Raw genomic sequence first — 1,153,433 nt, 5'->3', positions numbered from 1 at the left:
TTAAATATGATTTCTTTAACATGTGGTTCTTCATCAAATTAGCCTTCCTGTTCTCCAGGGACTCTGATGAGTCTATATTGTTCTTCTTGAACTCATCCCATAATTCTCTGGGCTGTTTATTTATTGATTGATTGCATTTTGGGGTCACACCCAGTGATGCTGAGGGGTTCCTCCTGGCTCTGCACTCAGAAATTACTCCTGGCAGTGCTTGGGGACCCTATGGGATGCTGGGGATTCAACTCAGGTCTGATGTGTGCAAGGCAAACGCCCTACCCGCTGTGCTATCGCTCCAGCCCCACTGTTTATTTTTTCTCAGACTTTTTTCCACCTGTTGTTTTCTAGAGGTATCCTGCACCGCATCTTGGAGTTCCTTCATCTTTTCTTCAGCTGCTGTTAGTCTGCTGCTCAGACCTATTAAGTTTTTGTTACATCTACCAAACTCTTAACTTCTGTCATTTCTGATTATAGTTTTCTCATTTTCACTCATATTTTCTTGGACTTTGCTGACTACCTGTGCCATTGTTTCTTTGAGCTCATTAATCATACTCACCATGGTGTCACAAAAGTCATTTCCTGGTTTGGGGTGGCGGGAGGGGATACTGAGAACATTGGTGGTAGAAAATGTGCACCGGTGGAGAGTTGGGTGCTTCATTATTGTATGACTGAAACATAATCATGAAAGTTTGTAACTATATCTCATGGTGATTTGATTAAAAATAATAGGTAAAGGTAAAGGTAAAGGCCCTCCCGTTGATCGTCGATTTGCTCGAGCGGGCCCAGTAACGTCTCCATTGGAGACCTTGTTGTTACTGTGTCTGGCATATTGAATACTCTCGGTAGCTTGCCGGGCTCTCCGAGAGGGGCGGAGGAATCGAACTCGGGTCGGCCATAGTTGGCCGCTTGTAAGGCGAACACCCTACCCGCTGTGCTAATAAATATAAATAAAAGTCTTATGAGGTTAAAAAAAATCATTTCCTGAGGGTTTACAAAGTAATTGGAACTGGTAGAGCTTTCTGGGTCATTATTTTCACTCATTGATCTTGGTGGGCTTCCTTTTAAGTCCCCCATTGTGTTTGCTGTGCTCCTGCTGCTTTGAGGGTGAATCTTTGTATCCACCCTTTGTCCCCCTTCCCCCATCGGAGGGTCTCTGAGTGGTTAGTGGGAGCTGCTCTTTCATTTCCCTGCCTGTCTTCCTTGTTAGAAAGTTTAAGTGTGGGCAGTGAGGCGTGATGATAGAGCTGTTGAGTGGCCATGCTTCAGGAGGCAAAGGCCTGGACCAGCTGAGATGGTGGAGGTCTGGTGGGAGGCCCTGGGACCCGCTGGAAGGGAGGGGAATCTGCTCTGGCCTTCAAATAGGCCTCAGAGATGTCAGCTAGGAGGTTGACTTCATCTGAAATTGTGAAAGAGCAAACAGGGGATCTGAAATGTGGGAGCTGGACAGTCAACATTTTTTTCGTTTTTCAATGTATTTTTTTCAGATTAAATTTTACTATTTGGACCTTTACCCGAGCTCTTGGGACCACTCCCACCACTAGTTCCCTAATTCTGTGGCACAGCCACGGGTGCTAGGGTCTGAAGACACAGTGCTGCTCAGGCCCAGTGATGCACTGGCTACCAGGGTTACCCCAGTAGTGCTCAGATGACCAAGCAGTACCTGGAATGGAACTTAGGACTTGGTTCATGCTAGCGTACATTCAGTCCCTTGACCTCGTCCCTGTATTTTATTTTAAATGCAGACAACAAATTATTTAACTTCAGTATTGCATTATAAACCATGAAATGTAACAAATTAAAAGTCACTCTAGGGGCAGGAGCGATAGCACAGCGGGTAGAGTGTTTGCCTTGTACGCGGTCAACCCGGGTTCGATTTCCAGCATCCCAGATGGTCCCCTGAACACCGCCAGTGGTAATATTTCTGAGTGAAGAGCCAGGAGTGACCTTTGTGCATTGCCAGGTGTGACCCAAAAAGCAAAAAAAAAACCAAAAAACCAAAAAAAAAAACCTTACTCTGTTGGCCTTAGTTATGAACATAATACAATCTCTCTAAATATAGGCATACTGTATCAGGATTCCAGACCATATACACAGCTTCCAGCACTCACCATAGTTTATATTCCTCCTGGAATTCAGATGTTAAATATTTAAATTCTTTTTCACTTTTGAAACTAAACTCTTAATCCTTTTATCAATCTATTATCCAGAGATCCAATGATATAGATTATAAACTGGGCTCCAATCCTTGCTCTACTGCTTAGCATGACATACTCTCAGGCCAAGGCCGTTTCCTCAACTGTAAAATAAGATTTTAAAAATTCTTATTTCATAGGGCTTCTGTGAAAATTACTGGAAGAGAGAATGGTTGTATTAAAGGTTAAATTTATAAATTATAAATCAAGCAGCTTTCTACTGTATGTATGTATATATATATATACACACATTATATACATACACACACACAAAAAGAGTTATAGAGGAAAGAGTCTCTTATAAACCAAAGTAAACAAGAACAAGAAAATTATATTGCACATTTGCTGAGAGACTTTTCTCTGTATGGAGAAAAGGAAAGTCTTGGAGCTGACTTAAGTCAATTGTACTGTGCAGGTAAATATTGAATGGTTGACCAAAAGCTCTCCTTGGGAAAGCCACACACAAAAACATAGTCCTAATGGGACTTTTCAGCAACCTCACAAGATATGGGACTTCTTGTGAATAACCTCATATTGGGCCTAACCTGGCCTTTTGTCATTAACGGGTATTAAAACTGTGGAAAGGTGAAATGGCCTGTAAGTAATAAAGGCATCAGGTAGTTCAGACACGTAGCTATTCTGTTTCTTAAGAGTAGCACTGTGACACTCTCCTCTCATTGTTCATTGATTTGCTCGAGTGGGCATTAGTAGTCTCACAACAAATTGTGAGATTTGTTGTTACTGTTTTGGCATATAGTGGGATTTTTTTTTCATTTCTGGGTCACACTCAGCAATGCTCAGAGGTTACTCCTGGCTTTGAATTCAGGAGCTAATCCTGGTAGTGCTCGGGGGACCATATGGGATGATGGGAATGGAATCCAGGTCAGCCACATGGCAAATGCCCTCCCTGCTATACTATCACTCTGGTCCCTAGTAGGGAATTTTTGTTTTGTTTTTGCTTTTGAAACATGCCCAGGCAATGTGCAAGGGTTTTCTCCTGGCTCAGATCAGTCCTGGTGGGCTAAGGGAACCATATAGGGTGCAGGGAATTGAACCCAGATTGACCGTGAGCAAGGAAAGTGCCTTAGCCACTATCCAGTCACCAAGAGTTGTCAGTTTTAACAGCTGATCATTGAGTCATTTGTGGAGCTTTAACAATATAGGAGCACCCAAACAATATATGGGTACTTATAATGTAAGCCAAGTATGAAGGAATGTCTGGGGGTGAGATCAAGGCCACCAGTTTGGCTTTTAATTTGTTCAGCATTTATTATTCTAAAAAAAAGGACATTTGCCACAAGTAATTAATGTGAAAGGGGAGCTATTCCTACTTAGACAAGTTTTTCATCACAAGTGGTATTTGAGATTGTAATTATTTTCATAGGCCGAACAAAGAACTTGTTGTTGAGCCCAACAGATTTTTTTTTTTTACTTCTTTGGGTATAGCAGAAAAAAATGGTTTTCCAAAGTCTCCTAATCTCGAACTTTTCTTTATATTACATGGCAGAGAGAAATTAAGGTATATTCCCAAAGGTGAGGTTGCTGAAAAAGAGGAAATTCTATTTTTTAATTTTTGAGAAACTTTAATACTGTTTTCTATAGTCCGTGCACCACTTTACATTCCCACTGTCAGTTCACAGACTCCATTTTCTCTGCGTGCTCAGCAATGGATGTTATGATGTTATTTCTTATTAGTGAAGACCACCCTAGTATGAGCTATTGTTTGGTTTGCATTTACATGACAATTAGTAATGTTGAACATATTTTCTTGTATCTGTTTGCTTCTTAGATGTCTCTTTTTGAAAAATACAATCCAAATAATTTTTGGATGTTTAAATGACATTCAGGGGAACTGAATTCCTCTTCCAATTTTTAAATTGTAGCGTTTTGGGTTTTGTTGTTGTTGAGTATATTGATTCTTTATATATTTTTTGTTGTTAACCCTTGTTTGATATCTGGCTTGCAAATATTTTTCTCCTATTATGTCAGTAGCCTTCAGGGTCAGGTGAATGAGACCAGTTGTAGTTACTTCTACAAAGAAGTAATCATTGATGTCAAGAGAGGGGTTCGGCAGGGTGATACCATTTCACCGAAACTCTTCAGTGCCACCCTCGAGAACATCATGCGACGACTGGAATGGGAAGGAATGGGAGTGAAGATAGATGGTCGGCAACTACACCACCTCCGCTTTGCTGATGACATTGTTCTAATAACACCAAACATCAGCCAAGCGGCACAAATGCTGGCCGACTTTGACCGTGAGTGTGGAAAGGTAGGACTACAGCTGAATCTTACGAAGACAATGTTTATGAGAAACAGCCTCGTTCCTGATGCCCCATTCGCTCTCAACGGAACGACCATCTCCAAATGCAACAGCTATGTGTACCTAGGTGAAGTCAACATGACAAATGATCTGGCACCCGAGCTGCGCAGGAGGAAGAGAGCGGCTTGGAACGCCTTCAAGAATGTCGAAGAAATAGCTAAGAGGACCAAGAACCTCCGGCTCCGGGCACATCTCTTTGGTTCCACTGTTCTTCCTGCATTAACATATGCCTCAGAGACCTGGGCCCTACGCAAACAAGATGAGAACGCTATTCGGGTCTCCCAAAGAAGAATAGAAAGAGCTATGCTTGGAATATCACGTTTCACTCAAATGAGAGAAAGAATCCGGAGTTCTGACATCCGTCGACGATCAAGAATCAGGGACGCTGTCTCATTTGCCAAGGTGTCGAAAATCAGATGGGCTGGTCACGTAATGAGATTTAAAGATGACCGCTGGACTAGAGCTGTTACCGACTGGATTCCACAGCATGTTAAAAGACCGTGTGGCCGCCCACCTACCAGATGGTCAGACTTCTTCGTCAAGATCATGAACGATTGGTTTGAGGCCCTTCATGTTCCCAGAGCGAACAGATGCCATTGGGCTACACTAGCACGCGACAGGGACAAATGGAGATGTTACTGGCACCCGCTCGAGCAAATCGACGACTAATGGGAAGTTAAGTGATTAAGTGATAAGTGATTAATACATGATATTGCAAAAGATACACATCGTATGATCACATTAAAAGATCCAGAGGAAGCTTTTGACAAGATTCAATATCCACTTATTATAGAAACCAAATGGGGTTAGAAAGAACACAACAAAACATAATATGGGCTCAATGACTCTCTATGAATGTTACACTTAAACACTTAATAGAGAAGAACTAAAAACTTTTGATCTCAGTTCATGAACAAGACAAGTTTTTGTTTAATTGGGTTGGTTTTTCAGGCCACATCTAACTGTGCTGGGGTATACTCCAAATGATGTGCTCAGGGATTAAACCTGGGGCTTCTGCATGCAAAACTGCAATTTCAGCCCTTTATGTCATCTCTTTGGACCCATAATGTTTACTTTTATCACTAATATAAAACATTGTATTAAAATTTCTAGCCAGAAAGTTCATGAAATAGAGTAAGGAGAGCCTATTCAGTAAATGGTGCTGAGAAAACAGGTTAGACACGTGGAAAGGAAGGGAAGAAAGAAAGAAAGAAAGGAAGAAAGAAAGAAAGAAAGAAAGAAAGAAAGAAAGAAAGAAAGAAAGAGGAAAGGAGGGAGGGAGGGAGGAAGGAAGGATGGAAGGGAGGAGGGAGGGAGGGAGGGAGGGAAGGAGGGAGGGAAGGAAAGAAGGAAGGAAGGAAGGAAGGAAGGAAGGAAGGAAGGAAAGAGGGGCTGGAGCCATAGCATAGCGGGTAGGGCATTTGCCTTGCAGGTGGCCAACCCGGGTTCGATTGCCAGCGTCTCATGTGGTCCCCTGAGCACCGACAGGAGTAATTCCTGAGAGCCAGGAGTAACCCCTGAGCATTGCCAGGTGTGACCCAAAAAGTAAAAAAAATAAAGGAAGGAAGGATAGAAGGAAAGAGAGAGAAAGAGAGAAAGAGAAGAAAGAGAAAAAGAAAGAGAGAAAGAATGAACATAGATCTCTATTTCATGGGATTAAAGACTTTTTATGTCAAACCTGTCTCTCAGGGCCAGAGAGATAGTACAGCAGGTACGGCACTTGCTTTACACGTGGCTGACCCAGATTCAATCCCCAGGATCACATAGGACCCCCTGAGTACCTCTAGAAGTGATCTCTGAGCACAGAGCCAGGAGTAAGTCCTAAGCATAGCAGAGCTATGCTTAAACAAAGAACGAACAACAATAATAACAAAAGATCAAACATGTCTCTGAAAAATGCATTTAGGAACACACTGGCAGGTTTCTCTGAGATCTGGACATCAAAAGAGCCTATAATAAAAAACATCATTAGCAAAGAAAAAAAGCAGAAATAAACAAATGAAATCACACACAAACTAAAAATTTTTACTGTGAAAGAAATTAGACCTAAACAAAAAAACACCGCACTGATTGGGAGAAAATATTTGCACATCAAAAAGCCAGTAAACTAGATACATAAAGCTCAGCAACAGATAACCAAGCAACCCCATGAAAAATAGGGAGAGAAGATAAAAAGACATTTTCCCCAAAGGAGACATAAAGATGACCAACAGATACATGAAAAATATGCTCCTTATCACTAGTTATCAGGGAAATTCAAGTCAAAACAACAATGATCTTCACCGCACACCAGCGAGAATGAACTCTGAGAAAGATCGGGGGGAAGTTGTCCTGGATAGATGCGGAGAAGGTAGATTGCTGCTCACTCCTGGGAAGCTGTCAAGGGGCTCAGTCAGTTTGAAAAACTTCTTAGAGATATCTCTAAGCATGATGAATAAAACTCCCATATGACCCTATGTAGTATAATATAGCCTCAGGCAGTTTAGGTTTATTGGGTTACTCCCATCACAGTGCTACCTTCCTCTGTGTTTATTTGTAACTTCTTCCTCTGAGCTATGTTGACTTGTAAATATTGCTTTTCTCTTCTCCTTAAATCCTTTGTATAGAGTATTCAGAGCAATGTCTGTTTTGTATGGGCACAGGAAGACAGTAGTAAATGCTATGCTTTTGTTATGTGGGAGTCATTTGACTCTAAATGATATTTTCCTTCTGGGCGTCTGTTCTCTCGACCTAAGCCTCGGCAGGCCTTACTTCATAACACCCCCAAAAGCAGGGTTCTGACGAGGGACTGGATGGACCCAGGGCAAGTGGTGAGCTATGTGCTACCCTGGCATCGAGATGGGCCTGGCCAAAGTGCCTAATGCTTAACTATAAGTTAAGAGCTTGGTCATGGACAGATGCTGTCATGATCCAAAAAGTAGCAACTAGATTTGGACCTTGCTAGGTTTAGAAATGATTAATCTGGCCTGAGCTCTGTAGTCTGAGTCTGTGGCAAGATGTTCCCATGAGAGCTGCCCTACAAGCTTCATTGTATCTCTTACTGGGTCCATAGAAAAATAACTAGAGGAGAAAAATACCTTGAGAGGCATTTTGTGCCAGGCCATCAGGAAGGGCTTCCTTAAGTTGTTTTTGCTTCCAGATTGGGTGGAGCATGGGCCTGGAGGGCCAGGTGGAGAGAGGTAAATAGGGGTGGAGAGAGAAGCAGTGGGGGTCAGAATCGAGAGAGGAGGGGGAGAGCCCAGGCTGGAGAGATGAGCCGGGGCAGAGATGAGCCGGGATCAGGGAATGAGGGGCAAGGAAGGAAGAATGCATGAGACTGGAGAAGCAAGAGATTGAATAAATGGTAACTAATCAGCAGCCAGCCTGGTTCTCGTTCTTCCTTCACCTGCCCATCACCTACAGACATCCTGATCTAGTCCATACACAGCAGCTTGAGAACACCGAATGCGGATGGTGAGAGAGAGCCATGATATGGAAGCAACCCGAGTGCCCACCAACAGATGAGTGAAGAAATCATAGTATATCACTTAAATCACTTAACTTCCCGTTAGTCGTCGATTTGCTCGAGCGGGCGCCAGTAACGTCTCCATTTGTCCCTGTCGCGTGCTAGTGTAGCGCAATGGCATCTCTTCGCTCCGGGAACATGGAGGGCCTCAAACCGATCGTTCATGACCTTGACAAAGAAGTCTGACCATCTGGTAGGTGGGTGGCCACGCGGTCTCTTGACATCCCGTGGAATCCAATCAGTAACAGCTCTAGTCCAACGGTCGTCTTTAAATCTCATTACGTGACCAGCCCATCTGATTTTCGACACCTTGGCAAATGAGACAGCATCCCTGATCCTTGATCGTCGACGGATGTCAGAACTCCGGATTCTTTCTCTCATTTGAGTGAAACGTGATATTCCAAGCATAGCTCTTTCTATTCTTCTTTGGGAGACCTGAATGGCGTTCTCATCTTGTTTGCGTAGGGCCCAGGTCTCTGAGGCATATGTTAATGCAGGAAGAACAGTGGAATCAAAGAGATGTGCCCAGAGCCGGAGGTTCTTCGTCCTCTTAGCTATTTCTTCGACGTTCTTGAAGGCGTTCCAAGCCGCTCTCTTCCTCCTGCGCAGCTTGGGTGCCAGGTCATTTGTCATGTTGACCTCTCGACCTAGGTACACATAGCTGTTGCATTCGGAGATGGTCGTTCCATTGAGAGCGAATGGGGCGTCAGGAACAAGGCTGTTTCTCATAAACATTGTCTTCGTAAGATTCAGCTGTAGTCCTACCTTTCCACACTCACGGTCAAAGTCGGCCAGCATTTGTGCCGCTTGGCTGATGTTTGGTGTTATTAAAACAATGTCATCAGCAAAGCGGAGGTGATGTAGTTGCCGACCATCTATCTTCACTCCCATTCCTTCCCATTCCAGTCGTCGCATGATGTTCTCGAGGGTGGCACTGAAGAGTTTTGGTGAAATGGTATCACCCTGCCGCACCCCTCTCTTGACATCAACGATCACTTCTTTGTAGAATGGTGAGATCCTGGTAGTGAATCCGCAATACAGCTCACGGAGGATCCTGATGTATTGGGCTTGAATGCCCTGATTGGCTAGGGCTTCAATGACCGCTTCCGTCTCAACAGAATCAAAGGCCTTCTTTAAATCAATGAACGTTAAGCAGAGCGGCATCTTGAACTCCCGAGAAACCTCAATGAGTTTGGTTATCGTGTGGATATGGTCGATGGTGCTGAATCCTTTGCGGAACCCTGCTTGCTCACATGGTTGTCCTTCATCTAGTGTTCTGCCAATCCTATTCAGGATGACTCGAGTGAACAACTTGTAGATGACAGACAATAGGCAGATCGGGCGATAGTTGCCAATGTCATGGATGTCTCCCTTCTTGAACAGTAGTACGGTCCTGCTGGTTTTCCATTGAGATGGAACCTTGCATTCAGACAGGTAGCGAGTGAAGAGCCGAGCCAGTGTATTGATGAGTACTGACGGCAGGTTCTTCAGGTGTTCAGGTCTGACCTTGTCTGGGCCGGGTGCTGTTTGCTTCTTTACTGACGAAATGGCGTGTCGGATTTCGGAAGGGAGAACGTTGGGAACGACATACCCATCCTGTGGAATTTGGTATGTCGGCAAGTGGACATGGCTATCGAAGAGATTTGAGTAGAAGTCATGGATAATCTTCTCCATTGCCGTTCTGGAGGATGTGATGGATCCATCAGGACGTCGGAGGGCAGTCATCTTGGTTTTATAGTTGGCGAAGGACAGGCGGGCGTTACGAATACTTTTCCCGGCTTCTGCCGCATCTACCAGTACTTCTGCTCTTCTCTCTTTGAGGTCTTCCTTGATCGCATCTCTGCACTGCTTTGCAAGCTCGGATGTTAGCTTGCGGTTGCCTGAGGCATGCGCCAAACCACGCTGGCGAATTAGCTCAAGAGTTTTCGAAGATAGGCGACTTTTTGTGGCTATCTCTCTCTTGGCGTTCCTCGCACATTCATGGAGGTGCTGAACCAGTCAATCGTATTCCTCGTCAATGTTGTCAACAATGGCATCTTCCCATGTTGCCGCAATAGTACCAAAGAGTTCCCAGTTGGTGGTCGTTCTGGGAGTTCTCTTTCTGAACTTTGCAGCCCTTTCTCCCCGCTCTGTGAAGTAGAATTTTGCACGAAGGAGACGGTGGTCCGATCCCGTTCGAAATTTTGGGACAACAGCGACATCAGTCAGGCAAAACCGTCGATTGAATATGATGTGGTCTATTTCATTGTGGAATCGTCCACCGGGAGACTCCCATGTCCATCGTTTAGATTCTGCCTTCTGGAACTGTGAGTTACCATGAATGGTCTTGGTCGACATGATGAACTCAGACAGTCTCTCACCCTGTTCGTTCCATTCTAGGCCATGGGTTCCGATGTGAAGTTCTTCAGCTGATCTTCTCGGTCCTATCTTGGCATTAAAATCACCCACAATGATCTTGTAGAAGGTGTGGTCTTCTTTATAGAATTTCTCTAGCTCCATGTAGAACTTCTCGATTTCTCTTTCATCATAATGAGATGTTGGTGCGTAGACAACGAAGATAGAAACTGCAGGCAGTGAGCCACATCTATTCAAATGTAAACGTCCGATTCGGGTTGTTAGGCATTCGAATGAATCAATGCTCTTGGCCAAGTTTGTGTTGATAAGGACACCGAAGCCTCCAACACCTCTTTTATCGCATGTTCCGAGGAACAATTCTTCTCCAGTGTCGAAAACGGCATGGTGAGATTCGTGTCTTCTTGTCTTGGTCAGACCAATGATGTCGTACTTGATCATTCGCGCTTGTACCATCAGGTCCTCGATGGATGCATCTGATGCTAGCGTACGTGCATTGAAAGTACAGACAATCATTTTTGTCTTCCTTCGTTGTGGCAGCCTAGGTCGGCCTTGAGATTTTGTCGGCCTCTCCTTTCTCATCCTTCTCAGTGCTGCCATGTCGGTGAAGCCTTCAGGGTCAGGTGAATGAGACCAGTTGTAGTTACTGGTTTTGGCATATCGAATACACAGCGGATAGCTTGCCAGGCTCTTCCGTGCGGGCGGAATACTCTCGGTAGCTTGCCAGTCTTTCCGAGAGGTATAGAATATATGCCATAGTATATATGATATATATATATATATATATTTTCATTTCATCATCCTGTTATTCGTCAATTGCCTCGAGCAGGCCCCAGTAACGTCTCTTTCATCCTAGCCCTGAGATTATATTCAAGGCTCTTTAGGAGAATGAGACCCATCATTGTTACTGGTATTTGGCATATTTGGTACGCCACGGGGAGTTTGCCAGACTCTGCCCTGTGGGCAGGCTACATTCGATAGCCTGCAAGTTTGTCCAAGTTTGTTATATATAATCAAATACTATTCTGCTACAAAAAAGCTATTATACAGTTTGCTGCAACTGTAATGAAACTGGTGGCTGTCACTAAGACAAGAGAATCTTTAAGTAAAAGATAAATACTAAGTTATAATACTCGTGTGAAATATAAAGAAACAAAGAAAGGAAGTAGATAATCTCCAGTACAAACAAACGCGGAGACATAATCAGTAGAACTGGAAACTGAGGAGGCTGGCTGGAGGGCAGGGTGAGGAGGAACCACAGGATAATGGTAGAAGATCTTCAAACACTGGTGGAGGGATTGGTATAGTAGCTCTGCATCTGTAAAATGACTTCAGTGGTACTGTAAACTGCAATACCAGGAAGGAAAAGAGGAAGGAGAGGAGGGAGGGAGGGAAGGGGAAGTGAGGAAGGAAGGGAGGGAGGAATTGAGGCTCAGCATTTGTTTGCACAGGGAACTATCTAATTCATTTCGTTGTTTCTTTACATTCCACACAGGAATGAGGTTTCAAGCCCCAGAACCACAAATAGTTCCCTGACTACGATCAGGAGTGAGCCCTGATAGTAGTTGAGGTGTGGTCCAAAAATAAAAAAGAAAAGAAAAGAAAAAACTATTAGAATAATAAGTCAATACGTTAAAGTGGCAGGCAACATAATCAATATACAAAAACTTATTGCATTTTCATATGAAAATAATGCGTTTGAAGAAAAAGAAATAAAGAATACTATTTATTGTACACTTGATCACTTGATCACTTGACTTCCCATTAATTGTCGATTTGCTCGAGCTGGCGCCAGTAAAGTCTTCATTTGTCCCTGTCACGTGCTAGTGTAGCCCAATGGCGTCTGTTCGCTCTAGGAACACAAAGAGCTTCAAACAGATCGTTCATGATCTTGATGAAGAAGTCTGACCATCTGGTAGGTGGGTGGCCACGCGGTCTTTTGACAACCCGTGGAATCCAGTCGGTAACAGCTCTAGTCCAGCGGTCATCTTTAAATCTCATTACGTGACCAGCCCATCTGATTTTCGACACCTTGGCAAATGAGACAGCGTCCCTGATTCTTGATCGTCGACGGATGTCAGAACTCCGGATTCTTTCTCTCATTTGAGTGAAACGTGATATTCCAAGCGTAGCTCTTTCTATTCTTCTTTGGGAGACCCGAATAGCGTTCTCATCTTGTTTGCGTAGGGCCCAGGTCTCTGAGGCATATGTTAATGCAGGAAGAACAGTGGAATCAAAGAGATGTTCCCGGCGCCGGAGGTTCTTGGTCCTCTTAGCTATTTCTTCGACGTTCTTGAAGGTGTTCCAAGCCGCTCTCTTCCTCCTGCGCAGCTCGGGTGCCAGGTCATTTGTCATGTTGACTTCTCGACCTAGGTACACATAGCTGTTGCATTTGGAGATGGTCATTCCATTGAGAGCGAATGGGGTGTCAGGAACGAGGCTGTTTCTCATAAACATTGTCTTCGAAAGATTCAGCTGTAGTCCAACCTTTCCACACTCACGGTCGAAGTCTGCCAGCATTTGTGCTGCTTGGCTAATGTTTGGTGTTATTAAAACAATGTCATCAGCAAAGCGGAGGTGGTGTAGTTGCTGACCATCTATCTTCACTCCCATTCCTTCCCATTCCAGTCGTCGCATGATTTTCTCAAGGGTGGCACTGAAGAGTTTCGGTGAAATGGTACCACCCTGCCGAACCCCTCTCTTGACACCAATGATTACTTCTTTGTAGAATGGTGAGATCCTGGTAGTAATACAGCTCACGGAGGATCTTGATGTATTGAGATTGTACGCCCTGATTGGCTAGGGCTTCAATGACTGCTTCCATCTCAACAGAATCAAAGGCCTTCTTTAAATCAATGAACGTTAGACAGAGCAGCATCTTGAACTCCCGAGAAACCTCAATGAGCTTGGTTATCATGTGGATATGGTCAATGGTGCTGAATCCTTTGCGGAACCCGGCTTGCTCGCATGGTTGTCCTTTATCTAGTGTTCTGCCAATCCTATTTAGGATGACTCGAGTGAACAACTTATAGATGACAGACAATAGGCAGATCGGGCGATAGTTGCCAATGTCATGGATGAGTCCCTTCTTGTACAGTAGTACAGTCCTGCTGGTTTTCCATTGAGATGGAACCTTGCATTCAGACAGGTAGCGTGTGAAGTGCCGAGCCAGCGTATTGATGAGTACTGACGGCAGGTTCTTCAGGTGTTCATGTCTGATCTTGTCTGGGCTGGATGCTGTTCGTTTCTTTACTGACGAAATGGTGTGTCGGATTTCATAAGGGAGAACATTGGGAACGACAAATCTATCCTGTGGAATTTGGTATGTTGGCAAGTGGACATGGCTATCAAAGAGATTTGAGTAGAAGTCATGGATAATCTTCTCCATTGCCATTCTGGAGGAGGATGTGATAGATCCATCAGGACGTCGGAGAGTAGTCATCTTGGTCTTGTAGTTGGCGAAGGACAGGCGGGCATTACGAATACTTTTCCCGGCTTCTGCTGCATCTACCAGCACTTCTGCTCTTCTCTCTTTGAGGTCTTTCTTGATCGCATCTCTGCACTGCTTTGTGAGCTCAGATGTTCACTTGCGGTTGCCTGAGGCATGCGCCAAACCACGTTGGCGAATAAGCTCGAGAGTTTTCAAAGACAGGCATTTTTTTTGTGGCTATCTCTCTATTGGTGTTCCTCGCACAATCATGGAGGTGCTGAACCAGTCGATCGTATTCCTCGTTGATGTTGTCAACAATGGCATCTTCCCATGTTGCTGCAATAGTGCCAAAGAGCTCCTAGTTGGTGGTCATTCTGGGATTTCTCTTTTTAAACTTTGTAGCCCTTTCTCCCTGTTCTGTGAAGTAGAATTTTGCACGAAGGAGACGGTGGTCTGATCCCATTTGGAATTTTGGGACAACAGCGACATCAGTCAGGCAAAACCATCGATTGAATATGATGTGGTCTATTTCGTTGTGGAATCGTCCACCGGGAGACTCCCATGTCCAACGTTTAGATTCGGCCTTCTGGAACTGTGAGTTACCATGGATGGTCTTGGTCGACATGATGAACTCAGACAGTCTCTCACCCTGTTCATTCCATTCTAGGCCATGGGTCCCGATGTGAAGTTCTTCAGCTGATCTTCTCGATCCTATCTTGGCATTAAAATCACCCACAATGATCTTGTAGAAGGTGTGGTCTTCTTTATAGAACTTCTCCAGCTCCAGGTAGAACTCTCAATTTCTCCTTCATCATAATTAGATGTTGATGTATAGACAACGAAGATAGAAACTGCTGGCAGTGAGCCACATCTATTCAAATGTAGACGTCTGATTCGGGTTGTTAGGTTCGAATGAATCAATGCTCATGGCCAAGTTTGTGTTGACAAGGACACCGACGCCTCTGACACCTCGACACCTCTTTTATCACATGTTCCGAGGAACAATTCTTCTCCAGTGTCGAAAATGGCATGATGAGATTGGTGCCTTCTTGTCTAGGTCAGACCAATGATGTCATACTTGATCTTTCACGCTTGTACCATCAGGTCCTCGATGCATGCATCTAATGCTAGCGTACGTGCATTGAAAGTACAGACAATCATTTTTGTATTCCTTTGTTGAGGCAGCCTAGTTCGACCTTGAGATTTTATCGGCCTCTCCTTTCTCATCCTTCTCAATGCTGCCATATTGGTGAAGGCTTCAGGGTCAGGGGAATGAGATCCATTGTAATTACTGGTTTTGGCATATTGAATACACAACGGATAGATTGCGAGGCTCTGCCGTGCGGGCGGAATACTCTCGGTAGCTTGCCAGACTTTCCGAGAGGGATAGAGGCTTTTGGGGCGACCTCTAATCGCCCTCATAGGTGTTACCATATTTGAATCCTATCAAATATGGTAAGGCAATTCCGGAAGATGGGTATTTAGTGTCTTATAATGTGTACAATTTATTGTACAATTACATCCAAAATTTATTACCTAGAAATCAGCCCAACAAAGGAAGTGAAATATTTGAACATAGAATTTATTGCAAATTTACATAATTTACTGTTAAAAGAAACAGAAAATACAAAAAGATGTAAAGATATTTCATGCTCATGGATAGAATTCACATTGTTAAAATGACCATCATTGAAGGGATTGGTATTGAAATAATACATGCCTGAAACTTAATCATAAATATCTTTGCAACTTTATAATTCATGGTAATTCAATTAAAAAAAGAAAATGACCATCCTACTCAAATCATTATACATAGTCACTGCAACCCTATCCAAATTCCAATAATATATTTCAAGGACATAGAAGAAATACTATTAAAATGTGTATGAAATCATAATCACCACCCCCCCAAGTCAGAATAACCAAAAGTTATTTTTTTTATGTAGGAATACTGCTATTTATTTAGCCACTGATTAGCTGATTGAATTGGGCATGAACTTCACCTTACTTTTTTTTTCATAATTTCATTTATTTATTTTTTTCTTCTTATATTTATCTATTGAACCACTGTGGGAAAAGTTACAAAGCTTTCAGGTTTAAGTCTCAGTCATACAATGATCAAACACCTTTCCCTTCACCAGTACTCATTTTTCACCACCAAGAACCCCAATATACCTCCCTCCCACCCCTCCCAATGCCTATGAGGCAGACGATTTCTACTTAACTCTTCTCTACATTGATTACATTCATTATTTCAACCAAAGATGCACCATTATTGGTTTGAATTCCCCCCCCCCCAATCAGAATTGCTGAAAAGGCATTGTAAAATACTTTGTTTTCTATAGCTGGTTATGAGAATCAATCTCGTGTGGCCACAATAGCGGCCTCGCGATTTTGGATTTCTGCAAAGAGCCAGTTAATTATGAGATTGGTTTCTGTGCATCTGGTGTTATGGCCGTGCCAGAGAGCTGCTCATGCGGGGCAACTCGTGATCTTAGTAGGGCGTGAAGGACGAGCCGGTACTGGCCCCCTTCCCATGAGAATGCAGTTGCCCCGTCACTACCAGCTCATACCTGGCTTCCTATAAGCTCTGAGGCGGTGGCCACCTTGCTGCCGGAGAGGGGGGATGGGGGGAGGTGACCAAAACAGTTCTTAAGAAAAAAGAAGGGAAGCATTGCTTTTCCTGACTTTGGACAGAACAATTTATTATTCTTTTTTGGCGGCCAGGGATAGAAACCAGTCTTACACATAAGACACACACTCTACCTCTGAGCCTCAGTTCCTGCTATTCCCAAACTTTATACTATAAAGCTATAGAATTTAAAACTGGAACTGAAATAAAAGCAGATGTTGAGCCCAATGGAACAGAAATGAGAGCCCCCAAATCAACCTTCAAATATATGGAGCACTAATTTTAACTAAGAAGCTTAGAGAACAAAACAGAGAAAGAAAATGTACTGAAGAGATTGTACTGCACTTAATTTCCTCCAGTAATAACTGCTTCCATAGTCTCTGACAACCTAAGAAGCTTTCTTCACATTTCTTCACATTTCTTCTAGATTCTCTAAAGTCAACCACATTCTTTATCTTTTCCTTGATTTTGTCTCACTTCGTTTCTAAAATTTTCTACTTTCTCCTCTTTCTGGCTCTGTCCTTGTTCATATTAATATTCTTTTCTTTTGTAACTCTAGTCTCTGTTTGGTCACACCAAAGCTTGTACTTTGCCTACCAGAATTTTCATTCAACCAGGCAGAGCTGACCAGAGTAAGAGGGAAAACAATCAAATAAACAGGTAATTTTTCCAGTCTCCAAAGTTGTATAAAAATACAAGGTCTGGGTCAACCTGCAGATCTTGTTTGTTCAGCAAGTAACACGAGGAAACAAATTTCCTGAGAGTCAGTTCCTGACCTCCCAGTGTATCAAGTAGACTTACCTGTGGATGGGGTATATTTTTTATGTTGGAGATTACTAGACAAAGTAGGGTGACATCATTATTAGAAAGGTACTGAAGGCCTTTGTTTGGATTAAGAAGAATCCCCATTTCAGTGTTTCTTGATAAGAAATTTTCTAAAGAAACAGTAATATTAGATGAGAGTGCATAGTCACTGTCCCCCACAACTGTGAAAATATTGTCAAACTTTCTGTGCATGTGACCCAGACGAATTTTAAAAAGATTTGGGTAAGGGCTCAGGTGGGAAAATTACTTGAGAATTTTCTCATTTGGTTGGGTCTCGAATCTCAGGTTATACTTTTTGTTCTGTTCAGCAACAGTATTTATTGGCCTGATTTTGAGGGCCATGCTCTGTATTCTTTCCTACGTCCCATAATACACATGGCCTCCTCTCAAATGAAAACTTACCCAGTCCAAATCGTCAGAGGTGCAATGAAGTTGAAAAAACCTTGACTTAATAGACTTTCCCTTTTCTAATTTATAGTGAGCGATAGCACAGCAGGTAGGATGTTTGCCTTGCATGTGGCTGATCCAGGTTCAATTCCTCCTTCCCTCTTGGAGAGCCCAACAAGCTATGGAGAGTATCCCGCCCACATGGTAGAGCTTGGCAAGCTCCCCGTGGTATATTTGATATGCCAAAAACAGTAACAACAAGTCTCACAATGGAGACATTACTGGTGCCTGCTCGAGCAAATCGATGAACAACGGAGGACAGTGCTACAGTTTATAGTGAAACTTTATCTAAAACTACAGTACTTCCTTGAATATCGTTTTCTTCAATGTTGTCTAATTTTAATTTTCTTCAATGTTGTTTGTTTTAATTTTCTGCAATGTTGTTAATGCTGATGAGAAAACAAATGATCCCACAACATTACATAAATTCAAGAACTTTGCTTCATTATAGGTCATTTCACTTGAGGTTTCCAAGAACCTATCCAGAACTTCACATGAGGACTTACTTTACTTTCAAAGACTTTAAAGTTGTAATGGTATCAAGTGTTCTCCATGACTCAAAACTGAATCTTAGCACTATGAAAGAAAAAAACAGCTTGTAAACCCTAACCCCAACACTAAGCAAACTGGGAATCAAAAACAGATTTGTTATTTTTTTCTCTTTTTGCTTTTGGGCCATAACTTGTTATGCTCAGGGCTTATTTTGCCTTAGTACTCAGGTATCACTTTGGCAGGACTTGGGGATCACACGCAGTGCCAAGGATCAAACTGGGTCACTGTATGCAAAGCAAGTGCCTTACCCACTGTATTATCTCTCTGGGCCCAGAAATGAACTTCTCACTGTGTCAGTGATTTAACTTCTTGGTGTTTTAGTTTCCTCATTTGCAAAATGGAGGTAATATATTTCCCCCTAATTACTTAGTATATGTTATCTTGGGGACACACTTGGTGTTAAGCAGGAGTTACTTCTGTCTTGGTTCTCAGAGGCCATTTCTGCTGGTACTTGGGGGATCATGTCATGCCAAGGACCAAGCCCAGGCCTCTTGCATGCAACACATGTACTCCAGCCTATGTGCCACCTCTCTGGAATTCTCTGTAATGTAACATATTTTCTACAATCCAAGTGGAAAAACATGAAAGTTTTTTGCAAAGTGCTTGATAAAACACAAAGATATCTACATACATGCAGGACTTATTACTGGCTATGGTCACACAGTTATATACAAAGCGACGATTAATATAACCATTATTATAGATTTTATGGGATTTATTGATAGTTTTGTTTTGCGTTTAACTCTAATTTGATAGTTTTGTTTTTAACTCTAATTCAGTACATAAGATTTGAATCTTTATTTACCCAGAATATTAAACTATGTAGTAAGGAGGAAGTTTAAAACAAGAGGAAAACCTTAGTTTCCACCTTGAAGGTGTTGACCATTAACACTATTTAATACGAGGGAACTAATTTATATTTTATTAAACATGCACTGAAATGGTCATCTCAGGCCTGGAGATTGCTCTATGGTCTAAGCACATGCTTTGCCTGAGGAAGACCCAATTTTGATTCCCAGAGATACAAGGGTTCCCAGTGGCATGAGGAGTGACCTTGAGCAACATGCTGGGAATAGCCCCGAACACTGTCAAACTGCCCACCCCCATGCAAATAAATATTATCTTCTCCCAAGCACTACTGGGCGTGACCCCGGAGTCCTCCTGACCTGAGCAGCACCATGCTGCTGCCCAGCTCTGAACCATTCTGCCCGGGGGCCCAAGCACCACTGGGAGTGATTCCCTGCCCCATTTCACCAGGTGAGAAGTTTCCACTCCCCACTCTCACTACTTCCATAAAACATAGTACTGGAAGTCCTGCCATAGCAAGGAAAAGACAAGGCAAAGATATCAAGGGCATCCAGGTAGTAATAAACCAATGTTATTTCAATACTTTGAAAAAGATTTAGTAGAACCCTTTAAATAATTTTTCAACTAAAGTCAAGTAGCACTGTAGCACTGTCCTCCCAGTGTTCATTGATTTGCTTCAGTGGGCATCAGTAATGTCTCCATTGTGAGACTTTTTACTGTTTTTGGCATATCAAATATGCCACGGGGAGCTTGCCAGGCTCTGCCATGCAGGCAGGATACTCTCAGTAGCTTGCCGGGCTCTCTGAGGGGGACGGAGGAATCGAACCCGGGTTGGTCGCGTGCTAGGCAAATGCCCTAATCTGAAATAATAGACTGTTGCTTGTCTGCACTCTTGACTAAGTATTTTTACTCCCTTTGTGCATATTTTTTCTTATTGTTTTCCAGGGGGATTATTAAAAAATATATATTTATATTAAAATTTATATCAGCTTAAAGAACACATCAAACTAGTTTCTAAACAGTTTTGTGTCACTTTGTGTTGGTGTGATATCTTTCTCACTTAGAGTTCTATAATTGCTGTTTTATGCACTTGTCTTTTAAATAAACAAAATGATATATTTGTAACTTTTCTGAGTTTGTAGCTTAATTATTTTTTAAATTTTTTTATTAGTGAAACACCATGAGGTGTACAGTTATAGACTTATAAATTGTTGTGCTTGGGTTTCAGTTATACAATGATCAAGTACCCATCCTTCCACCAGTGCCCATCCTCCACCACCATGGGTCCCAGCATACCCCCCACCCCCCATACCCCCCTGCTTCTGTGGCAGGGCATTCCCCCTTGTTCTCTCTCTCTTCTTTTGGGTACTGTGTTTTGCAAGAGAGGCATTGAGTGGCAATCATGTTTGGTCTATAGACTACTTTTAGCATGCTTCTCCCACCCTGGGAGGGTCCTCACAACACCCTTTATTTGGTGCTCTCTTCTCTATCTGAGCTGCCTTTTCACCTAGCACGTGTGGCTGGCCTTCAAGTCATGGAGCAAAATTCCTGGTACTAATCTCAGCCATTCCTGGGTGTTAGTCTCCCTTTTTGTTGCTTTATGTTCCCCAGATGAATGCAATCTTTCTGTGTCTATCCCACTCTTTCCGACTCATTTCGCTTAACCTGATACTCTCCATGTAGTACCACTTGTATGTAAATTTCATAACTTCATCTTTTCTAACAGCTACATAGTACTCCATTGTGTAAATGTACCAAAGTTTCTTTAACCAGTCATCTGTTCTCAGGCACTCAGGTTTTTCCAGATTCTGGCTATTGTAAAGAGTGCTGCAATGAACAAACAATTGCAGATGTCACTTCGACTATACCTTTTTGCCTCTCTGGGATATATTCCCAGGAGTGCTATAGCTGGGTCAAATGGGAGCTCAATTTCTAATTTTTTGAGAATCGTCCATACGGTTTTCCAGAAGGGCTGAACCAGTCGACATTCCCACCAGCAGTGAAGGAGGGTCCCTTTCTCGCCACATCTGCGCCAGCACCAGTTGCTTTTTGTTCTTGTGGATGTGGGCCAGTCTCTGTGGTGTGAAATGATACCTCATTGTTGTTTTGATCTGCATCTCTCTGATGATTAGTGATGTAGAGCATTTTCTCACGTGCCTTTTTGCCATTCGGATTTCTTCTTTGAGAAAGTTTCTGTTCGTTTCCTCGCCCCATTTTTTGATGGGGTTGGGTGATTTCTTCTTGTGGAGTTCAACCAGTACCTTGTATATCCTTGATATCAACCCCTTTCGGATGTGTATTTGGTGAATATCCTTTCCCATTCTGTAGGCTGTCTTTGTATTTTGTTTCTTTTGAGGTGCAGAAGCTTCTTAGTTTAAGATAGTCCCATTTGTCTATCTCTGTTTTCACTTGCTCGGCCAGTGGCGTGACATCTTTGAAGATACCATTAGCTTCAATATCATGGAGAGTTTTGCCAACTTTGTCTTCAATAAACATTATGGATTCCGGTCTGATGTTGAGGTCATAAATCCATTTCGATCTTACTTTTGTGCATGGTGTTAGGCAGAGATCTGAGCCCACTTTTTTATGTAGCCGTCCAGTTTTGCCAGCACAGTTTATTAAAGAGACTTTCCCTGCTCCATTTCACTTTTCTTGCCCCCTTATCAAAGATTAGATGATTATATGTTTGGGAGGAAATGTCAGTATATTCAACTCTGTTCCATTGGTCTGCAGCTCTGCCTTTGTTCCAGTATCATGCTGTTTTAATTTATTTTGTAAATAAGGTTATGAATTTTGTTACTATAAATAGAATGCTATCAATTTCATTTTCATGTCTCAGAATTATTATATAGAAACTGTGACTTGTAAATGTTGATTTCATATCTTGCAAAATTACAAAATTTGCTTAATTCTTAGTTTCTATACTTAATCCTTTAGATTAAGTACAGCTATAGCATTTTTATTTCTTCCTTTTGAATGTGAATTTTTTGGGGGGCGACTAATTGCTTTGGCTGTAATTACAAATATAATGTTAAATATAGGCAGAGATGCTTCTGGATCCTGGGCCAGGCTGAGTCATCTGGGGCACCCCAGAGTGGAGGTAGGTGAGCTCACTAACCTCCAAACAGCCCTGGCAGCCCCAAACCTCCACATTCTACAATCACTGTCGTGCTCACGGCCAGACTCTACTGCTCAGGACAAGCCTCATCCAGAAATTGTTCTATTGAAAAACTCAAGTATGTGGGTTTTGTGGCTGAAATCTTTAGGCTTTCACAGAGTCAGGGATGGGCTACCCCCCACCCCATCTTAACCTATAACATGTTATAATCTCTTCAACAAGGGTTCCGTGGTGAGATACAATATTCACACACTTTCATCTAAGGGAATATTTTTTGATCATTTTTAGCGAATTATAACAAGCAATATAGGGGCCAGAGCGATAGCACAGCAGGTAGGGCGTGCCTTGCCTTGCATGCAGCTGACCCGGGTTTTATCTCCAGCATCTCATATGGTCCTCCAAGTACCGAAAGGAGCAATTCCTGAGTACAGAGCCAGGAGTAACCCCTGTGCATTGCTGGGTGTGACCCAAAAAGCAAAAAAATAACCCCCAAGCAATATAAAAGAAATTACTCAGGGCCTGCTACAAGGGCAGGTTTGAGGGTGGTTGGGAAAACTGGAAATAATTGTGTGGGAAGGTTCAATGGTGGTGGAACTTATGTTGGAATAACGAATGCAATGAACCATTAATAACTTTATAAAAAATTTTAAAATGTTGAACATAGTGGTCAGAGTATATATCCTTATCTTATTCCTGATGCTGGGGAAGGCAGAACCGTGCATATTAGCTGACATTTTCTTAGATGGCTAGTAAAAGATACAGCCCCCACAAATGCAAGGCATGTGCTCCAGTCCCCAGACATCTCCCTGGTCCTGTATTGGATTTTTCAAGTGTGTATGAAGCTTGGTGTTCATTAATCTGTAAACATTCGCTAGAATAGACTGATATAGCCATGCAATTGTGGACTTTACTATTTTCCTTCTTTCAGTTCTGTTCAAAATGTTTTCTCACAGGGCAGGGTTCAACTATACCTGGTGGTGCCTAGGGCCTACTCCTGGCAGTGCTTGATGATCTAGTGGTGGTGGGACTAAACACAGGATCTTTCAGAAATCTATATGTGATCTACCATTACAGCCAGCTTTTTTAAAAGGTGTGTGTGTGTGTGTCTGTGGTGTGTGATGGTGGTACCACACCTCACTATGCTCAGGGCTTACTGGTGGCTCTGTAATCAGGAATCACTCCAGGAGTGCTTAGGGGGCCGTATGCACTATCTTCTCTCTTCTTTTAAGGGTTCTAATTGATCTGCCCTTGTTCTCACCTGTTACCCAATTTCCACTATTTGCTAGGTGACCTTTTATTTTTGAAACATACCCTGGGCCACAAAATACTTATTTAAGCTGGTTTAGGCCTTTATTGTCTGAGGCTTACCTGGGGCATCGAACCTGGGTCAGCTGCGTGCAAGGCAAACACCCTACCCACTGTGCTATGGCTCCAGCCCCATGTACCTCATTCTTGACATCAGTATGTTAAAGAAAATTGTTTGTATTTTTCAGTGAAAAAGAAAAAATAGGTTTTTTTTTTTTTACTTTTTGGGTCACACCCTAGCATCTAAAGCTAGAACTTCTTCCCTTTGCTCCAAATAAAATACCCAATTTCTTATTCTGGTTTAAGATTTTCTTGAGTGTTTGTTTGCTGTATGTGCCTATGAGAGTTTATACTTACACATAAACACACACACACACACACACACACACACAAATCCAATCCACCAGGAACGACTCTTCACTGATAGATATAATTTTATATTTCTTCATTATGCCATTCTACAAGTGCTTCCTGATTATCTTCTAACTGCTTGTCTTAAGCTACATGGACTCTTTAAAATAAGGTAGTATGTTTACAAACTGAGAAAGCTTTTTGCTTCTATCAATTGATTCAATATTAACATGCAGCATACGAAATAAATAAGCAGAGTTCTTTATTAGTTTTTTAAATGTACTCCAGAAGTGAAGAGTATTTATAATTCTTTTAACAAGTACAGTCTGTTATACTAAGTGTCACTCAACCTATTGTAACATTAAGAATTGGTCCTGAACAATTGGCTGAATTCCTATTTCCAATCTAGTAGTTAAAAAATGCAATTGTGAATGGTATAAAGAGGTAAGAACCATGTTGCGATAAAATAAATCTCAAAAATAGAGAATCTAGACAAGTTTTCCTGAACTTAAACATATCTTTCATTGTGATGCAATTGTATAAAACTCCATGAGCATTACATGACCAATGTACTGAAACAAAATTTAAAAAATTAAAGTGTGACTGTAAAGTAAAAAGATGAGTTACAAAGAATTTTAACTGATCTTTAATCATCATCAGAGTCTGAATCATATTTCTTCCCTCGGATAGTTTTCTTTTCCAGTTTTGTGAAGTTTGTTCCAAATTTCTTTTGGCTTTGAAATGGTGGCTCCATTAAATTTCCACTAAAAATAAGCATATTTGAGAAAGTTATTTTTCAAGGTTCAGCAGAGTCAGTGTTTCAATTCATAAAAACCTATTTTTTCTATTTCATTGAAAAATATGAACAATTTTCTTTAACATACTGATGTCAAGAATAAGGTACATGGGGCTGAAGCCGTAGCACAGCGGGTAGGGTGTTTGCCTTGCACGTGGCTGACCAGGGTTCGATTCCCAGCATCCCATATGGTCCCCTGAGCACCGTGAGAAGTGATTCTTGAGTGCATGAGCCAGAGGTAAACCCCTGTGCATCGCTGGGTGTTACAAAAAGCAAAAAAAAAAAAAAAAAAAAAAAAAAAAAAAAAAAAAAAAGGAATGCGGTATATAAAAGGGGGATGGAGATGGAGGGATGAGGGGGGGAAAGAGAGAGCGAGAGCAAGAGAGAGCGCGTGCAAGCGAACACAATGTCTGCCATACAGGCAGGCTGGGGTAGGGGGGCAGGAGGGAAAATGGGGACATTAGTGGTGGGAAATGTACACTGATAAAGGGTTGGATGTTGGAACAATGTACGACCAAAATGAACAACTTTGTAACTGTGTACCTCACGATTTCAATTAAAAAAAAAGGGGGGGGGGATGAGATACACCGCTAATACATGGCTAATAGTTTTAGGCCTTCCTTATGATTGTACTAGCTTTCACAGAATGTACCAACAGAATTTAACGAGAAGCACAGAAAGAAGTCAAGAGTGCTTTTCAAACATTATGGGTATATTCAGCTTACACTTTCTTTGTGAAGGTTTTCTACGTCTAACCCAAAAAGAACTTAGTTCCATAAAATTAACACAAAACAATTTTCTCGATTATTATCAACTTAGTATATAATTAACTTGACTGTTTAACTAAAAATTACCTGTAATTAAGAATATCAGAACAACCAAGTCTCCATTCTAAAGTTTCTGTGGTGAAGTCATCTGTATTTCCTAGGTCAGTAAACCCAACAACATAATCTTGCGCTTTTCCATCCTTTACCAGTGCTAGTGTAGGAATGACTTTGATACGGAGTCTCTCACAAAGGAAAGGTGCTTTCTCCACGTTCAGCTTCAAAAATTTGGTCTCAAGATGTTTCTTAGACAAGATCCCCAAATGTCTGTCTAATATTTTACACCTGTAGAAAATCAAAAGTTGAAACAAAGTTTCTTTTCTGTTAGACTGGAGATTATACCTGGCAGTGTTGAGAGTGGGAGCAGGCAGTACTGGCTTTTAAACCCAGGGCCTTATAAGTCATATTCCAGACCCTGCTGTGTTCTTTTTAATAATCATTATTATTAAGGTTTTAATAATCATTATTATTAAGGGCTGGAGCGACAGCACAGCGGGTAGGGTGTTCGCCTTACAAGCGGCCAACATGGCCGACCCGAGTTCGATTCCTCCGCCCCTCTCGGAGAGCCCGGCAAGCTACCGAGAGTATTCGATATGCCAGACACAGTAACAACAAAGTCTCCAATGGAGACGTTACTGGGCCCGCTCGAGCAAATCGACGATCAACGGGAGGGCCTTTACCTTTACCTTTTACCTTAAGGTTCATCCAATTTTCAACCAACTCAGGCTTGTGTGAGGTGGCTTCCCTTCTATTTTATAAGCTGGCTGGTTCATTTTGAGAGGTAGTAAAATAACCTACTGTTAGAAAGCCAGATATACCTGAACAGTATTAAAAGCAAGTATTAAGCATCTTAAATCATAAGCCATAAGGGCTTCACAAAGTTAGCAAGTCCACGGCAGAAACAAAACCAGTCATTTCTCTTATTTCCTGGTATTTCAAACAATGGCACTTGAGTGGTGATACATCCAATTGACAGGAACTGAAACTTTAAAAACTGGCAGCAGGGGGGACTGCTGGAAGAGCTAAATACGTGTGTGTGTGTGTGTGTGTGTGTGTGTGGCTGTCTCACAATTAATCCCTGGTTCTGCTTGACTCTCCTGAACACTGATGGAAGAGACTCCTGAGCACAGGGCCAGGACACAGTGCTGTATTTAGATGTCATTAAGATGGAACTTGAATGGGATCACTGAGAAGGAACTTTGTCAGTAATCTCTCAGTAAGAGGCATATCAAGATTAAGAACTATGAATATGGTTCATTATGATTCTAAAGAAATAAGGAAAAAAATCTAGAGAAATCTAATGAAGTGACTTTCTATTGAGGAACATGTAAGATATTTTCTTTAAGCTAACATTTCTTTTTAATGACTCACCTCTCTAATGTTTCTCAAACAAATTGTACTATTTTTAGCAATAGATTTTAGTTAATTTTTTTTTCAGTGACAAGTTTTGAATCCAGGGCCATACATCACTATTTAATCTTGTTTCAAAGTAAATACCCCTGACACTATATTCATCCACCAAGTATATTTATCACATGTTACAGCCAATCGTTATCTTGGGCAAGGAACACAAAATATAAGACACAGAATAGACACATCTTCTCTGCCTTTTCAAAGTGAATAGTGTAGTACAGGAGACATCCAATAAACAGTAAACAGTAGCACTCTGATATAATGATAAATCAGCATATTATCTTGCTAAGTATGTCAGAGCCTGGCAACTATGGAATGTGTGTCAACAGAGAGAAAATGATAAGAGGATAGCACTGTAGCACTGTCCTCCCGTTGTTCATCAAGTCTCCATTTTGAGACTTGTTGTTGATAAAAGGGTACATTTTCATTTAAGTTCCCTTATATTTTGGTACGTCACTGCTTTTTAGTTAAGCTTTAAAATAAAATAATAACTGCTTAACTTTAATGTATAGACTTTAAGAACAAAGAAATAACTTCGAAGTGAATCATTTTTCTTAATTTCTTTATTGAGTCAGAGTACCTCTATGCAAAGATCTCATTTTTTATAAAAATCACTAAAAGCAAAAGAAAGTTACCTGAATGTGGTGTCTCTGTAGAAATGGCAAACCACTTTTTTACTCTCCTTCACTTCTTGAAAAAATTCTCTCTCATTAGTAATTTCTCTGTATTCTCCATGTCCTTTAGAAAGCCACTCCTAATTCAGAGTAAAGGAAAGTATTATAATGATTTATCTTTCAGTACCACTTTACATTAAGTGTCTAAATTAGAACAGTATTCTGTAATGAAGTTGATTTCATTATGTGATGAATTTTTCTTTTTCTTTCCTTTTTTTTAACAATTTATGCTTCTAGAGTGCATAATAATTCATAAAGAGGACCTTCTGCAGTATGGTCAATTATTTAACACAGTAGCACTGTAGCACTGTCCTCCCGTTGTTCACTGATTTGCTCGAGTGGGCACCAGTAACGTCTCACAACAAATTGTGAGACTTGTTACTGTTTTTGGCATATCGAATAAGTCATGGTAGCTTGCCAGGCTTAGTTGTACGGGCAAGATACTCTCGGTAGCTTGCCAGACTCTCCAATAGGGACGGAGGAATCGAACTTGGGTGGGCCATGTGCAAGGCAAACGCCCTACTCGCTGTGCTATCGCTTCAGCTCATTTAAGGCAGTATTTTTAAAAATTTTAAACATGTTTTCTTAGAACTTGGAAATTTTATTTAGACTTTAGAAAATAAAACATAAATGATGTTCTCAAACTAGTAAAATTGAAAGCATCTAATCCAAGCCCCGATGCAACTTTAAAAAATATTGCTTATCATGATCATACCCAACTTGGATGGAGCTGAGACTGGACATTACAGTACGAAGAATCTTAGCATCTCAACTCTGAGCTTGTTTCCTTTGAGGCCGTTAGTTTTAATAAAAAGGAAGAGTTGGCTTACAGACAGGAGGTAAGGGGTTGAGTAATTATTTTGGAACTTATTAGGCTATGAATTCTAAAAACCATACACTCTCTCCTCAGTTATTAAAGTGAGAACATAAAGAACTATCCAAGTTGTAAAAATAAGGCAATTTATAGGAAAACTGTAGTTTATAGACTGGAAAATATCTGGTACATGTTATCCCTATACTCTTAAATTTAGAAAGTCCTCTCACACTGGGTTTCAACATAATTGAAACCCTACTGGGTCCTATGCATATATATATATATATATATAAAATTTTTTTTTTCTTTTTGGGGTCACACCTGGCGATGCACTCAGGAATTACTCCTGGCGGTGTTCAGAGGACCATATGGGATGCTGGGAATTGAACCCGGGTTGGCAGTGTGCAAGACTAATGCCCTACCTGCTGTACTATCACTCCAGCCCCAAAGGAAAGATCTTGATTTCATCTCCTCAAATATACCTTGTTTGTGTCCCTCCTTTTTCACACTGAATGTAACATCCAGCCTTCTTATTTTTCTAATTACTTTAAAATTTTTGTAATTAAAAAAACTTTTAAATCGACTCAGTGATACACAGTTACAAAGTTGCTCATGATTGGGTTTCACCAGTGTACATCCCACCACCAATATGTCCAGGCTGCCTGCCCCCTCCCCACTCCCCTGCCCCCAGAACCCCGCCTCTATGGCAGGCACTTTTCTCTTTTCTTCTAATTATTGACCGCCGAACACTAGAAACTCAAGTCCTTTAAAACTGTGGTAGAAGTTTAATGCAGATCTCTAGAAGTGTTCCAGAAAGATAGGGGAAAAATCGGCTTTCCTACTCTGGACTTCAGCTAACACAACCCAGATAATCCTTTTGGTATCCAATTTACACAGGCTCAGGTTAAGCTGACACGCACAGGGATGGGGTGCTTGATATTTTCTTCTTGAAACACATTTATTTTGCAAAACTTTTAAACTTTTATTCAAATATAAATCCTCAATGATGTGACATTTCATAACTCCTTTCTTTGTTGATTAAATTAAGTGCATCCTTTTAAAAAAGGTATCTATTGGGGCTAGTGAGACAGTAGAGTAGATCAGTCACTGACTGGGGTTCAATCCCTGACACCTCATATGATCTAGGAGTGATCCCTTGAGCACTCCACCCCTAACCCCAAACAATGGTTTGTTTTTGTGGTCTTTGGGCCTCATCTGGTAGTGGCTTACATCTGGATCTGTGCTTAGGGATCACTTTGGAAGTGCTTAGGGGATGCTATGTGGGATGAAGGCTGAACTGTTGCCTGCATGGCAAGTGCTTTCCTGAAGTACTACTGATCAGCAATCCCCAGAGTATGTTACTTAAAAAAGGTTAATATGTGTTATCCAATAAACTGAAACCCTTCTCCTTAAGAGATCCACGATAAACCACTTCTGATACACATCTGCATTTAAGACTGAAAGTCTTAAAAAAAAAAGAAAGATCTCTTATTAGTGTTCTCAAGAATATTATTGAGAATATTGGATATTAAAAATATTCTTTCAAAACACATTTCTGAACAATTCATGTATAACAGTATATAAAATCTATCATAAAACATTTAAAAAAGTTAAAAAGGGTGAGATAAATAGAAGAAATATAAAAACAGAATATGTTTTTACAATTTCTTTCTTTGGGGAACACTATCTTTGGAAACCAATAAAAGTTTCAGTTTTTTTCTAAAACTAAACACATACGAATGTAAAAGTAGGAATTCCTTCTGAAATCTTGGCAATTTTTTTCAGAGCCAAGTACTGATAACTTTCTGCAGTTGGCAGAGGACAAATGGTCTTTGGCAGTTAATGTGATCGGTTCTCTTTTGTCATAACTCCCAAATCTGGCTGCTTTGACAACCAGTCATAATACTCTTAGATTCAGACCTAGAGTCTAAGTATCAAGGGTAGAACTTTGTATATAATATATTGTATTGAACTACAATATAGCCCTCTTAGGTGATCCTGGTATAGCCAATAAGAACTTGGTGTTGGGGCTGGAGTGACAGAACAGCAGGTCGGGTGTTTGCCTTGCACACTACCAACCTGGGTTCAATTCCCAGCATCCCATATGGTCCCCCGAGCACTGCCAGGAGTAATTCCTGAGTGCAGAGCGAGGAATAACCCCTGAGAATTGCTGGGTGTAATCCCAAAAAGAAAAAAAAAAAAGAAAAGAACTTGGTATCACTTAATTGGAAGCCACAATGTGCTTTCTATTAATTCAATTAACATTCAATGCTATCATTACAGGTTCCAGATGCATAGCATTATAATTTGCAATCTCTACGTTATCATTATGATCCCCATAAAAAGTAATTTCCAACCTCTACCACATAGCTGCTCCTTCCACCCCCTACCCTTAGAAGAAAAGCAGATTTTGGTTTAAGCATGCTTTTCTTCTAAGAGATAGGTGCCAAAAGGAAGCAGCTATTGATGTAGCATGATGAACAAAAGAGTATGGCTTCACAAAAGTTATCAGATACTGAACTAAATCGTTTATCTGGTAAAAGCTGCTTTGATTTTATTTTGTAGATACTTCATAATTTATCCACTAGATACGTCATAATTTATCCAATTATCCTTGTTATATTGAATTTTCCCCCCTACATTACAAATACTACCTCAATAAACATTGAGATTCTATTAAATATTCATATGTTTAGTGGTTTTTCTATTTACATAGAATTCCTAGGAGTTTGAAAAAAAATGGATGAAAAATATGAGTATTCTGCATTCTACTACTTTTTCCAGTCTAACAGTGGACATTAATATCCCCCACACCCCAATCTTAAGTCTTTCTCTTGTGGGGAAGGAAGATAAGAGGGGGTACACCCCTCTAGTAAAGCTCAGGAGGCCCAGAGCCCTTTTCAGCACTATTCTGCTAACTACCTTGTGCACAGTTCAGTGTGAGGGTCTAAGGATATGGTGCTGCTTGAGTCCAATAGTACCAGAGATTACCCAGGTCATTCCAGTAGTGCTTGGGGGCTGTTAGGGTCATACCTGGCAGTGCTGGGGGCCCTTTGGGACTGCAACCAGAGATTTAGGATACTTGTGGTACGGGGATCAAACCAGGATTAACTGCATATGGCTATTAAACTTAACCTAACTCCTGTACCATCTTCTTGGGCCCCCTCAGATGTTTAATTAAAAATAATTGGTGTACTGTTTCTGTTTGCTTTTTGGGGGTGGAGGTGGGGAGGGCCACACCTAGCTATTCTCAGACTTACTCCTGGCTCCACACCCAGGGATCACTTCTGGCAGGGCTTGGGGGATCATTCAGGATGCTGGGGACAAAAATGCTTGCAAGGCAAACACCCTACCCACTGTACCATTTCTCTGGTCCCTCAGTGTATTGCTTTTAATTGCTGACAACTTCATGTAAGGCTTTACTTTAAAAGAAAAAAAAGAAAAACCCAAACTACAATTGAAAAAAAATTTAAAAGACAGTATTTTCCTGAGTGCAAACCAGAGATTCAGACTTTCTGTATCCATAAAATTATCCTAGTTTAATAACTTTCTCTATTTGAGCAGAAACAATCAGCAGTGAGCTTTACTGTGATTATGAATATAAATTTGTGGTAGAATTTCATTACATAATATCTTTTTTTTTGTTGTTGTTTTTAGACCACACCTTGTGGGGCTCAGGAGAGTTTGTGGGATGGTAGGGATGGAACCTGCATCCTTGCAGGCTGTGTGCAAGGCAAATGCCTTCCCTCCTGCACTACCTCTCAGGTCCCACACATTATCTTAAATACTTAAATACCAACACACTGTCTTCTATTTACTAACCATTAAGACTTTCCCCCCATTTCATAGCAATTCTTCTAAACTATAAGGGTGCAATCAGATCAAAGAAACTACAGCTACACAAAGAAAGCTTTTAGTTTTAAATTAAATCTCATGTTTAGGCACAATCAATTAAAACTGGCAATAACATGTTTCAAAATAAAGTAAATCAAAAGAAACGAACTGTAGGTGGGGGGTGGAGCGAGGGAGATTAGAGACAAACCTAGTGGTACTCAAAGGCTTTTCCTGGCTGTGTTAAGGAATGACCTCTGGTGTTCATATACGGTGCAGGGATTGAACCGGGGTCAGCAACATGCAAAGCAAGCATCTTAACCCCTGCACTATACCTCTAGCCCCAGGCACCTTTTAAAATCAGCTTAGAGAATCTGATAAACCATATGGTTTCTATCGGTCTACAACTCTGAGAAGAGGCCACACTTATATTCAAGGATAGAGCTATGTCCACTTTCATAACTAAGCAAACATTTTGAAAAAGCCACACCATTACACATTACACTGGAAATAACTGGATTTTCTTCACTATAAATTGCCTTTGAGCACACCCAAATTATGCCAAAATTTACTGACAGCAAGGGAGAAGCAGTACACTTAATGCTTCCAGTGCTCTTTCTAGTTTAGCTTCTCAACACACATATGAACTCATAAAGTAATGATGGGCACAGGTTTTTTCTCGAGTTGTGGCTTAGTATACGGATCAGACCAATTCTAATGTATTTCTACCATTATCTACTTCCCTGAAGAAATTTTTAACAGTAACTTTTCTGAAGGCAAAAACTCAATGATGGGAACTTGAAAGGTGACCACTGCAGCACACATACATATATAAGTTGTTAGGAGCATACTGTTATAGCAATTTCAGAAAGCAGGGCAGAGAGGTTACTTGTTTCTGCTGCTGAGCTTTTCTTAGTGCCTCAAGTCTCTTTTCTTTGAGGTGCTCCAATTCATCCTCATCCATCTGATCCAGTTTCTGAATTTCAGAATCCAAATGTTCTTCTACTAGTTTGGTAGTCTGAAGCAGCTGATTCTCTAGAACTTTTGCAAACATGTCAACAGAATCATGTGTCTCCATTATCCTAAGTGGTAAAATTTAGCTCGAAGCTGGGAGGAAAGAAAAAAGAAATTAATGGTAGGCAAAGTTTTCTATGTTATTTAAAAAAAATTCTAGCAAGTATATAATTGCAATCCACAATGTTTTGCTGATGGAAACCAAGAAGTTCTTATTAGATTTAGGAATTTTTATTTAAAAGTTTTTACATTTAATTTCCAGTACATAATAAAAAAAACCACCTTGAGCAATAATGACCTGCTTCTGATTTATTTTGTGTTTTATGATAGTAAAGCAAAGATAAATTTTTAAAGCCATCAGACCAGAGAGATATGGGAAATTATACCTACTGAAACACATGAACAATCTGTTTCCTACCAAAGGAAAAAGAGCAAAATTTCTTTTGAATTGACTGTTAATAATGAGGTATTTCTTTTGTTGGGGGGGGGGGGTGGGCACACCCAGTGATGCTCAGGATACCATATGGTGCTGGGAATTTAACCAGCATGCAACAAAATTTGTGTCCAGTCCCTTGAAATTCCTGTTTTATTTTGAGGCCACAACCAGTTGTGCACAGAGCTTACTTCTGGTGGGGCTCAAGGGACCATGTGTTGTGCCAGGGATCTAACCTGGGTTGGTGGGCAAGTCAAGTACCCTACCCACTCCACTATCTCTTCCATTAAACTCAAGTGCTCTCCATAATCGCATGTGGGTATCATTAACGGGATCTTGCACGATAATCAATGGCACAGCTCACAGAAGGGTTTAACTCCAGCGAGGTTTCACACATACTATGTATATACTGCTTCAACACAGAAAAGAGTGAAGAACAAAGTTTCCATGGTTTTTGCTTAAACGATTTTCATTTCTTTAGTGCCTAAGAAATCTCATTACAATTGGTGGAAAGAACAGTTCCCGATGTTCCAAAGTTTTAGTTTTTATTTCTGTTTTCTCAGTACCTAACAAACTTACGCACTGCAAAGATTAAGGATACTGACTTGCTGATATTAAGTTAACACTGATGGAAAGCAATAAACACTCTACATATTGGAGCAAGTGCACCAGCATTTTGAACTATCATTGGTCCTAAAATTACATCTTGGAAACAGAAATTCAACAGGGAGAAATTTATTTTTGAATCTTCTCTGTGGACCAACTCTCCAGTTCTGTTGCCTATGGCCACTTGCTGCCCTTACTGTGTCTTTAAATCCCACAAACACCAGAGACCCTAAGAGATAAATTGTATCTCTGTTCCCAGCTCATTTATTACCACAGAAATATGACTGACCACTTTCTATAAAAGCAAGCCAGTGCCAGAACTAACAGGTAGCAGGGACTTGCCTTACATGTGGTTGACCCAGATTCAATCCCCAGCGTCCCAAATGGTCCCCAGAGCACTGCCAGGAATAACCCCTGAGCACTGCTGGGTGTGGCCCCCAAACAAATACAAAAGCAAGCACAAAGCTATTGCACCTCAAATAACCAGGACTCATTTGCAAACACAATTTAAGTCACTGACAGGTTCTTAGAAACTGAAGCTTTATGCAAAACCGACAGGTACTTGGAAATAGCAACTTTATATGAAACACAAGTGCAGGCCCTAGGATGTAAATTTGCCCAACCTCAGTGGGGCATATATATTTTTTCTCATCACAGTTAAAAAGGAGAAGACTAAGCAAAACCACTTTATTCCAGATTTGTTATACTGAAGCAATTTAAAACATCTAAGGAAACCCCAAGCTCACGCCCACGGAAGCTGAGAGAAATGTCGCTTTTTTTTTTTCCCTTCGGAGACAGGCAAAGGAAAAGGATACTGGTTACATCTCTGTATATCCATTCAGGGCAGCAGTGCATGAAACACAGCAGGACGCACAATGAATACTCTTTAGTGTTGAACGAACGTGTGTCTTGCTCAAGTTACTCTTTAGTCCCCAGAGTACCTGCGTTTAGTTAGCCAATTCCAGCTTCTCACAGTGCTCTCAGAGTTTTAATGGAGATGCAGTAGAGACATGATAAAAGAATTTGACACTGGCCCCCCCACGAAAATTGTGACCCTGACTCAAGGCTGGGGCTTGGTGAAGCAGAGAAGTGGCCAGAAGACACCGATTTTACTAGCGACACGCTAATAATCTGAGTTTTATAGGGTGAGTTCAGAACGTAATTTTAGCATAAACGGGAGCAGAAGTGTCCTGGAGCTGTTTTGGGGTCCCGGGGTGATGGGCACTATTATTCCGTAAGAGGAAGCGTGGCGAAGGTGCAGAGGTGCCCAGGGTGTGGCGAATCGTCCGTCAGGCACTCGAATTGGCGCCCTGACAGGATCTTCCGAAGAGCTAAGCGGGGCGTCAGGAGAGCTGAGCGGAGTGTCAGGAGGGCTAGCCCGGGCGCTCTGACGGGCGCGTCAGGAGAGCCTGTCAGGGCGCGCCGGGCCGTCTCCGGCCGCTGCCTTGGGCGCCGCTCGCAGAGCCGCCGGGCGGCTGAGGGCAGAGCCGGGTGCCCCCGACCGACTTCAGCGCCTCCGAGCCGCATGCGCCAGGCTCCGTGGCCGCGGCCCTCCCCCGGCGCTGTCCGGCGACTGATCGGCGCCGGGCCGCGGTGGCCGTTTCCTCCCACCAACCTCGGCCTCACCTGAGCTACCGGCGACACGGAAACGCTGAGGGGACGAGCGCTCCCCAGACACCGATCTCCCACGCCCTGACGCGCAGCGGCGGCGGCCGCGGGCGGAAGATCGCCGGGACTCGGGTCCTCATTGGCTGCGAGCCTCACGCGATACCGCCCGCGATGCCCGCGGAAGTCAGGGGGCGGGGCGCGCACGCGCGCACCGAGCTCTTCCGGCCGCCCGCCCTCCACTCGCGGCAGCGCTTCCTGTCAGCCGGTGAGCGGAGCGTGCTGGGAGCTGGAGTTTGTCCGCGCGCGGCCAGGGCTTGTCACACTTCGCAGGGAGCCGCGGTACCACGCCTCAGGGAGAGGACTCTGGTCCTGTTCGGGACCTCATCTTCGCTCCCAGCCACTGCGGCTTGAGTGTTCCCCTTGGAAGGAAGGTCGAGGCACGCTCGTCTCCGCTCCGTCCGGGTGTGCCCGCCACGCTCCTCGGTTTCCGGCGATTCCTTTCACAGGTGTTGATAACTCGCCCTCTCTCAAGCGAGTCCATACGTATTTGTGCTTTTTATTTGAGTTTTTTGATTTCTTATCGAATCACCACAAGATAGTTCCAAAGCTTTTATGTTTCAGTCACAGTGATGGAACATCCATCCCTCCACCAGTGCACATTCCCCACCACCAATGTCTCCAGTGTCCCCCCATCTCACCCTCCCCCTGCCTCTGTGGCAGACAATTTCCCCCATACTCTACTTTGGGGCGTTATGGTTTGCAATACAGATACTGAGAGGCCATCGTGTTGATCTACTATCAGGTATTTGTGCTTGTAAAATAAATACCGCACGACGCACCGAGATAAAGCAGTTTTCTATTTCTTGGGGTTTTGTTTTGGGGCGGGGGACCCGCCGAGAGGTTGGGGGCTCGAACCCGGGTTGGCCAATCGCCGGGCCTGCCAGCTGTAACTAGCTCTAATTGCGCCCCGGACTAATTTCTCCGGGATGCTTCCCTTGAGAGGCCCCCAGGAACTCAGGCACTGCGGTTCTTTACTGAACGCCACGCAGTCGGGAGTCGATCGGCCGAAGGGAACTGCAGGGTCTGCTTCGGCATCGAGATCCAGCGCCCGTCGGCGGCGGCTTTCCCTCGCGCGCAGCAGCCGACCCCGCTGGCTCTTCAGCCTCATTGTTCGCCTCGGCGTTCTAGAACCCGGAAGGGGCTCGGGCGCCTGCGCCCGGAGAGCGCCTTCCGACAGGGGGCGCCCGGGCTCCCGGCGGCTCGCGGCGACGCTCTATCCGCCGCGCCGCTCTCGATGCGCCGCGCCTGCGTCCCCACGCCGAGGCGGCGGGGCGCTGCGCGTGCGCACTGCGCGCTCACACCATATGTGCCCTGTCCGGGTGCGCGGGTCTGTGGAGAGCCGGCTGCGGGCGGCGGCGGCGCCGTGGGACGGAGTGTCTGCGAGGGCCCGAGCCGACGGCGGGGGCCACGGGCGCCGTTGACACACGATGGGGAAGAAGCAGAAAAACAAGAGCGAGGACAGGTAGCCAGTGGTGGCAGCCGCGCTCGAGAGCGGGTCGCGCGGGCTCGGCCGGCGCGGGTGGAACGGGGCGAGGCGCGAGCCCCCGCGCCCCGGTCACCGGGGCCCGACCCGGAGGGGCGCGCGGGCCCGAGAGTCAGCTGGGGCGGCTGGTTCCCCGGGCTGGGGGCGCGGGCCCGCGGGTCAGCTCCGGGCGGCTGGTCCCACCCGGTCTTCAGGAGCTTCCCTGTCCCGGGGAGATTCCGGCTGAGGAGCGGGGTTCCCGCGGTCCCGAGGATCAGGTCCGGGCGGCTGGTCCCCCCGGTCCTGAGGAGCGGGGTGCGCGGGCCCGAGAGGCCGGCTCCGTCTGAGGAAATTACCGGGCCCGAGGAGCGATTTCGCGGGCCACCTCCGGACGGCTGGTCGCGCCGTCTGAGGAGATCCCGGGCCTGAGGAGCCGGGCTCCGGCGTGGCCAAGCCGGGCCCCGAGGTCAGGCAGAGTTCGGCCGCGGGGTCGCGGGAGGCGTCGCCCCGCTCCCGGAAATTCGGGCCGAGCCCGACCCGGTTCTCCCTTGTGGGGCCGGTGGCCCGGACAGCCTCGGCGTCTGGCGCTTTCCGCCTTCCGGCTCCCGGGCTCTCGAGCACCTCCCCTGAGGGGAGGAGGCGACGCCGACCCCCGGGACTGCTGCTGACGAGACGCCGACGGGAGCGCGACTGGCCGGCCCGAGAGTCCGGGGGTTTCGGAACGGTGCCGTGCGCCCGGCTGGAGTGTCTGCGCTTTTGTTCCCTTCTGCTGGGCGCTTGCTTCTGGGAGCGAACATCTGTTACTTTGCACCTTGGTGGACCCAGTTGGCTGGGTTCGGAAACTCGGGGGAGGAGTCAGTTACTTGCAAAGCGGCGAACCAGAAGCCCCACGCGAGGCAGTCCCAGAGCTGGAGCGAGATTACCAGCAGTTAGTCCCGAAGCAGGAGTGAGATCACTAGTTCTGAGTCAGTCCTGAAGCTGGAGCAAGAGCACGAGTTACGAGTTAGTCCTGAAGCTGGAGTTGAGAGTAGGAGTTACGAGATAGTCCTGAAACTGCAATGAGATCACTAGTTATGCGTTGGTCCCGAAGCCGGAATGGGAACTCTAGTTATGAATCAGTCCTGAAGCTGGAGTGAGATCACGAGTTAGGAGTTAGTCCCGAAGCTGAAATGGGACCACTAGTTATGAGTTAGTTCCGAAGCTGGAATGAGATCATTCGTTATGAGTTGATCTCGAAGTTGAAAGAGGTCATTAGTTATAACTTAGGCAGTCCTGAGGTTGGAATAGGATAACTAGTTATGGGCTGGGATCTGGGGTGTTTTCTTAAGCTGGCACTCACTGGTGAGTGGAGTTACCCAGGCGAGGCATGGATTTAATAACAGGTCTACTGGAGGAAGTTAAATCAATTGAAGAGTAGACTTTGTTGTCAAACCTGATAAATATGAAAACGTAAGCAGAATTCTAGGTGATTAAATGGAGTAATATTTCTCACTTTTTGACAGCATTTTTGGGATACATCCCCCTTTCCTCTCCACCCCCACCCCCACCCCCACCCCATCTCCGTGGGTATTTCAAAGCAAATCTCAGCATTCGCTCATGTGTAAATCCCTCAGGTATATCTGAAAGACCAACATCGGAAAGGTTTAAACAGCCACAGAAACATGACATGAAACACGGCCAAAGACGTCATCATTAAACTTTAGGAGTATTAACAAGTGATTTCAGACCCATTGTCAATAACCAGTCAAGTTTTTACATTTTTCTGAATCATATTAGAATTATGTTAGTACTTACAGTATTTGATTCAGGATTGTAAAAGTCTGTTCTTTAGTTTAAAAAAAAAACACTTTTTTTCCTTTCACTTGCAGTTTTTCTTTCCCAGACTTTCACAATTGGAAAAAAGCTATTCTGAGGAAAGGTGTTCTGAGGAAAGGTCTGTGGTTTTTAAGAGAGAAGTGAATATCTCGTTGATTTTATGTGGATAACAAAGTTTACGAACAGTGGCAAGGGGTTTTTGTTTTTAAATAGAATTTTGCTTGAGTACTTTTCAAATTGTAGCTGAGAAATAATAGCATTGTTGTTGAAGTCCTGTTTGACTACAAGGGCTTAGCTTTTAAAAATTTGTCGTTCCACATTATTTTGGAGTGGGAGAGGGGTAGAGAAGTACCAGTGTTGTGTGAGCTAGTTTGCTTTGATCTCTGCACATTTAAATAGTGCTTTAAGGTTATTTTCAACTTTAATAAAAGGAACAATTTTAAACAATACAAGAACTGAGAAGAACATCTAGAAGATAAAGCTTGTTTTAGGATTGATACTCTGTAAAATTAAATGATTGATTTTATTCCTTTTTTAAGACCCATCATAAAGATTTTATATTCATCCCACTTCTTTATTCTCAAACTATTATAAGCCAAACGTTTCTAGCCAGGAAGAATTAAATGAGAAATGATCAGCTTTCTACTGGATAAGGAGTTGGTAAGACTGAGCCTCTTATTAGGTTTTGGAAACATGAAATATATAACAAAATTTTTATATTTAAATATTAAATATAGTAAGATTAAATATTGCCATTATAAAAGGCAATATTATTTTTCTATGACCGTCCCAGTCATCATTTACACAATGGGACCTCCTTTTGGGGATTATTTTGAGCTCTAGCGCTGTCCTGTGCATTTACACAGTATGAAATGTTCTTTTAATTGTAGGAACAAAAGAATATGGGTTATCTTTTTGTAAGTTATACAAAGAGTGGCACCTGTAATGACTTAAAATCTGCTTTTAAGGACAGAAAACGCTTTTGTCATTAAGGACAAACTTCCTCTTCTCTTGGAAGTTCTATCTCTGAAGCAGCTGCCTAGTCTTTAGATAGTTGCCTTCTATTAGACATTGGTCCGGCTTGTAAGGTATGAATCAGTGTGACTTTCTTTTCCTGGAATAGAAGATGTGACCTGCTTAAGGAACATGTTCAGAGTAGGTGAATTTGAGTAGGTGAATTTATGTATGAGTTGAAGCGTGCTCAGAAGCTTCCCAGACAGGAAGCAGTATAATTGGCAGGTTGTCCAAATAGTCTAGTGTAACAAAGGAATTTTTTTCTCACTTGTAGAAATTTGAATTAATGAAATCTTGCTTTAGATACGAAAAGAATAAGATAGTTTGAGGATTTGGGGGGGGGGGGTTTGTTTCTACACTGATCATTTAGGAAGCTGTCGTGTTAGAGAAACCATGCTGGTTTGCCATAAATGATTAAAAAAAGATAATACACTTTATAGTAACCTCTGTGACCTTCTAAGTTAGTGATCTTGTTGGAAAGTTAGTACAGCTACTTTTGATATTATTTGCTTACTGATTTTACTTTGCTTACAAGTTTGTTCCAGTCTTGGAGTTCTCTAAGGTGAACAGCCTTTTTTTTTTTTTCTTTTTCTTTTGGATTTTTTGGCTCACACCCCGCAGTGCTCAGGGGTTAGTCTTGTCTCTGCACTCAGGAATTACTTCTGGCAGTGCTCGAGGATCATATGGCATGCTGGGTATCTAACCCTGGGTCAGCCACGTGCAAGGGAAATGCTCTACCATTATACTATTTTACCGGCCCTGTGTACGAAGTCTTAACTGAGAAATTGAATCAGCAATTGAACAGCAATTCTCAAATTTTTGTTCTAGAACCCCTTTATTTTTTAAAAAAAGTGGAGCAAGGTAGTTTTTATTGAACAAAACTTGGGAAGATGATGAGGGGAGAGAATGGGAGGAAGGACTTTTTTTAATTAAAGAACTGTAATGTACAAAGTTACTGATAGTTGAATTTTAGGTATCTAATATTTCAACAATCCCAATCACCAAGTATCAACTTCCTTCTATCAGTGTTTCCATATTCCCTCCACACCCCAGTCCCAATCCCGTCCTCACTTGTCACTTGACATTCATATTATAAAGTTTCAACTTAAATTTCATGTTTTCAGTTTTGTTGAGTCTGTTTTGCATATATGGTTATACCACTCATTCATCACAGGTATAACTGAAGATCTTATGCCTGTTCACCTATTACTTCCAGTTCTTTTCTTCGCTCTTACTCCTCTGTTCTCTCTAAACACTGGGGTCAAGGGAGATTTAGGCATCCCCCTTTACTATATTTCCTCATCCAGTATTCTGCATACCACAGGTAAGTAAGGTCATCCTATATTTCTTTCTTCTGGCTTACTTCACCTTAACGTAGTATCTTCAAGTTCCAACCAGGTTACAGCAAATAACATGATTTCTTATTCCTTGCAGCTGTGTCTGTATACCACATATTCTTAAGTCTTAATCTTTCGTTACGCACTAGATTGATTTCATATGTTACGTGTTGTACTGAATGCAATAATGAGTAATGATGTGCATATATCCTTTTGGGAGTGTTTTTATGTCCTGGGGACAGAAGCCCCAAAGTGGAGTTGGTGGGTAATATGAAAGTTAAGTTCTAAGTTTATTGAGAACTCTTTATACTGTTTTCCACAGGGGCTGTAGCAGATAAAATTCCTACCAGCAGTGGATGAGAGTTTCTTTTTCACCACATCCCCACGAACGCATATTGTTCCTACTATTTTTTGACAATGTGTCATTCTCCCTACTGTGAGATGGTATCTCATTGTCATTTTGATTTCTCTGATGATGATCACGACCCCTCTGTTATTCGTCGATTGCTTCGAGCAGGCCCCAGTAACGTCTCCTTCGTCCTAGCCCTGAGATTTTTAAGAAAGTGCCATATTCAAGGTTCTTTAGGAGAATGAGACCCATCATTGTTACTGGTATTTGGCATATTGGGTACGCCACGGGGAGTTTGCCAGACTCTGCCGATTAATCTGATGATTAATTATGCTAAGCATAATTATGTAAGTTTTTTTTATATGCCTATTGGTCATCAACCTGTCTTCCTATAAGAAGTGTCTGATCATTTCCTCACACCATTTTTTGATAAGGTAAGGTAAAGGTAAAGGCCCTCCCGTTGATCGTCGATTTGCTCGAGCGGGCCCAGTAACGTCTCCATTGGAGACTTTGTTGTTACTGTGTCTGGCATATCAAATACTCTCGGTAGCTTGCTGGGCTCTCCGAGAGGGGCGGAGGAATCGAACTCGGGTCGGCCATGTTGGCCGCTTGTAAGGCGAACGCCCTACCCGCTGTTTTTTTTTTTATCTTTATGAATACTTTATATATCCTGTATACCAAACTTTTATTTGCTATGTTGAATGCAAATATTTTTCCATTCAGTTAGCTGTCTTTTAGTTTTAGCCCATGTTTCTTTTGCCATGCAAAAAGCTCTTTAATTTCATGTAGTCCAGTTTGTTTATTTTTTATTGTGTTGCCTTTGCCAGTAGTATCAGATCATTGAAGACACCATTGAGGTCCAAGTCTAGAAGTGTTTTGCCTCTGTTTTTCTCAGTGTACTTTATAGTTTCTGGTGGAATCACATGGTCTTAGATCCATTTTGAATTGACTTGTGTGAGGTGTAAGATAGATCTAGCTTTAATTTCTTACATTTAGTTATCCAGTTTTCCCAGTACTGTTGTTAAGAGGCCATCTTTACGGTTTCATGTTCTCAATCCCTTATCGAAAATTAACTGTCCATATATATGGATGTATGTCATAGGTATTTGATTCTGACCTGTTGAGCAGAGGATCTTTCTTCCAGTACTATGCAGTTTTGATTACTTTAGCTTTATAATACAGTTCCAAATTAGATAACAAAATATTTCCTAATGTTTTATTTTTCAATATGGCTTGCCTATTTCTTCGTGGACTTTTCTTATCCCATATAAACTTTATTATTGACTTTTCTAGATCCTAGAAGAATGTCATCTGAATTTGGATGGGGATTGCATTAAATCTGTATAATGGCTTAGGTAAATTAGTCTTTTAAAGGTAGTGATTTTTCTAATCCACGAACATGGGATATTTTTTCCACTTCCTAAGGTTTTATATCTTTTTCTTAAGTGATTTAAAGTTGTCATGGTATAGATCTCACAATTTTTGTTAAGCAGACTCCTAGATATGTGATGTTTTGGAATACTATTTTAAATGGGATGTAGGCGTTGGTCACTTTCTGCTCAGATTCATTCTCTGTCTATAAGAGTGCAACTTATTTTTGAGTATTGACTTCATAAAGCCCGCCACTTTGTTTTATTAGTTTATTGTTTTTAGAAGCTTTTTTTTTGTAGAGTCTTTAGAGTTTTCTATGTGCATCATCTTGTTATCTGCAAGTAGTTATACTTTGTGTTCTTTTCCAATTTGGATTGCTTTGATTTCTTTTTCTTGCTTAATTGCTATAGCCAGGACTTTTAATACTATGTTAAATAGAAGTGAAGGGAGTTGACATCCTTATCTCCAAGGATGATCTCAGAGGGAATTCTCTTTTTAAAATCACTTTAAAATTACATGTACTAGAATCACAGATTCTATTTTATGGATATACCACATTTAGTAAATCATTAGTTGGACGTTGGCAGTCTATTTTTTTTTTGCTGTTATGAATGATATGCTTTAAAAATTGATGTATAATTTTGTATAGGTATGCTTTCAGTTACTGTGATTGTATACCTAAGTTAAACTACTGGGTCATATTGTAACTTGTATGTGTAACTGCTCAGGAACTTTCAAGCAGTGTAACTTTTCTATCATGAAATGCTAAAGTGGGGCTGGAGTGATAGCTCAGTGGGTAGGGCATTTGCCTTGCACGCAGCCAACCCGGGTTCGATTCCCAGCATCCCATATGGTCCCCCCATTATTGCCAGGAGTAATTCCTGAGTTCATGAGCCAGGAGTAACCCCTGTGCATCGCCAGGTGTGACCACCTCCCTCCAAAAAAATGAAATGCTAAAGCTGCCACACTGTTATTAAAGTAAAAGTAAAGTAAAGGCCCTCCTGTTGATCGTCGATTTGCTCGAGCGGGCCCAGTAACGTCTCCATTGGAGACTTTTGTTGTTACTGTGTCTGGCATATCGAATACTCTCGGTAGCTTGCCGGGCTCTCCGAGAGGGGCGGAGGAATCGAACTCGGGTCGGCCATGTTGGCTACGTGCAAGGCAGATGCCCTACCCGCTGTGCTATCGCTCCAGCCCTGTTATTAATATATTGTTATTAATATATTCAAAATGCTAGTACTTGATTAGATTGGCAGATACTCTTATTTTGTTCCCCTTTTTTGTTTGATTTTGTTTTGGGGCTACATCTGGCAGTGCTCAGGAATTACTCCTGGCAGGGCTAGAGGGACCATATAGAATGTGGGGGGCATTGAACCAGGGTTGGCTGAGTGGTGCTCAGAGCTTATTCCTGACTCTGCATTCAGGGGTCACTCCTGAAGGACATGGGGACTCTATGGATGCTGAGGGTTGAACCAAGGTTGACTGTGTAAGACAAGTGCCCTACCTGCTGTACCATAGCTCTGGCCCTCCTTTTCTTACTTAGTTCTTTGATTCTGTAAGGTATACCATACAGCACATGTTTCAGTTATTGGCAAAACTGAGTTCTTTTCTTCTGTCTCCCTTTATGATAAATAAGAATTACTGACAAATAATAGTACAGAATACATAAATATTTAAAATCCTTATCTTTATTAAATAGTACAGGATACAGAAATATTTTAAATCCTTATTGAAATGATCACAGTATATTAACTCTAGCAGTAACCATAATATTTATACTAAATTTGAGAGAAATTTTTTCCCTTTTTGGTTTGTGGGACATTCTTAGGGTTTCTTCTGTCCCAGCGTGGTACTCTAGTTGTTCCAGGGTTTTGACCTATTTATGCACTTTAGATCTGTCTTTTGGCAAACGTTAAATGAATTTTTATCAGTATAATTTGGCAAAGTACATTTTAGAAGAATGTATACTGCATATCTTCACTGACAATGCTACAACTTGCTTCTACCTCATTATTGCTGGGTTACCATAGACAAAGGGTGAATGGGATCCTGGGGAGTTCTGTTCCAGACAAAAACTACTTCCATGAGGGGAAGGGGAAAAGATCTCTAGAATTGTACAATCAAAAAAGGAATCAAGTGATTCCTTCTAAATCAGCTATCAAAGTTTAGATGCCAATTGTTTTGGCATTGTTAAATGGTTTGGTTTCAAAACCCACATTTCTGGATTATCTTGATTAGGAAAAAAAAATTACACTAAAAGTCCACTCACTTTAGTCACAACTGGCACTACCATCATGCAGAAGGGCAAAGTGTCTCAACCCACTCAGGCCATGATGGCACGGGCCAGAATTTTCCAGCCATTTTTATTGGCCACTCCTCTGGCATACCAAAAACTTGTTTTTATTCCTGAAATAATAAAGTTTGCAACCTAATCATTTCAGTGCTTTAGTGCTTTTTCCAAATCCTCTGGGCAAGGAAAATAGGCCCAAAGAGGAATATTGAGTAGAAAACAAAGCAAGATCATCTATGTTGATGCTACTCCTTTATGTACAAAGAAATTTGGTTTTATCTAAAATGTCATTTTAGAATTGATGGATTTTTTTGAAAATGATGGATTTGTTTCATTTCTTTCCCACAGTGACTCCCTTGAACCCCTTTCAAGCAGTGTCATTAATAAATAAGTAAATCTGAGTGGTTAGGCCAACCTGCCATGGCTATTCACCTTAATATTGGCAGCAGGGATTCCGGCTTTACCTGACCAATAGGCTGATACTCAGACTTCAAAGCTTCATGGAACTTAGTGTCAGTGAAAAGGGAAATGTTGATGTATTTTATTTGATACACCCTTTATGCTCATCCTTATATGAAAGAACTCAGTAAAATAATTTACAAAGGGCGAAGGGACTTAAATGTTACCACCACCACAAGTAGCCCTGAGCCTGGACCTCTTACCCAGGTATTGCTTACTTATGCACTCAGATAATGGTTGAAGGCCTGGCAAGGAGGGCTTGGGATTTGTGTTGACTTGTCACAACTCATGGGTGTCGGGCTCCTGTCTGTGTCAAAAGAGAAATACCCAGTGGAGGATCAAGACAGCAGGGAAGATCTCACGAAGATGAAAAGCTGGGATCTGGTCGCAAAAGGGCCTGGGCTGGCTGACAGGGCCAGTGGGCCCTGAGGGCTGCCTTGCAGGCAGCGGTCTTTTAAAATGTACTGATTCTTAGTTGTGCCAGATTCTAACACATAAGGTTATCGGAGTCGACACATGACTGTGGGAACACAGTGGCAAATCTTTTTGTTGCAAATGCCTTAAGACCCTGTCATTTAATACTTGAGCATCAATCCCACCACCATTACACCTGGTTGGTGTTTACACCTGCCACTGGTCACTCACAGTTGAATGTGGTTTGATTCACACAGATGACACATCCATGTTAAACTTCAGTGAGGTACGCTCTGCAGATCTATCCTCACAGTACAGAGTTAGAATCTCAGTTGATCATTGCTTAGAAATGACAAAGACACCATTAACTTCCCTTTTTGACTCCTGACAAATGCTAAGAGATAATTTCTTCAGGGGAAGAAGCTGGACTAATTGTTTTAGTTACTGCTCTTGATGCTGCTGTAAAACTTTAGAAGATCTTGATGCTTGTGTATGTTTTCTACCCAAGAAAACACTTCCAAAGTTAATCAGTTATAGCATTACTAAATGAGTTAATAGGGATTCATAGTGTTTATTTTTTAAAACCTACTATTTTAAACAGGGCTGGAGCGATAGCATGGTTGTAGGGCATTTGCCTTGCACGTGGCTGATCGAGGCCGGCATGGGTTCTATTCCTCTGCCCCTCTCAGAGAGCCCGGCAAGCTACCAAGAGTATCTCGCCTGCACGGCAAAGCCTGGCAAGCTACCCATGACGTATATTCAATATGCCAAACACAGTAACAACAAGTCTCACAGTGGAGACTTTACTGGGCCCGCTTGAGCATAAATTGATGAACAACGGGAGGACAGTGTTACTGACAGTGCTGATGTGGTAAAGTATCTTGAGTTTAAATTCAGGTGTGTGTGTGTGTGTGTGTATGTGTGTGAGTGTGTGTGTGAGATTAATGGTATAGTTAACCTTTCAGACATCCTTTTTTTTTAAATTTTTGTGAATTTTTGCCATGTTTTGTTTTTATTTTCTTTAGTTTTGTCTTTTTCTCATATATTTAGTTAGAATTTATGTATACTATTTCTTTTTTGCATTTTGACTTTAAACTGACCTTGCATGCATACACAGAGTCAACAGTTAATGGCTTTGTTAATTGATAAAAGTATAGTAGTGATGTTGCCTCATATTTTATTTGTTTCAGGGTCAGACCTCATGGTATTTGGGGACAACTCGTAGTTCTGTACTTGGAAGTTGCACCCAGTGATGTTCAGGGTACCGTAAGTGTCAGGGAATGTATCTGGTGTTCCAACATTCAAAACTGTTCTCCAGCCCTTAGAATCATCTCCCTGACCTGTCCAGTAATTTTAGTTAGGTTTTACAATTCCCATTACAAGTCTTGTGGCAACCTTGAATTGATCCCTAGCACCACATGTTCTCCCAAACATCACTGGGTGCGACCCTAGTGATACCTGAGCTCTGCAGGGTGTGACCCCAGGACATAACGAAAGAAAAAGTTGTATTATTTAATACTGCATTATAGGAGCTCTTTATTATAGACAAATCCTTCATCAGATAAAGTCCCCCCCTCCAGTCTGTTTACCTTTTTATTTAGAATTAAATTTTTTTTTAAAAAAACAGTTGCAGATTTATATGCAGTTAAAAGAATAATACAAGAGCCCTCTAGGTACCTACTCCTTTCTTTCCAGTAATAGCATATTGCAGAACATAGACAGTTGCACAGTTTTTTGTTTGTTTGTTTTTGTTTTTGGTTCACACCTAGTGATGCTCAGGGGTTATTCCTGGCTCTGCACTTAGGAATTACTCCTGGCAGTGCTTGGGGGACCAGATGGGATGCTGGGGATTGAATCCAGGTCGGCCGCATGCAAGGCAAATGTCCTACCCCCATACTGTTGCTCCGGCTCCAGTTTCAGTTTTTAAAAAATAATTTTTATTTTATAAATTTATAAAATTTTTTAAAAATTATAAAATTTATTTTATTGGGATTTACAATATTGTTACTCCTATAGATTTTTAAGTTAATGCTTTATTTTTAAGTTTTTTAATTTTATTTTTATAAAGTTGTTCACGATGTTTCATTACATTTAATACTTGAGCATCAATCCCACCACCATTACACCTTCCCACCACCATATTTTGGATGTTTCCATTCCGAACCCCAAACCCTGCCTCCAAAGCAGAATTAAAATAATTTATTTTGAAGTGAATGTTTTATTAAGGCACCATGATTTACGAAGCATAGTTGAGTTACAGGTGTATGATGTTTCAACATAAATTCTACCACTTACCAACTTTTCTCTACTTCTGTCCTTAGTTTCCTTGTCATACCCCAGTTTGCCTCCTTGACAGGCACTTTTTTTTTGTTCATAGTTCATCTTATTTTTCAGGAATGTTTATTGAGACACCATGATTTACAAAGTTGTTCATAATAGAGTTGTTTTAGGCATAGAACACTTTAATGCCACTCCTACCACCAGTGTTCCTTCCTTTCCCTCCACCAATATCCTCAGGTTTTTTTTTTTTTTCACACCCCAGCATACCCTTGGAAAGCATATAGCAAATTTATTTCCTGTTACTTGGTTCAATAAAACTTAAGGAATGGCAAGTAAAATTATCAGAAAATTAATCAATAAAATCCAGTTTGTAATGATGAATTGCTTTATCTTTTTAACTTAATCTAATAGAGGACAACCATGTGCACCAAAATTAGTGAGTGTCACATGAAGGGAAGTTTCTTCTGTCCTTTAAAGGAGCTCTTTAAGTGCTTCTTGAAAAACTAGTCTCAAGTCTATGGATTCCCTAGCTGTTGCCTGTCCATGAAGCTCTGTATAGTTCCTGTAGTTCCTTCAGATCTGAATGATAGCATAGCTGGTTAAAGAATGCTTGGTGAGGTGTTCATGTTTTTGAGTTTATACTATATCCTTCCATATTCTGGCTTTGTAGAATCTCATTTAATACATCTTGCAGGCTTTCCTTTGTATGTAAATTTGTTTAGAGATTTTGTTGCATTCGGTATTCTGTCTCTATCTTTGGATTTTGTCATTTTGAGTGTCATGTGTCTTGGAGTTTTCCTAATTGAATCTATTTTCTTCAGCCCTCTTGGATCTCAATGCTTATAATACTCGATTCTGGGAAGTTCTTGTTGATGATTTCTTTCTTTTTCTTTTCTTTTTCTTTTTTTTTTAGCTTTTTAGGTCACACCTGGCAATGCGCAGGGGTAACTCCTGGCTCTGCACTCAGGAATTACTCCTGGCGGTGCTCGGGGTGCCATATGGGATGCTGGATGCTGGAATTGAACCTGGGTTGGCCACATGTAAGGCAAACGCCCTACCTGCTGTGCTATCGCTCCAGCCCCCCCTTGTTGATGATTTCTTTAACTTTTTTTTTTTTTGCATCATATTTGCCTTCCTGTTTTTCAGGGACTCTGATGATTTTTATATTACTCCTCTGGAGCTCATCCCATAATTCTCTGGTGTGCTATTTGTTTCCTTTCAGACTGTTTTCTACCTTTTGTATACTAGCAGTTTTCTCCTGCTCATCTTGGAGCTACTTGATGGTTTACTCAGCTTCTGTTACTCCCTTAAGAACTTCTACTCACTTCTTAAATATCAGCTACCATGTTCTTCGTTTCTATAATTTCTGACTGTAATAGTCTTTTCATTTTGACTCATATGTGCTTGTGCTTTGCTAACAATCTGTCCTCTTGTTTCTTTGAACTCATTGAACGGCCTCATCATAGTGCCACTAAGGACCCTTTCTGAGGGTTTATTGGTGTTGGTTATGTCTTCAGTGATACTGTTTTCACTCCTTGAGCTTGGTGGGTTTTTCTAGTGTTCCTGCTGTGTTGGAGATGAGTCTTTGAAGTTGTGTCCTCTCTGTGTGTCCATCCCTCAACCTCCACCCCTGGAAGTTACTAAGGAATTAAATTGGGGATTCCTCTCTGTCTCTGCCCATCCTCAAAGAATGATAGGAAGAGTAACTGAGCCGCAAGTAATTTGTTGAATGTCGCACAGCGGCTTGGAGCTGCACACTTCAGGAGCTGCTGTGGAGGCTGCTGGGCCCACCTGGTAGGGAGGGGTTCTACCTCCCAATCCACAATAGGCCCAGTGATCTCAGCCAGAGGGCAAGCCTCATCTGCCAAGGTGAAGCAGCGAGCCGGTCAGGGTTGGTTCTTTTGAAACTTGAGCACATTACTCTCACTTTCTCTCCCTTCCCCTTCCTTAAAAAAAACCTCTAAATAAAATGTTTTTACTTCACTGCTTGTCTACTTCTAAAATTCATTTCTGCAGCAAGCACGTCAGAGTTGGTTCTTTTGAAACCCTGACTTAGAATATGTATAATGGTCTGGTTCTGTGCATTAAACTTTCCAGCACCACACTCTCCACCAGGGTGTCTTCCTCACCCAGCATCCCAGCGTGCACCCCTCATCTTACTTGCCAAAAGTTCCTTATCCCACATGTGAGGGAGATCGTTCTGTTTCTGTTGGTCTCCTGATTGACGCTCTGCATGGTACTTTACAGATCCATCCACAGAGTAAATTGCATTATTTCATCTATGTATATTACCATAGTTTCTTTATCCAGTCATCTAGTACACTCAGGTTATTTACACTGAGTAAACAACTATTGTTCATAGGCTATTGACTGTTGTGTGTAGTGCTGCAGTGACTCATAGGAGTGTAAATGTCTTTTCTGAATAGAGCTTTTGGGCCCTTGAAGTAGATGTTAAGTAGTAGAATTGATGGATCATATGGAATCTCAATTTCTAGTATTTTTATTGTTTTCTTCGATGCTCAGTGATTACTCCTGGCTCTGCACTCAAGAGTTACTCCTGGGGGTGCTCGGGGGATCATATGGCATGCCAGAGATCGAACCCTGGTCGACGGTGTGCAAGTCAAACAACCTACCTGCTTTCTATTCTGTTGTTTTGAGAAGTGTGAATATTGTTTTCCAAAGACCAGACCAGTCCACATGCTAATACTGGTTGTTTTTGTTCTGTGTGATGTGTACCAGTCTCATTGGTGTGAGATGTTATCTCATTATTGTTTTGATTTTCATTTCCCTAATGATAAGTGATATAGAGCATATTTTGGCTATCTGTATGTCTTTGAGGAGTTTCCTGTTCATCTCTTCACCCCATTTTTTGATGGGTTTGGTTTTGTTCTTGTTAGGTTCTACCAATGCTTTGAATATTAACCTATTATCAGATGAATGGTGGGCAAATATTCTCTCCCCCATCCCCCCTCTGTGAGGTATCTTTATTCTGCTCATTGTTTCTTTTGCAATGCAAAAGCTTCTTAGGTTTATTCATTTCCATTTATCTTTGCTTCTGTTTGCTGAACTAAAGGCATTGAATCATTGAAGATAAGGTATCTCTAGCTAGAGATATATATCAGGTATCCTACCTATGTTTTCCTCTTTAAGTCTGATCGTAAGGTCTTTAATCTATTTTTTGGTTTGTTTTTGGGCCACACCTGGAAAACGGGGTTTTCTCCTGTTTCTGGACTCAGATTATTTCTGGTAGTGTTTGGGGGGACCAAGTATGGTGCCAGGGATTGAACATAGATCAGCTGCTTACCAGGCAAGCACTGTACCTGCTATACTATTGTGTTGGTGCCTTCGTAAGTCAGTTTGATTTGACTTTTTTATGCATATTGTTAGAAAGGGGTTTGAATTTTTTTCTTTGCATTAGGCTGGCCAATTTTCCCTGTACTATTTGTTGAAGAGACTTTACTTGCTTCACTTTATACTTTTTTCTCCGTTGTCAAACATGTATTCATATACATGAGGATTTGTTTCTGGACTCTCAGTTCTGTTTCATTGAGCTGAAAGTCTGTCATGTTCCAGTCCTTTACTATTATTATTATTTGATTACTACAACTTTATAATATATTTTGAAGTTGGGGAAAGAGACCCTCCCATCTTTATTTTTTTCTTCAAGGCTTTGGGGGAGGTTTTATTTTCCCATATAAATTTCAAACTGTTCAGTCTGTGTCCTAAAAATATCATGGGCATTTTTAAAGGAACTGTGTTGAATCTGTCTAGTGCTCTGGGCAAGATTGTCATTTTGGCTATACTGGTTTTTCCCATCCATGAACAGGGGGTATATTACCATTTTGTCATGCCCTCTTATTTTACTAGGGATTTATAGTTTTCTTTGTATAAGTCTTTAACATCCTTTGTTAAGCTGATCCCTTATAATTGATTTTTTGTGAGGCACAATTGTGAATGGATTAAAATTTTTTCTTTTTCTTTTTTCTATAGCACTGTAGCACTATTCACCTGTTGTTCATCAATTTGCTCGAGCAGACCCAGTAATGTCTCCATTGTGAGACTTGTTGTTATTGTGTTTGGCATATCGAATATGCCAGGCTTTGCCGTGCAGGTGAGATACTCTCAGTAGGTTGCCAAGCTCTCCAAGAGGGGCAGAGGAATTTAACCCTGGTGGGCTGGGCCGGCCGCATGCAAGGCAAACACCCTACTGCTGTGCTATCTCTCTAGCCTTTTTTTTTCTATTTTATTATTTGCAAATAGGAAACCTGTGGCTTTCTGCACATTTGATTTTTATAGTCTGCTTTGTTACTGTGCAAGTATAAGGTAAAGGTAAAGGCCCTCCCGTTGATCATCGATTTGCTTGAGCGGGCCCAGTAACGTCTCCATTGGAGACTTTGTTGTTACTGTGTCTGGCATATCGAATACTCTCGGTAGCTTGCCGGGCTCTCCGAGAGGGGCGGAGGAATCGAACTCGGGTCGGCCATGTTGGCCGCGTGTAAGGCGAACGCCCTACCGCTGTGCTATCGTGCAAGTATATTGTTTATTATCTTTTAGAGTCTAGAGGGTTTCCTAAGTACAGTGTGTTGTCCATGAATAGTGAGAGCTTGACTTCTTTTCAGCCTATACTTTCTCTTTCTTGCCTAATTGCTATGGCTAGAACTTCTAATACTATGTTGAATAGTAGTGGTGAAGGCTGGCAGCCTTGTGTGCCAGTCAGAGAGAGAAGGCTTTCAGTTTTTCACCGCTGAGAATGGTGTTTGCTGTGGGTTTATGGTAAATTTACATTGAGGCTTTACATTCAACCTCCATTTTAGTGAGAGGGGTTTCTTTGGCTTGTTTTCTTGTTTTAATCAGGATGGAGTAAGGATTTGCTCTTTGCGGGAAAGGAGAGTCAGTCCTAGGCCTTACACAGGGTTTATAGGTTCTTGCCTTCCTCGGCAGAAAGGAATTTCAGAAGTAGATGAGCAGTGAAGTAAAAACTGATTTTATTTGGAGGTTTTTTAAGGAAGGGGAACGAGGGAGAGAAAGTGAGAGTAATGCGCTTAAGGGAGAACGTGGGCTTCTCCAAAAGTGGAGAGAGCCTCAGTACACATCTCTAGAGGGGAGATGTGGATGACATAGGTGCTTGGCCATGTGGGCAAGCAGCACGTGGGGTCAGGCAGCATATGTGCACCCTTTCTTTGTTCTAGATGGCTTTTATAGGGTTTCTCCAGTCTGCCCCCACATGGGGCTTTCTAGCTAGATAAGAGTTCGTTGTAAGGGTTGGCTGTCTTCGTCTGGGTTTTCGCCCAAAGAGCTGGGGGTCATTCAAGTGTCATAAATCTTTGGTTCCTTAATTGCAGTCTGTTTCTGCTGAAGTTTGTGTTTCGGTGGCATCCAGCTCCACAAAGTCTGTCACTGGTGCCAGCAAGATCTTATCGGGCATTGGCCTTAATTCTTGCTGCTTCTGTGTTACTTGATTATTAGTTCTCAAAAATTCCATCGCTATGGACCTTCCCTTCTCTCTGCTTGCCTCAGTAGTACAGTGAGTTCAGCACTTGAAAACAACCTGGGTTTTGATCCTCAGCATCACATATGGTCCCCCAAGAACTGCCAAAAGAACAACATCCCCCACTATACTGTTGTAGAGGTGGAGGCATTCTCTTGGTCTCTGATGATCCATTTTGTTTTTAGTGTGCATTTCCTAAAAAGCTAATTTTCACTAAGTGCATTTTCCCCATGTCTTTTACCTGGTTTGTTAGGTCTTGTTGCAGAGGGCCATATTTGTTGGTGTTCTGGCCCATCAGGGTCACACTCATTGGTGTTCAAGGAGCTTAAGGGGAGTACACCCGAGGTCTTCAGACATGATAAGGTATTTTCTTTGTTGCCTGAGCTTCATCTCTAGTCCTGGAATATTTGTTTTAAAGTTTTCCTGTATTCTAGAGTTAGTCCTTTTTCAGATACATCATTTGCAGATACTTCTCTTCCATTCTGTACATTCATTTTTCCCCATTACCTTCATATAGTTTATTTAAAATTTTTTTTTTTGCTTTAGTTTTTGATTTTTGTTTTTTGCATAGTCAAGTTTTGTAATGTTGATGAAGTCCACTTTTGGGGGGAGTACTGTACTCTAAATTTCAAGTCTTCAAACTCTGCCTAGTTTAAGCCTAAGGATTTTGATTTTTTTTCTAAAAATTTTCAATTTCAATGCTTTTTTTTGGTTCTTGACAATTTTGTCTGTTTTTTTTCCATACCTGACTGAATTTCCTTCCTTCCTTCCTTCCTTCATTCCTTCCTTCCTTCCTTCCTTCCCTCCCTCCCTCCCTCCCTCCCTCCCTCCCTCCTTTCTTTCTTTCTTTCTTTCTTTCTTTCTTTCTTTCTTTCTTTCTTTCTTTCTTTCTTTGTCATTCTGTCTTTCTCCATGAGATACAGTTTACAAAGCTTTCATGTTTGAGTTTCAGTCGTACAATGATCGAACACCCATCCCTCCACCAGTGCACATTCTCTACCACCAATGTCCCTAATATACCTCCCCTCCTTTCCAACCCACCCCCGCCTCCATGGCAGAAAATTTCCCCTGTTCTCGCTCTGTACTTTTGAACATTATGGCTTGCAATACAAATACAAAGAAGTTATCCCGTTTGGATTATTTGTTTTTCGCACACATCTTCCATCCTGAATGATTCTTCCAACCATCATTGTCTTAGTGATCCCTTATCTATTTCAGCTGCCTTCTTCAGCTCATGGGACAGGTTTCCAACTATGGCCCTTGTATCTACTGTCCTTGGGTATCAGTCTCATGTTACTTTATATACACCCCTCTGGGAGAGCCCAGCAACCTACCGAGAGTACTCTGCCCACATGGCAAAGCCTGGCAAGCTACCCATGGCATATTCAATATGCCAAAAGCAGTAACAAATCTCATATTGGAGGCGTTACTGGTGCCCACTTGAGCAAATCAATGAACAATGGAGGACAGTGTTCCAGTGCTACCTGGCTGAACTTAAGGCTTCCTGCTCTGTGCTCAGAGGTCTCATCTTGGAGGGTGGGGACCATATGGTACTGGGGATCAAACTTGGGTCAGCCACATGTAAGGAAAGTGCCTTACCTGCTATACTATCTCCCCTTGACTTGATTTTTGTGTAAATAGTATTTTAATTTAATTTGTATGTATATTTATTTAACTTCATCATTTGTTGAATAAAGCTATCTTTCTGACATTGAGTTGGTTTGTACCTTGTCAAAGATACTTACATGGGATCTGTTTTGGGGTTCTGTTCGATTGATCTCTGTACTCTCCTACCAGTACCGCATACTTTGGTTATTATACGGTATATTTAGTTTTGAAATCTGGTTTTGTTTTAGTCTGTCAAGTTCTTTTGGATTTCCATATGAAGATCAGAGTGATCTTGTCTATATTGGCTGTATTCCTCAAAATCCTCCTGGGGTTTTGATTGAAAGTGCCTTAATCTTTATATTTCATTTCTGAGAGAATTGTTTACTATGAATCTTAAAGCTTTTGAACTTACCATATCTCTTCATTTTATTTTTGTTATCTTGGGTTTGTTTTAACAGTATTTAAAATTTTTCAGTAAGTTATCCTTTTTATATATTAGATTCATACCAAATTATTTTATTTTTGTAATGATTACATATGTTATGGTATCCTTCAGGTTAAAAAAATACGAAATTATCAGAATTGGAGAAATAGTACTGGGTGTTTCCTTGCATGTGGCTGACTGCAGTTTGATCTCTGGCACTTTGTGTAGTCCCCTGAGTTCTGCCAGGTGTGGCCTTAAAACCAATAAATAAATAAGCAGGTATACAGAAAACACTTTAGAGTTCCTGTATATCATACCCAGTTTTCCTTATTTTTAACATCTTACACTGTGTTGTACATTTGCTGCAATGAAGGAAGATGTATATCTTGCTCTGATATTAACTTGCTTCTTTTTTCACAAATCAAAAATCACAAATCATCCTGTTATTCGTCGATTGCCTCGAGCAGGCCCCAGTAACGTCTCCTTCATCCTGGCCCTGAGGTTATATTCAAGGCTCTTTAGGAGAATGAGACCCATCATCGTTACTGGTATTTGGCATATTGGGTACGCCACGGGGAGTTTGCCAGACTCTGCCGTGTGGGCAGGCTACATTCCGTAGCCTGCCAGTTTGTCAAAGTAGGAATGAGGTGTTATAATAAGATGTTGTGCGGCTGCATTTGCGGCCGCACGGTTCCGGGAGCTGGTTTTTATAGTCTCTGAGTCTTGGCCGCTGATGGGATTACACGGCGCCAGGGGGCCAGTTGGTGGGTGTGACCCCCGCCCACTGGAATTTGGAGGATCTGGGTGGAGGATGCTCGACTCCAATCCGAGTAGACTTGGAGATCTCGGCCCCGAGATCTCAAATCTCCGACTGGCTTGTGCAGGACCGACCTCCGCTTCTTTTTTACTTTCTCATATTTATCCATACACAATAGCACATTATATTTTGTCATTTTTTTTTTCTGGCCTCCTGGTCTATACTAGTTCCTCAGATTATAGCATTTTCTGATGTTGTCATTGATACACCTGGTTGAGATGTGGTACTTGTTTTTAGGTTTTATTCTGTAAAGTTAACTTGTTTATTCTCTTTTCAGAGTGCTCTTTGGAAGCCACTGTGTGCTCTCCACACTTGGAAAGTTAAACATGAGGCATTTTTATCATTGGGACACTGCTATGTTTTCATTTGATTCAAGTGGACTCTTTTGATCTTTTACCTGTTTTACCAGTATTTAAATGTAACTTTTATTGAGTCTAAGCAGCTCTTTATTTTGGACGCAGTTCTTAATTTTCTCACTGTATGATTTATGTTTTCTTTTTCTTACCAGTATCCTTTTTAGGTCAGATTGTTAATTTTTTTTCTTTTGGGGGCCACATCTGGCAGTGCTTGGGGCTATTCCTGGTTCTGTGCAGAGGGTGGCCTGGGTGTGAGGGAGGCTAGGGGCTTGGAGGGTTGGGGGAGAGATGAACATGGTCTTTGTGATTCGAGGCTTGGACTAGAGCCTCTAGCCTGCAAAGAATGCTCAACCTATTGAAACCTATGTGAACCCTCTCTGTAGCTTGAGATGCTTTTTAATTTTACGTTAATATTTTTTCCTTTAATGGGGTCTTTTTTTTAAGTCTTTCATTTGGCAATATTTAAATTGCTGAACCGAGGATCAACAGATTTTGCATTTTAGGCTTTTTTCATATGAACTTACAGTTCTTTCAACACTAAATGTTGAAATAACTCCTCTTTAAAGAGATTTGCCTTGCTTTTTTGTTATAGAAAGAAGATAATGTTATTTGTGGGTTTGTTTCTAGCCTATTTTTGTTGTGCTGATCTAAGCTGCCTTTTTTTAACTAGTACTCCAGTCTTGAAATAGGGTGTAATGATTCTACCAGCATTTTCCACTTTTGTTATAGTGTTTACTATTCTGAGTTGTTAATCAGTTTATTAGTATCTATAAAATGGTTTGTGATAGTGTTTGATTTAAAATGCTTGAATTTACAAGGAATTGACTTAACACTATGAAGGCTTCAGTTCATGATATTGTTTAGATCTTGACCTCTATTTGCTCAGTTATTTGAATAGATGTTTGATTTTGTGAAATACATATTTTGTACTACTTGGTATGATCATATTTTATTTTTAACCTGTTGATGTTATTGCCTTGTCATATATATATATATATATTTAATGAATCTTGCATTCTGGAAGTGAATTGAACTTTTTTCCTGAAGGATTGAACTTTTGAAAATATTTTATAGAACTCACCACAGAGCTTCTGGAGGGAAATTTTAAGAAATAGTAATCTAGGGACCCAGGGAGCTTGGCCAGTATTAGAGCACATAGCATTTCTGAGGCCCTGAGTTAAATCTGAAATACTACTAGTTGTGATCTTGTTAGCCTCCAAATACTTTATAACTCGTGTGAGTACCAAATAGGCCTGCATTTACTGGGCTGAGCATCATTGGGTGCAATTATTTTTAAAATATTTTATTGCTTTATTAGTCTGTTCACATAATTTATTTCTTGATTCTTTGAGGGACCACCAGAGTCACACTTGGCAGTACTCAGGAAATCTGTAGTTTCTGTGGACTGAACCTGGTGCCCTGTGGTGTCAGACTTGTGCTCCAGCTCTTAGAGCTACTTCCCTAGCCTTGAACCTGTTTAGTAGTTTGTCTTGCTAGGAAGTGTGCCCGTTTTATCTAAGTTAGCCATTTCATTTGCATTGGGAATTTTGGCTCAACAGCACAGCCTATGCTCTGCATGTGTGGAACTCTGGGTTCAATTCCCTACACTGTATTATTATTATTATTAATAACAACAAATTACATTTTCAGGAGGAAAAGATAAGCTAGCAACAGGAAATAAAGCAAGGCTTCTAAAATCATTTAGTTAACATTTGGATAAAAAAAATTATCCTGGCCTAGGTTTAAATGAAATTATTAATGGAACTGGTTCTGTTATACATTGTTTACATTAATTTTGCAATTTCTAAGAACCTATACAATTTTGTGAGGGATTCTGATATATGTAAACCACATATTGACCAACAGTCTCATGTTTAGAACTGAAAAAATTGTTAAAGTTAAATATGACTTCACAGTTAAATATGACTAGTTAAAGATACTTAAGAAAACTTGTCTGTTTTGTTAAATGCTTACACATATCTTTTATTACCTCCATATTTTAGGGAGTAGGAAGGGTGTGTTCTAAAAACCATAAAGCAAAACTGGAGATGAATATAATTTTAAAGTAAAGAATAAATCTAGAAAACATTTTAGAATAAAGAATAAATTTAGAAAACAAAGGACTAAGGGTTATAGCAAGAATAATACTGCTTTGAGGAAGGAAAAAGTCTAGTGCAGTATTTCTCAACCTTTTCTGATGGTGGTCCACTTTCTCCATCTTTCCTTCCTGTGGCTGCCCTTTCCTACTGCTATCTTGTCTACACCCCAATTTGGAATAGCCCTGGCTCCCACAAGAGGCCATATGATGGCTCCCCGTTGAGAAAGAGAAATAAGAAAATATTTTCACAGATTCTTCAAAGTTTTGAAAACTGTAAATCAGCATGGCTGGGTTTTAAGAGTTGAGTCTGTTTGTTGAGATCTTAAAGCTGCTGTTTGTTGTTGGTAGGTATAGCATATAGACTGAAAATGGTGGACTTGAAGTTGAAAACCACTGTTGTAGATTACTGACATTTTGTAACTATGAGTAAATTTTTCAAATATCATTATTTCCCTTTTTTTAGGAAGACAGTACAGTATGGTGTCAGTTTGGGGCTTATTCCTGGTATGTTACGTTAGCTGGGTGGCCTTTTAGAAATTACTTTTGACTTCATACATTTGTATGAGGATTAATGGCATATTGTATTTAGCATTTGGTCAGCACATTGCCAGATAGATATACACACTTGTTTCTATTTATTTATTTATTTATTTATTTTATTAGTGAAACACCACGAGGTACAGTTGTAGATTTACAAATTTTTGTGCTTGGGTTTCAGTTATACAATGATCAAACACCCATCCCTCTACCAGTGCCCATTTTCCACCACCACTGTCCCAGTATCCCTCCCACCCCCCCATCCCCCCACTCCACCCTGCCTCTGTGGCAGGGCATTACACACTTGTTTTTAAATGGTCTTTCATTATTTCCCAGAAATCAGTAATAGACTTTATGGCATACAAATGTCCTGTATTGTCGAAATGTTTGGTGGTGAATATCTGAAAGTGTAGCCCATCACAAGAAGCTTTTTAAAAACCTTTTTAAGACAAGAACGTTTACTTTCATTCTTTTTCATAGAACAGAGATAGCTGGAAGCCAGCAGGTCAGGTCCCCACAAGGATGGGCAGTGTCAGAACTTTGCTCTAATGTACACCTGGGAGGATGCTCGTACTCCGCTTCTCCAAATTCGGGCACAGCTACTACATTTGTTTGATGCCCCTTTGAAGGTACATCCCAGATGCACTCAGTACAGTTCTGAGGGCAGCAGGAATAGCACCTTTTCTTGAAGGAGGCACATTTGCGGTCTTTGCATTTGAATCAGGGCAGGATCAGACACTGCCACTGCTGCAGAAACAGTGTGGTCCATTTGGCAGTGTGGTGGGGTGCAAGGCTGGTCGGTGGAGGTGGTGAGGATGCACTTGGCAGGGAAGAAGGTCTGATCTAAAAACTATTTTGAATGGATGAATATAGTTTAGATTGAAGTTTGGCAAGTTTTAGAGATGAGGTGCCAGGCTTCAATCATTAACCACCTCCTCGTCTTTCCTTCCTTCAGAAGCTGCTGTAGAGTGAAATGCTGGCAGAGGCACTTGGAGATACTGGTTGCTGATGCTGGGCCAGACTTAGATTCCTGTTACTTGATGAAACCAGGGAATTATGTTTGCTTCTTCTCATGTTTTCTGTAGACTCCTAATTACTTAAGTGTTACTGTTTGATTTCTTTAATATTATTTTGACTCATGTCATCTTGTCTGCTGCTGTTGCAAATCAGTTGTTCATTGTTTTTAAGTTGAACTGTCTTTACAGTTAACAAAATCAGGCCTTTGTTAATTTGTCTTCCTAATTAATTGGGATTCTGCTACCAGAAAGAGCTTTCTGAATAGTGACTTTGATGTGAGTAGGATTAAGACTTCTTTTGCACTGTGGAATGAGAACTTGAGGGTTCAAATTTCATTTTTCCCTTGTGTGATTTTGGTCAAATTCTCTGTACCTCAGTTTCTTTATGTGTAAAATGATGAAGATAATAGTGTTCAAATCTGACTCAGTCACAAAGAAAAATTGCTAAAAATACGGTACTCTTAGGGCTGGAGCAATAGCACAATGGGTAGGGAGTTTACTGTGCACACAACCGACCTGGCCGACCTGAGTTCGATTCCTCTACCCCTCTCGGAGAGCCTGGCAAGCTACCCCGCACGGCAAAGCCGACAAGCTACCCTTGACGTATTCGATATGCCAAACACAGTAACAATCGCCACAGTGGAGACATTACTGGACCCGCTCGAGTGAATCAATGAACAGCGGGAGGACAGTGCAGTGCTACAGTGCTATGGTACTCGGGTGGGGGGGGTTTGCTTTTTGGATCATACCCAGTGATTTCCAGGTACTTCTGGCTCTGCACTCAGGAATTACCCCTGACAGTCTTCTGGGGACTGTATGGGATGCTGAGGATGGAACCCAGATCAGCTGTGTGCAAGGCAAATGCTCTACCTGCTATGCTATTGCTCTGGCCTCAAAATACAGTGTTTGGTGCCTCCTAGTTCTTAGTTTCTCACATCCCCAGATCTCAAGAAATTTATAACACGTAAAAATCTCAGTTTATTCAGCCATCCTTCTATGCATTCTCCTGAGGTACCCTGCACTTCATTTTTTGTAAGTTTTTAGAAATTTTTTTTTTAACTTGTGTATTTGATACTCAACTTCCTTTTCCTGACTAAGTCTTCCAGTTCCTCCTTAAGATTTTTATAGGCTTTTCTGCCGGTGTCTGATTTTCTTAGGAACTCACTTCCACTGTAGTTTATTTTTCTGTAATTCTCCTAAGAACAGTAAAACGTATAACAACAGGAACATTTCAGTTTTCACAAATTATTTATAAAAGCACTAAATTACTTTGTACTTCTTAACATTTGCAATTTCTGGGTGATTGGCTTGCCATCTTATTTAACTAATTTCATTGAAGATACCTACTCAACTCTTTAACGTTAAATACATTTATCATATAGTTATTTCTCTTTAGAATTTCTTGTGAAATTGTCTTTAAAACAAGGTGATACAACAAGGTTTCTCTTAGTGAGGGCCATCGTGTGCTATGGCTTTCTTTTCTTACTGTATCATTCATTTGAATCTACTACTTTTTAAGGTTAACCGCCTTACTATTCTGTGTTTTACCCAAAACTTAATTTTGTTCACATCAAGAAATATTGGCAGGTGAGGACAGTTTAATCCAGGATGGAGCCAGACATTAAACCAAATAGAAAAGATTGAGTAGGTTTGTTTCTGGATTTTGCAGTATTTAGTGAACCATTATTTATTAATTCATTTATAATTTGGATATGTATCAGTCATCTTTTGCCCAGACTTTGTAAATTGTAAATAAAATAATAGAGTAGATTACAAATGTTTCTGCAAACTTTAAAATTTCCTGTATTTCAAGTACAAATACCTAAGTGTTGGGGCTGGAGTGGATAGGGCATTTGCCTTGCATGCGGCCAACCCAGGTTCAATTCCCAGCATCCCATACGGTCCCCCGAGCACTGCCAGAAGTAATTCCTGACTGCAGAGCCAGGAGTAACTCCTGTGCATCACCAGGTGTGACCCAAAAAGAAAAAAAAAAACAAAACCTAAATGTTTAAATATATAAGTGGTAACTAAATATTTGTTAGTTGTAGTTAGGTAATATGGCTTTTATTTTAAGTTATTTCCCTTTTATAAATTCTGTTGGACACACATCCCAAAACTTAGGTATCATCAATAATAATTTCCTTAATTTGATCATGTTTCATTCTTGGAGTTCTTCATTAATGCTCCTTTGAGTTTTACTGAAACATATTGGGGATTGAAAGGTAGATACGAAGAATTGTAATGAAGAATCTTGCCAAATAATTTTTCTTGGTGGACTTCAATTCATGAAAAAGACAAATTATTGAAAAAAATACTCTAAGGTAGAATGAGATTATTTTGCTCCTGAGTAACCCTTAGTTTTTCTTTTTTATTTAAGTGCTAAGGATGACATTGATCTCGATGCTTTGGCTGCAGAAATAGAAGGAGCTGGTGCTACTAAAGAACAGGAACCTCAAAAGTCAAAGGGGAAAAAGAAAAAGGAGAAAAAAAGACAAGACTTTGAGTAAGTATATTTTAAATACAGTTGATTTTTTAATTACCTTTGGTACTGGATTCACGTGCTAAATTAATTCATGCCTCAAAAAATATTTTTAATTCTTTCTTAGTGAAGATGATATACTGAAAGAACTGGAAGAATTGTCTTGGGAAGCTCAAGGCATAAAAGTTGACAAAGAAACTGCTGCAGTAAAGGTGAAAGACTTCTTTCTTTATTCCACATACATGACTTACCAGTGCCAATTTTAGGGATCTCTTTTGGGAACCTTTTGAGCAATGTTAACAGTTAATTAAAAGTTTATAAATTTTCATGTCAAGAGTGGAAAGTTACTTACAAATATAGAATATTTATAAAAACTTCTTGAAAGTTTTGTTTTCAGTGGTTTATTTGGGAATCTTAAGTGTAGCTGGTGGTAGGTTGCTAAGTATAAAATTGATTCATTTGGAGATACATTTTCCATTTCCACTTAGAATTTCTATATGATTTATTTTGCATCTTTAAAGTAATGTATCTGGATAAGCCTTAAAGTAATGGGAAAAGGGTAGGTGTTTTTCTTTTCATTTAACCTTTATGCATTTTTGCCATTTGAAGAAGGTAGGTAAATGTGTACTGATATTTAAAAACTTTACATTATTTGGATTCTGAAATGTACCATAACTCTTAAATGTATCTGAGACTTGGGCTAGCTTCTGGCCCTTGGTTGAGTTTTAAGTTGTTATAAAAATTTAAAAATCATATTGAATAAATTTTCTTATGTGTAGTTAATGAAGTATGTGAATCTGATGAGTCTAGATTGTTTTAAAAAATGAAATAGATTCTCTTAGTATCTAATGATGGCCATTTTTCCAGACAACCGAGAATAATGAAGAGGAACCCACCTCAAAACAAGATAAGAAAAAGAAAGGACAGAAAAGCAAAAAGCAAAGTTTTGATGATGATAGTGAAGAATTGGAAGATAAAGATTCAAAATCAAAGAAGACTGCAAAGCTAAAAGTGGAAGTGTATTCTGGAAGTGATGATGAGGATGATTTTAATAAACTTTCTAAAAAAGCTAAAGGGAAAGCTCAGAAATCTAATAAAAAATGCGATGGATCGGAAGAAGATGAAGATAACAGTAAAAGAACTAAAGAACGTTCCAGAGTAGATTCTTCAGGTGAAAGTGGTGATGAATCAGATGAAGTTTTGCAGTCTAGAAAAGGACAGAAAAAAAATCAAAAAAACAAGGCAGGTCCTAATGTAGAGAGTGGGAATGAAGATGATGACTCTTCCTTCAAAATTAAAACAGTGGCCCAAAAGAAGGCAGAAAAGAAAGAGCGTGAGAGGAAAAAGCGAGACGAAGAGAAGGCAAAACTGCGGAAGCTTAAAGAAAAAGAAGAGTTAGAAACTGGCAAAAAGGATCAAAATAAACAAAAAGATTCTCAAAAAAGATCAGAAGAGGAACCTGTTAAACCCAAAGTGTCTCTTGATACTGGAGCAACCCTGGTCTCTGAAGAGAAAGGAGAGACTCCCACAGCTGCTGAAGGTTGGTAATAATATAAGGAAAGGGGTGAAAACCATCGATTCATATTTAGTTTGTTTAAACATTACAGTGTCATCATGATGATGATGATAGCCCCAAGGTAATTTCGATATTGGTTAAAAAGGTGCCAATTTGTAAGAGGTCCTTTGAAAGCTATAGCTGAATAGTGTTGGCACTTTTGCTCATTGAATAGTCTTTGAATTGATGGACATTGTTCATATCAAAGAGGTATCATCTTGTGAATCTTAAATGGTTTGTGCAAAGTCAAAAGATTTTTAGTCACTTTAGGCTATGAAAGAGTCTTTTTGCTCTTGATAGAAGAAATTGTCTAATGAAAGTTTTGTTTTTTCTTTTGACAACTCTGTTAAATTAAAATTCTATTTTAAAACTCCATTTCAAACTGAAAAACATGCTAAAATTAGTGTTTTTTCTCAAAATATAGTGAGTCATATTTCTGAGCCAGAACCAATTGCCTAAACGCTTTTAAATTAAATTCCTTACTCATAATTTTTAAAAAGGCCACATGATTTACCTTTTTTGGGGGGGTCTGGGGGTGCGCCACACCTGGTGGTGCTCAGGGCTTACTTATGGCTCTCTGCTCTAGGATCCTGGTGAGCTTGGGGGATCATATGGGTTACCAGGGATTAAACCTGGTTCTGCTGCCACCTGATTTACATTAGACTGGAAGACATTTAATTGAAAAATTGATATAACTTTGGGTATTTTTATTTTCAGATATCTTTTTTATTTTTTTATTTGGGGGCACTGGTTGTACTCAGGGCTTATTTCTGGCTCTGCAGTCAGTTGTCACACCTGGTAGGGTCTGGCTAGGCGTATGGCCTACCCACTGTACTATCGCTCTGACTGTATTATCAGGTATCTTTGAGAGAAGCATGAAAGTTTAATTCTTTAGTGGGATGCTGTAAAGTTTTTGAGTGTAATTTTATTTTTGTAAAAAAGATATCATTTTTGGGCTGGAGCAGTAGCACAGCGGGTAGGGCGTTTGCCTTGCACGGGGCCAACCTGGGTTCGATTCCCATCATCCCATATAGTCCCCTGAGCACGGCCAGGGGTGATTCCTGAGTGCAGAGCCAGGAGTAACCCCTGTGCATCGCCAGGCGTGATCCAAAAAGCAAGGAAAAAAAAAAGATATCATTTTTATTACTTTGTGAAATCATAAAAATTTAGGGCTGAATGTCAGATGTCATAATTAAGTGATAGATAACAGTATTTTTCCTACTGACAGTATCCTCTTGCATTCTTAAGGACAACTCGGGGCAGTCCCAGTTTTGTAGATTTCTCAGAATCCCAAACTGGTTATTTTAAGCTCTTTTTGGTTCTCAAGTGCATAGTGCACAAGTATTCAGAATACCTTGATGCCTGGAGTTGCTAGCTTGTTGACATAAGCTGTGTCCCATTATGGTTCTTGAATTCTGGAGTTAATTGTTGCCATAGGAAGCATGAAAGGGAAGCGCCTTACCTCCCGTACTCTCTTTCCAATCATAGTAGGAAGTAACTTTTTACAAATTCTTGTTATATTACTCTTTTTGGTAGATGAAAATGAAGGGGACAAAAAAAAAAAAGACAAGAAGAAAAAAAAAGGAGAGAAGGAAGAAAAAGAAAAGGAGAAGAAGAAAGGACCTAGCAAAGCCACAGTTAAAGCTATGCAAGAAGCTCTGGCTAAGCTTAAAGAAGAAGAAGAAAGGCAGAAAAGAGAGGAGGAAGAAAGGATAAAAAGGCTTGAAGAATTAGAAGCCAAGCGCAAAGAAGAGGTATGTCTTAGTTATTTTGACATTGTGTCTAACCTAAAATTTCTGTAAAATAGTTACAAACCAAAACATTGTTCTAACAAAATATGATGGGGATGAAGTGCTGGATTTAAAGTGCTTAACTTGGATCCCCTGATCCTCCATTTGAATCCCTAGAGCACTGTTAGGGGTCATTCCTGAGTCCAATACCCAGTAATAGCCCCCTTGGATCACGGATATTACCCACTACCCATTACTTACTGTTATTAAGTAAAATAAGATGAAGAGGTACAGAAAATTCTCTTTTTTATTGAGTTTAAGAAAGTAGTTGTCTGTGTGTCTGACATTGCCAACATATAGTTTAATATACGAATTAATCTTACACGGAACATTTACAATATTTTTATTTGATATCTCTTAAAACTTTGCTTTTATTTGAAATTCTGGGTTGATACTTAAATTTTCTAATTCAGTTAGCTAATACAATTTTCATCTGACATGTTGATTTGTAGGAAAGATTGGAACAAGAAAAAAGGGAAAGGAAAAAACAAAAGGAAAAAGAAAGAAAAGAACGCTTGAAAAAAGAAGGGAAACTTTTAACTAAATCACAGAGAGAAGCCAGAGCCAGAGCTGAAGCTACCCTAAAACTTCTGCAAGCTCAAGGTAATTTTGCCCTGCCGCCCCCAGGGGTCTCTCTCTGTCTCTCTCTGTCTCTCTCTGTCTCTCTCTCTCTCTCTCTCTCTCTCTCTCTCTCATTGTTATTTTAGCTGTAACCTGACTTGATTTACTCACAGCAATTCTTCGGGAGATCCTGTGGTGCCAGGATTAAGTCTGGGCTTCTTGGGTGCAAAGCTTGTGCTTCAGTTCTTTCAGTCATCCCCTAGCCCTAGCAGCGCAGTCAGACACTTTCAAGCTAAAGTGTTTCTTAAGAAGTTATAGCTCTGTTGTGGTCAGAAGGATAATCAGGATTCTTATAAGCATGGTATGAAAAAGCACATAACAGTTGGGATAATTTAAGAAATGATTGCTGTGATACAAAATATATATAAATGATAATAAGTCTGTTTATTTTCCCCAATCAAAAGTAGAGATTGTAATAAAATTGGTACCAACTAGTTTCAGCAGTTAAAAGCATTTACCACATTTGTCCCCCTCCACTTAGTTTTCTTTCTTGGAGTATTTTAAGGTTAATTAAGACACCATTTTATTTTGATTATATTTATTTTACTTTATCACTTAAAGAAGCAGAGTGTTAGTACATATTACATTCAGTTTTCATAGGATTGTCTGATTTTATGTTCATGTTTTATTTTTTACTTGGCTCCAAAATCTTTTCATAATTGAGTTTTTTTAAATCACCATCAAAATAGAGTTACACATTGCATTTAGTTGATATATCTGTATCTTTATACCGGTATTTGTTTATTGAAGATAAAATTTCTTATGTTCTGGATTTAATTACATTCTGCTGATAGGCTAATGTACTTTTTTATCTTAATCCTTCGTGATTTCTTAGATCTTGCATGGTATCAGGTACTTCATATTACTTCATGCCAGGATGCATATGATCTAATTTTCTTCTTGTGATGCCAAGGTTGATATATTGATATATTAAGTAGGTCTAAATATATATTATGTATATATATTTAATAGGAGACCCAAGTTTGAACCCTGGTGTGTAAACTCAAAAAAGACAGCACAGCGGTGGCGGCTCTGTCTCTTCCGCCGCCCACGTTTGGTAGTCTCACGCTGCTTCCCCCACCCCCGGAACATCGATGGTGATGGGCAGGCGAAGGAAGGAAATGAGGGCCCAATTGGTTGGTCTTCGTTGCAGTTTATTCCAATCCCCTCTCAATCCACTCCTGTCTCTGTTCTCTGCCTCCTCTGCTTCTTCCTCCCCCATGCTACTTCATTCTCCTTCTCGATCTCCCTTCATCCTCCTTTTCTGGAGTCTGGATTCTGATCCTGATCCTCTCAGCCCACTCTTATAGTCTAGTTAAATCCCCAAGCATGAGGGGTTGGGGTAACAATTACACATAGGTGCAATCACAATCAATAGGGGTAGAATTCTTTCCCTCGGGGACATCCGCTCCTAGGACACATCCTCATTATCAGATCAATCCACCCTAGAGCAGAATCCCCTGGGTGTGTTTCTCCTCTCCTTGTCCAACGAACATATAAGCATATATAATATAAATCATTTTGTATGGACAGAGTAAGAAATGTCTTAAACTTACAGAATTGCCCTCCTAGGGCCATCTCGATCTCAGACTACAGTGCTCAGGCCAGATAGTCTTTCCTACCCCTAGCAGGATCCTAGTCTCGTTGTTACTTTGGATCATGACAGCATTTGTCTATGATCAAACTCTTAACTTATAGTTAAGAATCGTGGCACTTTGGCCTGGCCTATTTCGATGCCAGGGTAGCTCGCCGCTTGCCCTGGGTCCATTCAGTTCCTCGTCGGGACCCTGCTTTTGGGGTGTTAGGAACTAAGGGCAACTGAGGCTTAAGTCGAGAAAGCAGATGCCTGGGAGTGAATAATATTCAAAGCCAATTAAATTCTAAGTTACAAAGCATAATATTAATGGTCTTCCTGTATCTATACAAAAAGGGCATTGCTTTAAAGCAAACTATTCATAAGACATAAGGAGAGGAGAAAGGCAATATTTCACTCATACATATAAAATCATAGATTTCTGAGGAATCTAACCTTACAGGTTAACAGAGTCTGATTAGGGGGAAAGCTGATTAACTGGTTGGGGAGGAGTGCATAGGGAAGAATTTACAGATAAATACAATGGAATGGAAGTGCCTCAGGAGCACTGTGATGGGTATAACCAGATAAACCTAAGCTCCTTGTGGAGAAAGGGAGAAATGACAAAGCAGTGTCATCCTACACCCTGGCATAGGGTGATCCCTGAACACCTCCAGGAACTATACCTGAATACAGAGCTGGAAGTACCCTCTAAGCATGGCTGGGTGTGACTCAAAAAATAAAAACGAAACAAAACCCAAAAAGCACTTAGCATCCATCTTATGACAGTCTTGGAAAAAATGGTGTCTCACATGGATGTGTCTTCCCCTAGTGTTTTCCCTTATTTTTTTTTTTTTTTTTTTTTTGCCCAAGAAATATATTCTTCTTGGTTCTCTATTACCTAAAAATAAAAGTAAACTTTTTCTCATGAAATACCAGTTATCTTTCCAGGTTACCTTGTTGGCTAAGAATAACTATCACATATATCATTTGGAGCAATATAGAGCTTATTCGTTGAGCTAAAAATGCATAAGTATCTATAGATATTTTCAGATACTTATTTAGAAATATGTAGCACATTGCTTCTCAGATGTTCTGTAGAATAAAGTTATGACTGCTTGCCCTTTTAAATAATTAGGATTGAACTCAGTTTAGATAAAGAACATCTTCAAGAGTTTGATTATAATTTCTTACTTTGAAGGGTAAATAGAATATTGAACACACAAATCTTGGTGCTGATTACATAAAAAGCATTTTACTAAATAATCCTTAACTAGAGGACTTTTCAGTTGATGGTTCTGTTGCATTTTTGGGTCCATTCAGATCAGTTTTTCCCGAGACCCCTGCTTTCATGAAGTAGTATTGGACGTGGAGAATTCTGGTACTCTGATAATGTCTGCATCATCGCCCAGCATTGTTGTACTTCATTGTGTTTGTTTATTATAGTTATCTTATCGGGCATAGCTATGATTTTACAGTTGTAACCAGTAGCATTTAAATATATATGTTCATAGCTTAAGTGATGATTCTTAAATTTTTAAGAACTATTAAAATCCCATATTAAAGTTTTACTCTTGCCTTTATTGTAAAATTTCTGCTCTTAGTGAGCACTGTAGCACTGTCATCCTGTTGTTCATCAATTTGCTCTGACCGGGCCCAGTAACTTTGCTGTGAAGGTGAGATACTCTCGGTAGCTTGCCGGGCTCTCCGAGAGGGACAGAGAAGTTGAACCTGGCTTGGCCAAGCTTGTCACACGCAAGGCAAACGCCCTACTGGTGTGCTATCACTCCAGCCCTTGGTGAGATAACTCACTAAACCAATAGGTTTAGTTTTATGAATGGAGAGGAAGGATTGTGAGAAAACAATTACATTAATAACTTTGTTTCTGTTGACATTGGCCATTAACTGTTTACTGAGGAAGATACATTCTCTTCAGACTCAGCAATATTATTTGCAAATTATGTGCCATTGGTTTGTTCTGTTTTAAATTGACATGATACTTTTTCATTTTAGGTAAGTCACTTTTTAATTGAGTCTTACTTATTTTTAATAGGGTTTTTTTTTTGAGTGGGGTGAGGGGAAGGTTTGGGCCACACCTGTCGGTGCTCAGGGCTTCCTCCTGTCTCTGTACTCAGGAATCACTTCTTGTGGTTCTCAGGTAGTTTTATTGGGTGCTGGGGTGCAAACCTGGCTTGACCTCTTGCAGGGCAAGCTCCCTATCCACTGTACTACTTTTTCCAGCTTATGAATATTTTTAATTTTTAATTTTGGGTTTTATGTGTTCATTGTTTTTGGACCACATGTGGCAGTGTTCAGGGGTTACCCCTGGCTCTGCACTCAGGAATTACTGCTGGTGGTAATCAGGTGACCATATTGTATGCTGTGGAGAGAACCTGTGTTGGTGCCTTACCCACTGTATTATTTCTCTGGTCCCTTAAATCTTATTTTCAACTACATAGAAAGCTCATTATAATTGGGAAAAAGTAGGCTTAAGTCTGTTTTTTCTTTTTATTTCCTGTCTGGATACTAGAGGCACTTCCTTCCCTTTTTTCCTCCCCCCCCCGCATTTCTTTGATTTCGGGCATACTTGGTGGTGCTCAGGGATCACTCTTAGAAGGGCTGGGAACCATATGATGTGTTAGGAATTGAACCCAGGTACAAGGCAAGTGCCCTGCCCACTGTACTATCTGGTCCCCAGAGGGACTTTTTTTTTTAGAGGAAAGGGTATGTTGAAGATACACTTTATCTTCTTTTAACTTGCCCCCATTTTGGCTTTTCTATATATTTTTTCTTATTTAGTAATACACAAATCAAAGTATAAGGAAGAGTGGTAGTGAAGAATTTTATAAGAATTTTTAGGAATGTAGGGGGAAAAGTTCATTTTTTTTTTTTTAAGAGACAGGCCCTAGAAAAATTCTACATATTTTTTTAGGGAGAGACCTTAAAAAAATTTGACCGGAATGGTGTTTGGCTACTCGAGGCTTTGTGTGGGGATGGTGATCACTCTCCATGGTATGTGGGGAACTGAGTACTGCTCAGGTGCTGGGGATTGTACCTGGATCTCCTGCATGCAAAGCATGTGTCTCCCGAGCCCACGTCAGAATATTTGTATCCTTCACCTGTTTTATTTTGGAGGGGCTACTATACCTTGTGATGCTCAGGGACTCCTCACATTTAATTACGGGGACCTTTGATATATTTAAGCCCAGAGATTGTGCATGTGAAGAAAATATGTATCCCTTAATTATATAAAATCTAACTCAGTTAAAAATTTGAGAGAATCTAGACAGTATCTTCAAGTCTCTTATTTCAGAAAGGATTACAAAATAATGTGACTCAACACTCAAAAATAAGTCAACCAACAACCTTTTAAAATTGCGTATTTTTAATTGAATTACTATTAGACAGGCAGTTACAAAGATGTTCATGATTGGGTTTCATCATGTTGCAACACCTATCACATCACTTGTGTACATTTCCTACCACCAGTGTCCCCAGTTTCCCTCCCATGCACCCCCCAGACCTTCACCTACCTCTATAGCAGACACCTTTCTTCTCTCTCTTCCTCCCCATTCCCTCCACACACACACACCTACTTCTGCCAACCTTAGTTTTTGAAACTGGCAATTTTGAACAGAAACTTCGCCAAGAATTGTAAGCACAAAAGAAATGCTTAACATTTTTAGGCATGTGGTAATTTTAAGATCACAAGTGTTCAGAGCATGGTGTATTTATAAGAATACACAATTAATTTGAAACAAAAATCAGCAGTTAGGATTGTCATGTCATTTATTACTCGAGAGAATGTAAAGTCGTGAAAAATTCTGGAAAAGTTACTTTCTTATCAAAGTAATGTGTTCTATGATTGAGATGTTCCATGATTGACACTTTAAAAAACTTGTCCTCCAGGAATGGTTTTACAAAAAACTGCATAAAAATGTACATAGCAGTCTGTAATTTCTAAAATCTACTAGCAATTCTGTTTACATTGTTATTCAGTAAAAAATCCTACATATGAAATGCTACTAAGCAAAAATAAGAAATGAAATATTAGTACATACAACAAAGAGAATGATTCTGAATTCCATTGTAATGCAAATCCAAGCTATGTATAGTGTTATTTTTGTGGCATTCTGGGATACACATCTTTTGGGATGGATAACATTCGTTGATTGACAGAGTCTCATAGAATGATAGATCTGTTCTGCATCTTTATGATCATGGTTTCATAATTGTCTTTATCAAACATGGACATGTGCAGAAAAAGAATTTCAGTGCATAAACACCTTAAAACATTTTTTATGAATTTTTTTTCCATGAATTTTCTTTTACACTATAAGGTATATATCTCTCTGAAGTGAGTGAAATGTTATCTTCTAAAATTATTATTTCTTAGCTGCTAATACTAGTAGTAAACCTAGCATTTTAAATTTTTATTCCTCAGGTGTTGAAGTGCCATCAAAAGACTCATTGCCAAAGAAAAGGCCAATTTATGAGGATAAAAAGAAGAAAAAAATGCCACAACAGATAGAAAATAAAGAAGGTCTGCATTTAAAATTGCTTGTGATTTAGAAACAATTTTGTGTCTTTCCCGCATATTTCTCAAAAAATTTTTTTAAAAGAAATTAATGAGTCAGAAATGCATATAGAAGCCTATTTTCTTAATGTCATTCTGGTGGGTTTTTTTTTTTTGCTTTTGGGCCACATCTGGCAGTTGTCAGGGGTTACTTTTGGCTCTCCACTCAGGAATCACTCCTGGTGGTGCTTTAGGCGACCATATGGGATGCCAGAGTTCGAACTTGGATAGGCCACTCATAAGGCAAACACCCCACCCACTGTACTTTCACACCAGCCCTTCTTAATGTTATTCTGAACAAGTTCATATTACAGGTAGATGAAAAGTACTTTATTTGAAAAGCTTGGATTTGACTCAACTCTAAAAAATTACCTGTAAATTTACTTTTTTTTTTCTTGTAGTCACAATTTTTTTCTTTTGTTGAGAACATCTAGGATTTAATTCTTAGCAGTTTTCAAATACACGATACAGCATGCTGTGCATTATATTCCCAGGATATAATTTTACATCTTACCACTGAACAAAAAGAAAAACTGCTGTTTTTACTAAAACTTATCACTGGTGTATTTTTAATTTTTATTTTGGAGGGGCATAGGGGTGAACTCCAAAGCTGCTCCCAAGCAGACTCCTGATGATGTTACTACAACCCACTGAACTATCTATTCGGCCAGTGTTTGAAAGTTTTCTAAACTTTCTGAAGAATTTAGATTTTCAAGACTGGTTTTTAGTACAATATTTAACTGAGTAGCCTCACGGTAGTTATGTGTTGAAGTAGCATTGTTAACTTGGTTTCTTTTCTTTTTTAGTATCTGAACCAGTAGAAATAAGTTCTACCTTAGATATTATGGAACAAGGAGTACCTGAAAAAGAAGAAACTACACCACCTGTAGAACCAGGCCAGTAGCATTGACCTCTTGTATTGATATGTTCTGAATAATTGTCTAATTATCTGTCATTAGCTCGGGGACTTCGAGTCTCTGGCAGTAGTACTGATTTCTCGTTGTTTACTTTTCTAAAACATACAAGTAAAAGTTGAATAGTTTTGGTTTTTTTTAAGTGTCAAATATTTGGTTGAGAGGATTTTTTTTTTAAGCTAATCCTTAATTCCTTAGTTACTTCCATTAGGAACTTTAATTGTTGGGGCCGGAGCAATAGTACAGTGGGTAGGGTGCTTGCCTTGCATGTAGTGATACATGTTCAATCCCTGACGTTCCATATGGCCCCCTGAGCACCGCCAGGAGTAATACCTGAGTGTAGAGCCAGGAGTTACGTAGGAGCATCACCAGGTGTGGCCTAAAAACAAATAAGCAACCTGCAAAATATTCTGTAATTGCTTTTGTATCCCACCTAGTGACAATCAGGGGCTAAGCCTAATAATGGTGCTTGGGGGACCACATCTGGTATGTGTAGTCAAATCAGGGTCATGTTAACCACTGCAAGCCTTAGGTTTTGTAACGTCTCTCTGGGCTTACTTAGAACTTAGTAAGAGCCGTGACATTTTAAAATCAGCTTCAGTTTACTAAGCCAATAAGAGGATTCAACCTATTTTGGAGAGTACTTCTCATTCTTTTTCTTTAAGATAAATGCTGTAATTTTTGTTGTTGTTCTTAAATGGGTTATAAACCAAGTAGATTTGGGAACCACTTCTATAGGAACAGTTCAGTGTCTGAATTTCTAATATTTCAATTATCTCAGATATAAAATCTGGGTGGTTTTATGTGTTATATTCAGAATACTAAAAAATTCATAAGTACTTAATAAATTTTAACATAGTATCTGTGATTTCAATGTAATTAAATTGCATGTGTATTCATTGCAAAATCTTTAATTCTACTTTTTTTTCTAAAACAATCTCATTCTAGATAATTTCTGTGTGTCTGACTAACACCTTTTTTACAGAAGAGGAAGAAGAAACAGAGGATGCTGGTTTAGATGATTGGGAAGCTATGGCCAGTGATGAGGAGAGAGAACAAGGTGAGTAACTTAAAAGCACGTGTTCATAAATCTGGTAGTTATTACTAACATACCTATTAGCCTGAGTAGTTTTCCCAAGTAGTTTTTTTTTTTTTTTAAGTTTTTGGTCCATACCTGGTTGTCTTAGGGCTAACTCCTATCCTTTTCCTTTTTTTCTTTAAATTTTTATTATAAACTCAATGATTTACAAAGTTGTTCATTATACATTTGTATCAAGCATGTAGTGTTTCAACACCATGCAGTTGTAACCATCTCTCCACCAATATTACTAGTTTCTCTCCTGATCCCAACTTACACCGTTAGGCACATAAATTTACTTAATTTTACTTATTCCAATGAAACTTTAAGAACTGGCAAATAGAATGATCAGAAAATAAATCATTAAGAGCCAGTTAGTGATTACCATATGATTTTGATCTATGTGAATAAGAAAATAAAAGCCATTTATAATAAAAGTGCCTGTTCAATTTACATTTACATTGAAGATACATTTATCTTCAACTCTGGGATCCAAAACATATTACATTAAATCCTATTTTATACTTGGGTTTCATTATGGCAAGAATCATGTCTCACCTGTCATTAATAAAACTTTTAAAGCAAATCTGTGTTAGTATATTTTGAAATTTACTTGTGTGAATTTTACACATGCCTGCATGTGTAAAATTTTCCCTTACATTTTGTATAAACACTGTGGTTTACAAAGTTATTTTGGATGATTTGTTATAGGCATTCAATATTTCAATGCCAATCCCACCACCATTACATCTTCCCTCCACTGTTGTCTCCAATTTTTCCAACCACCTGTTAAGCCTGCCCCAATAACAGGCCATCAACCATTTATTTTATATTGCTTATTATCAATAATTTGCTAACAGAATGATCAAAAAAGGTTTCCTTGGAAGAAAGTTAGTGAAAATTGTTGTGTCTCATCATGAAGCCTTTAAGTACTTGCATAAGAGATTGCTAAGATGTTGTTATAGGGTAGGCCTTCTGTGACTTCAGTGGCTTCTGGAAGTACAGGAAGAAGGGGGATGAGGTAGCCTACTCTACTCTACTGAAAGCCTGGAGATCTCAGTGACTAACCCGCATACCTGTTTTTCACCAGACATGAGGCCCGGTCCTGAGGCAGTGGAGTCTGGCTGGGGGGCATGGCAGCCATTTTGGAGTGTGGGAGCAATTGGCTGCAGGGGCTCCATTTGGGCGGACACTGGAGTGACCTGCTCCACTCCAGGGTGCCCAGGAAGACTCAGCCATGTGCGGGTCTTGGGGAAAATCTTCTGAGACTTTTTGATCTCTTGAGATCTATTTCCGAGTCTTTGGATCATGGCCAGTAGAGAAGCTTCCATGAGCCAGAGGTGTTTATGGGCGTGACTACCAGGGCTTCTGGAAGTACTGGGTGGTGGGGAAGGTAGCCCATCCTGACTTCAATGAACACCTGGAGATTTTAGTCACAAAAAACACCTTTTACATTCTTAAAGAGCTTCCCTATATTGAAGCTATAAAACCGAAATTTGAGATATGACTTACCAGGTCAGAGAGATAGTACAGGGATTAAGGCTGTCCTCTCACTTTAAACTTTATTTTAAAATTTGTTTTTCTGAATGAAGGAAACACAGTACATATAGAAGTAAAAGAAAACCCTGAAGAGGAGGAAGAGGAGGAGGAGGAGGAAGAGGAGGAAGAAGAAGAGAGTGAAGAGGAAGAGGAAGAGGAAGGAGAAAGTGAAGGCAGTGAAGGTGATGAAGAGGACGAAAAAGTTTCAGATGAAAAGGATTTGGGGAAAACATTAGACAAAAAGCCAAGTAAAGAAATTAGCTCAGAATCTGAGTATGACTCTGACGATGATCGAACCAAAGAAGAAAGGGCTTATGACAAAGCGAAGCGAAGGATTGAGGTAGTTATAATTTCTTTCTCTTCATTCACTCCTCTGTCATTATTCTCATACTTACAGCTAAAGTGTGTGCATAGTATCTTGTTCAGTTTTTGTAGTGCTGAGACACTACAGAAATAATAGGTCTATGAGTCTGGTCTCATCTAGCAAACTTGCTCCTTATCAAATCAGAATGGTCACTGTTTTCATCAATTTTTATTTTTATTTTACTTTGTTCTTTGTTAATTTAAAGATGTGCATGAATACTCCGAGCATATGCACTCTAATTATAAAACTATTTATAATGTAATACTTTAAATACTTGTATATTTAATACGTGATACTTAATACTCAGTATTAAGGCATCTTATAACTTAAGTATTTAATTTGATTAGTCAGTGAGGTTTCGTAAAGTTTAGATATCTACCCAGCTACTGTATTTTTCTGTTTAATTGGTAGAGCACAATATTTCAAAGTTACAACTATGTAATTTTGTCAGCTTAGCATAAACACGTGAATAACTACTTGAGTTTATGTTAGCATGCAAACTGTTTTAAAGCTAAAATGTTTTTAACTTTATCTTTTAAATCATTTAAATTTTTCAAAAAAAATTTTTACTATCTATCTGTCTTGCTTATCTTTCCCTTTCATAAAGTCTGGTGAGTAAAAATTTCTCAAGTATTTAAAGAACTAAGAAGATCTACTATAAGTTGAGATTTTTTTTCCAGCCCTGGAAATGTTGACCTTTTTTGCCATCTACTTTGTTGTGAAGAGACTGTTTTTAACAGCGACTTTTTTTTCAGAGTGTTGAAGATTTTGTCTCCTATAAATACTCACTTTGCTTGAAAAGTTGTTTCAGAGAACTTCTGGCACATTTCCCCTCCTTTCCATACACTTGTTGTGCTGACAGAGGCGTCATCATAAACACATTTGGTTGTATTCGTTGTGAGAGGACACAAAGTCTGGTTTTGGTGCTTAACTGTCCACTGCCAGGCTTGCGTGTTTTTCAAGTTGTTGTGCTCCCCAGGCCACACCTCCATTGCGTTATTTGCACACAACTGTTTGTAGTACCAGTGCCAGGGTTCCCAGACAGGAGATGTGCTGGGGCCTCACGTGGCACAGGCGTACAACATGGGGCGTTTAATAAAACAGGCACTCACTGCCACTGAGCTATCCCTGAGTTCCTGATTGGGTGTCAGAAAGCTAAAAGTATTTATGAAAATGGTAATTATTCAGGCAAGGAAAAGTTCTCTCATGCTTGGTGGTATATTGGAAATAGCTTCCAAAGGGTAGAGAATTGTGGTCTGACTCTTCATTGAACCGTTTTTTAATTGAAATTTCTTAAAAAATTCTGTAACTGAGTAGTTTTGAAATAAAATTTTCTACAGTTCCAATGAATGTTTAAAATTACAGTTTAATATCATATGGCATAGAGGCTATTTTGTATAATATGACAAAATAAGTCCTTTGGTATTCATTATATTCCATTAAATTCGTCATCCTTGTATGTGTTCAGAAACTTTAGTCATTGCCCTGCACCGTTCTTTTTTGCTTTTTGAAGTGCCACAGTGTGTGGTTCTAGGGATTGAATCCAGGATTCCAGCATGCAAAGCACAAGCTTCAGTCTTGAGCTATTTCCCTGCCCTTTTATACCCTTTCTAATCATCTTTAACAGTGCTATGTTGAAATCCACTCTAAACAGCTCTCCTAATTTGGTACATTTCTGACATCCTAAAATGAAATTATGTCATTAAATCAATAAATATGTGCAATACAGGTTATCGCATTCCCTTACCAAGGCAAAAATAATTTAAAGAAAAATAATGACGATAAAATTTGAAATAGTATTTCATTTTTGTGATTAAAAAAATTCCTTATCCCTAGAAACGGCGACTTGAACATAGTAAAAATGTAAATACAGAAAAGCTGAGAGCTCCTGTCATTTGTGTACTTGGACATGTGGACACAGGAAAGACAAAAATTCTAGATAAAGTAAGTAACTGTTGTAGGCATTGATACATTTTAAGTAGTATATTTAAAATTCATTATTGTGTGATACCTTTTAGATTGATATTAGATAGCTATGTTATATATAAAAAGTACTTTCATAGCAAATGTTGCTACTTACTGCTTTTGCATTTTGCATTTCAAAATTGTGTTCTCTTGTCTCAGCTTCGTCACACACATGTACAAGATGGTGAAGCAGGTGGTATCACACAGCAGATTGGGGCTACCAATGTTCCTCTTGAAGCTATCAATGAACAGACTAAGATGATTAAAAATGTAAGTACACTGTGTTTTAGCTCCTAATGTCTATCAAAAGCTAAGATACAAATGATACTGATCAAGGAAACGAGTACTGTGTCTCAGGTCTAATTGGCTTCGTTCACAAGAACATTCACAATTTGTCTGATTAGATTGAGTGTGTCTCAGACCTTATTATTTGAGAGATACAACATCTTAGTTGTAAGAGCTTTCACATGCTATTTTCTTCCTTCTTACTCCAAGAGACAGTCACCATTCTGAAATTAGACTGTCAGTTCTTTTTGTATTCAATACTTTTTTCCATAGATCTCTGTGTAAAAGAAAACTTGTTCCCTTGAGCCAAAGAATACAGCAGATAGGGCATTTGCCTGGGTTGGATTCCAGTTAATGCCAGGAGGGATCCCTGAAAGAGCCAGGAGTGGCCACAGAACAAAACAAGTAGATCAAAATACTTTGATCCCTCCCCATTTTTTAATTGATTGCATTTTCCTTATCTCCCTTTTCTTTTTCTACTTTGGTATAAATTATTTATGCTTAACATAACCCCCTTGACATATTCCATATGCCAGACACAGTAACAACAAAGTCTCCAATGGAGACATTACTGGGCCCCCTCCAGCAACATAACAAAAAAGGATTAATATGGAAATTTAGGAAGCTTAACACATTGGTCTGAAGCAAACACCTTTTGTGTCAACTATGTTAGGTGACAAAACCTTGCTGGTTTCCTAAAAAAAACAGCAATGCTTCTTTCCAGTCAGAGCCTCCTTCTTCACTCAAGCACATTTTTGAATGGGTCTTATTTTTTGGCTACTATCCTGTTGTATTCAGAAATTACTCCAGCTCTGTGCTGGGAGGGTTTTCTGGCAGTTCTTGGAAGAAAATGTGCAGGGAGTGAACTTTGATCTCTGCTTGCAAAGCGCGTTTCATACATGCTCAGCCCATTAAGCCATCTCTCCATTACAGAAGTAACTTCCAAAGTAATATCTTTCTTTTAAAAGTGTTAGTACTAATACTCCTAATTCTATTATCCATATTTATTTATTGGATTTTTTGTTTTGTTTTGGGGTCACACCCAGTGGTGCTCAGGTCTTAGTCCTGTTTCTGTGCTGTGGAGGGTGGAGTGGGGAAGGGATACAGGATGCTGGCGATTGTTCCTGGGTCTACTGCATGCAAGGCAAGCACGCTGCCCACTGTGCTATCCTTCCTGCCCTATTGCATAACTTTAATAAAGTCTTTGTTATCTGTTTGGTTATTTTTTATGTTATAGGCATGAATGTATGTTCTTTTGTATGTATTTAGTCTGTATAGGAAAGCCAGAATAGATGAACAATAGGACAGTGCTACAGTGCTACCACACTGCAGGTGCAAGTAGGAAATTTGGAAATGAGAAACAATAAATTTTCACTGATAGAGCATATATTAATACATTCTTAAATCTTTTATCATCTTTTTTTTTGTATGTAGAATGGTCTCTGGGTTTGTCTCTTGAATTTTTCTGTTGCTGTTGAATTCGTGTTTTTGTGATGTGTGTTTGTTTTCTCCTGACCTTACTTTGTTTGTTCTTTTTTTCTTGTTTGTGTTTTTTAAAATTTTTGTTCGTATTTTGTAAGGTTTATTTTCTGGTAGATCTCTAAGGAAGGAATATAGGGAATGATATTTATAGAATTCTTTGAATACTGAAGGATTATTTATGATCTTTGTTTTGGAAATTTATGTCTATGTATAAATCCTTAGTTCACATTCCAAGTATATAAAATGATACTCTTCTTTTTCCTTTTTTCTCACATAAACAGTTGTCTTTCTGGTTTGATCAGAAGCTAATTTCAGCCTCTTGAAAAGTAACATAGGGCACAGAGAAGTAGCTCAGAGGGCTGAGTGCATCTAAAGCATGCTTTTGCATGCGGGTGGCCTGGTTTGGTCCTCTCCACTGCATGGTTCTCTGAGCTCCATTAGGAGCATCCCCAAGCACAGATGCCAAAGACCGCTGGATGTGGCCTTTCTCGGGGGGGGGGGGGGGGGGGGGTAAGATGGATTCCCCCCCCCCCCCCCCTTAATGCTGGCTGTTCCAGGTCAGTTTTCCAGTTATGTGGTATCCCATTTCGGTGTTTGGTTGGTTTAATCTTTACTTTTTAAAGTTTTCTTGAAGTGCAATTCTTCAAATATATTGTTAAAGCTTTTTAAAAATTGGGTGTTTCTTTGTGTTGGAGGAGTTTTATGCCAGATGCCAAATTTAAAATCCGATTATTTATAATTTTAGAAGATAACTTAAAAGCTTGATTTTTATTAGCCCTGTATTAAAGCTATTAAATATATGATAATTATATTGCTTTTATTCTAGACACTAAAGTAGAAGTCATAATTGTGCTTAGTCACTGTCATGGTCCTCCCATTGTTCATCGATTTGCTCGAGCGGGCCCAGTAACATCTCCATTGGAGACTTTGTTGTTACTGTGTTTGGCATATCGAATACATCACGGGTAGATTGCCAGGCTCTGCTGTGTGGGCGAGATACTCTCGGTAGCTTGCTGGGCTCTCCAAGAGCGGCAGAGGAATCGAACTCAGGTCGGCCATGTTGGCTGCGTGCAAGGCAAACGCCCTACCGCTGTTGATTTAATATAGTAAAAATTTGAAATGTTTTGTTTTGCATGAGTCATTTTGACATAGGGGTCAGGTGATAACTTTGAAAAATTATTTGAGGATTAAAGGGTGTTTGGAGGATTCTCCCAGGATGGGAGATGCATGTTGAAAGTAGACAGTGGACCGAACATGATTGCCACTCAATGCCTCTTGCAGACCACAACACACAAAAGGAGAGAGAGAACAAAAGGGAATGCCCTGCCACAGAGGCAGGGTGGGATGGGGGGTGGGGGTGGGAGGATTACTGGGATCCATGGTGGTGGAAAATGGGCACTGGTGGAGGGATGGGTATTTGATCATTGTATAATCGAAACCCAAGCACAAAAATTTGTCAATCTACAACTGTACCTCATGGTGTTTCACTAATAAAAATTAATTAAAAAAATTATTTGAGGATTTGTCAAAAATATAGGTAAGGAAAGTAGTTTTATGTGTCTGAGAGAATTAATTATTGCTATTTAGGTTTAAAAAAGAACCTCTGTCATGTTTTAATGTTTGTATACTTTTGCCTGATCAATTAAGTGTTTGCGGTTTGATACTTAATTTTTTCATTTTGTAATTAAATTTTTTTAATTAAATCACCATGAGACAGACAGTTACAGTTACTCATGATTGGGTTTCAGTCATAGAATGATCCAGTACTCATTCCTTCACCAGTGTACATTTCCCACCACCAATCTTTCCTACCATGCTCCCCACCTACCCCTGCCCCAGTCTGCCTCTCTGTCTCTGTCTCTGTCTTTGTTTCTACTGTCATTGGGTATTAGTCTCAGATTATGCTTTTTCAATTCCCACTTTTTGACTCATTTGACTAGCATGGTGATCTCCATGTCCATCCATTTACAAGCAAATGTCGTTTCTTCATTTTTCCTAACATCTGTGTAGTATTTCTTTGTGTAGATATACCATAGTTCTTTATCTAGTCATCTGTTCTCTGGCACTCAGGATGTTTCCAGATTTTTCCTATTGTGAATAATGATGCAGTGAACATAGAAATGCAGAGGGCATTTCTGCTGTTTGTTTTGGGGCTCCCAGGATATATTCCCTGAAGTGGTGTTGCTGGGTCAAATGGGACCTCAATTTCTAGTATTTTGAGAAATGACCATATTATTTTCCCAAAAGACTGGACCAGTGGGCATTCCCACCAACAATGAATGAGAATCTCTTTCTCACAACATCCATTCCAGCACTATTTGTTCTTGGTTTTTTTGATGTATGCCATACTCTGTGGTGTGAGATGATATTTAAATGTGGTGTGATATTTAAATAAACCGGATTATTTTATTGTTCAATATTTTAAGTAGATGTAGTAAATGTTTTTAAAACATCTCTTTTTTCCCTCCAGAAAGGTTTCTTTAAAATTGGACTGGATAAATTTTTCAAATATCGTTTCAACTTTTTCTAGAGAATCACTTTCAGAGGACTGGTCTGCCATTTATTAGTAAATATTCTGCTCAAATTTAGACTATGCGATGGTTTTTAAAATGGTAAAGGTAAAGGCCCTCCCGTTGATCGTCGATTTGCTCGAGCGGGCCCAGTAACATCTCCATTGGAGACTTTGTTGTTACTGTGTCTGGCATATCGAATACTCTCGGTAGCTTGCCAGGCTCTCCGAGAGGGGCAGAGGAATCGAACTCGGGTCGGCCATGTTGGCCGCTTGTAAGGCGAACGCCCTACCCGCTGTGCTGCCATGGTTTTTATGACCTTCTTAAAGGGACTTTTTAAAAATAGTAGTTTCTGTATTTTTTGGTAGCACTTTGGATGATACTGAAAATACTATTTGCTGTGCTATTCTAGTTGACTTACCGTTATGTTTTAAAACTTCATTTGGAAAAGGGTGAAATCTTTGAATTTTGATGTGACAGTGTTTTATAAAGATTTTTTTTTAAAAGCTCTTTATTATCTTTTCTAGTTTGATAGAGAAAATGTACGGATTCCAGGAATGTTGATAATTGATACTCCAGGCCATGAATCTTTCAGGTAGGAGCAGTTCGATTTTTTTTTTTGTCATCAAGCAAAATACTTGAAATCTGTCTAAAATTCAGTGAATTAAATAGGTCTGATTAGTTTTGGGGTATTGAAATGTTTTGGTTTCTTATAATTACTGATCCTCATCTATAACGTGATACTTTAATGTTAGTATTTATTTGGATATTTCTGGTTTTTAAAGACAAGTGATTTCTACTTTGAAAAAGTAAATTCTTTTTTATAATTGGTCTAATTGCCTATGAAAGCCATTATGGGGAGAGTTTCATCTTTTGCCCCTTTTGCCATATTTGTCAGTGCAAAAAATGTTGCCAGTTACATAATATGAGGCTGACACCTTGGGATAGTAGATACACAGGACAGGAAGATTGCTCCATAGCTGGAAGCCTGTCTCATGAGCAAAGGGGAGGATGCAACTAGAATGGAGAAGGGATCACAAAGAAAATGATGGCTTGAGGAACCGGTCGGGATGGGACATGTGTGCAGAAAGTAGATAAAGGACCAAACATGATACCCTCTCACTGTATTGCAAACCATAATGCCCAAAAGTAGAGAGAATGGGGAGTATTGTCTGCCATGGAGGCCAGGGGAGGGTGGGAAAGAGGGGGCATACTGGGGATATTGGTGGTGGGGGATGTGCACTGGTGGAGGGATGAGTGTTTGATCATTGTGTGATTGTAACCCAAACATGAAAGCCTGTAACTATCTCAGGGTGATTAAATAAAATTTTTAAAGAAAAAAAATGTTGCCAGTTAAATTGCAGAAACGTTGGAGTGACTTCTGAAACTAACTTGCCCCAAATGATGTCAACTCACTGTAAGAAAAATACTTGTCAAGTTAAGGACTTATTGTGCTTTTCAAGTATTTAAGTCTTATTTAAACTATAATGTTTTTATTCATCCTTTTTCTCTTTTCAACAGTAATCTGAGAAATAGAGGAAGCTCTCTTTGTGATATTGCTATTCTAGTTGTTGATATTATGCATGGTTTGGAACCTCAGACAATTGAATCTATTAACCTTCTGAAATCTAAAAAGTGTCCCTTCATTGTTGCACTCAATAAGGTATGTGTGCCTTAAAAACTTGACTCTGAAATTCATTTAGCTTCTTTATGGTTTGTGATTGAAAAATTAATTGACTTCGTTTTTTAAAGGCACTCATCTCAAATATACAATTCAGTGTATTTCTTTTGTTTGGAGTAGCCCTGATGATGTTCAAGGGCTACCCTGGCTTGCTGCTTGGGAGTCCCTCCCTGCAGTGTCCTGGGGAAGCATGAGGTGTGACTGCCAAGGCATCAAACCCAGGCCTTCAAATGTGAAGCATTCTAGCCTTGGAACTGTCTCCTGGAAATATCTCTTGGGCTCAGATTATTCTGACATATTTATACATTTAGCATAGAAATCATTGCTGTATTCCTAGAATGTCCCTCCGCCCCCCTTTTTTGTTTCGTTTTGGGTCACACCTGGTGATGCTCAGTCCTTCTGGCTCAGCAGTTAGGAATTCATCCTAGTGGGCTGGACCGTAGGGGATGCTGGGGGTGGAACTTGAGGTTGGCCACATGCAGGACAAGTACCTTACCACTGTACAATGCTCTGGTCTGACCACAGACTGGTCTTGCTGTCACAGTGTTTTATAGTATTAGATTAATGGAATTAAATAACATGTGGTGCTAAAAAAAAAAAAAACCTTGGCGATTTTCACTGCTTATAAAGTTTATCCATGTTACCGCATGTAATACCAGGTCTGTTTTATTACTAAGTATTATTTGGATAAATTATACTTCATCTCCTTTTATCTTTTGAGGACATTTGTACTGATTCTATTTTTTGAGGCAGAGTGGGGAAACAACCTCCGGTGGTGCTTAGGGTTTACTCCTGGCACTGCTCAGGGATCACTCCTGGTGGTGCTCATGAGGTCATCTGGGGTCCCAGGGATCGAGCCCAGGTCTGGCGCGACCTTATATATTACCTTTCTGACCCTGATTATAGTTTTAGATTACTAATGAAGCAACCATGAACATTTCCAGACAAGCATTTGTGTTGGCACTTTTTAAAACCATTTTTATGAAGGTACCAGGATTTATAATACTACTAGTTATACTCTTCTTGCATCCATCCTTCCAATATCTCGCCATAAGCAGAGAGCCCGCTTCCATCCACCTGTTCCAAGGGTCCTTCCTAGGCTGCTCCTCTCAGGACCTCCCTCACGTAAACTCAGTTCTATAGACAGTACCTCCAGCATCAATTTTGATCATATGTCATTTCCTTACTATGTTTTTTAAATTTATTGTAGAGATTATGACAGCCCCACATACACACATGCGCCCGCGCACACACACGCAATGCCCAGAGCTAAACTAATAAAACCATAAAACTACATACCTTGTTTTCAAAGAGGAATAATTTTGTGCCAATATATTTTAAAATTTATGTTGAAATAGGTAAGACTTACAAGTTAAAATTTAGTAAGAGCAGAAGTACAGACATTTTGAGGAGAAAATCTGAGTAGACCTATAAAAGTGTAAAGTGTCTTTTTAGCCTAAGTGTATATTGACTATGTTAGAAAATAATGTTTACTGCTTAAGTGTCTGCATTAATAAACCAAGATTATAGTAAGATTTCTGGGTGTCTTTAAAAAAAACTGATCCGATATAGGACAGTTTGTATAAGTCAGTGTTAATTTATATTTAAAAAATGTAAATTTCCTTAGCAAGGTAGGAGTAACTAAACCTTAATGAATCCATTTCAGATTTCTGACACTTAGAATACTTACTAAGTGAATGTGGTACTCTGTCCCAAGTGCTGAGAAGTTTGCCTTGTTTTTTAAAGAAACTCCTGTAAACTTTCTTGCAGAACTGGTTTCAGGACTATAAATGTCCCCAGATTCCCTCCCAAGGGCTTGTCTCTATACCAGATGCTCTCTCTATCTCCTCTTTCCTCTCCCCCCTTCTCTTTCCTCTCCCTCTCTCCCTCCCCTACATCCTCTCTCCTCTCCTCTCCTCTCCTCTCCTCTCCTCTCTCCCTCTCTCCCTCTTCCGCCCTCCCCATCTCTCTCCCTCCCGCCTTTGTTCCTTTACCTATTTTCAGCATGCAGTTTTTACCCAGAGTGATCATTTCCAACTATCAAAGTGGTTCTTTCTGTATCCCAACTGCCTTCTCCAGCACTTGAGGCAATAACCCAAGAGCCTGAGAACAGATGACTGGTTAAAGAACCTATGGTACATCTACACAATGGATTACTATGCAGCTGTTAGGAAAAATGAAGTTGTGAAATTTACTTAAAAGTGGATGGACATGGAGAGTATCATGCTGAGTGAAAATGAGTCAGAAGGAGAGGGACAGACACAATGATTGGACTCATTTATGGATATAAAAAACATAATATGAGACTAAATTTTTTAAAAAATAATTTTGTATTTCTGCTATAAACCCTGCTTCCTTTATGGCTGGATTTGATTTGCTTATATTTTAAGATTTTTTGATCTGTATTATAGTGATTTTAGTGTATAGTTTTTGCTAATTTTTTTGTCGATTTTAATAGAGCATTGTTGGTCTAATAAGTTGAAAAGTATTACCTACTTCATTTTCTGAAGGAGTTTATGTAGAAATGGACTAACTAGTAAAATCACTCAACGGTGCAGGTAAGATGGTACAGCAGGTCGGGTACCTGCCTTGCACATATGGTGTCAGGGGCACCACCAAGAGTAATTCCTGAGTGCAGAGCCAGAAATAACCCCTGAGCATCGATCTCAAATAAAATACAACAGCTAAAGTCACCATAAAATGTATTTAGCTTAATTAGGCATTTTGTTAGTGTAGCATTGTGTGTCCTTCATTTATCTAGATTTTGACTCTATTTGGGCAATATACCAGAACTCTGGGAAGGATGTTGGAGTGGACACCTCATCCTGAGTGGAACACTCAGTCGTTCTTCAGTCAGTGGGGTGTGACAGCGATTTCAGCCAAATTGCCCTCATACCCATACACTTTTGAAATTGGGGGGAGTTGTTTAATTTGCTAGGTGAATTTAATGTTGATTGTAGTAATGATTTAAAATCAAAGCAGTGATATTCTTTGAGATACGGGGTTTGGGGGGTTGTGGATATAGAGCTTCTCTGATGGTGGAATTTACGGTAATCACTCTTCTTGTTTTCTGCTTGACCAAAACTATCTCAGATTTCTGACACCTGGGTTAGTGGTCTTGTGGTATTTCTATGGTCCTTGTGAACTGTCGGAGACTTAACTACCCACGTGTGCAGCAGCTGCTGATTGACGATGTGCATGTTTGCAGGGCATTAGAATACCTTTTGGTACAGTAAAATAAACTGCATACTCTTTTGGATAGATACGGTAGGAATTTTCCAAAGCTTAAATCCATAAATGTCCTTAATGGTTTTAAGATGTTTATTATGAAAACACTTTTCCCCCAGATTGATAGATTGTATGATTGGAAAAAGAGTCCTGACTCTGATGTGGCTGCTACTTTAAAAAAGCAGAAAAAGAATACAAAAGATGAATTTGAGGAAAGAGCAAAGGCTATTATTGTGGAATTTGCACAGCAGGTAAGGAAGCTTTCCCTTGCGTTATTAAGACCCTGTATTTTCTTTTATTTCGTTGTCTGTATAATGACAACATTTTTATTAATGTTGTTCTGGTCTTCAAATTACTGCTTTCCATTCTTTTCCCCTACTCACTTTCATTTCTAATAGCACTGACATTACAAAGATTAATCTCTATGTTGAAATTTAGAAAGAGTTGACTTGAAACTGCTTTTTCTGTAATAAAAAGTAATACGAATTTTGCTATGAATTCAGATTGTGCGTGATATTTGTAATGATGTTTCTGAGCTATTTCAGCATGATCAGCCATTTATAAAATCTAGGTCTAGCTCGTCCTTTCTTCACTCACAGGCTGGCTTTTGAGTTTTGCTTTTTGTCTTTCTAGGGCTTGAATGCAGCTCTGTTTTATGAGAATAAAGATCCCCGCACTTTTGTGTCCTTGGTACCTACCTCTGCTCACACTGGGGATGGAATGGGAAGTCTCATCTACCTTCTCGTTGAGTTGACTCAGACAATGTTGAGCAAGAGGCTTGCACACTGTGAAGAGCTCAGGGCACAGGTCATGGAGGTAATGGCAGCTTCTCAGTCTTTTCATTTTTCAAAAACCAGATTTTAGAAATATTTATTATTTTTGAATTTGATCACTTCAGAGCATTGTGTGTGTTTGACTGTTATAATCCTGTTTCCTAGGTGAAAGCTCTCCCGGGAATGGGCACCACTATAGACGTGATACTGATCAATGGGCGTTTGAAGGAAGGAGATACAATCATTGTGCCTGGGGTTGAAGGGCCCATTGTAACTCAGATCCGAGGCCTCCTCTTACCTCCCCCTATGAAGGAATTGCGAGTGAAGGTAAGTCATGGTGCTCGGTAGGTTGGTCAACATTGGGACTTGGACAGGGTTTCGAAGTTCCACTTCCTTCCCAGAGTTGCTGAAGCCCCGTACAAAGTCCTTCACACCCCTGGTTTTATTTTAGATGTTCTCATAGAGGAAGAGTTTTTATTAGCGTGGAGATGTATGAAAGATCCTATTTGCCAACTAAACTTGTGTATTTTTTAATTGAAATAATTTTGTTTCTTCATTGGTAACTAGTATTTCATTAATACTTTTTATTGTTTTGTGTTTTTCCTTTTGTTGTTTTGGGGTCACAAGTGGTATTACTCGGAGCATATTCCTAGCGTTGAGCTCAAAGATCTCTCCCTAACAGTGTTGGGGGACCAAATGCGGTGCTGGGGATAGAACCAGGACAGGCTGAATGCAAGGCAGTTGCGTTAACCACGGTACTGTCACTCCAGCCCTTTTTTTATTGTGAAGTAAAACATTTGTGCAGTGAGGTATGCAAAATATAGAATACTTTGGGGTCAAAGTAATAGCATAGCAGACAGGACACTTGACTTGCATGCAGCCGACCCGAGTTAGATCCCCGGAACAGAACACTAGATGGTTCCTAACCTGCCAGGAGTAAGTACAGAGTCAGGAGTAAGCCCTGAGCACCACTAGGTGTGACAGCAAAACAAAATATGTAGAATATTTTAACACAACCAGATCAAACACTGGAACATGGGGACAGGGAGATATTTCAAGTAGTAGAGCACGTTGCTAACATGTAGACCTATCGTTCAATCCCCAATACTACATGGCCCCTGGCTCCCCAAGCACCACTGGGCCTGACTACCAAAGCATCATGTTTGCTGTACCAGGTAAGTATCACGGGGCCTGGTCCTGGAGTCCCTCTCTTCCCCTCCCTAGAAGTTAATAATGCTTTTTACAGTTTTATGATAGTAGTTGATACCACTGTTTCAAAAAAAATTAATACTTTGGAGTGCACTTTTGAAAATAAATATGTACATAGAGTCATTCCCAGAGTGTCCCTCCCTTTCATCTGGTTTTGCTCAAAAAACATTTAAGAGTTATAATTTTGCTGGTGGTTGTTTATAGCTATTTTTGTGCATGATTGTCCTGGTTATCTGTTCTGTTCATAGGAAGTGTAACCTCTGCCTAGTGTTCAAAAAACATTTGCTGTTATTGACAATCTTATTGCTTTGTTTGTTGTATTAATCTCCTGGCATAGTTATACTATTTTTTTAGTATAAAAATCCTCTACTGTAAATACACTGGATCATTACTTAAGCTTAGCTCCACTTTTATGAAACAAGGTCACATGATTGTTTATACCGAATGTACCAAGTTACACTTGTAACTGCAATTTTTCAGTTTACATTATTTCACATTATTTGTTTGATGCCTTCAGAATAAAAATTGTTTACCCGCTTTACCTTGCACTTGCACGATTAAAATACGGTTAATCATTACTTTATGTACCATTTAAATGGTCTCCTTTGTGAAACGTTCATATCCTCTGGCATTGTGTATCATTTTTAAAGATTTAGGGGAGTTGTTCATACAATCAGGATGGGCTGTTGGGTTTGTTGTGTACTGCAACATCTTCTACGACATACTTGTCTGTTGAGAAACAACTGTTTCAGGGGCTGGAGCGATAGTACAGTGGGCAGGGCATTTGCCTTGCATTCGGCCAGCCCAGGTTTGATGCCCAGCACCCCATATGGTCCCCCGAGCACCACCAGGAGTAATTCTTGAGTGCAGAGCCAGGAGTAACCCCTGTGTAACGCCGGGTATGACCCAAAAAGCAAAAAAGAAAAAAGAGAACTGTTTCGTATTAATGTTGAAATGAATACTCTTTCATAATTTTTGTGTATGTGTCTAGAAATTCTTTCTTATCCCAAGTTCGTGAAAATATTTTTATATTATTTCTTATGTTAATACTTTACAATTAAAGGTGGTAACACATTTTTTGATCTCTGTAGAATCAGTATGAAAAGCACAAAGAAGTAGAAGCAGCTCAGGGAGTAAAGATTCTTGGAAAAGATCTGGAGAAAACATTGGCTGGTTTACCACTCCTTGTGGCATATAAAGAAGATGAAATTCCAGTTCTTAAAGTAAGTTATCTTCATGTTTGCTTTTTTCTTACCAAAGCAGTTTGAATTCTGCTCTATCTATAAGTCCCTCTATAAGCTACAGGAAATAAATAGGGCATCATTTATTTGGGCACTTCATCTTTATGAAGTCTCCCCTCTTAGTAAAGAAATAAGGCTCAGAAATAACTTCATTTTGTGCAACATAAACTAGTATATACAGTAGAATTTTTGGATATATTTAGTCAAAAGCTTGAAGCTATTCACACTACTCTTACTCTAATACATATACATACACAGAACGAAAGAAAATTTTATTTGCTACTAGGATTCATGAAAAGCCTGTTTGCTGTGGTAGATACCAACCAAGACCACAGGTTTCACACAAGCCAACTTTGAGCCAGTTTATTTGTTCAAAGATACTAATGATACTAGCAAAGATCCTAATGAATTTATCAAGAGTGCTGAAACACCATTATTTTTTTTTGAATAGTACCACATTATTGTCCTTAGGAAATTGGCCTCTTTAGAGTCAGTAACAAAAGGTCAACCTGAAGTAGAATTTGGACTTTTGCATTTTAATTAACATTGATATGGTGGTTTTATCTAAGTCAGAATCTTATCTACAGAGAAATAATGATGGAGAATAGGCCTCCATCATGAGATAGGATGTTTCATACAGCCAGTTTCTTTGAGCAAGCAAAATGTACTACATTTATGCAGTATTTTGTACTTTTCTACTCAGCTGCCTATTGTGTTTGCCAAATGGGACAGAAATTAAATATTTTATAACTAGTAAACTAAGACAAACATAAAGTGGAATATGGTTCAGATAGGGTTCCTGCATTTTCTTCTTCATTCCAGTGCGCATTGTTAGCCTGGTCTTTCCTAGCTTTGGTTTCATGTTTTCAGAGGAATTCAGAGGAAGGAAATACTCTAATTCTAGGCTGCTGCTTGTGACTGTCATAAATATTTCTTTTCAAGGATGAATTGATACATGAGTTAAAGCAGACTCTTAATGCCATCAAATTAGAAGAAAAGGGGGTCTACGTCCAGGCATCTACACTAGGATCGTTGGAAGCTCTGCTTGAATTTTTGAAAACATCAGAAGTGCCCGTAAGTAATCCTACCCAACTCCACAAATCATTTGTGGCAGTGTCACTTGATACAAGCAATTAAAGATAAAAATCCTTTTTTACAGTATGCAGGAATTAACATCGGCCCAGTCCATAAAAAAGATGTCATGAAGGCCTCAGTGATGTTGGAACATGACCCTCAGTAAGTAATTTCTTTTACAAGGTAATTTCTTTCACAAATATGTTTTTCTTGAAATGATCTTTGATATGTTCAAACTTTCAGATACGCAGTAATTTTGGCATTTGATGTGAGAATCGAACGGGATGCACAAGAAATGGCTGACAGTTTAGGAGTTAGAATTTTTAGTGCTGAAATAATTTATCATTTATTTGATGCCTTTACGAAATACAGACAAGATTACAAGAAACAAAAACAAGAAGAATTTAAGTAAGTTGGTGATTTTTATTTACTCCAGGTCTTTAGCAGTGAAGTCGATTCTTAGAGAAATACAAATAGCAGTGAGGTGTGTAAACAGTGGGTACATGGCATTGGCCTGTCTACCAAAGGATGTACCTATATGGCTGGAGATGCAGAAAATTAGGTGAGCCTCAAGATACGTGGGGAGTAAGTCGGCAGGACAGCACGGGCAACAGAGCTAGGGTTAGAGGTTGGGGAACCAGAGTCAGCTTGGTTGCAATAACAGAAAATGGGGGCTGAAGTGATAATACGACGGCTAAGGAGTTTGCCTCGGCTTCCAGGGTTCAATTCCCAGACCCCTCAATTCCTGGTTTCTCCAGCCCACTAGGAGTAGGCCCTGAGTACTGCTGGGTGTGGTGCACCCCTCCTTAAAATAAAATGAAACCAAAGAAAGTAGGTTCCATAGCTAGGGCAGTGGGTTGGTAATAAAAGCCCGACAAGAGGCACTACTCATGACTCTTATCTGGAGTCATTGTTCTATTTGGGATGTCTTAAAAGTAGAATTGACTGGGAAATACCAGGGATTATATTAAGAGATTGTAAAACCTGAAGTCAAACACGTAAAGATTATTGACTTTATTTGGGCGACACCCAGCAATGCTCAGGGTTTTTTTATATGGGGACCAAACCCAGGTGGGTTGAGTACAAGGCTAGCATCCTATCCACTGTACTATCTCTTCAGCCTCTATTTAGGTTTAAAATTTTTAAGCCTAAAAATTCTTGGGTCTTCTCTTTTTTTAGGCACATAGCGGTATTTCCTTGCAAGATGAAAATCCTCCCTCAGTTTATTTTCAATTCTCGAGATCCAATAGTGATGGGAGTGACTGTGGAAGCAGGTCAGGTGAAACAGGGGACACCCATGTGCGTCCCTAGCAAAAATGTAAGTTCTGGGTGTATTTTACAGAGCTGTTATCACTCCCAAAGAACCTGTCATCTTAACAGAATTTATCCTTAACAGTTCTAGGTAACAGTGCTCCTTATTTTAGGTAGCTTAAGATACAGGTGCTTCAGTAGGGATGCTCTGGATTAGTGGCATCTACTATTTTAAAAGTCTCAGAGAAACGAACACCATATCCCTTACTTTGCCATATACTAAGAAAGTTAGCATGCAATGATAATGCAAAGTGTATCTTCTCCATTCATCAGTTCACCGGCTGTAGTTATTTATCATTGCCTACAAGGTCCCACTCCTGAACTAACTGCTTTATCCCTGCCATTCTCTTCTATGACATAGCCTCTGTCATGTGAAAGAGTAGAGCAGAACAGAAAAGCTACAGTGGTTCAACAGCACTTTATAAGTTTTCCAAAGCTTAGTGACACTGTGGAGAGTTAAGTGATAAAGTACCAGGGCAAGTTGTTACAAACTGGGCTGTCCTGCAGTTTTTATTTCTGCTTTCTAATTAAGGTAGCCATGATTAATTTTTTTTTTTACATGTTGTTATTTCTGTTCTTATTTTTACAGTTTGTTGATATTGGAATAGTAACAAGTATTGAAATAAACCACAAACAAGTAGATGTTGCAAAAAAGGGACAAGAAGTCTGTGTCAAAATAGAACCTATTCCTGGTGAATCTCCCAAAATGTATGGAAGACATTTTGAAGCCACAGACATCCTTGTTAGTAAGGTAAGCATCTCAGCAATAAACTTTGTATTGAGGGAACACAAGCCCAGTGCTGGGACTGTGCTCCGAGAGGAAGGCTACAAGCTGCTTTTCTCTCCAGTAGTGAGAACATCTGGTGCCAGACTGGGGCCACATGCATTTCTTTGATTTGCTATATTATTTACTTTTTTATGCCTTGGGGTTTGCAGATCAGCCGGCAGTCCATTGACGCCCTCAAAGACTGGTTCAGAGATGAAATGCAGAAGAGTGACTGGCAGCTTATCGTGGAGCTCAAGAAAGTATTTGAAATCATCTAATTTTTCCACTTGGGGCAGGAATTGGAATAAGCGCAAGATTATGTTGTGATTTCACCAACAAAAACAATGCAAAATGGAAAAGGATGTACCTGGACACTGATGAACTTAAGAACGAAAGGAAAAAAAATAGGTGTATAAAATGTTTTCCATGAGAAACCAAGAAAATTACACTGGTTTGACAGTGGTCAATTACATGTCCCCACAGTTCCAAGGTGCCTGTTCATTACCTACTTCTCTCCCTACCTTTCTCTACTGGCTGCTGTTTTAAAGTTTGCCCATCCCCCCTAAATTGGATTTTTATTACAGATCTAAAGCTCTTTCGATTTTATACTGATTAAATCAGTACTGCAGTATTTGATTAACTAAGCTTCTGCAGACTTTGTGATTCTTGGGACTATTTTGATGTAAGAAATAACTTCTTTATTTATGTATATCCTTCCCACAGTGACTTCCCCAGTCCCCAGCATTCTTATGCCATATGCCCTTAGAATTTTTTTAAATAGAAAATTAGGCACTCTGATATTTATCTGCTTTCTGTGAAACCATGGTGTAAAGCATAGCTGGTTATTTACTGCTTGTATAGTCGTGAGAGTCCACTGTAATCAGCACAATTCTGAACTACCAATAAAGGAAACAGACATTGGCCAGTCAGTTCTGGTCGGCTTCCATGTTAGAGTAGCTTCTCCACCATGACTTAACACCCTCGGTACTGTGCACTCTTCTAAGGACAAAATTTTCTAAATTCTCATACATTATATTCTAGTACACGTAAACACTAGTTTTACCTACAAAATTCTACCACACATGCATTTTCTGATGAGACAATCAGTAATTAGCTATGACTTTAGTACATTTTAAGTTGTTGCAGAATATACATAGTGATTTATTTTTAGTAGCAATTTGATTTTTCATGAGGAATGTGGGTCCACTCAGTGTGTGTGTGTATATATATATATACACACACACATATATATATCCCTTCCCCCAATGTAGAGAAATCTACTAGTGATATTAATTCTTCTAACATCTCTAGCATATGAGAAGATCTACCTGTTTTTATAGCGCGGTGTTCAAGTCAGTGTGGGGGGTTACAAGTACTCACTGGCTTACTCTTATAAACTATATTTTTAAAGTGTTACGACATAACATAGAAAAATACCTTCGAAGCATTTGAAAATATGTAGCATTGAAGTTTCTCAAGGGCCAGTAGAGGCAAAAAGTACACCTCTAAATCTGTGGGACATAATTTTTCAGGAAAAACAATTTTGTGTGTTTGTTCTAATTTCAAGTATATAAATTCCACTTGGGAAAAGTAAAGATTTTCATAATAAGCTTCTGTGTTCATGCTTGGGGACGAGATTATTCTTGCTCAGAATAAATGATCCCATTATAGGACCTCAGGAATGTCAAAGATTAACATGAAGCCTATATAGTAGTCCAGCTTGGAGGTTTTATAACCTACAATAAGCTTTCAATTGCTGCTTTTTTGAGGGTGCCATCTCCCTGAGATTCCTCACCAGCTGAGCAGGGAACACCATATAGTGCTGAGACTCAAACCAGGGTTGGCTGCATGCAAGGCATGCATTTTAGTCTCTGACCCTCAGTTTAAAGATTCACAAAAAGGAGCCTGTACAAAATATACATACAGTTCTTTATTAAACAACTGTAAACACTTCACTGTAAAAATCCATAAAACTTTATAAACAAACATTTTTGTAAATAGAATCTATACTACAGTAAAAGAATTAACACAATTATTTACATGCAATACTGACAAATTTGGCACTTATTTAAAAGAAATGTACAAAACGCTTAAAAAGAAATTAAATATAAAAAACTCAGCATTACTATCATGCACTTTGCAAATACCTCACAAGCACTTATGGCACAGCTAGCAGAAAGAACCAGGCTCCCTGACTATGTAACTTTTAATGTGCTTCCATAAGTTTGTTGTAAAACCACCTGAACATTGTCAAGAATAAAGTCAAATGCCATATTCCAAACCGATTCCACCGACTGCTGCATCAACCTGAAGGTAGGAAAAGAAGAAACAGCATGAGGGAAGAGGGATTCCTTGAATAGTTTTACAGGCTTTACATGGTTTTATGATTTATGAGATGGACTCTCATAAATACTCAACACTCAAAAGTATTTCCTATGGTTAAAGCTCTGGAGTGAGGAACAGTGCACTGACTACCAGTTTCAAAGGGCATCTTTTTCAAGATTAACAAGAACAATAGAAAACTAGCTTGCTCACTGTCTCCTGCCCCTTCATTGGTATATTGTATAAAAAAATTACCTTTTCATGTACTTTATAACTAGATCCAGTTTCTCCAGATCTTTTTCTTCTATTAGATCAGTACAGTATTTCACAACTTGAAGGATGTCTTCTTCCATTGGATCTAAGAAAGGGGGTGGGGGGAAAATGCTCAAATGAGACCCAATCTATAAAAAGGAAAAAGGCAGATCTCCAGGGAAAAAGGAAAAACCAGACTTTTAACACTCATTTTATTGCAAACAGGCTTCGGTTTATATACTTTCAGAGAAAAGGGAGAACAATGGATGGATGGACACCAAGTATCAGGTTGTTCTGGTTCCTCACTTTTCCTGGCTGGCTGGCAATTAGGTTGCCCAGTGATCCCTGACTTTTTTTTTAGACATAGTGACTGGATATTGCATCCAGTTGTTTGAGGAAGGAGGGAGAAATCACTGCCGGGAAGTCGGGGGCTCTGCCAGGGGAGGGGCTGCCTACCGTTTGTCTGCATGGGTCAAGTCTCAGGAGCTCACCTTTGACCCTAGCTGTTCCCCCAATTGTCCCCTGCAGCACCCCACACATTTGTTACAGCACAGTTCATTGAGAAGACTATAGATGCTTGCCTTTCTTACTTCAGTCCTGTTTTGGACACACAGTGACACTCGGAGCTTACTCCTGGCTGTGTGCTCAGGGAACCAAATCATGGTAAGCCATGTACTCTCTCCAGTCCCATGTGCACATTTTAAATGATTATTTGGTTATGGAAAAACCAGACTTCTAAACTAGATCTCTGACTGACAGCTATCAAATGAATGGGCTGTGTAAGGAACTTTGAAAACCAGTCCCAGGGTGAGGTCTGAAAACCCTACTGCCAGACCTTGAAAGTTGGATTTAGGAAAACTAGTTCCACCTAGTTGTGTCTGTTCTGAAACCATGTGCCCATTTTCATCTCATTCTTCAGCTTTGTGATGCCAACCTGAAATAGTAGTTATCCACTCTTTGAGCAAGGTCTTCACATCACTGAATTCCACAGCTCCAGCTAGGTTGGGTGGCAAGGGTCTCACACAGCTAGAAGGGTCAGGCTGCATGTCACAAAGACTTAGCACACCCGATGTACAGGCAGAAGCCTCTTCCTGTAAAACAAAAAATGCACTATTAATATAAGGTCTAATGTATTGAAATCTAATCAGAAGAAGCAAGTTTTCAGTATAAAAAGTATTACCAGAGGTTTCTCAGATACTGGAACCTCGTGCTTTAGAAATCCATCAATTAACTTCTGGGGACTCTCATAGGCCCCAGGTAGAAGTTTTCCAGGACTATTAAGCATCTTGTTTTTCAGAGGGCTCTGAACCCTTTTCGAAGGACTGATGGGATTCTTTTTCTTGTTTCTTTTCTTCTCTTTCATTGTTGCTGGTTTTAGCTGAAGTAATGGATTTTTGGGCACTATAAAAAGATGGAGATAGATGCTCAACAAATCCATCACCCTTGTAATGGATTTCTATCCTACTGAATCCAACTCCTGTGCACATACCACACCTACAGACACCTTGCCAAGGCTTTTTAAAATTGAGTAACCATAGTTACAAAGCTTTTTATGATCAGGTTTCAGTCATACATTAATCTAACACCCACCCATCCCTCTACCAGTGTCCATTTCCCACCACCAATGACCCCGCTTTCCCCAGGCATTTATGGCTCTATGGCAGACGTTTATCTCTTTGTCTCTCCACCCCTCCCCCTTCTCTTGGGCAGTTTTGCAACCAATACTGAGAGGTTACCACGTTTGTTCCTTTATCGACTTTAAGCACACAGTTCTTATCCAGAGTGATCGTTTCCAACGATCTTTGTCATAATGGTCCCTTCTTATCCCAAAGGACTCTTTTTTGATGCTTAACTAGGGGTTAACTCCTGGCTGTGCACTCAGGAATTATTGCTGTTGGTGCTTCGAGGGACCATACTGGAGGCCGGCAATTGAACCTGGGTCACACCATGCAAGGCAAATGCCCTACCGACTATACTAGCACTCTGGCCCCTCACCTTGCCAAGATAATGCAAAATGTTGATACTATCACCCCTGCTCTGCAAATTATAATCTGACCTTTGGAACACTGTGTACGTAACAGGATGCTCATAAGGATTAAATGAGAGTACAGTAGTTCAGGTATTAACATAAATGGTCACTAATGTTACATTCGGTGATGCATGTTCAGAAAATTTCATTTTTCAAATCTACAGCCTTAACGTATCAATCTCAAAAGACAATCTTCTTGAAAAAGATTTCTGTAATACCTGGGTTTAAGAAACTAAAAACAAAATGCTACTTTACCCAGTTAGTGCCTGTTTTACTTTCCTAGTATGATGAAAATAGGACAAAAGCTTAGGCCCTGACCACTTTACACTTAAAAACCAGGATTTCATTTTCCTCCGGCTTCTCAGGCTTACCAGACGTGCCTGCTGCAGGCTGGTGTGCAGTGTTCTCTCCTTGCCTCTGTCTCTGATCATATGCTGCTTTCAGCTCCCTCTGAAGCTCAGGTGGAAGAGCAGCAAACACCTCTGGGTCCACCTTACGCAAAATTGAAGGCTCAAAGTCAAACCTGTGTTCTGTGCACCAGCTTGTTTAGATTTTTTACCATAACTTTCCGATCTGTTTTCTTAGTAGGCCCTCAATATCAAAGCTTATTATACCCTCAAGAAATTTTAGGGTGAGAATGAGCTTTTTAGAAATTTATACATTGACTTTTTCCAGTAAAGAAGTACCAGGGTGGGAAGCATTAGTTGCCACATGAGGTTCATTTGTAATGTTCTCTCACACAACGGTCGACGCTTTCTGAGGAGGCTGTGCCTGTGCCAGCTGGGGACAAAACACATATACTAGGCATGTGTTCTACATACCACCTAAGCTTTGCTTTTCAGGGTTGGGCGTACAGAAGCTTTAAGCACCATACACCCTCCCTTTGCTTTACCCTGGAGGCTGCCATGTGTCCCTGTCCTGCGGATGGTACGGATGAGACAATCCCTCCTGCAATGGCTGATTTATGCTTTTGAGAATGTAGGAGATATGGGGGGAAAGGACATAACATGTTCTGAGTTGGAGTGAGAATGGGTGGGAATACTTACACTATGGTAGATCGTAGTCTCTAAACCTGACTTACCTGTGAAAATGCTGGAAGGGCTATCACATTGATTCCTGTGTCACTGTTCGTGTCTGGAGGCTCTGGTATTTGTAACAAAACTGTCCCAACTGTTTGTGGTGAAACTCCTGTACTACAGCCATTTACTGGTTCTTTCTTTTTGTCACCATTCAGTTCTCCTTGCTGAATAGCACAAGCTTGTTCTATTTGTTCCCGGAGGTCAGGTGGAAGAGCTTCTAGAACAGACTGGTCAAGCTATAAAACACCGTAATACAGGAGTTTGGAGTTAAAGCATTCTCAGGATGTACTAGAGAGTTAAGGTTATCACTTAATTTTAGAAGGAAGTTAGTTTTTTTCTTTTTGCTCTGCCAGGGATAAAACTGGGTTTTTATGCATATAAGGCAAGTGCTTTTCCATTGAGTCAATTTCTTTAAAACATTCTGGACCGTGAACTTAAGGTACAGACAGCCAGACAGCAAAGTCACCCCAACTCCTCAAAAGAGCTTTTTTAGACTTGACCTTTTCCACTGTAAACTGCACAGTAATACATGAAATCTGGAAATGGTAACTATACTAAATACTAATACCCTTAAGTTTAAGTCCAAATAAGACTCACTGAATCTCTTGAGGTAAGCTCAAGCTCAAATCCTAGAGCTAACAAATGGGAAAGGGACCAGTGCAAGTCAAATTTCTGTGATGGGGTAACATGGGGTAACAATCTGGGGTCATCAGTTTATCTTTCAGCTCAGAGATTATCTTCCCCCGAACACATGTTAAGTCTTATTTATGAACATAGAGATTTTCCAAAAAGGGAATACTAGAAGCTAACTTTTCTCTACCTTCGATGCCAGAATCCTCTACTCCCTGGCTGCCTCCTTCTGCCTCGGGACATCTTTTTGGAAACACACATCCCACAACCTGGGTTGCCCATCTAACCTCCTCAGGAACGATTCTGGATAACTAAGCAGCAACTGGGATCCAACACAAGAATGTCAAACTTCTACCTGTCCTTATCTAATAGACTATCCCTATTTCAGTCTCCTCATCACAGAGGGAGCTGTGCTGGCCGCACGCCAACTTTCTTCTAACTAAAGCACGACTGTAAAGTTTCTAAGGGGCAAAAACTCCAATAACGTGTATGTATAATCCATAGCAACTGATCATGAAACTTAAATCAGGAGAATCACTGACTGCAAGATGCTCCAAGAAAAACCTTTGACACTGGTCTCTGAATGATCACCATGCCTGAACACCATCACCTGTATTACCATTATTACAAAGAGGTCAAGTGGCTGCTGAGAGGTTACTCTTTCCCAGGTTACGTATTCAGCAGCATCAAGAGTTACCATGACAAGTAGCCCTTTTGGTTACATCTAGAAAAAGGCATTATTCCTGGAAAATCACTTTCACACATCACATTTAGAACATTAACAACATACCTGAGAAGGTGACGGAACCTCTATACTGAGGTTAAGTCTTGATTTTAAACTGATGGGAGAATGTAGACCATTCCATTTCCCTGAAGACTCAGCTTTGCTACTGAAAGGACTGGTATTTGATGTCAGATGTGTAGAAAAGGATGGCAGGAAAGTGCAAGTTCTAGAAGCAGATGATATTTCCAAATCCATAGCAGCTAGAAATACTGAAAATAAGGAAAAAGTATAAACGGCCTTAGATTTGGGAGGGTGTGTGTGTATACACTTATACTCCAAAGCGAAATGCTTATTATTTCGGGAACATGCTGACAGTTACTATGCACTCAACTGAGCTACATGCTGCACTAGGCAGACAACATTACTACCTCCCTGAAGACAACGGCAGCATGGAGACACACTGATGACCACTGACCTTCCTTGTGCTCCTCCTCTGCAGATTTCTTAGCTTTCTGAACGTGGAACAAGTCAAAGACAGAATGTGATCCCCCAGGAAAGTGGTTTGAGGCAATGGATGGGCGACCCAAAGAAGGGTTTATGTTATTTGGAACCAGTTGATTCACTTGAATCCCAACCTGGAACAAGAACACAGCACGTATTTCAAGGAAAATGTATAGTGAAAACGGAGTCAAATAAATTCCCAGCTGGTCTATTTTTATTATTTTCCAGATCTTGTTTCTGGAATTAAAGGCGAACTAAATTAGTTCTAGTACACAAACCACTAGTAATTATACTAATTACTACGTTCTACCCAAATATGCTGCAATCTCTTCAAAATCAGAAATTCTAAAAAGTAGAAGACAATCCCACTGAGGTGTTTACAACTAAGGTTTTAAAGTAAGACTTCAAAAAAAATTAAGTTATGTTGGAAACTTTTGGAAAGATCAAATACACTTTTAAAAAAGGGGCTGGGGCTGGAGCGATAGCACAGTAGGTAGGGCGTTTGCCTTGCATGTGGCTGACCCAGGTTCGATTCCTAGCATCCTATATGGTCCACCAAGGACCGACGAGTAATTCCTGAGTGCAAAACCAGGAGTAACCCTGTTTATTGCTGGGTATGACCCAAAAAGAAAAAAGGGGGGGGGGGGGGCTGAAGGTGGGCTGAGCTGGTCACTGCCACCTCCACTGCAATAGGATTTTAGGAAGTTTTCATTGAGGCTAACTTAACTTAGTAAAACCTCTTGGTCCCTCCCATGAAGCCACACCATGTCGGTAAGTTCCATCTGTTTATATGTGCGTGAACACATACCAACAAAACTTACAAAAGTCGGTCTTTAGAAGAGGAAATAGGATGTTACAAGCTATTGCTACCTTCCTGCTTATTTATGCTGTCAGAAATTCTCCCTTTTGGTTCATCATTTATCAGATCTTGAAATAAATTTCTGATTAAAAAAGTACAAGAAGCATTTACATGTTCCTCACGATCCCATGTAATTCCGGGGGGAGGGGGGGCAGAGGGGGAGAGAAAAATGCATATAAAAGTCATCAGAAAATGACTTTAAATTGATTTATTGTAGGCACTGAAAATAAAACAGTTCTCTGATAAACAAGGTCAGATGAGAAAGTCACCTATGTTTTTATTAAAGTCATGAAAAACATGCATATAAAATTAGCTCCCAATAAAACTCTTTCCTCAGATCAACCCCAAGAAAATGTTACAGAAAGAATTGTAAAATGTTGCACACTTACCCCTCTCATATCTGATATATTTAATTTCATTGTATGAAACATGTTTAGTGTGGCTTTTCCAATGATTTTTGCATTATCTGTTGCCTGGTCAAGAGTTACAGTCCTATAAATGACAAAATTAACTTTTTGAAAGGAATGAAAGCTATATATTATTCATTCACTAGCATCTCGGTAATATGGAACTGTTTGAGAATAGTATAAAGCAGAAAGTTACAAACAAGTTTAAAGATTAAGTGATAAACATCCTTAAAAAAGAATGAAACAGTCCTTTCTTCAATTAAACTAGTTAGACTAAACCAAAATACTGACAAAAGGAAGAAAAATTTAACACAGGGACTAAACTAATGAAAACCATCAGTCGGGAATTTTATTTTGAAAAACCAATTTTAGCTAATACAAATAAAATGTTATTTACACAGCAATTAAAGTATAAATGGTAAATGCAATGTTTTAGGTCCCAAGTCTATGCTAGGGAATGGTTAGTATTTGGAAAAGATTAATCACTAATTGCTTAGATTTTTTTACTTTTTTTCATTACTTTTGAATAATTTTTTGGCATGTGAATAAGCTCATTCTAACTACATTCAGAGGCCGTATATATGGATAAAGAAATGTGTAAGCAGCTTTGACAAAGAAACTATGGTAGAACCCTGAAACTAGAGTATACAATAGATCTTTACAGTTTATAAACAGGATCAGAGCATTTATGACATTATCAGGTGTTTCAAACGTCACTTAGTATTATTTTCTCAGGACCATGAGGACTTTGATCTGTTACCTAACAGTTCCCAAACTCTACCAGGATACAGAATAACTTACAAAGAAAACATCTTTGTGGACTTCAGTTTAAGTAAGTATTTATAGTTTCATTTCTTTTCAGTACATACTAGGCAAACAAACTGTTTTTCAAAAGAATAAACGATTTTAAATGGGAGAAGTATGAGTACAGGATAAATGTGAAATAGAACACTGTAAGCAGATCAGCGAATCTGTTCCCAGATGCCTGCAGCCTGTCAGACCTTCTGGAGGCTCTGAACTAGCCGTGTCGGGTTCCTGGGGAAGGTGGGAGAGAATAAAGCGGTGAATATGAGACTCAGACCTCAGAGACTCCACTCCCGTGTACGTGATTCCATAGGGGAACATGGACAGGGAAGGGAACCACGTTCAGCTGCGGAAAGAAGAGACGTGGCAACACGGGATCCAGACCCTCTCTCACTGAGTGACAGAAAAAGACCAGCCTAAATTTCCTGCACTTGAGTCCCAGATCCAAGGGTCCCTGAGCACTGCGGGCTGGACCTGAAATCCACAGCACCTCATGTCTAAGCAGCAATGGTTTGCTCTGGCCCAGTCCCAGCCAGCTGGGAACTGCCAGTGGAGTCCCCAGGGCTCCTGAGCACACCTAGGAGTCCCATGGACCCCCCAAAAGTAGTAATCAAAAATGGGAAACAAGAAAAACAGTTGACAGTGGGTCTGTAAGAATATGTGAAAACACTGCATCTATGAAATAAGATCATAAATATATAATGTCCAGTGAATTTTTTAATCACAAATGTCAGAAACAAAAAAATGTCAAATTACAAATGTCAGAAACAAAAAATTTAACACTGACAAAATGCCTGGCCCAAAGGCCAAACAATATTCCAGAACTCTTCAAGGTAAAGAGCACTGTAGCACTGTCCTCCCGCTGTTCATCAATTTGCTTGAGTGGGCCCAGGAACGTCTCCATTGTGAGACTCATTACTCTGTTTGGCATATCGACTACATCACAGGTAATCTCCCAGGCTTTGCTGTGCGGGCAAGATACTCTCCGTAGCTTGCTGGGCTCTCTGAGAGGGGCAGAGGAATCGAACCCAGCTCGGCCGGCCGGGCAGGTGGCTTGCAAGGCAAACGCCCTACCGCTGTGCTATCGCTCTAGCAAATCGCTTACTATCAGCTTCAGCCAAAGGAGAAGATCCTTAAAGCTGCAGAGTGCAAGGCCAGGTGGGGCAGGAGGCTGGGATGGGGCCCGGGAGGGGGAGCCTCCTGTGGGTGGGCCGGGCAGGGTGCTGGTAACACAAATGAAGAATTTCCATCAGAAAAGCATGGACTTCAGCAGTAATCCTACAAGAAGGCGATTATGCCTGCAAGGTCAAAAAAGGTTAAGAAAAAATTCTGTCTACATCTTAAAAATTACATTTATAAATTTCAAGTCTGAACATCAAGTGTTAAAAACACAGATTTAAAAAATTTACATCTGTACATTCTTTCTCAGTAAGGTATCAAAAGTTGTGCCTGAATAACTACCAAATGAACTTAAGATGGCAGAGATCCAAAATTCTGGAAAACCAGGATCTGAGACTGGACAACCCAGGATGCCTCACCCAAATCTGTGATAGGAAACTTGCCTCTTTGGGGGAGAGGGAGGAGGGCAGTTAGGATGGAGAAGGGATCACTCTGAAATCATTCTGGACAAAAGCTGAGTGCTGAAAGGAGGTAAAGGGATACACATGAGAACCTTTCAATAATCGTATTGCAAATCACAGACAGGAGGGGAGAGAGAAGAATGTGTGTGGGGGGGGAGAGGGAGGGGGGAGAGGGGGAGAGGGGGAGAGAGAGAGAGAGAGAGAGAGAGAGAGAGAGAGAGGAGAAAGAAATAGAGATGGGGACAGAGAGAGAGAGGAAGAGTGGGAGGAAGAGGGAGGGAGAGAAAAAGGAGGAGAAGAGAGAGAAGGAGAGAAAGGGGAAAGAGAGGGAAAGAAAGGGGAATGGAAGAGAGAGAGGAAAGAGGAGAGAGAGGTGTCTGCCACAAAGGTAGACTGAGGTGGGGTGGCCAGGGAGGGAAACTGGGACTGGTGAAGGGATGGCTGTTGGAACACTGTATGACTGAAACCCAATCGTAACTGTAATTATATCTCATGGTGATTTAGTAAAAAGATTTAAAAGTATAAATAAAGTATTTAAGGTACTGGAAACATAGGACCAGTGTTAAAGCCAACATTTCAGGTGAGCTCTTTCCCATCTGAAAGAACTTTCAATGTAAGGGCCACAGTAGTGAAGCCAGGGACTGAGACCAGGTTGGCTATGTGCGAAGCAAGTGCACTGCATCCTATACTATCACTCTTGGCCTCTATCATTCTACTTTTCTATATCTTTAAAATTTTGCAATAACACTTTTTTCAAAGTTTTATTTATTTAAACAGGTAAATAGAAAGAGCTCAAATACTACCAGCTGATTATGGGCTGAAGCAATAGCACAGCGGTGGGCATTTACCTTGCACACCGCCATCCCAGGTTTGATTCCTTCATTCCTCTAGGAAAGCCCGGCAACCGGCAACCTACAGAGAGTGTTCTGCCCGCAAGGCAAAGTCTGGCAAGCTCCCCGTGGTGTATTTGATATGCCAAAAACAGTAACAGCAAGTCTCAATGGATACGCTACTGGTCCCTGCTCGAGCAAATTGATGAACAACGGGAGGACAGTGCTACAGTGCTACCTAATTTTCATGGTGAACCAATGTATTGATGAAACTGGAAGTTTCTGTGCTCAAAAGTAGACACATCATTATTCTTGTCAGTCTATAACATGAACATGTGTGAATATGTGTACGCATATATACATATATGGTTGGCATGAACTAATCCTGAAAGCAGTATTTCCTAATGTAATTTTCAGAGTGGAAAATTTTAAAACCCTGTTAACTGACAGATAAAAAATCTTGTGCTGTATAAAACAGAATAACAAGCGAATTTTTTATATGGCATGAATCTTACATTTTGTATTAGTGGATCTCTAGCAGTTTTCAGATATTACAATGATTAATCTTTTATAAACAGAAACCATACCTGAGTTACTGTTTCATATCATTCCTAGAATGACTGTGATTGTCCTCCAAGTCCATGGCCAAGAGGTGTGGGTCACAGCTCTCTGCCTTTCCTTTTCCTTCTGCCACGCTCTACACTTGCCAGCCAACAACCTTCAGCTCAAGCATAAACCAAATTCAAATGGGCCAACAAGTGGCTCCACTGAGTAGCAAATAAATCAGTTAACGTATCTTTAGCCAAACTTTTTCTCGCTTCTCTTCACTTTTACTGTAAAAGTTTTTCTTGGACCTGCCCTGGATCAAATTTAGGGTCTGGCCCTGGCAAGGCAAGTTGTCTACTCTCCAATATGCGTTTCAAGATGAGTTTACCTGGTTATGTTATCACAAATTCCATGGCCTCCAAATTTTGCAGTTTCTATAGGAGCCCCCGGCTTCCGGACCATGATTTTGAGGGTCAGACGTTTGCCCTTCATGCTAGCAGTTTCAAGTCGTCGTTGGATTTCTTCTGAAAGATTCAGAAGAAAAGCTTCTGCTTCTTTTGGCTATGGGAAAACAAAGTGTCGAAGTTATTTTCCTATGAACCTAACAATTCTCCAGTAATTTAACCCTCAACAGAAAGCATGTATATGGTTTTCTATCTACCCTGTATCTACTAAGGACAAAACCTGCACAAATTTTAGGAATATCAAGAATTTTGAGAACTTATTTCAAGCATCAGTCTAGCTTAACGATTCCTAAACTTATTAGGCTTTCTTTTCAGAAAGAACATTATAACAATATAACAGAAAGTGTCCTTCAATGGCATCCAACACCACCACCAGCCAAGGGACTGTGCTAGCACCCAAAAGGGGTAGGTGCTGCCCACTTGGGGAAAGACCAGATTCCAGCTGGAGAGGACCAGGAGAAAATACGAAGAATTTAAAAGTGAACCCACTGAGAGGCCTGTACCTGTGTGAATCTTATTCCATAGTTGATTTCAGCTGAAATAGATTTTCTTTCTTTTTCAGTTCGAACTGGTCTATCATCCAAACCACGGCAGAACCTATACAGCATCTGACCTGTTTTAGGACCAAATTCTTTTTGAAGTTTTGCCATGGTCATATACTGCAAATCTCCACAAGTTTTAATTCCCATGGATGCCAACTTGGATTCCATCGAACGTCCGACTCCTAGGAAAGGGGATATACTCTTAAATTCCACAAATAAACTATTATAAACATTATCAACTTCAAATAGCTATGACTCATCTATGCAAAGAAACAGCTACTTTATTTCTAGAATATAAAAAAATATTCCTTAACATTTTTATGTGGTACTAGCGAACTGTCTCAAAAGTCATTTTTTGGTGCAAATTAATCTAGTAACTTCTCAGAATCTACTTTTAAACTCCACAAACAAATGAATCAAAGCTTCTCAAACACTGGATTTCTAAAAAGGTCATTTTTATTACTAATACTAAAATTTCTATCTTATTTACAAAATAAGGTAACAGATCTGTTCACACGAATGGCTTATAAACATAGAAGCCACCTATAGAATATTAGGGATATTGTTATTTCAGTGAATGAGGATCAAATCTCACAACTGTTCCAGTATCAGGCTGTACCTCAAAAATGTCATTTGTGGACAAAGCAGTACCAGTGAACAAAAAATAAAAATTCCTAAACAAACAGACAGTGGGGGTAAATGGTGGGAAGGAGAAGATTTTTTTTTTTAATTAAGAAAGATTATCTCCCTGAATAGGTATTAGCCTTCTCCAACTGCGCCAGCGCACAGTGATCCCTACCATAACTTCTCTAAGATGAAGGGCTCAGCCTCACCCAGGCACAATGCTGAGTATTAGTCCTCTAGTCTTAACAGAAGAATGCATATATAGGAAAAATATTTAATGAAAAACTTAGGCTAAGTAAAATTTTTAATAAAATAGCCTTCACCCCAGCAAATAATTTCCATCTTTAAGGAAAAGAATGTGCCTTCCTTGTCTTCTGCAGGATCTTTTCTGAGTGCTAAGGGTGAAGTCTGAAATCTTCTGGCCATCTGTGTTATTATTTCTAGTTCAGAGCAAGGATACATAGCACAAGCTTAGGAGGTTCTCAACTGTTCATATCATTGACCCTGAAGATAAACAAAACTGGTTTAGACCAAGGCAATCTACGCCTTAGTGGAGGTTAAGAGATGAAAGGTGTTAAGGGTGCTGCCTCCCATTTGTGCCGTTTTAATATTCAAGTAACAACATATTAATTGTAAGTGAAATCTGAGTATTTTCCAAAATGGGGAGGAGACACCCAAAGATCATCAGTCAGGAAGACTTTTTTGTGTATTTTGGCCTCCCAACAATCCCCTATCCTTGAGAAGTAATCCTAATCTTTGCCTTAAAGATCTGTAGCTAATGAATCTCTCTTTACTGCCTTGCAAAATTGGCAAGAGGCACGAATCACTGTGGACCCAATCACTGTAGAAGAACTGTATGTGCCTAGAGTGGACCAGGATGTAACTTTAAGTGTCCCAAGTACAGTGAAAGTCACTATTTACTGAAAGGTATGAAAGAAAACATCACCAATCAAACTAATTGAACTGAACTGTCCCTCCAGCGGAAAAAGAAAAGAATTCCCTCCACTAATGAACTGGATTGGCCTGAAACCAAGGTGGGAAAGGAAGGCACCTACTTCCAAGCCCTCTTGTACCAAGAGGGGTGGGAAATGGAGCTCGGAAACAGCAGCTCAAATGAGATCTGCCATTCTAAATGAGGGCATCAAACAAGTGTTCATCAGGACAGGAGAAACCTTTGGGGAGAAAGTCTTGACACTCAAACTAAGAGCAGTAACCTGGGAAGGAAAACACTGAGGTAAAATGCACAAACGTAAGACTCCAGTCTCAAAGAAGACAGAAATGTGGAAGTCCCTCATCACGCAACTGGGGAGAGTCAGCTTTTGTCTGATGGGAAACTATTACTCTAAGTTTAAAAGTGCCAGTAATGACCCTCCTTGGCACCCAGAATCAGACACTGTAATAGAGAAATAAGACTTGTGCAACTGAGAACTGAATTTTCATTTTTTCTAACTTCAGCTGATGAGTTTAGCCTGTTCCTTTGTGACTCAGGAAAGATGGGAGGCTGACCAGGTGCAGAAAGTCCTTGGATGATTTTATACATGACCATAAGTATAAAATCCGTCTTTGTAAAGATCCAAAGAACACAAAGCAACAATACTGCATTGCCTATTACCCAGAGTTGAGGGGAACAACCCTTTCTATCTTTAGATAAGCTATCTTAAGTAACCTCCCATCAAAGAAGGAGTCCTCAGCTGGGAGACAGCGTTGGGTCAGAGAAAATCGCAAGTGCTGTGGGTGTGACACCCAAACCAAATAGCTAAAGACTGTTGTTCTATATGACATGACTAGGTTCTCTGGACTCATCATACATTCTGGGAAGCAACTACTTTCATTTTATGGTTTTGGACCCAGCGATGCAAGGGGGGACCATATAGGACACCAAGGATCAAACCTGGGTTTGCTGTATATAAGGCAAACTCTCTACCCACTGTACCAAAACAGCTCCATTCTGAAACAACCAATTTTTAAAAAAGAAAAGCAGGACTTTTCATTGCCAAGAATTCAGCACAAAGGACACATACAACCACGTGAAATAATTTCTTAAAGGGACAGCCTGTACTCTGCACAACACACTTTCGGAACTAGGAAAAGAAGGCTTTAACACCATTCTCAAGACAGGGAAAACGAGAGAAAGCTGTCATTCTGTGTGTCTGAAATGTTCTACATTTGATTGAGAACTTGGGGGATTTTATGAAAGCCAATCATATGAACACAGGAACAGTTTGAGGTTAGTATAACCCAGGATATATGGCTTTCAAGGTAACTCATCGCAGGAAGTCACTTCGGCTGACCTGTTCTCAAACATGACACTGAAAAGGCAAGGCTATGCCTAAGAGCTGAGCCAGATATCTTAACCTCTACCCCACCAAAAAAGTTTCTTCCAGCCAAGAAGCAAATGAAAGTAGAAGGCAAGACTAATCGATTGGTCAAGAATGAAAAATTCTCTGCTTCTGAATTTAAAAAGAAAAACAAAACAAAATCAACATTACAAAATTGATTCAGTTTCACATGTTATGGAACGAATGTATCTCCTCAAAATCACAGGCTGAAATCCTAATCTGACATTTGGGGATAGAACCTTAAAAGAGGTAATTCACGTGAAATGAGTGAAATAAGTGTGTGGGGCTGGGGGGGGGGGGGGGAGCGCGCACACGTTATGATTTAAGAAGAGACAAAGCACATGTGAAATGAGGAGGAGAAGACAATCCCTACCAGGAGAAATGCCTGCTGGCTTTTACACTCCACCTCCCAGCCCTGACAACACGATCCTGAGTGAGAATTCCAGCCTGTAACATGTCGCTATGGCATCTCCAGCAAACTGAGAGAGATTGCTAGCATAATAACCAAAACTCTATTTCCACATGCATCTATAAATATATTAGATACTTCTTATATGGGCTGGAGCGATAGCACAGCGGTAGGGCGTTTGCCTTGCACATAGCCAACATGGCCGACCCAAGTTCGATTCCTCCACCCCTCTCGGAGAGCCCGGCAAGCTACTGAGAGTATCTCGCCCGCACAGCAGAGCCTGGCAAGCTACCCGTAATGTATTCGATATGCCAAACACAGTAACAACAAAAGTCTCCAATGGAGACGTTACTGGGCCTTCTCGAGCAAATCGATGAACAACAGGAGGACAGTGACAGTAACTTCTTATATGAAACTGCAAAAAGAAGTATTATTGAGATTGTTTTAAATTGCCTTGTCCAGTCAATAATTTACTAGCTCAATTTTATTACGTCAATTATTCTTCAAGTTTAAACTTGACAAAACCACTTTCTTTAAAGATATTTAGGGTGGGAGGGATAATGGGACCTATGGTGCTGGATAATAGGCACTGGTGGAGGGATGGGTGTTTGATCATTGTACAATTGAAACCCAAGCACAAAAATTTGTAAGTCTACAACTGTACCTCATGGTGTTTCACTAACAAAAATTAAAAAATGTAAATGATGGAGAATGGGCACTGGTGGAGGGATGGGTACTCGATCATTGTATAACTGAAACCCAAGCACAAAAATTTGTAAGTCTACAACTGTACCTCATGGTGTTTCACTAATAAAAATTTGAAAAATAAAAAGAAAAAAGATATTTACTAGGGGATTAGGAAGCTAGAGTAACTTAATTACAGAAATTTCTAATTAACCTTAGTTCCATTTTTACAAGACCTCCAACTATGTACCTATGTATAAATACACTTACAACAAATAAATTGACCAAAACTTCCATTAAAAAACCTTTTTTTGGGCTGGAGAGATAGTACGGGGGGAGGGGTGGTAAGATACTTGCCTTGCATGTGGCTCACCCGGTTCAATTCTTGGTACCCTGTATAATCCCTTAAAACCCACCAGGAGTGATTCCTACACAGAGCAGCAAGGAGGAAGCCCTGAGCACCTCTAGGTATGACCCCCTCTGTGTACCGTTTTCAACTTTTCTTACTGCCAACACAAGGGAGCTTTGTAATGCTAACATATACTATTTTATAAATAAACAGGAGGGAGTATCTGAAAGGTACATGGATAGTTGTAAGACTTAAGAGAATTTTTTTGTTTTATTTTGGGGCCACACCTGGTGTGGTCAGGGGCTTACTCCTGGCTCTACATGTAGGTATCATTCCGGCAGGTTTGGGGGACATATAGGGTGCTACAGATGGAACCTGGCTCAGCTGCACGCAAGGCAAGGGCCCTACCTGCTGCTGTACTACTGCTCTCGCCCAGACTTAGAGAAACTTTTAAAAGGAGACAGTGACCATAAACAGCCCATACATAAAATTTGGGAATTAACTGTCCAACATATAAAACTTCATACCATATTCAAGGTTCCCAAAGGGCAACCATTTATTTCTAGTTATATGTCACTTTTTCATAAAGAGTTTTACATGCAAGGCGAATCACCCAGTCAGTTATGAAAGTATGAAATAACTAAACACTTTGCACCAAAAGGCAAGAAAAGGTATAGGAGAAGTTTAGCTTCAACTTCCAAGTTTCCAAAACATAATACTTTCCTTTTTTGCTTTCTAAAACAATTGTAGGCACCATAATTTACAATATTTACAATGGCAGCTTTTCATGCAGACTATGTTCCAGCTCCACACTGCCCCCAGCGTCTGAGTCCCTCCACCGTGTTGGGGCCCTCTCCCTCCCATCCTGCTCATCTTTAGACTCACCTATATGGTTCACATGGTTCCTACATTTAGGACTATTAACTTACTAAACTCATCAAATCATAATTAGTCCTACAGGATAAATTTGTAAATAAGACAACTGATGCTCAAATCTTCATGTTTGGGTTTTAAGTATTACTATTTCAATTTATTTGAAGGACAAAAATGCAAGTACACCACATTCTCTTCAAAATGACTTATTAGGACCAGAGCGATGTGGTACAGTGGGCAGGGCACTTACCTTGCATGCTGCCAACCCAGGTTTGATCCCTGGCACCATATATGATCCCCCAATGCCAGGAGCGATCCCTGAGAGCAAAGCCAGGAGTAAGCCCTGAGCACTGCTGGGTGTGAACCAAACATTAAAAAAAAATTTAAATACAATTTCTTAGAATTAAATTTGATTGTGCTATCTGAGAAATACAGTAAAACAGGAGAAACAAAATAAAATGTAAAACTATGGTCCTGATAAATCAACTGGAGAATTAGTCATCCACCATAAAATTACAAAAGTTTGTTTCTCGCACGGTAATAGATTTTAAAATATTGTTTCTTGAGGTTTTAAGCTTCTCTGTTCTTTTATCTAGGGAGGTGGTGGCACACACCCAACAGGGCTCAGGGACCACATGTGCTGGGGACCTGAACTGGAGTTGGCCGCATGCAAGGCAAGCACCTTACCTCCTGTATTGTCTTCCTGGCCTAATTCCTGTTTTTAAAGAAAGAAATACATTACAGAACCAGGAAAAGAAACTTAATAAATGTTTACAAAAAATACAAGTTAAAAAGAGAAGGTTCATATTTACCTGGTAGATTAGTAACTAACTGGCCTCTAATAAAATCATCTACTTCTTCCGGTTTTAAATGATACTGGCCATCGGGTTTTGCTTTTCTAGTTGCCATTCTAGCCAGGAGGATATTAGAACCTAAAAAAGGTTTTTTCAAAAGTCAAAAAAATACTTTACACAATCATTAAATTTCACATTGAAGGCTTCTACAAAGATTACTTATAATAGCTTGTATTATCAAACTATCAATTTTGATCATTTCAAATACAGCATAGACAGGCAAAATTTTATTAAGTATTACAAATTAAAACTAGCATTTTTATTGGTCAGTTAAATTTCTTTGTTCAAAAAAAAAGTGCCACTCTAACATCTACTCAGCTGAAAGAAAAAGTGGTCTAAGCCTCAAGACTGGGGAGCTACAGGGATTGAAGGCAATGATCAGGAATCAGCTCATTTCCAACAGACTGGTAGGAAACTAGTCAAAGAAATACTGCTTGAGGAACAAACGCAGGGCATTAGAACCAAACTGCACTCCATGCAATTACTGCAGATGTTCTGGAGCTAAGATTGGAAAGGGTTGGGGTTGAACTCCCTCCCCATCTCCCAAGACCGCCGAAAGCATTCATGAGGGGAGTAGCTGAGGGGAAAGGTATAAAGCTTAAAGAATCAGAAGAAAGGGTGGGAGAAAGACTTGACAGTAAAGAGATCGAACTTTAAATATGGCCTTCATCTGGAAGGAATCTGCCTTGCGCACAACCAACCCAGGCTCAATCTCCAGCATCCCACTGTGCCGCCAGGAGTTAACTCCTGAGCATCACCAGATGTGGCCCCCTGAACAAACAAGTAAAGTAAAGTAAAGTAAAGTAAAGGCCCTCCCGTTGATCGTAGATTTGCTCGAGCGGGCCCAGTCACGTCTCCATTGGAGACTTTGTTGTTACTGTGTCTGGCATATCAAATACTCTCGGTAGCTTGCCGGGCTCTCCGAGAGGGGCGGAGGAATCGAACTCGGGTCGGCCGTGTTGGCCGCGTGTAAGGCCAACGCCCTACCGCTGTGCTATGGCACCAGCATGGGTGGTTCAGTGGTAGAATTCTCGCCTGAACAAACAAACAAAACAAAAAAAACAAACAAAACAAAACTCAAAATATAGCCTTTGTTTCATTTTTGGGGAAAAAAAAACCCTATTATTTGCAAACACTGAATTCACGTACCATAAAGAAAAAAATAACGAATCTTTTGACTTGTTTGTTTAAATGATGTCAATGACCTTTTATTTGCATTTCCAATACTTTAGGCTCATTATGCTCATTACACCCTTGTGGGCAATGCTGACTCACTTTCAAAGTAGAGACCTATACAGTCAAGTAGTAACATTTTTGAATCACTACTAAAAATGAACATATTCAAGGATCTGGATACTGACCTATCCCAACAGAGGCAGAGCATTTAGTCTGGTCTTTAATCTCCATTCGCACAGCATTTGCAAACTCATCAGGAGTAAGCCTGGTCTCTGCAAGGATTTCTGTGATATCTACTAACGCTTCATCACAACTGACAGCTTCGATGTTATGTGTATAGCTATGGGGAAAAGGCAGAAGCAAAGAGTCACACTCACACTGCAAAATACATGGTCTTATGGCAGCAGTCTTCAACATTTCTTTAGAAACTCAAGATGCTAAAAGATAGCTGTATGGGCTTTGTCCCTAAGGAGGGCATTGTTTTTTTGAGTTTTGGTTTTGAATCACACCAGCTAGTGCCTCAGGGGTCATGTGGTATCAGGGCTTGAACCTGGGCTTCCTGCATGCAAAGCAGATACCCAGCCCATTGAACTATGTCCCCAGCCCATTAAATTAAAAGTATCAATATTTTAATTAAACTGGCATGAGACAATTAGTCATCTATTTTAACTGGTAATGTTTAAAAGGTACTGTTTTCTTTTTCTCTATTAACACAATTACAGAAATAATTATTCCAGTTTAGCTATAGAATTTTTTGAAAATCTGAGCAGATGAGAAATAGTGTACTAGACCCATAATATTCAAACTAAAAATATCCTTTAAACACTCTACCTCAAAACTAGTATGAAACAGTTATATAAAAAATGAATGCTCTTTTAAATACTTAAATATAGTTGCTGCTGACACTGTAGAAAATAATGGCCAGTCACCTCAAATGCCAGTCTAGGAGGACATCATCTGCCTCCCTGCATATGGAGCTATCTCAGCTCTGGGGTTTGGTCACCTTATGCGATCTAGCTACAACCAAGGACTTGTTCTAATTACCTAGGGAAAAAGAGGAAGGAAGAGTGCTCTATGGCTCCAAAGCTAATTAAACACATGAACCACAAATGGAAGAAGCCATAAAAAATGTCAGGATCCACAAATGTAAGTCCATTTGGTAAACTTACAAACCAAATGGTTAACTTACAAAGAGGTGATGTCTCACCTCTTACTGATACTGTTCTAGATGGTTCTAGATGTTACTGATGAGATTAACCCTATGCTTACTGAAGAAAGGAGAGTTCTATTTAGGTTTAAACATCGGCCCAAATCTGTAATGGCCCAAGGGTTCTGAGAAATTCAGCTGATTTCAGGCACTGGAGAAAATAAACTGACGGAATTTCCACAGAATGAAAGGAAACAAAACTGAAGCCCGGCTGTGGCCACAGCTGCCCCTGACAAAGGTTCCAGACTAAGCACCCGCCAGGACTCTGACACACCTTGGCTCTAATCACCCTCATAAATGAACAAGGACCTCAACATTCAGCACACAGCAGTGTCACTTCTCAGCCTGGTGGTCTCCACGCCAGACTTCATTGGGCATCACTGGATTTTAAAGACCTTTCCTCTCGTTACCATCAATAGCGTATTTGGGGTCTGCTGACAGATACTGCTGTAACTGGCCGTGGCTCAGAACTAACTCCTCCACACTTTAACTCCTACAGAATATCATTTGTCCCTTTGTGTTTTCTCTTTCCTGCCAACACTGAATTTTATTCTCTCTGTAAAACTAGGAGTACCCACAGGCATCTGCTTCTAACTTGAGTGCTTAGAATAAAGCTCAGAAAAACAAGAAGATAGCTTAAGGGGCTGGGTCACATGCTCTGTGGACACTAGGCCCCAAATTGATTACCGAACACTGCCAGAAGCGAGCCAGAAGCACACAGTCTCAAGTAAGTAGCCCCTGAGCTCGTCTCCCCACCAAGGAGGAGCGGGGGGAAGAGGGCAAGAGCACTCCAACTCGGGGGCAACGAGTGAGTCGTAGAACCTAGCATCTTAAGAGACCTGTAGTCATGACCCCATGTGGGATCGCTTAACTTCCTTAAAATTTGATTTAGTATCGGTAAATATTTTCTTTGTTTACCTATTTTACAGACCTATATACTTGGGGTCATAAAAATTTCTTGGGTGACTAAAGGTCACAACTCTCCTTTAAACATGTTTAAAGGAGAAAAAAACATTTATTTGCTACAGCAAACTGAAAGAGAGCAAAATCTCAAATCCAGTCCTCACAAAGCCTCCCCCCGTCCCCCAGCAGGTTCTCTGAAGCTCTATCACACACCTCATTGGTCAGCTCAAGGGTGAAAGAGGTGGGTCATTTCATGGTCACAGAATTTGCTTTCATCAGACTCTGTGGTGTCTCTCATTCCCCTGTCCAGGGTTCAAAACCTACAGTCATTTTCTAAGAAAGGTCTCAGAAGGGGGAAGTGACCACTCTGTTTTGATTTTATTTGGTCTATATTTTAACAGGGTCATTTTACAGTGTTCTGGGAAAGAAAGAACAATTGTTTCCATTGACAAAAATCAAGAAAACACTGTAGCAGAACTCCAGGGGCTTAAGGAATCAGCACAGAGGTCTTGGGAAGCAAAAGAAAAATCACTGCTTATGTTTAAAACAAAAAAGAGCAAAATATTTTACCCTTGATTTATTTTTCTTAAAATACTAGGGCTGGAAAACCTGTCGGAGCTGGATGTGACTGAGTTAGGAAGGCCTATTAATCCAACAGAACAGAATTTCTGTATGGATGAAAATAGAACTTTACTTTTTCAGTTTAAAATCAATTACCACTCTGCCTCAATCACTCTGCTTGCCTTGCACAAGGCTGACTGGGGTTCCATCCCTGGTACAGCATCCATGGTCCCCCGAAACCCGCCAGAAGTGATCCCTGAGTGTAGAGCCGAGAGTACCTCCATGTATGACCCAACAATGAAACCATAAAACCAACAACAAAAAAGTTCAAATACGTCCAGAGTAATAAACAAGTTCTGCTTATCAACTTTCTCAATACAGGTTTCAGTTTTAAACCATTTTGGGAAATGGGCCATTCTCAAAAGAAGAAAAACATACATGTGAATCAACAGTAATAAAACATTTATTTGTTTTCTCATGGAATCAGAAATTACTAACATATTGGCTGAAAAGAAAATCAATGCATCTAGACTTTTGAGAACTGAGTCAGTTCTCATTGATGTACAAATTCAGCCAAATAAATCTGAATTTGGTCCCTGGCAAGGTAAACCCTGCCCCAAAACGACCTCTGCTGGGCACTGAACCTATTACAGAATTCTAATACTTCCTCTGCCTGGTCCCATGGAAAGAAAACTAGAACCACTAAATTTAAGAAATGCCTGTCTCTGCTTCCATAGCTTCCTCAACATCAGGAAGCACCTGAAGGATCCAATTACAACAAATATCATCCAGCGACTAACTCCCAACTACCGGAGCTGCTCATGGAACAAGAGAGAAGGCAGCTGACTGACTACAGTGCTGAGGACAGAATTCCCCAAAGGATCAAAGAGTGATCCTAAAACCCCACACAGACTGGACGGCCTTTGAATAAGAAACACTCTGAGAAACACATACATGAAAGTGGTATTATATACCAACCTTGCCAATGTTTCATACATCCTTCGCGCAACTTCCTTATATGCATGAAAATCATATGGAACAGCTTGAAGATTAGGACAAAGCTGCTTAGCTTGCCCAAAGAACATTCCATTCTTAATGCCAACTTGTCTAGAGGAGAAAAAAATATATAATAGATGTTATACTAAAATTATTATTTTGCAAAATCAATTACCAAATACGTTATTTCCCCATGCCACTAATACATAATTTTCATTAACTCCATTTTTTAAATTAGGGGTCAAGAGGAGACAATAAAAAAAAAAGATTTGTTCCCCCCAAGAGAAAATTATACAATGATCTGATTAGTGCAAATGATATGTTTAGGTATGCCAAAATACGTTAATAAAGATCAGATTTGGCTCATGAATGTATCTGAAGTTTCCCTGAGACTTAGACCTGGCCCCCTCACAGAGATGCCAGCATGCCATATGCTGGTGATATCACAACCACCACAGAGCAGGAACGTGCTGTCCAAAGACGGTGTCTTCCCTTAAAGTGGCACAGTCTGGCCAGGGCTCATCCCCCAAAGACAAAGAGTATAAACGGAAGAACTACACAGAACAGTGCTATGTGACAAACAGACAAAATGTACTCATCCTATTACCACCCAATTCCCAATTGACCAATTCCATGCTCCCGAAGTGGCTCCAGGGGCTGCGATGCCAACAGCATTGGACATGGAAGGCCATCACTCTGGGCAGGGGCCAGGGTTCCACAACTTTGAGGGACCTAATTGAAAATGGTAAATTTTAAATCTGCTGTGTGTCTCAATGCCCCACATTACTTTTGATACTTGGAGCAGTCAGCACATAAAAATAATCATGGAATTATATATAATTAATAAAATTCCATTTTACCACTCGCTAATGAATCAAAAACTATTCAAGTAAAAACACAGCAAAATGATAAGCATTGTTCCACCAAATCATTTACTCTCACTGAATACACCAGAGACTATAACATAAAAGTATTTCCTAAGGTTTTTTATGTTGTTTCTGGGTCACACCTGGCTGTGCTCAGGGCTTACTGGCTCTAATTCAGGAATCAATCCTGGTGGTACTTGGCGGGGGTTGTGGGGGCATAAGGGATATAGGGATGGAACCTGGGTCAGCTGTGTGCAAGGCATCTACGTACATCATTCGAAAATCACATGGAACAGTTCTCCAGCCTCTCTTAGCATTTAATAGTATGGAGCTGTGCCCGTTTATCAGACACACATAAACAGTCTTCGAATATTCAGATGTCTCTGACAATGTTCACAGTCAGACTCCTAGAGTCAAGAAGGTGGGGGGGGGGGGGGGGCAATCTAGCTACAGGTCAGCTGTGCATGAAAGAGCCTGAGTCTGATCTCTGCACACAGCTCAAGCATGCTCACAAGGGTGGCCCCTGGGCACTGAAAAGTGTTGCCTCAAAACTAAAACAAGAAAAAAGAATCATCCAAATTCTCCAAACAAAATATGAACACAAATGGTAGGGAGTTACTTAATTCCAAGGCCCCTTGTAAATGAAAAGCACAAAGCAGAATACTAAGGAAGGACTGACCACTGGAAACAGCCTGGTAAGGAAAACAAATCCTGCCAGACCTGACCACTGAGCCCTCAGACTGGGTACTGCCAAGAGGCCACATTGCTAAGGAAGAGAAAAACACTGTGGGGCAGGGCACAGACACCGATGAGTCAAGCCAAGCAACACTAGCACACAAGTTACCCTAAGTCTGATTCCCAACACACACCCCACGACCCCAAGCACAGCCTGGCCTGAAGCAGAGAGAATTTTGCCCCCACCTCTGTCCCCTAGCACTGCCAGGTAGGAGCCCCCCATGAAAAAGAAAAAAAAAAGGAGACATTAATTCAACAAAAAAATTATACCAAGTATTTTTGCAAAGTGGATGATGAAAGATGGTGAGCAAAACAGACATCACAGTGTTCAGGAAAGGGATCCTGTCAACCAGCAAAAGCTAGATAGGAGTGGTTTGGGACTCACAGGCACCAATCAACTGAAACCACAGTTTACTACCAGGACTGCCTCTGAAAGGTAGTTAACTGTCCTTGGACCAGACACATATCAACTCTCATGTGTAAAAGGTTGAAAACTACTGGATCAGAGTCAATAAACTTTATTCAGTAAGGTAAAGAAATTTATCTGTGTGTGTGTGTGTGTGTATTCAAGTTAGAAATCTAGCAATATATAATTTAAGACAAAATAGATTTGTAGGGGCTGGAGAGATAGCACAGCAGGTAGTGCTTTTGTCTTGCATGCAGCTGACCCAGGTTCAATTCCCAGCATCCCATATGGTCCCCTGAGCACCGCCAGGAGTAACTCCTGAGTGCAGAGGCAAGAGTAACCCTAGGCATCGCCAGGTGTGACCCAAAAAGCAAAAATAATAATAAAATAAAATAAAAAATAGATTTGTAGAATTGGTATGAAAAAGGTAAAAGTTAAATTTACAGATGAAAAACTAAAAATTTCCTTTACCCAATTATAACAATGAAAATCCCTTTATTGCATTTTTAAAATTTGTAATAATTTAGTTTTTAAATTGTTCACTTAAGCTAAATAATGGGGGAACGGGGTGCTATGCTATTATTTTGAAAAACAAACCAAAAAAAAAAATACATCTACTGGTGCTACATACACATCCCAGAGAGAAAGAAAAGTTCAGGAGACAATTCAAGGAAACTACAAGTAAGAAAAAACCTAAGGGTGTCCTATAATAAAGGAAAACTAAATACCTGAAATTGGTGGCTGGAAAGTTAGAAATGATTCAGATAAAATGACCAAAAAGAAAAAGGACACAAAACAGTAATTAATCCTCCTAACTAAAATTTCTTACTGGATGAAGTGCTGTTAATTCACTTTAAGAACTAGAACCGGGGATTTAATCCCTGGCTCTGCTTGTCCCCTAAATACAGGCAGGTATGACTGAACACTGCTTCAAAGAGTTTACTGTTGTTAGTATGGACGATTCTCAAAAAGTTAGAAATTGAGCTCCTATTTGACCCAGCAATACCACTCCTGGGAATATAACCCAGAGAGGCAAAATAGTCGAAGTGACATCTGCACTTGTTTGTTCATTGCAGCACTCTTTACAATAGCCAGAAACTGGAAGAAACCTGAACGCCCAAGAACAGATGACTCGTTAAAGAAACTTTGGTACATCTACACAATGGAGTACTATGTAGCTGTTAGAAAAGATGAAGTCATGAAATTTACATACAAGTGGCACTACATGGTATCATGCTAAGTATCATGCTAAGCAAAATGAGTCAGAAAGAGAGGGATAGACATAAAAAGATTGCATTCATCTGGGGGACATAAAGTAACAAAATAGGAGATTAATACCCAAGAATAGCCGAGATCAGTATCAGGAGGATTACTCCATGGCTTAGAGGCCAGCCGGGCATTCTAGGGGAAAGGGCAGCTCAGACAGAGAAGCGAGCACCAAATAAAGGGTGTTTGGAGGATCCTCCCAGGAGGGGAGATGCATGTTGAAAGTAGACTATGGACTGAACATGATTGCCACTCAATGCCTCTTTTGCAGACCACAACACACAAAAGGAGAGAGAGAACAAAAGGGAATGCACTGCCACAGAGGCAGGGTGGAATGGAGGGGATGGGTGTGGGAGGGATACTGGGATCCATGGTGGTGGAAAATGGGCACTGGTAGAGGGATGGGTATTTGATCATTGTATAATCGAAACCCAAGCACAAAAATTTGTAAATCTACAACTGTACCTCATGGTGTTTCACTAATAAAAATTTTTTTTAAAAAAGTTTACTGTTGTTGCTATTCCATAAAACAAGAGAGTCATGACCATCCACATGACTAAGAACCCTAACATGTAATGGTAAGCACAGGCTAACAACTGGACCAAATATTCTCACCCACGTAAACACACCCTACCTACATATTCTACCATCTCGCAATCACATTTCATCCTTTGTTCACTCCATTATTAGTTCATGCCTATTGAAAATTTAACAATGCAAACAGGTGTGACTATATCTACAATTCATTCCAAGAAGTAATTCCTAGATGCAACTGTGGACAAACTCGTTAAAAATAAACCCCTCACATAAGGAAAATATGACTAATGAACAGTCCTCAAAAGTGGTATCCAAGAATCATTTCTGAAGAGACCTTCATTAGAAACAATTTTTTTAGAAAATTGAAAATTACAATGAAAAGACAAACACTCCACACTGTTGTCTCAGAGGGTCTCTTCCCCCAACTAATTCTCAAATTTACTTTTTTGTCATTTATGCATCACCTTAAACATCACCATCCATGCCCTAATTATTATAATACCCTCCACACAGTACATTACAAATATGCTATCCCAGCAAGCCTGAAGCTAAACAGCGAATACTATCTAAATCAAAAACCACATGCTAATATTTCTATGTGCACTTCCTTTCCAGCATTCAGATAAGCTGTACTGAGTTTTGGAAAAGCAGCAGGAGAGAAAAGGAGTTTTTATTCAGCCAATAAGCAAAATCCAAAGATTGAAAGTTATTTCTGGACATCCTGAGCCCTTGGACACAGAACACACTAGTGAACAGTAAAAAAGAGACTTAAAGCAACAAAAAATTATCTCCAAATTGCCTATGCCCTTTCCAGGAAAAAAAAAATTACTCAGCTCTCCTTGAAACCTATCTTCTTTAAAAAGAACAAGCACCCCAACTGTACCTGACACTAGACTGCTGCCACCTTGGTTCACTCCAAAGGCACCATCCATGGGCAGGATCACCCAATTTGGGACAAAATATCCGGTGCTAATAAAAATAATAATAATCCCAAATGCATTTGTATTTATTTTATTTTTTATTAAAGTTAAGTTGCAGCTCCTTGGCTACAAGAACTATTAAAAGGTAAAAGGTACCCTCCCGTTGATCGTCGATTTGCTCGAGCGTGCCCAGTAACGTCTCCATTGGAGACTTTGTTGTTACTGTGTCTGGCATATGGAATACTCTCGGTAGCTTGCCGGGCTCTCCGAGAGGGGCGGAGGAATCGAACTCGGGTCGGCCATGTTGGCCGCTTGTAAGGCGAACGCCCTACCTCTGTGAAAAAAAAGATTAAGATATTAATTCTTTAATGAGGAAAAAAAAAACTTTTTGGGACTTCAAGTTTGGCATGTCAAAATGGAAAATAACTAAAAATATTATGTAACAGCATGTTTGGACATTTTTTTTTAAGTATCCTTATGAAATTGGCAAGATTTGATTTATTTATTTACTTACTTTTTGGGTAATACCCAGCGATGCACAGGGGTTACTCCTGGATCATGGACTCAGGAATTACTCCCAATGGTACTCAGGGGACCATGTGGGATGATGGGAATCGAACCCGGGTCAGCCACGTGCAAGGCAAACGCCCTACCCACTGCTACTGCTCAAGTCCCAATATTTATTTATTTTTATTTTTGAATTTTTTAGTTTTTTTTTTTTTTTTTGCTTTTTGGGTCACTCCCAGCGATGCACAGGGGTTACTCCTGGCTTTGCACTCAGAAATTACTCCTGGCAGTGCTCAGGGGACCATATGGGATGCTGGGAATCGAACCCAGGTTGGCTGAGTGCAAGGCAAACGTTCTACCCACTGTACTATCGCTCCAGCCCCAAAACTTGGCAAGATTTTAAACCTATTATTCTGGTTAGAGAGTAAAGTTTAAATAATTTCTATTCAAATTAGATTTGCTTAAATAACAGCAATACTTAAGACAGGAAAATATTAATTCATCAAACCATTATGTTGTACAATTAAAGAAACATGAGTGACAGAGACACTAACATTACTAACATAACTACATAACTAACCTCTTTAAAAAGGAGAAAAACAAAGGTGACATGGTTGCTCTTAAAAATATTAATTTCCAACAATATATAATGGTTCTAAGTCATAAGAGTAAAATATGTGTTGTCATAAAAAAGGAAAAATTATACATATATAATAAAGACTGCTTTTTAATATACCAATTCATTATTACTCCCTCTACCTTTTGGGGGGAGTGAGGGGTTCATCTGATTTTGTGCCACATGCAGCTGTGCTCAGGAATCACTTCTGGTGGTGCTCAAGAGTTTTATGTGGTACTAGAGATGGAACTCAGATCAGCTGAGTGCAAGGCCAGAGCCCTACCCACTGTACTCTCTCTCCAAACCTTCCTTCTTACTTTTTAGGTATTATAATCAATTATTTCTAAATGACTATTTTACAGCATGAGGAATATATTTATGTTTACTCTTATATTAAAACAGTGAATTGTAACGAGAGTGTGAGGTTACTATCAGATAAAAACCAGGACTGAGTGATAGTATAATAGGTAGAGCGCTTGCCTGCATGTGGCCGATCTGGGTTCGATCCCCAGCACCACATATAGTCCCCTGAGCCTGCCAGGAGTGATCATTGAGAGCAGAGCCAGGAGTAAAGTCTAAGCACTGCCAGGTGTGTCCACAAAACCAAAGACGAAAAAAGATAAAAACCTACAGTGTGCAATTACACGCTGATAAACCTGAAAATTTAGCTGAGATTATTAGGTATGCCAGTATGGACCTATTAGTTAATCCAGGCCATCATGTCTGTCCGGAGGGGAAAGGGTGTTGCCCCAGTCGCCTTCTCCTCTCTGGAAAGAAAGATGGCGGCCGCATGGGAGCCTTGTGGACAGCAGGTATGAGCCGGGGGAGTGGGGGCGACTAAAACCTCATGGGAAGGGGGGCGTTTCGGTCCGCCCTTCACGCACTACCGAGGCCACCAGTTGCCCCCCACTAGCGGCTCTCCAGCACGGCCACGACTCCAGAGCACAGAAACCAATTTCTTAACTATCTGACTTTCAGTAGAAATACTTCCAGGGTCAATAAGTAAAATAGCAGAAATCCAAAACCAACATTTAATTCTTGAACCCAGCTGTAGAAAGCAAATCACGTCACAATGCTTTTTCAGCATGTCTGATTTTGGGGGGGGGGGTAAACTCTAAATAATAGTGGTGAATCTTTTATTGAAACAATGAATCTAATCAAAGCAGACAGAGTGTTAACTAGAATTCATCTGCCCCACAGGGACTGGGAGGGGTGGGGGGTGGGGTTTTATTGGGGTTCTTCATGGTAAAAAAAAAGTATTGGTAAAGGGAAATGTGTTTGATATTTGCATGACTGAGACCTAAACCTGAAAGCTTTGTAACCTTTCCCATGGTGATTCAATAAATAAATTAATTAATTAATTAAAAAAAAAAAGCTTCAACAATTTAAAAAACATTAATATTAATATTAGGAGGTTTAAGTTATAAACTGGATTTTATAAAAATCCAGCTCCCGGACGAGACCAGTGCAGTCTCCTGCCCCTGCGCCTGGCTGTTCCTTGCCGGGGTCCCTTGGAGGGGAGCAGGTTGAGCTTTCCTCCCCGCCCCGACCAGGGCTCCGGCAGCGGAAGACCTCCAGGACCAGCCACCACCATGCCGAGACCACTCTCTGCACACATGAAGGTACTGGCAGAGGGACAAAGCCATGTGGGTTCCGGGGCGGAGATATCTTATCAGGACATCTTTTTATGACATCTTATTATCTCATTCCTACTTTGGACAAACTTGCAGGCTATCGAATGTAGCCTGCCCACAGGGCAGAGTCTGGCAAACTCCCCCTGGCGTAAGAATATGCCAAATACCTGTAACAATGATGGGTCTCATTCTCCTAAAGAGCCTTGAATATAACCTCAGGGCTAGGATGAAAGAGACATTACTGGGGCCTGCTCGAGGCAATGGACGAATAACAGGATGATGAATGAATGAATGAATGAATGAAGTTATAAAAACCTTTTTTCTACTGTAAGAGGAATGATCAAAGGAAGAAACGCTACGGTACTCTCCTACCAAAGAATACTCAGTTCTTTAATTTCATTCTTTGAGACAAATGTTCCAAATGACAATATCCAATTTTTTGCAATTTCCACTGTACAACCTATTGATTTAGAGAGAAACCAAGGTAATTAAGGAGTTATTTAATATTTATGAAATAAATAAAAAGGAACCAAAGGAATTAGGATTAGAAACCATTTCTTTCCATAACACAGTTAATCATAAAGCACATTTGAATCCACTTAAAAACTATATAAAGATGACTAAATAATTTATGTATAAATATTGCAACATTTAATGTCTACATACCTGGCTTCGTAACTGCAAGATGCAATTTCAGCCTTTGACAAAACAGAATCTATTCCATTTATTTGTGCAGAATCTTGATTTTCCCACATTGATGAGTCTGGTATCTCTGCTTTAAAAATAATAAAATTAAAATAACTGTATGTTAAAGACGGATTTTCCTTAACTTTTACTCAAGAAATTTTTATTCTGTTCATATAAAATTTTTGCTAAATTCCAAACAGTTATATCAATCATTTGTTTACCTATTCAATGAACTGTATAGCTCTAAGTAGTTTGATCTCATTATTTTCTTCACCAGCAATCAGAAAGTTATTAAAATAAACTGAAAATGTTTTAGTAACTTTTGTTTAAGCATACCAAAGCAGAAATATAAATCTATAGCAAAATATCCCTTTAAGGGCCAAATTGCTAGAATGGTGGGTAAGGTGCTTGCCGTACATGCAGCCAACTCGGCTTGATCACTGGAACCTCGTATGGTTCCCCAAGCACCACAAGGAGTGATCCCTGATCACAGACCCAGGAGGAAGCCCTCCTCAGCACCAAGAAACAATGTGATACTTAAGTCTCTTGAGAGGACAAAGATGAAAAGCAATAGGAAGAACAATCCTCTCCTATACCTTTAAAAGGATTGTAAATGCAAATAATTAAAGGAAAAAATAAATTTCACTCAGTAGTCTTTGCTATTCCCTAAAAGAACTAGTTGCTAAACTTGAAAAAGTTAACATGTCCAACAAACAGCAAATTTCTACAAGCCACTGGAATAAGCAATTATCTAGTAGACCAAATGCTTGGTTTCACCCTAAATTTAAGAGTTTTTCTCTAAACAAACATGAAATATAAAAAGTTCAGATTCCCTTTCAAGAAATTGTGCTTTTGGTTCATTAGTGCATGTTTCATTAAGAATATTCACGTATAATCAGAATACCAAATGCTTTACAGAATTGTTAGAGTAACAATTCTAATGTAAATAGTTCAGCAACATATCATAATAACCAAAGAAATCCACAGTTTTACATAAGAATATAGAACACATAGTCTAGAGAGCCTACCAATAGAATGTCACTTGACTCCTTTAACCACCATTAGCTCCACTTGTAATTGAGAGATAAATTAAAACACAATTTCATATGGATCTCTTGGGATACTATCAATTCCAAGAGACTCTTTAAGAACGTATATTCTAAATGCACAATTTTATCTATGGCTCTATTATAACCAAAAATAGTGTTAGTAAAATCAGAGTCTGCATCAGTTCATTCTGGACAACCTACTTTGAATGATCTAACAATAAGGAACGGACAAACCAGCACATATCTTCTGATTATTTCAGAGAAGTAATATTCCCAGTAAAATCACACAAGCTAAAGACCACCAGAACAACATGGCAGAGGTGTATGGTTTCTGTTGGCGGAAACAACTCTTTCTGATTTGACTCTAGGAATCATCATGCCTTTTACCCAATTGTGCAACCAAACAAGCATTTCTGGATTCCAGGCCCTATACATGGCATAACTGAAGATCAGATTTGGATTATTGGCATCTTAAGAGTCAGATCCCACTTGCATCACACCAAAAAAACAAAAACAAAAACAAAAAACAGTAGCAGAATGGATCGCGTGAGCTATTTCTGATCTCTTATGACTTCACACTATACTAATGACAAGTTAAGGAGAAAGGCAGTTACTGCATTCCTGGAAGATCTCAGAAGTTTAAATACCACCTTACTAGGCCTAAACCCAAAATCTGTAAGAATTTTAGAATTATCAGGAAAGGTTGCGACTAAAACAAAAATAAAGATAGGATTAAAAATAGAAGAGGTGAAGCCTGATAGGGGCAATTAGCTGTCTTTCAAAGGCCTGAGTTACGCCTTCACAGTTAAGAGCTATGTGACACATCTGAAGGGCTGGTTAACAACACCTGTCTTGGAAATAACAGAAAAATCATGCTTGAGGTGACAACAGTGTCTTGGTCCCTGCACTTGATGCCCTGGCTGAGGGGCAGCCCCTCAGGTCTCTCTTCACAGGGCTGCTGACCTTTTCCACAGTGCCGCAGATGGGCGATCCCTCCAGAGCGTAGTAGGTGCTCCATGGGAGATTCGGGGAAATGCAGGGACACACTGTCCTCATGGAGGGCAAAGTGGAGAACTGCTCATCAAAACTTGACAAACTAGACGGGCACATGGAGAATGTGGAGGAACGGTGAGAAATCTGAGGCCAGGACCCAAGTCTGTGAAAAAGAAATCACTGAGAATAAATCTATGACTGATACGAATTTTAAAACTGCTCTTCTTTAGAATGAAAACTGAAGCTGTTGAAGGGATAGGAAACATTTGAAGCCTAGACTCCAGGAAGGGATAAAAAGGTCCACCCAGGAGTCTTGTGTGAAATAACAAGATCGTCAATGAGAAGTGTAACTGCTACGCACTGCTCAGGCAGCTGCTATCAAGGAGGCCATGGAAGGAGACAGATGCCCCGGCAGTGCAGGGCTCATCATTCAGGAGGTTTTGAATATGATGCAAGAAACTGAAGATCCTATAAAGGATTTAAAGATGCTATTTGTTCTAACACAATATTTTGATTTTGTCAAGTCAAAATATTAGAGCTGAATCACTCTCACTGTCACTGTTCTCCTGTTGTTCATCAATTTGGCCGAGCGGGCCCAGTAACATCTCCATCACGAGACTTCTTGTTACTGTGTTTGGCATACCGAATACGTCATGGGTAGTTTGCCAGGCTTTGCCATGCGGGCGAGATACTCTCAGTAGCTTGCCAGGCTCTCCGAGAGGGGCGGAGGAATCAAACCCAGGTCGCCCAGGTCGACCACGGGCCAGGCAAACGCCCTACCCACTGTGTTATCGCTCCAGCCGTAGAGCTGAATATTTTTTAAAATTAGTATATAGAAGCCTAAAACTTTAAGTCCTAAACTGTCAGTATTTTAAAGATTGGTGTCATATTTAGAACGAATCCAGAAAAAGAAAGATCAGAGAGTAACAAGGAAAGGGGACAATGGTATTGAAAACAAGTTCTAAGTATAGGCTTAGCTGCAACCAAACTATATGATCAAGTACAATCTATTTACCTGATAGCAGAAAATGCTTTATTAAGCATTTTAGTAAGGCTTAGGACATGAGGGTAAATGACATCAAGCCAAAGAAAATGTAAAACTACAAGTTCTATCTTTTTTAGTCACAGAAAATGTTTTGACTTTTCAAATTTATCCGAGTATTTATTTGCTTCTAGTTTACCATCCACATCTATAAAAGACCTTAAAGGTAAAGGTAAAGGCCCTCCCGTTGATCGTCGATTTGCTCGAGCGGGCCCAGTAACGTCTCCATTGGAGACTTTGTTGTTACTGTGTCTGGCATATCGAATACTCTCGGTAGCTTGCCGGGCTCTCCGAGAGGGGCGGAGGAATCGAACTCGGGTCGGCCATGTTGGCCACTTGTAAGGCGAACGCCTTACCCGCTTAGAACATAAAAATCCAGTGGCTCAGCTGACTGAAGACAATTAAGTACCTAACAATAGCCATCTGCTAACAGACTGCTCTGTAGGATCTCTGTGAAGGAGGGAAAGACAGAAGATTAGCTCTTTGGTACTCCAAGGCAATGCACGCTTGCCAAGGTTAAACTCTGATAGAAACACTGCAGAAACAAATAAATATAGAGCAAACAAGAGTCCCCTGGGTCCACTTTGAGCACTGAGTGAGTGAGCAACACGGCACTGTCCCTATTCCAATTTTCATCAGTTTTTACTGAGTGCCCAATATGCAACATGTATTGTATACCTCTTTAAGCTCCTTTTCTCTAGAATCTAAAATTTCATTTTCAGTCACATTACACAGAAAAACAAAACCCAAAACCATACTACTAACACTTATACATTGTCAAACTCCACAAAAGAACCAAATCTCAATAATCTCAATATCAGCTACTTCAAAAGCTAATCATAAGACACAAAAATGTTAGAATTTCTGAAAAAAAAATGGAAAAACTTTAAAAAATATTATTAATAGTATACCCTAATCTGGAAGAAACTTATGTAGATGAAGTCTAATGAAAGAAAATGACAACTATCTTCATTTGTATACCACCAAAAAGACTAATCTCCAATTAAAGTCCACAGAGATAGTCACTGGATCTCCTTCTGCCTTAGTACACTTCACAGAAATATTTCTAAACGAAGCCCAGGCTTTATAACTGAAAACTTGGGCCCTAAAATAAATGGGATAAAGTTAAACTGCAGGTGTTCTATTCTAGGATGTTATCTCATTTGAACTAATTCTGATTAATATTTATCTGTACTACAAATCTTAAAGTTTTGGCTTTGCAGACCTCCATAAGTAAGTTGAACAATGTCTAAAATTAAGAATCTAAGCAAATAGTTCTCAGGTAATTTAGCCGGCAAGGAAAAAGTAAAAATTGATTGTAATTAGTATTACAATCAACATATTCTCTATTTGTATTAATATTTAAAATTTAGAAGCTGAGAAGACAGGAAAATGTTTAAAATGTAAAAGAGGTGAACATTTAAGAAAAAGCTGAACATTTTTAAAAAAGGGTGTGATTACTTTTTTTCCTATTTATCTTTTATTTGAAATAAATTATTACTATTTTAATTCACTGCCTCATACACATCTTCAACAATAAGAATTTTAGTATCCTTACCATGATCAGTGATCCAACTAGTAAATGAATTCTCATATCTAAACGTTTTCACAAAATGCCCATGATTTTCACCCACTCTATGAAAATAATCACACCTTTAAAAATGTTCACTCCATCACAAGAAATAGCACCACCAAACTCAGTGAAGAATAACTATAGGCAAATAACTACATGTCATTTGTATTACATTTACATTTTGCTTTAAGATGTCACAGGCACCTTTAACATTAAAAGCCTTGAACAAAGAAGTTTCAACTCTTCTTTCATTTCTTTAGCCATGATACCAACACCATACTCCAGAAGCATTCAGAGATTTTTTTTTGTACCTGCTTTGCCTTTCAGGAGTTTATTCTGGTAATACTGCCACTCCAACTGGGGGTTGGCACCAGGACGCAAAGGTGCCCTCCCTGTTCCTCTGTTGCTTGTAACAGCCACTGGTTTTCCTGTGAAAAAGGAGTCAAATTACCTTAGAATATAAGTACAGGAATGTTAATGCCACTGAAAATGTCATGAAAAATTTCTGAAAATACTTAATTTTCTAAATGAAATTTTTAAATTTTAAATTGGATTTAGGGGGGCTGGAGCGATAGCACAGCGGTAGGACGTTCGCCTTACAAGCGGCCAACATGGCCGACCCGAGTTCGATTCCTCCGCCCCTCTCGGAGAGCCCGGCAAGCTACCGAGAGTATCTGATATGCCAGACACAGTAACAACAAAGTCTCCAATGGAGACGTTACTGGGCCCGCTCGAGCAAATCGACGATCAACGGGAAGGGCCTTTACCTTTATGCCAGACACAGTAACAACAAAGTCTCCAATGGAGATGTTACTGGGCCCGCTCGAGCAAATCGACGATCAACGGGAGGGCCTTTACCTTTTTACCTTTACTTAATTTTCTAAATGAAATTTTTAAATTTTAAATTGGATTTAGGGGGGCAGGAGCGATAGCACAGCAGGTAGGGCGTTTGCCTTGCACACAGCCAACATGGCCAACACAGGTTCGATTCCCAGCATCCCATATGGTCCCCCAAGCACCGCCAGGAGCAATTCCTGAGTGCATGAGCCAGGAGTAGCCCCTGAACATCGCCGGGTGTGACCCAAAAAGCAAAAAATAAATAAATAAATAAATAAATAAATTGGATTTAGGGGTTAAACTTATTTATCTTTAAGGATAATCAATCACTACACAATTCATCTTAGTTTCTAAGTACTACCCAAAAGGTGAATTATTTATGACAGTAGTAATACATGTTTTATGTTTTTTTCTCTTGAAACACAAAAAGGCCATATGAATTCTAGATTCAGATCTAAGGGAATAGGAGAAAGCATAGCTATATCTAGGTTTTATATTTTTGTTATCAGAAAAGCAGGGCAACATAAAACTAATCTCTTAATTTTACAGTAATAGAAACTAACATATATGTTGAATCACAAACTGACCAATACAAATAAATGGCACCTTCATTTTTTTAACTATATTATAAAATCTTCCTTGTACTTTAAGTTACAATTACAATTTTGCAAGTACTTACTTACTTACTTACAATTTTGCAAAACATGGGTAATTCACATGTATTTTACCAAGTGAGTATGTAATGAGGATTAAATAAATACATCAAAAAGTAACTGATAGCGTGGGGAAAAAGATATTCATGGGCCAGTCAACTAATGTTTCAAACACTCCTTTCCAGTGAAGCAGCAACTATTTATGACAAAAACAAAGCAATCTAATCTATAAACCTTTATGCTTCCTTTTAAGGAAAGAGCTCTCAAAATTTAATATATGAACAAATAGTTAACTTGTTCATATATAAAACTATTTAAAAAAAATCTACAAAAACAGATTTTTTTAAAACACTGGCTTTCTAACAAATATCAAGTATTTCATTAATATAAAGACAACCTTTAACATAAAGACCAGAAAAACAGATATTATGGCAATATTCAATAACAGAAAATTATTCTACCACCAGAAAGCTGAAAATGTTCACTAGCATTGGGATAACTGAGACCTTCTGCCCCCTCCCCCGGCTTCAGCGGCACACCCAGCAGTACTCTGAGTTGGGCCACTGCTGACAGTGCTCAGGGGACCATATGCAGTGCCACAGCTTGGCTGCACATAAGGCAAGGGTGTTAATGACTCTACTGCCTCCATCCCAGTAAATGTTTTTTATTCAAGAGAAAGCAGATTTGTCCAAATCACAAAGACATTTGCTCACTGCCAAATTTCCATGCTAGTAAAGCAGTAAAATAGTAAAAACAGAGAAATAACCAATGCAGGCTCCCGTCTACATGAGTCTTGGATGAAATATCCTTCAACTAAAGAGGAGCATCATTCCCCAAAGTCTTGGTTTCTTAAGGGAGAAAAATGTTTTTCTCATTTCATGAATTTTTTCTGACAATGAAATCCAGAAAATGTAGAGTCAGGAATTGATTTTGCCAAGAAAACTTAGCACTGTAGTACTGTCCTCCCCTTGTTCATCAATTTACTCGAGAGGGCACCAGTAACGTCTCCATTTTGAGACTTGTTACTGTTTTTGGCATATCGACTACGTCATGGGTAGCTTGCCAGGCTTTGCCGTGCGGACGGAATACTCTCGGTAGCTTGCAGGGCTCTCCGAGAGGGGTGGAGGAATCAAACCCGGGTGGGCTGCGTGCAAGGCAAACGCCCCACTCACTATGCTATCGCTCTAGCCCCCCCAAAATTAAGAGCATTATTTAAAACTTTTGTGATTCCTTAGAATATACATAACAATGCATGGAGTTTCTTAAGAATACAGACCTTTGAGATCTGGTCTATTTCGTATACCCACTGATACAAAGAAGCAATCCATATCAACATGCATTATACAGCTCTGATGTCGGGGTGAACTCAACACTGACATATTTCCTAAAAGGAAAAAAAAAATGTTTCAAATTCCAAAGTAATTTTTATATTGAAAAGTCTATTTAAACATACTAATTATACTTTTGAATGCTTACACAGAGGAAAATTCTTTAAAATACAGAATCCATTAGTTATTTCTTTCTATAACTCAAGCCAATTTCATCTCCATTCTGAACATTCAGAGATAAATATTGTCACCAAACATTAATTACAATTAAAAGGATACCATGCTTTCCTAAGCTCTAACATAATGAAGTCTCTAACATTTTGTTTAAATGTTTCTATTAAAGGCATTTATGCTTATATTAAAGCATCTATGCTGAATATATTACAAAAATAAATGTTTTTACAAGGATAGGCAAAGCGATTTTAGAATTGTAGCACTGTAGCACATCCTCCCACTGTTCATTGATTTGCTCGAGCGGGCATCAGTAACATCTCCATTGTGAGACTTGTTACTGTTTTTGGCATATCCAATACGACACAGGGAGCTTGCCAGGCTCCGCCTTGCCGGTGGGATACTCTCGGTAGCTTGCGGGCTCTCCAAGAGGGACAGAGAAATCGAACCCGGGTCGGCACAGCGTGCAAGGCAAATGCCTTACCTGCTTTACTATGGATCCAGCCCTATTTTAGAACTAGCAATTTTAGAATTAGTAATGTAAATTACTAGATTTTAGAATAATGTAAACTAGTTATGTAAGTTAGGATCTGTCCCTGTCACTGCCTTCCCGTTGTTCATCGATTTGCTTGAGCGGGCCCAGTAATGTCTCCATTGGAGACTTTGTTGTTACTGGGTTTGGCGTATCGAATACATGACGGGTAGCTTGCCAGGCTCCGCCATGCAGGTGAGATACTCTCGGTAGCTTGCCGGGCTCTCTGAGAGGGGCGGAGGAATCGAACTCGGGTCGGCCATGTTGGCTGTATGCAAGGCAAACGCCCTACCACTGTGCTATCGCTCCAGCTAAATTAGGATCTACTGATTTAAAATTATACATTGTCTACAACCTTTAGCAACTATCAATAAAAACTACCCCCACTTGGGGACTGTGTGTGGGAAGGTTTGGCACACACCCCGCAATGCTCAGAGTTCACTCCCAGTGGTGCTCCAAGGGTCATGTGGTGCTGGGGGCTGAGTCCAGTGCCACCCATGCAAAGCATGATTTCAGCTGGCCCCACACGTGACCATCATTGAGCCTACTCAGTGTCAGACACTCTTTGAAAAGGGTTACAGGTAAGAATTTAAATTCTCACAACATTATGAAGTAGAAAATCTTACGTTCATTTTGGAGATTAATAATTTGTATGTCACACAATCACTGTCACTATCCTCCCATTGTTCATCGATTTGGTCGGGCGGGCCCAGTAAAATCTCCATCATAAGACTTGTTGTTACTATGTTTGGCATATCGAATGCGTCATGGGTAGCTTGCCAGGCTTTGCCGTGCAGGCGAGATACTCTCAGTAGCTTGCCGGGCTCTCCGAGAGGGGTGGAGGAATGAACTCAGGTAGGCCATGCTGGCTGCATGAAAATCAAATGCCCTACCAACTGTGCTATGGCTCCAGCCCATCATACAATTGGTAAACTGATATTCAATGTCAGGCAGACTTATTTCAGAGTCATCAAGCCACCACAATCGCAAACATACATATTTTAAAAGTGTGTAAGTAACATTCTTCTTCTATGCCATGAAGTATATCCTCTCTGAAGCACGTGTATCACTTTTAAGAAGCTAAGGGAATCCCTAACTTTCAATCATTCTGAGCTTCATAGAAGTTCATAGTCCCCTTAACCTTCGTCCAGCCAACTTTCCTGGATACCTGATAATTCAACCTTGGCCCATTCCCAGATTCCTAGATCTTGGAGAAAAAGAACTCTAAACTCTCTAGCTAAATAGTCCGATCTAAAGGAATTTTCCTTCAACAAACTCAAGATTAGTACTGACAGCTACTTTCCATAAAAGGCTTCCCAAAATTTACATATTCCCCAAAAGATTTAGACCACTCTACTTACCAAATTGCAACTGGCTCTTTACCTGATTTCTCAAAATGGGCAAGGCACCACGCCTTTGTTCATTTTATTTATTTTGTTGGTGGTGGGGACAGGGGTGCACACTTAATGACTTACTTTTGGCTCTGCACTCAGGATCTCTCCCGGCAGCTCAGGGAACCACAGGGCTGCCAGGTCAGCCACATGCAAGGCAACCATCCTGCCCTCGGTACTATCAGCCCAGCTCCTCATTTTATTTTTTTAAAATCTCACAATCCCCCAAGTGACTAACACTATTCTGTCAAGAGAAAACTATTTTAGCCATGTAGCAAAAGAGCAGCAGAGTCAAGATCAGGATTCAGCCCATGTCATGTCATTCCAAAGCCATGTACTTCCTTGCTAACAACCTCTTCTACCTCAATAAATGATTTAAAATGTAAGTTTTAAAAATCATTCTGCAGTATAAAAATATATGCATAATGTAAGCAATCCAAAAATAATGGCTTTGAAATATTCCAGTCATAATGACTTAGCAAAATCTATTACATACTTTCATATCATATAAAAATCACTCAGACTGTTCTCATTCATGGAACTAATAATTCCTAAGAATTCTCTGAAGTCTTAAAATTCGAATAAATTTTAGGATCAAGGCATAATGTAAAGACAACCTTAATAACTATAAAATTATACTATAATATTTAATAACAAAAGGCGTTTAGAAATATATGAAACACAACAAAACGTAACAGAGAAAGAACCCTACGTGCAGAGACTCTAATCACCCAAGTGCAGGTGGCAGAAACAGGAGCTTCACTCTGTCCCTGTTTCCAGGCTATAAATTAAAAGATCCTCCCTAAGACAGATTCTACAAAAGCAGTAAAAAGCAACTAAAACCTCAGATCAAATACTAACTTACAACTGGGCATAGTAATAAAGTCTGTTATTGTTGGATTTGTTTGTTTTGGATAACAAAGAAAATATTTAAAAAACAAAAGCAACTAATCAATCTGCTTATTTAAAAATCAAAATGCAATGTTCTAGAAATTAACACTCTTACCAAATCAATTTATCTTTACAGGACCTTAAGCACTGAATGTAATATAAATGATATTTTACACAGTTCAAAGTTTCAACCAGATTAAGGTTCTACAAGAAAAACAAAAGGTTCACAATCCCAAATTTGTTATTATGTAAATTATCGAAAAAATTTCAAATCGCTAGAAAAATCAAATTTTGTAAAAATGAGTTTTAGTAAAAGGATATTACTCTTATTAATTACTGTAAATTACAGAAGTTGACAGTCCTAAAGACATATTCTTAAAAGGGTAGCATTGATTAGACTACCAGTAAGTTCAATAATGAAACGATCAAGCATGACTTGTGTCTTAAGAAAACAATTTTAGTTAAGTATCTACCTGTGTCAGTTACAAGTGCAGACCTGCCTGTTTTCATTTTTTTTAACTTTTCCCTTCCTGGAAAGATACCACTACTTTGTCTTTGTAGGGCATTGACAAACTCTGTCAGTTCACACTTCCAAGTTGATATGTGATGCAGTCTTGAACGGGAATAGAAGTCCGAAATAAAATTGCAGTCTGAAGGTTTGGATGGCACTGAAGGGACTGCCTTGCTGGCAGCAGGTGCTACAGAAGTGCTTTTTGTGCTTGAAGGCCCCTGAACCGTGGAGTGGTGAGCACCGTTTAGCTTAGAGTTACTGTGCAAAGATACTAACGGGAAGGAGTGAGTTCTGTACAGATTCCGCGGAACATCTGGGGGACTGGCACTGTGCTGGGAGGGGGGCGTGCTGCAGTCTCTGAGGTCGGCGCTGCTTCTCTCGGCCTTCTCCTCTTCCGGGGCGAGGTCTGGAGAAAGCCTGCTGGCAAGGCCAGCACCCGCGAGCACCACACAATCCTGTGTCTTTAAGGCACCATTCGAACTGTGAGCATGTCCATTAAAAATAGCAGTGCTATCTCTGGGATGCGGAATTCCATTCTGTTTCTTTCCTGGAGAAATCTGCTCCAGCTCCACAAAACCAAAATCATCACCTGCATCTTCTTCATTCCAACTGTTCATTCCATTGACTTTGACTTCACTTTCTGTCTCAATCTTCTTAATTATGTGATTTCTAAAGCAGGAAAAAGTGATGTAAGTCAATACTGTCTTTCAGCCTAAACAATTTTTTATTTAAACTTCTTCATGATACAAACATCAATCTCCCCCCTCAAAAACAGCAAAAAATAACCCGAGTCATAAATTTTATATTCTTTTGGTCCAGCAAAAGATAATCATTTGTTCAAAAGGAGAAAAGTAACTAGGAAAATTATAGAACATTAATATCATATTAAGTCTGTTTCTCAACGTCAAACACTCCCTCAAAGAGACATACAACAATCATGTTTAAGTCAAAGTAAAAAAATGTTAATTACTTTTAATCACTTCTCTCACTGAAATTATAAACTTTAGTGTTTGGCTTTTATTTGGTAGTAAAAAATTGGGTTTATATCATATGAATCATTACCATAAAAAGAGGTTAAGAATTTTTAACTAAATTTGTAGTTAGTTTTATTTTATGCAAAGCACTATTCAACTACGTGAAATCTGATACTGCTACTACCATCCTAGCAAGTTACTTTACCTCAGGAAAAGAATAACAAGACTATATTCATTAGTCCATTAATAGGACCTGCATGCCAAAAAGAGTAACAAGTCTCACAATGGAGACGTTACTGGTGCCTGCTCGAGCAAATCAATGAACAACAGGAGGACAGTGCTACAGTGGTGCACAAGTACATAAAAACCTCAAGTCAAAGTTCATGAGTAATCTGGTAAAAATTTATACCTAAAATAATGAAGAAATTTGCCTGACTAGACAGAAGACTGCATTTCATTTCTGAGAAAAGTTTATTTAGGGTGGTTCATGACAAACAATCTGAACCACTTTTCCTGATAACAAATATTTATAACTGCAGGACCTATGACAAATTCATGCTAAACGTTATCTTGCTCCTTAGACATTTGTTTGGTAACGATGCTCTGTAACAAAGTCAAATTTCTTTCATGTTCACAAAAATTATGTAAATAACAAAAACAAAAAACTTAATTGTTAAATAATTTACTCTAGTTGGAAACACTGCTCTAGTTATGGGGCATACACTGCAGCAAGACCTAGGTAAGATTACCGTGGATTACCAGATCTCTCATTCTATTAGCTATTTGGCATATTATTAATGATAATATGACTACAAAGAAAAGTCAGACATGAGTCACAAATCGGGTGCAAAATATTACCACCCATTTCTGGGCTGGTTCTGATTCTGGCTGACCAACTGAGTAGGTCAAATCCTTACAGATGAACACACCAGTGAAAAGGGAAAAAGAAGACTAACTGGAAACAATTGAAAGAGGAAGGAAAGAAATCAATTTGTTACATGTCAGATAAAGCTTATAATATAAAGAAAGGGAGCTGAGTGACTTCAACAAATATGTAATATGTGTCACACAAGCCAAAAAAATAATAATTGTGGAAAGTTACTAGTCAGAAAAGTGTGAAATCCAGCTTACAATACAAAATGTTAAAGATATTTACATAGATATTAGCAACATATACATAAATGGAAATTTGTTGTCCAGAAAATACAAAGCTAATACAAGTATTCTTTCTGCACTGCAGTTCCTTTAGCCTAGACAATGAAATTTTAAAAACAGCTATACTGGAAATCTGTGACTGGTAATATAGTAAGCAATAAAGTGAATTAGTATTGAGAAGTAAAATCTTGCTGCCAGAGAGAATAGTCCAGAGCACATGGCTGACCCAGGTTCAACCCCCACCACCCCAGATGGTCCCAAGCCCCACCTGGAGTGATCCATGAGCACAGAGCTAGAAGCAAGCCCTGAGCACAGCTGGGTGTGGCCCAACAACCAAAAAGAAAACAATAAAAATAAAGTAAAATCTTAAGAGGCAAATTCTTCCTAAAAGTCACATAAAGAATTTAAAGAAAACACAACCATTTACAACTTTAACTCGTGTAGGCAGAATAAAATATGAATGTTTATTTCTGAAGGTTTTCTAGTTATTGATATTTATTTTGAAAGAACTAAGAAAAATCAAAGTTTTAAATAACAAGAAAAACAGTTAAGAGAATACAAGTAAAAGAATAAATGACAACAAAAATTACAGCAGGTAATGACATTGGCTCCTCTCTGGTTAATTAGATTCCTGATCTTCTGAAAAAAATATATTCAACTCCCAAAGCAAGCAATTTAATAAGGAGAAGCCTAATGACAACGAATCACCTGATATCTAAGACAACATACCAATTAATTGTGAAACCAATTTACCCAGGATTACTACAATTAAGCTTAAACCAACATATTCTTCAAAACTTAGCAACATGGAATAAAGTCTAGATTCATCTATATACTATACACTAGATTCATCTATATACTATATACTACAATCTTAGGGTCATCAAGTAAAGTTATCTTCAGATAAAATATTTACATACTCAGAAGCAGTATGAATTTGAAATATCTAAAATATAACCTACAAAGGTCAGCAGTAATAGCATTCTATGCACAGTACCCATAAAAATGTAACTGCTATAGTTAGTTTAGTTTCTGAGAAAGCAACACTCTATAGCAAAATGCTTAAATGCAAATAATTACTTTCAAGAAAATGCAAGACAATTTATCTCTAATGACTTAAAAAGTAAGATTCATTAGTAGTTTAACATGGGAATCCAATCTTCTGGGAGAAACTTCCTTATTTACATTTTTAGATATGAAACTTTTCAGATTAAGAAGAAATCTGGGAAGTATGCCGACACACATATACCAACACCCTAACTTTACACAAATGGCTAGCCAGCTGTTCTATTTATTTCTTTAGCAGAATAAAAGCCATAACCATCACTTAAAACCAACTCTGGGATTCCCACTCTAGACAAACTTACACCCTGTTGGTGAACTGTTTGGTTATATTGCTTGGACCGGGTACAGGATCCTCCGGTTTGCACACAGGATTGAAGCTGAGACCCTTCTGTGCATTCGATTGCTTGCTGTACAGCTGATAGGGAATGCAGGACAAAAGCCGTCCAGCCTTGATGCTGAAAACAAAGAATAACACCAATGTAAGAGGAGTTCAAATGTGGAGAAGAGGGGCCTTCATAAACAAAACAAAGCTCTTAGGGAAGACAGAATTTCTTTCTCTTTTTTGCGGGGGAGTCATACCCAGCAATGCACAGGGGTTACTCCTGGCTCTGCACTCAGGAATCACTCCTGGCAGTGCTCAGGGGACCATATGGGAAGCTGGGAATCGAACCCGGGTTGGCCGCATGCAAGGCAAACACCCTACCTGCTGTGCTATTGCTCCAGCCCCCCAGGATTTCTTTTTAAAATTAAAAATCACTCTAGTGTTAGGTCAGGTCACATATTTATAGCAACATTGATATTTCTGGGCTTGATGCCCACAATTCACTTCACAACACCAGTACCTAAGACCCTCTATCATGTCCCCATGTTAGAGTTATCTGCCTTGTCCAAGTGAAAGCCAATACACTACAATGACATGAGACAACAAATTCTTTTCGTTGGTAGCCCTACTGTCGATTAACTGCACATTCCTAATTATCCTATACCCATCTATCTGTACATAATGACACGGAAAGAACTATCTGAAAGTACACGTTAGAAAATCTGTTTTGTTTCTGTTTTGGAGCCACATCTAGAGTTGCTCAAGGGTCCCCATGGAATACTGGGGATCAAAACCATGTCAGTCACTTACAAGGAAAACACTCAAGCAGCTATACTGTCTCTCTGGCCCCTACAAGATCTTCTTCTTAAAAATCTCAAGGATTCACTTTTAAAATTTCTAGTTCCACTGTTTATATTAAGAACAAACTAATTATTTCTACCTTTAATTTTGTCTGTCTATAATTCTTACACAAACACATCAGAATTTCTAAACAAAAACAAAACCTGGATTATACATTAAGAAGTTTTCCAGGTAGACAAAAAATATATTCTGGTATACCTAAGAGAGGTGCAACAGCAGAGCGGGTAGGGCGTTTGCCTTGCACGCAGCTGACCCGTGTTCAATTCCTCCATCCCTCTCAGAGAGCCCGGCAAGCTACCGAGAGTATCCCCGCCCACACGGCAGAGACTGGCAAGCTCCCTATGGTGTATTCTATATGCCAAAAACAGTAATAACAAGTCTCACAATAGAGATGCTACTGGTGCCCACTCAAGCAAACTGATGAACAACCGGAGGACAGTGCTACAGTGCTATAGTAGAGTTGACACTCCATCCAAGTAAAAGGTTTATTTACTTGACTCTAAATACTGCTTTACGTTAAAAGTAGGCTATGGACCAAACATGATGGCTGCTTGTTACCTGTATTGCAAACCATAACACCTGAAAGAACAGAGAGAGTAAGAGGGAAAGAGGGATTGTGCCTGCCACAGAGGCAGGAGGTGGAAAGAGGCAGGAGGGAAACTGGGAACATTGGTGGTGGAGAATGGGCACTGGAGGGATGGGTACTTGAACTGTTTGACTGAAACGCAATCATGAAAGTTTGTAAGTCTATAAATGTATCTCATGATGATTCATTAAAATAATAAAGAAAATTTAATTACAAAAAACAAATTCTGCTTTGTCCTATTGCCCCAGAAAAGTTATCTCTAAAATTAAAAACCATGATTCAAATAGTTCACTAAACATTTGCTATTCCTACCATCTGACAAAGGATTTACATTTACGAGTATAACCAGATCCTGAAAATTTTACAAAGACTAAGATACAATAAAATCCATATGATAATTTCTATTTCAACTTTTAAAATTATAGCTTATCATATTTTCTTTCGAATACGACACGGGGAGCTTGCCAGGCTCTGCCTTGCTGGCAGGATACTCTCGGTAGCTTGCCGGGCTCTCCAAGAGGGATGGAGAAATCGAACCCGGGTCGGCACAGCGTGTAAGGCAAATGCCTTACCTGCTTTGCTATGGCTCCAGCCCTATTTTAGAACTAGCAATTTTAGAATTAGTAATGTAAATTACTAGATTTTAGGATCTGTCACTATGATAGCACAGCGGTAGGGCTTTTGCCTTGCACGCAGCCAACATGGCCGACCCGAGTTCGATTCCTCCGCCCCTCTCGGAGAGCCTGGCAAGCTACCGAGAGTATCTCGCCCGCACGGCAGAGCCTGGCAAGCTACCCGTGACGTATTCAATATGTCAAACACAGTAACAAGAAGTCTCATGATGGAGACGTTACTGGGCCTGCTTGAGCAAATCGATGAACAACGGGAGGGCCGTGATCCGTGATCTTTTCTTTACACAAAAACTATTCTGTACATAAAATGTTCTTATAGTCCAATCAATGTCCAAGACCAGCTTAGAAAATCAGTTTCCAAAGTCTGAAGATAAAAAATATATTTTTCAAAAAAAAATTTATATAGTGCTATGTGAGAAAAGAGTATCAAGAATTTTTTTTCTTAACTCACATCTTTACCTGGGCACATTTTCCATGAAGATTGAGTTAAGGCACAAAAATCACAAAAACAAAAATATGCCACATGAAACTGCAGAAAACTCTTGAGTGATTTCAAAAATGTAAAATTTGGGGGCTGGAGCAATAGCACAGCGGGTAGGGTGTTTGCCTTGCATACAGCCAACCTAGGTTTGATTTCCAGCATCCCATCTGGTCCCCCGAGCACCGCCAGGAGTAATTCCTGAGTGCATGAACCAGGAGTAACTCCAATGCATTGCAGGGTGTAACCCAAAAAGCAAAAAGAAAAAAAAGTAAAATTTTAGCCTACATGAAATATGAGATCTCCAAAATATTTGGTAAAGGTAAAGGTAAAGGTAAAGGCCCTCCCGTTGATCGTCGATTTTCTCGAGCGGGCCCAGTAACGTCTCCACTGGAGACTTTGTTGTTACTGTGTCTGGCATATCGAATACTCTCGGTAGCTTGCCGGGCTCTCCGAGAGGGGTGGAGGAATCGAACTCGGGTCGGCCATGTTGGCCGCTTGTAAGGCGAACGCCCTACCCGCTGTGCTGCAACCATTAAACAGTAAATTAAAAGGTAAACTCTGACCCCAAATCAGTCAATTCCCACCATAAAACTCCAGTGAGTTGGTATAAACCAGTCACAGAGCATCTATGTGAGAACCTAACCATAAGAGGCTGATTTTTGTGCTGCGAAACACTCAGCACCAAATAACACACAAAATCAGCAAATATTAAGAAATGTGAAAGACACATTTCTAATTTCAAGGCTGAAAAGAGAACAGTGAATCAGCAGTTTCTCTACACTTCACATCTTAGTATAAAATTCTCAAGACAAAGATGATAACCAAAAATCCCTGAAAATCGCTTTTACTATATACAAATACAAGGTTTACAAGGCAAAGGCTTCAGTAAAATAATCTCAAACCTGAAACTAATGTACACAGACTTCTCATTAAAGGCATCCCCTGCCTCTAAGAAGCTGTGGCCCCTGTAATCATGTCTCCATTAACTCAAGTTTACAGCACAAACACAGACACCAGGGAATTGTAATAAAGAAAAGCAATCACCCACACAATTAGAAGTGGCAGTTGCTTTTTAAAACTGCTTAAACTAAAGAAACAGGGAAACTAATTATAAAAGAGAGTATTACGTATTCATCACATAGCTAATGTGTTTTACATAACAATGATTGCCATGAAGAAGAGATTAGCAAGACCAAGATCAGAGTGTCATCAATCAACTCTGATGATTTTAAAGGGTTCCATGCTATGACTACAGGCACTGACCATTTCTTTATATAGAAAGAAGTATACTGAAAGAAAGCAAGGGGGCCGGGGGGCGGGGGAGAGAGAGAGAGAGAGAGAGAGAGAGAGAGAGAGAGAGAGAGAGAGAGAGAGAGGTAAGCACTGAGAAAGAGAAGAGGGAAAGAGAAGAGTAGAGAGAGGAGAAAGGAGAGGAAGGATCGAGAAAGATTTACTCAAACTGATCCATTTCTATATGGGTGAACTCATCTTATGATAAGCTTAAGATGTCAAAAAGCACTCCCAAACAATTTTTTAATGCTCTATTTCACAGTGATTCAATTAAAAAATATAAAATTTAAAATTAAAAAAAAAATTAAAAAAAGCACTCCTAGGGGCTGGAGTGATAGCACAGCAGCCTTGCACGTGGCCGACCCGGGTTCGATTCCCAGCATCCCATATGGTCTCCTGAGCACCGCCAGGAGTAATTCCTGAGGGCAGAACCCCCCCCCAAAAAAGCACTCCTAAATAAGGCAGAAAATCTCAATTCTGAAAAACATCAAAAAATAAGAGAATAAAGAACACTTCTCTGAGGAAGACCAATAGTCACATGAAAAAATGTTCATCATCACTTAGTATCGGGGAAATTCAAATCAAGATGACAACGAGCATCTTACACCAGCAAAATGGCACATATCAAAATTAGTGGAACAATCTGTATTGGCTGGAATGTGGTGAAAAAGGAACTTTCATCAATTGCTGGTGGGAATATTGTCTGATTCAGGCCCTGTGGAAAACGGTATGGAAGGTTTTCAGTACCTTAGAATTGAAATGCTGGATAACCCAGCAGTTCCATTTTAGGGAATCTAACGAGCCAGGTTCGATTCCTCCACCCATCTTGGAGAGCCCGGCAAGCTACCGAGAATATCCTGCCCGCACAGCAAAGCCTGGCAAATTACCTGTGATGTATTCAATATGCCAAACACAGTAACAACAAGCCTCACGATGAAGACGTTACTGGGCCTGCTCAAGCAAACTGATGAACAATGGGAGGACAGTGCAGTGCTACAGTGCTACCCCCAGCCAGGGCAAAAATTTCATTCCAAAGGCCTTATGCACACCATCACTTACTGCAGCACTTAAAACAATAGCTAAAATCTGAAATCAACCGAGATGTCCACCAACAGATGAGTGGATCATGAAAATGTGGTATAGGTACACAATGGATTACAATGAGGCTTAAAGAATGACAAAATCACACAATAAGCTCCTGGAACAGAACAATGCAGAGTCTCCTGCCCCCACGCCTGGGCCTGGCTGTCCTCACCGGAGCCCTTTGGAGGGGGGCAGGTTGAGTTTCCCTTCCCACCCTGAGCAGAGTCCTGGCAGCTGAGACCTCCGAAATCAGCCACAGCCATGCTTAAGACCACTTTCCACATGCTGGGATGAGCCTCATGCATGAACAGAGGAACCCAGGGGTGTGGGACCCGGAGCTGAGATCTCCAAGGCTGTTCGAATCGGTACTGGGCCTCCTCCACCCAGATCCCCCATCTTCCAGTAGCTAGACGTTACACCCACCGACTTCCCCTGGCACCATATAATCCCATCAACGGCCAAGATCCAGAGACTAAAACCGAGCTCCCGGAAGATCTTTTATTTGTCTAGTTCTTGCTCTCGGAGAACCCAGCAGGCTTCAGAGTATCCTGCCCGCATGGCAGAGTCTAGCAAGCTCTCTGTGGAGTATTCGGTATGCCAAAACCCAGTAATGATGATGGGTCTCATTCCTCTGATCCTAAAAAAGCCTCCAATGTGGCACTTGCTAAAATCTCAGGGCTAGGACGAATGGAGATGTTACTGGTGCCTGCTCGAGGAAATTGATGAACAATGGGATGACAGTGATACAGTGAAGCTGCAACATGGAGAGAGCTGGAAGATATGTCAAATGAAGTAAGCCAGAGGGACAGGATGATTTCATTTCTATGTGATATTTAGATGAACTGGATAGGGAGTACAAAGGGTTAAAGGGGAATGCTTAGACCCCCCTTGGCTACAGAGTACAGGAAAGAGAAAGAAAAGAATGGGGGGGGGGGGGGTAAAGAACCTAAGAGACATTTGGGAAACAAGGGGAGGCAGAGGTTAAAGAATCTTGGGTATGTCAGTGGTGTAGGGGAATAGTACAGCCAAGGATTCCAAACACAGATCAACAATTAGAAGCCCAAACGTCTAACAACCAAACTGAAAATGTGCCTGTCAACATGCAGACTGGGGGTGGGGAGGGAACCTGGTGGGATCAATGTTGGAATACCGTACACCCAAAACTCAACTAAAAGAACTCTGTGACTTATAGTGCTTCAATACAATTTTTTAAAAACCTGGATTTTGACTCCTGCTATATTTGGGCAATTCTCTTTTTATTAGATGAGTCCTGCATTCTCATATACAAAATGAAGCAAATAACCACATAATCAAGCTGTCCAAAGTCACTTCAGTTATCTAGCAAGCTCTCTGTGGAGAGCTTGATTTCAAACTAAAAATCCTGAAGATAAAATTTAAACTTCATAAATATCCCACCTCTTTTCTACCATAGTCTCTCTCCAGCTGCCTGCTTTCAGAGCAAGAAGAATAGGTGTAAAGCAAACAGCCATGGGGCCTTAGAACAAAGCTCAGAGTGACATGGCTTTGGGCTGGGTATCTCCTTAAACCCTGGAACAGCCCCAAGTAGCTCCACTAAATTTGATGGCAACGGCATGACAGTTTAGGAGCTTAGCAGGGGAGTTTCAGTGCATCCCAAATGATATGTGACACACTGCTCCCCCAGTGATAACATGGGGGGAAATAGCTGTGATGAGAACTCCACTTCAAAGAAAACTGAGTCTGACCCAAGGAGAGCTCCTACCCCTACTTTCCTATTATTTATACATTTCTCCACATATCCCCAAAGCCACACTAATATTCCTGTAAGATTGACTGGAAGGGACAACACACCTGAACTCTGAACAAACACCTAGCTTCCCTTTTCAGGTCATTTGGCAGAGCTTGGGGCTTACATTTGGTTCTGCGCTCGGGATCAGTCCTGGCAGGCTTGGCAGACCATAAAGGGTGACAGGGATTGAACCAGGGTCAGCCACGTGCAAGGAAAGTGACCTACCTGCTGTACTATTGCTCTGGCTCCATTACCTTAACTTCTTATACTGAATATTTTATATCGCCTTCTCAAGGAGATACCTGGCCAAAAGCTCTGTCCTTTGATTCTATAAAGTGAATGGTTGGTGGCTATCTCGTGAGAATAAGTCAGTGAGATGCTGAAGGGATAAAATTTCAATTTAATCTTCCACAGTTCATAAAGTTTATAATCTGTAACGTTCATGTGGCTTTCTAGAAGCAGACTTTATTTTTTAAAAATTGCACTTTGGGGGGATGAAGAGGTAGTGCAGGAGTTGTCACGAGGTTTGAACACAGCAACTCCAATTGATTCAGCATGACATTTGGTGAGTGCCCTGAGTAACACCTAGTGTGGCCCCAAAACTGGAAGAAGAAAAAAAAATCACGTTCACAAGAAAAGAGGGCTGGCGCAGTAGTACAGCAGGTTGGGCGCTTGCTTTGCATGTCGCTGACCTGGCTTCAAGCCCTGGTACCACATGTAGTCCCCTGAGCCCGCCAGAAGTGACCCTGAGCACAAAGCCAGGAGTAAACACTGAGCACTGCTGGCGACGATCCTCCGCCAAAAAACAAAAACCTACAGAAAACTAAACCACGATTGCAGCATGGTATGTTTGGTTACTGCTGGAAGATGGGAAACGTGCCTTTCAGATGGCTCCAGGCTAGCTCAGCAGTAGAACATCTGCAGCGCAAGTCTGAACTGCCTTCTTTAACAAAGATTAAAAGAGTCAACGGTTAACAAGGTTCAGAGTAATGCATAACGATGCCAAAGCTAGAAAAGATAATAAGGATACTGAATTGCTAAGTGTGAAACAAAGCATATTCCCTCTCCACAGCACCTCAAAGGAGAGAGAGAACAAAAGGGAATGCCCTGCCACAGAGGCAGGGTAGGATTGGGGGGGTGGGGGGTGGGAGGGATGCTGGGATTAGTGGTGGTGGAGAATGGGCACTGGTGGAGGGATGGGTACTCGATCACTGTATAACTGAAACCCAAGCACAAAAATTTGTAAGTCTACAACTGTACCTCATGGTGTTTCACTAATAAAAATTTTAAAAAAAATCATTCTGTGCTGCTTACCACTTAAAGAACTCAGTAATACAGAATCTGTAGAACTAGGAAAACTAAGATTAAGGGGGAAAACCCTGACATTTGATTTAAAAAAAAATTTTAAAGCTGTATGTCATCGCTTTTATGTGGAGTTGAATAAATAAAAAGCCCTCTCACCACGGCTGGACAGTTTCACCACGGCTTTAAGACCCTCGACCCAAATGTGTGCTATCTGCCACCAGACTCTGCCCAGTCCATCTCTCTCATCCAGGCCTGCTCTGGGGTCAGCCTGAGAACCAATAGCCTGAGGTCCTCCTCATTGACCTGAGTCTCATTATTTGGAGACTGGACCACACACTACTAAATAACAGATGGATCAAAGAGGAAGTCAAGGAAGAGATAAAAAAAATTTCCTTGAGACTAATTAAGAAAACAAGTTACCAAAATCTAGATGACAAAGCAAAAGCTGTATTTAGAGGGAGACTCACAGCAAACACAGGCCTGCTTAGAAATGAAGAAATAGATAAAATCAACAACCTAAATGCACATCTCAAAAATCTGAAGAATCAAAAATAAATGAATCTAATGAAAAGCAGAAGGAATGAAAGTCAGAGCAGAAAATAATGATATCCAAGAGGAATACAAAATATCAGTGACACCAGAAGCTGATTCTCTGAAGGAATAAATAAGGTAGACAAACCTCTGGCTAGATTCACAAGGAAAAAAACCAACAAACTAAACAATGAACTAACCAACACACCAAGTTATGAGATATCAAAATCTAGGGAATCTGAAAAATTAATGAGGATGAAGAACACAGCACTGATTCTTAACACTGATTCTTAACCTTGAGAGCCAATGTAAACTAGACAATATTTTAGCACTGCACTGTAGCACCGTCCTCTCATTGTTCAGCGATTTGCTCAAGCGGGCCCAGTAACGTCTCCATTTTGAGACTTGTTACTGTTTGGCATATTGAATACATCACGGGTATCTTGCCAGACTTTGCCGCGCGGGCGAGATACTCTCGGTAGTTTGCCAGGCTCTCCAAGAGGAGCGGAGGAACCGAACCCGGCTTGGCTGGGCTGGCTGTGTGCAAGGCAAACACCCTACTGCTGTGCTATCACTCAAGCCCAGACAAGATTTTAAGACTTTAATATATTTTAAGAATTCTAATATATTAAACTAGTTAAAGAGTAAGCTTACCTCTCCACAATCCATTCTGGTCGAATTACTTTTTCTCCTTTTAATTCTTTAATTTTGGCATTGGGAAGATTTGTGGCAATAATGTGTGTTGTTTTGGATCTAGAATAATAAACATGATACTGTCCTCCATGCAACATCATTAATTTTCTCAATTCGTCAGCAGAAGGATCTGTAAAGTTAACATCAAAATATATTAAGGTTTTAATATGTAAGAAAGTAGAACACTCAAGTTAATGATTCTAAATCATGCAATTTAAATAACTTTTCACATGTTCACTTTCCCATTAATAGGTGTCAATAAACTGAGTTGGGATATAAATCAAGAGTGATCATGTGTTAGCACATACCAATCTCTGGCTGCTAGAAAGAGTGAATAACAACACAAAAATATCTGCTAAGAGATGCCTCGCAGAGTAAACAAGGATTTTAAAGATGTGAATCACGTGGGGCCTCATGTGGGGGGTCGAACCTGACCTTTCCTCCCCATCCCAACGAGACCCCGAGTCGCCACCTACAAACGGCCTCTCCGGCTCCTGATCAAGCTGCTTAACGGCCATAATCCCAGAGACTCAGAAACAAATCTTGAAACCCAGCAGCTTTTGGCGGAAATGCATCCAGACCGCATACAAGGTGGCTGCCACCTCAGAGCTTATTGGAAGCCAGGTATGGTCGGCAGTGACGGTGCAACTGCAGTCTCATGGGAAGAGGGGAAGTACCAGCTCGTCCTTCACGCCCTACCGAGGTCATGAGTTTCCCCCCCACGAGCGGCTCTCTGGCACGGCCATGGCTCCAGAGGCAAAAGGACTTAGTCCAGAGCCCGGCAACTTGCGGCAGAAAAGTGAATGGTCATGCGTTAAACTACGGTGCCATGCCTCCCTGGGAGAGAAAGGGTGTTGCTCCCTTCCTCCTTTTTCCCCCCAGCAGCAAGGTGGCCACCGCCTCAGAGCTTATAGGAAAGCCAGGTATGAGCTGGCGGTGACGGGACAACAACAGTCTCATGGGAAGGGGGCAGTACCAGCTCGTCCTTCACGCCCTACCGAGGTCACGAGTTGCCCCCCACAAGTGGCTCTCCAGCATAGCCATAACACCAGATGCACAGAAACCAATCTTGTAATTATCTGGCTCTTTGCAGAAATACAAAATTGTGCGGCCTCGATGATTCTCATAACCAGCTATAGAAAACAAAGTATTTCACAATGCCTTTTCAGCAATTCTGATTGCTGGGGGGGAAATTCTGAATAATAATGGTGCATCTTTTGTCGAAATAATGAATGTAATCAATATAGAGAAGAGTTAAGTAGAAATCATCTGCCTCACAGGCATTGGGAGGGGTGGGAGGGGGTATATTGGGATTCTTGGTGGTGAAAAATGAGTACTGGTGAAGGGAAAGGTGTTTGATCATTGTATGACAGAGACTTAAACCTGAAAGCTTTGAAACTTTTCCCACAGCTATTCAATAGATGAATATAAGAAGAAAAAATAAATAACGAAAAATAAATAAATAAAGATGTGAATCAAAAACTAATGACAAAGCAAATACTTCTTAATTGTCAGCCACATTCAGTCATATGGCCTTGATACTGGAATCCTATGTTTTAAAAAACTAATAATTCTAACCTCATTTTTGGATCAGTTTATAAATTCTAATTAATCCTATAAGCTCCTTCATATTAATACAACAGCAGTCAGATAAGTTGCTTGCAGACTTACTGTAAAGCTTATTAATAGACTTTATTGCCTTGCACCTTTATCTTTAATTAATTACTTTGGTTTGCGGGACACATGCAACAAAGCTCAGGGAACACTGAAGGTGGTCCTGGAGGGCCAGGTGGTGCCTGAGAATGAAGCCAAGGCTCCAACACACACACGCCTTCCAGGCTCATGATGGTTGCTGTTAACGTTCACTAAAACTATAGAAAACATTTTGAAATACTGTGGCTTATGCTTTCCCATAAAAAGAAAATTCTAGCTCATAAAGTTAAATCACAACCTACACCGCAGTATCAGTTAAACTATATTCAATTGCTTTCAACTTACTATAAGTAGTAAGTTTTTATCACTTACCACTCCCGTGAAATACCTATATCACACCTCTCAGAGCAACAGATGTAGACTGGCAGGCTGGAGAGAAAATAGGGACATTGGAGGTGGGAAATACACACTGGTGGAGGGAGGGGTATTGTAACACTGTCTAACTGAAAACCCAACCATGAACAGCTTTGCAACTCTGTGTCTCACGATGATTCAATAAAAATAAATTTTAAAAAAATTACATAAAAGGAGTCAAAATTAAACAGCTTTCCAGTCATGAACCTAGTTTATTTTCCATCCTTAATATTATAAAACATGGCGTAGTTTATAATGAAAACTTGACATGATGCTACAATATAAAGACACCCAAATTAATAAAAAGCACAGGAGTTGGAGCGATAGTAGTGTGGGTAGGGCTCTTGCCTTGCACGTGGCCAACCCGGGTTTGATCCCCAGCATCCCATATGGTCCCCTGAGCATCACCAAGAGTAATCAAGAGTAATTACTAAGTACAGAGCCAGATGTAACCCCTGAGCATTGCTGGTGTGGCCCCCCCCAAAAGATTTTTTTAATAAAAAACAAAAAGCATACATTTGAAAACTTATTTTGCAAGTTAAATTATTCTTGCCCTAAACCAATTCTAATGCATTAAATAATATTCTATGTATAATAGCGCAGACCCTCAGACAACAATCTTTGACTACACCAAGCTGAAAACTGCTTGAAATCTAGAATTCAGACCTATAAAAATCGGTGAGTTCACTATCCTCCTATTGGGTGAAGCTGGGGGAGAAGAAACAACAGCAGGGAATGTTCTCTGAAGTATAACTCTGAAACCTCTAGCATATTCTTAGGTATGAGGTGGACCAAAAAAAAATTCTAGCTAAAAGAATTTTGATTTGGGTTGAATCGTCACTTTAATACTCTTTTGCCAAACTTTCAACAAGGACTTGACTCCTTGAGACTTTCTCCTTTCTTTTCAAACAACAAATAACGCTGTACAGATGACTGAGTCTGACACATGAGCAGTTCTCATAAAAACGCTACTGTATGTTGTGATCACATGAGAACTCTCTTCTGGAAGTTGGGTCTCCCAGGCAGAGTCCAGGCAGCCCAGACCAGAGATTCTTGTCCCGACTGTTCAGGAGCCAGTCAGTTAGGTCCTGTGACTCAGGTTAGGATTCACCAGGGCCACAGCCACTGGTGCTGGAATGGAGCTGGAGGGCACACGCAGCCAGGGGCCTTTTACTGTGTCAGCATGGGCAGGTTGCTTCCACCTCTAGTCACAATACTTCGCCTTGGAGGTATCTTCACAGGACCCACACACAAATCAAAAATGTAAGGACACATTTAAAAATGACCCAAACAGTCAGTTACACGACTCACAGTTTAAGAAGCTAGGGCACATATGGCTTGATGCTCCTGCTATAGACCCTTCCAGAAAATGGTGGACAATAAATCAGCTCTCATGGTGGTCTTAACTCCCAAACAAAAACATGTCACGATTACACAATACACAGCAGCCAGGAACCATGCAACAGTTTAAGTAGCCCGGCATGAACAGTGGTTGCCCTCGGTTTGCTTTTAATTGGTTTTTTTTTTTTCCAAAGTTTTTTCATTTGAGAGGTACGGTGGAGTTGAGCCATACCCGGCAGTACTCTGGGCCTACTCTTGACTCTGCTCAGGGGCCATATGCAGTGCCAGGGATTGAACCAGATAATTGGAATGCAAGGTAAGAATCTAAACTGCTGTACTATCTCTCAGGCCTATTATTTTCTTTCTCTATTTCTTGAGCAGCATAACCAACTAATACCCACATTACCAAATTCAAAATAAGAGTAGTACTGAAAATTTTCTGAATGAATTCATCTTTATATTTAATACTCGTCAATTAAAAAGATGATGAACAATAGAGAGATGTAAAACACATTTTAGAAAACAAAGGCAGAATTCTCAATACCAACCTCAGAGGTGGCTTCAATGGTTAGACTCCATTGGCAAAGAAAACAAAAGCAAAAATAAGCAAACTGGACTACATCAAATTAGAAAGGTTTTGCACTAGAAAGAAAACACGGCTGAAATTAAATGGCACTCTACTGAATGTGTGAAAGTATCTGCATACTGCATGTCAGGCAAAGGCTAACACTTAAGTTATATAAACTCTTACAAAATTCAACAAGCAAAAAACCCATAACCACATTAAAAAATGGGTAAAGGAGAACACTTTCTTAAAGATACAGAGATGTCAAAAAAAGCATACAGAAACATTACTTGTAGTAATTTATTATCAGGAAAATGCAAATTAAAACAACAAAGAGGTATCAACTCACACCAGTGAGAATGGCACACAAACAACCAGTGTTGGTGGGGACGTGGTGGAAATGGGACCTTCTTTCGGTGTCGGTGGGAACAGCAATCTCTATGGAAAACTGGAGATTTTTCAACATCCCACATGATCAGCAGCTCCCATTCTTGGTATTTCTCCCAACCCGTTTGTGATTAATGTTTTAAGATAGATGTGCACCCATGTTCACGCAGCACTCAAAAGCCCAACAAGGTAAGTGCATAAAGGGACCCTGACACACCAACAGAACACGGAATCCCGCCTTTCACTACAAAATAGATGGAATTGGGGGCAGTTATCTTCACTTAATCACTTGACTTCCTGTTACTCATTGATTTGCTTGAGCAGGCGCCAGTAACGTCTCCATTCATCCCCATCGTGTGCTAGCGTAGCCCAATGGCGTCTTTTTATTCTAGGAACATGAAGAGCCTCAAACCGATCGTTTGGGGTCTTGACGAAGAAGTCTGACCATCTCATAGGTGGGCGGCCACGCAATCTTTTGACGTCCCGTGGGATCCAGTCGGTAACACCTCTAGTCCAACGGTCATCTCCAAATTGCATTACGTGTCCAGCGCATCTGATTTTCGACACCTTGGCAAACGAGACAGCATCCCTGATTCTTGATCATTGGAGGTCGGAAGTCCAGATTCCTTCTCTCATTTGAGTGACATGATACTCCAAGCATAGCTCTTTCAATTCCTCTTTGAGAGACCCGAATAGTGTTCTCAACCTGTTTTCATAGGGCCCAGGTCTCTGAAGCGTATGTTAATGCAGGAAGAACAGTGGAATCAAAGAGATGTGCCTGTAGCCGGAGGTTCTTCCTCCTCTTAGCTATTTCTTCGATGCTCTTCAAGGCGTTCTAAGCCACTCTCTTCCTCCTACGCAACTCAGATGCCAGGTCATTCGTCATGTTGACTTCTTGGCCAACATGACTTGACTGTTGCATTCGGAGATGGTCGTTCCGTTGAGAGCAAATGGAACGTCAGGAACGAGACTGTTTTTCATAAACATTGTCTTTGTGAGATTCAGCTGAAATCCAACCTTTCCACACTCACGGTCGAAATCAGCCAGCATTTGTGCTGCTTGGCTAATGTTTGGTGTTATTAGAACGATGTCATCAGCAAAGCGGAGATGGTGTAGTTGCCGACCGTCTATCTTCACTCCCATTCCTTCCCATTCCAGTCATCACATGACGTTCTCGAGGGTGGCACTGAAGAGTTTCAGTGAAATGGTATCACTCTGCCGAACCCCTCTCAGACATCAATGATCACTTCTTTGTAGAATGGTGAGATCCTGGTAGTGAATCCATAATACAGCTCATGGAGGATCCTGATGTATTGAGTTTGAATGCCCTAATTGGCTAGGACTTCAATGACCACTTCCGTCTCAACAGAAACAAAGGCCTTCTTTAAATCAATGAACATTAGACAGAGCGGCATCTTGAACTCCAGAGAAACCTCAATGAGCTTGGTCACCATGTGGATATGGTTGATCATGCAGAATCCTTTGCAGAACCCGGCTTGCTCGCATGGGTGTCCTTCATCTAGTGTTCTGCCAATCCTTTTCAGGATGGCTCGAGTGAACAGCTTGTAGATGACAGACAATAGGCAGATCGGGCGATAGTTGCCAATGTCGTGGATGTCTTCCTTCTTGTACAGGAGTACAGTCCTGCTGGTTTTCCATTGGGACGGAACTTTGCATTCAGACAGGTGGCATGTGAAGAGCTGAGCCAGTGTATTGATGAGTACTGACAGCAGGTTCTTCAGGTGTTCAGGTCTGACCTTGTCTGAGCCAGGTGCTGTTCATTTCTTTACCGATGAAATGGCGTGTTGGATTTCGGAAGGGAGTACATTGGGAACAACATATCCATTTTGCAGAATTTGGTATGTGGGCAGATGGACATGGCTATCAAAGAGACCTGAGTAGAAGTCATGGATAATCTTCTCCATTGCCCTTCTGCAAGATGAGATAGATCCATCAGGATGTCATGTCAGAGGGCAGTCATCTTGGTCTTGTAGTTGGCGAAGGACAGGCAGGCGTTACAAATGCTTTTCCCGGCATCTGCCAGCACTGCTGCTCTTCTTTTTTTTTTTTTTTAATTTTTGGGTCACACCCGGCAATGCACAGGAGTTACTCCTGGTTCATACACTCAGGAATCACTCCTGGCGGTGCTCGGGGGACCATATGGGATGCTGGGATTCGAACCTGGGTCGGCCGTGTGCAAGGCAAACACCCCACCTGCTATGCTGTTGCTCCAGTCCCTGCTCTTCTCTCTTTGAGGTCTTCCTTTATCCCATCTCAGCACTGCTTTGCAAGCTTGGATGTTCCCTTGCAGTTGCCTGAGGCATCTGCCAAGCCAAGTTGACGAATAAGCTCAAGAGTTTTCAGCAGTTAGAGAAGACAGTTATCTTAACAAAATAAATCAGAGAGGGCTGATAGCACAAAGGGTTAATACTTTACATGTCTGAGGCCCAGATGTTATGCAGCACGCCATGAAACTCTGGCCTGATCCTCAAGCACTAAGCTGGAATAACCCGAGCAGTTTTAGTTGAGTTCTAAAACCAATCCAGAAAAGTCAGAGAAAGACAAATACCAGATGATCTCTCTTCTAGGTGGCATATAAAGAAGCAAAGCAAAAGAATGAATGGTATCCAAGTCTTTAAAGAAATGCAGTTTGATTAGTTTAAAAGATGGGGGGAAGAGGGGAGAGCAGACAGGATGGGGGAAAGCAGGGATTCAAGTGGCAACTAAAGTGCATTTTGTCAGTGGTGTAGAAGCAGTAATTTATAAACACATTACTTCAAATACCAAAAATGTAAGAAAAATGGTTGAGAGAAAGTAACAGCACAAATTCTATATGACACTAGATTAGTATCTACATCCTACAATATAAGGAAATTTTCTCCTTATTCTGATTATAATCTGAAGTTACCTTGTTTTGCTCTCTTCCATGTCTGGAGTATAAATAGTATTGAAACTACAATTTTAATAATATTCACTATTACAATTTTAATAATATTTATTCAGTCACTCACGAACTACAAAAGTCACATTGCAAACTGCAAAAGTGAGACTGACTGGGTTCAAATTCAGGCTGTATCACTTGTTAGCTGAGTAAATCTCAAGACAGTTACTGAATTTTCCACCTGAGTTTCTCTTATCTAAACAAGGTACTGTGCTTCAGAAAGTACCAAGGTGCTTCAGAAAGCTATTGTGGACATGATTTCATTTCATTTTCATTTCATCATCCTGTTATTCGTCGATTGCCTCGAGCAGGCCCCAGTAACGTGTCCTTCATCCTAGCCCTGAGATTATATTCAAGGCTCTTTAGGAGAATGAGACCCATCATTGTTACTGGTATTTGGCATATTTGGTACGCCAAGGGGAGTTTGCCAGACTCTGGCCTGTGGGCAGGCTACATTTGATAGCCTGCAAGTTTGTCCAAAGTAGGAATGAGATAATAAGATGTCACAAAAAAGATGTCCTCATAAGATGTGGACTTGAGAAAGCTGAAAACTGAGAAAACTAAAACTGCTAAGAAAAGTAACTTGCACATTGTAAGAACTACGTATCAGCTAACAGTATTAATAATAATATTACCATTTCTTATACCAAAGCAAGAAAGAAAGAACTCCAAGGTTGAGGCTACTTTCTATTTAGTATCACTGTATTTTTCCAATTCATAGTCCCTCATATAAATACTTCCCCTTCCCCATCTTCTCTTTTTTTGAGAGGGGTGTGGTTTGAGCCTTGCCTAACTATGCTTAGGGACCATAAGGGATGCCTGGGATCAAATGGTCAGTCACCTGTAAGAAAAATGCCCTACCTGCTATACTATCTCTCGACCCCTAAACATTTCCTTGTTGCCTAACCTTCAGTACCTTTTCTTTCAAAAAAATGTTTTTGATCCCCCACCCCAGTGTGCACATGTGCCCGGGCACACACACAGAGTAAAATAAATTTGTTTTGACAGTTTATTACATATTGTACCAGTTCTATTTAGGATTATTAAGAAATAATGTCTGATCACCAATTTAAGTTTTTTAGTTCAGCAAAAGTGTTCTATTTAAAAGTCTGTGTTCAACATAGTATTAATCTTTGTCAGCTGAAAATTAATATTTGCTTAAGGAAAGATATAGGTGAATATGTAACAAATTCTTTTAATTCTTAGGCTATAAATATAAATTTAAATAAATTGTATTAAAATTATGGTTAAATATATGCATATTATATCCCAGGTTTTTCTAATTTCTGCCTAGTTTCTATTAATTAACAGATGAGCACTTCAGTATGAGACAAAAGACTTTAAGGAAAGGGCACACTTCGAATTACCCTGGGATGCCTGAAAGACTGTAAACGCTGATGCTGTCTATGTGAATTGTGAAGTGTTGGAAATTAATCCTCAAGAAATATGTGTTAATAAACAACATATATTAAATATACTGATTAAAATTCTTTGATTAGTCTGAAAAAAATGTTTTTGATGTACATAAGGAATAAAAAAAGAAGAAAAAAAACAAGACAAAAACACATTTAGGAGATTATTAGAACTTGGAGAGGTTTTAGAAATCTAATAACCATTTCATTTCCCACATTGGTATAAACAAACCTAATCAAGTTAAATCAACTGGACCAATTCAAATATTTAATTAGGAAATGAACTAAACATCCCTCAACCCCCATTATACATCATCATTATACACTGTTATTTTAAAATACATTGAAGTGCAAGAAAGGCAACTTAATCACCAACAAAGCTCATCACCACAGATTACCACTGACACTTTGGTGAAGATTCTTTAAATACAATAGGATCAAATGCTCCCCAAAGCAAAATAACCAAAAGGGTGTGTGTGTCTGTGTGTGTGTGTGTGTGTGTGCGCGCGCGTGCGTGCACATGCACGCACGTGCACGCCTGTGTTGCGGGAAGCTTTAGTTTCAACTTAAAGCCTTTATTAATATGCAAATTATTCTGTTAATACACTTTTAAGAAGTATCATGTTTAGGGAAGATTAATTTATAGAGAAACAAATCAATAATTAAAAAAATTAGTATCAAAGTCCAACAGAACAAGCACATAAGATAGCCGAGGTTAGACTCAGACTTCTATCTCCAAAAGACACATAATTTTGACTAACCTTACCATGCAGCAGCCCTTCATTTTAAGGACACAGTTCCAACTGCATTTATACTAGAAAGCCAATGCCTTGATCAACTGACTCATTTACTTAGCCTAAAGTTTCTCAGTGTCTAACTAGCAAGACACTGTCTAACTAGCAAGACACTGAAAAACTCTATTGGACACCAGTGGACAGAATTTTGAATTCAATAATTCACCTATTTATTAACTAATAGACTATAATACCTTATATACAAAATGAGTACAAAATTAAGTAACCTTTTTTTAGCTTTTGGCCGAATCTCTACCATGTTTCTACCATGGCCCAGATAAAACATACTATATAACTAAAAGCAATAAAACATAACTAGAAGTACAGTGAACATAGGTCAATGGGCCTGAGTTCTAGTAATGCTGTGTCAAATTCGCAGCCTGACATTAACAACTGTTCTATCATCCCTTTACATGACAGACAACAAATTAAATCAAATACTACCAAAATGTTAAATGTTGATGAGTAGAAGCTACAGATTTAGATGTCTTCACTTTTCCATTCTTTCAACAAGCATCATCATTTTTGTCTTCCTGACACATCACACCCACTGCTTACCTACATCAACTCCCATGTACATTAAAACAGAAAATCAGAAAAGTATAATGATTTTTTTTAATTGCTATACCAATGGTTTTCCGGGGTGCAGAATTTCAGAGGTAGCACTATCTCTTACACAAACACTAGACCCACCATCAAAATTCTATCCCCAATATCAAAGGTTCCCTATACCTGACCCACACCTCCCATCCCTTACCAGTCTCCCCACATAATACCAAGATGTATTGGAATTTCTCACCAGTTAATTTGCTTCATTTTGATTACACATAAAATAATTCTGGTATCTTTTTTTGGGTGGTGGAAGACACACACCCAGCAGTGCTCAGGGATTACTTAATCCTGTCTGCTCTTACAGATCATTCCCAAAGGGCCTTGAAGGACCAGATGGGGTGCTGGGAATCAAACCCTGGACAGTCACGTGCAAGTGCCCTACCCAATGTACTGTCTGGCCACAAAATACCTGGTATCTCTGTTTTGGGAATCCGTCAGACAGATGAGATCCAACTATCTTCCCCCAATTCCTATGGTTGCCTTTTGTGTACTTTTTTCACTATGTAAAAACTTCTTAATATAGTCCCATCTGTTTATCCTTCCTTTTGTTTCCCTTGCCAAAGGAGCTGAGACTGCAAATATAACAATGATATCAGGTGTATCACCTACATTTTCCACTATTTTACAGTTTGGGGTCAATTATCTAAGATTTTAATCTATTTTGAGTTCACATTTGTGTATGATGTTAGTGATCTAGTATTTCTTGTCTCCAGTGGCTGTCTGGGCTCCCTGGTATTATCTGTTGAATAGGTTTTTCTTTCTCCACTGGAGGGATTGACTCCCCTGTCACAGACTGGGACCAGCACTCTATTCCACTGGCTTCTCTGGGTTTCAAACCTACCGTTTTAATTACTACGGATTTTATTTTTAAGACATGAAGTATGCTATCTTTATTTTTCTGCTTTATTCTCAGAATTGCTTGGACAATTAGAAGTCTTGTGTGATTCCATACAAATTCTACATTTGTTTGTGCAATTTCCTTAGAAAGGCCACTGGTGTTTGGACAAGTTGATTGTTGTCTTTAAATTCCTCTATCTCCAGCATATTAAATTGTGAGCTACGACCCAAGACAGAATCACATAAGAAAATTTGGAGTTGCAAAAGACTAGAAACAGTAAAAGGTTTCAGAACTCAGAGCCAAAAATTCAAAATCAAAGTTATAATGAATCTGTGGCACTTCTGGCATCACCAACCATTCCACCAGTAAAACTGTGTGGATATATATGAGCACCAAAGCTATGTACACTGTTTTGTATCCCTACTTGACTAAACTTGCTATTTCTCAAACAATCTTTAATGATGTCTTTAGTCTACATATGCCATCTACAAACAGTGGCTTTGCTTTTTCCCCAGCGTGAATTCTGTCTACAAATTTTTCTTGCCTAACTTATCTAAATAGAACTTCCAAAACTATTGCACTTTGCTTCAAATTTTTTGAAAGAGGAGTGAGAGCAGTTATTTTTGTCTTATTTCAGACACTGAAGCTTTCAGTTTGCACCAGTTTTTAAATTACTTTTGATTTGTCATATATATCCTTATGTTTTATGTTCCTTCTATTCTTAATTTAATGTGCTATCATAAATGGAGGTTGATTACTGTCAAATGTTATCTCAGCATTTAATATGATGGCATTATTTTTATCTTTCTGATGTGGTTTGTCACATTAATTGATTTGTGTCCATTAAGGCATCCTTGATCCTTGGGATAATTACCACTCAGTCATGATAAATCTCTAGATATGTTGTTTTTGGATTTAATTTGACAAATCTTGTTGAGGATTTTCATGTTTAAGTTCATCAGAGGTATCAAGTCTGTAGTTTTCTCTTTTTTGGGATGTCCTTTATTGGCATAAGAATTAGAGTGTTATGACGTGTTTGGGAATGTTCCCCCTCTTCAATATTATGAAAGAATATTAGCAGAACAGGCATGAGTTTGTCTTTGAAAGTTTTGAGTTCACTAGTGAAGCCATTATGACCCTGGACTTTTGTTCTTAGGGTTTAATCACAGCTTTGACAATCACATTGACACTTGTGATTTGACTGTTTTTTTCTCCCTTGGTCAGTTTTACAAGGTTGTATAATTCTTAAAAATTGTTCATTTCTGAGATTTTCTATTGATCTCTAGTCTCATGCCATTGTGATTGGAAAAGATGCTTGATATAACTTCTATCTTCATATATTAAGACTTTCAAGTCCTGGGCCACAGCATGGGTAGGGCTCTTGCCGTGGACACAGCTGACCCAAGTTCATTCAATCTCTGGCATCCCATGTGATCCCCTGAGCACCACCAGGCGATATTTCTACGTGCACGCAGAGCCAAGAATAACCCCTGAGCATCCACATCCCCAGTTGTGGCCCAAAACCAAAAGCCAAAAAAAAAAAGGGGACCCTCAGTTCCTACCATATGACCTATCCTTGAAAATGAATCCTTTGCACTTGTCAAGAATAATATTCATTTGCTTTAGTATGAAAATTTCTGTCATTCTATAAACTAGTATGTAACTAGTAATTTAATCTCATTTAATCTTCATTAAAAGCCATCACACTCTGCTCCATTTTTAGGTCTGGATGATCTGTCCATTGTTCTGAGTTCTATGTTGATTTCCCCCATGATATGCTATAAGAAACATCATAATGTACAGGGCACTTGCTTTGCATGACCCAGCTGGGCCCCCAGTACCCATATTCCCTGACCTCAGCTGGAAGAGTGCAAATGCAGGAATCAGCCCTAGAGCAGGATATAGCCCTCAAACAAAATAGCAGTGCTGTTAAAAATGTATTCTTTTTTTTTTTTTTTTTTGCTTTTTGCGTCACACCCGGCAATGCACAGGGGTTACTCCTGGTTCTACACTCAGGAATCTGCCTGGCAGTGCTCAGAGGACCATATGAGATGTTGGAAAACAAACCCAGGTCGGCCGCGTGCAAGGAAAATGCCCTACCGGCTGTGCTACTGTTCTAGCTCCTAAAAATGTATTCCTTGATCTCTGGCATCCCACACAGTCGCCCAAGCACCACCAGGAGTAACCCCTGCATGCAGATTCAGGAGTAAACCCTAACCATAACTGAGTATTGTGCCCCAAACAAAAACAGTAACAACAACAGAAAGATTGTGCCATGCCTTCGGTGACAGAGAAAATAGTACAGTAGGTAGGGCAACTGCCTCGAAAATAGCCAACATGGCTTCAATTCCCAGCAACTCAAATTGTCACCCAACACCACCAGGATTAATTTCTGAGTGCAGAGCCAGGAGTTATCCTTGAGCATCACTAGGTATGATCCCAAAACAGAAAATCACCAATAATAATAATAATAATAATTATATATACCTTGAGGACTTTAAAAAATATATATACATTGTATATTTAGGTCATATCTTTTTGATGGACTGACCCCTGGATAAACGAATAATAACCATCTTTATAATATTAGCTTTCTTAATTTAAAGTTACATTATCAGATATGAGAATAGCAGTTCCAGCCCTTTTCATTGTTGACATGGAAGACCTTGCTTAGTCTTTAACTCAGATTAAATCTGATGCATATCTCTTTATATGCGTAGCACTTGATGAAGCTTTTTAATTCATCCAACCACTGTGTTTTGCATTGATTTCAGAACATTAAAATTGATTGGCTTAATCATTTCTCTCTCTTTTTTTTAGTTTTGTTTTCTGATTGTAGATTAGATTGCTATTTCTTTTCCATTTGTTTTTATCGTTTTTAATTGGGTGTTTTCCCCCTGGTGATTCTCTTCAGATCTTCATCTTTTCTAAATTTCTCTTCTCCAGATTTTTGTTTTACAGTTACCATTGGAGTTGTTTCAAGTATGGGAGGTGGTGTGGGCATGAGGATGGGACACAGACTGAGACCAATTTTGTAGTTTTTGCTACTTTTATTTCCTTTTATTATCTCACTGATATTAATATTTCTGCTTTTACTTTATCACCTTGGTTCAAGATTTTCTATTCTTTTGTTTCTATGTAATGAACTCTATTCAATATTTTCTATAGTGCAAGTCAGTTGGTGTTAAGCTCCAACAGTTTTTGCTTAAAAATAATCTAATTCTCCACCATACTTAAGTAATAATTTTTATAGAATAAAGCATTCTTGGCTGCCCATTTTCTTTTATTGATAAATGCCAAGAAAAAGAAATATGTCACTCTAGTCTCTCCTAGAATTTAGGATTTCTGCTAAGAAGACTGATAAAAGTCAGCAAGAGGTGATTTTATTTCTTGTTACCTTATAGTTAAGTTCTGGTTGTGTTTTAGAGGAAGCACTGCTTTTAGCATCTAGTATATTTCTCCGCAATTTCACTTGAAACATGCTATGAACAATATGCTCAGCAAATCATCTCTTGACAAAGCAAACTGTTTAATCCATGAAATTTTATGATTACTAACAATAATTCTAAATATTTTATGAGAAATTAAGAAACAAAAGTTTTTAAAAGAGAAAAAAATCAGAGCTGAAGATAGCACAGAGGTCAGGAATCACTGGATTATCAAGTCAGTAAAAGACAGCACGCGCGCACACACACACACACACACACACACACACACACACACACACAAAACCAGAAAACTACAGACTGATACCTCTGATGAACTTACACATAAAACAAGATCTACAACAAGATCTTGGCATACTGAATCCAACAACATATGAAGAGAATCATTAATCATGACGAAGTGAGACCACAAAGATGTGCAAGGTTCAAGTTTGAAGCCTGTAGCAGAGGATCCCCTGAGCACTGCTTGGGGGAGTTCTGGTGGTCCTCAGCAATGCAGGACCTAAGCAACTCTGCATTGTGGGGTCCTAAAACCGAAGCACCTGGACTAACTAGCAAGTATTGCTGGGAACAAGTGGCCGAAACATTACTTTGGAGCACCATTCCCCAACAATAAACAAAACAATATTATACAAAAATAAAACATGAACTGTTTGAACCATATGAGCTCTGCCAGGAGTAATCCATAAGTGCAGAGTTGGGAGGAAGCCCTGAGCAGTGCCACATATGGTACAAAAAATAAAAGGAAAAAACCAATCTCTTATAGAACATTTAAATCATTAACTGCTTTGTAAGAATAACCAGGTAAACTAAGCAATTCACTATTTCACTAAATCCACATACCATCAGGGATTCTAATATTGGAATTCAACAAAAAAGTCTGCCATTACAACTTCTATGTATTAATTTCATCTATTATTTATTTGTATATATATGTGTATATATATATATATATATATCGACCATATCCACACAATAACCAAGCTCATTGAGGTATCTCAGGAGTTCAAGATGCCGCTCTGTCTAACGTTCATTGATTTAAAGAAGGCCTTTGGTTCTGTTGAGACAGAAGCGGTCATGGAAACCCTAGCCAACGAGGGCATACAAACTCAATACATCAAGATCCTTCGTGAGCTCTATTGCGGATTCACTACCAAAATCTCACCATTCTACAAAGAAGTAATCATCCATATCAAGAGAGGGGTTCGGCAGGGTGATATCATTTCACCAAAACTCTTCAGTGCCACCCTCGAGAACATCATGCGACGGCTGGAATGGGAAAACATGGGAGTGAAGATAGATGGTCGGCAACTACACCACCTCCGCTTTGCTGATGACATCGTTCTAATAACACCAAACATCAGCCAAGCGGCACAAATGCTGAACGACTTTGACCGTGAATGTGGAAAGGTCGGACTACAGCTGAATCTTGCGAAGACAATGTTTATGAGAAACAGCCTTGTTCCTGACGCTCCATTCGCTCTCAACGGAACCACCATCTCCGAATGCAACAGTTATATATACCTAGGTCGAGAAATCAACATGATGAATGACCTGGCACCTGAGTTGCGCAGGAGGAAGAGAGCGGCTTGGAATGCCTTCAAGAGCATTGAAGAAATAACTAAAGGGACAAAGAACCTCCAGCTACGAGCACATCTCTTTGATTCCACTATTCTTCCTGCATTAACATATGCCTCAGAGACCTGGACCCTACGAAAACAGGATGAGAACGCTATTCGGGTCTCTCAAAGAGGAATCGAAAGAACTATGCTTGGAATATCACGATTCACTCAAATGAGAGATAGAATCCGGAGTTCTGATCTTCGTCAACGCTCAAGAATCAGGGACGCTGTCTCATTTGCCAAGACATCAAAAATCAGATGGGCTGGACACGTAATGAGGTTTACAGACAACCGCTGGACAAGAGCCATTACTGATTGGATTCCACGGGACATCAAAAGATCGCGTGGACGCCCACCTATAAGATGGTCAGACTTCTTCCTCAAGACCCTAAATGATCGGTTTGAGGCTCTGCATGTTCCTAGAACGAACAGATACCATTGGGCTACGCTAGCACGCAACCGGGATGAATGGAGACGTTACTGACACCCACTCGAATAAATCGATGAATAACGGGGATTAAGTGATTAAGTGATTATTTATATCACACCTCCACCCCAACCAAAAAATAAATATATAAACTAAGTCAAACATTTTCAGTAAATGAGATGTCATGATAGAATGTTCAAATACTGATTTTGTAAATTATAAAACAGAGAAAACAAGAGGTGGGAAATGCCCACTAAAAATTAACGAGGGTATGGTGCCGCCAGCAGGTCAACCTATAACTGTGAGGCGAGTGCATCAGCACCCTGATGGCACCGTCAGACTTTCAGATACCCCAAAGTTGCTGCTATGCCTTTGGCCAGACCCCAAAACTTGGGGCAAAGTTTACCAAGAAAGTAAATGGCCAAAAGTTAGGTATGTGGGAGACACACCCACAAACCACCTCCAGCTCAGCTATAAAACTGGAAGCATGGTCTCTCTGGTTCCTGATCGAACTGCTTAACGGCCATGATCCCAGAGACTCAAAAATGAATCTCGGAACCCAAACAAAGGCTTTTGGCAGAAAGGCGATCTGTTCCTGCAGTAGGTTACTGGCGCTGGGCCACTCCAGGTGGGAATAGGTTTCGTGCTTTGGCCTGTTCCCCCTGGCAGCCCAGTGACCGCCATCCTCCAGAGGCCACTGGACAGTCAGGTTTGGGCCTGCAGTGATGAGGCACGCGGGGCCTCACCAGATGGGGGTCGAACCGGCCCTTTCCTCCCCATCCCTACGAGACCCTGAGTCGCCGCCTACAAATGGCCTCTCTGGCTCCTGATCAAGCTGCTTAATGGCCATGATCCCAGAGATTCAGAAACAAATCTTGAAACCCAGTGGCTTTTGGCAGAAATGCATCCAGACTGCAAACAAGGTAGCCGCTGTCTCAGAGCTTATAGGAAAGCCAGGTATGAGCCAGCAGTGACGGGGCAACTCAGTCTCATGGGAAGGGGGGAAGTACCGGCTCATCCTTCACGCCCTACCAAGGTCACGAGTTGCTTCCCATGAGCAGCTCTCTGGCACGGCCATGGCTCCAGAGGCAAAAGGACTTAATCCAGAGCCCGGCAACTTGCGGCAGAAAAGTGAATGGTCCATGCATTTAACTACGGCACCAAGCCTCACTGGGAGGGAAACAGTGTTGCTCCCTTCCGCCCTCCCCGCCCCCCAGCAGCAAGGTGGCCACCACCTCAGAGCTTATAGGAAAGCCAGGTATGAGCCGGCGGTGACGGGACAACTGCAGTCTCATGGGAAGGGGGGGAGGGGGGCAATACCAGCTCGTCCTTCAAGTCCTACCAAGGTCACGAGTGTCCCCCCACAAGTGGCTCTCTGGCACAGACATAACACCAGACACACAGAAGCCAATCTTGTAATTATCTGGTTCTTTGCAGAAATACAAAATCATGGCCGCGTGACATTATGATTCTCATAACCAGCTATAGAAAACAAAATATTTCACAATGCCTTTTCAGCAATTCTGATTGTTAGGGGGAAAATTCTAAACAATAATGGTGCATCTTTTGTCGAAATAATGAATGTAATAAATGTAGAGAAGAGTTAAGTAGAAATCATCTGCCTCACAGGCATTGGGAGGGGTGGGAGGCATGTATATTGGGGTTCTTGGTGGTGAAAAATGAGTACTGGTGAAGGGAAAGGTGTTTGATCATATGACGAAGACTTAAACCTGAAAGCTTTGTAACTTTTCCCACCGTGATTCAATAAATAAATATAAGAAGGAAAAAAAAAACAATAAAAACACATTAGCGGGGCTTAGAAAATAATACAGGAGTATATCTCACATCAGTGAGAATGGCACATACCAAATACTCTGGCAACAATCTGTGTTGGCAGGAATGCAGTGAAAAAAAGGAAACTGTCATCTACTGCTGGTGGAAATGTTTTCTGGTTCAACCCCTATAAAAAACATAATGAAGGGTTCTCAGCAAACTTAAAAACGAGTTGCTATATGATCCAACAATTCCACCTTCTGGTATCTACCCTCAGGACAGAAAAACATTCATTCAAAAGAATGCATGCGGGGCTGGAGTGATAGCACAACAGGTAGGGCGTTTGTCTTGCATGCAGCTGACCCAGGTTCGATTCCCAGCATCCCATATGGTCCCCTGAGCACCGCCAGGAGTCATTCCTGTGTGAAGAGCCAAGAGTAAACCCTGTGCACTGCCGGGTGTGACCCAAAAAAAAAAAAAAAGAATGCATGCACACCATTATTCATTGCAGCATGGAGAAGTGGTATACATGCTATAGCTATTTTCTTACAGCTGTAAGGTATAAAGAACTCACACACTTTGCGGCATCATGGATGGAAATAGAAGATACCATGTTAAATGAAGCCAGAAGGAGTAAGACAAACACCGTTTCTGAGTTGTAGATCTAAAATAAGGATCCTTGGGTCAAATCTGTGGGGTTTTTGTTTTGTTTTGCTTTTTGAGTCACACCCCAATGATGCACAGGGGTTACTCCTGATTCTGCACTCAGGAATTACTCCTGGCAGTGCTGAGGGACCATATGGGATGCTGGGAATCCAACCTGGTTTAGCCACGTACAATGAATGCCCTACCCGCTGTGCTATCGCTCCAGCCCTTTTTTTTTTTTTAATAAAGTTATATTCGAAGTTAGCCTCTCACTCTTTTTTTATTTTCTATGGCTATTAGAGGGCTATAACCTCAAAACTCGGAAGCTGAAGAGAAAGTTAGCTAACTGCTAATCTCTTAAAACTAAAACTAATGATAACGTTTATTTAAAATACTTATTCTATCCACCAGTTCAGGTATTTCCTGAAGAGGATAAGGTAGTTTGTGCTACAGTAATGTAAAAACCACAAAATTACTGAGAAATACAACAAAGATTTACTCTTCACCAACACATGAATCCTATGCTTCAACATGTCCTTAGAATTTTGGCTCCATATCATCAACTTTGGGGTCCAACTAATGGAGCAACCATTTGTGATCACGGCCAAATCTATCCTGTAGACAGAGGAGCTAATCCTCTCCCAGTGAACAAAAGCAGACTTTGGTAAACAAAACTATAAACATAAAACAATTTAATTTTTCTTAATTTCTGCAACCTCTCCCTTCAGTGTAGCAAATTTTACATAAAAAATTTAAGCACAAAATTAAAAGACCAATGTAATTTCATGTTTCCCAAAAAGACTAATATTCAAGTTTTATTATTATAAAGGGAGTTATTTAAGTTTATTCTTTATTTTCTTAAAAAAATAATAAAAGTTTTGGGGAAAAATAAATACTAAACCATCTACTAAATGTATGCAAGCATTGTACCTAAAGAAGGGAACCCTCAGTGAGGAAAACAATGAAGTGTCGAGTACTGCTACCCATGGGTTTGAGCACTACAGCTAAGTAAAAACCACACAACTGAAAGTATGATCCTTGGTCATTGCAACACCATCATCAAAAATAATACAGACAGGAAGGGTGAAGAGCTAAAGGGGACCCTTAGGCTTCCCAGCACCGACATACATGTGCCATGCACACCTAACAGTTCTACTGTCTGTGATCCTCAGAGGATTCACAAAGTGTATCACCACTGCAGTAATCCCTAGTAAGTACTACGAACAGTATGTGTATTACAACCAGTTGCACTGCAACCATGTGCAACTTTCAACCATCATAGCACCAACACTGAAGAGAAAGTAAAAAGATAACTGGACACATACCAAACTACAAAAAATACATCACCAACCTCCATGTCATATGTTCATCGATTGCCTCGAGCAGGACCCAGTAACGTCTCCTTCGTCCTAGCCCTGAGATTCAAGGCTCTTTCAGGGTTAGGAGAATGAGATCCATCATTGTTACTGGTATTTGGCATATTGGGTACGCCACGGGGAGTTTGCCAGACTCTGCCGTGTGGGCAGGTTACATTCGGTAGCCTGCCAGTTTGTCCAAAGTAAGCATGAGATAATAAGATGTCACATGGCCGCAAATGTGGCCGCGCGCTTCCGGGATCTGGGTTTTATAGTCTCTAGGTCTTGGCCGTTGATGGGATTACACGACGCCAGGAGGCCAGTTGGTGGGTTGTGACCCCTCCCTACTGAAATATGGAGGATCTGGGTGGAGGATGCTCAGCCCCGATCTGAGCAGGCTTGGAGATCTCAGCCCCTGAATCCACATGCCTTTGTTCCTCTGCCGGTACCTTCATTCGCGTGGAGAGTGGTCTCAGCACAGTGGTGGCTGGTTCTGGAGGTCTTCAGCTGCCGGAGCCCTGGTCGGGGCAGGGAGGGAAACTCAACCCGCTCCCCTCCAAGGGGCCCCAGCGAGGACAGCCAGGTGCGGGGGCAGGAGACTCTGCGCTGTTCTCTTCCGGGATCTGGGTTTTATAGTCTCTGGGTCTTGGCTGTTGATGGGATTACACGGCGCCAGGGGGCCAGTTGGTGGGTGTGACCCCTGCCTACTGGAATATGGAGGATCTGGGTGGAGCATGCCATATGAAACTCAACAAAAACTTGAATTAAAAAAAATGAATTAATCTTAATTCAGTCTAGATAACATATTTAGACTGCCAGTGTAATAAAACTTATCCAGGTTTTAATTGACAAATATTTCTCTAGTCACGAAATATTCAATGCAGACACTGATGATGTAATGAAAATATAGTTCTTGCTCTCTAGGAGTTAACAGACAATTTTAACGAAAAATAGTACTAAGATACAGATAAATAGCAAGGGCCTTTGTCAGGTTCCAGAAGTCATCTATACCCAAAAGGGAGGTTATTTATCAGAGACATTAAAGAGTAGCAGTTAACATGAGAAGTGGAAAGAGAAAAATATAATAGGTTGACCCAAATATTTACTTTAAAAATGCTATATGGAGGAATCCTTAAAAGAAAGAAGAGAATGGGCCAGAATGATAGTACAGCAGGTTGGGAACTTGTCTTGTACACGGTCGACCTGGGTTAGATACCCAGCATCCCAGAAGGTCTCTGGCGCCCTGACAGGAGTGATGCCTGAGAAGAGAGCCAGGAGCGGAACACCACTGGGTGTAACCCAAAACCAAAACAAAAGAAAAAGAATGAAGAAAAAAGTAGTAATAAACTATCACTATAGACAAGTGGAAACTAACTTTTCAAATCCAAGAAAGAACATCAAAGCTAACTATATGGAAGCCCACAAGAGATGGCTTGGTGCAGCACCAATATAAACCAAGACAGATGTGTGGGAGAGACTAGATTGTTGGGATCTCTAACACTGGGACTGAGGAGTTTATAGAACAGAAGTTTATAGTTTCTGTGTATAAGGAAAAAGAATTTTATTATCTCCTCTCATTCTTACACAGAAGATTGGTTATCCTACTCCAACCAGGACCAACAGACTTAGCTGGAGGGAAGAGGACCTAGAGGATGAATAGTTTTTAAAAGGGCAATTAAATGAAATTATACCACATAAACCATTAGAATTCTGCATGTCGCTGTCTCTCTCTTTCACATTTCCCCCATCCTCCACCAAATCCCTCCTCCATCAACATAAAAGGATTTGAGATTATTACCACGGTTGGAAATTTATCAGCGAAGTGGATATACCAGATCCACCTGTATCACAAAGCTCAGATTACAAGCCCCACAGTTATGCTGAGCTTCCAATCAGCTGCTTAAAAGCAGAAAGACTATATTCATTTCATTCTAAATCTCATTTTAGTTTCTAAACTGCATTCTGATTTTAAAAAATTAAAATGAAAGACAATGAAGTGAAACAGAAATCTAAGCAAAGAATTTTATTTTTATCATTTTTATACATGTTGGAGCGAGAGCACAGCGATTGCACGAGGCCGACCCAGGTTTGATTCCTCCGTCCTTCTCGGAGAGCCCGGCAAGCTACCAAGAGTATCCTGCCCACATGGAAGAGCCTGGCAAGCTCCCCGTGGCATATTCGATATGCAAAAAAACGCCCAAAACAGTAACAACATGTCTCACAATGGAGACATTACTGGTGCCCACTCGAAACAATGAATGAACAATGGGAGGAGAGTGTTACGTGCATTTTTATACAAGATAAATAATTAAAAGCAATTTAAAACAAATCTCAATCCTGATTTTAAAAGTACATATCAAAATAGAGTACCTAAAAAGTGTAAAGTACTCAACCTGTATATCCATTAACATAGATGGCAACTCCACTAAAAATTGTAGATGAACTTCCATCCTTCTGCAGAGCAGCATCTGAACGAAACTGTTGCTCCAATTTCTGGACCTTGGCAGCCATATACCCACCCTAAAAATAAAGAAAAAAAGTGAAATAATCACAAGTTGTATTTTTATCTATTTATTTTTCAATTTCCCTTTTAAAAAAACAAAAGAACTTTATTCTGTACCAATGTCTAAGGTATAATGACAATATAATGTATAATAATGATAAATATAAACCACAGGCAAAATTTTCAACTCAGTTTTTAATAACTGTCACATTCTTACACACTACTTTATTTTTCTCAATGTTTACTAAAGTCATTATTAGTAAAAAAAAAAAAGTATTAAAATATCCCAGAATTGGGCTGACAGAGAGACAGCTCTAAGCATATAAAACTTAGATGTGTAAGCAACTGCCTCATTAATCTTTTCTTTAACTTAGGCAAAGGTGATAGAAAAACATGACATTTTTCAAGAGCGTTTCATAAAATGGGAGCTTTTGCATTTTAACTTCACTTTTTAAATTTTAAAAAGGCATGTTTCATAGTATATTTCAATATCCAAGTTGTACTCCACAAGAAACCACCATATGATAACTGAAAAAGCAAATGGGGAGGAGGCACATACACAGAAGAGCTCAGGGGACCAATGCTTTGCCAAAATCTGAACCACTGTCACTGTTGCAGTCACATGTTTGTGTTACCTCTCCAGCCCCTGATGGTTCTAGACCCATGACAGTTATTTTAAACAGGCAAGTGAAGAAGAATTTAATTACATAAAATAATAATCTACAAAATTAAACAAAAGTTACATCAACATTTTAAACAATTAGAATTCTGACAACTGGTCAACAGGGTCTATTTGAGACTGGATTCAATTACCTTCTGTACTGAGTTTAAAATTAGTAACTTCAAGTAAAACTAGGCAGATGAACAAATCAGCACTTTGTAAAGGGGATACAATAAATGATTCCATGGCGAAATTCTGGATCTAATCAATTTGACAGCAGCACTAATTTCCATTAGGTAAATTAAACTCAAGGATGAATTGGCTCATACTGTGCATGACGCTGATCCACATTCAATCCACATACTCCAAGTACCTGGAGCTCCCAAGTACTAATGGAATGGCTCAGGTAATCTCCAGCACTGCATGCATCTTCGGGCCCTAACGCTGAACCAACCACAAGATCCCGCAGGTAGAGAATCACCAAGGACTGTCCTCTCAGTAATATAGTGCTTGAGAGTTTCCCATCTTAAAAAACAATAATAATAAGGAAAAAAATCTAAGTAGTAAAATTCTGCAATAGCTAAAGATCTGTAAAAATCTATTAATTCAGGGGCTGGAGCAACAGCACAGTGGATAGGGCATTTGCCTTCCATGCAGCCAACATGGCCGACCCTGGTTCAATTCCCAGCATCCCATATGGTCCCCTGAGCACCGCCAGGGGTGATTCCTGAGTGCATGAGCCAGGAGTAACCCCTGAGCATTGCTGGGTGTGACCCAAAAAGAAAAAAAAATCTATTAATTCAGCTAAACTTCTGCCAAATTTGAAATAGTAATTGAATTATTTTGGTTCTGCGCTACATTTCACAGATCTCAGCTGCTGGGATCACTCCAGACAGTGCTGGAGAACGATGGGGTGCCAGGAGTGGTACCCAGACTTTCTGCGTGCAAAAAGAATATGCTCCAGCACTTTGATTCAGCTCCCTGATCTCATCTGAATTAATTCTAGAAAGACATAGAAGTGTGTAAGTGAAAATGTTTGTTCAAAATGCAAAACTTTTTCATTATTCAAATATATGCTCATTATTAAATCCATTTTCTGCAGAAAATAGAAAAAGAAAAAAAGAAAGAGAGAGAGAGAGAGAGAGAGAGAGAGAGAGAGAAAGAAAGAAAGAAACCCAATCTCCATGTTAACATTTTTGGGATCTCATTTTCCGACTAGCTTTTCTTTTTTTTTTTTTTTCGGTTTGGGGCCACAGCCAGTGGTGCTCAGGGATTTCTCCTGGCTCTGCACTCAGGAATTACTCCTGGCAGTGCTCAGGGGACCGTATGTGATGCCAAGGAGTGAACCCAGGTTGGCTATGTGCAAGGCAAGCACCCTACACATTGTACTATCACTCTGGCCTCCTAACTAGCTTTTCTATCCCTCAAAGCACCAAGATTTCACAAAAATAGGATCCTATTTAACTTATTTGACCGATCGCCTATTATCAGCTTATCTATACTCTTTTCTGATTTTAAGTATTTTTGGCAATGCTGCAAAAGAATAATCACACAAAATATTAGTATACAATAATTTTCTACATTAGACTATTCATTTCTCAGTATATAATGCCTGAGAGCAAAGTTTAGGGATGTTAAAGTCTTACTACAACTCAACAAATAGATGTCTAAAGTGATTTACAATTTAAAAAATGTCTTGAACATGGTATAAACTAAAAGAAAAATGAAAAATACCTAGAAAATGCAATATAATTATTTTTATTCTTTTAAAACACACCCATTTCTCCCAGCCATCATTTTCAGCTCGCTTCCTCCATCCACCTCGTCTCATAGTGGAACTTCTGTATGAGGAGAAAAAAAATATGTCAATTTTCTAACATAATGAACTATCATTGATGCTTTATCTTAATATCAAGAAATTTTTTAAAATTTAATTTTCAGTTTATGGATTTAAATGTTTAATACCAATTTAATTTTTTAGGCTTCACAAGTGAAATCTGGTACTAAAAAAAACCTCTGTGCAGAATATCATCAGATCTAAATTATAGCTACTTTAAATTCAAACGTTAGCAGGAAAAACTTTTATGCATTTCTGAGCACCAATCCTAATACCCATTTAGATAAAAATATCACCAAATCTTACTAACATAGCTGTTGTAACATTTATTTAGTACTAAAGAGAATCTGAGAAAACATTTTGCGCTACGTATTCTCCTATACTGTGACTCTTAAAACTCTCTTACTTGGGGTATGGTGCCACTAGCAGGTCAATCTGTACCTGTGAGGCAAGTCCATCAGCAGCCTGATGGCGCCTTCAGACTTCCAGATATCCCAAAATTGCTGCTGTGCCTTTGGTCAGACCCCAACAACTTGGGGCCAAGTTTACCAAGAAAGCAAATGGCCAAAAGTTAGGTATGTGGGACACACACCCACAAACCACTTCCAGCTCTGCTATATAATTGGAGGCAAGACCTCTCTGGCTTCTGATCAAACTGCTTAACAGCCATGATCCCAGAGACTCAGAAACAAAACTCAGAACCCAGCGGCTTTTGTCAGAAATGTGTCTGGTTACCGAAGTAGGTTAATGGTACCAGGCCACCCCAGGGGGTAAAGGGTGCTGTCCCTCCGCTTCCTCCCCCTTGGCGGCTCGGTGGCCGCCATCCTCCAGAGGACATAGGACAGTCAGGTTTGGGCCTGCAGTGACGAGACAAGTGGGGCCTCACAGGATGGGGGTGGAGTCATCCTTTTCCTCCCTGCCCTAACAAGACCGTGAGTTGCCACCCACAAACGGCTGCTCTGACTCCTAATCAAGCTGCTTAAGGGCCATGATCCAAGAGGCTCAGAAACAAATCTCAGAACCCAGCGGCTTTTAGCAGAAATGCGTCGGGTCCCTGCAGTAAGTTACCGGTGCCAGGCCACCCCAGGTAGGAACAGGTTTGTGCCTTGGCCTGGTCCCCCTGGCAGCTCAATGGCCGCCATCCTCCAGAGGCCTTAGGACAGTCAGGTTTGGGCTCACTGTGATGAGACCCTGGGGGGAGGGGCTCACAGGATGGGGGTGGAGCCGGCCCTTTTCTTCCCGCCCCAATGAGGTCCCAAGTCACCGCCCACAAACGGCCTCTCTGGCTTCTGATCAAGCTGCTTAATGGCCATGATCCCAGAGACTCAAGAACAAATCTCGAAACCCAGCAGGTTTTGGCAGATTTAACTGTTGAAGTTTCAAAATTCCAAAATCAAGCAGCCACTATGGTGGTGGCTTGACATCATATGTTATTCATAATCAGCAATAGAAAGCAAATTCTCTATGGTTGCCTTTTCGGGAGATCTGAATGTTGGGGTAAAATCCCAAATAATAATGGTGGACCTGGTGTCAAAATATTGAATGTGATCAAAGTAGAGAGAGAATAATGTGGAAATCATCTGCCCTACAGGTAGGGGGAGGGTGTGGGATGAGGGGTATATTGGGGTTTTGGTGGTGGAGGATGGGCACTGGTGAAGGGACGGGTGTTTCACATTGTATGAAGAAGACTTAAACCCGAAAGCTTTGTAACTGCTGTCACGGTGATTCAATAAGACTCTGTAGCACTGTCCTCCTGTTGTTCATCAATTTGCTAGAGCAGGTCCAGTAACATCTCCATTGTGAGACTTGTTGTTACTGTATTTGGCATATCGAATACATCGCGGGTAGCTTGCCAAGTCTGCCATGCTCTCGGTAGCTTGCCAGGCTCTCCGAGAGGGGTGGAGGAATCGAATTTGGGTGGCCATGTTGGCCACTTACAAGGCAAACACCCTACCCACTGTGCTATCACTCCAGCCTCCATACAAGATTCAATAAATAAATTTATAAAAAGGAAAAAAAAAGTAAGGTGGAGTTCATGCCCATTCAATCAGCCTAATCAATCACTGAATAAATAGCAATACTCCTACATTAAAAAAAAACTGCCTTACTATAACATACTGGACGCTTAAGAATGTTCTGAAATCGGTCCAGTGTAATTCCTAAAGTAAGTCAATCAAAACATCAGGGGACACAAGGCAGATATAGTATCACGGATAATAAACTAGTAAATCTCAAATTCTCCTTAAGGTAACACTTGACCAACTATAGTATAAAAGCACCACAACAAAGAATCACCAACATGACAGCTGGTTTAGTAAGTAGCAAGGTAAACGATACATACATCAAAGTAGGAGCTAAATCAGACTCAAAATTCTGTGGTCTTGCTTCAGTAGAAGAAGGGACAGATACAAGTCTCTTGCGGGCTGCCCATGGCCATTCTACCTGCACTGTATGACTTGGAATGATATTAAAACAAAACAAATAGCCTTGGGCAAAAAGAAGGTTCCCCACTCCATTACTAAATGAAGTCAGATTCTTCTAATTCAAATGGCTCCAGATATTTTAACTTGACCACACAATTCTTTTAAAAAATTAACATGCATTTGAATTTTTAATTCTATGTTAATATTAAACATTTATAATGTATTACTACATTAGTCTTACACATCACTCAAGTCAAATCAGCTTTGACATGGCCTGTAAGAATCTGTACTAAATAAAATTTTCACTGTTAGGGATCAGGGATGTCTGTAGCTCAGCAAAAGTGATCAAGTATTACATGTATGAAGCCCCGGGTTTGATATCAAGAACAGAAAAAATAACCCTACAAATTTACAATTAGCACGTATCAGATATGCAATATTTCCTATTGGAAATGATTGGAAATAATGGAAAATATATATAATATATAATATAAAAATACGTAATACATAATATAAAAATATTATGTATTGGAAAATATTTATTTTTGCTGTTAACTCTAAAGTGTCCAAAAGACACGCAGAGACTGTTTAAGAGTTAAATCCAACAGAGATACAGGGGACCGAGAAAATGAAACAGCATAGAGCAAAGTGATTAGGTGCAGAGGCACAGATGAGAGGCAGGGAAGGAAGCCTCTCTTTACTCAACATGATCATTGCAAGTCCCAGGACTGTCATAGTCTGCTGTGTTAAATTTATTTCTCCTGTTTTCAAGAATCTCATTTTGTTTAGGACCTTGGGATTTCTTCCCTCGTCTCAAAGGAAGGAGTCTGGGAAATGTATTAGTACATAGTTTTGGCTTCATATAAATTCTATATTCATCTCTTACAAATAGTTTGCGAGTCCTGGCCACTATACACCATGGACGCACACAAAAATGAAATACAATGAATAATCTGCTAAATGAAGGTACATGAAAGAAATAAAATAACTTCAGATACTGGGTACCTACTGTATAATATCAGTATAAAAATCTTTATCAAGCTTCAGTAGGGTAGACAAGTATGAAGCTATATAAATCCACAGAGCCATGCAGAACATTCAAAGAGCTGGAGGGCATGCCTTGTACAGGGAGGCCCTGAGCTCAGTTACCAGGTGTGGCCCCAGTGGCACCCAGCACAGCTGGGCCTGAGCAGCTCTGCATAACCAGGCCCAGTACTTAACTGTCAAAACAGCATCACTGGGCAGTTTAGGTAGGACTAAATCCTGGGCCCCCTGAGCAATCCTGTGAGATCCCACTTCCTCTCCCTGAACCCTCAAGCCTCAAGAAAAAAACAACATAGGCATTAAAAATTCTTCCTCATTCCAAAGTGATAACGCTTGAAAATTAGTAGAAATAAGGAATGGAAAGGGCTAATTTACCTATTTCGATCCATATTATGCATATAGCAATTATTTGAGGATAAACAAAAAAAGAGAAAGGAAAATGAGAAACATGGTATATATATATACACACACATATATACACACACACAAATACTACTTTTGGAAACCATGTAACAAATAAAAAAGTAGATCATGATCACGATCCTCCCGTTGTTCATCGATTTGCTTGAGCAGGCCCAGTAACGTCTCCATTGGAGACTTTGTTGTTACTGTGTCTGGCATATCGAATATGTCACGGGGAGCTTGCCAGGCTCTGCCGTGCGGGCGAGATACTCTCGGTAGTCTGCCGGGCTCTCCGAGAGGGGAGGAAGAATCGAACTCGGGTCGGCCACGTTGGCTGCGTGCAAGGCAAACGCCCTACCTGGTGTGCTATCACTCCAGCCCTAAGTCAGGAACACTGAATCCAAATTGAGATGCAGATACAGAAGTCCAACCCAGGCGCACAGTGGCTTTCTGGGAGGCTGGGGGGGGGGGGGGGGGGTCAGGTGGACGACAGACAGACAAGACCGGGGAGGGGGGGGCAGCCCCACCCAAGTCTCCCCTGGTGGGGAAACAGATGCAGCTACACAGCACCTAGGGGGCTTCGAGCATGTCCACACAGGCTGACGCTGGTCCCTCAGAGCCCCACGGCCAAGCAGTGGTCAACAAGTGTACTCCTGCATGGCCGCTGTGCCCGGACCCTGGTCCCGGCCTCCCTGGGGCGCTGGGGAGGCGGGGAGGGGCAGGGCTGTCTCCCCGCAAAGGCGCCTCAGATAATTTAGATAAATCCTACTGAGGAAGAGAAAAACTAAACATTGTTTTTTTTTTCATTGTTGTTTTGATCTGCATCTCCCTGATGATTAGTGATGAAGAACATTTTTTCATGTGCCACTGAGTCATTCAGATTTTTTTTTTTAATTTTTATTAGCGAGACATCATGAGGTACAGTTGTTGACTTACAAATTTTTGTGCTTGGGTTTCAATTATACAATATTGGTTTTTTTAAAAAAAAAAAACTTTTTCGGGAGCTGGAGCAATAGCATAGCAGGTAGGGTGTTTGCCTTGCACGCGGCCTACTTGGCTTCGATTCCCAGCATCCCATATGTTCCCCCGAGCACCGCCAGGAGTAATTCCTGAGTGCATGAGCCAGGAGTAACCCTGTGTATTGCCAGGTGTGAACCAAAAAGCAAAAAAAAAAAAAAAAAAAAAAAAAAAAAACACTTCTCCAGGCATAGAAAGCCTAACAAACAATGAAAAATTACTGGGTCAAAATTCAGCACACTGGACAAGAACTGAGAGTGAAAGAAGGTAAAGTGATATATATGATACCCTAAAGTACTCTAAACCACAGTGCCCAAAAGGAAAAGAGAGAAAAGTGTCTGCTACCAAAGCAAGCAGAGCGGGAGGGGGGACTGAGAAAAATGGGGACTCTGGGGACAAGAAATGTACACTGGTGAAGGGATGGGTGTAAAAACACTGTATGACTGAAACTCAATCATGAACAATTTTGTAATTGTGTACCTCATAGTGATTCAATAAATTTAAAAAAAATGATAAACCCTGAAAAAATATCAATAGAAATGAGAAAACAAAAAAAAACTGAAAATAAATGTGAAGAAACTAGCACAAAAAGATGAAGAATATAAAAGGAAGGGAAAAGACACAGAGGATACCAAGAGATTGGAAATCTAGCTTAAATAAATTTGGGGGAGGGGAGAAGAAACTTAATAGTCTTGAAACAACTGAAACATTTCTAAAATCAGTAAAAGATATCAGGTGCCAAATTCAAGTTTAAAGAGGAAGGCTTAGAGGTAGACTTGACCAACCTCCAAAAGGCCTGGACATTAAAGATCAAGCATGTGTGAAGTCAACCATATATGGGAAAACTGGAAGAGAAAAAAAAAAACTTCTGCATCCCTTTTACAGTTTCCACAATTTTCCTGACTGGAAACATCACTCATACTGGTATCCTTTTACTGTAACAGTAAACTTTAGCCATGATCAGAACAGCTTTCAAAAGTTCAGACTCAGGAATGGCATATTCATCTCCAGTGTTTCCTTTAAGTAACACAACATCTGTCCCATCTCCTCCAGTAGAGACCAGGGTTGCCATAGAATCTATTTCCTAGATGCCTTTAAAGCCTTCTGGTTGAGATTAATCTCCAGCCTCCACACCTCCTAAGGCCATGTAACTGTGTGACTGCTCATTAAATTTCACACTGCTCAGAGTTATACTTCCTATTACTTGGTTAAGGCAGGCAGGAAAGGAAAAGAGCAACTCCAGCCTAATTCCTCAGAGTCCCAAGGGGACTAAATACAAAGATTCACCCTCAGCACAGCAAAACCACTGGGGAAGATGCATAAGAGACAACCAAGGTCAATCATTATCAACAAGCCAGTAAATCCTCAGACAATGACTTTGGTGATACCATGGTGAGGATGTTTTATAAACTCAAGACAACACAGAGACAGCACAGGTAGTCAGCAAAGCACAAGAAATTATAAGAGAAGAAACAAGAAAACTACAAGCAGAAATTAAGCGTATGGCAGGAAATTTAAAAAAAAAAACCCTCAATATAAGTTCTGAGCAACAGATTAACAGCAGCTGAGGAAAAGATCAAGGGGCTCCAAGATGAGCTGAAGGAAATCTCTAGGAAACAACACAAGGAGGGAAAACATCTGAAAAGAAATGAACAGCGTATCAGAGAACTACAGGATGAATTCAAAAGAAACAATGTAAGAATCACCAGACTCCCCAAAGAACAGGAAGGCAAATACAATAAAGAACCAACAGTTTAAAAAATAGGCAGACAAGAATTCCTCCACAGTTGATAAATGCAGGCAAACACAAGAGGCCCAAAGAGTCCAGTGAAAATAAACTCAAATAGAAAAACTGTAAGAGACAGCAAACTCAGAATGACAAAAACTAAAGATAAACAGAATATCAGTAAAATAAAAAATGAAACTTACATACAAAGGAACTATGTGATTCACAGCAGATCTATCAAATGACACTCTCCAAGCCAGAAGAAAATGATGGGATACAGTACCAAAATCAAAACAGAAACAGAAAAATAAAATAAACATGTCACCAAGAATACACAAACCAACTTCAGAGTTAGGCCACAGCTTAAGGAAGTAATAAACCTTGAAAGCAGTCTTTCGTGAAGCATTAGACTGTTCTTTAAAAGGTAAGCATTGGGGCTGGAGTGATAGTACAACGGTAGGGTGTTTGCCTTGCACGTGGCCTACCCAGGTTCAATTCCCAGCATCCCATTTGGTCAATAATTAAATTTTTACGTCCATAAAGGTTTTTATTACAACCTTTTTCATATTGTAGACACTTCAGCAGCTACTATATTTTCTAACATAAAAAGCCAAGATTCCCTTTCTGTGGATAAAACACACTTTTATATTCAAAGGTCTATTTAGACTTTCCCCTATTAATTCTCTTCACTCTAACTTTACATTTGTAAGGCTTCTCTACTTCATGTAAATTTTTTACATTTACACAGAATTGTATTATTTTTTCAAATTTATGTAACTGGCTGGAGCAATAGCACAGCGGTGGGGCATGCAGCCAATATGGCCGACCCGAGTTCGATTCCTCCGCCCCTCTCGGAGAGCCCAGCAAGCTACCGGCAAGCTACAGAGAGTATCTTGCCACACGGCAGAGCCTGGCAAGCTACCCGTGATGTATTCAATATGCCAAAACACAGTAACAACAAGTCTCACGATGGAGATGTTACTGGGCCCGCTCGAGCAAATCGATGAACAACGGGAAGACCGTGATCACTCAGATGTAACTGTAATAAAATGTTCATTTACGATTTTGTGGAACTTCAGATCAGCTCTATTTATCTTCTATTTATCTGTAAGTGTCACCACTTTCACAACTTAAAAAAAAAAAACAACGGATCTTCACTTTGGACAAGAATTGAGTGTTGAAAATAGGTAAAGGAATATAAATGATAAACTTACAGTATCTGTATTGCAAACCATAATGCTCAAAAGGTGGGGGAGGAGGAGGAAGAGTGCCTGCCAGAGGCATAGAGGCAGATAGGAGGACATGGGAAGGAGGGAGGCAGGAGGGAAATTGGGGACACTGGTAGTGGGAAATGCACATTAAAGTGAAGGGACAGGTGCTGGAACATTATGACTGAAACCCAATCATGGACAACTTTGCAACTTTGTATCTTGCTAAGATTCTTTAAAAGAAATAAAATAAAAAGAGAGACCTCTTCCATATGAGAGAAAAAGAAATATAGCAAGGGAACAACAAACGGTCAGAGCTGAATATTCTATCTAACAGTTTATATAGGGGCAGTAGTTGGTGTGGAAAGTGGGCTCTCTGGAATGATGTATTTTTGAAAAGTATGATTAACAGCATTTTAAATACCATTGCCAATATAAAATATGGTTTAAAACAATAAAATAAAATCATTAACTAATGGGATATAAGCAGTATGTATTAAAATCTACACCATAGGGGCCAGGATAGTACAGTGGGTGGGGTGCTCGCCTTTCATGAAGCCCCATTTTTGGATTGTTGGATTTTGTTTTGTGACCACACCCAGTGGTGCTTAAGAGACCATATGGGTTGCCAGGAATCGAAGCTGGGTTGACTGTGTGGAAGCAAATGCCCTACCCTGCTGTATTTTCGTTCCAGCCCAATGGCTGGATTTTTTGTTGTTGCTTAATTGTGTGAGTGCTCTATAGATACTGGATTATCAACCCTTTAATCTGATGAATTGTGTGCAAATATTTTCTCACAGTAAATAGAATGTCTTATTACTATAGCTAGAGTTTCTTTTGCTATGCAGTCTTTTAATTTGATGTGGTCCTATTTGCTTATTTTTTTGGTGTTGTCTTTGTCTCTGTGGTTGTCTCACTGACAACTCCAAGGTCTTCAGTTTCCTGGAATGTTTTACCATGGTTTTCTTTTAATGAATTTTATGGGTTCTGATCTAATCTTAAGATCTTTAATTCAATTTGAGTTTACTTTTGTGAATGGTGTGAGGTGTGGTTCTAATTTAATTTTTTTGCATTTGTTTTCCCCTACACCATTTTCTGAAGAAATTTTCTTTTCTCCACTTCATATACTAGCTTCTTTGTCATAGGATAGCTGCTGCCCATACATCTGGAAATTAAATTCAGAACTCTCAATTATGTTCCATGAGCCTGAAGGTCTATATTTACACTAATGCCATACAGTTTTGATTATAGCTTTGCAGTATAGTTCAAAGTTGGGAAATGCAATTCCTTCATCTTTTTCTTCTTAGGCTTGCTTTGGCTATTTGAGGAGCTTTCTGGTTCCATAGAAACTTTAGTAGAGTTCGTTCCATATCTTTAAAAAAAAGTCGTTGAAGTTTAATAGATATTGCACTATATCTGTATAATAATATGCCGAGTAGAATGGTAATTTTATTTTTTCTTTTCAGGCTACACCTAACAGTATTCAGGGTTTATTCATAGCTTTCCCTCAGTGATCACTCCTGGCTGGGCTGGGGGAATCAAATGAGGTGCCAGGAATTGAACCTAGGTAGGCCACTTGGGTAGGCCACACGTAAGGCAAGTGCCTCAACCACTGTGTTATCACTCTGGCCCCAGGATTATCATTTTAACAAAGTTGATTCTTCCAATACATGAAAAGAGCATGTTCTTTTCTGGGTGTCCTTTTCAGCAGTGATTTACAGTTTTCATAGTGATGAACAAGTCTTTCACCTTGTTGATTCTTAGGTATTTGACATTTTGGGGCACTATTTTGAAGATAGTCTTTTTCATTTCTTTTCTTCTAATTCATTATTTGTATTCAGGAATAGCATACACTTTTGTGTATTAATTTTGTAATCTGCTATCTTACTGTACTAGTTTTTTTTATTTCTTGGGGATTTTTGATGGAGTCTTTAGAATTTTCTTTTTTTTTAATTTTTTTAAAATTTATTTATTTATGTGCTTTCCGGGTCACACCTGGCAATGCACAGGGGTTACTCCTGGCTCTGCACTCAGAAGTTACTCCTGGCGGTGCTCTGGGGACCATATGGGATACTGGGAATCGAACCTGGGTCAGCTGCGTGCAAGGCAACCGCCCTACCCGCTGTGCTACTTCTCCAACCCCAGAGTCTTTAGAATTTTCAATATACAGTATCATGTCATTGCAAATAGTAACTTATGTAGTGTTTGCGATAGCTTGGTGGACCTGTAGCACTGGGCATGTATTTTTTTTTAATGTTATTTATCTGCAACAGTGTTTGTCTTGATGGATGATATGATCCATGAGGAACAGATTCTCCAATTTGGGATTGTGTCACTTATAATAGCTCTTTTTCAGTGCAATGGGGTTGCACTAATCCCCACTGGCTTTAAAAAGGGCTAGTCATGGAATTGTGCTGCTTTGGCCCTCAGCCTGATCATTCTGGAAAGACTCTTTTGCTTTAGAGCCACATCTGGTAGAGGTCAGGGAAGCTATTCCTGGTTCTCAAAAGTGTCCCCTGGCAGTGCCTAAAGCTTGTATGTGGTGCTGAGATTCAAACTAGGGTTGGTGGGATGCAAGAAAAGTGCCTTACCCCACTCAGTATCTCTCCAACACTGGAAACAGTCTCTTATCTTTTGGCAAGAATCTAAGAAAACAAAAGAAAAGCTTCATCTAACTACTCTCAAGGCTCTACTAAGGTCTACTGATTGGAGAAAAATACAGTCTTATACACAAAAGCATGATACGCCTGTTCTTGATTACTATAGTTGGTTTTAATTTTTTTTAAATTCAGGTTTATCCTTTGGTAATATATTAACAAAAGTAGTACTCAATTCTATGTTTGGTAATGAACAAGGCCTTTTCAATTAAAAGAAATCAGGCAGAACAGGAAACCCTGCTTACTTTAGATTTAGTAATACTTGTAACAAATAGACTCTTTCACATTTTAGACAAGCAACCTAAAAGATAAGACTGCAAAGATTCTTCTTCAACTAAAGATCCCTAAACGACACAAAACCCTACTTTTGCCATCACTGTAGAAATTCTGGTCATCAGAAAAGAGATTCGAGAAACAAGAGTTTTAAACATAGGCAGTATTCAAGTCAGATTTTTTTTTTCACTCCTTTTATATGCCAGTTACAGGGTTACCAGGAACAAGGGTTTCCAATCTCTTAAATGAGTTTGTAGAAACAACTTTACACATTGGGCATTAATCTTAGTAGTTATTATCACTAGGGTCGTATTTTGTTACACAATTCAAATAAGCCTGAACCCAGGGCATCACACATGTAAGGCAGGCATGCTGCCACTGAGTCACATTCAGACCCAAGTTGACTCTGCAACCAAAGGAAACCATGGGGAAAAGTTGCTCTTAAAGGAATTAATAACTAAAGCTCTGTCACGCTCAAAGAACTCATCATAGGCCCAACAACTGGCCCTGAAACAAAAACAAAAATTATTGTCTATTCAGTAACTGTAGTCAGTAGTATGACAAGAGGCAAGCACTGGATTTAATAACAAAGTCTACAAATAACTGTACATACTCATGGAAATGTATTAAAAAGGCCATATGAAGAGCCTACCCTATTTGTCCCACCTGTTCCAAGTCTGTCAAGGGAAGCCTGTTCACAGTTCCCAAACACTTTAAATTGCTTAATATCATTCAAGTCTGGCAACAGGATTTCAGTTATTTTCATCTCCTGGAGATGTAACAAATTGTTTCATTTTGCCTTTCTAAGTCTATTGTTAACTGCATTTGTTGTCTATAATACTTTACTCAAAGGAGTGCCAAATGAAGTGAGACCTGAGAGATCATCCCTGAGACTTAAAACCTTGAAAAGATACAAGATTTTAGAAATATTTTAAAAATCTCTCTGGTTCTCAAAAGTGTCCTTTTTTACTACCTCAATAAGCTCCCCTCTGTACATCTTTCCACTGACAGATAAGAGAGAAAAGGGGTAAGTTACTTCCTGGTATTAGACAAGTGGACTTCAAATCTAGCATAGAATTGACCAGAATTTTTAAAGAAAGAGTTAAAAGAGAAATGTCCTTGGGCAGACCTGACAGTTTGATACCCACCAGGTCGATAGATACCCACCAGCAGTATGGAGGCCAATGTGGGAAGGAATATACAGTACCAAGAATTGAACTCTGGACTTTACATGTACTCTACCACTTGAGTTATCACCCCAACATAATTGAAATAACTGACTGCTTTTGTTGGGAGTGAGGCAATTAGTCAACAAGGATTAAGAATGGTAACGGGCCATAGTGACAGTACAGGGGTTAAGGTATTTGCCTTGCATGCAGCCAAGCCTGGTTCACTCCCCAGCATCAGAAAGGACTTCCTGAGCAAAGAGCCAGAAGTCACAGGCCAACCTAACACTCCACCTGCCCCCACGAGTGGTAAAATAGCACAACATTTATTAACAATAAAATTTAGATTATGTGAACTTATTTTCTTTCTTATATATTGTACATAGATCTACAGCCCATTAACTATGGGCAACTGAAAACACAAAATATACAATGTATAAAGGGGACTATTGTACAAGAGAAGCTCCCAGGTATACAAGAGAAGCTCCCAGCTATACAATAAAGTAGGATCTGGAGGGCAGGGGGGGAAAGAGTTCTGAGAGAGTTTACTAATTAGAATGTCATCACAATGTGCACTATGTAGAAAGGCCTACATGGCAAGAATAAATGTCATCTCTTCAATCAAAGGCTTTGATTACAGATGAAAAAACCCTCTCTAGGGTGGGAAGGGGTAGGGATGGGGGGAGGGATACTAGGAACACTGGGGGATGGATGGGTACTTGAATATTGACTGAAATGCAATCATGATAGTCTGTAAGTCTGTAAATGTATCTCATGATGATTCACTAAAATAAAAAATTAAAATTAAAAGAAAAAACCCTCTCTTGGGGCCAGATAGAAAGAGAGAGAGAGAGAAAGAGAGAGAGAGAGAGAGAATACAGTGGGCAGGGCAATTGCCTTGTACACGGCTGACCAAGGTTCAATCCCTGAGCAACACCAGGAGTAGTTCCTGAGCAGAGTCAAGAGTAATCCCTAAATACTGCCAGGTATAGCCCCAAAACACAACAAAAGAAAACAACCCTCTTATCTTATCTCTCCCTCCTTTCCAACTAATTCCAGGTATGATCTAGTAGTTTACTTCACATCCACTTAAGCCACTAAAATTTGCAGTTTTCAAAATAAGTACAAATAACAAACCAAAGTTATTCTCTTGAGAAAAAAGACTTGCCAAGACCAGAGTGATAGTACAGTGGTTAGGGTGTTGCCTTGCATTCAGCTGAAGTTCAATCCCTGGCATCCCACATGGTCCCCTGAGCACCATCAGGAGCAATCTCTGAGCACAGAGTCAGGAATAAGCCCGAGCAGCAACCAAATCCTGACCCTCAAAAAAAACAACTGCCTAAAACTACAATCTTAAAGTCTGAGTTTGAAACTAAAGTCTGGGTTTGATAAATATAATAAATGCACACAGAATAGCAATAAGTCTCATGCAGAGGAAAAAAAGATGAGAAATCGTGAACAGGGGACTCTAAGTTTAGAAAACAGAAGGATAGGCAGGGGGAGCTTAGAAAAAAAGTAAAGTCTTTTAAAACAGAATGTTTAGGGCAATATTCTGAGACTGTACCTTGAGTATATCTTAGAAATGTTGATTCAACTGTCCCAACTTGGGGAAATTAATGAATAATAAAGAACTTGATTGGAGTTGGTATTTGTCCCTGATTCCTCCGAGTGAGGTTTTTAAGGCACTTGAAATTTTACAACTCCTAGAAATGTTTTTGTCTTTTGTATTAACGAGAGACTCCCCTGCAGTACCCCTACTTCCAGAATGGTAGAGAAGCCATACACATGTAGAGGGTAGGGGTTTTGACCCACACTTTTTTTTTTTTTTTTTTTTTTTGCTTTTTGGGTCACACCCGGCCATGCACAGGGGTCACTCCTGGCTCTGCGCTCAGGCGGTGCTCAGGGGACCATATGGGATGCTGGGAATTGAACCCGGGTCGGCCGCGTGCAAGGCAAATGCCCTACCCGCTGTGCTATCGCTCCAGCCCCTTGACCCACACTAAGCTGCCATCCTGAAAGAAGATGGCTGCAGACTGAGTTCAACATCATGTCCAATGATTCCCTCAGCCACTCTCATATAAACAGGGGTATCACTCATTAGCAAAGCAGGTATCTTACATGTAAAGTCTTAGATTTGATCCCAAGAGGGATGGAGAGAGTTACAATAAAAACTCTGGACAATGAGGCTTGGGATGAGTTTCCACGATTGGTAAGCTTACAAAGATATGGCAGAAAGATGGCTTGAGGACATAGAAGCTTGATGATCCTTCATCATTGGGATGGTCCTGCTTTGTGCAAGTACAGCACTTTACTGAGTTCTGTGAGTTACTCTAACAAATTATTAATTTGAGTGGATCAACTCCTTAATTTGTAGCCATCTGGTCAGACATATAGGTTGCCAGAAGCCTGGAGATATTATCCAAAGTTAGGGAAGCTTTGCAAACTGTGCTCTTAATCTGCAATATCTGCTTAGTATGGGTAGTCAGCATCAGTACTACACTGCAGCTAAAGAACATACTGCAACACTTGACCTCTTCACCCTATCTCTTCCACCCCTGAATGAATTTTTAAAGCATTACAAAAATTAGGACCTTTCTGGTTATGGTCTCAAAAATAACAAATGTTAACATGTGTTCAACTCCGATTTGATCCTCAGCACAGTACAGTTCCCCATCAAACCCTCTCTTGCAAAAACCACTGGATGTAGCCCTAGAGACGCAAAACCCCGTCAGGGTGGCCCAGGTAATCCCCTGAACCGGAGCTGCAGGGCCTGAGCAACAGTGCATCTAACTAGTTGAGAATCAATGGGAAAGGGCCCCAAGTTTCTTGAGCACTGTCTAGAAACCCTCCTCCAGATATATATTCATCGATTTGCTCGAGCGGGCCCAGTAACGTTTCCATTTTGAGACTTGCTGTTACTGTGTTTGACATACTGAATACTCTCAGTAGCTTGCTGGGCTCACCGAGAGGGGTGGAGGAATCGAACCCGGCTCGGCCGGGCTGGCTGCGTGCAAGGCAAACGCCCTACTGCTGTGCTAAAGAAACAAATTATTTTTTAAGCTCAGATTTTTTTTAGTTTAATTTTAAAAGTCTTGAGCTTGTTTGGAGGTTCTAGCAGGGGAGCGCAGCTACTCGTATACCCTCGACCGAAGACCGGTCCGTCTCTATCCGGGAAGGCCGTCCTCTTCGACCGAGCGCACAGCTTCGGGAGGGACGCACATGGAGCGGTGAGGGAGGAAGGGGACACCCGCCTAGCCAGCCAGATCAGCCAAATCAACCCTGGTGATCAATGGGGTGACAGATGTCGCAGCCAGATCGCCCTCACATCCATAGCACAGCGGGTAGGGCGTTTGCCTTGCACGCAGCCAACATGGCCGACCCGAGTTCGATTCTTCTGCCCCTCTCGGAGAGCCCGGCAAGCTACCGAGAGTATTCGATATGCCAGACACAGTAACAACAAAGTCTCCAATGGAGACGTTACTGGGCCCGCTCGAGCAAATCGACTATCAACGGGAGGGTCTTTACCTTAAAAGTCTTTAAAAAGGCAGTAAGTCAGTAAGAAATAATTTTAAGATAAAATCAAGCGCTTTAATGAAAAACATTAGAAAGGAGTCTGTCATAATTTCTTACATAATTAAGACTAGCTTAATGATAAAATAATCTTTAAGTTCATTCTTAGCTATCCTAAACATAGATGTCAGAAAATATAAGATCCAGATGTTATTTTCTAACTGCTTCTCCAAAAAGCTCATTTTAGACTGTTATAGATAATTTAGATCAGTGAAAATGTGAGATTCAGTCATTATATTCTAACTAAACCTACAAATCAGAGAGCCCGGCAAGCTACCGAGAGTATTCGATATGCCAAACACAGTAACAACAAAGTCTCCAATGGAGACGTTACTGGGCCCGCTCGAGCAAACCGACGATCAACGGGAGGAAAAAAAAAAAACCTACAAAAACCTTATTTTAGTCTTGCCTTTGATCAGAAACATTATCAGAACTACATAAAAAAAGCATCATTTATTACTACACTAGAAGATACAATTACTTTTCCTATTATTTTGACTTTAAAGAAGACCTCAAGACTTTAAATCGGAAATTGACAGGATTATATGGCTCAGTTTTCTACCCTTCATAACATCTAACCATATGCCAGTCTTTCCCGGGGTGAAAAGGGCTATGTGTAGTAGAGCAGAAAAAACAGCCTTCGAATAAAATAACAAAAACCTTTAGTAATGACTGAGTCTCATTTTCCTCTAGTAAAATTAAAGAACATACCCTTAGGAACCTTTAAGTTTTCTAGAGAGATTGTAGAAGAGGTTTTAAAGCACTTGCCTAGCATGCAGCTCCAACAACCACAACCACGGTTCAAATCCCAGGTACCACATATGGCTGATCTCCTGAGCACAACCAGGGATTATTCCTGAGCATGGAGCCAGAATGAGCCCCTAGGTACCATTAGGTGTGTCTCACCAAAGACTCTTACAGTTTCATCCTGGTAATACATTCTGAATCTACTGGCCCAGAGTCCTGCAGTTGGCCCCTGAACATGAGATAGACACACATCAGCTTGAGGTCATTCTTCCTGTTCTGTATGACCCACAAGTATCATAAATATCCAAATGCTCTTGAAAGAAAAGTAAGTTCTCCACACCTGCCAAAAACAATAATGAAAGTGGCAATATTTAAGAAAAATGAAATATATATAAACAACACTAAGAGTTATAAAATATCGCAGTGGCTTTCCAAATACAAACCTTGATTTTAAGTGCTTCACTGCAAAGTGATTACAACCTTGGATTATAAAATTGGGTGAAAGAGACTGAAATCCTGTTTAATCTGGTCAAGTAAGATCTCTAAATTTGCTTCTTTATAACCTTGCTACCTTATATGGTGATTGTGAATAGTACATAGAACTATAGCAAAAAAACTGTCATACAGTAAACACACAATAATCCTGCAATTATTATTAACTTTGGGGGGGGAATGATACACAGGACTATTTTTTTAATCTTTTTTTAACTTTAAAACCAAAGTTTAGGATCCTATTACTAATAAACGCTCAGATTGGCCTGAATTTTATTCCTAAACGTTCCTACAAATTTTACTAAAATGAATTAAATAAAAATAACTGGTATTAAGTAGCTCAGCAATAAAGTACAAGCCTTGTCCCTGGGTTCTATTCCCAGCACTAAACCCCCCAAAAAGGATGCGTTAATTTTTTATTAATAGGAAATAGATTCTAGTATTAGAGTTAAATTCTTTGCCCCTTCTTTTTTTCCTATTTCTGTAAGAACTAAAGAAAAAAGAAAAATATAGGGCAGAAAATGAGACATAAAGTTGAATTATTTTAAGCTTTAATTAAAAGTCAAATACAATTTTGGAGGGAAAACCTAAAATGAAAAGGCAAATAGAACACAATACAGATTATTAAAAAAAACTCTCCCTTCCAAATACCAACTCATACTTCTGTTGGATCTTAAAGATTTTCCTGTCTATAGTCCCCAACATGTTCTTTCAATACCACAATCTTATCTCCAGCATAACTTAAAAGCCACTCTGGTGGGCATTTGTTGAGATAATCACACTTAACATCTTCCACAAACACAAACTGTCCTCCCATTGTTCATGGATTTGCTCGAGCGGCGCCAGTAACGTCTCCATTTTGAGACTTGTTACTGTGTTTGGCATTGAAAGCTTTGCTGTGCCAGTGAGATACTCAGTAGTTTGCCGGGCTCTCCGAGACGGGGGCTGGCTGCGCAAGGCAAACGCCCTACCGCTGTGCTATAGCTCCAGCCTACATCTTCCACAGATCTATACATTAACTTACACAGATCTACACATTGACTTACACATTAAGACCAAATACTGGACACCATTTTCAACGACTTATTTTTTAATCTGTCTAGACACATAAAATGTATTTAAATACTTTTTTCTTTTTAACCCTGATTTATGGCAGTTCTAGCTACGGTCTACCCACAGACCCTTGGATCATTCTGGGCCAGGTATTACAGGACTTATGGTTCAGTGTTCAGGGGCCACCAAGTTCAATAGGGCAAAATCAATAAGTATCTTCACAATGCCACCAGAAAAATACCGTAAACATAATAGGACAGAAAAAGAGGCTTCAACTAAGGACCCGGTAGGCCTCTCTGACGTAGCAACAGCAGCAAACAAGATATAAAACAAGAGAACACTTAGAGAAATGGGGGGGAGGAGGGGCGTGGGAGGGTGGCAAACAACAAATAACATGTATAAGACCTCTAAGGAAAACAGTTTGATTTGTTCAAGAAACATCATCACCTTGCAGCTGACTAGGCAGGAGTGACTTGCTAGAACTAAGGTAGAACTGGCAGCTGACAAATTATGCATGCCCCTGAGGAGGCTGAGAAACTCTGATTCAATTTTAAGGGTAAGGGAAGCTTGTGGCAGATTTCAAGGAAGAGAATGGCAATTTGACTTTTACTATATCAAGATCACTGACTGTTATGTAGGAATCTCTCCCAAAGGGAGCAGGGGAAAGGATACCAGCAGGGCACTGTTCTCAAAGTCTAAGCAAACACTACAACTTCAACTAGAACTCATGTAATGTTTAGAAATAGGTACTCAGAAGACCACAGCCTAATAATCTGTCCACGAAAGACATTTTTAAAATTCTCCTTCCACAGTCACATGTCCCTGAATTTTTAAATACCATGTTAACACTTTCATTAGTCAATGTTTCTAAATGCTGTGGTTTGACACATTCGAATCTCATTAATACAGCAATTTTCAACCTTTTTTGTCTTCTAACCAGTCAAACAGGAAAAATACTTTATGGACTGCTAAGGAAGCAATAAAAAACGTCACTTATCCTACTTTGTGTCTTTGTTTTTAAATCTCATAGGATTAAATAACTATAGTTACTTGAATTTAAAATAGCAAAACTCTGAAGTTTTGAGGAAATCTCTGAAGACTACTAGCGCAATATGGCCAATTTTTTAATAAGCTTCTAAGACATCTGCTAGAGCAAAGTTCTAAGGCTATTACTTTAAGAATTGCTCCTTTTCTGAGAGACAAGAAGGACCTTATCACCGTTCCCAGTTCGCTTTCTTCACAGGCTTTGTCCGAAGCCCACCTGAATTACTTCAGAAAGGAATGCTGAGGTGAGGGGTACTGTCTGAGAAGTACTGAGTACTTACTCAGTACCAAGAACTCACTGCACGCCTTCCACCGCAACGTTTCAAACTTCACCTAACCCTCAGCTCTAATCCTCAGCCACCAAACACGGAGGAAACCCTGTAGGGTGTTCACTCCACAGGAGGAAAACAAACCTAGAGAGACTAAATTATTCAAGATCACACAGCAAGTGAGGAGCAGGATCAGAATTCCAATCTCCCCTCTTTCCGAAGAGGCTGCCTCCGGGATGGCGCCAGCCACCACAAAGACGGCTGCACGACCTCCCGCCCGCGGCCAGCCAGGGCCGGCGACGACAGGGCCAGGGGCACCGAGACGCCGGGGTCAGTCAGTCAGGGCCGGCGACAGGGGTGCCCTAGATGCGGGGCCAGTCAGTCAGGGCCGGCGGCGACGGGGCGCCTCAGACGCCGGGGTCAGTCAGTCAGTCAGGGCCGGCGACGACAGGGCCAGGGGCACCGAGACGCCAGGGTCAGTCAGGGCCGGCAACGACGGGGCGCCCCAGACGCAGGGGTCAGTCAGGGCCGGCGACGACAGGGCCAGGGGCACCGAGACGCCAGGGTCAGTCAGGGCCGGCAACGACGGGGCGCCCCAGACGCAGGGGTCAGTCAGGGCCGGCGACGACAGGGCCAGGGGCACCGAGACGCCGGGGTCAGTCAGTCAGGGCCGGCGCCCGGACGGGGCGCCCGAGAGAGACGCAGGGCGGGCGACAGGGCGGCGTTCTCCCCGGCCCCGAGTCCTGGGGTCGGTCGGCCGGGAGGCGGCGGGAGCGCAGAGACCCGACGCCCCGCGTCGCAACTGCCGTCCCGGCGGCGGCTCGGAGCTGGTCGGACACGGCTGCCTCGGCTCCGCCACCGGGAGCACTGCGATGGGAGTTCTGGGACTCTCGCCCGGAGCCGCGGGGAGAAGGACACAAAGGGGGCGGCCGGCCCGGGCCGCCCCGGCGCGTGCAACAGGCGGAGCCGCGGGCGCGGGGTCGGGGCCGCCCGGGCTCGGGGCGGGCGGCGGGTGGGGCGGCCCCACCGGCGCGCGGACGGCGGCGGCCCGGCCGAGGGACGCCGCGCGGGCGCCGGGGAATGGCGGTCGGAGCCCCGCGCCGCAGCGGCCGGGAGGTCACGCGTCACGCGCCGCGCCGGGGCCGCGGGCCGCCGCCTCGGGCCTCGGGGAGCCGCGTCCGGCCGCGCCCCGCCCCCACCCGCCGCCCGCGGCCGCTCACCTTCCGCGCCGCCGCGGCCCAGCATGCCCGGCACGGCCGCCTCCGGGGCCTCGCGCTGCCGCCGCCGCGCAGGGCCTCGCCGCGCTCGCCCGGGGCCCGCACTGGGCGCTGCGCCGCGCCGGGCCGCCTCACCTCGCGCTCCCGGACCGGCTCCGCGCCGCCGCCGCCGCAGCCCCCGCCCCGCCCCCACGCGGGCGCGCGCGCCGCCGCCCCGCCCCGCCCCGCCCCGCCCGCGGGCGCGCGCGCCGCCGCACCGCGCCTCCTCCTGCGGCAGCCGGAGCGCCCAGGCTCCGCCCCGCCCCCCCAGCGGCGGCCCGCGCGCTCTCAGACTCCGCCCTCTTGGGCCGCGCCGCGCGCCCGGGCCCCGCCCCCGCCAAGGCCGTCGCGCCCCGCCCCCTCCGGCCGCCGCCGCGCCTCAGACCCCGCCCCCTCCGGGGACCAGCGAGCCCAGCCAGACCCGCCCCCTCCGGGCACCAAGGCTCTCTGGCTCCGCCCCCTGTGAAGAGCAGCGCGCCCAGGCCCCACCCTCTCGGAGACCAGCGCGCCCAGGCTCCGCCCACTACAGGGACCAGCTTGCCCAGGCCCCGACGCCTTTGGAGACGAAGCGCCCAGGCCACGGTCCCTCTGGGGACCAGCGCACCCAGGCCCGCCCCTGCGAAGACCAGAGCGCCCTGGCCCCGCCCTCTATGAAGACCAGAGCGCCCTGGCCCCGCCCCCTATGGAGACCAGAGCGCCCTGGCCCCGCCCCCTATGGAGACCAGAGCGCCCTGGCCCCGCCCCCTACGGGGACCAGCGCGCCAGGTCCCGCCTCCGTTGGAGAGTCGAGCACCCAGGCCCCGCCCCCCACGAGACCAGCGAGCCCAGGCCCCGCCCCCGCTCTGCCCGGCTCTGCGGCGGCCGCCGCCCGGCCCGCCCTCGCCTTTTTTTTTTTTTTTTTTTTTTTTTTTTTGCGCGGCGCCGGGCACGTGACAGCCTGGCCGGGCTGAGCTCCCGGCGGAGCAGTGCCCGGGCGGCTGCGGCCGCCAGCGCTGCGGTCCTGCCCCTGCGGGAGCTCTTCGTAACCCCCCGGGGCCGTGCGGGAGGACTCGCGGGCCTCCCGCGGGCTGCCGGGCCACAGTGACCTCTAGTGGCCCGGGGCCCCGTGAGCGGCTCCGAGCACTGTGGCGCGGGCCTCCTGCGGCCAGCCCCCTGCACCCAAACCTCTCCTGTCCCGGTGCTGGAGCAAGGCCTGTGCGCGGGCCTGCGTGGGTCCTGACGTTCTGACGTGCCCGAGTGTGCAGGTCTGCAGGACCTTAGTTCAGAGAACGGTCAAGGAACTTCCACGGCCCTTTTTTCCATGTTACGGACTTTTGTTAATGCACTTCAACTTCAATATTCGTGTCGTGAACTCAGCAAAATCAGGCCACGTGCTCTACAGGAGACGTCATAATGCAAATGGCGTGATTTCAACAATAATTTCGACCAGTTGCCAATTGCAAGACCAACTGAGCTGTCACCAAAAGCAGCAGCCCTTATTATTTTTAAAACTTACTTCTCTAAATAAAACTTATTTCCCTAACCACAAACGGCAAAGATCAAGATTCAAAATAATACTTTTTAAAAAATAGCCTCTAAACTTAAAGGAGCTTTTGTTTTTCCATTTTGAGTTTTATCCCCACTCTCCTATTTCAGTCAAAGATCTTTTTTTTTAAGTTTCTTAAGCAAAAAAGACATTGAGCTACTGACCTTAGCAACAACATAGAAATATTAAGCTGTACGTTGGTGCAAGACATTCAGCATCTTCCTTAAGAAGGAAAAATCACGTGTTGCTCTCTAGGTAGAATAAAATAAGGAGATGAAGTACATAAATAAGTATACAAATTCAAGAATCGAACAAATTTGCAGAAGTATGATTTCTGCACATTGTGGAATTTTCTGTATTAAATTGTCCCACAAAGCCAGAAGAGCCTTTCACTTTATAATAAAATTGAAACGAAACATTAATGAAATGGAAATGAAAGGATCTTTTATAGCAAAATATAAATTTTGAAATATTCTATTCACTGTGTTTGTTTTTGTTTTGGTGTCACACCCAACTGTACCCAAAGCATACTCCAAACAGCATGTTCAGGGATCAACCTGTGGGACCCAGGGTCCGATCAGTGCTAGTTACCTGCAAGGAAAGTGCCTCAATCTTTATACTATCTTTCTGGCCCAATTTCCATTTACTTTTAGTTTTCTTTTTTTTTTTTGGGGGGGTGGCAGTGTGGAGGAGGGAGCATGCCTGGCAAGACAATACTCAAGGTTCACTCTTGGCAGGGTTTGAGGAAACCTATGCGGTGCTGGGAATCAAACGGGGGTCTGTTGCATGCAAGGCAAGGATACCGGCTGTCCCGTTTCTCCCGTCTGAACAACACATCACAATTAGTTATATTGTTTTGTCTTGGGGTCACACCCAGAGGTACTCAGAGCTTTCCCCTGGCTCTGCACTCAGGAGCACTCATGGCAGGGCTTGGGGGACCATATGAGATGCTGGGAATCAAACCCAGGTAAGACAAATGACAAGGCAAGTGGCCTACTCATTGTACTATCTCTTTCTTTGTTTTTGGACCACACTCAACAGAGCCCAGGGTTTACTCCTGGTAGGGCTCAGGGGAACCACTGTGGTGCTTGGATCAGACCCAGAGAGGCAGCAAGTAAGTCAAGTGCCCTACCTGCTGTTCCATCTTTCTATCCCCTCTATTTATTTTTACGAGCACTATCTTTCCCTGTCTAAGAGAAGCTGCGCCGAAATTTGGGGAAGAAATCTGAGAAAGCTGCTCAGACTCCACACTTGGGGGTGTTTGGAAGCACTGCACTTCATTTCTCTTCTGAACTTCATTAAAATTCACTTTTGAGATTTCTATCATTACTGGCATCTCAAGAGACCTATAAAGACACAGACACATGATCCTAGCTGGGAAATGCCTGGGTAAAGGCACAATTCTGCTCTCCATTGACTTCTATGTCCTTACTGTAAATTTTTATTGGAAACATCCACATTTGGAACAGAGGTGGGGGTAGGGGGACAGAAACGTAGAAGAGAAAGAAAAGGAACTCCCTAAGTGGGGAGGATCTTAGCCTAGGACTAAGTTCAAAATCTGTATCATCTCTATCAAACACCCAAACAACAGACACTGAAACATGAAAACTTCTTTAAAAACAGAGATTTGTTCTCTAGTGCCCAGGTTGACACAGAGTAACTCATGATCTTCTCTAGGAAAGAGCCATCTTGGTGATGTATGTGATAAGGCCCTCACTACATTATGCTGAAAAAGAAAAAAAAGGATGAGCACGAACCCACAGAAACTAAAATGGAAGTTGGAACTAGAATTCATCCAAGATTCAGTTCTTCTACACGGTATTATCAGTTCTTACTGTAATGACAAATAAGAAGTTGTTTGTAACGAGAATTATGAAACTATAATGAAAATTAAGAAAATGTGATGGGGTCTGGGAAACTGAAACTGACCTCCTAAATTAAACAAAAGAAGGGTGGGAGAAGCTTCATTTTATGACCCAATTAATAGACCCCACTAGTCCACCAAATTGATGGGAGCACACTGATTGATTGTATTTTTTTTTTACTTATTACCTCTATACCTCCTGTTTCGCTGCTAGGTATGTGTGTAGATTGTAGCCCACCTTTAGAAGCTGAAAGAGAGACCCTCTCAGCAGCCGGCGCTCCAAGACTCTTTCTCTCCTGACCTGGGGTCCTCAGCGGTGAGCCTCTAATAAACTCACTATCCTCCCCTGAGCTGTCTCTTTTTGTTCATTCGCGGCTCGCACAACACTTACAATTAAAAGAGGAAAATTAGGGCAGAGGAGAAGCTCAGAGAGTAGGTAGCATGTTTCTGCATGTAGGAGACCCGCTTTGATCCCTAGGACTACACGTTGTCCCAGCACTGCCACAACCAACACTCAAATATTAAGCCTGGAGTCACCTCGAGCACCTCCGGTTGTGACCTTAAAATATAACTATGGACAAGTGAACCATTTTTACACAACACAAAAATTATTCAACAGTTAGATATGATGGGTATTCTGAATGCCAGGGCCTCTTGGACCAGCAGTAAATAAAATGCATTTCCTTCCCTCAAAAGTTTTCTATGCAGGCATGGAACAATGATACAGTGAGTAAGGCATTCCCCTTGCACACAGTAGACCTAGGTTCGATCCTGGCACCATTTATGGTCCCCACAAGCATAGCCAGGAATGATCTCTGAGCACAGAGCCAGGAGTAAGCCCTGAGCACTACTGGATGTGGCTCAAAATACAAACAAACAAAAGCAAAAAGGAAAAAGGAAAAAAGGTGCAGTAAAGGAGATAAATCAAGCGGCTTCAAGGCAGGCTCCAGGCTATTCCCAGGGAGTTTTATGGATAACTTAGAAAGGGTATCAGAGAAGGCTTGAGGAGGTGATCAGTGGTAAAGTGCATGCCTTATATGTTCAAGTCTTGGGTTTGACCCTCAGTGCCCTCAAACAAAAGGAAAGAACATCAGGGAGACTTCGAGAGCAATGATTTTCAACCTTTTTTTTTTACCTGCAGACCAATAAAAATGAAAGAAATAATGTGTGGGATGCTAAGGCAGAAAAGTAGCATTATTTAACAATAAGGACATTTGCCTTGCAGGCGGCGGACCAACCAACCTGAGTTCAATTCCTCTGCCAGCAAGCTACCAAGATCTCGCCTGCAGGGCAAAGCCTGGCAAGCTACCTGTGAAGTATCTGATATGCCAACAAGTAAGTAACAACAAGTCTCACAATGAAGACGGTATTGGGCCTGCTCGAGCAAATCGATGAATAATAGGAGGACAGTGCTACAGTGCTACTAATTTTGTGGGGTTTCCTTGCGGTTGTTTAGGTTTCTTATTAATTTGGGGCTCTTTCGCAGTAGTGTTCCTAAGCAGTAGAAAATTGAACCTGGGGTTGCTCCAGGCAAAGCTTGCTCTCCAGGTCTCTTTTGACATTGAAATTCTATAATCGCTTACATTTAAATAATAAGAAGTGAGGGACTAGCTTAAAGGGCTAATGTTCATGCTTTGAATGTGGAAGGCCTGTATTGAATCCTTAGCACAATCCTCCCCCCACCCCCCATGAGGGGTTCAGAAGTAGCCCCTGAGCATGGCCAGGTGTAACCTTTCCCCTCCAAAAAAAAAAATTCACTAGAAATTGAACGGTAAACAAAAGTGCTAATGAGAGAATACCTTGACCATTCAAGAAAGCAATTATTTAATTTGAATAACTGTAGTGCTGGAGAGACAGCACAGCTGTGTAAGCCTTGCCTACCTGGGTTCAATTCCTCTGCCCCTCTCCGAGAGCCCGGCAAGCTACCCATGACGTATTCAATATGCCAAAAACAGTAACAAGTCTCACAATTTGTTGAGACGTTATTGGTGCCTGCTCGAGCAAATTGATGAACAACGGGAGGACAGTGCCACAGTGCAATTGTAGAGCAAAGTTTGCGAACTGCAGAATTGTTTCAGAGACACAAAGAGCTGTATTGACATTAGTTTTTTTTAATTTTTTTTTAATCACTGACAAGACTTAACAGTTCAGTGGTAATAACTTTCTCAGACTGGCAGGAAATTTCTGGGGACTGGCACTGATCTGAGGACTAGAGCTGAAAATCACTGTTGTGTAGAAACTGTCAGCTTAGTAAGGACCAAGAGACTAGTTAGAACTATGCCAATTTCCGGTAAAGGGAGCAGAGAAAGAAGGGAGAACAGAGAACATCCCAAAAATTGCAGTGTGTACAATACAGCAATTAATGACAAGGCAGCAAGTAGGGGTCAGAACACTAAAGTTCTTGGAAAGTCTTTCACTATTGGAAAGTCTTTCACTATAGCCTAAGGGCAAGTAACTATTGAAGGGTGCCTTTTCACAGTTTTTTGTTTATTTGGAGGGAAATGGGAGGCACAACTTGCTACACTTGGGGTACTCCCAGCTTGGGTATTCCAAGGTCACTTCCAGCGACTTTGGGGATCAAACCCTGGGGATCAAACCCAGGGTTCCTGCGTGCAAGTAGTGCTCTAGACCTCTGAGGCACTGCCATGACCAATTGAAGGCTATTCAGCAATAATATTAATAATTATTAACTATCATTATTAATTATTGCTTAATAAGGCTATTAAGCAAAAATGTTGGTTTGCAAAGTTACTCTGGCTGCTGCATAGAAAATGAACTTGAAAGACATGCAGGAGGTCTTGTAGTAGTTTAGGTGCCCAAATTTAGGCCCAGAGGAAATAGGAAGTTAGATTTGACCAGAATAGGAGATGTAATAAAAAAGCAGATGTAATAAAAGAAAACAAGAGCAAGTGAATTGAAAGATGTAAAATAAAAAATTATATTGATTGATTATGGAAATAGAACAGAGAAGGAGGGAAACAAAAGGATATGCCAGTTGTGGATAATTTTCCCTCCAGTGATTTGAAGGTTTTGTTCAACTCTATTATAACCTTTACCAGTGAAAATCATAGTGCTGTGATTCCAGGCTTGGGGTATCATTTGTTTCTCATCTGTAGAACTTTTATTTGCTTCCAGTGTTCTGAAATTTTCCAAATTAGCATAAGGAAGGAAATAACATAATTATAGCATAAGTAAATGGGACAGTGTAGAGTAATGATAAAATAACATAAAAAAATCAACAAAACTAAAGGTTGACCTTTTGAAAATATAAAATTTTAGGTAGACTGATGGGGAAAAAAAGAAGTAAAAAAAACAGAAACCAAAAGGGAAAAGTAGACCTTATAACTAATACGATACAAATACAAGGATCAGAAGAGATTATAGTTAAAAATTATACAAAAGCAAATGGGATAACCTAAAACAGATACATTTCTTGCCACACACAACTGCCAAGACTGAATCATGTAGAGATAGAAAATCTGAACAGATCAATAAAAAAACAATGAGATTGATCAGCATGAAAATTCTCCAGGAACTAATGGTTTTACTGATGGAGAATTTGAAAAACAGTTAATAACAATACTTTCCTAACTCTTTAAAAAATGGGAGAAAAAGGGAAATGCAAACTCTTCCATAATGCCAATATTACTGATATTCCAATGTCAGATGAGAATATTCTAAGAAAATGACAGACCAATATCCATGAAGAATAATATTCTAAGTATAGATGTTCATTGTTAGTTCTCAAAATTCTCACTAAGGAGTTAATTCTCAACAAACACACAGAAAATAGGAACTATGTGAGGTGATGTACAGCTGATTGTGATAATTATTTCACAAAATAAACATGTCAAATGGCTACATTGTATGCTTTAAATCTATGCAATATAATTAAATCTCAGGAAAGCTGGAAACAGATTTTGTTTTGTTTTGTTTTCTCTCTTATGTTGGCTATTTTACCATCTATGAAATTTCCGCAACTTTATTGTCTAAATCCTTAAAACTTTCTACTATCATATTTTATAGTTCCAAGCTTTCCTTTGTGAACATTTGTTTAAGAATACCATTATATTTCTATTGCAGTGAACTTCTGCTTAATGTATATTAATGATACTAATTTTTTCCTCCTTTCATTTCTTTTCTTCACTGTTTGTGCTTATCTTTCACATTAGATGTTGTATTCATTTATTAGCTAGGCTTGCCAAAACACACATCACTGGTTCACAGTATCACGATTTTGTCCCCACGATATTTCATATATAGGTGGGAAAAAAATCACACAAATGAGAGACATGGCACAAAATTAGGGGGACAATTGATAGGACCAAGATAGGAGAAGAGCAGAGTCGGGCCACCATTCTGATTCTAGTCTCACCCACATTCTGGCATCCAGGGGGACTTGTTGCCTCTCAAATCTGAGATTGAGATTGTTCTCTTGTTCCCCGCAGGAAGCAATGAGATTTTAGCTTCTTGTTGACCAGGCATCTTTCCAATTCCCGGATTCCAGATTTTGATTAATATTTCCTCTCCTCTTTCAATCTCTTTATTCTTGTATGTTGAAATTCCTTTTATTAAAATTAATACCTAGGCAGAGATTTTTTTTTAACTTGGAAAAGGGACAGAGAAAATGATATGTACTCAATTCAGAATTTATCCTTTTGGTGCAAGAAATGTGAAGTGGAGTAAGGAAAGCCTCTTTAACAAATTATGCTGGCATCACTGGACGGCTACATGCAAAAAAAATGGGCTCAGAACTCTGCCTAACACCATGTACAAAAGTAAGATCAAAATGGATTAAAGACCTCAACATCAGACCAGAAACCATAAGGTACATTGAAGACAAAGTTGGCAAAACCCTCCATGACATTGAAGCTAATGGTATTTTCAAAGATGCCACGCCACTGGCCGAGCAAGTGAAAACAGAAATATAGACAAATGGGACTTTCTTAAACTAAGAAGCTTCTGCACCTCCAAAGAAACAGTGACCAAAATACAAAGACATTCTACAGAATGGGAAAAGATATTCGCCAAATACACATCTGACAAGGGGTTGATATCAAGGATATACAAAGTACTGGTTGAACTCCACAAGAAGAAAACATCCAACCTCATCAAAAAGTGGGGCAATGAAATGAACAGAAACTTTCTCAAAGAAGAAATCCAAATGGCAAAAAAGCACATGAAAAATTGCTCTACATCATTAATCATCAGGGAGATGCAGATCAAAACCACAATGAGATACCATCTCACACCTCAGAGACTGGCCCACATTCAAAAGAACAAAAGCAACCGATGCTGGCGCAGATGTGGTGAGAAAGGGACACTCCTTCACTGTTGGTGGGAATGCCGACTGGTTCAGCCCTTTTGAAAAACAGTATGGACGTTTCTCAAAAAATTAGAAATTGAGCTCCCATTTGACCCAGCAATACCACTCCTGGGAATATATCCCAGAGAGGCAAAAATGTATAGTCGAAGTGACATCTGCACTTGTTTGTTCATTGCTGCACTCTTTACAATAGCCAGAAACTGGAAGAAACCTGAGTGCCCAAGAACAGATGACTGGTTAAAGAAACTTTGGTACATCTACACAATGGAGTACTATGTAGCTGTTAGAAAAGATGAAGTCATGAAATTTACATACAAGTGGTACAACATGGAAAGTATCATGCTAAGCGAAATGAGTAAGAAAGAGAGGGATAGACCATAGAAAGATTGCATTCATCTTGGGGATATAAAGTAACAAAATAGGAGATTAATACCCAAGAATAGCTGAGATCAGCACCAGGAGGATTACTCCGTAGCTTAGTGGACAATTGGGCATTCTAGAGGAAAGGGCAGCTCAGATAGAGAAGGGAACACCAAATAAAGGGTGTTTGGTGGTCCCTCCCAGGAGGGAGGGGAGATGCATGTCGAAAGTGGACTATGGACTGAACATGTTTGCCACTCAATGCCTCTTTTTTGCAGACCACAACACCCAAAAGGAAAGAGAGAACAAAAGGGAATGCCCTGCCACAGAGGCAGGGTGGGATGGGGGGGATGGGGGTGGGAGGGATATTATCCATGGTGGTGGAAAATGGGCACTGGTGGAGGGATGGGTATTTGATCATTGTATAATCGAAATCCAAGCACAAAAATTTGTAAATCTACAACTGTACCTCATGGTGCTCATGGTGTTTCACTAATAAAAATTTTAAAAAAAGAATTTATCTTTTTAAATGATTATGTTTGATCCACACTCACACTGGGCAGTGCTCAGAGACTAGCCCAGCTCTGTGCATCAGAAGTCACTCTGGCAGTGCTGGGGTTGCCCTGGGTCTCCCTCATGCAGACAGCTGCCACAGCCTATCTCTCCAGCTCCATCCAGAAGTCTCCTCATTTATTTATTTTTCTTTCTTTTTTCTTTTTCTGGGTCACACCTGGCGATGCTCAGGGTTTACACCTGGCTCTGCACTCAGGAATTACTTCTGGCAGAGCTCAAGGGATCACATGGGAAGCCAGGAACTGACCCCAGGTTAGCCACATGCAAGGCAAATGCCCTCTAAAGTGTACTATCACTCTGTTCCCTTGATTTTTTTCTTAAAAAATGATTGAGGGCTGGAGAGATAGAACAGGAGGTAAGGAATTTGCCTTGCACATACCTTGATCCCTGACACTGCACATGGTGCCTCCAGGCCCTGCGAGGAGTATATTTTGAGCACAGAGCCAGGAATAATCCCTGAGCACTACTGAATAAAGCCCTAAAACTAATCAACTAACCAAAGAAAAAAAAACCCATGAAAAGAAAAGCAATTATTTGTCTGATTTGGCCATGTCATAGATGGTCCTTCATAATGCATTTATCAAATGTTTCAGAGTCTGTGCTTTGTTTTGTTTGTGGGCCACACCTGGTGATGCTCAGGGGTTACTTCTGGCTCTGCATGCAGGAATTACTCCTGGAGGTACTTAGCAAAACCATATGGGATGTCAGGGATCGAACCCAGGTCAATTGAGTGCAAGGCAAGTGCCCTTTTCACTATATTGCTCTGGCACCAAGCCTGTGTTTTCTGGCTAAGACAGATCAATAATTTATTTGTGATCGATATATTTTTTTTAATTCCCTGATCCTTCCACCTTTCCTTTACTGTTGTTTATGTTGTTGTTGTTTTTGTTGCAATGACTGGGGCTGACACATGCCTGGCTGTGGTGCTTCACAATTACTTTAGCTGTGATGAATGGCTGGGGCATCACACACAGGGTGTGCTACTCGCACACTTGATTGCAGTGCTTGCAGAGTTGCACTCCCTCTATCACGGTGCTTGCATACATACACTCTATTGGAACTATGGTTGTGGTCCTCAAATGGGGGGGGGGGTCCACCACAATGCTCACAGGGGGCACAGTTCCTGGTTGGGGAGTCTGCACCTCTCTCTCTGTCTGTCTCTCTCTGTCTCTCTCTGTCTCTCTCTCTGTCTCTCTGTCTCTGCAGCCCCTTTGGCAATGCTGATACACACCTGACTGTGGTGTAGTCAGGGATGGTTTGTGTGCCAGGGATTCACACTGCAGTTGAGCTGCCAGTGCCAAGGCGCAGATGTCCACTCATGACGCAGGCCGCTGGGGGTTTAACTAGTGAGGATACACTTAAAAGGCAGGTGCTCTAAGGCCCTGGACCTTGTCTGATAGATTTTCTTCCTGCCCCCCCTCCCCCACTTCATTCTGTTGAATAAGCAATTCATTTTTTTTTGACTTGTCTGAATTCCAGGCAATGTCCTGGGGAGAAAAGAGTAAGCCCCAATCATTTAAAAGCACAAGGACTGTTTGTTTAAATAACCCGAGCCTCTGTGATCACATCTAGGTCTGTGTGTGTGACCTTCAGAGTAATGATTTGAAAACAAAAAGCTCTCAACTTTACTTTCCTGGGGTCTAGCAAATTGCCATGACTTTGGGCCATTTATGGGCCTTTGACAGAACTTGATCTAGACTAGCCATGTCTCACCATATGGCGAAAGTTGCATACGAACATAGACCTGGTTTATTAGCACTTTCCTTTTCCCCCATGACTTGCGAAGTTATCAAACACAGCACACGTTCTAAATTGCACTGAATCTTGGGCTTAATGGGAGAGGATTAGAAAAGCACTCTTAATTGGCATGGAGAGCATGAGGGTCAGATTTCTGGGCTGAGAGTAGTAGATGTACTTCCTACGCTTCATGAACTGAACAGCGCGAGATTTCTTGCTCTGGGTTCTCTTAAATGAGGATTTTCACAGGATGTCTGCAACTTGAATTCAACACATTAGGAAATCCTAAGGGGAAAGTATTTCCAAAGTTATAGATCAAATTATCTGAAGAACAGAAAATAAAGTGCAGAGACTTTTATTGCTCACTCTGTCAATAATGACTTTGGGGAACTGCAGGGAATGGAGCTTATTTCTGAATTTTATTGGAATATTTCCCTTTGTGGGCACTCCCAATACAAATACTAGAGGGAATAAAGATTAATATATGTGTTGTGAAAATGTTGACCTCCTGACAGTACGCAAACAGGAAGCCCACACTCAAACTGGTGATACAGTTTGGTTGTAGGAATAGCCTTGGGCAAGAAGGGACCAGGCTTTGGTTCTGATTTCAGCAACACTAAGAAGCTGCTGACTTTTGGACAAATAGTTAATTTCTCTGGATATTTAAAGTCCTAGATTGTCAACTACACGCACTGCAGTAATTCAAGTTTCCCCTAGTTCTAGAATTCTATGAAAATCTTCATTTTAAAGGTCTAGGAACTGAACACACGAGTGAGTATGATGATTTAGAAGGCAGCACTAACATATTAAAAATAAACTTTCGTCTCACACAATTAAGAAAAGCTAAAGTGGTCAAGCTATATATATATACACATATATGTAATCATTTAAAGATGAAACAATAGAGGGGACTTTTGTTTCGGGTTTTTTTTTCAGATAGGAGGAAGTGGAATAAAGATAAAGGAATTATAGAAGACAAGCAGAATTAATCATCATATGAGCTTAATCAGGGAAAGATTGAAAAAATCAAGAGACTCAATATTGCAAGCAGCATTTAAAATCATAGGCTTTTAAACCACACACACCAGACATCAAATATTTTCATGTTGGAAAAAAAATGGTTCAGCATACAAAAGGGAAGAGAGACTAGTATTTGAAAAAGACAATTTCATTATCACAGAGGGACTGGGTGGAGAATTGCCAAAATGAGGAGTCTTATATCTAGGAACAATGACTGATATTCAAAAGGCTGCATGAAATGGTTTGCTAGTAGAAATGATTATTAACATACAGAATGTGTTTCAGCTAAGCAAAGCACCAAACCTAGCTATTATTGTCTCAGAGGTGCTAAGCAGATAGGCAAAATATAGATAAAATCTGAAAAAAATAGGGGTTAAAAAATAAATCAACCAATGTGAAAAAGATTCTGAACTTGTGAAAAGCACAGTTACAGCAACAAAAATCCTGGAAGACTAAATTACAATATATAGCATTCCAAACATTTATTGTATATTATTGTCCAACAAAATCATTAGGGGAAGAAACTAGAAATATTTTTTTTAATTTAATCTCATTTTTACGTACTCAAATTTTTGGTCCTTCTAGAGGGATTTTTTTCTGTCCCTGTAATAATGACATAAAGCTGATGACAGGGTTGTTCTATGTGTACTGATTTCTTTGTAATTATTATTTAAAAATTCCCACTTGGAAAAATAATTTCAAATGCTGAGTCAGAGACCAGGAATTGCCTCCATTTAAAAACTAGGAAAGACAGGAAGGTGGTCCACGAATGAAACTAGGACAGTGTACTATCGTTCCAGCCCTCAAGGATAGTTTTTCTCTGGTAGTTTTCCAGAAGACTAAGTCTCCAGTTTGCTGATCTTATAGAGGATGCATAGACAGTCGTTTGTAAAATGTTGCTCTCACTTGTTGATATTAAGTCTAAAAGTTACGAGTCCCTTGTATTACTTAACTATATCTGCTTGCAAGAAAGTAGAAAATTAGTTTTCTAAAGCTGGAATAACAAGAATAGCACCAACTGGTCAGCTTAAAAACACACCCACTTTAAAGGTTTGGAAAATTCACTAGAGAATACATCTGGACTTGGGCTTTTGGTTTGGGGAAGATTTTTGGTTCAATTCATTTCAATTTCCTCAATAAAGATAAGTCTGGTCATGTATTCATGTCTTCTTGGCTCAGACTTGGAAGATTATAGAAATCCAGGAATTTATTCATTTTTTTCTAGGTTCTCTTGTTCTGTGGCATACAGACCTTCAAAATATTCTCTGTTGATCTTTTGGATTTCTGTGTTTTCTGTTGTGATGTCCCCCTTTTCATTTCTGATTCGGCTTACTAGGGTTCTCTCTCTCTCTCTCTCTCTCTCTCTCTCTCTCTCTCTCTGTGTCTTGCTATTGGTTTATTGATCTTGTTTATTGTTTTCAAAGAACTAGATCTTGATTTCATTGATCTTTTGTATTGTTTTATAGGATTTCAGCTTGTTAATTTCTGCTCTGAGTTTTATTACTTCCTTGCTCTTTCCTGGTTTAAGCTCCTTTATTTTTTGTCATTTTCTAAGATCTTAAGCTGTGAAGTCAAGTTACCTATGTGGGTCCTTCCTTCCTGAAGAACACGTGCAGAGCTATAAACCTCCCTCTTAACACTGCTTTAGCTGTGTCCCACAGATTCTGGTAGCTTGTGCCCTCGTTCTCATTTGTTTCCAGTAATCTTTTGATTTCTTCTTTGATTTCCTATCTATACTACTTGTTGTTCAGCAGTGAGCTGTTTAATTTTCAGGTGTTTGATTCTCCATTTCTGTGTGCGATAAACTTCTATTTTTAGCACATCAGGGCCTTAAAATATAGTTGATGCGATTTATATGTTATTGATTTTATTGAGGTATGTTTTGTGGCTTAGCATGTGGTCTATCTTAGAGAATGTTCCATGTGCACTGGATAAGAATGTGTGTTCAGATTTTGGGGGATGAAAAGCCCTGTACATATCTACTAGCCCTATCTTGTCCATTTCTTCCTTCAAAGCCAGTATTTCCTTGCTGAGTTTTAGTCTAGTTAATCTATCAAGAGGTGACAACCACAGAGATTAGCATACACCCAAAAGAACATGGACAACCAGTGCTGGCATAAATGTGGAGAGAAAGGGACTCTTATTCATTGCTAGTGGGAAAGTCGACGGGTCCAGCCTTTTTGGAAAACAATATGGACATTCCTCGAAAAACTGGAAATTGAGCTCCCATTTGACTCAGTGATACCACTACTGGGAGTACACGTGGGGGACCAAAAACACACAGCAGAAACACCATCTGCACATCTATGTTCATTGTAGCAATATTCACAATAACCAGAATCTGGAAACAACACGAGTGGCTGAGAATAGATGACTAAATAAAGAATATATGGTACATTTACAGAATGAAATACTATGCAGATGTTAGGAAAAATGAAGTTATGAAATTTTTTTATCATTGCATGGATATGGAGAGTATAATGCTAAGTGAAATGAGTCAGAAGGAGAGGGACAGATAGAGTGACTATTTTTTATACACTACAAATAGCTTTCATTTGTAGTGTATAAAAATAGAAAAAGATTGATATCCAAGGCAAGGAAAATAGGGGCCAGGAGGACTGGTCAATGGTTGGAATCTACCACAAGTGTGTGTGTGGGTGGAGGGTAGGTAAGACAAAGCAGGGACCAGTATGACAATAATAGTTGGAAACAATCATGCTTGGTAAGAAATGAAGTTGAAAGTAGGTAAAGGGATATACATGATAAACTTTTAATATCTGTATTGAAAGTAAAGTAAAGGCCCTCCCGTTGATCATCGATTTGCTCGAGCGGGCCCAGTAACGTCTCCATTGGAGACTTTGTTGTTACTGTGTTTGGCATATCGAATACGTCACGGGGAGCTTGCCAGGCTCTGCCGTGCGGGCGAGATACTCTCGGTAGCTTGCCGGGCTCTCCGAGAGGGGCGGAGGAATCGAACTCGGGTCGGCCATGTTGGCTGCGTGCAAGGCAAACGCCCTACCGCTGTGCTATCGCTCTGCAATGCCTAAAAGAAGAGAGAGAGAGAGAGAGAGAGAGAGAGAGAGAGAGAGAGAGAGAAAGAGAGAGAAAGAAAGAGAAGAAAGTGCCTGCCATACAGTAGGCTGAGGGGGGATTTGGAATGAGGGGAGACCGGGGACATTGGAGGTGGGAAATGTGCCTGGTGGAGGGATGGGTATTGGAACACTGTATGACTGAAACCCAGTCATGAATAGCTTTGTAACGGACCATCTCACAGTGATTCATTAAAAAATAAAACAAAAAAACTAAAAAGCCCCCCCAAATCACATCCACTTATCTTCTGCAGTTCTGGAGGTTAGAAGCTTGGAATCCTTGTCAGTCAAGACACACTTCCTCTGAGGCTCTTGGGAAGACTCTTACCTCTTCTCAGTTGCTGGTGGTCGGCAACATTCCTGATATACCTTAACTCTCAAACATCAATCTAATCTTTACTTTTGTGCCCAAATTCCTCTTTTTTTTTTCTTAAGGTCACCTCATTTTGGATTAGGTTTTTGTTTTTTCCTAATTTTCCAGTGTGAACTCATTTTCACTTGATTGAATCTGCAAAGGTCCTTTTCTGAAAAAGAGGCAGGGGGAGATGAAAAAGGAGGCCATATTCATTGGATTAGGAATACAATCATTTAGGTATAATCTAAGTTTGGGGGTATTCTGAAACACAGCAAACCATTATTCATAGAGATAAACTGTGGATTTCATTTATAGATGTGAAAGTCTATGGTAATACTTTATGCTATAGGCATCGGGTTTTGAACAGCTTTCTATGCTTTAGAATTCCACTAGTTGCATTCTCCCCCTCCCCCCATATGGGTAGGGCACACCCAGTGGTGCTCAGGGATTACTCTTGGCTCTTTGATCATGAATCTCACTGATTCTCTCTAACCTGGACATGCTTGGGGGAAATATATGCCGTGTCAGGAACCAAACCAGGGTCAGCCATGTGCAAGGCAAACACCCTACCTGTGGCTTGCTACTAGCTGTATTTTTTGGTGAAGATTGTGGATGATCATTTTTGGAGTAAAGTGAAAACCAGAATTCCTTAATAAGAGTAGTGGGAAAATGAATGCACCTCTATGTAAACTTCACAAGTCGGAAAGCAAAAGAGAACATTTTTTTCCCTTTTACTTTTTTCTGTCTTGACGGGATAGCTCTCCCAAGAGGGCCTGAAGATGAGATGCTGCTTGGACCAGGCAGTGTAGAACACATGGTGCCAGGGATGGAGGCGGATTGGCTGGATGTAAGGCAACTGCCTAACTTTATTCTCTTCCCCTCTTCCCCTCCTTCACATCCCTGCTTCTTTCTCTTTTTTCTTCCCACAAAACAGTAGTTTCTTGGCTGGAAGGGTTATCTTGCTCCGACAATAAATAGCTAATAACCTGAATATTTACAATCAATTACAATAAGATTCATAGAAATTCTATGTGGAGTCAAAAAGTCTTTCACAATTTGTTCCTATCCACGTATGGTCACGCTGGAGCGATAGCACAGCGGTAGGGCGTTCGCCTTACACGCGGCCAACATGGCTGACCCGAGTTGGATTCCTCTGCCCCTCTCGGAGAGCCCGGCAAGCTACCAAGAGTATCTCGCCCGCACGGCAGAGCCTGGCAAGCTCCCCGTGATGTATTCGATATGCCAGACACAGTAACAACAAAGTCTCCAATGGAGACGTTACTGGGCCCGCTCGAGCAAATCGACGATCAACGGGAGGGCCTTTACCTTTACGTATGGTCACAGTTTTGCCAGAATTGTATCACTGGCTGAAAGGAAGATATATTCTGGAAATCTGCTTGACGTGTCTCTAAAATTAACCCATAATGTTAGTCTGACATTGTTGCTAATATATTTGTGTTTTTGCATCTAATACCGTAAAGTAGTTATGCTAACCCTCATCTAAAAATTATTTTTGTACTACCGATTGATCATTCTGAGAGCATCAAATATTTTCTACATGCAACAAGCATTTTTTTTTTTTTGGTGGAGGGTGGTCACACACAGTTGTGATCAAAGCGTAATCCCGGTTCTGTGCTCAGAGATCACTCCTGGAGGGGCACCACAGTGGTGCCAGTGATTGAAATCAGGCATTGAAATTGACTACTGTACTTTCACTCCAGCCTGCAACAAGAACTTTTTTTTTCACTCCCCTGCTTATTTTTTTTTCTTTTTGGGTCACACCTGGCGATGCACAGGGGTTACTCCTGGCTTCGCACCCAGGAATTACTCCTGGTGGTGCTCAAGGGACCATATGTGGTGCTGGGAATTGAACCCGGGTTAGCTGTGTGCAAGGCAAATGCCCTACCTGCTGTACTATCGCTCCAGCCCTATCTTTTTTTTTTTTTATTTTTAACCAGCCCACTAAAGGATTATAAAATTCAAGGTCTTAGTATTTTTAATGACCTACCTTTTATCAGCTATTTTCTTAAAGCAAAAAAAAGCAAAAATTGAAAGTTATTTTATCTATTGTCCAGAATTCACAGAGAATCCAAAGAATGAACACTTTATTTTGTTGTTGTTTATTTTTTATTCATTCTAAAGCCATTTTGCCTACTCCAAAAATATTCCACCAGAACTATTGGCTACTTTATTCTTTTCTGGGCTGGAATGATAGCACAGCGGGTAGGGCATTTGCCTTGCATGCGGCCGTCCTGGCTGACCCAAGTTTGACTCCTCTGCCTTCGATTCCTCCGCCCCTCTCCGAGAGCCCAGCAAGCTACTTAGAGTATCTCACCCGCATGGCAAAGCCTGGCAAGCTTCCCGTGATGTATTCGATATGCCAAAAACCACAGTAACAACAAGTCTCACAATGTTACTGGGTCCGCTCGAGTAAATCGATGAACAACGGGAGGACAGTGACAGTGATTCTTTCCCAGCTGGGATTCTGGGTAAGGGCAACCAATTCAACCATGTAAGTGAATTTGATCTCTAGGCATGGGTTATATTTCAAAGGAAAATTCAGGTTTGTGATAGCATACTGTGCCTGATAATCTCAATGCTTTATTTTAATTTTATTTTATTTTGGTTTTTGGAACACTGGTGCTGAGGGCTTAATCCTGGCTCTGTGCTCAGGGATCACTCCTGGAAGGCTTGGGGTGCCAGGGATAGAACCCAGGTCTGCCACATGCAAAGCAAATGTCCTACCTCCTGTACCATCTCTCTGGCCTCCCAGTGTTTATTTTATTTTTTAATAGGTTATTTTAATTTAGTTTTATTTATTTTTGTATTTGGTTTTGGGCCACACCCAGTAATGCTCAGGACTTACTCCTGTCTGTGAGCTCATGGATCACTCCTGGCAGTGCTCGGGGGACCATATGGGATTCTGGGGACCGAACTTGGATTGGCCACATGCAACCATATGGGATTCCGGGGACCGAACCTGGATTGGCCACATGCAACCATATGGGATTCCGGGGACCGAACCTGGATTGGGCACATGCAAGGCAAATGCCCTCCTCACTGTAGTGCTGCTCTGCTCCCCACCCCACCCCCGCCCCCCGCACCAGTGTTTTATTTTTAAAGAGGAGCCACCCACAAATAAAATTAGACTAGGCTGTTCAGGGGCTCTCTACCAACTCTCTTTTAGGCAGAGGAAGCCAAGACTGTCTTCTTTAGTTGAGGGAAGGGCATTAGCAGGACTTAGTATGATTTAAAAGAGAGTGGTATTTAAAAGAAAATGAACATTTCATTGGACACAGGAAATCAGCCGAGACATGTTAAGTATTTCTCATCAATAAATGAGTCTCTACAAAGATCTGTTCCATCTTAGTGAAGACCCTGAAACCAAGTTAGATGAAGCTTCCATTGTGCTGATGCTGCCACGAGTTTTTAGGCAAGGCAGCTGCTTCCTAGCTACTGGTTCGAGTCAAAGGCTGCAGAGGAAGCCTCTGAGAACACCAGATAACTAAGGAGGTATTTCTGATGTTCAAATAGCCCAGAAACAAACAAAAAATGGGGGCTTGTAATAATTATACAACCCAAGATTAGGGGGTTGTTGCAAAGATTAAGCTTCAGAAGGCTAATTCATGCTTATTACCTCCTTGGGAAGAAGTTCAGCGACTGAGGACTTTATTCATGGAATAAAATTCAACATCAAGGAAGTTTGGCTTCCAATGTCTGCATCAGAGTTTTCAGAGAACCCTGAAGTTGGGATCAGAAGAGTGTGTAGGGCTAGAGCACAGGCAGGATGCCCCAAGCTTGCACTGCTAGAGGCCCCCCCAAAATTCTCTCTCTCTCTTTCTCTTTCTTTCTTTCTTTCTTTCTTTCTTTCTTTCTTTCTTTCTTTCTTTCTTTCTTTCTTTCTTTTCTCCTTCCTTCCTTCCTTCTCTCTCTTTCTTTGTCTCTTTCTTTGTCTCTTTCTTTCTTCCTTCCTTCCTTCCTTCCTTTCTTTCTTTCTTTCTTTCTTTCTTTCTTTCTTTCTTTCTTTCTTTCTTTCTTACTGTAGATACAGTTACAAGCTTTCATATATGAGTTACAATCATACAATGATCAAACACCCATCCCTCCACCAGCGCACATTCCCCACCACCAATCTCCCCAGTATACCCGCCCCCTTTCCCACTCTCCCACTGCCTCCATGGCAGACAATATTCCCCATACTCTCTCTCTACTTTTGGGCATTATGGTTTGTAATACAGATACTGAGAGGTTATCATGTTTGGTCCCTTATCTACTTTCTGCACACATGTCCGATCCCAACCGGTTCCTCAAGCTGTCATTTTATTAGTGATCTCTTCTCTATTCCAGCTGCCTTCTCTCCCAGCTCATGAGGCAGGCTTCCAACTATGGAGCAATCTTTCTGGCCCTTGTGTCTACTGTCCTTGGGTTTCAGTCTCAAGTTATGTCATTTTATACTCCACAATGAGTGTAGTCCATCTATATCTATCCCTTTCTTTCTGACTCATTTCACTTAGCATGATACTCTCCATGTCTATCCACTTAGAAGCAAACTTCATGACTTCATCTCTCCTAACAGTTGCATAGTATTCTGTTGTGTAGATGTACCAAAGTTTCTTTAATCGGTCACCAGAAAAATCTTTTTTTTTTCTTTTGGGTCACACCCAGAGATGCACAGGGGTTACTCTTAGATCTGCACTCAGGAACTACTCCTGGCAGTGCTGGGGGACCATATGGGATGCTGGGAATTGAACCCGGGTTGGCCAAGTGCCAGGCAAACGTCCTATCCTCTGTGCTATTGCTCCAGCCCCAGAAAAATATTTAAAGATGTATTTTAATACTTGTTCTTGGAAAATTCTGAATAGTTTTCAATTTTTATAGAGTGAACCATTTGCCTGATGATAATATTTATTGTGAGCCTTAAAATAATAAATTTTATTGTTGTTGTGACAGAACTCACTATCTTTTTGGGGGCTTCATGTTTCTTCTGAACTAAGTTTGCTAATAGATACACAGATTCAATCCAGGTTTTACTTATTTTTTGAACATAGTAAATTATCTACATGTTAGGACAAAATTACAAGGAAATTTCAAATCGTTGAGGTTCAGTTAAATATATGAGAGAAATAAGAAAACTTTGATAAACCCCCCTTTGATAAAAGGCAAGACAATCCTGGCATATAGCTAGTTTTCTCCTGAGACATACCAACTTTCTGGGTCTGATTGATGTTAAAGAACATCACAGGCAAAGGAATAAGCTTAAAACAGCATCAGCGACAGAATTTTAGTTAAGACCACTGGGAAAAGAAGTATCATGATCTTATTTATGGTTCTGTTCCGACCTCCATCGACGGTCAAGAATCAAGGATGCAGGGCTGGAGTGATAGCACAGCGGGTAGGGCGTTTGCCTTGCACGCAGCCAACATGACCGACACAGGTTCGATTCCCAGCACCCCATATGGTCCTCTGAGCACCGCCAGGAGCAATTCCTGAGTGCATGAGCCAGGAGTAACCCCTGAGCATTGCCGGGTGTGACCCAAAAAGAAAAAAAAAAGAATCAGGGATGCTGTCTCGTTTGCCAAGGTGTCGAAAATCAGATGGGTAGAAACGTAATGAGATTTGGAGACGATGGCTGGATTAGAGCCGTTACCGACTGGATTCCACAGGACGTCAAAAGAACACCTGACTGTCCAGAAATGAGATGGTCAGACTTCTTCGTCAAGTCCCTACTCCATGGCTTGGATGCCAGCCGCACACGCTAGGGGAAAAGGCAGCTCAGATAGAGAAGGGAGCACCAAATAAAGGGTGTTTGGAGGATCCTCCCAGGATGGGAGATGCGTGCTGGGAGTAGACTATAGACCAAACATGATTGCCACTCAATGCCTCTTTTGCAAACCTCAGCACCCAGAAGGAAAGAGAGAACAAAAGGGAATGCCCTGCCACAGAGGCAGAGTGGGATGGGGGGGGGGGGTGGCGGATGGTAGGGATCCTGGGATCAGTGGTGGTGGAGAATGGGCACTGGTGGAGGGTTGGGTGTTCAATCATTGTATAACTGAAATCCAATCACAAAAATTTGTAAGTCTATAACTGTACCTCATGGTGTTTCACAAATAAAAATTAAAAAAAAAAAGACCCTGAATGATCGGTTTGAGGCTCTTCGTGTTTCTAGAACAAACCGACGCCATTGGGCTACACTAGCATGTGACAGGGATGAATGAAGACGTACTGGCATTCGCTTGAGCAAACTGATGATTAACAGGAAGTCAAGTCATCAAGTGATTTATGGTTCTACAGTCTCTGGCATAAATCAGTATCTACCCATAGGCCATTGACCCGCAACCTAGTGCATCACAAGGGCATGTTAAGTATTTCTCATCAATAACTGAGTCTCTATATGGAGAAGATCCATCCCAAGGACACATGCATTCCTTCTTTAAAAAAAAATCTTCTTATGTGGGCCTCAATTCTTCGTTAGCTTCTATTTCAAAAGGGTATTGAGGAAGAACAGATAACATATAAGTCCATACTGTTTTGGTGAGTTTGGTTGCTAGAATTCTGTTCCAGAGAGAATAAGGATCTCCAACCCTTTCTCTGACTGATAATGGGTCAACTCTTTGAGACAGGCGAGTGTCTCTAAATTCTACTATTAAGGCATTGATTATGCATGGGAAAGTCTTCCAGTATTTCTGAAAACAGTCTATGTGAAGAACTTTTATTTAGGTTTTGTTTTGTTTTTGGACCATACACAGCTGTGCTCAGGCTGGGGTCCTGTGATCAAGGGTCATTCCTGGCCAGGCTCTAGGGACCCCATTTTGGTTTTGGTTTTGGACCACCCTCAGCAGTGCAAGGAAGAGGGCAAGGCAAGCACTCTCACCTCTGTACAACTTCTCTGACCCGTTAAGAAACTCTAAGTCAGTCGTTCTATTTATATCAAAGATTCCTCCTAATACAATTTGCTGATATGCTGTCACAGATAAGAAATGCCTCTGTGAGCCAGAAAGGGTGCTTGCCTTTCCTGCAGTTGAACAGGAGTCCAATCCTGGGACCCCATATGGTCCCCTGAGCCCTACTAGGAGTGATCCCGAGTGCAGAGCCATGATTGAGCCCTGAGCACTTCTGACTGTGACCCTCCCCCCCCCCCAAAAAAAAAAAACACAGAGAAAAAGAAAAAGAAAAGAAAAGAAAGACCAAAAATGCATGTCATCAGGGGATCTAAAGTTAGCCACAGAACAGTGAGGACAGGTTGAACTCCAGAATGGCTGAATAGTTTAATGACGGAGGACAAAGATTAGAAATCAGAGAAAACTTTTAATTGACTGAGGAGCATTTACATTTAACAGAAACTTTTGTTTTTGTCTTGCTATTATTAATGATAATACTTACTGATTTAAAGACTTGATTAGAAATTCCTTTAAAATTTTCTTAAAGATTTTCTTCACTATTTGTTTGGGATAATAATGAGGAAGCATTAGTTATCTTTCATTTTATTTAAGATGAGCATTATTTTTCTAGTTTCCCTTACTACTTGTATTTGGACAGAGTTGGCAAATGTTTTTGTCAGAGGGAACTTTTTTTGTCTCTTGAGGGAGTGAAGGACAAATTTAATTGCTTTAATTGTAACATGATGTGCTTTGTTTATAACTTTGTTTTCTTTTGGGCCTCTTTAAAATGTTAAGCCAAATGTTGAAGTTCATGGTACAGGACAATTTATAAACCAATTGTTCCATGTGCCAAATTTGTATCTTCTGCCTTTAAAGGAACAACAAAGAAAAATGGAAAAGGCTTTAGAAATGACTGCAGGAGCCCAATCAGAACACTGTCTGAAAGTGCTGATTAGTCTGTTCATTAAGGCTCTTTGGATTCATACTTTTGCTCTTTGCAAGACTTAATCTACTTCCAATTTTTTAGGCAGTAAAGCTGTATGATATAATATCCAAAGTATGTGTTCAGAAGTATATACTGCAAAGTTTTCTAATGAGTAAAATGCATTCCATTATTTTAACTACATTTAAAAAATTGAGAACAGTGTAGAGACACACGCGTTTATGAGAAATTATTCAGAGAGCTGGAAAGATAGTACAGAGGTTAAGGTACTTCCCTTGGATATGGCTGATCCTACACCACACAGCGTCCTCCATGTCGCTCAAGGAGTAACCCTGAGAACTTCCAGTAGGGCCCCAAAACAAAACAAACAAAACAAACAGAAAAAAAGAAAACAAAACAATACAGAACTATTCTGTGCATCCTTTACCTAGTTTCTTCCTGTGATAACACTTGTAGTATAATTTCACAAAGACATCGACAACTATATACCTCCACTTAGACTCACCCATGCGTGTGTGCAGTTAGTGCTCTGCTAGGAATAGTTTGTGTGTGTATCACTATAGTTAAGGCCACAATTGGCAGTGCTCGGGGGCTGCTCCCAGCTTCGTCAGTGCTCAGGGTCCCTCCTGGAGGTACTCTGCAGCACTGAGGCTACGGAGCATCCTTCTCCCTGCTGAGCTTTCCCTTTGGCAGTGTGGAACCTTAAGAACCATGAATGGAGTGTCTGGGAGAGTGCTCCCTAGCTGCGTGTGACTTTGAGAAGTGGACATGTACGGTTTCAGATCAAGTTCTTCATTCCATGTCACAACCCCTGTGGGAGCCCAGTCAGTGCCGCCCTGTGTTTATGGTGTCTCACACAAAATGCAACACAGCACGGCTCACCGTTCCTTCTATTCTGTGACCTCCCAGAGGTGGACTCGTGGCCAAGAGAACTGGACACATTTTTTTTTTGTAGGAGTACTGCTATTTATTCAGCCACTGATTAGCTGATTGAATTGGGCATGAACTCCACCTTAATTTTTTAATTTATTTTTTCTTTTTATATTTATTTATTGAATCACTGTGGGAAAAGTTACTAAACTTTCAGGTTTAAGTCTCGGTCATACAATGTGATCAAACACCTTTCCCTTCACCAGTACTCATTTTTCACCACCAAGAACCCCAGTATGCCCCCCCTCCCAGCCCCCCAAATGCCTGTGAGGCAGATGATTCCTACTTAACTCTTCTCTACATTGATTACATTATTTTAACAAAAGATGCACCATTATTGTTTAGAATTTCCCCCCCAAACAATCAGAATTGCTGAAAAGGCATTGTGAAATATTTTGTTTTTCTATAGCTGGTTATGAGAATCATATAATGTCACACAGCCACGATTTTGGATTTCTGCAAAGAGCCAGATAATTACGAGATTGGTATCTGTGTGTCTGGTGTTATGGCCGTGCCGGAGAGCCACTCATGGGGCTAACTCATGACCTCGGTAGAGTGTGAAGGACGTGCCGGTACTGTTCCCCTTCCCATGAGACTGCAGTTGCCCAGTCACTGCCGGCTTGTACCTGGCTTTCCTATAAGCTCTGAGGCGGCGGCCACCTTGCTGCCGGCAGGGAAAGAGGAGGAAGGGAGCAACACCCTTTCCCTCCCGGGGAGGCATGCGTCATAGTTTAACGCATGGTCCATTCACTTTTCTTCTGCAAGCTGCTGGGCTCTGGACTAAGTCCTTTTGCCTCTGGAGTCATGGCTGTGCCAGTCAGCCGCTTGTGGGGGGCAACTCGTGGCTTTGGTAGGGCGTGAAGGACTAGCCAGTACTGCCCCCCTTCCCATGAGACTGCAGTTTCCCCATCACCACTGGCTCATACCTGGCTTTCCAATAAGCTCTGAGCCAGCGTCCATCTTGTATGCAGTCCAGATGCATTTCTGCCAAAAGCCACTGGGTTTCAAGATTTGTTTCTGAGTCTCCGGTATCATGGCTATTAATCAGCTTAATCAGGAGCCAGAGAAGCCATTTGTAGGCGGCAACTCGGTGTCTCGTTGGGATGGGGAGAAAGAGTCAGCTCCACCCCCATATGGTGAGGCCCCGTGTGTCTTGTCACTGCAGGCCCAAACCTAACTGTCCAGTGGTCTCTGGAGGATGGTGGTCACCAGGCCGCCAGGGAGAACAGGCCAAGGCACAAAACCTATTCCCACCTGGAGTGGCCCAGCGCCAGTAACCTACTGCAGGAACAGGATACATTTCTGCCAAAAGCCTTTGGGTTCAGAGATTTGTTTCTGAGACTCTGGGATCATGGCCATTAAGCAGTTCGATCAGGAACTAGAGAGGACATGCCTCCAATTATATAGCTGAGCCAGAGGTGGTTTGTGGGTGTGTCTCCCACATACCTAATTTTTGGCCGTTTACTTTCTTGGTAAACTTTGCCCCAAGTTTTTGGGGTCTGGCCAAAGTCACAGCTGCAATTTTGGGGTATCTGAAAGTCTGACGTTGCCATCAGGCTGCTGATGACACTCACCTCACAGGTAGATTGACCTGCTGGCGTACCATACCCCCTGGACACATTTTTTCAAGGTCCTAACTAGCATGATTCCTAACTTTATTTCTTGGACTGGAGGTTTCTCAAACTATAATTCTTAGTGTCTCCCAAGTACCAGGAATGAAGCTCTCAAAATCATTCAAAACCTTGTATTTGCCTTTTGCACATGTTCTTTGGCATAGTTTTGACCACTGATGTACTCAGGGCTTGGAAGCTATAATTTTGAATAAAAAATTAAACATAATAAAAATTTAAAAATAATTAAGATGATTTATAAGTTTAAGACACTTAGCAGGCATGCTGTGCAGGGCTTGTTGGCTGCAGAGCTCTTCCTAAACAAAAAGCAGTGAATTCTCCTGCACCCTTTAGGAATAGAAACACATACAGCTCCTCATGAACCAATAACCTGATTGACTTAAATAGACAAAAAAAGACACATTGAAGTCACACGCCTACGTTAGAAACACTGAAGTCTCCCAGGAAGGCAGTGATGCTCACCTACTGGGAGTGTCCACAAGGGTCTCTGCGCAGACCAGGAGTGCCCAGGACAGTCCACTGTCCCAGGATCAAGATCCTGTGTGAAAGGAAAATGACTTTAGTTTATGACTTGTCGGGGAGCAGGTTCTGGGGCTTGGCCGTGCTGGACAGCAGGACTTGTCCCTCTGCTTCATCTCCACCTGTCTCTCCACTCCCAGTCTTGCCTGTCCCAACTCTCCAGGCTCCTACCACTCAGGGGGATGTGGTGTGAGAAGGCATCAGGAATGGATGGTGGACATCCTGTGAAAGTGGCAGGTATGCAGATTTTCACAAAGAAAAGCGTCAACATGAACTCGTGGAGGTTTTTTTTTTTTTTGTTTTTGTTTTTTTTGTTTGTTTTTTTTTTTTACCCAGAGGCAGGTAAAAACATTGTCTCAGTGCTCCATAAATCACAGCTTATGGCTACTGCTGGCCTACCCAAATGCTTGGTCCACACTCCGTGACCTGGCTCACCTGTCTGTTCATGTGCTCAATATTCTCCCCAGTATGGACCAGAGATCCCAGAGTGTTAGGATGAAAAGACAAGGCATGGCTCTGGAAATAGCCAGGAAAGTTAGGGTGCTCTCTCCAAGGAGGCAACTAGATGCAGTGAACAGAAAGGGCCCCCGTGAAAAGGCTGAAAACTGGAGGGTGAAGTTCAACAGACAGATAATGACATTTGGGAAAAAACACAAAGGAGAGGTACCAACCCCATCCAACGGGAACGTTTGCATCCACAGCAGCAGAGTTAATAGAGTAAAGAGAACAATAATTTGGTACCTATATAATTAGAATCCTCAGAGAGAAATAACATGATATTGCATCCATAAAAAGGAATGTTTTAGAAAGCTTGGAAATGAAAAAATTTGGTGATTGAAATAAAACTCTCTGTAAATGGGCAGAGGCATTGAAGCTGATAAAAGGGTAAGTTGAAAGACCGAGCCAAGGAACTACAAGGAGGCAATGATAAAAAAAAAAGTGTGAGAATTGGAATTGCGGGGCTGGGCTGTAGTCTCAGTGGTAAAACCCTGCTGTGCCTTGTATGTGTGAGGCCTTTGGATTCCACCCCAGCACTTCATTGCTCCACCAAGCACCTCTGAAGTACATCTCTGGCCCCCAGGGAGATGGCATGAAGGGGTAAAGCTAATAGCTGCGTGTACAAGCCCTGAGTTTGATCCCTAACTCTTCATGCCACCCACCCCTTTGTGCCGCCAGGAAATTGAGCCCATTCTGCCCTTTTCCTATGTTCTTTTCAGCAATGATACTGAGGTACAGAATCATGTGGTTGAATATGGGCTGGATGTCACCTGCCCGACACACATTCATTATGAGAAATTTCATACATAATGGATGGTTAATTAAAAACCACTCTTAGCCCAAATTGACTTGCAAAAGAACAAAGTTGGGAGGACTTAGACTTTATAATTTCAGAAATTATTGCAGAGCTACAGTAATCATGGCAGTGTGATACTTCTGTGGTTATATATCTGTATATCTCTATGAGAGAGAGAGAGAGAGAGAGAGAGAGAGAGAGAGAGAGAGAGAGAGAGAGAGAGAGAGAAAAGCATTGACATTGGAATGAAACCAAAAACAAACGTGCATCTGGTCTATCGATTCTGAACATGGGTAACAAGAGAATTCAACTGAGTCAAGAAGATTTCCTTTGTGACTGCTGCTGAGGCCACCAGAGAGCCACATGTGGAAAACTAAAGCTGGACCCTTTTCTCATGGTCTCCATAAACACCATCTTGAAATGACTACTTTATCTCAATTCTAGAACGAAATTTAAAACTCTACAAGGAAAATGCCAGGAGAGATAGTCCAAGAGAGATAGTACAGTGGTCAAGCTCTTGTCTTGCTCATGGCAGACCTGGGCTCAATTCTAAGGACTCCATAGAATTGAGCACATAGTCTCTTGAGCACATCCAGGAGTGATCCCGAGCACAGACTCAGGAGTAAGACCTGAGCACCTACAGGTATGGACCCTTACACATACATACACAAAATAGAGTAAATTGACATGACTTCTGATCAGTTAAACCTTCTTGGTACCAAAGCATAAGGGACAACATTTCAAATAGATAAATTAAATCTCATCAAAGTTAAAAGTTTTAACAACCAAACACATTTCTAGAAAATGAAAAAGACAACCAAAGACTGGGAGAAAGTATTCTTAAACTATATATCTTATAAGTGTTTGGTATCCATAATATATAAAGGATCTTAACATTTCAACAGTCAAAAGACAACCCAATTTAGGAATAGGCAAAGAATTTGAGTAACTCTTTATCTAAGGAAGACTTAAAAGTGGCCAGTAAGCATACAAAAGGATGCTTTACATCTTTCATTTCAGGGAACTCTGAGTTGAAAGCACTCAGTACTAGACAGGCTATAATCAATACCGAAGGACAAGTCTGGGAATGTGGCTCAGTGAACCAGCACATACCGTGAATGGGTGAGATTTTGAGTCAGATACCTGGCATCACATGCTCCTCAGCTCCCTCAGCACTGCTGGGTGTAATCTCACAATAACACACACACAGAGGCAATAACATAGAGAAATTAGAAATCCCACTCTTGTGGAATGTATAGTGGTTGATGGTCCTAAGAAGAAATTTGACAATTATTCTATCATTATCACTATCACCCCGTTGTTCATCGATTTGCTCGAGCAGGCAACAGTAATGTCTCCATTCATCCCTGTCACGTGCTAGCATAGCCCGATGGCATACTGGGGCCTGTTTCAGGGTCAGGGGAATGAGGACCATCATTCATTCATTCATTCATTCATCATCCTGTTAATCGTCGATTGCCTCGAGCAGGCCCCAGTAACATCTCTTTCATCCTAGCCCTGAGATTATATTCAAGGCTTTTTAGGAGAATGAGACCCATCATTGTTACTGGTATTTGGCATATTTGGTGCGCCACGGGGAGTTTGCCAGACTCTGCCCTGTGGGCAGGCTATATTCGATAGCCTGCAAGTTTGTCCAGAGTAGGAATGAGATAATGAGATATCATAAAAAGATGTTCTGATTCGCGGCCGCGCGGTTCCGGGAGCTGCATTTTGTAGTCTCTGAGTCTTGGCCGCTGATGGGATTACACGGCGCCAGGGGGCCAGGTGGTGGGTGTGACCCCCGCCTACTGGAATTTGGAGGATCTGGGTGGAGGATGCTCGACTCCAATTCGAGTAGGCTTGGAGATCTCGGCCCCGGAACCCGCGTGGCTTTGTCCCTCTGCCAGTACCTTCATGTGTGCAGAGAGTGGTCTCAGCATGGTGGTGGCTGGTCCTGGAGGTCTTCGGCTGCCGGAGCCCTGGTCGGGGTGGGGAGGAAAGCTCAACCCGCTCCCCTCCAAGGGACCCCGGCGAGGAACAGCCAGGCGCAGGGGCAGGAGACTGACTGCACTGGTCTCGTCCGGGAGCTGCATTTTGTAGTCTCTGAGTCTTGGCCGCTGATGGGATTACACAGCGTAATCCCATCAGAGGACCATCATTATTATTAAATTATTAGATCACTTAATCACTTAATCACTTAATCCCCGTTATTCATCGATTTATTCGAGCGGGTGCCAGTAACTTCTCCATTCATCCCGGTTGCGTGGATGTGGATGTGGATGTGGCTATTAAAGAGATCTGAGTAGAAGTCATGAATAATCTTCTCCATTGCCCTTCTGGAAGATGTGATAGATCCATCATGATGTCGGAGGGCAGTCATCTTGGTTTTGTAGTTGGTGAAGGACAGGCGGGCATTACGAATGTTTTTCCCAGCTTCTGCTGCATCTACCAGTACTGCTGCTCTCCTGTTTTTGAGGTCATCTTTGATGGCTTTTCTGCACTGTTTTGCCAGTTCGGACGTTTGCTTGTGGTTGCCTGAGGCACGTGCCAAGCCACGTTGGCGAATAAGTTCAAGAGTGTTCGAATATTTAAATATCCTTAAATATCCAACCCGCACGGCAGAGCCTGGCAAGCTATCCGTGATCTATGCCAAATAGACCAAATTGATATGCCAAATCCAGTAATAAATTATTAGAATTATTAGAAAATTAAACCAGAGTTACTTTGTGATCCAGAAATTTCTAGCCTAGGAATATAGATGTGTATGTATATGTATGCATATACAAAAATACATACTTATTCACATACACACATATATCCTAGAGGATTGGAATTTAAAAAAAATTTTATTAGTGAAACACCATGAGGTACAGTTTTAGACTTACAAGTTTTTGTGCTTGGGTTTCAGTTATACAATGATCGAGTACCCATCCCTCCACCAGTACCCATTCTCCACCACCAATGATCCAGTATCCCTCCCACCCTCAACCCCCCCATCCCATCCCACCTCTGTGGCAGGGCATTCCCTTTTGTGCTCTCTCTCCTTTTGGGTGCTGAGGTTTGCAAAAGAGGCATTGAGTGGCAATCATGTTCAGTCTATAGTCTACTTTCAGCATGCGATCTTCCATCCTTGGAGGATCCTTCCAACACCCTTTACTTGGTGTTCCCTTCTCTATCTGAGCTGCCTTTTCCCCTAGCATGTGCGGCTGGCCTTCAAGCCATGGAGTGAACCTCCTGGTACTTATCTCGACTATTCTTGGATGTTAGTCTCCTATTTTGTTGCCCAGATAAATGAAATCTTTCTATGTCTGTTCCTCTCGTTCTGACCCATTTCACGTAGCATGATACTTTCCATGTAGGACCACTTGCATGTAAATTTCATGACTTCATCTTTTCTAAGAGCTGCATAGTACTTCATTGTGTAGATGTACCAAAGTTTCTTTAATCAGTCATCTGTTCTAGGGCACTCGGGTTGTTTCCAGATTTTGGCTATTGTGAGCAGTGCTGCAATGAACATAGAAGTGCAGATGTCACTTCGACTATACTTTTTTGCCTCTCTGGGATATATTCCCAGGAGTGGTATTGCTTGGTCAAATGGGAGCTCAATTTCTAATTTTTTGAGAATTGTCCATACTGTTTTCCAAAAGGGCTGAACCAGTCGGCATTCTCACCAGCAGTGAAGGAAAGTCCCTTTCTCGCCACATCCACGCCAACACTGGTTGCTTTTGTTCTTTTGGATGTGGGTCAGTCTCTGTGGTGTGAGATGATATCTCATTGTTGTTTTAATCTGCATCTCCCTGATTATTAGTGATGTAGAGCATTTTCTCATGTGCCTTTTAATCATTCAAATTCCTTCTTTGAGAAAGTTTCTGTTCGTTTCATCACCCCATTTTTTGATGGGGTTGGATGTTTTCTTCTTGTGGAGTTTAACCAGTGCTTTGTAAATCCTTGGTATCAACCCCTTATCAGATGGGTATTGGGTGAATATCCTTTCCCATTCTTTAGATTGTCTCTATATTCTGTTCACTGTCTTTTGAGGTGCAGAAGCTTCTTAATTTAAGATAGTCCCATTTGTTTATCTCTGTTTCCACTTGGTTGGTCAGTGGCATGTCATCTTTGAAGATACCATTAGCCACAATATTGTGGAGGGTTTTGCTGACTTTGTCTTCAATATACCTTATGGATTTTGGTCTGATGTTGAGATCTTTAATCTATTTTGATTTGACTTTTGTGCATGGTGTTAGGTCGAGATCTAAGCCCATTTTTTGCCATATGGTTGTCCAGTTATGCCAGCACCATTTGTTGAAGAGGCTTTCATTGCTCCACTTCACATTTCTTGCTCCCTTATCAAAGATTAGATGTTCATGAGAATTGGAAATATTAACCCAAACAAAAATTGTGCTAGCATTATTCACCATGGTAAAAAAGCAAAAACAATCAAATGTCCATAAACTTATGAATACACACAATATGGTATGCTCATACTGTGGAATAATATTGAGTCATCAAAAAGAAATGAAGTGCTGCTTTATGGATGAAATTATAAAACATTATGCTAGGTGATAGAAAACAAAAGACACCTACTATCTAATTCAATTATATGAACAGAGTGGGTAAGTATCTAGAGACAGTAAGTACATTAGTGTTTGACAGGAGCTAGGATTGAGGATTGCTAAGTAATGGTCTTCTTTTGGGGGCAATGAAAATGTTTTGTGATAAAGGCACACATGAAAAAATGCTCCACATCACTAGCTATCAGGGAGATGCAAATCAAAACAACAATGAGATATCATCTCACACCACAGAGACTGGCACACACTCAAAAGAACAAAAGGAACCAGTGCTGATGTGGATGTGGGGAAAAGGGGACACTCTTTCACTGTTAGTGGGAATGCCCACTAGTCCAGCTTTCCTGAAAAACAACATGGATAGTCCTTCAAAAACTAGAAATTGAACTTCCATATGACCTCGCAATACCACTTCTCAGAATATATCCTGAGGATGCAAAAAAGCACAGTAGAAATGACATCTGTACCTATATGTTCATTGCAGAACTGTTCACAATAGCCAGAATCTGGAAATAACCCAAGTGCCCTAGAACAGATGACTGGTTAAAGAAACTTTGGTCCAACTGCACAATGGAATACTATGCAGCTGTCAGGAGAGATGAAGTCATGAACTTTGCTTATAAATGGATAGACATGGAGAGTATCATGCTAAGTGAAATGAATCATAAAGAGAGGGACAGACCTAGAAGGACTGCACTCATTTGTGGAGTATAAAACAACATAACATGAGACGACACCTAAGGATAGTAGATACACGGGACAGATAGATTTCTCCATAGCTGGAAGCCTGCCTCATGAGCAAAGGGGAGAAGGCAGCTGGAATAGAGAGAAAAAGATGGCTGGAGGAATCAGTCGGGATGGGAGATGTGTGCAGAAAGTAGATAAAGGACTAAACATGATAACCTCTCAGTGTCTGTATTGAAAATCATAATGCCCAAAAGTAGAGTGAGAGTATGGGGAAGGAAAATTGTCTGCTATGGAGATATTGGGATGGTGGGAAAGGGGGGGGGTATACTGGGGATATTGGTGGGGGGAATGTGCACTGGTAGAGGGATGGGTGTTTGATCATTGTGTGATTGTAACCCAAACATGAAAGCTTGTAACTATCTCACAGTAATTGAATAAAATTTAAAAAATAAATAAAATAAAAAATGTTTTGTGATGATGATCATTGGACATATGACCATATTAAAAAATGAACTTTAAGTATACTTTAAAAGGGTGAAATTTAGGAGATGTGAATTTTATTTCAAATAAAAAATAAGTCTATTAAAATTGTCATTAATAGTGGACATTAAATAAATACTGATACACCATAGTACAGAGATACTATGTGAAGGTTCCAACAAAGTAGATATTTTATGTATAGCTGTTGAAACACACTCAGTGCCCCATATTAAATGAATAAAGCAGGCTTCAGAACAGACAGCGAGCACAGATTGACACACGTGAATATGAACCTGTGTAGCTCACAAGAGTGGCTCTCTTTGGGTGGAATCAGGTGAGAAGCAGGAGGAATGTTTGTCCATTTGTACTGTACATATTATGAGAGAAGGATTATTTTACTACTTATTTGTCTAAAAATATATTTCACAAAAGAAAAGCAGGAACGAAATTCAATAAATTTAATAAAAAAATAATCTGAGTCAGCATAAAAACTCAATGTTAGGTTGTTATTAGTGTTCAAACCATCTCACAGTGTAAGCGTTTCTATATGGACATTGCCTCATGGTAAATAAAGCTTGGAGATATAACAAAACCCAAAATTCCAATGACTCAGCAAGAATGTTGCAGGCTTGATCACACAAGTTTTATTCATTTTGTCACTGAAGCAATATAACATTTCCAATCAAGATCATTCATCGATGGGTGCTCATTTCTTTAAAATGCTGCGGTCCATTTCAGTGCTTTTTCATACTTTTCATAAGGGAAATATAGGTTGTGACTAGTTGATTACAATGAAAACAAATATGGTTAATGAAAAAGGACATTTTACTCAAGTTTTAGGCCAAGACAGTAGGATGTTTTGGAGACATAATGATGTGAATTTCAAGGTTTATTAAGACATTAAAAAAAGTAATTTTGCCAATGCATTAATATTTGCTCGAGCGGGCCCAGTAACATCTCCATTGGAGACTTTGTTGTTACTGTGTCCAGGTAGCTTGCCAGGCTCTGCCGTGCGGGCGAGATACTCTCGGTAGCTTGCCGGGCTCTCTGAGAGGGGCGGAGGAATCGAACTCGGGTTGGCCATGTTGGCTGCGTGCAAGGCAAACGCCTTACCGCTGTACTATCTTTAAATATAGAAGTTCTCATTCTTACAAATCCTTAAGGCTCATTCTGTTACAGTATTGTAAAGTGTTTCCCTATTCCAGAAACTTTGCTGTGTGAATTTCATGTGAATAGTAGAAATGACAAAATCTTCCAAACAATGAATGATCATGATCTTGGTATCTTTGTACAAGTTAATTTAATTCAGACAAAATGCACAGCCCTCTTAGACAAGCAAATTAGCTTTAGGTATATTCTCCACTCCTTCCTAATATTTTGCCAAAATACTCACTATTGAATTATTCATGATTTGAATATGGAATTTTAGATAGCTGTAATATGAGAAATATGGTTGTGTGGGAACGACGTTGATTAACCTACAAGGAACAACAGGTGGAAATTGAGCATTTTCATTTCCTTATACAAATCAGGGCAGACTACAAAGTGAAGCCTGTTAGATCCCAGGGATGTGGACATCGCAGAAGCAGACTAGGAGATGTGACCCCCTCCAGAGGAGAAAGGGATTTGGTGGCTTTAGTGGGGATCCAGCGACATTGCCATGGAAAAAGGAAGATACTTTGACAAGATAAACTGGAGGATAAACTGGAGGGTGATCCTCATTGAAGCCACTGGTTTCTACTAATTGCTCAGGTTAATATTTGTAGTCAAATTTCTTTTACTTTGCCCTTTTTGGAAAAAATTGTAAAATACAGTAAGTGCAAGCTGCTATTCTTTTTTTTCCACTTCAAATGTCTTAGAAATTTTACTATTTGTATTTTACTATTTTTTTTCCTTGAAGTTTCTATGATGAAAACAAAGTAAGGCTTTTTTTTTTCAACACATACTTAAAGACACAGCAGATGATTCCATCAGTGCTAGTCGTTGTAATGTGATGCTCAGACCAACTCTTGTGACTATGAATTAAAATAGTGACTGTCAACACAAATTCTGGTTTTTCTTCATCACCGTATGCAAATGCTCTAGAAGCCTAAAATGACTACCATAGGATAAAAATGAACTTTAGCTATTTCAGCAATTAATTAACCAGACAAAAAGGAAAATGATATTGGACTGTATAAATCTAGCATTACAGTCAATGCTACCATATGTACGTTTTTACAGCATAGATTGTTGCACCAAATTACAGTATGCAAAATCTTAATTTCTTCAGACAATCCTAGGATCAATTTAAGAGAGAAAGAAGATGAAGGCCAGGTAATTTACTACACACTAGAAATGTCCCACGAGAGATGAGATTCCAAGTTGCTGACGACTTTCCCAAGGATGAAAAATTTGAGATGGTATTGGATGTGACATATTAGGTCCTTGGTATCAGAGTATTGAACTTCAATTGCCAAGTAAACAGCTAAGATGACAAAGTATAAGAAAATGGTGCAATTTTAAATTCTTGCTCTGACAGACACACAGCATGGAAGTGATTTTAAACTGGATCCCACAGAACCGTAGAACCAGCAGCTATTCTGTTGTGGAAAGAGTTTTTGTTCCTTAACATTCTCTGGAGGAAAGTTGAAACCCTGACATTGGCTAGTGTGTGGAGGCTGAGACGATTCCCATATTCTCTTATGGGAATAACCCTCCTGCTGCTATTCTGGAGGTTATTTTTTATTTTAACCACAAGGAATTGACACTGTTTCTGCGCTGTGCTTCTGTGGAAAATTTGGGCATATGTGGGACAAAAATCAGACTGAATTTTCCAGGACCACCAACCCTTGTTTCTTTGTTCTGGAGATACCTAAGAAAGGATTTCTGGAGAGAACAAAAAGAGAGCAAATCATGTTGGTATTGTTTAAGCTCAAAGCACTAATTTAGGGCTACAGGGAAGGCCTATGTCTAAATAATGACTAAAAAGTCAATCTACTATTTAGGGCCTTGATTTCAACTGTAAGTCGTTAAAATAATTGGTCATATTTCCAGTCTTTGTTCCAGACATCTGGGGCCGGAAAAGAAGTCTTGAGTCGTACAGCACAAAAAAAATCACTAAGTTCACTGGAGTGATAGCCCAGGAGGCTAGCAAATGTGCTTTGCATGTAGGAGGACAAGGTTTGATGCATGGCACAGCAAGATTCCTGAGAAGTGCCGGGAGTGACTGCTAAGCCTGAGCTGTGAGTCCCCCCCCGCCCCAGCACTGATGGATGTGCTTCCATTCTCCTCCGAATCATTCCATTTTAAGACCGGTTCCTCTCTCTCCTGGTACACTGAATAAAGTTTTGCTTACAATTAAGAGAGCATATTGTGGTAACCACGGAACCACTAGAGAACAAATCCATCCATTTCTCAAGAGAGGTTTCCTCTTTCCTGATGCACATGGCAGGTCCAAGTCCCTTATGACAGATCTCCTTTCCCCAGTGCAGGTGTCTTCTACCATCTGGTGACAAACAGAAGATTCACCTGGAGACAACTTAACCTCCTGGCATCCTCCTGGCATCCTCCTGGCATCCAAAGCCGAAGCACAGAGACAAACTGTGTTGTTTGCCTACTGGTTCACAGCAGGATGTGGGAAGCATGAATTCAAAAAGGATGTTGCCCTCACTTCCAAAAAGATAAAGTAACATTTTTTTTCATAAAAGGGAACAGAACAAATTAGATGCTTAGACAATTTCTTTATTCTCCCCTCTCTCTAGATGCCCTATACCCAGCTCCCAATATTTTAAGGCCAGTGCTAAACACAGAAGAGAAGGGTGGGACTGTGCCACAAAGCGGGTCAGACTCCTCTGCTCTGCGTCCAGGTCTAGCCGAGTTCCACCTGCAGGCAGGAAGGACTCAACATTCTAATGACCAAGAGCTTGGGTTACACACATCCCCCTGCCAGGGAGGGGCTTGTGGTTATCCCAATTGTCAACATCCAGAATTAGGCAGGGCTGGACAAAGAGCCGTCTCCCACAGGTGCTGTCTTACTTCTACCTCCTCCGTGCTGCCAGTGACACTTAACCCTGGCTGAACAAGGCAAGTGGGGAGCTCCCAACATTTGCCCCAATCTGGCTATCAGCACATTTTCTCGTGAGCTACTCAAAGTTTTGAGTGACACTTTTCTGGAGGAGTGGAAAATGGAGCTTTGGGACCACACCCAGTGCTGCTCAGGACTAACTCCTGGCCCTTTGCTCAGGGATTGCTCCTGGAGGTGCTCAGAGGACGTAAACTGGGGTTAGGAAATAAGAAAACCATCTCATCTCCTCCAACCTTGCATGGTACTTCCATGAGAGAAAAGAGAGTAACTTTAATCCAGTCACGGCAGGAGGCAGAGGAGAGGCTGGGGCACCTCAGTGATCTCCCCGACTTCTCGTGCCAGCATGGCGTTCTAATACTGTTTCTGTAAAGCCTCTTCTAGACAAGTCAGGATCGTTACATCTTCCTGACAGTACTCAGAAAGGAAATGATCCAGACGGAAGTCTTTTTCTTTATGTGCAATCCCAGCTTGCACAGAGATATTTGGTGCTCCCAAAGTTGGCAGCCCTGGGAATTCTCAAATGGGATTCATTATCAGTTTAAAAAGATTCAAAGAAAAGTCATAATCTTGCTATTTTACCATACTCAGAGGTACGTGGTGAGGCTGTGAAAACAACATATGAAAAATTATATTATAATCTTACAGTTACTGGCCGTATGTTGGACTTTGTGCTCACTTACCCTACAGGAAGAGGTTAAAGGGGAGAGTTGGGAAATGCCCTTTACAAAGTCACCTGCCTGTGCCCACTGTGGGAGCGGGCACCGTTCACACAGTGTTGCCTCAGCTCAGTGCAGCAGCTGGAAATAAAGAAATCAGAAATACTGATTTTTGTTTTTTGAAACTCAGTTTTTGTTTTATGAAAACTGAAAAGCAGTTGAATAACAATACAGAAACAGATATAATTATTATTTTATAATAATTTTTATGACCAAATCAGCAGTTCAAGAATTCTAAACATTGATCCACTATTACAAATATGGATATACATTTTTGTTTGTTTTAGGGCCACACTCATTGGTGCTCAGGACTTACTCCTGGCTCTGCACCCAGGGATCACTCCTGGCAGGGCTGGAGGGACCAGATGTGGTGTAGGGAATTCAAACTGGGATTAGCTGCGTATAAGGAAACTGCCTCACCTATATGTCTGAACTCAGTCAGACATGTGCAAGGCAACTGCCCTGTCCACTGTCCACTGCTCCAGCCTCAAGGATATAAATATTTGTAGATGAGATTTTTAGCCCATGAAATAGGAAGCAAGTTGTTGATCCAGTTTTCAGGCCTCATCATTACTGCCTGATGCTTAAAGACACATGCTGATCCTTGTGTTGATTTGCAATTAGTACTTTAAATTCATTCCTCGGAAAGTGTGCTTAAAATAGGTTATGAAGTGGATTTCCAAAATAATGCATAGGGATTTAGTCCCCTGATTCCCATTACTGTGATTAAGAGTTGTGGCTCTAAATCCCCTTTCAGCCAACCCAAAACTCATCAGAGTGATGCTCTGAAACAGAGTGTCAATTACATAATAAAAACCAAAACTGTGGTCAGATGTAATTAGTTTGATAACAGGGTTTTATAGTTTTCCTCATGCCAAGCAAACAAGTTGACCCCTCTGATGACATATACAGAATAATTAATTTGGACAAAAAGAACACAAATCTCGTATCTGAACATTTCTTGTGCTATTTTCTAGTAAGTTATAATACCGAAAACTGTGCTCCTCTGGGACTGGGAAAACAAGGAAGTAAACTCTGGCTCCACATTGCTGGGAATTCAGTCTACTCCGTCTTCATCTCTCACTAGGAAAAAAAAGTCTTTCAAGACGCCAGTTGATCCAGGTGACACTGAAAATGTGTTACTTCTTAAAAAGATGATTCTGACAGCAACAGACTTCAACTTGAGTAGCTAGCAGGCAAACTTGCATAAAAGCAAGACAGTTCTTGAAGGATGCTGAGTTTTTTTTTTTTATCCTAGACCACCTCTGAAAGAGAATCAAACTCAGTAGTCCCTGGAGAACCAGAGGCAAGACCCCTAGCGTGGAAGGACGTGTGCTACTTGGTGGCAAGGCCCAGGCCCCTGCTGCAGGACCTGGAGCACGGGTGTTGAAGGCTAAGGGCAAGGTGGAAGGGCGGCTCGTTACCATTGCTGTCCTTGCCTTTCGGTTTAGTTTAACTTGGGGAGGAGTGGAATGAACATGGAGTAAGAGAGGGTAAAAAGGAGGTTGGCAAAATTTTTGTACTGGGGCATGGATCACAGCAAGTGACTGGTCTAATGTTTCCATCTCTGATTCAAAATTCTTTCATTTTACTCAACTCTCTGAAGAATTATTCCACCATGCTGGTCTGTGTTAAAAAGTTGGGCATACACAAGTCAGAAAATTAACTTGTGTGGTTAGGAATGTCAGATCAGTGGGGTCTCCGACTTACCAACACCAGTGCCACCATCAATATGAATCTGTCAAGCTTCATATTCAGTGGTGGTGGTATTTTCTAAACGCTGGTAGGTGTTCTCATGCATGGATATATGTATCGGAGAATGAAAAAGACAAACTGTAAACTGTAGTCATAACGAAGAAAAACATACTACCCCCATGAAAAATATCAGACTTCATAATGATAATCTGTGGATGCTACACTTAAAAAATTCATGGATCAACAAGGTCACTTCTAAAGAGATTATGAACTGGGAACCAGAATGCTTCTATGAACATACCTTGAAATTTCTGAAATTTCCTTGTAAAAAATATTCACAGAAATTGGTGGGCATTTCTTACGTACAACTCAATTTCTCTCATTTACAACATAAATCATTTAATGTAACATTTGCAACCTTAGAAAGGCAGACATATTTAATCCAAGTCAGTTTATAAATTCCAATTTCACATGGATTAAAAACTGCAGTTAAATTAAGTCACAATAATATCCTGTACATGCATTAAGGCTGGTGACTGCTAAAGTCTCTTGGGTATCTACAAACAGGAAATCACACACAGATTACTGGGCTTGAAGAGTGTCTACGTCATTAAAAAAATCTTGCTTTTGCTTTTTTGTTTTTATTTCGGTGATACAGATTTCAACAGTAACTCTGGAAAACTGTGAAAAATGTTATTTAAAAATATATATGTATATACTACTGCACAGTTTCAAAGATGGGATTCATAAATAATGTTGGCTGCACTCATTAATTTTATAACAATTACTGCACTTCCAATGTGATGCAAATGTGAAGTGACTTATACTCAAGATCAGGCACTAGGAATATCCTTCAGGTGCACTACAATTTTATGTTAGCTGTATTGTACATATATATTTTTAAATGTATGCATTTATACAAACTGTATATTAATTATGGTATGTTAGAATGTACACATCACTGTTATATAATACACACACCATTGATGTACACACTAAGATATGCTTTAGTGCAGAGTCTCATTGCATTGGTTCCATGATGTTCAACCTAGTACACAATTTGCCAATTCTTTGTTTTTCCAGTACAATCCTCTTTCAACTGTGTGTCCGAGTTTCCATTTGCAATTAGGAAATTTCTAGAAATGTTTTATTTTGGATTTTGGGGCCACACCCAGAAGTACTTAAGGTTTACTCCTGGCTCTGCTCAGGGATCACTCCTGGTGGTGCTTGGGGGACCAGATGGGATGGAATCTGGGTCAGCAGCATGCCAAGGCAAATGCCCTACCTTCTATACTATTGCTCGAGTCCCTAGAAATATGTTTTAATCGAACCTTTCCATCACAAATCTGCACATAATTCTGATCTTGTATAGACTAGTTACAAATACCAGGACTACATCTGGGTTTCTCTCAGAGATAACTCTAACGTTGTGATAAAGATTGGAATCCATTCAGGTCATGAAAACTTAAGGCGAGCTGAACTGTGGTAAATTTCTTAGGAATTAATGTCTTCAAAGAGAAATAATCATAGATATTCTTCATTATAAGGGCTGTAGAAGAACTCTGAGCACTGGGTATTTCCAGGGAAAAGGGTTTTCTACTTTCTGTTTTTTTAGGGTTGGAATTTTTATAGTGAGCATTATTGATTTTATGAGAAAATGAAAGAAGGGTATCTCTAACTTAAATAAAACTAAAAAAATAGGTTATGAATGAATTTCACAACCAACAAAAGGAGAACCGTTCCTTATCAAAAGTCATCTATGCCAAAGCAAAGAAAAGCTGCTACCCCAACATGTTCTCCCAATGAAATGGGACATGGTGAGCAGAGGAGCACTTCCTCACCAACCCCCATATGACAAATTTAAAGTTTGGTTGAGGAACATGGTCATCAAAGTGTCGATAAAAATGCTACTCGCACAATCAACCTGATGCTACTCATGTGCTTCAGTGGGGCTTGGGGTAGGTACACAGTGTGGCCCACAAAGCCTGCAACTTTAATGATGGGCAACACCAGAAAGGTGCCCTGGGGATGCCTGGTGAACACACTGTGAATCCGTTTACAAGAGGCTTTAAGGGTTTTATCAGATTTTTTCAAGAGCAGGTAGGACTAAGTGTGGGTCCTCCAAAAAATAATTCAAAATTTCTTAATATAGATTCAATTTTCCAAAATAGATTGAATCATGAACTCTGACACCAATTAGTGAAAAGGATGTAAAAAGCACCTCATTTAGAAAACTCTTAAATACAAATACTGTTAACATTTCTAGATTCTTGAAGTCCAAGACCAAATGCAAATTTCACAAACCCTTTGCTTGATCATCTCAATTTTAAATCACTAAAGTTGTTCAATCTGGTTTGTACGGTTTTAATCAATGGCAAGAACTACAAAATTGATAGAAAACTTATCTCACCTACAGATCCGGCGGACAAAAATGTTAGAATTTCAACCAAATTAGTGCAATCATCAGTGAAAGCAAGTAACAGTCACCCTTATCAATGTCTGCTGCCGCTGGGGGCTGGGAAGGAGGGTTGTTTCACACCCCATTACCTTTCTTGGAACATCCTCAGGCCAGCTCAAGAAGCTAGAGGCCTCAGGGACATTTTTCTGTGTTGTGTTTTTAAAGTAGGGTCAGGCCTACCTTCTTTTTCAGAAGCTGTTTTCCTTTCACCAGTATCTTTATATCCAAATATATAGTTAACAAGAACGCTAAATCTAGGACATAACAGGAGACTATATAATATGTTTCAGACAGAAACTGTAAACAAGATGTCAAAAACTAAAATGTAAACTCAATTATAAAAAGAGGGAAAGAATCAAGGGCAAGACGTAAACATACCAGATGCATCGGATGGAAGCATGATGGCCCTGTTTGTTGGTACCACAAGCAGGACAGGGAGGAATAACTGACCCTGTGCACTGAGCAGCTCATGGACCCAAGCCTGAATCACACTCCCCGGGGAAAGGCATCAGCGGCCTACCTCGGTGCCTCTGCACAAAGAGGGAGAGGGCTGGGTGGTAATTTGGGAGCAAATCGGTCTTTGCTTGACCAACGACACATCTAGATTTCATAGCGAAGGGACTTTCCAGCTAACTTTCTGACTCGGCCAAGAAAATTTGTGAAGAAAGCTGTTGCGGGGAAAAAAAGACTTGCTAAACATCGGCCAACAAGTGCCACATGGCTTCACAGTTACCACATCACCATGGCGGGACTGAGCTCCATTCTGGGCCGGCTGGCTGTGTGGTAGGTCTTGGCTTCTAACTGAGCTTCAAAGCCGAGCCACGGCTGTGTTCATGTGGGTTAGTTTTCAAACACACTATGTTTCTTACCAATCACAGTGCTATTTTTATACCAATTTGGGAGCAGGGCAGGGAAGACCTGTGAGAATTGATTCCTTGGCTTATAAATGCATTTAGTTCACAATAAAGTTGGAAGGAAGGGGGATATCAGACAAGAGGCAGGATATTTGGTAACATGCAATCTAGTAAACGCCCAGCACAAAAATAACTGACTTATTGTCATTATTCAATTATCCATTAATACACACAATCAAAAATAATTGGGGAATAGTATATTAATACTGAAAGTAATCAATAGCATAAGAACTAGGTTCATCTTAACTGGCAGTCAAGCTTTCGGTGTGCGGCATTGCACCTGGTTCACTAACCCATGAGATTTTGGTTGAATGTTCGAAGAATTCATGGTTTAGCTTTGAGACTGAAAGTGTGTGTGTGTGTGTGTGTGTGTATGTGTGTGTGTGTGTGTGTGTGTGTGTGTGTGTGTGTGTAAAACTGTGTCTTTCTGACTTCTGATCACTTTGTCTTGTCCAGGATTCTGGAAATCAGGCAAAGGAAGGATGTTCTAAAGGGCTGTGCTTCGAAGATACATACACAGAGAGCTTCTTAAACACACACACACACACACACACATACAAACACACATGCCCTGGGAAATTGTTGGATGCTGAGAAAATGTTCACCGCAGTTTGATAAATGCTGTGGCTGGAATATCAGTAGCACAGTGTCCAGAAACATCAAGCTGTCCGTGGAGCTGAGGGCAAGTCCGGCTCAGGCTGAGGCCCTACGACAGGTGAGTGCTGTTCCGCAGCCAGTGCAGGCCCTGCTGGGAGTACTGGACCAGGTGCTCCATGCTGCTGTGCAGGGTCACAGGTCCCATGAGCAGGTCCAGGTCATTGAAGAATTCTGGGGGATGGAGAGAGTCGTTAGGTGCCATGGAGGCACGATCCTGAGACTCCAGGAACAGTGACACTCACGGTCTCCATAAAACCAAACATTCTCTGTTCCACACAGGGGCTGGCTCCAGCAGCCACTGAGTCAAATAACACCCAAAGAGAGAGAACTCCACCAGGTATTCGGTCGTCTGTGTCTCATTCAACTGATAAGAGCAAAGGGAAAGCTCTCACTCCACCCCCCCCCCCCCCAAGATGATGCCTGCTCTGGATGGGGCCTTGACCTTCCCCCAACTCCTCCCAGACTGGGAAGGAGTCTGAAGAGATTGGCCCTCTCACCAGGGAATAAGTGTCAGGCTCTACATTAGGTACAAAGAGGAAGGAGCAGGAGGGACCAAGATAGATGGTGGACAATAGCTGTTCCTGCAAAGATCACACGTTAGTGGCTGACAGAAGCAAATCAATTCATGTGGCTGCTATACCAGCACGACTGGATTACTAAATAACGCTCCTTTTGGGCAGAATGGAGTGGGCCAGACCCAGCAGTGCTGAGTTTTCTCCTGGCTCTGTGAGACTCCGGGAAGCATCTGTGGTGCCTAACCTGGTGGCGTGTGCAAGACAAGTGCCTACCTACTGGACTGCTTGAAAATCAATGTCTGGGAGTTTCCCCAGGTGCAGGTGAAGACAGCCCCGCAGGGGAAGGGAGAATGAGCCCCAAGAAGTGCAGGTGCAGGGGGGAGGAGTGGAGTGTGCACACAGGGGCGGCAGGGCCTCTACCTTGGATCTGCCAAGTTTCCTACAGGGGAGCTCCGGTTTTGCCCATATCCCTTCTAGCCACTCAGCCACTGTCCTTACTTCCAAACTGGCTCACGACAACTCAGGATTCAGTCTCTGTGGAGCCCTGGCACCGGCCTCCCTAGCATGCTACTTGCTCTGCGGGTGCCCATCTGGGTGGTGTGTTATGGCTCTATGGGGCTACGATCGGTTTCAGGGACTAAGGAGTCTCTTCTCTGTTTGTGTCACAAGTGCTCATCATGGATATTATGGATTTGTCCTTAAAGTCTTATGGTACTACGGGAACAAAAGCCACATTTAATGGCATGAGGAGAGCACAGGTTTGCATGTACCCTCCTTGCTGGAGAAAAAGAACAAATTGGTATTATTCTATTTTTTTGTGTGTGGGGTGGGGCAGAGTTAATTACATCTATATATAATAATTACATTAAAAGAATCTAGACCTATTCTTCCCAAACCCCCTCCAAATAGAATAACTAGACTTGGGGCTGGAGAAAGCATACCCCAAGCCATGTCAGAAGTGATCCCTGAGCACAGAGCTGGGAGAAACCTTGAGCACTGTCAGCTGTAGTGCGTGCACACACACAGATACACACACGTGCGTGTGTGCACACACACACACAGGAAGAAAGAGGGAGAGAGAGGAGAGAGAGAAAGAGAGAGAGAAGAAAAGAACCAGAACAATGGACACTGATTTACTTAATGAGAATGTTTATCACAGCAGCCTTTGTAATGGTGAAAACGAGAAGCCAACTAACGCCACCAAGAGGGGTTGAAAAATGTCGGCATTATGATTGCAGACCGATTAATAAAAGTCTATTATAGAATCACCATAGAGGCATTTTTGTAATTAGTGAAACAGTGAAATGCCTGGTGAAATAATGCTGAACTAAAAAAGTGACAAAAACTGCATATAACTGATTTTGGTAAAAATCAGGCCTATTTGGAGAAGACTTGAAAAAACACTAGTGGAATATTAACAATGTCTTGTTGATAAGGTTGCTCATTATTTCTTTCTTTGGTTTTCAATGCTTTACAAACCCAGCCATGATAAGCCTGTGATCCCTTTAAACCAATAAAAACAAACATTAATTTAAAAGCCCTGCAGCGAAGGGAAAAACAGCACAGTGGAGAGGGCACTTGCCTTGCACGGGGCTGATCCAGGCTCATCTCTGGCACCCCATATAGCCCCTGAGACCACCAGAAGTGATTTCTGAGTGCAGAGCCAGGAGAAACCCCCAAGGATCACCAGGTGTAAACCCCAAATCAAAATAAGTAAACACATAAATAAATAAAACATTATTTGCTGCAACATATATGTACTCTTTTCAGTTGTAAATACTTATGATTTAACTAGTAACATCTGCACTTGTTGAGCTTTCAATTCTGAATGGTGTCTTACATCATCTACAAATGCTAGGAATCAAAAACTGAATAAAATGTAGCCCCTACCTATAAGGTGTTCACTGTCTAAAGGGAAAAATAAATATATCTATTTGTAAATGTATGTATATCTGCACCTATAACATCTCTATCCCACACACGTGCACACACATACATATAGTTGCACACACAAACACATTCATGCATATACACATACATACACATTCATGCACATACTCACACACACGTGCATACTGACGCATAGCGTACACACATGCGCACACACATTCATGCAGATTCTCTCTCTCTCTCTCTCTCTCTCTCTCTCACACACACACACACACACACACACACACTCACACGCAAGAGCCTTTGACCCAAGCGGAGCTTCCTCGGCAGGACACAGCTCCTGCTTCTCCCTCTAGAACCCACCCCCGCCCCGCACACCTCTGTTCTCCTTGGCCAGGTTGTCGGCCATCTCCCAGTAGTCGTAGCTGTGGAGGATGCTGTTGGTGATGCTGACATGATTGGCTGCCATCTGGTGGATGCGCTGTGGGATGCTGACGATGGTGGACGGGGATAGGGTGCTGGCGTTGGACAGGCTCCCCTGAGACCCCACGGAGCTGGTTGGGGAGGGGTTGGGAGACATGGGGGAGGGCGTTCCCGTGCTCCTGGAGGTGGGCAGAGAAACAGGGGCAGAGAGGCAGGATGAGCGGGGGCTCACAGTCTCAGTGCCCTCCACATGAGGCAGCTCAAGGAGGTGGGAATGGGAACTTACTTTCCACTGGCCCCCCACGGAGACGGCGCCTGGGCAGCTTTAGATGAATTCTGCGGGAAACAGAAACATTGACACTGGGTGAGCTTAAGTGGGGGGCAGCAGGAAACTGTTCTCAGGGAACCACCAAGGGAAACGATGGCAGATACTGCAGCTAAAACACTGCTTCCCAGAAACGGGATGGGCAAGGAATACCCACAGGCGGGCAGTGGATTCCTTCAGCTCTGCAGTGACGATCAGCCACCCAGCTCTACGGGGGCTGGATGGCCACTCTCCTCAGTCTTGGCGTTCATCCTGGACTGAGCAAGGGGTTCATCCTGGACTGAGCAAGGGGTTCATCCTGGACTGAGCAAGGGGTTCATCCTGGACTGAGCAAGGGGTTCATCCTGGACTGAGCAAGGGGTTCGTCTGCAAGGGGTTCTTCAGCCTAGGCTCTCTCCCGCCTCTACTCCTGTCTCACTCCCTGACTTCTGGGCCACATTTGGAGGAATTCAGGTGAGGTTTCAGGACTCAGACCAGGCTGTCTGCATGCAGGACAGCTGCCTTACCCCCAGAGACACCCGCTAGCCCCTGACATTCCTCTCTGTGCTGCTACTCCCTCATTAAAAATAAATTATTTCTTAACCCCCGATTTTGTGTTTGTTTGGGGGCCATACCTGGTTTCCTGGCTCTGCTCAGGGCTCAGTCCTGGTGTGACTTGGGGAACACTCTACGTGGTTCTGGGAATCAAACCCAGATTGGCACATGCAAGGCAAGTGCCTTAATCTCTCTGTGCCCTTTAGCACCTGATATTTGAATACAGGCCATATCTCCATGAACTGTTAACAAGCAATTAATGCCTAAAATACATATGACATCAAATTTTATTTATTTTTAGTATGTTTGCTGCAGGGGTTGGAGCGACAGCATAGCGGATAGGGCATTTGTCTTGCACATGGCCGACCTGAGTTTGATTCCTCCGCCCCTCTTGGAGAGCCCAGCAAGCTACCGAGAGTATTTCACCCGCACGGCAAAGCCTGGCAAGCTCCCTGTGATGTATTCGATATGCCAAAAACAGTAACAACAAGTCTCACAATGGGGATGTTACTGATGCCCGCTTGAGAAAATCGATGAGCAATGGGAGGACAGAGCTTCAGTGCTATGTGCTGCAGAAGTGAGCACAAATTTTATTTTATTTAACTTCACTGTCACTGTCCTCCCGTTCTTCATCAATTTTTTAACTTAAGCGTTATTTAACTTAAAATTATTTATTTAAAAGAAAATTTTGGGAACAGAGAGATAGTTCAAGGTAAGGCACATGTCTGGTATGCAGCCAACCCAGGTTTGATTCCTGGCACCCCATATGGTCCCCTGCCAGGAATAATCCCTGAGCACAGAGGCAGAAGGCCCTGAGTACTACCAGGTATGGTCTAAACCCTAACAAGTAAAAATAAATAAAAGGAAGTTTCTCTTGAGAATAGGTTAGAGTATGTGTAATAACGCATTAAACGAGTCTCATTTCAGGGGGGAAGTAGCTCAGAGAACTAATGTTCCTGTTTTGCACTCTGGAGGTATTGGCTCATCCTTGCACTGCACGGGTCACAAGAAACACGTGGACTGACATCTGAGCACTGTGCTGGGAGCAACCTCTGAGTACCTCTTCAAGAGGCCCCAAAGAAAGAAGAAATTATGATTTCTTTGAATATTCTGGTTCAGGAATAACCAGTTGTTTGTGTCAGGCACTTGACCGTTGCTAAGTCTTGTTAGGTTTCCTTTCTGAGGGTCTAATAATGCTTCTTTATCAGACATGAATCGAGGGGAGGGGGGAAATATGAATTTTCCATTCCAGAGACAAGAAAATATCCCTCACATGCTTCTCCAGAGAGCTTTCTTCTGCATGGAAAGAATTTAAGGTTAATTTTACAAAGTTGTAACTGTTGTCCAGAAATTATTTGTTTTGGCTTTCGGCAGGATGAGAGGTGGTCATGGGGATTTGAACAGGGGTGGACAGGATGCAACGTGAGTGCCTCAGTGCCTGGATTATCCCTCTGAAAAAATCTCTGGATTTTCAGTTTTTAGTAGAATCTTCGAAATGGCACAAAATGGTCTTCTATGTGATACTTTTGTGGTTGCCTCAGATCTCTTCTTCTGTTGCTCAGCTTAATGACTAAGAAAATGGGGCACCCACCTCATTCATGCAGAGGCAGCTACAGAATGATAAAAACACATTTATAAGAGATAAACTCATCCCTGAAGGGTTTTGTAATTTCTGAACCTAGAGTTGCACTAAATACCAGTTGACATCTGGAGGGGATGAGTTTTGGGGAGGAAGGGGAGTTTGGGGGCCGCACCTGATGGTGCTCAAACCTTACTCTTAGCTCTGTGCTCAGGGATCACTGCTGATGGTGCCTGAACATTGTGCCAAGGCATCAAACCCAGGGCTACTGAGCACTAGGCAAGTTCCTTATATACCCTTTACTACCTCTCTGACCCCAGGAAATGGGCTTGCAGGCAATATTCTCTTACCAGTCTTTCTCTGGAAATACTGGTAAACTGCATATGTACACGAAGGCCTTTATGTATCCCTTAAAAGTGCTATTGTAGGGACTGGAGAGAGTGCTGTTGTAGGGTCCAGAGAGAGAGTACAGTGGTTAAGACACTTGCACATGGCTGACACCAGCAGAATCTGGAGCAGTGCCTGAGCACTGCCAAGAGTGGCCCCCAGACCAAAAAGTTTTGTTGTAAGCTCTGTCTGTGGCTTATAAACTTCCACTCTTGCCTTTACTCAATTTTTTTTCTTGAAGAACTCTCTTCAGTATTAGCTCTTAGATTCCATATTAAAAGAAAAGAAAAAGATCAATTACAACCTGATCACTCCAGCAGATGGAAAGGACTAGTGTCCATTCCTGCCACTGTGATGTGGTTGTGGCTGAGTGGCCATTACCCTACATGCAGGTGCGGGAAGGGGGCAGAGGGCTGGCGCGGCTGTCATGGGAGACGAATGGCCTTAGGTGAGTGTAAAGGTGGAACATGGGGCAAAGGTCGTGGGTTCTTCTTTCTGCAGATTCAGGAGAGCAGAGGCCTGGAAATCTCAAACGAATTATTACTCCAGGTCCCCCTCTCACTGTACTTTACAGAAAATTTCTTCTCTCTCTCTCTCTCTCTCTCTCTCTCTCTCTCTCTCTCTTTTAAAAAAAGAGTACTATCCAAGAGAGAAGAAAAGCGCCTGCCATAGAGGCAGGCAGGGGATGGGGTGGGGGTTGATGGGAGGGAACCTGGGGACACTGGTGCTGGGAAACGTGCACTGGTGGAGGGAGGGGTGTTGGAGCACTGTATGACTGAAATCCCATCATGAAAAACTTTGTAAAAATAAATTAATTTAAAAAGAAGAGCACTCTTCAAGTGAAAAATGATTCCTTTCCCTGAGATGAGTACACGCTGGCACGGTTTGCAGACCAATTCTATATTCACAAAGGCTAGTCCCCCAGTGCCTCCAGGTTCCAACCATTAGTGGTTAAAAAACACTTTATTAAAAATTAAACCAGCTATTGAAGACAGCTATGATGAAGTTTTCAGCAGTCAGTTCTAAGAAGCAGGAGTGAGTTTTCAGTGATCATCTATGTTAGTTATAAAGAGGAATTCCTTGTACAGTGAAACAAGTAACTGGATTGTGTTTCTCTTTATGCCATAAAATACTGGGCAAAGGCATGGGGATAAATGAGATGGGGCCCTGACACCCATTTCTGAGCCCTGAAATGCCACAGGTCTGCCACAAGTGAGATTAGTGTAGCTATCATTGGCTCCAGTGTGAGCCTCAAAGAAACAGTTTCTCTGTGCTTCCTCGAAAATGCCCTTGGCAGGGAGGCAGTGAACAGAGAAGCAGTGAGGCTCATCAGCCATCCTGTACCTTGAAGTAGTCGATGAGTGCTTTTGAATACTTGACAGCATGGTCCCTTTTGAGCCGGAACATCCGCCAGTAAAGGAGCGCGAGGCATCGGTAGCTGCAGCAAAGAGAAAAGTGTTCTGAAGAACGTGCGCATTTTTGCTAAGAAAAGCTAAAACATTCGTCGTTTCTAGGATTTATCTGCGTACATATTCACATACATACGTATATAGATATATAGATATACACACATGCATCATGGATCAATAATATAACCAGACATGGGTATCTGTCTATAAATATATGATGGTCCTTTAAAAAATATCTATAGTAATAGACCCAGACGTATCTATCTATAAATATATTATATTCCTTTAAAAATCTTTAAAATACCAAAGAATTACTTCGAAATAAAATCTCCATCCGATTGTTTGTATTAATCGGCTTTCCTGCTTCCTCGTGGGCCCTGGGTTGGACGTTTTCATCCTCCACCACTAGGGGACAGTGTCTCTCCATCGTGGGACAGAGATGTGCTCTGCTCACCAGATGAGTTTCAGCGAGTTACCAGCTCATTTCTGCCTGACTTCCCAGACTGCTAGCTTTGGCTCTGCTGAAAGAATAGCCCTTCCACCTGCTTTTTATTCCCTGCACTCTCAAATTACTGGACTACATACTAGCTCAAATAATAAGACATAAATGTGCTTTATAAACAATAAAAACTATGCTGGATAAAACGCTTATCTTTGTTTTATAAGCTCTGGCATGCTTATAAAATGTGCACAGATGTTTGCACACCAGTGGTATCTGTCTTAAACTAACGATCCATCATCATTAATTTACTAATCTCAATACAGAACATGAAACGCCTATTTCCTGCTATATAAATCATCTTGGTGTTTGTTGTTGGGCTTTTGTTTTGGCTGAGGTAGCCACACTCAACTGTGCGCAGGACGTCCTCCTGGTTCTGTACTCAAGGGTCACTTCTGGCAGTGCACAGGGGACAACAGGCATTGACCCTGGGTGGGCTGCAGGCAAGGCAAGTGCCTTAACCTCTCAACTAGGTCTCCAGTCCTTTCCCCGGCATTTTCCACATAGAGTTACTAACTAGGATCCGCTCTTGACAGGTTAGCAATGTCAACATACCAGTGTAACTTAACAGTCTCTTCCTAGCACCCAAACTCCGAATGATATGATGACATGAAATAACGAGACTCTCTTTTATGTAGGTCACTCTTAACTCCTGCCCCCCCACCCCCATACTAGATTTTCTAACTTGACCATCAGGTGAAGTATGAACCTGGACAGAGAAAAAAGACGCAATCTCTAGTACAGGAGGACCCAGAGAGGGGAGCCATGTTATTATCAGTGGTGGCATGAGGGAGTAGGTACAATGGGGAATTTATTATTCTAATCACATAATTATTCTCAACAGAGAAAATTCTATTACATATTATGTTTTGAAAAAAAAAGTTCATGACATAAGCACCATGGACTCAGTTTTGTGTGCTGAGAACTTTCAGGTAGAGATTCTTCAAATTTTTCCACTTGGGACCTCTTTTCTCACGAGAAATGCACATGGGTACATGTGCTGCCACAAACACCACTGATTCATTATGTGCGAATTTTGAATTAATTTTTGGTTGCTGAGTGCTCCAAAAACTTTGTACTCTTGCAGAATTTTCTACAAGCCCCCCACCTTCAGGTATGTGAGCAGCCCCATCTGAAATCGTGACCCAGTTTAAGATGCTGCATCTAAAGTCATCTCCGATTCAGAGACATGAATCCCACCTTTAAAGAGACAGTGGAATTAGTTTGATTGCATCTAAAATGTTAAACACAAGGGAAATTATATTTGGCACAATTCACATTCTAATTATCAAAACAGAGAGCTGATTCTAAAACACAAACACATAGAAAAAAATGATCCTTAGGTAAGGTACCAATGAATTTCCTGCCACTGTGAGTCTGCCTCAAATGTGGGGTAGCAGTAAGATAGATAGCAGAGGTGGAAGGGGGCGGGGTGGACATCCCCCCCACCATTAGTTTTACATATCAGAGGTCTCTGAGTAGGTCATGCATTTTACAACTGCTTTGCCAATGCAGGAGCTATTTTAAGCAGTTGGGAAACACTTACCATAATGCGGCCAGTTGTTTATCCTCTGGAGTGGCATTGGGACCTGAGTGGGTTTTTAGTCTCATAGCATACCTAGAAAAAAAACAAAAGGGAAACTAATGACTTCGAGTTTCGTCCTAAGAACCGAGTCTATGCTCTTTGTGCCCAATGTTTAGTTTATTTTTTAATACTGTCTGCTGGTGATTATTTTCAAGAAATAGCTGATGCTGCCCCATTTCCCCTCAGCATTACATTTCTGTGATAACGAATTAAGACGACTTACGATTATTGAGTTTTTTCTTGCTCTTTAACAAAACGATTCCAAAAGCTACAGAAAGTCAAGATCAGCTCAGGAGTTTTCTATGCATGGGTTAGGTTAGGGTTGGTTAGGGTTAGAGAATGCCCCAATGTCACTGTCAAGAGAACCACCTCAGCCAGATTTGGGTGCTACTAGGATTCAGCCCTGTTCACCAGAAGGAAATTTACTAGACAGCAGAGTCAGTGTTTTGGGGACTCTTAACTGCTCTAGGAACTCCACAAATTTCTCTGAAACCAGAGAACTGTGGGCATTTCTTTCTTCTAAGAAGTCATCCAATTAATACTGCAGACTCCTTGAGAGAACTGAAGCATCCTGCGGAAAAGTCAGGGATTCCTGAAATCAGTGGGAAACAGATGGATGAGTCTGTATTCTTTGGCTTATTTGGCTTCCTTAACTTAGTATATTATTGTCATTTTTAAAATGACCAATACCCAGTATTTTTACAAGGAATTACTGAGAGCATTTGTAAAGCCCAGGGCAAGTTGGGCTAGTTTGTTGTCAATTGCTCAAGGAAGGCCACTGGTACTGTATAATCTCCATAATATGCAGATTCTGCAGTGTCTTGAGGGAGTTTCAAAGTTTTCAGAGAGGTTAGTTTATTACAATATATCTACATTTTTGTTCTTCCTTCCCCCCCCCCCCCCCCCCCGATGTCTCAAGAGCCATTTATCATTTTCTTTCTGTGAGGAATTTCCACTAGCCAGTCTTTAGGGGAGTCAGAGAAAACAAAAAACTTTTAGTTTTCCTTCTCCCATTTCCCCCCTAAAGAATCTTGTTATTATTACTGAATGTAGACATCATGATTTGACAAGTGGTTTTTAAAAATAGTTTTAAATTTTTTTCACCACCTGAAAAATCATGCCACTTCCTCTGACTTCCATGGTTCCAGATGAGAACTTTGCTGTCAGTATAACTAGCATTTCTCTAAAGCTAATGGATCATTGTTTTCTGGTTCTTTAGAATTTTTTGGCTTTTACTTTTATAAAATATAGCTATTGTATATATTACCATGTATGCCTGGGGTTTACACTAAAGGGATTCTTCTAGTTTCTTTTTTTTCTTTTTTTTCTTGAACCAATGGAGAGATAGTTACAAAGCTTTCATGATTGAGTTTCAGTCATACAATGATTGGAGACCCATCCCTCCACCAGTGTACATTTTCTATCACCAATGTCCCCTATATCCCTCCTGCCACCCCACCCCTGACCCCAACGCCTGCCTCTATGGCAGACAATTTCCTTCTTACTCTCTCTCTACTCTTGGGCATTATGGTTTGTGATACAGATACGAGAGGCCATCACGTTTGGTCCTTTATCTACTTTCAGCACACATCTCCCATGCTGAGCAACCCTCCAACCAACATTGACTTAGTGATCCCTTCTCTATTCCAGCTGCTTTCTTCCCCAGCTCATGAGACAGGTTTCCAAACTATGGGGTAATCCTCATTGCCCTTGTTTCTACTGTCCTTGGGTGTTAGTCTCATATTATTATTATTTTTTTATATTCCACAAATGAGTGCAACCCTTAAATGCCTGACCTTCTCCTTCAAAACAAAAGTCTTATGACAAAACTCAGCAGGAAGATGGGATCAACTAACTCCCTTGGTGTTTTCTTAAGGAGATGTGAAAGGTGTGCCTTCCCGGGTCTCCAGTGTGGACAGAAGAATCTCCCACCCAGCCCCTTGCCAAGTCTGTCAGAAACGCTGCTTTCCTCACATGACATGTCTTGCTCCAGGATGGGTGCCTGTGTAGGCTTCAGCTCAGAGTTACGTGGTTCCCTCTGAGAAGACGGCTGCACCTTCATAAATCCCCAGAATTCCCTTTCTTTTCTATGTAGTTTTGACTCATTTTTCATGTAGTTAAAATTCAGGTTACACTAACCTGAATCAGATTTTTTTTAAAGAAAAAAACAGGTTAGAGGTTCAAAAAAAATGGGCTCAGAATCTGTCACTTCCTAAGAGGGTGGCATGGGCATGCACAATTCACACAGCCCCAGTTTTTTTTGCCACAATCAGGCACAAAAAGGCAAAAAAGCCCGGGTATGGGGAAGGTTCTGGCAAAATCATATTTTCATATTTGGGGGCGTGACCATTGGTTTCTGGCAGCGGATGGCATGGCTGCCATTTCCCCAGGGTTCTCAGTACTCCTGGGAATTCCTCATCTCCTGCCCTGTCCCCAGCAAGGAAACATCGCTGTCACCTGATGAGCTCCACTGTTTCTGAGTACATCGTGTACGGGGATTTGGACTCCATCGGGCCCTGCTCCATGGCATTTCCACACTCGATGAATGCCAGGGCTGCTTCTGCGTAGTTCAAAGCCTTCCCGAACTTCTCCACCTGACCAACACAGCAAACAAAGACCTTCCTTTAAGTACAGAGACAGTGCTGACACAGAAAAACTTGACTTATCCTCAATAAATAAGTTGAGTTATTAAGTTACCGAGCTCCTCAATCCTGTGAAGGAACCCTAAGACAGCCACAGTACACTTCCTTCTCTAGATATTTCCCCAAGTTGCTCCCGATTCAGAGTCGGGGAGTGAATGGTGATGCACGGAAACTTAGGATCCACCGAGCCAGTGCCACACGTGGCAACTCTGCTGTTTGCCTGTGGAATCTCTCCTGGTCTGCAACTTCATCCTTCGGTCTTACCGCCTATGCTGTGCTGAAGATACACTGGAAGTCAGTAAATCTGATTCCAAAGGGGCGGGAGCGATAGCACAGCAGGTAGGGTGTTTGCCTTGCAACCAGCTGACCCGGGTTCAATTCCCAGCATCCCATAGAGTCCCCTGAGCACTGCCATGGGTAATTCCTGAGTGCAGAGTTAGGCATAGCTCCTGTGCATCACCGGGTATGACCCAACAAGAAAAAAAATCTGATTCCAAACAAAGACTTTTCTTAATTCATTTTGTACACTCCAGCTTTGATGGTTTAAGGTCACGGTTATTATCTTTCACATTTCTGACAATTACATCTCCATACTTCCCTATTATTCCTTCTTTTTTATAGCACTGTAGTACTGTCCTCCCATTGTTCATAGATTTGCTTGAGCGGGCACCAGTAACATCTCACAACAAATTGTGAGACTTGTTGTTGCTGTTTTTGGCATATCGAATACATCATAGCTAGCTTGCCAGGCTTTGCCATGTGGGTGAGATACTCTCTTTCAATATAATCAAAATTTTAAACTTAAATCACTAATAATAATAATCACTAAACCAGGCTCTCCTGGTGCACAGTGTACCTTAATCCTTCTCCAGCTGTGGCACCCCACCAACCATATCACTCCTCTGTCCTACTGGTTGATCTCATTTATGTGATTTTCGTCTGTGGCCTCCTAGAATATCTAGGGGCCTACAGTAGGGCCCTGATTGAGAAATGCCAGAGTAGAGAGTAAAACATTTTGGTAGCGGTTATTTAGGTTAAGATGTTGTTTAACTCAACAAGCATTTTAAGTATGCACTGTAGCATTGTAGCACTGTGCTCCCGTTGTTCATCAATTTGCTTGAACGGGCACCAGAAACGTCTCCATTGAGAGCCTTGTTACCATTTTTGGCATATCGAATATGCCATGGGGAGCTCGACAGGCTCTGCTGTGTGAGCAGGATACTCTCAGTAGCTTGCTGGGCTCTCTGAGAGGGATGGAGGAATCAAACCTGGGTCGGCCATGTGCAGGCAAATGCCCTACCCGCTGTGTTATTGCTCCAGCCTTTAGTACGCAGTTATGTTTTATGTGTACTTGACACAAAAGCTCCTCCCAGAAGTATTTATGTGCTTCTGAAGAGAAAAACACGTAGCCACAGGTTGGTTCGATGTGCAAGGAAGTTCGTGATGAACTAACAAAATGCAAAGCAAAGAGTCCAACTCAAAATGTGACGTGGGAAGGGAGAAAGTGACAGGCTACAGAGAGGAATGAACTGGGCACGGGAAGGATGATTGACGAACTGGGCCACATATGTGGAAGACACAAGGGGTGAGTGTTATTGACAGCATGTATGTGAGTTGGAGGGGGCTATGAGTGTGTATAGGCTCTCCTGGTGCACAGGCATCTCCTTGGCATGTGATTAGGTGTGAGCACATGAGTGCAGACAGCAGGACAGTCTGGCCAGAGCAGCACCCAGAGCAATGATCAGGTGGGCATTATGACAGTGAATGATTCAGTCACAAAATTTTAAAAATCAAAGCTCATAGCCAGTAGCTGATGACCAAGAATGAGTAACTATGAGTGACCAACACTCTCTATCAGATTGTGGGGCTGAGGGCAATAGTTGTTTCTCACTATTTTCCTTCTATGCTTTATGATAGTCTGATTTATCCCCTCATACTCAAGTGTACCTAGACAATGATCTTCACAGAGATGCTTGTGTCAGCAGCACTGGGAGAGAGGGGTGATGCAACCTTGACCCAGGAATGAAGCTCTGAAGGTCATCTGAAGAGCTTTGCTCATCCCATCATCCTCATCTTACTTAAGGGCACCAGAGAACAGCAGAATTGGAATGACTAAGCAGGAGGGACTTCCTTTGGACAAGACTGGAGGATGAACAACTGTATGGTTCTTTTAGCAAAAACGAATTTGCCTTAAAGCACCATGTAGGAAATTATCTAAGCAAGAAAAGTTACTCTTTGAAAATATCAAATCATGGTGACTTAAACATCTAATGTGAGTTTAATGATCTCTGGGTTGTACAGCTTCAGAGGAAGGATCATTCTGGCAGATGCATGTGAATAACATGAGTGTTTTCAAAAAGGGATTTGATCCTGGGACCAAGACAAAAGCAAAACAAAACAAAACAAAACAAAACAAAACAGAACAAAAAACAAAACCGAAACTCCCAAACCCTATTTTTCTTATATAAAAAAAAAAACAACTAGCACCTACTGACTCCACTGCCTCTAGTTCAAACCTTAAGATTTAATTGAAATATTCATCTATCCAGGGCTTTCTCCAAGTCAGACATTATTGGTTGAAGTAATAATTTATTGGGCTATGAGCACTTGATTATATAAACATTTCTCCATTTAACAGACCCAGCCATCCTTGTAATAGATTTTATAATTACCCTAGCTATATCGCCCAATGATGAAGCTGAAATACAAACATAATTTGAAAGACTATCTGGAAAGGAAGGGTCTTACCATTGCATCTGCTTTATGCTTCATCCGTTTAGCTTCTTGCATAAAATAATCTGCACTGCGTGGCCTAAGGGAAGGATAATATTTAATGGCATTATTGTGTGAGATCTTTAGAAAATATTCCTTTATTCTAAACTTGATGACAAGTCTAAAAATCTGCTTGAAATGTAATCAAGTATATTTTGCATTTTCAGATTACTGTCTCTCTATAAATCGCCACAAGTATATTTCTCTGAAATTAGCTATTAAAAACACTCACAATATGTGCTGTTAGTCGACATTTACAGTGATTTTCACATGGTTCCCCATTGCCTAATTTGTGAAACAGACTTTTTATTGCATAGTTAAGAAGAAAGTGAAAAATATTATTTCATATGATGCTAATACAAAATATCCCTCTTAATGTAAATACTGTAAATATGACCAAAACCCAGAGAAATATTTAGGTGAGCATATTGTGTATATTTATAAAAACAAGTATCATTTATATGCACAAATGGCACCTAGAGAACATGTATCTATAGATATAATTATTTTAAAGTGTCACAGTAAAAAATGAAGAGAGGTAATGCTGTGTGATTACATTCCAGTTGTAATGAAGTTAATTGTAAAATGATGTGTACCTTGTAACAATGCAAACATGGCATGTATTCTCTAGAGTTCTGATTAGCTAGCTGGTAAACATTAACAGCAGACATGTGCGTTATTAAAGCAATAACCCTGGGCAGCACTGAGTCTGTAGGGAGATGGAGGTAATTCAGAGACTGACCTGAGTGTGTGATGTCTGCGTCACTCAGCCACTCTTCAGGCAGTACCTTCAAAGGCTTTGAGTCTTATGCATATATTTAAATCTACATGCTTTAGATGCCAAAACTCTTTTTTTGTATTATGGGTCTTTATGCTATCAATATACTTGACTTATTCATGAATATTCCCTATAAGCAAGGACTCTCTGAATGAGAGATGAGATGCAAGCAGTGACAGTAATCTGTGAATGCTCAAACTATTGTTTTATGTTGACTTTAATTGTCTTCTTTCAGATTAAAATGAAGCTATTTCCTTAATTCAATTTTAGGTAGTCAGAGTAGCACTCTTTTATTCAAAGAGGTCAACATACTTAGATACATCATAGATACCATGACAATGACACTGCAATCTCAAATTAGCATCCTCGTATTAATGATCTGAACCAATCAAATAAACAAACTATGGCCACAATAAATAATTCATTTCAAATCACAAATCACGGAGGAAAAAGGAACTTGGTCTTCTGTCTCTTACTTCCTGATAAAATGTTGTCAGTATTGTGGGAACATGTTTAGGGATATTTAACTCTCCCAACCAAGAAATGAGGAATGTATTTGCAGAACCTCTTTAATGTGTCCAATTAAGCTCATGCATTGACTTTCACCGTTCTGCCTACTCTGCAGACCCCGCAGCTTCCAGTCATCTGGGTGAGCATGTGCTCAGGACTGAGCCCTCCTTGGGAAGGAAGGCGCCGTCTGTCTGCATCCGCTCGCTCTGGCTCAGTGTTTCTCCTACTGTTTCCTGACCATGTTTCCTTACTGTGGTCCGTAGTCTCATGCTATGCCCCCATCATGTGATTTTCACCTGTTGCCCTCTTTAAAGTCCTGGGTGCCCACTGAGGCCCTTAAGCTCCCAACTGAGAAACGCTGCGCTAGTTCATCTCTTAAATGCTCTGACTCAGGAAATTAATGTTATTTTTTGTACTTGAGGTAGTGGGAAAAATATAACCTGACACCTGTACATTTTGTGAAGCGACTGCAACATGAACTCTAGGGGACCCCATTCATAATTACACTTATTTATTTATTTATTTATTTTGGCTTTTTGGGTCACACCCAGTGATGCACAGGGATTACTCCTGGCTCATGCACTCAGGAATTACTCCTGGCGGTGCTCGGGGGACCATATGGGATGCTGGGAATTGAACCCAGGTTGGGTGCGTGCAAGGCAAACACCCTACCTGCTGTTCTATTGCTCCAGCCCCTTCTTTTATTTTTTCTTGTGATAAAGAGTGTTAGGATTTAATGACTACAGCTAATGATAGTATAGTGTGTATAAGAAAACTTAGAATATTTTGTTTTTAATGGACTTTATTATTATAGACATTTTAATGTTCGCTGCAAAACTGAGCATAAAGTAAGCTTGTTCTCCTCCATACTCTCTGGGCTATCTCCTTCCTGGTCCACACTGCTAAAAAGATCAATCTATATTGACATATCATCATCACCCCCAGTCCATAGTTTACATCAGGATTTACTACTGCATATTCTACAGGTTATACTAGATCATAAGAGGCACTTCACTGTTCTGAAAATCCTGTAGATTAAATTTTGGTTTGTCCTGCTTCAAGCCAGACAGTGAAAGACCAGGCTCCACTTACAGTCCAATCCCAGATCATGAGCTTCAGATGTCTCAGTATTCACAGAGGATTTCAGGTGTCATCATAGCCTTCTCCTCTACTGTGATGTGTCTCTGTAAACATTCCTTCTTTTCCCATTGATGACATGTGCCATTCAGATTAAGCTTAGATCCCCTCTAGTTTCACTCTACTCCTATCTAACACATGACCAGTGTTTGTTAAACCAACCGTTCCTTACTTTACCAACCTACTCACAGACCTAAAACCATTTTCTGGAGTCAATGAAATAAAATCTCAATAATATTGCTGAACCTGTTAACCATATCACTCACTCACTGAACGACTCTACCATTTCCCCCCCTACCTCCCTGTTCCCCAGACTCTAGACACTCCGTTCAATGTTTCTCCTCATCTGGGAAATGTTCCTTTAACTAAGTGCCTAATCAGAGCCAAATACTACCAACTGTACAAAATGTTATAATAAATAAATATAATAAATGAAACACTAATTTTATAATAGAAAATATTACAGCCAAATACTACCAATTCCTCATATTATTCTTCCACCAGGACTTCTTGGTAAACTTGGCTTTTGACTCAGTCTATCTAACAAAAGATTTCTTGGCAGTACTACGCTCTGGATATTTAATCACCTTCTGAGCTGTACTGAGCATATAGTTTTGTCTGTGTGCAACACTTTGTAGGAGACATTATTTTCAGCAGAAAATGCTGCAGGGCTCTCTGATCTTCCCCACGCTGTACTTTTAGGCACATGGCAAAAGGTAAATAAATCTTCCTGGAATATCACTGAATTCATTCGGAGCCCAGAAGAGAGAGGTTGCTTTGTGGGTTGCAGCAGCGCAGCCAATGAGCCAGAGCACATCTCCATGGCAACTTGAAATTCTCCACATCATTATCTGCTCCATACTCTAGCGGATGAGTTTGGTCATTTTTCCTTTGCTCTGTTTTGTAGACCTTGTCACTAATAGATCATCATTCCAAATGCATTTTTGTTTTCATGAAAGGATTCTCTCAGTAATAAGCTATGCAACTGTAGTTTTTACTAGCCTTGTAAGTCACCCTTAGGGATGGACGGCTATGATGTCCACTTCTTCAATATGGGTTCCTTAATCAAGGCTATTTTTCTCTGAAGTATGAGAACACATTTTAAAAACCTGATATGGAGACTGAGTCACAAAGAGAAGAGTATATGGATGAGTAACACGTCATTTTCTACCTTTGTCAAAGTTGCTACAACCTCAGCTGCTTAAAAACTAGGAGTCCATTTATGAGCGTGTTAGAATTCCCATTTTTGTACATAATGGAAGGCATACTACAGTTTCACTAAAGACTGCCTCATGACGAGTCTATTTTTCTCTTTTTTGCTGATTTCTAGATCAGATCATATAAAGGAAGAGGCATCAATGGGTCGCCACCCTGCCTGTGCAGCAGAGTTGTGATGCCTGCTGGGGGCATCGCGCTGACATGACACGCAAATCAACAGGGAAGAAAAACAGTTGTCTACCTCGTGGCAGGAGCATAAAACCATGTGCAAAGGCACTAAAATATAAGCTAATTATCTCTGCGGTAAAACAACATTTTTATCTCCTAGTTTTCTATTTTTTTTGACATGAAGATTTTAAGAGTTTTGCTTTTCATTTGGATGCTAAAATTATTTACAGTGCTTCCAATAGTCAAGGTATTTTTATAATGACACATGGTCAAAACTAATAACAGTTCAATTTAACATCATCTGCTTAGCTAACTGGGAGTTTGAGGCTCCTGGGAAATGGGGCTGAGTGATCTAAACATCAAAGGCTTACCCACATACGTCTTTGTCATAAAGACTGCACATAGATTGTCAGGGCATTTGATCCAAATGGAGTGCTTTCTTCTCTTCCCTCACTCCAACAGACACTGGGCCTTTCGAAGCAGCTCAGGCTGAGCTCCCCCAGACTGCTTCTGGTGCAGGAGCAGTAAAGCAACCTGCCTTTCATTCTCCTTTGTGGTGGAGAGGGAGGAAGATGGCCTCCTGCAGAGAGGCTGCCGGAGACCTTTGTAACTCTGAACTCTGCCAGGCAGCCTGGGTGGGAATGGCAGGGGTGAGTGTGCCACCATCTGAACAAACAGGTCTACAAAACCACATGGGCTGGGCCATTTTCTTAGGGAAACAAACACAGAATCAGACAGGTAGAGAAACTGCATCTAATAGTTATTTCATCATCTAATATCCTAACAACTGATCCTCCAACAAGCCTTGGAGCTTTCATCTTTAGTGCGGTAAGCAAGGGAACACTACTTTGGAGGGCCCTTGGTAATCATGGCTCCTGGGTGCTGGTCTCGGTTTTTTAAGTACTTCTAGAAGAAAGCAGGTTGGCTGCATTTGTTTTTTCCCTAGCTCCAGGGGTGGAATTCAGGGCCCAACATATATAGGGCAGGCTCTCTGCCATATAACCGTGAACCTGACTTCAACTGCATTTAGAGAGCAAGAATTCAAATGCAGTTTTGTTTGTATATTCTTGATGTTGGTTGGGACCCAAGAGCCCCTGGAACCTGGCTTCTCAGGAGCAGGAAACATCATTCCTCATTTTACACAGGTCATCAGTTCTTGCAAATAGATGCTTCTCTCTTCTCCACATAGAGAAATCAGCATGTGCTCCTGCCAGGGACAGGCAAAGAACCACAGGTTTCTGTTGTTCAACAGAGAGCAACTTTCTCTCAAATAGGAACTTATCCATTTGTTGTTCTTTGGGATGACGGCTTGAAATAATTTACAAAACCCTTAGAAATAGCATCTTTAAGATTTCAGTCAGGATGTTCTGAAAGGCCTAGCTCAAACCCAGGAGCCTAGCCTGCACCCCCCACCGCCCCCCTATCTGGTTTGTGTAGGACAGAATGAAGGCTAGATGAGAGACAGGAATTTCATAATGAAGCAATTCCACATGAAGACATACTAATGGCTTCTCAGGAAAACAAAATGGATGGGGTCGAGCTCTGAAGTGACTGGGCAGGAAAGACTCCAGAGAAGAACAAAGCCCATGGCTGGCTCTCCATGGGAATGTCTTGCCTTGCTGTAATATCAGTACGCACAAGGATTTCAATTGGTATTCTTTTAAATCATACTGCAAGAGATCCGAGCTTTTATGTATAGGAGTCTTCCCATCCTTTATAAAATTAAAGTCCTTTTAGCCATGAGACTGTAGAGCATAATTATATTATAAATGCCCAGTCCCTCTTGCTTCCCCTGGCCTCTTTTTACATGCGTTGGCCTTCCTTCCACCGTGAGGGCTGAGAAAGAGCCTTTCTGTATGCTGGGAAATAGACGCTGGGCTCCTGTTCCGAGCACTGTGGAGACAGATGGGACATTTGGTGGTTTGGCTGAATGTGATGATCATGGCTGCCTCATCCCTGTGAAATATGGGCAAGTGACAGCACATTCCTCTGGGAGCAGGAGGCAGTTTTGGCACTGGGGGGGCTGCTGGCTTCCCAGAGTGGCAATACGGAGGGTGGGACAGGAAGCTCGGATTTCCCGCCAAGCGTCTCACCACTTTAGCTCTGCTCAGACTTCTGTACCAAGGCCCTCACAACAGTTGTTATCTCACAATTTCCTTTCTTTCCTTCGTTGTTTTCTGATGTTCGCCCTCCATTCTCTGGGCCAAGAGCAACCTGTCACTAATTATGACACCAAGCAATTTACAGCTCATGGCATTAACACATTGGATCACTTTCTAGTCTTTGAGTTGAATCAAGTACTGTCACTCATTGACACACATTCTTACAGTTCTATTTTTTTCCCAAATGAAGTTTGAATCATACACTGACACCTTGGAACTGTGGTTGCAGAGTTGCAGGCATCCTATGTGGCTGCACATCAGGGCAGGAGGCACCATCCGGGAGGAACACATTGACCCGGGTCACAGTTTTAAATAAGCGTGATTCTGTTCAGTTCCATTCGCATCGTCAAGCCCCATGCAGGTCTCCTTCTAACTGGCAATATTGGGGAGGGGTCGTAAAGGAAAGAATTTCAATTTACCTTCCTGTGGATTCCTCACACTTTCAGAGGAAGAAAGAAAGGGAGGGGAAAGCATTTCCCCCTGGGAATGTTACTGTAACTCAGCTGGGCTCATTTAACACTTGTTACTGAGCGCCCACTGGATTTAGTTGCTGTCTGAAGTGTATGTTTATTCAACCATTAACGAGTATTTATAATACAAAAGGATGAGTTTACTTTTTTTTAAAAAAAGCTTCATGATTAGGCTTTATAAAAATTGAATGACAGTGTAGCATCTGTTACTGTTTGGATCATTATAACTGGATTTCCATCAACTCTAAATTACTCTCATGCTAATTCTCTAGTCCTTTCTTTTCTGGTGAGTTCTTCCTCTCTCATTTCACTGCTTGTTGAAGCTGAGGGAGTGGAAGGAGCTCCAGTTCTCCTCTGTGGGGGCTGCTGGTGGTGGGGAAGCTCGCTCCGTGGGGATCAAGAGCTGGCCAGAATCCAGTGCTTCCAGGAAAGCTTTCCAGGGTGGCCGCCTCTGTGTATCCTCCCTGGTGCCTGAAGCTGAGCTCCTGCCTCTCTACCTGCCATGAGTAAAGGCTCAGTTTATGCCAACTAAACCTGGGAGATACTTCACACAATTTTTGTGGCTTCCTAGCTCACGGATCTCTTAAGGGATGCATTTTTACTATTACAACGAAGAGACAATTCTGATTTTGCTTTTCTAGCTTGAAGAATCTCCCTCATGACTTTCTTATTCAGTGGCTGAGTGGCTGTTTGAGCTGCATGTTTATTTTACTGTTATGGATTTCAAATAAACTGGGACACATGGCAATTGGAACATGACATCCCTCTGTATGATGGATATGCAGGAGTGCTTTTTTTAAAATTCTATTATGTCTATATCCATAAGAGGAGAAACAGTTTTATTGTAGCTGTCTGCCAGAAAAATTAGACATATTGCTAATGGGAAGAACGAATGATAACAACCTTCTTTTTGATACAGATAGTGAGAAAATTGCATTAGCTGTGGTCCCAGAAGATTGAGAACTATTTTGTCTTGCAAATGGCACAAAAAACTGCAAATCAAAGTTGAGTAGCTAGTTGTTGTTTCTGACTTGATTTTTGGGCTCATAAATTGGAAAATTACTTACATTTAAAGTGTGTGTGTGCAGCACCCAAAAGTAGAGAGAGAACAAAGGGGAATGCCCTGTCACAAAGGCAGGGTGGTATGGCCGTAGGAGGTGGGAGGGATACTGGGATCAGTGGTGGTGGAGGATGGGCACTAGTGGAGGGATGGGTACTCGATCATTGTATAATTGAAACCCAAGCACAAAAATTTGTAAGTCTACAACTGTACCTCATGGTGTTTCACTAATAAAAAAATAAATTTAAAAAATAGAATGACATTTTAATGTAAGAAAAAAGAAAAAAAATAAAATGTGTGTGTGTGTGTGTGTCTGTGTGTGTGTGTGTGTGTGTGTCTGTGTGTGTGTGTGTGTGTGTGTGTGACTTAATATCACTATCTGGAAGTGTCTGGTGCTTGAGATTCTGAGATCCATTCTGTTTGCGCAGAAATTTTGGGGGGATAGGGGTAAGGTATACCCAGAAATGTTCAGGGGTTACTCCTGGTTCTGCACTCAGGAATTACTCCAGGCGGTGCTGGGGGGACCATATGGGATGCTGGTGATCAAACCGGGGTCAGTCATGTGTCAGGCAAGTACCTTACCCACCGGACTCTCCGGCCTCACGTTTGAGCATTCTGAATACAGACTTATATTAATACAAATTTGTGACATCCAGATGCAAACTTCTACACTGCCCTTAAACATAGTTCCAGCTTACATAGATGGCTAAAGCTCAAAGCGAATTGACACACCAAACCCTAATTATGCATGTAGTTGACCAACTGATTCTATACCCATTATGTGTCCCTGACTCCTGGGATCAATTACTGGCTCCCTCCCGCCTGAGCAAGGCAGAGGGGATGGGGAGGAGGAAGGGAGATGCTGAGGGCCAGGAGGAGGCTGGGAGGGCTCCAGCTTGGCTGCAGCAGTGGGCAAGAGGAGAAAAACACTGTCCTCGTCCTCTGGGGCCCTCCTTAAAAACTTTTCCAAATCTGATTCTCTTGGAGCATTTTCAGGAAATGATACAAACAAGCTGAAACTGGGGATTTGCCTCTCAACCCCCAAAAGCTGTACCCTAATTAGTTTGTGGCAGTCCAGGGAACGACTGAGGACCACAATGCAGGTTGGCGATTTCTCCTAGAGGTCCAAAGTGGGGTTGGGGATTCCAGGACCATGTCTGCCTTCTGGGTGGGTGAGGGGGAGGGGAACGGAGTGGGGAGTCATCTCTGTGGGACGCTTCACTCTCCCACGTGCTCCCTGGGGACAGAACATCTCACTGGATCTTGAGATGCCTCCTGCGACAGTAGAATGTTCTCACAGATAAGGCAGCTGGGTCTTGGTGGCATCTAACTCCTTCACTTTCTGACTGTGAGTGGCACTAGGGATGGTGGTGTAAATTTTCTCAGCTGCAGGTAGCAATCAGAGCAGAGGGGGTGCCCCCCAACCCACCCCCTTTTGTAGGCATGTTGAACAGTGGAGCTTGAAAACAGGATTCAAGAAAAGTCCTTGAAATGATGCTGTCCTCCAGGACAAGCCTTCCAGGTTTGTCCTTGGCACATATTTCTTTCACTAAAAGCCTAAATAATTTTCATTTGTCATTTTTAGCACTTCAAGAACATTCCAAGGCATTATTTTTACTGATGAGTTTCTTGTTTTTCCTTTAAAGCTGATTTAATGAATGTAAGGAACTGTGGGGTCTGGGCCCAGAGTTAGGTAGAGGACAGGATCTATTTTTTTCCTCCTGAATAAAGCATCTTTTTATACAGGAAATGATTTTAGAGCAAACAAGTTTTCAGGGGGTCACTATTATTCTTTGCCTATGATAATTTATGAAAACAAAATGTTTCTCTGAATCTGATTGCTTAGAAACGTAGGTCTTAGTCACGCCATTGGCTTTAGTTCGGGTTGCAAAGCACGGGTTACCCCAGTGCTTCCCCAACTGGACAACAGTGCTGGGGTAGCTCAGGGGCTTTACATGCCTCAGGGAGAACTGGTGGTGTGAGGGATGAGAGTGGGGATAGCTCTCTGCTGTTCCTATAGAAAAGATTTCTGAGAGGGGTGGGGAGTCAAGAGGTTTTTTTTTTTTTTTCTGAAGAGTGTAATAATCCATAAACATTTGGGGACCTCTGGTTTATTCTGTCCATTTAAAATTCCCATGTGATGACACTTCCCATAACCATGCTGCTGGATCCCGTGCCAGGCTGTTTCATTTGGGGCACCCCTGAGGGGGGCAGGTGAGGGTCCTCCCCACCCCAAGGGACCCAGCCCCGGCCGGCAGCAGAAAACCTCCAGAATCCAACCACCACCAGGCTCATGGCTGCTCTCCACACACTCAGGCCTAGCCTCACATACGAGTGAACCTATTCCTAAACTGCACAGCCACGAATACCTTATAACCACCTGTACTCCAAGAGTACTGTACCACATCTGATGGGGTTTAAAGTAGGAGGCAACCAATTTTAGAGGGAAATATATATATATATATATATATATATATATATATATAAGCACACAACGCTCAACTTTTATCAACATGTTAGTGATCTCTTATAGAAGGGCTTAATGGCCCCTGGGTGAAATACATCAATCTTCACACTTTTTGGGAACATTTTCAGCGGTTTTTCATAACAAACAATACAAAATATACTATTTCGGTTCTGCTTTGGGGCAGGGATTGGGGTTTGGGATGAAAACATCCAAAATACGGTGGTGGGAAGGAGTAATGGTGGTGAGATTAGTGTTTGAATATTAAAAGTAATCAAATATTGTACACTACTTTATAATATTAAAAATTAAAAAGAAAAAGAAATTCCCATGTGAGATTGCTCTTCATGCCTGTGTGGGGTTCACATCTCACTCCTTGTATCCATGTATCTTTGCTTGCTTTTCCTCTCTGGAGAAGCTTGTGTTCTCTCTCTCTCCCCTCACATCTTTCTAAATAAGTTTCATTTAATAGAAACTACCTTGCTTCACTGAAAAGAAAAAAAAAACCCAAAAACCGACACAACTAAAACAAATACATAAAAATTTCCACCTGAACTCTAGTTCATTCAAAATTGAGCCCCAGTGGCTCTGGCATGGCAGCTCTGAGTCCTGTGTTAGCACGGGGCCATGTTCACCTACCCCCCTGCCCTGCCAATTCTGCTGCCCCCACGCGAGGGGTTGGGGTCAGCCGAGTGCCCTGACAAAGCCCTTGCTGCCTCACCCACATGCCAAGCTGTGGCCACGCCACACCACCAAGCGGATTCCATGGCTTCACTAAGCATCTCTGCACAGACGCCAAGTGCTGTAAACGCCAGGGACGCTGAGAACTCTGGGATTCCTCAGAGCGGGGGCGAAGCCTCCTCTACACTCCCCTTTCACCATCACGTTGAGTCACCCCTGGCCCTGCTTCTCAGAACCCAGATGGACAAAATCTCAGCGAGATGCAAGCTAAGCAGCGGAAAGTTACGACATACTGGTCTCCCCTGGCTGGAAACTACAGGGTCCCCTCGGAATCTCTGCCCTGCCCAAGTTGCAGGAGCCACACCTGTGCCCCACTGCTGCCTCTGTGCCAGCGACTTCACTAAGGATCTCCATAGATTCGTTCCCGTTCTACAGACCCTGGAGTTTCTGGGCACCCCCAAATTCCACAGTGCTGAAATGCCAGCAGCAGGAGCACACCCAATTAGATGGGAAAGCGACAGAGAAGCCGACTCAACGCACAAACAAAAACAACAATGCAGAATGCGCAATGAAGCGACAGGCGGCTCCGGAAATTCTCAGACTTTGCCAACAACCCTCTGCTGAGATCTAACAAATTGCACATATTTTCTTTTACTAAAGTATTTCTGAGAATCTTTCAGCCATTTTGTTGTAAGAAGCATATCAAATACATGATGTGTGCCTGCTGAGGGGGTAAGGTTGGGGGTGACAGTGATGGGGGGAGTCCCTCAGGTGTGGGATTAGCATTGGAACATCAAAAGCCTATAACATCTGTACTATGAACAACTCTGTAAACCACAGTGTTTAAATAAAGTAAAATAAATAAATAAAACCCAGAAAGCGGCTGTAAGAGTCTGTTGCGAGAGGCTCATGAACTGTGAACCTGTGGAGATTTCATTTTACCTGGCACCTCACCCCAGAAACACAGCGTGCATACTTACATGTCATCGAAGACGAGTTTCTGCCTCTTGCAGTCCCTGTGGCCATTGGGGCCTGGAGACCAGGGCTCTGCTTGCAGCCGTGACTTGTGAAGAATGTTCTCAGAAGTGCTGTGAGCAGCTTTCTAAACAACACAACACACCAGTCAGCGGAGTTAGCACCTGGCCATAGTGACCATTCACCAGAACAGCTTCTGCCCTGTGTTCCGCATGGGAGTCAGGGGGCCTGGGTGAGGGGAGAGGAAGGCTTGCACACCAAGCCTCAAGGGAGGGATTGTGCATGTTCTAAACATTCTTCTCAAATCGATGGCCTTCAGAGGGAATTTTTACCCCATCCTAAGCTCTTAGGTACAGAAACAGAGGAAATGGATGGGAACCCAGCTAGCATGGCCCAGCCAAGCTCATCTCCGGACCAGACCCAGTCCGCTGACAAGAGTGGTTCTCCACGCTCACTACACTTATGAGACATCCAAGCACAAAAGTGAGCTCCAGTTCGGAGTTTATGATTCAGTAGGTCTGACTTGGTCTTGGAAATGCATTTACAAAAACTTTTAGGTGAAGGTGAGTCAGAAGACCAGCATTCAGAACCCCTGAGCTATAATCATCCTGTAACTTATATCCTTTACACTCAGATCACAGAAGTACTGATTGTTACTAACTGTGAAAACTGGAAAAAATCAAAGGAAGTTGGTAGAAAAAATTTTAGATGTGCTTCATGTAGGATGACTATTAACTGGTAGTTAATTTCATTAAGAAATCCCATTTCCTGGGGGTACAAATACTTATAGAACACCCACTGTGTGCTAAAGATGACGACCACAGAATGAGTCTAAATTGAGGGCATACAAGGCCTCTTTAAACACGAACTCACTTTGGGGTGGGGGTGCAATGGTACTGCAGCAGTTAAGATGCTTGCTTGGCATGTGCTTGACCAGGGGTCAATCCTCAAGCAGAGCCAGGAGTGATGCCTGATCACAAAGCTAGGAGTAAGGCTTGAGCACCAATGGGGTGCTCCCTATACCAAATCAAACAAAAAATGAATATGGACCAGTTTCTATGTGCATACTCTTGTTATAAGAGAACTCAGTAGAGGCAATTTGGAAATAACAATGTATCTATAAGAAGATGTATGTTGTATATAGTATAATTCATATGGTATAACATATAGCATATATAATTTATTATATATTATATATTAACATAATATATTATATATGATAATATATAGTATAAAATATAGGATAGTATAATGTACATAATCCACAACTACCAGCTGTTGGAGGTGGCGGCAGAGAGGAATCTGCAGTGTTAGTGACATTATTTTGCATGGGTGCTAAGATAAGGACGCTAGATGATACTGTCCCATTTAAGTCTTAGCACAGAGGTTGGAGCAGGTGCAGACTTAGGCCACAGGCCTCGCTGAGGTCTCATGGTGGTTAGGATTTGAGGCGAGAGGAGCTGGACCCGCCTCTCAGCCCTTTCTGAGGATGCTGGCACATCCTGAGAGGGTCATGGAAGTGGGGAGGGTAACCCAGTGTGACTGGCCGGCTGCTCCCTGGGCAGAGCTGACAGGGTGCGCTACTCTGCCAGAACAGCACCAAGGGCTCCAGGCGGGCTTGGGAGCATGTGAGCGCTGTGCTGCTCAGAGCAATTTCTTTTTTCTTTCTTCGAGTAACTCCCTGCAGTGCTCAGAGGACCATGCGGTACCAAGGACTGGATTTGGGGGCGAACGAGTGAAGCACATACACGGACCCTCTGAGCAGCTCACTGCCCATCAGCCCCACTGTCTACCGTGACTGGGAAACAAGGCATGGACACACCGTGAGGTCTCCACTGTGAGGCTGTAGCTGGCTCTCGGCCTTGTGCTTCTTGGTGGTGGTGGCAGCAGGGAAGAGCCCTGTGCCATTGGGTCTGCAGGAGGAAGTCAGGTCCTCGCTGGGGTATTTGTGTTTGGAGGCATCAGACAGGGGCGAGATGGGTGAGCGCAGCATCTTGTCATTTTTGTTTATTGGTATTGCCAGGCTGAAACAGGAAACACAGTAACGGAATGTCGCATGTTCAGACAGGTAAAGGTAAATGTTTTATATCCGACCCAAACTTTCCACTCAAAGCCTGTTGGTTTTAAGCCATTTGTTGGAAATTATTATATCAGGAAAATTTTTTTTCTGACATTAGGACCATAGCAAACACCATCAAACTTGTCACTGTTCCTAGACTTTGCCTTTCAAGAGGAATAGTAATTTAGGAGTTAATGTTGAATTAAATGACTAAGACTAACATATGTTCACTTCCAAAGTTTTTCACGCAGGGCATCCCAAAATATAACAACAAGTGAATTACGTTTTTCTCATAAGCCAAGGCAGAAAGTAATGGGAATCAATCATATGAAATACAGCACTCCTGGGCACGTTGTTATGTACAGGTTAACAGGATCAGCTGCAGATCATGAACTTCAACTTTTAATCATTATGTTTCTTACTCATTACTGACCCAAATACACATTGAATAACAAACTTGTCATTTGGAAGTTATATTTTTTGATTATCAGGTTCCTTATTTTATCTCCAAGACAACTGTGTATGCCTGAATACAGTCATCACAGAAGGAATCACTCATACTTGAGTCTTCACAATGTACGTTATATTGTCAGGGCTTTCTGCAACGATATTCTCTGGAAAAAAATTAGGGTAAGACACATTAACTTGGAATAAACTCAAGCACTGCTAATTCTGGATGCTGAGATCAACTAATAATTAAAAATCCACTTAATAAATGCTTTATTATTCCTGCGGCCATGACTTGTATTGACTATCACTGAACACAGCCATTAAAATCACTTAAAAATGTCCTTTTTGTCACAGTGTAGACATATTAAACACTGACCCCTGGAAAGATCAGAAAGTTACAGTTCTTTTCTTAAAAAATGTAGTTCAGGTACCAGGGCTGCCACAGTGTGAATGTGTATGTTTTCTTGTCCAGAACTACTTCACCACTACCAAAGTGCCCAGGACCCCCCGCCACTGAGCTCGTGGTTCTGCTAGCCCACCTTTTCCTCCTCCCTCCCTCCAGCCTCCTTGTCACAATCTCAGTTCTGCAATCAAATGCTTGTAGTCATTTGACACCATCTGTTCCCTTCTTTTGTATCTCTATCATAAGGAAGGTACAGGATAGAAACTTCTAGTTCCTGGCTCCAAAGGCCTAGTGTGTCACTGAGAACATGAGATCTAAGCTGCCACCACTGGTGCTTTGTAATGTGTCTGTCAAGGGGACAGGAAGGGGTGGGGAGGAGATCTGGGAACTCCGGTGGGTGACACCGACACTGGTGAGATTGGTGTTGAAATAGTCTATGCCTAAAACTCAACTACCAATAACTTTGTACATCATGGTTCTTTAATTCAATCAAAAATTATTTTAAAAAAGTGAAGAGTAACAGCTTGGAAGTAAGAATATGTATTCTGGAAATGGCCTTGGGTAAATTCAAAGCGGCTCATGTCATGAAGATGAGATGACATTACAAGGTATTGTAGATACCCGTGTGAATGATCTAAACAGAACTGGCTGAAATTTAGCAAAAAGCTATTTTATATGCCAGGTGATTGGTAATTAAAAAAGTTGTATTTTATACAAAGTAGTCTCAGCTGTGCTTGATGCTGACCTGTGTGTGGTCCAGTACTTAGCCATGAGCAAATCCCAGGTCTGCTGGCGCTCAGGGGGCCATCTGTGTGTATCTGGTGGCAACGGGGTATGTGGGAGGGGAGGCAAGGCGAAGGCAGGGCTGTGCCTGGGAGGCGGATGCTCTGCCCATTCAGCCATTTCCCTGGATTTCTAGGTGATTTTGGGGGGGGGGTGTTTGTTTTTGGGTCACATTGGCAGGGCCAGTGTTTACCCCTGGTTCTGTGTGTGGGAATATATCCTGGTGGTGCTGGAGAAGGGGTATGGAGGAAGGACCATATGTGACCAGAGTCAGCCTGGGTTGACTACCTGTAAGGCAAGCACTGTGACCCCAGTGCAATCTCTCTGGCCCCTCTAAAGGATTTTACAGACATGGAGTGATTGCACTCAGTTGTGGGACATAAAAAAAAACCCCACAGTGTGAGACTAATATCCAAGAATAGTAGAAACAAGGGCTGGGAGGACTGGTCCCTGATCCACAGCTGGAAGCTTGCCACAAGTTGCAGGGGTGGAGGGCCGGGGGGAGGTAGAGGGAATTTAGGACAGAGAAGGGAACTTTATGGCAATGATTACTGGAGATGATAATTCCGGGCAAGAACTAAGTCCTGAAGGAGGTAAAGGGACATGTTAGATAACCTTTCAGTACCTGTACTGCAAGCCATAATGCCCAAAAGAAGGGGGGGGGAAGGAGAAGGGGGGGAGGGGGAGAGAAAAAAGAAGATGGGAAGAGAGAGAGGGAGATGGAAAGAGAGGGGGCGAAGGGGAGAGAGTGCCTTACAGGCAGTCTTTTGGGGGTGGGAAGTGTGAGAGGGAAACTGGGGACACTGGTGGTGGGAAATGTACACTGGCGAAGGGGCAGGTATTGGAACATTGAATAACAAACCCAATTATGAGCAACCCTGTAACGGTGTGTCTTCTGGTGAAAAGATAAAGGATTTTTAAAGGTTCGTGCAGTGTTGCCCAAAGTGGTAGGGTCAGTCGCTAGGGCTGCTGGGGTAGGCAGTAGCCTTGGCTGCAGTTGGGAGGTGTGTTCTGTTGGTTTCACTAAAGAAGATTTTTGTTTTGTTTTGTTTCGTTTTGGAGCCACACCCAGTGATGCTCAGGGCTTACACCTGGTTCTGTGCTCAGGGATCACTCTTGGCAGTACTTGGGGGATCGCATAGGAGGCCAGGGATTGAACACGGGTTGGCTACGTACAAGGCAAATGCTCTACCCACTGAACTGTCTCTCTAGCCCTCTAAAGAAGATTTAAAGCAGAGATGCTTAGTGATTTTTTTCCTTCAACAGTGGGGGTGGTCAAATACATTTGGGAACCTCTGTTTATGAAAAACTAAGCTATTACCTAAAATACTGTGATGGCTATTTGGTTATTTCTTCTTCAGCATTCTAAGTTTATAACTTAAAGTTGAGCAAAGGGACTGTCTTAGGGTCAGTCTGAGATGGGCATCACCCTGTACCTTCTACACTGATGACCTGACAGCAGTAATCACCGTTCTGGGGGCGATGAGCCCGCAATTCCAAGAAAGCCAGCTGAAGCACCCACGTGGCATTACTGAACAAAAACACTCGGAGCTGAACGGCTCTGTCAGATAAAGACTAGCAGAAAGGTTTCTATCCTGAGGCCTATGCGTTTGCAAGGAAAACATCACATCTTTACTTGCATTAACATCTTAGTGAAACAGAGCAGTTCCTGCACACGAGGTGAGAAGTGGGGCAGTGGCACTGGCTCTGGAAGGACTAGCAATGATGTCATCATTAAAAATCACTGGACTTTTATTTGTATGATTTTTGTTTTTTGGGAAGCACTTGGTGGTGCTCAGGGATTATTCCTGGTGAAGCTCAGGGGACCATTCAGGATGCTGGGGGCTGAACCCAGGTTGGCCTCATGCATGGCAAGTGTCTTCCCTTTGTTCTGTCTCTCCGGCTCTGGTGATTTTATGTCACATGACTGCTGTTGCAGACACATTTGTCACTCCTTAGAAACTATCGCGGTTGCCAGATCTGCTGGAAGGTTTCTTGAAGGTCTGATCAAGCATCTCTACCAGACATTTAAGAACCATCTGAACCCTGGGGTCCCGCTGACCTGCCCGACCGTGTGGGAATGCCATTCACCATGCAGAGCCTGTGGACTGTGGCACTCTCCCTCCACACAGGCCTCTGGCTGCCCTTGTGGTCCCCTCCTCAAGGTGACTGTGAAATACACAGGGAGCTGTGCATGTGCTCTCATGCTTTGAGTTTTAGTACAGCTTTACATCTTTTCCTAACCTTTCAGTTTGCATTTTTATGTGCTGTGCTGAAACATTAATCTGCCCTTAAAAATCGTACCTATAAGAGAGGAGTGTTTGCAGCAGGAAAGTGGTTTCTGAGCAGAGGAAAAGTGGTATTTCTAAAAGGAAAGTACGTCGATGACTGATGATGAGCTTCTCCCTTCTAATAAATATCCAGAACCTTGCCTTGCCCTGAGAGCCATTTGTCACAGATGGATGCAGTGAACGTGGGTGCAGCTGGAAGCCTGTTAGAGGAGTGGCTGAGTGGCCGTTTAACCTTGCACACCCACATTCTGTGGAACAGCACACGTTTGAGAGTTTTTAAATAGGATCCCACTCTTTTACATTTTTTCATTTGGGGAATACATTTAATGTTTCCCATGGATTTATTGGCTATTATAGTAATGTTTAGAGAGTCCAACTCTTAAGTTTTCAGAGGAAAAGGTCTATCATTGACAGTGTTCACCAGTGCAGAATTACAAAATGGTCTTCGATTGCAAAGAAGTACCACTGACCTTTGAACACCTTGGAGGAACAGGGGGCTGACACAGAGCTGGGATATACTTGCAGGTTCTACTTGGAGAATTGACATGGTACATCCATGAATGTGGAAACCAAAGCCAGGGAAAAACCCACATACAATTGAATCCACACGGCTAGACCCAGGTTGTCCAGCAGTATTTACATGCCACCCGGTGTGGGGCAAGGGCCTAGCGGACTTGCCTTAGGTTGGAAAACAGAAAGCAGTATGTGGGTCCTGGTTGGGGCGGGGAGGCAGCCCAGGATCGGGGTGCATGCAAGGCCTGCTCTGATCCCGTGATGCCAGTGTGACCCTGGAGGGTTTCAACACCCCAGAGGGCCTAGTATCAGCAGTAGTGGCCCCCAGACCACTCCTTGGGAGACCCTCTAACTCCCAGCATGGCAGCTTCGGAGCCAGAGCGAGCCCTCCAGTGTGAGGTCCTTTAGTCCGTTATGTGTGGCCCAGCGCCTGTGCTCACGCCTGTCCATGGACTGGCAGTTGTAATTAAGTGGGCAGGCCAGCGGTTTCCCGCCTTTCTACACCTGGTCTTTGTGGCCGGGGACCCACTGCAGCACACCGGGTCCTGCTGGAAACACTTATACCTGTTGATGTTTATGGCGCAGTGGTTGGCAGACAAGCTGTTATTGGCAGAGGTGGTCAGTCGTGAAGCACCCTCCTTCTCTCCCTGGGCCTTCTTGACCTCCCTATAGTCATCTTCGTTGTCACACTGCATGGAAAGAAGCGAAAACCAGTCAGCTTGGACATCAAGGAACACTCAGGAGATCCTGCCACCAACTTGTACAGAACAGAGACTTCAGCTTCTCTGGAGAGCAACTCAGCAATGTGGCTGCAGCACTTGCCCTGCCTGGGTCCTGGCAGCCCCTCCAACAACAGGGATGAGATTTGTGAGCACAACGAGGGACTCGTAAGGGGGAGGAAAAGCAGGACACCAGGACCAAGATGGGGCAAGGACACTGTGATAATGAAAACTGTTCTGCTAAAACAGACCTTCCGTTTGGCCCTCCCAAGTGCCCCTCTTCCAGCTTCACTTGGCAGTACCAGCATCTCTCCCGCTGTATTTCTCGGTATCAGAATCAAGTGGAATGGCCACATGGTCTAGGGATGATGTGCTAAGGGCAGTCAGGAACTTGAACCTTCTTTGGAAATTCATAACTTAGGAATCTCAAGCCAAGGTTTTGAGATTCTCATTATTTCTTAGTTCTCATTAACAATTGCCATCCCAGAACACCTTAGAATCCTCCAAGTACCTATTAATAAAATGGCGCTTTGGATTCTGGCCTCCACGAGTGAACTTAAGCTTAGAGATGCGTGAGGCTGTGATGCAGATGTGCACACAAGGTGCCACTTCTGAAGATAGAGGGGACACGATTATAGCCAGGGCTCTTGGCAGATTTTTCACAAGACCAGCGCTTCCTCTCCCTAAGGAGAGGAAGATTCTGACCTTTTCTCTCTATTTCCAGGTGCTCTTAATGGAACCGTGGCCCCAATGACAGCTCCTCCAGGTGAGGCTTTGCACTCTGGGGACCCAGGTCTCTGCTGCTCCATCACTAGCATCCAGCACCATGGCCTTCGCACCCCAGACGCTGAGTCAAGAGTGCTATAAAAATGTTCTCTCACTTCCCTTGAAAGTGGGTTTAATGATGACTCACTAGAATCATGAGCTCTGGTGTCAGGCTGAGCACAAATGAATGTTCATAAATTAAAGCTTAAAGGTCATGAATAATAAAAGTATCTAAATACAGGACATCATGATAATTACATCTTTCTGTAAGTCTCCATGTGTGTGTCTCTACAGCTATGTGACTGGCTATATATTTAACCAATTTCTATATCTATGAATTTATTATTTGTCTGATTTTTCACTAGCCTATTCGTCAATCCTGAGATAGTCAACTGGTTCATTCAGTCTAACAAAAATCGAACACAGGTGATGAGGAGGGCAGAGTGTGTGGAGGAGAATGGGTTAAGAGTAGGCTGTTGGCACTGCAGAGTTAAACTGTCTGAAGGAGGCAGAGGGAGAAGGAGACGGTGATCTCACTCCTACTCAGGATATAAAGAAATACATGGAAACAGCCAATGCCCAAAGGATGGAAACCACCTTCCTTCTTTACAGCCTCTCTGTGCTCTCCAGGTGGTTGCAGTTCCACACCACGTTTGCAGGTCATGGAGACACTTGAGGGCTGTACCTGGCTTCTGTTCACTGGCTAGCATGGAGGGTGGAGGTGGGGAATGGGCTCAATTCCCACTCGTGAGGGTTTGGGAAGTATAGCAGAGCCTTTCTCCTTCCCAGGCCCGCCCTGTGTCCCTCTCAGTGAATGGCCTTTCTCAATCCCTGCCCACGGAGCATGAGGTCAGTGAGCTGGGCCTTCACTCCCTATGACCTTCCATGGGAATCATTCTGGAACAATGACCTGCATTAAAGTGCACCAAGGACATCAGAACCTGGCCACAACAAAGTTGGAATAAAGACCCATGAATGCTGGATAACCAAGAAGTGCGGGGGCCAGAACCCTAAGACAGTGGGGAGGGTGTCTGCCTGGTCTGCAGCTGACCAGGTTTGACCCCTGCTGCTTTCCTCTGGATGGCCCAAGAAGCGTGGCCAGGAGTGATCCCCGAGGGCCCAGTGAGGGTAAGGAAGGCAGGCTTCCTTATCAGGGCCTTCAAAAAGTCTTCCAGCAGATCTGGCCTCTGCGGTCACTTCTAAGGCGTGACAAGTACCTCTGCAACAATGGCAAGGTGACATATAACCGTCAGAGCGGGGAGAGAGCCAGAGGGCGGCAGGGACTGGGCTCGGTCCCCAGCACTCCATGCGGTCCCCCGAGCGCAGGCAGTTGTGGGCCCTGGACAAAAGCAAATGAAGGACAAGGAACCGTGCCGGCCAGAATCCTGCTTCGGCCTTTCCGCAGGGAGCGTCTCGCCCGGCGCGCACGTGGCACGGCGTTCCCGGGCCAGCCGCGAGCGAGCGTGGCCTGGCCGGCTGGCCAGCTGCCCGTGCCCCGGCGCCCGGCGCGGCCGTACCTTGCGTTTCCTCTTGGACTTGGGCAGCGCCTTGTCGGGCGGCGGGTCCGCGGGGTGGCTGGGGGGCGCGCCGTCGGCGGCGTCCTTGGGCGCGCGGGGCGCCGGGAGGCCCGGCTCGGGGACCCTGGCCAGCAGGCTCAGGTCGATCTTGACCCAGAGGGCGCGGCCCTCCTCGCTGTCCTTGAGCGGGGACAGCAGCTCGTTGCGGCCGAAGGGCACGAGCGTGTAGAACTGCTCCTCGAGCTCGGCCGCGTCGCCCGCCGACCTGGCGCTGATGGAGCCCACGGACGCGCGCGGGGCCGCCTCCCTGGGCCGCGCGTCGGGCGCGGGCGCCTTGGCCAGCGGGCACTCGTCCCGCTCCGACTCGGCGTCCGAGTCGGACGAGGAGGAGGAGGACGACGACGACGACTCGGTCTCGATGAACTCCCTGGACTTGGGCACGCTCCGGCCCAGGCCCCGCGTGCGCCGCTTGTCGCCCGCCCCGGCGGGGCGCGGCTCCTTGCGGTGGCCGCTGCGGCCGCTGCCCGCGCCTGGCCGTGGCCGCGGGGGCTCGTCGGGCTCGTCGGGCCGCGCGCAGGGGGCGCACGGGGGGCCGTCCCCGGGCCCCGCACGCTCGGCGCGCCGAGGGGGCTTCTTGGGCAGCGGCCTGCGCGCGGGGGCGGGCGCGCTCTCGGCGGGCGCCACGGCCACGGCCACGGCCAGGGCGGCGGGCGGCGACTTCTGCCGCCCCGCCTTGCTGCCCGGCGCCTTGCTGGCCGTCCGTGGCCGCTGTTCGTCCCTGCAGGGGCCCTTGGCGGCGGCGGCGTCGGGCACCGGTGGGCACTCTGGCTCCTTGGCGTAGAAGGGCGCGCCCTCGGGCAGCGCATCCCCGGGGACGGGCGCCGGCGGCTTGTGCGGGGTCACCTTGTTCAGCCACTTGTCCAGCTGCCACTTGTTGGAGGACGCCGGTTCGGCCTGAAAGCAGAGTGAGGCGACAGGACATTTTGAGATGATACGGCCCCTGCCCGGCCCCCGGGGTCCCAGCCCTGCAGTGCCTTCGGGAGGAAGAACCCCAGCACACAGCCAGGCGGGACCTCCCTGAGCCAAAATTCAGAAAAAGAAACACGAGATTACACGCTCAGTCAAACATGATGGCCTCTCGGTATCTGTACTGCAAACCACGATGCCCCAAAGTAGAGAGAAAGAGGAAAATTGTCTGCCACAGAGGCAGGGGTTGGGGGGGCTGAAGGGATACTGGGGACACAGGTGGTGGGAAATGTGCACTGGTGGAGGGACTGGGTTTCATCATTGTATGACTGAACTCAAACGCGAGGGTTTGTAACTATCTCAGGGGGATTCAATTAAAAAAAAAAAAAAAGACTACACCGATCCTGATCCACTCTAGGGCTAGGAACACACAAAGGCCAGTGGGTGGGAGCTCTCTGCCGGCATGACGGGTGCCAGGATTGCGGCCCCTTCTGCACCCATGACACTTACGGCTGGCGCAGGGCCTAGAAGCCAATGTGGTTACAAATAGATGAGGTCGGAGGGACAGTCTAGTGGGGAAGGTGCTGGCCTTGCCTGGCCCAAGGGAGTTTCACCCACTGCATCCCAGATGGTCCCTTGGTCCCCAGGAAGCCACTGGCTGGGTTTGGCCCCCAAATGAAATTTCTCACTAAAGGGGTAACACCCGTTTCACGAGCACCTCCATGCCCAAGTGCTTTGGACTGTGTAACACAGCCGGGTTGGTTGCTGCTGCTCACGGCCTCACCACCAAGTCTGCAGACTGGTCCTCAGAGATTCTGGGGGGTGGTTCTCAGGGGGACCAAGTAGTGCCGGACCAAACTGAGTTCTCCAGCCCTTTGAGTGCCCTCCCCAGTCCTTAAAGTGCCACTCGAAATGATCATCGTACAAAGGCACCTGCATGAGGTTCCACCTCAGGAAACTGCGGAAGGGCTGGCAGCGTAAAGGTTTGGGCAGGCACCCGCCACCTGCCACCCATGCAAGAGCCACGCGTGGCCCCAAACAAAGGCAGCAAGACAAAGCTTTACAAAGTCAGTGGGAGAACAGTTCGGAGGCCCTGAGTGACAGAGCACTTTCCCCTTTTCTGTGTGAGTCACAGTGCAGGGGGCTCTGGAGAGGGGACGCAGTGTGAGGGTGTGGCAGGCAGACTGCAAGCGCAATAACACAGCAAGTGTCTCTAAGTGCTCACTCTGCCTTTCCTGTCCTGTGGTCCTTCTGTTGCCACGTGAGCCTCAGGCAGGGATGTGCCAGAATGTCACAGGGCACAGCTTGGGGAATGCATGCACCAGCTGTGAGGCAGGACAGGCTGTGCACCCTGGCTCGACCCTGTGTTCACTGTGCACTGGTGGAGGGATGGGTGTTCAATCATCGTGAAACTCAAACATGAAAGCTTGTAACTGTATCTCACAGTGATTCGATACTAAAAAAAGACTTGAATGTAAGATTTGAAATCATAATAAATAAAATGAGAGAATTGGATGAGACTTTTGGAGAAGACCATTGACACTACACGAAGGCCAGGAACCTTTGTTCTGCCAAGGAACATTTGGATATTGGTAACATCATTCCCAGATCACAAAGTGCAGGGAGACAGGCCCTGGGCAGCTGCTGGGAAGCAAACAGGCTGTCCTGCCATGGGCCTGACCCAGATTCAGGTGCTCCCGCCCTGCTCTAAATTATACCCGATGTTCTCTGTTATCTTCAACTGTATTTTGTATTTTGGGGAGACAGGCCACAGCTGGGACTCAGAGCTGCTCCTGGCTCTATGCTCACTGAAGAACACGCAGTGCTGAGGACCACAGCCTGGCAAGTTGCAAAGAATGCAAGACCCTTAACCCCCGTCCTCTCCCTGGCTCTGCAGTGCTCTGATGATCTGTTACACCTGTGAACATCCTGCGTCTTCTATAAGCTAAATGCTTCTCTCAGGCGGAGGTGCATGGGGTCCCCAGCCCACCTGAATCCGTAACAGTATGGGAGACAGTTTGCTAACAGAACTTTCCCTAACAAAGCAACAAACAAGAGTGATCACTTCAATTGTCTCCTTTCTTCTTCACAGCAACAGATGGGCTGAGGGGTGCCATTCTGGGGGGGGCAGTATGAGGCAGTTGGGACGCCATTCTGGGGTGGGGAGGGTGAGGCAGCTGTGGTCAGGGCAGGTCAAAGAGCAGAGCATTATCTGACAGAGGAAGAGAAGACAGCAGGGCTAGGCCCCTGTGCCTGGGCAGTGCTGGCTGTGGTCCTTCCTGCTCTTGGACCAGCATTCCTGTCCATGTTTGTCTGCTCACTTGCGACTTTACCTTTTCTGTCATAGATCTCCCCCCGACTAATCTTCCCGCATGTATTTGAGCTCCTGCTCCTTCTGCAGAGCTCCTGGCCATGCACTGTTCACAGGGTGCTCAGGGTGTGAAGGGGGCAGGGAGTGAGCATCACAGTGCTGTTCATTTTCATCAACTAAAGCAACTAGTTAATGTGACGTTTCCCACACTGTGCTTTTACTTCAAAGATTGCATAAAGAAGTTTCCCTCGGTCAGATAAGTGTGGGGAACGCCCCAGGGAAACTAGAACGTACGTAAGCAAAATTTAGGACTGGACGGTGCTCTGGACTGAAGAAATGGGTCCAAGCTATTTTATCAAGGCACACCTCAAGGATGTGGCCAGAGGGCTGGAGCGATAGCACAGTGGGTAGGGAGTTTGCCTTGCATGCGGCTGACCTGGGTTCGATTCCCAGCATCCCATATGGTCCCCTGAGCAATTCCAGAAGTAATTTCTGAGTGCATGAGCCAGGAGTAACCCCTGCGCAACGCTGTGTGTTACCCAAAGAGAGAAAAAAAAAAGGATGTGGCCAGACTCTTGTTCCTCACGGCATGCAGGCTTATTACTGTTCACTTATTCCTATAACTGCTCTAGATGCTGCTCTGTGTGTGTGTGAGGGTGAATGGAAGAGCTCTTTCTTCCTGTGTGGCTTGGCACAAAAGACGAGCCACCAGGAAAGAAGGTGAGGTTTGGAGACAATCAGGCCAAGGACAAGAATGCAAGAATGCAACCCTCAGGCCATACGGTGATGGAACTGACATTCACACTGGCTCTTTGGTGAGCCGGCAGATTGGGTGCTGGTCCTGGAACAACTGAGGTAACTGAGCTGCTTCCAATCATCAACACCTTGAAGATAGTTCAGACCAAACTGAGCTGAGCCCAGAGAGCAGGGGAAGGAGGTGGGGACACTGGACCACCCTAAGGAATGCCTTAAAAATCTCTGGTGATGCTGCAGGTAGGCAAGTGTGGGCCATGACATGGTTCTGCCTGCTCCGGGGAAGGTGAGGTGTGTGGCAACGGAGACCCGCATGGCCAGAGGTGCCAGGAAACGGCATCAATGCTCCCCAAGGAGACCGGGCCAGCCCAAGCAAACCAGAGACCCTGCACAGGATAAAGCTACGAGCCATTGCTAAGAGTCTCACCCCAGAACTCAATGAAGGGGATTGTTCAATCTTGAAACAAAATGCAAAATGAAATTTTACTTCTGTTCTGCCAGTGTAGCCCTTCCCAGCGGGGAGAGGGAAGCTGTGGGCTGATGCTTCGAAGGTACTTCTGCATCCCCAAGGGCAAGGAATTGAAAACTCTCCCTGGCCACTGAAACCTGCAGGCTGTCCCCTCTCCTCTGTTAGAGGTTTCTGAGAGTACAGGAAGAAAGAAAGCCATCTACCTTCTCTCAGTTAGCTGGAGTCTTCGTGGTTACATCTGTGACATTTAGAAAGAAACTGCACTTTATAACATGATAACTGCACGTCCCTTCTGGGCATCAGGACACACATGTCCCACAAGAAAATCCAAAAGCCCTCCAGAGGAGAGACCGGCTACATGGAAGTTTTCTTTCCCTCCCTCCCTCGTGTGTGTGTGTGTGTGTGTGTGTGTGTGTGTGTGTCTGTGTGTGTGTGGCGTGGGAAGGTGGTCACATCTGGCTGTACTCAGGCTTACTGCTACTCCTGGCTCTGTACCATATATGGTGTCAGGGACTAAAGCCAGGTCAGCTGCAGGCCAGGGGAGCGCTCTCCTCACTGTGCTGGGGTGGGGATGGGGGAGGGTGTGGTCAGCAGGAGTCTTTGTAGACACCACCTGCTGGCAGGGCAACCATACCAAAACCCTGTTATTTCTCAATATTGCTATTTCTAAGTATTCTTATTCTGTTATTTCTAAATATTCAATGAATTATACCATCAAGCCAGATTTGAAGAAGTCCATTTCACATTTCTATTTTATTTTAAGTCTTCTTTTTCCCCCCAAATAATTCCTGCTAGAATTTCAGTTCTGTAGAAAATGGGAACCTCTTTGGGGAAGAGTCAGAGTTACATTAGCCATGGTTTTAGTCCTTAATGTTGTAAAACCATTTTTACGTAGAGAAATAGTCAGAGACAGATGGGGGCAGGAGTGCGTCCCGTGGTAAGAAGAGACAGACAGGAGAGCCAGCTAATTGTGACAGGAACAGAGAGTCCCTGCTACAGAGCAGATAAGAGCTGAAGGGGAATGAGGGTGGTGGGGGCAAGAAGACTTCCCTGCATTCCCCTGTGCTCAGGAGGGGACCCTGGAAGGAGGGCCTAGGGGACGCCTAGAGCAGAGGCCAGAGCTGATGGCTTCAGGTGTGCGTGGGACCAGTGGCCTGTCTCACCCCCCTGCTTCAGGTGCAGAAAGGGGTGGTTTCAAGGAACTATTTGGAAATTTGGGTGCTGCTTCACCAGAGGGTTGAAGATAAAAAATTACTCGGGGGGGGGGGGGGCTTGTAAGAGGGCTGGGTGGGACCCGGGAGTGTGAGAGCTGGCACCTCAATGTTCCCCTCAGCACCACTGGGTGAGATCTCCTGACCAAAAATTAAATCCTACAAACCAGGGTGATGCCAAACTTTTGTGGACTTACGAGGAAGCTTTGTATCTGATTCATTTTCTTTTTGTTTGTTTGTTTGGTTTTGGGGCCACACCTGCTGGTGCTCAGGGATTACTCCTGGCTCCACATTCAGGAATCACTCCTGATGGGACTTAAGGGGCCATATGAGATGCCGGGGATCGAACCCAGGTTGGCTGCATGCAAGGCAAGTGCCCTCCCTGCCAGACTATCACCGCAGACCCACATTAATGAAATTTTTGTTTTGGGGTCACACTGATTATACTCAGGGCAATTCCTGGCTCTGCACTCAGAGTTTATTCCTGGTGGGTTCAAGGGACCATCCGGGGCTTTGGGGGGATGTAGAACCTGGGTGAGCTGTGTGCAAGATAAGCACCTGACAGGCTGGACTATCTGTCCCCACCCCCAGCTCTATTTCATTCTCTCCTTACAAATCAAAGTGTACATGTTCTGATCCACAGATTTGAGAAGTTTGCTCTCAGCCCTCTCCCAAGAGTCCTCATGCTCTGAATTACTATTTAATTTTCTCCTTTAAAGCAGAAATTGCAATGGTTTTTATTGGTAAGTTATAACATTTTTATATGAGACAACTAAATCTTTTCCATGGATACTCATCAGAATTACAAAAGGTTTCATTATTATTTGTAGGTTGATGCTAATTTTTCTTTCTCTTTGCACAAAGATAAACAGTGAAGGGTGTTTTATTAATGTTGAGAGCCCTTGGTCCTCTGAGCTGTGACAAACTCAGAGGTAGGCATCCAGTCTGTCTCACCCCTTAAGCTTCTGTCCATGTGGTAGCCACATGTCTCAGTCATCAGCTGCCTGTCTGGTTGGTACCTGGGCCGCCCCTTTGGGATGTCTGACCCAGAGGTCATTCCCAGTCAGGGAAGTTTTGCCTCATGGAATCTTCTGGAGGTCAAGATAGAGGATCCGAGCACTTGTGTCACCCACATCTCGCATCTTTATACTGGGACTGTCTCTGTCTTTGGAGGAGCCCACATTCTTGAACATGTTATTCTCTCTCCCTTTCTCTCCCTTTCCCCTTCCTCAAAGCCTCCAAATAAAATCTGTTTAGACCTCACTGCTGGTCTACTCCTGATAATCTTCCCTGCAAGAAGAACAGAGACCTGTGAAACCTGGGGAAGGCCTAGGACTAGCTTTCTTTTCCTGCAAAAAGTAATTTCTCGCTTCACCCTGAGTCCAGGGCTCCCCAAGAAATCGCGTGGTGGGGATTAGCCCCCGTGCCAAGAAGCAAAGCAGGTTAAGTGGGCGTCAGGTGTGGCTTGACGGCCACCTGGTGGGGCTAGCCACGCCCTGGCCCGTGCCACACAGGGGCTCATGGCAGACGTTATCAGTCCTGGTCTTCCCACTGGTCCTGGGGGGCAGACATGGCTTGGGAGAAAGTGCTCATTTCTTTCCTCTCCGCCTCACACAAGCCTCCTGTGGGGACCCACCAACTTCAGTTACTCTATGTCCTTGGGTGGGGGTTGGCGTCTCTCCCCACAGTGCTCAGGGCCTGGGGCCACTCCACTAACTCTTGGTCAAGCAGCCCTGGGGTTCAGTGCAAAAGCCCAAGAATGTGGAGTGATAGCACAGTGGTAGGGCGTTTGCCTTATAAGCGGCCAAAAGGCCGACCCGAGTTCGATTCCTCCACCCCTCTCGGAGAGCCCGGCAAGCTACCGAGAGTATCTCGCCCGCACTGCAGAGCCTGGCAAGCTACCCGTGACGTATTCGATATGCCAAACACAGTAACAACAAATCTCATGATGGAGACGTTATTGGGCCCGCTCGAGCAAATCGATGAACAACGGGAGGACTGTGACCGTGACCGTGTGGTGCTTAGGGCCCCAGGGCCACACGGTGGCGTTGGGGGACTGTGGTGTGAGAACCAAGCTGGGGCCAGCCAATGTATCCCTGAGTTGCCTGGCCTTGAGTGCCTGCATTGCCAAGGAAACCCATCCTTAGCAGCAGCGTGAGGAGGCCCCACCATGGAGACCATGAGGGCAGAGCGTGGCCAGAGACGTTGCCAAGGTGGTGGCTTGAGGTTGTGGAGGCCAGAGGGAGGAGGGTTTCACCTCAGGGCTGGCACGGCAGGGCTGGAGGGAGGGTCTCCCCTCAGGCTGAAGCAGGGGGGCGGAGGGAGGGAGGGTCTGGAGTAGGGGGTTGGAGGGAGGGTCTCACCTCGGGGCTGGAGTAGTGGGGCGGCTTGCTGCCCTCACTCTCGCTGGAGCTGCTCTCTGTCTCCGAGTCGGACCCAGAGCTGCTCTCCGAGTCACTGGATGAGCTGCTGCCGCTGGAGCTGCTGCCGCTGGAGCTGCGCTGGCTGGAAGGCACAGAGGCTTGACACGCTGCCGGCGGGCCCACGGCGCTGCCATGGCAAGGCGGGAAGGAGAGAGAAGGAAGGCGAGTGAGGCGCCAGGAACACACACCCAGGGGACTCCCGTACACCTGTCACCCCAAACTCAGGCTCTCAGCACAGCAGAGAATCCTCAGGATCCGGGAGTGACACGCCAAAAGCCCACGCCCGAGAAGGCCCCAGTTGGCCGTGTGCTGGGCTCAGACGGGGCTGGCCTCGCTTCGGGACAGCTCTCTCTATTTTGCAGCTGCGCAAATTTCCTACCAAATTGCAAGTGAATCCAAAAATTCTTCAAGAATTTTAGAAAGAATAAGCTTTGTTTGTCTTCTTTATCTTACTGAGGGAGGCCGCTGGGAGGAAGGGCACAGTGTTTCACATAGTGCCTTCCGGAAGGTTCCGAAGACCAGCGGGCTTGGCCAGAGTCACAACCCGATTCCCAGCTCTCTGCACCCCAAGTGAGGCCCCACCACCCTCGGCAGGCCCCACACATGAGCTGTCTGTGAACAACGTGAGAGACACAATTTTTGCGTTTTATGTATTACAGGCTTTAAAACTCTACCATGGGGCAGAGGTTAATAGCAGGTCCAATTAATACTCAATCCTCAGATTACATTTTGAAATTTGCCAGAAAGTCATTAAAGATGCGATAGACAAGAAAAAAACGGTGCTTTCTAGTAGTAATTGATTTGCCACAAAAATTCAAAGAGCTGACATCCACCCAGTGTCTGAGCCAAAAGGAACTTCCACTACTTATACAATATTCCACATCTTCAACGTCCTCCACTAATTTGATTGAAACACACCTGATCATGTCTTTTTGGGGTCAAATGTTAAATCAAAAAATTTAGCGATCACTTTTTTTGGAGTCGGGAGAAGCAGAGTGGGGGTAACTGGACACAGCAGTGCTCAGGGGCTATTTGGGCTCAGTGCTCAGGAGTAACCCCTGTTGGTGCTCTGGAAAACTAGGGAGCGTTGGGCATTCAAGTTGGATCAGATCGGCAGAATTCAAGGCAAGTGCCTTAGTGCCAGGCAGGGATCATTCTTCTTTGGGGGGAGGGTGTCACACCTGGTGGTGCTCAGGGCTTACTACAGGCTCTGCTCTCAGTGATCACTCCTGGCGGTACCTGGGATCCATATGGATGACAGGGATTGAACCTGGTTGGCAGTATGCAAGGCAACACACTACACTATGGCTCAGGTCCCAAAGGATAATTGTATTTTTCCCTGCACGTACTTAATTTTTTGAATCACAGTGATCACAGTGATATACAGTTACAAAGTTATTTCTGACTGGGTTTCAGCCATATAATGTCCCAACAGCCATCCTATCACCAGTGTACTTGTATCACTACCAATGGTCCCGGTTCCCTCCCTCCACCTGCCTGCCACTATGGCAAGCTCTCTCTCTCTCTCTCTCTCTCTCTCTCTCTCTCTCTCTCTCTTTCACCCTCTCCCTCTCTTTCTCTCCCTTTGGGTCTTATGGTTTGCAACACAGATAATGAAAAGCTATCAGGTACATCCCTTTACCTACTTTCAACACTGAGTTACCGTAAGCATCACTTTTCAATGTTGAGTCTGCAAGTGCCTGTCGCCCCTTCAGTTGTGGACACTTGCTCTTAGACACTGAACTGGGAAGGCCAGGGCTGGCACAGTCACCAGAGTTTAAGTGCAAAGTGGTTTGAACAAGGTAAAGGACTTTTCTGCTCACCTTTTAAATATTTTTTACACATGCTTTGCCTAAGACAGAGCCTCATATATCCTTGCATGGGGTGCTGGAGAGGAATGAATGTTCTTGGAGCCTTGCTCCTTCTAGAACAGCTACAAGAAACTATCTGGCAAGATGCATCTGGAAGGGAGAGCCACTCTGGGTCATGAGGCTGCAGGGGAACGGTGTGAGCAGCTCTCTCCTGAGGGGGTCTCTCTCCACAGTGGCGCAGCCCATAGCTGCCCTGACACTGTGCCTCAGCAGCCTGGCCGCCACCCGCACAGGCCTGGGGGAGCTACGGGGTTTCTTCCTTCCTATTCCTATCTGGTGTTAAGTGCAGAGCCCAGCTCCTCAGACAGAGGTGGGAGGGATTGAAGGGGCCTACAGGCCGAGGACTTTTCCCTCCTTAGCACTGTAGCACTGTCCTCCCGTTGTTCATTGATTTGCTTGAGCAGGCACCAGTAATGCCTCCACTGTGAGACTTGTTACTGTTTTTGGCATATCGAATATGTCATGCGGAGCTTGCCAGGCTTTGCCGTGTGCTTAGGATACTCTTGGTAGCTTGCCGGGCTCTCCGAGAGGGACAGAGGAATCAAACCTGGGTCAGCCGCATGCAAGGCAAACGCCCTACCCACTGTGCTGTCGTTCCACCCCTTATGAACTAAAATCCATCTTCCTGTTGGCTGAGTCAAGATTATTGATAGAGGAAAAGCATTTTATGGTGAAATATGAGAACATTTGGAATTCACATGAATTGTCGGTTAGTAGGTCCACCAGTCAATGGGGGAAAAGCCACATAAAAAGCCCTTCGCCACCCTAAACACAGGCCACAGTATGTCTCCATCTTTTTATTCCTTTTTTGGGGGGTCCGATGCCCAGGGGTTACTCTGGTCCTGCACTCAGTGCTCGGGGGATCATATGGGATGCTGGGGATTGAACATGGGTCCACTGCGTGCAAGGCAAATGCCCTACCCACTGTGCTATCACTCCAGCCCCACATGCCACAGTCTGGAATGACATCTGCAGTAAGATGAGCCAAGTGCACTGGGACTGGATTTTGGTGATGGGTGAAGCTTTGCCCAGCAGGCAGCTCCTCTCCCCTCTTGAGTTCAGAGCAGGTGAAGCTGCAGAGGCAGCAGTGCAGGAAGGGCCTTGCCACAGAGCCACTCTCCTTTGAAAAAAAGTTCCTTAACTTTCTGGGGCAAAGCCCGTCCAGTTAGCATGTAGCCTGCCCTCTGTGACTGGCAGAGTGATGGGCCAGGGGGAGATGAGTCTCAACTTGGGTTCTGATTGGCAGCTAAGCCTCCAGCTTATGTTCCCCTCCCCCAAATCAGGACCTTCACCTCCAGTGACAGTTTTATGTGTCTAAAACCACCAAGAGAGACAAGGATTTTAGGTATTTCTTCATGCTTTGCTACTGAATGCCTCTTGTTTCAATGACTTGCCCAGAGAAAACGACCCCAGAAACTCTCCATGTTGAGGATGGGGACCAGCCTGTCTGCAGGAGCTCCGTGGCTCCGCTGCAATGAGTTCTGTTGGTGTGTGTTCTCAGGGTCAGCTTCCGGCTAAGGACTCAGCCCAATGCAGATGCAGTCTCTGTGGGGACAGCAGCCTCCAGAAGCTGGTGACGACTGCCACCAAAGACCCCAGGGATAAAAGGGGCAGCTCAGTTCACCCAGGAGGACGTTCTGAGCACACAGATCCCTGGCAGGAAAGGAGGCATCTGAGAGACAACCTTGAAAGAAGGCCTCACCTGCTTAAAATGTAAATGGGGGCTGGGGGCTGGAGAGATAGTCCAGCGGGTGGGGTACTTGCCTTGCATGCGGCTGATCAGGGTTAGATCCCTGGCTCCCCACATGGTCCCCTAAGTCCCACCAGGAGTGATTCCCTGAGTGCAGAGCCAGGAGCAAACCCTGAGTACTTTCAGGTGTGCCCCACCCCCAAACAAACAGAAAGAATAAATAAAACTAACAAAATTGCAAACAGAGGGTTTTAGTGTGCCAAAGTGGTGTCATGTTACCATATCAAAGGGATCTAAGAAACTAACTTAAAAAATTTAACTTCTTTCCTGAAATGACAAAATGAACTGGTTTACACGGTGACATCTCTGGACAATTTTTAGCAGAGTTCAGACTCTCCCTTTACATTATTTCAGGAACACAGTTCCACTGAGTCTTTAGATGAGAATACATTTCTAAGATCATGAAATAAGTCTTTTTTTGTCATCAAACTTAACCAAGTGCCTGGTGTGTTCATATGTGATTGCTGAATGAAAATATAAAATCGATTACAGGGTTGTCGGAGAATTAAAACTTATCATTGCCAATAAAAATTTTGGATGTGCTCCTTATATTTCCAATTTCAATACTTCTTCCTCTCAGAGAATATTTCTTTTTTTTTTTTTTTTTTTTAGGAATTTTGAGATTTTTTCATTTGAAGTTAAATCTTAATGCTATTAAATTCACAAATATGCTAATTTATATACCCAATTCTATTTATCTAAAACACACATTGCAAACATACAAATATCTATTCTCTCCACATGTCAGCGCCCATTCATTTCATGGTTTGGAAATGGGAGAATAGATTCCCCTTAAACTGCAAGTCAGCAGGTGTTTCTTTACAGTTAACTTTAGCAAAATTCATACAAAATAGTAATTAACAATGATCTTCTTTACTTGTTAACTTACAAGGAAACACCTCCAAAACTGCATTTTGTTAAAGTTTCTGTACTAAAATGTAGAAAAACTGAACTACACAAATATTGAAAAGTTAAAAATTCCTTAATTTTTTATTCCTGGTACCACTACCACAATTTACAGGGCAATATACCTGATGTAATGAAAAGAAAAAGAAAAAGACAAAGCTACAACAGATAAAAGACCTCAGGAATGTACATCTAATTGACACTACATTGCATTAATCAATAGCTGCACTTTTGCAAACTGTGGCTATGACAGTCCTGAACAAGAAGGGTTTCCTGTTTAAGCTGCAGTAACTTTTCTGACTATGGATCATCGCTCCTTCTGTGGCAGATTTTTACAGTTCCTCTAATGGATTTGGGACGACTGTCTCAAAGTAACCTGCAGCTTTCCTGACAACTCCTCGCTCTCTCTCCTGCTAAGAACTGTAGCCCTTTTCTGCTGAGTTTTTAGAACCTTCTGCTACCATAGCCACCACTTCCACCACCAGATCCGTAACCACCACCATAGGGACTGCCCGAGCTTCTTCCACCAAAACTGCCCCCTTTCATGGGTCCATAATTTGATTGCTGTTGTCCACTATAATTTCCAAAATCATTATAGTTCCCACCACCACCATAGTTACCACCGCCAAAATTTCCTCCTTCATTGTAACCATCATATCCTCCACCACCTCCACCATATCCACCACCTTGGTTTCCATATCCTGGTCCTCCACCACCATAGCCTCCTCTACTACTATAACCAGGACCTCCGCCGTAGTTGCCACCATCACCTCCAAATCCATTATATCCACCATCACCTCCTCCATAACTACCTCTGCTGCCACCACCGCCACCACCATAACCCCCTCTCCCACCAAAGTTTCCACCACGGCCAAAGTTTCCTCCACCACCTCCAAAATTGCCTCCACGGCCCATAAAGTTGCCAGATCCACCTCCACGACCTCTTTGCGATCCAGCAGACTGCATTTCTTGTTTAGAAAGGGCCTTTTTCATTTCACAATTATGCCCATTAATAGTGTGGTATTTCTGAACAACAATTTTATCAACTGTATCATGATCATCAAAAGTCACAAAAGCAAATCCTCTCTTTTTCCCACTCTGCCTGTCTTCCATTACTTCTATGGTTTCAATTTTGCCATACTTTTCAAAGTAGTCTCTCAAATTATATTCCTCTGTGTCTTCTTTAATACCACCAACAAAAATTTTCTTCACTGTTAAATGGGCACCAGGCTTCACAGAATCCTCTCTAGAAACAGCTCTCTTTGGTTCCACTACACGCCCATCAACCTTATGTGGTCGAGCACACATAGCTGCATCCACCTCTTCAACACATGAGTAAGTCACAAAACCAAAGCCTCTGGAACGTTTTGTTTGGGGGTCTCTCATCACCACACAATCTGTAAGTGTGCCCCATTTCTCAAAATGTTCTCTTAAACTATCATCTGTAGTTTCAAAGCTCAAACCTCCAATAAACAGTTTTCTCAACTGCTCTGGTTCCTTTGGATCATGGCCCTCCTCCCCCCGGCGGCGGCGGCGACGGCCGGAGTCGGGCTGGGGGCGACCGGGCGGCGGTTTTACCTCCATTTTGAGCTCAGAGAATATTTCTTTAAACAGACTCTAAAAGTTCTCTGCTATCAGGTAAGCATAGTACCCTCTTGGTGTTTGGGTTTACTTCCTGTCTTTTGATGTCAGGAAATGTTTTGCTGGTTTTATAGCCAGCAAAGACACCTTTGGAGAGTCCAGCTTTATCCCAAATGATGCACGCATGCCCCTGCCTTCGGCTGCAGGAACACATTTCTTTCTGAATTGGAATGGGGTAAGTCTGGACATAGATGGTAAGAGAAAAGATCTGGAATCAAAATGAAAGATCCTGGATCTCAGAGGCAAGGCTGTTCTGCCGCTCTGCAGGACACAAGGTCCAGGGGAGTACACGAAGTGCCTGAAAGCCTTTAACTGAGCAGATGACAGGCTGGGGGAACTGTGTCATGTTCAGGGTCTGCCACCCACGTCACTTCCTTGGTTGGAACTAATAGAATGGCGACACGTTAAGAAGCAGCTCCAGCTCCTTCTTTTTCAAGCCCTCTATATGAACTCAGCAAAAGTTCGATTTCCAAGTTACAATCAGTGCCTGGCAGTCGCATTCCGATACTGATAGCATCTTACTGATATTCACTGATCTTACACTACAACCGCATTCTAGAAACAGAAAATGGTTACAGAAGGTTTACTATTTCTGAGATTGGCTTCTACCTCCCACAACAAAAACAAAGCTATAACACAAAACCATGAGGATTATTGGTTCACTGTGATTTTTCTGTTTGTTCTGCAATGTATCTTGGAAAGATTATCCTATTAAACAGGGCATTGGAAGCCCTTCATGGCCTGACCTCGAGTCACCTCCTGAGTTCACCCATTGGCCCTGGTCACAACACATTTCTCATCATTCTGACATCCTGTGTCTGGACTGAGCGAGGTTCCTTTGTTCCCTAGCTTCTGTGCAGAGTTCCTTCTTTCCCTCTTCAGATTCTATCCTATGATTTAGGTCAGAGTTGCAATATTACCTAGATGCTCTGAAGTTTTATGCTTGTGTCCCCAGAGTTAGCAGAGATCCCCAAATAGATTTGTAAAAATAGCGATTGAGTGTATAAAAGAGAAATAAGTGAATAAAAGAGAAATGATGTTTGGTTCAGGGTAGAAGACAATGTACTTTGTAGTACATTATATAGACACTACATAGACAATATAGACACTTTATAGACACTATATAGACAACTATATAGACAAATGAGAGCCTGTTGGGCAAGTAGCATATATGAGTGAGGTGTCCGGTATAAGGAAAGCTAAATATGCAGCGATTGATGAATGACCAGGGAAAGGGGCTGGGGCGGGGTGGGGGGGGGAACGACTGGAGAATCTTCAGTGCTCTCAGGCTGTTTCTCTACACTTCTTCATGTGGCAAGAAGAGTCCTAAATCTTTATGTTTATACAAAATATTCAAACTTTACTATTTTTTACTGTATCTTGTTTTTCCTTTCCAGTACCGGGGATTGAGTCCTTAGCCCCACATTCAAAGGCTGGAACTTGCCATGGAGTCAGCCTCAGGACCCGGCTGGATCTCCTGATCTTAAATGCCAGTGACTAACTTGAAGTTTTATCAATGAGAAGTTTCACTGCATTGGAGTAATGAAACTTTTTAGGTCAGATGAGATCTGCAGAGCAGAAGTTTAATACAACAGGTCTACATCCATTGTATACCATCAACATTTCAGACGGTTGCATTATAAAGAGGGGCAGAGAGAGTGCAGTGCCGACCGATCCTGGGTTGATTCTTGGCACTGCGTATGGTTCCCTGAGCCCTGCCAGGAGTGAACCCTGAGCACAGAGACAGGAGTAATACCCGAGTCCTGCTAATTGTGGCCTATCAACCACCCCCACTCCTAAAACAGAAAGAGTGACGGGCACAAATAAAGCATAAGAAGGATTTTACCTTTGGATAAGGATCAGAAATGTTTACAATATTTATCACAGAATTTATTACAATATTTACCACAGTATTTCTTTGCAACAGGAAGTATCTATAAACAAAGAGCTAGCAGTAGAGGGCTGAATAATGATACTCCCTTATGAAGGATTCCTCAGAATTCTCTAATCATTACAGACATATTAAAATTCTGTAACCATTACAGACATATTAGAACCGAATGCTCACTGTCAATTCTGTCTCTAAAACTTGCAGTGAAAACTTTTTATGGATATAAGTAATGAGGAAATGGCCTCAAGGTGCCAGTTCTCTGTGCTCCAAGAAACTTTTTGAGAATACCAAAGTGTTGACACTGCCTTTTCCCTGGGAGAGGATGGGGATTTGCTGACAGGGTTTTTCTTAAGGATCAGAGAAGCCGGGGCTGGAGTGATAGCACAGTGGGTAGGGCGTTTGTCTTGCATGCAGCCGACCCGGGTTTGATTCCCAGCATCCCATATGCTCCCCTGAGAACTGGCAGGGATAATTCACTGTGCATCACAGGGTGTGACCCAAAAAGAAAAAAAAAAGAATCAGAGAAGCCTACCCAGATATTATGTGGGATCTCCACACAGTGCTGGGGACCACTGGGCCTGTCCCTAGGGGCACTCAGTAGCCCAGGCAGTGCCAGAGATGAAGCCCAGAACCCTGCTTCTACCAGCCATGTGCTCCAGCCCTATTTGCTGTTTCCCTGGCCATTGTGTGTAGGGCTAGTAAAGCCTCTTGGCTAGCTATGTAGCCCTGAGCACAAATGGGCTGAGGAGTTGGGGCTGAAGAGAAATTACAGGGGTGAAGCCACTTGTCCTGCATGCAGCCAACTCTGGGTCAGTCCCCAGTACCACTGGTGGTTGCCTGAGCACAGTGAGGAGAGCTGTCGTGTGCATTTCCAGGGGTGGCCCCACAAAAGGAAAAGACCGAAGTACGGACCCTGTCAGAACCCAGGGCACTGGGGTCTGAGCCAGGGCCAGTGCATGGGTTCCCGCCCCATGCCAACACCTTTGCCTCTGCCATGCATATGTATCATTTGTCAAATAAAAGGAGGATCTATATAATCAAATTTAATTGACATGGATGGTCTGTCTCTGGCAGTCTTTTGGCTACAAAATAAGATGATCACGATTCCTTGAAACACACACACACACACACACACACACACACACACACACACATATGCCCATGCCTACATACACATATACACATACTTATACACAGATTTTCACACATATTTGAAGGATATCTATTGGCCCCTCGAACATCAGGGGTTGGGTCCACTCACAAGCAGGGATTTTTTCTCTTCTTGGTTCCACATTCACAAATAAATCAATTCCGATGTCAGTTGGTTGAATCCATGGGTGCAGGACCCACAGATGGAGGGGACCAATTTAAGGGACTGACCTCCCATTGGTTTTTTTTTTGTGTGTGTGTGTGGGAGGGGGGTGTCCTGAAACCAATTCACCATGTATCCTAAAGGATGACGGAGATACATTTTTAGGGAAAGAAAAATTCCTATCTGCAATTTTTTAGTGTGCCTAACCCCATCTTATTTTTTTTTAATTTTTAAATTTTTAAAATTTCTATTAGTGAAACACCATGAGGTACAGTTGTAGACACATACATTTTTGTGCTTGGGTTTCAGTTATACAATGATCGAGTACCCATCCCTCCACCAGTGCCCATTCTCCACCACCACCACTGATCCCAGTATCCTTCTAACCCCCCATACCCCCTCCCACCCTGTCTCTTTCGCTGGGCATTCCCTTTTGTTCTCTCTCTCTCCTTTTGGGTGCTATGGTTTGCAAAAGAGGCATTGAGTGGCAATCATTTTCAGTCTAAAGCCCATTTTATTTTTTTAATTTGAAATTCATTATTATTATTATTTTAAAATTTTTATTAGTGAAACACCACATGAGGTACCGTTGTAGACTTACAAATTTTTGTGCTTGGGTTTCAGTTATACAATGATCGAGTGCCCATCCCTCCACCAGTGCCCATTTTCCACCACCACTGATCCCAGTATCCCTCCCACCCCCCCATCCCCCCATCCCACCCTGCCTCTGTGCAGGGCATTTCCTTTTGTTCTCACTCTCCTTTTGGGTGCTAACCCCACCTTATTTAAGGATCAACAGTAAGCTCAGTGTTTACTGTAGATATGTTGGATGGTAGAATTTTTTTTTTTTTCCCTCCCGTTGATCGTCGATTTGCTCGAGCCGGCCCAGTAACGTCTCCATTGGAGACTTTGTTGTTACTGTGTCTGGCATATCGAATACTCTCGGTAGCTTGCCGGGCTCTCCGATGGTAGAATTAGGAGGAGTTAAACATATTTTTTTGTTATTAAAAACCATTGAATCACTGTGAGATACAGAGTTACAAAGCTGTTCATGATTGCGTTTCAGTTGCATAATGTTTGAGTACCCTCTCTTTTTAGGGGCTGGAGTGATATACAATGAGTAGGGCACTTGCCTTGCATGCAGCAGACACGGGTTCGATCCCAGCACCCCCTGTGGTCCCTGAGATTTCAAGGAGTGATCCCTGGCACAGAGCCAGGAGTCAGCCCTAACCACCACCTCTGTCCCCCACAAATACATTAAAAAAATGTTCTGTAGTTGAGGTATTGTGTTTCCAATGGTGTTGGCATTTGTGTCATAAATGTCATAATGATGTACAGTTACTTCACCCCACCACCACCCTAGTACCCAGGACTCCACATCTATGCCCCCGTGTGCCCCCAGTCAACCCACTGCCCCCAAATTCGGTGTTCTTAGCTGGCACTCCAGTACCCAAAGGGTGTATTTTAAACTTTCCTGTACTTTGCAATTCTTTATATATTTATACTATATCTTTAAGCCTACTTGTGGAAGGTGATTCTATTAAAGTAGTTAAAAATTTACTTTGTATGTGTTTTCTTTAGAAGTTTGGGAGATGTTAGGTGAGCTCAACATTTAAATGGACATATTTTGGGGAGATTTTTGGCAGGTTTTGTACCATGGTGACACTGCTCACAATAATAAGTGGTACAATATTCTACCTTTTCATAGTTTAATAGAAAAGTTTAAGTAGTAGGCAGATATGAAAATTATCTGTTCCTTAAAGTTAAGAGTTTTCAGTAAAATCATTTAGTTCTATAGCCTTTTGTAATGGCAATTCTTTAAAATCCTTTACAATTTATTCCTTAGCAATTACCCATTTTTTTGCTTCTCAATTTTTTGTCTTTCCCAAAAATTACATCTTTAAGTTTAATTCACAAAATGTGAACAAAAATTATGCAATTATATCAGTTATTTCAAGTTTTGTTTTCTTTTCCCTTTGTCAAAGTTTTACAAATTTTATCTTATGTTAAAAGAAACAACTCTTATCCTACATAATAATTCCAGTCTTTATTCTAGACTAATTCTAGTCTCTTCCTTCCCTCCTTTCCTTGCTTCCTCCCTCCTTTCCTCCCTTCCTTCCTGCATATCTGGCAGTGCGGCAGTAAGGCTTACTCCTTGCTCTGTACTCAGGGAGCACTTCTGATGAGCCTCAGGGGACCATATGGGATTGAACCTGGATCAGTCACATGCAAGGCAACAGCCCTACTCACTGCCTCGGCCCTTAAATTGAGTATTTTCTGGCTTTGTTTCCTTCAACATTTTCCAGGATGATTTTATAATACTTTTACATACTTTTTTAAAAAAAGTAGTTAATGATGATTCATTACATTCAATATTCCAAAACCATCCCATCACCATTACACCTTCCCACCACCACCATTTCCAATTTTCCCAACCATCACCCAAGCCTGCCAGGCCCTAAATAATTTATTTTGTGTCATTTGTTATGAATAATTTGCTAAAAATGATCAAAAAATATATTAGAAGAGAGTGTGTAAAGATTATTGTATCTCACCCTGGATCCATCAAGCCCTTGTATAAGAGATTACTAACATGTTGTTACAGATTGAGTAACAATCTGTAATCCATCCCCCTCCTTGTGTGCTAATATTTTCTTTTCTTTAAAAATTTTTATTTATTTAAAATTTTTTATTAGTGAGATGCCATGAGGTACAGTTGTAGACTTACAAATTTTTGTGCTTGGGTTTCAGTTATACAATGATCGAGTACCCATCCCTCCACCAGTGCCCATTTTCCACCACCACTAATCCCAGTATCCCTCGCACCCTCCCATACCCACCTCTGTGGCAGAGCACTCCCTTTTGTTTTCTCTCTCCTTTTGCGTGCTGTGGTTTGCAAAAGAGGCATTGAGTGGCAATCATGTTCGGTCTATAGTCTACTTTCAGCATGCATCTCCCATACTGGGCGGATCTTCCCAACATCCTTTGTTTGGTGTTCCCTTCTGTATATGAGCTGCCTTTACCCCGAGCATGTGCGGCTGGCCTCAAGCCATGGAGTAAACCTCCTGGTACTTATCTCAGCTATTCTTGGGTGTTAGTCTCCTATTTTGTTACTAAAAAATATTTTTTATTACTTCCTAATAACAGAAGCATTATGATATATAATAATATATATATATTATATGATATATAATAAAGCATAAAAGATCATCACACTCAGCTCCTGGGAGAGAACAAGACAGAGTCTCCTACCCTATGCCTGACTGTCTCCACCAGGGCCCAACAGCTGAAGATCATCGAGGCCCAGCCAAGGCCATGCTGGGAGCACTCTCCACACACTTGGATGAGCCTCACGCATAAAAGAACTGACAGAGGAACCCAGGTGTGTGGGACCCGGGGCTGAGATCTCCAAGCCTGCACAGTTTGGGACTGGACCTGCCAGTAACTAGACAGTTACACCCACCAACTGCCGTGTAACTCCAACAACGGCCAGGATCCAGAGATCATCACACTCAGCTCCCGGAAGCGCGACATCTTATCATCTCATTCCTAATTTGGTCAAACTGGCAGGCTACCAAATGTAACATGCCCACACGGCAGAGTCTGGCAAACTCCCCGTGGTATACCCAATATGCCAAATACCAGTAACAATGATGGGTCTCATTCTCCTAACCCTGAAAAAGCCTTGAATATGGCACTTTAAAAAAAAAAAATCTCAGGGCTAGGACGAAGAAGACGTTACTGGCACCTGCTCGAGGCAATCGACGAACAACAGGGTGGTCGTGATCGTGATCGTGAACAGAAGCATTGGAACTTCTTTGGTTTGCTTTTATATTGATCCACAGATATGTATGTATATATGTTTGCTGAATTTTTAATTTTTTTATTCTATAGATAGAACATTGTAGTAGTTTTAGATCCTCTTTGGATTAATATTAGAAGGATGCTATCCAGTACAAGATGATAGCTAAGAAGAACAGAATTACATTTAGGTCCTCCAAATAAACAGTTTGTAATAGCTCAGTTTATATGAAAATTGCAGGTGGGAGGCAGCTTCCTGAGGGGAACTGTGAGGCTGGTATGATGATTGCTAGAGGTGAGGAGGGCAGCACAACTCATTCATCTCGACCTCAGATGGGACGGCTGTAGGGAATGTCCCGGGAAAGTGGAAAGCCGTAAAGAAGACTAATGCAGTGCACTGCATGTCCCAGAGGGGCCTGAAATCTGCTGCTGGCCTCAGGGAAGGATAAAAGTCAACAGAACCTGCCTCAGTGAGCAGGAGAGAAAATCAGTAATTCAGGAGCTCTGTAAACTTGAACATAAATTATGCCTCATATTTCACTGGTGATGTTTTTGCAGCATATGGAGTTCTTTCTGGTTGAAACCAAATAAACCAGAGATCCTCCTAAAAGGCCAATTTATTCATTTTTAGGGAATGAGGAGAGTGCCCAAATTCCAATTTCATCAAAAACTTTGGGATGCCAGCAAGGCTTGATAATCAATTTCAGATACAAGAGAGCACTGCGGGAGCCCTGTGGGGGCCTTGTCATTTCCTGGAGGTTTATCTTTCATGACACCAAATGTCAAAGGTGATTAAAGACACCTTAATTCTTAACCAGTTGTGTGGCACTGCTCCCTAGTCTAGGGGCTACTCGAAAGAGCTGGGGCAGTTGACTAAGATCCCCGAGTCTGCAGCAGCATGAGCTGACTAATGCATTTGCTAAAGAATATAACTTTTGTTTGGGGGCATTCCAGGTTTTGGGTTTATCAGATTTTCTTTTAAGGTAGGTACACAATGCGCACTTCTAAACGGACAATGACAAAAAAGACAAAAAAAGAAGTACTGCTTGGAGCCGAGTCATACTTTGGACAGTTCTCCTTTCAGTCAAATAAAGACCTACCTATGACCCAATCAGGGGAAATCACTTTATAGATAAAGGAAAAATATAATAATGAAACTTTGTGCATCAGTTCCCTCAGAATTCCTGGGCTTGTTGATAGCTTTTCTATGTTTCTAAAACATTTTTTTTATTAAAAAAATTTTAATAGTGAGACATCATGAGGTACAGTTGCAGACTTACACATTTTTGTGCTTGGGTTTTAATTATACAATGATCAAATACCCATCCCTCCACCAGTGCCCATTTCCCACCACCACAGTTCCCAGTATCCCTCCCACCCTCCATCCCCCCCGTCCCACCCTGCTAAAACATTTATTTTTAAAGATGAGCCTCTTAGAGGACATTCTCCCTCAATCCACTTCCCTAGAGCTGCAGGTTTTGTAAAGGGGCTGGTGGGTGCGGCAAGTGAACATCCCCAGGCAGAGAAACACCTGCACAGCCCATCTGTCTGCAGAGCAGGATTTATGCTGACGGTCCTGTTGGGTGAGGACCCTGGTGGATGCTGGGCCTGTCCTCAGCTGGAACGTGTCCCTGAAGCCTTTGGTTGGCCTGTCCGGGCTGCTGTGGCCTGTTTCTACCCTGCCTAGTTGCACTGTTTCGGAGTTTTGCTGACACGTAGGTGCTCTGTGGGACACAAATTTGCTCCCTGTGTATTTCATTGGCTCAGACCAACGGGTCCCAGCATCTCCGAGAGTGACCATCTGGCCTCCTGACTTTCCCTCATGGTAAGGTCCAGCCTCCTGGGGGCAGAGTCAAGGACTGGCCTGTGGCCTTAAAGTTATGTTCCTCACCCTGCTGGCCAACCCTGGTTCCCTCGGGGATTCCTGCATCTGATCTCTCTCATGAGTCTCATCCCACAAAAGCTGTCCACAGCTGCTCCCTGCCTCAGGGTGGTGGCGCGCCCTCCTTCTCTTTCCCTAACACCTTCTCTACCTTTATACAGTTATAAGGGACTTGGGCAGGGCAGGGAGGAGGGCTGGGCTCTCTCTGGCCCTGGTGTGGGGAGAGGGAGTCGGGAAGGAGCTCTCTGGATTAAAGACCTTTACTTCTGACCAGTGAGAGGGAAAGTCTAGGTGGGTGCTGCTGGGCTCTACTAAGTTGAAACAGCCTTGGCAGCTTCAGGGAATTTGGCGGGGTCCTTCTCTTGGACGCCCTCTCTGAGAGAGACTCTGGGCTGGTTGAATTAAACACAACCCTCAGCTTCTTCCTCTCCATTCTCAGAGCCCAGACCTGCTTAGAGATGAAACCATGCTCCCTTGGCACAGCCAGCCTGGGAGCAGAGCTCCTCTGTAAGAGCACCTGCCCCGAACCTTCACGTGCAGGGACCACTCCTGGCTGTGCTCAGGGCACTGAATGGGGTGCTGGGCAACTGGAACTGGCTGGGCGCAAGGCAAATGCCTAACTCCCTGGAGTTTCTCTCCAGTCCCAGGAAAGATGAGTCACAGGGGACTTTCTGGCAATGGGAGGATGGGAGGCCAGGAGGCTGGTATGGAGTCACACACCAGAGCTGGGATGCAGTCCTCAGCTCCTTCCAAGCAAGATGCAGTCAGAGTGTTGCATGAGATCAAACACTCCATCAGTGGAAACTTAAAGGTGGGAACTTTCCTTGTACAAAATAAGGGCAGTGATGCAGCTTCCCTCAGCCCCTGTGTTTTCAATGATTCAACACCACTGGCAAAGGCAGCAAAATATCAAAAAATAATCAAATGGAACTATGTAAAATTAATGAGCTTCTGCATGTCAAAAGAAACATGGCTAAAAGCTACAAGACAGTTAACTAAATGGGAAAAATATTGGCATTCAACACATCAGATAAAGGTAAATACCTAGGAAATAAAGAGTACTCATAAAGATCAACAACAGAAAGTTCAAAAACCCTATAAAAAATTGGAAGAGAAAATGAATAGACAAGCCATGGAAAAAATGCTCAGAAATCCAAATCAAGACAACATTGAGATACCATCCCACACCAGCAAGAATGGCACATAACAAAAATAGTAGGAACAGTCTGTATTTGCACGTGAAAAAGGAACTCTCATCCACCAATGGTGAGAATGTTGTCCAGTACAACCATTGTGGAAAACAGTGTGGAGAGTTCTCAGCAAGCTTAGAATTGAACTTCGATATGACCCAGCAATTCCACTTTTGGGCATCTACTCCCAGGATATAACAAAAAAAAATCTCTCTCAAAAGGACATATACACACCATTATTCATTGCTGCATTCAGTACAATAGCTGAGACATGCAAACTACCTAGATTTCCAATGACAGACGAATGGATTATGAAGACATGTTATAGATCATGGAATATTATGCAGCTGCAAAGAATGATGAGATCATGCAATATGCTGCAATGTGGTTGGTACTGGAAGATCTTATATTGAGTGAAGTAAGCCAGAAGAAGAAAGACAAACACAGAATGATCTCACTTATCTGTTTTCTATAGAATATTGGATGAGGAAATGAATTCTAGTAAAAGGGGGATGCCTAGATCACCTTTGATCCCAGTGTTTAGGAGACAGAGAGAAGGAAAGAAATCAAAGAGAAGGAAAGAAATCAAGGGGGAAGAGGATATCAGGAAGTAGTGGGTCAACTAGCATCTGGGCTTCAGTTATCTGGTGATACAGGTGAGGGGTATAGCCGTATATCCAAACCACAGACTCAACAATACTGAAAACATGAGATCTAAGTGGTAACCACTGGAACTTTGTGATGTGCCTATCGGGTTGACAGACTGGATTGGGCAGGGGCTGGGGTGGGGGCTAGGGTGGGGAGGGAAGCTGGGAACACTGGTGGTGGGAAGTTGAACTGGTGGTGGGATTGGTGTTGAAATATTATATGTCTAAAATTCAGCTATCAGTAACTTTGTAAATCACGTTTCTTTAATTAAATAAATTAAAAAAGTATCCGTCAGTCTCCTCAATGAAGTGACACAGAGAAGGATTAACTACAACTAATCCTAAATCAAGAAGTTTGGGGATTTAGGAATCTATCAGGTTTCCAAAGCTCTATATTAAGAGCTATGTGACATAACGAACATTATGATGGAAGAATGGTTAGAAGAGAAAAAGCAGCGATAAAGTATTTCCCAGGTTGATTTCAGAGTCACAAAACTCACTGTTAAAATCACTTAATCACTTAACTTCCCGTTAGTTGTCGATTTGCTCAAGCGGGCGCCAGTAACGTCTCCATTTGTCCCTGTTGCATGCTAGTGTAGCCCAATGGCATCTGTTCGCTCCGGGAACATGAAGAGCCTCAAACTGATCGTTCATGATCTTGACGAAGAAGCCTGACCATCTGGTAGGTGGGCGGCCACGCGGTCTTTTGACATCCCGTGGAATCCAGTCAGTAACAGCTCTGGTCCAGCGGTCGTCTTTAAATCTCATTACGTGACCAGCCCATCTGATTTTCGACACCTTGGCAAACGAGACAGCGTCCCTGATTCTTGATCGTCGACAGAGGTCAGAACTCCGGATTCTTTCTCTCATTTGAGTGAAACGTGATATTACAAGAATAGAAAGAGCATAGCTCTTTCTATTCTTCTTTAGGAGACCTGAATAGTGTTCTCATCTTGTTTGCGTAGGCCCCAGGTCTCTGAGGCATATATTAATGCAGGAAGAACAGTGGAATCAAAGAGATGTGCCCGGAGCCGGAGGTTCTTCGTCCTCTTAGCTATTTCTTCGACGTTCTTGAAGGCATTCCAAGCCACTCTCTTCCTCCTGCGCAGCTCGGGTGCCAGGTCATTTGTCATGTTGACCTCTCGACCTAGGTACACATAGCTGTTGCATTCGGAGATGGTCGTTCCGTTGAGAGCGAATGGGGCATCAGGAACGAGGCTGTTTCTCATAAACACTGTCTTCATAAGATTCAGCTGTAGTCCTACCTTTCCACACTCACGGTCAAAGTTGGCCAGCATTTGTGCCACTTGGCTGATGTTTGGTGTTATTAAAACAATGTCATCAGCAAAGCGGAGGTGGTGTAGTTGCCGACCATCTATCTTCACTCCCATTCCTTCCCATTCCAGTTGTCGCATGATGTTCTTGAGGGTAGCATTGTCTCTTAAAAGCTTTGGAAATGGTAAGGACAAGCAAGCTTGTATAATCACTTTCCCAATTCAATAAATCTTGTTTGTAACTTCCTGTTACTGTCACTGTCCTACTGTTGTTCATCGATTTGCTCAGGCGGGCCCAGTAACGTCTCCAATGTGACAACTGTTACTGTGTTTGGTATATCGAATACATCATACGTAGCTTGCCAGGCTTTGCCGTGCAGGCGAGATACTCTCGGTAGCTTGCCGGGCTCTCTGAGAGGGGTGGAGAAATCGAACCTGGGTCGGCCAGGTTGGCTGCGTGCAAGGCAAACGCCCTACTTGCTGTGCTATCGCTCCAGTCTACTCCTGAGTACTGCCAGGATTAATTACTGAGTGCAACACCCCAGAGCACTGTTGGGTGTGGCCCTCAAACAAACAGAATTTCTAGAAAATAAAATACACTGAGTTCTGTTTCAGAGCATGTGGGAGCACATAAATACAGAAGGGTCCTTAGTACCCCTAAAGACCTGAGCATCTCTGTCAAAGTTGGGCTCAGGAGCACATTGGAAGATGTTATTTCATTCCAAGAAAAGACTTGGGGAAGAAATATGTGCACCCCTTCCTCCCCTACCCAGACCCCTCATGCACACACTGGGGGTGCCTTACTGAAAGAGCTGCTATCTGCAAAGGAAAGTCCATTTCCCAAGTTCACGTTTGTTGCTGCCAATTTTATTCTGGGCAACTCTGGGAGAACTAAAAGTGCCACACAGTTTGTTAGACCCGGGAGATGTGGATTTTGGGGTCCTTGGGAGAGTGAGAGGGTAAGTTGATGGGTATGGCATGGAATCAGGTGCTCGAGAAACCATTATCAATATAGCACCGTAAACCACAGAATATCAATGAAAAATTAGAAAAAAAAAAACCAACTGCTTTATGTCGAGGTATTGTAGTACTGTGGGAGAGTTAGGTGACTAAGCTGGTAACTCGAGGCTAGTCCTCTGCGTGACCTGTTCTAGGAACTGGACAGAGTTAAAAAGGTCATAAGTTATCAGGCTGACCAGAACAGAACAGAAGAGCTAGACTGACCTATTTGTGAGGCAGACGGGGCAGGAAACTCAGGAAACATCTGCGCATGAGTAAGGGCAGACAGTCCTAACCGGCCTCCTGGCCTCAAAGACTCCCAGGCCCCAGAACTGCCTCCTGCTCCTGCTGCTGCTTGACCAACTGGGACTTTCTGTCCCACACCTCTGTGAGGCTACCAGGGACACTCCTATAGAAAGTGCTCTATACCCTGCTCTGGGTTGACGACCTCTGCCCAGGAAACTAGCTATGGTCCCTGGTTCAGCTATCCAGTGTAAGTAGAATCGTACATGTTTGCTGGAAGACCTTGGGGTGATGATGAAGGGAGCCCTGTCACAACACCCTCACACCACACCATCTTTGGTACTGCTTCTGGGATGCAGTGACCCCTCTCCTGGGAAGGACAGTTCCCTGCGTGGAGAGCTCACACAGACCCTGCCTTCACACATACTAGCACTCTGACTCTCTTTGTGCTTTTGGGTCCATACCTGGCAGTGCTCAGGGCTTGCTCCTGGCTCTTTGCTTAGGGGTCAAACCTGTCGGGGCTCAGGGGACCACATGAAGTGCCGAGGACCAAAATCAAACCAGCCTTGACTGCGGTTAGCACTAAGACACTGAACAGAGAATCTTCATCAGAGAGCTCAGGGATAAAAACACCATGGAGGGGGCCAGGGATACGCTCAGAGCAGGCCCACCCTTGGTCCTGAATTCAACCCGTTGTGGTGCATGCTCCCTGTGCATCTCTCAGACCACCGACTGTGACACGAGTGGCCTCCAAACACCAAACCATCAGTCTGTGCTGCTGGGCCAAGCATTGTTGGGAGTGGTCCCAGGAATTCCCCTGTACCCCCAAGCAGGGTATGAACCCCTACAAAAGCAACCAGGAGGTTTGCACTGCACATGCATGAAGTGGAAAGAGTTAATGCAGACCCCTTAGTAGGAATCAAAGTAAAGACACCGATATGGGGAAACAGAGGTTGGTCTACACTGGCTTTTGGACACCTATCACAAAGCTTAAAGAAGACACTTCCTTTCAGATGATCAGCTGATAAAGGAGATGAGGTCACGAGGGCACCTCCACACAGCTGGGGTACAGAGAGGGCCTGTAGCTCAGAGAAAGGAGAGCATCCTGGCATGCCCTGAGCTCTGGTCTTGGTGTGATGGGCAGAGGACTTTCACAGAACACGGTGTTAGCAGGACTGTGGGTCAGAGGGGTGGAGGCGTCTTAGAAGGAAGATTTCCTGGCGACTGCTGCAAGATGGAGATACTGGGGCAGTGAGATCCAGGGCAGGATGTGGAGTCAGTACAATTGGGCACTGGGAGTGCTTAGGAGACCCCCCTCATCCCTCCAACATACTACAGCCCTCACTCAAGACCATCAACAAACCTTGCTCCCCTAGCAGGGCAGGGATGGGTTCAGGGCTCCCTTGGGAGCTGTCATAGGAGCTGGCTACTTTCTTTCTTCGGAGTGGGGGTGGAAACTATGACGGGGGCTATGCCCAGCTCTGTGTGAGGGGGACAATGTCTTGCCAGGGACTCAACAAGGCCTACCACATGCACAGCATGTTCTTAGCGCACTGAGCTTTCTGGCCCCTGTTTTTTTTAAAATTTTTTAAAAATTAAATTACAATAAATTTCATTTCTTTCTGATATAAGTAAAACAGGCAGGTGTCAACATTAATTTTGTGCCTGAGCTTTGTGACTATGATCAACTACATAAGGCCCTCATTTTAACATATTTTTGTTACATGATTTTTTAAAAAATTTTATTGAATGACCGCGAGAAAGTTACAAGCTTCCATGTTTGGGTTACAATCACACAAAGATCAAACACCCATCCCTCCACCATTCCTCACCACCAATCTCCCCAGTATACTCCACCTCCCACCCTCCCCCTGCCTCCATGGCAGACAATATTCCCCAAACTCTCTCTCTACTTTTGGGCATTATGGTTTGCACTGAGAGGTCATCATGTTTGGTCCATTATTTACTTTCGGCACACATCTCCCATCCCAAATGATTCCTCCAGCCATCATTTTCTTAGTGATCCCTTCTCTATTCCAGCTGCTTTCTCCCCTCTGCTCATGAGGTAGGCTTACAGCTATGGAACAATCTATCTGTCCCGTGTATCTACCATCCTTAGGTGTCAGCCTCATGTTAAGTTGTTTTATACACCATAGATGAGTGCAGTCCTTCTATGTCTGTCCCTCTCTTTCTGACTCATTTCACTTAGCATGATACTCTCCTTGTCTATCCACTTAGAAGCAAATTTCATGACTTCATCTCTCCTAACAGCTGCATAATATTCCATTGTGTAGATGTACCAAAGTTTCTTTAAGGAGTCATCTGTTGTAGGGCACTTGGATTGTTTCCAGATTTTGGCTATTATAAACTGTGCTGCAAAGAATATACAGGTACAGATGTCATTTCTATTGTGCTTTTTTGCATCCTCAAGATATATTCCCAGAAGCGGTATCGCAGGGTCATATGGAAGCTCAATTTCTAGTTTTTGAAGGACTGTCCATATTGTTTTCCAGAAAGGCTGGACTAGTGGGCATTCCCACCAACAGTGAAAGAGTGTCCCCCTTTACCCACATCCATGCCAGCACACTGCTTGCTTTTGTTCTTTTGAATGTGTGCCAGTCTCTGTGGTGTGAGATGATATCTCATTGTTGTTTTGATTTGCATCTCCCTGATGGCTAGCGATGTGGAGCATTTTTTTCATATGTTTTTTGGCCATTTGTATTTCTTTTTTTGAGGAAACTTCTGTTCATTTCTTCTCCCCATTTTTTGATGGGGCTGAAGTTTTTTTTCTTGTACAATTCTACAAGTGTCTTGTATATCCTGGATATTAATCCTTTATCAGATGGGTATTGGGTAAATATTCTTTCCCATTCTCTGGGCTCTTTCTGTATTTTGGTCACTGTTTCTTTTGAAGTGCAGAAACTTCTTAGTCTGATGTAGTCCCATTTGTTTATGTTTGCTTCCACTTGCATAGGCAGTGCTGTTTGATCGTTAAAGATGCTTTTAGCTTCAATTTCATGGAGGGTTCTGCCTACATTTTCCTCTATGTACCTTATGGATTCATGTCTGAGGTTGAGGTCTTTAATCCACTTTGATCTGACTTTTGTGCCTGGGATTAGACAGAGGTCAAAGTTCATTTTTTTGCAGGTAGCTCTCCAGTTTTCCCGCCACCACTTGTTCAAGAGGCTTTCCTTGTTCCACTTCACATTTCTTGCTCCTATGTAAAAAACTAATATTTGGGGGTCTGTGACAGAATATTCAACTCTGTTCCATTGGTCTGCAGGTCTGTTTCTAGCCCAATACCATGCTTTTTAAATTACTACTGCTTTGCAGTAGAGTTTGAAATTGGGGAAGGTGATGCCACCCATCTTCTTTTTCCCAAGAATTGCTTTAGCTATTCATGGGGGTTTATTGCTCTGTATGAATTTCAGGAGTGTTTTGTCTATTTTTTTGAAAAATATCATGGGTATCCTGATTGGGACTGCTTTAAATTTGTATAGTGATTTGGGCAGTATTGCCATTTTAATAATGTTAATCCTCCCTATCCATGAGCAGGGGATGTATCTCCGCTTCCTGCTGTCCTCTTTTATTTACTGAAGAAGTGTTTTGTAATTTTTCCTTGTGTAGGTCCTTCACCTCTTTATTTAGGCTGATTCCAAGGTACTTGATTTTCTGAGGTACTATTGTGAATGACATTGCTTTTTTTAAATTTAATTTTTAATTTTAATTATTTTTATTTTGGGGTCACACTCGGCGATGCACAGGGGTTACTCCTGGCTCTGCACTCAGAAGTTACTCCTGGCGGTGCTCAGGGGACCATATGGGATGCTGGGAATCGAACCCGGGTCGGCCATGTGCAAGGCAAATGCCCTACCTGCTGTGCTATCGCTCCAGCCCCATGATCTTTTTGATGAGTCATTGGATTCTATTTGCTAATATTTTACTGAGGATCTTTGCATCTATGTTCATCAGGGATATCGGCCTGTAATTCTTTCTTTGTGGTATCTCTGTCTGGTTTTGGTATCAGGGTGATATTTGCTTCATAGAAACTGTTTGGAAGTGTTTTTGATACTTCAATTTTGTGGAAAAGCTTAAAGAGGATTGGGAGTAAGTCTTCTTTAAAGATTTGGAAGAATTCACTAGTGAATCTGGCCCCTGGTTTTGGTTGTTTGTTTTTTATTGAATCACTGTGAGATACAGTTACAAAGCTTTCATGATTTAGTTTCAGTCATACAATTATTGGACACCCATCCCTCCACCAGTGTAGTTCCCCATCACCAATATCTCCAGTGTCCCTCCTGCCACCACCACCCCATCCCACCCCCTGCCTCTGTGGTAGGCACTTTCCTTCTTACTCTCTCTACTTTTGAGTGTTATGGTTTGCAATACAGATACTGAGAAGCCATGATGTTTGGTCCTAAGTCTACTTTCAGCATACATCTCCCATCCTGAGTAATCCCTCCAACCATCATTGACTTAGTGATCCTGTCTTCATCCCAGCTGCCTTTTCCCCTAGCTCATGAAACCCACGGGCAAATGCAGACTGCAGCTCTGACCCAAAGGGGCTGGGACGGAGAAGCCCAGGAAACAGGCTTTGTTGTTGTTGAAAATCACCAAGAGTGTTCCCGGTGGGTCCATTTCCTCTCCCCTATCTATCTGCTGCCCAGCTGCAATTGCTCATGGACATGAAGGTGGGAGAAAGGTTCGCAGACAACAGTCACCCAAAGTGTGATATGTTTGGAGCCTCAAGTGAATAAAGTCAGCCCAAATTTAAATTACTGCTTTAGCAATTGCTTCTGTATAATAATCTTTACTATCTCTGCCACTGTGTAACTTATCAATTAATTATGTTGGAGAAAAACATAAACACAACGGAATACTTATTCAGCTATTAAAAAGGATAAAAGCTTGCATTGTCAAAAGGATGGTCTTGAGGGAAGGGGTTATGCTAAGTGAAATAAATCATCTAGGAAAAAGATAAATGCGGTATGATTGCACTCATATGTTGAAGAAGATAAAAAATGAAGGAAGGAAAGGAACAAAATTAGATCGTGAAACTGACTGTTGAAAGGAAGGGGGAAGAGAAGTGGGTGAAAGAGGCGGAGGAACTTTCCAGAGGTGGGGATTGTTACTCAGCATGCCCAGATGTCACACTCCAATGCTGTCAACCTGAAACTTCTAGAATGTAATGAACCAACACTCAACAAAAATGTTGCCAGTATTCCCTACAATGTGGTCAGAGGTAAAGGAGGGAATGGGGTGTTTCACCCCTTCTCACACCTCCAGGGTGTTCACCTGCCTCTTACCCTCCACAGCCACCATTCTACTGAGACGTTCATAGTCTGTGATTAGCCTTCATTTGACGAGCTCTTCTGGAAGAGAAATCTCCTCAGGCCTGAGGGTAATGCTTGGAGGTGGAGAAAGAACCAGCTCCACTTTACAGAGACTCTGAGAAGGAACTAGGTAGGTCACTACAGGCCATGAATCTGGCAAGCCCTTGAGGGAGCTAGATTACCTGCGCCCCCTGCCCCCCCCACCTCCATCACCTCCCTAGAAGCCAGCAGGGAGGACCAGTGACAGGAGGAGGAACCCACAGGGAAGATGCCTGAGCAGAACCTGTGTGTGTGTGGAGGGGGGGCAGGGCAGGGCTAAGTGTGTGTGTGTCTGTGTCTATGTGAGTGTGTGTGTGTGTGTCTGCCACCATGTCAGCTCCATCTGCCAGACCCTCCCTGCTTCAGCCACATGCCCACCTCGGACTGGGGCTCCAGCCAGCTCTCCCGCTCCATCAACCTCTGTAAGCAATTCCGTTGTCTGAAGCTGAGATTAGTGGCTGAAACAGGCCCTGGGACAGCAGCGAGGCTGAGTGGGGAAGGGAGGCCTCAGAATGTTGGCCTGGCGTGGACTTCCTGGACGCACTGTCCAATTAGCTGGAGCAGAGCTAAAGCCGGGCTGAAAGGGGCTCAAGCTCTGTGGGCTTGGCCTGGCATCACCACTAACCCGAACTGATCCATAAATAATGTGAGCACTGGCGGATGGGAGGGCGCCGTCAGGGAGATGGAGCACTGGTGGGGGTCAGCAAGCAGGCCAGGGACAAGATGGAGAAGGCCAGGCGAGTGCTCAGAACGGCAGGCTGCAGCTGGCAGGCGTGGGCTGGCCCAGGAAAGGGGCGGTGGGGGTGGGGAAAGGTCAGGACGCCCCCGCGGAGAGGAGCACATTAACCTTTCGAAAGCAGCAGCCGCGGAGAGTCACAGTGGCCCTGGGCGCCTGCCCAGGAAGGCCGAGTGCCAGGCGGCAGCTGGCGGGCAGCCCTGCAGCTGGCCTGTGAGTCCCAGGAGTGGAACAGCTCTGGGCCGAACTGGTGTCCGACAGGGCTGGACGGAGAGGCTAGGAGTGCAGGAGATGCCAGCCCAATAAGGGTGCCAGCCTAATAAGGTTCTTCGAACACAGCAGGAAGGTTTCAGCGTGCTGATTACTATCAAGAGGCCATTTCAAAGCAAAACAAAAACAAACCATTGAAACAAACTTCCCTCAAAGAGACAAAAAAGTTTCATTTTAAACCAAACGAACATTAAAAAATAAGCCCAATCTATGGTTTTGAAAAGGATTCCCTAGCACAAGACAAAAAAAGTATTCTTAATACACGAACTACAGTGGCTCCCTGGCTTCCTAATCTGGGTCAGTGTGAATGGTGACCACAAAGCCCTGACCATTCCTGACAGAAACACCAACACATTCGCTGGAGGACAGCAAGAGCTTCACTGGGCAGATAGTGACGCAGGAAGGTATAGTTTGAACTTCACCATGGCAGACTTTTGAGAAGTGACAAATACGAAATACTATGCCAACTACACAATGATTTTACTTGCTTTCTAACGGCTGAGAGATGGCTCATGTACTGGAGACGGCCGTCAGTCTGGGGGGCTTCCGAAGGGGGGGCCAGGTGTGCACAGCCTGTGCTTTCAGCAGGAGTGCTACAGCACTCTGACCACCACCATGTGTGGCCCTGGGGGTCCCTAAGAACCCCTGGGAGTTGCCCTCTAAAATTTCTGTTGTATTTGAAATTTAGTGAGCAGCAGGTGGTAGAAGGACAGTTTCCTGCTGTCCTTACTCTAAAAGGGCCAGTGACAGGAGGCATAGAAGGAACGTGACACTGACAAAGACTTTCCATGAAATATAATCTTGGGTATTCAGATATCTGACCCTGGTCACTTTACTTAGCCCAGGAGGATGAGTCCAGAAGGAGAGGGGTGCACTGTGGCTGAGAATGGTAGTTTAACATCACCCGCGCACGGGTTCCTTTGAGGTGACAGGTGTGGGTGGTGTGTGAGATGACCTCTGGCCTTTCTGGGTAGGAAAGTGGAGGAAGAGTCTCTGGGGAAGTCCCACAGTGCTGGCAGTGAAGGCCAGAGAGAGATTCCAGCACCTTCCTTGGCAGCGTTAGAGAAACGGGACGATTCCCCCGAGCTCAAACTCTTAGTGTGTAAAACAAGTTTTCCCCATTGAAAAAAATTCTGGTGAAATAAACATGACACAAAATGTGCCATTTTACCTGTGCCGAGCATGTGATCAGTGGCACTGAGTCCCTTCGCTGTGCAGCGCTGCTGTCACCCCCTTGTTCTGTTCTGAAAGAGGCCAACCCTGGAGAATCCTGTCTGCCCACTGTGGGCACTGACAGGGCTACAGTTCCTCTCCCCAGAACTCCTCCTGCTGGGCCCCCTCCCCAGGCCTACCTGTACCCCCTCAAAGGACTGGGCCTTGACATACCCAGAAGACCACCACCTTCTCTGGGGCTGTCCAGGGCTGGTGTGTGATCATATCTGGGACCTTTCGAGAGTGTGATTTACCCGACAATGCAGTGGCTTTTCCGGAAACATTCAGCTTGACTCTGGGCATTGGGATTTGTGGCGGCTTTGAAAGCCAGTGTTTAGACCAGACAGGCTGTGTCCACTCTCTCTGTTTGAGCAACAAGTGAACCAAGAGCCATCCACATGATGCCAACCACATACATGTCCTTTCCCCAGGGACAAAACAGTGAGGACAAGGATGCGTCCATGTGTGAGGGCCAAGGGGCTGGCTGGGACGGACACTGTTCCCCAGCAACTATAGTCAGCACTTTTTTCTCTTTCCCAACACCTGGACTGTCTGCCCATATATTCAGAGAATTAGTTTCTTTCTGCATTAATTAGGTTCATTTACTTGGAGACCAAGCCTTTGGTGATCAGCTGGAAAGGGGGACAGAAAATGACCCAGGGTCATTTCCTCTGGGCAGAAGCAGAAGGCTATTGATGCTGGCCTTGCTCAGGGCTCCAGGGGGATTAAACTGGGCGCAGACCCAGCCAGTGGGAACAGTTGGAGGGGTGTTTCTTGGAATCTGTTCCTATTTATTTTCTAAATGTCACTGTAAAAACACGGTGCATACTATTTATTTACGGTTTTCTATATTGGATCCACATTCTTAGTGGTTTCTCTCTTGGTTTTTCAAGCCTCTATAGAACTTGAATCGGAGGCGAGCTCTTAGTGTTCTGATGAGTGGTTTTATTTAGTGGTGCATAGAGTAATTACCATTATGCAGCTAGATTAACAAAGCACGTTTTCTATTTATCACCTCATTTAGTCTGTATATAAACCTACAAGGGGGACACTCTCATCATCCTGTTTACACAAGTGAGCGCATTGTTACTCAAAAGGGGAAATGCCTGCACTAAAGTAAATTTCAGTCCAAGTGGAAGGACTCAGACAGAAACCCTGAGCTTGTTGGATGCCGTCTCACGTGAAGAGCAAAGACAGAGAGAGCTGGACCTGGGGCTTCGCGGCCAGCCCTCAAGAAGCAGCGTGGACGAGCAGCATCCTTTGAATTCTTGGTCTTGTTTAGGAAGTCATTCTTGAGAAGTCACATGGTGAAGGACTAGCTCAGACCCGAGACGTGCCTCCTCTGCTTCTGTCTCCAGGGCAGGAGCAGACACCATTATGTGGAGTTGGCAGAGGGCCGACGCGGTCAGCGGACGTGCGGGGGCTGTGAGTGCACTGGCTGTTGAAGGCCCGACTCATGTTTGCATGGGCCCACCCTTGCATGGGCCACCTGGCGCTGGTTCCTGGGCCCCCTTCCCTTAAGACGTGCGCTCCCCTGGGAAGCACGAAGGGGGACTGCTCCCCATTCCCACCTTCAGCCCCCACTTACTCAGTCCACTGTTTCCTCCAGAAAAGAAGGGTCCTTCTCTGGCCTGGGCTGCCCAATGCGGCTGTCCCTTGGCTGTCCCTTTGCATGTCCCTCCCCTGTGCTTTCAGAGGATGGCCATGATTCACCCACCTCCTTCCAGTGACTGACATCCTTATGCCTGGATGGGGTCGGCTGGTGGTGGTGGTTACTGGGGTGGCTACAAGCTAAAAGCACAAACCACTGCAGAGCTTCATGGCCAAAGAGTCTGGGTGACTTATGTGTCTCTAGAAGCTCTTAGAAATCCTTAGCAGGGTACCTATGCAACTGTGTACTAATAAAAGCTGTGAGCGTGCACGCAGGCACCAATACTCCATACCCACAGCAGACCAATACCTCTGCCTGTTTCCTCTACACACTCAAAACCCCTAGCGAAGTTTTGTGTCTTCCAGGGAGAACAGCCAATGCTGTGCCCAGTGTCGGCTGGAGCTCTGTCTCATATGAGCCCCGGGGAAAGAAGCAGAGGGGTGGCAGGTGAAGATACGGGAGAGCGTGTCCAGCCTTGCAAGTGGCAGGAAGTGATGTGCAGAAGAGAGAGGGAGAGTTGGCAGTCACGTGACCCTCCCCTCTCCCAGGCCTTATAGAGTTCCCTTCGATGAGTGGTTTCCAGCTCAATCCTCCTCCTGTTTCACTGCCCTGGTGAACAATCTTCTGACGTTCTTCTCTGAGATGCTCTTGCCTGTTTTTCTATGGATTTACAAACACCTCCGACCTGTGTGGCACTGACAGTGTTTCTCAGTCTATAGTAGCCTACGGTCATGCTCTGCTCAAATCTCTTGGTGACAAGCCCCTGACCATCCCCTGTCATCTACCTGGAGTGTCTGCTGCCAGTTTGACACTCACAATTCCACAGAAGTGACTATTTAAGCCAAGCTTGTCACAATTTAACTCCCACAATCTTGTCCTAGTTCATTTATTGTCTTCCTGTGCTCACGAAATAACTCTCTGTGTGTGCCAGGAACTGGCACTAGAGATAAAAAAGGAATGGAAGGATGACTATGCTTCTTAAAACGTGAGTCACCCTGACAGAATGAAAGCCACGGCATGACCCACCCATACGGGCCAAATGCACCTGCTCTGCTCTGGGTGGTGGAGGGAGAGAGAACCTCACGCCCCGTCCATCAGTGTGCCTGGGGTCTAGTCCAGGCTCTGGCACTTGATCCCCTGTGACTGAGTCACCTCCACCCCTCCCCCCTTTCAGGCTCAGCTTTTTCTTTTCTTTTTTTTTTTGTTTGTTTGTTTTGGAATCATACCTGGTTGCTCTTGGCTCTGTGCTCAGGAACTACTCCTGGTGGTGCTTGGGGGACCACATGGGGTGCAGGTATCAAACCCAAGATCAGCTGTGTGCAAAGGAAGCACTCTACCTGCTATGCTATCTCTCTGGCTCCTGCTCAGCTTTCTTACTTGTCACAGGTTATAAATGAGAACCATCAAATGGAGACAGTCATTGGGGTCCTGTTTGTAAGCTTTAGTGGTGCTCTTCTAACAGTTTGCACTCACAGGTCCCCTAGGGGGTGTCTCCTGAGGAAGCCTTGCCAGAGACCAGAGATAGTGCCCCCAGGCAGGGCTTCCAGCTTTCTTTAGTTCAGTAGATAGTTAAACACCACCTCTTCACAGACCCGATAAAATGGAAAGCTTAAAGCTTAAAATCTGAACTGCAACAACCCAACTTAAATAATGCTGGGGGTGGGGCATAAACCAGAGACAGCAGTGAGGGAGCTGGCTTAATGTTGGAACCTTGTGTGCTGCGACTCAACTATGAATGGCTAAATGAGAAACAAACAATTTCCTGGCGAGTCACTGAGGCTTGAGGAAGGGACTCCTGGCAGCACAGGGCAGTTGGGACTGGCCTCCTCCCCTCAGGACAGAATCTAAACTGCTGCTCAGAAAGCTACACTTCTCTGCTGGAAGTCAGCCCCGACGACATGCTCCCTTGGTTCTGCCAACAAGGGGTTCCAGACAGTGGGTCACGGGTTAGAGACTGAAGTGACCAGCTGTCCATGTGGTCAGTGCCTGTCTGCTCCCTGTCTGCTCTGGGTCCTTCCCAATCTCGCTCCCAGATGCAGATGGGCATCAGGAAACAAAATCCCTTCATTTCGGTCACTCATTCATTTCCTTAATTTCATTACATTCCCTCTAAAAGAAAAGAAGTTTGATGAGTGAGATGTTTTTGAGAGAGGGGAAAACTGAACACATAAAATACATGGGCCTTCCATAAGCTCGCCTCTCGCCCCCATCGGGGAAAGCTCGAGCCATTCTGCTCTCCAGGGCACTTCCAGTCCACACCTGGAGCCCAGCGGGGTCTGCGCCAGGCGCTCAGTAAATACTGTGGCGCAAATGCATAAATCAATGGCAGTTGTTTGGATCTCAATCTAAAGGATGTTGGACCTGAGATATTGCCAGATGGGCAGACAGGTTATAGTCTGGTGATGCATCTCCAAGGCTATAAAAATGTGGCCGTTTCTGGAGTCAGAGCTGACATTTCAGAAGACGATTATATGCACGATTTAGCCATGCTCGAACCACAGGCTGCTCCCGCCCTGCAAGCGCCATCACTTCAGCAGCTCTCTGCATGTTAGTTTTCTTGCTCAAGCCTTTTTTCCTTTTTTAAAGTCAAGCACAATTTTTTCCTGGCTTCTCATATTTCCAGCTGAATATGATTTATTCATATGAAATTATGCTCCATTTTTATAAAACCCAAGTTACTGCAAATGATGCTTGAGGTTTCACAGAAAATATTAATTCCTGATCTGCTCCTATAAAGCATCCCTGCTCGCTCGGCGGCAGCCCTGTCGCTCTGAGACAGATGGAAGCGGTCCAAGGCTATGATTAACTTCAGAGTCCTGGCAATTTCCGAGTGCTCCTCTTGCCCTAGATTTCAAGATTGACCTCCAGCTTCTCTGCAAATGCACAGTTACTCAGCTTGATAAATCACGCAAATCCTCTTTTTGATCACAGTTATCTACTATTTACTACTTCTGAAGGGAAGTTAATCGTCTTCAGAGGCACTTCGTATGCCGTGCACATTTCCTTCCTCCTTCCTGATGGCACTTTGCATATTTTCCACATTACTGGTGATGCGGCAGCTTCCAGGAGCAAAGTGGCTACACCAGACCCTCATAAACCAATGTCCTGTCCGTCTCTCCCTCTTCTCCCTGCCTCTCTCTACCCCCATGAAAAACAAGTTCCACAGGAAGACAAGCTCCTGCGAGGTATAGCAGCGGGACAGAATAAAGGTCTGTGTCCCTCTGCAAACCAGATTTTTCTCGTTATGGGCTCAATAACCTTGTTAAGAATTTCGCCACCTTTCCCTGCCCTGGTTTCCTGCCTTTTTCATTATTTGGGGCATCAATGGGCCTCTGGGAGGCCAGATGATTCTCTGTGGTGTAAAACCGATGAAAAAATTGTCAAGTAAGGAAAGAATGCTCCTCCCCGCCTCACCCCACAGCTCACCTTTCTGTGACTGTGGGGGTTCAGGTGTGAGCACTGATGTCCAGTCTGCCAAGTCCCCGGGCTCCTGCTGGCACCTGCGGGATACTGTAGCCACTTAGGCTGTGCCGATGAAACCTACTGCACAGGCAAAACCCAACAAGGCTGGTTAATATGCTTGTTAACCAGCCTTGTTAATATGCTCTGGGACTGGCCATAGCTTAGGCATAGGGCTAGAGAAACAGAAAGAGAGGGAGGGCATTTGCTCTGCCCGACCCTGGTCGGAATTCCCAGCATCACATAATGGTCCCACAAACACCAGAAGTGACCCCTGAGCACTGCATGGTGTGGCCCACCAAACAAGTAAAGCAAACTTAGGCAATTAATACAAATAGCATAGTTTTGATCAGTCTTTGCTAAAGACTCAGTAACTTTAAAGCATAAGTATTAGTGTTGACCACTGAATGTTTACTAGAATGCCTCCTTGGAATAAACAGAAAACTAGAGAAATGGCAATATGGACAAGAGTGGCCTCAGACGACAAAGAGTGATTCCCCACCTCGGAAACCAAGGGAGCATAAGGTGACGTGCCCGGAGGAAGGAGAGGAGGCTGCCTGTCCCCTCTGATGCCTCACAGGGCCAGTCTCAAATGCAGGCCAATTTATGGGAAAACAGAATAACAGCCAGTTCCGGACTGAGTCTGCTCACACCCCAATCATTCACAGGCAAACCAAACCCTAATTTCCTCATCAGCTGTACATTCTGAAACCAAGTAATGTTGTGCCTGTTTCAAATGTCTGTATGCTCATCAGGCTTTCAAACGTCCAGGCAAAGAGAAGTTAGAAGGCGCCATGGATGAGCAGACGGTCATCCCCTGCCCTCCACACCCTCTCTTCACTTGAAGCCAGAATGTGGCCTCACCGGGTTCTGGCCTGAGCGCCTGTGAGCACTTCCGTCCCATTCCAGATTATAGAATCTCTTGAGGTCTGAAAAGGGCTTTGTTTATTTTCTAGGACACGAAAGGAAAATGCTGCCTAATCTTTATGGATTTTATATCAAGGCATAATAACATGGCAAAAAACAGTTTCTAAATCCAGAAGAGCTTATATTAATGACTCTGAAATAAATTAATATTAGGGTAGGCATAGTTAAAGCTACTGGAGTTAAATTTGCACCTTGGGAAAGTCACAAACTGGGGGATGTTTTGCTCAATTACACCTTCACCCTGAGGTGGTTCTGACAGAGAATATTAGGAAGCCATGCAGAGATCTGAACCACCATCACCATCATCACGTTCTAGAAAATATTGGCTCACTCAACATAATAAGTTACATGACAGAAAAGGACATCAACTGATAAGCTGACATCCTTCAATCTAAGAAACTAGAAAATGTGAGTCCAATTAATCACAAGTGTTTCAGTCTTCACTTTGAAGAAATGTTTTAAACAATATCCCCCAATGCTCACAGATGAACCTCATGTATGGAAATTACTTAATGTGGTTGTGAATTAGCGCAAAATAGGATAGAAAAATCACAGAAGATAGCTATACAAAGCTGCAAGGCTAGAATAATACCAACAGACTACTTTGGAATGAGCAAAGTTACCCCAATTTTGAACAGAAAGACTTAAATTTTTTGAGGGGAGGTATTTGATTACACTTGAAGATAGAGAAATTCCTAAGGGTGGGGGCAAGGGAGCATCTGTTTTGTTTCTAGGGAATGAGTTTCTCCCCACTAAGTATTCCGCACTTAGCAGTTATGTAATCAATAGGGCTTAAGATGAAAACTTCCTAATCAACTATGTTGGGCTTGAAGAAGTGTTTTAGAGAGAACTAACAAAAATAGGTCAGAGGAAAGAGTTTGCTCATCATTAAAATCAATGAACATTTTCTATTTAGGACAGACTAATCTTTTGGAAAGACTATCTTTGTATTTGCAACCAAATCTTCTGAGGTAGCTCATATTTTCAAAAATAGGCTTCCGTCCATCCCATGAAAGGTCATGATGACATATGTGTCTATAGATGCAGCTTTGTTGAAACAGAAATTATAACCCATAAAGTTATCTATTTAATACTATATGAGTTAATATTTTTATTATATTTAATAGTGTGAAATCGGTACATTACTGTAATTTTACAACATTTTTATCACCCTTCAAAGAAACCTTGTAACCCTTGGCCATGGCATTGCCAGGGCATACTTCCACTGTATAATGACACTGCCAGCATTATAAATCATTGGCTTTCCTTCACTCTCAACACACTTTCAGGAAGAAATTGTTTATTTGAAAAGTCAAAGGAAAAAAAGAAATATGTATAGAAAGGAGTTAATGTTTCAGATTCTAAGTGTGTTTTGAACTAAGTTTTGCCTTCTCTAACTAGCAGATTTAGAGGACGTAGAGTCATCAGTTTTTGTGAAAATTCCAGAAGCAATTCCAGAAGATCACATGGCATAGACTTATGTGGTTGTCCTGGGAAAGGATTTTCAGTCAAAATAAAAATATTCAGGCGCAGCTGCTCACCAGAGAAAAAATCATTTTCACCCATGTGCACATAGAATTCTTGGAGGTGACAGTTTTGACCTTGGAGAAGGACCAAACTAAGCTGGCTTACACAATTATTGCTCATTAAAGAACAAAGAAAAGGAAAAGGAATTGGGAAGGCAGGCAGGGAGGGAGGCTGGGTAGACAGTGCAGAGGAAACTGCCACCAGATGAGGAAACACCATTCCAGCTGTTTCTAACCCTGTAAGAATTGTATAAGTTTTGAATCCTGGGTGTTTTTTTTCACACACAATGCTAGTAAGTGAAAAAAATAAAGTGATATTGTATTTTATTCCTGTTCAACTAGTTGTGTAGTCTTTTCTATAGTAAATATGTTCACAGATTGCCTGTGAACATATTTACTGATTGGGTTTACTTATCCCTCATTCAATAATATAAGTCAAAAAAGGGAGCCAAGGCAAAAAGCAGACAAGCAGACACAAAGACCATGAATCGAATTATGTGTGTAAACTATTTCAAGAGAGAGCATCATCAAAAGACAGACGGCTCCTGGTGACATAATCCAGGAAAGGTCTGAAGAAACAGCTTCAAATTGATAAAGTACTTATTGCTGAGAAATGATCTTAAATCCCAACCAATTTCAAAGTTCAGAATTTATGGCTCTGTTCAGGCCTTTCCTCCATTTCTTGTCTCCTGTTTTGCTGCAGAACAAGAGATTCTTCATACTTATGAAATACAACAAGGTGATTTTTTTTTCAGTAATAAACTTCACACATGCATGACAAATCCAAGCATGCAAAATGTTTAACATCCCAGCTCACAGACACTTTAGGGACAAAATTCATTTCTGAATTATATGCCACAATAACTAGGGCTCAATGTAACATAAAGCAATTTATAGTTCATAAAAATGACAAAGTGTACCTGTCGGACAGAGCCTGGAGTGCAGTTCTCTGGGCCGCCTGCTGGAAGGAAGGGCAGAGATGTTTATTTAATATTCTGACTTTCAAATTAAGCGCTCAATCAACACTTACCAAAGTCTGGTGCTACACATCTGTGTTGTGTGGTCAGATGTCAAACTGCTATGACACCAGAGGCCAGAGTGAACCCCGCAGGACACTTCTCTCAAGGGGATGTGTTGGGACAGCGAGCACAGACAGGTTTCAATACACTTCGAGGAAGACTGGCACTATTTCACGTTTGCTCCCCATCATTACCTTTGGCTGTATTCCCCTTTCTTGTAAAAGGTACTTTTATTTGTTTTTCCTGGTAGCTTATTTCACAACGAAGGTGAAATCCTGGACGCAGGTTTCAGCTTTATTAAAAAAAAAGTCACAACTGGAAATTTAAACACCACCAAAGAGATGACACCAAACTGTTGATCAGTTTTTTGGCAAAGGGATGATCTGGTGTTGAGATTTTTTTCTGCAGCACTCAGGGATCACTCCCGGCTCTGTATCAGGAATCAGGTGGTGCTGGGGATTGAACTGGGATTGGTCTCATGCGAGGAAGTGCCTTAATCCCCGCACTATCTCTCTGACCTGAAGTGTTTTGTGTCTTGGTTTTGTTTTGATGGGGAGATGGCTCACAGCCTCGTTTTGCATGCTGCAGCCCCAGGTTCAATCCCTGGCACTGCATGGTCTTCTGAGCACTGCTAGGAACAGTCCCCGAGCACTGACCTCACAGCAGTCCCCCTAATCCTGCTGGATATGTCCAAAAGCCAAGATGACCTTGCTTTGATATCTGTTGATGCCAGGACAAGCAAACTGTGGGACTTTTATATTATCCTGAACATTTTTGGTAGGTGTTTGCATTTCCCAATAATAAAAATGTGGCAGCGGGGCAGGAAAGAAAATGGCATCTGACCCACATTAGATTCCCCAGGCTATGGACGTACATTAAGTTCTCACTCAATCTCATCAACAGGTGCTTGGTTTTCATTGATTTCAATAGGAATTGCATCAACAGTGCTCCTGGTCAGCTGAGACATGCTGGGCAGTGCTAGGGAGCCTGGCTGTGCCCGACTCATGCAGGGTGGGCATGTGCTCTCTTTCTCCTGCCAAAAACAGCCGCTTGGAAACTTTGATTTTAAGTGAAATGGCATGTAATGAGTTTTACACAGACTGATAGATTTAAGACGTAAGTCGTGACAGCGTGTTCTGCTCACACAGCCACCACCAAACTTCTAAATTTGTAAATTTGAAAACTTCTAAATACTCCTAGCATTTCTAAGAGTAAACAATCATATGCATTCCTCCATCTGTCCTCCCATTCATTTCCAACTTGCTTCTTCCAGCTCGAGGTCCCGGGAGGCTGGACCCTCTCCCTGTACCTCAGGCTGGCAGGTGTGTATGCTCACCCACGCTCGGAATGGAGTGATGTGACCTGCAAGGAGCCCAGAGTGTCCATTTCTGGGAGTACGAGGAAGCACGAGGCCCTGAGAAACTCAGCCGCCTGGGGCCCTGCACTGGCCACACAGCTGACAGGTGGTCCTGGCCAGAATCCGTCTGTCCTTTCATCTCTTTTCTAAAAAAAATGTTTGCTCTCTTGAGTTTTTCTTTTGTCTGGCTATTCTAATTTTGGCTCATTTGCCTTTCATCACTGAGCACTTGAGACTATATAAGGGAGAGATAACGTTTTGTTCTCAGGCTCAGAAGTCGTAACTGGGAAGAGACCAAAGCGAGGCTTCTGAGACCCTGGTTTACTCAGTATCCACTAGGAAATAAGCCCATTTCCACATCGTCTGCTACATATGTTACGCATACACCAAATGTTTCCCACATTATTCCTCCTGACCTTTAGCTGCATATAAAATAGACTCTTTGGAAGCAAAAATACATCAGAGCCAGTGTGCCTGCTACAGAAATGAAATACATGCTCGGAGCTAGCTATGGCCCCGGATCTGTCAGTCAGCTCGTCCAGCAGTTACTGACTTCCTACCACGCAGAGAGAGAAAGTGGAGGCCGAGGATTACCCAATGTCCTGGCAAGGTCAGGTCCTGGGGAGGGAGGCAGAATAGAGGTATCAGGAATGACTGACCTTCATTACAAAGTGAAATGGAAACGAAAAGGTTCAGGTAGGGAGGGGATTCTAGGAGTGGGGTCTCAGAGCTGGAGGATGTGTAGATTTTCAAAGTGTGTTTGGGACCATTAGCAGGTACTCAGTAAATATCTGCCAAGTAAAAGTGAAAGGGGAATCCTTCTAAACCCAAACTAAGGTGGAGCAAAACGTTAAAAACAAGAAGAGGGTTCTTTTCTGGTTCACTGGATACTTTTCCTATTCATAAGCATGATGATTAGGTGTTGACACATTTGTGTGCTATGTCACAATCACAATCATGATCATCCTGTTGTTCATCAATTGCCTCGAGCAGGCACCAGTAACATCTCCTTCATCCTAGCCCTGAGATTTAAAAAAGTGCCATATTCAAGGCTCTTTCAGGATTAGGAGAATGAGACCCATCATTGTTACTGGTATTTGGCATATTGGGTACGCCATGGGGAGTTTGCCAGACTCTGCCGTGTGGGCAGGTTACATTCGGTAGCCTGCCAGGTTGTCCAAACTAAGAATGAGATAGTAAGATGTTGCACGGCCGCAAATGTGGCCGTGTGCTTCGGGAGCTAGGTTTTATAGTCTCTGGGTCTTGGCCGTTGATGGGATTACGTTGATATGTAACTCCCTTAAATATTGTTACTCATTTGGCATATTACTCATTTGACGCAAACTTAGGGGGAAAAATAAGATGGGATATGGACCTAGAAGAAGAGGTTTGGTAAATTGGACCAGAAGGAAGGGAAAAGGCAGGCTGAGTCTCCACCTGTGGCTCTTTACTGGGTACTCCTACAGCATCAAGGGTATCTAGGATTGAATCTGGGTTTCTTTTGCATGTTACATCTGTTAGGGTCCACCTAGCTGGAATGACAGTCAGCCTCAGCCATTGGGGGACCAGTGGGGGGAAAGAAAGAAATAACTGAAATAACTAACCCAAGAAAAGGCAGCCAATCCTGAGCTGCCTCTGCCGGCAGGTCCCTAACCACCCGAGGCCCACCAATCAGGGAACAGATAGGTTGACAGTTGAGGGCTCAGAGATGTAGGGGCATGCTTGCCCTCTGGGGAGATGGCCCTGGTGGATTGATCGATCAGTATCTGGACTCTGATGTGAAATAAAGCTCTGCTGAACTTTTACATTCGTGCTGCCTTTGTTTCTTAGATCACGAACCTTAACACATTCATGAGGAAGATCACCACTAGCACCAACACTTGCTCTTTCAAAGATAAGGAAGTTCCTATATACCACAAATGACTGTCACCATGAAGTGACAAAGACATCTCTGTGGAGAAACACTGCAGCTGAGTAGGAACATAAGGTGGAAAGACACTACACAAGGAACATGAATACTAACTTCTGCGCCTGGCAAAAGGAGTTGGAAAGAAACGCACGGCAATATGCACAAGTGACAGAAGCGCACTGACTTAGGAACAAACAACATCATCTGGACCGAAAGTTGTCCGTATGCATTCTGGGAGAAGCCTTGTCAGGAGTCTATATGGCACAGCTGGGTTCGGGCCCTCTGCCTCACTCATGCTTCTTTCTGATGAAGGCCCCCCTGTCCTGATACCCCAATTCGAATCCTTAGCTCAAGAGAAGAAAGAATGTAGATAGAGTTTCATGCTGGTGAAACCAGAAGAGTACACTGGAGCAGGGGGAGGAAATGTGAAGCCAAGGAAAGAGCCCAACCTCACATCTCAGAGAAAGGCACTTCCTCTCCCTCCTTTCATTATTTTCTCCCCGGTTTCCTCGAAAGCCAGCCCTAGAACAACCTGCAGGAGTCAAGCAGCCATTACTGTTCCCAGGTTTATCCCAGGAAGGGTTCTCTTAACACTCAGCAAGATGGCTTTCACTTTTGGCAACTATACTTGAAAGGACCTTAGTTTTCCACTCCTGACATAGTTTGGCTAAACACACAAAAGTGCTCTGAACTGTTCAAAGGAAAGTCAGATGCATCACTAGTGTATAGTCTCCTAACATCCTCACAGTAGGATGTACTCTGGAGGCAGACTCTTCCTGGGATAACAGAAGCTGTAAGAGATGTGACTAAAAGTTCAATTGACATTTCTGACATCCCCGAATTTCCCCTAGACATGGCTGTCAATATTTTAATAGACTATTGACTCTTTTCTCTCCTGCCTCCAAATACTCCCTGCTGACTTTGTGATAAGGGAACACAGTTCTTGCTGATGTGTAGCCTGCAAGAAAATGATTTAAAAAGCATGTCTTGGTAGTGAAGGAATAGGTCTGAGGAATCAAAAGGAGGTATTTATATATTTTCACTGGCTATTGTTCCAAGCCTACATGTCTATTTTTTTCCTCTTTGTTGAATGTTAGAGGCATAACACTTTTGAAAAATGTTGATACATTCATGATTTTATCTTGTATATCACGATCATCCTTTTGTTCGTCAACTGCCTTGAGCAGGCACCTGTAATGTCTCCTTTGTCCTAGCGCTGAGATTCTAAAAAGTGCCACATTCAAGGCTCTTTCAGGGTTAGGAGAAAGAGACCCATCACTGTTACTGGTATTTGGCATATTGGGTATGCCACGGGGAGTTTGCCGGACTCTGCCATGTGGGCAGGTTACATTCAGTAGCCTGCTAGGTTGTCCAAAGCAAGAATGAGATAATAAGATGCCGTGTGGCCACAAATGCAGCTGTGCACTTCTGGGAGCTGGGTTTTATAGTATCTGGGTCTTGACCGTTGATGGGATTACATGGTGCTGGGGGGGGCAGTTGGTGGGTGTGAGGGTAACTCAACCTGCCCCTCTCCAAGGGGCCCCAGCAAGGACAGCCAGGCGTGGGGGCAGGAGACTCTCTTCCAGGAGCTGGGTTTTTATCCCCACCCCGAGCAGAGCCCTGTCAGCCGAAGACCTCTAGAACCAGCCACTGCCATGCTGAGACCACTCTCCACACGCATGAAGGTGCCAGCAGAGGAACAAAGGCATGCGGGTCCCGGGGCTGAGATCTCCAAGCCTGCTCAGATCGGGGCTGAGCATCCTTCACCCGGATCCTCCATCTTCCAGTAAGCGGGGGGTCACACCCACCAACTGCCCCCCGCCACCCCCGCCCCGCACCATGTAATCACATCAATGGCCAAGACCTAGAGACTATAAAATCTTATACATATTTTTACTTAATTGAGGTAACACTGGTTTATAAGTGTGTAAATGTATATGTTTCCGGGGTATGATGTTACCACATCACATCTACTACCACACTTTGTGGCTCTTGCCATACCATACATTCCTTCTTACCTTCTTATGTAACCTCAGCCCTGTCACCAAAGCACAAGAATTAATTTTCCTGGGACAGTGTCTATTCCTTTGTTCTGTTTTTGTATAACCACCTGAGATGGTGGTTTATGTTCTCAAACACCAAGTTTTCTATAAAGAAGTCAGAAAAATATGTCATCTCTTGTGGGAAAGTTGGAAAATTATTACTTCCAACAGAAACCTTGTTTCATGGGACAGTGTCTATTCCTTTGTTCTGTTTTTGTATGACCACCTGTGAGTGAGATTATGTGATATCAGTTTCTTCCTGACCTCCTGTCACAATAGTATTCCTCTGCCCCTCTCAGAGAGCCTGGCAAGCTACTAAAAGTATCTCGCTCACACAGCAAAGCCTGGCAAGCTAGCCGTGACATATTCAATATGCCAAACACAGTAACAAGGTCTCAAAATGGAGACGTTACTGGGCCCACTTGAGCAAATCAATGAACAACGGGAAGACAGTGCTACAGGATTCCTAAACATATTAGAATATTAAACTTACTATAAGCATAAATATAATATGCCATCATTAATTCATTATAAACATGGATGGATTTTTCCACTGATGTAACAAATTCCCAAGGATAAATGGTTAAAAATATCCAAATAAACAAAAAATACTCCAAGAAACTCAGTCACCCCACTGTCACAGGAGTGTCTCCACAGTCACACGCCCAGAGGGTGGTACCTCCTGGACCAACTGCAGAGGACCCCTGTGGGCCAGCTCCACCACACTCACTAAGATAGAAGCCCGGGCAGAGGCTGCTGTCCTTGAGCAGGTGGACATACTTGGGCCAAAAGGTGCTTATGGGTTTTGAGATCAGCACGCTCCACTTGCAAGCGATGTCTCACTGTGATCCTCCACTTCAGTATATTCACACCACGCCATGTCACCACACATTCAACATGACGCCCCTTAGCATCATCAGCTGCCCACTCCACCATTTTTAATGCCTGATTCTGATTGTCCTATTTAATCTGTAGTTATTCTACATCATTCAAAATTTTACAGAAGCAGACTCATCATCTGTCAGAAAAGGAGATGAGAATATTTTAAATATTTTAAATGATTTCTCAGGAACAAGAAAGAATCTCAGAAATTAAAATTATGTCATAGACCAAAGCCAAGAGCACTTAAGATTTTTTTAGTGCCTCTTATCTTTAAACAAATCCATAGCTTTTCCACTCTATTTTGTCTCACTGTAGGAAAATAATAAAAAGAAGTAAACCTTGGAATTGAATAGAAGAGAAAAATTTCTCAGGTAATTCAAGGCTGAAAAACTCTTCTTAGTCGACTACATGAATTGCTCAACTTCTTTCTTTCAAGACTTGCATGTCACAGCAACCATGTTTTTCTCTTCCTAAATCATCTCTTGTAACTTTTCCCTTATTCAATTCTCAGCAAAATAGACTGAATGGGTTAAGGGAATCTTCAGTGATCTTTGCTGAATTCATTACCCATTCTCAAATGGCTGTGAAATGGAAGTCTGTGAAATAAAACAAGGTTTCTGCTGGAAGTAAGAATTTCCCAACTTTCCCACAAGAGATGACATATTTTTCTGACTTCTTTACAGAAAACTTGGTGTTTGAGAACATAATCTCTAGGCATTTAGATTTCGATGTACTATAAATGAATTGCCAGTCACAATCTCTTATGGAAGGGATCACTTAATCACTCAACTGGGAGCTCTTTGGCACTATTGCGGCACCACGGGAAGATGCCATTGTTGACAACATTGACGAGGAATACGATCGACTGGTACAGCACCTCCATGAATGTGCGAGGAACGCCAAGAGAGAGATAGCCACAAAAAAACGCCTGTCTTCGAAAACTCTTGAGCTAATTCGCCAGCGTGGTTTGGCGCATGCCTCAGGCAACCGCAAGCTAACGTCCGAGCTCGCAAAGCAGTGCAGAGATGCGATCAAGGAAGACCTCAAAGAGAGAAGAGCAGAAGTACTGGTAGATGCGGCAGAAGCTGGGAAAAGTATTCGTAACGCCCGCCTGTCCTTCGCCAACTACAAGACCAAGATGACTGCCCTCCGACGTCCTGATGGATCCATCACATCCTCCAGAACGGCAATGGAGAAGATTATCCATGACTTCTACTCAAATCTCTTTGATAGCCATGTCCACTTGCCGACATACCAAATTCCACAGGATGGATATGTCGTTCCCAACGTCACGCCATTTCGTCGGTAAAGAAACGGACAGCACCTGGCCCAAACAAGGTCAGACCTGAACACCTGAAGAACCTGCTGTCAGTACTCATCAATACATTGGCTCAGCTCTTCACTCGCTACCTGTCTGAATGCAAGGTTCCGTCCCAATGGAAAACCAGCAGGGCCGTACTACTGTTCAAGAAGGGAGACATCCATGACATTGGCAACTATCGCCCGATCTGCCTATTGTCTGTCATCTACAAGTTGTTCACTCGAGTCATCCTGAATAGGATTGGCAGAACACTAGATGAAGGACAACCATATAAGCAAGCCGGGTTCCGCAAAGGATTCAGCACCATTGACTATATCCACACGATAACCAAGCTCATTGAGGTTTCTCGGGAGTTCAAGATGCCGCTCTGTTTAACGTTCATTGATTTAAAGAAGGCCTTTGATTCTGTTGAGATGGAAACGGTCATTGAAGCCCTAACCAATCAGGGCATTCAAGCCCAATACATCAAGATCCTCCGTGAGCTGTATTGCGGATTCACTACCAGGATCTCACCATTCTACAAAGAAGTAATCATCGATGTCTAGAGAGGGGTTCAGCAGGGTGATACCATTTCACCAAAACTCTTCAGTGCCACCCTCGAGAACATCATGCGACAACTGGAATGGGAAGAAATGGGAGTGAAGATAGATGGACGGCAACTATACCACCTCCGCTTTGCTGATGACATTGTTTTAATAACACCAAACATCAGCCAAGCGACACAAATGCTGGCCGACTTTGACCGTGAGTGTGGAAAGGTCGGACTACAGCTGAATCTTACGAAGACAATGTTTATGAGAAACAGCTTCGTTCCTGATGCCCCATTCACTCTCAACGGAACGACCATCTCCGAATGCAACAGCTATGTGTACCTAGGTCGAGAAGTCAACATGACAAATGACCTGGCACCCGAGCTGCGCAGGAGGAAGAGAGCGGATTGGAACGCCTTCAAGAACGTCGAAGAAATAGCTAAGAGGACCAAGAACCTCTGGCTCCGGGCACATCTCTTTGGTTCCACTGTTCTTCCTGCATTAACATATGCCTCAGAGACCTGGGCCCTACACAAACAGGATGAGAATGCTATTCAGGTCTCTCAAAGAGGAATTGAAAGAGCTATGCTTGGATTATCACGTTTCACTCAAATGAGAGAAAGAATCCGGAGTTCCAACATCCGTCGATGATCAAGAATCAGGGACGCTGTCTCGTTTGCCAAGGTGTCAAAAATCAGATGGGCTGGTCACGTAATGAGATTTAAAGACGACCGCTGGACTAGAGCTGTTACCGACTGGATTCCACGGGATGTCAAAAGACCGCGTGGCCGCCCACCTACCAGATGGTCAGACTTCTTCATCAAGATCATGAATGATCGGTTTGAGGCTCTTCATGTTCCCAGAGCGAACAGATGCCATTGGGCTACACTAGCATGCGACAGGGACAAATGGAGACATTACTGGCGCCCGCTCAAGCAAATCAACGACTAACGGGAAGTTAAGTGATGGAAGGGATATCAAAGGGAAAATTAAGTGCTCATATTGTTAAGTGGGTAGAGTACAGAACATGATCATGGATATTGACAAGGAAAGGAGAAACAGGGGAAGAGACTACCATTCAATGAGGTCCCAATAAGATCCAACTTCTTTCCTGATGGAAAGCAAACTAACAGGGACAACTCTGTATTTCTCTCTCAATACATGCGGGTACTGGGTTCGCTTAGATGAAAATGGAAATAGACAAAGTCCTTGCAGTTGGTCAGGCATGTAAAGTTAAACACACAAAGCATTCTAGGTGACAAGGGCTATAATAGAGGGGACAGAGACACTGAAATGAACAATGAAAGGGATTGAGTAGAATGAATGGTCAAAGAAGGCTCAGTAAGCCGAGGTCTCAAAGCTAATACACAAAGAAGGACAAAGAAGTTAAAGAGTTGGAGCCATGGGGGTGGGCAGGGAGGACAGGCTCTAGCAGGAAAACATTTGGGAACAAAGGCCTTGGGCAGGCAGGAGCCCAGCTCAATGGAAGACCCAAAGTGATAGGCAGGCCCAGAGGGCCAGGGAAAAGGGCAAGGAACTCATCCCGATTTCTTGGCCCCAAATGGAGGGACCTGAACATTCAGCCATGAGAGTCATTATGGGGCTTACATCAGGGGAATGTGGGAGAATGTGACAAATGTCTGTCAGTCAGTGACTGTCCAGATGTGGCAACTCGGGAACTTGAGCGTCTGGTGATGATGAAGAGCCACTGACTGGCTGCAGGAGTAGAGATACGGGCAGAGGCAAACCTGGGTGTGCGACGTTCAGGATGCTGCTGGCATATTCAAGGGGAAATGTTGAGTAGAAAGACGAAAATTTGGGCCAGAAAGATAGAACAGAGGGTAGGGTGCTGATTTTGCACAATGAATTTTCAATCCCAGGCACTCCATATTGTCCCCTGAGTCCCATCAGGAGTGATCCTTGAGCGCAGAGCGATACCAAAGCAGAGTCAGGAGTGAGCCCTGAGCACAGAGTCAGGAGTCAGTCCTGAGCACAGAGCCAGGAGTGAGCCCTGAGCACAGCAAGGTATGACTAAAAAAAACTCAAAAGGAGAGAAGATAAATGAAAATGAAGCTATTAAATGACAATTAGGTACAAACATTAGTATATTTTTAATAAATTAACAGTCATTTTTCTGCTGCTTTGTGGTGCTGTCTATATTTTGTTGTCTAAGAGACACAGATTTAGGCTGCAAATGGTTATATACACCAGGGCCTCAACTTCCCACCCATGATAACCTCTCTCTTTAATAACTGGTAGTAGTGATTACAATCACGTGTTTCCCTGTGCTTTGGACATTGTCTTCACATTCAATTCCCTGAATTATTGGTGTTCTTCTGAAGAACGCTGTGAAATTTAGATGGGAGCATAAAATTCTATCTGGTAATTTTGTTTGCCTCACTTTTTTCCTTGTCATTCTTCCTTAAGTTGAAACTTGTATTTATTAATTTATTTCACTGCTTAATTTCCTTTATCTATTACCACCTTTATGTTTCATTAACTTTTATGCTGTTGTTTTCATCTTAGTTCTCCGTGATGAGTCTCTTAAACTTTTTATGTGGTGAGTTTCCAATTGGTATTTTAAAACCATTTGCGAGATTTGCAAGACAAAAGATTGGGGGGTGATGTACTGGTGCTATTTTCAGCTCTGTTCTCAGAGCTCATTCCTGGCCCTACTTGAGGGACCAAGTAGTAGGGGGAGCCCAGATGCAACACAGACACTCAACGTTGCTACCTCTCTGGCCCAGAAAGAGTCTCACTCTCAGCTTTACTATTATTAACTTTATAATAACGAGTGTTCCATATTTTAGAGTTTCAGAAATGCTAGCAAACTTTTTGTTGAGTGGACCCTGACCTTATCCTGCTCTTCAGGGGTCAGGTAGAGCCAGGGATGGCAACATGAGTTATCATTCAAATATCATGTTTGGGGGTTGCAAGAGGAAGATAAGCACATTGAGTGACAGATGACAGGAGTAAACCCCTCCTTTGCTGAATCCATTCACTTCATAAAGATCAGTCTGGCCAAAAGCGAGAGCAGGATGTGAAGACAGAATTTCCGGGGCTGAGGAAACCGTCCATGAGGAAAGCAAACAGCAAGCGCATACACTGTTCTCTTGCTCTCCCTCAGCTACTTCTCGGCTGAGCTGCTGTGTAGAATCCAAGGTCTAGCACATTCTTTAAAAAAAAAAAACTTCCTTGATCACTCAAGCTTTTGCTGATCTTCTGCTCTCCGAACTCTGAACATGGGTTTTGCAGCAGATGGGTTCTGTTTCGACTTTGCCGCCAGGGGAATTTTCATCTTGGATCCTCAAGTTCTTTCAAGAGCAATCAAGGGGGAGGTGCTCGCTAATTCATGCTCTCAGCATCAGGAAGGGGGCATGATGCTCTATCCCACCTGTAGCAGGGGTCTTCTAGGAATGACGAAAATTACTTTCGAATTAGCAAGCTCATCAAAACATGCCCCCTCAACCGCTAGCTGGGATTTCCTCAAAGAGAGTCGGACATAACTTACATTGTGAGTTCTGGGCTCAATCACTGGCACCACCACGCCTCTGAGTACTACAGGGATGGCCCAAACAATACCAGAGAACTAGAGGACACTTTTCTTTTGGGGGGGGAAGGTTGACTAGTTTTTATTTTTTCTATGGCGGGTTATTTAGATTTATTTATGCCAATCAGAAATTGATAAAGACAACAGTAAACATGTAAGAAGCACCCCTGGAAAACAATAACTCAGGGTGACTATACCAGGTGAAATTTGTCTGCTTAATGCTACTCCATAATTTGGACCCTTTACTAGAAAATGCCTTGGAGGCCTTGCTTGAGGTCAAACTGTTCGTTCAAATTTGGCAATCCCAATCTTCTGGAAGAGTTTAAGAGAAACACATCTGTTTTCAACAAGAATTTCTGGGACATCGCAAGAGATGCACTATGAATCATTTGTAACCTTTGCCACATGGTCTATTCTGATTCCAAGACCAGAGCACTAGGCATCCCAGGTAGCTGCTGAGTTGGGAAAAAGAAGGGAAAGTCATGAGCATCTGACAGCTGGGGGGCGGGGGGCTACCCCTCCCCATAGAGACTGACAACAGATCATCCAAAAAGGGTTTAGAGCTCACAGGGGGCCTTAGAGGATATGAGATACCCTAGGAGGGGGGAGTATTTTTTTTCTTTTTTTTCTTTTATCTACTCCTGCTCTGTTCTATTTACATCCACTGAGTCTAGAAGTGGGCAGGAGAGTTCTCAGTCACTTTCTTCTTCTTTGCACCAGTTTTGTGGGGCAAAGTACATTCTTGTAAAGGGTCCACAGGACTGTCATCATGAGCATAAAACACAAATAATGGGATGCAAGATATAGAAATGTTTCAAGCACATAGAATCTGTGAAATAACTACGACAGGGAGGTTTAGAAGACAAAGCAACAATAGGGATATAAGGATGACCAGTTTTTCCCAGGGATAAATGTTAATGTCATTAAAATGAACTAGACACCTTCCACTACCCACCAAAATCAAGTATTTTGACAAAATGCTTCAGCCTGAATTCAGTTGGGATTTTATTTAATTAACTAATTAATTTTATTTATTTATTTAAAAATTTTTAATAGTGAGACATCACGAGGTACAGTTGCAGACTTACACATTTTTGTGCTTGGGTATCAGTTATACAATGATCAAATATCCATCCCTCCACCAGTGCCCATTTCCCACCACCACGGATCCCAGTATCCCTCCCACCCCCCCATCCCCCCATCCCACCTTGCCCTTGTGGCAGGGCATTCCCTTTTGTTCTCTCTCTTATTGGGTGTTGCGGTTTGCAAAAGAGGCAATGGGTGACAATCATGTTTGGTCTATAGTCTACTTTCAGCATGCTTCTCCCATTCTGGGAGGATCCTCCCAACACCTTTTATTTGGTGCTCCCTTCTCTATCTGAGCTCCCTTTTGGAGGGGGGAATATTGACCCCTGAGGGTAACAGTAAGGGCCAGCAGGTCTGGGGGATTATCAGAGAAGGCTATGAGGAAAGGAGACGGGTTGGATGAAAGCAGCCAGTGTGAAGTGAAAAACACGACACTGAAAGACTCGTGCGAATGCGTGGGAGAAGGGGGAGATATCCAGCCCCATGCCAATACCAGAGGAGTCAGTAGTGCTTGCCATGGTGGTCTCATGGCTCTGGCAAGCTGTCTCTACCAACTGCGAGGGGCACTCAGTCCATAAAGGCCAGGTGTCAGGGGGTTAAAGGGAGGCAGTAGTGAAGCTGCTGAACAATCCTTGGTACAAACCAACAACACACAAAAGCACACCAGCTCGTGACAAATATAAAGTCACCGAGATGACAAAGAGGAGAGGTGCTCTCCTGAAATTCACTCAACTGTATCTCAAACTTCTATTCCCGATGATGTCTCACACGTACACAAGACCAACTTTGTGAAATATAAAGTTTTAGGGTTGGTGTTTGAGAATTCCAGATTGACAAATGGGCTTTTAGTTTTTAGAACTGATTCTCAATTTCTTCAAACTTATATTAGAGAATGAATGCAAGCCAGACATTTCCTTAATTTTCAGTTTTTGGGCCTTTCTAGGAGTAAGCACTGCATTGCTGTATGCTTAAGCAGGGGCTGTTCTTTCAGGGTCGATGCCCCTTTCAGGGAAAATGAGCTGACAAATCTTGGACAAATCTATTTGGTTAAAAATCAACAAGGTGCTCGATGAAAATGTATCCATTAAAAGGAATGTATTTTTTATCTGTGATGATTTTAGTAAAATATTTTGTCAAGGTATTGAATAAAAGACTTCTAACTATACCCTCTGGAAGTGGTGAGTTACTGGTTTCTAAACATCTGCTCTGAATATGACTTTTTTGTCCTTCTAAAAAATATACCCAGGGCTGCCTACTCAGCAGGCTGGGACACTCTCCTCGCTGGTAGGAGCTCTGGGTGACATTGTAGCTCCACACGGTCCCCTGAGCATAGTGCAGGAGAAAGCCCAAAGTACCACTGCATGTGCCTTCATTATACATTCCCCATGTCCTCAACTATTTTAGGTTGCTTGCGGGAGAGAGATGTTAGAGTGAATATGCAACATCCAGCCCCAAACCTTCAGATTTCACAAAGTTGATCTTGTGAAGATGTGATTACATAATCAGGAAGAGAAATCTAAATTCTCGGCCTCCGATTTTTAATGTAATTTTTGATTGTCCAAGTATTATATTCATTGTAGAAAATATTTATCTACAAGTTAAAAAAAACTCATAAAAATCAAAGTCTGCAATGTGTCTCCCTGCTGAGCAGTTTGCATGCCAACATTACTAGCTTGTAGGAGGCTATCCCCACTTTATACATAACTAACACTAACTAGGGCTGTTTTGGGGTTAAGGTGAGCTTGCGGCTGCATCTGAACAAAACACAACTATGCTGAAGAAGGTCTTAAAAGGAACGCAAGTTTCAAAGACTCTTGGCATGTGGGTCTGGCGGGCAGAGATGTCAGTTCTCCTCAGAGCCCTCTTCCTCAGACATGTAGCTCCCTTCAGAACCCTCTTCCTCAGATATGTAGTTCCCTTCAGAGCTCTCTTCCTCAGATATGTCAGTTTCATTCAGAGTCTTCTTCCTCAAACCTGTAGTTCCCTTCAGAGTCCTCTTCCTCAGATACGTAGTTCCCTTCAGAGCCCTCTTCCTCAGACATGTAGTTCCCTTCAGAGACTTCTTACTTAGATCTATAGGTCTCCTCAGCAACTGCCCCCTGGTCTCCTCAGTATCCCCTGAAGCTGCAGCCATTCTCTTACCTCCTCTCACTCTCTAGATTTATTCTTCTATAATTAGCTCCTTGCCTTTTTTTACACAAATTAAATTCCTTGGATTCTACCAGCATACAACTCCTACTATTGACTAAATAAGTATAGAAAGTTCCAGCAATGTAAATAAGGAACACTCCTGGGGCGGGGAGAATGGAAGGAAAGAAAAGGGAGGAGAGTGTATGTTAAAATGCCTGCCTTCCTAGTTTCACATGAAAACATTTATAAAATATAGCTTCATATGATTATAAAATATTTGCTGTTAACCTAGCTTGGTATTTGTATTTCTTTAATATAGTGAAACCTAGCTGGGCTGCTTTGTAGTCTCAGAGCCCTGGAACCAGGTAGTGGGAGCAACAAACAGCTTCTCAGAGGACAGGCTGAAGCGGAGGGGCCAGATACACTCTAAATCCTGCCAGTCTTTTTTTTAATTTTTAAATTTAAAAAATTTTTATTAGTGAAAGGCCATGAGGTACAGTTGTAGACTTACAAATTTTTGTGCTTGGGTTTCAATTATACAATGATCCCTCATTGTACCCATCCCTCCACCAGTGCCCATTTTCCACCACCACTGATCCCAGTATCCCTCCGACCCCCCATCTCCCCATCCCACCCTGCCTCTGTGGCAGGGCATTCCCTTTTGTTCTCTCTCTCCTTTTGGGTGCTGTGGTTTGCAAAAGAGGCATTGAACAATCATGTTTTGTCTATAGTCTACTTTCAGCATGCATCTCCCATCCTGTGAGGATCCTCTCAACACCCTTTATTTGGTGCTCCCTTCTCTATCTGAACTGCCTTTTCCCCTAGCATGTGTGGCTGGCCTCCAAACCATGGAGTGAATCTCCTGGTACTTATCTTGGCTATTCTTGGGTGGTAGTCTCCTATTTGTTACTTTATGTTTCCCAGATGAATGTAATTTTTCTATGTCTGTCCCTCTCTGACTTATTTCGCTTAGCATGATACTTTCCATGTAGTACCACTTGTATGTAAATTTCATGACTTTCATCTTTTCTAACAGCTACATAGTATTTCATTAAAGAAAACAATGTTTCTTTAACCAATCATCTGTTCTCGGGCACTCAGGCTTTTTCCAGATTCTGGCTATTTTAAAGAGCGCTGCAATGAACAAACAAGTGCAGATGTCACTTCGACTATACTTTTTTGCCTCTCTGGGATATATTCCCAGGAGTTGTACTGCCGGGTTAAATGGGAGCTCAATTTCTAATTTTTTGAGAATCGTCCATATTGTTTTCCAAAAGCGATGAACCAGTCAGCATTCCCACCAGCAGTGAAGGAGGGTCTTTTCCTCGCCACATCTGCGCCAGCACCGGTTGCTTTTGTTCTTGTGGATGTGGGCCAGTCTCTGTGGTGTGAGATGATATCTCATTGTGGTTTTGATCTGCATCTCCCTGATGATTAATGATGTAGAGTATTTTCTCATGTGCCTTTTAGCCATTCAGATTTCTTCTTTGAGAAAGTTTCTGTTCATTTCGTCACCCCATGGGGTTGGATGTTTTCTTCTTTGTGGAGTTCAACCAGTACTTTGTATATCCTTGATATCAACCCCTTGTCAGATGGGTACTGGGTGAATATCCTTTCCCATTATGTAGACTATTTTTGTATTTTGGTCACTGTTTCTTTTGAGGTGCAGAAGCTTCTTAGTTAAGATAGTCCCATTTGTCTATATCTCTGTTTTTACTTGCTTGACCAATGACGTGACATCTTTGAAGATACCATTAGTTTCAAAGTCATGGAGGGTTTTGCCAACTTCGTCTTCAATGTACCATATGGATTCCAATCTGATGTTGAGGTCTTTAATCCATTTTGATCTTACTTTTGTACATGGTGTTAGGCAGAGATCTGAGCCTATTTTTCTTTTTTTGCATGTAGCCGTCCAGTTTTTTTTTTAATTTATTTTATTTTTTTATTTATTTATTGAATCACTGTGGGAAAGGTTACAAAGCTTTCAGGTTTATGTCTCAGTCATGCAAATATCAAACACATTTCCCTTTACCAATACTTATTTTTTCCCATGAAGAACCCCAATAAAACCCCACCCCCCACCCCTCCCCGTCCCTGTGAGGCAGATGAATTCTAGTTAACACTCTATCCACTTTGATTAGATTGTTTCAATAAAAGATTCACCACTATTATTTAGAGTTTACCCCCCCCCCCCAAATCAGACATGCTGAAAAAGCATTGTGAAGTGATTTGCTTTCTACAGCTGGGTTCAAGAATTAAATGTTGGTTTTGGATTTCTGCTATTTTACCTATTGACCCTGGAAGTATTTCTACTGAAAGTCAGATAGTTAAGAAATTGGTTTCTGTGTTCTGGAGTCGTGGCCGTGCTGGAGAGCCGCTCGTGGGGGGCAACTGGTGGCCTCAGTAGGGCGTGAAGGGCAGAGCGAAACGCCCCCCTTCCCATGAGGTTTTAGTCGCCCCCACACTCCCGGCTCATACCTGCTGTCCACAAGGCTCCCATGTGGCCGCCATCTTTCTTTCCAGAGAGGAGAGGGCGAATGGGGCAACACCCTTTCCCCTCCGGCAGACTTGATGGGCTGGATCAACGCATAGTCCGTTCACTTTTCTGCTCCAAGCTGCTGGGTTCTGCATTAAGTCCTTGTGCTTCTGGGGCCATGGCCGTGCTGGAGAGCCGCTCGCGGGGGGCGACTTGTGACCTCGGTAGGGCGTGAAGGACGGACCAGAACGCCCCCCTTCCCATGAGGTTTTAGTCGCCCCCACACTCCCGGCTCATACCTGCTGTCCACAAGGCTCCCATGTGGCCGCCATCTTTCTTTCCAGAGAGGAGAGGGCGAATGGGGCAACACCCTTTCCCCTCCGGCAGACTTGATGGCCTGGGCCAATGCATAGTCCGTTCACTTTTCTGCTCCAAGCTGCTGGGTTCTGCATTAAGTTCTTGTGCTTCTGGGGCCGTGGCTGTGCTGGAGAGCCGCTCGTGGGGGGGTGACTGGTGACCGGCTCATACCTGCTGTCCACAAGGCTCCCATGTGGCCGCCATCTTTCTTTCCAGAGGGAGGAGGGCGGAAGGGAGCAACACCCTTTCCCCTCTGGGCAGAAATGATTGCCTGGATTAACGCATAGTCCTTTCACTTTTCTGCTCCAAGCTGCTGGGTTCTGCATTAAGCCCTTGTGCTTCTGGGGCTGTGGCCGTGCTGGAGAGCCGCTCGTGGGGGGCAACTGGTGACCTCGGTAGGGCGTGAAGGGCGGACCGAAACGCCCCCCTTCCCATGAGGTTTTAGTCGCCCCCCACACCCCCGGCTCATACCTGCTGTCCACAAGGCTCCCATGCGGCCACCATCCTTCTTTCCAGAGAAGAGAGGGCGAATGGGGCAACACCCTTTCCCCTCCGTAGCCGTCCAGTTTTGCCAGCACAATTTAATTTGTTAAAGAGGCCTTCCTTGCTCCACTTCACATTTCTTGCTCCCTTATCAAAGATTAGATGATCATATGTTTGGGTGGGGATGTCAGTATATTCAACCCTGTTTCATTGGTCTGCAGCTCTGCCTTTGTTCCAGTACCATGCTGCTTCCCTCTAAGATCAGGGACGAGACAAGGATGCCCACTCTCTACACTGCTGTTCAATATAGTACTGGAAGTACTTGCAATAGCAATTAGGCAAAAAAGATATTAAGGACATCCAGGTAGGAAAGGAAGAAATCAAGCTCTCACTATTCGCAGATATTATACTATACTTAGAGAACTCTAAAACCTGTACCAAGAAACTCCTAGAAACAATAGACTTGTATAGTAAAGTTGCAGGCTATAAAACCAATACCCAAAAGTCCATGGCTTTCCTACATGCAAATAGTGAGAGAGAAGAAAGTGACACGAAAAAATAATTCCGTTCACAATTGTGCCCCAGAAAAATCAAGTACCTAGGAATCAGTTTAACTAAGGAAGTAAAGGACCTGTACAAAGAAAACTACAAACACTACTTCAGGAAATAAAAGAGGACACGAGAAAATGGAAAGATATCCCCTGTTCATGGATTGGGAAAATTAACATTGTCAAAATGGCAATAGTTCCTAAAGCATTGTCCAAATTCAATGCGATCCCTATAAAGATACCCATGACATTCTTCAAAGAAATGGAGCAAATACTCCTGAAATTCATATAGAACAATAAGCTCCCATGAATAGCTAAAGCAATTCTTGGGAAAAAGAAAATGGGAGGAACCAACTTCCCTAACTCCAAACTATACTACAAAGCAGTAATAATCCTGTCAGTCTTAATGAAAAAGCACTGGCACACACTGGGTGGCAGTGTCTGAGGACACAGAGATCAGCTTCCCTGGGGCACTACTGAAGAAGAATCTTGTGTGAGGTGTCTCAGTTCTGGGAAGGAAAAAGGAACAGGGAGGATTCGTTAGGTGAATAGAGCAAATCCACCGTTAAATTATGGTGAAGGAACCAAGCTTGCTGTCAATTCTCAGGACTGTAATTGGCAGAAGCATTTTAATTCTGGGATGAGGCATTGCCAAGGAAAGAGTGATTCCACAGACGCGAGGATCTGAGGCTTTGTGTGCACGCACTTGTCCTTCTAGCCAACATTTTTAAGTGAAAGTAAACAAACACGAAAAACTACAATATCTAGTGACACCCAAGATGCTTGTAGACAGTCTACTGCCTAAGAATTTAGTTTCCTGGGCCTTGGGGATGAATGGTTGAACCTGATGTGTGGGTAGTTGTGAGTTTTTTACTGTGGTTCTCTTCAGGTCTTCGGTCAGCCACCTGCTTCTGAACTTATTTCACAGGGAAATTTCCAGGAAGGCAGGACTTGAGCACAGCCTAGAACAGAGGTTACCAAACTTATTTGGTCTTCCACACCCTGTCCAGGAAAAAATATTACCCAGTGCCCTCTGGAAATCAACCTTCTTAAAAGCAACAAACAGAAAGCACCTTACAGCTAAACCCAAGGCCACTCTACCCTCCATGGGATGGCCTAGTCCCCTTTGGGAAGCACAGGCCTACAGGGGTGGCTAAGTAAGGACTCTCGTCTTGACGTAGCAGGTGGGGACTGGGATTCCAGTCTGCTAACTTGGTTGTGATTGCAAATGCCTTTTGGAACTTTTGACCAAGTCCTCATTATGTTTTGGTGTAGTCTCACCTACTTCCTTAGTGGGTGGTTGATCCTTAAAAATGGGATCAGACCAACATTGTGGGAAACACATTGCTACTCTGCCCTTATATAAAGAAAAGATGACGTCATAAATGAGAATTCTGTAAGAAAATGCAATACAGGAGCTGCAGCAATAGTGCAGTGAGTAGGGAGCTTGTCTAGCATGCAGCCAACTTGTGTTTGATCCTCGGAACCCCATATGGTCCCGAGTCCACCATGAATGATCTCTGAGCTCAGAGCCAGGGGTTAGCCCTGAGCACTGCTAGATATGGCCCCCAAACAGACAAAAATGCAATGCATGCTTTTAGGACTAAATATTGTTTGGCTTTTTAAAAAAGTTTTTAATTTTTATTAGTGAGACACCATAAGGTACAGTTGTAGACTTACAAATTTTTGTGCTTTGGTTTCAATTATACAATGATCAAATACCCATCCCTCCACCAGTGCTCATTTCCCACCACCACGGATCCCAGTATCCCTCCCACCCCCCATCTTCCCATCCCACCCTGCCTCTGTGGCAGGACATTCCCTTTTGTTCTCTCTCTCATATTGGGTGTTGTGTTTTGCAAAATAGGCAATGAGTGGCAATCATGTTTGGTCTATATTCTACTTTCAGCATGCTTCTCCCATCCTGGGAGGATCCTCCCAACACCCTTTATTTGGTGCTCCCTTCTCTATCTGAGCTTCCTTTTCCACTAGCATGTGTGCCTGGCCTCCAAGCCATGGAACAAAATTCCTGGTACTAATCTCAGCCATTCTTGGGTGTTAGTCTCCTATTTTGTTACTTTATGTTTCCTAGATGAATGCAATCTTTCTATGTCTATCCCTCTCTTTCTGAGTCATTTCTCTTAACATGATACTTTCCATGTAGTACCACTTGTATGTGAATTTCATGACTTCCGTCTTCTCTAACAGCTACATAGTATTCCATTGTGTAAATGTACCAAAGTTTCTTTAACCAGTCATCTGTTCTCGGGCACTCAGAATTTTTTCCATATTCTGGCTATTGTAAAGAGTGCTGCAATGAACAAACAAGTGCAGATGTCACTTCGACTATACTTTTATGCATTGTTTGGCTTTTATGTCTTACTCAAATATCTTCTATACTCAAAATAGGTAAAAGTTGAAACAGTTAAGAAAGATTCTCATAATTTTACTTTGCAAACCAAAAATGTACCTGGAGTCAATTGTTTTAGATAATATTTTAGATAATGTAGGATGTTTTTTCCTCTCAAGTGAACCTTTGTTATAGTGCATATGTAAAAATGTTTCCCCCACATAATATGCTATAATCAGACTCCTTTGTGACGTGCAGGACTGAAGCTCAAATCAGGCCTCATGCGTGCGGAGCTTGCGTGTTTCAGCCCTGAGCCCCTGATCTGCTTTAGTAAGGGTTGTCTTGACAACCTGTAGGTCATAAAGCTGGTCAGGATGGAACTGGGAGTGCCAAGGGGCACTGGACCACCACAGAGTACTTTGTTCCAGAGCCGATAACATTGTCCCATTTGGATAAGGTCTGGAAAATCACAAACAAAACCAAATCTTTTCAAGCACAAATATGAACCAAACACCTGAGTGACTGTAGGTAAATTCTTCACTACGGAAAACCCAACGAGTGCGGAATGAATGGCTATAGAGTCCAAAGAGCAGCTGCTCTTGCATGGATCCCTCTGACAAAGCAGAGTATACCCATCCACTGGAGAAAAAAGAGGCATTCAAGGAAACGGACAAGGACTGCTCCCCTGAGCCACACAGCTCCTCACTTACATGCTTCTCAGCTGCGGGTCCAGATAGCCCTCCTACATGCCCTAGAATAGTGAAAGGGGCCATATGTAAAAAAATCACACATATGGAGGACCATGCATGAAACTTGGGATTACCTGGTCAGACAGGCACCACAGGAAGGAAGCATGGTCAGAAAGAGGACATGGTTGGAAAAAAGTTGAGAAACACTGGTCTAGAGGGAGAACCTCATACTTCCATCCTTCTGGGGACTGGCTTTGATGCGTCCTCAGAACACATGGTCTTGGTCTTTCTTCTGGTGTTAGGGGGAAGATCTGTTTGGGGGAGGAAACTTGACTGAGTTCAAAATTGTGTCTCTCTATTAATCTTCAACTTAAAAGAGCAATATATGTCTATCTGTATGTTGGTTGTATGTTTGTCCAAGTGTAATGGATCGTCTTTTCATTTTTTTTTTTGTGCTTGTCTCATCTTACAGATTCCCATCACGGGTCCTCAGTCTGTGATTTGTAATATCATAAGGTCTTGACTGGTTTTACACCACTGAACCCAAATGAACATCAATTAGGTCTCCTGGGGAATTCTAAGAAAAAATCTTAGGCAGGAGGCTTTGGGGTACTGGCACTGTCCATCTGTGCTCACTGTCATGTTAATTTTGTAAGTGAGAGCTGAAATAAGAGTAATTAAATGTTTGCGGGTCTCTGCCTATACTTGAGTTTTCCCATCTATAGAGAAGGCAATGCTATAATAAAATTGGCCGTGTTAAAAGCTTCTGGTGAGAGTAAAATTTTATTTGCAAAATATGAGTACTTAACTAAGTCTGAGGGTGGTTAAACAAATCAAGCAAACAAAAACAAAGTCACTGATTGTGACTGAAGAATCAAATATACAATTACTTCATACAGCCATTACTTCAGATGACAAAGATCTTCTGGGCAGTAGTTTTCAATTAGATTTTTTCCCCCCTATTAAAAAGCAACCAATTTGTCAGTGTGATTAAATTTGAGTGTTTTAGGCACGTCACTGACAGGAGCCTAAAAAACAAAACAAAGCCTTTCCCAGCCCCTTTTCTCTATTAGGTTTAAAATATGTATTAAATAGCATTTTGTAAACCATCAAGGACAGCATTTCCTAATACTTAAAATTTGTTTTAAATTTTTGAGATTAAATTCTCATGATGAGTGTGCTTATACATAATTTACCAAGACCAACAAGCTAGCATCTTGCATGATGTTTGGTGCTTAGGAGGCATTTAAGAGTATATTCACAAAGATATTTATGTAAAAATGCTTCTCATTTGGCTACAAATAACATCTACAATATAGGTCTCATTCTGAATGTAGGAGAAACTTGGTTTTGGATCCAGGCCTCTCAAACCTGGTCCTGATTACGGCTTCAACTCCTGTTTATATAATACTGCACAATTTTGGCAGGATTCAAGAGCACATACCAGGGTGTTGGCTTTTATGGATCTCCTGGGATGTGGATGTCAAGCTAACTGGATGAACTCTGGTCACAAATCCCAGACAAACACAATGACTCTATTTATTCAGACTTGGCCGCCTGAATGCAGATTGACTCTGTGGGTAATAAATTTTCACAGGCCAAGAACTTCAACATCAACCAAGCTGATCTTGAGGAAAAAAGTACACCAAGGGAAGTGGAACTGGGCTGCAAACACCTCCATTATTTTTATTCCACATCTGCATATCATTCAGTTAATGCATCTGGTCACTGATTGACGTGTACTGCTAATGGCCTCACAGTTTCTTTTTAAAAGCTCTGCTTTCTGCTATGCTATTGTTACACTAAAAAGAAACAAGAGAAAAAATGAACAGTGTTCATTTCAACTGGCACCCTTCTTTAAATATTGCACCAAAATGATGTTATCAGTGAACTCTTTGGAAATGAGAGGAGAATTGAGAGGTTGTTTCTTATATCTCTCTGCAAGGAAGCAAGAGAACTGCACTTCAGTGCAGTGCTGAGAGTAATTTCACCTATAACTTGATATGATGAGGCATTAGACTTATTCAGAGAAAGCTGATTCATTTATTTATTTTTGAGAGTGATGTGGATTGTGCTCTATGCATTAACAACAAGAAAAAAATTTTCTTTTTTAATTTGCAGGTTTACGTTTATTACCTGAATATCTATTAAATTATTTGTGTGCCTTCTGAATATTGATTGAGGATTAAAAGGTAACTTTTCCTCACTGTGGGAAGTAAATTATGCCAGTGGGAAAATTTTCCTTTACAGATTATATCCAATGATAGCTCCCTGTAAAATCAAAATTGTCAGTTTAAGTGGATAAACCACGGTTGTTTAAGGAGAAAAGTGTAGTTATGTAATTAAAATGAAAAGACTGCCTAATATGTGTGGATAATGTAATTACTGAAACTGCAGGCGTACACACAGTGATTCAATTTCGATCCCTGCTCCCTGAGCTTATGTATTTGTCTTCTCTGAACACTGCAGTTGATGCTATTTTGGGTGTTCCTTGCTGAAAGTCCTAATCACGTGCTCATCTTCTCACAGCTCAGCTATCATAATCTCATTGAGGCATTTGCTCTGTTCTACTGTTGAAGCAGACCCTGATTGGAAAGGCAGAGTTTATTCTTTTTATTTTTTATCAATAGTAAGATAGGCACTATAATTAAGATTTTCATCCAAAATTCATAAAAATTACTTTATTACTTAGTATCTTGAGGCATTGCTTTTTCTTAAATTTTCTAATTTCTTTATATTCTGCCATGGGAACACTGGCTTTTGAAACAGGTAGAACCAAGAATTGCAGAAAACAATAGCTAATGAATTACTATATATACCAAATATCTTTCATTTAGTCCAACAAGAACATTGATTCTCTAATTGTTTGTGCTGCTTACAGCCTGAATATCATCAAGTGTGAAAATCAGAGGAGCAAAATTGAGAATGTAAAAATTTCAATGGCATCTCCAACCTTCTAAGTAAATCCTGTCATAATCTCACCCATAGAGAATACAGCAAAGTTAGCAAACAGCAAAACAAAACAAACTTCTATGGTCCACTTAAAATGACAATTTTGATTTTACAGGGAGCTATCATTGGATATAATCTGTAGAAAAAAATTTCCCACTGGCATAATTTACTTCCCACAGTGAGGAAAAGTTACCCTTTAACCCCCAATCAATATTCAGAAGGCACACAAATAATTTAGTAGATATTCAGGTAATAAACATAAACCTGCAAATTATAAAAGAAAGTTCTTTTCTTGTTTTTAATGAATAGAGCACATAGAGGTTTGTAGAGAAAATCAGTCTCGTGGTTTTGGAGGTATCTATTTGGGAAATTACTTTTAAATACATGTAACCTAAATATGAGTTGGTGTTAAGTATGTATCTAACAGGTATTTCCATGGTGATTGGATGGAAATCTTTCTCTGGAATAGGTGAATTATTTGTGCTTTAATCTGCAGCTAATTTATGAACTTGAATCTAATATTTTTGTAATCTCTGTAAATAACTTTGATCTTTGCTTTGAGAAATAACGATATCAAATTTTGCCATTGATATTAAACCAAAACCAGCGAGAAATACTCTTATGTCAACTCAGTATCCTGCATTTATTCTTGAACCTATTTAGTAAATATTTAGCATCCCTGATCTTCCAGAAACAGTCATAATTCTCTGGGAAATTCCTGTATAGTTGGTATAGATGTGAAAAAAAGTAAATATAACACATAACTAAAATTATGTAAGTAAGTAAGTAAAGGCCCTCCCGTTGTTCATCGATTTGCTCGAGCGGGCCCAGTAACGTCTCCGTTGGAGATTTTGTTGTTACTGTGTTTGGCATATCGAATACGTCACGGGGAGCTTGCCAGGCTCTGCTGTGCAGGCAAGATACTCTCGGTAGCTTGCCGGGCTCTCCGAGAGGGCGGAGGAATCGAACTTGGGTCGGCCATGTTGGCTGCGTGCAAGGCAAATGCCCTACCGCTGTGCTATCGCTCCAGCCCAAAATTATGATCAGTTTAAAAATTCAAGTTAAAGTCATTGTACAAAATATTAACAGGGACCCAATTTAGATAAGAAAACTCCTTAGGAAAATGAAATTTATGTCATAGAAAATGTAAGCAGCATCCAAGATAAGTAGCTACCAAGAGGGTAGAAAATGAGGGATAGAGGCTTTGGTTGGAAGCAGGAGCCACAAGAAGGCATGTGGGACATGAAGATCCATGAAAACCCAACAATGTGCTTGCTGTGAGGTGAGGGGAAAAGATGGATGAGGCCAACCTTGTGGGAGAGCTGGCCATACTCTGGGCTCGAGAGTTTATCTCGGGTAAAATGGAAAACACATTTTAGACCAAGAGGTGCTTAATCTAATTGATATTATTATTTTATTTGAGGGTGTTTTTTTTTTTATCATACTTAGTGGAGCTGAGCTTCTGTTTCTGGTATCCTCTAAGTACAGATACTCAGAGTATCTCCTAAGTACAGGTACCTGGTGGTACTCAGGGGACCATATGTGGCGTGGGGCCTCCAACAAGGGTCAGTTGCATGCAAGGCAAGGACCTTAATAATGTGCCATCTCTCTGTTCCTAAACTCTATTTAAGAAAGATTACTGTCAAGATGTATAGAATAAGGCTATTTCTAATCAACTGGCTTACAATAGCTAAAATGGAAGGGATATGTGAAATAATACTTTAGGACTTAGAGAGCAAATTGCATCTATATTTACATTATCATTTGAGTGAGAAATGCAGACTCATCAAGGAGCAATCTGATTTCTAGACTTGAACAACAGTGCATCTGCCACGACTCACTGTAGAAATGGATGCAATCATAAGAGGAACATATTTTTGTGTGTTGGGGTGAGGATGGGAAAAGAGGTGGCAGAGATCAGAAATCTGGTTTTGTAGAAAGAGAATTTGAAATGCTCGTAAGACACATGTAGAAAAGTCAAGTAGATCTGCAGTTCAGAACAGAGTTCTGAGCTTAGGACATAGCTTTAGAAACTGTAAGCACATAAAAAATAACGATCATGGGAAAAGATCATCCAGGGAAAGAGAGTAAGGTGAAGGAGAGAAGTCAGGAGAAATAAATGTTTTAAAAGGTCAGGATTCGAAGCTGGGTAGAGAAGGAGTATTCAGTAAAGAACCTGAACAAAAAGCAGCCAGAGGAAGAAGAAACAAACAAGGGGAGTTTAATGCCACAAGAAAGGGGCAGGGTGACCAGCATCTGTCAGTGCTAAGTCCCGTGGTAAGATGAAGGATAACATGGGAAAGACGGCAAAACCAAAAATTAACAAATGGGCTACATCAAATTAAAACCTCCTGCACAGTGAAATAAACTCAAGCTCTAATAAAAATACAGACTTTCATCCTACGGAATGGAAGAAAATATTTACACACAATGCATCAGATAGAGGGTTGATATACGAGATCTACAAAGTACTCATAAAACTGAATAACAAAAATTCCAGTGACTCCCATTCACAAATGAACAGATGCTTGCCTAAAAAAGATATAGGGCTGTTCACCAGGCATATTAAAAAGTGCTCATTATCATTCATGATTAGGGAAATGAGATATTATCTCACACCTGCAAGAATGGCACATATAAAAATGTCTGGAAACAGTGGGGTTGTGGTGAGAAAGGAAGCCTTATTCACTGTTGGTGGAAATGCTATCCGCTTTAACCTCGGTGGAAAGCAATACAAAGATCTCATTAAAAGAAAAATAGGAATGGAACTTCCATATGACCCTGTGATACTGCTTCTTGGCATTTATCATCCCCCCAGAAAAACCCATAAATTCAAAAGGATATATGAACATCTATGTTCATTGCTGCACTCAGTACAATAGCCAAGATATAAAACACAAACAAACACTGTCCTCCCGTTGTTCACTGATTTGCTTGAGTGGGCCCAGTAATGTCTTCATTTTGAAACTTGTTGTTACTGTGTTTGGCATATTGAATATGTCATGGGTAGCTTTCCAGGCTTTGCCATGCAGGCGAGATACTCTTGGTAGCTTGCCGGGCTCTCTGAGAGGGGCGGAAGAATCAAACCCAGCTCGGCCAGGCTGGCTGTGCGCAAGGCAAATGCCCTACCGCTGTGCTATCCCTCCAGCCCAGCCAAGATATAGAAACTACCAAAATGCCCAAATAAAGATGAATATATCAAGAAGCTATGGTTGGTATACAAAATGCAATACAGTACTAAGAACAAACTCATGCAATTGATAGCAATATGGACAGAAGTAGAGGATAACATGCTGAGTGAAGTCAGTCAAAAGGAAAGGGACAAAGAAGGACCTCTTATATGCAGGGCTTAAAGATACAAAGCAAGATACAAAGGACCAAAGGCAATACAATGGAAGAACTGATACACACAACTGATTTGGAAGGCAGGGATGGGGGTGGGGTTAGAGGGAAGGGCATTTGTGGGAGGGAGGTGGGTACACTGGTGAAGGGTGTGCTGTTGGAATTATGTGCATGAGAAACCATTATAAACAGTATTGTAAACCATAGAAAATAATTTTTCTTTAAAGATGAGGAACTGAAAAGATGCAACTATATTTATTTGGCTCTGTGGAGGTCAGTGGGGACAAATTAGGAATAATAATTTTGGTGGAGATGGAGGTAAAAAGGGACCAAAGAACAAGTCCTCAACCAACTGAGATTAAATGGGAGAAAGTACTGATAAGAGGACAGAACCTTGCCCTCATTAGTAGGAAATCGGGAGGATGGAGACAGAGGGCGTCTTTTGGCTCTTGTTATGGAAAAATGAGTATTTCTTTGACTGTCCAATAAGTCACGGCATGCAACAGGGAGATAGAAATTAACAGGATATAAGATTCAAACCCCAAGATCAGGGTTTGGGACTGTAGCTCGGAAGTAAAGCCAAAGGCATTTTTGGTTAAAGGGAAAGAACAAAATACAGAGACTAACTTGAAAAGTCAGAAAAATAGGAAACCTAATCCCATTATTACCAATATATTATCAATTCCGTGATGATGGTGATTATGGGATACTAAGTAGAAAACCTATAAAATGCCATCATCAATAAATAATTATAAGTTATATGAAATTATTACTATAGACATTAAATGAAAATGTCTATATATCAATTAAAATATGAAAATAGATAAAAAACCCAAATGACAACTATATAGGCTATCTTTGTGAAATCCATTTCAACTATCATGGTATTGGTAGGACGAAAGCAAAAGAATGGAAAAAGTTACATTATGCAGAAGGCAGCAGTGATTCTATTAATATCAGAGTTAGAACAAAATCAAAGGAAATTAAGATAGTGTAACATTATATAATAATAAAGGGTACTCAACCAAGAAAACATAAAACCTTAAATGCATATGCACCAAAGAACAGAGTTGTAAAATACATGACGTAATAAATAGATTCAACAGAAAGAGACCTGGACAAAATCCACAATGAAAGGTGGAAACTTCAAAATTACTGTTTCAACAATAGAGCAAAAACCAAATGGCAATGAATTTCAACAATAACACTAACCAGAGTGTAAAATAATGATTAAATACCCCACCTGATATCAGGGTAAGATAGCTTACTAAGTGAACATTAAACATATACCACTATAGCTCATATCTTGTATCATAAAACATTCAGTAAATTCACAGGAATTAAAATAATTCAGAATGTGTTATTTTACTACAAATAAATTTAAAAATCATGAAAGATTACAGATTATCTCCAACTTTTGGTAAAACAACAACACAGCTTTAAATAAAGACAAAGTATAATATATATAACATTGAAATGACAACACATCACAATTTATAGTATGCAGCAACTGCAATGTAGAATAAAATGCATAGCACTAAATACCTGTTTTATTAGAGCAAATAAATATCATATCAATAATTGAAATCTTTTCAGAAAGCAGAAGAAGAGTAATAAAAATTCAAATCAAGCAGGAGGTAATGGGGGAGGGGGAAACTGGTGGAGGAAACTGGGCACTGATGAAGGGATTAGTGTTGATGCAATGAAAATAATGTTTACTTATTTAATTACAAAATTATTTAAATATTTATTTAATACATTATTTAATTATTTAATTGAATAATCACTATTTCCTAAAACCAAATCATGAATAACTTTGAAATCTCTGAGTGACTAAATTAAAAAAATTGAAAAAGAAATTGAAAACAGAAGAAGATAATAGGGAATATCAAAATCTAGTTCTTTGAAACCAAAATCTAGTTCTCTGAAAAACTTGATAAAATTGATAAATATTTGGAAAGAATGATAGAGATAACGTTAACAATGAACAACTTTGTAACTGGTATCTCATGGTGATTCAATTAAAAAAACTGTAAAAAAATGAAAGAAAGCAGGTTTTCTTCTTTTTAAAAAAATTTTTATTAGTGAAACACCATGAGGTACAGTTGTATACTTACAAATTTTTGTGATTGGGTTTCAATTATACATTGATCGCATACCCATCCCTCCACAAGTGCCCACCACCACCACTAATCCCAGTATCCCTCCCACCCCCCATACCTCCATCCTACCCTGCCTCTGTATCAGGGCACTCCCTTTTGTTCTCTCTCTCCTTTTGGGTGCTGTGGTTTGCAAAAGAGGAATTGAGTGGCAGTCATGTTCGGTCAATAGTCTACTTTCAGCATGCATCTCCCATCCTGGGCGGATCCTCCCAACAACCTCTATTTGGTGCTCCCTTCTCTATCTGCGCTGCCTTTTCCCCTAGCATGTGCGGCTGGCCTCCAAGCCATGGAGTGAACCTCCTGGTACTTATCTGGGTTATTCTTGGGTGTTAGTCTCCTATTTTGTTACTTTATGTTCCCCAGAAAGAAAGGGACAGACATAGAAAGACTGCAGGATTTATTCTTTGGAGGGCGGTGACTGCACACAGCCACAAGAGGACTAAGTTCGTGGCTATTTCTGGTTTTGATCTGGATGTTGAGTTGCATGGGTATTTGTAGTTAATGAACAGTCATCAGGTTGAACCCTAAATTATGCATATCTTATGTATATCATGTTCAATTATAAGTTAATAAACAAAGGTCTATTAGATTCAATCACACGAAGATTATCATGTGGGCACAAATTATGAGGAGGCAGCAGGCTATGGGGGCAGCTCATATTATTTCTAATTTATAAGCTGTGATGCTAAAGCAGAGAATAATTTCAGGGACAGGGCCAAAGTTCTAAAGCAACTGAGTAGTACAACAGGAATCTCTGCCCAGAGAACAGGGCTGCTAAGACTGAGCTCCTCCTCACTGGAGTAGCATATCTCTTTAGAGAGCACAGAGGTGATAAAGATAAAGGAGACATCGGATAGAGTTTCCAAACGCCTACAAATCTCAAGTATTTTAGGAAGGAAAGACAGCCATGCTAATTCAAGTTTTTGCAGCTGACATTTCATTACAGCGGCTCTATGGCTGGGAACCAAGACTCACAAAGACAATCAGGTGTCCTGTCAGCTCAATGAGTTTAGTGTAACATGATTATCAAGGCAGGGAAATACATTATACAGTCTCCAGAGATAGTATACTTGGGGTTAAGCAGCCAAAGAGAGGGGTTGAAACACTTGCCTATATAGCAGATCCCACCAGGAGTAACCCTGAGCACAGACAGGGGTGCCCAACTTTCCCCTGCTCCCTCCAAAATTATACAAAATAGAGGCAGGGGAGGGGTGGGATGAGGGGGGAGGGATACTGGGGACATCGGTGGTGGAAAATGTGCGCGGGTAGAGGGATGTGTGTTTGATCATTGTATGACTGAAACTTATCATGAAAGCTTTGTAATTGTATCTCACAGTGATCAAATAAAAAAAAACTTAAAAAAATTAACAAAATAATACAAAAAAAGACTTGGGGTTAAGGGACAAACTCTGATTATCTGTCACTGTCCTCCGGTTGTTCATCAATTTGCTCGAGTGGGTCCAGTAACGTCTCCATCATGAGACTTTTTGTTACTGTGTTTGGCATATCGAATACGTCATGGGTAGCTTGCCAGGCTTTGCCATGCGGGCGAGATACTCCTGGTAGCTTGCTGGGCTCTCTGAGAGGGGCCGAGGAATCGAACCTGGGTTGGCCGAGGCGGCCACGTGCAAGGCAAACGCCTTACCCGCTGTGCTATTACTAACATGAAATGTCTAAGTCTAATTTGGCAGGGGCTGGAGCAATAGCACAGCGGTAAGGCGTTTGCCTTACAAGCGGCCAAGATGGCTGACCCGAGTTCGATTCCTCTGCCCCTCTTGGAGAGCCCGGCAAGCTACCGAGAGTATCTCGCCTGCACAGTAGAGCCTGGCAAGCTACCCGTAACGTGTTCGATATGCCAAACACAGTAACAACAAGTCTCATGATGAAGACGTTATTGGGCCTGCTCGAGCAAATTGATGAACAACGGGAGGGCCGTGACCGTGACGAAACAGGCCCAAAAGCACTGGTTGGCCTGATGGCAGTACACTGTGGATGCAGAAAGCTTGTGACTGCAAATTCATAGCAACATTGTAGTTACTTCAGGTCACATGTGATCATAAGTATCAGAGTCACAGGATCTAACTCAGTCTGGCAAGGGAGAAGTCCTGAGAGTCAGGTCAGTTCATACTCGAATCTCCAGTCTTAGCTCTCACACAGTGACAGAAAATGAAAAGACAGAAGAATCCAGTCATACTGATGAAGGCGAACAAAGAAAGACTTCCAAGTACAAATCCGATTGAGGTTCAATAAAATAAAGATATCACTGGAAAGATCTCATTGGAATCAATAACCTTCAAGAAGTTGTGGAGAGTATGAAAAATTGAAAAATTTCCAAACACAAATGAATGTGATAAAGACTATAGTAACTGAGTTAAAAAGAAGAAGGGTGTGACTCAGCAGCAGAAGGAAATAGTCAAAACTTTATCCAAAGACAATGAAAAATGCAAGAGATTCATGGGACACTGTTAAGATAAACAGCATTCTTATCCTGAAGTTTCCAAAAGGAGACAAAAAAGGAGAAAGGTAGAATTACTGGTGGAAGAAATAATACCTGAGAATTTCCTTAATCTGAGGAATAAAACACATATTCTCATGCAGGGAGCTCAAAGAATAATCTCAAGCGGACACACACCAATATATTGTAATGCAGATGGCAAGAATTAGAGAGTGAGAGAGAGAAAGAGAGAGAGAGAGAACAAGTGTGAGAGATAGAGTCAGAGAAAGAGAGTGAGGACTCTTAAAGGCAACACGAATAAAAGCAAAGACTTATGTATTAAAGGAACTCTCAAAAATTCACATTAGATTTTTCAAAAGGCAAAGATCAATGCTATCTGAAGAGATACCAGAGTATTCAAATGAAACTCTACAGGCGAGAAGGCACTAATATATCCCAAGTCTTGAATGTGAAGAATCTCCACCCAACAGTCCTTTCTCTTGCCAGGTAATCACTCAGATCTGATGGGAACTTAAAAACATTTCCAGACAAAGAGCAACTAATGGCATCCATTGCCTCTAAACCAGCCCTGCAAGAAATACTAAATTATCTTCCGTAAAAGGCCATTTGGGAGCACAAAGATATATAAAAAATATAAAATGGGGGACAGAAAGAGAATAATAAAGTTGATTCCCAGAATGAAGGACTTACTTGTTCTACATTTACAAGGGGCAAATATGCTTAGAATTCATCCATAAACTACATGGTGACTCCGAAGCAAAAATATTTAGACAAGGTGAATAGAAGCATAAGACTGATAGCAAATTGAAATCAAAGAAAAATAAGAGAAATCCAAAACAACCAAAGCTCAGCATCAAAAACACCCAAAATGCTTACAGAAAAATAAGCATAATCCTTTATGTTAATAATTTCTTGAAACGTCAACAGAGTGAACCCCCAATCCAAAGGCACAGAAGGGATGGGCATATCCAAATGTTTAGTCTAGAAAACAGAATCCAACCTGTTGCTGTTTAGAACACACCAGACATTACAACAAGCACTGAGCTAAGAGTGGAAAGCTGGAAACCAATCTTAGAGACAATTGGCAGACTGAGAGATGGTTTATGTTCATCAGATCAAACAGCACTTAAACCTGAGCAGGGAGTAAGAGGTAGGTATGAACATCACACACTGATCAGGGGATCAAGAGGTCAAGAAGACCTAGCTCTTATTAACAGTACCAAACGCAGGTGCATTTAAACTTGAACAGATCAGTTACTAGTAGAGTAACTGAAACAGTAATAGAAAACCTTCCCCCGGCCCCCGCAACGAAAGCCCAATTCTAGATGGGTTTACTAATGAGTTCTATTGAACAGGACCTATGAAAAATCCAAAGAAACAGGATTTATTGCTGAATTTACAGGAGGCCAACATTAATTACCCTAATACCCGAAGCAGAGAGAGATATTATTAAAAAGAAAACTGCAAATCAATATCCCTGAAAAAAACAGACGCAAAAATCCCTGGCAAAATATTAGTGAACTAAATTCAACAACACATCAAATGGACAATATACTATGACCAAGTGGGATTCATTCCATGATTGTATGGATGGTTAAATACATATACATCAATGAGTGTGATACACCACATCAATAAAAGTAAAATTAACAATTTGCTCATATCACAAGAGACAGAGGAAATTTTTGGTAATATTTAACACCCACTAATCATTAAAAAAATCGCTTCCATAAAGTAGGGATAGAGGAACTTAACATAGTGAAGCCCATCTATAACAAATAAAACACACAACTAACACCATTCTTGGTGGCAAAAACTGGGACACCTTCTCTCTACAGATCAGGTATAGGCAAGGCTGTTCACTCACACCACTATTCAATACAGAACTGGAAGGCACAGAGACAGCTATTAGTCAAGACAAAATTAAAGAGATTCAAACTGGAAAAGAGGTTTAAAACTACTCTTTGATGTAATAACACAGAAAATCCCAAAGACTCCACCAAAAGAGCTTTCAGAAACAGTAAACTTACACAGCAAAACAGCAGGCTACAAAATCAAAACCAACACAAAGTTGGTTACATTTCTATGTGCAAATAATTTCCTAGAAGATAAAGAATTTTTAAAAAAAAAACTCACTTATAATTATGTCCCAAAACATCAAGTACTTTAGGAATCAACTTAACAAAGGAGGGAAAAGATTGGCACATAGATGATAACAAGTCCCTGTTCAGAGAAATAGAGCCCACAAAGAAATTTAAAAAAAAATTCAAATTCATTGCTGGAAGAATTTACAAATTCTTCCAGCAATGAATTGTTCAAGTGTGCATACTTCGTAAAGCACCATATAGATTTGTGCAACCCTTATCAAAATTCTAGAGGTAGTCTTCAAGAGCTTGGAACAAATATGATTCAAATTTGTATGAAACCATAAAACTCCCTGAATAGCAAAAACAATTATGAGAAAAAATAGCTGTGAGTCATACATTGCCTCGATTTAAGGCATACTATAAATTTGTATGATATGAGAATAAAATTCGATCTCCATATCAATGAAATAGGAATGAGAACCCAGAGATAAACCCTCAAATATCTGGACAGTATATTTACAAGAAAGGATATCAGTGGACTAGATGGAAAAAGGAAAGCCTCTTCAGCAAATGCTACTAGGAGAAATGCATGACCACATACCAAGAAAAAAAAAAGGAAGAAATAAAGAAATTTCACTCCTAGTTCACACATACACAAATTAATTCAAAATAGTTTAAACACTTCAAAACTAGTCCAAAATGATTAAAATACATTGAGAGGGATATAAAGGGACTCTCCATGACACTGACTTCAGGGGCACTACTGATTTTGAAAGCTTCAAAGAAAACAAAAACAAGACTACATTAAACCAAAAGACTTGTACTTGTAGAAACTAGGTGAGAGAAACTATATCTTAAATTTAAAAAACACTGATTGAATGGGAGACAAACTTTCTATGCCAAACATACGGCGCAAGGCGATATCAAAGACATACAAAACTTCAATAAAAACAAAGGAAAAAATAAAAACCCTATCAAATACTGGGTAAATGAGCTGAACATATGCTTTCTCAAAACAGATATACAGATGCTGAAAACACATACGAAAAAGTGTTCATCATCACTGGTCATCATGGAAATGCAGGTCAAAATGATAATAAGGTATTAACCTCAAACCAGCAAGAATGGCTTGTATTAGAAAGTCCGGAAACAAGCAGTGCTGGTGGGGAACGTGGTAGAAAACGGAGCCTCATTCGACACTGGTGAAACCGTAAGTGGGTTCATTTTCTAAAGACAACAGTGGAATCTACTCAGAAAATTAAAAATAGAAATACCACGTGACCCAGTGATTCCACTTATTTGCATGTATCCTAAGAACATAAAATCATTCATATTTTAGGTAAGAAATAGAATTTATTTGAATGCTAAGATGAAGGGCCATCTGTGGATTCATTTAGAAAATATATGCAACACTGTGATGCTATTTGCAGTGGTCAAGATCAACACTTAACAACAGATTAATGGATAAAGAAATTGTGGTATATATACACAATGAAATAATATGTATATGTACCATAATTATGAAAATAATTTTATATATACGTACAAGAAATAATCTGTATATATACCACAGTGTACATTTCAGCGCTAAGAAAAGATGAAATCTTGCTACTTGCTGAAACCTGTATGGCTCAGGATAAAGGGGGAGGTCAAATGGAGGCTGAGGTGGGTGTGGAATGAAACAAAGCAAGGGGAAGGACAATGACCAATGAACTCTAGCAAGGTCACTCGCTTACCAGAAGGGGCCGAGGGATTGGCCAGTGGGGCAAGGGGTGTATCAGGAGTTGCATAAGGACGGTGGTGGAGGGTTGTTGGTGTCCTGGTGGTGGTACAGTAACTTTGCATAGTAAAAGCATAAACATTAACATAATTGCAAACCACGTGACCTCAACAGTAAGAGTAATAAAACAATTTTCAAAATCAGTGGCTGTCAGTCTTATACCCACTGACCAGCACTGATAAGTGTACTGTCCGCTGAAATCACCAATCTAATTTGCTCAAACTGCCTGAAAAATGCAGCATGTCTGAATGCTGTGGTGTGCCAGTCTGTGCTTATTCAGGGCACACCATAATTGTGTCTCATAGAGAAAAAAAAACCTATCATTAGTCTTCTTTAAAAGCATGAGAATTATGATTTTGTGATTAGACTAGAGTATAACTACAGGCCAAAGCAGGATAACTTAGCATAATTGTTATTTTAAAGCAATCACTTAAACTATCATATACAAAACCCCACTGCTTGGAATCTTAATTAAAAGAAAGAATTACTGGATAAAAATCACTTTGTTAATGGCTTTTACTGAAAAACACAGGAAGGTATACATACACACAAGAACCAAATCCAAGCATGAAGGATCAGAGTTATTAATGACTACATGTTGCAAATGAGGTTAACTCAAGCTCTTACTAAGTTAGAGATGTGTTTAATGTAACCCTGACAACTAATTTTTCCAAATTGAGTTTTCAGTAGGCGTATTTTCTGGAAATAACTCAGGAAATTATTCCCAAATTAAGAAGTGTTTGCTGAATGAAACAGTTTCCGATGCTTTTTCTTAAATAAAGTGAACTTATACATTGGCTTTTCCCTTATTTACTTAGGAACAAATGGTGTTTAAGGGGTCTGGGACTGGTGAACCTTGAGCAGGGCCAGAGCTCAAGGCGAGGGCCTGCAGATGTGCTAGTTGGCCTTGAAGGCTGGGGACACCATGTGCGATGGCCACTAGAGTCACCACCAGCAATGCCCGGAGGGGCACCCAGGGCCGCACCCAGAGAGAGATGCTTTGTCTGAACCACACTCTGAGAGTCTCATTGAAAAAAGGCACAAAACTAACGATACTGTTTTGCTTATAGTTACTTTAGACAAGGAACCTAATTTAGGAGTGAAAGAACTCTGCAGTTCTGCCAGGATTGTTGTATGAAGACTGTGTGACTGCCCTGCATGGGTCAATTGGGTTACTTTCTTAAAATCATTCTCTAAAGTCCAAGCAACCCTCTCAAGCTCCGTGAAGCTTCCTGCACTTGCTGGTCATGTTTCCACACTCAAGTTCCGTCTCAAAGCCAGACTCCTCTTCGCTACCTCACCTTTCTCTTCTCATCAGATAGACAAAACCTTCTACAACCCAGGCGACAGTCTGCTCTTTCTTCCTGGAAGACTGCTTTTGACTTTTATTTCTCCCCTGCAGTCTCTCTCCACACATTCTAAGCATTTGCATGTCAGGCTCAGCTGTTCCCAACTGGGAGCCATGTGGTTCCTGGAAGCCCCCAGGGGACCACAGGTGAAAATCACACAAAGGGGGTCCAAGGCATGAGACTAGGGAAACAGCCAGTTGGACAGAGGGTGCACATGAGGGAAATAGGTGGGAAGGAGAACACAGAAGGCAAGAGGTTGAGAAACATTGCTCCAGACAACCAAATCCCCTTCATAGCAACCCAGGATAGGGCTGTATAAAATTCATGATTTAAAAAGCAATTTAACAGTGCAAGTGTCATGTAAAAACATCAAAACAAACACCAAAACACCTCTCTGAATTGTTTTTATATCTATCACATTTATCCAAACTTGAGAAAATACAATTTAGGTTCAAAGAAAGGACGTGGAAGGTTAAAAAAATTTGTCTTTAGTATTTTTAAAACTTGCTTTAATACAAACAGTTCCTGAAAAGCAGAAGTGAAGGTGATGAATGTTATTTGGATATTTTTTTTTCACCTTAACTGACTGATCAGAAGAGTATTTATAAACTTCTGACTGATGTCTCGCGCTGATAAATCAGAACCGGAGGAGAACACTTCAAGCATATTTATCACTTAAGACAAAAAAGCTATTCTGAGCATGATTCTTTTTTTATTCATCATTTTAGCTCACCTCTATGTTTTCTTCTTTTCAAAGTTAATAATATCTGTATCAGACTTCTCAATATTTAATGTCACATCTTGCTTGTTGCCTACTGATGAGGTTAAGAACAGGTATCTGGTCCCAGCACAAAGCCAGTCAGCTTTGCAAAACAGATAGCATTCTATTTCACACTGAATCTACTTGCTCCTTATAAGCAACACTGTTAGTTTCAATGACATGAAAGTCACAGTCACAGGGCTTTTTGTTGTTACTGTTATTTTTGGCAGTTCCAAGAATCAAACTCATGGCCTCATACATACAGAGCAAGAACTCTATCACTGAGGCACACCCTGACCTCAGAACGATAGTTTGAAGGGAAATAAAAGCCAAGACTGGCCCAACAGCACAGATGCTCACAATTTAGCAAAAGGACACCCAGTGGAATCCGACTTAGGGCACTATCCAGAGCTGCCAACTGGGTCAGGACATCATGTTAGGTTCAAAGAACAGCAACACGAGAAACTTACCTGCTCATTCTCCTCTTCATCACTGCTGAGTTTAAGGTCATCTTCTAGCATTCTATAGAAGAGAACAAAGAGGGACAGATACTAAGTAACCAAAATATTTCAGAACCCAAATATCAATTTTTATTGCAATATTTTGATAATAGTGTAAGTTATTTTCTAATTATGAAAATGTTCTTTTTGCAGCTTTCCATTGGACAAACAGGTAATTATAAATAGCCACATAATGAGAAAAAAATCCTCCAAACACTCATAGAGTTCTGGGTGGGGGGCTTGAAGAATACAATATTTAAAGAAATAAAACCAAAGATGCCTTTCCTTTGGAGTTATAATCCAACAATGATCTTTTTGGTGTTTTCCAGGTGACAGGTGCCATGCTCCCCACTCCCACTTGAGACAGAATGGAGCAGCAAGTGAACTCTGCAGAGCACTATGGCTGGAGCTCTGAGCCCCGGCTGCTTAGCCTTCCACAAAGATCTGGAAAATCTGCCTGACAGAGCCTGCTACATGGGGAACCGTCAGGACAGAGTCTGACCCTCACGGATAGTTGTGGGAATCATGCTTCTGGGTCACCATTAGAAGGGAAAAACCCCTATGATTGGTGCTGTGTTAAAATCATGTTCTGATCAGCAGTGCTGAGCTGCTTCTTTTCAAGTGAGCTCACTGCAAAGAACGTGGCTTATGGCATATCCAGCTTCACGACTGAGAGCAGCCTGGTTCTGTCGGGGCGAGAAAGGCCCACTGGTGCTGGCCATGTGAGTGCCAGCGTCGCTTCAAAGGTTCTTTCAAGACCCGGAAGTCCCCTTCAGAATTCCGATCCCCACGTGTGCCTATCTCCTTTATAAGCCAGTTTTAGGCTGGCGTAGCCTCCAAATATTTTCACAACTAATTTCAGCGACTTGGGGGGTGAATGTGGAGAAAAGATATGCTTGTGTTTAGGGAAAATCTCTACCTTGCTCCATTTCTCTCTGTCTGAACAAGCACTTGGGTTTGATTCTTATGTAGATTCACGGGTATTAAATGGATATGAAATAAATTTATCCTGTTTTCTAAAGAACAAAAACCCGTATGTATGTTTTTAGGGAACATGACTGGGAATTTTAAAAAAATTTTTTTTATTAGTGAAACACCATGAGGTACAGTTGTAGATTTACAAATTTTTGTGCTTGGGTTTCGATTATGCAATGATCAAATACCCATCCCTCCACCAGTGCCCATTTCCCACCACCATGGATAATATCCCTCCCACCCCCATCCCCCCATCCCCCCTGTCTCTGTGGCAGGGCAATCCCCTGTGTTCTCTCTCTCCTTTTGGGTGTTGTGGTCTGCAAAAGAGGCATTGAGTGGCAAACATGTTCAGTCCATAGTCTACTTTCGACATGCATCTCCCCTCCTGGGAGGATCCTCCAAACACCCTTTATTTGGTGCTCCCTTCTCTATCTGAGCTGCCCTTTCCTCTAGAATGCCCGACTGGCCACTAAGCTATGGAGTAATCCTCCTGGTGCTGATCTCAGCTATTCTTGGGTATATGACTGGGAATTTTTAAGCTAGTTTTTGGTGTGCCATTTAAGCTCTAAGTGTAACGACACAAACTCTGCTTAGTCACAGGCTTCTCCACCAGGAGGAGGAAAGTACTCACAGCCCCAACAGCTCTCCCAGCCCCGAGTCTAACTGGGGCCCAGATGGCACCGAAACTCACAAGAAAGAGTCATTCATTTTCTCATGTGTCTTCTGGGTAGAGAAGCCTATTCGTGGGTTGCATACTGCTTCCTGGCACTGGTTTTGCTCACTTATATATTCAAAAATGCACTGTCACTTTGTCACTTTTGTTTTTAAAAAAATATTAACTTTTTTGTTTTGTTTTTTGGGTCACACCTGGCAGTGCTCAGGGCTTACTCCTGGTTCTTGGCTTGAGTTCAGGGGACCATATGGGAAGCCAGGGCTTGAACCTAGATGGGCTGTGTTCAAGGCAAGTGCCTTACCTGCTGTGCTGTGGCTCCAGCCCTCATTATGTCATTTAAAAATGCCTTAAAATTGTGAAGGTTTGGTGGTGGCAGAGGAACAGTAGGTTGGCATGTCAGAGGCATAAATATTATCACTATTGTAACCATGTTATATCAATTACAAAAAGTAACTCTGGTATTCTAGTACATATTATTCTAATGGGCCTCAATGACCTTCCCAAAGATAGCTTCAGTAGTTGTCAGAAAAGGAATCTGCAAAACAGTCCCTGAACCTTTAACGCTTTACTAAAAGTATTAAGGTTAACTTGATTACATTTTAACTGAGCAGTAGACAAACATATTATAGCTGATAATTTTTTGGGGGGTGGGGGGGTCTAAATTTTCTCAAGAAGTAGAAGCAGTCGCCTAACCACAACAGATGGCCAATTGCTTCTCACGACCATCTCTCTTACACAGGTATGGCCAACGCACATTAACTGTCTCCAAGTACAGTCATTTCACAGAGCAGTGGTTTTTAATTAATAGAATTTCCCTGGAATTATTTGTCACTAGGGGCCCTTAATAGATTTAAATCTTTTAGTTCTTTTAAGCTCATTTCATTTTGCTATATCTTAATGGCTTTTAAAATACCTGAGTTTTCACTGGGTTGGTTTTCAGATTTGTTTCTATCGCTGGTGCTACTGCTAGTTCTACCTACTTGAGACTGAAAACCAAAGACAAATGTTTATGTTTCCCCATTAAATATATTCACAGATGTAAACGTCTCATCTGGCCACTGCTAAGTGGAAGGCAGCTGACTTGTTAGGCAAGTTACCTTCTGCAGGTATTCCCCAGGCCGCCATCTCTGCTGCCTGGAGCACGAGCAGAAAGTCACACAACTCATTTCACTCTTTCTGAAGTTCAGTGCCCTGTGAGGGTCAGCGCTACCATCTGCCTGGATTTCTTATCTCACAAACAGGGGAGCCCCTTCCTGTCTGCCTTTGCTCAGAATTCAGCTCCTGCCCTGTGAGTCGGTTAGGAACCAGGGAGGCTGGAATAGGCCCACCCTGGGGGACTGGTGGGCTGAGCACATAGGTACAAAGGAATCACTGAGCCAGAAGAAATCTGGAACAAGACAGACGGTGGTTTAGATCTTGTTTCCAGCCCCAACTTTTCCTATTTAGCATTTTATGAAGTACATAATTTGAAGCAATATTGGTTCCCAGGAGACAGGATTTGCTCACATAAGCAAATGGTCATCATGTGAACCCTCTCTCGTGGTGTTTATGATGTTAATTATTCATAAGAACAATAAGGTCATGTAAAAATTATTATGGGCTGGAGCGATAGCACAGCGGTAGGGTGTTTGCCTTGCATGCGGCCAACATGGCCGACCCGAGTTCGACTCCTCCGCCCCTCTCGGAGAGCCCGGCAAGCTACCGAGAGTATCTCGCCCACACGGCAGAGTCTGGCAAGCTACCTGTGACGTACTCAATATGCCAAACACAGTAACAACAAGTCTCATGATGGAGACGTTACTGGGCCCGCTCGAGAAAATCGATGAACAACGGGAGGACTGTGACTGTGACTGAAAAATTATTATATTGGGGCCAGAGTGATAATACAGTGGGTAGGGCATTTGCTTTGCATGTGACTGGCCCAGGTTCAATCCCCGGCATCCTGTATGGACCCCAAAGCCCTGCCAGGAGTGACCCTTGAACACAGAGCCAGGGGTAAGCCCTGAGCACTGCTGGGTGTGACTCCAAACAAACAAAAAACATTATAGTTCAGGAAACAGGGTTACAACAGTGCTCAAGTTTCTAGTACTGATGAAAAGTCACTACGCATCCCCGCCACCAATGTGCCCTTGACTACTCCCCCACCCCCAGGTCACTTTCAGCCCAACGTTCCTCCTCCCCAGCCACAGCTACAGGTTCGGTGCATGCTGTCACTCCCTAGCACTCCCATTCCCAGGTCACCTCCCGCAATCTATTCGCTCTTCTCCCTGCACCCTGGCGTGCTCAAGTCTCTGTTCTGGTTTCTGTACTCTCAGGTCTATTACTGACCAAAACTGTTCATAACCAGGATTTGTCTCTCCCCCCTCCATATTCTGATTAAAGCGCTGTGATTTACATAGTTGGGTTTTAGGCATAAAATGCTCCATCACCAATCCCGCCACCAGTGTCAACCTCCCTCCACCAATGTGCCCAGGCTCCCGCTCCTCCTACCCCAACCAGCCACACTAACAGGCACCTTCTGAAGTCTGGTCATTAACATTTGGGTCTCATGATTTCAGTGTCCCCCACGTCTGAAGACCTCTGGTACCAGCCACAGTCATGCTTAAGACCACTTTCCACATGTTTGGACGAGCCTCACTCGTGAAAGAACTGGCAGAGGAATCCAGGTGTGCCGGGGCTGAGATCTCCAAGCCTGCTCGGATCGGAACTGGGCCTCCTCCACCCAGATCCCCCATTTTCCAGTAGCTAGGTGTTACACCCACAAACTGCCCCTGGTGCCAAGTTATCCCATTAATGGCCAAGACCCAGGGACTACAAAACCCAGCTTGGGGAAGAGAATAGTGCAGTCTTCTGCCCTTGCACCTGGCTGTCCTCACCGGGGCCCCTTGAGGGGAGCGGGTTGAGTTTCCCTCCCCGCCCCGAGCAGAGTCCCGGCAGCTGAAGACCTGCAGTACCAGCCACAGTCATGCTTAAGACCACTCTCCATACGTTTGGATGAGACTCACGCATGAAGAAACTGGAAGAGGAATCCAGATGTGCGGGACCCAGATCTCCAAGCCTGCTCAGATTGGAACTGGGCCTCCTCCACCCAGATCCCCCCTCTTTCAGTAGCTAGGCGTTATACCCACCAACTGCCCCCGGTGCCGTGTTATCCCATCAATGGCCAAGACCCGGGGACTATAAAATCCAGCGCCTGGAAGCACACGGCCGCGACCTCTTATTTGTCTAGTTCTCACTCTTGGAGAACCAGACAGTCTACCGGGTGTATCCTGCCCACGTGGCTGAGCCTGGCAAGCTCCCTGTGGTGTATTCGATATGCCAAAACCCAGTAACAATGAAGGGTCTCATTCCCCTGACCCTGAAGGAGCCTCCAATGTGGCACTTGCTAAAATCTCAGGGCTAGGATGAATGGAGACGTTACTGGTGCCTGCTCGAGGAAATCAATGAACAAGATGACAGTGATACAGTGATACAGTGATTTCGGTGTCTCTGATTCTGTGGTGTGGATATTCAGCTCGTTATTCCTTCTCACCCAGCTGGACATTGTCCCCTGCCCCTGTTGCTCTTCACTGCCTCTCCCACCCTCCCTACTCATGGTCTTTCTTTGGAACCAAGGGTGATCTGGCACCTCCCCTTTAAACGATTGCATTTCCTCATCCAGTTACTCTGAATATCACATATAAGCAATATCATCCTGTTTATCCTTCTTCTGGCTTACTTCATTTAACATAATATTTTCCAGTTCCCTCCATGTTGCAGCAAATTTCATTATTTCATCATTTCTTTGTGTATACACACACACACACACACACACACAAAACACTTTCATGATTCACTGATCTGTTGTTGGACACATAGGTTGATTCCAAATCTTAGCTACTGTGCTGAGTGCTGCAGTGAATGATGTGTGCATACGACTTTTTTGTTTTGTTTTGTTTTTTGCTTTTTGGGTCACACCCAGCGATGCTCAGGGGTTACTCCTGGCTCTGCACTCAGGAATAACTCCTGGCAGTGCTTGGGGGACCATACGGGATGCCGGGGATTGAACCTGGGTCGGCCGTGTGCAAGGCAAACGCCCTACCTGCTGTGCTATCACTCTGGTCCCCGCATATGGCATTTTGAATCAATGTTTTTCTGTACTGGAGGTAGAGGCCCAAAACGGGATTGCTGTATGGCAGATATATTTCAATTTGTTGAGAACCCTCTAAGCTGTTTTCCACAGGGGCTGAGCCAGACAACATTCCCACCAGCACTGGATGAGGCTTTCTTTCTCACCACATCCTCGCTAACACAGATTGTTCCCAGTATTTTTGACATATGCCACTAGCTCTGATGTGATCTGGTATCTTACCGTCATCTGATTCGGATTTCCCTAATAATAAGTGGTGATGAACATTTTTTCCTGGCCTGCTGGTCATCCATTAGTCTTCCTCAGAGAAATCCCTGTCCATTTCCTCTCCCCATTTCTGATTTTTTTGTTGGTGATCTTTATAATTACTTTGCATATCCTGGATCTCAAACCTTTATCTGAAATGTTGACTGCATATAATTTCTCCCATTAGGTTAGCTGTCTTTTAGTTTTAGCCTGCCTGTGTTTCTCTTTTGCCATTCAGAAACTATTCAATTTGATGTCTCATTTGTTTATTTTTGATTTTGTTACTTTTGCCAGTGATATTTATAATTGAAGACACCTTTGACATCCAGATTTTGAAGTGTTCTGTCTATATTTTTCTCAGTGTATTTCTCAGTTTATGGTCTGATTTCAAGGTCTTTGACCCACTTTAAATAGACGTTTGTGTGAGATCTGAGCTATGTATTGAGTTTTAATTTTTTTTATACATAGTTAGCCAGTTCTGCAAGCACCATTTGTTGTAGAGGCTACCTTTAATCCATTTTATACTCTCAGATCTTTTGTCAAAAATTTGCTGACCTGGGGGCTGGAGCAACAATACAGTGGGTAGGGTGTTTGCCTTGCACAAGGCTGACCTGGGTTTGATCCCCGGCATCCCATATGGTCCCCCAAACTCTGCCAGGAGTAATCCCTGAGTATCGCTGGGTGTGATCCAGAAAAAAAAATTTCTGACCATATATGTCCTTGTCCTTGACAATTTTATACTGATCCACTAGTCAGAAAGTCTATTCTTACTCCAATATTATACTATTTTGATTACTATGGCTTTATAGTTTAGTTCCAAGTTAGGCAATGAGATACCTCCCAGTTTACTTTTCAGTATGGTTTTGGCTAGTCAGAGTCTTTTATAATCCCATACAAACTTCACTATGGACTATTGTAAGTCCTTGAGAAATGTTGTTTGAATTTGGATAGGGATTGCATATACTCTTTATGGTAGTTTAGGGGTAGTTTAGTTTAGGAGTAAGATGGTCACTTTGACAATATTAATTTTTCAAATCTAAGTGCACAGAATATTTTTGCATTTTCGGAGTCTCCTATTTCTTTGTTTTAAAATTTTCATGGTATACCTCTCTCACCTCTTTTGTTGATTCCTAGGTATTTGATGTTCTTGGACACTATTTTGAGTGAGATACATTATTTGATCTCTTTCTCCTCTGACTGATTATTTGCACATTAGAATGTGACCAATTTTTGTGTTTTGGTTTTGTAGTTGGCCACTTTTCTGTACTGCTTTACTATTTTTCTGTGGACTGTTTTGGGTCTTCTATGTGAAATATCACATCATCTGCAAATAGAGATAACTTTCCTCCTTTATTCAATTTGGACCCTTTGACTTACATTTTCTGCCTGATTGATGTTGCTAGGACTTCTAATACAATGTTGAATATGAGTGGAGACAGTGGAAATGCTTGCCTTATACCTGGTCTCAGTGGAAATGCTTTCACTTTTTCTCCATTGGGAATAATATTGGCTGTGTACTTGTTATAAATGGCCTTAACTATATTGAGGAAGGTTCCCTCCACTTCTATTTTGTTGAAAATTTCTATCATAAATGAATGTTGGATCTGTCAAAAGCTTTCTCTGCACAGATAAATATGATCACATCATTTTTATCTTTCCTTTTGCTGATGTGCTGTGTCATATTAATTGATTTGCATATATTGAACCATCCTTATATCCCTGGGATAGTCACTGAATTGTGCTGTATGATTTTGATATGCTGTTGGATTCAGATAGCTAAGATTTTGTTGAGGATTTTTGCATTGATATTCACCAAGGAGATTGGTCTGAAGCTTTCTCTTTTAGTAATGTCTCTGTCTATTTAGGGCATCATCGTAATGTTAGCTTCGTGGAAGATGATAGGAAGAATTCCTGTGTCTTTGATATTTTGGCAGAGCTTAAGGATCAATGGCAATAAGTCTTATCTAAAGGTTTGATAAAGATCATCAGTAAACTCGCCTGGGCTAGGTATTTTGTTTTGGGGTTTAATTATGTTTCAATTTCTTTGCTTGTGATTGTCCTGTTCAAGCTTTCTATTTCTTCTTTATTCAGTCTTGAGAGACTGCATGTTTCTAAGAATCTGTCCCTTCCTACTAGGTTCTTCAACTTAGCAGAAGAGTTGTTCATAGAAAGCTCTCATGACATCTTAGATTTTTGAGGGTTCTGTTGTATTTTCTTCCTTTCATTTCTGATCCTATTTATTTGAATGTTTTCTCTTTTTCCCCCTCATGAATGTAGCCAAGTTTTTTTCTATCTTATTCTTTCAAAGAACCAGTTTCTGGTTCCACTAATTTTTTGGTATTGCTTTCTTGGTTTCTATATAGTTGATTTATGTTCTGGTTTTTATTATTTCCTTCCTTCTGCTGGTGTTTGGATTCATTTGATGTTGGTCTTCTAGATGTTTGAGACATGTGTTTGTTTAGGTTGTTAATTTTATCTTTTCCCTTTTTCCTCATGTAGGCTTCTGTTGTTATGAGTTTTCCTCTAAGTATGACTTTTGCCATGTCCCATACATTTTTGTAACTTGTTTATTACCATTAGTCTCAAGGAAATTCTTTATGTTTACTTTTTTAATTGAATCACTGTGAAATACACAGTAACAAAGCTGTTCATAGTTAGGTTTCAGTCATACAATGTTTCAAGACCCATCCCTCCATCAGTGTACATTTCAGGGAATTTTTAAAAAATCTCTTCCTGTTTTCCTCTGGTCCAGCTGTTATCTAGCAGCATGTTATCCAGGCATTAGAGTTTATCCACATGTTATTTTTATTATTAATTTCTATCTCTGTGGCACTGTGGTACGCTAGGATGCCTGTTATGATTTTATGTTTGTGAATTGACAAACCTATAGGTTTGTCTTATGCCCTAATATGTGATCTAGCCTGGTAAATGTTCCATATGCACTAAAGAAGAATGTGTATGCAGAAGACTTGTATCTGAGAAGACCTGTATAAATTCTTGAATAGTATATAAAAATACACAGTGGGACCATAGTGCCATGTATTGAAACAGGACCTGCCATGTGCAAGGCAAACACCCTACCTACTGTACTACTGTTCTGGCCCCATGATGAGCCTACATTTGGTGTTTATATATTAATTAAGTTAGTACTTCCTGATCTGTTGTTCCCTTAACCAATAAGTAGTGTCATTCCCTATCTCCTATTACTGTCTAGATTGAATGGTGTTTGGTTTGATATAAATGTCTGTCCCAGTTTTTTATTTTTCTGTTTACTGTTGGCTTGTATGATTGTTTCCCATTCTTTCACTCTGAACCTTCGTTGATCCTGGGATTTCAGATGTGTTTCATATAAGCAGAAAATGGATGGATTTTGCTTCCTGATCTATCCCACCACTGTGTATTTTTATTTATTTATTATCATTTTTTTATTAGTGAAACACCATGAGGTACAGTTATAGACTTATAAATTTTTGTGCTTGGGTTTCAGTTATACAATGATCAAGTACCCATCCCTCCACTAGTGCCCATCCTCCCCCACCACGGGTCCTAGCATCCCTCCTACCCCCCATCCCTCCCATCCCACCCTGCCGCTGTGGCAGGGCATTCCCCCTTGCTCTCTCTCTCTTCTTTTGGGTACTGTGTTTTGCAAGAGAGGCATTGAGTGGCAATCATGTTTGATCTATAGACTACTTTTAGCATGTCTCTCCCATCCTGGGAGGGTCTTCACAACACCCTTTATTTGGTGCTCTCTTATTTTGACTGGAGAATTCAGTCCACTGACATTCAGAAAAAAATCGGTATAATGGGCTGTGTTGACATTTTACTGTGTGGAGTTGTATCTACAATTGGCTGTTTGGTTTATATAATTTTTTTTTTAGTACTTCATTCAGGTTTAGTTATAGCAAATGCTGTTAGCTCTTGTTTGTTTGAGAATGTTTTGTAGGATAATGAACTCTAGGTTAAAAGTTTTTTGGTAAGAAATTTGCATATGTCATTCCACTCTCTTCTTTCCTGTGCTATTTCATGTGAGAGATCTGTTGTGATTCTTAGGTTGTTTCCCTTATATTTAAAGCTTCTCTTCTTCTTGAAGCTTTAAGAAGTCTGTCTCTCTCTTTGGATTTTGTCATTTGGATTACTATGTGTCTTGGTGTTTTTGCTTGAATCTATTTTCCTTGGGACTCTTTGGGCATCTTAAATCTGTAGAGAGAGTGGGGATGTTCTCAGCTATGATCTCTCTGTCACTTGTTCTTCCCCATTCCTGTCTTTCCTCTCCTTCTGGTATTCCTATAATTCAGAGTTCATTCCTCTTGCAGTTATCTGTTAAGTAACTTAAATTCTCTTCTATTCTAGTGTATCTCTTCTCTTTTGCCAGTTCCCTGTCAATGCTGGCTTGTATTTTGTCTTCAAATTCAACTGCATGGTTCTCTTCCTAGGCAGTTCTGTTGCTATGGTTTGCTACTGTGTTATTTAGTTCCTTCAGTTCATTTTGTATGGAATCTGGCATCCTCTGAATCAGTTCTTCTTTGAGTTGATCAAGTTTCTTATCTAGTGATTACTTAATTTTAATGGTCAGTGCTGGCTTATTTTCATTTGCCAATGTAGTGAGTGTTGATTTAAGGTCCTCATTGACCAGGCTCAAGAGTTTTAATGGGCTTGTGGATTTGCCTAGGTTCCCTTCTCTTTCTGACACAGAAGTTGGGTTGCTTAGTTTCCCCATTCCTCTTTGAGCTTTATGTGGGTTAGTATTAGGGGTTTAGATTCCCAGTTACTTAAGAACTGATCTATCCAGTTTATACCAGAGGATTATTGATAATAGCTCTGTTTTTTAGATTGTATTCTTTATGTTGTATCACTATTATAGTATAACAGGGGACTTTTCACTAGCCTTTCCATTTAGCTGACTGAGACTATAACTGTGACAGCTCAGTAAAGTATGGTTGTTGCATCCCAGTGGCTTCAATATGATGAACATACACAGTAATAATTGTCTGAGCAATTTTGGGGCTGGAGAGTTAGAGCTAACATCTAACAGTGCAGCTCATATTAGGTCCTCAGGGTCTCTGGCAGAGGGCAATCCTCCACAGTCCACCCTTGATGAGAGGGAGAGGGTGGGTGGAGTCCTGGTACCTGAAAGCAAACACCTGGGTTTGGAGAATCAGAGCTTTTGTTCCTCTTTTTACCATAAATGAGTACTACCATCCCACAGAGACAATGAGTTCTAGCTGTCCTTCTACTACTTATAAGTTGAGTCCACCTGCAACCTCCAGCACAGGCCCATCTTCCCTGGAGGCAGAATTTAAGACCTCAAAATGGCCAATCTCAATAAGCAAATCTGCTTAGTTCTGGTAAGTTACAAGATAAAGATCTACTTCAAATGTTCCATCAAACAGCTTTCATGATAGTCCCCATTCCTAATCAATTATGCAGAAGAAAAGAAAAATAAAAATCAACACTAATGAAAGGATAATTTCAGTGAAAATAGTATGTGTATGGGGCTCGGGGTGTGGAATAAATTATGAAGAGGCAGCTGGCACACCGATCAGCATGTTACTCTGGGTTTTATTCCAAAGAATCTGCATTACTTTGGGCAAATCATTTAATCTTTCTGGATACAATTTCCACATCCTTAGAATTCAGTTTGGATTAAATGATGACTACATTTCTTATTGGTCTGAATTTCATGGCTGTGACTTCACCATTGAGTGGGAAGTCCAGGAGGAGACCAGTAGGACTGAAAAAGCACTCAAATGTTGCTGAGATGATCAGTAAAGCCACAGGCTGAAATTTGAGCAAATGAAACCAACATCTAATTCTCGAATCTAGGCTCTGGGCTGGTGTCAAGCTCCATTCATTGCCCATTTTCTCAGCTGTCAAGAACAACAAAACTTTAAGAGAAAATAGATGTGGCAGTTTTCTTTTTTTTCTATGGTAGGGTGCCAAATACCAGATTTTGAAACTTATGAGAAAATTTCCGATTAATGAGGTGTATGACAGGCACTGACACCAAAAATCTTTAAAATTCAGGTTTCTCAGAGACAGGGGACAACAGTTCATCAGAGGCTGTCCCCAGTCGGTTTGTAGCAGGTGGCAATGAGAACTGACTGGGGAGAATATGCCAGCCCCCTCTCAGAGCTTGAGACAGGGGAAAAGTTCCCTCCTCTGTAGCCAAGAGGCCATAAGTGTCCTCGGACTCTTCCTTATTCCAGTGAAATGCAACCCCAAACACACATCTAATCGTTCTGGGGTAGTTTAGAAAGCAATATTAATCTTATATTCTTTTTCTCCTAAGAGGATCTCCAAACAAAATCTGATGATATAGATTAAAAACAGTAAACAGAACAAGAAAATTTTCTGAGGGCAAGGAGCTTTTGCCAAGTTCTCCAGGCTCAGTTCCACACATCATCAGAAGTACATGTTCTCTCAAACATCCCGTCTGTATCATCCCTCATTCTCACAAAAGGAGCAATGTGTTCCAAAACTCCACCACGAAGACACATTTAGAAAAGGATAAAGGCACAAAATCCTCTTAGAGAAAACTGACACAGCAATCTGGGTCTGAGCGCACTGAGAAGCTCCCCATAAGTGAATTCTCTGTGGAGGCAAGAACTCTGTGAATGCTGGGAGGCTCTGGTAGGAAGACCTGAGGAGATGCCCTGTTCTGACCTCTGACTGTTTTAGGAGCACCGAGGGACTTCAGGAACCCAAGTGGTTGTCACACTTGAGACGGCAGAGATGGTACCTGTTAGAGTTTGTTAAAAACAAGGTGGGTCCACCTTCAGGACTCACGACTCAGTGATTCTGTGGTGGGGTCCCTCAGGAGTGCCTTTCTGGTCAGTCTCCAGGTGATGCTGAGGTCATTGGCTCAACGCTCACTTTGAGAAACTCTGGCCTAGGCCCTAACCTCTGGCCTATGGGGTCTGTGCATCTAGTCTGCCCCTGGAATATGGCTTACCAGCCTCTGGGAGGCAGGTGGGTTTATGGACTGACCATGGCTGCTGACCAGGTGTCTCCTACAATATGCCCCTCACAGAGGGGAGGAGCTCAGCGATAACCAGGGCTGCTCTTGGCTGCCACTTTCCCATATGCTCAATCATTAGACCTACTGGAATAGAAGTCCTGAAAACGACGTGCACCTGACCTTAAAGAGGGGTGGGAAGGTCGAGCCAGTCCAGGGTTTTGAGTGTGGTGGAATGAGCTCTAGGGTTTAGGGAGAAGCTGCGGGAGTCAGACCAAGTGTGTGTGTATGTGTGTGGGGAAATGGGATTCTGCCTGGAGGAAAGACCACAGTCCATCCGGGGGTTCTGGGATTTGATGACTTCTCTCACTCACAGGGCATTCTTTTATCTTTTTCTACAGGTCCCAAACTTCTTACTTTGGTTTTTGATCAAGACAACTTTAGTATAAACGGCTATATATACATATGTATGTATGTATGTATGTATATATATAATATAATATAATATAATATATATAAATTAGGGGTATACGTTAACATGTTTATGTATGTGTCACCAGACCAGGCCTGCCATCAAAGCACCACACTCCCACCCCTCCATTCAATGCTTCCCTCCAGGTTTCCTGCATCCTCGCTGGTGACCATAACCCTGTGTTCTGGAGCCCACAGGGTTGCATTTAAGTTGGAAAGGGAGATCCAGTGCAGTATCTCTCGCCCACCCTGTTCCATGCTGCTCACTGCCAGTTGGCAGCCTCAAGGTAGCACTGTCCACAGTGTCTTCTGCAAGATTTCAGAACACACCAATCAAGAGTGCTGTTTTAGATGCACTAAAAACAAGAAAACAAGTCTAAACCAAGATGCTTATGTTGAACCCTGTCACCAAACCAAGGCTTAACTTTCAGTTCTCCCAGAAACAGAGCATCAAGCTATTTAGATATCCCCTGATGCTGCTCGGGGCAAGTATCACCCACGAGTGAACCTATTTCTGGACTACGTGGCTGTACATCTCATACCTTACACAACCCATACTCCAAGAGTACAGCACCACATTTGATGGGGTTTAAAGTAGAAGGCAACCAATCTTAGAGTGAAATTTTTTTTACAGATATACATATATGTGTGTGTGTGTGTATATATATATATATATATAGGCTGGAGTGATAGCACAGCGGTAGGGCATTTGCCTTGCATGCAGTCAACATGGCCAACCCAAGTTCGATTCCTCGGCCCCTCTTGGAGAGCCCGTCAAGCTACCGAGAGTATCTTGCCCACAGGGCAGAGCCTGGCAAGCTACCCATGATGTATTTGATATGCCAAACACAGTAACAACAAAGTCTCCAATGGAGACGTTACTGGGCCCGCTCGAGCAAATTGATGAACAACAGGAGGACAGTGACAGTGATATATATATATGTACATATGCACACAAGGCTCAACCTTTAACAACGTGTTAGTGATCTCTTATAGAAGGGCTTAAGATTTTCGCCCCTGGGTGAAATATAGCAATCTTCACACCTCACACTCCTTCCTCCAAGGAAACTTTTTTAGAGCATTTTCAGTGTTTTTTTCATAATAAATAATACAAAATAAATTATTTCAGTTCTGCTTTGCAACCCAGGGGATAGGATTTGGGATGGAAATATCTGAAATATGGTGGTGGGACGGTATCATGGTGGTGGGATTGGCGTTTGAATATTAAATGTAATCAAATATTGTGAACTACCTTATAAAATAAAAAAAATCACCTGGTGAGTGGCAGCTTATTGACCTGACATCCCAGTGGTCCCCTAAGATAAAGTCACCTTGCCATAACCTAGGGTTTCACCTGGTAGAATTTCCTCATTCCTGCTCCTCTCTGCTCCTAAAATGCTCATTTTGTACAGAAGCCCCCCTGGAATGCCTTTCCATTGGCTAGGTGGGATACTACCCAGTTCATAGGTCATGTAACAAAGTTAACATGACCTTCAAAATTTCTTCAGTGGACTTTTGTTTGACAGATCCGTTAGAGAAAGTGAAGTGAAAAGCAGTCCCCGTGGCAGGTAAATAATACAGTGTTGGCTGCTGTGGTAGTTTCTGGAGCTTCCTACTCGCTGGTATTTGTACCCCCCATCTCCTTTGTTCCCCAGAGAGTGGCTGTACCCAGTGACTTGCTCTTAGTGCAGAGCGTAGGGCAGGAGGCGTGGAGATTCCTAATGATTCCTGCCAACTGCGGGACCCAAGAGGCAGATCTTTCTGTGCATAAATCCTTGCTACCACACCTTGATCACAAGATGCTCTACTCGATTTCATGATTTACAGAAACTGTGGGATATTAAATGGTATTCTAAGTGACCAACTTTTTGATAATTCATCAAGCATCAGTAAGTAATTTGATACAGTGGTGGCTAATATTAAATATCTAGTGTAACCCCTTTCAATATCACTTTCATTTGCTGAGCTATGTTTTTCTTTTATAGAATCACCGTGAGATACAGTTACAAACGTTTCATGTTTGAGTTTCAGTCATACAATGATCAAACACCCATCCCTCCACCAGTGCACATTTTCCACCACCAATGTCCCCAGTATCCTGCCCCCCCTTCTATGGCAGACACACACTCTCTGTACTTATGAGCATTATGATTTGCAATATAGATACTGAGAGTACATCATGTTTGGTCCTTTATCTACTTTCAGCACACATCTCCCATCCCGAACAATCCTTCCAACCATCATTGATTAAGTGGTCCCTTCTTTATTCCAGCTGCCTTCTTCCCTGGTTGAGCTAAAGTATTTTAATAGCTAATTATTCAAACTATCTCATAGAAGTACAACGTGGCCTAGCAGGTAATTAAAGTTTTCTAATAGCAATGTTCAAGCAAAGAGGAAGAAGTCAATCAAATGTTAGGATTGAAAGAACACAATCTTCTAATTGGCAAGGAAATACTTTGAATTTAAAATGAAAATAAATGTTCACCATATACTTTAGGCTAATCCATTTCCTCATGACGATCTGCACAATATTAAGTGCCCCATGTGGCTTGTAGCCCTGTACTGGACAAGACAGGGTGATTTCTCTTGAAGAAGGAGTGCGGTGTGCAAATCTCCTCGTATGCTTGCCTGTTCCTGCTCAGCCTGCTGCCCCCTTCTCCTCTTCGGAGTATCTGTCTTCTCACTACACTGGCCAGGCCTGTGAGAATATGGAACAGAGTTGCTGAGGCCACAAGGGATGTGATGATGCTGGGTGGAGCAGGGATCCCAACGGCTGCTGAGGCCAGCTACGTGTCACTCTGATGTGGCCCTCCACGATGAGCCAGCGGTTTCCTTGAGCGAGCTGACACTACCAAGCCACAGCAGGCGGCCCACGCCTGGATGCTCAGGGTGATGCTCTTAGGAGCACGGCCAGGCCAGAATCCACAGCAGTGAGTGGCCCAGGAAGCTGGCCATAGAAACAGCTGCCACAGGAAGAAGGAAGTTCTGTGCATTTGCTGCTCAGATTTCGTTCCTTCCCCGTTCACTTAGGACGCAAAAACACATCTCCCAAAAGTCAGAAACATCCCAGTTTTGTTCTTTATTCGCAGTCGCATGTTTAATAAGTGTACTGGTTGTTCTGTTCACAATTGCAATTCTTGTCACTTGGGGCCAAGCAGCCCGGATTGAGGACTCTGTCTAGGTGGGTGAGTGGTTCCTTCTCCTAGGACATCCTGAGGCTGTAACGGCCACATGCTGCTCCAGAGATGTGAGCAAACCAAGGGCTCCACCTCCTCCATAGGGCCAGGGGGCCACGGTTGGGACCAGGATTCTTGGAAGCTTTTAGGCTTTAAAACGGCTTCCTCCTGAATGAATCATAGGGAGAGGGCTTTAAGCGCTTTCTCCTTTTGAGCGAACAAAGCAAGGTAGGCTTGCAAAAGGACAGTTTCCTCAGGGATGCATGGGCTTCAATTTCCTGTCTTCATTCCTTACAGGGAATTCCAGAAAATTAGTTTCTGAGCTTGATGTTCTCAGTACTAGAGGATTTGGTTTCCAAAACTAAATGAATTCAGGGACAGCATGTCAAAAACAGCATCCTGGGTATTTCTTTATGAAAGTCCCGTTAACTGGACTGGAACTAACCAGATGGGAAATCAGATCCGTGCATGATTGGCTCATGGCTGATATTAATTGTAAGCTGGCTGCCTATCCTGTTTGCTAATTAATGACCTGCTTATTTAACTGATAACGCTTTTCAGTTAAAGAAGCAAATCAGATATAAGATAACTTTTTCAGTTAAATAAGCAAATCAGATATAATATGAAATATGATACATGCATATTTGACTCATATCTGATATTAATTGTAAGTGGGTTGCCTATCTTGCTTGCTAACTATAAGTTGCTTATCTAACTGATAAATTTGGGTGGAGGGGGAGTGGCTATTCCCAAGTACACCCAGCCCAGTGTTGCTTAACTCAGCCGTGCTGGACGTCCCAAGTCCATCCTGGTTGTGTCCAGTGGACATCTGGGTCTGGGCCTCCATACCCAGATGTGTACTCCAGGCCTCTGACTTCTCTCCCTGCCCCTTCTACCTGTTAGCTGTTAACATATATAGAATCTAGGAGGATTGTACATATAGTTGGTCAAAATTCACTCTCTGAATTTCAATAATGCGTTTTGCATTTTTGTGGCTCTTGTTATTGGCAAGTTAATTGCGGAGAGAGGCCCCAATCAAGAGATTTATTTAAAGCTAAACTGTGAGGATTGGGAGGGGGTCTAATTAGCAAATTCACACGCCAGCCTGACAGGTTGTCTGTGTGTGTGAGAGCACAGCTTGGTTTCTAAACTTCACCACACACCTTGGTCACTTCGGCTCTTTCAGAAATAATGCTGCCTATCTCCCACCCACACCCACATTTTGATGCAGCTTCCTGGGGTGTGACATGTCAGAGCTGTCTGGGAGACTCTGATCTATAGTCAGCATTGGGGACCTCCATACAACACAGAGGAGCTGGGTGGAGTCTAAGGGGCTGAGTGTCTGGAGCTCTGGAGCTGGAACCAAGTCCAGCTGTGGAGCTTAGTGTGTCCAATAACGGAATGGGATGACAGCCAAGACGCAGGAGACTGTAAAGTCACACTGAAAACGCCTCTGAAGGACTCCTCAGAGCTGGGAAGCATCACTGGGTATTTCAAATGTCTCCTGCATCTCATTCCTAGAGATTAAGATTTAACTGGTTTTGGGTGGGCATATGTATCAATATTTTTTGAGGTGGGTCTCCAGGGGTGTGTTCAGGTGATAATTGGCCAATGGGACCCCATAGTTCAGTGGTAAGACCTGGCAATATGATGGCTCTTGTGTCCAAAGGTGGCAGAGAACACCAGGACCACAACTGGTTTTGGGGAGATACACCTGTGGTGCTTAGGGGACCATGTGGTGCGAGGAATCAAAACTGGAGCTCCTGCATGCAATACTTGGGCTTGGGTCGTTTGAGCCATTTCTCTTTTTGATTCCTTTCTCCAGCAGTGGGTGTTTTTGATAAGCACCCCAGAAGCATCTACTCCTCCACCAGGGTGGAGAACTTGAATTAATTCCTAGTGAACCTTTTCAATAAAGCCGCACAGTTCTCACAACAGAGGCAGAGGACTGTTGGCTCATCTGACCCCACCTGCCTCAGCCTCCAGCCCAGAAGAATCTCTGAGCACCGCCAAAGAAAAGCAAAACACAGCCAAGAATGCTTACAGGACTGGCTATGTTTCCTTCCAGCCTAGGATAAGATGCAAACAAAATTATTAATCAATCAAGGGATTATATCAGGATGTAGTTTTTTCCACCTCTTTTTTTTTTCATAAACAATGGGCAGTGCTGGGGCATCTGAGATTGTTTTCCAGCTTGCTCTTCAGGAGGAAATACAGAGGATTTATTAGAGGAAATGCAGAGACTTTCTGTAGCAACAGAGATTCAGAGGTCTCCCATCTCTCAAGCCCTCTGCAGAGCCCCCTAGCTGACTCCAGGGAATGGGAGATGGGGCTGACGTCTCCGCATTGCTCGCCCCTTGGAAGCACCTGCCGTATCACAGGGGCAAGTGGCCTTGGAATGACCTTCCTAAGACCCTGCCTGCAGGCCATTTGGGTAGATTGTCACCTATGAGAAGCCCTTCATGGGACATGGAAGGTGAGAGACTAACCGAGGCACGGCCATTCCTGTGGCTGGCAGACAGCAGGTGGATGTCTCGGTAGAGCACAGAGTGGGCTCTTGATGATGCTGGGATTGCTGGTCGCAAGCTCCTGCCATTCCAGTACCTGCCCACTTCCTATACTGGTCTCTGGTTTCCTGTGGCTTCCACATGTCCGGCTGCATCTGGAAGCCAGATGTGCCCTTCACTCGGTGCCTCTCTAGCTCAGACTTTCTCATGGATGGACATAAAAATGGGAGTCAGGAAGTCTGACTGATTCACGCCCAGGCTGGGACACGTGCCAGGCAAAGATCTCAAAGTTGCTTTCGTGTTCTTATTTTTTAAAAGGAAAAAAAGGTAGAATGCTTACCTTCGAAGGACATCATGGGAATTATATGAGAAAAATGCACAGAGCATAAACATAAACAGTCAATATTATAAGAAGTATATTATCAGCCTTTCCATATTCCAATAATTATCTGGATATAATTTAAAACCACTTCACCCTTTCTAGCAAGAATATAAACTTCGTAATTAATAAAGCAGGCCCTGGGGCTGAGATCTCCAAGCCTACTCGGATCGGGGCTGAGCATCCTCCACCCAGACCCTCCGAATTCCAGTAGGCGGGGGTCACACCCACCAACTGGCCCCCTGGTGCTGTGTAATCCCATCAATGCCAAGACCCAGAGACTATAAAAACCAGCTCCTAGAAGACATCTTATTATCTCATTCCTACTTTGGACAAACTGGCAGGCTACCGAATGTAACCTGCCCACATGGCACAGTCTGGCAAACTCCCCATGGTGTACCCAATATGCCAAATACCAGTAACAATGATGGGTCTCATTCTTCTAAAGAGCCTTGAATACAGCACTTTCTTAAAAATCTCAGGGCTAGGATGAAGGAGACGTTACTGGGGCCTGTTCAAGGCAATCAACGAATAACAGGATGGTCGTGATTTGTCGTGATTCACCTTTTCTAGCAAGAATATAAACTTCGTAATTAATTGAACAGCTTCAACAGACCCAGGATGTTGTAGGTGCTAGAGATGAAACACTGGAAAAGTTCTTGCTTTCAAATGACTCCCACTAGATCAGCAGCAAAGGCAAAAAAAGCAGCATGGTGGAATGGTCGAGGGGGTTTCTATCAGCACTTTCCTCCTTTCCCGAAAATGCAGCCACTTTTTCATTCCTTCTTTCCTTCTCTAATGTTGCTGCTATATTTCTGCTCTATGTCAATTCATATTCTCTAATACCCTTCCCAATTCTGAGAGAAACAACTCTGAGAGAAACAGTCCCTCAACCCATGAGATCAGTACCCACCCTAGTGGTAGAAGTGCCCCTCTGGGGCAGAATTCATGATTCCTCAGTTGCATAAATTAAAATGTTCTCCATGAGAGTTCATTTAGTCACTCCTTTCTTCTCTAACTCTGAAGGAAAAATAGCCATCTGCCTCTGTCGATAGCCTTAGGTTGTTTGAGGCTTGTTGGAGAATTTTCATGACTCCTCCCATCCTATTTTGACAAACTGGTAGGCTACCAAATGTAACCTGCCCACACGGCAGAGTCTGGCAAACTCCCCGTGGCGTACCCAATATGCCAAATACCAGTAACAATGAAGGGTCTCATTCTCCTAACTCTGAAAGAGCCTTGAATATGGCACTTTTTAAAAAAATCTCAGGGCTAGGACAAAGGAGACGTTACTGAGGCCTGCTCGAGGCAATCAACGAATAACAGGATGGTTGTGATTTTGTGATTTGTGTCCCATCCTACAGGGACCAAGATGACCATTGTGGTGCCTCTGCAACTGTGTGGGAACCAAGAGAGGTGGCTGCTCTGGGGACCCACCAGCTGACCACCCACATGGTCAGTTCTGGAACCTGTCACCCTAGGGCTTCCAGCTGCCTGGGACTGAATGAGGAGAGGCTTTTAGATGCATCCACTAAGGTGCCACAGACACAATAGCCTTATCCTTTAAATGTAAAGAGGAGAAAAGGACAACTGTGTTCTACGTTAAGGAACAGCTGCCTAGTCATGATTCAGAGTACTGGGAGATTCACTATAATCATCAAAGGCCTCTCTAGGAGTTTAGCTTACAGTCTACAACTTTTATATTACCTCTGACGATTCCAGAATTCTTCATTATGAAACTAACCCACATAGCCTAAATACATAAATCATATAGCCTCAATTAAAAAATCTCATTTTATCCAGATTAACTACTCTTTTTTAATAAAAGAGAAAGAAAAAGTGAATAAGGTTGAAAATGAGGCCAAGGATAAAAAAATGTTCCAAGGTAACTTCCATGTTGGCACTACTGTTATTTTTAATGTGGAAAAAAATTGTTCAATAAACATGCTTCTCTATCAACCAGTGGCTTCCTGTGGGAGGTGTTCTGTTCAAGGTGATACAAGACATAGCAATGGATGCTTTACTTGGCTTCCCTACTACAAAGGATGTAAGAGGGGTCACCAGCATCACTGAGACCATTCCTCAGCAAAGCTTCGGTGATTCCTCAGGATTTCTGATCAGGTGTGTTATGGATTTAATAAAAGTAAAGGCCCTCCCGTTGATCATCGATTTGCTCGAGCAGGCCCAGTAACATCTCCATTGAAGACTTTGTTGTTACTGTGTCTGGCATATCGAATACTCTCGGTAGCTTGCCGGGCTCTCCGAGAGGGGCGGAGGAATCGAACTCGGGTCGGCCATGTTGGCTGCGTGCAAGGCAGACGCCCTACCCGCTGTGCTATCGCTCCAGCCCTGATTTAATAAAGAAGAGAAAAACTGCAGAATCAATGTATCCAATGTTTAATGTATTTATCTATTTAACTTTCAGATGGCAGAAAGGAAGCTTGAGTGGAGAGAAAATAATCCACGTGACAATGTTCAATGGGAGCATACATGTAGTTGCAGGGAGGTCTGGCTGCAGACTGGAACTGTCTCCAGGACTGCTCTGACAGCAACAGTGATGACTGGGATAAATTAAGTTACCATTCTACAAGTGATGGTGTGAATTCTGCCTAAGTGAGTATCTTCACTGATGGAGCATGAAGGAGACAGGACCCCTGTCCAATGCAGATTTTCTTGTTTTCCAGCTGTAAAGGTAAAGGTAAGGTAAAGGCCCTCCCGTTGATCATCGATTTGCTCGAGCGGGCCCAGTAACGTCTCCATTGGAGACTTTGTTGTTACTGTGTCTGGCATGTCGAATGCTCTCGGTAGCTTGCTGGGCTCTCCGAGAGGGGCGGAGGAATCAAACTCGGGTCGGCCATGTTGGCCGCTTGTAAGGCGAACGTCCTACCCGCTGTGCTATCGCTCCAGCTACTTTCCAGCTGTAGATGGGTCAAAATTCTTACTCCATTTTGTCAACTAAGACGACAGAAAATCATATCATCTCAAGGCCAACATGAACACTGTGAAGTAGGTGATGTTGCTCTCTGAGAATCTTTTGACTCCCTCCAGACTATTCATTTCTTTTGCAGCCTCCAGAGATCGTCCCTGTGGTCTTGGAATGTGGCCGTTTCCTGCTGTCCCATTACACTGATCTCTGAGCTCCACAAGGTCCACCCACTGGCTGGTAAAGAACTGGTCAGGGCTCAGGGCTCCTGCATCCTAACCTGAAACCTACAATGACTTCTCACAGTTAAAACAAAAGGAAAAGGAAGACGGAAAACATTGAAGGAGAGGGAAGGGGACTCTGGGGTGGGTTTGGTGTTTGAGCAGTGAATGCATGAAATCCCATCACTACCAGTATTGCCAAAATAAAAATGAAAAAAAAAAGATTTTAAAGAGCTGACATTATGGTCAATTTGTTTTTAGCTGCAAGGGAAGGCTCTCAGAAGGACCATTCTGGGTTGTTTTTTGTTTGTTTGTTTGGTTGGTTTTTGGGCTACACCCAGTGTTGCTCACAGCTTACTCTTGGCTCTGCACTCAAGAATTACTCTCAGAAGTTCTCAAGGAGTGGTGGCAGATGGGATGTCAGGAATTGAACCCAGGTTGGCCTCATGCAAGCAAATGCCCTGCCCACTGTCCTATTGCCTGGACCATTCTGGTTTTGTCCTGAGAGGGCTGATGGAGCCAGACGAGACAGTGTTGAGTTGAGCACGTGCCCAGAATGTGCCTCTTACGCTCTGGGTACACCATGTCCTGAATATCAGCAATGGGGCAGCAGCCCCTGATGTCTGTGGAGATCCTCCTCACACAAGTGACTGCCGACGTCAAAGCACATGCTATCAAATGGTCAACAAGGGGGAAGACATGGGCTCCACAATGGTTAAGGAACTCAGGCTTATTGGATTTTGTTTGATGTTGGGGGCCACACCTGGCTTGGTGCTCAGGGACTGCCTGACCCCACCTTCCACCCCTTGGCAGTGCTAGGATGACTCTATGGCATGGGGATTGAAACCAGATTCACAGCCTCAGCCTCATGCTAGGCAAGCACCTCAGGCTCTACCTGCCTCTGCCTCTCTTGCTGAATTTTCCTCTTTAGCAATACAGGACCTTCTATTTATTTTAGTGATTATTATCTTATGGTCCCAGGATCTTTGTTGTTTGCTTTTCATTTTACTGATTTTTTTTTTGGTTGTTGGCCCACAGTGGTGTGGTGGTGACCAGGGCTGCACTGGACAGTTCCTGGGTGAACGTGGAGTCCCAGAGATCCCACCCAGAGCTCTGTACACACCAACCATAGACAGCCCTTTCAGCTATCTCCTACCCTCACAGATTATTTTCTTTTTTCAATTTTGTTTTGGGGTCACACCTGGAAGTGCTTGGGGGCTGTTCCCAGCTCAGTACTCAGTGCTCAGAGGTCATTCCTGATAGACCTCAGGGGACCATGTAGTGCCAAGGACAGCATTTGGGTATCCTGTTTGCAAAGCATGCTCTCCAGGCCTAGGACCATCTCCTCGTCCATGTGAAGTGTCCTCAGTGCGTACATGCCATGTAACAGAGGTCAAATAGGAGGATCCAGGGATATAGATTTCTTCATGTCTGAGATTAAACTCTGAGCAGAAATTCATCCTGCTTCTGCCACATTTTCACCACTGTGCATCATAGTCATTGTTAAAAGCAAACTGTCGCACTTTGTACTGACTGATTGGATATGACCAGTCTCTGGCAAAGAAAACGGTACTGGGATGCCAAGACTAGAAGGAGAAAATGGTGATGCCTTCTGAACCAAGGGGTGGGTGTGGTGAGCAAGGAACCTGATGGGCTGAATGGGAAACAGGAGACGCAGGGAAGCCCCAAGTCAACAGAAACAGCAGGTGTCCTAGGGACATGGGCCAAGCCATGAGGCTGCGTTCTCAGACAGGGTGGGAGGTGGGGAAGCTGAGGGGGCTTCAGCAGGTGCAGCATGCAGAGGGGAGAGACCATAGGATCTTCCCAAGTGAGGGCCATCACCAACACAGGAAAGCACATGCCTAAAGGAAAAACTCTGGCTGGAAATTAATGACTACTTTCAAATAAACTCTGTGTGTGTGTGTGTGTGTGTGTGTGTGTGTGTGTGTGTATAAAATTTTCAGTACTCAGAGTTCTCATTCACTTAGCACCTAGTTTTCCTGTTAAGAACTTGCAATAATATGACAGGTTGGTCACAACAAATAAAGCAGTAGCACTGTAGCACTGTCCTCCTGCTGTTTATCGATTTGCTCAAGAGGGCACCAGTAACGTGAGACTTGTTGTTACTGTTTTTGGCATATCGAATACATCACGGGTAGCTTGCCAGGTTTGTTGTGTGGGCGGGATACTCTTGGTAGCTTGCCGGGCTCTCTGAGAGGGGTGGAGGAATCAAACTGGGTCGGCCGCGTGCAAGGCAAACACCCTACTAGCTGTGCTATCGCTCCAGCCCATAAAGCATAAAGCAGAAATCCATAAAGCGGTATGGATGTATTATTATTATTATTATTATTATTATTATTATTTTTAATGTAGGAGTATTGCTAATTATTCAGCACTGATTAGGCTGACTGGGCTGGAGCGATAGCACAGCGGTAGAGCGTTTGCCTTGCATGCAGCCAATATGGCGGACCCGAGTTTGATTCCTCTGCCTCTCTTGGAGAGCCCGACAAGCTACCGAGAGTATCTTGTCCGCAGGGCAAAGCCCATACCACCCATACCACACCCTCCCCCTACCTGTGGGGCAGATGATTTTCACATTACTCTCTCTCTACTTTGATTACATTCAATATTTCAACACCAGATCCACCAATATTATTTGGAATTTTATCCCAACACTCAGATCTGCCGAAAAGGCAACCATAGGCAATTTGTTTCCTATTGCTGGTTATGAATAACATATGATGTTGCATGACCACAGTAGTGGCCATGCAATTTTGGAATTCCGAAATTTTAACAATTAAATCTGGAGGGATTTCTGCCAAAACTTGCTGGGTTCTGAGATTTCTGGAGTCCCTGGGATCAGGCCGTTAAGCAGCTTGATCAGAAGCCAGAGAGGCTGTTCGTGGGTGGTGTCTTGGGGTCTCGTTGGGGGGGGGAAGAAAAGGGCCAGCTCCACCCCCTTTCCATGAGGCCCCGCGTCTCGTAGATGCGGGCCCAAACCTGACTGTCCAATGGCCTCTGGAGGATGCCGGCCATGGAGCTGCCAAGGGAGAGCAGGCAGAGGGACAGCACCCTATTCCCCCCTGGGGTGGCCTGGCGCTGGTCACCTACTGCGGGGATGCATCTCTGACAAAAGCTGCTGGGTTCCGAGATTTGTTTCTAAGTCTCTAAGATCATGGCCGTTAAGCAGTTTGATCAGGAACCAGAGAGCCTTGCGTCCAATCATATAGCTGAGCTGGAGGTGATTTGTGGGTGTGTCTCCCACTTACCTAACTTTTGGCCGTTTACTTTCTTGGTAAACTTGGCCCCAAGTTGTTGGGGTCTGGCCAAAGGCACAGCAGCAATTTTGGGGTATCTAGAAGTCTGAAGGCACCATCAGGCTGCTGATGCACTAGCCTCACAGACACAGACTGACCTGCTGGCAGCACCATACCCCCAGGGATGTATTATTAACTACAGTTTACACTCCATTCCAATCTCTTTCATTCTTAACCTAATCTTCTTTGGGGTGTGTGTATGAGTTTGGTGCTAGGGACACGACTCAGGCCTCACACATGCAGAGTGTGCAGTCTGCTGCTGAGTTCCACCGCACCTTCACGGAATATCCAATTCCTGTCCCAGGAGCCCCTCCAGGACATGACATTTAATTGTCCTATTTCCTTAGGGTTCTCTTCTTATTCCTAAGATTTTTTTTTTTATAAATGAGACCATTTTGAGGAGTGTTGGCCAGATATTTTGTAGAATGTCCTACAATTTGAGTTATTTGGTGTTTTCCTCATGATGAAACTGGAGTTTGAGGAAAGAAGACCCCAGAGATAAAGTGTTCTTCCCATTCCATCAAGTTATTAATATGCCTTAACATGAGCGATGCTATGTACAACTACCTGTATGGAGTCTGTCAGTTTCCCCTCTATAAATGTTACTCCCTGCCACAGCCCAGCACGTGCTCTCTGGTCAACTGTTTCTTAATCACACAAAACGTACTCAAATAAGTAGATATTCTGGCACTGTAGAGTTGCATTATGGTCAACGGCAATTTATAGTCACAAATCAGACTGTCATTATGCATGCAAGATTATCTGTGCTTGGAATTCTCACCAAAATACATCTCAAATCCCAACAAAGAACTCAGATCCATGGCCTGCAGGAGAAGAACCTTTGCAAAGGAGAGCTATCCGCATATGCACACAAACTGGCCAAGGAGCTGGGGACATGCAGTCTCCAAATCACAGGACACACTTGCTGAGTCTCTCTGACTTATGTGGCCTTTGTGTGATGCTCCTTCCCTGTAGTGTTGCTTGCACAGCTCTTCTGGCCTCAAGACACCACTGATCTTGGCCTGTGTGTTCTCTGTCTCTCTGGTTGTGCTTCGGAAGCCTACGTGGGCCTCTGAGCCTGCCCCCAGGTCTCTTCTCCTGTGCCTTTACATCTCTTCATTTCCTCCCTGAGATGCCGTGAAGTCATTCTCAGGGACTCTGAGGGGGGCATCTGCACCCAGGCTTTCTGGGGGCCTCATCTCACCGGGTCTCTTGGGTCTAGACAAGTGGCCAGCAAAGATGACAACATAGGCCTCTGTTGAAGGGATGAATCAACCTCTGTTGGCTGGGATGCGTCTACACCAGAACCTGTGACCACCTGAATTGCCCAATATGAACTGCTTAGTCTGTGCCCTGAGCCCCACAAATTTGACTTCCTGTCTCCCCACAGACAGCAAATTTCCTGAGGCAAGTGAGGCTATCTCTAGAGCTCCGCGCTCTCTCCCCTTCATGGTGCTCAGAGGGCTGGCATATGAAGGCTCCAAGTTTGTCCCCGAGGACTTCTGGGCCTGAGCATGGCACCCTGGTCCACACAGTGGGGCTGCATATTAGTAGAGTGTCCCCAAGAGTGTCTGAGCAGCCTAGGGGAGGTGTGCCACCTCTATCCCCAAAGAATCTCCTAATTATTCCACCCCTCCATTCTTCTAGCAAGTTCTATTTCCCTTCCCACTGTGGTCTAAAATATAAAGTCTGAGTGCTGGTGTTTCATTCTCCTTTTAAATGCCACGGTGATTTGTAGCACTATTACTGAGGGTGTATATGGCTCGAGATGGCCTGATCTCGGCTTTCTGCAGTTGCCAACCTGGCCTGGTCCTTGAACATAGAAATTCTCTGAGTCTTGGCCTGGGCTGCTCCCACTCCATCTCTCTGCTCATCTATTACTCACTCTTCAGATGTGACCCCAAGGGGCACATGAAGCTTTCTGACATTAACTGTGACTTCTTCTGAACTCTGACTTAATTTTATTAAGCAGCCCCCTCCCCCCCAAAAAGAGATGAGATAGCGGTGCTTCAGACTTTCAAAGTATTTGATGGACTCAGGGTTGAGTTCTGATGGACCACCCACTTGGATGTACCGCAGACTGGTGAGTCTGGCAGCTGCGCACCTGGGAGGCAGGGAGAGTTGGTGCTATGGGTCCTGCGGGAAACTGGTGCTCTGAGCTCTTGGGAGCTGAGGGTTTTTTCTAGCATGCATCACCTGGTAACAATCCTGACCACCAATTTCCTTTTCTATGATGGAGAAAATTAAATATCTTCACACTTGTATTTGAGAAACAGTAGGTGCACACAGGCTTCTGTACTCCAAGGAACTCATCTGTCAAAGGTGCTATGAGACTCTTCTCTTCCATAACTATGAAATTTACCTCTTAAATCATTTAGTTACTAACAAGATGGTCCTTTGAACTGACGCACACTCTGGGGTGTTATTTGCTAACTGGTACTTAACTTATTTGCTTGCTGCCTTGCTGCTCCAACCTGCTGTATCACATGAATCGGCCAAGAATATTTCTTATCAAGTATCATTTAGATTTCTAGCTTAGTTGTTAATATCTATTCTTGAAAGTAACCCAAGGTAAGAGAGTTTACATTTCGGACCCAGTGTTGTGTTGGCTTCCACAACTCTCAATGATCTTCAAATGACCAACACATACACTTAAAATAGTTTCCTGCCCTTAAAGCTACAGTATGATATAGGAAGTAACTGACCCCTGAATTGGAGAAAGTGACTCTTTGCAGCTAAGTTTTGACTTCTAACATTGTTAAAATGTCTTAACAAGTTAGAAGCTTCTAACCAGTTCTTTGCCCTGTGTATATAAGCACTGCAGATAATTCTGTGGATAACGTGACGTGTCATCTATGCTGAAAGAGTAGAGAGGGCAGAGTGGACAGGTTCTCTTTGGTTTCAGGGAGATCCAATCAGCTTTTGGAAACAATGAACTTCAACATCAGGAACTGTGTGTCTAAAACACCAGCCTAAATGGCAAGTCACAGGGAACACACTTGATTCCGGAAGGTACCGCCCTTCAGAAGTTCTCTGGCCACAACACAGAGAGGCAGTGACCATCACTTGTTGACGCTCTGGAGAAGGAGCAGGGGACTAGACTCAATTCTTCTTCCTTCTCCCATTTTGTCCCCTCACCACTATAGAGACCCCCCATCCCCCCTCCTCTGAATGCAGGAGGCTCTCCTGCTTCTCTCAACCTGCCTCTAAGGGTGGTCAAGTCCAGTCACTTCTTCCCTGGCCCCCTGAACATGCAGTAGGGGCCTGAGTTCCATCTCTTCTCTCTGAGGCCAGAGACCGTAACTCAAGTGTCCTGTGGGTCTCTGCAGTTCCTGTGGCAGGTGATGAGTACTGGCCAAGGAGAGGCCTGGAGCCCAGAAAGGAGTTGGAATCCGATCCCGGATGCTGGGCAAGTTCCTAAAGCACTGAGAGCACGAGACTGACATCACTGAACCCGTCTTTTAGGAATGTGTCTATTGTCTTTTGATTTTATTTTGTTTTGGAGGCCAATCTACCTGTGCTCAGGTCTGGGGGGGGGGGGGCGCGTGGGGGACACCTTATAAGGCCCTGGGGATCAAATTCAGGTCAGCTGCATGTGAAACTGCCCCTGCCTGAACTGCCCTCCTATCTCTAGGCCCCCAGGAATGGGGCTATTCAGGAGCCTGAAGCCTGGGAGAGGGAAGCCGGATTTGAAGAGACAAAACCTGCTCCTGGGCCACCGTCCTCATCTGAAGCTTTGCTCCGGCTTGGGATGGGCGGGAAAATGGGGACAGTGGTGGAGGGAAGACGATACTGCTGGTGGGATTGGAACACTGAATTCATATCAAAACTATATTATGAACAACTCTGTTAATTTAAATAATTTAAATAAAGTAAAGTGGGAAAAGAAATGAACTTGTTAGGCACAATTGCTCTTAGCGACAGCTGCCTCCGACTGACGGGATGGCACCCCCTTTCCCCCCTTTTTTGAATCAGTAAGAGGTGGAATTAAGTAATGCATAATTGTTAATACACAACTCTGAGATTGGTGGCACTTAGAAGTACTTCACTGCCACGAAGTAGGAGAGGTGATGCAAAAGTCAAAACAAAGTGTCTGTCAAAATAGAGATGGCCAACCATAGGGCCATTTTCTCTAGCCAAAAACTCTCCAGAATCTGGAGAGAAATGACTTGGGTGTGGGAATCACTGCAGGGGGACGCTTTGAAGAATCACACCCAACGGACAACCACCAGCTCAAACACTTAGAATGGAAGGGACTTTCTTCCTTTTTTCTTTTTTAGTAAAGGGTGCTGATAAAATTCTCAAATAACTTATCTAGGAAATCAACTTAACATATTATATATATGAAATCTCGGTTGCTTGGAGGAGTGGTAAAACGTCTCTGTTGACTCAACCTTCTCCCTTCTACCCCTTCAGAGGCAGGCTCCAGCCGGAGGGTCCACCCGGACTTCCTGACAAATGCCCTCAGTTTCAGCCACTTTGCCCCGGGCTTTTATCTAATGTCAAAGACCAACACCAGGTGGGCATCATAAATTTTTGCACCTATAGTTTTCTACAGAGAAAATCAAGCTATATTCACAATTAACATATTTCTTTTTCTTCTGAGCACAACAGACAGAAGACCTAAATTTGGGCTGTCAAAAGTTCTGCACATCATATCACAGAGTACGGAATTCCTGATGGCTAGGGGGAGGAGTTGACCTGTCTCTTGTTCCCTATGATTTTTTTTTATCTCCCATCTATTTTTACTTGGGGTGTGAGGCACTTGCAACACTGAGAATTTGAAAGTATCAGTAAATCAGAATTTGAAAGTGTCTTTTCCCAGGGCAAAGGAAAAGAAAGGTGATCTGGTTTGTCATAAACAGATGAGAAGGAGGAAAGATCTGGCAAGAGTGGAATTCATAAGATTCTGAATTAGGTCCTTCAGATTTGATAATCCTCAACACCCTTTGTCAAAACAAGATGTAAAATTGCTCCTGCTAAGGTCCCGGTTCTGCTTAATTTCTTTCAAGCATCCTTCTGCTCTGACAGGAGTTCTAATCTAAAGAAATACCTGCAGATCCAATCATCTGGCTTCTCCTAGTTGTGCTGTTAATTAATTACTTAGCCATACACGTATTTTCTTGCAGTTTCTTTATACGGAATACAAATATACAAAGTTCCCAAAGCAAAATCAAACCAATCTGGTCTTCGTTACAAGTCACTGAGGACAGCATGAAGCAATAGTTGAAAACACTTTGAAAAACTGTTTTATGAAGATAAAAAAGATCATAAACCAATAACTGAATTTGTGAATTTAAATGCTGCCTGTACATCTACTATATGTATCATAAGGTTTCATCTCTTCTATTTCTATATCAGCTTGTCCTTCCTTAAAACATTTCTCTGTATGTGCCAATCTATTCAAACTAGAGTCCCAGGAGTACATGATCACACAATGGCAGAGCTGTTTTTGTATTGTTTCTGGAGCTAACCCAAAGTTCCAAGTTCCAAGAATTGGGCCATCTCTAAACTTTATGCCATCTTGAAAACTATTATCTAGTCTGTGCAACAGCTCTCCATAGCCAGGCATTTCTCAACCTTGCCTTTGAACTTCTGCGGATCTGATCTTTGAAGTTTACCTCCTTGCTGCTTGGAGAGTTACAATATTCAGACTCCAGGGAGAGGGTGTGTGAGGCCAAGCTGGGCATCTCTGCAGCATGCTGGCAGTCCAAGGATCAGCCTGTGACTCATGACTGGAACTGCCCTGCACTTGGAGTGCTTCGTGGCTGTCAAAACGTTTGCAGGATTTGGAAATTCTACCTCAAACTCTACTCCAAGGCTGTTGATCCTGGCTTACGACATTCATGCAAAAACAACCCAAGCATTCTGACTCACTTGCAAAATTTGGCCTTTGAGCCTTTTGATATTGAGACAGTGGAAAACTTTTATATCAGAATAGGTATTGCCAATAACTTTTATTCACATAGGCATTTGATCTTTTGCATATTTACTCATGAATTACCAAAAATGAAGACAGATGTGAGTTAGCATTCTGGAGACATTTCTGGCATTTTGGCATGGGCATCTTGTGATGGTCACAGAGAGCCTATATATATTTTGTTAGATTTACATCAAAATATTTCTCTTTGTTTCGAAGCCACTGTAATTGGCATTGTCTTTTAATTTGGATTAACTTGCAACTAAATTTTGTGTGTCTAACTTAGATCCTCTAATGTTGTAAAACTAACTTATTAGTTCTGTATACTTGGTACATGTTCTGTTTGGGACTTGATTTAAGACCTATTTTGGGACTCTTTGAAAATTTCTATACAGAAAAGCAATTCTCTTCAAAAAGGGCCATCTTATTATTTTCTTTTCCATGTTTAAGCCCTCTATTTATTATTTTTGTCATATGCAGTGGTTTAGAACCTTTACCTCCCTCCCTCCCTTCTTTCCTTCCTCTAGATTTCTGCATTAGAGAAATAATGATCTCTTGAAAGTGTTACCTCTTTTTTAGATAATGTATATGATTAATGTTAATTCTTCCTTAAACAAAGTAAAATTTTCTAGTGAGGGCCAGGGATATAGCTCAAAGATTGGAACCACATCAAACTCAGAGTTTGATCTCTAGAACCACTTGGTCCCCTGGGCACTGCTGGGAGTGACTCCCAAACACTGATTTAGGAATAAAAATCTAAGAACCTCAGGGCATGATTCAAAAGCAAAAATACAAAACAAAAAAATTCTCCAGTGCAACTGTCTATGCTTAAAGATTCCAGTGGAAAACTTTCAAAATATAGAAGAAATTTCATTAGCACCACTGGATTATTCAAATAAGGTAAAGGTAAAGGCCCTCCCGTTGATCGTCGATTTGCTCGAGCGGGCCCAGTAACGTCTCCATTGGAGACTTTGTTGTTACTGTGTCTGGCATATCGAATACTCTCGGTAGCTTGCCGGGCTCTCCGAGAGGGGCGGAGGAATCGAACTCGGGTCGGCCATGTTGGCCGCTTGTAAGGCGAACGCCCTACCCGCTGTGCTATCACTTTTACTGAATTTTGATAATTTGTGTTTTTTAAGACATTTACTTTTCTTAAGCTTCAAAATGTATGTATACTTATTGTTAAAAAATCATTTTATCTTCTGAAACATTAAGGGTCTAGAATGGTACTATATGCATCTTTTCTGATATTTGTCATATGTGCATTCTCTTTATTGTTTCTTCAGACAGAGATTAGTGTATCTTCTTGGTGGATTGATTCTTTGGATCATAATGTAAATTCCCTTTTTTGTCTTTATTTCCTTAGCTCTGAAATCTACCTTTTATTTATATTTTTCCATGTCCCCCTGACATTTACCTTTTATTTAAAAATAGCCAATCATAAAATAGCCATAGAGGCAGCACGAGGATGGGTGATGAAGGATGGAAACTAGGGCGCTGGTGGTGGGACATGTACACTGGTAAGGGATGGGTGTTGGAACATTGCATGACTGAAACCAAATCATGGGCAAGTTTGTAACTGTTTATCTTATGGTGATTTAATAACAAAATAAAATAAAATAGCCAGTCATAATTTTTGATTTTTTTCATGATATATATTTCTAATATTTTCACATTCAACCCACTTATGTCATTATGTTGGAAGTGAACTTCTTGTAGACAGCAAATAATTGGGTCATTAAAAAGTCCACTGTACCAGTCTCTGGTCTTTTGATTGGTATATTTAGACCACTGATATTGAAAAATATTACTAGTATATAAGGGCTTAAGTGTACCATATTATTTAGTGGACTGCTTTTTAACTTTCATTTATCATCTCACTTTCTTTTCCTTGCCCTTATGTGGGTCACGTGAACATTTTCTACATTTCTTTGATTTATCGATAATTTGTTTTGTTTGTTTTTTGGGTCACACCCAGCAATGCACAGGGGTTACTCCTGGCTTTGCACTCAAGAATTACTCCTGGTGGTGCTCGGGGGACCATATGGGATTCTGGGAATCGAATCCGGGTGGGCCATGTGCAATGCAAACTCCTACCCACAGCACTATCGCTCCAGTGCCTCCCTCCCAATCCCCCACCCCCCGATATTGTTTTGAAATATATTGATATGTATGGTTTCCTTAAGGGCTATTTAAAATTTTTCCATGTACATACATATGTAATGTGTCATAGCTACTGATATCCATTTTGGAGACAGTGTGGAAACAACCTCCATTTAAGTCCTTTGATTCTCTCCACTGTGAATTCTATCTTTGATAGTTCACCTGGGATCAGAACAGAGTTTTAGATCTTTGGATATGAAATAAGAAAATCCTGTAAATTTCTGGTGCGAACTTGAAACCTCAGAGTCATTCCAATATCCAACAATGGTGTGGGGCAGGCCTCAGACCTACCACTACTTCACATACACAGCATCTGTCTTCTATATTCAGGGTTGGATCTTAACATGCTGATACCACTGTACGCTACTGGTGGCTCACACTTGGATGGGATTAACAAAGATTCAGTGCCAGAGTCAATGTGTTAAGGACACTTAAGAATCCACTTTGGCTCACACCTCAGATGTAAGGCAAAAAAAAAGTCTAGAGAGAAGATCAGCATCACAAAATGGTAGTGTACCTGCAATTGGATAAACTCAAGTAGAGGACAATAGCAAAAAAAAAAATAAGGCTAGGCCTTGAAACCCTATCAGGAGAAGTAGGACCAGATACCATGTAAGAATTGAGAGATTTTCATAGGAGAATTAGTAGAAATATTCTGAGCTGAAAGAACGGCACGAGCAAAAATCTCAGCACATGGTGGAGGAGAAACTTACCAGTTTAGATAGGGCTCTGGTTAGATGGATTTAGGAAAGGAGAAAAATATGGTAGATGACAACATATTCTAAAGTCCAGTCTAGGAATCTGAACTTCATTATTAGTAGTAAAAAGATCAATGCTGAGAAGTATTGTGATTGAACTTCACTCCTGATGATCATTTCATGAGATGGAATAAATAACCCAGAGCCATTTAGGGAGATCAGGCTTCGAAGAAGGTAGGAAAGGAAATGTGGAAGGCTTAAATTAAGGTGTGCCCATGGAGATTTAAAGAAATTATGTAGAAAAATCTGTGGCGGTGCAATATGAGAGGACATTATTGTATGTCCAGTTGCAAACAATTGATTTTTGGAACCAAGGAAGGAGAAGGAGAACAGTCAGTTTTGAGTCTGGATGGCGTCATTAGTGAAAGTGGGCAAATATGAGGGACAGGGGGGTGGGGGGAAGAATGGTGAGGAAATTGCAATTCTGAAAATGTAGGAGCTGATGACTGGAAAGACTGGTTAGGATCTAAGGAAGACCTCAGAGTTTTGAGATCTCAAACTCTGAGATCTTAATTTGGAAAAGAAATAGACCTTAGTAAAAAACTAAGAGGATGTAGTAGGATGGCAGATGAGGAAATGATGGTTCAAAGAGACATGATGGGGGGCTGGAGCGATAGCACAGCGGGTAGGGCGTTTGCCTTGCACGCAGCCAACATGGCCGACATGGGTTCGATTCCTAGCATCCCATATGGTCCCCCGAGCACCGCCAGGAGGAATTCCTGAGTGCATGAGCCAGGAGTAAGCCCTGAGCATCGCCGGGTGTGACCCAAAAAGCAAAAAAAAAAAAAAAAAAAAAAAAAAAAAAGAGACATGATGAACAGGGTGACAGGTTGCAAAGATGTCAAGGAATTCAAAGACTGGGAAAGGGACACTGATGTAGCTAAATCCCAAACAGGTCACGCTGGCACAGACAATACCTGAGCAAGAACACAGCTGTCGTGGCTCAGTGGGGAGAAGGAGCTGAATCAAGCTAAGGGTATGGGCAAGAGGGGCAGTGCTCAGTGGACACAGCAGCTCGGAGGGGCTGATTTTGTTCCTGTTTTGAGAATTCAGAACAGGGAGATGCAGGCAGGAAGAACAATCGGGAGAAGAACGAAAGGGGCCTAGAGAAAGAGGCGTTGAACGGTCCGAAGCTGCAAGGAGAAAGAAGTTGAGCAGACAAGGAGGCATCTCTTCTCTCCAGAGGGAGGCATAGGTCAGGAGGAAGCTTGGGAAGACATTAAGGTGAAAACGAAGAAAAGGGAGACTGCTGCCCCAAAGGCAAGGTATCGATGACCAGATGATTTTTCTTTTTCAATTGAGAAACCCTCCAAAATAAATGTGGTTCAGTTTGGGGCTTCCAGCTCTTACTCATCATCAATATTGCTGGGAAAAGTTTGCAAGAACACATTTTCCTAGGCTCTAACCCAGCTCCAGTGAAACAGGATATTTAGCGAAGGCCCAAGAATGTACATTTTCAAGCCTCCTCTGTAATAACTAGCTGGTTTTGGGACTTCTGGGCTGCTTCCAACAGGCAACAGTGGACCCAAACTGAAGAGCATGGTGATAATACTTGAAAAAGCTGCCAGGTGACTTAGTGCACATTCTGGCCAAGAACCAGGTGAAGAGACTGGATTAAGGAGAAGATGAACGGATGAGGTACTGGCATGCACCTGTGCTCTGCTTCTGTTACTTCTGTCACTTGACAGTTTTCTCTGGCCATTTCTATCGAATCTAACTTACTTTAAACCTGGCTCTCACAGCTAGACTCACATGTTCTATGGTTCTTGAGAGCGTTTCCAAAAGCCACCAGCTGTGCGGAGGCCACCTCTGGCGCTGGAATTTTTTGCAAGTCATTTTAAGGAAAAACATACAGAAAATCGCTCTTTGAACAAACCATCAGATGAACCTAATAAAGGGAACAGTGAGAAGCAGAAAGGAGGAGAGATGTTACAAAAAGCATCAAGGATTATAGTTCATGAACGTGAAGGAAACAATTAGGTAAATTCATAATTAATTTGGTCAGAAAATTCCTTGCACCCTTAGCCCGGTTTTTAAAAGCAGCACAACTACAGAACTACAAAAATTAGAATATGGAGCCTTGTTCTTTGGCTTCGAGGGAACTGGAAGCCTGGCCCTTTAAGTGACCCTCAAAGACGCAAAATCTTTCATACAAAATGGAGGTGGGATCCACTTCCTGCTCACTCCTGCAGCCGCAACCTGCTACCTGTTGCACTATTTCAGTTTAGTGAAACCGCCAGTTCCTCTTCCCTTTACAGGACAGTCACATTTGCATGCTTTGTCACCAGGCCTCAAAGACCTCAAGCCTCAAAGACCTTATTCCTCTAAATAGAATAATCCTACTCCTGAAACACTAAGCCATAATAGGAACATGAAATGGTCTTACCCTGACGAAGGCTGTCTCCAGCTGCAGCTTAGAAAGTCAGAAACTAGTAAACTTGCTTGCAATAACATCCTAAAAATTCCAAAGGCTATTTTCCCCATCCACAGTTAGAGAATCATCCCCTGCACAAGTGTCACATGTGTGACACCTCCAGGATTAAGGCTAGAGTTTGGGTTTATTTTTTCTTTTTTCGCTTATAGAAATTTTTCTGGTAAGAGGTTAAAGAAAAAAAAATTCTGTCTTGAAGCTGTCAGTTATTATTTTTCAACTTAAAAAAGTCATATTCATGCTTAACAGCAAAATAAAATGATTTAAAAAAATTTTTCATATCAGGTATCGGATTTTTTTTTTTTTGCAAATCAGCATAAGGCAAGCAAACAAAAGATTATCCATAAGATTTCAAACGCTGCATCTTAGTAGCAGAAATTGACTCATTTTTTGATGTTGAATTCTTGAAGCTATCTCACCAAACAAAAGTCCTTGTAATTAATAAAGAAGTATGGTACTGAACTAAGGCTAAAAGCTAAGAATCTTTAAGTTCCAGACCTTTTCATTCCTGAGTGAACTTCTGAATTTAGAAGTGAACAGGATGCCTGACTTCTCTTCCCCCACCCCTGTCCCACTCCCCCACCAATGACCGGCTACAAGGATCTGTACAACAGACTTTTTTCCATCCTATGACCTCAGTTTTCAGATCCCCCCTTGCAAATTGCTAGTTATTTTACTTGGTAGATTGCCAGATTCACTGTTTCTTTCCTCTCCTTATGCTTTTAAAATTTTATCTCCTTTTTCATTTCTCTTTCCTTTCACCTTTCTATTTCTCCTCTTAGCTGAATTATGAATTTAAATTAAAGTTCAGTTGGAGCTAGAGTCTCAGCAGTGTTTGGAAGAATTGCTAGAATTAGCAAGTAAAATGTAGCATGTCCAGTCAAATTTGAGTTTCAGGTAAGACATGTACTTTTTTAGTATAAGTATGCCTCAAATATTGTGGAGAACATTTTTACACTAAAAAACGATTCACTGTAAATCTGAAATTCAAATGTAACTGGTGTCTTGTATTTTATCTGGCAATCCTAGTTTGGAGGTTAAACAGAAGGGATAAAAAACAAAAACAAAGACATTCATTTATGACTCCTGGACGAAGAGAATTTTCCATTCCTATCTGTCTGAGTGCTTTCTGTCTGGGATCACTTTCTCTAAGCCATTCCTTTAGTTTATTTTTGATCAAGTTTTACTGAAAGCTTCCAGACCCGCCACATCCTGACATTCAAGGGGTTCTCCTGGGCTCTAGGTTCCAGCCAACATTTCACCTGAGCCCAGAACTTGCAAAATTGCTCCCCTAGGCAACGCTGAACAACAACAAAACCATACGCTCCACTTACATCTCCAAATTCGAACATAAAATTCAACACGTTCAGAGGCACTGAGTTTTTTTGCCCTCCAAATTCTCACATCAATAACTGTGAGGATGAGAAAATAAACAACAGGATCCAGGGTACTTGGGATGTAGTGGCTGGTCCAGGAGACAGCGCAGGGGTCTAGAAAGTCTTTCCTGGGAGCCCAGGTTACAGTCTCAATCCCAGTGACCCAGGAGGTCTGCAGCTCTGGCCCGGCAGCTCTGCTTGCCACCATCCCTGGCACTGCTGGCAATTTGCTGCCAGGTCTATGCAACCCTGGGCAGGCGCTGCTAGAGGTGTGTGAGCACCAGGGCCAGGAGCCTGCTGGTGAATGGATTCATGACCACCAGTGAGTCCCTGAGAGCACCATCATTAAGCGGGGGATGCTAACGAGCAGGGGTGAGTGTGTGATGGGCAAGGCAGGAACTGTGACGATCGCCCCAGGGGGACGCTGAAAGAGAAGACGGCAAATACAAGCATGCTCCAGCATCGGAGGAAATGATCCAGATCACATCATTAACTCAGCTACTTCCTCTAGTACCCAGGATACTCAGGAGTGACTTAGTTTAAAAATGCCCTGGTTCAGAGACACAGTACTATGCAGTCTTTGGCAAATATCTTGTGACCTGTTAGCTGGAATGGAGGCGGCATAGAAGCCAGGTGAAAAGCAAGGGTTCAAGAGTCTCAAGTGAGTTCCAATCCCAGCTCCATCACACACTAGCCATGTGACAGGTGGGGGGCTACTTACCCTCTCTGAGTGTCATTTCTCGGGTCTGTAAATGTGGCTAACCGTCTCAGAGAGCTGTGAGGATGACAGGAGTAGAGTGCTTAGAACAGAGCTTGCAGAGAGTCAACGCCTGGTCAGTTTGGGGGATGAATTAATCCCACATGACCTAGCCCAAATCATGAATAGGGAAACAAAAAACTCACAAAATCAGAGAATGTCTCATTTTCCACAATTGATTCAAGAGAGAAATATAGATTTCTTTTGTTTCTTTTGTGTGGTCAAATGGATATATATATAGCACAGCGGTAGGGCGTTTGCCTTGCACGCAGCCAACATGGCCGACCCGAGTTCGATTCCTCCGCCCCTCTCGGAGAGCCCGGCAAGCTACCGAGAGTATTTGATATGCCAAACACAGTAACAACAAAGTCTCCAATGGTGACGTTACTGGGCCCGCTCGAGCAAATTGATGAACAACGGGAGGGCCTTTAACTTTACCTTACTATATATATATATATATATATATATATATATATATATATATCTTTTTGGGTCACACCCAGCGATGCTTATTCCTGGCTCATGCACTCAGGAATTACTCCTGGCAGTGCTCGGAGGACCATATGGGATGCTGGGGATCGAACCCGGGTTGGCCGCGTGCAGGGCAAACACCTATCCGCTATCGTTCCAGCCCCTCAAATGGATATTTTTTCAAAATTATACATAACTATATTTTACGTACATAATTATCCACTCAAACTTTTTGTTAGAGCATCTGACTCTTGTGTGAAAGTATCACCTTGTGTGTGAACTGTGTGGCTGGCAGCTGTACCCAAGGACTGGCTGCTGCTCTTGTCCCTCCTACTTGTTCTTCTCTTGACTCTCCCAAACTCTAAAAACCAGAGGAACAGTCTCCCCCCACCCTTCCCTAAAAGCCAGTTACCCTAACTGGTTCGAGCTTCAGTGTTAAGCGGACTCCAAATGAAATAGCTCCAAGTCACTCATTTTCTAGCCATCTGACCACTTTGACTTTCATTTCTTTGTGTTGTGAATCAGCCACAGAGCAGGTGCCATTGGTCTGTGGCAGGGTTGAAGAGCTTCAAGTGAGACAGCTTGGGCTAGCAGCCTGGCTCGGTCACCTACCTGCACAAATTAGTATGTCTCAGTTCCTTCCTTCCTTCCTTCCTTCCTTCCTTCCTTCCTTCCTTCCTTCCTTCCTTCCTTCCTTTTGGGGGAAGGCATACCCGACAGTGCTCAGAGATCACTCCTGGCTCTGCGCTCATAGATCATTTCTGGCAGTACTCGGGTGACCCTACAGCATGCTGGGATTTAAAGTGTGTTGGACATATGCGAGGCGAGTAGCTTGGCCCCTGTGGTATCTCTCCAGCCTTTGTGTGGTGTCTCGTTTTCTTCATCTATAGGATGGAAGATACCGATATTGGTCCTACCAAGATGATCCCGTTTCATCCCTGTGGAGCTGTTGCTCATAAAACACAGTTAGCTTTTTAAACAAAGCACGTAGCACATGAATCAAAAACCCATAGTTGGGCTTAGAACTGTATTCAAATTTTCAACTTGTTTTCTCTTATATGCACCAGCACTTCTCCTACTCTGGAGAGAAGTTTTAAATTCCACAGAGTCCTCCTTTTACAAATGCCTTTCTCCATAGGGAAAGGGAAGGGCCCACACACCTGGAAGTTTGCCTACCTGCCATTACCACTACCTTGCTCATCCCCTGTAGATGGCTGTCGTTTAGGAAGCAAAAAGTTGAGGTGGAATCTTTGCATGCAGAAGCTTGAGAGTAGAAGCGTGAGTATTTCGCCAGCTTTGGAAGTAATAGTGTAGGGCAGAAGGCACTCTGAGGCAGCCGGCCAGTCCCTCACCCCTGCCAGCTGCTGAGATGGAAAGGTGGCTGCAGGCCACAGACTCACTACCCCAAGGCTGCCTCGAGATGCCCACGGCCAGCATGGGCTCCATCGGCCTCCTCCCCGGCCACCCCCATGGCACCTAGTAAGCACAGCAGGGAAACACCGGCCCCTTTCCAACCCATTGTTCCTTCCTTGATATCTACCACTCCCTGCGCCCTCCGCAACGGGCAGCACACCGACGGCGGCGTGGCTCAGGCTCTGCGCTGGCCCACTTGGCCAGGATCGTGGCAATGCCATCACCAGCTCTGAAATCTCTAGTTTCTCTTCTGTCACATGAGCTACAGTAATGTAATAACACAACTCACTGGGTTGTTCTAAGAATCAAATAAACAAGGTGTCCACTAGAGTGCTTGGCTCACACTGACATTTAACAGGTGCTTAGGGCTACCTTGCTCAGCACTGCAGGAGAGCAGAAGTGGGCACTGGCGGCAAAGAAAATCTACAATCTGGGGGTGAGCTGGGGGTGGGGCTTACAAGTTTGTCAACATACAAAGTTGTTACTGTTGAGATTTGCATCTTAAACTTAGTAGCAGAGTAAGAACTAATCTAACTAATGATGTCCTAAAGAAGATGTAAAAAATGCATAGCAACTGTACTCCAATCGTTCGGTTCTTGGCGTTCATTTATAAAAAGCATTAGGTTCCCCGTGCTGGGCAAGTCTTCAGTGCAAGAGCATGAGGGTGCTTTATAAAAAACACACTTGGAAAAGCTTAGCCTGCTAGTTATCAGGCAGTATTTACTGATTACCCACCACAATTACCACACAGTCCCACAGCACGAGTGACTCCTCAGAAAACTGTCACCATCTGCTAAATCCACCATGAGTTGTTCAATTTTATTAATGTCTCTGTAGTCTGGGGGAGCTCGCTGCAAAGGTGCCAAACTCACTTAGAGGCTGCACTGCCTCAGCCATTAGTGAAAGAACCAGCAGCTTATGAGGTGCAACTAGGGATGGCTGAAAATTGATCCATTCCCTACGACATCACTGTCACTGTCCTCCGGTTGTTCACCGATTTGCTCGAGCGGGCCCAGTAACGTCTCCATTGGAGACTTCGTTGTTACTGTGTCTGGCATATCGAATACGTCACGGGGAGCTTGCCAGGCTCTGCTGTGCGGGGGAGATACTCTCCGTAGCTTGCCGGGCTCTCCGAGAGGGGCGGAGGAATCGAACTCGGGTCGGTCATGTTGGCTACTTGCAAGGCAAACGCCCTACCTGCTGTGCAATTGCTCCAGCCCCATGACATATATGTGCAAAACCCACTTTCTGAGACTGAGACCAAAGATTTCCTGCGCAAATTTTAGCCTTTTAGCTTAAAAGCTTCCTGGACTCTGCCGACTGCTTCTGAGGATCCTCATGGACACACTGCAAGATGCTGGTAAAACAGTCACCTGCTTCATCACGGGGCTAGAGTCAGCCCATGGGGGATCTGCTGTATCTTGCTGTGTGCTGGGGTGGGGGAGCAGGGCGTCACAAACTCAGTGAGTGTGTTCACCATCTCCAGGGAAGAGGTGAATGGAAGCAGACTCACTGGATGAAAATGTTTAGACAAATTTTTAGATTCTTTCAGTCTTCATGTCCTAATTTGTACAATGGGAAAAGAACGTTCTTTAAAGAACTCCCTGTCAAACCCTTCACAAGGACCAAAGAGGTCACTACACAAGTGAGTAAGCCAGGAGAACATGGCATGCTCTTCGCAGACTAGTTTCTGCATTGGCCACTGGTCTATATTGTGTTAGTTCTGAGGGGTGCAGGGACTCCCTGAGCTACCCAGGAGGTCTGGGGGGCTCTACTGGGGGTTTTCAGCAAGCCAGGCTGGCTGTTCAAGATGAGGCCTCAAGGATGCAGTACTGAGAGTGGCAGTGCTGGGGGTTACATTGGCAGCCCTGCCTCAGGCTGCCTGAGGAACCCCAGGGCTGCATTTAACGATGTACCTAATAGGTTTTGTGTTCTGGTGGGGATCAATCAGGGTTGTACAATTTCTTGATCTTATGTCGTGTTTTGTGGCTGCTAGCTAACAAAATTGGATTTACATGGTTGGAGTGCACTTTAAGATGGTACGTAAGGAGAGAAAATGTGTAATGGCAGATTGAGTTTGGTTACACTCTTGTTTCAGTAAATCTACTCTCGTAGGATGTGAAGTCAATTGTATTTCTGATATGTGCAGTATGTTAAAAATGTTTGAGTTGATTCTGTATCCAAAAGAATGAAAAGTGATTGCTTTCAAAGTAAATAAGCACAAGCAAGCACGTAAAAGAAATATCTGTACATTCATATTTATAAGCATTGTGAAAGGTAGAAGTAACCCAAGTACTTGATGATGGAATGATGCGTAATTAGAATGTAAATACATACATTAGATATTACTCAGCCTTAAAAAGGAATAATTATGGGCCAGAGAGATAGCACAAGGGTTAAGGCACTTGCCTACTACATGGCGAACCCCAGTGGGAGCCTTAGCACTGCATATGATTTCCCCAAGTTCTCCAAGAGTGACCACTGAGCACCGAGCCAGGAGTAACTCCTGAGTACCACTGGCAGTGGCCCCAAACAATACAAAAAGAATAATCATTATTAATAGGTTATTTTTATTAGTACATTTAAAAGGGCACTATTAAAATTTAGTTTTAATTGTATCCTTTAAAACTTCCAGATTCTAGTTTATGATCAGTCTGTATGTTTGTTATATTACAGATAAAGCTCGAGGAGGGTTATTCTAAGAGGAAGAAGTCATTTAGAGAAGGACAAATGGGCTGTGATTCCACTTAACTGAAGTCCTTACAGTAATCAATACTACAGTAACAGAGTAGCGTGGTGTTTGTCATTTGGCTGAAAGAGGGAATGTGGAGTTGAACTCTGTGTTTTACTAACTTGGCATTTTAATAGGCATAGAGCCTCAATATTGGAAGAGTCAAAGAGTTTTGGGGGTGCCAAAAGGAGTATAGCAGGGCGGGCTGACCAGGGTTCCATACTCAGCACCCCATATGGCCCTTTTCACACCACCAGGCATGATCTCTGAGTACAGAGCCAGGACCAAGCCCAGAGCACATTTGGGTATGGTAAAAAAATAAAAAAGGCAGCTTTAGGGGTAAATAGTATAAGGGGAGCACAGCGATGTGAATACACTTAATGCTACAGAACCATAAATTTAAATGGTCAGGATGATAAAAATTTTGTTATTGTATATTTTTTTATCATTTTTCAAGTAAAAAATGAAACATTAAATCATTAAAAAAAGTTCGAGAAACCTCAGCCTAGACATAGATAATATCCCAGGGAGAGGTATGTTTGGATGGAGTCCAGCGCAGAAGACCGAGAAAAGCTGAGTCTCGGTGGAATTAAAGGGGCAGGGGAACAGACTCCCTCATTTTGCTGAAGAATTCTTTTTTATGACCTCTGGGCCCATGGGCCTTCTGGGATAGTGTAAGAATGCTGAGAGTGAGGTTTTACAGTCTTGCTCTGTGACGGCGTGTTTTCAGTCTACATTCTTGGGTTCCGTGAGTATTTTGTCCAGAGTCTGCCCAGCAAAGAGCTGCGTCTGATTTCTGTCCTCTTTTCCTTCAGCACTGCTCCCAGGCCAGAGCAGACCCTCTGCCTGGTCTCCGTCCTCACAGACGAGATGAACCTGCTTCTCAGAGGCCCTGAGTCTGCTGTGTTCATCAACACAGCAACGTGGGCTGACAACTTCTCCAGGCTTTTCCTATCTTATTTTTTAGTTTTGGTGTCTAAGAGTTGAAGAAATGGGATAAGGCCAATTTTCTCAAGGCAAAGGCTATCACCAAGCGTTTTTCATTTTCGTAGCAGACAGGATCTTGGCAAATTACTTAAACAGATACAGAAAGGAAGTCTCTGGGGACAGGCACCTCACCGAAGAAAAGAACAGCTCCAGTTCATCATTTTGGACATGGGCTGCTATGGCCAAAATAAATATCACAGAGGTTTCAGATTTCTTTGAGAAAAAGAAAACATCTTTCAGTAACAGTTCCTAACCTGACTTTGATCTTTAAACTTCCAGAACTTAGTAAATGATCAATTTGTGTAACATTATTAAATGCACAAGCATAAATGGGAGTTTTTTTTACATGCTTAACATTCAATTGTTCCTCTCTATTTCCGTCTTCCTATTTCTCATTTTCTAAGGTAGCTGTACAATGGGCACTAGGTTTTTTTTTTTTTTAACTAAATACCCTTATGAACAAAATGACTGTGTCCAATCCCAACCACTCCACAATTCAAATGTGAAATTCTAACCCTCAAAGCGAAAAGGGACCAATACGACAATAATAGCTGGAAATTATTACGCTGGACAAGAACTGAGTGTCAAAAGTAGGTAAAGGGATATACCTGATAACCTTTCAGGATTTGTATTGCAAACAACAATGCCCAGAAGGAGAGAGGGAGGGGTGGAGGGTGCGTGCACACGAGACAGAGACAGAGAGAGAGAGAGAGAGAGAGAGAGAGAGAGAGAGAGAGAGAGAGAGAGAGAGAGAGAGAACAGAGACAGAGAGACAGACAGAGGGAGAGAGAGAGAGAGAGAGAGAGAGACAGAGAGACAGAGAGACAGACAGAGGGAGAGAGAGATGCTTGCCATAGAGGGGGCTGATGGGAGGGAAACTAGGGATACTGGTGCTGGGAAACATACACTGGTGGAGGGATGGGTCTTGGAGCACTGTATGATTGAAACCCAATCATGAACAGCTTTTGAAGGGTCTAAGTTTTTTTCATTGAATCTCACAGTGATTCAATTTAAAAATCTTAAAAAAATACAGAAAGAGTGAGAGAGAGAAAAGGAGAGATAAATTTTTATCAAGCTAATACAAGAACTTTTTTTAGCGATGTAAATTATGCGTCCTATTATAACAGCAATAATAATTGTTTAATGAGTATTTTCCATATGTCATTTCCAACTACTACATTAACTTTGGAGAAAACATGCAGCATGTGTCACTAATTCAGCTTGAACATATAATTATTTCCAAGTATTTTACAGTATAATGTACACCTCTGATGAACCCTTTTACTTTTTTCTCTTTATTTTTTTTCTCCTGATAACTTAACTCTTTGTGCTTAATTCCATTCATCTGTTTATGAAGGTCTTTCAAATATTCTCTTCTAGAATGTTACAGTTATTTAGTGTAGTCGACAGTTCTTTTAAAATGTGAATTCCCCTGGGTTTTTCTACCTGCCATTGCAACTGACATCTGACTCAAGCAGGAGAGATAAATCTAAACACAGCAAGCACAGGATCCTGCCTAACTAGAGCTTTCATAATATCTTGGGGAAAAATCTATTTACTCCTTATTGCTAGGACTTTTTTTTAGTACAAATGAGAACCCAGCAGGTCCTAGGCCTACTTTTTTTTATCGAGTACTATCTTAATTATTTGCATTTGGAAAAAGGTTAGTGCCTCTAGAGAAATAGCTAGAAAAGCTTCCATAGAACCACACAATGGCGAAGAGATTAGCCGGTAGAGTTTGAATCTTGGTTGATTACTTCAACCTATGTAATTCATATATTAGCTTCCTTTTATCTGCAAAATAGTATAATAGTGGATTTTTACAAAAAGTGGAGGGATTAGAATATGTGTACTATGATTAGTACCTGGTCAGGACAGGGCCAAGAAGGGATTAATTACTGTCATCATCAGTTAGAACTGCTATCACATGGGTATTCTAATCCTCCATAAAACAATTTTTTTGTTTATAAAGTTTTTCACAATAATTTAAATTAATTATTATTTTTTCTTTTTGGGTCACACCTGGCAATGCACAAGGATTACTCCTGGCTTTGCGCTCAGGAACTACTCCTGGCAGTGCTCAGGGGACATATGGGATGCTGGGAATCAATTGAACCCAGGTTGGCCACACACAAGGCAAACGCCCTATCCACTATGCTATTGCTCCAGCCCCAGCGTAGAACTTTTTCAACCGAGGCAAAAATCATATTCGATGGAATGCACAGAAGTTAGGTATAAAAGTGAGTTTTGATAAAATGGTTGGAGCATGCTATATAACCCAAATTAACATAGAGCCCTCCTTGACCCACCCCCAGGACCCTCGTGGCTCCTCCCTTCTGGTGAATCCAGCCTCTCCTGCTCTCACAGACCAGTCCATCTGTTTATTTTTAACATTAAAAAATGTTATTAATGCACTGAGATGTGCAGTTCCTCATGGTTGAGTTTCAGACATACAACACTGCAGTACCAATCCTAGCGCGAGTGTCACCTCCCAGCCAGTGTTCCCTCCCAGATGCTTCTTCCATCTGCCTCTTGACAGGTCTCTGTCTGAGCTTGGTTGTTAAAGTTTGGGTCTTTCGATTTCAGTGTTGCTGACTCTGTGATTTGGCTCTATTTTATTTTTGGGGGACACACCTGGTGGTGCTCAGGGATTATTCCTACTGGGCCTCAGGGGACCATGCTGGGGATGGAACCTCGCTCGTTGCATGCAAAAGCAAGTGCTGAACCCACCGGACTATCACTTCAGCCCCCTCACCTGTCTGGAATGACAATGTACACTCCTTGTGCTGTCTTTCGTTTGGCATAATGCTTCTGTGATTTTTCCATGTTGACTAATATTTGGGAAGTTTATTGTTTTTTTTTTTTAATTATGACCTGTAAAATCTTATCACGCCGAAGGTTGTGTGTTCATGGGCTCACTGGACGGCACTGTCTCACCGCCTGCGTTCGGTGCTCTTGAGCCGCTGTGTGTGGCCTGGATCGGAACGGCTGTTGGCCAAGGGCAGACGGAAGAAGAAACGAGGGCCAGGAGGGTCTATATCAATAGTAGTTTATTCCAGTCCTCTTCACTCCTGTCTTTCTCTGCCTCCTTCTCTCCTGGGCCCCAATCTTGGAACCTCTCTCCTTCTCCTTCTTTAACTTTTTTTTCAGTGATGTTGCAGGATTTCCATAAAATTGAAGGGTAGTTACAGCGATTTCTTGTTTCTCATTTTCCTTCCTCCACATATGCTTTATTTATTATCAATATCCCTTCAGAGAGATGTTTATTATAACAGATACACCCTACATTATTACTCCATAGTTTGCATTAGAATTCACTCTCTGTGAAGTTTACTGACTTGAACAATTGTCTAATAACAGAGTAGAGACTATCACTATTAAATGAATCACACAGTGTTCACTGCCTTAAAAATCCTGTGATCCTCCAGTACTTCTTTATTCTCCCTATTCCCAGAAACTATTGCTCTTTTTACTGTCTTACCTTTAAGTTTGCCTTTTCCAAAATGTCACATAAATGGAATTCCACAGCCCTGTCACCTTTTCAGTTTGTCTTCTCTCACTTCATAATATGCATTTGAATTCCCTCCATCCCTTTCTTTGCTTAATGGCGCATTTCCTTTTATCACTCACCAAATTCCAAATACCAAAACTTATCCATTCAACTACTTATGACTAAGCTCGTTATTTTCAATATTTGAAAGTTATGAATAAACTACCATACACATCCATATGCAGTTTTTTTAAGATTCTTTTTTTCAGGTAAAGGCCCTTCCGTTGATCGTCGATTTGCTCGAGTGGGCCCAGTAATGTCTCCATTGGAGACTTTGTTTTTACTGTGTCTGGCATATCGAATACATCACGGGGAACTTGCCAGGCTCTGCCGTGCAGGCGAGGTACTCTCAGTAGCTTGTCGGGCTCTCTGAGAGGGGCGGAGGAATCGAACTCGGGTCGGCCATGTTGGCTGCATGCAAGGCAAACTCCCTACCGCTGTGCTATCGCTCCAGCCCTCTTTTTTTAAATTTTTAAAAAATTTTTATTAGTGAGACACCATGAGGTACGGTTGTAGACTTACAAATTTTTGTGCTTGGGTTTCAATTATACATTGATCAAGTACCCATCCCTCCACCAGTGCCCATTTTCCACCACCACGTATCCCAGTATCCCTCCCACCCCCCATCCCCTGCATCCCACCCTGCCTCTGTGGCAGGGCATTCCCTCTTGTTCTCTCTCTCCTTTTGGGTGTTGTGGTTTGCACAAGAGGCATTGAGTGGCAATTATGTTTGGTCTATAGTCTACTTTCAGCATGCTTCTCCCATCCTGGGAGGATCCTCCCAACACCCTTTATTTGGTGCTCCCTTCTCTATCTGAGCTCCCTTTTCCCCTAGCATGTGTGGCTGGCCTCTAAGCCACGGAGCAAAATTCCTGGTACTAATCTCGGCCACTCTTGGGTGTTAGTCTCTTATTTTGTTACTTTATGTTCCTCAGATGAATGCAATCTTTCTGTGTCTATCCCTCTCTTTCTGACTCATTTCGCTTAACATGATACTTTCCATGTAGTACCACTTGTATGTAAATTTCATGACTTCATCTTTTCTAACAGCTACATAGTACTCCATTGTGTAGATTTACCAAAGTTTCTTTAACCAGTCATCTGTTCTCAGGCACTCAGGTTTTTTCCCGATTCTGGCTATAGTAAAGAGTGCTGCAATGAACAAACAAGTGCAGATGTCACTTCGACTATACTTTTTTGCCTCTCTGGGATATACTTCCAGGAGTGGTATTGCTGGGTCAAATGGGAGCTCAATTTCTAATTTTATGAGAATTGTCCATACTGTTTTCCAAAAGGCTGAGCCAGTCGGCATTCCCACCAGCAGTTAAGGAGGGTTCCTTTCTCGCCACATCCACGCCAGCACTGGTTGCTTTTGTTCCTGTAGATGTGGGCCAGTCTCTGTGGTGTGAAATGATATCTCATTGTGGTTTTGATCTGCATCTCCCTGATGATTAATGATGTGGAGCATTTTCTCATGTGCCCTTGAGCCATTTGGATTTCTTCTTTGAGAAAGTTTCTGTTCATTTCATCACCCCATTTTTTGATGGGGCTGGATGTTTTCTTCTTGTGGAGTTCAACCAGTACTTTGTATATCCTTGATATCAACCCCTTGCCGGATGTGTTTTGGGTGAATATCCTTTCCTATTCTGTAGACTGTCTTTGTATTTTGGTCACTGTTTCTTTGGAGGTGCAGACGTTTCTTAGTTTAAGATAATCCCATTTGTCTATCTTTGTTTTCACTTGCTTGGCCAGTGGCATGACATCTTTGAAGATACCATTAGTTTCAATGTCATGGAGGGTTTTGCCAACTTTTTCTTCAATGTACCTTATGGATTCCGGTTTGATGTTGAGGTCTTTAATGCACTTTGATCTTACTGTTGTACATGGCATTAGCATATGCAGTTTTTTTTAATAGAGAAAAGTTTTCAGCAACATAGGTATACTCCAAAAAGCATAATGGATAAGTCACTGGGAAAAGGGGCATTTCAGTTTTATAAAAACTGCCAAACTGCCTTATGCTGTAGCTATGCCATCATGCTCTCCCACCAGGAATGATAGTCCCTGAGGCGGATGTCCCACCAACTTTGGGTCTTGCCAGTTTTCTTGGTTTTTGCCATTCTAATTCATGTGTACCGGAATCTCTTTTTAAGTGGCATTTCCCCAAGGACATGTGACAGGAATGTCTTTCATCTTCTCCGCTCTTCTGCCAACAAGCATGCTGTCTTCATGTGCTCATTTACCACTTGTATATCTTTGGTGAGGTAACAATTCAAGACTGACTATTTTTTAAAATCAAGATTTAAAAAAATGTTGTTGAATTTTAAGTGTTTTTTTTTTTACTTTGAATAAAAGTTCTTTTCAGATGTGCTTTTCCCAAATACTCTCTTCCCAGTCTATGACTTCTCATTCTCTTTACATTGTTGTTTGCAGAACAGAAGTTTTTAATTGTAATGGAGTTCAGTTTACTGATTACTTCCTTTTTGGTACTGTACCTAGAAAGTTATCACCATACTCCAGGTCACTTCAATTTTTCTATGTTATCCCCCAGAAATCTTTCTGTTTTACATTTAGGTCTATGGTCCATTTTTTTGGCATATGGATGTGTTACTGATATAGATTAAAAGACTATCTTTGCTATTATCACAGACTAGTTGATTCTCTCTTGGGGTTTATTTCTGGATTTTCTGTTCTATTATTTACATTTTCTTTTGCTTAACACCAAAGTCAGTTGCAACGATTACTGCAGCTGCATAGTAAGTTCATAAGCTGAACAGCGCTAGCCCTTCAAGTTTGATAGCGTCTTTCAATACTACATTGGCTGTTCTGGATCTTTTGCCTCTTCTCAAATTTTTAGAATCACTGGGATGATATCCACAAAATACCATACAAGAACTCTGACTGAGTCTGTATGGAATCTAAGCCATGAAGTTTGATGGCTGTGATGAAAAGTGTTCCATTTTGTGAATAAAGCAGCACAAGTGTTCATCTTTCCAGTTGATGGCAATGAACTCCCCCACATTTCTGACTATATATATAATGGCTGAAGTTTCCAAGAACACTCTTCTGCAAATCTTTTATTATTTTAAATGTATTTGAATACACTGAATACATTGTATTCAAATACAGTTAAAATAATTTTCAAATGGTATTATTGGGTTATGCAGTAAATGAGTTTACAGGAAACAGAAAAATAGGCCTCTCAAAAATGCTTATGCCATTTTATATTCCCACAAACAACTCATAAAAATGAGTTCGAACTGCTTCACACCACTGTGGTTTTTTGATGGTCGTCATTCTTTATAAGGGGAGACATTCTAACAGAACTATAGTAGGCTACTGTGACTTTGATTAAACGAATGCTGTCAGAGAAATGCATCTTATCCACTGCTTTCTGTTGATTTGCACATCTTCTTTTGTCTGTTTTAAAGCTTTCTTCATTCACACTGCTTGTAATTTTGTGGTTTTTAACTTTCTTATAATTCTTAATACGTATTATCACTCACAAATATGTACTGCAAAATTACACATCTTCCCAATTTTTTCTTGTCTTGTTATTTTGATGTGTTGTTTTATTAACTTTAATACACACTAGTTCATCAGGACTTTTATACTGTGTTTTTCTTACCTCTGTAATAAATCTTTACTTATTCTCATACTGTAAGTATGTTTTATTTCTTATATTAAAACCCTTTTATATTTACTCATATATTTATCATTTCATGTAAATAGTTCCTTTTTTGCAAATGTGAACTATCCTCTAATATTCCCTTCAATCTGGCACATTTCCATTAGCATAAACCTACTAGACATGCAGGTGCTCAGATTTCTCTAATAGTAAACAATATCTTTATCTTATCCTTCAGTTGGGGTGAATATTTCAGCAACTTAGAATTCTGCTCCCACAGTTATTTATCATTATTGGTCTTTCTTCACTTTTTAAAAAATATATTTTAGGGGCTGGAGCAACAGCACAGCAGGTACGGCATTTGCCTTGCACACGGCCGACCCGGGTTCGATTCCCAGCATCCCATATGGTCCCCTGAGCACCACCAGGGGTAATTCCTGACTGCAGAGCCAGGAGTAACCCCTGAGCATCACCAGCTGTGACCCAAAAAGCAAAAAAATATATATATATTTTAATTCATTTGAGTAGTTTCCCAAGGGAAAAGGGGCCAGGAGCTCTTCCTGGAAATACTTAGCTGAGCTGGGGGTCAGGGCTCAAGCTGAGGGTGCCATGGGGCTGGGGACCACCAGGTCACACCCTGAGATCCTGGGACTCCAGGGTTACACTGGGCGAGGCTCTGGAGGTCGTGTGTGTTGAGGCTGGAGACTGGCCTGCCAGAACCCAGCCCTGGACTAGCCCCTCATCTCTCTTTCTGCTGTAAGGGGATTTCTCATTGTATTGTGCCCTCGGTAATTCAGGATGAAAATCATGTAACTGTTTCATCATTTTCTTCTTCAGAATATATACCTTTTCTATGGAAACTTTTCTTTTTACAATGGGTTTTCAAAAATTTAAATATAAAATTCTGAGGCACAGCTTTATTTGTATTTATCTTGCTAAAGATGAATTGATTCTTAGATTTGTAAATTAATATTCTTTAGCATATTTTTATTTAAAATTTAAAATTTTAAGTATTTACTTTAACATTTTAAAACTCAGAGTTGAAACATTTTTGTCCTGCTAGAAAAATGTTCAGTCATTACTTCACTATTTTTTCTGCTTTATTTTCTATTTTCTCATGCTGTACTTCCAATCACATGCATATCTGATTGCCTGATATTATCCTTGATTCATTGTTTTATTTCTTAATTTGTATTTTGTAATTCTTATTGGTATACTTTATTTACTCTTTAGTCATTTTCACTCAATTTAAGGCAATCAAATAAAATTTTTATTTCAAATGCTGTACTTTATAAAAAAAAGAATTTTCATGAATTTTTGGGCTAGAGCGATAGCACAGCGTTAGGACATTTGCCTTGCACGCAGCCAACATGGCCAACTCGAGTTCGATTCCTCCGCCCCTCTCTGAGAGCCTGGTAAGCTACCGAGAGTATCTCACCCGCACGACAGAGCCTGGCAAGCTACCCGTGACACACTCGATATGCCTGCCAAATACAGTAACAACAAGTCTCATGATGGAGACGTTACTGGGCCCACTCGAGCAAATCAATGAACAATGGGAGGACCATGACCGTGACCATGAATTTTTAAAATAATTTCTATTTTAAGGATGAGACCACCCTTTCTTCAGCATCATGGCCATATTTTCCTTTAGAGTCTTGATATGATAGATGTTTTAAAGTTCTTGTTTAAAACTCCTGATGTATAAACTACCTCAATGCCTATTATCTTAATTACTTTCTCTCTAGAATATGGGTCACGTTTTCCTATCTCTTTATATATCCTTTGATTTTTGAATAGCTAATGAGTAATTGTGAATGGTATGTTACAAACCTTCTATATTCTGTTTTCCTTCTTGTTCCTTTGGGGCCATGCCTTGCAGTGCCTGGTGACGGGGGCTTCCCCAGGATCTGTGCTCAGGTCCTCCCGTGTAGTTCTGGGGATCAACCCTAAGCTCCCAGGGTTGCAAGGTACATGCCCCAGCAACTGAGCAGTCTCTTTGGCCCTAACGTCTGTTTTTTGGTTTTCTTCTTTCACAGAGTGCTGATTCTTTAGTTATAACAGGTAATTAAATTTCTAACTTGAACTTGTGAATGCTGGGCTCTTGATTAAGATTTTTGTCCTGGGGCTGGGGCAATGGTACAACAGGTAGATCACTGGCAGTGCACGTGGCTGAGCAAGGTTTGATTCCCAGCACACCTACCCAGTCCTCTGAGTCTCACTTGGAGTGACCTCTGAGCTATGAGTCAGGCATAGCCCCTGAGTACATCCAGTCTTGGTCCTAAAACTAAAATATATATAGAAATAAAAATATAACTGCTTGCCTTTAGTTTGAATCTTTATTCTCAAGACATGAACGTTCTGAGTTTTCATAATAAATAAAATTAAATGTATTTTCCAAGCAACTCTACCTAACTTGGTTGGGATTTAAATTCTAAGTTCTACAGGCCACAGTTGCTGGCAGCAGCTGAAATTTCTGCTCAGTTTTTTCAGCTTCTCATCTCTAGTTTTCTGGGGGGCTCACTCACTAGTTCTTTCCCTTACACTGGCATACAGATAGGGGTCATCCAAGGATACAGGAGAGTTTATCTGCTGAATGGGAGCTCTCTTCTAATGTCTCCCTGCGTTCTGGAATTTCCTCCCGTATGTCCAGCCACTTGGCAGTCCCTGAGCTCCTTCCCACTCACATTGCGAGTCAGTAGGACTGTGGTTTTCTCTCCGAGACGGAGTTTGTGGACCAAGGAGAGTGCCCAGAGGAAGCTGGATAATGTAGACCTCCCCTGGTTCAATAGTGTTCATTCAAATATCTAACCCCCAATATTTTGCACTTAGATTATTCTCTAATGTCTTCAAATAGTTGTTCTTTTAAATAGTTTGTCCAATATTTATAACAGTAATCCATAGGGTAGTTAATGCAATAGAAGCTTTTCCATCATTAACGTAATTGGCACTCTCACAAAAATTTTAATTTTTTAATGTGTAACGAATAAACTATACTTTTCATTGTTAGGAATACTTTTAGCATTATTAAATAATTATTAGCTGAAGAGATCTTCAGGTGCTATTCAGAACACTCTGTTCTACCAAGCAATGACTAAAACGTACCATGATCAACTTCTTTTCAGAGAGCCCAAGGGGGTGGGCAGAGCAATAGCACAGTGTGTAGGGGATTTGCTTTGCATGTAGCCTACCTGGGTAGAGCCCCCAAAGGAACCCCCAAGCCTGCCAGGAGTAATCTCTAAGGTCAGAGCCACATGTAAGCCCTGAGCACTGCTGGGTGCGGTGCCCCCTCCGAAATCAAATCAAATCAAACAGACCATAAGAAAACGCTTCAGGAAGCTCACTTTCTAGTTTTTGAAGGACTGTCCATATTGTGGGAGGTAATACTGGGCACACTGGTGGTGGAGTATGTGCACTGGTAGGGTGATGGGTGTTTGATCATTGTATGACTGAAACTCAAACATGAAAGTTTTGTGACTGTATCTCACAGTTATTCAATTAAACAAATAAATAAATCACGAATCACAACCATCCTGTTATTTGTCGATTACCTCGAGCAGGTCCCAGTAACGTGTCCTTCATCCTAGCCCTGAGATTATATTCAAAGCTCTTTAGGAGAATGAGACCCATCATTGTTACTGGTATTTGGCATATTGGGTACGCCACGGGGAGTTTGCCAGACTCTGCCGTGTGGGCAGGCTACATTCGGTAGCCTGCCAGTAAATAAATTTAAAATAAATAAATAAATAAGTAAAAAAAAGAAAATGTTTCATCAGAAAATGAGCTTACTGTCTGGAGACACTTAGCTAAATCACATTAAATGACTCACAGTATCATGAGATTATGTAGGTAGAGGGACACGTAGGCTTTAATGAAGTTGATCTTTCCCACCAAGCCATGAATATGAAAGATATTTCCCCCAGGCCTTGTACGTATTAGTTACAGTTTTCTTTGTTTCACCCCTTCATTTATGAAGCTCACGAGTTTTGGTGTATTTTCCTCCTCTTCTGTCCCCCTCTTGTGTCATCCTCTAGCACGTGCACACTTTTGGACCTAGTGAACTTTCCCAAATCATTCTGACTGCTTGGATTCAGTTTCTTGAACTTACTCCCTTCCGGTGTTATATGCTGAAGTTCTAACATTACAGTATGTCAGAATGTGATCTTATTTGGATAAAAAGGTCTTGATAGAAATGAACTCAGACTCACGGTTAGCATGGACTAGTCCAATATTACCAGTATGCTTTTCCTCTCCTTTAAACACCATAGTTTACAAGATTGTTCATGATGATTTGATACAGGCATTCAATATTCCAACACCAATCCCACCACCACTGTTACCCACCCTCCACGATTTTCTCCATTTTCCCACGCAACCCTCAGTTATTTTCCACTAGCAGGCCCACAAAATTTTATTTTACATTGCTTTTACTACTAAATGGCTAACAGAATGGCCAAAAAATATTTCCATGAAGAAAATTTGTGAAAACATGTTCTATCTCACCATGGGGACCTGAAGTCTTTGTTGGGCAGTTTACTCAGCTTTTGTTGCAAATGACTAGTATATTTTTTAAAAAAAATGTATAACTAGTATTCTTTAAAAAATGTCTATTTAAAGACTCACAAGGTAATATTATATAATAGACCCCAGGAAAGCTGACCCTCAGCCAAACAAGGACCGTGACTGGACGCTGCCTTGGTGTGGAACACTGGAGTCTGCCAAACACAGCTTTTGTGTTTCTGAAAATAAACACAGGCTAGTGGCAGTTTTCCAATATATTTCATAGTTTTGTTTCAAATACTTAAAAATATCTTTGTTAATGAAGATTTACAAAAAAACAATTGTTAAAATTACCACTTTTTCTAAAATTACCTCTAAAAAATATAACAACTTGGAAAAAGCTTACTTTTTTTGAATAAATTTAAAGAGCACTTTAATTTTAAGCACATAAGGTACACTCAAATTTAAGTATTCTTTTGTTTTTAACAATTTTATTTTTTTTCACATAAAAAGCTTACATTTTACTGGCATAATTTTTTATGAAGTCAAATGTTACTCAAAGGGCTAATTTTTAAAAGTTGACTCTATCCCTTTCAGTTCTTGAGAATACCTCCAGATGGCATTCTTTTTCTATTATATTTTTATAGTATAAGAAATTAGTAATATTTTAAACACTTAAATTCAGTCACAGTCATTATGCCATTACAACAGTGGAACTACTTACAACTTTTAGGACATTTTTATTGTTGTTGTTTTGGGTCACAATGGTGGTGCTCAGGGGTTACTCCTGGCTCTGCATTCAGGAATCACTCCTGTTGGTGCTTGGAGAACCATATGGGATGCCAGAGATCGAACCCAGGTCTGCTGCATACAAGGCAAGTGCTATGCTGTGCTATCTCACCAGCCCAGGAAAATATTTTAATACAAACAAATTCATAACGTTTCAGAAGGTTATGTGAGTTTAAGGATCTTGCTAGACTGAGAAACAGTACTTGGCAAAATTAAGATGCTCAATAACATTTTTCTAACAAGCTGTCAGTTATATTCTTAATAAAATCATTTAAAACATTTAATAATTAATGCACTCATCCGGTAAAAAGGTAACGGGAGGGCCTTTACCTTTTTACCTTTACCACATAAATTAACTTTTGTAATAAAAAACATCTGCAATAGCAGGGCTGGAGCGATAGCACAGCGGTAGGGCGTTTGCCTTGCACGCAGCCAACATGGCCGACCCGAGTTCGATTCCTCCGCCCCTCTCGGAGAGCCCGGCAAGCTACCGAGAGTATTCGATATGCCAGACACAGTAACAACAAAGTCTCCAATGGAGACGTTACTGGGCCCGCTCGAGCAAATCGATGATCAACGGGAGGGCCTTTACTTTACTTACTTACTTTACTAATAAAAAACATCTAATCCCTCAGTGATAAGACTTTTTTCTTGTTAAGAATATTTACCTATTTTATTTATTAATTTATTTAAATTTTATTGAATCACCATGAGATAGTTACAAGCTTTCATTTTTGGGTTACAATCACACAATGATCAAACACCCATCCCTCCACCAGCGCACATTCCCCACCACCAATATCCCCAGTAGACCCTCCCTTTCCCACCCTCCCCTTGCCTCCATGGCAGACATAATTCCCCATAATCTCTCTCTCCTTTTGGGCATTATGGTTTACAATACAGACACTGAGAGGTTATCATGTTTGGTCCTTTATCCACTTTCTGCACACATCTCTCATCCCAACCAATTTCTCCAGCCAGAATTTTCTCAGTGATCCCTTCTCTATTCCAGCTGCCTTCTCCTCTTTGCTCATGAGGCAGGCTTCCAGCTATGGAACAATCTTCCTGTCCCATGTATCTACTAGGAAGTGATAAGAATTTTAGGGAACAAAATTTCTTGTCAAGCTAAAATAACTTGTTAGTGCATAATTAATATATAGTGCATAGATTTGGCATCAAATTAATCATGAAGAACACATTAGGATTCCTTGAAAGAGGAAAAAATAATAATATGAAATATACACCTTTCCCTAATTAAAAAAATAATTATCAATTAAAAATACCTAGAAGTCTGTCCTGATTTGAGAGAGTTATGATTATGGCCTGTCTGTGTTTTTTCCTTAATTCAGAGTTGAAGTACAGATGGCAGACTTCTAAAATGACACTGGAGCTCCAGGAGAAAACTTTGGCAATTATTTATGTCACTCTTGAAAATCTCTAAACAAACCAGATAGGGCTTCTCTTCTTCCCTCCCTCTCCTGGTGCACACTCTGAAGTCTCATTACATTTCTACTTATAAAGAGGAGCACTTCGTTTTCAAGATTACTGTGATAAAGCAAGAAAAAGAACTAAAAATGCATCAATTCCTCAAAGCATTTAAAAAGGACATTATCATGAGAAAAAGAAGCACAATGGCTTCCTTCTGTCATTCTTATGACTATTATATGATTCTTGCCCTGTTTCCTCTTCCCAGCATTTTAGAGAACAGTCATCTCAGAGAGAAACAGCAGAGAGACTTACGATGTATTTGACGTCCCATTGTCTGGACTGGCAGGCTCAGCGTCACCTTTCTCTTAAAAAGGAAGCAGAAAAAAAACCCACATGTGAGTATTAGAGTCCTTAAGAATTAAGAGAGATTAAATATATTTCCATGTTCCTATTAACAATCTTTCAAAATGTGCAGTGGGAGGCTTTTAAAGTATCATTTTATTGTCAGAGAATTAGATTCAGAAAATCATTCTTCTCTGTAATGCATTTGCCCAGGCAGCTATCTGGGAGCAGGTCTGAAGGAGCTGTTTGCAAACAACCAGAGCCCAGAGCAAAGGCCCTGCCAGAAGATGAAATCTTACAGATGAAACCTGTTTCCTTCCACTTCACTTCACAGAAAGTTTTAAGGAAATAAACCCATTAGCATTCTACATGAAAGGCACTCTGAACTTCGATCCCTTCTGCTAATACAAGCCAAACTGGGTCAGAGTGCATCAGAATTTGGAGGATTTTACAAAACATGAAGGTTGCATTAGAGGTTCCAAGATCCCAGAGCATTGCATTCCATCAAGAAATGTGCTCCTGGGTTAGAACACAGTAAGATGTAAACCAGAACCACTTCCTGACCCTCTGAGAGGCCTGTTCAAGAGATGTTTCTGTGGCCTGTGGTCATTGAGCATTTAACGGGTTTTAATCAAGGGAGTCTGGAACTAGTTCTCTTTGTACGTTCAAAGGGCAAATTCTGCTTGCAATAGACATAATACAATTCTCAATCTTTGACCACAAATGGTTTGAGCTGTGTGTCCTTGTTTTTGAGGTACTTCTTTTGATTTCCTTGGGCCAAGAGATGGAAAGGGAAGGGTCAGTACAGAGAGTGGGAGTTAGCGGAGATGGTGATGGTCCTGCAGAGCAAAGGACTGAATGAACTCCCAACAGAGATGCGAATTTGAAAGTTGGGCTTGAAGGTGATAACTTGCTTTGTGCGTTCAAGCCTGGCCTGGAGGTCTTGAGCATCCTGTCACACACACCTCCTTGAGCACCTCCTCCCACTGTTTAGAGGCCCAGTCTGTGTACTGGACAAGTCTTTTGCCCCCTGTCCACATTAGTCTGTGGTCACCTAGTTTCAGGAATGATCCCCTAGCATACATGATGATGACATTTGAGAGGCATTGTCCAAACCAAACTCAAAAGCAAACCAGACCTTCTTCTCTTTTCCTTATAAGAAATTAAACAGTCGTGAGAACAAGAGAAGCTATGTACAGTGAGCATACATCTACCTCTACTAACTAACACTCTTGAGTTAACACCTATCTACATGGTACCAGAAACCCAGGAGGAACAGCCTCTTGCTCAAGAAGCCACAGTTGAAAATTGGCTTAACTACCTCAGTAACAAACTGTTCAGTGAAACCACACTGATGTCAAAGCAGAAAGAACAGATTAACTAACTTGCTTTAAAGCTTGTACATTTATATCATGTTTTGTCCTCCTGGCCAGGTCTGTATTGTGTTCATTTAGGAGACAGGGAGGTCTTGTCAACTGGCTTGAGAGCTGAGAAGAACCTAATTTAGTATTCTGCAGAATTATGTTTCCACCGAGGAAGCACAAGTGCTGCCAGAATTCCAAGTGGAGAGTTGTAACCCCTGCATTATGAAAACGTCAATGGAGGCTTAATCCAACACATCGATCTTTCCCCCCTTGGATATGGAAAGCCGGTTCCCTCCCCTACCCATCACACCACATACAATCCTAATCAAGCCTGTGAAACAGCAGACTCGGCAGCAGCAAACATTTCCAAACAACTCATGTCCCAAACCAGGAAATCAGCAACATCAACGGAGACATCGCTTGGATGTTTGAATAAATCTGTTTTACCTTGACCAACAATGCTGCCAAATAACCCGCAGGTAGAGAGGCCAAGGGCCTTAGCGCACATGGGCTGTGGGGCGGCTGGTGTCGTGGGCTGCGCCAGCATAGGGGCAGGGCCGTGGCTGATTAGCTACGCTCTTAGCAGCACTTATGTTGTGGCAACCGGGCAAACAGAGTAGGTTCTGGTGAAGATGAAGGCCACAGTGGGCCACGGAGGCATCTGTGAGCAGTCTGCACCGCAGGCTGGCAATGAATGGACCTTTCTGGGTTGAAGGAAGCTCAACATGGAGACATGGATTAAATCTATTTTTGTTGTTGTTGTTCTACTGAGAAAGAAAATAAAATACAAAATTCTACTCAACACCTAGAAATTTTAGGTGATGCAATTTCTGAAGGTAACTTGAAATGTTCCTTTCAGTGTCTGTGTCATTAAGAGATTTTTTTTTTTCACAGCCCCAGGGAAAATTATGAATGGAAGATACAGATTTTCAGTACGCAGTTTTTTCAGTTGGGTGCTCAGGAGATTTTTCCCTGGAGTCAGCAAGAGGACAGTTAGGGGCTATCCTGGCTCTTTCAGCAGTCTTCATGGTGGACACCACAGCGGTCCCTCGGGAGGGAACCTGCATTGAGCATGAAGAGACTGGTGCAGTATGATCATCTGGCACGTGGAGATAAAGTTAGAGAGGAAGAGGGGGACACTGAGCCAAAGGAAGAACTTTCTGCGCACATGTATATTTACACTGCATGTAAATGCATTTAAGTATATTTTATGTGTATTTTCAATTGACACTCGCCATGAATCAAACAGTATCTCAGACAGTATGCAAACTGCCGAGATGTTTGGCATGTGTCTTCTGATGACTCCTCATTAGCCCAGTGGTAAATGTGAGGAACCTTCTCTGAGATGCACGTACGACTTGGGGTATGAAACAACTCGGTGCCTTCATTTGGTAGCATAAAAATCCAGAATACCTCCATTTCAGTTTTTTTTCTTTTCCCTTTTTAAAAAATTGAGTCACACAGCTACAGAGCTGTTCATGATGGGATTTCAGTCATACAATGTTCTAACACCCGCCCCTCCACAAGTGTCTACTTCCCACCACCAATGACCTCCCATCACCCCTGTTCCCCCAGCCCATCTCTATGGCAGACACTTTTCTTCTTCCTCTTTGCCTCTGTCTCTGTCTCTCTCTTTCTCTCTCCTCCACCCTCTCTCTCTCTGTCTTCCTCTCCTTTTGCATGAGTTGCCATACAATATCTCAATCTCTAATACAACAAATATATTGAGGACTTTTTGTCCTGGATAGTCTAGTAACATAAATCTCAAGAGTCCCTAACTTATTCCTGTATACTAAGGAAGTTTTGAAAAGGAAGCAGAGACTGGCATCAGTCTGGATTCTGTGACCCAGAGAAGTCTTGAAATATTAACAATGCTTCTTTGCAATAAAAGGAATTCATTTACATGGTCAAAAGTATTTTTAAACAGTAAAGGTAGGAAATCTGTATTAAATCCTGCTAGTTCTTCTATCATTACTCTAAGTAACATATTTTTTTCTATATGTATCATCTTTAGACAGGACTAATGATTATTACTATGAGAGATGAGAGGGAAGACATTTAATATACTATCATATTGCTCCTTACAATTCTATAAGTCTATTATTACTTTTTAGTGTCTCCACTATTTATAACTTTAAGTAAATTTAATCTTCTGTATTGTGATTGACTTCTGAGATAAAATACTATGCAGAATGATGAAACTCATCATTCCAGTCTTTCCTCCTGCCTTTCCCCCTATCATATACTATTCTGCACAGCTATAAAGACCCCTTTTACAAATAGAAGATGTAAAATATCTTTATATTATTTTAGTGATTATTAAGGAATCATCATCAGTAATGTTAATTTAATGATTTGATTCGGATGTGCCTACAGGCCAATCAGAAATATTATAAATGCTAATATCATTGATAAAATTATGACACTATATGTATGTCATTAAAGGACAAAAACAGAATGTGACCTGTACAAATGTCACAAAATCTGAAAGGCAGCCAGTGTTTCTAGAACATATATCAACTGCATTCTCATTCATTTAAAAAAGTTGAATTTATTAGTTTTGAGAGCGAGGACTCCCTGGGGCATGCCTGAGTGTGTCTGAGGGCTGACAGGAATAAGCCTCATTGCATAACCCATGGAAGGCATCTCTGCTGCCGTGGAACCCACATCCTAGATCCTGCACTAACATTCTTATTTTTTTTAATGCAACAGGTTAATCTCAAAGAAAGGTTATGTTTTTCTTAAGGTAAATGCAGTCTGTATATGTGTCTTAAATATCTTTTGAAATAAAAGAATATATACTCCACCCCCCCCACCCCACGCACATATCTTTCAAAATTTAAAACGAGCAAACTGTGCGAACCATGTCAGGGCCAGAATATGGGACAGGACCGAGAAATAGCCCAGAAGCCTTGTCAGCATCTTCTTGCTGTTGCCCCAGCAATCCGGGGGTGGACAATGTGCTTATCATTCTCTTTCTTCTCTGCAATTTTTCTTCACCAATGTATTTATAGGTAAATAAAGTATTCCTTTTCTTAAAAATTGTAGTGATTTACCAGTGGTTTACAATCCTTTACTATTTTGTAAGTCCAGCTTCACAGCTCTATATGTGTAAAGGTTTGCGTCGCTCACCCAAAGTCCCAGGGCACCCCACATTGTTAAGTGATTCCCTCTCCCAACTTCTTTCACCCACTTTCCCTTTCCTCCAGTAAATACCAAATACCCTCCTGTACTCCCCCCCCCCCCCCACCCGCCAACCCCGCCAACACACACACAGAGACTATGAGTCAAGTAACTTTGCTTTTCCTGAATTTAACCTCTTCATGAACAGGGTGAGACTGTATCATTTCTTCTTATGGGCATTTACAAAGCTATGGATGACCAAACACTGGCAGCCACACACGCCCTTTCTGGGCACTTATTAGAAATCCTGGCAGGGAGGTGGGCTACCCCATCTTTACCAGGAAAACACAAACTGATCTCCAAGTTCACCTAGCATCCCACTTTAACGCTACTTCTAATAACATGAAATGTAAATGTATTGTGGGGTTTGCATTCCCCAAGTACCAATGGGAAAGATATTTGGTCTCTGCACTTCTGTGACCTTCCCCTTCACTTATGACAAAGCATTTGATCGTATTTTTTCTCCTCTAACTCAAAGAAGCATTTTGCTGGCTCTATAAAAGCTTGTCACATAATTATAAAATATATATTAATTTCAAGTAACTTTTCCCAGCACGACTACTCAGTTTCTGGAACATCTAGATGAGGAACTCCTGCACATGGCTGACTGAGGGAGGCGACAGAGGGTCTTCCCATACATACTATGGACGGAAGTAGGAAAGAAAAAGACATGGAGTGGATTGTGTCACACGTGTGCGCAATAAAAGTGAAGTGAGTGAACAGAGTCCAGAGAAAAGTCAGCTGATGTGGATAACTAAAATTGTTTGTGGAGCAGAGGGTAGGGAAGAGGGCGGGCAAGGGATATGAGACAGGGGGATTAAATAAAAAAAAAGCAAAGTTATTCAGTGCTCACTGTGAGAAATAAAACTTTAACTGCAACAGAGTTATTTTTAGAATTCCATTTTCTTTCAGAAGCTGAAACTGTATTTGTGTCTGAACCTTTGGATAATATGGCTACAAACTGGTCCTGCTACAGAAGTTGGGATGCACAGATTTTAACAGCAGAATTGGGCCAGAAAGATAAGGTCTGGGGGGCTAGATCAAACTGTGTCCAGGGCAGTGCGGCCTTACATGCCAGAGGCCCCGGTCATGTCTGGTCACTCCCCTGCCTCTTGGCCCCAGGCCTCCCCATGCAGCCCATGCCCCAAGCACCACTGGGAATCCCTCACCTAAGAAGGTAAGGGCATTATGGATTCTTTCTAGTAGGAGCAATCAATAATTTATAGAGTGAATTTTAGAATTTTCCCAATTGATTTTTGAGGAAAAATAATTGGATGCTCCAGATGTGTTGGCTAGCCGCATTCTGGGAAACACCGGGTTCTGATGTGAAAGAGGAGAGAACCAGGGGCAACGGTAACGGCCCTTCTCTTCCCGTAGCACAGAGCCAGGCAGCTAAATGCTAGCTAAACAATCACTGGTATCTGAGGACACAGATGGCCATCACGGACGTGAGGGAGAGGGCTACCATGGCCTGGGAAGCACAATGACAGTGATCAGCTTTGGGGCAGGGGAAAAACAGTGTTCTGCTGGTGGGTCCAGGGGGGGCTGCTGAACAGCCAACTCCTCCTCAGGACCAGCCTTTCATCTTCTGTCCTGCTGGGCTTGTGTGGGCAGCGGAAGTCTCCAGGCTGGGGGAGCTTGTGACCTGGGCTGCTGGAGCTTTCTGCCCAGGATTTTAAAGAATTTATTTTTCAAGAAGCAGGTGCTCAGTATCAAGGTAAGCTGACTAAGACTCCCTCTGACTTTTTTTTTTTTTGCTTTTTGGGTCACACCCAGCAATGCACAGGGGTCACTCCTGGCTCTGCACTCAGGAATTACCCCTGGCGGTGCTCAGGGGACCATATGGGATGCTGGGAATGGAACCTGGGTCGGCCGCATGCAAGGCAGACGCCCTACCCGCTGTGGTATTGCTCCAGCCCTCCCTCTGACATTTTTATCTTTAATAAGTACCTTAAGAACATTTCTCGGTGCCTTTGGAGAGTGTGTAGTTCTAATACACACACTTGGGTCTGAGGAGTGTCTGGACCTGATGTGAAGAGCCCCCCACCTATCAGTCTCTGACTTTAAGGGGTCCTCCTCCACCAGTCTCTCACACAAGGCCTGTCTCCTCCATTGGTCTCTGACTTAAGAGGTCCTCCTCAGTCTCTCACACAAGGCCTGTCTCCTCCATAGGTCTCTGACTTAAAGGGTCCTCCTCCATCAGTCACTCACAATAGGCCTGCCTACTCCATTCATTGGTCTCAGCCATCAGCTCCATCATGTTTGCACAAACATCTGTGCATCTGTTTCTGGGCTCACTCTTTGGCTTCATTACTAGAATTTGCCTACTGCTGTTTTTATAACTTAGCTGAAAATATTTACATGCTTGTTTAATTTTTATTTTTATTGAGTAACTTTGAATTCTACAGTCACTCCTGTTTGGGTGTCAGGCACCCAGGCTCCCAGGCCAATGCCTGTACAGTGTCTACTGCTCTGTGCAGCCCATTGCTCTCACCGTCCCCTTCCTGTCTCAGGGGTAGGCACTTCCTTGTCCATGCACATCACTCTATCACCATTCAGCACCCTCCTCGTCCAGAGTGACCAGTGCCTGTCACCACCATCTTAAGTGTTTTCTTTCTTGTACCCCACCATTAGGCTGGAGCAATAGCACAGCGGATAGGGCATTTGCCTTGCATGTGTCTGACCAGGGTTTGATCCTTCTGTCCCTCTCACAGAGCCCCGCAAGCTACCGAGAGTATCCCACCTGCACAGCAGAACCTGGCAAGCTCCTTGTGGTGTATTTGATATTCCAAAAACAGTAACAATTAAGTCTCACAATGGAGACGTTACTGGCGCCCAATTGAGCAAATCGATGAACAACCGGAGGAAAGGACAGTGCTGCAGTGCTACCCCACTGTTGGATATTCCTACCACGGAATTTCATGTCCTTTGTTTCTATTGCCTTTGGGAATCTGTCTCCCCTCACACCTGCACCAATCCGTGTCTGTCCCTCTCCTTCTGACTAACTTCACTCAGCATGACAGTCTCCACACTGATCTGTGTAGCAGCAAATTGCAGGATTTCATCTTTTCTTATGACCAAATAGTGTTCGACTGTGTTTATGTACCAGTTTCTTTACTTTTTTTTCCTGCTGTTTTTAGGTTACACCCGGGGATGCACAGGGGTTCCTCCTGGCTCTGCACTCAGGAATTACTCCTGGTGGTGCTCGGGGGACTGTATGGGATGCCAGGAATCGAACCTGGGTCGGCAGCATGCAAGGCAAACACCCTCCCTGCTGTACTATCACTCCAGACCCATTTATGTACCAGTTTCTTTATCCAGTCATTTGTTCTTGGGCTGTTTCCTGATTTTTGCTATTTACTCTACGTATTTGTAAGGCAAGACTCGATCTTGTTTTCTTCCAGAATGTCTGAGCTATTTGTGCCCTTGTATTCAATCAAATAAGCTTCAAAACCACATGCAAAAAGTGAAGCTACAATTTTACCAACAGTGGCTCTTGCCTCAGGTGCTGAAAAGCTGCCCAGAAATTTAACTGTTGCTTCTTTGGAGCTATTAAAGGGTATTTTAAGAATGTTCTTTGTTTGTAGTTGGCAGTTTAACTATAATGTGTCTATTGTGGCCATATTTATTTTATTTACTATTAGTAATGGTAATATCTATCATGGGCACAGCGGGGAGGGTGTTTGCCTTGCATGAAGCCAACCTGGCCGACCCGAGTTCGCTTCTTACACCCCTCTCGGAGATCCTGGCAAGCTACCGAGAGCATCTCACCTGCATGGCAAAGCCTGGCAAGCTACCCGTGACGTATTTGATATGCCACACAAAGTAACAATTGTCACAATGGAGACGTTACTGGGGCCCGCTCAAGCAAATTGATGAACAAACAGGAGGACAGTGACAGTGACAATATCTATCATTGTGCTGGTCATTAGGTTTCTTAAATCTGTGGGTGTCTTTCAATTCTGAAAACATTTTAGCCACTATCTCCTCTAATACTTTTCTGCTTATCTTTTTACTAGAATTCTAGTTAGATTTAAAAAATATTAATCAGATATGATTTGCAGAAACTTTCTCGCACACAGTAGGTCATCTTTCCATTTTATTGATGATTTCATTTGCAGTAAAACTTATTTGATAGAAGGCAGATGTTTTATTTTTACTTTTGTTGCCCAAGTTTTTGGTGTCAAATCCAAAGAAACCCCACAGAAACTGAGGTCAATGGGCTTACAGAGCTTGTTTTCTTCTAAAGCTTTATGTTTTCGGGTACGATAGTCAAGGAATTAATCCATTTTCTGTGCGATTTTGCTTGTAAGTTAATAGGGATACAATTTAAGATGTATTTGCATATGGCTGTTCCTGTATCTCAACGCCATGGAAAAGACCTTCTTCTTCCCTTAATAGGTTCTTAGCATTTTTATTGCATATCAATTGGCCATAGATGAAATAATTAATTTCCCATTTTGTTTCAGTAATATATGTATATACATATATATATGATTTTATGCAAATACCATACTTTTTATTACCAAAGAATTGTAGTACAGTTCAAATCAGGAATTATGATTTTGTTTTTCCTTTCTCAAGATTGATTTGCATATTAGACATCTTTTCTGGGGTCACATAAATTTTAGGGTTTTTTTTCTGTAAGAAACACCATTGGAATTTAAATTTTGCTGCTCATTTTTCATAGTATAAAAAATTTAAAAATATTAATACTTTAAAATTTTTTCCCAAAGTGTCTTAGAGTTTTTATGTAGGTACATCTTTTATTTCATTGTTTAACTGCTAAGGATTTTATTCTTTTTGGTGCAACTGTAAGCTGAATTCTTTTCATATTTATTTCTGATCTAGATTTTTGTATAGAAGTGCAGCATATTTTAATATACTGATTTTGTACCCTGTAATTGTGCTGGATTCATTTAGGAATTCTGATTTTTTAAATTTGTGTGTATATAAATTCCCTGTACAGTAAAACCTACATGTTGTGACAGTTTCATTACTTTCTTTCCAATTTGGAGCCTTTTATTCTTTTCCTTAATTGTTCTGGCTGGGTCTTCCATGATGAATAAAGGTGGCAAGTGTGGGCATTCTTGTTTGTGCACTTAGAGGAAAAGGTTTCAGCTTTCCACCATCAAGTTTACTCTGAGCTATGGGCTTGTCAAACAAAGCTTCAGCTATACTGAGGATGCTACATACATATCCATTTTATTCATTTTTTATTACAAACTGAAGTTGAACTCTGCCATATTTTTCTATCTATTGAGACGATCACATGATATGTTACTCGTTTTAAAAGCATGATATCAAATACTTTGATTTGAAGATACTTTGAGCCATCCACATAACTTATGATCACTATTTTGAACACTTTGGCAGATAAATCATTCATGATTATTTCACTTAAGTTCTTTCCTAAGACTATCTGGTTGTTTCATTTGGAAAATTGTTCTTGTTTTTCCACTTTCCTTACTTACTCTTCTCTACACAGTATAATCCACCTCAGCCAGATTTGAAGAAAAATAAATTAAAAACAACGGAAAACCAACTGCAGGTGCTGGGAGCATGTTCAAGCAAAAGAGCTACAGCTCTTGAGGGGAGGCGTCGCTTCCCACCTCCTGTGGACAGGGTTGGGGGATAAGGACAAGCTTCCCGGCTCCTGTGGGCAGGGTGGGGGGATGAGGACAAGGCCCTGAAGCCTCAACAGGGAATACCCAACTACATAATCTCTCTGCTAAAGAATTCGAAAGTCACATGGTTTGGGTGTTTAATGAGCTAAAAAAAAAGTGGTACAGACAGACAATAAAAGACACGAAGAAATGAGAACAGAAATAGAAGCTACAAACAGAAGTGCCACTAATAAAGAATTTGGTAGATGAAATAAAAAAAAAACCTCAGTGGGGGCTCTCAACAGTAGAATGACAACAGCCGAAGATAGAATCAGTGAGCTTGAAGATGAGCTGCAGAAAGCATCCAGATAACAATAGATGGAGAAAGACTGACAGTCTCCTCATTCGCCTGGTGTGTACACACTCAAACAGTTCTGTCAAATGCAATTATTTCTGATGCTGCTGGGGGGTTCCCTGTGTGCCATGGAACAAAGCGGGGCTCTGGACCTTGACCTGGAGGCAGAATTCTCCTCCTCTTAGTCTTCTCCATTTGCTTGGTTACCTTTGTCTGGAATTCCCATTAGCTGGGGTTCTGACCTTTCAACTCTGATTAATTGCTCATTTATCTTAATTTCCTTCCATATTTTCTGTCATTTTGCTTTATGTTTAGAAAAAAATGTTTTTAATCTTTTATTCCAGATCTCAGAATTAACTCCCTTTTCCTTGTTGCTTGAGGAACTTGGTGGGTGCCCCCAGCAGCACTTAATCTGGCTTTGTGGGCTTTAAGCTTCAGATCTTGGGCTTGGTCATGCAGAGCTGCCTGTCATCTACCTCAAACCTCTGTACACAAAGCACTGCACGCATCTCCTCAGAACCCCTAGGCATTAATTCTAATCTGCTGTTTCGATCACACTTGAAAATATTATTGACCATGTTTTTAGTTCTCAAATACACATTTTCTTTGTAAATTTCCCCCCAGTAAATTTATTCTCTTTTTCTTTAGTACCAGGGCTGCAGCGACAGCACAGCGGTAGGGCATTCGCCTTGCATGCAGCTGACCCGGGGAAGATTCCTCCACCCCTCTTGAGAGCCTGGAAAGCTATCGAGAATATCACATTCAAACGGCAAAACCTGGCAAGGAACCCGTGACCAATTCGATATGTCAAACACAGTAACAACAAGTCTCACAATGGAGACGTTACTGGGCCCGCTTGAGCAAATTGATGAACAACGGGAGGACAGTGCGACAGTGCTACAGTACTTCTTTAATACCACTAATTTCAAATATTCCTGAAGATTATCACACTTGAAAACTTTTCCTTCTACTCTGTGAATACATTAAATTTCCTCTGGAATAGTCTTTTTTGGTGCTCACTGGGTATTTGTTTATATTTTTTAAGATGGCAGGTTTGTTACAAACGTCGCATGTGGATTTCCTGTATCAGTAGACCAGCTACTGTCCTAGCACTTCTTTCTTCTAAGGAAGCGCAGGTGTAGGGTTCTTGGAAGATGCACAAAGCGTGTGGATGGAGTTGTTTCATTTAGGGCTTGGAGTATGTTGAGATGCCTGGCATCTCCTGTCCCAAAGATAGGAAGAGCTTTATTCTGGGTGTGCACCATTTTTATTTGTTTCTTGAGGAAAACTCAACGTCCTTCAAAAAATACCCATTTTGAAAGTTCAGAATTATTTCTTGGAAACTCTTGTTTCTATTCAGGTATCAGTTCTCAGCTAAGAGCTCCAGTGAGCTCTGTCCCACCTCTCTTTTCCCTCCCTTCTTTCTTCTCCTCTTTTTCTCCCCTTTGCTTTGCCTGCCCCCTTCCTTCTCTTTTGTCGCTGAGGTAACATGGTTCTGAGAGTGTTACTATATGGATTGGTGTGCTGATTTACTGCGCCTCCAACTACCACAGAAGTGTCAGACTTTTGCCCCAATAGAATAACAAATGTTCATTTTATCTTTAGCAAACAGTGCAACATTTTTTGGTCTTTGGGAGCAAATCGCTACCAAATACTCTTCCTGAGAACCAGCATGGATGGAGGTGGAGCGGTAACAGTGGGAGAACTTCCTACGTTTTCCTGTGGTGCCCACAATCCATGCCTCTTCCAAGATGAGGTGCAGGCTTCCTCTGGGGTTGCTCCTGCCCCTGCCCCTCGGGACTCTCCTGACGTTTTTTTCTTTTTCAATTCTCTTTTTCCTGTGTCATTAAGATTTTGATCTTCTCTACTTTTACTGCAAGAAACTGAGATTCTGTTTTTTTTTTTAATTTTTGATTATTTTTTGTGGCACCCTGTTTTGTTATCAAAGCTTTCATGGTTTTATTTCCATTATTTTAGTTCCATAGTAGTGGTTTTATTTATACCAAAGATATGTTGTGACAAATTCTCCTAAAAATACAATCATGCCCTCCAGAGTTTAAGGCAGTGATATTGTCTGTTAGAGACATACTTGGCTTTCAAATGCACACAAAGCAGATGGTCCCTCATGTTGACCCCTCATGAGAATGGATCTGCTTTTACATACTTCTAGATTATAGCATAAGTATGTATGGATTATGGCATGTCATTAAAATATGCCAGGTGTGTATAAAAATATAAAAAAACAGCATGCAGTTTTTGGGCAAGAATTCAATCTTAGAGTGAAGTAATAAATTCAACCTTGAGGTCCAGGTAGTGGGATAGAGATCATGGGGTTTAAATCATAGCTGTCATCCCTTTTTATTCACACGACACTTCCTAGTTATTAACCTCAGAACTTCAAGTTTATCATGTGCAAAGTAGAGATGATAATTCCTACCTCAGAGAGCCAGCATTAGGCATAAGTGGAATAACATACATAAAGGTGCTGACACAAAGGAGACTCCACACTTATTCCTTGTTCTTCTGTATGTCAAAATCTCCAAGTAGAGGAAGGTCCATTTATTCACCTATTAGAGCCTTCTTTAGCCTGAACTGTTTATATCGAATGGAAACTCCTCAGCATGTGCTGATCTTGGAATCTAATGCTGAATGCTGATGTCTGCACATCTCATGGACTTAATCATGCATCTCGCCTAATCTTTTTCGGTATTTTCTTTGCTATCGAACTTGTTATTTTCTTTACCATTCAAATACCTCGGAATCTCATCTCTTTCCTGGTGTCTGTTCTCTCAGCAAATCTCCACAGAGAGTGGGATAAGTAAGCAACACTGCGGATGCATCGTTAAGTTAACATCCCTCTCCCTGACCTGTCTCTAGCTGTGTATTACAAGTCTGGGCTTCTAACACATTTGTCTGGATGTGTTTTTTCCTTCAGCCCTTCTGTCCTCACAGATGTTCAATGGCTGATCCTCAGGTCCAAAAACACAACGCTAGCTAGCTTAGAATGATTTTCATGTTAAATTTAGCTTTGTAATTGGCAACTCTCAGCTCAGTATTCTCAGCTGACTGACTAGTCAACAGATGAACAAAGCCCAGTCCTGGTGGGTGTGCTTTCAGAATATGACTAGGGTAACTCGCACATTTTAAACATTCAACAAAACATCACTACCAATTAGTAGTGTTCAAAAAAAAGAGAATAGAAATTCCACTTCACACAATGATAATTTCCTATTCTGAATGACAGTGCCCATTCTTTATTTCTTCTTTTTTTTAGTCAGTCATGGGTCTAATAACAAATCTCAGCCTTTCTAAATGTTATAGTTTGCCTATACGGAAGAGGTCATGGTTTTCTTATAAGGCCATTTTCTTGAAACCTTTTAATTCGTGTTCTTTTCAGACAGACAAATTTTCTTTCAATAGCCCATTAACTGAGTTTACATTTTCTCTTATCTAGGGCAGGAGTAACACCATAATAAAACAAGCTGTTCTTTCCTCTTACAATGACTTGAAATTTAGCATCTTATATTTGTGTCTCCTTCCCCTGAATAAGATAGAGAAATACTTAATGTCATTATAAAAGTTATGCATTTGGGTACTCTCTTTTTTGCCCCATCTGATTTTGTTTTTAATGTAAATATTTAACCTATGGTCTACTGCATATATTCATCTTTGCCCCACCATCACCTTGATGAAATTATAGAGAAAAATTCTTACTTGGATTATTGTGTCCAGAGGAAACAAGCTGAGAATCCTAAAAAATAAAAAAATCAATTAATTTTCTTGTTTTGACTTTCAAAATTTAAGCTGAACATGACATATATTACTGGTCATTTGGAAACGACTGTATTTTACCAAATAATCATTGCCACTGCATAACTGTTTCACAGTTGTTTTTTTTTTAATTAGTGAAACACCATGAGGTACAGTTTTAGACTTACAAACTTTCGTGCTTGGGTTTCAGTTATACAATGATCGAGTACCCATCTATCCACCAGTGGTCATTCTCTACCACCAATGATCCCAGTAGCCCTTCCCCCCACCCCCATCCTGTCCTGTGTCTGTGGCAGGGCATTCCCTTTTGCTCTCTCTTTCCTTTAGGATGTTGTGGTTTGCAATTGAGGTATTGAGTGGCCATCGTGTTTCACAGTTTTTAATATTGTCACAATTAAAACAGTCTCACATCAACCCAAATATTCAATGACAAAGGGATGGATAAATAAGTTGTGGTAGATAGACACAATGCAATGCTATAGCTATAAGAAAATATGAAACAATGCACTTTGCTTCAGTATAATTGGAACTGGGGGGTATTATGTTAAGTGAAATAAATCAGAGAGAAAAGGACAAATACTGGATAATCTCACTCATCTGTGGAATAGAGAGAGATAAAATAAGGAACTTGATCATGTAGAACAATGACAAACCCCTTTTTAAAAAAAATTTTATTAGTGAAACACCATGAAGTACAGTTGTAGAGTTACAAATTTTTGTGCTTTGGTTTCAGTTATACAATGATCGAATACCCATCCCTCTACCAGTGCCCATTCTCCACCACCACCAATCCCAGTATCCCTTCCACACCCCATCTCCCCCATCCCACCCTGCCTCTGTGGCAGGGCATTCCCTTTTGTTATCTCTTTCCTTTTGAGTGCTGTGGTTTGCAAAAGAGACACTGAGTGGCAATCATGTTCGGCCTATAGTCTACTCTCATCATGCATCTCCCAACACCCTTTATTTGGTGCTCCCTTCTCTATCTGAGCTACCTTTTCCCCTAGCGTGTGTGGCTCGCCTCAAAGCCATGGAGTAATCCTCCTGGTACTTATCTCAGCTGTTCCTGGGTGTTAGTCTCCTATTTTGTACTTTATGTTCCCCAAATGAATGTAATCTTTCTATGTGTGTCTCTCTCTTTCTGACTCCTTTCACTTAGCATGATACTTTCCATGTAGTACCACGTGTATATAAATTTCATGACTTCATCTTTTCTAACAGCTGCATAGTACTCCATCAATGACAGACCCTTGACCATTTTTATATACTACCAACCAGTGAGGGCATATCAAGATTAGATCAGAGGTGACAAAGGGACAGTGACAGGGGATTTTTAGCACATTGGTGGTAGTGGGGTGTAGTAACTTTGTACAAAATACAATAATCTTTAACACTGTTGTAACCATGTCACCTAAACTATAAAAAATGTTTCATGGAATGGTCATACCCCACTTATTTCTTTTTGTTTTTGGGCCTCACCCAGCAGAATTCAGGGGTTAACTCCTGGATCTGCACTCAGGAATTACTCCAGAAAGTGCTCAAGGGACCAAATGTGGTGGTAGGGATTGAACTCAGGTCAGCTGCATGCAAGGCAAGTGCCCCATCCACTATACTGTCACTCTGGTCCCCACATCCCAATGTTTCAATTGGCATAAAATCCTTGATGATTATACGGCGAAATTCAGGCAATCACTTGTCGTAGTCTATATCAATTACTGTAATGATGAACATTTACATGAATATACTCATTTATTATGCAATTCTAGCAGTATATTTTCCCATCATTTTGATATTCCTGGCTTTTCATTTTGTTTATAGAAGTGTAATTTACAAAAGTTCAAACATTATAAAAATGAAGAATTTGGTGAGACTGAATTCACAAAGCTGTACCATTACTATGTGTGGTCACAAAATGTTTCTCTTGCTAACAAAGTAAAAATCCTAATGAGCTTTAAAAAGTATTAAGCACTGTCTTCCTTTTCTCCCGCTCCCCAGTCCCGGCAATTACCAATATCTGTGGTCTCTAGAAACTTAACTCTTAAGTCTCTGCACATGCGCAGACTATCACATAATCTGTCATCATTAGCATTTGGCTTCTTTCAACTAACTCCCAAGTTCTGGGTTCATCCACATCACAAAGCGTCAGTGCCTCATTACTGCTGCATGGCCGAAAATGAGTCACTGTGTGCACATACAGTTTGTTTTCCCATTTGTCAAGGGATTTGGGGACTTTCTGTACCTTTTGTTCTTGTTAATACTATCATGAACATACATACATGAACAGTTCTTTGAGTACCTGTTTGCAATAACGTATTTCCTGTTTTTTTTTTAATATCTAGAAGCAGAATTGTGATATCTTGTAGAAATTCTGTTAAACTTTTTGAGGAATTCCCAATTTGTCTTCATAGTGCAGAAACATTTACATTCTTACATGCATATCAGTAGAACTACAATTTGCCCATTTTTTTATTAAAAAAAATTTTAATAGTGAGACATCATGAGGTACAGTTGCAGACTTACACATTTTTGTGCTTGGGTTTCAATCATACAATGATCAAATACCCATCCCTCCACCAGTGTCCATTTCCCACCACCACGGATCCCAGTATCCCTCCCACCCCCAATTCCCCCCCATCCCACCCTGTCTCTGTGGCAGGGCATTCCCCTCTGTTCTCTCTCTCCTTTTGGGTGTTGTGGTTTGCAAAAGAAACATTGAGTGGCAATCATGTTTGGTCTATAGTCTACTTTCAGCAGGCTTCTCCCATCCCGGGAGGATCCTCCCAACACCTTTATTTGGTGTTCCCCTCTTTATCTGAGCTCCCTTTTCCCCTAGTATATGTGGTTGGTCTCCAAGTCATGGAGTGAAATTCCTGGTACTAATCTCGGCCATTCTTGGGTGTTAGTCTCCTATTTTGTTACTTTATGTTCCCCAGATGAATGCAATCTTTCTATATCTATTCCTTTCTTTCTGAGTCATTTTGCTTAACATAATACTTTCCATGTAGTACCACTTGTATGTAAATTTCGTGACTTCGTCTTTTCTAACAGCTACATAGTATTCCCTTGTGTAGATTTACCAAAGTTTCTTTAACCAGTCATCTGTTCTCGGGCACTCAGGTTTTTTCCAGATTCTGGCTATTGTAAAGAGTGCTCAATTTGCCCATATTTTTATTGGCACTTGTTATCTTACGGTTTTAAACCCTATTTTCCATATTATTAGTGAGTGTTTAGCCCTCTCTCACTGCAGCATTCACGTGTTGTTCCTTACTAAGGGGGTTGTACATCTTTTTTTATATGAATTTGTATATCTTATTTACAGAAATATCTGTTCCAATTCTTTGCTCACAAAGGGGGCATTCAGGTGGGAAACATTTAATTAATTAATGTTTAGTTAATTTCAGGAAGCCATAAGCTAAGGAACAATTGAAGAGAGAAAGATCGTTCAGAAAGGAGCCGTGTTGCCTCTCGCTCAGCGCAAAGGCCAGACTCTACCTGGAGATAATGAATGGACAGGACTGCGTGCCCGGAAGAGATTGAGAGAGCCAAGAGCCCGCCAGAGATCAAGGCCCTTTCCTGGGCAACATCACCGCCAGGACTCTTACAAGTAGAGAGCCAAGTGAAGGCAGCTGAGAGAAACTCCAACAGAATCGGCCTCCCCTGGTGGTCCTGACTACAGACCCTGCCTTCTCAGTCCGTGCCAACTCCTCCGGCAGGACACAATGGGCCAGACAGAAATTCTTTCCCTTTCTGAGTCCTGTTGTTTCCACCCTGATATCTACACACCCAGAGTTTCTGTCTCAGAGGCCTTTGTCCCTTTGTGAACACCACAGGGAATGTGTGGGGCCTTTCGGGTCCCATCTGTGCATTTCCCTTGGATCCTCCCCGGGGCGCGCAATTCGAGGTCTGCAGGACTCTTCTGGGCTGCTTAGGTACAACATCAGCAAGAACACAAAACCCTTGCCAATGGGGCCTGGGAGTACAGAGAAACAGCAATGACAAGGGAGAAATGATGCATGCCCATTATTGCAAGAACGCTTCAAGCCACTGAATACTTTCCTTGGTCCCTGTTCTTAGAATGTGTATCCTGCTATTTTCTGTTTTCTGTCTGGCAAACTACGTTCTTCTTTTTAAGCATTAACTGCTCTGAAATCTTTTCGAATCGCAAAAGAAATTACTTGCTTTTGCTTTGGTCTTGAGCGTGACATAATCCTATTATAAGAACAACCTTTCCAACTGGTACTCTAAAATAAAAATCCAGCCTGCTGAAGCAGAAAGCAAATAACATCAACTGTCCTATTCAAAGTATGCCATTTAAAAATGTGTATAGAAACAAAACTTTCTTAATGTATTGACTTAATCTGGTTAAGTTTTACATTTAAACAAAACAGAGTATTGAGGAAAATTCAGTGAATGGTCACGGTCACTGTCCTGTTGTTCATCGATTTGCTAGAGCGGGCCCAGTAATGTCTCCATTGTGAAACTTGTTGTTACTGTGTTTGGCACATTGAATACATCACGGGTAGCTTGCCAGGCTTTGCTGTGTGGGCGAGATACTCTTGGTAGCTTGTCAAGCTCTCCAAGAGGGGTGGAGGAATCGAACCTGGGTCGGCCATGCTGGCTGCATGCAAGGCAAACGCCCTACCTGCTGTGCTATTGCTTCAGCCCAGAGAAAGGTAAAGTAAAAATTTGTTTTGTCCCATAGCAAGTTATTTCTAAAGTGGATCTGCTAGTTGAGGTTTCCCAGTGTGGGTCATCAGGAAGAATCACTACTTGTGACCTAGAAAAATGTTGGGATGTGGGAATTTATTCTTTATTTTAATCATGATTTCCCAACACCTAAACTTGTGTTTGGTATATGGGACTCCTACAACTTCTTTACATGTGATATATAGAAGGAGAGAACAGTCTGATGAAGTCATTTTGCTGAAGACAGACTCAAAGACACTAGTATCCAAGAAAACCATTCAATAAAACATTGACACAATCAAATGCAATTTATCATCAAATGCAGACAAAGTTGCATTATGCCTAGTACTACCATGAAAGAAAATTGGTACCAATTAATCATAAGATGTCACCAACTACAAAACATATTCAGGTTCTAGGGCTTTTAAAGTATGAGAACTGTATGCATCCGGGGTCAGTAAAACACCATAGTCTGTGCTATGATGGGGGATGAGGTTCTGAGTGGACATTTCTTAAAACAACCAGGGTCCCTCCCCTCACACCTTTCCTTGTGTATCTGTTAGTCCATCTGGAACTGTGCTCAGCAAGAAATGGATATATGTTCCCTATTCTGTAGGAATAGGTATATGCTCCCTATTCTGTAGCTCCCCACAGAAAGAAACACAATGGGCTGTGTCAGGTTTGGTCTTCCTTCATCCCTACTAATCACTTCTCATTTCTGACCTATAAAACTTAAAACAACTGAAATTAGTTTAAATGTTTATTTTGAGGAAATGCTAAACATAAAGTTTTATTTCCAACAGTTTTTGGTACTTTTAGAAGCATGTTAACAGTCCAAATACTAAGATTTACAATAAACTTTCCCCCACATTTGCTGGCATTCACTAGTTTTTTTTTTCTAGAGAACAGCAAGAGGATACTCATATCTGTATTCAGAATTCCTTGACATTCACTTTAAAAATCAATTAGCAAGAAAACTATCAGACTGAGTCTGAGCCCACCAGATTCAGCAATTCATTACCATGTGAAATATTTTTAAAATGCCAATAGATTTGAACATGGCCTTCAGAGGATAGAGAAAGTTCTACAATTTCTAGGTTTTTGCATTTCAAAACCTACAAAGACTACTACAGAAATGAAAGCAAAAGGACAAAGCAAATTCATTTATTTTTTTCTGACTGATATTCCTGATAATGGAGCCAGTTAAAAGGAGTCATGCATTCTTTTCTTTTCCAAATTAAATTGCTAGTGAGATTTGAACAATGAAGCAGAAATATCTGGTAGTGTCTGTCAAGGGAATTGCAATTCCAAATTAGATCTTCAGAGAATAGAAACAAAACCTAAGTTCAGTATCAACTGACTTTACTAAATATTATTTACTTTACTATCCAGGCAATTTTAGGAAAATTCTTGAAAGCATTTAGCTAATTAATTTAGTGGTCCTGGTAAGTTTAACAAACATAAACTTACTTTCCATGTGAAGTCAAATAGCTCCTTTAATCTTAGTAAGGGTTTAATTTGATTGTTTATCATTCATTTTGGAGTTGCCCCCTTAAATTCCATAAATGATTCTGGCAGTTACTCACTAGCAATGGTAATATTCTGAAACATTAATAATCTAAGTAATGAACAGAAAGCCTCTAACTGTCAGAATACTAATTAGTTGATATATAGGACAAAGAGGGCAGTGTATGAAAATTAATGAGAGTCTTTGGGATAGGCAGAACAATGGCTTCTTCAAAGATGTCCACAGCCCAATTTCCAGGGCAAGACGGACTTTGCAGATAGGATTAAGTTTGAGATTTGGAGATGATATATTATCTTGAATTATCCAGGAACGTCCAAAACAAGAACAAAGGTCCTTAAACAGAAAAGGTGGCAGGACAGTCTTGAGTGACAGGGCTTTGAAAAGGGCAGCCCCTAGGCCGTTAGCTTTGACAAGGGCAGCCCCTAAAGTCATTATTCTTTTCTGGCCAAGGCAAAAAGATGTCCTAAAAGGCAATCAACCAAGAGTCCTGACAGCTGCTTCCCAACCTTTCCCAAACCTGGCCCTTCTGATCTTGTTTCTTTCCTGTGACTCCACACCCCTTGTCCTGTGGATTCTACCCTTTATACTTTTATGTTGTAATTCCCCACTTTTGTGATTTTTACCTGTGTTCCCCTTGGAATATTCTGGGGGTTCTCAGGAGGCCATTTGGCCCCAGATGAGAAATACTCTTCTAGAACATTTAGAAGGAATTCAGTTCTGCCAGCACCTTGAGTGTTAGCACTGTGTAAGTAATTCCAGACTTCTTACTTTTAGGGTTGCAAGCCAATAAATTTGTGTTTTCTTAAGTCACCACATTTGTGGTGATTTGTTACAACAGAAACAGAACACCAATCACTCTTGTTTCATTACTAGAGGACATATTAACAGTACTTATTGTGAAAGAAAAGATTTAAATCATGCAGCACTCCTATGCTCAGTAAAATCATTATTCTTTTCTGGCCAAGGCAAAAAGATGTAGAGGTAAAAAATTTCATAAAATAATATAGTAGTACTAATTAAGACACATAAAAAATTAATTTTGAAATTCTGTGCCTTTTAATATAATTAGTAATTAATAATGCATTATTTTTAAAAATAATGCATTTATTATATCCCATGCCAATGCTGCCCATTATATTCTATATTTCCTAAATATATTTTACATTTAGAATCTCGTTATATTGTTGTATTATAAATTATAGAATGATTTACCCAGTTACTAATTTCTATTTTATCATATTCCAAAGAAAAATTATATTTGACTTCTTGTTTACCTGGGATTACAAGATAATGAAAATTATCTTTATGAATAGATTCACAGGGTTATTTATATATCTGTATCAGCTAGTTTTCTATATCTCTCTCTACTGAATAAATGCAAATGATATGATGAATGATTCTGGCCAACATACGGTCATAGAGGGAAAAAGAAAGCCCTAGAGTTTAGAGTTGTTATTTTTAAGTTGATAAACTGGTATAGATATTATGTTTTCAAATAAGGAAAAATGTTGACTTGTGACAAGGTCCTTGTTTCTTAGGATTTAGAGTGATTTTCTTGTCTGATCTCTACACAGAGTAAGCAGAGGTATGCAAACTGTGTAATACATGGGATTAATCTAATTTGAGAAATTTTAGATAGAATAAGTATAATTATTCTACCTTTTCTAAAAAACATACAAATTTACACATTCTTTAAGTAGATAAAACATCTGCCTGACCTCTCTTTTTTAAAAAAATAAAAATATTTAAAAAATTCAATTCAATTTTCTTTTTTTTTATTGAATCACCATGAGATAGTTACAAGCTTTCATGTTTGGGTTACAATCACACAATGATCAAACACCTGTCCCTCCACCAGTGCACATTCCCCACCACCAATATCCCCATTATACCCTCCCTTTCCCACCCTCCCCCTGCCTCCATGGCAGACATAATTCCCCATAATCTCTCTCTCCTTTTGGGCATTATGGTTTGCAATACAGACACTGAGAGGTTATCATGTTTGGTCCTTTATCCACTTTCTACATCTCCCATCCCGACCAATTCCTCCAGCCATAATTTTCTTAACGATCCCTTCTCTATTCCAGTTGCATTCTCCCCTTTGCTCATGAGGCAGGCTTACAGCTATGGAACAATCTGTCTGTCCCGTGTATCTACTATCCTTAGGTGTCAGCCTCATGTTAAGTTGTTTTATACACCACAAATGAGTGCAGTCCTTCCATGTCTGTCCCTCTCTTTCTGACTCATTTCACTTAGCATGATACTCTTCATGTCTATCCATTTATAAGAAAAGTTCATGATTTCATATCTTCTGACAGCTGCACAGTATTCCATTGGACTTCAGTTTTTTTTTAAATAATGCATTATTTTGGGTGGAAAAAATAAGAGACTGGCAATTTTATGTCTTAGAAAATGATTTTTTTTTGGGTACTAATGATCTGAGGTCTCAATTTCACCTTAGAAGTTATTGATTAATTATTTACATTTAACAAAACAAATATGTACTATCCTTTTTGGAAAGTCACAGTTGAACACACCTTGGCATTTGTGCTCAATTATGTCAGCAATTAGATTAATACCATGATTATCTTTATATAACAAAAATTCTTACTCCAATATTTTGTTGGGGTCCAGAATTGTTCTGGTAAGATTATGTGCAAAACCTCTATAGATTTTGCACTGTAGGTTTTGGGGGAGAATGCCATCGGAAAGTTCTGAATAACAACGACAATAAGAAACTTACGCCTTGAAAATAAAATTGGGGCCACACAGTGAGTAAAAGATTGGCGAGGCTTCAGAGTAGGAAAGGAAAAGCAGCCTATATGAGTTTGCTGACCACTGAGATGCTTAGTTAAGAAAACTGAAGAGTTGGTGAAAAATAAGTAAAGCAGGAAGCAGTCAAAATATAGGAAGATTAAGTTAACTAGATTAACATCAGATGGAACTTTAAAAGTAAAACTCAAGCAAATTTTAAGGCAGAGTATTGCTTAGCCAGTCATTGTGTGTTGCTTTTCTTTTTTTTAATTTTAGTTACTTTTTATTTACTTTTTCTTTTGTGGGCTGGAGTGATAGCACAGTGGGTAGGGAGTTCGCCTCGAACAAGGCCAACCCAAGTTTGATTCCTCTGCTCCTCTCGGAGAGCCCAGTAAGCTACCGAGAGTATCTCGCCCACATGGCAAAGCCTGGCAAGCTCCCTGTGACGTATTCGATATGTCAAAAACAGTAACAACAAGTCTTACAACTTGTTGTGAGATGTTACTGGTGCCCACTTGAGCAAATCGATGAACAATGGGAGGACAGTGGTATAGCGCAGTGCTACAATGAGGAGAATAGAAAGCATATTAAAGGTGAGGCTGAATGAGGAGCTGTAATAGGACAAGATTAATTTGATTCAATGAATACTATGCAGCTGTTAGGAAAGATGAAGTCATGAAATTTGTTTATAAGTATATCCACTTGGAGCGTATCATACGAAGTGAAATGAGTCAGAAAGAAAGGGAAAGACACAGAACGACTACAACTCATTTGTGGAATATAAAATAACATAATATGAGACTAACACCCAAGGACAGTAGAGACAAGGGCCAGAAAGACTGCTCCATGGTTGGAAGCCTTCCTCGTGAATGGGGGTGGGGGGTGGGGGGAAAAGGCGGCTGGGGTGGAGAAGGGATCACTAAGTAAATGATGATTGGAGGGATCGCTCAGGATGGGAGATGTGTGCTGAAAATAGATAAAGGACCAAATATGATGGCCTCTCAGTATCCGTATTGCAAACCAGAATGTCCCAAAGTAGAGAGAGAGTAAGAGGGAAATTGTCTGCCATATAGGCTGGGGGAGGGGGGACAGGTGTGGTGGGAGGAATACTGGGGAAACTTTCTCAAAGAAGAAATTCGAATGGCAAAAAAGCACATGAGAAAATGCTCTACATCATTAATTATCAGGGAGATGCAGATCAAAACCACAATGAGATACCATCTCACACCTCAGAGATTGGCCCACATCCAAAAGAACAAAAGCAACCGATGCTGGCGCGGATGTGGCGAGAAAGGGACACTCCTTTACGATGGTGGGAATGCCGACTAGTTCAGCCCTTTTGGAAAACAGTATGGATGATACTCAAAAAATTAGAAATTGAGCTCCCATTTGACCCAGCAATACCACTCCTGGAAATATATCCCAGAGAGGCAAAAATGTATAGTGGAAGTGACATCTGCACTTGTTTGTTCATTGCAGCACTCTTTACAATAGCCAGAAACTGGAAAAAACCTGAGTGCCCAAGAACAGATGACTGGTTAAAGAAACTTTGGTACATTTATACAATGGAGTACTATGTAGCTGTTAGAAAAGATGAAGTCATGAAATTTATATACAAGTGATACTACATGGAAAGTATCATGCTAAGCGAAATGAGTCAGAAAGAGGGGGATAGACATAGAAAGATTGCATTCATCTGGGGAACATAAAGTAACAAAATAGGAGATTAATACCCAAGAATAGCCGAGATCAGTACCAGGAGGATCACTCTATAGCTTAGAGGCCAGCAGGCCATTCTAGGGGAAAGGGCAGCTCAGATAGAGAAGGGAACACCAATAAAGGGTGTTTGGAGGTTCCTCCCAGGAGGGGAGATGCATGTTGAAAGTAGACTATGGACTGAACATGATTGCCACTCAATGCCTCTTTTGCAGACCACAACACCCAAAAGGAGAGAGAGAACAAAAGGGAATGCCCTGGCACAGAGGCAGGGTGGGATGGGGGGATGGGTGTCGAAGGGATACTGGGATCCATGGTGGTGGAAAATGGGCACTGGTGGAGGGATGGGTATTTGATAATTGTATAATCGAAACCCAGGCACAAAAATTTGTAAATCTACAACTGTACCTCATGGTGTTTCACTGATCAAAATTTAAAAAAAAAGTTCACTGGTGGAGGGATGGGTGTTCGATCATTGTACAACTGAAACTCAATCATGAAAGCTTTGTAACTGTGTCTCATGGTGATTCAATGGAAAAAAAAGAAATAAAAAGAAAGTCAACACAATGATTGATAATAAATAAATAAACTGTCACTGTCACTATCCTCCTGTTGTTCATCGATTTTTTTTCTCGAGCGGGCACAGTAATGTCTCCATTGTGAGACTTTGTTGTTGCTGTGTTTGGCATATCATATTGATTAATTAAAAAGGATTAATGTGATTATGGCTTGGTGTAGAGTTGAAGTATGGAAAGATGTAGAATGAAGGGGGAGGGGGGAGAGCAACTGGAATCATTCTATATCGAGGTGATGCCTCTTTTGGCCCAGGTGGTACCTGGGAGAGTGGGGGGAAGCCTTTAGATTTGGAATATATTCTCAAGTAAGGTAGACATGAGAAACAAATTAGATGTGTGTTATGAGATCATGGAAAAAGCAGAGGAAGAATCCAGGGATGAATAATGTCCTCCCCAAACTCATGTCTATTCAGAGTCTGTGGGTGTTCAGGTCTCAGCAGGGAAGATTACTTTATGAGGAGACCACAATGGATCAGAGTGGGCCCTGGATCATGTGAGGCCCGTCTTTAAAAGAGGAATGAGATTCCTCTGGAAAACAACAGGAGATGGAAAATCGTCTGAAAAGAGATGAGTAGTATGCTACAGACCTATGGGATGAGTTCAAAAGGAAAAGTACTAGAATTATTGGGTTACCCAAAGAACAGGAAGGAGAAATCTACGAAGAAACAATTGTTAAAGAAAAATTACAGATTAATTTCTCAGAGTTAAGAATAGAGGCACTGGGATCCAAGGGGCCCAAAAGGTCCCAGTGAAAACAGACCCAACTTGGAAAACTCCAAGACACATTGTATTCAGAATGATAAAAGCCAAAGATAGAGACAGAGCATTTAAAGCAGCAAGATCAAAAAAGGAACTGAGATACAAAGAAAAACCCATAAAATTCACAGATGATCTATCAAGTGGGACTCTACAAGGTAGAAGGAAATAGTGAGCTATAGAAAAAAACTCAATGAAATGAACACCTTGCTAAGAATAACCTATCCAGCCAGGTTATCATTCATATCTGAAGAGGAAATAGAGCTTCAGTGACAGGAAACACGTTGGGGCACTCATAGTCTTGAAGCCACACAAGACAAATGCCTCAGCAGTTGAAGTTGAATATGCTGTTCATTCTGGAACTTATAGCTACTCTCTACTAAGAACGGTTTGTTTACTTATATCCAACTAAGAAATTTTATACATTCACAATAATTAATGTTTCATTAATATATTTCATTAATTATATGTCTGACCAGGTGTCTTTTTAATCTATATTTAAAAAATTATTTCAGTGGACGGAAGGAGGTCATCCTTGTTGAGTTTACTGATCCGCTTGCATTTTGGATTTGTATAGTAGGTCTTTTTTCTGCTGCATGATTGCTTTTTTGTTCTTCCTTTGTATATGCTGGTCTTTTTGACTGTAGAGTATGGAGTATATTTTAAAAAGCCCTTGCTTTAAACATAGTTGGAGAAAAAAAACCCATATGATAATACTGTCACATCACTTATATATTTATTTGTTTTGGGCTTATTAATCAGATAATCCACTTCAAATAATAATGGTGCCTGAAAAAATTTTTTTTGAGTTCAGAATACAGATACAATCAAAGATGCATTTCCGGGGAAAATGACATTAGAGGTCTTGTTGTACCATCAAACTTGCTGCCCGAAGCCAATGAACATGGTGCTATATCTGGTGTCCAGGCGGACAATCGCCGCTTTCCAGCTGAAGACTGGTGAGTCTGTGTTATATCTTAGGTGGCTGACTGGAGGTTGGCTGGGTTTTGACTAGTCCTCTGGTGAGTCTGACTAATGGGTCTGCTTAGGCTCTGGGAGGAATGAGCACATAGCAAAGATGCCTGCCTTCGGCCCGTGTGCCTGCCTCCATGGGCCAGAGACTCTAAGTGATCTGATGTTGCTCTGCGGCTGTGTGTGGAAAACCCCTCCTGGAGGTTATAACAAAGGAGGAAGATGAGCGAATGTCTTGAGAGTATTTATTTTAAAAAAATTGTTTTTGAGGAGGGCATATTTGACTGTGCTCAGGGCTTACACCTGGCATTGCTCAAGGGGTCACTCCTAGCAAGGCTCGGGGGACCAGGGTGAATCCAGGTCAGCAAGACAAGTACCCTCCCTACTATCCTGTCTTTCCAGCCCCCACCCCTACTCCTTGACCTTTTGATGTACCCTGTTTTCGTTTTAATTTTCTTTTCTCACTTTGGACCTTGGAGACCCTCCATATGTGTAGTCCTTTTATCTTCCCAGTTGTTCCTTCTTTGAAATATTCCATACACGTCTATCTTATCTGTATTGTAAATGTTCTACAAGGTGTAACCCTGGGCTTCCTGAGGAGTAGGCTGGAATGTACAGTTAGTATGGTGGAGTGGTCCCCTTGCACAGAGGAATGAGGGCCCAATTGGTAAAGGGCTCTGACTGGGTATTTTGTTTATTTTGATCACACTTGTGCTGTGATAGCACAGCAAGTAAGGCATTTGCTTTGCATGTGGCCAACTCGGGTTCCATTCCTCTGTCCTCAGCGAGGCCGGCAAGCTACCAAGAGTATCCCACCTGCATGGAAGAGCCTGGCAAGCTCCCCGTGGCGTATTTGATATGCCAGAAACAGTAACAAGTGTCACAATGCAGACATTACTGGTGTCCTTTTGAGCAAATCAATGAACAATGGGAGGACAGTGCTACAGTGTTTTATTAATGTGGACACTTATGCAGTATCCATAATATTTATTAATTTAAAGGCAATCTTCCTTTTCTTAGGATAAATTACACGTTTCTACATCTATAAGTTTATCCAGATTCTCTCCTTAAATTTTTTTAAACTCTGTTCACTCTTATTAAATTTTAAAATTGTAAAATTTATCTGTAGCACCGTAGCACTGTCATCCTTTGTTCATCGATTTGCTTGAGCAGGCATCAGTAACGTCTCCATTGTGAGACTTGTTGTTACTGTTTCTGGCATATCAAATATGCCAGAGAGAGCTTGCCAGGTTCTGTCATGCACGCGAGATATTCTCAGTAGCTTGCCGGGCTCTCCGAGAGGGGCAGAGGAACCGAACCTGGGTCTGCTGCATGCAAGGCAAATTCCCTACAAGCTTACATACCTGTAAAAATATCTAGTTTTTTTTAAAAAAGTTTTTACATTATCACTGTATCACTGATTTACAATTTTTTGCAATTCCAGAAGTTTACCTCTATTAAATAAAATTCATATAAAATATATATATATATATATATATATATATATATATATGTCTTCTTTAACAATTGTTTCTTCATAGAATTTGCCTTCCTGTTCTTTGGGGACTCCAATAATTCTAATATTGTTCCTCTCGAACACGTTATATATTCCAAATGTGAGAGAAATAGAAATTATAAAGAGGGAATGACAAATGGCCATCATTATCAGAATGGGAGATTTCTGACTCGAGAATGGAGTGTGTGTGTGTGTGTGTGTGCATGTGCGTGTGTGCATGAGTGCACAGATGGTTGGTGAGGGGGCTCGTGGGGTGGTTCTGGGGACAGTGGTGGAGAAAAGCCGGCTCTCATGTTCAAATGATATGTCCATGAGAAGGATTAATAGCAGGAAAGCTCAGTGGCTAAATAAAAATGGCTTAAAAATAATGAGAATAGAATGGAATTTTAGCCAGGTTAAAAATTTCACCTCTACACATGTCCATTTACTCATAATGGGGTGGAATAAAAAAGAAATCTTTCATGCTTGTAAATGAAAGACCATTATTGTTTTTATTCAGGCAAACTATATTTTATACACTCATGACTATGGTCTATAAAATAGATAAGCAACTCATAAACAAATAAAAATTTATTTAAATCGTTTTATGTGATCACCCCATATTCAGTTACCAATCCCAGCTGGGACAGCAGCCTCCAGTTTAACAGACTCTACACTGGGGCACATGCAACATTCACAACAAGAAACATAAAAAAGGCATCGATAAGATGATAAATGTTGAAAATATATCAACAATCTTTTTGGATCATATTTCTAAATAACAAAACTAGAAATAAATCACATAAATAAAGATAAAAATCAAATATCTGCAGATTAAATAGCATGATGCTGGGCCAATAAGGAAATCAAAGGAGAAATTAAACTATTCCTGGAAATAAATAAGAACGAAGACACGACTTACCAGAAGACATGTAACAGCAAAAGCAATGCTAAGAGGGAAGTTCATAGAATACAGACTTACATCAGGAAATAATAAAATCTTGAACAATATAACCTCGAACCTTAAGGAACTAGAAGAACAAATGAAACTCAAAGCCTACCCCAAAGTCAAAATGGAAATATACAAAGTAGAAATAAAAAAAATTACCAAAGAGCAGCTTCTTTGTAAAAGATAAATAAGATTACACAATCTTTAGTAGGTTCATGGAAGATGAACACAGATACAAATCATCAACAAATACTAGTGAATAAAATTCAGCACTATACTCAGAGGCTCATACATCCCTATTATCCCTATTACATGATGTCTCCATGAAAAGTGTTAGTAGGAGTAAATCACCTGGGATTTATTACAAAAATGCAGGGATGGTTGAGTACATGAAAATCAATAAATGTAATATTTACATCAATGAAAACAAAGATTAAAAACCACATGATCAGATTAACAGATACAGAGAAAGACTGACAACATTCAATATCTATTTGTTTAAAAAATCTTTGGGGGCTGGAGCAATAGTACAGTGGGTAGGTAGTTTGCCTTGTACGCAGCAGACCTGGGTTCGATTCCCAGCATCCCATATGGTCCTCCGAGCATGCCAGGAGTATTTCCTGAGTGCAAAGCCAGGAGTAGCTCCTAGGCATCACTGAGTGTGACCCCAAAAGAAAAAAAATCTTTTGGCTAAATGTGAATAGAAAGAACATACTTTAACATAGTAAAAGCCATATACGACAGACCCACAGTTAACATAACTTAATGGTGAAAAGCAGGAAATTTTTCCAAAATCAGGCACTAGGCAAGGAAGGTCACTCTTACCACTATCATTCAACATAACACTGGAAATCCTAGCCATAAGGGAAGAAGAAATAAAAGGGAAACAAATTAGAAAAGATTAAGTATCAATATTTGCAGATGGCAGGTTAATAACCAGAGAAAGCTACAGACTTTACTAATGAACTACTAGAAATAAGACCAATAATGTTAAGTGTCAGTTTACAAAATCAATGCATAAAATCTGTTAATTTCTATTGCAAACAACAAACTAAAGGGGAAAGAAATTGAGAAAACAATCCCAGTTACAACTGTCTCAAAAAGACAGTTTTTGGACAGTATTTAGGAATAAAATTAGAAAAGAAGGCAAAAGACCTAACCATCAAACCTATGTCACTGCTAAAAGAAGTAGAAAAGACAAGGAACAGAAAGATATTCTGTGCTCATGGATTTGAAAACTTAGTGTCATTAAAAGACCATCATACCCAGAGCATTACACAGACTTAAAAGAAACTTAAAATTCCTATGGTATTCTTCTAGGAAACAGAACATACATTATGGAAATTTGCATAGAACCAGAAGAAATCTGCTAGTAAAAGCAATACTAGCAAAACGTTTGTAGGCATCCTGTTCTCTAACTTTAAATTATGACACAAATCTAGAGTCATTCAAATAAACACTGCTATTGGAATAAAAGTCAACCACAGACTGGTGAAATAGAGAATAGCTCGAAATCAAGCCTCACATGTATGAACATATACACAAACAAACACCAGATCAAAAAGCAGACAGAAAAAGTTAAATTTCTTCCATGAATGGTCCTGGGAAAACTGAATAAAACAGCAAAAGAATAAAACTGAATCTTTCTCTCACTCCATGAACATCAGTTGACTTGTTAACTTAAAATGGATTAAAGACGTGACACAAAACCATAACCTTCACTGAACTGAACCTAAGAAAGAACACTTCATGATATTGGTTTCTGTGCTGGTTTGGGTATGAATTCCAACAACAAGAAAAACAAAAGCAAAAATAAGTAAATGGGATTGCATTAAACTAAAAAGATTCTGCACAGCAAGAGAAACAAAAGAAATCCACTCTGGATAGGTGGAAATATCTGGATGCCATCTATTAACAAAGGGCTAACATATATATATATATATATATATATATATATATATATATATATATATATATATAGTAAAAGTAAAGTAAAGGCCCTTCCGTTGATCATCGATTTGCTCGAGCGGGCCCAGTAATGTCTCCACTGGAGACTTCGTTGTTACTGTGTCTGGTATATCGAATACTCTCGATATATATAAAGACTCAAAAAAATAAAAAATGGAGAGAAGAGTCTTCAGGAAGACATAGAGCTGGCCAGCAGAAGCCCCAGGCGCAGCAGGACTGAGGTTATATGAAAGGTGGGCATGGTGGGATTAAAGAGTTGTTACATACATTGCCTAGGTGGGCATGGTGTTGCGACAGTGTACCCAGAGACACATGAACATCTGTAATATGTGAACCAAGAACCAATGCTATTACAATTAATCATTTGTCTATTTAAAAGTGAGCCATCTTTTTATTGCTGAATTCTTGCTTATCATGCTATGAACTATATCTGTGAATAAAATTTTACTTTGACACAGTCACATTAATTTTGTTAATGTCTGCACAAATCCTAAATTATTTAGTATCTGATCTTTTACAAAAAAATGTGTGCAGACTTTTATTTTAACTATCAGTTTGTGGGAAAGAGTTAGATAAACATATACAAAGAACAGAACTGGCAAGACTGAAGGTAAGCCATGAATTAAAAAATAGATTCTGTTGGTTTCTAATAGAGATGTGTGTATGTGTATGTGTTTGTGTGTGTGAGTGTGTGCGTGTGTGTGTATAAATGGGCTAACTCACTGACAATGTAATAATAATAATTAACCAATGAAAATAACAGAGCTAGAATCCAACATTATATCATTCATATTTTTTTTCGGGGGTTACTACTGGCTCCTGCACTCAGGAATCAATCCTGGTGGTGCTTGGAGGACCATATGGGATGCTGGGGATTGAATTCAGGTTGGCCGCATGCAAAGCAAATAATTCCCCCCCCCCCCCCACTTTGCTATCCTTCTAGCTCTCATCCACATTTTTTAAAAACACAAAATGAAAACTATAATATTAGATCAAAACAGAGCACTGTTTCGATACCAGAGTTTGGATATAAGATGTCTACAAATAAGTTTTACAATAGCAATAGGTAAGGATGGACAATTCACACAGGAAAAAGTCAATAATCAAATTCAAAAGCGGGTAAGTAAAAATTAAAATAATAACATCAATTTTTCACAATCAGGTAATATGGTAAAAACAATACTGAACACTGGCAAAGATCTGCATGAGTGTACCCTTGGAACACAGTTTGAAGTACATATGAATCATAATGTCTTCAACACCACAGCACTTGTGCACTTGTGCGAAGTCTCAGAGAAAGGGAGAGAGGAGAGACGTTCACTAATGGGTGGTGAAATATTTTAAAAAATTAAACTATAAACCACCACATAACCTGACCAAAAATGCTTGATTAAATAAATTCAGTAAATTCACATTATGAAATATTTTTGCTAATATTAAGAATAATAAAAACGTTTCTACATATTTTACTTGGGAATATCGCCAAATATACTGTGTTAAGAGAAATTTTTAAAAAATCAAATTTCAGAATGGAGTTTGCCATTGTGATATGAACATGATTTAAATAATTCACGCTGGAAAGTTGGGGTATTACTATTTAGCATACTTTTAATATTTATGAACTACAGATATCTGGGACAGGCCAGTTTCTACAAAGTATTCTTTGCCTTGCACGCAGCCGGCCCGGCCGAGCCGGGTTCGATTCCTCCGCCCCTCTCGGAGAGCCCGGCAAGCTACGGAGAGGATCTCGTCCGCATGGCAGAGCCTGGCAAGCTACCTGTGATGTATTCGATATGCCAAACACAGTAACAACAAAGTCTCCAATGGAGACGTTACTGGGCCCGCTCAAGAAAATCGATGAACAATGGGAGGACTGTGACAAGAACAAAACTTCATATGCACATACAGGTACACAACGCAAAGGGGAAAATGACTGAAGTGATACACACACCAAACTTTAAACAGTAATCCCTAGAAAGGTAAATATGGTCTGAGAGTACAAAAAATCTGGATGAGGGTGCCAGGAGCTCTCATAGTTTCTTTTGTTTGTATAATCTTATCTTTATAATGAGTATGTTTTAGTTGTATGGTTAAAAAGTGAAGTGGTTAGGCTCATTTATAATTTAAATATTTCATGGCTGATATTTTTGTATGCTTGTCTTAGAAAATATGCAATATAGAACATATGGAAATACTTTTCAAGTACTAGAAAATGTTTTAAGCTTATACAATAAACACCAAGCGAAATTAAATATTGCATGCCCTCAATTCTCAATTCTAAGATATTGATTTTAAGGTACATCATTAATTTAGTAAGTTTTTCAGAAAAATAAGACATATCATTATATCAAACAGATAAAATTGATTGCATTTATATCTCATAAATGTTTTCAGATTAAAATGACAACTATAATACTCATCACATTTTCTAGAAAATATGGAAGTGCAGGTAGAATTGCAGGCTTGGCTGTCTTTGATGAATATAAGTTTGCAAGAGGTGACTATCAGATGTATACACCTCTGGCTGGGATATTTACAGAAGAAAAGGTAATCAAGGGTAAACCCATTGGTCTATAAAAATCAGCGTGCAAACATTACATAATCCTTTTGAGTTGCAAAAGAACTCACCTTATTTGGGAAGGGAAATTTGGTTGCTTCCACTTTGCTGGGTGCTTGAATAGCTGAAAGGGGTGGAAGCCAGGTCATCTCCTAGGGGAAAACATACAATATTGTAATTCAGACGGAATTCAGGCTAGTAGCATGTAAAGCAGCCCTTAGAAGACATAAAAGAATTGGGAATAAACAAGATTAGAAAGAAAGTTTTTTCAGCGGGAGGTACGCAAAACCAACTTTTATGATACTTTCCCCCAATTTTACCAACGCTTGATTCTGTGGCTCACCCCATGTCCCGTGTAGTGCTCAAAAAAGATTCCCAGGGCTCCGTTATTTTCACTTACACCTAAGTTCCCGGAGTAAAGAGAAAACCTACGAGTAAACGCACCATGGCAAAAGCAAAGGGGGTTGTTTCTTTTGGACTCGATCCCACAAAAAATCATAGGGTGTTTCTGAAGGAACACACAAAGAACTCTTAACCCTTAGGGATCTTTATTAGAAGATTTATTTTATTAGAACTGCATTTTAGTCTGAGTTTTGAAAAATCCCCACACATCACTTTGGTTCTCATAAAAATGTCATTCACAGAGAAGTGAAAAAACAAATCACACATGAAACAGTCCTGTCATTTTTATGACCCCCTTTATGATGACAATGTCAGCTCAATGTGCAATAATCCATCACATGCTCTTTGACATACACTCTCACTAAACTTTGTGAAAGAGGGGTGAAGGGCAATTCTTTCATTCACTTCCTTTATTCTTCAGGATCACCTCCTAGATGATATTTGCATTTCTTAAATGATCACAAATTAAATGAATTTCTCATTACCAGAAAGCGGACTTGGAGGTTACAAATAGATTCTGAGCCCTACTTCTTGATTTTCCTTCCACATTCAAACCTAAGCTTTCATAAAAGTTGGAGTAGATTCATATGAAGAAAAATGTGACATTCTCTTTCCATAAAAATACTTTCTCACATCCTTTGGGGGCTGGGGCTTGGGGAGTGAAGGGGATTCTGCCTCCTTCAAGAATCTCCCTTAACTCTTCTGTACCAGTGACTTCAAGGTACAAATTCTTACAGGGACAAGGGGAGAGCGAGAGTGTCCAGATCTACTCTGGAAGGATTTACTGACTGCATGTAAATCATACTCACCACAAACCTCATGTAATCACATAAATCATCACTGACCACAAACCTACTTGTAGAGGTGGGTTGAGTTCATGGACCTCTGGACTTTCCCAATTCTGATATTATGCAGGGGATTCTTCTATAAAGCAAAGGGAGGATCCAGGATCCAGGAACCCTCGATGTTCCTTTTCCCCTCCCATTTCTGCTCCATGAATATCTGTCCACACCACTCTGCTTCTATCCTGCTGTCCTTTGAGAAGTTTTCTAAGCAGGATTGCCAAATTTGTGGTCAGAGTAGCATTTTGTGCTAGACTCCACGATGGCTTTCAACATGCTCCCAATTATTCACCTAGTCCAGAACTGGCCAAATCTTACTGGGATTGTCACTACCCAACTGAAGCTTTGAAAACCACCTTTTCCAAATTCCTAACTCTATCCCTTTCTACAGCTTCACTTTCCATAGAGTCTCTCTTGTTATGGGGTTCTGATTTTTCTCCTTGACCTCCATGTGTTTTTACTGGAAAAAGCCTCAACTATTTCACAGGAGATATTTCAAAAACAATTACATAACAAGTGAAATGATTATTCCATCCCTGTTTTATTCATTATCCAATGTGTCCCTGAGCTCATCCATTAAAGATGATCCACTTGGCCTCTTCTTTTATAGTTGCTCTTTTACTCATCATAGTCTGTATGATATTTCAGAACCAAAATTCATAAATACAAAGTATTTAAGATTAGACATCAGATGTGTACATTCAACCTCAATTTGACCTTGTCAATTCTGTATCAATTATTTCTGGATAATGTACATGAGAATGTCTTTCACATATACATTTTGTGCTTGACAACTCTCCAAAATGTCCTTGAAGATAATCCATTTATATCTATCTGATGCGACTCAATCAGAAATGAATCAAAATGTCTACAAAAGTACAGATAATTATGAAAATGCTAAGAAGTTGGACTGGAGCGATAGCACAGCGGGTAGGGCGTTCGCCTTACAAGCGGCCAACATGGCCGACCCGAGTTCGATTCCTCCGCCCCTCTCGGAGAGCCCGGCAAGCTACCGAGAGTATTCGATATGCCAGACACAGTAACAACAAAGTCTCCAATGGAGACGTTACTGGGCCCGCTCGAGCAAATCGACGATCAACGGGAGGGCCTTTACCTTTACCTTTACCTTTACCTAAGAAGTTAAGAGATTTTCTGTACTGCAACAGCAGTTGAAATTGCCATATTGGGAGTTGCCTCTAAACAGACATAGCTACCTCTAGCCATAGTTTAACTTGGACCTCCCTGGACCATCTGAATCCAGGATGCTTTGCACATGCCCGAAGTCTTCCCAATTACAGCAATGTTGACTTGCTTTTCTTTGTGCCACATTTTCCAAATACCCATCAACACTTGTCCCCTTTGTTGCAGTTACTTGTTTATATATCTGTTACTTGTTTATAGAGTTGTGCAACCTTTTAGCCTTTGATGAGACCTAAAAGGCCCTCCCATTGATCGTCGATTTGCTCGAGCGGGCCCAGTAACGTCTCCATTGGAGACTTTGTTGTTACTGTGTCTGGCATATCGAATACTCTCGGTAGCTTGCCGGGCTCTCCGAGAGGGGCGGAGGAATCGAACTCGGGTCGGCCATGTTGGCTGTGTGCAAGGCAGACGCCCTACCCGCTGTGCTATCGCTCCAGCCCTACAAGGCTGAAATTTTATCTGGTGAGCCTAGTACCTAACACAAAGTTTATAACAGAATGGGTATTCAATATATATGTATATATACACACACATATATATATATATACACGCATATGTATATATATAAACAAATGTTGACTGAATAATGTCCCCACCTTTCTTTTATGACCTGAATGACCACCTAACCACATTCTCTATTCCTACCTTGAATCACTTTAATAGCATCCTAATTAATTATCCTTCTTTTATCATTATTAGTTATCTGATACAGTTCTGGACTAGCTTATTTTTCCAAAGTGTAGATGTAATTAAAAACCTTCACATCTCTAAAATTTTTGAGTACTATCCCATAGATAACAAAGATGAAAGCAACAATCCTGTTGATGCTTTATAATTTTCAGGGTAGTCACAGCCATTTTCTCTTTACATCCAGCCTTTAAAGCAATTGTCACTACCTCCTTATGGGAGGTGAAGAGGTAGAAAAGATGAATTAATTTGTTCAAGTTCACTCAGTCATAAATATCACAGCTAAAGTTTGCATATTGAGCACCTGGGTCAGTACTAGTTTCTCATTATATCGCATCTTCCCTCAGAGATTAAGTGTTCAAAATCTTCTACAAGGTTCTTGCTTTCCATATTGTGCTTATTTAGTAATCTGTACCAGCTATTCATGAAATAAAATACTTTAATTTACTTATATTATGTCTGTAATATGAGAATGCTCCTTTCTACACACTCTTTGGATCTCTGTTAAGACTCATTATCTGTGTCATGGGAACTTTGTTGCTGCTTCTTCTGTTTCAATCCACCATAATTTCTTTCTCATATTTTTCCAAAACATTTTTCTTTCTCTAGAGATATTTTTTATATTGTTTTTATGTGCATATACCTCAATCTGAAACCAACTATTTCTGCTTTTTCTGATACTCTTCCCTCAATGTAGAACAAATCATAGTTAACACTAAATAACACATTTACTAGTAATCTCTTTCAAGTACATTTGCATTTATAAGACATCATCCTTTAAAGAAGGACTGAAAATTCCTTCCAAAGCAGAATAGTGACTACTTATCTTTGCATAAAATGGGGCAGCTTATGGATTAAGTGTTCAATATAAACTTACTGAACTGAATTGAATTCCCGTATTTCAATGAAAAATTGCTCTTAATGTTACTTTAGAAAAGTATTTTCATGCAATTTTTTCCACCTAATGAATCCTGTTAAATTGAAGAAGAAATAGTAAAGACAAAATGGTGCTTAAAACATTCAAATTGATTAAAATTGCCCAAGACTAAGATTTATTCATAACACTTAAACATATTTGTTTTTAATCAACGTACAATTACATAAATGATATCATGTTAACATTTTCAATTGGGACTGAATGGAATTATTAAGGCCAAATAAACTATTTCCATAACTTTCTATCACTAGATCAGTGTGTGAGGTCACCTCCTAGCAAGCTGAGTTATTTCAGGCTGTAACCAGTCATGCCTCACCAAGTCTGCTGGTATCTTAGAATGAGAGGAAATGGGAATATTAACTATGTCATGGCTTAGTCATCAGGGTCACTATATACTGAGTACAGCAGGGTTCCATTATGCTAAATCATCTAACGAAAGAAGCACTGATTAATTTAAAGGCAAGTTTCAGAACTCCTCTTTTGAAAATGAGAAATATAATTTCTTTCTCAATTTTACTGGAAATCTAAGATGAGTGAATACACGGGGAAGTAATACAAGAATAATGTTCTATATAAATGTAATATGTAGTTCAACTGGCAATATTGATACAAACTATATGCTACTAAAACAGAGTTATTTAAAAAGATTATTATGATTCCTTACTATTATCTGTACTTTTCACTGAAGAAAGTAAAGCTGGAAAACTGTAAACTGTCCTCCCGTTGTTCATCGATTTGCTCGAGCGGGCCCAGTAACGTCTCTATTTTTGAGACTTGTTGTTATGTGTTTGGCATATTGAATACGTCACGGGTAGCTTGCCACGGCGGGCTCTCTGAGAGGGGTGGAGGAACTGAACCCGGCTCGGCCGGTCTGGCTGTGTGCAAGGCAAATGCCCTATCACTGTGCTATCGCTCCAACCCTGAAGAAAGTATCCCAAGATATTTTCATGGGAACAGAACACTGGCAAAATAATAGCAGTGCGATAATCTTTGATTTTAATAGTATTTAATTTGTACCTCATTTATTCTAGTAGAATTTTTTAAAGTGTTCATTCAAAAGTAAAAATGATCATTTTCTGCTAATTCTTTTACTTCCCCTCACATTATGTCCTTAATGGGGAAGGATGCTACTCCACTGCAAAGCCACTGACCCCAGTAACCGTGTCCACTATCCACTGGCCCTTACCCCTCATCTCTGTCCATGCTCCTGATCTTCCTCAACTCTAGTTTCCTTCATCACCTCAATGTTCCTACTTCTCCCTGTGACTGTGCTTTAGCGAGATCCTCCACCGGCAGGAAGAAACATACAATGTTTAAATCCAGTTAATCCAAAGTTTAGGCAGCCACTTTTTGAACTTAGACACTTTCCTTGCACTTCTTAAATTGATCTTCCTTCTTCCCTTCTTGATTTTCTGGTCATTTGGTAATAAAGTTCCCGCCTATTCTCCAACACTTGAGAGATCTTTGGTTTTAAGCATTGGCTCCTAAAACATTTCGATTCTACAGTTTGTGGTATTAAGAATCAACAAAGAGCGGGTTTTCAGTGAATAATGTCAATGCGTTCAAAGTTGAGCATATTGTTGAGGAGAAAAAAACGTCTCCCAGGCAAGGCCTCTGTGCAGAGCACACATTCTACATTATTCCTGAATAGAGGCGACTCTCTGGGTGCCTCAGCTTCCTTCCTACCTTAAAGATGTGCACATGAGGGTCACAGGGGTGTCTAAACTCTGCCAGTTGGATTGAACATGTGAGTGCATGCTTGTGTGTGTCTGTGCGCATGTGTGCACACGAGTGTGTGTGTGTGTGTGTGTGTGTGTGTGTGTACATGTGTGCCCTGCAACGGAAGGGCAGCCTGTCTTGGGGAAGTTGTGCCCGTTGCCCTGAGCTGTGGGCATAGACCATGTCTGACTTGGATCTGCAATAAAACGGCTGAGGCTGAACATGAATGAGTAATAAATGCAACTAATTTAATGTTAGGCAGACGTTGGGTATTTTGGGTCTTTATTCAGAAGCCGAGTGATGCCTCTATGACCAAAAACTGCTGTACGAATTTAACTCTCGTTCATATTAATTTCCCAGTATAAAACTCGTTCAGTTAATGCATTGTTTCTCTTCAATTGAAGTTTCTCAGAACCTTTCCAGGATTTTCAATAAGAAATGACTCCCTGAATCCAGCCTAATCAGTCCCTTCTCCTAAATACCTAGTTACCCAAAGGACATTTTTCATGGTGATTTTGATTATTTCTTAAATCAGTTGAAAAGTCATTTCTTTTTATTGCGTGCATGTATGTGTTCCCAAGTGAAATGATAGGTAGTTAAATGGGGTGGAGAATATCGTATCCACCGAGTGCCCAACCTCAAGTTCCATATGCCACTTTCACAGGGCGGTGGAACACATGGTGAGTCTCTACTCTCATGCCTACACTGAGATTGACCATGAACCCATGAACCAGTAATTTCAAGGCAAGGGGCCTTTTATCTGCGCTCTCTCTCTCTCTCTCTCTCTCTCTCTCACACACACACACACACAAACACACGTTTGCTCTCGCTCTCTGTTGGTCTCTCACACATGTCTGCTCTCTCTCTCTCATGTCTTCCTATAGCAGTCTGTCTCAGTCATTGTAATAGAAACGTTTTATGTTTTATCTTAGACAGTTACTACGGATCTACCAGCCCAGCTTTAAAGATTCATGTTTTTTTTTTAACTAAGATTTTCTTTTCTTTTTCTTTTTTAATGAATCACTTGTGAGATAGTTACAGACTTACAAACTTTCATGATTACGTTTCAGTCGTACAATGATTGAGCACCCATCCCTCCACCAGTGTCCATTCTCCGCCACCAATGTTCCTAGTATCCCTCCCATCACCCCCTCCCATAACCTCTCCCCCACCCTGCCTACATTCCCTCTTTCTCTCTCTCTCTCTCTCTCTCTCTCTCTCTCTCTCTCTCTCTCTCTCTCTCTCTCCTTTTGGGTGTTAAGGTTTGCAATACAGGTACTAGGCAGCCATCAGGTTTGGTCCATCGTCTACTTTTAGCATGCATCTCCCATCCTGAGCAAGTCCTCCAAGCATCATTTACTTACATCATTCTCTATTCCCGCTGCATTCTCCCCCAGCATGTGAGGCCGGCTTCCGAGCTGTGGAGACTGCACTCATTTGTGGAATATAAAGTAATATAGCACTGTATCACTGAAGCACTGTCCTCCCGTTGTTTGATTTGTTCGAGCAGGCACCAGTAACATTTCCATTGTGAGATTTGTTACATTTTTGGCACATAGAATGTGCCATGGGGAGCTTGCCAGGCTTTGCCATGCGGGCAGGATACTCTCAGTAGCTTGCCAACCTTTCCGAGAGGGATGGAGGAATCGAACCTGGGTTGGCCATGTGCAAGGCAAATGCCCTACCTACTGTGCTATTGCTACATAATGGAGATTTGCTTGAACGGGCCTAGAAACATTGTGAGACTTGTTACTGTGTTTGGCATATTGAATACAACACAGGTAGCTTGACAGGCTTTGCCATGCAGGAGAGATACTCTCAGTAGCTTGCTGGGCTCTCTGAGAGGGGTGGAGAAATCGAATTCAGGTTGGCCGTGTTGGCTGCATGCAAGGCAAAAGCCCTATCTGCTGTGCTATCACTCCAGCCAATAGGGAAATATAACAATTTTCACAAATTTTCTTCTTCTGAAGTATTTTTTGATAATTCCATTAACAACTTAATGGTAACAGCAATATAGAATAAATTTTGGGAGCCTTTTAAGAGGGCAGGCTTGGGATGGGGTCGGGAAATGGGGACAATTAAATGGATGCAACAAGGGCGTCATGTTCAACTCTGTAAAGCACAGTGTGCAAGAAAGTGGAAAAACTAAACACAGAGAAAAAAACCTCACTACTTGCTCAAGTGACCCTGGTCCCAGCAGTTGGTTTCTGTTCTGCTGCCATCAAGAACTCTGCAGTCATCATTTTCTATCCCCTACCGCTGCCCCCCAGGGTAGAATGTTTACTTCCCACCCTGCTCTGAGTTTTTCTGTTGTAACACTGTTTTATTCCAACTTTCTCATCTCTTCATTCTCTCTCATCTTAGCCCTCTCTGAAGTTACCTTTCTCCTGTATGTGTGGTCTGAGGCTGATTTTAACCTCTATGTGGTATGGTGAGTTTCCCTTTCAAGTATTATCGCTATCATTAACTTTTTAAACCCCTGATAGATTATAAGCTCTTTGAGGAAAGGAATATTGTCACATAATTCTCTTATGACAACCTGATACAATGGATAAAATTCATTTGATCTCTGGTTCCTGCCCATAAAATGGTGACAATAATAAATTATACTCGTCCTACAAAATACATTGGGCTGTCACCAGGTTCAAGAGAGATTAAAGTGCTTCTATTTCCTTTCAGCAAGGCCTTTTTCTGCTGCCAACTCAGGTCTGACAAAGGACCACAGTGAACCAGAATATTTTTGTGCTCAGAAAGTTCTCTTCTTGAAATAACCCATTGGATTCTGTGACTCATGAATACAACTGTAAAATGCAGAGAGGATCTTTCTGTGTGGCAGTGGGTGCTGCAGATCAGAGCACTATTTTGTCTCCCCATCAGAATAATCACTCAGCTTTTCAGTTCCTTCACACATATTATTTATGTTATGACATTCTTATCAGATAAGTGCCACCGCTGACAGAGCATGGTAATTTTTATTATACTGCAGAGCCTGGAAATGCCAGCAGTGAATGGCGCCAACTGGAGTACTCTCTCTGGTGAAGTGGATGCTTCTGCATGCCCGACTCACCTCCAGAAAAAAATGGGGGGAGGCCAGTCCTGCCAAGGAGCGGGGAGAGCACCTTTAGACTGTCATTTGCCTCTGGGTCTGAACAGTCCAGGCTCAGAATTGAAGGCTGCGAATTTTTTTTTCTACAACCAAGAGATCACAGTCACTGGGCTCCCCAAATTCCAGGTAATTTATTTTCTCTAAAATTCATTATCCTCTAATCATAGAAGCAGCAATAGCTTAAAAAATCATTCTAAATATGGTGCATTCAAGACCACTGATAGTAATAGCAAGTGGTACTTTTTTTTCAGTTTGAAATATTATTTTTATTAAATCACCATAAGAAAAACTCTTAAAAATTTTTCCATGATCGTGTTTCAGTCGTACAATGTTTCAACTGTCCCTGCACCAGTACACATGTTTTCCACCATCAATGTCCCCAGCAACTGCTATTTCGGATTTGAACTCACTACTCATGGAAGCTTTTTTAAAATTTTTTTATTTCATTTTATAAAGTAGTTCACAATATTTAATTCATTTAATATTCAAATACCAATCCTTCCCACCACCATATTTTGGATGCTTCCATCCCAAACCCCAACCCCTGCCCCACAGCAGAACTGAAATAAAATATTTTGTACTGATTGTTATGAAAAACCACTGAAAATGCTACAAAAAAGTTTCCTTAGAGGAAAGAGTGTGGGGATTGTTGTATTTCACCCAGGGGCCATTAAGCCCTTCTATAAGAGATCATTAACATGTTGTTAAAGGTTGAGCCTTGTGAGCCTTATGTATGTATATATATGTATATATATGATTTATTTCCTTTTAAGATTGGTTGCCTCCTACTTTGAACCCCATAAAACTTGGCGCAGTTCTCTTGGCGTATGGGGTGTGTGGTATGAAGTATTGCCGCGCGGTTCAGGAATAGGTTCACTCGTGGGTGAGGCTTGGCCTGAGGGTGTGGGGAATGGCCATGAGCCTGGTGGCAGCTGGGTTCTGGAGGCTTTAGGCTGCCAGGGCTGGATACCTTGGGTTGGGGAGGGACTCACCTGCCCCCTCCAGGGTGCCCTGAATGAAACAACCTGGTGGGGGTTCAGTGGCATGGCTATGGTGAGTGTCGTGTTATATTCCCTTCCGGGAGTGAAGTGCTTCTAGCTGTGACTTCGAGTTGTTGTGACACCACATTCCCTTACTCTATTTTTCATAGTATAGCCAATTACAACTAAGTAAACAACCAACTAACCCTGCAACAACAATCTCCAACAATCATGCTGAAGCCTTATATCAAACTGAAAATCCAGTCATCTAGATGACTGGAACTCTAACTGATCTACACAGGGAATCTCCAAGAACTGTACTTGTAGTTATACTTTGGGGTGTCATCTGACCCCCTTTTCTCATATCGAGAAAGTGAAACTGCAAGTGCCAAGCTTAACGTTATTGCGATCTACTGCTCTCCATGGGGCCAATCACCAGTGGGTAAAATATGTGCTGTGCAGGTAAAGATTAATGAAATCAAATCAAGAAGCAGCTCTCAGTTGGGGTTCCACAGATGGGGAGGCAAGGAAAACTTGTGCAAGATTCAAAAACAATCTGAGCACATGGCAGGAAGGTAAGTATCGGGCACAGCAACCCAAAGTGAGCCTCCGACGGCCTGTGTGCATTCACACTGCCATGGGGCCAGAAGGTTTCCAGTTCTGAAAGAGCTGAGGCCACACATATTATTCCCTTCCATCCCACAGAGTGCACCTCATTCCAAGACAGCCTATCCAGTGCACCGAAGGGCACCTTCCACCCCCTGTATCCTGCATCTCTGCACAGCAGGTATGCTCCACATGAAGAAGGATGAGAGCCTTGATTTGAATTAAGACACAACTGCCACCCTTAGCATTTCCATTCACACAAGGGCCAGAAAGTATCTTGGGGGTCCAAACCCCGCCCTGCGGGTATGACACTGTGGACCTGTGAGCCACACAGCTGATTGGTGGGTGAGGTCTAGCTGCATGCGCCAGTGGGCTTTAGTCCACCAGTGAGTTCTGGCTCCCCGGCAGCCTGGTGGCGAGCAGCACAGCTACAGGGTGCACACCCAGGAGAGCACCCAGGAATGTGACCACAACTTAAGTGTACATCACTGCTGGACCTCAAACATCCTGTAGGCAAGCACAACAGTTGCATGGGCGGGCCCTGGCCAGCAAGTGTGTGTGGCTGTGATCCATGCAATGACTCATCATCAGAGGGGACGGAGGGGAGATCACTACCATCAGAGGGCAGGGAGGGGAGACCATCATCATTAAAGGTAAGGGGAAACTTTTTTCATGCTAAATCCCTTTAGTTTGAAAATTTTATTCTCAATGAAGTTTTCTTTTCCAATTTTCTTTTGGTGCTGGAAGACGGGTACACTCTTACTCTCTGTTTTCATGCTTTAAGGTCTAGCTATTTACTTGAAAACTTTTGGACAAACGGAAAACATCAATTTCTAAAATTCCTTCTAAAATATATTTGGCTTTCAAAGTTTACTTTAAGTGTTTTACAAAACATAAATTTGAAAGGACATAAGGACATATGCATACCTACATTCATTGTACTTAGTACAACAGTCAAAATATGGGAACAATCTAAATGGCCAAATAGCTCAAGATATTGTGGTATATATACACAATGCTGGAGCGATAGCACAGCGGGTAGGGCGTCTGCCTTGCACGCAGCCAACATGGCCGACCCGAGTTCGATTCCTCTGCCCCTCTCGGAGAGCCCGGCAAGCTACCGAGAGTATCTCGCCCGCACGGCAGAGACTGGCAAGCTCCCTGTGACGTATTAGATATGCCAGACACAGTAACAACAAAGTCTCCAATGGAGACGTTACTGGGCCCGCTCGAGCAAATCAACGAACAACGGGAGGGCCTTTACCTTTTTTAAGAAAGAAAAAAATCATGCAATTTGCAGTAACATGGATGGAACACAGATGTCACAGATGTCACACTGAGTGAAGTCAGTCAGAATGAAGGGAAGAATACAGAATGGTTTCTCATATGCGGGACTTAAAGATACACAGTGATGTAGTAACAAAGATCCAAAGGCAATGTGATGGGAGAATTGACCCACACAGTAGAGTTATGGGAGGGAAACAGGCAGAATAGTGGCAGGTGTGATGTTTGAATCATGTCCATTTAAAACCATTATTAACTGCATTGCAAACCTAAACATAAATAAAGTAATTATAAACAAGTTTCATTTTATGTGTTCAAAATATATAACAATTTCCATTATTTAACTCTGAGATCAATTTTAGAACTGCACATTGTGTTACATGTTAGAAGTAGCAAACTTGACACTGAATTGTCAGAACCTGCACGGGATGATTTTGATGTTGTGTGTATATCTTTAGTGACTTAATGATTCCTGCTAACCCATGTGACGACTTTGAGTTCCTGCTGCCACTTACAGACACCTGTTCAAACCTAAAGCTGCAGATGATAAGCACTAATCAATCTGATTCTAAGATTTTAAACATGTTTTAAAATTAATAATAAAGCATTCATGGCTATTAAGAGGATTTCCCAAATTCTGGATACTGGGTTGGTACTTTCCTGGCTCAGAATAAAACACATTGTACTTTGGTTCATATGAAGTAAGCCAGAGTTCATGCATGAAGAATCACATTATCAATGTCCCCACAGTTACTCTGTTTCAGAGCTAAACAGCCCCATTTAGTGTCTGTCCAAACACCCAGAAATTAGCTTGCAGATAGACACAAAGGTAAGACTGATCATGGAACCAGCTGTCTGAAATCAAACCACTTTCATATGCAGCGGGCATGAAGCTGACATTGTCTAGGACAGAGTGACATGCCACGGAGTCCAGAAGGGAGAAAGGGGATCAATCCATTCCCAGTCATATTTTCCATGTAATGTGTTCTTGAAGAAAAATCCAGAAATGTGTATTTCTCCAGAGAAGCAGAGGCTGGAGCAGAATAGCTTGGCATTGCAGCCCAAGACACTTCTTAGAAATATTGGCTCTTCCAAGAACCAGCACAATGGCATGAGCAAGTTTGCTTTTATGATCATTGACAGTCTAAATTGAAGGGAATAGCCCTAATCTTGTTATTGAAGGGGTTAGTGACGAGCACACAAAGTACCTATCACAGTGTCTGGCCCCAAACAGATGCTGCATCAGGTCACTACCTCTATAAACAGTGTTGGAAGGTTTTGGCTTGGATTTTGTGAAGGGAGGGGGTGAGTATAGGCAAATTTATGAGTTTGTTTTTAATATATTTCACTCAATTAATTATTTAATATTTAACTGGTTAATAATTCATAAGCAAATAGAAGGCATAATGAAAGCACGCTTATTAAACAACAGTTGCTTCTTTAACTCCCTTTGCAACTAAGACACCAAGTGTACCAATGGAAGGAAGGAAGCTATCTCAGTGTATGGTGTTTTTCTAAATGGGACAGTGACGAGCATACAGGGTATTCTTTAGGGTTCTGTCTTCAGAGTTTGAAACTTTTGCCTTTGGGGGGGGCACACGATAGCATAGCAGGTAGGGCACTTGCCTTGCATGTGCCTGGCCCGAGTTCCATCCTGGTGTCCCATGTGGTCCCCTGAGCACCACCAGGAGTAATTCCTGTGTGCAGAGCCAGGAAAATCCACTGAATGTCACTGGGTGTGACTCCTAAACTAAACAAACCAAAAACCACAAAATTTTTGCTCCTCTGCCTTTAATCTGGATGGCACTGTAAATGCTCTGCTGTGCTCGGGAGTGCTGTGATGACCTGAAGGATGCAGAGGCAAAATGGGAGTATGGAATGGAAAAGGGAGAGTGGAACAGAAATGGAGAACTAGAAATCTGAACTCAGAAATCGAAATGTGATTGTAGAACTAGAAATCCAAGTATAGAAGAGGAAACGGGAAGGTAGAACTGGAAATGTGAGTGCAAAACGGAACTGTGAGTGCAGAATGGAGATGGGGGTATAAAATGGAAATGTGGGTATAGAACGGAAATGTGGGGGTAGAATGAAAAGTTACTGCACTTAGGTGACAAGAATCAGCATCTGTACACGGCGAGACAGGTCAGGTGACCAAGAATAGAACCTGCAAGCCACAGGGCTGAGATAAGAGTTCTCCACCTGGCAGAGTTTCTGGTGGGCCAGATGGAAGGGACGTTCCAGCACCTGCCTCAATTCAGTGCGGGCACATGTCCGTCCTCTTTTCAGTCTGTCCCCTCTACCTGCCTGTGGTATGTACAGTTTCCTATGTTATCTTCACCCAAATGTTTCCTCAGTTTGAGAGATGATTTAGAAACCAGTGCATAGCACCACCTAGTCTGAGAGGGGCACCTCCTCGCCTAAAGGGGGAATGTGACAGGAGTAACTTCACAGGCATAAAGGGAACACTCACTAAAACACCTCAAATATCAAATATGGAATGCCAACACCAGAAGCTCAAGAAGAGATGGAAATACACCTCTTTTAAAAAAATAAAGCTAAAATACCCTTAAAAAAGACATTTAATAAGCATTTCTCTATCAAAGTTCACAGGTCTGCAAGAAAAAAGAAGATACTGCTAAGCACTCTTACACACACATGCATACACATGCACACACATGCATACACACATACATGCACACAAATTATTTCACTAGAAGAAAAAGCAATGTAGAAGATCAGTTTGTATACCTGAATAAAAAGTTAATCCTTTGGAAAAAATACATTCTGTGAGAGCAATAAAAGAAATAAACATAAAAGATAAGGCACTAACTTCATAATGTCAAAAAAGGCAAGGTCCTGCTCAGCTGCTAAATGAGTCTGAAAATGAAGTAAGAAAAAATAAAGATCTTCAGGGAATTAGGAAACAAGGATGATGCCATAAAAGTCTGCATGCGGAGGAAGTGAGACGAAGGTTCAGGATGCACTAGGGCAAATGGACAATGCATGAGTTTGAGACAGTTCTATTTCTTCATCTTTGCCAACAGCTCAGACAGACATGACCCTCCCGTCTTAAGAAGTGTTTTACTATGGCGCTAAGGAATTAGTAAAGTCAATTCAATCCACTGATGCATTTGAATGCACATTACAGCAAACACAAGTCTGAGCCCCACACTCAGTGCCAGGTGCTCCTTCTAGGCCTAGGATACAACGGAATACAACATACACAATTCCTCTCTGGGGACATAAGTACCAGTGGAACAGACAAGCAGTGCTGAGATAGATTACTTCTAATCCTAATTTATGGAGAGGTTTTTTTCTTAAAATCACAAGTAAGTGTTGAGGTGTTGTTAACAGGTGCACCATGTAATAAAAAGTCTCCCCAAGCACAAAAGTCCTGGCCCGGATGGATTCACTAGTGAATTCTTCCAAATCTTTAAAGAGGACTTACTCCCAATGCTCTTTAAGCTTTTCCACGAAATTGAAATATCAAAAACACTTCCAAACAGTTTCTACGAAGCAAATATCACACTGATACCAAAAGCAGACAGAGATACCACAAAGAAAGAGAATTACAGGCCGATATCCCTGATGAACACAGATGCAAAGATCCTCAACAAACTACTAGCAAATAGAATCCAACTACTCATCAAAAAGATCATACACCATGACCAAGTAGGATTCATCCCAGGGATGCAAGGATGGTTCAACATTCGGAAATCAATCAACATAATCCACCATATCAACAAAAGAAAAGATAAAAAGCATATGATCATATCAATAGATGCAGAGAAAGCATTTGATAAGATCCAGCACCCCTTTATGATGAAAACCCTAGCCAAAATGGGTATAGAGGGGACCTTCCTCAACATAATTAAAGCCATCTACCACAAGCCTACAGCAAGCATCATCCTCAATGGGGAAAAACTGAGAGCCTTCCCTCTAAGATCAGGGACGAGACAGGGATGCCCACTCTCTCCACTGCTGTTCAATATAGTACTGGAAGTACTTGCAATAGCGATTAGGCAGGAAAAAGATATTAAGGGCATTCAGGTAGGAAAGGAAGAAATCAAGCTCTCACTATTCGCAGATGATATGATACTCTACTTAGAGAACCCAATAACTTCCACCAAAAAACTCTTAGAAACAATAGACTCGTATAGTAAAGTTGCAGGTTATAAAATCAATACCCAAAAGTCCATGGCTTTCCTATACGCAAACAGTGAGAGAGAAGAAAGCAACATGAAAAAAAAAATCCCGTTCACATTTGTGCCCCAGAAAATCAAGTACCTAGGAATCAGCTTAACTAAGGAAGTAAAGGACCTGTACAAAGAAAACTACAAAACGCTACTTCAGGAAATAAAAGAGGACATGAGGAAATGGAAAGATATCCCCTGCTCATGGGTCGGGAGACTTAACATTGTCAAAATGGCAATACTACCGAAAGCATTGTATAAATTCAATGCAATCCCTATAAGGATACCCATGACATTCTTCAAAGAAATGGAGCAAACACTCTTGAAATTTATATGGAACAATAAGCCCCCACAAATAGCTAAAGCAATTCTTGGGAAAAAGAAAATGGGAGGAATCAACCTCCCGAACTTCAAACTGTACTACAAAGCAGTAATAATTAAAACAGCATGGTACTGGAACAAAGGCAGAACTGCAGACCAATGGAACAGGGTTGAATACACTGACATCTCTCCTCAATCATATGCTCATCTAATCTTTGATAAAGGTGCAAGTAATGTGAAGTGGAGTAAGGAAAGCCTCTTTAATAAATTGTGTTGGCATCACTGGACGGCTACATGCAAAAAAATAGGCTCAGAACTCTGCCTAACACCATGTACAAAAGTAAGATCAAAATGGATTAAAGACCTCAACATCAGACCAGAAACCATAAGGTACATTGAAGATAAAGTTGGCAAAACCCTCCATGACATTGAAGCTAATGGTATCTTCAAAGATGCCACGCCACTGGCCGAGCAAGTGAAAACAGAGATAGATAAATGGGACTATCTTAAACTAAGAAGCTTCTGCACCTCCAAAGAAACAGTGACCAAAATACAAAGACAGTCTACAGAATGGGAAAGGATATTCACCGAATACATATCTGACAAGGGGTTGATATCCAGGATATACAAAATACTGGTTAAACTCCACAAGAAGAAAACATCCAACCCCATCCAAAAATGGGGCAATGAAATGAACAGAAACTTTCTCAAAGAAGAAATCCGAATGGCAAAAAAGCACATGAGAAAATGCTCTACATCATTAATCATCAGGGAGATGCAGATCAAAACCACAATGAGATACCATCTCACACCTCAGAGACTGGCCCACATTCAAAAGAACAAAAGCAACCGATGCTGGCGTGGATGTGGCGAGAAAGGGACACTCCTTCACTGTTGGTGGGAATGTCCACTGGTTCAGCCCTTCTGGAAAACAGTATGGACGATTCTCAAAAAATTAGAAATTGAGCTCCCATTTGACCCAGCAATACCACTCCTGGGAATATATCCCAGAGAGGCAAAAATGTATAGTCGAAGTGACATCTGCACTTGTTTGTTCATTGCAGCCCTCTTTACAATAGCTAGAAACTGGAAGAAACCTGAATGCCCAAGAACAGATGACTGGTTAAAGAAACTTTGGTACATCTACACAATGGAGTACTATGTAGCTCTTAGAAAAGATGAAGTCATGAAATTTACATACAAGTGGTACAATATGGAAAGTATCATGCTAAGCGAAATGAGTCAGAAAGAGAGGGATAGACATAGAAAGATTGCATTCATCTGGGGGATATAAAGTAACAAAGTATGAGATTAATACCCAAGAATAGCTGAGATCAGCACCAGGAGGATTACTCCATAACTTAGAGGCCAGCCGGGTATCCTAGAGGAAAGGGCTATTCAGATAGAGAAGGGAGCACCAAATAAAGGATGTTTGGAGGATCCTCCCAGGAGGGGAGATGCATGTCGAAAGTAGACTATGGACTGAACATGTTTGCCACTCAATGCCTCTTTTGCAGACCACAACACCCAAAAGGAGAGAGAGAACACAGGGGATTGCCCTGCCACAGAGACGGGGGGATGGGGGGATGGGGGTGGGAGGGATATTATCCATGGTGGTGGAAAATGGGCACTGGTGGAGGGATGGGTATCTGATCATTGTATAATTGAAACCAAAGCACAAAAAATTGTAAATCTACAACTTTAAAAAAAATAAAATAAAATCACTTAATCACTTAACTTCCCGTTAGTCGTCGATTTGCTCGAGCGGGCGCCAGTAACGTCTCCATTTGTCCCTGTCGCGTGCTAGTGTAGCCCAATGGCATCTCTTTGCTCCGGGAACATGGAGGGCCTCAAACCGATCGTTCATGACCTTGACAAAGAAGTCTGACCATCTGGTAGGTGGGCGGCCACGCGGTCTCTTGACATCCCGTGGAATCCAATCAGTAACAGCTCTAGTCCAACGGTCGTCTTTAAATCTCATTACGTGACCAGCCCATCTGATTTTCGACACCTTGGCAAATGAGACAGCGTCCCTGATCCTTGATCGTCGACGGATGTCAGAACTCCGGATTCGTTCTCTCATTTGAGTGAAACGTGATATTCCAAGCATAGCTCTTTCTATTCTTCTTTGGGAGACCTGAATGGCGTTCTCATCTTGTTTGCGTAGGGCCCAGGTCTCTGAGGCATATGTTAATGCAGGAAGAACAGTGGAATCAAAGAGATGTGCCCGGAGCCGGAGGTTCTTCGTCCTCTTAGCTATTTCTTGGACGTTCTTGAAGGCGTTCCAAGCCGCTCTCTTCCTCCTGCGCAGCTCGGGTGCCAGGTCATTTGTCATGTTGACCTCTCGACCTAGGTACACATAGCTGTTGCATTCGGAGATGGTCGTTCCATTGAGAGCGAATGGGGCGTCAGGAACAAGGCTGTTTCTCATAAACATTGTCTTCGTAAGATTCAGCTGTAGTCCTACCTTTCCACACTCACGGTCAAAGTCGGCCAGCATTTGTGCCGCTTGGCTGATGTTTGGTGTTATTAAAACAATGTCATCAGCAAAGCGGAGGTGGTGTAGTTGCCGACCATCTATCTTCACTCCCATTCCTTCCCATTCCAGTCGTCGCATGATGTTCTCGAGAGTGGCACTGAAGAGTTTTGGTGAAATGGTATCACCCTGCCGCACCCCTCTCTTGACATCAACGATCACTTCTTTGTAGAATGGTGAGATCCTGGTAGTGAATCCGCAATACAGCTCACGGAGGATCCTGATGTATTGGGCTTGAATGCCCTGACTGGCTAGGGCTTCAATGACCGCTTCCGTCTCAACAGAATCAAAGGCCTTCTTTAAATCAATGAACGTTAAGCAGAGCGGCATCTTGAACTCCCGAGAAACCTCAATGAGTTTGGTTATCGTGTGGATATGGTCGATGGTGCTGAATCCTTTGCGGAACCCTGCTTGCTCACATGGTTGTCCTTCATCTAGTATTCTGCCAATCCTATTCAGGATGACTCGAGTGAACAACTTGTAGATGACAGACAATAGGCAGATCGGGCGATAATAAAATAAAGGGGGAAAAAAAAAAACAGGTGCACCATGTACTGAGGTGCAGAGGGAACAGGGAAAATTCCCGTTGGCAGTTTCATCCTAGCAGAGGTTGACTGAATACGTCCTCAGTGGCTGCTGGAGAATGTGGCTTCTGATCTGCTTACATGGAGGTGTGGACCACCTTCTTCCCTCTTTGGGAAAAGATGTTAGATAACATGATTTCAATAGTGTTAACATTCATGGTTTTGCTGTACACAGTTACACACCTTTACCACCAAAGGGCCTGAATACCTCCATATCTGTCCTTATGCCACTTCTATAGTGTATTTTCCTTCCATTTTTTCTCCCAACTGCTTGGTAATTTCTGTTCTATAATCAGAGAATTTGTTATCATTTTGCTAAGGGCCACTTCCTTGTCCTGTTTCTTTGTATATCAGAGAGGAGTGAGGTCATCAGGATGATGTTTGTTCTCTCTCTGATTTATTTTACTCAGAATCTTCAGAGATGGTTATTTCTGTGTAAGTCTATTAATCTATCTGATCATTTATTTCATTGAAGGCCATTATTTCCTTATGTTCTGTCCAAAATTGATCTCTCCTTTGACGTGATATCTTCCTGATGGATCATCTCTATGCAAAAATACTGTTTGTCTTTGTCACATCACTCTTTTCAGTTGCAGGTCTGGCCTTCTTTGTGTTACTGATTAGAAATACTCCAGCTTTTCACTACCAGTCTACAGATGTACAAATGTCTCTCAATCTGATATGATTTTCTGACCTTTATTCATGCAGCCGCTTTGTATTTTTTTGATTAGTGAGTTGACCGCATTCACATGTAAAGGGCTTTTCTTTCCTTTAACCTTCATTACAGTTTAGGTAATATAGTTACGATAGTGTTGAAGGTCATGGTACTGATACACAAAGTAGGTTGCTTTTTGATATACAGAGCTTATTTATTGACATTATTTTGTATTTCTGGTGTTTATTTCCACAAATTTCTATTTGCATTTTAATTTGGATGGATCTCCCCAGAGAAATTTTCATTTTTCAAAATTTATTCTTAATATCACTGCCCCAGATTTTTATTTTGAAGTTATCTTGAAGACTGCACGAAGTTCTGTATCTAAAAGGTTTTGTGTGTGTATGTGTGTGTTGTGTGTTGCATTGACCATCTTTATATTAAACCCTAGAGCTCAATTCTTCCCCGTCTTTGATGTTTTATTGTCGTCTGATTTTATTCTGTATGTTTCTTACTCTGTGTGGCATGTTATACCCTCGTCTAGAATTTGTCTTCTTTTGTGTGAAAGAAGTCTTTACAACTCTTTTTGTCATATAGATCTGGTTATAATAAACTCCACTAGCTTCTGTTTGTCTGGGGACATTTTCATTTCATCATATTTGAATGATAATTTTTGGCTTGGCTGACATCTTTAACTTTTCAGATTAAGAACATGCCTTCCTGTTTTCTCTTTATCTGTTGGATAATTTATGATAGCCCTGAGCATAGTTTGTTTGCATGCTGCCATTTTTTCTTTTCCTCCCTATAGCCTTTAACATGACTTATTGTTGATTTTTGATGGTTTAACAATAAAGGGCTTTGGTACAAATTATTTTACATTTTGATGTTTGGGTGTTCCATCAGATTCTTGGGCTTCTTTGATTAGTTATTTCCTTGGGTAAAAAAGTTTCCGCCTAGATTGGTGTTGGAATACTGAATGTAATAAATCATGAACAACTTTATAAAAATAAATAAAAAAATGAGGAAAAAAGTTTTCCCATCTATTATTTCTTTATGTAAGTCATTTGTCCCCTTTTCTCTTCTTTATGTTCTGCTACACACTCATTATTCTATGTTTCCTCTTTTAACAGAGAGTAATAGTTCTGGAAGGGTTTCTTCATTTTTCCTAACTCCAATTTCTATCCTTCCACTCAAGTCATTACTGAAAATTTACCATCAATTTCATTTATTCTTTCTTCCATAATATTGAGCCTTCTTATTATGCTTTTTCATTTTCATTTCATTAAAGTAAGTAAAGTAAGTAAAGGCCCTCCCGTTGATCATCGATTTGCTCGAGCGGGCCCAGTAACGTCTCCATTGGAGACTTTGTTGTTACTGTGTCTGGCATATCTAGTACGTCACGGGGAGCTTGCCAGGCTCTGCCGTGCGGGTGAGATACTCTCGGTAGCTTGCCGGGCTCTCTGAGAGGGGTTTCATTAATTTTCATTAATTTTTATTTTGTTTCATATCAACTACTCTGTTAGGAATTTTCAATAGTTCTGTTCCATTTACTCAAGTACTCTTTGTACCTATGTTTCCCTAGTTATTTTATAATTAATTTTAGTACGTAACTTGTTTTCTTATTCATCAAAGTAGATTTATTTGTTGAGTTTTGGGGGCGCAGCTTGTCTTGTTCAGGGCCTTCCTTGGCTGCATGCTTGAAGGTTCTTTCCAGGAGTGCCAGAGGACCCAGCATGTTCTGGGTATCAAACCTGCGGCATTCAAATGCAGATCAAGTGCTCCAGCCAACTCTCTGGCTTTTAGAGATGGAGAACAACTATTAGAGATTAGTTGTCTGCCAGGCGCCAATTTCCATATCACTATCACTGATTACTTAAGAACTTTTTTGTTTGTTGCAGGAGTTAGCCTTTCTGGCATCTGCTCTGTTTTTCCTGTAGCAGGGATTGTGACTCTAGTTCTGGAAATCAGTTTTACTTTGTTAGGCAGGACCTTGGATGAAGGGGAGGGGCATATCTACTGGGTTTACTCCAGTCACCAGTTTGGGTGGCAATGACCAGCTGGGTAGAAAGGGACTGTTCCCTCTGTGACCAGACCGTTCTGTATCCTAGCTCATGATTTGTGGTCCCATATTCATCCCCCAACCACAGGTATCTGCTCCCACTCGGAGTCTACCCTGGAGACAGACTTCCCAGAATTTCCAAAGGAGGTAGCACAACCACCCATTGTTCCTGCTACGCATACTAGCCTTCAATCCCCACAGGTGGCAGGTGGGTCTTCCTCTCTGGAGCTCCCAAGAGTCCTGAAGATGGGGAGTTCCAAGTCCTGGTGGCAGTTTAGCTCTACAGGCATAGGGATGGGGGCTCAGCTTGCCACAGTCGCTCCCTGGGCTCAGGGTTTGCTCTTGGCTCTGAGATGAGGTCTTCCTCTTGGCTTTGTGCACAGGGATCACTCCTGGTGGTGCTTAGGGAATCACAGTGGTTCTGGTGATGGAAGCAGAACTGACTATGTGCAAGGAAGGCCAGTACTAGCTCTCTGAGCCAACATTGAGTCTGAAGCAGACATGTGGGTCTTTCCTCTATTAATGAGAACAGTAGAGGCCTGGTTTGCAAGACCCCAAACCGTGTCCTACTCTTTTTTTTTATTAAGATTTTTTTTAATAGTGAGACATCATGAAGTACAGTTGCAGACTTACACATTTTTGGGCTTGGGTTTCAATTTTACAATGGTCAAATACCCATCCCTCCACCAGTGCCCATTCTTGCCGGGACAGCAATCCATGAAGCTTCTGAAATCTTCGCCAGGTTGAAGCTTCAAACCAGGTTCCATAGCTTGAGACGATTGCAGTTTATCTCTGGGTCAGCAAGGGGCAGGGGGAGGTATTCCAATAAAACGAATAGGATTCAGAGTCGAGTTGGGGCATCCAGCTCAGACGGCCATGCAGGATTTCTCTGCATGTGGGGAGGCTCAGCAGAGTCCGAGCCCCTTGTGGGCCTCCAACGTCTTTCCCCTCCTTCTGCTTGAGCTAGTCAACAGTTAGGGCTCCACAGGCTTCTACATGGCTGAGGTTGGGACTGGAGCACAGAACCCTTTCTCTATTTCAACTCTATTGGGCTTCTGGCCACCCACTTCCAAAATGCAGGGGTTGGACCGGCTGATGAGATGTCCTCTGGCAGAGAGCTGAAGCATAATGTATCATGCTACTCGCTTCAGAAAACTTGGTTTCTGGTTATGTTACGAGGAACCTTCCCTGATGTGGTCTAATCCACCGTGTTTTATGGGTGTGTGTAATTTTTAATTTAATTGAAAAAATATCTTCGTTGCATTTTTCTGCTTACATAAATAATACATGCATCTTGTTAAAAAAATAAACACTGCAAAAATGCAAATTGCAGGAAAGGGAAAGCCACCTACCCAGAAACCTTACACTACAGATAATGTTCACAGTAAACAATTTTAAGCACTGAGTGTTTATCCAATTTATATACATGCAAATTAATGTGGGGGTTATAGGTATATTTATAATGAGGTCACACTGATGACTTAATCTTTTTGATTTTTTCTTTCCCAATTAAACATCTAAATAGACGTCTGTTGAAAGGGTGCACAGATCACCCCACAGCCCGAGTGCTCTAGTTTATTTAAGTGATGAGGGTTGAGCTATTGCCATTTTTCATTATTACTACAAACCAAGCTTTGTCAGAAATCCTCAGTCACTAATTTTCCAATATACTGCATTTCTTTCATGGGATTAATTCCCTTTACAGAATTTCTAAGGTAACTGGCATAAATAATTAACATTTTAATATATCACCAAATTGCTTTTAATATATGGTCTGGCCATTTACATGTTTAACAGAACATGGGTTTTTCTGCTTCTAAACACCATTACTGATCATCTATTTACCTTTATTTTATTTTTTTTTGTGCTAGAGATTGAATCCAGGGCCACACATGCAAGGCAAGCGCTTTACCACTGGGTAATACCAGCAGTCTATCAATAATGTTTTCAAAAATCATATTTGCGGTGACTTCTGTACCAAGATTGCAACACAGAGACTGTTGGACTTCCCTAAGGGCATGAGGGCATGCTGAACATGCAACTTCACACAAAACTATTTCATCTGAGAGAAATCTACAAACTAGATGAGTTTTTTTCTATCAGGTGAGGAAGAAAATAAGGTAAAGGTAAAGGCCCTCCCGTTGATCGTCGATTTGCTTGAGCGGGCCCAGTAACGTCTCCATTGGAGACTTTGTTGTTACTGTGTCTGGCATATCGAATACTCTCGGTAGCTTGCCGGGCTCTCCGAGAGGGGCAGAGGAATCGAACTCGGGTCGGCCATGTTGGCCACTTGTAAGGCGAACGCCCTACCCGCTGTGCTATCGCTCCAGCCCTGAGACATACTCTCACCACAATCTTTTGAGCCAAACAGCATATGATAGGAAAGCTTCCGGCTTGCCCCTGAGGAAGGAAGGGCTTGGATCACACACCTCACACCCCAACTTTTAAGGCTACCACTGGAGGGATGGTTCCCACAACATGTAGTACCGAGGCCAGAGGGCTGCGTTCATGTGTTCTACAGTGTCTAGTGAGAACGAAGCAGCATTAAGAGGCCTACAGGTGCTCCTGTGGCTGCAGGCTGAGGCTCCGCCCAGAGGGGAGGCAGACAGTTCCCTTCTCGTTTCTCCCTATAGGAGGTTGACCTACTACGTTCTCAACTGCTGCCTGTGTGGCTTCTGCTCATGGCAGTGCCGACCACACTCTTTACTCTTTGGAAAATGAGAGCTCTTGGCCCAACCTCCATGGCTGGAGACCACGCAAAACAAAGATGACAGCTTGGAAATTAGAAGCATTTGCAAGAAGCCCCGAACCTGGCCTGGGCGATTTGAAGAGGCTCATCTTCGACATGATCTCAGCATGGAGAGACTGAAAGGGGGCATTTCAGCGAGTGTGCTGAACCCTGCACAGACATTTCAGAAAATAAAGTCAGGGAAATAATGTATTCCGAACAAAAAGAGCAAGATAGATCCAGAGAAATTTAATGTTATTGAAATAGAGATAATTAAATTGTTGCAAACAACAGTCATGTTTGCAGGGTGTGGCACAGTGGGAAGTGCACACATGCACACCGGAGTCTTGGGTTGATCCTGGGCCACACATGTATCAGGGCGTTCACCAAAGTCATATCAACTACTGATGCCCTTAAATATGAATGCAGTAAATTCCCAACAAAGACATACAAGGACTGAAGGGTGAAGGAAATAGGCACTCCTGGGGCAGGGAGTGTTCTACAGCGTTTATCAGGTACAGTGTTTGCTTTGCATATGGCTAACCTGGGTTTGATCCACAGTAGCCTCTATGGTCCTCTGAGCACAGCAAGGAATAATCTCTGAGAATTGGCAGGTATGGCTCTAAATAAAAAACAAAAGCAAATACAAAGGAGTTACTGTGGCTTCAACTTTGGAGGGATGTGGTGGCTGTGCCACACCTGGCCATGGCTTACTCCTGGCCCAGTAATCAGAGAGCACTCCTGTCAATATGTGAGGAACCACTTGTGTGCTGGGGACTGAACCCAAGTTGTCCACCTATAAAGCAAGTGTGCTACCAACCGCACTGACTGCTGGCTACATCTTTAAAGGATATTCACAGGGCCCTGAGAGATAGAACAGTGAGCAGGATGCTTGCCTTGCATGCAGTACACCAGACCATGGCTCAATCTCTGGCACCTCAAGCCCCATGAGGAATGTTCACTGAGTACAGAACAGGAGGAAGTCCTGAGCACCATGGGGTGTGACCCAAAACAATAACCAGCAACACACACACCACACACTCTGTCACACACACAACCATTACGTACTGAAAATGAATGTATGAAAAATATATTCCATTTAGATGAAAACCAAAAGAAAGTCGGGATAGCTATATATAAGACAAAGTTGATGTTAGCCAAAAATAGTAGCAAGAAGCAAAGGTCATCACATGGTGATGGAATCAATTCAAGAGGATATAAGAATTGCAAATAATTATGCATTCGGTATTGGGGCACCTAAAGATATACAGCAACTGTAATCATCTGAAAGGAGAAGTAGAACACAATATAAATATATCATAATAGTAGGAGATGACTTTAACTCTTTGTTTTAAACTATGTTTCGAATATAAGATAGAAAATCAGTTGGAAAACACTGAATTACCTCATCCAGTTTCTTTAAATAGGAATGATAGAGCTAATCATCCAAACCAGGGAAAACAACTCAGAAATTATGAGACCCAAACTTTAATAACCAAACTTAGGTGCCTGTCAAGATGGCAGGCTGGGGCAGAATCGGGGCAGGAGAGAGGATCTGAGAACATTGGTGAAGAGAAGATGACATTAGTGGAGGGATTGGTGATGAAACATTCTATGACAAAAACCCAACTATAAGTAACTTTGTACCTCCTGGTGCTTTAATAAAATAAAATTTGGGAAAAAATGAATTAAGAGTTTACCACAAAAATAACCATTGAATTAAAGCTATTAATTAGATCAAATGACCTAATAAACCATACAGAACATTATAACAGAAGCAGAAGTGACACTTAAGAGACTTAAGTGTATATGCAACATTCTTCATAAAAGGTGCTAATAAATTTAAGATTGAAACAATATCAAGCACTTTTCTGATATATGAACTGGAAACAATTGGAGGAAAGCCTGGGACCACAGAGATAGCTCTTTAGGCTCTCAGCAGGCTAAGGTTGCTCTCAGAACCTGTTTTGCTTGTATGTGGTCCGGTCCCACTCAGAGCACTGCAAGGGCCATGAGGACTACTGACTAGAACTAGCCACCTTAAAAAAAGTAGGAGAGGAAAACTGAAAATATCATAAATATGTGAGAACAAAAAAACATGTGTAGGAAACAAATAGGTTAAAGGATGAAACAAGAGAAATAAAGATACCTCGAGATAACAAAGACTGTAAATACAACCTGGCAAAGTTTATGGGATACAACAAAAAGTGACTGTGAGAAAGCCATGGCCAATAAGATCTGAAGAAAGATCTCAAACAAAATTTAAAAATCAAAGATCTTAAAAAAGCAAAGTTAGTATCGATAAAAGTAAGGAATAAAACAGAAAGTGGAAATAAAGTCTAGCAAAAAGTAGAAAGATGGTATAAAAAACTGTTGACACTAATAGGTGATTCTTTGAAAAAAATAAACATTGACAAGCCTCTAGCTAGACCAGAAGAGTCAAGCCTCATATAAATGTCAGAGATAAAGGAGGAAATATAATAACATGGAAATACAAACAGTCATAAAAGATGACTCCAAGAAGGTGGATAAACCCTTTGAAACATATAACAAAGTCTAGAACATGAAGAAAAATTCTCAGCAGACCAATTATTAGTAAGGAGACTAAAACAGTAATAGAACTCCCAACACAGAGAAGACCAGATGGCTTCACTCGTGGTTTCTACCAGAATTTTAAAGAATTTATAAAATTATTTCTCACATTCTTAAGTGCTTAAAGAGTAAGAAACACTTTCAAATTCATTTTATAGGACCGTCATTATTATCTTGCTATAGAAATCACACAAGGGCAGTCTTTAAAAAGAAAGCTAGAGGCCAATATTTCTGATGAACATGAATGCAAAAAAATTCAACAGAATATTAGTAAACTGAATTCAACAGCACATTAAAGGTTTGGTATAACATAGTCGACTCAGGTTCAATCCCCAGCATCACAGAGGGTTCCCTGATTAACTACCCGGAATGATTCCTGAGTACAGAGCTAGAAGTAATGGCTGAATGTGGCCCCCAAACCAAAAAAAAAAAAATAAAAACCCCCAAAAAACCAAAAACAAAACAAACAAACATAAAGAATGATATAATATACATAAATTAATAAATGTTTTATGCCTCTTTAAAAATAAAATAATTTGTAGATGCAGAAAAAGAATTCGATAAAATTCAACACTCCTTTATGATAATATACATATTTACATGTACATACATGTACAGACACATGTACTATTTGCACTTTAAAAGGAAGAAACTCCTATTATTTGCAATAACATGGATGGCTAACTCTAGAAGGGCATTACCAAGTGAATTAAGTCAGATACAGAGAGAAAAATATTGCACGGAATCACTTCTACACGGAATACTTAATTAAAAATGTCCAATTTATAGATGCTGACTGGAAAGGTAGTTGATGAGGTGAGGAAAGAAGAAGTCAGAAAGGGTACATATTTTTTGTTGTAAGATGAGAAAAATGTCTTTAGGTCTGATGATAATACTATGATGCAAATACTGTAATATAGAAAAACATTGCTAAGAAAGTAAAACTGAAGTGTTCAAATCAGGGGAAGGAGCAGATATGTTGGGTGATGAAAGGTTAATTAGCTTGATAGCACAATGTACACATATATTAAGCATCACAATTATACTTAATGTATACTACAATATATGTCAATATTCCTCAATAAGTAATTTTTATCTCTTGCCAATTCCATAGGAAGGAATAAACTGCTGCTTTAATTTCTAGAAGCATACTTTTAAGACATATTTTATGCACATCTGAAATACTATTTATATCCTTTTCAATTTTAATATTAGTGTATATATGTCTATATATTCCCATGTTGTAGTTTAAAGAATGTCTTGGGTATTTAGGAAATTAGCTTTCTGATTTACTTGTTGTGTTGTCACATAAATTTATTTTTCAAACATGTCTATGTCAAGTTCCTAAGATAAAAGTGGATAAGAGAGACCATGAGTTCCCCCCCCCCCCACACCCCCATGAGCAGCTCTCCGGCACGGCCATGGCTCCAGAGGCACAGAGGCACAGTGGCACACGGACCTAATTTGGAACCCAGAAGCTTCTGGCAGAAATGCGAATGGACTGTGCAGCAAACTACGGTGCCGTGCACCCCCGGGAGGGAAGGGGTGTCTGTCTCTTCTGCCATTTCCCGCCCCCTCCCGGCGGTATGGTGGCTGCCGCCTCAGAGCTTATTGGACAGCCAGGTGTGAGCCAGAGGTGACGGGGCAACTGTGGCCTCATGGGATGGGGAGCAGAACTGGCACGTCCTTCTTGCCCTGCTGAGACCACGAGTTGCCTCCCATGAGCAGCTCTCCGGCAGGGCCATGGACCCAGAGGCACACAAACCAATCTCAGAACTATTCAGCTTTTGGCAGAAATTCCTCCAGACTTAATTAGTAAAATATCAGAAATCCAAAATTGTGTGACTTCAATCGTTATGGTCTTTATAACCAGCAACAGAAAACAAATTGTTTCATGATGCCTTTTCAGCAGGTTTGATTGTTGGGGGAAAGTTCCAAATAATAACGGTGCATCTTTTGCCGAAATTATGAATGTAATCAAACTAGAGAGAGAGTTAAGTGGAAATCATCTGCCTCATAGGCACAGGGAGTGGTGGCATGGGGGGTATATCGGGGTTCCTGGTGGTAGAAAATATGCACTGGTGAAGGGATGGGTGTTTGATCATTGTATGACCGAGACTTAGTCCTGAAATCTTTGTAACTGTTCTCAAGGTGATTCAGTAAATAAATTAAAAAAAAGTGGATAAGAAAACTTGAAATGAAAACACCTCAAGATTAAAAGGTAAACAATAATTTTGTATCACCGACAATACAATGTCAATAATATAAAATACATAACATTTTTTTCTAAATTTACAGAATTTTTACAAAAAAATTTACAATTTTTCCCCCCCAAACCTGGGATCAGACCCAGAGTCTCCTGTATGCAAGGTATGCACTGTACCTTAGGGCCATGAACCTAGTCCAGCAGGAAAACCTTATGATATAGTAGCAAGCTGTTCTAACTCTCGAAACCTGGTTGCTAACAATATTTCTTAATAAAAACTTAAGTAGGTGAGGCCAGTAGTATTCCTATAATAATAGGGGTACAAGTGGGTGCACGAGTTTGTGTGTAATTCTTTTCTATACTGTGGACATGATGCACCCTTCTGAGGTCGCTAATATACTAAGGTCGTGGTTACACATCTCTGTCAATTCACTCCATAACACTCGCTTGCATGGGCTAGTGTTTTTGATGTACAAAATGTCTCGATAGTTGTAAGGAAGGAGAGGTAGGGCTCGCTGACGCACACCAGTGGACTTAGATGGCCGAGGTCCTGAGAAACCAGAGAAGGAGTTGCAGGTCTGAAGAGAGGGCAGGAGCCCAGGGCGTGGGATGCAGGAGCACCCGGAAGGGAGTTCGAACACTGGAGCTGAGTTCTAGGGAGGTCTTTGTCAGAAGAAGAGAGACCAAAGAGACCCCAAGTGAGGCCGAGGCAAGCTTGAAAGCCAGGGGCAATTCAACCTTTGCGGGGGCACGGTAGGAGGAGGTTCTGCACACAATAAGGGCGATAAGGCTGGCACAAGGGGTGCATCTCGGCATGCTCCACACAAAGACTTCCAATGAGAAACTCTGAAATGTCATGCTGTTCCTGCTATATTTATATTTTAAAATGTTCCACTCCCCCGGTGTTCAAAGGCCCAGAGACAAAGAGAATAGCATGGTGTAAAAAGCAGAGAAGCGGCTGCATTGGGAGCCCTGGGCTCCATCCCTGGCACTGCACGCACCCCCTACCCCCGGCATAGTGGCAGTGATCCCCCAAATACCACACTGGGAAAATCTCTGAGCACCACCAACCACATCCCTCCAACCCGCAGAAAGTAAAGAAGAAACGGCAGTTGTGAAATGTTGAGAAGGCAGCTGACCCAGAGTCACACAGAACCAAGGAGCCTAGGGGTGAAGATTCTCAGAGGGACAGGGTCTTTCAAGTGTTTGGCCTGTGAGCAAACAATACACCATGGCTGTAGAGTCATTCTGTGGCCCAGCTAGCACGTGAAACAGGGGAGTCTGCATCTTTTGACATTCCTTTGGCAGGCAAGACAGTAATAAGAATATTTACTCAGAGACTGGAGAGCATTAAAGAACACTCTCCTGAAATGATTCCTAGAAGACGCGCAGCACAGAATAGCTCGTTCCAGTATGATGTCATAAGTATAAATTCAATTGACTCATTATTCCAGTCCAGATTGTAGAACTACTCCAGTATGTTCACTATTCCAGTATAGACTGTAGTTTACAGTATAATACAATATAAACTGTATTCCGGTACATCCGCCATTCCAGTATAGACTGTAGTAATATTCCAGTACACTCATTATTTTAGTACAAATTCTTGGCTCTCTCACATTTTTCTACTCAACTCTGGCCACCTGTTTTGATTTTTAACTTCCCTTCAGCTTTCCATAAACAAGATAGAGAAAAAAACAGAAGGAGAGGACTAGACCCAGAATGATGTCCCTCATATGTAGGCTAGAAAGAAACATGGCAAGTGACTATCAACGTCCAAAGGAAACAGAAATGGGAGAGACTACTGGAGGGGCGGGAGAATGCAGTCTCTGGTGTGTTCACATAAAACCCTACCATTATAGTACTATAAGCCACAGTGCCTAAAAGAAAACTTAAAAAAAAAACTATGTTAAAAAGAGGGCAATACACTGGCCAAGCAAGTGAAAACAGAGATAGACAAATGGGACTATCTTAAACTAAGAAGCTTCTGCACCTCAGAAGAAACAGTGACCAAAATTCAAAGACAGTCTACAGAATGGGAAAGGATATTCACCGAATACACATCTGACAAGGGGTTGATATCAAGGATATACAAAGTACTGGTTGAACTCCACAAGAAGAAATCACCCAACCCCATCAAAAAATGGGGCGACAAAATGAACAGAAACTTTCTCAAAGAAGAAATCCGAATGGCAAAAAAGCACATGAGAAAATGCTCTACATCATTAATCATCAGGGGGATGCAGATCAAAATCACAATGAGATATCATTTCACACCACAGAGACTGGCCTACATCCACAAGAACAAAAGCAACCGGTGCTGGCGCGGATGTGGTGAGAAAGGGACCCTCCTTCACTACTGGTGGGAATGTTGACTGGTTAAGTTCAGCCCTTTTGGAAAACAGTACGGACGAGGCTCCAAAAATTAGAAATTGAGCTCCCATTTGACCCAGCAATACCACTCCTGGGAATATAACCCAGAGAGGCAAGAAAGTATAGTAGAAGTGACATCTGCACTTGTTTGTTCATTGTAGCACTGTTTACAATAGCCATAATCTGGAAAAAACCTGAGTGCCTGAGAACAGATGACTGGTTAAAGAAACTTTGGTATGTCTACACAATGGAGTACTATGTAGCTGTTAGAAAAGATGAAGTCATGAAATCTACATACAAGTGATACTACATGGAAAGTATCATGCTAAGTGAAATGAGTCAGAAAGAGAGGGACAGACATAGAAAGATTGCATTCATCTGGGGAATATAAAGTAACAAAATAGCAGACTAACACCCAAGAATAGCTGAGATAAGTACCAGGAGGTTTACTCCATGGCTTGGAGGCCAGCCACATATGCTAGGGGAAAAGGCAGCTCAGACTGAGAAGGGAGCATCAAATAAAGGGTGTTGGGAGGATCCTCCCAGGATGGGAGAAGCATGCTGAAAGTAGACTATAGACTATGATTGCCACTCATTGCCTATTTTGCAAACCACAACACCCAATATGAGAGAAAGAACAAAAGGGAATGCCCTGCCACAGAGGCAGTGTGGGATGGGGTTAATGGGGGTTGGGAGGGATACTGGGATCCGTGGTGGTTGAAAATGGGCACTGGTGGAGGGATGGGTACTCGATCATTGTATAACTGAAACTCAAGCACAAAAATTTGTAAGTCTACAACTGTACCTCATGGTGTTTCACTATATAATAAAAATTTGAAAAAAAATAATAACAATTAAAAAAAGAGGGCAATAAAAAGAGAAAAGACAAAGACAGACAGCAAGGCTCAGGGAAGGCAGAGCAGGTGGGAAGGAGGTGACCCAGCAGGGGGGGCCCTGAAGTGGTGGGAATGGAGTCTGTGAGGCAGGCTGCCTCACTCCCTCTCGAACACAACTGCCAACCTTTGCTGAAATCTCCACAGGCATCACTCGGCTAGGCTCAGTTCCTCTAAATAACAGAAATAAAAAGTATTTACTTTTACTGGAAAACTCATTTCAATATATCCAGTTAAGGTCTCAGCATTTTCAGATTCTCTGTCAACTGCCTTTTCCTTTTCCACCCCCTAGTTACTTCTTTATTTCCTCAGAAAAACATGGCTGCAACTTAAAAAAAAACCAACTGTTCCTGGTGACATTGGGTACCATTTTCCTTCAGCCCATGCTGTCGTCTGCAAATTGCTTGCTCAAGCTGGAAGGTTCATGTAAAAGTCTCTGACTTGAGATTCTAGAACCATCTATCCCTAACAGGCTTTGAACACAGGACGTTAGAACGACTGAGATCAGCTAGGAGAACCATCAATCTTGGCCAACATTCATCTCCCCACAACACCATCCCTGCTAGGCCGCTGTTCTGGATGCTTCCAGACCTAGCCCAGCTCCCCTACCCCCTCTGATTTCAAGGCAGACACCTCTCGCTCCTGGCCTTCACCCCAGTGTCTGCTCATTCGCCTTGACTCCTCTCCCTTTTTCCCTCCCATCATCTGCAAAATTCGAGATTCATCTGCAAAATTGACCTTTCCCTTCACTGAGCATCTGGGGACTAATACTTTCTAGCACTCAGACAAACCCTGAGAGCGGTCTCCCTCGTTTGTTCCCTGCTCCACGCTCGGTGAGGACCTGCGATGCAGGAATGAAGAAATGGCTGCTCGCCACAGGAGACACATGCTAGTGACATGCCTGATGGGACACAGAGAACCTACTGGCACCAGCAGGCAGATCTCTCCTTCCGGCAGCTGACAAGGTTCCCTAAAAATCCTCTTTCGAACTGCTCTACTTCACAATGCTTTCACTAAGCTGCTATGGACCAAAATCCGAACAAAGATGCTGGTTTCCAGCCGCTCATCCTCCTTCCGCTCAAGAAGACAGCAGTGTACCGCAGGGGCTGGGAGTCTAAACCAACATAATCAAGCAAACGCCACAAGAAAGTCACACCCCAGGACTGTGAAACTTAGCTTTATCCTGTAATGAACTGTTTAATACCGTGTCACCTAAATACTTGACACAATAACCCCCCCACACACACACATTAATTGAATGAGCACTGTGGCACTAAGTAAGTAGAGGCAGTTGGGAAAGAATGCTGACAGACTTGCTGGACATGGTATTGCAACAAGCTCTCAACTTGTGAAAAATGCAGTTATCTATGAAGTACAGTGAAGGGAGGGAGATAAATTGGGGTGTGCCTGAGGTCTACGAATGCTTGGAAGAAAACCTTAGGATAAGGCCTCTGCTTCTCAGGTGACCTTCCAAGGCAGTGAGTAATCCCTTTCAGTAAGGTAAATGTGCCACAGACATGAATATTTCTTAAAAACAAACCTAGCACATAGTAGGAACTAAATAAAAAATATTAACCTCTTTATAGTTGCTACAGAATACTGGTTTAATTCTGTGCAAATACAAACTTTAAAATAAAATCGATACCTTAAAAAAACTTTACACAGAACAATAATACGATGCTGTAGCAGGATAAACACACAAATGCATTATCACATGCAGGAAAAAGAAAAATGTCAACAGGTTTTGAATAACATGGGGGATAAGGAATGCAAGTAATGCTTCTGGGTTTACTTACAATTGGGTCTTTTTGGCTCCTAACAAGAACCAGCAGCAGAATCGAAATTATTTTTGGGAAAATTTCAAGATATGAAGACAAAAATTTTTAAAAAAGAATAGGGGTCAGTCCTTTTACCTAGAACAGACAGATGGTTGTATTCATGTCTTTAGAGGAGTAATGCAGAAAGATTTCCAAAGTTCCACCAGGCACATTTGCCAAGAAATGCTTCAGGTTGGCAGAAGGTAGAAACTCTGTATTGGGTAAATATTTAGCAACACTGACAAATTTCAACACTAATATCTCATTTGCAGTGGAATATGCTTTCTGGTCTGAATTCTCTCTCTCCATTCTGTTTTATAAATGATGATAAAAATCACAACATAATCACCTGTCGAGGATGAATTCTGCACCTGTGAAACTATTTTACAGAAGACAACTTCCTAACTGCACAAAGCAGAGCTGGTGTGGGAGGCGGAGCTGCCATCCTGCACGCCTGCAGTGTGCTCAGGCTCTTGGAGCAAGGACTGCCACTACCACCAAGAAAACCATCTTTCGTGATTCCTGCTGCACAACAAATAGCTCCATCTGGGGTGCCTGTGTAACTGGAGAGGGCTCAGCTGGGAGGCCTCTGAGAGTGGACCCGTCCAAGGTAGAGGTCAGACGGCCAAGCGCCAAGTCACAGTTGCAGGTAGAAACGGTGTGGGGTGAAGGTGAAGGGACACGGGAAGAGCGGGTCCTGGGACTGCAGCACGACAGCTGCCGTGCAGCTGGGGAACCGGAATCTCCCAATACTAGACACAGAACAGTTTCTCAGCTGGATGGGCAAATGAGGATGGACAGTGACAAGACAACGTGGGGTGCAGGTATCTTTGCTGCCCAGGTCAGCAGCAAGGGAGTGCCAGTAACAGAGGGTGAAATTCGAGCGAGCCCTCATGCACTTTGGGGCTGTCGGCGGAGCAGGAATAAGAGGGTGAAAGGAGCAGGTGGTGTTGACAAGAGCAGTGAAGATGGCACCAGCCAGAAATCCACACTGAGGTGTGAGGGTGCTTTGCAGAGGGGTGTCAGTGACGCCTGGACATGGAGGGTCACACGTGGCAGCCGCTGCTTTAGGAAGAGCGACTGGGTGATGGTATCAGGCAGTCTGGATGGCTCTTGGGGGAAGGACTGCCACTACCACCATGAAACCATCTTTCGTGATTCCTGCTGCACAACAAATAGCTCCATCTGGGGTGCCTGTGTAACTGGGAAGGGAGGGCAGCCCTGCCAGGAGGAGAAGCTTCTGCAAAAGGTGGAAAGAGGGGGCACTGACTCTGGGAAGAAGCAGGTTTCAGAGTAAGGAACAGCTCTCAGACGCCTGCCTGCAGAGCCAAGCTCTGAGCCAAAACAGGTCTCTGGAAGAGCACTGTTCAACAGGCTCACATGGGCGGGGGGAGGGAGAGTAAGCAGAGCACACCCAGCTCCTCCATGCTAGCCCAGCTAGTCCCTGGGCACTGCCAAGGGTGAGATCGGACCACTCGCCTCCACTCTCCTGAGATCTTTACTGCAGACAGAACTGCGCCCACTTTACTGCACTGTGTCTGCAAACAAACGGCATGCATTCAAGCGTATGCAGGAGCCCGTCCAGCTCTGGGCAGGTTGGAGTACTAGCTGCAGCCCTTCCCCTTTAGAAGATGCCCTCTCTGCATTTGGAGACAACAGTGAGAGAGCATCACACAGTCGGACACCATTTAGGGCAACTCTAGATCAGAGATGCATTAGGAAGTTAGAGATGCTGAGGCCCCATGACCAAATAATGTTACAAAACCACAAATGCTAGCAGAGCAGCTTGCTCAGATAAGGAGACAAGACTCTAAAACAGGGCAATTATTAGCTTGGAAAGAGCAGGGCAATGTCTGAGTTACTACACAGAGAGCAAGCACTGAAGTATTGGCACTAACGGGGAATTTCCCACCTGACATTAAAGATTCACATGGGACTCATTTGTGGAATATAAAATAGTGTAGTATGAGTCTGACACCCAAGGACAGTAGACAGAAGGGCCAGGAATATTGCTTCACAGTTGGAAGCCTGTCTCATGATCTCGGGGAGAAGGTAGCCAGGACAGAAAAGGGATCACTAAGTCAATGATGGTTGGAGGGATCGCTCGGGATGGGAGATGTGTGCTGAAAGTAGACAGACATGATGGCCTCTCGGTATTTGCATTGCAAACTATGAGAGAGTAAGAAGGAAGGAGCCTGCAACAGAGGCAGGAGGTGGGAGGGATCCTGGGGCCATTGGTGGTGGGAAAGCTACAGTGGTGGAGGGGTGGGTGTTCGATCATTGTATGACTGAAACCCAATCACAAAGCTTTGTAACTGTATCTCATGGTGATTCAATAAAAAAACCTCAAATGTGAGACTCAAAGTCAAGTTTAGCTCCTTGGGCTCGCATTGATGAGAGAGCAAATATCCAAGTATTTGCTCAATGACACCATGGGCAGAATGTGTGCTCTCTGGTAAGAGTCAAGCATGTCCTCTGTATGATCACATACAACAACTGAAACAGTGTAAGTACCAACGTCCTAACTGAAAGCTGAGAAAATAGGGGTGTGATAGGTCAGAGAACTTGTTCAGGGTCAGGCACCCAGGAAGTAAAGGAGTGACCCCTCTCTCAGCTTAGAGCCATCTCTGTTGACAATGAGCTGCCTGGTTGCTTGGTGCTCTCTCTCTGTCTCCCCTGCCCCTCGGTCTCTCTGTCACATTTGTATCAATATATCAATAAAGTGCTTCATGGGGCTCTCTGTGTATACTCTATATGTGTCAGCTTGACATGCATATACATAGCATATAGTTTTAAAATTCATCTTGATACGGACAGTTCTTTTTCAAATATTTCTGTACAAAATATCTTTCTAAATCCAAAATTTTGTGAACTTGTATTTTTTAGGTTTTGTGGACAAGGAAACGATTGAGAAATTACATTAAATTCAGTGACACCTTTAAATGAGAATATCACAATACTTAGACCTTTTAAAAAAGGCATAGCTCTTCCTTAGATATTATTTTGAATTTAGTTATAAGAAAGAGGCACTGAGAAAAATTCTCACTGAGTTTTCACCACGAAAAGAGTGAAATGAATTATGAATTATACTGGTGGCCAACAACCTCAGATGTCAACTGGTAATAAAGTTAAGGCTCTTAATTAACATCCATTCTGATTGGTATAGAAAAATACATTGTTTCATGATTTCCAGAACTTGAAAATTATGTGAGATTTTGAGAAAGTAAAAAAAGTTACTAAGGCTCTGAGACTAAATTGACTATCCATGGTTAGGGCAATACACTTATCACAGTATTTCATTTTATCTCCTATATGAATATTCATTCTATTATTTTTAAATTGATATTGCCTACCTTCACAGTTAAAAGAATAAAAATTACAGAAACGAAAGAAAGGTTGGAGGTTGTGTTGATTAATATCTAAGTTCATGTAAGAGACCCACTCTGAAGAAAATTACCACTTTCCGATAAAAGAGATTCTTCAGTTACATATTTTGGCACATTCGACACTAAAATTATTACTGTCTGACTTTAGAAACTATAAAATGTAAGTTTTGTTTTAACTTTTGGGTCCCCTATGGCGGTGCTCAGGGCTGCCTCCTGGCTCTGTGCTCAGGGATCATTCCTGTTGGGGTCTCGGGGGGCCAGATAGGGTGCTGTGGATCGGACTCTGGTCTAGAACTCACCCACTGAACTATTGCTCCAGCCCCATAACTCAAGTGGTTTTTATAAAACTGAGATTGATCACATAATGTTAACCCCTTTAGCTGTGAAGAATGCACTACGAAGTAGGCTTTGATTATTCACAATGCCGTATAACCCGTCATCTAATTCCAGAAAATTTCTACCATTCCCCAAAGAACCTTATACTTTCCAACTTCACTCTCCTGCTATATTGTCAATCTCAGCTATGCGTCTCTAGGGATTTGCTTATTCAGAACAATTCATATACAAATGGAATCAAATAATACGTGGCCTGTTGAGTTCAGATTTTTTTCCACTGAGGTTCATCCCCATTGTAGAAAATATCGATTTTTATTATGGCCAATAAATACTTAATTGTGCTACAATTTGTTTATCTACTAATATGCTTATTAACACTGGATTATTTCAACTTTTTGGTTTTTTTATGGATTCTGTGTTGTAATTATTCATGCACATGTTTTTATGTGGACATATGTTTTCAATTTTCTAGGGTATTTATCTCAAAACGAGGGGTCATATGGCAACTCTCTTTTTTACTTTTTGAGGAACTGACTCAATTTTTCCATACACCCCATACCATTTTAAGTTCCCGCCAGCAATATATGAGACTTCCGACTCCCATACATCATGTCCAATCCTAGTTTATTTTAGCCGTCCTAGTGGTATGAGGACATATGTCATTTAACTTCCATTTTCTTATTGACTAACAAAGAGTATGGAGTTTTTGTGTCAAGAGAAGTCATAACTCAAAATAGTTGTTACTTGTTTGGAGAAGTAAAAGTCTTTGTCCAATTTTTACATGAATTTTTAATTATTGTGTTGACTTTTTAAAAGATTTTATTGTTATTATACATGTATTTAAAATCATATATGTTGCAAATATTTTTCTCCTACTCTGTGGACTTTTTCATTTATTTTTCCCAATCTACCTTCTTCTTATTGTTACTATCACTGTAATTCTTTTTTTTCATTTTTTATAATTTTATTTATTGAATCACCGTGAGAGCAGTTACAAAGCTTTTGGGTCTAAGTCTCGGTCATACAATGAAACACCCGTACCTTCACCAGTGCCCATTCTCCACCCTCAAAAACCCCAGTATACCCCCATCCCACACCCTCCCCCTACCTGTGGGGCAGATGATTTCCACATTACTCTCTCTCTCTACTTCGATCACATTCAATATTTTGACAGCAGACCCATCATTATTATTTGAGATTTTACCCTAACACTCAGATCTGCTGAAAAGGCAACAGTAGACAATTTGTTTTCTATTGCTGGTTAAGAATAACATATGATGTTGCTTGGCTGCAGTAGTGGCCGCGCGATTTTGAAATTCTGAAATTTTAACACTTAAATCTGGAGGGATTTCTGCCAAAACCTGCTTGGTTCCGAGATTTGCTCCTGAGACTCTGAGATCATGGCCATTAAGCAGCTTGATCAGGAGTCAGAAAGGCCGTTCACGGGTGATGACTTGGGGTCTCATTGGGGTGGGGAGGACAGGACCAGCTCCACCCCCATTCTGAGAGGCCCAACATGTCTCATCACTGTAGACCCAAGCCTGACTGTCCAATGGCTTCTGGAGGATGGCGGCCACCAAGCCACAAAGGGGGAGCAGGCGGAGGGACAACACCCTTTCCCCCCTGGGGTGGCCCGGCGACAGTAACCTACTGCAGGGTCCAGACACATTTCAGCCAAAAGCCACTGGGTTTCGAGATTTGTTTCTGAGTCTCTGGGATCATGGCCGTTAAGCAGCTTGATCAGGATCCAGAAAAGCCATTTGTGGGCGATGAGTTGAGGGTCTCGTTGGGGTGGGGAGGACAGGACCAGCTCCACCCCCATGTCATGAGGCCCTGCGTGTCTCATCACTGCGGGCCCAAACCTGACTATTAAGTGGCCTCTGGAGGATGGTGGCCACTAGGCCACCAGGGGGAACAGGCTAAGGCACGAAACCTATTCCCACCTGGGTTGGCCCAGCACCAGTGGGACCAGATGCATTTCTGCCAAAAGCCGCTGGATTTTGAGATTTGTTTCTGAGTCTCTGGGATCATGGCCATTAAGCAGTTCGATCAGGAACCAGAGAGGCCATGCCTCCAATTATATAGCTGAGCCAGAGGTGGTTTGTGGGTGTGTTTCCCACATACCTAACTTTTGGCCATTTACTTTCTTGGTAAACTTTGCCCAAGTTTTTGGGGTCTGGCCAAAGGCACAAGAGCAATTTTGGGGTATCTGGAAGTCTGAAGGTGCCATTAGGCTGCTGATGGACTTGTCTCACAGGTACAGATTGACCTGCTGGTGGCACCATACCCCAAGTAAGAGAGTTTTAAGAGTCACAGTATACATATATATATACACACACACACATATATATATATATATATCCATGTAATGGAAATAAAAAATTTTTTCAATCTTATTAAAAAACAATAGTAAAAAGTTTTGCTATTGTAAGTTTTACTATTTAAAATTACTATTTACCTTATAAAAACCTGCCCTAGTTTCCTTTTTGCTTGTTTATACTTTGTAAGTCATATTTAAAAAATACTGCCCAGGAGCCAGAGCTTTAGTAGCAGGTAGGGTGCTTGTCTTGCACACACCTAACCCAGCTTAGATCCCAGAAATTCCATATGGTCCCAAATACTAGGTGTGATCCCTGAGTGCAGAAGAAGGAGTTCTTTTTTTGCTTATTGGGGGGGGTTCACACCTGGTGATGCACAGGGTTTACTCCTGGCGCTGCACTCTTACTCCTGGCAGTGCTCAGGGAACCATATAGGATGTTGGGTATCGAACCCGGGTCAGCCATGCACAAGGTAATCACCCTACTCGCTGTACTATCATTCCAGCCACAGAACCAGGAGTTCTTAAGTATTGTTTAGTATGACCCAGAACCCAAACCCAAACCAGCCAACCAAACTATAAAAACAGTGCACAATTTAAGAAAACACTTAAATCTCCATTCTATTTTTAAGCCACAAGGATTGTGTTTTATTCTTATACATTTTTTTCTTTTCTAAAATGTTTGTCTTTAACAGACCTTGAGTTAACTTTTGCATATGGTATGTTGTACGGTCCAGCTTCATTCTTTAGGATGTGGATATTTCGCTCTCTCAGAACCATTTGTTGAAAAGACTTTCCTTTCTCCAATGAATAGACTTTGCATTCTTGTCACAGATCAACTGACCATAAAATAATGGGTTTAATTTTGGACTCTATACGCTAACTCACTGATCTTTAAGTCTCTTACTCTGCCAGAATGATATTATCTTGATTACTCTTGCTTTGTGTTAAGTTTTGAAATCAGCAACAGTGAGTTCTCCAACTTAGAAATTGTTTCAAGAATCTGTGCAGAACTTAAGAACTTTCTTGTATTTACATATGAATTTTAAGTCCAGCTTGTATTTTTCTTCAAAAAGAGGCACTTGGGATTTTAACGAGAACTGCACTTATCTACGGTTCAACATGGGTTCCCTTTGCATCTTAATAACATAGATTCTTTGATTCTGTCTACGAAAGTACCCATGAAGTACCATGAAGTGACCCAATACGTCACGTATTGTTGAAGTTTATGTAGAGTAATTAGCACCCCCTCCCTTTACTCCCACCCTGAATAGCCAAAACAATCCTAGGAAAAAAGAATATGGGAGGTTTCTCTTTCCCCAACTTTAAATTATATTAGAAGCTACTTAGCAGTCAAAACAGATTTTGGGTTCTGGAATAAAGACAGACCTCAGACCAATGAAACAAAATTGAGGGCTCAGAGACAGATTCTCAAGTAACTGAACAGTTAATCTCTGACAGAAGTGCAAGGAGTATGAAGTGGAGCAAAGAAAGCCTCTTCAACAAAGTACTAAAAAATTGCTTAGTCACATGTAAAATGGACTCAGAACCCCTACCTCCCACCATGCATAGAAGCCAATTCAAGATGGATTAAACACCGTGATATCAGACCTGAATCTATAAAATATACTGAGATAAATGTAAGAAAAAGAGCCTCTACTATGGCAGCATTGGGAAAAACACATAAGGAGAAGCTGCTAAAATATCAGGGCTATGATGAACGGAGACGTTACTGGCACCCGCTCAAGTGAATCGATGAACAGTGGGATAACAATGATACAGTGATACAGCGATCCGTCAAAAGAATAAAGTATCTAGGAATAAAGTTAACTGATGGCATTGTACACTGAAAACTTAAAACTTTGTTGAGAGAAATTCAACGCCAAAATAAATGTAAACATGTCACATCCTATGTTCATGAAATAAAAAAGTTCGTATGTGCGTAGGTGCACGATATATATGTATATATGTAGTGATTCACATTATGTTAATAATGGGGTTTCGTGTATACAGTGGTCCAACACCACATCCTCCTCCAGAATGCCCTCTCCCTCAACCTCCTTCCCTTCAGCCTCCAACCATGGAAAGCTCATTAACATAGCCTGCTACCTATGTTTTTGTTATCTGTTTTTGTCAATTAAGTTCTATCGGAACATGGCTATATACATTCATCTACTGTGATTGTCTATGCTTGCTTGTACCATATGGCCCAAAAAACCCTCTTTATGTGAAAAAGTACGTTGATTCCTATTTGGAGACCCACAAAATCACAATGGCACATACAAGATAGATCATACGCTTGTTCAATGAATCAATGAAGAAGACGGGTTTAGAAACATCTCATCAAAAGTTCATTTACATTGGAAATACTATGAAGGTTTTTTGAGGTGATGGGATTCATAGTGCTAGCCTATGTAACATGTTAGTTCCTATAGAGCTTAACTCTCTGGGACAATTTAGTTCCATTAAACAAACAGATGCAATACAAACTATTGCTTTGGAAATCTGAAAAAATGTTCTCCCTTTCCTTCTTTAAATTATTCTGGCCAATGTTTTGATTTTCCATTTCCCCTTGGGCAGGGAGACTGTCTTCTTTTGAATTTAAGGTCCTAACGCTGTAATAATTGTTAACAGAGTACACTTGAAAGGCTTAATGCAGTCGTTACCAAAAGCCCTTTATCCCAAACATCTGTAAATGCTAGTGAACATCATAAACTAAAGAAACGGGATTCCAGGTTTATGATGTTAGCTTTTTAAAAAGCATTAATTGTGCCAGAATACGAGAAAGAGAGAGAGAGAATGAGGGAGAGAAAGAGCGAGAGAATGCAAGCATACCACCCTGAAAAGAATAGGTCAGCATGAGAATTCTGAGCAAATCCCCACGAACCACTGTGGGTTGTACTGCCTGGGCTGTGACCTTTGCTGCTTGGGCAGAATCAGGGGCCCAAGCTGAGCCTGCAGTGATCATTCGAAACCGCTACTAAATGTTTTCAACCTTGACCTGCACCATCGGTTCTTGAGAGATCCAGCTTGAAAAGCACTGGCTCACTTCCATCTGCGCTTCACTTTTAGTGGGACTTCAAAAGACTCAGATCTCTCGACACTGGTAGTGAGGTCTGTAGATGAATGTGCACCCACGCGCGCGCACGTGCACGCACACACACACACACACGGTGCATTCAGAGGCAAGATTTCTGAAGATAGAAATTAGTGTTCCAAAGCTCTATAACAACATTCAAAACATGTTGAATTAATGAAATTTAGCAATCCAGAAGCAAAAAAAAAAAAAAAAGACACAAGTGCTTACTTTGGCCTGAGAGTATGGAGAGGATCTGTTTTCTTAAGTTTGATTATTTTCCAGATAAGTCATTTCCATTTTCCAAAAATTTATTTCCAACATTCAAAAAATCTGTTTTCCCTTGCTGATTTAGACAAGTCTCTAGAGTTTTAGAGAGTTAAGTGGGGGTAAAAAAAGACAGTCCATACTTGAAAACTCAGATCTAGGTTGCTTTTCTATTCTACAGAAGACATTAGGTTAAAAAAAATCCATTCAGAAGAAAATCAGGCAATGAGCAGAATTTTATAGGAGAAAATGCCACTATTGACTCAACTGTGAACTGGAAGTAAAGCTCTCGCTGCCTCCCAGAAGACAACTGCTCCGCGTTTCCAACCCCCAACTCTGTATTAACAGGCTGCAGTAACAGCCTTCTCAAACTAGACATGAAAGCCATTTCGGAAATAGCTGTTGCATACGATTTCTTCCCTCCAGTCCACATTGTCTGACGGGACCTATGTGGGCAGGGATAAAGGTAAAAGGTAAAGGCCCTCCCGTTGATCATCGATTTGCTTGAGCGGGCCCAGTAACGTCTCCATTGGAGACTTTGTTGTTACTGTGTCTGGCATATCGAATACGTCACGGGGAGCTTGCCAGGCTCTGCCGTGCGGGCGAGATACTCTCGGTAGCTTGCCGGGCTCTCCGAGAGGGGCGGAGGAATCGAACTCGGGTTGGCCATGTTGGCTGCGTGCAAGGCAAACGCCCTACTGCTGTGCTATCGCTCCAGCCCATGTGGGCAGGGAAAGGAAGCAAATGCGGATGCCACAGTTCGTATGCTAAGAGCCCTGCTTCACTGCAGTATGAGAAAACCCACCCCAATAAACCAGAGCACCCTTCTGGAAGGGCATCTGATCTGATAAAAAACGCAACGTGTCATTCACTCAAACTTAAGTAGTCCTGAGAACTAAATCTAGCTTAGTCACGGACAAATGTATGTTCCTTTCATCTCCTCCCCCCCACCGCCCCGCCTCTTTTCTGTTTTGGGACACAACTGGCAGTTCAGTGCTTAGTCCTGGAGCCCCAGTGTTGCTCAGGGGACTGAACTATGTGAAAATTATACCTTATTTATCAACTCCAGTTAATGCAGCTCGGCCCAAACTGGTGTTTCCCCAGTCACCTTATACCCCTTTTATGAATTGAGGCACTTTGTGATGTGGGAATGGTCATTTGCACGAATTTCTAGAAAAGAGAAGAATGACCGAGAGCCCAACCTGAAGAAACAGTCAGATACTTCTCTATTATTTCTCTAGAGTTAATGTTGGGGCACTCAGGAGAAGGACTCAAGAGGGTCTTCTCCATAAGGGCAGAGAGCAAACCCACAGTCCCTTTTGACTTCCGGCTCTCTGACATGCTAAGCGCAGATTCTGTATTTCGGCACTCATATGGTGACTACTGCAAGAGCCTTGAGAAGCTGCCTTAGCATAGAGCAAAAATCTACTTTGTAGGTGCAATCTAGCATTTCCGAATCCACCTCAAAGAGAACTGTTAAGGTAACCTCTGCAGGCCCCTTACTCAGAGCCATGGGTTTACTGTCACGGCAGCTCCAGCCAGAATGAGTAGACGGCATTTATTTAAACCTCAGGCTCCTTCAGGAATCTTCTCTAGACGGGAGAAATGGGTTATTTTTGTCAGTCAAAGACAGACCTAGAGAGCCCTGGGATTCTGGGACTTTGTTCTCAACCTGCCACAGGTCTTCTGTCTGTCAAATCTCTGCAGGAGTCAGAGACTGCCGGGTGCCTCAGAGAAAGGAGACAGACACAGGACCTGGCACTCCCTGGCCAGAAACAGCGCAAACAGGCTGGCAAGCGAATGTGTGTATCACAGGAGGAGCATCATGTGTTATTATGATATCAGACTCACACAAAACTTTGTGAAAATCATAACATATTTTTTATCTACTTAAACTCTACCAACATGTGGAGAACAAGCCCTCCATAACATTTAACACAAGAGCAATCTTCCAGTGAATGATGTAAACCCAATTCTTTCAGCCACTTTTAATATCATTATCTAAACCATGAGTGTGCCAACTGCAGTTCTGCCACCCTACATTCTTCATCAAGACTGTCTTAATTACCTCAGAGGCTGTTTATGCTGTAAGCACAGTCTCCCAGTCATTAAATGTCCATAATGACCAAAAACGTCTCCTCTTTGCAAATGTATTCGCATTACTACCTTTTTCTTCATGCCAGGGCTCTGATGGGGGAATCCTGCATTTTCTTAAACCTATTTGCAGCTAGTGTTTACGTGCCCAGATAAGCGTGGACTCTCTGAGAACTTTCCACTTTAATCCTCATTTATTTCCCTGTTCTTGTCCTGGCAGCCAAGAGGACATGTGAGTGGAAAAAGCAAGACTCAACTCGAATTAATGTAGGTCAGCCTGAACTCGTTAGTCTGTTCACAATCAAACTCTGGTTAAGTCACTCCAAGTCCTAATTTTTCTGAAGAAAAAGAGAGAGCAAAATAGAGGATCAGAATAATGGGCTCTAAGAGTAATGAAATTATATAGCACCACCTAAGAGAACCAGTACATTAGTCATTTTTAAATCCCAAATAATAGCACAGAGTGAGTTCTACTTGCCTATAAAGGACAGCACTAGTTCAAAAATTATACCTTATTCACCAACAATTACCTGTAAAGGTTACTGTGGAAGACATGACTAGCTTAGAAAGAATAAAACTTTACTCTCTCTTTACTCCCTTTTCCTCTTTACAATTCAATATTATCAGAAGGCAATAAGGCAATAAAATGGAGACATTTCATTTCACTTTAGGTTTTTGGTAAATACTTAAAAGGGTCTTTTAAAATGATAAATTATAGGTTTTTCTGCTACCTCTCCTTCCACTGAATATAATGAAAGAGTTCAGAACTCCAGAAAATTTACATTTCCAAATATTCAAGAAATTCTGGGTGTTGGAGGCAGTATAAACCTGCAGGTTATTTTTATAGGTATTTAAGAATTTGACTTCACCCGGAGTAATGGCATCATTCACATATTCCCTGCACTCAGTTCTGCCTGTATTCCTAAAGGACAGCCTTTGCCCCACCTCTGAAATGCTAAGGCACTTACTCAGTACGATGACTGGTTTGTAAAACATGCAGGATAAAATAAACAGAGTTTGAGGGATCTATAATCTCAGCGGTGGAGTTTGAATCATTGCTCTGCCATTGCTGCCCTGTGCACTTTGGAAAATGATATTTGCCCTCTTGGATTCAGTTCCCTCATCTATAGTCAGGGACTCTTCACTGTCCTCCACTGGGATACAAGGAGGTTCAAAGGAGATATTAGGACTGAAGCTACCATTAGCTCAACCCATGCAAGTCTTGAGACGGAAGCTGAGGCGACCACAGTTATTAAAGGCTGCAGAAGTTACAACGTGAAGGAGGTAAATCATTCTATTAGGAAGAGAGTTCCCACATTCTGTTTTATTGGTCTAATATGATAAAAGAGGGACTGTAATTCAACAATGTGGCCAAGAACCAAGAGAAATATCTCAGCTTCTGCCCAGAAGTCAGGAGAATAGGATTCAGGAAACAGAATCAATCCTGGAAAGTATTTGTGACTTTAATGCCATACTGCTATCACGACAATGGTAACTTCAAATTAATCCTTTCATGCTAACTTGCTATTCTCCTCCGAGGATTCAGGCCTGTCCTAGTGATACATTTGCTGTGCCACGAAGCTTTGCCTGTTCTGTACTTTGATCTCCAAAGTCTGGATTCCCACCGTACCATCTGTTCCTGACACTTGGTCTCATTAGCACGACGACTTTCATTGATACACACAGCAATACTTCTCATACCATCTTAGCTAAGCATTATTTATTGTATCTATATATACAACAATATTAACACAGTCAAGCACCAGGATTGGGACTTGAGGGCATCATTAAAATCAGCCAGTGTTCAGCGAGAGATTTAATGATGGATTTAATAGTATTAAATGGGAAAAAATGCCCTTGGCCTTTACATTCTCATTTAAAAACATATAAAATAGCAGTAATTCAGGCAGTTATACTTCTTGCAAAGATTTTGCTCTAAATCACTGATGCCAATGGGAGGCCATGTCTGTGCTGGCTCATACCCAGTCACTCTGACCGAAGCCAAAGTGCCTTGTCGGGTCATAATTAGCAAAGTGCCTACAAACTCAACTCTTTAAATCAGAGGCCAGTGAGCGCCAGGCCAAACACACAGAGGGAAGCACGAGCAGAATGGAGATCTCAGTGTCATCCTGAGGCCGACGTCTCTGCATAGCTGTGACCTCCACATTCAACCTCATCACACCAAACTGGCAGCCTGAAGTGGGAAGCGATGCATTTTGCTTTTGAAGAAAACCCTCTGATTTACAGGATTCTAGGCAAATGCGTCTCCCTCCCTACCAGCTCCTGTCCAGCTCTGAGCCCTGCCACTGACAAGTCACACATTACTTTGTTCCAGAAACATATCGTTTAGCCAGAGAAATGGATCCTGAATCGCTCACAGCAGAGGCTGCTGTTTCACCAAACATCACCTAGTAGAGGTCATCTGGGTTTCTGATTTGGATAGAGACAGAATTGGCAGAGCAGAACATATCCCAATTCGATTTTACTCCAACCACATGGTCTGCATCTAGTTGTATACCAGCTTTGTGAGCTGGAACTGTGCTCCTCTGGGTCTGCATCCTTCTCCGTCAAAGTTTCCTGGTGCATCTAGGTTGCCGAGGGACCCCAGAAATCATGGAAAAGAATGTCTATGGCTGCTGCCTTTGTGGGTCATGGCTGGGATGCACAGGCAATGTAGGGTAACCCCTTTCATTCTTGTCTTCAGCATCACGTGAGACTTTTATTTGGGAAATACCGACAGTAGGCAGCGAGAATGGATTCCCGGACTCAGCAGAGGTGCTCCCCTGGGCAAGCGTGGGCTCTTAATGGGCAAGTGACAGGGCTATACCCTTCCCATGCTTTTAAAGTCTTCTCAGGAAACGTAAACCTCAGTGGCAGAAGCACAAGCTCTGCAAATTAAAATATAGCTACGAAATTATCTTCTCTGCAGTTTAGAAGCAAATTACAGAATCATTCAACTAATTTCAACAATGAAAGGAATGTAGATCCAGTCAAAATTACATATGAACGGACGCTGGTGATGGCCCCTAAAATTAGATTCTTGGTGCAGCTCCTGCAAAAATCAGTGTAAAGTTTGATTGCTCATCAGAAAATACACAGATATCCAAGTAAAACTCTCTTGCCTGTGACAGACTATTCTAACAAAATGACTATTCAGGCCTTTACAAACCTGCTTTAGAATGTACTGAAAGCTAATGTTTTCTGTCAAAATATGTATGCAGCACAAATAAGGGAGGAAGTGGGACAGCAACATCAGGGCCTGGGGGTGTCTGAATTCCCTTTCAGTAAATAAAGTAACATCACAGAGGACAAGGAAGCAGGCACTGTGGCAACTGCAATGTCTTAGTGTAGCACTCCAAAACAAAACTAAAAATCCAAAATTAAATTGTAATTTTTTTCAACACTAGGCAGAGTAGGAAAATTCTGAAAGAGATGCACTAAATAGAAACATCTATGAACAAATCAGGAGTTACTTGTGTCCTTTCCTTTAAATCAGGAGTTACTTGTGTCTTTAAAAAAGGAAGAACAGAGGGGAATGTCCTGCCACAGAGGCAGGGTGCAATGGGGGGTTGGGGGGTGGGAGGGATACTGGGATCCGTGGTGGTGGGAAATGGGCACCGATGGAGGGATGGGTATTTGATCATTGTATAATTGAAACCCAAGCACAAAATTTGTAAGTCTACAACTGTACCTCATGGTGTCTCACTAATAAAAATTAAAAAAAAAAGGAATTCTGAGAATCATTCATGCATTGGAAAATACAAATATTTTCCTTAAAAGGACCATTTGCAGTTTTATTATCAATCTCTGCCAAATTGCTACTAAATTCTGTTTGTGTAGTTTTTGGGGGTGAAGGGTGGCAAAACTGGTGGTGCTCAGGGCTTACTCCTGGCTCCGTGCTCAGGGATCACTTTCTGGCTGGGCTTGGGGAACCATCTGGGGTGCTGGAATCAAACCCAGGGTGGCTGCATGGAAGGCAAGACCCTTCTCTCTGGACTGTGGCTCAGGCACTTAAGTTGCTACTAAGTTCTATACTGATTTTGAAATTGGGCAGTTGGTTCATTATTGTTTGTTTTGGGACCACACCGGGCTGTGCTCAGGGCTGATTTCTGGCTCTGTGCTCAGGGATCACTCCTGGTGGACTAGAAGGACTCCGTGGGATGCTGGTGAGCACTGAACTTGGGTTGGCTGCATGGAAGTTAAAAAGCCCCACCAGTTCTGTATACTTGCTCTGGACCAGTTCTGGTTATATTTTTACTATCACAACTGAGGGGAAGCTATTAGTATCGGTGGGAAGAGGCCAGGAGCTGTGCAAAGTATAGTGCCCAGCAATGAAGAATTACATGACCTCAAATGTCAACAGTATTATGGATTTGGAACAGCATAACACACAGCAGTTTTATTCCTAGGTATTTTCCAAGATCAATGAAAATATATGCTTATGAACGAGTGCATAGAGATGAAGCAATGACACAGGGTGAGGTGCAGAGTGCCAGCAGCGTCTGTCTGGGGCTATATGTCTCTTTCAGAGCAAACAGATGGCCAAGCACAGAGTTCACCCAACCTTATCCTTTCGGGTGTTTATAGATGTTTACAAAACAGGAACATTTTATTATGCTAGTGGATGGAATGAGAAAGAGAGCAGGGACAGAGGAACCTGACTTGCCCGCAGCCCTCACCAGCTTGATTCCAGCACCATGAGGACTGCCAGAAGTGGTCCCTTTCACAAAGCCAGGAGTAAGCCCTGTGCACTGCTGGGTGTGAGCCAAAACCCCAAACCCAAATTGATAAGTCATCAGTCCTGGTGATTACTTCGATCTGTAATCCTTCTTGTCTTCCCAGCAAGTGGAACATCAGGTTGAAAGGCCCCCCGTGACTTGACGGGTTATCCTAGCAATGAGTCTCTGTTGGAATATAGCTCCAAATATTTTAGGTTAATACTGTTGCTCTTACAGAAACAACTCTTCAAATTGTGATCTGGACACTTCATTTCTTCAACACGTGACTAAATGACTCTGATCACCCTTGAACAGTGCAGGACTATTGGACACTTTGCAACAAGCACTGCTCTGGGTTCAGAGGTGGACTGAAGTCCTACAAATGAGATTTTTGTGTTTGTAATTGTTCTCTTTCTATTTCAAATTTTTGTGTTTTTGTAAACAGAAAAGGGGGAGATGTAGGGTAACACTGCTTTGTCCTTCTTCCACAAGAAGTTTAGGTTAATTTGGTTACACCCATCAATCTGGTTACACCCATCACAGTGCTCCTGAAGCACTTCCACTTCCATTGTGTTTATCGGTAAACAGTCTTCCCTATGCTCTCCTTCCCACCCAGTTAATCAGCTTTCCCCTTAATTGAACTGTTAATTTGTAAGGTCAGTTTCCCAGAAATCTATTATTTTATATGTATGAGTGAAATATTGCCTTTCTCCTCTCCTTATGCCTTATGAACATTTTACCTTAAAGTAATATCCTTTTTGTATAGATACAGGAAGACCGTTAACATTATGCTTTGTAACTTAGGATTTGATTGGCTTTGAATATTATTCACTCCCAGGCATCTGCTTTCTCGACTTAAGCCTCAGTTGCCCTTAGTTCCTAACACCCCAAAAGCAGGGTCCCGACGAGGGACTGAATGGACCCAGGGCAAGCGGTGAGCTACCCTGGCATCGAAATGGGCCAGGCCAAAGTGCACGATTCTTAACTATCAGTTAAGAGTTTGATCATAGACAAATGCTGTCATGATCCAAAGGTAAGGACGAGACTAGGATCCTGCTAGGGGTGGGAAAGACTATCTGGCCTGAGCACTATAGTCTGAGATCGAGATGGCCCTAGGAGGGCAATTCGATAAGTTTAAGATATTTCTTACTGTATCCATACAAAATGATTTATATTATATATGCTTATGTGCTTGTCGGACAAGGAGAGGAGAGACACACCCCTGGGATTCCGCTCTAGGGTGGGTCCTCCTGAGAAAGGATCTGTCTCAGGAGCAGCTTTCCCTGAGGCTAAGATTTCTATCCCTATTGATTTCTACCCCTATTGATTGTGACCGCACCTATGTGTAATTGTTCCCCCAATTCCTCTTGGAGAGATATAATGAGACAGTAGATTGGGCAGAGGAGAGCAGAGACAGAAGCAGAGACAGACAAGAGAGACTGGTGTAGATGGAGAGAGGAATGAAATAAACTACGACTAATACCGACCAGCCTGGCCATCGTTCCTTCCTCCGCCTGACCATCGCCATCGACCTCCATGGGGTGGGAGAAGGGTGAGCCACCGCCGCTGCGTGTATGCTGCGCCCCCTTTGAGTGAGTTTACACAAGTCTCCATTCCGGGCTTACCAAGGAGCTTCTTAAATTACCTCCCTAAACTCAGGCGTGACTGGAAGGGCTCATCACTTTTCTTTTCCATCCTTTAGAACATTTGAAGGGTATCGGGAGTTCTGTGCTAAGAGTAGGGTGCAAGCACCATTTGGAAGCTTTGGAGGATGAAAGACACAACAGCTCATCGTGAGTGGCTTGAGATGAGCTGGCAGGAAGGTGATGTTCTTTCTTGTCCTGATTATTACACTCTGACAAGACTGCTTTTCAATATACTCAAGGTCATATGCAGATATGTACATATATATGCGTATACATAGCTATGCTTGTGCTTTTTATACGTGAATTAATTGTTGAAATAGCCCCAAGTGTAGTATGAAAGTACTATCCGGTGTTCTAAAGAGCAAGAAATCTATGTACAGGGTAGTTGCATGTTGGAAAAAAGTTTCTTCAGTTAGTGAGTTAAAGGTAAAGGCCCTCCCATTGTTCATCGATTTGCTCGAGCGGGCCCAGTAACGTCTCCATTGGAGACTTTGTTGTTACTGTGTCTGGCATATCGAATACGTCACGGGGAGCTTGCCAGGCTCTGCCGTGCGGGCGAGATACTCTCGGTAGCTTGCCGGGCTCTCCGAGAGGGGCGGAGGAATCGAACTCGGGTCGGCCATGTTGGCAGTTGGCAGTTAGTGAGTTAGTGTAAATAAATCAATAATTTGATAATTTTTGATGCCTTTAAAAATATAAAAACATAGCTCCCTTTAATTTCCCTGCCTTTTAAATATCAATATTTTGCTTATTGCCTGCTCTGTGTTTTTGCTTTGTTTCAGTCTGGCCAAGCTGGGTTCTATTCCTCTGCCCCTCTCGGAGAGCCCTGCAAGCTACCGAGAGTATCTTGCCTGTACGGCAAAGCCTGGAAAGCTACCCCTGACATATTCGATATGCCAAACACAGTAACAATTCTCAAAAAAAAAAAAATGGAGACATTACTGGGCCAGCTTGAGCAAATCAAATAGCGGGAGGACAGTGTTGTTGTGGTAATTTTGCTGGGACACAGTCATTGGTGCTTCTGGATCACTCCAGGCAGGCTCAGAGAACCACAGGGTGAGGGGGTCAGGGATAGAATTCAGTTCAGCCACATGCAAGACAGACTCCTTAACCACTGTAGAATCCCTCTGGCCTCCTATACCTGCTCTATTTTTAAGGAGCTGCTCATAAGTTTACAGTACGCATTATTTCTTGGTCTGTGGTAAAGTAATACATGTTACTTTATGTGATATGTGTTTTCCATCCAACAGGAGAGCTGAAAACAGTAATGTCTAACCCCCACTTCAGATCTTTGTTGTCTTTCCATTTTTCCTACACATTGAAAACATACTATTCCATTTTGTATCTTTGGTTTTGACAATGAGAAGGCTTCGCTTGTTTCCCTGTGGGTTGTTTTATTTTTTCTCTAGCTGTTTTGCAATTTTCTTTGCTATTCATTATTTGCAATATGAGTATGATATACTTTAGTGTGATGTTCTTTATATTCTTCTACTTGGTGTTCATTGAACTTCTTGAATACATAGGTTAACAGTTTTCATCAAATATGTAAGACTTTCAGTCATTATTTACTAAAAATATATTTATTCCTCTCTCTAGTTCTTCTTCTTTGCCAAGTAGATACATGATAGAGACCTCAACACTGTGACACAGACAGCTGAGACTGTGCTCCTTCCTCCACCTCACCATCTTTGTGGGCGCGGGGGAGTGGAGGCATCCGTGGAGGTGCTCAGGGCTTACTCCTTGCCCCTGCTTAGGGATCACTTCGGGTGGGGTGCAGAGGGCATGTGTAGTGCTAGGACTGAGCCCCGTATAAGGCAAGTACCTATCCACTCCACTAGTTCTCTGATTAGCTCTCACCCACCATCCTTTTTCTCTCTGTAGGCTTCATTTTGGATATTTTCTATGACAATAGCTTTATCTTCACTGATTCTTTTTAAATGTCAAATTTATATTTAAGACTCTCCAATGAGTTTTAAATTCCAAACCGTGAAATGTAGCTCTAAAAATTTCATTTTAACAAGTAAAGCTTCCTATTGTATTTCTAAAAAGTGTTCACCTTTTCCTTGAAATCTTTAATTTCGAAGTTTTGTTTGTATTAGCTGTTGTAAAGTTGATATCTCTTATTTTCTCTCATGTCCAGAAATGTTTTAATTAACCAGATTCCCTAGCTATGGGTATATTTTGCTGCTTCTATGAATGTCTAACCATTTTGGATTTGATGCTCAACATAATGAAAGCTACTATTGTGTGTGTGTGTGTGTGCGCGCGCGTGTGCGCGCATGCAAAGGATTCAAACCAGAACCTCAAATATGTAAAGTATGTATTCTATCATAAACTATATTTGTAGCCCAATAACTTTTCCAACATTTAAAAAAATACTTATAAAATTGGATATTGATGAAGCAGATTTACCCTTAGAAGACTAATTTTAAAATTTGTTATGATGTGCCCAGAAAAGTCTTTATACTATATATTTTAGGACTATATCCCTGGTATAATTGTTATGTAGTTTCTATTTAATGTTCTGGATTTAAAATTAGGTCTCTCAGGGCTGGGGCAATAGCACAGTGGGTAGGGCTTTGCTTGCTGCCGACCTGGATTCAATTCCCAGCATCCTGTATATGGTCTCCTGAGCACTGCCAGGAGTAATTCCTGAGTGCAGAGCCATGAGTAAACCCTGTGCATTGCTGGGTATGACCCCCAATTCCCCCCAAATTGTGTCTATTAATTTATTTATTGCTTGTTTTATTCAGGTTTACTTTCTAAATTTTTGAATATATTTATTTATTTATTAATTGAATCACTGTAAGATATACAGTTACAAAGTTGTTCGTGATTGGGTTTCAGTCATACAATGTTTCAGCACCCATCATTTTACCAGCATACATTTCCCACCATCAATGTCCCCAGTTTCTCTCTCTCTCTCTCTCTCTCTCTCTCTCTCTCTCTCTCTCCCCTTTTGGGCATTATGGTTTGTACTACAGTTACTAAAATGTTATAATGCAAAAAAATAAATTAGGTTTCTTCATTATGCTTGTGAGAATGTAATGACTTGTATTCAAATATTTAAGGGTCTCCCTGTACAGATTTATGGGACAATTTTCGATGAATAGCTCTCTTTTATATTGTTTCAAATTCCTGTTCTCTGGGCTTCTCCAAACACTTTTCTCTCCCCCCCCCCCACTTCTGTGGCTTCTAGATTCTGACTCAAGAGAGATTTCTGCACAGCAGTCTAGAAAGCACCTATTAATATAAATCTGAAGATGCTCTATTGGTCACATATTTTCCTTCTTATAAGACTACTATTTAAATAAAAAAGTCCACATACTGCTCAAATAAGTGCTCATAAGAGTTACCTAAGTGCTCAATGCTTAATCCTGGCTCTGTGCTCATGAGTCACTCATGGTGAGGCTCCAGAGACCATATGTGATACCACAGACAAAACCCAGGTGGGCAGCATGCAAGGCAAGCGCCTTACCCACTGTACTATGCCTCTAACCGTGGGATCATTTTTCACTATTGTCTACGGTCTGGGAATAGTTACATTTTATGCAGGTTTCTAGTGTATGAGGAGGTGGGAATTTAAGTCCCTGAGACTACTTCATCAGAGGAATAAGAGCATGTAAAAACATACAAACTTGACATCACCACTCTACAGCTTCAAACCTTCCAAAGTTGATTGTGTCACTTATATTCTATAACTAAGATATTCCCGAAGTGCTAACATGATCATCACTAGGAGTGGTACTAAGATAATAAACAGGAAAAATGAGACAATCACAGTGAAAATCAGTAACTCTGCAAGTGTCATATTTCTTTGGGTTAGCTTCTAATCTCTTAATCATTTCTCCTACCTACATTTTGACCAAATGTATTCCTTCTAATTAACTTTAATGACAATACTCTTTCCTTCCTTTCCTATTGTTCACTGACTAGATTTTCCCGCTCTTTATGTAACTAAAACCTTGTTTTCTTTTATGCTTATATTGTGTTTGGTACCTCAAGTGACCCGTACCTCATTCTATCATCCTAATTTGTTTATATGTTACCTCCTCTTGAACCATATATTTCTGATGAAGTGAAAGATCAAACAATCTTTCATAAAAAAGATAACTTGGAGCAATTCCTGTGAAAAATTTGGTGGGGTATAAGTGATATACTCAACTGAGGAAATAACTCAAAACTGACTCCAAATTGATTAAGAAGTTAAAATTAATCCCCCAAATTCTCATGAAATGAGTAATACGAGTATCTATGCATTTTTAAAAAAATTATTTATTTAATTTATTTTTGGATATATATATATATATATATATTATTAGTGAAACACCATGAGGTACAGTTGAAGACCTACAAACTTTAGTGCTTGGGTTTCAGTTATACAATGATCAAGTACCCCTCTCAGCCAGTGCCCATTAGCCACCACCAATGAACCCAGTAGCCCTCCCATCCCCCCACCACATCCCTCCCCACCTCTGTGGCAGGGCATTCCCTTTTGCTCTCTCTTTCCTTTAGGGTGTTGTGGTTTGCAATAGAGTATTGAGTGGCCATTATGTTCGGTCTATAGTCTACTTTCAGCACGCATCTCGTATCCTGGGCGAGTCCTCCAAACACCCTTTACTTGGTGTTCCCTTCTTTATCTGAGCTGCCTTTCCCCCCAGCATGTGCTGCTGGCTTCTAAGCCATAGAGCAGACCTCCTGGTACTTATCTCAACTATTCTTGGGTGTTTGTCTCCCCTTCTGTTACTTTATATTCCCCAGATGAGTTCAGTCTTTCTATGTCTGTCCCTCTCTTTCTGACTCATTTCACTTAGCCTGATACTTTCCATGTATAACCACTTGTTTGTAAATTTACTGACTTCATCATTTATAAAAGCTGCATAGTATTCCATTGTGTAGTTGTACCAAAGTTTCTTTAACCAGTCAACTATTCTCGGGCACTCAGGTTTTTTCAAGATTCTGGCTATTGTGAACAGTGCAGCAATGAACATACTAGTGTAGATGTTATTTCAACTACACTTTTTTGCCTTTCCAGGATATATTTCCAGGAGTAGTATTGCTGGGTCAAATGGGAGCTCAATTTCTAATTTTTCGAGAATTGTCCATACTGTTTTCCAAAAGGGCTGAACCAGTCGGCATTCTCACCAGCAGTGAAGGATAGTCCCTTTCTTCCCACATCCACACCAACACCAGTTGTTTCTGTTCTTTTGGATGTGGGCCAGTCTTTGTGGTATGAGATGGTATCTCATTGTTGTTTTGATCTGCATCTCCCTGATGATTAGTGATGTAGAGCATTTTCACATGTTCCTTTTAGCCATTCAGATTTATTCTTTGAGAAAGTTTCTGTTCATCACCCCATTTTTTGATGGGGTTGGATGTTTTCTTCTTGTGAGTTCAACCAGTACTTTGTATATCCTTGATATCAACCCCTTATCAGATTGGTATTGGATGAATATCCTTTCCCATTCTGTAGATTGTCTTTGTAGTTTGGTCACTGTATCTTTTGCAGTGTAGAAGCTTCTTAGTTTAATATAGTCCCATTTGTTTATCTCTGTTTCCACGTGGTTGGTCAGTGGCATGTCATCTTTGAAGATACCGTTAGCCTCAATATTGTGGAGGGTTTTGCCGACCTTGTTTTCAAAGTACCTTATGGATTCTGGTCTGATGTTGAGGTCTTTAATCCATTTTGATCTTACTTTTGTGCATGGTGTTAAGTCGAAGTCTAAGCCCATTCTCTTGCATGTGGTTTTCCAGTTATGCCAGCACCATTTGTTAAAGAGGCTTTCCTTGCTCCACTTCACATTTCTTGCTCCCTTATCAAAGATTAGATGTTCATACATTTGGGGTTGTGTGTAGAGGTATTCCACCCTGTTCCATTGGTCTGCCATCTACAACAAATCTATGGTAAGCATTATCCTCAATGGGGAAAAACTAAGGACCTTCCCTCTAAGATCAGGAACAAGACAAGGATGCCCACTCTCACCACTTCTGTTCAATACAGTACTGGAAGTACTCACAATAGCAGTTAGGCAAGAAAAATATATTAAGGCATCCAGACAGGAAAGGAAGAAATCAAGCTCTCCCTATGCGCAGATGATAGGATACTATATCTAGAGACTCCTAAAGCCTCTACCAAGAAACTCCTAGATACAATAGACTTGTGCAGTAAAGTTGCAGGCTATAAAATCAATACCCAAAAATCCACGGCCTTCCTATATGCAAATAATGAGATAGAAGAAAGAGACACGAAAAAGGCAATCCCGTTCACAATCATGCCCCAGAAAATCAAGTACCTCGGAATCAGCCTAACTGAGGAGGTAAAGGACCTCTACAAAGAAAACAAAATGCTACTCCATGAAATAAAAAAGGACATGAGGAAATGAAAACATATCCTCTGCTCATGGATAGGTAGAATTAACATTGTCAAAATGGCAATACTCCCCAAGGCACTTTATGGATTCAATGCGATCCCTATAAGGATACCCATGAAATTCTTCAAAGAAATGGATCAAGCACTCCTAAAATTCATTTGGAACAACAAACACTCATGAATAGCTAAAGCGTTTCTTGGGAAAAAGATGATGGGAGGCATCACCCTCCTCAACCTCAAACTCTACTACAAATCGGTAACAATTAAAACAGCATTTACTGGAACGAAGTATATCTATGCATTTAAAACACTGAGACATAGTAAATGTAGGGAAAAAAAAAGTTCCAGAGATGAAGACTACATCCATAGAAAAAGAGAAAACTGGAGTCAGAGCAATAGTATAGCAACCTGTATTTGGTCCCTGGCAGCCCAGATGGTCCCCTGAGCACTGCCAGGAGTAATTCCTGATACAGAGCAGGAAATAACACTTTAGCACTTATACGTGTAGCCCAAAATGAGAGAGAGAGAGTGAGTAAGAGTGAGTGTGGGGGGGGGGGGGACTACAATTCTGAGACGAAATTCTGAAAGAATATAATTAATGGTGGAAAAGAAACAGTAAAAGAAAAGACTAGTAAAGTTGAATGCATAGTGACAGAATCTATACAAAATTAAACAAAAAACAGTAAAAACATAATAAAAGTATCATCGCACATTAGTAGGATAGATAAAAATATTCCTTGATGCACATAAAATTGAGTTTCTAAAGGAATAAAGAAACTTTTTTTGAGGGAACAATAAAATTAAAATATTCAAATTCGTTGAATATTATAAATCAATGGCTTAAAAAATTTAATGAGCTCTAAGTTCAGGGAAACAAAGAAGGTTATAAAAGGAAATTGCATAATCAAGTTCTCAAAACCAGTAAGAGGAAAACTGTTTAAAGCAGCCAGATAAGTAGAAATGAAAATAAAGATTATAACAGTTTTTTTCCTTTTTGTAAACAATGCCAATGAGAAGACGGTGGAGCAATATCCTTCAAACAGGGGAAGAAAGTCACGAGTTGGGTTAAAGCCATGTGAAAGCAACGAGGGCACATGATAGCCTGTGTCATGGCTGGCATAATGCCAGCACCACAGGGCTTCTTAACCACTGCCAACTGAAGCCCTGGAGGCCCCCTCCAATTGCAGGGGTGCCCTTGGTGGTCACGGCAAGGCGGGGTCTAAGCCTCACCACGTCCTTAGGCCTTAAACTGTGTTGGCACTGTAAAGCCAGAGCGATTGTCCTGCTGAGGGCAGCCCTCGATGACCTGAGCACCCTTGAGGGTCCTCCTTAGAGCAGACATTCCAGAAATGCAAAACCTAATGGTAAACACAGTTATCTTTCTTATTGAAAGGTGATCTGAGTATCACTTAATCACTTAATCACTTAACTTCCCGTTAGTCATCGATTTGCTCGAGCGGGTGCCAGTAATGTCTCCATTTGTCCCTGTTGCGTGCTAGTGTAGCCCAATGGCATCTGTTCGCTCCGGGAACATGAAGGGCCTCAAACCGATCGTTCATGATCTTGACGAAGAAGTCTGACCATCTGGTAGGTGGGCGGCCACACGGTCTTCCCGTGGCATCCCATGGAAACCAGTCAGTAACAGCTCTAGTCCAGCGGTCGTCTTTAAATCTCATTACGTGACCAGCCCATCTGATTTTCGACACCTTGGCAAATGAGACAGCGTCCCTGATGCTTGATCGTCTACGGATGTCAGAACTCCGGATTCTTTCTCTCATTTGAGTGAAACGTGATATTCCAAGCATAGCTCTTTCTATTCTTCTTTGGGAGACCTGAATGGCGTTCTCATCTTGTTTGCGTAGGGCCCAGGTCTCTGAGGCATATGTTAATGCAGGAAGAACAGTGGAATCAAAGAGATGTGCCCGGAGCCGGAGGTTCTTCGTCCTCTTAGCTATTTCTTCGACGTTCTTGAAGGCGTTCCAAGCCGCTCTCTTCCTCCTGCGCAGCTCGGGTGCCAGGTCATTTGTCATGTTGACCTCTCGACCTAGGTACACATAGCTGTTGCATTCGGAGATGGTCGTTCCATTGAGAGCGAATGGGGCGTCAGGAACAAGGCTGTTTCTCATAAACATTGTCTTCGTAAGATTCAGCTGTAGTCCTACCTTTCCACACTCACGGTCAAAGTCCGAGTATATCTGAGTATATTTTTGTATAAAAATGATTTATGTGGAAAATATAACACATCTGAAAAACACATATGACAATACCATACAAGTATATGAGACGAAAGCATTTCATTGCAAAGCAGTTAGGGTATACCTGAGGGAAGTATACTCTGGAAAGTTAAGACATCTTCCCCAGTCCTGAGGTGGCAGCAGACCCTCACCCCCAACAACTGCAGGTGGAGCATTTGGGGCTTCCTCTTGCCTCCCAACCCTTCCCGTGGGAGGAAGGAGCTGAGGCGGAAAGACACTCTAGAACCAGAGAGGCCGGCAGCCTGTGCCAACGCTGCCAGCGCAGGAAAGTACCCACGGCTGTCCTTGGCAGCAAGAACCTCCACCCTTAGCTCAGTGCACCAAAAGGCAGGAAAAGATGGAGGAATTACACACATCAACAGATGATGAGAGTCCAGATGCTCAACCACATCAGATCTATCTACGCTGCTCAAGAAAGACTTAAGAGCAATTATCTTGGTGTTGTGGGGAAAAAATCTCCAGAAGAGGAAATCAATAAGCTCAAAGAGAGTCTGGTTTAAAAAAAAGCAAAATAACTCATTGAGTAGAAATGCAGGAGCTTAAGACTACTGTAACAAGTCTCAGCCGCAGAACGGAAGAAACAGAAAATCATGCCGATGACCTCAAACGAGGTTTCTAACCCAATCCAATAGAACGAATGATATAAAGAAATTGAAGCAAATGAAGAGTTTAAGATACACGGTTGACAACATCAGGAAGAACCACAGAATCATAGAAATTCCAGGATGAGATGAAAGAGGTGAATGGTAAGAATGGCTATTGAATAAATAATAGTGAAAAAATTCCCTTGTCTGAACATAAAGACTATTACACTGATCCAAGTGGCCCCAAAGGGTCAATCGTGATAACTTCCAAACATCAAAACACAAACAAGCCAAAATAAACCCAAACAGAACAACACTGAAAATGTCATAAAAATGGCAAGAACAAATGGCAGTTTGCATAAAAGGAAAAATAATGAAAGAATCACATTACATTTCCCAAATGCAACTCAAAAAATAAGCGAATGATATATTAAAAGCACTAAATGAAAAGACTCTCCAACCTAGAACATTCTACCTTGCAAGTTTATGACTTAGATTTGAAGGAAAGATAAACAAAACATTCTGAGTGACGTCATTTGTTGCAGACAAACCATCTCTGCTAAGGACACTGAATAAATGGCCTCAGCCACTAAATAACTGGCTAAGGACATCGAATAAATGGTAAAAGTAAAGGTCAAATGGCAAAAGAAACAAAACTATAGATAAACTGATAGAAACTTCATCCTATCAATAATTTCCATAAATTTCAATGAAACAGAGTCTACATAAAGAGGCACTGAGTAACTAGACGGCTCAAGAAACAAAATCCAATTTTGTTCCACTTTTAAGAGTTACACTTGGACTGTCATGGTTAACGCAGGCAAGGTTGGAACAAAAGCAGGGACCACCATACTCGTATTAGACCAAATGGCGCTAAAGCTAAAGAAACCAATAAGAGACAAAGATGGATATAGCCAACAAAGAATGAAAAGGTAAGAGAACTTCAGAATGCATATGCTTCATGCAGGGGCCACAGTTTCAAAGGCCACTGCAAGCAGATGACTCCAAATAGAGATGCAGTAACAGCAAAGTAGAAAGTCCAGAAGACTTTCACTTTCGCCTGTTATCACTGGACCACCAGACCCGACATCAATAAGGAAACAAGACTCTGAGAAGAAGAATTATAAAATCTGGGATTAAGAAACATCTCCACTCTCCAATCCCAAACAGTCAATTACACATTCTCCCTCAGAGCATATGGGAGATGCTACAAAAAAAAAAAATCACACAAGGTGGCACAAGTCTAATGACATCAAGTTGAAAAATGGTACTGGGTATCTTAACCCTGTAGTGTCTTGCAGACAGTTAACCTCGGTTCAGTATCAGGTCCCAAATATGGTCCCAGAGCATCATCTAGAATGGTTCCTAGGCACTGCCAAATGTGGCCCCCAAATCAAAAAATAAGTTGTGAAAGTAGCAATTTCATTAGGGTTTTTTTATATTTATTTATTGAATCACTGTGGGAAAAGTTACAAAGCTTTCAGGTTTAAGTCTTGGCCATGAAATGAACAGACACCTTTCCCTTCATCAGTATTTATTTTTCCCCACCACCAAGAACCCCAATATACTCCCATCCCACCCCTCCCAATGCCTGTGAGGAAGATGAATTCTTAACTATCTACTTTGATTACATTCATTATTTCGACAAAAGATGCACCATTATTATTTAGAGTTTACACCCAACAATCAGAACTGCTGAAAAGGCATTGTGAAATAATTTGTTTTCTACAGCTGGTTATGAGAACCATATGATTTGGATTTTGGATCCAAATCCAATCATTTTGGATTTCTGATATTTTACTTATTTAAGTCTGGAGGGATTTCTGCCAAGAGCCAGATAATTATGAGATTGGTTTCTATGGCTCTGGAGCCATGGCCATACTGGAGAGCCGCTTGTGGGGGGCAACTTTGTGACCTCGGTAGGGCGTGAAGGACGAGCCGGGAACGCCCCCCCCCCTTCTCATGAGGTTTCAGTTGTCCCGTCACCGCTGGCTCATACCTGGCTTTCCAAAAAGCTCCAAGGCGGCCGCCTTCTTGCTGCCCAGGGGGAAAAAGGCGGAAGGGAGTAACACCCCTTCCCTTCCGGGGAGGCATGGTACCGTGGACTAACGTATAGTCCATTCACTTTTCTTCATCAGGTATTTTTTTCTGACAACAATACCACATTTAAAATTTTTTATTTACCACTTTATTTTTTTTTATAAAATTAGAGTCAAAATAAAAAATAAAGTCAAAACTCTAACATCTGGAAATTAATGACATAGTATTAAACGTTGGGCCAAAGAGGAAATCAAAAAAGAAATAAAAAATATTTCTCAAATTGAATGATAATGAAAACACAAGCTATCAGAACCTATGGGGCACAGCAAAGAGAAAATCAGGAAATGAAATAAAGCTCAAACCAGTAACCTAACCTCATAGCATAAGAAATAAAAACAAAAACAAACAAAACCCCACAGTAAATCAGTCTCAACATAAGTATAAGAAAGGAAATAATAGAAACTTGGCTCAAAATAAATTATATGGAACTCAAGAAATTATTCAAAAAGTAAATGAAACCAGGAGCTTTTTTTTTTTTTAAATAAAGCTTCACAACTCTTAGCTATACTCACAAGAGAAAAAAAGGAGGAAATTTTAAAAATCAGATTAGCAATGAAAGGGGAGAAATGACAGCACACATTTCAGATATACAAAAATACAAAATACAACTTTATACCACTAAACTGGAGAACCAATGAGTACTTGTTAGAATCATATAATTTCTGACACTAAATCAGGAGGCAGCAGAAAATATGAACAGACCAATTGTGAGCAAGGAAATTGAAACAGCAATTTAAAATGTTCCCCATGAACAAAAGTTAAGGTCTAAATTCTACCAAAACTTCAGAGATTTATTATTTATACTCCTTTACTTTTCCAAACTATCAAAGATGCAAAAATCCTTCCTAACAGCTTCTATGAAGCTAACATTATACTAATATATCATGCAGGCAGAGACGTTACTAAAAAAAGAGAATTTCAGTCTGGTGGCTCAACTGAATACTGATACATATTCTTAACAAAATCTTTATGAACAAAATCCATCAATATATCAGAAAGTTCCAACACCATGAGCAAGTGGGATTCATCTCAGGGATACAATGATGGGTCAATATATCAAAATTAATACATGTAATATATTGCATAAAAAATAAATAGAAATCATATGCTCATACCAATATGTAGAGAGAAATCCTCTGACAATATTCAATATCCATTCACTCCTAACAAAATAGGGATATAAGGAAAAAGCTCAAACCAGTAACCTAACCTCAGATACTAATGGTCACATGCAATAAACTCATGGTCAACATTATACTCTATAGTGAAAAAGTGAAAACCTTCTCTCTGCTACCAGGCATAAGACAAGGATGTATGCTATCTCCACTATTCTTCAATAAAGTTTTATAAGTCCTTACTACAGCTATTATAGAAGAAAAGGAAATCAAAGGAATTACAAATGGAAAAGAAGCTATACTCATTATTCTTAGATAACATTAAATATACATAGAAAACCCAAAGACTCCACTCAAATTTTTAGAAATAATAAATCAATATAGCACAGTCACAGGTTGCAAAATTGAAACACAAAAATGTTTCATTTCTATATGAAATGAAATGATGAACTATATTTCTATAATGAACTATAAGAGAAAGAAATAAAAAGAGACAATGATGCCACTTAAAATAGTGTCTCAAAATAACATTATCCCTGGGCATCAATTTAGCAAAGGGAGTGACTGAAAGACTTTCATATTGAGAAATGTAATCATTACGTTATGAAAAAGAAAATACCAGAAAATGGAACAATATTCCACACTCATAGGCTGGAACAAGGAACACTGTCAAATAACCATCCTACCCAAAGTATTATTCAGAGTTAAAATAATCCCCATCAAAATACCAATGACATTCTTCAAGGACTTACAAAAAGACTATGAAAATATATATGGAATCAAAAAACTTACTAAACAGTCAAAGCTCTTTTGAGAAAAAAGAAAATGATAGGTATTTTCCAACTTTATACCAATATATAAATATATGTATGTAAACATATGTGTACATGCGTATATTTGTGTATCTATGTATGTGTGTATATACATACACACAAAAAATTACATAGCTATAAGAAAATATAGGGCTGGAGTGATAGCACAGCGGTAGGGCGTTTGCCTTGTGCGCAGTCAGCCCGGCAGAGCCGGGTTCGATTCCTCTGCCCCTCTCTGAGAGCCCGGCAAGCTACTGAGTGTATGTCGCCCGCACGGCAAAGCCTGGCAAGCTCCCCATGACGTATTCAATATGCCAAACACAGTAACAACAAGTCTCAAAATGGAGACATTACTGGGCTCGCTCAAGCAAATCGATGAACAACGGGAGGACAGTGACAGTGATAAGAAAAGATAAGTTGCAGCTATAAGAAAAGATAGCCGCTAAAAATTACAGGTATACTCTTCGAACTGAAAAACACCAAAGATCCAACTTCACTGTTTCCTGGGTCTCCATGGAAGAGATGAAAGTCACGCCTCTGAAATTACAGGGTCACAGGTCTGGGCGGGGGAACTCTGGGGCACCTTAGGAGGGGGGTCAGGCCAAGTCCCCAGTCCGCTGGAGCATCAGTAGCTGTGATCACATCCTGCGGCATTGCCGTGCAAATGGCCCAACTTCACTGCTTGGCGACTAATCTCTGCAGAGACAGTACGCCTACAGAACTCGAAGGTACACTGGCTCCAGTAGCTACCAACAGCTCAGTAAACCCTCAACCCTGACTTTAATAACCCCCTGTGAGATACAACAATTTTCACAAACTTTCTTTTTCTTTTTTAAATTTATTTATTGAGTCACCGTGAGAACAGTTACAAGGCTTTCAGGTTTAAGTCTCAGTCATACAATGATCAAACACCCAGCCCTTCAGTGCATATTTTCTGCCACCAAGAACCCCAATATACCCTCCATCCCACCCTCCCCATGCCTGTGAGGCAGATGATTTCCACTTAACTCTCTCTCTACTTTGATTACATTCATTATTTCGACAAAAGATGCACCATTATTATTTGGAATTTTCCCCCAACATTCAAACCTGCTGAAAAGGCATCATGAAATAATTTGTTTTCTATTGCTGGTTATGAAGACCATATGATGTTGTGCGGCCAACATTTTGGATTTCTGATATTTTACTAATTAAGTCTGGAGGAATTTCTGCAAAAGTCGAATAGTTCTGAGATTGGTTTGTGTGCTTCTGGGTCCATGGCCATGCTGGAGAGCCGCTCGTGGGGGGCAACTTGTGGTCTCGGCAGGGCAAGAAGGACGTGCCAGTTCTACCCCCCATCCCAGGAGGCCACAGTTGCCCCATCACTGGCTGTCCAATAAGCTCTGAGGTGGAAGCCACCATGCTGCCAGGGGGGATAAAGGTAGAAGAGACAGACAGCCTTTCCCTCCCGGGGGGGGGGGGGGGGGCGGGGACACGGCACCAGAGCTTAATGCATAGTCCATTCACATCTCTGCCAAAAGCTTCTGAATCAGGTCCGTGTGCCTCTGGGGCCATGGCCTGCCAGAGAGCCACTCGTGGGAGGCAACCACTCACAAACTTTCTTTTACTGAACTAATTTTTGTAATGTGTTGCCATTTCATCGCAACAAGCAAGCAATATAAAATAAATTATTTTGTGCCTGCCATGGGGACAGGCTTGGGAGTACGTGGGGAACTAAGGACAGTGGGGGAGGGAAGGTCACACTGTTGGTGGGATTGATGCTGGAACACTGAGTGCCTGAAACAACTGCATTACGAACAATTTGGAAACCATAATGTTTAAATAAAGTTTTAAAATGTTATAGCTAAAAGAACAGGAAAAGGAAAGATGAAATTATGCAATTTTCCACAACTTGGTTGGAAACAGAGCATTATATTTGGTGGAATAAGTCAAAGAGAAAAGAATAAATACCAGATGATCTCACTCATCTGTGAAATACAGAGAAACAAAACAAGGCAATATTCAGCATCAAATGATGAAAATCTTTGATCTTTGATTACAGAAAAGATTATCCAGCATTGGGGGAAGGTGGGGAGGTAACAGAGGATGGTGAGGCAGGGTCTCGGGCATTCTGCTAGTGGGGAGGTGCAGTGATGTCACAGAACCCAACACTATGTAGCCATTTTACCTAATTTGCAATAAAAATTTTAAAAATCTTCAATATACTCTAAGGAAGCTATTAAAATAACAATGTTTCAGTTATTACAACAAATAAAATGGAACAACTTGAGAAAACAGGAAAGGGAAAGATTACAATAAATAGAAAATGGATAACAAGAGAACAGTTTTAATATTTTATAAATACTTTATAAATAGGAAAACTCCAAAATCCCAATGGTAAGAGAAAACTGGTGAGAATGCATTAAAACTTAAATGTTACTTATACCAAATATATAAACACAACTAAAAGAAAGTTATAAAATTGATGTTGCATGGTAGTATTAATCAAAGAAAAGCTAAATATTCTGAGCTATTATCAAAATATACCTCAGTGCAACAGGGATAAAGAGTTCCATGACAAAGTTTAAGGAAACAGTCCCCAGATTCGAGTTAACAATTACAAAATAATCTAATAACAGTTTAAAACTGCACGAGCAAAAGCAGGTACGATGCAAGGAGAAGCAGAAAAATCCATAATAACAGTCAGGTTCTAATAAGCTTCCCTTGGGAATTAACAGATTATGAATGAAGAAAATCAGTGAGAATGCAGCCTTGAATAGCACTGTGACCACTGATCTGTGTGGAAAATCCAACTGAGTCAATAAAAGAGAAGTAAGTTAGTTTTACTAATTTTGAGAATTTAAAATAAAAAACAAAAAGAAGTTGATATACTTAACAATCATATCATCTAGCAATAGTAGTAAATTGAAATTGTAAATGAATGTTATGTGTAACAGTATCAGAAAAATCACTGTCACTGTCACTGTCCTCCTGTTGTTCATCCATTTGCTCCAGCGGGCCCAGTAACATTGTGAGACTTGTTACTGTGTTTGGCATATTGAATACGTCATGGGTAGCTTGCCAGGCTTTGCCATGCAGATACAATCGGTAGCTTGCCTGACTCTCCAAGAGGGGTAGAAGAATCAAACTTGGGTCGGCCATGTTGGCTGCGTGCAAGGCAAACACCCTACCTGCTGTGCTATCACTCCAGTCCCATAAGAAAAAGAAAACGTGGGAATTGGGCAGCCAGCACAAGGATTAAGGTCCTTACCTTGCATGCAGCTGACCCAGGTTTAGCCCCTGGCACCTCATAGGGGGCTCCTGCCAGGATTGAACCGTGGGTACAACTGACTGTGGCCAAAAAATAGGAAGGAAGGAAGGAAGGAAGGAAGGAAGGAAGGAAGGAAGGGAGGGAGGGAGGGAGGGAGGGAGGGAGGGAGGGTGGGTGGGTGATCCCTGAGCACTGATCTAGGAATAGCCTCTGAGCACCACCAGATGTGTGACCCTCCAAAAAATTGATACTGACAAACTGATTCTAAAATTCACATGGAAATTCAGAGGTATTAAAAAACTAAAATATAAAATATAAAATCCAGCTCCCGGAACCGCGCGGCTGCAAATGCGGCCGTGCGACATCTTATCAGGATATCTTTTTATGACATCTTATTATCTCATTCCTACTTTGGACAAACTTGCAGGTTATCGAATATAGCCTGCCCACAGGGCAGAGTCTGGCAAACTCCCCGTGGAATACCAAATATGCCAAATACCAGTAACAATGATGGGTCTCATTCTCCTAAAGAGCCTTGAATATAATCTCAGGGTTAGGATGAAGGAGACGTTACTGGGGCCTGCTCGAGGCAATCGACGAGTAACAGGATGATGAACGAATGAATTAATTAATTAAAAAACTAAAACAAGTTTGAAAAACCAGAACAAAGGCAACCAAAACCACCTGATAAAATTTTTTATTACAGAACTAATGTAATGTCACAAGATACTGTGATACTGATGTTGATTGATTAGACCAAAACAACAAATCTAGAAATATACTACAAATATATTGACAACTGATTTTCAAGTGCAAAGGTAATTCAGTGAAGAAAGGCTAGTACTGAATTTCCATGCTGAAGAGATAGTTTCCCAAACTGACACCTAGAACCGTGCTTGGGTTCTGGTCCCAGCTGGCGGTGACCCCCAGGCAGAGGCAGGATTAGCTGGAGCACCTCCACAGATGGCCCCAAACTGAACTTCCATTCATACCTCCAAATGGCTCTGAAGCCAAATATAGAACTTGAAGCTTAAATCTGTTCCATGAAAATATGAAAAAAGATGTAGTAGTGACCATGAATAATATAGATTTCTTCTTTTAAGTCTTTTTTTGGGGGAGTGGGGGAGGGCAATATCCAGCACACACAGGACTTCCATGGTGCCGGAGACTGAACTGGGGTCAAATTCTTGCAAGGCAATTTCCTAAGTGTCTGGACTATTTCTCTGGCGCTGAGGGAAAGATTTCACATCAATGACACCAAAAAGATGATCCACAAAGAAAAAATTAATACATTTTATTGATATGTATCTAAAAATGCCATCTTTAAAAGAAACAGCTAAGATACTGTAACAAGTTCACACTGACAGAGATAATGTACTAAGTATATTAAAGACTTACATAAGAAAAGCATTAAAGCATCTACAGAAAAATGTCAAAAGTTTAGGGTATCTCACTGAAGATGTGTGGATGAGAACAAGCACAGGGAAAAATGCCTGATGTGCTCAGCCACTTAGGAATGTGAATTAAAGCAGAACAAGATGCCCTTTCACATTCATTAAAATGCTTAGAATTTAAAAGACCAAATGTTGGTGAGATTATGGAGGGACGAAATACTCATAATCTGCTGGCAGGATTCTGACATGATATAATCCTATAACATGATAAAATTCTGCAGAGAAAAGTTTGGTAGCTTTTAAATTATAAATATAAATGTTTATAGTCTTATCATTTTATTCAAACATTCCTCAGAGAAAAGTATAATCCTATACACTTTTTTGTATTATAAAAATGCGAACTGTTCATAAAATATTTGCTTGTAAACAATCCCAACACATAAACACAAACACACACACATATATAAACAGTGATACATATATATACCTAAGTAGCACTGTCCTCCCATTGTTCATCAATTTGCTTGGGTGGGCATCAGTAACATCTCCATTGTGAGACTTGTTGTTACTGTTTTTGGCATATCAAATACATCACGGGAGCTGGCCAGGCTCTGCCGTGCAGGTGGGATACTCTTGGTAGCTTGCCAGGTTCTCTGAGAGGGGCGGGGGAATTGAATCCAGGTCAGACGTGTGCAAGGCAAACGCTCTCCTCACTGTGCTATTGCTCCAGCCCAGAGACAACCTAAGTATCCCTGAGAACTTGAGTCTGAAGCCAAGCACCGCCTCTCAGAAATACCGTATGTCATCCCCCGCACAGGTCTGTGATCCGCCAGCTCTGCAGCAAGAGTTGCCTGACACCAGAAAAGGACAACAGAAGTGAATGAATAAACACACTGAGGTATCCACACAATGGATCCCTGCTCATCCAGAAAAGGGAATGAACTACTGATACAAGCCATAAGGACGAATCTCAAAATAACTATCCTCAGTGATAGAGTATGTGCTGGATGGCTCAATTCACCTCATACCAACTCATCGAGAGTGGCAGGAAGTTGGTCAGCAGGGGCCTGGAACAGGTGAAGCAAGTGCAAGTGGTTAAGAGGGATAAATCACAAAGAAGAAAAAACTATGGGAAGCGATGAGTTTTACTATTCTGATTCTGGTGATGCTTTCAAAGGTCATCTATATGAAAATTTTAACAATTTTCGTTTTGATATGTAGTTTATGTTTCACTATATATTCATTAAACCTCAGCAAAGAAATGCAAACAATGCTACTTCTTTCTTTCCAATTACATTTTAGACTTCACATATATCACTCTTTTGTAGCTTCCCAGCAGCAATGTCTATACCACAAGAATGAACCAAGAATTTCGAGAAACGTCTCAGAAATCTCAAAGTAGGTTCAACTGAATGACTTCTTGTCATTTTACAGGTTAGCTTTCTTTTCCAATCCTTATCAAAATGTGTTACAATTTTCACTGCCCCACTCTTCAATGTCACAGATCTCTGTGGCTAGAGATACTTATGCATGAAAGTAAAGCCATGGTGGTTAATTGGAAAGGTGGGTGCATCCCTAAGCAAGGCCGCCACGGACGCAGCAGAGAACCCATTTCCCGGGAGGGGCGAGTGGCTGCAGCTTCTCTCCTCTGGGAAAGAGAAGGTCCAAGTAAGTGTCTACTCTGCGGAAAAGCCTCCACCAACAATCACCTATCTTAGCATCTAATACGGGACCTCTCATTTGCTCTCCTGCGGAGTCCCAGCTCCAGCTCAGGCATTTCCTTCTGATTTTAAAAAAAAAGTGGAAATTGTGAACTCAGCACAGCGTACAATTATATGCTTATATATAATTGTATGTAGGGTCTTTGTATTACTTCAAGTCATTAATTAACTGAGTTCCTTTATTTTCTGTAAGACAATCGTCTCACCTCCCTTCCCATAACTATCTTTCTCAGAACTATTTCCTTTGTTAAACACATGCTTATGCAGGTTTTTACATGTGTATTATGTATCAATTATCATATAATTACATAATTGCTGTAATCAGATTTAACTGCATAATTAGAATGTGTAATTACATAATTAAAACATGTAATTACCAAGTTAAAAAAGTTATGGAAATAATTTTTTTAATGAATAATGCATGCATGAGTAGGTAACTACTGAAGTTCACTACTAAGCCCCGTGGAAAATAATTTCTAAGGAAAACACAATTTGAAATCCAATAACCAGTTATCTCAAAGAATTCTTTAAAACTATTTGATGGGGTTTTGTTTTATTTTGGGGGTCTTACTAGCAGTACTCAGGAGATCTGAGGCCCCTCCCAGTGGAGCTGGGCCAGTGGGCACCCGAAGTTGTGTGGGTCAGCTGGAAAAGACCCTGTCGCGGACTCCCAGGGCCACTTCTGAAATCCTCAAGGACCTCCAGGGCTGTACTGAAGGATGCTCCTGTTAAGGACTGAAGTGCTTAGCCCCTATACCATCTCTCTGTGGGTTTTTACCTTCTTGAACTCAGAACTCAATGGACTAAGGTGAGTGCTTAAAAAAGGGAACTCTAATGAAAAGAACACAAGATGGGTCAATTATTAATATATGGCATTATGCCCATATGTTGTATGTTTATCAATTTATATCAGCATAAGGTTGCCTTAATGTCACTAATAATAATAAACTATGACGTGTATGAATTTCATTATTCAGATTTTTTTGTGTGTGAATCCAGAAGGCGAGATATCTAGTTCTGCTCAAAAGGCCATAACTCAAAAGTTAATGTTACTTTAAAGTAAATGTCATATATTTATGTAATACTAAGAAAAATCCACTTTCATTCACTTAATTTCAATGTAGTGAATACATTTTTAATGAAGTTTTCTATTGGTGGCATGAGAATATTTCAACTTTGGAGACGATGAATATGCAGAGGTGTTTTCTCTGACTTTATATTGACACAGAAGTCATATGACAGGATATGGGCAGTAATAACTTTTGGAAACAAAATGATTACATTACAATTTGGTTTCAGGAAATAATCCTCTAATCAATAATCACTTACTGCTTTTTCTGATCCAAATCAACACAAAACTTGTTTCTTATACAGAAAAATCCCTACTCCTGTTCCATAACCCTATGTGAGTACCTAGTAATAAAGCACTTACCCAGTTATTTCATAATAATATATGTCTGCTGTATCTTCAGAGCATGAGCTTTAAAAGGGCAATTGGTCAGAGCAGGGAATATTCCTTCACATGCCTTGAATGCCTGAAGAAGTCTCTCTTCTCTCTCTCTCTCTCTCTCTCTCTCTCTCTCTCTCTCTTCATCTGTGTCTTCTCTCTCTCCCTCTCTCTTCCTCTCTCTCATCTGTCTCTTCTTCTCTCTCTCCCTCCCTCTTCTCTTTCTCTTTCCCTTTCTCACTTCATCTATGTCTCGTCTTTCTCTCTCTCTTACACACACACACACACACACACACACACACACACACACCATATGCCCATTTTTTTTCATAGGAACAGAATGTATGACTCCTAACAGCACATGTAACCAACACTTATCCTTCAAAACCCAACAGTTTAGCTTTCAAATATCCTTAAGGACTCTGGATAACAACTTATTCTTGACAAATAAGGAGAATACACACGCACACAATAGATGAGCATGCCTCACAAAGATGACAGAAAAAATTAGGAGAGCAGATAGAGCAAACTTTCATTTTGGGTACCCCATTGGCCACAAGAAATAAGGTTTACACAGGTCAGATCTGTGCACCTGGTCTCAGCAGGGCCTACTGTCAGCACTGATCACGCAGCGAATCCATCTGAGGTAGGTTAGTGTCCCGGTGATTCATCAGTCACTCCCATATGCATGTCCTGAGCTCCCGCCTGCTGTTCTGTGAAGCACTGTGCTGGGCATGGGAGTGCCATCGAGGAACAGGAGACGGCAGCTTGTGCCCTCGTGGAGCTCGTGCTCCAGGAATGGAGTTGACACGCTGCCGAGCCAGAGCAACAGAGCTTGTGCTCAGGCTTGGGGGTGTGGCAGGACACAGAGTGGGGGAGATCCACTGCCCCTCTCTCTCCCACATAACTCCTCTATGCTGACGGGGTAAAAGAAGTTGAATCTCATATGCTAGAGCAGGAGATAGAATGACTCTAGGTCCAGAGTAGGAGGAGTCCCCGTTTGTTCTACAGATTTCCAGTCACTCCCACCCCATGCTCAGTCAGGCACACTCCACAAGCTGTATTCTCAGTGTCTTTCTTGGAGAACAAGTTATGGGCTGGGGCTCTGCACACTGGCAGGCAGACTGTATGTATTCCAGGTGTAATGCTTAATCCATACATGGGTGGCACTTACAGTGCTAACTTGATATGTAAGAGTGTCATTAATATTTGTCTGATAGATTTTCATCCTTTCTGAAGAGAGAGACCCTAAGGGAATCTGGTATTATACGGATATGTCCTTTTTTATCATGGGTCATGGAGTTGCTCATGATCTCCGGAGTTTTTAAAATTGTATGTACGACTTTGAGGTCCAGCTGTGGTTCACAGAAGAGCTGAGAAGGCTCGCACTGATCTCAGCCAAATTCTCAACGCTCCTTGCTTGTCTGTGTGTTATTACCAGTGTCACCAAGGCTACTGCTTGCAGCTATCAACTAAGTGACGGAAGGCCACCATTAGCACGGGAGCACACTGAAACTGCACTCATGCATAAAATTTAGCTTTATCAGACTAGCTTAGAGAATCTTGGGTGGAAGGACAGAAAACAGTATGACCAAGAAAGTACTCGTTGAAGGGACCCTGTACCATAAGTTCGGAAGTTCTCTAAGATCACAGAATCTGGAAAGGCCTCTGGGACAGGTTGGGGCCTACCATGTGTGGAATCCCTAACAACTCCCTCTTCTTGGGAAGCTCCCCACCATCTGGGGAACGATTTTGTTCCCATGCAGACCCTTTAGTGTTCAGCCTGTAGGGAGGACACCTCAAGAAGCCCAAACTTATTAATTCTACTCTTTGGTACTAGTTTTGGCTGAGGTCAGAAGGGTCAATCTAATTATCTGCTGCTGTCGGATAAAACCTGACTTAAGATTCAATGCCGTGTACTGGCTTGACATCTGGCAAATCAGAGGCCTCAAAGAGCCTCGCCACAAGCCCCCCAGCCTACTCTGCCCCCATGGATCAGGGCAGGTTCCTTCGCCAAACAACTCTCGATATCAAGGGGATTAGGCACAATTTTGCTTCCCGGAGGAGAGCTTAGTTTCATGGCAGCCCACAGAATTATTCAAATCAGCCTCGTGGGAAGAAGCGTTGTCTTGACCTCTTGTTACTCACTCCCAAGCCTGCTTCTTCAGTCCCTGAGGAGTCGGTGCTTCAGGCACATTCCCTGCCAGGCCGGAGCCTCTCACCCCACAACTGTTCTGAATACATGTGACTAATCAACTGCTGTGCCCACCTCCAGCTAATGTCACGGGTTCGTCCAAGCTGCCTAGCTCTCACATGGGGGAGATGCGGAGGTAATAACATTGGGAGATCTTAGGAATCGGGTGGGGGGTGGGGTAGAGTGGGTGGAAGAGAGGCGGGAATCTCATTCAGGAGGATTTAAGAATCACATTTCCTTGTACTTTCCACTTCCTTTAATTACCACTCCTGAGATTTTGAAAGCAACTGTGGATTTGGTTGCTGAGATCGCAGAATGGCAGGAAACAGGAACCAGTAAACAGAGCCGGAGACAAAGAATTACATTTTAGGTGAAAAGAAAACAAAGAAATGTTTTGAAGTTTTGGAACCATCAGTTACAGGAAGCCTATTCTAGAAAATACATATAATTATCATTTGATTCACCAGCATCTTCTTCCCACATTTCACTTCTGGTACCTTGGATATCACATCCCCCAACTCTGTCTCTGTGTCGAAACAAAGAGTGATGGAGGAGAGAACTGAAGTTCAGTCCTAATGCAGGGGTTCCTGCTACAGTTGCAAACACAAAGCTGTCTTTCCTACCAATCAATGAAAGACCACAGGATCAATAGCAGGGCTAATTTAGCTAAATTAAGCATGGATTGTTTTAAACAAGAAAGGGGACACATCTGCAATAACCACTTTCCAGTATGTTTCCTAGCAACGTGATATTAAAATGATGTACAATATCAGTATCTTATTTTCACATACCCAAATCAGCCTCCTGTTTTGGCCATGCTATAGTGGACTCTCCCCCAATTAGACCTGCTACCATTTCCAGAATGTACTATGTCAAACAATCAAGTGTTTTTTCTTAGTTCATTAAAACACTGAATTGACTTAAGGACCTACTCAGTGAACCAGCAGCTACTGGGAGGAGGAAAGGGGAGGTGATTTTCTGTTTGTTTTAAGCTCGTAGGTTCATTCCCTAGACAAAATTTAATACATAGCAAAGGTGATGAATCAAAGCTGGAATTCACATATAAAGGCAAGAGAACCAGGAAAGAAGTGGTCTTGTGTATTTTTTAAAGAAAAGGTAGACGAGGAAGTTAAAACGTAGAAAGCATGAGTGTTTTTTGATGATTTTGGGGATTTTTCCCGGAGAGACTGAAAATCCTCACAATTCCCAGACATGGGCCTTGATCATGGGAGAAAAGAACGTACAACAGGAAGAAAAAGTGGCAGCAAAAGTCCAGGATCAAGGCTGAGAGAGAAGACGGGCGCTACTGTGTGCCATGGTCTTAGGAGTTGCTGATTTTTGTCACTTTACCAACTGGAGCTCAGGATGGTGGGAAGGGGCACAGGTGTGTTTGGGCTTGAGCTGGACACAGATGATCTCATTTCATCTTCCTGTGACACTGAGTCCATTTAAGTTCATTCTTCTTTTGGGGGGGGGGGATGAGGAAGCATCTATGCTCAGAGATCACTTTTGGTGGTGACTGGTGGACCCTATGCTGTATCAGGGATTGAAAGAGTTGTGTGCATGTCCACTTAATTAATACAGAATAAGGCTCCCAAGATTAAGCAATTTACCCAGAATCACTCGTTCTCTGAGTAAAACTCTGGGATCCAAAGAAGAACCTCTTTTCAAGGTCTCCACCTCTCTTAGTCCACCCGAGCCTCAGCTGGCCACTCCTGATGTCCTGCTTTGTGGGATATTCCTGCACTGTTGTCATTCAGTACACAAAGAGCCGAGGAGAAGATCGAATTCATCAAAAGCAGCCAGCAAAAAGAAAATCAAAAAGAAACTTTCCTGATAACCCCTACCTCATTCTGGTAAGGTAAAGGCAGGTAAAGGCCCTCCCGTTGATTGTCGATTTGCTCGAGCGGGCCCAGTAACGTCTCCACTGGAGACTTTGTTGTTACTGTGTCTGGCATATCGAATACTCTCGGTAGCTTGCCGGGCTCTCCGAGAGGGGCGGAGGAATCGAACTCGGGTCGGCCATGTTGGCCGCTTGTAAGGCGAACGCCCTACCTGCTGTGCTATCGCTCCATTCTGGATTCTATTTAAATGCCAGTTTGTTAAGTGGCATACTTCCACAATGTTTACAAGAATCTTATTCACTATTATGTGGAATCATTAACCATTGGCCAGGTATTATGTTAATAAAACTATTTTATGCTGAGTAGAACATTTTATTCTGGAGACCTCTGGAAAGTAGTGGCAATCATCCTTTGAGAAATTTCGTTTTACATAAAACGTTTGGGGGAATAAATCTGTCTTAATCATAATGCTATCTCCAATACTAGGGTTGGAGTATAGTAAGTGCCCAATAATTATGTACAAAGTCAACCGTAAATACTCATAAATTTCAAGATTCCTCTAATAGGTTAATTGACTGGTGATATTTACTTAGAATCCTCTAGGGCCTGAATCAATACTGGTGCCTATAAAACAGTCGGAGATGAGTAAGAAGACAAATCTGTCATCATTGGCAGCTAATCTGCAGTGGTGTGCTTAGTGGAAAGACCACACCCAATGGATGAAGACTGCTCCAAGGCAGCTGAGCATCCCTTTGGTTGCTAGGCAACCAAGGACAATCGTACCCTCATATCTGGCTGTCCAAACCTTAGTACACCTGTTTCCTCACCCAGAAAACAATTAAATACTTGCACTCTCAGGCAGTCAACAAGTATTTATGGAATACCCACAGGGCATAAAGCAATGAACTTCCTGATAACTTAAGCCAGGAAATAAAGCTGAAACAAAGAGATCAGTCCAGATACTTGGCAAAACAAGGCACAAGTACAAGCTTTAGATTCTTAAGTCCTCCAAGTAAAGTGGCCCACTGCAGTCTTGGCTTTGGTGTCTTTCAAAATTAGTATCTGGAAACGTGGCATTTATCTACTCCGGTAGAAACAGATGCATATGTATTGCTGTTATAGCAAATCACCTGAAAGCTAGTGACTCAACCCCTCATGCTCACAAATTTCTGGTCCTAAGAGTTAGTAGCTTAGAAGTCTTATGTCCATAGGACACTTTTCTGGAAGCTCTTTTACTCTCTCACCTTTGACAGTCTGCCCACATACCTTGGCTTATGCCCCCTACCCATCGCAAAGCTAGCCACAAGAGTAAGGCATTCATACACTCATGTCAACCTGGTCTCTCTTCTAAGATATATACATGGAAGTACATACATGCATATAGACAGATATATGTGATATTCTGGGGATTTAGGATGTGGCATCTCAGGGGGGCATCATACTCCCGTAGAGTGTGTGTTTGTATATGAGTCATTATTTGTCTACCAAGAACAATGATGGATTATGGATTCTGTGGGTATAGCTCAGGGATCTGTAGTAAGAATTTCTGTTGCACTGCACATTTTATGTTACAGGACATAATATATACCTAAGGTAGTAACTACAGAAACAAACTGACAGTTAAAACAAGATTTAGCTTCCAGAGCACTTTGACATACACATTTTGTATTATATCCTCATAAATACTTTGAAAGATAGGTGAGAAAAGTATTATTGTCTCTGATTTATAGATGAGGCACAGACGGAAGTTTTTAATGACAAAAAATTCACAGGGATGCAGACTTCTAGTGCTTTCTAATACTCACACTGCAAAGCTGTGACAGAGGATATCAGATCAACACATTGCCTAAAAAAGGAATAACATATCTTATTTCCTTTTCCTGAAAGGAAAAGCAGGCATGAGACTCTCCAGGCACTTGCTAAAGAACACACACACACACACACACACACGCGCGTGCGAGCGCACGCGCACGTGTAGTGGAGCTGAGGAGCAGCACGGGACTCTCTCCCTGCCACCTGTGCCAAGCCCGCCCTGCTGCGGGCAGTGACCCAGGCAGCCCAGGGCAGGAGGGGGCTGCTGCTGGGTGAGGACAACAAGGTCATGTGCAGACCTCAGACCCGGGCAAAAGGGCGATACTGGCTTCATGTTTGGATTTTCTTCCCAGGAAGAAAAGAACATAGCTATAGCTTTGTGTGCACACGGGGACACCCATTTGCACGAGCACCTGGCCATGCAATGTCTGTCCACATGGAGATCTCTCCACACAGGCACCTGTGCACATGGGGATTTGTCCACATGGGCACCTGTGCACATGGGGATCTGTCCATACGGTCACCAGTGCACATGGGGATCTGTCCACATGGGGATCTGTCTACATGGGCACCTGTACACATGGGCACCTATACACACAGAGATCTGTCCACATGGGCACCTGTACATACAGGAGTCTAAACACACGGGGATCTATACACATGGGAACCTATACACACCAGCATCTGTGCACGTGAGCACCTGTATACGCACAGAACTACACACGGGCTTCTATGCACTTGCATATGGGCAAGTACCCACAGGAAGCCAGGAGAATCTCACAAACATCCCTCTTCCTTCAGACCTTCAGACCCTGTGCCAGGCTGTTTCACTCAGGATGCCCCAGAGGGGGGTGGGTGATGCCCTTCCCCGCCCCGAGGGACCCAGCCTCAGCAGATGAAAACCTCCAGAATAAACAGGTGCTCTCCACACAATCAGGTCAAGTCACACCCCTGAGGCAACCTATACCTAGACATCTCATACCTCAGCCACTCATCTTCCAAGAGTACCGCACCACATTTGATGGGGTTTAAAGTAGAAGGCAACCAATCTTAGAGGAAAAATATATTTATACAGATAAAGATATAAGCACACAAGACTCTACCTTTAACAACATATTACTAATCTCTTATACAAGGGTTTAATGGCTCCTGGGTGAAATACAACAATCTTCACACACTTTCCTCTAAGAAACCCTTTTTGAATTACTTTTAGTGGATTATTCATATCAAGCAATACAAAATAAATTATTTCGGTTCTGCTTTGGGGCAGTGGTTGGGGTTCAGGATGGAAACACCTGAAATATGGTGATGGGAAGATGTAATGGTGGTGGGGTTGGTGTTCGAATATTAAATGTAATCAAATACTGTGAACTACTTTATAAAAATAAATCAAACAAACAAACAAAAAACATCCCTCTCCTGGTCTGTCATGTAAGTGATTTCAGTCTTTTCCAGGCATGCAATTTCAATAAGACTCTAAGATCAGAAACTCAGACCACAAACTTGCCACACTTGGATGGGTTTTCCCAACGTCTCCGATGTCTTACTTAAAAACAAAGACAAAAATGGGTGTGATGCCTGCCCCCACCCCCAGCGTGTGCTTCTGGTGGACGGGGCAACAAGATGCCCTTCACTGGTTGCTCTCACTCCACCCCTAGCTTCAGGGTTTTCCTCCCACAACTCTGAAAATATAGCTGCGGGTGCAACTCACCCGAAGCTGCAGGTCACAGCCACCTGCTAATGCCCTTGAAGGGCTCCTAGGACACAAGAAGAAACCTGGCCCTATGCTGCAGCCTGGGGACGAACACAAGGCCTCCCGGGTGCGCCTGGGGCAGCCGCATGCCCTGCCCACATGCTACTGGCCGGACTCAGCTGGTGAGAGAGAAGGCAAAGGCCACTGGGATCATGCAGGGAAACCCAGAAATGTAAATGGACCCAGGGAAGTCGAGTGTGACTCCCTTTCTTAATTGCCTCACACAACTCCCACTAGATGCATAAATTACAGTTCCTATTAACAGTGCTATGAATAATAATCAGTTTACTTTCTGACTCGTATCTAAATATACTTTCTATATGATTTCATCTTTTATTCAGCTGTTTAAAAGCAGAACATCTAATTACAGTTCCTATTAGTCAACATTAATTTTTTTTTCTTTGCCGTGGAGCATGTGTGATGACTGATTTTCTAAAAACAGAATTCTTTAGCATATGGAACAAATCATGATATTATTAATGTATTCCCAAATGACTCTGCATTTCAATTCCCTTAATTATTTAGTCATTGCTGATTATGTCTTTTTACAATTCATTATCCCATTTCTTGCAACATGGGCATTTTATTCATTAAGTGTCAAAATGAAGGGTTTGACCTCATAGAAAAAGATAATCAGGAAATATTGACATGTTTTTAAAGTCTGTGCTTCACGTTGTTTCCATCCCGATGCTGTAATAAAGTTTGTCAAGACACCCTGAGAGCCCGTTTGAATCTGTGGATTCTGACGGCTTCGCCGCCCAGGTAGGAGGGGAGTTCGAGAAGTACAGAGCTGTTTACCAAGACATCGCTGAAAATTCAACTGCATCCGCTCCAACTGTGATGTTCTCATTTTAAACTAGATACTATTTGTGTAAGGAGGCTGTTGTACTAGTTTTATTCAAAAGCTAAAACGATCCTTTAAAAATAGCTCTTTAAGTAGTGCAGGGAAACACAAGATAGAAAACATTTCCTAAATTAAAAAAAGACCTAGCTCTTCTTAATAAGGATTAGTCTTGTCGTTTGGCTTATCCTATTTCAAGTTCTACAATTGGCTCCAGTCTTGTTAAATCAGGGCTGCCAAGGCCCAGGCAGGGTGCAGGCCATGCACGAAGGGTATGCCCGTGCATACTGTCTAAGACCAAAACTTAAAAAAGAAAAAGGAAAATACAGAGAGAGCAGAAACACAGAATGTAAAGAAAAGGAAGGAAAATAAGCAGACTTGAGTTTCCAACTTAAAGCCTGTCTCCATCTAAGATGTTATCTCAGGATGAGCAAACTCTGAGTAGAAACTTCCAAGACTTCCTCCAAGAGGACTCAGGAATGGAAGAAAGTGGGAACCCTCTTCTTAAGTGTACCCTCCTGACATGAAAACGGAATACTACTCAACAGAAAGTAAGAATGGAACACATTCTGTCTTTGTTTTCTGATTTACAACAAATAAGAGATGCCAAACAATCAAAGGAGGTACATCCAGGCAAGGCAAAGCTTGCTGAGAGGTGCTCCAAGGGAGGTCCTTTCTGGAAGTCGACTCAAAAGGGGATTTATTCGGAGAAAGTTTCTGCATTCCTGTGACATGACATCTTCCCTTCCCCATCTGAGAAGGGTAAAGGAAGGGAGTCATTTGTTTCTCACCTTAATCCAAGTGAAGAGTTATTAAGACACATAGATACATGCATATGTATCCACCCATACACCCACCCCCACATAGTATATATAAACAAATCTACCTATATATGCAGATAGCTATCTCTCTATGTATCTCAAGGACTTAATACTTGCTCCAGTAGCGTGGGGATGATGAGGGCACAGGGGCTGCACTGGATGCAGACCTGACTTCTACCTGCAGAGACAAAATCCACTTTGGGTGCAAAGGGTGAGTTGGGACAAAAACAAGGAGAGAAGTGAGAGTCACATGAAAAATGGAAGAGCTACAGGGCATTCATTCCAAGGGAGATGCTGACAATTGGGGCAAAATCCATTTGGAATTATTCACGAATTTCAGGTGAGAGAATGTTCTTCTCTCCCAAGAAGAGATTTCCTAGACTGGGGCACTGGAAAGACATAACATAAGTTAGGGCAAGTGCCTACAATGTGACCATCCCTGTTTGTGCACTGACACCAGACAGTGGCCCTTGAGCCCTAATGAGTATAGCGCTGGACCCTGAACAAAGCCAGGCAACCTGGGGGATCCCTGGCACTGGAATTAAAAAAAAGCAACTCCATAGCTTGGGTCCCTTGCATTGAACCACTGACCTTGCTGGCCAAGAATTGGGGAATCCCCCCATAAATACTGTTCGGGAGACCCCCAGAAAAGAGAGGCTCACCAATCCCAAAGGAAACCAATGCCAGTCTACAAGCACTAGTCAACTAGACTTTGTAAGGGCCCTCACCACACTTCTACCATCCCCCTTCTAGCCCCGGAGGAGACAGAAATACTGCTGGAAAGAAAACCCACCAACAGAAGGACCAGCCTTGCCTCTCACACCCTCCTCAGATCACCAGAGGAAAAGAAATTAAATGGAAGACAATCTTGGTAACTTCCAAGTTCAGAGCTTTGATGATGCTACTGAAGTTTCATTCCGAGGCAGGGGAAGAAGACCACAGAAAGGGTTTGAGGAGAAAATGAGGGTGAAAGCAGCTGATTGGTAATTATATCCTACTTGGAATCCTTGATACAGTGTGCTGTACTTTTCATTGTCATCAAAAGCATAAAATTTACCACTTCAACCATTTTTACATGTTCACAGCATCACACAGATTCACACTGCTCTGGGTTGTCACCCCATAACCACCCACCAAGCACACACAGACCATGCCACAGTGTGTGATGGTCACACTTCAACTGAGTGAGAGAAGCTGTACTGGCCTTGCTGATGCACCTGGCATTGCTGCTGTAGCAATGCGACTTTCACTGATGCTATTTCTGATGCTCTTTCTTGAGTATGTGGCTTAATGTCTGTCACCAATTTCGAAAAATTTTCAACCACTATTTCTCCTGCCCTGTCCTCTTTTCCTCTTCCTGGGATTCCCATTATATTATTGTTCAGCCATTTAATTAACCTACAGATCTTGGATGCTCTCTTGTTGTCTTTTTTTTTTACTTCTTTATATACATTTTCAGTTTGAGTAAATTCAAAATATTTCCCTTCATGCTTATGAATGCTCTCCTCCACTGTGTCTAATTCTCAGGCTCCCTTTAAAGGCATTCTTTGCTTCTTCTGTCTCCCTTTTCCAGGTGGCTCTAGAATTTCTGTCTAGAGTGAAATACCCTATATGATCTTTCTTTCTATCTCCTTTTTCCCTTGAGTTGTCAACATACTGATTAACACACCAAGGGTAACTACTTAAGTTTCCTGACTGAGGGCTCTAGTATCTGTGTCTTATCTGAGTTGGATGATTCTTTTGTCCTTGCAATTTATACACTGCCTGGAAATTTTATATGTCACACAAACTTGTTAGGAGACAGTAGGTTCTTGGGCCCAGTTGATGCTTGGAGACAAGTCGGTTGTGTCCAGCATCGAAGGAGAGTGGCTGGACCCGACATGCGCTCTCGGCTCAGCATCTCCTTGCTGGCTCCTGGTCTTCTCGTCACACTTCTCTCCGGGGTGCAGCTCACTGTTTTTTGGGCACCGCCCTGACTGAGCTGGGGAGGAAAGACAGTTTGGCTCTTGGGAGCCTCAGTCTGAGGACGGCAGTGTAGAGAGTGTGGCCACGCCTCGCTCCCGTGGGAGAACTGCACTGTTCCACAGCAGATCTTGAGCGGCACCAAGTTGTGTGCTTCCTCCCTGGTTTCTTCCCCAAGAACCCAGGACTCCGGGATCCATGTAGGTTGCATTTTCCCTCGACTTTCAGACTTTCCTCCTCAGGAGGGACAGGCTGAGGTGAGAGGAGGTGATAGCTTCGTTACTCCCGAAGCTGAAGGAACTCCCCTTGCCCCCCGGGGCCCATCTTCCTGCACAGGAAGTTCTCTTCTGCAGGCAAACACAGAAGGCACATCTGGTAGCGGGAATGTGTGCCCTCGTGCCTTCTTAGTGGGCTTCTCAGGGAAACAGCCCTCAGGACAGTTTGCACCTCCCTTACTTCCAGTAAGAAACCTCACTAAAGTGGAATCTCCACGCCACGGAAAAGGACAACACTTCAAAAGAAGCAGTTCCTTTCATGCTGGTCTAGCAATACCACCCCTCCCCCCAGGTCCCCTTTAAGCACGAGTGTGAAGGCCAGGAATGCTTGAACATGTTCGTTTGAGCTTCACTCCTGAGATTCTTTGTCCTTTCAGGTGCAAGGAGACCTCTGAGCATGATACAGCTCCCCTGAGTCTGAGGAGTTATGGAAAATCGACTTACGTTTAAGCAGAAGGGGTCTCTGTCATTTGCCAGTAAAACAACTATTCCAAGCAATTTACCAGGTTCGTTTTGAGGCAAACATATGCTTGTGAGATAAAAGTTAGACCAGATTTTTAAAATTTGTTTGCTTGTTTCAGGTCACACCCAGTGATGCTCAGGGGTTACTCCTAGTTCTGCACTCAGGAATTACTTCTGGCGGTGCTCCAGGGACCATATGGGATACTAGGAATCAAACCCGGGTGCATGGAAAACGCCCTAACCACTGTGCTATCGCTCCAGACCCCAAGACCCGATTTTTAATTCTTTGTGCGCTCTCCACAGTAATCTGCAGGAATTTAGTAGACCAGAGTACTTACAAAACTTAAGTACTACTCGACTCGGGTAGTCTCATATACAAGCAACTTACATGCATAAATTTATAGGAACGAACAGTTTCACAAGCAAGTGAAAAGGCAAGAAAACCTAAATAAGGCCTTGAACTACGCTCTCGGGGGACAGCCCGGTGAAAGGACGGACCCGGGAGACGATCCACCAGGGGGCGCAGTCTGCATCCCTTCATTCCTGTGGCAGCCGCTCAACGCCAGCCCCACAGAGCTGTGAGAAATACCAGAGCACACTTCTTTCCTGGAGTGACTGAGAATCCCACTGGCTTCTTTTTTATTTCAAGGAAGCTCTGTCTGCATATTTGATTGTTGTCAATCAAAGTACAAGCAGTTTTTAACATCCTTCCCCTATTAATGCTCAGTTGTAAAGAAACCGTAAGCGGATACCTCGATTAGAGGAGGAACACGCTTTCATCCCAAGTTAATCCCCTGCAGCAGTCAGGAATCCTTTCACAAAGCAAGGCCTCTTAGCAATAAAAATAATATTATAGAGCGGCACAACTGGATTTTATAAACTGCCATTTCTTTAATATAGCATCTCTAATAAATTTTTTTTCTCTTTTTGGGTCACACCCAGCGATGCTCAGGGGTTACTCCTGGCTCATGCACTCAGGATTACTCCTGGCGGTGCTCGGGGGGCCATATGGGATGCCGGGAATCGAACCTGGGTCGGCCATGTTGGCTGCGTGCAAGGCAAACGCCCTACCCACTGTGCTATCGCTCCAGCCCCACATCTCTAATAAATTTTGAAAATTTTTTGAATATCAGAAACATTCTCTTCAACGATTAGAAATATTCTCTTCATCTCAACAAAAATGATGGCAACTTAAGAAATTAAGTTGTATGTGTACTCCCTGAGTCAGAAGTTCCCAAACCATATTTCTCTTCCTACTTCCTTTTAAGGGAAAAATCATAGCATCTTCTCTGAAAACTTACTTTCTATAAGGGATTAAACAAAAAGCAAGTCCTCTCCGTCACCTTAATTCTCAACTGCATTCAAGCTGCTCCTCCTCCTGTCACCCACTTTGGGAAACCCTGCACCAAGTTGAACACACTTCCTCGTCCCCTTAGCAGACGCCAACACCATATCAAATGAAAGAGAACAATGGCCCTTTTCCCTCTGTAAAATGCGCATTGTACTGCCATAGATACTGGCTCCATGTCACCCAGTCAGCTTACGCAGGAGCTGTTGCAGCTGATGAAACTCACCGGCTGAAAGTTCAGCTGTGATGAAAATAAAATTCATGCCCATGCAGTTAGGGGTACTGGGGCTTCCGTCACCTGGGGCTCTCAGAGTCCCTTGACTCTCCATTGGAACGACCCTCTCCCCAGGAACAGGACAACAGAACCTTTGTCACTTGTGACCTTCATAAAGAGTCTGATGGGGCAGGGGGGGCGGGGGAACCCCTGTCAGGGAATGCCAGGGCCTGAAGCTCTGGGGGGGTGATCTGAGGCAGATGCAAGAACCTCCTGCATGCCTGGTGACATCATTCCCAGGCGACTCTTCCCCCTGGACCAATTCTGGCACCTTCCTGCGCACCACACCCCCACCTGCCTCACTGCGGTCTGACCCCTACCCCTGTACTCCCTGAGCGAAGCACTGCCACTCCAGAACCTGTCTGCTCAGGGCTGGCACACTCGAGGCCCGGAGCTGGAGAAGTGTAAGCCTCACCATGCCTCTAAAGCGCCCTTCCGAGGCTGGGACAGGTGGGACATGGTCATTAAGGCCCTGGCCTGGCAGACGGCTGACCCCCTCCAACCTGCAGCACCGTGGGACCCCTAAGCATGGCGGAGCGCCTGAGCACTGCCCAATGGGGCTCTCCTGCAGCCCCCAGCATAGCACAGGGAGTGGCAGGCAGCACGCCTTCCCCGCACCCTCACACGCGCTCACTGGCCTGGTTGGCCAAGAATGGCTGGGCCTCCTGAAGCGCTTAGGGGACCCTCTCCAAAGGACTGTGTGTCACATTCTCGACTTCTGTGTCCTCCTGGGGTGGACAATGCCACTCAAAAGCCCACTGTGTGGATTTGCAGTGCTCCCGGAGAAAGGGCACAGCCATCCTTTGATCAGCTGGACACTGTGGTAAGTGGCCTTCCCCGGGGTGCTCGGCCAGTCCAGCTCCGCATCCCTGTACCTCACCGAGGGTCTCTGCAGCATGGCTCCCGGGAGAGACAAAGCTCCCGCTTCTGAAGGACTGTGCACCTCCTGGTGCTGCCAGGAGCACAGAGGTGAGGGAGCACGGGGGTGGGGGTGGGGGGTGCAGAATCCATTTTAAAATGCCCAACCCAAAATCCTTGCTGATCTTACCTCCTAAACATTTGTTCTGATTCACCAAATATTTTGCTTCCTGTTTTTCACTTTCCTCCATCTGCATGCGCTTTGCTTTTGATGTGGCACACACGTTAAAAATACATTATGAAGCAGACAAGCCTGTGCCCCTGGAGCTAGCAGGCTGTCCCTTGCTTATTCTTGACAAATCTCCTTTTGTGTTCCTTTGTGCTCAAGTGATTAATCACTTCAACTATCCAAGGGTTGCTGATGATCTTTCGAGATGACTCCAGCTACCGTGACCCCTCCCCCACCTACACAGCTTAAACGTTTCAGGCATCTGCTCTCCAGTCTTTATTCACATCCCAGTGGGGTCCTCATTTCATATAACAATAACCAGTGAACCTCAAAAAGGAACTTTGTGTACACTGCTTGTCTTCTCCTAGAGTCTGGGCCAGCAGTGTATGTGGCAGGGATACTAAAGGACTTCACTGAAAAAAACAAGGAAACAGCAAGTTAAAAAGTCAGAATGATAAATGATTATTTTGCAGACCAGACGAGAGGTTTTTATTGTACTGTCTGGAGAGAACTTCTCGTCCTCATTTTTCTATGAAGCACCATCTTCACTGCACTGGGGCCGGGCTTGCTTTCTGCCCTTTCCTCTTTCTCTGGTTATTGTGCAAGGGAGTCTTCAAATATGGCTCTCATATTGGAAGCTGAGTTCCTGATTCACCAATCCACAATTTGGTTTTCAGGTCTTGGGAGGTTGTAAACCTTTTAGGAGCTTTTTAAAAAAGTCTATCCTTCCCTGTATCTGTCTCAAGAACAAAACATGTTTGAGGACTGACCCAAGCTGTAACATTCCAAGTTATGGCCAGCAACGGAAGGGCTAAAATGGTTCAGAAAGTACATATATTCAAACAGTCCAGCAATGTTAAATCAGTTAACATGAAGTCCTAAGGCAATTTCCCTGAAAAACATGCATTTTAAATGCAGAAATAAATTTATATTTGAGAATAATTAAAAGATATTTGTAAATAGCTGAGGAATAGACTTTAAATTATGTGCATGGCAAGTCAATAAGTACATTGATCTTTAGACTTTGAGTCAGGTTTTGAAAGGCTAATCAACGTTCATATAAAAACTTTTTTTTCTTAAATATGGAGTAAGATATGAAATTCCTAATATTTTAAAATTCCATAGAACTATTCACCTTTATTTAGAAGCATGATCATTAAAAAACACTGTCCTGAAAATACCACTAGTGAACTGCCCATAGACCTCTGACACTGTCTAGGAAACTCAGGCAAGAATAAATACGCACTTGCGTCCATGAGAATACCTTCTAGAGAGGTGGGGAAGGGAAAGAAGCTCCGAGTGAACTGGCCGGAGTTAGCCCGGGAGTATTCTTAACCCTAGAATCTGCAGCCATGGGGAGTCTGCCATCATGGATTTATCACCAGCAGAGGAAGGCTTTGAGGAAGGGTACTTGGTGGTCTCCAGAAAGGGCAGTGCAGAGCTTCCCTGAACGTCGAGCCCTGAGCACAAGAATAGAAGGACCAAGTGCAGACATACAGGCATGAAGCTCCGGTTAGAATGTGGCAGGGCAGAGACTGTGCCACCTATTCTGGCTGGTGTGGAGAGGGCTGAAAATCACAACAACACGCAGATAGATATGGGAGAAGAAATTAAAGAAAATGTGTGAGCCCTAAGGTCCAACCCTTCCCTTTGAATATGTATTTATTTTTTCATTTTTTCAGTGCTGGGGATGGAACGCAGGTCTTGGGCAGGTCTAGGTCTATTCCCCAGGTAATCACATCTTTATAAAATCTAGGATTAATAGGTAGTAGATGTTCTGATTTTTTGTGTCCTCTCTCTTTGGTGCTCAAATTATTTTCTATCTTAGGAATTCTTTTAAACTCCCCTGTGTGCAAGGATGATTTACGGCAAATCAGTATAACTTTGCAACACTTAACTTTAAAAATAACACCAATGTTTTTCATGAAATTAATACAATTAAAATGTATGTCTTGAGTTGAACACTTTGGACAGATGCCTTGATTGCTCTAAGAATTGCCTTCTACAGAGCGTAATTCAGTGGAAATCTCTGACGTGTGCTTTCAGTCTATGAACAGTAACATGATAATTAACCAAATTAGCCCTGCAAATTTATCATCTTGATATATTCAACATGTACATTACCCTCATTACCTATCAAAACAAGAAGCTCAGTGTCACGAGAGACCACTAGGATACAAGTGGAGGAGACAGGACTAATCTCTCCCGTCGTGGACACCAGCAGTCGCTGACCAACAACTTTACACTCTGAATCCTGTGCCTCAATGGAAAAGGGCGTAGATGAGGAAGGAAGGGCAGCAGCGACTAGTGGCCCAGCAGGGGACTGAAGGCAGATACGGCACGCTGAGGAAGAACACAGTGGACATGTGAGCTGACCTCAGGCAGAGGGGCCCACGTCTCCATGGAGGACACGGGCAGCAGGGCAGGCAACCTCTGCAGATCATAGACCTATAGACCTGGGCTTAGGAAATACACTTGGGCTCTTGACTTGCATGCAGCCGACCCAGGCTGGATCCCTGGCACCCCAGAGAGTCCTCTGAATCTGCCAGGAGTGACCCCTGAGCACAGAGCAGGAGGAAGTCCTGAGCACTGCTAGGTGTGGCCCCAAAACAACAAAAAAGTTTCTTAAGGAATTATATTCAACAACCATTATGATTGGAAGATGAAGCTGAGGAAATTAGTCTGGTGAAAAGAAGACCAGACGAGAGGCTGAGAGACACAAGGATGGTAAGAGGAAGGCGAGTTCTGGGGGAGACTAGGAGCCCTGGCCAGCAGCTGGGAAGGAGTCCAGCAGAACAGAACGTGAGAGGGGCAGCACTTGAGCATCAGAAAGCACCGCTGGGCTGGCAGCATCATGGCCCAGCCAACGTCTGTGCTCGAGGACTGGGGGAGAAGAAGCTCTGTGGTGTGGGTGGGAAGCAGAGGTGAAGGACCAAGGGCTGGGCGGGGAAGTCCACTTCAGAAGGACACAGGGGCTTCAGAGAACACGGCTGGACCACATGCCTCCCCGTTCACAGTGCCACGGCTGAGGAGAGGCCGAGAGAGGAAGGACTGACCAGCTATGGGGCTGGACGCAGCAAAGGACCTGCCTCCACACCAGAAGGAGGAGCCCCAGGCGGGAAGAGGGGCGCTCTCCTCACCTGAGGGAAGCACGAAGAGGAGGGAGGCTCGGGAACATTCTAGATCTATCAGCAGATGGAACACAGGAAAACTAAACTACAAGTAACTAATAAAATTAGCAAAATAAGTAAGCCAAATACCAGAGTTCACTAAAAATGTGAAATAACATATAGTAATTCCATAAGTCATTTTCAGTTTTGATTACTAGTCAACCGATAATATTCAATGGATGTATATGCTCGTATGATACTTAAGTACAGAAACAAGGAAGAGAGAAAAGGTCCATTGATTAAATTAAATTAATTTAGCAAAGGACACAAAAGTAAATTGGTTGAAAAACATTAGCATTTTACTGTTGGAGGATAGCACTTAAAAAAAATACCCTAAAGATTAAAAGTAAGTACATCCTTCGGGAATTTTATATGTTGGAAAGTATAAGACACTGTAGTTTTACTTGTATTAATACTTTCAACTCTACATAGTCAAATAAAAAAACAACATTGTAATTGTAAACCTCCCTTATGGATTAAAAAAAATGTATTTCACTTAATACAAACTTAAGTGTTTATTTTCTGAAACTCAGGAGAAGCTGAAATGAAAAAAAGTGAAACATGATGAACACAATGAAATCTGGTGGCCTCTGAGCATGAACAATATGGTCCAGTGGGCCATGCACGCTCTGAGCAGACCTCCCTTCCCACCACCTACACTCTGGGTTGCTAAAGCTGGGTTCTGCTTGGTGCCATCCAGAGGAGCACTGCACGCCACCGTCCAGAGGTGCACTGAAAGCCAGCATCTGGAGGAGCACTACATTGCCTGCTTCTGGCAGTGTTCTAATACATTGAGCAAATGTACTTCTTTTTTTAGTGATACTCAGTCTTGCTTGTTGGTTTTGAGTCATGCCAAGCAATGCTCAGGGGTTACTCCTGCCTCTGTGCTCAGAGATCACTTTTGGCAGTGTTCGCAGGAGAGTGGATGGAGTGCCAGGGACTGAATGTGGGTCAGCCACGTGCAAGGCAAACGCTCTCCCCACTTACTCTTTACTGTTACCCTGGCCCCTGAGTGAAATTCATTCTCAATGTCTTTGTTCTGTTGATGTACCTACCAAAGTCAGAAAAACAAACATCTTTTTTAAAAAGTATTTTTAATGTCTCAGTACTAGAGTGCAGTGCGAAAGCTCTCCAAATATTTATGGGAAAGTGCAAAGTCGTGCCCTTGACATTGCCAGGAGGCAGCACCTCGTGCCATCTGGCCTGCCAGCTCACTTCCCCGCACCTCCCTAACTCTTACTCGGCTGTCAGGCAGCGGAGGCATAAAACATTGGTAGATTACTTGGAACCCAGTGGCATCTAGCTTGTGTTCACACGACACTGGCTTCCTTTCTCCCATTCAGCATCTCTGAGCAAAACACTGACAAACACCCATGAAAATATATCCACTGAGGGGTCAGAATTTACCCGCTATTTTCAAGGCAGGGAGAGTATTCCCACAGGCCCGTAGATCCTTAGGCTGCTAACACCTGGTTTTCTCCCCAAGTTGAGTTCTAATGAGGTATGCGGTGTGCCTTTCAGGGAGAACCATTGCAACTTTTTTTAAAAATTTTTATTAGTGAAACACCATGAGGTACAGTAGACCTGCAAATTTTTGTGCTTGGGTTTCAGTTATACAATGATCAAGTACCCATCTCTCCACCAGTGCCCATTTTCCACCACCACGGGTCCCAGTATCCCTCTCACTCCCCAGCCCCCATCCCTCCAACCTACCCTGCCTCTGTGGCAGGGCATTCCCTTTTGTTCTCTCTCTCCTTTTAGGGTGTTGTGGTTTGCAAAAGAGGCATTGAGTGGCAATCATGTTCGGTCTATAGTCTACTTTCAGCATGCTTCTCCCAACCATTTCAACTTCTAATGATGAGCATAAGAATAAAACAGGCAAACCCAGAAGGGTAGAGGAATTCTCTTCCAATGCAGCTTCCTGGGATGCTGATTCTTTTGACCATTGCCCAAAAGCCTGTGGGCTCAGAACCAAGTCTGAACTGAAGTGACCTCCTGCTCCATTTCTGTTAGAACAGAACCCTCTGCAGTCTACGGAGTGGGAGAGCTACAGAATATAGACAACCAGCCCCCCAAACCAGGACATGTCTGGATACCCTCAGAGACACTATGGCACCTTTGGTTGGTAAAACGGAATTGTAGGTGGGATATAAAGACACAGAGTATGGAGACAGCAAATAGCCAAGATAACTGAACCCAATCGCTGCTTTACGTAACTGGGGGGCAAGTGGGGGAAGGGCTTGGGAGGGACCCCAAGACGGTCATTAATGGAAGGAAGCCCACACTCTGCTGGAGGGTGTTGGGTTGGAGGGTTGGATGCATGAAACTTTATTGTTAATAGTATTATAAATCACAGTAGTTATGGCTTTCGGTTGTATACATGGTTTTGTGGTTGTAGACAGAAGGACTAATAAAATGATGGGTATAAAATGCATCAACAGAATATAAAGGATGATATCTATCTCTGTATCCATTCAGATGACTAAAAGAAAATGAAAAGAAAACACTTTTAAGCAAAATGGTTTTCCCTTGGATAAGACTTATCAGTCTTGCACGGTGAATTTCCCTTTGTCTCTCTCAGGTCTACTTGTATTTTATTGCCTCAAGTAATGGGCTATGCTAATATGGGCCCAAATTTGTTTTGCCATTTATGGATTTTATTTTGTCACTAATGAAATATTTGCTATTGAAAATAACCAAAATAATTTATCCCATCAAGAACAGGGAATAAAGTCTGTGAGGCTGAAGCAAGGGAGATTTGACCTGGGTTTAATTCTAAAACTAGGTACTTAAAACCCATCATGTCCTTGTTGTCTATTTGCCCCAGAGAGTAGCTAATATTTGGGTTTTTTCCTTTGGTTACAAAGCAGGCAGACATTTAAGTACAGCCGAATGTGAAGAGACCAGAGTGACACACATTTCATGCTACTCGCTCACAGACATTCCAGAATCCCACGTGAAAATCTTGTCCAGGAGGATCCTTGGCTTTTAGAAAACCAAAGGAAAGGAGTTTCTTTAACTGGCTAATAATGTCTGTTTGGTCACAGTTCCAGAAAACTGGTTTGGGTCTCCAGAACTTAAACAAGCACTGGTTGCTCTGTATACAGAGCGAGAGATGCAACTCTATGCAATATCCACTATGAATGTTTCACAGGAAATGGTGATTAAAGCAGCAATCACCAGGGAAAGTCACGAAGGTGGGCTACTTGGGAACTGTGCTGGAATGATTCATCTCTCACACACTGCTTTCCCCGGACCAAGGCTCAAAATGGAACGGGTAGTGCCCTCAACAGCTGCCACCTAAATCGGTCTACCATGCAGGCTCTAGCCCTGTGCCACCCATTAAGTTGTATGTGAATTTTATTTGCTGAACAAATGTTAATGTCATTTTATGTTAATGGATAATGCTTGAAAAGTACCTCGACATTACAGCACTGGAACCGTTAAGGATGAAATATATTATAACTTAGAAAACAGTAACAAACATAAGAGCCCCCAGCCCTTATCACCCATCTCTATAGAACATGGTTATAATTTCTCCCTTGGTTAAGTGCATTTTTGCAATATTATGGAGATTGATTGGGTCCCAGGATTAAAATTCTGAGTAAGAATAAAAAATAATTACATTACAGAACACAAAGCACTGTTCAAACAACTTGAAAATAATCACCTCAGCAAAAATAAAGAGGAGGAGAGAAAAAAGAAGCTTAAAGATGACTTTGACAACATTAGCCATGAAAAGGCTGTGAGTTCAAGAGCACAAATGCATAATCCGGCACTTTCAAATAATAAGCACATGGAAATGCCAAAATTTGCTTTCCGTGACGTGTTTGTGAGGTTTCTTCAATGAGCCAGGGGATACCCTCGTTCAATGAGACAGCAGTGGTTCAGAGAGGGGTGCCAAGAGCAGATGGGTGCGGCACCTGCAAGCTATGTCCTCTGGGCCAGGGGATACCTGTCACCTTTCCTGGGGGAACTGGGATGTGCTAGTGCCTCCTTCAGATGGCAGTTAGGAAGGTCAAATGAATAACACAGGCAAAAGACTTAGACAAGTGTTCGTGCATCACGTGGCTTGACAAATGTTCCCTCTGCATCACCTCATAGTGGCCAACGTATTTACGGAAAATGAAACCGTGCTGGAATAGAAACTGGCCCTTATCACATCTATACTCACCGACACCATTTCCTGGTTCTAGCCTGAGAATTCTGCCTCTGTATTCCACAGAAACACACTCAGGACAGTCATTAGTGAACTTTTTGCTGTCTTGTCCACTGGCCATCTTTATATCTTATTGAAATAGTATCACATTATAATTTCACAGAGGCTTTGTGCGGGTGTCATTATAAACCAAAATCCGTATAGTACATTATGCTTGCCTCTGAAAGCCTTAATTCCACCCTTAACCTGAGTGGTTTTTCATTCTCATATCTCTTGTTAGAAATTCTGTGTACTGTGAAATGGATTCACTCTTTCCCACGTCTCTGACTTTTCACTGTCGGAGTATTTCCCTCGGCTTCTCTTCGTATCCCTTCTTATGACAGCTTCCTTTTCCTGATTTCCAAATGCTAGAATTTAGATTCTCATTATTTCCTCTATCTTTAGTCTGTCTTCACGTGCATTCATCTATTTCTAAGGTTTTATTTGTCAGCATGCCAATGAATACAGAATCCTGGTCAGCACTGAGACCTCCGTATTGTGCTTTAGCCTCATGCATACATGGGCTTTTGCTTGTTTTAGCCCCATCTATTTTCATCTATATTCTCCTTGTTTTTGTTAATGACTTAAATGAAACTCAAACTGAGCATTTCTGAAAATCAATTTGTGATGCATTCTCCTCCCTCAATATTCCACACATCTGTGAGTGGCCTCCCATGAGACTTTCACCTGGGAAGCTGTCCCAGCCACCCTCTTCTCAGCCCATTCCCCACGACTTCCCAGCTGTACACTTAAGGAACTCCTCACTCACAGCCCTGCTCAAATTCTTCTCTGCTCCAGAGCTCCTGGGCAGGGCTGAGGCGGGCGGGCACTGTCTAAGTCCTGCCCACATTCCCCACTTACTCTCTGGCCGCCTGACCTAACCTGCCTCTTGGTGTCAGACAAGCCAGGCTGCCCCACTTCTTTCTTGGAACTTTACCCTCCATAGATTTTTCATTCACTCCTCACCTCCACCATAGTTATTCAAACATTTCTTCCTCAGGAAATCTGTCCTTCATCCCAAACAAGGTCTTAGAAAACCTGAGATAACATAGTTGATGTCTGACATTTATGTAAGTGGCACTAAAACAATTAGCACTCCTCACCCACAGCACACTGTCACTTCCAAGGAGGACAGGTGGGCTGTCACTGGCCAGCACCTTCTCTGAGTACCTGCCATGTGCTAACAGCTGTGAAAACAATGCCCTGGTCTTCATTTTAAGGAATTTTAAAGTCACCCTTCTCTTCCTCCACAGTAACAGTCACCTTTCACAGGTGATGGTTGCAGGTAAAAAGAGCCCCTGGCAGTCATGGAGTCCTATCACATTTACCTAAGTTGATTACAATGTATGAGAAAATCAGTAAGAAAAATAGGCTCTAGGAAGACCATCCATGGGAACTCAGCACCGCAAAAGACAATACACCATGTCTGTTGGATAACATTCCTTCGTCCCCTCACCTCCTCCGCAAGAAGCTTAGGTTTCCTGAGTTAACACCCATCACTGTGCTCCTGAAACACTCCCACTTCCTTGGACTCACCTAACACTGTCATTGCTAAGTGTGCAAAGCCCCCTGGTATAAACATGCAGATATATGACACAGCACTTTATTTAACATACATATACCAGAAATAAAACTACCCACTTTGACAAGCCTTTTCTATATAAATCCCTTCAGAATTTAAAAACATCACCCTGAATACTACAAATTAAACTCAATAGTTTTTGCCAACTTAAAAAAATTGTTTGTGGCAAAATGATTTGTGAAAAGAAAAAAATCTTGTCCTTGAAGAATATTTAAAATTAAGATTAATATAAAACTTTAAACAAAATAACTGCATTATTATAATTCACTAGAAACCCAAGGAAAAGTGTTCAGATGTGAAATAATTAAAAACATGTTAAAATAAAGGTTTTTTAAATAGGTAAGGTAAAGGTAAAGGTAAAGGCCCTCCCGTTGATCATCGATTTGCTCGAGCGGGCCCAGTAACGTCTCCATTGGAGACTTTGTTGTTACTGTGTTTGGCATATCAAATATGTCACGGGGAGCTTGCCAGGCTCTGCCGTGCAGGCGAGATACTCTCAGTAGCTTGCCGGGCTCTCCGAGAGGGGCGGAGGAATCGAACTTGGGTCGGCCATGTTGGCTGCGTGCAAGGCAAACGCCCTACCGCTGTGCTATTGCTCCATTTCTAATTTTTTTCTTAGTGGAATATTAGCTTTCTGAGAACCATAAATTATTTGGTTATTCCCTTGGAAAATATATAAGTGAAGAAAAAATATGGGTTGAAGATGACATCCTGATTATGAGCTTAAATCGTGAGGAATAAGAAACCTGGCAAAACAATCAATTTTATGAGTTCCAGTGCAAAAGTGGTGCGTGGTGATAAGCCCTATAGATAGTGATAATGAAAGGATGTGCTATGGAGCACTGTCTCTGTCACTGTCTTCCCGCTGTTCATCGATTTGCTCGAGCGGGCCCAGTAACGTCTCCATTGGAGACTTTGTTGCTGCTGTGTTTGGCATATCGAATACCTCACGGGTAGCTTGCCATGGGAAAATAATCGGAATAACAGGAAAAGTCATACAGAAATGAATGTTCAGACACTGAGCATTGCCTCCATGCCACAGAGCTTCTGCCTGTAATTACATTCGGGGGAAACTAACAGGCAACCTGTATGTGCGTCAGAAGCATGGGCTACCGAAGGATGCGTCTACGCAGCAGGGTGGGGAACGGCACCCAGAGGTAAGAGGAGTGCATCGGGCGCCTCAGCCCTCTCTGACTTCCAGCTGATCACTTTAATCAGCCTCGCGCACAGGCGCCAGTTGGAGGTGCATTCCTGGGCTCTCTAAGAGGAGCACTGCTTTGTGAAGTGTCACTTAGGCAGTTTATGCAATTACTCTCAGGTGAAGTGTCAAACAGGAAACAATGGGCTCCCTTGGTTAATGACACCTCACTCGGCGGCGTTCTATGTTCAATCAGTTGATAAGATTTGCAAAGGAACATCCTTACCCGAATTATTTCTTCTACACAGCTGTTGGCTTCTCCAGATCTGCTCTCCTGAAATCAAGAGAGAATAAAATTAAGTCTGAGAGACTAGATTGCTGACTGTTAAGGAAAACAGACACTGAAGATTGAGCTGACTCTGGGGGAATGCCTCCACAGGCGCACCACCAGCTCTTCTCCTTAACGGGACGTTCCCACTGCGCCTGCACGCAGGCCAGACCAGGGCACGACACAGCCCCCGAGGAAGCTCTGGGCCCTTCACCTACAGCACAGCTAAGGGGGTGCCTCTGAGGGGTACAAAACACTCCCGCCAGTGTGAGCGCCGTCCAACTGGGCTCTACCCAAACAGAAGCACTAGACAGGTAAGAGTAGAGCAGGCATAAAAACCGAACTTGGTTCCTTCAAAAGCCCTGCCCGTGCCTGAAACACACAGAGCATAAGATACATGAAATACAGTGCATGATATCAGGAAGATTATTGTCAAGTGACGAGCCATTATTGTTGTTATTTTATTTCCCCTGGTCATTTATAAAGAGTCAGTGAAGGGGCCAGAGAGATAGTACTGTAGGTCACTGTTTGCCTCTTATGAAGCCATCCTGGGTTCAGTCCCCAGAACATAGAACCATAACGAAGCCTTGAGCACAGTTAGGTGTGGCCCAACTCCCCTCCCCCACCCACATACAGAATCAATGCACAAAAAACCCAAACAAATCCAAAAATCCCCAAATGGGAAGCATTTCTAATGTGTGAATTCAGTTCACCACCTGCACTGCTCAAATCCAAATGTTTGCTGTGGCGTAGGCGGGAGCCGGGAGCCTGGAGTGCTCCATCCTCAGAGTCCAGCCTCACTGGCTGGAAGGACTGAAAACTGAAAGATGGAATGGAGAAGTGGGCTTTCGCCCCCTGCCTGGCACATTCCTTGCTTGCTCTGGAGGCCAGGCTGCCTGCCAGGTGCAGCTCAGGGCTCTGAGGAATGGAGGCTGCAGACCCCAGCTGACGCCTGGAAACACCTGGAGTTCTAGAGATGCTGTGTGGCTGACACTACACAGCCAGCATCAAGGAGGGATTTCCGTGGGCTCACAAAGAGCATTAGCTGGCAGAAGTTCTGTGATCTGGAGGCAATATTGTCTGTACTCTTTGGTGCAAGAATGCTGGGCTGGCACAGTGTGAGGCCCTAGAACCAAGCTGTCCTCACCATCGCCCACTCTTCCTTCCTCTTCCTAGTTCCCTCTTCCTGGGAAATTCCAGAAGAACCTTCCAGGTTCTCCCAGGTAATTCCAAGTCATCTTTCATGCTGTGGGTCAGCTAGGACTCTGGCAGAGCAGTGCCCTGACCCGGAAGTGGTCAACCACAAGTGCCACTGACCTCGTCTTCACAGCATGCACCACACTTGCAGTGCAACAGTTAACTCTTCTCCCTCTAGAACACACACACCACACATCCAGGCGCTTTGGTTTTCAGTGTCACACAATCCCTTGTGTTCAATAAATATCTGCTGGTGGGCAGGATGAAGAAATGAGTGAGTCTACTTTCAGTAGTGCTCAGGAATGAATCCACACTATGCCTTTTAAATAATACGGGATTCTACCAAACATCATACCTCAGTTTCCCCACCCTACTTCCTTTTGATGGTGATAGCCCATTACATTAGAAACACTTCACCTTCTGACTGTGTAAGATGTCGGAACAGATGAAGGGATGAGAGGAAGAAAAGAGCTAGACATGACGGCAGGTTTCTCCCACCCAGGATGAGAGGATTTAGCCAGCCCTCATCCGAGGCCTGGACCTCCTAGCAACAAAGCAGGCCAGACACAGGACTACAATCCAGGGTCTCATACATTTTCATCTAGAACCTTTCCCCCACCCCTCAGGCTGTGCTTTAAGTGTATATTTGTTCCTTTAGCAAAGCTGAGCTCATTTGTCAACAGAATTATGTTACCAGGGTTTCTCTGAGGGTTATATAGTTTGCAGATATTTTTGTGTGTGTGGAAAAATAAACATATTATAAAATGGAACAATTTTAGCAAGTAAAATTTATTGGCAGTGCTACAGTTCCAATGGCATAGCAGGAATCCCCACCCTTACACCACCCCCTTTATTCTTCTCAGTCCCCAGTCATCAAGAATCTGCTTTGCTCTCGAGAGACTTACCAATTCTGGAATCATACAAAACCTGACATTTTGTATGTGCCTGGTTTTATTCAGGATGCTTCCAACGTTCATTCACACTGTAGCATGCATCCATCCTTAATTCTGTCTTATGGCTGAAAAGCTTCCATTATATGGGCATACCACATACTGTTGATACCTCCATCACTTGATGGCATTTTGTTGGTTTCAACTGCACCAATGTGACTGTGCTTCAGACAATCATGACCAATTTTTGGTTGAACACCTGCTTTCAAGTTTTGAAGTATATAAAGAAGATTAGAATTGGTAGGTCATGTGTTGGTTGCATGTGTAACTTTTTGAGGTCCTCACAGTAGTTGAACATTTTTGCACTCTCACCAGCAATAGTGGAGGTTCCCATCCCTCATATCTCACCAGCACTCATTTTCTAGTTTCACATTATTTTTCATAATAACATCCTAGGATGTGTGAGATTACATCTTCTGCACATTATGGCATCATTTTATGGTCATTGAAAGATTGTTGGAAAAATGTCCTTTGCCCAGTTATTGATTTAGTTTAATTTAGGGGTAATCCCTGAGCAGAGTCCGAGGAGAGACTTAGCCCAGTAATTTGGTACCCGGGCCGGGTAACAAAACGTATCAGGCACAAGCACTGCTACTCATTACACACAAACACAATGTGATAGCTGTCTTTCAAAACACACACCAAGAACAGTGCTGAGCACCAGGGAAGGAGACCGAGAGGCCTTCACTAACGCATCATCACCTTCCCACACCCATCCTTTCTACTTCCCTGAAAGTTTCCATTCCATGACACGCATCTAATAACCATCCTCCTTCATACCCAGTTCTCTATCCCACGGCAGCTCTTCAGACTTCATGGCATGGTGACATGGCAGTCAGAGTGGGTCAGAGTTCCCTTTGGAATTGGCCTTCCTTTCACAGCAGTCTGAGGCAACCAGCTCACAGGCTATAAGCCTTAGCCAGGCCAGTACTCCATGGGGCTTAGGAATGGTCTCCTTGCCAGGTCAGGATTCCGTGAGCCTCAGGAGTGGTCTCCTTTACAGTGTAGAAGATATGGGCGCATCAGAGAAATAACATATCTTGAAACCTATTTTCATTCTTTGGTTTAAAATTCCTCCTCAATCGCTGCTCGGCCTTTTGGCTAAGATCAAGTGTAAAATTCCTCCTCAAAACAAAAACAACCCCCCCCAAAAAAAAAATTCTTCCTCTTTGGGCCCCGAGGCATAGTACAGAGGTCAGGGAACTTGCCTTGCATGTTACCAGCCCAAGTCTGACCCCTGACACTTCACAGGATCCCCCAAACCTGCCAGTAGTGATCCCTGAGTGCAAAGTTATGAATACGGCCAGATATGATCCAAAAATAAAATAAAATAAAATAAAATTTCCCTCTTTCAACTTCATAAGTTGGCAAGTGATAACATTCTCAAAGTACTTCCAATTTTCTACCTTAAAAATTTTTTAAGTCTCATGTGACATATTTTTTTATCACCCTCATCCAGTACCCCCACCCCAGCCTGCCTCTATGACAGGTACTTTTCCTCTCTCTCTCTCTCTCTCTCTCTCTCTCTCTCTGTCTCTTTCTCTCTCTCACACACACATACATACACACAACACACACACACACACACACACACACACACACACACACACCCCTCTGGGAATTATGGTTTGCAATACAAGTATTGAAAGCTTATAATGTATATCATTTCAGCACTCAGTTCTTGTCCAGAGTGATCATTTCTAACTTTCATTGCCACACTGGTCCCTTCTCTATCCTAGCTGCCTTTCCTGGACCTTCCACTTATCGCAAGTTTCCATCCATGGACCAGTCCTGCTTGTCCTTGTTTCTATACTGGTGAAGGGATGGGTATTGGAACATTCTATGACTGAAACCCAATCGTGAACAATTGTGTGATTGTATATCTCATGGTGATTCACTACAAGTTATTTGAAATTAAAAAAAATTTTTTTCAGGGAAAAAATGACCTCGTGTTTTCCCAATGGTATCACTCAAATATATAATATACTAATAAGACTCTTCAAGTGAAAATTTTTAAAGCTGAGCCTCCCTTCAATATAATACGTCAATTTCCTTTAATGCTTTTATATATAAATGACAGGTTGCTGCTATGAGTGTATCTCCCTGTAATCTTTTAAATTTTCACTGCACTACTCTGGAAAGGAACTGAATCCTAAATGGAATTTAGGACAGATGATCTTTTAAATGCATCTTTCGTTACACTAGAAGGAGCGTACAGAATAATCACATGGGGTCACTGATGGCCGCTCCCAGCATCAGTTATGCTGGCCTCAACAGACACCAGGTGACTCTTCACTGGGAAGCCTCTTGTAAAGTTGAGGAGACACCAACAGTGTGGCGAGCGAAAAGCACTTTAACAACCGGTTCAACAAGGCCTGACCTTAAGTTACACTGTGGATAGTCTGTCCCAGGAAAAGCATCGAGTATTTCTAACTCCAAGTGCCACCTGGAAATAAGTAATATTGCAACTGTAATCTCTAGGACACCTTTTGTATTGCAGTAGTTCCATAAGACACAGCATTACAGAAATTTTTAATTATAAGGAGAGTTGGAGCCCTTTTGAGGCCAACTCAATGACATTATCGGAAGGAGAAACTGGCACAGAGAAGTGAAGGACTTCATCCAGAATAATCTGGCAGCAAGGGCAGTGAGAGGAGAACCTATATATACTTCTTCAACACCCCTGAATTTCCTATTACCTCACGGAATCTCTCCAAACTCAACCCTTAGAAATGGTTCAAGCTGATGTTACAGAAAAGGCCTAAAGTTCAGAATTAAAGGAATTCAGACAGTATCAGGGTAAAGTTTCTCCTTCCCTTCATGCTGCCAATTAGCTGACACATAACGTTCTCACTAACATCCAACATCATGTATACAAACCAAAGAGGAATAAGACAGAAGAAAGAAGTTCAAAATGGCTATTCCTTCTGTGGTATTAACTAATAAGAAAGTGGAGGGTAGACTTTCACCTCATTTTTTTTATAGGGATATGAAGGAGGTTGAGGTAGACAGGGGAATACCCTTAGTTTTCTTGAAGGCTTTCTCAAATCTGCTTACATCTGCAGTTTCATGCTTTGATTATATTTGGTCATGGTCCTCCTGACCATGGTCCTCCTGACCAATTACTGGGCCCGCTCAAGCAAATCGATTTGCTTGAGCGGGCCCAGTAATGTCTCCATCGTGAGACTTGTTGTTACTGTGTCTGGCATACCGAATACGTCACAGGGAGCTTGCCAGGCTTTGCCGTGAGGTTGAGATACTCTCGGTAGCTTGCCAGGCTCTCCGAGAGGGGTGGAGGAATCGAACTCGGGTCGGCCATGTTGGCTGTGTGCAAGGCAAACGCCCTACCGCTGTGCTAAAATTTTTTTTCTTTGTTTGCAAACAAGATTAAAACATACATGTGAAACTGAAGAGATGCTTCCAGACCCCGTGCCAGGCTGAGTCTCATATCCAGGACACTCCAGAGGCGGGCAGGAGAGCCCACCACCCCTCCAAACAGAGTCCACGCAGCTAAAAAACTCCACCCTCCAATTGCCGCCATGCTCATGGCCATTACTCCATAGACTCGGGAGAGCCTCATTCAGAAATGAATCTGCTGAAAAGCCCAGGTATGTGGATTTTGTAACCAAAATCTCCAGGCTCTCATGGAGTCGAAAATGGGCAACTGCCCCCAGCTCCCTTTTCTTCCAGGAGCCCAGCAGTCATGCCCATGAGTTGCCTCTGGTGCCATGGCTCATTAACAGCTATGATCCAGAGACTGATCAATAAATCTCAAAAGAGATCAACAAGCCGCAGAGATGCTTCTGTACCCCAAAGTCCCCATCCAGCAAAATTCGAACTGTAACTATAACACCCCATTCAAAATCTTCGAATTCCTGGAGTGATATCTCAAACTCTACACTACTGCTATACCAGGAGTAGCATGTCACATTGGATGGGGTGTAAGGTAAGGTTGGTAAGGCAACCAACCACGATGAAGAAAATATTAACACAGAAGGTCTAACCTGTAATAATCTCTTATACAAGGGCTTCAGGGTGAGGTACAACAATCTTCACATACTTTCTTCTAAGGAAAATTTTTTTGATCATTTTTAGTGAATTATTCATAACAAGTAATATAAAATAAATTATTTAGGGCCTGCTACTGGGGCAGGCTTGGGAAAATTGGAAATAATGGTGGTGGAAGGTGCAATGGTGGTGGGATTGGTGTTGGAATATTGAATGTAATGAATCTTTGTGAACAACTTTATAGAAATAAAAATAAAAAGCATGCAATTTGCATTTCCAAATTAGTGTTTATATATTTCACAATAAAGTTACTACTTTCCTTGCAAAGGTACCCACTGAGAAGGAGGGCTGCACAATGCACATTTTAATTACTCTTTATTTTTTGAGGGCTTGTAGCTGTTGTTTCATGCTGAGTTGTTGGAGCTGTTGCTCAGTATTTACTCTGACTTTGATGAACCCACCCAATTTTTCTATCATTATATTTTGAAATCTGTCATAACAGTCTCACCTCATTGAACCTCGAACTAAACTTCAATTAAAAGCTAGAAATCCCGGCTGATTTTCCTTCTTACAGCCTTGTCTACCACATTTCTTTTTCATGGAACTGCTTTCCCCAATGCTAACACTTAAAAATATACCACAGGCACTGCCAGGAAGCGTTAAGGAATGAAGCTGTGGGTAAGAGAGCTCAAGAAAGAGCCAGGAGATCTTATCACTGTGGGAGCAAGTCCCTTGTTATCATGCCAAGAACAGAGCTTTGGAGAAAGTAAGCAAAGCTGGAGAAAAGACCCCCATCAAATCAGCGGGACACAGCATATCACTGCAGAGGAAATAGAGCCATGCACGCTTCTATCTTCAAAACACATCTACCTATTCATCAGACACGTTGAAGGTGGGGCTTTTATCCTAAAATACTACCATCCTAAAGTTAAAATCCCTGTTTGTCTGCAAGTACTCAAACAGTCCTGCAGGATTTGAAGACTGTTTATCAGATACACAACCCTGAATACTTTGACAGAAGTATTTCTTTTTTTTTTTTTTTGGCTTTTTGGGTCAGAATCGGCAATGCACAGGGGTTACTCCTGGCTTTGCACTCAGGAATCACTCCTGGCGATGCTCAGGGGACCATATGGGATGCTGGGAATCGAACCCGGGTTGCCTGCGTGCAAGGCAAACGCACTACCCGCTGTGCTATCACTCCAGCCCCGACAGAAGTATTTCTAAATAAACCATACTGGTTTTCATTTGCCAAAAAAAAAAAAGAGAGAGAGCGAGAGAAAGACACAGGAAGAAGTCACTTGTGAGGGAAAAGTACTTTAACAACGGTTCGCCAAGGCCTGGCCTTAAGTTACACTGTGGATAGTCTGTCCCAGGAAAAGCATCGAGCCTAGGTGGGCTAGCAATCCTCTCACAATGGTGGGGGAGCAGCAAAGCTAGAACCTCGACTCAGTGGGATCCCTAGGAAGCCCACCAAAGGACTTGTGTGGACTTGTCTGAGGCCAGGGCCATCTGGGCACGAGGAGAGAGCCAGCCAGTTCTCTCTCAAATTCAGCCTCTCTTCCACTCTGTTCCCCATCATCTAGTCTGGACGCTCGGTCTCCCCCACCCCCTTCATCGGCCTCATCCCCTCAACAAGTTACTTTCCCTTTCGATGTGTCATTCAAATGGATCTCTTCCTCTCTGATCTCCACACCACCTTTTAGACATCTCTATACTGAGATGGTAGCACTGTAGCACTGTAGAACTGTCCTCCCGTTGTCCACTGATTTGCTCGAGCGGGCACCAGGAACATCTCCATTGTGAGACTTATTGTTACTGTTTTTGGCAGATAGAATACATCACGGTTAGCCTGCCAGGCTTTTCCGTGCAGGTGAGATACTCTTGGTAGCTTGTAGGGCTCTCTGAGAGGGGTGGAGGAATCGAACCCGGGTCGGCCGTGTGCAAGGCAAATGCCTTACCCACTGTGCTATCGCTCCAGCCCATTGAGATGGTAAAATAACAAAAATGATAGCAGGAGATAAAGGATATATTATGTAGAGTGCTAAAAATACAAATAAAATAACAAGATGATGGCAATAGTAAAATCTATAGAGGACATCTCATTGTGAACTGATTTGCAGAGTAAAATCTAGAAGTGAAAACAGGGAATAAATGGGGCATCACAATAAGAAATGCTAGGACTAAGGAGTAAAATTCTTTTTGTTTTAGTTTTCTGGGCTATACCCAGCAGTGCCTAGGTTCACGCCTGGTTCTGCTCTCAGGGGTTATTCCTGGTGGGGTCAGGGGTGCCAGAATCGAACCGGCACCCACCTGCTGTACCAGCTTTCTAGCCTGGAAGAAAAATTCTTATGTTACTGTTTAGGGAGGAGGATGGGTACTTTGGGTCAACCTGGAGTTCTCAGGTGTTACTTCTGGCTCTGTGCTCATGACTCACTCTGGCAATGCTCAGGGAACTGAACAGGACTGTCCCCGTGGCAAGGCAAGTACTTAGCTTCTTTACTCTCTCTGCAATCTGAATTCTTATGATTGTAAAGTTTTGATCCACCCTTATTTTTTTCCAGCATCAAAGAATATCCATCCAAAATGATATGTAAATGGATAAAAAGCTATGAAAATAACATTAAATAAGGAAAAAATATATAAAAATAAGCATAGAATCGCCAACCTCCGTCAACGATCAAGAATCAGTGACGCTGTCTCGTTTGCCAAGGTGTCAAAAATCAGATGGGCTGGTCACTGGTCACGTAATGAGATTTAGAGACGACCGCTGGACTAGAGCCGTTACTGACTGGATTCCAAGGGATGTCAAAAGACCGCGTGGCCGCCCACCTACCAGATGGTCAGGCTTCTTCGTCAAGATCATGAACGATCGGTTTGAGGCTCTTTGTGTTCCTAGAGCGAACAGACGCCATTGGGCTACACTAGCACGTGGCAGGGACAAATGGAGACGTTACTGGCGCCCGCTCCAGCAAATCGACGATTAACAGGAAGTCAAGTGATCAAGTGATCAAGTGAAGCATAGAATGCCAGGAAAAATCTCTAACTTAAAAATATGCGTAGCAGTTACTTATGTGGTCATACATTGAGCTACAATAAACGTCCCAGAAATTTCTAAAAGTAGTTGTTTGCAGATTAATCTTTTAACCACAAAGATCAAAATTATTAAGCTAGGAATTATACCCATAGACTTAAAAATCCAAGAAAAAGCCATTACTTTATAGAGTGTATAAATAAAAATCTAGAATTCTTGGAAGAAAACAAAAACCATATACTGATTATTATTCACAGAAAAAAATTAAATGCTGCAAAACTCAAGGTATCACCCAAGGATTTTCTGTGAAATAAATCCAGACACTAAAGTTTTCATCATTTACTAAAAATTTGACATCAGGAGATAATTATATGGAATAGACAAGTATAAATAATCTTATATTTAAACAGAACATACTAATACTAATAAATTTTATGACACTGGAAAATTTCTGAAAAAAATCTCTCTTGATAAGTACAACAGGATTAGACCCATAACCTTGAGAATGCACACTAAAATACATTAAAACTCATCTTCAAATACATTAAATATAAATACATTACAACTCCAAGCCAGATAGCTTGAGGGGCTTATTCTTAACAGTTAAGACGTAACCAATGGGACTATGTCAAACTAAGTATCTTCTTCAACGCAAAGGAAATGATGACCATAATAGAAACCCCACAAGCTGGAAGGGAATATTTTCCCACTATTTATCTAATAAAGGGATAATATTCAACATATATATAGTACTGGCCACTGTCACTGTCATCCTGTTGTTCATCGATTTGCTCGAGCAGGCCCAGTAACGTCTCCATTGTGAGACTTGTTACTGTGTTTGGCATATCGAATATGTCCCAGGCAGCTTGCCAGGCTTTGCCCTCTGGGCAAGATACTCTCGGTAACTTGCCGGGTACTCTGAGAGGGGCAGAAGAATCTAACGCTGGTTGGCCGTGCCGGCCACGTGCAAGGCAGACACCCTACCTGCTGTGCTATCGCTCCAGCCCATAGTACTGGTAGAACTTTAAATTTTTTAAAATTTATTTTATTTTTTTATTGAATCACCATGAGTTACAGTTACAAAACTAATGTCCCCAGTATCTCCCTCCCCATCACTATCCCACCCCTCCCACCTGCCTCTACGGTAGACAATTTCCCCTTTCTATTTTGGGACATTCTGGTTTGCAATACAGATACTGAGAGGCCATCACATTTGGTCCTTTATCTCTTTCAGCATACATCTCTCATCCTGTACGATTCTCCCAATCATCATTGACTTAGTGACCCCTTCTCTATCCCAGCTGCCTTCTCCCCCAGCTCATGAGACAGGCTGCCAACCATGGAGCAATCTTCCTGGTCCTGTCTCTACTGCGCTAACACTGTTAGAACTTAACAAGATAAAAACCCAAACAACTCCATTAAAAATAGGGGGTGGGGTGGGGAAATGAACAGAAGATTCCTCAGAGAAGACACAACGATGGCCAGAATGTATGTGAAAATGTGCCCTCCATCACTTATTATCAGGGACATAAAAATCAAAACAAGATGTCATCTCACTCCAGTGAGACTCACAGACATCACAAAAAAGATAAAAACAACAGTCAGTACAGAAAGGTATAAGGGGAAGAAGGGACCCTCATTCGCTCTCATGGGGTACTGGTGCAGCCTTTCTGGAAAAAATCTATGGTCACTTCACAAGAAACTAGGAACTGAACTTCCATATGACCAGGCAATTCTATTTCTTGGCATCTACCCCCAAAGCCCCCAAAAGCTCATCAAAAAAGAATATTTGTACATTGTTCATTGCAGCAATAGTTACAATAGCCTGAAGCCAACCAGGTTAAAAGCCTGGAATCAACCTCATGTCCAAGAACAGAAGACTAGAAACAGAAACCGGAGCATAGACACATTCAACTTTAAGAAAAAAAAAGTTACGCGATTTTCTCGTATGTGGATGATCTGGAGTGTGTCACTGTGATGAAGTTCTTCTGACTAGAAGGAGAGAGACACAGAGATATCTCTCATAGGCGGCATGTGAAGAGGCAGAGCAGGGGGAAGGTCAAACTCCCAAAGGCAGCAGAAGCTGAGGTCTCCACTGGAGAGCCCGGCAAGCTACTGAGAGTATCTCACCAGCACAGCAAAGCCTGGCAAGCTCCCCGTGATGTATTCGATATGCCAAACACAGTAACAGTTGTCACAATGGAGACGTTACTGGGGCCCGCTCGAGCAAATTGATGAACAACGGGGAGGACAGTGACAGTGATTATTATGTTAGTGTGATTTGTTCCACTATGCAAAAAATTTTTAATACCTTAAAATACTGTATCACTAGTGAAAATATGTGAAACTGCAATCATCTTAGTTCAAAGATTGATCTTGCACCTAGAAAATATTTTTTAAAAAAAATCCTCAACTATAATTACTATTATTATTAAAAGGGGTAGGTATTAAAAAAGTGACTATAACTAAACTCTTCTGGGGAGCAGCAATAAACGACTGAAAACTAGGAAGTAAATCCCCCTCATGATATCAAGAAAAATAAATCATTGCCTAATAATAAGACCTATAAGACCTACAGTTTAAGACCTATAAGAATGTCAGAATTTTACCAACAGATATAAAGAAAATCTAAAAGTAGCACAGCGGTAGGGCGTTCGCCTTACAAGCGGCCAACATGGCCGACCCAAGTTCGATTCCTCCGCCCCTCTCAGAGAGCCCGGCAAGCTACCGAGAGTATTCGATATGCCAGACACAGTAACAACAAAGTCTCCAATGGAGACGTTACTGGGCCCGCTCGAGCAAATCGACGATCAACGGGAGGGCCTTTTTCTTTTTCAAAAGTGAGCTAAATGTCAAAAATACTCTCATCTCTAACATACAGCACATAATAAATACTAAGTTGAACAAAGCATAGGTCACATTAAATTTTTTTAAAAAGAAAAGTCACAAAGAAATCCCAATCGTTTAATATGTTAATTAAATTCAGAGGCAATTAGTACATTTACGGCATTGCGAATCATGATTACCTACATCAAATTCAAACTATTTCCACTGTCCCAAAACCGTGTACTCATTAAGCTTCTTGTTTCCACTCCCACCCACTCACTACCTTTTAAAGTGTGATTTACTATATTAAATATTACACTGCATTTAGAAGAAAAATAAGAAAAATGCACAAGAATGAGTATTATTTACTTGTGTTAGTCCATTTTAGGATGGACACAGCAGAGCCCTGGAACAGCACAGTGGGCTCAAGAATACTGTTTGTTGAATGAATAAATAACTGACATGCCTTTCTTTTAAAGCCTTAAATTATTTTATTTTAATTCCAGTCTTATACTTCATATCCAATGGACTGGACATATACATAACAAATGGGTGCTTTTTTTTTTTTTGCTTTTTGGGTCACACCGGGCGATACCCAGGCGTTACTCCTGGTTATGCACTCAGGAATCACCCCTGGTGGTGCTCAGGGGACCATATGGGATGCTGGGAATTGAACTGGGTCAGCCAAGTGCAAGGCAAACTCCCTACCCACCGTGCTATTGCTCCAGCCCCTGATGTTTTACTTTAACAACAGCAAAAACCAGGTATCTTGGGCCAATTCTTGATGACAGTAACTGTCATCTGAACTCTCTAAACTTCACATGGAGTCTCTGCGTTTCAGAAGAAGTCAACAGCCGCCTATTGATGTGGAGGACTGCTAATGAGTTAACCAGTGATTTCCTATCCATGTTTTAGTCATGGAACAGGTCTTCCAATTGTGTTATATTTACAATGAAAACTTAGTAAAATTAATCAGAGCGTGTAGTTAAGAGCACATTTGGGTTTGCACACAGTTAAGTGGTCTGTCAGTGCACTGACCTTATCAAAAATCTATGGGTGCTTAGAGACATTAGAAGCAGAAGCAGTGGTTATATCTCCTGTCACTAATTGCTACTGAGGCTGTTCCACAGAGCTACGGCCCATATGCAGTATGCAAGCACTGCGTGCCGGGTCTTCTTCCATGCAGGCCCATCCACACTGGGTCAGAGACAGAACAGAATAAGGAATGTGTGCTAGCCATGTGCAACCTGCTATCAGCGACAGACGTCAGGCCCTCCGTGTTCTTCCATCTGCATTGGGTCTGTGACAAAGGAGGAAACCTGCCCAGCTCGAACTGAGTCGTAATGTGGAAATGACTACCCTCACCTCACAAGTGCCCTGCAGGGAGATTTCCACAATGTGCCATTTTCTCTTGAACATTTTCTTGAGTTTCACCCTGTTCCACATGTACACAATCTAATAACACGTAATGGTAAATTATCTCTAGATGGGAAGATTGCTGATTGATACAATACTCCTACAACATATTCCTCTGCCCCATCCCTATTTTCTTTCTCCCTTCAATGATGGCAGGAAATCGACAGAAAAAAAAAACCCAATCTGATTATTTTATAGTCCGAAACCATGGTTTTCTTTTCCAAACATTAAATTCTGGATACAGAAGCTGGCTAAGGTAATTCAATGTGGCTGCAGAAACTAACCAACGACGGGGCTGGAGTGATAGCACAGCGGGTAGGGCATTTGCCTTGCATGTGGCCGACCTGGGTTCGATTCCCAGCATCCCATATGGTCCCCTGAGCACTGCCAGAAGTGATTTCTGAGTGTAGAGCCAGGAGTAACCCCTGTGCATCTCTGGGTGTGACCCAAAAAAAAAAGCCAAAAAAAAAAAAAAAAAAAAAGAAACTAACCAACGAAAGAAATGCAGGGCTGCTCTAACTTACGTCCCACAGTAAGATGATCAATTCTCTTTTAACCATGAATGGAAATGAGTATTGTTATTTCATTTCATTTTCATTCCATCATCCTGTTATTCGTCGATTGCCTCGAGCAGGCCCCAGTAACGTCTCTTTCATCCTAGCCCTGAGGTTATATTCAAGGCTTTTTAGGAGAATGAGACCCATCATTGTTACTGGTATTTGGCATATTTGGTATGCCACGGGGAGTTTGCCAGACTCTGCCCTGTGGGCAGGCTACATTCGATAGCCTGCAAGTTTGTCCAAAGTAGGAATGAGACAATAAGATGTCATAAAAAAAAAGTTCTGATAAGATGTCGCAGGGCCGCAAATGCGGCCGCGCGGTTCCGGGATCTGGATTTTACAGTCTCTGAGTCTTGGCCGCTGATGGGATTACACGGCGCCAGGGGGCCAGGTGGTGGGTGTGACCCCCGCCTACTGGAATTTGGAGGATCTGGGTGGAAGATGCTCGACTCCAATCCGAGTAGGCTTGGAGGTCTCGGCCCTGGAACCCGCGTGGCTTTGTCCCTCTGCCAGTACCTTCATGTATGCGGAGAGTGGTCTCAGCATGGTGGTAGCTGGTCCTGAGTATTGTAAATGGCAGAAAGTGGTGCCGTTTATATGCTATAAATAAGCACTGGACATGTTATTCCACCGGCATTTTCTGAGGAGGAAAGGCTTTCCTGAGAGATGAGGGCAGACAGTACTGGTACCCAGGAATAGGATCGGACACACATACTAGCGGGATGGTAAAAAGTTTTCAATCTGTGGATCTTGTCTAAACAAACCCACTTAGTAGCACAGTTAAAGATTTTCTTCTCCATATTTATGTGTGTGCATTTGCAATGTCACGTTCCTTCCCCCTTCTCTCTGGGGAGCTGCTGCTGTCGTGATGGCGGAAACATGTCTTTGGGCTGGTTGCACACATTAGCTGAGGGGCTTCCCAGCCTGCTGTGCACTGGCGGACCTATGGGAACCAGATGGCAGAGTCACGGGACTTAGCTCCTCCGTGCATGTGGGGCACTGGGGATTAAACTGGAAGTCCCACATTTGCAAGGCAGGTGAGCTACAGCCTCTGAGCCATCCCCACCTTCCCCGGCCCCCAGCAGTGCTCAGGGAGCCTTGGGTGTCACCTCTGACACTCAGCTAACTGGGCAAGGTAGTTCAGTGGGAGGGTCAAAAGGTGTTGATCTGCTCCAGGCCTTAAGAGCTGGGATGACAATGGCTACCCCTGGTGGTGCCCAGGGACGATCTAGGAATACACAGTCGTGCAGGGAGTGGAGGTGGGGGGGCAAGAGGTGCCTTCATTTGAACTCGGTTCTTGGTGCAGACACATGCATGAAACTGTGCCTGAGTAATTTCACTCCTGACTCTGCTGGTTTGCAGGTTACTGGGCAGAGAAGCCTCCAAATGGCAAGAGGTTGCATCTCTCCCTCTGCATAACCCTAGCAAGCTCAAAACGAGGCTTGTCATGGTGTGAGATTCTCTTGAGTCCATTCATTTGTGTTAGCTGGGAGTAACCGGGGCAGGACACTCATCCTTGTGTTTGCCCTTCCCACCATCAGGGTTACCTCAAAGGAAGTACCAGTGCCAGGTGGCCTTTGATTTTCAATGCGAAGTCTCAAAAGATACAGCTGTTCTCAGGTGATTTGCTGGGCAACTTAAGGAGAGGGACACGCTTCAGACTCTGGGTTCTTTCCACATTGGGGCCGGGCAGTTTCCTACCCTCTTCCAAAGACTCTGGGGTAAGGCCAAATGAGAAGACAACCTAATCCCTCTCTATCTTCAGCACCTCACTAGTCCTACAAAATCTCCTGGAGTTGTATCCAAAGGGAGAAAAAGAATGTCAACAAAACAAAAGGTTTGGTAAGAAGCCAATACCATATTTTATATATATGGACATTATTATGACCAGATTGGTCTGGAACAAATTCCCTCCACAGCGCTGTGTCAAACCTTGAATAAAATCATCCAACCAAGGGGATGAAAACCATTTCTTTGATCCCTTTTCAATTCCACAACCCTTCACTCTTTCAGTAAATTATTAGTTTATGGAATGATCATGAGGCAAATTTTAGCATCAAGGACTTTTTATGGTGAAGAAAATTTTACCTTCTTCCATTAAAAATATTTTTTTCCTATTTATTTTTGTGTGCTGGGGATTTAAACCAGGGTTGCATGCATATGAGACATGTATGTCACTACTGAGGCATATTCCAAGACCCCAGAAAGGGGTCTGGAATTTGAAAAACACCCTAGATTAGGTGATAACAATCTAATGAAAATTATCATTTTGTAATGAATTCCAACAGGAACAGTCAAATGAAGTTAGAAAGTGTGAATAAAAATTAGCCAAGGTTATTTTCTGTCTAAAATTATGGCCTAAAGGCATGCAGAAAAATACTTATATAGCAACATAACATTTCTAACATAATACCAACGAATGTGCAATATTTATGGACTGAAATTTCTAGTACTGGGAAAGTAGATAACTCTTAGAAATGACTTCCTTTAGGCTAAAAAAAGACACCAATTTAACAGTAATAATGTAACAAATGATCTTCTATTTAATATAACATGCAAGAGAAAGGAGTAAAAAAACCTGTGTTAGAAAAATAAGAGAATTCAGGCCACCTTTAGGAAGACCCTGTAATGAGAAAGGGTACAAAAATCAACAGGTGACAAGAAACCATGACTCAACTCCAACTTACTTCCAGGTGCACCCAAGAGCCATACTGGAAGGAATCCAGACCCTACTTAGGTTGGAATATTAAGGGAATGTTTCCAATATGTCACACCTTGCCCTGAATGCAGTGCACAGAAGGAAATGCAGTCAGATCACAGAACCACCATCAGACAAAAACCACTCTCATTTCAACAAAATATAAGTAACTGTCATAACTGTATGTTCCAGAAAATAAAGCAGAAAACAAGATATTTGGGAGAGGGTGGCACCTGGAAATGTCCGGGATCACCCAGGAGGTGCTTAGGGGACCATGGGGTGCCAGGAACCAAACTCAGGTCAGCCATGAGCAAGACGGGACTATCCCTCCAGCTCAGAGCATAGTTTTCAAAGAAGCACATTATGTAGTGTACTAGAAAATGAAAATTTGTGGCTGATAAAACAGAACATGGGGAAGGGATGGAAGTGTGGGATGACATTATTATTTCTGATCTGGTTTTCTAGGGACCATGTTATCTCTGTCAATCACGAGAGGTTTTTTTTGGGGGTTTGTTTTGGTTTGTTTTTTAGGCTATGCCCAGTTTGTGCTCAGGTATGACTCCTGGGGCGTGGAGGCTGTATGTTGGTGCTGGGAACTGAATCCTCGTCACTGCTTGCAAGGCCAGAGCCTCACCCACTGTATTATATCTTTAGCCCTTCAAGAGAGATTTTAAAAGCTGACCTGGGTTAGACCCATCTCTTCCTTCCTCTCCCACAGCCCACCCCTCTTCCACCAGGATAGTATTAACACTCTTAATAATAATTGTTCTTAATGTTTCCCTGCATTGCTCAGTTGAAAGTGTCATGAGTCCAAAAGAGCATGACAAGACTATGACAGGTCAGAACATCTGAAGAACAGCTGAGAAAGAGGAGGTCCTTTGTCGTGGGGAAAGAGGAGTTCAGTGAGCACGGTAGAGAGCTTAAATATTTAAAAGACCTTGTTATACAACAACGGAAGATTTACAAGCAGACTCTACAAAGTGTGGCCACTCAGAGCTATGCAGTGTCATTCCAGCAACATGAGCTTGGACCAATAAGGAAAAAGGAGAGGAACCATGTTAGCATCTTCAAAGGCCCCATCTCCGCCCCCACCCCCACCCCCAGTGCCAAAATGAGAAATATACGATTGGAGGAGGAAGACCGAAGACATGTTTCACCAGAAGTCTAAGGACTATCTGGGTGGAGATAGTTATTAATTTATACCTAATAACTATAAATAGAGACCTTTATTTAACTCTAAGACCATAATCATGGTTATTTCTAACCAATTTCCAATTAATATAATACTGAATGGTAACTTCTATGTCAGCTGCTTCAGTAGAGTACTGCAAATCTATATGAGATATTTTTGAAGGGAGAGCCTCCTGAGAATAAAAATATTCTAAAAGTTTCAACCATAAGTATGAAAAAAGTGTACATAATTCAATAATTTAATGTATTAATTGAACAGAGATTTCAGGTTTTAATTAACAATCAATAAAAGTATCCAACATGAAAATCTATTTAGTTGAAATCTATTTATATTACTTCAAGCATTTCAGTTTTGTGTGCTTGTAATTACCAAGCTGTAAAAGATGCCATCCATAGGAATATAATGAAAACTGTTTATAATGATAATTAGTATTTATTTTCCCGGAGAAGGAAGTGATATTGCTACAGATTGTAGCCAACAAAGGCGAAACTGCATACTGAGGAAGATACTAAGGCAGTATTTGCTAAGGACTTATTACTTAGCCCTATAATGCAGCTCCTGGACATAGAAAATACATCACAAATCCTCAAGCCGAGGCAGGCAAGATTTTCCAAAGCGAGGGAATCCAGGAAGTTCAGGAAATTCCATACCTTCAGAGACTTAATCCTACCTATTGGGAATAACCCTACATCAGCTGCTTTTTTTATGTTTGCTTCCTTGTTCTCAAATCTTACTTGCATACATGTTTTGGCAAAAAATGTGTGCAATGCTGGTCAGGAAAAGTCATCACAAATATTTCCTCGCTACACTGGGCTGGAGGCTGCCCTGGCTTGCACCTGATCTCCTGCCCTCGCACCATCTGGGGTGTCCTATGGGCTTGGCAACAGAAGATCTAGGCTCTGAAGCGGGAAACATCAACCCAGAGAACAGAGACCCTCAGTTTTAAAATCCTTTTGTAATTCTGACTTTAGAAAAATCAAAGTTTTCATTCAAGAGAGATGAAGCTCCTGTCTCCTTTTTACAGAAACTATCATATCTACAAAGACCTCCTCAGTGAAGGCTGAAATGCTTCTGAGACACACAGTTACAGCATAAAAGTGTTTCTTCCCTTCTCACTGTACCTCGAGGCCGACAGACAGACTTTGTTACTCTCCTGACAAATAACCTGCCAACACTTTACAATAATTAAAGCACACCCTTTTTTCCTAAATATTGCATAGCACAGACTTCAGTGCAAAAAAGTCCCCCATTTTCCCTATGTGTTAGGGTCAAGACAAATCAGTCGTACAATAGTTCTGAACCTACAGCCATGGGGACATTTCTTGCAGGCTGGGAGCATCCGCAAGTGAAAACTCAGCCCACAGCGAGCCAGGAAGCCTGAACTCGCGAGGTGCATTAGTCACCCTCTGAGCAAAGCAGCACCTCGAAGCCCTCATTGGAAAAGCAAAAACAATCAAAGAATCTTAACAGAAATGCCACTGTGCTTAGTTTCCATCATCATACGCCTTTGCAAAAGGAGGCCACCCGTCAGCTCTGATCGATGACCTCTCCTGCCCCTGGTGTCCACTCAATCTGATAAGCGACAACATGCCTTTCTGTTGGCGCTGATCCCATTGTGCTCACCAAAGGGACACTCCTGAGGGCCTCTGGACGGACCCCCTAGTCAAAAAGCAAAACACAAAAAGGCAAGGCAGTGAAGACCATCGAGAGAACTCTTGGAAACACTCTGGAAAATACAGCAGAGTGAAATGAAACAATTGTAGAGAGAAAGCCATTATTTTCAGACAATTCATCATCCGCTTGTGAAAGAATTCCAGCTTCCAGGAAGAAACATGCCAATTCATTCACTAATTGATTCGCCCAGAGATGCACCCAGCACCATGCTGGGCCGGGTCTGTGATGAGCCACAAAGCCAGCTCCAGCTCCAACAGAAAGCTGACCTTCTGGGGGGCAGGGTGCTGGCCCCAAAGAATAGGGCAGTTTCAGACGGAGAAGTGCTCCTGGGGAAAGGTAAGAGAGGAATGCCCAAGGGAGGTGCAATCAGCTTGATCCTTTTCATCGCTAATCTGATTTCAGCTTCATACTTCTCACAGAGGATGAAAGGGGCTGGTTAAGATGAGAGAATGCACTAATGACAGTAGGTGAAAAATCCAAAAATATAACAACATGAAATTGAAAAGCAGCAATCTGTGATCCAAATTTCCACCATGTCCCCATGACTCCAGGAAGAACCTATTTACAGTCTCATCACAGGTAGAGAAAGAATCACAGGTTTTCGATAAGAAATTTTGCAAATAACATGGCAGTATCGCAAAATGCAAATATAAGTGCTGTGTAGCCATCTGTTCAATATTACAGCAAAATTGGGGAAAGGCTCCGAAAGAAATGATGTTTGAAATCATTAAAAAAGTAACATGTCAAGTTTAAAATACTCAAAAATCTTCAAACCAGCATCGACACATCGACGACCATATGGCTCTACAGCAGGTTAGAAAAATCGCCCTGCTTGCATTTTCTGCTGCAACCCAATGGTTCTGAAAACATGTTTATTTTTCTCAAGAGTACCTTTTTAATGCTGTATTCCTGGGTGTTTACAACTTCCTGAATTACACCTAGAATTGCAATATTCATTTTATATTTTCTGAAGCAGGAGATTGAGTTAAACTGTTACAGAAAAGGGGCCATCGAGGTGACAACACATAACTCACTGAACAATCCTACATAGGTTTGATTTATTGATAATAGATCTCTTGGCCTCAGTAATAACAGATAGCTTCTCCGAGTATCATAACATCCCAAGCACCATGCTAAGTGTAAGGCATTCCAGGAATTATTCAGTAGCACAGTTGTAGAAAACGGAGAGATACTATTATCATTCACATTTTATATCAAAGAAACCTCTGTCCTAGGAGACGGCAGACGTAGCAGACGGCAGGGCGGAGCCTTTGTTCCTCATCGCCACCTTGTGCCTCGGTGCTCAGATGTTTGTGGACAAACGCAGGCTCCCTTTTAAGTTCAAGAAATGAGCAGCTGGTTGAAGTTAGAGCTACCATCTTTGCCCAGTCAAGGAGTTTTCCTTGGACATATGCTTGAAAGGAACTATAAAGCAGCGTTTTTCACCTTGGGGCCACATTACTTCCTCTGGGCTCCGGATTTTCCAAGGGGGACACGAGTGAAAACTGTAAGCGCTGAGCTACAGTATGGATGACGGGGCAGAACCCAGAACAGGAGTCAGCGGTAGGAGAAAGACTGAGAAACATTGTATGATTGAAACCCAAGCACAAAAATGTGTAAGTCTGCAACTGTACCTCATGATGTCTCACTATTAAAATTTTTTTTAATAAAAAAAATTAAAAAAATAAAAAATGGAAAAAAAATAAAGAACCGAAGTGATGCTCCAATGCAGCAGTTTCAACCGTGACACCAACGGACCAGCACAAGTTTGGGGAGCGTTGTTTGAAAACTATGACTAGGGAAGTGGCATTATCTTTTTTCTGGATTGACAAGAAACTTCTACAGGCAAGCACCAATCCATAGATAGGTTGTTGGGAAAACACTTTTTCTTGAATCCCCGCCCTTCCCCCCCCAAAAAAAAAACCACCAACTCTTCCAAGAGCAGATGACAGAGTGGAAAAATTGGAAAAGCAGTGTAGAGAAAATTAGTTAGAAGTTACAAGACCGAGGTCAACAAGACTGATCCTGCCACTTACCCCAAAATTAGAAACCTAAAATTCCAACTCAATTTTATTTTTTTAAATTTTTATTTATTTTTTTGCCTTTTGGGTCACACCCGGCAATGCACAGGGGCTACTCCTGGCTCTGCACTCGGGAATTACTCCTAGCGGTGCTCAGGGGACCATATGGGATGCTGGGAATCGAACCCGGGTTGGCCGCGTGCAAGGCAAATGCCCTACCCGCTGTGCTACCAAATGCCCTACCCGCTGGGCAATCACTCTGGCTTCTCAGCTCAACTTTAAAAGACACTATAAATCCCTCCTTTAAACAGTCATCAATGAATGTTGCACTCCACCGGTGCATAACCCAAAGCACATCACCACAATCCTAGATTCAAGCATCTGGCTGCCGCTGCCACACACATGGACCAGCACTGCAGTGACAAGCTCTGGTAGAGGCACGCTATGCGCAAGTTGAGTCAAAGAAACTAAAAGCCATGAGGAGAGTTAGTGGCAGGTAGAAGGCCACGGACACAGGCCCAGGGCTTGGTGAAGTAACATGCACGACGGACTTATAGCCGATCAGATGCAAACAAGAATGTTCAAAAAACACTGTGCTGATAAGGGGGTAAGAAATGTATTTTGAACAAAAGTCGATTCCACTGAGCACCAGCTCTATAAGTGAAGGGCGCGTGGTGTGTACATACCCCTTGGGCTCAGGAGTGCCAGTACAGAAACACAACTGCCACCTGACTCAAAGCAAAATCACCACAATCCACTTGCACAGCAGCAGAGACTTCCAAATCTGCAAAACTGCGGTGCTTTTATTCATATCAACAGATCAGCAAGTAAAGAACCCACAGTGCACCCGGACACAGACCATTAGTGTCATGGCCATGGAGTTTCCTGGCCTTGCAAAACATTTTTCCAGGACTGGGACTTCAGACACATGATTGCTTTGGTTCTGGCTTTGGGCCACACCTGGTGACTGTCAGGGGTCACTTCTGACTCTGTCCTCAGAGCTCAGGGACCAGACGGGGTGCTGGGGACAACACTGGGTCAGCTGCAGTGCAGGGCAAATGCCCTGCCTGCCGCTCTATCACTCTCATCTATTGCTTTTAGTGATTCTATTTCCTAACTGATTTGTGACCTTGACTATCTTTAGCAGCCCTTTAAGTTCCACATAGACAAAGTATAAACATAAAATGAAAAGAATACAGACCCACAAGAACTTGGGCAAAACAAGTCAGCATAAGAAGCAGCTGAGTCTCAAACTGATTGCGAAAATAATAATAAACCAATTTTTATTAGTGCATAAACATCAGGTATAGCCTACTATCACTTGTACCTTTTTGTTTTCAAATTTTGGGCACCTGGAAAAATCCCTGGCCGTTAGTAGCATTTTTTTTGAGAAAGCTGAAATATTTATAAAAAAATATATAGTTGCCTATATATAGAAAATATACATTTTCCTTTCCATTTGCCAGGAAGTGCTTATCATAAAGATGCTTTGTTTTAGTCACCAAAAATATTATTTTTTTGCCTAATTGCTTGTCTAGCATGGTTAATACTATGTTGAAGTGAAGTGACTGGGGGAGGCATCTTTGTCTAGTGTCTGATCTTAGAAGAGAAGCTCCAAGGTTTTAAACACTGGGTTACTTTTGGACTTGTCGTGTGGTCTTCATTACGATGCTACATTTCTCTTACAGCTGATATTTTTAGTTTTTATCATCAAAGGATGTTGAATTTGTCAAATGCTTTCACCCCTACATTAAATATTATTTTTAATTTCACATTTTTTACTGTGGAATATCTATTTTCTGATCTGTGCATGCTAAAGCATTCTTGTTAACCCAGGGGTAAATTCCACTTGCTTCTGGGAGATTATCCTCTTAAAGTGCTGTTGAATTAGGACTGCCAATATTTTGTTGAGAATTTTTTTGCATATATGTTCCTCCAGGATATTCCTCCATAATTCTCTCTTCTTGTAGTGTCCCTGTCTGGCTTTAGAATCAAAGTGATGATCGCTTTGAGTGTGGAAGAATGCTCTCTCTTCAATTCCTGCAAGAGTTAGAGAAGCAATAACATTCATTTTTCCCCACCAAGTTTTGTGATAAACTTACAATTAAAGCCATGTTTTCATTGTCAGGATTTTTCTCTTTTAGTACTGGTTCACTCTTCTATTATTGCTCTGCTCACATTTTTAATTTATTCATGATTCAGTTTCGGGAGATACATGTATATGCTTTCAGACATCTTACCATATGGACAGACGTTTGATTTGATTTGATTTGCAATACTGTTGATGACAGGATTTTACGCATGCAGCATTCCAACACCATCCTCTCCGCCATCATCTCTGTGCTCCTCCCACTCTCTGCCCCGCTATGGTGAGCTCAGTTCTGTAGATGAGTTCCCACGTTCCATCGCCTCTAGCCATTTAGTATGCTCTGACTGTGCTTCTTCACGTACCAAACATGAGAGAGAACATTCTGTATCTGCCCCACTCCTTCTGGCGGGCTTCACTCAGCATAGCTTCACTGGCACTCTGGCCACACAGAGTAAATTGTATGATTCAGATTAAAAATATTTTTAAAGTGCTAAGAAATAGATTTTCATACCAATGGTTAATTTATTTTTGAGAAAGGAAAGGTGTTAAATAATAACACAGTAAGAGAAAATATTTTCAGAATGGCCCTGGAACAATTAGATATTCATATGCAAAAGATGAACCTCAAAACACAGTTATAAATTGCCTCATTAAATGCTATACATAAATATAAACACTGAAATACAACCCTGTAGCACTGCACTGCACTGTCCTCCTGTTTATCACTTTGCTCGAGCGGGCACCAGTAATGTCTTCATTGTGAGACTTGTTGTTACTGTCTTTGGCATATTGAATACGCCATGAGGAGCTTGCCAGGCTCTGCCCTGCGTGCGGGATACTCTGGGTAGCTTGCTGGGCTCTCTGAGGGGGCGGAGGAATGGAATCCAGGTTGGCCCAGTTGACAGTGTGTAAGGCAAACGTCCTACCCACTGTGCTATTGCTCCAGCCCAAAAATGCAACACAAATTAAAAAATAATAAAATCCAAACAAATCATGGACTGTTCTTCCCTGAAGCAGGTGCAGCCTAACTCCCCACATCTTAAGGGAAGCCTGAAGAAGACCAGGACTTGCCGGAAGCAGCAGCTAGGAAGGTGGGAAGGTGAAAATGATGTACCATTGAGAGAATTGGCAAATACCATCCTACAAAACCATCCACTGCACATCAGCACTGGTCAGTTTTGCTGACAAGAAGTGTCTGCAAGGTGATTTGACAAGACTGGCACTTTCTACCTGTGGCCTTACTCCCCGAACTCAGAACCTCAATCCAATCATGAGAGAAATATTAGACAAACCCAAACTAAGGGTATTTTTTAACTGTGAGACCAGTATACCTCAAAGCTGCAAGGACATTGGAAATATGGGAAGTCTGAGAAAGCCACAATTTCACAAAAAGGGAAGTGCAAGGAGAGATGACAAGGAATGTGTGTCAATTCTGGGAAGGCATCTAGAGGAAAAGGACATTCGGCATAACTTCAGGGAAACTGTAGAGGGCACTGGAAGTGGTCAGTGTTACCCGCAACTGTTTCTTTTGTGTGTGAATATAAAATTATAAACAAAAAAGACATTGCAAACGGCCAAACACTTGGAAAAATTGCCAAGTAAGATACAGAAGTACCAAATAAACATGTGAAAAGATGTTAAACATGAATATCTAAAATGGGAATACAAATTAAAGATATAAGAGATAACATTACATACTCATTTGAAATTCTAAAGTTAAACAGACTGACATGTTCACTTTTAGTTCCAGATAAGATGGAACAAACCTATCTTAATTTTGTCTTCACACCTAATTTAGGTAAAAAATAAAGAAACTGAAAAAACAAACAAACAAACCCAAAACCCAACCCCACAACCCAACCCCACACAGATCAGAAAATTAATAGAAATCTGATTGGGTGAAGAATTCCAGCATCTTAAGTGCCAGTAAGCCATTTTCTTTTTATTTTCTCCTGGTACTCCACACAAACTAAGACTACCAAAAGTCTCCTCAAAGAGAGGAAGAGAATACGAGCCACTAAGGGAGAGACACGCCTAAAGTTCAGAGACTGTGAAGAGAAACCCCAGACACTTTCCTTTCTCTACCTCACTTTCCCCAAATTCCACGCCTTGATGATCACAGTGGCAGCAATGAAATCTGGACCATGAAGAACCTTTTCATCTATAGGAGGACTGTACAATCTACATTAGCATGCATCAGATTAGCCCCCCACGAAGGTGGAGAAGAGTACGAGGAATGATATGATAGAACGATGTGAAATATCAAAGTTCTGGCAAAATAATTAAAAAGAAAAGTTCCAACAAATTTTGAGAAAATGTCAGTAGAACTGTGATGCAGTTGGGAAGGGCGGCTCGGCAGAGGGGCCTTAGAATTCTGGCAGGGGACATACTCTAGTGTAACCACAAGTACAGAATGATCTTGGTGCTGTTGTAAAGAACAAAATACCAGGGAGTTCTATAGAAAATAGAAAAGGGAAAAGACTGGAGAATTAACCCCATAAATATTTTTATGATACTTCGGTATATACCTCTTGGCCAAATATGCTTGGGCTTGGACCTAACTGTAAACAGCATGTAATGGACAATGAGATCTGAGCTATGAGACAGAAAGATTCCAAACCAGATACTGGATAGTGCACACACACACGCACGCACACACGCATGCACGCATGCACTCGCATGCACGTGCAACTAAACCAGAGTCATTGCATGCTAATGCAAAATTATCAATGTTCTTTAACTGATTTAAACAAGAGACACCCTTATAATGTTGTTCTCGAAACATGCAAGTTACAGTCCAAAATTGCTGAATAAATAAGAACCAGTGAAATCTGAACTCAAAAGTGAAAAGACAATTGATGCCAGAAATAAGATGACACAGACATTGAGATGATCAAAATTCACTGAGCTAACCATTAAAAACTGGTAGGTTATTTTAATCAATCTAAATTGTGCCTCAAAAAAGTGACAAAACTAAGTTTTCAAAGGAGAATTGATACTGATATGAGTTAGTTATCATTTTGGTTACAGTGAGAGACACATGAACTTCTGTTTCCTATTCTGGAGCTAAACTACTATTTACAGTAATCTGTTTAAATTGCCAAATAATCAGATCACAAAACATGTTCAGTCCATAGTCTACTTTCAACATGCATCTCCCCTCCTGGGAGGATCCTCCAAACACCCTTTTTTTATATTTCACAAATGAGTCCAATCATTCTATGTCTATCCCTCTCCATCTGACTCATTTCACTCAGCGTGATACTCTCCATGGCCATCCATTTATAAGCAAATTTCACAACTTCATCTTTCCTAACTGCTGCATAGTATTTCATGTGCAGATGTGCCATATTTTCTTTAACCAGTCGTCTGTATTTGGGCACGTGGGTTGTTTCCAGATTCTGGCTATTCTGAATAGTGTTGCGATACACATATAAACACAGATGGCATTTCTGCAGTGTGTTTCTGCGCCCCAAGGGTATACTCCCAGAAGTGGTACTGTGGGGTTGTACGGAAGCTCAATTTCAAGCTCCTCAAGGAATGTCCATATTGTTCTCCAGAAAGGCTGGGCCGGTTGGTATTCCCACCAATAATGAAGGAGAGTCCCTTTCTCCTCGCATCCACACCAGCACTGGTTGCTCTGGTTCTTTTTGATGTATGTCAGTCTCTGTGGAGTGAGATGATGTATCATTGTTGTTTTGATCTGCATCTCCCCAAAATAAGGCACTTTTGATTACTTTGGTATTGAATTATATATAAACAGCCTTAATGCTACTATCTACAAATAGCATTTTTGGAGGATGGGGAAGGGTTCAGAAATGTGTGAAATAATGATTGTGCTCTTGGGCTGACCTGGAGACGTGCACTAGAGAACTAGCAAAGTCTCCTTTCCTCTACCATTGAGATTCTTTCAAAACAATGAGTGAAGCTTTCATATCGCATCTCTCACTGCCTTTGTCTTTTCCTAGAAAGAAACACAAAACCAATGATGCTCTAAGTTTTATATATACTTATCACGGGCATATTCAAAGGGCACAAGTAAACAGGTTTTAAGAAGAATTTTCAAATGAGTATTTTGTCAACAGAAAAAAAATTGATAAAACCATTTATCCTTCATGATAAGGAAGTGAATAATCATGATTGGCTTCGAGGTTTGGGAGTTCATTTGCAAACTGTTCCTAGAATTGTGTCACTCTTTTATAGGCACAATTGAGTGAATCAGAACATAAGGCTGCACCCTGTTTATTTGCATTTATTATGATCAACTGTCACAGACTGTTTATAAGATGGAATTATTTTTAATTCTAAAATAATTATGCTGATTATCAAATGATTCTGTATTATTTAGTATTTTAACATTTAGAAATGCATCTTGTACGTTAAACTACAGAGCTTTTAACTTCACTGTGTTTGTTTTATTTCCAAGACTTGAGACTTTTCCAAGTCCTTCTGTGAATAGTTCATTAGAAAAGAAAATTATGGTTAATATGATTGTGATTTTTAAGTACGATGAACACTAAGACAGAGTATCTGACACTAAGAACATGCACATAAAGCCCAAATAAATTTCCTGTTTCTAGTGGTCAAATTTTTTTTCCATCCTCTTAGCCAAACTCAATTTAACCTTTTAAAAGATGGTTCGAAAAATAATTATTCCTTTTATGATGTCCAAAAGTATTACTCCTAACCTCTACTGTCAAATTTCTCCCAGCATACCTTTAACTTGGAAAGTCTTCCTGCCCAACTTGACCTGGAACCCACTGATATTATTATTAATAACTTCTCTCTTACTTGATACAAATTAAGGAAAATACCTCGAATGTGCTATTTTGGATTATTTAGAAAACATTCACTACCTTCTCTCTCTCCTATTGTGGGTGGAACTTTACTGTCATCTTGATTTTGGTTGGTCAAGTGACTTGCCTTGCCAGTAGGATATATTGGACACGATGCAGGCAAACACTTAAAATACCTTTGCTCAGAACAGCTCACCCTTCTGAACTGTTACCATCACATGATCTGAATAGAATGTGATTAAAACAGGATTGACTCCTAGAATAAATCTGAACCCTACCGTCAACACACTGCTTGGTCCAGCCCCTTCTAGCTGAAACTTGGGCAAGAATTAAATGATTGCTTTCTGAAGCCACCCCACAGTTTTGGGTCGATTTGTTCCTCAGCAGTAGTTGACCGATAAACCCATTTACAGGGGATTTCATCTTCCAACTTCCTTTAGGTTAATAATGTCTTGGAATAATCTTGTGGAAATTATTGTGGAAAATACAATAAAACTTGTGTTTTCCTATGTCCAAAGTAAAGAGCTAAATTGACTTCATGCTGTTTCCCCCAATGGCATTGTCTTACATTTGCCTACATAAAGTTAATGTTTCTCTTTTCTGCCCACTCAATCTTTCGAGATTTTCCCGTGACATATCCTTAACAATTCACTGACTTATCTTCTAGAATCACATCATTTTAAATATGAAATTTTGGGGGAAATGATCAGGAATACTCTAGCAGCATAATTATCTAGAATTCTTGTTAAAATTACCAATTACTAGGTTAGCTCCAGGCCTACTTAGTCAGAATCTCTGGGGTAGGTCCCAGGAATTTATATTTTTTAACAAGTTCCCTAGGAAATTCTCCTATTACAACAAAGTTCAAGAATCACTTGAATGCTATGAATATGTTAATGGACTAGATCCCAAGCCAATAACTATCCCTGAAGGATTTAAATGATTATCTATCATTATCCAGAAATACATCTGTTTATCCCTTTTTTGTTGTTTACTATGTGGTATTTCTATTTCTTTCTATTTTTCCCCTTTCACTTTTTATTGCATTAAAAACTAATTTCAAAACTAACATTGGGAGGCTGTAGCGATAGCACAGTGGGTAGGGCGTTTGCCTTGCATGCAGCCAAGATGGCCGATACAGGTTCGATTCCCAGCATCCCATATGGTCCCCCGAGCACCGTCAGGAGTGATTCCTGAGTGCATGAGCCAGGAGTAACCCCTGAGCATTTCTGGGTGTGACCCAAAAAGCAAAAAATAAATAAATAAATAAAACTAACATTGGTACAAAATATTCTCAAAATTCCTTTAATAATAGGAACAAATTATTTAATGGATAATCTTCACTAACAAACGTATCTTCCTGAGAAAAAGATATTTGCTGGGTTGGGCAGATATTTTCTCTACAGAAACTACACACTCTATGTTCCCAGGGCTGCCCTCACATTTGGCTTTCAATAACCCTCCCCTTTAATGTACTTCACTGGGTGCGAAAGACCCAGCACTACCGCCCCTGCCAGAAAAAGTCCAGGCCTGTTCTCAGAGTGACCAGAAAGACCCCTGCAGTTGACGATCCCAGCAACAACATGCAGCCGTATATACGGCCGTGCAACACCTCCAAACACCACAGGGTTAATCGCACGGGAGAAACAAGAAGATTAGATGAAAAAATTGAGTAGAAGCCCACTAAGTTCAAAGAGGGAAAACAGGAAAACAGAAGGTCTACCTTGTACTGGACAGCCCAGTAAATCCTCAGACCATGACTTCAGCAACCCATTTTCAGATATATGTTGCAATCAGCAATAGTAATGAAATGATTTAGTGCCTGCTAAGGGAGCAGGCTTAAGGGGTAAGTAGAAAATGAGGGACATCAACGAGGAAAAGGGCAAGTTGATGGAGGGGCTGGTGTTAAAGTACTAAATTGAAACAACTGTATTGAGAACAACTTTGCAAATCATGATGTTTAAATAAAGTTATAAAATTAAAAAAAAAAAGAAACAAGTTTGATTGGGAACCAACCGGGTTTTCAGCAATTTGGCAGTTAAATGATGGGGTTTAGTCAATATCTCCACTTTTGATGTTGTTGTTAATTATGTTTCATCTGTGACTCAATGACAACTTTATTTTTTGATATAAATAAAAATGATGATGTCTTTATTATTATTTTAAAAAGTATCTAAGAGTATGGACTTCAGAATCAAAGACCCTGATCACAGTCTGTCTGGATTTCTTTAGCTGTCTAAGCAGTGGGATAAATAACTGTATGTTATATGAGTTATTGCATTTTAAAATGTTTGAGTATTGTCTGGTTAATTAGAAGTCAAGACTACAGCTGTTAGTCTCCTATTTTGTTCCCCAGATGAATGCAATCTTTCTATGTCTGTCCCTCTCTTTCTGACTCATTTCACTTTAGCATGATACTTTCCATGTAGTACCACTTATATGTAAATTTCATGACTTCATCTTTCCTAACAGCTACATAGTACTCCATTGTGTAGATGTACCAAAATTTCTTTAACCAGTCATCTGTTCTCGGGCATTCAGGTTTTTTCCAGATTCTAGCTATTGTAAATAGTGCTGCAATGAACAACAAGAATAGCCGAGATAAGTACCAGGAGGTTTACTCCATGGCTTGAGGCCAGCCGCACATGCTCGGGGTAAAGGCAGCTCATATACAGAAGGGAACACCAAACAAAGGATGTTGGGAAGATCCGCCCAGTATGGGAGATGCATGCTGAAAGTAGACTATAGACCGAACAAGATTGCCACTCAATGCCTCTTTTGCAAACCACAGCACCCAAAAGGAGAGAGAGAACAAAAGGGAATGCCCTGCCACAGGGGTGGGGTGGGATTGGGGGATAGGGGGTGGGAGAGATACTGGTATTAGTGACGGTGGAGATTGGGCACTGGTGGAGGGATGGGTACTCGAACATTGTATAACTGAAACCCAAGCACAAAAATTCGTAAGTCTACAACTGTACCTCATGGTGTTTCGCTAATAAAAATTTTAAAAAAAAGACTACAGCTGTTAATATTAACACTTTGAAACCTTAAGTGTGTTCTTGGCATTGTTAAAAAAAATCTAAGTTGGGTTCAATTTTCTCTTTCCATATGTCATAAGTATTTTATTTCAAAATATACCCTACACAAAAGAAAATCCATTATGTATATGTAAACTTCTGTTTGCCTGCTTTTCAAGTTTGGGGCCATACTCAGCAATGCTTATGGAATGTAACTTGGACCCTTACAAGCAAAGCATGTGCTCCGTCCCTATCTGTCCTGTACAAATGCATTTAAAAAAATAATGATGAATAAAATTAATACTTGTGTGACCAAGTAGTTTAAGAGACAGACTTTGAGCATTGCATCTTCAGACCCATTTTTGTACCACTCATACACATCATCCTCTCTTCATTAACCCAAATGTTGTTTGTCAATTCCTTGCTTCTTTTTTTATAATTATAGTACTTACTTTTTAATTAGAATTTTAAAAAGTAACCTTGTAATTTGCTCATTAATTTTTTATGACCTATTTCTGTGTTAACACCCCCCCTAACACACACACTGGAGAACCATCAAAGATTTTAAAAGATGGTTTATTCCCAACAGTGTTAATTTCATACTTTCATTTAATTTTTAAGGGCTTCCTCTACTTTCTGCAAGGCTGCCTGCTCTAAGTTTCTCATTCATGCTTACAGAGAATGCCCGGCGTCTGTTGTCTGGCCCCATGGTCTGAAGTGTGTGGTCCTGATACTGGCCCGAATTACTAAGGATTGGATTTCCAGTCTCAACGATTTCCTTGTGCTCTTAACCTTGTATAAGAACAAGCAAAATCCAGTGAACATTTTACAAACATAAAAGGAATCTTTGAAACCTATTTGATGTGTCAGTATGCCAAAGGCTAAAGCATTGCAAAAGAAACAAATGAGGCTGTGATTAAACTTATTCTGTTATTTTTTTCCATATTAAAAATCCAGTGCCAAATATAAAAATGTTTCTTTTAAATGCCTATAATGGCAATTAAAAAGTGCCCTTTGGTCACTCTACACCATTCCAACCACTTCCTATCATCTAAAGCTGTTATTCTGGCAAGCTAATACTACAAAGACATTCTATTAAAATTAATAAAATTTTAAATGGAAACACTTAATAAAATATCTTGACAGATGTTTTTCCTGCAGAGGAAATGTAAACCACAAAAACTGAAAAGTAATCTACCAACCTTGGTCAATAAAGCATGCACTGTTCATTTGCTGTTAGCCATTGTTTTCTGCAGGTAATAATGGAAAGTGACAAGAAGTCAACTTTTTAAAAGGTAGATGTTTTTAATTCATTACAGGAAGTTTCTCTATTGTCTGTTTCAGACAAAAATAAAGCAAAAAATTATCTTGTGCTAAAGGGCTATTTCAGAGTGAGAGGACCAAGTCTGTGCTATGATGATATTTTGTTATAAATATGATACTACTTCTGGTAGAGTACAAACTAGGAAATGATTGATTTAAACCATACAATCATTAGTCTGTTCTACTTTGTCTTCCCTGATAAAAATTTTAGATATTTTACATAGCCACAACATTAATCCTCAAATCACCAAATAAATGCAATGCACTTAGCACTGTCCTCCTGTTGTTCATCAATTTGCTCGAGTGGGCACCAGTAACGTCTGAGACTTGTTACTGTTTTTGGCATATCGAATGCACCACGGGGAGCTTGCCAGTCTCTTCCATGTGGGTGAGATACTCTTGGTAGCTTGCCAGGCTCTCTGAGAGGGGCAGAGGAATTGAACCTGGGTTGGCTGCGTGCAAGGCAAATGCCATACCCTCTGTGCTATCCAAATAAATACCTTAAATAAATCTAAGTATCTTAGAGACATTGGAAAATATTTGGATTCCTCCACTGATTTGTGTTTTTATGTGCAATTTAACAAAGAAAACTTTTAAGGTCAACTATGACTGTACATACTATGTTTGATTACAAGGTAAAAAAATATTTTAAATGGAGATTGATCCCTCTCTAACAAAGTTATCTGGAAGTGTTTGGGATGAGTATGGTCAGAGTATATGAATCAACTACCAGCACTTCAACCAGGAACTCTGAGACAGACCAGGATAAAGAAAGAGATGAAAAAAGAAGACAAGTTTGTGACAAGCTTTCATTGTAATTCCATGTGCCATAAAGATGTGGTGCCCCACCATTAATCTGATAACAGGTAATCTAAAAGATGGATACACTGGTAGAACTTTATAGAAAAACAAACAAACAAACAAACAAACACCAACCCCATTAAAAATGAGATGAAATGAACAGAAACTTCCTCAAAAATATATATATGGTCAAACTGCATATGAAAAATGCACTGCATCACTCATTATCAGGAAAATTCAAAACAAAACAACAATGAGATACCACCTTAAACCAGATAGACTAGCACAAGTCAAAAAGAACAAACACAACCAGTGCTGGCGTAGATGCAGGGGAAAGGGACTATCAGCCACTACTGGTGGGAATGGTGGGAATGCTGATTTTCCCAGTCTTTTTGGAAAACAATATGGACACTCCTCAAAAAACTAAAATTGACCTTTCTTAGGATCCAGTAATTCCACTTCTTGGAACACACTGCACGGGCCCAAAGGCACAACAGTTACAAGATACTTGCACTCCATGTTCATTACAGCGCTACCCACAATAGCCGGAATCTGGAAACAGCCCAAGTACTCAAGAACAAATGACTGGATAAAGAAACTATGGTATGTACACACAATGGAATACTACTCAGCCTTAAGACACAACTCAATTTGCTGACACATGGATGGTTCTGGAGAGTATCATGCTGAGTGAAATGAGTCACAGGGAGAGGAACACAAAATAATCTCACTCATATGAGGGTTATAAAGAAACAGAATAACTAATGCCCAAAGGAAATAGAAGCTAAGAGCAGAGAATTGACTTTGAGTAGGAAGCATCCCACTGCAGAAGCAGGGGTGGAGCAGGCTGGGGAGGGGACCCTAGGACAATGACTGTGGCACATTGCCACTTTGGAGGAGGAGGGGGTATGGGAAGGGGATAAAATGTTATGCATGAAACCCTATCCCTAACAGTATTAGAAATGAGAGTACCTAAAAGATGGGGTGGTGCCTTCCATGGGGGCAAGCTGGGGGGCTTGAGGGAACTGGGGACACTGGTAGAGAGAAGCAGACGTTGGCAAAGGGATTGTTATTGGAACAGTGTAGGCCTGAAACTAAATCATGAGTAACTTTTTAAGTCACAGTGACTCACGTGAAAAGAAATTGTGGTGCAAGTTCTCCATGCTGTAAATGGCACAAGAAGAAACAACAGTCAGATAAGCCTGAGGAGCCAACAAGCCATGGGAGTCCTAGAGGGGCGGGTAGACACAAGTACTTAGTAGTTACCCTTCGGCCTACAGAATCGCCTTTCTGCAGGCAGTCTGGGCAGCTGGTGCCACTGCGAGCCTGCCTGCCAGTGCCCTGCTACTGAAAACTGCCCAGGCCATGCACTTCCCAGCTGGTCATCTTGGTTTTGCAGAATGCTTTGAAGGGCTTGGTCCTTATGGCTTCCCTCAGATCATGGTACAGGACATCTCATGATGACTGCGTAATGCAGAGCGAAGCAGGTCTAAGCAAGGCCTCTGTTCTAGGCCTGCCACCTTCACCAAACAGGAAGATAGATTCCAGGCTAAACTAGGATTCCGGGCCACGGGTAAAAGTCAACATATGTGACTCTAAATAGTCCCAAGGTTTCCAATGATGACGACCACAGAAATTGGAAGTATGTCTGACGAAACATTGCCACCTATTGTAACCTGAGATAAGGCATGACTTATATCGTGCCCAATATATTGTACGGTTATTTTTAAAACATGGACGCAGATCTGTAGGTGGATGGGATTACATAGGTAATCCTCTGGAGGAGTCTCTACAGTAAAACATTGTCATGAACTTTGAAAAAACACTCAAAGGCTTCCAGCTTGTGCCTCATGTAGAAGAAGCCTAGTTCCCAGACAGACATTCCGCAGGACAATCACCCCAGCAGGCAAGGGAAGGCTTGAGGCTAGCAGACTGGTGCAGCCTAGGGAATCCTGCAGCATCCAAAGGACTTCCTTGAGGAAAACCACCAAAAGCTTTGCTTAAATTGTTTCACAGTCCAATCTGTCACTGGCCATGAAATCTTAAATAAGGGTTGAAATGTATTTCAGGAGTATGAGGACCATCAAACTCCTCAGTGGAGAATTCAGCAACAGGAAGGCCCCATGAAACTTCGAATCAAACAGAAGCCATAGACTTATGCCTTCTTTGCTGTTCAGAGACCTGGGGTGACGTAGATGTCACATGTGGCCTCTTAGGCAGTTTTCTTAGTACCCGCTATTAACTTTCTCTAGCATTCATAAATAGAAAGATTTTTAAGGAGTCCACAGGACACTTGCTGATCCCATATCACTGAGAACAAACGGGTGTCAGAGAAACCAGACACCTAATACAGGGTGTGAGATGAACGGAAACGAACACAAACTGTGTGTAAAGAAAAGACTCTAGGAACACAACAGAGAAGTGTTGATGACTGTGTTCTGGTCACCAGGGCTGGAATAGGAAGCAGCAGGTGAGTGCCTTGCCATGGCAACGAGGACTTTCTCGGGGAAGTCTGTGGAAGCCTCTAGTTAAAACCAGGGACAGATCAGGCCCATGAGCCATTAAAATTCTAGAAATGAAAAGTGGCTAAAGATAAAATCAAAGAATTATTTGTGTGAACTGAGAAGGTCCTGGCTGTCAAACTGATTATTTTAGCCATACATGGATCATAGGCTTGATGATAGGATTGGGTTTAGAAGAGATCTGAAATGAGCTAGATGAACCATTCCAACAAAATGAAACTAGACAGAAATTTTAAAAGCATATGGTATGTGGGCCCAAAGATACAACTCCAAGAACATCAGTTGCAGCTTGGCAATCTCATATGTAAACAACTTAAGGTTGAAGTTGGGAGTTAACAGTGAAACAAATATGATGAAATTAATTGCATGGAAAACAGATTAAAGTGGTGGGCTTACTGGATAAAAATAATAGTTGGCTCCAGAATGGTGAATTTTGACCATTAAGAAGCACACAGTCAATCCCAGCTATTGTATACTGTCAACGGAAGCTCTGAAGCATAACCAATCTCAGCTTTGTTTGAACATGAAACAAAGACGCTCTCTTTTTCTAGGTTTTGGTCTTAAGGAAAGACCCTAGTTGATCTGAAAGGGTGTCCTGTACTGGGAACAAATTCAGATCCATCACCCTGAGACTGAAAAATGACCCTAAAGGAAAGTGTGTGATGAATCTGGGTTCCAGGGATACAGGTGGGTAGCTTTCCAAGAATCGTCATTTAACTGTTCTGAAATGGAGATCAGAGCAACCCAACAAAAACAATTACAGATTGACAAACATGACAACTGGAAACAGAATTTAATAAAACGATGTTCTGAAGATTCAGACTCAAACTTCAGAGAAACAACCCTATTCATGGTCCAAAGGTGATTAAGCAGGTGGCCACAGAGATGAAGCTACTAAAAATGTTCATGCAGGGATTGTGGAAACTCAAAGATCATACAGTCTTCACAGTATTAGGGCTAAAATGTAAACAAGAGAATCAGAGTGATAGTATGGCTGGTAGGGTGTTTGCCTTGCATACGGATGACCCAGATTCAATTCCCAGCATCCCATATTGTCACCAGGAGTAATTCCTCAGTGCAGAGCCAGGAACAACCCCTGAACATCCCTGGGCGTACGCCCCTGCCCCCAAATAAAGAGTAAATAAGAGATTTAGAATCAACTCTACTAAAGGCTCTTAATTATAAAATGAAGAGTCAAACATGAACAGTGTTATTTACCAGTTGCTGAGCTACTACTATCTATCAAACATATGGAAAAGGCAGCAGAATTGCTGGTAAGAAAAATTTCCCTAATATTCAAAACTTCCCAGAAACAAACTATCTTTTGGAGGTTCTAAGTGCATGGTTGCTGAAGCCATTAACGCACAAAAGCTGGAAGCTATGTTTCAGTCTTAGACAGGCTGGAAATATAGATAAATTATAAACTCCAAAAGAGAATCATTGATAATCAGTCACTCTGTGCAACATTCTTTTTCACTAATACCCAGAAGAAGCTAAGCAACAGAACATGTTTTTCTGTAGCAAGTAATAAAAATGCACACTGGTGAATTCAAACAGAAATGGCATATAACTGAAGATGAAATTGGGTTTTACTCTGACTCTCTCAGAATCCTGCAGAGCAAGAGCTGGAGGCCTCAGCGAGGAAGGCCTTTGTACGCATGCTTGCATGGGAATAGCAGACCACATCACCCAGTCCAGGCTGGATGGGCCTTGGAGGCAAGAAACTGCCATAACTGTCCTTAGTCTCACTAGAAAGATGCCACAAATTGCCTAAGTCCATGTGTCACTAGGCTCCAATTTAATATCCAGAGGGGCTGCCTCAGACTGGCTGAGGCAGGTGATAGGTTCCAGGTAGAGCAGACACCAGCATAGGGCACCCCTACCTTTGCAGGGTGGCTTATGATACCCTCAGAACTGGGTCTGAAAAGCAAAGTAGAACAAAACCAAAACCAAAACATATGCAACAGAGCAATTCTTTCCCTAACGAGATTTCAACCAAATGTTCCCCAGAGTGGCCACAGTAGCCTCTGGCGGCACTGAGGGTGGGAACTGGCAGTAGTATTTTCAGGTGGAACTGGGTGGGGGGATTTGTGCTTGTTCTCTTACAGAAGGTAGACTTTCAGGGGAATACAGTGATTTTTTTTCTAGAAAAGGAGGTAATAAGACAAATATGTTTGGGAACCTGCTATAATTGAAAGTTTTCTAAAGGCGAGAAAATGTAGTTGGCAAAATAACCTCCCTGATATAACACAAAGTATTATCTGCCTCTTCCAATTTCCCTTTAGGGAGAACTCTGATGCTCCTGGTCACTTGCAAATATGGTTAATATTAATTGGGCTGGAGCAATAGCACAGCAGATAGGGCGTTTGCCTTGCATGCAGCCGACCCAGGTTCAATTCCTCTGTCCCTCTCGGAGACCCTGGCAAGCTACTGAGAGTATCCCACCCACCTGCACAGTAGAGCCTGGCAAGCTCCCCGTAGCATATTTGATATGTCAAAAACAGGAACAACAAGTCTCACAATGGAGACGTTACTGGTGCCTGCTTGAGCAAACTGATGAACAACGGGAGGGCAGTGCTACAGTGCTATTAATTGAAAATTCCCATGGTGGGTTTGATAGAACTGATAATAGAAAAAAATCTGAAGAGAAACTAGAGAATATTTTAGATACATCATGGTAGATGAAATTTTAAGTTAGCCTACTAAACAACTAATTAAGCAGTGGCCAACAAGAGCTTACTAGTACCGTGACACTAAAACTCCACCAGTCAAGAAATCCACAGTGTCCCTGGGAGGTCTGCATTTCCACAAGGAAGGTGGACATCCCACTTTCTCTTTGTAGCCTTCCTAAGGGGGTGTGGAAGTCTCATAGCTCATGGTCAGAAAGTTCTTTGATAACACCTTGTTCTTTTCACCCAGTTCTCCATCAGTGCCACCCCTGGATTTAAAACAAAGGACAGGACGGAGGGCAAGGCGAGAGGAGCCTCACGTGCCGCACCAGGACTCATCTACTGGGGATCCCCCACACAGAAGGCCAGACTGCTCGAGAAGTGTGAGTGTGCTATGGTGCCCCTGGGACAAAGAATTAGCTTCCCAACCCTTCTCCCAGCTGTCAAGCTAGGGTCTCTCACTAACATCCACATCTTATCTCTTGCTCTCTTCTTTGTCCCTCACCCTCCCACCCCAAGGTCCTTTGAAGCAGTTCACGTCATTGAACAATGCACACGTGGGTCCTACCAGATCACAAGAATGGTCTTGCAGCTTTTCAAAGTGTGCTGGCTTTCTTTCCCACAGAAGAAAAATAATTCTGTTTTCTAATTTCTACCCATTTCCCACTATCTTCCTGTTTCAGAAGCAGTTGATTACAGAAGCCAATGTTCCAAGTAGTAATAACCAATAGGGCAATAATTAAAATCTAGTCCTTTGAATTTTTTTTAATCCTGAAGTAGCTAATTATATCTGCTAATCTTGTCTCCATAGTTCACGGAGAGGGCACAGCATCTGAAATATATTCAACATTATCTGCAACCTACCGAAGTTCAATGTCAGGCCAGAAGGGAGACAGCAGGGCAGGCAAAAGCAGCACTAGGCAGGTGGTGCCTCGGAGATACTAGTCTCTAAACAGAAGGGACCTGGGGAAGGTCCTTTTGTCCTGTGACACCAGTTCTGCAGAAAAGCTGAGAGTGTCAGACAATGAGAACAGAATGAATGCCAAGGACAGAAATCTTTCTCGGATGGCCCGGTGGCTTCTTAAGCATTTTGATCATCACGGTTTCATCCATGATCCTTGGATAATGTCAAAGAGACAGAAAGGGTGAAGTTACTGGTCTCAGGATGGATGCTGTATTGCATTCACTCTGGGCAGACCTCTCTCCGCGCAGAGGCAGGAAAAGAACAGATGTCGACCACACAGACCTCTTCTCAATGGAGTTGTTTAATCATTCTGGAACTCGAGGTGGCCCTGGTGAGACCCACATGGTCTCCTCCAGGTCAGGGGTCACACGAGACTGACGCAAAGATAAGCGTACTCATAAATAATCTACATGGAGAAGGGTGTGGGTTAACACACGCACAGGTTCTGGAGAGAGAAAATTCAGTGATATCTCCAGAAACTACCTCACAAAATGAATTTTTATGACTTGACTGATAAAGTTTCAGTACTTCATACATGTTGGCCATGGCCTTCCATAAAAAGAAGGCAACCATTTGATAAACATTCACTCAGCTAACGTGACAGTGTGATGGGAAAGCAGGAAAGGTGTGCCCCAAGCCTTCTGAAGTACAAAAACTCATCATCAAATCCACAGGAGTTGGGAATTCTACCACCTCGCCCGAGTTAAGGGCGGGGACTAACCAGCCCTAACATATATAAGCAGAGGCTGAGTAAGTTACGTTCGAAGGAGTCAGCTCATCTTCTGAACATGAGAGCAGCCAGACTGTCCGTTAGAGGGATCCCAGCATGACACAGCTTCCCCTGGAAACCCAATCAGCACCTTGGCAAATGCAGTTCCATGCTCAAGAGCAGCAGAAATCAGATCAAAATGACAGGGTCTTGTCCCTGAGTACTTAACGGGAAAGTCACGAAACTCTAAAACTCATCAAGTTTTGTCATTAGACAATGACATTCTCTGAGAGTGAAGTGTAGGAATCCTTAAGCTCAGTGAGAAGTAAGGGCTAGAAAGGAGGAAGGCAAATGAGTGCCATTCCATGCACCCCCCAAAATCAAATGCACGCAAAGAAATGAGCAGAGGTGACACTGGCTGCGAGTGGGACCTGATGGTCGCTCTGGAAAGAACCCACTGATTAATTTTGAGAAAATAAGTCTGATTAGGACCTTGGTCATCTAGTAATTTGTATCTTTTTTTCAACACTAGGTTTTAAACGGAAAGAAATAAGCATCCCATTAGCCACCACCAGGATATAGCTCAGTCACTCTTTGGATCATTTCCTGAGTCATTTACATCAAGGAAGGCTGGGAGGGACAAAAAAAAGAGCCTGCAGCACCCACTGATGGTGCATTAGACCACTTGGAGCCTTCTTGACCAGACAAGTGAACATCATTGAATACATACAATTACAAAAGGCAGAATTTGAAAACAATCAACTACTGTAAAGAAAATGTTCTTCAATTCCCTAAAACAGAATTAAAAATTGGGACTCTGAAAACTGGGACACCTGAGTTTAAATACTGATTTTTTTACTAAGCAATTACATGTCCTCTTTGCAGTTTAGTTTAGTCCACAAGAAACAAGAAACTCAAATTATGTGCCTCATAGGAATTTTATGAGTATTTAGAGAATAGCAAATGCATGATATATAGCTGGCATTCACTCTCAAAAGTATTATTATTACATATTTCAAACTACATGTCCAAAATGAGATAGAGAGAAAGCTAGCGAGAGAGAGAGAGAGAGAGAGAGAGAGAGAGAGAGAGAAAGAGAGAGAGAGAGGCACCTGCCATAGAGGCAAGCAGGGGGTGAGGGTGGGGGGTGATGGGAGGGAGCCCGGGGACACTGGTGCTGGGAAATGTGCACTGGTGGAGGGGCGGGTGCTGGAATACTGTCTGACTGAAATCCAATCATTAACAGCTTTGTAATGGTCTATCTCACAGTTATTCAATACAAAATTTTAAGAAATGTTTACATTAAGAACCTAAGCTTTGCTCTATTCCTCATCTCATTCTTTATGGCCCATCATGGAAACAGATTAAAATCTTAGATAAATTGAATAAAATTAGTATTTACCTTAATGATAAGGGTCATAAAACTACCTTATTTTGCAAATGTTTCTTTAGGGTTGACTCTCAATCAACAATTAATTGAAGGCAGAATTGCGAGTATTTTCATTACACATGACAGAACTGTTTAGAGAAATAAGTGATACAGGTTAATTGTAATATAAACTGAAATCATAGTAATGAATATTTTGAGCTGTTACATTAAAACACATTGGTCTACATGGGACTTTGAATGGATCTTTAACGCATACATCTGTTTAGAAAGACATTTACACCACTTCTGAGATCTAATAAAATTAAGATTTGTTTCCTTTTAATAAGGACAAAGGACCTAAAAGATATTTTTACGGAATATGATGCATTTGTCATTTAGAAAATATTGATCCACTGAATTCTATATACATTCCAAATGTTAACATATTTCACAATAAAACATCAAAGTTCGTATTTGTTTATCTCACCACCCAACTCATAAAAAATGTCTTTAAGTGTTCAAGGTAAAGGGGTTGTCAAGTGGCACATGAAAGTTTTCTAAAATTCTAATTTTTGCTTGAAAGCTCAAATTTTATCATTAGCAACAAATGCTGTCAGTTGTTTTCCTTGAAGTGACAATTTCCAGAAAATTCTGGCCAATTACGCAGGTTTGAGAACAGTAATTTGTCCCTCAGCCATTCTTTAGAGGAAAACAGTATATTCCATTTTACCTCGAGCCAGTGAGCGGCATCTCTCACGACAGCCACCCAGCTGGGCAGGACAAGTGCCCTGCTCATGTTTGCCAATTACAGAATCTTAGGGCGGTATGTACTCAGCTGCAAGAACTGAAGGAAATTAGTGGGTTTTTTTTTCTTTATCAAGGTCAAGAACATTCTGAAGTGAGAGTGGCAGATTCTTTGTTCTTCCATGAGTCTATGACCTTAGACAAAACCCAGAATCACATTGATCGGGCTGTTCAGATGCATGCAATGGTTCTTCACACCCACCATTGTTTTCAACACTGAGTCTAACATCACACAGGAACACAGGAGAAATACATGTGTGTACTAGAAGGAAGAGGGTTTTGTCCGTGTGCTGCCACTGTTGGGTGGCAGGGCCATCCGAGAGACCACTTGGAGTCTGAGTTTCTCTCTGTCCAATGGGCATGATTCACAATGCGTACCAGAGCATTGATGTGGCGGCTAACCCGAACAGGTCTCACGCAGACCAGTACAGGCCTGGCCTTTGTACAAGTGCCATGAAAGAACTGACTACAGGTGGAATGATCTCCCTCCAGGTAGAGAAATCACCGTCTCCAAGGTTTGAAAATCAAAGAGCATCCATCCGTCATTTACCAGCAAAAGTTCTCGGATGAATCTTTCCCTGAGGTGATTGGTGAGACTACTTCTAATGCCACATCTAGACCCTGAATCTCTGTAACTTCCTCTGATATGCCTGGAAACATTAGCTGCCTCTCATATGCACTGTGTCTGGGCAGGGGAGTCGCTCCTAGCCCTGGAGAAAGTGCCACAGAGAATCAAATCTTTCTCTGGTGAGGCCACAGATAGCGAGGCTCGGGATTTAGTACTTTCAGTCAGGCCCACTTCTGGTGGGATGGCTGGCATATCCGTATGGGATGCCAGGAATCGAACCTGGGTTACCCTTGTACAAGGCAAGCATTCTATCCTGGACTATCCTGGACTATCACTGAGGTTACTCACGTCTCTACATGCATTCAGCTACTCCCACACAGAGAGATGACAACTGCTGAGATTCTACACCTGATGTCAAAAACACACTCCCCGCCCTGCTCCTCCCACCCAACTCCCTCTGTGCAGGACCCTCAGGAACAAAGACTTGAGGCAAAATGATGAGCCCCTTGCAAAAAAATAGACTCATTTTATTCAGATAGCAAAAATATGGTATCTTAAAAAAAAATTGCCACTCCCAGCAGTTCTCAGGAGATCATGGGGCCTTGGGGTTGCTCAGAAGACAGAAGTTGGGCCCCTGCCTCAGATCATTCATCCCAGATCTTTCTGGCCCCACATGTGATATTTCTTACCTAAAACCAGTAGGTTATAGAATAAAACGCAGACTTGTAGGAGTCTTTAAGGCAATGCTTTCTGTTTGTTGTTCTGCTCCATTCTTACTAATGACACGGTCATAGGCAATCTACTCCTCAGCCTCATGGGTGACCATCTTCATAATGGTCAAAGAACACTTTGGCCACTGAGCTCTGTCTGAGCCCCAGACAGCGCAGAAGGGCCAGTGCTCGAGGCTGAAACCATTTCCCAGGCTGCTGGGCCTCGAAGAGAAGAAGCTTGTCCACTCCCAGCCCCAGCCCCAGCCTGCTTAGGTGGGCTCCTTCGCCCCCATCAAGTCGACTGTTTTATTTTAAGTTATTCACCTGGTTTGGGGGCCACATCTAGCAGTGCTCAGGGTGTACTCCTGGGTTTGTGGTCGGGGATCAATCACTCCTGGTGGTGCCAGAGATCTAACCCAGGTCAGCCCTGTGCAAGGCAAGCGCCCTACCCACTGTTTTATCTCTCCAGCCCCATTTTATCTTTCAAATAAGACTATCACTATTGGAAATTGCTTTGTTTGTATCAGCTATGTTCTGCCAAATGAACACTTCTCCACTTACTGTAGAAAGCTTGTAATTTCGGTGACTAGCACCTTTCTGGCTTACAGCACTTGGAATACTACAGGCACTTACTGAGCACTTGTTAGCGACATGAAAAAGTGTAGACATCCAGTACTCTGGGCAGGAGGCATTCAGACTTGGATATCATGGGAGGGAATCGGCACTGTGAGATTCATGATAAAGTCCATTGAAAGATAGTGCACAAAGGAATTAATAAGGTGGGTTTTGAAAAAGGATTTATTTTAGGCACCATGATTTATAATACTGATGATGGCAGGTTTTTCAGTAGATTCTAGAAGGCTAGTGACCTTATGATTACGTACACAAACACATATGCAGCTTGACTAGAGACTGTACTGGCTTGTTGTTCAACACTTGTTCTTCAAACAACCCCAGTTTGGTTACCACCCCATAGTTCCATGCAAGTCACTCACGCTGCAGTCACTCAGGGTCTCCATGCCACCAAGTTCCAGAGATTTTTCATCATAAGCAGCCTTGGCCAGAATAGGTGGATTCTCCTGCTTCCAAGGGACTGGTTCTATCGGAGTTCTTCCTGGCTCTCACATTCCTCCTCCCTATCACTTACATATTTCTGAAGCTTCCAGAGGTCTCAGTCCTGAGCCTCTTCACTTCTTATGCCACGACACCCAGATGTGGCACACATTCCCAATGGCTTCAAATGTCACCTGTATGTTATTTCTCAAGTAAATTTCTTCCACCCAGATCTTCTGTTGATTCCAACTAAGAAGCCCAACAGCAAGTTGTCAGTGAAATATCAAAACATCTTAAACCAAACTCTTGATTTTTGACACTAAACTTTTTTTTATCCTCTTGCCTCAGCTACTTCACATGCACATGCTCCATCACCATCAACTCTTATAACCAGTTTCCTGTTCCATTCTTCCCAGGATAATTTGAGTATCTTTTATAAAGAAGGATTAAGATCGTGTTATCCTTATGCTCAAAACCCTCAATTTTTTGTGACCTTTTAGAGAAATCCTTAACCCAGCCTAACTAGTCCTGTATAATCTTATCCTTCCTACCCTCTTCACCCTCATTCCAGGACACTTACTTTGGTCCCTTCCACCCCCAAGTCACTGGTCTTCTGTCAATTTCTCTAAAATATAGAGATATTTCCCACTAAGACCTTTTATCTGCTGTTTCTCCATATAGAATCCTTACGCCCCCTCACTCCCCCCCCCCCATCTTTTTCCTGTCTGAATCAGCCATGGAATCTTAATTACAATAAGAATTCACTGAGAAACATTTTTGTTTAAATTTCTTTGGATGGTGAGATTTGAGCCTCATCTGTTGGTACTCAGAGGCAATTCCTGGCTCTAGGCTCAATGTGACACTGGAAGTATTAAGAATACCACCTGTAGTACTCGGAATAGAATGAAGGTCAGCATCAGCAGGATGCAAAGCGAGTATACTCTACTATATTTTGCCAGAAATAAAGATCATTTTTTTTTGTTTCTTTACAACCAGAAGCGTTCAGGGTTTACTCCTGGATTTGTGCTCAGAGATCACTCCTAGTGCCAACAGGGGCCCATATGGAGTGCCAAGGAATGAAACTGGATGGGCTGCCTGCAAAGTAAGCACCCTACCCGCTGTAGTATTCGAACCCAAGAAAAGATTTTAATTGAGAAGTTTTAAGAAAGAAAGGTGTTAACATCAAATTTTAATTTCATATGCAAATGGAGCAAAGGTGAGTGAGAGCACAGGAGGCTAGGAAAATAGATGAACTGAGCTAATGCTGTCCAAGGAGAAGGGACAATGACCCCATGCAACACTGGAACATGAGACGGAACACATTCTGGTGGGGAGTTTAAGAAAGACAGTAAGAGGCAATAAGAGTTGAGGTCCAGAGAGAATTCTGCTCTTGGTTTCTTTTCTGATGAATGGCTTGGGTAGACAGTGAGAGCAGCTGGCTGGGGCTTTTAGGAGATGAAATTCATGTGCGTGTTTGGAGAAAATGGGCTGGAGTGATAGCACAGCAGGTAGGGCGTTTGCCTTGCATGCAGTCGACCTGGGTTCAATTCCTCTGTCTGTCTCAGAGAGCCCAGCAAGCTACTGAAAGTATCCCACCCAAACATCAGAGCCTGGCAAGCTCTCTGTAGCGTATTCGATATGCCAAAAACAGTAACAACAAGTTCTCACAATGGAGACTTACTGGTGCCAGCTTGAGCAAATCAATGAACAACGAGAGGACAGTGCAGTGCAGTGCAGTTTGGAGAAAACAATCAGCTCCGTTTGGGGCATGCACCCCGGGCATCAACAGGATGTACAAGAGAAAGTGCCATTATTTTTCAAGATGGGAGAGCTTTGAAGAGTACTAACAGGTGGGAATTTCTTTCACTTGAGAAATGAGCAAGAAAGCTACCTGCAGATTCTCATCCATGGTTGTCAGTGAACCCTGCGGAAAGAGGGCATGGCTAGACACTCTGGTGTAGTCCTGCCTTGCTTCAGAACCTGACAGCTAAGAAGACAGGCAGGTGGCGCTGGGGCCAGCTCTGGACTCAGGAGGGCCATTTTCCTACAGAGGTCCAGTGAGCCCTGCCTGCAGAGAGCACGGCCACTCCACTTCACTTTCCCACTGCACATTTCTTCACCTCTCCACAAATTACCATAAACATACATGTAGACTGGGGCCCTACGCGAACAAGATGAGAACGCTATTCAGGTCTCCCAAAGAAGAATAGAAAGAGCTATGCTTGGAATATCACGTTTCACTCAAATGAGAGAGAGAATCCGGAGTTCTGACATCCCTCGACGATCAAGAATCAGGAACGCTGTCTCATATGCCAAGGTGTCGAAAATCAGATGGGCTGGTCACGTAATGAGATTTAAAGACGACCGCTGGACTAGAGCTGTTACCGACTGGATTCCACGGCATGTCAAAAGACCGCGTGGCCGCCCACCTACCAGATGGTCAGACTTCTTCGTCGGTTTGAGGCCCCTCATGTTCCTGGAGCAAACAGATGCCATTGGGCTACACTAGCATGCGACAGGGACAAATGGAGACGTTACTGGCGCCCGCTCGAGCAAATCGACGACTAATGGGAAGTTAAGTGATTAAGTGTGATACATGTAGGTGTCTAACCCACAAAAACATGCAAGAAACAACTCCAAACTGCAAAGGTCACAAAGGTAAAGCAACACAGAAACCTACCAGATTTAGTGAGTGAAGAAGCTGGTCCAGTAGATTCAATCAGTAATAATGAGCCATATAACCTCTCTGATAAGGAATTTGGAATGGAACTGTGAAGGATGCCTAAGGCAATCAAAAAAGCATTGTTTGAATGAAACTCAAGCATTGTAACTGTATCTCACAGTGATTTAAAAAAAAAGAACGTGAGAAGCAAAAGAAAAAAATGGAATACACTGCCAATAAAATACAAGGGATGTAAGAGCAGAAATGAAGAAAATACAAATGAAAATACAAGCAGAAATGACAGAGCTGAATAACCTGGTAGAGGTTATTCTGAGGACAGAATCAACTATCTGCCTCCAGATGAGATGTAGAAAATCTCCAGACAACAGTAGGAGATTGAAAGGGGCCTCAAAATAAACCAGCAGATGACAAGAGAACATTGGGATAAATACAAGAATAACATAAGAATCCTTGGGGTAGCTTTTCCTGTTCGTCCCCAATGCTGTTCCAGTCTTCTTCCTCCCCCAGGTTGTACCCCCGCCACACATCAGGTACCTGTAGGGGGCATGGCCTTTTCGGAAGTGGGCATGGTCTCTGTAGAAGTGGGCATGGCCTAATTTTACTGCAGGTAGTTTACTCATACCCAGCAATCTCGTGTAACATCTCAGTCTCCATACATACCTCCACACCAACATGAAGAAACAACGCAAATCCCCATCACAAAGGGAGGATGATGAAAAGAGTCCAGATGCCTCAGTAGGTGCTATTCACCTAAGGGATCTCTCTGAGAAAGAATTCAGATAAGAAGTAATGAAGATGTTCAATGAACTCAATGAAACAGTCAGAGAGATATCCAGTAAATTAAAGGAGGACATGAAAGAAACAACGGATTGGACAATCGAGAAAATCCAGGAAGATGTGAGAGCAGAAATTGGAAAGCTACGCAAGAAATATCACAAATAACAGATTTGGTAGATGAAATAAAAAACTCAGTCTGTGCCCTCATCAGTAGAATGGCCACAGCTGAAGACAGAATCAGTGAGCTGGAAGATCAGTTGCACGACGCCTACAAGCAACAACAAACAATAGCGAGAGACCTCAAAATAGCTCTAGAGCAATTCAGAGTCCTAGGAGATGATTCCAAGAGGAACAACATTAGAATCACTGGACTACCAGAAAGTCAGGGAAACAATCCCAATGAAAAAGCCACGGTTAAACAAATCATTGCTGAAAAGTTCCCAGAGCTGGACAATGCAACCATCCAGATTCAAGAAGCCCGAAGGGTGCCAGCTAAAAGAGACCCTAACAAAAACACTCCTAGACATATCATAGTTAGAATGATGGATGCTGCCGATAGAGACACAATACTTCAAGCAGCAAGGTCAAAGAAGGAAATCACATACAAAGGAGCACCCCTTAGATTCACAGCAGACCTATCAGAGGAAACCCTCCAAGCCCGACGGCAATGGCGGGATATAGTGAAAAAACTCACTGAAATGAACGCTTCACCAAGAATACTCTATCTGGCTAAACTCTCACTCAAACTTGAAGGAACGGTGCACTATTTTGTGGATAAACAGCAGCTCAGGAACTTCATAGACTCAAAACCAAACCCAAAAGAAGGGCTAAAGGGGCTACTGTAAAACAAGACAAACCCTACAAGCACAACAGACCCTTACAGAAAGATGACACAAAACCCCATAACAATAATCTCTCTCAACGTCAATGGTCTAAATTCACCAATTAAAAGACACAGAGTGGCAAAATGGATTCAGAAACAGAACCCAACATCCTGCTGCCTACAAGAAACTCATCTTAACAGTCAGAGCAAACACAGACTCAAAGTTAGAGGATGGAAAACAATCCTGCAAGCAAACAGCTCCCTCAAAAAAGCTGGGGTGGCCATACTAGTATCCGACAACATAAAATTTAGGTTGAAAAAGATTAGAAGGGACGCGAAGGCCATTTTCTATTTATTAAGGGATATGTACTGTAGGGTAACACTGTTTTGTCCTTCCTGCATAGCCTCAGGTAGTTTAGGTTTATTGGGTTGCTCCCATCACAGTGCTCCCATTCCTCTGTATTTATCTGTAACTTCTTTCTTTGTCCTCTGTTGACTTGTAAATAGTTGTTCTCTTCTCCCTAAGTCCTTTGCATAGTTTATTCAGAGCAATGTCCTTTTTGTATGGACACAAGAAGGCATGCTTTTGTAATGTGACTCTTTGTGATATTTCCCTCCTGGGCATCTGTTCTCTCACCTAAGCCTCAGCTGCCCTTTCTTCCTAGTGCCCCCAAAAGTAGGGTCCCAATGAGGGGCTGGATGGAACCAAGGCAAGTGGTATGTGCTACCCTGGCATGGAGATGGGCCTGGCCAAAGTGCCATAATGCTTAACTATAAGTTAAGAGCTTGGGCATAGACAAATGCTGTCATGATACAAAAAGTAATAACTAAATTTGGACCCTGATAGGGTTAGGAATGATTAATCTGGCCTGAGCGCTGTAGCCTGAGTCCTCCACCAGTGCCCATTCTCCACTCGATCATTGTATAACTGAAGCACAAGCACAAAAATTCGTAAGTCTACAACTGTACCTCATGGGGTTTCACTAATAAAAATTAAAAAAAAATCCTTGGGGTATCAGAAAACCCTAATGAAGAAACAACCTTCAAAGCCATCATTGCTGAGAAGTTCCCAGAGCTGAGAAGAGCATGCTCCCAAATCCAGGAGGCCCAAAAGGGGACCAGCTAAAAGAAATCCAAATAAAAGTACCCCAAGACACATCCTAATCAGAATAATGAAAACCATCACTATATCACTGTATCACTGTCATTCCGTTGTTCATCGATTTACTTGAGTGGTTGCCAGTAATGTCACCATTAGTCCCAGCCCTGAGATTTTAACAGTCTTTCCTTACTTGTCTTTTCCCAATGCTGCCGTACTGAGGCTCTTTCAGGGTTAGGGAATGAGACCTGTTATTGTTACTGTTTATAACAATAAGCCACATCCTGCCAGCACCAGATAATCTCATCGGCCACCCTCCAAAACTCATGGCTGCTTTTCCCAGAAGAGAGCATAAAATGAGGGCCCCATAACCATGACACTGGACTCCACACCAGGCTGCTTTCACTCGGGGAGCCCCAGAGGGGGGTGAGTGAGAGTCCTCCCTGCCCCAAGGGACCCAGGTCCAGCAGCCGACCTCTATTACCCAACCACAGCCACACTCCAGGCTGCTTTCCACATGCTAGGGCCAAGCCTCACATATGAGTGAACAATGAAAACCATAGATAGAATATTGAAAGCAGCAAGATCAAAAAAGAAAATTGGTTATAAAGGAGCATCCATAATAAACACAGCAGATTTATCACATGAAATCCTCTGGTCCTGAAGACAATGGTGGGATACAGTGAAAAAATTCAATGAAATGAACACCTTACCAAGAATACTTTACCCAGCCATGATCTCATTCAGATTTGAAGGACCAATATACAATTTCATAGAAAAACAACAACTCAGGAACTTCACAGACTCAAAACCATTGCTTCAAGAAGAATGAAACAGTCTATTTTAAGACAAGCTCCACAAGTATACCAAACTCCCACTGAAAGGTGACAAAGAAACCCATCAGAATAATTTCTCTCAATGTCAATGGACTAAATGCACCAATAAAGAGGCACACAAAGGCAGGATGGATTAGAAAATTGAACCCAACATCTGCTACCTGCAAGAAACACACCTGAACAATCAAAGCACAGACTCTAAGTCAAAGGCTGGAAAACAATTCTTCAAACAACTTCCTCAAAAAGTAGGGGTGTCCAGACTAGTATCAGACCACATAGCCTTCAGGCTGAAGAAGGTTATAAGAGGCAGTGAAGTTCATTTCTTAATGATCAATGAATCTGTAAATGAGGAATAACTCAAACTCCTAAACATATATGCACCCAATGAAGTACCAGAAAAATACTTAAAAAAACTGCTAACAGACTTCAAGAAAGATATTGATAGCAACATCATAGTAGTTGGAGATTTCAACACTGCTTTGTCACCTCGTAACAGATCAACTAGACTAAAACTCAGCAAGTAAATGCTCTATTTGAGGGAAAAAATGGAAGAGAGGGGATTAGTATGTGTGTGTGTGTGTGTGTGTGTGTGTGTGTGTGTGTGTATACACCCAAACGAGGCAGGAGGAAGGAAATAATAAAACTTAGAGCAGAAATCAATGTGCTGGAATCCCCAAAAACAATCCAAAAAGATCAATGGAACTAAGAGGTGGTTCTTTCAAAAAATATACAAGATCAATAAACCACTAGCAAAATTACAAAGAAACAGAGAGAGAGAAAAAAAGAGAGAGAGACTTCTAATAAACCTCTAATAAACCAAATGAGAATGAGAAGGGGGTCTTCACAACAGAAACTACAATAATCTGTAAGATCATCAGAAATTACTTTGAGATTCTTTATGCAACCAAACAAGAGAACCTTAAACAAATGAATAAATTCCTGGATTCCTATAACCTTCCAAGGCTAAACAATGAAGATCTGACTACCTGAACAGACCTATCACCATTGAGGAAATTGAAATGTTTCTCCCAAACAAAGGATGGATTCTGTAGTGAATTCTTTCAAACCTTTTAAGAGGATCTTGATCACTTGATCACTTGACATCCCGTTATTCATCTACTTGCTCGAACTGGTGCCAGTAATGTCTCCATTCATCCCTGGCACATGCTAGTGTAGCCCAATGGCATGTGCTCGCTCTAGGAACATGAAGAGCCTCAAACCAATGGTTCTGGGTCTTGACAAAAAAAGTCTGACTATTTTGTAGGTGGGCAGCCACGTGATCATTTGACATCCCATGGAATCCAGCTGGTAATGGCTCTAGTCCAGTGGTCATCTCCAAATTGCATTATGTGTCCAGTCCAAATGATTTTTGATGCCTTGGCAAACGAGACAGCATCCCTGATTCTTGTTCATCAACGGAGGTCAAAACTCCAGATTCTTTCTCTCGCTTGAGTAAAGCGTGATACTCCAAGCATATCTCTTTTGATTCCTCTTTGGGAGACCCGGATAGCGTTCTCATCCTGTTTTCATAGGGCCCAGGTCTCTGAGGCATATGTTAATGCAGAAAGAACAGTGGAATCAAAGAGATGTGCCTGGAGCCAAAGGTTCTTCATCCTTTTAGCTATTTCTTCGACAGTCTTGAAGGTGTTCCAAGCTGCTCTTTCTCCTGCTCAACTCAGGTTCCAGGTAATTTGTCATGTTGACTTTGCGACCTAGGTACACATAACTGTTGCATTTGAAGATGTTCATTCCAGTGAGAAAGAACGGAATATCAGGAATGAGACCATTTCTCATAAAAATTGTGAGACTCGGTTGTAGTCCGACCTTTCCACACTCATGGTTGAAGTTGGCCAGTATTTGAGGATCTACTGTCAATCATTTTCAAGTTTTTCCAAAAAATTAAAGAAACAAAAACACTCCCAAACAGTTTCTATGAGGCAAATATCACCCTTATACCCAAAGCAGATAGAGACATCACAAGAAAAGAGAATTATAGACCTATATTCCTGATGAACACAGATGCAAATATCCTCAACAAAGTATTAGCAAATAGAATCCAACAATTTATCAAAAATATCTATATCATGTCCAAGTAGGATTCATCCCAGGGATGCAAGGATGGTTTAACATTCATAAGTGAATCGACATAATACACCATATCAATAAAAGAAAAGATAAAAACATATGACCATACCAATAGATATGGAGCAAGCAGTTGATAAGATCCAGCACCCATTAATGATAAAAACTCTCAACAAAATGGGAGCTGAATGAACTTTCCTCAATATAGTCAAAGCCATGTACCACAAGCCCACAGAAAACATTATTCTTAATAGGGAAAAACTAAAGTCACAAGACAAAGTTGTCCACTCTCACCACTCCTATTCAATGTAGTACTGGAAGTACTTGCCATAGCAGTTTGGCAAGAAAAAGATAACAAGGGCACCCAGATAGGAAAGGAAGGAGTCAAGCTTTCACAATTTGCAGCTGACATGATACTGTACTTAAAGAACCCTAAAGTCTCTACCAAGAATTCCTAGAAACACAAGACTTGTGTCGATTGTAAAGTTGAGGCTACAAAACCAACACCTGAAAGTCTATGGATTTCCTGTAAACAAATAGTGAAAGAGAAGAAAGAGATACTAAAATAAACACATTCACAATTGTGCCTCAGAAAACCAAGAACCTCTTTATCAGCATAACTAAAGAGATGAAAGGACCTATACAAAGAAAACAACAAAAAATTACTTCAAGAAATAAAAGAGAACATAAGGAAATGGAGACATATCCCCTTCTCATGGATTGGGAAGATTAATATTGTCAAAATGGAAATAGTACCCAAAGCATTATACAGATTCAATACAGTCCCTATAGAGACACCCATGATGTTTTTCAAAGAAATAGATCAAGTAATCCTGAAATTTATAAGGAACAATAAATCACCACAAATTGCTAACACAATCCTTGGAAAAAAGAAGATAGCAGGCATCACCTTCCCCAACTTCAAACTGTATTACAAAGCAATAGTAATTAAAACACAGTGGTGTTGGAATAAAGACAGACCTGCAGATCAACGGAACAGAGATGAATATTCTGACATCAACCCTCAAATACATTATAACCTAATTTTTATAAAGGAGTAGAAATATGAAGTGGAGCAAGGAAAGCCTCTTCAACAAGTTGTGCTGGCAAAACTGGGAAGCTACAGGCCAAAAAAAATTAACTTAGACCTCTTTCTAATGCCAGGCACAAAAGTCAAATAAAAATAGATTAAAGGTTTTAATACTAGGCCTGAATCCATAAGGTGCATGGAGAAAAACGTAGGAAGATCTTTCCATGACATTCAAGCTAAAGGCATCTTCAAAGGTGAAACACCATTGACCAAGCAAGTGGAGGCAAAGAAAAACAAATGGGACTACCTTAAACTAAGAATCTTCTGTGCCTCAAAAGAAATGGTTACCAAGATACAAAGATAGCCCACAGAATAGGAAAAATTATTTACCTAATACACATCAGATAATATATAGAAGGCACTGGTAGAACTTTATAAGAACCCCACCAAAAAATGGAGATAATAAATGAACAGTAACTTCTTCAAGGAAGAAATACAAATGGCTAAAAGAAACATGAAAAAAAATGCTCTACATCACTAATCATCAGAGAGATGCAAATCAAAACAACAATGAGATACCATCTCACAACACAGAGGCTGGCACACAACCAAAAGAACAAGAACAACCAGTGCAGGATCAGATGCGGAAGAAAGGGACTCTCCTTCACTGTTGGTGAGAATAATAACTATGTCCAGTTTATTTTCGAAAACAATATGGATATTCCTGAAAAAGCTAGAAATTGAACTTCCATATAATTCAGCAATACTACATTTCTCGGAATATACCCGGGGGACCAAAATACCACAGAAAAAACATCTGCACACCTATGTTCATTGTAGCAATATTCACTATAGACATAATCTGGAAATAACCCAAGTGCCTGAGAATATACAACTGGATACAGGAACTATGGAATACTATGCAACCATCAATAAAAATAAAGTCATAAAATTCATATATAAATGGATGAACATGGAGATTATCATGCTGAGTGAAATGAGTCAAAAGGAGAAAGACATAATGATTGACTCATTTGTGGGATATAAAAAACACAGTATGAGACTAATACCAAGGACAGTGGAAACAAGGACCATGAGGAATCGTTCACAGTTAGAAGACTGTCACAAGTGGTGGTGGTTGGGGAGACAGCTAGGACAGAGAAGAGACCACTATGCCCAAGATAAGTGGAAGTGATCACTCTGGACAAGAACGCTGAAAGTAGGTAGAGTGATAAACGTAACTTCAATACCTGTATTGCAAACCATAATACCTAAAAGGAAAGAGAGTAAGCATGAGGAAAGAAGAAAAGTGCCTGGAACATTGTATGACTCAAACCCAATCATGAACAACTTTGTAACGGTGTATTGCACAGTGATTCAATAAAAAAGATAAAAAAGAGAGAGGAAAAAGCAGGAAAGCGGCCAAGAAATGAAAAGACAGAGGCTATGCCAGTCTTGAAAAGTGAAGCCATCACAACTGTTGGCATCAGAGCCAAAGAATCTCCTCTAGAATGTCACTGACAGTGTCACTTTATTCAAGACCATTATCCTGCAGCCATGTGGTCATGCCATGCTCACAGTACACAGGAAGCCTGCAGGACTATTCCTGAAGGGTAATGAAAATGTTAATTAAAACATGAAACTATTTATAGGCAAAGCCCTTTATTTAGGCTTGCATCATGACCGTATCTTGCTGCTACCATACGGCCAGAAATCAGACAGTATCACCCAGAAACATTCACCAAATATCCACTATGTCCCATTCTGCGCATCTGACACTGCTGGTCCCAGCGAAACACTCTGAGTGCTGGAGATAAAGGCATAAGAAGGATGGACAGAGCACTTAGAAAACAAGTGCTCAACGAACGAGGCAAGGCAAATTGCACTGCCACCGTATCACATTCTCAACATTGCATCCTCAATCCACAGAAATGATACTGGAAATCTCACACTGATTACTCATCAGCATGAACGTTGCAAAATAGTCAATAAGATGCAATTTTGCTGGACTCAGCAGGAGGAAAGAGAACACAGAAGGATGTTGGTATAACCTTTCTGGCCTCCATATTCTCCAAGTTAATGGTAAGTCCCGCTTGAAGTGAGAAGAAAAATAAAGGCTGGGCAATTGACATTAGAATAAAAGATTTGGAAAGAGCGGCTCTGCTATGGTATGTTCCTTCTATGTGATTATATTTAATCTCATATCATTCTTCAGAGTCAGAAGAAAATTCCATCTTACAATCAATTTATTAAGACATAATGAAAGTGTTTCTACCCTCTCCTGGTTGACAGTTAAACACTTAGACCCTTCCATATAAATGCAAAGTCTTATACAAAATCTATATTTGGATAATATGTAACTTCATAAGTAATGCACTCTAGTAAAAAGAGAAGAAAACTAGTTCTGTCAACACTGACATGCATTTCTTCAAATTCATGTTGTACAGGTATACTTCTATGAAAATTAATGCAACATAAATATGGTACGTATACATTTAAGAATGTGTTAAGATATTTCGATTCTGCATGATCTCTACAACTAAACTCTTGATTTGGGAACATGAAATCATTCAGCGAAAGAGTGGGTGGTGGGTGATTGCCAATTACTGCCAAGACTTATTCTTGCATCCAACTGAACAGCTTCTAAGTCAAATAAACTTGCATAGGTCAAAGCAATGATCCTTTCTACACATCTTGACTTTTTAAGTTTCTGGTATATCTTTCAAATATCTAAATTAAAAATGGGAAGCGGTAAAGAAATCTAGACAACCCAAAGGCCGGAAAAGTTAGGTCACACCAGAGAGCCAATGCGTGGCTCTCTCCTTTTCTGGCTTCCGGGGTGCTGGGCCTGCAGCATTCCAAGGCCGTGCCAGGGACTGAACCTGGGACCCCGCGCCCACGGCATAGCTTCCGCCCTCTGTGCTCTCTCCAGGCCAGTGCCAAAACTTCCTTCTGCTCACAACACAGCCCAGGGGTCAGGAGGGAAGACCTCAGAGCCAGGCATGCAGTAGAAGCCTGAGCATGCAGATTCAAAGAGCTTTCCAGATTGTATTCAACAAAGATAACTGTTATTTATGCTTTTTTAAAAAAAGGCAGAGGCTGCTACACCATGATTATGAGTTACCACTTAACAGAATTCCTTCTTGGAATAATTTCCTTAAGTTGAATTTTTCTGTTTCTAGTATCCATCTCCAACCGAATTTAAATTCAGAGAATTGGCACTAGTTTTATAACTTCTGATCCACACTCACCAACTTCCTTGCATGCCTATAAATATCTATATGAGAATATTAATGATATTAGTAATAGATGACTATGTAGTAATGAAACTACAGCATGTATCACCCCCCCCCCTTGAATAATTTTTGTTTTTCCTCATGGTAAGAGAATGGTCCAAGGTTCGCTGTAAAGGTGATTGAGATTTAGGTTATCTTCTCTGAATCATTTAGACATAAATTGGTATTCGTAAACTCATATTTTGCAAAAGGATCCTCCACCCAGATCCTCCAAATTCCAGTAGGCGAGGGTCACACCCACCAACTGGCCCCCTGGCGCCGTGTAATCCCATCAACGGCCAAGACTCAGGGACTATAAAACCCAGCTCCCGGAAGCGCGCGGACGCGCGACATCTTATCATCTCATTCCTACTTTGGACAAACTGGCAGGCTACCGAATGTAACCTGCCCACACGGCAGAGTCTGGCAAACTCCCCGTGGCGTACCCAATATGCCAAATACCAGTAACAATGAAGGGTCTCATTCTCCTAACTCTGAAAGAGCCTTGAATATGGCACTTTTAAAAAAAATCTCAGGGCTAGGACGAAGGAGACATTACTGGGACCTGCTCGAGGCAATCGACGAATAACAGGATGGTTGTGGTTGATTTTAATTGTGATTTTGCAAAAGAAATTGGTGATTATTTCACAAGTGGGCAGGTTTACAAGTCGCCAGGTGTTGCCAATACACTAAGGATCACATCTGCATTCTTCCCCTCAACCTGGAAACCCTCATCTGGATTCTTTGAGTTACTGTCAGTATCTATGGGTACAGACGACACACAGCTACCTCTTCCTAGGTACAGGCCATCATCAATTATCACTGCAACTTTCTTTCACACAAAAGTCGTTTAGGATCAAACAGAAGAAAAGCTTCACTTATTAATGTCACTTAAGGTAACAATGAAAGTGCTAAAATGGCAATATGCTCATTAACTCGACAATGAAATCAGGGCAGTAGCCAGCGCTGAGGCTCTGCAGAAAATCCATGTGAAGTATCACCAACGACCATCATCTGGTAAGTGATGCAAAATTCGTATGGGGACTTTCACTTTCCAAGAATTTATCTTTGAATTTCGGTGGCTAGCAGTTTTACGCCCGGCCCAGTAATCGTGTAAGATCACGCGAGGAGCGCGGGTGTGCCACCGATGAGTGTAGTGATCCTGGATGCTCCCATCTCTCCGAGGAGGCGAGGACAGTGCGTGCTGCCCGTGCTCTGCCACGTTCCTGCGCGGCCCTCCGGCGGCAGGGCACGGCCAGTCCGAGCTCCTGACTCACTGTGCACAGATGTCTTCTCTCTTGGACAAGACCAGACACTTGCCCTTGATTAAGGCCTCCAGATGAGTCACATGCAAACTGAGCTGGCCCTTTATTAAAGCCTCCAGTTGAGTCACATGTAAACTGAGCTGGCATTCTGAGTGGCAGGTGGCACTCATGCCCGAAAGGGGCCGCTCTCGGGAAGCGTGGGCTGGCGTGGGCCACGGCCACGCGGAGACTCCCCTGCTCCAGCATCCCTACCCTGGACCCCTGTGTGCGTACACGACTCCCACTCCAGTTCCACAGAGCGCTCCTGCCCTGGGAGGGGGTGGGATGCCAGCCCCCGGCCCTCCAAGTGGATGTGGAAACACACAGCCAGGGAACAGATGGCTCAGGAAGCGGCAACCTGGAATAATAGTGAGTGTGTGGGAGTGGAAGTGTAGGCTGGGCGCGGAGATCAGAGGGGAGAAGCAGCATCAGTCTGTGGCGACAGATGAAAGAGTGTCACTTGAGAGAAGCAGTTGGAGGAGGGAAGGGAAATGGAAACAATGTATTTATGCATAAGAGCTGGAGCATAATTAGGAAAATTCTCCTTCTGTCGGCCGTGGGTCCCACTTGGTTGAAGCAGAGTCGCGGCTCGCAGAGGTTACACACACTTCCAACGGGCTTTCTCCTTCTGATCGCAACAAATCCAAACTGAGCTAATTTGTGTACAGCTGCAGGCAATATAAACATGGCTGTTTAAAATTCTTTATGGAGTGGAGGCCTTTGTACTCCATGCTTCACCAAAGTTAATAAGTAGGTGTCAAACTCTGAATTAAAATTCCCAGAAGAGGACACAGCACAAGGACAATAAAAATGATTTTTAAATAATCACAGGGATAAAGAGCATCCACTTCTGACAAATGTAAGTGCTGGCATAAAATGTTATTAGGCTACAGAGATGGTCTTTTGTTCGGGAAGTATGTTTTATTCTCTGGTTGCGTCATTCATCACCCCAAGGAGCCCTCGAAATGCAGATTAAACAGCAAAGACAGAGCCATTCGGAGAGCATCTTTGTGTTAGGTGTGGAGCCAGAGTTCTGCTTTTATTTTTACACAGCAGTTCATTTTCTGATGGGGGGAAAGCCCTCAATAATGCTTTATGGGGTGAATTCGTGCAATTCATATTTTCAGTAAACAGTTCATTATTCATACAGGGGGGGCTGTGATTAAAAAGATACACCTGAAATTTCATGTGGAAATACACACCCTGTGAATTACGTTTGAGCCAGAGAACCTGAGAAGCCTGTGCCTGCGTCTGCTTCACTGTTCTGCTCAGGAGACCCGCGGCAGGGAAGCCTCAACGGAAAAGGATTAGCGAAAATTTCAAACAGATTTAGTTTACTGAGCCGAGTGTATTAATGGCTAGGCAAACACTATTTCAACCATTAATGATAAAAGAATAAGGTCATGAGCCAAATTAGTTGTGATTTCTTGTTTTGTATTGATAAGAACATTCCCCCGTTCCTGTGATGAATAGAGAAATCAAGGTTTCGTACTTGACCTGAATTTATGCATGAGCTCACGCACAACAGGAGTGACTGAACAGCACTGCCGGGGAGGCAGCCAGGACAAACACGCCGAGAGAGGGAAAGAGCTGCAAATCATGTCTCATTTTGGCATGATTGGTCTTCATTTGCCTCTCTCTGTCTCTCTACTCCTCTCCGCCCTCCCTCCCCCTACCCCGTCGTCTCTTGCTGCAACCCATAAATCATTCTCTGCGTTCTGACTGCCGGTGCTTATGTGGAGCTCAGCTCACCCATGTCTCTCTCTGGCTCACAGCTCTGTGTGAGAGTGAATATATGTGCAACGAAGGCACAAGTAATTGCACTGTGGGGGTTTACCCGATGCCTGGGGATCCGCCATTAATAAGTGGAAGGAGGCTTGGATAGTCCTGTTCTGAAGAATAAATTATCGTTAACCAAGCTCGGGATTCTAGAGCCGTTCTGTTTTATGGGGTCAAAATGTTGGAGAAATATCCTAGGGGGAGGCACGGAGACCCTCAGCTGGGAAAGAGAAGCCGGTGAGCAGCTTCACCAGAAAGCCCGGGTCCCTGCAGGAGCTGATGCCCACGCTCTGACCTGCATGGGGGGAGCTTCTCATCTGTCTGGTACACTGGGACCACTGTACAGTGACGACCTACCTCGGGAGCCTCTTCCTTGAGTCTGGAAACTCAAGGAGCATTATGAAAACCGGGAGCTCACGCAGCCTGCAGATTCGTCAGTGACACTGTCTTGGTCTCCCTATTTCTGTTGAACGCATAATCGTACTTTCAACATGATCGAGCTGGATTCAGTACAAGCCTCGTTCAATCAACATGAACATATCCATGCACATTTGGGTGGACATGCAGACCGGCTTCTAAGACGAACACCAATAAGGGACAGGGAAGCGAATGCTACATGTGGAAGAAGCCTTGAAAAGCCCGGAGAGAAGGGGACAAAACAACCAGGAAAGGATTTATTTTGGGCAATACTAAGTGAAAGTTACTCCTAACAACAACAGCAATAACAACAACAACAAAACCAGGAGGGCAGGGGACGCAGAAAGCTAAGAAGGGTTGAGATGATATCCTGCATGCACTCAACTCTGGCTCAATCCCACACTCAGTCCCCCAAGCAGCACCGGGAGCTGTTCCTGACCAGAGCGTTACCCCACAGCGTCATGAGCACTGGGAGTGCAGCCCCAAAACATCCCAAAAGAAAAAGTAAGAAAGAAGGGCTGGAGAGAGTGTACAGGAGTTAGGGCTTTTGCCTTGTGCATGCCCAGCAGGGTTCCAATCTCTGGCACCCCATGTGGTTCCCTGAGTCCATCAGGAATGAGCCCTGAACACAGAACCAGGAGAAACCCCCGATAATCACTGTGCATGGCCCCAAAACAAACAACAACAACCAAAAAACAGAAAAAAGGAAAAATAATCAATAGAAAGAAAGAAAGAAAGAAAAGGAAAAGGAAAGAGAGGAAAATAAAAATACAAAATTAATCCACGTAGATGTGTAACTTTGATAGAGATGTATTTTGGAATCTGGGCCCTGTCCAGGAGCTGGGAAGATAACGTATTAGGATAGCAATAAGCTGTTTTATTCTATTATTTTTTTTAACCTTGGGCAGGGAAAAAAAATGATGTACAACCTCAGGATGGGAAGGTAACTTTCTGTGAAAAATGTGTCGGCAACCTTTGTTGCAATAATGTTAATAATCAATACGAATTCACGCCAATATGGTACCTTCCTAATAACACAGGACTCTCACACATAAAGCCTTTTAAGTTCAAAAGAAATAAGCTACCCCAAAATGTTTTCAGAGAAAATTCCAAATGAAGAAAAATCTCAGTTTGAATGCAGAGACTTTTAACCAGATCGAAAATTCCTGTGAACAGGCCCCATGTTAAGTGACTGACGGTGGCAGTAGGAAGTCCACAAAATAAAATACATGCTTCAGTAGGCTCCCAGCGGAACTTGGATTTTCTGGCTCAGAATAAATCTCAGACTTTTAAAAATAAATTCTCTTCTGAATTAACATCTCAGAATCATTAATCTTTAGAGTGACCCTTCAATTTCATTTGGGAAAGAACTACTGCTTTTCACAATGGTCTTTTTTTTCTTTTGGAAAACCATGATTTCATGGAGAGAAGGAAAAAAATAACAGGGCTTTCTTTTATCGCTTCCCTATTCTCTTCTTCAAGGTTGCTACTCTATTGCTTTCAAGCGAAACTTCCTGAATCTAAAACCAAATGATTATACTCGCTAAGGCAAGGTCCAAAATTCAGTTTTATGGAAAAAATGTTTAGATGAAATTAGGATGAATTTCAGAAAGAAAGAATCACTGTAATTTTCTAAATTATAAATGCCTGGGATTTTATTCTTATTGCAATGGGCCTTTTCATTAGGTGGACATGGAAGCCAGCTTGATTTCCCATGCACTGACCACCACATATTAATAATATCAGTACATTTAAGAGGCCAAATGTGGAGACAAAATCTTTGTGCAGTGAGATAAATATTTCCCCATGCATATGATACTTAAAGGGATAGGTAACATGTTTCAACGGATTAGGACAGCTTGGTCTACAAAGTGATTTTTACTATAGTTCCTTCTTTAGCAAAGGACCATTTCCAAAGGTAAATAATGATTCTTTGATTATTCACCCATATTTTGTTTCATCTTATATTTATTTATTGAATCACTGTGGGAAAAGTTACTAAGCTTTCAGGTTTAAGTCTCAGTCATACAATGATCAAACACCTCTCCCTTCACCAGTACTCATTTTTCACCACCAAGAACCCCAATATACCCCCCTCCCACCCCTCCCAATGCCTGTGAGGCAGATGATTTCCACTTAACTCTTCTCTACATTGATTACATTCATTATTTTGACAAAAGATGCACCTATGCATTCTATTGTTTAGAATTTCCCCCCGCAGCAATCAGAATTGCTGAAAAGGCATTGTGAAATACTTTGTTTTTTATAGCTGGTTATGAGAATTATATAATGTTGTGTGGCCACTATTGCGGTCACACAATTTTGGATTTCTGCAAAGAACCAGATAGTTATGAGATTGGTTTCTGTGTGACTAGTGTTATGACTGTGCCGGAGAGCTGCTCATGGGGAGCAACTCAGTACCTCGGTAGGGCGTGAAGGATGAGCCGGTACTGCCCCCCTTCCCATGAGACTGCAGTTGCCCTGTCACTGCTGACTCATACCTGGGTTTCCAATAAGCTCAGAGGTGGCAGCCACCTTGCTGCTGGGGGGAAAAAGGAGGAAGGTAGCAACACCCTTTCCCTCCAGGGGAGGCATGGCGCTGTAGTTTAATGCATGGTCCATTCACTTTTCTGCCGCAAGCTGCCAGGCTCTGGATTAAGTCCTTTTGCCTCTGGAGCTATGGCCATGCTGGAGAGCCACTCGTGGGGGGCAGTCATGACCCTGGTAGGGCGTGAAGGACAAGCCAGTACCATAACCTTCCCAAGAGACTGCAGTTGCCCCATCACCGCTCGCCGGCTCATACCTGGCTTTCCAATAAGCTCCGAGGCGGCGGACACCTTGCTGCCAGGGTCTCGTTGGGATGGGGAGGAAAGGGCCGGTTCCACCCCCCATCTGGTGAGGCCCCATGTGTTTCGTCACTGCACACCCTAACCTGATTGTCCAGTGGCCTCTGGAGGATGGTGGTCACCGGGCCACCAGGGGGAACCGGCCAAGGCACGAAACCTATTCCCGCCTGGAGTGGCTCAGCGCCAGTAATCTACTGCAGGAACAGGACGCATTTCTGCCAAAAGCCCTTGGGTTCCGAGATTCGTTTCTGAGTCTCTGGGATCATGGCTGTTAAGCAGTTCGATCAGGAACCAGAGAGGCCATGCCTCCAATTATATAGCTGAGCAAGAGGTGATTTGTGGGTGTGTCTCCCACATACCTAACTTTTTGCCATTTACTTTCTTGGTAAACTTTGCCCCAAGTTTTTGGGGTCTGGCCAAAGGCACAGTAGCAATTTTGGGGTATCTGAAAGTCTGACGGTGCCACCAGGCTGCTGATGCACTCTCCTCACAGGCACAGATTGACCTGCTAGCAGCACCATATCCCCTATTCACCCATATTTTAAAAGTTAGATGTTTAAAGCCACACATGGCTCCGCTCTCCAGGGTGACCTGAGGTTCAGCGTGAAGCACACACAGGAGTGCCTTTTGCTAGGAGAGGGCTCACGTCACCCATTTTTCCCATAAAACGGAATTTTGAACCTTGACTTAGCCAGTAAAATCATTTGGTTTTAGATTCAGGATGCTTCTCCTACCATCCTCCAGCCTCAGTCTTTTCCTCAGGGACACTCACTGAAATAACCCACTTATAGCTCTGCCATTTCGGTGTTCTTCAAAATGCTTATTTGTCAGCACCCTTCCAAGCAATTCTCTCCTTTACAATTGAATTATTCTTCAAAGACAGATTTCACCAGTCAGTTCTCCATGTTTGCCATCTTTAACGGCTCTCCATCACCTGGAGAATGAACGGACAATCTACAGAGGCATCTAAAGCCCCCAGTGAACTGCCCTCTTGAGAGCTTCCTGGGTACTGTTGGAGAACCTGCTTCTCCGATCAAAGCCTTCCTCTGTGGGTCTGCTCAACCCCTCTCATCTTCCTCTGCGAAGCCCTCTGTCTGCACTCTTTCCCGATACTTCTTCCTTCCCATCTTCCTGAGGTCACTCACATCTCATCTTTTTCACTCTTATCAACACCCAATGACAGGAATTTCTCCTGCCATTCCCAACATATAGAGTTTACACATAACTTAGCATGTCATTCCTCAGAAAGATGAAATCCAAATAGAATAACCCATGTGTGTTCTTTCAGTTCGAAGAAACAAGTCTCTAACAGATACAGCAGACTTGGAAATGTATGTTGTTCAAAGTAAGAGGGTCTTCTGGGACAAGTGTATGCACATTTTAAAGTTCTAGCGATTTCTTTCATGTTTTATAAGTAGTAAAAGGTAAAATCCTGTCAGTGAGCACAGGCTTGCCGCTGTAGTTTAGTCAACTCCTGCACCTTATCCCCGGCCAGCAGAGCACTGCAACCGCTCACAGGGGCCACTGAGACCCTCTCCTTTGGTGGGAGATGTCTGGGGGTAGACAGAGTAGGGGTCTATCACAAGGCAGACATCTCCATCAACCCTCTTCTGCTTCATTACAGGCCAGAGAGGAGAATGGAGGTCACTTCACCCCTGTGCTACGCAGCTGCCCCAGAATACTACAGCAGGAAACGTGTTGGCCTGGAAAAATTACTGATTTCCTTGACACTTGGCAATTGATATGTGGACCAGGAGTAAGAACAGACCTGAACAACTGAGCACCCCTAAAGTCTTCAGTAAACACACCTCTTCTATGACCTGTTCTGACCTCTAACCCCTTTCACATTTTTTTGCAATTAGAAAGTTCTATCATGGTTTTCACATTCTTTTCATATTTAAAAAAGGGCTTACAGGAGGCCAGAGAGATAGAACAGGGGGTAGGATGCCTGACTTATGGTTTGATCCCATATGGTCTTCAGAGCATCACCAAGACCAATTCCCGAGTGCAGAGCCAGGAGTAACCCTGGAGCAGGATCCGGTGTGGTCCTCCACAAAAAAAACAAGCTGCCCAAAAGGGCTTCCATAAGCCCAAGATGGACATTCAGTCTCATATTAGCTAATCACTGTTTTCCATCCACACATTCCAAAACTGGGCTAACACTCATCTCATCTCTGCCTGCTTTTGCAGGTAAACCCTTTCCTCTATTCTTGGTCTACTCAAATACATGGATGGCCCCAGATGGCCACGGCGAAATTAAAATAAACACACCGGGGTCATTAAACATCACTTTTTTCAGGAAGAAAAGAAGAATATGGGGAGCCGGATAGCCCCCCTCATGCAGAATGGATGCGTCCCTGGGATGCCAGGCCAGGAGGCACAGCTAAAATCATCCACATCTCAGGCGCCTCCCCTCCTGCTAGAGAAACACAAAGGGCACAAGCCTGCCATCAGGAAAATCTCTAATTGCCTTTTGAACCGTTTTAACTTCAAGTTCATTGGACTAAAGTCCTTTAAAGAGGATCTCTATGCCATGCTTATAGAAGAAATTTTATTAAACTGAAAAAATATGAATGACAATAGGACAGACATATATTATCTCAAAATCATTTCTATTGCGGAGGTCCCAATTTACAACACTTGATTGACTGATTTCTTTGGGGGGTGGGGGGACGTTGGGCCATGCCAGGGAGCACATGGGGGCTCCTTTAGGTTTGTTCTTGTGAGTCATTCCTGGTTTGAGGGACCACTGCTGCCAGGATCAAACTAGGAAGCCTGTCAAGCAAGTGCCACACTCCTGTACTATCTCCCAGCCCTGATTTGCATATTTCTAAAATATGTATAAATGAAAGAAACTTTGCTTCATTAGTTTGGTATTTGGGGGGGATGTTTCATTTTTTCAGTGACTACAAGCTAAAAGAAATCTTTAAAATATATTGGCTTGGGCTGGAGTGATAGCACAGCAGGTAGGGCATTTGCCTTGTACTTGGCCGGCCCGGGTTCAAGTCCCAGCATCCCATCTGGTCCCCTGAGCACAATTTCTGAGTGCATGAGCCAGGAATAACCCCTGCGCATTGCCAGGTATGACCCAAAAAGCAAAAATAAATATATTGACTTAATTTTGAACCTAACTGCTGTAGGCAACAGTAAATTTCTCTCAATTTAATTTCCAGTTGATCCTAACTTTCAAAATTCTATCACTTATCTGCTATCAGCTTCTGTTAATGAGATGGTTGGACAAACTCACATACTCAAACTTTTATCAGGCATCATTCTATGAAAGAGAAGGCAGGACCAGGATAGAGGCCCTCCTTGCCCTGACAGAGGCAAAAACGTAGAAGGTGCAGATGTGCTGATGGGACAGCCGAGCTCCCTGAAAACCTCATCCCTCAGCACGTCAATCTCGTCTCAGTCTCCAGAAACACACCAGAGAGAGTAGAAGGCAAAGAGCAAATGCAGTCCTATGTCAGACCATCTGTTCGAGTCCAGAGAGGTCAGTTTCCTAATGATTAATTTTTTTGAAATACAAAATGATAGAGGAAAAAAAACAATTGTTCCACACCATCTTTAGGTGACGAGGAGACAGCCTCCAGGATGCCGCAGCTTCTTCTTCATACCCAATTATTTAGGATACCATTACTATTGTGCTTGCTAATCCAGGAGCCACTTGGTTTGTGAGATTTAATATTTGTGGTACGTAGCCTGGGGCCACACTTGGCTCTGTGTTCAGGAGGCCATATGTAGCGTTGGGGGTTGAACCAGAGTTGGCTGCAATCAGGCAAACACTTTAACCCCCTGTACCAGCTAAAATTCACCATCTTTAAAGTGCTGCATTATACATATCATAGTGCTATAAATAGCAAGGTGGCTATCACACTGTATTGTCATTGTAATCGACACAGGTGTGAATTTCACCAGAAAATACAGCTCTTCAACGTTAGGAGCAGTTTCTGCCAGTTTTCAAACTCCAAGTCCACATGATAGTGTCTGAAACCAGGGTTATCATTCAATAAACATATCTTTATTTATTGATGATTATTTTACTATTAAGCTATTATAGTAAGTATCAAGTGTTGAGCATTTAGTATAAAAGAAATGCTACATCTTTGCACACACTGTCTGATTTATCATCCACCATCTCTCTGTGGGGCAGGCATTAATTCTCCCCATTCCAAGCTGAGTTTGGAATGTAACTTGCTCTGAGAGAAACAGACAACCTTCAAGAGACAGAAGAATAAATGCAGGATGATCTCACTCATCTGTGGGACACAGAGGAACAAGGCGAGGCTGGGCACACGTGTTAGAATGGGCTGAGGGAGGAAGGAGGAGAGGAACAAGCAGGTTTCCCGGAAGTGACAAGGGAACACAGTCTCCTCCCTTGGTGCTAAGGGAGGAAGAGTCTGTGACTCGTGCAGCAGGAGAGGCTGAGGAGAGAGGGAGAGAGAGGGGGAGAAAGTGAGAGAGACAGAGGGAGAAGGAGAGAGGGAGAGAGGGGGAGAAAGGAAAAAGTGAGAGAGACAGAGGGATCCTGAAGAGTTTAATACATAATATAAGTAATTCAGATTCTTTTTAGAGGATAATAAAGTATATTCCCAACAAAATACTGGGGTGGGAGACGTAACTCCAAGTACAAGGTGAAACTTCCCTTGTATTTGAGAATTAGAACAGTATACGATGGAAGTATTGTGCTAAAGTAAAAAGATGTGATCAATAAAATACAGAGAAGGACAACAACAATTTCAACTTTAAACAGAAGTTTTGTGTGTGTGTGCATACATGGCCTTTACAATTTTAAAAAGCACTGCAAATTTCAAATCATAACAAGAATATTAGATATACGTTTAGAATTTCACAGCTACAAGAACAGAAAAATTTACCTATATTAAATATTATAACTATGTTGCTAATGTATATATATATATATTTCTTTTCCTTATTTCTTCACCAACCTCTTTTCAAAACTGTTATGCATAACGTGATTTTTGAAAATTAGCACCTTACACTGAATTTTACTCTGAGGTATTTCATACGGACACAACCTGGCATAACTTAAGAAGTCTTTCTCGATGCTGTGATCAGTCACTTGTCCTAGATTCTCTTTAAAGCACGCAGATATGTCAAGGCAGCGCATCTTTTCAAGGGACGCCAACAATGTCACTCTTGTGCTCCCCCTGCCCACGAGGCCAATGAAGGCTGAACAATAACACCAGGAAAACAGTTCATCAATAGCAGTCACTGTGCCATTTTCTGTCCCCTAGAATCCTCACGTCTAATGAGTTTTACATCATTAAAATAAGGAAACAGGATCGCCACTCTCCATTGGTTTCAAATGGTAAAAAAGAGAACTTTTATGACTGTTATAAAAATCATGATGTAACTGTGTCCTTATGCTTTTAAAATTCATTATTATGGTTAAAATCCATAAGAACAGTTGTACTGTTGAGAAATAAAAGTACTGATGTATCAACTCTTGTTTTTCCTCATTATTCAGATAGGTTTCTCACATACTAAAACTTGCAGAGAAATTTGAAATGCAGTTATTAGCAGTGCTCATGGCGCCATTGTTTTGGAATGGTTCAGACACTGCCTCCCAGCACATGCTTTCATCGTAACAGGCTCATACTAAAGGCGTGAAAACATCATGTAATTCCCACAAAACACCTTTTCCAAGGCAGAAACAGGCTTTGTGGGTGTTGAAGGCTATTGAGTCTTATTACAAAAAAATCCGACATCATGAAAGCAAATTGGGTCCATTGCCCTCTAGGAGAGCCAGCCCTGAAATGCAGGCTGGGCTCACTTGCTGGGAAATCCTCCCCTGCCCCATTTACCCAAAACACCGAGGACCACTTGGTTTGTTCACAAGCCAGTGGGGACCAAGTTGGCAGATCAGCCTGGTCAGCTGGGTCTCCCAGGCTGGCCGGTGGGCATTTGAACTTGGCCAAGTACAGGACCCTGAAGAGGTGCGGGTGGGAGACACTGCAGGGTCGGTACGGTCCGTGAGAGCTGCAGACCTCAGACCCAGAGGCGGCGGAGGAAGACCCGCGGCAGGTGAAGGAGTGTTCTGACTTCCACTCAGCCGGACGGACCTAAACTGAACATCACTAGGGAAATACTGGAGGTTTTCAGGAATAGCTTGAGAGTTTACATTTTTTCCCTCCAATCACTCCCTTCGGAAAGGCCAGGGAATAAGGAACGGAAGGGAAGTGGGAGTCAGAAGGACTGACACAGCTCGATTCTGGTAGGCAGAGGTGAGGAGAAGGCTGCCCAGGCAAAGCCAGGCCTTTGTGGGGGCAAACCTGGGCGGGAAAGAGGGACAGGGTGGAGGGTTCTGCGCTGCCATAAGTCCCAGCTGGCACACAGCTCAGCTGCCCCTCCCCCGGTCTGTCCTCCACATAGCAGGGGACAGCCCTGCCCTATCTCCTGTCCCTGACAGCCTACAGGAGCAGGTGCGGGACCAAGGGTCTGGGGACCCTCACACCCCACCAGCTTTCCCTGCTTGTGCAGGGGGTGGGGGGGTACTGTCTCCCCAGGGCTCAGTTCTTTCAGCATCTTCCAAAGGCAGGATCTGCTATAATTCAGGTGTGGCGGCCCGAGGCAGAGAGCTGAGGTGATGCTGGGACCAGAGGTCAGGAGTTAACTGGGAATGGAGAGAAGGAACAGAGCAGAAGGGGGTGAGGCGGGGCCCACACTGGGTGCAACAGAGCCCTGGTCAGCGGTGCAGCCGGGCAGACAGGGCGGGCAAGAGTCGGAAGGCGGAGTGAGCAGGCAGGCACTGCTGTACCCGTGGGTTGGCCGGAGCTCTGGAGAGTCTATGAGGAGGCGGTGGGGGAAGGCCAGGCTGGCGGGTCTGCACCTGGGTCGGGCACTCCCAGGGACCAGGGGGTTCCTCCGTCCAGGAGGCAGCTAAGACGGGAGGGGCAAGTGTGGACACACCCAGTACCAGGATCAGTGTAGGAGGAGAGAACAGCGGGCAGGTGAGCACGGCCAGGTCTCACGGCCAGAGCCCCGGGCCGAGGCCAGGAGAAAGGATCCTCAGCCCCGCTCAGCCGTGGGCTCAACGGGGAAAGGAAACGTGAATAGAAAGAGTTCGGAACAGAAAGGCAAAGGTGATCAAGAACATATCCCTCCAGAATCTAAAGGGCGAGCTATGCAGTCAGGACAAATCGACGTGTACTAAACATCCCCCTAACATGGGGACAGGTTATTTCTAGTTACGTTTCGTTGTCATTAAGATAGCCATTACATTTAAAGTGTGTATCTTAGTCTTTATTTCAGTCCAGGAGATTTCCTGAGTTTGCCTAGTGATTACAGAGGACCAGATGAGAAACAATTAGTTATGGGTCAGGAGACAGTACACTGGTTTGACCTCGATTTGATTCTCGACACCAAAGAGTCTGCGGGAAGCCCCACAGGCCCGGTGCTGGCAGCTCAGAGCATCGCATCCAGTGGCTTGTATGGCCCAGAATCACCAAAGGGCCCCTGGTCTCCTCAGCGCCGCCAGGGAACTCCCCTCAAAGAACGATGCAGATAAGTAACGGCCAAAGCAGAATTATAGAATCCGTATAAAATACTTACAGTATCAGAGCAAGCAAGTTGGGTTGGAGAGACAGTGCATCAGGGTGTGCATCTGCTGGCCAGTGACTGACCCAGGTTCCATCACCACCACCCAATAGGGTCTCCAAGTCCTGAGTGACCCCTGAGTACCGAGGGAGGAGGAAGCCCCAGCACTGCTGGGCGTGGTCCCAAACAAAAAATATAAACCATGGCAGGGCCAAGGAGCCGGCATAAGAGGCAGGTCTCAGGCCTTCCATGAGAGGCCCCAACTTTGACCCCTGGCAGTGGTCCTGCAGGACCGAGCACCAACAGAACACTGCATCTTTGGGATGAAGGTCAAGCCACCAGGCCTAGACCACCATGAAGGAGGCCCCTCAACCCAAAACAAGACAAGACTAAAACACTCAAATCCTGCTAATTTTGTCACAGTAGCTTAAGCAAACAAATAGAGTTTTGTGTTCTGAGGGAGCATATCAATTAGCATTAAAAATATACAAATTCTAGATATAGATCATTATCCTCCCATTCTGACTTGAAATTTTCATCACTTAACATCTATAGAACCCAGAAACAAAGGTTCTGTTTCAGACTGGCTCGACTGACATCCTGTCTCGATACTTTCTCATTTCTAAGGTTCCACCTTTGTAAACTACAGGAAACTTTCATCTAGGAAGAGAATAACAGGATTCACAGAGGGCACTTCCTAGAAAGTGCTTAGAGAAGTCTGGCTGATCATACAAGGAAGTATCATGCAGTGCACCAAGTGCTGAGGACAGAGGCGGCCAAGGTGGATGGTCAGTGGGGAATAAGAGATAAGAGTGTGATGTGCATTCAGATAGTGGCCTTTGGGGGGGGGGGGGAAGAGCGAGTGAGCAAGAGAGAGAGGGAGAGAGAGAGGGAGAGAGATGGAGGGAGGGAGAGGAGAGAGAGGGAAGGAAGGAAGGAAGGAAGGAAGGAAGGAAGGAAGGAAGGAAGGAAGAAAAAGGAAGAAGAGCATTTATTCCTAGGCTTCAAGAAAATTCTAGGATACAAAGGCCTCTCTGTGGAGGGATGAGAGTCGGTCACAGATGGGCACAAGAGTGGGGGCGACACTTCAATCAAGAAGGCTTTTATGTTATTCCACTTAAGAAGGGAGGAGGGGGTGAGAAAGAGATGAGCAGAGACAAATGTGAATTGTCCTCTTCTACACTGGTCAGTAGCTTCTCTCAGAAGCAACCAATTATTAAGTTTGTGTGTCACTGTTTAAAAATAAAAGAAGGGTCAAACTCTGTATTGGTTTTTGTGACTACCTCACATTAAGCATCTTTAGTGTATTTTCAATGTTAGCACATAAAGGTTCGCACCATTATGTATAACTGATGTGATAATTCAGAGTGATGCTCACCATGGACAACCCATAATCCACAAAATTTTTATGGCATAATTCATTTAACTTCTTCCCTGTCAGAAGTTCTTTGTGCACATAAGTGGGAAACTCTGGCAGAAATGTTCTCTGAAATTCAGGAGCTTCCCACCAGAGGGTCCCCTGCGATTTCTCACAAGGACCATCAGATTGCACTCTGGAAGGACCAGGCCAATTCACGCTCCTACCAACGGGGCATCTCCCCAGAATTCAAAAGAAAGTTACTGCTCAAACCCATTTTAAAATTTTTAAATGTTATTTAAAATGTGTTTTATAAGTTGAACTTTATTTCATCAACACAGTATAGAGATATGCCTTTGATTCTAAGTAGACGGCATGCTGAAATTCGGTGGGCTGAGCAGCGGGTCGAGGGTCATGGCCTCAGTGTGTCTGTCAGTCACCTTCCTCCCTACACAGCCTCTTGAAGTCAGCTACAGGGGCCTCCGTGCTCACTGGGAAGGAGGAAGGAGCCTGACGGAAAAGTCCACCTGGATGCGGGCAGGCATACGCCCTCCCCAGGTATCCACTGGGACAGGATCTGCACTGAGCACTCAGTGCTGATGAGCCGGAATCCAAATGACATGAAGTGAACTGACCAAAGTAAGGACAGCTGTTGGTGCACCTTAGTGGCTGCTCCTACAGTTTACAAGTGGTGCCGCCTCTCCTCCTTTCTCTTCTCTGTCTTCCCTTCTTCTCCCACCTCCCTTGTCTATCCTTTCATGCACTCTTCTCCCACCTGAAACTAAATATCAATGAAGAAATCTCCTGGTCCCAGAGAAAACTCTATTAGCCTTAAGTTTCTAAATAAGCTACTCGGGAGGATTCACTGGGTTGTAAAATCACAACATTTATACATTCCTGTAATTTTTTATGAAACTGTACTATAATGAACCAGACAAAAAAATCCAAGTGCCCGAGAACAGATGACTGGTTAAAGAAGGAAGTAGATCTACAGAATGGAATATAATGCAGCTGTTAGAAAATATAAAATCACAAAATTTGTATATAAGTAGATGGACATGGAGAGTATCATGCTAAGTGAAACGAGGCAGAAAGAGAGGAACAGACATAGAAGGACTGCACTCATTTGTGGATATAAAATAACAGAATAGGAGACTGACACCTAAGAACAGTAGAGATAAGGACCAGGAAGATCACGCCACAGCCTGTAAGCCCGTCTCACAGGCTGGTGGAAAGGGCAGCTGGGATAGAGAAGGACCACTAAGTAAATGTTTGTTGGAGGGCTCGTTTGGGATGGGAGATGCATGCTAAAAGTAGACTATGGACCAAACATGATGGCCGCTTAGACCTGTTTTGCAAACCATAACACCTAAAAGGAGAGCGAGAGAGTAAGAGGGAATGGGCCTGCCACAGAGACAGGGAGTAAGAAGGGGTGGTGAGAGGGATACTGGAAACACTGTTGATGGAAAATGGGCACAAGTGGAGGGATGGGTACTCAATCATTGTATGACTGAAATATAATCACGAAAGTTTGTAAGTCTGTAACTGCATCTCATGGTGATTCATTAAAATAAAATTTAAAAAACAAATAAATAAAACTAATTGAAGTTTCTGCATACCTAAACAGGAAAAAATAAAATGAAATGAACCAGACACTCTGTGTCCAGGAACTTCTCAGCAGCAGCTTCTAAATTATTTACTTAGTGTATCCAAAGCCCAGGAACCAGAAATAGAAAACACCCTGATTAGCTTCCCCACTGCAGCCCACTCTCCACACGGCCACACTTGCTCTCTGGCTGGGGATACCAGGCACTTTTTGCCCAAGTTTGACTAGGGAATCAGTCAGAAGTTCCCACCTGAACTGAAGCAGAGTTAACACAAAGTGTTTTAACTAAAGATGTTACATCATTGCTTCCCTATAAAAAGAAACTCTTCTTTGGTGATTCTCTATGCCAGGTGAGGCACAAATACACTCTATAAACCTTAGATGATTTAGGGCTTTCCATTTTATTTTTCCAAACATATAGTAAAGCTATGATCAAAAACTGAATGAACATTGGTTACTTTATCTGCCAAAGTTAAAAAAACACAGATTTTTTTTGCACAATCAAGAGAAAGATGGAATCACTGACTAATAAAAGTATGAGTGCCACTTACAACAGTAAGATCCTTAAGCATTACAAATACTGCAAAGTAGGGCACTGTACTGTGGGCATTTGAACATAATTTGATTTGGTCTTGTGCCATTAACTTTTGTCTTAAAAGCAACTTCCTCTCATAAGGAAAAATCATTCCAACAGATTATCACAAGAACTGGGAACAAAGCGGCTTCCCAGAGGCTGTGGGGAAGGTGCCTTAGGCCTATCCCGAGGTCCTCTGAGGCTGGGCTCTGCTGGCCATGTTCTTCCTGCCCCCTCAGGTGACCTCCCCTCGCCCCACCTAAGAATCCCATGCAGCTCCCTCTGAGGAACTTCCCGATGATTTCCGCAAAGACTAAATTCTTTCAATCTCTGGAGTGCTGTCCAGACCACTCCTTTCCACCCTTACTCACTTACTTCCCTATATAATCATGTTTATAGTCTTATCTCTCTGATAAGAAACCCTTTTCAGGTGAAATAATGCTAAGTATTTTCATTTGCCCAGAAGAGTGATGAACATAGAGTTGTGAAATTTCGTGAAAACTGAAGTGGAATGTTTACTTGGGGGGGGGGGGGGGGAATGAAAGAATCATAGCAAACAAACAGAACACATTTAAAAGCCCCGAGTCACACAGCAGAATTATAACCTGCTGGTTCTATAAAAACACACTGATAGTGAACTAAGATCTCTTCTCAACTGATTAACTTTTGGAAGATACTGGAAAACTAATCTGATGAGCTGAGAAAGCAAATGCGAAGCCTTGGGAATATGCACACAGGAGCCCTGCGCAGAGCCCTGGGCTTGCCATCCTCCTTGTGGGGCTCTTGCTCTGGCCTTCCCAGGGTGTCCCGCTTCCCCGATCATCTCCTCTTTCTTTGCATGTCCCCTGTGCCCGGTGAGGTGCCAACTGCTTGGACTTTCATACCTCATCTGCTTGGCACTCTGCCCTCGGGCACGGGCATATGGCAAGGACGGACGCCCAGGAGGCCGCTCCCCACCTGCAGCCTCACGCGACCAGCTGACACGGGGGCTCAGGAGCCCAGAGGGAGAAAGGGCCCTTGTGGCCCAGAACACGCTCTGTCTAGGCTGCCTTGTCTTTCCCGCCTCCTGCTCTCCAGCCACACCGCCGCTGGCCCTGCAGTCCAGACTGAGGCCCAGTCCCACGGCAAGGACGCTGCCCCCAGACAGCTGCTGGATGGTCACTTTGATGCCTTTATTTCAGCATTTAATTCCAAAACAGCTCTCATTGTCTCAGGCCAACAAGCTCTGGCGGTGCGGACTGACCCTCATGCTGGCCAAGCGCTCCATCCCCAGCTGTCCCTGTGTCTACTTCTCTCCCTTCAGCCCAGCAGCACGTGACCTTCCTCTCCCACAGACCCCCAGCCCAGACCAGCACAAGCCCCTTTCCAACAGAATCTTCTCCAAGGCCCTACGGGGTCAGTTTTTCTTAGAGCTCTGATCTGGAATGTGTGGATGTGGCAACTGGAAAGGAATCTGAATGCCGACTACTTAAGAAATCAAACAAACCACCCACTTCAGAAAAATACAAACCACCTTCACAGGTTTCTTCTTCTGCTGCTGCTTCACATTCACACATACCCCAGCCCTTCCAAAGCTGCTAATGTTGGTGAGTCGAAACGGCGGTTTTCCAAAACAAAGGTCAGTTGCGAAGCCACAGGTAAATAAAAATTCACAAGCATCTTCAGGAAAATCAATACAGGTACTAAAATATCTAAGTTGATAATAAATTTTAGTTCCCCTTGCACATAGCTCAGGAATGTCACTATTTACTGGAACCACTGTAATATCAGATATTTCAGACGGGTATTGATTTTGCCACTGAAGCGTGACTAACAGGATAAATGAACTGCTCCTGGGGTCAATCGACCCATTTATCTTCACTGGTATTTTATAAAAAGTCAAAGTAGCATAAACTTTGATAAATAAATGTTATCAGGAGAGAAATATTGCTGACATAAGGATCCAGAGGAAGAAAAAGCAGACAGTGGCGCTGTCTGCAGACATGCGATTGGCTTCACATTTCAGCAGCTTCCCCACAGATGTGGCCTATCCACCGCTATGTGACTCAAGGGGCCCAGGCGAGAATGCGAGTCTCGTGGAGAACCGGCCACGCGTGCCATTTCTGTGGTGAAAGACAAACGCGAAGGGAGCAATGCCGAGCTCTGCCTCCCTCGTCTCCCCGCGTAAGTATAAAGTCACTGCTTGAGTATCTGTGGTGCATTCAGTTTGGAGTCTATTTGGAAAAAGCAAGAGTTCGACTTTCAAAGCTCAGAGTGTTTTGTACGAAGCTCTGAAGTGGCTGTTTCAGGCATTACTATTAAATTATGTGGCATCGATAACCACTTACCTGTGACACAATGATCCCATAAAGATTTCAGGCCAAGGCCACCAAGAGCTACAACATAAAGGCCCAGAGAGCAGGTTCTCAGGGTCCCAAATAACTGTCACTCGAGTGCAGGAGAAGTGGGATCATGTGGAGAGCACCACTGACCTGCCACGAGGAATGGCGCCTGACTGCGGTTGTATAGGGAGAGACAACACCACCATCTTGTTGGTGAAACAAAATGACCCTCACGGAAGCAGAGCAGAGGGGCTGTGGCAGCAGTGGGAAGCCGTGCTCCAGAGGGTACCCCGGAGGAGGGCCCTGTTCCAGGCTGAGGTGCTCACGGCATCTTAGACATGATCTTCACACCTCACAGCTGTTCTGACTACAGATCCTGCTGTGTCCCTCTCACTAAGGGCTCGGGGCCCACTCAGAGCTCTGGAGTCTCATTTGTTTCTTCAGAGACTTCTGGTGCCTTCAGAGACCCCCACCCAGAAAGGCGCCTCGGAGGGTCAGAGGGGAGCCTGTGAGACATATGGTGAAGCCCCTAAAGGACGGTTTCTTCTGGGGGTTGGGGCTGTGCCCAGCAGCACTCTGTGGGCACCATGACAACTTACTGACTCCAGTGTCTGGGTGGTCAGACCGGGCCTGGATTCCCTGAGGGTCACCGGATGTTGGCAATGTGGTTCCAACAGCTGCGAAAGCTCCCTGGGGCAGGGACAGAGCAGTAGCCATGGGGACAGCCAAATGGGGAAATGCCCGTGACGAAAGGCCGTCTGACAGACTTGGACAGTCTCCACAGAGTAGGTGCCAACACTTCCGTGGTAGCAGATCTCTGGAAACCAAAGGCCACTGAGGGTACAATGCCACTACTCATTTCCTCCTTCCAAAGAAGCCAAGGCTCAGCTAGACATGCAGAAAGGCTTATGTGTACCCTGTGCCCACGACCCTTGGGGTCTACAGGAACTGCAAAGATATGCAGGTGTGCGCACGGGATCAATCCAGTGGGAACTGCACCAAGATCCCGAGGTGGCATGAGGGGGAGGATGAGACTCTCTTTGATGCAGTCTCCTCTTTCCTCCTCCATCCAACGACATGAGGCTTCTCAGTGGCCCTTCCTGCAGATTAGACTGAAGCAGCTCAGGCTGCCTGTTCTTCTCACGTGCCTACTCTTCTCAACAAACACAACTGCAGTGAGTGCTGCCGGCGCACCTACAGCCCATCACACTTGGGATTCAAAACCAAATTTGTGGTCAGAAACCTCTTTTTTTTAAAGATTCCATCTTTTACCTGTAGAGTATTCCTTGGATATTTTACACAACTTCTTTATCCTTTTGTCTGTCACTGGACATTTGGATTATTTTCATATTCTAGTTATTGTATCAGGGTTGGAGCGATAGCACAGTGGTAAAGTGTTTGCCTTGCGCGTAGTCGGCCCGGCTGAGCAGGGTTCAATTCCTCCACCCCTCTCAGAGAGCCCAGCAAGCCACCGAGAGTATCTCGCCCACACGGCAGAGCCTGGCAAGCTCCCCGTGATGTATTCGATATGCCAAACCCAGTAACAACAAGTCTCACTATGGAGACGTTACTGGGCCCCCTCGTGCAAATCGATGAACAACGGCAGGACAGTTATTGAACACTGCAATGAACAGAGGGATGCATAGATCTTTTCATTTTTATTTTATTGAATCACCGTGAGATAGTTACAAGCTGTCATGTTTGGGTTACAATCACACAATCAGAAACCTCTTACTGCTACCAGGAGTTTTCAGAGCCCCAAACTATAGTTGAAGAAGTCTGGGTGGGGGCGGAAGTGCACCACGCACGCAGCCCACCAGGGTTCAGTCAGCAACCCATGTGACCCAAGTCTGCCAGTGGGAAGCGCGGAGCATTGCTGGGGCTGGGCCCCAAACCAAACAGATGATAAAGGAAAAGCAAGTGTCCAGCACGCGACCTTCATTTCGCTACTGTTACCTCACTGGGTGTCAAGGGATTCTGCTGGACTTGTTTGCTCAGTGGGCTGCTGTTGCTGCCCCTCGCTCCCCTTTCTGCAGGGATGGAACTGTCCCACAGAGGGCCTGCATTCCCGCCGTGTCTGTAGGAGCTGTCCCCACCAGCTTCTGCTCATGTGCCCCCTTTTCCGGAGAATGCACCCCCGTTACAGCTCTTGCTGCTCTTCTTCCCATTCCTCCCGATAGTCCATGTTCTGTTACCTTCAATTGTGTGTTGCAGCAGGCTTTAAAACGAATGTTGCTTTAAATTAAGTTTTCTTGAAATATCAGGTTTGTATGCCGACATTAGGCAACTCTAGGCCCAGGTTCGTGTAAAACTCTCTTTAGTTAAAGGGGGCCAAGGAAAACCGAAGAATGCTCAGCCCATCCTCTTGCCAGCTGCCCAGCTTGCCTTCTGGCATACACCTTCCGGCTTCTGTCTGAGGCCAGGGGTCCTCCCGCCCCCAAGAGGCACTGGCTGGATGTGCTTGCAGGAGGAAAGGCCACTGCCCAGCACTGCTAGGAGAGCACCTAGAGGGCCTTCCCGTGGATCTGAATTCCCTCAGAACCTTGTTCCAAACTCTCTCACATCTCACTCGCTTCTCTCAGCTTTGCAAATGTTTTGCCCAAATGCACCACTGAGGTCCATGCTGGGGCGGAATTCTCTCAGTATGACGGACAGGACCCTCCCACGGTGCCTCGGAACCCGAGTGGAGAGAAGGTTCACACTGCTCAGGGAATACGGATTTTATTTATCTTTGCTCATAACTGTTTAAACTGGAAGCCTATGCACTAAAAACTTTAATAAACTATAAATAATTTATAGGCCCATCAATTCTTAAAACCTGGAAGTCATACTACAATTAGTCTGATTTGTATGCACGTACAGCAGAGGAAACGGTTCTCTTTAATAGAGTCTGCGAACGCTGTTTACAGGCAGAGGATAATAAATTCTTATTCCCGGTGTGTTACTCTTCCAAATATTTCAATAGATATTCATATGTATTTTATATTATTCAAAGACACCAATCTAGGTATTTAATGTATAGTCAATATTTTACAAGATGTGTGTAGGCTATGTTTTATGTACATATGAAGGGAACTACGCATTTGACTCCATTCAGCAGGTTCTGCGATCTGCCCGGCGGAGCAGGTGTACCTAGCCTGCAGGTGTACTTCATTCCCCATGGCAGCACGCTTTGAAAACTAGGAGCAAGCTGAATTTCTGTGAATCAAGTTGATTCTAAATATCCCATTTGAGAAAATTCTATGGTAATCCCATGTTCAAAGGGAAGAACACCACCTAATTTAACTTTTTTGAATAATCCAGACTTTCATCATTGGATTTACTTATAAGAATATTATAAAGTAATTAAACTGATTTTAGTCACAGAAAATAAAACAAAAAGAAAACGATTACTATGATATGTGCATACACACGGCCAGCATCTTATATAAAACAAACAGTGCAATGGTTAAGCTGTCCTAAATCTTCTCATGAATAATAAGGCCAGAGCTAGAGGGAAGCTTAGTTTTGATATTTTTCTGAGTCTTTATTATTTTTAACTCTAAGTTTATAAGCATCAAGGACACACAGCAGAGGGGAGAGTGGGGAAAAAAGACACACAGCATTCAAGATTGGAGCCAATTTTTTCCCCAGAGGCATGAAGATGAATTTACTGGAAGAATAATCTCGATTTTCTTAATGCATATAAAATATGCACCAACATATGTATGTATACTTAGAATCACATTATAAAACTCTACTTCAACAATTATAAGTCCTGGCAACTGTTAGACACCACAATGTCATATGTGACTTAGAAATTATTTTGCCAACTAAATTATGAGATGATTGCCAGACACGTTCCAAATTCAGAGATGCTAAAATGTGAGAAAATGCTACATACAATCATTTATAAAGTCATATTCCTTTATACTTTATTCCCAAAACTTGGAATAGTGGTTGGCAACAGTAAACATTTCATAACTATTTGTTGAGTAGATGGAAAAAGTAGTAATTGAATATTCGAAACAATGAAAAATATCAATACCTTGCACACCAATATGCGAGACAGAGTGAGCATGGATCAAAGGTTTTGAAGAGTTGCTGCTGTCTCATACAAAAATTGTTTCTTTCAAATTGTAGCTTAGAAAATTAGAATATAAAAACCAAGCTGCTTTAGGAATTTCTAGTACAGACATAACAAATTTAAGAAATATAAATAATATAAAATTGAGAGCATCTTTCCAACTAGGCCATATTTAATATGCCCATCATGCTATGCCATGCCATTCTAACAAAGTTTCAGTAGATTTTTATTTCATGAGTACTAATTTAAGCTCATTACTTATATCAGACTTATCGAGAAGTTCTGGGTAGCCTGATATGACTGAACAAACACCCCTTAAGCTATGTCTTGACTCTTGTGAATAATTCCCTATCATAATTGCTGACAATTTCCTGGTGATGCAAACTTCAACTTCTTCCAAAACACACTTCGCTTATATGAAGAATTACACTTATCTTCTCCTAAAAGACATAGTTTAAAGATATTTCTAGCAGAGAGACGAAAGTGGAACTGGAGACGTGTGAAACTTCAACTTCCAATGTGAAGAAAAAACTCTCTCAATTACATGGCAAACCTCAAAACATACCAAATTATGGTAGTGACCTTTGACACTGTACTCTTGTAATGTGCAATATTCACTTAAAAAGCAAGGAATTCCACAATTAGGCATCAACTTCATTTTAGAGAGGAGGAGACAGAAGCAGGCTCAGAATCCAGAGTGAGTCCACGGCAGAGCTGGGCTCAAAATCTCGATTCTCAAGGGTTGATGCTGTCAGGACTCCTATGATGAAATGCCACGCGATTCTAGTCACGTATCTTTGGGACAGCTAACTGTATGTGGAAACTTGGCTAGACTAAAGGCACTGGTTTATTCAATCAAAATCCAGCCTGGGGCCGAAGTGACAGTACAGTGGGGAGGGCCTTTGCCTTGCACACGGCTAACCCAGGTGGCATCCTATATGGTCCCCAAGCACTGCCAGGCAGGAGTGATTCTTTAGTGCAGACCCAGGAATCAGCCCTGAGCATCACCAAGTATGACCCAAAAAGCCAAAAAAAAAAAAACTAATCTAATTACTGCTGTGAGAGTATTTTGGAAATGTGATAAACATTCACAATTAGTTGACTTTAAGGAAAGGTTATCCTAGATAATACAGGGGGCTTGGTCTAATCCACTGAAAGGGCTTATAAGCAGGATTGAGTAGTTTACATCCTGAAAACGAAATTCCAACTATCCCATCATCGGACTATGGAATAAGTTTCCACCCAACAGTCTCCAGCTGCCCTTCTTGACAGCCTGTCCTACGAAATCTTCCATTTCACACAATTGCATAAGCCAACCACTGCAATAAATCCAGCTATCTAACACACTCACAGTCACTGTCCTCCCATTGTTCATCGATTTGCTTGAGCGGGCCCAGTAACGTCTCCATTGGAGACTTTGTTGTTACTGTGTTTGGCATATCGAATACATCACGGCTAGCTTGGCAGGCTCTGCCGCGAGCGAGCGGGCGAGATACTCTCGGTAGTTTGCCGAGCACTCTGAGAGGGGCGGAGGAATCGAACTCGGGTCGGCCGTGTTGGCTGTCGAGCAAGGCAAACGCCCTGCCGCTGTGCTATCGCTCTAGCCCACATATGTGTGTGTGTGTGTGTGTGTGTGTGTATATATATATATATATTTCATGTGTATATATATATATATATTTCATAAGACTTTTAGCGATAGCACAGCGGGTAAGGCGTTCGCCTTACAAGCGGCCAACATGGCCGACCCGAGTTCGATTCCTCCGCCCCTCTCGGAGAGCCCGGCAAGCTACCGAGAGTGTTGGATATGCCAGACACAGTAACAACAAAGTCTCCAATGGAGACGTTACTGGGCCCGCTCGAGCAAATACACTATATGATGGTATGTATTAGTAAGGAACTAACACTCAAGGCAATACTACTACTTGTTAAAACTCAACAAGTCAGGGCTGGAGCGATAGCACAGCGGGTGAGGCGTTTGCCTTGCACGCAGCCAACATGACCGACACAGGTTCGATTCCCAGCATCCCATATGGTCCCCTGAGCACCGCCAGGAGCAATTCCTGAGTGCATGAGCCAGGAGTAACCCCTGAGCATTGCCGGGGGTGACCCAAAAAGCAAAAAAATAAAATAAAATAAAATAAAACTCAACAAGTCTATAAATATGCCACATGCCAGGCAAACACTGGATACACCATACTTTTAAAAACTAACCTTACCCAACCCCGTAATGTTCAAGCAACCCCATTCTAATAATATACACAGCTATTTCTTTGCTATTTAGAATTTTTTTTAATGGAAGTGGAACACAACCTTCCCTCCTAATATAGTTAAACTAACTCATACATATTTAACATGTAATTTATTTCAAAGCTGTTAAAATTATGAAAAAAATCCATGCAATATGCTTAATATTAGCCCAATTCTGTTACACTATGTATAATTTTTACCATTTCACATAGTCAAAAAGTTTATGTAAAACTCAGACATTCCATGTGCGGGATTAAAACTGAAGGGTTCTGAGTATTACCAAAATATTTTTCCTTAGACACTAATTTAGCAAAGCTTGCTCTTTTCTTCTGGTTAAATAATCCATGCTCCTTTAATGTTTCAATATAAATCATCCATCCTGTGCTGCAATTACTTCTCCATGGAGTTTTACTGTGCAGTTTATCTAATACTCAGTAACCAAAGTTGGATTAAGTCTTCACAGTAAGAAATACTGAATTTTAAGGAATGTTCGTTTTAGAAAAACTGTTCATTAACCAAATATACTCTTGAATTCATATGGTCATCCTCCATCTTCTATAACTCACCTTCTTATTCTTCTCTTCCCAAATAGAGGGAATCTGGATTAAATACTCTTCATCTTGATTTAGACAGGGGCATACTGGCCTTATGACCAATGATGCTTACAGCTTATGTTTACAAACTGGTGCAATACTAATCTATTTCAAGTTAGTCCATTTTTCCCCATTTCCAAAAGCAGTTTTGAATCTCTGTTGACTTTATAACTTCTAGACTATTAGTTGAAAACCAGTAATAGATCATCTGTATACATCTGAGCATACTAATTTTATTGTACATAGTCCTTCACTCTTGTCACACATTAATATATTTTAAATTATTTTAAAATAAAATAAGCCGTGTGCAAGGCAAACACCCTATCCACTGTGCTATCGCTCCAGCCCACTGATATAATATATCATGATTATTTCATAAGTGGAAATAGAGGGCCAGAGAGACAGCTTAATGGACTGAGCATATGCTTTGCATGGAGATGGCCTAGATTTGAGCCCCGGTATTTCCTGGTGCCCCAAAAGCAGAGCGGAAGTGACCTGAAGCACTGCCAGGAAGAGCCCCCCAAACAACCACCAAATAAAGATGCAAAATAGAGAGAAAGTGATTGACCTTAGCTCCAGCTGGGCCGAGACCCCCTCCAGAACAGGAGTGCATTGGAAGTCTGGGTTCTCTCTCTCCTAGGCACCACTGGGCGTTTCCCCCCAAACTAAACAGAACAGAAGCACGACTGACATTGACTGAATTCAACATTGTCACAACCATTTCTCTTTGTTTACATTTTTTTTAATTGAGGTGATATTGTTTTGTGTCTGTCTTCTATGATGATGACTATTTCTTTTGTCTTTGTCTATGGCTTTTGTTTCTTGGGCTCTGCAGGTGGACACACCCGGCAATGCTCAGGACTCACTCCTTGCGGTGCTCAGACAGTTCTAAACATCAACCCAGGGCCTCCTGCAAGCAAAGCACAGGCTCGGGCCTTTGAGTTGTGTCTCCAGCCCAACTCCTACCTTTTCAGACATCAAGTATCTGTAGAGGTCAAGAAGAAATAAATGCCAGGGAGTGGAATCTTGGGTTGGTGGGACTCGGAGGAACCCAACACTGTATCACCATCTTATCTTGCTGTTACCGACACCGAAACCTAGGACCTTAAGGGAATTTCCCAGCTGAGCCTGGGCTCTAGGCCTTTCTTCTTTTAAACTGAAGCACCACAACGGAGCCAACAGTCCACAGACTTCCTCTGTGAGCCTAAGGAAGAGCAGGAGGGATGAAGGGATAGGTGAGGATTCTCCACTGCCTTTGTCCAGGCCCAAATCCCCTTAAATATATTTTTCCTAAACTCCAAGCTCCTCTATCTCCTTTTACTCCTGGAAGTACTTTGGACAAACTGGCAGGCTACCGAATGTAGCCTCCCCACACAGCAGAGTCTGGCAAACTCCCCGTGGCATACCAAATATGCCAAATACCAGTAACAATGATGGGTCTCTTTCTCCTAAAAAGCCTTGGATATAATCTCAGGGCTAGGATGAAAGAGACGTTACTGGGGCCTGCTCGAGGCAATCGACGAATAACAGGATGATGAAATGAAATGAAATGAAAATTATTTTTATGTATATCAGCAACAATTTCAATAGTTTTAATTAAAAATTATAAGATATAGTGATTTTAATTCAAAGAAGCAGAAACATGGTCTGTCACAGAAGCTTCTTACTTGTACTAAATTACATTGAAATGGCCATTCAAAGAGCCTGAGAGATTGGGCACATGGCCAACCAGGTATCCCAGGAGGTGGCCTCTTGAGCACCACCAAGAGTGATCCCTGAACCCAGAGCCAGGAGCAATACCCGAGTACTGCCCAGTATTCACCACCTCCTCCCCCCCACCCACACACATAGCCTTCCCCTCAATAAAGGCCAGTCAGCTGAATAGCACTCAATGTATGACTTGGAAATAAATATCCTTTTCTTTTTGTCTGTGATAGAAAAATTAGCTTCCCTCAACACTGGTGGTGGGGTGGGTGTTGAAATATTATATGCCTAAAACTCAACTTTCAACAACTTCATAAATCAAAGTCCTTTACCATTTTTTTTAAAAAAACATCTGTGTGAAAAAATCTTATTATAAAGATGTTATAATGATCTTGTCTTCTGGAGCCTGAGCAACAGGCAGTTGGAAGGTGCTTGCCTTTATGCGACCAACCTGGGCTTGATCACCAGCACCCCAGGGGGTCCCCTGAACACTGCTAGGAGTGATCTCTGTGCAGAGAGCCAGGAATAAGCCCTGAACATTGTCCGGTGTGGCCCCACAACAAACAAATATCAAAACAAAGCAAATCAAAGCGAAACAAAACAACAAGTATCTGCCTCCTCTATCAGTGGTTTCCAACATTTTACACCCATGATCTGCTCTTCTGGACTGTTGAAGCCCACTGTTCTCTAGTTGTCTAAAGGACAAATGAGGAAACTTGTGTTTCTCCAGGACCACAACATAAGGAAAATTGCTAGCTCTGTCTCAGTTAGATTAACCTGATTTATATTTAAACACATCAGGGTCCCCTGAAGCCTCTGATATTTTCCTTTCCATTCTGGCTGGTGGGGAGCACAGAGTCCACTTAGACTACTTTTACTTCCCATGGCTTAACTGGGGGCATCCCCTCGGTTATCATGCATCCTCCTCCGAATGAGACCAGCAGAGAGGACTGTGGTCAGGCAAACTAAGTTAAGTGTGATCATTTCAAGTAGTCTACCTGGCTTTGCTGTCCGGCCAGACGACATACCAGTGAGAACGTCAAGTATCTCTCCCTCACTGCCTATGATCCTTCCTTCCACTGCAAGACTAGTCTAATGACTAGCGAACCTTAACTAAAGGATCTTAAAAGAAAGTTTTTACATAAATGTTAAGGAAAGCATAGCACTGTCCTGTCCTCCCGTTGTTCATTGATTTGCTCAAGCGGGCACCGGTAGTGTCTCCATTGTGAGACTTGTTACTGTTTTTGGCATACCGAATATGCCACGGGGAGCTTTCCAGGCTCTGCCGTGGAGGCAGGATACTCTCGGTAGCTTGCCAGGCCCTCCAAGAGGGACCGAGGAATTGAACCCGGGTCGGCCACAAGTAAGACAAATGCCCTACCTGCTGAGCAATTGCTCTAGCCCAAGGAAAGCATAGAAAAAGGTTTTTGATTTGTGCACACAAATCAGTACCAGCCAGTACCTGAGCTGCTGCGAGGGGCTTCCGAGGAAGAACAGGCAGGGGCACACTCCCTTCCCCCCGTCAGCTCAACCAGCCTCGAGGCACAGCCCACGAGACAGTAGTATGGCTCTAACACGCTTATCTTCAACAATACTTGCTCTCTTATTTCTATGTGTTGTTTTCATTAGCCTGAGCTTGTACCAAGGTAAAGAAAGCACTTTTATTTGGGGTTGGAGAGTGAGGGCAGGGCTTAAGGTGCTGCTTGGCATGGAGCTGACCCAGGTTCAATCCCCAGCATACTCATAATCACCAGGTCCCATCATGCTTGCACCTGGAGCACAGAGCCAGGAGTAATCCCTGAGCACAGGGAAGTGTGGGCCCAAACAGACAAAAGGATGATCTTTCCAAAAGTCTGTTAAAACTGAATACTACAACTTAGCTTTCTCCATATATTCTGTTCAATATGGCACCCATTGAAAGATTTAAAAGTTTAATGTCCTCTAAGCCAGGCAGGGAGGAGGATGAGGGATTTGACTGCTGTGGCAAAATTATGGAATTTTGCTATAAATTGAAAGAAGGTTGAATAGTCATTTGGGGTTTCCTATACCCTTGGATTCATACTGAATTTATTTTAATCAACATCTGAACTGAATATAAGAAACAAAGCATAAACACAAGCATTAATATTATTGAAAATGTTCCTTTAAAAATATAAAATATTGTGTCCAGCTGTTTCTGCTGTCTTTTTCCTGAAAGGAAGCCCAGGGGTAAGTGAATGGGGTGCACTTACTAAGGGTCGCCCCGAGGTCAGATGGGAAATTGTATGTGCCCAGGAAATAAGCACCATGGGGACAGAACCCCACAGTCAGACAGAGATCAGCAGTGTGAGCCCCATGTTGTTAAGGCTGTGATGTGATATTCCAAGTAGAACTGGGTATTTGAAAGCAATTTAACATTTTAAAAGCTCTCTATGGTAAAGGTTAACTTCGCCGGTGATTCATCAGGACTGTCTTGCTGAGAGTGGCAGAATATACAAGCACAAATAATAGCTGGCAGGGGAAAGTGCCCAAATGAAAGGGCGGAACAGACTCCATCGATAGCGGGGCTACCAGGAACCAGAAATAGTATTCCTTGGCATGTGGAAGTCATCTGGAGATCAATGGGCGTAATGTATTGCTCTTTAGGCCAAAAGAAAAGGCTACCCACATTACTAAGGAATAGCGAGTTCTGACTTTTCCAATAAAAGGAAGACTGTTCTATATATTTATTAACAAAAGAACCTGCATGATAAGAGTCTTAGGGCAAAAATCCACTATGACCCAGGGGAAAATTTTGCCCAGGAAACTAATGATCAATAGTTCTACATTTAGCTAAAATTTTATGCTTGATGACAAACACATTCCATAAATGTCACTTGGCAATTTGCATTGATAAAAATTACTAGTCAAAAGTCACACTTGGGGCATGCGTGCTTCTAAATACCACATAACTTGTTAGAACATATTTCATATTTATAACTGTGTTGAATATCCCCATAAAGACCCAATAAATTACTTCTTTGCACCACTGATTATGAAATTTTTTCCTCATTAGAGTAACTTTCAATCACACAGAGATTTCAAAAGGTCATATTTTGGTGCTGGAGCGATAGCACAGCAGGTAGGGTATTTGCCATGCACACAGCCGACCTGGGTTCAATTCCCAGCATCCCATATGGTCCCCTGAGCACCACCAGGAGTAATTCCTGAGTGTATGTGCCAAGAGTAACCCCTGAGCATTGCCGGGTGTGACCCAAAAGCCAAAAAAAGGTCATATTTTAACCCAAAGAGATGTAGCTATATTTATCATCAAATGATCCCCCAAGACCAGAAGTCACTAGGGTATGAGGGAGACAAGAGTCTGTGGTCCATGTGGTTCAATCATAAAACTGCAACTTTAATGAGTGAGAAAATCTCACTGGGTCACACATCCCCAGATGACAATAAAGAGCAAAATACATTACTGTGGTTATTGTAAGCCACTAAAGTTTAGTGGTACCGTGAATTTTTTGATGCAGCAAAAATCAACCTAACACATCCTAACTACATAGAGATTCGAAAATACATGAGAAAGGGTGTCTTCACTGTAGGTACAAGTGCTAAGCACAGAAGAGGAAGGATCAGCTCCATCTACCCCCTAACGCCTAGCTCTCATGAACCCCAAGCCCCAACCTAATCAGCAGTCCTGAATCACTACACTGTTCTGGAAACCAGTGGGGAAAAATAAACTCCAGCTCATGCTTCCACTAGGAGTGGAGGAGAAGGAGGCAGCAGGGAAGCAACGCAGTGACAAGGCCTGTGCATTCACCTACACCCACCACACCTATCATAGGATGAAACTTTTAAATCATGAACAAATATTAAATCCCATACAGCCTGTGTTTCTATCGTTACGAAAAGTTTATTCCATAGTTATATGTTATTCCTTAGTTACATGTTATTCCATAGTTACTATGGAGTATAGTTCATACTTATTCCATAGTTATAAGGGCTAGTGGCTCTGAGTCTTTGGTATGCATGTGCTCTGAGATTGGCAATGTACATATACATGTGTACGTGCAGATAATGGGAACAAGAGAGCCACTGCCAAAACAGGAAACTAAAAATACAGAAAGGAGAATGAATGCTTCGGTACTAGATGTGACCTAGAGATAAGGGTATGAAGTACGAGTTTCGTTGGCTAGAAGAGTGGATATCTGAAAGGATGAGGATGCAGTGGGGAGGTTGGTGGACACTATCGGGGACACAGATGTGTGCTTGGGTAAGTGTATACGTGGATGGAAGATGCTAATGCAGGCATGCAAAATGCACACACACTCTGCATTGTGCAGGTGTATACATGGGCAGAGTGTATGTATTGTGCACAGCAGTCAGTCCAAGGAAAGCACCTTGAAGAAATGACACCCAAGAAATGATGTAAGTAGAAAAGTCACAATCTGCCAAGAACGACTAGAGTAATTGAGGCAAGATTCATCATCAATAGATACTAAAGACCAGTTAGTACAATTTTAATGAGAAGATCTCTACAGATAAGATTTTTTTAAAGTAATTTTAGTAGAGAAATCTAGAAGTTTCGATACCATACTGACCCAGTGACAAAGTTCACATGAACAATAATGAAACTAATCAAGATTAAGGGCCCTGGGCATGAAACTTTCAGAAGAACCAGCACTTCTCTGGCATTTCTGCCCCCACCTCCATGATTGGAAAAAATAAAAAATGAACACTAGTCTATTAAAATCTGATCTCTGTTATTCAAAGATGGCCACAAAGAACAAAGAAGCAAAGAAGCAAAAGGCAAGCCAGAGCTGCTCCACAGAAGGAGGCAAAAAGAGTCAAGTCAACTAAATCCAGCTGGCCCGGAAGCTGTTCTGACTGGGGAAAGCTCTCAATAGCACACTTGGAGAAATTAAAATAAGGTCTACAGATAACAGCATTGCATTAACTTCCCAATTTTGATTACTATAGCAAGGTGACAGAACAGAAAGTTCTTGCTTTGGGGTGAAACACACTGAAGAATTTAAAAGTAAATTAAGCTCACATGCCTGCAACTTATTCTCAAGTGGTTGAGAAAAGAATGAGCTGTACATAGACTAACATCATACACGTTTCATTCTATCCATACTTGGGAAGAAGAAAGAGAAACAAAGAGAAAGAGATTACAGTGATGTGATAAAATGCTGATGGCTGGGGAAGCCAAGAGAGGTGGAAGCAATGCGATGACTTGTCCTGCCATTCCAGAGATAAAAGGGATCTTGAAACACTTGTGGAGGGGCACCGCCACCTGTAAACAGTAACTTCAGTAGTACTGTAAACCATAAGACCTCAATGAAAAATTAATTTAAAAACACTTTTTATTTTATCACATCACTGTGGAATGTTAAGACTGATAATATGGTTCACCTACACAATGTTTTTGCAGTGACACTCAACAGTCAACTTTTTCAGTTGACATCTGAAACAAAATAATAAATTCATTATCAGTCGAAGTATGTATGGGTCACTAAAGCGTGTGTTCTACAAAATAATAATGAACTAAGGAGACATGGGCATGACAGATATGTTTATGGCTCTGGCGGGTGTGAGGGGTTCTGGGTGTACACGTAGCTCCAAATTATCAAGTGTACATACTGATTACAGACGCCTTTCTGTGTATCAATGATATTCCAATAAAGTGATTCTAAAAATAAAGAGAACTATAAATATTGAAATATTTTATTAATAGACAAATGTCTAAGTATTATGTACATGAGAGATTTAAAATATTTAGTGAAATGAAAATATTAACTTCTCTTTTTGAGGGGTGGGGTACATCTGGCTGTACACAGGGCATACTCCTGGCTCTGTAGTCAGGAATCATTCCTGGTGGTGCTCAGGGGACCATACGGGATGTTGGGAACTGAACCTGAGTTGGCCACATGCAAGGCAAATGCCCCATCCTCTGTACTATCTCTACGGCCCTAATGAATACTAACTATTAATAAGAGTTCCTGTAAAATGTATTGAACCACATGGTAGAGGAATAAATGTTTAAAGGATATTCAGTGAAAAAGACGAGTTACGTGATGTCACATGCAATACAAAACTAATAATGTAATTTAAAGATTATGCTTGAAAACTTACACATTAGTGAAAGTTTAGTGAAATTTTAACATGGGATTTCACATTTTTATTTTTTACCGTGACCTATAAATAGTATAATTTCAAAAATTATAACATTTTATTAATTTCATAAGATAACCAAATAAGATAATAATGTTTTTACTTAATAAAATGACCAAACTAATACTTATGATAGTTGACGATCTGAAGAGAAACCAGAGTATTGTATACTATCATAAAGTAACTTCAATAAATAAAATTATTAAATAGCTGTTAGTTGGATTATTTTATTAAGTAAATAAAATAATAAGTAAATAAAGTAATGTGGAACTTTGTGACCTTGGACTCAACAGGACTCGGGAGTGGAGATCCTCTGCCTGCTTCCCCTAGTCTCTGGTGATCCAGGGGTCACACCCATAAGACACACCATGCTGGCACCAGATAATCTTCTCATCCACCACCCTCCAGCATTCATGGCTGCTCCTCCCAGACGGGAATATAAAATGAGGCCCCCATAACCATGCCACCAGACTCTGCACCAGGCTGTGTGATAGGTGAGAGCCCTCCCCATCCCAAGGGACCCAGCCCCGGCAGCCAACCTCCACTGCCCAACCACCGCCATGCTCCAGGCTGCTTTCCAGCCATGTGACACATCATAAGACACTTCCTACCCATTTATGCCTTTTATTTATTTTTTTATTTTTTTAATATTTTTATTAGTGAGACATCATGAGGTACAGTTGTAGACTTACAAATTTTTGTGCTTGGGTTTCAATTATACAATGATCAAATACCTATCCCTCCACCAGTGCCCATTTCCCACCACCACGGATCCCAGTATCCCTCCCACCCTCCATCCCCCCCCCATCCCACCCATTTATGCCTTTTAGAGAACCCGGCAAACTACCGAAAGTATCCCGCCCGCATGGGCAGAGCCTGGCAAGCTCCCCGTGGCTTATTCGATGTGCCAAATAAAGTAACGACAATAGTCTCATTCCCCTGACCCTGTAAGAGACTCCAATCGTTGGGAAAGACGAGTAAGGAGAGGCTGCTAAAATCTCAGGGCTGGAACAAATAGATGTTACTGGCACCTGCTCGAGTAAATCAATGAACAGCGGGATGACAGTGACAGTGACAGATGATAGTATATGTTCAGGTGTTTGCTATATACTTTTCAGAATTGCAAACATTTCTTCAACTTCATTTTAAGATGTTAATGTAGACTACAGTGACAATGGGGCATGACCATAAAAAGTCTTTTTTTTCATTTATTCCGTTTATTTCATTAATTGGCAGACCATATCCAATCACAATGATTGTGATCTAAGCAGTTAAATTATTTAATGAATCTATGCAGTTTAATGATACAGACTTGTCATGAGAATACTGTTTTGGGCAGTTAATTTTAGTCTATTTGGGAAACCAACTATCTACTTTCAGGGTACTGACAACAGAGAAAGTAGTGAAATTTTCTTTATACTTTCTGCATGCATTTCCTCTTGGCAATCACAATTTCCCACAATTCTACTCTCCAGTATTTAGGCCAGTCCATCAGTGACTTCCACTGCTAACAACCTCAACCTAGAAGATCAGTATATAAGGATGGAACTTTTTTCTATTTATGGTTAGATATTCTCTTTCAGGAAACACTTGGCTAAACACAACCCAGATCCTTTCATTTGTACCATGCTTCCAAATAAACTCAATGTGGATTAAAATAAACACAAAGATACATGATGTCACGTGCAATAGACACATTTTTCAGATATTAGGTTTGAAATATTATTGAATTTTACTCTTCATAAGTCATGAGGATTAAATCCTCCTAACATTCCTCATGATTAATATGTTTGCTTCAGGATCAGATCTCTAATAAATTGTAGGCTCCTTGGGAAGTTTTTCTGGCATCCCAACTGGGCTTATCAGATAATCATATACTGTACCACAAAATCACAATAATTTAGTAATATCACTAAACAGGCTGTGAGGCTATGTGTTTTTTTTTTGTTAACAATGACTGAAAGGTACTGGAATACACAAAGCTCTGTTTATAGATAATAGCTGTGGCTATTTTCTCAATTACTAGAATCTCCACTAACTAATATACACTTATATACAAATTCAACAGTATCTACTAAGGAATCAATGATGAAAGCTGTCTGCTATTTGGCAAGAAACTGCCTATGTGCTCCAGAAACAGAAAAAAAAAGTGTTGGGTATTTATCGCTTAGCTATTACAAGAAAATATTACAGAAATAAAAACTCTAGGAAAGGAAAAAAATCATAATACATTCTTCCAGGCTAGAAGAGTAATATGTTAGTACACAATCAATTCAAACACAGTATAAGGGGGCTGGGGGGGGTTCTCTTTCACTGTGGTCTTCTAAAGGGAATACATAATTTACTGTCCCTTCAACTAAGCAATTTTTCTCCTATAATTTGAAAAATATATTCTGGTTGCTCTTACAAAACAAAGCGAGTTATTTTCTCGCTTGCCCTCTACATTGCTGTATTTCTTTTGATTATGTGCATCATAAATCAGAAGTAATACATTTGTGTAAAAATTTGGAACTCCATTATTTTGGTTTGGAGACAATGGAGTAAATGTAATCAACCAATGTGTGAAATATCTGGAGACGATCCTGAGTCATGTAAAATAATTTAATGCACTTTCAACTTAATACACATTCTCTATCATATTTCATATTCTTAAAAATCTACTAATTGGGGTTCAGAGAAATAGGATAGGGAAGTAAGGTGCTTACCTGGCATGAGTAGACTCTAGTGGGAGACCAGAACCATATACATTCCCAAAAGGTACATATGACCACTTGGACACCACCAGGAATGATCCCTGAGGCACAGAACCACCCTTAGCAGTGTAACTCAAAAGTCCTTCTCTCCGAAAGCACTGAAAGACATCTTCATTACCCGATTTCTTGGGTGAATGAAGGTGAGAATTTCTGACAAAATCTAAATGGGCAATGTTTCCCAAGATGACACGGACAGTAGAAAATCACTTCCCTATAATGGGTGTTCGCAATATTTAATTGATTCAATATTTAATTCATGTATAACTCTGGACTGTTGCTTCCACTCAATTCTGGCAAGAAATATTTACGTGGTGAGATGTACATAACCCAAATTAGTACATAGCACTAAATGACTGCAATAAAAGTGCTTAATCTAAAAGCAATCTCACAAAAGTAATACTTAGATGCCGTATGAAGGGTGAATACAAGAAGTTATCTGAAGGGGCAGAAAGACAGTTTAGAAGTTAAGTAAGGTTCTTGCCTCACATGTGGCTGACTTTAACTTGGTCCCTGTACCGCATATGGTCCTTGTCAGGAGTGATTCCTGAGAACAGAGCCAGGCGTTAAGGCCACAGCACCACTGATTATAACGAGCCCTCCCCCAAAACAAAACAACAGCCAGTCACTTGTAACACAGAGCCTCCAGTGACATATTTTACAGATTTTTGTCTTATTTTCAATATCAATATGAACATAAATGGTAGCAACAAAGTAAAGTACAAAAGCACACAAAATTTAGAATGATAATAAAACCTGAGAATCTCAAACCATTATTTGTTATATAAGTCCACTTTTTTTTCTTACAAAACTGTTGAAATCTCCTTGTGGCCCCCCATTATTTATGTGGAGAATGGAAATCCCGAGCTATCTTACTCAGAGCAGGAATCCTCAGTGACCCTTACCATTGCCACCACTGCTTTATGGTGCACCCCAACGTGCTGTCTGTATTTTATGAATACAGACAATAATCATTAATTCCCTGTAACAGTAGAGAATCATTTCCTCAACTGTAATGTTCTCCCTCATAAAGGATGAATGAAAGGCATTAGGGACACCTAACTCTGTAATGGATGATATGTGAGTAGAAAACCATTAATGTTTATCTCTTAAGTGTAATTACCATATTTCTCACATCAATGCCTGCGGTCGAACACATTAATTATATAATTTGCATGTTTTGAATGAATTTAATTATGCAGGGAAGATGTGTTGTGTGTTCTCTTCTATGTATCCACCTTATCCAGTTTAGAATGGGTTATGAAACAGGAGACGTTTCCTTCCGTGAAATCGTCAGGTCCTCTGGGCGCTGCCACCCAGAGCACAGCAGAAGCCTACTAGGATTCTTAGGACCTAACATACAAACTTTGTTCATATTATAAAACTGATACCGATTTTATTTTACCTACAAAATTTTTATTAAAATATCGTTTACTTTTTTTCTCTTTGGGCCACACCCACTTGTACTCAGGACTCAGTCCTGGCTCTGAGTTCAGTTAGGGATTGGGGAACCACAGACTGTGCCAAGAGTGGAACCTGGGTTGGCTGCATACAAGGCAAGTACCTTACCGGCTATTCTATCTCCCTGGTTCCCATAAATTTTACATTTTTTAAAAAGTATTTCATACTGATCAATATCTCTGCCAAAGCAATAATTCTATCTAGGGCAAAGATTAAAAGTAATACACTTTTTCAAGATAAAGCCCAAACAAGAGGAAGCTAAAAGGCAATATAAATAACAGTGAATTTAGAAAATGGAAGATTGACAAAAATATTAACAATGTATTTGTTAATATTAATTAATATTATCAACTATAAGTCATTTATTATTTAATAATATTATTTAATTAAATTAATATAACTTATTAACGTACATTAACCAACAGTAAGAGTTGGATCTTTCCTATTTAAAAAATTGAGATCTAGTAATAGTGGTCAAATTTCTAAAATCAGAAGAAAAAACAAAATTCATCAATATTAAGAGCATAGCATCACCACGATTTGTACAAAACCTAAAAGAACAATGGCAGGACACTATGGACAGTTTTATGTCAATACATTTGATAACTGAAGTGAAAATAGACAAATTCTAATAATGATATTATTTATCAAACTAAAACAAAAAGATTTGAACACAAATCTTGCTTGCTTTTCTCTATTTATTTTTGCTTTTATTCCCACTCCAGAGAAGCCGTAATTCTCTCTTGAACACATGCTTCTTCTCTTTGTCTCCCCTCACATCTTTCTAAATAAGTTTCATTCAATAAACAGTATTTTTTCCCTAAAAAAAAGATTGCTGGATGTATAATTAAACAACTTTCCCAAATGAAACCCTAGCACTAAATGTTTCTATTTTAAACTCCTCCAAACATTAATAAAAGATGTAATATCAATCATACACTCTATAAGAAAAATGAAGGAGTGAACACTTCCCAACACATCATACAAAATCATTATATTTATGGTACCAAAATCAAAGACATTGTAAGAAAATTACAGACTCCAATCTCTCACAAACATCAATGGAAATAAAAGTTTGAGCATTATATCAAATCACCAAGAAACATAAAAGGAAGACAATACACCATAATCTAGTAAACTTACTCGATGAATTAGAGGATTATAATCAATTAGTGCATCTTACTACATTATCAAATAGAAAAAATACACAGGATCATTCTAGTAGATATAGAAAACGTATTTGATACATCCACTTATGTAAAACACATAAGCCATCAATGTTTCACAAATCAAGCTAAATGTTTTCAGCTACCTAGAACAGATCTTTCTTAGTACGTAACAGGCAGGTACAGAAAATCTATAGCTCACAACACATGACAGTAAAATGTAAATGGAATGGCAGTGCCCAACCATTAGAACGAGTAGATACAAAAGACCACCTTCCCCAGTTTTGAAGATAGGAGACAATCGAGTGGAAATACCTACTCTTCTGCAGATAGAGACGCCAAACCTTGTCTATCAAACATCCTGTACTACAGTGCTCTTAATGCCTTCGTTCAGAACGCAAACCAAAAAATATCCCAGGCGTCCCCAACCTACCATGGTACATTCGTGCTGAAGATTATTGCTCAACAAACTTTTCTAATAGTATGTACTGGGGGCGGGGAGACAGGGCACCTGCTAGGCAAGACAAGGTCCTGAGTTCAGTGTCCAGTGCTGCATGGCCTCATAAGAGCCATCCTCGGGAGGTGTGCAACCCCCAACACCAACAACACGGAGGCCCTCATGGTCCCCAGCAATGGACTCTTAGGCCCAGGGGCCCAGTAATGCCAGGAGTGGCTTAGTCGGACCCAAGTATTAAAGTTAAATTTAAAAATAAAGACAATAACAGGGATGAATCTCAAAAATGCATACTGGACAAAAAGAAGCTAGAAATTTAAAAGTACACATAGCTTTACCGAGAGTAAGTGAAATCTATTGACGATGACAGTATAAACAAAATGGTTAGCTGAGGGCAGAGAGATGGAGAGAATGATTTTAGCCTCTGAAGTTTCTTTTGATTGTGGGGAGGAGTTACATCCGGATGTACTCAGGACTGAATCCTAGCTCTGCGCTCAGGGATCACTCCTGTTGGGTTAGGGGGACTTATGGGTCCCGGAGACTGAAGCTTGGCTGGCCACACGCAAGGCAAACACCCGCCACTGTATTATCACTCAGGCTCCTGACTGAAAAAATTTCTCATTATAAAAGTCATACTTTAGCTAAGAAAACATGTCATTCTTAAGACGTATTTTACATCCTCAAGTTAACCTGTTTGTTTTCCTTCATTTCTAGTTCCTTTCCTGCCTTTCACAATTGTTTTTTCTGTTCACATCTATATTTTTTCCACAGGCTTTAGTAACTCGCTTAGGACAGGCCACTGCTTGGCCAGATGTCCCCAAGATGCGTCTCCAAGGCTGTACATCACATCAGTACATGTGACACTAATTCCCGCACACTCTGACCCAAAGCATCTACCTACTGATAGCTTCCCACCTCAAACTAACTACAAAGGAAAGATTCCACCCATCCCAAAGCCCCTCTGGAGGAGTTTGTGTTTCAATCTGTCGTTCACAGCTTTATCTCAGGCATACAATGCTCAACATCAACCTCATCCTCAGTGTCACTTCCCTCTATCAATTCCCCCTCTTGCCCCCAGCCTGCCTCCTTGAAGGGCACATATTTACGTTGGGTTGCGATATTCTGGATCTCATACCTTCAGCTTTGCTGGTTCTGTGGTTCAGACAGACAGATTCACTGCACTCTCTCCCGCTAGAGTGTCTGGGTCCATTGCCCCTGCCCATCACCTACCATCCAGGTCTTCTTATTCCACCCCCACCTTGGTTTCTTCCCTTCTCTATCCTCATCTCTATAATCTAGGGACTAGGGTCATGTAGGTATCCGCATTACATTATGATAATTTGCATCCTCTTGTCCTGTTGTTCTACATACTACATATAACTGAGATCATCTGGTAATTTGTCTTTTTTCTTCTGACTTACTTTCCTGAACATGGCATCCACCAGTTCCATCCAAGTTTAAGTGAACCTTGTGATTTCATCCTCTCTTTAAACTTCCTACCCCATCATGTCAACCTACCACACTCAATATTGACTTTTCTCATCGGAAACTTAGACTGACTACACACCCCAGTATTGTGCTAACTGATGCAATGAATGGTGCACATATGTCCTTTTGAATGAACACTTCTGTGAGTTTTAAACACTCTGCCAAATACAGTAGAGGTTAAGCAAACTTCTTCCTCTCCATACAAGAAGCCGGCAGCAACTAAACTGTGTTCCATAGATGAATATAGAAGGTAACTGGAAGGAAAGACAGATTCTTCTAAACTTGGCTCACAAAGATCTTCTCAGAGCTGCAGCTGCTATCTCTTCAGAAAAAAAAACCACGCCAAGTGCCTCAAAATTAAACAGCAACTTTGAGAGTAACTGTATTGGTACACATTGTTGATAAGGCCTGGCCTGAATCCACTGGTGGTGCTCACCAGTGTACGACTGTCAGCTTCCAGATACCAACATTCAAAGAAGGAAAATGTGGAATGGCTGGAATGACATCTGCCTTGGGCCTGAAATCATAAAGGACTTTCACATTATAGCCAGGCATTCTCAAGAGCCACAATTACATGTTCTATACATTTAAGAGCTACTTTCTTTTTCAACAAAAGAAGTAATTGGGCTAGAGTGGTAGTACAGCAGGGCGGGTGCTTGCCTTTCACACAGCTGACCTGGGTTTGATCCTCAGCATCCCACATGGTTCCCTGAGCAACACCAGGTATAATTCCTGAGTGCAGAGCCAGGAGTAACCCGTGAGTATCGCTGGGTGTGACTAAAAAGCCAAATAAATAAAAGATTTTAAAAATAATTAAAGATGAGTAGGATCTTCTGAATTCTGGATAGGAAGTGAGGTGCCATAAACTCATTCAAAAGAGATATGATATGAGATACTCATGGTTCTATGCCTATGAGTTTCCACAGTGATGACTATGGAAGACATTGGAATCATATACTTAAACAGGACTTAGCTCACAATTTTTTCACAATATTTAGTTTCACATTGGGAAAACATTCATTTCATTTCATTTCATCATCCTGTTATTCGTCGATTGCCTCGAGCAGGCCCCAGTAACGTCTCTTTCATCCTAGCTCTGAGATTATATTCAAGGCTCTTTAGGAGAATGAGACCCATCATTGTTACTGGTATCTGGCATATTTGGTACGCCACGGGGAGTTTGCCAGACTCTGCCCTGTGGGCAGGCTACATTCGATAGCCTGCAAGTTTGTCCAAAGTAGGAATGAGACAATAAGATGTCATAAAAAAAAGTTCTGATAAGATGTCGCGCGGCCGCGAAAACATTCATCAAATAAAAATTTTCTGCAACCTCAGCTTTAACATTTATATTAAACGTATTTGTTACCTTTATACAGTCAGAGCTTTCTTAACGCTGTAATTCTTACAATTACAATAAGCCAAGGTGGAGAATAAAATAAGCACCAGCTACACATAATGACAGGAAGGTCCCACTTGCAGAAACACCTCTGCTTTCTAACTCTGGGATGTCTGGGAGAGAATCAGAGCAGACGTCTCAGTGCAGAGTTGCTGTGGCCCGTGGACCCGCCAGGAGGCAGCTGCCTGGTCAGTCTTGGGAAGCAGCAGCCATCCACTGAGGCCTCCTGCCAGGTGGTAGAACCTCCACCCCACGAGCATCTCTGGCCTTCTCTTCCTGGGACAAGGACATGCTGTGCCCTCCACCAGATTGGGATTGAAAAAAATTCTTTCCCCAAAAGACATGAACCCTGTCTTCAATTATTTTGGGCAACACACACACACACACACACACACACACACACACACACACGTGTACAGCACATACTTTTCCTTCAGCTAACACAAATCCTGTATCTCTTTCAAGGTTCCAATTGTACATTACTTACTCTAAGTTCCCTCTCTTGAGTCCCTAAAGAAACTCACCTTCCTACTCACATCATAACTCTTATCTCTATTATAGCCTTTATTTAATTCAGCTGTAATGTATAGTTTACATAGATGGAGATGATCTATAATAAGTTTCCCTTTTACTAGTCTTAATGTCTTGTTTGCACCTGTACCAAGTAAATAAATAATAGCTAATTTTCCTGACCTTTTGAATCTTGAATACATAAGAAAATTATCATTGCCAGGAACTGAAGGAGTAAAAAAAATATTGCTTCCAATTAGTATTTCCATTATTTGTCTGTCATATAAATATTAAACTTCACTCACCTCCGTTTACTGCTACAAATTCAACATTCATCTTGCAACACCATGAGGTCACTTATGCATGCTGTTTCAATTTAGAAGCTATCAAAATGACACGCAAAACTCCAAATACCATTTCATCAACTTATTTTTCCTATGTTCTCACACTCCCATGGGCTGGAGTGATAGCACAGAGGGTAAGGCGTTTGCCTTGCACACGGCCGAATTGGCTGACCCGAGTTCGATTCCTCCGCCCCTCTCAGAGAGCCCGGCAAGCTACCGAGAGTATCTTGCCCGCATGGCAAAGCCTGGCAAGCTCCCCGTGACGTATTTGATACGCCAAACACAGTAACAACAAGTCTCATGATGGAGATGTTACTGGGCCCGCTCGAGAAAATCGATGAACAACGGGAAGACAGTGGACAGTGCCTCACACTCCCAACAGAATTGCTATTTCAGAACTACAGCTTCAAATATAAATAATTGAAATTATTCTCCCTGTTCTCCCCACTCTGGAGAAGTCCGTGTTCTCTCTTGAGCACACATCTCACTCTACCTCTTCTTCGCTCCCTTTACTTCCCCAAAAAACTTGTTGCACTTCAACTATTATTTTCTCCTCTTCTCCTACCACTAAATTAAAATTTACTTCATACTTGACACGAATTATCACTTTCTGTTTTGCAAGTGCAGCGTGACATTTTCCTATAGAATGTTTAGCAACAGATGAATGCAAGCTTTAGAAGAAATGGTCCACAATCCACCATCACAGGGCAGCATCTAGAAACTAATGTGCAACGCTTGTGATCTTGAGGTCAGAGGGCACATACTGTCTTGTGTTCTCACAAGAATATGTTTAGCTAGCCCCCTGTGTACAGTAGCTACCAAATCCAACTCTGTCCAAAAGGTTTTAGGCAATTAGACGTGGGCATATAAAAGACTATTCAAAGAGAGAGAAACCAGGCTCAAATTTCAAACTTTACACCTTAATCTGCCTCTCAACCCTTCCCCAGGTTTCTGATCTGGACAAGGCTGAGGCTATTCTGGGGGAGTGAGCATATCTTAAAAGAGCAACCGGTGCGGGAGCAGATGTGGGAGAAAGGGACCCTCATTCATTGCTGGTGGGAATACCAACTGAGCCAGTCTTTTTGGAAAGCAATATAAACATTCCTCTAAAAACTAGACATTGAGTTCCCATTTGACCCAGCAGTACCACTCCTGGGGAACCAAAAACACACAGCAGGAACATCATCTGCACCTTCTATGTTCACTGCTGCACTATTCAAAATAGGAAGAATATGGAAACAATCTGAGTATACAAGAACAGAAGAATGGATAAAGAAACTATGATACATAAATACAATGGAATACTATACAGCTATTAAGAAAAATGATGCCATAAAATCTGTCTATAAATGGATGGACCTGGAGAGTGTCATGCTGAGTGAAATGAGTCAGGAGGGTCAGATATGGAATGACTGCATTTACTTTTAGGATATAAAAAAAAAAGTATAAAACTGATATTCAAGGCCAGGGAAAATGGGTGAGGAGGACTGGTGAATGGTTGGAAATTTCCACAAGGGTATAGGGGGTGGAGAGTCAAAGGAGGAGGGTTAAGATAGTGGAGGGTCCATTATAACAACATTAGTTGAAAATGAACACTCTGGACAAGAACCGAGTATCGAAAGTAGGTAAAGGGAAATACATTATAACCTTTCAGCATCTGTAATGCACACCATAATGCCTAAAATGAGAGAGAGAGACAGAGAGAGAGAAAGAGAGAGAGAGTTGTCTGCCATAAAAGCAGGTGGGAGTGAGATTCAGGGGGCTTAGAGGCATGGGAGGGAACCTGGGGACACTGGTTCTGGGAAATTACGCTGGTAGACAGAAGGGTGTTAAAACATTGTATGACTGAAACCCAATCATGAACAGCTTTGTGATAAATAAAAATAAAATCAGGGTCTGGCGGTAGGGAGAGGGCACACAGAACAGGACTGTCCTCCACAGTCCCAATCTCAGTTCTATCCACAAGGACACTCAGTGGACATCTGTCCAGATACACAGCTTATGCTCATCTAAACACCGAGCTTCCTTTCCCAGGTAACTTCTTTATTATCATGAAAATAAGTCATGGTCGCTTAATTATGGATCAGGGACTGGTTATGCCGGACATAAGTTATTCCTTTCAGGCTACAGACAACTATGGAGTCTTGTAAACACTTTAATTAATATCTAAGTACGCTGCTCCGAGGGAAATGAAGTCATCATTTACATATTTAGTAAACATTTACTGAGCCCCAATTCAACTGTGAATAATTCCCCTCACAGAGATCCCAGCCATGGAGTCATGGCTGCAACATAAATTAATGAGTATTATTCCAGACTCCATCTATAAAGAATGGGAGAAAAACAAAATCAAGAACAAAACAGAACAAGCTAGTGAAAGCAGCAGAGGAAAGTGCAAAGAAGTAGATGCAAGAACCAAAGCAAGGAGGGAAGGGGTAGAAAGAGGGTCCAGCAGGTAAAGCATTTTCCCTGCACGTAGCTGACCCAAGTCCAATCCCCACTGCCACGTATGGTCCCCTGGGCACCACAAGGAGCAACTCCTGAGCAAAGAATCAGAACAAACCCTGAGAACTTCTGGGTATGACCCTCCCAAAACAAAATTTATAAGCCATGAAAGTCTCACTGCCAATTCCTCCTGGCATTTCATGACCTTTATTTCCTTAAATGGTGAGTCGTTCCTTCATAGGAAATAACCTAATGTTTTAGAAGCACCATAGCACTGTCCTCCCATTGTTCATCAATTTGCTCGAGCGGGCACCAGTAACATCTCCATTGTGAGACTTGTTATTACTGTTTTTTTTTTCATATTGAATACACCAGGGGGAGCTTGCCAGGCTCTGCCGTGTGGGCGGGATACTCTCGGTAGCTTGCCGGGCTCTCTGAGAGGGGCGGAGGAATCAAACCCAAGTTGGCCACGTGCAAGGCAACTGCCCTACCTGCTGTGCTAATTTGTCCAAAATAGTTTTCAAGGATTTTTAATCCCAGTGTAAGTAACATAGTTATCATGGTGTTAACATTTGTCGTTTTTGATTAGGAATTAACCGAACCATCATCTCTACCCATGTGCCCACAACCATCCTCGGGATTTATTCGTTTGCTTCTGGGCAGTGCCCAGCAATGCTCAGGGCTCACTCCGGGTGGTTCTTGGGGGACCCTGTGGGGTGCCAGTGATCAATACCAGGTTGGCTTGTGCAAGGCAAGCACCCTACCCACTGTTATCTCTCTGGCCCCTGTCTTAGTATGTTTTAACCTATGCAGTGTCCACTAGCAGACGCCCCTCACTTTCACGGCCCCCTACCTCCAGAATTCTCAGATGGGAGGCTTTAAAAAAATTTTCTATCATAAATGTTTGATTTGTATACTTTTATGTTCTTGCTGTAGGCCACACTCAGTGGTTCTCAGGGCTACTCCTGGCTCTGTGCCTGAGGGTCACCCCAGGTGCTGTTCTGTGCTGGCGGCTATGGCGGGACTGAACCAGGCTCTCCACAAACAAAGCACGTGCCCAGCCCACGCCTCCCCCTCTCGAGCCTGACAGGCCTATTTTATAAAGTCATACCTGGGTTAAATAAAATTTTTTGAGCAAAATGATTTCCCAAGCGGAAAAAACTTCAGAAGCCCAGTTCACAGCAGGGTCAGGCTGAGGCTGGACCGAGGATCTAGGGCCGTGCTCCCATTTGAACGAATGCTCCTCAGGACCTGGGACCCCCACATTAAAGCCCTGTTGTTTCAGGGGATTGCCCTGCCACAGAGACAGGGGGGATGGTGGGATGGGGGTGGGAGGGGTATTATCCATGGTGGTGGAAAATGGGCACTGGTGGAGGGATGGGTATCTGATCATTGTATAATTGAAACCCAAGCACAAAAAATTGTAAATCTACAACTGTAAAAAAAAATAAAATAAAATAAAATAAAATAAAGGGAAAAAAAAACAAAGCCCTGTTGTTTACACATAAATATTTCTCACACACAATCCCCCAAACCCAAACACCCATTTCACACTTCATGAATATTTACTCATGCATGTGATAGAGGGGAAAGGGACCAGAGCATTCGAATAGGCATAAGTGGTTCTTTATGGCAGATTCAGGGCATCTTATAACCAATACTCAAGGGCTGTTTTTCTCTCACATAGAGACCTTGAATCTGGGGACTTTGTGGATGCACTCAGCAAGTGCTCCAGGCATGCCAGACCTGGACCAAGCTGGCCGGCTCCAGCTTCAAGACTTCAGGAATCTATGAAGGAGCCATACTGCGAACATCCAATGGTCTGTTTCAAAACATGGTAACACTAAGGCTTCCCATCGACATCCTTTTAGAAAGTGAATTTCTTCCCTCTGCTTCCATTAAGAGAGAGAATCTTTTTGCTTTTTTTTTTTTTTTTTTTTTTTTGATAAAGCAGAAGAAAAGTCCCGGATGAAGCCATGCAATCCTGATCAGTTCTGGTTGGTGTCCATCCAGCTCTGGCCTCACATGGTCCCCGAAAGGAGCTGAGTATGAACTCCTGGAGGAGTCCTGGAATAAATGAATATGAAAATCCACCGTTCCATCTGATTTTTCACCGTGCTCCTTGTGAGAGCCAGCCTTTTCTTAGAAGTCTAAAACTAGAAGAAGAGCAACTAAGTAACTCCCCAAATTAGTTGGAGGAAAGCTTGAGCGCAAAACATTAAAAACAGTCAGCATCATACTAAGAGAACTATGAATGCATAGGTAGAAATAAGCAAGTGGAGACTATCTCATGCCTCACAGTCCAGAAAGGTACTGTGCAATAGACACTATATAAAAAAGGAAACTAAATTTTAAGGCTAGATAATTTCACAAAAAATTCAAAATGGTAGCCAAATACTGTTATGTAAGCCTCTTTAGTAAGGATGGCCTGAAGCCAGGAGAATTCCTTGACACGCGCTTCCTGTCCTCCGAGATACTTGCCAGTGAGGCTGGTATTTATAGGTCATCTTCACAGAGCATAGAAACCTAATTATATTTATAGAATAAGAACAAGCTGGACTTTGTGTGCCAGGATGAGCTGGAATTGAAAAGCTACCTCTAATAAAAGAAATTCCTTCAAAAGCTCAGTAACTGTATCTGCATAAACTAAGTTAGGTTATTCTTTTATCATGTCACTCCAGGTTAATGTGACCGGTCAAACTCACTTTCCAAGAAGAAACACAGAAGAAGCTAGAAAATAAGACACAGTGCCTTGGGCAAGCCTTGGTAATTTGCTGCGGAAAATAATACTACTGTGGTGTGTGAGAGTCTCTCAGTTCACCTGAACAAAGAATATGATCATCCCAACTCGAAGTGATTGCCAAATTACACCAGTTCATTCAGATCAACTCTCTGATAGCTGTCACAGCCTTTGAGCGTAAGTCACAAAGCACCTTGCACAGACGCGTATGACATTCAAATCAGGCAGACATCACAGAAATCCAGCTTTTGTGACCCTGTTTCACAACGTGCTCTACAATGGTGCAAACTGAATTCAGGACCCTGTGCTTGCCGGGCACGAACGCCAGTTCCTTGAATAATGGCCCTAGTCCTGGATTTTTTTAAAAATATATTTCAAATTCAAGAAAGTGGTGAATTCTATAATACTTAAATAGAAAAACTATATTTAGGATTATTTGGAGACTGCTACGGACCTAGAGACTAAATCTTGCTAAACTTCTGATTAGAATCAGAATATGCTGATTTGGAGCTATAAGAATGTTCAATGTATATAGGGATTGAGGTTATCAATGTGACCTATCAAAGTAACATATCATTTCATTCATTTCATCATCCTGTTATTCGTCAATTGCCTCGAGCAGGCCCCAGTAACGTCTCCTTCGTCCTAGCCCTGAGATTATATTCGAGGCTCTTTAGGAGAATGAGACCCATCATTGTTACTGGTATTTGGCATATTTGGTACGCCACGGGGAGTTTGCCAGACTCTGCCCTGTGGGCAGGCTACATTCGATAGCCTGCAAGTTTGTCCAAACATATCAAGGTGAGGTTATCAGGGTAAGCCCAGTTTACCCTTATCTATATCTTCCTCCAAGAAATGATAAATGTTTCGTGCATGAATAATGAAGCAAAAGAAAGTTCATACTTCTCCAAGAACTGCAATTTGCTAACCAAACAGATCAACATATTTGCGCAGGCTTCCTGTCTCCAGGGAAAGCCTTGGCGGGCTGGGGCAACACTGCTGAAAAGTCAAGGTCATTCCAAACTGGTGCTTTTGACCATTAGCATCAACAAAACTCCTCTCTGCCCTGGAATTCTCAGAATACACTAGAATTTGGCTCCAGTCAAAGACACCATGCAAGTACCCTGAATTTGGATTGAGAAGGGAACTGAGAATTCAGCGATGGCTAAAAGAGGGCCCTCCTGCTCTTAGTTCCCTTCCCTGGATCTTCCTTTTCCCACCCCTCCCACCAGATCCTCAATGGGTGGGAGCAGGCGCTCAGTCAGGTTTTGTATTTCTTTAAAGCACTGACTACGAATGAGCAACGTAGAAAGTTATATCCTAAAACACAAGCCCAAATAAATATATCATCCAATCCATAGTTTTCGAGATATGTCCCCTTGTGTGATGCGCTAATGCACCCTGAGAGGTATGCATTTGTATTGAAGTTCATATTTATAAGGGCCCTCACAGCACACCCTGGTATGATTCAGTAACCTGCTTGTGTTTTTCCTACTAAAACTTCGAGTTAAACAACCACTAGTTAACTATTTGGAACAGAAATGTACATACATGGCGGAAGGTTTTTTGTTGTTGTTGCAGTTGTTTCTTTTAGGTTTTGGTTTTGGTTTTGTATTTTGGACCACTTGGTAATTCTTACAGGTTACTCCTGGCTTTCTTCTCAGGAATTATTCCTGATAGTGCTCAGGGGACCACATGGGATTCCAGGGATCAAACCTGGGTTGACCATGCGGAAGGCGAACTCCTTATCCTCTGTACTACTGCTCCAGCCCCCAGTGGAAGAAGACTGAAGTCAAAGAAGGAGTGTGTGTGTATGTGTCTGTGTGTGTGTGTGTGTGTGTGTGTTTGAAACTTCAAAATCTTGTAGATAGGGATCCATCTTAATTTTTTAGTATTTTTGATTTGGAGGTCACACCTGACAATGCTCATAACTTACTACGGGCTCCTGGTACTACTCTGGGGACCATATGGAATGTTGGGGGAATGAACCTGGTTGGTTGCAAGCAAGTCAAGTGCCCTGAGCTGTGTACTATTGTTCTAGTCCTTCATTTTTTCTCTTTATCTTTTATTTCCCAAATTTTACTCAATTAAAGCACCGTGAGTTACAAAGCTATTCATAGCTGTGTTAAACAATGCTCCATCACTGATCCTGTCACCATGCTCCCAGACCCCTCTCCTGCCTCCTGAGCAGACCAGCAGCCTCTTGACAGCCATCTCTTAAACTTAGCTATTGAAGTTGGAGTTTCATAATTTCAGTGTTGTTGACTGTGGTTTTGATACCTAGTTTTATCATTCCTTAACACCACCAATGTACCTAAATTCTCTTGGCCCCTTTCCCCATTACTTTTCATATATTTCTTATCCCCTTACCGTTCTTTTTTTTTTCCTTTTCCTTTCCTATGCTGGGACGAAGGATGACATAGGCACCACCCATTTACACCACTGCATTTCCTCATTCAATTGCTCTAAATACCACATATAATACCACATATCATCAGGTGTTTGTCCTTCTTCTGACTTACTTCATGTAACATGGTATCTTCCAGTTCCATCAAATTGCATAATGTAATCATTCATTACAGCTGTGTAGTAAGGAATATATATATACATATACAGTAAGAAACTATATATCAGGATCTCTCAGTCTCTGATCCTCAAGGGGAACTGATGCAAACCCTTCTCTTTCCATAGCAAGAGATAGTGATTCTCAGGGCTGAGAGAATACAGGGCTTTGCTGAGTACACACACAGAAGATTCCAGCCTTAAGAGCAAATTGAGGAGTTGAAAGCATGTCACTGATAGAGTTGTCTTCCCTTCTCCTTGTTTTGGGAACCTCAACACATTTATTTATGGGGGACTGTAAAAGAAAATGCTGTGATATTTCTGTGGTTTAATTTCTAAATAAGTAAATTGGATGGGCTTGCAATGTGCCCTCCTTAGCCTGCAGGTCCCATGGAACAAGATGTTGAGTGGCGCTTCCTTCGTGAATGCACACAGCAGGCAGCCATCTTCCGCACTCTGTGCTAGGACGGATGGAGAGGGCACGGCTGCCCTGCTCAGCTTTCTCCTCGAGGAAAAAGATTCCAGAAGCTATTTATCATTCCAGATTTTACTTCAATCAACAAAAACAAGTTCTCAGCCCACGACCAAGAACTTCCTTCAAACAAACACAGTATTCTGAAAAGAAAAGATTTTGTGATGACTTGGAAAGGTTCCTTGAAGGATCCACTTAGAAAAGCAATGAGCTGAAACTGGGAATTGTGTTAGGGTTGGGCAGAGGGAAAACTCTCTTGATGGCTAGCAGGAGAGACAACTAGAAAGAGCTTGGGGATGGATGATCCCTGGAGGAAATGAACTCCAATGCCAGCTGAACTCTCAGTCTTCAGCTCTGTGCCCTGCAAGCACCAAGCAGCTGGACTCACAGCCAGAGAGCCTGAAGAGGCGATGGCAGCAGCACACAGAGCTGGAGAGGCTTCCTATAAATACGGGGAGTGGCAGACATAAGTCTGGGCCCGGTGTCCTAGGAGAGAAGCTACTCAGGCGAGATCGGGTGCTCCGTACAATGGCACTGCAAGGGCCGTGACCAAGACAGGGACGGGTAGGGCAAGGGCTGGCCTCCAGTTTAGGGGCTGGACATCTAACACTGACCTACGTGCTGGATCTTTTCAGGTACAGATTATGAATGAAAGTTGTGTGTGGAGCAGGGCAATGGGCACTGGAGCAGGAAAACCCTGACAGTGCGAAGTGGCCCTGAATTGAAACCTCGCGAGGGGAAGTAACTGGGCAGAGACAGAAAAACAGGGTGCCTGCACTTGTGTCCAGTCTTGAGCCTCACTCGGCCCCATAGTCACGTACACCTGAAACACAGAAATCGTCACGTATGCTTGAAGTCACTCATCCTAACCACCACATCGAGACTTAAGGGGGACTGGAGCGGGGTGAAGCGGAGAGGAAAGGATGACAGGCCAACTGTGCTCAGCTCTGTGTGACTGGACTTCCTGCAGACCAAGACCCTCTATAAAAATGTGAAAAATGTGCACATTTGGCAATAAAGTGAGCTATGACCAACTGCTGCCAGAGGGGTTTCTCGCACGCTCATCCTCCTTCACCCCACGGCCAGGCTCTGCCCTGTAAGCAACCCGTACGGGGCATGTTGGGGACAGCTGTTCCCCAATAGATGTGCATTTCACACAGTGACGAAAGTGCCTGAAAGGATGCCTCCGTGACCCAGAATGTACAGATCTATAAATGTTATTCCCCGAACCAACAGATGAAGCCTGCAAGGCCCCAAAGGTACGCCCAAGTACCCTGATGAGTCTCCCAGCAGGGGCCAAGCTAGCTCAGCCAGCTGGGCACTGTTACCACACAGGCCAGGCCCGGGCCAGATCCCGGCACTGCAGAGACCTCTAAGCCCCATCAGAACACAGAGTCAGGAGGAAGGCCTACACACAGCTGGCTTCACGCAAAACAACAACGGATATTTAGTATAACTAGTTTGTCAGTAGTCCCCCTTTCATCTGACTCAGGAGGAAGGAACTTAAAAGCCACTTCTTGGAAGGGGCCCGGTGGAAGGAATACCTCAGCCAGCTTCTTGCCACCCTCACCAGCCAGGAGGCCTGGTCTCATACCTGGTGCAGGAGAAGTGGGCACAGCAGGTCCCGCTCAAGCTGGGCCTTTCAGATCCCCATGGAGAGAGCCCCATGGAGAGAGTGCTCCATGAGCCCCCTGCCCGCATTCTCCCTTTCACCCACCCACCCCCAAGAAGCTTCAGCTGTCTAGAATGATTCAAGTCTACAGGGACAGAAAGCACAACTCTGGGGAGAATCTCAGATCCAAGTCTCCCTTTTCCAATCTACCCTAACATCTAATATTTCAACACACATTTAAGTGCCACTGAATCTTATTTCTCAACTCAGAATTCAGGAGGCATCTGCACCTCTCCTGACACCCAGAAAAGTGTTAAAATATTTTAACATTATCCTAGGATGTGAAACTGCCTCACATTAGTCTGTGACAGTAAATGTCCACTGCCACATTCATCAGGGTGACATTCTTTCCTCCTGGCCTTAGAGATACCTCAAAATCCCTCTCCACACAGTATTCACAGAAATAGCCACAGCAGCCATTAACCCTGAACACTAGTCACTGACTGTTGGGCTGGCAGTGCTGCTCTAAGAACTCTCTAAGTATACATCAGTTATTTGTGATCATTATTTTCTTTCATACATGCACAGTGCAAAAATTTAATAGGTTGTTTATAACTCCAATGGTGAAGAAAACTGGTATTTTATATCAAAGAACTTCTCTAAAACAAGTAATTGGCAATGGCATCAAACACTATGAACATCACTGAGAATACATTTTTAGTAGATTGGCAGATATAATTTAGAAAGAAAGGGACAGAAAACGTAACAATTCCCAGAGACGATATCCCCTCTCAAGAACAATGTGGCACTCTTTCGTTCCATCCGAGCGAGGGCTCAGACCTTCCTCAGTTAGATCAACCCTGCATGATTTTAGGCCTCGACCCTTACCAACAAGCTAAAGGTCTGACCCCAAACTCTACCAATCCTTTTCTGATTTTGACTAGAATCGCATAGTTTTGAATAGGCTACACACTGGTTTCTCTGTTCCATTTAAGGGTGAAAGGAGAGTAAGGTACTGAGATTTCATCAGTGTAAGGAAGGAAACGAAGCACTCTTCTTGGAGCAAAGCAACTTCAAATGAACATCAGCCCTGACCTCCTGGTAAGTAATCCTGTAACTCATCTTCAGCCACAAACTGCCTGGTAATTTCAATAAAAGCAAAAGACAGTCATGAAAGAGGTGGCAAGAACATGAAGTCAACAGAACAAAAGAAAGATCCTTATTTGTACTCTTAAATTGGAAGAGAAAATCATGAATAATACTGGCTGATCTTTGAGCCTCAATTAGATAGAAATTTATAGACACAGATAAATAGATAATAGATATCCAGAGAGAGGGGGCGGGGAGATTTTTCCAGGATGCTAAAAGTGAAAATGAAATAATATGTAGCATTCTTGTTTCTCTACCCCCTTACTTTCTTTTTCTTTGGTTTTGGGGTTACACCCAGAGATCTCAGGGCTACTCGTGGCTCTGCCAGGAGTAAGTAAGGATCTTTGGGCAAAGGCTCACTCCTGGAGGTGCTTAGGTGATAACATGTTATGCCAGGGGTCAATCCTAGTCAGCTACTTGCAACACAAGCATCTGCCCACTGTGCTAGCACTCCGGTGTCCTGCTTCCTACTTTCAATCCATCAGAAACTATAATCTTTGGAGAAATAAATTTCAGTATGAGATGGGTGTTAATCAGAAGAGCTAAGTCTGCTGTATAAAAACATGGGTGATAATTAGCCCCACGAAGCTTTGTTAATCCCTCTCCTGAGACTCAGGGAGCTGCTAGGCTTGGTACTACTCATGGACAAGTGTTCCCAGGAAATCTAGGGCACGCTTTCCTGACTTCCTGAGTTAAGTTTCAGTACCTGGAAAGCTCTGACTGGGAGTTTACCCAAATCAGATCACCCCCTAAACTGAATGGAGTCAGCTGAGTCCCAGGGAGATGCCCCAGAAGTCAGCATGTGGAACACAGAGCGCAGAACACTCATTACCATGAGATCCACACACACACTTCTTCAGGCAAGATGGAACTGCATGTGGGACTGGGTCCCATGTAGATTAACCGCTCTGAACTTCCTCTTCTGATTATTTTAAAAGATCAAGGAGAAGTTACACAGTGTCAAAGGAACTGAGTCCAACTCTGGAGTAGTCCTCAGAAAACAAAACAAAACAAAACAAACCACTACCCCCCCCCCCCCCCCCCCCGCAACCCTGTACCTTCTGTGTGGACAGAAAGATCATAAAGGCAAAAACAACGCTATTAGAGGGGGTGAGGAGACAGTACAAGGGTCAAGCCAGGCACTTGCTTTTGTTCCCATTGGACTCTGGTTTGAGTCCTGGCACCAGGTACAGTCCCCTGGGCCCACCAGGAGTGACTCTGAGCACAGTCTGAGCACAGCTGGGTATGGTCCCTCCTGAAAATAAAGAACAAACACTCCAGTGACAAACACTCCTTCAAATACTGGCGACTTTTATCAGGAAAGTCTTCTTCGTTTGGCAACGACGAATGAGGTGCCCTGCCCTCTGTCCCGCCATGAACTCAAGTGTTGCACTGGGGCACTGTCTCCGATGACTGTCCCACACAGGGACCTCACGAGACAGCCCTCTGACAGTTCTAATTTGAGAACATCTATGACTAATGTAGAGATTGACATACCCCCCAAACACTGTAAAATCATGCCATTCCAGGAGAAAAGTGCAATGTGTTTTATGACAGGCAGGCAGAGGAATTAGTGGTGCCCTGATTGAAAGACTGGGAAAGAAACGGGATGTGTAGTTCATGGAGACAGAAAGGAATACAAAGACGGAATGCAAGGACAATAATCTAAGTAAGCTGGAAGGTTTCAACAGCACATAGTGGAGAATAGTGACCTTTCTTTACAGACGAGCTTACTGACAAAGACTCTAACAAACATGAGGGTCTTTATGGAGGGTGGTGCCTATTGGGAGTACGGTTCCTTGAAAATCCAGAAAATAAGTCTCTGGAATGTAGGAAGAAAATCATAGAAAAATTAAGCAGCAGTCTACGTATTTACAGTAACCACCTGCCCTTTGACACTGGCTTGTATGCCTTTGAGTATCTGCAAAATGTTAACAGTTGTTGTACAATCACAACCACCTGCCGATCCGGGTTCCATCATTCAGAGCTCTGTCTGTGACTTGGTTCAGTTGCTAACTTCTCAAAGTCTCAACTTCCCCTTCAGTATAATTTCCTCTTAAATGATTCTAAAGATTAGAGTTGTAACATTCAATGATCATTCCATAAATGGTAACCCTTGTCATTCATTCACTAAGCCATTACTGAGAACCCACAAAAGGAGAATTATATCATCTGTGTCTTCAAGGAATTTTTGTAGGCAAGACTTGAGTTCAGACCAAGTTAGTCTGGCTCCAGAGCTGTGGGCACATGCTGGCCATCATTATTACATTATTGGTAAAATGGTTATGGCACATGTATGTGGATGGTTTGGTGGTGATAGGTATCTAATGAAGACCCAGTGAATGTGCTACCATAGTACTTGGTGCACAATTACATAATACCATTAATTAGAATAATGATAATGATGCCATTATAATGGGTAATAGTGAGGGCCGCCCTTGACCTTGTAAGGCCATGCTACCCAGATACTTAGTCAATAAGTCTAGATCTCACTGTAAAGATACGTCTGAATGAGATGGACACTTCAAGACTTTAGGTTTCTCATCCAATCAGTGGAAAGTCTTAAGAAGAAAAGTTCGAAATCTCCGAGTAAGAGAAAATCCTGCTTTAAAATCACCTCTAGCTTAGAAAGACGCCACCATCAAATCTTTCCTGACTCTGGCCTGTTTCCCCTCTGGATTTTGGATCTGCCATCCCCCGCTATCAAAAAAGCCAGTTCCTTCGTCTGAATGTATGTGTGCCAGGCCCTGCAGTGCCCCACCCCTGACTGCTGTTTCTCTGGGGACCCTCGTACAAGTGTTACTATTTTATCATTAGTTTATGAGGCATGCGAGGGATCAATATAAAATAAGATTTCAGCTCCACTAGGCTTTCGTGCAAGGCCCATCCTGCTTGAGTCTCGTTCCCTGAGAACACTGCTGAATGGCAAGAGGAGAGCAGGCGGTATTCCTCCCCAACCTCAACTAGTCTGTTGTCTCCCCATTAAAAACAAACCCAAATGTTTGTTTAAAATCAATTTAAGTAGCATGTAGCCTTCCCAAGGACATCGTGAGGCAAATGTTTTTACACTTAACTTACCCAACTGAATAAACACAAGAACAAGTTCTTTTACTTAAAAGGGAGTGTCCTCAACCTCTTTATCTTGCCCCTTAAGGAACTCCATATTTCATACAGAGGACTTTTCTCAGGTTAAGTTTATACTGTTTTTAAGCAATACTTAAATATTTGTAAGACATTGAAATAAACTATCCACAGTGAAAATTATAATTTATACAAGCAACTTCAGAAAGACTAAGAGGTAGCAACTATTGATTTACTCTCTTTTAATTATAGTCATTTTTAACACTTTTTAAAAAAGTTAAGATTCCCAAAACATTTGTCCTTGTGACTATTTCTATAGATTAATGAAAGACTTGAAAAGGAAAAAGTGCTCCGGCACGGCCATGGCTCCAGAAGCACAAGGACTTAATGCAGAGCCCAGCAGCTTGCAGCAGAAAAATGAATGGACTATGCATTAATCCAGGCCACCATGCCTGCCTGGAGGGGAACGGGTGTTGGTCCCTTCCACCTTTTTCCCTCTGGAAAGAAAGATGGCAGCCGCTTGGGAGCTTTGCGGATAGCCAGGTATGAGCTGGTCATGATGGGGCAACTCAAACCTCATGGGAAGGGGGGCATTCCCGGCTCATCCTTCACGCCCTACCGAGGTCACGAGTTGCCCCCCAGGAGCGGCTCTCCGGCACGGCCATCACTCCAGAGCACAAAAACCAATCTCATAACTATCTGACTCTCAGCAGTAATACTTCCAGGGTTAATAAGTAAAATACCAGAAATACAAAATTGTGTGGCCGCGAAAGCAGTGCGTGACATTGTTTGATTCTTGTGACCAGCTGTAAAGGTAAGGTAAGGTAAAGGCCCTCCCGTTGTTCATCGATTTGCTCAAGCGGGCCCAGTAACGTCTTCATTGGAGACTTTGTTGTTACTGTGTTTGGTATATCGAATACATCACGGGGAGCTTGCCAGGCACTGCCGTGAGGGCGAGATACTCTCAGTAGCTTGCCGGGCTGTAGAAAAAAAATTATTCCACAATGCCTTTTCAGCATGTCTGATTTGGGGGTGTAAAGTCTTAATAATAATGGTGCATCTTTTATTGAAACAATGAATCTAGTCAAAGTAGATAGAGTGTTAACTAGAATTCATCTGCCTCACAGGCTTTGGGAGGGTTAGGAGGGGGGGTGTTTATTGGGGTTCTTCATAGTGAAAAATAAGTATTGGTAAAGGGAAATTTGTTTGATATTTGCATAATCGTGACTTAAACCTGAAAGCTTTGTAACTTTTCACACAGTGATTCAATAAATAAATAAATTTTTAAAAAAAAGAAAAGGAAAAAGTGAAATCAGTATTAACTGTTCATGGCATTAGTAAGAACTATTTTCGCATTCTCAGTTTTCAATTGGGGTGGGTGTAAGGTGTTAAGGAACTAAATGCCTTGGTCTTTCTCATCAGTGTTTTTCAACCTTTTTTTTTTCCAACCATGGGCCGTTTCTGACTTTGTTTCCCTTTGTGACCCCTCTCTCCTGCCAGGTTGGCCTGGAGTCTTGTGCTGTGGTCTCACAGGAGTCTGTGAATTTCATCAGTGGTGCCCTGGTACTCCCCGGTTGGTTCACAATGGCTCGTGTGAACACCATCTGAACCGAGGTCCACATGACTCTCTCCTGGAGAAGTCTACAGAGGGAGATTTTCGGTGTGCCACGTGGTACTAAACTACAAGCACAGTTAGTGGGAAAATGGCACCTCTATCCACAGATATCAACGGTGAGACTGTTTTCATGTCTCACGAGAGACTCCTCCAAATGTACACATGTGATGTGGCCAGTTGTAGAATAACAATGGGTTTGTCCTTTCAGTCTTGCTACAGGGAACTTAGTTTACCTTAAAGCAATGTCCTTTCTGTATGGACACAGGAAGACAGTTAATATTATGCTTTGTAACTTGGGAGTTGATTTACTCCTGGGCATCTGCTCTAGACTCAGTTGCCCTTAGTTCCTAGAACTCCAAAAGCAGGGTCCCGACGAGGGACTGAATGGACCCAGGGCAAGCTGTGAGCTACCCTGGCATCGAAATGGGCAAGGCCAAAGCACCACAATACTCAACTATAAGTTGAGAGCATGATCATAGACAAACTCTGTCATGATCCAGAAGTGATGACAAGATTAGGACCCTGCTGGGGTTAGGAAGACTAACCTGGCCTGAGGACTGTGATAAGATGTCCCCAGGAAGAACCAAACTTTAACTCTTACTGTGCTCATACAGAATGACATTGCTAGAAATATTAGAAGTAGATTTACTACAACTATTTAAGTGGATTACTAGCTGAGGAAAGAAGAAAGTGACATACCCTGAATGGGATCCCGCCCTTAAGCAGATCTCCTAGTAATACAGAGTAATCTCTTTAGATGAGATCTTATTCTTGAGTTAATCTCCTGGAGGAGTGGTCTTCTCTCTCCTTGTTGATTTGTTAATGTTCAACCCACCTTTGTGTCACCACCCTATGTGATTGCTATATAAACTAAGACTGTAAAAAAGTGGAGGGAAGCAGAGTCAGAATCCAGGGGGCAAAGTCAGAATCTACGGGGCAGAGTCAGAATCCATGGGGAGAAAGTCCCAATCCAGAGCGAAGGGCTCCAGAGAGAGAAGCAGAAGAGCTTCAGAGAGAGATTGGAAGAGACCAGAGGAGAGACTACAGAGACAGAGTCAGAAATAGAGACACAGACAGAAGAGAGCACAGGGGCACACACAGAATCAGAGCACAAAGGAGGAGCCATCCCCATTCAGTCCATACACAGTGGCTCGAGAGCACCGAATGCGGGTAGCGTGAGAGACCTGCCCCAAGAACCTGCCAACAACACATCATCTTCGCATCCTTCCCTCCACTGTGCGCGTAAGATAGATTTTTTACAGCCAGTGACTCGTGGTCAGCCCTGTATAACATATATGTGGCTGTCACTGCTAAGTGCCCATCAGGCTTGCCTCGGTCTGGCTACAAAACAGATGATGCAGATTAAGTCATTAGAAAACTAGCCCTCTGAAGCTCTCCATCCTCCCAGCTCACCTCCTCAAATGACGTTTTCAGAAACTCAAACTCAAAACACAGTGGCAGGACCCAGTTTGTGCTGTTTCCTTTCCTCTCCCATCTCCAAGCTACATCCCTGAATCAGTCTCCAGATTTCTGAGTCCACCGGAAATGGAGCCAGGAAGTTGACAGACTGAAGGCCCTGGGGTGGAAAAGAGACATCCCTGGGCGTGTTTGCCGCCTCTGAGAGAAGGGGGATAAGCCGAGCCTGCCTGGGAGCTCTTGAGGGCCTGTCAGAAAGACACAGTGACCACAGGGGAAGGTTTTCACATCAGAGAGAAAGAAGTTGGCTCGGCACTGCTCTAAACACCAAGGGAGCATGCCTGCTGCATTTTCCTGGGACTTTCCAGAAATCCCCAAGTTCCCAGAAATGCAGCGCCTGGGACCCCATGAGAGACTGGCTGAAGGATCTTTCTTATCTCAATTTTGTTCATTTGTGTGGGAGCCATGCCCAGTGGTTCTCAGGGGTTAGTCTTGGCCCAGCATTTAGTTGTTTCTAGGAACTCAGAGACCATGCAAGAGGACCCAGGATCTGAACCCTGGTCCTCTTGCATCTGAAGCATGTGCTCAGCCACTGAGCTACTCTCTGTCCCTAAGATTTCCCTGAACCAAAGTTTCATGGGACCCATTCAAAGAAACAAGTAAAAAGAAAACAAAATATGAGAGCAACAAATGGTCAAAGGCAACAAAATTGGTCACTGGCCTCTAGAGCTGCCCTGAGCTGGACAGGGGCATGGACACTGGCAGGGATACTCAGATGCTCTGTGAAGGGGTGGATGTGGTCTGGGGCTGGGAGTGCACACGTGCCCTAAACAGTGCTATGATACTTCAATAGAAAGCAAATAGCCAAGGAAACATTCCACGGGCAGCTAGAGACTCACTCTGCTTTTGTTATATTTCATGCTCATTTGCGCAAACTAGTGTAACGAGCATAAAGCAACTCCTTTTCTCGATCCCCGGTTATATATGGTATGAGAGTCTGCTAGCTGCACACCGTCACCCATACCCTTCTCTTTATTAATAGATCCAAAGTACAGGGCTCTGGCCAAGTAATTAGATTAAAAAACGCTTCTTCCCAATTTCTGTTATGACTGATCATGCCCTCACTTCCGTTCAGGAAGATGCCAGACATTACCTACTAGCACGCAAGAAAGCTAGTGAAATGGAGATTAATTAAACAGTTTCTCTTCTACGTATCTCCATCTTCCTCCTGTCAGAAATGGAGATGTGGTGGCTGGAGCTGCAGGAACAACCTTGTGACAGGGGAGCAGCTTTGAGGGTAGAAGCTGCTGCAGAGTAAGGACATTAACAGAAGAATGAGCCTGGGTGGGTGGCATCTTGATTGAGTGCTCTGCTAAGACCAATCCACTACACTTTTCAAGATGTGCATAATTTATGTCCCAAAGCAGTGGTAGCTATCCAAGTACCTCTTGTGAACCGAGTACTAAGGACACAAAGACGGAGGGGACACAGTCTGTGAGCTCAACAAGCTGACAAAGACTGGGGCATACGTAGAGCACTAGCAGGGTCCACGCTGGTTTACGGAGAGACACACAGTACTGTCTATTCTGAGGATATCTATTAACCATCTACTGAGTGCTAGATGCTTTGCTAGGAATGTGGTAATGAGTTTGTATTTTAGCCAATATGTGAAAGAGCAAGGAGAAGGGAGAAAAACGAAAATAATTTAAAAAATGAAAACAATAAAAAGCTAATTTCCAAAACCAAGCGTGATGGTACTGCTGGGGGCTGTTAGGAGTGGTGATCAGAACCCACCTCTCTGTGGAGAAAAGCTTAGTCTGTGCTGTTTCATGCAAACAATAGAGTTCCTCAAAGAGTCCGTCACAGATGAAGTGCAAAGGCCCAAGGGCAGGAATAAGTAGCACATGAAAAGGGTGGTCAGAAAGTCCAGAGAGGAGCTCAGCCATGATTCTGGGGCAAAGGAAAAGATCTGGTCTTGACTACAACCAAGTCCTCTTCTTCAGAACACAGGAATTCTCTGCACAGAACCAGAGTGGTCCAGATTCTTTCTATAGCCAATCTCACAGCTGTGGGACAGGCCTGTCTAGGACTCAAACAAACTTTCCTTCCCTGAGACACGATCATAAGAAACCTCCTTCGACTGCATAACAGGAAATATGTGTGGGCAGTACTGTCATGGAAATATCAGCTGTCATGAGTAAGACCTGACCTATTCCCAGATCAATGACCACAGAAAAATCTCAGAAAAACACTATCCCAGCTCCAGGTCTGCCAGGCATCTCAATTTATACTTGGCAATTCCCAAGCATATGCCAAGCCAGTGTGAAGAGAACTGGTCCCCAGTAACTCAAGGCTGCAGAGACTCCAGTGCAAAAGAAACTGGTGCAGCTGACCAAGAGCTTCACCCGGGCAGCTCATTGAGCACACTGGGCAGAAGCTGCAGTCCTGAGTTCTCTCGAAGGACTTCACGACACAGCAACAAGATGATGACACTTCTCATCTTCTGGTATAGCCACCACCATTTAAACGCTAGGAAACATCACAACGTCCTCCTCCTGCACAGATTTCGGAAGCTTCAGAGGCAAAGATTCCAGCTTTCAATGTATGATGATGTTACTACACAGTAGACAACGATTCTTAAATCACTGAAAGAAAATGTGACACTCTTTTTCAGTCAAAAATAGCCTACTTCCTCTGAAAAATGAGATTCATCAAGAGAAAGAGACTTATTCCCCTTCATTTTAATGAAAATCCATTCCCTCCTTTCATGGACTTACTGATACAGTAATAGTCCTGTTATTACCTGGCGATCTATTCCTAATGAATTCTACTTGGTCAAAAAAGAAACTGAACATGGAATAATAGTTTCTCATCACATTTCTATCACCCTTCTGCTGATTGTTCCCAGTCTCAACTAATAATAGAACTGATGACAGCTTTGTGGAGTATTCCAGTGATTTCCCTGTTGTACAGTTATCTCAGACTAGTACTTCTTTTATAACTGGGACCAGTGGATACTTTTTCACACTTGAGTCTCTGAAATTTTTGTTTAGCTGTTGACTTAAGATGGAGAAAATAGATTTTCAACCTAATCCACTTGTCTAACCCATGATTCAATGTGTTTAAAATAAAGCTTCTTACAGCGACTCTGTGCTCTAATGGCCAAAATCTGATCGAAAGTTGCAATTATACTGGGTTGAAATTGATTATGGTATTTTCATGTTATCACAGTGTAACACATCTCGCTGTAAAGTAAGCACCATTTAGATGTATTATCTTTTTTCCTACCAGTAATAAGGTCCATATTTAGGAATTCTTACATGTAAAGCATGATTGACTAGGAAAAATCTCAACTTTAAGGCATAGCAGACTGGGAAAGTCCAGTGGTTGGTGGTGAAGACTCTGAACTCATCTTCTTCAGAAAAGCAAAAGTTAGCCAAGTTCCCATCATCACTAGATCATCGTCTAGGCAGGCTTCCATTTCAGATCGAGAGGTCTGCAGTCTGAGAAAAAGCCAGTGTGTGCGCTACTAATGTTTACTCTTAAGTTTTCAGTATTATGTGTTTTAAATCATGCTTGATGCTGAATGTACACCAAGAACAAGACAAGACAGCAGATGACAGAGCTGAGGAGGCATTGCTTTCAGTGGAGCTAAGCTCAAGAAAGGGAGAGGGAAAAAGGGGAGGGAGGAAAAACAGAAACCAAAAAATACATTTTAAAAAATTTTAAATAAAAATAAATACAAATAAATAGAGGAAAAAAGGTGAAACATGGACTCCTGTCTAGATAGAGCTTTCTTTTCCAAGCTAAAACACAACAGTCCAAATCTTAGACAGATATTCCTTTTACTCAAGAGGAGGAAAGAGGCTGGGGGAAAGCAGAGTGAGGCATGTGCCAATGGGGCTGGATTTGTGGCACCCCACGAGCCCAGAGCATGCTGGGAGTGGCTGTGGATGCCGCAGCAGTGGAAAGATGTCCCTGCTCAAGAACCAAGCTGACCCCTGCTCCTGACCTCATCTTCAGATGTGAGTTCTCACAGACAGACACCTCAAAATGCAGAGCAGGGAGAGCGGACAGACAAGTAGGAACCAGGCACTAAGTAACCAGTATTTGAAGATAAGCCTTTTTCTGACTTTTAAGAGAAAAGAATGTTAAGTGAGAGCCTCTTTCACAGAAAATTAGTTCACAATTTCTACCCTTTCAAAACAACAGTGCTCTGTCCCCTGTGTGCAGATACTACCAAAATCACATTAGCCATTGGACACAAAAAGGCACAACTTTCTCCATGCTTATTTAGCAAAACAAGTGGTAAGGAGACTCTCTTTGGCCACATAAAACCTGACTTGAGAGTTCCAGGGGGCTAACAGAACTTTGAAGAAAGGTCTTACAATTTTCTTGAGAACTCATGGCCATTATGGGCCTTCTTCAGCTCCACAGGATGGCTGTGGAGACGAGGTCAAAGGGCTCAGGGGTAAGCTGATTCCAGCGTTTCTAGCCTATTTCTCTAAAGATCAGACACCCAGTGGAAAGGTAGCTGGAAATACTTTCTCCTACTTTCTCAGCATATGTCCTCGGGAAAAGTTTAGAAACTCATCATCCTTTGCATCCTCAGTGGGGAAATTCTCTGTGATCTGATTCTACATAAGTCCTCAAACAGCATCTTGTCAGCCTGTCTACAGATATTGTGATAGATGCTTGTCTCTAAACACTGGAGGAAAGAATTGTGACAGAAGCCATGACCCCTAAAAGAAAGTCCTACTTGTGGAAGATGCTTGGGGTTAGAAAACAAAGACAATCACCAACAATCTTCCCACCCACTTGGCATTTATCAGAAAAACTGTGAGGAGGAACATGCCATATGCCAGAAGTCTGGCTGGCAAAGCCGACTTGGTGAATGATGGGTCTAAATGACTATTTTGTACAAAGCCAGTGAGCAAATTTTTTAAAAAATCTTGAGTTACCAGCTTAATAATTTTCTAAACATTCCATAGACAATTAAAACCAAGAAACAAGCGTCCCTGCACAGCCCTCTTTATGCTCTGACTAAATGCCACAACATTCACTTATCTATGGGACTAAAATCGGACAAGAGCAGAGAGAGAGGTACTCAGTCCAGCGAGGTACTCAGTCCAGAGAGGTACTCAGCACAGAACACACACACACACACACACACACACACACACCCACTGCCTACACAATGCCTCATCAAAGTCCCCCAACCGACACACCGAGCTTCCCTTGCGAACTGACAGTCAGCAAGGCAGCAGAGAGCAAATTGAGTGAATCGATTTCTCTGGTTCTCTCCTACCATTCAGGTTGGTCTCCTGCCCAGTGCTGGTCTGCAGGAATCACAGCATTCACTGTCAGATCTGCAACGCCCATGTTCCCTAGGTGAGGGGTCCAAGCTGATCCCGACCATCCTACGCACATCCTTCCTGAAGACTTCCTCCCTGACACTCTGCAGCTCTCAGATCCTACAACACCACCAAACACACACACACACACACACACACACACAAACACACACACACACACACACACACACACACACACACACACACACCCTGAATGAGTGCTACTGCAGGTCTGGGAGAACCTTAGACCCAACAGATCCTGCAAGAGTAGCCCCCTATGACCTGGGTTCTGTTTAACTTCCCGATGACGCATATTATCATGCTACCTACAGATAAGGCTAAGTTTGGTACTCAGACTTTGCAGATATGCAGATGGCATGAGTTCCCCCTTGCTATTCTATTCCGTAATACTTCATATGGAAGAGAACAAGAAGGCAAACAAATTAAACAAGAACGTTGGGGGCAAGGGACACATTCTCCTCACCCTGACTTAACCTCCTCGCCATTCCCATCCAAACGGACCTCCCTGCCTGGCTCTCAGACCTACAGTTGTAAAGACATAGTCCCAAAGCGGGGACAGTGGGGATGGCTGTGCTGTTGTCATCAGGTACATGAGGAACCAACATTATAGTATTCTTAACCACAGAAAAATCAATAAAATTTTGTATAAGATAAAATAAAAAATAAAGACATAGTCCCAGGAAGTACAGGACAGAGCTATTAGTGTGCCCCTCTCCCCCTTAGACCACCAACCCACGTCTGAAAATACATGTGGAATAAAGTCACTGAGTCACAGGGACAGGCATGTGCATGGGCGCACATGCGTGCGCGCGCGCACACACACACACACACACATTTACCTTCACTATTATTAGCTCAGTTCTCTCAATTAGGACAATATTATGTATGTTCAATTCCATTCTTCCAAACAAAAATGCAGTTTGCAAAATAAAACAGAAATAAAGCTTTGGTTTGTTAGCAAAAGTGTTTTCCAGTGGGCTATTTGTTGCTTGACACGGGTTGGTGTGTCGCTCAGTTTGTTTTTCCCACAAATACTCTGCTCCAGGGCAGTGAGCTGGACTAGTCCAGAGTTCCTGGATCTGGGTACAAACAACTTTGGGCTTTAACACTGTTCTGTCACTTTCCAGGCTACCTTAAGCAAGTCACTCGGCTTTCAGAATTCATCTGTAAAATGGGAAAGAATAATAAAAATCTCATGGGGTGGCAATAATTAAATAAAACAATGCATATAAAAGTACTTAATATATCTGTTGAGGATATCTTACTGTGCCATACATTCATTTTTAAAAGCTGTTTTCATGTATTTAAATAAACAGAAAAGACACACTTTGGAGGAGAATGTGAACTCCATTTGGTGTATGAATATTCTAAAACTAACTTGTTCCCATGTCTTCTAGGGCCCTTCAAATGCTTTAAAAACTACTTAATGGAGTAAAGGGCTGGAGCGATAGCACAGCGGGTAGGGCGTTTGCCTTGCACGCAGCCGACGTGGCCAACCCGAGTTCGATTTCTCTGCCCCTCTCGGAGAGCCTGGCAAGCTCCTGAGAGTATCTCGCCCGCCCGGCAGAGCCTGGCAAGCTCCCCGTGACGTATTCGATATGCCAAACACAGTAACAACAAGTCTCACGATGAAGATGTTACTGGCCCACTCAAGTAAATCGATGAACAATGGGAGGACAGTGATACAGTGACAGTGAATGGAGTAAAATGTTTTTGTCATAGCACACAGTGACCATGGAATGACAATTTTTTATTCTTCCACATTCTATAAATACTGCACTTGTATTTTCCATAGGCATTACAAAGGAATTTTAAAAATCATTAAATATTATTTGATTTATAAGAAAAAGGGAAACATGTTAATATTATACCTAACATGATGGCAAGATTAGATGGATTATCTCTACACCTCTTGTCAGCCAAGACTTTCTACATTTGTGGCTGGATTTTTAAATGTTCGGTTTTTTATTTGACAAAAAATAAGGGGAAAATAGTTAAAAAAAAAAAAAACCTTAAGTATGTGGATCAGATAAAGATTCTAGGAAAGATGGGCAAGTGCCAGAAAAGAAAGAATGGGAATATACACTGAATCTGAATCTTCAGCCTATGAAAGAGCTCATGGAGCACTGTGCTCTAACCAGGCTTAGAGATATTGTATGCTGATTCTTTGAGTGGGCTCGCAAAGAAATTCACTCTTACTGATAATCTCTGTATCATGGTATCACTGTCTTCCTTTGTTCATCGATTTCCTCAAGCAGGCACCAGTAATGTCTCCATTCGTCCTAGCCCTGAGATTTTAGCAAGTGCCACATTGGAGGCTCCTTCAGGGTCAGGGGAACGAGAACCATCATTGTTACTGGGTTTGGCATATAGAATACACCACGGGGAGGCTGCCAGGCTTTGCCGTACGGGCAGGATACTCTCCCCATCTTCCAGTACCTAGACAGTTACACCCACCAACTGCCGCTGGCATGTAATCCCATCCATGGTCAAGATCCAGAGACTAGAAAACCAAGCTCCCAGAAGATTATTGTCTGATTCTCACTCTCGGAGAACCCGGCAGGCAACCTACTGATAATAATGAAAATAATATGGCGACACAAAAAGTCAGTGGGTGGGGACTGAGAGAAGTGGCACACTCTACTGCCAACTCTATAAAGTCATTGCACCATCTTAAGAAAAGTAAGTTAGGGGGCTGGAGCAATAGCACAGCAGGTAGGACGTTTGCCTTCCACATGACTGACCTGGGTTCAATTCCCAGCATCCCCTATGGTCCCCCAAGCACTGCCAGGAGTAATTCCTGAGTTCAGAGCCAGGAGAGACCCCTGTGAATCACCGGGGGTTACCCAAAAAGATAAAAGAAAAAAAAAGAAAAGAAAAGTAAGTTTGGGGCCAGAGCAATAGCACAGTGGGCTTAGGGGTGTGTGTGCTTGCCTTCCGCGTGGCCAAACCCCTTTCAATCCCTGGCACCTCATCCATTCCCCTGAGCACACCAGGCGTGATCCCGAGGGCAGGCTAGGGATAAGGCCTGAGCACCCACAAGAATAGGAATGGATGAAGGTGCTCACTGGCACATGGGTGCTTTTGTGCACTGATATCTCTGATTAAAGATGGAAAGTCAGGTGAGTCACCAAAAAGAGGTTTATGTTCTATAATAATAATAATACAGACTGCTTCAAATCTAAAACCTAAGAAAGAAAATACCCATCCAAGGACAGAGAGCTGGACGAAAGGGCATGAAGGCACGCCTGGCTTAGACCCCAGAGACATTTCCCCAAGCACCACAGGGAGTGCGAACCCACCCCCAAAGAGGAGTGCGTGTTCATTTCAGAGCCCTAGCATTTTTTTCTCATTTCTATTAGTAAAATTGTAAGCTCCATCTCAGAATATTTTTCTGATAAAAACTGGATTGTTACCTTTAAGAACTTTCTGATTTTCTTACCTACATAAAGGATTACCTTCACAGCATTGAGCGTCATTGAGTCACCCAAGGGTTTTCCTTCCTTTCACAACACCCAGCAGGCCGCGGTCCTGCCTTTTCCTCCCACTACTGGTGTGATTAACTCCTCCCAACCTGGCGGCTCCGGATGGCACAGCTCTCCAGCTCTCCAGCGTCCCGCGGCCCTGCTCACCCCAAGTCTCAACTACGTTCTATTTGTCATTTGCTGTCGTGTTTAAAACTTCTCAGTGAGAGAAAAAATGGATGGACAGAAACCAGGATAATAGAGAGATTTGAATGAGGCCTAATTTTACAAATTATCAGTTTAGATCTGATCACACGATTCCTCTGCAGTCCTGTAACTGACTGGATTTGGGAGGAACAAATGACTGAGTGCTGTAAAGTGACATGCTCAGTTACCGAGGTGAGAGATTTCAAAACTGGTGCTGGGAAATGGCACTGGTGGAAGGATGGGGCTGGAACATGTATGACTGAAATGCAATCATGAACAGCTCTGTAATGCTCTATCTCATGGTGATTCAATTAAAAATGTTTTTCATTAAAAATTTAAAAATAGAAAGAATTACAGGAGTTTATAATGCAAATATCTGTTTTACTGACAATAAATATGCAATGATTCAAAAACAAAGAATGATTACTTGCTAAGCGAAATGAGTCAGAAAGAGAGGGACATAGAAAGATTGCATTCATCTGGATAACATAAAGTAACAAAATAAGAGACTAACACCCAAGAGCAGCTGTGATAAATACCAGGCTCTCCATGGCTTGGAAGCCAGCCGCACACTGTAGGGGCAAAGGCAGCTTAGCTAGAGAAGGGAGCACCAAATAAAGGGTGCAGGGAAGATCCGCCCAGGATGGGAGATGCCTGCTGAAAGTAGTCTATAGACAGAACATGATTGCCACCCAATGTCTCTTCTGCAGACCACAGCACCCAAAAGGAGAGATAGAACAAAAGGGAGTGCCATGCCACAGAGGCAGGGTGGGATGGGGGGATGGGAGGGGTGGAAGGGATACTGGGATTGGTGGGGGTGGAGAATGGGCACTGGTGGTGGGATGGGTACTCGATCATTGTGTAACTGAAACCCAAGCACAACAACTTGTAAGTCTACAACTGTACCTCATGGTGTTTCACTAATAAAAAATAAATTAATTAAAATAAAAAACAAAAAAAAAACAAAGAATGATTACCTCGGAGACACATGAGAGAAAATATCTAAAGCCAACTCACATGGGCATAAATATTCTTTTCCCTTCCTTTCTTTAGAAAAAAGGCCAAAAATTCAATTTCCAAATACCCAGAAGATGATGTGCCATTTAAACAAAAATTCAGACTGGGTAATCCTATGTCTTTCTATGTCTAGGTCAGAAACCTTCAAAAATTAAAAATCAGCAATAACTAATTTCTAAAGTTTATTCAAAATTGATTACATCATCATCTATTGGAGTGGCTAACCAAGGAACTGAGAAAGTTTATGGTAAAAGTCTTTCTGGGTCTGTGTTTTATAGAGAAGGAAAACACCAGTTGTTAAAAATAGGCAGAAAAACGATGCTGAAATGAGAGATAAAATGATCGATGGCAGGGCTGGTCCATCCCTGCGGCATGAGGGAACCGCAGCACTGAAGGGCGCAGGCTGACTGTGAGGAGGGGACCCCCTCCCGGAGCCCACTAGCCCACGGCCCTCAGGCAGAGCCACCCCAGGCCCCACACAACCAAGACTGCACTGGGGCTAGCAGGGGTTATCTGCAACTCAGCCGGCTACAAAGTAGGTGTTAAGAGTGTTGAGGGCCATGGGTCATCTGCCGCAAGCACTCGCCCTAAGACAGTATGTGATCGTGTGTAAAGTGATGAGGCACCATTAACTCTCTCTCTCTCTGTCTCTCTCTCTGTCTGTCTGTCTCTCTCTCTCTCACACATACACACACACACACACACACACACACACACAAATCCTCAAGAACTCATCTTACTGGCAGAGGGGGCCCGTGCTATGTTTTCAGAGACTTCTGGCTTGATTCAAGCACAGAGAAATGAACGTGCTGCGGGATCACACGAAGTCAGCAGTTCTGATCATTACAGATGAAAGCTCATGTTCTTCCCCATTTTTTTAAATTAAGGGTATTTCTGAATGATTGGAAGTTGCATTTCATATTTTTCCAATAAACAGTGATAGAAATATATTTATTCTGTCTATAATAAAACTTGGCGGGAATGTTAACAGTAATAACGGTACACACAGACCAAACACTCTATTGAAGTAGTGTTTAGAAACGCTTTGATTATCTCCAAGGTGATGTAGTAAAATGAGAATAATAAAATACAATTAAGCATTAATTATAAAAACTATCAAAGATAATTGACCTCTACAAAGCACAATGCTCCTATTAAAAGATACTGTTGGGACAATAAAATATATACAGTATATTTACTAGATACAATTATTTCAAGGCAGCAATCAAATTTATAGAAAACGGTTATGTTTCTTCTGTCATGCTTTACTACTGCAAACTCAAGACATTTTGACTAAGAATCTCCTCCACAAATTCATAAATCCAAAGATGTGAGTTTAAACAAACCAAACTGGGCTGAGAGAGGCAGGAATGCACATATATTCCCGATGCCTAGAGGCTAGCCCGGCCTGTCAGGGCACCCAGAGGCTGGAAACCAATGCAGTTTCTCATAGAAAGAGAAAATATGATAAAAAAAATTAATGTTCTGTGGAAAGACTGGCAGCAGAATGTATTTTATAAATAACTATCGCTCCAAGTTTATTTTTTACAATTGTTTCTTTATAGTTTAAGGAAGTGGGACATCATTCTATGAAATGATTCCAACCCTCTGTGAGAGGCATTAAGTTTTTTAAAAAGGTATAAAATTCTCTCCTTTTGGCCTTTTAACAGCAGATTCCCAGAGTCCAGAGATTTCTCTCTATACAGGCAACTATAAACTCAAACTTCTCTACTCTGTGCTAGGGTTAGAGGCAGAAGGCTGATATTTCAAATGTCTAACAGTGCCATATTTTTAGCCACTCTAAAATGAAGATGCTTTTAGTCAAAACAGGAAAAAAAAACAGGAAATAAGCAGGGAAAAGGAGAAAATTTGTAGAAGTCTTGGAAAATTCAAATGTATTAAATTTTCTCTCATAACATACTTTTTCTCATCCACAAAAGACGCTTTTAAGAACATATCATTTTTATTTAAGATATCATCCATACAGGTGAATATTCACTTAAAAAAAGACAAAATTGAACTGGCTAGTGTCCATGGAAAAGGGCAGAAGGCAAGGCGGCAGCCCGCAGAGCTAGGGTTGCAGAGCGGCCGTTCTCCTGAAGCAAAGGTGGGAGGAATGTGGCGTCTGGACAGTGAATGGGTCACCCTGCGGAAAGCCATTAGATCAGCGACCATTTGTTACTGAAGCAAGACTTAGCATACGCTGAGTGGCACGAAACCTGAATCCATTTTACATAAGCAAATAATAGTTTGAAGCCTTTGTTTTAGGTGACTATAAAATTATACTTCACCTGCAATGCCTTCACCTTTAAGGAAGTGGAAATCATAGGCGACATTTTTTTCAATATGCCCAATTCTGATCAGGGTCATACCACTGAAGCGATTTCAAAACCACACGTGCTCACAAGCTCCTCTGTCCACAGCAGACGCTGCAGCATCACCTGAGGGCCGTGGGCCACACCCATAGTGTCTTACAGGTGATTCTGGAAGCAGTTTTTGAGGCACAGCGAATGAAACAGAAATTAAGGAGTTCATGGAGACTGCGTAATAATTCACCTTTGCTGCCTCTGCCCCACAAAGAAATGTGAGGTCCATACTGCCAGAATCACAACATAAAAGGGGGCCAAGCATAAAGCCGAATGACAGCAGCAGCTGCCCATGGAAAAGGCAATTTAGGGGCAGCTCAGCAGGGACAGCTCAGGACAGTCACCTTAGAATAAAGCGGCAACAGGAAATCGGAAGAGGGCAGATTCTCTACCGCATGACCTGCAAAAGCCCTTCATTCGGTGTGAATGTGTCTGCGCTCCATGTACATGTGCGTGTGTACATGTGTGTATGCGTGTGTACAGGTATCTATGTGTGTCTGAGTGTGTATGTGTGTGTGAAGTGGTGGGTGTATGTGTATGCATGTGAGTAGTATGTATGTGTGTTCGTACATGTGTGTTTGAGTGTGTATATGTGTGTGCATGTGTGTACGTGTATCTTTGAGTGCGTATGTGTGTGATTGTATGTGTTTATGTGTATGTGTGTGATTGTGTGTTTATATGTGTGAGTGTGTATGTGTGTGTGTGTGTGCATGTGTGAGTGTGTGTTTATGTTTGTGTGTGAATGTGTGTTACTGTGTGTGTGTGTGTGTGTGAGTGTGTCCCTCTGCCATTAAGGGGAAAACTGCTAGATGGTTTAATCTTCCTCCCTGACAATCTGAATGTGCGTTCCCAAGATATTTCTTTCACTCGCAGGCCTGACAGGAAAGGGAGGAATGCTTAACACCCTGGGGTTGCGTGCAGAAATACATTAAGATCAGAGGGCGACAACCCAGCGTGACGTTTGCCTTAGATCTACCTCTCCAGCTGCCGAATTAGAAAACACACTCATGCCGGTGTGGGGGTGAGATGGCGAGAGAGAACCGGAAGGGTCCGTCCCTTTCTCAGAGTCCAGAATCACAGGCTGCGGGTGGTCCGAGGGTGACACTGCCTCGAGCGCTGGCCAAGCGTTAGGTGGTTTGGAATAGGGAAATCTTTCAGGTAAAGCAGCACGGAACCGGAAAACGGAGGGAGAAGCAAAGCCAAGGCCCCAGGCCCTGGAGACGAATATTCCATCTTTCGGAGAGGGAAGTCCTCTCGGCATGCAGAAACAAAGGGCTGGTCTGACCAGGTTCTGTGTCTTCTCAGCCCCGAAGCAGAGGGTCAGGTGAATCTGTTCAGGCAGAAGAGCGGGCAGGCGCTGTCCCGCAAGGCCAAGAGCCGGACTCTGCTCATTAGGGGCTCAGCGCTTCCCTAGGTGACCTGCCCTCCGAGGGGAATGCAAACAAGACGCCTCTATCCTCCCCAGTCCAGACCGCTCCTTGGGCCGTGCTGGGCCCAAAGAATACAATTTCAGCTCAGAACACAGGATAGGAAGAACAGCATGTAAATGAGAACAGGCAGAGATGCAAAGGCCTGGGGGAAGCTTGAAGGAACTGCAAGGAGGCAGGACCAGGGAAAGCTATAGAAGAAAAAGGCCACCCCCTGTGGTCCCGGGGGCCCCTCCCAATAACCACCACGGACCTCCACTGGCACATTCTCTGGGACACATCTCTCCTGAAGGCATGTGCGAAGATTCCTAAGAGGCAGTCCCGGTCTTGGGGAGTTCGCCAGCTCCAGGGGCAGGAAAGATAAACAGGCAGGCCACACAGGGGGCCCGGCCTCCCACCAGGAAAAGAGCACATTTCCCTAACGCGCATTTTCCAGAGACTGATGCAAGGTTGATGGCCAGAGTGTGTTTGAAGAGAGGAAAGGGGGGGGGGGGAAGAGATTATCACGAATTGCATGCACGAAGGGTTGGAAGTAGGAAACAGTATGAGGTTGGAGGAAAATTTCTGGTTTGGGCTGAAAAATTCAGATGATAAGGTAATAAATAAAAGCTTGAAATATCAATTACATTGTTCCAAGGCATACTTATATCTGAAAAATTTTTATCTTGTACTACAATATTCGGGCTGGAGCAATAGCACAGCAGGTAGGGCCTTTGCTTTATATGTGGCTGATCCGGGTTCGATTCCTCCGCCCCTCTAGAGAGCCCAGCAAGTTACAGAGAGTAAGTATCTCGCCCACACGGAAAAGCCTGGCAAGCTACCCATGACATATTCTATATGCCAAAAACATTAACAACAAGTCTCACAATGGAGACGTCACTGGTGCCCGCTTGAGCAAATCGATGAATAATAGGAGGATAGTGACAGTGACAATATTCACATTTTAGAATTAGAAAAAAAATGCAAAAATTCTGTCTCACAACCTCTTAGATTAAGCAATATTTTTCAGACTAACACCTTATGAGCACTCTAAAATGAATTGTTGAATTAAAGAAGCTTCTATTTTAAAATATTATATCAGGGATCTAGCTTAAATGGTGGAGAGACTATCTTGCATATGTGAAAAAACCTTTATTTGGCCCCATTACCACAGGCCCTTGAGCACCCCATATGGACTCCTAGTGCCCCCGGCCCACTGGGCATCATCACCCAACCCCTGGAACACTGGGCACTGGCACCCAAGTCACTGAGACCAAACTCTCAGACCCAGATCAGTGGCTAAATATAGCTGGGAGCGGGTCTGGGTCTCCAGCATGGGGGCAGGATCACTCGAAATAGAACATTATGGCATAAATACAAGTGTTGTTATGTTACTAGCATTTGCCCCTAAAAGCAGCCGTTCATTTCTCTCTTTTACGTTTTTCAACAGTCCACTCTTGTTAAATGTATGCTGATGGTATTGCCTCCATTTAAACTTCATTATTAGCTTTCCTTTATGATCCAGCCAGTTTTTACAGCTTCTCTGTTCCAAGTTCAGTCACATTCAAACCCAAGATGACCCAGAAATGTTAATTGTGTCCTCCCCAAATTAGATAAGAACATGGACAAGGTGGTGTATTTTTTTTTAATGTTATATCCCCAGTTCTCAGAGTAACACCTGGCACTTAAGTTCATGATCACTGAATCTGTGACTGAATAAAGTAAGCGGACTCTGTGCCAGGCTGTGGGGCCGGTGAGAGCCCTGCCCACCCCAAGGGACGCAGCCCCAGCAGCCGACCTCCACTGTCCAACCACCGCCACACTCCAGGCCACTTTCCAGATGCTCAGGCCGAGCCTCACGCAAAAATGAAGTCCCACAGAGCCCAGATAATGCGGAACTTTGTGACCTTGGACTATGGACTCAACGGGACCTGGAACAGAAATCCTCTGCCCGCTCCCCCCTCTGCTTCCTCCACTATCCAACCACCATCACACTCCAGGCCGCTTTCCAGACGACCACGACACATTATAAGACACTTCCTACCCATTTATGCCTCTCAAAGAGCCCGGCAAGCTACCGAGAGTATCCCGCTCGCAGGGGCAGAGCCTGGCAAGCTCCCCATGGTGTATTCTATATGCCAAAGACAGTAACAACAATAGGTCTCATTCCCCTGGCCCTGAAAGAGCCTCTAATCATTGGGAAAAGACGAGTAAGAAGAGGCTGCTAAAATCTCAAGGCTGGGAGGAATAGAGACATTACTGGTGCCAACTCGAGTAATTCGACAATCAATGGGATGACAGTGATACAGTGATACAGTGACTCTTCACGTACACAGGATAAGCCAGAAAAAAAGGCACGTGACTTGCTCTCTGTCCATCTGTTCTTTCTGTGTGATGTAATCAAGGCTTTACAGGAGTATGAAAGTATATTCTTGGCAAGGACACATGCCTTGGTGGGACAGAGTCACAACAGAGCAGAGAAATCTGCCCTCTCAGCACTCATCTGGGCACTTGGCATGTGTTTAAATAAGAATTATGCTGGTAGTGGTAACAATACAAAGCTCACAATACCTTTAGACTTAGCTATAATCTCTGACGATAATTAATTTTAGACTTTCTTAACTGTTACAAGGAACCACTCTGAGATTTCATTTCCTATGACCATTTGCAAATTTTTTTATGTATGCAGGAAAAAAGCTGACAGCACTGTCTAAATCCGGTCACCAACATGCTCCATGCTGCCACCCTCACACCAGAGCAAGTTCTACACTTCCTTAGAAGACTTTTTAATTAATAAATAAATAAATAAATAAAACTTACCAGCTATGTCTCACTTGCTTTTCTCTGCCTACCTCTCTTCTCCCCAGGTGTATCCCCACTGAGAAGAGAGGCCAGTAAGTGGGCCCAGGAGCCGGGGCAGGAGGAGGGTCACAGCATCCAGGAAAGAGGTGACCTGTCCAGTCTTCCAAGCACTCCCACAGGCCACCTTCCCTAGGGCCCACCTCTGACCTCTCAGCACTGCTTCCCACGCTGGCTGGTTCGTCCCACACAGCCCTAGGCACCTGCCTTTATCCAGAGTCCTATCCTCGGCTGTTGGGCTGGCTACCCATCCACTGGAAACATAACAACAAAAGTCCATTCTGCTTCTCACAGTGCCTCTGGTCATGCTGTGGGGCCTTCTGGAAGGGCATCTCCCAACGTTTTCCCCAGCCCCCATCTCCAGCCCTGTCTCCCAGCAGCTAAGGAAGCAGAGGAGATGACCTGGGTTTGACATCCCATTCTGAAATGTAAAGTTCCTGCTGTCAGGCTCATAGAACCCACTAGAAACCTCTTCCATATGGAGATTCCATCTTCTGGGTGCCCAGGTCACTGAAAACTGTGATTAGTGATTGTACAAGACAGGCTCAGTGGTATATTGATCTCTCTCCCTAAGTCCCCAGTGTTTTTTCGCCCTTATCATTCATTCACTTTGCAATTAATCCTGTTTTGCCTCAAGATAGATGTGGTTTCATCTTTTGCCATTTTCTCTAGTCGTGCACCCTTGGCCCTTAGCCAACAAAGGTCCACGAATGGTGACACGTCTCAGCATTCCCACAGACTGACCTGGGAATGGAAGTTGAAGCAGGAAGGGTCAGGGTCACTTCGCCCTGTTCCTGGCTGTCAACCGAGGCAAGGAACCTGGGAACAGCACAAAGGGAACCAGAGGCAAAGTCTGAGAGGGGCAAGGGAGCACAGCACCTCTGGGACAATGACAACACTTCTGGCTTCGTTTTAAATGTTTATCAGAGTATGGAGGAGCGAGGAATGTTGGATTGAGAGAGTATTTTAAAAATAGCCATGAACTTCTTAAAGCTGGTAAATACAAACTCAAATAGGGTGGAGTGATAGCACAGCGGTAGGGCGTTTGCCTAGCATGCAGCCAACATGGCCGACCCCGGTTCAATTCCTCTGCCCCCCTCAGAGAGCCCGGCAAGCTACCGAGAGTATCTCACCCGCACGGCAAAGCCAGGCAAGCTACCGTGACGTATTCGATCTGCCAAACACAGTAACAAGTCTCACAATGTTCTGGGCCCGCTCGAGCAAATCAATGAACAATGGGAGGACAGTGACAGTAACCGTGAGAAACTCATAGATTCAAGAAATTTAAAATTCAATAGGGTAAAGTCAAAGGAATTTATACCAAGACATATCACAACTCAAGTTCTGATGAATGAATGACAAAGGAAATAAGAAGAAAGTACTGGACTGGACTGTTCTCCCATTGCTCATTGATTTGCTGGAGTGGGCACCAGTAACGTCTCACAGCAAATTGTGAGACTTGCTGTTACTGTTTTTGGCATGTTGAATACACCACGGGTAGCTTGCCAGGCTCTGCCGTGCTGGCGAGATACTCTCGGTAGCTTGCCGGGCTCTCCGAGAGGGGCGGAGGAATCGAACTCGGGTGGGCCATGTTGGCTGCGTGCAAGGCAAACGCCTAACCCACTGTGCTATTGCTCCAGCCCTGGGGGAAAGTAGCCAGAGGAAAATGATGTATTACCTAACAGGAGTAACAACTTGGCGGGTGCAGGGTGGGGGTGGTGCTGGGTGTGCCAAACCCGTGGCCCCGTGCTTCAGGAACCTTACCCACTGCCAGGGTGAAGCAGGCTTAGCAACACGCAAGGCAAGCACCTTAACACTATTAGGAAAGGGTTTCCTTTCTTCATTTTATTTGGCTCCTGTGCCATAGTTAGTCGTGTATGTGTTTTCATTACTACAGGTGGGGGTCAGGTTACACCCAAAGGTGCTGAAGGCTTACTCTGGACTCAGCTCAGGGATCAATCCTGGAGGTGCTCTGGGGGACCAGATGTGGGCTAGAGGTCAAAATAGGGTCAGCAAGCACAAGGCAAGTGCCTTAACATCTGTATTATTTCTCCAGTTCCAGGAAAGGAAACATTACCCCTCTGAGATTAGGGTGGCCAAAAGGAAATAGTGAGTTTTTCAAAGAGTAATAAGAAAGAAGAGAACTGTCAGCCATGGATTCCATATCCTTCATAAATAAAGAAGGAATAAAAGCCTGAAAAAAAAGATTTTGCAAAAGTGCTATCAAACCAATCCTTACAGAAATATTTTTAAAGTTTATTTTTTTTCAAAAAGAAAATAGACAAATACAAGAAGTTTTGGACCTACAAGACAATAGAATAGGTGGAAGCTGATGGTTAAAGCAAAATTTATACCATCTGTTGGGTACACAATGTGTAAAGAGGAAATGCTTAAAGGGAAGGAAGGTTGAAAATACACAAACGGCTGTAAGCTTTCAACAGTCCTATAGTACAGCTTGTAGGGCACTTGCCTTGCATGCAACAAACCCGGGTTTGGACCCCAGCACCCCAAATGGTCCCCTAAGAAACACAAGGAATGATCCATGAATGAGAATGGGAGTAAGACGTGAGGATCACCAGATCTAGCCTAAAAACAAAAAAATTCCAACACTTGACTAGAATAGCAAGATACTGATACCAGTAGCAGCAGATTATGATATTTCATGTGCACAGTGTGATTCCTAGCATGATCACTCAGAAAACTGTGCAAAGAGATAAAAGGTAAAGGTAAAGACCCTCCCGTTGATCGTCGATTTGCTCGAGCGGGCCCAGTAACGTCTCCATTGGAGACTTTGTTGTTACTGTGTCTGGCATATCGAATACTCTCGGTAGCTTGCCGGGCTCTCCGAGAGGGGCGGAGGAATCGAACTCGGGTTGGCCATATTGGCTGCATGCAAGGCAAATGCCCTACCTGCTGTACTATCGCTCCAGAGAAAGATAAAATTTTTTAAAAACTATAAATGAATCAATATAATCAGAAACAGTAAAAACAAATTAGAAAACATATAATAAATGGGAAACACATGTCAATAATAATTAACCTGAATGCAAATAGAATAAATAAGCCAAATATAAGTGTCAGAGTGAATAAAATAATACAATCCAACACTTTGCTAATTATAAGAAGTCCCCTGCAGATATGACACCATGAAAATTAAGTAACAGAAAAAAGAATAATAGGTAATTACAAAATAATTCTAAAACCATATATATGAAATAAACAAAAAATGCCTCATAATACATGAAACAAAACCTAACATAACTGAAAGGTAAAACAGATGCATCCGGGGAAGGAGAGCTAGCACGGCGGGTAGGGCATTTGCCTTGCACGCGGCCAACCCAGGTTCGATTCCCAGCATCCCATATGGTCCTCTGAGCACCGCCAGGAGTAACTCCTGAGTGCAGAGACAGGAGTAACCCCTGTGCATCGCCAGGTGTGACCCCCCACACCCCCGCCCAAAAAAAAAAAACAGATGCATCCAAAACCATAAGTGAGTGCAAAAACAGCCCTTTCAGCAGCAGAACGATATGTAAGAACTGAACCACACAGGAAGCCAGAAAGTTGGCAGCTCAGAAAGCCCAGAGAGTGGATCTCAAGTGCCCAAAAATCCAAGTTCAATCCACAGCACCATCTGGTCCCTAAATACCACTGGGAGAACCCTGGTGACCCTCTGGACCATTTGGCCTAAGCGCTGGGCTTTCCAGTCCACTTAACCAGGAGTGATGACTCCAGCCCCCAGGGTGGCTGGGAGGGTCCCCAAATGATAGCACTGTAGCACTGTCCTCCCGTTGTTCATCGATTTGCTCAAGTGAGCACTAGTAACATCTTCATGGTGAAACTTGTTGTTACTGTTTTTGGCATATCGAATACACTACAGGGAGCTTGCCAGGCTCTGCTTTGTGGGCGAGATACTCTCAGTAGCTTGCCAGGCTCTCCTAGAGGGGCGGAAGAATCGAACCTGGGTCAGCCATGTGCTAAGCAAACGCCCCAACCACTGTGCTATTGCTCCAGCCCCCCCCCCATAAATAAAATGAAATAAAATACCAAACCCCATAGTTGAATCAATTATTGATATTTTATGTAGAAAACCTTACTCATTAGAACACACTTTAAGTGTCCATAAAACATCCATCAAGACAGAGCATATCCCACACCATAAAACAAACTTCGACAAATTTTAAGAATTGAAACGACAGAGTAAGTTGTCTGCACCATCGTAATACCAAAAATGAACAAAAGACAAAGAAAGACTTTTAATCCTTTGGACACTGAACAACATTTCTAAACATTTTTAGAGCTCAAAGACAAAAATCATAGAGGAAATGAAAAAAATAAAGAACTGAGCAAACATTAAAATGTCAAAAGAGTGCTAGAAGGAGACTTCATAGTACTCAATGTCCACATTAGTTTCGACCTCAGGATCAAGGAGGAAAAAATCCCCAATAAAATATCAGCAAAACAAAACAAGCGATATATAGAAAGAATTAAGTGCTATGGCCAAGTGGGATTTACTTCTGGATCCAAAGCGGCAAGAAGGTTCTCTGTGCTGACGGCACTTCATCATAAGCTTGGTTGAGATGTGAGTAGAACACAAAACACGAAGGGGACAGGCGAGAGGCACAGACTCTAACCTCTGCCCGGGAACCCACAACGATCTGAAAAGCAAAGAAGTGTCCTCACACTCCAAGAGTTAAGCAGGATTCGATTCAATTGTGCATCCACGTGCAATTTTATGATAGACAGAGAGGATCTGGCTCCCCCCAAATGAGATCTGGAGATTTCAACTTTATTAGTGATACATTATGAATGAAACAGGAAATAAAAAGTAAGTTTTTAAAACATGACAATGAGTGCTAGGCCATCAATGAGGGGATATTAGCCGATGTAAGCTCTCGATTGGAAGGAAGGTCATGGTGGAGGCGAGGGTGGTGGAATAACCAGAACCCCAGAGAAGGCGAAAAGGAGGAGCACAGGAAAAGCTCAGCCCCTTCCAGACAAAAAGGACTTTTGGTCGCGTCTATTCCTGGCAGCGCTGCTAGTAAGGCATGCGCACCCTGAGCTGGAAGCACAGAATCGCACAGAAAGGGCTTCAATTTTCGAGTCCTGCTCTTCTTTCTGGAGTGACTGGTGGATGAATCAAAGTATTCTGGGAATCTATGCTAAGCCTGCACCTTATGGCACCAGCCGGAAGCTACTGTTGCATGCACAGTCTGCGTTTTGATCTTTTTTTCCCTTCGAGACAGATATTAATCTTCCACTCTTTCCTAAACCTGCAGTCTTTTTCATGCATTGAGCCATGAAAATAAATCTATATTCTAGTTTCACATCTCAGTCTTGTTAATGCTGGCTTTGTGAGCTAATGTCCTTTTGTCCCTATTTTGTTTTTTATATTTACATGTTCACAAGAGTGTGACTGCTTTAGGGGTGCAGTAGTACCACAACATGATCACCTCGAAAGTACTCATGTGCCTCCTTCCCTCCTACCCCTGCCCCTGACTTCGGGAACCTCAGATCTTTTTGTTGGTGGTGGCGGGTTGCTTCCAAGCAGTGTTTGGGGGCTGGGAGGACACTGCAATGGAGACTCCACCAGCCAGGTGATGCGGTGACGCAGAGCTCTGCACAGCTAGGGACCAGCAGGCCCCAGCCCATTGCTCTTGCTCAGGTGGTGTGTGGTGCAGGGGACACTAGGGTACCTCCCAAGCAGTGACTTTAGCTGTAGCATCAGAATCCAAGGGTTTGCTTTTCTATGCCTGTTGATCCCTGAATGAGAGAACCAAGTAGTTGTCATTTTCCCTCTGACTGACCTATCATGACACTCTCTAGCTCCATTCATATTCTAGGAAAAAAAGAAAGACTCCATCTCTGCCTATAGCTGAAGAAGATTTCATCTTGCATACCCGCCATATCTTCTGTATGCACAAATCTGTCACGGGGTCTCAGGGGTCCAGCTCCGGGTTCTGTTACTAACACCACGATGAACAAGTGTGCACGTCGATTTTTGAGTGTTTTGTGTTCTTGGGACAGACCCCAAAGAGTAGAAGCAACCGGGTCATATGGTGGTTCTCGTTTCAAGTTTTATCATGAAATACCCATGATAAGATACCAGACTAGTCTTTATTACTTAATCACTTAATCACTTGACTTCCTGTTAGTCGTCGATTTGCTCGAGCGGGCGCCAGTAACGTCTCCATTTGTCCCTGTCGCGTGCTAGTGTAGCCCAATGGCATCTGTTCGCTCCGGGAACATGAAGGGCCTCAAACCGATCGTTCATGATCTTGACGAAGAAGCCTGACCATCTGATAGGTGGGCGGCCACGCGGTCTTTTGACATCCCGTGGAATCCAATCAGTAACAGCTCTAGTCCAACGGTCGTCTTTAAATCTCATTACGTGACCAGCCCATCTGATTTTCGACACCTTGGCAAACGAGACAGCGTCCCTGATTCTTGATCGTCGACGGATGTTGGAACTCCAGATTTTTTCTCTCATTTGAGTGAAACGTGATATTCCAAGCATAGCTCTTTCTATTCTTCTTTGGGAGACTGGAATAGCATTCTCATCCTGTTTGCGTAGGGCCCAGGTCTCTGAGGCATATGTTAATGCAGGAAGAACAGTGGAATCAAAGAGATGTGCCCGGAGCCGGAGGTTCTTCGTCCTCTTAGCTATTTCTTTGACGTTCTTGAAGGCGTTCCAAGCCGCTCTCTTCCTCCTGCGCAGCTCGGGTGCCAGGTCATTTGTCATGTTGACCTCTCGACCTAGGTACACATAGCTGTTGCATTCGGAGATGGTCGTTCCATTGAGAGCGAATGGGGCGTCAGGAACAAGGCTGTTTCTCATAAACATTGTCTTCGTAAGATTCAGCTGTAGTCCTACCTTTCCACACTCACAGTCAAAGTCGGCCACCATTTTTGCCGCTTGGCTGATGTTTGGTGTTATTAAAACAATGTCATCAGCAAAGTGGAAGTGGTGTAGTTGCCCCTTGTTTGTGGTTGCCCAGGGTCTTTATTACTACCAGTGGCAAATGAGGGAGCCTATTTCTGCCATCTCCTCACTAATGTTTGTTTCTGGTCATTTTGAACTGGGTGTTTCCAGGGCCATGAGGGGTGACTGCCACAGGGATCTGCTCTGCCTTCCCAGTGACCGGTAACCAGCATCTTTCTTGTGCTTCTTCAATCCATTTTCTGTTAACTTTTAAGCATGCTGTGAGATAGTGATCAATTTCTTTATTTTTCCCTTTTGCCTAGAGCTATCCAATTTTCCTAAAGCTATTCCTCGAGAAGGATTTCCTCCTTCCTTCATGCTCCAAAACATAAATTAACTGTTTCTATCTGAGGATCTCTCTCTGGGTTCCCAACTGTGTTCCACTGGTCCGAGTGTCCTCTTTTATTCTACCACCACACAGTTTAATTACTATGACTTTACAAATATGACTATATTATATTATATATGATGTAATAAGGGCTGGAGCGATAGCACAGCAGGTAAGGCATTATGCCTTGCAAGCGGTCAACATGACCCGCCCGAGTTCTATTCCTCCGCCCCTCTCGGAGAGCCCGGCAAGCTACCGAGAGCATCTGGCCCATACGGCAAAGCCTGGCAAGCTACCCATGACGTATTCAATATGCCAAATACAGTAACAACAAAGTCTCACGATGGAGACGTTACTGGGCCCGCTCGAGCAAATCAATGAACAACGGGAGGACAGGACAGTGATGATATAATAAGAATCTGAATTATAAAGTCAGAATTTGACGACAAACTCAGCTTTTTGAAACCCATTTTTTTGAAAGTACCTAGGGAACCTGGACCCAGCGTCCAGGCTATAGCACATGCATCACTGAAACGGCACCAGGTAGGCCTCAGTGTGTGCCATTCCCTCTCTCTGTCTTGGGGTCTGGTATGATCTTTTCAAACCTACTAGACCTTCTTCTGCCAACATTGTGAAAATCAATATGACGCCACATTCTTTAACCTTACTGACACAATTGCCATATAACAAATACACAAAACTTCCTCATTATATTCAGTACCAAGTGATTTTTGTTTAAAACACTGTGCAAAACAAAATATTTTTTAATTATTTAAAATAGAAGAAATGAAAAAATTTTCTTGCAACATAGAATGAGATATTAATTCTACTAAGTTTATGATGGAAGACTAAAGAAAATCCATACCAAACCCTCCATTTTTTTTCCTTTAGGATTTTCACTTAGTTTCTAACTGCCTTGAACTAAGAGGAAACAGTTGACTTAGATGGATCTCAAGTTTCTGTATATAAAGACAAAGTAAAAATACTATGACTATAATAACTTCAGACTAAAATGTAATCAGGTGAAATACTACCTGAAGAATCATGGATTGGTAATGATTTTTAAAAGTACCTAGGGAAACTGGACCCAGAAAAATGAATGGCCAGGATAGAATTTGTAAAATTTGTTAGAAATTTTTCAAATTTGATGATAAAATATTTATCATAATATTTATGAGGAAAATAATGACAGTGATTTGAATAATTTCATTAAGATAAATGTGAAAATGGGGTAATGAAAACAGATTACCCACACTCTATAGAAAATTGATATGGGAAGGATTTAAATTGGCTTAATGATGCTCTCACAGGAACATCCTGAAAATTAATTCATGCTGAACCAGTTCTGATTAAAATACTATGTTCATAAATTGGAAGTCAAAACGCCCTATACTGCCAATGACCCTGTTCTCTCATTGCAGTCTCTGTGCCCAGAGACTCTGTTACCCTCCAGTTTCTCATCCCACTAAGTCACTGCTCCTCTTCTATTTTCTCTAACTCTCACCTTTCATCTGAAAATTTATACTTCCAGAATTTGTTTCTAGCTCGCTTCTATAAATACTCCCTCTGTCCCTTCTTCCGTCACTGCATCACACCTCCACCTATGCCAATGGTTTCCACTTCCACCCATCTCCCTGCCCTGTCTCCTAAGTGCCAGTTTTCTAGACTAGTTCTGCGTGGCTGCATGACCCCAGGGAACATGGTGCAGTGCTCAAGTTGGCCGGGGCCAGCGTGGGCATGGCTGTGCGCACTGCTTCTCGGCTTCTCGGCTCCATACTCAGTAACACTAGCTTCATGGGTTGGACTCAGCTCCAGGGAATGTACTGACACTATGGAAGAGCATCTCTCTGTCAGGCTGCCAAACATTGCACCAGGCTGCAGCTCAAAGCAGCGCCAGCACGCGCCCAGGTGTCCTAGTGGCCACCTAACCACTTCCCTGATCTCCTCTCTGTCACTGTGTCATCTGTTAGTAGTCAGAAGATGGTCCCTTCAATCCCGGCTTTTTCTTGCGATCTTCTAAGGTGTGACTTCAAAACATGGGAGACCCTTCTGTGTTTCTGAGCACATACGAGCTCACACACTCCCACCTACGATGCCCCCTTAAATAGATGAACTCAGATGTCTTTCCCCCCATTTCTTCCACATAACTCATTGAGAGTATGTGCTGACGTCCCCGATTAGAATTAACCATTTCTTCAATGATTCCCATGCAATTTTTCTCATTTCAGCATTCGTTCTCCTAGCCTTATGCTTCAATGTCTCACATGTGGCAAACTTGGCAAGCAATCAAGTTCATTTTCATCTTATTTTTAAAACCTCCTTTTGCCCTAAACTAAAGGAGACTTCTTTCCCCTTCAGCTATGCTTTTCCTTCATTTTTTGCTTCCCTAAACCAATTGAATTATCCCAAACCAAAAGCACTGACAGAGTTGAGAACACAGACCCGTCCGTGACAATCAGGCTACATGAAAGGACACAGAACCTCGGGCTGGGTGTTCCCAGTGCCTGCAATTAAAGCAAATCTTTTCCCTCTTTTGGTTGACTCTGTGATTAAAACAGAAAATGTTTCATTAAAGATAATTTAGTTGACATTTATGCTTTGGTACAACTTGGAGTGCGGTGGCTTCCACTGCCCTGCAATAATTTTCTATGCAGAAGCAAGTGTCCATGTGCCCTCAACATGCATGAATGAAAGACAGACCATGAAGTGAGGAGCAAGGAGAAAGTTTTGTCCTCAGACACCTGTGGGAAGCCATGACAGATTACAGACAGATGGAGGGACTACACTTTTCCCGCTGCCTCCCAACTTCAGCCTTAAGCCTCCCCTGCCTCACTACTCCCCACTCTGAGTCAGTCAAAGAAATATTCTCCCACTTCTCTGTCAAAACTAAACCATGTGCCCTGCATAAGTGAAGAATCACTGACTTAGGGGTCCTGGGTGGGATGAGAAAAATACAGTGAAAGGGAAATGATGGGGGCAAAGTATGAGCCTAAACTGCTTTCTGCTCTCCACGCCTGCCGTCCTCCAAGCCCTAAGGGACGCAGGGCCCAGGATGGTTTCCTCTCCTGGGTTCCCCTTGCTGAGGGCACAAAGGTGAGGAGACCAGATGGCACCGCTCAGGGCTCGCTCGTGCCCCTGCCGAGGTGAGCTATAGGGTCACTTCATGCCCTCCACTTCCTCTCGCTCTCAAGATCAGATGCTGTACTCATTTTCCATCCTGGTTCAGTTGACCTTGAAGAAAATGATGGCGATGAAGAGGCACATATCTGAAACCTCACCTGTAAATAAGGTGCCAGTACAAACATTTTCCGAAGACAGATGAGCTTTTACAAATAGGAAGTAGGAATTCCGTAGCATTTCTACCAGATACTCTAGGCCCATATTTTAAAATTAAAGAACGCCCATCAAACCAAAGAATTTTAATATTTCTAAGCCTGCACATCTATTTATTATAAGTTTTTATGATTAGTTCCCTTTGACATTTTATAAAGAATAATCGCAATGGTACCACAGTTATATTACACTTTTCTTCTAAGAAACTAAGACATTTCCAGGTATTATCTATCACGATCTCAATTTCTGTATTGCTCTTTGGATGAGAAATAAGCATAAAAGCACATAATAGCACAAATGGTACGTGTTCTCTGTGAGGAGGAAAGAAAATTTCTGATAAGGGATAAAAAGGAAGAAAATTATAAAGGAACAATGTGAAAAGCTGTGCTTCAGAGCTCTCGTGCATTTGCACTCATTGCCTCTCAAATGGGAGGCGTCCCTCGGAGCCTGAGCAGAAGTGGTCCATCTTCTCTGAGCCTCGCTCCTGACAGAGACGCCGGCTCTAGCCTGGACGCCACCCTGGTGCTCTGTCCCACCAACGAATCTTCCCCTTTCCCTGTCACACCTCCTCACATCCTCCGTGCTGGACAAGCCCACTGATCCGGCCTGCTTTTCGAGAAACCTTCGCTCCCCATTCCTCACCGCTGGACTGGGTCAGGAAGCGGGTCTCTAGGCTGTCATCAGCCACTTCCTCAGTTCGAAGCAATTCACCGCTTGCTTTTGTTCTTACCCCATTCACTTCGCTACTGATATCAACGATCCCTTTGGCCATGGAAATGCACCTCCTAAACTGAGGCATCAGACGTGGTCCAGCCTCTCCCTGTCCTGGACGTGTCCACTCTCGACTTCAAAGCGACAACATGTCCTCTCATCTCCCTCCTGCAGCGACTCTGTGTGAGAATCCACCCCCTCATCCCTGCCACGACAGCCATATCACCCTCCTAGATTTCTTCTCGAAGGCTCCTTCCACCCAAGATTCCTTTATTAGTCCACTGACTTTCTTACCCTGCCCACGTCTCTGTCTCAGACACCTACTTTAATTTCCAAATACTTCTTCACTATTTGGAAATTCTACCATCGGCTCAAATTCAGCATACTCATATAGGAATTACTTTCATTTTAAAGCAATCCCCAGGAGCAGAGTGAAGATAATCCAGGGATTCGGATAATCCAGAGATTCAGGCCTGGCCTGATGCCAATCCTGGTTCAATATCAGAACCACACACAACCCTGGAGAACCAATAGAAGACTCTGGCCTAATATCGTAGCCAGCTACAGCCCCTGAGCACAGTCTTTTAGGCCAGTTCTGTTTGTTATTAGCCACCTGCCTTACATTTTCTTAACCTTCTGAGAATCAAAATAGCTTCCTGCACGGTCCAGAGGGTTGCTGTAACAAAGTGGCCGTTGTATCCACCGAATGCCACAAATCTCCAAGGTGGTGTCCTTTCAGATCTCCTGCCACCCCACTTACTCTAAACCGTCCCTGCTATCATTAAGTCATGGAATCAGGTTTTTCTTTAATCTATCTCCCAAAGCCTTCCTCTGCGGTGTCTCCAGGCTCAGCCTTTCCTTTCTGGTACATTCTTTCCTATTTGCCATTCTGGTCTACATCCACAGTAACCGCTTCCAGCTACTTTCCTAATTCAGATAATTCCCATTTCTACCTTAGAAGAACCTTCTGAGATGCAACTTCCACATCATCTCTTCCCATTTCCTAAACTGAGTGCAGCCCCGCTCCCCTTTCCCCGCCTGCCCAGAAAGTACCCACACTCTTATGGCCATCAGCCCTCTGTAGTCACGCTCCCTTCTCCAATCAATATCATCTCCAAGTAATCCAAAACCACAACCCACCACTTGTAAATGTGATTGTCATATCTCCCCTCAAGGCTAAGAGCTCCTCAAGGAGATTTTAAAACATGTCTTACATTTATTTTGTGAAATCCACACCAAGTATTCTATGTTATTGACTAAACATAGCGTTTCTGACCTGTCTTGTACTGGAAATTCTATTCAGGGTAATGTGACCATAAAATAACATTTGAAGGTCACTCCAGTTTAAAAAATAACTCAGCATCTAATCCTACACCACAGAATCAGGCTCAGGGCCAAACCCAAAACTGAGCAAGACAATTCAAAGTATGAGTTGGAGGTTTCAGGTCAGTATGATTGATCTGAAAACATCCTTTGAGACACAGTTAAAACTTTATGTCAGGGAAAAGAGATTTGGATTGATTTCCATGTCTGCATCATGAACAGAAAACAAAGAAAATTGGCATAGCGATGCATGTTAAAGAGATAAAAGCCCAAGTCCATTAGTAGGTGAACCAACTCAAGTTAGACCCACAATAAGTCAGTATCCTTATTATATCACAGAAATGTCCTCAACTCGGGCTGTCACGCCGTTTGCCAGCCCTGATAAACCCACTAGCCAGAGACAGCTTAACAGGTGAGTGCACTTTGCAATTCAGCTCCCAGAATCATGAGGGTCTCTGAGAAAAGCGGGGATCAACCCTCGGGGACTCCCAGATGTGGCCCAAACCAATAGAAGACCGTGATAATTGGTATAGGCTGAAAACATCCCAAATGCTAAGGCTGGCGACCCACAGTGAAATATGCTGGGCTGCTGGCTGCTCTGCCATCCACACAACTATCCTCAGACCCTAGAAACTGGGCAGGCCACAAAAACCTGTTCAACAAGAAGATCAGGACGAGAGCAAGTCTAAGGAAATGGTTTCTATCTGGAGATACTATCACTGTTAGCTCTGGATTCAGGTAATTCCATCCCATAATGCTTTAGAAATCATGGGGAAACGCTGCCCAGGTAAAGACAGAGTTTCCCTGAATGCCCAGGTGACCCTTCACTTGAGGATGGATAGTCTAAAGTTTCGCTTTCTCACCTGCTGGGCACTGATAGGGGAGACCAGGATACTGCAATCAGCAAGACAGACATGCTACATTGTATCTAATTGTATATATTGAGGACACAAACAAAAAAAGCAGAAAATGAGTGAGAAGTGACGTGAAGAATTTCTAACATGTGGAAAGGAGGAATATGGGGTGGTGAGAGACCTGGAGCACAGCCCATGGGAAACGCAGACGGGACACACGCCCACCTCTTCCACATGACACCTCGCAGAGCAATGGAAGTTGACGGCACCTTTTAGCTACAGCTCTGCCGCCAGTTCTGCTCAGTAGAAACACCATGCTGCTTTTTCATTCCTTCCTGAAATCTGGTTTCCTCAGGACAGAGCAATGTCTCCAATCTACAAATGGGAAAGTGGATCTGAACACACACGCTTTTCTCCTCTGGTGATTTTACTTAGAAGGATGGTGTGCTTTTTGACACACTGATCTGATGAGAAATTGACTATTACACAAGACGAACGTTACCCTTTTCTTCCAGTGCGCCTTGTAGGATTTACAAACCCTCAACTCCCGGTGCCCCTCAGCTGCCCTCTTGGCAGATCAAGTTGTTCTCGCCTTCACTCAGAGCCCTTTCCTCTCCCTGACTTCAATTCTGGATTCGGTTATCATGACACAGATGTAGCTGAAAGGCAGTCCACCCACTCACTAGAAAAAATACTTCTTTGTTCAGATTTGATATGAGAGGAGAAATGTCGATTCTTAGGACCCAGCGTCTGTTCCAACTGTTTGAAGCAAGGTGGAAAAGGGTAGCAGATAAGCAACGATTCTACCGGCGCCTTCCTCCCCCAACAAACCTGTCACACACACATCAGGATACTTCTGGATAGTGTTACCCACAAACTCATACTGACATGTAAGAAATATGGAGATCTTCTTTAATTCTCTTTATATTTTCTTTTATGCACAGAGGGGACAAAATGTTTAAAATGGTTCCAAATGTCTCCTAAGTCGGATACCTCCAAATCTGCGTCACATATAACTGCAACCAAACTTAGATTCTCTGACGGAATTCCTACCATTTGATTCTTTACATAAAACAGCACCACAGAAGCTCAAGCTGCCCAATTCTAACTCGGTTTCCTTCTATAGCCTTTAGTTTTGTTTTTAGACTTCACACAGAAAAATATTGCTTCACCTACTGATCTTCTATTCCACGTGTCCCAGAAGCTCTTGTTTGGATAGCTCATCTGCCTGCATGCACGCTCGCCCTGGTCAGTGCCTGCTCTGGGCAGCGGTGTCCGCATGAGGCTTGTCTTCCGGAACCCAGGTATCACAGAGCCATTTTAGCCAGAAGAGCCAAGTACTGAGCCACAAGCCAGAGGACAAGAGATGGCCCGAGGTGCAGAAACACTCGGGAATCTCTAAAGCTGTCTTTTCAATTTGCATGTAAACGTAACTCCTGGAGAATAATTTCAGCTGTGGTTTTTCTCTGGGCTGGGGAGCAAGGGAGTTCAGATGCTGAATATGTACAGATTGTGTTCATACAACGGAAGTAAATGAAAGTAAAATGCATTGGCATATAAAATGTATACACCTAGTGAAATGCCTATTTCCTCTCAAAAATAGTTTTACTTTTTTTTCCTTAGGTGAAACGTGAGGGGGAATTATCTTTAATTAAGTGAATCTTTATAATTCCCATTTTATTAGAACAATCTGATTATTTCTCATTCCCATAACCCAGACTTCAGAAACCTTAGCACGGGGAGGATTAGAAGGTGCCTGGTGACTTCCTAGGATAGGCAGAAACCAATCTAATTGAACACATGTGTGCTCATCTCTACGTACTCAGCACAAAAGTGAGCACAGAGCTGAGTGGGTTTGTCACTGACCGCGTGACACCCCACACGCTGTATCCAAACACTCACAGACAAGAAGCTAATTGCCAGGGTGAATGGTAACCACTAAATGCAAGAGTAATCGCCACTGGGACCCAAGGCCAACCTGTTCTCCTTCACCACCAGGGCACGTGGGCATTTATCTACAGTCTGTCCCTCCCAATCTGACAACCTTTTATCTCTCTGATGAGACAGTTCATTCTCTTTCGATGAAAAATGGAAATGATTTTTCACTGCAGCTCCTGAAACAAGGATGCGTCTCTCCCAAGCGTGGAGATTTAGTTCAGCAGTTGAGGATAAAATAAATGCAAAAGCTGACACTTGTCACCACACTGTAGAAAAGAAAGGCTAATTAATGAGATTGGTTTGAATCCCTCCTCTGCTAGCCAACCTCTGGAGACACAGCCGCTTTCCATGCTGTGACACACGTTAGCCAGGTCTGAGGGGTTATGGTAGCAGAAGATCTGTGTCCCAGGGCAGCCCCAGGTCTGGGGACTCGGAGGAAGCAGTGTCAAGACTGTAGTTCAGGGTCCTGAGGTGACGTGCTTCCTGAAATACAGTTTCAACCACTACAGAAATTTTCATATTTTCTACTAGATTTGGAACTTATGATAACCAGAAATATCTGTAAACCCATGAAACTGGATTTATAATCGATGAACATGATCTGGAATCACCCTTAACCTGAGATCCTATTCGCCTACTCCTGCTAGAGGGTAAACTTGGTATCAAACCACACCAAACACTCTGGATCATTTCTCCTGGCAGCCATCAGACCAATGAGCAACATATCTGCCTGGAAGCTGGAACCCACCAGAGTGAAGGAATCTTGATTACATTTTAACCCTGAGGAATTAAGAGGACTGAATATTCTTAAGCAGGAAAAAAATAAGCTGTCCAAATTATCCAACTATCAGTACTGAATAATTTCACTCGGATAGGACATACCTCTATGGAATATTAAAATGGCGGCAATAAGCCATCTGAAATTCCAAATATATGGTGCGAACATTCTATGTCTGATCATGAAAATAGACAGATAATCTAATTATCTGCAAATCAAGCCATTACTATGGCATTTGCTAAGGCAGTAGGTTTGAAGTAAAGAGGACAGTTTTGGAAACTTGGATTCTCAGACACCTGCATCTTCCAAGTGTGTCTGTGGGTGCAGTGAGGAGGCCGCTGAGCTTCCAACTATGATGGCAGCCTCCAGCCAATGAAGGAGTGACAGACAAAGATGGACTGATGAAGCACTGAGAGCACTGCGCTTGGGGCCAGTGTCCCTTTGAACCTTTCCACTTATTGTGGCCAGCCAACCTATGGGCTTAGAAAAGCACTGCATCGATGAGCAGGGGTGCCCTCTGCACCCACTCCACATGAAACCGTGGTGGTCATGAGCTTCCAGAAGCAAAACTCAGGTACGCGGGTTCAGGAACTAAGACTCCAAGCCACATGGTGGCAGCTGAAACAGGCCGTCCCCTCCTGTCTCCCCGCCTGCTTGGGGTCCTGGCTGTCATGCTCACAAACTGCCTCCAGACACCCTCTCAGCACACCAACAGCCCTGACCCTGAGGCTCCCAAATGAATTTCAAAATGGATTAGCTCCCTACAGAGATGGCTCTGGACCCCAACCACTTACAATTTTAGAATTCCAGAATAATAAGCAATGAAAAATAAATTATCAAGCATCTGCCCCTGGCAGGAAGGCTTGAATGGTGGTGGAAAAATTCAAAATAATGGTGGTGGGAAGGTGTCATGGTGGTGGGATTGGTGTTGGAATATTGAATGTGATCAATTAATGTGAACAACCTTATGAAAATAAAATTTATTTTAAAAAAGTGCTGCATCAAGAAACATCCCACTAAATCCCAGAGAAGCAGAGGTATGAGAAAGAAAAACTGAAATCCAGAAAAACAAGCTAGCTGCTTCTGAAAGCAGCAGTTCATAGGGGCAATGGTCCCAGAAGGGGGAGTCAGACAGAGCCCCAGAACCGGCAATGGCAGGGCAGAATGACTGTCCAGGGGCCTGGCAGGATTTCTCTATACTACTCACTACATTTGAGGGGGAGGTTATCACCAATTATCACTCAAAATTAAATTCTATCAGGTATTATGAATTTCTGAAGGGAATACTTCAGAAAAGAAAAGGCATTTCCAATAAAAATTAAACAGTCAATTATATCACAGAGAACTATTCAATGGGAACCTGTTTACTGAAAAAGTAATCCCACTTATAAGAGAAAATTTTACATTTTTTTCTTTCTAGTTTTAAATTAAGACTCTGAAGCAAAATGATTCGTTTTCACATCTGGCTAAAATTCCATGCTTTTGAGGTTTGTGGATTAGAATTTAAGGTCTGGGCACTCAAAGAAATTGTAGAGAATAGTTCCGGTAAGCAGATACACCTACTCTTCTAAGGAAAGTTTCTTAAGAGTTACTCAGATTTTCAAATGGGCCCATGACTCTCCCAAAGAGAATAATAAATTCTGTTCCAGGGAGAACTGAGGTTTTGGCATAAGTAGAAAAATCTTACTTGAGACTTGTTTTTCCCAAATGCTCCTAAATCTCTTCAATTCACATAACTGCTTTTAAAATCACAAAGAAATCTCTAAGAGAGACAGAGATGGAGGCAACCTGCTCGTACAGAAATGGGACTGGAAGCAACTGTTTAATTCTGTAGTGACGAAATTTACTCTAAAATTTCTTCCCTCGCTTCAGATGGGAACTTGTCAAAAGAAAAATAATTTCTCCCATCCACCTATTCTTTCTCTCTCGTATCATGATTCTTTAAAAAAAATAGGTTTATATTTACTTGGCTTAAGTTTCCTGGTAAGAAGAAAGAACTGCTTAAGAACTCAAGTGACTTGAAGTGAAATAATTCCACCTCAGGAGAAGAGAAAGCTGAAAGCTAATTAAATATTGGCTTTCAAATACATGAAGGGCACTCAGAGATAGGAGAGTCAGAGGAACTGATCTTTGAATGAACGTATGGAGAACCCCCATTTGCACGGAAGCTAAATTTCCTGACATGGAGAGCTCATAATATTACCCCTGGAGAACAAGTGATCATGCAGGAGCGCTTTCCCAAATGCGCGAGACCCTTGAATGTCTGGAATGACATGATGAGGCCACGCCTAAACTCAGGAGGATGAATTTTACCACCAGTAAAATCTTCCATTAGTGGTCTCTTTCTGGCTTATAGTACTTTGTGTGAATTACAGCATATCAGAAATTCTATTATATCTTCTGTCATGTCGGTAGTTCAAACATGAGCCATTTCTCCACAAGCAGGGCCAGACAAGAGCCAATGGAGAACTCTGACAAACTTAAGAGCTTGTCCAGAGCTAGCCCCCACTCCCAGGACATGACCCACATTTGCTCTGTCTCGGAAGGGATCTCCCCCTTTGCAATACCTTTGTCCAGGAGAGCTGAACTCTGCAAGAAAACCAAGCAAAGATGGAAGGACATATTACAAGACTGTCAGTTCTTCTAAAAATCAGTATTTAACTTCACAACACATATTTTTTTTTATTAGTGAAACACCATGAGGTACAGTTATAGACTTACAAATTTTTGTGATTGGGTTTCAGTTATACAATGATCAAGTACCCATCCTTTCACCAGTGCCCATCCTCCACCACCACAGGTCCCAGCATCCCTCCCACCCCCGTCCCCCCATCCCACCCTGCCTCTATGGCAGGGCATTCCCTTTTGTTCTCTCTCTCTCTCCTTTTGGGTCCTGTGGTTTGCAAGAGAGGCATTGAGTAGCAATCTTGTTTGGTCTATAGTCTACTTTCAGCATGCTTCTCCCATCCTGGGAGGATCCTCCCAACACCCTTTATTTGGTGCTCCCTTCTCTATCTGAGCTGCCTTTTCCCCTAGCATATGTGGCTGGCCTCCAAGTCATGGAGCAAAATTCCTGGTACTAATCTCAGCCACTCCTGGATGTTAGTCTCCCATTTTGTTACTTTATGTTCCCCAGATGAATGCAGTCTTTCTGTGTCTATCCCATTCTTTCTGACTCATTTCACTTAACATGATACTTTCCATGTAGTACCACTTGTATGTAAATTTCATGACTTCATCTTTTCTAACAGCTACATAGTACTCCATTGTGTAGATGTACCAAAGTTTCTTTAACCAGTCATCTGTTCTCGGGCACTCAGGTTTTTTCCAGATTCTGGCAATTGTAAAGAGTGCTGCAATGAACAAACAATTGCAGATGTCATTTCGACTATACTTTTTTGCCTCTCTGAGGTATATTCCCAGGAGTGGTATTGCTGGGTCAAATGGGAGATCAAATTCTAATTTTTTGAGAATCGTCCACACTGTTTTCCAAAAGGGTTGGACCAGTCAGCATTCCCACCAGCAGTGAAGGAGGGTCCCTTTCTCGCCACATCCGCACTAGCATGGGTTGCCTTTGTTCTTTTGGATGTGGGCCAGTCTCTGTGGTGTGAAATGATATCTCATTGTTGTTTTGATCTGCATCTCTCTGGTGATTAGTGATATAGAGCATTTTCTTACATGCCTTTTTGCCATTCGGATTTCTTCTTTGCGAAAGTTACAACACATATATTTTTTTCTCTTGGCAAAAAGTAAGAGCTCAGGCCTTGTTCCTAAACAAGCATCTCTAAGATTGGGCTCCCTTTTGCCTTCCTTTCATCAGAACAACCCCATCCCAACTTTAGAGCCTAGGTGATGCAGACTCCCTGAACTGCCTCTCAGACCGGCTTGGGGGGATTCTTAAGGAAAGTCTTAGGGCATACTCGAAGAGTCAGCAAAGCTGAGAGATACTGAGTTGTTCGGGGAAGTTTGGAAAACATCTATCTGCAATGCATGTCTACGGGTTGCCTCTCGTCATACCCTGCTAGAGCTTGCCAGGGGTGGGGAGGCGGTGGGGGGGGGGGAACAATTCCCTGTCAACATGCTGAAAGCTGCCTCTTCCTCATCCTACTTCGCAATAGAGTCTGTGATTCTTCAAAGAGCTAGATGCCCAGTGATGCCCTCCTTGGGCAGGAATCAGGGACAGTGCCCATTCCCTCCTATGTTCAGCAGCAGAGTTCCCAGGAGATTAAAGCCAGGGCTTGCCTTTCAGAAGCAAATCTGAACTGTGTGTCTGAATGGATCTCACAGGTGAAAACTGCTCACAGAACTCTGAGCGCAGGAAAAATCTGTCTAAAAAGCTAAAAATCGATTAAAAAAGCTAAAAATCCAATAGAAATCAAAAGAGGTTCATAAGTGGAATCTAAAAAAAATTTATAAAATGTGCACAGTGAAGTTTAATTTGCATTGACAGTATCAAAATGTATGAGTTAATAAACTCAAAGCATCAACGAAAATAATACTATAAAAATAGAAGTCATTGATTTCTGAGAACAAAGGCCTAATGACTGACATGACAATGAAAAAAGATGGACAGCCAGAGGGGCTGGGGACTCCCCAACCCACTGTACAAGCCAGTGTCCTGTGGGCGACGTGACAGAGCAGAGGAGAAAGGCAAACAGGAGCAGGGCCTGCCACAGAGACTGTCCCAAGGGCAAGAAACACAGGCAGGGAGGGGTGAGGACTGTCCAACAATGGGACGGGGATGACTAGAGAGAGTTTTCATAAAAAGCACTTTGTTGTCCAACTAGATTACTAAGAGATGAGGACTGAGATGCACCTTCAGGCTTGTACTCACTCTCGGCACATTTGAGCAGGTGCAGATTGTATTTTCTCAGAAGCAGATTACTTTTGTCATTTCTTACCCAGAAATATGTCAGTGTCTGAAAATGAGCTCATTTGAGTCTAAGGTATTCTGCGAGTCTGGGAGAAAGGAGGAAGACAGCTTATTATGAACTTGGAACAGCTGTGGAGGTGAGGCTGAGGACAAATATTTAGATTTAAGAAAAATCAATCATGAAAAAGGATCTCTCAGGGCGTACACAGAGAGAAAAAGTCCATGCTGTAAGTTTTTCTCTATCCTTTTCACTCTTAATCACTTAAGTCATCACTTTCTATTATCTCTGTATGAAACATTTTCTTTCGCACTGTAAGTTCACTCATTAAACTCCAAGTATCTTGGACTCTGAAGTCCACAAAACAGAAGCAATGCAGACAAGCAAAGAGTTCTAAGTATCACTTTGTTTGCAGTTCACTCTGATTCCTAACTACATTTGTTTTTATAATCATATACACTGAATTAAAGTTTCCAGTAAACTTTTTAAATATAAAATCTCATGATAATGTCTTTGGGCCTTTAACTCCATTACTGTTACTGCATGCTCTGCAACCTCCGCGATTGCTTAGTGGAGTTAACAAAGGCGTTTGAGTTTCATGCTTAGAGTCGCAACCTCACTTGTGGAAATGATGTGCTGTTTGCACATCCCTGTGGCTCCCGTGGTCTCATTTCAGCCCCTAGAGCTGTCTGGCATGCTCAGACCCGGGGCAGGACAGAAGATACAACCGAAGCCCTAACGCACGTGACGTCACTACTGTCTTTCTTCCAACTGCAGGATAATGACACTCGGGCACAAGTGTGCATAAGAGACAACCAGAGACAGAGCACGTTACTCTCCAGGTCCATCCATTTATAAGCAAATTTCATAGTCGTTTCAGACACAACTATATCAGAAGGACATGAAGAAAGGCTACAACTTTTCTTTCTCAATAGGTGGCAATTTTTAGATTTCTAAAAAATAATAGATACAGTCTATGAAAAGAATTTGATTTGAGGCATTGGTTTGCTTTTCTGGAATCTGTTAATGACCAGGTTTGCTAATCTTAAACACAGGACCAGCTATTTTCTTCTTATTTAGTATTCTCTGGGAAGTTATTATCTGCTTTGATTTTATGCTATCCAGATCAATACCATAAAAATTTTTCAGTGTGTCTTTCAGTATTTAATTTAATAAAAATATTTATTGGCATAACATACTTTTATAGGGAACTCACAGAATTATTTTTAAATTATGTATTGTTTCTGGTCTGGAGCGATAGCACAGCAGGTAGGGCGTTTGCCTTGCATGCAGCCGACCTGGTCGACCCAAGTTCGATTCCTCCACCCCTCTTAGAGAGCCCAGCAAGCTACCGAGAGTATCTTGCACACACAGCAAAGCCTGGCAAGCTACCCATGACGCATTCGATATGCCAAATACAGTAACAACAAGCCTCACAATGTTACTGGGCCTGCTGGAGCACATCAACGAACAATGGATGGACAGTGCTACAGTGCTAGAGTACTGTTTCTAATTATTAAAGAATGTCATGGTCATTATAAGAAAAAAATTGGAAAAGAGTAACAATATTTCAGGAATCCAGAATATCAACAAGTAATCTGGGTATTTTTTAAAATTAGTTGTGTATAAAATTGTTTATAGCATATTGGCTATATTGAATGGTCATGTAGATATCTTTATATTATTTTTCAATTACTATATAACAAGTATTTACTTTAAAATCATATTTCAATATCACACAGGGTATCAAGTATATTTCTAATTATTTTCAGTCTACTTAACAAAACATACGCTTTTTCTTATTATTGAATCACAGTGAGATACATAGTTACAAAGTTTTTAATGATTGGGTTTCAGTCATATAATATTCCACACCTGTCCCTTCACCAGTGTATATTTCCCACCACCAAAGTCGCCAGTCTCCCTCCCAAACCCCCTTGTCCCCAACTCTGCCTGCCTCTATGATAGCCTCTCTCTCTCCCACCCCTCTCTCTTTCTCTGTCTGCTTCTTTGGACACTATGGTTTCAATATAGATACTGAAAGGTTATCTTGTATATTCCTTTAACTACTTTCAACACTTAGTTCTTGTCCAGAGTGGTCATTTCTAACTCTCTTCATCATCCTGGTCCCTTCTCTATCCTAACTGCCCTTGGCCCCACACATGCTTGTGGCAAACTTCCAACCATTGACCAGCCCTCCTGGTCCCTGTTTTTCCTGGCCTTGGATATTAGTCTTACACTATCATTTTCATTACACTATCAGAGTCTCCTGCCCCCGCGCCTGGCTGTCCTCGCCGGAGCCCTTTGGAGGGGAGCGGGTTGAGTTTTCCTCCCTGCCCCGACCAGGGATCCGGCAGCCGAAGACCTCCAGAACCAGCCACCACCATGCTGAGACCACTCTCCGCACATGAAGGTACTGGCAGAGGAACAAAGGCACGTGGGTCCCGGGGCTGAGATCTCCAAGCCTACTCAGATCCGGGCTGAGCATCCTCCACTCAGATCCTCCAAATTCCAGTAGGCGGGGGTCACACCCACCAACTGGCGCCCTGGTACCGTGTAATCCCATCAACGGCCAAGACTCAGAGATTATAAAACCCAGCTCCCGGAAGCGCATGGCCACATTCACGGCCGTGTGACATCTTATCATCTCATTCCTACTTTGGACAAATTGGCAGGCTACCAAATGTAACCTGCTCGCACGGCAGAGTCTGGCAAACTCCCCGTGGCGTACCCAATATGCCAAATACCAGTAACAATGAAGGGTCTCATTCTCCTAACTCTGAAAGAGTCTTGAATATGGCACTTTTTTTAAAAGTCTCAGGGCTAGGACGAAGGAGACGTTACTGGGGCCTGCTCGAGGCAATCAATGAATAACAGGATGGTTGTGATTGTAATTGATCATTTTCATATAACACAAATAAGTGCAGTCATTCTATACCTGTCCCTCTCCTGACTCATTTCACTCAGCAAGTTACTCTCCATGTCCATCCATTTATAAGCAAATTTCGTGATTCATTTTTCCTAACAGCTGCATAGTATCCCATTTTGTAGATGTGCCATAGTTTCTTTATCCATTCGTCTGTTCTCGGGCACACAGGTTGTCTCCAGCTTCTGGCGATGGTAAATAGTGCTGCAATGAACATAGGAGGGCACATGGTGTTTCTGCTGTGTGTTTTTGGTGCCCCACAGTATGTTCCCGGGAGTGGTATTGCTGGGTCAAATGGGAGCTCAATTTCTAGTTTTTTAAGAAATGTCCATAAAAAGGTGAGCCCAGATGGCATTCCCACCAGCAATAAATGAAGGTCCCTTTCTCCCCACATCTGCACCAGCTCTGGTTGCTCTTGTTCTTTTGGACGTGGGCCAGTCTCTATGGTGTGAGGTGATATCTCATTGTTTTGGTCTGCATCTCCCTAATGATTAGTGATACAAAACATTTTTTTCATGTGCCTTTTGGCCACTTAGTCATCTCTTCTCCCAATTTTTTTGTGAGTTTGTATGTTTTTTTCTTGAAAATTTCTACCAGTGGCTTATATATCTTGGATATTAACCCCTTATTAGATGGGTATTGAGAAAATAGGTAAAGGTAAAGGCCCTCCCGTTGATCATCGATTTGCTCGAGCGGGCCCAGTAACGTCTCCATTGGAGACTTTGTTGTTACTGTGTCTGGCATACGGAATACTCTCGGTAGCTTGCCGGGCTCTCCGAGAGGGGCGGAGGAATCGAACTCGGGTCGGCCATGTTGGCCGCGTGTAAGGCGAACGCCCTACCCGCTGTGCTATCGCCGCTGGAGCGATAAAAAAATAAATTTTTCCATTCCGTGGGCTGTCTTTGTATCTTGGTCACCATTTCTTTTGAGGTACAGAAGCTTCTTAGTTTAATACAGTCACATTTGTTTATCTTTGCTTCCACTTGCTTGGTCAGTGGTGGTACATTTTTGAAGATGCCTTAAGCTGCAAAAAAATTAACTCGGAACTCTAATGCCATGCACAAACGTCAGATCAAAATGGATTAAAGACCCAAATCCATAAGGTACATGTAGGAAAATGATGACAAACCCCTCCATGACATTGAAGCTAAAGGCATTTTCAAAGTTTTCCAAGCCTCATTTGTATATACTTGAAGTTTCTTCATTAATATCTCAAATTATTCTTCACAGTGAAAGCAATTTAAACCTTAGTCATAATACTATAATACCATTCTCTCAAGAAAGCATTGCCCTTTATCTATCCCCCTTCTCATAATTCTTAAAAAAAAAACTATTTTACTTCCTAAAAAGAGAACACCACAAGGATGTGTTGAACATCAAGCAAACATTGAGCATCAGGCAAAGCAAACACAAATTAAAACAACAATGCAATATTCATATCAGACCAGTGAGACTGGCATACATCACAAGGGAAAAAAACAGTCAGTGCTGGTATGATGTGGGGAAAAAGACACCCTTATTCACTGCTGCTAGTAATGTTTCTTTGTTTGACCCTTGGGAAAACTTCATAAACTCCCTTCATCAACATAGGAATGAGTATCCATATGACCTAGCAATTTCACGTCTGGGTATCTACTCCAAGGGCCGAAAATCTCTCTTCATAAAAGACATATGTAGTTCTATGATAATTGCAGCCCTATTCCTAATAACCCAAATCTGGAAATTAACCATGCCCAAGAACAGAGGACTGGATAAAGAACTCTAGTATGTATTCACAATGGAGTACGACTCAGCTACAAGAGAAGATGAACTCACACAACTTACTTCTACTTGGATGAATCTGCACAACATCATTCTGAGTAAAGTTAGTCAGGAGAGGGACAGATACAGAATAATCTGTCTCAGATGTGGGATATAATGCAGCATCGTAAGGGAATAACAAATGGCCCAAAGCAACAGAAACTGTGATCTATGGAACCGAGTTTGCCATGATGGAGAGACCTGGAGGGTCTGGGCAGGACTGGAGGGTCACTGAAGGGTGGGGAGTAACTGAGACAATGGTAGCGGAAACAGGTGCGGGGGGTTGGGGGGAGATGGGGGTGGTGCTGGAATATTGTATTCACAAAATCCTTTCATTGACAGCATTGTAAGTCACGGTAACCAAAAATTTAAAAGAAAACAAAAAATAAAGCTTGCAAAAGAAATTCTAGATTTGTTTAGGAAAAGGGCTGGAGCGGTAGCACAGTGGTAGGGCGTTTGCCTTGCACACAGCCAACATGGCCGACCCGAGTTCAATTCCTCTGCCCCTCTCGGAGAGCCCGGCAAGCTACCAAGAGTATCTCGCCCACACGGCAGAGCCTGGCAAGCTACCCGTGATGTATTCGGTATGCCAGACACAGTAACAACAAAGTCTCCAATGGAGACGTTACTGGGCCCGCTCGAGCAAATCGATGAACAATGGGAGAACAGTGACAGTGACAGTGACAGTTTAGGAAAAATTCCCAGCTGCATAGGAATCTGTATCTATCCCTTTCTCAGATGAACTTAAGTTGCCCTGGAAATCTCCCCATTTATAATAATCAGAGACATTTTATCTCTGTCATTAACAGGTAACATCTTAAAATCTAAAGAACGTCCTTAACAACTATCAAAAGATTTTTAAAAGTCAATCAATTTTGATTGGTTTCTTTTCAATCATTCGTAACATGAGGAGCCCCATGTCGCAAGAGGCCCCCAGAGACACTCTCCAAACTTCCTTCCTAAAATCAGCTGAAGCCAACCCAAGCAAGCAAGGTGAGTCTTGGTTCGAACCAGTGTCATCTGAAATTACTTTGGAATTCTAAGGTTGTTAAAGCAGAGGAATGGATGCTTAATAGAATAAATACAGTGTCGGCTGGGCGATCATAAATACTCAGTGAGTGCACTAGTTTCATTTCTTCATCTCATTATGGTCCTTGATCACTAAGACTGTGATTCTCCAGGTCTGATATTCCAACTTCACTCAAATTAAAGAGATTGAAATTTAAAAGAAATTTAATAAAACAAAAAACACAGAGTATGTAATTCCAACTGAAACTTAAACTAGGCAATCCTGAAGAGAGCTGAGATCAGACATGATATAGAAAATTAGAAAGGACAGGGGGAAATATCTTAATTAAAATTAGAGTAGTTAGGAAATGAAGACTTAAAGAGTTAGGTTCACTCACCTAGAATCAGTAGGGAATGTATATAGGCAATGTCCCAGAAAGATCCGGCCATAATCTTTATCACAACATCTGACTCATACTTCATGTACATGCTAATCTCTGGTCATTAATAAACACAAAAATGTCAGCACTAAAAGAGTTACTCATTGTCTGTGAGGGACTGAACTAAACCAGGAGGTCAGAAATAAAAGAGATGAAATAAACGCAATATTTAATCAAAGAGCCTGGTACATCAGGAGATGAATTCAGTGAACTCTGAGCGGGACACCGTTTCCAGCTGTCAGACAGCAGGGCCCAGTGCAGAGGAAACAGACTTGGACGGAGTCTTCTCATCTGGCCTCCTTCTGCCATTCTGTTTGGAATGGTTTATAACCTTTTAATCATTCATTTAAAAGATGATCCTCACGTACCTTTACCAAGATGACAGGAACCATTTTTATGAATAACTTATGAATATCTTCAATGTTTCTGCTACCATTTTTATGCTGATTTTTAAAAATTTACCCTGAATCAGTATCCAAAACATTGCAGAAATCTCTGATAGCCAGGGTTTGGAGTTACTATTTAAAGGGTTTGACTGAAGAATGTTAAGATCAGGGTCTTTAAAAAAAAATCTATTTATTTCAGAGGGGTCATAAATTAAGAACATAATTATCTGGGCATCAGGTGAGAAAAACTCACCCCTGAATTGCAGAATATGAGGGACTGAAAGGGTCTGAATGACTCACATGATTGTTCACATCCATCTGGGTTTAATTAAAATGAGAAAAAGAATAATGCCGCCAGACAGCAGTTTCCAGGAAGCCGAGAGTACCGAGTGCTCCAGAGATTCTGAATAGTGCAAGGCTCCAGAAAGTGTAATCAGAGCAGAAAAATTAACCTAAACAACAGTGAAGTTTGAATTTCACTCACAAAGTTTATTAAACCCTGGCTTTCAAATGTAACAGAGATTTCCCTTTTTTTTTTCATAAAATAAATCAAAAAATCAAAGTCCTTTTCCCTCACAATTTTAGATTAAGCTGTGTTTTCCCATTTTTGTTTTCATTTTCTATTTTTAACGCTTACAAGGGAGTGGGATTTTCCTTTAATATTTGAAATGGCTTACTTCAAGAATGTTTAGCAATTGTGGCTAACGCTGCAATAATAGAAAGAGGGGAGGATGCTAAATGCAGCAGCGAATCTTATGTCATGTCAATCTCTTCCATCCAAACAAACTATTGCTTTTTGTGCACAAAAAGAAATCTAGGAAACTTCCAAGCTCAACCCTAGAAAACTTTTTCACTCAATATCCATATCCAATTTCATCCAAAGTTCTTAGTTTAATACACATTTAAATATTTAGAAGAAATACATGCACAGCCCTATCTGTGACGGCCTGACCGAACATTGAGGTTGCTTGTGTTGATCTAAAGTGTTTCAGCTTTATTTTGGTTTCCTTCAAGATCCTAAATATGCTAAGTATGCTACAGATTTAATCACGGCTGAATAGGAAGGGAGAGGGGTGTGTCAATAAATCTACACGCTGAAAAACAAAATTGTATGTTAATACCATCTCTTTCAGGTCCCCATCGTCCAACTCCGCCACCAGCCCCCTGCTCACTGCCCCCATCGGCAAGATCCAGTTCATTCACATGAGCTGCTCGCAGCCTGAGGTTTCTGCCAGAACACTTCACAGCCCCCTCAGTTGCTGGGTATTTTTATAGGTCTCCTGTGTGAAGCAGAGGTAGGACAGCTTGCGGTGCAGGAAGAGGACAGATAAAACCGCCCTGCTGTGCAGATTTAGTCCATTTGCGCTGGCTTTCATAGAGAAAACAAATTGCAGCCTCTCACAGGGGGCCCTTTCCTGCACTAGCAATTCTGAAAAATGCAGCAAAAATGAGTAAATCAGACAACTTCACATCAGGAAGGGGAAAAAAAATGGATACCACTCCAACAGCTGCTCTCATAATTAAGAACAGATTTCATCACTAAACTCTTGCTGGTTATGTCTGCAGCAAAACAAATACACAGATGTGACGCATTAGCAAAATGGAATTTTATACAGGGTAACCAAACCAAATTTACCTTTTGTGCTTTAAAATATTCTATTAAAAATATAGTCTAGCCAATGATAAAAATTTAGGCAAGTCCAAACTATAAGTGTAACTATATGTCTGTCTTCATTTTGCAGATAAATTTATTTTGGCATTCTACCAAATTTACTCTTTTTACAAACTCAGAATTGCAATGCATTTCCACAGACATGACTTCTTTCAAATAACGAAAATGTGCTACCAGTTTCTTTTACTCATAAAAACTGCTACGTTTATTGCTGCCTCATTTTATCCATGTTTTAAAAGATTGCACATCACACAGAGTAAAAGGAATAGCATTTGACCTTTTGGGAGGTAAATTAGTGTGCAGCAAAACACAGGAATAAAATTAAATGATAAAATTATGATTAAAATGGGTAGGTAAGTTTATATTAATGAAATGACAAACAGAATGCTGAAGGTAAAAATGAAATGCACAAAAGTCGGCAAAAATAATTTTATAATCAGAAGGCAGTCAAGATGGAGGCCACTTGTGGGTACACGGGTGATTTCTGGAAGCAGCTTCCAGGGCGAACAGTAATGCTATTAAACTGGATGACAGTTACATATCCGTGTCCAGGTTTTAAAATTCTTTAAGCTCTGCTTTCCTACATATAAACTGCATTTATCTAAGAAATAAATAATCAAATAAAAAATAAAGGCATGTGCTCAAATTATTTTCAATGTCATCTATGAGCGCCAGTTTTATCTACAAGCTCTTGACCTGACTCCATGCATCCCATATTCATAAACATTCTGACACTAGGACAATAGCACCTCTATTAATGTTCTTCGTCAAGTCATAGTTTCACTTTTAGAATGACTGAACTGGCCAAAAATTAAACTCAGTGTTCAGAAAAATGTTCTAGAAAAATTCTTTGTGCAATATGTTGAACTGATTACCCTGTCAAAAGATTCGGATGCTGTTGGTCTGAGAGACAATATAGCTGATAGGGCATCTGCCTCACACGTGTCAAACCCAGATTTGATCCTCAATCCTTGGCACCCCATTTGGCCCCCTAAACACAACTAGGAGTGATTTTTGAATGCAAAGCCAGGGATAAGCCCTGAATGCCACTGGGTGTGGCCCAAACAAACAAAAAAGATTTTCACATTGAATAATATTTTAGTGTGTATTTCATAGTCACTACAATAGTGTAAAAAGTAGTTCTAAACATTATTTTCAGTAATAATGTTTGTTTCTAATAATGTTCAATCATGTTTCTAAGCGCATCTGAAAATGACTTACAACTATACAATTTTATCCAAAGAACAAAAATCCTTACAGAAATTCACAGATGTAAATAAGCTAATACAAAAGTAGAAAGAGTGAGGTAATTCCTGTTCATGTTGATGAGAGTTAAAATACTTCCACAAAACATATTCCATGTGTGGTTCGGTGATATTTGATTCAGAGGTTAAACAGTGGGGGGGCTTTCATTCTGAATCATACTTTCAGAGGTTGGAATTGCACCATAAATTTGTATTAAGCATTTGAGTACATAGAGGAATAAAGTTATTAAAACAAGTTCATGATGAGGTTGGTGTATCCATTCCTTAATCCCAGTTGGAGCTTTGGCAGGCAAAAAAGCTGATGGTTACAAACATAATCATACATGCTTTTACTTTAAGTAGCTTCCCAGCTGCCCTTCTCAAATGGTGACCATCAATGCATGAACAAGGGGTCAAAGGCATAAAGAGACTTTCTTTGCCCCGAGAGGAGGGTCTCCCTGACCTCTGTCTTTATGTTTGTTCATCTATTTCAACATTGTTACAAAAGCTGAATTCTCTTCTGAGAGCTTGATCCTACACAGTAATTAATGTTAAACCACTAAACTTAAAAAGGGACAAGGAAAACTTTACCCCTAGTCTGCATTAATCTATCTGCAGTGCACAGTTATAAAGCAAAGCCCCAGAGAACTACCATGCAGCACAATGAAACTCCATAAACTGGTGCTCATTTACCAAAAGAGTCCAACATAGGTTCAGCTTTCACATGCAGCGATTCCTCAAGCAGACGGAGACCTCAGAGGGGGCAAATTAAGCGAAAGTCAGCTGAGACCCATCCACAGAACCTCCTGGTAAAGTCGTCTGAGATTCTGCTGGGATCCAGGACAAGGCAGGGCTGTTTAATTTTAATTTATTCTCAACATGAGCGGGAATAAGCAATGTTATTTAAACATTCGCTCATACCAGACTAGAGACTTTGTTATACAGAATGCTTTTGTAACCAGATTAAACAAAATAGATTTTTATCTAAGTGGAAATTAAATGATTTTTAAGTATATGTCCCCTTTCAGAGTAGGGACACTTTTCTTGTAAATGAAAGCCTCCCTTACACCCTATGGAAGGCTTTATCCATAAATTTACTCCTGTGCTACCCACCCCTTTAGAAAAGTATTCCGTAAGATCAAGGCATGTAATTTGGCAGAGGAGTGCAAGTTAACATATATGAGATGAGGTCTTGGGTTTGACCCACAGGACCACACACAAAGTAAATAAATACATAAAATACAAAAAAAAATTCTCTGGCATTTAAGAACTTAATACTCAGGCAGAATTCTGACCAGATATAAGATATAAAATATATTGTTTTCTCAATCTCCAACATGGAATGATGCCTATTTACAAAACTTTATAAATCCTCTCTGAAAAGAACTGCTATGTACTTTTAAAGTTTTTTTTTAACTCAACATTATACCTTTCAAAACACCAGCACTTTAAACACTATCCACAGAGCTGAGGATACAAAGATGAATGGGACAGGGTGCCAATCCATCTGAAGCTCACAGATTAGCAAACAGCTATGTGAACTGAATGAAAACGTAGTTAAAGGAATGGATGGATGGATGACAGATGGGGGACAGGCAATCTTGTGAAGGAACAGAGTAGCTCATTCCATAAGGAGCAGGGCTTTCACTAAAGAAGGCTTTGTGTCAGCTGCCTCGATGAGGGGGGGGGGGGGGGTGCGTGAATGCAAAAGACTCCTGGTTTGGGAAAATGGACCATGTAAGCATCGAATGTGGGTGGGAAGGTTTGAGTGCTCCGAGTGTACTGAAATGTTGGCTCAGTGTTGTGACGACAACAGTGCTACTAAGTCTATCATCAGATCATGAAGAGTCCTCAATATCTGGTTGTTTGATCTTTTAGATTATTGCTTTCTAGCATGGTTCTCAGAATATTAATTCCATGAGCTATGACAGGAGTCCAAGGGCTCACCATGTACAGGGTCAATCCCGTTCAATCGCCAGAAATCCCTTGAGCACCATCAGAAATGATCCCAGGGCCAGAGCGAGGAGTAAGTCCTGGTGTGTACCCCATCCCATATTCCATGAGTTGCTTTGCAAATAACTATTTTGTGATCGTTAAGTCTGGAATATGCTTCACCCTATATTCTTCCTTTCAGAGATTCATATTATCAATATTGCTAAGAAATATGGCACTAATAGCTAACTTAAACAACATGTTCACAGAACCAGTAACATCTTTTTAAAACTACTGTTCTGTAGACTATACATGGGCAAAGTAGAAGATGCTATGAAAAAGTAGGGTAACAAAAGGAGCTGATGGATCAGGGATAGAATATGAGGAGACTTTATTTTTCCTTCTTAATTTTTCACTAGAAAAAATTAGCATTTATCTGTAGTGATACAAATGATGAGCTAAGTTTAGACTGTGAATGGGAAGAAGCCAAGAAATGATGGAACAGAGATGTTGGCTCTCACTCAGGAAACATTCTTAAAAAGAAGTAAAATGATTTAATGATGTGATTCAAGGTGAAATGATATAATGAAACAATAGCCAAAATAAAATGACTTCAAAGGTTCTAGCTAGAGAGTTGGAATGTCCACTTTTAACCAAGACACAATTTCAGAGCAAAGACTTGCTCTGCAGAAGTGCAGAATAATTTAAGATGTTTATCCTATGTTCAGGGCATCATAAAAACGCCCATCTAGGTATATCAAAAAGACAGAAGTAGGAGATATAGGGGCCAGAGCGATAATACAACGGGTAGGACATTTGCCTTGCACGTGGCTGACCCGGATTCAACCTCTGGCAGCCCATATGGTCCACCAAGCACAAACAGGAGTAATTCTTGAGTGCAGAGCCAGGAGTAACCCCTAAGCATCACTGGGTGTGACTGAAAAAGCAAAAAAATAAAAGAAGTAAGGAGATATAGTTATACATGAAGTAAGGATCTTGTTTAGTTCTTGGTACAATATATGATCCCCTAAGAACAGCCAGAGTGATCCCCAAGCAAAGAAAAATAAGCCCGAAGCACAGATGGTAAAACCTCCCAAAAAATAAAAACTTTTTCATAAATTTATAAAAAAAACTCAGAGCTAGAGGTACATATTACAATAATGTAGATGGCATATGAAGTCACTGAAATTGGTGAATATTTCCTGGAAAATATGTACATCAAAAGAACGCAGATCAAAACAAACAAAAACAAAAACAAACCAAAAGAAGGCAGATATCAGAATAATAACATTTCAATATAGAAAGTAAACATATTATTTTTAGATATGCAAATTATTCAATTTCATTACTCTAAGATTGTTTATTATAATTTTATTGAATTCTGAAGATTTAATATCAAAGGTTTTCTTTTACATTATACAGAAAAGGATAGGATACTACGACTACCAAAGTTTCTATCTTTACTATTGGTCATGCAAAGGTGTAAAAATATTTGAAGACAGCATTGAATCAAATTAAATACACTTGAAGCCCAGATCAATTAAGAGAATTGACAAAATCTCATAAAGAGTATTGAGACTTCTCTAATTGTGCTTCTGTTTTTGTTTTGTCTTGAGCTACTCTCAGCAATGCTCAGGAGTTATTCTTGGCTCTGCATTCAGGAATTAGTCTTGATGGTGTTCTGGGGATGACATGAGATACTGGTGGACCCTGCTCAGACATGTGCACGGCAAGTGCCCTGCCCGCTGTACTACCTCTCCGGTGCCTCCAATTACAATTTGTTTAAATAAAAAAAAAATTAGGCACTTAGTCTATTTTAAAAGGCTGAGAATAGTAACTGTAAATTTTGACCCTAAGTATTCTTTGTTTAATCTTGGACAAATTTTTATTTGGGGGAGGGGGCAGGCATTCACCCAGCAATGCTTAGGGCTTACTCCTAGTTCTGTATTCAGGGATCACACCTGATTGATTTCAGGGGAATATTTGGGGTGCTGGGGATCAAACCCAGGTCGGTCACATGCAAGGCAAACACCGTGCTGGCTGTACTATCTCTGTAGCTCCTTCTTTAGTTTTCATTTCAATATGACATATATTTTTTCATATAGGTTTACTGTATTAGAAAATAATGTTATTGGAATGGTGGTCAAGAAAAACAATACTTTCATTAATAACTATCTGACTCGCAGCTATTCATCAGATGTCTTAATATGGGTGAGACAGTCCTAAGAGGGAGTTAGTACAGTCAGAGCTGAATGCAGGAGTGGCCAGTGATAGCCCTAATCTCATCTCAGACTTTCTCAATTTGACACAGTTCTCATAAACTGGAAACAATTTACTAGAAAGGATTTTAAAATACGCTTTCGGTGGAAAATAATTTAAAATTCTTTTCATATAAGAAGGAAGTGATGATTATGAAGATGTTGCTCAGAAATATGCATATACTTCACACCACTGAACTGTAAACCTTTTTTTTTTTTTTTTTTTTGCTTTTTGGGTCATATCCGGCAATGCACAGGGATTACTCCTGGCTCTGCACTCAGGAATTACTCCTGGCGGTGCTCAAGGGACCATATGGGATGCTGGGAATCGAACCCGGGTTGGCCGCATACAAGGCAAACGCCCTACCCACTGTACTATTGCTCCAGTCCCAGAACTGTGAACTTTTAAAAAGGTCAAATGACCAGTTCTAATACATGTGTTCCTGTCAGTAAAATTTTTAAGTAAATTATGAAATTAATCTTTAAACAATCTACCTTCGCTCATATAATGCCCATCTTATATCTTATGGAGAATGGGCTGGAGCGATAGCACAGCAGGTGGGGTGTTTCCCTTGCATGTGGCCAACCTGAGTTCAATTCCTCTGTCCCTCTCGAAGAGCCGGGAAAGCTCCTGAGAGTATCCCGCCTGCACGGCAAAGCCTGGCAAGCTCCCCATGACGTATTCAGTATGCCACAAACAGTAATCATAAGTCTCACAATGGAGACGTTCCCGGTGCCCACTAGAGCAAATGGATGAGCAATGGGAGAACAGCGCTACAGCGTCACAGTGCATGTTGTGCTGTGCACCTGCGTGTGTTGACTTTTTATTGATTGAGGCACCATGTGACTTACTGTTAATGATAGTTCGCACGTACATAATTCCCACATGGTGCTCCCTCCCTACCGCTCCCTGCTCACCCTACCCCACCCCACCCCACCCATAACAGACAGGAAGACTCGGTTTTGCGGATAAGTTTTCCCATTGTACTGTCTTTGGTCATTTGCTGCTCTATTGCTCTGCATCTCTGAGCACCACATATGAGAGAATCATTCTCTATCTGTCCCTTTCCTTCTAACCAACTTCACAAAGTACTTTATCTTCTGTTTCCATCGATGTCATTGCAAACTGCATAGTTTTGTTCTTTCTTGGCGCTAAAAGCATTTTGAACTGCAGAAGGAAGAAGTGAAACTAAATCCAGATGATCAATTACATAATGTTGCTTGGGATTTGAAGTTAACTAGTTGAACATTCAAAAGCTATTAAAATAGCAAGAGAGTTAAAGAGTTAAGTTGGATAGTAGCACAAAGATCTGGGAGAACTTCACACCTATTTTAATAGACAAATTAACAACAAATGAAAAGCGTTCAAGACAATTCCAAGACACCAATTCCAGAGAAACCACTGTCAACCTGACTAGATTATTAAGATAAAAACAGCTGAGAAATAGAAACTGTAGTTTGAGCATTCTCTAACATCCAGCCTCTGACAATACCAACCTGGAATACACGCCAGATACTTGAACCAAGGAAGAAAAACAAATGCCAGCTACATCAAACTTTCCCTAATGAGCTAGCCCTCACTTTCCCCAGAGAGGTTACTCAGTTTACCAATCCTACCTGTTCTACCCTCGCAGCTTTTCTGCGAGAAGGTAAAAATAATTTCTTTTCCATTTGATAGAACTAAAGAAACATCTGGAGAATGAGAGTTTCTTCTAAAACTCCGCCTTGCTCTAGGAAAGCAGAACTGAGGGAAATTAAACCCTTTACAAATTTCATGCCTCCAGGCAGCGTGGTGAGCGCCGACCTTCCCTCTGTTTTGGATCTTGGTACCACAGGCAAGTCAGACTCGAGCTCTCTCTGATCTATAGAAAAGGTCAGCTGGTATTTCCAGATCAATCTCTGTGGTATTACATTTGCTAAAACAGCAGCTCAAATTAATCTCTGCTGTTCAACATTCACAAGGCAAGCCTGGCTTTCCCCGACACTCACACAGTTTGGGGGGGCGGGGGAAGCTGAGTCAGAATGTTACTGGAGTATATGTACATGCATTTTTTTATATCCTTTAAGGTTCTTTTTCCTATTAAAACCCTTAGAACCTTATCAAAAAATATTTCAGCCTTTGCAGATTAAACAGAATTTTCCATTAAAAGAAACATAATCAATTTCAGCAGGACGGGGGAGGGAAGTACTTGGAAAAGCAGAGTATATTTATTTCCACTAAAATGTGTAGATTTAGACAACCTTACTCTCGTTGTCCTTTAAATTTAAACTATATATTTATTTTTCATTTTAAATAGTATGTTATGTTTTAATTTCTAATCTAGGGATATTATGGTTTACAAAAAAAACTTATTTTATTTTACTTCTGGCTACTTAATCTGTAAAATACAGCTCGGGAAAAAACCACATTCATAAAACCTGTTGGTAAAAAGATAAGCAGTTTATTTAATATCTAATTAAATGTGGTCACCAGAGAAATCACAGCTTATGAAACTTTATCAGAAAAAGATTAATCCATTTCAGGCTTAACTCAAATGTCATAAGAGAACTCATGAATTTAGATAGGAATCCACTTATTATCCAAAGACATTTTCATATTAAGTAAGAAGAGTCCATATTGCTGGCTATATTTATATTTAACTTCAATGAAATTCATATACTTTGTAGCTATCACAGAGTTCAGGGACAATTTCAAACTAGGATAATGTAACAGGGAGTCTTCTTTTCCCATTTGTCAAAATTTGTATAGTGTTCAAAAACACCATTTGAATTTATAGAAACCAATTCTTCACAAATACAAAAAAAATCACATAGACTTGGCATTTTAATTCAAAACAAACAATTAAAAAAAAACAATTGAACACCTGTTTCAGGCACTGGGGAAATAAAGGTAGGGAAATTAATTCCTTTCTTTTGAAGAATTTTAAAAGTGAGAGACGAACCTTAAATAAGTAGCCACTGATATCATTATTGTAACAGGACCGAGGCTGCTTATTTTCCCCTAATCGAGTCTTCTTTCCTTAGTCACACTTCCTCCACAAGAACTAATTTTGATCTGGACGTGGGTGACCCAGCATAAAGGCTAGATGCATTCCCCAGCCTGCCTGGAATCAGAGGGCCCAGTGACTAGTTCAGGCCAACGGGAAATGTGGCCGGGGGGTTGGTGCTCCTTGCAGGCGGAATCTTTAAAGGACTGGATATTCTCTTTCTGCTGTTTCCGAGGAAATGAGCTGTCTAAGATCATGGGGAGAAGGGTCACATGCTATCGTGACAGACTACAAAGCAACAAGCCTGCACTTGGATACATAAAAAAGAAAGGAAATTAACTTATGTTTATAAACTGCTGGTTTTAGACTCAATTATGAGTAGTAGCACCAGACTCTAATTAATATCTGAGGTATTAAGACAAACTTCTTTGTCCGAGCAGTTTGATGCTGGAAAATGTTCCATTAAAATGAAGAATCAGGGGCAGGAGCGATAGTACAACAGGTAAGCTGTACTATCTTTCCTTGCATGTGGCTGACCCAGGTTCGATCCTCAGCATCCCAAATGGTCACCTGGTGCTGTCAGGAACAAATCCTGAGAGCAGAACCAGGGGTCACCCCTGAGCATTGCTGGGTGTAACCCCAAAACTGAAAAAAGGTCTAAAACTCAACTTGAAAATTTCACAAATCATGATGCGTTAATAAAATTTAGTAAGAAAACCATTAATAAAATGAAGAAAGTTTAATTTCTAGCTTTACTGTGTAAGATAAAACATAAAATCATGATAATAATCAGTTTTGGGGAAGAAGTGTCTGTGTGAGTGGGGTCTCTGATTTCTCGGAATCCAGCCTGTGACGCCAACAGTCTTCTGGAGGGAAGGGCAGGCTGGGGAGGATGCTCCTTGCGTTCTGAGATCCTCCAGTCCTGGGTTTCTCAACGTTTCCTTCCTTCGTTCAATTCCTCTCTATCTCCTATGCGGTTCCATCTCTCCCACTGCCCACCACCAGAGAGGACTGCAGAGAGAAGGGTCCTCAGCCGCTAGGGACCTCACCCAATCTCCAGGCCTTAGAAACCAAGGCATGACCAACTACCCAGTCCCTCCCTCCAACTCCAGCCAGAGAGTCCCTTCACCAGCCAACTCCACACCTGGAGCCGGAAACATGGGCTACGCCTCACCTTTGCTTGGGCACATACTAGTCTGGTCAATCCAAAAAGCTCCAATAAAGTCCTGCCCTTTAGCACAAGCATGACCCCATGGGAAGTCCTTTTCAGAGGCGCACACCGCAGAACTAACCTAAAGGACTAGAAATGAGACAGACAATGCCCAAAAGTGGAGAGAGAGTATGAGGAAAACTGTCTGCCATGGAGGCAGGGGGAGAGTGGGAAAGAGGGGAGGTCTACTGGGGATATTGGAAGTGGGGAATGTGCACTGGTGGAGGGACAGGTGTTTGATCATTGTGTGATTGTAACCCAAACATGAAAGTTTGTAACTATCTTGTGATGATTAAGTAAAATCCAAAAAGAAAAAAGAAAAAAAGAATTCTTTTGATAGGATATCCTTATGTACCCCTGAACCCCCAAACAATTACTTTAAAAAAGACAGACAAAGAAATAGGCAGCAACTGGAAATCTCAGTGGGCCCCACCAAAACTACAACCCAAAAGCTAAGGACGGGTCCATTGGAAGGCCGGCCACCAAGGCTGAGAAGGCTATCGGGGTGGACAGTCCCCTCCTAGCTGCAGGGCAGAAGCAGAGGAGAGAGGGCCGCCCCTGAGGAGATCTTCCATCAACGGTGCCTTCTCGTTAGATTTTCAAGGTGTCCAAGAATTAGGAGTCAGGCAGGTGGATCTGTACTAGTCCTCAGGGTTGTAAAAGGAGTTAAATGCAAACAGTTTCCTTATTTCCCACTGTTCCAATTTCTGTTACACAGATAAAGGGTCAACCATTTACTGAGGATTAAAAGTATGCTAAGAATCTGGGACCCAAAAGCAATGTCACTAGCATTTTGAAGGATTTGTCTGTAAGACAACAAATAAACTCTAGGTAAAAATGTGGACTCATTCCCATAAATAATGAAATGACCCATTACTAGGAATAACTTAATTGGGGGTCATGATTGAAAGAGGGACAAATAAAGCACAAAATGACCTACAAAAAAATGGGCCAGTGTCACTCTGAGAATCAGCATCCCCTGGCATAAGAGCTGCCGCGAAGGATGGCACGGTTCCTAGGTCATTTCGGTCTCTGTGACTCAATTCACGTGGCAGGAAGTGTGAGCCTTTGGCCTTTCCCCTCCTGTCTCCTCTCCCCAAACAGAAACCCTCAGTGGCCACAGTATCAGCAATATCCCCCTAAACACACACACACACACACACACACACACACACACATGAATACACATGCATGCACACACATGACACATACACTGACACCCACACACATGCATACCCATGCACATACACATGCACACACATACACATACACATTCACACACACATGCACACACATGCTCCCACATATAAACACACACACACACACACACACACACTCCCACACTCCCACACTCCCCTTCCCCCAATGCCTTGGCTTTTGCTCATAAAGACAGATAAAGGAGATGTAGGATAAAGAAGCAGAGCACAGGGCAGCACATCCGAGCCGGTGCTCACTCACGTTGGTTCCCAAGGCCAGCACAGAACTGCACGGTTTGCTTTCGTGCACTGTGTTTGCAACGTCAGTAAATACGGTTCCCATTCCTCCTGCAACAGCAGCTATAAATTACATATGGGGAGCGTTTGGCTCCTCTGCTCTCAGGAAAGGGCTTGGCAAGAGTGACCAAGGCCCCTGGAGAGCAGGTCGGTGGCTGGAAGGGAACGACTTCTTTAACTCATGTCTCAAATTAATTAGCCAAGTCAATGAGCACCTACTGAGGACCAACTCCGGCAAGCAGAACTAGGCATGTTTTGTTCAAAACAAAGCAGTAAAATCAAAACAAGAATCCTTGCCCTTCTGCACCCATTTTCAAGGGAAATTCAGCCACTGTCCACAATATCTGAGTCCCGAGCTCTCAAACCATCTGTGGCTGAGCACTTTAAGTGTAAATAAGAAGGAAACAGAGGCACAACGATATGGTAATAATGACTGTTATTATTGTATTTACTATGTGTCATTTTTCTAAATACTGTACAAATGTTAGCTCATCAAATAGTCATAAAAATGTTAATAGTTACTTTTCTATTGAATTCTATCCTTCACAATTTTTAAGCTTCAAATGAAGATAGGTTTTACGATGAGGTTAAAATTAAATTATTAAATCAACTAGATGACCTTCTAGAAAGAGTGAAACTGGAGAGACAGCAGAGATCAGAAAGGCCGTGTGATGATGTGATGATTCCAGGAGACTATCCACAGGTCAAAGCAAGAGACCTAGAAGTCTCTCCCTCACAGGTCCCAGGAAGCAAAACAACAGCTGTGACATCACCACTCAGCTCAGCTTTTAGCCCCCAGAGCTGTCGAACAATAGATTCCAGGGCACCAATCTGTGATCCCAGGTGACAGTCCAGGGCTCTAGTGAAGGGATGTAGGTGTCATCCTGAGGCTGTCACAGGGAAAGCCCTGGAGACGGGGTGACAGAGATAGCGCCTGGAGAGAAAGCCAAAGAGCTCGGTGAACACCCAAACCAGTGACCAAGAGAGACGGTCCAAGTTCATATCGCCCCAAGCGTGTCTGTTGGTACTGAAGTCCGACCTTTGGCCAAATAAAAAGCCACACTGTCCAGGGGTGGCCGAAAGCATCACTCGTGCTGCCACTGAAGGGGACTGTAACTAGCAGCAGGGACACCATGACAGGGAGAGGTAGTGCGAATGCTGGCGAGGCATGTGGAAAAGCAGCTGCCCTGCGTGGCCCAATTAAACATGCCGTTAAATTCTTTGTGGCTTCAAAGAGATCTCTTTCAAAGAATAATTCCAAGTATGTATTTTCAACGAACTTTAAACATTTCCTCTAGTGCAAGCCTTACAGATTTTTGTACTTCATTTAACTGGAAATAAAGCTCAAGTATGATATATTTCACCACAGAGAGTAACATCTCAGAAAAGCCAAATGCACACAATTAGAAAAAAGATGCAAACCCAGACCCAACAATAACATCTTAGGAGGGGACAAAGAATTACATAAGGGAGAAAAATTCCACTCAAGCTTTGCTATATTAATTCAGAATAATCTCAGCCTTGAATAGCTCAGTTATTTCTAACAAAAAAACACAAAAGAATTTTTAAAATTTCAGGTCCTGTCTCTTCCCATGTCATATCTTTCTGCTGGGCCCCACATGCATATGTAGAACACCCATTCAATCATACCAACATTTAAAATATAGTTTTTCTGCTTTTGTTGTATGGATGCATTTCTAATAAGATTAATGTAGCTTATATTTACAGAATACTCACTATATCCTAGCTGTGCCAAGTGCGTTACATCTCGTCGACTTCTCCCCCTAAAGACTGCCAAGTAGATCTCGTCATTTTCCCCACTTTGTACATAAGCAAATCAAGTCCTGGCAAGGTTTATTTTTATATCTTTTTTATTATTATTGAAATAATCACCGTGAGATACAGCTACAAAGCTTTCATGATTAAGTTTAGTCATACAACGATCAAACACCCATCCATCCATGAGTGCGCATTCTCCACCACCAATGTCCCCAGTATCCACCCATCCCATTCTACCCTCGCCCTGCCTCTACAGCAGAAAATTTCCCTCTTAACTCTCTCTCTACTTTGGGGCCTTCTGTCTTGTAATGCAGATACCGGGAGATGTGTGCTGAACATAGATAAAGGACGAAGCATGACGACCTCTCAGTCGCAAGTCCTGGCAAGGTTAAACTACTCGTTCTGGCCTAGCGGCCAGTAAGTCCAAAGCCAGGATCTGAACCTGTTCTTGCTGGCTGGCAGCTGTGATCACTTCGCTGCTAACCTCCAGCATCCATGTGAATGAAAAAACTTGCACAGGACTTCTGACCAAGAAAGGATAAAACTCAAGAGGAAAAGTTCCCCTGCTGGACTAGACAGAGAAACTCCTGAGGGTGGGAAGATGTGGGAGCACACACCATCTTTTGAAGTGAGTCCAAACGCAGGCATTTGCACTCATGATTGGTCCCAGGCACAGTGTCAACACAAATATAAGATTTCAGAGTAGGGGAAAATGGGCCTATAACCTCTCCAGATGTTTTCTGGGAGAGCAAGCTTGATTGAGAACAGAAAAATGTTCAAGGAAACAAAGCAGGTCTGGTTAACAACTTCCTGTTGGGTGTTACCTTCGATGCCTTCACCGCCAAGGACAGTTTTCCATCCTGGCGTTTAGAAAACTTGGCTTTATCACCTAAATCGTAATGAGCTCAGACACAAAAGGGGGTAGGAAATGACACACTGCACTTCTCCCAACAGGAACCACTGTAGTATGCTTTTTTCATTGTTTTAATAAAAGATTAGAGAAACAATTTTTTTTCCTTTAAGTGTCAAAAATCAGATGGGCTGGTCACGTAATGAGATTTAAAGACGACCGCTGGACTAGAGCTGTTACCGACTGGATTCCACGGGATGTCAAAAGACCACGTGGCCGCCCACCTTCCAGATGGTCAGACTTCTTCGTCAAGATCATGAACGATCGGTTTGAGGCCCTTCATGTTCCCGGAGCGAACAGATGCCATTGGGCTACACTAGCACGCGACAGGGACAAATGGAGATGTTACTGGCGCCCGCTCGAGCAAATCGACGACTAACGGGAAGTTAAGTGATAAGTGAAGTGTCTAAATGCCTTACATTCTGGGCCCTGCTGGCTAAATATGAAGGTACCAAAATAAATGGGAACATTTCCATTTGCTGGCCTTTGTTATAATCTGTGTGTAACACAGAAAGCAAGCGTTTCCACCCAGTATCTGAAACCAAAGTTGTGAATCTTCCCTTCCTCGGGCTGCACCATCCGAACCCTCCATATCTCTCACCAAGAGAACGGAGGAAATTTGCATTCTGTGATGAGGAAGGACTGTGTGTAACCATCTGTTCTGTCACTGAGCCACCATCTTAGAGACCTATTCTCTGTTGAGTGGGTGACAGTTGACAGAAGAGTGGTATGAGGACGGTGAGGCCACCAAAGGGAATTCGCATGCTGACAGCCCCGCCCCCGCCTCATCGATGAGCAATTACAGAGCATACTTCAGCTTGGAAAACCTAAACATCTCAAACGTGGTTAAGAAACTCAGACTAATGTGAAAATGCAACATGCTCACTGCTTTACAGACGCCTTTTTACCACGACAGGCTGAGGCCAACTTTAATTCGGAAGGTATCCATGTGCAGACAGAGGCAATCAAGAATGATTTAAAAAACTAGAAAGTCTGTCTCGTTTATCTCCCTTGAATTTTTTCTAAAAAGCAGTTACCTGCTTTTCTAGAAAGTTCCCATAAGATATAATTACAATGCTTTATCTTTCTGATCTTCTTCTGCGATGATTTATAAATGCCTGTCATGAAAACACTATGATGAAGAAATACTTCCTAAACTATTTAATTGCTTAATTTAACAAATAAAATTCTGATGAACCCAAACTAGATCCTGTGCTGTGCTCATGTGATAAATTATCGGCCATTCTAAAACCCCTGATAGTCTCTTAACTGATAATTAAATGCCAGGATCTGTCCTTATCAATGACTAAGCCAAGGGTAAGTCACTGGCTTCCAATCTCCTTGGCTTCTCAAATGTGTCCTGTTCTCAGCCATAAGAGCCCTCTGCAAGAACACTTTTAGATCTTTATTTACTAAATAGCAAAGAGAAACAAAGATGTGTACGTTCTGGAAGAGCACTGCTGAATTCCCCAAGCAAAGTGACTGCACACTCTCTGAGATTTCTACTTTCCTTGGTGGCTCGGCATGAAGAGAGGCGTTTCAGAGTGTGGCTTCATTTTTGCCTTGCCTCCCCCAACTAGCATGCAGATACGTATCCTTCAACTTCTTATTTTGCTTTCATTTGGGGAGCCACACCCAATGGTGCTCAGGGGTTACTCTTGGCTGGCACTCAGGGCTCACTCCAGGGAGGCTTGACGGACCATATGGGGTGCCAGGGATCAAAACTGGGTCAGCAAGGCCAACGTCATACATGATGCACTTTTTCTCCAGCCCCTGTATTTTTTTTTAATTCTACTGAGTTTAGGTTATTAAAAAAAAAAACTTTTACAAATATAATTTTTTTTTTGCTTTTTGGTCACTCCTGGCAATGCACAGGGGTGACTCCTGGCTCTGCACTCAGGAATCACTCCTGGCGGTGCTCGGGGGGACCATATGGGATGCTGGGAATCAGACTCGGGTTGGCCACATGCAAAGCAAACATCCTATCCGCTGTGCAATTGCTCCATCCCAAACTTACTTATTTTTTAAGTTTGTTTTAGGCACCACTAATAGTGTTAATGACATGGTCTCATAAAAATACCTCCCAGCCCCTCATACTTCAGCTGAGTGTCTGCTTCCTTCACCTGTCCCCAGTGCTTCCTCCCTGCCAGCTCACTCCTGTGGCAAAATTCCTACTGAAGACCAGATTTGACTTTTCCAATTTTGATTGTCTTTGGGAATTGCTATTTCCCTACTCTGCTTCTCTAGATCCCACACAAAAGAAAGATCCTTCTCTGTCCCTCTCCTTCTAGCTCCACTCAGCATCATACTCTGCAGATCCAGCTAGCAGCAGCAAGTCGCATGGCATCTCTTCTTAAATTCCACGAGCAGTATTCCACTGTGTACGGGTACCAGTTTCTTTACCTAGTAAGCTGTTCTTGGACACTTTGGTCAATTGCTATTGTGAACAGTGCTACAATGAACACACAGTGCAAATGTTGTTTCTGAAGAGTTTTGGGACCCTTGAAATTGCTGGAAGTGAAGTCGAGAAGTGGAATTGCTATGAAATTAAAAGCTCAATTCCTAGATATTTTAGAAGTGTCTACATTCTTTTCAAGAAAGGTTGGGCCAATCGACACTCTCGGGCACAGTGCAGGAGTGTCCATTCCCCACATCTCTACCAACACCTGTAGTTTTGTTCTCTGTGATGTGTGCCAGTTTCACTGGTGTGAGGTGATGTCTTATTGTTTTGATTTTCATTTCCCTGAAGATTAAGTTATGCAGAGATTTTTTCCACATGCCTTTTGTTCATCTGTATGTCTTTCTTTGAGGAAGTTGCTACTCACATCTTCCTCCCATTTATGATGTGGCTTTTTTTTCTTGCTTAAGACATTGAATCACTGGAGATATCTCTAATCAATGTCATGAAGTGTTTCACGTATGTATTTCTCAATGTAATTTATGGGTTCCGACCTGAAATCAATATCTCAATCCATTTTGAACATACTTTTGTGCATAAAGTTGGAGAATGATCTGGGTTTTTGTTTTTGGCATGTGACTATTTTCAACATCATATGAAGATCCTTTCCATGCTCCACTTCATATCAAAGATTAACTGTCCATATATCTAGGAATCTGTCTCTGGACTCCAAATTCAATTCACTGGTCTGTGAGTCTGTTTTGTTCCAATACCACATAGTTTTGATGACTACAGTTTTATAATATAGTTTGAAGTTGCAAGAGAGAAGCCTCTGATCTTTGTTTTCCCTAAAACTGCTTGGGATATCTGAGGCAATTCAAGGTGGGGGAGGGAAAGAGATTACTCCACATGCATTTCTACAGCATTGCTTCTGCTTATTTTTAAATGCCATGGGTACTTTTTAATGGTGACTTCACTGAATACGTCTGATGCTTTAGGGAGGATTTTCATTTAGCAATATTAATGTTTCTCATCTATAGGCAGGGGATGTATTTCATTTCTTATTTTCCCCTTTTATTTCTTTGAGTAATGTTTCATTGTTTTTATTGTATAAATCTTTTAACTCTTTTATTAAGTAGATTCTTAGGTACCTGATTTTCTGAAGCACAATTGTGAATAGGATATTTTATTTACCTCACTTATATTTTATTTTGCTCGAGCGGGCCCAGTAATGTCTCCATTGGAGACTTTGTTGTTACTGTGTCTGGCATATCGAAGACACCACGGGGAGCTTGCCAGGCTCTGCCGTGCGGGCGAGATACTCTCGGTAGCTTGCCAGGCTCTCCGAGAGGGGCGGAGGAATCGAACTCGGGTCGGCCATGTTGGCTGCATGCAAGGCAAACGCCATACCGCTGTGCTATCGCTCCAGCCAATCTGCATACAGAAAAGTCGTGAGTTTTTGCGCACTGATTTTGTAGTCTGCCACTTTAGGGTACAAGACTATTGTTTCTAGAAGCTTTTCTGGGGCTAGAGCTATAGCACTTGCCTTGCACGCATTCAACCTGGTTTCAATCCCCAGCAACACATATGGTCCCTGAGTCCACTAGGAGTGATATCTGAGCACAGAACCAGGATTAAGACATGAACACTCCTGGGTGTGGCCCCCTCAAAACAAATAGCTTTTCTGTGGGATCTTTACAATTTTCTATAGTATTATGCCATCTCTACATTGTGAGAATTTGACTTCTTTTCTGATCTAGATGGCTTTAATATCTAAATTTGTTATTTTAATAACATTTCTTCATATTAAATCAGCCAAAGACAGATACAGGAAGACACCAGGGCACTAGTGCTCTGATCCTTCTGGGCATCTCAAGCAGGAATTTCTCCAAGGCTCCATGAGGGGTAAGCAATGTGCTAATATAGTGCCTGTGTTTGAAAAATTTGTCAGAGTAAGGTAATTTTTTTCCTTAATGAGATATCACCCCCAAGACGGGGTGGGGGGGAGCCCGGGTTTCACAAAATCTATAGCTGCCTCTTGTAAGCTCTCAGTCCCTATATCTGCATCCTGAATTATACGTTAAGAGCAAAACACAATAATTTTTACAGGTGGAACAAAAAATAAATCAACTAAAAATAAGACTGTGTCCTGCCCTGGAAGGGACTGTTTCAACAGTGTTCTTCCACCGCTCATTAAGCCTGTGTCTCTCACCTAAAGTAACCACTTCTGCAAGTGGCACTCCAGAGAAGGATCCGTTAATGAGGGGTTGACATCCGGAATAAAAGGCTCAGCTATAACAACAAAAATATGTGTTTCATTAAACACAAAACTGAACTGGGAAAAACCAGCCAAGAGGCAGGTGTATCAGTTAAGAAATCCCCTTGAGGTCTTTAACTTCCACATTGAATTGCACTGAATCTTTCTATACTAATTACCTATTATTGAAGACTAAAGAATAAAAACAAATAATTCGCCATGGCAGCAGAGAGAGTGCAGATGTTGTGAGGGAAAGAACAGAGAATATGACGTCTAAAATCAGGCAAAAGACATGATAAATTCCCAAATTTTCAAATACAAATATTTTTGTACTCCAAGGATTAAGAAGGCAAGGGAATTTTCCCAGGGTAGAGGGGGCCAATTTTTTTGTTTAGTTTGGACTAAGAAATAAATTTCAGATTTAAAACTAAGTGCTACGTTCTAATTTATTAAATTCATGTAAATTTTCTGGAGGCAGATATCCTCATTTTTCAAAATTTCTTGCATCAGATTACACTAAAAATTAAAATGATTTTCATATGAAGAATGTGCTCACTGAATGCTACATGGTCAGGCGTTCAACTTCCTTGTCTCTATGTTGTGTTTTAGCCACCAAGGTCTTCATCTCTTGCCCTCTGACTGACATTCTGAAGAGGTGTTGGTAAAGAGATGCGTCTTCCCTCATGTCCTTTCCTCTACACATTTCCCTTAAGAACATACTCCCCATCTCTCTGGAAATCAGCGTCAGTACTGAAAGAAACTTTCAAATAGTGGAATCTGTGTAAAAATACAGTCATTAATATCTTCTTCATCGTTTTCTACTTTGCATTATTTTATCTTTTCCAAAAATTCAAACCAAGTATTTCTTCCAGAAAGAGTAAAAGCCTTAGAATTGATAAAATTCTTCAGAGTTTATGTTATGATCATGAACTTCAGAGGAATTTCCTATAGATTAATGAATGATGTACTTGCAAAATGGCATTTCTTATTCTCCTGGAATATGGTTTATATTCGTAAAATCCTTGGAGTTTTAAGAATAACATATACAATTTACACATAGTAGCCCACTGGTAATTAACTAAGATTAAGGTACAAATTGTGAGAGTAAATTTACTAAACACACAAGTGCTAACAAGTTTCAAATTACCGTATTTCTCATAAGAAAAGCTTTTTTTTTGCTCTTTGGGCCATGCCCGGCAATGCTCAGGGGTTGGTTACTCCTGGCTTTGAACTCAGGAAGTACTCCTGGTGGTGCACGGGGGACCATAAGGGATGCTGGGGATTGAACCCAGGTTGGCTGCGTGCAAGGCAAAAGCCCTACCCACTGCACTATTGCTCCAGCCCCAAGCAAAGCATTTTAAAAAGCTTGATGAATTCGCTTTTGTAAGGTGGTATCTATATGCGCTTCCTAGAAACTTTGAAAACCTTAAATATTTGCAATTGGCACATTTCACATCTATAAATTTCTAGTTGAAGTTACTAGACCAGGGGTTAGAAAGATAACAGAGTGGGTTGGGTGCCTGCCTTGTCCATAGGCGCCGGTCTGATCCTTCACCCCCTATACGGTACCCCAAGTGATGCCACGAATAAAACCTGGGCACTACCAGGTATTACTCCCCCCACAAAAATCCAAAAGAAGTTACTAGTCTATGTATCACATAATTTCATCACTAGAATCTGTGTAAGCAACTTAAAGTAAAATATTAACTCTTCTGTGAGACTAATATGTTGATGTCCCAAGTGGCAGACAGAGATTTATGAAAATACAATTCAGAAACCTTTGTCATACAAGAAATGTCAAACCACTTTCTCGTTTGCTCATTAAATGAAATGAAAATACAAAGAATTCCATGGGCACATTATTACTCCAGCCCTAGCAGGCTGAGGCCAGCACTGCAGTTTATGGTAATTAAACCACATTCAAGTGTGAGTCACTAGTGGTACACACTGGCCATCATGTTAATATGTAAAAGAAAAATCAACCCTGTCTCATATACCGTGATCTATAATTTACAGTTTATTCCAATTATAATCCATATCACCACAGAACAAAACTATGCAGTCATATTTTCCTTTTTGTGCTTTAGAAAACTGGCATCAATCTGTAATATAGTCAATGTGACTCTCCGAAATAAAACTTCATATTCTATCTATGTTTGCTCTCCAAGTACTAGTCACTTTGGATTAGCTTTTATACTAATCTCTGCGGTAATGTGGTTTTCTTGTTTAGAATTCTATTATTCCATATAGCCAGTTAACATATTCTCTAATGCAACAATAATACTTTTTAAATAAAATCAAAGCACAAACCAGAAGAAACAAAACAAAAAGTTACAATTTTTCATATTCATACTTTTTCATACTCTAGAATCATTTTAAAAGGACATGGATGGTGCATACTTAAGACAAATGAATGTGACCCCTATTATTTTGAAGTGGGTGGAACAGCTGATAAATCTGAACCTTCACCATATTCAACACTGAATAATTTAATAATTCAAATAATCACTTACTATTAGGCTGGAGTGATAGTACAGCGGGTAGGGCATTTGCCTTGCATGCAGCCGGGTCAGCCAACCTGAGTCGGATTCCTCCGCCCCTCTCCGAGAGCCCGGCAATCTACTGAGAGTATCTCATCCACACGGAAAAGCCTGACAAGCTACCCGTGACATAGATATGCCAAACACAGTAACAAGTCTCACAATGTTACTGGGCCCGCTCGAGCAAATCGATGAACAACGGGAGGACAGTGACAGTGACAGTGACTATTAGTCATCGGCAATGATTTTCAATGATGATTCTGACATCATTATTATGCATAATTATGGTTTACTTTGTAAAAGTCTGTCTTAGAAAATTTCTAAATAGATTTCAAAAATAAATACTGAGGGGCCAGAGTGATAGTACAGTGATTAGAGCACTTGCCTTGCAAGTGGCTGACACAGGTTTGGTCTCTGGTACGAATATGGTCCCCTCAGTGCCAGTAGGAGTGATCCCTGAGAAAAGAGCCAGGGGGAATCCTTGAACGCTGCCAGATGTGGTCCAAAAAACAACTTTTAGAACAATGAGCTTAAGTCTGTTTACATAAAAACTAACCTCCTTACAATACCAAAAACTGCAACCTTTGAAGTACTTTTAATATATAATATCCCCATAAAAAATTGATTTATTCATCAAAAAAGGCCCTCCCGTTGATCGTCGATTTGCTCGAGCGGGCCCAGTAACGTCTCCATTGGAGACTTTGTTGTTACTGTGTCTGGCATATCGAATACTCTCGGTAGCTTGCCGGGCTCTCCGAGAGGGACGGAGGAATCGAACTCGGGTCGGCCATGTTGGCCGCTTGTAAGGCGAATTCCCTACCCGCTGTGCTATCGCTCCAGCCCTTTACCTTTACCTTTACCATCAAAAAAAGCCTCACTGAAACTACCAAAACAAAGCATACCTGGAACTGTGCTGAAAAAGGTATTCCTTTTGGAAATCAGGAACGCACAGCTGTGTTTTTTCAAACTTTGAATGTTTTGATCATATCACTTTGGTGCTCTGAGAGCTCATTATTTGTGTGTTCAGTTAGTCATTGCTATAAGTCCTACCACAGGAAGAGAGCTGCAGAATGAAAGAATCCTGAGAACAAAATTTTCCATCCAAGTCACTCAGTTACTCAGAGGTGTGTAAGCCAGACTGAAAAAAAGACTCACCTCGCCTTGTTTGGGGATGCTGAACTTGGCCAGCCTGGCCTTGGCTCTGGCAGACTCCTGCTTGGCGGCTGGAAGGCCCCTGTACGGAGTGCAGTGCATGCTGGTTTCCGAGGGTGACTTAAGCTTTGGAGACGCATCAGGAGCCTGGTCTTGGCCGTCCATGGGCCGCACATACGCAGTCGGTTTCTGTTGGACCAGGCTGGGTTTCGAAGCCAGGGATGGAGGAAAGGTTTGGACACAGTGTCCTCCGCCTCTGTGCTTGGCTGCCATGGCAGGTGGCCTTTCCTGGGTCTGCAGACCCACCTCTACATTGCACACTTGTTTGGCCCGCGGCTGCTGTCTGCCAACACCATCTCCAAGCAAGGTCCTGAGAGAACCCTGTTGCGCTGAGTTGGAAGAAGAAGAAGAGGAGGATGAGGATGACAGGCTTGACACACAGTGATTCGATTGTTTATCATGGTTCTTTGGGTTAGCAGATTTGTGCAAATCAAGCAACCTGTGTCCATGCTTACTTGCTCTCTGTTGGCCATCAGAAGGTGGGTGCCCAGTCTTCTGCCAGCCCATGGTGCCCCTTTTACTCTGTGGCACGGGGACAGCTGCTGGTGTGGAAGATGCGGTGCTACAAACTGATGGGGGTGGGGGTGGGGCTCTTGAATCTGCAGCAAAATGTTCATCGATTTTGTTCACAGGAGTCTGAGGAATGCCAGGTTTAGGAACACCAACAAGATGACTCTGATTAGACCGATCAGTTAAAAAGTCCTTCATTTCATCGTAATTGCCTAACGTGTTCTGGATCCGATTGGAGAGTTCATCCCCTTTGTTAGTCTGGAGAAATAAAAAGACAACATCCACACAGTGTTAGAGATAACGGAAACACGGGAGTGATGAAGAGGAGCCTTCCTCAGCCACAGAGCTAGGGTCGCCACACTCAGAATGGAAACTGAGCATGGAAAGGAAAACAGGCACTGCTCGAAAGACGTGAGACAGCCCTCCACAGCACAGAAGAATCAGCTTCTCGTGAGCCTGGTGTCCATGAACATGGGCATTTCTCCTTGCTATCTTGTTACCACAGAGCTACAGAAACCAGGAAACTTACTATTGCACCTTCATTAAATAGTTTATGTTTCGTTTTTTAGGATTTTTTTCCTGATGTTTCTGTTTTTACGGTTGCATTGAGGACTTTCTTATAAATTACTGGACTCAAATTATGATGCTTCCAATTTCTAAATCTAAAATTATTACTGTCACAAACCCAGAGTGAAGGAAAAGAAAAGTTAAAGTTTAAAAGCTGAAAGTCTAAGAAGCAATTTAAGATCGTAGTATCTGGGGGATATCTTGTTTTGGAAAGGAACATGCATTTCTGATATCTGGTATCGCTTAGAGATGACCTGAAAGTTGCTCATGAGGAACTGCAGCCTAATCATGGCCCAGCATTATCCATATATGACAAATATGCAAGCTGAGCTCTTAGTAATGGTGTGTTTCCATAATAGGTTAGAGAGCATAATAAATGTGTTGACTTTAAAATCTATGCAAAGATCAAATCTATACTGTTGACAAATATCACAGCAAGACGTATCAATATTAAACAAAAATTACATTTTACCAAGGGAATAGGCAATATATCCATATGAACATGAATGTTTGTTGGGGGAGAGAGACCCCAGACTCAGAGGCTGGGCCACTCCTCTGAGCCAAGCACTCACGGGGTCAGGACTGCTCCCTGAAGAGCCCGAGACAGAGCACAGAAGGAAGGATGCTTTCCTGGAACATTTGACCCAGGTTCATTCCCCATCACCCCAAGTTCCACTGGGAGTAATCCCTGGGAGCAGAGTGAGGAGTAAGCCCTGAGGACCGCTGGTTAAGTCGGCCAAAAAATACATGGGTGCTTCCATGGGTATATGAGTTAAGGTATGAATTCAGGGTAGATAAACAACTGAAAACAATTACCTTGTAGGGTTCACTGAAGAGAGAATAACTTGAATTGAAGGTGCCATCATCCTGTTGAGTTTCCTGATTTCTTCTTTCTCGTTCTTTCCTTCGTAACACATTTCTATCTGGCTCATAGACACTACATTAAGAGAAAGAAAAGAGAACAACCACAGACACACAATTAAAGTCTAAATTCCAACTAAACATTCCCTAGAATGCAGAAGTTTAGTTCATGCACAAATGGCAACGGTGATAAATGGTGAAGGACGTGGATCTGATCAAAGTCGGCCTAGCCAGGCATCAGGCGCTTGGCACTGGATCATTACATTCCTCTGAAAAAGAACAATCCTCAGGACAAGTTCCAACCAGCACTAGCCCTCTATGCCTGATAGTGAAAAAGGAAATATCTAAGCAACTTTGACAGGAGAAGACTAGAGTAATCTTCAGCAGACAGTAATTACAGCAGTGTGTAAACAGAAATTATGAACATATTTCCTCCTTTGACACAGTCTCTGCGTTACGCAGGGACGTTCCTGCTCTTTGTCTTTCCTTCCTTTTGGAGGGTGGTGTTTCTGCAGAAATTCTCTCATTAACTAGCTCCCCGAAGAGCTGTTAAAACTCCATGCTGCCGCGGTTTCCAGTTATGAGACTTTTCCTGATCTCTGTTAATCAGTCAAGTCGTCAAACTACTACTGAATCAATTCTTCTTTCTGATATATTTGACACCATCACTCCTCCTAACTGTGAAAAATGTGCCAGGAGGAAGAGGTGCAGGAAACGAAGGGAGAGAACGGAAATTGAATTATGGCGTGTCATCAAGGACCTCAGCCTTTTTCTTGAAGAAAATTAATATCTATTCTCCTCAAACACAATTATGAAGTGACCAGGCACCAGATAAGCAGATGAGCTGAGGAAGAAATAGCGTTCCTTTCCCTGACCAAGAGACTCTAACGGGGATAATTCAACTAATAACTAGGAAGTGCCCGATTTTCTTAAGAGAGAAAGTACTCTTGTTTGTTTTTAACTTGCTAAGTAAAGGATCCTACCCTCTGTGCAGACAACAACTAACACTACAACTGTAAAGAATTCACGTCATTGTCAAAATGAGCACGATCTCATTTCCAACATGAGCACTCAGTTCACTGGTTCTTCAATGCCATCATTCCTTTGGTCTAAGCTCCCACATGGTCCAGGAAGCAGGTGCCTGAGTGGGTGCCTGGACAATGGCCTAAGGACAGTCAGTCCCCTCACCCGCAGCCCAGAAGTGAGAGAAAAGATGCCACCAGTGTTCTTACTATGATACACAATGTTCCACAGTGGTAATAACGCCCAAAAGTAGAGAGAGTCTGGGGGAAACTGTCTGCCACAGAGGCAGGGGGAGGGCTGGAATGGGGGGAGGGATCCTGGGGACACTTGTGGTGAAAGGATGGGCGTTCGATCCTTGTATGACTGAAACTCAAACATGAAAGCTTTGTAACTGTATCTCATAGTGATTCAATTAAAAAAAAGATTTACACATGAAAATAATCTACAAAGAGCTTTGGAATAGCTTTGGGAGTTCAAGAGCAAATGTGCAGCTATTAAAATGTTACTAATCAAGGCATCTGTGGTTTCAAAGACACAAATGAAAAGAGAGTTGTATTTTAAAGCAGAATTACTACCTTGAGTGAAAGAATACTTGTGCCAGGTACAGGACACATAAAAAAATCACAAAATAAAGATTGTGCTCTCACAACTAGCATGTACTTTGAATTCGCTATCCATGGGGTGATGCTAAATATGCTTCCAGCAAGGCTGTGAAAGCACCTAAGGCGTTTCATTTAAATTTAAGATTAGGGGAATGTTAAAATACCCAGAACATGTAGCCTATTAGCATTTTAATTCATTCTTAGTACATTACCCAAAGTTATTAGATTTGAGACTCCAACCAGTGACCTTCACATAAAGGGAGTCTGCCAACACAGTCCCAACCCCAGCTCCAGTGCGGGGTCACTGAAAATTCTGGAGGGGCTGTGGGACGCTGACTGTCCTAAGGGACCCGGGACCAAGCAGCTCTCTATGCACAAGGACTAGGAAGCGTAGGAAGCGGGTGTAAGAGCACAGCCCCCCGATGGACACGTGCTATATGAATCCCCATGTCTTATGAGCATTCCGTGGATTTCAAATGGAGATTTTCTGTGCACACACAAATGGGCATGAAGAAGGTGTTAACCAAGAGAAGAATTCCCCTCTTACAACAAACTTGTAAACTTGGGGAACAGCATCAGCAATTTCAGCCAGAAAAATAACCTCCACGGCACGCACGCCACCTCCTCCCTCTCTGCTAGCTCAGGCAACTGTGATGGCCCAACTGAAAACGGCATGCACAGGGCTTCCACACACCACACATGTGTGTGCTGCCTCCCCTGGCCACTCCAACACAAACAGAGACTGGTGGGATGCACAAGGAGCCATATGTAACATGCAGCGTCATTTAGGATGATTCTTGGGCTACTGCAAAGGCCCCAGAACCCAAATAATACCTCCTGCATCTGCTGGCTGATGACTGAAATTCCACAAGGAGAGAGTCATTCCTCTGGTTTAAGATGTCTTCACCCCTGTAAGAAATGCAGACACCAAAAAAAGGGAAAACACTTTAAACTTGCTCTACCTGCAGATCCCAGTGTGAGAGTTTTTCAGTCTTTCCCAAAGACCAAGGGGACAAGGACAGGCTCGGGGGGAACAAGATCCAGAGGGGCCCAGTGACAGGAAGGAATCCAGCGGCAGAGCATATGAAAAGCAGTAGTGAGAACAAATCTCTGGACTCTGTTCCAAAACATGCCTTAAATGTCTTAGACAAAGGCCCTAGAATAAAAGCCAAAATCATAAAGGCAGATAGTGGCCCAAAGTCATTACCAGTTAAGGGTCACTCCTGAAAGCTGCTCCTTTTTCATACACTCGCCTCAGTCCCAGGCCAGGGAAGCTTTAGCAGCACTTCCCAAACTTATTTGACACCACTCCCCATTTTCAGGAAAAAAACATCACTCCGGGCCCCTTAAAAATCTCATAATGCCCGTGGTGGAGGGATGGGTACTCAATCATTGTCTAATTGAAAGCCAAGCACGGAAGTTTGTAAGTCTACAACTGTACCTCATGGTGTTTCACTAATAAAAAATAAAAACTCTCATCGTGTCCCAAAGTAGAGAGAGTATGGGGAATATTGTCTGCGATGGAGGCAGGGGGAGGGTGGGGTAAGGGGGGGTATACCGGGGATATTGGTGGTGAAGAATGTGCACTGGTGGAGGGACGGGTGTTTGATCACTGTGTGATTGTAACCCAAACATGAAAGCTTATAACTATCTCACAGTGATTCAATAAAAAAGAAATTTAAAAAAAAACTCACTTCTTTAAGAAAACAGAGAAAAGCCGCTTTCCCAAAGGTACCTGATTGACCCCCTCCCCACTCCTCCATCATGCTGGGCTCCTGCTAGGAAGGGAGCAGTATCGCCCACTTTGGAAGGGCTGATTCAGGATGGCCTGGCAAGATGCAGGGCTCCGCATCCCTCCAAAGGGGGAACAGTCCACTGACACCCCCAACCTGTGTCATCTGCACACACTGTCCACTGGAAACTCACTAGCTCTTCTATGCCGCCAAGACGCTTGGATCACGTGATTCCCTCTGCATCATCAGGTGCAATCAGAGTGATTGAAAATCATCAGGAGTGGGGAGACGGCTCAAAGGATGGGAGCATGCTGTGGGCACCCTGACCACACATGTCCTCCAGACCCCTGCCAGGTGGGACCGCAGCAGCCCCCCAGCACCACTGAGGAGAACCCTAAACAAATACCGGCCTTGCTCTTGAGAGATTCAGCAAAAGGGACAACGCTTTCTGAATGCCTTCCGTAGACTCTCTTCCTGGTGGCAGCCTTCTAACCTCAGCCTTATCTAATTCAGCCCGACCTATTGACAACCCGCTTTCATCCTTAACTAGAATCATAAACCCACCCCCATCCTGTCCTGTCCGGCAAGCAAGCTAAAGTAGCATCTGCTAAAGGCAAATGTCATTAGAAGAGAAATTCAGGACTGGCTATCCCACTTCTCCCCAGATGTCACTTTGAACTCTCCTGCCGACAACCGTATTTCCATCCATACAGACAGTATCGCCTCACAGCAAGTGCACCGTCCCGTGAACAGCAAAATCAGTACAGGCTCTCACCACGCCAGCGAGCACCTGTCTCTAGCTCTCTGGCCATTAAAACTAGCCCCTTTTCTTCTCTGCTAGTCAAATGATGCAAAGATCATGCTACAGGCTTTAGAAGCAAAAGCTTCTGACGTGCTGCAAATCGGGTCAACTCCTTGGTGGGAGGGAATTCTGATTTCTGCTCTCCCAATATATACCTTAAACCAGTAATGACCTCCTCTCCCAAGCTATGTCCTTTATTTCTAGCAGATGGTAAAAATCTCTATCATCTGTAAAGTTGTTCCTTACTTCCATGTACAGTACAAGAATCACACTCCTCAAATGTATGTCACCAAATGTATTTATTTTGAATAAAATTAGAGGCCGCCAACTGTGACAATATTATTTATTATTTATTTCAGAGACATAACATTCACTGAAAATGGGGAATTTTAATTAACTCCATTCAAGATTTATGTTTTAAAGAAAAAACAGCAAATAAAAACCATCGCCAAGTTATTTTTCATCATTTCCCATTAAATTGCTATTATTATGTAAATTGAGATAACTTGTAAGGCTGAGGCTAAAGTCAATTATACTAGTTAAGCAGGAATAGATGTCCAAAGAAGAAGCTATAATTTCTAAAATTAATTTATTCTTGATGATACAGTAGCAGAAGGGAATTGAATAATAGTAATACCTTTGAGTTTGATCACTTCCCCTTTCCAGTGAGCACACTATATTATATTCAAGTCCTTAATTAAATGTCCCTGAGACAAGACAAGGATGGTGGACATTACTACTAGGTTAACTGGTTTAAAAATCAAAGAAATTGGGCACTGGAGCAAGGGCAGCTTGTCTCTGGCAGCGTGGTACGACTGACTCGACTGGCCAGGTGAGGCCCCTGGGCTGATGCCACTGAGGCCCGTACCAGAACACACCCCAAACGGTACGCTTCCCACAGAGCAGGCCATCAGTGCCAGGGATGCCAGCTAACTGCATCTGCATCCACTGAGCAAAAGCTTCAACACATTGTATTCTTGAAAAACTGAATTAATACAAACAACTAACCATTAGGCCTTCCTATGGATGTCACCTAAGAAGCAAACTTGAGGCAAAGAGAATGAACAACCTCTCACCTATCTACTGAAGAAAAGAGTAATTCATTACGTTTCAGAGTGTCCTCTACACACAAGAGAAACATGACTCCCCAAGGCTAAAGAACATTTCCCAGATGTCCCTGGACACTACGGCAGGAGGTGCTAGTGGAAGAAGTGTCCCCCACTCCTCTGCTGCCACCGAGAAGCTTAAGATTAATGACATGAGAGACAAATGGAGAAAGGGGCCAATTCCCAACAGAGAGTGTTGAAATCATGTGACCAGGGCCAGGGATCGAGAATACAGGGAATAAGGAGTGATTCCAGGAAGGGAAGGGAAAGGAAGTCTGGAGGGGAAGGGAAAGGTAAAAGTAGACTTTAAGCCCCTACTGTGTTTCCTTACGCCCTATACATGGACAGGCCACTCTGTGCTGGCCTCTCTCCTCAAGTTCACTAAGCACGGTACTCATGACACTCTTCAGGTCCTCCATGAAGCAGCAAATTGCATGACTTTATCTTTTCTTATGGCCGATAATATTCCATTGTGTATATGTACCATCATTTCTTTATCCAAACATCTATTCATGAACTCTGGGGTTGTTTCCAGATTCTGACTATTGTGGATAGTGCTGCAAAGAACATAGGGGTACAAATGTCCTTTCTCCATTTTGTTTTTTGGGCCCTTGGGGTATATTCTGAGAAATCGGGATTAAATGGAGACTCGATTCCCAGAATCTTGTAGGAATGCCAATATTGTTTTCCAGAAAGGCTGGGTCAGCTGGCTTTCCCACCAGCCGTGAGTGAATGAGGGTCTCTTTCTCCCTCCATCAACTGGTGGTGGTTCTGTTCTTTTTGACGCGTGCCAGTCTCTGCAGTGTAGTCTCTGTAGGTATCTCATTATTGCTTTGATCTGCATCCTCTTTTAATGCAGAGCATTTCTTCATGTGCCTTTTGGACCTTTGTATTTCTTCTTTAAAGAAGTTCCTGTTCATCTCTTCTCCCCATTTTCTGATGGGGTTGGATGTTTTTTCTTCTAAAGTTCTACCAAGCCTTATATATTCTTTGATATTAACCCCTTATCAGATAAATGTTGGGTAAACAATTTCCCCCATTCTATCAGCTGTCTTTGTATCCTGATCATCATTTTCTTTGATATGCAAAGCTTCTTAATTTTATGTAATCCATGTGTTTATCACTATTTCCACTTGCTTAGTCAGTGATGGGCTGGAGCGATAGCACTGTGGTAGGGCATTTGCCTTGCATGCAGCCAGCCCTGCCGACCTGGGTTCGATTCCTACACCCCTCTCGGAGAGCCCGGCAAGCTACTGAGAATATCTCACCCACACGGCAAAGCCTGGCAAGCTACCCGTGATGTATTTAATGTTCCAAACACAGTAACAACAAGTCTCAAAATGGAGATGTTACTGGGCCCGCTTGAGCAAATCGATGAACAATGGGAGGACAGTGACAGTGACAGAGAGTCAGTGGTGGTATTTAATCCTTGAAGCAGCCTTTACCTTTAATATCATGGAGAGCTTTGTCTACATGCTCCTCCATGTACCTTACGGATTCAGGTATGATATCAAGGTCTCTAATCCATTTTGAATTAGCTTTTAAAAGTTCACAGCATAAGAGAGATGCCTGCATTCATTCTTCGCGTAAAGCCAACCAGTTTCTTCTAGCAGCACTTCTTGAAAAGGCTGTTCTGGCTCCACTGCATATTTTTGCTGCTCTAACAAAGATGAACTGATCACATCCAAGAGGGTCTATCTCAGGAGGTTCTACTCTATTCCACTGAGCTGAGGGTACGTCTTTGTTCCAGCACCATGCTGTTTTATTTATTACCACTTGAGTGCGGTTTGAAGTTGAAAGGAATACCTCCTATCTTTTATACAGCCCCCCCCCCCAAACGATTGCTTCGGCTATTTGCTAGAGCTTATTATTCCATATGCATTTCAGGAGGGTCTGATCTAGTTCTTTGAAAATGCCATGGATAATCAAATAGGGCCTGCACTGAACCCATCCAATGCTTTGGGGAATTTCGCGATCTCGATGAAACTTACCCTCCCTATTCATGAGCAAAGAATACCAGAGGCCCAAAGACATCGGAAATGAAGAATGTGAGAAATGGTATTCAGTAGGAAATACGCTCTCTTAGGGGGTGGGCATAGGGCAGGGAGGAGGCGATGGCTCTGGCGGAGGGACACGTTCAGCCAGGAGGAGGAGGAGGTGCTGGAGGGCAGTGACAGGTTAGCTGTGAAACTCTGTCAGCAACATACTATAACCCACAGTGCAAAACTCACACTTAAAAAGTGCCCTTCTTAAGTGCATGCTGGTGGGGGGAAGGTGAGCAGGGGGAGAGGGCAGATTGGTGGAGGGATCGATGCTGAAACCATCTAGGCCTGAAGCGCGACCATAAATAACTTTGTAATCTCACGGTGACTAATAAAATAAAATAAATCACTAGTAAGGGGCCTCGGAGACTTTTTGGAGAAACTGACCTTGACCTCCCCATGCCATCTTCTTTAATCAGCTGAAATTCCATAAACTTTCGTTTTTCATTTGTTCCACTGCTGACATATCATTGCCTCTCTGCCTAAATACGTCTCTCATACCCCTTCCTGTATGCAGCTCTGATTCGGAACGAGAAAATGATGGACAGATGCAGTGGGTAATAAAAGGTGCCATGACACACGTCCCATCAGGCGGCCTCCAAAGGCTCACCACCAAGGAGCCCATTCTGTCTGTCATGGGACACCAGCTGATACGGCCCAGGGGTGTGGGTTGGCAGTCACAAGGGAAAGCAGAGAAATCAAAAGCAGTGAGTTGAGAGAAGTGCGTTTCCCAGACGTTCCTGCTCTCCAGAGCAACAATATCAACCACTGTGTATAATTAAAAAACCTTAATCAAACATTTCAGAATTATAACAATTGCTTTCAATGTAATGAGTCAAGCTAATTAACATTTCTTACTATTTATAAAGCAAATGATAAAAGAACAATAATCCTTTGTTAGAGAAAAGTGAGACTTTTGAAGTGTACTTGGGAACTTCCATAGTCTAGAGACAGAGGAGGTGGTTTGAACGGGAGTGTCAGAAAGAGAGCAGGTGACAAAAACATTCCAGGGGCTGAGGTCAGACAACACCCTGGGGAATATCCTGCCCTGGGAGTCCTTTCAGGTCATGAATGGTGGGAACTGTGATGCAGTCAGTCCTGAAGACAAGTCTCGGTGGTGATGGGCAGTGCGAGCAGGGACAGAACAGGGGGGTATGTGGGTGGTGTTGAGAGTACTGAAGAGAGCAGGGGAGGGTGGAGGTGCAGATAAAGACCTGCTGATGGGCGAGAACCAGCTGTAGTCCAGGCACCAAGCCCTTAAATCCAGAACATCCTACCCACCTTTCACTGGTTACTTGCGTGTCCCTGCTTGTGGGATTCTTCTGAGTCAAGGGGTTGGGACCTATGGCATCCACTGATTCCCTCCAGCAGTGCCATGCAGAGTGTTTCTAGCTCAAACACTTTCTTTCTTTTTCTCTGGCCACCTAGATGTTTTCAGTTTTAGTTGCATTTGATAATTCTGAGAGAGTTTGTGATCTGTTTGAGGGATGCCCATCTGTTCTACAACACTGGGCAAAGAGCAGAGGGATCCCTTAGCCAGAACTACAGGTTTTGTGAGACTAGGAAATGAAAGGAAGTCACAAAGGAACAAACACTTCAAGACAAATCTAGTCCACAATTTTTTTAACACAGTGAGAGGTGGGGAGAGAAGGATGAAAACAGGTATCTGGCAAGCATGCCGGCCAGGCTCAACGGGGGTAGGTGCCATCACCCAACTGAGGGGGCTGCCACGGGAGCCCCAGAACTGCTGGGCCCAGCAGAAATACTCTCAGGCCCAAACACTACACTGTTTGCTGCAGCTGCGAGGCCACCCCCGCCCCAAACACACACATACATGGGAACAAAAGAGAGCACTTGGGGATGATCCAGGCCATCATTCCAGAACCATCTGGTTCCTGTGAAATTCTGCTAAGAATCACCCCTTATTATTCCAGGCGGCTGATGCCCGAGCAGTTTCTAAGCATTTCTTCATTCCATTATCTTCAACCCCCCAAGAGAGATGCCCCCCATCACCAGTGAAGCCAGAGCCTGTGAGACTAACTAACTTGTTCAAGTTACGCTGTCAGTAAGCAGTGACACCTGGGTCTGAAGCCTGGCAGGCTGGCACCAGCGCTGAGTCTCAGCCCTGCTCTGCTGGCTCTCTGGGGAATGCCATCACCGACAGACTCTGACAAATGAAAACCCTATCCTTTGTAGCAAACACCACATGGCTGATTTTCAGATCATGACAATGCCAGTTCATTTTTCTAGGATCTACTAAGCCTCGTTGGCTGGCAGACATAAGAAATCTTCCAAAACCTGCACAACTGAGGCCAGAGAGACAGCGCAGCAAACAGGGAACTGGCCTGCATTTAGTCCCTGACACCCCTCTGGTCCCTCAGTCCCACCAGGATGGCCCCTGAGTACAGACCCACAAGTATGCCCTGAACACTGCCAGATGTGTCCCCCCAAAACAAAACAAAATCTTAGCCAGCCTAGGCAATTCACATGAGTTTACACCCGCTATCCACAAATACTCAGCCCCAAATTTGTGCAGTCCCAGAACTTTTTTCACAATGAATTCCTTGAGGATCTGGTTTCCCCATCAATGCGCCTCCTCAGGTCTCACGGAGAAGCGCTGCTTCCCCAACCTGGCACGCGACTTCTCAATTCTCTACTGATCATTGACTGAGGCCTGGAATCGGTGGAGAGTGGAAATGGGGCCTAATCCAAATCTCTCTTGTAAAATATGATCCTGTGAGTTTTAGAGAGAGGACATATAAATGACAGCATTGCATTTCCAAGGGTTAAGTGCTTTTCCTGAGGGACCAAAAGTCCTGGTACCATGAGAGCAAGTACCAGGTCTGATGGATTGTTCCCTCATAAGTGAACCAGCAGCCTGTGTGCCAAGAAACCTAGAAAGAGGCTTTCCACAGTATAAACAGTGAAAGTTAATTTGAGTTTCTTAGCAGGACCTCTTTCCCTTACAACATAAAAGTGCCTTGGGCTGAAGCAATTGCTCTGATTTACCATCGTCTCCTTGCTAGACTATAAACATGCAGCAGAACCTCACAAAAGGAGAAACTTAGCCAAAGGAGACTCACCTGCAAAGTCCCTCCTATACTCATCCCAAGTGCTCACTCCCAGGGGGCAGCACTGCCACTGCTCGGCAGGCCTACTCCTCAGAGCTCTGTGTGTAAGTGCCAATGAATCGATTTCCTCCACTAAATGCAAAGTACAAGTTCACTCGACAGCTTCAGTTTCTAAACTCTAACTCCTAAGGATTTTAAAGGCATGTATATGAAGGGTCAAATTTTACAGCATGTCTTTGTACCTTGGTGTGCTTTCAATGGACTCCCATGAGGTCACTCTGGGTCAAGATCATGAGCCCTTCATGCTAGGACAGAGGGTGGCCATATAGTCTCAGTGAATTTCAATATTTCACTTGGACCAGGTTCCCAGAGCCAGAAAGCCTTGATACTGCACATGCCAACCAATAAAAATAATGGCTCATCCTCTTCCTGAATTCTACTCCTCAGTTTCATACTCTTCCTGAATCCTACTCCTCTGTTCTCTGGCTTTTGCTTTTCCCAGAACCATCGAGACAGGCTCCACTTGGTGAAACAGAAAGTCTCAAAAGAGTGCGAGTCCAGGTGGACCACTGCTACCTGCCCAGATGAGTTAAGTTACCTGCGATGTACAAAACTAGCCTGAGACTAGAATGCAAGCAAGCGAAGGGAAAGACTCAAGTGTTTTCAATGTCTTGTCAAACAAGTGGACCGCTGGGCCCCTCCATGCAGACAACACAGATGGAAGCTGCTCCAACACTTCCGCTCTCACTGGAAGAGAGCCTGCTGTGAGGGCAGAAGGACCTGTGAAGGGACAGTGGAGAGATCACCTAGACCTGGTGGCAGAGAAGAGAGCCGCAGACCACAAAACTCTCAGCATCTCACAGAGAACTCAGAACCTCTGGCCCGAAAGAACGTCTGTCCAGAAGGCAGGGCTGGCCCCGAGACGAATTTAGCTCCTCAGAGTCAGGGAAACAGAAGTCAGTGTGGAGATGTACCCTCAATCCCTGTCCTCCAACTGGCCCCATCTTACCCACTGCCATAGGTCCTTCAGCCCTGTCCTCCACCCTCTCAGGCTACCACAGAGACCACTTTCCTCATCGTCACTTCTTGCTCTCAACTACTTATCCACTCACAATCTCCTTTAATGTTGTTCCATATCCCCCCCCCCCCGGCACCCATGGGTAACTCCTGGCTCTGCACTCAGTCATCACCCCTGCAATGCCCAGGGGACCAGGACACCTGGGATTCAGCCTGGTCAGCCGCATCAAAAGCACATGTCTGACCTGTCATGTGGCCCCAAGAAAGTAGACATGTCTCTCGGGTCCTTGGTTCCTCTCTGATCTTTCTCCTCATCGCCCAGTTTCTCTGCAGGCCCTCTCCACTCACCTCCTCTCTCTAATCCCAAGCTTCCCGAATCCTTTGTGAGCTGGTTCTGCTGTTCACAAGCCCACAACTTCCGACGAAGGAATCCCCTGGATAACTTCACCGCCACCCTCTCCCAGGCTCCCCTAGTCTGAGACATTCTCCCAGGACTCTGGTCCCTCCAGCCTCTTGCTCTCAAACCCAAGCAACACCTTCGCTCTTTCCCATGTTTCCAACCTGGATTCTCTGGAAGCCCTGATGCATGAGTCACTATGCTTGTCACCTCTGCTGTCCCTGCCTGCCTTCTCCTAATGCTGAGTGTCTCAGCCTGGCAACGCTCAGAAACTCTCCTTGATGCACTGACAAACCCAAGTTTCCACATGCAACACAGAAGCTTGACCTGGTCCAGTGCCCCACGTGAACCGCAGGCCCGTGCTTCCGGTACAAAGTGAGTTCCAAAAAACAAAAATCAACTTTAAAAATGCATGGGAGATAACCGTATAATTTTTTTCTCTGTCCTTATAAAAAAATTAGCACAAACACAATTTAGCCTAAACCACAATGTGAACAAAATGAAAATCCATCAAATGTTGGACCCTAAATGTTCTTTATAATTACAGAATAACCGTAGGAAGAATAATAATGTTGAGCATCTGTCTGGTGCTAGAGAGTGTGTAGAGTAAATTTTATCTGTAATTTGTCCTTTTAAACAAACTGTTACATAGCCCTGTTTATTTATAAAGGCCCTCCCGTTGATCATCGATTTGCTCGAGCGGGCCCAGTAACGTCTCCATTGGAGACTTTGTTGTTACTGTGTCTGGCATATCGAATACTCTCGGTAGCTTGCCGGGCTCTCCGAGAGGGGCGGAGGAATCGAACTCGGGTCGGCCATGTTGGCTGCGTGCAAGGCAAACGCCCTACCGCTGTGCTATCGCTCCAGCCCAATTGTAACAAATGAACATTTACGAAAAAGAAATAAAATCACTGTGGCATAAGCAAAAAATTGTATTTTTTTCATTTTGTAAAAAAAAGCCCTTATTAATGAAAAACTGCCTAAATTAAAACTATCAGGATTCTAAATCATACATTAAAAATAATTTTTAAGCTTTTAAATTTTTATTCCAAAAATGTCCAATTAACCCTTTATATTTAGTGCTTGCAGGACATGAAAAAAAGCATCCATACAGGGGTATCGTGCCGCCAGCAGGTCATTCTATACCTGTGAGGTGAGTGCAACAGCAGCCTGATGGCGCCTTCAGACTTTCAGATACCCCCAAACTGACGCTGTGCCGTGGCCAGACACCAGCAACTTGGGGCCAACTTTACCAAGAAAGTAAATGGCCAAAAGTTAGGTATGTGGGAGACACACCCACAAACCACCTCTGGCTCAGCTATATAATTGGAGGTGTGGCCTCTCTGGTTCCTGATCAAACTGCTTAACGGCCACGATCCCAGAGACTCAGAAACAAATCTCGGAACCTGGCGGCTTTTGGCAGAAATGCATCCGGTCCCCACAGTAGGACCAGTGCCAGGCCACCCCAGGTGGGAATAGATTTCGAGCCTTGGCCTGTTCCCCCTGGAGGCTCAGTGGTCACCATTCTCCAGAGGCCACTAGACAATCAGGTTTGGGCCTGCAGTGACGAGACACATGGGGCCTCACAGGATGGGGGTGGAGCCGGCCCTTTTCTCCCCACCCTAACGAGACCCCAAGTTGCCACCCACGAACAGCCTCTCTGGCTCCTCATCAAGTTGCTTAATGGCCATGATCCCAGAAACTCAGAAACAAATCTTGGAACCCAGTGGCTTTTGGCAGAGATGCGTCCGGTCCCCACAGTAGGTTACCGGCATTGGGCCACCCCAAGGGGGAAAGGGTGCTGTCCCTCCGCCTGCTCCCCCTTGGCGGCTCAGTGGCCGACATCCTCCAGAGGCCATTGGACAGTCAGGTTGGGCCCGCAGTTGACGAGATGCGCAGGGCCTCATGAGAGGGGTTGGAGCCGGCTTTACCTCCCCACCCCAACGAGACCCTGAGTTGCCGCCCGTGAGTGGCCTCTCTGGCTCCTAATGAAGCTGCCATGATCCCAGAGACTCAGGAACAAATCTCAGAACCCAGCAGGTTTTGGCAAAAGACCCTCCAGATTTAATTGTTAAAATTTCGGAATTCCAAAATCACTTGGCCACTACTGCAGCCGTGTGACATCATATGTTATTCATAACCAGCAACAGAAAACAAATTTTCTACGCTGCCTTTTCTGTAGTGTTGGGTAAAATCTCAAATAATAATGGTGAGTCTGGGGTCGAAATATTGAATGAAATCAAAGTGGAGAGAGAGTAATGTGGAAATCATCTGCCCCACAGGTAGAGGGAGGATGTGGGATGGGGGTATACTGGGGGTTTTGGTGGTGGAAAATGGGCACCTGTAAAGGGACAGGTGTTTCCTCATTGTATGACTGAGACTTAAACCCAAAAGCTTTGCAACTGTTCTCATGGTGATTCAATAAATAAATTTATAAAAAAAGAAAAAAATGTAAGGTGGAATTCATGACCAATTCAATCAGTCTAATCAATGGCTGAATAAATAGCAATACTCCTACATTTAAAAAAAAGCATCCATAGTCCCCCACCTTTACTCCTGAGATTACTTCCTCAGCTTCCCACGAAGAAAATTCTGCAGCCAACTGTGTTTAACTTGAAGAAGAATTATGAATTATTTGCACCCTATTAATTCTGTATTCATTCTGTTCCAGTGACACTCAAAATTAATTTCAAACAGCTATGCCAGGTCTGTTCCTAAGGCTGACATATCACTAACTTCTGGCTTCAATTGGACATAGGATATATCATAAGGACACTTGTAGAGCGCTGGAAGGTAGAGCAGAAACTTTAGCTGTCTGCTTTGCATGTGCCCAGCCCAATTTGATTGCTGGTTCTGCATACTCCCTGAGCACTGTCAGGAGTGATCCGTAAGCACAGAGCAAGAAGGAAAGCCTGAGCACCTCTGGATGCGGCCCCCAAACCAAAAAAAAATAATAATAATAAAATTTTAAAATACTTTATTTAGTCCCTAGAATGCCAGGAACCACCATGTATTATAGTGTCACCTACATAGGATGACCCCACAATTCCCAGAGTCTGCTCTGACGTGGATTTGGAACAACTCCCTGTCTTGTGTCCTGTCCTCTTGTCCTTCACCCCTACACTCCAATCTCTGCAAGGCCTTTCCTGCTCAGCTTCACACACGCAGGGCTGCCTGCAAGGAGCTCCCTGCCAGGTGACACTTTCGGCAGCAGGGATGGGAACTTTGCCTCGGTATGTGGAAGACAGGGACCAGGAAGACAGGGACCCCAAAACCGGACTCTGGAAAACTGCAAACACTTGAGCAGGTGAACATGTGACGGAGCACTTGCTGGGAAAGAGGCTTGCCACAGAGCTTTGCCTGTTACTCTAAGAGAGGGACCCCAAGATTGCAAGATGACCCTGAAGGGGGATGGCAGAGAGAGAGAGAGAGAGAGAGAGCGAGCACAGCAGCTGGGGGGAGAGCACAGCAGCTGGGGAGAGAGAACAGCAGCTGGGATGGATAGGTGTTCCATCATTGTATGACTAAACTCAATCATAAAAGCTGTGATTGTAGTTCGCAGTGATCCAATACAAATAAATACATATAGGAAACACTAAAAAAAAAAAGTTCACAGCAGCCACGCAGGTGGAGGAGCACGTGACGACATTCTTTCAACTTTATTTTTTTCAGTTTGGAGGCACAGGGCCGTCCTCGGGGTTCCTTCCAAGCCTGCACTCAGGAGCCAGTCCCGGTGGTGCTCAGGGGCTGGACGGCTGAGGATGAAGGTGCCGCCTGCCTGCCACCAGCCGGACCACACATCCTTCCTCCTCTAGCCCTTCCCTTCCCTGAACACCCGGAGATAGGAATGTGTGTGGAAGCCTTCCCCTCCAGCAGGACGGGGACAGGAATGCAGGACAGAAGCTGCCCAGTAAGTCTGAAAAGCAGCATCTTCAAGGACAGCGTAAAGCTGAGTCTTACTAAACATCTACTTAATGACAGACACAAAGAAACACAGACGTGCACTTCTGTCCTTTAGTTATCAAGAGTCTAAGACAGGGGCTGAAGCAATGGGACAGTGGGCAATGCATCTGAGTTCCCACACAGCCAACCACGCTCCATCCTGGCAGCCAAGACAGTCCCAGGAATCCCCCAGGAAAGACTGCTGAGAGCAGAGCCGGAGAGCTGGGAGTGGCCCACCCAAACAAAATGAAACAAAAAGGCCCAATAAACAAAAATAAAGATCTACTATGTTAGTGCAAGATAGTGCAATTTCCCAGTGACAGACATATCAGATAAATGAATTTGAAGCTTTCTGGTGAAGAAGCAATGATTCTGAGTTAACTTGGAGTGACAGAAGATGAAAGAAAACAAAGTTGCCCGCCGAACAATGCGAAGATTTCTCGCCACCAGGTTCAAGGATGCTTTTCCACACTCAAGACACACATTGGGGGTGAGGAATGAGGAGATGCAAGTAAGGATTAGCCAAAAGCAAGGGGCGATATGCTCAATGTCCTCAACTCAGGCATAGTTTTAAAAATTCAATAAATGGATTGGCAGAACTTTTGAAAACAGGTTAAGAGGAGGGGCCCGGGAGACAGTATAGGGACAGATCACACCTTTGCAGGGGTGGGACCCCAGTTTTCTCCCGCCGCCGCCGCCGCCAGATGTCCCCTCTACCCCCGCACTGCCAGGACCAGCAGGTGTGATGATCGTGGCCCCAAGCACTGCCTGGAGCACTGCAGAACCAACCACAGACCCCCAGGGGCAGCCCGCAGGCAGCCCTGAGCAGGGCTTGGAGGTCAAAAAGAAAGGAATGTGAGATCTGAACGCGGGAGTCTTTGAGGCGAGGACTCACTTCTATCTGTGAAGGTGACTATACTCCGCAGGAAAGAACAGTGCTCACCTCCCCTCAGACCCGTGGCTGGGGCAGGGCTCCCTACACAGGCACACAGCATTCCTGAGCAGGGCTCCACAGAAATATTTTCTAAACTGGGGCTTTTAACCTCTCCCACTCATGAGCCACTGAGTACAGAAGTGTTTCACAGACGGCTGAGACATAAATAAAAACATCAGCCCCTAGGATTGAAAAATCAGAAAATTAAAGAATCAAAACAAATTCAAAGCCAATTAAGAGGCATTTTTAAGATATCAGTTAACAGGTTATGCGAGTTTACTCAGGGTTAACAAATGATGGTAATTTACACAAGGAAGGATGAAAGATCATGTAGGTTTGGATGCAGGCATCTGAATACATAAATGTGGAAAAAGAGCCAAGAATGTAAGTTAAATCAAAGGAATACGTTGCAGAAAAGCACAGATTATATCATCTACTTATTTTAAATAATGTGTTCTCAGATACCCCCCAATTTTGAAATAACTGTCTCTTATGTCAAGGCCTTTTAGTATCCGCACACAGGGTGCCAAAGAGGCCGAGCTTCAACCCGATGGCATCTACCTGCACTGACCAGTGTCCTCTGGTTCTCAGATAAGACTCTGCAGTGTTCCCAAGGATGACTCAGAACCTATTCGGTTCATCTAACACCAGCTGGGAGGGTTTATTTATTTATTTATTTATTTATTTTTATCGAATCACTGTGAGATACACTTACAAAGCTTTCATGACTGTGTTTCAGTCATACAATGATGGAACACCCATCCCTCCACCAGTGCACATTTCCCACCACCCATGTCCCCAATTTCCCTCCTGCCCCCCTCCCCTGCCTCTATGGAAGATAGTTTCCCTCTTACTTTAGGAACCCAAATCACCTCCTTCTTCCAAGAGATACAAAAACTCAAGATTATAAACCTGGATACAGAGATGTCTAGAACTTTCCATTTATAGTGGGTGATAATTTACACAGAAAGGGTTTATTGAGCTGTCTAAACCTCCCAGAATTCCGACCTCTGCTCTCCTGGCTCCAGGTTTATTAACTGTCCACTCTCCCACCCCGTCCACTCCTTCCATCCAGGCTCCCCCTGTACAATCTTATCAGGATTCTTTTCAGGTTCCACAGATGTGGAACCATCTCATCTCTCACAGAGTCAAACTTCAAGGTGTGAGAAATACTACTCATGATTCTTTTCAAGTTAGGGGCTAATAAAGCTGGAATATTTGATACAAATAAATTTTTTCTTCGGACTATAATATGTATTTTCTTTGTTTCAAATATTTATATTCTAAATAGTTCTCTATGACTAATATTTATGTTCTACATAATAAAGAATTATCCTTAATACACGCAACATCATCTCTTAACAGTAGACATAGTACATTTTCTTAAGCATTAAAAGTTATGATGATAACATCTCCTTGTATTATGGAAATAACAGGCAATTTTGCGAATTCAGTGTGCTGTTTTCTATCCAGGTCAATTATATTATCAGGCAGATTAAATTGACTCAAGAAAGAATAATAAATATATAAGTTTTACCTACTCTTAATAATTATTAAAGAAATACAAATCAGATAAAAATGAAAACAGAGCTAGAAAGACAGTACAGTCGGCAGGGTGCTTGCCTAGCACGCGTACTGCCTGGGTTCAAACCCTGGCAATCCATTTGTTCCCCTTCAGCCCTTCCAGAAGTGATTCCTGAGCACAGAGTCAGGAGTAAGCCCTGAATGCAGCCAGGTGTGTCCAACTAACAGGCCCTCCCTCCAAAAAACCCACTGAAAACATATTTACCCACCCAGTTGGAAAAGAATTTTAAAAACACGTTTGGAAGATAATCTCTGGAAAACCCTGTTAAGTGTTGGGCGATGTGGCATCTTCCACATGTCTGGCATGTAAGGCAAAACAAAGACCCTGAAAACTGTGCACTAGTAATCGATAAAGATTCTTACTAGGTAACAGATATAGACACACCTTTGAAAAGGGTCTTTGATATCTCCTCCAAGTTGCATCCAAGCAAAATTGTCAGAATTGCAGATTTATGTAGACAAATATTTATCAAAGAATTGCAACCTTATTTGCAATATTCGTAAAATGATTTAAGCATTTTGGGGCTGCGAGACAATATAGCAGGTGGGGAGGCTGCCTTGCACACAACTGACTGACGTTTAATCCACAGCAACACATATAGTCCCTAATCCCCACCACAGCCACTGAGCCAGGCTTAAGTCTTGAGCACTGCCAGGTGTCACCCCAAAACCCAAAAGAAAGCCATTCATATTGCAGTTATTAAAACTCGGGTATTTCTATAAATTAAAAGACACGTTGCTCATAAAGTATTGTCAAATGGGTAAAAATGACACAAGCAATTTGATCAAAAGCTTGTTTAAATGACTAAAAGGCATATTTGTGTTGCAAGCATACACATGAATGTATGCAGAGAGGAAAATATCTAAAATATCATTAAGACTTTAAACTGAGGACCCCTTCTGTTTGCACATCATAAATTCAATCTTAGATTAAACATATAGTATTCTTCATGCAAACTAGGAAGGCTAGCCTAAAAAAAAAAATCAGATTGTAACAAGCACTAGCAAAAATCTGGAAAAAGTGGAACTCTGTGTGCCCTGAGTGAAAACATTGCTATCACAGGAAACAGAGTGTGGGCACCCCTGCAGTGCAGGGCAGAGCCAGAGAATGACCCATTAATGCTTACTCCTGGAAACACCCTAAGACCCGAAAGGAAGATGTTCAAAGTTGTGCAGTGGAAGCCACTCAAACCACAGGGAAGAGACTTGAAAACTGTGACTTACAGTGTCTGACAAGACCCTTACAATGAAATGGCCACCAGCCTTGAAGAAGAGGAAAGTCCCACAGACCACAGTGGACTAAACCATGATGCCCTTGGCCCCCAACACCTCAAACTCAAACATCAAAGTCTTGGCACCATAAGCACAGAAGGGGCTGTGTTTGGAGATGCGGCCTTTAAAGATCACTAGGGGAACATGAGATCACTAGGTGGGCCTGAACCAATATGACTGGGGTCTTTCTAGGGAGGACCAAGGGGAGGACAGGAGTGTCTGTTCTCAGGGACTTTCTGAGAGTGCAGTGAGAAGGCCACCATCTGCAAACCATCCAGCAAGGCCTCAGATGAAGCTAAACTCTGTGACCCACAATTCCAGTCTCTGGGACTGTGAGAAAATTAACTTCTGGTGTTTGTTTCTTAAGCCAAGGAAACAAATTCAGTCATATGCTGGACAAGCCAGTCAGACATCAGATAAACTGCATATGATTCAACTTATGAAGCACCTAGCAGTGTTCAATTCATAGAGATGGAGAGTGACCAGTTGGTTTGGGAAAGGCTGGGGCAGGCTAGAGAGGCAGCTCTTTAATGAACACTTTAGGGTTTGTGAAATCAAAACAACTTTGGGGTTGGACACACAACACTGAGATGCAGACTTAACAATTCTGAATGCTTTACAATGGTGACTTTGGCAAACTTTATGTGTTTGTATTTTATTATAACTGAAAACCAAAAGTAGAAGACTAAGTTCAAAAAACATTAACTCACAATTATAAATATTGTATTGCTTTATTCATATTTAAAATCAAATACTACAAAGCTTATTTCCCTACCAAATCATCTACAGTAAAATCATGGCATTTGAGAAGTTTGTCACAATTTTCTACTTGTTCTGTCTTCATCTCAAGACATAGTAATTTCATTCCTATAACTGGTATAAAGCCCTTGGAATCTTCTTCATACAACGAAAAAGGAGAAATATAGAATGATCCATGTGAAACTGAACTACAGCTGGTGATATCACATGAATTAACGTTTAGCTGAATATATAGATGTATATATTTATATATATATATAAAAATACAGATATGTGATGGGTATGAATACACACACACACACATACACAATGGTGAGCATGCACACAGGTCCATGCTTTGTCAGCTGCATAAGTCTAGAAGCCTTAATACCACAGAAACAATATGCAGGACTAGTCCCCATATACAGCTCTCCAGTAAAGGGAACCAGGCTTCTTAGAGAAATGGCTGCTTCTAGGACTGAAATATAAATTATCCAAGTTATGTCTGAAGTAAGCTATAGCACTGGAAAGCAAAAAAAAGTGCTCAAAAGAATTAACAACAACACAATTATGAACACATGTGAGAGATACATATAAACTGAGTTTACAGTAGCAAAAGGTGCAGTAACTTGGGAAACAAAATAAACAGGGTTAGAGTCCCATATATAAAAAGAAATAATACATGTATCCATATGATATAAAAGAATGAGAAATAATATCTTAATTTCCCATGTAGACAATCTATGGAGATTTTCCAAATTTTAGAGAGGGAAAGCATAACTTTCCCTTCCTTCAGAGAATATCTAATATGCAATTCCATTTGAATGAGATGCAAAGAACTGGTGAACATAAACAATAACATAGACTCACTCTGAAGAGAAAGATAAGGACAATCAACAGAAGGGTACCTGAGGGAGACTTCGGAGATCTGCCAACATTCGATTACATCCGATCAATCATCTGCTTTGGGGAAAATGCAATCAATTTGATAAGTGAAATGTGTCCCTCACTTTATACTATGCGTGAAAAAATATCCAGTTAAAAACACCCAAGCACCCTAGAGCTGGGAGAGGGCAAGGGTCGGGCTCGGCATGCTGGAGCTCCAGAGCAGCCTGAAATACCACTGGGTGGCCTGGCACCTTCAACATGGCCCCTTCACATGGAAGCGCTGGTCAGCTTGGCCAAAAGCTGCCAAAGTGACCACCAGGCACCTGACCACCACTTGGGAGGTCCCTTCAAAGGAAAAAGAAAACCTACTCTGCAATCAGTTTTAATAAGATGCAGAAATCAGATTAAGAATTATTCTATTGGGCAATTCAAATAACCAAATACTGGGGTTTGAGAGACAGTTGTTTTGGCGCTGCAACGGAAACTTCTGTCGTAACTCATCTTCACATTTGCGTCTGCGACAAGAGTCCCCTTTCAACTGATTTTCCTGCTCTTGTGTACTTCTGCCCTGGTCATATAGTTTTAAAACAGAAACTTCCCGCCCAGCAGAGTGAGCGCCATAACCTTATCTTATTCAACACTCTCTTGCTTTCCTTTATGTGTTGCATTCTTCATATGTATTTCGGATTTCAGAAGCAGCTTGCCAATTTCCAAACAATTCCACAAACAACTGTTGAGAACTAATTCGGGAAAAGGCATGCATATCCTGCCTTGATGGGCCACTTCTCCTCCCTTGCACCATGGCGCACGAAGATGAATTTTCCCCAAATGAGATCAGTGTCAGAAAAAGCCCCATTGCACATAGGGATATGTAAGTATGAACAAGAAACAAGCCATTAATTAAAAAATTCAAAAGTCCTAAAAATTCTATAGTATTGGGATAAAGGTTGGACTCAAAAATATTGGAGATTACTATGGAATTATTTTAAATATGAGTCAAGATGAGCTCACTTCATACATACTCATGCGCATGAAAGTGATATATGAGTTGTTAATTCTACATGAAACATCTGAGCTACTTTCAACTTTTGAAATTAACTCAAACCATTTACCAGATGGTAAATTCTGGAAATAAATGTAAAATATTCCCCACAATTCCCACTATCTGACTTCTATATGAAAAAAGAGGACATAATTATAACTCATGTTTTAATTATGAGGAAAAGAGATACAGAATTTTATTTCTAATATTAGCTTTGAGTTATAGTTAATTCTCATTAGAAAGAAAGGTCTGTGTTTTGTAAGCAGATCTGCATTTCTCATTTACAATTTTTATTGGACAATAAAGGCCAGATGGGCCTAGAATTCAACAGAATAAAAAATGCAAATTTTTACAATATAAATGTGGCCCTAAACTTTTTAAGAGCCTCTGCAACAGCTTTTTTATATATATCAAATTAAGATTTACTATACAATAAAATTATATAGTAATAATACAATAAAGTCATATGATTCTTCAACACATCCTTGGTACACTTCAACTCATAAATCATGCAAGGGAATTCTCACAATGCAGAATTATTTTGATTTAATTTTCAGTAAGAAGTGAAGCAGGAACTTGCTACTCTGGACTGGCAAATCAATATCAAATACTTGTTCTAAGATTGGTTATCACTCCTGTTACACAAGTAGCTTGAAAAACTGAAATATAGTCCCGACAAAGAGACTACTCTACTTGTTTTCCAAAGACTTTCCTGTATGAGTCTATGCTTAGTTATATACCAAAGTAAATCAATTTATTTCTTTACCGTGTCAATCAGAAAACAGATACACAATAATTTTATTGAAACACATGAAAGTACATTACAAAAAGAAGTAAGATGAAATTGACATGAAATGGAATCACACCTAAAAAAGAGATATGAAACTAGAATGAACATCTCTGACAAAATGATTTAAAATATGAAGTTAGACTTAAATGTAGGATGAAATACAGAGGTAAAAACTGATAAAAAAAACCAGTTGTGGGTGGGTGGCGCAAAAACTCAGCTGAGGGGCTAAGGAGACAGTATAGGTGGGCAGGGAACTTGCCTCGCCCACAGCTGACGTAGGTGTGAGTCCTGACATAGGGTCCACTGAGCACTGCCAGGATTAATTCCTTCTTAGAGAACTGGGAGGAACCAGTAAGTATCTTCAGGTGTGGCCCAACCGCCCCCCAAAAATAAAAGCTGATAGACTCTCCCATATTTACTTTTTAAACATACCAATCTCTTTGCCATTCAGAATTTTTTAAATAGAAAAATTAGTTTTTTTCCAGTAAAAGGTAAATGCACTGACACTATTTTCTACTTAAAACAAAAATCCGTAAACTCCAACTTTAAAAAAAAAACATTGCAATTTGTGGTTTACAGTTCTATTAATAGATTCTCGGGTACATAATCCAAATATCACACCCATCACCAGTGTACTCTTCCGCTCTACCTCCACACTCCCACCTCCAATTCAGTTACGTGGATCGATTTTCCCACTATGTTGTCTTTGGATCTTCATTGTTTTTCGTGCCTGTGTATCTCTAAGTCCAACATATGAAAGAGATTCTTCTGCATCCCTAACCTTCTGACTGGCCTAGAAAAATATCCTCCAGTTTCATCCATGTTGCTGCAAATTGCATGGGTTTGTTTTTTTTCTTAGATATGCATAGTATTCTATTGTGGACCACAATTTTTTTATCCATTCTTCTGTCCCTGGCTGTTTGCGTTGTGTCTCTCATTCAGAAGGGTATTGTACTAAGAGCGGCAATGGGCATAGGTGTGCATAGACACTTTCAAAGGAATATTTCTACGCCATGGGGATAGATGCCAAGAGTGGTATTGCTGGCTCACATGATAGTTCTATTCCCAGTTTGGGGGATAAATCTGAAAGAAATCATATTTCTTTCCAGAAAGGCTGAGCAGATAACATTCCCACCAATGACCTGATCCACGACCTGGTCTACTCTGGCTAACTCCAGACTTCTGCATATGTGCCATTCAAACTGGTTTGACATGACATGCCAGCGTTGTTTTGTTTTGTATTTCCCTCATCATGAGAGATGACAATCATTTTTTCATATGCCACATTGGTGATCTGTAGATCTTCTTTGGGTAAGTGTCTGTTCGCCACTTTGCTGTATTTATGGGTGGGGTCACTGGATTTTGGATTGCTGAGTTTTTAGAGTGCTTTCTAAATCTTATACCTCAAACCTTCAGCTTATGTGTGAAAATATTTTGTCTCAGAAGGTGTCTTTATATTAGGGATTGAGTTTCCTTTGCTATGCAAAAAAAAAAAAAAGATTTTTTAAGTTGATATAGTCCCATTGTTTACTTTTGGCTTATGGTCTTTGTTGCCGTGGTCATTTCTTGACAATTCCTCTGTGGTCAATTTCCTGGAGAGTTGTGCCAATGTTCTCTTCAATGTATTCTGTAGATTCTGGTCTAATCTCTTTACTCCATTTTGAGTTTACTTTTGTAAGCTGTGTGAGGTACAGCTCTAATTTCACGTTTTTAACATGTGGTTCTCCAGTTTTCCCAGCACCATTTGTTGAAGAGGTGTTCTTTATTCCACTCTATATTTAGCTCCTTTGTCAGAGAATAGCTGGCCATAAATCATGGCCATAAACTATGGCTTAATCCAGGACTTTCATTCTGTTTCATGATCCACAGGTCTATTTTTCTAGCACCATGCAGTTTTGATTATTATAGCTTTCTAGTGTAACTCAAAGTTGGGAAGTGCAATCAAATGCAAAAGAATGCAATCCTCCCACCGTTTTTTACTTTAATATTGTTCAGCTATTCAGGGAGTTTTATGGCAATAGCATAGCAGGTAAGGCATTTGCCTTGCACGTGGCCAACACGGCCAACCCGGGTCCGATTCCTCCACCCCTCTGAGAGCCCAGCAAGCTACCAAGAGTATTTCAGCCGCACAGCAAAGCCTGGAAAGCTCCCCGTGACGTATTCAATATGCCAAAAATAGTAATGACAAGTCTCACAGTTTGTTGTGAGACATTACTGGTGTCCGCTCGAGCAAATCGATGACCAACAGAAGGACAGTGCTACAGAGCTACAGATAAATTTTAGGGGGAGTTGTCTCATGTCTTTGAAAAAGACGTTGTAATTTTAATGGGTATTGAGTCTGTGTGATATTTTGGGTAGGGCAGTCATTTTAACAATGCTGATATTCTTCTAGTCCATGAACAGGGAGTGTATTTTCATTTGCTGGGGTCTTCTATTTCTCTTAGCAGTGATTTACAGTTTTAACGGCATAAGTATCTCGTCTTCTTTATTAAACTGATTCATGGGTGTTTGGGTCCCTATTTTAAAGGGGGTGGTTTTCTAACGTCTCTTTATTGTAGTGCATTATTGCTATACAGGAGCATCACTAATTTTTGTGTATTAAGGTAACCTGATACCTTACTGTATTTATTACTTAATGGATTTTTTGTGGAGTCTATAGGGTTTTTGATATATAGTATTATGTCATCTGAAAAGTGATAATTTTACTTCTTAATTTTCATTTTGGATCTTTTTGTTCTATGAATTCGTATTAAGTACTTCTAAAATTATGTTGAATAAGAGTTCTGACAATGGACATCCTTGTCCTTTACCTCATCTCTGGGGAGAGGCTTCCAGTTTTTTGCCACTGAGTATTGGTGTGGATGTACTGCAGATGGCCGTTATTAATATGAGGGATGTCCCTCCTCTTCCTATTTTTTAACACCAAAATTTTTAGAAGGTAGGAAATGTTGGCACATTTGTGTTAAAGTGTTAATAAAGTATTTCTCCAAGATAGAATCTGAGTTATTCTAAATTATACCTTATATAACCAATAACTAAGAAATACGAAAATCGTATTTTTGGACTACTGTCGACAAAGAGTTATGAATATGCTGATCACCAAGACAGGAAGCCGCAATATACTGCTCCAATCATCAGCCACGTTTCCTCTCTCCATCTAGGTCACTCAAATCACCACACATGCAGAATGAAATGTCACCCACATTAACTGCCTCTTGTAAATTTTCTTTTCTTTCAATGGAAGGGTATTGTGCAGCAATAAATCCCGACTCTTAAAAGGGAAATGTGATTAAGAAAAGGAGGCAAGGGGTTGGTACCACCAACAAGGCAGTTGCCTCGTAGACTGCTGGCCTGGGTTCGATCCTCAGCATCACATACAGTCTCCCCCACCCCGTACCACCAGAAGTGATCCCTGGGCACTGAGCCAGAATCCTGAGCATGAACAAGTAAAGCCCTAAAACACACACCAAAAAAAGGGGGATCAGGTAGAGGATTCAAATGCTTTTTTCGTTTCACTGTCACTCGCTGAAGCTTAGCATTCTGGTGAAAGGCCAAGGTGGTGCCACCCTGCCACGCTGCCCTGTGCATTCACTGTGTCTCCTCACGAGGCCAGCTGCCCCTTCGAACTGTAGTCCCTAGCATCTCCGGCATACCATCCCAAAGCGAAATAGGAATGCTCCTGAAATATAGTTCAGCCAAGTGCCAGCACCCTTCACCAAGCTCTAGTAACCATCATTGGATTTGGTGACCTTCTTCCTTATCTCAGAACACCACTGAGGAGAAGTCACGTGTGAATAAAGCACATGCCCTCGGCTGACACAACCAGACACGCCAACTGGCACGAGAACGACTGCGGCAGAGCAGGAAGAGTTTCCATCAACCTGAGAACCATCAAACCCCTACAAGGAACCAACTCCTTTACTGACAGTGTCACCAAGGAGCCCTTCTGAGTGTATGTACCAGCATGTGTGCTGAAGTAGGACGAAGACTATTCGAGTCACAAAATCCAGGATTTGGTCCCAGCTCTGCCCTTTATATTATTTAAGCACTTGAAAAGTGAGAACTTCCGGGTTTGGGATAGGCATGAAGAGGGTGTTTGTCTTGCACACAGTCAACGGAGGTTCAATCCCCAGCATCCCACATGGTCCCATAAGCTCTCCAGGACTAATTTCTGAGTGCAGAGCCAGGAGGAACCCCTGACCTCCGTGAGGTGTGCCCTCCATGAACATCAAAAAATAAATAAATAAATAAATAAATAAATAAAACAGAAAGAACCTCCATTCTCATCTCCTCTGTCCAGGCCTAAACGTGTCCAGCAGAGTTTGGGCCCTCCATGAAGCACAGAGAACATACACTTTCTCTTTTTCCTTAGGAACTAAATGTCTTTGGGTCTAAGTTTCCACACCATTAAAAATGAAGGCACAGTAACACGTGCAAAGCCTTCCACACTGGGTTGCAGAGAGAACCGCGTGGATTAATAGATAAGGAAGTTACCTGTTACCATAGAGATAAACTGCGCAGAGGCTACAAGCCTTGCAAAGGTATCTTGCAAGGGCCAGAGTGACAGTATAGAGTGTAGGACATTTCCCTTTCACGCAGCCAACCCGGGTTCAGTCCCCAGCATCCCATATGGTCCCCCAAGTGCTGCCAGGAGTAATTCCTGAGCACAGAGCCAGAAGTAATCCCCGAGCATCATGTGACTCCCCACCCCAAAATAAAAGCAAAAACGAAACTAAACAAACAAAAGGTACTTTTCAGCAAAGAAGCATATTTGGGATGAGTGTGGAAGCATCAATGAATGTTCCCAAGAACAATTATTTTTAAACCTATTAAGGCCTTTTAATGAATGCCCAGGCTTCATAAACCATAAAATCTAACCTCTTGGCTTGCAGAGATGTCAAATTCACTGAAAGAGACTACAGAGATGGCTGTAATAAAAATTGAAAGTGTGTGCCAAGCTCTGAAAAAGATTAATTACTAAAGAAAAGTTTAAACTCTTTCCCGACATTGGTCTCCCCTGATAAATTTCCCGTTACCATGGATAGCACCAGTAGTTCTAGGATGCCCTGGGTTTGAATCACCTGACATTTACCTGTCACATTCAATTTCTTCTAGTAATGCTAGAATTATTCCACACATAGCTGTAGGCCATTATTATCTTAACAACTTTTTTTAGAACCTAAATTTGTATTATTACAAATTCATGAAGAAAAGTGGAAACAGTTAAAGTATTAGCGGATAATCCTACATCTTAACACATGCAAAAATTCCAACCAGTTAAGCAATAACTGATCTACTAGAACATATGTAAAACAACAAGAAAAATTATTTAGTGCATATTTAAAAGGGCTGGCATTTCTAATCACAAATCAATTAAGAAATAAGTGATATTTGAACAGGTTAAAAATTACACTATCACTTGTATACTTCAACAAAATTTAAACATACCAACTGGAACAAGACATAGATATATATGGAAAGGATCAACATCTTTTTATATATGTAAATAGTAACTGAAATTCAAGGAATTCAAGATATAACTAAATTGCACATGAAGAGTGAGTCACACAAAAATAAAATGATCAGACATAAGAAATGTGCTTATCAGTCATGAAGAAAGAGAAAAGAAAGTAAACAATGCAAATCATTTTCCTGTCCCAAAGAACAAGGACTAAGGACAGCAGAACAGCGTATCTGCTCCTGCTTGAGCCAAGCAGCTCAGATCTTTCTGGAGAGAAAGTTGGCAACATATCAGTAATCATGTAACAGCTCACATACCCAGCCAGGAACCCCACAGTGCATGTTTACTGAGAGACAGTAGTGACTTCTGTCCAAGAATATTCATCATAACACAGGTTCTTATAACAGGTAAGATATTAAAAGAAAAAGATCTAAATGTCAAATAGAAGGATTCAGTTAGGCACAGCTATATAACGGAATGTTATAAATCTGTTTTCAAAGAAAACATAGATTTTCAAAGAAAATGTAATGATATTTAGCTGACAAATTCCTACAACATTAATGGAAATGGAAATACATGTTTAAAAACCACATAGACAATATGACCCCAAATGGGATGAAGGAGTCATGATAAAAGCTATAAAATGTGTTGTGCATGTATGCATATTTGTACATATATGTAGAGATTCACATACATGTGTTGTATATGTGCCTATATACACTATATGTAGAGAGATGCATATACATGCATTGTGTGTATGGGTACACATATATACACAAGTAAAGAGATGCACGTATGTGTGTGCATGCATACATGTATGTGGAGGTGCCATGTGCATGCGTTGTGCATGTGTGTGCATAGGTGCACATATGGGGAGAGATGCACTGTCTGTGTCGTGTATGCCTGTGCATGTCTCCACGTGAGGTGAGAGGGGCGTGCAGATGAAAGCAGGCAGGCCTGTGAGAGAGCTGAGGGCAGTCACAAGTGAGCCTCCAGTGTTGTGGTTTTGTGCTCTGTTTCATCATTGATCTGAGTTTCTTGAGACTGAAATGCACGTGTGAAAGGATTTTCAAGGACAATACTCCACATGAAGGGCTGGAGCGATACCATAGTGGTAGGGCATTTGCCTTGCACGCGGCCGACACAGCCAATTCAAGTTCGATTCCTCCACCCCTCTCGGAAAGCCCTGCAAGCTACAGAGAATAGAATATCTCGCCCGCACGGCAGAGCCTGGCAAGCTAGCTCCCCGTGACGTATTCGATATGCCAAACACAGTAACAGCAAGTCTCGTGATGGAGACATTACTGGGCCCACTCGAGCAAATCGATGAACAACAGGAGGACAGAGAGACAATGATACTTCACATGAAATAATTCTTGGCTTTATTCTCACTCACCTAAAAATTTTGCTTCAACACTAAAGAAAAAGGAAAAGGGGGAGGGAGAGACAGTACAGACAACATTCTCCTGCAATGAAGTCCAAGATAGAGGCTCAGCCGCTGCCAGTGCCGTCTCAGAGGACCAAGGAAGCAACAGAGAGAAGGCACCAGGGCCCTCCGCCGGGAGACTTGGACCCTGCCCAGCCCCCTCGTCCCACTACCAGGGGCACGGAATAGCCGCATTCCTGCAGAATGCAGCCAAACAGACCACATGGCCCCTTATCTCCTGCTCTCCAGGAATCCATCTCTAAACATCAGTCAAATTGATGTAAATTTTCCTTAAATTTAAAAACAATCTGGAGATCTCGATAAGCCCCAAACAATCCAAGTGTGTGCTGAGCCCAAAGTGAAGAAGGAAGAGAGCAGTGGCATCTCAGAGAGAGGCACGGAGAGTGGAAGCCATCTCGACCACTTTGTGGGCTAATAATACAAAGACGGCTTTGATTTTATTTCTCATATACACCGGAGTGCGAGGGACAGACACGGCACAGCACACAGCTCGCAGCGGGCACAGAGGCTGGGCACTAGTCCAAAACCTTCCCATGATCTTCCCCGTGACACAGAAATGCCCCGAAGAGGCGGCAATCTCACCAAGCACTCAGATGACTGGATTTTACCTATGGATCATGGAAACAGGCAGTGGGTTTATTGATCCCACTTATTCTTCATTTAGAGTTCCTCTACTTTTGATTTTCTTTCTGAAATTAATCTATTTTACTTTTGCGATGACAGAAACTGTAACCGTGCTTAAACCTGTAGCGATATGAAGGTAAAGGTAAAGGTAAAGGCCCTCCCGTTGATCGTCGATTTGCTCGAGCGGGCCCAGTAACGTCTCCATTGGAGACTTTGTTGTTACTGTGTCTGGCATATCGAATACTCTCGGTAGCTTGCCGGGCTCTCCGACAGGGGCAGAGGAATTCCTCCTCCTCCTCAGCGATATGAAATTCGACCTTCATTGTGTCACTTTGCTTCTCAAAAGTCTACAATGACTTCCTTAGAAACTGGCTTTAAGAATTCATTCTTCTCCAACCGTTTTCTTCTAGACTTTGCCAAGTCCAGAACCCTCCGCATGGCTAGAAGACTCTGCCCTGCCCCACAGATGCCCCCCCCCCCCGCCCCCTCATTAGCTCCAGTCAAGTCTCGGCTGCAGGCAGACATGTCCTTTCAACAACGGGATGACCAACTACACCCTTCTCCTCTCCACGATCGACACCTGCAGCCTTCTGAGCTAGGCTTTCACCGCGTCGTCTCCAGGCCCCGACAGTCACTTCCCGGCATGCACACTCCGTAAGGAGCAGACCCCCTCAGCACAGGCACCTGGGACGGCAGAAAGCACAGCAGTTTTCCTGTCTCTCCTTCCCTCCTGCCACCACGAGTTCTGGGGCAGTACTTGGCATTGTCCCCCCAATACCTCCTGCTAGGCCTGTATCAAGGCAGCGTTGTGTAAATTTTGATTAAATTAGGCTTTCATCTTTATGGTTAGAAATCTCTATGTGAGAAACTTGTAAGAATACTTAGACCCAGCAAATATTTCAAGCCCCACAATTATCTATGCTTCCCCCCACACACACACACCTCCACCTTAGCCCTTCCCCCATCCTCACCATTCATCCAGGGTGATCCCCCACCCTCCTCTTACTCCTGACCAGCTTCAAGAGCTTCTCAGCCCTTATTTTCTCTGTTGGGTCTCTGCAAATCTGCAGTTACCTGGCCTGTGCCCAGTGTAGGCGCCGTCATTGCTAAAGGCCTCTCCTACTATACTGGAAAAGAAGAAAATGTGACTGATTCCTTGAAATTCCATTTCCACTGAACACCCGACACAGTGCTCTACACTATGACTGGGCAAAGAGGAAGCTGAGGGCTGCGTGGGGCGGGGGTAGTGACATGTGCCAGTGGGTACTGTAGGTCTGGCTCCGTCCCTGGCAGAGGGGGCCAGCAGCACCTCCAAAGCATGACCTTGCTGTCCTCTTACGCACAGCCAGGTAAGTGCATAAATGCAGAGACCTAAAATTTTTTCTTCATTCTTTCTTTACTCTTTTTATTTCCTTTACATTCAATCCAATCACTTTTTCATGTGACAGAGATTACTGCAAGGAGTAACTCTTATCAAATTCTAGGCTAGGAATTCTAAACAAGATCATCGTCAGCTCCTGCACAATTCCGAATCCTAAGAGGGCTGTACCCTGATCACCCTTAACATCCTCAACAAGTACAAAAGAAACACTGAAATACTCTATAATAATATTTACTATCTTATGCCTCCTTTGTGGGACTGGAGCGATAGCACAGCGGGTAGGGCGTTTGCCTTGCACGCAGCCAACATGGCCCATCCGAGTTTGATTCCTCCGCCCCTTTCGGAGAACCCGGCAAGCTACCGAGAGTATCTCGCCCGCACGGCAGAGCCTGGCAAGCTACCCGTGACATATTCAATATGCCAAACACAGTAACAACAAAGTCTCCAATGGAGACATTACTGGGCCCGCTCGAGCAAGTCTATGAACAACGGGAGGACAGTGACAGTGACAGTGATGCCTCCTTTGTAAACTGGAGTTGCTCTGTAGCACTGTCCTCCCATTGTGCATCAATTTGCTCCAGCGGGCACCAGTAACATCTCCATTGTGAGACTTGTTTTACTGTTTTTGGCATATCAAATATGCCACGAGGAGCTTGCCAGGCTCTGCCGTGCAGACGGGATGCTCTGGTTAGCTTGCTGGGCTCTCCGAGAGGGACAGAGGAATCAAACCCAGGTGGGCCACATGCAAGGCAAATGCCCTACCTGCTGTGCTATTGCTCCAGCATAGCTGGAGTTATGCATTTTAATTTTTGTGTTAAGGCTACTGAAAGTGCTTAATATCTACAATGTGCCAGATATCTATCTCAGTAAAACTATGTGCATTTATCAATAAGGTGGCCACAAAAATGCTGATATTCTACACCCATTCAGTATCTGTTTTACTGATGAAATTTTCCTGATACTATAAAACATCACTCCAGTAAAAGGGCAGGATAAAACATTTTGCAATGAAATAAAAACTGATAACTGATACAAAAACGAAACATTAAAATCAGCATAGTAGTTGCTAACAGGAATTGTACTTGTCTCATGAAATTTTGTGGTTGAGTTCCTCAAGAAAGTCATAAACTTAAAGTTTTAAACACATATGTATTCAACTGATTGCTCTGGAGTGTTTCGGTGGCAGATGACCCCTCCTGGTGCTGAGAGGTCTGAGCGTGCCAGCTGGGAGCCGCCCGCAGTCTTCTCCTTCTCCTGGGAGCTGATGAGAGTGGCAGCAGCTCTCCTGCCCAGGGGCTGTGATCTCCAAGAGCCCAGGGAGCAGCTGGCTCGGTCGGCCCACCCAAGCCCGTGTGTGCGGGACTCCTTTTCTCTTCATCACCTTCAAAGTTAAGTCCATCAAGTGTCTGGGTCTTCCAACATGGAGTTAAAATTAGGTGCATAGTCTCACGAGGATGCAAGTTGTGACGCACGGTTTTTCCAATGTCTTGTCAGCAAAGAAATTCTGCGAGAGCCTCCTAGGCATGTGACATGCTTCCGTCTCATGAAGGTAACACATAGGTTCGTACGGAAACTTTGAAATATGTCTTACTGTAGAGGCATGACTGAGCACACCTAAATACCAGGGAGTACAATGTTCTTACAATGTCCCTTAAAAAATACCATGCACATAAAACAATTATTCATGCAGGCATTGTCAGTGCTTATCTATGAGACAGTGTAATGCTCACCAACATATTCTGTTGACTCTGGAAGAAGTATCTTGATTTCAATTCTGCAGTGCTAAGTCAACGAATCTTCAATGTTCTATTGAAGATTCAAATGACAGGCAGGCAGCTGATGCTAGAGTTTATGCTTGTCCAATTAATCAAATAACCTCCACGCCACTTATCCTTAGGACTGGCATTAGAAAAGCCCCATGTGCCCCCAAATCATATAAATCCCATGGCTTCCTATTCATTAAATCCAGGTTGGCCTCTGCTGATATGTCATATTCTGACATGTAGTCACGAGGGATAGGCAATCAAAAATAAAAGAAGACCTTAACTAAAATTGACATGTCCCAGTTGAATGAAAATTTATGCCTACACATGGATAAACATGTGTAGTCTATAAACAATGCACATTAAACTGTTAGGCACCACAGATATATCATTCATTTTAAATAAATTATTTTAGGTTTCAACCAAACATATAGGAGGGCCGTTCATTATGAGAACCAGCACACAGGTTATTACATTTAATTACGGAACCTTCAATACACACTGTCATCAGAAAATATATAGAAGAAACTTGCAGTATGAATAACATCCAAGTTTTCTCCTGGTTACCTTCCCACAGCTTCCCTCTGCATGTAGAATAATTACTAAACTCTCCCCCCCAAGGAAACACCTTTTGTCCTTTATCCCAAGTGAACCAGAAGAACAGGTCTTGTCGCTGTTCTTTCCTTTGTGTGAAAAGCTTATTCCTAAGATCTTCCTGAGATTAACTTCTCCGTGCTCTGGTCAAATGCCACCCTTAGCCCCTGCTCTGAGCTGGCCCCTGTCACATCCTCTCTTGCTCACTGTACCTAGAGACGCAATATTTTGATCTATAACTATCTGGTTCACTGAAACAATCTCCAGTAGGAAAATTGATTCCTTTCAGTATAACATCCACAACTGCTTGGCACACAGTAGGCCTAATGATAGGTGTTTATTAAATGAAGAATGGAAGACAGATAAGTCAAGTCACAGCGAGGAAACTGCATGACTAAGAAACATATGGACCAACATCAGAAAAGAAACAATCTTCAAAAATGTTTTGTGGTTGCATACTATAACTAGCTGATCCAAGTTAGCTGAGTGGGTCCAACACGAGCACAACATTTAATCAAACCAATGCTAAGGGCCAATTCTGGGAAACTTCGGAGGTTTGATGAGGAAAAACATGAGAATTTGCTAAGATATAATGAACTGAATATCTGTGTCTCCCCGAAATCCACACATTAAAGTCCTGTGAAGGCAGACAACTTTGAAAGGAAATTCATTTTATAAAAAGTCTAAGAGCCTGGAGCTCATGTTGGAAGCATGATCCCCGAAAGAGGAGAGATCCGATATCTCTCTCTGCTCCTTGGGGACACAGCAGGAAGAGTTCTGCTGTAACCCCAATGGACCCCAAATCTCCTGATACTCTGATGTTGAACTTTCAGTCCCCAGAACTGTGAGAAATACATTTCTGTTGTTCAAACCACTTCATCTCCTGCATAGCTGTTTGCGGCCCAAGCCAAACACATGGAGGTGCCTGCTCTATGCCATCTGCTGTCGGGAACATCAGAGTTGTTCAAGAAATCTCACTGTAACTGACACCCAAGGACAGCAGACACAAGGGCCAGGATTACTCCACAGTTGGAAGCCTGCTTCATGAGCTGGGGAGAAGACAGCTGGGATAGAGAAGGTGGTTCTAAGTCAATGATGGTTGGAGGGATTGCTTGGGATGGGAGATGTGTGCTGAAAATAGATAAAGGACCAAACATGATGACTTCTCGGTATCTGTAGTGCAAACCATAATGCCCAAAAGTAGAGAGAGAGTATGGGGGAAAATTGTCTGCCATAGAGGCATGGGGAGGGTTGGGATTGGCGGCAGGGGGTGAATACTGGGGACATTGGTGGTGGGAAATGTGCACTAGTGGAGGGATCATTGTATGACTGAAACTCAAACATGAGCTTTGAGCAACTGTATCTCACAGTGATTCAATTAAAAAAAAGAAATTTCACTGCATTTTGAGATATTTGAACTAAGAAAAATTCGAATCATTATTTCAGGTTCTCAGTAAATATTTTAAAAGATTACTTTTCTATCCTCTTTCTGCTATTTCTCTTCACCATAATCAGCAGATATGTGAATATTAAAATCAAGAAACAGGAAAATAATCCATAAAGGCAGGTAAGGCAACTCAGTAACATTTCTTTGAGGAGGATTTTCTCTTCAGCCCACCAAATTTCAAAGAGGCTTTGCAAACGCAAAATGATTTCAGCTTGTTCACATTCCTCATTCCCAGAATCTGGGACAGTAAAATGCCAGAGACACTTGCGCTATCTAAACCCTGTGATGAATGCACGCGACACTCTCCAACGACCAGACCAAGACCAGTGCCGAGAAGCTGCAGGGAGCTTATGCTCCCATCTTAAGGGGAGCGATTTGAATAAAACCTGGGACCTCGGCCCAGAGAAAGAGGCAGGAGGATGGCATGGCTCGCCAGGATTGCTCTAGGGCCACCCCCCAGCTCTTCCGCCAGCACGGAGCCACTGCCAGGCTGGTGGCAAGAGGGAAACACCAGGCTCTGTTGGACTGAGGAAGGAGTAGAGGGCTTTAAACAGGGGCCACAAATATTCAGTTACATAGGATGGATGGGAAACTGGAAAAAATGGCAGAAGATCTTCCTGCACTTCAGTTGTTGGGTTTGTTTTTGTTTTTCAGAAAAACTACACAGAAGGGGAAAAGAGCTTCACTGAACATATCATGACAGAGGACACAATAAAACAAAACTTGAAAACACCAGAACACACAATAAAGAACAATTACATTTACTGCTCCCATCTACCCAACTATCTACCTGTGACCTTCTGCTTAAATCACGAACATTTAAAAGGACCGATTCGTAAGCATTCTTTTTTCACACACTCTTGCTAACACAGCACGATCATCTGGCTTCAAATAATGAATCCAAAGGGTTTTGTGGTTGTGTTTTAAAAGAAAACCCAGACTCCCTCTCTCTACATGCAGCTTCTCTGGGAGTTTATCTGAGCTGAAATTCACTGCCAATTTTTTTTCCAATCTCTTTAAGTCCGGCCGGCCTCCTGAGAGTGTCTGTGCCCTGGGCTTTCGTAATTAGGCAGCCACACCTGAGCGTCTCGTGTTTGATAATTAGATCTCTGGGAAGCAGTTGTCTTTCCTCTCGGCTGCAGGCGGCCCTGTCCACAGCCTGGTCCTTCCTCTGCCCTCGTTGCCCCAAGGTGGTTGGGCGCCCTGCAGGCGGGCCTGCTCCTCCCAGGAGCCTCTCCCACCCAGCAGCACCCGCTCTCACAGATTGCCGTGCAGAAGCGTTCATGCCTCGGCAGAAACAATCTCTCCGTAGTGCCACCAGCATGCGTCTCAGCCCAACAGCCCTCTCTTCTCATTTGCCTCTGGCCCCTGAGACACAGATCCTGGGCACACACAAAGAAAGATCTAGATGCAAGCACCGATCCACTCTGCACTGCTCCCCCTCTCATCTGTCTGGACGAGCACCATGAACCCCAATGTCTTTTGTCAAGATTTCTTTCACTCTCCACAGCCAGCGGAGGTGGGTTCCCGACTCAATGAGGCAGCCCCCGGCTGGGAGAGCACAATCCCGAAAGCAGCCAGGGACTCGCATCTCCTCGCCCGTTCTCCTCTGTCCGCCGGCTTGCTTTTTCACTGGCTCACTAGCCAGTGGGGGTTTCACAGAGTAGTCCATTTCGGTTGATCCATAAGACTCTGAAGAAGGCTGGCACATTTAAATCTCTCCAAAAGCAGATGTCAAGGAGGGAAAAGGAAGCAACAGTGTCTGTGAAGGCCCCTGGGCTTCGTGCTCCATGGCTGCTTACTCTCCAGCAGGAACCTCGGAGTTCAACCGGCAGGATCAACCTGAGGACAGTTAGGACGACTCGAGGTGGGGAGATGACAAGGACAGATAGTGATCGACTTCGGGAGACATTCAGACCAGCTGTCCTGAGCGTCCTTGCTGAGCAGGCCAGCCTTCAAGAAGCCGGCTGTTCTCGGTGCTGGCTTCAAGGGGAGGAAAAGGAATGGAAGGGAACAAGACAAGCAAGGGGCAGGCCCGGCGTGGTGGCTGGGGAGGAGACTGGCCCCGAGTGGGGCATCTGCGGCTACCTGCGCCCAGCAGGCCTGGTCACCCACTTTCCTGTTCGGCCTCAAGCAGCACGGAAAACAGCCAAACTGTAAATTCCCTTCTTCTTCTGTTTTCCCTTGGTCTAAGTTTTGGGGGAAGCCACTCCCAGCTGTGTTCAAAGTTTCCTGCTGGCTCTGTTGTTCAGGGGTCACCCTTGGGGGTGCTCGGGGACCATACGCAATGCCAGCAACTGAACCCCGCTCAGCCACGTGCAGGGCAAGTGACCGAGATACCACTCTACCTCTTCCGGTCCACAAATCCACTTCAGAATAGGGACAGCTTTTATTATCGCGTTATCACCATCTACGAGATATTCTGCCTGGAAAATGCCTGAATAAGGTTTGCAAAAATATTAAGCAATCCACACAACACAAATTATTTCAAAGGTACTTTACCATCCTGCCATGTTGGTGTATTTATTTGTCAGACATCTCTGGAGAAACACAACCAATACAGAGTGTATGGGGGGGTGTGTGTGTGTGTGTGTGAGAGAGAGAGAGAGAGAGAGAGAGAGAGAGAGAGAGAGAGAGAGAGAGAGAGAATGCATGCACACATGCGTGGTTAACAGGAGTGATTATAAGAGAAGCGTTCATCCAATTACTAATTCCGAGGGTCCCAGTGTGTGCAGAGGAACCAAGCCGGAGACCCAAGAGAGCAGATGGTCTAAAGCAATTACTGCTCCACTCTTCCTTCTTCCCCTGAAAACGATTGCCCTAGAACTTAGACTCAGTGGGTCTCAGAATTCTCCAAGTGTTACAGAGTGCCACGATGTGTGAGGCATGAAAGGGAAATGTACAACGAAGCCTGTCTTCATAAAATTCAAAATATAAATTTATAAAATTATGTAATTTTATAAAAATCACAAAATCTTCTTACAGAAAAAAACCTCCCAAGCTGACTACAAACAAAATCATTTTAAAAGAAAAATTCATAGCACATGTCTGAGAATTTTAAGTTCACTTAATTATGATTTTTTACTATTTGAATTACAAAAAAGGTTCAACTGAAGGCCTAAGCCAACCTTGAGCAGTGTCAAAATGCTTAAGCTCTTCATTCCATCATTAGCTCACTGATGAAATTCTGTACAAGGAGAAAAGCAGCCTGTCCTATGACAAATTAAGCTGCAAAGCTGTTTCCTCTGTTCTCTGGCTTCTAACTTACATTAACGAGTGCCATGAAGGAAAGCCTTTAAGATAATATTTATTCGTAGAAACAAACATTGATTCAGAGCACTTAGAAGCGCACATGTGCACTCGCGGGGGCCCTCCAGGAGCCCCTTCCCCGTGCCGTGGCGAGCGGCCCCTGCGCCTGCACACCCCAATTCCCCATCACAGCCACACACCTGCCTATCTCGCACAGTAACGACACAGTAAATATCACTTTTTATTCTTTGTCAGAGCCGTCTAAGATTACATAAACATGACATATTTTAGGAAGGAATACATCTGCGTTGTTTACAGCTTAACAATGATAAAGCCGTGACAAATATCGTAAGCTACCAATAAAGACATCTACCATTATGCTGCACTTATTCATCCGAGTTGAACAAATGTTAATTATAGAGAATTTGAAAATGAGACTTGTTAATGTCATTTTTAATTTAGCATGTTACACTGTAAATGTTTTCCATTGTGTTAATTTACACCTGTTATCACAAGCTTCATTATTAGGTTTATGGTGGAGCAGCTCTCTGTGACTCTGAAATCTGCTCAAAATGGCAGAAACAATTACTAATTAGAAGGGCATGTTTACTTTAATTATATTTATTTCCCAGTCTAGTTTTATATGTAATGTACTATGGAAGTGTATGATTTAATTAGCAAAACCCATTTATCACAAGCAGTTTCTCACATGAGTGTGGCTTAGAAAACACAGCACATTCACTCAGGGCTTCATAAATTCCGTGGATGGTGTTTCTCAGGGTGACGCCTCTAAGTGGAGTTTGCTCGCTCAAGAGCTCCAAGTATTCGTTTCACTTTACCTTTAACGACTTCAACAATCATAAATTGCTATTCAATTCTAAAATTGCCAATTTTACATGTTTCATACACAGTGTACAAAATTTAGAAATGTATGACTTTGGTGTTAAAATATCTGCACTCAAAATTAAAAAAAAACTTATAATTTGATGTCCATACTCACAAATTTTATCTAAAAGTGCATTTCAAATACAGAATAAAAAAAAGTGTTTAATATCAAAGATGCATCTTTTTTTTCTAAATGGAGTCATTTCTCTGGCACCCAAAGTACAACTGAAATCCACATATATACTGGGCACAATAATTATTGAATCAGGTAATGATTAACAGCAGATATTAAAATTTCTGTGAAAAAAAAACTGTTGGTAAAAAAGCTGTCCAGCTGGTTTTTTCCTGGCTGCAATGGCCTAGTGGAGGCGACTCAGGCCCTCCATCCCAAGCACTGCAGGCAGAGACCCTCCACCAGACCCGAAATCCAGGAACACCTTTCAAAGACCCTGACTCTGCCTCCCGGCACTGTCGCACATCGCACACCCGCCTTCTTAAATGACATTTCGGCCTCTTTAAGAGGAAACGTCCAATAGATTCTAACTGCAGAACAAGAACCGACATGGGCACTCCAGAGCAGCCAGACATCAAAGATTTTGAAAAAACTAAGGGGCTATTTAAGATCAAGAAGAAGACTAGAGAGATGTAACAACTAAATAAAATGTGTGATCCTAGGTGAGATCCTGGATTTTTTTAAGCAGGTGTAATGACAATTACAGTGAAAACTTAAGAAATTTAATACATACATATTGTATACTCTATACTAGATATCATGTTATCAAGATTCGATTTTGCTGGGTTTTGTCATTTGTTTGTTTTAATCTTTGGACCACACTTGGCAGTGCTCAGGCTTATTCCTCACTCTGTGCTCAGTGGTAACTCCAGGAGGGCTCGGGGGTCCATATGGGATACTGGGACCAAACCTGGGTGGGCTGTATGAAAGCCTGTGCCCTCCTCACCTCACATTCACTCCAGCCCCAGTGTCTTAGGGGCAACTGTGAAGAGATACACCTAAAATGGTCAGACAGAACTGTCATGATCTGCGACATTTTTTCGAACTATGAGGTAAACTTAACAAAATGGGCTGAGATGGAGATGAAGAGTATTTCTCATGTGCACCTCACCACGTTTTTCAACTTTTCTATAAGCCTGAGACCCAAGATTAGTAAGATACAACTAATCCAGTGTCAGAATGGAGGGGGGGGCAAATTAGGAACGCTTTTTGTGCTTTTGTGCTTTTTTGGGCTGGAGCGATAGCACAGCGGGTAGGGCGTTCACCTTACACGCGGCCAACAAGGCTGACCCGAGTTCGATTCCTCCGCCCCTCTCGGAGAGCCCGGCAAGCTACCGAGAGTATTCGATATGCCAGACACAGTAACAACAAAAGTCTCCAATGGAGACGTTACTGGGCCCGCTCGAGCAAATCGACGATCAACGGGAGGGCCCTTTTGTGCTTAGCAGATACTGATTTCTAATGCATAATACCATCCTTTGCTGAATCTCCGTTTCTCCATAAACATCAAACTCTCTGCAACAGCAGTGACAGGTGGAAATGGCTTTCCAACTGTGTCCCTGACTACATATCCCCTCAACGTGCCTTCTTGTCACTATGAAGTGTTTGAGCCCCCCACCTCCCCCCATCCCCCAAAGAGTCCAGGTTACAGAGCAGACAGGAATTTCTCCTGGATCTCCTGGATAAGTCTACCTCCATTCAGTGAGAGGCCCAGCGCTCATTTCCTAGCCCTACACAGTCTTAGTTCTAGGGCCTCAGTTCCAAGACACAGTCCTCTACACCTGAGAAAGATTTAACAAAAAGAAATTAAACGCTGGTTCATGAGGAGTTTTCCTGACCAAGAGAAATCCCCAAATCGCTTTCTCGCCCTGCCGTGGCATTCTTGGGGCATATTGAAACACTTCCTCTGCACGTGCTGATGGGCAGGAACACCCCTGCATTTCCAGAGAGCAGCCACTGGCGCTCTGTTCAGGGGACACCTGTGACAGTTCGATTGATGTGCGGTCAGTGACCCCAAGAGGCCCCCAGAAAGAGCACTGCATTAAGAGGTCTTTGTCCCCAATACTCACTTTTCCTTCAATACCATCACCAAGCTTTCTAGTAACCTCTGAGACTTTTGGAATCGTAGGGAACTTATACAATTTACAGGTTTGCTTGTTGGGGGCCATACCCAGTGGTGCTCAGGACTTACTTCTGGCTCTGTGCTCAGGGATCACTCCTGGTGGGATTCGGGGATGAAATGGAATGCTGGGATCAAACCCGGGTTGGCCACATGCAAGGCAAAATACTGCACACTGTGCTATTGCTCCTGCCCTGTGAACTTAATAAGTTTCTGATTTCTTCCTATAGAGGGGTCTTATTCTTCCAACATCAACTGGTTTACCTGCATGTGTCCATCCAACACTATCCTGTAGTGCTGGATAACAACATAACAACAACTCCCCCGTTCAGTGTCTAACCACCATCCCTTCCCTCAATTTTGACCTGTGGGCAGACGCTGTGTAAAAAGGAAGTCAAAGCATGTGTTAAACAAAGATGCGGAAGATCCGAGAGGAACCAAAGCACATCTCCTAGGAATGCTCAGGGCAGGGACAAGGAGGCAGAGCTGGATATTCAGTCCATGAATAAACAAGCAGTCTGGTCAGCGGGATTTTGCGGTTGTTTCAGTTTTTTGTGAGAAAAAACAAGTGCCTTACTCACTGCGTTGCTTCTAGAGCAGGTTTTTGTTTTTTTCTGTTTTGTGTTTGTGTTTGGCTGTCGGACCATACCCCGTGGTGCTCAGGGATCATTTATGATGGGCTGGAGAGCCTCCCTGAGGTGCTGGGAATCAAACCCGGGTCAACCACGTGCCAGGCAAGTGCCCTACTCATTGTTACTGCCCGGTCCCTCTGCAGTTTTTAACAAGAAGCTGCACATATCCCTTACGTGGGGGTTTAACCCCCAGCACCCCCCCGGGTGCCCCAGCCCTACCCAGGAGCGATCCCTGAGAGCAGAGCCAGGAGGAGCAGCCTAGGAACAAGTATCCCATACCTGTAGTATGTTGGAACTGAAAACAAGTCTTCAATTTTCCAGAAAAGACTGAGCACGAGGCTGAACCAACCAGGAGACTCTTCCTGCTCCCCTTGGCAGGCCTCGCCCCTTCAACACCTTCAAGGGGTACAGCCGCTCCGGCTTACACTTCTTACCACCACTTGGTCAAAATCCAAACCCAGTGGCAGGATACTGAGGTGTGCCTGCACACGAGAGCACACTCCTTCGTTTCTACCCCTGTAACAAACACTGCGTGTGTTTCAAGACACTTGCATGTGTTTCAAGAGGATAAGGAGAGGTTGATGAAGCAGTGAGATTTTCAGCAAAATGTAACCTTCCTCTTGGAAACCAGGAAGCAGAGTAATTAGATTACAATCTTCACAATGCTATGGGAGAGATTTGATCAATTAGAGCCACAATCAGTTACATTATTTGGTTTACCTAAGTAATGGACCCTTAAACGCAATCAATACTGCTCTAGGCTGTCTCCCAGACCTGAGCTGCATTCAACAATTCAACAACAGCAAAAATGCCGATGAATTTTCAAAGGCACGCGGGATGATCAATCAGCCTGGGGAGGGGGGACGGGGGCGGAAGGAGGAAACAGACTTCTATCGGATACCGCAAGGCGTCTTCCTTCCCTTCCTTTCACATTTGCTGGTCTGTTTGTGCAGCTCGATAGGAACTGTGTTGACGTTACAGAAATGAGCAAGTAGGGCACTCTCTTTCTTTACAAACGGGAATGATAGAACTTATTTAAGGATAAGAATAAGATCAGGAATTTATAATGATAAAACTTATCTAAGGATGAGATTAGGAATTTATAAAATTTGCTCTGGGCTCATCCCTGGATCCCTCTCCGTTCCCTACCCGCCGAAAAGGAAATTGATCCCCTGTCAATTGTGAGGCTCTGACTGAGGTCAGCAGGAGATGCCCGGAGCTTCCATCTTGGCCGCCTCCCCCTCCGTGCAGCCAGGAACGACTTTGTGAGGGGGTGCGGGGCTGTGGCAAGGAGGGGTGCCACATGGAGGAACCAAGTTGCTCTTGCCACCCACACACCCCGGGGGGCCCAACTGTATGACTGCCTCCACAGCCGGCCCCGACCACCCCAGCAGGCCTGGATTTAGACTGCCACTCCATTGAGTGGGCCCCTTTACCAATGCATACGATTAGGGCCTAAAGCCAAAGTACTTGTACCTGGCAACAGAACTCAGAGCACTCCAGGTCCGCTCGCCCAAGCTGTGTGAAGTGTGGACAGGACAGTGTGCTCACGTCTCCACCGCCTACTGTCAGCTTAGCTGGGGCGTGGGCACCTGCACTGTGAAGGCCTCTTAGCAAGGATTTGTTTAACACACTTGTAATAATTAGAAACTTAAGCAACTAATTCCTGACTTCCCCAAGAGCAGGGACTCTGTTAAAATGTGTGAAGAAACGTGACAAGAGGGGAAGTGGAAAGTGGGGAATTTATACCAAGAGCCTTTTTTGCATAGCTTTTAAATCTCTGTAGTGGTGATGAAGAGAAGGCAATCTGAAACAACAGGTAATCAAAAGTCATTTATATTTACCTTCTATCATTAATTATCTTCCTCTTGGCAGCAGTTGAAAAATTATGTTTTACTCCAAAGTCAGGCTGTTGACTTTATTTATACAACACCTGAACTGTGTTGGTGTCAGCATGTCAGGCACCGTGGAATTTCAAATGTCTGGCAGTGACTGAGAGCAATCTTCTAAATGACTTTGCTGCCATTCCCGAAAGGCGATGCACTCAGTGCCAGCAGCATGGGGGCATCTGGGAGCATAGCAGCAGAAACTTCGAGGCTGTCAACTCACATCATTTCTCCACAAGGAAGAAAATGCACCTGGCGCCCAGCCTTCTCATCTGCGGAGTGAGGATGGCAACATGCGATTTGCACAGTTGGTTCTAGACTACAAGAAACACCCAGAAGTCGTTGCTGTGGGGGATGCTTAACCTCTCAGGATGCTCTCAGGAGCGTTCACCAGAAGAAAGGCTTCCTTGGGGTGGCCAGAGTCACTCTCTGAGGCACAGGAGGCATACTGAGACACAAAGGGCTCTCCCTCCTCGGGCTACCCATGGAGGTCTCCACTGATCCCTGCCAGAACATCTCTCTGCTCATCCTGTTGACAGCACTGAAAGAAGAGCTGGCATCCAGGGCTCCTTGGGGAGGTGTGAGGGTGGATGAACCCAAACAGCTAGGCTCTGGCTGTCAACTGTTGCGTGCTGACATCCTCCACATTTAGGTGATGGAGCTGCACGGGGCCCCTGGATGCTATGCTTTCAGTCCTAAAGTTCTTTGTTCTCATTCTCAGGGTTACTTTTGTTTCTTCTTTCACCCTGGAGATCTGAGATTACCAGCATGCCTTCACAATCAGACAGGGAGAGTGTCGGGCTGAGCCCTGGATCCTTAGGGATACTTCGGCCACTGGACACCTCAGACAAATCACATCTTCACCAAATGAGAACTTCTCTCTGACTATCGTGGTGATAGGGAATCTTACGACTAATCTAACTGGCCACAGAGTATTTGGACATTTGACCAATAGTCTAGCTCCATGAGTGTATGTATGAGGATGCTTCTAGATTGGGTCAGTATCTGGAATAAAGCAGACTGCTCTCTCCCAGGTAGAAGGGGTTACTGGAAGGCCTAAATAAAACAGAAGTCCTGAATTGCCCTGAGGAAAGGAGACTTCTTTGACCTTTCAGGCTGAACTGAAAAGACTTTCTGGGTGCCAAACAGGTCTTCTGACTGAATCTGACCCCAGAGGCCCCGGCTCACAGCCCACAGTGACTGAGGCTGAAGCTTGCCTGTGTGACTCTCGGGTCTCTGTTGCTGACTGATCCTTCTCATCTGGGATTTGTCTCGGCCTTTGCAATCACATCTTCTCTCCCCAGCCCTCTCGACTCGCCTAGATCTATTCCTCTGGAAAACCCTGACAAATACAACCACAAACAACATTCTCAGTAGTAGCCCCTGTCAAATCGAATCTCTCTGTTTGAACACCTCCGAGAAGTAACACTCACAGGAGCTCTTCCTGCGGTCTACAGTGTGGGATGAGGAAAGTACCATCCCCAGAGGGATCACGTCCTCAGAAGCCAGGAGCTGAGAATCTACTTACTATGGGAGGCTCTGACCTTAGATGAGGAGAGAAAACTATACATCCTTGTGTGGGATGCCAAGAGCCCTCTCATAGACCCTGGCCATGGTTCCCATGTCAGGGACATTGGTGACAGTCTCCCAGGACTTCCTAACCTCAGCTGATACCTGATCTATAGCCACATACATCAGGCTGACAGCAGTTATCTAATCTGGCCTTATCTATAGTGGCCTCCAGGATGCATCTACTGCCATAAGACCCTCTGACATACAAATGTTTGCCTTGAATGCTACGTAAAACTCTTGTTGCTAACCTTACAATGTATGGCTATATTGCTTCTGCTTGTGACTGGGCTATCCCAGACCCTATGTAAACAGCCTGTCTGCCTCTATAAAGCCTGTCCCTTTTTCTCTCTGTTTCTAAACTGTACTCTGTCTCTTGTGTCTCGTGTTCATTCGGTTGGTCCCTCCTTGCACCAGCGGATCAATCCCCAGGGCCACCTCCGCTGGCCGGAGAGTGGTTAGCGCCCCCCCCCCCCCAACTTGCTTTTCGTTACCATGACACTGGCACAGAGACAGCACAGACTGCTGCCCTCGCTTTTATCTCATCTGTGGTTGCCTCGCTGCTGTATCATGACACTGACTAGCACTGAGTCTGCAATTTGCGCCCCCTCATTTTCACGTGACTTATGATGAAAGTAAGTCCTCACCACTAGATCCGCAAAATCATTCACACACAAGCACTGCACTTATGACAACAGCCCACATCACTTTGCTACCTCAGGGGCAAGGACTCTGTGTGATGACCTTATCATCCTGAGTCCCATCTCTTCACTGGAGACTACAGAGCACATGATCAATTCTATCAGAAACCAGAATGCCTGGTAACCTAAGCACCCCTCCCACTTAGTACCCCTCCTTCTAGTCAGAGGTCTTCAGTCCTGACTACATATTACATACAACTGGGAATCCTTTTTATTAAAAAAAAAACTAAAAATAAAGATTCTTTTTAAATTTTTTTAAAAAGAAAAGAGTGTGCAGATTCATCTTCAAATACTCTTTTGATCGGGTCGAGGGGTGATTGGGTCACACCTGACATGCTCAGGGGCTATTTCTGACTTGGTATTCAGGAGCAACCCTGCCAGTGCCCAGGGAACCAAACGCAGTGCCTTGGATCCAAATGAATATGGCCACACTCCAGGCAAGGGTCTTATTCATATACTATCCATAGGCCCCTCAGCTACTCTTATTTGGTGGTGAGTGGAGAGCAAATTAGGGCCTTTGTAGACACTTCTTAAGTGGTTCTAAATGTGCACCCAGTCTGCAAATCATGTGTTCAAGTTCTGCTGAGGCTGGGTCAAGCAAAGCTTTATATAAGGAGTCAGGGAGCATCGATTTTAGACTATGTAGGCCATATGGTCCATTCCAGGGCCGGAGCGATTGCACAGTGGTAGGGCACGCAGCCAACATGGCCGACCCGAGCCCGGCAAGCTACCGAGAGTATCTCGCCCGCACGGCAGAGCCTGGCAAGCTACCCGTGAAGTACTCGATATGCCAAACACAGTAACAACAAGTCTCATGATGGAGACGTTACTGGGCCCGCTCGAGCAAATTGATGAACAATGGGAGGATGGTAACTGTGACCGTGATGGTCCATTCCAACTGCTCGAATCTATGCTGGTAAAGTTAAAGCAGCCATAGAAAATATATAGGTGAATGTTTAAGTGTGTACTATAAAACTTCACAAAAACTAGTACTGTCCATATTTAGCCTAAGGTCATAATTGATTCAGTAATCCATTTACCAGCAAGTTGTAGAATACTTGTTGCACCAAAGATAAAACATCAGACTGTATTAGTACCCCCATCCTTACCCCCTCCCACCCTGCATGTCATTAGAGACCCCCGTGACTGCTGAAATCAATATTCATTCTATCCGGCATTCTGATCCTGTGTCTCAATAATGATCCCCCCAAACAGGAACAAACTTAATCTCAGAGAATCCATTAGGTCCCTCGGGAATCACTGCTGTCTTTTTATTTGTTCACAAACATCTGTTTAATCTTGCCTGTAGAATTCCATAAGAAACTTAAGTTTGTCCATCTGCAGGTTCCAAACTACGTTCCACCACCCCGTCCCGAATACGGGGCCATGTTCAGTGAAATCAGTCACAAGCTTCTGGCACCCTAGAGCCCTTGCTTCACCAGCTACTAAGTAAAGCGGTTCCACGATCACGTCTGCAAGTTCTTTCGGGGCCCAGGAGACCAAGTGCTCTTGTAGCAGTGTTCATTACCCCTCCTGCCAGGCTTGACTCTCTCCTACCCACACTTACGCTACCCTCTGCAATTGGAGAGCACTTTTTCTTGATAAACAAGACGACAGCAAAACAGGAGTCAAGCGGCTCCACCTTCTCCAGGTTCTTTCCATGCTGCACTCTCAATTCTAAATGAAGCTCTGCCATCTTTTTACTGCTATCACCTGAGGTGGAAGATTCTTTTCAAATCCCTCCATACAGGCGACCCAACGTTCTGACCTGCCTACTGCACATCTCTGACATCGAGGTAAATGTTCATGAGTTTCTTCATTATGACGTGCATCCAGCTTGCACAGCTGGCTGTGAGCAGAAGCGGAGGAAATGGAGGTTTTTCATAGCATTTCATAGACATCACGGGGAGGGGGAGGGGGGCTCAGCAGGCCTCCCACACACTCCTGGACAAAGGAGAAACACTCCTAGCCACACTGGATTCACTTCCTGAATCTTCCGTTTATAAACTGTGTGACAACTGTGTGACCTCAGAATGAGGCATTTAATCTCTTTAACTCTAGACTCAACTCGATGGGATCTTTGTGCCTTTTAAACGACTAAATACATTATCAGGGCCTTTATTTAGTCCAGCACACACGTTACAGAGTCATACTTCAAGCGGCTGCCTGTCATTACCACCAGAGATTACTATCATTGCCACTCACTCCCTCTGCCCCTCTCTCCACCCGCTCACGGAACTTGTGATTTTCCATCAGTGCCTTTTCTGTGCCTTCCTTTCCAGTTATCCACCTTCTTTTCCGCATCAGTATATCCTGCTACTATTTTTATTTTTTTTATTAGTGAAACACCATGAGGTACAGCTATAGACTTAATTTTTTTATGCTTGGGATTCAGTTATACAATGATCAAGTACCCATCCCTGCTACTATTTTGAATCCAATTTTCCCTCCTCATAACCCACGAGGACCCCTCCCAACATGCTGAGGATATCTTTTTCTTCGCTATAAGCTCATATACTCGGAGGAAATTTCTCTTCTAGCAAAGAGGAAATCTATACTTGTAACCTCTGTAATTTCTGAGCTTCTGGCAGGAATGAAAATACACATTCCTTGAATCCCTCAGCATCTATAATTCCTGGAATCAAGATAAACTATCCTCACGATCCCTTGAGAAGCCCTCCCCCCCACCGCCTCCCCTCCCCCCCCCCCGACATACACACACAGAAAAAAAAGTTGGAAAATTTCAACTTTCAAATAGCTAGGTGAATCACAGTAGCTAGAAAATAAAATGACTACTTTCTGAGAAAGGAATGACCTACGGCACTTTAGGACATACAAAGGAAGTCCATGGAGGGGGGCAAAGGAGAGGCGGCAGCTGGGGCTGCAGACACCACGCAGGGGTGACTAAGCCGGGAGAGTCGAGGCTCAGCATTTTATAAACGCTCTCTCGGAGTTCTGGAGAATGTTCTGAAAATGGAAGCTGCAGGGACATGAGCAGCCAAGGTGGAGAGTCGGCGGCAGTGACAGCACGCACCTCTAGCAGTTGGCCTCCAGAGCCAACATTCTCTGACACAGATATGCCAGAATTTTCTAAGACGACAATTTAAGCCTATCTTTAGGCACATTTTTTAAAAAACAAAACTACTACGATTTACATACATTTTACCAAAATACACAAACCTTCTCGGTTAGGAGGACAGCTGATCTTTAACCAGCCGTTTTGGAGGATGAGTGTCAGATATCCAAGACTGTTCCTGGTGGAAGACACACACGAAATATCCGCAGATCAATAGTTTGAAGCGGGTCAAATCTCCCGGGAAGGAGAGGCCACTGCAATTCATTCTGTTTACCGTGGAGAAAGCGAGTCAACGGCATGAAGTGGCCAAGAGCGGGCCTGGGGTTCTGTCCCATACCATTCGTGTACCCCAACACCCACATGGTGATGAGTACAATCCTGGCTGGGAAAGGAGCCTCAGAAAGGTACAGATGAGGTCAGGAGGGCAGGGCCCTGTTTCTCCTCGTGAGGCCAGGCTGGTACAGCAGCCGCCCTGAGCTCCATCAGGTCCCACACGGCCTAGTTTCCACACTGTGCGCCGTGAGTGCGTCCTATTTAAGCCATCCAGTTCACAGGATGTGATGCAGCAGTCCAAGCTGATTAGAAGAACTTCTGTACACTTGCTCCATGGACACATGGACACACGGGGGCCGAAGTGCATGGCAGGCAAACAACACTCAGAGCGCCGAGGCCCCAAGGCCAACCAGGGCCACTGGCCCAAAGGTGCAGCACTCGGGCTGTGATGTGGGGCCGCTCAGTCCACTGGTCCACGTGGGTGCCACCAGAACTGTGCTCAGGCCCTGCGCACACAGCGCACACAGCCCTGACCACAGAGCATTTCTCCCTGGCCTTACTCGGAAGGCCTCTGAGAAGATATTTAGTGTCCTTGAGCTTCCAGAGAGATGAAACGATAACACAGCGGTAGGGCATTTGCCTTGCACGCAGCTGGCCGAGTTCAATTCCTCATCCCCTCTCGAAGAGCCTGGCAAGCTTCCGAGAGTATCTTGCCCACACGGCAAAGCCTGGCAAGCTACCCAAGACATATTTGATACGCCAAACACAGTAACAAGTTTCACAACGGAGATGTTACTGGGCCCACTAGAGCAAACCGATGAACAATGGGAGGACAGTGCTAGAGTGCAGTGCAGAGCTTTCAGAAGTTCAATTCTACCTGGAATCTGGATTCAAAGTACGCACAACTGGAAATGTACATGTGAAAGAATGGAATTGGGCCCCCTTCCAGGAGCATGTCTGGGTGTATATTTGAGTGTAAACGGACAGGACGCAGACCCATTCCCCATACAGTTATACTCATAACTAGCTTTTATACCGAGCTACAGTGAGGATTCCAGGCTGGATCATGAGGGAGCAATGGAGCCTGGGGGGCCATGGCACACTCTGCTCTCTCTGTCTCTCTCTCACTCTCACTCTCTCCTCTCTCTCTCTTTCTCTCTCTCTCGTCTCAGCACTCGAAGTGCAACAGTGTCTACGATCTTCCCAGGGATGCCCAGTTCAGATTTTTATCAGAAGCCGGTCAAAGCCATAACCTCTTATATGTCAAAATTACAGTCCTCCTCCCTCTAGAAGGAAGGTGGGAGATCTGTTCCTCATATCATGCATGAAGATGAACTCAGCATAGCTCACACACCTGAATGTAAGTGATGAAACTGCGAAATTCTTAAGAGAGTAGAGGCTAGAAAAACAGAACAAAGGCTATGGCAATAACCCTGCCTGCGTGCAGGTGACCCCAGTCTGATGCCCAACACCAAATGCTCCCCAGCATCTCTTGGGAAGCTCGTAAGTCCCACTTCCCAGTACGGATGGGACATGCAGGTAATCACTGGCTGTACATCACATGCCCAGCAGAGTTATGCGAGAAGGGCCAGGCCTCCTGAGATGCACTTGGGGGGAGGGGGACTTCCCTCAGACAACTAGAATGAAATCTTCAGGACCTGATTTCTTACCTATAATCAAAATTTCAACAAAAATAGGTTTATCAATACTTAAACCTCTTGTTTTTTAAATATCACCAAAAATGTAAAAAGAAATATGAAAATATTTGTCAATCACAGATGTAAAAAGGACATAGATTTGGAATAGACAAAAAGCACAGTAATAAAAATAAACTTTTACAAAATCACTAATCATCGGTCATTAGGGAAATGCTGATCAAAGTACTTCACCAACACCAGAACACCTAGAATCCAAAAGACAGTGAGTGGCAAGTATTACCAAGGAACTGGAGAAATCCAAGCCTTCTACTCTACTGGGACTATGAATGATGCAACCACGCTGGAAAATAATCCACTAGTTCCAAAACTGGTTAAAAGAACTCTAATACCACACCAAAACACACATACAAAGTTCAAAGCAGCATCATTGCTGTAGTAGGCCAAGTACAAAGATCTCAAATCTCAACAGACAAACGAAGAAAGAAAATGTAGGCTATGAGTGTAGTGGAATACTATTCAGTATGAGGACGAGGAACTAATTTGTGCCATATGACCAAACCCTTAAAATGTCATTAAGGCAAAATAAGCCAGACGGCTCATGTATTCCAGGGCCCATTAATACGCAACGCCCAGGACATGCTCCTCTATAGAAATGCAAAGTGGATTAGTGGTTTTCTGGGGCTGGGCCTGGTGGGAATGATGGAGGGGAGGGTCATTTAGGGTGGGGGGGCGGCATGAGGATGACGGGAAATACACTAAAACCGCTAATCTGAGTCCCAAGGGCCAGCTCTACGTTGCCATCTGCCTTAATAAAGCTATTTTAAGAACACAAAAAACTGAAGTCCCATTTTTTCCACTCCAAGATAACTTGACATGACAATACAAAACAGACTCGAACACTGTTAGACTGAAATGCAATCATAAACGTTTGTAAGTCTGTAACTGTATCTCACAGTGATTCATTAAAAATTTTTTAAACAAATAAAAAGAAACAAAGGGTCTGCTTTGACCCAGAGGCCCTTGCAACACCAAGGAGTGCACCTGGAAGCCAGAGGCGGTGCAGGAAGGGGACAGTGGCCCCGGCACTGACACGGTTAGTGGGCAGCAGAAGCACACCTGGCATGGAACAGCGCAGTACTCAAGATGCAAATTTCAACATTCCTGGCAACAGGGTATATTCCTTTAAATTACAAAACTGAACGAAGTACAAATGAAAGAGGGATAGGCGTAAACGTCTCTATCAACCAATCCAATCACCACAATCTCCTCACCACATTGAAGGAGAACACAGATGATGATGGTGTCATCACTGACTCCCCTGGTTCACCATTTCAAGTTATCCTGCCTGGCCTCCAGCCACCCTCCAGATTGTCAACTTGATAGTCTTTTGAGCTCTCAGTAAAACTGTGAGGCAAAAGAGAAAGAACCCCCAGCGCTAGGACAAGCTCAGCCAGGTGAGTTCTGCCTATTGTGGCGGGCGTGTGCAGATGGAGACACAGAGGCCAAGCGCTGTCCCCCAGTGGGGCGAACAGAGAAAACTCCATCCCCACAAAGAGCACCTGGCCTGGCCATCCCAATTTCCCGTCCCTTCTGTCAGAAAGTGAAAGATGTGTGTGTGTGTTCCCAAACATTTCTCTGAACTTCTAGTAAATCTGTTAATTTATTTATGTGAACTTTTCATTTTAGTAAAGGTTTTATTCTAAAGTAGTCTGGGACGCAGAGTTGCGAAGACAGTACAGCGAATTCCAGCACACACTTTATCTACCTGGCATTGTCTTACTTTGCTCATTTGTCTCAAGAAACCAACACAGACAAACTACTATTAATCAAACACGGCATTTTCAATGGATTTCTTATTTTACCTTCTAGGGTCCTGATCCTATTACTCCCTAGAGCTGGCACTCACGGCCCCTTCACCTGTTCTCAGAGGCATTTTCTTGCTTGGGTCACTGGGAACAGTTGGACGCCCTTCGATTGGGCTGCACTGCTAGGGATTTTGTCACCATCAGACTGAGAGCAGGGCAGTTAGGAGGAAAGCTGCCTTCTGGACACTTCTTTTCCTGGCTGCTGTCCTCAGTGAGACTCAAACTGTTCATGCTGACACTGAAGGCCGTGTCACTTAGCAGACACAATGCCAACGCCTACCCACCCCAAGCCCCCCAACCTGCCACACTCTGATCTTCAGAAAGCCACACTCCATGGCAGAGAGGCAGACTTGCTCCTCACCAGCAATGGCACTCCAGAAGCAGAATATTAGCTGGAGTGAAGTTAAGTTGGCATGATTTTAAAAAATAAAACAACAGGCCAACTGACAGTATACTGCTCTGTTCTGTTCTCAGTGAATCAACAGTGGGGCTGAGGGCTCCATGTTCATCCTTCTTGGGTCTTGCACCACCGTGTATTTTACAGAGCAAAGTGTACTCTCCAAGGTAATAAATAAGTGATCCAACAAGCTTGCAGAGGAGGGAGGAAGTCCATTCCATTCTAGAAGAGATTTAATAAACAATGGGAAATGAGATTTAATAAACAGAAAGGGGGAAATTATTTGTGGTAAAGGAAGTGACCCATACTGTATATGTATGTTTGTGCAGCTAGACATTAAACTGAAAATACCAAATGAACTATCATGTAACAATAGCACTGTAGCACTGTCCTCTCATAGTTCATTGATTTGCTCAAGCGGGCACCAGAAACGTCTCCATTGTGAGACTTGTTACTGCTTTTGGCATATCGAATACACCATGGGAAGCTTGCCAGGCTCTGCCGGGCAGGCGGGATACTCTTGGTAGCTTGCCGGGCTCTCCCAGAGGGACAGAGGAATTGAACCTGGGTTGGCCGCATGCAAGACCAATGCCCTACCCACTGTGGTATCACTCCAATCCATCATGCAATAATAGAAAAAAAATTCTCAAGTTAGGTGTCCAGCCTTCTACAGGAACTTTCTAGGCTAATGTAAGTAATTGTATAACTTCTTACACCCTTTACCCACTCTGAGTGGGAGGTGGAGAGAAGGTCAGGAAAGAATTCAGCATTTCTCTGATGCACAATAAGTGTATTGCCACCAACAGAGCTGGGAGCAGCACAATGAGCTGGGGCTTGCTATGGAACTCGGGGACACCTGGGTAGGTGTTGACGGAAGCCCAGAGCAGCTTCAGATAACTGCCCAGCAAGAAGCAACAGAGGGGTCCAGGAGAGGAGCCAAAAATGTGGCCAGGAAAAGCTCCTCTGGTCTATCACTGGCTGAGTAATTTCTGGGGCCACACGCAAAGCCATCAGGCCCAGAATGAGGACTGATCACTGCTGTTTGCTGGGTTGAGATAAAACAAGAAAATTACTCAAGGGCCACAAAAGACAAAGAAAACGCACACACAGACCTGGATATGGGCACAGAACACGGGGTGGGCCCTGTGTGGGCAGACACTGCTCAGCGCAACTGTACAGGTGGGAAGAACTAAGCCTGACGTCATGGGTCACATGGCAACACCAGAAGGCCATGGAAGGTCTTGGAAAGCAGCTCCCGGGGCCCTTGCAGATGCAGCGGCAAATGCTCTTAGAAAAGAATCCCTGATTGAGGACTCAGGGCTCCCTCACAGACTAAAATCAAAGACGAGATAGTAATCAAGGCTTCCTAAATAACTAGAAAACAACACCATGGGTGTGAGTCAGAAGGAAGAAACAACAGATTTCGACGACTATGGACTTCGCATGTTTCAATTACCACACACAGACTATAAAGTAACTCTACATAAATATTGAGGAAACAAAAGAAAGAATCACAAAAATAGGCAAGCAACAAGTGACCAGGCTGTCTCAGCTTCACAAGACGAAGCAGTTTGGAAGTTAAGCTGCACAGCAACGGAAACACCCAGCACTAACTCTCCACATAACCACAGCCAAGGCGCTCGATTTTACAGTATGTGTATTTGTCACATTTTTAAAAATAAAGTAAAGGTAAAGGCCCTCCCGTTGATCGTCGATTTGCTCGAGCGGGCCCAGTAACGTCTCCATTGGAGACTTTGTTGTTACTGTGTCTGGCATATCGAATACTCTCGGTAGCTTGCCGGGCTCTCCGAGAGGGGCGGAGGAATCGAACTCGGGTTGGCCATGTTGGCCGCTTGTAAGGCGAACGCCCTACCCGCTGTGCTATCGCTCCAGCCCCTTTTAAAAATAAACAGGTATATTTTTGAAGAACTAAAAACAACATTAAAATATAACTGTTAGAATTAAAAATTCACTAACAAGGTTAAACAGCATACCAGCCAACAATGAAAAAAGAAAAAGAACCAATGAGCTAAAAGAGTTAAAGAAATTAAGACTACAAAGATATCAAAAATATATTAAAAGAGATGTGAACCCATCTCTGTTAATCTATATGATGACAACAAGAAGGTAAAAAATCAATTTAATACGAATCCTAGACGATTAAAAAAAGGAGAATTTTAAAGAGATAACATTTAACAGCCCTGTTTTCCAGAAGTGAAAAGACATGAATCCACAGGTATACTAATCAGTACTAATACAAGAAATCCAACTTAGACACACTGTAGGAAAGCCAGGAAGCACCAAAAGAAAGGAACTTTAAAAAAAGCATCAGGTCCAGGAAACACAAAGCCAGCTCCAGCCAGCCTGGCCCAGGAAGGAGCCCCATTTCAGCCACAGTCCTTTCACGGGTTCTCTCCTCTCCAACACGAATGGATGAGAAGCAGAACACATGGGAAAGAAAAAGGTACCAAACAGTTCACCATCACCATAACGGTGGTCTCGGAGGGGCAGGAAAAGTCTAGAATGTGACAATTGCCTTAATGTATCAATAGATTTGATCAATTATCAGAGAACTACTGAACTGGTATGTCTGCAACTTAACACAACAGTCCAGCGTAAGACTGAAGGAGAGCTGAGAGACGGTCTTCCTCCAGAAACACTTTCGATAAAGTCCTGTTACTTCCACATCACGAGCTACTGAAGACAAGATTCCCATCATTTCTCCCCACCCCCCACCCCCCTGGCCTAAAAAACAACTGACTTGATAAAGATGCTCTACAGAAATAAAAAATATATCATGAAGCAATGCCCGCTCCAATGCCTACACTCGCCTCTGATCCTGTTTCGAATGTGCAAAGACGAACATGCCAACTCACTCACTGAAGAAAGCATCTAGCTTTATTCTTGTATGAATGCTATAGTTGCATTGTGATGAGATGCTCTCCTTACACATCAGCTAGCCAGAAAAGAGATAATGAATCGCACCCATGGGAAGGAAAATGCCTTTTTCAGCTGGGTGAAGTCTTGCCGCTAATGTGCACACGCATTTTACATTTACCATAAAGCTCTTCAATTAGTTCACAGACAAGTTAACCTTCTAACTCCCAGAAAATATAATTCACGCGCATTTTATACCAGCAGCACCCTGCTAGCTATTATCCATCATTTACAAGTGTTATTTGTCTATAAAAATGACACTAAATTTTTGAAAAATGGCATCGCTCTGCCTGCTTCTGGTTGGGTTTTAACAAATGGTACCACTGCAAAAGGCTCTAAGTTCTGTAAGAAGCAATTAGTCAAAGAAGTAATAAATATTTTTTAAAAGGGTATAAAAGATTGCTTGTCCAGATAGCCAAATGTCTACGGGCTGAAACACAATAAAATAAGGGTTAACATAAAAGAGTACATTTCATTATTTATGGTTAATAAAGTTAATCAAATTCAGCGCTTCTTACTCATGCATGCATTTAAACAGAAACATGAGTATGATATGCATATTTATGAAAACAGCCCAAAGATCATTATCTCGTAAGAAACTCCAGCAAAGGAGGAAATGCATCACATGCCGCTGCTATTCTCTTACAACACAAACTCTGTGTGCTTTAAACACAAACATTTATTTTAATTAAAATGATTAAGCTCAATAATATCTCCCACAACTGACAACCATGACTAAAACATGAATTACAGGATTAATATTAAAGACATTTTGGAGCAAAAACATACAGCCAAAGCCCTTTAGCTTTGCTTTTTCTCATGTCTTACCCACCTATTCTGGAACAATTTGGGGCTTCACTCAAAAATCTATTCTCAAAAGATATATTATGATCTTTTAACACAAAATTAGATAAGCATCAGATCATCAATCAGCAATTTCTAAATGCATTAGTTCAAGTGGCTTGGTCTTTTATGTCACTTATCTGCTTAAAATTAAGTGTAAAAGAGTCTCCAAGAAAAGAAGACAGAAAATTAACTTCATTTCATAATAAGTTCTCCAATCATGCTGGCAGACAGCTGACATTATCATAGCTCATGCTTATAAATCAGTGATTATATATACTAGTTAAGAAAAAAAGAAATAAAGAATGCAATTATAAGATAGTAATATTCCCAAGAAGCACATTAGTAGTCAATGTTGCTAAATAGGAGTTGGTTGCATGAAAAAAATAACACATATTTGGGGAAGCAGTGATTTTCTGAGGGGAAATAAAGTAGAAACGTGTGATTTTTTTTCAAAGAAAAAAGTCACCAATTCATGAATTGTCATTCCAACTCATTTTGTCATTTATTTCGAAACTGATTATAAAATTTTCACGTATAGTTAAAAATAAAATAGCCCTGTGTCCAACTGAGAACAGCCTATTTGCAGAGAAGGGGTAACATCTGAATACTGTCAGCATTCAGAACAAACGGACCAGTGGCAAATCAAGACCAGGGATAGGAGATGAGCTTGGTTCCCACATCCTTCACTGTTTTGTGCCACTGGAATATGAAGTGGACAAAATGCCACTTCTAATCTGATTTCCATTTCTTGGATGTGTTTTATTGACTCTTTTAATTGCAGTTAAAAATTCTAATTGGCACACTGTAGGCCTATAGTTACTGTACTACTATACTTCAGTGTCTTTGTAACAGTAGGACGAAGGTCCTGGTAAACTGAGGGCCCGTATACTTCTTCATTTTCCATAACTGCAGGATAATGCCCTGTGGCGTGCAGAGCATTAAAGGACACATCACGTCCATTAGTGGCCTTTAGGTATTTTTGTCGGTTTGCTTTTAGGCCACTCCCAGCTGTGCTCAGGGATTACTGTGGCAGTGTTCAGGGGACCCAGGTCATCCTCGTGCAAGGCAAACCCTACATTCGCCTGTTCTTAAGATGTTCAGGTTCTTAAAATTTTTTTGAAGAAATATTTTTACTCATTCCACATGAGCACAAAATAATGTGTATAATTTCTGAAGTGATTTCTATTTTCAAGACACTCCCAGCGAACGGTCTGTTTGCTGCCCCCCACCCCACATGCTCACCCCCCACATGGCTCACACATCTCTGCAGAGAACACGAGAAAGAGGAAGTCGTATGCAGGACTGCCTCCTCCTGAAGGAAAAACAGGAACATTCCAAAGATTTGACAGTGGTCTGAGAGCTTCCTCAGATGGGGCCAGAAAACCGCATTTCACAGTCACAATCACAACCATCCTGTTATTCGTCGATTGCCTCGAGCAGGCCCCAGTAACGTCTCCTTCGTCCTAGCCCTGAGATTTTTTTTAAAAAGTGCCATATTCAAGGCTCTTTCAGAGTTAGGAGAATGAGACCCTTCATTGTTACTGGTATTTGGCATATTGGGTACGCCACGGGGAGTTTGCCAGACTCTGCCGTGTGGGCAGGTTACATTCGGTAGCCTGCCAGTTTGTCCAAAGTAGGAATGAGATGATAAGATGTCGCGTGGCCAGAAAACAGCATTTAATTCCCATTTTTATCATTCTGCTATGTCCTAAATGAAACCTCACTCGTGGGCAGGGGCTGGTGCATTTCACTGATGTTCCTCTCCATCTAAACCACTCTGAACCATTCGACCACTGTTGTCTTTCTCAGTTCCATAAGTGGAAGATGTCCTCTATTGACACTTGATAGAAGATGGTGGTCTTCAAAAGACCAAGGACATCATCCCCTAACGTTGCTACCCAGGGATGTCAGCAGATCACTTCTTCCAGGCTGATCCTGAGCCAAGGAGAGATCTGGATAAGCTGCGGGGAGTGCTTCTTCTCTGTGTCTGCACGCACACACGCCCTCTCCACGCTCAGCTGGCAGGAAGAGCCATCAGGCTGCTCCCCAAAAGGGCAACATTTTCTGGTAAATATCGTTGACAACTTCTGTTAAGACAGCAAGGGGCTGGAGAGGGAGTACGGTAGGTAAGGCGCTGGCCTTGCTTGCATCTGACCCAGGTTTGATTCCTGGCACCACATACTCCTTAGTACCCAGAGGTGTGATTTCTGAGCACAAGGCCAGGAGTAATCTCTGAGAAGCGTCAGTGTGGGTGTGGTTCAAACACAAAACAAAACAACAACAAAAAAACCAAGAGCAAATTTTTTATAATGCTATAAAAGAATGAATTTCACGGATAAGCCAATAGTGGTACTATTAACAATTAAACAATCATAACAGAATTAAACTGTTTTTACGTGACCCATTACTCTGGCTAACAATAAGTCTCATAATTTGTAACTGGTGCCCACTCGAGCAAATCGATGAACAACGGGAGGACAGAGCTACAGTGCTATTACTCTGGCTATCTGAGATAGCCAACATCTGTGTAGCCAATATATTTTGGAATACCTTTCCACAAAATATGAAAAACACGCTTATTAACCCACTTCACAAAAATCCTTTGGTCTGAAAAAGGAAAATCTAAATTGGTGACAAAGTAGAGACATGAATCCAGGTCTCCAAACTCTCATGATGTAAACAGCGGCCTCTGACTTTTCATGAAAAGTCAACACAAACAGCAAACAGTGTCAGCTGTTATTTACACTGTCTACAACAAATATTTGTTCCAGAAAAAAACAGTTCAAACAAGATGGGAAATAGTTTAAACATGAAGGGCTGAAGGGTTCAGTATAAGCGAGAAACATGTTTGCTTCTCTGCCATGCAAACCTCCTGCTCTGCAAAGGCGCTGCTGAGGGCCAGCCCAGGCTCCCTGCCCGCAAGTGGCCACCTACTCCAGCACCACAAACTTCTCTATTCAGGCCCCAGTGGGCTTTCAACCCCCCCTACCTTTGGCCTGAAGAGTTTTGGGCGAATTTAGATTTGTCCAAAAATCTAAAATTTTTGGACAAAATTTAGATTCTTGTACTAAACAATGACAAGGAGCCTAATTCCACAATTCCACGGCAGAGGTGAGTGACAGAGAAGGAGGTTAGGTCAGGAAATGCTGTCGTCACAGGTACAGCAGCACTGACGGGCTTGTGTACAGCTGTGACATTGCAACTTCACAGGGGTGTGTGGGCAGGTAGAGAGCCAGCTGAAAGATTTTTCTCCCTGTGCGTGGGGCCTGGGATCAGAGTCCCAGGAAACATCCCAAGCCCATTTGAAGGGATCTGCAGCAAGTCTTGGCTCATTCCCCTGGAAGAGGAAGGCACAGTGAGGAGAAGCCGGGCTTTCTGACTGGCATTAAGGCTATCAAAGAGATTCATTCTGGAAAACTCCCGAGGGCAAGGCCAGGAGCTGGCAGGCAGGAATATCTTGCCCTGAGTCCAACAAACCTGCTGACAGGGTGAAGCCCAGATGCCCGTACTGAGAAGACCCAGGCAAAATGCAGGACGCAGGGGTATCTGGAATGCTAGAAGCAGATGGGACAGGTCACTTCCCACAACCCCGCTGGGTCACTCGGACCGGACCGAGAAATCTGCATCCATACAAAATTGAGTTCCGGGGGGCTAGAGAGAGAGCACAGTGGGGAGGGCTCTTGCCCTGTGTGCAGCCAACCCAGCTTCAACCCCCAGCCCCCAACAGAGTCCCTGAGCTCCACCAGGAATGATCCCTGAGCACAGAGGCTGAAGTAAGTTCTGAACACATCTAGTAACAATAACAACCAAGTCCCAATCTAACGGGTACCACATGAAGGCTGGGTGATAGCACGAGATTCTAGGTGCTCATTAGAACCAACTTGTAAAATGCCTTAACCATGAAGTATTCCAATAAATATCTAGAAATTCTACTCAGAATTTGGTCCAGGAATCTATACTTAAAAAGACCCAGATGCGGCTTTATTTGGGGACTAATTTTTGTCTCTGTTTCTACTTGTACAGAGGGTCAATGACAGTTTGGCCTAAGTGAGTTCTATACAAATAAATCTGTGTTCTCATTATTTCAGCATAAGAGCATCCACTGGGGCAGAGAGAAAGAGAAGCACATCTGGTGCTTGTCTTACTTGCACCTGACTGAAGTTTGATCCTCGGCGTCCAATATGGTACCCCAAGCCCCTCCAGAAGTGATCCCTGAGTGCTGGGCCAGAAGTAAGTCCTGAGCACAGCTGTGTGCCTAAAAATGGTATCTGATTGTTAAAAATGAAAATAGTATGGCTTATATGAAATTAATATTTGGCCAATACCTATTTTCTACTGTTTCCTTATCCTATATTCTTCACGCAACGTGAACAAAATCCGATGTGATATCATTTGGATTTAATAAAATGCCTTACCCATGGGAATATTACTTTAAAATTAATTTAACAGAGTCATATTTAAGAGTTGAATGGAGAACAATATAAAGCCTGTGAAATTTTGCTCTTATTAACAATAGAAGTTCAAGATACAAATTCTCTCGAAAACATAATCTCCATGCTTATTCCCACATACTCAGGTAAACATTAAGGAGCCCTTCCCTCTTCTCATATCAAAGCAACACAAATAGCTTCAGTCCTTTAATTGCAAAGTTGCTTCTAGACACGAGGGTAAGTGTTAAAATACCCTAGACAGGAAGTAAGGAGATAATTGGGGCAATTTATATCAAGTGAAAAGAAAAAGTTTCCTGGATTTCTGTGCTCCTAGTTGCAAGCCATGAGACTGTTTCTGTTTGGGTGGTTTTACACAAAGAATTATAGAGCGTGGTTGCCTGAGCACATTCTCAAGTCAAACTGCAAGCAGCTAATCTGTGTGTGAGAACAAGGAACAGCCAAATGGTTCACCTTGCACAGATTAAAGCTGTCTAACAAATGTGGAATCATCATCGCTGCCATTGTGATAAGTAGAAACTCGGGGATTTTTAGAAGGTAAGATACTATCAGAGCCCTGGGTCAACTTTCCTGCTCCTGAGTGAAACAGAATTGCTGTCCCTCATTTATGCATGTGGTCCAGTTCGCCTTGGTTACTGCACACTCGTGCTGAGGCCACAGGTACACTCCTGGAAAGCTGTAAGATAAACCCTAAACCTGTTGCATTTTCACACTGACCCATACCTGCCAGTTTTGTAATCGCATGTTCTTCGTTCTGATGGTCCTAACTGGCCTCAGGTCCAAGGATTCTCTGTTCCTTTCCACTTTTCCACATCCTCCACTGTGACATTCGAATTTGGCTGATAATCAATGCTTGCTGCAGATCTGATTGAATGCAGTAATAGATTTTTTTTCTGGGGGGAGGAGAAGATCTCCAGGTCTTCTGTGTGTTCTAAACCATAAACCCAAGTGAATTTGCTTGATAATTCTTATTTTTAATAAATGAGGATCTTTTGTATTTTATTTTGGGTTTTTTGTTTGTCCTGGGGCCACACTCAGTGATGCTAAGGGCTTACTCCTAGCTCTACAATCAATAATTACTTCTGATAGTGTTTATGGAATGATGAACTGAACCAAGGTCAGTCACTTGTAAAAAAGCACCCTTCCCACTGTTTTCTCTCAATAGCCCTAAATGGGGGTTTTATTTTTAAAGGTAATATTGGTCAGGAGAAATAATATATGGTGTATTTTTTAATATGCTTGCCTTACACAGGGTGTTAAGGACAGATTGTTAAGGTCAACACCAGTTCACATCCTGGCCCTACAAAGGGTCCCCCCAAGCACCACCAGAAGTTATACTTGAGCACCAGCAGATGAGGCCCCCCCCCCGAAAAAAAAAACAATCAAGGGGAAAGATACTGTTTATGGTTTCCAGTTTCAAAGCCATTGTATCATGTTTGACAGCATCTGGTAAACCCTGGGTGTATTCTGGTCCAGCACAGTGGAAGTACTCAAATATCTGTTTTAAGGGACTCTACATTTTAGAAATTGTAGCATTAAAACGTTTGACTTGAATCAAGCTGAAATTTAATAATATAAATTATTCTTATACACAATGGGCTAATAGTATTTGACCTGCCTCTTAGAAAAAAATCAGAAGGTTTGCAAAAGCTTTTATTTTAACGCTGAACTGTTATTATTCAAAAAAGACCTTGGTAAAATGAAAGTGGCTGACTAGCGGAATGTATGAGGCAGCTTTTAATCAAAGTACAAAAGATTTAGGCAGTTTCAAAGCTCCAAATTCTGAGTTGTTATGTAAATACTGAACAAAACGTGCTTGGAGAACTAGATCCTTTTTTTCCATTTGCAAATACTAGATCCCAATTCTTCAAACTCTGCTCCACTGACTAGTACTAAGTTATGGAAACGTACATCCAAAACGACCCCCAAATAATAAGCAGAAGCAAGTGTCATATTAACTAAAATTGTAAATCTGTAACACTGAATTTAATAAATGTAAAACTATCTGCACCGAATTTTGTTTCTTATCCTTCAAGCTGATGTGTGAAATATTTCCTTTTCCCTTGGTCTACAGGTGTCAAAGGTTAAAGAACATTTTTCTAGATTTTCTCTGGACATGATAACTCCAGAACACTGTGCTCTGCAAATATAGACTCAAGCTAGAGTCACCAGCAAGCACAAAATGCAATTAATCTCATATTTACTCCTCAAACACCTTCAGAAGCGGGGCTGGAGCGATAGCACAGTGGGTAGGGCGTTTGCCTTGCACGCAGCCAACATAACATGGCCGACACAGGTTCAATTCCCAGCACCCCATATGGTCCCCTGAGCACTGCCAGGAGCAATTCCTGAGTGCATGAGCCAGGAGTAACCCCTGAGCATCGCCGGGTGAAAAAAAACACCTTCAGAAGGAGGAAGAGTCGCTGCTAGAGGACCCACCAGAAAGGAGAAAAGATCCACGCTTGGCTCAAGCAGAAAGACAGGCAGATGAGGTGGCTCCAGTAGAGATCTGACTTCCGTGGCTGGCGTACGCAGGGGTGTTAAAAAGAGAACGGAGCTCCCCTCAAAAGGGAAATATCAATAAATAACAAGTGATGACGCAAACCCTTTCTGCAAGACGCCATCATCATGGCTCACTTTCCCTTCCTCTCTGCAAGTCAGCTGCTCTTTCCTGGGCGATACTTCCTGGTTCCGAGTCTCCAAAACACAGACTGCGCAGCAGACGTGTTATCTGCAGGTAGGACATTCGCTCCTCTAGCCTGCTCAAGGGCACAGCACCCACCAGGCACTTTCGTGCCTCCTGACGTCTGCTGCTAAATATAAACAAGGGAAGAGTCACCAAGAGCAAGATTTCTGCTCTGTGAGACAGGATGACTAGAAAACCCAGGAGCCGTCTGCTCCCTCTCTCCCCCTGCCCGCCCTTCCTTTGCTCTCCTGTAGGTCAGCACATTCCTCAACCAGGGCCAGGTTCTTATTTGTGTTTTTGTTTAATATTTGCCCTTTTGTGCTTATTTTTCTCTCTTATCATCCTGGCTGAGTTCTTTTGTTTTCTATTTCTTTTCCCACAGTAACCTATTTGGTCAATAGCTTTATGTATTTACATGTGAAGAAGTTATTATTAGACTTCAATAAAACAATCTGTCTTTTAAAATGTTTTATTAGCCCAGGCAATATGGTTACAATTGTGCTGAAGTTTATAGCATCAATGTACAAAGTGACTCCCCTCTCCCCCCTAAACATAATGGCTGCAATAGTGCTCAAGTTTATCTTACTGATGTACAAAGTGACTGGCCCCTGCCCACCCCGGGTCTGGACGTCACCTCCTGTCCCATCTCCGATAGTCCTTGACCTCGGCCTTAGAGAATATTACTCTGATGCAACTGGTTGGAATTCAAATGCGTTTTCTAGAATTTTTATACCAAAGCCCTAACTTCTGGCACCCTCAGAATGCGGTCACTATTCCAACAGCGCCTCTGGGGGCCAGAGCGATAGAACAGCAGGTAGGGCTCATTGGGGTTCGGCCCCCAGCATCCCAAATTATTCCCCAAATCCCACCTGGAGTGATTACTGAGCACAAGGCCAGATGTTAGCTCTGAGTATCACCAGATGTGTCCGGACCTTCTCCAAACTTTAAAGCCATAAAAAAAAAAAAATCAAGGTCACAGTAAACTTCACAGTTAGAATAAGATCGCACCAGAATCAGAGGGGCCCTCATCCCTACAACTGGCTTCCTTGCAACAGGGGATCCAGACCACTTGCAGAACATAATGTGGAGTCGAGGGTGGAGACCAGGACGGTGCAACCCCAGCTAAGGACACCAAACGCTGCCAACAAAGCAAAGACGAGGAAAGCAGCTTGCATGGGCCGTGGCAGCCAAAGAGATTTCTCCAATTTCCAGGAATGAGACAACAGTATTTGACTGCTAAAGCCAAACAGTTTGGAGCACTTTACCACAAGTCCGATGCACTAATAAGCACACCGTGAGTTTTCTATGTTCACCAAAAGTTCAGCAAAACATATTATTTGGACAAATAAAATATAACTGTAGCAATGTCCTCCCATTGTTCATCAATTTGCTCGAGCAAGCCCAGTAACATCCCCATTGTGAGACTTATTGTTACTGTGTATGGCATATCCAATACATCATGCGTAGCACTAATATTCCCCCAAATAATGGCAATATTTCTCAAATTAAAAAGCTACTTTATTACGGTCAAAATTTAAAAATTAAAAGAATTGTTGCTGTCTACAGTTCAAAGACTGTTATTAGGACAGTTAATCTCATTCCTAAACCAGATGATCCAGCAATCCTGCTTCTAGCATTTTCCCAAAGGCTATGAAAAACACTAAAAACACTAATTCCAAAAGACATTTGCACCCCTATGCTCATAGCAGCTCTCATTACAACAGACAAAACATGGAATCAACCTAAATGTCCGTGGGCAGACAACCAAATAAAACTGTGGCATACATATTGAATGAAATACTCCTCTGACATGGGAAAGATGGGTCTTGAAAACAGGTTCAGCTTAAAGAATCATGATTGTAAAGTTATCGACAGCTGAGTTTCAGGCACCCAGTATTTCAACACCAATCCCACACCAGTGTCCACTTTCCACCACCCATGCTCCCGTGCTCCCTCCCTGCCCCCTCAACACCTCCCCCGCCCTCCTCACCTTAACGGGCCAGTACAGACTTGGTAGTCACAGCTCAGCTCTCATGTCTATTAATGTTTACACCTGTGCTTGGGATATACGGCTACTCCCCTCACCCAGGAAAAAGATGCGCTTTGAGGTGATTCTCAGAAATGAGACAATTATCCAAGGGTTTCAAATTTGCAGTATACGAACAAATAAAGCAAGTAATTGGAAGAAAACAACAAAACTAACTTCTAGACTTGGTAGAAATTACGATGGTTACCTGAAGAACAGGATGGTGGGTGGGAGGAAGGAGAAGAGTTTGCTGGTGGGTGCAATGATGCTGGAATTTAGGTGGTTGGTGTCGTAGAACATGTAGGTACAAAGAAAAGTCCTTGAAGTTCTAAACTATTATAAACAAATTAATGCTAAATCAATAAACACTGTTTTTTAAATTAAGAGAGCAAATCTCTGGAAATCATATTTATCAGCTCTTTGGAGTTACACTAAATTTAATTTCCGGGGTCAGAGCAATAGTACAGTAGGGAAGGTGTTTGCCTTGCACACAGTCAACCCAGATTCAATCTTCAGCATCCCATATTGTCCCCAAGGACCGCCAGAAGCAACTGCTGTGTAGAGCCAGCCTCAGCACGGCTGGGTGTGACCCCAAAACAAAATAATAAAAAATAAAGTTTAAATTTATGAATACAATGTTTAATGTAAAAAATGTATCATCTTACCCCAACAAACTAATGCCATGAGAAATCTCTGTATTAAGAATATTGAGAACCTGTGTTCTGTGTAATGGGTGCTGTTAAATAAGTCATGTCACAGAGGCCAGGCCTCCGAAATAAGAAAAGGGATGAGCAGAATATTCCAGAAGGGTGACCACAACCTGGCCTGGTCACAGCATAGCCATGGATCAGACTCGATCATTCAAACAAAAGTCTGAAGTGTTCACCCCAATCAATGCAATGTAAGCGTTCCAAGCCCAACTTAGCAGAACACTGTGCATTTCACTCCCTTGACCCCTCCTCTAGGCAAGGTATTTGAACTGTCTCTGTTCAGCAGAAACAACTTTTCCCATTTTGCCTCATAAAAAGTTAAATCTGATTTATCTTTGGATTCTGAGTAAGAGGGATACAATAAGAGGTATACAACATGCTTTGAGTGGCGCACAGCATGAAGACACAAAGATCCGCATCTGGGAAACACTCCTGGCCAAGGGCCCCACAGGCAGAGCTTGGTGACCTTACCTGAAAACAGAAACACTGACCTTGAGGAGCTAAGGACTGTTTTGGAAGCAGTCAGAGACACTTCAAGTTAAAGTCTTCCTCTGAGCACTGGCAGAGAAGAATGTAAGGAGCGTCAGTAAGAAAGACAAATAGGTAAATATCTATTTGTATAGGATTGTTCCAAAGGACCATTATGTTCATTCTTTCCAGCAAATGGCACATTTAATTTTATAAAAATGAACTAAAAATAAACTATAAAGGAAAGAGGGGGTAGAGTTCGCTGTGCCAGCAACCTTTGCTTGCCCAAGAATACCCTGAGATAATTCCTATTTCCTGATGGGTTCTTTCAGGGAACAGCAGGCATGTAAGAGTTGGCTACAGATGACCTGCTGCGAGATTCCCAGGTGAATCAGAGCAAACGTTCTCACCAGCCCAGCTCTCATGGATTCCTAACAAGGACATAGTCAATGCTTGCATCTGGTAAACATGTCATCAAGGACCACAATAACTCACTGGAATACTATGGAATAACATGTTTACAGGTGTTACTATTCATGGCTTTTATGCACAAAGCGCAGGGCAAGGAGTAACACCTCACTACTGCTGGGTGTGACACCAAAACAAACAAAATAATAAAGTTTAAATTTATAAATAGTGTTCTGGAGCGATAGCACAGCGGGTAGGGCGTTCACCTTACAAGCGGCCAACATGGCCGACCCGAGTTCGATTCCTCCACCCCTCTCGGAGAGCCCGGCAAGCTACCGAGAGTATTCGATATGCCAGACACAGTAACAACAAAGTCTCCAATGGAGACGTTACTGGGCCCGCTCGAGCAAATCGACGATCAACGGGAGGGCCTTTACCTTTACCTTTTACCTGTAAAAACAAATCGGTCATTTTACCCCATGAGCTGCAGGATCTGTAACAAACTGCAGGCACCAAGACACTCCACCACATTCTCTGGGTTGCCTCCTGGCCACACTGTTCCTCCCGCCACCTCCAGCCTGGTGACCTCAGTGCTGCTATCAGAGGCCAAGGGCTTGTTTTCACTGGCTGTTCCCTTGTTTTGTCTCTGTATTTCACTTATGAGCAAGATCACCCAGCATCTGTCCTTCTCCTTCTGACTTACTTTGGGGAATGGGGGCTTCAAGGGGAAGTGTGGGCCAAACCCCGCAGCGCTCAGGCTGACAATGGGATGACTCCTGGCTGGCTTGGCTGACCATGTGTGGTGCCGGGGATGGAACCCAGTCAGCCTTGTGCAGGGCGCATGTGTGACTCGCTGTCCTCTCTCCATCCTTTCCTCTAATAGCTTTTGCTTAAAAGCTCCATCCAAGTTGGAGCAAAATGTCAGATTTCCTACTTTTTTCATAGAGATGAGTAGTGTTTCCCTGTGTATATAAACATAAGTTCTTTACTCACTCATTTGTTAAAACCCTCAGCAACTGTTAAGCCCTTGACTGGGAGATTCTCTCTTTGCTTTAGGAGCTGAGAACTATCGAAAATCATTAGGCAATGAGAGCAACAAACGACTCTTCAAAACTGTTCACCTCTCTCCCTCAGAACATCCTGTCAAGGTCCATCACTAAAGACACACTTCTCCCTAGCATGGCTGAGAGAAAAGTTGGAGAAAATGCACACAGGTTTCCTAGAAATTGTCAAGCCAAAATAATCCTATTTCCAGACATGGTAACAACAGTGATAAAAAAAACGTTACTTAGGGAAATAATTAAGGAAATTTCACTATAATTAGGGAAAATCTCAAATTCTAGTATTTTATAAATGTTTCCAGCTTTCACATTTCTTTATAGGTTCTGGCCAAATTCCCAGAATGCATTTATCTGCTGATGTTTCCAATGATGGCAAACAGAACATCAGACTTCACTGCTTCCCACGGTTCGTTTTGTCTAGTTTTTGTGATTCCACTTCCATGAGATACTGGGAGCCTTGAAGGCACTGCGGTATATGAAAGCCGTGGTGGACGAGACATACCCCCGCCCAAACACAGCCAAGAGCCTTCTTTCAGATACCAGTCTAGTCACTGCTTCTTCCGTACCAACCAGAGCATTAGATCTGGTTCACAGGGGATTATCAGACTTTCAGGAATGCAAATTAGAAAGTCAAAATGAACGGGGGATAACTGTATTTTTTCCAAGAACAAGGTGACCTTCTTCTCATCTGTCTGAGTATCTGGCTTGGATTGTTTGGTTGGGGGCTGAGGGTGGGGCCCTGGGGGCCATCCCAGTGACGATTGCCAGCCAGGCCAGTGGTTCCATGCCAGAGCCCAGGAATGTGGAACTACCCAGGCCCTGAAACACTGGGGACCACTAGGGCCACTCCAGTGCTTGGGGTCTCTGGGGCTACACCCAGTGGTGGTGCGAAAGCCAAGTGTGGCAGAAGCAGGTCAAGTGCATGAGCCTGACTCCAGCTTGGACCTGAACATCAAAGCAAAAGCGAGTTCTTAGAAACGATAGCAGAAAAAAATGGCTTCAGTTTCATCAAGGTGTTATTCCACTCTCTCTCCAGCCCTTGGTCAGCTGTCCAACTGCAAACCAAGATAACCTGGCTGGTGTAGTGACCATGAACTGTCACCCCTGAGACACCCAGAATCCAGAGCTTTCACAGCTGCTGCCAGTGACGTCACATTCTGTCTCCATGAAGCTACTTCTCTGCCAAGAGAGCCCACCTGTCCCAGAGCTTTCAAAAGAAGCATCGCTTCCAGGATGTCCCACATAGCAAGTAAGGTGGGTGTCCCAGAGAACATCTGGACTAATATCTCAGCAGCTTTCCGAAGCAGCCTGGCTCAGATCTGCTCCACTCTGCCCCTTTGACGTGTGTGACCTCCCTGTCTGCCACACAATCTGCCTCAAAAGGTCTCACTGTGAGTTCCGTCTGAGTAGCTCAAGCTGCCTCCCAACTGTGCCCTTCATTTCCTCGTGGCTCTCCGTGTTCCTCTTAACAAACTCCCTGATGATGAGGCACGAGAGGCCGGAGCAGTGCCACTGAAGGTCCCTCAGGAATGAGAAAAATGATTGCATCTGCTGGCACCGTTTCTTCTCAGCCAAGGAAGCGCGGTCTCCTGGTGCAGTACAATGCTGTCAACATTCGTATATGGAGCCAGAAGGAAGAAGAATGGGCCAAAGACGCCCACCTCCTAATCCCAGGAACCTGACATGGCGAGAGGGCTTTTGCAGATGTGATTTAGTTAAGGATCTTGAGCTGGAAGCTTATCCTGGATTATCCCCGTGGGCCCAATCTAATCACAAAGAGCTTTGGACGATGAAGGCAGGCGGTCAGAGCAGCAGAGGTCAGAATGAGGAGCTTGCTAGCTTAAGGATGCAGCGAGGAACCACAAGTCGCGGACCGTGACTCCCCTCCACCCTCAGGAAGGAACACACAGCCCTACTGGCACTTCAGATTCTGCCCTGTGAAGACCATTCTGTGGCGCAGTGAACGCATGTTGTATAAGTTGCCGAATACATGGCGTGCATGAGTAAGAGCCACACACAACATGACACACCAGATTCCTTCTTCCTTCCAGTGACTCAATACGAGGGCCTGAGGGTGTGATGCCGCTTAACCCCTAGGCACCTCCACAGCTGTTCTGAGCAATACCTGGGGGGGGAGGGAGGCGGGGAGGACACGTGGTGGGGACTCCTGACAAGCATGAGCCCCACCACTGTCCAATCTCCCAGTCCCTGACACGATTCTCCAACTGGCAATGTCCAGCCCAGACTTCGAAAAACTCTGTCCCTTGGCAAAAATCTTTCAAATAGCAAAATTTACATATCTTGCAAATCCCAACTGGGAAGCAGCACAGGTAAGCTCAAAGAACCTTTGTCTGCATCACAGCACCAGTGCGTGGCTTACGAGGACCGTAACATTCTGGCAGCGAGTACTAAACATTTACCTTTAATTAGAGCACGGGGTTACCAAAAGTTGATGTCTGAAGCCCAGTGAATGAGCTCATGCTGAAACGTAAAACACAAATATAAATCAATGGACAGGCAGGACAAGTGGTATGTTCTACGAATGCCCCCTAAAATACAGGTAAGTTTTCACTACCTCAAACTCCCAGTTTTTATAAAACCTAATTATTTTTATTATTTTGAAACAAAATTGTATTTTGTAGTTGGAAGAGCCACAGAGACTCTTGGAGATTAGTTTCAACTTTCATTTATTTAGTCAAGAAATTCTCTGTACAGCACTATATACAGATGACCTAATCTTGACCCGGAAGCACAAACCAGCAATGTTTCAGAGCACTGTGCCCCTGGCTGCTAGAGCAAGTATTATTTTTAGTTAATGGCATGAAAGAAGACCCAGGAATAGGCTCCTTCAACTGCAGACTGAAAGGAACCAAAGGCACTTACAAATGGCTCCAGTGAAAGGATACGAAAGTCAAAATAAGAATATTCCCCATATAATTGAGTCTTAAATGCGAGAAAACATACTCTATCTTTAAAACTGTCAGCTGTGGGGGCTGGAGAGATAATACAGTGGGTGGGGCACTGGCCTTACACACCATCTACATCCTACATGGTCCCTGGGTCCCCAGGAGTGACAAGCCTTCAGTGTAAAGCCAGGAGTAACCTAAGCAACACTCATGCGGCGTTAAAATGTTTTGCAATGTCAGTGGCAGGGCCAAGTGACAGCTCAAGTGGCACAGTAGATGCTAGCGTGTGAGGTCCCGAGGCCAATCTCTGGGCCACAAGGGCACCCCACCAGGCCCCGGGGCTGAGCATGGCTGTGCGGCCTGAGCACTGCGGGGAATGAGCCTCAAACTGATGAATTAAAAAGTCAACTTAAACGAGCATGACCAGATCTCAAATTTCTATCCAAGACTATAAACTAGAGGAAGACACTGAACATACTCCTTATTGTACAGCAGATACAAAACCATTATTTCCCTTTCAGCCCTCAGTGGAACCTGACGTTCCCTGCAGTTTGACCTCTTCCTTATGCAGTTTGTTCCTCGACCTGAAAGCTTATTTTCACCTGGTCCAAATTAAGTCTTCCAGCCGTGTACGTCTTTGAAGGCAGGAGAATGAGGGGGTTTCACAGTACCAAACCTCAGAAAAACAACTTCCTGAAGTCTTGGTCTGCCTTGAGCAAGAGACGGTCAGCAAGAGAGACCATCTTGATTTTATTTCTTCTTCCTTCTGACTAACTTTTCTGCTATCCTGTCACTGTCACTTAAGTTTTACAGAACTTACTCAGCCTCATCCCCAACAGCACAGTTGTGTAGCATCCAGACAAGAGAAATGGAACAGCTTATTGGTTGTTCTTATTAAGGACAATGTTTTCCTTATTCTGACCTTCTTAAGGTCAGAAGCTCTAATATTCTTTAAAGTACACTGATTTTCCCTTAAAAATAGAATTACATCATAGTCTGTCCAATATCATAATCAAGCTTCAACCCCACCACATATCTATTTCCTTTCCTCGGTTCGGCCCACTGTCATACGCTAATGTGGCCACCAGAGAGAATGTAGGTAAGGGAGGCTTACTACTATTTGGTAAGTAAGACAGACTTTCTACTACTATTTCATAGGTAAGATAGACTTTCTACTACTATTTGCATCTGAACAGGGTTGGACCTGCAGACGAGATTCAAGTAGACAGAACCATGCTGACCCCATCAGAGAGGGGGGCCGGGCAGAGCACGTGCCTGTGATAGCCTGGCCTCGATTCTTGGCACCTGAAAGCCCTAGAGCACTGCTAGGTGTGTTTCATGAGCACTGATACAACAATGAATTTAAAAGCAGCAAGAGAGAAGGGGAGAGGAAATCAGAACACAAACAAAGATGCCCATAGGGGGAAGGGGAGGCCGATGCAGGCACCAAGCACTGTCCAGCCAAGTTGGTCCTTCCAAGAAGCAATCTCTCTCCTTCCAGGGATGCCAAGCACAGGGCCACTGCTCCCGCTTCTGGGAAAAAATCATCGGCACTACCTGGAATCTACATTCTTTCAAGGAAGAAAATCAGAGCATGCCCATAACCATGCAAAAGCTCCGGCTGTTCCCCTCCGTTAGCCCATCACTGGGGGGCAGGGCAAGGGGCGCACAGTAAATGCAGGTTTGGGCATTGTCCTGCCCTAAGTGGCAGGTCACTCACTGAACTTTTCACAGCCCCATGGGGCGAACAGAAGAGTATCACCACCCCCACTCTGGAGACATGAAAAGAGCAAACTCCTTCCACAGAGCAGCCAGGCAGCCTGCACGGAGACACGGCGAGGGAGGAGATGGGCAGGCGGAAAGGGCCTGACAGAAACCTGGTGGATGTATGAATTTTTTCAAAGTAAGTCCCATTGCCATTTATTTCCTTGATTTAGTAGTGGTTTTGTTTGTTTGGGTTTAGGGCCACCCCCACAGTGTTCAGGGCTGACTCCTGGCTCCTGGACCCTCCTGGATGCGGGGGACTGTCCAGGATGCCGGGATGGATCTGGGTTGGCCAAGGACGGGGCAAGTGCCCGACCCCTGTACTACCCCTTTTCCTCAGACAGTCACTGTTAATATCCGGTTTTGTGAAAACCTTTCAAAGTTCTGCCAAACTGTTTATCCTCATCTCATGTTTTCTTCACTTTAATACTTACGAGTTTTTCCTTTATCACAAATTGCTCATATCCTTCTAAAAATGTTCTGAAAATAATCATGTCAGGAAACACTGACATGTGTTAAAATGTGAACAACTAATGTCTGAATGAATTTAAAAATGAATGAACAAGTTACCGGAACTTCAGAGCAGACTGTGCGCTGGTGTCGGATGTGCCCCAGTGAACTCAGCAGGGCTGGAACCCCTGAGCAGGGAGCTCTTCCTGCTGTCCGGGCGCTAATGGAGAACTCCCACCAACCCAGGCTCATCACACACCCTTGGCCAAGGAACGTTACCCTGGGAGAGTCTTCTGCCTGGCGGGTCTTAACTAAATCTCCTCCCCACCTGGCCTGACGATCAGTAAGTGGCTGGTCCTGCGCCCGAACAGAAACAGCTATTGCCATCCGTTATGTTGGTGCTGCTGGTGTAAGTTTGAGCACTGCACGTGGAGGGTGGGAACAAAGGGTGGCCCTGGAGCGAGGAGGGAACGTGTGCAGCTGTCTGCCCACGACTTCACCAACGAGTGGCCCTCGGGAGAACTCCGACTGCCACAGCACCGAGCAGTCTTGAGGCAGATGGGACGTGCATTCTTCTATCAATGGCCCACACTGTGCACATGAGCTCTGTGGTCCTTAACCACAACCCCGGTGCCCTTCATTTTATTTATAAACACAAAATAATAGCATGGGGGGGGTTATATCCGGCTGTGCTCAGAGCTCACTCCTGGGGGACACATGCAGTACTGGGGAAGAAGCCAGACCATCCAACTTAATAGACTGGTCGCATGCAAGGAGAGTGCCCTCCTCACTGTGCTCTCTCGGGCTCGACAGGGTTTTCCTTCAGCCCGTCTCCTCAGTGTGTATCAAGCAGCTCATTTGCAATTAAGACAAACCTCAGTCACCTGATTCCCACCTCGAAGGCAGGCAGCAGCGGCTGAAGGACGCCGCTGAGGGCAGCAGCTTCCACACGCGGCCCCACAGCCGCATCCTTAGACAGACACAGGGAGATGCAAGGGTGTCTTCAGGAGGGAAATCCCTAGTGCCTGGCAGAGCCTCTTTGCCAAGCACCTACATCAGTGAGCCCCTTTCCCCTGCAGCCGGAAACACTAACAAAGGAAGATCGTTCTCACACTTCGCGCAGCCTTACCTCAGCTTCTGCTTTTAATGGGACACGGCTGCTGCCAGCGGCTTCCAGCTGCAGGACACAAGGTCACGGTGCCTTTGGGAGCCGGATAAAAGGGATCATTGCTCTGATCCAAAAGATGAGAAAGCGGGCAATGCACAGATGACGCGGGGAGGGTCCTTGACCCCCAGGCTAGAAAAGGCAGCTTCAGGAGAAGAAAAATGGGGCTCATGAACAAAACGTGTGTGTGTATGAGAGAGAGAGACAGAGACAGAGACAGAGAGGCAGAGAGAGCGGGAAAGCCATGTACTTTGTAAATGGAGAAAAAGGGAGACAGGGAAATGTAAGCCAAGCCACAGAACAGAGATCCAAAAGCAACTGCCGCCTTCCTTGGCCCAGCCTGGAAGCCCGGTGCTGCGGGCACTCTGGGTTCCAGTCCAGGTTCTAACTCCCTATTGTGTTCTGAGCAAATCGGAGGGCAAGTCCCAGATTTCCGTGTCCACAGTGAGGAGGACTGAACTTCCATCACCTCCAAGCACTGACACAGATGACTCAGTCTTCCCAGCAATGTGTGGTGATCGGTATGATTCTTTTCCAAACTGCAGTTCCCAAAACAGTGTCACCGGCAGCTAGAGCTGATGTGACAGAGAGCTCTGAGCTAGGATCAGGAACCCCAAAGTTCAAACTCTTTGCTAGGGCATCCCAGGTGGCCGGGCAGTTCGGCAGGAAGCGGTGAGTCTCAGACAAGCTAGGCTTCAGGGTGAGGTACTGGAGGGCCTGTAGGCCACAACCAGGATGACCCGGGCTCGTGTGTGACAAGGCTGGGGCAGCGTGCAGGCCTGGCATGGAGTGTGGGCAAGAGCCAACATACACACATGGCATACACAGGCACACGCATGGCACACGCTCGCACCCGGACCCCTCTCCAGAGTTAGAGTCACGCTAGAAAGGTACCAGGTTTCTTTTTGACTATTGAGATTCCTTCTTTTATAATACTATTAACGGGTTCTCAAGGCTTTTGACAGAAAAAGACATACTTTTTACAAAAATAAAACTTCTTGGTGTCAATTAATTATTAATCATACTTCTTTAGATGAGGGGTTAGTGAGATAACACCCAAGTTCATGTATCTTAATATTTATGACATCATAAAGAAATTCACTTTCTTGAGAATAAAATTTATTTTTAAATTTATTTTTATCATAGTTCATAAGTGTTCCTTTGTTTTCCACTGGTTATCCAAAATACACTTAATATTTTAGCATATTGCACATCAATTACTTTTTTTTTCTTTTTGGGTCACATCCGGCAATGCAGAGGGGTTACTCCTGGCTCACACACTCAGAAATTACTCCTGGCGGTGCTCAGGGGGCCATATGGGATGCTGGGAATTGAACCCGGGTCGGTCGTGTGCAAATGCCCTACCCACTGTGCTATCGCTCCAGCTCCATCAATTACTTTAATAAAGTAATAGAGCCCATGAATTTACCAATATCTGCCTGAAAACAACTCTAGGAAGTAATGAAGATACTAACCATGCTACCGATGAAACACTGGAGGAAAAATATACGCGGTCAAGTACAATGAATCCAGGATTGCACAATCACTAGTGATGCAATTAAGAAACTTTTTTAAAGAAGTCAAAGGATATCTTGAACATGCAATAGCTCCTTCTCAAAGCAAAGGGACAACCCCCCTGCAGCCCCTGGCAATGCAAGAAAGTCACACCGTGCGATGCAGACATCTCCGTCCTCCGGGCCTCCCCTAATCTCTGCCTGCTCCCCAAGAGTTCTGGTGTTCCACGCCCTTCACTGCACTGGCAATCACTCAAGCTCTCCAATCAGGCCCTCTCGGGGCCTTTCACTGAGGTCTCTACCCCTAAACTCCAAAACCACACACAGCCTAGCTGTGACCAGCTCTTGACCCTTGATAGCCAATGGATGTGTCAGAATCCCCAGGGCTCTGGCTTTGTACACCCGGATCCCTGCCCCAGAGGCCGATGGCCACATGGTTCTGGGTCAGAGAAGTGCTAGGCCCTGGAACCCCTGGACGCTGGGCATTAACGTTCAGTTATTGATGCCCCTTTTCTTCTCTCTGAATGAGGGAGCTGGGCCAAACTGACGATCTTAAAGGTTTCTGAGAGCTGAAAGTATGACTGCAACAATTTACACGAAGAGTTTTGGAAAAGCACTCCTGAAACACACATAATATGATATAAACCAATTAGTATTAATAATAATTTCAAATTCTCTGATTCCAGAGGGCTGGAGACATAATACAGTAAGTTTGATACCTGCCCTGAATGTGCCTGCCCCTGCTGGTCCCCAATCCCTGCCAGAAGTAAGCCATGAGCAACACTGGCTGTGGCCGCCTCCCCGCATAGTCCCCCGAAAGTCTCTGAATCTGGATCCCAGAGCTGTTTCATGAGTGCTCCTGTCCAGCCAGACCCGAGAGTCCTTCCAAGGGGCAGCGGCACATCCGGGAGTCCCTCAGCCCACTCGGTGCTTTGCACATGGAAGATAATCCACACGGCCATGAGCCTCAGCAGGATGCCCGCTGGGGCGGGGCACAGACATGACCAGGGCAGGGGCCCCTGGCACAGCTCCTTAGGGCGCCGGGCTGCAGCCTGCTCCACAACAACTCAGGACTTGACGGGCTGCTCTCAGAGCCCATACAAATCACTTTTCTAAGCAGTAGCATACCCAAAAACTCCAGGTTCTGACATTATATATATTTATCTATTTTATGGAAACTACTCAAAGCCCTAGAAGGAAACATATCTGATTTGTGAGAATAATAAACCTTCATGCTGTACTGCAATATGCACTCACATATTTAATAAAAGGTAATGATGAAAAACTTAAGAACAATCGTTCCTTCTACTGTAATGACAATGGGATAATACAGGTAACAATTCAGACTCAGGAAATCTGGTAAGTGGCCTGGCCCTATTATGAGCCTCATTCTCGTGAACAGGCATTTTTTCATATGGCCTTTTGAAATATGCCTATGTCTGACTGAAAAACCTAAGTGAAGAAAGTCTATTCACAGAAGTTAAGATTTATACAAATAGTGAATACAATATTCACATTCAAGATTATACATATAGTGAATACAATATTCAGTACACTGAAATAGGCTTGTGTCATGCAATTTAAGCCTCACACAACAGTTCCCGCAGGCAGGCAAGGCAAATGTTATCAGGGTCCCTCTCCCCCAATTCCACCAACTGTTTTTATTTATTTGTTTGATTTGATTTCTGGCACTGCGGTTTATAACGCTGCTCATGTCAGGGTTTTTTACAGAACACATTCCCATGCCACACCCTCCAGCAGGGAGCAGCTTCCCTCTGGCCCCATGGAGGTGCCCAAGTGTCTCATTCCCACCCCAGATTTCTGCTGCCTTTGGTACCCAAGGTTTCCTGTTTCTTTATATATCTGTGTCTGAGGACATCTAGGAGAGGCTTGGAACTTGCTCAAAGGTGGATGTGGGTCTGGGCCCAGGTTTTCTGGCACTCACGGCTTCGGGGGGCTCGGGCAGTAGGTGGGCATGAGCTGCTATCCCGAGCAGGTCAGGGACAGGCTCGTCATGTCCACTTGAGTGGCTTCTCCTGCGGGTGCGAGTGCCCAAAAGGCTCCATCATGGGCTCCTCACACCAGCCGCACCACAGCTGCGGACAGCTACTTGGTCTTCCTGGCCCCGGAGGGCATCTGAACTCAGGCCAAATAATTATATTTACTTACTTACAGAACTATAATTAGATCTTATCCTGGAATAGCTTATGAGCACATTCCTATTCCATATTTCATTCACTTCTCACAATTCTTACTGACCAGGGAACTAAGATTTAAAATATTAAGTGACAGAGTCAGCCCTGCCGGTATCGACCCTAGTTTGACCTGCGGCACCCCACACCATCCCCTGAGCACCCAAGGAATGGTCCTGAGCACAGTCGGCTGTGCTACAAAACTCCTAATTAAAGAAATGAAATATTGTGTGGCTCGCACAAGGGCAGGGCCAGAGAATTAAATGTTTCATAGGAAATAGCATGATGTGGGAATTTCTCGGGTATGTGCCAAGCTAAAGTCCCTCGGAAAATCATAGGCACAAGTTTCTGAAACTGAGTGCCATGCAGACGGATTGCAAGATCTGATGCTCACTTTAAGCCAGTACTTCCAAGTCTGTACAAATGATAAACTTCCACATTTCTATGGCGAAGTCCTGGAAAACTCAAGTTCTTTTATTTTTTCCGCAGTGTTCATGGCCTTCCAACATTAACCAAGACAGAGAGAGAAAGTCTGTTTTCAAAAAAGAAAGTCATTCAACGAAGTGAACAAGGATTCTAGAGCGTGGCCAAATGAGCTACGCCAGCGCTGCATGCTGTTTTAACTTAGGGAAGTCAGGCGACATCGCCAACCACATTAGGCATGGACAAAATCCGCAGGGTCTTTCACCAGTGACAGGGCCTCTGAAAAAACTCAAGCACCTACACGTAATATTTAACAAAGCAGAAATAGGAACCTCCTTGAGCTGACGTAAGTCATTTCCGAAAACCCACAGAACAGCCCACTTCGTAGTAGATGACGAAAAGCTTTCTCCCTCAGATGAGAGTCTAGTCAGAAACACCCACTCTCCCCTGTGACTCAGGACTGGAGCCGCTGCTGGGACAATGAAGCATGAGAAAGGAAGAAAATAAATCTGAAATCCAGAACAGATGAAAGAAGCAAAACGATCTCTAGTCAAAGCTGACACAATGTTCATGCATAAAATCCTGAAGCGGTTCTTCAAGTCCAAAGCCCATGCTCTTCCCAGAACACAGATCTCACTTCCTCCTCTCTAGGCCTCTTTGCCGTTTCCAAGCTGAAGAAGCACTTGTTCTCTCCCATCCTGTCTCTCCCTCTCTCTCTCTTATCTCTCTCTCTCTCTCTCTCTCTCCCCCCCCTCCCGCCTTCCTTCCTCCCTCCCCACCCCCTCTGGGTTATCTGTAACTTGAAACAATTAGCGGTTTTAAAATTATTTTATTTGTATTGAATCGCTGTACGATACACTGTCCCAAAGTCATTCACGCTCGGCTTCAGTCATACAGTGTCCCAACACACTTTCTGTCACCAATGTCCATTTCCTACCTCCATGTCCCTAGTTTCTCTCTCATCACCCGCCACCAGTCCCCAGCCTGTCTCTATGGCAGGCGCTTTTCTCTCTCTCTCTCCTCTTTCTCTCTCTCTTTCTCTCTCTCTCCTCTCTTTCTCTCTCTCCTCTCTTTCTCTCTCTCCTCTCTCTCTCTCCTCTCTCTCTCTCTTCTCTCTCTCTCTCCTCTCTATTTCTCTCTCTTCTCTCTTTCTCTCTCTCTTCTCTCTCTCTCTCCTCTCTATTTCTCTCTTCTCTCTTTCTCTCTCTCCTCTCTCTCTCTCCTCTCTTTCTCTCTCTCTCCTCTCTTTCTCTCTCTCCTCTCTTTCTCTCTCTCCTCTCTCTCTCTCCTCTCTCTTTCTCTCTCTCTTCTCTCTCTCTCCTCTCTATTTCTCTCTCTTCTCTCTTTCTCTCTCTCCTCTCTCTCTCTCCTCTCTTTCTCTCTCTCTCCTCTCTTTCTCTCTCTCCTCTCTTTCTCTCTCTCCTCTCTCTCTCTCCTCTCTCTTTCTCTCTCTCTTCTCTCTCTCTCCTCTCTATTTCTCTCTCTTCTCTCTTTCTCTCTCTCCTCTCTCTCTCCTCTTTCTCTCTCTCTTTCTCTCTCTCTTCTCTCTCTCTCCTCTCTATTTCTCTCTCTTCTCTCTCTCTCTCCTCTCTCTCTCTCCTCTCTTTCTCTCTCTCTTTCTCTCTTTCTTTCCTCTCTCTCTTTCTCTCTCTCTCCTCTCTCTCTCTCTCTCTGTTTGGACATTATGGAACTTGTATTTCCTCTTTCTCTTAACTCACGTCTTTCTAAGCAATTTCATTCAATAAAACTTATCTTACTTTACTAAAAAAAAAATAATTAAAATAAAATCCTTGAAAGCACACACACATTCAACTTTTGGAACTAATAATTACCTTTACCAAGATCTGCAGGATATAAGATCAGCATGCTAAGTAAAGTATGAGCAATAAATGTTTCTATCCTCAAACAATTACTAACAACTAAAAAGCTTAATATTCAAAACTCATTAATCTCATCCCAAGATTTATAAGTATAGAATTCAGACGTTAGCTTTTCAAACTATGGTACTCATTTAACAAAAGGTTTTCTGGTATATCCATAGTCCTGAATGATGCAGAAGGAAGAATACTTTTCTGTAACCAAGAAAAAATTCTTTTTGAAATTTGCTTGTTTTGAGCCACACCCGGCAGTGATCGGGAGTAACTTTTGGCTCTGATGCTTGGGGGGCCATATGGGATGCTGGGGATTAAACCAGGTCAGACGAAACCTGGGTGCAAGGCAAATGTCCTCCCTGCTGCACTACCGCTCTGGCCCCAGGAATTAATACATTTTTTCTGGAGCAACAAAAGATCTACTAAGCCCATTAAAAACGCTAATCTGTTAAAGTTTTGTTTCTCTTTTAATCCATTTTCTCAGGGATTACTTAGGGATCGCCTAGGGATTACTCCTTGCTCTGTGCTCAGGGCTCACTCCTAGCTCTGTGCTCAGGGATCACTCCTAGAAGGATCAAGAAACCATTGGTAGTGCCAGGGATTGAACCTGGGTCAGCTGTGTGCAAGGCACAAGTGCTTTCCCAGATGTAGTACCTCTCCAGCCCTTCTTCTTCTATTTTATTAGACTTTACATGGAAGCAGTACCTTATTCCTATAAGACTGAAATGCTTCTTAGGCATCATAAACCTACATACCTGGAAAGGAAAATTAATTTGTTTTAGAAAAGCATTCCATCAATTTCCTTCCTAAAAACCTGAATCCAGAGCCTGACTATTCTAGAACTTGAAAGGCAGGAGGGAGAAAGTGACTCTGTCCTGAGCTCACTTACTAACTTCTAGGAAATTACTTTCATATCTTACAGTCAAAATTTCATCAGCTACTCATTCATTTATTCACATCAGTGGTCAGTTATCGTCTCCTGGCTATCTGCAGGCTTCTACATCCTCTTTTGTTTAATGTTTTCAAAACTCAGAACCAGGCTCGGGCTGGGATTATAGCACAGGGGGCACTGCCCTGACATGTGAAGACCTGGGTCCCATCTCTGGCACCACAAAACATAACAAAATAAAAAAAACAGGCCCAAAGTGTAGGCTGAATGAAGAAAACATTTTTAAAAATTTACCATTTTCCTATAAATCAGACAGCTGCTTGTTTTCATTATAATGTATATGTATTTTACTCTTGTCACATATCAACTTTAATTAGTCCATGGTAAGCAATGTCAAGTTATTAAGAACCAACACATAATTGGATAACAGTATTCTTCTCTACACAGTAAAGGCAAATTTTTTAGAGATGAAAGGTTAAATAAACACAAACTTTGAAAAACGATTTCAATAATGTTTTGTCTAACATGAAAATTTTGCCTCTTAAGATGAAAATATCTGGGGCTGGAGTGATAGCATAGTGGGTTGGGCATTTGCCTTGCACGCGACCAACTCGGGTTCAATTTCCAGCATCCCATATGGTTCCCCAGCACTGCCAGGAGTAATTCCTGAGTGCAGAGCCAGGAGTGACCCCTGTGAATCGTGGGGCATGACCCAAAAAGCAAAAAAAAAAAAAAAGATGAAAATATCTCATTGACTATTTTCATCAGTTCCCTTTTTTGTAGTAAAAATCCAAAAGAAATTATCAATTCAAGTAAAAAAAAAACTACAGGCCATAAAACAGAGAACCTCTTTAATGAAAAAGAAAACACTACCAGTTGTATGGTGAGCTCTTATCTGAATATTGCTATATTCCTTTCATTTAAAAGTACTGATCAGGCCACAAAAACAGCTTCAAAGGATGAAGCACATGCCTTGCAGGCCAGAGTCCTGGGTTTGATTCCTGGCACAAGAAGTTGTCCATGCACTGCCAGGTGGGCCCCAAACCAAACAAACACACTGATTAGCGCCTACATAACTGTTTCAATCTTTGATCGCCCTCTCCTTAAGAGGAGACAAAACTCGGCTTCTTGCTCTGCGGCTGGCCACACTGCATTATAAAAGAAGAATATCTTGCCATCTCACTGATGTCGGGCCTATGGCCTTATGACGTATAAGTCATTAAAATAGGCAGCGTGTGACATATGCCACAGGCAGCAAAAGCTCCTTTTCCCCGCCTCCGCCCAGAGGATGGCATGCCCCCTATAAATGCATCCTTTTAGCCTAGATTCGAGGATTTAAAAGGCACTAGACAGAGCTGACCTTGATGGGACCCTGAATCTGTAGGTCTCGGAGACTGGGGGTGGTTGATCACCACAGACTCGCCTGGCCAAAGCTAATATTGGTACCCCTGCCAACATCTAACTCTCTCTGCCGATTTATCGGTAAAAGACAAACCTGGTGTGACAAACACACCTTTGATTGGGGGTTATCGTTCCCACAAACCATCATGAGAAAAAAAAGTACCTAATGATTCATCTCCAGGTTTTCCAGATTCAAAGCAATTTGATGGGAAGTTGCCCTGTGCTTTCTCTCAGTAATCAATGCAGTGGCAAGGAGGGAAAAGTGGCCAAGTCAAAAGCATCCAAATCTCTGGTCTGCACAAAGAGGTGAACGGAGTGGAACTGACCTGGGTTCGGCCAACATGATCACACAGGCTCTCACCCACCTGGAGAATGGACAGTCACGCCAAGCCCAGAGACTAGGAGGCAAGATGTAGGGTATAACAAATCGAGCTAGGAGGTCAAGGACAGACCTTCACTGAAGGTGTCTGCCTGCAACAGCAGAAAGGCCTCATGGAACAGGCTGAGGGAGAAGGAAGAGTGGCAAAACACTCTTGGGTCTATAAAAGTCACCAGAAGTATACAGTTTTGTAATATTGTTGCATCAATTTTCAAGTTCTGGATTTCAATTTTTTTCAACTAAAGTACATCACACAATCACAAATTTTATAGTCAGAGACTATAGTCAGCTGACTATAGTCAGCTCCCGGAACTTATTATGACATCTTATTATCTCATTCCTACTTTGGACAAACTGGCAGGCTACCGAATGTAGCCTGCCCACACGGCAGAGTCTGGCAAACTCCCCGTGGCATACCCAATATGCCAAATACCAGTAACAATGATGGGTCTCATTCTCCTAAAGAGCCTTGAATATAATCTCAGGGCTAGGATGAAGGAGACGTTACTGGGGCCTGCTCGAGGCAATCGACGAATAAAGTACATAAATTTTTAAAAATTCATTTATCAAAAGCAATAAAACTAGAGAGCTGGTCAACAGAACTAAGCTTTGCAGAGGCCGCAGTACTGAAGGGTGGAAGGCAAGGGGCGTCTTACACAGAGCCGGAGGGGGCTGCTCATGGAACTTTGTAAAAATGAGACCGTCATTAACAATGTTGGAGAGCACTGTTACCTCCAACAGAAATCAGAGGGAAAAAATTCTAGAAGATACAGGAAATGAGTGCATAATTTTCCAGACTGGGGAAAAAATGTATTTCTTAGCACCTACCGATTATGGAGCTCACTGTGTTGGCACAAGGGAACAGCCTGAAGTCATGAGAGAGAATACCTGCTCTCAGAGGAGGAAAGCATTAACGACTCTCCAGCCTAGAGGTAGTAAACAAAAGTCCAGAATGTGAAAAAAAAAAAAGATACAAACTGAAGCCGTGATTCACATAAAAATGTTAAAATGATCATTTTTGAAGCCCTATTTTTTTTTTCGCTTTTTGGATCACACCCGGCGATGCTCAGGGGCTACTCCTGGCTCATACACTCAGGAATCACTCCTGGTGGTGCTCGGGGGACCATATGGGGTGCTGGGAGTCGAACCTGGGTCGGCCATGTTGGCTGCGTGCAAGGCAAACGCCCTACCCGCTGTGCTATCGCTCCAGTCCCATTTTGTTAAATTATATTCTCTGTGTACATTATCTCTTTTTTTTTCTTTTTGGGTCACACCTGGCCATGCACAGGGGTTACTCCTGGCTCTGCACTCAGGAATTGTCCCTGAGCACCAGGTCGGCCGGCCGCAGGCAAGGCAAACACCCTACCATCTGTGCTATAGCCCCAGCCCCATTATCTTATTTAATCTGCATAACAACCCTTACTACCTCCTCTCTATCAGAGGACCCTGAGGGGAGAAGAACTTATTCGCTTATTAAAGAAGAACAACAGGTAAACACAGAATTAAGGATGTAAATCCACAGCAACCAATTCCAAGTACCCTGTCCTTCTCAATATTCAACAGTGTCTTTATAGAATTCTATCAGCCAAGTCGATTTTTTAACTCACCTTAAAATTTAACTTGTCTTATTCTCAAGGATTTTTAAGAGAAGACATTTAGAATTATTTCTGTCATCTGTTTCAATATGTCACAATTCCTCAAGCCAAGAATCTATTCATTTAACTTCACCCAAATATCTTATGACAGAAATTAAGCCCATTTGCTCCTTCAGTGTCATCAAAGCAACACTTTTTATAGAATCAGTCACACAACTAGAAGAGACAGTCTGTCTTCAAGTAGAAACTAAGAAGTAATTGAAGGTAATCTACATGAAAAAGAACCCCTTACACACATTTCAGATTACTTTCATATGGTAGTTTTCTAATTTCTTTGCAGCACCAGCATTATTGTTATTAATAAGTTACATTCAGGTATTGCAGTAGATTTGGCCAGCTGCTAGGAACAGTTGTTACCATTTTCCTCACCCATAAAATGTATCAAATTAGTGGTTTTATGAGTATCCAAATAATCTGGGAGAAAATACACAGACTATGTATTTTATACACTTTAAAAAATGACAATGAAAGCAGAGTAGGCCTAAAATGACAATTACAGACAATTCTTGTAAAGTCTGCTTAACTGAACTCTCCTTGTCCAAAATACACAATAACTTAGAAACAGTATATTATTCATTTAGAGTCCACAAGCTCAAAGTAAATCTCGATGTTTTGTCATCCATATCTTATAATACCAGCTGGTAAATCGAGCTATGCCCAACAGATCCTTAATAACATAAGCTATCACAAAAACATTGAAGCTGGAATGGACCAGAATATTCAGGCCATACAGTTCTGGTGTTGAAAGAGATTTATTCCAGGTGGGTAGCGGTGGGAAAGAATCTGGACCTAGCCCAGCCCACACTTTCGGACCACAGGCTTCTGGGGAAGGGTGTCTGTACCTCAGTTTCCACCACCCCAAGATGGGGAGTTCCGGCCCCTCACAAGCAGAGCTGAGGGGCGGGGGCGACCTGTGAAGGTCTAACCACACCGCCTCACATGCACTGAACAGACCAATAAATTCTGCACCCCGGGAAGGAGTGGTTGCCAATCCACACCAAGACCACCTTTCCCGACACCTGTCATTCTCCTGTACTTGAAAATAACTCCTTAAATCCATTTGTTCATAACTCAAAATGTTCACTAATTTTTCCTGACCATGCAGTCTCATCAAATTTCTTCTGAATCAGAATAAAAGCAAAAGCAGCTCTCTCCTTTAGAGAACTACAGTGGTTACCAGAGGGAAGGAACAGGGATGGGGGGAGATAGTGACAGGCCTTTCAGTGGCCCTGACATTTCGGTGCCGGATTCAGTAGTCTTACAAGTAATCTTCTGAATGTCTACATATTGATAGTTAATGATAAATCAATAAAAAATACTTTTAAATAAACACTTGACAGATGCAATGACATATCCATGCTAAATGTCTTTAGCAGACTTCAATTTAACTTGTTCAGAATATCTACAAAATGCTTACTGTTCAACTATTTCGCACCTAATATCTAAATCTCCCCTCTTCTCTGACACCTGCATTTCCCAAGCATTTATCGGTCTTCTCTGCCCTCCCTGCAGCCACACTTCCTGTTCCTCTCCTCAGGGCCTGCCTTCCACTGCCTTCACAGAATGGTCCTGCCTGCCTGGGCCTCGCATTCCTGTGAGAGCGCCACTTCTGCTCTTCCCCCTTCCAGCCTTGCGGCAGTCTGGGTATCTGCTTGGAAGAGGCGACCTGGTCCAATCTCTTGTCTGCTTCAGTTCCTTCCCAGTCTTCCCCCATGGCCTCGTTCTCCTTCCTTGTGCGTCTTCCCTCTTCCTGAGCCACGTTGTCCAATCTCATTTCACCAGCACCAAGATACTGATAACTTCAAAATTTTTGAAAATGACCAAATATATTACAGTGTCCTGGACTTCATCCTGAATAGCAGGATGTTAGTGCAAACTTTCTGCAAGCAGTTCTACTGCACAGTCAATGTTTTAAGATCCATGAACTTCACTCCCCTCATTCAATGTGTCTTCCTCCTATATTTCATCACCCCTTCACAGAAACAAAGAGTTGGAAAGCCTCTGACTCCTCTGTACCCCCTCATTTCCTATATTCAATTAATCTAGAATTTCCGCCACTGTAATCCTTTGAATGTATCTCACTTCTCCATCCTCACTGGCCTGGGCTAGGGCATGTCCTGTCTCTCCTGTTCCTCCTCCAGACTTATCTCTGTAAAATCTTCTAGAAACATGTAAAGGCAAATAATATTAAAACACAAAGCATGTCCACCACCCCTGCCTCCCTCATAGCCCTCAACAGCAAGTCATCACCCAAAGAAACTAGCCGTAGCCTCGGGAACCCCACCAAGACCTGGAAGCTCCCGGCCCCTCCTGCGCCCGACCTTGAGTGCTTCTGATCTGCAGCTCTGCATAGCTACAGCTAGCTCTAGTCCCTCTCCAGAATCGAATGTTCCCTTCTCCAGGAACAACTGCCCTACCCTCAGAAGGATGTACCCTGGTGGACCCTTTCATGTACCCCATGGGATTCCCTAGTGTACTAAAGTCCTACTGAGCCACTGGGGTATTTCTGGGCCAAAACACAAACACACCAAGGGCTAAAGATGAGGTCTATCCTATGCGTGGCTGTTTGGTTCAATGATCATTCACCAATTCAGGAACCTGTAAGTCTAGAGACAGAACGTTACCAAATGGGATGGAGAGACAGGACACGGAGTACAACGCTTCTCTTGGACACGGCCGATCAGGGTTCCATCCTTGGCATCCCATATTGTCCTCTAAGCAGTGTTAGCAGTAACTCCTCTTTTTCAATCATATTTTGCTTTTTATTAAAGCGCCATGATTTACAAAATAACGCCATTTTGAACATACAAAAGTGCAGCACCCATCCCAGCACAAGTGTCAACTTCCCTCCACCATGTTTCCTGGGACCAGCTCCCCCTCCATCCTCCAGCCCGCCCTCCTCACAGACACCTTTCTGAGTTCAGTTGTTACAGTTTGGGTCTCTTGGTTCTTGCTGCTTTGTGGTTTGGAAACTTGGCTCTACCATTCCTTAACACCCAACCAAAGTACGTGGGTCCCCTGACCTGGCCCTGCTGCTTCTCATCTGTTTCTCCCCTACACCCCAACACTCTTCTTTTCTTCTCTCTGTTCTCTGGGACCAAAGCTGATCTGGAAATACCACCTAAGAACACTGCATTCCCTCCTCCAGTCATTCTAAATTCTATATGTGATCAGTCAGTAAGTGATTGTATGCTTCCTCTGGCTCACTTCACTTAACATGATGCCTTCCAGTTCAACCAGCCATGTTGATGTCAATTGCATGATTTCATATTCCTTACAGCTGTGTAGTACTCCATTGTGTACACAGCCCACACCATCATGATCCACTTATCCATAGTCGGACAGCTAGTTTGATTCTCCATCTTAGCTACTGTACTGCGTGCTGCAATTAATAATTATGATGTGCATATGCTCTTCTGAATAAAATTTTTTATGTCCTGGGGACAGATACCTAAAAGTGAAATTGCTAGGTCCTATGGAATCTTAATATTGAGAACGCTCCACACTGTTCTCTTTGGGGGATGGACCAGACACATTCCCACCAGCAGTGGGTGAGGGTTCCTCTTTTACACAACCCCATCAACAGAGATTGTTCCCAGTATTTTAGATATGTGCAACTCTCACTGGTGTGAAATGGTATCTCACTGCTATCTTGATTTGGATTTCCCTAATAGTGAGTAATCGTGAGCATTTTTTTATGTGCCACTTATTGCCCATCCATTGCTCTTCCTTGAAGAAGTATTTGTTAATTATTTCTCCCCAGTTTTCAATTGTGATTTAAGACTGTTATTGCCGTTGTTGTTGTTGTTGTTGTTGATCTTTGGAAACACATTACAGATTGCTAGGAGTAATTTCTGAGTGCAAAACCATGAGTAATCCCTCAGCACTGCAGACCATAGCCCCCAAACAAAAAACAAACATTAGGGAGAGAAATTTAAAGCATAAAACTGAGTTACATTGTTGTATACAGTATTTTAGGACCTAAAATATTACTTTTACCCTTCTGGAGAATAAGAATGAGAAAAATAATGGAAATTAATTTATGTAACTAATTATCTACCTAAATATTAGAAATGAAAATGTCATACTCCCTTATAAGATTATAAATATTTAATTTCTTTATTCAGAACTTGTTAACTTAGCCTTGGAATTTTAATTCAAGTTGGGAGGAAGAAGGGTGATAACAACTAGGTAGTGGTAAAATTTACCATCTACACACACACACACACACACACACACAAACACACTTCTCACACATGCTTTTCAAGGTAGGAGATAAAACTCTTGTTACAAAACAAACACTGTAAAGAAAAATCAGCTAAAAAATTGAGTTCTTGGAAGTCTGGCAAACTCAGAAGGAGCATCTTCCAGGACAAGTACTCTGGGCAGCCCTGTGCAGCCCTGTGCAGGACCCTGCTCATGTCTACGAGCTCATCAGCTCTGCAGAGGACAGCATCCCCCAAATCCCTCAGAAACAGATGACCATTAGTACTGGGCACCTCAGAGTCTTTCTCTGCCCTCACCCTGAGTCCAGGTGACACAGACCCAATGAAAGGTTTCTTCTGAGAGGCACACAGCAGAGGCACAGCTAGTATGCCCTTGTCTGAGTCTACACCCACAGAGAAGGCCAGTCCACGTGGGCGTGAGTTAGAGGAACACGGGCTTCCTGTTACTGCCCACGCTGTGGCTGTCTCCCTTGGGACAACAGGGAGTACATCCCTGTCCATCAGGGCTGGAGGAAGTTCAGCCCCTCTGAGCAGTGACTCCTCACTCCCAGCACCAGACACGCAAGTAGAGAAGTTCAGCGGGACACTGCAGAAATACTTAGGAGGCATCAAAACATGCTCAGTCCGGGCCCAATATTTCAGCAAACCGCAGGTCCACAGTGGAAGCCTGCTGCCTCTAATCTGACAGGGCGGTCTTGGTCTCCAACTCCTGCCTCAGCAGTCCTGAGAATCGCGGGCTCTCTGCCCCGGAAGCCTGTTGGTCTTAAAGGGAGCAGGCCGGGTCCTGCAACGAAACCGAAGCTCGGAATTGTTTGGGCATCATCATCTGCTGGTTCCTATGAAACCCTTGAATGTTTCTTCAAGGAAGAGAACAAAGAAAATCAATGACAGAAAGTCCCTTCCCCCACCCCCAAGTAGTCTAAATCCGTGGTCTTCAACCTTTTGAGAACTGCAAACTGATTTTTTTCAAAGAACAAAACAAAAAAAATGTGGCAATGTTTCACCGAACACTGAGTCACGAGTACAAACCAAACCTTATGGCATTCTGTGTGTTTGTTTTAAAATAATATTAAATATAAATTCTACAGCTATTTAAAGATAATTGGACCAGCAGGAACTCTCGGAGGCCTTGTACAAGTCTGCCCTGACTACATTCCCTGACACCCCATTATCATTTTTTTCATAAAAAAATTTCACAGTTATAAAAAAGTGGTGAAAAAAAGATCCATTAACTTGCTAACACTAGTACAAACCAAAGGAACCACCGAACATGCCATTTCTGATCGAGAACAAAGCCTGGGAGGGTAATAGTCTGGGAGAAACTTCAATTAGTGGGCTGGAGCTGCACACTACAGCACGGCCGAGCACAGCAGCTAGATGCAAGGCTGCGACGACACACGGGCACTTTGTCACCACAGAAGTGTGAGAGGAATTATTCAGAAATTATCGCAAGCTCTTCCTCTGTGGGGTCACATGCCAGCCCAGCTACTGGTTTCAACCCATCACTCTCATTCCCCAAAATCACCTTTCTTTTCCAAATATGAAATTTTTAGAATTTCTTAAACCCAGCCTGGCTTTCCTCTCATCAGCAAAAGTCTTCCGTTCCACTCATAGAGAACAGAACTGTGTGTGTGTGTGTGTGTGAGTGCGTGCATAAACCCTCATTAAGAAAATAAAGTAAATAAACTTCCCACCAATCTCACAGCACATTCTAAGTCAACAGTGTTATATTTACTCACATAATCAGTCCTATCTGCACAATTTTTCTAATGAAATAGTGCTGAAAATTAAACAAGGAGACTTTGGTTCAGTCTACCCACCTGAGGGACTTGGGGCGCTCAGCATTCTCTCGGGGCACTGAGAGTGGCTAAGTACTGGGGCTGACCCCCAAGCACAGCACCCCTCGTGCACTGGAGACATCAGAACTGAGCTGTAACTTCTCAGAGGACACTGGGAAAGGGGCAGTTGGCTGCGATGACCGTGGTGTAGTGCGGTCATTCTGCAGATAGCTGCCCCCACCCCCAGCTCACCTATCACCTCCCACCTTCCATGTCCTCCACAGGAGAGAACTGACAGAGAAAGTAGGAGCAGTAGGAAGCACATTCTGGAACTTCTGTGAGATTCTGGGCCAATCCTGACTGAAGAGGTAGCAAGGCTGCGCAGTTACTGTCAGAATTCACTCCTAGAGACTTACCAATAACCTCGGAAGAGGAAGAAAGCAACACACCATCGAGATGCCTCCAGACCCTGCACCAGACCGTCTCATCCAGAGGGGGGTGGGCGAGTCCCTTCACCTGCTCCAACAGAGCCTCAGCAGCCATGAACCTCCAAAACTCAATCCCTGCCATGCTCACAGCCAATCTCCACAGGCTCAGACAAGCCTCACCCATGAGTGAATCTACTGGAAAACCCAGGTATGCGAGACTTGTGACTGAAAACTCCAGACTCTCATGGAGTCAGGAATGGGCGACACCCCCAAGATTCAGAAATAAATCTCGGAAGAGAGCAACAGGAGAGCAATACGCCACAGAGCATACCTCCGGAACCTGCCTCAGGCTGTCTCGCCTGGGGCAACCCGAAGAGGGTGGGTGAGTCTCCACTCCTGCCCATATACATACACACATACATACATGCATACACACACAAATACATATATATACACACATACACATACATCTATATATAAAACAACATGTTAACAACTAACATGTTGTTCAAGGTTGAGCCTTGTGTGTGTATATGTGTATATGCATATACACACACACACACACACACACACACAAAACCCTTAAGAACATGTTAGTAATCTCTTATACAAGGTCTTAATGGCTCCAAGTGAGATATAACAATCTTCACACTTTTTTCCATGTATCATTTTTGGCGGATTCATTATAACAAGCACTACAAAATAAATTACTTGGGTCCTGCTTTGGGGGCAGGCTTTGGGTGTCGGGCAGAAAAATTCGAAATATGGTGCCGGGAAGGTGTAATGGTGATGGGATTGGTGTTAGAATATTGAACGTAATAAATTACTGTGAAAAACTTTATAAAAATAAAATAAAATTTATAAAAAAAATTCACTCCTGACAAAAGACCAGCAAGAACTCTAAAGTAACAGGGGTTAGCCTATTTATTACAAAGTTTGTTGACCTATATTTTCATGTTTACTTCCCACTATGTTCCCAAGAGGATACAATTAACCACCCCCTCACTCATCCTAATTCTATTAGAAAATCTCAGAAAAATAAAATAATTGCCACATCTAAATGTAGATTATGGGATTGTAATGTTATTATACAAAAGGTCGCCCAAATAAAGAAACAAAATAACAGTGTTTTAAAAGCATTTCCTTTCAAAGAAATCTTTGATGTCTTAGTTTTTGGTAGGCAAAGTTTAGTCTCTGAGCCAACTAAAATACCTGAAGTGTGTAAAAATATAAAGTCTCTCACATCCAAGAATAGTAGAGATAAGTACCAGGAGGATTACTCCACAGCTTAGAAGCCAGACTCACATGGTGGGGAGAAAGGCAGCTCAGATAGAGAAGGGACCACCAAGTAAAGGATGCTAGAAGCACCCACTTGGGATGGGAGATGCATGCTGAAAGTAGACTCTAGACCGAACACGATGGGCACTCAATACCTCTTGCAAACCACAACACCCAAAAGGAGAGAGAGAGAGCAAAAGGGAATGCCCTGCCACAGAGGTGAAGTGGGATGGGAGGGACGGGGTCGGGATCGGGGTGGTGAGAGGGATGCTGGGACCATCTGTGGTGGAAAATGGGCACTGGTGGAGAGATGGGTATTCGATCACTGTATGACTGAAAAGCAAGCACGAAACTTTGAAAGTCTGTAACTGTACCTCATGGTGAGTCACTAATTAAAAAAAAAATACAAAGTCTCAGCCTCACCAGAGTCGCATTTCAGTGAAACCCCATAAACATATATGAATGTACAGGAAAGCTTGAAAAGCACTGGGCTGGGAACTGTGTGCTAACCGAAGTTCTCAATGTGCTTTCTCAAGCTCTGGGTCTTTTATTCTTGGAAATAAATGTATAGCTCTTGTGTGTGTGGATATTAAAATTGGGGAAAAAACAAGAGACTACTTCCCAGAACTAATGAGGATCCCCAAACTAAGTGATAACCCGCTATTTCCTTTTTGAATCCCCATGTACCTAATGACCCTTTCCATCTCAATAAACATGAACAGAAAATAGCATCTGTCACAGTACAGGTATGACACGAAAAATTTAACTAAGACTAGTAAATTCCCATTTCAGGCCTCATGAGGATTTTTCAAAACTGATTTTCTGCCCACATGAAAGGAAAAATAAAGTTGTTTTTAGTAACAAGTGCATAACCCAAGTTGCTATGTTGGAGTGGTCCCCAAATTAGAGTCACTTCTGTTTACCTCTGCTAGCAATGAGTCTCGCGGGAGGGAATTACAGGAGAAGTCTGAGTACCCAGGATGCCCTTCTCCACATGTGACTGGGAAGATCGCAGTGGGGAAAATACACAAGTGAATAAAATTAACGGCTTCTGCATTCTTTGATTCCCACTCCTTTACAAGGCGAACAAGTGCAGAGATTCGAGATAGGAAGGATGCCCAGAGGTAACTGCAGCCGGTCACCTACCCCAAGCTCAGGGGTGGCCTCTGGCCTCGTGGAGACAGGAAACTGTCACCCAGGGACACCTGTGGCCCATCACAGTCAGGGAGTCTCACGGCCACTCCTCTTGCCCTTGTCTGCACAGCCCGGAACCCTATTCCACACTCTTGCAGGGAAACTCGCCTGACTCCTCACGACCCAAGCTGCCCTCAGCTGCTCGTTTCCACGGACTGAACCCAGATACTTACTTTTTGGGTACTGTATTATTCTCTTCTCCTGAAATAACTGCATTTTGTTTCTATGGAAGCTAACTTACGATTAGCCTGACATAATTTAATGAGACCCACAGTGCCAAATGAAGTCATTTGATGTAATGGGCGGTAATTCAATACCTTCTCAGTGAAATATCAAAGATTGTGTAAGGGTTAGTACATCTACATGTTAGCCGTGCGACCTCCAGTAAGGGCGTCTCTGTCCACTGGGCCTGACCCACGACTGAGAACAGCCTCCACCTCCACTCCGCCACTACCGGGCACAGAACTCAGCACAAGAGGTGAAAGGACCCAACGTGGCCAGCCCACACGCTCCCTTGCTTAGGACAGAGGCACTTTAAGGAAGTGAGGGGTACGACACAGCTACATTTGGCATTCGCAAAGCAACTGACACTTTTATTACTTAACATCACAACCTTATGAGGTAGGCCAGTATAAGTGCTGTCATTTTATAAGTGATTAAACCAAGACTGAGAATAGGAAATGAGAAAAATCAGGCTGCCCAGGGCCAAACAGAAAGCTGAATTCAGAAACCTCAATTAAATTCCCAGACAAAAGAGAACTGGCAACAGTGAAAAAAAAGTTTTTATGGATTTCACTTTGAAATAAAACAAGGAAACGTTCTACTGCTATTAAACATATGAAAAATCACCTTTTATGACCTTGATTTTGTCATCAGGGTTTTATATCCAAAAAAAATAAATAAAATTTAAATATGAAAACTCATCCTAAGTTTAAAAAATTTCAATTTACGTGCCAAAAATTTGCATAACATTCATTTTTTTCTTAATTTGGCTTTTCCTTTTTAACTAATATTATGCCAAAGGGCCTCATTCAAGTTTCTAAATCTACGTGTCACTGATCAGTCTCATTCTGGTTCACAGCGATCTTTTTCCAGAGCCTTATGACCCTTCTTCTCTCTCCTCCTTGGTCTTGCTCTCTCTCTCACACACTCACCCGGAGACACGTGTGTTCCATCACAATGTAAAATGCACAGAGAAATCAAGTTCCCCCTCCAAGCCCCTGTCCCACAATATTCGTCCTTATTAAAAGGGTTTGGGTGAAGCTCATCTGCACATCAGCCCATTCTCCCTGCCCGCCGGGGGGTCCCCTGCTGAGTCCATCATCCCAGCACCCAGAATTAACCAGTGTCTCCACTTGCCTTCTTGGAAACACCCTCCTCCTGCCAGGAAGCGAAGGGCATCAAGCACATGACTGCAGCCCCTCAACACCCCCGCCCCGGCTCCTGCCCAGTGGGGTCCCAGCCTCGGAGCCGGGTCTTAACTGTGCACCCACCGCCCCGCTGACTGCAGTGCCCAGAAGACCACTGCTCACAGGCCACTCGGCCAGTGTGAGGGTGCAGTGACCCTCAGAACAGCCCTGGCACAGGGCAAGCCACCCAAGGGTGAGCCCTCTGGCCCTGTGTCTCCTCTCGCGGGGCAGCTGACAACTGGGACAAGGGTAGGCCTTCAAGTCTCTGACGGGGCTGGTGGAAAAGACAGCCTGGGTGGGTCAAGGCCAGGGCCCGGGGCGATTTGCTGCTGGGTTGCAAAGCCACAGCCTGGCCTGTGAGCTGGGAATTGATCTGCAGAGAACCTCACATTTACGGCCACTGCCGGCGGTCCCCCGCAGTGCTGGTCCCCCCTCCCCATCCCAGCACCAAGTCTCGGTCAACAGCTTTGACCTCCCAAGCAGGCCCCTATTTCCCCCCGTTCAGCCTCCCTCCGGACGCTCTTCCTTAGCTCCCGTGTCTCCCGGACTTGCACTTGTCCAGGTTCCATTTCAAATGCCACTTGCTCTAAGGATCCCCCCTGCCTCCTCCCATCCCAAAGACAGGTCAGCTTTGCACCACGGCCTGTGCCTAAGCTAACAGCTTGTTCTCCTGCAAGGCCCGTTGCCTCCTCCCTTACTGCAGGGTTTGTCCCCGGGAGAGGAGCAGTCTCAGAGCCTGGGAATCTCCCGCCTGCCTAAACGGGCAGGTCACTCAGTGGTAGAGGCCAGTGCACGAGGCAGAGGGTCAGAGGCACGGGACGCTGATTTCAAACTCGGGCTCTTAGTCAGTTCCAAACCCCTGACCTATCCCACACCCCACAGTGGGCTTCTTAACTGAAGATTTCAACTTATGGGTGAGTAACTGAGGAAAAAATAAAGGAGAAAAATGGAAACTATAAAAGTGCATCACCTATAAGAAGGGTGAGTTTATTATATGCCGCCTGCTTCAGCAAGGTGTTGTACTCGGGAGCACCCTTCTGGACTGCTGTGTGTAATGCTTGTCTCTGTGAATCCTGGTGTGCAGCACTGAAAGCCCCTCTGAACCTGTCCTACAGACCATCCACGGCTCTTTCGCAGACTGATGGGCCAGTGATATGCTCACAACACCTTCAATGCTGCACCATCATATTTTTGAAAAAATACAAAAAGTAATGCCTCATGGAACCAACATAAACCAAGTCTTAGATGAGATTACGTGGAAAGAAGCTGTCGGATGAATATTCACTACTTTATCTTGACAGAATGTCTTCCAAAAAACTACAATGTGTCTGTAGATAAGACTAAGGAAGATTTGATTAAGTTCATTTCGGAAAACTTTTCTCATTCACAGCAACACTTCAGGATAACAACGTTCTTTACAATGCTGAGTATAGAGCTTCATGGATGGGCAACAGCTTAGAGAATTCACCTCCCCCCACAGCGGGCTTTTAGTTTTCAAGAAACGTTTATAAAGCTCCTTTAAAGGACAGGATAAACTTGACATCACGTGGCACTGAGTGTGGCCCGCCCTGATGGTGCAGACAGCTGTCCTCTGCTAGATTAAGAAGGCTAACACCATACAGCAATCAATCATCATGAACTGACTTTAATTCATTTATTTTCTGATAACTTTATTTGTTGTTCCTTTGAGCAGGTCATATGAACTAAGCTGTGTATGCCTGTCAAAGAGGAAGGGTGAGAGGTGGGAGGCACCCTGGGGTCACTGGTGGAGGAAAGGGGGCACTGGTGGTGAGGTGATGCCGGAACACTGTATGCCTGAATCAACCTTCTAAATTATGGCATCTTAGGACAAAAGTAAAGAGTATTCCATTAAAAGTGCCCCGTATACGTAGTTTTACCATGATCCATAAAAGGATCGTTCGGATAAACCGTGAAAGCTTTTGTTCACATTCTTTCTTCCCAAAACGCCTCGATGTCCTCCCAATACCCCACCCCCACAAGCTGTGAAACTTCCATCCATCTTCCCATCTTCCAAGACTGAGTTCAAAGGCCACCTTTTCCAGGAAACTCTCTACCACCCACCCAAATCCAAACCTGTTCCTTCTTCTAAACCATCGATGTTAAAAGCTTTCTTTTTTAGTACCTGTCTCATTCTCTTTCTTACTTGCAAAGTCCATAATTTACTCATCTTTGTATCCCCTTCTACAATATGAATCAGTAAGTGCTTGTTCCACCTACAAGTAACTACCTGGATCCAAGGACGGTCATGATTTTAAAGGCCTACAGAATGGCTTGTATGTCCAGCAACCATCCACAGTTACTCACACTGCCATGGCTCTGTGGACACTGGTGGAGGGAAGGGCGTTGGTTGGTGTGGGGTTGGTATTGGGACTCTGTATGCCTGAAACTGCTATGAGCACGTTTGTAAATCGTGGTGCCTAAACAAAAGGGATTCCGAAGTTGGTGAAAATCAGAGGCTGATGAGAGGCACTGCTCCCTCCATCTCCACCTGCTCACATCAGGGCAGCCCCAGCATTCAGAGTCCCTGGAGAGAATGCAGCCAGCGTTGGAGCCAAACGCCCAGTGAGAACCTTCACCTTCCTCCCAGTTCTCGGCTCAAACGCCCAAACAGAGAGGCAAAATTAAGATTACACTTCTCCAATTTTAGATATTGCAGGGGGAAAAAAAAAACACAACTAAAACAGCTCTCTGGATAAAGCATGTTCAACAGTTCCGGTGGGGGAGGGGGGAGGGGACGTTGTTATGAGTATTTCTCAGCGTATTTCTCAGTATCTGTACTTTGTGGGGGAAGGGTTCAAAGGAGCCAGAGGACTATTGAAGATACTTTTTTGATCATCAATTATTGACTCACTGTAAGGATCATTCTCAATAATAAGGCGCTCTTTTATTCACACTGCCTCTACGGACATTCGAAGAGTCTGTGGTTACTGAACTTACTTACCTGATGTTCAGTCACACATCTGCAATGAGAAAACTGCCATTTGTCTTTTTAGAAAACAGTATCCACCCATAAAAGTGTTTAGGGAAATAAATTTCACTTCTATTTCACATTAACGAGCACCTCCTCCCAACTAAAGTGTTTTTCTGAGATGAATTAGGGGCAGAAGCTCTTAGTGGTCTCATTCAAAAGCTACAAATATTTTCTAAGTTAATTTAGACAGGGCAGACCTAATTTCCTAGCTTATGGTATTCCATCCTCAAATTTGTAATTTTTGATAGAGAACGTTTCTTCTCTTTCTTTGATATTTTAACAAAACTTTCGCTTCTAGTTCTTCAAGGTTTATTTTATAATTAATTTTAGAGTCGCCCTAATAATTGGGAGACATCTTCATCAGCATAGAAAAATAAACTGCTTTGAAGTTAGAAATCTGGGCTTGAAAATTATGGTGGCTTAAATCAGATTGTCTTTGCTCTGAGATATGTAACACTGGGAAGGTTATCTGGTCTTCCCCACCTCAACAGTCCAATCTGCACAGTGGAACTAATAATATAATAATGTATATAATAATTACACTTTATATAATATATAATGACAATAATATTGGTGTCTGATAACTGGTAAGTGCTGAGTAAATGTTCGTTAAATTGTACCATAATTTATTCTACTATCTCAGTGCAGTCATTCAACAGCTCAAAACTTCACTTCCCCATCTAGAAAATGGGACAGGTACCACCTACCACCTCTAGGTTGTGTGTTTCGAGCAAGAAAATAATATGAAATACTTTTTATTATCAAACAGTATTCAAAGGTTATTTTGGATCACTAATCAACTTTACAATAAACCATACCAGAAACCAAATAAATAAAGATAAACCATAAAACTGAGTTTCACTAATAAGATCCCCCAAATCCACATGAACAGACATACTCAAGGAGCCTGGCTAGGCTTCAACTTAAGAGAACTAGACAAGCTTTTGTAAAATGTACACTGTATATCTACAAACTGAAAAGCTTCCTAAGTCAAGCCAAACTGCTGTCCTACAATGCACCCAGGAAACCCTGCATGCTTTCCGCAGCCCAAAACAAACGTCCATGCTGACTGAAATATACAGGCACAGAAACCTTTCTATAGGCTTACCTATTTTCACTTCTCAAAATAATAAATGTACTGCAGCCAATGTAAATGTTTAATCAACCGATAGACATTTACTGTGGAACAGTGCTCCAGAGCACTCAGGGAGCCAGGACGCAAGGAGCCAGGGAGAGACAGCACAGTGGTCAGGGGGCTTGCCCTGCACGTGGCCAACGTGGGTTTGGTCCCCAGAGCCGGGCGCAAGCCCCCGGACGGACCGGTGTGGCCCTACATGCCAAAGGAAAACAAAATTCTTCAAAGCGCAAAGTGGAACAGAACTCAGCCCAGGTGCTAGAAGAGCCTACACAGTGTGGCAGACAATTCCAAATTTTTCCTCGTAAAAGTTACGAGGGAACTCAGCGAGCAGAAAAAGCGACGTGAAATCAAACGAAAATACTGTTATTCCCTCTGACCAAGAAAATAAATAAATAAATAAATAAATAAATAAATAAACCCTGCCTTGGGGAGGCAAGTCCGTTTCTCCGAGTTCACTCTCTAGAAACCTACTGAACGTGCGCCAGAAATCAACGTTTCTCACCGCAAACCTGTGAAACAATGTATCGGTAAATGAAAGGTTGAACCGACGCCAGCAGCAACAACGCAGCAATTAGCAACTTTTATGGAGTAATAACATGTTTCATCTTCTCTCCACGCCGGCTCTCGAAGTTTTCGGTGCAATATATAAAAGTTTCCTTGCACGGGACCCATCCTGCGTGTCTGCCCGGCGCCAGCATCACGCAGCGCCGGGGGACTCGCTCGCGCCGGAGGAGCTTGAGAATGAAGTGCCGGAGACCGCGCGGCCTCTCGCGTCCAGCGGACCCCGTCGCACCTGGCTCCGGAGGCAGGAAAGTCCCGCAGCCGGAGCCACCGCGGAGACCCCGTCCCTCCACCGGCGCGGCCGTAAATCCCGGCGCCGCTCGCTGCATATTCATGTGCGCCCCAGCGGGGCCGCCGAGGGTCCCCGGGACGCAGACAAAAAGGGGACCGGGCCGGGCTGCAGGCGGCTGGGCAGGGCCGGGCCGCGCGGGCCCAGCGCGTCCGGCCGTGGCCCGCGCCCGAGGGTGTGCGGCGGCGGCGGCGGCGGCGAGGCCGGCGCCCGGGATGCGGGATGCCCGGGGATGCCCGGGGACGCCCGGGGACGCCCGGGGACGCCCGGGGACGCGCGGCCGGCCCCGGCCCCGCGCCGGCGCCGCTCGCGGGAGGCGCGGGGCCCGCGGGGCGGCAGGTGAGGGGCGCGGGGGGCGCGGGCGCGGCTGACAGCCCCCCGCCCCGCCCCCACCGCGGCGCCGGCCCGACTCACCACAGCGACTCCAGGTCCCACTCCTGCAGCAGCGCCAGGTCGAAGCTGTCCATGGTGCGCGGCCCGCGGGGACCCGGCCGCTCGGCCGCACGCGCCGCTCCAGGTGCGTCCCCGCCGGGCAGGCCCCGCGCCGCGCGCCCGCCGCCTCCGCCGCCCGCGCCGCCCCCCGCGCCGCCCCCCGCGCCGCCCCCCGCGCCGCGCCCCGCCCGCGCCCGCCGCGCCCCGCGCCCGCCTTTCTCCGCCGGGAGGCGCGTGTGCGCGAGCCGGGCCGGGCGCGCGCCCGCCCCGCGCCCCCCCGCGCGCCCCGCGACACCCGCGCGCGCCCCCCCACGCGCCCTCCCGGCCCCGCGCGCGACCTGCGCCCCGCGACACCGCGCGCCCTCCCGGCTCCGCGCGCGCCCCCGCGTCCCCCGCGCGCCCCCCGCGCCCTCCCGGCTCCGCGCGACTCCCGCGCGCCCCCCGACAGCCCGGCCCGCGCGCCCGCCGCAGCCCCGCGCCCGCCCGCCCGCGCCCCGCCCGGACGCCCGCCCGCCCCGCTCTCCCGGTGCAGCTGCGGCCGGGGGCGCGCCCGGACTTCTGCGGCAGCCCCGGGCCTGAAGTTCCGCGGAGACGGCGCGGGCGGGGACGCGGCTCTCCCGGCGCGACCCGCAGTCGGGCCGGAGGGGGGGCGCCCCCGCTCGAGCGCCCCGGCCCGGAGTCCAGCCGGGCGCCCGCTGCCCTTCGCGGGAGGGCCGGGCCTCGCTCTACACGGCCAGGTTCCTCGCCCCTGAGAGCGGGGTGCCGGCCGCGGGTGCCCCCCTGGCCTCCTGGGACGTCCGGATCAGTAGAACTCCCTGCGCCCTTCCAGGCACCTCCATCCCGCCCGCCCCGCCCCGTCCCAAGCTGGGCCTGGGCTGTTCACCCGCCGCCGGGCTGCCTGGGACCCCCAGCGCCCTCTCCGCCTGACCCCTGGCTCCGGGCTCCTGGCCACAGCCTGGGGAGCCTCAGCCAACTCCAGAGAATTCCTGCAGCCGGCGGTCCTCAGGGGCGCACGCAGCCTCCCTGCCTCCCTGTGTGCATCCTGAGAACTGGGGGCTTCTCCCGAAGGCCCTGGGCCCGGGGTGGAATCAGTCTCGAGGTCTGGCTGCTCAGGCCTCGCGCGAGTGACCGCCCGCTCTCTCCCTGCCCGCAGAAAGAGGATTAACACACTAAATCTGGGGGGCTGTGGGAAGAACAGGGAAAGACAAAGGAAATTCTTTCTGGGGGGGGTAGATTGCACAGTCTCAGTCCCTCTTTCCCCCATCCTGCTTTTATTAGCATGCATAACTAATATGCAAAATGTAAAACAATAAATCAAGGCAGAGCCGGCTTCTTCAACGTAGTTCTAGGAAACAGAATTCTTGTTTTTACAAGCCGACAACATCACGCTCCCCAAATTTCCTTCATTCCTTGAACGGAGTAGCAACCAGGCCACAAAAGAACAAAGGGAGTGTGATGCTGGAGAAAGTACAGGTGTGAAGAGCTGTCTCCTCAAACCCTGATCTGCAGCGGGTTGGAGGAAAGGAAAGGCCCCGTCTTCGGAGCACAAGCCGTGTTGGAAATGTTTGCTCTGGCAAAAGCAAGAAGCCTGAGACAGAGAGAGCATTCCCAGGAACAAAGGATGGGGGTGGAGGGCGGAGGAGAAGGAGCAGAACAGCTCCTCTTTGGAAGTACTACAAGTTCCACCGCCTGAACAAAAAAATGTATCCTGTCCCTGTGCTCAGGGCTGAGCTTGTGCAGAAAGGAGGCTCCCGGCCCCTCCTGGGTCCCTCTCCTTCCCTTCCCGCTGCATCTGTTTATACAAAGGAGTGCTGCTCAAGAACAAACAGAACCGTGTTTACTGGGAGTCCCATCCAGGGTTTGAAGCTCAAGACACAGCTCTGCCCTCACCCTGGAGGCCAGAGATAAATAGATAATCCTGGAGAAGGGAAGAGCACAGCCAGCCGTGGGGGTAGAATGCTGACTGCTGGTGTCCTCCTAAATGGCCTCTTCCAAATGCCTGGGAAGAAGGGCTATGTTTGTATTCGGATTGAAACGCGGGGTTTTGTGTTATTCTGTGAGTTTGTTTGAGCCCAAAGTCATGTCCTTGTTGGGCATCCACTCCCCTCCTCCAGAGGCCCCCCTCTGCCCCTCCAACTCCCCAGCTTGGAATAGCTATTATTTTCTCTTTGGACTCTCCAACACGAAGGAAGTTGACTTGATACTTTTCATTTCCAATGAAGACTTTTGAAGAAACCGAAATAATAGAGGTAGCATTTTCAGCATGTTGTTATGGAAATAAAAGCAGGGGTTCCCAAACATATTTGCCCTACGGCCCCCATTTCAGAAGAAAATCGTTCGTTGCCCCTTCAACAAACTGAAAGGAAGGAGTCCACCATCTGCCCCTAGGGAACCGCAACCACCTCCGCATTGCTCCAGTGCCTCCCAGCAGATGGGATTACCCACTTTGGGTAACAGTGGTCTGAAGTAACAGCATCAACGTGTGAAACGCAGAACAGCTACTGAGCACCTTCGTGGGAGGGTCTTCTGTACCGTCTTCGTCTCGTTAAGATATTCTTTTTTATCCTCTAGCCCCAGCGTACATGTACCAAACAATGCTTAATCTGGTTGTCAAAATCTCAAATCTTGAATATCGAGAAAAACCAGGCTTGGACTTCCTGGGATTAGAACACCAGACTAAAGGTAAAGGTTTCATTTTCTGCTTTTATAAGAGTTAGATGCCACCAAAATTGAAACAAAGATGAGGGGCTGAGGCACTCGTTCAAAGGGTGGAATGACATGCTTTGCACTCGCAAGGCCCTGAGTTCCGGCCGAGCACCCTCCTGAGCCCTGGTGGGCCACCAGTGTTGGTGGGGATGCTCTCCACAAACGTCCAAAATGAAGCAGAAGCAGGGGTTTCTGTGCCGGGTGGCATGATGTGCATGCAGGATGCCCGGGTTCTCTCCTTGGCACCGTCTGCTTCCAGAAGCGAACACCGGGCACTAACTTGGAGTACTCCTGAGCACCAGGGGGAGGTAAAATGGAGGAAACAAATTTGGTTTCAAAACACCGATGTCTTCAAAGAAAGAATTGCAGACACTCTCCATGCCCTAACCCTGGAGGCAGAGGGGCGCTGCTCCTGAGACCAAGGGAAACCAACAAACCGTGGGAGCTGCTGCTGGAGGGAGGTCAGGTTTGTTGGTTAGACTAAGTCCAAACACAAAGGGGATTGAGGAGTGAGTCCTGCTCCCGGGGAAAGACGGAGGGCACTTCGAGACGGTGGCCAGTCTCCACTGACCTTACATCGGAAGCTGCCTTACTGGACCCAGGAGCAAATCTGTGACACCCAGCGAAAATTTCCCCATGGAAACAAGCAGAGGGAAAGAAAACCCTGGCGTAGCTTTCATTCATGCCTTATTCTGAAGACTTGGCGGCAGCTACAGGATTGGTCCTGTAATGAAATGGAATTTAAAATAATAATGATAATAATCATCATCCCACCACTCCCCTAGAAAAATGACTGCCCAAAGATGGAGCAGGTGGTCGTGCTGGGAGGGGAAGGGAGCCCCTCCCCCAGCTCCCCGGAATTGTCTCAGCCCCTTCCATGCTGCCCAGCAAGGCTGCACGCTCATCATGCAGTCTGCTCTCCTTCCAGAGGCTTCTAGGGTGATTGCACTATATCTAGGGATTGCAGGGAAAAAGCAGCGTTCCACTTGCAAAACGCACAGAAAAATGTCAACCGTGTTCACTTAACACTAGACCGAGGAGTTGTGGCTTCTTCATGCTTGCCTTGTCCACTGATATCTTAGAATGGGTCCAGCCTGGGATCTGAGGTGCCTTGCTTTTTCTGTTTGTTTTCATCATTCACCAGGTCCCGAGCAGATGGTGTGGCTGTGCTGGCTGTCATCACTCCTCCTATGTTTCCATGGAAACATGGGGCATAGGGACCATCTCTGCCTTGGGCTCTCTGACAGTATCCTGTGGCGGAGAACTTCAGCTCTCTGGACCCCTCCCCCTTGCCTACGCACATCCTGCAGAGTTGAGAATGTTCCAAGGCTCTGTGAGTCAGGGTCATTTCAGAGATCACCGAAGGGCATACGACCCACAGTGGTCGTGAACTGGCAGAGGAGGAATGCCAGTGACCCCACTCCCCTGGATCCCCTTACAGGGCTGCAAGGTTTGCACTACTGGTGTATGGAATACCTGGCCCTTCTCCGGCTTCCATATGCTTGATTAAGGCCCAGATGTCAGAAGAGCTGGTCCTGTGATGGCCAATCGCCAGGCAACAGAGTGCAACTATGTGTGTGAATCACATTTCACTCTTCACTAAGGTCTGCCATGTGCACTGCTTTTTTTCCCCTGTAAAACCATGTTTTTCTTAAGGAATGTACCTTTTCCAGAGCTTCCAACATCCTCCCGCCTACATAATTCACTTATATGGCCAAGACATTAATTAGATTCAGAAGTCTGTGGAAACGGCGGAGCTAGGCCAGGTCAGAGGCCAAGCAGGGCAGAAAAAGAGAGGGGTTGAAATGACCCTTGGGAGAGGGGAAGGAAAGGGAAGGGAAATTTTTCATGCCACTCAAGTATCAAACAAGACAAAGATAACTTCAAAATGTGGCCGACTACCATAACTGTTGCTGAATTAACATAGAGCCGAGTTAAAGAGGTCTGCTTTTCAAAAGTGTTGATCTGGTCTAAGATGTCCGTGCAAATCTGTCTTTGGCATTAGTTGCTCCTTGAACAGCTGGTGAAAAAGAGTAATGTGTGAAGCTCACCACGTTTATAACAGGACAAAGAAACAAAGCAGGAGCATGTACTGAAGATGAAAACTGCAGGCAGAAAAGGCCTGTGCTACTCATAAAAACACATCAGAAAAAAGTGTTACCTATCACTGGTCACGTGTTTCGTGCTATGCTCACCTACTGGGGAGGATTCCATTATTTCTGACATGAGAAAATTCTTTGATGCTGGTAACAAAAACCAAACTTCCTGACCTAAAAGTTAATATTGTCACTGGCTTGTTCTTGTGCTTCTTCCAGATGTGCTCTGTACTATGGTGCAAGATGTAAGTCCTCTGAGCCTGTTAAAAATAGGAAAGAACTAATCATGATAGCAAACATTTCTGTGTTATGATAGATTCTGACTGCCAGCTCTATCCATTCCCCCTAAAACCACATGAGGTAATACACCAATGTTTTTATTTCAAAGATGAGAAAACTAAGGGAAAAATAAATGTCACGCCCAAACAATGGCAGATGTGGAATTGGCGTCGGCAGCTACTTCCCATAACTTTTGTCTTCATTGTCTGTTGTATTGGAGCAATCTCAAGCTTGCAGTCTTCAAAGAAAGACTGCAACATGAACCTAGGCGGGAGGCAAGGGAGAGCACAACGCTGTCTGTCTCACCTTGCTGTCTCTCTTTCTGAGCTCAGACATCTCTTCCTCACCCTCTCCCATCTAAGTTCTGCCTCACTCTCTCCTGTCTCAGTGTCCTTTGGGATGCCAAAAGTCAAGATCGACATTCTTTGTTTCTGGCATATTTTGTCCCTGGCCGTTCTAAAATGTTCAAGTTTTGTTTTGGCTGTCCCATCCCCCCTGAGCACTGCCAGAAAGGAATTCCTGCAGTATGTCAAGAGAGTCATAAATATCTTCTTGTCTAAAGGTAGACCCTCCTCCCTGGATTTAACAAATCTCAAGGTGGTGTTCTGTTCCAAACGGGAGTGCTTGATGTTCTGTTGAGTGTTGACTGGAAACAAGACCCATCTGTCCCAGGAGGAGACATCTTAGGTGGGTGAAGTGTGGGTAAGGAGGTTACTAAGTGTGGATACATGGTAGCAGGGAGTATTCAGCTTGGACTTGATGAAACCCCTAGAGAACAAAGAGGTTTGCAAGTGAACAGATAAGTTAAAACCTGAAGACAGAAATTTCAGACTTGTACCCCAACAGGTGTAACATTGACAGGTAAAGGAGCAGTGTAAGGTTCTTGACAGGCCTCTCAGGGAGAGGTATTGATTAGGGGTCAGTGTCAGGACCTCCAGGGAAGACAGAGCAGCAGAGTTTCCTCCCCATGAGCCAAGGAAGCCACGCAACTTCCCTTCCTAATACCCATCGGCCCTTCCTTCACTGATGAAACTTTCTTGGTCTTGTGGAGGTGATTGGCCCCACTGAAAGAACTATTCTACAGGCTGTCTCTAGTATAGCAAGAACTAAGAAGGGAAGATGATTTGGGCCGATGAGACATAAGGCAATGCCCTCTGGGATATCTCAGGGGGCGGGGATACCTTGTTTTGATCTCTGGAGTAAGTTTTGATCCTTCCCTTGAGTCCCTTCCATCTTGCACCTGTCCAAAACACAGTAGAAGGAGGGCCCTGTCATTGGACCTCAACACACTGGGCAAGACCCACACACTGAAGCTGACAGATCGGAGGGCTAAGGGCAGCTTCGTGGTTTCTTCATACAGTTTGGCTCTGGAGTTTTGAAGGGAAAATAAGATCCTCTTTGACTGAACTGCTCTAGTCACATTTTGGCTGTTAGGATGGACAGAGAAGACATTGTCCTTCCAATGAGCCCCACATACTTCAAGAGACAGTTAGGTTTTCCGATGCCCCATCTGTGCCAGCCACAGCGGAGGCAGTATCCAGCGGCGAGCTGGGACTTGGGAATGCCTCTGTTTGCTTTCTTAAGAATGATCTGGCCTTCTGGGGTCCCTCCAGTTGTAAAAAGAGTGAAACCCGATTGTCTGAAGGCTCATTAGTCTGGGCTCCAGCACTTCTGAATATTCCATATTAATAATTATCTCTTTATTTTCATGTTATTTATTAACCTGGTTAAGTTACTGTTACATCCTCCAAGACACTAGAAGACCTCATTTCTGGAAAATAGTCCAGGAATAATAATAGTCAGCCTTTCTTGTGTCCTTGCCACATACACAAAAATATGCACGCTTCAGACGCCGTCATTGTTTCTCGCAATAAACTAATTACCACTGGATGAAGCTGATTCACTTCAGAAGGAATTTTATAAAAACAACTAATTAAGTACAGTATTTTGAAATATAAACTGCACTACAGGGTTAGAACCCTATAATAAAATCGCAGATGCTTGAAAGTCTGAAGAAAGCCTCGAGGCTCTCTGCTAACCTCCTATCCGGCCAGGAACTCCCTGGGAATCAGCCCTGGTGTGTTCAGCCTCCCCAGGAACGTTTCGAATGATAGGGAGTTCTCTCTCTCAAGAGGCTTCCTATTCCATTTTTAAAGAATGTGCTCTGACTGGAGGGGAGGATAGAAACTCCTTATATTTGTGAACACTGACGTGATTTCTCTCTAACGTCTTAAAACATCACTAGCTCAACTAGAGATCAACTCCCCAACCTTTCCCTTGGACCCCTTTATTCCCTGCATATTGAGACTTGCGACCGCAGGCCATTTCCTCAGCACATTTGTTGGAGGAAATTCCACTTACATTTGTGAATATAAATACCATGGAGAGCCAGTCTCTTAAAAATAAACAAGAGAGGTGCGGGAGCCATAGCACAGCAGGTAGGGCACTTGTCTTGCACTTGGCCAACCCAGGTACAATCGCCGACATCCAACATAAGCACGTCCAGGAATGGTTGCTGATCTCAGAGCCAGGAGGAATCCCTGAGAATTGCCAGGGGGTGCCCAACAAACAAACAAAAATAAATGATCAAGAGAAGAGAAATCCCATTTTCTTCCCACTGTCACTGGTTCTTTGAAAGAAGATGGAGTTGGCCAAGACAAGGAAAGGCCCACCAAGAGCAAGGGAGACTGGAAACTCCTTGAAGGGAAGAAATTTTTCTATTTGTTCTCACTGGAGGAGTCACACAGTGGAAAGCAAATGCGGACACGCAGGTGGCTTGGAGGAGAATGAGAATAGGACAAGAAGGAGTCCGGACTGAAACTCAAGGTCTGCAAGTCAGCCCGCCTCTAAGAGCCCCGTTCTTTCAGGCAACTGATCCCAGTGTTTTTCCAAATCCCTAACTCTCCTCTGATGCTTATTATAATTCTATATCCTTGGCACAGATGGTTACATTTTTATGAATTTAACATTACTTTCTGTCACTCTCTAGACGACAATATGAGGTTTATTACAACATAAAGGGAAATTTGTTCTCTTGGATCTCCTGAGTGAGTGCTAGCCCAGAACTCCACACTGACATCCCTGGCATCGTTCTTCGAAGAATACAATCTCAAGTCAGGGAGGAAGTCACTGGGGAAATCTACATGAATCCAGGCCTTGGAGTCAGGGCCCCGGGGGATTATGACAATTATCGTGTATATAATTTCGGATATTTGCTCGCTGAGCGTCAATATTGAGAATCATAATACTAAGATAAGAAATGAGATGGTGAGTTTTAAAATAATGTTTTAGTGCTAGCACTCGGCTTACCACCTAAAGAGAAATAGACATGGACTCATCGAGGAGGAGTTCTGTTCTGTTACATTACCGGTGCTATAATGAGGGAACTTCAGGCACTCGGAAAGATCTTCCTAGAAAGAACACCCAGCTTGTATTCTAAGTCAAGAGCTGACATCCAGAAAATACTGGAAGGGAGAAGATGTGAAGGGAAAGCACACTACACTGCACTCCCTGTTATGACAGAATGTGCTTCAAGGCCTAAGAGAGCAAGAGCACGCACATTCCAGCTTCTTCCTGCAGCAATCTTAAAGTTTTCCCACAAAAACTGGTTGGGTCTACTGGAATGAAGTGCAGTAAGAGGAACAGCATTGTGGGCAGAAGGCAAAGCACGTGAGAACACAGTGTGTGGAAGACCATGGCATTGTCCCGTGTTCAGAGGTCTCTCCAGGCCATCAAAGCACTGCTCCGAATTTGTAGAAGTCATTGGGTCTCGTTCAGGGTAGAAGAGAGACAGCATGGAGGGAAAGAAGGAGGAGCCCACAGCAGGTTTTTCTGTTGTGGACACAGCTTAAGTGAACACGAGACCATCAGTTTCCGTAAAGCAGACAGTGAACACACTACTGCAAACCCAGACAGCAGCCGGGAGCTGAAGAGAGGAAATGTTTTGGAGAAAATATTTCACAGAGCATTTCATCTGGAGGTGTTTCTCTTGTCACATGTGAACTCAAACAGGAGCTGTCATCAGCATAGGCTGGCAACACCGTTCACAGGTTCGAGAGCAAAGTGAAAATGGGCATCCCTTGTTCGTAAACTACTGAGAATTTCAACCTGCTGAGAGCAGAGCATGAAACCCTTCTAAACCGTGTGGCCATGAGGTGTGGGCTGCTGAGATCCTTTGTTGGTAGAGTGTATTTTCACTGACATATGAGTGGGTGCTGGCTCTCAGAACCATCTCGAGCTCCCTTGACACTGTACCAAGAGTCTTCACAATGCAACCCCCCGGAGCCCATTTTACAATGAAAAGGTTCTTTTTCCCCTTATGGTACTGAAAATACACAAAGTCTAAGACAATCAAGCCATCGAGCCATCAATGGTAGCAGTATGTGTCTGGGGACTTTCCGTTCTTCTCCTCCACTGTATAAGTGATTTCTCAAGTAGACTTTTGTTTGTTAAGTAAGGTGTATAGATGCTGGTTATGAAAAACACGGGCCAGAGATTGTTTAGAGGGTCAGGTGCTCGCTTTGCCCATGTCAGAGCTGGTTCTGTCCTCAGCACAGCATAGTACCACCAGGAGTGACCCCTGAGCACAGAGCCAGGAAAAAGCCCTGAGCACAGCTGGGTGTGAGTCAAAAAATAAGAAACAACAAAATAACTGGTTGAGGAAAAGTCAAACCAAATGATGTTTATCACATTATGATAAACAATACCAATGTTCCCAATAGGTTTTAAAGCATAATTGTCAATTTTTGCATAATATATAATCTCTCCACATCATTTATTTCTCATAATCCAGCCAATAAATACTAAATGAAAATGATATTTTATTCTTTTTGATGCGGTTTTAGGTAAAATTGTTTGACTAATTTCTCGGATGGCTACATCACTGTTAATGTATAGAAACAGCTGTTTTTCATACATGGATTTTTATCCTGCAATTTTACTAAATTTGTATTAGAACTAATGATTTTTTGGGGGATAGCTATTTGTATTTTCTGTATATAATTTCATTCGAAAAATAGAGACAACTTTGCATACTTTTTCAAGTTGAAATAACTTTATTTCATTTTCTTCTGGATTCTGGAGAGGACTTCTATGTTATGTTGAATAAGAGCGGTGAAAACGACACGTTTCCTTGTCTCGTTCCTCATCTCAGAGGGAGGATGCCCAGCTTGCCTCAGAAAGTACGCTCTTCACTATATGTTTACCATTACGATCTTTGTGGTGTTGAGGTACATTTACTTTATAACCAGCCTATCCATCATTTTTCAAATTAAACACTGTTGAAAATTGTTACATGCTATTTTTCTTGCATTTATTGAAACGAGTATGATTTTCATCTCTCATTTTGTCGATGTAATGGCCACAATTATTCATTTGTGAAGGTATACCTGGAATAGGTCCCACATGATCATGACGTGTGATCTTTTTAATGTATTATTGAACTTATTTTGATCATATGTTGTTGAGCATAATTGAATCTTTGCTCATCGGGGGCATTATCAAGATTAAGTGCTGATCATTGCATCTTTGCTCCTGGGAGGACCTGAAGCTTTGTTCCCTCCAAGTGTCCTGGTCTGGCTTGTTGCCTTGAATTTACCCTCCGGATCAAGAGTTCAAGGACTGGTATTAAATATTTGGTAGATATTAAGACATTGACCCTCGTTAATGACCATTCTAATAATTGGTCTCCAGATTTTTAATCTCTTCACAATTCTGTCTTGCTAGGTTGAATATTTCTAGGTATTTATTTATTTATTGTAAAGTTACCTGGTTTTAGGATACATGGCATATGGCATATGATTCTTGGTGTTTGTGTGGTACCCACTGAAATTTTATTTCAAAACTTTTATTTCAAATTTTGAATTATTTCCTATTTTCACCAAATTGCTAAGTATACCCTCCATTTTTCTATTTTATCTTTGAAAAAAAAGTCTTACTTTATTTTATATATTCTGTTGTTTTAGTCTCTATTTCATTTATTTCTTCTCTGGTCATTATTATTTCTGTCCTCCTTAATAACAGAATAAAATTTTTGTAGTAATAATTGCTTGAGGTGTAAAATTAAGCCCCCTTTTTTTCAAATGTAAATATTGAGATGTATCACAAAATCTTCTCGCAACTATTCTACCTATGCCCCACAATATGTTGTATTCCCAATTCAATTTGTTTCAAGACTCCATTTAAATTTTTCTTTGATTTCATTTTAATCCATTGGTTGTTCAGTAACATGATTTTTATAAGTTTACATTTGTGAATTTTCCAATTTTTCTTCTTTTATTTGATTTCTAGTTTTATGCTGGAAAATTTGCTTGATAGGATTTTAATTTTAAAAGTATGAAGACTTATTTCTTTGTCTGATGTGTGACTCCTCCTGGGGAGTTCCGTTTGTGCCAAATATATATCTATATACATATATATTATACTGGATAAATTGCTCAATAAACCTGTGTTAGGCCCATTTAGTCTAACATGTTCCATCTTTCTGCTAGAAGACTTGTTTTTTTTGTCTGATGTGTGACTCCTCCTGGGGAGTTCTGTTTGTGCCAAATACATATCTCTATATATAGATCTATAGATAGATAGGGGCTGGAGCGATAGCACAGTGGTAGGGCGTTTGCCTTGCATGCAGCCAACATGGCCAACCCGAGTTCGATTCCTCCACCCCTCTCGGAGAGCCAGGCAAGCTACCGAGAGTATCTTGCCTGCACGGCAAAGCCTGGCAAGCTCCCTGTGATGTATTCGGTATGCCAGACACAGTAACAACAAAGTCTCCAATGGAAACGTTACTGGGCCCGCTCGAGCAAATCGGTGAACAACAGGACGACAGAGACAGAGACAGATAGATAGATATTATACTGGATAAAATGCTCAATAAATGTGTGTTAGGTCCATTTAGTCCACTGTTTCCATCTTATCTGCTGGGATGATCTACTCTTGTAGAAAGTGGCATAGTATAATATTCTACTATCATTGTATTGCTGATATTGAATGATTGTTTTCCATTCAAATCTATTAATACTTGTCTTCTTTAAACCTATGTTAAAAATCTCATTCATATTACATCCTCTTTATGAATTGACTCTTTTAATAATTTTCTTTGTTGGGGGGCCTGGTTCCAGTTCCTGGAACCGTGCGGCCGCATTTGCGGCCGCGCAACATCTTATCAGGACATCTTTTTATGACATCTTATTATCTCATTCCTACTTTGGACAAACTTGCAGGCTATCGAATGTAGCTTGCCCACAGGGCAGAGTCTGGCAAACTCCCCGTGGCATGCCAAATATGCCAAATCCCAGTAACAATGATGGGTCTCATTCTCCTAAAGAGCCTTGAATGTAATCTCAGGGCTAGGATGCAAGAGATGTTACTGGGGCCTGCTCGAGGCAATCGACGAATCGACGAATGATTTTCTTTAAAGAGGAATCGAAAGAGCTATGCTTGGAATATCACGATTCACTCAAATGAGAGATAGAATCCGGAGTTCTGATCTCCATCAACGCTCAAGAATCAGGGATGCTGTCTCATTTGCCAAGGCATTAAAAATCAGATGGGCTGGACATGGAATGAGGTTTACAGACAACCGCTCTACTAGAGCCATTACTGACTGGATTCCACGGGACGTCAAAAGATCGCGTGGACGCCCACCTACAAGATGGTCAGACTTCTTCGTCAGGACCCTGAATGATCAGTTTGAGGCTCTGCTTGTTCCTAGAATGAACAGATGCCATTGGGCTACGCTAGCACACAACAGGGATGAATGGAGACGTTATTCAAGTAATTCAATAAATAACGAAAGATCAAGTGATTAAGTGATCTCATGGCTTTGGGTTTTATCTTGCATGATATAACTATAACTAGCCCTGTTTTCATTTGACTTCCCCTTTGCAGTACATGCTTTGTGTCCTTGGGAGGTGAGTCCCCCTCTCCTCCTGGGGGTGTGGGAGAGTGGTGATTCTTGGCAAGCCAGACTGCAGGGTCCCGAGGATGCCATCCCACTCAAGCCACCCAGGGTTCTGGGGTCTCCAGAGCCGTACCCACAAGTGTGGTATCAGCGATGGAGTCTGGGCCAGGTGAATGCTGATGTACTATCTCTCGGCCCCATGAATATCTTTGTATATACTTTTAATTTCAGTTTATTTGTGTTATCAAAGCTGAATTAAAGTTAGGTCTGAATAAAAATTCATTTAAATCAATTAAAAGAATCTTTCTTTTGATTAAAGAATTTGATCCATTTATATTTGAAGTAATTGCTAAGAAGTTAGGACATAGTACTGACATCTGATTCATTGCTTTTGTATTATTTTTATAGTTCATTTATTACTTTGTTCCTGTCATGCTCTTAGTCTTTGTGATTTGATCATTTTTCTAGTGCTACATTCTAATTATTTCTCTTTAAATTTGTGTATCTACTGCAAGATTTTGCTCTATGGTAACCAGGAGACTCACAAAAGATATTTTATATTTCTGACAATTTTAAGTTAATAACAGCTTTAAAATATAACAAGGGTATAAGTTGTTATCTTCTCCAAATTTTATACTTAAACATCATATCCTTTAAACCATGTATACATTTAATAAAATATTATAGTTTATGCATTTTGATACTTTTTGGTTTTAATCTTTATAGTAAATCTATAAGTCACCCATAAATATTATATTTAAGTCTTTCTCCAGTGGGTTTTATAGCTTCATTTGTTTTCCTGCTACTTTTTAATGCCTTTTCATTCCGACTCAAAACATTAACATTTCTGATAAGAACAGTCGAATGGTGATAAAGTCGTTTAGCTTTTGTTTGATGGAAAAATATTTCTTCAGTTCTGAGGGACCGTTCTGCTACGGAGGCTACCCTGGGTGTGCATGGATTGTTTTTCTTTCAGCACTTTGAATATATCATCCCACTGAACTCTAGCCTGAAGTCTTTCTGCTGAATAATTGGATTATGTATTTTTCGGTTGTGTGTTGGTTTTTGTTTTTGTTGTGGTTGTTTGTGGGACCACCCAAGGAGCACGCAGAGAGCCTTTGAATCCCTCTGGGTGATGCTCATCCCTGCTGTTCGGGCCTGATGTTTACTGCCTGGGTCTAGAGGCGCTGGCAGACCGGACGGTGCCAGGGATGCTCAAAGGTTCCCAGGCCACAGATGGTGGTGCAAAGAGGGCATGCAGAGCTGGCTCAGACAGGGCCACGTTCATGCAAGCCATTGGCTCGGGTCCTTGGAGAAACTCCCCTTCCCTTAGAGTAGAGTTTCAGGGCAAGGGTGGGGGTGCAGTTTCTTTTATGGAACAAGTTTCTTTTCTTTGGCTGCTTCTTAGATTCTCTCCTTGACTTTAATTTTGACTGTTAAGAATCATGACTTCTTTGTGTTTTTTTTAAAAAAATTGTCACTGCTGTACTTCCTTGTTTGAGATCTGTTTCATTTCTTAATGTTTGGTTATTTTTCAGATTATTTATAATTTATAATTTTCTTTTTACAGATTACCCTCTGAGACTCCATATGCTGTTTGTTGGTCTTTTGATCCTTCCCTAAAGCCCTTCGGGTTTCTCCACTTTTTATATTTTTGATTATTGCTTCTGTGTTTGGATGAATTCCTATGACTTGTTTTCACACTTGCTTGTTCTCTTATCGAATGATGAATTGCTTTATTAAAGTTTTGATTCTTTGTTTTATTCTTCAGCACTATGATATGTTATCTGATAATTCTATTTATTTGTTGAAAGTCTCATTTTGTACATGCGTTGCTTTGCAGGTCTTGGAGAGCATCTTTTGTGCTGTTATTTCAAACTCTCTACCAGGATAAAGACTTCCCTTCATTTTATTAAGATCTTCTTCCGAGGGTCCAGAGTTATAGGTTAGTGAGTAGGCACTTGCCCTACCACCAGTACCTAGCCCAGATTTTATCCCAGACAACACCACGTTATGTCCCTCCAAGCCCTTCCAGGAATGATCCCTGAGCACAGAGCCAGGAATAAGTCCTGGAAACAGCTGTATATAGACCTCCACTCCCCACCCCAAAAGACCTCTCTAGATCTATCTTATTTTTCTGTTGAAACACCACTGACCACGTCATTGGAAACAAAGATAAACAAATGGGACAACTAAAAGCTTCGCATCTTAAAAGAAATGGTGACCAAAATACAGAGAGAGTCCATGGAATGAGAAAAATTACTTACCCAATGCCCACCAGTTAAGGGGTTAACATTCAGGATACGTGAGACACTAATAGATCTTTGTAAGAAAAAAATCTCCAATGCCCTCAAAAACTGGGGAGAATAAATGAACAGAAACTTCCTCAATAAAGAAATACAAATGGCACATAAAAAACGCTTTATATCACTAATCATCAAGGAGACACAAATCAAAACAACAATGAGGTATCATCTCACACCACAGACACCACCACCACCACCACCAACAACAACAACAAAAACAAGAACAACCAGTGCTGGCTTGGATTTGGGAAGAAAAGGACTCTCATTCACTGTTGGTGAGAATGCTTACGGTCCAGCCTTTTTGGAAAACAAGTATGGGCATTCCTTAAAGAACTTCCGTATGACCCAGCAATACTACTTCTGGGACTATATCCCAGGGATGAAAAAAAACAGTGGAAAATGACATCTGCATGTTATATTCATTGCAGCACTGTTCACAATAACCTGAGTGCCCAAGAACAGAAAACTGGTTCATCAACATTTAAATTTTTTTCAATTTATTTAAATAAACTTGATTTAAAAAGTTATTGATAGTTGGGTTTTATGCATGTGATGTTTAACCTTTTTAAAGATCCAGGATTGGGAAGAAATCTCCTTAAAAGTTTTGGGAGAATTCACTAGTAAACCCATCTGAACCTGGGCTTTTTGTTTAGTTTTTATTTATTTATTTATTTTTATTGAACCACAGTGACTTACAGAATTACAAAGTCATTTAACTTTTTTTTAGTTTCAGACACACGATGTTACAACACTAACCTCTTCGCCAGTTCCCCCTTCCCATCACCAGTGTCCTCAGTTTCCCTCCCATCCCCAGTCTGCCTCCTTGGTAGGCACAAAACCCCTCACCTTTGTCCTACTGTTTCTTTCTCTCCCCACCCCCACCCAAGTGGCAAGCATACCACTGAAGACAAGTTCTCTTTCTCTTCCTTTCTATCACCTCTGACCTTCGTTATTCTTCAGGAAGTTTCTTTATATTCAACATGTCAAAGAGATCATTCTCTATCTGTCCATCTCCCTTTGACTAACTTCACTCAACAAATTCTCTCCAGATCCAGATCCATCCATGTAGCAGTAAATTGCAGGACTTCATCTTTTCTTCTGGCTGAGCAGTATCCCATTGTTCATGTGTCCCACCGCTCAAGAGCTCCTTTACCCAGTCATCTGTTCTTGGGCATACTTAGGTTGTTTCTCCATTTCGGCTATTATAAATAGTGCTGCGATGAACATAGAAGTACAGAGGTCTTTGCCGAGAGTGTTTTTGGGCTCTTTGGTTACATTAAAAGGAGTGAAATTATTGAATCTTCTGGAAGCTGAGTTTCTAAATTTTTGAGGAATATGCATATTATCTTCCCCAAAGGCTTGACCAGTCAACATTCCCACTGGTAGTGGATGGGCGTCCCCTTTCCCCCACATTCTTGCCAACACTAGTTGTTCTTTTGGATGTGTGCCAGTTCCTGTGGTGTGAGGTGATATGTCATTGTTGTTTTGATTGGAATCTCTGTTATTATTAGTAATATAAAGTGTTTTTAAAAATGCCTTTTGGCCATTTGTATTTCTTCCTGGAGGAAGTTTTGTTTCATCTCTTTTCCTGTTCTTTTTTTTTAATGGGATTGGGTGCTTTTTTCAGTGCTTTATATATCTTGGATATTAATCCTTTATCGGATGAGTGGTGGAAAATAATATCTCCCAGTCTGTGGAGTGTTCTTGTATTCTGGTTATCATTTCTTTTGAAGTGTAGAAGCTTATTAATTTAATAAAGTCCCATATATTTGCTACTACTTGTTTGTCAGTGACGTTTCATCTTATGATCGTGGGGAAATGCTGCCTCTGTCTTCCTCTACGTATCTTATGGATTCAGGTGTGAGATTGAGATCTTTAATCCATTTTTATTTGACTTTCGTGCATGTCATTAGAAAGATGTCTGCACTGACCTCATTTTTTCATGTGGCTGACCAGTTTTCCAAACACTGCTTGTTAAGAAGGTTTCCTTGCTCCACTCCATATGTTTTGATCTTTTATTGAAGACTAACTGAAGGTCTGTCTCTGGATTTTCACTTATATTCCATGGATCTGAAGATCCATTATTACTGCAGTACACTGCTGTTTTAATTATTATACAGTTTGAAGTTGGGGAATGCTGTGTCCCACCATCTTGATCCTGAGGATTACTTTGGTTATTCGGAGACAGGGATATTATTCCATATGAATTTCAGGAATGTTTGATATATTTCTTTGAACAATGTCATAGGTGTCCTTATAGGACTGCATTGAATCTGTAGGATTCTCTGGGGACTATTGCCACTTTGACAACGTTTATTCTTTCAATTCATGAGTAATGTGTTTCAATACAAGGATGTGTTTCCGTTTGCTCCATTCTCCTTACCGCCTTATTGCCTCCCTTGGATAGGTCTTTCACCTCTTTTGTTAGGCTAATTCCTAGGTATTGATTTTATGAGGCACTGTTATGAGTAGAAGAGTTTTGTAAAATTTAAAAAAATTATTTTGGTTTGGTTTGGGGCCATACCCAATCATGGGGCCATACCCAATGATGCCCAATTAAAGCTCAGGGCTTGCTCCTGGATCTTTGCTTGGGGTTTGCTCCTGGCAGCCTCAGAGGATCATATGGGGTGATGGGGATCCAAACTGGGTCAGTTGCACGCAAGACACACACCCTATGTGCTGTACTATCACTCTGACCCCAGGTTTATATGTATATTTCATTTTTCATGTACAGGAAAGCCATCAACTTTAGTGTGTTTATTTTGTAGCCCATTACTCTAAAAATCTATTCTTTCTAGAAGTTTTTTTTGTAGAGTCTTTAGGGTTTTCTAAATGGAATATTAGATCACATGCAAATAGTGAAAACTTGCCTTCTTCCTTTTCTGTATGGATGTCCTTAATATCTTTTTTTCCTATTTACTGTTTTTGGAAAGAATTACTGTCCCATTTTTCTTGATGGTAAGTGCCCTGTTCAGGTTCTCTATTTCCTCTTGGTTCAATGGTATGCCTTCTCACATCATGCTAATAACTACTTTTTCCATATTCTCTTGTATGGTGGCTGTTATGATACAAGCCCCATTAGTTTTCAGAGCTAGGTATTTGGGTAATGTTTACTTTGGTTGGGTATCTTAAAATTGGGATGTGACTATAGGATTGAAAAGCATTTGCTTCCCAGGAAGAAGTCAAGAATTTGTAGTTCTTTCCTGATGATATGATAGTGTGCCTGGGATCTGTTTCGGCAAGAATGTATCTCAATATTTTATTTTCATTCCAATATGGGCATTTTCTCATTATCCAACGTGCAGAGGTCTTTCAAAGGCAATATTCCACATATAACTGTACCGTGAGGGACGGAGAGCAGTCATCTCCAAAGCCACCTCCACCAGCCTCTTCATTTACCTGTATTGTTGATGGAGGTTTGAGGTTTAAGTTAAAGTTGTAGATTGACAATTTTTTCCTAATATTTTAGAATTAAATGCTTGGGACCATTGGGAATTGGAATTATTTTATTTTTTGAAATGGAATCGCCATAAGATTCTATTTTACAAACACAGTTACGAAATTCTTCGTGATTGGGTTTCAGTCATACAATGTCCTAATACCCATTTCTTCACTGGTGTACATTTGCCAACACCAATTAAAGTGATTTTATTTAAGTTAGGGAATTTTAAGCAATGATAAACTCCTCTTAATGACCTACCTGCTTTAGGGCTGGAGAGATAGTACAGAAGTTAAGGCACTTGCCTTGTATTCAGCTGACCCTGTTTCAAATTCCTGACATCATAAATGGTTCCTGGACATTTCCAGTGGTCACTACTGAGCACAGAGCCAGAAGTAATCCTTGAATACTTATGGAGTTTCCCAAAAGCAAAACCAAACATACCAAATAACAGTTACTTGAGTTTCTTTTAGGATATACTCATCAGGACTCCAATTCAGATTAATTAAATTTATAGTGGTCTTTTTCCCTTTGTTGATTGTGAGGATGATTTCATTGTAATCACTTCCCTTCCAGGAGGTTGTTAAAATCTATTTTAGACTTCCAACCACTGTCTTTTAAGCCTGAGCAAGTTTCCAGGTACATGTCGTCCATCATATGTTAAAGAAAGTAAAGAGTTCTGTCTTCTTGTGGATCTTTACTTTGTAATGATTTACTCAATTATTTTTACCACTTTAATATATTTAAACCTATTAAAATTTCTTTGTTGTGTGGTAAAGGAAATATCTGGCTATGTACTTACATTGATAGTTAAGTTATAGCATAGAAATAAATAACAGATTTACATATGTATATACTATAGAAATATTTTTTTTAGTTTGAGTAATTTATCGCATGTTCCGAGGAACAATTCTTCAATTCAACATCAGCCAAGCGGCACAAATGCTGGCCGACTTTGACCGTGAGTGTGGAAAGGCAGGACTACAGCTGAATCTTACGAAGACAATGTTTATGAGAAACAGCCTCGTTCCTGATGCCCCATTCGCTCTCAACGGAACGACCATCTCCGAATGCAACAGCTATGTGTACCTAGGTCGAGAGGTCAACATGACAAATGACCTGGCACCCGAGCTGCGCAGGAGGAAGAGAGCAGCTTGGAACGCCTTCAAGAACGTGGAAGAAATAGCTAAGAGGACGAAGAACCTCCGGCTCCAGGCACATCTCTTTGATTCCACTGTTCTTCCTGCATTAACATATGCCTCAGAGACCTGGGCCCTACGCAAACAGGATGAGAACGCTATTCAGGTCTCCCAAAGAAGAATAGAAAGAGCTATGCTTGGAATATCACGTTTCACTCAAATGAGAGAACGAATCCGGAGTTCTGACATCCGTCGACGATCAAGAATCAGGGACGCTGTCTCATTTGCCAAGTTGTCGAAAATCAGATGGGCTGGTCACGTAATGAGATTTAAAGATGACCGCTGGACTAGAGCTATTACTGACTGGATTCTACGGGATGTCAAAAGACCGCGTGGCCGCCCACCTACCAGATGGTCAGGCTTCTTCGTCAAGATCATGAATGATCGGTTTGAGGTTCTTCATGTTCCCGGAGCGAACAGATGCCATTGGGCTACACTAGCACGCGACAGGGACAAATGGAGACGTTACCGGCGCCCGCTCGAGCAAATCGACGACTAACGGGAAGTTAAGTGATTAAGTGAGTAATTTAGTTTTCCAGTGACTTTCATAGGATGACTGTAAACTGTCGAGCATATTGATTAAAAGACAGGATCTGAGGGATGGAGAGATAGTGTAGTAAGTAGGGTGCATGTTTTGCGGGCCCTGGCCTGGGTTCCTTCCTTGACACTCCATAAGGTCCCCGGAGCTCCAGCTGAAGTGCTCTGTGAGCCCAGAGCCAGGAGTTAGCCCTAAGCACTATTTTATTTGGTGTGGCCCCCAAATAAAAGGAAAACACAATAAAAGTACATAATTTGAAACCAGAAAATCTAGTTCAAGTGCTAGTTTTCCTTCTATTAACAAAGTAATTTTCCTGTTTAAAGTTTCTGATTGTCCTTTCTAACACTGGTCAAATGTCACTGTCACTGTCACTGTCACTGTCCTCCCGTTGATCATCGATTTGCTCGAGCGGGCCCAGTAACGTCTCCATTGGAGACTTTGTTGTTACTGTGTTTGGCATATTGAATACATCGCGGGTAGCTTGCCAGGCTCTGCCGTGCGGTTATAATTCCTTTCTGACAAATAAGGAAAGTGCTATTGTTACGATACAACATGGTGTTGACATCTAGTCTAAGAACCCCTCAAATAGCAATTATTCTTATTCAGAATGAATTACTTAAATATTTAATATATCACATCTTCCCAAAATAACCATCTTAAATTTTAAGTGGTTATATAGTTATGAGATTTTTTTTTCTGATGTTGTATTTCAGGAAAAGACTCAGGTCATAACTTTGGGGTCCTGGCGTTACTTGCTTTGTAATTTTTTTACATCAAAATATTAACAGTATTTGTGCTGTACAACTCAGGAACCCAAGGCAGATGTCTCCTTGCATTCTGGAATCAGTTATAAATTACAACTAAAGAAATTTCTTGCATTTTTCTACATGTAGTACTATATACCCTCATGTAAAAATATGCAAGATTCCTGCTTATATGTCCATTTCTACAGCTGTCCCAATTGTGTTTGATGTTTTCATTAGCTCTCTCTTTACTCATTCAGGTAAGGCCAAAGGTCTATGAGCAAAATGTCTCTAAAATTAGACTCCAGGACTTGCTTTGATCAGCTGACCCTGTTCTATGTGTAGAGAGACGATAAACTCTACAGGAAAATATTCCAGCCAATACTGCTTGTTGGGCACTTAAAAGCAGGTTCATTTAAACATCAATAACTAAAAGTCCTCACTGTCCTCATCCTGCTTAATCTCTAACCTAATTTTGACCCCAGAATCAGAACCTTGGGAGAAGTCAATGAAAGTAGCCTATAATATTATATTATTCTTGGTAAACTTTGAATAACAGTGAAACCGTTTAACAATAGTTAATTGTGGCTTGATGGTTGCTAACAAAGATTGAGTATTTACAACATGGCAAGTGATGCTAATGCAGCTAGGGGAGGTGGCCATTGTCATTACCCCTAGTTAGAGGAAGTGTGATTTGGAGGGGCAAAGTAGTTAACTTGAGACCACAAACCAGTCTGGGGTTCATGTCAACTGCTCACACATCTGTTCTCATCACACAGTCAGAGAAACCAGGCTCAGGTTGTTAGTAAGGAAGCCACTGTGAGGTTTAAAAGGATTGACAGGAAATTAATCGTTCTGTAGTGATTCTCTAGAATTGCTCTTTGAGAATTAGCTAGATGAAGCTTTTAAAACCTATTCTGACGAGAATAGAGCCAAGTATCTAATTAAAACAAATAGCTCAGCAGACATCAAAATCAACCCATCAGAAAAAAGAGCAAGAAAAACCTGAGGGGGCCTGAGTCTTTTTAAAAGAAGCCCTTACAGAAACTCGGAACAGGCAACTGCAAAGGTAGCATCTCGCAGGCCTCTGGAAATCTCTCAGCAGGAATGTGGAGTCCCATGAAACCTACAGGGTGATGGAGATCTTGAAAAATGCAAAATACGTTTACATTTGCTGTGTAACCAACTTACAGAATCTACCCCTATTAAGAATTCTAACAATGCAACCCAAAAAGCTTCCACAGAAATCCTTAGACCTGGGGTCTTTTAACAGAGCAAATATGTTAAGAACAGAAAACTGGCACCAGAGCAATAGATGGTACAGCAGGGTCAGCCCTGGCCTTGCACGTGGGGGACCTGGCTTGATCCCCAGCATCTTGCATGGTCTCCTGAGCACCTCCAGGAGTGATCCCTGAGTGCAGCGCCAGAAGGAACCCCTGAGCATCGCCAGGTGTGATCCCAAATCAAAACCAAAGCAAAACACAAAGCAAAAAGCAAGTACAGAACACAGGACATTCCAAGTAAGAGTTTCGGTGCCACCTACCTAGACAAGATTTATTATTATTTTTTTGGCGGTGCTGGTGTTGGAGGCGAGAGGTGCCTAAGGAGCGTTCAAGGTGTCCTACACCTGCTTTCAGGGGCGCCCAGTCAGTTGCTCCTGGCACGGCAGCCCGTTCGGGGCGTGGCCCAGCGAGTCTGTCCTCAGACCCACGCAGCCCATCCGAGCAGGGCACCCAAGTAGCGTCCAGGCTACAGCTGCAACCTTGCGCACTTGTGATGCCAGGGCTGAGACCCCAGGCCTGTCCATGCAAGGCACTAAATTTCAGCCTCTGAACTATCTCCCTAGCCCCAGGATTGGTGTGTTGTGTGTATGTGTCTTGTGTGTATGTGTGTATTGTGTGCATGTATGTATTGTGTGAGTATTGTGTGTGTTGTGTGTGAGTTGTCTCTGTGTTATGTATATTATGTGTGTGTTGTGTGCATATATTTATGTGTATCGTGTGTAAGTGTGTGTGTCTTGTGTATGTGTATGTATTGTGTGTACGTGTGTATTGTGTGTGTATTTGTGTTGTGTGTGATTTGTCTCTGTGTTGTGTATTCTGAGTATGTGTGTGTGTGCTGTGTATATGTGTGCATATGTGTGTATTGTGTGTATGTGTAAGTGTATATTGTGTGTATTTGTATGTGTGTATTGTGTGTATGTGTGCGTGTGTGTATTGTGTGCATGTATGAGTATTGTGCGTGGTGTTTATGAGTTGTCCGTGTGTATGTGTGTATGTGAGTATTTGTGTCATGTGTGAGTTGTCTGTATTGTGTGTATTGTGTGTATGTGTGTATATGTGTGTTGTGTGTAGTGTGTGTATTGTGTGTATATTGTTTTGTGGGCTGGAGCAATAGCACAGCGGGTAGGGCGTTCGCCTTACAAGCGGCCAACATGGCCGACCCGAGTTCGATTCCTCCGCCCCTCTCGGAGAGCCCGGCAAGCTACCGAGAGTATTCGATATGCCAGACACAGTAACAACAAAGTCTCCAATGGAGATGTTACTGGGCCCGCTCGAGCAAATCGATGATCAACGGGAGGGCCTTTACCTTTACCTTTATTGTTTTGTGTGTACTGCGTGCATGTATATGTGCATATGTGTTGTGTGTATTGTGTGTATATTTGTATGTGTATGTATAGTGTGTATGTGTAAGTGTGTATTGTGTGTATGTGTATGTGTGTATTGTGTGTATGTGTGCATGTGTGAGTATTGTGTGTGGTGTTTATGAGTTGTCTGTGTGTTGTGTGTATGTGTGTATCTGAGTATTTGTGTCATGTGTGAGTTGTCTGTATTGTGTGTATTGTGTGTATGTGTGTATATGTGTATTGTGTGTAGTATGTGTGTTGTGTGTATACTGTGTTTTGTGTGTGTACTGTGTGCATGTTCAGGTTGTTCAGGTGTTCACCTGAACACCTGAAGAACCTGCCATCAGTACTCATCAATACACTGGCTCGGCTCTTCACTCGCTACCTGTCTGAATGCAAGGTTCCATCCCAATGAAAAACCAGCAGGACCGTACTACTGTTCAAGAAGGGAGACATCCATGACATTGGCAACTATCGCCCGATCTGCCTATTGTCTGTCATCTACAAGTTGTTCACTCGAGTCATCCTGAATAGGATTGGCAGAACGCTAGATAAAGGACAACCATGCGAGCAAGCAGGGTTCCGCAAAGGATTCAGCACCATCGACCATATCCACACGGTAACCAAGCTCATTGAGGTTTCTCGGGAGTTCAAGATGCCACTCTGTTTAACGTTCATTGATTTAAAGAAGGCCTTTGATTCTGTTGAGACGGAAGCGGTCATTGAAGCCCTAGCCAATCAGGGCATTCAAGCCCAATACATCAGGATCCTCCGTGAGCTGTATTGCGGATTCACTACCAGGATCTCACCATTCTACAAAGAAGTGATCGTTGATGTCAAGAGAGGGGTGCGGCAGGGTGATACCATTTCACCGAAACTCTTCAGTGCCACCCTCGAGAACATCATGCGACGACTGGAATGGGAAGGAATGGGAGTGAAGATAGATGGTCGGCAATTACACCACCTCTGCTTTGCTGATGACATTGTCTTAATAACACCAAACATCAGCCAAGCGGCACAAATGCTGGCCGACTTTGACCGTGAGTGTGGAAAGGTAGGACTACAGCTGAATCTTACGAAGACAATGTTTATGAGAAACAGCCTCGTTCCTGACGCCCCATTCGCTCTCAAAGGAACGACCATCTCCGAATGCAACAGCTATGTGTACCTAGGTCGAGAGGTCAACATGACAAATGACCTGGCACCCGAGCTGCGCAGGAGGAAGAGAGCGGCTTGGAACGCCTTCAAGAACGTCGAAGAAATAGCTAAGAGGACGAAGAACCTCCGGCTCCGGGCACATCTCTTTGATTCCACTGTTCTTCCTGCATTAACATATGCCTCAGAGACCTGGGCCCTAGGCAAACAAGATGAGAACGCCATTCAGGTCTCCCAAAGAAGAATAGAAAGAGCTATGCTTGGAATATCACGTTTCACTCAAATGAGAGAAAGAATCCAGAGTTCCGACATCCGTCGACAATCAAGAATCAGGGACGCTGTCTCATTTGCCAAGGTGTCGAAAATCAGATGGGCTGGTCACGTAATGAGATTTAAAGACGACCGCTGGACTAGAGCTGTTACCGACTGGATCCCACGGGATGTCAAAAGACCGCGTGGCTGCCCACCTACCAGATGGTCAGATTTCTTTGTCAAGATCATGAACGATCGGTTTGAGGTCCTTCATGTTCCCGGAGCGAACAGATGCCATTGGGCTACACTAGCACGTTACAGGGACAAATGGAGACATTACTGGCGCCCGCTCGAGCAAATCGACGACTAACGGGAAGTTAAGTGATTAAGTGATTAAGTGACTGTGTGCATGTATATGTGCGTATGTGTTGTGTGTATTGTGCGTATATGTGTATGTATTGTGTGTATTGTGTGTATGTGTGTATTGTGCATGTGTGTATATGTGTGTATTTTGTGTATGTGTGTTGTGTGTGTGGTGTGTGTGTATGTGTTTTGGGCCATACCTGGCTATTTCTTGCTCTGTGCTCTGGAGTGACTTTTGATGATAGTCAGGTAACTGTTTATGTGTTGTTGGAGAGTCAAACAAGAATCAGAGAGCTGCAAAGCACCGTAAGCCCTTCCTACCAGCCCCCGAGTACCTAAGAGTTGGGTTTTGCTTTGTCCTAATGAATATTGAACCAGCTAGAAGCATGAAACCTGAATTGTGATACCCAACCTTTCCCAAATAGTGATAGCTACCGTCATTAATCTTGAGACAGGAAATATTTTTCCCCTTAACTTCCCAAGACAAGTCAAGTGCAATTTCAGAAGATTATTGGAGAGTTCTTTATTTCACCTCAGCTTTTCACTCTAATCAGGGCAGTGTATATATAGATAGAAATAAATTCATGGACTGCGGGAGCGATAGCACAGCGGTAGGGCATTTGCCTTGCACTTGGCCAGTCCTGCCAACTGGAGTTCAATTCCTCCACCCCTCTCAGAGAGCCCAGCAAGCTACCGAGAGTACCTCACCCACATGACAAAGCCTGGCAAGCTACCCTTGACATATTTGATGTGCCAAACACAGTAACAACAAAGTCTCATCATGGAGACTTTACTGGGCCCGCTCAAGCAAATCGATGAACAACTGGAGGACAGTGCGACAATGCTGATGTCAAGCCTGGGTGTGGATGTGGAATGTCTGAATACCTACTCCAAAGGTAGCAGCAAGAGCGAGAGAGAGGCAGCATGATAAAGAGGACTCTAGGCCGAGTCCTCCTTCCACAACCAAGATACATAAGTCAGGGTCCAATTGATTTGCTCTGAATACTGCCAGTAAGCAATTTGTATAATGTCCGGAGTACTAAGTACTTAATGGGTACTGCCTGGTTATATGTAATTTTACTTATAAAGTACTTGACCTGCTCAAAGCTCTGAGGTGAATCATAAAGGATTCATAAATCATAAAGGAATCATAAAGGGTTCTTGGCTAGTGGATGAGGGATCAGCTCAAATTAAAAAGGAAAATTAGTGCAAAAGGTTAGAGCTCTAAGATTCTAACTTAGGTGAAGGGAGGGGCAGAGTATATGAATACAAGGGGTGAGGTGGGGAGCAATTAGTCAAATCAATAGCAAACCCATAGATAATTTTCTGCAGATCGAGGAAATTTTTGTTAATTGTACATAGCATCTTTTAGAAAAATCATGGTCTAGAAAATGCAATGATAGTAGAGTTCAAGTTCATGGTGTTCACGCATAATTCTGTATCACGCCACCACAGAAGAGCCCCTAACTCCACCACTGGCCATTGCTTCACGTCGCCATTCCCCATATTTCTACAACTTGAATCTTCCTATGATTTTGCACCTGCATTTTGTGGCTATCCTAGAATTTGAGTCTTTATTTTCAAGTCTTTTGTTTGCCAAAATGGAGGGTTTTTTTTTATGAAGAACTGATATGATCCTCACATAATCCTCCAAAAGAAAAGGGATTATTTCAATAATTTTATTATTACCTTCATATGGCTGGAGCGACAGCACAGCGGTAGGGCGTTTGCCTTCCAAGCAGCCAGCCCGGCCGAGCCGGGTTCAATTCCTCCACCCCTCTTGGAGAGCCTGGTAAGCTACCAAGAGTATTCAATATGCCAAACACAGTAACAAGAAGTCTCACAATGGAGACGTTACTGGGCCCGCTCGAGCAAATCGATGAACAACGGGAGGACAGTGTTTGTTTGTTTTGTTTGTATGACAGGGAGGTTGTTGTTTATTAAATTTCCACTTCTCACCAAAACCTATCACATCAGTGTGTCAATACTTTGTAGGTGAGTACGTGTAGGTATTAAATACAACATTGCAAAACTAGAGGTGCTATGATTGCAAAGCAGAGAGTAAAGATTAATAGGATGCGGAGGCCACCTAACTGAACTGGACTCTGGGCTTAAAAGCGCATGGCTAGGAGACAGGACCCAAGCATGCCTAATCGGGAACATTCTCCGGAGGGAAGAGGAAAGCAAAATGCTTCTTTAATAAGTCAAGTCAGTGTCTCCAAAAATGTGAGTTTTCTAAATTGAGCATTTCCTAAAAGTGAATTTCCATAACACATGTTAACATTGAGAGGCTATGAGTGGGCCAACAGCAAAGAAAAACTAACTTAATTTTGACTCAGATTTAGCAAAACTTATTTAACCTTGGAATCGATTTTTCATGGAACATCTATTACCGCTTTCCAGGAAGGTGGGGTAAATGTTGAATTAGAAAACCAATATTTAATTTCACAGTGTCTGACATATACTCGGTGATCAATAAATGCCTTTTTTAAAATTTAAGAAGTAATTTTCGAATATCAAAACCATTACTTGTCAATGGTGTTTTTTTTCTGAAAAAAGTGAGTTTTATGAACTGAAGTATTCATAACCTTCAGAATCAGGATAAAATCTGAGGTTTAGGAAGAATGTGGTTTTTAAAATATATGCAAAAGATAATTAAAAAATGTATACCATCTTGTGACCGACCCAGTCTAGGGATATATTATTCCCTTTAGTTTTACAGCATATAGTTTCTCTAAAACTGCTAATTCTGCTTAGATGCCTTCTGAGTGTGAGTGAAATTTAATTATCTCATTTACTTTAATAGCACAGAGCAGATTAATAGCCTAAGAGAAAAGAGATGGCTCATTCTGTGAGCGAAAAGGTAGAGTCCTTAGCGTAATGCTGAATAGGAGACTCTTAACATGGAATCTTGAGCTGTATAATAGCCAAGATGTATGTTTATTTAAAAATGAGTTAATTATTATATAACACTTCAATTGACATTGACATTGACTTGATTTTGCAAAATGAAAATAGTTGTATTTATCAAGACAACTGCTGTTCAAATTTTTACTTTACCTATTACTTTTTATGCCAGATGGGGGTTGGGCCACACCCAGCAGTTCTCAGGGCTTGCTCCAAGCTCTGTGCTCATGGGTCCCTCCCGGCAGTGGCTGGAGGAGCTTCTGCAGTGCTGAGCTTGGACGTGGACTGGCCACACACCAGCCAGCACCGAAGCCTCAGCTTCGCTCTGGCCCATCAGCTGCCACTTGTGTCATGGTTTTGTTTCGAGGGCTGGGAGGGGGTTTGTGTCAGCCCTGGTTCTGTGCTCAGCATCCGAGCCTGCCCAGTACTCAAGGGTACACCCCTCGTTCCTTGACGAAAGGCGAAGCCTGGCATCTTGGGGACTATGCAAGGAATCGATGAACATTGTCAATGGTGTTATTTTTTTGCAGACCAGCAGATGTTTTAACCTTGTAATATGCCTCTGGCCCCTTAATACCTATTTTATCACAGTGCTATATTTATTTTATTTCATATCATTAAATTATCACTTAATATCAAATATTTAATCTTATGTTAGATGTCATGTAACATTTAAAGGATCTAAACCTTACATAATTTTACTTATATAAGATTATTATGTAATATACAAATTATTTCAATTTTGGCATTTAAACTTATTTAAATTTTATTTAGCATTAAAGATTTAGTATTTCAAATATATTTAGTACTTAGAAATTATTTTGATACTTAGGAATCTGGGCTGGAGCGATAGCAGAGCGGGTAGGGCATTCACCTTACACGCAGCCAACATGGCCGACCCGAGTTCGATTCCTCCGCCCCTCTCGGAGAGCCCGGCAAGCTACCGAGAGTATTCGATATGCCAGACACAGTAACAACAAAGTCTCCAATGGAGACGTTACTGGGCCCGCTCGAGCAAATCGACGATCATCGGGAGGGCCTTTACCTTTACCTTAGGAATCTGAGGATAATAGTGCTCTTACCACATTACTCTAAAGCAAATCTTCCAAACAGACACACCACAGTTTTAGAGTGAGAAAATATTGATACTTCCAGACAGTAAGAGAACAGAAAGTTTATCTCTAATACATCCTTCCCTCAAAAGATTTGAGTTAAACAAGAATAATGTAAAAGGTGATTGTAGAGTCTTGGAGTGTTGCTCCAGCCCAGACATGTTGGTCCATAGGAGGAGGGGGGTTAACGGGAAACACAGACCTGGGGGAAGACGTTAAAAAAACGACGACAGTACATGTAAATTGCAAGGTCCAAGGGTCAGGTGGCAGAAAGTATAGTCAACCACTAGAGAATAAAGGTATAAAATGTATATAAATTAAACTAAGGTGTGACCATATTGGGGAATCGAATCAGAGGAAATTTCATTCTGCCTCAATGCTGAGAACGTCTCTTTTGAATCGTCTTAGAATTAGGGCGGTAGGGCCAATACAGAAGCACGTGTTACTGACACTTGACTGAATCTATAGGTGAATCAGGGAGACTTGCCGGCAACTTCAAAATAAAATGTCAACATTTATCCGTCAAAGAAAGTTGGGGACGGAGGTTAGAGAAAAGGACAAGAACATCAATAGTTTTAACTTTTACATGGGGAAATCAAGCAATATAATATTATCAATAGAAAATTAAATGATAAATCAGTTTAGTTGTATACTTTAAATATAAGTCTACGAAAAGGGAAAAAATATAAATATCGGCACTGAAACATAGTGAATAAAAAGCAGCTGCCTCTGGGGTGGCCAGGAAGGGCTGCAGACTCTCTCTTTCCAACATTAAATGGTTACCAGGCAAAGGTATCGTTTTCAATGAAAACAGCATCATCAAGTGCAAGGAAGAATGGCCAGTCCAGAATGTACGTGGCTCCTTGATGGGGTGGTCCCAGAGAAGGAACTCGGTGGTGTAGAAGAGGGTTCTAGTCTAAGGGAACTTGAGAAGATTTCGGGTAAAAGAGTATGGATTGCTGAGGTGGATCGAGGTATGCGAGGAAGGATGTGAGCCGGGAAGCAGGTAGAGGTCAAGTCTCACAGGGCTTTGTTGGCCACCTCCATGATGGAGGTGAATTACCCAAGAAGGAAGCATGAGGTCCGTGACTTGCCTCTTTCTTTATCACCAATTGAAGCTGGACATTCCCAACTCTCTGCGTACCCTGGGGACCAAAACTTCCATGCATTTCTCTTCTTTATATCAGAAAGATGGGCAATGAGGATTTGATATTCATCATCTAAAAATCAGGATCAATCTCAGAGGAGGAAATAGATAACTGCGTGAAACATGGTCAGCTTACTGCTGTATTATTGTCTTTCTTGCACAAGTTGAGCGTGATGTGCTACAGATGCAGGGGAAATGACTGGATTTTCCCGTCACCAAGTCGTTGAAGCTTGACAGGAAGTTGTGTTACTGTTTTAGCAGAGAAACATTATCAGGGCGATTTAGGCATTGATCAGTGGCAGAGCTTGTTCCAGTCAAGAAGTCGGAGGAGTGTTTATTAGGCTCTCAGGAGCACGGGGAGGCCAGCTGCCAGTGACGATTGTAGAGATAGAGGCTTTACCTTAAGAACGCCTATTCTCAGCAGACAGAGACAGATGTGGTGAGCACAGACCCACATTCTCACGGAGCAGAAACGCTGCACAGGGATTAGGCTCCGCACTTCGGGAAGCTGAAACGGAATGAACTCTTGCAATTCACTGGGGCCCTTGTTAGTGCATCGAAGCGGTAATTTACTCAACGACGAGAGCTCGTGTCACTTTCGAAGACACTTAACTTACTCCCAGGATGTTGGTTGCACACCAGGGAAATCCGAGTCACTAATCTTTAACACTTGTCATAATTATTTTTTCTTCAATAATACTATCTCCCCCCTGAGTAACTCAAAATTGTTATATAAGAAATGTAGAAATATAAGCATGTGATAAAAAATTTTTTTAATAAAATGTAGCCTGCAGCCCTAGGGAATTTTTTTTGTAGCAAAAGACTCAAATCAATTATATTTCCTCATTTCTGATTCCAATAGTTTTGGAAATAGCTTATTCAATATATTTATTTAATTTCTTTCCAAATTGAAAATGTGCAGTTGTGTTGACACACCAGGAAGGAGGGTACTATTAATTAAAGTTGTTCCAATTTCAAGATGAAAGCGCTATTATGCTTCACAATAGTCACGGTCACACCATCATGGTCCTCCTGTTGTTCATCGATTTGCTTGAGCGGGCCCAGTAACGTCCTCATCATGAGACTTGTTGTTACTGTGTTTGGCATATCGAATACGTCACGGGTAGCTTGCCAGGCTCTGCCGTGCGGGCGAGAATTCATAATAGTACCTCAGAAAATCAAGTACCTTGGAATCATCTTAACCAGAGGTGAAGGACCTATACAAGGAAAATTACAAAACACTACTTCAAGAAATAAAAGAGTACACTAGGAAATGGAGACATATCCCCTGCTCATGGATAGGGAGGGTTAACATTATCAAAATGGCAATACCGCCCAAATATAAAATAAAATAAATAAAGGCCCTCCTGTTGATCATCAATTTGCTCGAGCGGGCCCAGTAACGTCTCCATTTTGAGACTTGTTGTTACTGTGTTTGGCATATTGAATATACTCTCGGTAGCTTGCCGGGCTCTCTGAGAGGGGAGGAGGATTTGAACCCGGCTCAGCCGGGCTGGCTGCATGCAAGGCAAATGCCCTACTGCTGTGCTATCACTCCAGCCCAGTTACATATTATTTGTATATAAATAACTCCAGTTATATATTATTTGTAAGGTAAAAGTAAGTAAGTAAAGGCCCTCCCGTTGATCGTTGATTTGCTCGAGCGGGCCCAGTAACGTCTCCATTGGAGACTTTGTTGTTACTGTGTCTGGCATATCGAATACTCTCGGTAGCTTGCCGGGCTCTCCGAGAGGGGCGGAGGAATCGAACTCGGGTCGGCCATGTTGGCTGCGTGCAAGGCAGACGCCCTACCCACTGTGTTATCGCTCCAGCCCAAACACTATACAAATTTAATGCAGTCCCTATTAGGATACCCATGACATTTTAAAAAGAAATAGACAAAACACTCCTGGAATTGGTGGGGGAACAATAACCCCCCATGAATAGCTAAAGCAATTCTTGGGAAAAAGAAGATGGGTGGCATCATCCTCCCCAACTTCAAACTGTACTACAAAGCAGTAGTAATTAAAACAGCATGATACTGGGCTAGAAACAGACCTACAGACCAATGGAACAGAGTTGAATATTCTGTCACAGACCCCCAAATATATGACCACTTAACCTTTGACAAAGGAGCAAGAAATGTGAAGTGGAACAAGGAAAGCCTCTTCAACAAGTGGTGCTGGGAAAACCGAATAAAAAAATCAACTCTGACCTCTGTCTAATGCCAGGCACAAGGTCAGATCAAAGTGGATTAAATATCTCAATATCAGACATTAATCCATAAGGTGCATAGAGGAAAATGTCGACAGAACTCTCCACGACATTGAAGCTAAAAGCATCTTTAAGGATGAAACAGCACTAACCATGCAAGTGGAAGCAAACATAAACAAATGGGACTACATCAAACTAAGAAGCTTCTGCACTTCAAAAGAAACAGTGACCGAAATGCAGAAAGAGCCCAGAGAACAGGAAAGAATATTTACCCAATACCCATCTGATAAGGAATTAATATCCAGGAGATATACAAGACACTAGTAGAATTGTACAAGAAAAAACCTCCAAGCCTATCAAAAAATGGGGAGAAGAAATGAACAGAAGTTTCCTCAAAAAAGAAATACAAATGGCCAAAAAGCACATGAAAAAATGCTCCACACTGCTAGCCATCAAGGAGATGCAAATCAAAACAACACTGAGATATGTCTCACACTACAGAGACTAGCGCACATTCAAAAAGAACAAAAGCAACCAGTGCTGGCATGGATGGGGGGGAAAAGGGAACTCTTTCACTGTTGGTGGGAATGCCCACTAGTCCAGCCTTTCTAGAAAACAATATGGACAGTCCTTCAAAAACTAAAAATTGAGCTATCTTGTGACCCCGCAATACCACTCTTGGGAATATATCCTGAAGATGTAAAAAAAAAGCACAGTAGAAATGACATCTGTACCTATATGTCCATTGCAGCACTTTCACAATAGCCAGAATCTGGAAATAACCCAAGTGCCCTAGAACAGATGACTGGTTAAAGAAACTTTGGTACAGCTACACAATGGAATACTATGCAGCTGTTAAGAGAGATGAAGTCATGAAGTTTGCTTATAAATGAATAGACATGGAGAGTATCATACCAAGTGAAATGAGTCAGAGAGGGACAGACATAGAAGGATTACACTCATTTGTGGAGTATAAAACATCATAACATGAGGCTGACTCTCAAGGATAGTAGATATACAGGACAGAAAGATTGCTCCATAGCAGGAAGCCTGCCTCATGAGCAAAGGGGAGAAAGAAGCTGGAATAGAGAAGGGATCACTAAGAAAATGATGGCTTGAGGAACACGTCCGGGTGAGAGATGTGTGCTGAAGTTAGATAAAGGACGGAACATGATGACCTCTCAGTGTCTGTATCGCAAAGCATAATGCCCAAAAGTAGAGAGAGAGTATGGGAAATATTGTCTGCCATGGAGGCAGGGGGAGGGTGGGAAAGGGGGGGTCTACTAGGGATATTGGTGGTGGGAAATGTGCACTGGTAGAGGGATGGGTGTTTGATCATTGTGTAATTGTAACCCAAACATGAAAGCTTGTAACTATCTCACAGTGATTCAATAAAAAAAAAAGCACTGTTATGCATATAAATTTGCTTCCAAGTGCTGTCTGTGTGCCTCAGTGGTGCAGTGGCACTGTTGGTGATCCTGGCTGGTGGCACTCAACGTGTCATCCTCTGTGTCTAGCAGGTAGTTCTGCCTTCACAGTTCAGCACCCAGAGGAAAGGTAAACGGCGCATCCAGGTGCATTTTGCTTGCACTGTCTCCTCTCACTTCGACAGCATGGCTCTGAGGTGGGTGGGTGATGGGTATTTCTCTTTAGTGGACAAGGAATAGTAGGCTCAGACCTTGAGGAAACTTGCCTTGGCTCACTTGGAAGCCTGAGGGGAGAGCAGCGAGCAGACTGGCGGCCTTCGACTGCTTGCAGTCACTTCTTGCTGGCTCCCTGATCTCTGCCCTCTGAGTTTCAAGCCTCCCTCCGTAGCTCTCCTATCCAAATCTCTCAATGTTTAAATAAACAAGGCCTCAAGGGGTGTCTCAAAGAGGATCCTGCGTCACATGATGCTCATGAGATACCCAGAGGTCTGAAGAACTCTCCGAATACGGAGTGGCTCATGTAGGAGCTGGGGTTAGAAGACAGTCTTAGTCAAGAGACTTGCAAGCGCTCTTTCTCAGTGGGGTCCTTTGTAAAGCGCATGCCCAGAATCCAGATTTCTCCCTTTTCTCTTCCCTTGCCCATTCTCATGGGAAAGCCCTCAAGGGCTTCCTGATGTTGGTTTTTTTTTTTTTTGTAGTTTTTACGGATTACCAAAATGGTCCACTCATGAAAGTTCAATTCCATAGTTCAAGTTGTGATTTTTCTACAGTCTGCCTTTTCCAACCTATGCCACTGGCGATTAATAAATATTAGTTATTGCTTTTCGTCTCAGAGGATATTTCAATACAGAAAGTTATGCTCTTTTTGCCTAAGTCAATGCTAGATGAGTTCATTTATTAACCATTGCACCAGAAGGTAAAATAGGAATCAGAGGTCAAAATTACAACATTACCAATTTGGATTTGAAGTGAAGGAATCTCAAGTAATGGATTCACTTGAAAAGTGAATGTCTGGATCAAGGTTCACTGCATTTCTGTTGCCAGCCATTAAGCTGAAACAATGACTACTTATCACCATGTGTTGAGAAAGGAGGGTGTGGTTAGGACAGATGACCTCTAATGTCTCGGCATGGAGATGTTTGCTTTGTTTATCTTTCCTTGAACGTATTTCTGAAACACAGAGTGAGCAAGTTGGATCTGAGGACGAGGTCAGCACTCAGGCACCTCTGTCTACCGTGGCTAACATCAGCTGCTCGTGCACTAAACCCAGCTAGGAAGATGCAGGCTCTGGCTCCAACTCAGGTGGCAGCTGGACAGAACCTGTAGCTAAGAGGTCAGCATTTCCCTGACTTCAGCCACACAGTCACCATGGACACTTTTTTACAGCAGAGGGCACTTAGTTAAACCGAAGGATCTATTTTGATGAAATTCTGAAACAAGAATCCTTAATTATTCCTCCCTAGAATCACAGTAAGAATGGAGTGGGGATATCATGATATCATTTGAATGTGTACCCACAGCCAATTACTCTGAATTGATGCCTCTTGATGTAAACAATCAGCTGAACATAAAATCTGAATCATGTTTTTGACACTTTATTCAACACACACAAAAAAATGTATTTCCATAAAAACATTAGCCTAGTGGTCTTCCTGAAAGTATAAATAAATGTATATATATAAAAATAAGTATTTGCATATATATGTACCAGTCTTCTTTTGAGCAAGTAATGGTCAGGTCATGCAAATGGTCAATTTACTCTCCAGGAGCTCAACAGGGCCAGTGCTACTTGCCTGCTTTTTTCCGGGCTACTCTGAGCCATTTAGAAAATTACGATTGTGATTCACAAAAATGTTCCACCAATCTGAGAAATTAATCTTCTTCCCAATATGTCTAATTCACTTGTTCTTCAAGCAATCGGCATGTTAAAGTTGATGTGTGGTCCAGTGTCCAAATAATACAGTCTCTACAGAGTGAAAAATAACAGCACGTTTTACTTGCGTGCCTAGTCGTATTCTCCTAGCACTCTGAACTACACTGTCTGCAATCTTCTTAAATTCTCACATTCTCCCTTGTACTAGGGAAGTGCTTGATGAGTGGTCATTCATATTTTGATACCAGGAGACAGCACTGAAATTCAACACATCTACACTTGTAGATTGTTCGGCCTCACACCATCACTGGGAGCATCTCAAGTGTCACGTGCACTTTCACTCCAGAACATGTAACATCATGTAAGACAGAATGACTAAGGCAGGGGTTTGCGTACCTTGGTTGTATGTTCCATGTTTCCCTGCATGTGCCTGAAACACAGATGAGGCAGTGAGTGAGATGAGGGGATGCAGTAAGTGACTCTGGTGGTGAGATTGAAATGTTATATGCTTAAAAATCAGTCAGTTTGTAAATCATGGTTTTTTAATTAAGTAAAAAATTACAATTTTTTAAAAAGAAAGCAACCACACTGAAAAGATACAACTACCCTGAACCCTCTGAAACCTGTAGGAAACTAAGTTGGGGGGGAGGTTCTAAAGTCGAAGGTGTTTGCAGAGCAGAAGAGAGGTTCGTATTGGAAAAGGAGTCTGCATCCCAGTTAGGACAGAGCGGTGTACATTTCTGGCCAATCTATCTTGAGAAAAATGTTGAGGTAGTTACAAAGCCACCGTGCATTTGGGTAGCCGGCTCTAGTACTTTTTGGAACAGTGAAGTAGTACATCCCTGGACAGATTTGAGCAATCATATGATCTGACTGAAACTCACAAAAATTCCCTTGAGTGTGTGCTGAGAACAGAATGGAGAATGGAGAATGTGGAGAATTCAGTTTGGAGAGCTGGTCAGAGACCAGGGGGTTAGAATCAGAAGTGAAAGATGGCTGAATGCTAGAATTCTGTCCAAGGATGGGGTTTGCTGATGGTTCAAAGTAGGCTGATAAAGGAAGGCTTCGGTGTGCTGACCTGACCTGGGAAGAATCAAGGGCTACCTACCTCTCCTGACCTGCTTATGCCTTCAGGAGGAGCCAGAATATTGGAGGTGTCAGGATCTCTGCTTTGGACAGGTTAAAATTATGAATGTGTCCACCTTCAGTGGGGATGCTGAGGTTTGATGGGCAGCTCTGTGCGTGTGTCATCCGAGGAGAGCTTGGAACTGGGGTATTTGGGCATCTCTGCTGTCTCTGAGGCCATGCTGGAACCCTTCTGCAGAGCTGGAGTAGGAGAAGAGCTGGAGGACTAAGCCCTGGGCTCTCCACCATCTAGACATATGGAAGCATTAGAGAAGGAACCTGAGATAAAGGCGAGAAGGAACAGCTGGTGAGAAAGGAAGAGATGCCAGAGCACAGTGTTCCGGAGGCAAAGAAAGAAGGTGTTTCAAGAAGAAAGTAGTAAATGACTGTAAGCCCTGCCAAAAAGCTAGTCAAGTGAGGACTGTCCATTCTTGAAATTACTGGTTTTGTTCTTGGTATGAATGATTTAAAATAGATGTTTTTAAATCATCTGTACCGTTTCCGTAGGTGCGAGTGTGTGGAGACACACACTTTCTCTTCTTTCCCATTGATTTCTCTATCTACAACTCTGTGACCACTGAAACTTTCGTTTTTTTCCTTTTTGTTTTTGTTCTTTTTTCTGACCACTGAAACTTTCATACTTAGCATGGCAAAAACCATGTCTTCCCCCCACTTTTTCTACTTTTTGTGAAAAATGTCCAAGTTATTCTTATCTAAATTTCACCAGAATCTTATATTGAAATTTTGTCAAGTCCTCCTTCCTCCCTGAATGTGTTGGACATTTTATTGCATTTGTTTTTGCACATAAAATTAGTTTGGTGAGATTTAATATTGAGCCTGCTTATCTAGCCTCCACATGTGTTACCATAGATATGTTACTATTTATTTGCCCTGTATTCCTAAGTAGGGTTTTTAATATAGATCTTATATGTTTTTTTAAATCTATTTTCTTATATGTTTTTTAAATCTATTTTCTGAGCATTTAAATATCAGTGACTTTTGTGAATTATATCCTGTCTCCCCCTTGCATTTAAAGCATTAAATGGATTGAGATTCTGTGATTGATTATACTGTTAATAATGGTTTCTCATGCACATAATTTTATCACCTCCCATTGCAATTTTTTTACTGACTACTTTTGTTCTAAGAAATCTGTGAATTGCTATATAAAGTGTTCTCTCCTTTTTTTAAAAAAATTACTTTTATAGGTGATATAAATACACTTCAACTCCTTTGCTGTTATCCTGAGCATAAGGTCTCAGCTATGCAATCATACAACCATAATGTATCAGACTGTCTAATTTTTACTGATAAAAATCATTCCCAATTTGGAGAACAGAATTTACTATGTCGATATTTCAAAGTGTTTCCTAAAGAACTCCATGGTTTCCAGGTGCTCTGGGAATGATTGTAGCCACACATTTCAAATTGCCCCAGATACTCCCAATTTCAAATATTTTTTTCCTTTGTTAACCCATGAGTCAGACCATATGTCCTTTGATCTTTGCTTCAAAAAATATTGTCATGGTATTTAGAAATAGGGACAACTCAGACAAAGTTATAACATATGGGAGCCTTTTCCTTGGAGCCCCTCACTGCCTCTCGGAGCCCCCCAGTTCTGTATGCCTGGAGCTCACACAGTGTGTCCTGGAGGAAAGGGATTTTGTTCAAACTATCCCACATGTGCCCCTTCCGAGCAGCCTGGGCCCCGCATGGCCCTGAGGCTGGCCGCCGTGTGGGGCTGAGGAGCCGGCCAGTTCCCGTCTGGATCCTGCACTGCTCAAGGGCAGATCAGTTCACTTCTCCAAGGTTCTGTTCTGATGCAACGGGAGTGAACAATACCGACAACGCAGGGCAATTGTGGGGATGCAGACAATGACCGAATACAAAATGCTCAAAATGGGGTGAGCTGGCAAAGCAGTGACTACTCCCATGATTGAGAAGGGGGTTTCCATACACAGGCGTAGGGCCGCAGGAAGATTTCTTGGTCTCATCCTGCACTTCCTCAGTAAAAGCAAAGCAACAAGATGAGCCGTGGGCGCTCCACATTCTAATAATTTTTACCAAACCACCATGCAAACAAATCATAGGGCTCTTTTCTGCTACTTGGGAATCTACCTCCACAGGCTGCCATGGAAAGATCTGTCCTTTTCTCATTACCCACCCCTTCCTATTACCATTCTAGTCTTCTGTTGGGTGACAGTAAGCATCTATTTTGAGGGGGAGGAGAGAGGGATACATTGCTTCGAATAGCTATGTGAGGTAGATCCAGAAGTCAAATGGACAAATCTAAAATTTTTCTGGGGTGGAACATGATTTGGATACAGCTCTCTCTTTCTCTCTCTCACTCTCTTCCTTCCTCCCTCTCTCTCTCTTTCTCCCTCTCTTTATCTCTCTCCTTCCCTCTATTTCTCCTCTCTCTCTTTCCCCTCTTTGCTCCTTCCCCTTCCCTCTCCTCCACCCCATCCTCTTCTTCTTCCTCCCCTTCCTACTCCCTCTCTCATTTTTTCTGAGATTTTTCTATTTTATGTAACTGATGCTCCAATGTGGGGACAATTGAGGTCTCATCTATTACCGCGGGGGTGGCACACTGTGACCCAGACGGCACCCACGCTTCCATTAGTTTGCTGCTTAATGGCATCTGTATGAGTTCTGGCTGTCTGGCCTTCAGAATTCTTTGCTTGGCCTTGTACTTTCAGCCTGTATCGCTCTCAATGTTTTTCAAAAGATTGTCTTCCCATTCAGCACAGCCCAATTCGTCTTCTCTCTCTTGCAGCAGGAGCACTTCCTGATGGAGGCAGATTTAAGAGGAAAATAAGAAAAGGAGGCTTATTCCATTTAACAATTCTCTCGGACTGTGGTGAACAGCTGGGGCCTGGGAGGAAGGTGAAATCTTCAAATTCTGACTGCCTGGAATGTGAAGGCTGAGCTGCAGTTAGGTGCTCTTCTCTAAGAGAGGGTGCGGGGGTAAATGCCCTTCAGTATGCAAGTTTACCATGGGGGCTGTGGGGGACTGGGAAGGACTGAGGATGGAGGAGGAGGAAATGTTAGCATATACAACTTTCAACCCAAACCCGAACTCTGTATGCTTTTAGAATTGAAAATTTTTAATTCTCTTTTCTTGTTCAGGATGGGGAAAGTCAATGCTCTCTTTGTCCTTTCTGTTTTCATTACTCCCTGTCCCAGAATTACTCCTTGACCTGGAGAAAGCTGCCACAAAATATTTTACTAGTTATCTGATTGTCATCCTACTTAACATGTTCCGTGGTCTGTGAGCTGATGGTAGTTTGAGCAGGATCTAATTGGTAACATATTGTCGATTGAATTAAGTGCCATATGATAGAGATTTAAGCCGTGGTAATTTTTCCATAAAGAAAAATCTGTCAACAGGCTACAGCAGAAGAACAGTAATAAATCAAATTGTCATGTTTATTAGTTAATGCAAGAATCTAGTTGTCTTGTATTCATTATAACCCCTCACTTTTAGCACTGATAAAGGCCATAAAAAGAAACATTTGTGCAAGGTGATTTTTAATAGTTTTCATTGGTACATAAATACCTGCTTGCATTTATTATGAGAAAATGATTTCTTCTTTCACGTAAAGGGAACATACATATTTTGGTTGTTTCTGGATGAGGAATAATGTTTCTACTCTTACGCAAAGTTAGAGTTTTAAACACTGAGAATCAAGTAATAATGAAAAAGCAAGTTAAATTTAAAAAGAAATTATACCATTTTCTTATTAGATTTTCAAAATTTAAAGAATAGTCACTCTAAAGGATTTATAGAATGGTTCTTATTTGTAATATTTAAAATGTGGGAAGGAAATTAATTTTTCCTAGGTGGGATGTTAAGAAAAATTATAGAATAATAATACTAAAGAGTAAAAAGTAGTCATTTGAAAGTCTATTATTTCATCATTAATAACATATCACTGAAGAACCAACATTCTTTGTACTTTTACTTTTAACTTGTCTTAGTGAAAGTCACTTTCAACATTTTCTCTTTTATGAATCAGAAGTAAAGATCTTTCTCAACCTACCAGAGGGCCTAATCCTGATAAATTCACCTTAAATCAAAAGCATTGTAAGTCAAAACTCCATTAGTATACCTAACCTAGTGAAGAGGCAGGCATTGAACAGCCTACTTAAAGCTGTCCAGAATGCTTCTCTTAGACTACATTGGGCAAAACCCTCTCACACAAAGTCTATTTTACAATACATGTTGAAGAGCTGTGTAATGTGTTGAATACTGTCCTGAAAGTGAACATTAGTCTTTTGAGTCTTGGTAGTTTCTCTCCTGGTGTGTATCTCATGTTAACAAACAAGCATCATGGAAAAAGGTTTACTAAATATTACCAGCCTGAGAAAATTCAGAATTCATAGATAATAAGTACATCCACATTTATCCCTATCTATTCATAGATAGGCATTTTGCAGGATGCCTACTGCTTTAAATCATTAGAAAGTTGAAAACTTTTGAGTCAAACTATTGTAAATCAAGGACATTCTCTACTATTTTGCAGGTGGATGAAGCAGGAGAGACAGTAGAGGCCCTTCATTTGTACGTGCTTGACCAGGATTCAATCCCTGACACTATATATGGTCACCTGGGCCCTGCCAGGAGTAAGGCCTGAGCACCGCTAAATGTGGTGCCCAAACAAACAAACAAAATATTTTGCATATGGTGCCTCTTTGGCATTCGATAAAATGTAGGGAGTTTATTACACCCACCTCTCAGATAGAGAAGTTAGGGTGTGGAGCCAGAGATAGTTCGGGATCTAAGGCACTCACCTTTCATCTTACAGACCAGCTTTAATTCCTGGTATCACACAGAGCACTTCCAGAAGTGACCCTGAAATTAGATCCAGGAGTGACTCCTGAGCACTATCTGATATGGGGGTACTCCTCACACCCTGAGGTGGATGGAGAGTGAGAGATGCAGTGATTTATGGGCGTACATGCCCAGGAGCAAGGATGCGGGCTTGTAGTATAGAATAAAGTGTTTAGATCTCAAGAGTTGCATCCAGCTCCTCACCAAACTTATCTCTCAGGCAAACCTTGAACTTGTTTTTTAGTTTTCTGTACAATGTCTTCCTCTTCAGCCACATTTCATTACCGCTTGATTCAAGTGAGACATGGCTCAAGAGGACCGGAAGCTAAGGATGGAGGTGTCAGCACTCAAAGCTGCCACAGTCCTAGGCCAGAACCCAGCTTCCTTCTGAACCCCTCTGTCACAGTCCCAGGGCTCTGATGCAGGAAAGATGTCTAACTCGAGAGCAAGCACTCTACAGCGAGAGTGTGAAACACTCGCCTCTTCCTGTTCTTTGGATGCCATGGTGATAGGATTAACTTCTAGGCTTTATACATAAAAGTGTATGGCGCTCATGTAGCCACGTCCATTGAATTCCATGCTCCTTTCCCAGGCTTCTGCTCACACACTTGCAGAACAAGGGTGATGTGTGGATATCATTACCTGAGCTTTCAGATCCCACTCTCCATCTTTCTTTTCCTCCTCCTCAAGTCATTTTATTTTATAATCTAATGGCACCAAATGTGGGAATAACAATAATCATAAACTCGGTTCACGTTTCGATGTACCAGACATACCTCTAAGCAGTCATCATGGATTATCCCACCTAGTTCTCACTATAGAGTAGAGAGCTCAGAAGGTAGGAAAAAAGCTCACAGGGCTGGCATGTGGCCTGTGTGTGCAAAGCTCTGAGTGAAATTCTCAGCCCTGCAGGGCTTCCCAAGCACCAGGAGTAAAGCTCTGGTGGTCCAGGTGGCCCCCAGCACCATCAGCCCCAGCTGCATTGGACCCAAGCACTCCATCAGGCCAACAGATACGGTGACCTTTAAAATGTCTTCAACCCACGGTGTGGAGATTTGAACCCAGACATCTAGTGAAAGATAAATGTATAGCTCATTTCATTTTGAACCAGAATAAGTGAAAACATGCTTGGTGCAACATGCTTGGAACAGTGAGTGAGAGTAGAGCCAGAGACAGGAAACGGCAACTAGCGGGGCAGAAGCCAAACGTCAGGGTCCTGAGTGCGTGTTCTCCTTTCACTGTTGAGTCTCACTCGCAACGAGAGGAATGCAGGGTAGCCCCGAAAAAGTGTGCACTCCCCTCTTTGCACTGGAGAGTAAGCGCATTGCAGAGGTAAAGACCAGAAACCTTTGGAAAAATGACTACTTGAAAAAATGTGTGTTCTTTCAAGATCATTTCTGCCACTGCTCTGTCAGCCTGGACATTAGCGACTGGCTTGTGCATCTGTTGCACTGTAAGCTTTGGGGTTGCCAGCACAGGACCTGCCACATGGGGTTTCTTGCCTCTTGGAATAGAAAAGGATTGCAAAGAATGGTTTTCCTCCTTCTATTTTTGTACGACTGGAATAGTAAAGAATTCACCTCTGGAAAAGAAATTCTTTGTATCACGTTTGGGCTTCCTTTGTTATTTTTCAGATAGCATCACTCAAACCACAGTCAGAGCAAGTGACCAACAGCCCAGGTGGCGGGGCGGGGAACAGCTCACCCTTACCAGCAGGTGGGGGCAGCAAGGTTCATGGTGAAGAAACACTGGCACAGGACACCTCATTCGTGGAAGGCCATCAGTACAATCATCTGTCATATTTTTCCAATTAGTAAAAATGTCAGTTTGATGGTTTCTGATTTGAAAAAGTAATTGTGGTTATTCTATAGTATGAGGTGTATGTATTTAGAAATGTACCTAGTAGGTTGGCATGTGTACTTCCATGCCTGTATACGTTATATTATTGAAGGACCATGAATAACACCAGGAGTGTGGGTGTGCTGAATTCCACCCTGTGAGCACACTCTCTGTGTCCAGGTCATGGGTTCTTATTTCATTATTTATTTTTGAGGTCTAACACATGTCCTCAATGAAGTGTTTTCATACAAAACTGTGTGAACTGTGCAGTCAATCAAATATGCCTAAGAGCTTCTCAACACTCGGTTACCTGTTCTTCATGTGACGCCCTCATGGACTCCAAGATGATCGTTGATGTGGAAAAGAAATTCTGTTGAAGATGATCGTTGAAGGCCAAGTCAGCCTTCTCAGGATGTCTAGCTTTCGCCAGGGATTGAATGACCTCAGCGAGGGAGCACGATACAACAGCTGAGGGATACAACAGGCCAGGCCACTTGGCCACCAGCTGGAGTTAAGTCTGAACCATTCATCACAGTCTAGAAACCTGGATTGATCTTTCCTCTAACCCGAAAGCTCCTTTTCTCCTCCTAAGAAACGTGTCCTCTCTGACTTCTTTCTTCTGAGGTTGGAAGGAACTTCGTTTTCACAGGCGAGCCTCTGAATGGCACTTTCTGTACAAACAGGAAGCGCGTGTGTGGTCAGGACTGAAGTATGCAGGTGTTGATAGAGGAAGTGAAAGTGAGGGGGCCAGTGACTAAGACCGCCAGTACATTCCCACCAGCCCTGCCTCACCTCCTCAGCGGCCCCAGAAGAGTGGAAATAGGAGTGTGGGTCTCTCAGGAGACCACCTTACACAAACCAGAATACCGTGATAGTGGAACATGGGAGCCCCCCCCCCTGCCCCCCGTACACTGTAGAATTCTCAGAAGAATTTCAGGAATGTCTTGGAAATCCCTTAAGTGTGTGCTTATATGTCTCTGAGTCAGATGCACCACTTCACTTGTTTAAAGCTTTGTTAGACTCCCAAAGTATCTAGACATTTAAGAAATGGGAGCCAAAAGCCCACTTCTGTTCTGGACTGAAATAAGTTTTCTAGAACTTTCTAAAACAAAGATGCAACTGAGAGGAGAAATATCATTGGATGCAAAATCAGATGAACCGAGAGAGCTCTACTAAAGCTCTTACCTGGTCCTCTACTCCTCAGCCAGACCCCTCAGCCTTCTCGCCCCGCCCTTTTTTTTTTTTTTTACAGTTGCAGACTTACACATTTTTGTGCTTGGGTTTCAACCATACAATGATCAAATTCCCATCCCTCCACCAGTGCCCATTTCCCACCATCATGGATCCCAGTATCCCTCCCACCTCCTATCCCCCCCATCCTATCCTCCCTCTGTGGCAGGGCATTCCCTTTTGTTCTCTCTTACTGGGTGTTGCGGTTTTCAAAAGAGGCAATGGTTGACAATAATGTTTGGTCTATAGTCTACATTCAGCCTGCTTCTCCCATCCTGGGAGGATCCTCCCAACACCCTTTATTTGGTGCTCCCTTCTCTATCTGAGTTCGCTTTTCCCCCAGCATGTGTGGCTGGCCTCCAAGCCATGGAGTAAAATTCCTGGTACTAATCTCGGCCATTCTTGGGTGTTAGTCTCCTATTTTGTTACTTTATGTTCCCCAGATGAATGCAATCTTTCTATGTCTATCCCTTTCTTTCTGAGTCATTTCACTTAACATGATACTTTCCATGTAGTACCACTTGTATGTAAATTTCATGATTTCGTCTTTTCTAACAGCTACATAGTACTCCATTGTGTAGATGTACCAAAGTTTCTTTAACCAGTCATCTGTTCCCGTCTCCCCATCCTTCTTCCTTCATTTTTGGGAATAACTGTGAATATTACCAGGAAGCCCAGTCATGGACACGTTTTGAGTTCCTGTCTTATTTGTCACTGTGTAATGTTGGACACCACTGGTCACTTTTTTAAAAAAAATTCTGGAACTTTCCTCATCGTTCCATTCTCCTAAGTTGCATCTCTCTCGTAGTCAAGTTTCTATTCCTTGGCGAACATGTGAAATCTTGTCCTTCTTCAGGGTCCCACCTCTGCCTAGTGGTTTCTGCTTGTGCTTTCCAGACGCTGCCCCCCGAGTCCCACTCCCATGTTCCCACACCACTGCTGCCTGCCACGCACAGCCCACGGGGCCCCGTGAGTTTCAGGGGCCACCCACACCACCACCCACCTCATTTCCATGTGGACTGCATTGCTCCCCACTTCCTCCTTATTTCTCATTGTTGCATTCTCTTCTTTCCGACCTCTTGCTTTGCCCTTGAGAACTATGGCTTTGTCAGGTTTGATCCTGTTCTCCTCGCCCAAAGGGGACCAGCTTTGTCAAGGCTGCGCTCACTTTGGGCCAAACCTAGGAACCACCCCACCCAGCCTGGCACTGGCTACCCTGAGATCCTGCAGGAGAAATACTGCTTCCCATATATCTAAGGCAGCAATGGAAAACACAGATTCCTCAGTTACCAAGACCTCTCAATTCTCCTTCTGAAGTCACACCTGAAATTCCTTTTCTCCTCTCCTTTGCTGCAGCAGGTCATGACACCAAGCCTGTCTTGTCCCCCAAGAGCATGTGTGCTCAGCACACAGAACAATTCACTGAGTTTTGGGAAGAGAGGATCAGAGAGACTCATAGTTCCTGACTTAGTTTGATTGAGGTTCATATAACAAGAAATTAGCCATGTGCTATTTTTAGGTCTAGAATCCAGTGGTCTAGGTATATGTGCAGAGCATAAAACCACCACCCTGACCTACCTAAACTCATATACATTGTTATGCCATATTTTCAGATTGTGTGTACTTTGCAATGCATATGGCATATGGATTTGGATGTCCTATGATAGAGAATTACATCTCCTGGGAACATGTGGTGACTTCTTTGGTCAGGAGGCTGCACCCTCAGAAATGTGGAACTCCATGGCCTCCAAACTGACTTCCCAGGGACAGACTCCAGAACGAGTTCCACACGCCTCCATGGTTTCATGGTGAGAAATGGTCACTATGACATCATCCTCCCTTCATTTCCCTCAGCCCCAGACTTCAACCCTTCCAAGATCCCCACCAACTACCAGAAGATCTCCAGAAGATCCCGTGCTGGTGGACAAGGCACTTGGGCAGTGCCATCTCCTGCTGGGCTACTCCCTCTTCTCTTTTCCACACCCAACGCAACTTCCTCAGCACCCAGCCTGCCTTAGGACACGCTTTCTTTCCTATGCTACTTACTCCTGGAGGGGACTGTTTCTTCCAGTGCACATCTGGTGAACTTCTGTGGATGCGATAGACTCTTCCTCCTTTCTCTCGATGAAGGCAGATTCATTATGCATGGGGGTCACGCATTCACCATTCATGATTGATGACTGATAGGAACCATTTGCTCCTATGTTGGACGGGGCCATGGATGCTTCCATGTCAAAGGACGTGCTCTGAAGTCAGTCTGCCCCAGAATCGAATCCTCTGTCTGCTCTGTACTGCTGTGGTTCCTCGGGCCCATTAACTTAGCTGCCAGGCCTATGTCTCCCTTTGCTCAGTGTGATTATATCGATTAAGTAACAGCATGTTTGTCAGGCCGTTCATGCTTTGGATACTGGGAAGGTCCAAGGCCACCTTGGCACTCTCTCACCTCCTTCACCAGCACTGTCACAAGCAGGAGCTGGAATTGTTAGGTCGTAGACACTCTGGGCAGCATCTTGCTTCTTAGTCTGGCAGGGAGCCCAGGGAGATGCCGGCAGCATCCCACAGAGCTTGGTCGGTCCCCCGCCCTGCGTGGACAGCAAGGCTGACTACATGTGTGCAGTGACAGATCCCTCCAGGCAGTGCTGAGCCAGCTCATTCATTCAGATTTAGTTACAGCCTTTGGCAAAATCTCTGGCACGATATTTCATAAATTTACTTCCTTGAATGCCACAACACTCATTTCACTTAATTATAATTAATTACTCAGTCCTGCCTCTCCTCCAGAGGCTCTGAGAGGTAGCACTGACTCCATACAGGCTGGTTTCCGCACAACCTGTTACAAGCAGAAGGCCCCCAGTAAGGGCTGATTGAGTGAGCTCAGGGATGAAAAGCCTTCATGGCATATTAAAACAATCTCAAGCCCAAATACCTGTCCTGATCAACCTTGCTATGCTGCACCAACTTGGCAAGTTCAAATAACTGTTTCACTAAGTCAATGATGGTTGGAGGGATTGCCTGGGATGGGAGACGTGTGCTGAAAGCAGACAAAGGACCAAACATGATAGCCTCTCAGTATCTGTGTTGCAAAACCATAATGCCCCGAATTAGAGAGAAAGAAGGATGGTACCTGCCACAGAGGCAAGGAATTGGGATGGGGTGGGGGTGTCGGGTGGGACCCTGGGAACATTGGTGGTAGAAAATGTGCATTGGTGGAGGGATGGGCACTCGAGCACTGTGCGACTGAAACGTAATCATGCAAGTTTCTAACAGTATCTCACAGTGATCCAGTAAAATTTCTTTAAAATATAGGGCACTGGTGGAGGGATGGGTGTTTGATCATTGTATAATTGAAACCCAAGCACCAAAATTTGTAAGTCTACAACTGTACCTCATGATGTCTCACTAATAAAAATTAAAATAAAATAAAATAAAATAAAAACTCAGTGTCCTTTTCTCACTGGATGCTCGACTCCTAGTTTTTTGAGGCGTGTCCAATCATTTTCCAAAATGGCTGGGCCAGTCAATATCTCCACCTGCAGTGAACGAGAGTCCTATTACCCCACAACCATGCCAACCTTAGTTTTTTTTTTGTTCTCTGTGAAAAAAAGAAACAGTCTCACTGATGTGAGGAGATATCTCATTGTTTTGATTAACATTTTCCTGGGGCTGGAGCGATAGCACAGCGGGTAGGGCATTTGCCTTGCAAGCGGCCAACATGGCTGACCCGAGTTCGATTCCTCTGCCCCTCTCGGAGAGCCCGGCAAGCTACCGAGAGTATCTCGCCCTCATGGTAAAGCCTGGCAAGCTAACTGGGACGTATTCGATATGTCAGACACAGTAACAATTGTCACAATGGAGACGACGTTACTGGGCCTGCTCGAGCAAATCAATGATCATGCAAATATCAAACACATTTCCCTTTACCAATACTTATTTTTTACCATGAAGAACCCCAATAAAACCCCACCCCCCACCCCTCCCAGTCCCTGTGGGGCAGATGAATTCTAGTTAACACTCTATCTGCTTTGATTAGATTCATTGTTTCAATAAAAGATTCACCACTATTATTTAGAGTTTACCCCCCCCCCAAATCAGACATGCTGAAAAAGCATTGTGACGTGATTTGCTTTCTACAGCTGGGTTCAAGAATTAAATGTTGGTTTTGGATTTCTGCTATTTTACTTATTGACCCTGGAAGTATTTATACTGAAAGTCAGATAGTTAAGAAATTGGTTTCTGTGTTCTGGAGTCGTGGCCGTGCTGGAGAGCCGCTAGTGGGGGCAACTGGTGGCCTCGGTAGGGCGTGAAGGGCGGACCGAAACGGCCCCCTTCCCATGAGGTTTTAGTCGCCCCCACTCCCCCGGCTCATACCTGCTGTGCACAAGGCTCCCATGCGGCCGCCATCTTTCTTTCCAGAGAGGAGAAGGCGACTGGGGCAACACCCTTTCCCCTCCGGACAGACATGATGGCCTGGATTAACGCATAGTCCTTTCACTTTTCTGCTCCAAGCTGCCGGGTTCTGCATTAAGTCCCTGTGCTTCTGGGGCTGTGGCCGTGCTGGAGAGCCGCTCGCGGGGGGGAACTGGTGACCTTGGTAGGGCGTGAAGGATGGACCGGAACGCCCCCCTTCCCATGAGGTTTTAGTCGCCCCCACACCCCTGGCTCATACCTGCTGTCCACAAGGCTCCCATGTGGCCACTACCTTTCTTTCCAGAGGGAGGAGGGCGGAAGGGACCAACACCCTTTCCCCTTCGGGCAGAAATGATGGCCTGGATTAACGCATAGTCCTTTCACTTTTCTGCTCCAAGCTGCTGGGTTCTGCATTAAGTCCTTGTGTTTCTGGGGCTGTGGCCGTGCTGGAGAGCCGCTCGTGGGGGGCAACTGGTGACCTCGGTAGGGCGTGAAGGACAGACCGGAACGTCCCCCTTCCCATGAGGTTTTAGTCGCCCCCACACCCCCGGCTCATACCTGCTGTCCACAAGGCTCCCATGCGGCCGCCATCCTTCTTTCCAGAGAAGAGAGGGCAAATGGGGCAACACCCTTTCCCCTCTGGCAGACTTGATGGCCTGGATTAACGCATAGTCCTTTCACTTTTCTGCTCCAAGCTGCTGGGTTCTGCATTAAGTCCTTGTGCTTCTGGGGCTGTGGCCGTGCTGGAGAGCCGCTCGTGGGGGGCAACTGGTGACCTCGGTAGGGCGTGAAGGACGGACCGGAACGTCCCCCTTCCCATGAGGTTTTAGTCGCCCCCACACCCCCAGCTCATACCTGCTGTCCACAAGGCTCCCCTGTGGCCGCCACCTTTCTTTCCAGAGGGAGGAGGGCAGAAGGGACCAACACCCTTTCCCCTCTGGGCAGACATGATGGCCTGGATTAACGCATAGTCCTTTCACTTTTCTGCTCCAAGCTGCTGGGTTCTGCATTAAGTCCTTGTGTTTCTGGGGCTGTGGCCGTGCTCAAAGCTTAACTATGATTTTCAGAGAGAAACGTTAGGTGGTTTACTTCCCATGGATCACTTTGTATATAGAGAGATGTCGCGCGGCCGCGTAAGCGGCTGCGCGGTTTTGCGGAAAAGTCCTAGTTCCCGCATACTCGAGCTGTGCTTGTAGAGGTTTCTGGTCACCGGGGTTCCACCTGGGGGAGGCGGGATGTGGTACCTACCCCATCTCGGACTTCCCGATGATCTCGGCTCTTTTTGGAACCTGTTTTTTTTTTTTTCCCCTTCGGGATCTGTGGACCCCGCCCTCCATGTTGTCCTTCTCTTTGGCTGAATGCCGATGCGAGACTTTTAAAAAAATATGCCTTGCTGCAATTTGTATGTCTTCCTCAAAAAAGTTTCTGCTCATCTCTTCCCCCATTTTTTTATGAAGTTGACTGCCTTTTTCTTGTAAAGTACTTTCTCATCTCTTCCCCCCTATTTTTGATTGTATTGACTTTTTTGTTTTGTGAGGTGCTTTATAGTTCTTGGATACTAACTCTTTATCAACAAGTGCTTCCCAAATTGAAGAGTGCTGATGACTAGTCTGTTCAGGTGCTGAGCTAGGGGCAGCGTATGGGAACTGAGGGAGGAGGCTTATGGGGTCCTCACCTGGTGGGACAGTGATGGATCATGGACACAGAGCTGTGAGCAAATGCGTGTCCACCTCACGCGTACTGTAAGTCCAGCACTACACCTGACACAGCACAGCTATGAGCTTTGGCCAGGTGGATGGAGAGACCTATATAATCAGTGCTTGTTAGTATACTCAGTGCTTGGTATCTGCAGATATAGCTAGAGAGATAGATGGATTGTTAATAACAGAGGATGATGATGATAGCTGGCATTTGTTTAACCTATAACAATACACTGAGAGTCACTTTGTATTTATGAATTCATTTAACCACCAGATCCCTCTGAAGTGAAAAATGTGTGTATCCTCATTTTACTAATAGGAGAAGGAAATGTAGAAAACTTGGGTTACCCATAATTAACGCTGGTTCTAGGACTCAAACACAGGCGTGGCTACGCCAGAGAAGATATGAAGTCTCTCTCTCTCTCTCACTGTCTCTCTCTCTTTCTCTCTCTCTCTATCTATCTATCTCTGTGTCTCCACACACACGCTTTATTCACATATGCTGCATGTGTACATTGCACTCATATTTATATGTAAATTTGTTTGCATAGTGAGTATTCCCAAAATGACTGTCTCACGTGAAATTTCCAATAGATCTCTGCCTTATTGAGCAATCCAGCAAACACATGTATATAAAGGAGTTTTGCCTCTTAGTATTGCGTAAATCAAACTGATGGACGGGAGGAAAGAGGGTAAGTCAGTTGAACAGCTTATTTATGTCAGACCCAAAAGAATTCTAGTTCAAGGAGCAATGGAAGGAAACAATCAAAGAGAAGAAGGAGCAAGCCTTTCAAGAATAATTTAGAAAGTCCATAAAAGTGGGGAAGGCCTTGAGGGTGGGAAGAAGCAGCCTGCTTGGCAGAGGAACTGCCGTCGGGTCTGCTCTGTAATTCAGCAGGACACGGAGAGGGACGGCTGCCTCCGTGTAACAGGAAACAACTAGGTAGCCGGGATGGAGCGTAATTAGAAAGACACTCGATCCGCTGGTAGCATTTACGGAGCCTACGTTGCATGCAAGAGAATTTACATACAAATGAGGTGATAGAAGCACTGGAACAGGCTAGTGATAAGTCCTCATACATGTTATTGAAGAATGTCAGTGGAAAAAATCATTACATTGATATTAAGTGGGATTAACATTACATCAACAAAATTAATTTTTAATGGCATCTTGAGCTTTGAAACAGGTATGTGGTTTTCAGTTCAGAGTCTTACCTGATACTTTGTATCTGCTTTACCTTTCTTTGTATCACTTCACCTTTATTCTTTTTTTTTTTCCCCTTTATTTTATTTTATTTTTTTTAAAGTTGTAGATTTACAATTTTTTGTGCTTTGGTTTCAATTATACAATGATCAGATACCCATCCCTCCACCAGTGCCCATTTTCCACCACCATGGATAATATCCCTCCCACCCCCATCCCCCCATCCCCCCTGTCTCTGTGGCAGGGCAATCCCCTGTGTTCTCTCTCTCCTTTTGGGTGTTGTGGTCTGCAAAAGAGGCTTTGAGTGGCAAACATGTTCAGTCCATAGTCTACTTTCGACATGCATCTCCCCTCCTGGGAGGATCCTCCAAACATCCTTTATTTGGTGCTCCCTTCTCTATCTGAACAGCCCTTTCCTCTAGGATACCCGGCTGGCCTCTAAGTTATGGAGTAATCCTCCTGGTGCTGATCTCAGCTATTCTTGGGTATTAATCTCATACTTTGTTACTTTATATCCCCCAGATGAATGCAATCTTTCTATGTCTATCCCTCTCTTTCTGACTCATTTCGCTTAGCATGATACTTTCCATATTGTACCACTTGTATGTAAATTTCATAACTTCATCTTTTCTAAGAGCTACATAGTACTCCATTGTGTAGATGTACCAAAGTTTCTTTAACCAGTCATCTGTTCTTGGGCACTCCGGTTTCTTCCAGTTTCTGGCTATTGTAAAGAGTGCTGCAATGAACAAACAAGTGCAGATGTCACTTCGACTATACATTTTTGCCTCTCTGGGATATATTCCCAGGAGTGGTATTGCTGGGTCAAATGGGAGCTCAATTTCTAATTTTTTGAGAATTGTCCATACTGTTTTCCAGAAGGGCTGAACCAGTGGACATTCCCACCAACAGTGAAGGAGTGTCCCTTTCTCGCCACATCCACGCCAGCATCGGTTGCTTTTACTAACAATATAAAATAAACACTAAATTAACAATTCTTTTCTGGGTTAAGTGTAATAATTTTTAAGTTTTCATGAGCATAGATTTTTCTCTTGATATACTTCCTAGACAAGAATTTTAAACAATAATTTCTTTAAAAATATCATCGGGGCTGGAGCGTTAGCACAGCGGGTAGGGCGTTTGCCTTGCACGCAGCCAACATGGCCGACCCGGGTTCGATTCCCAGAATCCCATGTGGTTCCCCGAGCACCGCCAGAGGTGATTCCTGAGTGCATGAGCCAGGAGCATCGCCGGGTGTGACCCAAAAAGAAAAATATATAAATAATTTTAAAAAATATCATCAAGATGAAAAGACATCCCACTAAAAGGGATATTGAACGTTATAAGTCCAACAAGGGGGAGTATTCAACATATACAAAGAACTCAAAAGGCTCAACAACAAACAACCAAGAAACTGATCAAAAATTGGACAGAAGATCTGGATAAAAATTTTTATAAAGAAAACATATAGATGACTAAAATACGCTGGAAAATATATTTTAATATCTAATTATTAGGAGTGCAAATTCAGACAACAATGAGCTATGGTCTCACATCAGTGAGAAGAGCTATCATTGAAAGGACCAGAAGGGAGTCCTGGGGACATCAGGAGAGAAGGGAACAGTGTTAGTGGGCTGGTAACTCATGGCAACCAATATGAAGTAGGATGGCGGTACCTCAAATATTGAAAACAAAAACCCCATACATCCATTAGTCCTATATCTGGGTATCTGCCCAATGAACTCAAGATGCCCAGTGTGTGGAGGTCTACGGGCCCCCATGCTCACTGGGGCCTCACTCACTGTGGGAGTGTCATGTTGAAAGACAGCCATCAACTCGGACGTGACTGTGGGATAAGGTGCCCAGAGCAGGGGAGAGCCAGACGAGGCATTTTTCTCTCCAGTCTCAGGGACTCTGCACCTGAGGTCAGACTTTGGTTCTCAAGCAGTTCTCAAGGAATTCGTGAAAATGTTCCACAAGTCTGAGGGTACCAGCCTTTGCAGTCTTCCCTGGGCTTGGAAGACAAATTAACGGCACAGAATTACCTCTCACAAAGCTTCTTGCTAGTCAGGAAACTCATTTAAAGCGTGGAAACTAAGAATTTATTATTTTCATATTCAAAATGTGATGAACTTATATCATGTATTTGGAATTTGTCATTACTCTTGTCCAGTTAAAAAATAGTTTATGTTTTGGGTGCATCTAAATGTTATTGTTTGCTTTAATTTTGTTTTTGATTATACCTTACACTAATTTATAAAAATACTCATGTCTGTTACATACCTTATATGAAATTTTATTTTGTATGACAATAATCCTTCTGCATTTATGCTTACTTTTTGTCCAGAGAGGATTTATTATTTAATTTAAATACATATTTGTCATTTTGATTTATATATCAGAAGCCCAGTAACTTAATTAGTTTATATTTTATCTGATATAAAATAATCCTTTAGAAAAGGATTTTCCCAGCCTTTACTTTCTTGTCTTAATTTACTTGACCTTTCTGTGACTTTTCAGTCTTCTCCATTTTATATTTCACCCTACATTTCTTGTTCTCATATATATTTATGGAATGTATTTACTTTATTACTGTTTCTTTTTTATTGATTGGGGTACTATGATTCATAGAACTTCGGTGATGGCTCCCCATGTGCAGAGTTCCAGCACCGCAGCATCTCCAGTGTGTCTGCCCCTTCCTCAAGAATCTCAAAGTCCCTCCATTTCACCAGTCTCACCAGAATTTATTTATTTTAAAGGTATAAATCCTACTTAAGTTAGCTAATTTTTATTCTTCGGTTAGTTATTTTGAAGCTGAAAAACACAGAAGCAATGTTTACAGTTTTAATTTTAGGAGATTGGACACACTGTCTATAACAGAGCAGTAGTTGCATAGCAAATGGAATAATTCATGACAATCATTTCACTTACTTTGGTGGGAGCTGCTTCCGGCTGGTAGTTTACTACATGTAGAAAGCCTGAGATGAGGGTTTTGGAGATCTGACAGTGTTCTGGCCCAACAGGACAGCAAGAGGATGGGATGTGAACCAGGGCCTGACAGGATTTTGGTGACCCCAAGCCCACAGGCATGTGCTCAGAACTCCCAGAAGTAGTGACAGCTTCTCATCACCCCCAACCAATGGCCTTCTGTAGCTCCTCCAAGGAGGTTTAGAAAGCCATATTAGTCAAAGAATAGTTAGTTCTGGAAGAAAGTCATCTAGGATGACTCTGCTTAAGGGCTGAGTGATAACGTAGTGGGTAGGCACTCGCCTTGCACATGGCTAACCCGGTTAGATCCCAAGCACTCCATATGGTCCATCGAGCATTGCCAGAAGGACCAGGAGTACACCCTGAACACCAGCAGGTGTGACCAAAAACCAAAACTATAAACAAAGAATGACTCCACTTAAAGTGGAGACAAAAATTTAATACTCAATGGAGAAAAAAAGTGTGGTTTTGGCTTCATCCTAAAAATATGAAATCAAGTTTATATAACATTCATTTAAATATCATTATATGATGATTTTTAATACAGAAAAGAAGTAGTCAGAGCACTATCTAGGTGGTCTTTGAGTGTAACTGCCCTGAAAAAGAGGAGAGTGGTACACAGAAACATCCTCACATTGTGTCACATAGGTCTAAGGCACAAGAATAAAGATAAAGAAAATTTCTTTATTGGAAACAATAATAATATGATGATGACCTCTCTGGCAATGGAGTGATGCAGTAGATTTGTTAGTATAAAAGAATAATAAACAGTTGTAAACCATGTAATGCTAATAAAATGACTTAGGGAAAAGACGACGTTGTAGACATACAAAGAATAATATCTAGTCAGTCAGGTTGGCAGGGAGAAGGAGGAATATTGAGGCTGAGTAGAAGTGAGATGGAAAGTAGGAGAGTCTGGAGCACACAGGGGCGCCTAAGGGAGGTAGCCGTCTAGCCATAATCGTAACTGCCCATCAGTCACTGATGAGATTTAGGGTGGGGGGAAGAATGCCTGACCAGAGGTGACAGGGGACAGTGGCGGGGGAGCATGGCACTTCAGTTGTGGGGTACAGCAGCTTTGGGCATCAATACCATAAACTTCAACATTATTCTAATGCTTGGTACTGAAGTATGATTGAAAACAAGAAATTATTATCCAGGTCTTGTAACTACGGTAAAATGTATTGCATATAGTTACTATACTGTGAACTATCTACTAACTAAATAGTGTACTATACTATATGTTGCGAGAATATAGTATCTACAATACAGTATATACTATAAACTATATTGTACCTGATATAAACTTCACTGGCAGCTTAAAAGTTTCCAGTAAAAGAGAGATTAAAATTCTCACCATGCACTAAAATTTATAAAGATATGTTACACATATTGTGGTCACCTGTCACATTCATCAAATCATTTCCAAGTGCCCCCTTGGTCCTACAAAATGATGTATGTCAATTACACCCACCAAGTTTTTTTTATCTTAGAAAATGAAAGAGCTAGTCAGGTCTTTTCGCAGTGATTCTTTTTGTTTGCTTTTGAGTCACCCCTGCGGAGCTCAGAGACCACCCAGCAGCGTGGGCCATGCAACTGAGCCCGGGGTCCTCCCGAGTAGCATAAACTCCAGCCCCGAGCTGCCTCCCCTGGAAGCCTCCTAATCCTCAACAGCAAAATCACCCTTTTCAAAGTGACTAAGCCTTAATTTATGCTTCAATTTTAGGGGAAACCTCTACTAAATGTAAATACCACCATCTTTTGCAAAATGTATGATTTAGCTTTGCAATTAATTTACCTTGCACATTATTCTATTATTTTCCTGATTATTCCTGACTTGCGGGGAGGAGCAAAATGTATTACTCGTAGTTCCTGAGGTAAAGAGATGACATGTTCACTCAGACCATATAACTGAGAAGAGTTTAATAAAAAATAAATAAATAAAATTTTTAAAAAATCAAGTTTTCTTTTCTTTTTTTTTTTTAAAAAAAAAAGATTGAATAAGCATCCCCAAGGATATTGTTTTTACAAGTGCCCAGTGGATTGGTCCGCAGTTGGAAGTTTGCCTCAAGTGGTCAGAGGAGAAGGCAGTAGTGATAGAGAAGGGACCACTATGACATGATACTTGGAAATGGTCACTCTGGGTAAGAACTGCATGCTGAAAGTAGATAAAGGAACAAACATGATAACCTCTGAGTACCAGTATTGCAAACCATAATGCCCAAAAGGAAAGAGAAAAGATAAAGGAGAAGGAGGAGGAGAAGAAGAAGGAGAAGGAGGAGGAGGAGGAGAAGGAGAAGGAGAAGGAGAAGGAGAAGGAGAAGAAGGAGAAGGAGAAGGAGAAGGAGAAGGAGAAGGAGAAGGAGAAGGAGAAGGAGAAGGAGAAGGAGGAGAAGAAGAAGGAAAAGTGTATAAATTCTTTGAGGGTGGCTACGGGATGGCTCCAATGGCTCTCCCCTGGCTGCCTAGAATTCTGGGAGGCCCGGGCCGCTCCCCCAGCCCGGGCGGCCTGAGTCATGGGGCAGACGGCAGAGGAAATGAGGGCCAAACCAGTTGATTGATCAGATGTCATTTATTCCAATCTCATCCCTATTAACTCCGGTCTCTCTCCTCTCTCGCCCTCGACCTGGAACCCCTTTCTCCTTCTGGCTCTGGCTCTGGATCTTACCCCACTCTTACTGCCTAGTTAAATCCCCAAAACCTAGGGATTGGTGCTTACACATAGGTGTGGTCACAATCAATAGGGTTAAAGTTCTTTCCCTCAGGGGATGCTGCTTCTAGGACAGATTCTCTTTCAGCAGGACGACCCACCCAAGGGCAGAATCCCGTGGGTGTTTATCTCCTCTCCTTATCCAACAAACATATAAGCATTCACAATATTAATCATTTTGTATGGACACAGTAAGAGATGCATTAAGCTTATAGAATTGTTCTCCTGGGGTCATCCTGATCTCAGACTACAGTGCTCAGGCCAGATTAGTCTTTTCTAGCAGGGATAGAAAAGTAGCATCGTTACTTTTGGATCATGACAGCATTTGTCCATGATCAAGCTCTTAACTTATAGTTAAGAATCGTGGCACTTTGGCCAGGCCCATCTCGATGCCAGGGTAGTACATAGATTACTGCTTGCCCTGGTTCCACCCAGTCCCTCGTTGGGACCCTGCTTTTGGGGGCGCTAGGAAGTGAGGGCAACTGAGGCTTAAGTTGAGGAAGCAGATGCCTGGGAATGAATAATATTCAAAGCCAATTAATTCCCTAGTTACAAAAGCATAATATTAATTGTCTTCTTGTGTCTATACAAAAGGACATTGCTTTTAAGTAAACTATTCAAAAGACATAAGGAGAGGAGAAAGGCAATATTAACTTTCAAGTTTAGTGTACTAGAAAGATCTGACCTTACAAATTAACAGAAACTGATTAGGGGAATAAGCTGATTGACTATTTGGGGGAAGAGAGCATAGAGAGTGATTACAGATAAACAAAAGAATGGGAGTGACTCAGGAGCACTGTGATAGGTGTAACCCAATAAACCTAAGCTCCTTATGGCAAGGGAGAAAGGACAAAGCAATGTTATCCTACGGAGAAGGAGAAGGAGAAGGAGAAGGAGAAGGAGAAGGAGAAGGAGAAGGAGAAGGAGAAGGAGAAGGAGAAGGAGAAGAACAAATGTATGGCATGGATGGGGGGACATGTTAGGAGGGAAACTGGGACATTGTATGACTGAAACCAAATCATGAACAGCTTTGTAACTGTGTATCTCATGGTGATTCAATTAAAAAAAAAAAAGTTGAACAGGAGTTGGCGAGATCCTCCAGGTGCTGCTTCGCATATGGCCAATCCCATTTTGATTCCAGGTTCCACATACAGTCCTCCAAATGCCATCTGGGATCACCTCTGTGCAAAGAGCCAGAGTGAGTTCTGAGAAATGCCAGATGCACCTTCTATCCTCTGCTGCCCCCAAACCAAAAGGGCATAGGGAAACAAGTAAAAGAAAGCTGAACGGTTACTGGGTCAACATTAGCCACGAGTGACCCTAATTCTCTGAGCTAACTGTGACCCAGAAGGCAGCTATAATCTAAGAACAGGGGAGCCTCAAAGGGGACATAATTTATGTAAAGGGATACAGGCCGTTTACAGTAACCCAACTGACAGGCAGCTGGGAAAATAATTATCCCTCATACCTCTTGTATTTCCTGCCATTCTTCTCCCAGTCAAACCCATTGGTCAAACCCAGGTGGAATCCACGGAGCAAAAGAGTATGATTACTATTGAGACTTCAGCCTTTCATGAGACACTATAAAAGAGAAATGGAGCCTAAAGGGACACGAAAAATGTGTATTAAATACTGACCCAAAATATACTAACTCACCAGGGACTCTAATGCGAAACACAGTAACTAGCTCAGTTGTAGAGCATTTGACTTCAAAACACAGCAAATACACTGTGTATAGTTACTGTACTATAAACTGTAGTGTATACTGCATTTATGTAGCGTGTTCGATAGTACAGACTGTAGCACAGCAGCACTGTCCTCCAGTTGTTCATTGATTTGCTCAAGTGGGCCCAGTAACGTCTCCATTGTGAGACCTGTTGTTACTGCTTTTGACATATTGAATACGCCACGGGGAGCTTGCCAGGCTTTGCCATGTGGCAAGATACTCTTGGTAGCTTGTCGGACTCTCCTAGAGGGGCAGAGGAATCGAATCTGGGTCAGCCAAGTGCAAGGCAAATGCCTACCTGCTGTGCTATCACTTCAACCCAAACAATATATTGGAAACAAACTACAGGACAGATTCTGATGTTGAGATTCTGATCCTGTAGATTCTGGTGTTAAGAAGGAGACATATTAGAATGTAAACAAATTTTACTCTCCGCACACATGAAGGTACTGGCAGAAGGTACAAGCCTACTCGGATCAGGGCCGAGCATCTTCCACCAAATTCCAGTAGGCGGGGGTCACACCCACCAACTGGCCCCCTGGCACCGTGTAATCCCATCAGCGGCCAAGACTCAGAGACTATAAAAACCAGCTCCTGGAAGAGAACAGTGCAGTCTCCTGCCCCTGCGCCTGGCTGTCCTCGCCGGGCCCCTTGGAGGGGAGCGGGTTGAGCTTTCCTCCCCACCCTGACCAGGGCTCCGGCAGCCGAAGACCTCCAGGACCAGTCACCACCATGCTGAGACCACTCTCCGCACACATGAAGGTACTGGCAGAGGGACAAAGCCACGCGGGTTCCGGGGCCGAGATCTCCAAGCCTACTCGGATCAGGGCCGAGCATCTTCCACCCAGATCCTCCAAATTCCAGTAGGCGGGGGTCACACCCACCAACTGGCCCCCTGGCGCCGTGTAATCCCATCAACGGCCAAGACTCAGAGACTATAAAAACCAGCTCCCGGAACCGCGCGGCCGCGCGACATCTTATTATGACATCTCATTATCTCATTCCTACTTTGGACAAACTGGCAGGCTACCGAATGTAGCCTGCCCACACGGCAGAGTCTGGCAAACTCCCCATGGCATACCCAATATGCCAAATACCAGTAACAATGATGGGTCTCATTCTCCTAAAGAGCCTTGAATGTAATCTCAGGGCTAGGATGAAGGAGACGTTACTGGGGCCTGCTCGAGGCAATCGACGAATAACAGGATGATTTGTGATTGATTGTGAAACAAATTTTATAGCTGCTCATTTAGTCACAGGTAGTCTAGCTTTATAACTTGTCTTTTCTACATTATGTCATATCTGGAGCAACTTTGGTGATGTACACTGAATTAATACTTGACAGATGAATTCCTTCAAAAGACTGCAGAAGAACCCTTCTCTGCTTAGAATAGAAAAGAAATAAAATAGGGAACACATTGAACACATGCATGTGTGGAAATAATATTTGTGAAGATACATGAATACATATAAATTGTCATCTATAGAACCTGAGTAAATTTACAACAACAATATGGAAATTGCACCATAACACTGTAGCGCTGTCCTCCAATTTTTCATTGATTTGCTTGGGCTGGAGCGATAGCACAGCGGGTAGGGCATTTGCCTTGCACGCAGCCAACATGGCCAACCCAAGTTCAATTCCTCTGCCCCTCTCGGAGAGCCCGGCAAGCTACTGAGAGGATCTTGCCCACACGGCAAAGCCTGACAAGCTCCCCGTGACATATTCAATATGCCAAACACAGTAACAAAAAGTCTCATGAAGGAGACGTTACTGGGCCCACTCAAGCAAATCGATGAACAACGGGAGGACCGTGACTGACTGTGACTTGCTCAAGCTGGCACCAGTAATGTCTCCATTTTGAGACTTATTGTTATTGCTTTTGGCATATCAAATATATCACGGGTAGCTTGCCAGGCTCTGCCGTGTGGGCAGAATACTCTCAGTAGCTTGTCGGGCTCTCCTAGAGGGGCAGAGGAATCAATCCTGGGTCGGCCATGTGCAAGGCAAATGCCCTACCTGCTGTGTTATCCCTCCAGCCCGTGGACATTGCAATTACTTTTTTTGGTATTTTGAAGCCAAGAAACCATATTTAAGCTTTCAGATATAATCTTCTTTTTTGTTTTTACATCAAGTTGCCACGAGTTACAGTGTTATTCATAATTGGGTTTCAGGCATAGATGTCATCTTCTACCAGTTTCAAAACTTATTCTACTTCCAATGTTTAAAGAGCAAAATGGAAATTTCAGAAAGGAATCACAGTGGAAGTCACTTCATTTTGTATTATATTTTCAATGACTTAAGGAAACAAAAGTAGCTTCTGATTATTTGTGAAGTCTTTCAATAGTTCTGAAATGAGCATCATATGAAATAATCATTAAAGCCTATTTACTTATATACATCCAGGATATTGTTCTTATTTTTTAATATTCTGACATTCCTGTCAAATAAGGGGAAAAGGAACAGATTAAGCCAGCCTGATTAAAATTGTTCAGGTAACATGTGCAATGTAGAGCACTTGGTTTTAGCCGGTGAGTCACTTACTGATTTTCAAAAGGTAGCTTACCTCTTCTATGCAACTAGGAAACAGAACACACCAATATAAGAGATGGTTTTAAATTTTAAATTCTGGTACAAACATTCTGAGAGGCCAACTGTGGCCCAAATGGCCCAATGTCTTCGTCCATCCTGCCTTTCTTTCTTCTCTGGAGTCTCATTGTCTGTCGTCACTGCCTGGGACCTGGGTGCAGCTACCTTTTTGCTGATCCTAGGCTGTCTTAGATTGGATACCACCAAAAGTAGATCCTGAGACAAGGACTCTGGAACGAATCATTTCTTTGGGAGGTTAAGAATACATCACTAGGAGTTTTGGGGAGAAAGGAAAGTATTTTAACCTTGTATTGGTAAGCCCCCTTTTTAAAACGATTTCCAAGGAAGAAATCTCCTTGCTCTTCTAACTTCTAGTAGGTTCCAGAAATACTCAGCATTCCTTGACTCTCCAATTTCTGTGCCCTTCTTCACATGGCCTGCTCCTTGAGTGCCCGTTATCTACTCACTACCTCCTGCCCCTAACCCCTCCCCCGCGACACACACATACACAGTTTTTATTTGGTTTGGGGCCATAACCAGCCGCACTCAGGGGACACTCCCAACTTTGTGCTTGGGGATCACTTCCAAAGGTGATTGGAGAACTCGCAGTGCTTAAGATCTGAGCTGGGTCTCCAGTCTGGAAAGTATGATCTGCAGCCCCTCATTCTATCTTCCCAGCCCAACTTGCCTCTTCTTATGAATACCCCGATCCCTTGATATTTAGGCCCCATGCTTGTTAATTATGATGGTCTTCTTGCTTTGATTATATCTGCAAAAATTCCATTCCCAAATAAGTTAACATTCACAAGCTCCAGATGGATGGGAATTTGGTGGTGGGACACAATTCACCATAGTGCAAACAATAATAGTGAATATAAATGATGTTGATTTATTTGGCCGCTTCTGATAATTCCAAAGACACATAAAGAAAAAACCGACAAAGTTACAAGAAACCCTGGAGTGCTCTAAAAGTCTTCTTGAAAGCATTATAGTATTCAATTTTTTCCTGTAACTGTTGAGTAGGACTAGGTGAGGATCAATATTTGAGTGTGATGGAAGCAATCGCAATGTTGATGCATCCAATAAGTGCCAGACAGCTCCTAAATTCTTACAACAAGGGCTCTTATGTCGTGGTATTTGGACACTGTAAAGAGAGAGATATACTCGAAGGAGATGGTGGGGACAGAAACATACTGATATCTGAAGGACCAAATACCTCTCAATTCTTTGATAATAGAAAAAAGAAGTTCATCACAAATCTCTGCCAAACATCTTGTCTGCAGGTGTTCAGTAACTGTTGGGCGGTTTTATCATGTCACCACCTTTCAAGATCTCTAGTCCCCAAGGGGGTTTCATCTGAGGTAACCTTGATAGATGTCTGCAAGATATTTTCTACAAGAGAATAACCTGCACATACGCACATGCACACACATATACACACACACACAGAGTATGCAAAACTCTGTGGAGTGTTATAGTAGAAGTTCAGGAAGCATGGGCAGAAATGATGATCTGGAAAGTTTACACAGGGAAAAAGGAACATGGGTAAAGCATAATTGGGGCAAATTAATTAATACAGGTATTCTCAATCAGGTTTTGGGATCTCTTGAACCTGAATTTGACATTGTTTATTAGGGTTAATTGAAACCCAGACTCAGTTGGAAGTCTAGATTACTAAAACACTAACCCCCTAGAGAATTTGCTTAGATAGATCAGGGTTAAGATCAGGGTTAGGTTAGCTCCATTTACACCAGTCTTTCTGGTGATACCAATGCTAATGGTAGACTTTGAGTCACATTCATGCAGTACCTGGAGAGAAATATGTCTAAAAATTAAGACTGAGTATAGTTCTGAGATGCGTCTACCAAGTCAACCTGCTTAAATACCCAAAACACGAGAAACCCAATCTCCTGGGACATAGAGCGCATTAGTGAGAAGGTGCTGGAGTTCCTCAAAGCTCTGAAATGCCTGCCTTCTGAAAGCTGAAGAAATTGTTAGGTGAGTCAATTTATTGTGTTTTCTTATCTCGCTGATAATTTGCAGTTTTAGAACCCAAGTGTTGGTGCTCAGAGACAAAGTAGATGCAACCTCACTATGAGAGAGAAAGCTCAGGCTTGGTGCAGACTGGCCTGCAGCTGAGAAGACGCAGGTCCCCAGGGGCCCGGGAAAAATGGATAAAGGCAGCCATCAGGTAGGCTGATGCAGAACTATCAAGAAATATTTGACTAAATGGGTAGAACCCTACCAGGGTTTCTATTGTGGTGATTGCTTTCTTAGGCAGCAGGATATAAGTTATTCCTTAGGTCAGAAACGTATCAATTGAGTGACTGTGTTCCTTTAATGGACTATCTAGGACTGTGTAAAAGAACAGAAATTAATAGTCTTGTGTCCTCCCCAGAGGCTTTGGGTGACATATTCCAGGAGAGTGTCTAAGATAAGCAGAATTTCTAATTGTTAGAGAATTTTGTTTCTGAACAAAATTCTGTAGAATATAACACATGTCACCATGGACCCTGTTGTCTGATATAGAATATAGCACATATCACCATGGACCCTGGTGTCTGATATGAAATATAACACATATTACCACATCACTATCCGACATCAGGGTCATCTCATGCCTCCCACTCTCCATCAACACTGCACAGAGAGAATGAGTCTTTACCCCAGTCCCACACAAAATCTTACCAAATGTAATATCTGTGACATGAAGACAATTTAGCCTGGTAAGAAAGAATAATCAAGCCCTCTTCAATGCCTGACATGACATTCATACAGGAAAGGAGGAGACAACTCTTAGGAAATTTCAGTGATCATATTACTGATGGGACTTTCTTGGATTTGGAGGCAACAGATATCTCATTTAGATAGTTTTTCAGTTGTTTGGGCTAACAAACAGGATTTCTTACAAGTTTGACTGGAGTCTGGAACAAGAAAGGTTTCAGTTACAGTCTTATTTTCTCTTGGGAGTTTTGCTGTTGGCAAACCTAATGACACTAGAAGCATCTCCAACAGAAATTTATGTTGTAGGCAAGCTTCAGTAGAAGAAGTTAGTATTGAAGCTCAGAGGTTTGGGGCTGGAGAGACAGTATCGTGGGTAGGGCACTTACCTTGCACACGACCAAAATGGGTTAGGGTCCCCAGAATCTCGTATAGTCCCCTGAGCCAGCCAGGAGTGATTCCTGAGCAGAGAGGCAGGAGTAAGCCCTAAACACCGCTGGGGATGGCCCCCAAACCAAATCAAAACAAAACAAAACAAAGAGAACCAGAGGGTTTGGAGAAAATCAATATCTTCATCTGCTGTCAAATCTCTACTTGAGAAGCAGCTATTGGCATGTTACTGAGTTCTGATAAAAAAAAAACAATTTTTTGTGGGATGTAATCTTGGTTATATGTTAGCATAAGTTCACACAGTAACTGAAAACATCCACCACTTATTTTCTTCAATGAGGCGGTGGGTTTACTGGGGTTGGGCCATGATTATTTTCTAGAATAAAGGATGATGTGCAGTGTCTGGGACTCAGCTGACCTGGGAAGTTCAGTTTGTCTCGCTTACGTAACTGGCAGTTAATATTGGCAATTGACTGGGAGTCTGCTGGGGTCTATTGATCCGAACATCCACATGTGGCCTCTCTGTGAGAATTGACCTTTGGTCAGTCAGCATGCAGCTAGGTTCCAGAGGAAAAGAAGATGTAAAAATTAATGCTGCCAGTTCTTTACAATGCCCAGGCGTACCACACACAGTGGCACATGTACCACATTCTTTTGGCTAATCAGTCTAGTTTTAAGGGAAAGGATAAACCCTGTCATTTAATGGAGGCGAGTGACAAGAACTGTGTTCATCTGTACTCCACTAATAACAAGTGACAGTGCATTCCGATCTGTCAAATCATAAAGAGGACATGCATAACAGCATTTCATTATATCAGCATTTCAGCAAAGTGATAAACATCCAGTTGAGCCAAAGCAGATCTGGCTCATGTCTTCGCTGCTCAAACCAATGGATCAGCTTCCGATTTTCGTAGCACCCACTCTGTGCTGACAGACTTGTGTTTTGCTTTGGGTATGTGAGACTTATGGTCTCACAGGGAGTACCTTATGACAAATGCACTTGCGGCGGCTTGGAAAGCCACAAGCAAGTGGCAGCTGCAGTGAATTCCATCAGACTGTCCCTGAAAAACAATGGCAAAGGTGCGCTTCCTGAGAGGCGAGACGTTACTCAGTGTTTCTGGGTGTTCTCTCAGGAAAAAAGAGACATGCTCCCTCACCCTAACGTGTTATCTAAATTATTTAACTCCACTGGCTACTATGTTGGCAGGTTGATTAGATATTTTGAAAAGCACAAAATGGGAAGATTCGTGATAGGAAGTCTGACAGCTCACCATCCACTGAACCTGTTAGAAGATATTCACGCCATTGGGGGTACTTGCTGCGAAGGAGACCCAAGGATTGAGTAATCGGATCCGTCAGGAAGCTTTCTTTCTCCAGATATCTTGCCTCCATGGGCCAATTCACAAAATGACCGTGGAGTGAGTGTGGCGTGTCTTCTAATATTTATATGTCCAGGAATCATAGGCATAAGAAAAAACTAGAACCACTGACTCAGATTTTGCAGGGTTAAGGATATAGGATGTTCTTGTTAAGCTGAGGTGCCACCAGAAATGTGTGAAGGAGGAAGCCATGCTGTCCCCATCATGGGGGGCGGGGGGGGGGTACTGTAGAAGCCGCTTGTTTGAGGGAATTGCTGTCACCCTGCTTTTCCCTCTCCAATGAAGAATACTAATTGTGGCTGAAGTTTTGGGCTTCAGGAGCTATTATGAACAAATTGATACAGTCACAAAGGACTCTTATATCTCTTGGTCTAGGGTATTAATAATTTCTCGAATAAAAGGCAGAGAAGAAAGCAAGAGGGTGAAAGCTGCAGCCCGCTGGGAAGTGCCTACTGTTCCTCGCCCCCCACTGCCGTGCCACTGGCCCTGCTCCTCGCAGGGGGGCTGTCTGTGTGGGCGGCACTAGCAGGCCGGCTTCTTGCAGTGGCTGGTTGCCACTCAACAGCAGACCTTGTCACGGGAGCAAAAACGGGTGTGGAGGGGGCAGTTGAGGTGGAGCTACCATCCTGCCAACTCTCTGCACCATCTCTAACACGCCTCCGGAAGAGGTGGGCAGCCCCACTCCACGTGCCATTGTTTCACTGAGACTCTCCTCGGGCTTAAGGTTGGTAATGACTCTTCCATACTTCTGCTCACTTTCCCATGGACCTCCTTAAACTCTGCCCACACTTTTATAAATAGCTCCTTTATTAAACTATTTACCCAAATTGAAATTTGCAGGTGATATTTCTGTCCAGCTAGGACCTGATTGATTTTGTTTAATCCCCCTCTAGGCATATCTGAGAAAAAGCAGATGGAATTTCAGTCACCAAAGCCAATATGTCTTTTACTCCAATAAAACAAGAGAATGCTCCCCACCCGCTCCAAACTAGCTCTAATCTGCTGCATTTGTTCCTGCTCCCACCATACTGAGGCTCCTTTTCTGGGTCCCCTCCTCCCTGGCCTTCTCTCCGTTTCCTGCTCTGAGATGCAGCTTCCCTCATTAGACTCTGCCTCCTCCCTCCGGTCATTTCTCTCTCCTGCTCTCAGCTCTCCAGATGCTGTGGGCTCATGTCTGAAGCCAGTATTCAGTCTCCATCTGCCTCACTGGTCACTTAGGAAGAACAATTTCTGAAGTCAGAACCACCGTGCCTTTATCATCTCAACACCTCAGTACCAATTGTGCTTTTTGAGTCAGGTCAACGTTGATTTTTTTCACTTGTAGTTGATATGTACAACAACAGAACACAAAAACAAAAACAACAGCAAAAAAACAAACAAACCTGAAAACAAAAATCCTCCTCTGTTTAAACTAATTATGTTGACTTCTTGGCCTATGCCTAACTGCAAAATTTCACATTTTATTTCAGTTTCAATAAAACACACACACACACACACACACACACACACACACACACACACACACACGTCCAAGTCCAGTCAATTTCACAGCTCTAAGTCCATTGCCTTCACATAGACATTCCTCTATATAACGGAAATTACATGTCAGAAAGCATTTTGTAAGCTATAATGTCTGGGAGTTTTTTTCATTATTTTGATGATGGATTAACTGACCAGAAGATATGGAATCTTTTTGATATTTGAGTATTTTATAGAACTTGTATTTACAATGTGACAATGAAGAAAATCACATGTAATTATCTTTCATGTTTAATTTCATCCATATCCTAAAGTTTTATTAGGAAAAGAACCACCTTTAAATATGTGTGAGAAGGGAGGAGACAGCCTACCATGGCTGCTGGAGTCCACAGCTCACTAAAACAGGCCATCTAGCACTGCATTTACACATGTGCACATGCGCACGTATGTGTGTGTGTGTGTGTATCTACTGGCTTATGCAAGCAAATGTGCACCTAGAGTGTGTATGTGTAGAGTGGGCATGTGGGCATTTGTGCTTGTATGCATTTGTACAAAATGTGCAGTGTGTATCTACATTTATCCATATGTCTATTATGCATGCATATATACGTATGTAGGAACAAGTGTGTATATATATCCATGTGTGAAGATTGCGTGTACATGTTTATGCACACGTATATTTCATTGTGCGTATGGGTACATGCAGTAGTTGTGTGCCTTTTGTGGCTTGCATGTATAGTATGTGTATAGTATGTGGTGTGAAGGGTATATGAGTATATATCTACCAATACAAGTGAAGGGACTAAAGTTATTTGATCTATAGATGAAGAAAAGATCTTTGACAGAGGGGCTACATCAGAGAGTTTTGACACAGGGAATCTAATATCTTTTTCTGAGAAAGATGAGGCAGATGAAACTAAAGAATATGCAAGCCCATGCAGAGTAGAAATGGGAAAAAAATCAGTGTTAATTCTCGAAGGAGACAACATTAATGACACCAGGATTTAAACGGTAAAGTAAGGATCTGAAAGCAGCATGTGCACTTGAAAGTTGTTTATCTTAAACCTTGCTGCATTTTACCCGAAGTCAGGACTTAGGTAAAGATTGCGTAATAGTAATCACTTAATCACTTAACTTCCCGTTAGTCCTCGATTTGCTCGAGCGGGCGCCAGTAACATCTCCATTTGTCCCTGTCGCGTGCTAGTGCAGCCCAATGGCATCTGTTCGCTCCGGGAACATGAAGGGCCTCAAACCGATCGGTCATGATCTTGACGAAGAAGCCTGACCATCTGGAAGGTGGGCGGCCACGTGGTCTTTTGACATCCCGTGGAATCCAGTCGGTAACAGCTCCAGTCCAGCGGTCGTCTTTAAATCTCATTACGTGACCAGCCCATCTGATTTTCGACACCTTGGCAAACGAGACAGCGTCCCTGATCCTTGATTGTCGACGGATGTCAGAACTCCGGATTCTTTCTCTCATTTGAGTGAAACGTGATATTCCAAGCATAGCTCTTTCTATTCTTCTTTGGGAGACCTGAATGGCGTTCTCATCTTGTTTGCGTAGGGCCCAGGTCTCTGAGGCATATGTTAATGCAGGAAGAACAGTGGAATCAAAGAGATGTGCCCGGAGCCGGAGGTTCTTCGTCCTCTTAGCTATTTCTTCGACGTTCTTGTAGGCGTTCCAAGCCGCTCTCTTCCTCCTGCGCAGCTCGGGTGCCAGGTCATTTGTCATGTTGACTTCTCGACCTAGGTACACATAGCTGTTGCATTCGGAGATGGTCGTTCCATTGAGAGCGAATGGGGCATCAGGAACGAGGCTGTTTCTCATAAACATTGTCTTCGTAAGATTCAGCTGTAGTCCTACCTTTCCACACTCACGGTCAAAGTCGGCCAGCATTTGTGCCGCTTGGCTGATGTTTGGTGTTATTAAAACAATGTCATCAGCAAAGCGGAGGTGGTGTAGTTGCCGACCATCTATCTTCACTCCCATTCCTTCCCATTCCAGTCGTCACATGATGTTCTCGAGGGTGGCACTGAAGAGTTTCGGTGAAATGGTATCACCCTGCCGCACCCCTCTCTTGACATCAACGATCACTTCTTTGTAGAATGGTGAGATCCTGGTAGTGAATCCGCAATACAGCTCACGGAGGATCCTGATGTATTGGGCTTGAATGCCCTGATTGGCTAGGGCTTCCATGACTGCTTCCGTCTCAACAGAATCAAAGGCCTTCTTTAAATCAATGCGTAATAGTAATACAAGTCATAATCAAAATTAAAACCCACTAAGTATGTGTCAGATACTACTTTAAACCTTTTATGTATGTGAGCCGGTTAATTTGCATACCCATTTTTCTTCCTCACTATATGCCGTGTATTCTAAACATGCTTTACTTCCATCCCCAGTGCAGCTAGAGAATGGGAAGCCCCGAAGTACTGAGTGATAACTGGCCTGTGTTCACACAACTGGAAAGTGGTAGAGGCAGAACTCAAGTCACTATAGCCTGAGGCTATGTTTACTGGAGTCCTCCTGCTAAATTAACTCATCTGTTCCTGTTGATACAATGAAGAGAATCAACCGCCAACTAGATATTTGTTATCTGAAAACAACAACAAAAAACCAAATAACTGAATAACTGTCCCACTCTGTCTTAAACGAATTATGTTTAGAGTGTTTTGTTGTTGTTGTTGTTAGGTTTGGGTCAGGCTCTGTGGTGCTCAGGGCTTACTCCTGGCTCTTCCTTCAGGGATCACTCCCGGCAGTACTGGGGAGATCATATTTGGTGCCAAAGAGCAAACCGGAATCCGCAGCAGACAAGACAAGTGCCTTAACCCCTGTATTATCTCTTGGCTCAGTGATCATGGCTGAAAATAGATAATCAACCATTCCAGTGTGCCCAGAATTAAAATGGAAAACACCCCAGCAATCCAGGATGTTGGATGGTTGGGCATCCTCAAAGTACACAACGTAGGAGAAATAAATAAATATTTATGACTTCTACCAGTTCACTTCATTCTGGCCACAGAAGCATCATGCGGGTAATGTCAGTGTTCTGTCTAGGGCGTGGTCAGCTGCAGCTGAGGTCTCCTTTGATTTGCATGAAGTGTGGCTTTCTCTGCAGGCACATGGGATGGGTTGGGCCTGCTGTTGGGCAGGAGGGAGAGGCAAAGGACTTTAGGCTTTTCTGGTTGTTTAGTGGTTCTCAGAAGGGACCTCACACTGCAATCTCCTGGACAGGCTTAAAATCACTACACCTCATCTCCCAAGACCATCCTGTTGTGAGCATCGTGGCTGTGGTCTGCCCTTGATCACCTTACTAAAGGTATTATATCACAATCACAATCACAACCATCCTGTTATTCGTCGATTGCCTCGAGCAGGCCCCAGTAACATCTCTTCGTTCTAGCCCTGAGATTTTTTTTTTAGAAAGTGCCATATTCAAGGCTCTTTCAGTTAGGAGAATGAGACCCTTCATTGTTACTGGTATTTGGCATATTGGGTACGCCACGGGGAGTTTGCCAGACTCTGCCATGTGGGCAGGTTACATTCTATAGCCTGCCAGTTTGTCTAAAGTAGGAATGAGATGATAAGATGTTGTGCAGCCGCAAATGCGGCCACGCTTCCAAGAACTGGGTTTTAGTCTCTGAATCTTGGCCGTTGATGGGATTACACGGCGCCAGGGGGCCAGTTGGTGGGTGTGACCCCCGCCTACTGGAATTTGGAGGATCTGGGTGGAGGATGCTCAGCTGGCTGTCTTCGCCAGGGCCCCTTGGACGGGAGCGGGTTGAGTTTTCCTCCCCGCCCCGACCAGGGCTCCAGCAGCCGAAGACCTCCAGGACCAGCCACCACCATGCTGAGACCACTCCCCGCACACATGAAGGTACTGGCAGAGGGACAAAGCCACGCAGGTTCCGGGGCCGAGATCTCCAAGCCTACTCGGATTGGGGCTGAGCATCCTCCACCCTGATCCTCCAAATTCCAGTAGGCGGGGGTCACACCCACCAACTGGCCCCCTGGCAGCCGTGTAATCCCATCAAAGGTATTATAAAGACATTTGAAATTTCAAGAGCTCTCCAGATGATTTGGGTAAGAAGGAACATAGAAATCTTCCTTCTAATCCCCTGTAGATGGGGAGCTATGGGGCGCAGCTGGGTGGAAATGTAGTGGGAGACAGTTCCCTGGGGATGGCAGAAATCTCCCAGGAGGATCAGCCCCTTTCACCTGGTCAGAGTTGGCCTGTGACTATGGCCTTGCATATCAACTAGGGTGGCCAGCGTGGTTCTGGATGCTGCCCTCAATTACCCCCTGTCCAACAGAGCATACTGGGCCGCCTTCCTGTCTTACCCGTCACTCCGGCCCACGCTGGCTGCTCAGCCGGGCTCGGCCGGCAGGCAGCTGTGTCTTCTCTAAAGCAACGTTTGCTCCCTCACAGGGGACACCGTTGCGGGCTCTTCTCCACTGTGTCCTTACCGCCGGACTTTCTGCCGTCTGCTGGAAACATCTCCTAGAGGGACCAGGAAGAGAGACACACCAGTAAACTTGTCTCTGTGGTGAGGTCTTTCCGCCTCAACCCGGTGTGCCGCTTTACTGTATGCACGTTCCGCGTCCCAAAGCAGAGAAAAGTCTCGAGTGCTAGTTCATCCCGTTCGATCAGGATGCAACAGTCAAAATGAAGTGATAACCACTGAAGGATGCTCATTTCTGAGACCTCAACTGCACCCACTAGAGTTGCAATACCTGAGTTGAGGCATTTACATCGACAGGAATAAGCCCTAATGACTGTTGATTTCAAGTGGCATCAACAAACTCACTTGGGCGAAAAGGAAGCATGTGGATTGCACAAATCATAGTACAGCCTGTAAGTAGGATGCTTTTGAGCTCAGTTCTTGACTATAAAACAAATAAACAATAGAGAAATGAATAACCTGGGATCTGGCATCATTTGTGTCAAATTCTATTTGCATAAAGAGAATCTCTGTAGCAGAACCAGAAACTCTGGTCACTTAGCTGTCAAAATTATCCCAAGAGATGATGAGTAAAATGGAACTCAGCATTATTTCCTGACAAATCCATGTCTCCCTTGCATGAAAAAAACAGTTCTGAAATTCAAACAGTTACTCAAAAAAGAAAATGTCATGAATATGAAACTAAGTATTATTTTCCCCCTGTATCTAAAGTAGCACGACTTCAAGAAATACAATTAAATCATTTTAAACTCCAATCTTAATCTTGCATAAAACTGTAATACTACAAGTTTTCCTGGGGTAAACTAAGCCCGCTTTAAGATCCCTGCTTATAATTATTTTACCATTAGGAGCATAACCATATTTCCAAAGCATGGTGTTAACAGTTTTTATTTCTATTTTCTCCATTCCCAGCTATCAGCTATTTTCCTGTTGAAAAGATGAATTTTCCTGTTTTTAAGATAAGTCCAGAAGGAAATTAAGGTCTTAATAAAGGACCATCTCTTCTTCGAATGATGTTTGTCATCGTTTGGCTGAAAGAGGCTCTAGGAGATGGGAAGGAGATTATTACACAAGATGCATAATATTCAGATGTGCCCATCAATTCTGGGTCTATCCAGAAACTGGGTGATTTCGTTCCAAGATGTTCATGGATGTTCATGTATGTGCACTGGTGCTAGTGGGGTGGGGTAGATGAGAGGGAGAATCCCAACTGTGGCATGGCATTGAAGACAATCAGTGATGGGTAGTTGAGAGCTCATAATTAGTTTATGATTTCGCTGGATAAAAAAGAATCTTGGCCTGGGCTAGTGTCCCCAGTAAGATGAAGGATAAATAAGAAAGAAAGAGAGTGAGAGAGAGGAAGAGAGAGAGGAGAGACAGACAGAAGTAGAAACACAGGCTTTTTTTCTTTTTTGATCAAATTTTGCTTACTAGGACAAGAGGAAAATGGACACCAAATAGGCCCACACATAAGCACGTGGCATAATAGCCCACAGGAGTGTTTCTTACCTGCTATTTCGGGAGTGCGTCCAGCTCTGAAGCCTCTGAACTGGCCAAGGGCAAGGTGGCCAGACAGCCTGGGTGCCGAGGTGCTGTGGAGGTAGGGGGAGTCAGAGGGCACTTTGGCGGGGCTAAGCCTGCTCTCCTGGCCCATCTCAGGCCGGTGCCCTTCCTGCACCCACCCAGACCCAGTCACTTCCCACAGCAGCCTCCTAGGTTCAGTGTTAACTGCACAAGAGCCCTTCCAACCTGACCCGAGCAGCTGCCAGCTAGACCTGGTCCTGTTTCCATGAAGCGAATCGCCGTTCTCTAACTCTGAAGTGCTGCTCACTGTGAGTCCCGCGGGGGAGCTGACATTCCGACCCTCTTGGGTTCCTTTTGGCCACGGCTTCTCTGGCTCTGGCTCCACAATGTGGCCAGAGATGAGTCTCTGGGTGCCTCTCTCGGATGTTCTGTGTCTTTCTCGAGATGGCCATTGGGTTATAGGAGAGCTAGCAAGTGAGACCGTTAGTGCTGAGCCCTATTGGGCGCCAAGGACTCTAATAGGGTCTCCAGAGCAATAACTGTGTCCTTATAGAGCACAGATGCATAAGTACACCGTTAGCATCAGGGAAAGAAAATAACGGAAAGATGGAAAGTCAAGCAGGAGATGGAGATGGTGTTTCCTGGTGGGCTATTTTGTTAACATTGGCCAAAGGAGGTCTTTTAGAGTGACTTTTGAATGGAAAACAACTCGTGGACACCCATGCCAAGTCTCCTGGGTAGAGGGACTAGCAGAAACTGAGTCCCTGAGGGCACCTGCAATCCACCTGTCTGCTCCCTCTTCACTCCTAGCAATCCCAGCCATAACAGGACTACGGGTCACCATTCTGAAGACTCAATTCTCTCCCCCGCTGCCTGTGGGGCTGAGGTTATAAAGTCTTTAGAAAGTTTTGCAAAGGACAGATATCCCTTCTGGAGGTTTCAGCGGGAATTCAGAATATTGTTTTGCTCCCTGACTAAAAGCTGAACCTCCTTACACAGGAAGAGGAAATCTCTCACTGTGGAGAAAAGCTCCCTGAACTTCGGGACATTTTCCTCTGCATTATTTAGGGGAAATGTGTCCCTTATTCAGAATTCTAAACAAGATTCCTACCACAAAGTCAATTCCTGTCTCCCTTCCTCCCTCCCTCTTCATTCCTCCAGTCCTCTTTCTTTCACATCAACTTGGTACCCTGGGGGGAATCCCATGGTGCCTTTTTGAGGTCAAAGTTCCTCCTAGCTTTGACTTCTGCGCCTGCTGTCCATTACCTACAGGGTCAGGGTCATCCCTGCTGCCTCCCTGACAGGATGGAGCTTTGGCGTCTGCATTGCCCCCTCGTCTTTATCTAGCTTGCCTCTCTTTGAACCTGAGCCCTAATGCCAGATGGCACTGTCAGCCCTGCACCGTTTCTACACCCACACTGTATGTTGCTCCGACTTCTTTCGTGTGGTACAGATTCTGTTTCAGCATCTCTGGATCCATTCGGAGCCATTAGCTCATTTTCTAGTAAAGTTATTGGATGGTGGGGGGGGGCAGAGCAATAGTACAGTGGGGAGGGTCCTTGCCTTGCACACAACCAACTTGGGTTCAATCCCCAGCACCCCATAGGGTCCCACCCAGCCTGCCAGGTGCAGAGCCAGGAGTGACCTCTGGACACCACTGGTGTGTGGCCCAAAAAGCCAACAAAAACGAGAAGAAGAATATTAAATGGTGGAGATCTTTGGGTGTGTGTATGTGACAAGGAGGGGTAGGGGGTATTATTACATCGAATATTTCTCTCGAGCAAATCGACGATTAACGGGAACAAGTGATTTCTCTTCATCTCTCCTAACAGACGGCACCCAACCTTCAAATGCCAAATACCCTTTTGCTCTACCAAGGGCTGCAAAGCCTCCCTTTTCCTTTGGTCTATGTCCTCGAGACCCAGGTTAATGACCTTTCCTTTGGCCTATCTCCTTGGACACCCAGGTTAATGACCGTCAACCTTTCCTGGATATGAAGAGTTACTATTGCACGCATACCTTGTCTTTGTTTTATTCTGGGTTGAATGAGATTCAAATAAATTTAAACTCAGTCTAGGTAGCTTAAAAACTATGATGATGTAAATTTTTCAAAGGTCAGAGGCCACATGGACTGGGCAGCCCTTCTCCAGACAAGGGAGGGCACAGGCAGGGACCCAGAGTTGTCCTTCGGAGGCACAGCAGTCTGCAAGCTGTGGCCCTTGATCTGAAGGCACCACTGGAGGCCCAAGAAGGCAGAGAATCACCACAGTTTGATGTTTCTTCCCTCCTCCAGTCTCCTCCGGTATCATCTGGTGAATGAATCCACCCAGAAACCAGAGAGAGAGAGAGAGAGAGAGAGAGAGAGAGAGAGAGAGAGCCACTGAGATTCTGGTAAGGGACAGAGTAAGGCAATGGATGGAGGGGAAGGGAGCAGTACTGCCTTCCCAAGAAGACATCTCCCTGGGGCTGAGGAGGAATTGGGGAAGAAAAAAATAATGCTTTCAGGATTTCTTGTTTCACATAGCTTGGTTTTATTTTTGTTGGTTTTATTATTTGTGTAGCAAGAGGGATGCTTCTGCCTTGTTTGCAGTTATCATCACATGTAAATGTGTTTACTAAGCCAGTTGCAATCCACATTTCATGTTCATTCACTGAAGCAGAATCTTCCACGTAAACAATTGGCCTGGGGAATAAAATCCGAACAAAAATACTCAGTAATTTGGGGGATTGGTTTTGTTTCTTCAATTACCAAGTATATTAGCGGGAGTTTGGGCATCAGCATTGGAGGTTATTGTTGATTTTAATACTGTAGGGAAGGCTGGAAGCTAGTGTGATTAATCTCGATTTCCCTGTAGTTCTGAGTTATACAGAAAACTTGACTTAATGTTCTCATTCTGAAATTTAATTCCCTTAAAAATGTGAAATTTAGATGGGTTCGGTTCTTCTATTTTCTCAAACGAAAGCAGGAACATTTGCTAAGAATCTGAGCCTCCATCCCTTCTGGGAAGAGGAAGCAGTGTGCTGGTGTTCTCCCCGAAGAGGACACAAATGTGGCTAGGAGGGAAGGTGGCGGGGTGCTCTTCAGTCTCGCATGTTTGGGATGTAGACTTCGGAGTGAGACCTTACTGTGATTCAGTTAGGAAACCTTCCAATAGCTTGTGCTCTTCTCCATATAACAGTGACTGATACGAGACAACAATCCGTGTGTTTGGTTGTTTCCCCGGGTGGAACCCCAGGGCTGAGGTGCAGTGCGGGTCCCCCTGCAACCTCCCCGGTGACCTCCAGGAGGGACTGGCTGGGGGTACAGCTCATACTTGGAGGTGGGGAAAAGATAAAATGCATTTAAAGATCTTGAAAGTAGCAAAAGCTCTTTTTCATTTACACTAAAGAACTTTGACTTGGCAGATGGATTGATTTGTGTTGTGTGTGTGTGTGTGTGTGTGTGTGTGTGTGTGTGTGTGTACGTGTCCCAGTGCCAATACTGGGAAGTCTCATGAAGGGTATTCACCAAAGTTTACAATTTACAGAAACTTTTATGATTAGTAATTTGCATCCATACCAGGTATTTTTCTAAAGAATGTGGTGTTATTTTTAGGAGGGGCTTTTCCCAGGTGATGCCCAGGGGCCCACAGACATTCAGCCAGCCTGCCCACAGTTTATTGCGAGAGCCTGAGGCTGGGTGCTGCTTCTGCCTTGTGGTGCCAGTGACCTCCAGGCCAGCTCACAGGTGCTCATGCAGCAGCCTCGAGAACCAGACTGTGAATGATGATGCTGGACAAGAGCTGAGGGTTAAAAGTAGGTAAGGGGTATTTTGGATAACCTTTCAGTATCAATATTGCAAACTACTGTGCCCAAAATGAGAGAGACGGGGAGGGGGAGAGAGAGAGAAGAAGAAGAAGAAGAAGAAGAAGAAGAAGAAGAAGAAGAAGAAGAAGAAGAAGAAGAAGAAGAAGAAGAAGAAGAAGAAGAAGACGGAGGAGGAGGAGGAGGAGGAGGAAGAGGAGGAGGAGGAGGAGGAAGAGGAGGAGACCCTCCATAGAGGCAGGCAGGGGGTGGGGTGGGGGGTGACGGGAGGAGAGAAACTGGGAACACTGGTCCTGGAAAATGTACAATGGTGGAGGAATGGATGTTGGAGCACTGTGACTGAAATCGGTTCGATCATGAACAGCTTTGTAATATAAATAAATAAATAAAATTAACAAATCAATAATTTTTTAAAAGGAAACAGACTTTGTGGTGTTCAGAAGCCTCCAAGGCTGCACCTGGGGACACTCAGGTGGCCACAGGATGATGGGGGTGTGAGAAGAAGCAGAGTTGGACACATGTAAGCCTCCGCTGACCAGAGAGTCACTCAAAACATCATCTTTTGGGGGGGTGGGGTGGGGGCCATGACTGGCGATGCTCAGGGGTCACTCCTGACTCTGCACTCAGGAATTACTCCTTGCAGGGCATGGGGGACCCTCTGGGATGCAGGGAGTCGAATTCGGGTGCGTATGCAGAGCAAGAACCCTCCCCCCTACACTATCTCTCCAGCCTCACTTAAAACTATATTCTTAAAATTGCTTCACGGGGTTACCCCTGCCCAGTCGTTGGTGTGGAGTCACGGAAATTCTTTCCAGAAGGGAGTAAAAAGGTCTGAGCTCTAGGGCAGGACTTTCTAAAAAATTTTTTTATTGAATCACTGTGAGATACACAGTTGCAAGGCTGTTCATGATTAGGTTTCAGTCATACAATGTTTCAACACCCATCCCTCCACCAGTGCACATCTCCCAGTACCAATGTCTCTAGTTTCCCTGCCACCACCCAGCCTCTCTTTCTCTCTCTCTCTCTCTCTCTCGCTCCCTCACTCACTCTCGCTCTCTCGCTTGCTCTCTCTCTCTCTCTCTCTCTCTCTCTCTTTCCTTCTCTCTCCTTTTGGACATGGTGGTTTGCCATGCAGATACTGAGAGGTTATCCTGTTTGTCCCTTAACCTACTTTCAGCACAGAGTAACTCTCATTACCATAGTGGTTCCTTCTCTACCTTAACTGCCCTCTCCCCAGCATTTGAAGCAGGCTTCCAGCTGTGGACCATTGTCTCTATTGTCCTTGGATAGTAGTTTCATATCATGTTTTTTTTTATGTGCCACAAATGAGCGCGGTCACTCTTTGTCTCTCTCCTTCCGGCTTATTTCACTCATCATGATACTCTCCATGTCCATCCATTTATAAGCAAATTTCATGACTTCATTTTTCCTAACAGCTGCTTAGTATTCCGTTGTGTAGACGTACCACAGTTTCTTTATCCATTCATCTGTTCCAGAGCTCTCGGGTTCTGGCTCTGGCGTGTATTGTACAGTGCCCAACGTGCAGTGCAGGACTTTTGACCCAGACAGGTTGCTGACTGTTTGTGACTTGGTTTTTCAATGAGTCGAATAACAACACTGCCTCATCCATCAAAAGCCAATTTCAGAGACATGATAGGCAACACACACACACACACACACACACACATTCACTCATACATACACACATAGACACTCACTACATACAGACACATACACATGCTACACACACTACACATGGACACACTTATACATGCTATACACACACTATACACACAGACACTTGCTGCACATACAGACACACACACCACACACACCACACACACGCACACACGCACACACACACACATATGCACGCATGCATGCATGCTTTAAGCACCATCCTATACTGTACTGGGGCAGGGCACATGTGCCTCCCTCCCGGCTGTTGGGGAGAAGGAAGCAGAAGGATACTTCCCTGCCCAGCAGTGTGTGGGTGCCCCCCACCTGGGCCAGCCGGTCAGAGTAGACGTGAGAGGGGGTGGCAGCCTCAAGCACATGCCTCCAAACTAATGACATCACCGCCCCCCAGGACCAAGACCTTGGCCTTGAGTCATTCACGAAACAGGCTGGAGCCACAAAGACTGCTAGCTGCAGCCCTCCTGAGCTGCGAAACGGTTCTTGCGTCCCTACTGCTTCTGAGTGAGAGAGGACACAGGGGTATGCCGGTGGCTGTGGGAACAACGTGTAGGATCTGGGAACAAACCAGATCCTTGATCAGCAGCACCCACCCGTCTCCTAGGCTCACCAAACCTCTCCTCTCCTGGAGGGCTCAGCCCCCGCTAACGGCGTGTTCCTCGGCCTCTGTTTTCCCTCTCCATGGCCCTACTCAGCACCTCAGTTCCTGGGGGCGGGGGGGGGGGGTGGGGGGGCTGAGCCTCCGCTGCGGGTAGTCCTTCTGTGGTGGATGGTCTTTCCGTGGCCTTGAGCAGTCCTGTCCATAAGGGTCACTCAGCCAGCCGCTCCTCTCCCCTGCAGAATGCTCCTCACAGCCCTGGAGACCAGTGGGTCTCCAGCTAAGAGTGACTGAGAGGATGATTTAGAGCCGTACTAGGTGAGGCAGGCTTAGCATCTGCATGACTTGAGTGCTCCAGGTCTTCACTTACTTCATTTGTCATTCCAATGGTCATCTCCCTTCCCGACCTCTTGGGTCTTCGTGTACCTCTCCGGGGGCTGAGTCCAGAGCCATCCCTTTTCAGTAGCTGGCCCTCGAAAAGAGGCTGGGGTTGGAACAACATAAGCCAGACACTCACTCATAAGTATCTTGGTAACTTTGTACTTCACGGTGACTTACTATATAATCAACATCTTATTTCAGGGCCGGAGCCATAGTACAGTGGCTAGCATGTTTGCCTTGCACACAAGCAGCCCAGGTGTGGTGCCCAGCGTCTCGTGTGGTCCCGTGACCTGGCCAGGATGATTCCAGAGTGTGGAGCCAGGAGTAATTCCCGGGCAACACCAGATGTGGCCCCAAAACAAAATTAAAAAAATAAGCCCTTCCTAATGATACTGTAAAATAGCAGTCCTGCATCCTAGTGGACAGCTGGTCCCTAACAGGGAAGCTGAGGGGAAGCCCCTTTCTCCCACCCCAACAATGTTTGTTTGAGGGTCCTTGGCCTGGGGCTGCCACACCCAGGCCCCATCAACCTCTCTCTTCTTGGGGACCGTCAATACCTAGTGTTGGTCAAAGAGGCTGTCCTTTAAACTTATCCAGTGAATTTAGACCAAGACAAATATGGAATTTTTAGCCTGAGTGTATTAAAGGGATTTATGTGTGACTAAAAATAGAAAATAAATTCATTACATTCTTTTCTTGTAAGAAGCTGGATTTACTTTGCCAAATGTGTCTCAGAAAGTGCATCTTCCCCATCAATAGTTATATTTGCTGCCGTTCTCAGCAGGGCAGATTGTCCATTAAATAACCATAATAGAAGGGAATCCTCGATAAGATACAATTTTAGCTCAGGAAGACATAGAGAGGTAGACCTCGATTTAAAGACTAGAGATGGTTTTCAAAGTGGCTTTTCAGTAAAGCAACTAAGGAATACCAGAAATGCACCAGAAGGGGAATTAAAAAACAAAAAGTGCCTTAGAGTCCGGCCAGGAGGGAGCAGGGTGTTCTGGCCGGGGTGGAAGGGAGCTGCTCTGTCTGCAGCCCCTGTGCTCCAGAAGGCTGGGGACCTGCCCGCTCATCAGGGGGAGCACAGCCAGCGAGGCCGGGGGCCTGGATCCCTCCCCCGCCCGCTCTGCACCATGCTCAGCTCCAGCAGAAGCAGCCAGAGCTGGGTCTGCGCCTTGGAGATGAGCGTGGAGCCAATCAGAGGCTGGGCTGCGCTTCCTGGACAATTTATGGTGTCTGTCTGCAGCATGGTCGCTTCTGGGAGGGGGAGACTCTGGCACTGCTCTGAGGAAGGCATTCAGGCCCCAGAAATGCTCCGTGCATGGCCTGAGAAGCTGCCGTTGGACACACGAACTGCTTCTGAACCCCAGTAGCAGCTGGGTCCTCACTGCTTGGGGAGTGGGCTCGCCACAGCCCCAGTTCCCCAGTGCTCTCCTGCCCAGTGCCCGAGCTTCCTCCTCTCTGGGTCCCACCAGGTGTGTATCCGACTCCTCGGCCCTAGCGGGGGTCAGGGGACTTTCTCCTGGGAGTCCCACGTTGGCGTCCACCCACAGCCATGCCAGCCTCCCACAGAGGGGCTGCAGGCAGAGAGGCCAAGTGCAGTTTACGCTCCAGGGCTCATGCTCCAGCCTCTGCTCTGCAGGTCTCCTCGGGGAGCACTAAAAATGGATTAGAACTAGAGAGAAGTGGAGGTTGCGAGGATGGCAGCAGAGGTGAGCGGAACGCCAGGTAATTGAGATAATCCTATGGGTCGTTTAAAATCTTTCCCGCATGGTGGTCGTTGTTGGGCAGTGGAAATTGCCAAGGGCAACGAGGAGCAAGACATAGAGTGAGTCTCTCCTCAGCTTTAGCAGAAGGTAGAAGGTTGGCAAAGACAACTGTGTGTGCACACACTCACCCCCTTCCCCCCCACACACACACAGAGGCGGGGGGCGGGGGAAGAGAGAGAGGGAGAGGGAGAGAGAAAAAGAGAAGGAGAGAAAGAGAGAGAGAGAGAATATAAAAGGGCCACGAGGGGCGAACAGCATCTGTCACTGAGCGGTGAGGTCAGCTGCAGGCACCCACGGCTGTGCAGTCAGCACTGGGGTGACAGGTCAAGTGTGGGAACAGCATGAATCAGACCATGAGCAGCTGGAGCCTGCATGGAAGACAGTGGTCCCCAGGCCAAGGACCCTCAAACAAACATTCTCTTGTTGGATGAAACAGCGACAGCACAGGAACATGCAGGGGTTCTGGGGCCCAATTTTACACATGGTTCCCGAGGATCTAGGAACAACGCTAAACTCGCAGATAGCAACACTCTGAGGGCCGTGAGCTTTGTCTGAGAGGCTCATCTCCGGCTTATGGATCCAACCTCCATGTACGCAAGGGCAGAACCCAGACCCCATGTTCGGATCTGTTCCCTCTATGCTCCCCACTCTGCCTGGGTTGCTGGTCCAGGCAAACACGGCAAGGGAATGGACCAGCCTACAAGCCTAACCTTAAAGACCACCCTATTGAAAGACCGGGAAAGAGCAGAGTGACTCAGATGAGCATTAAAGAGGAGCAAGGCTGGGAGAAATTTATCCTTTAATGAGCCAGAAGCTTGCACGAATTTTCATCCCTTCTCCCCACACACATCATTGAGCCCCGGTTGAGTAACACACTTTCCACAGTTCCTCCAAGCACCCAGAGCACAGAGCCAGAGGCAAGGGTTGAGAGGTCAGGGGCCAGGAGGTGGAGCAGATGGACCAGCAGCCAGCCTTTGTCAACCCGCTTCTGTGTCCTGGAGGGAGCATTTCGCCCCTTTTCCTGCATGCTTGCCAGGCTGATCATGAGAGTGGCCAGTGAGACGTGGCAGTCACATTAATTTTAGGGCTTCTGCTTCTGTCGCCTCGGACCAGGCCACGCACGACCACATGGGGATGCAGCCTTCTCAGCTTAGAGCTTCCTACTGCTGCAGACTGTCCCTTTATCTCAGTATTCCCAGCAGGCACGGGGCCGTCAGGGCCCTTTATGGACAGTAAAAGGCGCGAGCTCAGTCTTTGTGCCTAGGCAGGAGTGTATGGCATCTCAACCGGAACTTGCTTAACTGCTTATATTTGTATTAATTACAGTTTACAAAACACTTTCACAATAATTTTCTCGCTTGTTTTCACAACTACGACCGGAAGCAGATTTCATCTCCATCATTAGAGATGGGAAAGCCAAGATTTCAAAGAGAGGTTAGGTGGCATGCTTAATGTCACACAGCAGAGTACAGAGCTCTGTGACCTCTCCCTGGGATTCGGACCAAGCCCAGGTCATCCTCATCCCCTGTGCCCTGCCATGCACCAGCCTGGGCCCAGGACTGATTGGCGTTCAAGAGTTGCAGGAATTCTGTCACCAGGAATTCTGCAGTCTCTGTTCCAAAAGGTTGCCAACATGCATCCCTTGAATATTCAGGATATTTTGAATTACCTGATTTGCCTCAAGGGCCACTATGATGGTGAGCTGCTCTCTCTGGGGAATATGCATATATCTTTAGTGAGAAAAGAGCTTTCCCAACTCTTTGTTTTTAATTTTATTTTTATGTTTTTAGTGAATCACTGTGAGGTACGGTTACAGACTTACAAACTTTCATGCTTACGTTTCATACATCATACAATGACCGAGTACCCATCCCTCCACCAGTGCCCACTCTCCAGTAACAATGTTACCAGTATCCTTCCTACCACCCCTACTCCATTCCCAACACCCCCCCATGTCAGGCACATTACTTTTTACTCTCTCTCCTTTTGACTTTTCCAACTCTCATCATGGTTGAAGAAGGTGGACCAGGGGTCCAGGGGTAAGCACTGTGTCTTTGGCAAAGGCAGGGGACTGGGACCTGGCTCTGAAGCTGGGCACCCTGGCATGTCCAGGCTCTCTGAGTTTCAGTTTAGTTTCCTCATCTGTCAAATACAAACTCTATAAAGTTGCTCTGAAAATTAGACGAGAAGACCTATATGAGATACCTAGCCCAGGCGCAGATGCTGCCCGAGCCCATGTGCTGCTTATGACCATGTGGCCAAGCACATGTGGTGCCCAAGCACATGTGTCACCCACGTCTCCCCTCTTGAGATGTGGACTTTCATGCTTTTGAGTCCAACGCTGGGATGTGTGTAGGAGTTCTCTCTGCCCTTGGAGAAGCTCAAGTTCTCTCTTGAGCACATTAAGTTGCAGGCTATAAAATCAATACCCAAAAGTCCATGGCTTTCCTATATGCAAATAATAAGAGAGAAGAAAGTGACGTGAAAAAAAGCAATACCCTTCACAATTATGCCTCAGAAAATCAAGTACCTCGTAATAAGCTTAATTAAGGAGGTAAAGGACCTGTCCAAAGAAAACTACAAAACGCTGCTTCACAAAATAATAGAGGACACGAGGAAATGGAAAGATATTCCCTGCTCATGGATTGGGATAATTAACATTGTCAAAATGGCAATACTCCCCAAAGCATTTTCAAACTCAATGTGATCCCTATAACGATATCCGTGACATTCTTCAAAGAAATGGATCAAACACTCCTGAAATTCATATGGAACAATAAGCCCCCCAAAATAGCTAAAGCAATTCTTGGGTAAAAGAAGATGGGAGGCATCATTTTCCCCAACCTCAAACTCTACTACAAAGCAGTAATAATTAAAACAGCATGGTACTGGAACAAAGGCAGAGCCACAGACCAATGGAACAGGGTTGAATATCCTGACACACACCCTCAAAATATGATCATCTAATATTTGATAAGGAAGCAAAAAAATGTGAAGTGGAGCAAGGAAAGCCTCTTTAACAAATGGTATTGGCAAAACTTGACAGCTACATGCAAAAAAAAAAAGGGCCCAGACCTACCTAACACCATGCACAAAAGTCAGATCAATATGGATTAAAGACCTCAACATCATACCAGAATCCATCGGGTGCACTGAAGACAAGGTCGGCAAAACCCTCCATGACATTGAAGCTAAAGGTATCTTTAAAGGTGAAACACCATTGCCAAGCAAATGGAAACAGCGATAAACAAACGGGACTACCTTAAACTGAGAAGCTTCTGCACCTCAAAAGATACAGTGACCAGAATACAAAGACAGTCTACAGAATGGGAAAGGATATTCACCCAATACCCATCTGATAAGGGGTTGATATCAAGGATATACAAAGCACTGGTTGAACTCCACAAGAAGAAAACATCCAGCCCCATTAGAAAATGGGATGATGAAATGAACAGAAACTTTCTCAAAGAAGAAATCCGAATGGCCAAAAGACATATGAAAAAATGCTCCTCATCACTAATCATAAGGGAGATGCAGATCAAAACCACAATGGGATATCATCTCACACCACAGAGACTGGCCCACTTCCAAAAGAACAAAAGCCAAAAGCAACCAGTGTTGGCACGGATGTGACGAGAAAGGGACCCTCCTTCACTGCTGGTGGGAATGCCGACTGGTTCAGCCCTTTTGGAAAACAGTATGGACGCTTCTCAAAAAATTAGAAATTGAGCTTCTCAAAAAATTAGAAATTGACCCAGCAATACCACTTCTGGAAATATAAACTGGAAATGCAAAAAAGTATAGTAGAAATGACATCTGCACTTATATGTTCATTGCAGCATTGTTTACAATTGCCAGAATCTGGAAAAAACCCAAGTGCCCGAGAACAGATGACTGGTTAAAGGAACTCTGGTACATCTACACAATGGAATACTATGCAGCTGTTAGAAAAGATAAAGTCATGAAATTTGCATATAGGTGTATCAACATGGAAAGTATGATGTTAAGTGAAAGAAACAAAGAGAGGGACAGACATAGAAAGATTGCACGCATCTGTGGAATATAAAGTAACAGAATGGGAGACTAACACCCAAGAACAGTAGAGATAAGTTCCAGAAGAATTACTCCACAGCTTAGAAGCTGACCTCTCATGCTGGGGGAAAATGCAGCTCAGATAGAGAAGGGACCACCAAGTAAAGGGTGCTAGGAGGGCCTGCTTGGGATGGGAGATGCTGACTTAAAGTACACTGTAGACCAAACATGATGGACACTTAATACCTCTATTGCAAACCACCACACCCAAAAGGAGAGAGAGAACAAAAAGGAATGCCCTGCCACAGAGGCGGGGTGGGGTGGAGGGGACAGGGTGGGGGTGATGGGAGAGATGTTGGGACCATTGGTGGAAGGATGGGTACTTGACCATTGCGTGACTGAAATGCAAGCATGAAAGTTTGTAAGTCTGTAACTGTACCCCATGGTGATTCGCTAATAAGACATTTAAAATAAAAAAGATACCTAGCCCAGAATTCAAGTTATCATTATTGTCCTCTCAAGCAAACTGCTCCACATTGTTCAGCTTCAGTAATAAGCAAGTTTGTAGTAGCTGATCCTACAATAACTGCATCCTTTGGGATTCACTGCAATTAACTACTCCAAGTTGGATGTCCTTTTTATATATAAGCATATAGAAACAAACCAAAAATCTATGGCACTCTAAAAACATCACCACCATGAGAGCCAGATATCAAAATTATACTTTGAAATTTCTTTCAACCTTCACCACACAAGAAATGTCAGATTATGGATTAGATCTTAGTTATAGTTTTTAATAAGTATACTTGACCTCTCCATATATAAAATATATGTTATATATTATATATATTTATATCTGTTTCATGCACATGCAGAAATTTTGTCAAAGCTGCTAAAATAGAGTAAAAGAGGTGAAGAAGATAGAATGATGCATCTGATTTTAGAGAGATTTTGAAGGTACACAATGAATGGATGATATCCTATTTTTTTTTTTTTTTGCATTTTGGGTCACACCCGGCGATGCTCAGGAGTTACTCCTGGCTCATGCACTCAGGAATCACTCCTGGCGGTGCTCAGGGGACCATATGGGATGCTGGGAATCGAACCTGTGTTGGCCATGTTGGCTGCGTGCAAGGCAAACGCCCTACCGCTGTGCTATCACTCCAGCCCCTGATATCCTATTTTCATCTTTTTGTTCATTTCCACATATTTTCTCTCTTCCAAAACTCAAAAGGAAAGCTATTGAGATGAACGTGTTACCCAAGTCCAGAAGGTAAATCCCTTTTTGCAGGTGATGGTGAGTTGGGTCAGTCACCACTTTAATAAAAGTGATTAATGACTATGCATGAACGAAACAGGGAGGCGAGTAATCAGGTGGAATTTATGTTATTCTAAATCTGGAATAAAAGTCTATGAGATGTAAAAATGGCCTTTGGGGGCTCGGCCAAGTCCTTAAATAATCGGGAGTTGGAGCAGAAAGGCTCTTCTCTGGAACCAGAGTCCAGTTGCACAGACAGACCTATTAAAAATTAACAAAATAGTTTGCGATGACTATTTTAAGCACGGTGAATTGGCAGATGGCAAATACCTAGCTGAGCAGATGACTGGTTTTGATTTTTAACAGCCAATTGTAAAGGAAATGGACCACTGCGGGCTTTCAGACACAGAAGTGGCCATCAGCGCTGAGAGCCCAGGCCTGGCCTGCATCTGAGTGTAAGGATCACGGGTCCCCTGGGAACAACAGGAAAAGCCAAGCCTAATTTCCCATCAGCTGTTGAGCATTTTCTAGCAAACTGAGGGAATGTCTGGAAAAGGGGGTGGAGTGGGAATGGAGGGGAAGGATCTGCACGGGAGTGGGTTTGGGAAACGGTGGATGCTCAGAACAGTTTATTTTAGGCATTATTCATAGCTTAGTGATCTGGGGGCAATTCTAACATGTTAATCATGTTGCCTTATAGTCTGTATTCTCGATGCTTTGGTACTTTTGGGGGCATGGATAAGCCGGGAAAAGACTGTCTTGATCTGCCTGGTTTTCATATACAAACTAGTCACTTCAAAGGCTATCCCAGTGATTACCAAAGTGCTGTCCACCAGAAAGAGACATGGAGAGGGATGATAGCCTCGGGCCATGGGCTACGATGCACATTCTGTTTATTTGCTAAGGAAGGGAGATTTCCAGGGGGTCACGCAGTGATTACTTTTCTGACAAGGGGGCAGTAAATCTAAGTTTGGGACCCTCTGGTCCATATTTCTCAGCAGCCTTCTGCATGATCTCTTGAAGCTCAGGACAGACACCCACCAGGCAACATGTTCACCCATGCCAGGGACCAGGCTGCTCTTCTCGCTCGCGTCCCCCCAGAACCTTGCTGAGATGATTCAGACTAACCAGTCTCAAACCTGCTTGCTGCGCTCCCATCACCCCTTCCTGTGAAACTACGCTAAAGTCTCTCCTCTATTTTCATCCTGGCTCCCCCGCTGCTGACCAAAGTTGGTGCTTGGATCTATGTGCCTGTGCACCTTGGCCATCAGGAAGTCTGACTAACAAAGTATTCAATGGCAGTCAGATCCTAATCGGTTGACCTCACCATCCCCACATAATGACAAAAACTTGAAAAAATAACTGAAGGTCCCTGGCATCTGGGCATCAGTGAAGATGCTGTACATGAAAAGGACATGCATGTAGAGAGAGGTCAGGTGGAGAGAGTCTGGACTTCATTATGCAGGGCTCGATGGTACCTGCTCTACCCGGTCACCTGCTTCGTTCCCTCCATCCCACAGACACCTGTACATCCTGGAATGGGGTCGTGCTCAGAGCTGAGTGGAAGGAGGTCCGTCTGGCCTGGACTATTGGAGGCATCGTGGAGGAGGAGATCAGGGAGGCACTGGACTCAGCACCACTGTCAAAGGTGGGGAATGGCAGACAGACCCAAAATGGCAGAATTAGCCAACAGATGAAATGTAGGGAGGGGTGAGAGAAGAATTAAATGATCCAGTTCATCCAAAAGCTGGTTTCTAGGTAAACAGAGGCGACAGGGTCAGGAGAAGGCTACAGAAAGACAAGACGGTTCATAAGAAAAGCAAGAATTTCCATTTCAATGTATGAAAAAATACATATTTTTTTCACTGTATTGGGGGTTATGCATCGCGTTTGTGGGGCATACTGAAGCCAAACTGAGTGTCCTGCATATAAAGCATGCACCTTGGCGCTATCTCTCTGGCTCACACCCTCTCTGAAACCATTGCTGGGAACCGCTCAGGAGCCTGCACTCAACAAGGACTCATTTGCGAGCACCACCTCCCCTCCCCCCAGGTCCTGTCTCGGGTGCTGAGAAAAAGGAAACAAAACCAACAACTTTCACAGAGTTTATATTCTAGTGGAGATGTTTGGGAAGATCCTTCAGCTCTAGAGAGCGCCATAAACCAAGAAGGAAACACACTAGACACTCACCCACGCGATGCCCATGTCACCCTGGGGAGCGGGCTCATATTTATCGTGTCCACAGTGTGTCTCCTACCAGCCATATCCACAGCATGGTTCATATCTTTTGTGTACACAGCACAGTTCATATCGGCCACATACACTACGTGGTTCCAAAATTTGGTTCATATCCACCACATCCACAGCGTGGTTCCTACCTGTCACATCCACAGTGTGGCTTTGTATCTGCCACTAGCCACACCAGGCACCCTGACATGAGAGGCATCAGGGCTGAGTGGACAAGACCGAGTCATTCATAGCTGAAAGATCTGTATATTGTTAAGCCCGGGACTATGGGTTCCCAAGTGGCAAGATGGACAGACGTGAACTCGATAATGCAAAAGCAGTAGGAGTTTTATTCCAGTTAACTGGGGTCAACCATCTCACCCACAGAGTGGTCTCTTGACAGCGACCCCGATTTCAGGCAGCAAGCAGTTTGTATAGGGTTTGATTACATAAGCAGTAATGCTTTATTGTTTCAGAAAAAAATCTTAGTGACCAAACAAAGGTATTTTGGAAAGTGTCTAGGGTAACAGCGATCGGGCAATAGTTAAACAATAGTTTCCAGTAACAGTTTATGATTACATAAGCTACTCATTCCCTTAGGGTTAACAAAAGACAATTTCTGGGGCATTGTGATTGATTAATCGAAGCCACTTGCTGATCCCAGGAGATTTCCCAGGTTTTTCTCAGGTTGGCCAGTTGCACATTGCTGGGAAACCGAGACTGTTCCAGTTCCAGGAGCTGAACCTGAGGCTCAGCTGATTTTGCTGATTTCTGCCACCTGTCACGGCGTCCGTTTTGACCTCACGATATAATGATCACCCCTTCCATTGGTTACATACATGTTAGTGAATTAAACAGGAGTAGCATGTGAGTGAGCCACTGGGCAGAGAAGAGCTCCTGCTCAGTGCTCATGGCTTTGTTCTGGTTTTCCTCTGTTCAGAAGACTCCCCACCCCAGGTCCACTCAGACTAAGGCTGAGTAGCAGAACAGTAAGAACCACAGATCAGGAGCGGAGGGGGCTTGTCCACACCGATGGCCTAACCCAAGCAGAACAGACCCCAGCTGGGTGAGCACTTGCCCACAGCCCACTCACCTCCACCTTCTGACGGTCTTTCTAGCCGTGAGCAAAAGCTGCCACGGTCCCTTCTTGATTGTCCTGGGCGGCGGTAGCCAATAGACACTTAACCCGATGACATTTGTTTCTCACTGTTCTGTAGCCTGGCGAGTCCCATTTCAAAGTGCCAGTGGATTTGGCTCCCGGTGTGGCTGCCCCTCACCCCCCTGCTTCATCTCCCCACAGTGTCTCCATGTAGAGGTCATTGCCTCGGGTCAGTCCCATCGCCAGTGGCTTCACGGGTGAGGGCTCTACTCTCACACCCTAATCACCTCCTAAACACCCACCTCCAAACACCAACATTGGAGGCTTGACTTCATCATCTCAGACCGGGGCTGGTTCAAGAGCCACAGGGACCCTCCACTCCCTCTTACTAGAGGTGATCTGGGTAGATTAGAGACATTTTTTAAGACCAAGCAGAAGCTAAACATTTTTAAAAAGGTTTTCATCACTTAATAATACCAATTTTATCATCAATTAGCATAACTTCTTTCTGACAATTTTATCATCACTTACAATAACTTCCATTAGGGTAATAAGGCATTAAGTAGATCTTGATTGCAAATAATATGGTTACATTCCCTAATTATACGAAGACTGTTTTTTTTTCTTGTTTAATATGAAATTTTAAAACATCACAATTTCCAAAAAGCAAGGCTTATCAAAGTAAGGAGATACATAAACTATAAAGAGGGGGAAAATTGTAGTTAGCAAGTGCCTGATGAAATGAAAGATTTACCTTCAGAAATAAAGAATTTAAATGGCTCACTATAGTTTCTTTGCTTTCACCTTCTCTCCCTCGGGGTCAAATTAATGTGTTTACTACTGATAAGCCTTTCTATGTGGTTAAGGATGAGGGTATCTGCAGCATCTCATGGAGTGAGACTCTCCTCTGAACATACAATCTTTATAGAGGTTACATATAAATTGCCAGACTGAATTTTATGAGTCTTCACCGACGTGAAACACTAGCTTAAGTAAGGGATAGAGAAACTTTAGAGATATTATATTGTTGTTTAAGGCCACTGTAAAGTGTTGTATGATCATCTTTTAAGACCCTGGCTTTCATATGGCTATCATAATGCAATAAAAATAAGGGCGTCACCACCACAACTGTTAGTTAGACTAACAGCTACTAAAGTACTAGAATTGGATTTAAGAAAGATATTTTTTTCTAATTTGATAAGATACCCTTTGACTAGTTTCTTTCTTTGATTTTTTTTCAGACTGAGATGTGATTTATTTTTGTTCCAGTGAAATCAGAGAGGTATACAGTATTTGGTGATAGGGGGTGCAGCAATAGTTAATTGTAATGACTGGGAATTTTGTTTTTAACGACTCAAAATACATTTTTTTAATTCTACACCTTGGGTATTTTTAAGTTTATAAGATTATTAATGCCCTGAATATAAAATTAGAACTGGATTGTCAGAATCTCCCCTTTTAAAATATGTTAATCTTTTTTATTTTTAATTGAATCACCATGAAATACACAGTTGCAAAGCTGTTCATGATTGGGCTTCAGTCATACTTGTTCATCATCCCCCTACCAGGATACATTTCCCACATCAATGTCCCAGTTTCCCTCCTTGTTCCTACCCAGAATGCCTTCTTGTTCCTTTTGGAACTGGAAATTATTTCTTTGCATCTCTTTCTATATACTGTAGCACTGTCCTCCTGTTGTTTATTGATTTGTTCGAGCGGGCACCAGTAACGTCTCACAACAAATTGCGAGACTTGTTGTTACTGTTTTTGTCATATTGAATACTTCAAGGGTAGCTTGCCAGGCTTTGCCATGCTGGCGAGATACTCCCGGTAGCTTGCCATGCTCTCTGAGAGGGGCGGAGGAATCGAATCCAGGTCGGCCACATGCAAGGCAAACGCCGTATCCGCTGTGCTATTGTTCCAGCCCGTATCTATACTACATATTGTAATTTATTTTTTAGTAATACAATCAGATCTTCTTAGCTTAAAGGTAATTAACAGATTTGAGCAAAATTACAATAGTTTCCACTCATAATATGTTCAACTAGTTGACAATTTGTTTCAGTGCTCACTCCATTCAGAACATCATGGAAACATGTTATTTGTACATCAGTCAGTGGTTGGATCCATTTTATAAGTACAGAGACTTAGGGAGACCTTATGCCTTGCTCAAGGATGCAGATGTCGGCGTCTTTGTGAAGTCTAGGCAAAGCAGATGTCTCTCTTACCTTTTCATAAGGACATCCTCACACTGGGACCTGCTGGCTTCTCTTTCAAGGACCTGAGACCCTAGATCAGGAAGTTGCCCAGTCTGACACCAATTTTAATTATTCTGGCTCGACTGAGAGGTTATTGCTTAACACACTCTTCATGTTGAAGTCAGTGGATGCAACAACCAGCCTTTACTGACCTGATGCAATCATGTGTCTCAGTCAACTAAATGAAGTGACTAGTTCAAAAGCCTTGTCATAGGCTAATAGAACTACACAGTAAAGGGGAACATCTGAATAGCAGAAGTATTAACACTAGCCCTCTGGTCTAAACTACTAAATATACCAATTATTAAGTAACTAGTCATCTAAACGCTGTAGCACTGTAGCACTGCCGTCCCATTTGTTGTCCCATTTCATCAATTTGCTCCAGTGGGCACCAGTAACGTCTCCATCGTGAGACTTGTTGTTACTGTTTTTGGCCTATTGAATACACCATAGGGAGCTTGCCAGGCTCTGCCATGCAGGGGAGATACTCTCAGCAGCTGGCCGGGATCTCCCAGAGGGATGGAGGAATCGAACCTGGGTCAGCCGCAGGCAAGGCAAATGCCCTACCCTCTGTGCTATCGCTCCAGCTTAAAAATAAGTAATATTGAAATAATATATTTTATGATAAGAATCCCGGATGGCAAAGCCTGGCAAGCTACCCATGATGTATTCCATATGCCAAACACAGTAACAACAAGTCTCAAAATGGAGACGTTACTGGGCCTGCTCGAGCAAATCGATGAACAACGGGAGGACAGTGACAGTGACAGTGATAAGAATACCAACCCACAGCTGATGGCTTAATTCATTGTTTTCCAAATTACTTTGAGGCTGTTTTTCATAGGAAAAAATTTTATTAGCTCAAACGGTCATGCTCACAGTCCTCCCTTTGTTCATCGATTTACTCGAGCAGGCCCTGTAATGTCTCCATTGTGAGACTAGTTGTCACTATGTTTGGCATATTGAATACGTCATGGGTAGCTTGCCAGGCTTTGCCGTGCGGGCGAGATACTCTCAGTACTCTCTGGTAGCTTGCTAGGTTCTCCGAGAGGAACAGAAGAATCGAACTCGGGTCGGCCATGTTGGCTGTGTGCAGGGCAAATGCCCTATCTGCTGTGCTATCGCTCCAACCCATTAGCTCAAACAGTAAGTCAAAAATTTTTTTTAAAGTGTGACTTGTATCACTTGTCATCCCATTGGTCTTCAATTTGTTCAAGTGGGCCCCAGTAACATCTCCATTCGTCCCAGTCGCGTGCTAGTGTGGCCTAATGGCATCTGCTCACTCCAGGAATCTGAAGAGCCTCAAACCGCTTTTTCTGGGTTTTGATGAAGTCTGACCATCTTGTAGGTGGATAGCCACACATCCTTTCGACGTCCTGTGTAATCCAGTTGGTAGCTCTAGTCCGTGGTTGTCTCTAAATCGCATTTCGTGTCCAGCCCATCTGATTTTTGACACACTCTTCATGTTGCCTTGGCAAATCAGACAGTGTCCCTGATTCTTGATCGTTGATGGAGGTCGGAACTCCGATTCCTTCTCTCACATGAGTGAAATGTGATATTCCAAGCATAGCTCTTTCAATTCCTCTTTGGGATACCCGAATAGCATTCTTACCCTGTTTTCATAGGGCCCAGGTCTCTGAGGCATATGTTAGTGCAGGAAGAAAGGTGGAGTCAAAAAGTTGTGCCCAGAGCCAGAGGTTCTTCGTCCTCTTAACAACTTCTTTGATGCTCTTGAAGACATTCCACGCCACTCTCTTCCTCCTGCGCAGCTCTGGCGCCAAGTCATTCCTCATGTTGAGTTCTCAAACCAGGTACACATAGCTGCTGCATTTGGGAATGTTCATTCCATTGAGAGCATATAAACATTCACATAAAATTCAAAGAACAATGATAAAACTAAGGAACCCAACTGCTGTGTCAGAGAGAGAGTCAGAGAGAGAAGGGAACTCGGGTCAATCCTCAAGCCCATTTTAACTCTTGAACATGGTGAAGGAGGCCCTGAAACCAACACTCATTACTTTGGCAGTTGAAATTTAAACAGCACTGGCCAGTAAAATTAAGCAATTCCTGGATAAGAAATTTGACCGACTCAAAGAAGAACTGATTCAGATGATGCCAGATTCCATACAAAATGAACCAAAGGAACTAAAGAACACAATAATAAGCCATAGCAGCAGAACTGCACCGAAAGAGAACCATATAGATGAACTTGAAGACAAAAGCTCTCATTTAGTGGGCAGGAAGGATACAAACATTCTCAGACAAACAAGAGCTGGCAGCATTTACTATAAGTAAACTGGCCCTGAATGAAATACTGAAAGACTATTTACATATATTTACATATTACCATTTACATAAAGACAATTGTAGAAGAAAAAACCCACACAGTAAAACAGTAACACAGCCTTTTATATCAATAATTTCTCTGAATATCAACAGACTTAATTCTCCCATCAAAAGATAAATAATGTGGAACGGATCAGTGTTGGGGAACAATTTTCCCTAACGATACCCAGACACATTGGGCAGACGTGGGGTGAAGGGTGATGGGTGCATGGAGAAACACCCTCTGGGAGCAGCTGATGGCTGTTCACTTTATTGCCAAATACACCCATATTTCATAGAGGGTGTCAGCTTAGAGAAAGGTCCAATCACGTGAAGTTCAGCATGATTGGCCTATCACCTTTCCTACTCTGCTTTGCCCAGATCCAACTCCAATCTGGGCTACATGCTAGCCATATAGGATGACTTGCTAAGAATATGTGACAGTTCCTGTGTCTTGGGCTCATGTGACTAGGAGGTCGAGTGAGGCTCAAGGCCGGACACCTGGTGCTGACACCTTGTTTGGCCAATTTTGCCCAGATACTCCCTTCTGCGGAGCCACCCCTCTGGGCCGCTTTACAAGGTCGGGTCTTATCTGCTCCAGTGCCTGTAGCCATGCTCCACAGATCAGAAGATAAAATCCATCTATTTATTGCTTAGAGGACACACATCTACATCACAGGATAGATGGAGTCTCACAGTGAAAGGATGAAAAGCAATCATACAAGCCAATAGTAAACAACAAAAAGCTGAGATAGACATACTTATATCAGACCAACTAGCATTCAACCTAAATAAAGTCATTAGACATAGGGACAGACAGTACTTAATGGCTAAGGGAATAATAGTTCAATAAGTACTAGATATAGTTAAAATAGAAAGCACTCAAATAAATGGAATTAAAAGTGAAGGGGAGAAATTACAACAGAACCTTCAGAAATCCGAGACATCATAAGAGTTATGAACCACTCTACTTTGTTAAGTTGGAGAACCTAGAAGAAAGGGACAGATTCTTAGAAACATGTAATCTTCAAAAACTTAATGAGGAGGAAGTAGAAAGCCTGAAGAGGTCAATCACAAGCAAGGAAATTGAAGTAGTAATCAAGAATCTACCCAAAAACAAAATTCCTGATCCAGATGGGTTTACTGGTGAATTTTGCCAAACTTTTGGAGAAGACTTACTACTGTTAGTCATTAAGCTCTTCCAAAATATCAAAGAAACAGGAATCCTTCCTAGAACCTTTTACAAAACTAACATTACACTGATACCCAAAGTAGACAGAGACATTTTTTAACTTGAATCATTTTAATGAATTATTATTTTTTTATTAAAAACTTTTTAATAGTGAGACATCATGAGGTACAGTTGCAGACTTACACATTTTTGTGCTTGGGTTTCAATTATACAATGATCAAATACCATCCCTCCACCAGTGCCCACTTCCCACCACCACGGATCCCAGTATCCCTCCCACCCCTCCATCCCCCCATCCCACCCTGTCTCTGTGGCAGGGCATTCCCCTCTGTTCTCTCTCTCCTTTTGGGTCTTCAGACCAATCTCCATACTGAACATAGTTGAAAAATTCTTTTTTTTTAATTTTTATTAGTGACAAACCAAGAGGTACAGTTGTAGACTTACAAATTTTTGTGCTTGAGTTTGAATTATACAATGATTGAGTATCCATCCCTCCACCAGTGCCCATTCTCCACCACCAATGATCCCAGTATCCCTCCCACCCCCGATCCACCCATCTTACCCTGCCTCTGTGGCAGGGCATTCCCTTTTGTTTTCTCTCTCCTTTTGGGTGCTGTGGTTTGCAAAAGAGGCATTAAGTGGCAATCATGTTCAGTCTATAGTCTACTTTCAGCATGCTTCTCCCATCCTGGGAGGATCCTCCCAATACCCTTTATTTGGTGCTACCTTCTCTATCTGAGCTGCCCTTTCCCCTAGCATGTATGACTGGCCTCCAAACCATGGAGTAAACCTCCTGGTACTTATCTCGGCTATTCTTGGGTGTTAGCCTCCTATTTTATTACTTTATGTTATCCAGATGAATGCAATCTTTCTATAACTATCCCTCTCTTTCTGACTCATTTCGCTTAGTATGATGCATTCCATGTAGTACCACTTGTATGTAAATTTCATGACTTCATCTTTTCTAACAGCTACATAGTACTCCATTGTGTAGATGTACCAAAGTTATAGTTGAAAAATTCTTAACAAAATATTAGCAAACTGAATTCAATAGCATAAAAATCATGCACTCTGACTAAGGGGGAATTTATCTCAGGGATGCAAAGATGGTTCAATATATGGAAATCAATGGACATAATACACACTACATCAGTAAAAGAAAAGATAAAAATAATATGATCTTATCAATTGATGCAGAGAAAGCTTTTGACAAAATTCAACTCCATTCAGAATAAAAAAAAATCTCAAAAAATAGGAGTGGAAGGAACATTCCTTAAGATAGTAAAGGCTATCTATAACAATCCCACAGCCAATATTATTCTTAATAATATTTAAAGCATTCCCACTGCGATGAGGTACGAGGCAAGGATGTCCACTCTCTTCTGGCCTATTCAACACTGTATTAGAAATCCTAGTAACAGCAGTCAGGCAAGAAAAGGAAATCAAAGGGGTCAAAATTGGAAAAGAAGTTAAGGTATCTCTATGAGCAGATGACATAATATTATACATAGAATCCATTAAAATCCACCAAAAATTCTAGAGACAATAAGCCAATACAGCAAAGTGACTACAAAGTTAATGCACAAAAATCATTTGCATTTTATATACAAATTATGAATCAAAATATAAAGAGATCAAAGAATCTATCCCATTCAAAATGGGATGTCCAAGAATATCACATACCTAGGAATCATCACATACCTAACAAAAGAGGTGGGATACTTGTACCACGAAAACTTTAAAACACATAGAAAAGAAAGAGAAAACCATAGAAAATGGAAAAATGTTCCATGTTCTTGAATGGAAGAATCAGTATTGTCAAAATGACCATCCTACCTAAACTAGTATAACTATATATACTATGTGCTATACACTAAAATTAATGCAGTCCCTATCCAAACTCAGATGACATTCTTCAAGGACTTAAAACAGCCATAATAAAGTTTATATGAAATCACAAAAGACCCCACATAGCAAAAACCATACTGAAAAATAAGAAACATGTTTGGGTGGGGGGCACAGTAGGGCAGTGGATCTCATTACCTAACTCAAAATCATACTATAAAGCCATAGTGATCAAAACAGCATGGTGTTCGAATAAGGTCAGACTCTATGAATAGAATATTCAAAAACAAATCCCCACAGACATGGTCAGCTAATTTTTGATGAAGGTGCTAAGAGCATGAAATGAAGTAAAGATAGCTGCTTCAACAAATGGTGCTGGCAAACCTGAATAACCACATGCAAAAAGCTAAAACAGCACATATCTCACACCTTACACAAAAGTCAATCCAAAGTGGATCAAAGACCTTGAGATTAGACAAGAATCTATAAAATATAACAAGTAAAAATTAGGCAGAACTCTCCAAGATCTGGACTTCAAAGGTATCTTCAATGATACAATGCCACTGACAAGGGCAACAGAATGAAAAATAAACAATTGGGACTACATCAAATTAAAGAGTTTCTGATCATCTGCCTCACAGGGACGGGGAGGGGTGGGGGGTGGGGTTTTATTGGGGTTCTTCATGGTAAAAAATAAGTATTGGTAAAGGGAAATGTGTTTGATATTTGCATGACTGAGACATAAACCTGAAAGCTTTGTAACCTTTCCCACAGTGATTCAATAAATAAATAAAAAAAAAATTAAAAAAAAAAAAGAGTTTCTGCATGACAAAAGAAAAATGGGTTAAAACTAAAAGACAGCTAACTGAATGGGAGAAAACATTTATGGTCAACACATCAGCTAAATTATTGATATCTAGGGCGTTTGCCTTGCACGCAGCCAACATGGAGAGCCCGGCAAGCTCCCTGTGACGTATTTGATATGCCAAACACAGTAACAACAAAGTCTCCAATGGAGACGTTACTGGGCCCGCTCGAGCAAATCGACAAACAACGGGAGGGCCTTTACCTTTTTACCTTTTTATAAAGTACTCACAAAGATCAGTAACAACAACAACAAAACCCCAAACCCCTTTAAAAACTGGGAAGAGGTAATGAAAAGGGACTCCCGTGAGGAAGAACAATAGATGGTGAATAGGCACATGAAAAGTTGCTCAGCATCACTTATTATTAGGGAAATTCAAATCTCGACAACAACGAGATCATCTCATACCAGTGAGAATGGAATATATAAAAAATAATGGGAACTATATGTGTTGGTAAGGATGTGTTGAAAAAAGAACTCTCATCTACTGCTGGTAGGAATGTTTTCTCCAACCCCTGTAGAAACAGTATGAAAAGTTCTCAGAAAACTTAAAATTGACCCAGCAATTCCACTTTTTGGTACCTACCCCCGGAGCAGAAAAACAGTCATTCAAAAGGTCATATTCACAGTACTACTTATTGCAGAACTGAGTACAAAAGCTAAGATTTGGAATCCATATAGATGTCTAGCAACACATCAGTGCATCATGAAGTTGTGGTAATACGTACACAATAAAGTACCATGCAGCTGACAATGGGGAAAAACTGAGAGCCTTCCCTCTAAGATCAGGGATGAGACAGGGATGCCCACTCTCTCCACTGCTGTTCAATATAGTACTGGAAGTACTTGCAATAGCGATTAGGCAGGAAAAAGATATTAAGGGCATTCAGGTAGGAAAGGAAGAAATCAAGCTCTCACTATTCGCAGATGATATGATACTCTACTTAGAGAACCCAATAACTTCCACCAAAAAACTCTTAGAAACAATAGACTCGTATAGTAAAGTTGCAGGTTATAAAATCAATACCCAAAAGTCCATGGCTTTCCTATACGCAAACAGTGAGAGAGAAGAAAGCAACATGAAAAAAACAATCCCATTCACAATTGTGCCCCAGAAAATCAAGTACCTAGGAATCAGCTTAACTAAGGAAGTAAAGGACCTGTACAAAGAAAACTACAAAACGCTACTTCAGGAAATAAAAGAGGACATGAGGAAATGGAAAGATATCCCCTGCTCATGGGTCGGGAGACTTAACATTGTCAAAATGGCAATACTACCGAAAGCACTGTATAAATTCAATGCAATCCCTATAAGGATACCCATGACATTCTTCAAAGAAATGGAGCAAACACTCTTGAAATTTATATGGAACAATAAGCCCCCACGAATAGCTAAAGCAATTCTTGGGAAAAAGAAAATGGGAGGAATCAACCTCCCGAACTTCAAACTGTACTACAAAGCAGTAATAATTAAAACAGCATGGTACTGGAACAAAGGCAGAACTGCAGACCAATGGAACAGGGTTGAATACACTGACATTTCTCCTCAATCATATGCTCATCTAATCTTTGATAAAGGTGCAAGTAATGTGAAGTGGAGTAAGGAAAGCCTCTTTAATAAATTGTGTTGGCATCACTGGACGGCTACATGCAAAAAAATAGGCTCAGAACTCTGCCTAACACCATGTACAAAAGTAAGATCAAAATGGATTAAAGACCTCAACATCAGACCAGAAACCATAAGGTACATTGAAGATAAAGTTGGCAAAACCCTCCATGACATTGAAGCTAATGGTATCTTCAAAGATGCCACGCCACTGGCCGAGCAAGTGAAAACAGAGATAGATAAATGGGACTATCTTAAACTAAGAAGCTTCTGCACCTCCAAAGAAACAGTGACCAAAATACAAAGACAGTCTACAGAATGGGAAAGGATATTCACCGAATACACATCTGACAAGGGGTTGATATCCAGGATATACAAAATACTGGTTAAACTCCACAAGAAGAAAACATCCAACCCCATCCAAAAATGGGGCAATGAAATGAACAGAAACTTTCTCAAAGAAGAAATCCGAATGGCAAAAAAGCACATGAGAAAATGCTCTACATCATTAATCATCAGGGAGATGCAGATCAAAACCACAATGAGATACCATCTCACACCTCAGAGACTGGCCCACATTCAAAAGAACAAAAGCAACCGATGCTGGCGTGGATGTGGCGAGAAAGGGACACTCCTTCACTGTTGGTGGGAATGTCCACTGGTTCAGCCCTTCTGGAAAACAGTATGGACGATTCTCAAAAAATTAGAAATTGAGCTCCCATTTGACCCAGCAATACCACTCCTGGGAATATATCCCAGAGAGGCAAAAATGTATAGTCGAAGTGACATCTGCACTTGTTTGTTCATTGCAGCCCTCTTTACAATAGCCAGAAACTGGAAGAAACCTGAATGCCCAAGAACAGATGACTGGTTAAAGAAACTTTGGTACATCTACACAATGGAGTACTATGTAGCTCTTAGAAAAGATGAAGTCATGAAATTTACATACAAGTGGTACAATATGGAAAGTATCATGCTAAGCGAAATGAGTCAGAAAGAGAGGGATAGACATAGAAAGATTGCATTCATCTGGGGGATATAAAGTAACAAAGTATGAGATTAATACCCAAGAATAGCTGAGATCAGCACCAGGAGGATTACTCCATAACTTAGAGGCCAGCCGGGTATCCTAGAGGAAAGGGCTATTCAGATAGAGAAGGGAGCACCAAATAAAGGATGTTTGGAGGATCCTCCCAGGAGGGGAGATGCATGTCGAAAGTAGACTATGGACTGAACATGTTTGCCACTCAATGCCTCTTTTGCAGACCACAACACCCAAAAGGAGAGAGAGAACACAGGGGATTGCCCTGCCACAGAGACGGGGGGATGGGGGGATGGGGGTGGGAGGGATATTATCCATGGTGGTGGAAAATGGGCACTGGTGGAGGGATGGGTATCTGATCATTGTATAATTGAAACCAAAGCACAAAAAATTGTAAATCTACAACTTTAAAAAAAATAAAATAAAATAAAAGGTAAAAAAAAAAAAAAAAAAAAAAAAAAAAGTACCATGCAGCTGTAAAGAATGATCAAATTGTGCAATTAAATGTGTAAAGAGTGATTAAAATGTGCAACACATATGGAACTAGAAGAGATCATGTTAAATAAATTAAGTCAGAAGGACAAACAAAGAGTGATATGACTTCCTGTGGTATTTAGAATAACCAAATCTGGGAACATTGATGGGGTTGGTGATGAAACATTGTATGTCAAACACCCAACTGTGAGTAGCTTCATAATTCACGGTGCTTTAATAAAATAAAATTTTGAGTAAAAGAAAAGACTATAACCAGGTTTTCTGATCAACAAACAATCTTTCAACCTCAGAACATGAAACACCTGTGCTGGGGCAACAGCTGGCTCCATTTAACTGTAAGCTTTTCAAAAATAAAGACTTTAGGAAAAAATAAATAAATAAAAAAATGAAATCAAGCTGAAAATGAATCTTACATGTGCTAGCCTGATTTTTAGCGTTAGCATGTACAGGTTTTGGGCAATACAAAGGGCCTTGTCATAGAGTGGTGTCTAGGTTTTACACAGTCCCATCAGATCAGTGTGAAGGGATGTCTGGCATATTCTCAGGGCTTGAGGAGGGGACGCCTGCAGTAGCTGGAAGGACACCAGCTGTTACCCAGCTTCTCATCTGAAGTCTTCAAGGGCATCTGCTCACTAGTTGCATAGGGCACCTCTCAAGAAACTCTGGCTCTCCTTTCTTAAGCAGCTAAAGGTGGACTTCAGTCCTATCGCCCGGAATACTTCCAAAGAGCAAGTGAAAACTCAAGATTCATTTTTAAATTGATAGGGTGTTGAATCTGAACTTATAGCTTCTGATTGCAAACTGCTTTGTGTTCATTCTCATGGACATGATGCCATGAAGATTTGATTTGTGGATAAAAGGTGCAGAAAGTTAGTTAAGAAAGTCCTAGTTCAAGGAAATCAAGGAACCCTTTAATATTGTTGTTGTTATTTTATACAGTTGGAATAAGAAGGCCCTGACAGCTCCAGAGCTGCAAGAAGCAAGCATGGCTTCTAGATTGCTAGGAAAATGGATTTACAATGCCCCCAGCACCCTTATTCTCTACATTCTCTCCCTCCATACTTTACTCATTTATAGAAAGTGACTAAGTGTAAAGTCACCAAGGTGGGTTTTGCCTTCCTTTCCCACCTGGTCTGGAGGATTCAGACATGATCGCAATGTGCCTCCACACCAGCACCCCTCGTGTTTACGGAGAGCCTTTGTAGCTGCTGAGTGGAGTCATGCTCAAATGGACAGAAACAGGCCCAGCCCACCGTCATAACGCTGAGTGACAATCCTTATATCAACAAGAACATAGGTCTAATTATCCCCAATTCTGCTAAAATTAGACCCAAATGTTCATTTTTCCATGTGTTCCCCTTAATTAAAAACGAAATGAAAGAGAAAAAGAAACCATCAAAATTATATAAATAAAAGCAGATGGAACACAGCATTGGAAACTGTCTTCTATAATAACATTCCCTTTAATAAAATTCATTGGTTAATTTGGTTGATAAAAGCAGTGTTAAAATTAAATAAGAATTAACATACACTTGGGTAAATATTTGTAGTTTCCTTCATGTTCGAGCATGATAAAGGTAATTTAGCTTAAAAGCAGTCATCATCTTTCTTCATAACTGATAAAGCATTGCTAATTGTGTGTATTAATATGGTACAATATGGAACTGAATAGAGATTTGATCTTAATAACATCTCCATTAAATTAAAGACAGTGCTGGGTGACAGGAATGATAAGTCAGATTATTCAGAACGAACACATCCACAGAAGATGGGGAGATGGATGTTGACTAGCAGTTCCAGAAGGTTCCAGCCAGCAACATTACTTTTATACTCACACTTGTAAACAACACTTTTCTGGGGGACAATCTAGAAAACATTTCATTGAGTAAAGTGATACTTTAATTATGCTGCAAGAGATACTGATCTTCTCCCTTTCGTGTCCTATAGGATGTTTCTCTGAACAAGATGCTGAGTGGACAATGGTCCTGACACTGCCGTAATGGAATAACCATCCTTGGAAGCAATTCCACACCCTGGGCCTCGGGAAACGCGACTCAAGTGGCCAAGCACGGCTGGGAAGAGGATTCCTCTCAGGCTCGTGGGAAGAATAACAATGATTCACGGCAAGAATGCTGGCGCCTGGTTTCAGCGCTTTCCTGCAGGTCCCAGCTGGCTGTCTCTGGGTTGCTGCCTCGTGTGGGGCAGCACTCCTGTCCCCTGTCCCTGGCCACCTCTCAGCTGCGCCCTGCCTAGCTGGCAGGCAGGCTGTCCCAGGAAGAGGCACCAGCAGGAAGCCAGACTCCTTCCCCTGTGGGCGGGGCAGCGCTGCTGTCCACACACCGCGGCCAAGGCACAGGCTGTTCTGCAGCACCAGCGGCATCCTGAATGCCATTTTGTCTGGTTTGTTCCTTTAAAGCGCATGCCACAAACTGCCCACTTGGAGGCCGTGGGTTTGCTGTGAGCATGAGACTCAGAGCACCACTATGCAGACCTGCTCAAATGTCAGCTCCTGGTCTCCGTGGGCGGATAGGCCGGCCCTGCACATATACAGAGCCTACACACACACACACACACACACACACACACACACACACACACACACCACACACATGCATCTCCAACCACACACACACACGCACACACCCACACATACAGACGCACACACACACGCACACACATCTTCGACCACACACACACACACATACACCACACACACATGCACCTCCAACCACACACACACACGCACACACCCAAACATACAGACATACACACACACACACACATCTTCGACCACACACACACACACACACACATGCACACATGCACACACATCTCCAACTACACACACATCTCCGATCAGACACACACAAACAACACACATACATCTCTGACCACACACACACATCTCTGACCAGACACACACAAACACACACATCTCTGACCACACACACATCTCTGACCAGACACACATGAATACACACATCTTCGACCACACACACACATGCACACACATTTTTTACCACACACACACACACACACATCTCCGACCACACATGCACACATACACATCTCCAACCACACACACAGCTCCGACTAGACACACACAAACATACACATACATCTCCGACCACACACACACACACTCACATCTCCGACCACATATACACACACACATCTCTGACCAAACACACACGAACACATACATACATCTCTGACCACACACACACACATGCATATCTCCGACCACACACACATACACACACATCTCCAACCACACACACACATTTCCAACCACACACACACATATCTCTGACCACACACACACAATCTTCGACCACACACATCCCACAGAAATGTCTGAAATGAGGCAGCACGAGTGTGGACAGCAAAGTAGATATCAGGTTCTGGCTAAGAATGAAAGCAGTTGGGAATAATTACAAACCTCCCCCAAAATATGCTGTGCAAAAAAAAATCAGTCTGCAGAAGCGAATGCCAGCCCTATTTTTATACCAATCTGACTGAATTCTTAATACTGGCAAAAAGAAAATCATACTTTCACATAAACCGGGAGGTAAAAAATAATGAACAGCATGAACAGCCTCACATCAGAAGGAAATGGAAAATTTCTGTCCTGAGATCGCTGCTTCCAAAGCCAGAGAAAGGGCTTCTGGGCGTGATTGGAGGGGGAGCACAGCCAGGTGTCAGTAAGGGAAGGACACTGTAAGATCTCCACGTCTCCATGTTAGCAGGCACCAAGACAGTGCCCTTCATTCACTGCACCCGGACGCAGAGGCCACGTGGGAAGCAAGCCTCGCTCTGCCAGCACCTTAGATTCAGTGACGTGAGGAAGTCTGGGGCTGTCTCCTGGAGAAGTGCTACAATGCCATCATCTGTCCAGGAAAAGAAAGAAACGCCTCTCCACGGGCTGAAAATGGTGAGGCAGTGAGGAGCAGCTAAGAGAGGAATTCTTCCCTGGCAGAGATGTGGTCTGACACTGGCTCGTGGCACGCTGAAAGGCTGCCTGGCCCTTCCCTCTGGGAACCCTGAGGGCTGGCACTGGGATGCACCATGGCTGAACCAGACACAGCAGATCAGGATCCGGGGCAGGTGTGTCAGGAGCAGTGTAGCCCGGAGTCGCTGCCTGAATCCTTGGTGGATGACAGGCTCTGCTCGTCTTCACTTCCTTCCAGGAAAGAGGCCTGCTCAGAGACAGACACAGGCAAGAGATACTCAAGGATGAACAAGGATGCCCAAGGCGCAGGGAATCTGGGAAGTTCCTCACTGCAAAGCCCTGTTCTCTCAAGCTCTCTGGAGCCCGCTCTCCCATGCCATGTTCACTGCAGTTAGATGACTGAACTTCTAGTCAAGACCTGTGGTCTTCTGGCCACTGTCAGGGACCACCAGGACCAGATGACCACCAATTCTGCCTTTATTCCAATGATAACTTCCCCTTTAGACTTTTGATTCTAAACTGCTTCATAAGACTTCTGCCGCTATCATCATCATCTGCTTGTCGATATGACTTAAGGTTTATTACATGGCTCTGAGAAGTCCTCAAGAAAAAAAAATGGATCATGGCTCGAGAGAAAGTATAGAGGCTATGGAGCTCGACTTGCACATGGCCGGCCGAGGTTCTAACTTTGGCACTGCACAAAGCCTTTCAGCAGTGAGCTCTGCACAAAGCCAGGAGTAAACCCTGAGCACCAGTGGGTGTGACCAAAATAAAGAGGAATAAAAGGGGGAGGGAGGGGGGGAGGGAGGGAGGGAGGGAGGGAAGGAGGGAGGGAGGGAGGGAGAAATATCACTGGAGTTTGGGGTCCTTTAGAGCAAGTCCGGCAGAGGAATTCTTCCCTGGGAGACCTGAACCAGTAGGTGGGCTTAACCCACCCCAAACCACAGCCCTCGGTATTAAATACCCTGATTTCTATGACACTCACCCACTCTTCACAAAAATCGTGCATTTGAAACCCGTGAGTGTATGTTTCCTTCTCTTTGGGACAGTGAAAATCAGAGGGTGCTCCAGTTCCACAATGCTGCAGACAGACTTTTCACTCCACAAGCCTTAGACACGAGCAAAGGTCAACAGGGACAATGATGACAAGCTCACGTTCAAAATGTCCGAGAGCCAACAGAAGTAAGGATGAGTGCAGCAAGACGGGGCTGTGTCTGTCCAGGGATCATGTGCAGCCGGAACAAAAGATTCGTGTGCTCCAGTCCCTTCACTCATTCTGTTGGCTTGCGGCAATCACAGGTCTTTCCTGGTCCAAGGGTTGTGCGAGGAGAGAGCAGCCGAGAGGCGGGAACACACGCCCATAGAAAAAGCCGTCTGCATTACGCCCAGTTCCCAGGTGCAGAACTAGAGCCAGCACAGCGCTGAGGGCCTTGCCCCAAGCAGAGCTGGTCCAGGTTTGGCCCCTGGCATCACACTGGTCTCCGGAGTCCCAACAGGAGTGATCCCCCAGAGCAGAGTCGGGAGTGATCCTGGTGCATAGCTGAGTGGCTCCCAGAACAGTCCCCGAGGCCCCCCAACTAAAGGACCATAACAGGACCACAGCCCGCCCAGGGTGTCCGCAGGGCAGCCTGGCCCCCCACTGGCAAACGAACTCTGTTCAGTGTGGTTGAGTGCACCCACTACCCCTCTGCCGCTTTACATCACCCCATTCTTGATCATGTCATTGCACAATAATTTTGGCAAAATTGATGATTCTCTGCCTAAATTTATACCAATTAGTACATTATTGCCATATAAAGTGCCCCATGTTTCTCCTGCCAGTCTCTGCGTTAGTTGGGGGCATTGTTCCAGCCGAGGGTCTTCCCTCTTCTTCTACTGGAACCCCCTTGTGCTTTCCAGGATGAAATCCTGGGGCAAGAGAGGCAGAGAGAGTAGAGTGCCCCTGAAGCCTGTGGAAAGGGGGAGCTGACCAGGCCACAAACACAACTGCGACTCTGAGTGAGGGCGGGCAGTTCTTCCCCGCGGTGTCCCTGTAGAGGCGGCCATGCCCGGCCAGCAGCTCTCTAGGCACCGGCTCTGTCCTTCGTACTCAGCCCCGGGAAGCCCTTAGGCAGGGTCATAGACCTTCCCTCCAGTACCTTCCTGGGATTCTTGCCTCCCCAAAGGATTTCCTTCTGCTTCTGAGCCTTTAAGTGCCAGAAAGTGTGCTGGCTGGGCTGGACTGTGAAGTTGGAACTTGGCTGCTGGCAGTAAAAGCCACACAGGGTTTGCCCGGGCTTTTGGGCTTTGCCTGGAGTGAGTGCAAGGACAGGAGTGGGGCTAGTGCTTTAGATCTGCAAGAGACTTGAGGTTTGACTGTGGTGAAACGATCACTTGAGCTTGAGGCATTTATCTGAAATGCTGAGAACGAGCAATCTTCACTGTGGGGTTAGCATTCACTCACGGTGGGGTTAGAGAGAGGGTGGGCGCAGGTTTTGCAATAGTGATTAGGAGGTTATCGAATTGGACTTGAATTCTGATGCCAGTTCTGCATATCGCTTGCTCTGGTACCCTTCCAGAAGTAATGGCGCTTGAGAGCTTTTCTTTTCTCCATAGTTTTAATTGTACTCAAGTTAACTCGAATAGTGTTAACATTTATGCAAAGTTACCGCACCACCAACGTGCTAACCCCCCTCCACAGTGATCTTTCAAGGTTTTTTCTTCCTTCCCCATCCCATACTGCCCCTTGGGTCGAGGCTTCTCATGGGCACTGTCAGGGTCCTAAGGCTTCAGGGACAGGATTCTGAGCATCTTTCCTTAGTCACCGTCCTCTCTTTGGATTTCTTTCTTACACCTCGCGTATAAGTGACATCAGGCGTGTATTTCTGTCCTCCCTTAGTTTATTTCATTTTAGCGTGATGTCCCCAAGGTCCATCCACATTATGGCAAGAGGAAAATAATTCATCTTTTCATATAGCTGGGGCTGGAGCGATAGCACAGCGGGCAGAGCGTTTGCCTTGCATGCGGCTGACCTGGGTGTTGATTCCTCCATCCCTCTTGGAGAGCCCGGCAAGCTACTGAGAGTATCCCGCCCACAGAGCAGAGCCTGCAAAGTTCCTCGTGGCATATTCGATATGCCAAAAACAGTAACAATAAGTCTCACAATGGAGACGTTACTGGTGCCCGCTCGAGCAAATCGATGGACAACGGGAGAACAGTGCTACAGTGATAGTGCTTATAGCTGAGTGGTTTTCTATTGTGTATGTATACCATAACTTCGTCTACTCGTATACTATTTGATAGTTAGGTGGTTTTTATATCTTGGCTATAGTACTTAACAGTCAAGAAACGCAGGTGTGTATAGTTTTTTTGAGTTAATGTTTTGCTTTCTTGGGATAGATGCCTAACAGAAGAAATGCCAGATCTATGGAAGCTCAATTTTGTTATTGTTTTTGGACCACATTTGGCAGTTTTTAGTAGCTTGATAGTTTTTACTCCTGGGGCCATATCAGATGTTGGGATGGAACTCAGCTTTGCTGTGTACAAGGCAAGTGCCTCGCCTGCACTACATTCTCTCCAGTTCTTGGAATTCTATTTTAATTTTTTGTTTTCCATATTCAGGGATGCTCAGAGCTTACTCCTGGCTTTGCACTCATGAATTACTCCTGGCTGTGCTCATGAGATCCTTTGTGATGCTGGCCATTGAACCTGGGTCAGCCATGTGCAAGGCAAGCATCCTACTTGCTGTACTATTGCTCTGGCCCCATTCGTTTTTGATTTTTTGAGAAGTCCCCACATTGTCGTCCATGAGGGCTAAAACGGATGGCATTCTCACCAATTGTGAAAGAGAGTTCCTTGTTGAAGCGCATCCCAGCTAACACTTGTTATTATTCTGATATGTGCATTGCCGCTGTATCTTATTGTCAATTTGATTTTCATGTTCCTGTAATAAGTGAAGATAAAATGTTGCATCACATATTTCAATTTAAATTTCAGTGGCTTGCAAGTATTTCTGCCCATTTCTGTGGACCAACTGGCAGGTTTGAAGAGCAGCCCTTCCTCCCTAGGGGACATGTGAGAGGCTGGAGTTGGCAGCATTTGGGAGGATCCCAGTGTTGTTCACGTGGGAAGTTTGCTGTGTCATAGCCCTCGTGTCTCTTCTTCCCTCTTGTCTGGGTGTTCTGAAGGGGAAATTGCTTGAATGCTAAATGCCCATCCGAATTCGGGGGCCAGTAAGCACTCTCATTCTGCCTCTCTGCCCGCTGTGCACCGACACTAGATTCCGATGCCTCGGATGATACTGCAAGGCCACCAATGTGTGGCCACGGTTGAGAACCCCTGGCCTGGAAGCCATCCCGGGTCCCCGGGTCTTGTGTTTCCAGAACGGAATCCTGGAGTACTGACCTTCTCCCGTTTCCCTAAGCTCAGCACTCACTTCCTTGCACTGTCACTGTCAGTTATTCTCAGCAGATGCTGAGCACATCCTCAGTCTGCTCTCAGCCCCTGAGCCTCTGGGGACGTAAGCATGCCTCCCACCGGGAGCAGGAAGCGCAGCAGTGTCCCACAAGGAGCTCAGATACTCACCCAGGTACTGCTGACCACACAGCAAATAGGACAGTGGTGACTGGAGACTTTCTGTTATGGATTGCGATCACCTAAGAATCCTCCAGGAGGGGAGCAGAGAGGGAGGACAGCCGCGTGTGGGCCTTGACCTGGGTGTGACCCTTTGCACCATATTGTCTCCTGAGCACCGCCAGGAGTGATGCCTGAGCACAAGCACAGTCAGGGGTAAGCCCTGAACATCACCAGTGTGACCCTAAAACTACCTCCACAGAGACAGAGGGAGGAAGATAAAGGAAGGGAGAGAGAGAGAGGTAGAGAGAGAGGCAGAGGGAGAGAGAGAAAAAAGAGAAGAGAGGGGAGAGAGAGGAAAAGAGAGTAGAGAGAGCAAAGAGAGGGAGACAGAGAGCGAGAGAGAGAGAGATAGGGAGAAAGGAGAAAGAGAGGGGGGTGGAGAGAGAGGCCAATCCTCCAGGGCAGGTGATTCTGCAGTCCTGCTTCCTAGGTGTACAGCCGGAAGTTAGGCTCAGGGAAGGCCAGCCTTGCTCTGAAGTGTGCCCTGTTGAAGGGGGTACTGACCAGAGATGAAGAGTCTGGGACCCGGGAGAGGCTAGAGGCCTGCTTAAGCGGTGATTAGGGAAAGTTTAAAAACGGAGATGAGAGCTTTTTACTGCATAATTCCTGAGGTGACTCATACACTTAGCAAGGCCAGGGTTAGCCTGGAAAAATCAGCTGGGCTATAAAATTTGGGTGCTCTTCTGAGTTCCTTCTGAAATAAATTAATAATAAGGTGACTTATAAATGTTTAATAGTCAATTCGGGTTTTTCCTTTTTTGGATGAAAATCAACATCCTTTGGTAATTGCATTTGAAAGTTGCAAATAATCTCTGACCCCCACGCTTTTCAATATAGCCTATGTAAATTACCTCTTCAGAAAAGCATTTATTTAGAGTAAAAGTCTTGGCAAGAAATGCGAACAGCAAAGCCATCCAACTCTGGAGGTCATTTCGCACTGATGGCGTGAGGACCGCACAGTGATCCCAGAAGAGGCTGCAGCGGATGCTGATGTTCTACAGGTGAAGATTCATCTCTGGGCTGGTCCCTGGCCACTTCCCTCTGCCCGGGAGAGCAGCCACCAAGTCCCAAACCCACCTCAGAGGACCCAGAGCCTCTTTCCCTACTGCCTCCCTTTCAGGATCTTTTGTTCCGGGCGGCCCTGGGGCCCCAGAGCCCACCTTCTCGGGCATTTGTTCTCCCTCAGTGGCTGGCAAGAAGAGGAGCTGGAGCCAGCTCAGAGGTTGGGGCTGGGGTCGCAGGCCTGTCAGGCTATGAGAAGCAGTTGGGACTCAAGTTTCTGACTTGCAGATTCCTGGCACGCACTCAGGCGCTCCAAGGTAAGTCAGCCCGGCCTCCTCATTGTCTGTGGCTCTATCCCAGCCCCATCCTTGGGGTCCCTTAGTTTCTTCTCTGGGGTCCAGGATCAACATATGTGAAGGGGAAGGAAGGAAGCAGATGGGCAGAGCCAGGACCCAGCGGCAGTCTGGCGAAGGCTACGCAAGGCTCCCAAAGGTACCTGTAGCAGTGTCTGGAGACAGGTATGATTCGGGGTGGAGCACTGACAATCAGAGCATCTTCTGGACACACCCCTGCACTCAAGTCCACCCCTGCAGGTGTCCACCATAGTCTCAGTGGCTAGTGGTGATAAAGCCAGTTCCTCCTGCTTCACACCACTTCCCTTTCCAGGGCCTTTTCCGCTCCCGTGAGCACCTCTCTATGCAGACGGACCATTAGCCTGAGCGTCCATTGTCTGTCCCCACAGTAGGCATGCAGGCAAGCCGCCATGGGTCGCCCCATCGGAGCCAGGCAGACATTGAAGGTGCTGGGCTTCACAGAGGGCTTTAGCTAGACGGATGTCAGTCTGGGGTCCCCTGGGTGGTCACCCTGTGACTATCAATCTTTGGAAAAACAGCTCAGTAATAAGGAGGGGTCTGGGAGAAAGTGTCTCCCATGCGTTAGTCCCACACAACAAACATGTACATATACAAAGTCAAAATGAACTGAAGCAGATGTAGAGGAATCAGCCTCCTCCTGTCCCCATGCAGTCAGCAGTCAGGACTGAAGCCTTATTCCCGCTTGTGTGCTGCTCAGAGTCACCCTCTTTAACAGTTGAGTCTCCTGAGGCTGGAAAGATAAAACGATGGGGAGGACATCTGCCTTGCACGTAGCAGACCCATGTTCAATCCCTGCACCACAGACAGTCTCCTGAGCACCGCCAGGAGTGATTCCCGATTGCAGAGCCAGGAAGGAGCCTAAAGCACTGCCAGGTGTGGTCTCAGAAACTGAAAAATAAAAGATAAAATGGGGTCTTCTGGCACTGTAAGGTGCCCTCAGTACTGCTGGGTGCAGCCTCCCCGGCCCAAAAGATGGACCTCATCTGTGCCTTTGATTCATGGCTTGGTAACTAACAAACAGATAAATGACCAAGTAAACAAAAAGCAAAAGCAAAGCAAGAAGATGTGCTTTGGGGAAAGGTGTAAAGAACCAAGACTGCCTTTTGTTTTAAATAAAATACTCTATTTATATACTGCAAGTCACAGCGTCGTTAATAACACTCTTGTGTGGCTTTTGCTGTTCAAGCACCAATGTCAGCACCACAGTGACCTTCCCTCCACCACTAGTCCCAACCCCCACCAGCCGGGTCCCTCCAGCCTGCCTTTCGGAACTGACCTCAGGGAAGCCCTTGCTGGCTACCGACTCTGGCACCTGGGGAAGAGTGGCCATAGAGGACATGCATCACTGTGAGAGCCACGCAGCTCCCCATGAAGTCCTGGTCTCTCCCTGGACATGCCCCAAGCTGGACAGCACCTTGAGTTCTTCAGACGCTTGCCCACCAATTCATAGCACTCTCCTTTCCTGATGCGGGAACTGTGGCCGACAGCAGCCTGGGGGGCAGCCTCTCTCTGCCCTTGGGTCTGGGCTTGGGTGTCTCTGAAATACATGCTGAGGTGTCAGTCCATGCAGCCAGGCCGCGGAGAGTGCATGTCTCACAAGCAGGCGGCCAGGCTTGATCCCCGCAGCATATGGGGGAGGAGACCCCCAGTCCAGAACTGAAAATAGCGTTTGAGCACCAGCTGGTATGACCCCAAACTCAAAGCGAAACAAAATAATCTGCCACGTGCATCCCTTTGCTTTCCGGTGCTCTGCCTCCAGCTGAATGCTTTCAGAGGGGGATGAGAGGGAGCCGCATTAACCGGCCCAGACTCACATCCTACCCCACTTAGTCGGTCTTCCTGGGAGAGGACTCCGGTTTGGCCTTGGTGCCCAGTGTAGAGAGCTCAGAGGCCCAAGCTGCATGGCTAAGGGAGCACAGCCACCAGAAGCTCTCTCAGTAAGTGGACCCCAAACTCAAGGCAGACCTGTGTATCCTCAATGAACGCCTGCTCGTGACCCCAAGATGACCCCACGTTAACCAGAGGAGAGGACAGAGGTGTTTATCTGTTCATCGAGGCAGAGTTGCTTGGGGATGGAGGGTGGATTCTTGCCTCCAGTGTCCTCAAGAGCTGCTGTTTGTTGGTGGATCAAGGACCAGGAGAATCTTTTGTTTTTCTGTTTGGGTCACACCTGGTGATACTCAGGGGTTACTCGTGGTTCTGCACTCAGAAATTCCTGGAGGTGCTGGGGGGACCATATGGGATGCTGGGAATCGAACCCGGGTCGGCCTCATGCAAGGCAAACACCCTACCCGCTGTGCTCTCTGGGACCCCAACTAGTAAATTCTTTCCTCTTCATTTTTCCATCTTATTCCACTGCACCCTTTCTCTTCATCGGATGCAGTCACGTGCTCAACCAACCCCTCAGATAATAGAAATATACACAATTTGGGCTCATTGCTTTAGTATCAACCCAGCCCTGAGCTAGCTAGTGACCTACATAGTGTCTAATGTGGGAATACAAGAATGTTTATCTTTTAAAGAATCCCTGACCCACTCTCAGGCCACCAATGCGGGTACTCCTGGGCAGGGCCGTTTCCTGTTGACACGGAACAGCATGAATGCATCAACGTTCTCCCAGGATTCACAGCAGCTCCCTAGCAGTCGCCCCTCCCTTCCTGTCAGAACAAAGCTGCTGCACACGGTCTAAACTGGAGCTGCAAATTCTCAAGCACATGCTCGTGGCAGAGTCATTTGACGCATCCTCACACGGCGTGGTCTTTGGGTGCAAGCTGGGCCTCAGCATTCTAGTGATTTGGAAAGGCTTGTCCTTCTTCCTTTCCCTTTCCAATGGGCCCAAGACAGTCCTTTAAAATTTTCAGGATTTATTGTATGATATTAAAGGGCCCTAGACGTGATTTGAGGTCCCTGACTGGGCAACAGTAGACTGAGCAGCCTGTGTCCGCATTAGTGAAGTGTAGAGATGCCTGGGGCTAAGAGCCAGGGCAGAGGCTGGGCACACTTAGCAGCAGTGTGGCCTCTGGTTGTCACTTCCTGTGTATCCACGCTCTACTCCAAAAATGCAACCCACACCCAGACTCCCTTCTCTGTGTTGTTCGTAAAGGCTAAACAAGGTCTCATATTTAGAGCTCATTGATCGATTATCTTTCAACCATGCTGGACTCAGGTTTTGATTCTTCCCGGTCACAGTGAATTCCTTATGGTTTTCTCTGTATAAGCGCATGTGATCTGTGCATAAGTATATTTTAGTTCTGCCTTTCCAATCTGATGCCAGTGTTGAGGTGGTGAGAGTGGAACAGCTCACCTTGCTCCTGATCAAGGAGACAGAACATTTGATCTCTCACTAACTTAGTATGTTAGCTGGGACTTGCTCACAAACGTTCACGATGAGGATGTTTCATTCTAGCTCTATCACATTTAATGTTTCTATAATAAAATGTTGTTAAATGTTGTCAAATGTATTCACGTATTTACATAACCATATGACTTTCCTTTAATTCTGCCAACAAAACGTGTGACATTGGGTAAATTTTAGATGATAAGTCAGCCTTGAATTTCTTAGATAAGCTTTGTTCAGTCATGATATATAATTCTTTTTATACATTGGTGGATTTGATTTGCTAGTATTCCTTCTGTGTGTTCGTTTTTGATTTGGGGTCACACCCCACCTTGCTCAAGGCTTATTCCTGGCTCCGAGCTAAGGGATCACTCCTGAGGGGCTCAGGGAATCTTTTGGGTGACAGGGATTGGGTCCAGATGGGCCACAGGCTAGGCAAATTCCTTCCTGCTACACTATCACTCTTACCCAGTGGTTTTCTTGTATCCTGTTGAAGATTTTTCCATCTAAGTTTACGAGATATATTGGTTTACAGCTTTCATTTTCTTTAGATGTTTTATCTGGTTTTATTATTAGGATTACACTGATATGACTATTTTCTCTTTTTATGCTTTTTGGAAGAGCATATAAAGAATTGACATTTAATCTTCTTCATATATGTGATGAAACAAACCAGTAAAGCTATTTGAACCTTCTCTTTTCTCAATGAGTAGCTTTTTAAAATTAATAATTTGATTTTTCTGTTTACTCCGTTTATTTAAATTTTCTATTTTTAGTTGGTAACCTCTTAAAAGAATCAATTCACACTACAAGTGAACAGCTTCAGAGACTGCTCTGAGCTGGAATCAGAATGAATTCCTCTCCTTCTTACAGGGCTGCAGTATGCAGAACTTCCCTTGAGAGAGTTTAAATCCTCAAACCATTTGACCCCAAATATGAATGGTGAAATTAAGTTTCATTCTTTCTCAGCCAATACAAGATTCATCAGGGCTTGGTTAAGTCCCAAGGTTTTCTGTAAAGTCGGGGATGAGCTACCATTGCATGTGCTCTGGGAGACTCCTCCAGGTACCCTCCTCCAGGAAAAATCCAGATGTGTTCTATGATCTGTTCCTCCCTCGCAGGCACCTCAGAGGCTCTGAAAAGTTATCTTCAGTAAAGATCACCCATTGGACCACAGCCTCCCATCCTTGTTTCTGAGGACCCTCCCTATTGTGATCTTTCTTTCCATCCCAGCCTTGCTCTAAAGGAGGAAGTTTCCTTGACCTGTTCATCTCTTGCTGTCTTTGAGAAGCATTTTCACTGTTACTACTCTCATTACACGGGAACGGAATGAGGGAGCCAAATGAAGAAGTAAAAAGGAGTTGTAAGAGTCGAGAAGTTACACCGAACTCTTGACTCTTCTGCCTTGGAGTCATTGACTTTCTCCCTGTGTAGAGCCCAGAGGCTCATTTTTACTTTGCAAAGGTGTCTGTCCAAACGCAGCCTGCGGGTGAGAGGCAGGAGTGAGAACCTAGGGAACTGGTGGGGGGATTCTCGCTGGAACACTATGTATCTGAGATCCCACTATGAACGACTCTGCAAACCACGGTGCTTTAATAAAATAAATATTTTAAACTGTAAGTCATATCCTGCCATTCTTTTTTGGAGATTAGTCAGTGCATCCTATGCCACACAGAATCAAACCCTCCTTCCTCTGAGCTCTGGCAACCCGAGTGTGCCCCCACCTCCTTCCACCCTCCATTCGCCTTCTTCTCAAGTGCTTTAAGAGACCCCACTGTACTTGCTGCTCCCAGAGAGTGACAGGGTCACCCCCTTCCCTGCGAGGCACTGACACCAACCTCACATTCATAAGGAGTCAAAGTCTCCTTAAGCACTTGGTCCAAATTCAGTCTAAACCCACCCTTAATTCTCTGCTCTTCATTTCTCTGTAGTTTACTTATCAATTTTGTTATTTCTTTCTCCTATCTGGAGTCTACCCATGAGAGCAGTAGTTTTATTTTTAATCTTTTTTTGTGTTACCCCAACAGAGCTCAGGGCTCACTCTTGGCTCTGTGCTCAGAGATCACTCCTGGCAGAGTTCAGGGAACCATGTGAGGTGGCGGAGATTGAACCCAGGTTGGCCACGTAAAAGGCAAGATCTTACCTACTGCACTTTCTCTCTGGTCTGAGAGCAGTAGTTTTGTTATTTGCTCACATCAGGGCTTGTTGAATAGGGACATCTATTGTACTACCTGGTTTCCCAGCACTTAATCAACCACCAGTTATACCTGAAGACCTGGTTAACGCTGTAACTGAGTTTCTTCTGGGTTGATTTGATTGGGTGAATGGTGCTACCATGTTGGTTAAGCAGCGGCAAGGGAAATTTCTTCTTCATTTCCCAGAGAGAGAAATAGTCAAAAATTCATGTACAGGGTATTACCACTTTTCTTTAAGAGAACATTATTCTGGAAGATGTCTTGCCAAAGCTCAGGCTTTCCGGAGTCAATTTTATGAGTTACCTAGGAGTTAACTGCTAAGGTAATTACTTTTCTAAATTATCCAAACCGTTCCTAGCCTTAAATGTCTCTGAAGCTGTTGCGCTGACTGACCCAAAGAGAGGAGTTGTGGGAGAGCTACGCTCTTGAGGGTCACAGCAGATCCTCTAAAGCTTTGCCTCCTGTATCAGGTTAAAATCCAGTGGAGACATCATTCCTTTGGACTCTCTGGCCCTATTTCCTGCAATATACTTACCTGGCAAAAATTCAGTTATGATGAAATCCAACTTCCTGCACTCCTGCAATTGCTGAATGGGGCTTGAAGAAAACCAAAGAACCAGAAAAATCAGACTTAAATGTCTGACTACTTCTTTCAAATGCAGCCTTAGAGCTACCAGTTCTTCACTGCTTTGCGAATCACCACCAGCCCCCTCTCCTTTAAAGTTACCCATCTCTCTCCTCCAGTAATGAACATGTATATTGCTACATTGAAAAGACAGAAATGATCAGAAAAGATCTGGTATGTCCTACGAAGTCATTTGAGCTGTACTTAGACACCCTGCCTTCACTTGTCCTTGACAAACTGACCTGGCCTGTTCGGACTGGTAGAACAGACTGAGACTGAGTGGCTTAAACAGCCAAAACTTTACACAGCCCTGGGTGCTACGTATCTGATCAAGGTGTCAGAGTATTTCGTTCTGGTGAGAACCTCCCCAGGTTTATAGTTGAGTATTTTTTCCCCAGATCCTCTGAGGGGGAAAGGAATATCTCCATTCTGTACTCTCGGAAACCCATGTCTGTGACCTCATCTAAACCCAATGGCTTCCCAAAGGTCTCTCCTTCTAGAGATCAGGGTGTTACTATATGGATCTTGAAGGGGCTTAAACAGTGAAAAACTATATCCTTACCTCTACTATCATGTTGGATCCTCTTCCCCCTGGTTTATTTAAGGGCTGACACCATCTATTATTCTCTCTTTTTCTAAAACATAATTTCTTCCTCTCCTCCTCCTGAGTATGCAAATACAATAGGATATCTCCTAATTGAATTCTTTTGACTCTCTTATGGTTCACTGCCTGTAAACCGCTATTCCTCTGCTCTCCCTTGTATAAAAAACTCCAAATGATAGTCCCCGTTCCTCTTGTGTCTCATTGCAGTTCTTTCCAACCTGACCTTCACACCCTTCATTCTGCTGATAAAGGCACTGAAGGTCCCTGCCAACCAGCCAGACCAGCTGTCAGTTCCCTACTTTTACCATCCCACAGTCTCGTCTCCTCCCTGGAACACTGAGTTGACCAGGCTTCCAGGATACCAGCCTCTCCCTTCTCTCCTCCTATCCCAATGGGCTTTTCCAGATTCTTTTTACTTGTTTCTCTCCTAAATATTAATCCTACCTGGAGCGCTCAGAGAATAGTTCCCAGATCTCTGCTCTTTTTTCTCTATACTTACCTAACTCCCTAGGAACATCACTTTCACTCACTCAGGACCAATGAACTTAAAGCTCGAGCACAGATCTGGTCTAGGACTGCCAGACTCAACCAACTCTTGGCATGACATTTGACTCCAAATCAAGTATCACCTCAGACTTCCTATGCCCCAATAGAACGCTAACACAAACGTGCAACTTTCCAACTCTAAATGCATACTCCCTTAATTAGATAAAGAAGTAAGTCATTCTTGACCTCTTTACAATCAACCTCTCATTCAATAGTTCAAACTATATCTCAAATCCAGTCATTTTCTCAACTCCTACACTGTAACCTTACCAGGATAATTATTGCTTATCTTATCTCTCCCTGACTCCTTGTGCTTGGGGATTTGGGGTCCCTGCGATCAAACTGGGGTCTGTCCCTGCAAAACAAGCACCTTGGCCACTATTCTATCTCACCCACCCAGAGCCGTCCTTTTAACATTTTCTTTAGGAATAACAATTAATTTATAACAATTCATAAGCAACTTGTGTCTAAGGAAAAAATAAATCTCACTTCTAAATTAAGTTTATATAATCAATAAAATCAATGGAATAACTTAAAGGAATTACTAAAATAACATCCACAATTATCAATAAGAACTTTAAATTGTTATCAGACATATAGGAAAAAAAGTATTATCCACCTAGCAAATAAGGCAAAGCAATGGAAAAGAACAATGGGATGACGTTTTTGCATGATTTAATTAGCACCTGTTTCTTTTTAAATGCGCACCTCTGGATTTTGGAAAGCTTTCTTCTTGGGGATGTGAATTTATTCAACACCTTTGGAAAAAATTTGGGCAAAATTGCACCATTTACATCAAGATGTTAATCCTGTTCCATCTGGTAATTCTATTGAGAGTTACCATGAGAACATAACACATACCACAGCGTTATATACTTACTTTTAAAAATTTATAACAGTTTCATTCTTAAAAAATAGTAGTGTTTTTACTTCATTTAGTTCTATAAAGCTTCTGAAATGATGTTTATTATGGGTTTTAGTGGTCTGAAGTGAAGTTTATAACTTTATAACATATATTTTTACAGTCAGTCTGAGAAAGTCACCGGGGTATTCACATAAGAAGTGAAAGGTGTGCAGATAAATTTTTTGGAACCTTGAAATTACAAAATTCTCACAAATCACGGACATCAGTTTTCCTACATGCATTTTAATGTTGAAATAAGTTTCTCTTTAGATAATGTTCTGGCTGAACTCCCTTTAGTTACCAAAAAGAATATTTTAGAAGAATCTCCTACTGCTATCCTTCTCCATTGGTACAACACACAATTACGCAAGTGTGTCATGTCACAGATCGTATGTTTAATTTTTAAACTGCAAAGAATTATGATATTGTCTGAGAAATGAGTTTACATCTATGGATTAATATTCAAATGGGATTTATCTGGCTTCTGTTTCTCCCACAGTGCATCCAGCCTTCCTTACCTAGCAAGTCACCCCAAAGCAGAGCACACCGCCTCCAGGTGCACTAGAATAAGCTTCTCTTTCTAGGACAGCTGCCCCCAGTCACGTGTGCGCAGTGCAGGAACCGGCAGTCACTTTAGCGCTGCAGAGAGGGACTCCACTGGCCGTTCTGGAGCCCACCACTCGGAGCCCAGTGGAAGGTGAGAGCACAGCATGTTGTAGAGTTGTCCACATGGGTGGTTGCTCCCCAGGAACCTTCTCTGTCCCTGCACAGAATTAGCATCTCTTCATCCAGAGAAGTGAGCTGCACACTGACACCAAACAAGGGATCTACAACTGACGAATGGGCAAGCGAAAAGGTATTCCTTATCACTGAATATCAGGGAAGGAGAAATCAAAAATGATAATGAGATGAACCTTGCACCAGTGACAATGGCCCACATAAGTACCAAAAAGACGGGAAACAACCTAGAGCTGCTGTGGATACAGTGAGAAGGAAGCGCTCGTTCACTAAATCATCAGGTTTCATCACCTTGGAAAACAGAATGAGGGACCAGAAAGATTCCTCAAAGGCCTAAAATCAGCATGTGTATGCAGGAGGTACAGGTTCAATCCCTGGTGTCTCGTGGTCCCCTGGCTGGCAGAGACCCTGAGCACCAAGTCAGGAGTAGCCCTTGGGCACTGCTGGACATGCCCCTCCCCCCTCCCCCCCCAAATAATAGTAATGTGGAGACTTCTCAAAAGAATTTAGAAACAAAATTCCCATCTGACCTAGCAACTCTAGGATTTAGTATCTGTCTCAAGAACAGGAAGTCACAGCGCACTGATTTCACTGCAGTTCTGTTCGCAGCAGCACAGTGACCAGAGCGTGCGGTGACAAGGGAGTGTTGAGGAAGGTGTGGTGTGTGTGAACAGTGGGATCTTTCTCAGCTCTGAGGAAAGATTGGAACACTGACCTTCGCTGCAATGTGGATGGAGTGAGAGGGCACGGTGTTAATTAAAATGGGTCAGAGAGAGAAAGGTAAATGACAAATGATCTCACTCGTGTGTGGCAGAGAAAGAAAGCAAGAGAACAGGTAATGGTCAATTAAAATAAACTTTTGGACTCCACAGCAGGACTGAGGCTACCCAGTGGTCAGGGCTAGAACCCTGTGGAGAGGGAAGATGCTGGTGTAGAGGATGGGCTCAGATACTTCAGTGGGGAGATGTGGTGACCTTGTACCCAAAAGCATAAACGGCAACACTACTGTGACCATGTTACCGTAGGAGCAGTAACACGTTTTAATATTTTTAGTTTAGTTTTTAGTTATTTTTTTCTTTGACCTTTTTATCTCTTTCACCCACTTTTCTATCTACACCCTCTGCCTCTGGCAACCACCAAACTGTTCTCCATACTCACAGGCATGGTGGAATTTGCTTTTTTAATTTTTCAATTTGGGAGTCATACCCCAAGGGGCTCAGGGCTTACTTCTGGCTCTGTGCTCAGGGTTCATTCCCAGAGGGGTTGGGAGGCCATTTTAAGAGTCGGCACCTAAACCAGGTTGGCCACGGGCAAGGCCAGTGCCCTTCCCTCTGTACCGTTGCTCTGGCTCAGGCGTAATATGGTTTTTGATAGTCATTTTAGATTCGAATCCCACATACAAGATTTATCATAAGGTATTTGTTCTGGTCACTCCCAGATTGGAGCTTAGTCCCGTAATCCGTATTTCTGGGATCCAGTGGGTCTGGGGTTACTAGAGCCACGTTCAGATGTGGAGGTTTGAGAGGGATGTGTGCTCCAGCCCTTTGATCCGCCTCCCCAGCCCTTATTTCACTCTATAATAGCAATCACATCATTTTTGAGGTGGTGGCAGAGTCGCATTTGAAGTCACAGACAGACGCTTTCAGCAAGTACCCCGCTCCCTGGACACATTCCACAACCCTGAGGTGCAATGCTGCAATCAGAATATTGACACTGGTGGACTCCCATGATCGTACCCAGACATCCCCAGTTTTACTTGTGCTTACGTGTGTGTTCATGCACGTGTGCGCACATGTGTGTGCTCACTAATAAATCCTTGCAATTTTATCACGTGACTGAGTGCGCCCTTCCAGTGAGAGACAGAGCAGCTCCTCCACACAGGATTCCTTCCTCGGCCTTTTGTAGACTCACACTCATACCCTGTGCCCCATAAACCTCTTTTATTTTTCTCTCTATAGGTTTCAATTTCCACAAAATTAAATAAATGGAATTCAATAGTGTCTAGCCTTTTGTTTGTTTGTTTGTTTGTTTGGTCCTCTTGCCTCTTTCCTTTTAAGTTCTACACTGAAAGGATGGATTTGTCCAAGTGGTTGCATGTATCAACATTTGGTTTCTATCCACGGATGAACCACAGTTTGTTTAAACATTCAGCTCTTGGAGGATATTTGGAACGTTGGGTGGTTTCCAGTTCTTGGCTATTATAAATAAACTCACGTGAAAGTTTTGCTATGAACATAAGTTTTCGTTTCTCTGGAATAAAGGTCAAAAATATATGTTTGTGTCATAGACTAATACTGAATTTTATAAGAAATTGACGTGCTTCCACAATGACTGGACTGCTGCACGTTGTAACGTGCGGATATTCAGCTTCTTGTGTCATACTCACCGACATTTGGTACTGTCATTACTTTTAGCCATTCTGGTAAGTTTGTAGAGGTTTTAATTAGTATTTTCCTGAAGGTCAGTCAGTGATGTTGGCCACCTTTTCATGGATTTATTTGCCATCTGTATATGTTTTGGTTAAATATGCTCCCACCTTTTTCTCATTTTCTGATGAAAGTTTTTACTCTTGAGATTTTGTAATGGATGTTTTAATTCTCAGGAAAGTTTTGTGTTCACAACAAAACTGAGCAGAAATGGGATATCTCCCGCATATCCGACATCATCCCACATGCAGCTTCCCAGTCAGCTTCTGCCTCAAGGTGGACCTGTACGGATACCTCCCGGTCTGTCATTTACATTGTATGTTCCGGGGGTTTAGGTAAATGTACGATGGCATATACCCACCATTGTAGTAAAATCCAGAACAGTTTCACTGCCCTGAAAATCCCCTTAAACCCTGAGAACCACTAATCCTCGTTTTATCTCTGTAGTTCTGCCTTTCCTGGGATGTCTTATGTTTAATATAGCATGCTGTTCTTTCTTTAGGGGGAGCGGGAGCGGGGGGTGGAACGTGAGAGCCCTGTAGGCTGTGCTCAGGGGGTGCTCCTAGTCCTGTGCTCAGGACACTCAGGGCTGCATACGTGGGGAAGGAGATGGGACCAGGCTGGGCTGTTGCAGAGCTAAAGCTGCATCTGCTGCTCTCGCGTTTCGGGCACCCTTCCAGAAAACTGCTGCCCTTCGCATTAGACACTGACGGAGACTCCCTGTCCCCCATGACTTGGCAGTCCTTTCTCCTTGGCACTGAATGACAGACAGTCCATTAGCTGGATCAGTGGCTCCCAGACTGGATGCAACCACTGAACCCTGAGGGGAGGGGGCGCTAGAGACACACTAGGGTGATGGAAGGGTGGAAGGGTGCTAACAGTGGGGCTCTTTCTACTCCAGGGGCTCTTTGTTTGTTTGATTAAGGATGGCAGATTTTCATCTGAGTGTTTTGTTTTTATTTTCCTAAAAGGCCTACCACCGTAGGCCCATAAAGATGCAAACTTCAGATGGAGATAAACCAGTTTCTTGATGCACCCAGCAAAGACCATCTTGGCTGCTTCCGTGTTTTGGCAATCACGAATAAGGCTGCTAAGAAAATCTGTGTGATGGTTTCTCTGTGTATTTGTTTCCAAATAGTTGGGGGTGTGGGGACAGAATTGTTGGACTCTGATGATGTGTGCTTAGAGTCCTGACTGGAAAGCATACTGAATCCTTCCCCCACCTAGAGGCACCGATCATGGCAATTCCCCTCACCATGGTGGCAGCACCATACGGGTGCTTGGCGATCTCAGATAAACCAGACCAAGAGAGCACCATAAATCCCATAAAACCATCATTGTCCGACTTTGGTTTTGGTTTATACCTGCTGATCCTGTGCTCAGGGATCACTCCTGGTGGGGCCTCAAGGACTTTATAGGGATCTAGGGATCAAATCCGGGTCAGCCACGACCAAGGCAAGTGTCCTATGCAGTGTACTATCTCGCCAATCTCATTGTCAAAATTTAGAAAGTATTCTGAGTGTTGAATTTGAAGGGACGTGCTGTAGTAGGCATGGTGGAATGGGAGGGGCTGAGGTGTGTGCTTGCTTATGTGTTCCGGCCCCACACGGCATGTATGTCCTGTACACCTACAACAGTCACCTCTGAGAGCACAGTCTGCAGCAGCAGCAGCTCCTGAGCACTCTTGGAGGTGGCCTCAAGTCCTCCCACCCCGAGGTCACCATAATAAAGACAGCCTGCCAATATAAAATAGCTAAGCTGTCCAGGAAACAACAAAACAATCAACAGTCATAGCAAGAACCCCAAAAAATCACAAAGCGAAAAAGTCTGAAAACTATTGCCAAAACTAAGACAAAGCAGATGTTGGAGTCAGTGGACAAGGATTTCATCGTATTTTATGTGGCTTTTTGGGGGCCACACCCAGAAGTACTCAGAGCTTACTTCTCTACACTTAGGATCACTCCCAGCAGGGTTCCGGACCACAGAGGGTGCCGGGGACGGAACTCGGTGCAAGGTAACCTGCAAGTGCCTTTCCCATCACACTATCATCCCACCCTCTGGGCTAGGACTTTAAAGAAGTCACTATAAAGATACTTCATTAAAAGCTCTGGTGAAACAAATAAAAAAAATCCCAGGAATAAGTACAAATTATGAAAGAATATCGGGGGAATTGTGTGTCCATAATATCCAATATCTGAAAACAATTGAAGGTATGGTACAGACTCAAAGTGTGTCACCTATATGAGAGGATAGAATGATAAAACTTGACATTTTAGTAGATTACATCTAATTTTAATTTAAAAAAATAAAGTGGGGAGGAAGAACTCCAGACCTCAAAGAATTTGTGAAATAATAACAAAAGAAAGAATATTTGTAATATCAAAACCCTCCAAAGGAGAGAAAGAGGATTTGGTGGAAAGAAAGTAGTGGCTGAAAATGTTCCAACTTTGGCAAAGGACATCAACCTGAACATTCGAGAAGCTGAGTGTATTCCAAATTAGATAAATCTAAACAAATAATGCCAAGACATCATCATTAAATTTCTGAAAAATTAAATTAAAGAAACAATCTTGGAAATTGTGAGGAAGAAATTACTTGGTTCGTGGTGAGATGCTGTGTACCAACACTGTGTACCAACATCAAACTTCTCGTCACCGGAAGGCACCGACTCCACAGGAAGGGCACAGTTTCCAAGTCCTGCAAGAAATGATCTGCCAACTATAAATTATATATCCGGCAAAGCCATCCCTCAGGGATAAAGGAAAAATAAACATACTCTGGGATGAAAGAGCACAAAAGGAATTTACGGTTAGCAGAACTACCTTAGTGATCAGCTAAGCAATTCTTCAAACAGAAAGATGACACTGGAATAAAGAATCTTGGATCACCAGGAAAGGAAAAAAAAGAGGAGGGAGAAGATAATGTGGACACATACAACATTCTCTGTTTCCACTCTGTTTCGAAAATTGGATTGTAGACAGTAAACTAAAATTAATATCTAATGCTTAAGTCAAGATGAGTGTATTCCAGATGGGGAACAGAACACTTCCCTATGGAAGGAGAGCTTCCACACACCACGTGAAGAGGTCAAATGTTGGTGATAGTTGCCTGAAATGTGTCAGATGTGACATTGCCACAGACTGCATGTCTACTGTAGTATCCATAACAACCACTATAGATCATTTTCAAAAAGATAAGCACAAAAGGACTATCATAACATAAAGGTGGAATGTTAAAATTGTACAAGATTATTTATAAAAGTAAAAGGCAAGTGAGAAAATAGGAAAGCAATTAGAAACATAATAAAATGGGGGATACTTCTAAGACATCAATGTATTCAAATGTGATCAGCCTAAATATGCCAATTGAAAGGATACAATTGGTTTAGTGAATTTTTAAAATTATTTTTTGAGGGCTGGAGCGATAGCACAGCGGTAGGGCGTTTGCCTTGCACACAGCCAACATGGCCGACCGGAGTTTGATTCCTCCGCCCCTCTCGGAGAGCCCAGCAAGCTACCGAGAGTATCTCTCCCGCACGGCAGAGCCTGGCAAGCTCCCCGTGACGTATTCAATATGCCAGACCTATAATGAAAGACACCTCATCTATAAAGGGTGAAATCGTGCAATTTTCTATTACGTGAACTCAAACGCTCCAGTTCTACTCCCAAAACTTGCTGAGAGAAGTCAGCCAGGAGACAGACAGAACAATTTGTCCTATATGTGGGATAAAAAAGAAGTACAGTAGAATAACAAAAGGCAAAATGCAACAGAATCTAAGAACTGGTGCTTGAAGGGCGCTTACCACAGCAATGAGACAGGAAGAGGAAGGAGAGCGTTGTTGGGGTGGGGAGAGCGTTGTTGGGGTGGGGTGGGATAAGGGACTCTGGAGAATGAGGAAAGGAGACGGACACTCTGTAGGAGTGTGTTGTGTGCTGTGTCCATGAAATCCCATCACTGACATTATTTTCCATTTGTAAGTCATGGTGACTAAAATTAAAAAATAATTTAAACTAAACTAAAGGCCTAAAGGCCCTCCCATTGATCATCGATTTTCTCGAGCGGGCCCAGTAACGGCTCCATTGGAGACTTTGTTGTTACTGTGTCTGGCGTATCGAATACGTCGCGGGGAGCTTGCCAGGCTCTGCCGTGCAGGCGAGATACTCTCGGTAGCTTGCCGGGCTCTCCGAGAGGGGCGGATCTCCTGGATCTCTGCTTGGGGAACCATATGGAGTACCAGGGATTCACACCCCAGCAAACTGCATGCAAGGCAAGTGCACTTGGGTATTTTTTATAGGAACTGCAGTGAATCTGCATAGTGTTTTGAGTGTGATTGTCATTTTGACGATATTGATCTTTCCGATCCATCAATAATTTATGATTTTATTTCCTTGTGTTTTCTTTTGTTTAGCAATGAAATACAGTTTTCTTCTTATGTCTTTTGCCTCTCCTTAACCTGATTTACAGATGCTTGAATTTTTGAGGCAATATTGTGAGGGGAATTTATTACTATTATTATTTTTTATTTTGGATCCACACTCAGTGATTCTGATGGGTCATTCCTGGTTCTGTACTCAGGAATTACTCCAGGTGGTCCCTGGGGGATCATATGGGATGTCCAAGATCAAATACAGGTCAGCTATATGCAAGGCAAGCGATCTACCTTGTGTACTATCTCTCCAGCCCCCGTGAATGAACTTTAAAAATTCTCACTTGTCTATTTGATTGCATATAGAAATACAATCAAATACGTTGCTTTTGTAGCCTAGTACATTACTATACAAGCTGATTGTTTCTAGGAGACTCATTGTAGAGTCTTCAAGGTATTCGAAGTATAGTATTATGTCATCTGCAAATGGCAATAATTTGATTGCTTATTTTCCAGTCTGGCTGCCTTTAATATCAACTGCTTGACTAATTGCTGTGGACAATGGTTCCAGTACTAAATTAACTAATAACGGTGAGAGTTGGCAATCTTGTCTTTTGTTTAGACTTAGTGGAAAGAATTTCAAATTTTCTCTATGGGATATAGGGAAAAGGAAAGAAAGAGTGGAGGGAAAAGAAGAAAGAGTGGAGGGAAGGGGAAGAAGAGGCAGATGATAAACAATGGGGGTCAGGTAAAGGGAGATAGTACAAAGGCGTGTTACGGAATGGTAGAGTCAAATCTTCAAACCACAGAGCCAACAACACTGGAATCAAGAGACCTAAACTTTAATAACCAAACTTAGAAAGGTGCTGGTCAAGAGGGCAGGCTGTGGAGAATGGGGAGTGTGGTGGAGATGGGAGGGACCCTGGGAACGTTGGTGGAGAGAAGCTGATACTGGTGGTGGAGTCAGTGCTGCAGTACTATGTGTCTAAAACTCAACTCTGAATAACTTGGTAGATCATAGTGCTTTAATGAAAAATATGTGGACAAAAAGATTTCAGCTGTGGGTTCATTGTAAGTGACTTTAATTGTAAGTGACTTTAATCACACTGAGGAAAGTCGTTCTCATTTTATTGAAGGTTTTAATAACGATTGGAAGTTGGATCTTGTCAAGTGTTTTCTCTGAATCTGCTATGATTATCTTCTTTCAAATTTTTCCTTTTATTGATATGCTGTATTGTGTCAATTGACTTGCATATATCATGCCATACTCGCATCCCTAGGATTAATCATTCTTGGTCATAGTGCATGATCTTTTTATGTATTGTTGGATTTGTATCATTAATATTTTGTTGAGAATATTTATGTCTCTATTCACAGGGATATGGGTCTATAATTTTCTATTTTTTATTGTCTGTTTTCAGTATCAGGGTATTGTTTTCAGTATCAGGAAACTCTTTGGGAGGGCTCCTGTTTCTCTGAATTTCTGGAAGAGCCTGAAAAGAATTGGAAGTAGGTCTTCTTAAAAAGTGTGCAAGAACAGACCCAAATAAAAGTACTCCAAGACAGTTCATAGTTATAACAAAATAAGCCCAAAATAGCAAAATGAAAGAAGGAATGTGCATACAAAGGAAATCACATTAGGTTCACAAAAGATCTATCAACCGAGATACTTTGGGCCAAAAGTAAAGAGGGAAATACTGTAAAATTAAATTACTGGTAATATTAACACCTTGCTAATATTAACCCAGCTAATCATTCAGATTTGAAGGAATGATACAAAACTTCATGGACAAGCAATGGCTTAGGAACTTCATAGGCACTGGACCAGTTTTGCAAGAAGCATTGAAGAGGTTTCCTTAAAAGGCAAGATAAGCTTCACGAGAACACGTAACTACTACCAAATTGTGGTAATCAGTTCCTTTGTGTCAGTTATGTCACTCACTGTCAATAGCCTGAACTCACCAACCAGGAGACAGAGAGTGGCAGGTTGGTCAGGAGTCAGAGCACAAACGTGTGCGGAGAAGAGCCAAAGGAAACACAAGAGCAGAGCAGAGGCTGAAAACAATGGTGTGTGAAGGAGACGCATCACTGATGACGAAAGCAGTGACCCCTCTCTCAGAGTTTCTGAAAAAGAGAATCAAGCAATAGAGGGTACCCAATGAGGCCCAATCACTGCACTCCGCGTTAGCAGAGTACAGAGGCTTTTTATCATGTGTCAGTGGAATGTTCACCAAGCCCTACAATATCCTGGGCCATAAAGGAATTACCCAAAAGAGTTAAAGAAATTGAGATAATGCATATTTAATTTTTTATTTTATAGTGGAATGATATGACTACATATGGAATCGAATTATAACTTTATCACTTAATCACTTAATCACTTAAGTTCCCGTTAGTCGTCGATTTGCTCGAGGGGCGCCAGTAACGTCTCGAATTGTCCCTGTCGCGAGCTAGTGTAGCCCAATGGCATCTGTTCGCTCCGGGAACATGAAGGGCCTCAAACCGATCGTTCATGATCTTCACGAAGAAGTCTGACCATCTGGTAGGTGGGCGGCCACACGGTTTTCCCGTGGCATCCCTTGGAAACCAGTCAGTAACAGCTCTAGTCCAGCGGTCGTCTTTAAATCTCATTACGTGACCAGCCCATCTGATTTTCGACACCTTGGCAAATGAGACAGCGTCCCTGATCCTTGATCGTCGATGGATGTCAGAACTCCGGATTCTTTCTCTCATTTGAGTGAAACGTGATATTCCAAGCATAGCTCTTTCTATTCTTCTTTGGGAGACCTAAATAGCATTCTCATCTTGTTTGCGTAGGGCCCAGGTCTCTGAGGCATATGTTAATGCAGGAAGAACAGTGGAATCAAAGAGATGTGCCCAGAGCCGGAGGTTCTTGGTCCTCTTAGCTATTTCTTCGACGTTCTTGAAGGCGTTCCAAGCCGCTCTCTTCCTCCTGCGCAGCTCGGGTGCCAGGTCATTTGTCATGTTGACCTCTCGACCTAGGTAGACATAGCTGTTGCATTCAGAGATGGTCGTTCCATTGAGAGCGAATGGGGCGTCAGGAACGAGGCTGTTTCTCATAAACATTGTCTTCGTAAGATTCAGCTGTAGTCCTACCTTTCCACACTCACGGTCAAAGTCGGCCAGCATTTGTGCCGCTTGGCTGATGTTTGGTGTTATTAAAACAATGTCATCAGCAAAGCGGAGGTGGTGTAGTTGCCGACCATCTATCTTCACTCCCATTCCTTCCCATTCCAGTCGTCGCATGATGTTCTCGAGGGTGGCACTGAAGAGTTTCGGTGAAATGGTATCACCCTGCCGCACCCCTCTCTTGACATCAACAATCACTTCTTTGTAGAATGGTGAGATCCTGGTAGTGAATCCGCAATACAGCTCATGGAGGATCCTGATGTATTGGGCTTGAATGCCCTGATTGGCTAGGGCTTCAATGACCACTTCCGTCTCAACAGAATCAAAGGCCTTCTTTAAATCAATGAACGTTAAACAGAGCGGCATCTTGAACTCCTGAGAAACCTCAATGAGCTTGGTTATCGTGTGGATATGGTCGATGGTGCTGAATCCTTTGCAGAACCCTGCTTGCTCGCATGGTTGTCCTTCATCTAGTGTTCTGCCAATCCTATTTAGGATGACTCGAGTGAACAACTTGTAAATGACAGACAATAGGCAGATGGGGCGATAGTTGCCAATGTCATGGATGTCTCCCTTCTTGAACAGTAGTACGGTCCTGCTGGTTTTCCATTGGGACGGAACCTTGCATTCAGACAGGTAGCGAGTGAAGAGCCGAGCCAGTGTATTGATGAGTACTGACGGCAGGTTCTTCAGGTGTTCAGGTCTGACCTTGTCTGGGCTAGGTGCTGTTTGTTTCTTTACCGATGAAATGGCGTGTCGGATTTTGGAAGGGAGAACGTTGGGAACGACATATCCATCCTGTGGAATTTGGTATGTTGGCAAGTGGACATGGCTATCGAAGAGATCTGAGTAGAAGTCATGGATAATCTTCTCCATTGCCGTTCTGGAGGATGTGATGGATCCATCAGGACGTCGGAGGGCAGTCATCTTGGTCTTATAGTTGGCGAAGGACAGGCGGGCGTTACGAATACTTTTCCCGGCTTCTGCCGCATCTACCAGTACTTCTGCTCTTCTCTCTTTGAAGAGAAGAGAAGAGAAGAGAAGAGAAGAGAAGAGAAGAGAAGAGAAGAGAAGAGAAGAGAAGAGAAGACGGGATCGGACCACCGTCTCCTTCGTGCAAAATTCTACTTCACAGAGTGGGGAGAAAGGGCTGCAAAGTTCAAAAAGAGAACTCCCAGAATGACCACCAAATGGGAACTCTTTGGTACTATTGCGGCAACATGGGAAGATGCCATTGTTGACAACATTGACGAGGAATACGATCGACTGGTTCAGCACCTCCATGAATGTGCGAGGAACGCCAAGAGAGAGATAGCCACAAAAAGTCGCCTATCTTCGAAAACTCTTGAGCTAATTCGCCAGCATGGTCTGGCGCATGCCTCAGGCAACCGCAACCGCAAGCTAACGTCCGAGCTTGCAAAGCAGTGCAGAGATGCGATCAAGGAAGACCTCAAAGAGAGAAGAGCAGAAGATAACTTTATAGAAAACAGAAAAATCTTTAAAATCTGGTTTATTAAACAGCATACTCCTAAACAATCCATTAGCCAAAGAGGATGTTTGAAAGAAGAAATTTAAATATACATAAAGCTGTCTGTAAATGCTCATCAAATTTTAAAATCCAGTCTTAAAAATGCTTTATTATGCCATTTATAAAATAATTTAAATATTTTATTATGTTATTTGAACATTGGGTTGTATTTACACTACTCATCAACTCTTGAGGGAGAGAAGCCTTTTTAGATCACACCTGGTGGTGCTCAGGAGTTCTCTGTGCTCTGTGCTCAGAGACCGTCCTGGAGATGGCCAGGGGTGCACATATGGGAGTGGAGGATCGAACTGGAGTCAGCCCCAGGCAGAGCTTCTTTGTTGGCTTGTTATGTGAACGTGGTGGAAAAGTGTTTCAGCTTCTACAGTGGTTTGCCAATGCAGACCTTCATGAAAATAATATGAAGAATGTTTTTGATGGTACAGGGGATAGAACTCAGAGCCTCACATACCAGCCAAGCTCTCCACTGATGAGCCACACCCCTGGATCAACGTGGCTGTTTAATAGGAGAAGCTGCTTCCTAGTTTCCTTTCTCCCAAGAATGCAGGGGTGGGGTACCGGGTACATGACACATAGCCCTGCTTTGGGGGATCGGATTCTGTTCCGTTCCCAAAGTTCAAGTATCTTTTTGCAGAGTCCCAGTCTTCTCCACTCACACGCATGCAGATGACCTAATTTAATTCCACCACTTAAGGATGACGAAAGGGTCAGTAGTTCTAGCTCAGCATCTCCTGCTCCACATTCTGTTCACTTCTTAAATTGCAAACTGGACACACTTACCTGTACGTCTAACGGTTCCTTGGCCTGCTCATCTTTGGTCACTTCGCTGGACTAGACTTCTCCCCCAGGTCTTCTCGCCTCTGAAAGTCACCCCATCAGTCAGACCAGAATCTGGTCTCTTCTGTCACACACATGGCATGACTCAGCAAACGCCCAAACCTGACTGCTGAATCATCTCCTTGGTGACTCAGTTCAGCTTCCATCTTGCTGGGGGATGACTGCAGTGACCCGCCCCCTTCCTTCCTCTGCTCTGCTCAACCCACATAGAGGACAATCGTTTTAGAATAGAAATCAGGTTGACTCACCTGTTTTCATGGCTTCCCACTACACAACATTAATTTATTGTGTCTCTTCCGTCTAGAATATATATTGTATCAGAGACAAAAATCTTTCTGTTGTTTTCACTTATTCTCAAGATCTGGTGTTCGATAAAAGAATTCATATATAGCTGTTGAACAAACAATAAATGAACAGAATTTGTAGTCTTGGTCTTAAAACAAACTGGGGAATCCATTCCAGCACACTGACACAGCTGCTTTCCTGTACACAATCTGATTTTATCAACGTGAAAATAATGCTGGTCTCAAAGACTAAATAGAATCATAAATGCTAACAACATTATTTTAGGTGTGAACCGATGGATGATTTGCTTTTCCTTCTGAATTTTTCTCCTCCAAAATTAGCAATAATAACTTTATAATGAGGAAAACATTAATGAGCTTAAATTTTAAAGTCTCTTGCTGCGACTTTCTTCCCAGGAAGAATTCTTCCCGAAAGTCTAACCGTTTTATTTCTTCAGTCCGTTTCATCATTTGGGCCCTTGCCCAATCTCTCCTCACTGACAACATTTGATATTTTTTCATTCATATTATAATTCACCTTATTCTTCTACGAATGAAAGTTTAAGAAAAGGACTTTTTCCTTTCAGAGAAAATGTCAAAGAGCAAATGTGCTCAAAAGTGTTTTTAAAAAGATCAAAGGCTGGGTTTTCGGAATGCCTCCTAAGGGGCGCTGGAAGGGTTCTAATGGAGTATAAAACCTGGCAATTAATTCCTGAAATAAAGCCCGAGAAATGCTAATGAACTTCACGTGTTTCCTCTTTTTATAAGTGGAGTTGGATGAATTAAGCTATTCTCACTTTTCAAGTGTGAATCTGAGCTAAAGTAGCTTTAATTATGCTCAGGCTGGGTATTATGAGTGCAACATAGTAATCAAAAGCTAATCTTCGGAAGCTAAAGGAATATGAGCTCTGCGCCAATTGTGCGCATTTGGTATTTTAAGGAGACAGACACGGTTGACGGACACGGGAGCAGACAGAGCTGGGCAGCAGCCCCGGCCAGGGTGGTGACATTTTAATTTCAGGAGCATGTGTCTGAGAGGAGAAACACAGAACGTGTTTTATGTGAAGTCTCCCTCGGGGGCAGAGGGCCAAGCTGCCTTTGGGGGTGGTCTTGCGGCCACCTGGACAAGTCAGGTTTCCTGCCAGTTCTGCAACTGGCTCCTGTCCAGGCCTTATTAGAGGAGGTTAAATTGGAACCAGTGGGAGGGAGGCAGGTCAGGCTGTCTGGGCGACCGGGCCAGCGCAGGGCCCACGCACACAGGAGCCCTTCACAGCACACTCAGCACTCCTCTGCCCACAGCTTCCTGCGGCCGCACTGCCATCTGCCCGCAGTGGCTGTGCAGGGTCAGTGAGCCCCACGTGCAGGTAACGGCTGGCCTAGGCCCTTAAGGACTGCGCAGTGGCCAAGGGCCTGCTTTGCAAGCGTGAGGTTGAAAGTTCGCTCCCTGGAGCCACATACAAAGGCCGAGTCTGTTCCCTGCAGACCTTCTTTCTGTTGGGACCACCCGCCCCCGGCCTGCAGCAGGGGTCAGTGCATCAGTGCAGCCTGGGGTGTGGGCACCACGGCTGAAGATACACAAGCCCGGAGAGCCCCATGACCTCTGACTCGCCCTCCGGGAGCGCACAACCACCAGCAGTGGGCCCTGGTCACTGCAGCCAGAGTGAAGGGAGGGGGTATCAGTAAACAAAGGATAAGTCACACGGGCCCTACTGTGCGGGGCTGGCCCACAGCGGGAAGGATACAGGCAGCAGGGTGGCAGGACACGGGTGGAAATGGGTGGCGAGGACAGTGGACAGAGCCTCGGGGCCAGACTTCTGTCCCTGCAAGACTGACTGCTTGGGGACAGGGGCCTGTGAGTCTCGTGGAGGCGTGGACAGCACGGCAGCTCCCAGTGTCCCGGAGATCTGAAGGCACAGTTTCCGACTCCTGCTGAGCCCATGGGAGTGCAAGGCTCCTCCAGCCTAAAGAATTGTAACTGGCTCCCAGCCAGAGCAGAGGGACCCCACAGACTTGCCTTTTAGCAAGCTACGACTGAGGTTTCTCTGTCAGATTAACTGGAAATGTATGTGCAGCTACACAACTAGCAGGGACAAGAAGAGGGTCGGGGAGCTCTGAGCTGGGTCAGGAGGGAGTCGGCCTGGACAGGCACAGCCACACCCTCTTGGCAGATCCTTGGGATATGCCAACGAGCAGGAATGGACTCATCAGGTGGACAGAACTAACAGAGGCCGATGGAACTCAGCGTGGTGGGCCAAGGGAATGGATGGGCGAGGGGGGAGAGCCTGGCTGAAGGGGTGAATCTGTACTCAGCTGTGGGACCCGCAGCTTCATAACTGTAGCACCGTAGCACTGTCCTCCCGTTGTTCATCGATTTGCTCAAGCAGGCACCAGTAACGTCTCCATTGTGAGACTTGTTGTTACTGTGTTTGGCATATCGAATATGCACGGGGAGCTTGCCAGGTTCTGCTGTGCAGGGGGGGATACTGACATCTACTGAAAATTTCACAACCCATCTTTCTATGATTTCTAAGTAGAAATATTGGGGCAGTATTTAATCCTTACATTTATTTATTTATAAATAGATTATAATACAAACAAAAACAAACACTGTCCTCCTATTGTTCATTAATTTACTTGTGCGGGCCCAGTAACGTCTTCATTTTTGAGACTTGTTGTTACTGTGTTTGGCATATTGAATACGTAACGGGGAGCTTGCCAGGCTTTGCTGTGCGGGCGAGATACTCTTGGTAGCTTGCTGGGCTCTCTGAGAGGGGCGGAGGAATCGAACTGGGGTCGGCCAAGTTGGCCGCGTGCAAAGCAAATGCCCTACCCGCTGTGCTATCGCTCCAGCCCATAGTACTGGTAGAACTTTCTGTCACTGTCACTGTCCTCCTGTTGTTCATAGATTTGCTCAAGCAGGCACCAGTAACGTCTCCATTGTGAGACTTGTTGTTACTGTGTTTAGCATATCGAATACATCACGGGGAGCTTGCCAGGCTCTGCTGTGCAGAGGGGGATACTGACATCTACTGAAAATTTCACAACCCATCTTTCTATGATTTCTAAGTAGAAATATTGGGGCAGTATTTAATCCTTACATTTATTTATAAATAGATTATAATACAAACAAAAACAAACACTGTCCTCCTATTGTTCATCAATTTACTTGAGCGGGCCCAGCAATGTCTCCATTGGAGATTTTGTTGTTACTGTGTCTGGCATATCGAATACGTCACGGGGAGCTTGCCAGGCTCTGCCGTGCGGGCGAGATCCTCTCGGTAGCTTGCCGGGCTCTCCGAGAGGGGTGGAGGAATCGAACTTGGATCGGCCATGTTGGCTGTGTGCAAGGCAAATGCCCTACCTGCTGTGCTATCGCTCTTATAATTATTTATACACATACATTTATTTCTATTCTAAGTAGAAATATCGGGACAGTATTTAAGGCTTAAAAAGCCCCATGAAAAGGGGCTGGAGCGATAGCACAGCGGGTAGGGCATTTGACTTGCACGCAACCAACGTGGCCGACACAGGTTCGATTCCCAGCATCCCATATGGTCCCCCGAGCACCGCCAGGAGTGATTCCTGATTCATGAGCCAGGAGTAACCCCTGAGCATCTCTGGGTGTGACCCAAAAAGCAAAAAAAATAAAAAAGAAAAACCCATGAAAAAGTGACCCCTGATTCAAGGATGATCCCTGTGGACTTTTTTTAAAAACTGTCTTAAAAACCTAGAAGCAAGAGTACAGGGGTGGGAGGTTGCCTTGCATGAGCTCACCTAGGTCCAATCCATAACACCACACACGGTCCTCCAATCCCACCAAGAGTAATCTCTGAGTGCAAAGCCAGGAGTAAGCCCTGAGCACTGCTGGATGCGGCCCCCAAATAAAAACAAATAAATTAAAATATGTAAATCTAAAAGGAGGCTCAAAGAGATAAAAGAGCATCCCGAGATGATTAAGTAGATGTTGGGGACTCTGAGTCATGGCGCACGATGCATATTTTAGGAATGAGTCAAACCTATTTATGTGGTCTCAAAAATGAAAAATGTGAGTTCGGAGCAGCATTGATGATATAAGTTGTATCAAAAATATTCAATTGCCACAACAATAGAGTTAATATCAGTGTGAATAAATGAAGATGGGCAATTATGCACCGATTTTGGTGAGTGTGTTCTAGAAATGAGATTACGTAAAGTTTGGAAATTTACATAATTTTGTATAATTTAATCAGAATAAAGTAGGGCCCATGTGTGGTTTCAACTGATTTCCATTTAATAAATATCAGTGCAAGTTAGTTGGAACAGTCACCAGCAGAAGGGACTCTGAGTGTCAGAGCCCTGGGGATGCAGATTTCCTTGGACTAAACGGGAGTGGAGGCCCCTGGGTGGCGAGGTGTTTAGGTCACTGAAGAGCTGCTGCTGGCTGTGGCCTTTGAAGCAGTAGGCTTTTTGTTTTGCTTTGGTTTGGCTTGGTTTGGGGCAATCCTCAGGGGCTGCCGCAAGCGTCTGCTCCGGGGTCACTCCTGGTGGTGCTCAGGGGGTCCTGAGGCGCCAAGGAGAAACCTGTTGTCTCCCACTGCAAAGCACGGGCAATCAGAGCCTCTGTAACGCTTATCTGTACTGGGTATTTGGGGAAGTTCCTGAGGTTTAGAGGCGAGGTCAGACACAGGTAGGCAGGCTGTGATGGTCACTCTCAGGGCGGGTACTGCCCCTGCTGGCTGTAGGACCACTGTCGTAGACCCTTTCTGAATTGGTGAAACGCAGACCTTTCTTGTTTCGAACAATCCTTTCCTTTCCCCTTCAGTTCTTGTCCTCCCTCCAGGATTGTGCTTTCCCAGTGGGGGTGGGGGGCTGTTTGGGTCACTTAGGAGGGAGGCAGTCAGAGTCCAGTTGCTGCAGGTGTAAATCACCTAAGCGGACATTAGAGAAACAAACACCCTTGCAAGCCCTGTGAGGCGCTGACTGATGAGCCGCCACCAGGGAACTGGAGCCTCCTGTGCGGGGCTGGAGCCAGGCCTAGGCCTCTCCGGGGCCGGCGGGAGCTGAGCGGCGCTGCCCGCCCTGTGCCCTGGGAGCCAGCCTGACCCTCCAAGCACCCCTGGCTTCTGTGGTGGGCGCGGGCTCGGCTCGGCTGAGGCTCGGCCCTGCAGCTTCACTGCTGTCAGTGACTGCCCTGACTCTGGGCCTCCAGATTTCATCCTGCCCCTCGCCTGTGTGGGGGAGCCGTGGGGCTCCTGCCCAGTTCATCAGCCGCTGCCGAGGTGCCCTCTAGGCGAGGTTAGAAGATTCAGCTTAAGATGTTGTCGGAAACTAGTCGGACACCTCCATCCGAGCTGCAAGCAGTTACCACACAGCGCCTGGTGGCTTCCTCGGGCAGAAACGCGTCTCTGCAGTGGGGCGGGATCAGTTAGGGACCCGAGTGAGTGGGAACACCTGGGACCCGAGTGAGTGGAGCACCCATGGCCCAAGTGAGTGGAGCACCCGTGCTCTGAGTGAATGGAGCACCCAGGACCCGAGTGAGTGGAGCACCCAGGACCCGAGTGAGTGGAGCACCTGGGACCTGAGTGAGTGGAGCACCCGGGACCTGAGTGAATGGAGTACCCATGACCCGAGTGAGTGGAGCACCCATGCCCTGAGTGAATGGAGCACCCGTGACCTGAGTAAGTGGGAGCACCTGTGACCCAAGTGAGTGGCGCACCCATGCTCCAGCCCCCACAGCAGATGCTGGCCTGTGCCTCTCAACCCCTTCGCTGCCCATTTCTAGGCCCACCCACTCAGCACCCTTTCTGAGGGCTAGTGGGGTGACGAGATGAATGGGATGTTTGATGAAAACTCACATGGATCAGAATCGGGCAGGGGGAGTTTGCAGAGACTGAGATGACAGTGTAAGCTGCCGCGTGGACAGTGTGCCTGTGATCTGGAGACAGCCCTGAGCCTCAGGTCTCAGAGGCTAAGGACGACTGCCCAGGGATGAAGTTTCAGACACCCATGAGCAAAGGCTGAGGAAGGTACTGAAAGGGAACGAGAGAGTCCCAAGTATTAGGTAACAGCCGGATTAAACGCATAATGGTTACATTTAATCAAGTGCCAGTCTTGGGCACAATAGACCTTAGAACTCTGTGCGTCTGAGAAATTGGGTTGCTTACTGTTCTGACATTTTTATACCATGCTGACAAAAGAGTCTGTAGCATACTGACTCCAAAACAAATGAAATCAAATCAAGATGTTCTTGGTTTAAGGAATGTTTTCTGAATTGGGTTTAAGAACATTTCCAATTTCGTGGTGATTTTGCAAAATAAGATTTATCTGGATGGCTTTATAAAATTGTGCTATGCAAGTTTACCTACAGACATTCTGAGCTTTCTGCATCAGCTGTGCGTTTCGCTGGGTGAAAAAGTCCGCATGCATCTCTCTCTGTGGTCCTCTCGCCTCCTGGCACATGTCAGCCAACACCCCCATAGGCGGGCAGAGCTCACAGAGCTGTTGGATTCGCTTCCTGAGCGCAAGCCCAGCCAGAGGCCGCACAGGGACGTGCCACACTTCACTCCCTCCACGTCGCCGCCTCGCTCTCCTGGCGAGGACGCCTGCAGGGGGAGTAAACAAGATTCCAGAGAGTGGGGTGCAGAGCTGTTCTTTAAACTCGGGCAATGCCGTCTACAAGCGTGTGTACCCCGCACCTCACTTCAGTCAAACCCACAGGCCAGTCTTTGTTCTCCGAGGGCCCGAAGGCCTGGCCAGAGGCTTAGCGACCACTCTGGCTCCTTCCTTGAGGTATCCCACAGTGAGGAGGACTGCAACGTGGCACGTCCATTCCAATTGACTGCTTTGGACTCAGATGTTAATATTCGCTCTGAGGTAAGATTACAGCCCTTAGACTTCAGCAGGGAAGTGTCAGGTGAAATACATTCGGGTGGGTGACTCGAATCTCTCCGGAAGTCCTGCTGTCCTTGACTGCTCTCAGCATGCTGCAGGCTCTTTCTTGGCTGCATCTTGATTATCCCATCCCGGACACAGCCAGGAGGGGAAGGAGAGGGGTTGGGGCCACAGCAGTTAGGGTCAGACAGTGGAGGCAGCAGATAGGGCCCAGACAGTCCTCAGATGGAAGCATCTGGATTCCTGAGTGCAAAGCCAGGAGTAACCCCTGAGCATTGCTGGGTGTGACCCAGAGAGAAAAAAAAATGATTAAATCACAGTGATAAACATATTTACAAAGTTGTTCATGATTAGATTTCAGTCATATAATGGTTCAACACCCGTCCCTTCACAGTGTACACCTCCCACCAGCAGGGTCCCCTTTTCCTTCCTGCCTCCCTCCCCCCATGACCCACCCGCCTCTATGGCAGCCACTTTTCTTCTCTGTCTCTCTCTCTCCCTCTCTCTCCCTCTCTCTCTCCTCTCTTCCTCTCTCTCCCTCTCTCTTCCTCTCTTCCTCTCTCTCTCTCCTTTTGGGACTATGCTTTGCAATGCAGATCATGAAAGGCTATTGGGTCTATCCCCTTACCTACTTTCAACACTCAGTTCCTGCCCCAAATGATCATTTCCAATTATTGCTGTCATGCTGATCCCTTCTCCGTTCTGCCTGCCCTTCTGCCCCCCACACTCTTGAGGCAAGATTCCAACCATTGACCAGTCTTCCTGGTTTTTGGGGCATTATTTTAAAAGCAAAATACAATAGAGGAAAATAATTTTGAGCGATTGTTTAAAAAAAAATACAAATGTCACTCCACTATGGCCAAGAGAAACCAGTGTTTAATTCTGTTTTGTTTTTTAAATGAAACTGTCGGCCAAGTTAAATCTTCTCATCGTTTGTTGCAGCCTCGAAGGACGAAGGGGCAAGCTGTGCCTGGGAGGGAGCCTGCCTGCGGGGGGCGCTGCGGAGTCTGGGTCCTATAGACAGCGAGAAAGAGGCTGACTCCTACTCAGACCAGCAGCCAGCCCTGCGCCTAGAAATGCCCTCTCCAGGTAAGCAAAAGGGCGTTTGCTCCACACCAGCTGCTGCCTCCCTGGGCATGCGGGAGTCCCTGTGCAAAAGCATCTCCACCCCCTCCCTACGCACAAGGGTTGACTTCGTTCCTAATGTGCTTGTGAGTTCCTGTTCCCTCCGCAGCACCCTTAGCAGTCAACTTCAATTCCTTCCCCTGCCCATTTTATTTTGGACCCCCCCCCCCTGGGGGGAGTCCGCAGCAGCCATGCATTCGTTTCTTGATTCCTGCACCCCATCCCTGGAGGCTGGCACTCAGGACTGTGCACTAATAACCTGCATCCAACACGATTTCGTGGTTCAAATGAATAAACTCAATGGCTGCACGATAGGAACTGGTTGGGGAGGGGAGACGGAGCACACCCAGAGTTGCTCGGGGCTCATTTAATCTAGGTTCTGTGCTCAGGGATCACTCCTGGTGGCCACAGGAACCACAGTTGGTGCTGGAATTGAATCCAGGTTAGCCACATGAAAGGCCAACACCTTGACCTCTGTCCTAGCTTCCTGGCCTAAGAGCTGATGTTTATGAACCTCTTTCTTGGTACCTGGGAGTATTTTTAAAAGTCATGCTTTCACAACGACCTTGTATGGATACAAGTAAGAAAATGCAACTCAGAGAGATTAAGTAATTGAGTCCAGACCACACCACCAGTAAATGAAATAGTGGTGACCCGAATCTGCTTCTTCTCTGATTTGGGGCCAAACGGCTACCCTACATCCTGTGGGTTGACAAGGCCTCTTAAATTGCAGGTTTCATGCTGGGCTTCCCTTCCCCTACTCCCCTGTTTCCAGGGACTGAGGGTTCACACAGCCCATCATGTTATGGAAAGCGCTTGCTCAATCACACACAAATTCAATTTTCCTTAAGTATCAACCCAAGTTTATCTAAAACTCCATCTGAGTTTTGGGACTGAAGGGCTGTGTGATGAGGAAGTCGGGGCCCCTCCTGGGACTGTCTGAGGAGAGACTAAGCCGCGCTATATAAATCTTGTCCAGGAAAGAAAAGAAGTGAGCTTGTGCAGGGGTAGAGTTACTACAGCTGCTGGACCCCAGCTTGTAGTCCCGGGAGATGAGAGGGCGCCCGGCATGGAAGGCTCCTTTGGAGGGGCCCTTCTCAGGTTTCTAAGGAGAGCAGGTTTGCCAGCGGGCTCAGAGAGAGCAGTCAGAGGGGCTGGGCTGCAGAGCCCCTCAGATAAGTAGCGGGCGGCAGACTGGGGAAGGAGCCAGGCTCCTTTCTGCCTCCGATAAGAGTGTGGCCTCGTCTCTGGACATGTCATTAAACTGCCCCTGCATGCGAGGTGTGGGCCAAGGGGTCTGCCCATCTTTCCCTGCAGAGGGAGAGACTGAGAGGCAGGACTCACCTGCAGCAGAGACCCCAAGGTGATTAAGTCAGGAGGGAGGTGATTGAAGCGCCAGGCCCAGGACACCTGGGTCCCTTCCTGCACCAGTTCCAGCTACTTGGCAACTATCTTCCAGTGTAATCGCACTTAATAAAACATGGATATTGTATAACAAACCGCATCTGTATAAATCTGTGAGATCAAGTGGTGTATGCTTGAAACTATGAAATATGCATCAAAATCTATCACAGCCTCTGCTTGTGTATTATATAAATCTCTAGCTGTGAGAACATTTCAAGGATAGAATGTCGACGCGTGTAAGCTTGAGATATTAGCATAATATTTTAAAGTGTGCAATTGAACGTTTGGGTTTCATATGCCCTGCACCATCACCCTGGAAAAAAATGTGTTTCCGTTCACAAGATTATTCCTGCTCTTGGCCCGCCGCCCTCCCCTCCGTGGGCCCGCAGCTGCAGCTTTGGGGGGCTGATTCCTTGCTTCCTTTGGGGGACGTGAGGCCAACAAACGCTAAGGCGCTTCTTCCGCCCCTTCCCTTCCCCATGGGTCCTGTGGCCTTTGGGGGAAGGGGGCTGTGATGCCGCACCCGTTCACTGTGGTGCACAGGTGCACTCTTCTTCAGAGGCTTGTCCCCAGACCACACTTACAACCAAAATACCATCCCCACCCCCACAGCCCTCTGAACCCTCCGCACTTTTTCGCCCACCACTTTCCCCGCTGCTGAACTCGGTTCCTTGTCAGAGTCCCAGGTCATGGCTACGTTTGCTTTTTTCTGTTCTTTTGCCTTGTTTCTTTGTTTTTCCCATAATGAGTGAAATCACCTGGCACTGATCTTTCTCCTTGTGACTTGTTTTTCTCACATCTATCCCCCAGTTCAATACATGCTGTCACAAATGGCGAGAATCCGTCTTCTTTACTGCTGAGTAGTGTTCAGTCTTGTCTAAATGCTGCATCTTCCTTGTTCACTTGCCCCCCTGAGTACCCTTCGGTTTTCTTCCTAGCTTGACTATTGTAAATAGAACTTGAGTGAACACGGGATTTGACTTGGTGTTTCTATTCTCCAGATAGACCTTAGTGTAGACTTGCTGGATCACTGGATAGACCGTGTTGGGAGGTGGGAGCATACTCAGCAGTGCTCAGGAACTCTCAGCATGATGTTTCTGTCCTAAAGATGGTGCTGGGTGACGGGGCCCAGTGCTGCCAGGGTATCTAGCAAAATCAACCCAGCAATGTTGGCCTGGAGTAAACATAGCAAAGACGGGAGATACCATTACACCAAAACCTGTGAGATCACTGAAGGAAATAGAAAATACAAAGAGATGAGAAAGCGGCCCACACTTGTGAGTTGAAAGAGTAAACTGCACACACTGCCCTCAGTACGGTCACGGTCCTCCCGTTGTTCATCGATTTGCTCAAGCGGGCCCAGTAACGTCTCCGTCATGAGACTTGTTGTTACTGTGTTTGGCATATCGAATATGTCACAGGTAGCTTGCCAGGCTCTGCCGTGCGGGCAAGATACTCTCAGTAGCTTGCTGGGCTCTCCGAGAGGGGCGGAGAAATCGAACTCGGGTCGGCCATGTTGGCTGCTTGTAAGGCAAACGCCCTACCGCTGTGCTATCGCTCCAGCCGCGTGCTGGAGCGATAGCACAGCGGTAGGGCGTTTGCCTTGCACGCAGCCCTCAGTAACCTACAGATTAATGAAATGCCTATCAAATACCAATGGCATTTTTTGTACTGTGATTTACAATGTTGATAATGGTTTCTTGTGTTTATAATTCCAGCACTACACCCATCACCAGTGTACCCACCCCCCTCTCCTAAGGTCCCCAAAGTCCCTCCTTTTCAACACCCCCCCCCCCGCCAACGTATTCAGTTTTATGAACCAGTTCTTCCATTGTGTTGCCTTTGGCCCTTTGTTATTACCTTGCTGTGTATCTTTAAGTCCCACATATGAATGCGATCATTCTGTATTAATAGTATTTTTTCAAGAAATAGAATAAACAATTTTTAAACTTGTATGGGATTACCGGAAGTCCTGAACAGAGATTTAGAGGAGAGAGAAAGAGAGAGACAGAAAGAGAGAGAGAAGCACCTGCCAAAGAGGCAGGCAAGGGGTGTGGTGTGGGGAGTGATGGGAGGGAACACTGGTGCTGGGAAATGTGCACTGGCGGAGAGATGGGTATTGGAACACTGTATGACTGAAATCCAATCATGAACAGCTTTGTAAGGGTCTATCTCACAGTGATTCAATAAAAAGGTAAAAAAGAAACAGAAATTCAGAGAGAAAAGGAGAAAAATGTAAATATCACAGTCCCTCTATTTCATATTATATTATGAAATACTGTAATTAAAGCAACGTATATGGTATTAGAACAACAAAACACATATAGGCCAACAAAATAGAATAGATAGTATAGAAATAAACTCACAGATTTAGCCATCTAATTTAGGAGAAGAGAACTGAGATTATTACAATAGAGGAAAGAAAGTTTTTTCAACAAATGGTGCTGTGAAAATGGAACACACACACTTAGAAAACCAGATCACTAGATAACATCGTCCACAAAAATTAACTCAAAGTAGATTAAAGTCTTAGATATTAGGCCCCAAGCCATAAAACATGCAGAAGAAAACCAAAGTGATACACTACAAGATCTCATCTTTAGAGATGAATCTGGACCTTCAAGTCCGTTTGGAATAGAAACAAAAGCTAGAGTAAACAAATGAAACTATAATAAAATGAAAATGTTTGCATAGTCAAAAAAAAATAATGAGGAAGATAACATATCTTTCTCAATTAGAAGATTTTTGAACTTTTGCGTTTACATGAAACAGGTAAATCCTACAAGTGTAAAATTTAGTAAGAGTGAAAAAAATTAAGAAAATTTAAGGGGAAAATCTAAATAAACCTATAAAAATAAAATGTATTTTATCCTAAGAAAGGGATTATTGAAAATTCTAATAAAACATAGCATTTTAATATAAATGAGATGTTAATTCATTATTGAAAATGAACGAACTCCCTTAGCAAGCTAGAGGAGAGATATCTTCCTTCATCTAGTAGAGAGAACCATTTGACGAAGGGCCTTCTGCATTGCCATGTGCTGAGAAGTCTGTCCTGTAGTTAAAGCAACAAAATACTGTGATTAAAACAATATACATGGTATTAGAGCAAAAAACATACATAGGCCAACCTAGTTGAATAAATGACACAGAAATAAACTCACAGACATGGTCATCTGTTTTATGATATGAGAACTGAGATATTACAACAGAGAAAATAAAGCAGAAACAATGGCTGCACATACTCAGAACATAAAGAAACACCTCTATCGCTCTTTATAAAATTTATTTCAAGGCTGCGAAACCCTTAAACCACTGCCTGTCCCTGAAGCTTTGTATGGTCCTTTAAATTTGAATCACAATCTAGCGACATAGAGTGTTCTTGGTGAAGTGTTTGTTTTGTGGAGCTTTTGTGCTGTGTACCTCCATTCCTTTTTGACTCACAAGGTCTTGTTTGATAGATCTGCTGTGAATCTTATGGGATATCATTTGCCTGTAAGTAGTTTTATTAAACTTGCTGCCCTCAATATTCTGTCTCTATCATTAGCGTTTTTCATTTTGAGAACAATGTGTCATGGAATTTTCCTAATTGTATCCCTTTTTTGCTGGGATCCTTCAGGTCTCTTGGATCTTGGTGTCTGTAATCCTCAAGTCTTAGGGAATTCCTGTCTATGATTTCTTGAAATAATGTTGCTTCATCCAAGTTGCCTTCGTTTTCTTCATTTCTCCTGAAATTTCTTATACTGCTCCTCTGGAACTTACCTCGCAGTTCTCTGGTATTTCAAACTGTCTCCCACCTTTCACTGTTTCATCTAACTTTGGAGCTCCTTGCTCTTTTGATCAGCTCCTGTTCGTCCTCTGTCCAAAGCTTCTGTTGAGTGCTTTAAGTCACCTACCGTGCTCTTCATTTCTGCTTGTAGTTTTCTCACTTCATCACTCATTCTTTTTACTGCTCTGCCTGCTTTGCTAATTACCTGTGGTATTGATTCTGTGATTTCATTAAATATCCTCACAATGGTGTCACAAAAGTCATTGTCTGAGCTGGTCATTGCTCTTTGAGCCTTCAACGTCCGTGTGTGTGTGTGTGTGTGTGTGTGCTTCTCTGCACTTACCCCGCTGGGTTTGTGGTTCTCTTCTTGTGTTTGAGCAGTGTGAAGTTAGGAGCAATTGTAGGGTTGCAGGTGTGACTGTGCTTTAGAAGCTGTGAGGCTAGGGGGTATGGTGCTTCCAGCAGGTCAACCTGTACCTGTGAGGCAAGTGCATCCCCAGCCTGATGGCGCCTTCAGACTTCCAGATACCCTAAAATTGCTGCTGTGCCTTTGGCCAGGCCCCAAAAACTTGAAGCAAAGTTTACCAAGAAAGTAAAAAGCCAAAAGTTATATATGTGGGAGATACACCCACAAACCACTTCCAGCTCAGCTATATAACTGGAGGCATGGCCTCTCTGGTTCCTAATCGAACTGCTTAATGGCCATGATCCCAGGAGACTCAGAAACGAATCTTGGAACCCAAAGGCTTTTGGCAGAAATGTGTCCTGTTCCTGCAATAGGTTACTGAGGCTGGGCCACTCCACATGGGAATAGTTTTCATGCCTTGGCCTGTTCCCCTTGGCGGCCTGGTGACCGTCATCCTCCAGAGGCCACTGGAAAGACAGGTTTGAGCCTGCAGTGACGAGACACGCGGGACCTCACCAGATGGGGATGTAACCGGCCCTTTCCTCCCCATCCCAACGAGACCTCAAATTGCCACCTACAAACGGCCTCTCTGGCTCCTGATCAAGCTGATTAATGGCCATGATCCCAGAGACTCAGAAACAAATCTCAAAACCCAGCGGCTTTTGGCAGAAATGCATCTGGACCGGATACACGGCCATGGCTCCAGAGGCAAAAGGACTTAATCCAGAACCCGGCAGCTTGCGGCAGAAAAGTGAATGGACCATGCGTTAAACTACGGCGCCATGCCTCCCCAGGAGGGAAAGGGTGTTACTCTCTTCCGCCTCTCTCCCCCTGGCAGCAATGCAGCTGCCGCCTCAGAGCTTATAGGAAAGCCAGGTATGAGTCAGCGGTGACAGGGCAAGTGCAGTCTCATGGGAAGGGGGGCGGTACCGACTCGTCCTTCACACCCTACGGAAGACATGTGTCCTTCATGACCTACCGAGGTCATGAGTTGCCCCCCACGAGCGGTTCTCCAGCATGGCCATGGCTCCAGAGGCAAAAGCACTTAGTTCAGAGCCCAGCAGTTTGCGGCAGAAAACTGAATGAACCATGCGTTAAACTACGGTGCCAAGCCTCCCCAGGAGGGAAAGGGTGTTGCTCCCTTCCGCCTCCCCCGCCTCCAGCAGCAAGGTGGCCACTGCCTCAGAGCTTATAAGAAAGCCAGGTATGAGCCGGTGTTGACAGGGCAACTGCAGTCTCATGGGAAGGGGGGTGGTACTGGCTCGTCCTTCATGCCCTAGCGAGATCACAAGTTGCTCCCCACGAGCAGCTCTCAGGCACAGCCATAACACCAGACGCACAGAAACCAATCTCGTAATTATCTGACTCATTGCAGAAATCCAAAATTGCGAGGCCGCTATTGTGGCCACATGAGATTATATGATTCTCATAACCAGCTATAGAAAACAAAGTATTTCACAATGCCTTTTCAGAAATTCTGATTGTTGTGTGTGTGTGTGTGTGTATGTGTGTGGGGGGAATTCTAAACAATAATGGTGCATCTTTTGCCGAAATAATGAATATAATCAACGTAGAGAAGCGTTAAGTGGAAATCATCTGCCTTACAGGATTGGGACGGATGGGAGGGGGGTATATTGGGGTTCTTGGCGGGGAAAAATGAGTACTGGTGAAGAGAGAGGTGTTTGATCATTGTATGACTGAGACTTAAACCTGAAACCTTAGTAACTTTTCTCACAGTGATTCAACAAATAAATATAAGAAGAAAAATTTAAAGAAAAGAAGCTGTGAGGATAGGTGCCTTGCGATGGTGAGTTCCAGTGTGGGACTTACAGGGAAGTGTCTACTTTATTTTGGATTTAGGGTAGTCATTTGTTTCTACTCTCACAATCAGGTTTGGGATTTGTATTTACAATATGGAGCGATAGCACAGCGGGTAGGGCATTTGCCTTGCACGCAGCCAACATGGCTGACCCAAGTTCGATTCCTCCACCCCTCTCAGAGAGCCCGGCAAGCTACCAAGAGTATCTCGCCCGCACGGCAGGGCCTGGCAAGCTCCCCGTGACGTATTCGATATGCCAAACACAGTAACAACAAAGTCTCCAATGGAGACGTTACTGGGCCCGCTCGAGCAAATCAATGATCAACGGGAGGGCCTTTACCCTTACCTTTACCTTTACCTTACAGAGATCAAGTCAAGATATTAACATTGGACTGGAGTGACAGTATAGCCAGTGCTTGCCTTACACATGATCAACTTGGGTTTGGTCCCTGACATCCCATACAGTCCCTCAAGCACTGCCAGGAGTAATTCCTGAGTACAGAGTCAGAAGTAGCCCTGAGCATCGCAGGGTGTGACCCAAAAAGCAAAAAAAAAAAAAAAAAGAAAGAAGAAGAAGAAGAAGAAGAAGAAGAAGAAGAAGAAGAAGAAGAAGAAGAAGAAGAAGAAACACTTGACATATTTAATGCAAGCGAGTAGAGCATTTGCCTTGCAAACGGCCAACCTGAGTTCAATTCCTCCACCCCTCAAGCTATCGAGAGTATCTTGCCTGCACGGCAGAGCCTGGCAAGCTACCTGTGATGCATTCGATATGCCAAACACAGTAACAACAAGTGTCACAATGGAGACGTTACTGGGCCCGTTCGAGCAAATCGATGAGCTGGAGGACAGTGCTTCAGTGCTACCCAATAAAATTGTAATGACATTTTTCAAAGACTTGGAATAAAATCTGCTAAAATTTGCCTGAAGCCATAAAACTTCCAAAATAGCCCAAACAATCTTAAAAGGTGGTTTAAAAAAAAAGGTTTGGAACATTGCATTTCCGAACTTTGAACTATATACTACAAAGTAATATTAATCAAAACTGCCCGGTATCAGGTTATAGATATATATGTGGATTAATGGTATATAATCGAGTCTAGAGTTAAATCCAAGGATTTATGGACAGGTAATCTATAATAAGAGATCTAAGTATATGAAGTGGAGCAAAGAATGTTTCTTCAACAAATGGTGCTGGAAACACTGAATAGCAATATGTGAAATTTTTAAATTAGAACTGACTCACACCACTCAAAAAAGTGAACTCGGAGTGGAATAAAGATCCAAGAGTAGATCATAATCCATAATCCATGCATTGAAAAACACACAAACAGAATGCTCCAGGAAATCAATCTTATAGGTCCCTTCAAGATGAGCAAAGAGGCAAAACACAGCAACAACACAAATCAATAAATAGGTCTACATAAAATCAAAGAGCTTTTGCACAGCTAAAGAAACTCAAGCTGTAACATAAAAACACCCTACTTAATTGGAAAAAATATTTGCACACAACTGAAAATATTAATAGCATTGTAAATCACAGAATCTCAATCAACAAACATACACAATACATGAAATTAATTACCAATAATTTCTAAGCACTAATAAAGCTCAACAACAACACAAAGCAACAATCCCATCTAAAAATGGGGAGAGGAGATAAACAGTCACTTGCACCCGAAATTCACATGGATGACTAATAGCATGTGAAAAGTACTCCTCATCTTTAATAATCAGTGAGATGCAAACTGGAACAACATTGAAATATTCTCTTGCTCCAATGATAATGGAATATATTAAAATGTTGGGAAACAAAACCCTGGATGTGTTGAGAAAGAAACCCTCGTCCACCACTGGCAGGAATATTGTATAATTCAGTCTGTGTGAAAATTAATATGGATATTTCTCAAAAGAAAAGAAATAGAACTCCCATATGGCCCAGCAATACCACTCATTGGCATCCATCTCCAAAACACATAAACTTCTAATTCAAAAGGGTATATGCAAACTTATATTTATTGCAGCTCTTAGTGCAATAGCCAAAACATGGAAACAACCCGAATACCCAACTATGAATAAATAGACCAATATATATTTATACCTTAAAACACTGTGCAGCTATAGGAAAGGACAAAATAATGCAATTTGCCACTGCATGGATGGAACTGGAGAGAAGTCAATTAGAGAGAAAGGGACAAACACTGAACAATCTCTCACTCATTTGTGGGACTTCAAGATACACGTAAAGGTAGTAACGAAGGTTCAAAGGTCCAATGGGAATGTTGACAGGCACAACTGAGTGGGGAACGGTGGAAAGGGAGAAGCTTTGGGGCAGAGGTGAGCACACTGGTGATGGGTGTCAGGCTGGAATTGTGCATGCAGGAAGCCGTCATTCACAGCACTGTAACTCAAGCACTTCAGTCGCTCAAACTTAGAGAACAGGAAGTGTTGGAGAGGGTGTAGAGAGGCAGCAAATCTGCACTGTAAGGGGGGCGAGACATTGGTGAGTCTCTGTGGAGGATGATGGAGATTCCTTAAAACAATAAAATTTGTGATGTGGTGTTATTACTCGAAAGCATTAATCCAAAGGGTGTGAAAAGACTCATTCAAAAAGATATGCCACATGTTCAGAGCAGTAAAATACAATAGTCATTACAGGAAGATCTTTGTAGATGTTGATTGACAAATGACCAGATAAAGAAGCTATGATGTATACACTCAAAGGAATACTACTCTAACATTAAAAAGATGAAATTGTACCTTTGGGGATTAAAGGTAAAGGTAAAGGCCCTCCCGTTGATCGTTGATTTGCTCGAGCGGGCCCAGTAACGTCTCCATTGGAGACTTTGTTGTTACTGTGTCTGGCATATCGAATACTCTCGGTAGCTTGCCGGGCTCTCCGAGAGGGGCGGAGGAATCGAACTCGGGTCGGCCATGTTGGCCGCTTGTAAGGCAAACGCCCTACCCGCTGTGCTATCGCTCCAGCCCTGGGGATTAAATGTGTGAATATTCCAGTGATTGTATTGAGTGAAGTAAGTAAAGAAGTGAAAGACAATTTTAAGTTGTTTGACTTATATGTGGAATATAAATATCCAAAACAAGCTGACCAAAAAATATATACTATAGGACAGAAAGATAGTACAGTGGGCAAGCCTTGCATCTGACTGGCTTAGGCTCACTCCAGAGTGCAGGAGAGATCCCTGATCCCAGTCAGGGTGGTCCTCAAACCAAAACAAGTAGATAAGTATAAAGCCAAGACCAATTCCTAGACTATCAAAACTCTGCTTCTAAACGTGAGGGAGGAAATGGGCAGAGGGGTGCTTTGGGGATGGAATGGCACTGAATCTCAGGGGCAGGTGGCACAATACCTACAGAAGTATTAAGCTGCAACAGTTATGTAAACTAATGCGGAATGAATGAAAGGAGGAATATACAACATGCAAAACTTAAGAAATACAGTTCGATGAGTGAATCCTCATAGTTCAAATCCATATTGTTTAAGAGTGAGACTTGTGCAAATGCGGTTTGCCTGTCTCTAAATGCTGGAAATCTAGAAAATGCCTTGGGGTAGGACAGACTGAGGGCAGCTGGACACAAGAAAGTGCAACAGCAGAGGGTGGACCTGGCCTGCAGATTCTGCTTCTCTCATATGCTCATTTTTTTTAAAAAAATTATTAGTGAGACATCATGAAGTACAGTGGTAGACTTACAGATTTTGGTGCTTGGGTTTCAGTTATACAATGATCAATACCCGTCCCTCCACCAGTGCCCATTTCCCACCACCACGGATCCCAGCATCCCTCCCACCCCCTATCCCCCCCAGCCCACCCTGCTTCTGTGGCAGGGCATTCCCTTTTGTTCTTTCTCTCTCCTTTTGGGTGTTGTGGTCTGCAAAAGAGGCAATGGGTGACAATCATGTTTGGTCTATAGTCTACTTTCAGCATGCTTCTCCCATCCTGGGAGGATCCTCCCAATACCCTTTATGTGGTGCTCCCTTCTCTATCTGAGCTCCCCTTTCCCCTAGCATGTGTGGTTGGCCTCCAAGCCATGGAGTAAAATTCCTGGTACTAATCTCGGCCATTCTTGGGTGTTAGTCTCCTATTTTGTTACTTTATGTTCCCCAGATGAATGCAATCTTTCTATGTCTATCCCTCTCTTTCTGACTCATTTCGCTTAGCATGATACTTTCCATGTTGTACCACTTGTATGTAAATTTCATGACTTCATCTTTTCTAACAGCTACATAGTACTCCTTTGTTTAAATGTACCAGAGTTTCTTTAACCAGTCATCTGTTCTCGGGCACTCAGGTTTTTTCCAGATTCTGTAAAGAGTGCTGCAATGAATAAACAAGTGCAGATGTCACTTCGACTATACTTTTTTGCCTCTCTGGGGAAAAAAATCCTGTTCTCCAAAAGGGCTGAACCAGTCGGCATTCCCACCAGCAGTGAAGGAGGGCCCCTTTCTCGCCACATCCGCGCCACCACCAGTTGCTTTTGTTCTTGTGGATATGGGCCAGTCTCTGTGGTGTGAAATGATATCTCATTGTGGTTTTTATCTGCATCTCCCTGATGATTAATGATGTGGAGCATTTTCTCATGTGCCTTTTAGCCATTCCAGATACCTGGAAACAAATGAGAATGAAGAACACTATTCGGATCTCCCAAAGAGGAATTGAAAGAGCTATGCTTGGAGTATCACGCTTCACTCAAATGAGAGAAAAAATCTGGAGTTACGACCTCTGTTGCCGATCAAGAATCAGGGACGCTGTCTTGTTTGCCAAGGTGTCAAAAATCAGATGGGCTGGACACGTAATAAGATTTGGAGATGACCGCTGGACTAGAGCTATTACCGACTGGATTCCATGGGACGTCAAAAGACAGCGAGGCTGCCCACCTACCAGATAGTCAGACTTCTTCATCAAGATCCTGAAAGATCGGTTTGAGGCTCTTCATGTTCCTAGAACGAACAGACGCCATTGGGCTACACTAGCACGCGACAGGAACAAACGGAGACGTTACTGGCGCCTGCTCGAGCAAATCGACGATTAACGGGAAGTCAAGTGATCAAGTGATCAAGCTTATGTCAGTTAGTTTAAGCATCTCCATAGCTTTCATGGAGTATGTAACATAACTACCTAACAGCAAGTTGTATAGGAAGATTCGGATGTTAATCTTCAGTTTCTTGCGTTTTGTATTTGCTTGTTCATTACATCAGTGCTCAGGACTTGCTCCTAGCCCTGCACTCGGGAATCACTCCTGAAGACTTGGGGGGCCATCTAGGGCTCCGGAGTTGGTCACATGCAAGCAAATGCCTGACCACTGCACTGTCGCCTCCGCCCTGCGGTGGGAGAATGTCTTTAACCACATGCAGAAAGGAAGTGTTTCTGCATGCCGCTGGTGCAAATTTCTTGACGTTTGGGTTTGTCCTCTCTGGATTTTGCCTGGCCTCCATGGGAGCACGGATGCCATTTCGAGGGAGAGCAAAGTGGAGCCACACAGGCTCAGCTGCCATTGTCTGACCGCAGGGGCATGCTGGTCGGAGGCCTGGTCTGCCTCTGGAAGGAGACGCTGGTTTTCTGACCAGGCCTGGATTCCGATCCTGCCCTCACTCACCACAGAAACAGGCCCTCTGTGCCCACGCAGGGGTGCGGAGGGCTACTGGCTACATTCCTCCTGCCTCAAGCATCTGGGCAAAGCAGGGGGCCGGGGCGCTCTGCAGGGTACTCAGACCTCAGAAGACCGCCGTGCCATGTGGGCAAGAAGCCAGCTTGGCATCAGTAGGGGCGGAGGGAATTTCCCGTCACTCTGACTGGAGAATCTCTTGCCTGTGTGTCAGAGAGGATGGCGAGTGTTGGGTAAGCCTGACTCTTGGGCTGGTGCTCATGGCTCCCTCCTGGTGGGGCTCAGGGGACCATGCGGTGCTGGTGATGGAGTCTGAGCCTCCCCCCGGGCTGGCCCTGGCCCTGGTCACTGTCCTATGTGCGGGCCAGAGAGCAGCAGCTGTGGGAGGCGGGGTACAGCGCCAGGCCCGGCTCAGCCCAGAAGCTCTGTCCAGAAGGGCCCCTGGCCTCCCACACAGCTGGGTGTGGGCTCTACAAAAATGTAAGAGATTGCTTTCACTCTCACCAATTTTGCTGAGGAAAGTGATTTTACTGGAGAAGAGAGAAGCCCAGGCAGAGCCCGAGCCGGGCCTGCTAAGGGAGACTGTTCTAGGCTGCCCGCCTGCTCCTGTTCTCCCTGGAACCCCGCCACGGTCCATGCTGGGAGAGGCTGGTGCGGCTGGTGGCTGCAGGGCGCCACCTGGAGGCGAGGGACGGCGCGCTCCCGTCTGGGCGTGCTGGCTCTCCAAGCAGAGGCCACCAAGGCCAGAGCTTGGACCCCTCGAGGGCTCACAGGTGGCCTCCAGGGTGCTAAGGCCAAGCAGGTCTCCTGGGTCAGGCCGTGCTCAAGTCAAGATGCACAGAACTGGTCTGCAGCTTGTCTAGTGCGGGGGTCAGTCTGGCCGTGCTCTGGGCTACTCCTGTCTCTGTGCTCGGGGTGTGCCTGTGGGTCTCTCCAGCTGGCCGTGCAGTAGCAAGGCTGGGTCTTGCTTCGGCCTCCTGAGAGAGGGTGCTGAGGTAGGCCCAGAGCGTCCCTACCCACTGTCATACCTCCTCAGGATGCTGTAAGTGAGTTTCTCCTGCTTTCCTGGAACCGATGACCTGGGTGGTGTTGAGGCTTATTGCACAGGTGTTTCCGGTGCATCCGTTTGAACCGTCTGGTCCGTAGGCCTCATCTAGCAGCATGCAGTAACTGTGCTCTCGCTCCAGCCCTGGACAGGTGTTTCGCAGACACCGTCTCTCAGTTCAGGCTCATGGGACCTTCTCATGGTGGCCCCAGTCCTCTTTTGGGGACGGCGATTCTGGAGGAAGTGTCCATTCAAACGTGTGGGGCTCACGGGTTGGCTGGGGGGTCAGCGTGATGGGTGCCCAGCCAGGAGAAAAGCTGCTGCCTCCCCACAGTCCCCTGCCTGTGCGGGCCAACAGAGCGGAATGATCCTCTCGGGGCCCAGGGCTGCTCTTGGGGCCCTGCTGTACGGGGCCTGTGGCTCTTGCCGTTGGTTTCTAAGTCCTTTTTTGGTTTTGAGCTGCACCTGGCGGTGCTCAGGGGCGCATTGCCGGGTGTGGCTCCATAATCCCTGGCTCTGTGATCAGGAATGACTCCTCCTGGCAGTGCTCAGGAGACCAGGTGAAATGTTGGAGATCCAACCTAAGTCGGTCTCACACAAGGCAAGCGCCCTGCCCGCTGTACTCTCACTCTGGCCCCAATTTATTAAAACTCTTGAAATGTTATAGGCTCGTGAATATTTAGTTTATGCATTGCTTACGGCCGAACATTTCATTGCTCAAAATTTCCAGCTTTGGGCTGGAGCAATAGCACAGGGTTAAGGTGTTTGGCTTCGTCTCAGCCTCCACCCCCTCGACAGAGCGGAGGGGGCCCTGGAAGGTGTGTTCTCTACACTGAGCCCTCTCCCTGCCCCCGATAGCTGCTGCTTTCTGCCCATGCTCTGGGCTATGTGAGCCTGAGCGCTGGTTTCACCCCAGGCCCCGCAGCAAGTCCAGGAATAATTCCTGAGCACAGAGGCAGGGGTCAACCCTGAGAACACTCAGATACAGCTCCAACCCCAACCCGACAACTCGAACTATGCAGCTTGGTCCCACCCCTCAAAAAGGGCCCACACCCCTGAGACATGTCCTTCTATTGTGTTCTCTGAGTGCTGCCTCGTTTGCCGGCTACAAGATGCTCCAGGCTCACCTTGCTATGCCTTCCCTTCCCTAGAGTCACTTATTTCTTAGCAAAACTTCTTCTTTTATTGAAGAATGATATTAGGAAGCAAGATCTGTCTACCGGGTTAGGCATCCGGATTTATCGCTGGAGTGGCAGCCGAGCTGGGGAGCCGTTGACCGGATTCACATATAGACCCTCAGATATAGACCCTCCAGACACAAGGCCCACACAGCTGCTGCGTCCAGATCCCACATCACCAGGTAAGTGTGTCTCTGATGGGGCCACTGGGGTCTGGGTGTCTGAGCAGAGCAGACCCGGGCACCTGCAAGCTACCTGACAGTCAGCCCTCCGCTCTTGGCCGGGGAACCCAGCAGCCCGGTGCAGACCTCCCCAGCCACGGCTCCTTCCCAGGCTCAGGGGGAGAGTTGTACGTGTGTGTATGTGCACGTGCACGTGTGAGTGCGTGTGCAGGTGTGCACATCACCGTGCGTCGGCTTGTGAAAGTGAATGGGGGCCCAGTGTGCACCCAAGGCTACTGTGTGAGTGAGAGAGACTATGAGAGTGTGTGAATGTGTGTGAATAAAGCGGAAGGGTGGTGTGAGCACAAAGTATGTATGAATAAACCTGTATGCGTGTGTGTGTGCGTGTTTGTGTCCACGTGTGTGCGTGCGCATGTGTATGCATGTGTATGTGTATGTGTGCACGAGTGTGTGTGCACCTGTGTGTGCTTGTCTGTGTGAGTGTGTATATGTGTGTGTTTGTGCCCGTGTGTGTGCATTTGTGTGCGGCTGTGTGTGCGTGTGTCTGTGTGTGAGAGTGTGTGTGTGCGTGTATGTGAACATGTACGCATGCATGTGTGCATGTGTTTAGGCTGGGCCTGAGGTCCGTCCCTGTCTGGCACCCAGGTTGCTTTTCCCAGGATGACCAGCTGGCAGGAGGGGATGGGTCCCAGGTGTGGCGTGCTGCCAAGCCTTGCCCGCTATGAGACCCCGGGGTAGTGCAGAACATTTCTGAATTGTTCCCTGCTCTGTCCTCACTTGTAGGATAACACTGTTTTGTCCTTCCTCAGGCAGCAGGCAGCGTAGGTTTATCGGGTCACACCCATCCCAGTGCTCCCGAGTCACTCCCATTCCTCTGTTTATCTGTAAACTCTTCTCTGTGCTCTCCTCCCCAGCCAGTTAATCACCTTTTCTCCCTAATCAGATTCTGTTAGCTTGTAAGATCAGATTCTTCTAAGGACACTGAACTTGTATTCTAAGTTATGTCTTTTGCATAGTTTACCTTAAAGGAATGTCCTTTCCGTATGGACACAGGAAGACAGCTAATATTATGCTTTGTAACTTGGGAGTTGATTGACTCTGAATAATATTTACTCCTGGGCATCTGCTTTCTTGACTCAGTTACCCTCTGTTCCTAGCACCCCCAAAGCAGGGTCCCAACAAAGGACTGAATGGACCTAGGGCAAGCTGTGAGCTACCCTGGCATCGAAATAGGCCAGGCCAAAACGCCACGATACTCAACTATAAGTTGAGGGTATGATCATGGACCAATGCTGTCACAATCCAAAAGTAAGTAACGACGAGACTAGGACCCTGTTGGGGCTAGGAAGACTAACCTGGCCTGAAGGACTGCAGAATATATAGTGAGATGTCCTCAGGAAGAACCAAACTGTAAGTTTATATCTCTTGCTGTGCTCATACAGAATGACATTGCTAGAAATATTAGAAGTAGGTTTACTACAACTATTTAAGTAGATTACTAGCTGAGGAAAACACACACCCTTGTTGGGATCCCACCCTTGAGCGGATCTCCTAGTAATCCGGAGTCATCTCTTTAGACGAGGTTTTATCCTTGAGTTAATCTCCTGGAGGAGTGGCCTTATCTCTCTTTGTTGATTTGTTAATGTTCAACCCACCTTTGTGTCACCATCCTACATGATTGCTATACAAACTAAGACTGTAAGATCGGAAGGGGCTCGGGCTCCAGAGATCCAGAGTCAGAGCAAGAGGGAGAAAGAGTTCCAGACTGGGGCCCTGGAGAGAGGCAGAGGAGAGACAGGTGTGAAGAGGATTGGAATAAACGGCAACTCAAACCAACCAGCCTGGCTCTCGTGTCTTCCCTCGTCTGCCCTTGGCCAACAGCCATCCTGATCCAGGCCACACACCGTGGCTCGAGAGCACCGAATGCAGTCGGTGAGATAGAGCCGTCCAGAGAGCCCACGAACACACAACCTTCAGCGTGCGCAGATCTTACAGTCACTGACTACAGCTCCTCCAGTTTCCACGGAGCTATGTCAGCTCACACCAAGATGAGCAATTTTCTGATATCTCACAAACTCTCCTCAATGCTTTCCTGGGAGACACAGCGAACTCGCAGATGCTGCTGGGAAGTGGAGAGGTTTGCTCCAGGACAAGCGCAGCCCAGGCTGGTGTGTGTCACCGAAAGGCCCAGAGACAGCAGGTTTGAGTCCTTGGTGGCGGTCCTGGGGCCGAGGGAAGCGCTTTAGCATCTCGGCCCCCTCAGCAACACCCACGCAACCAGCCTGCAAGAACCCAGATCCCACTGAAGGCGCTCCTGCTCGGCGCGGCTTCTCCCCAGGCTGCAGGTGTCTGTCAGACCATCCGGGCCCCGGGGGGCTGCCCCTGCAGGGATGCCAACTGCCGCAGGCAGGAGAAGGGGCACAGCTGTGCGTTCCCTCGCCCCTGGGGGCTGCCACTTCTCTGGGGGCCCTGGAGAGAGACGGAACTGAGAGCTGCAACAGACGCTCCCTCGGGGAGGGCGCCTCCTCTTGCGGGAAGAAGGAAAACAACCACAAGGCTGCTTTCACCCGGGCTGTTCCAGGGGCAGAGCAGATGTGGGTTTCCAGGGAAGCCTGAGGTGCCCCCGTTTCTCCTTCTCAGGGGACAGGCTTCAGGCCTTGGGCCTGTGCCTTCTCTCATCCCTAACATGGGGCACAGTCCAGAAGTGGGGGCATCTCGGGGTCTCACCGTTGGCCTGGATTCTTACCAGTGGCAGCCCATTTGCAAGAAAGGGGGAGAATATTTGTTTGTGGGTCATACCCGGCAGTGCTCAGGGAGTACTCCTGCCTCTGTGCTCAGGAGTCACTCAGGAGACCGTCTGCAGTGCTTGGGACAGAGCCCAGGTCTGCTGTGTGCTAGCACAAGGCCGAGGCTGCCCGCTGTGCTCTCTCTGGTGCGGGCTCGTTCCTCCTGCCATGCGTGTGCCCAAGAGCGTGAGGGTCCTCCATGCCACTGAGTGGCTTCGTGAGCCGAGTCGATCCCAGGTGCCACTTCTGGTCCTGGCTGAATCACCCTCCTGAGTGGATAAATTCTCCATTTGCACCGTAATTTGATCTCCACTTTGGGTTGAGTCAGAGAGGCCCAGCCTCCTCCCTGTGGTCTCTGGAATCTCTCTGGACCCACCTCACCCTTGGCTGGAGGGGCTGACTCACTCTCCAGAGAAGCCAGGGGTGAGCAAGGGTTATAGGGCAGAGCACACCACCCCCGTGCAGACTGCCAGGCTCTCCCCTCTCACCTGTATCTATTCAAACCTTGCCCAACATGTTTGGGGGGAAGGGGGGAATGGAGGACTCCTGACATGGTGCTCAGGAGATCCCTGGGGCTGTAGCTGGACTGGAGGCTCAAAGCAAGGATCTGAGGGTGCAGTGTGGGTGCTGCTTCTACCCTGAGTGCCAGGGAGATATACCCATGCCATCCTCACGTGCCAGAGCTCCCACACCATGCCCCGTGGTGGCTGGGAACTCTCGGCCTGCCTCTGGAGGACCTTGTGGTGGCAGGAATCGAGCCCTGCTCAGAAGCTAAGCTGTGCCCCCTTGCTGCACCCTCCTTGAGGCAACTCCACAAGCCAAACATTCTCGGGCCTTCTGGGTTTCCTTGCCAAGAGGCTGTCCTCTCTCTGAGCCTGTGACTGGCCGGGGTCTCCACATTGGCAGTCGCCTTCCGAAAGGTGGAAGGGGCACTAGAGAAGGTGAAGCCCAGCTCTCTGCGCTAGCTGTGACTTCGCCGTTCCAGGCCTCAGTTTCCCTTTTATAAAAGGAGAATGCTACTAGGGTGTGCCCTGCAGTCAAGAGGAGCAAATGAAAGTGTCACGAGCTGCCCCTTGATGGAGGGGGACTTCTCTCCGTTACTGAGGCCCATCCTCCTTTCCCAGCCAGGAGTGCTTATTCCTCTAAGAGGCAGAGCTGCTGGGCAGGGTCAGACCCTGGTTCAAACCCTGAGACCACACAGTGTCGAAGCAGAGCTGGGCTGGCCCTGGTGCCCTGGGCACCAAGTGGCACTGCGTCCATTCCCTGTCCAGTCTACAGGATGGCAACCAGGCCCCAGAGTACTGCTTTAAGGCTCCCCCATCCTCAAAGGACAAAAGTCCATGTTGTGCGGTGGGTGATGTTGGCCTGGCGGCTGCTCTCCCATTCCACTGTCTTCCCGATCCTCAAGTGAAAGCAGATCTGGGGGGCATTGGGCCATTTAGCAGAAGACAATGAGGTTCCGAGTGACCTAATAGCCCTAAGATCAGGGATGACTAAGCCCCAGGTCCCCCTAAGGCGGGTCACACAACCTTGCCCACCTGTCTCCACAACAACCTCTGTTGCAAATGTGTTGAGAAGGGGCATAATTCGTCAGCGAGGCTCTCAAGGGAGGACATTAAAGTCAAATCAAATGGAGTCACTCGCATAAGCCAACACAGGCCACGTTTCAGTCGGCCAGAGCATTGCTGCTCTCCACATGGTCAGACCCTGCTCGGCCTGGAGCTCTGGGCTGGAAGGATGCTCTAACGGCTCTGCTGTCAAGGGATGTTCTCCTCAGCTACCAGCATGGGGTCTGCACCCAGTGTGTGCTGGACTCTGCTGCCCCTCCGGAGTGTCAGTGCCCTCTGAGTAATGGACCATGGCAGAGTTTCTCAGCAGCCCCTGGCTGGGCCCCGTGGGACCGGGTATGGCACCGCAGATGTTCCAGGTTACAGCGCCTCCACGGGAGGGGCTCCTTACCCAGTGCAGTGGTCGTTGGTCCCTGGTCCGCAGCTGTAGAGAGGCTGAAAACCACAGGTCTCCCCTTCCCCCATCCTTGGTCCCCGCTGGTAGTGTGTGCAGTGTCCAGGGCCAGTACTCCTGCAGCTGTGGGAAGGCTGGAGAGTGTCGGCCTACCTCCAGTGATGCATTCACATTCTGATCCCCAAGTTTGTGTCTGTAACCTCAGTGGGAAAAAGTGTCTTGACAGATGAAATGAATTTAAGGATCTTAAAATGTAATGACCCTGGACTTCTGGAGTGAGCCCTAATCCCAGGAGGCTGTTTTACAAAACACACAGAGAAGAGACACCGAGGCAGGAGAATGCATGTGGGGATTATGTGAGTGGCTCCGTTTGATTTGACTTTAATGTCCTCCCTTGAGAGCCTCGCTGACGGAATCATGCCCCTACTCAACACATTTGCCACCGAGGTTGCTGTGGAGACAGGTGGGCAAGGTTGTGTGACCCGCCTTAGGGGGACCTGGGGCTTAGTCATTCCTGATCTTAGGGCTATTAGGTCACTCGGAACCTCATGCAGACAGAGGTGGAGGGACGTGCCTGCACATCAGGGTTTGCTGGTACACAACAGGAACTCGGAAGGCCCCATCTCCTACCGTGACGGTGAATGGTGCCTGCATCTGAGTTCAGCTCACCGGCCAGCGTGGACACTGATGAACATTAGCCTTGGTACTCACAGTTCAGGCCGTCGGGCAGGACACGCTCCTTCACGTTCTACCCTGCTCTGCATGGAGTCACTCATGCTGCGCCCTTTGCATCTTTACCAGTATACAGCCCACTTCTGTCCTTCAAAAAAAGGACTCAGGACTCACTTCTTTGGGCGAGTATGCAGGAGCCTGAAACTGGCTGTGCTGAGAGTATTTGTCCCAAGGAATTTGGCCGAAGGTAAAAACCAAGCTTAGTTGTAATGTTCATCATTATTTAAACTTGATGATGTGATAGTGACAATGTTAGTAATGCAGGTAAAGGTAAAGGTAAAGGCCCTCCCGTTGATCGTCGATTTGCTCGAGCGGGCCCAGTCACGTCTCCATTGGAGACTTTGTTGTTACTGTGTCTGGCATATCGAATACGTCACGGGGAGCTTGCCAGGCTCTGCCGTGCGGGCGAGATCCTCTCGGTAGCTTGCCGGGCTCTCTGAGAGGGGCGGAGGAATCGAACTCGGGTCGGCCATGTTGGCCGCTTGTAAGGCGAACGCCCTACCCGCTGTGCTATCGCTCCAGCAGATTAAGTGTAAAAGTGTGTTGTTCCTGTAGCTATTACACTGCAAATAGAATAAAAGTTGAACAAAGGTCCTTTCAGTGTTTGGAAGATATTACCCAACTTAGCAAAGAAGTTGCTTAGTTCTTAAAGAAGTAAAGTTTTAACACATCTTTTTGTTGGTTCGCCTTTGTCTTTTTGAGTGATATAAAAATTCTTCCAATGTCTGTGTTGGAGCTGGTCATCATAAGCCTCTGAATCCACCAAGACGGAGAGTGTCACGCGTTTATTTGCACTCTCTTTTATCCCCCCTTTTTGGTGCTCAGCTAGTAGGAGATTTTGAGGTTACAGGGAAACTGAAAAGAAAGTATCTATATAAACATCTTTGTCATTTCTAAACTTAAAAAGCAGAATCACACTCAGGAATTTTACGTAAATCCTCAGTGGACTCATTAATGGAGAGTCATATTTTATATTCATACAGAAAAATAGAGAAGTCTGTTAATTCTTTGTCAAGTAAGAAGAAAACAATTACAGAAATAAGAACCAAAGTCATGTGAAGTGACTGTCATTGCAAGTCATAGTTGAAATGTTACCACAGAATCGGCAGAATTCAAGGACTTAAGAAAAAAATTGCTTCTAAAAATCTGAGAATCAATGGTCTCTGTAAAATTATAATAAAGAGCATTTATATTTTATAATCATCTGTAAATTGTGTTGCACACACTTTGAACCAATAAATTCATGGTAAATGTATTTGTAGATGCCTATTGTTTTAGGGGAATCTGTTGTTAGTCACCTGCCTTCAATCAAATGGCTCTAAGCTTCTTGTCCTTTAAACCAGTTCAGACCAGAGGGGACAGACAGACAGACAGACACACACACACACACACACACACACACACACACACACACACACACACACACACACCTCTGACGTTGGGTGAAACCAGAACATTACACAGAGGAGTACGGATTGTTGCATCAGGACTCAGCTGAGGAATGTCATTAGTGTATAATTGCTTTACTTTGTTCATTTGAATTTGTTCAACAGAGAAAACACCTGTGTAAAATGATGGGCCAGCCCCACCAACACACCTTCACGGTTTCCCTTCATGCCCCACCCCATCACCTTTGCTGGGAGAAAATCCCTCATGTGCTTAAAGGCCCATGGTGAGATAGAGCAACACGGGGCCAGGACAGCACCCAGGAACTGCTCCACACAGCTGAGCTGGGCGGGTGGGGCTTAGGCAGGCAGGAGCACAGGCCCCTTCAGGAGAGAGGTGGGCGTGCTGGTGATGGAGAGATGTCAGAATCACGAGCATGAGAAACCAGCATTAGCAGTTCTATGATCTCATAAAAGGAAATTAACAACCACCCCTCCCCCCAAAAAAACTCTTCTGGATGGAAGCTGCAGAAACCCAGTTTAGGGAAAGTTCCCCCTTTCCTCAGCATCGAGTTCCGCCTTTCCCAAGACGGCCATTCCTTCTGATTTGGCTTCTGAAGTGAGATGAGTACCGGAGAGGTGGGAAGGAGGGAGAGACCCATGTGTGGCCACTCAGGCAGCCTGCTGCCAGCCCTGGCACCCCCGGGGGAGCGTTCGTGGGGGAGGAGCCGCCTGGGGAGGTCGCATGGAAGACGAACCTGCGGACAAGTTTCTGCGTGTCCAACGCCTTCTGCCCACTGCACCCTGCCCCAGCTCGAGCCTCTCCCCACTTGGGGTTCTTGAGCATATGGGTATGTCAGGACCCAGAAAAGAGGAGCAGAGTTTAACATCCACCACAGGGCCAGAGAGAGGGAGACAGAGACAGACAGAGACAGGGAACAGCCTGGAAGGGTCTGGCCTAGCCTCTGACCCGAGCAGCACATATGACCCACCGAGTCCTGGCAGGAGGGCCCTGAGCACAGAGCCAGGAGCAAGCCCTGAGCACCATGAGTGTGCCCGCAGTCAAAAGAAAGCAAAAGTAAAATGAAATCTGCAGTGGATTTCAAGACAACACTTGAAAGCCCCGAAGTGATGCGTGAATCATATAGCTGGATTAGTCCTGAGTGAATGAACACCTTCACGGTCACGGTCACGGTCCTCCCGTTGTTCATCGATTTGCTCGAGTGGGCCCAGTAATGTCTCCATCATGAGACTTGTTGTTACTGTGTCTGGCATATTGAACACGTCACGGGGAGCTTGCCAGGCTCTGCCGTGCGGGCGGGATACTCTCGGTAGCTTGCCGGGCTCTCCGAGAGGGGCGGAGGAATCGAACTCGGGTCGGCCATGTTGGCCGCTTGTAAGGCAAACGCCCTATCTCTGTGCTATCGCTCCAGCCCAATGAACACCTTAGTTCAATCAAACATATCATTAAAACGTATTTTATCTGTTCTCCTTTTCAAATAGTTCATTGTGTAGTGCTGTGTTGGGTGCGCTGGTCTGCTCTGTGCGGGTTTTCTAAAACTGAACTCGGGCTTTCTAAAATTGAAGCTACAGCCACCAAACACGCTCATTCTCTCACACCAATGGCAACTGACGTGGCCCCTGGTAGGCGTGGCAGGCTGAAGTTGTCTTAGGATATTTCCCAAGAAGCTCCTGCGAAGGCCAGTCTGCATTTACTTGTCTGTGTCAGTTGTCTTGGTGGTGGGTGGCTCTTGCCTGCCTCTGCAGGCAGCTCCCAGGACCCCAGCCCTGCCCTCTGCCTGGAGAGAGGTGGGGGAGTGCTCACAGTTGCTCCCTTCTCCACGGCCTCTGCCCCAGGAAGCACATCCCTGGCGAGCAGTGCTCGGGCGAGGCTCTGGGTGCTCCCTGCCTGCTGGGCTCTGTCCCCAGAAGCCTCTGGCCCCTCAGTCTCAGTGTCCCCCGAGCCTTCCCGGGTAGGCGCCCGTGCTTTGAAGGGAAGTTTCACTGTTACTGCTTTGACCCAGTGTTCCATTCCTCTGCAGCCTTTGCAGGAAGCCTCCTTCTTGTCTGAGGGTTCTCCTCTTTGAAATATCCCAGACCCTCCGTGTAGACTCTACACCCTGGTCTCCTCTGTGCCAGGTGCATTTGCTAGTACTGCACTGTAGATTATTGCCAAGTAGAATGCTTGGGTGTGGCCATTACCTCTGCCACGCAATAGATGTGTGACCTTGGGTCACTTACTTAGCCTCTCTGGGCCCATTCCTAACACCTAACACTGGTTCTTGGGAAGACTGAATAAATTCATATTTATGTGAGTCTCCTGGCTGTCTTGGCAAATGATGTCAGTGAAAGAAGCAGGGAGCCAGGGATGTAGATCCAGAGAGAGAGAGAGAGAGAGAGAGAGAGAGAGAGAGAGAGAGAGAGAGAGCTTTTCATGCTGGTTCTGCTGGTTCTTCCCAAGACAAGGGTCTCCAGGCCACCCCCCTGCCAGCCTGTTTCCCTCCAACCGTGGCCCCAAAACTCACTGTGAGGAGACCAAGAATCACACTTCACTGACAATGTGGGCCACTGTGCTTAGGGTCCTGCTCGGGCAGCCCGCTGAGATATATGCTGGCCACTCTCCAGGGGAATGATGGACATCACTTCCTGAATAAATGATGGACGAGGAAGGGGACCCGTGGGCACACACCGTGACCTCAGCTCCAGCTGATGATCAACCTGCCAGAACTTGGCCAAGAAAGCTCTTTGGCCCTGAGCTCACACACACCCGTGCCCTTTGCGCTGCAGAAACAGCCATTAGGAGAGATCACAGCTCTTTTCTCCTGGACATTTTATTTCATGGAGAGGGGATTTGCACCTGAGCTCAGGGCAGCTGCAGAGGACAGCGGAGGGCCTGGTCAGGGGGTCAGACTCCTGTGTGTGAATTCCAGCCTAGCAGCTCCCGGTCTGTTATCCAGAAACACTGCACTGTCTCCAGGAGTCGCGTGTGCCCACTGGTCTGCACACACTTACATGATTCTGCGTGACCACAGCGAAACACACGTGACACGCCCCATGAAGACCCGGGGCAATTGACCGAAGGTGGCCAGTCAAGCAGGGGTCCCTCAGATGGGGCCACGGTCATGCATCTCGTGCAGGTGCCATCAGAATCCTGGTGAGAGCCGAGAGTGTCCTACCCAGAGCCAGATGTCAGGGATTCACAGGTGGGGCTGGTGCGGTCCAGCTCCTGCCTGGGGAGGGGAGTGTTCCGCAAGGAAGCTTCTCTTAAAGGCCATCTCCCTTCTCCCACAAGGAACTAACCAAGGACAGATTTGGGGGCAGACTGTTTTCCCTTCCCCACAGGAGCCAGGCCTGACGAAGAGAGAAACTAAGGCAGGCTCCTCCCTGGAGGAGGAGATTCCGTTACACCCCAAATCCCTCCCTGTGTCTCTTGTCACTTCCACTGCCTTTTAATTTCTCAGCACAGCCTGTTCTGGGTTAAATTCTCATTTGGTGCAAAGCTGCCCAGTACTTACTTCTCCTGGGTGAAATGCACTGTGGGCCACTCTGCCTTCCAACTGCGTGTCTGCCCCCCAGGCCAGCTCCCCCACGCGGACCCCCCATGCCCTTCCCATGATGCCCGAGCCCAGCATCTGCCTGCCCTCAGACCCAACCTCCTCCTCGCCGGGCCTGCTGGTGATTCACTAGCTCTGCCACAGCCTAACAGAGGCTAAAAATAGACACGCTTTCGTGGCAGGGCCAGCAGAGTCCAGAGGAGTCATGATGGCAGCCGAGAAGAAGCAAAGGCTCGGTCCGCGTCCCTGCAGCCCGGAGAGATGGACTGTTGGGGGCCACTCCGCGCATTTGCTGAGAACCTCCTGCACACAGCACCTCCTCTCTTCCAGAGCAGCCCCTCCCTGGCTGCCAGGGGCCTGTGCCCAGCCGCCCTGTGCTCCCTCCTGGCCCCGCCCAGCCCATGTGTTCTGCAGGTTGACCTGCAGAGGATGTTCCTCCGGGTCCGTCTCCCTGGTGACGGGTCTGTGGGAGCAGCAGAAGCAGAGCTGTGTCTCTGCATGCTATGCCCTCCCTCTGGCTCCAGTATTTAATTGCTCCTGGTTCCTGGCACCCAACCTTGTGCAGGTAAGTCTCCGAGATCTGGTGTGGGGCACCCACAGGCCTGGTGCTGGGCCTGCACGGAAGCACGGACTGTCTGCTTCCTACTTTCCTCGGAGAGCAGAGCTGCCGGGTGTGTCCTGATGCTTCCTGTCCCTTCCTCAGCAGCCTGGGAAGGGGCCCTGTGCTCAGCCCAGCTTGACACCACACAGGAGCCAGAGGTGCTGAGAAGTTGTCCCAACATCACAGCCACGTCCCAGTGCTGTCTGGCTTACGTTCTGGTGGTCCATTCCTCAGGATGCCAGCAATGCAGAACAACGCTGGCTCACACTGATGCCTCCCCAACAGAGTACAGAGAAGAGTCTAGATGCCGTCAGTCCAGGGGCCAGGATGGTCCCACCAGCATCATCAAACCTCCCTTGAAGCTCGTGGGGAATAACTCTGGGGTTGGGGGTCAGGGTGGGACTGGGCTTCCCCTGACTGGGGAGCTCAGCCAGCTCCCCACCCCAAAGAACTTTCCACCCCCTTCTGCATAATAGGATGAGCTGTACGAATCAGTTTCTTGGGAGGCGGGAGGAAGTTCATAAGGCAGGTTGGCTACGCCCAGGAAGTGCCCGGAGATGCAGCACTGGGATTGTCTTAGTACTCCTGCTGACTAACGGCTCAGCCAGTATCGGCCACTAGGGTCTGCAGGGTGTGCAGTGGCCACGAAGCACGGTAGCCTTCACACCTGGCCCCGGGCTCTCCTGCCCCTGTTTCGTTCCCAGGAAAGCTGGTTTCTGCGGGGAGGACAGTGGGGGACTGGGGGGGGGGGGGGGGGGGGAAATCAGCGTGGTACAGTCTCCTGTGAGGCGCTGGAATGGGTGCAGAGAGAAGGCTGAGTTCAGGCTGGAGGGGCACGCCTTCTGAGGGGCAAGCTGGCCTTCAGAGGGGGTCACCCAGCAGAGGCTGCAGTGGCCACCCCCGGGACGTCCTGGAGGGAGTTTCTGCCATGGCAGGGGGCAGTGTGGCCGTCTGGGCCTTCTGAGGCTGCAGGCTCAGAACTGTCGCTTCACACCCGTAGTCTCGGGGCACGTGAAACCGACCAGGAAATCTTTGCCCGGCAAGAATCGGGCAGGGAACAAAGCCGAGCTGAGGAGACTGTGCTGCGTGCAGGACAAGGCCAGGCCAGCAGAACACTCTGACGCTTGCCCCTGAGCTCTGTCCAGGGTGGCCGCTGCGGGCAGGACGGCTCAGTGCCCAGGGCAGTTGTCCCAGGCGCTGGCCAGAGTTCTGGGTGCTGCCAAGCCCGGTCAGCCTGTGCGCCCCTGGCCGTGCGTCTGTGCCGCCTGCCGCTGTCTGTAAGATTTTGGGCACCCAGGCTCTCCAGGGTGCACGGCCCTCGCCTCCACCCACCCCACGAGCTTCTCCTTCATCTTGGGCCCCGCCAGGCACAGCCCTGGGCGCTCAGGGGACATCTGCTCTGGGCACGAACGAGTCAAGGGGTCTCCGCAGCGCCAGCACCACCTCTGACACTGACCGCGTCATAAAGCAAGGGCCCCATGACAGGCAGCCAGGACGCCCCAAACACAGTAGGCTGGAAATTGCGGGACCCCAGTGAGAGCTGAAACCGTAGAGGCGTGAGACCAGGACAGAGACTCTGCGGGAACTGTGTGAGCACCACCCTGGGGAGCACCTGCTGGAGGGAGCCACCCACTGCCACCTGCAGTGGGCACCAAGAGTGTGGGCACAGAGAGCATGCAGGCACAGAGCGTGTGTGGGCACAGAGTGTGTGCGGGCACTGCTTCCAGGGAGTCGTCACAACAAAGGAGCCAAGAATGAAGAGGGCGGGAGCAGCTCAGACTCAGGACAGCGTCTGTTGGCTCAAAGGCCCCAGCCAGCAGGGACTGAGCCCAGGCCGGGGCAGGGTGGTCACCACCGCTGCAAACAGGGACCCTCACCCTAAGGGAGCTTCTGTGTGGCTGCTGGCCGGGGTCTGAGTTTGGGACGCTGAGCTGTGAGCCACAGTGCAGAGTAACCCCCAAGCCCACCTGGAAACTGCGTGACAAAACCCAGAAGCAGGGTCCTGGCCGGGGCCTTGGAGCCCAGCTCTGAGCCAGGGAGGCTGAGGAAGGGTCCCCTCTGCAGGCTGGCCCCTGCTCCCTGCCCTGCCCAATCTAGCACCCAGCCACGGCCTGGCATCCCTGAGCGTGCAGTGGCCCGAGTGGTTACAGTTCAGCCTCGCTGGCCTGGGTCGCAGTTTGATCCCCCGGGTTTACAGTCAGTTACTGCAGTCTCATACCAAGCACCCCAGCACTTCCAGCACTGACTCCTGGCAACGGCTGGGCTGGGACAGCAGCTGACCCTGGAGGACTGAGCAGGCTGGTGTGGTGGTCCAGGGCACAGGAAGTGGGGCAGCAGGACAATCAGGAGAGCCAACCGCAAGGTCGGTCTGCCCTTCTGTGCCCCTCCTGCCTGCTTCCTCCCTCGCCCACCGGAACCCGAGAAACAGATACAGAAGCACCAGCTGGGGGTGGGGGCTTTGGAGCCACTCTGGGTGCAAAGCTGGAAATGAAGCCTGTCCTGGTCCGTGCGAGGGTCCCGAGGGTACTGAGAGCTAGTTGGGGTCGGTGCTCGGCCACGGGGGTGAAAGGCTGGAGATCACTGCTCCCACGCTTCCCTCATTCCATTTATTTTGTTTTATTTTAAGCTCCGGAATGTATGGTGCTGTTGCTGGCTGGGTTTCGTGGGTCCAGTGCACCAACACCAGCCCTCGGCCAGAGTCCATTGCCTTCCCCTCCTTGCATGGCCCCACGCCCACTCCCCACCTGTCCCCAACCAATACAGTTCAGCTCTGCAGATGAGCGCTCAGGTCTGGTTGCCTTTGGGAATCTGTTGTTCCCTCCATGTGTCTCTGTCTATCCCTGGATCGGCCCCGCTCCCTCGGACTAACCAGTCAGCACAATCCTCTCAGGATTCATCCAAACGGCAGCAAGTTCCATGATTTCATCTTTTTTTTATTAGTGAAACACCATGAGGTACAGTTGTAGACTTACAAGTTGTTGTGCTTGGGTTTCAGTTATGCAATGATCGAGTACCCATCCCAGCACCAGTGCCCATTCTCCACCCCCACCAATCCCAGTATCCCTTCCACCCCATCCCCCATCCCCCATTCCACCCTGCCTCTGTGGCAGGGCACTCCCTTTTGTTCTATCTCTCCTTTTGGGTGCTGTGGTCTGCAGAAGAGACATTGGGTGGCAATCATGTTGGGTCCATAGATTGCTATCAGCAGGCATCTCCCATCCTGGGCGGATCTTCCCAGCAGCCTTTATTTGGTGCCCTCTTTTCTATATGAGCTGACTTTACCCCTGGAGTGTGCGGCTGGCCTCTAAGCCATGGAGCGAACAACCTGGTATTTATCACAGCTGTTCTCGGGTGTTAGTCTCTTATTTTGTTACTTTTTGTTACCCAGATGAATGCAATCTTTCTATGTCTGTCCCTCTCTTTCTGACTAATTTCCCTTAGCATAATATTTCATCCTTCTTACAATCCAGTAATATTCCACTGTGGAGATGTACCATAGTTTCTTTAGGCTGTTCTTGGACCCTCGGGTTGTTCCCAGATTTGGTTCTTGCCAATAGGCTGCAGTTATCATAGAAGCGCAAATATCCTTTCTAAACATGTGTTTAGGGTCCTTGGGGTGGATACCAGGAACTAGAATTGCTGGAAGCAATTGGAAGCTCGATTCTTCTCTCTCTCTCTCTCTCTCTCTCTCTCTCTCTCTCTGTCTTTTTTTAAATGTAGGAGTACTGCTGTTTATTCAGCCACTGATTAGCTGATGGAATTGGGCATGAACTCCACCTTCTTTTTTTCATAATTTTATTTATTTATTATTTTTCTTCTTATATTTATTTATTGAATCACTGTGGGAAAAGTTACTAAGCTTTCAGGTTTAAGTCTAGGTCATACAATGCTCAAACATCTCTCCCTTCACCAGCACTCATTTTTCACCACCAAGAACCCCAATATACCCCCCATCCCACCCCTCCCAATGCCTGTAAGGCAGATGATTTCCACTTAACTCTTCTCTACATTGATTACATTCACTATTTCAACAAAAGATGCACCATTATTGTTTAGAACTTCCCCCCCCCCCAACAATCAGAATTGCTGAAATGGCATTGTGAAATATTTTGTTTTCTATAGCTGGTTATGATAATCATATAATCTCACGTGGCTGCAATAGCAGACTCGCAATTATGGATTTCTGCAAAGAGCCAGATAATTGCGAGATTTGTTTCTGTGCATCTGGTATTATGGCTGTGCCTGAGAGCTGCTCGTGGGGGGCAACTTGTGACCTCGGTAGGGCGTGAAGGACAAGCCAGTACCGTCCCCCTTCCCATGAGACTGCAGTTATCCCGTCAACACCGGCTCATACCTGGTTTTTTTTATAAGCTCTGAGGCGGCAGCCACCCTGCTGCTGGGGGGGTGGGAGGGGGGAGGCGGAAGGGAGTAACACCCTTTCCCTCCCAGGGAGGCATGGCGCCGTAGTTTAATGAATGGTCCATTCAGTTTTCTGCCGCAAGCTGCTGGGCTCTAGATTAAGTCCTTTTGCCTCTGGAGCCATGGCTGTGCCAGAGAGCCGCTCGTGGGGGGCAATTCATGATCTTGGTAGGGCATGAAGCCAGTACCGCCCCCCTTTCCATTAGACTGCAGTTGCCTCGTCACTCCAGGCTCATACCTGGATTTCCAAGAAGCTCTGAGGCGGCGGCCACCTTGTATGTGGTCCAGATACATTTCTGCCAAAAGCCGCTGGGTTTCGAGATTTGTTTCTGAGTCTCTGGGATTATGGCCATTAAGCAGCTTGATCAGGAGCCAGAGAGGCCATTTGTAGGCGGCGACTCAGGGTCTCACTGGGATGGGGAGGAAAGGGCCGGTTCCACCCCCATCTGGTGAGGCTCCATGTGTCTCATCACTGCAGGCCCAAACCTGACTGTCCAGTGGCCTCTGGAGGATGGTGGTCACCGGGCTGCCAGCGGGAACAGGCTAAAGCACGAAACCTATTCCTACCTGGAGTGGCCCAGCCCCAGTAACCTACTGCAGGAACAGGACGCATTTCTGCCAAAAGCCTTTGGGTTCCGAGGTTCATTTCTGAATCTCCTGGGATCATGGCCATTAAGCAGTTCGATCAGGGACCAGAGAGGCCATGCCTCCAATTATATAGCTGAGCCAGAGGTAGTTTGTGGGTGTGTCTCCCACATACCTAACTTTTGGTCGTTTACTTTCTTGATAAACTTTGCCCCAAGTTTTTGGGGTCTGGCCAAAGGCACAGCGGCAATTTTGGGGTATCTGGAAGCCTGACGGTGCCATCAGGCTGCTGATACACTCGCCTCACAGGTACAGATTGATCTGCTGGCGGCACCATACCCCCCTCTCTGTCTTTTTAGAAAAGAGTCTAATTTGTTTTCTAAGCAAGAAGGTCAAACCTACTGACACCTCAACTGCAGTGGATGACGGTTTTTCCCCCCACATCCCCATTTTTGCTCTTGTGATGTGTGCCAGTCTCACTGTTGTCCTTATTATTTTAATTTGCATTTCCCTGATAATCAATGATGCAAATATCCCCCCCACCCCCGTCCCCCGTCCTCCTACTGGCTCTCTGTTTTCATTGACAAAGTTTTTCTTCATCTCTTCTCCCCATATTTGGTGAGACTTGTTTTATTTTCTTGTTAAGTTTCACAAGTACTATATATATACATATAGGTTATTAAACCCTTTATCTTAAGAGTAGTGGCAAATATTTTCTCCCAGTGTGCTGGCTGTCTTTTTATTCTGGTCATCGTTTCTTTGTGTAGTGAATAAAACTCTCAGACTTATGCAGCCCTGCTTGTTTACCTTTGCTTCTATTTGCTGGGTCAGGACAGTTAAATCATTGAAGATACCACCAGATTCAATGTCATGAAGTGTTCTATGTTTTCTTCCATATATAATTTATGGACTCCATCTGATATAGTGGTCTTTACTTTGAGTTGACTTTTGTGCGTGATGTGAGAAAGAGGTTGAGTTCTTTTACTTTTGGAAAATTCATGACGAAACAGTTTTTTCAACAATACTTGTTAAATACTTGTTAAAGTGGTTTTCTTTGTTCCACTTCATGCCCTTTGCTCCTTTGTCAAAGACCAGCCCTTTCCATACTCGATGATTTGTCTCTGGGCTCCCAATTCTATTTTATTAATATGAGAGTCTGCCCTTATTCTAGTGCCACACCGTCTTGACGACAGTAGCTTTATAGGGATTGTGAAGATAGTACAGTGGACAGGGCACATGGTCAGCCTGGGTCAGATCCCAGAACCTGATGTGGTTCCTTAGGCATCACCAAGAGTGATCTCTGAGCACAGAAGAGCGAGAAGTCAGCCCAGAGCTCACTGGAGGTGGTCCCCAAACAAAATTACCCCCCCCCAAAAAGAATCAAAAGCCAATACTGTAAGATAAAGTTGGGGAAGAGAAGCCCCCCACCCACCTTGCTTGCATCCCTAGGATTGTCCTAGTATTTGGGGTGGATGAGGGTTATTACTCCATAAGTTTCGATGGAATTTGATGTATATATTTTTTAAATGTCATGGGGATTTTTATATGAACTGCATTGTATCTGTATATTTTATGAGTACGATTGTCAATTTGTCTGTATTGTTCCTTCTCATCCATGAATAAAGGATGTTTCTATTTCCCTCTGTCTTCTTTTTAAAAATTTCATAGTGATTTATAGTCTTCTTTGTATAAGCCATTAACCTCTTTTATTAAGCTTGTTCCCAGGTACCTGATATGTTTGAGGTACAATTGTGAGAATGTTCATTTTTCTTTCAATTTATCTGTTTAGTTGTTTGCATATAGACATGGCATGGATTTCTGAATGTTAGTAATCTCTTATACAAGGACTGAATTGCTCCAGGGTGAGATACAACCATCTTCACCCACTCTCTTCTAAGGAATTCTTTCTTGATCATTTTTAACAAATTCTTCACCACAAGCAATACAAAATAAATTATTTAGAGCCTTCTTTGGGGCAGGTTTGGGTGGTGTTTGGGAAAATGGGAAATAATGGTGGTAGGAATGTGTAATGGTGGTGTTGGTATTGGACATAATGAATCATGGTGAACAACTTTTAAAAAAAGAAATGTACAGCCTCGAACCAGTTTTGTAAGAATAATTAAAAGGGCTTCTTCAGAAGAAACAACAAACTCCACAAATATACATAACTTCTTCAAAATGAACGCAATAAATTCCTTCACCTTGATTATTTCACTTAAAAAATGGCCTGAACTCAAGAGACAGAGTGGCAGAAAATTGTGTCCAAGTTCCCTTAGCTTCCAAGAGATGCACCCGAACACCCAAGGTAGATGGTCAAAGTGAAGACTTGGAGACAAGATTTAAGGCAGACAGTTCCCTCAGGCATGGTGGGTCCAGGCTCCTGCTGAGGTCTTGGGAGCACTAAGGGAGATGGTCAAACACACAGGCTGCTGCAGAGGAGATGGGGCAGGTACAGAAAAGGAGGGGGCTGCGGGTTGGGTACTGGCTTTGGGGAGCAGTGTGAGAGATGAGTGCCCAAGGCCGGGCCCAGTGGCAAAGAAGCAGCAGTGCCCAGAAGGGGGACCAGGCTATAGATAACATTTCATTTGCTTATCAGTGGATGGACATGGAGAGTATCATGCTAACTGTAATGAGTCAGAAAGAGAGGGGCAGATGTAGAATGACTGCACTCATTTGTGGAATGTAAAATAACATAATATGAGACTGACACCCAAGGACAGTAGATGCAAGGGCCAGGAGGACTGCTCCATGGTTGGAAGCCTGTCTCGTGAGCTGGGGGAAGAAGGTAGGTGGAATAGAGAAGGGATCACTAAGTCAATGATGGTTGGAGGGATCATTCAGGACGGGAGATGTGTGTGAGATAAAGGTCCAAACGTGATAGCCTCTCAGTATCTGTATTGCAAACCATAATGCCAAAAAGTAGAGAGAGAGTATGGGGGAAGTTGTCTGCCATAGAGGCAGGGGGAGGGTTGGGATGGGGGAAGGATACTGGGGACATTGGTGGTGGAGAATGTGCACTGGTGGAGGGAGGGGTGTTTGATCATTGTATGACTGAAACTCAAACATGAAAGCTTTGTAACTGCATCTCATGGTGATTCAATTAAAAAAATAGCATTTCATTAAAAAAGAATACTCCTTTTATCCTTGCACACTAACCACACTTAGCTGTTGAAGAGGTTCGAAGCAGCCCCTTTGGAAGGATGAGGGCAGAGGCAAAGAGAAGCCTCATTCGATGGAGTGAGAGACAAACTGTTTCCTTGCGGCTTCTCCCTGTGTGTCCAGTGTCTTGCTGACCCTTCCAGGACCCAGAGCTTCTCCTCACTACCAGGAAGTCCAGCTAGTTCACTCCCGTCTCACAGGGGGAATCTGAGGCGAGACTGAGCAGTGGAGTCGGCAGCTGAACTGCATCTGACTCGACCAGTCCTGTCGCACCAAAGCTGGTCCACGCTTGCCGCAGGGGCACGGCCCCGGGATCGATTCCTGCCCAATACAAGTCATGTTAAAGCTCTTCCTTCCTAGGGCTGCTGTGGGGTCTTGACAGAAATCAGGAAAAAAACATCCCACATGAAGAGGGGTTTTTGAGGAGAGGGGCCTGGGGCTGCTGGTACAGCTGGGACTGGAGGAAAGGTGGAACTCCACCTGTACATCTGTGGGTGCCCGTCACCCGAAACGTCCCCTGTTCTCTCTCCTTCTCTCTCCTTCTCTCTCTCTCTCTCTCTCTCTCTCTCTCTCTCTCTCTCTCTCTCTCTCTCTCTCTCTCTCTCTCCTGCAGAATCTCCATCAAATCCCCCAGTTGGTGTCATGTGCTTGGGACCTCAGCGTTCAGCCAGTCTGTCACCTTCCACTATTTGTATACTTAAATCCAGATTTTCAACAACATACATATTTAACTGTGTCAAACAGCTGCATCCTTCTGCTTTGCAAACGTGTTCTTCGCTTCTTAAAAAAGCCCATTGCATGGTTCCTAGAAGTGGCATTTTTAAACATAAAATATTTTCAGGTGTCCACTGCTCGGCGAAATGACACAAGGACAGCGACACTGACCATCACATTGCGTGACACCAGCCAACCGATGAGGCGCTGGAAAGGTCAGTGCGCCGCCACCCTCCCCCGGGGGAACAAACGAAGGCCACCGGTGCTGAGACGCCCGCTCAGAGCTGGACACGCGCTTGGGCGAGTCCCGCAACCGGCCGCCGTCCCCCGCGCGCCCGCCGTCCCCCGGGCCGCCAGCAGAGGGCGCGACGAGCCTGCTCGGCGCAGGGACCCTCCCGCCTGGCCTCGGACCCGGGGCTTCCCCGTCGTCGGGCTCCAGGTTTCTGGCGTCACTAAGGATGCAGCAGGATCTGAGCTGCGGAGCTGAACTCACCCTGCCTCCCGGAGGGGCCTGTGTGTGTGTGTGTGTGTGTGTGTGTGTGTGTGTGTGTGTGTGTGTGTTCCAGACTCGGTTCGGAGGGCTTGTGTGTGTGTGTGTGTGTGTTTGTATGTGTGGTGTGTGTTCTTGTGTGTGTGGTGTGTGTGTGTGAGAGAGAGAGAGAGAGAGAGAGAGAGAGAGAGAGAGATCCAGACTTGGTTCGGAGGGCATGCGTGTGTGTGTTTGTGTGTGTGTGGTGTGTGTGTGAGAGAGAGACCCACACTCAGGAACTTAGGGCGCATGTGTGCACGTGCATGCATGCATGCATGTGTGTGTGTGTGTTCCAGACTCGGTTCGGAGGGCTTGTGTGTGTGCGTGTGAGTGTGTGTGTGTTTGTATGTGTGGTGTGTGTTCTTGTGTGTGTGAGAGAGAGAGAGAGATCCAGACTCGGTTCGGAGGGCATGTGTGTGTGTGCGTGTGAGGTGTGTGGTGTGTGTGTGCGTGTGCGTGCGAGGTGTGTGTGAGAGACCCACACTCAGGAACTTAGGGCGCATGTGTGCACATGCATGCATGTATGGGTGTGTGCGTGTGTGTGCACATGTGTGCATCTACGTGTGTGCATTATGTGTGTGTGTTTGCTTGCGTGTGTGTGTGAGACCCAGACTCGGCTCTCAGGGTGTGTCTGTGCGTGTCCCAGCCCAGGGGCCGGCCAGCCGTCAGCTTTTTAAAGTATTAAGTTATCCCCCCTTTAAAATTCAAAACCAAGCGCATTTTATATTCCACTCTGCGATTTCGTGCTACTTTCCCCCTTTGCTCTCCTTCTGGGTCACGCGTGGCCGTGCTGGGGTCTGTGCCGAGGGCCACTCCCGGCAGTGCTTGGTGAAGGGCGCTATCCGGCAGAAACATGGGACCCCCACATGCCCTTCTGCTCTCTCTGCCCTCCCCCAAGGGAGAGACCACCAAGCACTGGTTCCTTTGCAGGTACCTGCCGTGGGTAGCACTGGTGTTGGAGCTTGAAGAAAGACACTGAGAGGATCTTCCCTCGACTTTCTCCAGGGAAACTCAGTTGAATAAGCTCGGGGGGAGACCGAGCTGACAGGGTCCCTCCGAGCTTCCCATCCAACAAGAGCCTGTAATGTGAACTGCCCTCAACACAGACTCTTCGCAGAAGTCACAGGCTACAATATTGATATTGTGGATTCAAGTGCATCCTAAGTCCAACGTCTGTGATAGATGTGTATATGTGTGTGACAGTCAAGTGTACATATGTGTGTATATATGCAGCGGGAGATGTGGACACGGGGACGGTCAGGCAAGTAGCCGTGTGGTGCTGGGCTGACAGAGAGTGTTTGGTGCCACAGCCAAGGTCTCCACCACCAGCACCAGGAGCTTGAGGAACAAGGAGGGACTCTTCTCCGGGGCATTTGGAGGAAGCAGGACCCTATCAGAAACCTGAGTTTAAGCTTCCAGCCTCCTTGCGTATTTTGTTTCTACCTATCACTTTGGAATTGGCCAGAGCAGTCCAAGGAAACCTACACATCGCCTGGCGTTCTAATATCCAGTCATTCTGCACTATTACTTTTATTGAAGAACACTTGCAACACTACAAGTTTTATTTATTTCAAATAACATGCCAGGCATACAATTACAATGAATTAAAATGCACAAGTATACACAAAATAAACATTAAATTTGATTTCACCTAAGCAACAAGACAACTACTTCCACTACCCAGCCGTCGCCACACTCCAGGACGCTTTCCGGACCCACGCGGCAGCTCCGGCCGAGACCCACGCACAACTGAAGACCCACAGAACAAGGGATCGAATTGTGCACAGGAGACCCACCCTATCCAGATAAATACCCCACTGGCAGATTTCCACTCTCGACACTACTTCCACTACCCAGCCGTCGCCACACTCCAGGACGCTTTCTGGACCCGCGCGGCCGCAAGCGGCCGCGCGACACATCATAAGACACTAAATACCCATCTTCTGGAATTGTTGTACCATATTTGATAGGGTTCAAATATGGTAACACCTACAAGGGTGATTAGAGGCCACCCCAAAAGCCTCTATACCTCTCGGAAAGACTGGCAAGCTACCGAGAGTATTCCGCCCGCACGGAAGAGCCTGGCAAGCTATCCGCTGTGTATTCGATATGCCAAAACCAGTAACTACAACTGGTCTCATTCACCCGACCCTGAAGGCTTCACCGACATGGCAGCACTGAGAAGGATGAGAAAGGAGAGGCCGACAAAATCTCAAGGCCGACCTAGGCTGCCACAACGAAGGAAGACAAAAATGATCGTCTGTACTTTCAATGCACGTACGCTAGCATCAGATGCATCCATTGAGGACCTGATGGTACAAGCGCGAATGATCAAGTACGACATCATTGGTCTGACCGAGACAAGAAGGCACGAATCTCACCATGCCGTTTTCCACACCGGAGAAGAATTGTTCCTCGGAACATGCGATAAAAGAGGTGTTGGAGGCGTCGGTGTCCTTGTCAACACAAACTTGGCCAAGAGCATTGATTCATTCGAATGCCTAACAACCCGAATCGGACGTTTACATTTGAATAGATGTGGCTCACTGCCTGCAGTTTCTATCTTCGTTGTCTACGCACCAACATCTCATTATGATGAAAGAGAAATCGAGAAGTTCTACATGGAGCTAGAGAAGTTCTATAAAGAAGACCACACCTTCTACAAGATCATTGTGGGTGATTTTAATGCCAAGATAGGACCGAGAAGATCAGCTGAAGAACTTCACATCGGGACCCATGGCCTAGAATGGAACGAACAGGGTGAGAGACTGTCTGAGTTCATCATGTCGACCAAGACCATTCATGGTAACTCACAGTTCCAGAAGGCAGAATCTAAACGATGGACATGGGAGTCTCCCGGTGGACGATTCCACAACGAAATAGACCACATCATATTCAATCGACGGTTTTGCCTGACTGATGTCGCTGTTGTCCCAAAATTTCTAACGGGATCGGACCACCGTCTCCTTCATGCAAAATTCTACTTCACAGAGCGGGGAGAAAGGACTGCAAAGTTCAAAAAGAGAACTCCCAGAATGACCACCAACTGGGAACTCTTTGGTACTATTGCGGCAACATGGGAAGATGCCATTGTTGACAACATTGACGAGGAATACGATCGACTGGTTCAGCACCTCCATGAATGTGCGAGGAACGCCAAGAGAGAGATAGCCACAAAAAGTCGCCTATCTTCGAAAACTCTTGAGCTAATTCGCCAGCGTGGTTTGGCGCATGCCTCAGGCAACCGCAAGCTAACGTCCGAGCTTGCAAAGCAGTGCAGAGATGCGATCAAGGAAGACCTCAAAGAGAGAAGAGCAGAAGTACTGATAGATGCGGCAGAAGCCGGGAAAAGTATTCGTAACGCCCGCCTGTCCTTCGCCAACTATAAGACCAAGATGACTGCCCTCCGACGTCCTGATGGATCCATCACATCCTCCAGAACGGCAATGGAGAAGATTATCCATGACTTCTACTCAAATCTCTTCGATAGCCATGTCCACTTGCCGACATACCAAATTCCACAGGATGGGTATGTCGTTCCTAACGTTCTCGCTTCCGAAATCCGACACGCCATTTCGTTGGTAAAGAAGCAAACAGCACCCGGCCCAGACAAGGTCAGACCTGAACACCTGAAGAACCTGCCGTCAGTACTCATCAATACACTGGCTCGGCTCTTCACTCGCTACCTGTCTGAATGCAAGGTTCCGTCCCAATGGAAAACCAGCAGGACCGTACTACTGTTCAAGAAGGGAGACATCCATGACATTGGCAACTATCGCCCGATCTGCCTATTGTCTGTCATCTACAAGCTGTTCACTCGAGTCATCCTGAATAGGATTGGCAGAACACTAGATGAAGGACAACCATGCGAGCAAGCAGGGTTCCGCAAAGGATTCAGCACCATCGACCATATCCACACGGTAACCAAGCTCATTGAGGTTTCTCGGGAGTTCATGATGCCGCTCTGCTTAACGTTCATTGATTTAAAGAAGGCCTTTGATTCTGTTGAGACGGAAGCGGTCATTGAAGCCCTAGCCAATCAGGGCATTCAAGCCCAATACATCAGGATCCTCCGTGAGCTGTATTGCGGATTCACTACCAGGATCTCACCATTCTACAAAGAAGTGATCGTTGATGTCAAGAGAGGGGTGCGGCAGGGTGATACCATTTCACCGAAACTCTTCAGTGCCACCCTCGAGAACATCATGCGACGACTGGAATGGGAAGGAATGGGAGTGAAGATAGATGGTCGGCAACTACACCACCTCCGCTTTGCTGATGACATTGTTTTAATAACACCAAACATCAGCCAAGCGGCACAAATGCTGGCCGACTTTGACCGTGAGTGTGGAAAGGTAGGACTACAGCTGAATCTTACGAAGACAATGTTTATGAGAAACAGCCTTGTTCCTGACGCCCCATTCGCTCTCAATGGAACGACCATCTCCGAATGCAACAGCTATGTGTACCTAGGTCGAGAGATCAACATGACAAATGACCTGGCACCCGAGCTGCGCAGGAGGAAGAGAGCGGCTTGGAACGCCTTCAAGAACGTCGAAGAAATAGCTAAGAGGACGAAGAACCTCCGGCTCTGGGCACATCTCTTTGATTCCACTGTTCTTCCTGCATTAACTTATGCCTCAGAGACCTGGGCCCTACGCAAACAAGATGAGAACGCCATTCAGGTCTCCCAAAGAAGAATAGAAAGAGCTATGCTTGGAATAACACGTTTCACTCAAATGAGAGAACGAATCCGGAGTTCTGACATCCGTCGACGATCAAGGATCAGGGATGCTGTCTCATATGCCAAGGTGTCGAAAATCAGATGGGCTGGTCACGTAATGAGATTTAAAGACGACCGTTGGACTAGAGCTGTTACTGATTGGATTCCACGGGATGTCAAGAGACCGCGTGGCCGCCCACCTACCAGATGGTCAGACTTCTTTGTCAAGATCATGAACGATCGGTTTGAGGCCCTCCATGTTCCCGGAGCGAAGAGATGCCATTGGGCTACACTAGCACGCGACAGGGACAAATGGAGACGTTACTGGCGCCCGCTCGAGCAAATCGACGACTAACGGGAAGTTAAGTGATTAAGTGAAGTGTGATTAAGCAACAAGAAATCCAAATATTGTTATTATGTCTTAAAATTTGACTTACAGTTAGGAAGTAAAAGGAAAGCCAAGGAAATCTATCTTGCAATGCCTGCTTCTAAACAAGAAAAAGCATGATTTTTATTTGTATCTACCTCTAGTTTCTAATGACTGCTTTCATGAAACATAAAAATACTCAAAAAAATTCTTAACTGGTAGGAAAATCACTTAATCACTTAATCACTTAACTTCCCGTTAGTCGTCGATTTGCTCGAGCGGGCGCCAGTAACGTCTCCATTTGTCCCTGTCGCGTGCTAGTGTAGCCCAATGGCATCTCTTCGCTCCGGGAACATGGAGGGCCTCAAACCGATCGTTCATGACCTTGACAAAGAAGTCTGACCATCTGGTAGGTGGGCGGCCACGCAGTCTCTTGACATCCCGTGGAATCCAATCAGTAACAGCTCTAGTCCAACGGTCGTCTTTAAATCTCATTACGTGACCAGCCCATCTGATTTTCGACAACTTGGCAAATGAGACAGCGTCCCTGATCCTTGATCGTCGACGGATGTCAGAACTCCGGATTCGTTCTCTCATTTGAGTGAAACGTGATATTCCAAGCATAGCTCTTTCTATTCTTCTTTGGGAGACCTGAATGGCGTTCTCATCTTGTTTGCGTAGGGCCCAGGTCTCTGAGGCATATGTTAATGCAGGAAGAACAGTGGAATCAAAGAGATGTGCCCGGAGCCGGAGGTTCTTCGTCCTCTTAGCTATTTCTTCGACGTTCTTGAAGGCGTTCCAAGCCGCTCTCTTCCTCCTGCGCAGCTCGGGTGCCAGGTCATTTCTCATGTTGACCTCTCGACCTAGGTACACATAGCTGTTGCATTCGGAGATGGTCGTTCCATTGAGAGCGAATGGGGCGTCAGGAACAAGGCTGTTTCTCATAAACATTGTCTTCGTAAGATTCAGCTGTAATCCTACCTTTCCACACTCACAGTCAAAGTCGGCCAGCATTTGTGCCGCTAGGCTGATGTTTGGTGTTATTTAAAGAATGTCATCAGCAAAGCGGAGGTGGTGTAGTTGTCGACCATCTATCTTCACTCCCATTCCTTCCCATTCCAGTCGTCGCATGATGTTCTCGAGGGTGGCACTGAAGAGTTTTGGTGAAATGGTATCACCCTGCCGCACCCCTCTCTTGACATCAACGATCACTTCTTTGTAGAATGGTGAGATCCTGGTAGTGAATCCGCAATACAGCTCACGGAAAATCATCTCCCATATATAACATAAGATACCAACAGCCCTACCTCCTGTAGCATAAAATAAAAATATATCAGTAGAACCTTCTAGCTGTTAACAGTTTTTTCCTCATGTGTTTCAGTGGCGAATCCTCTGTGTGTGTGTGTGTGTGTATGTGCGCGCGCGCGCACGTGTGCACAATGGTGTGAAGGTGGGTCAGCAGGGTGAAGGGAGAGACGCTGAACTCTGGGCAGCAGCTCTGCTTCTAAGCTTTTCCATATGCAAAGGAGGCATGATGCCCAACTCGAACTTCTGCAAAGAAAATACTAGTCTGAAGTTGTTAGCCCCGCCCAGAGCTCACAGTCCTGTCTTAGCCAGTGCCTCCGCCCAGACCGGCATACCTTCCCTGCAGAAGCACAGTAGAGCCTCCCAACTCAGAGTCCCCTCCCAACCCAGGGGTCTCCTCCCCATCCCGACTCAGAGGCCCCTCCCCCTCCCGAGAGGCCCTCCCTCCCCACTATCTTCCTGCTCCAGTCCCTCCTCCCCACTGGCCTTCCCTATGGCTGTGCCCCATGTAGCAGGGAGAGTCTCAGGGTACCCTCACCTGGCACATCATAAGACACTCAATAAAAGATTGCCACACCATATGTGTCCTCCCATGGTTCATCGATTTGCTCGAGCAGGCCCAGTAACGTCTCCATTTTGAGACTTGTTGTTACTGTGTTTGGCCACGGGTAGCTTGCCAGGCTTTGCCACGCAGGTGAGATGCTCTCAGTAGCTTGCTGGGCACTCCGAGAGGGGCGGAGGAATAGAACCAGGCTCGGTCAGGCTGGCTGCATGCAATGCAAACACCCTACTGCTGTGCTATCGTTCCAGCCATATTTGATAGGGTTCAAATATAGTTTGAACCATGGGAACACCTGTAATGGCAATTAGAGGCCACCCTAAAAGCCTCTATCCCTCTCGGAGAGCCTGGCAAGCTACTGAGAATGTCCCCCCCCCCCCCACACACACACCCGCACAACAGAGCCTGGAAAGCTATTCGTGGCCTATTCGATATGCCTAAACCAGTAAATACAATGGTTCTCATTCCCCTGACCCTGAAAGAGCCACCAATATGGCAGCATTAAGAAGGACGAGGAAGGAGAGGCTGATAAAATCTCAAGGCCGAACTGGGCTGCAAAAACAAAGAAGGACTAAAATGACTGTACTTGCAATGTATGTAAGTTGGCATTGGATGCATCCATCAAGGACCTGATGGTGTGAAAGATCAAATACGACATCATTGGTCTGACCGAGACAAGAAGGCATCAATCACATCACACCGTTTTTGACGCTGGAGAAGAACTGTTCCTCTGAACATGCGACAAAAGAGGCATCAGTGGTGTTGGTGTCCTTGTCAACACAAACTTAGCCATAAACATTGATTCATTTGAATGCCTAACAACCCAAATCGGATGATTACACTTGAATAGATGTGGCTCATGCTGGCAGTTTCTATCTTCGTTGTCTATGCACCAACATCCAATTATGATGAAGGAGAAATTGAGAAGTTCTACATGGAGCTGGAGAAGTTCTATAAAGAAGACCACAACTTCTACAAGATCATTGTCAGTGATTTTAATGCCAAGATAGGACCAAGAAGATCAGCCGAAAAACTCCACATCGGGACCCATGGCCTAGAATGGAACGAACAGGGTGAGAGAGTGTCTGAGTTCATCATGTTGACCAAGACCATCCATGGTAGCTCACAATTCCAGAAGGCTGAATCGAAACGTTGGATGTGAGAGTCTCCCAGTGGACGGTTCCACAACAAAATTGACCACATCATATTCAATCGACAGTTTTGCCTGACCATTGTCGCTGTTGTCCCAAAATTCCAAACAGGATCGGACCACCATCTCCTTCGTGCAAAATTCTACTTCACAGAGCAGAAAGGGCTGCAAAGTTTAAGAAGAGAACTTCCAGAATGACCACCAACTGGGAGCTCTTTGGCACTATTGAAGCAACATGGGAAGATGCCATCGTTGACAACATTGACGAGGAATACGATTGACTGGTTCAGCACTTCCATGATTGTGCAAGGAACACCGAGAGAGAAATAGCCACAAAAAGAGCCAAGAGATGCATTCACAATGCCTGCCTGTCCTTCGCCAACTACAAGACCAAGATGACTGCCCTCCGACATCCTGATGAATCTATCACATCTTTCAGAAGGGCAATGGAGAAGATTATCCATGACTTCTACTCAGATCTCTTTGATAGTCACATCCACCTGCCCACATACCAAATTCTGCAGGATGGATATGTCATTCCCAACGTTCTCCCTTCCAAAATCCAACACGCCATTTTGTCAGTAAAGAAGCGAACAGCACCAGGCCCAGACCAGGTCAGCCCTGAACACCTGAAGAACCTGCCATCAGTACTCATCAATACACTGGCTCGGCTCTTCAAACACTACCTGTCTGAATGTAAGTTTCCATCCCAATGGAAAACCAGCAGGACTGTACTACTGTACAACAAGGGAAACATCTGCGATATTGGCCACTATTTCCCAATCTGCCTATTTTCTGTCATCTACAAGCTGTTCACTCGAGTCATCCTGAATAGGATTGGCAGAACACTAGATGAAGGACAACCATGCGAGAAAACCGGGTTCTGAAAAGAATTCAGCACGATCGACCATATCCACAAGAAAACCAAGCTCATTGAGGTTTCTTGGGAGTCCAAGATGTTACTCTAACAACATTGGAATGGCATTTTAAAATATGGCAAGTGTGAAAATTTTACTATTTTCAGATTATTCCTGCCAGATGTATTTATCCACCAGGAAGTATTATCAGTGACACCCTACTTGAGCTGCGGGTCCCTAAGATTCATCACTATGACACACCCCACATCACACTCATGATTGAGATAAATACAACATGGCAATGCGGGACTTTTCCAGCTGATACTCATAAATGTTTTCCAAGGGAAAGATTTCTATCAAAGAGAAAAGTGGCAGTAAATAAGAACTAAAATGGAGGGCCAGAGTAATATTACAGCAAGCAAGGAACTTGTCTTGCATGCAGATGACCAGGTTTGATCTTGGACACCAACATATGATCCCCTGAACCCTGCAAAGAGTGATCCCTGAGCACAGAGTCAAGAATAAGCCCTGAGCACTGCTGAGTGTGCCCCGCCCACCACACACACACACACACACACACACACACACACATACACAAATAAACAAAATAAACCATTTCAGTTTGACTAAAACAGTCAGGAAGCCACTGAAAACCAGATTTGTCTACCTTCAAAACAATGACTGGACCTTGTCACATACTCTTCACAAAAATTAACTTTAAATGGATCGAAGTCTTAAGTATAAAGCCTTCAACGATAATATTCCTAGGAAACGTCTGTTCTCCATTCTTCTTTGGGAACTTTGGATTATATTCTAAGAAGTGGAATTCCTGGGTCAAATAGAAGTCCAGTTCCTAGGATTTTTTAGGAATGTATATATTATCCCCCAGAGTTGCAGGGCCAGCCTGCGTCCCCACCACCAGTAAGTGGGGGTCTCCTTCTCTCTGCATCAAGGCTGCTGCTGGCTGTCCTTGTTCTTTTTGATAAATCCCAGCCTTTGTGAGGTAGGGTAATATCTCATTGTTGTTTTCATTTGTATATCCCTAATGATATAGGGCTGGAGCGATAGCACAGCGGGTAGGGTGTTCGCCTTACAAGTGGCCAACATGGCCGACCCGAGTTCGATTCCTCCGCCCCTCTCGGAGAGGCCAGCAAGCTACCAAGAGTATTCGATATGCCAGACACAGTAACAACAAAGTCTCCAATGGAGATGTTACTGGGCCCGCTCGAGCAAATCGATGATCAACGGGAGGGCCTTTAATTTAATTTTAATTTAATCCCTAATGATTAGCAATATAGAAAATCTTTTCATGTGCCTTTTGGACATTTCTACTTTGAGGAAGTTTGTGTTCCTCTCTTTGCCCTATTTTTTGATGGAGTTGACTGCTTTTTCTTGTAAAGTTCTATCAGTGCTTTATATATTTTAGAAATCAATCCTTTTTTTGGTGAGTGACAGGCAAGCAATTTCTGTGGTGTATCTTTGTATTTTGGTCACCTCTTCCTTTGAGGTACCGAAGCTTCTTAATTTAATGTAGCCCCATTTTTTTCCTGTTTTCTAGGCCAATGGTGTGTCCTTTAAGATGCCTCTAGCTTCAATGGTGTGAAGAGTTCTGCCTATATTTTCTTTAGCGTAACTTATGGACTTAGGTCTGATATCAAGGTCTTTAATCCATTTTGATTTGACTTTTTTACATGGTGTTAGAAAGGATCTGAGTTCTTTCTTTTTTCTGCATGTGACTAAGCCTGTTTCCCCAACACCATTTGTTGAAAAGATTTTTCCTTGCTCAACCCCGTGCTCTTTGCTCCTTTGTCAAAGATTAGTCGTTTATTAATTTAGCTCTGGATTTTTAATTCTATCCCACTGACCTGACAGTCTGTCCTTATTCCATTACCACTATTTTAATTACCACAGCTTTGAAATATAGGTTGAGATTGGAGAGAATGATCCCTCATATTTTATTTCCCTAGGATTGATTTAGCTATAGTGTGGGTTTGTTATTTCATATGAATTTCAGGATTACTTGACCTGTGTCTCTAAAAATGTCCTGAGTATTTTCACATGGGTTGCATGGAATTTGTATAATGCTTTGGGTGTATTGCCACCTTGACAATGTTAATCCTCCTGTTCCATGAAGAGGGAACCTGTTTCCATTTCCTCGTGTCCAATTTCTGTCAGGACTCAGACGCTCATGGCACTCACCATGTATTCATTTGGTGTTTTGGTGATCTAAGGGGCTTGCCAACTGCCCTCTCTGGGTTAGTCAATTCTTAAGAGCATCAAAGGGAGCTCCTAAGGTGATGAGTGTGGGCTGTGGAGATAGCTCTGAGGGCCGGGAAAATGTTCTGTGCCCTCACGAACTGTCTTTACTCCTCAGACACTGAATGTGGCTGTGTGGCTCCCAGTGTCACCAGCCTAAGCTGCGCCATATCACCAGACTCAGATGCCTCGTCACCTGGTCACCTGCCACCAGGAGTGGACAGTTGGAGAGAACCACCTCCTCCCAAATACGTGACAACCTAGCCTCCCCACCCACCTTTTATCTGGCTCTTACCTTCTAGAAGGTCTTGTTCCTCTGCTCTAAATATCAGGGTAAGGTCACCCTTGAGTTCCCCAACATTATTTACACTAGCCAACCCCAAGCTGGTCTGCTCTGCCCTGCCTTTCCCTCAGAAATACACGTAACATTCTGATGCTTTTCTGCTTCTCTTCCTGAACCCTGTGACTGGGTCTGTTCACTCAGTCCTGAGGTAACAGTGCTTCTGTCGGGGGCAAAGAAGGCATTTTTCTAAACCAGGGGCCAGCACTGATCAACGCCAATGCTCCTCAAGGTGTGGATATCTGCAATGGTGGTGGTTTTGAATTTTTTTGCTACTTTATGCTACTGGAACATTCTAACACTCACTGTTCTCATGTTCTAGCATTCACCCAAAGTCAGAATCAGAACTCAACGCTACTATATAGGGAGTTAACAGATTTGGGTCTTTTTTTAGCAGTTGAAAAGTTAAAGCAAAGAAAAGCAAAGGTGACCCCCTTTCCCAGAGGTCAGAAGTCAAAGGCTGAGAATTTGTACCCAGGAGGTGCTATTTGGCCATGGTCATGTTCAGTTTCCAGCCCTTCCCCATGCAAGTTGGCACAGTGTACCTGAGCCACTTTCCCCTGGTTGCTCTGGCATTCGCTCCTGGTGGACCAGAGCCAGGCAAGGACCTGGAGGCAGGGATCATGCCAGAGGCCAAGAGTGTCCTTCCAGTTTCCATGGTTAGTCGCATGACAAGGGGAGAATGGAGGTCCTTTACTTCCTTGGTTAAGCTGATTCCTAGGTACTTGATTTTCTGGGGCACAATTGTGAAAGGGATTGTTTTCTTCATGACACTTTCTTCTCTTTCACTATTTGCATATAGGAAAGCAATGGACTTTTGGGTATTGATTTTATAGGCTGAAACTTTACTATACAAGTCTATTATTTCTAGGAGTTTCTTGGTAGAGGTTTTAGGGTTCTCTAAGTATAGTATCATATCATCAGCGAATAGTGAGAGCTTGATTTCTTCCTTTCCTACCTGATTGTGCTTAATATCTTTTTCTTGCCTAATCGCTATTGCAAGTACTTCCAGTACTATATCGAACAGCAGTGGAGAGAGTGGACATCCTTGTCTCGTCCCTGATCTTCGGGGAAAGGATCTCAGTTTTTCCCCATTGAGGATGATGCTTGCTGTAGGCCTGTGGTAGATGGCTTTAACTATATTGAGGAAAGTCCCTTCTATGCCCATTTTGGCGAGGATTTTCATCATCAGGGAGATGTAGATCAAAAGAAAAATGACATATCATTTCACACCACAGAGACTGGCCCACATCCAAAAGACCAAAAGCAACTGGTGTTGGCGCGGATGTGGCGAGAAAGGGACTCTCCTTCACTGCTGGTGGGAATGCCGACTGGTTCAGCCCTTTTGGAAAACAGTATGGATGATTCTCAAAAAATTAAAAATTGAGCTCCCATTTGACCCAGCAATACCACTCCTGGGAATATATCCCAGAGAGGCAAAAAAGTATAGTCGAAGTGACATCTGCACTTGTTTGTTTATTGCAGCACTCTTTACAATAGCCAGAATCTGGGAAAAAAACCTGAGTGCCTGAGAATAGATGACTGGCTAAAGAAACTTTGGTACATCTGCACAATGGAGTACTATGTAGCTGTTAGAAAAGACTAAGTCATGAAATTTACATACAAGTGGTACTACATGGAAAGTATCATGCTAAGAGAAATGAGTCAGAAAGAAAGGGACAGACATAGAAAGATTGCATTCATCTGGGGAACATAAAGAAACAAAATAGGAGACTAACACCCAAGAATAGCCGAGATAAAGTACAAGGAGGATTACTCCATGGCTTTGAGGATAGCCGCACACGCTAGGGGAAAAGGGAGCTCAGATAGAGAAGGGAGCACCAAATAAAGGGTGTTGGGAGGTTCCTCTCAGGATGGAGTAGACTATAGACCGAACAAGATTGCCACTCAATGTCTCTTTTGCAAACCACAACACTCAAAAGGAGAGAGATAACAAAAGGGAATGCCCTGCCACAGAGGTAGGGTGGGATGGGGGGATGGGGGAGGGAGGGATACTGGGATCTGTGATGGTGGAGAATGGGCACTGGTGGAGGGATGGGTACGCGATCATTGTATAACTGAAACCCAAGCACAAAAATTTGTAAGTCTACAACTGTACCTCATGGTGTTTCACTAATAAAAATTTAAGAAAAATAGGGGCTGGAGCGATAGCACAGCGTTAGGGCGTTTGCCCTGCATGCAGCCAACATGGCCGACCCGAGTTCGATTCCTCCGCCCCTCTCGGAGAGCCCGGCAAACTACCGAGAGTATCGAGCCTGCGCGGCAGAGGCTGGCAAGCTCCCCGTGACATATTCGATATGCCAAACACAGTAACAACAAAGTCTCCAATGGAGACGTTACTGGGCCCGCTCGAGCAAATCGATGATCAACGGGAGGGCCTTTATCTTATCTTTATCTAAGAAAAAATAAATAAATGTTTGTCAATTGCCTCGAGTAGGACACAGTAACGTCTCCTTCATCCTAGCCCTGAGATTATATTCAAGGCTCTTTAGGAGAATGAGACCCATCATTGTTACTGGTATTTGGCATATTGGGTACGCCACGGGGAGTTTGCCAGACTCTGCCGTGTGGGCAGGCTACATTCGGTAGCCTGCCAGTTTGTCCAAAGTACGAATAAGATAATAAGATGTCATAATAAGATGTGAGCTGGTTTTTATAGTCTCTGAGTCTTGGCCGTTGATGGGATTACACAGCGCCAGGGGGCCAGTAGGTGGGTGTGATCCCCACCTACTGGAATTCGGAGGATCTGGATGGAGGGCTGGAGCGATAGTACAGTGGGTAGGGTGTTTGCCTTGAATGCGGCCTACCCAGGTTCGATTCCCAGCATCCCATATGGTCCCCTGAGTACTGCCAGGAGTAATTCCTAAGTGCAGAGCCAGGAGTAACCCCCGAGCATAGCCAGGTGTGACCCAAAAAGCAAATAAATATGTAAATAAATAAATAAAGTATGCCTTCAATTTTGAAGAGAGGGGCAGAAAGGAGATATAATACCTAAAAAATCTCAGGAACTTTTAGAATGCTGCCTGTTAGAATATTAGTTGCATTTCAAGGACACAGATATGAACATAATTAGGAATCAAGTTTTTTTTTGGAGAACAAATGGAAACATACCTATTAGGATGCACTGTATTTCAAGCATTGCATTTGAAGAAGAAAATTTACTCCCCACAGTTATTATTCAAAGTACATTCAGTTTTTATTCTGAAACAACAAGAACATTAGCGTAAGAACATTTTCAAGAAAACGAAGTGGGAGTGCCTTTACTGGGAACAGGAGAGTATGTTATTTGCTAAGACACTCTTAGGGGTGCCATCTACATATGTGACTAAGAAACTCTTAGGGATGCCATCTATGTACGTGACTTAAGACGTGGGCTGGAGATAGGCAGATGGTAGGGGTCTAGTTTACTCATCTCATTTGTCTCAACTGGAAGTCTGGGGAACTCTCTTAGGTCTGCAAAAGGAAGCTTCCTTCATGATATGAATTGCGGTGTTATTTCTTTGTTTTGACTTGGAAGAAGAAATGCAATCCAAGTGCTCTGTATTATGTTTTTGTTCCTATTTTGCATAATGGCAGAGGAGAGATGCTAGGCAGAGCAAGAAATGATTCATTCCCTTGGCAGCAAAACATATAAAACAACAGAAACCCTTGCTGCTCTAGTGTGTATCATAACTGTTCCGATAGCTATACATCAGAGCACTCAGAATCAGATGTTTCAACAAGAGGAAGACAAAACTGAAAAGAGATGAAATGGTTATGACTGAAAAACTCTTCAAACAATAACATTTAAAGAGACTGAGAAAGTCTTAATTTTCTGAGCAATTAAACTTAATTCTGGGAAGGATCCTGGACAAATGATGATTATATTGTGATTATTTGGATAACCCTCTGACAACCCCCATGTCCGTACAGGAAAAGTAATGATAATTAGTCAGACAAAATTTTAACATATAAAAATATTTTAACTGTCACTGTCTTCCCGTTGTTCATCAATTTGCTCGAGCGGGCCCAGTAACGTCTCCATTGTGACAATTGTTATTGTGTTTGGCATATCGAATAAGTCACGAGTACCTTGCCAGGCTTTGCCGTGCGGGCGAGATACTCTCGGTAGCTTGCCGGGCTCTCCGAGAGGGGTGGAGGAATTGAATCCGGCTCGGCCGGGCAGGCAGCTTGCAAGGCAAACGCCCTACCCGCTGCGCTATCGCTCCAGCCCAAAAATATTTTAACAAAATATATTTTGTTAAACAAAAAAATATTTTAACAAAACATTTAAAAATATTTTAACAAAATAAAAATATTTTTCCAAAAAGAATATAGTAAATGGATACACACTTTTATAAGCCAGTTCAATAAATATCTTCTGGCATGATAAATACAGTTCTGTTTTCTTTTATCAGATCAGGTTATCATGCAATAAAATGGAATGCTGCTGCTAATGCACAAATTCATGAAATATTTTTTAAATCACTTGGGGAAAACGTTCTGAAGCTGTGCTTAGAATGATACTTGAGACTGACAAAAAATCTGGCATTGTGAACATTTAATTGAGAAACGTTCAAATTTCTCTTTATGACTAAGCTATATATATATATATATATATATACATAGTATTTTCTAATTCATGATAAACCTGGAATTTAGCCATTAAAATTCATAAAAATTTTAAAAATATGATTATAGAGTCTCTAACAAATTCTGAGTGGATCTATAGACCACCAACATTTGATATTATGAAATAAATATTTAAAATAAAAAATATGCCTCAAATGAATAAAGCAACACTTACAGCTGAAATTTTATCCGGTCCCTGTCATCTTTTATGAAGAACATCTGCTTCACAAAACAAGCAGTCAACCAAATGAATCAGCCACCTAGGAGAACAGGGACATTCTTTATCTTAAGTTCAATAGTCATTCGCATCAATATTACTAATATGCACTACGGGTTGAGTTATATGGTTCTTAAATACATAACTCCTGGTGTGATCCCTATAATACTTCTGAAAATAATGAGATACATTTCAGGTTGGTGTTTAAAGAGAAGCTGGAATATTTACATTCCAAGCCAGCCTCCATGAATATTCTCTTGGTATGTTTTCCTAGAAAAGACAGATTCTCACTTGATCGCTCTTTAATGTCTTAGTGGATGGATTGTGAACTCAAGTTTACTGATGGATCTAATTTGCAATGGAAATAAATCTGCATAGAAAGAGGACTATTTCCTAATTTCCTAAAACGTGCAATTTACAAAGGTTATGTTTTTCACTTTAAATAGTTACTTCATAATATCAAATGTTGGTGGTCTATAGATCCATTTAGAATTTGTTAGAGACTTAATAATCACATTTTTAATTCTTATGATTTTTAATAGCTAAATAATGAATTAACTAAATAACTAATTCCTATATCTGTTGACTGAGTAAGAGAGTTACACTTTCAAGGGGTTCTCTGTATGTTTGGCGTCTTACCACACACATAGTTTTATCTCAACTGTGCTGTTCTTTGTTGTATGTTTAAATATATATCCTCAAATAAACTACATTGTACTGGGGGGGGGGGGGGGAGGTTGTGGTTGTCTTAGTTTTGGCCACACCTGGCAGTGCTCAGAGCTTACTCCTACTCTTCATTCTGGGCTCAGGGCTCAGGGACCACCTGGGGTGCTGGGTTTCCACCCCTTCTTGGCACCATACAAGGCAAATGTTGTACTCACTGTACTGTCTCTCCAGCCTCTACTGGATTTTTCTAAATCCAAGGTACACCCTTTTGTATTTTGATATTCACTAAATACAATGTGCAACTTACAAACCCCACACAAATGCAGTGCACAAAACACAGGTCCACCAAGCAGTGAGTACTCCTTGGGGAAAGTGTAACGCAGCTTCTTCACTGAAGAGTGGTTTGGTACCTGAGAAGATGGTACAGTGGCACATGGAGCCTAAGCACATTTTGGGTAGCCTGTGTTCTCAGAGATCTGTCCTCCTACTGCCTACTGCTGAAGCATGCCATCCCCATGTAGGACAGGCAAAAGGCTCCTAGAAAGGGAACCCTGCTTTCCCATGAGCCTTGCGCAGTACCTAATTGGTGTCCAAACTGTCCAGGACAGCATGCAAACAGCCCCTGCTTTCTTCATTTGATTTCCAACCACAGTGCCATCCAACTTCAGGCTGACCAGAAGTCAGATTCGGTTGGCACAGACATTTTGACTTTGGAGTAGGAGTCAATGTCGAGTAAGTATTCCATTTTGCAGTCTTGCCAACGGTGATTTTACGAAGTACAGTGAATGGGAGGCAACTCACCCATGCCTGGCATTCCCCATAAAAGTTCAAAGGCTTCCGCAGCCTTAACAGAGAATCAGTTACCCTCTCCCTGCTATTTACCAGCTCTTGCCAGCCATGCCCCTTACGTATGATACTTACTAATATTCATCAAACGCCGGGAGACGCTCTTTCAGGGGCTCGTGCCTTAAGAGCTAGCTGAGCCTATCGTTCTGGTGGCAGCACTGCTGTGACTCACCAGGACCAAGCAGGTCCAGAAGGATTACTAGGCAAGAGAAAGGAATGGAGAGGACAAAATTATTTTTATCAGATGCAAGCTTGTTCCCTCCATATTGTCTTTGTTGCATCCATAGATTTGGGCAGGAATTAAGGTTTACTTCACAATTCATTCAGTCCTCAAAACAAAGGTGACTGTGAAAAAACAAAAAATAGAAAAATCTTGCAAAGAGAAACATTTTTCATCAAAGCTCTAATTAGCAGTATATATTAATCAGAAGAGACCGTCATTTTATCCCTACTTTCCACTGTTCTCTGTTAATGTAATTGCCACCTAAAGCTTAACAGTATAGAGCCTAAAATTGCATACAATGTAAAATACAACAGGTAAAAAGGTAAAGGTAAAGGCCCTCCCGTTGCTCGTCGATTTGCTCGAGTGGGCCCAGTAACGTCTCCATTAGAGACTTTGTTGTTACTGTGTCTGGCATATCGAATACTCTCGGTAGCTTGCCAGGCTCTCCAAGAGGGGCGGAGGAATCGAACTCGGGTCGGCCATGTTGGCCGCTTGTAAGGCAAACGCCCTACCCGCTGTGCTAACAATAATAATATATACCTTATGAAATTAATGTGACAACTGTACATACATAGGGAAATAAATAAATATGCATTAAAACTAGGCTTTATGTATGAATTAGTCTGCTATCTTATGGCTTTTATTCCGTAAAACCAACAGGCACTTCTGGATTGTGCTCTAAGAAAAAGCTTGTCCTGAAGTTGTTCTTAACTATCCATGGTCCATCTGCCTTGTCTCTGATATCTGGAGTCACCTCCATTCCCATTTCAAAAGCATTTACAGTCCCAACTGGACCCAGTAATGGGGACTCTGGCATCACTTCGTGTAGAAGGGGGTCCATTTTACTGAAAATTTAGGAAAAACACTGAGGCCAAAGCACACAGGGGTAAGTTTCTGGAAGCCACAGCTTCCCTTCCAAGAAAAGAAGTCCCTTTTATTGTAGAAGTGACCTTTTATATGATTCATAACTCTTGACGTAGGAAAAAACTAAGCAGCTGCTTAACGGAAAACCCATGGCATAGAACTCTCTCCCACACACCATCTGAAGTCTCTGTGGTGGGCAGTCAGTCACTCTGAGGGCATGTCCTTCAGTCCCCAGACCTGTGGACTCAGCAGCTCCCATAGCAAAGGATGTCAGGAACACGAGCTGTGTACTGCTCACCCCCAGTGCTCAGTCTCATCACGCAGAGTCAGGGCTGACTCCTGGCTCTGAGCTCAGTGATCACTCTTGGCCATGCTGTGGGTAGAAACAGGGTCCAGTGTGCACAGGACAAATGCCTCCCCCTTGTATGATCTCTCTGACCCTTCACACGGATTCTCAAACTTTCCCTGGTTGTGATTACAGGAAATGTCACGGTTGAAGAATGGTAACCGAGAGGCAACTTACTGACGTGGAAGATAATAGTAAGGGCAAGAGTCTAGGAAGACCCGAAGCTTTTAGAAGCTAGAAGGACAGGGCTCCTTCTCCCTCCACCTCAGACCCATGTCACAGCAGGCTGAATAGGTCACAATTCTAAACTGGCCAGCCCAGCTCCAGCCCCACCCTTAGAGGAAAGGAGCCATTTGCAATTAGGAATTCTCCCTGAACCTAAAACCCATTTCATTTGCCCAAGGAAACAGCTTCACTAAAGCACTCTGAGGATATGAAACACGTTCATACAGACAAACCAAAATCACCAAAATCACCAACACTGACATGGCAAGTTACCATTAAAAAAAAAAGGCAGTAGCCATTAGAACAAAATGAGTGTCGATAGCAAAGTGTCACCATTCCATAGGATGAAGTTGGAAGGTAATTTTACTTTGCTCCAAAACTCTGCCGCTACTGCATCGGGTGCTTCTGTTTCAGGAACTGGTTCCCGTGGCCCCGTGAAGACCTAACAGTGTTGCTAGCGTCACTGTAGCATGAAATGATGGAATCCTAAGAGAAGAAATGCAAATAGACCTGCAGCCCAGATTGTCTCTCTGGCTTTCTACCAAAATGACTTGAAATTTATTCTTTCATGTAATTCCTTGGTGCAGTAAACGAGGAAACAGACTGCTGGCAGACAGAATCAGGAAAAGCCGGAAGTTCTTTATCCTCGGGACCTTCCACCTGTTGAAGGAAAAAAATATGAGCATTTAATCATTTCATTATTACACATGAGATATAGCTGGTGGCCTGAGCAGCATTTGCTGAATGGACTTTTCTTTTGGTTTTGGCGCTCAGAGACTACTCTTGCCATCACTGGGTCAGTCTGGTTAGGGCTCAGAAAGCCTTGTGGAGCCGGGGACAGAACATGAATGAATGAATAGGTTTGAGGCTCCTCATGTTCCTAGAATGAGCAGACACCGTTGGGCTAAACTAGCACTCGACAGGGATGAATGGAGACGTTATTGGTGGCCACTCTAGCAAACTGATGAGAATGGGATGTCAAGTGATCAAATGTCAAGTGATTCACGTGCTTTTCTTTTTTTAAAAGTCTTTATACACAACACAGTGGGGCTACTATGCAGCTGCAAGGAATGGTGAAATCATGGTATTTGCTGCAAGAGAGATGGAACTAGAAGATATTATGAGTGAAGGAAGCTGAAAGGAGAAGGAGAAGCACAGGATGATCTCTCCTCTATGTGGTATTTAGAATAACTGGACAATGGAATGTTGAAAAGGGGTTGCCTGGGTCCCCCTTGGCCCAGACTATAGTGAAGAGAAGGGCAGAAAAGGAGAGAAATTGGGGGGAAGAAGAGATGGACAGGAGCAGAAGGGAGCAGGGCCACGGGGATCCGAGTCCATGGTGGGGTGGAGGAGCAGGATATCTAAACATCCAAATCAGAGTCAACGATACCAACAAGAGATCCAAACTTCAACAGAAAGGAGGAGCTTGTTGCAGGGGTGCTTGCTGAGAGCAAATATTTTAAAGTGATGATATAATTGTGAGGTTACTATATGTTTTTTGTAGAAATGTATGTAGAAATAAAATAAATGTCAAGAATTAAACAAAGTTCAGCGGAGGAAAACTGGCAGGATACTGTTGTAGGGCTTTGATAACAATGTGGAAGAAATCCTACTTCTATTTGAAGGAGTAAATAGGTAAAGAGGGAGAGAGAAGAGACGCTTCTACCATAGGGGGACAGAAGGGAACCTAGGGACATTGGTGGTGAGAAATTTACACTGGTGAAGGGACAGGTGTTGAAACATAGTATGACCAAGACTCAGCCATGAGCAACGTAGGAAATGTTATCTTACAGTGAATAAATTTTTAAAAATTTAAATATTTATCCTTTAAGCCTGAAAGTAATTGCGTACATAATACTCTTAGCTTAAAATCCAACCAAGAAAGACAGAGGATATGGATCAGTAGTAGAGTCTTTTGGTTTGGTTTGGTTTGGTTTGGTTTTGGCAATTCTCAGGAGCTACTCCTAACTCTGCACTCAGAAATCACTCCTAGTGATACTGAGGAGACTATACGGGATGCTGGGGATCAAGCCCGGGTGGGCCATGTGCAAGGCAAATGCCCTATCCACTGTACTGTCGCTCCGGCCCCACGGTAGTGGAGTCTTGCACATATATTATATGTCTGAAGTCTATGTTTGATCTTGGGGACAGTGGCAGTTGGGAAGGAGGGGAAGAAGTTAAAATAAAATTATATTATGAAGAAAGCTTTGCCAAGCTGGGGGTGTGACTCAGGGGTGAAACATGTGTCTTGCATGCATGAGACATGGGTTGGACCCCTGACACTGCAAAACAAACAAAACAAAAATACTGGGGTCTGAGAGGTAGCACTATGTAAGGTACTTAGTACCTTGAAAGGACGTCCTAGTAAATAGACCATATTCCACACAATATATCTGACTAATACCCACGATAAGTAAGGAAATAACAAAAATAAGCATAAATAAACTAAAAAGGCAAACAACATTATTATAAAGTAGGAGGAAAGTTGAACAAGTACTTTATCAAAGAAGATAGACAACCAGGCACATGAAAACATGATGGTCATTTTACTATCGGGGAAATGAAATGCAAACTAACAGTGCGCTTTCACCTCACATCAGTGAGAAGAGCATATGTTAAAAATGCCATAGCAAATACTTCTGGGTATGGAGAGGACGGAACACTTGGACACTATTAGTGAGGATGAAAATAGTTCCACTCCTTGTTTAAAAGAGTCTCCACCTCTTGGAATCTATCCCCCAGACACAAACACATTAATTTGAAAGAATCACGCATACCTATGTTCATTTACACACTTAGTATAACTTAAGAAAAGGATAGATATTGGAAGAACACAAGTGTACAAATGTCCGAATACAGATGAAAGGATGTGAAATACATAAAGGCAGAATCCATTGCAGCTCTAAGAAATAATCAAACTATGCAATTTGCAGCAACATGGATGGAACTGGAGGATATCATTGAAGTAAAGTGAGTCAGAAAGGAAGGATCAATAAAGATCTCTTTTACATGCAGCTTGAAGATACACAGTGAGGTTCTACAAAGGACCAAAGGCAACAGAATGGAAGAACTGACCCACGTGGTTGAGTGAGGTTGGAAGGTGTGTGCTGAAAGGGGCATTGGGGTGGGTACACTGGTGATGTCTCTAGTGCTGGGATCATGTGCATGAGACACAATCATTAATAGTATTGTACCTCGGGCCACCCCTGCTCCCAGGCAACCTCTGATTCCAGAAGTCACGCCCACAACCTACCACCAGCGCCATCTTACAGCACATAGCAGAGAAGAAAAAAACTGACTGGAGGGCTCCACAACTCCCGGAGAATTCTCCGGGCCCCATCCAGAGCCGATATCACCGGGAGGACCCAGATGGAGTAGGTGCTGCCTCCCCGCCTTCTCCAGATGGAATCTGGGTGACCAGGAGCTTCTACAAGCATGGCTGTGGCATGCGGGTACCAGGACTATTTTCCGAACATTTCCTGATATGCAAAGTTATCAATGGAAAGTAAATGATCTAGCATTTGTCCCTGAAAAACAGGCTTGAATGGTGATGGGAAAATCTGAGGAAAATATAACGCCCAACCGAAATGCATCTGGACTGTATATTTAACTATGGTGCTATGCCACCCTGGGAGGGGAAGGGTGTCTGTCCCTCCACCTGTCCCCCTTTGCGGCGGTGGCATGGTGACCTACATTTTTTAGAGCCTAATGAACAGCCGGGTATGCAGGCACATGGGGTTTTGTGGGATGGGGGGTGGAATCGGCCCTGCTCCCCACCATGACAGTGCTCCGGATTGCCGAGGCACATGGGGCACATGGGGTTTTGTGGGATGGGGGGTGGAATCGGCCCTGCTCCCCACCATGACAGTGCTCCGGATTGCCACTCTCCAACACCTCCTCCGGCTTCTGACCGACCATAAACCCAGAGGCACACATACCAATCTCGGAACCCAGGGGCTTCTGGCAGTAATCCCTCTAGGTTTATTACTAAAATATCAGAAATCTAAATTCGCGTGGCTGCTATTGTGGTCACACAACATCATATGCTCTTCATAATCAGCAATAGAAAACAAATTATCTAATGATGTCTTTGTGGCAGGTCTGAATGTCAGGGAAAATTCCAAATAACAATGTTGGGTCTTTTGTCATAATATTGAACGTGACCAATGGGGGGGGGGGGGGAGAGAGAGAGAGAGAGAGAGAGAGAGAGAGAGAGTAAAGTGGAAATCTGCCACACAGGCAGGAGGTGGGTGGGAGGGGGGTATACTGGGGTTCTTGGTAGTGGAAAATGTGCAACTGGTGTAGGGACGGGTGTTTGATCATTGTATGACCAACCGAGACTTGAACTGAAAGACTTTATGACTATTCTCACCGTGATTCAATAAATAAATAAAAAATTTAAAAAATAATAATAAAATAGTATTGTAAAACACAGGAACTCAATTTGACCAAAACCTCAGAGAGGGCTGGTGAGATGGTATAGAGGGCAGGGAATTTGCAGTCAACCTGGGTGCAATCCCTATACGTTCCCCAAAGCCCTGTCAGAAGTGGAGTTCCGGAACAGAAATTCAGGAGTAAGCCCTGAGTACCACTGGGTGTGCTTTCAAAGCAAAAAAGAAAATAAGAACAATATAGAGATATTTCAAATACTAAAGGTGGCCCCACCAGTTGATCCAGCAATTCCAATGCCACATAGTTGTCATAAAAACAAAGAACACTAATTTGAAAATGTATATGCATAAAACAGTTTATTGCAGCACTGTTTAACAGATACTAAAAACAGCCTACATGCCCAATGACAGATGAGTAGATAAAGTGGCATAGAGCGACTCGAGAGAGAGTGTCGAGCAGGTGAGGACTCATCCTAAGCTAAGCTCGATCCTTGGCACCTGCATGGTTCCCCAAGCCCCAGATGAAATGATCCCTAGGCACATGTCAGAAGCAAGCCTGAGCTTCTCCAGGTGTACCCCCAAAGAAGAAGGGTTATAGATACCCAACGATGTAAAATATAAAATATACATGTACATGTGCATACATGTAGTATATATGTCATAGATGTAACGTATATACATATATATATACAAATGTAAAATCTCAGAAGATAACTACAAATTTCTTGGATACAATAGGAACCCTGGGGCATGCGTGGGAAAAGAACAGACCAAGATATATATATATATATATATATATATATATATATATATGTATATATATATATATATATATCACTGTCACTGTCACCCCGTTGTTCATCAATTTGCTCGAGCGGGCCCAGTAAAGTCTCCATTGGAGACTTTGTTGTTACTGTGTTTGGCATATCGAATACCTCACGGGTAGCTTACCAGGCTCTGCCGTGCGGGCAAGATACTCTCGGTAGCTTGCCAGGCTCTCCGAGAGGGGCGGAGGAATCGATATATGTATATATATATACACACACATATATATACATATATACACATATGTTATGTATATTCTCTATTCAGTTACAAGAAAAGATGCTTTTTTGTCAGAACGTAGAACTGGAGGGATTCTTGATAAATGAAACAAGAAAAACAAATATCGGACGATTTCACTCACATTTGAGATAGAGAGTAGAAGAGAAAGGGAACAAAGCCAAACTAAAAACAAATCCTTGGATTCTGGCACAGATTGAAAGAGGAAAGGAAGGCATCCTGTGGAAGGGAGAGGGTTCAGTGGACTACAGTGGAGGAAGATTGGCAGTTTGACGACGAACATAGTAAATAATCATTTTGAAGAGTGCAAATTGAACCCTGAAATTTTCAATGTCGTATAAGTCAATAGCTCCTCAAGTAAAAGAATGTTGCCCATCAGAATTAATAATGCATCAGAAACTCTTAGGAACCTAGAATTATGTGAATATAAGCAGCTTTTGCACCACAAGGTAATTTCTCATAATGAATTAATTCCTGCAGAATGTAATCTTCTGGATTTTGTGACTCCTGCGGAACATCACAGAAAAGACTCAAGGGCTGGGATCTCTTGTATTTGCTGCTGCTGCTGCTAAACCCAACAGGGCATTGCCCAAAGTACTTCAGTAAAATTGTAAAAATTGTTATATCTCACCATGGGACATTGAGTCCTTGTCTGAGTACGTAGCTATTGTTGCTAGTTGAGTCTTCTGTATTGATGTTCTATTTATTGAGCTTAGTTGGCTGTTATGTGGCATTCCCATCCAATCTGGAGTTTGTCCCCTGGCTGTGAATACAGCAGACAGCATCAAAAAATTCCAGAATATTTAACCAGATTTTGAGTGAGCTCACATGGTGGCAGTTGTGGGATGTGGGTGAGCTGCTAAAAGTAAGGGGTGGGGTGGGGCTGGAGAGATAGCACAGCGGGTAGGGCATTTGCCTTGCACACGGCCGACCCGGGTTCGATTCCCAGCATCCCATAGGGTCCCCTGAGCACCGCCAGGAGTAACTCCTGAGTGCAGAACCAGGAGGAACCCCTGTGCATCGCCAGGTGTGACCCAAAAAGCAATTAAATAAATAAATGAAAGTATGGGGTGGGGTGGGGAGAAATGTCACCTGCCCTTCCATAAGGTCCCAGAGATCTCAGCCCCCCCCCCCCAAAAAAGTGTACTTCAGGGATGGAGCGACAACACAGTGGGTATGGCATTTGCCTTGCACACGGCTGACCTGGATTCGATCCCCAGCGTCCTATATGGTCCCCTGAGCACTGCCAGGAGGAATTCCTGAGTGCAGAGCCAAGAGTAACCCCTGAGCATGCCAGGTGTGACCCAAAAAGGAAAAAAAAAGGTACCTGGAATTTTCAGTAGCTTAGCATCCCTGCTGAGCTGAGTGGTGAGGTGGTGGGGTCCAGCTGTTTGGGTGTTAGTGTGGTTGCTGGATTTGACGGAAGGGATCTGGGGTGCTCCCTCTGGAGGGTGCCCCAGGATTCTCGCCCAGGGACCAGTGGATCCAAGAAAAGTTTGTGGTGAGTTGATCTTGTCTGAGATTTAATCATGAGTCTAAAGCTGGGCCTTATCTGACATTTTTACCATCATAACCATCTGAAGCAATAACTCCATGTTCAAGCACAAAAGGAGCTGGGTAAGAGCTTCCTCAAGTCTATCAGTCGAGCAGTGCACCTGTGTCTCTCCTGACACTCACCTGAACGGGCACTAGATGCTGGGGAAGCCAGACCCAGGACCACGGTGCCAGCTTGGGTTGGCAACCGTAGGTGCCAGCATCTAAGCTAGGGTTTAACCCACAGAGCAAGGCAGCCTAGTGGTGGGAGCAAGGGAAGAAGTGTCAGCGCGTTAGTCAGTGGGAGCTGTCTGCCGCGTCTGCTCCTCTCCGGGAGGATTTACAGACCCTGGTCCCAACCAGGGAGTGCTTGTGCACACGGCTAGGTATAGGCAGGTGTTCTGTGCTCCGTATCGTAACAAAAGAGATAACCAGATCTTCCTACTAATAAAAGGCAGTGACTCTCCCCAACTCCTCCTTCGTTCTTTTCTTTTCTGGCTGAAAATAAAAGCAAGGAAATAGAGGCATAGGAGTTTTGGCTCAGGAGAAGTCAGGGATGAGATTCGAATCCAAGCAAATTTTTCTAGCCTTCTCTGCAACTAACCACCACCCCTTGCCCTGCTACCATCATATTTTCACGATTTCTTCATTATGTGGATGCTCTAATCTAACCATAACACAAAAATAATATATTTACTTGGAGAATATATAGATTATGTGTTCGTGAATGATAGTTAGGAAACTTGGTTATTGGAAATTGAAAAACAAAACAAAAAAGTTAAGATTTTCAGGAGGCCAATTAGATTGAAATATCAGGTGCCTGGAGAGAAGCAGTTTTGAGCGTCTGCCCTGCCCTCTTCACTCCTGACGCGGCGCCCATCTCATCCCAAATCCAGGTTTCCGTAGAGGCGTGGCCTCCTCACAAGTGGGCGTGGCTTCAAAAGTGGGCGTGACTTATTTTCAGGCCGCAGATTGTTTTCCCATACTAAGGAACCTAGTCCCCAAGGAATCTAGTTCCCAACCTACTCAGCAATATGAAGAAACAAAGAAAATCCCCACCACAAAGGGAGAATAACGAAAACAATCTAGAACATTCTGTCGATACTGTTCACCTAAGGAACCTCTCTGACATAGAATTCAGATACGAAGTCATGAAGATGTTCAATCAACTCAATGAAACAGTCAGACAGACAGCCAGTAACACCACAGAAAAATCGACAAATTACGAGAAGAAATGAGAGCAGAAATGTCATGATTAAAAGATTCCGTAGATGAAATGAGAAACTCAGTTTCTTCTCTTAAAAATAGAATAACCGCAGCTGAAGAATCAATGAGCTGGAAGATCAGCGGCACCAAGCCAACACGCAACAACAAACAGTGACAAGGGACCTCAAAATAGCGCTACAGAGAATCAGAGGCCTAGCAGATGATTCCAAGAGGAACAACATTAGAATCATGGGACTACCTGAACCTCAGGGAAACAATCCCAACGAAAAAAACACCGTCAAACAAATTATTGCTGAAAAATTCCCAGAGCTCCACAATGCAGCCATTCAGGTTCAAGGAGCCCGAAGGGTGCCAGCTAAAAGCGACCCCAACAAAAACACTCCAAGACATATCATAGTTAGAATGATCGATGCTGCCGATAGAGACACAATACTGCAAGCAGCAAGAGCAAAGAAGGAAATCACATACAAAGGAGCACCCCTTACATTCACAGCAGACCTATCAGAGGAAACCCTACAAGCCCAAAGGCAGTGGTGAGATATAGTCAAAAAACTCACTGAAATGAATGCTTCACCAAGAATACTCTATCCGGCTAAACTCTCCCTCAAAATCGAAGGAACGGTACACTATTTTCTAGATAAACAGCAGCTCAGAAACTTCATAGACTCAAAACCAAACCTAAAGCAAGGCCTAAAGGGGCTACTATAAGACAAGACAAACCCTACAACCACAACACACCCGCACAGAAACATGACACAAAACCCCATAACCATTCTCTCTCTCAATGTCAATGGTCTCAATTCACCATTTAAGAGACAGAGAGTGGCAAAATGGATACAGAGACAGAACCCAACATTCTGCTGCCTACAAGAAACTCATCTCAACAGCCAGAGCAAACACAGACTCAAAGTCAAAGGATGGAAAACAATCCTGCAAGCACACAACTCCCTCAAAAAAGCTGGGATGGCCATACTAATATCCTACAACATTAATTTCACGTTGAAAAAGATTAGAAGGGACAGTGAAGGCTATTTTCTCTTCATCAAGGGATACGTTCAACAGGAAGAAATCACACTCTTAAATGTATACGCACCTAATGAGGGAACAGCTAAATATTTAAAACAACTGCTAACAGATTTTAAGGAGGACATCAATACCAACACAATAGTACTTGGAGACTTAACATGGCCTTATCACCTCTGGATAGATCAACAAGAACAAAACCCAGCAAGGAATTATTGACTTTGAAAGAAGAAATAGAAGAGAAAGGGCTTATGGACCTATACAGGGCTTTACACCCCAAAAAGAAAGAATACACATTCTTCTCCAGTGCGCACGGAACATTTTCCAAAATAGACCATGTGCTAGGACACAAAACATACCTCAACAGAATCAGGAATATAGAAAGAGTATCAGCCATCTTTTCAGACCATGATGCACTGAGGATAGAAGTGAATCACACAAAGACACGGAGAACCAAATCAAACACCTGGAAATTAAACAACTCGATGCTGAACAACGAGTGGGTCAGGAATGAAGTCAAGGACAAAATCAAAAGATACCTGGAAACAAATGAGAATGAAGACACAAACTACCAGAACTTGTGGGATGCAGCGAAAGCTGTATTAAGGGGAAAATTTATAGCTCTGCAAGCATATCTTAGGTCAGTAGAAACGATGCACATAAACAACTTGACCTCACAGCTCAAGACCTTAGAAAAGGATCAACAGAAAGAGCCTAAATCAGGCAGAAGGAAAGAGATCATAAAACTTAGAGCAGAAATCAATGACATGGAAAACAAAGAAATAATCCGAAAGATCAATGAAACCAAGAGCTGATTCTTCGAGAAAATAAATGAAATAGATAAACCACTAGCAACACTCACAAAGAAACAGAGAGAGAGAGAGAGAGAGCCCTAATAAATCGAATCAGAAATAAGAATGGGGATATCACAACAGAAACTAAAGAAATTCAAGAGATCGTCAGAGACTACTTTGAAAGTCTGTATGCCACAAAACATGAGAACCTGGAAGAAATGGATAAATTCCTGGATTCCTACCATCTCCCAAAGCTGAATCAAGAAGATATAGAGTACCTGAATAGACCTATTCACATCAAGGAAATTGAAACTGTAATCAAAAGTCTTCCCAAAAACAAAAGCCCAGGCCCAGATGGATTTACTAGCGAATTTTCCCAAACATTTAAAGAGGACCTATTGCCAATTCTTCTCAAGCTTTTCCAGGAAATTGAAAAAAACAGAAACTCTCCCAAACAGCTTCTATGAAGCCCATATCTCTCCAATACCAAAAGGAAACAAAGACACAACAAGAAAAGAAAACTACAGGCCGATATCCCTGATGAACAAGGATGCGAAAGTTCTCAACAAAATACTAGCCAAAAGAATTCAACTACTCATCAAAAAGATCATACATCATGACCAAGTGGGATTCATCCCAGGGATGCAAGGATGGTTCAACATTCAGAAATCAATCAACATAATCCATCATATCAATAAAAGAAAAGATAAAAATCATATGATCATATCAATAGATGCAGAGAAAGCATTTGACAAGATCCAGCACCCATTCATGATGAAAACCCTTGCCAAAATGGGTATAGAGGGGACTTTCCTCAATATAGTTAAAGCCATCTACCACAAACCTACAGCAAACATCATCCTCAATGGGGAAAAACTGAGACCCTTCCCCCTAAGGTCAGGGACGAGACAAGGATGCTCACTCTCTCCACTACTGTTCAATATAGTACTGCAAGTACTTGCAATAGCGATTAGGCAAGAAAAAGATATTAAGGGCATCCAGATTGGGAAAGAAGAAATTAAGCTCTCACTATTCGCAGATGATATGATACTATACTTAGAGAACCCTAAAACCTCTACCAAGAAACTCCTAGAAACAATTAGGCTTGTATAGTAAAGTGGCACGCTATAAAATAAAAACCCAAAAATCCATGGCTTTCCTATACGCAAATAGTGAAAGAGAAGAAAGTGACATCAAGAAAACAATCCCATTCACAATTGTGCCCCAGAAAATCAAGTACCTAGGAGTCAGCTTAACTAAGGAAGTAAAGGACCTTTACAAAGAAAACTACAAAACGCTACTTCAGGAAATAAAAGAGGACACGAGGAAATGGAAAAATATCCCCTGTTCATGGACGGGGAGAATCAACATCATCAAAATGGCAATACTTCCCAAAGCACTGTACAAATTCAATGCAATCCGTATAAGGATACCCATGACATTCTTCAAAGAAATGGAGCAAACACTCCTGAAATTTATATGGAACAATAAGCCCCCACGAATAGCTAAAGCAATTCTTGGGAAAAAGAAAATGGGAGGAATCAACCTCCCTAATTTCAAACTCTACTACAAGGCAGTAATAATTAAAACAGTATGGTACTGGAACAAAAGCAGAGCTGCAGACCAATGGAACAGAGTTGAATATACTGACATTTCCTCCCAAACATATAATCATCTAATCTTTGATAAGGGGGCAAGAAAAGTGAAATGGAGCAGGGAAAGCCTCTTTAATAAACTGTGCTGGCAAAATTGGACGGCTACATGCAAAAAAGTGGGCTCAGATCTCTGCCTAACACCATGCACAAAAGTAAGATCAAAATGGATTTATGACCTCAACATCAGACCAGAATCCATAATGTTTATCGAAGACAAAGTTGGCAAAAGTCTCCATGATATTGAAGCTAATGGTATCTTCAAAGATGTCACGCCACTGGCCGAGCAAGTGAAAACAGAGATAGACAAATGGCACTATCTTAAACTAAGAAGCGTCTGCATCTCAAAAGAAACAGTGACCAAAATACAAAGACAGCCTACAGAATGGGAAAGGATATTCGCCGAATACACATCCGACAAGGGGTTGATATCAAGGATATACAAGGTACTGGTTGAACTCCACAAGAAGAAATCACCCAACCCCATCAAAAAATGGGCTGAGGAAATGAACAGAAACTTTCGCAAAGAAGAAATTCGAATGGCAAAAAGGCACATGAGAAAATGCTCTACATCACTAATCATCAGAGAGATGCAGATCAAAACCACAATGAGATATCATTTCACACCACAGAGACTGGCCCACATCCACAAGAACAAAAGCAACCAATGCTGGCGCGGATGTGGCGAGAAAGGGACCCTCCTTCACTGCTGGTGGGAATGTTGGCTGGTCCAACCCTTTTGGAAAACAGTATGGACGACTGTCAAAAAATTAGAATTTGATCTGCCATTTGACCCAGCTATAGCACTCCTGGGAAGATATCCCAGAGAGGCAAAAAGGTATAGTCGAAGTGACATCTGCAATTGTTTGTTCATTGCAGCACTCTTTACAATAGCCAGAATCTGGAAAAAACCTGAGTGCCCAAGAACAGATGACTGGTTAAAGAAACTTTGGTACATTTACACAATGGAGTACTATGTAGCTGTTAGAAAAGATGAAGTTATGAAATTTACATACAAGTGGTACTACATGGAAAGTATCATGTTAAGCGAAATGAGTCAGAAAGAGCGGGATAGACACAGAAAGATTGCATTCATCTGGGGAACATAAAGCAACAAAAAGGGAGATTAACACCCAGGAATGGCTGAGATTAGTACCAGGAATTTTGCTCCATGACTTGAAGGCCAGCCACACGTGCTAGGTGAAAAGGAAGCTCAGATAGAGAAGAGAGCACCAAATAAAGGGTGTTGTGAGGACCCTCCCAGGGTGGGAGAAGCATGCGGAAAGTAGACTATAGACTAAACATGATTGTCACCCATTGCCTCTTTTGCAAACCACAACACCCAATAAGAGAGAGAGAGAGCAAAAGGGAATGCCCTGCCACAGAGGTAGGGTGGGATGGGGGGAATGGGAGGTGGGAGGGATGCTGGGACCCGTGGTGGAGGATGGGCGCTGGTGGAGGGATGGGTACTTGATCATTGTATAACTGAAACCCAAGCACAAAATTTGTAAGTCTATAACTGTACCTCATGGTGTTTCACTAATAAAAAAAGAAAAAAATAAAGGAAATCACATAATAATAAAAAAAGATTGAAATATCAATCCAAATGTATGTAATAAAAGTGCTATTTCATGTTCAGCCAGATACAAAATTAGAGATTGTGATAAACACTATGTTGGAAAATGTTCAAGTAACAAATGTTAATGATTTTAGTTGCTAGGAAATTTATCGTTCTGGAAGCATGTGTATAACTGTAAAATAAATTGTAAAAGAGGTTTTAATAAACATCTACAATGTATCTAGAAGTAAAGACTGTTCACAAATGTATTAATAATAAATGTTTGAATGTTAGAATTAAGGAGACCCGCAATGGCCTGAAAGAAATAGTTTGCTTTATTATAGTACAGACACATTTTTGTTTGTTTTAATTGAATCACTGTGAGATATATTTACAAAGTTTTTGTGATTCGGTTGCAGTCATACAATGTGTCAATATCCATCCCTCCTGCAATGTACATTTCCCACCACCAATGTCCCCCATATCCCTCCTGCCAACCTCTCACTGTCCCAGTCTGCCTCTATGGCAGGAAATTTTCTTCTCTCTCTCTCTTTCTCTCTCTCTGTCTCTCTCTGTGTTTGCGTGTCTCTCTCTGTCTCTTTGCCTTTCTCTGTGTCTGTCTCTCTGTCTCTCTTTCTCTCTTGTGTATCTCTGCCTCTGTCTGGGTCTGTCTGTCTGTCTGTGTGTGTCTCTCTCTCTCTGCCTGTGTCTCTCTCTCTCTCTGCCTCTGAGCAACTCCGTTGTCAGGAGGTCCAGTGAGATCCTGCCCTTACAGATTTTTTAAAATGGGAATTCTTTTTTTTTATAATTTATTTATTTATTGAATCACTGTGGGAAAAGTTACAAAGCTTTCAGGGTTAGGTCTCAGTCATGCAAATATCAAACACATTTCCCTTTACCAATACTTATTTTTTACCATGAAGAACCCCAATAAAACCCCACCCCCCACCCCTCCCAGTCCCTGTGAGGCAGATGAATTCTAGTTAACACTCTATCTGCTTTGATTAGATTAATTGTTTCAATAAAAGATGCACCACTATTATTTAGTGTTTACCCCCTCCCCCCAAATCAGCATGCTGAGAAAGCATTGTGAAGTGATTCGCTTTCTACAGCTGGGTTCAAGAATTAAATGTTGGTTTTGGATTTCCGCTATTTTGCTCATTAACCCTGGAAGTATTTCTACTGAGAGTCAGTTAATTAAGAGATTGGTTTCTGTGCTCTGGAGTCATGGCCGTGCTGGAGAGCCGCTCGTGGGGGGCAACTGACAGCCTCGGTAGGGCGTGAAGGACGGACCTGGAACGCCCCCCTTCCCATGAGGTTTTAGTCGCCCCCACACCCCCGGCTCATACCTGCTGTCCACAAGGCTCCCATGCGGCCGCCATCCTTCTTTCCAGAGAAGAGAGGGCGAATGGGGCAACACTCTTTCCCCTCTGGGCAGACATGATGGCCTGGATTAACGCATAGTCCGTTCACTTTTCTGCTCCAAGCTGCTGGGTTCTGCATTAAGTCCTTGTGCTTCTGGGGCTGTGGCCGTGCTGGAGAGCCGCTCATAGGGGGCAACTGGTGGCCTCGGAAGGGCGTGAAGGACGGACCAGAATGCCCCCCTAAAAATGGGAATTCTTTTAGTAGTCCTTTATCTTTGGAAAACTGTTTTCTATGAGCAGAGAATTCTAAGTTAATAACCAGTTGTTTTCTTTAAAATGTTTAAACATGCTGCTCCATTTGTCTGGCTTGCATAGTTTCTCACCAGTCTGTGGTTGTTTTAACCTTTATTCTTCTTTCTGTAACAGGGTTTTTGTTTCTCCTTATCACAGTTTTCAGAAATTTGATAGTTTTCAGTGTTGTTTTCCTGTGTTTGTACTTCTTGGGTCCGTTGAGCTCCTTAGACTTACAGGTCTAGAATTTTAACCAAATTTGGGCCATTATTTCCTAAAATCTATGTCCCTGTTTCTCTTTTTTCTCCCAGTACTTTAATGGCGTCTATGCTAGACTGTTTGCTATGTCCTCATACTTCACCGAAGCCCTGGAAATTTATCTTCAGTCTTCTCATCTCTCCCTGCTTTATTTTGAATAGTGTCTCTTGTCTCCACTGCTCCGTGGGCAATTCACCAGTATTTCCTTCTGGGGAGCCACACCCAAGGGCACTCAGGGGTTTCTCCTGGCTCTGCACGCAGGAGTCACTTCTGGTGGTGCTCGGGGACCCTGTGGGATCCCGGGGATGCAACCTGGCACCATGCCTCAGCCACGTGCAAGGCCAACACCCGACTTGGTCTGTCATCTCTCTGCTTCTCTGTATGTTTCCCTGCATCAGTGAGTGGGTTGATTTTAATATTTTCTTCTACTCACTATTCTGGCCTGCCTTTTTTTCCTCCTTTGACAGTAGTGAATTTATTTATTTTTTTACTGAATCACAATGAGATACAGTTACGAAACGTTCATGTATGAGTTTCAGTCAGACAATGATCGAATACCCATTCCTCCACCAGCGCACATTTTCCACCACCAATTTCCCAGGTATCCCTCCCCATCCTACCCCTCCCCTGCCTCTATGGCAGACAATTTCCCTCTTACTCTCTTTCTACTTTGGGTCATTATGGTTTGCAATACAGAAACTGAGATGCTATCATGTTTGGTCCTTTATCTACTTTCAGCACACATCTCCCATCCCGAACGATCCCCCCAACCATCATTGACTCAGTGATCCCTTCTTCGTCTCAGCTGCCTTCTCCCCCAGCTCATGAGGCAGGCTTCCAACTATGGAGCAATCTTCCTGGCCCTCGTCTCTACAGTTTCATATTATTTTATATTTATTCTGGCACACTTAAACACACAAACATGATTAGAGTGAATATTAAATGTCCTTCTCTGCAAGGACTATCATTTTTGGACTTGTTTCTATTGTCTGATTATTCTCCTAGTAATGAGTCATGTTTTTCTTATTTCTTGGCATTCGGAGAAATTCTTTTCTTAAATTTTTTTCATTTTAATTTTTTTAAATTGGGATACACAGTTACAAAGCTGTTCATGATCAGGTTTTAGTCATACAATGATCCAACACCCGTCCCTCCACCAGTGTCCATTTCCCACCACTAATTACCCCAATTTCCCTCCCACCGTGCCTCACTAGCCTCTATGGCGCTCTTTCTTTCTCTCTCTCTCTTTCTCTCTGTCTCTATCTGCTCTCTCTGTCTCTGTCTGTCTGTCTGTCTCTCTCTCTCTCTCTCTCTCCCCCCTTCTGGGCACTGTGGTTTGCAACACAGCTACTGAGAGATTATCATATTTGTTCCTTCACCTACTTCAGCACACTTCCTATCCAGAGTGATCATTTCCAACCATTTTTGTCATAATGGTCCCTTCGCTATCCCACAGAGAAATTCTCAATTGTAAACTGTAAACTTTATTTTGATGAACTATATTTATTTTTTGTCTTAGTGTACAACATTATTTTGGTAGCAGGTTGAGTGACTTTCAGTTCCTTTTAGTTCTCATTTGGGGGCCCACACCCAGGTGCTCTCAGAGCTTCCTCCTGGCCCTTCCTCCTAGCAGGGCTCAGGGGCCACTTGCAGAGCAAGTGCCTTCCTGCTGTGCTATCCTCAGTCCACATCCACTTGAGACTTTCCGGGGTTTATTATGGTTTGTTATGGGTGAGAGTTGCCTTTATTCTAGTGTCAGGGAATCTTGCCTTCAGATGTTGCACTGGGCTAAGCTCTGGGCCATCCTGTTGGCGCTCTCAGAGCTCTCCTTACCTGGCCTGGTGGGGTCTTACTGACACGTGTGCATTCAAGCGTCCAGGCAAACCATGAAGGGGAAGCACATTATGAGTGTCTGTAACATTTTTTTCTGTGTGACTTTCTACCTCTCTCCTCTCTCATTCTCTGTCCTACAACTTCCTATTGCCAATTTTCCACTCCCCTTAAACTCAGTAAGAATTCTGTTTTTTGGAATCCCTGCCTGGTTCTGTGGTCTGGAATTTGGTTTACAGAAAGTTGAAGTTAAATAGTTGAAGGAATACATACATACATACACACACACACATATATGAATACAGATACATACATATATACCTGTATGAATATGTAAATGGATAGAATAATAGGAAATATGCCGATCCAAATAAATAATATTATTACATGGATAAAATGATAAATAACAATAATCTTACTGGGTTAAGATCAGTTTAAATTTAATCTGGGTAAGAAGTGAAATAAATATATAAAAGAAAACCACTAAAGCAAACAGCTTTTCTTCCCCAGGCAGTGTAACAGGAAGTAAAAGGAGCTGCTTTCTGTTTCTCTCAGGGTCTCAGTCAGTGGGACTGCCTCAGGGTCTCCCTTCAGAGGCTTCAGTTCCCCCTAGGGAGTTAGAGGATGAACAGCCAGTAACCCTGGAGTCTGGAGCAGAGACCCAGGGGACAGATGTGGTGAGGCTGTTGGTGAGTGGGAGAGCCCGGCCTTCGGTGCAGCGACTGTGGTCTGCCAGAGGCGCTGGGTGCTGGACTGCGGGAACCTCTCTAAGGTGAGGATCATCCTCTTAGTGACCAGCCACAGGGCACGTTTGGCAGAGCTGATAGCCTAGGTCAGCTGACTGGGGCTCTGCACAGTCTGGGAAGAACAGTGGTGAGCGGCTGTGGTCAATTCGCAGAAACCGCTGTTTTGTCATGAGAAGAAATGTCCGTGCAAGTGATACTTGCTCTTGACATAAACAGATTTCTGTGTCAGCATTCATAAAAGCAGATTTAGGTCTGTTGGCCAAGGAGAACATAACACGGGAAAGGAGAGAAGCGGGACCTTGTCTGGGGTTAGGTCCCGGCGTTATAGCAGATTGATGTAGAGCCTGATTTTGGGTCAGATCCTGGTGGAGAAATCTGGGGCAGGAAGAAGAAGAAAAAGAAAGAGAAATATTAGCATCTGAAAAGTCTCCATTTAGGGTTCCTGCAGTCTAGGGCTGGCTGAGAAACTATTTGGAAAAAAACTTTATTTGGCTTCCAATTTGGCAAACACAAGCCAGGAGGGCAGAAGCCACACTTGCAGGTCTCAACAGGCCCCTGGCACCTCCTCTGACAGATGACCAGGGGCTGCAAACTACACAGCCGTAAAGAGACAGCAAGGCACCCACACCACCCGCTGCCTCTGCCTTGGGCAGGCCTATGTGGTGGATCTACTGGGAGGCCCTGCAGGAACTGTAAGTTCTGTCCTTCCTGTTTGGTGCCAGGGGTTATCCTGCTTCTTCCAGAGCATGTGGCTGGCTGGGCATCAGGGCCCTCCCCTGAGTCCTCCCTCACAGAGAAGGACAGGGCCTGGGTGACCCGCCAGGCACCTGGCTTCTTCTGGACTTTGAACTGCCCACCACGTGAAGGGGAGCGTGGGCAACGTGCCCAGATGTGCTGCTCTGTCACAGTGCCCTCCTGAGACCCGGCTGCAAGCTCGGCAATGCCTGGAGACCCCACGGTCCTCTTGGCTTCCTCAGACATGGCCCAGCTAACCGACCACACCCAGGCAGAGAGTGGCCCTCCTGGGCTTCTGAAATGCCCATTTACAGTTTGGCTTAAGCTTATTTACCATCACAGTCTCTATTCTCTCTCAAAAAAACCCCACAACCACCCCCCACCCCCTGCACTGCACAAATTGTGTAATTCCTGAGTACAAAGCCGGAAGTAATCCCTGAGCATCTTCCGGGTATGGCCAAAAAGTGCCCCGAAATAAATGGATAAAATAAAATCGGGTATCTGAGACAAATTTATATGTATTATTTTATCGGTGAATGAGGCAAATGTGATAAAATGAAAGAAAATAGGTGAATAACATAGCTAGAGAAGTTCTGATTGCAAAATAAGAATTAGACAACAGTTTTCTAAACCTGCAGGCTGAACCGATGAATATTCACCGAACAAGGCAGTAATAAAAGATGAAAAGCTCCTCTTTGATAGATAGTTCTCACTCATGGGGATGTGCAGTTCAATAAATACTATGGCAGAGTAAGTGGGTGGTAGAAGCACTTAAACCCACATAAATCATGCTAATAAACTACTAAAAGATTTGTAAAATGTTGGGGAAATATGCTGATCTGCTATTATTTCTTTGTCTAATCTTGTGCTTTTTAAAAAAAATTAAAACAGGATTGGAGAAAAAAATGCTCAGGGTATAAAAAGTATTAGAGAATGAGGGAAGGATACCAAACACACACACACACACACACACACACACACACACACACACATGAACACACACACATTACACACACACATCACACAAAGGAGAAGAGAAACTAGAATATATCTGGGAATTTCCTTCTAGTTGAGATAACAAAAGAAAAGGACAGAGGGATCACAGAGAACCACAGCAAGACCCAAGGTAACACGTGGTGCACCTGGAAAATAGCTAAGTCTACCTAAGTACAGGAATAGAGACTGAGTTTGAAAGAAGACCGAACTGGGCTATCCATGTCTGTAAGTGACAGCCATGCATACTGTGCTCATGTGAATTCTTCAGCTCTATTCAGATGGAGTGAGAAACAGCATAACTTATTTCTTCCAGAAACTATAGGGCATATTACACGAACCATTAAGTTATTTCATCTTGCTATGAGAAAATTCTGGGACCTTGGATATTTTTCAAAATTTGTTTAAGTTTATGTGTCCTCATCCACATCATACACTTAGAGGCCAGCCATGCCCTGATACACACACACACAGACACACACACATACACACATATGGAGGAGAGACAAAATCGTCTCTAATAGTTGAATTTTTTCCATGAGGCTTGGATAGAAATTGGAAGGATGGACCAGAGCAAGATTAGCACTGTCAACAGCTGGGTTCTAGAGGTAAATAAAATATTTAAAATTTTATCTAGATGGAAAAAAAACACACTTGGCTCTGGAAAAGTCAGTATAAACCTCTTAAGAACAGAGCAGAAATCAAGGTTTGAGTCCACAACTTCCATGTAAGCCTGAGTTAGACAGTATTACAGTTTGAGGTGCTAAGGAAAAGGAGGATTTCCAGTTGGGGTAAGACCGTGATGGTCACTCGCCTTTAAATCCCTCCCCAAGAATGGATGGAAAGTAACAGGACAGTTAGAGAAAGCTTTGTGCTTCATGTCTTCAGTAAAATGAAGCAACCAGCCTATAGCTTCCCACTAATGTCCCTGGCATGTCCAATTGTTCTGGTGAACGCGCTAATGGAAGAGGTACCCAGTGGAGGCAATCTGCCAAGGAGCTATACCTTCAGCCTCCACTACCCAAGTAGTGAATTGCATTCCTGGCCATGCACGAATCTCCTCCAGCTTCTCCCTGAAGACACTATCTCCATAAAGTTTTACAGTCCTAGAGTTCCCCTCATTGCCTCTGAGGGCTGCATCACTAAGGGAGGAGGATTAAACATTCACCCCTGCAAACAGCAGACACAACGGGGAAGCTGAAAAAAAACTGAACAAGCCTAAGGAGTGATGATAATAACCTCTAACACTCTACCAGCAACTACCAGCTCTATAAGCTATCAGGTCAAGACTGTAGGAACACCACAAACGAATTTTTAATGAGCTCAAAAAATAATGGAACAGGTTAAAGAAAGCATGAGAGAAGAAATGAGAAAATTACCATCCAAAGTGACAAAACAGAAGAGCATGGCAGGTGAAATTAAAAAAAAAAAAAAAAAAAAAACAAAAAAACTCATGGAAGACCTCAACAGCTGAGGAAAAAAAATACTTTAAAACACCTGCTAATAGACATGAAAGAAGACAGAAGACACTGAGGTAACACGACAATTGTAGAAAATTTTAACACTCTTATTGAGGGAAAAAACTCAACAAGGGAACGATGAATCTGAAAGAAAAACTAGAAGAAATAGGCATATATATAAGATGGTCAGACTTCTTTGTCAAGACCCTGAATGATTGGTTTGAGGCTCTGCATGTTCCTAGAACGAATAGATGCCATTGGGCTACACTAGCATGCAACAGGGATGAATGGAGACGTTACTGGTACCCGCTTGAGTAAATCGATGAATAAGGGGGGATCAAGTGATCAAGTGATCAAGTGATATAATAAGTACCTATATGTGAGATATATATATATATATATATATATATTCCATCCCAATGGAAAACCAGCAGGACTGTACTACTATACAAGAAAGGAGACATCCACGACATTGGCAACTATCGCCCAATCTGCCTATTGTCTGTCATCTACAAACTATTCACTCGAGTCATCCTGAATAGGATTAGCAGAACACTAGATGAAGGACAACCATGTGAACAAGCTGGATTCTGAAAAGGATTCAGTACCATCGACCATATCCACACAATAACCAAGCTCATTGAGGTATCTCGGGAGTTCAAGATGCCACTCTGTCTAACGTTCATTGATTTAAAGAAGGCCTTTAATTCTGTTGAGACAGAAGCGGTCATTGAAGCCCTAGCCAATCAGGGCGTACAAACTCAATACATCAGGATCCTTCATGAGCTCTATTGCGGATTCACTACCAAGATCTCACCATTCTACAAAGAAGTAATCATCCATATCAAGAGAGGGGTTCGGCAGGGTGATACCATTTCACCAAAACTCTTCAGTGCCACCCTAGAGAACATCATGCGACAACTGGAATGGGAAAACATGGGAGTGAAGATAGATGGTCGGCAACTACACCACCTCCGCTTTGCTGATGACATCGTTCTAATAACACCAAACATCAACCAAGCGGCACAAATGCTGAATGACTTTGACCGTGAATGTGGAAAGGTCGGACTACAGCTGAATCTTACGAAGACAATGTTTATGAGAAACAGCCTTGTTCCTGACGCTCCATTCGCTCTCAACGGAACCACCATCTCCGAATGCAACAGTTATATATACCTAGGTCGAGAAATCAACATGATGAATGACCTGGCACCTGAGTTGCGCAGGAGGAAGAGAGCGGCTTGGAATGCCTTCAAGAGCATTGAAGAAATAACTAAAAGGACAAAGAACCTCCAGCTACGAGCACATCTCTTTGATTCCACTATTCTTCCTGCATTAACATATGCCTCAGAGACCTGGATCCTACGAAAACAGGATGAGAACACTATTCGGGTCTCTCAAAGAGGAATCGAAAGAACTATGCTTGGAATATCACGATTCACTCAAATGAGAGATAGAATCCGGAGTTCTGATCTTCGTCAACGCTCAAGAATCAGGGACGCTGTCTCATTTGCCAAGACATCAAAAATCAGATGGGCTGGACACGTAATGAGGTTTACAGACAACCGCTGGACTAGAGCCATTACTGATTGGATTCCACGAGACATCAAAAGATCACGTGGACGCCCACCTACAAGATGGTCAGACTTCTTCGTCAAGACCCTAAATGATCGGTTTGAGGCTCTACATGTTCCTAAAACGAACAGATACCATTGGGCTACGCTAGCACGCAACCGGGATGAATGGAGACGTTACTGGCACTCGCTCGAATAAATCGATGAATAACGGGGATTAAGTGATTAAGTGATTAAGTGATATAACATACGTGTAATTGCATGTATAACATACATAGATGTATATGTGTTATATACTATATATGTGCTTCCACCCTGGTTTGGTCCCAGGCACCACTGGCAACCCCATGACCACCCCCATACATGCTCTGGGTGCCACCAGCATCCTTGGCCCCTCAGGCCCTTGCTCTGAACAGCCAGCAGGCTGGTAACCAATCACTGATGGCATCTTGACCTCCTGAGCACTTCTCTGGGGCTCCCTAATACCCAGAAAAGAATACTTCCGCTTAGAGTCATCAGAGGGAACTCTGTGTAACAAGAAGCAAATAACTGAGTATATGTCTAGTGCAAGAAACTAGGGCGGGGGCTTTGGAGGTCCTGGGAAAGGGGGTGAGGGCAGCACCCCCATTGGCAGCAGTCTAGAAGCAAGCTCAGTCCCGGATGTGAAATACAGAGGGCCTGCATGGGGACCAGTGTCAAACCACAGGACGCCAGGGCTCAGCGAACGGCCACTTCCATCGTCTCTGTATTTCAATTTGTGCACTTCAATGTAGAATTATAAAGCGGAATAAACGCCATATCCATTAGCATCTTTTGTTTTCTTTTTGCTTTCCATGAATTCAATTGTACCTCTATTCCATTCGACTTCTTCTCTTGAATATCAATCATATTTCCTTTGTTATATTGTTGACCAGTTCCCCTTCCAGTCTGCAATATACATTTTCAATAAATCCAACTTCCAACAACATTATTCTGCTTCACATATGGTGTTCAGTTAGCTGATAATTCCAAAGCATTCTTAACTTCTGTCACATTGTTTTATATTATAGCGTTGCCTTTTTCCTTAAAATTAATTATAGCACTTAGAACAAATCTAATTTCCTTAAGAGTTTTCATCTTCGTGCTTCTGTTTCCCACGTGGTCTTTCATGGTGCACACTTCTTCCACTAAGGCCCTCAACGTATTTCTCAGTTATTTTTGTCCCCTACTTTGCAATTCTAACATTTGCACCATGTCTGTTGCTGATGGTCTAGTTTTTCCTTGTATTTTTGCATGATTTGCAACTAGAGTTAAAAGACTGGTATCAGGTAAGAGAAACTGATTAAAAAGCTCTGTACTGTGAGGATTTATATTAGCCTCGCTTGGAGCTGGACTGTATTTAATGTTTGCTGCAGACGTCGGTGCTAGAGGCTTCTAATTTCTCTTTGGGTTTTTGCTAAGAACTTCCTTAAATCTCTTTGTGCCTTGCAGCTCTTCCAACTGCAACTCACTGTTATACTTGATTCCCAGTACTATGGAGAGGCATGAGAGAAGAAAAGCATCCGTGAATTTTATAACCAACCTTTTTCTGCAGTCCTGTCTGCCAGCTCTGACCTTCAGATCACGATCACGACCATCCTGTTATTCGTTGATTGCCTTGAGCAGGCCCCAGTAATGTCTCCTTCGTCCTAGGCCTGAGATTTTTTAAAAAGTGCCATACTCAAGGCTCTTTCAGAGTTAGGAGATTGAGACCCATCATTGTTACTGGTATTTGGCATATTGGGTACACCACGGGGAGCTTGTCAGACTCTGCTGTGTGGGCAGGTTACATTCGGTAGCCTGCCAGTTTGTCCAAAGTAGGAATGAGATAATAAGATGTCGCATGGCCGCGAATGCTGCAGCGCGCTTCTGGGAGCTGGGTTTTATAGTCTTTGAGTCTTGGCCGTTGATGGGATTACACAGCGCCAGGGGGCCAGTTGGTGGGTGTGACCCCCGCCTACTGGAATTTGGAGGATCTGGGTGGAGGATGCTCAGCCCCGATCCGAGTAGGCTTGGAGATCTCAGTCCCGGGACCCGCATGCCTTTGTTCCTCTGCCGATATCTTCATGTGTGCGGAGAGTGGTCTCAGCATGTTGGTGGCTGGTTCTGGAGGTCTTTGGCTGCCGGAGCCCTGGTCAGGGCAGGGAGGAAAGCTCAACCCGCTCCCCTCCAAGGGGCCCCGGTGAGGACAGCCAGGTGCGGGGGCAGGAGACTGCACTGTTCTCTTCCGGGAGCTGGGTTTTTATAGTCTCTGAGCTTCAGAATTATTCCTATTTCAGGGGCCTGAGTGAGAACAGTGGGTAGGGTGTTTGCCTTGCATACACTGACCTGAGTTCAATTCTCTGGACCCTGTGTGGTCCTCTGAGCTTCACCAGGAGGGATCCCTGAGCATGGAGACAAGAGTCAGCCCTGAGCACTACTGGTGTGGCTCACAAAGAAAGAAAGAAAAATGTTTTTTATTTTTATATCCATGACACTTTGGGAGCTGGAATTTCCCCCAGGTGGGATAGGGTTTGGCAAAGCTTTTTCACTTAGAGAGACAGCTTGTTGTGCAGAATGTCCTGGGACTATTTCAAATCCTTGCTTTCTCCTCCACAGCTTGTCTTGACTCTACAATATGGGTGGGTGCTACAGGTAAAACCTGTAAAAATTCGGGAAGCCCTTAAAACTGGCCTTTCGAGCTCGCCCACCGCAGCCCCTGCCCCACAGATGTGACGGCAGCTGGTATCTTCAGATTTCCGGATTTCCCTCCAGTCTCAATTCTCTGATGAGTACAGGAAAAGGCTGTGGGTTGTTTTATTGTTTGTTTGTTTAACGTTAACAGGGTTTTTTTCTTGTAAGGCAGAAGAGATAGCTGGTAGTCTAACTGTGTAACTCTGAGTTAATTCCTCTGAGTTCATTTCTCTATTTTTGACATGGGTGATACAATAATAACAAACTTTTATACCCACTAGGGTGTTGTTATTATTAGTTATTTTGGGGGCCACACTAAGTAGTGTTCAGAGCTCACTCCTGACTCTGGCTCGGGGGATAAGGGATCACTCCTGGCAGGCTCTGGAGATCGTGTCGGATGCCTTGGATCAAATCCAGCTGATCACATGCAAGGCAAATGCCCTAACCCCCTGTACCATTGCCCCAGCCATATCATGGTATTATCCTAAGAAAATTCTTTATAAATATCACTGTCGTCATGTTGTTCATCAATTTTCTCGAGTGGGCACCAGTAACGTCTGCATTGTGAGACTTGTTATTGTTTTGACATATCGAATATGCCATGGGGAGCTTGCCAGGCTCTCCAAGAGGGACGGAGGAACAGAACCCAGGTCGGCCACGTGCAAGGCAAATGCCCTACCCACTGTGTTATCGCTCCAGCCCAAGTCCTTCTGATCTTTATATATATATATATATATATATATATATATATCTTTATATCATGGGTTTTCATCAGTTTGTCACTACAGCATTGTGTTTGTGGAGCTGTCACCAAAATAAGTGTATCAGATCAGTAATGACATTTTTCAGCTCCTTTGAAATTTCTCTGTCCCAGGAGAGGAACAGCCCCAAGTGTATCCTCTCTCCATAATCCTGCTCCTGAGGCGCCCGTGCCCTGCCCCTTCCCCATGAAAGCAGATGAGCCAAGAGCCTTGGGCACAAGGAAACCACAAAACAGAAAATTCCTCATCTACAAGGATCAAATGATCAGATTCTTCCGTGGGTTCTCGTTAGTTTTGTTCTTTTCTTTTTCTTCTGCTACAAATACTTTCCATACACAGTCCATTAGCTGCAAGGTCATTTTTAGAGTAAAAGATAAAATAAGTGGTAGACAGTTTACTTTGACAGTTTGGTTTGGTGGTTTGGCTTCAATTTTCACAGCACTCCCACAACTGCTGGGGTCGGGTCTCCCAGCAGGGGCCAGTGGAGCTGGGTGTCATCCGCAGTGGTGCTGGGCAAACAGGCTGAGGGTCTGACTGAGGCCTGAGGACTTAGCGCTTCTCAGGTGCTGCAGTGACGAGACCCACCCCAGCCACCCCACAGTGCTCGGTGGTCCGAGCACACCCAGAGATACCAAGAAGGCCATGTGGTGCCAGGAACTGAAGGTGGCCCAGCAAGGACAACTGAGCCCTGACCTCTGTGCCATCTCCCCCAGGGCCTCATTGTTATTCCATATCAGTCTTCGCCCTTTTTGTGGCCTCTGCAGGCGTGAGGAGATGAGGCAGCCCAACAGCTGTGGATCACTCTGCGATTAAAAGAATAAAACCGAGCATTCAGGACCTTAGGACCTGGGATGTGGCCAAAGGTGCAGGGCACCCACCTGGCCAGCCTGAGGCCCTGAGTCCACTCCGTTTCCCTGCAGCCTCCAAGCACTGCCGGAGGGATCTGGGAGCCCTGGACCCCGCTGGCCGTGACCCCTAGTACAAAAGCTGAGCTTGTGGGTTTCACACAATAGGGTGAGCCTGAGTCTGAACCCTTTATTTGTCTGGTAAAGGGCTTGGGGAGGGAAGGGCTGCGGGGCCTGGCGCCTGGGTGTGGTGTGGTGACACTGTGCCCGAGACCCAGGAGCAGCCATTCTGCACCCAGCGTCACCGCCAACAGAAACACAAGACCCAAGAGTTAACCCAGATGCTGACGGGGAAGAGATGAGGCGGGAACGAGTGCTGGGCGTGGTGCGGCAGCTGCCCCCTCCCCCCAAGGCCTGCTGGAGAAGGCTCAGGACCCTCCTGTGTCAGCAGGGGCAGGGCGGGGAACCCTTGTGGGACCTGCTTCCGAGCGCCGGGCCTCAGCAGCCCACTCATTCTGCCCGCAGCACCGTCTGCCACTTCCTGCAGGGCCCAGACTGAACGCGGGGGCTGGAAAGTCTGCTGGTCAGTGCCTGGATGGGGCAGGGCGACCCTCCAGACCCCCAGCCCCAGCTGACTGCAGGACCCAGCTTCCTACTGGTCCAGGTCTTGAGGGGGCCACTGACCTCAGTCACCTGGGACCACCCGACCCCAGAGAAGCTCCGCTGTGCCAGAAGCTCTGGAAATTCCCAACGGGACAGGCCGGACTGACTGGGCCTCTGGGCAGGGGACAGGACAGGCTCGCTCTGGGCCTCTGTGAGGGAGACAGGACAGGCTCGCTCTGGCCCTGTGCAGGGGACGTCCCCAGGGGGCAGGTGCGTGCTCCTTCTGTCAAGGCAGCGGGAGGAGTGAGACCACCTCAGCAGAGGGGGCCTTTCCATGGCTGCTGCAGGGTGAGGACCAGCGGGTGTGAGAGCCTACGTCATGGACACAGTCTCCTTGAGAAAGTGGCCCTCAGCCTGGAGAGGACATGCCCTAACTACACGCCGGCAGCCGGCCTTCGGCTGCTCAGAGAAGATGCTCTGTTTTATTTTCACTGGCTTTAAGACCTCAAGTCACTCACACTTAAGACCATCACTCACACTGGACACTCGTGTCAGAAAGAGGCCACAACTCCACTCACCAGGAAATGGCTGACAAGACTTTGCCAAAACTTTATGGAAAAACAACTCAGATGTCCCACCGTGCTGGGGGGGAGGGGGGGAGCAGGGCCACGCTGACACCTCCTTGCCTCCCTCTGCCCACTCCCCCTCGGCCAGCATCCCCCAGAACTGGCCCGGGACTGCGGCCCCTCAGGCTTGGCACATTCTGTAAACTTGTTTCCCTGGCACCCTCACATCACTGGGCTGTGAGGAGGAGCCCCCGGGCCTGGCCTGTCCCCGGTGCCCACGTGCTGGCGGGTGGGCGAGTGGTGGCTGCCAGCCTGGATCTCGCTGCTGTGAGTGTGATCGCACCCGCAGCCATGTGGGCCGGCTGATGGCGTGATCCAGTGGGTGATGGCGGGACCACATTTGCTGAGATGAGAGGCACACGGCCAGGCAGAGGGGACGGGGACAGGAGGTGGACGGCCGTCGGAGGGCGTCCACAACCCCACGCCATGTTCTCTCCCAGGCCCCAGGAAGAGCCCTTCCCGGGCGGGCCTGAGAGCCCAGATGAGCAGCTCGGGGCCTGTCACCAGGGAAGCATGTTCCCCTGTGCTGGCACCGCCCTGGGGCAGGGTCTTCCGCCGGCCTCGTGGCCCTGCAGACCACCAGCCGCCCGTCTCTGCTGCGGGCACTGGGCACTGCTCCTGCCACCCACAGGTGCCCAGTAGGGCAAGCTCACAGACAACGCCTCGTCTGTCGGGCTGTGGGAGCTGAGGGGCTGCATCTTCCTCCCCGTGGGCCTGAGGCCAAGCCCAGGAACAGGGGCAGGCGGAGGCAGCACAGGACAGGGCGACCGGCAGCCCTCAGGAGACACCTAGGCTCGTTCAGAACCCCCCTCTGGGCCAGGCCCAGTCAGTCCAGTAGGAAGTCTGGCTTCTGGTACCCAAAGAGCCTAAAGTCCCCCTCGAAGCGCGCGTACAGGCGCCGGATATCGCGCTTGCTGACGCCCAGGAAGTAGTGCTCGACCTTGGTTCTGTTGTACGCAGTGATGCCGGGGGGGATGGCGGGGTAGGACACCAGGTGGTCGATGCCCGCCTCCCTGAGGATGTAGGGCGCGTCGTCCTCCAGGGTCTCGTGGTGGCCCACCACGCTGTAGGTGATCTCGCAGGGGGCGCACAGCTCCACGTACGTCACCCAGTGGATGATGTGCTCCCCGAACTGCAGGTCCAGCCGCCGGTGGCTGGGGTCGCCCAGGTAGCGCACGAAGTCCTCGAACTGGATGCCTCTGGTCTCGGTCCGGTTCCGGCGGTACTTCCTGATGATGCCGGGGGCGATGAGGTGCCGGTACCAAGGCTCGAAGCGGGGGTTGTGGACGAACTTGTCCTTGAAGGCCGAGATCAGCCTCTCGAAGGGATCCCTGACGATGAAGAACTTGAAGTATGTTTTCAAGCTGGGTCGGGGAGGAAAAGCAAGAGGTCAGCCCAGAGTACAGCTGGCTGCTCGGGAGGAGGGAAAGGCTGACGGAGAAGGAGAAGCCGCGACTTCCCCTGCCCCTTCCTGAACAAGGCTGTGCCCTGGCACGCTCCCCACGGCCTCCACCCCCTCCTGCAGCCACGCTCTCGGTGCCCCCTTCGTCAGGGGCGAAATAAAGACCCGGGAGCCAAGGCCTCCCCTCCTGGGGACCACAGCTGTCTGTCCTGCACTTGGCTCTCATTGAGAGTTTCAAAACTTCAAGACTATTTAAAACTTTGTTCCTGGGTAGAAAGTCGTAAGGGGGCAGGCATGTCTCAATAAGGAGCACTGTGGGCCCCTTTCTCCATGCCACGATACACACGAGTCTTTCTGCCCCGAGCAGTCCGGGCCACCTTCCCCTCGGGGGCAGCCCCTGTGGCATGGAGGAACGACCTTTGGGGAAAGCAAACACCTCGGTGTGCGTCCCCGACGCCCGTCCCCCTTTCCTGTGGGATCGAGGTGACTTCACAGGCCCACACCGAGCAAACTGACTGCTCATTTTCATTAAGAAAATGACATCACCTTCATTCCACGGCCTGTCAGAAGGTAGGAGAGGAAGGCACGCTCTCCCACAGGCCTGCAAACCCAAACAAAGGCCATGCCGGTGGCCGCGCCTACCGCTTCTGCACCTCCGCTCTGCTGAAGGACGAGAGGCGAGGGAGCCCGTTCCGCTCGTGATCGTGGACCAGGTTCTCAGGGATGTCCTCGATGGAAGGAAATGCTCCTGCGAAACCAAGAAGGAGGAGGGGCTGGCCCGAGACCACCTCCAGCTCACGCCCCGTTCCCCTCCTCCCTGAGCCACATGCAGGCCGTGGAACTTCTTCTCTTCCTGCCAGCCGGGCGTGGGGAAGGGAAAGCTTGGAGGCAGGGACAGGAGGCAGAAACCGGGTAGACACAGGAGCAGGACCTCCCCCTGGCAGTGCACAGGAAACGTGGATTCAGTTCCACATTTCAGACAGATGCCTATGCAAACTGCGCCACGCTGGCCCCCTGGGCTCCTGCCCTGGGACGGTGTTGAGGGGCTGCAGCCCACACAGGCCTGCCCGCCCGGCTCTGGCACTGCACGCCCAGGATGAAGGAGCCTCAAAGGCAACTGCATGCCAGACAGGAAGGGGCAGGGACGTGCTGAAAAAATCCGACTCCAGTCTCGGGTTCAATGTGACATTCGTGCATTATGGTCAGTGGCGGTCAAGAGGAGCTTGGGAGGAGGCAGGCTGCAAGGACCCGGGGGCAACCATGCTGGGTGGGCACTATGGACAGCCAGACAAGCGGAAAGACAGCATGTGGGAGCGAAGATGAACTGGGCCCCTGGGTCCAACCCGGACACGATGGGGATGGTGTCTGCTGGGGTGTCCACGCGGCCACACCCAGCCACGCCCGCTCCAAAGGCTCAGCTTGGGCAGGCGGGTGCAAAGCACCGGCTGGTGGCCAGGGTGGGATGGCCATGCCCTGGGAGGGGCCAGCGGGGCCACCCTCCCTTCTCTGCTTTTACATGTGACCATGGAGACAGGTGGTCCTTCCTCACCCTGCTGGCAGCTGAAAGGTCTGGATCCATCTCACAATCTCCAATGGGAAATGATGGCCCACATTTACCATAAAGCAGAAGGTGAGACTCAGTGTCCCCTTTCTCCCCACGACATCAAGAGCCTATGCCCATGGCCCAGGCTGGGGTCCAGCAGGTGTGGCCAGAGCCCACAGCAACCAAGCCTAAAGGAGAGTCACCAGCATCCAGCGCCAGGGGTGCAGCCTCACTCCTGGGGGTCTCTGGGGGACTCTAACATGGCCCTGAGCCTTTCAGAGACAATCAAATCCAGGAGCCTCGGGGTAAACTGGGCAACTTCTCCCGAAAGGCCAGCCCACAGATCCCACAGCTGGGCCGTCTCCCCACTCCCGCTGGGGCGGGGACATCCTGGCTCTCCAGGACAGGTGGGGGACTGGGGAAGCCATGGGCTACCCTGGGGCCCCTGGGACGGGCGTGGATCCGGAGAGGAGCCGGCCTGGGGAGCCTCTGGCCCCGAGTCTGCACCGGCCCCCTCCCGGGCCGTCAGAGGCCGGCCTGGTGGGGCTGACCCCCGAGCCCATGTCCAGGGCTGGCACGCACCATTGAGCACCATCAGCACCTTCTTCCACTGAGTGTTGCCAACTTTGGGTGTCTGGCAGAAGAGGATCTTGTGCTTGTCACACACGAATATCCGGTCCAGGACGAACTTGGAGACGACCGTGTGCGACAGGTTCCTCAGGGCCTCTTCCCGACACACGTTCCTGAGGAGCTCCAGCCGCTCCATGTAGACGAGCGGGTGCACGAGCACGCTGGCCGAGGGCAGCTTCTCGGTTGGCTGCACGGGGCAAGGCCGAGAACGGGCTGTGGGCAGCACGCAGGAGGGGCCATGCACAGCCAGGGGCCAGGGTCTGACCCCCTGGGCTGCTGGGCACGGCCAGCTCTGGAACACTTCTGACCTCGCCGAGACCCCACTCCCAGCAGGCTCCTTCCCAGGTGTTTCGGGGATCCCACCCAAGCACCCAGGGCAGCCGTGGCACTAACAGACCTGCACACGAAGGGTGCCCACGCCTGCCCCAGACAGAAACCAAAACGGGACAGAGCCAAAGGAGTGACCGAAGCAGGACGGGAAAGGGGTGATCATGAGGCGGGACAGGAGAGCAGGACCCAGCTGCAGCGACGGGGGTGAGCTGGGTGGACTGAGGGGGCACATGTCTCTTTGCGGGTGGCAAGGGGAGGGGACGTGCCCACCTTCAGGTCCTTAAGGAAGGGCTTCTGTCCTGGGAGCCCCCCGGAGTCCGGCACGGCGGTCAGGAAGAGAAACTCCTGCCTGGTGCTGTAGGCTGGGGGAGACAGAGAGCCGTCACTGCAGCTGCCGCGGGCACACGGCCCAGGGGCTCCTGAAGCAGCCGAGAGAACGTTCCCTGGCAGCAGAGTCAATCTCTAACTTTGACACATCACAGTCAGGGCCCTGGCCAGCCCGGCCTCAAGCGCAGCACCCCTAACAGTGCCCGACCGCTCTGGAGGTGACGGCTGAGCACTGAGCCAGAAGTCTGCCTTCAGCCCCCCCCCCCCGAAAAAAAAAAACAAACCGAAAATGAAAACAGATCAAAAACAAAGTCACATCTTAATCATATATGAAATCAAAACGGATCGTGCTTAACATACACCTAACTATAATATTTTGGTTAAAGAAGGGGGGGTGCGGTGCTGGGGAGAAGGCACAGTAGGCAGGGTGCTGGCCTGCAGGCAGCTGACCCGGGTCAATCACCAGCACCACGTGTGATCTCCAAGCTCTGCCAAGGTACGATCCCCAAGTGCGGAACCAAGAGTGAACCCCAGGCAAACAAGGTCTGTCTCGAAACAGAGAGCAATGCAGCTGGGGTGCAGCTATCCTGCTCAGGGGAGCAGAAGCGGCAGAGGCCCCGGGTCCCAACCTCGACCCTGCCATCCCCCTCTGTCCCTCCAAGAAAGACAAAACGAACCTCGTGGAACCGTGAGCCTCTTCTTCTGCAACAAGGAAAGAATGGAAAGACCAGCTGCAGATGGGCAGCGAACCTGCAGATCATACATCGGATGGAGGGTGTGGGACTAGACCACGTCCAATTCCAAAATACAATGAGAAAAGTGAAGAACCCGGCCAGTTAGTCACAGGCAAGAGTGTGGCAGGGCAGGCCTGGGCTGAAGAGGATGGACCGACGGCCACAAGGCACAAAAGGAAAGTCTGCACCAGGCAAGTACAAACGAACACCAGGAGGCGACACCTCATTCCCATCAAAAGGCCTCCAATAAAGACGCAGAAACTCAGGGCTACAGAGAGGAACGGTGGGCAGGGCACCTGTCTTGCACGGGGCCAACCCAGGTCCAATCCCTGGCACCCAATATGGTCCCCTGAGCCTGCCCAGAGTGACACGAAAATGAGGAACCAATAGTGAGTCCTAACCCTGCTGGAGTGGCCCCCAAACAAAGCAAACAAACAAAAAACTTCAAATGCATAAATTCCAAATGCTAGCAAGGATGTTGAGAAATGACATACATGGCTGATGATACTGCTAAACGACATATTTCTTTTTTTTTTCTTTTTGGGTCACATCCAGTGATGCTCAGGGGTCACTCCTGGCTCAGCACTCAGGAATTACTCCTGGTGGTACGCAGGGGACCATATGGGATGCTGGGAATTGAATCTGGGTCAGCCGTGTGCAACGCAAACGCCCTACCTGCTGTGCTATGCCTCCAGCCCAAGTCTGGCAGTTTCTTAAAAAAAAAAAAACTGAACTAAGCATGTGACTACCATATGATCCAGCATTTTTAAGGCATGAAGCCCAGAGAAATGAAAATGTATATTCACGCAAAAAATGCGTACTCAAAGTTTGCAGCAGCTTCATTTATAATAGCACCCAAGTGGAAACAACTCAGATGCCCTTCACCAGGTGAATTTGGAATCGCAAGCAAGGCATCTTAGGGGGGACCGGAGGGGGCGGGGAGAGACCAGGGGGACGGTCGGTCAGTATATAGGACTAATGTTGTTTATTCTCACCGCTTCTAAGGAAAACAAAGCAAGCAGTCAAGTTATCACTGATACTCTAGCTTAAAAGTTCGTGGGCACCGAGATTCGATTAGTGGCAGTGTACTAAATCCTGTACAGAATTAACAATGTACAATGAACTGTCTTCTGGCAAAGCTTTGGGGGTAGAATTTGAAGATGGTGTTTAGATCTCTATCTACAAAGATACTTTCCAAAGCTGACAAAGCCAAGAGCAGAATTGGGGGGGGGGGGGGAAGCAGCTCTCAAACAAAAACAAAACGATCTTACCAAGCCTATTTCACATCTTAAAAATCAAGCCTCGGGGCTGGAGCAACAGCGGGTACAGGGTTTGCCTTGCATGCGACCAATCCAGGCTTGATTCCCAGCGTCCCATATGGTCCTCTGAGCACCACCAGGAGTAATTCCTGAGTGCATAAGCCAGGAGTAACCCCTGTGCATCACTGGATGTGGCCCCAAAAGCCAAATAAATAAATAAATAAATAATTAAATAAATAAAACTCAAGCCTTCTCATGGAGTCGGGAATGGGTGACCTTCCCCAGCCCCCTGTTCTTCCTGGAGCCTGGCAGTCACGCCCACGAACTGCCTCTGGAACCATATAAGCTCATTGACAGCGATGGTCCAGAAACTTGGAAATAAATCTCAAATCTCAGAAGAGAGCAACACCACAGAGATGCCCTTGGGCCCCAATGTCACCATCCAGCTAAAAATTTAGTTCCATCATCCCACTTAAGATGTGAGAATTCCTGGAGCGTTCAGATGCATTCACAGGTGTGTGATACTCATACTCGACACCCCTGATGTTCCAGGAGTAGCTCACCACATTTGATGGGGTGTAAAGTACAAGGCAACCAGTCTCAGTCAAAAAAAAAAAAAGAAAGGAATTAGCACAGAAGGCTTAACCTGTAAAATATGCTGGAGATCACTTTTACAAGGGTTTAATGGCTCCAGGATGAGATACAATAATCTTCACATATTTTCCTCTAAGGGTACTTTTTTGGGATGATTTTTAGCAGATTATTTACAAGCAATATGGAATAAATCATTTAGGACCTGCTTTGGGGGCAGGTTTTGGTGGTAGTGGGAAAATTTGAAATAACGGTGGTGGGATTGGTTTTGGAATATTGAATGTAATAAATTATTTTGAACAACTTTATAAAAATAAAATTGAGAAAGTAAAAATAAATAATAAATGAATGAATAAATAAAATAAAATAAAAATCAAGCCTTCTCCTCTTGGACTGGCTGGCAACCTCCCCACGCACTTTTTCTCTTCTCTGTGCCCAGAGTACAAAAACACCTTTCAAGAGCCCTGAAGGTACACACAATTCCATCTCCCCAACGATGATACACTTGACGAATCCCACTATTTTTCTTCTTTATGTCTCGAATAAAAAAACCCTAATTAAAACTGGCAGGCAGAAGCTTCTCTGTACTTCTAACCAGCACCAAGAGCACTGTGGAAGTGCAAAAAGAGGCAAAACCTCCAGAAGTCAGCCCACAGAGCTCCCAGTGCACCCTGCAGCTCTGAGGCCGATCTCTGTCCTGCCCCTAAGAACCGGTTCCCTCTGAGCACCAGCAAGTCGACTCTGAACACTCCACCCCTGTCAGTTCACCTAATTCCAAAGGTGTCTCGGCCACAGTCTGAATGGGTTTCTAAACACCTGAGCTTCCTCTGTAACAGTTTAGAGAGGAATCCCACTAATTATTTTTCTTCTTTATGTCTTGAATAAAAAATAATCCTAATTAAAGCTGGTAGGTAAAAATATCTTGAATTCTAAAGCAAGTGACTTATCCATGTACTTTTGAAAAGCGACCTATTTCACCCTCTCAGCTGCACAGAAAACAGGCACTGGCGGCGGGGGTCTCTGTCCTCGCCTTGACACTCTAAAGCCAAATTTCAGGACTGAGGGTTCTGATTCTCTAACATAATCTTTTGCCTTTCAAACAGATTAACTCACTTCTGTTAGAGGAATAATTACAAAGTTTGACAAATCGTCTTTAAATGGTATGTTATGTAACCAGGTGATGAACTATGAACCCTGTTTTCTGAGACACTCCCAAGCTCACTCTCTCCCCGAGCGGGTTTACCAGCTGTCCCCCGTAAGACTCAATGCCGTTCTATCCTCTGTCTGGCATACTCTGGGCGAGGGCATGCAAAGACATACAAACCCTGACTTTGCCCTCGTAGGCTTCCCAACAGAATAGGAGGGTTGAAGAGAGCCCCGAGGTCAGCAGTCACAAAGGAGAGAAAACAATCTCTCTACACAGATACCAGAGACATAGGATGCCACTCCGGCCATGCACACTTGGGGTGTTTCCGGATCTCGGCTATTGTGAAGAATGCTGCAGTAGGAAAGCAAATGTGTTTTTGAATAGCGTTTTGGAGCAGCTCTTAGGGAAGACGCCAAGAAGAGGAATTTCTGGGTCAGAGGAAGCTCAATTCCTGGTTTTCTGAGAAGTGTCCCTATTGTTTTCCAAAATGTCTGCACCAGTCAACATTCCCAACAGCAGGGAATAAGGGTTGCTTTGTTCCCACGGCCCCTCCAACACGGATTATTTTTTCACTTGTTCTTTCGTGATGTATGTCAGTCTCACTGGTGTGAGATAGTATTCCATTGTGCTTTCATTTGCATTTCCCTGACTTGTTTTGGAGAACATTTTTTCATGCAACTTTTGGTCACCTGTAAGAAGGAAGAACCCTTAACAGAAGTGCACTGAAAGTCCAAATGCAGATCCTCACTGCGGAAACAGGTAATGCGTGATAAAAGAGCAAAAAAGTATAAAATGGAGCAAGGGATGCCTCTTCAGCAAATGGCGATTTTGAAAGATCTGCCTTTGGAAAACTATTGGGTCATACGCAAAGAAAAAAATTAAAAGAACCCTTCCTAACAACACGCACAAAGGTCACATCAAACTGGATCAGAGACCTTGATATAAAAGTTTAATCCATAAGCTGTACCGAGGTGAAACACAGACAGAACACCTCATGCCATAGAATCTAGAGAAATCTTCAGTGATTCAATGCCACTAGTCAAACAAACAGAAGCAAAGATAAAGAAATGGGACTGTACCGAGCAAGAGAGCTTCTACATCTCAAGGAAGCAGAATAAGGACAGCTCACAGACTGGGAGAGGCTGTCTTCCCGCATTCACACCCAAGATACAGAAAACACTAGTAGAACTTTACCAAAAAATAGAATAAAATGAAAACCTCAACCAACTCGATCCAAAAGGGTGGTGGTGGGGGGAGAGATGAACAGAAACATCCTCAAAGAAGAGATCGAGAGAGTCAACATGTTATTTTCAAAAGAAAAGAAAAAGCAGCAGTGATATTTTTTAAAAAATTCAGAAAAATCTAATTTTCCTCAATTGATTAAATATACCAAAATACCTCCACATTGTCAAGTGTCTATAAAGTACTTCACAATGAACACTGGGTTCAAAGTAAAGTCGTCATCAGAAATGCACTGAATAAACTTCACTGCCGACCACCCTCATGGCCACAAAGCTCCTTGCCCACTGGAGCACACTCCCCAAGCTCAGTCAAGGCAGAGGCGCCTTCGTTCTCTGCAGGCCACACCGGATAGTGGTCAGGGCTCATTCCTGCGGGCCCAGTGGGTCAGAGGGGGTGCCGGGGATCAACCTGGGTGAGTCCGAGGCGAGGTCAGCGAGCACCCCAGCCGCTACACTACAATCCGGCCCCCACCCAGCTCTCTTTAGGTCCCAGCTGGACGCCCACCCATGTCAAGAAGGGAAGCAGCTCCGAAGGGTGGCACAGAGGCGTGGGCATCCCCAGGCCTGGCAGTGTCTCTTGACCACACAGGCTGCTGGACGTGGGGCTGGCAGGGTGGTCACCAAAGACGCCCACCAAAATCATTTCCCTGAGTCACGGCACCCTGCAACCTCGCTGTCAGGTGGAGGGTCAGACGCCAGGGCCCCCATGGTCTCTTCTGGCACCGAGAGCTGGGGGACACATGACAGAGGCTTCTGGGCATACCCCTAAGCCCCAGCCGTAGCTGGATTCCCCCACACCCATTCCCTGTAGAAAGCGCACCTACCATCGGGGTCTTTAAAGGTCAGCGTGATGAACTTGCTGGCCACCATGAACATGAAGAGCACCCAGAAGCAGATGGCCAGGAGGAGCCACTGCTGGTGCATGTTGTCGGATGTCGGCCATTCAGCGACTGTGGGGGGAACACGAGAGTCAGCCGTGCGGGCACAGAGGACTGCACAAAGGGGCAGCCGCCGGGTGAGCTCTGCAGGGCATTCAGTGACTGCTGATAGTTCCGTGGAAGGGGGCGGGCGACACTCTACTTTTCATCAGTGACTTACCATTGTGGGAATCAGTCAAATCAAATGAAAAGCATGTAAATGGGAAGGAATCGCTTCTGTTCGTTTTCAGAAGACGTGATGTTTCTAGTCTTGCCGAGTTGTCCCCCAAACTCCTTTCTGATCCAGGCTAATATCAAATATGTCTTGGCCTCGACAGAAGCCAGCCCCTACAGGGGAGCGGCCAGGACCAACCGCGGCTGCGGGTCACTGGCAATGCCGAGGGTGCTGTGTTAGAGGTCCCCACCTACTGACAAGCTTACATACCTGGAGGACTGCTGGGCTGCAAGCGGCTCAGGGCTCCGTGGGAGAGGTCTTCACCCCCGCGGGGCCAGCTGGGTGTGTGTCTGCCTCCATGCTGCCCAGCTGTCTCGCCCCCAGGGCTTCATGCAAGCCTGTGTCCTGCTTCAGACATGGGAAGGAGCAGGTCACAGTCTGTCTTGGGAGGGAAAGGGAACCGTGCGCTCATCAGCTTCCACACAGTGTCTCTCAGCCGCAAAGAACTAGCTCGCAAGACAGTGCTCAGGCCACCCTGCTCCCCAACTCCTGAACGGGAGAAGAGGCTGCGCCTCCTGCCCACCTGCGCTGGCAACCCCTGGTGCAGCTCCCAAGGCTGGAAGTACACACCCAGGGGCTGTCTGGCCTCAGCGCAGACATCCTGAGACCCCGATTCCCTCAACAGAGCAGGCAGTTATCCCGCCCAACCTGAACAAATGTTGTGCCGACCCCCACCCTGACTGTGCCCTAGGGGACAGCTCAAACGTCCCCTCTGTCACCCGCAAGGACTCCAGTGAACACGCTGTCCCTGCCAGCTGGTCTAAGTGTAAAGTGTCCACGACCCGGACTCGCTCTTTAAGAGGCGACTCTGAGTCTGGGGCCCCTGCCCAGCCCTCTCTTCAGACAAGCACCCCAATATGGAGACCCCGAGACACAGGCCTGGGGCTGGATCACAGCAGACACCTGATGCACACAGCGACCAAACAGTGATGGCTTGGTAAGTTCAGACCCCGCTCTACATTGCTGCTGTCTCTGAAAGATGCACATAGCTGACATGTTTGTAACCGCTACAAGTGGTTCTATCACGGCTTCCAGTGCAAATTCTCCCTCTCCTGCGTTTTCCAAAGAACACCTGTCAATTCATTTTGCTCGGCAGCCAAAAAACATTCCTGCCAGTGGCTCCCTGCCCCCACCTCTGAGCTGTGGCCCAATAACACAGACTCTGAGTCCACTGCCATGTGTCACTTTCATCTTTCACCATCACTTTTGCTTATTAAAGGATCTGAGGAGTCCGGCCGCGAATGAACCTCGATGGTACCGTCTACAGCAGCTTTTTCCTGGCGCCATTCACCCATTCATCAATGTGTACCAGAGTCTCCTCTGAGCAGGCACCGTGACAGGTCCTAGGGCCCAGCATCATACACTAGAAGGTTCCTTGCTCAACCCAGGGGGACAAATCGTAAGCACAGAGATCACACCAGAGCCAAGAACCATGACTCCCACATACAAGGGCTCTCCCAGGGAACACGCTACCAAATGGGAGCTAGAGAACAAAGCAGGCAGCTGTGGAAAGAGCCTGAGCTGGTCCCAGGACCCGTCTGAGATGAACATCTGAAATACACACGCTCCTACTCCTGAGGGGGCATCTGAAATACATGTGCACATACTCCTGAGGAGACATCTGCAACACATGTGCACATACTCCTGAGGGAACCATCTGAAATATGAGTGCACACAGTCCCGACAAGTTTGAAGCTGCCTTCAATCTTCACATAAGCAAGAAAAAAGCCAGCAAGATGAACAGAGACAGGACCTGCAACTACGGGTGAGCTCGCATTCTTCTTCCCCCCTCCTTTCCAGAGGCCTAGAGCCCATATTTCCTGCCAATGGCTTGCTTTGTCTGAGGCTCTTGGCTCCCCTTGTCACTGTGTCGGGTCATTAAAAAAAAAAGTGCCACTAAAAGTTGCAGACCAACTTACTGAAGGCATTTTTGTTTCTGTGTGGGAAACAGTGTGTCATTGTGAAACAACCTGACGATGCATTTGAACATCATGGTAAATGAAAACTCCAAGTATGCAGTAGACTCCTCCCTTTTAACTCAGTACGGAAAATGAAATTGTCACAAAAAAACATCCTGTCTTATTACCCCCGTGTAACATGTCTGATATGAGGTTAAAGGATTCCTATATCGGCCGATTAAATCTCCCAATGACATTTTCTGCGGGGGTGGGGGTGTATTTTATCAACTTTTAAGGATCTAGCAATTTCTAACCAAATGTCACCTCATGAATGAATAACCAGAAACAAGCCAAAGTCATGGGGTTGGAGGACAGACTTGGGAGTGGCCGGAACAGAGGTACGTGTCCGTCTCAGCCGCCGGTGCCGCCCACACGCAGGAACCCACTCCTGGGGTACTAGGGGGCCTGCATGCAGGCCCTAGGTGAGAGGCCTGGTGCATCCCCAGGTCTGCAGCCCCACCCTGCCGTGAACGTCCAGTCCAGATGGGCAGGTCCAGCGGGGCTGGCCCTCAGGGGCCCGGACAGCGCAAGATGAGCCGTAAAGTCACCCCACGCAGGGCTGTGAAGGGGAAGCACGTTCAGGGTCAGGCTTACCAGGAGGAAGCGGGTATGGCCCAGTGACCACTGACCTCTGGGCTGGCCGGGCCTCTCCCACCTGGAACCGTGAAAGCCCAGTGACCACCAGGTGTCCACGACCTCTGCTGTTCCACGCTGGGTCCGGTAAGCTCTGGGATCCACGAGGCAGGAATGAAGAGACAGTCCACGGGGTCTGAGTCTGTGCTCTGGGGGTGAGAGCAAAGGTGAGCTGACCTTCCGCGCTGCCCAGGAACTGCCCCCTGGTCTCCGCGGACCCAGAGCCACAGAGGGTAGAGGTAGCGGGCATGCACCCTGGGCAGACGGTGGTGTCCGGAGCCCACAGCGGTCCCAGGCTGGATGCTGCCCCACTGCTCCCGCTCCCCCCCACTGTCCCAATGTCCACACTGTCCCCCACTGTTCCCCCACTGTCCTGCTGTCCCGCTGAGCCCCCCTGTTCCCTGCTGTCCCGCTGTCCAGCTGTCCCGCTGTCCCCCTGTCCCCCCGTCCCCACTTGTCCCTCTGTCCCTGCTGTCCCCTGCTGTCCCGCTGTCCCCCACTATCCCTGCTGTCCGGCTGTCCCCACTGTCCCTCTGTGTCTCTGTCCCGCTGTCCCTCTATCCCGCTGTTCCTCTGTCTGGCTGTCCCCTGTCCCGCTGTCCCTCTGTCCAGCTGTCCACGCTGTCCCTCTGTCCCGCTGTCCCTCTGTCCAGCTGTCCACGCTGTCCCTCTGTCCTGCTTTCCCTCTGTCCGGCTGTCCCCTGTCCGGCTGTCCCTCTGTCCCGCTGTCCCTCTGTCCCTGCTGTCCGGTTGTCCCTCTGTCCAGCTGTCCCGCTGTCCCTCTATCCCGCTGTTCCTCTGTCCGGCTGTCCCCTGTCCCGCTGTCCAGCTGTCCCGCTGTCCCCCTGTCCCCCCGTCCCCACTTGTCCCTCTGTCCCTGCTGTCCCCCACTATCTCTGCTGTCCGGCTGTCCCTCTGCCCCGCTGTGTCTCTGTCCCTGCTGTCCCTCTGTCCTGCCGTCCCGGCCTCCCGCCGGCGGGCCCGGCGCGCACTCACCCTCCGCAGGCCTGGGCGCCGCGTGGCCCGAGCCGAGCGGGTCCGGGCCGGCGCCGAACCGGAGCGCGAGCCCGAGGCGGGACACGCAGTCGGAGCCTGAGCCCGGACCCGGGCCGAACCGAGCCGGAGCGGGAGGAGCCGCGCGGGAGCCCGGCCGGTGTCCGAGCCGAAGCGGAGCCCAGGCCGGAGCCCGAGCCGGAGCCGGAACCCGCGCCGAGCCGGGCCGAGCCGGGCCCGAACGGCGCCAACCTCCCGGGGGCCTCGGCCCGCGGCCCACCCGGCACGGCCCGACACCAGCCGCCGCCGCCGGCCGCGCGCCCCCGCCCCACGCGCGCCCCCGACACGCGCGCCCCCGCCCCACGCGCGCCCCCGGCACGCGCGCTGCCCGGCCCTGCCCTGGCGCCTGGCCTGCCGCGGAAAGTGGCTGCCCAGAGGCCCCGGCCCGCAGCGCGTCCCCCCCAGCGCGTCCGCAGCTCCCTGGGCCTCTCCCGGCGGCTGGGCTCTGGCCTGCCCTGGTCTGCCCTGGCCTGTCCTGGCCTCCCCTGGCCTCTCCTGGCCTTCCCCGGTGGGCTGCACCCTGGCCTCCCCTGGCCTTCCCCGGCGGGCTGCACCCTGGCCTCTCCTGGCCTCCCTGCTGGGCTGCACCCTGGCCTCTCCTGGCCTCCCTGATGGGCTGCACCCTGGCCTCTCCTGGCCTCCCTGCTGGGCTGCACCCTGGCCTCTCCTGGCCTCCCTGCTGGGCTGCACCCTGGCCTCTCCTGGCCTCCCTGCTGGGCTGCACCCTGGCCTCTCCTGGCCTTCCCCGGTGGGCAGCACCCTGACTTCCCTGCCCTGACCTGCCCACGCACCAGTCTGTTACCAGGTTGGATGTATCCCTTTCAAAATTCCAGGGACAGTCAATGACATAGAATAACACTGTTCAAATGAGTGTGAAACCATAAAATTCCCCCAAATAACCAAAACAGTACTGGCGAGAAAATTGTTTGGTTAATATAATAGGATAGCATGAAGTCAAGGAATACAATAAAGAACCTGCAAGGTATTGTATTCCTTTACTTCATGATACACTGTAAGATTATAATAACCAAACAATATGGTACTGAAATAAAATGGTAATATAATTATCAAAACAGTATGGCACTGGAACAAAATTCATGCCAATAGGATAAAATTCAGAGCCTGGACATAAACTCACAGGTAATCAATAATAAAGGAGCAGGGTGCATTAGGCTGGGGAGAGAGAGAGAGAGAGAGAGAGAGAGAGAGAGAGAGAGAGAGAGAGAGGAAATAAACTGTACTTAAATATCACACCATAGACAAAGGTCAACTGATGATGGATTAAGAGCCTTGATATTAAGCCAAAATCCATTAAAAAAAACATTGAGGCAAATACAGCAAATTTCTCCATGAAATCAACTCTATTGACAAAGAAAATAAAAGCAAAAAATAAACAAATGGGATCTTTCCAAAAACAAATGAGGAAGAAAAAGAAAAAATGTATACATACACCCCTTGAAATACTACTCAGCTGTAGGGGAAAAAAATGATAAAATCATGAAAGTTGCTAATTTGCTGCTCTGTGGATGAGAGAAGTTGGCCAGAAGGATGACCTGGCACAGAAGGATCTCTCTCATGTGTAGAATACAAAGAAAGAGCAGGGTAATGAGAGAGACCTGAGCACTGGTCCCAGAGCTGAGTTTGCCAGAATGGAGGCTGAAGGGGTTGGTGGTAGTTGAGGGGGATGGGGGGTTAGGTGCTCTGTGGAGTACCTTGTGGGATATTGTGTTCTGAAACCCTGTTATTTTTTTTTTAATTTTAGTGAATCACCGTGAGATAGTTACAAGCTTTCATATTTGAGTCATAATCACACAATGATCAAACACCCGTCCCTCCACCAGTGCACATTCCCCACCACCAACATCCCCAGGAGACCCCCCCCCCCTTTCCCACCCTCCCCCTGCCTCCATGGCAGACAATATTCCCCATACTCTCTCTCTACTTTTGGGCATTGTGGTTTGCAATACAGACCCTGAGAGGTTATCATGTTTGTTCCTTTATATGCTCTCTGCAAACATCTCCCATCCTGACCGATTCCTTCAGCCATCATTTTCTTAGTGATCCCTTCTCTATTCCAGATGCCTCCTCCCCTTTGCTCATAAGCAGGCTTCCAGCTATGGAGCAATCTTCCTGTCCCATGTATCTACTATCCTTAGGTGTCAGCCTCATGTTATGCTGTCTGAAAGCCTGTTATTAACAGCTCATAAATCATGGAGCCTACATTTATTTTAGTGGAACTATACCCAACTAAAAAGCTTTCGCCTTTTTAGTCAAAGAAACTAGGGTTAAAATTTTTTTCAAAATGAAACACTGACGAAAGGGAGAAATATTTTCATGTGTAACATCGGATAAAAGATGAATTCCCAAGATATACAAAACACTCACACAATCAACAACAACAAAAACCAACCCATTAACAAATCGGGAAACAAACTTCCCCCCAAAAAAGATAAATCAGTTAGCAGGCATATGAAAAAGTGTTCATCGTAATTGGTGATAGTAATTATAATAACTGGTTCTATTAATACTTTTAGTAGTTATAACAATAATAACCAGGGAAATTAAAATGAAGGCAATGAGCTACCACCTCACACCAATGACAATGATTTCTACCAAAAAGACTGGAAACAACCAGTGTCAGATGTAGTAAGACTGTTGGTGGGCTGTCATCTGGTTTGATGTCTATAAAGAACAATATGGAGATTTTTCTGAAAAGTAATAACAGAGTTTCCATGTGACCCAGCAGCTCCGACCTTGGCCTCCATGCCAGGACAGCAGGCCCATGAGCTCGTAACGCCATGCCCAACAAGGACCTGTTCTTTCCCATTCTGCTCAGGGTGACAGTTCTAAGGAATGAAAAACACAACAGCTATGACCTCCAGAAGTGTTACAACCTTGGTGTGAAAGCCAATCCTTGAAGCACTGGGTGGTTTATTGCCCTGAAAAGGGGGTACTTGTAGTTATGAAAACGATTCCCACACAGGACAAATATTACACACAAAATTTTTATCAAACTTCCAAGCAATCATTGTCTCTTTTTATAGACCATCGCTTCTTCTCTCAATGAATTGGTTCTTCCCTAATTATAAGAAAGATGGAGTTTGCCAGGCTGAAGCGATAGCACAGCTGGTAGGGCGTTTGCCTTGCAAGCGGCCAACATGGCCGACATGAGTTCGATTCCTCCACCCCTCTCGGAGATCCCAGCAAGCTACTGAGAGTATCTCGCCCGCACGGCAAAGCCTGGCAAGCTGCCCATGACGTATTCATTCTGCCAAACACAATAATGATTATCACAATGGAGACATTACTGGGCCCACTCGAGCAAATCGATGAACAACGGGAGGACAGTGACAGTGACAGTGACAGTGGAGTTTGCCATTCCAGAATTTCATTTTTAACATGTGTACTAAGATGAAAGATTTAAAGATGGCAAGTGGTTTACTTGGTCTTTGGGACACTCATTCATGTGTCCATGGAGACCTTTCTCTGGCTGGAATTATTGTTAAGAAGATATTTGCTTTTAAAAAAAAAGACATTTGCTTCACAAGGATTTGTATACACACAAACACACATATGAGAAGCATAAGTAAATTTGGAGCATAAGTGTTACATGGAATATTATGTGGAATTTGAGGGTCCTAGCTCTGGTAATCAGAAAATGCTTGTTCAATCCCTATTCTACCACATATGCCCTCGCCAAGTTCTTTCATCCCCTTGTGTTTCTAATTTATTGCTCTGTCCTCCCGTTGTTCATAGATTTGCTCGAGCGGGCCCAGTAATGTCTCCGTTGTAAGACTTGTTGTCACCATGTTTGGCATATCGAATAAGTCCCAGTTAGCTTGCCAGGCTTTGCCATGAGGGTGAGATACTCTTGGTAGCTTGCCGGGCTCTCTGAGAGGGGCAGAGGAATCGAACTCAGGTCAGCCAAGTTGGCCACGTGCAAGGCAAACACCCTAACGCTGTGCTATTGCTTCAGCCCTTTCATTGCTCATAAAATGATAAGCTATACAATATCAACTCCAGAATTTAGTACTAAGTAACAGAGACAATGCATTCAGAGTCTATAGGACTGTTGTTCCAAGCAGTAAGTATTGCAATAATATTAGCCACTTACTTGGGTTGAAAAGAGAGTCCAGCAGATAGACTTTCCTTGGCATGGAGTCGAACTGGGTCAGCTCCTGGCATGCCCCACCAGGAGTGATCCCTGATCACAGAGCCAGGAGTAAGCTCCAAACACAGCCATACTTTGCCCCCAAACAGAAAAGTATTAATAATACAAACTACATGTATTACTGCTATTTATTATTTATTCGCAAGATGTCATTCAAATATTCAAGGATTCATTTTTACCTTGGGCCCGACATATTGGCAACGAAGGTAGTATTTCTTCTGAGATTTCTTATAACCTATTACTTTTTTCTTGGTGTCAAAACTAACTTCCACACTTAATTGTATCAATGTTTTAAATTTTTTTGTTCTATAAATGAACTTCAGCAAGCATTAGTATTTATCTTTAAAGCAGGAGAATTGAATACGGAAGTTCTCAGAGTGTCACCCTCAGAAGGACTCCAAGATCCTTTTAAGGGGTTTCCAAGGTTAAGAGAGTTCTTACAATAGTAGAATATTCTTTGCCTTCTTCACCGCTTGGGCCTTTACCCTGATGGTACAAAAGTAGTGGAGGATAAAGTTGGAGACATAGAACAAAGTTAGCCAGTGGAACAGAACAGAGTGACAGCTGGCCTTCGCGGGGCGTGTCAGGGACACTGCATTCCTGTGCCCTGAAAAATACCCATAACTTTTGACTTTGCCCAAACTTTACCTCCTTGGTATCCCCAAGAATCGATTTCAGAACTCTCCTTGCCTGGGACACTCAAGCCCCTGAGAGGAGGCTTCTGTGGCAGGGACAGGGGTGGGGTTGGAGGGAGTCCTATACACGGGGTGTGCTCTTCACACGGATAAATCCAAGGTGACTCTGGTGTCACACGCTCTTCAGCGGCTCACTTGCCGTGGGGACATACCAGACCTGCACATCACCGAGGAGCTCGGGGAGGGGGCACTCATTGCTTGTCGAGTCCAGAGTGCAGGTTTTCGGGAGTGTCCTGGGCCGATGGCTCATGATTCCTGACAGCTATGCTGTTTGGTTTTGGCACAAACACCAGTTTGATTCGAAAGAAAATCTGACAAGCTGTGCTTACACAGACCCGGGCATTGGCAGACATTTTCTTCAAAATGAATAAATGAGCCTGTCACTTCAAAGCAAGCACCTGAGAGTGCGTGCTGCTGATGATAAAATCGAGACTTCTGATGAGAATCCAGACTTCTGGAAAACCTCCACCTGCCATTATAAGTTTGACAGCATCCCGGTATTTTACTATTTTGTGATGAAACCAAGGAGCAGTGGTGGCAACGCAGATTTTTATGCTCTCTAATGATGCACTGATTGTGCTTGATAAGGAGTTTATGTACTTGATCCTTTCCTCAGTTCTGACACAACTCCTAAAGCATCACGGTGTCTAAACGACAGGAGTGAACAAACACCTTCCATCCCAACACTTGGCCCGCAGTCCAGCCCTAACACACAGCTGCTCCTGCGTTTCCTGGGTGCTAATGGGGGTAGATGGACCTAAGGCCTTCAGCTGGGTCCTGGTGACCAGAACGACTAACACGTAGAAGGCCTTCCGCCCTTCCCCCTAAATTACATAAGTAAGAGGGTGAATATGGAATGAACGCAAGGTCATGTCTAAGAAATCAAGCTTCCCAAAAACACAGAAATGCGAGTGGCGTAAGCATGATGAGGGGCCGAGAGGGTCACCTGGAGCGACACGGGAGCTCTCACCACCTGGCATACGACACCCCACACACCCACTACACCACGCCCATAGACCCACCCTACTGCACCCCCATAGCCCCACATACCACAGCCATACACTACAGCCATACCTACCATACTACAGCCACACACCCCCACACTACAACCATAACCCCACATACTACACCCATACACCACCATGCTACACCCCTATACTCCCACCACACTACACCCTTACACCTACCGTCATACACCCTCAAACACCCGCTATGCTACACCCCATAACCAACATTAACATACTCATGCACTAACCACACTACACCCCTATATACCCGCCGTACTACACCCCCATACACTCACCACAACACACCCCCCAAAACCCACCCCACTACAACCCCACACCCTCACCACACTACACCCTCATGTCCCTCTATACTACACTCCATCCAACCACCACGCTCTACCCTCAGGCATCCACTACACTATGCTCCCACGTCCACAGCATACTCCACCCCATATACTGCAGGACTAGCCTCATCCCCCACCACACTAACCCGCATACATCCTCTGCAGCTGATCTTACGCCTCTTTCATTAGCTTGTTCCTAAGCTGCCTCTTTTATAAAATATTGAAAATGGTTATTGAACTGTTTTCAAGAGTCCTGTGAGTCAATTCAGCAGAATCAAACCATAGAACCCCTAATTTTCAGCCACTGCATATTGAACATGGGTGACCAAAGGACCAGTGTCTAGGACTGACCGGAGAAGGCTCATGTGACTTAGCCTTTCAGATGTATTGATAAGTGTCTTAAAATTTTTCTCACTTTCTAATATTATAAATAAATAAATATAGTACAGGTTATCAAAAAAGATCTTTGGATACCTTGATAACCTTAAAGTGTGATTGTATTCTTGGATAAAAATATTTAAAATCTGTTGCTCTAAAAGGAAACCAAATTCAAAAACCTTTAAAATGTGATTGATTGAGACAACACTGACTTGCAAGTGTAAAAATAAATTAAAGGTACAGTGTTTCCACTTAATGTCTACCCCCAAAGTGAGGCTATCCTTTTAATACTGCCCATAGAACCTCCCATCCACTTGTCTGCCTGCCTGCCTGCCTGCGGGCCTCCCTCCCCCCACTCCCTCCCTCCGTCCGTCCCTCCCTCCCTTCCTCCCTCTTTCCCTGGTTCCTTCCTTCCTTCCTTCCTTCCTTCCTTCCTTCCTTCCTATTTCCCGTATCACACATGAGTGAGATAATTAGCTATTTTTATTTCCCCCTTACTTCACTTATCATGACACATTTCCATTCTATCCATGTTGTTACAAAATGCAAGAGTTCATCTTTTTCTTATATTAGAGTGTGTTTGTGTGTGTGTACTTATTTGCTTTTACTTCAGGGGGTCTCAAACGTGGTTCCTCAGGTGACCCGGACACCCTTCCGAGTTAACCGTTGGATGCTCAGGTCTAAGGACGGCTCAAGTACTGGGATTACCTGGATCATCTTTGGGTCTTCTAGGGCCACAACCCACAGTGCCCAGAGGATCCAGGGCTACACCCAGGAATCTCTGGGGGCTTTGTGATGCTGGGGATCAAACTGGGGACATCTGCGTGCCTGCTGCATGCTTTAACCCCTGTACTGTCACGCTGATTCCCACAACTTTTTTATACTCTCACTTATTGTTGGGTACTTGTATTGTTTCCAGATCTATTGGTTTTGTTTCTCACAGCTAGCTCAGGAAGCCTCGGGGCAATCCTAGCAATTTCCCCCTGGGTGCTCTGGCTAGAGAATTGATGCAGGACTGTTTAGACCGAGGGGTACTGGGACCCATCAAGTCTGCAGCATCAGGAACAGAACTCTGGAGCGTGGAATCATCTGCCCCAGCTTTTTGAGCTCCTTGACCCCTCACTTCATCTATTTTCAATAGTGCTACCATGCACATAGCGTGGCACATATCTTTTTGAATTTGTGTTTCTTTGTTCCTAGGGTAGATACCTAGGGGTGGAATTGTTAGACTATATGGTAGTTCTGTTTAAACTTTAAGGAAATCTCCCTACTAACTTTCTAAAAGGCAAAACAAGTTTGTAATGCCAACAACATTGAAGGAAACCCAAACTCTGAATAGTAATAGAAAAATATACCAGATTCCTTTCCTTTTCACAGATATTAACTCTTTTGTTCTTAAGGTCAAGCCTAGAGATCTAGGGAATACTGGGGTATGGCAAGAGTTAATCACTTAATCACGTAACTTCCCGTTAGTCGTCAATTTGCTCGAGCGGGCGCCAGTAACGTCTCCATTTGTCCCTGTCGCGTGCTAGTGTAGCCCAATGGCATCTGTTCGCTCTGGAAACATGAAGAGCCTCAAACCGATCGTTCATGATCTTCATGAAGAAGTCTGACCATCTGGTAGGTGGGCGGCCACGCAGTCTTTTGACATCCCGTGGAATCCAATCAGTAACAGCTCTAGTCCAACGGTCGTCTTTAAATCTCATTACGTGACCAGCCCATCTGATTTTCGACACCTTGGCAAATGAGACAGCGTCCCTGATCCTTGATCGTCGACGGATGTCAGAACTCCGGATTCGTTCTCTCATTTGAGTGAAACGTGATATTCCAAGCATAGCTCTTTCTATTCTTCTTTGGGAGACCTGAATAGCGTTCTCATCTTGTTTGCGTAGGGCCCAGGTCTCTGAGGCATATGTTAATGCAGGAAGAACAGTGGAATCAAAGAGATGTGCCAGGAGCCGGAGGTTCTTCATCTTCTTAGCTATTTCTTCGACATTCTTGAAGGCGTTCCAAGCCGCTCTCTTCCTCCTGCGCAGCTCGGGTGCTAGGTCATTTGTCATGTTGACCTCTCGACCTAGGTACACATAGCTGTTGCATTCGGAGATGGTCGTTCCATTGAGAGCGAATGGGGCATCAGGAATGAGGCTGTTTCTCATAAACATTGTCTTCATAAGATTCAGCTGTAGTCCTACCTTTCCACACTCACGGTCAAAGTCGACCAGCATTTGTGCCGCTTGGCTGATGTTTGGTGTTATTAAAACAATGTCATCAGCAAAGCGGAGGTGGTGTAGTTGCTGACCATCTATCTTCACTCCCATTCCTTCCCATTCCAGTCGTCGCATGATGTTCTCGAGGGTGGCACTGAAGAGTTTCGGTGAAATGGTATCACCCTGCCGCACCCCTCTCTTGACATCAACGATCACTTCTTTGTAGAATGGTGAGATCCTGGTAGTGAATCCACAATAGAGCTCACGGAGGATCCTGATGTATTGGGCTTGAATGCCCTGATTGGCTAGGGCTTCAATGACCGCTTCCGTCTCAACAGAATCAAAGACCTTCTTTAAATCAATGAACGTTAAACAGAGCGGCATCTTGAACTCCCGAGAAATCTCAATGAGTTTGGTTATTGTGTGTATATGGTCAATGGTGCTGAATCCTTTGACACTACCTCCACTACCCAGTCGCCTCCACACTCCAGGACGCTTTCCGGACCCGCGCGACACATCATAAGACACTAAATACCCATCTTCCGGAATTGTCGTACCATATTTGATAGGGTTCAAATATGGTAACATCTACAAGGGTGATTAGAGGTCGCCCCAAAAGCCTCTATCCCTCTCGGAAAGACTGGCAAGCTACCGAGAGTATTCCGCCCGCACGGAAGAGCCTGGCAAGCTATCCGTTGTGTATTCGATATGCCAAAACCAGTAACTACAACTGGTCTCATTCACCTGACCCTGAAGGCTTCACCGACATGGCAGCACTGAGAAGGATGAGAAAGGAGAGGCCGACAAAATCTCAAGGCCGAACTAGGCTGCCACAACGAAGGAAGACAAAAATGATCGTCTGTACTTTCAATGTACAATGCACGTACACTAGCATCAGATACATCCATCGAAGACCTGATGGTACAAGCGCGAATGATCAAGTACGACATCATTGGTCTGACCGAGACAAGAAGGCACGAATCTCACCATGCCGTTTTCGACACTGGCAAGAGTTAACTACCAGACAAAATCAGTCACCATCTGTTTGAACAAAACCAAGGTCATCACTGGAAGTGAAAGAGAATCAATCAAATAACATCCAGCAAAACTAAAAGTCTAGTATAAAGGATCATAAATAAACTATAAATCTATTATTGGGGATCATACAGAGAAACATGATTTATATAAGAATTTTACAGTTTTATGTGCATTCTGGTGAATAAGATTTCATACATTTCTCTACAGTTTTTCACTCTGGATTAAGCATGTATTAAATTGGGGCCCTAATTCTTGGAGTTAGAAGCTCAAGTTGCTTTCCCTCTATTTATTCCACAGCTCTTGATTATGTCACAGAGAAGCTCCTGAATCTTCTCTGTTAGTCTGAGAATCAGCTGATTTCCAGATTACAGACCATCAGCTCCTGAACTCTGCATATGCAATGGATGCAGCTACTTTTTGGTGTTCTTGGGCTTTCTTTTAAAGAAGTGGCCTAACTGTACTCAATCACATTGGTCATACAGAGGAGTGCTGTAACAATATATCCAAACAACACAGACAACGGCACTGAAAGCAGGAGATTCAAACTACTGCAACAAAACCTCAAAATGTGCCTGTTGGGTTGGAACACTGAAAGAGTGGGCGGGGCTCTGCAAGAGGCCATGCTGGGTCCATCCCAGGCACCACTGATGGTCCCTCTAGCAGAGCCAGGAGGAATCCCTGAGTTCAGAGCCAGGAGTAAGCTTTGAGCACCACTGTCTGCCCCCCAATAAAACCCCAAGACAACCCTCACATCCAAAAAAGTGCCTGCCAAGGAGATAGACTTGGATAGTTAGGCTGGGGACGCTGATGGAAGAGCGTGGACACTGGTGGTGTGACTGGTTGCTCGAACACTGTATTCCTAAAGCTGAACTAGGAGCTTGCAAATCACAGTGGCTTGATAAAATAAATAGAAAGTTTGACTGTAAAAGAAATTGCTCTTAGAGAATGAAATTCCCAGTTCCTTTTGCCAAGTCCACTGAAAATTTACATTTGGCTTCGTTGATAGGTATTTCGTTTGAAATCGCTGGAGCGATAGCACAGCGGTAGGGTGTTTGCCTTGCACGCAGCCAACATGGCCAACCCGAGTTCGATTCCTCCGCCCCTCTCGGAGAGCCCGGCAAGCTACCGAGAGGATCTCGCCCGCACGGCAGAGCCTGGCAAGCTCCCCGTGACGTATTCGATATGCCAAACGCAGTAACAACAAAGTCTCCAAAGGAGATGTTACTGGGTCTGCTCGAGCAAATCGATGAACAACGGGAGGACAGTGACAGTGACAGTGATAGGTATTTGAGAGGAAGCTTAGTGAGCTGAAAAGAGTATTGGTCCATGTAAGTGCTTTATTCGAGTTGTAGTGGCTAAAACCAGGCATTCACAGGTAGTCTAGAGACTGGGATGTTTGGTAAAGAAAGGGCCTCTGCTCAGCAGAGATGGGTGCAGATCACCCAAGGCCACACAAGTCCGTGCTCCACTCCTATTTTAGATAGTTGGGTAATTCAAAGATTTTGTACTAAGAGACAGATGAATGAAACAAACTCAATTCCGTGTTCCCACTCTTAGAATTTCTAATGAGTTTATTATGGTCTTTAGAGGAGATTGTTTTCTCCTTAATTAGATAAAATATAAAAGGGTTTCACATTTGGGAAAATTCACAGGAGTAAATTTTTTAACTTCATATCTTAAATATAAGGGGAATTTTCAAGAACTGCAACAACTACTTTGAATTGCTAAAAGTCTCTTTAATTTACTAAAATTAAAAACCAGAAAGAAGTACCAGACTCTTTTTTATTCAGGTTTTTATTTTTTTTTTAATTTTTATTTTATTCATGGCCGACCCGAGTTCGATTCCTCTGCCCCTCTCGGAGAGCCCGGCAAGCTACCGAGAGGATCTCGCCCGCACGGCAGAGCCTGGCAAGCTCCCTGTGACGTATTCAATATGCCAGACACAGTAACAACAAAGTCTCCAATGGAGACGTTACTGGGCCCGCTCGAGCAAATCGATGATCAACGGGAGGGCCTTTACCTTTACCTTATTTTATTCGTGCAACACCATGAGGTGCAGTTGTAGACTTACAAACTTTTGTGCTTGGGTTTCAGTTGTACAATGATGGAGTACCCATCCCTCCACCGGTGCCCATTCTCCACCACCACTCTCCCTTTCCGTTGCCCAAGCTGAACTGGTCTCTTCTCCCCACCCAGGTTAAAGTTTTTCCACCGCTTCTCGAACCCAGGACTTGGATTTCACCCTGCAAGTTCCCAGGCGTCCCCCGGACGCTGGGGAGACAAAGCAGATCTGAGCCTCTGTGCCTCTCCCTTTCTGTCGCCCAAGCTGAGCTGGTGTCTTCTCCCCACCCAGTCTTTACTCCCCTGACACACACCAACTATCCATGGGGGTGTGGCCACTTTAGGAGTGGGCGTGGCTTTTAAGAGGTGGGCGTGGCCTAATTTGGGCGGGCCGCCGCTTACTGGCCCGCAAGTAGTTTACTCATACCAACAAATCTAGCCAACATGAAGAAACAACGCAAATCCCCGCCACAGGGAGAGGACGAGGAAACAAGCCCAGAAGCCTCAGTAGAATACCTGCCATCTAAGGGACCTCTCTGACAAAGAATTCAGATATGAAGTCATCAAGATGTTCAATCAACTCAATGAAACAGTCAGACAGATGACCACTATATTGAAAGAGGACATGAAAGAAACAACCATTCTCCACTGCCAATGATCCCAGTAGCCCTCTCAGCCCCCCACCCCACCTCCCCACCCTCTCCCCCCCACCCCACCCCGCTTCTGTGGCAGGGCATTCCCTTTTGCTCTCTCTTTCCTTTAGGGTGTTGTGGTTTGCAAAAGAGGTATGGAGTAGCCATCATGTTTGGTCTATAGTCTACTTTCAGCACGCATCTCGCATCCCGAGTGAGTCCTCCAAACACCCTTTACTTGGTGTTCCCTTCTCTATCCGAGCTGCCTTTTCCCCCTGCATGTGCTGCCAGCTTCCAAGCCATGGAGCAGACCTCCTGATACTTATCTCAACTATTCTTGGGTGTTCGACTCCCATTCTTTTTACTTTATATTCCCCAAATGAGTGCAGTCTTTCTATGTCTGTCCCTCTCTTTCTGGCTCATTTCACTTAGCATGATACTTTCCATGTAGAACCACTTGTATGTAAATTTCATGACTTCATCTTTTCTAACAGCTGCATAGTATTCCATTGTGTAGATGTATCAAAGTTTCTTTAGCCAGTCATCTGTTCTCAGGCACTCGGGTTTTTTCCAAATTTTGAAGTACCAAACTCTTGACGTGGTAAGAGAAAACACAAAAATCAGAAAGCATTCTGAAAAGTCTAACAATAAAATTATACTGTTATTAAGGTTCCAGACAATATAATAGATTTTGGGCACATAACTAGGACCTGGTCCACAAAATGCTCACAGATGTGATCCAAGCTCTAGCTTCTTAAACCATGACTCATGACCCCATTTACAGTCAAATAATTGAATGTATTCATTGAAAAAATTGGCATCAGTAGAAGGTTTCAAATGTGCATCCATCTAAAATTAACTCAAACTCAGATGTGTTTCTGGCGGCACTTCCCATCAAGGGTTCTGAGTGGGAAAGTAGAAGTCTGGATCTAAGTAAAATTTGGAGCTTACCCTTAAGAACACGTCCCGTGCTCCTGAAGCTTTCTTTGTTGTAGAACAGACTGGAAACTGTCATGCACCCATAGCTACCTGCATAGAATAAGATGAGGAAGAAAATATTTATAGTTCAAGATATATGTTTTATAACCTTACCACAGTATTGGTGATTGGACTAAAAGTCAAGGAATTAGATCCAATAAGGCTCAAATATAAAAATAATTATAAAATAGTTTTTAATGTTTAAGGATGGTGGTTTCTCATGATTCACTCTAACCTTTGGAACCACCTAATAGCAAACATTGAATTATCCACTAATCCCATCCGGATCTCATTTCTCACATATATAAAAATCAGACCGTACAGTGCGCCAGCAGGTCAATCTGTACATGTGAGGAGAGTGCATCAGCAGCCTGATGGCAACGTCAGACTTTCAGATACCCCAAAATTGCTGCTGTGCCTTTGGCCAGACCCCAAAAACTTGGGGCAAAGTTTACTAAGAAAGTAAATGGCCAAAAGTTAGGTATGTGGGAGACACACTCACAAACCACCTCCGGCTCAGCTATATAATTGGAGGCAAGGCCTCTCTGGTTCCTTATCGAACTGCTTAATGGCAATGATCCCAGGAGACTCAGAAACGAACCTCGGAACCCAAAGGCTTTTGGCAGAAATGCATCCTGTTCCTGCAATAGGTTACTGGGGCTGGGCCACTCCAGGTGGGAATAGGTTTCATGCCTTGGCCTGTTCCCCTTGGCAGCCCGGTGACTTCCATCCTCCAGAGGCCACTGGACAGTCAGGTTGGGTCTGCAGTGACAAGACACGCGGGGCCTCACCAGATGGGGGTGGAACCGGCCCTTTCCTCCCCATCCCAGCGAGACCCCGAGTCGCCACCTACAAACGGCCTCTCTGGCTCCTGATCAAGCTGATTAACAGCCATGATCCCAGAGACTCAGAAACAAATCTCAAAACCCAGCGGCTTTTGGCAGAAATGCTTCTGGACCACATACAAGGTGGCCACCGCCTCAGAGCTTATTGGAAAGCCAGGTATGAGCTGGTGGTGACGGGGCAACTGCAGTCTTATGGGAAAAGGGGAGGTCTACCGAGGTCACGAGTTGCCCCCTGCAAGCGGCTCTCTGGGACGGCCATGGCTCCAGTGCAAAAGGACTTAGTCCAGAGCCCGGTAGCTTGCAGCAGAAAAGTGAATAGACCATGCATTAAACTATAGCACCATGCCTCCTCGGGGAGGGAAAGGGTGTTGCTCCCTTCTGCCTTTTCCCCCCTGGCAGCAAGGTGGCTCAGAGCTTATAGGAAAGCCAGGTATGAGCCAGCGGTGATGGGGCAACTGCAGTACCATGGGAAGGGGGCGCTACTGGCTTGTCCTTCATGCCCTACTGAGGTCACGAGTTGCTCCCTACAAGTGGCTCTCCGGCACAGCCATAACACCAAATGTATAGAAATCAATCTCGTAATTATCTGGCTCTTTGCAGAAATCCAAAATCATTATATGATTCTCATAACCAGCTATAGAAAATAAAGTATTTCACAATGCCATTTCGGCAATTCTGATTGTTGGGGGGGCGGAATTCTAAACAATAATGGTGCATCTTTTGTCGAAATAATGAATGTAATCAATGTAGAGAAGAGTTAAGTGGAAATCATCTGCTTCACAGGCATTGGGAGGGGTGGGAGAGGGGGTATATTGGGGTTCTTGGTGGTGAAAAATGAGTACTGGTGAAGGGAGAGGTGTTTGATCATTGTATGACCAGACTTAAACCTGAAAGCTTAGTAACTTTTCCCACAGTGATTCAATAAATAAATAAATATAAGAAGAAGAATAAATAAATAAATAGTAAAGTAAAGTAAAGGCCCTCCCATTGATCATTGATTTGCTCGAGCGGGCCCAGTAACGTCTCCATTGGAGACTTTGTTGTTACTGTGTCTGGCATATCGAATACCTCACGGGGAGCTTGCCAGGCTCTGCCATGCAGGCGAGATACTCTCGGTAGCTTGCCGGGCTCTCCGAGAGGGGCGGAGGAATCGAACTCGGGTCGGCCATGTTGGCTGCGTGCAAGGCAAACGCCCTACCGCTGTCCGCTGTGCTATCACTCCAGCCCCAAATAAATAAATAAAACTGAAAAAAAAAGTTAGGTGGAGTTCATGCCCAAATCAATAATCTAATCAGTGGCTGAATAAATAGCAGTACTCCTACATAAAAAAAAAAATCAGACCTAATAGACTTTTGTTAATAATACTAGCAGAGTACTCATTCTTCTCAAGGATACATAGAATATACTAAATTCAAGAAGACTGAAATTATTCAAAGAATGTTCTCTAACAATAATGGAATTAAACTAGAAATAAATGAAATAAGAAATTGGGGGGATTCATTAAACTAGATGTAATGATACACTCCCAAATTACAACTGACTCAAATGAGAAATCATACAAAATTAGAGAATAATTCAAATTGTAGAACTGTAGCACTGTCCTCCTGTTGTTCATTGATTTGCTCGAGTGGGCACCAGTGACGTCTCACAGCAAATTGTGAAACTTGTTGTTGCTGTTTTTGGCATATCGAATACATCACGGGTAGCTTGCCAGGCTTTGCCGTGTGGGTGAGATACTCTCAGTAGCTTGCTGGGCTCTCCAAGAGGGGCAGAAGAATCGAACCCGGGTCAGCTGCGTGGAAGACAAATGCACTACCAGCTGTGCTATCGCTCCAGCCCATTCAAATTGTAAAAACAAAAAAAAGCATTATGCCAAAAAATAATAATCAATGCTTAGATGCCTGTAGTTGTAACAAAAATAATAATAATCAATAATCAATACTAAAATCAATGCTTAGATGCCTGTAGTTGTAACAAAAATAATCTTAAAAAGAAGAAAGACCACAAAGATAGTAAGCAAGTAAGTCTTATACTCTGCTGGCCTGGGTTAGGTTCTTATACCACACGTTGTCTTCTGAGCCTGAAAACTGATTCCTGAGTGCAGAGTCATGAGTAAGTCCTGATCACCACTGAGTGTTGGCCTGCCAAACTAAATAAATCCAAGTTAAAAAGAAGAAATGTCTGAGCCCACCCCATTTTTTTCATTCCTCATAACACAAACTTGAGTTGGCCTTCCCGAGATTTCACCTGCAACCAACTTCCAGGCCCCCCATTTCAGAAGGCGCTCTGTGGCCACAGCTGCGTCCTGAATCCACATCTCTTGCTTTCAGCTATTAGTGATGCCCTAACAACAAAACACACCCATACTCCTCAAGGCCAATACAGTCCTGCCTGCCAGCCAGCTCTAGCCAGTGTTTTGTTTCCCTTTTCACTTTCCTTCCCATGGAAGAGGCATCAACTTCTGCACTCAGAGGAGACCCAGGTGGCAGAAGGTCATTTCCTTTGCAGGTGGGGAAGAGTAAGCTTCTAAAAAATGGCACCACGTATGTACTATTCTCTCTGCAAGTCTGTAATCTGGCAACCTGTCCATGTGTCTTCATTCTGCTTCTGACATTTCTGTAGTCCTAACAACCTTGCCAAAGATGTTCCAACTACCTTTCTTCTCACTGAAGGTTCTGCCCCAACCTCTGAAAACAGAAAACTTAACTTTTTTCACATCCGTTCTCAGCCCAGTGTCTTTCATATTGTCTTTGTCCACTCCCTGAGAGCTTCGCTTGGCATCCTCCTTGTTCTTTAGATTCCCTGCCAGAGCCAGTTCCACTGGCGAGATTTCCCTGCTCCCTCTCCAGTGATAGATGACTCTTAAATGGCACATTTAACACTCTAGGGAATCACGGATGCATCTCTCTTTCCTGTCTCACTCTGACCTCGAGCTCAGGGCCCATGCCTCATTCATCTTCCTTGCTTGTTGCCTGGCATCCAGGAGTTCAACACAGGTGTTCAAGGAAATTCAAAAAATGAGTGAACGACTAACTTGATTCTAGGTGCCACAGAAAAGCAATGGAGCAAGAAAACAAAGCTCCCCCCATCTTTCTGAGGCTTCAAAGTAGTCGGGGTGCAAAGGAAATGGGAAGACAACCCCCCTAAGACATACACCGTAGGGGCAGCCACCAATGAATGGTGAGGCAGAGAAAATGTCTTGGGTTGCTCCATATTCCCAGCAAGATCAGCTTTTCTTTCCCTTCTCCTTGAGCTTCTGGAAAGGCAGACAAGATAGACTCACGCATCTACTAGTTTATCCTGCTCACTGGCCCTGCTTCCCCTCCCGCAGCTGCAGACTGCGACACACACTGCAGTCTGTTCCCCTGGACTGAGATATCTGCTGTTCCTTCTTTCAAGCCTGGGTAATGGCATACGGGTGGCCGGCAACGCTGGCTTCCATGCAGCGCGGGCTTGGCTGGTAGACCATCCAGTGCTTACGTCATATTTACACTTTCTTGCTTTTAAAGTTTTATTCTAACTGATCCCCATGAAAATTCTTCTCCAAAATTGTCCTTTCATAGAACTCTATCTTTCACTTTCTTGATCCTCAGCAAATCGGGCCAGAGGTTCAGTGTGAGAACTGAAGAATACAGTGGGCTCTGTGGTGCTGTCTGAGTCGCCCCAGCTTGCTGAGAAGGAAGTGGGTGCCAGAGTTGCACCCACGTCTCTGGGAACCACGGGGAGCAGAGTGGACCAGGATCAAAGCCATAAAGGCAAGGAGTTTAACTCCTGCACCATTTCTTTCCCCACAAAATTCCTTGTGAGATAATGATCACCTTCTCTCTCTCTCATCATTCCTATTTACTTTCCTTTATGCTAACTCAATCCTCCTCCATTATTTAGATTCTATTTCTGAGGCCAGAGGTTGTTCTCCTTCACACTTGTTTCCCACTCAATGTTCTGAATCTCCCCTGTGTGCTTGCTGGAGGTTCATTTCTTGCTTCTCTTCTCTGTATGTGCTATGAAGACATATTCCAATTTCATCATAGTCTCTCCCTGCCAAAACGTGATACTTATTTATCTCATCCTTCCTCAACTCTTAAAAGTTCCCATTTACTGTCATTTATTTACTCATCTACCCTGCACTGAATATTGAGCCATTCAATGTTTTTACCATCCTGCATGGCAAAAAGAAATCTCTGCAGGTTTTTTAAACAAAGAAATTTAAATCCAGAGAATTAGTAACAAACATGTTAGAGAGAGTAGAATGTCTAAAATAAAAATTATTAATCATATCATGTATTGACAAGAATGTAAAGAAACCAGAATTATGTATTGTCCGTGAGAAGGTAAAAATACAACTTTGAAATACAATTTCATTGCCTCTTAATAATACCATAACTTTGAATTATTGTAACCACATTAGTTGAACTATAATTAAAATGTTTTTTAAAAGTTAAATATACTGCTGCCTGTGATCTAACCATTCCCAAGCTTAGGTATTTACTCTAAAGAAATAAAAAGAGATACCAAAACTTAAATACAAATAGTCATACTAGCTCCAAACAGGAAGAATGCCAATTCACTAAATGAAAATCAAGCCGTAATACTTACACATAACAAAATGCAACTTCACAGTAAAAAGGTGAAAAGGGACAAACATCTGAAACACTCAATAGCTTGGATTAATTTATGTTGAGTAAAATAATTCGAAGGAGAACACATAATATATTCTGTATCATCCCACTTATAGAAAACTCTAGGAAATTCAATCCATAATGACAGAAAACAGATCAGTGGTAGAGGAATGTGAGGCAGATGCTACAGAGGAGCTGGAGAAACCTTTTTATTCTGATGGTTGTGCTACAGTGCATATTCATATAAAATTTGCCCAGTCATACAGTTTAAATGTATTCCATATTGCTTCAACAAAAATGTCAAGTAAACAGTCTTGGAAGGGGCTGAAATTGAAATGGTAAGACTTTGCCCAGAGGTTAACAACTGTAGAAAGCTCCATACATTTTTAGGGTTGGACGAACATTTGTGTTTGTTGGACAATTTAGGTCATACAGGTCCACAAATTAGGTCCAACATAGGTTGGACAGCTTGTGTTTGCAAGAACCCATGCTTGCTTGGCCGCTAAGACTGCCAGAATCCCTAGTGGGACCTTGTCTCGGTTCCTGCCTCTGCTCTCTTTCAGAGGTGGGGGACGTGCCCAGCACACTGCAGAGCTGGAGGCAGAGATAAGGGGTGCACTGTGGGGGGCGCCCAGAGTACCCCTCTGCAGGAGATGGACTCCAAGCAGACAGGAAATGGCTTCGCCCCTCCAGCCTCTCCCGAAAGCTCTCCTGTCCTTTCCCATGGTCAGCTAGTGGAAATCCAGCTGGGAAGAACATGATTTCGCAGGTCTCCGGCCCTCCTTGGTCAGAAGAGAGAAGACAGAGGTATTGATGGAGTGGAAAATAGAGAAGTGGCATGGTGTTTTGCTACAGTCCTGACAAACTGAAGCTCAGGCTGGGTGCAGGCAGGAGGCACAGTTTTATTCTCATGGGCGTACTGTTAGCACGTCCTGGTCCTCCTGAGGTGGCCACAGCCAAACACCAAATAGAATAGCAGGTATGAAGGCCGAGGGGGAAAAACAAAGCAGGTGAGCAAAGGTTTCCAGCAGAGACACCAAAGGTAAGAGAGTGGGAGACTGGTAGCCGATGGGTTATTTTTATCTACAAAATGACCTTTTGAGGATGTAACAGCCAGCCTCTGAAAATATCCCACTTTCTATAAAATGCTGCATTAGCTACAAGCTCTCAAATAGTACCCTACCTATTTCTTACTTTAGACTGTTTGGGTCTGCTGAAGAACTCAGAAAGTTATTCCTTGAACACAGAAACTTATAACAGAATCTGAAATGACACTTTTTGTATCAAACAGACCTAAGGTTCAGTTCCTTAGAAGCCCTCTGAGTTTTATTGAAAGCCCTTTAAAAGGACAGTGCATTCAGTGTGGGAATTTGAGTGTAGCTCTCTGACATTTGCTTCTGTTTCAAATTCGGAAACTCTACATGATTATTCTGTTTATTCTGAAAGCAGAACAAAACACATTCAGGGGTCAGAGACAAGAGTACAGTGATTAAGACCATTTGAAATTCCAACCGTACTTTCTACGAAATTCATTTGCTTCAAAATTCTCCAGTCCATTTCACTCATCTATGTTCCTGTTAGAAAAATCAATAACTAAACGACTTCTACAGTGTGACATTTACTCCTGCTTAATAACATGTTTTGACGTTGGTAAAGCTCTGCTTTTTAATCCAATTTTTAATTTTTAATCGTTTAAAAGACTTTTTTTTGGTTGAATCACTGTGAGGTAAACCCTTACAAAGTTACTCAAGATTAGGTTTCAGTCACACAGTGTTCTAACACCCGTCCTCCACCAGAGCACATTTCCCGGCACCAGTGTCCCCAGGGTCCCTCCCATCATCCCCCACCCCCCACCCCCTGCCTGCCTCTATAGCAGGCGCTCTCCTCTCCTCTTCTGCCCTCCCCTCCCCTCCCCTTCCCTTCCCTCTCCACACCCCCATCCTCTTGCACTAGATTACAAACACACATCCCTACTGACACTACATCACAGATCAATTGCCAAGAATTTTGATAAAACTAAACTGGAAGTGGTTATATTTCCTGAGTATGTACTATTTTGAAACTCTAATGGGGTAATTTGTGTTAATCTTCACGGTCCTACAAATTAGTATAGGATAGTCAGGCTAGTTATTGCAAGAGAAAAATCTCTGAATCTTGGTGGTTTAACCTGGCAGAATTTAATTTCTGGCTCTCTCATAGTCTAGTGTATATGCCCTGGTTACTTAGAGTTCAATTTTTTCCCACATAATAGGCTCTTCCCAAGATTCACTCAAAAGCCTCTAAATTCCTCTATTCAGTGTGGGTTTGGGAAGAGTATGGCTGTCTGTACAGGAAGGATAATTGCTTTGGTTCATGCCATTTTCTGGAACTCGGTTTACAAAAATGTCTGGATGGAAGAAGATGAAATGGACCCAATTCTGTGGCCTGGAGAAGAATTTTGTGAATTGCTTGTTAGACTATGGTATAGCAAAAGTATTAATCTGATATACGAGAAAGCTGATGTCCAGTTACTTTAAATACTTGCCCAATTTACATCAATACCATAAACTTTAACACTGTTTAACCATGTGATCTCCACTATGTAGCACTGTAGCACTGTCCTCCCGTTGTTCATCGATATGCTCGAGGGGGCACCAGTAACGTCTCCATTGTGAGACTTGTTACTATTTTTTGCATATTGAATACACCACAGGTAGCTTGCCAGGCTCTGCCATGCAGGCAGGATACTCTCAGTAGCTTGCTGGGCTCTCCAAGAGGGGCGAGAGAATCGAATCCGGGTCGGCCACGTGCAAAGCAAATGCCCTACCTGCTGTGCTATCATTCCAGCCCGATCTCCACTATAATTAAAAAATTGTTTTTAAATTATAAAAATACCAAAGAAAGATTAAAAGTTCCCAAAGCCAATAAACAAATAAGCAAATACTTGCCGAAGAATGTTCACTAAGTTACAGAATTGGAAATCCTAACCAAGTCCAATTAAGTACAATATATTCAGCTCTTCAACATCACAGGCTGTTTTCCAGGAACTTGGAATCGGCCCTTGGCTCAGTGCAGAAGTGGTATGCAATGAAGACTGAATTATACAGTAGGTATCAAACTACAATCACTGACATCACAGCTCATCACGTGTTAGGTGGAGATGTGCATACTTCGAGGGCAGAGAGAAGCAAAAGTTCACTGTGGGGTTGTCAGGGCTTATCTGATTTGAGACCAAAAAGAAACATGAAAGGGTTGCAGAATTAAGGGAGGTTAAGAAGAGATTGCTTTAGGACTCAGATTATTTTTTTGCTTAACATTCTGTTCAGACACTGGTTCCTTTGTCTATATTGGATATCACAGTGTCTGAAAGTAACAGATAATAATGCTATCTGAAGAGACAGTAATTGGCCTGTTGCCTCAGAAAGTTGGAAAAATTACACTTGTGGAAAACTGTTCTTTTACTCGACTCTCTGATTTTTTAAAAATTTTATTAATTTTTTTAATTTTATTTTTTAAAAGTTGTTCGCAATAATTTATTACATTCGATATTCCAATACCAATCCCATCACCATTACACCTTCCCACCCCCACTCTTTTGAATTTATCTCACCACCACCTAAGCATACCCCAAAGGCAGGTGTTAAATAATTTACTTTGTATTGCTTGTTATGAATAAGCCACTAAACATAATCCAAAAACTTTTTCTTGGAGGAAAGTGTGTGAAAATTAATGTTTCTCACTTTGGGGCCATTAAGCCCTTATAAAAGAGATTACTAACATGTTGCTACAGGTTGACCCTTGTGTGCTAATATTTTTTTCATCGAGATTGGTGGCCTTCTGCTTTACATTCCATCCAATGTGGTTTCCCACTTCTGGTACATCAGTGGTGTAGGGTATGAGATGTTGTATGCCGGCCGAGAATTCTCAAATTTTTGTTTGTTTGTTTGTTTGTTTTTGTTTGTTTTTTTCTTTTGGGGTCACACCCAGCAATGCTCAGGGGTTACTCCTGGCTCTGTACTTAGGAAGTACTCCTGGTGGTGCTCGGGGACCATATGGGATGCTGGGAATTGAACCTGAGTGCAAGGCAAACACCCTCCCCACTGTACTATTGCTCCAGCCCCAAATTCTAAAATTTTAAACAGGGTTAAATTGAAGTTAAATTTTCAATTCTTATAACAAGTGACTGGATTTTCAATTCTCTTGTGTGACTGGAAAGATGAATCAAAGAATGTGAGCTCTTGCATGTGTGGTACCCAGACTCAATCCCTGGCACCATATGTTTCCCGAACAACCCTGGGAGTGATTTTCAAAGCGCTGATGAACGTGTTCCCAAGCCACCCCTCCAAGAAAAAAATAAAGAATTTAAAATAAAATATTATGATGCATATGTGAATGTACATGTCTCTTATGAAATAGAGATAATATCATTCAATGAAGCATTTGGGGGTGAGAGAAGATGACGTACTAAGAAGATCTTGGAGTAGCTTCCACCTCAGAGTGCGAGTCTGCATCAGTATTGAGGGAACTGTCTTTGAAAGCAAACCAAAGATTAAATGACCTGCATCTCCAGAAGGAAAAGCCTTATTTAGAGCGTAGCCAAGGATTCTGTTGGATCAGTCAGATCCAGCCCAGACGAGAGGGCGGCTCGCCAAGTTGAGAATGCGCCACCCAGAGTTCCTGCCACTCTGCTCTAGCTTTTCTCCTTTTCTCCTCAAGAGGAAAGAGTTCCTGCAAACCTTCTGGTGCTAGAACTAGGATGGAGGAGTCCATTGTTGTCCAGGCTTCCGGGAATGCCCAGCCAGTGGAATCCAGTATGAACTGATGTTGGCTATAGAAGCATACAATCTCCCCAAGCTCAAGAAGTCATACTTCAAGAAATAAAAAATATCATCAGGAAATGGAAATGATTCATGATTGAGAGGATTAATATCATCAAGATGGATTAATATCATAATACTACATAAAGCATTATACAGTTCAATATAGTCCTTATAAGACTACCCATGACATTTTTCAAAGACATAGATCAGACACTCCTGAAACTGATATATGGAACAATAAACCCATCTTCCTGAATAGTCAAAGCAATTTTCTGGTAAGAGAAGAGGGAGGCATAGCTTTTTCCAGTTTCAAACTGTACTACAAAGTGCTAGTAATTCATCAGCATTGTACTAAAATAAAGACAAACCCATATACCAATGGAATAGACCTGAAAATCAGAGACAGGTATATGGCCAGTTAATCGTTGATAAAGGAGCTAAAAATATTACGACATAGAACAAGGAAAGCCTCTTTAGTAAATGGTGTTTGGGGAAGAATAAGAAAGAAGAAGGAGAAGGAGGAGGTGGAGGAGGAGGAGGAGAAGGAAGAAGAAGAAGAAGAAGAAGAAGAAGAAGAAGAAGAAGAAGAAGAAGAAGAAGAAGAACAACAACAACAACAACAACAACAACAACAACAACAAAAGCAACAACAACAACAAAACAACTCAGACCTCTTTCTAACACCATGCACAAAAGGTAAATCAAAATGGATAAAATGCATTGATACTGGGCCTTAATTCATAAGGTACATGGAAGAAAATGTAGGCAGAACTTTCCATGATATTGAAACGAGGGGCATCTTTAAGGATGAAACACAAGTGATCAGAGAAGTGAAAGCAAACATAAACAAATGGGATTACATTAAATTAAGCATCTGCACCTCAAAGGAAATTATTGCCAGGTAAAGACAGTCCGCAGACTGGGAAAAATCATTTGCCTACCCTCCATCTGAGAAATGGTTAATATCCAAGATACATAAAGCACGGATAGAAATGTACAAGAAAAACACATCCAACTCCATCAAAAAATGTGAAGAAATAAATAGAAACTTCCTCAAAAAGAAATACAAATTACCAAAAGGCAGATGAAAAATTCCTCTCTCATCAACCATCAGGAAAATGCAAATCAAAACAACAGTGAGGTCTTACCTCCCACCAGAGACTGGCACTCATCAAAAAGAACAACCACCAGAGTGGCTAGTCTTGTTAGATTCCTGCCACTGCATATAGTCCCTCAAGCAGTGCCAGGAGTGATCCCTGCTCTGCACGTGGTCTGTAAAGAACCACTAAGAATGATCCTTGAGCACAGTCAGGAGTAAACCCTGAGCACCCAAAACCAGAAACCCCAAAAAAAACAAATTAATAATGATAGACTTTGTAGCCTGCTCCCAAACCAGTGAAATTTGCATCCCTTAAAATGGATTTCACAATTTTAGTCTTTCTTGGCAGATTTTAATGGGCAGACAATACTGAGAAGTTCGGACCTTGCTACCAGTGTGGTTTGGCGCCCAGGGGCACAGCCTCCCCTGGAAGCTGGAGCCACAGGACACACCTGACCCATTAGATTCTGCACTTTAAGAATACCTAGGGGGCCTCATCTATGTTAAAACTTAAGAAATCCTGATAGGAAGGAACTTGAGCTTTGATAACAAAGAGGGTAAGAAGAAAGATAATACTCCTAAGGGTAAAACTGCCCTATTCAGAGGTGAGGGCTAGCCTTGCATTGGGCTGCAGACACTGGTCTCACCCTTCCCCCCTTTTAGACTCCTGACCCCTTTCACATTCCCTCCCTTCTGGAACAGCCCCATCTAGAATTTTAAAGCCCCATCTAGAATTTTATGCAGAAAAGGACAGAGGATCTAGGGATAAACCGACTTAGTTATAAGAAAACTTGGTAGGGTTTTTGATCAGGAAGTTTAAGGCAATCTCTTTTCTCTAAATGTTAATGCAGCCCCAAGCTCTAAATAGATATCAAGATTTATGTAAATCAGATTTCAGGATTTTTTCTTTTAGACAGTGGAGTAATAGTATTGTCTTTACAAACACAGTATTTTGGCACTTAAAAATTCACTCATGGTACAAACCCTTAAACTAATTTTTCAATCTCTATTAATCTTTTTAATCCGTTCTTTGGAATGCAAATTGTTCACAGCATTTCATCCAGCCCAAGAGGTTTAATTTGCTCTTTTCTGTTCACACCATTAATTTGTAAAAGTCTTTGCTCATCTGATTAGATGAACTGTTTCTAAACCCAAACTTGAGTCTTGGGCTTTCTGTGCTAACTCACCCGGATTGCATGCTGCCGTGCTATGAAACCTTTGTGTCGTCTGCCTGAGCTCCTCTCCTTCATCTCCTCTGCTCGTACTGGAGTCCCTCATGGAAGAGCATCTCTTGGTTTTGCTCTGCCTGGTCCTTCTGTTATTGCTAACATCTAACCAGTGAATATTGCTGACCTGTTTCTAGCTGTACCTCTTCTATGTCACATTTTCCATCTTCTGCCTCTGCTGTTTCAATAGAAGGGACTTCTCCACCATTCCACAAAGTCCACGGTGGCTCATGTATGAGGTGCCAAAGTCCAAAATAACTCCCTTTTCTCTAGGCAATATTTCCTTCCCTCCTACCCCTACACCTGCCATTGATTCTGGCACAGCCTCATGACTTACTTTGACCAGTACAGTACCAGCACACAGCTTACAGAGGAGACTGTGCAGTGCTTGAGTACTGCCTCCCTTTGTTTTCCAGAGCCCTGAAACCCTTCTGTGAAGGACTCTAAGTTAGCCTCCAGGATGATGATTGTGGTCAGTCATTTCCATTGCACTGGTTCAACCAGCTAAACATCTGACACGGGAATGAAAACTACACCTTCAAGAGTGCCCAGCCAACAGCCATAGAGATCTTCTGAGAGAGCTCAGAAAATACAAGTAAAGCTGTCAGTCCAGAAGCTAGCTGACATCTGTACCCCTACGTTCATTGCAGCACTGTTCACAATAGCCCAAATCTGGAAAAAAGCCCAAGAACAGGTGAGTGGGTAAAGAAGCTATGGTGCTCAGTAAAATACTACTTGACCATAAGAAAATATGAATCCGTGCAATTTTGTGATTCATGGATGGATCTGAAGACTATCAGGCTGAGTGAAGTGAGTCACAGGAAGAGGGACAGACAGAGAGTGGGGTCACTCAGAGAGACATAGTAGGGGAAGCGCTAATGCCCAAAGGCAGTAGAAGGAAGGAGCGGGAGAACTTGTCCTAGCAGGAATCTTGTCACTGGGGGGAGGAGGTATCAGTCAGGGAAGGGTCCGTTATAACAATGGTAGAAGGAAGTAGTCACTCTGAAAGACGATTGGGTACTGAAAGGGGAAAGCGACATGTGTGATAACCAAACAGTAAGTTTCATAAACAAGTGTCTAAATGAAAGCTAAAAAAATGTCTCCCCTAGAGGCAGGCTGTTGTGGGGGGACGTGGGCAAAAGGGGAACAGAGGAAGGTGGTGAGGGAAGCTGGCACTAGTCAGGATGGGTGTTGGAATGCTATACACGTGGAACTCAATCATGTATCACTGTACACTGTCATCCCATTGTTCATCGATTTGCTCGAGCAGACACCAGCGACGTCACCATTCGTCCTAGCCCTGAGATTTTAGCAGCCTCTCTTGACTCGTCCTTCCCAACGGTACCACATTGGAGGCTCTTTCAGGGTAAGGGGAATGAGACCCATCATTGTTACCGGGTTTTGGCATATCAAATACACCACACCGAGCTTGCCAGACTCTGCCGTGTGGGCAGGATACTCTCAGTAGCCTGCTGGGTTCTCTGAGAGTGAGAACTAGACAATAAGAGTTCAGGTCCCTTCCGGGAGCTTAGTTTTATAGTCTCTGGATCTTGGCCATTGATGGGATTACATGGTGGTTTGTGGGTGTAACTGTCTAGCTACTGGAAGATGGGGGATCTGGGTGGAGGAAGCCCGGTCCTGATCCGAGCAGGCTTGGAGGCCTTAGCCCCAGGTCCTGCACACCTGGGTTCCTCTGCCGGTTCCTTCATGCATGAGGCTCATCTGAGTGTATGGAGAGTGGTCTTGAGCATGGCTGTGACTGGGTTCTGGAGGTCTTCAGCTGCCTGGGCTCTTCTCGGGGTGGGGAGAGAAACTCAACCCGCCCCTTCCAAGGGGCCCTGGTGAAGATGGCCAGGCGCAGGGGCAGGAGACTCTGCCAATCAACTCAATCATATATAACTTTGTAATTCACGGTGATTCGATGAAAAACAAATGAAAACAAAAAACCACTACGATGTGAAGGTAGAATATAATAAGAGTCAATGAGTGTCTGCCCTCCACTGCTTTGGTTGCTGGAACAAATGAGCTTGGTAAGCAGGAAAAGTTTTATTGTGGTGGCTGATACGAGCTCAAATTATGCCTGGGGTTTTAATGCAAAAGGTTGGTGCAAATAAAACAAGTTTATTTAGGTGCCAACAATCTGAGAAGGCAGAGTTTCTCTCCCCAAACCAGCTTCCTCTCAGACTGGATCCGGGGATTTCTGATGCGCTGGTGGAGCAAAGGGGCAAGAGCATATGCGCCCAAGTCTCAGGTCCCCGATTGCGGAGAGACCCAGTTCCACACACGACAACGCAAAAGCAAAGGGACTTGATTACTAGCCCGAGCCAGCGCCAGCCCAGGCTAGGGTCCAAGTCTCATCCAACACAGTGGAGTCCTGACAAGGACCCCGACTCCAACTCCCAAGCAGGTTATATAGGGGTCAGCTAAGAAGTGGTTTATATCCTGGTCTATTTTTAGCATTGCCCTATTCCAACAGTGGTCACCAAGTAGGCAGCAGGGACCAGCACCATTTTGGGGTTCTTTCCAAGAAGGGTGCGGCGACCCCTCATGACTGGCCAGATCCAACTGCCCAGTTTATTATCTAGTTGAATTGCTCAATTGGAAGTTACCAGAAACTGCAAGTCCTGCCTTGGGGAAAAAGAAACTAGTTGAGACTTAATGTTAGTTGCAGCTTGTCACAGCTTCTGAGGAGCTTGCTTTGGGGCCTCACAAGCAGAAGAGATAACTAGGGGTGCTTGACTTGCAAGCAAATAGAGCGGGTTTGATCCACGTACACTATGTGCTCAGGGCTCAGCCCCACCAGGTGTGGTCCTTGAGCACAGTCAGTTAGCACCAAGGACTACAGGGTGTGGCACAAAAAAACAAAAAAGGGTAGTGGGCTGGTGGGGAGAAGTTCAGTCATGCAGTGTCCTAAGACATCAGTGGTTTGATGGAGTCTCTGGACATTGCAGATCTGTTCTTTGTAAAACAACTTAAACGACACTGCTGTACAAAGTGTCCTCTTGGTCTACACAAAACATAACATCTGCTGCTATTTCTTTCTCATGTGTGGATGACTCCTAGTTGGATGCTAAATAGTTTATAGAAACATTTCTCAACCCTGTGGAAAAGGCAGGAGCCAGGGGTGAAAGAAAAATCTATAAATTCTGTGAAAAACAAGACAAGGTTAGAGGACGGTAATAACTCTTATGCTGCCTTTCTGACTGGTAGTCAGAGGCCAGTGAGGCAGTTCAGGTCACACCAGGAAAAAAATGCTGCTTTCTTACTTCAGACTCTGACTGCACCTGCGACCTTCTTCAGCCACCCAGAGTAGCAAGCACGGGCCCTGTTGTGCACTGCACATGCTGCTGCCCTGAAGCTCACCCGGGGAAAGGTCCTCCACTCTTTTCTGTCTGTCTGGAGAATTTCTTTGTTGAAGAGCCTAGAATATACATATCTTATGAATGAATTGCCTCTTTTTTTTGTTTACTGATAAATAACTACAATAAATTTATTTTCTACACCCCACATACATTGTTATGTGAACCCATCTAAGGTTGTAACCCACAGTTTAAGAAGCTATAAAAAGACTCAAATACGGTGGGAAATAATTTAGAAATTTCTTTAAATAAACCTGTGTCTTTTCTTAGATTCGGTCATTTACCAAAAGAGTGTATGTACGGCCTTAGAAAGACTTTTATATTCATGACATAGGTACTGTGACTGCAAAATTCCATCAACAGGTAAGTGGAAAACACACTGTGATTATAAGATAGAAAATTATTCATCAACAAATGATGTGTTTGAGGTAGGCAGGGAAGGGCAGTGGAATTTCTCAGATATAATGAAACCACGAAGCCTTAAGACCCCCAAGGCCCACCTTGTGAGCGCAGGAACCAAGGCCTGATAAGACTTCACCTGGCAGGGTAACAGAGCCAGAGAAGGCTGGACCCCACTCTGAGAGAAGATGCAGCAGGAAAAAAGGTCAGGAAGGGAATTTCAAAGAAGGCCATCAACCTCTCCACTCTACTCCCTTGGCATCAGCCCTTTATCTAGGCCAAAGCACCATCGTTGGGGCTTGTTGGGGCAGGTTGGGAAAATAAGGTATATAAGCCACCTTGAACAAACGAAGGGTGCATCTATGCTGCCCTGGCCCATGCACTGCTTGTGTCCACTTGATACAGGACATGTGGGGCCCACATTGCCCCTCTTGGGATGTGGACTTTCGTGCTTCCCTGTCCAATGCTAGGGTGTGTGTAGGGCTCACTCTGCCCTTGGAGAAGCCTGTGCTCTCTCTTGAATCCATTACTCTTTCTCAGTTTCTCTCTTTTCCCTGCCTATCCCCTCTCTCCCCTCCCCCCAATAAAAATCTGTTTTATTTCACAGCTCATCTACTCCTAAAATTCTTTTCTGCAAGGGAAGACCTACTAGGTAACCGAGGTCAGACTTTTGACTTCCTGCCAAGAGCAAATCCTCACCCCAACCTAAGTCCATGGCTCCCCAAGAAATCAGGTGGTGGGGACCAACCCTTAGGAGACCAAGAGGATGTCAGGTGTGGCCGCCTGATGGGGCTGGCAGGCTCTGGATGTGCTGCAGGGCCTTATCAGAGACTTTATCAGTCCTGGCCTTCCCAGCTAGTCCTGGGCGTGGGGAGAGGCAGGTTGGAAAAGTGACTGTCTCTCTCCTAGCCCCCCTCACATAAGCCGTAAGTGGGGGACTACCGACTTCATGCTGAGAGAGATCTACGTATCAAAGACAGCAAACCAGATGGAATACTCGGGAATTCTACTTACGTACAATTCTAGAAAATAAATATTAGCCTATAATGACAAAAAAAAAAAAAAAAACACCCAGCTCCCGAAGCGCACATTCGCGGCCACACGACATCTTATTGTGACATCTTATTATCTCATTCTTATTTTTGGACAACCTGGCAGGCTACCGAATGTAACCCGCCCACAGGGCAGAGTCTGGCAAACTCCCCGTGGCGTACCCAATATGCCAAATACCAGTAACAATGATGGGTCTCATTCTCCTAAAGAGCCTTGAATATAATCTCAGGGCTAGGATGAAGGAGCCGTTACTGGGGCCTGCTCAAGGCAATCCACGAACAACAGGATGGTGTGAATGACAAAAATAGTCGTTCTGATGTAGGCAGGAAAGGCCCTTTGCAATGGAAGCAGAGTTCTAGGAATGACCCAACTTGTGGATACAGAAAATGGCCTGATGAGACCATCCGCAGACCCTCAGGACATAGGCCTCCCCATGAAATTCCTCTTTTTGGACCTCCCCTTTAATCTGATTAACTTTAGTGATTCAGCCCAAAGAAGACCATCACCACTCCCATCCTCCCTGGTAGCCTCCTTAGCATCGGACTTTTACCTGGGAAGAGGCCCCACGTGGGGACAGGGTGGAGAAACCCTATAAAGGCCGCCTTGAACAAAGGAAGGGCGCGCATATGCTGCCTGAGCCCGTGTGCTGCTTGCGCCCACGTGGCCGAGCACATGTGGTGCCTGAGCACATGTGTCGCCCGCATCTCCCCTCTTGAGATGTGTACTTTCATGCTTTCGCGTCTAACTTTACTCTCTCTCCCCTCCACACCTAAAAATCCTCCAAATAAAATCTATTTACTTCATTGCTTGTCTACTCCTGAAATTCCTTTCTGCGAGGCGAGACAAGAACCCAGCAACCCTGGGTCCTGAGTGGCAGAGGCGGGTGGGGAGAAAGTGACCGTCTTTCTCCTCCCTGCTTCACGTAAGTCACCCGCGGGGCCCACCGACATCAGCTCTAGACTGACTACTGGGGTGACGGTGTTGGGGCCAGAGAAAAACCAAACGCCAAAGGCGCACGATCGTCATTCTGCAGAGGACAACCGTGGTCGTCCCTTTTACTGGTGCATCCATAGGTGAACAGGCGGAAATGTCATTGCACCCTTTGAATTAGTAAAATCGACCACGTGGCTCTGAAACAGCAACGGCGGACCAACGCTGAGGCTCCAGGCCAGGAGTGAGCCTGCGGGCTTAGCCACGCTGATGTGACGTCAGTTCCGGCGGCCACGTCATCACCGGAAGGCGAGGCGCCCCTGAAGCCGCGGGCGAGCCCTCTTCCGGCGATGCCTCACTTCCTCCCGGATCCGGAATTTCTCCGGAATGGACTGGGGCGAAGGCCGTGTGCGCGTGCGCAGTGCCCGCGGCGGGGCGGGGCGTGCGTGTGCGCGTGTGCACTGCGGGGGCGGGGCGGATGGCGCGTGCGCAGTGTCCGCTGCGGGAGGGTGTGCGCGTGCGCGGTGTCGTGGGTCGGGGCGTGAAGACACGCGCTTGCGCAGTGTCCCAATGAGGGGGCGGGGCATGACCGGGTGCGCGTGCGCAATGTTTCCCCGTGGGGAGGGTGTGCGCGTGCGCAGTGTCCTGGATCGGGGCGTAAAGACACGCGCTTGCGCAGTGTTCCAATGAGGGGGCGGGGCATAACCGGGTGCGCGTGCGCAATGTTCCGCCGCGGGGCGGGCGTGTCGGGCGCGCATGCGCAGTGTCCCTGTTGGGCGGGCAGGAACCGGGTGCGCGTGCGCCGTGTCTCAGCGGGGGCGGGCCGGGACCGAGTGCGCGTGCGCGGTGTCCCCGCGGGGCGGGGTGTGTCCGTGCGCGTGCGCGGGTCTCGGGGCGGGGCGCGCGTGCCGGGCGCTGCGCGGTGCCAAGATGCAGGTGAGCGGCCTGGGCGCCTGGTCTGGGTCCGTGTGGGACCCTCGGAGCTGACCCTTGACCCCGCCGGGCGCCGGTGGTGGCCGGCGCGCCGCCGCCTGACTCCGCCCCCAGCGCCCGCTCGCTCCGGGGTCTCGGGCTGCCCCCTTCCGGCTCCTCACGGCCCCAACAGTGCTCCCTGCGGGATTTTAGCAGTGCTGCGTGCGGGGCTTTGCAGTGCCTCTTGCGGGACCTTAACAGTGCTCCGCGCGGGACTTCCCTGTCTGTCCTCCATGCGGGGCTTTCCCGTGCTCCGCGCGGGGCTTCGCAGTACTCGGTGCGGGGCTTGCCAGTGCTCCGTGCGGGCTTTACCAGTGCTCCGCGTGGGGCTTCCCAGTGCTCCGCGCGGACTGTGACGGTGCCCGCCGCCCCCCCCCCCCCCCCCCCGAGGGCAGAGGCCCTGCCGGGGTCCCTGCGCGGGAGCTGGGTCCGCTGGCTTCCCCGGGCGTCACCCGAGCCCCTCCCCCCGCAGGACCCCGACGCGGACACGGAGTGGAACGACATCCTGCGCAGGAAGGGCATCCTGCCCCCCAGGGACGGCCCAGGGCGGCCCGAGGACGAGCACGAGGACGAGCAGCAGCAGCCGGCCCGGCAGCCGGTCGGTGGGTCAGGCGCGTCCTGCTGCCCCGCGCGGGGTGGGGCCCTCTTGGGGGGGGGGGGAGCCTGGGCCGGCTGGGAGGGCGCCCTCTGCCCGGTCGCCAGCTGACCCCTCTGCCTCGTCCGCCAACAGACCCCTCTGCCCGCTGACCCTCTGCCTGGCCCACCAGCTGACCCCTCTGCCCGCTGACCCTCTGCCTGGCCCGCCAACAGACCCCTCTGACCACTGACCCTCTGCCTGGCCCGCCAACAGACCCCTCTGCCCGCTGACCCTCTGCCTGGCCTGCCAGCTGACCCCTCTGCCTGGCCCGCCAATAGACCCCTCTGCCCGCTGACCCTCTGCCTGGCCTACCAGCTGACCCCTCTGCCCGCTGACCCTCTGCCTGGCCCGCCAACAGACCCCTCTGACCACTGACCCTCTGCCTGGCCCGCCAACAGACCCCTCTGCCCGCTGACCCTCTGCCTGGCCTGCCAGCTGACCCCTCTGCCTGGCCCGCCAATAGACCCCTCTGCCCGCTGACCCTCTGCCTGGCCCACCAGCTGACCCCTCTGCCCGCTGACCCTCTGCCTGGCCCGCCAACAGACCCCTCTGACCACTGACCCTCTGCCTGGCCCGCCAACAGACCCCTCTGCCCGCTGACCCTCTGCCTGGCCTGCCAGCTGACCCCTCTGCCTGGCCCGCCAATAGACCCCTCTGCCCGCTGACCCTCTGCCTGGCCTACCAGCTGACCCCTCTGCCTGGCCCGCCAACAGACCCCTCTGACCACTGACCCTCTGCCTGGCCCGCCAATAGACCCCTCTGCCCGCTGACCCTCTGCCTGGCCTGCCAGCTGTCCCCTCTGCCTGGCCCGCCAATAGACCCCTCTGCCCGCTGACCCTCTGCCTGGCCCTCCAGCTGACCCCTCTGCCTGGCCCGCCAACAGACCCCTCTGCCCGCTAACCCTCTGCCTGGCCCACCAGCTGACCCCTCTGCCCGCTGACCCTCTGCCCGGCCGCCAGCTGACCCCTCTGCCTGGCCCACCAACAGACCCCTCTGACCACTGACCCTCTGCCTGGCCCGCCAATAGACCCCTCTGCCTGGCCCACCAGCTGACCCCTCTGCCTGGCCCACCAGCTGACCCCTCTGCCTGGCCCGCCAACAGACCCCTCTGCCCGCTGACCCTCTGCCTGGCCCGCCAATAGACCCCTCTGACCGCTGACCCCTCTGCCTGGCCCACCAACAGACCCCTCTGACCACTGACCCTCTGCCTGGCCCACCAGCTGACCCCTCTGCCTGGCCCGCCAACAGACTCCTCTGACCACTGACCCTCTGTCTGGCCCACCAACAGACCCCTCTGACCATTGACCCTCTGCCTGGCCCACCAGCTGACCCCTCTGCCTGGCCCGCCAATAGACCCCTCTGCCCACTGACCCTCTGCCTGGCCCACCAGCCGGTCCCTTTGCTGGCCAGCTGTCCCCCTGTCTTGCGTGCAGCCCGCAGGGGCAGGGGGACAGTGGGATGGCGTGAGGAGGTGTCAGCCTGGCCTTCCTGGTCTGAGCCCGTTTGGATAATGCCAGTGAGAATTTTCAGTCCCGAGTGTTCGCACATTTGCGGGAGCTTCACGACCCTTGTTTTCATGAACTTGACAAGTTTTGTGCGTGTCGTTGAGCCATACATCCCCAGCGGTGCTCGGGCCTTACTCCTGGCCCTCACTCAGGGATCACTCCTGGCTCGGTCAGGGTCTCAGAGGTCAGACCCAGGCCACCCATGTGCATGGCCAGTGCCCTTCCCACTGTCCCGTCACTCCAGCCCCTCACGTCCTTATTCCTGTGTAGGTGCCAGATGCTCGGCCTGCAGAAGGCAACATAGTTCTGTCTTTTGAAAATGCCCTTAACTGAAGGTAGACTCTGGACAGAACTTGATGGCTGCTTGGGACCTGCACTGCCAACCATGACACCCAAAGGGGAGAGAGAGCAAAGGGAATGTGTCTGCCGGGGGCGGGCATACTGGGATACTCCACCACCAATGGTATCCCTGGGATGGAGAATGGGCACTGGTGGAGGGATGGGTACTCGATCATTGTATGACTGAAATATAATCACAAAAGCTTGTAAGGTAAAGGTAAAGGCCCTCCCGTTGATCATCAATTTGCTCGAGCAGGCCCAGTAACGTCTCCATCTTGAGACTCGTTACTTGAGACTCGGTAGCTTGCCGGGCTCTCCGAGAGGGGCGGAAGAATCGAACTCAGGTCGGCCATGTTGGCTGCGTGCAAGGCAAACGCCTTACCGCTGTGCTATTGCTCCAGTCCCACGCAGTAACAACAAAAGCTTGTAAGTTGGGAAAAAAGTAAACGTGGGTAGGGCGTTTGCCTTGCACGCGGCCAACCCGGGTTCGATTCCTCCATCCTCTCAGAGAGCCCGAGAGTATCCCACCCGCGTGGCAGAGCCTGGCAAGCTCCCCGTGGCGTATTCGATAGGCCAGAAACAGTAACAAGTCTCATGATGGAGACGTTACTGATGCCTGCTCGAGCAAATCGATGAACAGTGGGAGGACGGTGCTGCAGTGTTACCCTTAACTGCTTCCATACTGATGGAGTATTTTACGTACTTTTCATTTTGGTTTGGGGAGTGGCTGGGAACCTTCTGTGACCTGTACCTCTTGAAGAAAGAGAGTGAAGGGGAAAATGCATGTTTGCTCGGCTTAATTTTTTGCTCTTTACAGTAAAAACATACGAAGATATGACTTTGGAAGAACTCGAAGACAATGAAGATGAATTTAATGAGGAGGATGAACGTGCTATTGAAATGTATAGGTTAGTGTTTGTGTGGTGGTGGGCGGGGTACTCACGTGTGTCCTCGTGTAGGTGCAAGAAGTGGACTGTGAGGTTCATGTATGTACACGTGTGGGTTTCCATTGCTGCACACCGGAAGCTAATGTCATACTGCGGAGCCGCTCTTTGTTTCTCGAATTTCCAAAATACAAGTTGTTGACATTAGCCATTCTGTTTCTTTATTGTGGTAAAATAATCGTGTGCCATTTTAGCAGATATTCACTAAGATTGTGTCCTTTGGGGCCAGAGTGATAGTGCAGTGGGTCGGGCACTGCCTTGGTCCCTCACAACTGCCGGGAGTGATCCCTGAGCACCATCAGGCGTGGCTTGAAAACCACGGGCCTGGGGAGGTGACGGGGTTACTCTTTCCATGAGGAGGACCTGGCTCTGTGCCCGGTGCCAGCAGGTGTGACCCAGCACTGGTGGCCTGAGCAGCACAGAGTTTCCCAGCACTAACCCTGAGCTGGCCAGCCAGCCTGTGGGTTTGATGAGCACCAGGAGTGGCCCCTGGCCTCCAGCACTGTTTGTGAGAGAGAGGAAGAAGGGTGGCCTTGGACACACGCATGTCCTTGGGTCACTTTTGAAAGGACTTGGGACAATTAAGTAAACCTGGGCCCCTCCGAGGCTGTGCCGTGTGTCCATTGTGAGACTGTTTCTCTCCTGTGCAGGCAACAAAGACTGGCTGAGTGGAAAGCCACTAAACTAAAGAATAAATTTGGAGAAGTTCTGGAGATCTCGGGGAAGGATTATGTTCAAGAAGTTACCGAAGCCGGTGAGGGCTTGTGGGTAATCCTGCACCTTTACAAGCAAGGGTGAGCTGATGTTACACGGTCTTTAAAACGTTCGTGTGAGGGGGCAGGGCAGGTCCAGAAGGGACACCAGGGCCTTGCACACACACTGCTGACCTCAGTGAGATCCTGGCATGCCTGTGGGCATGCCCTGCCAGGACTCAGTCCTGAGCACAAAACCAGGAGTAAGTACTGAGCACTGCAGGTTGGGCCCCAAAACACAGACACCAAAAAATGCTTCGTTGGAGTTTGTCTTGAACACCTCCGGCCTCATCCACATTGGACGTTTCTTCTCAGACTTGAATGCCTACGTTCTATCTTTCGTGTTGCTGTCCCTGCGAAGGAACGCATAAGAAACTCTGAAGAGTTCCGGGGGATGGCCGTGTGGGTCAGTGTCCTCTGGGAGTGGCTCTGGTCTGCCAGTGTTTGCTTGTACCGTGAGGCCATGCTAAACCAGCATTTCTCATCCGGGGCGCCAGGATATCCCAAAGGGGCCACGGGGGAAGTTGCAGTACATTGGGGACCAAGCATGGGACTAAGTACCAACCAGTAGGACGGGTGCGTGGGGGGAACCTGAGGGGAAAGGTTGAGAAATGTTGATGGGAACCTTAAAAGCTCTTTGGTTCAACTCATTCAGCTTGAAGGACAACCGTCTTTTGCCTTGAAGTTGTTTCTTGATGTCCTGTGGAGTCCAATTAAATTGGACTTTAGGCTTCTAAGAATATTAGGAATTGTTTGAGAAGCAATTTAAAAGCGGCTCACTTTGCTAGAGTAGCCGCCGGTGAAGCTGTTTCTAGAGGGCCGCCGAGTTTGCGTCCGTGGACGTGCAGAGTCACTGCCTCCTCGGTTGCCTTTTCCCAGGATCCCGCTCTGCGCCCTGATCAACCAGCACCTCAGTGGACTCGCGCGCAAGTTTCCCCATGTCAAATTCATCAAAGCCGTCTCCACGACCTGCATCGCCAACTACCCGGACAGGAACCTGCCCACGGTGTTCGTCTACCTGGACGGGCACATCAAGGCCCAGTTCATCGGCCCGCTGGTGTTTGGTGGCATGAGCCTGAGCAGGGACGGTAAGGACCGGAGGGCGCGGCGGCCTCGGGCCCAGGGGCTGCTCCGGGGGTGCGGCGGGTCAGTTTCCGAGTCCACCTTTGCCTCGGTTCCCACAGCCGTCGAAGGAAAGAACGTCCTATTTCTCGTCGTAGTTGAGTAACTGGGGCAGTTACAAGTAACCTGTGATGATTTTTAGTTAGAAGGAAACACAGCGGGTTGTAAAATGTATATTTAATGTTCACGTAAAGCAGAGGCATTTGGGGATTTGCTATACGTAGTTTCACCATAGAGTGTTATATAGGTTCTCAGAGAATGAAATGTAGGGAATAACCTTGAATCACTGATTCTTTGCTTTCTGGTATCTTTTTAAAAAAATTACTTGTTTTTGAGTTTTGGCAGGTATTACAGTAATATTTGTTTTCTTCAAAATTAAAGCATTTAAAAATTTTATTGTAGTTTAGGTACTAGGGTAATGATGGTGTTATTATTTGTGATCTCGTTGTACAAAGTTACTCTCTTCCTTGCCATCCTCCAAATAGCTTTTTTTTAAATTTAATTATATTTTTTTAATGACTCAAATAGTATTTTTGACATGGTTCAAATGTACCTGTTCCAGGATGTTATCATTTATTCTTTGATTTGGAGATTGAGGTCTTGGGCATAAAATGGAAGCATTTCCTTTTGTTAACCGAATTAGATTTAAAGATTGGGTTACCGGTATCATTGTGTGATGTATATTCTTTAAATTTTTTTTTTCTTAAAAATTCTTTTTTTTTTTTAACTCTGGAATGTTTTATTCACGAAACCCTAAAATTATCAGTATTATAAGTCATGGTGCCTAAAATAATTTTTTAAAAAATTTTTATTAGTGAAACACCATGAGGTACAGTTTATTTAACTGTAGCACCGTCCTCCCATTCATTGGTTTGCTCAAGTGGGCACTAGTAACGCCTCACAACAAATTGTGAGACTTGTTACTGTTTTTGAATACGCCACGGGGAGCTTGCCTGGCTTAGCCATGTGGGCGAGATACTCTCGGTAGCTTGCCGGGCTCTCCGAGAGGGGCGGAGGAATCGAACTCGGGTCGGCCATGTTGGCCGCGTGCAAGGCAAACGCCCTACCGCTGTGCTATCGCTCCAGCCCCACTTAACTGTAGTTTAGACAACATAGTTAAATTAGTGTTCATTTTATGACATATATTGTCTTTTTTTTTTTCCACTTTTTGGATTACACCCGGCGATGCACGGGGATTACACCTGGCTTTGCACTCGGGAACTCCTGGTGGTGCTTGGGGACTATATGGATGCTGGGAATCGAGCACACGTCGGCCCTGCAAGGCAAATGTCCTAACTGCTGTACTATCCTTCCAGCCCCCAGCGTATATTGTTTGGAGCAGTTTCTATTCTAAAACTATTTTTTGGTTAGATACTTGATAAAATTCCTTTATTTATTTTTTTATCTTTTTGGGTCACACCTGGATATACACAGGGGTTACTCCTGGCTCATGCATTCAGGACATTCAGGAATTACTCCTGGTGGTACTCGGGGGACCATATGGGATGCTGGGAATCGAACCCAGGTTGGCCGTGTGCAAGGCAAACGCCCTACTCTCTGTGCTACTGCTCCACCTTCAATTCTTTTTGTTGTTGTTGTTGAATCACCGTGAGAACAGTAACAAAGCCTTTCATCAAGTCTCAGTTGGTCCTACAATGATCAAACACCTGTCCCTTCACCAGTGCACATTTCCACCACCAAGAACCCCAATATACCCCCCTCCCACCCATCCCCCACCGTGTGGCAGATTTCCACTTTCCTCTCTCTCTCTCTCTCTCTCTCTCTCTCTCTCTCTCTCTCTCTCTCTCTCTCTCTCTCTCCCTCTCTCTCTCCCCCCCCCCCCCCCGGTTGATCACATTCAATATTAGGCCCACCGTTGTTATTTGGAATTTTCCTTTTCCCTAACATTCAGACCTGCCGCAACGACATCATTAGAAATAAATTTTTCATAATAATTTTTTCCTGGTAAATTATCTAGCCTGAGAATCTGTAGTCATTAAAAGATAGACTTAGTTTCTACTTTAATTACCTTGTTGGTTCAATTTTGTATTGCATCTCAGTTGTTAGCACTTTCTGAAAAAATGTTTGAAAGCATATATGTTTTCCTCCTTACAGAACTGATTTTTTTTTTCTCTTTCTTCTGGGTACCTGGTCATTACCCCACTGAAATCACCAGAAAATATTGATAATGATAGTTTTTTGAGTGCGAGACAGACCTGAGGGGCTGGAGCGAGGGCCGTGTGGGCTTGCGGTGACTGTTTCTTCTCGTTATGTAGAGCTGGAGTGGAAGTTGTCTGAGTCGGGAGCAATCAAGACCGACCTGGAGGAGAACCCCAGGAAGCCCCTGGAGGACGCACTGCTGTCCTCTGTGCGGAGCTCGCTGCCCCAGAGGACGGGGAGCGAGTCGGAGGACGACTGAGGCTGCGGGGAGGCCGGCCGCGGGGGCACGGGTCCTGGGTTCTGTTTGCCTTTTATAATTATGTTTCAGGTTCATCACGCTCAGAATTAATCCCTGCAGGGAATCCTATTACAGTTTTTGGAACTTTTAAAATTATTAGCATATCTTATTTAATAAAAAGATAAACCCCAACTCCTGGTGTGGCGGAGACCTGTTTTTCTCTCATTGTAAGTTGTAGCACTGAACCTGGCTGTAGAACATTCTTGTCCTCGTTTCGGAACCACACCCTGCGGTGTTCCGGGCTTTCTCCTGGCTCTGCTCGGGGGTCACTCCTGGCGGCATTTGGGGACCCTACGGGGTGCTGAGGATTGTCTGGGGTCAGCTGCAAGCGCCCTTCCCACTGTGCTGTCACTCCAGCCTCATGAAGTAGGCAATGCTCCGTATACAACTCCGATTCAGTAATGGAGGAATCCAGTTTACTGCTCTGTTGTGTTAATAAAATGTTTTGCTAGTTCAGCTTTTTGTCTTGGACCACTGATACCAGTCTGTGTTGCTGCAGGAGGCCTTTATTTTTTTTTGAAATAAGCAGATACAAGTCTCCACATACAAAGATTCTTGGAGAATAAGATGTTTTCTGTACAGTTCTAACATTTAGCACTGATGAAATTGACATCAATAGAAGAGTTCGGGCAAGTGCTGTTCACTGATGTGTGTGTTGGATGACGTGCCAGTTCAGTCAGACAGACAAGGAGGCTCCTTCCAGTTCTGCTGGAAAGCTCCTTCCGCCACAGTTCGAGGAATGACAAGGAGTTTGGACTTCTCCTTTTAGCCGCGGTGTCGGTCAGTGAATGTTTGTTTTCTACCCACAGCCAGCACGGCTCGTAGGAGCGTCCTCTGCTAATTGCCGAGAAGGGCGTGTTTCTTGTTTGTTCTGGGGCTCCTTCGCCTTCGCGCCGGGCTTGTGCCTGGTTTAGGGGACCACTGGGGGCCCGCGCCTGGGCCTCCGTTCTGAAAATCGTGAGCTGCCTGTCCTGCCTCAGGTGAAAGGGGTCTGGGGGGTTTAATTACAGGGTTGAAGTAAGCCGGCTCCATTCTCTCGCTTGCCTGCTGGTCTTGTGCCTTGCAAGAGCTGCCCTTGGCGTTCTCAGCAACTGTGTCAGGTGGGATTCCTGGGAAGAACGGACTTTGTAGTCTGGAGCTGTGCTTGCCTGAGAACTGCAGTGGCTCCCCAGTGAGGCAGCCTGGGCACTTCCACAGGGAGGGGGACACTAGCCCCCTTGGCGGCCCTCCAGGACACTGAAATTCTCACTGTGCCACTTCGGTTTCAGATGTGTGGTGACTCCAGCAGTCTGGGCTCTCATCAGGCAGAACACATTTTGGGCGTGGCAAAAGCTGCAGTGCTCAAGGAGTAACGACCAGCCCTGGCGGGCCGCACCCCAGTTTCAGCTATTCAGCCCCAAGCACCAAGCTTGATTTAAAAAGGAAGAAAAGGGGCCAGACACACCCAAGTGGTCACGGTCACGGTCCTCCTGTTCATCGATTTGCTCCAGCAGGCCCAGTAACGTCTCCATGTTTTGAGACTTGGTTGTTACTGTGTTTGGCATATCGAATACGTCACGGGGAGCTTGCCAGGCTCTGCCGTGCGGGCGAGATACTCTCTGTAGCTTGCTGGACTCTCCGAGAGGGGCGGAGGAATCGAACTCGGGTCGGCCATGTGGGCTGCGTGCAAGGCAAACGCCCTACCGCTGTGCTATCGCTCCAGCCCAACCCAAGTGGTAAGAGCAGAAAAGTGTCTCCATCCTAAACGTTTTCAGAACCCGAGGGAGTTTCTCCAAGTTACTTAATTCTGCGTACTTGCCTTTAATCTTGGTTTCATGTGGAGCACGGGCATTACGACAGCCGATGGCACTGGACGCTCAGGCCTGAGCCCCTGGAAGCCCCCACAGAAGTGGGAGTGGGGGGGTGGGTACCAGGTACCGGAAATTTGTCTCTGCTGCTGCCCGGGAGCCGGGGGACATTTCCCAGCACCAGTATCCCCAGCTTCCTCCTGCCTGCCTCTCTGGCAGGCGCCCCCCCCCCCCCCCCACCCCGGTCTCTCTGTCTCCTCACCCCTCCCCCTTTGGGCATTGTGGTTTGGAGTATTGATTCTGAAAGATTATCAAGAATATCCCTTTTCCTCCTTTTCATCCTCAGATCTTGTCCAGCGTGATCACTCCCAGCTATTACTGTCACACTGGTCTCTTCTCTCTCTTACCGACCCTCAGCCCCACCCACTCTTGTGCTTAGTTCCAACCATTGACCAGTCTAACCTGTTTTCCCCGGCCACGGATATTAGTCTACGGCCATACCACCCTGAGTGCGCCCCATCTCTTCTGTCTGTGTTTTTAATCGGGGCCTCCCCAGAGGTGCTGAGGACTCGAGGACACTCCCAGTGATGTGTGTCAGGCTCAGGCCAGGTGGTGTAGTGCTCCCTCCGCCCTTAGTGCTCCCTCCACCCACGGTGCTCCCTCTGCAGTGCTCCCTCTGCCCACAGTGCTCAGGAGCCCAGGCAGGGTCTCTCATGTGACCAGGTCATAGCTGTGTTTTAGTAATGAGGATGAAGTGAACATGTCATACACTGACGAAGTTTATCTTCAGTAGACTCTTGCAAAGGAAACGCAAAGTTTTTGCTCTGTGCAGAAGACCATGATGCCACCAGTGTTGTGAGGTCCGTAACACGTGCCCAGAACAAGAAGAATATATCAGACTGTGGCTTTCCAAAGCAGCAGTGCCCAGGCTGGGACGAGTGAAAGAACTAAGACCAAGTAGGAAACATGTGGAAGGGAGCGTGATCAGTATTCAGTCTTAGGCCCTCAAGATATCAGAAGGCTGGAAAATTACACACATTGAAAAGTTTATTCAAGGTCACTGTAAACATGAACATAGTGTGTGAACCTTAAGATTGTACTGGAGGGACATCACAGCTCCTTCAGAGAGGACCAGAAAGAATCATTTAAAAGTGAAAAAGACAGACCCACAGAAATTCCAAGATAGGATGCTAGAAATCAGTCTAGAACGGAATCAAAATTGTTGGTGTCCAACCAGATCATGAAGATGAGTCCTTGGACGCTGCCCTGCAAGCAGGACACAGAACCAGGACCCCACTTTCCACTAAATAGGCACCTGAGCTTGAGTCTGATTGATACGGAAAAGGCAAAACTGACCTTCTGTGGCCAGCAGATTCCTGTGGCACAAAGCGGCAGCTTCCCCTTCCCACGTATCTCAGACTTCGCTAAACTTTAGATGAAAAAGTTCCTGTTTATCACAGATCCCAGGTGTGAGGAGATCATGACCCATGTTTCTCCTTACCTGTAACTATGTTTTTGTTAACTATAACCAACTGTTTTCCCTTAACTGTAACTGACCATGTTTCCCATTACCTCTGGTTCTTCGTTTTGATCCTTCCTACATTGTTGAATTTCACTGGTGATTCTTCCTATGTTGTGGAATTTCATTGGACGTGATTATAATAAGCCAGCAAATAAAAGGAGGCTGAAAAGGCTGCTCTTGGTCACAAAGTTCTGAGCGAGTCTGGGGATCCTCTGTGAGCATTAATTTCTTTTGCGTTCCACCCAACCGAACGTTCGTACAACACAAAATAACCTTAAGAAAGTCACTGGCCCTATAAGGTCACACGGGTTTGGACACTTGCAGTCCACGGAGCAGACTCCACCTGCATCAATACGAACTCCAGGCTCTGCCAGAGATGAGCACGGAGGCAGGAGTGAGCCCTGAGCAAAGCTAAAACTAAATTAGAATAAATCTACAATACAATCTGGTAGGACCTGTAGGTTTATTTGACATTTATGTTTACACAGGGCTGCACATGGGTGGAGAGGGCCCACGGGGCTACAGCACAGAGCAGGAAGATGGGGGCCCGGAGTCCCCCACCACCAAACCCCTACTAAGTCTCGGGAGAAGCACACCCAGCAGCTGGAAACTCCAGGCCACCCTCGGGAGGTGGGAGGCCAAATACCCGCCTGCCAAGCCCAGGGTGCCACGCCAAGGTCTCATGCCACTGTTTCCCAATTACTCTCTGCAAATGCCAATATGCGAATAACCTGAGGGGCCTAGAACCCGGGCTGAGGTCTCTGTGTGTCTCAGACTCACGGTGGGTCGAGGACCCCCACCACGGACAGCCACGGCCCCTCCCATGGCTGCCGCCATATCTACCCCTTGGCCCAGACCCTAGATCCCGAAGTCTCAGGAAAGCTCACGCAACAGCTTAAAACATTCTTAGACAAGGACTGGATTCTGAAATACAAAAAAAAAATGGTAAAAATGAAAAAGCTCTCAACAAAGCCTATATAGACTTTTGTTAATAATGATATGAACAGTATCAATTAATTATGGCAAATATAGTCACGTAAGATATAATAATAAACAGATGAAGAGTGTGTGGGATGCGTATCTACTGATTTAATTTTTCTATTAATCTAAGTATTAAAGCTGATTTTATAAAATATGGTATTTTATGAATCGCATCAAAATTTACATTGTAACTAAAGGAAGGAAGGTGGCGCTCAGTTCTTAACTGTCATGTTTGTATCAGAGTGAAAGAATTAAAGGGCATGGCCCTTAGTTTGGGTCTGTCCCCAAGCAGGGCTGTGTCAAGGACAAGGGTAAGCGTCAGAGTCGATGGTGGGATAGAGGCATGCGCCCCGAGGGAGGCCAGGAGGGCAGAGCAGCCTGAGGGCATCACCAAGGTGAGTGCTGGAACCACTGGGACCTCCAAGAAGCACACGGAGATGCGTTTGCCTGTACTCAGGCCAGAGTCGGAGTCTTCACTCCCTGTCCTGGTCCCCATGTCTCTGGCTCTCCCAGACACGCGATGTCGTGCGGGCAAGGAGTCAGCCCCTCGCTGTCTCTGCTGCACGTAGTTCCTGTCTGTACGAAAGTCAAGCAAGTTTGTGCGCCTGAGAAGGACAGGACCGGTAGACCAGGAGCACCTGGTGGGCTGCCTCTAGGCGATGTTCTCAGGGTGAGACTTTGAACAAATTGAAATTTGTTCCATTTTAGCTATCTGGCATGTCCAAACGCCCACCTACAAGATGGTCAGACTTCATCAAGACCCTGAATGATCAGTTTGAGGTTCTGCACGTTCCTAGAACGAACAGATGCCATTGGGCTACGCTAGCACGCAACAGGGATGAATGGATTACTGGCACCCGCTCGAGTAAATCAATGAATAACGGGGAATCAAGTGATCAAGTGACATGCCCAAACATATTTTTCTTCTTTTCTTCTTCTTTTTTTTTTTTGGTCATACTGGTCCCTTCTGTATCCTAATTGCCCTCCATCCCACACACACATGTGGTGTTTTCCAACCACTGACCAGTGCTCCTGGCTGCTGTTTTCTCTGGCCTTGTATATTAGTCTTGTACTAATTATTTTAGTTTTTCTTTTGACATGCCCAGAGATTTTTTTTCATATGCCACTCCTGAACATGCATAAGATAATAGAAGGCAAGTTGATTGATTGAGGTTTTCCTACATGTCCTTTCATCAAGAATTAAGCTAAACTTAGTACAATAGCCAAGATAAGGAAAACCCAGCTACAACCCCCCCAAAAAATGGATAAAGATCAACAGATTCAGATGAATGGATCAAGACAAATGGATCAAGATGTTGTGGTCTATTTACACAATGGAATACTCTGCAGCTCTAAGAAAGAACAAAATCATGCATTTCCAGCAAGATGGACGAATACAGAATAATCTCTCATATAGACAAAGCAAAGGAGCAGGAGAAGTCCAAAGACAATGTAAGGAGGGAGCTGATCCACACAATGAATCTGGTGGAGGTTGAGAGGGAGGAGTTGGGGTAATTCCAACACTGGTGAAGGCTGTGGTGTTGGAATAATGTGCAAGAAAAACCAGTATTGATAGTAATGCAAATCACAGAGTATCAATTGAAAAAATAGAAAAAACTATTATGCTACAGGTGAAAAAAATGAAAGGCTTCAGCTGAACTCCCGCTGCTGTAAAGGTTAATGGGGTTTCCAGTTGGGTTCCTCTTCCATCTTCCTCAGTTCCATCCTCCTCAACCGGACTTGGACAGACTGGATGACCAGCTCTATCAAGGACCTGAAAAAACTTCTTTTAAGGACTTTAAAACTCCTTTTTAAAAAATGAGAGAAGTCACTTTCCCCTTCTAAGAGTTAAATAACATGTCTTAGCAAAGAAAAAAAAACAACAAAACTTTTCTCCTGACAAGGAGCCAACACTTTTCTATTATTGAATCACCATGAACTACAGCATTACAAAGCTGCTCATGATTGCATTTCAGTCATATGGTGTTCCAACACCCATCCCCCCACCAGTGGCATTTCCCAGCACTGCATGTGTTCAAAAAATTGTATGGGTGCTCTCACCTTGTGAGTTTGATGGCCATGAACCGCTGCCCCATCCCAGCCTGCATCTGCCACCAATAGACGCATGAAGGAGGGAACAGGGTCGCCAGGCTGGTTGGTGACCAGTTTCTGCTTATTCCACTCTCCCAGCGCACCTGTACCAGTCTCAACGCACGCCCCTTTCCAGTCTGCACTACCCCTCATTCCCATCTCCTGCTTTCCCCATGCTAGTCTCCCCATGCCAGTCTCGCCGCCTTAGTCATCAACCCCATCCCCGCAGAGTTCTGGGTAGAAGATATTTACTGGTGAGATAGCACAATCCACATACGAAAGCCCTTCCTTCCGGGTGAGCTCTCCTAGGACAAAGATCTCATCCTGCTAAGAGATCGGCTCAAGGGCAGAATTCCATCCAAGAGCAAGTTTCTCCTTTCCTTTGTCCATATTCATTTAAACAATCATCTTAAATTTGCTCCTTAATCATATTTCTAGTCATTTTGTATGGAGACAGTAAGAGATTTATTAAGCATAGGGAGTGGCTCTCCCTAGGGACATCTCGCTGTTAGATCCCAGACTACAGTCCTCAGGCCAGGTTAGACCCCAGCAGAGTCCTTGTCCAGTCACTTCTCGTAGGGTCATGACAGAATTCGTCCATGACCACGCTCTTGACTTATTTTAAGTTTTATGGCACTTGACCTGTCCCTTACAGCTTGCCCTAGTTCCATCCAGTCCTTTCGTTGGGACCCTGCTTTTGGAGTGCTAGGAACCGAGGGCAACTGAGGCTTAAGTCAGGTAAATATGGATGCCCAGCAGTAAACGTTATTCAGAGCCAATCACCTCCCATGTTATAAAAGCATAGCATCAACTATCTTCCTATGTCTATACAAAAAGGACGTGACTAAACCATACAAAGGACATAAAGAAAAGAGAAAAGCAATATAGAACGTGGTGTGCCTGGTGGAAATAGGTGTGCGTCAGGAGCACTGTGGTGAGAGTAACTCAATAAATCTGAGCTTCCTGTGGGAGGAATGAGGACAAGCCAATGTTATCCAATACCACTCCAAGGTCTGTGCTCAGGGGTTACTCCCTGAGGTTGCTGGGGGACCGTGGGATTGCGGGGAATGAAGTTGGGTCAGCCACTTGCAAGCCAGACACCTTAATCCCTGTTCTGTACCTGGAACCTCTTCTTGGAATATGTCGGGTGGGGGCTTTATATTGGTTTTCTCTCTTGCAAGCTTCCACCTTTACATGTGGGATTTATCCACCTAATAGGAATCTCCAAATATGAGATTTACCCCTCGGTAAAATAGTTTAGCTATAAGAATGCAAAGGGTTTGCAAAAGTGCACCCAGGAAAAAATAAAATATCATGAAAGAATAGAATAGATAACAAATAACTGCTGCAAAAATGGGCCAGGAAAGTCTAGAACAAGGCTGTTGGGATTTTTAGAGATAGAAGCAGCATGGGTAAATTAGAACAGGAAATTGCCAGGATCTCTCCTGATATTTTAAGGGCGCCGTCTAAGAGCTCTGAAAAATACCCTAGCCTCTGATCTTCATGTACCCATTGGATACTGATGTGCCTGTTGACTGTTCACAGTGTCTCTCAATATCGGCTCGCCTTTTGGGAGCCCAAGGCTGCGAGGGAGCAACTCTGGGTTGAGTAAACGGGCAGTCTGTGGGATCACTGCTGGCTGCCCAGGTGACCCCTCAGCTTGGACAGTCCCGGTGTGTTTTTCTGCCTCCTTTTGTTTCTGCTGTCTCATTCCCCGCTCCCTACCCTCGATAGACGGGAGTCAAAATGCCAGTCTGATTTGTTTTAGACATTTGCTCGAGGCCCTCCCGTTGATCATCTATTTGCTCGAGCAGGCCCAGTAACGTCTCCATTGGAGACTTTGTTGTTACTGTGTTTGGCATATCAAATACGTCACGGAGCTTGCCAGGCTCTGCCATGCGGGTGAGATACTCTCGGTAGCTTGCCGGACTCTCCAAGAGGGGTGGAGGAATCGAACTCGGGTTGGCCATGAATAAAATAAAAATTAAAAAAAAATAAAAACCTGAATAAAAAAAGAGTCTGGTACTTCTTTCTGGTTTTTAATTTTAGTAAATTAAAGAGACTTTTAGCAATTCAAAGTAGTTGCTGCAGTTCTTGAAAATTCCCCTTATATTTAAGATATGAAGTTAAAAAATTTACTCCTGTGAATTTTCCCAAATGAAACCCTTTTATATTTTATCTAATTAAGGAGAAAACAATCTCCTCTAAAGACCATAATAAACTCATTAGAAATTCTAAGAGTGGGAACACGGAATTGAGTTTGTTTCATTCATCTGTCTCTTAGTACAAAATCTTTGAATTACCCAGCTATCTAAAATAGGAGCGGAGCACGGACTTGTGTGGCCTTGGGTGATCTGCACCCATCTCTGCTGAGCAGAGGCCCTTTCTTTACCAAACATCCCAGTCTCTAGACTACCTGTGAATGCCTGGTTTTAGCCACTGCAACTCGAATAAAGCACTTACATGGACCAATTCTCTTTTCAGCTCACTAAGCTTCCTCTCAAATACCTATCACTGTCACTGTCACTGTCCTCCCGTTGTTCATCTATTTGCTTGAGCGGGCCCAGTAACGTCTCCATTGGAGACTTTGTTGTTACTGTGTCTGGCATATCGAATACGTCACGGGTAGCTTGCCAGGCTCTGCCTTGTGGGCGAGATACTCTCGGTAGCTTGCTGGGCTCTCCAAGAGGGGGGAAGGAATCAAACCTGGGTCGGCCATGTTAGCTGCGTGCAAGGCAAACGCCCTACCGCTGTGCTGTCGCTCCAGCCCTTTATACATTTATGTTATCCCTGTTGTGTATCTACTTCTTTCTCTGCTTCTCTACATTTTTATTAGGATGTTAAGAAATCCCGTCTACCTGTCTGTAGATTATCCTCTATTGTCTTGGTCTACCGAATAATCAGAGTCAGTGTAGAGCAAACAAGCCTTCTTGCTTCTAGTAGTGTAACACTTAACGCTTTCCAAAACCGTTGTCCCTGTTTCTGCCCACCGAATCCTCTACCGCATGAACAATTAATTTCATTAACTCAGACTATTCCTCAACCCACTTAGTGGATTCATCCTCTACAGGATGAGGTTCATTCAGTTGGGAAAAGAAAAAAATGAGGACTTAATGTTGGGTTGGATAGCACCTGGACGAATCCTGTGCTCTTCTGGAATTCTCTGACGTGAATTCTTTTACAGTATGTGCAACTCCCAGGGGCAGACTGTAGTTGAGAGAGTCAGCTGAAGATCAGCAGGCAGTTCGCAGAGGACAGACCACAGGCTTCCCAGCACAGGAAGCTGAACAAAAGTTCTCTGAGCTGGAGAACTGCCTCCCACATTTCTTGTGGAATCTGTCCTAGCTGGTGTGTAGGTTCTGCTGCCTGATTCTGCCCTGCTTATTGTTAGTTGTGAAAAGTCCATTGTTAGTGGACCGTCTTTTATACACGAATCAGTGACTAATGGCGAGGAAATCTCTTCCAAATGAACTGAGTCATATAGGAACCGCTTCTAATGATTACAGGCAGAAGCAATCCCTCCTACCACTCTGGCACCTGTGACCTTGTGTTTGTGACCTAATAAGCCCATACTTTCAAACAAGAAAAAAGAGGAAATGAGGAGATGTGCGGGAAAGAAAAATGACAAGAAGGCAAAGCGGAACGAGAGGAAGGGAAGAGTTACTGATGTTTGGTGGCCTGTATTGGCAATTACTGTTCTTCTGAGTGTGTCTCTTCTGCTGGGAGAGAGCCCCTGGGAAGGTATCTTACTGTTTTATTCAGAGCATTGATTTGTTTGGAAAGCATCAACCCACGGGAAGCTTTTGTTAAATTTTTGTTAATACTTAGATGAGAAGAGACTTATCAATAGGAATTTTGCATAATCTAATAGCTGGCATATGAGATTTTGAGCCCATGTCCTCCCGTTGTTCATCGATTTGCTCGAGCGGGCCCAGTAACATCTCCATTGGAGACTTTTGTTGTTACTGTGTTTGGCATATCGAATACGTCACAGGTAGCTGAATTTTGCATAATCTAATAGCTGGTATATGAGATTTTGAGCCCATGGTCCTTGGAAAAGCATTTAAGTAGCAGAAGCTGGATTTAGGAAAGGAAGTTTCTGATAAAAGACTACACAGACTGGGGCTGGAGCGATAGCACAGCAGGTAGGGCGTTTGCCTTGCACGCAGCTGACCCGGGTTCGATTCCCAGCATCCCATATGATCCCCTGAGCACCGCCAGGAGTAATTCCTGAGTGCAGAGCCAGGAGTAACCCCTGTGCATTGCTGGGTATGCCCCCCCCCGCCAAAAAAAAGACGACCCAGACTGATCCTTTATTGATCATGCTTTACCAGTGGGCACACAACAATGAAATCTAATGCTCAGACTCTATGTGAAGCCGTCGAGGCCACTGCCAGGCCTTGTCCTCTGGGGACAGAGGCCTGCTGAGAAAACAAAGAAGAACTTGGGGCACTTGGCATGTACCCCAAATAAAATAACTGCTTAGCAGGGTGGCAGATCAAGAAGCAATCCCTGGCCATGTTCTACAGTGATGCAAAGTAGCCCGTGCCTGGGGCTGCAGAAAATCAGGCGAGGACCAGACTCAGGCTAAGGCTTGCCTCCAAGGTGCCTTGAGCTGCCCTTCCAGAGGCTGTGTGTTGCCTGTTCTCAGAGCGTCCTCGGAGATGCAGGATCAGGGCCTGCTGAAGTGGCCTTCTGGAGCTCCTCACAGGAAGAGGTGCCTAGGCCACAGCTCTGCACAACGGGGTCTGGTTCCTGTAGGAATGGCCCCAACCAGGTGCAGAGGGCCGAGGAGGCACACGCCTGAGGGTAGGCCCCTCGTTTGGGCGTGGAGGCTTCCTCGTGTGATTACAGGCCTCTGCTCCGTCTTTCAAATTCCTGAGAAGATTTGGGGTCTGTCCATTCAAAACTCCTGGCCTGTAAAGTCCTCTCCATGAGCCAGAGAACACGCATTCCCAGTGTGCTGGATAAAAATAGGAGCTATGAGAGAAAGTGACAGAGTGAGATAAGTGTCATTAGGGTGCAATTACTCTGACTGCAAATGTGAACCTTGGATTGTCGGCGGAGAAGCCCCACACAGGCAGGACACAACCAACACCTGGCCACTCTCAGCTCTGAGTGTCCCGCGGCACAAATGTCACTAGTTCGCACTCACTGGCCATCAGCCTCACGAGCAGCATTTGTGTCACTGCCTGTCACTCCAAAGGAAAGCAAGACCCACCTGGCGGGCCCGGAGTCTGAAAGGGCGAACGTCCCACAAACCAAGATCTCCGCTTCTTTGGGAGGGTGTGCGTTTGTGTGGGTAGCACACGAGCCCGCTCCTCTCTGCATCCACCTCAGGACGCAACGCCAGATATTCAGTCATGGAGAGGCAGGGTTTCATGACTTTGGGATGTACCTAGAACTTCTCTAGGCTTTCCGGGATTTCTTGTTCTTTTAACATTTTAGTTTTGTTCTGTTCTCAGTTTGATAAACATAGATCTATATTTGTTTCCAAATCAGGATTTTACGTTGCAGTTGAGGTGGAGAGGCAGAGTTTGAGGCTGGTGGAGAGGCTAAAGCAGGACAGACCCATGTCTGATGCTGGCACACCACACTCCCCTCTGCCTCCCAGTACACTTTCTCCCCAAGGAGGGGGAGAAAGAAGCCAGGGTGATGTGAAGTATCAATTTTCCAGGAATGTTGGAAGAAGCCAGAAATGAAATTGGGACAATACCCCCAAAACTTGGAACCCGAGTCAGCTTTAAATTTATGAAAAGAGAATCACGTCAGGAGCTGGCTGATGTTAGCGTGCCCCAGCAGTGTGCCCCAACCTGAGCTCACTCCTCCCAGGAAAGGCTGCAGTGCGGATGCGCTGGGTCCAGTGCTGCTGGCCAGCTGCTGGTGCTCCTGACCGAAGGATTCTTCAGGGCATCTGCCGGCCAGTGCATCTCAGCGTCTGCTGTGAAGATGGCCTTTGCTGGAACAGAATACCCGTGTCATCATTTTGCCAAGGTTGTTGGGGCCCTAATGTGGTGAGTCGCCGCTGGGTACCATGTTGACAGCACCAAAAACGTGGGTTCAGAGCCGAAGACGTTTTTCTGTACTGTTTTCAGCATGTGTTGATCGTGCCTTTTCAGCAGGCATGAGGGTTAAAAGCCAGCACTGGGGACTGGGATCCTGCCCTCGCTGCCTGGCCTGGATGAAAGAATCTCATGGAGGTACTGAAACAGTGGCAGAGACCAGGGGATGCCCACAGGACACCCACCTGTCCGCCCGGCCAGCAGGAGTCACTTCAGAGAGGGGCAGCACTGAAACAGAACCCAAAAGAACCAAGAATGGGTCAAAAGTGAGGTGCATCACTCATTGCAGAGAGACTTGACCTGAGGACATCCGCAGGGCGGTCTGCAGGTGGCTTCAGCTTTGGGCCTCAGTAGGCCACTCAGAGGGCGGGAGGGAAGAAGCATGCGGTACAAGGACCAACCCGGACCTCTCGCATGCCAGGCACACTGCAGTCCCGCACCCTTGATCCCTGTGGAGCAGAAACCCAGACCCACCAGGAGACTTGCAGAGGTTGGCTTCCTGTTTCTTGTTCTGCCATCTGGATTCTGTTGTAGTTCAAAGTACAGATTCCTCTTTCCATACTGTCCCAGGGCCCGACTGAGTCCACCCTTAGTGAGCAGTTGGCGGTGGGCAAAGGTGGAGAGATCCCTGGGGCTGGGCAGTGTTGGGCTGGGCAGAGTGCTGGTCAAGGAGAGATTCCCAGGAGAGCTGCAGGACCTGACCCAGTAAGGAGTGAGCCGTGGACCTGGGTGTTGGGTGCTGTGTGATATTATGAGCCTGGAACCTGAACCCAAAGCAGGCCTGTCCACACCTGGGGGGCTGTGCCGATGGGGGTGGCGGTCTCTGCCTGGACCACTCTTCTTCCAGATGCACCTCCTGCCCCCCGAGGCAGGTCCTTTCTGGGAGCCCAGAGGACATGAGATGGGGCAACTGGACTCCCTTTCCTGGGCCGGGCAGAGCCCCTGGATTGAATGGGATCTGTCTCTGACCATTCCTGCCCAGAACCAAACTCCACTGAGTTCTGGCCAGCGGAGCTGTGGGACATGGCCATGGAGCCTGCAAACCATGTGACTCCTGCCTCAGGCACCAGCACAGCCCACTCTAGGCAGCAATGTGGTACCGGAACCACAGACAGTGCAGAGGACTGAGCAAAGGATTTACTTGTGGACCATCTGGGTTTAATCTCCTGAGACCCCTAGGACAATCTCTAGGCCCTGAGTCAGAGCAGCCCCAAGTGTGGCCCCCAGACAAAAAAAAAACCCAATGTGGTAAAATGCAACCAAAATTGCCATTTCATGATGTAACCAAAGTCATCATTTTTAAGAGTATGCTTCTGTGGGCTCCACTACCTCTACAACCCAGCCGCCGCCATGCCCCAGGCCACTTTCCGGATGCTAAGGCCAAGACTCACACATGAGTGAAACCCTACAGAACCAGGTAAGCGAAACTCTGCGACCATGGGCTCCAGACTCAACGGGACCTGGGAACAGAGATCCTCTGCCTGCTCCCACCAATCTCTGGTGACCCAGGGATTACACCCAGAAGCCCCACCCTATCAATACCAGATAAATACCTCATCAGTAGACCTCCACTACCTCTACTAACTCCACTACTTAGCCGCCACCACGCTCCAGGCTGCTTTCTGGACACATAGTAAGACACTTAATAACAATCTTCCAAGATTACTGCACCATATTTGATGAGGTTCAAATATGGTTTGAACCATGGGAACACCTGCAAGGATGATTAGAGGTTTCCCTAGAAGCCTCTATCCCTCTCGGAGAGCCTGGCAAGCTACTAACAGTATCCTGCCTGCTGGCAGAGCCTGGCAAGCTATCCATGGCGTAATCAATATGCCAAAACCAGTAAAAACAGTGGTTCTCATTCCCCTGACCCTGAAAGAGCCACCAATACGGCAGCGCTAAGAAGGATGAGGAAGGAGAGGCTGATAAACTCTCAAGGCTAAACTAGGCTGCCAAAACGAAGAAAGACAAAAATGATTGTCTGTACTTTCAGTGCACGTACGCCAGCATCGGATGCATCCATCGAGGACCTGATGGTGCAAGCGTGAAAGATCAAGTATGACATCATTGGACTGACTGAGACGAGAAGGCATCAATCACATCACACCGTTTTCGACACTGGAGAAGAACTGTTCCTTGGAACATGTGACAAAAGAGGCGTTGGTGGTGTCAGTGTCCTTGTCAACACGAACTTGGCCATAAACATTGATTCATTCGAATGCCTAACAACCCGAATCAGACGATTACACTTGAATAGATGTGGCTCACTGCTGGCAGTTTCTATCTTCCTTGTCGACGCACCAACATCCAACTATGATAAAGAAGAAATGGAAAAGTTCTACACGGAGCTGGAGAAGTTCTATAAAGGAGACCACACCTTCTACAAGATCATTGTCGGTGATTTTAATGACAAGATAGGACCGAGAAGATCAGCTGAAGAACTTCACATCGGGACCCATGGCCTAGAATGAAACGAACAGGGCGAGAGACTGAGTTCGTCATGTCAACCAAGACCATCCATGGTAACTCACAGTTCCAGAAGGCCGAATATAAACGTTGGACATGGGAGTCCCAGTGGACAGTTCTACAATAAAATTGACCACATCATATTCAATCGACGGTTTTGCCTGACCAATGTCGCTATTATCCCAAAATTCCGAACGGGATCGGACCACTGTCTTTTTCGTGCAAAATTCTACTTCACGGAGCAGGGAGGAAGTGCTGCAAAGTTTAAGAAGAGAACTCCCAGAATGACCACAAACTGGGAGCTCTTTGGCACTATTGCGGCAACATGGGAAGATGCCGTCATTGACAACACTGATGAAGAATATGATTGACTGGTTCAGCACCTCCATGATTGTGTGAGGAATGCCGAGAGAGAGATAGCCACAAAAAGATGCCTGTCTTTGAAAACTCTTTAGCTCATTCGCCAACATGGCTTGGTGCAAGGCTCAGGTAACTGAAAGCGAACGTCCGAGCTCGCAAAGCAGTGCAGAGAAGCGATAAAGGGAAACCTCAGAGAGAAGAGCAGCAGTGATGGTAGATGCGGCAGAAACTGGGAAAAGCATTCGCAATGCCCCCCTGTCCTTTGCTAACTACAAGACCAAGATGACTGCCCTCCGATGTCCTGATGGATCTATCACATCTTCCAGAAGGGCAATGGAAAAGATTAGAAGATTATCCAGGACTTCTACACATATCTCTCTGATGGTCCTGTCTACCTGCTCACATACCAAATTCTGCAGGATGGATATGTCATTCTCGATGTTCTCCCTTCTGAAATCCAACACGCCATTTTGTCGGTAAAGATGCGAACAGCACCCAGCTCAGACAAGGTCAGACCCAAACACCTGAAGAACCTGCTGTCAGTACTCACCAATACACTGGCTTGGCTCTTTACATGCTGGATACCTGTCTGAATGCAAGGCTCCATCCCAATGGAAAACCAGCAGGACAGTACTACTGTACAACAAGAGAGACATACATGACATTGGCAACTAATGCTCAATCTGCCTGTTGTCTGTCGTCTACAAGCTGTTCACTCGAATCATCCTGAATGGGATTGGCAGAATACTAGATGAAGGACAACCATGTGAACAAGTCGGGTTCTGAAAAGGATTCAGCACAATCGACCATATCCACACAATAGCCAAGCTCACTGAGGTTTCTCGGGAGTTCAAGATGCCACTCTAATGTTTGTTGATTTAAAGAAGGCCTTTGATTCTGTTGAGACTGAATCGGTCCTCGAAGCCCTAGCCAAACAGGGCATTGAAAATCAATACATCAGGCTCCTCCATAAGCTGTATTATGGATTCACAACCAGGATCTCAACATTCTAAAAGGTAAGATTTCAAGAGAGGAGTTTGGCAGGATGATACCATTTCACCGAAATTCTTCAGTGCCACCCTCAAGAATGTCATGTGACGACTGGAATGGAAAGGAATGGGAGTAAAGATAGACGATTGGCAACTACACCACCTCGGCCTCGCTGATAACATTGTTCTAATAACACCAAACATTAGCCAAGTGGCACAAATGCTGGCCGATTTCGATCGTGAGTGTGGAAAGGTTAGAACTACAGCTGAATGTCATGAAGATAATGTTTATGAGAGACGGTCTCGTTCCTTGTAGGATGACATTGGTTAGTCCTTCCTCCCTTGCCACAAGGAACTCAGGTTTATTACAGTGCTCCTGAGACACGTCCATTCCGTTGTGTTTATCTGTAAACTCTTCCCTATGCTCTCCTCCCCAACCAGGTAAGCAGCTTATTCCCCTAATCAGACTGTTAACTTGTAAGGTCAGATTCCTCAGAAATCTATGATTTTATACGTATGAGTGAAATATTGCCTTTCTCCTCTCCTTATGTCTTTTGAATAGTTTACTTTAAAGCAATGTCCTTTTTGTATAGATATAGGAAGACCATTAATATTATGCTTTGTAACTTAGAATTTAATTGGCTTTGAATATTATTCACTCCCAGGCATCTGCTTTCTCAACTTAAACCTCAGTTGCCCTTAGTTCCTAGCACCCCAAAAACAGGGTCCGGACGAGGGACTGAATCGACCCAGGGCAAGCTGTGAGCTACCCTGACATTAAAATGGTCCAGGACAAAGTGCCACAATTCTTAACTATAAATTAAGAGTTTGATCATAGACAAATGCTGTCATGATCCAAAGGTAACGACGAGACTAGGATCCTGCTAGGGATGGGAAAGACTATCTGACCTGAGCACTGTAGTCTGAGATTGAGATGGCCCTAGGAGAGCAATTCTATAAGCTTAATGTATATCTTACTGTGTCCATACAAAATTATTAATATTATGAATGCTTATATGTTTGTTGGACAAGGAGAGGAGAAACACACCAGGGGATTCCGTTCTAGGGTGGGTCGTCCTACTGAGAGATTATCTGTCCAAGAAGAAGTACCCCCTGAGGGAAAGAACTTTACCCCTATTGATTGTGACCACACCTATGTGTAAGCCCCAACCCCTCATGCTTTGGGATTTGACTAGACTGTAAGAGTGAGCTGGGGGATCCAGACTTCAGAAGGAGAAGGAGAAGGAGGATCCAGATCCAGATTCCAGAGCCAGAAGGAGGATAAAGGGGGATCAAGGAGGAGAATGAAGTAGCATGGGGGAGGCAGAGGAGAGACAGGAGTGAATGGAGAGAGGATTGGAATAAACTGCAACTAAGACCAACCAACCTGGCCCTCATTTCCTTCCTTCGCCTGCCCATCCTTGGAGTGAAGGAAGCGGCATGAGACTACCAAACGTGGGCAGCGGGAGAGATAGACTGCTGTTGTTTTTTTGTGTTTACACAGTTCCTGACATTCCATTCGCTCTCAACGGAACGAACGTCTCCAAATGCAACAGGTATGTGTACCTAGGTCGAGAAGTCACCATGACAAATGACCTGGCACCTGAGTTGGGCAGGAAGAAGAGAGCGACTTGGAATGCCTTCAAGAGCGTCGAAGAAATAGCTAAGAGGACGAAGAACCTCCAGCTCTGGGCACATCTCTTCAATTCCACTGATTTTCCTGCATTAATATATGCCTCAGAGACCTGGGCCCCACGCAAACAGGATGAGAATGCTATTCAGGTCTCCCAAAGAGGAATCAAAAGAGCTGTGCTTGGAGTATCACGCTTCACTCAAGTGAGAGAAAGAATCCAGAGTCCCGACCTCCATCGATGATCAAGAATCAGGGATGCTGTCTTGTTTGCCAAGGCATCGAAAATCTGATGGGTTGGACACATAATGCAATTTGGAGACAACCGCTGGACTAGAGCCATTGCTGACTGGATTTCACGGGACATCAAAAGATCGTGTGGCTGCCCACCTACGAGATGGCCAGACTTCTTTGTCAAGACCCTGAATGATCGGTTTGAGGCTCTTCATGTTCCTGGAGCTAGCAGACGCCACTGGGCTACACAAGCATGCGCCAGGGACGATGGAGATGTTACTGGCACCCGCTCAAGCAAATCGATGAGTAACCGGGATATCAAGTGATCAAGTAATGCTTCTGTAGAATTAATATAGTCACGTTGCCGTGAAACCAGCACCATCATCCATCTCCAGGATTGTTTCGTTGTGCAGATCAAAAGCTCTGCACCCTCGGAGCTAGGGCTGTCCCTGGGACCACAATGCCAGGGGCTTCTGAGTGCTTCCCTTCCAGGATGATCACACAGTATCTGTCCCTTTTAGATGGGTTCATTATTTTAATTGGTGGCTAGTTATTTCCACCTTTTAGTTATTGTGAATAATGCTGTTTTGAACATAGATACCTACATATCTATTTGACTTCCTGCGCTTAATTCTGAGTACATACCACGAAATAGAATGGCTGGATTATTTGTTAATTACATGCCACCATGTCTGAGGGGCTGTCATCATGCTCTCCGAAGCAGTGGTACCGTTTCACGGCCTCACCAACCACACAGGAACACAACATTTTCGCATCCTCGCCAACTCCTGCTCTTTTTGTCTTTGATTTTCATCTCTCTTCTTTTTTGATGTCCATTATTTTGGGTTGTCCACAATTGTCCTTTTTGATTGAGCTTAGAGTGGATACCCTTCAACTTTCTACTGTTGTTCCATACTGTGAGTACTGAGCATTCCTGGGATAAGCTGGTCTTTGCTCGGCAAGGAAACCATCTCCAGGCGAATGAAAAGTGCTCTGAGTCCGTGTCCTCCGAGAGGACCTCAGACAGGGGACAGATATCCCAGTGTCATACGATCCCCACAAGGAAGGTCATCACCTGGTCCTCTGGCCTGAAAGCTTTGCTTATGTTTCTGCAAGTTTACATTGACTTCGCTGGGAGTGAGAGCGGCCAAGCCTTTAGATCAGAAGCTAATGTTAGCAGAGAAACATTCCAAATACAGTTCATCCACTTTATATGTTTGATTTCTTTTGCTCTTTAAAATCATCTTTGACAAACAGAGACATCAGTACAACCTGCTACATCCTGTCAATGGTGAGGCAAGTCATCCAACAAGACTCGAGAACTCACCCTAAGTGTAAGGCCCTGGAGGTCGTGCCCTTCTGGCACCTTCCCCACCCATGCCCAGAACTCCCCTGGGTACTTTTCACTGCTTGCTGTTACTGTAAATTCAAGTTATGGATATAGTTCAGCAGAGGAATGCGAGTTCATGTGTATGAGGCCCCGAGTTCAACCCCTGCCTGCCAGCCCTCAGTCTTCTAGAGCTGGACAAGAAAGCATGCTCTGTGAGCCCCTTTTCGGTTTGATAACTATGTTGCCCTCCATAGGTTCTTTTCTCGTTCAGTTTTATATGTCTACGATGGTGTCGTGTGTAGTGAGAACTTCCTCATTTTTTATGGCTGTGTCGCTACCATGTTATTACTTAAAGATGAGTCTTCGGATTGTTTCCAGTTTGGACCATTGTCAGCTACACTGAAGCTCGTGATCCTCCATGTTCATGTAACGCTTCTCGACTCCAAAGCCACACCTCTCTGGCATACTTGCACTGGGCCCTGTAAAAATTTTCACTGGCTATAACAGCAGATGATTTTCCAAGGATATTGTGGAAGGGAGATCTTTTCCTGATGCTGTATCATCTCCTTTTCTAGTTCCTATGGCAGCTAGTGTGACACCACAGGGTCTCATTGTCCTTGTTCGCTTTGCTTATCAGCTCAAGTCCCCCAAAAGCTTCCCTACAGCCCAGCGTCCTTTGATGAATTATCTCTCACTCTGAGGCCCAGCAGACATGGCTTGGCAGCCTAATCCTGGGCTCCTTGTTTTCTTCTTCAAATCCCATTGCACCAAGGCTGGGATAATACCAGGAAGAATCTTCTAGATACTCACTATGAGACAATGAACGTCTGGGGACCTGGTGTCCCATCCGGAATGGAAAGGAAAAACTCCCTGCTGGTTTTCCTACAGTCATGGATGGCTTTCACTTGAAAATTCTTGTGCAAAAGAAAGCCAGCTTCTCAGCCCAGGTGCGTCTTCAGGCTTGCGAAACGTCGAGGAAGGTCATTTTGTGTTCCTTTCATTTCCCTGCGGCACGCTGGCAATGCTCGAAGCATAGAATGAACACAAGGGAACCATCTAAAACCAAACAAAAACTGCCCGAGATCTGCTAGCCCACTTCATTTCTTTGTCTTAAGTTAACCGGGATGAGGGCTGACCTCACTCCTGTTTCCAAAGGCGCTGTGCCACTTGGGGACCACTTGCAGAGATCTGTCCTGTGCACAGGCTGGCGGGCCCGCTCGAGTGACAGTCACCCTCCTCTTGAGAGAGCTACTTCTGTCTGGGTGGGCTCCTGGGGAATCTGACTCTTGGTGGTGCTCTTTCTAATTCTGATCAGTTCTGCAGAACTGAATTTGGTAAGTACGCAGGGAGACAGGTCTTTTACAAGCTTTTCTTCGTGGAGATCGAGCAGTTGCGGGCAGGGGCAATGGGGTCCCCAGGCCCCTGAGAGAGAGAAGACCAGGGGAGCGCAGAGATGGAGCTGCTGGGGGCAGAGGGTGGCAGCGGCCCCCGGGCTGGGCTGTCCTGCAGCGGAGTGGCCGCGTGGAGGCGCGCGGGGCCTTTCCCTGCCAGGCCCCTCTCTGGGTGCAGGAAGGGTGCAGGAAGGGTGGGCGGGCGGAAGGGGCGCTGGGCGGAGCCCCCCTTGGCCCCGGGCCCTCCGAGCATCGCTCCGGCGTGGCCTTTGCCCGGCAGCTCCTTTCAGCATCCCCGAGCGGGTCCTGTGAGCTTGGTCCAGCGCCTCCCGGGAGGCTGCGTAGACGCGGCCCGCGGTCCGAGGGAACCGCGCTCCGAGGGCCGAGGCGCTGGCCTCAGGGTCCGGCCCTCAGCCCCGCGGGTGCTCTGTGCCCCGGGGACACCCCCGTGTCCCTCCCTGGGCTCGGACGTGCAGGACTGGCCTGGGCCGGCACTGCCCCCAGCTGCCCGACTCCGGCCCGTCGTGCGCCCCGAGGGCGGCGGGTGCGCGGGGGTCCAGGAGGGGCCAGTGGAAGGGGCCCGGGTCGGGGGCCGGGGGTTCAGTATTTGGCTCCGCGTGTTTCCCACCCAAGTGCCCAACCGAGCAGGAGCCTCGGGCCTGGGTGGGGTCCCAGCTGGGCCCGCCCGGCTCCGGGGGCTGGGCCCTAGCGGTAGGGTCGCACCTGCCAAACGCCCGCCCACGAGTCTCCCGCTCCTCCTGCCTGGCTCGTCCCCTAGCCGCCTCCCAGGGCCACATCCAGTGACCAGCCTCCCTGTGCGACCCACTGCCCAGGGCCAGGCTGGAGCCCGGCGGGAGCCGTGGGCCCACACATCCTGGGGTCCCATACACCCAGGGGACCCCCACACCCAGGAGGCTCACATGCCCAGGGGGGCCGCACATCTAGGGCCACATACACCAAGGGGTCCCACCTGCCCAGGGGTCCCACGCACCCAGACGCACCCAGGAGGCTCGCATGCCCAGGGGCCCGCATACCCAGGGGTCACACACACCCAGGGGTCACACACACCCAGGGGGCCCACACGCCCAGGGGTCACGCACACCCAGGGGGAGACCCGCATGCCCAGGGGGTCCTACACGCCCAGGGGGCCCACACGCCCAAGGGGGGCCTGTCTAGGGGGCGTTGAACCCCCCTCCACCCCCAGGCAGAGAATGGGGATGGTCACTGCAGCTCCTCTGGTCCTGGTGGTCACTGTCGGGGAAGTCCTTGCAGAGGCACTGGAGGCAGAGGACCCTTTCCCCGGGGACAGGGTGCAGGGTGGGGACCCAGCTGGCAAACAGAGGCCCGGCCAAAGCCTAGACGTCAGGGACCACTTTTGTCCTGCTGGTCTGGAGAAGGGTACAGTAGGTGGGTGGGTTACCCCTCCCCCTTACCCCCCCTCCCCAGGAGCACGACCCAGGGCATGCAGGGACTGCGGTGAGCAAGTGGGTGGGGGGACTCAGGTGTGGCCAGAGGAGCAGGCCTGGGTCGGCTGCTTCCTGGTCTCACGCTTGCCAGGTTGAAGATGAGGAGAGAGAAACAGGCCATGCAGAGACCTTCCTGAGGTGGTGCCAGGTCACGACCCCCCGGTCCTTCCCTGTAATATGGGTGTATGGGTGTCCCCACTGGTTCTTGCTTTCTTTCCTGCTTCCTTGACTCCGAGCACTTTGCAGCCTGAGAGGAAGAGTCGATGGCAGGGAGCAGAGGAGAGGGCTGTGGGTGGCTGGTGTGCAAGGCAGGAATGTCCCCATGGGCACCCTCAGGCGCCCAGTGCCCTCAGGATCCCTAGCTCCGCGCTGAAGGACACGCGACCCTCCCCACGAGGCTGGGTGACGTCAGGAGAAGCTCACCTGAACCTTGACCTTCCCTTGAGGAACCGGCTCGTGTGGGCTGGCCCAGCCACTGAGCTGTCCAGTGTCTGCAGATGCTCTGCCCAAGCCACACTCTCACCCCCCCCCCCCCCCACCTCCTCCCTGTTTCTTAGTGCCCGTGGGTCTGGGCCCCTGCACCCATCCTGGAGGAGCCGCTCCTCCCGGGCCTCTCACTCTCTTTCCTTCCCTCACCCCTGGGCTTGTTGGGCCCGTGGCCCCAACCTGTCCACTGCCCCTGCCCTCACCACCTTCCGCTTTGGCTCCCTTGGGGTCTGGCCCGGCCTCCTCCCTCTGTCCCTTCCCGTTTCTCAGCTGGTAGGACCCTGGGGGGCTGGGGCAGGGAGAGGGGCAGCCTCTCCTCTCTCAGCCCCAGAGCCCGGCAGCAGGTCTCAGTCCCACGCGGGAGGGACACGCGGCTGACGCAGCAGCCACAGCCCTTCTGTGGGGTCCACGTGCGTTTGGGCCCTTTGCCGAGGGCCGTGTGTTCCTCCCCGACTGTGGCAGGGAGAAGAGGGGCGTGGAGGAGGAGCGTGGCTCCTGGCTGGCTTCCCCAGGCCGCCCTGCTTCCTCAGCACTCCCAGGGCAGATAGCCCAGTGGGACCTTGCGTGTCCTCATTCTCTTCTTTCACTTGCGATTTTTAAAGAAGTGGAAATTTAATCACTGCCCTCGCCCCTCCCAGAACAGATGCCCAGGTGCCTCGTGGGCTCCATGAAGCTTGGTGAAGGCCAAGGTGCGTGCGTGCGTGTGCGTGTGCGTGTGCGTGTGTGTGTGTGTGTGTGTGTGTGTGTGTGTGTGTGTGTGTTCCTCAGCGCTGCCCCCTAGAAGCGCAGGAGTGCCTTGAGGCTGATGGCGGTGGCCTGTCTGCTGTGGCTTGTCCATGGTGGCCTGTCCATCCCACTCACACGGACCTGGTCACGGGTCACCCACCCACTGCCCACGCTGCATCTGCCTCTCCCTTATGCACTCAAAAGCAGTTGGTGATGAATCCTGAATCACTGCTGAGGTCAAAGCACTTGGGTCCAATGACAAATAGCCAATGACAGACTCTGCAGCAACTTTCCATTGAATAAAACCGGAGGGAAGTGAGGTGATGCGGAAGGGAGCCCCCGCACCTTCTGGTCTCCATTCAGATGATTCAGTTCCTTTTTCCAGGTATCCTTTCAAGCCATTCAATTCTGATAGAGTCTGTGTCACACTGATCATCACTGGTGAAGAAACTTCTCAGGCAAAATGACCAAGTTCTGCCAGTAGAGCTGGGGCTGTCTGGAGGAGGTTGGTGGGGGGTGCGGGGGAGTGAGCTAGGGCCTAGGGGCAGTGGTGGAGGGACTCATACCCTGGGTTGTGTGGTGCATTAACATTATAAGACAAGACCATAAGTAATAGGTATTATGGTAAATCGTGAAACCTCAATAAAATTGTTTTCAGTAATGTAATTTTTATTGATCATTGGATTTCACGTCTTTAAATTACAGCTTTTAAAATTTTTTTATTTTGTAGAGTAGTTCACAATATTTGATTACATTTAATATTCAAACACCAATCCCACCACCATACACTTTCCCACCACCATATATTTCGGGTGTTTCCACCCTGTACCCCAATCTCTGCCCCAAAGCAGAACTGAAATAATATATTTCCCTCTAAGGTTGGTTACCTCCTACTTTGAGTCCCATAAATGTGGTGTGGTACTCTTGGAGTATGGGTAGGGTGTGTCCTGTGAAGTGTGGCACTTGCTCTTTGTTTTGTAAAATCAAATATTGTCAATATTTTAAACCAATGTATACTGATTTCCTCCATTTTTATTAGGCACCAGCAGAATGCCAGCATCCCTCCACCTGAGTCCCCAGCTCCTTGGCCGCTCCCTGTACCTCACCTACTTGGCAAACTCAGTTCTGCTACCGTTGGTGGTTTTTAATTCTCTCACTATTCTTCTCTATATTTCACATATATGAGATAATTCTGTATGTTTTCTTCTTCCTCTGACAGATTTCGTTCAGAATGACACCCTCTATTCCCATTCACGTAAATGTAAATTACAGAATTTCTTTCTTTTTTCTTACAGATAAACCGTCTTCCACTGGATATGTAGCATTTTTTGAAATCCATTCACTTTTCTTGGATGGCCACGTTGTTTTCACATCTTAGTTACTGTGAGTAGTGCTGAAGTGAGCACAGGAGCCCAAAGATCTTTTTGGAATTTTGTTCTGGGGCTCTTCAGGTAGATGCCAAGAAGAGAAGTTTCTTGGTCATAGAGAAATTCAATTTACAATTTTTTAGATGACGTATTCGATATGCCAAACACAGTAATAATAAGTCTCACAATGGAGACGTTACTGGGCCTGCTCAAGAAAATTGATGAACAACGGGAGGACAGTGCTAAGTGCTAAGTGCTAAGTGCTGTACTGTTTCTCATGGAAGTGTGGAAGTAAATTAACAACAAAAACCCCCTATAAATCACTATGAAAAGAAACAGACTATACAATGAAATGAAAATACTTACTCTGTGTATTTTCAATAACCTAACAATTGTTAGATTATCACTGGCAAAGTAGACCATCCTACCAAGAGCACTACACAGATTCAATTCAGTCCCCCTTCTTTAAGGACATGGAGCAATATTGTTAAAAATTTGTATGACGTAATAAAAATCACTAAACTTCCAGAACAATCCTGGGAAAAAAGAAGCATGTGTGTATGTGTGGGGTGGGAGGAGGGGATGGGGAACTCTCTTTCCCCAACTTTCAATTGTGCTATAAAAAACTAAGTTATCAAAACTGTGTGGCACTGGTACAAAGCTAGACTCTCAGACCAATAGAATATCATTGAGATTCCCGAGAAAAAACCCTCAGGTATATGGATAGTTGTTAATCTTCAACAAACAATCTAGGTATGAAAGAGAGCAAGTCTTCAGCAAGTTGGTTAGCCACATTAAAAAAAAAGAATCTGGATTTCTATCTCACTATACAGAAAAGTTATTTTACAATGGAAATGGGTCAAACCCAAATCCTATTAGCTATTAGATCCAAATACACACACACACACACACACACACACACACACAAGTCCACAAAATAAATGGAAGAAAACATTGGGCAAAAGTGAACATACAATACGAGAAAACTAACAAAAGGGACTACATTCAATTAGTATCTGCACTGTGAAAGAAATGATGGCTGATTAGAATAAAAAGACACCCCATAGACTGGGAGAAAACATTTGTTCACCACACATCTGTTAAAGGGTAATATCCAAGAAAACAAGAGCAAAATGAAAAAGGGGAGAGAAGGACTGAAGATATGTCCTTAATGAAGACATATAGATGGTGATAGGTGTATGAAAACATGCTTTTCATCACTTATCATTAGGGAAATGCAAATCAAAATAACAGTAAGATACCACTGTGCGCCAGTGAGATTGACACTCATCGGAAAGAATAAAAACAGCCAGTTTGGGTGGAGATATGAAGATAAGGAACCCTCATTCACTGTTGGCGAGAATGCCCTCCAGTGAAATCTCTGAAAAGCAATATCGAAACTTCATGTAAAAATTTCCATTTTTGTTTTGGGGACATGCCATGTGGTACCTGGGGCTTACTCCTGACTCCCTCAGGGATGCTTCTGACAGGGCCCTGGGGCCTATAGGTGGTGCCTGAGATAGAAGCCAGATAAGACTCCAGTCAGGGGATAGAAGCCAGATAAGACTTAAGTCAGGTGCAAGGTAAATGCCCTTCCCACTGTATTATTGCCTTGGCCCCATAAAGCTTTTTGTTTAAAAAAGGATTTAGTAACCACCAGGATACTCCGAATCAGCCTCTGCCCAACATACTGCTTCTGGGCACTGCCGATCAGTGCAAATTAAAATTCCTCCAATCCTGGTGCATTGGCCGATCAAAATCTGCCATTCATGCCCTGGACCAGTAGGGAAAGTCAGCCCCAGCCCCAGGGACCACATGGACACTTGTTCCCTCAAAACCATTGAACTTCACCCACTGCACACGGCCTAAGGAAAGGCGGGAAGCCACGGGGTCTTCTTACTTCAGTGCCCGGATACCCCAATAAAAGTCCTGGCTACTACAAGGGGAAACTAAATCTACACCTGCTTGTCCCACTGAAATCTTTTTACAGGGAGGCACCAACAGAGGGATAAGCAATGATGCGAGAGTGTAATCAGCCAGCACTTGTCCAATCAGGTGTCTGAAGCTCCCACTGCCAGCTCCTACGGGAAAGAGCAATGAGAACGGAGCCCAGGGAGCTCCGTTACCTCAGCAGCCAGCACTTCAAGCATGTCTCACATTTCTCGAAGTTCTTGAACCTGGATGAGGAGAATCTCAAATCAACTCCATGGGATGGCAGTGGAAATTAAGCAATCCTTGGAAGAAAAGGTCAAACAACTCAAAGAAGAATCGACTCTTACTGTGGAAGGATTCATACATCAGAATTAATATAGCTAAAGAATACAATTGCAAGCCATGGCAATTTTTTTTTACTTTTTTATTGAATCATTGTGAGACAGACCTTTATACAGCTGTTCACAATTATGATTCAGTTGGACAGTGTTCCAACACCCATCCCTCCACCAGTGCCTATTTCCTAGGACCAGTCTATAGCAATTTTGAATGCAAAGAACCTTATCAGTGAATTTGGAGACAAAGTACAACTCATCAACAACAATGGAGTGGCAAAAGAAAAGATAACTAATAGAATGGAGGGGAACCCTATATAAATTATCTCCTAATACGGGAATACCAAAAGCAGATGGAAAGAAAGAGGGGAGACCACTTATGGAAGAGTTTACAACTCAGAGCTCCCCAATCTAAGGAGGGTGCTTCCGAACAGAGAGGCCCCAAGCATAGATCCAAACAGAAGACCAAGATGCTTTGTATCAAAAAGACAAGAGCCAAAAAGACAGGCTATTTGTTCTCATCAAAAGATAAGAAAAACCTTAAACAAGGGAAGCTGTCATTTAGGCTTGAAGGAGGCATAAAAATATTTTCAGACAAAAAAGAACTGGTGACATTAGTTATAACTCAACCAACCCTGAAAGAATTATTAAAAGACTGCCTATAAAAAACCAAATGGACAATTGCAAAAACAGCTGGACCTGACAAAGAAAAAGGCAACACACCCTTTACAGTAATAATCTGTCTTAATGTCAATGGACTAAACTCTCCCATCAAAAGGTATCGAGTGATTGGATGGCTCAGCAAGCAAAAATCTGTCTATTGTTGCTTACAGGAAAATCATAGAAATTCATAGGATAAATTCAAACTCATAGTGAAAGGATGGAAAATAATCAGATAAGCCAAGGTAGACCTCAGCAAAGCTGGACAGGCATTCAAATATCAGACCAAATATCATTCAATCTAAAGAAAGTAAAGATAGGGACAGACACTGTTTATTAGTTAAGGGAACAATAGATCAGGAATTACTAACTCTTATCAACAAATATGCAGCCAATGAAGGGTGTGCAAAATTTATAAAACTTCTGCATATGGACCAAAAGAGACAAACTAATGGAATACAATAGTAATGGGAGATTTCAACATTCCACTCTGCCTTAGCAGAGCAAGCTGCAGAACATCAGTGAAGACGCAAGAGTCTTTAAAAGAGGTGTGAGAAGAACTGGAATCTGTGTGATAGGGCCCTCCAACCTCAAAGAGACAAATACACATTCTTCTCTAATGTACAGGGAACGTTCTCCAGGATCACATACTAGGGCACAACTCAAAACACACATAAACTTATGAATTTAGAAATCATATCAATTCTCTCAGACCACAAGGCCATGCAGAAAAAAATTAACCATTAAAAAATGATTGTCCATTGGGGCTGGAAAGATAGTACAGTGGGTAGGGCAATTGCCCTGCATGTGGCTAACCTAAGTTTATTTCTGGTGCTTTGGGCCCACTAGGAGTGATTCCTGAGTGCAGAGCCAGGAGAAGCCCCTGAGAATCTCCTGATGCAGCAAAAAAAATCAAATATGGGGAAAATGACTATGATAGTTGGAAATGTTCGCTCTGGACAAGAACTGGACACTGAAAGTAGGTAAAGGAATACACATGATTACCTTTTGGTAATAGGTTGCAGACCAAAGTGCTTAAAAGGAAAGAAGGGGGGGAAGAGACAGAGACACAGAGAGAGACTGAGACAGAAACAGAGACAGAGAGAGAGAGAGAGAGAGAGAGAGAGAGAGGAAGAGAGAGGGAGAGTAGGGAAAGACAGAGACACAGAGATAGACTGAGACAGAGAGACAGAGTGGGAAAGAGAGGGAGAGAGATACAGAGACACAGAGAGAGACTGAGTCAGAGAGAGAGCAGGAGGGAGGGAGAGAGACAGAAACACAAAGAGAGACAGAGACACAGAGAGACTGAGACAGAGACACACAGAGAGAGAACTGTCATAGAGGCAGGCTGAGAGGAGAACTGGGGACATTGGTGGTGGGAATATACACTGTGAAGGGTGTTGGAACACCATAGGACTGAAACCCAGTCAGAAACAACTGTAACTTTGTATCTCATGGTGATTCACAAAAAAATAAAGAAAAAATGTTCAGGTATGTCCAAATATTTTATTGCGGTTTTGCAGGCTCTTGCCATTAGGGAAGACTGGGAAGGCTCTTCCCTACTGTTGGACATTCCTTATTTCCCTGTGATGCTTCTTCCTACCTGCCTGTGAGTGAGATCGTTTGGTCTCTCTCCCTCTGACTATTCTCACTCAGCAGACACTCTCCAGATCCGTCCACATAGCAGCAAAGTGCTTCGAAAGGTCTTGTAGGCAAGTGAGTTCCTTTTTCTTAAAAGATTATTCGTGGGGGTAGGGGCCTTTCCGGTGATCCTCAGTCCTGCTGGCTAGCTGCACCGGTCAGTGCTTGGCCCTGGGAAGCAGTTCTCTTCTGCCGCAGAGCATGGGGTCCATGAGGACCACACGTAGAGGTACTGGGCTGACAGGACGTGTGGGGTGAGACCTGAGCCCCTCACGTACAAGGTGGGCACCCCAACCATTTGAGTTACTTCTCCATCCCCAACACGTGTGGGATGTGGAGAGAGTCTGTGAACCACACAGTGCAGAAGCCTTTTCTCTCCAGTTAGAGAGTGACCCATCAGCTTGTCCTCGCAGATGTCCTGGGGCCTTCTCTTCCGTGCGGAGGCTGGGTCTCTGCCAGATGCCAGAGCTGGACCCCAGCGAGCCCGTGTTCCTTAGAAACGGGA

The 1,153,433-nt window shown here is 43.6% G+C and overlaps 8 protein-coding genes across 15 annotated transcripts; 3 read left to right on the top strand and 5 right to left on the bottom strand.

Annotated features, from left to right (window-relative positions):
• Window positions 1-24,071: 24,071 nt before the first annotated feature.
• On the bottom strand, window positions 24,072-35,989 carry TXNDC9 (thioredoxin domain containing 9). Its single transcript, XM_056116748.1, has 5 exons — window positions 35,865-35,989; window positions 33,075-33,292; window positions 27,502-27,620; window positions 25,484-25,738; window positions 24,072-24,597 (listed from the first exon to the last, which is right to left on the bottom strand). Exons 2-5 carry the CDS (start codon window positions 33,261-33,263, stop codon window positions 24,480-24,482), a joined length of 681 nt encoding a protein of 226 aa, XP_055972723.1. The 5' UTR covers window positions 33,264-33,292; window positions 35,865-35,989; the 3' UTR covers window positions 24,072-24,479.
• Window positions 35,990-37,191: 1,202 nt separating this feature from the next.
• EIF5B (eukaryotic translation initiation factor 5B) lies at window positions 37,192-96,521 on the top strand. The gene is made up of 24 exons (XM_056116732.1): window positions 37,192-37,368; window positions 63,419-63,544; window positions 63,648-63,732; window positions 64,388-65,060; window positions 66,612-66,829; window positions 67,318-67,468; window positions 73,504-73,602; window positions 74,442-74,531; window positions 75,535-75,609; window positions 77,220-77,506; window positions 79,367-79,474; window positions 79,655-79,765; window positions 84,300-84,367; window positions 85,294-85,435; window positions 88,801-88,932; window positions 89,315-89,497; window positions 89,620-89,781; window positions 91,755-91,886; window positions 92,847-92,978; window positions 93,064-93,140; window positions 93,222-93,386; window positions 94,158-94,296; window positions 94,879-95,040; window positions 95,226-96,521. Exons 1-24 carry the CDS (start codon window positions 37,334-37,336, stop codon window positions 95,331-95,333), a joined length of 3,660 nt encoding a protein of 1,219 aa, XP_055972707.1. The 5' UTR covers window positions 37,192-37,333; the 3' UTR covers window positions 95,334-96,521.
• Window positions 96,522-96,967: 446 nt separating this feature from the next.
• Window positions 96,968-197,185, bottom strand: REV1 (REV1 DNA directed polymerase). 6 transcript variants are annotated; one of them, XM_056116727.1, is made up of 23 exons: window positions 197,028-197,185; window positions 176,614-176,720; window positions 174,109-174,235; window positions 151,452-151,620; window positions 142,241-142,393; window positions 138,707-139,413; window positions 135,197-135,304; window positions 132,742-132,858; window positions 127,753-127,861; window positions 119,582-119,710; window positions 116,118-116,272; window positions 114,715-114,834; window positions 108,586-108,806; window positions 108,007-108,179; window positions 103,841-103,943; window positions 102,567-102,726; window positions 102,158-102,360; window positions 100,740-100,973; window positions 100,030-100,150; window positions 98,810-99,030; window positions 98,564-98,720; window positions 97,633-97,735; window positions 96,968-97,362 (listed from the first exon to the last, which is right to left on the bottom strand). In XM_056116727.1, exons 3-23 carry the CDS (start codon window positions 174,224-174,226, stop codon window positions 97,251-97,253), a joined length of 3,693 nt encoding a protein of 1,230 aa, XP_055972702.1. In that variant the 5' UTR covers window positions 174,227-174,235; window positions 176,614-176,720; window positions 197,028-197,185; the 3' UTR covers window positions 96,968-97,250. The 6 variants fall into 6 exon arrangements, with proteins under 6 accessions (XP_055972702.1, XP_055972700.1, XP_055972701.1 ...); XM_056116725.1 differs by having other exon boundaries at window positions 176,657-176,720; XM_056116726.1 differs by having other exon boundaries at window positions 127,753-127,858; window positions 176,657-176,720.
• LOC130026026 (translation initiation factor IF-2-like) lies at window positions 196,044-197,529 on the top strand. The gene is made up of 2 exons (XM_056116677.1): window positions 196,044-197,198; window positions 197,335-197,529. Exons 1-2 carry the CDS (start codon window positions 196,044-196,046, stop codon window positions 197,527-197,529), a joined length of 1,350 nt encoding a protein of 449 aa, XP_055972652.1.
• A 43,710-nt stretch (window positions 197,530-241,239) lies between these two features.
• AFF3 (ALF transcription elongation factor 3) lies at window positions 241,240-843,016 on the bottom strand. 2 transcript variants are annotated; one of them, XM_056116650.1, is made up of 23 exons: window positions 842,862-843,016; window positions 743,392-743,466; window positions 740,888-741,008; window positions 739,450-739,762; window positions 738,938-739,323; window positions 551,941-551,988; window positions 453,357-453,437; window positions 433,276-433,312; window positions 419,024-419,075; window positions 359,811-359,862; window positions 320,645-320,685; window positions 285,105-285,291; window positions 277,032-277,985; window positions 274,595-274,719; window positions 269,354-269,555; window positions 267,537-267,658; window positions 255,885-255,948; window positions 252,952-253,088; window positions 250,456-250,527; window positions 248,346-248,439; window positions 244,463-244,512; window positions 244,132-244,355; window positions 241,240-241,519 (listed from the first exon to the last, which is right to left on the bottom strand). In XM_056116650.1, exons 1-23 carry the CDS (start codon window positions 842,912-842,914, stop codon window positions 241,398-241,400), a joined length of 3,612 nt encoding a protein of 1,203 aa, XP_055972625.1. In that variant the 5' UTR covers window positions 842,915-843,016; the 3' UTR covers window positions 241,240-241,397. The 2 variants fall into 2 exon arrangements, with proteins under 2 accessions (XP_055972625.1, XP_055972626.1); XM_056116651.1 differs by having other exon boundaries at window positions 320,645-320,682.
• On the bottom strand, window positions 289,749-291,275 carry LOC130025993 (heterogeneous nuclear ribonucleoprotein A3-like). The gene has a single exon (XM_056116652.1). The coding sequence runs from the start codon at window positions 291,273-291,275 to the stop codon at window positions 290,136-290,138; it is 1,140 nt and encodes a 379-aa protein (XP_055972627.1). The 3' UTR covers window positions 289,749-290,135.
• Window positions 843,017-1,068,848: 225,832 nt separating the features above from the next.
• Window positions 1,068,849-1,082,941, bottom strand: CHST10 (carbohydrate sulfotransferase 10). 2 transcript variants are annotated; one of them, XM_056116801.1, is made up of 8 exons: window positions 1,082,844-1,082,941; window positions 1,081,809-1,081,996; window positions 1,079,463-1,079,604; window positions 1,078,929-1,079,054; window positions 1,073,076-1,073,167; window positions 1,072,428-1,072,662; window positions 1,070,945-1,071,050; window positions 1,068,849-1,070,264 (listed from the first exon to the last, which is right to left on the bottom strand). In XM_056116801.1, exons 4-8 carry the CDS (start codon window positions 1,079,026-1,079,028, stop codon window positions 1,069,727-1,069,729), a joined length of 1,071 nt encoding a protein of 356 aa, XP_055972776.1. In that variant the 5' UTR covers window positions 1,079,029-1,079,054; window positions 1,079,463-1,079,604; window positions 1,081,809-1,081,996; window positions 1,082,844-1,082,941; the 3' UTR covers window positions 1,068,849-1,069,726. The 2 variants fall into 2 exon arrangements, with proteins under 2 accessions (XP_055972776.1, XP_055972777.1); XM_056116802.1 differs by having other exon boundaries at window positions 1,079,467-1,079,604.
• Window positions 1,082,942-1,115,248: 32,307 nt separating this feature from the next.
• PDCL3 (phosducin like 3) lies at window positions 1,115,249-1,123,601 on the top strand. The gene is made up of 7 exons (XM_056116897.1): window positions 1,115,249-1,115,270; window positions 1,115,631-1,115,676; window positions 1,116,185-1,116,314; window positions 1,119,011-1,119,101; window positions 1,119,788-1,119,931; window positions 1,120,769-1,120,977; window positions 1,123,288-1,123,601. Exons 2-7 carry the CDS (start codon window positions 1,115,671-1,115,673, stop codon window positions 1,123,428-1,123,430), a joined length of 723 nt encoding a protein of 240 aa, XP_055972872.1. The 5' UTR covers window positions 1,115,249-1,115,270; window positions 1,115,631-1,115,670; the 3' UTR covers window positions 1,123,431-1,123,601.
• Window positions 1,123,602-1,153,433: the final 29,832 nt, after the last annotated feature.

The sequence above is a fragment of the Sorex fumeus genome, unplaced genomic scaffold (genome assembly GCF_029834395.1).
Source record: "Sorex fumeus unplaced genomic scaffold, SorFum_2.1 ptg000033l, whole genome shotgun sequence".
Taxonomy (NCBI): Eukaryota; Metazoa; Chordata; class Mammalia; order Eulipotyphla; family Soricidae; genus Sorex; species Sorex fumeus.
Note: the sequence above shows the minus strand (reverse complement) of the source record. Positions and strands in the feature narration are given on the sequence as shown.

Bases quoted from the DNA above. Each gene is read 5' to 3' on its own strand.
- TXNDC9 (XM_056116748.1), bottom strand. From the start codon at position 33,263: ATGGAGACACATGATTCTGTTGACATGTTTGCAAAAGTTCTAGAGAAT. The intron at 27,621-33,074 runs GTAACCTCTCTG...ACTCTGAATTAG, and splicing joins AAGCTCAGCAGCAGAAACAA to GAGTGGCTTTCTAAAGGACA. The intron at 24,598-25,483 runs GTAATTTTTAGT...GCTTATTTTTAG, and splicing joins TCTGATATTCTTAATTACAG to TGGAAATTTAATGGAGCCAC.
- EIF5B (XM_056116732.1), top strand. From the start codon at position 37,334: ATGGGGAAGAAGCAGAAAAACAAGAGCGAGGACAG. The intron at 63,545-63,647 runs GTAAGTATATTT...ATTCTTTCTTAG, and splicing joins AAAAAAAGACAAGACTTTGA to TGAAGATGATATACTGAAAG. The intron at 67,469-73,503 runs GTAATTTTGCCC...TTTATTCCTCAG, and splicing joins AAAACTTCTGCAAGCTCAAG to GTGTTGAAGTGCCATCAAAA.
- REV1 (XM_056116725.1), bottom strand. From the start codon at position 176,710: ATGAGACGAGGTGGATGGAGGAAGCGAGCTGAAAATGATGGCTGGGAG. The intron at 102,361-102,566 runs GTCAGTGGTCAT...CCTTATTTTCAG, and splicing joins AGAGGAGGAGCACAAGGAAG to TATTTCTAGCTGCTATGGAT. The intron at 100,151-100,739 runs GTAAGTCAGGTT...ATTTTGCGTAAG, and splicing joins CCCTTCCAGCATTTTCACAG to GTGGACCCAGAGGTGTTTGC.
- LOC130026026 (XM_056116677.1), top strand. From the start codon at position 196,044: ATGGCGCCAGCCACCACAAAGACGGCTGCACGACCTCCCGCCCGCGGC. The intron at 197,199-197,334 runs GCCCCCGCCCCG...CCGCCCCCCCAG, and splicing joins TCCGCGCCGCCGCCGCCGCA to CGGCGGCCCGCGCGCTCTCA.
- LOC130025993 (XM_056116652.1), bottom strand. From the start codon at position 291,275: ATGGAGGTAAAACCGCCGCCCGGTCGCCCCCAGCCCGACTCCGGCCGT.
- AFF3 (XM_056116650.1), bottom strand. From the start codon at position 842,914: ATGGACAGCTTCGACCTGGCGCTGCTGCAGGAGTGGGACCTGGAGTCG. The intron at 277,986-285,104 runs GTGAGACCCTCC...CTCTGCTTTCAG, and splicing joins CCCACTACTCCAGCCCCGAG to GCCGAACCGGCGTCCTCCAA. The intron at 274,720-277,031 runs GTACGGCCGCGC...CTTTCCATGCAG, and splicing joins AGTCCAAGAGGAAACGCAAG to TGTGACAACGAAGATGACTA.
- CHST10 (XM_056116801.1), bottom strand. From the start codon at position 1,079,028: ATGCACCAGCAGTGGCTCCTCCTGGCCATCTGCTTCTGGGTGCTCTTC. The intron at 1,073,168-1,078,928 runs GTAGGTGCGCTT...TGTCTCCCCCAG, and splicing joins GACCTTTAAAGACCCCGATG to CCTACAGCACCAGGCAGGAG. The intron at 1,072,663-1,073,075 runs GTGGGCACGTCC...TGCCCCGTGCAG, and splicing joins CCTTCCTTAAGGACCTGAAG to CCAACCGAGAAGCTGCCCTC.
- PDCL3 (XM_056116897.1), top strand. The intron at 1,116,315-1,119,010 runs GTGGGTCAGGCG...TGCTCTTTACAG, and splicing joins GCCGGCCCGGCAGCCGGTCG to TAAAAACATACGAAGATATG. The intron at 1,119,932-1,120,768 runs GTGAGCTGATGT...GCCTTTTCCCAG, and splicing joins CTGCACCTTTACAAGCAAGG to GATCCCGCTCTGCGCCCTGA.